Consider the following 1153433-nt stretch of genomic DNA (forward strand, 5'->3'; position numbering starts at 1 on the left):
CTACACTTATTACAAGTACCATTACTGCTAAAGGAGGCGAGGAATAACTAAACATTTCACACCCAGAGCAAAAGTGCGGGAGAGACAGGAGAAGCCGCCATGCTAAACCGGCTAAGAGCTAGTAGCTGCGCTAAGCTAGCGGATTCCTAAAAACACGCAAAGTGAATAATGTGTAAATAATTTAGAGGTGATTCAGCAGAGGGAGTGTTAGTTAAGGCACGTGAAGATTACACTGTGAAACAAATCGTTATCTAGTTAACTAGATCAATCTAACTGCGCAGATTAAACAGCTAACAGATACAGCAAAACACCACTGTGCTCCGGAACAGGAAGTGATACAATACCGCAGTGAGAGCCAACCACCAGTGATTCAAGGAGAGGTTCAGTTGACCATCAAAAGCCTCAAAAGCCTCTTTCACCGCAAGGAGTTCTCGATTGCCCACGGCATAGTTTCGCTCAGCCCGGGTCAACCTGCGGGAAAAATAGGCACAGGGGTGGAGGACCTTATCGGACTCCCTGCTCTGGGACAGCACGGCTCCTATCCCTGAGTCAGCTGCATCCACTTCAACAATAAACTGGTGGTTAGGATCGGGCTGCACCAGAACTGGAGCAGTCAACAACCGGCGCTTCAACTCCCTAAACGCGGCTTTGCACCGATCCGACCAGGTGAAGGGGACTTTAGGGAGGTCAGGGCTGTCAAGGGACTAACGACCTGACTGTAGCCCTTAATGAACCTCCTGTAGAAATTTGCAAATCCGAGGAACTGTTGCAGCTTCCTACGGCTCGTTGGTTGGTGCCAATCTCTCACCACCGCAACCTTGGCCGGATCAGGGTGACGGAGTTGGAGGAGATTATGAACCCCAGGAAGGACAAAGAAGTGTGGTGGAACTCGCACTTCTCGCCTTTCACAACAGCCGGTTCTCCAACAACCGCTGCAGGACCTGACGTACATGCTTAACATGAGTCTCAGGATCCGGGGAAAAGATGAGCATATCGTCCAGGTATACGAAGACGAATCGGTGCAGGAAGTCCTGCAAAACATCGTTTACCAAGGCTTGGAATGTCGGGGGTGTTGGTGAGGCAAAGGTACTCAAAGTGACCTAATGGGGTGTTAAATGCCGTCTTCCACTCGTCTCCCTTCCAGATCTGAACCAGGTGGTATGCATTCCTAAGATCCAGTTTAGTGAAAATTTTGGCTCCATGCAGGGGCGTGAACACTGAATCTAACAGGGGCAACAGGTATCGATTGCGAACCGTAATCTCGTTCAGCCCTCTGTAATCAATGCATGGACGGAGTCCGCCGTCTTTCTTGCCCACAAAAAAGAAACCAGCAACCATCGGGGAGGTGGAGTTCCGGATCAACCCGGCAGCTAACGAGTCCCGGATGTAGGTTTCCATTGATTCGCACTCTGGACGTGAGAGGTTGTACAGTCTAGGACGGGTACTCAACGCCCGGGATCAGATCAATGGCGCAACTGTACAGCCGGTGCGGGGGAAGAGTGAGTGCCAGATCTTTGATGAAGAGGTTAGCAAGATCACGGTACTCCTCAGGCACCACCGTCAGATTGGGGGGGACTTTAACCTCCTCGTTAGCAGTCAAACCGGGGGGAACCGAGGATCCTAAACACTCCCGGTGGCAGGTTTCGCTCCACTGAGCCACAACCCCAGACGGCCAATCAATCTGGGAATTGTGTTTAATCATCCATGGGAAGCCCAAAATTACACGGGAGGTAGAAGGAGTTACATAAAACTCAATCTCCTCCCGATGATTCCCAGACACCACCAGAGTTACTGGTTGTGTCTTGTGTGTGATTAAAGGAAGAAGGGTGCCATCTAGTGCCTGCACCTTCAATGGAGAAGGGAGCGCCACTAGAGGGAGCCCTACTTCCCTTGCCATCTGCTGTCCAGCAGATTCCCTTCTGACCCCATGTCCACCAGTGCTGGGGCTTGAAGGGTTAGATCCCCACTCAGGATTGTAACTGGGAGACGTGCAGATATGCATGCGTGTCCCACGTGAATTTCTTGGCCCACCCTCAGCCCAGTTTCTAAGGGCGGGCGTTGGTGTTTAACCGCTTGGGGCAGTCTCTCTGCAGATGCTCACTCGAGCCGCAGAAAAAACACTCCCCGAGGGCCAGTCTCCTCTGTCTATTGGAAGCTCTCAATTTAGCCCTGCTCATGTCTATAGCTTCGTCAGCAAGGGGAGCTGTAACCACACAGAGCGCAGAGGCTGTGGAGCGTGGGGAGGGCGGAACCTTTTTGAACCCGGAGGGGAGAGGGACGGCGCATGCCCGGCCACATCCTTCGTCTCGCTCCCGACAACGTTCCTCTAACCGATTGTCTAATCGTATAACCAGGTCGATAAGCCCGTCTAAATCCCGCGGCTCATCCTTAGCCACCAGCTGCTCCTTTAGGACCGACGACAGTCCGTTTACGAAGGCAGCATGGAGTGCAGCAGCATTCCAGCCGGACCTCGCAGCCGCGATGCGGAAGTCGACTGCATACTCGGCTGCAGTCCGACGCCCCTGTCTCAGAGACAGCAGCACCGTTGAAGCGGTCTCGCCTCTATTTGGATGGTCAAAAACCTGTTTGAACTGCCTCACAAACCCTATATATGTCATTAGGAGCCGTGAATTCTGCTCCCAGAGCGCCGTGGCCCAGGTGCGTGCCTCACCTCGAAGCAAATTAATCACATAACCCACCCGGCTGGAATCCGATGCGTACATAACGGGACGCTGTGCAAAGACGAGCGAACACTGCATCAAGAAGTCTGCGCACATCTCCACACAGCCTCCGTATGGCTCCGGGGGACTTATGTATGCTTCAGGGGATGGTGGGGGGGTTCGTTGAACGACCATTGGAATGTCTATATTTGGCACCAGGACAGCAGGAGGAGGAGCTGCAGCCGCGCCCTGTGTGCGCGCTTCCACCTGTGCGGTGAGAGCCTCCATCCTATGATTGAGTATGACGTTCTGCTCAGTCATTAAATCCAACCGAGCAGTGAAGGCGGTGAGGATCTTCTGCAACTCACCTACCACGTCTCCTGCTGACGCCTGTGCACCCTGCTCTCCATTGGTTGTTCAACCGATGGTTGATGCCCCTCGGAATCCATGACTTTGGCCGAGATAACCTGTTGGGAAAGTGTAGTGACACGGACCCACAACAGGGGGCGTAAATGAATGGACAATGGATGAGCCAAAAACAACAATTAACTGTTGTGAATCAATCAATCAGTTCAATCAATTTTTTATATAGCGCCAAATCACAACAAACAGTTGCCCCAAGGCGCTTTATATTGTAAGGCAAGGCCATACAATAATTATGTAAAACCCCAACGGTCAAAACGACCCCCTGTGAGCAAGCACTTGGCTACAGTGGGAAGGAAAACTCCCTTTTAACAGGAAGAAACCTCCAGCAGAACCAGGCTCAGGGAGGGGCAGTCTTCTGCTGGGACTGGTTGGGGCTGAGGGAGAGAACCAGGAAAAAGACATGCTGTGGAGGGGAGCAGAGATCGATCACTAATGATTAAATGCAGAGTGGTGCATACAGAGCAAAAAGAGAAAGAAACAGTGCATCATGGGAACCCCCAGCAGTCTACGTCTATAGCAGCATAACTAAGGGATGGTGCAGGGTCGCCTGATCCAGCCCTAACTATAAGCTTTAGCAAAAGGAAAGTTTTAAGCCTAATCTTAAAAGTAGAGAGGGTGTCTGTCTCCCTGATCTGAATTGGGAGCTGGTTCCACAGGAGAGGACCTGAAAGCTGAAGGCTCTGCCTCCCATTCTACTCTTACAAACCCTACGAACTACAAGTAAGCCTGCAGTCTGAGAGCGAAGCGCTCTATTGGGGTGTGCACAACGAAATACAGACAATCACAGAATTTGTATTCAGTCAATATACAAAGGTGACGTGTGGGCAGGCTCGAGGATAGAAGACGTCTGTCCAGAGAAGAGCCGGGTCCCACACTATTTCCACTGCCAACGGGTCTGAAGCACACCGGAGCCGCTAAGTCCTGAGTCCCCAGGTGCCCACCGTCTCCGGCTGTCAGACCTGGTACTGCTGGCAGGAGGCAGAAACAATTAATGGTGGGTGTGTGTGTGTACACACCCAGTAAACAGTCAGCAAAAACGACCTCTCCTTTGTTAAATGGGAAAAACACCTCCACCTTTAACACAAGTTCACAGTTACGCAGAGTCAGTCTCCTACTTTATGGCAGTTCGGGGTGAGAAGTGAAATCCGTTCACTTCTCCACCATCCACGAACCCGGCAGAAAGTAGCGAGCGAACACCTGCAAACAGATCAGAAATGCGAGAGAGTAACAACGTGCGTTCGGCACGAACACGGCTGAGAGTTTACCTATATGGTAGATGATATCTCGGCAGCAAGGTGGAGATGCTGCCCGGTTTTTATGGTGATGGTGGTTAGTGGTGAAGATGAATGACAGCTGGTGTTGATGATGATGAGTGACAGCTGTCACTCCTGGTTACTCCTGAGAGGCGGTTGCGCCCTCTCGTGCCTGAAGCCCGCACTTCAGGCAGGCCGCCCTCTGGTGGTGGGCCAGCAGTACCTCCTCTTCAGCGGCCACACAACAGAAAGGAAATAAATGAAACAGCTAATCATGGCAGACACAGATTAGGAGGGATGAAGGTTACATTATCTGGAGAACAAAAATAAGAAAATGAGAGAATCAGCTCAGTCATTTCTCCAAATTGTTGACGTTTGTGGTGTATTAATGACGAGACGGCTGCACGCATTTAACCACTTTACTAAATACTTACATAAGCATAACTACAACATGCCAAACTGTGGTTCGCATTCTGGCGCATCTATCTAGGCATGCGCATATCACATATGAACATACGAGAAACTACGGTGAGTCCATTAGCTCAATATACCACATCACCTCCCCCTTTACTTTAAAGGTAACTTAGAAAGACTTAGACATCCCAAATCATATTAAATATATCTCCCACATTTACCTTAAGGTTAACTTAATGCATTACTTTAGCCAATTACCTTAATATAAAATATATCATAACTATGCATTAAGATTATAAATGTCAACATTACCCATACTGTATAATAAAGTTAACTGAATGCTTAACTCAATAAACTGAATGCTTTAACTGTAACTTTAACTAAACATCAGCACTCAGTCTCTTATCACCACACTCATCCTGGTAATGTGGAGGCACTTTGGGGTACGCTGGGAGTGCCTTAGGGTCACCGCAACAGGATCAGGCGGCTCAGCTGGCTCTGACAGTTCAGGTGCTGGGGATGCTCTGAAACTCTCCATCGGCCGGTCTCCTCAGCTACTTCCTCAGGTTGCAGATGTGGAAGCCCTGCAGAATGGCGAGGTCTCTCTCAGCTGGTCTCCGTGGTGTTGGTATTCTTGATCCGTCGCTTCTCCGCGGATCTTAAGGTATTAAAGGCACTGCGCTGCGGTGGTTTGAATCATATTTGTCTAATAGATTACAATTTGTTCATGTAAATGGGGAATCTTCTTCACAGACTAAAGTTAATTATGGAGTTCCACAAGGTTCTGTGCTAGGACCAATTTTATTCACTTTATACATGCTTCCCTTAGGCAGTATTATTAGACGGTATTGCTTAAATTTTCATTGTTACGCAGATGATACCCAGCTTTATCTATCCATGAAGCCAGAGGATACACCAATTAGCTAAACTGCAGGATTGTCTTACAGACATAAAGACATGGATGACCTCTAATTTCCTGCTTTTAAACTCAGATAAAACTGAAGTTATTGTACTTGGCCCCACAAATCTTAGAAGCATGGTGTCTAACCAGATCCTTACTCTGGATGGCATTTCCCTGATCTCTAGTAATACTGTGAGAAATCTTGGAGTCATTTTTGATCAGGATATGTCATTCAAAGCGCATATTAAAAAAATATGTAGGACTGCCTTTTTGCATTTACGCAATATCTCTAAAATCAGAAAGGTCTTGTCTCAGAGTGATGCTGAAAAACTAATTCATGCATTTATTTCCTCTAGGCTGGACTATTGTAATTCATTATTATCAGGTTGTCCTAAAAGTTCCCTAAAAAGCCTTCAGTTGGTTCAGAATGCTGCAGCTAGAGTACTGACGGGGACTAGCAGGAGAGGCATATCTCACCCGTGTTGGCCTCTCTTCATTGGCTTCCTGTTAATTCTAGAATAGAATTTAAAATTCTTCTTCTTACTTATAAGGTTTTGAATAATCAGGTCCCATCTTATCTTAGGGACCTCGTAGTACCATATTACCCCATTAGAGCGCTTCGCTCTCAGATTGCAGGCTTACTTGTAGTTCCTAGGGTTTGTAAGAGTAGAATGGGAGGCAGAGCCTTCAGCTTTCAGGCTCCTCTCCTGTGGAACCAGCTCCCAATTCAGATCAGGGAGACAGATACCCTCTCTACTTTTAAGATTAGGCTTAAAACTTTCCTTTTCGCTAAGGCTTATAGTTAGGGCTGGATTAGGTGACCCTGGACCATCCCTTGGTTATGCTGCTTTAGACGTAGACTGTGGGGGGGTTCCCATGATGCACTGTTTCTTTCTTTTTGCTCCGTATGCATCACTGCATTTAATCATTAGTGATCGATCTCTGCCCCCTTCACAGCATGTCTTTTTCCTGGTTCTTTCCCTCAGCCCCAACCAGTCTCAGCAGAAGACTGCCCCTCCCTGAGCCTGGTTCTGCTGGAGGTTTCTTCCTGTTAAAAGGGAGTTTTTCCTTCCCACTGTAGCCAAGTGCTTGCTCATAGGGGGTCGTTTTGACCGTTGGGGTTTTTCATAATTATTGTATGGCCTTGCCTTACAATATAGAGCGCCTTGGGGCAACTGTTTGTTGTGATTTGGCGCTATATAAGAAAAAAGTTGATTGATTGATTGATTGATCTTGTAGGACCTGTTGTGCTGTTTGGAGTTGTACGATACTGTAGCAGGAAGTGAGAGACTTTGTCTTCAATGCTCAAATCTTCTCTCGCCAGCTTTTCATGCCAGCCTTGAACGTTGAGACGTATCTCTCGGCTAGGCCGTTTGTGGCTGGGTGCCTCGGTGCCGCACTCCGAGCCGCGACGACAGGCACGAACCACCGGATTATTTCTAAATGGATGGCTGTGTGGAGCTGGGACCATCGTGTGAACTTTCTCTGGTTATCACAAGAGCTGGACATCAACCATTTTCCGGCAGATTTAACTTTTAACAAGAGATTTTGTCGTGGAAAGCTGCGCGGAGGCTTTGTGCGTCACGACAGATTCGCTGTTCGAGTGAGACAAAGAACGCCTCCGTTTCGGCGTGTCAGAGGACAAGTTCAGACATGCCCAGCTCTCCACAATTTCTCTTATAACTCACTCGACTGGTAAGCATTGAAAGCCGAGATAGGCATGTCCCAACTTGTCCTCTGACACGCCGAAACGGAGGCGTTCTTTGTCTCGCTCAAACAGCGAATCTGTCGTGACGCACAAAGCCTCCGCGCAGCTTTCCACGACAAAATCTCTTGTTAAAAGTGAAATCTGCCGGAAAAGGCTGTGATCATATAGTGCACTAACACTTTGTCACTTGTCAGAGTTCTTTACATTTGTTGAATGCATCTTGTTCAGCTTTCTTCCATTTCCATGTGACTTGCTCTTTAGGAGACTGTAAAGCGGCGCTAACACAGTACTTTGTTGTGGCACGAAACGGCCATAGTAGTTAACTAGGCCTAGGAAAGCCCGTAGCTCTTTCACATTTGTAGGTGTGGGTGCATCATGTATTGCTCTCACCTTGTCTTCAGATGGGTACACCCCCTTTTCATCCAGGACATGGCCCAGGTATTCAATTTGGGTCTTTCTGAACTCACACTTTGACTTTTTACTCGCAGGCCGTTCTCTTGCAAGCGTTGCAGGACTCTGTCGAGGTTCTTCAGATGTTCTGCCTCATCTTCCCATTATGAGAAGGTCATCGAGGTAAACAAGCACGTTCAGGTCCTTCATCAGCCTCTCCATCACTCTCTGGAAGATGCTAACAGCAGAGTTAATGCCAAAGCAAAGACGATTATACACAAACAAGCCCTTGTGAGTGTTGATTGTTGTGTATTTTTTTGAATCTTCCTCAAGGAGCACTTGTTGGTAAGCTGAGGCTAGGTCAATTTTCGAAAACAACTTGCCACCATTCAGCGTCGCCAGCACTTCTTCAATGCGCGATAGTGGGTATATGTCTGTGTTGGTTGCCTGGTTCACTGTCACCTTGTAATCGCCGCACAAGCGAATCTTGCCATCTCTCTTGACTACAGGAACGACAGGAGTGGCCCACTCACTGTGCTTCACAGGACTGATGATGTTCTCATTTTCCAGTCGCTGTAGTTCTTCTTCCACTCACGCTTTCATTGCAAATGGCAAGGGGTGGCTTTTGTGGAACTTGGGCGTGGCGTCAGGCTTGACAGAAATTGTGGCTTTAATTTCCTTGAAAACTTGACTGTATTTTCCTAACACCTCAGGTATTGACTTGGGTACTGAGGGCTGTTTTGCATTTTCACTGACCATTTTAATTGTTTTTCAGTCCAACTTAATGCTTTCAAGCCAGTTCCTACCACAAAGTGCAGGTCCATTGCCTTTCACTACAATTAATGGTAAGTCAGCAGTCTGATAACTTTTGCCATGAACTGAACTCTTACTGGAATGGCCGGACGGGGTAGGTCTTCAGTGTGACGTTACTACCCCTAGTGGCACATCCGCAAATGACTCTCTATACATCGCCTCAGATATTATGCTGACTGCAGCTCCCGTGTCTATTTCCATTGGAACATTTCTTGGTTTACGGGGAAGTTCACTTTGAATGCCTGTTTGTTTCATTTACACAGAACACTTCCTCCTCTTCTTCTGCTTTCACATAACTTGCCACTCTTTGTTGATTCCTATTTTGCCTTCCTTTCTTCTCCCTCGCGGCAGGCTGGCTACCTCTGCATGGTTTCTGTATATGACCAACTTTCGTAGCTGCCGTGTGTCTCGGTGGGCTGCTTCCATGTTGAGAGCGATCTCCTGGGCTCTGGCAAACGTTAGCTCATCCGTGGAAAGCAACTTGCACTGGCACGCTTCATCATGAATTCCACTAACAAACCCGTCCTGCAGAGCCTCGTCCAGTCAATCCCCAAAAATCACATCTTGCAGCTAGCTGTTTCAGTTCAGCAGCAAACTGAGCTAACCGTTGCACCATTCTTCTGAACACATCGTCGGAATCTGAATCGCTCGGCTATGACCAGTGGTTTTGGTTCATAGTAATCTGACAGAATTTCCACGATTTCATCAAAAGTCTTGTCTTTAGGTTTGGGAGGCTGAACTAAATTTCGTAGCAGTGCGTATGTAGAAGCACCAACAGAGCTTAGAAGAGTAGCTACCTGTTTTTTCTTCCTCGACATCGTGTGCTTCAAAAAAAACGTTCCATCCGCTCGACGTAGGCTGTCCATTGTTCATTTTCTGGATTAAATTCGTCCAATTTTGCGAAGTTTGCCATCTTCACTGCTCACTACAGTCACTTTTCACCTCGTCGCCAATTATGTGGTGTATTAATGACGAGACGGTTGCACGCATTTAACCACTTTACTAAATACTTGCATAAGCATAACTACAACATTCCAAACTGTGGTTCACATTCTGGCGCATCTATCTAGGCATGCGCATATCACATAGGAACATACGAAAAACTACGGTGAGCCCATTAGCTCAATACACCACAACGTTCTAATAAGCAGTCTATGTGCGGTCCGCATAACATGTGAGTCGTAAGATGGCCGCCAGTTTGCTTAGATGGTTTGTACGGAGTGTATAGGCCAATGAGCTGTCCAGTATTATATTCAGATCAGTGGATGAAACATTGATAGCCACTATCTGGGGACACAGGTTACTGAATTTTGGTACACAAGGATATTTTGAGGAGCTCGGAGTTGAGCCGCTGCTCCTCCACGTCGAAAGGAGTCAGTTGAGGTGGCTCGGACATCTTTTCCGGATGCCCCCTGGACGCCTCGCTGGAGAGGTGTTCCGGGCACGTCCCATTGGGAGGAGGCCCCGGGGAAGACCCCAGGACACGTTGGAGGGACTACATCTCTCGGCTGGCTTGGGAATGCCTTGGGGTTCCCCCGGAGGAGCTGGGGGGAGGTGTGTGTGGATCGGGAGGTCTGGGCGGCTTTGCTTGAGCTGCTGCCCCCCACGACCCGACTCCGGATAAAGCGGAAGAAAATGGATGGATGGATGGATAATACAGTTATTAATATATAATAATCAATACATTCATTACTAATACATTAGTTAATTAATTCATAATACAGTTAATTTAATTGTACTCTACATTTTACCTGCCACCAGATAACATCACCACAAGTCCTGAAAATAAAGAACATTAGGTAAGAAATTATTGGAAAGAAGAGTGTCAGGCCTATTATCCAAAGCTTCTACTGCCTTCAAAAATATAATTGTATTATCAACAACCAGAAATAGAGTCTTTAACAAGCCTTTCACATAGGAACAGCCACCAGAAAATTGAGAAAAATGACTGGCTGACATACCCTAACCTGTCTTAAGTGTAAAAATATCTGCCTAATTTACCTGTAAATGCACTCATTGATATTCTACACCATTAAAATACTGCTGCATATAATTTGGATTTCATCAAAACCATCAGATTTGAAACCCGTTTCACACTGTTAGCATGTTTACCCAGGACTTTTGCTTCAGTTCATTTGAACTGGTCTCCCAGGAGAGCCTGCAGTTTACCTGGGTTAGTGGATCAGCCCTCTACTGAGTTATCCTGACTCCTACTGGACAAACTGTCCTACTGACATTCAAGGTGATGATGTGTCAAGACTGGACTATGACATCTAAAGAACATAGGCGGCCATCTTTAATTCTCATTTACTTCTGGATCTCTTGGGAAAAGTGTTGGATCTGGCATAATCTGAAATCAGCATACTATAAAAAATAAAAATGTACATACTTTCTGTCAGATGTGAACATCTCAGGCAGTTTTGTTACATATCTGCCCATTATCGAGTTAAGATTTCGTTTGACGGCCGGCGCACGCGCAGTGAGGCGGGGTCAGGCTTGGGCGCAGCTCCACCAGAGGAGGAAGCGGAGTTTCCGGCTGTTTGCAGTGGAGGGACCCGGACCAAAACGCTGTCGGTTTGTGGGGGTGAAGCGCTGCAGTGTCGGCGGTAGTCGTTGTTTTTCGTAGTGGGGCCTGAGTTGTTCAGGCCGAGGGTGGTCGGACAGCCAGCGCGGCGAAGGTGAGCCACCAGCTACCGGCATGGCCCGGGACTACGATTACCTCTTCAAGCTGCTCATCATCGGTGACAGCGGTAAGGCGACACCGGGGATGCGGGACGGGAAGTGGGCCTTATGTGTTATGTTTGTTTGATTGTTTTTAATACGGAGAGGAGCAGGGCGCTGTGGCCTTTTGTAGCGTGATTCAGATTTTTTTTTTTAAATAATGTATTCTTTTTTAATTTTGTTAATGGAAAGGCTTTTGGTTAGCGCGGCTCTGACAGGGCGGAGGTTGTGAGTTCACCCGGCTCGTCTGGGCCGAATTCCGCCTCCACATCATCGCGGTTTGTTTTAGCGGGTTTTTATTTTTTAAATATTTTTCTAATTTAGTTTACAGTGGAAATACTTATTCCACATACAGCCGTAAATTAGCGTTTACAGGACCCACAGTCTCTTAATTCAGGGACTTGTTGGTTTGTCATCGATGTTAGCAGGTCAGTAACTGTTCGCTCACTGAACTCACAAACTGGCTGTGATCTTAAAAAAAAAAAATCTCAAGTATGTGATATGAATTAACTTCAGTGTTCACAAAAGTGATTCTTATATTTTGCGGATTGCTGCAGAACTGCAGTTAATAAACAAATGCTGGCCCCAAACCGGATTTATCTCAAATTTTAGTCTCAGTTTGAAAATTGAAATCGCTTAATACTAGTTTGTTTTTGGGCTGTAAGAGTTTAGAGGCACTTCAAGACAGTTGAAAACTTAAAATAAGACAACTACAAGAAATATATTTGACTGGCTCTTGATACGGTACAAACAAACCGCTGTTTATTGTGAGACAAAGATGATATGCTGTCAAGGAGGCACTTGATGAGTTTGAAGTTCAAAATTAGGGTGGGTGAGCTGTGACATTGGGTAGGCACGTAACAAAAGAAATTAAAGGAATTGTAACAGAAATGGTGTTTGCAAAAGAGCTTAAGGAGACCTTCAAAATTGTGTTTAAATATTTGTTCGATGTCAAATATGAAGAAAGTTACGAGCATTTGAAGGTGGGAAGATCTTGGTAATTTACGTCTGTGTTTTAAGGGACAAACACCAGAAAGCCGTGACCGGTGTCTCATTGTTTACATTTCAAAAATGAGGGTACTCTATCAAACCTAATTATTATCTCATTTAAATGTGTGATTTGCAGCGATCCCCCGTATAAACACTGTTTGCTGACAGTAGTTTCCATGGTAAACAAACATCACTCTTGTCATGTCCACCGCCTTGTCGACTCGACATCGGTTTTGCAGATCATCACAATATGCATGCGAAGGCTTTGATCACCACCAAACTTTGCAGAAAGATATGTAATTACATGAATTAAATGTTCTATATGATTTGGAAACGGATGTTACTCACCTTTAAGCCGAATTTCTTCGACTTTTTCAACATAATTTTTCAATCACGGAATTTCCTAACTTCTACTCGTCACAGGAATTGCATTTGAAAATGAGGTTGCGGGGGGGGATTTCAATACGTCATCAAATAGGGGGATTCCTGATTGTCAAAAAATAAACACATTCCACAAAATGCAAACACAGCACTACTGCCTGGAAAGTTTCTCAGGCCAAGTACAGCTGACGCATCCAGAGCAGCGGAGGCAATACAGTGGTGGGCACAGTTAACCAAAAAGTTAGCTTCGATAACTGGTAATCAGTTAAATGAAAATTTATCGTTTATAATGCTAAACCAATACACTGCCTAAAAACTCACCAGAAGCTACCGTTAACCGATAACTTTCAATTTTGTCTCCAGTACGCTCTCAGCTACTAACAGGCCGATTTCAAGTTTAAACACCGCCAAAGCTTCTAATAGAATCAGAGGCAATCACAAACCCATACACAGCCAATGAGTCAGTGCGTCTGTCTTTGTGCACCTTGCCCACTGCTGTAGGGAAGCGTCATTAACCTTGACACCATACAGTTGTCCACCCATGAGACGGAGGTCTTAAAATGGAAATCAGGTTTGACTAATGGTTTGATTTATAATCAAATTAATCCAGAGAGAATAACTACATTAATTTAAACTCTTAAAATGTACAAAGTGATATATAACACATATCTGTTAATTTTTAAATAATGCACTAATTCTGAAGATTTGAACATTAACACACAGATTCCCAAAGGGATTATGGGTAAACTTAGCCTCCGCTCATATTGATTCATATTGAAGTCATTTTTTTTCATTTGTACAAAAAGAAAAAGAAAAGGCATTTGTAAAGCTGAAAAGTCTTAAATTGTAATGGATGATTTTCAAGATCCTGCTAGACAGTGCCTAAGCGCATGCGTGATGATGTCACAACTCTATCCAGTTAGGGAGATGCAGTTTCTTTCAATAACAAGAACTGCCAAAAAACTTTCTTGTGTGCGGTTGGAGTTGTGTGGTGATAATAGCCTTTTGAATGCTGGAATAATGATGTCAGTCGCACAAGGAAATCAAATAATAGTGAAAACATGTTCATTGCGCCCAGAATGTTGGTGTTTTGGTCATTGAACTTTGTGGTGCGGTGTCATAATAACGCATCAATCAGTCACGCCGTACGGTATCATAACAACGAATCGGTTAGCGGCTCCGTGCGGTATCAATCAATCAATCAATTTTTTTTTTATATAGCGCCAAATCACAACAAACAGTTGCCCCAAGGCGCTTTATATTGTAAGGCAAGGCCATACAATAATGATGTAAAACCCCAACGGTCAAAACGACCCCCTGTGAGCAAGCACTTGGCTACAGTGGGAAGGAAAAACTCCCTTTTAACAGGAAGAAACCTCCAGCAGAACCAGGCTCAGGGAGGGGCAGTCTTCTGCTGGGACTGGTTGGGGCTGAGGGAGAGAACCAGGAAAAAGACATGCTGTGGAGGGGAGCAGAGATCGATCACTAATGATTAAATGCAGAGTGGTGCATACAGAGCAAAAAGAGAAAGAAACAGTGCATCATGGGAACCCCCCAGCAGTCTACGTCTATAGCAGCATAACTAAGGGATGGTTCAGGGTCACCTGATCCAGCCCTAACTATAAGCTTTAGCGAAAAGGAAAGTTTTAAGCCTAATCTTAAAAGTAGAGAGGGTGTCTGTCTCCCTGATCTGAATTGGGAGCTGGTTCCACAGGAGAGGAGCCTGAAAGCTGAAGGCTCTGCCTCCCATTCTACTCTTACAAACCCTAGGAAGTACAAGTAAGCCTGCAGTCTGAGAGCGAAGCGCTCTATTGGGGTGATATGGTACTACGAGGTCCCTAAGATAAGATGGGACCTGATTATTCAAAACCTTATAAGTAAGAAGAAGAATTTTAAATTCTATTCTAGAATTAACAGGAAGCCAATGAAGAGAGGCCAATATGGGTGAGATATGCTCTCTCCTTCTAGTCCCCGTCAGCACTCTAGCTGCAGCATTTTGAATTAACTGAAGGCTTTTTAGGGAACTTTTAGGACAACCTGATAATAATGAATTACAATAGTCCAGCCTAGAGGAAATAAATGCATGAATTAGTTTTTCAGCATCACTCTGAGACAAGACCTTTCTGATTTTAGAGATATTGCGTAAATGCAAAAAAGCAGTCCTACATATTTGTTTAATATGCGCTTTGAATGACATATCCTGATCAAAAATGACTCCAAGATTTCTCACAGTATTACTAGAGGTCAGGGTAATGCCATCCAGAGTAAGGATCTGGTTAGACACCATGTTTCTAAGATTTGTGGGGCCAAGTACAATAACTTCAGTTTTATCTGAGTTTAAAAGCAGGAAATTAGAGGTCATCCATGTCTTTATGTCTGTAAGACAATCCTGCAGTTTAGCTAATTGGTGTGTGTCCTCTGGCTTCATGGATAGATAAAGCTGGGTATCATCTGCGTAACAATGAAAATTTAAGCAATACCGTCTAATAATACTGCCTAAGGGAAGCATATATAAAGTGAATAAAATTGGTCCTAGCACAGAACCTTGTGGAACTCCATAATTAACTTTAGTCTGTGAAGAAGATTCCCCATTTACATGAACAAATTGTAATCTATTAGACAAATATGATTCAAACCACCGCAGCGCAGTGCCTTTAATACCTATGGCATGCTCTCATCTCTGTAATAAAATTTTATGGTCAACAGTATCAAAAGCAGCACTGAGGTCTAACAGAACAAGCACAGAGATGAGTCCACTGTCCGAGGCCATAAGAAGATCATTTGTAACCTTCACTAATGCTGTTTCTGTACTATGATGAATTCTAAAACCTGACTGAAACTCTTCAAATAGACCATTCCTCTGCAGATGATCAGTTAGCTGTTTTACAACTACCCTTTCAAGAATTTTTGAGAGAAAAGGAAGGTTGGAGATTGGCCTATAATTAGCTAAGATAGCTGGGTCAAGTGATGGCTTTTTAAGTAATGGTTTTAATTACTGCCACCTTAAAAGCCTGTGGTACATAGCCAACTAACAAAGATAGATTGATCATATTTAAGATCGAAGCATTAAATAATGGTAGGGCTTCCTTGAGCAGCCTGGTAGGAATGGGGTCTAATAAACATGTTGATGGTTTGGATGAAGTAACTAATGAAAATAACTCAGACAGAACAATCGGAGAGAAAGAGTCTAACCAAATACCGGCATCACTGAAAGCAGCCAAAGATAACGATACGTCTTTGGGATGGTTATGAGTAATTTTTTCTCTAATAGTTAAATTTTGTTAGCAAAGAAAGTCATGAAGTCATTACTAGTTAAAGTTAATGGAATACTCAGCTCAATAGAGCTCCGTGAGGCGTCATTACATCCGGTCGGTTAGCGACTCCGTCCGGTGTCACAACGGATCAGTCAGTCACTCTGTGAGGAGTCATAACAACCGATCTGTTAAGTCTGGTTCACACGGCAAGATAATTAGGTCGATATCGGACCCGATCTTCTCCTTCCGACAATCTTAAGGACGCCCCGACAGTCATGATGATGCTAAAGATAATCTTATCAGATATGCCTGCTGTGTGTGGTGTGTTAAGTGCACTCTGATCTGCTCAGAAGGACATCAGGAGCCGAATGTGACGTGCAGCCAATCAGAAAGCGAGGTGACGGACACACAGAGCGAAATCTAAAATCAAAACAGCTTACCAGAAAGTCTGATGGTCACGCTGTCTCCACTCCGTTAAAGAACGCCTTTTCTTTTTGTGTCTTTTTTCCCCCTCTGTTGTAAATAGTCCACAAAGTATCTCCGTTTGTTTGCTCTGAAGTTACGATTAATCTCGAGAGATTTTGCAAGATTTTTTGTCTGACCTGGGAAGGTTCGTGTGTGAAATCTGTTCGTGTGTGGTGTGTGTTGTTTTTACACACCACACACTGTACGACCGAATCTGTCAGTTCTATGATTTATTTTTATCTCCACGTGTGTGGTCTGTGAGGTTGACAACACCGTGGTATAACGGGTCGCTAGTAGATGGCAGTGTTCTATGCATTTTGATACCTGTTATATCATATGGCCTGAATTACAATTTTAAGACTTTTAGGCTTTGCAAATGCCTTTTTTTACACAAATAAAAAAGGAAGTATTTTACAAAAGCACATTTATTTGTAAACAGCAACACACACGTTACATTGGTTTAATTGTATTGGCTTTTACATAAAATGAATTAGTCAACCAATCAATATGAGCGGAGGCTAAGTTTACCCATAATCCCTTTTGGCATCTGTGTGTTAATGTTGAAATCTTCAGAATTAGTGCATTATTTTAAAATTAACAGATATGTGTTATATATCCACTTTGTACATTTTAAGAGTTTACTTTAATGTAGTTATTCTATCTGGAATAATTTGATTTATAAATCAAAACCACAAGTCAAATATCGGGCTGAAACGATTACTCGAATAACTCGAATAATTCGATTACAAAAAATGATCGAGGCAAATTCTGTGCCTTGAAGCTTCGTTTAAATGTAGTAGTACATATGCCAGGCCTGTGTGTGGTGCTGTAATGTCCCCAGAAAAACAACAGAAGAAGACTGGAGCATGCGCTCAGGCTGTGTAACAGCTAATAATTTAGCCCTTAAAGCTACCGCTTTCCAATGCGACACAGAGTAAAATAAAGCCTTTTAAGAGAAAGAGGGTCCACACTGATCATCTGAAATAGACTTACTGTGCATTTAAAGTGAAGCAGTGTGTTTGTCTATTATTAAAAAACACACGGCCTGCTCGACGTGGTCAGTAACTATTAACTGAATGAATGAATCACAGAGAAACAGGGATTAAAAAAAAATTAAAAATCACGTATGGTTACATTTTACAAGTTAGGGGAAAAAAAAAAAACAGAACAGAAATCCACATCCCATCGCCATTTCAGCAAAATGTCAAGACTTTGGCACAGGGACATTATGCCATTGCTTAGGGAGAGCCCTGGACTATTGATGTTGTTTAAAAACACAAAAGTACTTTTTATCCGATTACTTGATTAATCGCCAGAATAATCGATAGAATACTTGATTACAAAAATAATCGATAGCTGCAGCCCTAGTCAAATCTGCTTCCCATTTCAAGACCTCTGCCTCATGGCTGGACCACTGTATGATGTTAAGGAGTAATGACTTCTTTTTTTTGTGGTAGCCTGGTAGCCAGGCCCTTTCTGCTGGGGGCAGAGTTGAGCTCAGCTCCTCTTAGCTACCTCACTGCTGCAAAACACATAGCAGACAGGAGCAAAATGGATTATAAATGTTTTTCAACATTACTAGCTATGTAAAAAAAAAAAAAAAAGTTAGCGGTCTAAAAGTTATCGGAACTAAATTGATCGGAAAACTAGAAGCACTCTGAGAGTGCAAACCTCCGCCAAGGCCATAGGGTCACTGACCCTAAAGAGATTCCCTCCTTGGCACAGTGATCTATTCAACAATTCAGTGTTACAACCAAAACTATGATACATACACTTTTCTTTCCTGTATATTTGACATCCTTGACCATGAAAACATACCACTAGAACTTGGAATCACTTTTATGTCTTTATTAGTTGAAAAGTTATTGTATTAAAAACGATTTTTCAGTAATGGCGGTTTTCTTCTGGATCTAGCTCCATAACATTTGAAGCTACATCAAATCTGGTGACACCTTACTGAATCAATACAGATTCAGCTACAATTTGGTGTTAGTTGTGCATCTCTAGCTTCATTTGTCACCTTACACTGACAAATTTTCTATTTTCCCTATATTTTTGCATATTCTGGATCACCAGATCCGGAATCCAGATCCGATCATCACCAAACTTTGTTGTTTGATAGAACATTTGACTATGTTACACCTTAATTTTTTTCAAGCCTTTCTGCCTTGTTTTTGTGGAGTTAGAAACTAGAATGTCAAAATTCCACCTACCCCGCAATGGTGAAGAATCCTTTAAAAAATTCCTGGATCCAGCTCGTGATCCGGATCACCACTAAAATTTAATCACTTGTTCCTCGTCATTTCCAACCACTCCACAAAATTTCATCAAAATCCGTTCAAAACGTCTTGAGTATCCTGCTGACAGACAGATAAACAAACAAACGCGACCGAAAACATAACCTCCTTGGAGGAGGTAATAACTGGTCCGATGATGATTTTAAAACTTATCTGAAAAGCTAATCCGCTAAGAAAAACATTAGCTTCGAATATTGTATGCCTTGCCTTACAATATAAAGCGCCTTGGGGCAACTGTTTGTTGTGGCGTGAAAAAATTTACGCATGTGCACAAAGGTTCAAGGTCGGCTCATGCGAGCACACGTGATTCAAATCCATCAGGTTTTTGAAAAAATAAAAAGGTCTGATACTTTTCTAACAGACCTCATATATATAAAATACATAAACCGGTCCGGGAAACAAAACCCGCTAAAAACAATGGCTCACTGCTGCTTCCGGTATCTCATAGGATGTTGCACCCATAATTGCTTCTACAGCAGCGCCCTCAGGAATAAGGTGATGAATATAACTTGATAAGTGACATTTAATTTGATTTTCCAAACAATTTTGAGCTTCTGGTCAAATAATCAGTTGATACTCAATTGGCCACCAGTCCAAAGCTGAACGATAAGTTTGTGAAGCTAGAATTGCTTTTATTTGGCTGCAAGTAGATGTATAATGTGTATTTATTGAGAAATGAAAATTTCTATATTAACATCAAAACACGACACTGCCCCCAGTAAAAGTTGTGCCTTTTCCTGCCGAACCTCTTTGTGGATAAAGTTCTTTGCATTCATTGACCATCCTGAACCTGGCACGACCCCATCAGCTGGCTGTTGGCAGAAAAGGGCGAGGCAGTGAGCCACTGTCCTCTCTGCCGCTGTGTGGAACTGCTGCACATAGATTCTTATACGCGATACTCAGATCTGTGCTGCTGAGAATCACACATCAGAGCTGCAGAATGGTCCTCTTTTATCCTCTAGATATCTTAATGTTAGTTCAACATCAGACTAAAATATTTAACTAAAATAAATGATCAGGAGTTTGTCCCTGCCATAAAGTGGTGGCTTGTCCAGGGTGTACCCAACTCCAGCTGCCACTACACCATGGGTTAAAGTTCTTCGTCACCGTGACGGATTTCCGTCATTTGGAAAATTTAACCACACATACGCGTGCGCACGTGGTGTCATGCGTGTTTTGGGGCCAAAATATGATAGTCTCACTGTCAAAGCAACATCCCATTCTACGCTAATCAAAACAGCAGCAATGTCAGCGTGGACTGCGGAGGAAGGGACTGTGTGAATTTTCACTCCTCTCCGCACTGTTTACTGCTTGCTATGAGCCACGGTCCTTCTCCTCTCTGTCTTCGTGGGAACATTGGCAGACACTCCCCAAGTAGAGCGAGGCGTGGCTTTGCTTTGAACCAGTGAAGCAATGATCCGACTCTGCTTCGATGGTTTGTCGCTTTATCTTAATTTCCCCCTGCTAAAACCCTAAAGAGCATATGTCTGTGAGTAATATTTACCTTTTTTATATTAAACCGACCTGTTATGGTCTTCTAAAACAGTTGATAGATGTATTTTATAACTTAAAAACGGGACCGATGCTAACGCGTTAGCATGTCTATGGCGTTTTCAATGATAAAGTTAGCATTAAGCTGTTCGCATCTCAGCACAGTTTGTGTGCATGTTTTCTGTATAATAAATAATGGCTTAGTGTTTGTTGTCATGAAAGAGTCAAATGTATTACGAATTATAATTTATTCATTTTTATTTATATATTAATAATCAGAAGAATCAGAATCGCCTTTATTGTCATTGTAATTTCCATTACAACGAGATTTGAGTGCAACTACAAAAAGGTGCTTTCCGTGGTGCGAGTAATTTTTAGCCAAATGAAAGATCGTGAAATTTAACGGTAAATTATTCAGAGTATATGCACAACTAATATAAACATAAGGTAAAATAAAATGAAATGTGGACTAAGTAATGTAAAACGAGAATTATATACAACTGGTTAAGTTTAATGACAATTTATTTCGGTCAAACCACGTCTAAGCTGTTTTTACACAAAAAAATAAAATGCAGTAAATTGCAAATTGTCTTTTTCATGAAAATAACTTATTAAAGATCACATATTACACTTTAGTCAGGCCTTTAAAATACTTTTGTGGACTCTTGCTGTAATATGTTGTCAGTGGTTGAGATAGTTTCTGTAGGCATCTAAAAATGCTCATAATCGGATGAAGCCTGATGGAAATCTCTCAAAATAAAACAAAGCATTATTCGAGGTATGTTTTTGACGAGAATATAACATCATAACTTTATTACAAGGTCAAACGTTGATGTCGCGTGATAAAGGCCTTTTAATAATAACTCACTTCAAAAAATAATGGCAAAACTCACATGTAAGTTAAAAAAAAAAAACAACAAAAAAATGATTAATCGATTACTAAAATAATCGTTAGTTGCAGCCCCAGTTTATTTTAGGAGTGAGAGCATTTTACAGATTAAATGTGAATAAGCCAGTTTTGAGTTTCTCAGTGCGTATGCGTTTTCAAAACTGGTGACAGTGTTACTTTGTGCACAGCAGAACAATGTTGTCAGTTGCTTTAGGCCCTAATTTTGTATTTTATTGACTGTACAGCGATACAGCACCCATTTGGTCCATTCACCAGATTAGAACAGATCAAAATACTACAGAAGTCAAAGAATTTTTACTTGACAGTTTGAAGTGTGTTTTCTTTGTTTCAGAAGACTTCATACTCATTAAAATTCACCAGAATATACAAAATTTGACTTGCTCTTTTAAAAAAATTCTGTGGGAGAACCCCCAGACCCCATAATCAATACTGTGTTTTTACTTCACAGATTGAAGTGAGTTTTATTTGATTCAGAGGGCTTCATACCCATTAAAATTCACCAGAATACACAAAATCTATCTTGGTCTTTAAAAAAATTTTCTGGGGGAGCACCCCCAGACCCCCCAGAATCAAGAATACACTCCACCCCCACCACCCTTTTTATGTACCTTTTATGTTCAGGTTTTGCATTCTTTTTATGCTTTGTCTGTCTCTCCTTAGAGGCTATTTAGAATTGACTTGTATGCTGTATAATGTGTTTATTGTATTTATTGAGGAAAAAACTGTGTGTGCCCCCACTATGCCACATTTTAGGGAATTGTTGGCATTGATTTTTGCCAGGAAAAAATTTCAGTCAGATGAAAATTTATTGCTTTAACCCATGCACTACACCCTGTGACTCGTGATTGGAGTAAGTGGGTGTACAAAATGAATGAATGGGGGAAAGAATGTTCCTATTTGTACACCTTGAAGTAGTGCTTTCTTGTCATAATAAAGGAAAGTTAAGTTATACTGAAATTCTGATTTTTCTTTACAACTTGCAGTCAACATTGAGAGGTGGTGGCCATTGTTCAGAGGCCCTAGTCGAAGTGAAATAGAAAATTAGTGCTGGTGATGCTATACGAGTATTTGACATCCAATTTTGAAATAAAACAACCGAGTATTATTTTGCTTACTAGCAGAGGTACCAATCTCTGCCCTTTTGAAGAGTAGTTACCAAGTTTTAGCGTCTAGACCCCCTAGATTGCTGCACTGTGATGACTGTTGTTGTCTTGACACCTCCTTGTTGGAATTGTTCACCATGTTTTTTTACATGGTGGTATACATTGGGTCTTTAGTTGATCTTTAATTGAATTGGACTTGAGTTGTGTGGGTTTATTTTGAGTGCCTTTATTACAGAGAGTGGTGACACGACGAGTTGAAAAAAATCGGTCACCTGACTCATGGTGCCATCTTGGGGCAAAAATAGCGTGTTGGCTGTTAATGTGTCTGCATGTAAATCCAGCTATTTTATTTATTTATTTGCTGAAAATGCTGGGTTGCTGTGCATTTGGATGCACAAATAGACACAATAAGGGCTTTGAGATGTACAGATTCCCTTCAGAACAGAAGAAAAATTTGGGAAAATAAAGTCAGCCGTGTGGGATGAAAGCCGACATCATCATCAAAGCTTTGCGAAGTAAATTTATTCTTCCCTCCCATGTACAGTAAAACTCAAATAAATCATTGTTGTATAAAGCAGATATTTGCAGTCACCGGACAAAAAATGTCCCAAAGTTTTTGTATTGTTTTCCATGTAATAAACACCGTATATAACAGATTTTGTACAGCAGATTTTTCGCTCACATCAGTTAAATGTCCCATCTGATCACAATGTATTTCCATTTAAAAACTCAGAGCAGTCTGGACGTGCAGAGGTACAAATTAAAGTTCAGCTCTGACACTCGCCGATTTGTGGAAAGTGGGAGAGGAGTCATTTCTGTGATCAAAAGTCTGACAGTTTATTTTTTTTCAAACTGTGCTCAGACTGGGACCCACAGCCTGGCGTGCACCTGTTAAACACAAAAGGCTGTGATTTGACACTTTTCTGCTTTTAATCTTTTGTCTCCCATCATATAACAGTTTTTCAGCGTGCATGCTGATAAATGGATCAGAAAAGTCTGCATCACATTTCCAGCAGGAAGTCAGTAAAAGAGGAAATTGTACAGCTTACCTTTGATTTGGAGGTGATGATTGTAGAAAGAAAAACTTGAGGGTCATATTAGTCCAGAATAAAGCATAATCCAGAGACAGAGAACTTTAAAACTGTCATGCACGTCGCTGCATGACACAGAGTTAAAGACCAGCAGCTGCAGAAATCAGGCGTTAAATTAATTAAATAAATCATAATAAATTGTAAATTTGATAGCTTAACTATTTTTATACTTATTTTGATAGTACCTGTACCTGAATGTGTTGCTGTATGTGGTTAAATGATTAAAAAAATGTTGAAAACATTAAAGGTTCATTCAGGAGTTCAGCGCAGTTGGAACCAAAATGGCACTATGTTCTGAGTTGATGCCACTCTCCAATCAAGGCACTTTGGGTTTATTTAGTTGGGATATTTCATTGTTTTGTTTCCACATGGCATGTCCTGTGTCTGAATAGGAAGCATTGATAGTTTATTGTAAATGGATTGTATTTAAATGGACTGCATTTATTTACCGCTTTTCTATCTGCAGCAGAAGCTCAAGGCGCTTTACAATTATGCCTTGCATTCACACAAACACATTCATACACCATTGTTAGGGTGCCGCCATGCAAGGCGCTCACTACACACTGGGAGCAAGTAGGGAATTAATGACATTGCCCAAGGGCCTTTAGCGATTTACTGGTCAGGCTGGGTTTTGAACCGAGGATCCTCTGGTCTGAAGCCCAATGCTTAACCACTAGACCATCACCTCCCCAAATTTGAAGACTGATGTCTTGTATGGGTACAGCACTGGCTCATCCTTTGGGCGGTGGAGACTCCTGATGGCTCACTTTGAAAGATCAGTCTGGCCGGACAATCACTGTGGACCCTTGGGCAAGGTCCTTAATCCCCAAGTTGCTCCCGGTGTGTAGAAAGCACCTTGCATAATGGCAGCACCCTGACATCGGTGTGTGAGTGTTTGTGTGAATGGGTGGATGTGAGGCATAATTGTAAAGCGCTTTGAGCGTGTGATGCAGATGGATAAGCGCTATATTAAAGCTAGAGTGCCAGGAAGCATATTGAAATTGAGACGATTGTTAGAATTTTGATGGGGACCAAAGTAATTTTCACACGAGTGTGAATATAAAGGATTCCCAAAATATTAGTCTGGACATGATTAAAAATCGTCTGTATCGAAACAAATTCTGAATTATTGGCACGTGCCAAAAATTTGAAAGTCAGGATGCCATTGGGGCGACGTCACAGGTCACCGGGGGGTGGGGGGGTGGGGGGGGGTGTTACACCGCTAGCTGCGGTGACAGAAGACTGGTGATCTAACTCAAGAGGATTTTGCAGCGCTGCTTTTGGACAGGTGAGTTGCCTGGTGACTATGTCTGATGTACAGTTATGGTTATTATCTGAGTCTGTTATTATCAGACTATATTTTATCTATTGAATATTGCCGGCATTCTAGCTTTAATGCAGTCCATTTACTACTCAGATTTGAGTTCATGTCACAAGCCCAGTCACGAGCTGTCTTCAGAAAAGCTGTTCTCTTGTTGTACAAATATATTGAAGACAATCTGTAATAAATGATCTCAACAGGTCATAAAAAGCTCAGACACACTCCCAACAAATTACTCAGATTGCCCACCAGAATACCCACAATGTAGTGCAAATAGACAAGTGAAAATAATTTTGTGATATACTGTAAAAAAACATGTTTTCAATTCATTTTTTTTTTTCAAACAGTAACATGGAATAAAAGACAAATTACATGTTTAAAATTGTTTGATGCATATTTATTCTTTGAAAGGCTTTTTATCTTTAAATCAATTTTTTTCATGCTAAACAACATTTTCACTTTTCAAGGTCAGAAATGTAGAACAAAGCTGCACTTTTTAAATTGCCGTCATCAAAAATTTTAAATAACGAGGAATACTGTTTAAATTGAGCCATGTTCTGACTGCTCCCTTTGAGTGGTCAGAAATGTTGTTCTGGCTCATGGACTGTAATGCTTCTTTTCTGTGTTATTCCTTAATTCATGGATAGAAAAGAGGGCAGAAGATCGCAACTGCAGTGCTAAACTTGTGTGTATTGTTAATGGACTGAGCCAGCTGGGACTTGTGTTACAGTGACACACAGACTGGGGGACTTGGGAAAGGACATCTCATGTGGACTGATCACTTTTAGCTGACATACAAAGTTATGTGTTCTTGTACTCCTGCTGATGTGACTGCTGACACACACACACACACACACACACACACACACACACACACACACACACACACACACACACACACACACACACACACACACACACACACACACACACACACACACAGTAGATCACTGCAGTGTGTGACAGCCGTAACTCTGTCCAAATCCCCCAAGACATATCATATGTTGCATGTTGTCATACAGAATTGGAGTTTTGTTTAAATTGAGGAAAATATCCCACCTCTTGTACTTTAAATCTGCTCCTGTACTTGTATTTTATTCTCAGGAGTGGGTAAGAGCAGTCTCCTCCTGCGGTTTGCAGACAACACATTTTCAGGTACGATGTTGGATCTTAATGTAACAGCCGAGCACCTTCATTGCTTTACAGTTGTGGGTCATTTAAACCTTACTTTGTTTGTTTGCAGGTAGCTATATCACAACCATTGGGGTGGACTTTAAGATTCGGACTGTGGAGATCAACGGGGAGAAGGTGAAGCTACAGATTTGGGACACAGCGGGGCAGGAGCGCTTCCGCACCATCACGTCCACGTTAGTACATCGAGCATATGCACATTACACGCCACACAAATCTTTTATGCTAAGCAAGTCAGTGTGAAACCAGTGCAGGCTCTTTGTGGTTCCCTGATGAGGTATCTTGAGAGGAAGCAGTGTGTAGACCAGCACGCCAAAAAAAAACAAAAAAAAAACAGTGTCACGTAACACAGAGATGTGTCAAAGTTAAAGTGACTGAGACAAAAATGCAATGCAGTTGCAATGCTACCACCAAACTATATTCATATATTTTAAAGTGAAATGCATCAAACTGATGCTCAGTTGCCGAAACAGCAGGCTACAACTATGGAAAACTTTTTTTTTTTTTTTTTTTTTTACTCTCGTAATTTCTAAATGTTTACTGCGATTTTATTTATTTCATTTTTGTAAACGCTGCAAGCACATTTTGGTTGATTATAATTTCATTGCCATGGTGTATGGAGGAGACACACAGCAACACTTGCCACTGTCCATTTACTAATGGACCTGAGTGTATTTTGTCATTATTGAAGTTATGAAGATGGTGAACCTGTCATTGGTTCATTTGTTCAGGTACTACAGGGGAACACACGGGGTCATAGTGGTGTACGATGTCACAAGTGCAGAGTCCTTTGTCAACGTGAAACGATGGTTACATGAAATCAACCAGAACTGTGATGACGTGTGTCGAATATTAGGTGAGTGTGTTCACATTGACACATAAGTGCATGAGACCAGATGCTGGGACTCTTTGAATGATGGGATGAAAATCAGCTTGTTGGATTCCTGGCAGTTCTGCTGCCTCTCTCTGTTACCTAAATTACCATTTCCTCTTTTCAGTGGGAAACAAGAACGATGACCCCAACTCAAAGGTGGTCGAGACAACTGACGCGCAGACGTTTGCTGAGCGGATGGGCATCAATCTGTTTGAGACGAGTGCGAAAGAGAACATCAATGTTGAAGAGGTACAGCACCTGATTTATTTTTTTTTTCTTCCAGCCGTGGACTGAAGACATGTTTGTCTGAAGCAGAACATGGCTGATGCCTTCAAACATTTATTACATTAATTACAGTGTTTCTGGAAAGTTTTTAGTGCTTCACTTTTCCACATTTTGTTAGACTCTGAATTCCATTATTTTGAAAGGTGTTATGATCTGGCACCTTCCCCATCACAGAATAGCCTACGAATCAAGAGTGCAAAAACGATAGAAACAAAACCAAAACTACAGACAGAGAAACTGAAATCAAAATGAAACATGCAACACAATGACATGACTGACAGTGAGTATGAGACCGAGCACAGCCAGCCTTGTCGTCATGTCCGCGGGATTTGGCTGTCTTGACAGCAGGAGAGATATGTTGTTTGTCTTCACAACAACAGCGTGTGTGCACACAAACCAACCACAAATGGCTGGAACGTGCATAAATAGTTAAAGTACGAGGTCTGTGAGAAAAGTATCGTACCTTTTTATTTTTTTCAAAAACTATATGGATTTGATTCATATGTTTTTACGTCAGCCAAGCTTGAACCTTCGTGCGCATGCGTGAGTTTTTCCACGCCTGTCGGTTGTGTCATTCACCTGTGAGCACGCCTTGTGGGAGGAGTGGTCCAGCCCCCTCGTCGGATTTTCATTGTCAGGAAATGGCGGAATGATTTGGGCTTTTTTTCCATCAGAATTTTTTCAGAAACTGTTAGAGAAAAATTTATCTGGCTTTTGGTGAAAATTTAACGGGCTTCACAGAGAATAAGGACTGTTACTACAGCTTTAAGGACGCCTCACAATGGCGCACGGCGCGCCGTGCTCCGAGCCGCCATCGAGAGGCAGAAAACACCACATCATTTCTAAACGGATCACTGTGTGGAGCTGGGACCGTCGTGTACAATTTCTCTCGTTATCACAAGAGCTGGACATCAGCCATTTTCCGGCAGATTTCACTTTTAACAAGAGATTTTGTCAAGGAAAGCTGCGCGGAGGCTTCGCGCGTCAGGACCAATTCGCTGATCGAGCGAGACAAAGGAACACCTCCGTTTCGGAGTGTTAGAGGACAAGTTTTCCAATTTGTGTGATTCATATGGCATTTGTGCTCTAGTGTGACAGGCCCTTAAGCCCCTTTCACACCGGGGCTAATGTAGAGTTGCGTATTGCGCCATACTGACTAGGCTGAGTTTAAGCAGCTCTACAACCCCTGGCAAAAATTATGGAATCACCGGCCTCAGAGGATGTTCATTCAGTTGTTTAATTTTGTAGAAAAAAAGCAGATCACAGACATGACAAAACTAAAGTCATTTCAAATGGCAACTTTCTGGCTTTAAGAAACACTATAAGAAATCAAGAAAAAAAGATTGTGGCAGTCAGTAACGGTTACTTTTTTAGACCAAGCAGAGGAAAAAAATATGGAATCACCCTGTAAATTTTCATCCCCCAAATTAACACCTGCATCAAATCAGATCTGCTCATTGACATTGACCCTATGCCATGACATTGACCCTTTGTGTCTTTTTGCAAGGAATGTTTTTGCAGTTTTTGCTCTATGGCAAGATGCATTATCATCTTGAAAAATGATTTCATCATCCCCAAACATCCTTTCAATTGTCCAAAATATCAACATAAACTTGTGCATTTATTGATGATGTAATGACAGCCATCTCCCCAGTGCCTTTACCTGACATGCAGCCCCATATCATCAGTGACTGTGGAAATTTACATGTTCTCTTCAGGCAGTCATCTTTATAAATCTCATTGGAAAGGCACCAAACAAAAGTTCCAGCATCATCACCTTGCCCAATGCAGATTCGAGATTCATCACTGAACATGACTTTCATCCAGTCATCCACAGTCCACAATTGCTTTTCCTTAGCCCATTGTAACCTTGTTTTTTCTGTTTAGGTGTTAATGATGCCTTTCGTTTAGCTTTTCAGTATGTAAATCCCATTTCCTTTAGGCGGTTTCTTACAGTTCGGTCACAGACGTTGACTCCAGTTTCCTCCCATTCGTTCCTCATTTGTTTTGTTGTACATTTTTCGATTTTTGAGACATATTGCTTTAAGTTTTCTGTCTTGACGCTTTGTCTTCCTTGGTCTACCAGTATGTTTGCCTTTAACAACCTTCCCATGTTGTTTGTATTTGGCCCAGAGTTTAGACACAGCTGACTGTGAACAACCAACATCTTTTGCAACATTGCCGTGATGATTTACTCTCTTTTAAGAGTTTGATAATCCTCTCCTTTGTTTCAATTGACATCTCTCGTGTTGGAGCCATGATTCATGTCAGTCCACTTGGTGCAACAGCTCTCCAAGGTGTTATCACTCCTTTTTAGATGCAGACTAACGAGCAGATCTGATATGATGCAGGTGTTAGTTTTGGGGATGAAAATTTACAGGGTGATTCCATAATTTTTTCCTCAGAATTGAGTGATTCCATATTTTTTTCCTCTGCTTGGTCTAAAAAAGTAACCGTTACTGACTGCCACAATCTTTTTTTCTTGATTTCTTATAGTGTTTCTTAAAGCCAGAAAGTTGCCATTTGAAATGACTTTAGTTTTGTGTCATGTCTGTGATCTGCTTTTTTTCTACAAAATTAAACAACTGAATGAACATCCTCCGAGGCCGGTGATTCCATAATTTTTGCCAGGGGTTGTATGCTGAGTTTAAGCGGCTCTACGCCAAGTTTTTGCTCCTCTGCACAGCAGTATGCTGAGGGCGACATGTTTAATTTTTTCAGCGTAGAGCACTGGATTCAGAAAGTACACAGTTTTAAGTAAGTCTACACAACACTCTGCAACTGTTTGTAAATCTACACAACACTGCGCTACTGTACACCAAGCCTCCACTATTCTGCACACAAGGGTGAGAAATCCTTTTATCAGTACTTGGATTGATAGATTTTATTCATCCCACTGGACTTTGCTGGCAGTGAAGCTTCAAAACCACAGAAGAAGAGGCATTTAGGTGAAGTGAATCAAGTAAATGACAAATATTGGCTGATGTTAACTTGCATACACACACTGGCAGAAAAAAGCAAAAAAAGAAGTAAGACCCCAAACCCTACACCTCTCTTACCACCAGGAGACTGCTGAGAAAAAAGGTCTCTGAAGACTATCGTGCCATCTTCTAATATGAAAAATTATAAAACACGCTGCTACACTCCAATACTAACACTACAGCCCAGTCAGACACGCCCACTAGGTAATAAAAGGTGATACATGCTAATGTAATTTTAGCAATCTGTACCTCTTTGCACATTGCTTCCAAAACTGTGATACAAATATCTGCACTTGAGAACGCATCCTTCATGCAGTCTAAGCCGGGGTATTCATCTCCAGTCCTCACGGGCCGATGTCCTGGAACTTTTAGATGTGTCTCTGCTTCAACACACCTGAGTCAGTTAATGAGGTAATTAGCAGCACTCTGGAGAACTTGACTGTATACTGAGGAGGTAATTCAGCCAGGTGATTCAGGTGTGTTGGACCAGGGGCACATCTAACAGTTGCAAGACATCAGCCCTCGAGGACTGGAGTTGAGGAGCCCTGGTCTCAACTTTGTGCAGTCTGACTGTGCTCATTCTACAAAGCAGACAAATGTGTCTCGATTGTATCCAGTCGCTCTTCCATTGTCTTGTGAAACTTTGGTTAGCTAAGTGCCAATTTTTATCACTGCGGCTAGTATACCATCATGGCTAGGGTTGGGTATAGAAAACCAGTTCCTGTTAAGAATTGATAAGAAATGATTCAATCCACCGACATAAATAGCATTTTTGCTTAACGATTCCCTCATCGGTCCTTCAGTTCACATTACGTCAGAGCGGCTGTTGTTTTTGAGGGTGTATCGGGAAATGATCATTGCTCTTTGTTAATTGCAGACCCGCTGCTTCTGCAGAAGCTTAAAGCAAAGAAGCAGCACTGTGACCTGCTGGTTCTCTGCTTCGCTGCTTTTCAGAAGCAGCAGGTCCTCAAATTCTTCATTAATTCCCCATCAAAGCCATTTAAAGATGTCAATTGTGAGTCACCTTTGTGCTGATTAAAGTCACTAACTGGGACTCTTGACTTGTTGCGGACAAGAAACAAGAATCGTCCTCCGTTCCACACCAGAATTTTACGTGATGGTTCTCTGGCGTGAGCTGGACCTGCTTTGCCGGTGCGTAAACCATCAGGTAAAGGAAATTATGATGATGATGATAATATCCTCTGTTTGTGGAACTAACTGCACAGCTCCAACGCTGCACCACTCTCTGCCAAGTGAAGTTTGAAAGTGAGATTCCGGTCAGAATTAATAACTTCAAAGTGAATCACTGTTTTAAATCAGATGACACCTCTTTCCAAACGTTGTATTACAGACATCAAACAACAGGCCAAAACCGTTTTGTTTTGTTTTTTTCTCCAAAAATGAGACGTCCTCCGTTCTTTATGAATTCCATGTCTCATTTATACCTGAAAGGAAATGCTTTTGACAAAAACTACAGATTTTTTAAAAAATTTTTTTTATTTATGTCCAGAGATCAAGGATCCAGTGACCAATTTCATATTTACTTTAAGACTCACTCACAGTAGTGTTCAGAATAATAGTAGTGCTATGTGACTTAAAAGATTAATCCAGGTTTTGAGTATATTTCTTATTGTTACATGGGAAACAAGGTACCCGTAGATTCAGTAGATTCTCACAATCAACGACCAAGCATTCATGATATGCACACGTCTTAAGGCTATGAAATTAGGGCTATTAGTAGAAAAAAGTAGAAAAGGGGGTGTTCACAATAATAGTAGTGTGGCATTCAGTCAGTGAGTTCATCAATTTTGTGGAACAAACAGGTGTGAATCAGGTATCCCCTTATTTAAGGATGAAGCCAGCACCTGTTGAACATGCTTTTCTCTTTGAAAGCCTGAGGAAAATGGGACGTTCAAGACATTGTTCAGAAGAACAGCGTAGTTTGATTAAAAAGTTGATTGGAGAGGGGAAAACGTATACGCAGGTGCAAAAATTATAGGCTGTTCATCTACAATGATCTCCAATGCTTTAAAATGGACAAAAAACCAGAGACGTGTGGAAGAAAATGGAAAACAACCATCAAAATGGATAGAAGAATAACCAGAATGGCAAAGGCTCACCCATTGATCAGCTCCAGGATGATCAAAGACAGTCTGGAGTTACCTGTAAGTGCTGTGACAGTTAGAAGACGTCTGTGTGAAGCTAATTTATTTGCAAGAATCCCCCGCAAAGTCCCTCTGTTAAATAAAAGACGTGCAGAAGAGGTTACAATTTGTCAAAGAACACATCAACTGGCCTAAAGAGAAATGGAGGAATATTTTGTGGACTGATGAGAGTAAAATTGTTCTTTTTGGGTCCAAGGGCTGTAGACAGTTTGTGAGCCGACCCCCAAACTCTGAATTCAAGCCACAGTTCACAATGAAGACAGTGAAGCATGGTGGTGCAAGCATCATGATATGGGCATGTTTCTCCTACTGTGGTGTTGGGCCTATATATCGCATACCAGGTATCATGGATCAGTTTGGATATGTCAAAATACTTGAAGAGGTCATGTTGCCTTATCAATCAATCAGTCATCAACTTTTTTCTTATATAGCGCCAAATCACAACAAACAGTTGCCCCAAGGCGCTCCATATTGTAAGGCAAGGCCATACAATAATTATGAAAAACCCCAACGGTCAAAACGACCCCCTATGAGCAAGCACTTGGCCACAGTGGGAAGGAAAAACTCCCTTTTAACAGGAAGAAACCTCCAGCAGAACCAGGCTCAGGGAGGGGCAGTCTTCTGCTGAGACTGGTTGGGGCTGAGGGAAAAAACCAGGAAAAAGACATGCCGTGAAGGGGGGCAGAGATCGATCACTAATGATTAAATGCAGAGTGATGCATACGGAGCAAAAAGAGAAAGAAACAGTGCATCATGGGAACCCCCCCACAATCTACGTCTAAAGCAGCATAACCAAGGGATGGTCCAGGGTCACCCGATCCAGCCCTAAGTATAAGCCTTAGCGAGAAGGAAAGTTTTAAGCCTAATCTTAAAAGTAGAGAGGGTATCTGTCTCCCTGATCTGAATTGGGAGCTGGTTCCACAGGAGAGGAGCCTGAAAGCTGAAGGCTCTGCCTCCCATTCTACTCTTACAAACCCTAGGAACTACAAGTAAGCCTGCAGTCTGAGAGCGAAGCGCTCTAATGGGGTAATATGGTACTACGAGGTCCCTAAGATAAGATGGGACCTGATTATTCAAAACCATATAAGTAAGAAGAAGAATTTTAAATTCTATTCTAGAATTAACAGGAAGCCAATGAAGAGAGGCCAACACGGGTGAGATATGCTCTCTCCTGCTAGTCCCCGTCAGTACTCTAGCTGCAGCATTCTGAACCAACTGAAGGCTTTTTAGGGAACTTTTAGGACAACCTGATAATAATGAATTACAATAGTCCAGCCTAGAGGAAATAAATGCATGAATTAGTTTTTCAGCATCACTCTGAGACAAGACCTTTCTGATTTTAGAGATATTGCGTAAATGCAAAAAGGCAGTCCTACATATTTGTTTAATATGCGCTTTGAATGACATATCCTGATCAAAAATGACTCCAAGATTTCTCACAGTATTACTAGAGATCAGGGAAATGCCATCCAGAGTAACGATCTGGTTAGACACCATGCTTCTAAGATTTGTGGGGCCAAGTACAATAACTTCAGTTTTATCTGAGTTTAAAAGCAGGAAATTAGAGGTCATCCATGTCTTTATGTCTGTAAGACAATCCTGCAGTTTAGCTAATTGGTGTGTATCCTCTGGCTTCATGGATAGATAAAGCTGGGTATCATCTGCGTAACAATGAAAATTTAAGCAATACCGTCTAATAATACTGCCTAAGGGAAGCATGTATAAAGTGAATAAAATTGGTCCTAGCACAGAACCTTGTGGAACTCCATAATTCTGCCTTGCAGATGTGAAGAAATCATGAAAAACTGTGGTTATACAACTAAATACTAGTTTAGTGATTCACAGGATTGCTAAAAAAGCAGTTTGATCATAATAGTTTTGAGTTTGTAGCGTCAACCGCAGATGCTACTATTATTGTGAACACCCCCTTTCCTACTTTTTTTTTTCTCATAGCCCAATTTCATAGCCTTAAGAGTGTGCATATCATGAATGCTTGGTCTTGTTGGATTTGTGAGAATCTACTGAATCTACTGGTACCTTGTTTCTCATGTAACAATAAGAAATATACTCAAAACCTGGATTAATCTTTTTAGTCACATAGCACTACTATTATTCTGAACACTACTGTACTTACTTTAAGTTGTTGACATAGAAAACCTGCAAAGACCACTTTTAGTACACAGAAAAGAGGTATTGATAAGTGGAATCGATAATGACAGAGACATTGATAAAATCTTATCAATACCTATCCCTAATCATGGCCCATCGAAGTTGCCGACTTTTGTCTCTTTGCATCGCTCTTTTTGTACCTCATTGTTGGATACCATGTTGCTGGTTCTCACCTTGATTCTCACGACTGGTGGGCAAAAAGTTGAAAGCTTGTGTAGTAGAAAATGCTGTAAGATTACGAAGACGACATGGAGCCTCTGCAGAATGTGTCGGCTCCATTACTGCGCATGAGCGCCCCCAAACAAGGTCACCTTTGCTCTTTGGTCGCTGGCATTCAGAATTTTTTTTTTTCAAACTTTGAAGACGACGGCACAGTGAATTTGAGAATGCCATTAAACACGATTACGTGCCTATGTTGATGACTTGCACACGGTAGGAACACAACATCAAGAAATAAACAGACGCAGTACTTTCTCAAATGATTTGATTATCAGAGGAAATGTTCTTTTAACAACTCATTTCAGCTGTTAGCATTTACAGAGTGTGTGTCTGAGTGTGTGTCTGTCTGTTACTCATGGACATTGTATGTTTTGCTTGCAGATGTTTAACTGCATCACGGAACTGGTGCTCAGAGCCAAGAAGGAGGTTCTGGCCAAGCAGCAGCAACAGAACGACGTGGTCAAACTCACCCGGAACAGTAAACGAAAGAAAAGGTGCTGCTAGCGAACTGGAGGTCGCCCACCGAGGCCGGCAGCGTTGTTGGAGAACACACGCGGTCACACATTGACTGAAAGCATCTAAATTAAAGAGCAAATAAAGATTTAATAAGTATACAGTGAAAGCTAAAATAAATGGAAAAAATGTCCCCTTCGGACAAACTAAACGTGAAGACTTGAAAAGAAAAACAAATGTACAGAATTTATCAAATCAAGTTTTATTTGGAATTCAGCAGATATCTACTGGCGACCTGAAGTCCTTGTTTCTGAAAACGTGCACACCGACAACTGACAGTCATAATGGCCAGATTGTTGTGCACGTAATCCCGATCTCATCTCCTCATTCTGCTACACATGGATGTTCACAGGAAACGTTGCAGCTGAAGAGGAGGAGCAGCAGGAGGAGGCCTCACCTGTTTCTGTTTTTCAGATTTTTTTTTTTTACATGCTTATTAAAACAGACATCACTTCAACATTTCAGGCTCCTGTTTGACCCCAGCTCACATTGGGAAATTGATGATAATTGGTAGAAAGTCTGTAGCAACTATTCCAACGGATACATCTGGTGGGACCCACCCCCGGTCTCTCACATTTTGCCAAGCCTCTCTCACCCGTGACCTCCGGTCGTACTGAGCCAACAACCTGATCAGTTTGATGTTATTGTTGTGTGTTTTGCTTCTGAATGGGACGGAGCAGTGGAGGCACTCCTGCAGCATCTAATCCACTGTTCACTGCACTCTTTGCGCTTAAACATCTCAAGATGATGCCAAAATTATCCACCAATATACTCAGTGGTGCCTCCTCATTGAGCTGTTGCCATGGTTACTTCTGAATGGCTGAGTGATGGGGGGACTCGTGATCTGATGGGATCCTTTTAAGTCTTTTGGATTTGCTCAGGGTGGCTTCGTCTCCCTTCCTGTCCCCAAAAACCTGTTCATCACCGACTCAGATGCCAGGGTGGGTTCTTATTTTTGTATTTTTTCCAGACCCACCTGTAAACAGTGATGACCAGCACCTCATCAGTTCCACCCATAGCGTCTGTTGACGGGGTGCATTTAAGGTCACGCCTGATACCTGGTTCATACTGAGACTGTTTAAGGACTTCATTTCTGTTTTAAGGTTAAAGTTTTTTGTGGACCTCTGATGTGTTGAATTTACTTTTTTGATTTGCCTGTTTGGACGTGGGTGGAGCTTTGTCACTGGACAGTGATTCACCTGGATACCATCTTGTTGAGAATTATGCCTCGTTTCCACATAGCGTATGTCTAGGTAGTGTTGACGGCCGTTTGCCCGTCATTTCTACGGATGCCTCTGTGATGACCGACATAGTGTGAAGCTTCTCCTTGTGTTTTGGGGGTTTTTTTTGGGGGGGGGGGCAATGTTTGCTTCGAAATTAAAAAAACAAAAAAAACAAACAAAAAACAAAACAAAGAAACTCAACTTTTGACATGGATTTGGGAGAGACCATATGTGTCGTGTGCCCGGAAGCTAGCTTTGGAAAGCTGACAAGCTGAGTTTCTTAACTGCTGACATTCAAAGTGGAATTGAAGAAGTGAAAAGAAAATAGTTTAGTGACTTTAATTTGTTGCCTCTTGTTTTTGTCTCCATCGTGTTCTGTGCGCATATTCCACATTAGTAAATGGGGGGAAAAGGACAAAAATAGTCTCTCATGGCTGCTGTGGACTCTGCAATAAAATGCATTTCATTGCGTTGTACACTAGATGGGGAATCGCGTATATTATGAACACAGTCCATATGCTACATGGAAACGAGGCATTAGTCTCCATCACCCTGTTATTAAACAAGCTGGAATAACAACCTGCTCATCTTTTAACTGCCATCCAAGCTAGCTAGCGTTCAACCCATGATATATGCATTGTGCATGGCTACAACCACTAAAGTAACAGTGGTCTCATTACACAAATAATCACATTTAATTTGGACTCTGACTGTTTTGTGTGACACTGGGTATTTATTAAAAACTGGGTTTGCAATATTTGTACAAGGTGGACCAGTTAATTAGTGCTGTTTCCTAATAGTAAGAAGGTCATGGGTTTGAAACCCCATCACCAGGTGTATCTGTGTTATGTTCTTCCAGATGCCCAAAGGCATGGAAAGTCATTGGTGACTGCCATCTGTAGATGTGAGTGTTGTGACCTGGAGCTGATCCCAGGGATCCAAGTCCCCGTCACTGACAGTCAGCAGGGAGAGATTATGAGGGAAATTGATGCCAAATTCTTTCCCCAGTGCAGAAATATTTTTTTGTAAAGAAGGGAGCTGGATTTTGATATTGCAAAAAAAAAAAAAAAAAAAATATGAATAATATTTTTACAAATACCTGATGTACTGATAGCAGTAAATTTCAAGCATGGGCATGAGAGAAGATCTTGAACTTTATATTTGTCACTTCAGTGCGACTCTGAGGTCTTAAATGTATTTTACTTTTCCCAGTGGCTTAGTTGACTGTGGTGACCCCTGCTACATATCGACCTGAAGTGTTACTAGACAGTGTTTAGCAAACGAGAGCCTGACCGATACCGAAGCTGGGGAGTAAAAAATTTATATCGGTCTATCAGCGGATATATACACAAAAAATGGCAATGATTGGTAACATTTGAGCCTGTTTTACAGTTTAAACATGAACTTTATTATAAATGACAAATTATCAAGTCAGCCAACATACGTCACGTTGATTGGCAGTTTGCTGTTTCATCCCGCTGTATTTGCAGAAAATAGACTTGTCTATTTTCTAGCTGGTGGCTTGTCTCTTGTTGTGAAATGTCCACTCAGATTGAAGAAAGAACGGCAGCTGATCACTTTGCCTGTCTTGCAGCTAAAGTGATCAAGGCATTGCAAACATTGCCTTCGGCGTGCCCTCTGCTGGACAATGACACCAACAGCCACAGAGGATCTCTGCATTGTTTATTCAGTAAAATAAAGGTTTACTTATCAGCAAAAATAATGCAGATACAGATATGTTAGTGAAACAATATTATCGTTCAACTGGTACATTGGTCGGGTTCTAGAGTAGATCGCTGCCAGTACAGGAACAAATGTGGCAGCTCCAGGTGCAGCCTGGGCTGAAAATCACTTTGGTCTCATTTTAATTTTGGGAGAGTAGTTTGGTGTCTTCTGTATGTATAACGCTTCAGCTGGAACCATGTTTTTACACCCTGGTTGCTACTCTGGGATTTTAGGTCTCAAGTTGGACCTCACTGAATGTGGGGGGGTGAGGGCTGAGAAATGGTGTTAGATCTCAGAGCGGTGGGCTTAAATTTGTGTCAGAAGTACTAAAGGTAACGTATGTGATCCGTCTCCTCCCTGGTTAACCTCTGTGGTCGAGTCGTTTAATAACCAGGTTTGAGCTGAGTCACCTCTCCGTGCTTTATGAGCCTTTGTGTCCTCACTGCGTTACACGTGCAAATTTTTAATCATGCAGGGGAAAAAGCAAAAAGAATGTTCGGAATGAACAGGATGGTGTTGGAATGTGTGAATTCACCTGTTGTCTCTGTGGCAGCAACGTACTGCCCAACAGGTTCTAAAGTGACAGGTTAAGTCATCAGAAGTAAACCACCGTGTGACTCTTCACTCGTGTGCCGAGCGATATCATTGTCACGTGATGGTGTGCCGTCGAAAGGGGTCGAGCTGTTATCACCAAGGAGAGCAATCGATCAACAATTCAAACCCACAGTGTGCACAGAATGAGGGTGGTGTGTTTCAAACGCATCCCGTTCATCTGCTTGTTGAGGTTGTAACAACCGCAGGGAAACCGGGATGAAGATTTTGGATTATTTTGATGACAATGTGGAAACAACATTAAGAATCAATGTTGTCCATATGCTTTACCGTTACCTTCAACATGTTTAAAGTATAATATATAGTATATATATTATATCAAATTTTCCATTTAGGTACAGTTGTCAGCACAAATTCAATTACCGCTAACATGAATCTGTCATGGGTTTGAAATTTTGTGATTTACAGATATCGGCAGGGCAGCCGGACAGAAGTCCTTTAGGGAGTCTTCTCCAAGCTGGTCTGGGTGATATTTTCATTTCATTTATTTTCTGTTTAGTGTCTTAATGGAGTCCTGTGCGGAGAAAGAAGCAACACTCCTTCTGTGCTAATAGCTTTTTGTTCCTTGTTTACATTTCCACTCAGTGTGCACGCTCAATACCTGAGATTTTTTAATTTTATTTTCAAAGCCAATTTTATTTATTTAAAAGATTCAATAGTCTGAGGGCGTTGTTTTTCTTCTCCAACACTGCCACATGGTTCTCCAGAGACCGGCTGTACTTGGTCTTCATCCTACAACACCTGCAGACTGCCTCGCTGTTTATCATGAGGTGCAGTTCCCTTTTGTGTGTGACTTCCTGTGAGGCTGCTGCTGAAGTCAGTGTGGGTATTGCTGTCATGACAGCAGCAGAGATGCTGCTGGTGGTAGCCGTACAGATGTGATGCCATTTTGGTCTGAACCACTTGGTTGCTTGGCACCAGGATGGTAGTGCCTGGTTGTGCAGGATTCGCCATGGCCAGTGTTTGCAGGTCCTGCACGCTGTCTGTGCCATTATTGGTTGGCTGGTTAATGGCCACTGCAGCGTCGATCTGTTTCAACAAGCTGTCATTAAAAGCGTGGCCACACTGAAATGTCCAAAGAAGTGCATGAGGTTCAAACGTGCTCAGAGTAGAGTCCACATAGAGCTGTTAGACCTGTTGCAAGGCTCCAGCTGCCATTCCTTCTGCTTAATGCGGGTGCTTATGGAACAGTGTCTGAGAAGGGCAACTTTATTTTGGTCCTGAATTTGTAGCTCGTGTGACATTTAGAGCACTTTCAGTATACAAACCTATGAACATCTGGTGCAGGTGGCGCTATGGCCTGTGTTCATGCTTTTGTGCTGTTCCACCGGATGTAAGGCCGAGGATGGTTTAGCATGAATCAGGCCCTCGTAGTGTGGTTTATTTTTTATGTACACGTGCTTGCACTGACGTACTTTGCATGAAATAATCCATCGTTCAACCTTGAATGAAAATGTTTGCTGTCCTCAAAATGCAAAAAGGTTTTACACTTGATTGTCATTCTGGTTTTGGACTTGCAGTCAGTGGACTTGTGCCCCTTGGGAGACTGGTGAGGGTTTGGGTCAGGACCACAGCTCAGGGGTCGTCCGGTAGAAGAAGTGAACCAGACACATTTAATCCCATACAAACCGTATCATTGCAATTCGTTGTGTATATATAAACATATTCACAGATGGACGCACAAACAGAGTTGGCATACGTATGTACACGTGTTGACATGCACGGTGTGTTGTGGTTGAAACACTTGTCAGCAGTGGTTTGCTGTACACTGGAGAAGAGAGATATATGATTCATTTCTTCCCCCCCCAACATCAATTTAATTAGTAAACATTTTAAAAATAAATATTTCACACAAACACTGAGGTTGTCTGTCAGTGATTTCAGGTTGGGTTTAATTTCAAGTTAATATTTCTGAATAAAATTGCACAGGCAGGACTTCATTTTATTTTAACTAATTGATCAATAACCTACACAAGACTGCATTTAGTTTTATTGGGGATTTCAGTTTTATCTATAAGCAAAATGACTGCGGTCATTCTTTACTGCTTTAGCTCTTCAGTCATCAGTCACGATGTGACGGACATAAAAAGTTGAGGTGTGTAACGAGGAGTGCGTTATGTGCTAATGTAATACATTTTTAATTTGTTGAATGTCATTTAATATATATTTTATATTGTATCTTAATCAAACCTGCCTCAATCACTCATATTTGAAAGTGAGGTGCAGACCGGCACTCACTATCACCTGACAAAGTTTGATCCAGATTTGACCTGATCCAGATTGTGGGTTTTGTGGACATTTGAATTTAATACTGAAAAGCTCATTTGTTGTACGTTTTGCATTATATCTCAATCAAAAGTGCCTCAATCACTCATTTTTTTGTTATGGATTTACCTACACTACCAAAATTGGATGGAGATTCCAATTTTATGCCTATTTGTCAATCTTCCAGTTATTAGTTTGAAAAACAAGTGCCAAAAAGCAATGACAAATTGTGCACAGCAGAGATAACCAGTGGTCTGTGAAGAACTTTTTTGGAATATTATTTATTCAGAAATATACAGTGAGGAAAATAAGTATTTGAACACCCTGCGATTTTGCAAGTTCTCCCACTGAGAAATCATGAGGGGTATGAAATTTTTATCTTGGGTGCATGTCCACTGTGAGAGACATAATCTACAAAAAACAAAAAAATCCAGGAATTGCAATATATGATTTTTTTTTAATAATTTGTATGTTACTGCTGCAAATAAGTATTTGAACACCTGTAAAAATCAATGTTAATATTTGGTATAGTAGCCTTTGTTTGCAATTACAGAGGTCAAACGTTCCCTGTAGTTTTTCACCAGGTTTGCACACACTGCAGCAGGGATTTTGGTCCACTCCTCCACACAGATCTTCTCTAGATCAGCCAGGTTACTGGGCTGTCGCTGAGAAACACAGAGTTTAAGCTCCTTCCAAAGGTTTTCTATTGGGTTTAGGTCTGGAGCCTGTCTAGGCCACTCCAGAACCTTGATATGCTTCTTACGGAGCCACTCCTTGGTTATCTTGGCTGTGTGCTTCAGGTCATTGTCATGTTGGAAGACCCGTCCACGACCCATCTTCAATGCTCTAACTGAGGAAGGAGGTTGTTCCCCAAAATCTCGCAATACATGGCCCCGGTCATCCTCTCCTTAATACAGTGCAGTTGTCCTGTCTCATGTGCAGAAAAACACCCCAAAGCATGATGCTTCCACCCCCATGCTTCACAGTAGGGACGGTGTTTTTGTCACCATTTTTGCTGTTTTTACCTCATAACTCCAGAACGTTCAGTCATAGATAGTCCAAACTATACCTTTTTGGAATTATGATCAGACGAATAATGTGGTTTTCAACATGATTGGAGCTTTTTAAAATTTTGACCCCTGTGTAATTCTTTATTGACCCCTGTATCTCAGAGGTCAGGTCCAGGATGGCTCCATATCTGAAAATAAACATTAGTTAATTTAGCATATATGTGCCAAATTCCATGCTTTTATCACAAAATGAACAATTGTTTTGCTGTGCTGCCCCACTGGAGCTCACTCTTATGACTGTTGTTCAGGAACTTTGCTCTTGGGGTCTAGTGAAACATAGCTGGTCAAACCTGGACATCACAGCAGGAGTTCTTGGTACACTGGATGTGGTCATGATCTTTTGGTGATCTGCTGTAGCAATCAAAAACTACAGTGATCTTCTGGGAGCAGCAGGCCAGATGCTGCACGTAGCTCAGGTAACTTTGTGATTTCCTGCCAGGTCTGATGTTCCCACTTCATCATGTAGAGAAGTCATATGCCCTTGGCGTATTGATGATGGCTGCAGCGACAAAGATGTGAAGCATCTTGATGACAACGCAGGACAGATGCCCGGTGTCATCTGCAAGTCGCTCAGTTCTGATAAAAACTTTGATCCTTCATCACATCTACCATGTAGTGGTACTGCACCCGAGTGCAGGTGCTCTTCCTCCTCCTGCTAGTCCTTTGAAGGTTTCTTCAAACCTCTGCTCAAACATTGCTACTACTGGGTCTGTGTGTCTGGCATCAATCTTCCCATCAGCCACCTTCTCCATGAAGGTCCTTGTCACCATGCGGTATATTTAGAAATTATTTTTCCACAAAGGAGTGTCTGTGGTGAAATACAAATGCTAACAATCAACTCAGAATCATGAAGAAACCCTGATTTGACCTCTCATTTAAAAAAAACCAAACATTTTTTTCGAGAGTCGTTTATCGGTACCCTAACTCGAGCATGTTTTTACAGTGTTTCCCATGAGAGTTGAATTTCAACATTTATGATCTCACACTGATCTCACACGAAGTGCAGCAACAGTGAAAATTAAACATTCTTAAACAAAACAGTAATAATACCACACTCATAAGGTTACGATACTGTGCCCTCCAAAAGTATTTGAACACCTGGTATTTCACATATTTTAATTTGTTTATGCCATTTTAAATACAAAAAAATAAAGAATAAAAATTTCTAAAATTATCTTCCTCAAACTCAAACTGAAAGCAAATCTCTAAAACGTGATAAAACTTGTAAATAATAATGTTTTATTGCCAGTTTTCTTCAGACAAGTCAGAGGATGGAAACACGAACATTTCCAAGTCAGCGAATATGTCTTGTACTTTATTTACATCAATTATGAAGAAATATAAAAGTTTCTTTCACCAAAACATCAAATCTAGCCTTTCAGATGCACTTTCTGGCAAATTGTAGCTGAATGTTGAGGTCTTCTTTTTAAGAAAAATCCTCCTCTACACCACTTCATTAGGAGGTTGGATTTTATATTTTTAATTCACTCATCAAGTTGTAGAGATTTGCTTTCAGTGTGTTTAAGGAAGATAACTTTAGATTTGTTTATCTAAAGTTCACTGTTGTGTCAGACACAATTCAGAGGTTATTTCATCAACAGCTGCCTAATCGTTTAAAAATCACTGTAAAAACGTGTATATATAAGGCAACCCAAATTAAAGCAGAAATGCTGCTTTTAACAACCTTGACCTCATTTCTGGCATAAAATACGGTTGTTTACTCACCAATATAGCTTTGGTGTCATTAGTCCACGGTTCAAACATCGTGTTCAGTTCAAATCTGAGGCAAACATTTTTCTTCTACTAAGGTGGATTAGAACTTTTTGTGGTGCACAGCACAAACTACTGGACAGGAGGAACCTAGCAGTCATATGCGTCACTGATTTCAAAATGCAACTCTTTTCAACCAGATATGCGGTGCCGTGACATGTCAATCATCTAGTGTCCAATCAGATTTCAGAGGAGTCCAGTGTATCCCTGGCCTCTGCTCTAGCTTCACCCATGCCAGGAAGTGTTCAACATTTGACATTTCCTGTTTCACTGTGGACTCAAAATTTTTCACTTCCTGTTTGGGACTCCCTGTACCATGAGTGAGCTTCGCGCCGCTGCATGTCGCTTCGCTCTTATTATCTGCCATGTTTAACTAAAAGTGGTAATATAATAGTAACGACACAAAAAAATAGTTGGTTGAGACACCGTACTAGACAAAAACAGATGAAAATAAGATTTGCAAAATGTCCCTTTCCTTAACCCAAACCGGCTTTAAAATTAAAATAACCAGTCTGAGAACCTTCTCGTATTTAGGTTGAAAAACAAACAGATCGTGTTACAGCAACAGTTATTCGTATGTGCGATGGTTGAGTGACATAACATCTCAAGAACAGATTGTCGCATATGCATGAGAACACATGAACTGGAAGTGCAGATGGAACAGGGATTTCATTGATAAAAGCTTATACCTGAAATTAGTCCACCTGTAACATGAGTCAGTGTCTGTACCATAAATCAGGAGGATGAAAACTTCTCATCATAAAACCTCTGAGCTTCATCAGGTGAGACGAACATTAGCACTCGTGTCCTGGTACATGAGATGCAGCCGGGTCGGGTACAGCAGGTAGAACTTGATGTTCTTCTGGTAAAGAGCTCATTTCACATGTTGAATACGGCCCGTTTCTTAGCAACTGCTGTGCTGACATCCTGATATTTCAGCTTGTGATTTTGGGCCCAGCACAGAACAACCTCTTTCTGTGGGAATTTGGAAAAACAGACCAAGAACGTGCGGGGAGATTTCCTGTGGCCGGTCCTGAAGGTCGGGTCCGGTGGGCTCTCTCCAGTTCTGGTGGTGCAGGAAAGACATTGGGTCCCGTGACTTGCATCAGCAACTCTGCCATGTACTTGGCTGGATCTTTTCCGTCATTGTTGCCTTTGGAGATGTTTATTATACAAAGGCTGGTTTTCCATGAACGGTTCTTGAGATCGTCCAGTCTGTCCAAGAGAGATTGGTTTTGAAGCTCCATAATGGTCGACTTTGCTGCTGCTAAATACTCAACATGGTCCCCCCCCAGACCCAAACAATGAGTCAGCACTTCTGTCTTTGAGCGTCCTGCCCCCTGCTGAAGCTCCTGTTTACTACATGGCTTCCAGAACAGTAGCAAGCTGAGAAGAACCAAAAAGCTCAACTCTCAATCACAACACTGCCGTCAGGCGGAGGTCTTGGAAAATAAAGCAATGCTGAGTTATGGTTTGGTTTATAAATAAAATGAATACTGATAGAATAACTCCATTAATGTCAATTCTGTCATTTGTACAAAGTTAAAATATAACATATATATTTTAATGTTGAATAATGCACTACTGAAGTTTCGTAACAAACACAGACAGATCACAAAGGATTCTGGGTAAAATGTGCCTCCGCTAACACTGATTGGTTGACTCATTCATTATGTAAACCAACACGTTAATGTGAGGTTTGTTGTGTGTTGGTGGTCCAGATAAATGTGATTTTGTAAAATATTCCATTTTTTATTTGTAAAAAAAAAGGCATTTTCAAAAAAAAAAAAAAAGCCAAGCTGTAATTAGATAACCGTCTGAGTTTTGGCCCTTTTTCAGCTGATTTTTCATTTGTGCGAGAATTTTTTGGATCGCACCGAGTTTCAGGTTAATTGCGCGTCCTGCATCGTTTAGTATACATGGAGTAACAAGCTGCGTTTAACATCTCATGACCACATCCTGATCAGCGATTGTATGGTCAGATGAAAATCAAACCTGTTTGATATTCTGGTCGGCTGTCGTGAGGGTATCCTGCTGCTGAAGCGCTACAAGCATCCAACCTCTTGCACTGTGCATGTGCAAACACAGAAGAAGCTTCTGTTTACGTTTTGCTTCTGGAAACATGAGGCCAACATGTGGTTTTTGAACGTATAGCGTTTTTGAACGTGTGTGAGAACATAATTCGGGCTCTCTGAACTTTTGCACCGTGCGGTTCTGTGGTACAGTTTGAGCTGGAACCGAGTACAGTGATTGAAAATATCAGCCCAGCTTCAGTTTGAATACTACCATGAACACTACTGGCAGTAGATGGCAGTAGAGACCATGAAAACTTGCCAGAACAAAATTCCAGATAATCCATGTCTGCTACATTTAAGATGTGTGGAATTTAATAAACACAAACACAATAACATCTATAAACCCAGAGAATATATTCATGAGCGTTTAGGCACTAGAGTTTAATGCTGTTGTCTGTGGAGCCTGATCAGAGTGTCTGAAATGCATTTCTCCTCCTGCATCTCTCCATGTATCAGTATGGGGTTAAAAGAAATTAGTTTTTTTTTTGTGTGTGTGACCAGTTCTCTTTTGCCTGCAGAGAATAAAGCGGTTTCTTCTAGAAGTAGCTCTCCTCTGTTTGCAGAGGGTAGAACTACACATCTGCTATGAAACATTTAACAGGTAGATGCTCAACTGATTTTAAATTTAAAAAATGTTTGTAGCTGTTGAGCTTTGTTTACCACGTTAACGGTCTAAAAATTATTGTACAAAAATTTATCGGAAGATAATTGATCCGATAATGGTTTTTAAAGTTATCTGAAAAGATAATCCGATAATTAATCAATCAATCAATCAATTTTTTTATATAGCGCCAAATCACAACAAACAGTTGCCCCAAGGCACTTTATATTGTAAGGCAAGGCCATATAATAATTACGTAAAACCCCAACGGTCAAAACGACCCCCTGTGAGCAAGCACTTGGCTACAGTGGGAAGGAAAAACTCCCTTTTAACAGGAAGAAACCTCCAGCAGAACCAGGCTCAGGGAGGGGCAGTCCTCTGCTGGGACTGGTTGGGGCTGAGGGAGAGAACCAGGAAAAAGACATGCTGTGGAGGGGAGCAGAGATCAATCACTAATGATTAAATGCAGAGTGGTGCATACAGAGCAAAAAGAGAAAGAAACAGTGCATCATGGGAACCCCCCAGCAGTCTACGTCTATAGCAGCATAACTAAGGGATGGTTCAGGGTCCCTAAGATAAGATGGGACCTGATTATTCAAAACCTTATAAGTAAGAATAAGAATTTTAAATTCTATTCTAGAATTAACAGGAAGCCAATGAAGAGAGGCCAATATGGGTGAGATATGCTCTCTCCTTCTAGTCCCCGTCAGTACTCTAGCTGCAGCATTTTGAATTAACTGAAGGCTTTTTAGGGAACTTTTAGGACAACCTGATAATAATGAATTACAATAGTCCAGCCTAGAGGAAATAAATGCATGAATTAGTTTTTCAGCATCACTTTGAGACAAGACCTTTCTGATTTTAGAGATATTGTGTAAATGCAAAAAAGCAGTCCTACATATTTGTTTAATATGCGCTTTGAATGACATATCCTGATCAAAAATGACTCCAAGATTTCTCACAGTATTACTAGAGGTCAGGGTAATGCCATCCAGAGTAAGGATCTGGTTAGACACCATGTTTCTAAGATTTGTGGGGCCAAGTACAATAACTTCAGTTTTATCTGAGTTTAAAAGCAGGAAATTAGAGGTCATCCATGTCTTTATGTCTGTAAGACAATCCTGCAGTTTAGCTAATTGGTGTGTGTCCTCTGGCTTCATGGATAGATAAAGCTGGGTATCATCTGCGTAACAATGAAAATTTAAGCAATACTGTCTAATAATACTGCCTAAGGGAAGCATGTATAAAGTGAATAAAATTGGTCCTAGCACAGAACCTTGTGGAACTCCATAATTAACTTTAGTCTGTGAAGAAGATTCCCCATTTACATGAACAAATTGTAATCTATTAGACAAATATGATTCAAACCACCGCAGCGCAGTGCCTTTAATACCTATGGCATGCTCTAATCTCTGTAATAAAATTTTATGGTCAACAGTATCAAAAGCAGCACTGAGGTCTAACAGAACAAGCACAGAGATGAGTCCACTGTCTGAGGCCATAAGAAGATCATTTGTAACCTTCACTAATGCTGTTTCTGTACTATGATGAATTCTAAAACCTGACTGAAACTCTTCAAATCGGTTATCGGATTATCAGAACTGTGCCCTCCACTGGTTCTTAGACTTACTCATTTTTGCAAGACAAACCCATACACAGGTCTCATAATAAGTATTATGTTGAGGTTCTGAGAGAAGGGTTGGTAAGATAAGAAAGTAGCAAAAAATGAACCAGGAGCCCCTTCGAGTGTGTCCTCTCCCTACACCTCAGTCCTGTTCTGTGAAAATTGTCTGAAAAATAATAATTATAAAAAAAAAACAAAAACCTGACATCACAGAAAAAACTTAAGTTCAAGTGCATGAACTACATACTCCTGATAGTTGATAACATCTAATTTAGCTTATGAAAAGCAACTTCTAACAGGACTTTGACCGTGAAAATCTTTTCCAAGGTAAAAGTTTGTGGAATTGGGAACTAATTTTGGTGGAGGTTTGCGCTCTTTATTTTAGAATTGAATTTTTCCAATGCAAAAATGGGTACTTTTCACCATATTTTGAACAACTTGTTGCCAGTTTACTATTTTGAGTTGTCAGGTAGAACAAGCTGACAGCCGTAACTGCACACACACAAATACTGTGCTTCCTTTTGTTTTTCTTAGAACAACGAGGAGCTATTTTTAGCCTTAGGCTGCTTTGTGGATATGGGCCCAGATCTTTTTTGGAAGAAATGGATGCTGTGGGCTTCAGATCAAAGACAAAAGGATCCAGATGATCAGCAACAACTACAAAACCCAGGTTCTGTTGTGGTATGTGGTTGTGTCAGTGCCCCTGGAGAAGGTGCTTCTGTGATGATAGCATTAATGCAGAAAAGTACATTGAGATTTTATAGCATCATAGTTACCATCAAGACATCTTTTCCACGGACGTCCATACATTTGTCAACAAGGCAATACAAAACCACATTCTGGAGACAGTACAAAAGCACGGCTGTGGAAGAAGAGAGAATATGGGCACTCAGGGGCGTGGCCAGGGATTTTGAGCCCCATGAAAAGAAATGTTATCGGATCCCCTGTAGCAGGTCACTAGGCAGGTTTTGATACCATTTAACATAAAACTGTGCATTTTAATTTTATTTTTGACTATTATTCGCATATTTGTGAAAAGAAAAATGTGATTTGAATTTCAGAACAATTTTTTATTTTTTTTTTCTCCATAGTAATCAATTCAAAACACAGCTGCTCACCTCAGAGGTTCCTGGGTTTGTTCAAGTGGGGTGGGGTGGACTGACAGACGTGCTGCTGCCGCATAATGAACGGCTCCGTGGCGCATCCCTCCGCTTTTCTTTCCATGAAAAAACTCCTGTAACAGTGGAATGTGCCGAAAAAGTGCTGATGTCCACGCCTTCTGCCTTTTTGTGAAAGTCAGATGACGTCCCAGATCAACAAAGCCTTCATGTTGGAAATGATCTGGTTGTTTCAGCGGGGTTTGAGCCTGTCGATTGGCGCTCGGAGCTCGGCGCGCTCTCAGACGCTGTGGGCCGTCCTTAAAGCGGCAGTAACACTCCTTAATCTGTTTAATCCCCACAAAATCGTCCCTGAAAGCCATATTAATTTTCCGAATGGTGTCCACCTGGAGGTCTCTCACAGTTTCTGGAAAAAAATTGATGCAGCAAAGCTCCAAATCATTCAGACATTTATTCGCAATAAAAAAAAACAACGAGAGGGGTGGACCAGTGCTCACACAAAGCCTGCTCACAGGCGAATGACGCAACCGACAGGCGTGAAAAAACTCACGCATGCGCACGAAGGTTCAAGCTTGGTTGATGCAATCACACGTGATTCAAATCCATATGGTTTTTGAAAAAAATAAAAAGGTCAGATACTTTTCTCACAGACAACCTGAATTAAAGGACAAATGCTGCTTTTAACAACCTGGGCCTCATTTCTGCCATAAAATACAACTGTTTACTCGCCAATATAACTTTGATGTCATTAGGAGCCAGTAGTTCAGACGTGTTAAGGTTCAAATCTGGCTCAAAGATTTTTCTTCTTGTACTAAGGTGGATTACAACTTTTTTGTGGAACACATTACCATCTACTGTACAGGAGGAACCTAGCAGTCAATATGTGTCACCGATTTCAAAATGGCTCTTTTCAACCAGACATGCGGTGCTGTGATATGCCAATCATCTGGGTGGCACCTGAGGTGTCCAGATTTCAGGGGAGTCCAGTGCAACCCAGCTACACGCATGCCAGGAAGTGTTCAACATTTCACATTTTCTGTTTCACTGTGGACTCAAAATTTAGCACTTCCAGTTTCAGTCTCAACTTGCCACTGAATTCCCGCGAGATCTCATTTATTGTCAAACCAGGACGTGTCAATCCAGGAAGTGTTCAACATTTGACTTTTTTAATTATTATTTAATGAGACAAAAAGTTACACAGAAACCTTAGAGAGGATTAAATACAACAGCAAAAACAACATGCCGGAGAACTGGTGCTGTTAGATCTTAGTGCTGCGTTTGATACCGTGAATCACCATATTCTGCTCAATAGCCTGGAGAATCATTTTAGGATTACTGGGAATGCCCTTGCGTGGTTGACATCATACCTGAACAGTTGTTCTCACTGTGACCTACCTCTGACCTTTGTGACATGAAGTTTGGGGTTCCACAGTCTTAGGTCCCCTGCTTTTCCCTTTATATAGGACCCCTTGGGCACATAATTGCAGCGTTTTGGGATTACCTTTCATTGCTATGCTGATGATACTCAGTTATACATGCGATAACTGCTGGTAATCTCATCCACATAAAATCCTTAGAAGATTCCCTTGCATCAGTGAAAAGCTGGATGTCTAGCAACTTCCTACTTTTAAACTCTGATAAGACTGAAATGATGGTTTCCTGATCCACTGAAGCATCGGCATCAATTTGACCAGCTAACACTTAGCCTAGGCTCGTGTGACATACATCACACTGACAAAGTGAGGAACCTTGGGGTAATTTTTGATCCTACATTGTCCTTTGACCTCCACATTAGAGATATTATGAGGAATGCTTTCTTTCACCTGCAAAATATAGTAAGATTGGTCCCATCCTATCTTTGGCTGATGCTGAGACCCTGATTCATGCATTTGTTTCTTCTAGACTGGAAAACTGCAGTGTTCTATTTTCTGGTTTACTGCAGTCGAGCATTAGGGGTCTCCAACTGGTTCAAAATGCTGCTGCCAGACCTTTGACAGGAAGCAGAAAGTCTGACCACATTACACCCATTTTAGCATCTCTTCACTGGCTTCCTGTCTCTGTGTGATCAAATTTTAAGGTTCTGCTACTAACCTATAAAATTGTCCTAGGACTAGTACCTCCCTACTTAGCTCACCTAATTAAACCCTATGCACCAGCCTGGGCTCTGCATTCTCAGGGTGCAAGACTACTTTCTGTCCCTAGGAACAGATGCACGATTCCCATGATGCACTGACTGTTTCTTTCTCTTTTTGCTCTGTATGCACCACTCTGCATTTAATCATTAGTGATTGATCTCTGCTGTCGCCAAGTGCTTGCTCACAGGGGGTCGTTTTGACCGTTGGGGTTTTTCCGTAATTATTGTATGGCTTTGCCTTACAATATAAAGCACCTTGGGGCAACTGTTTGTTGTGATTTGGCGCTATATAAATAAAATTGATTTGATTTAGGGTGAATAAAAAGTCTACAGGTCACAGAGCTTTCTCTCATCGTGCACCTGCTTTGTGGAATGATCTCCCTGCGTCAATAAAAGAGTCAGACTCTGTGGAGACTTTCAAGTCCAAACTTAAGATGCACTTATTTTCCCTTTTCTGTAATTATTGTATGGCTTTTGCCTTACAATATAAAGCGCCTTGGGGCAGCTGTTTGTTGTGATTTGGCGCTATATAAATAAAATTGATTTGATTTGATTTTGTATGACTAGCATACTGGCATAGTATGTTACTATCCTTTTCACCCTTTTAAATTCATTTTATTAGAAAACAGAGCGGGCTGCGGCCTCAACTTTATCTACAGTTTGGGTCTTTTAGTGAAGCTTATAGTGGCCAGCGATCACCTTAGTATTTCTTCTGTTTTTCTTGTTGCTTAATGCTGACAAATTGTACCTTATTTGTTGTCTTTCTGTTGCCTGATTCTGATTTTTTTCCCTTTCTGAGGTGTGGCTCCATCCAGAGGTGGGAGTGGGTGTCTCCTTCTGCAGGTCTCCCGTCCTGTACACCAGCATAGACTCCCAAAATTTCCTCTATATTTGTATTGTCAAGTGTGTCTGTAGCATGGCCCAAGCAGAGGGTTACTCCTTTGAGCCTGGTCTGCTTGAGGTTTCTTCTTCAATATCATTACTGTCACCCATGTGCCTGCTCTAGGGGTTGGAATTCCTCCGCACGTCTGTCTCAATGTGCCGAAAAAGTGCTGATGTCCACGTCTTTTCACAATTCCTGTGCTAGTCAGACGATGTCCCGGATAAAACACAGCGTCCAGTGTGGAAATGAACGGCACATTCCACTGTTACAGGAGTTTTTGTCATGGAAAGAGGAGCGGAGGCTTCGCGCGTCGCGGCGGTGCCGCATGGCGCACAGCAATGCCGTGATGAAGCCTCACGGGACATGTTCTGGCATGTCCAGGCACATCCACAATTTCTCAGATAATCACTCGATGGAAAAACCACCGACAGCTGTCTGAACGCCATCTCAAAGCTGTCCTGTGAGACCAAAACGGAGGTGTTCCTTTGTCTCGCTTCATCAGCAAATCGGTCGTGACGCGCGAAGCCTCCGCTCGGCTTTCCATGACAAAATCTCTTGTTAAAAGTGAAATCTGCCGGAAAATGGTTCATGTACAGCTCTTGTGATAACCAGAGAAAGTGCACACGACGGTCCCGGCTCCACAGAGCCATCCGTTTAGAAATGATCAGCTGGTTTGTGGCTCTCAATGGCAGCACAGAGCGTGGCGTGCTGAGCGTCCTTAAAGCTGTCCTTAAAGCCATCCTTAAAGCCGTCCTTAAAGCTGTAGTAACACTCCTTATTCTCTGTCAAGCCCGTAAAATTTTCACCGAAAGCCAGATAAATTTTTCCAATGGTTTCCAGCTGCCAGTCTCTAACAGTTTCTGAAAAAATTCTGATGGAAAAAAAGCCCAAATCATTCCGCCATTTCCTGACAATGAAAATCCGCCGAGGGGGTGGACCACTCCTCACTCAAAGACTGCTCACAGGCGAATGACGCAACCGACAGGCTTGTCTGACGCAATCACACGTGATTCAAATCCATATGCTTTTTGAAAAAAATAATAATGTCGGATACTTTTCTAATAGACCTCGTATTTGTAGTCTGTTATTTGTTTAAATGTGCATGTCAAACTGGGTTGACCTGGTTTTACCACTTAAGAACAAAGAGGTTCAAGTTACAATATAAATCAAATGTCCCGTTATCACACGTTATGGGGAGAGGGGGTGGGACCTCCCCTGAATGCCCATGGGGACCAATAAGGAAGGATTTTGCGAAACAAGGTCCGCCTTTGTCACGCCCATGTTGTGCTTCATTAAAACTGTTTTAGTCCATTGTTCGTGATTCTGAATGGATGGATCTCCTGCGAAAGAGAAATTCTTCAGAACCCAGTCCTGTTTTTCAACGTGACTTTCAAGAAATTCAAACTGAACAATACATCCACTTTGATCTTTGTAAGGGACAGTATTACAATAAGAACCGGGTAGAGATTAACATAAAACTTTCCAAATTAAACACATTTTGTCAGGCAATAAAGTACAAAAAACAAGCAACATAGAACGAGAGCGGAAGAGCTGGAACGAAGATATTAGAATCAACAAACTAGCAATTGCAAACAGAACTCACAGGGTTTAAATGCATGTGGTGAATAATTAGATAGTGATGGAAAACAGGTGTGGTGACAGGTGTGGCAGGAAGAGAGCGTGGACAAACGAAGATAAGAGACAAGGCAAGAGAGTGAAGTGACAAGTGGGCAAGCAGAAGACAAAATAGGGTGTGGCCAACTGGAATAAGGAAGTGCTGGTGAAGGGCAAGAGAGTGTAGTGATCTGAGGGTGTGACAGTGATACAAATGAAACTGGGTGTGAAACACGAGGAACAAAGATGAAGAGGAACTGACAAGGGAGTGCAGTGACATAACCAGAAACCATCAACTAATAATTCTAAAATATCCAGACCAAGACAAACAAAAAACTCTAGACAGAATGGAATCTTAACATGAACAGAATAACAACAGGTGACAAATGGCTAAGACTGAAAAGAAGGTAACAGGTAAATCAAAAGCTAAAACTAGGATGGAACTGATGAGTGGAAAATGTATAAAACACAAAGTAATTAAACTAACACTTCAGTGGTAAACCTGCCAAATAAAAACTGTGACCAAAGCAATCATGAACAAAATCAAAGACAGTGGATTAAAGACAAACAAAACAAAAACGGCACTAAACGTGTGGCTGATGTGCAAAGAACAGAAACAAGCTGTGAAAAAAGCAAAATAAATACATGATCAAAAACCAAGTAAAAGATAACAATACAGAAAGGCTGATGGAAAATAAAAGGTCAAGACCTGAGCAGGAGCAAATCCTGACACATTTGACATTTCCTGTTTCACTGTGGACTCAAAATTTGGCACTTCCTGTTTCAGTCTCAACTTGCCACTGAATTCCCGCAAGATTCCACGAGATCTCATCTGCTGTCAATTCAGGAAGTGTTCAACATTGACATTTCCTGCTTCACTGTGGACTCAAAATTTGGCACTTCCTGTTTGGGACCCAGTGTACCATGAGCGAGTTTTGCGCTGCTGCGTGTCGCTTCGCTCATATGATTTGTGTTTTCCATATGTCCTAACCTTTTCTGATTTGGGGTTGTACATATCCTGCTCATCCTCACACTTCTGTGCCACTCCAGATTTCTATATCACAGGTCTTATTTTGACACTCTCATAACATTTCCCCAAATCCACAAACACACAATGCAACTATCCACCACTTCATCGAACTCATTCCAGAAATCTTCTTTCTCCATCTCAGAACCTACCTGGGGGGCATATGTACAGATGGCATTCATCATCACATCTTTAATTTCCAGCTTCACAAACCCAATTCCAGTGAAGTTGGGACATTGTGTAAAATGTAAATAAAAACAGAATATAATGATTTACAAATCCTCTTCAACCTATATTCAATTGAATACACCACAAAGACAAGATATTTAATGTTCAAACTGATAAAGTTTATTGTTTTTGTGCAAATATTTGCTCATTTTGAAATGGATGCCTGCAGCACATTTCAAAAAAGCTGGGACAGTGGTATGTTTCCCACTGTGTTACATCACCTTTCCTTCTAACAACACTCAATAAGCATTTGTGAACTGAGGACACTAATTGTTGAAGCTTTGTAGGTGGAATTCTTTCCCATTCTTGCTTGATGTACGACTTCAGTTGTTCAACAGTTTGGGGTCTCCGTTGTCGTATTTTGTGCTTCATAATGCGCCACACATTTTCAATGGGTGACAGGTCTGGACTGCAGGCAGACCAGTCTAGTACCTGCACTCTTTTACTACGAAGCCACGCTGTTGTAACACGTGCAGAATGTGGCTTGACATTGTCTTGCTGAAATAAGCAGGGATGTCCCTGAAAAAGACGTTGCTTGGAAGGCAGCATGTGTTGCTCCAAAACCTGGATGTACCTTTCAGCATTGATGGTGCCATCACAGATGTGTAAGTTGCCCATGCCATGGGCACTAACACACCCCCATACCATCACAGATGATGGCTTTTGAACTTTGCACTGGTAACAATCTGGATGGTCTTTTTCCTCTTTTGTCCAGAGGACACGGCATCCATGATTTCCAAAAACAATCTGAAATGTGGACTCATCAGACCACAGCACACCCTTAACACTTTGTGTCTGTCCATTTCAAATGAGCTTGGGCCTCGAGAAGGTGGCAGCATTTCTGGTTGTTGTTGATGTATGGCTTTCGCTTTGCATGGTAGAGTTTTAACTTGCAATGTAAAAACAGTGAAATACACTTCTACCTCAATTTTGATTCATTGATATTTACATTTACTGATGCCAACCTTTTGTGTGTAATTTTGTTATAAATTTGATTGCAAAACAATGTCTGGATGAAGGACTTCAAATGTGTTTGTCTTTTAACCAAATATTTCCACTTAATTTGGGGAGTCCACCTCTTATAGTTCTCCACTGACCGTCATACTTTCTGTCCCTCGTCTTCACAGATTTTTTTCTATGATGTAAAATAATACTCTGTGAATATCAAGTCAGTGATGTTTATTACAGAAATATAAAGGATGTCAGTGTGTCCCATCAGAAAACTCTGTGTGTGTGTGTGCAGTTGTACAACCCCAATTCCAATGAAGTTGGGACATTGTGTGAAATGTAAATAAAAACAGACTACAATGATTTGCAAATCCTCTTCAACCTGTATTCAATTGAATACACCACAAAGACAAGATATTTAATGTTCAAACTGATAGACTTTTTTGTTTTTGTGCAAATATTTGCTCATTTTGAAATGGATGCCTGCAACATGTTTCAAAAAAGCTGGGACACTGGCAACAAAAGACTGGGAAAGTTGATGAATGCTCAAAGAACACCTAATTGGAAACAGGTGAGTGTCATGATTGGGTATAAAAGGAGCATTCCCCAAAAGGCTCAGCCATTCACAAGCAAAGATGGGGTGAGGATCACCACTTTGTGAACAACTGCATGAAAAAATAGTCCAACAGTTTAAGAACAATGTTTCTCAATGTTCAATTTCAAGGAATTTAGGGATTACATCATCTACCGTCCATAATATAATCAGAAGATTCAGAGAATCTGGAGAACTTTCTACATGTAAGTGGCAAGGCCGAAAACCAACATTGAATGCCTGTGACCTTTTATCTCTCAGGCATCACTGCATTAAAAACCGACATCACTGTGTAAAGGATCTTACCGCGTGGGCTTAGGAACACTTCAGAAAACCACTGTCAGTTAACACAGTTTGTTGCTACATCTACAATAGAGATGTGATTAATCAATATAAATCAGTATCTAGATACAAATGTGTGCAATGCGAGTGCATCAAATCATTCAATGTGCATCGATTCATTTGATGGGTTGAATTGTGGATTCAAGGATTCAAAAGAATTTTATTGTCATACGCACAAAAAAACATGTTCCCTGCACAATGAAATGTGTCTACTGCATTTAATCCATCCTAATTGCCAGTAGGAGCAGAAGTCGCCATTAGGCGCCCGGGGACCAGCTCCAGATGTACAACCCTGCCTTGGTCAACACCAGGGCTGAGCAAACCAAGACCGACCCATAACAAATGACACACAACACACAACACACATAGGCTGGCCCGGTACATAAACACATATTAAAAAGCACACACGAGGGAAAAAGGAGAAAAAGAAATGGATGGATCACTCGCTGCTTGTTTGCATAGATTTTTTTCCGATGCACCGTGAATGCATCACGGGTGGAAGCTTGAAAGTACATTTCTAACAAACTTGGAGCCCCGCGACCAGGGGCGTTGAACTGGGGGTGGGGGGTGGGGTGGGGAGTAAGCGTTTATTCTCATAAAAGAGTCAAATGTATTACAAATTGTAATATTTTTTAATTTATTTTTTATTTATATATTAGTAATAATAGCGACAACAATAATAGTAATAATAACCAGTAAATGATACAATTTTAGAGAAAGAAACAAAAGAACCTGATTAAACACAACAGAAAAGATAAATCCAACTAACAATGAACATAAATAAATAAATATCCATCCATCCATCCATTTTCTTCCGCTTTATCTGGAGTCGAGTCACGGGGGCAGCAGCTCAAGCAAAGCCGCCCAGACCTCCCGATTCACACACACCTCCCCCAGCTCCTCCGAGGGAACCCCAAGGCGTTCCCAAGCCAGCCGAGAGATGTAGTCCCTCCAGCGAGACGTCCAGGGGGCATCTGGAAAAGATGCCTGAGCCACCTCAACTGACTCCTTTCGACTCCGAGCTACTCCCGAGTGACCGAGCTCCTCACCCTATCTCTAAGGGAGCGCCCAGCCACCCTGCGGAGGAAACTCATCTCGGCTGCTTGTACTTGTGATCTCGTTCTTTCGGTCATGAGCCAAATCTCATGACCATAGGTGAGGATCGGAACGTAGATCGATCGGTAAATCGAGAGCTTTGCCCCCCTACTCAGCTCTCTCTTCACCACGACGGTCCGATACAGCGACCGCATCACTGCAGATGCTGCACCGTGAGCGTGAGATAAATAAATATAGAAATAAATGTTTCCTGTGAACACCTAGTGACTCTTAAACATCCACTTCACCCCAGTTTTATTTAAGTTTAATGACAATTTGTTTCGGTCAAACCACATCTAAGCTGTGGTTTTACACAAGAAAAAATAAAATGCAGTTAACTGCACATTTGTGTTTTTATTCATGAAAATATGTTTTTAAAGATCACATATTACACTTTACTCAGGCCTTTAAAATACTTTTGTGGATTCTTGCTGTAATATGTTGTCAGTGGTTGAGATAGTTGCTGTAGGCATCTAAAAATGCACATAATCAGGTGAAACCTGATAGAAATCTCTTTGTGGCGTGTCAGTGATGTATGTATGTGCAAAATAAAATAAAACACTACTCCAGGTATGTTTTTGATGAGAATATAACATAACTATGTTACAAGCTCAAACGTTGATGTTGCGTGATAAAGGCCTTTTAATAATAACTCAAAGAAATAATGGTAAAACTCATATGCAAGTTAAAAAACAAAACAAAACGATTAATTGAAAAAATAATCGACTGATGAATTGATTACTAAAGTAATCGTTAGTTGCAGCCCTAGTGTTTAGACTGAAATAAAATGTCTTTCCTAAAAAATCAAAGTACGGATTTCAAAAAAGATTTTATGGTCTGGACGCAGGTTGAGGAGCGGTCCAGCGTCTGACTGAACCCAGCGCTAAATAACCAGAAGCAGTTCCAAAAGAAAAAATTTATTTTTCTTCCCACTGTGCTATACACAAAATACAAAATAAATGAGTCTGGTGGGGTGAAGAGGTGGCGCGCTCTCCCAGCGCCTCAACGGATCGGAGCCCGAACGTTCTGGACTCAGGAGTTCCGCCGACACCCCCCAGGTGGCTTTTCCCAAGACTGTACTCTGTGAAGGAGGAACAGAGGTGAGGTTATTCAGTACTTTTATCAAGAAAAACTATTTAGAGGCACACTTATCAGCAACACGTTCAGGACTGATTTCAGGCTTAATTCAAAAGAACAGCTGCTCACAGCTTGTGGAGGATTATCAATCCGCACGCCACAGCCGCGAGGAGCAAACGAGACGATTCTCTTCAATACTTAATTTTTGCTGCGCAACAACGCCACATTATATTCACAGATAAGCTTATAAGGATAATCACCTCTGACGTGTGCTGACAGCGCTTGCCTCTCACCCTTGTCCTCGCAATTTGGTCCTCCAGACCCACCAACTCAATATTGCGCTCCAAACTTTAAAAAGGGTTCTGACTCCCAGGTGTGATCTAAGTGTAGCCCTTTTAATACTCGCCAATTGAACAAGTGGGCTCTGGGTTCTATTTGTCCTACTCTATATATACTTAAAGATTAAGTAATATCTTGGATCTCTGCACGGTATCAAATTAAGGACTACACACCATAACTGAACATAATAAGCACTCCTGACTCAAGGGATAACGTATGAACAACCTAACCTTTTATTAAACAGTTAAGAGTAAATTAAAAGTGTTCTTGTGTGGAAAATAAAATATAAAATAAATAAAATAACAAGCGCCTCCCTCTCAACACAGAAAAACCCCAACACAATATGGTACTCCAAGTTAATAGTCCAACCTATTTTAACCAGTCTCTTAACCCATAATAAGGCCGGCACACCATACAATAATACTACGTTGCAGGCCTGTATTGATGCTTGCGTTCGTGGAGACCCCAAACTTATTGATCACTTCACTCAAAGAGCAAACAAAATAAACTTATGGTACCTGGTGTCGGTGTTAGTCCAATCTGACCCAACCTGTTGTGTCGTTCTCGGTCCAAGCGAAACCCCAGCTCGGCATTACCAGTAGCAGCTTCCGTGGTAGAAGGGTGCGTGGCCCATACCCAGTCACGAACGCCTCCTGCTTGTGTCTCACCGTTCACAGAGACACTCGGATAGTTGCAGGTGTTGCAGAGTACTCTCTGGATCCAGTTCCTCGTTGACCAGTTCGGTAACGATGCACTACCAGCTCCCCGGTCCTGCTGATTTAGCAAAAAGGCAGCTTAGCAGCTCTTTAGCGTGCTAATTAGCATCGCCCACCGGCTATGCTAGAAGCTAGCGGCAGAAAGTTCAAAGAGCTTTGAGTAGGAGCTCAAAAGTCCTCCACCACAACTCTAGCATAAATACTTAAAGCAGATTGTCTTAGGGACAATCTCACAGCGATGATAGCTGTTACTTTCACAAGACAAAAACTCATTCCGCAGCTGCCGACCTCCTTGGCCGTCCGGGCTGAATCTCTCTCTCTCTCCTTTTTTTTTTTCCACGTCACGTTCAAAGACAGTCTGAGTGTTGGAAATAACACATTCTTCAGGTACCACAAATTAAACAATCTAAATATAGAATAACTATTTTAAGACAAGTCTTGAACTGCATTTTAAAGATGAACATTTAACAAAAATAAATGAACTCACTCTTTTTAACATATTTATATCTTTATGAACCTCCTTTTGATACACAGATTATGTATCTGGGCTACACCCTCCCCCCCCAGACGTCTGGTGTCCCCAACAGACTACCAAAACTCTAAACCAGGGAGACAGTATAACACTTTTGTGTACAGTGCAGATCAATCTTGTCCAATAGTAATCACAACCCCTCTATGGATGATTGTGATTGGCTGATCTTTAGTTTTTCCAGGTTCATCATAAGTTAAACGTACTACCGGTTTAACGGTTCGTTTAGGTTTAATGTCAGGAGTTGTAGCCAAATGGTTATGAGGCGTTTTCTGTTTTGGGACCCTGACAGACCGCGACCTTCGGGTGTCCATCTCCAACTCTGGGGTAGGCACCTGGACTTGCATGTCGTCTTGATCCGATTCCTCTTGATTCGTCTCTGCCTCACTAACCCAAGTAGACTCCCTAACATCCTCCAGTTGTGCATCAGCACTTGCACTTTCCTCTTCTGACGAGGTGTCATCATCATCACTTTCTTGGTCATTGATTAGAGTCTCTTGCAATATCTCTTGAGGTCTGAGAGCATGCTTTACGACTTCTTGAACTCTTTCACTGGTGTAATACGGTCTTTGAGGTCCATAGTACTCATACTCTGAGGATGAGTCTGTATCTTGAGGCTCCAGCACAACTGTCGATTGTTTTGATTGCTTTGACGGCTTAGCCTTGGTACTCTTCTTGTCTTTGTGTAGGACTGGCAGTTTCACGTGCTGTCCAATAGGCAGTATATGGTCTCTGTGGACTGTCTTAACTTTTCCACTCCCACTTTCTTTTTTCAGTTGGTAGACAGGAAGGTGTGGCATCCTCCCGACAACTGTGTACGGTACTGGACTCCATCTTGGTTGCAATTTGTGTTTTCCCTTTATCCCCCAGTTCTTTAGTAAGACTCTGTCTCCTACTTCTAAGGACTGGAAACCAACTCTTCTGTCATAGCTGGTTTTGTTCTTCCGATGAGCTTTGTCCGCCGTCTCAGAAGCTAACTGATAGGCTTGACGCAGATCTTCTTTTAGCTTCAACACGTAGCCAGAATGACTTTCCTCAGTTGTATCAAGGGAGGTCTCAAAACACAGGTCTACTGGCAACCTTGATTCTCGCCCAAACATGAGAAAATAAGGTGAAAAGCCAGTGGCATCACTTTTCGTGCTGTTATAGGCATGGACCAAATAAGGGACGTGTTGACTCCACTGCCTTTTTTTTTTCCTCACTCAGAGTGCCCAGCATAGAAAGTAAGGTGCGGTTGAACCTCTCAGGCTGCGGGTCTCCTTGTGGATGATAAGGGGTAGTTCGCGACTTCCTTATCCCCATAAGCTTGAATAAGTCTTTAATCAGGCGACTTTCGAAATCACGGCCCTGATCAGAATGGATACGGGCTGGTAGACCATAATGAACAAAATATTTATCAACAAGGGTCTTGGCCACCATCTGCGCAGTTTGGTTCCTGGTTGGGAATGCTTGGGCATATCGTGTAAAATGATCTGTGACTACCAATACATTTCTCATGCCCCTTGAATCTGCCTCCATGGAGAGGAAATCGATGCACACCAAATCCATGGGACCACTACTGGAAATCTGGTGAAGTGGTGCAGCTTTCTGAGCAGGAGATTTGCGCGTGACACATTCACCACAGTTCCCAATGTGTTGCTCAACATCTTGTGACATTTTTGGCCAGAAGAACCTTTTACGAACTAAGTCAAGGATTCTTTCGATACCAAGATGTCCTGATTCATCATGAACAGATTTCAGAACACTGTCATGGTATTGTTTGGGCAGAAGAAGTTGGGTCACCTCTTTGTCACCAGGGCGCTTGGTAACACGATAGAGCAAACCATCCCGCATAGTCAGTTTGTCCTTTTCACGTCTCATCTGTGACATTTCAGTGCTCGTTTCCGTCCACTGATTCCGTTGCAGTGCTTGGATAGCAGGCCCAATTACTGGATCCTGTTTTTGAGCCTTAGCCAGATCAATGTTTGAAACATGTTCCAATGACTGAAGCTCCATTTGCAGTGGGAAAGCATAAAGATCTGGAACACAATCTGGAGAAGCTCCAATTTGATCGACACACCGAGGGGGAATATCTGCTATTTCAGAAGCCTGAACTCTTTGACAGATCGCCTTAACCGCCGACTCAGATATGGTTTCCCACTCAGTGCCTGAGTCTGTCTCAGGAAAATGCCTAGAAAGAATGTCTGCATCTACGTTGTGCTTTCCCGCTCTGTACTGGACATCAAAATCATAGGTGGACAGTGCAGCAAGCCATCTATGTCCCACTGCATTGAGCCTGGCTGTGGAAAGCACGTACGTCAACGGATTATTATCAGTCCGCACAGTGAAACGAGCTCCGTACAGATAATCATGAAAGCGCTCTACCACTGCCCATTTTAGAGACAGGAACTCCAGCTGATGTATGGGGTACTGTTTTTCAGACGGGCTCAGCTTTCTACTAGCAAATGCAACTGGCCTTAAGCCATCCTCTGCCTGTTGATAGAGGACTGCTCCAAGTCCTTTGAAGCTTGCATCCACATGAAGCATGTATGGCTTGGCAGGATCTGCGAAGGCTAGTACTGGTGCATGGGTTAAGCAGTAGATTATTTGGTGAAAAGCTTGGGTACAGGAGTCGTCCCACCGCTCCCCAAAAGGTTCGGACTCTTTCAAATAAGTTTTGGCGGGATCTGAGCATGTTTTCCGGCCCTTTTGGGTGGGAGCATAGCCTTTAGTCAATTCTGTAAGTGGTCTCACAATAGTGGCATAGTTGGCTATAAACCTTCGATAGTACCCACAAAAACCCAAAAAAGATCTCAGGCTCTTTAGATCTTGTGGCTGAGGCCAAGTGGTTACAGCCTCAATTTTCTGTGGGTCGGGAGAGACACCTTGGGCAGACACAATATGTCCGAGGTATTTCACCTGCGGCTGACAGAATTGACACTTGTCTAGGGAAATCTTTAGCCCTGCCTCCCCGAGACGATCCAACACTTTGAGGAGCCTTTCCTCATGTTCCTCAAGGGTCTTCCCAAAGACAATCAAATCATCCAAGTAGACCAGAACCTGTAACAAGTTCATGTCTCCAACAGTCTTTTCCATTAACCTTTGGAACGTTGCAGGCGCTCCAGTTATTCCCTGGGGCATTCTCTCAAATTGGAAAAACCCAAGCGGGCAAATAAATGCCGTTTTCTCTTTGTCTTCCTCCGCCATTGCTATCTGGTAGTATCCACTACGCAAATCCAGCACGGAGAACCATTTGCTTCCAGACAAGGAGTCAAGTGCCTCGTCAATGCAAGGGGTCGTGTATTGGTCAGGCACTGTTCTGCTGTTTAGTAACCTGTAGTCTATGCACATTCTTATAGTTCCATTTTTCTTACGAACTATAACAATCGGCGAAGCATAGGGGCTACAGGATTCCTTGATGATGCCTGCACACAGCAAATCTTGCAGATGCTTTCTCACATCCTCTATGTCCGCAGGAGCCAAACGTCGAGATCTCTGACGAAAAGGACTTTGATCGGACAGACGGATGTTATGCTCTACCCCTTTGGCGAGGCCAACATCCCACTCATTGACTGAGAAGACTTGAGAACGTTCAGCTAGCTTTTGGCAAAGCCGATCTTTCCACTCTGTCAGCACCGGAGAGTTGCCAAAATTGATTAGAGCACTATCAATCGTGGGGGCGTCCCTCTTGTGGAGTGGCATTGAGAGAACGCTTTCGGTGTGGTACATGTGAGCCATTACTGTCCCCACTGGAATGATGGTTTCTTTTGCAGACTGGTTTTGTACTAAAATCCTGAAGTTGTTGACTTGCACAGCATTGGTGGGTACCACCATTGGCTGTAATAACACATCCCCAGGCAGAGGGGCTAATGGTGAAGAATCCACCATTAAGATTTCATTGTCAACTTTTTGTATGAAGTCCACCTTACAGGAAACTTGCAGGTCTTCCCCGGGAGGCAATATCAAAGGGCTCGGACCTTTCCATACCACGTGGCCCACCTCCTCCTCGGAGGAAGTTAAAGAAACCGAGCCTGCGAGTGCACCGCTCGATTCATGATCCGCTTGGATGCCAAGGGCTCCAGTGATGTCAAAGCCCTCTTTCCAGCATTGCTTTACCAAGCGGCGTACATGGCTAGTGTTGGTGCCCACAATGACCGGAATCTGTTCTTCCTTGGAACTCGGGCAAATCAAGGCTAGAACTGTCACTGTATGCTGGCTGCCAGTGACTATGGCTGGATACTCAAGATCAACCACAACATAGCCACAATAGGGGTAGCTGACACTAGACTCACTTAAACCCCAAAGGTCGAGACCAGTAACTGGATGCACAGGAACAGAGGAAATATGCTTTTTGTACCACGACTCAAAGATGATGGTAACCTGAGATCCACTGTCTAATAAGGCATCACAGGATTGTCCATTGACCTTTAGTGGTATGACACTGGGTGGTCCAATCAGACCCTCAGGGATCCCTGTTGTAGCGGGAGAGGTCAGCAGACCATGCGTGACCTGACAGTTGATATTTGAGGTACTAGGGTCAGCACTTAGGTTACTCTTCATTGTCTTTACAGTTTGAATGAGCTTCCTAATTACTTTACTCTGATTTTCTGGATTGCGGCATTTTGCCACAAAATGACCCTTTTCCCCACACCTGTAGCAGAACTGCTCATCTGACTGTTGTCTGCTTGGGTTGGGAACATTCATTTTTTGTTTAACCTCCACCGCTGTGACTGTAGTCGGCTTTCCGGAGGTTTCTTGACCAAAGTCCCTTTGTGCCACTTTCTGTTGCAGTCTTTTCACTTGTTTCTTCAAGGCTGCAAGCTCAGTGTCACCACAGTGTTCTTTTGACTGTAATGTGGGCACAGACCGAGCACAGTGACCTTTCTCTTTTACACCTTGGGGACTTATCAGGCAGGAAGCCAACTTAGTCTTAAGCTCTTTGATCTCAGCTTTAAGACTTTGTAATTCTGTGTGGCTGGCCTCTGCAGATTGTTTGGTCTGTATTACATTAACAGAGGTAGTAAGCTTTCTCCTTGACGCTTCATATTCTTCCTCTGTACGGATTTCACGCAAGAGCTGCAGAAAAGTAGGGGGGTTTTCCCTTCTTTCACGTAAGCGCAACTGAATTTGCATGAGGTCTGAAACGACAGCTCCTCTCAAAAGCTGTTCCAAACGGGCTTTGTCTTTGCCATCAGCCGGAAACCCTCCTCTCTGTATTACTTTATTGAGAGCTCTCTCCAGCCGTCTTAGAAAATCAGACAGTTTTTCGGCTGGCTGTTGCTGCATTAGCTGAAAGGCAAAGTAGAGATCATCTCCCGATTCAGCAGTACCAAACGCACTCTCTAGGGCTTCTAGGTACTCTGTGGGTTTTGCATCTGGATATGAATCTTTGACTGACTTCGCAATTTCCAATGCAGACCCTTTTAGGCTTTCCATTATCCTGCGCCTTTTCTCCCTCTCTGTACAGTCACTTTCTTCCACCATGAGCCATGCTTGTTCAAGCCAGTAGTCAAATGATTCCTCATTGGGGGGAATCGGCAAGTTCCCTGAGAACAGGCGTAAACGCCGATAACCACCTTCCGCCTGTGGCTTGCAAGACTTCTCCAAGAAGTCACCAACCGCTTGCAAGATAGACTCAGTGGAGTTGACCTTGGGAGTGGATTCTGTGAAAAGACTTTTAACATCTTCTATAGTCTTGCCCTCAGCATTAAGCAGGGTTTTCAACTTGGTATTGAAGTTACTTACAACTGGAATTTCACATAATGTGATCACTGGCCAGAGTTTTCCACTTCCCGCATGAAGCACTTCAGGGGGTACATTGTCAGTACACTCTTCTCTGCATTCACACAAAACTGATATACAGCTTTGGGAGGGGTGGAACATTCTGCCTCGGACACGGACTCGACCCAAACATTTCACCTTTTCTAAGGTTTCTTCTATTTGGTCTACTTCCACTTCTTCAGGGACCAGGACCATAAGCGCTCTAGCTTCTTCCAAACCTTCCCCCCGGCACCACCTCTTCAGCTCTGCAGCCAATTCGGTGCGATCTGCCATGGTCCAGTCAGCCAATTATGTGGATTGTCGAAACTGGGTACTTTGGAGTGACGTTAACTTTAGTGTAATGCCCCTTTAACGTGCCTAGAAAGACCCAAGATATCCCAGCGGTGCCTCCATTTTATGTAGCCCTTTTAATACTCGCCAATTGAACAAGTGGGCTCTGGGTTCTATTTGTCCTACTCTATATATACTTAAAGATTAAGTAATATCTTGGATCTCTGCACGGTACCAAATTAAGGACTACACACCATAACTGAACATAATAAGCACTCCTGACTCAAGGGATAACGTATGAACAACCTAACCTTTTATTAAACAGTTAAGAGTAAATTAAAAGTGTTCTTGTGTGGAAAATAAAATATAAAATAAATAAAATAACAAGCGCCTCCCTCTCAACACAGAAAAACCCCAACACAGTATGGTACTCCAAGTTAATAGTCCAACCTATTTTAACCAGTCTCTTAACCCATAATAAGGCCGGCACACCATACAATAATACTACGTTGCAGGCCTGTATTGATGCTTGCGTTCGTGGAGACCCCAAACTTATTGATCACTTCACTCAAAGAGCAAACAAAATAAACTTATGGTACCTGGTGTCGGTGTTAGTCCCATCTGACCCAACCTGTTGTGTCGTTCTCGGTCCAAGCGAAACCCCAGCTCGGCATTACCAGTAGCAGCTTCCGCGGTAGAAGGGTGCGTGGCCCACACCCAGTCACGAACGCCTCCTGCTTGTGTCTCACCGTTCACAGAGACACTCGGATAGTTGCAGGTGTTGCAGAGTACTCTCTGGATCCAGTTCCTCGTTGACCAGTTCGGTAACGATGCACTACCAGCTCCCCGGTCCTGCTGATTTAGCAAAAAGGCAGCTTAGCAGCTCTTTAGCGTGCTAATTAGCATCGCCCACCGGCTATGCTAGAAGCTAGCGGCAGAAAGTTCAAAGAGCTTCGAGTAGGAGCTCAAAAGTCCTCCACCACAACTCTAGCATAAATACTTAAAGCAGATTGTCTTAGGGACAATCTCACAGCGATGATAGCTGTTACTTTCACAAGACAAACAAACTCATTCCGCAGCTGCCGACCTCCTTGGCCATCCGGGCTGAATCTCTCTCTCTCTCCTTTTTTTTTTCCACGTCACGTTCAAAGACAGTCTGAGTGTCGGAAATAACACATTCTTCAGGTACCACAAATTAAACAATCTAAATATAGAATAACTATTTTAAGACAAGTCTTGAACTGCATTTTAAAGATGAACATTTAACAAAAATAAATGAACTCACTCTTTTTAACATATTTATATCTTTATGAACCTCCTTTTGATACACAGATTATGTATCTGGGCTACATAAGGTATACATGATTTAGACCTGGTTTGACTACGCATTAGAAATTTGGTGTTTGCGTTAATAAAAAAGAACATACAGTAGTGTTCAGAATAATAGTAGTGCTATGTGACTAAAAAGATTAATCCAGGTTTTGAGTATATTTCTTATTGTTACATGGGACACAAGGTACCAGTAGATTCAGTAGATTCTCACAAATCCAACAAGACCAAGCATTCATGATATGCACAGTCTTAAGGCTATGAAATTGGGCTATTAGTAGAAAAAAGTAGAAAAGGGGGTGTTCACAATAATAGTAGTGTGGCATTCAGTCAGTGAGTTCATCAATTTTGTGGAACAAACAGGTGTGAATCAGGTATCCCCTTATTTAAGGATGAAGCCAGCACCTGTTGAACATGCTTTTCTCTTTGAAAGCCTGAGGAAAATGGGACGTTCAAGACATTGTTCAGAAGAACAGCGTAGTTTGATTAAAAAGTTGATTGGAGAGGGGAAAACGTATACGCAGGTGCAAAAATTATAGGCTGTTCATCTACAATGATCTCCAATGCTTTAAAATGGACAAAAAACCAGAGACGTGTGGAAGAAAACGGAAAACAACCATCAAAATGGATAGAAGAATAACCAGAATGGCAAAGGCTCACCCACTGATCAGCTCTAGGATGATCAAAGACAGTCTGGAGTTACCTGTAAGTGCTGTGACAGTTAGAAGACACCTGTGTGAAGCTAATTTATTTGCAAGAATCCCTCGCAAAGTCCCTCTGTTAAATAAAAGACGTGCAGAAGAGGTTACAATTTGCCAAAGAACACATCAACTGGCCTAAAGAGAAATGGAGGAATATTTTGTGGACTGATGAGAGTAAAATTGTTCTTTTTGGGTCCAAGGGCTGTAGACAGTTTGTGAGACGACCCCCAAACTCTGAATTCAAGCCACAGTTCACAGTGAAGACAGTGAAGCATGGTGGTGCAAGCATCATGATATGGGCATGTTTCTCCTACTATGGTGTTGGGCCTATATATCGCATACCAGGTATCATGGATCAGTTTGGATAAGTCAGAATACTTGAAAAGGTCATGTTGCCTTATGCTGAAGAGGACATGCCCTTGAAATGGGTGTTTCAACAAGACAATGACCCCAAGCACACTAGTAAACGAGCAAAATCTTGGTTCCAAACCAACAAAATTAATGTTTTGGAGTGGCCTGCCCAATCCCCGGACCTAAATCCAATTGAGAACTTGTGGGGTGACATAAAAAAAGCTGTTTCTGAAGCAAAACCAAGAAATGTGAATGAATTGTGGAATGTTGTTAAAGAAAAAAAAATAATCTTGGAGTGGAATAACAGCTGAAAGGTGCCACAAGTTGGTTGACTCCATGCCTCGCAGATGTGAAGAAATCATGTAAAACTGTGGTTATACAACTAAATACTAGTTTAGTGATTCATAGGATTGCTAAAAAGCAGTTTGAACATAATAGTTTTGAGTTTGTAGCATCAACAGCAGATGCTACTATTATTGTGAACACCCTCTTTTCTACTTTTTTTTACTAATAGCCCAATTTCATAGCCTTAAGAGTGTGCATATCATGAATGCTTGGTCTTGTTGGATTTATGAGAATCTACTGAATCTACTGGTACCTTGTTTCCCATGTAACAATAAGAAATATACTCAAAACCTGGATTAATCTTTTTAGTCACATAGCACTACTACTATTCTGAACACTACTGTAAGTGTGTGTGTGGGGGGGTCATCAATATGGCTAGTACCTAGGGCCCAGAATTTGGTGCTACGCCCCTGCCCGCGACAACAGCGGCAAGCACTCGGAGGAAATTTTTGATGTACCTAAAATGTTTAAATCAGGTGTTTGGAAATACTTTGGCTTTTTTTTTTTAAAAAGATGGGAAACATGACAAGAGGTACTGTTACACTGGCAGACTAAGAACATGGCGGCGGCTTGGACACGCAGTCGAGCAGGTCCTGCGCATCTACGCGTTTTATTGCACCTAAAAGGTCGTTCATCTGTTGTTAAAACCTCTGAGGTTTTAAACCGCAATTATTTTCGTGATCTTCATGCTTGTCGTAAAATCTGGGATGAGTTTCAACGTGTGGCTTTTGCAGTTACACTGTTGTTCATTGTTGCACTACCTGTGCGTATCTGCTTATCCGGAGCAGTTGATGTCAATCACCTGTGCCATGAACGCCAGTAGGATCACGACACAGCAGGACTGTTTGCTGCTGGTATACCAGGAGTTAACATTGGTACATGCTCGCCAAGTGGTTAATCTGAAAGTTTTCATCACAACCTTTTTGGATTTTACACAATTTATTCTTCTGTCCTACAACACGGGCGGGCCGTGGTGGGCAAAGCTACAGTCGGACAGCGGCGAGCCGCTTCATCACGCGCACTACCTGGCTTCCTGCTTGTGTTGCTCCTGCTCTCTGGAGATGTACATCTAAATCCTGGCCCTGGAGTTGGCACACCGCAGGCACAGGATGCCAGCACGGGGCTCCACCTGGATGGTTGCCTGGAGCACGTGAGCAGTCAGACTCCTTTTTTGTGTGACCTGATCAATGCGGGGAGTGATTGTTTGAATAACACACCGCAGCTATTGGTTGGAAATCTAAGTGATCCTGTAAACTATGTAAATAACTCATTTAGTGTTTCAGCGTGTCGGCAAACCGCTGTGAGGAAGCAGAGGCTGTACAAAACTTTTCAAACTGTCAATCACGTGAAGGTCCTTTGGGATCCGAAGTTAAAACCAAGGGGACTTTTTGGTGGACATTTAAACATTAGGAGTATTGTTGCAAAAAGTGATCAGTTAATCCATTTATTGTCAGATTCTAATCTGGATTTTCTTTGTATTTCTGAAACGTGGCTACAGTCCTCCACTCCCTCTCATGTATTTATGGTGCCAGGTTATTAGCGTTTCAGACGGGACAGACGTGGGTCGGGGAGGAGGGGTGTTAATGTAAGAAATGACATTAAATGTGAACGGGTGGTTTTTAAAGCTGCTAATACGCTGGAATATGTCGGATTGAAAATTATTTTATCCTGGCAAATGTCTTTTACTATTATTGGAGTGTACAGACCCCCCTCTGCAAATGATGCATTTTATGATCAGTTGACAGAAATGCTCAGAGAATGTAATCACAACAAAGAGTTAATTCTTATGGGTGATTTCAATTTAGACTGGGGAGATAGTGTAAGGAGAAAAAAGTTGAAAGGCTTGGCAGATAAATATAACTTAGCTCATAAAAGGAGTGACAAGAATTGCCAAAAAATCTAGCACACAACTTGACCTAATTTTTACCAATAAATCAGAAAGAATAACTAAAAGTTATAACCTCATTACTAGGTTATCTGATCATAATCTGACTTTGGTAGCTAGGAAGCTTACTAAAAATAGGTTTAAAAAATTTCATTCAAAAACTCCAATAAATTTGTTAGGCATACCCAAAACTTGGCAAGCTGAGTTTGACAATGAAATCAGTGATCTAACCTGGGAGGATGTAATAGCCTCTGAGGATTTGGAGGGCAGTTGTAATATATTTGTCAATAATATTAACTCTGTAAGAGAACGTTTTACTGTTAAAATCCAGAAAAAATGTAAAAGAAAGCAAAATCTATACCATGGTTAACTGACAATGTATGGAAACTTATGAAGGAAAGGGATGCTGCGCTAAGAAAAGCCATTAAGTCTAAAGTGAGCACAGACTTGCTGATTTTTAAAGGCCTAAGGAATAAGGTTATTTATGAACTGAGGCAGGCTAAATCTCAATTTTATCTTAATATTTTACATAATGTTAAAGGTAATAGCAAACTAATATGGCAGGGCATCAATAATTTGGAATAGAATGAGCCACTTGTCCCAGAAGATAATCAATTGAATATTGATGGAATTTCGACGGATGACAAGTCTGCTGTTGCTAAAATTCTTAATCATTATTTTATTGATTCAGTAAACGATCTTGGGAGAAATTTCACTGAAAGGGAATTGGATATTACACCTATCACTCCTCCTGATGAAGCTTTCATTTTGGCTCAAATAGATGTCACAGAAGTGAATAAAATTATCAGTTCTTTAAAGAATTCCAAATGTAGGGATGTTTTTCAGTTCGATACCATGTTTATTAAAAAACACCAGGCTATGTTAGTGCCACCAATTGCTCACTTAATTAATTTATCAATAAAACATAACGTTTTTCCAAGTGCTTGGAAGCAAGCCATTGTCACTCCTATCTTTAAGTCTGGTGACCGTCATGAAGCGAGTAATTTCAGACCAATAAGTATACTGCCAGTGCTTTCAAAAGTTGCTGAGAAAGTTGTAATTAAGCAACTGACTACATATCTCGCGGATAGTAAATTTTGTTTACATCCATTGCAGTTTGGCTTTAGGCCCAATCACTCCACTGAAACAGCTGTTTTGCATCTCATTGAGCAGATAAAATTTAAATTAGATAAGGCCCCCTCCTTATCTAATAGTTGTTGCTGTATTCTTGGATTTGAGAAAAGCATTTGATACAGTAAATCATAGTGTTCTTATTTCAAAACTTTCAAATTTTAATATTTTATCAGAAATGCTGCAATGGATGGCTTCTTATTTATTTATCTGATATGATGCAATGTGTTAAAGTTAAGGATGTTCTCTCAGATAACATTAAGTGTACAATGGGTGTGCCACAAGGTTCTGTTTTGGGCCCCCTTCTCTTTAGTCTTTATATTAATGATCTGCCACAGTTGTGTCAGGCCATGGATCTGCAAATGTATGCCGATGATACTGTCTTATACACACATGCAAAAAACTGCTGAACTAGCAGCTAGGAAGCTGACAGCTGCTATGGAAAGGATTATGGAGTGGCTTGACCAGTCATGTCTCAGCCTTAACATAAGTAAGACAAAAGGTATGTTTTTTTCTAAAACCTACCAGTGTGTGAGCGATGAAATCATTATAAAGCTGAGAGGATTGACATTGTGAGGGAGTTTAAATATCTTGGAGTAGTAATTGATTCAAATCTTAATTTTAAGTCACATGTGAAAAAAATGACCAAAACCATCAGATATAATTTGATGCATTTTAGACACATTAGAGGCTGTCCTTCAATGGATGCTGCAAAGACCTTTATGCATGGTATGATTTTTTCTCATTTGTCATATTGTATCACATGTTGGGGGCAGGCTGGAGAAACAACTACTAAGCCACTGGAATCTCTATATAAACAAATGTTAAAAATTTTAGATAAAAAAATCTATGCAATATCATCACTGCAGGATTCTAGAAAAGCTGCATCTGTTTAGTTTTGAGAACTATAAACTGTTCTCTAATCTGTGTCTTACATTCAAGATTTTGAATGGATTGGCTCCTTCCCCATTATGTGAATTTGTTAATATTCGTCTGGTGCAGTCCATAAGATCTACCAGAATATCTTCAATAAGAGACTGTTCTGTGCCTTTCCGTCGTACTGCTTTTGGTCAGTCAGCTTTCTCTGTGAAAGCCACGACTCAGTGGAATGTTCTCCCTGACGGCATCAAGAACTCTGATTCTATTGGAAGTTTCAAGAACAAATTGAAAAATTTTCTGAAAGGTACTCAATTCTGCAACCACTGATTTTTTTTGAAACATTATGTAAATAGGATTGTGTGAATGTGTTTTGTGTGGATGTGAGTGTATATGTCTGTGTGGGTGATTTATAGTTTTGCAGTTTTGAGTTTATGTTTTTGTGATGTTTTATTTATGTTTTAACTGTGATTTGTCAAGGGACTGCAGATGTAAATTAGCTTTAAGCTAACTCTGGTACAATGCATCAAATGGAAACATTTATGTTTTTATTGTACATGGTCCCTTTATAAATAAAAAGGAAGAAAAAAAAGAGACAGCGAGCAAAATCTGGGGGTGGGGATAGTTTAGCTCTGAATGGCAATGTGTTGCAGTGGTGGAAAGAACAGTGGATCCTCCACTGCTTTCAGAATTGTCCAGGAGCTACTTGTCCATCCCTGCAACAAGTGTTCCCTCTGAACGAGTGTTCAGCACAGAAGGTGATATTGTGACAGCAGAGCGCAGTCTGCTGCTTCCTGAACGTGTGGACCAACTAATATTCCTGAAAAAGGCCACATGAATTAAACCACCAAAGTAGGTGTTAGCAGTGAGAATGGTATTTACAGATAGATCTATTTTCAAAAGTATATTTTATTTGATTCTTTTGTTTGTCTTATGGACACTGAATATGACTCAGTGAGAGTGGTCTGTTTACAGCTGCTGACTGCCAAATAATAGTTTGCATCTTTCTTTGCACAAGCAATTGTAAAATACCTAATTGTGAAAGGTTATTATTATTTGTATTTTTCATATTAAAAATCTTATTTCTCACTATTTTATTAGTCTACCTGCCGAAGAGTTCATGTTAGAATCTGTCTGGCAGACAGGAATATGAACATTGCACTATTGAAAGTGTCACTTTAAGTCACTCATTGAGAGTGATGATGTCTTACTGTTTACTGTACTGTTGAAGTTATGATATTGTGATTAAACAGGTTCCAAATATGAGGAAACCGATTCCTGTTCCTAAATGTTGAATCTGGTAAATATGTTGCTCATAAGGAGTAAAACAAGTTCTCTGCCTCTAATAGAATCAGAAGAAGAAGAAGAATACCATAGTACGATACTGAATTGCAGCTTCTTATTTTGTATCATCATGTATAGTCATGTATCGCAAGATGTATTGTATCATTGTCAGTGATGAGATTCACATCCCTAATCATCATCAATTTCATCAATTTTATTTATATAGCGCCAAATCACAACAAACAGTTGCCCCAAGGCGCTTTATATTGTAAGGCAAGGCCATACAATAATTACGTAAAAACCCCAACGGTCAAAACGACCCCCTGTGAGCAAGCACTTGGTGACAGTGGGAAGGAAAAACTCCCTTTTAACAGGAAGAAACCTCCAGCAGAACCAGGCTCAGGGAGGGGCAGTCTTCTGCTGGGACTGGTTGGGGCTGAGGGAGAGAACCAGGAAAAAGACATGCTGTGGAGGGGAGCAGAGATCAATCACTAATGATTAAATGCAGAGTGGTGCATACAGAGCAAAAAGAGAAAGAAACAGTGCATCATGGGAACCCCCCAGCAGTCTAAGTCTATAGCAGCATAACTAAGGGATGGTTCAGGGTCACCTGATCCAGCCCTAACTATAAGCTTTAGCAAAAAGGAAAGTTTTAAGCCTAATCTTAAAAGTAGAGAGGGTGTCTGTCTCCCTGATCTGAATTGGGAGCTGGTTCCAGAGGAGAGGAGCCTGAAAGCTGAAGGCTCTGCCTCCCATTCTACTCTCACAAACCCTAGGAACTACAAGTAAGCCTGCAGTCTGAGAGCGAAGCGCCCTATTGGGGTGATATGGTACTATGAGGTCCCTAAGATAAGATGGGACCTGATTATTCAAAACCTTATAAGTAAGAAGAAGAATTTTAAATTCTATTCTAGAATTAACAGGAAGCCAATGAAGAGAGGCCAATATGGGTGAGATATGCTCTCTCCTTCTAGTCCCCGCCAGTACTCTAGCTGCAGCATAATCAACAAGTGCAAGTTAAAACTCTACCATACAAAGTGAAAGCCAAACATCAACAACAACCAGAAATGCTGCCGCCTTCTCTGGGCCCGAGCTCATTTGAAATGGACAGACACAAAGTGTAAAAGTGTGCTGTGGTCTGATGTGTCCACATTTCAGATTGTTTTTGGAAATCATGGATGTCGTGTCCTCTGGACAAAAGAGGAAAAAGTCCATCCAGATTGTTACCAGCGCAAAGTTCAAAAGCCAGCTTCTGTGATGGTATGAGGGTGTGTTAGTGCCCATGGCATGGACAACTTACACATCTGTGATGGCACCATCAATGCTGAAACGTACATCCAGGTTTTGGAGCAACACATGCTGCCATCCAAGCAACGTCTTTTTCAGGGACGTCCCTTATTTCAGCAAGACAATGACAAGCCACATTCTGCACGTGTTACAACAGCATGGCTTCGTAGTAAAAGAGTGTGGGTACTAGACTGACCTGCCTGCAGTCCAGACCTGTCACTCACTGAAAATGTGTGGCGCATTATGAAGCGCAAAATACGACAACAGAGACCACGGACTGATGAACAACTGAAGTTGTACATCAAGCAATAATGGGAAAGAATTCCACCTACAAAGCTTCAATAATTAGTGTCCTCAGTTCCCAAACACTTATTGAGTGTTGTTAGAAGGAAAGGTGATGTAACACAGTGGGAAACATACCACTGTCCCAGCTTTTTTGAAACATGTTGCAGGCATCCATTTCAAAATGAGCAAATATTTGCACAAAAACAAAAAATTTTATCAGTTTGAACATTAAATATCTTGTCTCTGTGGTGTATTCAGTTGAATATAGGTTGAAGAGGATTTGCAAATCATTGTATTCTGTTTTTATTTACATTTTTCACAATGTCCCAACTTCATTGGAATTGCACAATGAATCGGTGTTAACCGTGTGCGGGTGTTGCAGGGTAAGTGTTCCCTCTTGTTTTTAAAACTCGGTGCACAATAATCACAGATGGAAAACACGCTAAGCAGCAGAAATGACCTCTTTTATTTCACTAGGACTCATTTTTCAACACACACACACACACACACACACACACACACACACACACACACACACACACACACACACACACACACACACACACACACACACACACACACACACACACACACACACACACACACACAGTGTGAATGTGAGGAAGCAGCTTCATTTGTGAGCGCAGTCAGTTGGCATGAGAAATGTTTGGAATAGTTTTCTAACATTGTTTAGGTCAGTACATTGAGTGAATGGAGGCAGTCAGAACGCGCACAAAGAACCGTCGAAAAGCTCCGAATTCCAAACAGCATTAGAACAAAACAAAACAGGGAATGTAACAACACTGAGGACACAATATAGACCCAATGAAATATTTTCCAATAAAAGTGACAAGAAGCCAAAAGACAAAACAAATTAAAACAGTTTATTTCAAGCTGAAAGAAGCCAAAATCAACAGTCGACTTTCCAGGATTTTTAAATTTTATTTCTTTTACCCGAATCTGTTAGGATTATTGAGAAAGATGAAATATTTTCAAAATTCTGTGAGACGTTTGGTCTCAGGTGGAATAGGCAATTAAATAACAATTAAAGTGCGATCAATCATCAGGATGTGGTGATGAAAATGTTCCTATAATTTGTCACGTATGATGTTCAGGATAAGTCTGATTCAGAACATTGTAAACACGTTTAAAGGACCAGTTTCTGCTTAATTTCTATCCACCAATTTAAGTGTAAAACAGAAAACATAAACAGATAATAAAAACTGATAAATGTGTAGCAACTGAAAAGCGATTTCGGCTCCTGGAGGCAATTCTGGGTCAAGTCAGCGTGACCTCGATGAATAATTTGGACAGAACTTAGACATACTTGCGTGTCTTTTTGCATCTCACCTAAACACTGAAAATAAACACATACAAAACAGCATACCTACAAAACAGCTTCATTTAAAACATTTGCGTTTTCTTTAGAAATATATTGATTTCATTCAAACCTATTTATTTTTATTATAAAAAAATCATTCTTTGGGTTGATCCATTCCAACAACCAGCTGAGATGGCGAGAAGTCGTCTGCATAGGTTTACACTCCGGCTTTAGGCGTTCAAATGCGCCATCACGTTACCTTCAAACGGAAGCTCAACAGAGAAGAAATCAAAGTGCAGCAAAAGTTTGAAGCAATGAAGATGGAGGTAGAAGTCTGAGTGACAAAAAAGTGGAGAGAAAGGAAATTTCTTCAAACTTTTCCACTGTTCCCGAAACACATTTAGACTTTGGCTGCTGCCCAAAGCGACGTAAACTTTGTGACAATGTGGTCGACTCAGATGATAGTGACTGAAATCAGGAGGACATCGTCAGTGCAGCCGCGGCGGTCAGAGGTGACGGCAGTGTTAAAGTGAACTTTAACGCTGCCACTTTGACAGGTTACTGCAGAGGATTGTATGTTTTCATCTGTGATTCTTCTGGAATTTTAGGTGCAGTTTTAATGTTGTGAGTCTGATGAGTCCAGCTCGTGGCCCCTATTTCATGGAGAAAAAAACAAAACAAAAAACAAATAAACCTGAGCGATGAGATGTGAGCGGACAGAACGTTCATCCTCTGACATGGTTCTTTTTCATTAAACTTCCTTTTAAAATCACAAACATGACAAAAAAAAAGTGCAACAGCTGAACATTACAGCTTCTCTAAACACACCAACAAATTAAATTTAATTACTTCGATTAATAACACAATTAACAGCTCAGATAGACCAAAAAATAAAAATAAAATAAAAATCATGGAATTGTAGACACACAAACATGTGCCGCTTATTTCTTCACCACAAGAACTGGGAACACCAAAGGACACACAGCCAAAAGACACACTCAACCAAAGACTGATGGGACACAACGTGTGCGCGTGTGTGTGTGTGCGCACGCAACGACGTACTCACACTGATTATGATGAATACTACTTGCAATGTAGTCACCAGTGAATTTGGATCTCTTAAACACCAGCACAAGGGTGGCACGGTGGCTTAGTGGTTAGCACTGTTACCTCACAGCAACAAGGTCGTAGGATCGCTTCCCACTTGGTCCTTTCTGTGTGGGGTTTGTGTGGGTTACCTACCTCCAGGTGTTCCAGCTTCCTCCCACGTCCAAAGACATGTGACTTGGTGACTCTAAATCAGGAGTGGGCAATCATGTGTCATGAAGAGCAGAGACACTGCAGGTTTTCTTTCTCAGCAGGTGACTTCATTAAAGATCAGGCGTCTCAACAGATGATTTCATTGACCATCAGGTGGTTATGTTCAGGGGAGGAGCTCATCAGCAGCCATCCAGCTGAGGTGATCAGTTACAAGGAAAACCTGCAGTGTCTTGGCCCTGGTTGCCCACCCCTGCTCTACAGTGACCGTAGGTTTGTCTGTCTGCACTCACCAGCCACTTTATTAGGTACACCTGTTCAAATTATTATTACTACAGATAGCTAATCAGCCAGTCACATGGCAGCACTGAGTTGCTGCCATGTGATTGGTGAAGATGACTTGCTGAAGTTCAAACTGAGCAGCAGAATGGGGAAGAAAGGGGATTTAAGTGACTTTGAAGGTGGCGTGGTTGTTGGTGCCAGACAGGCTGGTCTGAGTACTTCAGAAACTGCTGATCTACTGGGATTTTCACGCACAACCATCTCTGGAGTTTACAGAGAATGGTCCAAAAAAGACAAGATTAGAGCCCGACCGATATGGATTTTTTTTGAGGCCGATGGCGATAACGATATTTGGATGAAAAAAATGCAGATAATCCATAAATCGGCTGATTTGCCGATAGCCGATAAATCAGCCGATCAGCTGAATGTTTCAACCTCTTAGCAGTAAACGAAAGTTTTTCATGCTAGAAATAAGGTCTACACAACGTGGGCTTAATAAAAAGTGTGACCGATGCAATTAAGGACATACACATTACTACATAAACTGAGTTAATCAAACTGAGTTGAACTGAAACGGGAGAAATGTGGGGTGAATGTAATTGCAAAGTTATTACAAACAACATTCTTATAAACTTACTTGTATGCTTTTGTCACCCGATCAGTGCAGTGTGACGGCGAACTACAGGGGCCGGTGATGAACACATTTAAGCAGGGGTGTAAGCAGCTCTCAGTTGAATGGAGTCAGAGCTCCATCTACTGGACAAACGGTGCAAGGACATTTTACATTGCCAACACAAACATTATTTCAGTAACTGTTCTGTTTATGAGAAATTATCCTATCGCAAAATTTCGGCCGATAGTGAGTACTTTGAAAAGGGTTTATATCGGCCAATAATAACGGCCGGCCGATATATCGGTTGGGCTCTAGAGAAGATATCCAGTGAGTGGCAGCTGTGTGGATGAAATGCCTTGTTGACGTCAGAGGTCAGAGGAGAACGATTGAATGGGCAACTGTGTGATGCTGTCATGTCAATATGGACCAACATCTCTGACGAATGTTTCCAGCACCTTGGTGAGTCTATGCCATGAAGAATTAAGGCAGTTCTGAGGGCAAAAGGGGGTCCAACCCAGTACTAGTTATGTGTACCAAATAGAGTGGCCGGTGAGTGTCCAGGGTGTACAGTACTGATGGCCCCTGGGATAGGCTCCAGCCCCCATGACCCTTGACTGGAGTCAGTGGGTATAGAAAATGAATGAATGAAAATGAAAATCATTTTGCAATTAAAACAGAGTGCTTACAGATGTTAACGAGCTGTTGGACTTCACTTTACTGGGGAGGTGATGTTCTAGTGGATAAGCGTTGGGCTTGAGATCAGAGGATCCTTGGTTCAAACCCCAACTTCACCGGAAAATCATTAAGGGCACTTGGGCAAGGTCCTTAATCCCCTAGTTGCTCCCGGTGTGTATTGTGGGCGCCTTGTATGGCAGCACCCTGATATCAGGGTGTGAGTGCGTTTGTGTGAATGGGTGGATGTGAGGCATAACTGTAAAGATTTTGAGCGTCTGATGCAGATGGAAAAGCGCTATATAAATGCAGTACATTCATCATTTAATTGAATGGAAACAAGAATGTTATCAACTGTAACAATTTTACAGAATGCCTTTAAAATAAAAACGCACAAAACAAATGAAAGGCATCAGGGGGCTGATGCCATCCCTGCACGCTCTGCACACTGTGATACATCCAAGTCCAGTAGTTCATGTTTCCAAGGAATCACACATATTCAATATGATCAACAGACACAGAACTGATGCTCTGCTGCTGCGCAGAGTACAGAGAAAACAAACAGGTGGAAGCAGCCATGATCGAGTCACATTCAGCCATCCAACCGTGTCAGCTGGAGAGACGGTGCTGGAACTTTAGTCTTTTATCTCAAATTGTTCAGACCATCTTGAAAGTGGGAGGAGGAGCAACAACAACATCCTGACTGATTTTTTTTTGTTCTTGATAATTTCATAATGAGCGTTCCTGATACGTCGATATAGCACTATTTAATGTAATGACACCACAAAAAAACATGGTGTGAAAAACACATTTTCTGCTATATCTGTGCAGCCGATAGGGCTCGAGAGATAATCTGTAGTTTATATTGATCAGTAAACTATTTGTAATTGAATGGGATCATGAACTGTTGGACGTTCATGTGCAGAGCGTGCAGGGTTCACACCAGCCCTCTGGTGCCTTTCATTAAATTTACTTTGAAGTATGTTTCATAAAGACAGAATGTTCAGCTGTTGAAAATTGTGTCTTATCTGTGATTTGCTATAAAAATAATAAAATAAACAATAAAAACCTTGGTTGTCTGTCTATACAGGTGCAACTTAAAAAAATGTAAATATCGTGAAAAAGATCAATATTTTTTTGTCAGGTATTTCAGAAAGTGGAAATTTTTATATAATTCTAGACTCATTACATATAAACTAAAATGGTTTAAGAATTTCCTTTAATTTGGATAAAACAGCTTATATTACTAAAAAATGTCAAATGTTTATCTCAAAATATTAGAATATTTCATAAGACCAGTTAACACAAAGGATTTTGGTTTGGGCTCCTTTTGCATGAATTCCTGCATCAGTGTGGCGTGGAGGTCATCAGCCCGTGGTACTACTGAGATGTTCTGGAAGTCCAGGTTGCTTTGCTAGTGGCCGTCAGCTTGTCTGTATCGTTGTGGCAGGTGTCTCTCATATTTGCCTTGACAATACTCCATAGAGAACCTATAAGGTATTGTCAAGTACAGTAATACCATGGGTCAGCAAGGCAGTTACAAGTATTTGTGCCACTATGAGCAGGTGCCAAGTCCTGTTGGAAAAAATAAATCAGCATCTCCATAAAGCTTCTCAGCAGATAGAAGCTTGAAGTGCTCTAAAATCTCCTGGTAGACAGATCCACTGACTGGACTTGTTAAAACACGGTGGACCAACATCAGCAGATGACATGGTGCCACAAATCATCACTGACTGTGGGAACGTCACACTGGAAGTTAAGCAGCTTGGATTCTGTACCTCTTCACTCTTCCTCCAGACTCTGGGACCTTGATTTTCAAATGACATGCACAAATTCACTTTCGTCTGAAATGTGCGCTTTGGACCACTGAGCAACCTTTTTCTTCTTAGCCCAGGTAAAACGCTTGTGACATCGTGTCTGGTTCAGGAGTAGCTTGACACATGGGATGTGACATTTGTAGCCCATTTCCCAGACACATCTGTGCCTGGTGGCTCTTGATGACTGACTCCACCCTCAATCCACTCTTTGTGATACTCCCCAAAATTCTTGTATCAGCTTTGTTTGAGGATCTTCTGGAGGCTGCAGTCATCCCTTCTGGAGGCTGCAGAAAATGAGGTGGGCTTCATAGATAATTGGCAAAGCTTCTGGGGAAAACCTGGTCTTGTTAGGAGAGACGGCATCCATCCCACTTTGGATGGAGCAGCTCTCATTTCTAGAAATCTGGCCAATTTTCTTAAATCCTCCAAACCGTGACTATCCAGGGTTGGGACCAGGAAGCAGAGTTGTAGTCTTACACACCTCTCTGCAGCTTCTCTCCCCCTGCCATCCCCTCATTACCCCATCCCCGTAGAGACGGTGCCTGCTCCCAGACTACCAATAACCAGCAAAAATCTATTTAAGCATAAAAATTCAAAAAGAAAAAATAATATAGCACCTTCAACTGCACCACAGACTAAAACAGTTAAATGTGGTTTATTAAACATTAGGTCTCTCTCTTCTAAGTCCCTGTTGGTAAATGATATAATAATTGATCAACATATTGATTTATTCTGCCTTACAGAAACCTGGTTACAGCAGGATGAATATGTTAGTTTAAATGAGTCAACACCCCCGAGTCACACTAACGGTCAGAATGCTCGTAGCATGGGCCGGGGCGGAGGATTAGCAGCAATCTTCCATTCCAGCTTATTAATTAATCAAAAACCCAGACAGAGCTTTAATTCATTTGAAAGCTTGTCTCTTAGTCTTGTCCATCCAAATTGGAAGTCCCAAAAACCAGTTTTATTTGTTATTATCTATCGTCCACCTGGTCGTTACTGTGAGTTTCTCTGTGAATTTTCAGACCTTTTGTCTGACTTAGTGCTTAGCTCAGATAAGATAATTATAGTGGGCGATTTTAACATCCACACAGATGCTGAGAATGACAGCCTCAACACTGCATTTAATCTATTATTAGACTCTATTGGCTTTGCTCAAAAAGTAAATGAGTCCACCCACCACTTTAATCATATCTTAGATCTTGTTCTGACTTATGGTATGGAAATAGAAGACTTAACAGTATTCCCTGAAAACTCCCTTCTGTCTGATCATTTCTTAATAACATTTACATTTACTCTGATGGACTACCCAGCAGTAGGGAATACGTTTCATTACACTAGAAGTCTTTCAGAAAGCACTGTAACTAGGTTTAAGGATATGATTCCTTCTTTATGTTCTCTAATGCCATATAACAACACAGTGCAGAGTAGCTACCTAAACTCTGTAAGGGAGATAGAGTATCTCGTCAATAGTTTTACATCCTCATTGAAGACAACTTTGGATGCTGTAGCTCCTCTGAAAAAGAGAGCTTTAAATCAGAAGTGCCTGACTCCGTGGTATAACTCACAAACTCGTAGCTTAAAGCAGATAACCCGTAAGTTGGAGAGGAAATGGCGTCTCACTAATTTAGAAGATCTTCACTTAGCCTGGAAAAAGAGTCTGTTGCTCTATAAAAAAGCCCTCCGTAAAGCTAGGACATCTTTCTACTCATCACTAATTGAAGAAAATAAGAACAACCCCAGGTTTCTTTTCAGCACTGTAGCCAGGCTGACAAAGAGTCAGAGCTCTATTGAGCTGAGTATTCCATTAACTTTAACTAGTAATGACTTCATGACTTTCTTTGCTAACAAAATTTTAACTATTAGAGAAAAAATTACTCATAACCATCCCAAAGATGTATCGTTATCTTTGGCTGCTTTCAGTGATGCCGGTATTTGGTTAGACTCTTTCTCTCCGATTGTTCTGTCTGAGTTATTTTCATTAGTTACTTCATCCAAACCATCAACATGTTTATTAGACCCCATTCCTACCAGGCTGCTCAAGGAAGCCCTACCATTATTTAATGCTTCGATCTTAAATATGATCAATCTATCTTTGTTAGTTGGCTATGTACCACAGGCTTTTAAGGTGGCAGTAATTAAACCATTACTTAAAAAGGCATCACTTGACCCAGCTATCTTAGCTAATTATAGGCCAATCTCCAACCTTCCTTTTCTCTCAAAAATTCTTGAAAGGGTAGTTGTAAAACAGCTAACTGATCATCTGCAGAGGAATGGTCTATTTGAAGAGTTTCAGTCAGGTTTTAGAATTCATCATAGTACAGAAACAGCATTAGTGAAGGTTACAAATGATCTTCTTATGGCCTCGGACAGTGGACTCATCTCTGTGCTTGTTCTGTTAGATCTCAGTGCTGCTTTTGATACTGTTGACCATAAAATTTTATTACAGAGATTAGAGCATGCCATAGGTATTAAAGGCACTGCGCTGCGGTGGTTTGAATCATATTTGTCTAATAGATTACAATTTGTTCATGTAAATGGGGAATCTTCTTCACAGACTAAAGTTAATTATGGAGTTCCACAAGGTTCTGTGCTAGGACCAATTTTATTCACTTTATATATGCTTCCCTTAGGCAGTATTATTAGACGGTATTGCTTAAATTTTCATTGTTACGCAGATGATACCCAGCTTTATCTATCCATGAAGCCAGAGGACACACACCAATTAGCTAAACTGCAGGATTGTCTTACAGACATAAAGACATGGATGACCTCTAATTTCCTGCTTTTAAACTCAGATAAAACTGAAGTTATTGTTCTTGGCCCCACAAATCTTAGAAACATGGTGTCTAACCAGATCCTTACTCTGGATGGCATTACCCTGACCTCTAGTAATACTGTGAGAAATCTTGGAGTCATTTTTGATCAGGATATGTCATTCAAAGCGCATATTAAACAAATATGTAGGACTGCTTTTTTGCATTTACGCAATATCTCTAAAATCAGAAAGGTCTTGTCTCAGAGTGATGCTGAAAAACTAATTCATGCATTTATTTCCTCTAGGCTGGACTATTGTAATTCATTATTATCAGGTTGTCCTAAAAGTTCCCTAAAAAGCCTTCAGTTAATTCAAAATGCTGCAGCTAGAGTACTGACGGGGACTAGAAGGAGAGAGCATATCTCACCCATATTGGCCTCTCTTCATTGGCTTCCTGTTAATTCTAGAATAGAATTTAAAATTCTTCTTCTTACTTATAAGGTTTTGAATAATCAGGTCCCATCTTATCTTAGGGACCTCGTAGTACCATATCACCCCAATAGAGCGCTTCGCTCTCAGACTGCAGGCTTACTTGTAGTTCCTAGGGTTTGTAAGAGTTGAATGGGAGGCAGAGCCTTCAGCTTTCAGGCTCCTCTCCTGTGGAACCAGCTCCCAATTCAGATCAGGGAGACAGACACCCTCTCTACTTTTAAGATTAGGCTTAAAACTTTCCTTTTTGCTAAAGCTTATAGTTAGGGCTGGATCAGGTGACCCTGAACCATCCCTTAGTTATGCTGCTATAGACGTAGACTGCTGGGGGGTTCCCATGATGCACTGTTTCTTTCTCTTTTTGCTCTGTATGCACCACTCTGCATTTAATCATTAGTGATCGATCTCTGCTCCCCTCCACAGCATGTCTTTCCTGGTTCTCTCCCTCAGCCCCAACCAGTCCCAGCAGAAGACTGCCCCTCCCTGAGCCTGGTTCTGCTGGAGGTTTCTTCCTGTTAAAAGGGAGTTTTTCCTTCCCACTGTAGCCAAGTGCTTGCTCACAGGGGGTCGTTTTGACCGTTGGGGTTTTACATAATTATTGTATGGCCTTGCCTTACAATATAAAGCGCCTTGGGGCAACTGTTTGTTGTGATTTGGCGCTATATAAAAAAAAAATTGATTGATTGATTGATCCCTGTTGCTTGTATATCTTTTCCCACCAAACCTTTCCGTTCCAATCAACTTTCCATGCTTTGATTGAGCGCTCTGTGAACAGCCAGACCTTTCAGCAATGACCTTCTGTGTCACTGAGTGTCTTCTGGACATCTGTTAGGCCATCAGTCTTCCCTGTGATTGTGGCTGTGTACTGAAGCAGATGCATGGTATTTAAACTGCATAAATGGTGATTTACTCAAACTTGAGTTTAAAAAAGTCTAATATTTTGAGGTACAATTTTTCTGATTTTGAAGCTGTAGGTTGTAATTATCCAAATTGGCTTGAAACTTTTCTCATTTATATATAATGATTCTTGATTGTATAAAAGTTTCACTTTCTGAAACATCTGACAAAAAATACTAACCTTTTTCATGATATTCAAATTTTTTGAGATGCACCTGTATGTGTCGGCCCTGCAATAGACTGGTAGCCTGTCCAGGGCGATCCGCGCCTCTCACCCTATGATTAGTGGGATAGGCTCCAGCCCCCGGTGATCTTCAACCACAATAGGTAGGTTCAGAAAATGAACTATTTTTTTCCAGCAGATGTAGCCTCATCACATTTGTCTCTGTTGTTGTCTCTTCCCATGATCCAACTCATCATCTTGTCCCTCCACAGATTCTCCAATCTTGCAATGGTGAGAGTTTGGACATCATGTTCCCTCTCTGCAGAGCTGGCAGTGGGTTAGTAGAGATGGTTTTAGGCACTGCAAGGACTTTTTTGTTGGAAGTAAATCCTGGGAAGTTCTACTGGTCTGTGTACTTTTGGTTCACTGGATTTCATATTCTTAAATTACACCCCTAAAACGGAATGGAACATTCTTTGCTGATGGAGCCAAGCAGCACAAGCCAGAGGTGGAATTACAACAGTTTGTTTGTGCTTTTTACACCGAGGCTCCAAGTTCACCCATCAAGTCTGTTTTTGATATGTCAACATGTTGCTGAGATACGACCTCACATTCTGTTTGGTGGCTTCACAACCAAATGACAGACGAATGCTTAGAAAACTCAAAAAGCCAGATACTACGAGGTCTATTAGAAAAGTATCCGACCTTATTATTTTTTTCAAAAACCATATGGATTTGAATCACGTGTGATTACATCAGACATGCTTGAACCTTCGTGGGCATGCAAGAGTTTTTTCACGCCTGTCGGTTACGTCATTCGCCTGTGGGCAGTCTTTGAGTGAGGAGTCGTCCACCCGCTTGTCGATTTTTTTCATTGTTTAGGAATGGCTCAGAGACTGTTGCTTTGTTTGATAAAAATTTTTTCAAAACTGTAAGGCACAACTGAGTGGACACCATTCAATAAATTCAGCTGGTTTTTGGTAAAAATTTTAACGGCTGATGAGAGATTTTGGTCTGGTAGTGTCGCTTTAAGGACGGTCCACGGCGCCTGATGGCGATCTGCGCTTCGAGCCGGCAGCGTCTCGCCGTTTCAAGTTGAAAACTTCCACATTTCAGGCTCTGTTGACACAGTAAGTCGTCAGAGAACAGAGAACTTTCAGAAGAAGTCGGCATGAGGAGTTTATTCGGACATTCCATTGTTAACGGTCATTTTGTAATGAAAGAACGTGCGGGCAGAGTCGCATGTCGGGCTGGACCCGACCGCGGGGGGTCGCGGCAGGAAAAACACCTCCGTTGGAAATCTTAACGGGCAAGTTGGAACATGCCCAAGCTGTTAAACAATTTCTCAGTTACTCACTTGTTGAAAGCCATTAAAAGCCGCCTGACTTCTACAAATGGTTTTCAACACGGAGGTGTTTTTCCTGTCGCGGCGCACACAGATTTGCCGAGTCGTCACGGAAACGACTCGGCGAATTTGCGCGTACGTCTTTCATTAAAAAAATGTCCTTAAACAGTGGAATGTCCGCATAAATTCCTCATGCCGGCCTCTTCTGAATCTTCTCTGTTCTCTCACGATGTCCTGGGTGAATTAAGCCTTAAATTAGGATGTTTTCAGCTCGAAACAGGCCGACGACAGCGCCTGGAAGCGCTGCAGGACGTCCCGCTTCGTGGGAAGTCCTTACACCGACAGAAACACCCCATAATCTCTCATCAGCCATTAAACTTTTCACAGAAAACCATCTTAATTTCTCGAATAGTGTCCACTCGGATATTCCTCACAGGTCCAGAAAAAATTTTGATAAAGCAACGCGCGCCGTCTCGAGCAGCGTGTGAAACAAAGGAATTCAGCCGAGAGGGCGGGACCACATCTCACTCAAGGCCTGCCCACAGGGAAATGACGTCACCGACACGCGTGAAAAAACTCATGCATGCGCACGAGGGTTCAAGCATGATTGGTGTAATCGCATGTCATTCAAATCCATATAGTTAAAAAAAAAAATAAAAGGGTCGGTTTATTATCTAAGAGACCTCGTATTGTGAAGATTGGGTCAAAGATTAATTATGTTCATTTTATAAAGATGTGTAAAAATATGGCCTGTGAACTTTTTAAAGCATAATATCCAATATGGTGGAAAATCTAAGTTGGCTGAAACTGAAGTCATAGTGTGAACTTGGCTAGACTCAACATGACGGTGTTTCTGAAAATCAATTCACCTGTACTTTGACTCATTGGTGGCGCTGAAGCTCAAAGGTGCAATCACAGATTTGGTGAAACCAATCAGTGCAGTACAGGTACCAAATTCGACAACATTCTGCCATAGTTCTACCACAGCAGAAGACCATGTTTCAGAATAACAATTTAAAAAGGTGGAGGTGACACACTTTGTCTTTTCGCCCCAATAATTAAAAATAAAGATGAAAAAAATGACAATCCAGAAATCAGTTTTTCAGAGAAAAAAATGTCATCACAACTCTGGAGCTTTCTGGGGCTGCATTCATAAAGCTTCTTCATACAAGAGTCTTAGAATTATGTTTTGGAGGAATTTCCCATTAAAGTTAAGGCTGGATCCTAGTTAAGATTAAACTTATTCAAAAAGTGTCTTTAGCCCTTCAGAGCGCTCGTAAAGGGAAAAGAGAAGTTTTAAGAGGCTTGAGCTTTTAATCAACAGCTGAGACAAAGGTAGAAAAACAAACAGATGAAGAAATATTCTCCAAACACAGAATTACAGTGAAATAATGAAAGTTCAGTTTGTTTGGGGATAATGTTTGTCCAATCTCATTGGAGATCAATCACATCACAAATTAAAGTGATGAGGGACTCATATGCAAAAGGCTGCCTACTCACAAAAATGTGGCGTACGTCCGTCTCTGCACTAACATTCACATGTATCAAAAGTGAAATGACCGTGGAAATGGGCAGCGTGTCACACAATAATCCTGTCTGGCGTGCGCACGTTTCTACAGCTGTTGGTTCACTGGCGACACTCAGAGGCAATGCTGGGAAACCATTAATAGTGTGAAAACAAGACGTCGTCAGAGTGATGTGCACATCAATCAATCAATTTTTTTATATAGCGCCAAATCACAACAAACAGTTGCCCCAAGGCGCTTTATATTGTAAGGCAAGGCCATACAATAATTATGTAAAACCCCAACGGTCAAAACGACTCCCTGTGAGCAAGCACTTGGCTACAGTGGGAAGGAAAAACTCCCTTTTAACAGGAAGAAACCTCCAGCAGAACCAGGCTCAGGGAGGGGCAGTCTTCTGCTGGGACTGGTTGGGGCTGAGGGAGAGAACCGGGAAAAAGACATGCTGTGGAGGGGAGCAGAGATCGATCACTAATGATTACCGTATTTTCCGGACTATAAGTCGCACTTTTTTACATGTTTTGGCCGGGGGTGCGACCTATACTCCGGTGCGACTTATAAATGAAAAATATACCGGTAGGATCTCAATTAATTTACTGTAACAAAACAATTTTACGTGACAGAGTCGATCTATGTTTTAAAATGGCCACCGGAAAAGGAAATGCAATGCATCATTATTGCTATTAATTGCTACTAATTGCTACTATTCACTTTATACATGCTTCCCTTAGGCAGTATTATTAGACGGTATTGCTTAAATTTTCATTGTTACGCAGATGATACCCAGCTTTATCTATCCATGAAGCCAGAGGATACACACCAATTAGCTAAACTGCAGGATTGTCTTACAGACATAAAGACATGGATGACCTCTAATTTCCTGCTTTTAAACTCAGATAAAACTGAAGTTATTGTACTTGGCCCCACAAATCTTAGAAGCATGGTGTCTAACCAGATCGTTACTCTGGATGGCATTTCCCTGATCTCTAGTAATACTGTGAGAAATCTTGGAGTCATTTTTGATCAGGATATGTCATTCAAAGCGCATATTAAACAAATATGTAGGACTGCCTTTTTGCATTTACGCAATATCTCTAAAATCAGAAAGGTCTTGTCTCAGAGTGATGCTGAAAAACTAATTCATGCATTTATTTCCTCTAGGCTGGACTATTGTAATTCATTATTATCAGGTTGTCCTAAAAGTTCCCTAAAAAGCCTTCAGTTGGTTCAGAATGCTGCAGCTAGAGTACTGACGGGGACTAGCAGGAGAGAGCATATCTCACCCATATTGGCCTCTCTTCATTGGCTTCCTGTTAATTCTAGAATAGAATTTAAAATTCTTCTTCTTACTTATAAGGTTTTGAATAATCAGGTCCCATCTTATCTTAGGGACCTCATAGTACCATATTACCCCATTAGAGCGCTTCACTCTCAGACTGCGGGCTTACTTGTAGTTCCTAGGGTTTGTAAGAGTAGAATGGGAGGCAGAGCCTTCAGCTTTCAGGCTCCTCTCCTGTGGAACCAGCTCCCAATTCAGATCAGGGAGACAGATACCCTCTCTACTTTTAAGATTAGGCTTAAAACTTTCCTTTTCGCTAAGGCTTATAGTTAGGGCTGGATCGGGTGACCCTGGACCATCCCTTGGTTATGCTGCTTTAGACGTAGATTGTGGGGGGGGGGGTTCCCATGATGCACTGTTTCTTTCTCTTTTTGCTCCGTATGCATCACTCTGCATTTAATCATTAGTGATCGATCTCTGCCCCCCTTCACGGCATGTCTTTTTCCTGGTTTTTTCCCTCAGCCCCAACCAGTCTCAGCAGAAGACTGCCCCTCCCTGAGCCTGGTTCTGCTGGAGGTTTCTTCCTGTTAAAAGGGAGTTTTTCCTTCCCACTGTTGCCAAGTGCTTGCTCATAGGGGGTCGTTTTGACCGTTGGGGTTTTTTATAATTATTGTATGGCCTTGCCTTACAATATGGAGCGCCTTGGGGCAACTGTTTGTTGTGATTTGGCGCTATATAAGAAAAAAGTTGATTGCAGTTGATTGAGTTGAACTGGCGAGTAGGATCGGGCTGCACCAGAACTGGTGCAGTCGAGAACCGGCGTTTCAACTCCCTAAACGCGGCTTCGCACCGATCCAACCAGGTGAAGGGGACTTTTGTGGAGGTCAGGGCTGTCAGGGGGCTAACCACCTGACTGTAGCCCTATGGCCTTGCCTTACAATATGGAGCGCCTTGGGGCAACTGTTTGTTGTGATTTGGCGCTATATAAGAAAAAAGTTGATTGATTGATTGATTGATCATGGGCACTGTAGTATGACGGCCATCCTATAGTTCACACTGGTCGCGATAACCAATCAGAGAACAGAACATTGGATGCGTATTCCTCACCTCACCCACAGCGTGTGAAGCTGACGAACACGGTGCTTGCTGTTATTCCGGCATGGCGAACAGAACAGCTTCAACCCTTGGATATCAATGTGAGCAGAGTGTTTAAGTTGACGCTGAGAGCTGCGTGGGAGCACCGGGTGAGCGACGGTGGGGGATTAGCGTGTGCACTTGGAAGGAGCTGGCGTCGATGATTGTGAAAAGCGTTTGAAGCAGACGAACATGGTGTTTATTCCGGGACGGCTAACAAGACAGCTTCAACCCTTGGATATCAGTGTGAGCAGAGTTGACGCTGAGAGCTGCATGGGAGCACTGAGCGACGGCGGAGGATTAGCGTGTGCACTTGGAAGGAGCTGGCGTCGATGATTGTGAAAAGCGTTTGAAGCAGACGAACATGGTGTTTATTCCGGGACGGCTAACAAGACAGCTTCAACCCTTGGATATCAGTGTGAGCAGAGTTGACGCTGAGAGCTGCATGGGAGCACTGAGCGACGGCGGAGGATTAGCGTCTGCACTTGGAAGGAGCTGTATCAACACCGCTGGGTGGTCATGAGCTGCGCAGGTAGGTGCTGCATGGTTCGGCTCGCAATGTGGTCCGCAAAATACAAACATATCTGTAGGTAAAATGCAGCTCACGAGAGGGCACTCGAGGCTTGTGTGACTGTTCCTGCGACTTCTGACTACCATAGAAAAATAAAAATTTTAACGTTACTGATAACAAGACAACGGAGAAGGCCCGAAAAAATGCCACCAAAAAGAAAATCATACTCTGCAGATTACAAGTTGCGACTGGTGAAATATGCATCCGAAAACGGTAGCCGTCACAATATTATCATCTGAACTTTTCATGTTAACATACCTGTATGTCCATGGGACTTATAGTCCAGTGGACCTTATTTATGGTTTATTTTTCTTTATAATGGATAAAGTGGCTGGTGCGACTTATACTCCGGTGCGACTTATTTATGGTTTGTTTTTCTTTATAATGGATAAAGTGGCTGGTGCGACTTATACTCCGGTGCGACTTATAGTCCGGAAAATACGGTAAATGCAGAGTGGTGCATACAGAGCAAAAAGAGAAAGAAACAGTGCATCATGGGAACCCCCCAGCAGTCTACGTCTATAGCAGCATAACTAAGGGATGGTTCAGGGTCACCTGATCCAGCCCTAACTATAAGCTTTAGCAAAAAGGAAAGTTTTAAGCCTAATCTTAAAAGTAGAGAGGGTGTCTGTCTCCCTGATCTGAATTGGGAGCTGGTTCCACAGGAGAGGAGCCTGAAAGCTGAAGGCTCTGCCTCCCATTCTACTCTTACAAACCCTAGGAACTACAAGTAAGCCTGCAGTCTGAGAGTGAAGCGCTCTATTGGGGTGATATGGTACTACGAGGTCCCTAAGATAAGATGGGACCTGATTATTCAAAACCTTATAAGTAAGAAGAAGAATTTTAAATTCTATTCTAGAATTAACAGGAAGCCAATGAAGAGAGGCCAATATGGGTGAGATATGCTCTCTCCTTCTAGTCCCCGTCAGTACTCTAGCTGCAGCATTTTGAATTAACTGAAGGCTTTTTAGGGAACTTTTAGGACAACCTGATAATAATGAATTACAATAGTCCAGCCTAGAGGAAATAAATGCATGAATTAGTTTTTCAGCATCACTCTGAGACAAGACCTTTCTGATTTTAGAGATATTGCGTAAATGCAAAAAAGCAGTCCTACATATTTGTTTAATATGCGCTTTGAATGACATATCCTGATCAAAAATGACTCCAAGATTTCTCACAGTATTACTAGAGGTCAGGGTAATGCCATCCACAGTAAGGATCTGGTTAGACACCATGTTTCTAAGATTTGTGGGGCCAAGTACAATAACTTCAGTTTTATCTGAGTTTAAAAGCAGGAAATTAGAGGTCATCCATGTCTTTATGTCTGTAAGACAATCCTGCAGTTTAGCTCATTGGTGTGTGTCCTCTGGCTTCATGGATAGATAAAGCTGGGTATCATCTGCGTAACAATGAAAATTTAAGCAATACCGTCTAATAATACTGCCTAAGGGAAGCATGTATAAAGTGAATAAAATTGGTCCTAGCACAGAACCTTGTGGAACTCCATAATTAACTTTAGTCTGTGAAGAAGATTCCCCATTTACATGAACAAATTGTAATCTATTAGACAAATATGATTCAAACCACCGCAGCGCAGTGCCTTTAATACCTATGGCATGCTCTAATCTCTGTAATAAAATTTTATGGTCAACACTATCAAAAGCAGCACTGAGGTCTAACAGAACAAGCACAGACATGAGTCCACTGTCCGAGGCCATAAGAAGATCATTTGTAACCTTCACTAATGCTGTTTCTGTACTATGATGAATTCTAAAACCTGACTGAAACTCTTCAAATAGACCATTCCTCTGCAGATGATCAGTTAGCTGTTTTACAACTACCCTTTCAAGAATTTTTGAGAGAAAAGGAAGGTTGGAGATTGGCCTATAATTAGCTAAGATAGCTGGGTCAAGTGATGGCTTTTTAAGTAATGCTTTAATTACTGCCACCTTAAAAGCCTGTGGTACATAGCCAACTAACAAAGATAGATTGATCATATTTAAGATCGAAGCATTAAATAATGGTAGGGCTTCCTTGAGCAGCCTGGTAGGAATGGGGTCTAATAAACATGTTGATGGTTTGGATGAAGTAACTAATGAAAATAACTCAGACAGAACAATCAGAGAGAAAGAGTCTAACCAAATACCGGCATCACTGAAAGCAGCCAAAGATAACAATACGTCTTTGGGATGGTTATGAGTAATTTTTTCTCTAATAGTTAAAATTTTGTTAGCAAAGAAAGTCATGAAGTCATTACTAGTTAAAGTTAATGGAATACTCAGCTCAATAGAGCTCTGACTCTTTGTCAGCCTGGCTACAGTGCTGAAAAGAAACCTGGGGTTGTTCTTATTTTCTTCAATTAGTGATGAGTAGAAAGATGTCCTAGCTTTACGGAGGGCTTTTTTATAGAGCAACAGACTCTTTTTCCAGGCTAAGTGAAGATCTTCTAAATTAGTGAGACGCCATTTCCTCTCCAACTTACGGGTTATCTGCTTTAAGCTACGAGTTTGTGAGTTATACCACGGAGTCAGACACTTCTGATTTAAAGCTCTCTTTTTCAGAGGAGCTACAGCATCCAAAGTTGTCTTCAATGAGGATGTAAAACTATTGACGAGATACTCTATCTCCCTTACAGAGTTTAGGTAGCTACTCTGCACTGTGTTGGTATATGGCATTAGAGAACATAAAGAAGGAATCATATCCTTAAACCTAGTTACAGCGCTTTCTGAAAGACTTCTAGTGTAATGAAACTGATTCCCCACTGCTGGGTAGTCCATCAGAGTAAATGTAAATGTTATTAAGAAATGATCAGACAGAAGGGAGTTTTCAGGGAATACTGTTAAGTCTTCTATTTCCATACCATAAGTCAGAACAAGATCTAAGATATGATTATGATATGATTATGATTAGATATGATTCAGAAAGCGCTGTAACTAGGTTTAAGGATATGATTCCTTCTTTATGTTCTCTAATGCCATATACCAACACAGTGCAGAGTAGCTACCTAAACTCTGTAAGTGAGATAGAGTATCTCATCAATAGTTTTACATCCTCATTGAAGACAACTTTGGATGCTGTAGCTCCTCTAAAAAAGAGAGCTTTAAATCAGAAGTGCCTGACTCCGTGGTATAACTCACAAACTCGTAGCTTAAAGCAGATAACCCGTAAGTTGGAGAGGAAATGGCGTCTCACTAATTTAGAAGATCTTCACTTAGCCTGGAAAAAGAGTCTGTTGCTCTATAAAAAAAGCCCTCCGTAAAGCTAGGACATCTTTCTACTCATCACTAATTGAAGAAAATAAGAACAATCCCAGGTTTCTTTTCAGCACTGTAGCCAGGCTGACAAAGAGTCAGAGCTCTATTGAGCTGAGTATTCCATTAACTTTAACTAGTAATGACTTCATGACTTTCTTTGCTAACAAAATTTTAACTATTAGAGAAAAAATTACTCATAACCATCCCAAAGACGTATCGTTATCTTTGGCTGCTTTCAGTGATGCCGGTATTTGGTTAGACTCTTTCTCTCCGATTGTTCTGTCTGAGTTATTTTCATTAGTTACTTCATCCAAACCATCAACATGTTTATTAGACCCCATTCCTACCAGGCTGCTCAAGGAAGCCCTACCATTATTTAAAGCTTTGATCTTAAATATGATCAATCTATCTTTGTTAGTTGGCTATGTACCACAGGCTTTTAAGGTGGCAGTAATTAAACCATTACTTAAAAAGCCATCACTTGACCCAGCTATCTTAGCTAATTATAGGCCAATCTCCAACCTTCCTTTTCTCTCAAAAATTCTTGAAAGGGTAGTTGTAAAACAGCTAACTGATCATCTGCAGAGGAATGGTCTATTTGAAGAGTTTCAGTCAGGTTTTAGAATTCATCATAGTACAGAAACAGCATTAGTGAAGGTTACAAATGATCTTCTTATGGCCTCGGACAGTGGACTCATCTCTGTGCTTGTTCTGTTAGACCTCAGTGCTGCTTTTGATACTGTTGACCATAAAATTTTATTACAGAGATTAGAGCATGCCATAGGTATTAAAGGCACTGCGCTGCGGTGGTTTGAATCATATTTGTCTAATAGATTACAATTTGTTCATGTAAATGGGGAATCTTCTTCACAGACTAAAGTTAATTATGGAGTTCCACAAGGTTCTGTGCTAGGACCAATTTTATTCACTTTATACATGCTTCCCTTAGGCAGTATTATTAGACGGTATTGCTTAAATTTTCATTGTTACGCAGATGATACCCAGCTTTATCTATCCATGAAGCCAGAGGACACACACCAATTAGCTAAACTGCAGGATTGTCTTACAGACATAAAGACATGGATGACCTCTAATTTCCTGCTTTTAAACTCAGATAAAACTGAAGTTATTGTACTTGGCCCCACAAATCTTAGAAACATGGTGTCTAACCAGATCCTTACTCTGGATGGCATTACCCTGACCTCTAGTAATACTGTGAGAAATCTTGGAGTCATTTTTGATCAGGATATGTCATTCAAAGCGTATATTAAACAAATATGTAGGACTGCTTTTTTGCATTTACGCAATATCTCTAAAATCAGAAAGGTCTTGTGTCAGAGTGATGCTGAAAAACTAATTCATGCATTTATTTCCTGTAGGCTGGACTATTGTAATTCATTATTATCAGGTTGTCCTAAAAGTTCCCTAAAAAGCCTTCAGTTAATTCAAAATGCTGCAGCTAGAGTACTGACGGGGACTAGAAGGAGAGAGCATATCTCACCCATATTGGCCTCTCTTCATTGGCTTCCTGTTAATTCTAGAATAGAATTTAAAATTCTTCTTCTTACTTATAAGGTTTTGAATAATCAGGTCCCATCTTATCTTAGGGACCTCGTAGTACCATATCACCCCAATAGAGCGCTTCGCTCTCAGACTGCAGGCTTACTTGTAGTTCCTAGGGTTTGTAAGAGTAGAATGGGAGGCAGAGCCTTCAGCTTTCAGGCTCCTCTCCTGTGGAACCAGCTCCCAATTCAGATCAGGGAGACAGACACCCTCTCTACTTTTAAGATTAGGCTTAAAACTTTCCTTTTTGCTAAAGCTTATAGTTAGGGCTGGATCAGGTGACCCTGAACCATCCCTTAGTTATGCTGCTATAGACGTAGACTGCTGGGGGTTCCCATGATGCACTGTTTCTTTCTCTTTTTGCTCTGTATGCATCACTCTGCATTTAATCATTAGTGATCGATCTCTGCTCCCCTCCACAGCATGTCTTTTTCCTGGTTCTCTCCCTCAGCCCCAACCAGTCCCAGCAGAAGACTGCCCCTCCCTGAGCCTGGTTCTGCTGGAGGTTTCTTCCTGTTAAAAGGGAGTTTTTCCTTCCCACTGTAGCCAAGTGCTTGCTCACAGGGGGTCGTTTTGACCGTTGGGGTTTTACATAATTATTGTATGGCCTTGCCTTACAATATAAAGCACCTTGGGGCAACTGTTTGTTGTGATTTGGCGCTATATAAAAAAATTGATTGATTGATTGATTGATTAAAGTGGTGGGTGGACTCATTTACTTTTTGAGCAAAGCCAATAGAGTCTAATAATAGATTAAATGCAGTGTTGAGGCTGTCATTCTCAGCATCTGTGTGGATGTTAAAATCGCCCACTATAATTATCTTATCTGAGCTAAGCACTAAGTCAGACAAAAGGTCTGAAAATTCACAGAGAAACTCACAGTAACGACCAGGTGGACGATAGATAATAACAAATAAAACTGGTTTTTGGGACTTCCAATTTGGATGGACAAGACTAAGAGACAAGCTTTCAAATGAATTAAAGCTCTGTCTGGGTTTTTGATTAATTAATAAGCTGGAATGGAAGATTGCTGCTAATCCTCCGCCCCGGCCCGTGCTACGAGCATTCTGACAGTTAGTGTGACTCGGGGGTGTTGACTCATTTAAACTAACATATTCATCCTGCTGTAACCAGGTTTCTGTTAGGCAGAATAAATCAATATGTTGATCAATTATTATATCATTTACCAACAGGGACTTAGAAGAGAGAGACCTAATGTTTAATAGACCACATTTAACTGTTTTAGTCTGTGGTGCAGTTGAAGGTGCTATATTATTTTTTCTTTTTGAATTTTTATGCTTAAATAGATTTTTGCTGGTTATTGGTAGTCTGGGAGCAGGCACCGTCTCTACGGGGATGGGGTAATGAGGGGATGGCAGGGGGAGAGAAGCTGCAGAGAGGTGTGTAAGACTACAACTCTGCTTCCTGGTCCCAACCCTGGATAGTCACTGTTTGGAGGATTTAAGAAAATTGGCCAGATTTCTAGAAATGAGAGCTGCTCCATCCAAAGTGGGATGGATGCCGTCTCTCCTAACAAGACCAGGTTTTCCCCAGAAGCTTTGCCAATTATCTATGAAGCCCACCTCATTTTTTGGACACCACTCAGACACCCAGCAATTCAAGGAGAACATGCGGCTAAACATGTCACTCCCGGTCCGATTGGGGAGGGGCCCAGAGAAAACTACAGAGTCCGACATTGTTTTTGCAAAGTTACACACCGATTTAATGTTAATTTTAGTGACCTCCGATTGGCGTAACCGGGTGTCATTACTGCCGACGTGAATTACAATCTTACCAAATTTACGCTTAGCCTTAGCCAGCAGTTTCAAATTTCCTTCAATGTCGCCTGCTCTGGCCCCCGGAAGACAATTGACTATGGTTGCTGGTGTCGCTAACTTCACATTTGTCAAAACAGAGTCGCCAATAACCAGAGTTTGATCCTCGGCGGGTGTGTCGTCGAGTGGGGAAAAACGGTTAGAGATGTGAACGGGTTGGCGGTGTACACGGGGCTTCTGTTTAGGGCTACGCTTCCTCCTCACAGTCACCCAGTCAGCCTGCTTTCCCGGCTGCTCGGGATCTGCCAGGGGAGAACTAACGGCGGCTAAGCTACCTTGGTCCGCACCGACTACAGGGGCCTGGCTAGCTGTAGAATTTTCCACGGTGCAGAGCCGAGTCTCCAATTCGCCCAGCCTGGCCTCCAAAGCTACGAATAAGCTACACTTATTACAAGTACCGTTACTGCTAAAGGAGGCAGAGGAATAACTAAACATTTCACACCCAGAGCAGAAAAGTGCGGGAGAGACAGGAGAAGCCGCCATGCTAAATCGGCTAAGAGCTAGTAGCTACGCTAAGCTAGCGGATTCCTAAAAACACGCAAAGTGAATAATGTGTAAATAATTTAGAGGTGATTCAGCAGAAGGAGTGCTTTAGTTAAGGCACGTAAAGATTACACTGGGAAACAAATCGTAATCTATCAATCAATCAATCAATCAATTTTTTTTTATATAGCGCCAAATCACAACAAACAGTTGCCCCAAGGCGCTTTATATTGTAAGGCAAGGCCATACAATAATTATGTAAAACCCCAACGGTCAAAACGACCCCCTGTGAGCAAGCACTTGGCTACAGTGGGAAGGAAAAACTCCCTTTTAACAGGAAGAAACCTCCAGCAGAACCAGGCTCAGGGAGGGGCAGTCTTCTGCTGGGACTGGTTGGGGCTGAGGGAGAGAACCAGGAAAAAGACATGCTGTGGAGGGGAGCAGAGATCGATCACTAATGATTAAATGCAGAGTGGTGCATACAGAGCAAAAAGAAAAAGAAACAGTGCATCATGGGAACCCCCCAGCAGTCTACGTCTATAGCAGCATAACTAAGGGATGGTTCAGGGTCACCTGATCCAGCCCTAACTATAAGCTTTAGCAAAAAGGAAAGTTTTAAGCCTAATCTTAAAAGTAGAGAGGGTGTCTGTCTCCCTGATCTGAATTGGGAGCTGGTTCCACAGGAGAGGAGCCTGAAAGCTGAAGGCTCTGCCTCCCATTCTACTCTTACAAACCCTAGGAACTACAAGTAAGCCTGCAGTCTGAGAGCGAAGCGCTCTATTGGGGTAATATGGTACTACGAGGTCCCTAAGATAAGATGGGACCTGATTATTCAAAACCTTATAAGTAAGAAGAAGAATTTTAAATTCTATTCTAGAATTAACAGGAAGCCAATGAAGAGAGGCCAATATGGGTGAGATATGCTCTCTCCTTCTAGTCCCCGTCAGTACTCTAGCTGCAGCATTTTGAATTAACTGAAGGCTTTTTAGGGAACTTTTAGGACAACCTGATAATAATGAATTACAATAGTCCAGCCTAGAGGAAATAAATGCATGAATTAGTTTTTCAGCATCACTCTGAGACAAGACCTTTCTGATTTTAGAGATATTGCGTAAATGCAAAAAAGCAGTCCTACATATTTGTTTAATATGCACTTTGAATGACATATCCTGATCAAAAATGACTCCAAGATTTCTCACAGTATTACTAGAGGTCAGGGTAATGCCATCCAGAGTAAGGATCTGGTTAGACACCATGTTTCTAAGATTTGTGGGGCCAAGTACAATAACTTCAGTTTTATCTGAGTTTAAAAGCAGGAAATTAGAGGTCATCCATGTCTTTATGTCTGTAAGACAATCCTGCAGTTTAGCTAATTGGTGTGTGTCCTCTGGCTTCATGGATAGATAAAGCTGGGTATCATCTGCGTAACAATGAAAATTTAAGCAATACCGTCTAATAATACTGCCTAAGGGAAGCATGTATAAAGTGAATAAAATTGGTCCTAGCACAGAACCTTGTGGAACTCCATAATTAACTTTAGTCTGTGAAGAAGATTCCCCATTTACATGAACAAATTGTAATCTATTAGACAAATATGATTCAAACCACCGCAGCGCAGTGCCTTTAATACCTATGGCATGCTCTAATCTCTGTAATAAAATTTTATGGTCAACAGTATCAAAAGCAGCACTGAGATCTAACAGAACAAGCACAGAGATGAGTCCACTGTCCGAGGCCATAAGAAGATCATTTGTAACCTTCACTAATGCTGTTTCTGTACTATGATGAATTCTAAAACCTGACTGAAACTCTTCAAATAGACCATTCCTCTGCAGATGATCAGTTAGCTGTTTTACAACTACCCTTTCAAGAATTTTTGAGAGAAAAGGAAGGTTGGAGATTGGCCTATAATTAGCTAAGATAGCTGGGTCAAGTGATGGCTTTTTAAGTAATGGTTTAATTACTGCCACCTTAAAAGCCTGTGGTACATAGCCAACTAACAAAGATAGATTGATCATATTTAAGATCGAAGCATTAAATAATGGTAGGGCTTCCTTGAGCAGCCTGGTAGGAATGGGGTCTAATAAACATGTTGATGGTTTGGATGAAGTAACTAATGAGAATAACTCAGACAGAACAATCGGAGAGAAAGAGTCTAACCAAATACCGGCATCACTGAAAGCAGCCAAAGATAACGATACGTCTTTGGGATGGTTATGAGTAATTTTTTCTCTAATAGTTAAAATTTTGTTAGCAAAGAAAGTCATGAAGTCATTACTAGTTAAAGTTAATGGAATACTCAGCTCAATAGAGCTCTGACTCTTTGTCAGCCTGGCTACAGTGCTGAAAAGAAACCTGGGGTTGTTCTTATTTTCTTCAATTAGTGATGAGTAGAAAGATGTCCTAGCTTTACGAAGGGCTTTTTTATAGAGCAACAGACTCTTTTTCCAGGCTAAGTGAAGATCTTCTAAATTAGTGAGACGCCATTTCCTCTCCAACTTACGGGTTATCTGCTTTAAGCTACGAGTTTGTGAGTTATACCACGGAGTCAGACACTTCTGATTTAAAGCTCTCTTTTTCAGAGGAGCTACAGCATCCAAAGTTGTCTTCAATGAGGATGTAAAACTATTGACGAGATACTCTATCTCCCTTACAGAGTTTAGGTAGCTACTCTGCACTGTGTTGGTATATGGCATTAGAGAACATAAAGAAGGAATCATATCCTTAAACCTAGTTACAGCGCTTTCTGAAAGACTTCTAGTGTAATGAAACTTATTCCCCACTGCTGGGTAGTCCATCAGAGTAAATGTAAATGTTATTAAGAAATGATCAGACAGAAGGGAGTTATCAGGGAATACTGTTAAGTCTTCTATTTCCATACCATAAGTCAGAACAAGATCTAAGATATGATTAAAGTGGTGGGTGGACTCATTTACTTTTTGAGCAAAGCCAATAGAGTCTAATAATAGATTAAATGCAGTGTTGAGGCTGTCATTCTCAGCATCTGTGTGGATGTTAAAATCGCCCACTATAATTATCTTATCTGAGCTAAGCACTAAGTCAGACAAAAGGTCTGAAAATTCACAGAGAAACTCACAGTAACGACCAGGTGGACGATAGATAATAACAAATAAAACTGGTTTTTGGGACTTCCAATTTGGATGGACAAGACTAAGAGACAAGCTTTCAAATGAATTAAAGCTCTGTCTGGGTTTTGGATTAATTAATAAGCTGGAATGGAAGATTGCTGCTAATCCTCCACCCCGGCCCGTGCTACGAGCATTCTGACAGTTAGTGTGACTCGGGGGTGTTGACTCATTTAAACCAACATATTCATCCTGCTGTAACCAGGTTTCTGTTAGGCAGAATAAATCAATATGTTGATCAATTATTATATCATTTACCAACAGGGACTTAGAAGAGAGAGACCTAATGTTTAATAGACCACATTTAACTGTTTTAGTCTGTGGTGCAGTTGAAGGTGCTATATTATTTTTTCTTTTTGAATTTTTATGCTTAAATAGATTTTTGCTGGTTATTGGTAGTCTGGGAGCAGGCACCGTCTCTACGGGGATGGGGTAATGAGGGGATGGCAGGGGGAGAGAAGCTGCAGAGAGGTGTGTAAGACTACAACTCTGCTTCCTGGTCCCAACCCTGGATAGTCACGGTTTGGAGGATTTAAGAAAATTGGCCAGATTTCTAGAAATGAGAGCTGCTCCATCCAAAGTGGGATGGCTGCCGTCTCTCCTAACAAGACCAGGTTTTCCCCAGAAGCTTTGCCAATTATCTATGAAGCCCACCTCATTTTTTGGACACCACTCAGACAGCCAGCAATTCAAGGAGAACATGCGGCTAAACATGTCACTCCCGGTCTGATTGGGGAGGGGCCCAGAGAAAACTACAGAGTCCGACATTGTTTTTGCAAAGTTACACACCGATTCAATGTTAATTTTAGTGACCTCCGATTGGCGTAACCGGGTGTCATTACTGCCGACGTGAATTACAATCTTACCAAATTTACGCTTAGCCTTAGCCAGCAGTTTCAAATTTCCTTCAATGTCGCCTGCTCTGGCCCCCGGAAGACAATTGACTATGGTTGCTGGTGTCGCTAACTTCACATTTCTCAAAACAGAGTCGCCAATAACCAGAGTTTGATCCTCGGCGGGTGTATCGTCGAGTGGGGAAAAACGGTTAAAGATGTGAACGGGTTGGCGGTGTACACGGGGCTTCTGTTTAGGGCTACGCTTCCTCCTCACAGTCACCCAGTCGGCCTGCTTTCCCGGCTGCTCGGGATCTGCCAGGGGGGAACTAACGGCGGCTAAGCTACCTTGGTCCGCACCGACTACAGGGGCCTTGCTAGCTGTAGAATTTTCCACGGTGCGGAGCCGAGTCTCCAATTCGCCCAGCCTGGCCTCCAAAGCTACGAATAAGCTACACTTATTACAAGTACCATTACTGCTAAAGGAGGCCGAGGAATAACTAAACATTTCACACCCAGAGCAGAAAAGTGCGGGAGAGACAGGAGAAGCCGCCATGCTAAATCGGCTAAGAGCTAGTAGCTACGCTAAGCTAGCGGATTCCTAAAAACACGCAAAGCGAATAATGTGTAAATAATTTAGAGGTGATTCAGCAGAAGGAGTGCTTTAGTTAAGGCACGTAAAGATTACACTGGGAAACAAATCGTAATCTAGATAACTAGATCAATCTAACTGCGCAGATCAAACAGCTAACAGATACAGAAAAACACCGCTGTGCTCCGGAACAAGAAGTGATACAATACCGCAGTGAGAGCCGACCACCAGTAGAGTCAAGTAAAAAAGTAAAAAAAAAAAAAATAAAAATAAAAAGGTAAAAAAGTAAAAAAGTCTTGAAAAAGACTATTAGTTCAAAGTCCAAAGCAGCAGGTAGCAGTCTCTGTGTAAACAGTCCCAACAGAGAGCCAAAATTAACAGATACAGCAAAACACCGCTGTGCCTAGATAACTAGATCAATCTAACTGCGCAGATTAAACAGCTAACAGATACAGAAGAACACCGCTGTGCTCCGGAACAGGAAGTGATACAATACATGATGAATTTATTTTTGTTAATAGGAAACAATTGCATTCCATCAATGTTCAAATCATATATGATGCACAAATGCACATCAGGCTGGAGGCTGGCATGGTGCGTGATGGGTGGCTGCTTAGTGAGGAAACCACTCAGTTGCTATAGCACTGTTGCCTCACAGCAAGAAGGTCATAGGTTCGATTCCCACCTGTGGCCTTTCTTTGTGGAATTTGCATGTTCTTCCCGTGTTTGCGTGGGTTTCCTCCGGGTGCTCCGGCTTCCTCCCACATCCAAAGACATGCAGGTTAGGTGGATTGGAAATTTTAAATGGACCGTAAGTGTGAGTGTGTTTGTTTGTCTATATGTGGCCCTGCGACAGACTGGCATCCTGTCCAGGGTGCCTCATGCCCTCAGCGCGGTGACACTTGGGCATGTGCACATTCAAATATATTTTTTGTTATTATTATTATTTGTATTTGTCAATAAATGTTTCTTCCTGTTAAAAGGGAGTTTTTCCTTCCCACGTTAGCCGAGTGCTTGTTCACAGGGGGTCGTTTTGACCGTTGGGGTTTTACATAATTATTGTATGGCCTTGCCTTACAATATAAAGCGCCTTGGGGCAACTGTTTGTTGTGATTTGGCGCTATATAAAAAATTGATTGATTGAAATGTGTGTAAATTTGTGGATGTCACACTATCAGCCACGGCGCAGCTCATTTTTTTAAAATTCAGTGTGTGTGTGCTGCTCTAAGCCCAAAGCATTTATGGCCTCTCACACACACACACACACACACACACACACACACACACACACACACACACACACACACACACACACACACACACACACACACACACACACACACACACACACACACAAAACTTTTTTCTGTTTCATGTTTATTCCATTTGACAGGCTACCAAACAAATTTTCCCTGCATGTCTCCATTTCATTTCCATCATCTGTAGCCCACACTCGGTACAATTTCTTTTCTGTGTTTATGTTGACTGATCTGACGGAGAGGAGAATCCCAGCTCCAAGGGCCTATTTACATAAGTTTGCATATTTAAATAGGGGAGTGGAAAGGGAGGAGTTTAGTACATCTGCATGTGCGCTCAATTCTACGTTGATTGGGATGTACAGATGGAACGTGCTTGGATCCATGCTTACGCACACTTTGATACATCTGGATGTTTTTGTGCGTATGATAGTTTCTGGGTTTTAGCGTACGCCGTGTTTCAGTAGGAAATTCAAGCAGGTGTTTCAGTAGGAAATTCAAGCAGGTCTTTGTACCTGAGGCCCCAGAATGCCAACAGTGACAACTTTGGTCTTCAGCAAACAGTGACAGTGTGTTCACCTCATACTGTAACGTGAAACAGGGGGAATGGTGGTTGCTTCGAAAACAGAAGATTCCTGGTTCAAGACTACCTGTGCCCATTCTCCATGTAACGTGGAGTTATCTTGGGGTTCAGGAGGTGGGCTTCTGACCAGGGGAACTAGAAGATCAAATCTCCATCAGACTGTTAAAATAAGTAAGGTCCCTTGGGTAAGTGGGCGACAAGTAACTATGAGTACTACATATCATTGTAAAATAGAACCAGTTGTGTCCTCAAACTTTACTATTTTTCCACACAGTGTACTTATACGTATAGTTTTATAAAGTAAAAAGTGGACCAACTTAGTTCCAAGAAGTATTGAAATAGTACACTTACAAGTATACTATAAAGTACACTTTGGAACTAAACTTGAGGTTTAAATATACTTTAAATATACTCTTTTTTCTTCTTTTGGTAAGTGCTGTGGCGACCCCGAGCACAAAGTGAGACACCCAAAGAACTTCATAAAAAATAATCATAAAATTTGTTAAATATAACAACTATCAGCGTGTGAACAGCAAGTTGGCTGATTTGAAAGTATACTATAGTTTATTCAATATAGATATTCATTACATAAAACAGTGTTTATGTCTTGATAGAGACTAAATTCAATACTTAGGTCCGTTGATTTCATTTCTTTTTTTTACTGCTGTATTTACAGTACCTGAATGTATAGAGGAAATTTTTAATTATCACCAGAAATATACTGTATGTTGTGAGTAATCATAAGATGCAAGAATGCATTAATAACTTAACATAATTTTAAGGTTCAGGAAAACATGGTTTGGAGTTAAGTTAGTGCACTTTGAATACAAATGTAACAAACGTTTATAGCAATTTTTACAAAGTGGGACAAACAGGCTCGACTGTTAATATCATATTCTAATCCAGTTACGTTTTTTTCTGCAAATCTGATTGTGAGATTTCAGACCATAAAATATTGCGTGGATTGTGGCAAAATATTAAAACCGCTTCACATTTGATGTGTTACTCCTCCCCCTGACCACGTTGCTACGCAAGTGTCACTTATGGCGCTGTCAGCTGAGAGTAAAGTTTTAAGAAGCCACGCATTTCGGCAGGTACAATGAATGCGAAATGCGTGGATTTAATGGATTTAACTGGATTGATTGATGGATTTACTGTGGATTTAACTCAATGCAGCTGATGAGATGGAGAAATCTGTGGGTCTGCTCACAGAATTTCCAGTTTGGCATGAAGATGCTGTTGCTACGATAAACACCCTTTTACAACGATTCGCCAACCAAATTACTTACAGAAAAATAAACCGTGGAATTGGATTCAAATGGGAATAACCTGTTGTGTCTGATGATTTGTGGGTGTTCATGCTGGATTACCGTCGCAACTATCCATTTTACTCAATTTGCAACTGTAAAATCCAGCATGAACATCTGCAAATCATTAGACACAACCGGTTATTCCCTAATTATATTAAGGCTGTAAAAATGAACTTGTCTTTTAAAATTTTTTTTTAATTTGGCAAGTACTCCTGATCACTGTTACACCACATCTGTTGACTGCATCTGACCAAACATCAGAGCAGAAAAGAGCCTTTCTAAGAACGAGTGATGTCACCACGGGATCAACTCCCACAAACAGACAGACAAGAAAATTTATCCTGTTGCTCCAAACTCTGCTCTCGTATTTCTGCATGAGTTCTCTCGTTTCCATGATCTCTCTTATTAATCATTGGAGGGCTGCACAGAGTTCACGGTCTGCTGTCTGCATTCCTACCAACTCCACAATAAGACTCCCACAAAGTTGACTGCGTCTGTGTACGAATGTCTGCATTTGTAGGACATTTAAAATAGCCCTGTTTTTGCACTTTTGGAGGTTTTGGGTCATATTGTAGACTTTTTAATAAGCTAACAGAGGAAATCAGGAGTGTGAAAACATTCATGAAAGTTTGTAACTAAAGAAACAAACGCTGTTTGTCTGAAATCCAGTAAACAGAAGACACAGACCCACATTTTTTATTCATCTATGGGGCACCATCAGACTTGTAATGGGACATGTAAAGTGCAAAATGACTCCGCCCCAAACCCTGCGTGTGTGCTGCTGCCCGTCTTTGGCAGCGTTCATTACCCCTGCACTGTGCTGTTGCTCTCTCCTGTCTCTGGGTCCATCCATCAGGGCTCAGTTCTTTTTGAAAAAAGAGAAAAGTCTCCTGTCTCGGTCAGAGAGGCGGTGAGCTTGTCTGGTCGGCTGGCCGCTGTGCACCCTGGACGGCCCCAACAGTGAGGATGGCCGAGAGCACCACTCTTCCTGGTGCTTGTCCATCAGCTGCTGGTTGATCACTCTGTGCATGTCATCCTAAAAATGGACAGTGAGACACAGAAAGGTCACTGAGCAGAAGACAGAAGACAAGCATCACACAGGGACGGCATTATGCTGGAATGTTACGGGACATTTTGGGGCGATCAGAGGTCATCACCCTTAAAAAGACGAGGATGGAGCTGAAGTCACTCATAAAACTCAAAGTGAGTGCAAAGCAGAATGATTAGCAAATAGTCCAAAGACAAAGACATGCTGTTTTTGTTAAATACATGTTCTGCTTGAATCTGAAGCGAGCAACATGTCAAAGTCAGTAGGTCCGTGGGAAAATACCAGGCTACCAATATGTAGACCCGCAGTCAATTCTCTGTGTCTGAGTACAAGACATCTGCATGGTCTCAGTCCAAATCAAGTCGTGCTGGTTCTGCGCTTCGCCTCATCCATGACAACACAGAACCGCCGTGGATCCTGGATGGCAACTACCCATGCAGACAATTGGTCCACCCCACATCTCAAAAATATTTATCTGTTTGCTGCAGCCAGATGAAACATGGGTGTCCCCATGCCCTCCTCCAGCCACTGGGGTCCTCAACACTGCAAGGGCCTGCAAGCTGGATCATGCACAGAGAAACCCATCCCATGGCCAAAATGTCAAAACTGAAGCGTCCTCACAATACAAGTGATACTCGGTCGACATAAAGACATTTCACCAGTACCCAAGGATCCTCCTGAGAGACCTGGTACCAAAGACATCCAGTCGATACCAGTCGTCACCTTAGATCACTGGTTAGTATTCACGTCTTGTAACAATACAGTAAGAACCAAGATCTTAAAGACTTGGACCTTTGTTTTCCTGCAGTGATATCAGCATCACAAAACACATCTGTCCAGTGATCTTATGACTCCCTGAGCTGTCTCTTGATCTGAAAGCCCGATGATCCAGAGACATGCATGTCACTGCTGAGATAACTGAACGCCTCTGCAACACTTTCACCACATACAGATCCATTTCTGACTGTCGAGTCCAGGAAGTCATTAAAAGCCTGGAGCTTAGTCTTGACCCAGGACAGTCACAAACCCAGACACTTTGATTCCCCACCCAGCTTCTCTCAGTTGCTGCAATTAGGGCATTCATTCATTCCACAGTGATCACAGCATCATTCCTGATTTCAAGGTCAGGAAACCTTTCCTCACCAACAAAAGCACCAAAGTCACTTGTTTCCACAACATTACTCAACACCCAGTCCACGCAAGCATTGAATAGTGGAGTAGCAAGAACACATCCATGAGGAACACCGGTTTGCATGGGGAAAAACTTAGTATCTACCTCTGCTCTGTATAGCACTCACAGTATACAGGCTGGATATAATGTCCAGTAACTTCTTGGAGATCTCAGTAATTATCAGGATGTCCCAGAGAGCAGCCTCATCAAATGAATTCAGTGCTTTGTGAAAATCAACACAGGCTACAAAGAAGCACTGCCAATATTCAAGCTTGCATTCTGTAGATCCTCACAGGGCTGATGGTTAAATTCTTGGGTGTAGGGATGCACCAATACCACTTTTTTTCAGACTGAGTACAAGTACGAGTACATACATTTTGGTACTCGTTAATACCGACTAGCGATATGAATACTTTGTGATACTATTACAGTTTTAAGATGACTTTGAAAACATGTTTTATTCATCAGTTGTTCCTTACTTTTTGACTGTAACTGCTACCAATATCATTAGCTTTGTTTTTATTTACAAAAATTTCACTTAAATCATGTAACATCACTTTTTGACTATAACAAATCCTTTAACATTAACCGTGTGTTTCTTAACAAACATGATACTGCCAGACATCTGACTGAAATGTAACCTGTGAATTTCAGCACTACAAAATATACAACACCAGGAACTGAACTGAAACTATCCATCACTAACTATTTATGTCTGTGAGGACTAAGAGCCTTTTTTGAAAATGATGAAAAGAAGCTTCTCTGTGTTATTTCTGTTTTTATCTACAATGTGTGACAGTGCCAGACATCTCACTTAAATGTAACCTGTGGACTTAAGTACTACATAATATACAATACCAGGAACTGAACTGAAACTGTCCATCACTAACTTTACTTACGTCTGTGAGGACTAAAAGCCTTTATCTGAAAATTTGAGGGCAGATTCTTTTTGATGAAAAGAAGCTTCTCTGTGTTATCAGCTCTGAGACTGTTTCTGTTTTTATCTACAATGTGTGACACTGAGCTAAACAGCCTTTCACTCTCGACACTTTTTTAAAACTTTTAATTACATACGCACAGGTAACATACACAAACTGTAAATGTTTTTTTCCTCCAAGGTGAAACATGTAAATATTGGAGGAGCACAGTGTCATGCGCACACAGTCTTGTGTGGTATCTATGCTCCACATGGAGGCAAAACAGAGGAATTTTAACATTATGTTATTTATTTTTATTTTATTTCTTTGTAGATCATGGGATAATTTCATCGCGTGCAGACAGAATGGCCTGTTGTCTGTGGTAACAGATGTTAACGAGGTGCAGTGACTCAACTTCTAGTGCAAAATTGTGGCTCGTGGACACAGCGCCACCGACATCAACAAACAGATTACACCTGTAGCGGACAGAGCCGGTCTGCCATCAGTCTGGACAGCCACACACAAGGGCTGAAACTCACCAACCTGATGGACAACCTCCGCTGCTGAAACCACGAATCTGACAGAGGAACTGTGACACAAAGTGCCGAAGTCACAGAGGAATTTTTTTCAGCCACGACAAGGAATTAAAGTATTTTCAGATGTTGCTCTCTAAACTCAGGAGGCTGTATGTGGATAATTTTTCTTCAGGATCATCTGATGATGAATTCCACGAACAGGTAAGACTTTATATTTAGGGGAAACACAGTGGATCAGAAATGTTGTTTTGTGGCAGCATAAACACATTATGCATAGGTTTGGGTCATTCTATTGTGGATTTAATACAGCAAGTTATTGTTTATAAGGCTGTGTTATTTATTTCTCCCCAAGTGTAATTTACAGGTGTCTAAAATCTATTTTAAAATTTTTGATTCACTGTGCCCCGGACACTAATTCACGGGGCACAGTGAATCAACTTAGAATATAATGAAAAAAACACATGATTATAAAGATTTCTTCAAAATTATTAAATATATGCTGACGCATATACAAACTATAATCCAGCAAACCAGCTATGTAATGTGTGAGTAGGCCTGGGCGATTATGTGATTGTGATCGATGATCGTGAGAAATTTCAGGTCGATTATGATGATCAGCTCTGAGCATATTTCTCGATTACACGTGCACATTGTTGCAATACACATATAATACAGTTGGTGGCGCCAATGCAACACTACAGATGCAAACCACCATCATACTCGATGAAGAAGAAGCACGTGGTCACATGCGTGACAATAGCCAATCAGAGACGACCTTTTACTTCGCTTCTGTTTCGAGTTGTAAACAGCATGAGCGAACATGGAGTTAAACGCGGAGCTGAGAGCAGCGAAACCACTGAGTTCAGTGAGCGAAACATGTCAGCCATGACTTGGAGTTATCCTCCAAAGATGACGCTATTGTTGGGAAGAAAAGTCACTCAATGACTGTTGTGTGGCGTTGGTTTGGATATTTCCAAAGTGACGCGGCGCAAATTAAGCCAATGTGCAAGGTATGTCGGCGGTCAGTGCCCTCAAATCCGGCAACACAACAAATCTGTTTAATCATCTGAAGAAGTACCACCCAAGTGATTATACGGAAAGCATGAACATGCGACCAGAGTCTTCACAGTCTGCCACTGCCTCCAGCACATGTAGCATTAGCAGTTCTTCCGCTTCGAGTGGTGCAGCCACCGAACCAAAGCAGCAATCAATCGTGTCATCTTTTGCAGCCATTGCGCCATATGAGTAACAAGAGGAGAAAAACTATTACACACGCAACTGCTTTTTGCCTTGCAAAAGACATGATGCCTTTAAACTCAGTGGAGAAAGAGGGATTTAAGCATTTAAAGTAGACCTACACTCAGTGCATCATGGGAACCCCCCAGCAGTCTAAGTCTATAGCAGCATAACTAAGGGATGGTTCAGGGTCACCTGATCCAGCCCTAACTATAAGCTTTAGCAAAAAGGAAAGTTTTAAGCCTAATCTTAAAAGTAGAGAGGGTGTCTGTCTCCCTGATCTGAATTGGGAGCTGGTTCCACAGGAGAGGAGCCTGAAAGCTGAAGGCTCTGCCTCCCATTCTACTCTTACAAACCCTAGGAACTACAAGTAAGCCTGCAGTCTGAGAGCGAAGCGCTCTATTGGGGTGATATTGTACTATGAGGTCCCTAAGATAAGATGGGACCTGATTATTCAAAACCTCATAAGTAAGAAGAAGAATTTTAAATTCTATTCTAGAATTAACAGGAAGCCAATGAAGAGAGGCCAATATGGGTGAGATATGCTCTCTCCTTCTAGTCCCCGTTAGTACTCTAGCTGCAGCATTTTGAATTAACTGAAGGCTTTTCAGGGAACTTTTAGGACAACCTGATAATAATGAATTACAATAGTCCAGCCTAGAGGAAATAAATGCATGAATTAGTTTTTCAGCATCACTCTGAGACAAGACCTTTCTAATTTTAGAGATATTGCATAAATGCAAAAAAGCAGTCCTACATATTTGTTTAATATGCGCATTGAAGGACATATCCTGATCAAAAATGACTCCAAGATTTCTCACAGTATTACTAGAGGTCAGGGTAATGCCATCCAGAATAAGGATCTGGTTAGACACCATGTTTCTAAGATTTGTGGGGCCAAGTACAATAACTTCAGTTTTATCTGAATTTAAAAGCAGGAAATTAGAGGTCATCCATGTCTTTATGTCTGTAAGACAATCCTGCAGTTTAGCTAATTGGTGTGTGTCCTCTGGCTTCATGGATAGATAAAGCTGGGTATCATCTGCGTAACAATGAAAATTTAAGCAATGCCGTCTAATACTGGCCTCTACTGGTGGTTTGCTCTCACTGCGGTATTGTATCACTTCCTGTTCCGGAGCACAGCGGTGTTTTTCTGTATCTGTTAGCTGTTTAATCTGCGCAGTTAGATTGATCTAGTTATCTAGATTACGATTTGTTTCCCAGTGTAATCTTTACGTGCCTTAACTAAAGCACTCCTTCTGCTGAATCACCTCTAAATTATTTACACATTATTCACTTTGCGTGTTTTTAGGAATCCGCTAGCTTAGCGCAGCTACTAGCTCTTAGCCGATTTAGCATGGCGGCTTCTCCTGTCTCTCCCGCACTTTTCTGCTCTGGGTGTGAAATGTTTAGTTATTGCTCGGCCTCCTTTAGCAGTAATGGTACTTGTAATAAATGTAGCTTATTCGTAGCTTTGGAGAGCAGGCTGGGCGAATTGGAGACTCGGCTCCGCACCGTGGAAAATTCTACAGCTAGCCAGGCCCCTGTAGTCGATGCGGACCAAGGTAGCTTAGCCGCCGTTAGTTCCCCCCTGGAAGATCCCGAGCAGCCGGGAAAGCAGGCCGACTGGGTGACTGTGAGGAGGAAGTGTAGTTCTAAACAGAAGCCCCGTGTACACCGCCAACCCGTTCACATCTCTAACCGTTTTTTCCCCACTCGACGACACACCCGCCGAGGATCAAACTCTGGTTATTGGCGACTCTGTTTGAGAAATGTGAAGTTAGCGACACCAGCAACCATAGTCAATTGTCTTCCGGGGGCCAGAGCAGGCGACATTGAAGGAAATTTGAAACTGCTGGCTAAGGCTAAGCGTAAATTTGGTAAGATTGTAATTCACGTCGGCAGTAATGACACCCGGTTACGCCAATCGGAGGTCACTAAAATTAACATTAAATCGGTGTGTAACTTTGCAAAAACAATGTCGGACTCTGTAGTTTTCTCTGGGCCCCTCCCCAACCGGACCGGGAGTGACATGTTTAGCCGCATGTTCTCCCTGAATTGCTGGCTGTCTGAGTGGTGTCCAAAAAATGAGGTGGGCTTCATAGATAATTGGCAAAGCTTCTGGGGAAAACCTGGTCTTGTTAGGAGAGACAGCACCCATCCCACTTTGGATGGAGCAGCTCTCATTTCTAGAAATCTGGCCAATTTTCTTAAATCCTCCAAACCGTGACTATCCAGGGTTGGGACCAGGAAGCAGAGTTGTAGTCTTACACTCCTCTCTGCAGCTTCTCTCCCCCTGCCATCCCCTCACTACCCCATCCCCGTAGAGACGGTGTCTGCTCCCAGACCACTAATAACCAGCAAAAATCTATTTAAGCATAAAAATTCAAAAAGAAAAAATAATATAGCACCTTCAACTGCACCACAGACTAAAACAGTTAAATGTGGTCTATTAAACATTAGGTCTCTCTCTTCTAAGTCCCTGTTGGTAAATGATATAATAATTGATCAACATATTGATTTATTCTGCTTTACAGAAACCTGGTTACAGCAGGATGAATATGTTAGTTTAAATGAGTCAACACCCCCGAGTCACACTAACTGTCAGAATGCTCGTAGTACGGGCCGGGGCGGAGGATTAGCAGCAATCTTCCATTCCAGCTTATGAATTAATCAAAAACCCAGACAGAGCTTTAATTCATTTGAAAGCTTGACTCTTAGTCTTGTCCATCCAAATTGGAAGTCCCAAAAACCAGTTTTATTTGTTATTATCTATCGTCCACCTGGTCGTTACTGTGAGTTTCTCTGTGAATTTTCAGACCTTTTGTCTGACTTAGTGCTTAGCTCAGATAAGATAATTATAGTGGGCGATTTTAACATCCACACAGATGCTGAGAATGACAGCCTCAACACTGCATTTAATCTATTATTAGACTCTATTGGCTTTGCTCAAGAAGTAAATGAGTCCACCCACCACTTTAATCATATCTTAGATCTTGTTCTGACTTATGGTATGGAAATAGAAGACTTAACAGTATTCCCTGAAAACTCCCTGCTGTCTGAGTAGCTACCTAAACTCTGTAAGGGAGATAGAGTATCTCGTCAATAGTTTTACATCCTCATTGAAGACAACTTTGGATGCTGTAGCTCCTCTGAAAAAGAGAGCTTTAAATCAGAAGTGCCTGACTCCGTGGTATAACTCACAAACTCGTAGCTTAAAGCAGATAACCCGTAAGTTGGAGAAGAAATGGCGTCTCACTAATTTAGAAGATCTTCACTTAGCCTGGAAAAAGAGTCTGTTGCTCTATAAAAAAGCCCTCCGTAAAGCTAGGACATCTTTCTACTCATCACTAATTGAAGAAAATAAGAACAACCCCAGGTTTCTTTTCAGCACTGTAGCCAGGCTGACAAAGAGTCAGAGCTCTATTGAGCTGAGTATTCCATTAACTTTAACTAGTAATCACTTCATGACTTTCTTTGCTAACAAAATTTTAACTATTAGAGAAAAAATTACTCATAACCATCCCAAAGACGTTATTTTCATTAGTTACTTCATCCAAACCATCAACATGTTTATTAGACCCCATTCCTACCAGGCTGCTCAAGGAAGCCCTACCATTATTTAATGCTTCGATCTTAAATATGATCAATCTATCTTTGTTAGTTGGCTATGTACCACAGGCTTTTAAGGTGGCAGTAATTAAACCATTACTTAAAAAGCCATCACTTGACCCAGCTATCTTAGCTAATTATAGGCCAATCTCCAACCTTCCTTTTCTCTCAAAAATTCTTGAAAGGGTAGTTGTAAAACAGCTAACTGATCATCTGCAGAGGAATGGTCTATTTGAAGAGTTTCAGTCAGGTTTTAGAATTCATCATAGTACAGAAACAGCATTAGTGAAGGTTACAAATGATCTTCTTATGGCCTCGGACAGTGGACTCATCTCTGTGCTTGTTCTGTTAGACCTCAGTGCTGCTTTTGATACTGTTGACCATAAAATTTTATTACAGAGATTAGAGCATGCCATAGGTATTAAAGGCACTGCGCTGCGGTGGTTTGAATCATATTTGTCTAATAGATTACAATTTGTTCATGTAAATGGGGAATCTTCTTCACAGACTAGGGTTAATTATGGAGTTCCACAAGGTTCTGTGCTAGGACCAATTTTATTCACTTTATACATGCTTCCCTTAGGTAGTATTATTAGACGGTATTGCTTAAATTTTCATTGTTACGCAGATGATACCCAGCTTTATCTTTCCATGAAGCCAGAGGACACACACCAATTAGCTAAACTGCAGGACTGTCTTACAGACATAAAGACATGGATGACCTCTAATTTCCTGCTTTTAAACTCAGATAAAACTGAAGTTATTGTACTTGGCCCCACAAATCTTAGAAACATGGTGTCTAACCAGATCCTTACTCTGGATGGCATTGCCCTGGCCTCTAGTAATACTGTGAGAAATCTTGGAGTCATTTTTGATCAGGATATGTCATTCAAAGCGCATATTAAACAAATATGTAGGACTGCTTTTTTGCATTTACGCAATATCTCTAAAATCAGAAAGGTCTTGTCTCAGAGTGATGCTGAAAAACTAATTCATGCATTTATTTCCTCTAGGCTGGACTATTGTAATTCATTATTATCAGGTTGTCCTAAAAGTTCCCTAAAAAGCCTTCAGTTAATTCAAAATGCTGCAGCTAGAGTACTGACGGGGACTAGAAGGACAGAGCATATCTCACCCATATTGGCCTCTCTTCATTGGCTTCCTGTTAATTCTAGAATAGAATTTAAAATTCTTCTTCTTACTTATAAGGTTTTGAATAATCAGGTCCCATCTTATCTTAGGGACCTCGTAGTACCATATCACCCCAATAGAGCGCTTCGCTCTCAGACTGCAGGCTTACTTGTAGTTCCTAGGGTTTGTAAGAGTAGAATGGGAGGCAGAGCCTTCAGCTTTCAGGCTCCTCTCCTGTGGAACCAGCTCCCAATTCAGATCAGGGAGACAGACACCCTCTCTACATTTAAGATTAGGCTTAAAACTTTCCTTTTTGCTAAAGCTTATAGTTAGGGCTGGATCGGGTGACCCTGAACCATCCCTTAGTTATGCTGCTATAGACGTAGACTGCTGGGGGGTTCCCATGATGCACTGTTTCTTTCTCTTTTTGCTCTGTATGCACCACTCTGCATTTAATCATTAGTGATCGATCTCTGCTCCCCTCCACAGCATGTCTTTTTCCTGGTTCTCTCCCTCAGCCCCAACCAGTCCCAGCAGAAGACTGCCCCTCCCTGAGCCTGGTTCTGCTGGAGGTTTCTTCCTGTTAAAAGGGAGTTTTTCCTTCCCACTGTAGCCAAGTGCTTGCTCACAGGGGGTCGTTTTGACCGTTGGGGTTTTACATAATTATTGTATGGCCTTGCCTTACAATATAAAAGCGCCTTGGGGCAACTGTTTGTTGTGATTTGGAGCTATATAAAAAAAAAATTGATTGATTGATTGATTAATAATACTGCCTAAGGGAAGCATGTATAAAGTGAATAAAATTGGTCCTAGCACAGAACCTTGTGGAAGTCAATAATTAACCTTAGTCTGTGAAGAAGATTCCCCATTTACATGAACAAATTGTAGTCTATTAGATAAATATGAATCAAACCACCGCAGCGCAGTGCCTTTAATACCTATGGCATGCTCTAATCTCTGTAATAAAATTTTATGGTTAACAGTATCAAAAGCAGCACTGAGGTCTAAGAGAACAAGCACAGAGATGAGTCCACTGTCCGAGGCCATAAGAAGATCATTTGTAACCTTCACTAATGCTGTTTCTGTACTATAATTAATTCTAAAACCTGACTGAAACTCTTCAAATAGACCATTCCTCTGCAGATGATCAGTTAGCTGTTTTACAACTACCCTTTCAAGAATTTTTGAGAGAAAAGGAAGGTTGGAGATTGGCCTATAATTAGCTAAGATAGCTGGGTCAAGTGATGGCTTTTTAAGTAATGGTTTAATTACTGCCACCTTAAAAGCCTGTGGTACATAGCCAACTAATAAAGATAGATTGATCATATTTAAGATCGAAGCATTAAATAATGGTAGGGCTTCCTGAGCAGCCTGGTAGGAATGGGGTCTAATAGACATGTTGATGGTTTGGATGAAGTAACTAATGAAAATAACTCAGACAGAACAATCGGAGAGAAAGAGTCTAACCAAATACCGGCATCACTGAAAGCAGCCAAAGATAACGATACGTCTTTGGGATGGTTATGAGTAATTTTTTCTCTAATAGTTAAAATTTTATTAGCAAAGAAAGTCATGAAGTCATTACTAGTTAAAGTTAAAGGAATACTCGGCTCAATAGAGCTCTGACTCTTTGTCAGCCTGGCTACAGTGCTGAAAGAAACCTGGGGTTGTTCTTATTTTCTTCAATTAGTGATGAGTAGAAAGATGTCCTAGCTTTACGGAGGGCTTTTTATAGAGCAACAGACTCTTTTTCCAGGCTAAGTGAAGATCTTCTAAATTAGTGAGACGCCATTTCCTCTCCAACTTACGGGTTATCTGCTTTAAGCTGCGAGTTTGTGAGTTATACCACGGAGTCAGGCACTTCTGATTTAAAGCTCTCTTTTTCAGAGGAGCTACAGCATCCAAAGTTGTCTTCAATGAGGATGTAAAACTATTGATGAGATACTCTATCTCACTTACAGAGTTTAGGTAGCTACTCTGCACTGTGTTGGTATATGGCATTAGAGAACATAAAGAAGGAATCATATCCTTAAACCTAGTTACAGCGCTTTCTGAAAGACTTGTAGTGTAATGAAACTTATTCCCCACTGCTGGGTAGTCCATCAGAGTAAATGTAAATGTTATTAAGAAATGATCAGACAGAAGGGAGTTTTCAGGGAATACTGTTAAGTCTTCAATTTCCATACCATAAGTCAGAACAAGATCTAAGATATGATTAAAGTGGTGGGTGGACTCATTTACATTTTGAGCAAAGCCAATTGAGTCTAACAATAGATTAAATGCAGTGTTGAGGCTGTCATTCTCAGCATCTGTGTGGATGTTAAAATCGCCCACTATAATGATCTTATCTGAGCTAACCACTAAGTCAGACAAAAGGTCTGAAAATTCACAGAGAAACTCACAATAACGACCAGGTGGACGATAGATAATAACAAATAAAACTGGTTTTTGGGACTTCCAATTTGGATGGACAAGACTAAGAGTCAAGCTTTCAAATGAATTAAAGCTCTGTCTGGGTTTTTGATTAATTAATAAGCTGGAGTGGAAGATTGCTGCTAATCCTCCGCCTCGGCCCGTGCTACGAGCATTCTGGCAGTTAGTGTGACTCGGGGGTGTTGACTCATTTAAACTAAGTATTCATCCTGCTGTAACCAGGTTTCTGTAAGGCAGAATAAATCAATATGTTGATCAATTATTATATCATTTACCAACAGGGACTTAGAAGAGAGAGATCTAATGTTTAATAGACCACATTTAACTGTTTTAGTCTGTGGTGCAGTTGAAGGTGCTATATATGCTATATTATTTTTTCTTTTTGAATTTTTATGCTTAAATAGATTTTTGCTGGTTATTGGTGGTCTGGGAGCAGGCACCGTCTCTACGGGGATGGGGTAATGAGGGGATGGCAGGGGGAGAGAAGCTGCAGAGAGGTGTGTAAGACTACAACTCTGCTTCCTGGTCCCAACCCTGGATAGTCACGGTTTGGAGGATTTAGTTGCTCCATCCAAAGTGGGATGGATGCAGTCTCTCCTAACAAGACCATGCTTTCCCCAGAAGCTTTGCAAATTATCTATGAAGCCCACCTCATTTTTTGGACACCACTCAGACAGCCAGCAATTCAAGGAGAACATGCGGCTAAACATGTCACTCCCGGTCCGACTGGGGAGGGGCCCAGAGAAAACTACAGAGTCCGACATTGTTTTTGCAAAGTTACACACCGATTCAATGTTAATTTTAGTGACCTCCGATTGGCGTAACCGGGTGTCATTACTGCCGACGTGAATTACAATCTTACCAAATTTACGCTTAGCCTTAGCCAGCAGTTTCAAATTTCCTTCAGTGTCGCCTGCTCTGGCCCCCAGAAGACAATTGACTATGGTTGCTGGTGTCGCTAACTTCACATTTCTCAAAACAGAGTCGCCAATAACCAGAGTTTGATCCTCGGCGGGTGTGTCGTCGAGTGGGGAAAAACGGTTAGAAATGTGAACGGGTTGGCGGTGTACACGGGGCTTCTGTTTAGGACCACGCTTCCTCCTCACAGTCACCCAGTCGGCCTGCTTTCCTGGCTGCTCGGGATCTGCCAGAGGGAAACTAACGGCGGCTAAGCTACCTTGGTCCGCACCGACTACAGGGGCCTGGCTAGCTGTAGAATTTTCCACGGTGTGGAGCAGAGTCTCCAATTTGCCCAGCCTGGCCTCCAAAGCTACGAATAAGCTACACTTATTACAAGTACCATTACTGCTAAAGGAGGCCGAGGAATAACTAAACATTTCACACCCAGAGCAGAAAAGTGCGGGAGAGACAGGAGAAGCCGCCATGCTAAATCGGCTAAGAGCCAGTAGCTGCGCTAAGCTAGCGGATTCCTAAAAACACACAAAGTGAATAATGTGTAAATAATTTAGAGGTGATTCAGCAGAGGGAGTGCTTTAGTTAAGGCACGTGAAGATTACACTGTGAAACAAATCATTATCTAGTTAACTAGCTCATTCTAAGTGCGCAGATTAAACAGCTAACAGATACAGCAAAACACCGCTGTGCTCCGGAACAGGAAGTGATACAATACCGCAGTGAGAGCCAACCACCAGTAGAGGCAAGCAAGAGCTCCATCCCCATCGTTAGATGTTTGTTTTGCATTGAGTTTAACTTGAAACTAGCTAGTCTGCACTGTTATTAAAGATTATGAACGCTTGCAAGTAGCAATGATGCTAACAGCATATGTAGAATCATTACTTGAAAGTGATAATGTTTACATTTTTTCATTTTCCCCAAGGGGGCAATTTGTTTATTTTGGGTCCTTCATACCAGCAAAAGCACTCGAGTGTAAGATAGTTGCTGTGTTTTTCTACTTTTGTTTTACTGTGGAGTGTGTGTGTGTATATATATATATATATATATATATATATAGATAGATATATATATATATATTCATCTTATTTAATTTGCTTTGTTTTTACTTCGTACTTAATAAAATGTTGAAGTTTCTTCAGTTTTCATTGCAGATACTTTAAAACTGGCAGTTTGGAAACAAATAAAAAAAATCGTGATTATAATCGAGATCAAACGATATGAAAAAAAATCGGGATCACATTTTTTGCCATATCGCCCAGGGCTATGTGTGAGTGTCTTATAAAGTGATATAAGCCCTTTAGAAACTATTAGAAATACAACTGACATAATTTCTGTTCAAATATGAAAGCAGTTGTTTATATACACAAATTATAGAAATAATTCATGGAAAAATAAGCTTCAACAAGTAATATTTGTCATCTGTTTGATACTGGGGCTTAGTAAATCACTTTCTAGACTGATTCACTGTGCCCCGATTCACTGTGTCCCGGGTGCATGTGACACACAAGTCATGTTATCAAATAGCTGATAGTCTGGGGAAGACATAACACATGCTCATCAGTTGGACGGGGTAGTCTTCTAACTAACAACAATTTTTTTGGCCACCTTTCCTCTGCTGTGAGAAATAAATACAGAGACACTTTACTTTTGATAGGAAAAAACTGACTTCACTTGCCACTTAGTTTTACCCTTAATGTATCCAAAAGCAAAACACTAATTTACAAGGCGAATGTCTTTATGGACAAAAATATGGCATGACTGCTACAAATATATATGTAGTTTTGCAGATATAGCTACTGATTCACTGTGCCTCATGATTCACCGTGCCCCGGTTTCCCCTACACTGTGTGCATAGTTACTCCGCATGATGGACATGTTTTGACTTATGAGTAAATTACATGAAAGCCTGTAAAAATCCATAAATTAGCCACATCATTGTTTGAGCTGCAGTGTTCAAAACGAATGAAAAAAGTAGCGGCTTATAGTCTGGAAATTACAAAACGTGTGTGAAAATCCCCCATTGAGAGGATGACATCATGCTACTGTAAAGGGGTATCAGGTGCCGTAGTATCTGAGAAGTTTTATGAATACAAGTAAATGAATACAGAATCAGGCTGATACCTGATACTGGTATTGGTGCATCCCTACTTGGGTGTGAAGCCAAACTGTTCTCATCGCTGAACAACAAGTAACTGGAACAGAGTCCCTTTAAGAATAATCCTTGCAAGCACCTTCCCCAGCACAGAGAACAGTGTATTAACCTTGTAGTTTCTGCAATCTACAGTAGTGTTCAGAATAATAGCAGTGCTATGTGATTAAAAAGATTAATCCAGCTTTAGAGTATATTACTTATTGTTACATGGGAAACAAGGTACCAGTAGATTCAGTAGATTCTCACAAATCCAACAAGACCAAGCATTCATGATATGCACACTCTTAAGGCTATGAAATTGGGCTATTAGTAAAAAAAAAAAAAAAATTAGAAAAGGGGGTGTTCACAATAATAGTAGTGTGGCATTCAGTCAGTGAGTTCATCAGTTTTGTGGAACAAACAGGTGTGAATCAGGTGTCCCCTATTTAAGGATGAAGCCAACACCTGTTGAACATACTTTTCTCTTTGAAAGCCTGAGGAAAATGGGACGTTCAAGACATTGTTCAGAAGAACAGCGTAGTTTGAATAAAACGTTGATTGGAAAGGGAAAGCATACGCAGGTGCAAAAAATTATAGGCTGTTCATCTACAATGATCTCTAATGCTTTAAAATGGACACACACACACACAAAAAAAACAGAGACGCATGGAAGAAAATGGAAAACAACCATCAAAATGGATAGAGGAATAACCAGAATGGCAAAGGCTCACCCATTGATTAGCTCCAGGATGATCAAAGACAGTCTGGAGTTACCTGTAAGTGCTGTGACAGTTAGAAGATGCCTGTGTGAAGCTAATTTATTTGCAAGATTCCCCTGCAAAGTCCCTCTGTTAAATAAAAGACATGTGCAGAAGGGGTTACAATTTGCCAAAGAACACATCAACTGGCCTAAAGAGAAATGGAGGAATATTTTGTGGAATGATGAGAGTAAAATTGTTCCTTTTGGGTCCAAGGGCCGCAGACAGTTTGTGAGACGACCCCAAACTCTGAATTCAAGCCACAGTTCACAGTGAAGACAGTGAAGCATGGTGGTGCAAGCATCATGATATGGGCATGTTTCTCCTACTATGGTGTTGGGCCTATATATCACATACCAGGTATCATGGATCAGTTTGGATATGTCAAAATACTTGAAGAGGTCATGTTGCCTTATGCTGAAGAGGACATGCCCTTGAAATGAGTGTTTCAACAAGACAATGACCCCAAGCACACTAGTAAACAAGCAAAATCTTGGTTCCAAACCAACAAAATGAATGCCTCGCAGATGTGAAGAAATCATGAAAAACTGTGGTTATACAACTAAATACTAGTTTAGTGATTCACAGGATTGCTAAAAAAGCAGTTTGAACATAATAGTTCAATTTCAATTTATTAATTTATATAGCACCAACTCACAACAAAGTCGCTCCAAGGTGCTTCACACAATTCACAACACAAATTAATCTATAATCAAAATTAAAAGCAAGAAAAGCACAATAAAAAGATAAAACACAGAAGAATAAAAGGAAATTACAAAGCAAACACAAACAAATTAAATTAATGATAAGACAGTCTAAAAAAGTGGATCTTCAGTCTTTATTTAAAAGTCTCCACCGTGTCAGACTGCCGAATAACAGCAGGTAGATCGTTCCAAAGAGTCGGACCACGGTAGGAGAAGGCTCTATATCCCACAGACTTCTTGTTCATCACACTTGTTCAACACTTCTTGTTCAACACACAGAAGCCCTGCACCCTGCGAACGCAAGGGCCTCACAGGTACGTAGGGCTTAACCAAGTCCGCCAGGTAAGAAGGTGCCAGTCCATGAACAATTTTATAAACCAACAATAAAACTTTAAAATCCGAACTGGCAGAAACCGGTAGCCAATAAAGGGATGCCAGAATGGGAGTAATGTGGTCAAACCTTCTACTTTGTGTCAAAAGTCTGGCAGCAGCATTCTGTACCAACTGAAGTCCTCAAATGCTAGACTGCGGCAGGCCAGAAAAAAAACATTACAATAATCCAGTCTGGAAGAAATAAACGCATGTATCAAAGTCTCAGCATCAGCCATAGACAGGATGGGACGAATCCTCGCCAAATTTCACAGATGAAAGAAGGCAGTCCTCCTAATGTCTCTAATGTGGGGACCAAAAGACAATGTGGGATCGAAAAGTACTCCAAGATTCGTCACTTTGTCCGTATGATGCACAACACACGTACCAAAATTAAGCACCAACTGGTCAAAATGATGCCGATGTCTGGCTGGACCAAGAACCATCATTTCAGTCTTATCAGAATTTAAGAGTAGGAAATTACTAGACAACCAACTTCTCACAGATATAAGGCAATTTTCCAAGGCTTTATATGGGCAAGATTACCAGCAGTTACCGGCATGTACAATTGAGTATCATCAGCATAACAATGAAAGGCAATCCCGTAATGCCGCAGAATATGCCCAAGGGGCGCTATATAAAGTGAGAAAAGCAAGGGGCCTAACACAGACCCCTGTGGAACCCCAAATTTCATTTTACCAACACCAGAAGTAGTGTTATTATACACAACACAATAAGAACGACTGGACAAGTATGACGTCAGCCAAGCAAGAACACTTCCAGTAATCCCAAAGTAATTTTCCAGCCTATCAAGTAAAGCACGATGATCCACAGTATGAAACGCAGCAGTAAGATCCAAGAGCACTAATACCATTGTGGTGTCCGAATCCACTGCACACAGAAAATCATTCACCACTCTGGTAAGCGCTGTCTCTGTGGAGTGATGTTTTCTGAAAGCAGACTGAAGTGGCTCAAAAAGATCATTCTCAGTAAGCTGGTCTACAAGCTGCTGTGAGACCACTTTTTCCAGAATTTTAGAACAGAAAGACAGATTTGATATCGGCCTGTAATTACTCCATACACCAGGTTCAAGACCAGATTTCTTAAGTAATGGTTTAATCACTGCAGATTTAAAACACCCAGAAACAGAACCAGAGATTAATGAAAGATTAACAATTTCCAACACAGTCGGCCCAAGAAGGGGCCACATGTTCTTAAACAATTTTGTTGGTATAGGATCAAATAGGCAGGTTGTTCTTTTTGTAGACGTCACGAGCTTTGCTAGCAAGTCTAGTGAAATAGTATCAAATTCTGTAAAGGTGTCACTAGGTGTCACCTCATTATTAACACCCACCTCCACAGCAGGGTGCAGAGATTGAGCCAAAGCATGTTTAGATATGCTCAATCTAATGTCTTCTATTTTCTTCTCAGAGTACTCCAAGAAGTCTTGAGCTATAAACGGAGAAGGACTAACAGGTGACTGACCATGGATAAGAAATGCTACAATATCAAACAAAAATTTTGAGTTGTGCTTATTTTTACTGATCAAATTAGAATAGTAAGCCTGCTTTGTAGTCCATAGTGCATGCTTATACTCTGCAACTGCATCATGCCATGCAGAGTGGAACACCTCTAATTTAGAGCTACGCCACTTCCGTTCCAGACCTCTAGCCTTCTGCCTGAGGTCCCGCAAGTAAGTAGTTTTGAGTACCGAATTCAAACCATCCACCAGACTGTCCACTGATTGAGCATTCTGCAAAGTTGAAGCTAAAAGACCAACAGTTACTAACGTAAACCTAGACTTATAAATAAAAGCAACACCCTCGCCCTGCTTCACACCACGGGAAACATGACTAAATGTGTATGCCGCTGGGCACGCTTCATTCAGGGGAAGAACAACTGTAGGTTTAAGCCAGGTTTCACACAAACCAATCATATCCAAATGGTGATCCACAATTAAATCATTGATCAACATAGATTTTGAAGACAATGATCTAACATTTATAAGACCCAAACTAAGGACCTCGGCAGAGTTGACAATTGGACTATTTGGGTTTATGGGTGGTTCCAAAATTACATTTCTAAGATACCTAAAAATAGATTTAGGCCTGACACAGTCCACACGGATCGCAGGCATCAGACATGAAATATTTAATACAGCAGGAACAACCAGCAGGCCATCCCCGACTCCAGTGTCATCCAATGTTGTAATAGGTACTAAATTTGAAAAACATTCCTCCATGTAAATTCTACGAACAAGTCTACAGGAGCAGGCCACAGTCTCAATATGATAAATCTCCCTCCCCCCCCAAAAAAACACTTTCAGCACCTTGGATTGTCCACACTAGTTTTGAGTTTGTAGCATCAACAGCAGATGCTACTATTAATTTGAACATCCACTTTTCTACTTTTTTTTTTACTAATAGCCCAATTTCATAGCCTTAAGAGTGTGCATATCATGAATGCTTGGTCTTGTTGGATTTGTGAGAATCTACTGAATCTACTGGTACCTTGTTTCCCATGTAACAATAATAAATATACTCAAAACCTGGATTAATCTTTTTAGTCAAATAGCACTACTATTATTCTGAACACTACTGTATGTGATTATCCTTTCCAGTTTAGGGCAACAAGTCCTTTCTTACAATCTGCAGGGATGACACCCGACTCCCAGATTGAAACAAAGACAGTTTGCCATGCCAGGAAACAGTCTCCACCCGCATGAAGTAGCTCAGCTCCAATGCCACAGACTTCCAGAGCTTTCCCCACCCTCAACTGTTTCACAGCCTTGGTAGCATTTTATGTAACGGCTGAGTGGATCCTTGCCATTTGATTAGTGGCTTGTATGTCACGTGACATGGATTATTCGTACTGTTTGCCATTGTGTTTCACTGACTGTGCAATAGTTCTTTTTAGTGTGCAATTTTGGTGCTATATGAAATGTGCTATTGCATGACCCAACCACCATGCATGCTCACAGTACTGGGGCAGCGATTAGCTAAACATGGTGGAGTTTGTTTTGCTGATGTTTTGTTTTGAATGATGATTTGAAGAAGCTAACTGACGCGAGGGGAGGTGATGGTCTAGCGGTTAACTGTTGGGCTTGAGACCAAAGGCTCCTCGGTTCAAATCTCAGCCTGACTGGAAAATCACCAAGGGCCTTTGGGCAAGGTCCTTAATCCCATAGTTGCTCCCGGTGTGTCGTGGGCGCCTTGCATGGCAGCAACCTCACATCAGGGTGAATGTGAGGCATTGATGGGTAAAGTGCTTTGAGTGCCTGATGCAGATGGAAAAGTGCTATATAAATGCAGTCCATTTACCGTTACCCAAAGATGGACAAGGAACAGGGATGACCACAGCTTTGAGAAGATTGGCAAGCAAAGCTGATCCAAGAACTTGGGGGAGCTTCACAAGGAGTGGACTGAGGCTGGAGATGTCCCTCATGACAAATCAACAAATCACGACAAATCAACAGTTTCTTTCGCTGATTTGTCATGGTGACTTTCCTTCTCTTTTTCACATTTTTTTTTCATTGTTTTTAGCTTTATGAATTCCACTCATCTTCACCTGGTAACAGTACAGTGGATGTTGTTTATTTATTACTACAGAAGATCCCAACGTGCAAAACGCCCATAATGCAATGCAGCGTGTCGTCCTTTTCCAAACCTGATACCAAGCATCAACTGAGGGCAGTTAGTGTTAATGGTGGTGAACACGTGCACACCGACTGGGTCGAGCATTTTCTTTCTTTCATTCCTTTTCACAAATAGTCAAACATGTCGTGCAAAGAGTTTGGAACAACATGTGGTTCACTCCACACGCAGAGAGCTGAGGATTCTGGGAAAACAGTCTCTGGAAAATGTCTTTAAACACAAAATGAAAATGAAAATTAAACATTTATGTTCTCACAGGTGGATAAAGAGGAGGAGGTGGTGGATAAGGAGGTGTGCTGAGTGACAGAGGAGCAGATGTTTTGTGTGTTGAAGGAGGACAGACTCATAAACATAAACAGGAAGTGGACGTTCATCCTGGTCGTGAGCGGCAGCGTGGAATGACTCAGCATGGCACAGTCAGGGTAATGCCAGGTGGAACAGAGAGATGGCGCTGTTCAGCTCACCTCTTAAGGCAGGAGGGGGGAGGTACCACAGGGGAGAGAGGGTGGTACGGAAGCTGAGAAAGGCCACTAGATCAGAAACCACAACAGCCAAACAGTAAAGAGCCCTGAGGAGGCAAACTGTGGGCAGGAGGAGAGAACTGCTCGTTACAAAAGAGGAGGAGAAAACACACACACAGACAGACAGACACACACACACACACAGACAGACAGAGACACACAGACACACATAGACACATATAGACAGACACAGACACACATAGACACATATAGACAGACACACATAGACACATATAGACAGACACACACACAGACACACATAGACACACATAGACACATATAGACACATATAGACACATAGACACACATAGACACACATAGACACATATAGACACACAGACACACATAGACACATATAGACAGACACACATAGACACATATAGACAGACACACATAGACACATAGACAGACACACACACATAGACACATATAGACACACAGACACATAGACACATATACACAGACACACACAGACATACAGACAGACAGAGACACACACACACAGACACACAGAGACACACACACACACAGACAGACAGAGACACACACACACAGACAGACAGAGACATACAGGTACACACAAACACAGAGACACACAGACAGAGACATACACAGAGACACACACAGACAGACAGAAACAGACACACATAGACACATATAGACAGACACACACACAGACACACATAGACACACAGACACACATAGACACATATAGACACACAGACACACATAGACACATATAGACAGACACACACACAGACACACACAGACATACAGACAGACAGAGACACACACACACAGACACACAGACAGACAGAGACACACACACACACACAGACAGACAGAGACATACAGGTACACACAAACACAGAGACACACAGACAGAGACATACACAGAGACACACACAGACAGACAGAAACACAGACACACAGACACACATAGACACATATAGACAGACACACACACAGACACACATAGACACACAGACACACATAGACACATATAGACACACAGACACACATAGACACATATAGACAGACACACACACAGACACACATAGACACACAGACACACATAGACACATATAGACACACAGACACACATAGACACATATAGACAGACACACACACAGACACACATAGACACACAGACACACATAGACACATATAGACACACAGACACACATAGACACATATAGACAGACACAGACACACATAGACACATATAGACACATAGACACATATAGACAGACACACACACAGACACACATAGACACATATAGACACACAGACACACATAGACACATATAGACACACAGACACACAGACACACATAGACACATATAGACAGACACACACAGACACACATAGACACATATAGACACACAGACACACATAGACACATATAGACAGACACACACACAGACACACACAGACATACAGACAGACAGAGACACACACACACAGACACACAGAGACACACACACACAGACACACAGACAGACAGAGACACAGACACACACAGACATACAGACAGACAGAGACACACACACACACATAAAGGCAGCAATAAGGGGAAACAAAAAACAAAAACTTTCATAAAACAACAGTATATCAGAAAGCACCAAATTTATTTTGTGTTGTGTTGTAAAACATCTTTGTTTTTCTTTATTACTTTTACATAAATTTTGCTTTTTACCTCCATTATTTTGTTTTTACATCGTTGGTGTTCTCTGGAATATGATTTTTCCCCTTTTGTTGCTGTGTTTGTGAAGTGTTTAGTTTTTTTTTTAATTGTTGTGAAGTGCTGCCTGTGACCTTTGACCCACCTGCCAGGCCTCCAGCTGCTGTGACAAGTTGAGCTTCTGCTGGATGGCGTCCAGTAGCTGACTGTTCAGAGACATGATGTCTATTTTACATTTTGCCAGCTCCATCTCCACCGCCTTCTTTCTGGACGATACACACACAACAAACATGGAGACGCTAACACTGCTGCAGCAACGAAATGAAATGAGGAGACATTACTGTCCCCGACATCACACACCATGAGACTGATAATTGGAGGGACACTGCAAAAAGAATGACTTCATTAAAATCTGGGGCCTGATTTACTACAAGTCACCCCTATAAGTGTACAAAGTCCACATCACCCACAAACAAATCAACAGCCTGATCATCTAACGCTGTGTGATTGTGTCTTTGACAATGATAAAAATAACATGTATTGTCCATTTGGGAGGAGAAATGGTGTTGGGGTCATTCTAAAGGAAAAGTACATTAAAAAAGTGTTTGAGTGTGTCTGACAGGGTGATGGGTGTGAAGTTGGAAATTGAAGGGGTGATGATGAATGTCATCAATGCATATGTGCCACAGGTAGACTGTGAGATGAAAGAGAAAGAAGAGTGTCCCCAAGCATGAAACAAGTAGCGACTGGAGTGGACTTCAGTGAGCATGCTGGTGAAGGGAAGAGAGATTGTGGTAGGTTCTGCAAAAACAACAGAAATAGCTGTCATGAAAACTTCTTTAAAAAAGGAGGAGCACAGGGCAACGTATAATAGTGAAGGAAGGTGCAAACAGACTATATTCGGGGTCTGACACGCTAAAGGTCTGAGTGTGTTAAAGCATGCGCAAACACCTTAGGACTGGTAAAAATTGTGACTGTCAAATGCACGATATAGTACATATTGTGCATTTAGCGTGGTTGCATTAATGATTATGCAATTTGGGGTTTGTCTACCCAAGTGCAAGTAATTGTGGGAGGAAACATGCAAATAAATCCCCCTGACACTTTATATATATATATATATATATACACACACGAGGTCTGTTAGAAAAGTATCCGACCTTATTATTTTTTTAAAAAACCATATGGATTTGAATCACGTGTGATTGCATCAGACAAGCTTGAACCCTCGTGCGCATGCGTGAGTTTTTTCATGCCTGTCGGTTTCGTCATTCGCCTGTGAGCAGGCTTTGAGTGAGGTGTGGTCCACCCTCTCGGCGGATTTTTATTGCAAATAAATGTCTGAACGATTTGGAGCTTTGCTGCATCAATTTTTTTTCAGAAACTGTGAGAGACCTCCAGGTGGACACCGTTTGAAAAATTAATATGGCTTTCAGGGACGATTTTATGGGGATTAAACAGAATACGGAGTGTTACTGCCGCTTTAAGGACGGCCCACAACTCCTGAGAGCGCGCTGCGCTCTCAGCCCCCATCGACAGGCTGACACCCCGCTGGAACAACCAGATCATTTCCAACGTGAAGGCTTTGTTGATCCGGGACATCGTCTGACTTGATGTGGACATCAGCACTTTTTCGGTACATTCCACTGTTACAGGAGTTTTTTTCATGGAAAGTGGAGGGACGCGCCACAGAGCCGTTCATTACGCGGGACAAAACCACCTCGGTGTTGGTCTCTCAGGACAGCTTTCAGGTGGATTTCAGACGGATTCCGGTTGCTTTCCAGTCGTGTGAATATCCGATTGTGATTGTGCATGAGCTGGACATGCCCCAACATGTCCTGTAAGCTTCATCACGGCGTTTCTTTGCGCCGAGCGGCTGCATCGCGACGCGCGGAGCTCCTCCGCACGTCTGTGTGCCGAAAAAGTGCTGATGTCCACGTCTTTTCACAATTCCTGTGCTAATCAGATGACATACCGGATCAAGACAGCGTCCAGTTTAAAAATGAACGGCACATTTCACTGTTACAGGAGTTTTTGTCATGGAAAGAGAAGCGGCTCCACCGTGCATCGCGGCGGAGCTGCATGGCGCAAAGAAATGCTGTGATGAAGCTTACAGGACATGTTGGGGCATGTCCAGCTCATGCACAATCACAATCGGATATTCACATGACTGGAAAGCAACCGGAATCTGTCTGAAATGCACCTGAAAGCCGTCCTGAGAGACCAACACCGAGGTGGTTTTGTGCCGCGTAATGAACGGCTCCGTGGCGCGTCCCTCCGCTTTTCTTTCCATTAAAAAAACTCCTGCAACAGTGGAATGTACCGAAAAAGTGCTGATGTCCACATCTTCTCAGACTGCGGGCTTACTTGTAGTTCCTAGGGTTTGTAAGAGTAGAATGGGAGGCAAAGCCTTCAGCTTTCAGGCTCCTCTCCTGTGGAACCAGCTCCCAATTCAGATCAGGGAGACAGACACCCTCTCTACTTTTAAGATTAGGCTTAAAACTTTCCTTTTCGCTAAGGCTTATAGTTAGGGCTGGATCGGGTGACCCTGGACCATCCCTTGGTTATGTTGCTTTAGACGTAGACTGTGTTTCATAATTATTGTATGGCCTTGCCTTGCAATGTGGAGCGCCTTGGGGCAACTGTTTGTTGTGATTTGGCGCTATACAAGAAAAAAGTTGATTGATTGATTGATCTTCTGCCTTTTTGTGAAAGTCAGACGATGTCCCGGATCAACAAAGCCTTCACGTTGGAGATGATCTGGTTGTTTCAGCGAGCTGTCAGCCTGTTGATGGGGGCTGGGAGCGCGCTGCGCTCTCAGCAGTTGTGGGCCGTCCTTAAAGCGGCAGTAACACTCCGTAATCTGTTTAATACCCATAAAATCGTCCCTGAAAGCCATATTAATTTTTCGAACGGTGTTCTCCTGGAGGTCTCTCACAGTTTCTGGAAAAAAATTGATGCAGCAAAGCTCCAAATCGTTCAGACATTTATTCGCAATAAAAATCCGCCGAGAGGGTGGACCACACCTCACTCAAAGCCTGCTCACAGGCGAATGACGCAACCGACAGGCATGAAAAAACTCATGCATGCACACGAGGGTTCAAGCTTGTCTGACGCAATCACACGTGATTCAAATCCATATGGTTAAAAAACAAAAAACAAAAAAAAGGTCGGATACTTTTCTAATAGACCTCGTATATATATATATATATATGCGTGTGTGTGGTTTTATATGATCAAATGATGACTGACTCCTCCTTATCCACCTCATCCGCCTCCTTATCCACCTCATCCTCCTCCTTATCCACCTCATCCTCCTCCTTATCCACCTCATCCTCCTCCTTATCCACCTCATCTTCCTCCTTATCCACCTCATCTTCCTCCTTATCCACCACCTTCACCATCTTCCTCTTTATTGAATACCATATTTTCTGGCGTATAAGTCGTCAGACTATGTGTTGTTTGGTTGACGTGAATCTCATGGTGATCGAGGGTTCCACCCATTGACCTCAAATGTGGTATCATCTTTCCAGAGAAAACAAAACCATTTTCTGGAATCTGTGACTGCTGATTGGATTAATTTGACTCTGCTCTGACACGTCATCATTATGTGGATTGTGTGATGTGGTCGTACTTGGCGATGGCATCGTCTCTGTCTCTGATTGCACTCTGTAGCTGCTCGCTGGGTTCTTTAACTTCTACCATTGTTCTTATCCTCTCGTTCTCCTCCCGGAGAGAACAAATCTCTACAGTGAGCAGCGCCATCTATTGGACACATGGCAGAATGCCACAGATATATGAGACATCTTACACCACCGGGGTTTTGTGGACGTCCAGCACCACACGTACCTGATTGTGCAGCTGCAGCAGCTCCTTTTCTTTGCTTTGTGTTTTGTCCTGCTCGGCTACATAGAGCTCCCTGATGTCCTTCAGCTCCTCTCCCAGCTTCTTTACCTGCTCCTCCAGAGCCTCCTCGTCACTGCGTGGGGAACCCTTTCAACATGCAACAGCACACACTATTATACAAACCCGAGGTGCCACGGTGACCCGTCACAATCAAAGTAGCCCAAAACTGCTTTCAAAGTGTCTCTGCGCTTGGTACCGTGGACTCGTTTCCATCCAGCAGATTCTGTGTCAGCCTCCTCAGCTCCAGCAGGCTGGTGTGGAGGCTCCCGATAGGCACATCCTTGGCTGAAGATGTCTCTGAGGATTCATCCATGGATGAGTCGGTGGACAGTGCGGAGTCTGTAACGTCATTTCCTCGGAGATGTGAGCAGAGCGAGCGAACTTCGCAGTAGGCCTCCCACAGCTGGAGACGCATCTACACAGAGGAGGAGAGTGGATTGAGGAGAACAGCAAAGTCACAGGTGTGACAGCTCTGTCTTCACACTGTTTTACCTGCTCCCGCTCCTGCTCCTGCTCCTCCTGCTCCATGCTCTGCTCGATCTCACACAGCAGGTTGGACGGGTGCGGTCTGAAGGTTTGGAGGCTGTGCTCCTCCGTCAGCTCCTCCAGCCGGGTGGTCAGCTGCCTGTGAGATACCTGAACCTCCTGGAGCTCCAGCTGGCTCTGTCGCAGCTGGGATCAGAGACGCAAAAATTAGGCTGAAAAGAGCTAAAGATCTGCAGGTGGATCAGGGACTGTGTGTCAGTACCCACATTCAAATATTAAAATTGCCAGAAGGCACATGGGAGGCTCTAGCCTGGATCTAATCTGTTTTCTTGTGTTAAACCCCTTCTGTGTCACTGCACCACGAAGCTGTAAATCCTGAAGCAGCAAGCAAATCGTGTACTGCTACCAGTTTCTCCAGTCACAGCCACAGAAGCCTATAACTACTCCAGAGTCATCATGGGTGTCACACGTTCACTCATTTTTTGAGGGCTGCCTCCTCCAGACAGAATCATCATGATATAACATACTGCTTGCTTTTCTTCATGGCTGATGCCAGTGATGAACATGACATGCATTTTGCTTGATCCAGGCAAAATGAGGGGAACTCAGTCTCTGTATTACTGCCACTTTCAAAACAACAAAAACAACAAGACAATCTTAAGTTGAACTCTAATTATTACTCCAAGTTCCTACATCCTCAAACTCTGATCACTAGACATACTCCCAAATGCATCCTGACAGGTAGTATTTCCAACAAGAAACATAATCAAAACAGAGATAAAACAATAAAGTACTCAGTCGATTTTAATTACCTGACATCAGGATTCAAACCTAAAACTTTTCATTGCCAGAAAATACAAAAGTCATCAAATATTCAGCAATGTTACAGAAACAGTTAAAACCAGACTATTCAGACAGAACTGTCTGTCTAGATCATGTCATGGTTCACGTCTGTCCTTGTCCTCTGCTTCCCTCTAGTGTCTGTTTATCTTAATTCTGGTTTTGTTTCACATCACATTATACGCCTGTCTCCTGTTTTTAGCCAATACGTGACCAGGAGGACGTCAGAGAGAAGAGGTTTGGGGACGACCCGCTCGACCCAATCTCAGATAAGGGGTTGAAGATGAGATGAGATGGTTTTGTTTCTGTGTTCACTGCTGTTTTTTTAACTGTGCACAGGTCTGAGTTATTAGGATAGAAGAGAACAGAATGTCTTTATTGTCACTGTTCATACAAGCACCATGAAATAAAACTGCAATCTCAACTCAAGGTGCATGTGAACACGTAATAGATAAATACTAAAATGATACTAAATTATTAAAGTTTTTCAGTCCATTCACACCATCAGGAAGTTCCATAGAAAATGTTTTTAGTGTGTTTAGTGCACAAACGGCTCTTGCATAAAAACTGTTTACCAGTCTGTTTGTTTCTGTTTTCAATGTCCTGCACCGTCTGCCTGGTGGCAACAGTTCAAACAGATGATGTCCAGGGTGGGACAGGTCTCAGACTATGTTTTTGCCTTCCCAAGGCAGCGACAGGTATCCAATTCCTCCAGTGAAGGCCGGGAACAGCCGGTGATCTTCTGGGCTGTGGAGACAACCTGTGGTTATATACTCTTGTGTTGCACTTGGTCCTCTGTCAGAACATTGTGTCTTTCAGTCCTCTTCTCACTGTTATCTTTCCATGTTTTCTACGAGTTTGCCTGCCATTTTTGGACACTTTCACCTGTGGATTGCTCTTTGTGATTTGGACACCTGATCTGCCTGCTGGACAATCATCCTGCCTCCTGTCTCACAGTCACTGTCACCAATTTTGGACTCATGGACAATTTTGGAATTATGGACCTGTGCATCGAGCTTTGCCCTGCTCCTGGTTTGCCAATAGAGACTGTAAAATAACATTTGTTTGGTTTTTCAGTTGGATCTGCACGTTGATTTTCTCATAAGTTCTATGCTGGACGCCCATTCTAATAGGACTCCACATGACATGGAAAATGGGCCAGGTGGCCTTGAACCAGAAAGCTCCTGTACTGAAAACAAGGTGCTAACTGGTTGGCTGCAATGTTCATAAAGACCTTCACAGATCTGAACTGTGTATTCCTCTGGCAGTCCTTATCTGGCATTTTATCCACATCGGTTGCTACAGTAATGAAAGTCATGCACATGTAAACATTCACATAACTGCTATCCAATGTTCAGAGGCTGCAACTAATCCCACATAGAGCTCCATGACTCCCAGGGTACGGATTATAAAAAAAGGTTATGGTGAGTTTATATGGATTTGTACATTTATATTTAAGTTTTTATATTATAAAATGTTTGACATATGACGTGTGCTGTAGGGTAACTGCTCGAGAAAAACACACACACTTTACATTCTTTGGTAAATTGATGAACTTGACATTTTATGCTCTTTGGTAAACCACCTTTATACATTATTTGATTTTGATATGACTTTTATTCCCCACTCTGTTTTCTGTGACTGGTCTTTGGATGTCATTTTACAGGATAGTTTGGGCTTTTGTGTGTGTGGTGTGTGTGTGGTTTTTTCACTGTCTCATTCAGGTGATTAACGCTGTCACTCAACTGCACCTCCCGGTAAACACACCTCATGTTAAACGTTTTATGTTTTTTGGAGCGAGCAGTGAGGGACGTTACTGGAGCGGGGTTGAAAATGACCAGACCAGGACCTGTTAAATTTCCTTTTGACCATGAAAAATCGAGGTGAAAGACAGTCATGAACGGCACCTCTCCCCTTAATATTCCGGGGCTGTGGTTCACCCGCTTTACAGGTGACCCTGAATGTTCAGCATTCTTACAGCAGTGGCTGTGAGTGGCGGCTCTCACCATGTAAAGGAGAAAAGTCACAGACATAACAAAACACACCCAGAATCCAATCGGAGCATTGATGCCAAAACGGATTTGTAAAAAAAGTAATTTAAATCAACTGCAACATGTGGAAAAAAAAATGATTTCTTGCAACTTTTGGCTGTTTAGACTTGCAAGGTGGGACCAGATTCAAATCAGATATGCACATAACTCAGACGTGTAGTGGGAAGCTGAACAAGGCTAAGAAGGTTATGTTTCAGTTTCTGACAAACTCAGTCCAAGTAATTTCACCAAAATACCGTTCTACTTTGCCAACTGAGTTTGGCCTGAATCCTGTAATTCGACATGAGTACTGAGACAACATCTTTTACCTGCATGTCCTTCTCGTGACACTTCTTCTCCAAAATCAGCGTCCTCTCTCGGAGGTCGTCCATCGTGTTATGCAGCAGCTCGTTCTCCTCCAGCACGGCATGCACACGGCACTCCAGCTCCACCTTCCGCTCTGACAGCATCTTAATCTAAGATGTCAAAGGGCATCAGTTAGTCCCCAAGAAGTGCACCGATGTGAACCAGATTAAAAGCAAAAATATTAAGAGTTGTTTTCTGAGTTTGAGGCAGGCTATTTCTCTCCCACAAGATTAAAAAGTACTCCCACTACACCGAGGAATGTTTGTTGCTGAGTACAGGCGTAGGTGTGAGTCGCCATCCTCATTTTTAGGAATGTCTACCTGATATTTTAGCATCTCTACAAAGTGCGTCAGCTGCTGTATCCGCCTTTCACTGAAGGTACCAGCATGTGTTCCTGTTTGTGTGTTTGTCAATAAACATCACGTTATCCGTCTGTCTCCTGCTTTTAGCCGAAGCGTGACCAGGAGGACCTCAGAGAGACTTTCAGCAGCCAGAGGTTCTGCTTGTCTGCCACAATCGGCATGTGTCCCGATTAAGGAGAGACACAGTAAGTGGGAGCACCCAGACGCTGCTGCATTCAGCTAAATACAGAACGGAAGCTTATTACACAATTATAGCACAGCCTCTGCAGCGACATCTGCTCACATCAGTACAGCCCAATATTACCCACAATCCTCACACACAGTGCTGTAAAAACAAACAAACAAACACACAAACAAAAAAAATTGATGTACTCTTGAGGAGTTGGAGGCTGGAGCCTATCCCAGCAGTCATAGCCAAGGCTTTGAATCAGTTTGTGGAACAAAAACAAAAAACAGAAACTTTTGGTATTTTACTAGCAATGAAAACAAAACCAGAAACTTTATATTTTTTTATGTTCCGGAATTTAAAATAATGGTAACAGGTTAATACCCTTATTGATGCAGTTCATTCATGAAAATGTTTCCGTTTAGAATGAGCTGGTGAGGGTTAGGGTTAGTTGGTATGGGATTAAATAAGCAGGTTGTGCTTTTTGTCAGTACACCCAGTGACATATTATCAACTTCTGTAAATCTAGGTAATACCTCAGTAATGGTACCCACCTCAATAGTAAGGTGCAGTGGCTAGGTTAGGGCATGCTGGGATATGTTTAACCTAATGTCTTCTATTTTCTTCTCAAAGTAATCCAAGAAATCTTGTGCAGTAAAAGGAGAGTGACTTACTGGTGGTTGTCCATGAATAAGTGTTGCCACTGCGTCAAACAAGAACTTTGAGTTATGCTCGTTTTTGTTGATCAAATCAGAGTAATACAGTAGTGTTCAGAATGAAAGCCGTGCTATAAAAAGATTAATCCAGGTTTTGAGTATATTCTTATTGTTACAAGGTACCAGTAGATTGAGTATATTCTCACAAATCCAACAAGACCACGCATTCATGATATGCACACTCTTAAGGCTATGAAATTGGGCTATTAGTAAAAAAAAAAAAGTAGAAAAGGGGGTGTTCACAATAACAGTAGCATCTGCTGTTGATGCTACAAACTCAAAACTATTATGTTCAAACTGCTTTTTTAGCAATCCTGTGAATCACTAAACTAGTATTTAGTTGTATAACCACAGTTTTTCATGATTTCTTCACATCTGCGAGGCATTAATTTTGTTGGTTTGGAACCAAGATTTTGCTCGTTTACTAGTGTGCTTGGGGTCATTGTCTTGATGAAACACTCATTTCAAGGGCATGTCCTCTTCAGCATAAGGCAACATGACCTCTTCAAGTATTTTGACATATCCAAACTGATCCCATGATACCTGGTATGCGATATATAGGCCCAACACCATAGTAGGAGAAACATGCCCATATCATGATGCTTGCACCACCATGCTTCACTGTCTTCACTGTGAACTGTGGCTTGAATTCAGAGTTTGGGGGTCGTCCCACAAACTGTCTCGCGGCCCTTGGACCCAAAAAGAACAATTTTACTCTCATCAGTCCACAAAATATTCCTCCATTTCTCTTTAGGCCAGTTGATGTGTTCTTTGGCAAATTCTAACCTCTTCTGCACGTCTTTTATTTAACAGAGGGACTTTGCAATTAAATTAGTTTCACACAGGCATCTTCTATTTTCCATTTTAAAGCATTGGAGATCATTGTAGATGAACAGCCTATAATTTTTTGCACCTGTGTATAAGTTTTCCCCTCTCCAATCAACTTTTTAATCAAACTACGCTGTTCTTCTGAACAATGTCTTGAACGTCCCATTTTCCTCAGGCTTTCAGCATGTTCAACAGGTGCTGGCTTCATCCTTAAATAGGGGACACCTGATTCACACCTGTTTGTTCCACAAAACTGACGAACTCACTGACTGAATGCCACACTACTATTATTGTAAACACCCAATTTTCTACTTTTTTTTTTTTTTTACTAATAGCCCAATTTCATAGCCTTAAGAGTGTGCATATCATGAATGCTTGGTCTTGTTGGATTTGTGAGAATCTACTGAATCTACTGGTACCTTGTTTCCCATGTAACAATAAGTAATATACTCAAAACCTGGATTAATGTTTTTAGTCACATAGCACTACTATTATTCTGAACACTACTGTAGGTCCGCTTTGTAGCCAGTAGTGCATGCTTATAGTCTAAGATAGCACCATTGCCTCTACTGGTGGTTGGCTCTCACTGCGGTATTGTATCACTTCCTGTTCCGGAGCACAGCGGTGTTTTTCTGTATCTGTTAGCTGTTTAATCTGCGCAGTTAGATTGATCTAGTTATCTAGATTACGATTTGTTTCCCAGTGTAATCTTTACGTGCCTTAACTAAAGCACTCCTTCTGCTGAATCACCTCTAAATTATTTACACATTATTCACTTTGCGTATTTTTAGGAATCCGCTAGCTTAGCGCAGCTACTAGAACGTAGCCGATTTAGCATGGTGGCTTCTCCTGTCTCTCCCGCACTTTTCTGCTCTGGTTGTGAAATGTTTAGTTATTCCTCGGCCTCCTTTAGCAGTAACGGTACTTGTAATAAGTGTAGCTTATTCGTAGCTTTGGAGAGCAGGCTGGGCGAATTGGAGACTCGGCTCCGCACCGTGGAAAATTCTACAGCTAGCCAGGCCCCTGTAGTCGGTGCGGACCAAGGTAGCTTAGCCGCCGTTAGTTACCCCCTGGCAGATCCCGAGCAGCCGGGAAAGCAGGCCGACTGGGTGACTGTGAGGAGGAAGCGTAGTCCTAAACAGAAGCCCCGTGTACACCGCCAACCCGTTCACATTTCTAACCGTTTTTCCCCACTCGACGACACACCCGCCGAGGATCAAACTCTGGTTATTGGCGACTCTGTTATGCGAAATGTGAAGTTAGCGACACCAGCAACCATAGTCAATTGTCTTCCGGGGGCCAGAGCAGGCGACACTGAAGGAAATTTGAAACTGCTGGCTAAGGCTAAGCGTAATTTGGTAAGATTGTAATTCACGTCGGCAGTAATGACACCCAGTTACGCCAATCGGAGGTCACTAAAATTAACATTAAATCGGTGTGTAACTTTGCAAAAACAATGTCGGACTCTGTAGTTTTCTCTGGGCCCCTCCCCAATCAGACCGGGAGTGACATGTTTAGCCGCATGTTCTCCTTGAATTGCTGGCTGTCTGAGTGGTGTCCAAAAAATGAGGTGGGCTTCATAGATAATTGGCAAAGCTTCTGGGGAAAACCTGGTCTTGTTAGGAGAGACGGCATCCATCCCACTTTGGATGGAGCAGCTCTCATTTCTAGAAATCTGGCCAATTTTCTTAAATCCTCCAAACCGTGACTATCCAGGGTTGGGACCAGGAAGCAGAGTTGTAGTCTTACACACCTCTCTGCAGCTTCTCTCCCCCTGCCATCCCCTCATTACCCCATCCCCGTAGAGACGGTGCCTGCTCCCAGACTACCAATAACCAGCAAAAATCTATTTAAGCATAAAAATTCAAAAAGAAAAAATAATATAGCACCTTCAACTGCACCACAGACTAAAACAGTTAAATGTGGTCTATTAAACATTAGGTCTCTCTCTTCTAAGTCCCTGTTGGTAAATGATATAATAATTGATCAACATATTGATTTATTCTGCCTTACAGAAACCTGGTTACAGCAGGATGAATATGTTAGTTTAAATGAGTCAACACCCCCGAGTCACACTAACTGTCAGAATGCTCGTAGCACGGGCCGGGGCAGAGGATTAGCAACAATCTTCCATTCCAGCTTATTAATTAATCAAAAACCCAGACAGAGCTTTAATTCATTTGAAAGCTTGACTCTTAGTCTTGTCCATCCAAATTGGAAGTCCCAAAAAACAGTTTTATTTGTTATTATCTATCGTCCACCTGGTCGTTACTGTGAGTTTCTCTGTGAATTTTCAGACCTTTTGTCTGACTTAGTGCTTAGCTCAGATAAGATAATTATAGTGGGTGATTTTAACATCCACACAGATGCTGAGAATGACAGCCTCAACACTGCATTTAATCTATTATTAGACTCTATTGGCTTTGCTCAAAAAGTAAATGAGTCCACCCACCACTTTAATCATATCTTAGATCTTGTTCTGACTTATGGTATGGAAATAGAAGACTTAACAGTATTCCCTGAAAACTCCCTTCTGTCTGATCATTTCTTAATAACATTTCCATTTACTCTGATGGACTACCCAGCAGTGGGGAATAAGTTTCATTACACTAGAAGTCTTTCAGAAAGCGCTGTAACTAGGTTTAAGGATATGATTCCTTCTTTATGTTCTCTAATGCCATATACCAACACAGTGCAGAGTAGCTACCTAAACTCTGTAAGTGAGATAGAGTATCTCGTCAATAGTTTTACATCCTCATTGAAGACAACTTTGGATGCTGTAGCTCCTCTAAAAAAGAGAGCTTTAAATCAGAAGTGCCTGACTCCGTGGTATAACTCACAAACTCGTAGCTTAAAGCAGATAACCCGTAAGTTGGAGAGGAAATGGCGTCTCACTAATTTAGAAGATCTTCACTTAGCCTGGAAAAAGAGTCTGTTGCTCTATAAAAAAGCCCTCCGTAAAGCTAGGACATCTTTCTACTCATCACTAATTGAAGAAAATAAGAACAACCCCAGGTTTCTTTTCAGCACTGTAGCCAGGCTGACAAAGAGTCAGAGCTCTATTGAGCTGAGTATTCTATTAACTTTAACTAGTAATGACTTCATGACTTTCTTTGCTAACAAAATTTTAACTATTAGAGAAAAAAATTACTCATAACCATCCCAAAGACGTATCGTTATCTTTGGCTGCTTTCAGTGATGCTGGTATTTGGTTAGACTCTTTCTCTCCGATTGTTCTGTCTGAGTTATTTTCATTAGTCACTTCATCCAAACCATCAACATGTTTATTAGACCCCATTCCTACCAGGCTGCTCAAGGAAGCCCTACCATTATTTAATGCTTCGATCTTAAATATGATCAATCTATCTTTGTTAGTTGGCTATGTACCACAGGCTTTTAAGGTGGCAGTAATTAAACCATTACTTAAAAAGCCATCACTTGACCCAGCTATCTTAGCTAATTATAGGCCAATCTCCAACCTTCCTTTTCTCTCAAAATTCTTGAAAGGGTAGTTGTAAAACAGCTAACTGATCATCTGCAGAGGAATGGTCTATTTGAAGAGTTTCAGTCAGGTTTTAGAATTCACCATAGTACAGAAACAGCATTAGTGAAGGTTACAAATGATCTTCTTACGGCCTCGGACAGTGGACTCATCTCTGTGCTTGTTCTGTTAGACCTCAGTGCTGCTTTTGATACTGTTGACCATAAAATTTTATTACAGAGATTAGAGCATGCCATAGGTATTAAAGGCACTGCGCTGCGGTGGTTTGAATCATATTTGTCTAATAGATTACAATTTGTTCATGTAAATGGGGAATCTTCTTCACAGACTAAAGTTAATTATGGAGTTCCACAAGGTTCTGTGCTAGGACCAATTTTATTCACTTTATACATGCTTCCCTTAGGCAGTATTATTAGACGGTATTGCTTTAATTTTCATTGTTACGCAGATGATACCCAGCTTTATCTATCCATGAAGCCAGAGGACACACACCAATTAGCTAAACTGCAGGATTGTCTTACAGACATAAAGACATGGATGACCTCTAATTTCCTGCTTTTAAACTCAGATAAAACTGAAGTTATTGTACTTGGCCCCACAAATCTTAGAAACATGGTGTCTAACCAGATCCTTACTGTGGATGGCATTACCCTGACCTCTAGTAATACTGTGAGAAATCTTGGAGTTATTTTTGATCAGGATATGTCATTCAAAGCGCATATTAAACAAATATGTAGGACTGCTTTTTTGCATTTACGCAATATCTCTAAAATCAGAAAGGTCTTGTCTCAGAGTGATGCTGAAAAACTAATTCATGCATCTATTTCCTCTAGGCTGGACTATTGTAATTCATTATTATCAGGTTGTCCTAAAAGTTCACTGAAAAGCCTTCAGTTAATTCAAAATGCTGCAGCTAGAGTACTAACGGAGACTAGAAGGAGAGAACATATCTCACCCATATTGGCCTCTCTTCATTGGCTTCCTGTTAATTCTAGAATAGAATTTAAAATTCTTCTTCTTACTTATAAGGTTTTGAATAATCAGGTCCCAGCGCTTCGTTCTCAGACTGCAGGCTTACTTGTAGTTCCTAGGGTTTGTAAGAGTAGAATGGGAGGCAGAGCCTTCAGCTTTCAGGCTCCTCTCCTGTGGAACCAGCTCCCAATTCAGATCAGGGAGACAGACACCCTCTCTACTTTTAAGATTAGGCTTAAAACTTTCCTTTTTGCTAAAGCGTATAGTTAGGGCTGGATCAGGTGACCCTGAACCATCCCTTAGTTATGCTGCTATAGACGTAGACTGCTGGGGGGTTCCCATGATGCACTGTTTCTTTCTCTTTTTGCTCTGTATGCACCACTCTGCATTTAATCATTAGTGATCGATCTCTGCTCCCCTCCACAGCATGTCTTTTTCCTGGTTCTCTCCCTCAGCCCTAACCAGTCCCAGCAGAAGACTGCCCCTCCCTGAGCCTGGTTCTGCTGGAGGTTTCTTCCTGTTAAAAGGGAGTTTTTCCTTCCCACTGTAGCCAAGTGCTTGCTCACAGGGGATCGTTTTGACCGTTGGGGTTTTACATAATTATTGTATGGCCTTGCCTTACAATATAAAGCGCCTTGGGGCAACTGTTTGTTGTGATTTGGCGCTATATAAAAAAAATTGATTGATTGATTGATTGATTCTAGACCTCTAGCCTTATGCTTGAGGTCACGCAGGTAATCATTAAACCAAGGTGACTGTGTTTTGGGGGGCGTGGTTTGATCTAGGTGACACAATCATGTCGAGTGTAGTTTTAAGCACTGAGTTTAAATGATCCACAACACTGTCTACTGATTGGGCATTTTCCAAATGTGATGCTAAGATACCAGGCAGTCTAGCTTTGAGTTCAGTTGTAGGTGAGCGGTTGATGTGTTGCTGCAATGAAAAGTAAGGTGGTTGTTCCACTAAACACGGCAGAAATATGCCGTGTTTAGTGATGGCCTTTTGTGGCCATCCTAATGTGTTTGTTATGTTGTCTTAACATGTTTGTTGTGTGTTTTGAGGTCTCGGCCACCAGGAGACACTGACTCTGCTTCCTGCCATGGGGCTATAAAAGGAGAGAATTCGTGTCTTTTCGGTGCTCCTCTTTCCTCCTCCGGATCGCGGCATGGGGAGCGGCCGCATGCGCTTGGTCCTGGGTTCGTCTTTTAATTTTTTTTAAATAAATGCCCTACCAAGGGTTTGAAAAGTCTGTTGCTTCTGTGTGTGCCTCACTTTTTTCTGTGGCTTTTGAGCCGGGCCGTAACAAACTGTAAACCTAATAAGTGAGTGATCAGAAACCAGATGCAAGAGGCATGATGGCAATATTTGTGACAGCAATACCTCGTGCAAGAACCAAATCCAGGGTATTTCCAGTAATGTGTGTCGAATCCTGAATGTATTGCTGGAATCCTAATACATCCATAATTTCCATAAATGATTTGCAGAGGCAATCATAAAGAAAGCATATTTATACGAATATTGAAGTCACCAACAATCAGAATGTTATCTGCAGTAGTTGACAAGTTAGAGATAAACTCACCAAAATCATCTAAGAATTCAAATTATGGGCCAGGGGGCCTATATGCAGTGAGAAAGTAATACGGATGATTTTTATTCTTGTGACCTTGGCAATACGTGGCATCATGGGCAGAGCAGAGAATCAGATGTTCAAATGAATCATATGTATACCCCCGCCAACAGTTAATAAACTAAACCTAGATTTATAGACTTGAATAAATGTGTACACTGGTGAGCAGGCCTCATTTAAGGGGAGGGCAGCAGTAGGTTTAAGCCAGGTTTCACATTAACCAATCATATCTAAGTGGTGATCCATAATTAGATCATTAATCAACATTGAGATTTTGAGGACAGTGAGCTATTGTTAATAAGACTCAGACTAAGGACCTCAGTGGGGTTGCTAGTTGGACTGTTTGGATTTAGGGGTGGCTCCAGAGTAGCATATATAAGATGCCTGGAAGTAGGTTTAGGTTTGAGACATTCCACGCAGTTTGTATGTAGCAAACACAAACTTTTTGATATTGCTGAAACAGCCAGTGGGCCATCCTCAATTTCAACATCATCCAATGTAGTAATGGGCATTAAATTTGCAAAGCATATCCCTCTGATCTTTATGGACATGTCTGTGGAGACTGGCCACAGTCTCAACTGGACAAATTTCCCTCCCTGCTACATAAACTGCACTATCACCATAGTGGATTTTCTGCACTAATTTTCCCCGCTAAGCTAATGGATTCCACAACCACATTCATCATAAGCCTTGCAGGGACTCTAATCACCAGCTCCGTGGCCTGCTGTAAAGTCCTAATGTTACCTTCCCTGTAGAGCTCTATCTATGTTGGAAGACAATATGGTGGCACCTTCCCCAGCCGTTCCAAAACCTCCTTCCTCTGGCCTTCCAAGGCTGAACAGGCATTCCAATCATTAAAACATAGGTTCACCACCACACCGGTCCTTATTCAATCTGATCCGGATTGTTAGTTCATCATGAAAGTCAATGCCTCTGACATCTGGATCGGGGCCATCCTCTCCCAGTGAGTTGAGAGTGATAAACAGCTGCACCCGTATGCGTTTTTCTCTCTGCATCTGACTCCTGCTGTGCGCAACTACAATGTGGGTAATTGGGAACTCCTGGCCATGAAGGAGGCACTGGAGGAGTGGAGACATTTGTTGGAAGGTACATCTGTTCCTTTCATAGTATAGACAGATCACAAGAATCTCTTTTACATGCAAACTGCTAAGAGACTTAATTCCAGACAGGCCAAGTTGTCTTTGTTTTTTGGATGTTTCAACTTTTCACTCATCTACAGACTTGGTTCCAAAAACATGCTTGGTCTTGACAGTTTGTTCCCTAGGACTACTCTTCAACCCAAGATCATATTCTCGCAGACCAGATGGTGGTCGAACATTTAGGAGAGGGTCATCCGGGAGGCCCAGAAGACTCACCCGGACCCTGGAGGAGGACCTCCCAGCCAGATCTTTGTACCTCCATCAGCTCGCTCTGGTGTCCTTCAGCTCATCCATACTGCCAATTTCATTTGTAACTCAGGCATCCACAGGACTCTACATCTTGTTCAACAATACTTCTGGTGGCCTTCTGTCCAGGCAGATGTGCAAAAGTATGTGAACGTCTGTGCAATCTGCGCCAGGAGTAAGGCAACTCACCAGCCACCGTCTGGCCTTCTTCTACACTTCCAACTCCTGGTTGTCCATGGTTGTACATCTGCCTGAACTTTGTCACTGGCCTTCCTACCTCAAATGGAAACACCATCATCCTGACCATCCTGGGACATTTTTCAAAGGCAGCACACTTCGTGGCCCTGCCCAAGTTACCATCAGCCCTGGAGATCGCTGATGTGCTAGTCCACCACATGTTCCAGCTGCATGGCATACCTCAAGATGGATCCCGGACTGAGAACCCCAGTTTACATTGCAAGTACGGAGGAACTTCTGTTCTGCCTTAGGGGTCTGAGTCAGTCTCTCATCCGGATTTCATCCCCAGGCCAACGGCCAGGCGGAACAGGCCAACCAAGAACTCAAGGCCACTCTTCAATGCGTCACATCCTACCACCCATCCTCCTGGAGTGCCCACCTACCTTTGGTTAATTATGCTCATAACACCCAGGTGAGCTCTGCCACAGGACTATCTCTGTTTGAATATTCAGTAGGATACAGCCTCCCTTATTTCCAGACAAAGAATCTGACCTAACTGTGCCTTTTGCTCAAACTCACCTGCAGCAATGTTGGCGGGTGTGGAGGACCGCCCGTTCTGCCCTAGTCCGGACGAGGGACAGGATTGTGTGCCATGCAGGCCCCCCAGCTACCAATCTCGTCAAGAGGTATGGCTTTCTGCCAAGGATGTGCTTTTCTAGGCTGAAGCCAAGAAGCTGGCGTCCCAGTACCTGGGACCATTCCTGGTGGAGGAAATCATCAATCTCGATGCTGTCAGGCTCCGGTCACCCTGGACTCTCCAAATACATCCTGTGTTCCATGTCTCTCAAGTTAGTTTACACCAGCACCTTGTGTCCTCTGGCTGATCCCCCTCCTCCCACTCAGCTTGTGGATGGCCAGCTGGCTTGGACTGTGTGCCGGATATTGGAGCCCCGAGGAGCACTCCTGAGCTTTATTTTGGAACCCTCCCACATCTGTGACTTCTATCGGACCCATCCGGGCAGGTCTGGTGCATCGCCTGGGGGCTCCCATTGAGGGGGCCTTCATTCATTCAAATGCCGGAAACTCAGTTTTGCCTGGAGGGTATCTGGTCTAGTTCACTTAATTTGAACTCTTTTTGTGTTCCTACATTTTATACCTATGCTAACTTATTTTCTGTGTCCACAACCTTTGTGGTTCTATCAGCTCTGCTGCAGCCACCTGGTCCTGCCTGGTTCTGGCTCCTTCTCTGTTCACCATCTTGTTTGGGAACCCACATTATCCACCTCATCTTTGGCTGATCTCTCCCTCTTCCAGTGACCGGTTCCTCGACTTTGTACATTTATCTATCAGAGTTGTTACTACAATAAATTGTTACCTTTCATCCTGGTCTGTTTTCTGCAATTTGGGCCCCGGAGCACCCAGAGGGAACCAATGCAGACATGGCAAGAACATGCAAACTCCACATAGAAAGGACCAGGTGGGAAATGATCCCACAACTGGATGTGGAACTGTGCTGGGAGGCAATAGTGCTAACCACCAGGTCACTATGCCCCCGCAATTTAAACAACAGAAACAAATACAAAACAAACCAGCAGTTTCATACTGAGTTTCTGTTATGATCCATGTCCACATCAGAGCGCCCGGAGGGAACGTAGACTTGGTGCTCCTCTGGCTGTTTTAAGTGTTGCTTCATCATGTCTTTCAGTTCTGTGTGTTTTCCCTCCCAGTGGTTTCTCTCCTCTGCATTCAAGTGCTCATTTAGTTTACTGTTTTCCCTTATTAGTTTTTGACTTTTGAGATCTTCCCTTCCTGTTAGTTTGAGTCGGGTTTGTTGACTTCTCTGTTTGGCTTGCTGTCCGTTCTTTTGTTACATTTCCTCCACGTGTTTTTTTTTTTTTTTTTTTTACCTCGTAATTCCCTGGTGACCGTGTGTGCACCTGTGCATAATTCACCACTCCCCCATGTAGCTCGTTAGGGAGCTAATTGCTGGGGTGGGGTGGGTTTGTTGAAGCGCACTGTCAGAGTGTTTTTGGTCTTCTCGGCGAGTAACCTGTTGCTACATTGTTCTTAGTTTTCTTGTTCCGTGTTGTTGCATGTGTTTACTGTTTGTGTGTGAGCTCCTATTAACTCCTTGAGCCTTACATCATTCCCTAAGGGCCCCTTCACACATAACACAATTGAAGCTGACCAACGCACAAAGGAGGAATAGCATGCCATTCATGAAAAATCGGAGCTGCTCGTGTCCGTCCCGACGTCAGCTCAATGTTTTTGTGGTTCGCTCATACGAGCTGTTTCACCGTGATTCGCCCTGATTTGTACTTATTTGTACTATGTGTGAAGGAGTCCTAAGATACTATATTTTATTATTGAGGTGTTTGAGTTATTGAGTTTAGATTGCATGGAACATAATGGTAATGAATTTTCAAAAATTCATATCTATGTCAAAAAAGATCAAATTTCTTTCATATCTGCATTATGTGGGATGGAATCCTTTATCGACTGACAAAGTTTGACCCGGCTCTGATCCAGATTACAGATTTTGTGGCCATCTAAATTTAATATTGAAAAGCCCATTTGTTGTGCATTTTACATTATATCTCAATCAAAAGTGCCTCAGTCACTCTCATTTTCTGTTATGGATTTACCTACACCACCAAAATTGGATGGAGGTTCCAATTTTATGCCTGTTTGTCAGTCTTCCAGTTATTAGTCAGAAACAAAGTGCCAAAAAGCAATGACAAATTGTGCATAGCAGAGATAATAAATGCTCTCTGTCAAATGATCTGGAAAAAAAAAAATTCAGAAACCGAAAACGTGGGAAAAAAAAAAAACTGACAACAATACAGAAAAAAACTTTGATTCAAGTGTATGAACTAAATAAATACTCCTGACATTTTATCACATCTAATTTATCTTATGAAAAGCCCCTTCCAACAGGACTTTGACCTTGAAAATTTTTTCAAAGTAAAATTTTGTGGAATTGGAAAGTAGTGTTGGTGGAGGTTTGCACTCTAGTTGTTAATAAATCCCCTATATCAGTGTTTCAGAGTTACTCTTCAAAGAGGTCAATTATCTTAGTGTCCCTAGTGCTTCTGATCCATGACAGTTTCTTGTTTCCACTGTACTGAAAATGTTGTGTACTGTGATTTTTCTATACTGCTACACCCCTATTTTTCACATTTGGTGATGATACTTCTGAGACTTTTTAAATTCGCATCAATAATCGAAAAACTAAAGTACATATGTCATACTTGTCTTTGTGGTTAGCTGTTGTGCAGCTTTTGCTCTGTTCCCCCTCCCCTCCTGCTCCTCCAGGTGCCACAAGACGGAGCTCATTACACACACACCTGTCATCTATCATCTGCACCTGTACAACCCCAATTCCAATGAAGTTGGGACATTGTGTGAAATGTAAATAAAAACAGAATACAATGATTTGCAAATCTTCTTCAACCTAAATCCAATTGAATACAGCACAAAGACAATATATTTAATGTTCAAACTGATAAACTTTATTGTTTTTGTGCAAATATTTGCTCATTTTGAAATGGATGCCTGCAGCATGTTTCCAAAAAGTTGGGACAGTGATATGTTTACCACTGTGTTACATCTGGAAAAAAATACACAGCTGGGCTTTTAATCACAAAAATACGATGCCCACTTTCCTCGAATTGGTAAGCGTCAGTGCTGAACTTTAATTTCGTGCCTCTGTTACTGGGCACCTCTAGACCGCTCTGTCTGGTACATGCGAGGGGTTTTTAATAGAAATGCATTGCTGTCAGACAGGACGTTTGGCCAATATGAGCGAAGATCTGTAATACAAATCCGTTATATACAGTGTTTATTACAAGGAAAACCATACAAAAGCATTGGGACTGTTGCTTTTGTCCAGTGAGTGCAAATATCCGGTTTATATGATGACACTTTATGATGACACAGGCGACTTTTGCTGTAGCTACTCGAGTTTTTATTACGAAGATGTCATCAGTAACCCGACTGATGATCACATTCTGCACCCATCCAGCCACAAAGAAGCTTTAGCCACCCAAACCTTAATATGCCTGCAGGGCTTCCTTGAATAGGGTGATGGAGTATTGCTAAAGTAGTTGAAAATATCTGGCCTCCGCTCAAAGTCGATAAAACTGGTGAACTTCTCGAGGGAAATAATTTAGGGATCCATGTTGATTCTCTGTATTTTCTCTAAATACATCATCTGATGTTCATGATATTATGAGTGCTTGGAAAAATTAGCTTGTCCGTCCACCGATGATCCAGCATCGGGCATGCTGTGTGTACACGGAGCTTGCCGTCCAGGATGGCTGCGGACACAATACCGCGAATTGCATATGATGTCAGTGCACATTGTCTATTAGGCCATCTCTGGTTGACCTTAAAGTGCAAAAGAAAAGCCTCAAAATGCTGTGAAGTTCCTGTGGAGGCCTGACAGCAAGATAAAGATGGTCACAAAATGTCTCCATGCCAAGTATATCTCAAGACACAACCCTGTTTTGTTGAACCCTGTGATTCTAAAATCATTAGTGCCCACAAAGCTCAATTTAGAGATGCTAGAATGGAATTAATATCGCAAACAAGGCTCAAGAAACCTGCAATCCTTACTGAGGAGAATGAAGGGGAAAATGCTGTGTTGTTAGCGGTGTATCACCAATTTTAGTAACAATTTGCACACATACAGGCAAAATTCCTGTCTAATATATTATTTAACTGGCATGCTAATGGATTGTATAGAACAAAATTGTAGTCTTCCTACTAACAGAATTACGTTTAGATGCATTGTATTGTAATCTAAATATTGAGCACTTTGTATTTACCTTATTCCTGGAATATCTGAGATGGCTTTCCCCAATGTTTGCTGTCATGGAGTTTCTAGGAGAAGACTCGGTTGAAGTTGTGCCCATGTGCTGGTTAAACCTGAGGTACTTTAATGTCCATCATTGCTAACCAGCTAAGGATTACATTGTGCCTGACCATGGTTCATGCCAGGGAGTCTCATAAATCTAGTACAGGGTGTCCCAAAAAAGTGCCACAAAAATAAAGCCAAAGAAACTCTGTATACTGTTGGATACTGATATCTGTCATGTCATCTTGAAGCATATCTCAGGGGATTTTTTATCTCTGGTGTTACTTTCTAATTTCACCTCTATTTGTAAGAGTTTTGGCATGCACAAGATGTGCTCAATATGTGCACCGCTCTTCTGGTTCCGCCAGATCGTCTTTGCTAACATTGTGAACAGTTCCATCAGTTTGAAACTTCTTTACAATCCTCCATATTGTCTTTCTGTCTGGAGCTTTTGTAACTGCAGAATGACACTGATATTGTCACTGGGTTTGCATGATTGATTTGGTCTCAAAGTAGAATTCCACCCCTTTCCCTTTTGGTGCGATTGTAAGTGGCATCCTCATTGGATCAGTCTCAAACTACATCAGAAGAAATAACTCACATATATCTTGATGTCTAAAAAAAAAAACCAAGCAGAATTCAGATTAGCCGTTGCAGAATTAGAGTCAAATGATTTTGTGGCACTTTTTTGGGACACCCTGCATTTCCTGTTTGTATAAATAGATCAAGTATTTCCAGTATAAATTGAACAGCAAAACCCCATATAGGTCCAATTTATTAAGGTTGCATGAGAGAATTTATGGTATCATTACTCAGGTACTTTAGTTGGTACAAAGAACATAAAATGATGAAATACTGTTTTTTTTTTTTTTTTTTTTTTGCAGGTCTAGGCTTCACCAAAAATATGATGAAATTGGATGAAATTTTACAAATGCAGAAAGAGGTCTTGGCCTTGCAAAGGAGTATTTTGGTGAGAGGAACTGCCAGTGCTGCTGCTGAGGCCGAGGACACTGAGACTGTCCTTGGCAAGCAGTGTGAGACAGAGGAGGAGCTGATGGCATTATGTCACTCACAAACCTGAAGATCCTGAGTTTGAAAAGAAGCTTGTGAGTTCCTCTTTTAGACTTACAAATATCAGATGGCTGTAAATTGATGAATTTAGAAATATTTCATACCTGATGTAATCATACATCATGTAATGATTATTAATTTACTTTTCTGTCCACTCCCTATTTCTTACAGTCAGTGTCTCAGCTCTCTTGGGGGATCTGATGCAGGTGACCAGGTTCACAGAACACTGCGTTGGCTGCCCACAAATCAAGTAACTGGCACTTATGGCATGAAAGGGAGAAAGAAAAAAAAGAATTTTGTGAAGTTACCTGTCTGTGACGTTGTATCTCATGAATTTTCTTATTTAAGCATAAGAACCCCCATGTTTTTATAAATAAATGATGCAATACAAATTATAGTGATTGTGATTGGTGACATTACCACTGCAGAAGCCTGTACAAGGGTCTTCTGGACATATGCTGCTGTCACTGCTAAGGACAGGAGCTGACTGCAGCGTATCATTCATCTATGCAGCAGAGAAGGTGATTGACTGCAATCTGCTATCCCTACAGGACCTGTACACCTCCAGGGCCCTGAGGTGAGCAAGGAAGATTGTGGCTTATCCCTCTCACCCAGGACACAAATGTTTTGTTACCCTCCCCTCTGGCAGATAGCTGATGTCCATCAGGAATAAAACCTCAAGACACAAAAACAACTTCTTTTTGTCTGCAACTAGACTTATAAATAATGCCAGAGACCCCCATTTACCCTGCCTCCCCCACCCCACTCCCACAAAGTACAGAATGATCATCCCTGTACTATTCATCTGCATGCCTGCACAGCCCCATTCCACCATATCTATTTGACAGTAAACTTAGCTTGCCCATTTGTCTATTTGACTTGTTTATTTCTTACAAAACTATGTTATTTTATTGTTGTTTATGCACCAATGACACCAGATCAAATTCCTTGTATGTGAGAACTTATTTGGAAATAAATTAAATTCTGATTCTGAAAAAAAACCCCCCAAAAAACAAAACAAATCAGTAAAATAATGACTAATACATACAATCAGTCAAAAGTGAAGAGTTGCAGTTTACTTTTTACACTTTCTTCACCAACTGTTAATTCATTAAATACACCCAAAGTTTACAATAATTTATTTTTTTTTTTCTGTCAGGGAGCTTCATCTATACGTAATTAAGCCTTTTTTGACAGAAGGATGCACCAGAGTGTGTGTGTGACACCTTAGAAAATAGAACCCGGAGTGCAGCCCAAACACACCTTTCTGCTCATCTAAAAAGGACAAATTGTAGGTTTTTTTTGTTGCCAGTAGTTTGACTACAATTTTAAAGGCCATTTTTATATTTGCCACCCTGATGATTCTGAAGCCATCAGACTCACCACTTCATGACGAGGGCTTTGAGGAGTAGGTGGATCGGTCCTGCCCCTCTGATATCAGATATGTGAATATTGGACTCGGTGCTGATACTGGACCGGGTCCGTCCCTACTGTGTCCAAACATCCTGATCACTGAGTGCGATTCCTGTTCATACTCAGGGTAGATCTTACTGTCTTTGATTTAGGGTGACAACATGAAAGGTAAAGCGATTTTAGGTTATGTCTCTGCTGTAAAGTTTTGCTGAAGTGTTGGATCTGTGGAATTTAACAATAACATGAACACATTTATCTGGATTTGAGCAGAACTGAAAAGAGAACTGTGACATGCAGCATGCACTCTGAGCAACGGACTCGGCACAAACTCACTTCTAGCCCTTGCTGCTCCAGTCAGAGACGAGGAGGGTGAGAGGGAAAGGAAAGACAAGGGAACAAATGACAGAGGACAAGATAAACCACATGTCAAAATTCAACATGATCAATGGAGCATTTGTAGAAAACACAGAAACATGGTGTGGGGATTTGCCCCGATGACCACATTAACAACTTTATCCACATGTATGTACTGTCACCACCTCCAGCTTCCAGACACACAGTTTGTGGTAATCAAGATAATTGTCCCAGTGGACAAACACCACTGAATGGCACTGTAATTATCTGTTTGGCTGAAACTCCATTAGAATATATCTTTGAAACCCATTGAAACAGAACCAGAACTGAACTAAACAACTGGAATCATCAAACAAAAAGCAAAGAAATATGTTGCCTCCACGGCATCTTTTACCTTTGACTTCAGTTTGACATATGAAAGTAATGTTTGGACATAAGCAGCACTGGACCCCACCCCCCAAACACCAGCAATAATACAAGTCTTGCTAAAATTTTTTAGCCTATTTTCTCTGAGATCAATATGTCAACTTTGACAGATGTCAGTCCCTGAGACCCACGTCTCCCCAGATAGTGTGAAGCAGATGGGAGTCTGTGATTCCGCCTGGATGGGAAGCAGTTCAGTGCCGGTTATGTCCCCAACTAAGACTGGACACAGACAGGTAGCGTTACTGGTCTAGATTTTGGTAGGCCTGCTCCTCAGCCCACTGAGATGAAGCCATCCAGAACAGTTGCAGTTCCTTGAATGGTTGCTTGAGGCTAGATCCAAAAGTCAGCAGATTTCCATAGAAGCTCATATTAAAATGTCCAACTTTAGAGATGTTTACAGACTGGTACAAAAAAGCAAGCAAACAAACAAACAAGAAACAGTTTTGGTCTCTATAGCTAGATTCACTGTAATCAGTGGCGTTTCTACACTGAATTACTCCCTGGGCGAGACCCCCTCCGAGCACCCCCACCCCCCCAAAAAACCCACAAAGTTTTGTACAAACAGACATTTTTATTATGTTGTTATTATTTTTTATATTTTAGAAGTGCCCCTAAAAGTGCCATTGAAACTGACATCAAAAGACCACAGGCTACAATATACCTCTTATACAAAACCTCCATGAATTGTAAATTTGAATACACACGCTCTTACATGCTAAATATCTGTCATTAGACGCTTTATTAATCTGTCTTTCAGGGAGGAACAATGAGCTCCTTTGTTACTGCCTCCAATTCTCTTCTTGGCACACTTTTATTTATGACTGGTTAAACTATGCTTTGTCACAAAATAGAGTTGTAGCAAATGGCAAATATTTGTCTTTGAAACTACCTACAAATATGAAAATACACAGCTAATTACAGGCCCCAACGTTAACCCAAATGATGGACATAAATAATAACTAAACTTGGAACAGTTTTGTTACAAGCATGAGTCATTCTTCTGTTAAAGCATGTGTTAATTTTACACACATTACCACGTTAATATTTGACATTTCTCCCCTAAAATATCCATCCAAAAAAATAACAGAAATTTATGTTTGCACTAGTTAAAGAATTATTTTATTTCCCTGTAACTTTATTTCCCTGTAACTCTGCTTCAGCCAATTTACTTCACAATAAATAATTTACTATTATTATTATTATTAGTAGTAGTAGTACATCCCTCTGACAAAGTGCAGTTTATGCCATTTAGCAGTGTGTAAAATAATAATTTTAAAAAGCCTGACATTTTCTCTGACCATTTTGAGTAGAATTCTATGGTGAAATTAGATCTCGGGTTTGTTAAGACTGAATTATTGTAATATAAACAAACCAACTTAGCAAGCATCATAGCAAGAAGGCTAACAAACTACCACCAAGACTAGGGATGCACCGATACCACTTTTTTCAGACTGAGTACAAGTACGAGTACATACATTTTAGTACTCGTCAATACCAAGTACCAATACGAATACTTAATGATACCATTACAGTTTTATTATGACTCTGAAAACATGTTTCAATCATCAGTTGTTCCTTACTTTTTGACTGTAACTGTGACAAATATCATTAGCTTAATTTTATTTACAAAAATTTCACTTAAATCATGTAGCATCACTTTTTGACTCCAACAAATTGTCCTTTAGGGCCCCTTCACACATAGTGCAAATTTGGTCAAACTGTGCATGAAGTGCGCATGAAGCAGGAATTGTATGCAATATGTAGCTGCCTCTAACACCTGTTGCTACAACTATTCGCACACACCAGTGGCTGAAAGACAGTGTGCGCTGTGAGCCCATCAAACCCTTTCGCTGCAGGTGTCGGTCAAATTCCAAGTAACAAGCAGCAGACGATCACTGTCAAGCTGGATGTTAAATTTGTCTAAGTGCCCCACGAGTGTGGCTTTGCGAATAGACACAGTGACACGGTGTGTGCGATGAACTGACAGGGGGTGTGTCCGCTGACAGGAGCAGCTGTGGAGATCTGTGGTTCTGGACGTCATGGGTGGGGAACACGTACCGTGTTTGGATGGACATGAACTAACAACTGTTCACTGTGATGTGCGTGTCTGCTTGCTGTCATCATGTGGACATACATAAAAACACATATCACTGTTGCAATGGGCTGCAGCGAGCGTGTGCACGCCGCGCACATTATCAGGCTACCCCGGGTGATCCGGACTGGACCATAACACGCAGCGGGTGATCTGAATGTCATGCCACCCATGTGAGCTCTGTTCCACATGACGTGGTGTCTGTCCTGCAGCACATCATCCACAAGACATGCGTGTTGGCCAGGACATGCCGCCAGCAGATGTGGACATGATAAGAGCGCCCTGCTTCTCATTCATGTCATTTCATGAATGTATGTCTGTGACCATGGGTCATCTACAGAGGAACAGACAGATCATGGGCTGCATTTATATAGCACTTTTCCATCTGTATCAGATGCTCAAAGTGCTTTACAATTATGCCTCACATTCACCCCGATGTCAGGGTGCTGCCACACAAGGCGCTCACTACACACCGGGAGCAATAGGGGATTAAAGGCCTTGCACAGGGGCCCTTAGTGATTTTCCAGTCAGGCGGGGATTTGAATCCATGATCTTCTGGACTCAAGCCCAACACCTTAACAACTAGACCATCACCATCCTTGTATTGTTCGCTTGATAAGAGGGATTCAGTAAAATGCGGTGTTTTTATATGGTGTGTGGTTTTATTTTTTTAATATGTCCATGTCCTTCTTGATATCAGGCATTTAATTTTCCTACACCTTTTACAGGACAGCGATGGTAGCGTTTCTGACTGGCAATCAGAGCTTTTGAAAAGTGCAGATTTGAATACCGTAGGTGGCATGTATTTTTTATTTTTTTTATTTTCACAGCAGCGCAGCTCGCACAGTGTTCATGAAACTGTCGCAGCATGTATTTTTTGTATTTTTTATTTATTTTTCTTCACAGCAGCAATGTGATAATACATCGCGCAGCTGCTCGCACTGTGCAGAAGCATCGTGCATGCCTGCCCGTTGGCTCGATGTTTTTGTGATTCACTCATACGAGCTGTTCTGCTGTGAGTCGTCCTGAGTTATTCTTCTTCCTCTTATTATTATTATTATTATTATACGTATTCGTACTATGCGTGAAGTGGCCCTTAACATTAATTGTGTGTCTCTTAACAGACATGACAGTGCCAGACATCTCACTTAAATGTAACCTGTGGACTTCAGTACTACATAATATAAAACACCAGGAACTGAACTGAAACTGTCCATCATTAACTTTACTTACGTCTGTGAGGACTAAAAGCCTTTTTTGAAAATGTGAGGGCAGATTCTTTTTAATGAAAAGAAGCTTCTCTGTGTTATCAGCTATGAGACTGTTTCTGTTTTTATCTACAATGTGTGACACTGAGCTAAACAGCCTTTCACTCTCCACACTGTTTTTTTTAACTTTTAATTAAATACGTACAGGTAACATACACAAATACAAACCGTAAATGGTTTTTTCTCCAAAGATGGAACATGTAATTTTGCTGACTACGGTGTGCGTGCACACGCACACTGTGGTCTACAGTGTTGTGCGGCATTTCCGTGACACGCTGAGGCAAAACGGAGTAACATTATTTTATTTCTTCTTTGTGGATCATGGGATAATTACCTTGCGTTCAGACAGAATAGCCTGAAGCCTATGGTAAATGAGCCGTTAACAGGGAGCAGTGACTCAACTTCTTTCCCAAATTGTGGCTTGTGGAGGCAAGCGGAGGTTCCAAACACAGCGCCACAGAGTTTCCGCAAATGGACTACACCTGTAGTGCCCCAGCCGGTCTCCCTTTGGCCTGAACATCCACACAAAGGGCTGAAACTCACCAACTTGATGGACAATCTCCGCTGGTGAAACCGTGATCTGAGTTCTGATGGAGGAACTGACGCAAAGTGCGGTATCACAGGAACTTCTTTCAGCCACATGAAGAATTAAAGTATTTTCAGATGTCGTTTTCCATACTCAGGAGGTTTTGTGTGGATTATTTTTCTTCAAGATCTTATGATGATGAATTCCACTGAAACGAACAGGTAAGACTTTTTATTTACTGTGTGTGTGAATTTATTCTGCATGATGGACAGCAGCTTTTAGCCGATCAGTGGACAGCATTGACAGACATATTTCAACTTATAAGTGAATTAAATGTGTAACGAGAAGCCTGCATCCACCATTCAACAACCTCCTAAGTTTGCATTAATAAAAAGCCGTAAAATTTTTTTCAAAGATAGTTAAAGATCTGGGAAATATCAAGTTGCCAAAAGGAGGCTTTCCTGACCATAGCACAGGATGGCCAACTGTCATCAACCCCCACCACTAACTGGATTTAAGATTTTCTAAAGTGCATTCCTCACGGAGCTGTGAATCTCGTCAGCCTGAAACCAGATGTGCCAACTCCTTTCTCATCTAAAAAACACAGACCCCAGAAACACCTACTTTTCCCCCAAAGTCTAAACTCTGTCTTTACAACAAGATTCAAGTAAAATCGTACCACAGACGAACTGCAATCAACTTGGGAATCACACTGCAGTTTGTCTGGTTCAAATCGATGCAGAATTGAAAAATACAACATTTTACAATGAAATCCAAAACCTAGTCCCTTCCAGTCCGTGAACCAAAAGTGACCCCTGCTGGACAAAGTGGGGAAGGGCATGTAACTAATTATAAAGTTTAAGCACCTTTAAAAAGTGTAGTTTGCTGCTGTAAGAAGAAAAAAAAAGACGAAAAGGAAACAAACGTGATCGTTTAACCTCACACATGAAATTGATATATCTGTTGCTTTGTACTCTGATCATAGATTGCAGAAAGTTTATCTAATGTGGTTTTTCATATATAATCGTGTGTGTGATATCTCTAAGGACCTTGTTTACTAGAGTTTTGCAATACAGGACTTGCTTGGTTTGTAAGTGGGAATTTAAGAATAACAGACGCTGATTTATTATAAAACTAGACAAAGGAACGAAGAAGAAAACGACAGTACACAGAATTCTTGGGAGTGGAGCTTTTAATCCTTTAAAAGCAGGCGCCTCCGGGGAATCACTCTCTTGCTCTGCTTCCTCTTCTCTCTTCCTCCAGCTCTCTCTTCTTGGGTCTCGAGACGCTGCCTAGCCATCCAAATTTTTTTTATGACCCTTTGTATGTAATCACGTGCTGTGTAAACTTATTTCTTCTTTGTGCGTGTCAACAAGACATTACTTTTTCCTTTTTCTACAGATAACTTTTGCTCAACTTTTGTAAAGTTAAATGCGCAGGCGCATTTAACTTCCTTTTGTGATTTTTCAAATTAAAACTTTTTTCTTCTTGAACTCCAAATTCATCTCGCAAACATTTTTCTTACAAAGTCAACTATTTTTGTTTCGAGTTTTGTGATTTGATCCGGCTTCCAAAGATGACGACGAAAGACGAATTTTTGTTTTGGCAAATAGAAAAATAAAGACACTCAAGCCTTTATTCTGACGATCCAAGACTACAAGGGCTGCAGAGATAAAAACGTCCAAGTCAGCTGAGACGTCAACAGCAATTTGAACCGCCGCGCAAGTCACAGCCTAACAACGGAAAGCGTCCCCGGTAAGCAACGAAACCGGGCGGGGTGACCGGCAGAGTCTCTTTGTCAAGGTCCCTGAAGCAGCTGTGTGATGGACGGATCATCGACTGAAATGAGACGATTCCCAGCACATGACCTACGGAGACTGATCTGCACAGCATCCAAGTAAGACCGGGCTACGGTGTGAGATAAAAAAAAACAGAGTGGCTTTATTTTAATCACCGTCACTAACTATCTCACGTTAATAAATACCAAAGTAAATTTCCTGATGATTAAGATGGAATTCATTCTTAAACTCCCGCAACTAAACCAAATTATCTGAACATCATACAATAATTGCTCAGTGAAATTCATCATCCTCAGAGTGCTTACTGTGATATGTCCTGTTATTTAACTCCTGCCTGAGTTAAATAAATATCTTAAACGTGTGACATTGTCTGTGATTTTGTATGTTTTACAGAGGGGGTCAGACTTAACATGTAGAACTTGCGACTGTAAGATTAGAGACTGATTTTAATATTTCCTATCGACTGACCCTAAAATCTTCGATATTATAACCTTGTTATAATATCATTCAGTCATAGGTGGTGCCCCCAGTATTTGAGGAAAAATTATCCACAAGTGATAATTCCAAATATCCTAAAACACATATTATATTCTTCCTGATGCTACACATGAAAGCCTGTAAAAAACATAAATTAACTGCATCATTGTTTAAGCCACAGTGTTCAAAACGTATGAAAAAAGTAGTGGCTTATAGTCCAGAAATTGTGTGCGTGAAAATCCCACATTGAGAGGTTGACATCACACTGCTGGGAAAACAGAATCAGGTCATGGAGTATCGGAGATGTTTTATGAGTACAAGTATGGTAAAGGAATATGGGATCAGGCCGATACCTGATACTGGTATCGGGATCGGTGCATCTCTAACCAAGATGACTTCATTGCACTAATTCCATCCCCCCTGCCATTAGAGCTGGGGTGCCCGGATCTTGCTCTATCTCCCCCGTAAGTGGTCAAATCCCACGATATCACAGAGGGTTCAAACGAGACTGCGGCCTCCTACTGAGAGAGCAGCGTCAACTCATAACATGGCACCATTTTGCTTCCAACTGCGCTGAACTACTGAATGAACATTTTATGTTTTCAATGTTTTTTAAAATGGAAAATATGTGTATATACAGTTACAAGTACAGGGGTGTTGGTGGATATTGAAAGAGTATATGAAACTATGTTTCTTGGGATGATAATTGATGATAAAATAAACTGGAAGTCTCATATAAAACATATACAGAGCAAACTGTCAAGAAGCATTTCAGTTCTGAACAAAGTTGAATACATTCTGGACCACAACTCACTCCGCATTCTCTATTGCTCACTGATCTTACCATATTTACACTATTGTGCAGAGGTCTGGGGCAATAATCATAAATGTACAACACAACCATTATTCATACTGCAGAAAAGAGCTATAAGAATAATTCATAATACTGGTTATAGAGACCACACAAATTCACTATTCTTAAAATCAAAAATTTTAAAATTTCCTGATCTGGTTCATTTTCAAACAGTACAAATTGTGTATAAAGCAATAAACAATTTACTTCCTGGAAATATTAAAAACATGTTCTTTAATAGAGTAGGGGATTATAATCTGAGGGGGGAGTTTAACTTAAAACATCAAAGGGCACGTACAACATTAAAAGGTTTTTGTATTTCTCTTTGCGGAGTGAGGATGTGGAACAGATTGAGGGTGGAGCTCAAGCAATGTCCAAGCATGAACCAGTTTAAGCAGCGGTATAGTCACATGGTTTTTTTCTAGGTATAAGGAGGAGGAAGGATGTTGAGGGTTAGGGTGTTTTGTTGATCATTGTTTAGTTGTGTGCACTTTGTTTTTCTATCTTGTAAATATGTAGTATAAAATCACACGCATTGCATATGTATGTAGGTATGTGTATATATGTATGTATCTACACTAGAGATGTTTATGATGACGGGACTTGAGTTTGTGTTGTATTAAATGTTGTAGCATGGCCCAAGCAGAGGGTCACCCCTTAGGGTCTGGTCTGCTTGAGGTTTCTTCCTCAATACATCAGAGGGAGTTTTTCCTTACCGCTGTCGCCTGTTTGCTTGCTCTGGGGGTTGGTAATGAGTATATATCAATCAATCAATCAATTTTTTTATATAGCGCCAAATCACAACAAACAGTTGCCCCAAGGCGCTTTATATTGTAAGGCAAGGCCATACAATAATTATGTAAAGTAAGTATATATGTATGTTTGTATGTATATAAGGGGTGGGCGTTTATAAGCTTTGCTTCTGCTCACCTCCTTTTGGTCACACATGTCATGGTGGAATTGTCTTGTGTATCAGTTTTTTGTTACTGTTGAGTTTGTGTGCCAAATAAATTCATTCATTCATTCATTCATTCATTCAAAATCATTTAACCACATACAGCAACACATCCAGGTACAGGTGCTATCAAAATAAATATAAACATAGTGAAGCTATCAAGTTTACATTAATGTACAATTTATGATGACTTATTTCATTAATTTAAAGCCTGATGTATGCTTCTGCAGCTCTGTAACTCTGTGTCAAGCAATGACATGTGTGACAGTATTAAAGTTCTCCACTGCTGGATTATGCATTATTATGGATTAATGTGACCCTCAACAAGCTTTTCTTTCTACAGTCATCACCTCCAATTCAAAGGTAAGCTGTTCAATTTCCTATTTCTACCGACTCCGTGCTGTAAAGTTGAGGACATTTCTGATCCGCTTGTAATCAGCGTGCGCACTGCAAAAACTATTAAAATATGATGGCAGACGAAGAAAAGTGTCAAATCACAGGCTGTTGTGTCTGATTTAACAGGTGCACGTCAAGTTGCAGGCCCGAGTCTGCGTACAGTGTGAAAAAATAAACGGCCGGGCTTTTAATCACAGAAATTACTCAGGTCCCACTTTACTCAAATCGGCGAGTGTCAGAGCTGAACTTTAATTTGTACCTCTGTTACTGTGCACGTCCAGACTGGTCTGGGTTTTTAATGGAAATACATTGTGATCAGACTGAACATTTTATCCAATGTGAATGAAAATCCGTTATACAAAATCTGTTATTTATGGTGTTGGGACTTTTTTGTCCGGTGACTGTGAATATCCAGTTTATACGATGATGATTTTGGTGAGTTTTACTGTACATGGGACTGAACAATAAATTAACCTCGCAAAGCTTTGACAATGAAGTCTCTTCCATCCCACACGGCTGACTTTATTTTCCAAAATTTTTCTTCTTTTCAGATCTGAAGGGAATCGTTTCATCTTGAAGCCCTCATTGTGTCTATTTCTGCCTCCAAATGCACAGCAACCTGGCATTTTCAGCAAATAAATAAATAAAATAGCTGAATTTACATGCAGACAGATTAATAGCAAACGCTATTTTGGAACCAAGATGGCACCATGAGTCACGTGACCATTTTTTTTTTTTTGACTCATCATGTTGCCAATCTCTCAAGACACACTACTGTGAGTGCTTTTGGATGAGGGAGGGACCCACTCCCATGGAAGCAGCTGCTGCTCATTAAGGAGAAATACATGTTTTCAAATAAGTTTCCAATAACACCAGGAAAAGTCGCAAGATTTCTCGCTAGTCACTTTAAAAAAAAAAAAAAAAAAAAGCTGCTGGAGGGGTCTGAATAAACCTCTCTCTGACCGGCTGCTCTCTCACTCTCTATTCATGCGATCGACTGGAGTTGACCAGAGAAACTCAGAGGTGAACTGTCCCCCGCGCACCCCTCCCCTTTCTTTCACCCACTGCTTCTCTCAGACAGCAAACAGGGGTCCCAGCAGCCGCCTGCAGGGGGCGCCAATTTGACAATTCTACACACACTGACAAGAAAACCATTTTGCAGTGGAGATGATTTTTTTTTTAAAGTGATTGTGCCCACAGTACCACTCCCCCCATAAATGGTGCCCTGGGCGGTGGCCCGCATCGCCCGTACCAAGAACTGCCACTGACTGTAATAATATGTGTTGCTGTGTGGCTAATTCTCCTTGTGATCCAAATCTAATCTAAGTTGTCTGCGCTCCAGTGTTCTATTTCATTCCTCCTGACCGCCAGAGGGCGGTGCTTTAGCACCTGGATAACTACATGTGCGCAGCACAGAGGTCGAGAATATCTACCAACAAAGTCACACCATTGAATGTGACCTGGGTGACGTCACTGGTTGTCTTTATATACCAGACGCACCCAGTGCTTGCTTCTTTTCTACATTCTCGCATTCTTAGAGGTTGAGAACGCATTTAGCTGCAATTGCCGCTCTCGCTTGTAGCCTCGCAACCCACCTTCGGTTGGAGCTACGTGCACTGCACACGTCCTCCAGAGGGTGCAAGACACGGCTTCACCGTTTTTTCTATTCTTTGACGCCTGTCGTGAGTACACCTTCCTAATCGCCGGGTGCGCGCCTTGCCGCTGCCCTGCTGGATATTTTCCTCTGTGCACATTAGCTGTGTTGTTTCGATGAAAGCTGGCTATTTGTTTAGTTGTGTCGCTAACCCCGTTAACTACGTGGTAGTGTGTGTATCAGAACCAGTATAGTGTACTGTGTTGGGCTTGCCGTGAGTGTTTTCCACTCCTTGAAGTACTTTGTTTGCACTGCCGCCATTTGCTAAGTTTAACAGCTCCGCTAGCAGCTAGTGTTGTCTTCGTTGCTCTAAGTGACTTAGCACTTGGGCTGTGAGTTTTTTCGGCTGTGTGCATCGTGTTATTACTGTGGCTGTGAGTGTTTCACGCTCCGGGCCTTGTATTAGCTTTTACACTGTGAGTGTTTCAAGCTCCGTGCCTCGTGCCGAGTCTGCGGCTGGAGTGCTTCTCGCTCCGTGCCTCGTGTCGAGTCTGCGAGTGCTTCACGCTCCGTGCCTCGTGTCAAGCCGACGGTTGTGAGTGCTTCACGCTCTGTGCCTCGTGTTACTATTTACACTGCGTGTGATTCACGCTTTGTCTTTCCATTTGTAACCATCAGGGCTTGCGTTAGCCATCTGCACGCAGTCCACAATGTTGACAGGGCCTTTGTTGCATGGCTGTAGTACCTGTTTGGCTCCCTTGAGCCCAGATGATGGACATATGTTTTGCCCCTCCTGTCTTGGGATCGGACACCTGAGGGAAGCCCTGACTGGCGATGCCTGCCTTAATTGTGCCAGCATGCCACTGGCAGAGAGATCTGCTAGACTTGCGGCATTGGAAAGTGGAATATCTAGTGCGACTTTGGCCTCCAGCCCCAGGAAGGACCCAAAGCGCCGTAAACGCCCACATGCAGGAGCCCCTTCTGCTAAGAAGGTTACTCATGACCATGCTTTGGCTGAAAAGGTCGAACCGCTGACTTCTGAGTTTGCTCAGATTAAGTCCTTGCTTCTGAATCTACAGCCTAAGGATGCAGTGACAGTTCCTGTTGTCCCTAATGAGGCTGATCAGACCAATGTAGTTACTCAGCAGGAGGACGATGTCATGTCTATTGCTGCAACTGATTCCTTGTACATGACAAGTGACATAAACTGTGTGGAGGATGAGGATGAGAGGAGTCTTTCTCCAAGCCACTCATTAGTGGGCTCTCATACCTCCGAGGCAGAGTCCATGCCGCAAACTGGACCTGGACTATCCTTTGTCAAGCAAGCTGTTCAGTTGGCTTTATCCAGGCTTGGGGTCGACAATCCCCCTGCGGAAACCACCGCTTCAAGTGCCTTTTTCAAAGTCACTCAGAAGCCTGAGTTCAATGTTCCAGTTTCACAACCATATATCGAGGAGCTCCACCGATGTTGGGCGGACCCCAAATCATTGACCCATCTATCACAGGACTGCAGAGCCCTTAGCTCTATGTGTGATTCAGCGCAGTATGGTCTGAACCGTATGCCCGCCATTGACAGCATTATCGCGAACCTGGTTGTGGCTCCAGCTGATGCTGCTCGGCCGGATGCCCGCTGCCCACGCCCTCAGTGTAGGGTCACTGATGACCTCCTCACCAAAAGCTATGACATAGCTACTCGCATCGGTCGCCTAGGCAACTCACTGTCCCATTTAGCCCTTGCCCTCTCAAAGTCTTTGAGGGAGGCAGAGGTTGATGATGCTACGCAAAGTCTTAGTGATGCCTCACTCCAAACCTTTGCTTATATGTCCAGAGTGCTTGGCAGACTGATGTCAACCCTTACCATCACTAGACGTCAGGTGTGGCTTGCGTAGTCCCCCCTTTCCGAATCCTGCAGAGGCACACTCCGTTCACTGCCAGTTCTTCCAGGCCAAGTATTTGGACCTGCGGCCCAACAAACTTTAGAGCGTGCTGTTGAGGCTAGTAAATCTCGGCAACAGTTTGTTGACCTACACTGGTCTTCCAGACCTCAGCCAGTCAGACATGCTACAGCTTTTCACTCTACATCCAGGCTTCTGCCGACTCCCAGAGCTGCACGTGCTTTTGCAGTTGAGGGCCAGCTCTCCCAGCAGCCTGCCTTTCGTGAGCCTACGGGCAGACCCCCGAGAACTGAACGGTTTCGCAGAGCTTCCAGTAATTGCGCCCAGAGGGCCTCAGGGATGCGAGGCAGAGGTGGTCGGGTCTAACTGCCAATGTTTGGCCCCCAGCCGTTTTTCACAAAATCAACTCAGCCACTGGGAGGCTCACGTTCAAGACCCATGGGTCATTTCAACCTTGTTCGAAGGTTACAGAATTCAGTTCAGATGTCATCCTCCAAAGTTCAATGGGGTGAGAATGACTGTTGTTTCCAACTCAGTGCAGTCTGCTGCCCTACAACGGGAGATTTTGGAACTCCTAGAGAAGGGGGCCATAGAGCCAGTTCACAGATCAGACCAGCTCAGGGGGTTCTATTCAATTTACTTCATTGTTCCAAAGAAGGATGGCGGCTTTCGTCCTAACCTCGATCTCCGACGTCTGAATCGTTATATCAAAGTGCTGCAGTTTCACATGCTCCGCACAGTAGATGTCCTTCAAACTATCACACCAGGAGACTGGTTCACAAGTGTCGACTTAAAAGACGCCTATTTCCATGTGCCAGTGGTGCCTCATCACAGGCAGTTTCTCCGCTTTGCTTTTGAAGGTCAGGCATACCAGTTCAGGGTGCTTCCTTTCGGCCTCTCTCTTGCCCCTCGTACATTTACCAGATGTATGGCTGCAGCACTAGCCCCACTGCAAGCTCTTGGATTAAGAATCCTACCCTACTTAGACGATTGGCTTGTCTGCGCTCCGACTCAGGAGCAGGTGCACAATGACACAGCTCTTCTACTGAACCATGTCTCTCATTTAGGACTCACAGTGAACTTTGCAAAGAGTTCTCTTGTTCCCAGTCAACAAACGACCTTCATCGGCATTGCCATCAACTCCCTGACTATGACTGCATCGCCATCCCCGCAGAGAGTGGACGATGTAATTCGTCTCGGCTCACACATTCAACGGGCTGTGATGCTGCCTTTTGGTTTGCTGCTCCGGTTGATGGGCAAATTGACTGCAATGTCGCTAGTGGTACCTTTGGGACTTCTGTTCTTACGTCCCCTACAGATTTGGATCAACAACCTAGGCCTCAACTCGAAGTTGCATCAGCACAGGCTTGTACGACTCTCCAACCAGTGCCTTCTGCACCTCAAACCCTGGGGGAATGTGGACTTCATCTGCAAGGGTGTCCCTCTAGGCTCTGTTCCTTCTCACCGAGAGGTGGTTGTTACAGATGCATCACTCAAAGGTTGGGGGGCCGTGTGGAATCACAGGATGGTGAGGGGTGTCTGGAGTCCCCAGGAGAGACTCCAACACATAAACGTGCTGGAGCTTCGCGCTGTGCGACTGGCTCTCAAGCATTTCCTCCCAGCCCTGAGAGGAAGATATGTTCTTGTCCGGTCGGTCAACACGTCAACAGTCTATCACATAAACCATCAGGGGGGCACCAGGTCCAATCACTCATTGGCAGAAACTCGGAAGCTTCTCTTATGGGCGTTGCCTCGCCTTCAGAGTGTCAGAGCAGTTCATCTGCCCGGTGTACAGAACAGCGCAGCGGATTTACTCTCCAGACAGAAAACACCACCGGGAGAGTGGAGACTGAACCCGATTGTGGTCCAAATGATCTGGCAGAAATATGGTGCAGCGGAAGTGGACCTTTTCGTTTCAAGCACCTCGACACATTGCCCACGATGGTACTCCCTCTTGGAACCAGACAGCCCGCTGGGGCAGGATGCATTGGCTCACCCGTGGCCGGATTGCCTCCTTTATGCCTTCCCTCCTCTCCCGCTGCTGATGTTGACACTGCACAGGATAGATCAGAGCAGCCACAGGGTGCTGCTGGTTGCTCCATTCTGGCCTGGGAGGATTTCGTTTCCCATGATTTACAAACTCCTCAAGGGAGAACCTTGGGCTCTCCCGGAGAGGAAGGATTTGTTGTCACAGCTACAGGGGAGGATTTGGCACCCTCACCCAGAACGCCTTCAACTGTATGTGTGGCCGTTGAGGGGCCAGACTCCTTGTTAAGTTCTTGTGACCAGGCTGTTGTTCAGACTATCCTTAATTCACGTGCTGCTTCTACCAGGGCTTTGTATGACAACAGATGGAAGCTGTTTGCGCGGTGGTGTGAGAAACAAAAGTTAGACCCGGAGCATTGCCCTGTGCCTATTCTCCTCAAATATTTACAAGAACTGCTGGAGAAAGGACTTTCTGTCGCTACCTTGAAGGTTTATGTTGCTGCAATCTCTGCCCGGCATGTCTACGTTGATGGCCGGTCAGTGGGTTCACACCTCTTAGTGTGTCGTTTTTTGAAAGGTGCTCTACGTGTGCAGCCTCCAAGGCTTGCACGCGTACCTTCATGGGATCTTCCTCTAGTCCTGGAAGGTTTAAGCTTATCCCCTTTCGAACCAGTTGAAAGTGCTGATCTTAAATGGGTGTCAGTGAAGACTGCCTTTCTACTTGCACTGTCTTCGGCAAAGCGGGTGGGAGAGCTCCATGCCCTATCAGTCGCTGGGGACGGTTTGCGATGGAATTCTGACGGATCTGGGGTTACGCTGTGGCCTAATCCGTCCTTTTTACCCAAGAGAATTTCAACTTTTCATGTTAACCAGCCAGTTTCCTTGGCTGTGTATGTCCCGCATTCTGATCCAGGATTATCTGTTTCAGGTTCCCTGTGTCCTGTCCGAATGTTGAAGCAGTACATTAGTGCGACTGCCGGGATCAGGAAAACGGATGCCCTGTTTGTGTGTTACGGTGATCACAAAAGAGGCTGTGCTGTCTCAAAGCAGCGACTCTCGCATTGGGTCGTGGATGCCATTTTACAAGTATACAGGTCCAGAGGTCTTCAGCCTCCTAAGGTTACGTGCCATTCCACCAGAGGGGTGTCCACCTCCTGGGCTGCACTGAGAGGTGTCCCTTTGAGTGATATTTGTGCTGCTGCTACGTGGGCTTCGTCCTGTACCTTCGCCCGCTATTACAGACTGAATGTGGCCGCTCCTCCTGCGGTGACTTCGGCGGTGTTGTCTGCCTCCACTCCCCACTGCTGATGCGAGGTGAGTGTGACTCTTCGTGACCTTGTTGGTATTAAGTCATCCAGGTGCTAAAGCACCGCCCTCTGGCGGTCAGGAGGAATGAAATAGAACGAGAGTTACGAATGTAACTACGGTTCTATGAATTCCAGATGACCGCCAGAGTTGCTTGTCACTCAGAGTCTTGCAAGTTCATTCCGAAAAGAAGCGAGCGCTGGGTGCGTCTGGTATATAAAGACAACCAGTGACGTCACCCAGGTCACATTCAATGGTGTGACTTTGTTGGTATATATTCTCGACCTCTGTGCTGCGCACATGTAGTTATCCAGGTGCTAAAGCACCGCCCTCTGGCGGTCATCCGGAATTCATAGAACCGTAGTTACATTCGTAACTCTCGTTCCATTGAGTGAAATTTTCATGTTATTTAATTTTGTATGGTAATGGCATTCGCACTTTTAGTAGCTATCAGTATCTTGTGGACTGTTAGGGCCAGTTAATACAAGATTACTGAGGAAATAATTCGGTCATGACTTTAATTACCACACCAAAACAATCCGTTATGACAACCACTGCCCAGTCCATACGAATAAGCTTTAGTAAAACACCCAAACCATGGTTAGCCTGTTAGCTTTTAGCTTGCTCAGTGACTCTGAGGCGGGGCGTGTTCAGATTCCATTCCTTCCACATTGGTCACCCAGTAAAACATTTATGGAATAGCTGAGACGTAGGTGAAGAAAGCATGGCGACAACCAGAGCATGTTTGAGCTTCTAAACGGCTCTTCTGGGTCTCTATGGAAAACCTGAGGGTGAGGTCACGGAGGGTTTGTCCAGGATACACAATCTATGGAGAAATATACCAAACACTGTATACTCCAAACTGAGCTCCATCCATCAAACCTCTAACCAGTTCTGGACCATGTGCCATCTGAAGCGGCTTGCCTCTGGAACAGGTGAACTATAACTACAGTAAATTTCATACTTCTAAAATACAATCACTCCCAATTCAGTCATTCCTGATATAAAGTGAAGTCAAAGGTGTCTCACCTCAGCCTGTAGAGTCTCCAGTCGAGTCATGTGCTGGTTCGTAGACAAACTCTTCTCCCTGAAATCGTCCTGTAATGAATGGACCTGAGTAGACAGCTGCCTCTCCACTTCTGCAGCCTGGATGGAGAGAAACAGAACAAAATCCATGTTTGGCTCAAGTCTCGGTGCAATGACGTGTCTTATCGTAATCAGCCAAAATACACACACACACACACACACACACACACACACACACACACACACACACACACACACACACACACACACACACACACACACACACACACACACACACACACTATACAGAACTGTCATTTTTTTTTTTGCAGAGGCATAAAAATATATTTGAAATGCCCAAACATTCCCATTCCAACAAAACTGAAATGTTATCAAAAGAACCAATAGACTGAAAAACTCCTTTGTGCCTCAGGCTATCAGACTGGCAACTCCTCACTCAGGGGGAAGTTGTACAACAGGAAGACAGAGGACGGGACGGGTAGTAGCCAGAAAACCAGCAGCGAGCAGTATTTCTGGTATATATATATAGTCCATGAGCCACTCATCAATTTTGACCAAATCGGTACCACTTAAGGAGAATAAACACTTAGAATCCAGCTTCAGTGTATCATGGCCAGGGTGGTAGCTGTAGCCAGGGAGGGGTCAATAAAGAATTACACAAAGGTCAAACTTTAAAAATGCTCCAATCATGCTAAAAACTATATCACATTACTTGTCTGATCATAACGATTCCAAAAAGGTACAGTTTGGTCTATCTGTGATGGAATGGTCTGGAGTTATGGGGCAAAAACAGCAAAAATAGTGACAAAGGTCAATTTCAGCTTGCATAAGGGTCAAAAGTTAAAGTTGCTAAAATTCAGTAAAAAAAAAGATGCAAATCATTGGTTAATAGGGTTCTAATAAGGAATAGTTTGCACCATCTGTCATGCTTAGTTATCATGTTACAGGGCAATATATGTCACATGTCATAGAATCCAATAGATATTGACCTTGTTTGACCTTTTACCTTGGAGACCAAACATTCAGCACAGTCAAAACTATTCCATTTAATAATCCTTTTATTTCAACCAACAAATCAACCAACAATTCGCATCATTTTGTACTGAAATTGGAGCAACTTTAACTTTTGACCCCTGTACAAATTGAAACTGACCTTTGTCACAATTTTGGCTGTTTTTACCCCATAACTCCAAAACATTCCATCACAGATAGTCCAAACTATACCTTTTTGAAATCATTATGACCAGACAAGTAATGTGATACAGTTTTTAACATGAATGGAGCATTTTCAAAGTTTGACCTCTGTGTAATTCTTCACTGACCCCTACCTGGCTACAGCTACCACCATGGGATGGCTATCATACATTTTTGTGTAGGCCATGATATACTGAGGCTGGATTCAAAGTTTTGTTTATTCCCCTCAAGTGGTACCGAAAACCTGCTTGGCTCCTGGACTAATATGTGTATTTATATTTGCAAATAGTTTTTTACTTTCACTTTTGATACTCTGTGTGTTTCTTACCCTGTGTGCTGCTATACAATGCTGCTGAAACCTCAATTTCCCTGAGGAAGTCTTCCCAAGTGATTAATAAAGTTCTATCTAATCTAATCTAATTTCCTTAGATTAGATTCTATTAAAATTATTCTAATTTTTCCTGCTTTTAAATTCAGATAAAACTGAAGTTATTGTACTTGGCCTCACAAATCTTAGAAACATGGTGTCTAACCAGATCCTTAGTCTGGATGGCATTACCCTGACCTCCAGTAATACTGTGAGAAGTCATTTTTGATCAGGATATGTCCTTCAATGCACATATTAAGCAAATATGTAGGACTGCTTTTTTGCATTTGCGCAATATCTCTAAAATTAGAAAGGTCTTGTCTCAGAGTGATGCTGAAAAACTAATTCATGCATTTATTTCCTCTAGGCTGGACTATTGTAATTCATTATTATCAGGTTGTCCTAAAAGTTCCCTAAAAAGCCTTCAGTTAACTCAAAATGCTGCAGCTAGAGTACTGACAGGGACTAGAAGGAGACAGCATATTTCACCCATATTGGCTTCTCTTCACTGGCTCCCTGTTAATTCCAGAATAAATTTAAAATTCTTCTTCTTACTTATAAGGTTTTGAATAATCAGGTCCCATCTTATCTTAGGGACCTCATAGTACCATATCACCCCAATAGAGCGCTTCGCTCTCAGACTGCAGGCTTACTTGTAGTTCCTAGGGTTTGTAAGAGTAGAATGGGAGGCAGAGCCTTCAGCTTTCAGGCTCCTGTCCTCTGACACCAGCTCCCAATTCGGATTAGGGAGACAGACACCCTCTCTACTTTTAAGATTAATCTTAAAACTTTCCTTTTTGAAAAAGCTTATAGTTAGGGCTGGATCAGGTGACCCTGAACCATCCCTTAGTTATGCTGCTATAGACTTAGGCTGCTGGGGGGGTTCCCTTGATGCACCCAGTGTTTCTTTTTATTCACCTCTTTTTGCTCTGTATGCACCACTCTGCATTTAATCATTAGTGATTGATCTCTGCTCTCTTCCACAGCATGTCTTTTTCCTGATTCTCTTCCCTCAGCCCCAACCAGTCCCAGCAGAAGATTGCCCCTCCCTGAGCCTGGTTCTGCTGGAGGTTTCTTCCTGTTAAAAGTGTTGTGAAAGTGTAGTGACAATTTGTTCATGTAAATGGGGAATCTTCTTCACAGACTAAAGTTAATTATGGAGTTCCACAAGGTTCTGTGCTAGGACCAATTTTATTCACTTTATACATGCTTCCCTTAGGCAGTATTATTAGACGGTATTGTTTAAATTTTCATTGTTACGCAGATGATACCCAGCTTTATCTATCCATGAAGCCAGAGGACACACACCAATTAGCTAAACTGCAGGATTGTCTTACAGACATAAAGACATGGATGACCTCTAATTTCCTGCTTTTAAACTCAGATAAAACTGAAGTTATTGTACTTGGCCCCACAAATCTTAGAAACATGGTGTCTAATCAGATCCTTACTCTGGATGGCATTACCCTGACCTCTAGTAATACTGTGAGAAATCTTGGAGTCATTTTTGATCAGGATATGTCATTCAAAGCGCATATTAAACAAATATGTAGGACTGCTTTTTTGCATTTATGCAATATCTCTAAAATTAGAAAGGTCTTGTCTCAGAGTGATGCTGAAAAACTAATTCATGCATTTATTTCCTCTAGGCTGGACTATTGTAATTCATTATTATCAGGTTGTCCTAAAAGTTCCCTAAAAAGCCTTCAGTTAATTCAAAATGCTGCAGCTAGAGTACTAACGGGGCCTAGAAGGAGAGAGCATATCTCACCCATATTGGCCTCTCTTCATTGGCTTCCTGTTAACTCTAGAATAGAATTTAAAATTCTTCTTCCTACTTATAAGGTTTTGAATAATCAGGTCCCATCTTATCTTAGGGACCTCGTAGTACCATATCACCCCAATAGAGCGCTTCGCTCTCAGACTGCAGGCTTACTTGTAGTTCCTAGGGTTTGTAAGAGTAGAATGGGAGGCAGAGCCTTCAGCTTTCAGGCTCCTCTCCTGTGGAACCAGCTCCCAATTCAGATCAGGGAGACAGACACCCTCTCTACTTTTAAGATTAGGCTTAAAACTTTCCTTTTTGCTAAATCTTATAGTTAGGGCTGGATCAGGTGACCCTGAACCATCCCTTAGTTATGCTGCTATAGACGTAGACTGCTGGGGGGTTCCCACGATGCACTGTTTCTTTCTCTTTTGCTCTGTATGCACCACTCTGCATTTAATCATTAGTGATTGATCTCTGCTCCCCTCCACAGCATGTCTTTTTCCTGGTTCTCTCCCTCAGCCCCAACAAGTCCCAGCAGAAGACTGCCCCTCCCTGAGCCTGGTTCTGCTGGAGGTTTCTTCCTGTTAAAAGGGAGTTTTTCCTTCCCACTGTAGCCAAATGCTTGCTCACAGGGGGTTGTTTTGACCGTTGGGGTTTTACATAATTTTTGTATGGCCTTGCCTTGCAGTATAAGGCGCCTTGGGGCAACTGTTTGTTGTGATTTGGCGCTATATAAAAAAAAATTGATTGATTGATTGATTGATACTCTATCTCACTTACAGAGTTTAGGTAGCTACTCTGCACTGTGTTGGTATATGGCATTAGAGAACATAAAGAAGGAATCATATCCTTAAACCTAGTTACAGCGCTTTCTGAAAGACTTCTTGTTATGTGTCGGACGCAGCTCGGAGAACCGACCAGCGTTTGAAGGACCCAGTATGAAATAAGCAGAGCACGGTACAAAGGCTAACTGAATTTAATACATAACAGTGATAATATAACAAAAAGGTGCGGTCTGGCGTGGTGCGCTCCCAGCAGCGCTAACGGTCCGGAGCCAGAAGCTGTTTCGGACCCAAGGACCCCGCCGACACCCCCCAGGTGGCCGCAACAACCGAGTCTGTGAAAGAAGGAACCATTATGTGAGTCCACACTCTACACACAGAACACTTAAAGGTGTACAAACAGCAAACACTTCCTGGCTTGATTACTGATCAGCTTCCCAACCTGCAGGCATGGAACATCCAGTTCACAAAACTCCACTGCAGTGGAAGCTGATACATGACTAACAAACAGCTCAATACAATAAGGTGTGAGGGACACCACATTTACTGACTGTATAACTGTTAGTCACAAAATCTAACGTACCTCAGGAAGTGTGCTGACGAGCGTGAGACCTCACCCCCTCCTCTTTCACAGACTGTGCATCAAACCTGGACGTTCTCAGCATCCGCTGTTGATGAGATGGCTCCCGAGACGACGATCTCACCCGTCTGGTCACAAGGTCGAGTCTCTGGCAAATACACACTGTGCACTCCAGTCTTAAATGCCAACACGTTCCAATCCATCCAGATGCACCACAGCTGTGAGTCCTGACGAGTCGCAGGTGATCAGGGTGAGGTCCTGAAAGCCTCAGCAACACAGCCACTCAGTCCCAAATGCACGCCACCTGGGAGGAAAACCAAAAGACAGAAACAAACCGGCAGCCAGGCCCCCCCAGCCATATAACACTTCTAGTGTAATGAAACTTATTCCCCACTGCTGGGTAGTCCATCAGAGTAAATGTAAATGTTATTAAGAAATGATCAGACAGAAGGGAGTTTTCAGGGAATACTGTTAAGTCTTCAATTTCCATACCATAAGTCAGAACAAGATCTAAGATATGATTAAAGTGGTGGGTGGACTCATTTACATTTTGAGCAAAGCCAATTGAGTCTAATAATAGACTAAATGCAGTGTTGAGGCTGTCATTCTCAGCATCTGTGTGGATGTTAAAATCGCCCACTATAATTATCTTATCTGAGCTAAGCACTAAGTCAGACAAAAGGTCTGAAAATTCACAGAGAAACTCACAGTAACGACCAGGTGGACGATAGATAATAACAAATAAAACTGGTTTTTGGGACTTCCAATTTGGATGGACAAGACTAAGAGTCAAGCTTTCAAATGAATTAAAGCTCTGTCTGGGTTTTTGATTAATTAATAAGCTGGAATGGAAGATTGCTGCTAATCCTCCGCCTCGGCCCGTGCTACGACTATTCTGGCAGTTAGTGTGACTCGGGGGTGTTGACTCATTTAAACTAACATATTCATCCTGCTGTAACCAGGTTTCTGTAAGGCAGAATAAATCAATATGTTGATCAATTATTATATCATTTACTAACAGGGACTTAGAAGAGAGAGACCTAATGGTTAATAGACCACATTTAACTGTTTTAGTCTGTGGTGCAGTTGAAGGTGCTATATTATTTTTTCTTTTTGAATTTTTATGCTTAAATAGTTTTTTTGCTGGTTATTGGTGGTCTGGGAGCAGGCACCGTCTCTACGGGGATGGGGTAATGAGGGGATGGCAGGGGGAGAGAAGCTGCAGAGAGGTGTGTAAGACTACAACTCTGCTTCCTGGTCCCAACCCTGGATAGTCATGGTTTGGAGGATTTAAGAAAATTGGCCAGATTTCTAGAAATGAGAGCTGCTCCATCCAAAGTGGGATGGATGCCGTCTCTCCTAACAAGACCAGGTTTTCCCCAGAAGCTTTGCCAATTATCTATGAAGCCCACCTCATTTTGTGGACACCACTCAGACAGCCATCAATTCAAGGAGAACATGCAGCTAAACATGTCACTCCCGGTCCGATTGGGGAGGGGCCCAGAGAAAACTACAGAGTCCGACATTGTTTTTGCAAAGTTACACACCGATTCAATGTTAATTTTAGTGACCTCCGATTGGCATAACCGGGTGTCATTACTGCCGACGTGAATTACAATCTTACCAAATTTACGCTTAGCCTTAGCCAGCAGTTTCAAATTTCCTTCAATGTCGCCTGCTCTGGCCCCCGGAAGACAACTGACTATGGTTGCTGGTGTCGCTAACTTCACATTTCTCAAAACAGAGTCGCCAATAACCAGAGTTTGATCCTCGGCCGGTGTGTCGTCGAGTGGGGAAAAACGGTTAGAAATGTGAACGGGTTGGCGGTGTACACAGGGCTTCTGTTTAGAACTACGCTTCCTTCTCACAGTCACCCAGTCGGCCTGCTTTCCCGGCTGCTCGGGATCTGCCAGGGGGGAACTAACGGCGGCTAAGCTACCTTGGTCCGCACCGACTACAGGGGCCTGGCTAGCTGTAGAATTTTCCACGGTGCGGAGCCGAGTCTCCAAATCGCCCAGCCTGGCCTCCAAAGCTACGAATAAGCTACACTTATTACAAGTACCATTACTGCTAAAGGAGGCCGAGGAATAACTAAACATTTCACACCCAGAGCAGAAAAGTGCAGGAGAGACAGGAGAAGCCGCCATGCTAAACCGGCTAAGAGCTAGTAGCTGCGCTAAGCTAGTGGATTCCTAAAAACACACAAAGTGAATAATGTGTAAATAATTTAGAGGTGATTCAGCAGAGGGAGTGCTTTAGTTAAGGCACGTGAAGATTACACTGTGAAACAAATCGTTATCTAGGTAACTATTACTCAACAAAAATATAAATGCAACACTTTTGGTTTTGCTCCCATTTTGTATGAGATGAACTCAAAGATCTAAAACTTTTTCCACATACACAATATCACCATTTCCCTCAAATATTGTTCACAAACCAGTTGAAATCTGTGATAGTGAGCACTTCTCCTTTGCTGAGATAATCCATCCCACCTCACAGGTGTGCCATATCAAGATGCTGATTAGACACCATGATTAGTGCACAGGTGTGCCTTAGATTGCCCACAATAAAAGGCCACTCTGAAAGGTGCAGTTTTGTTTTATTGCGGGGGGGATACCAGTCAGTATCTGGTGTGACCACCATTTGCCTCATGCAGTGCAACACATCTCCTTCGCATCATCCGTGAAGAGAACACCTCTCCAATGTGCCAAACGCCAGAGAATGTGAGCATTTGCCCACTCAAGTCGGTTACGACGACGAACTGGAGTCAGGTCGAGACCCCGATGAGGACGATGAGCATGCAGATGAGCTTCCCTGAGACGTTTCTGACAGTTTATGCAGAAATTCTTTGGTTATGCAAACCGATTGTTTCAGCAGCTGTCCGAGTGGCTGGTCTCAGACGATCTTGGAGGTGAACATGCTGGATGTGGAGGTCCTGGGCTGGTGTGGTTACACGTGGTCTGCGGTTGTGAGGCTGGTTGGATGTACTGCCAAATTCTCTGAAACAACTTTGGAGACGGCTTATGGTAGAGACATGAACATTCAATACACGAGCAACAGCTCTGGTTGACATTCCTGCTGTCAGCATGCCAACTGCACGCTCCCTCAAATCTTGCGACATCTGTGGCATTGTGCTGTGTGATAAAACTGCACCTTTCAGAGTGGCCTTTTATTGTGGGCAGTCTAAGGCACACCTGTGCACTAATCATGGTGTCTAATCAGCATCTTGGTATGGCACACCTGTGAGGTGGGATGGATTATCTCAGCAAAGGAGAAGTGCTCAGTATCACAGATTTAGACTGGTTTGTGAACAATATTTGAGAGAAATGGTGATATTGTGTATGTGGAAAAAGTTTTAGATCTTTGAGTTCATCTCATACAAAATGGGAGTAAAACCAAAAGTGTTGCGTTTATATTTTTGTTGAGTATAGATCAATCTAACTGCGCAGATTAAACAGCTAACAGATACAGCAAAACACCGCTGTGCTCCGGAACAGGAAGTGATACAATACAGCAGTGAGAGCCAACCACCAGTAGAGGCAAGCAAGAGATCACATCCCTGACGAATGTCAGTCTTCACTAGGAAAAAACTCCACCCCGACTCACTCAGATCACACAGAGTATCTGTATGTAGACTGACTATGATGCCCAGCAACTTGATGAGGATTCCACAAATTCTCAGTATGTCACAGAAAGCAGTCATATCAACTGAATCAAACCCTTTGCAAAAACCAACATAGGCTATGAAGAAGCTCTGCAGATGTTCACACTTGTGTTTAATGGTGACATTTTGGGTATGAAGCCAGACTGTTCGGGTTGCTGAGCAGCAAGTAGCTGGTACTCAATCTATCCAAACTAATCACAGCAAGCACCATCCCCGGCATACAGAGCAGTATGATACTGTGGAAACCAAAATGATAAATATTGTTTTTCTGTTAAATAAATGTCTGTTTCAGCTGGTAAAGAAATATTCCAAAGTCACACTTTTTTAGATATTTGCAATTGAGAAATTTTGTTCATTCAAATTCTGGCTGTTTTCCTTTGTGTCCCTCCCGGTCACTGATGGACAAACGTCTGCATTATCAAACTGACTCTAAAAAGGTTTTGAGTAGGATTTACACCTTACTCACATCATATCATGAGCCCAGTCTGGAGGACCTTAAGTGGAAATGGGAAATGGACTTGAATGAGACTATATCGGACTCTGTGTGGCAAAGGGCGATACATAACATTCACTCATCTTCAGTCTCACTCAGACATGTGGTGGTTCAATTCAAAGTTATGCACAGTCTGCAATGGTCTAAAGACAAGTTGTCCAAGATCAAACCAGATCTGGACAAACCATCATGTGATTGTTGTAAACAAGCACCTGCCATACTTGTGCTCATGTTTTGGACCTGCCCCAAACTTCGTGGATATTGGAATTCCATTTATGAGGGCTTTTCCAGGATTTGCGGAAAAACTGTGTACTCCTGTTATCGGAATGCTTTATTTGGGGTGGTATCCCTGAAATCTATTTGGAACAGAAGCCAAGAAAAAAATTATTGCTTTTTGTTCTTTATTGGCTCATAGATTAATTTTGTTCAAATGGAAGGAGGGGTGCCCTCCAACATTCATTCATTGGATGAAAGATGTTATGACACATATACATTTGGAAAAGATAAGGTATACACTTAAAGGTTCCTCTGGGAAATTTTACGATCAATGGCTGCCTTTTATTTTGACAGTGTGTCTGCTAACAATCTGATTTAAATCGCTCAATTCTGTATTTTGTATGCAAATCCTTATAGTACAATTTTGTACCAGACAGATATATGGTATGGTTCTTCAACCAGTATAGCACGGAGCGGGAGGGGAGGGATTTCTTTTTCCTTGTACACTTCTGATTGTGTTTATTTTCTAAACTTGTAAAAATAATAAAAAGACATTGATAAAAAAAAAGAGAAATGTCTGTTTGACCGCTTGTGACCCCACATTCAGTGTGAAAAAACATCTTCAGTTTTTACAACATATGATCAGGTCATTCCTGAGCCTTATCACACAAATGACCTCTGAGTGACACAGACTACTATGAGCAATTCTGATCAATCAGAATGCAAGAAAAGACACTGTCTTAAATAAAGACAAGTTTCACAGTGGGACTTTGTTTACGACCTCCAAGTGACCTCTGATAAGCATCATGGTGAAAAAGACTTTCTCTCAGATGAAAGGGACTCTCTGATCATCACAGCACTGGGAACCACAAACACTGCGACAAAATCCATCATTGTTGCGACAAAATTGTGACAAAACACTGCGACAAAATTGTTTAACAACCTGTTTTTTTTATTTACTCTGCGTTTATGTTTTGATAGATGCATTCTTTAGACACTGTATGCATGATTGCCCACATGTGGGTCCCCCTGCCCTGACAAGTGGATAAAAGTAGAGCCCAGAAAACCAACCTTTACACTGTTACAATCAGAACACCTTGTCTGACACAGTGCCTGAAACTTCACATTAAAGAGCCTGTTATCTGATCAGCGGTCAATGTCTTGACTCTTTCTTTCCACACACAGCCTGAAAATCCTTATGCCTCCACAATACCCACACAGGTGTTACAATCCATGCAATTGCAGTGTTGCGGTGTACCTCTTAACTTTTTACACGATTACCAGAATAAAAACCAAACATATATCCATACACACACACACAATATATATATATATATATATATATATATATATATATATATATATATATAGATATATATATATATATATATATATATATATATATATATATATATATATATATAGTGTTGCCACAGTTACTTTGAAAAAGTAATCCAATTACTGATTACTCCTTGAAAAAGTAACTTAGTTACTTTACTGATTACTCAATTGTAAAAGTAACTAAGTTAGATGACTAGTTACTTTTTTAGTTACTTTCCCCAGCTGCCAACAACACCCCTCTGCCACCTCAACATGACAGTGATACCCATTTTGCCAAAACTCACTTTATAGTCACCCTTTCTTGACTTCAATGAAAATAAATACTTGTTTTATAAAAAGTAAAATAAAGACCTCTTTCTTGACCTCATATTTCTTGACAGCACTGTAACAGTAAAACTTGCTATTTCTAACCTACTTGTCGAAATTATTATTATTAGAAGTAGTATTAGTAGTTGTAGTAAAAAAAGGCTTCAAAACTGGACCTTTAATCTAGGGGTGTTGTGGGGGGGGGGTACACATACTTGCCCCACGCCCCCATTCGATCTGGATTCGCCCCTGCTTTGGCGTTTGAGCACAAAGAATGGATAACATTTATTTATGCAAAAAACATGACCAGATTTACAGGTAAGAAAGTTTAATTGCGTTTTCACATCATGTGGTCCTCAGAAAGAGAGTTTAGGTGCATTTGAGTAAAAAATAGTGTTAGTTGTTGACGCGTCGCGGAGGATCAGCTGTTTTTAGCAGCAGATACGGAGCGGCTCAGCTCAGATTTCTAAATAAAGGAGAAAAAAAAAGCATAAAAATGTCTTTGTAAAGCTCAGTGCAGGTGTGCTGATGTCACCGCGCTTTAAGAGGTGAGGACGAGTCGTAGCTGCTGCAGAAAACCGCAGATGAAAAGCTGACAGCTCGCTTAAAGTGGGCAGTTCAGTCGAACCCCGACCCCCTGCCCACGGACCAAGTTTAATGCTGCTATCAACCCACAATGCAAAAATAATAGTAACGCACAGTGACTTGGAGAAGTAACTTTAATCTGATTACTGATTTGGAAAGATTAACGCGTTAGATTACTCATTACTATAAAAAGTGGTTAGATTAGAGTAACGTGTTACCGGCATCACTGTGTGTGTGTGTATATATATATATATATATATATATATATATATATATATATATATATATATATATATATATATATATATATATATATATATAAACATTGAGGACTAAAACGACCATGAATGGTGCTTTTGTTAAGTTTGAGACCTCACTGAAAGCCATGAAAGCCAAGATTGATGATGTTGTCAAGCGGATTGAGGAATTAGCAGCAGTCACCGACTCACTGGCCTCCTCCGTAGCCGAGGCTCGTATTTCTGGCTTGGAGGACGACGTTACTCCGCTGAGGGGAAAACTTGGTGATTTGATTAAAATAAATGCACAGCTGCAGGACAAGATTTTGGACATTTAAAACCGTTTTAGACTGAATAATATCTGTCTGTTGAACATCAAGGAGTCCACAGAAGGTGAGGAGCCGATTTCATTTTTTGAAAACTTTATTCCTAAGCTTCTAAAATTGCCACATCCAGAAGTTGCCATAGACAGCGCATATCAAGGTCTGGGTCGGCCCGTGAACGGCAGGCCTCACCCTGTCATTATTAAGCTTCGCCGTCCCCGTGACGTGGCTTTGATTCTGTCCGCTGCCAGATGTCTGGGTGGTCTCCAGCACGACAGCCGTCCGCATCGTCCCCGACATCCCACCCGCAGTTCGACAGGCGAGGAGAGCCTTCAACCCGGTCTGCTCTGATCTGATCAAAAAGTATATACGCTTTCAGATGGTGTTTCCTGCTGTGCTATCTTTACAGCTAAGTGGTGTCCAGAAATCTTTCAAAGATCCTGAAGAAGCCAGGGCCTTTCTGGAGAGTCTGGTTGTCTCAAACTGAGTTTTGATTTTTTTCTCTTTCTGGGCTTAAACACTTGACTGTTGAGGCGGGTTTACTGATGAACAGATGTCCCTCAGGACAGGGCCGGCCCAAGCCTTTATGGCTACACTGTTATGTGTGTAACGTACTCACAATCATTAGCATTATTTGTAATTATCTTACATCATACAGGTGTCATTCTTGTTTTTAACCTTAAAGGGGCAGCAAACTCATAAATATGTTTTAATTAGTGATGTATAAGTATGGCTCATTAATTTAACTATTTGAAAGTAACATCAGCAGGCAGGAGACTGCATTTATAGTAAACACGTTAAATAGTTTAATTTCTTTCAGATGTGCAATGGTGTGCAAAATGTTCAATATCCAAATACAAAATACAACCCCTGGCAAAAATTATGGAATCACCGGCCTCGGAGGATGTTCATTCAGTTGTTTAATTTTGTAGAAAAAAAGCAGATCACAGACATGACACAAAACTAAAGTCATTTCAAATGGCAACTTTCTGGCTTTAAGAAACACTATAAGAATCAAGAAAAAAAGATTGTGGCAGTCAGTAATGGTTACTTTTTTAGACCAAGCAGAGGAAAAAAATATGGAATCACTCAATTCTGAGGGAAAAATGATGGAATCACCCTGTAAATTTTCATCCCCAAAACTAACACCTGCATCATATCAGATCTGCTCGTTAGTCTGCATCTAAAAAGGAGTGAACACACCTTGGAGAGCTGTTGCACCAAGTGGACTGACATGAATCATGGCTCCAACACGAGAGATGTCAATTGAAACAAAGGAGAGGATTATCAAACTCTTAAAAGAGAGTAAATCATCATGCAATGTTGCAAAAGATGTTGGTTGTTCACAGTCAGCTGTGTCTAAACTCTGGACCAAATACAAACAACATGGGAAGGTTGTTAAAGGCAAACATACTGGTAGACCAAGGAAGACATCAAAGCGTCAAGACAGAAAACCTAAAGCAATATGTCTCAAAAATCGAAAAATGTACAACAAAACAAATGAGGAACGAATGGGAGGAAACTGGAGTCAACGTCTGTGACCGAACTGTAAGAAACCGCCTAAAGGAAATGGGATTTACATACAGAAAAGCTAAACGAAAGGCATCATTAACACCTAAACAGAAAAAAAACAAGGTTACAATGGGCTAAGGAAAAGCAATTGTGGACTGTGGATGACTGGATGAAAGTCATATTCAGTGATGAATCTCGAATATGCATTGGGCAAGGTGATGATGCTGGAACTTTTGTTTGGTGCCGTTCCAATGAGATTTATAAAGATGACTGCCTGAAGAGAACATGTAAATTTCCACAGTCATTGATGATATGGGGCTGCATGTCAGGTAAAGGCACTGGGGAGATGGCTGTCATTACATCATCAATAAATGCACAAGTTTACGTTGATATTTTGGACACTTTTCTTATCCCATCAATTGAAAGGATGTTTGGGGATAATGAAATCATTTTTCAAGATGATAATGCATCTTGCCATAGAGCAAAAACTGCAAAAACATTCCTTGCAAAAAGACACATAGGGTCAATGTCATGGCATAGGGTCAATGTCAATGAGCAGATCTGATTTGATGCAGGTGTTAATTTGGGGGATGAAAATTTACAGGGTGATTCCATAATTTTTTCCTCAGAATTGAGTGATTCCATATTTTTTTCCTCTGCTTGGTCTAAAAAAGTAACCGTTACTGACTGCCACAATCTTTTTTTTCTTGATTTCTTACAGTGTTTCTTAAAGCCAGAAAGTTGCCATTTGAAATGACTTTAGTTTTGTGTCATGTCTGTGATCTGCTTTTTTTCTACAAAATTAAACAACTGAATGAACATCCTCTGAGGCCGGTGATTCCATAATTTTTGCCAGGGGTTGTAGAATCAAATGACATTGACATTATCTTACAGAAAAATAAAGTTGTAATCAACATTAAATACTTAAATAATAAATACAATACTTAATCTCCAAAATGAACATAGAAATCCACAACATAACAGCAATGTGTGTGCATAGCAATGTACAAACATTGCACTGGGGGCTTTGGCCTGCAAACCACTGAGAGCTGAGCTACTTTTCTCCACCTTCCGCACCAAATTAATCTGAGGAGTTGATCTGCCCTGCTGTTTAACTCTACGTTTTTCTTCGTAAGGAAGACTATCAAATGGCTTCGCCAAAACCCGGTCCACAACATTCAATTGTCTGCCATTATGTGCGGCTTGCTACCTAGCTAGCTCGCTAGCTGGGACTGGCGAGAGGCTAATGTGAAGTGTGTCCGCCTGTGAGCGCTTTGTGACGGTGGAGGAGCTCAGCAGCACCCGCTGCTCGGTAGGGACAGAAACTGCGATAGAAGTCAGTCTCCAAACACAAGCAGCTACAAAAAAAAAAAAAAACACCAGACATAGAAGCTCGATTTGTCGCTAGTCGTTTATAACAAAGAAAATGCCGCTAAGAAGATTAGGAAAGTCTCCGGTTCAACTCAGAACAGGATGAAAATGCTCCCACGGATGTTTACACCAAAAAATCGCTGATTCGCTCATTTCGCTGTCAATCAAAAAGGGATTCAGCCTCAGACAGATCATCCAATCATCATACAGAAGCTGAGCGTCCGGGCCGGCCGAGGCCAGCCCACTGCCCCATAGACCCCCAGACACGCTGAGCGTCCGATGGGCGGGACAAAGCCCAGCATTTATCCAATGACTCGTCTCGTTTCGCTGCAGTCTTTGTGTCGCTATTGAAGTCTGTTTAAAGCACTGTGAAGCTGCGGGTTTGAGTGAGAGGAAAGCCGCGTCATTACCAGTGATAAGAAGCTGATTCTGAACAAAAGTTGAGCGCGTTGTAGCGCATATTTAGTCAATGACATGTACACACAACAGTATATATTTGATCACTTATTTTTTGACATTTTAGGGGAAGCTGAGCTTCCCTTGCAGTCTTAGAGCAATCGCCTCTGACTTTAAGACACCTAAAGCACTTTACACTAAAGGAACGGAGCATTTCGCAAATAATGATAACAAAAATTGTAATATTGGACATGCAAACCTACCTTTGTCTTGTTGTTTTTTCTCATCTTCCAACTTCTTTTTTCTTTTCTCCGCTCCTGAGGGATAATTTCTTTTCTGAGACATGACTTGCACTCACTTCTTTCCTCACGATTAGTCATCGACCAACTGACCCAAGCGGTGCATCTAAATTTGCCCACCGGTGGCAGCAGCCAACAGGAGGCATCAATTAACCTAGTATTTGTATTTTGTCAAAATGAATTTATTTTTTTGGGGTGTAATACAATTTCGTTTAAATTATTCAATATTATTTTAATTTCATGTATATATTTACTTTTTTATCACAACGTCTCGGTGCTCTCGGGGCCCCCTGGTGGCGTGGAGGCCCTAAGCGGCCGCGTAGTTGGCGTATGCCTTGGGCCGGCTCTGCCTCAGGATAACCCTTCTGTTCTTCTGTTTTCCTTTTTTATACTTGTTCTTTTATGGTATTGTGTTGCAGCATTTACATTCCCCTGCAATATTCAGTATTTGTCATTGTTTTTATATCAGGTTGTATTCCTGTTCTCCCTCATTCACTATTCATAAATGGGGGAGTATCCATCCATCCATCCATTTTCTTCCGCTTTATCCGGAGTCGGGTCGCGGGGGGGTAGCAGCTCAAGCAAAGCCGCCCAGACCTCCCGATCCACACACACCTTCCCCAGCTCCTCCGGGGGAACCCCAAGGCGCTCCCAAGCCAGCCGAGAGATGCAGTCCCTCCAGCGTGTCCTGGGTCTTCCCCGGGGCCACCTCCCAATGGGACGTGCCCGGAACACCTCTCCAGCGAGGTGTCCAGGGGGCATCCGGAAAAGATGCCCGAGCCACCTCAACTGACTCCTTTCGATGTGGAGGAGCAGCGGCTCGACTCCGAGCTCCTCCCGAGTGACCAAGCTCCTCACCCTATCTCTAAGGGAGCACCCAGCCACCCTGTGAAGGAAACTCATCTCGGCCGCTTGTACTTGCGATCTCGTTCTTTGGTCATGAGCCAAATCTCATGACCATAGGTGAGGATCGGAACGTAGATCGATCGGTAAATCGAGAGCTTTGCCCCCCTACTCAGCTCTCTCTTCACCACGACAGTCCGATACAGCGACAGCATCACTGCAGATTCTGCACCGATCCGTCTATCGATCTCACGCTCCATCCGTCCCTCACTCGTGAACAAGACCCTGAGATACTTAAACTCCTCCAGTTGAGGCAAGGACACTCCACCAATACTCCACCGATTGCAAGTGATTTAGCACCAGGTTCTCCACAAACATGAGTTGCGTGGGAGGAGAGGGGCAGCCGCATATCCGGCCGTGCCTCAGTCCAGTCACGAGTGGCTCTGCTCACCGGGCGAGGCCCAGCTATCAGGGGCCAACCGAAAATCCACGGCGCTTCGGTATCGCTTCGTCTAGGCAGGATTCTGACTTAGAGGCGTTCAGTCATAATCCCACAGATGGTAGTTTCGCACCATTGGCTCCTCAGCCAAGCACATACACCAAATGTCTGAATCTGCGGTTCCTCTCGTACTGAGCAGGATTACTATTGAAACAACACATCATCAGTAGGGTAAAACTAACCTGTCTCACGACGGTCTAACCCCAGCTGGGGGAGTATTATTATTTTATTTTGAATTGGTGCACAGACTTTAACAGTGTATTTGTTTACTATGATGGCCAGGGAGGGGTGCATTCGGTAGTTTGTAAACCCTTTTTAGTTTTCATTATTTTGTATAGTGTGCAGTTTAGGACTGATTAGTCCTTTTTTTCTCTCAATGGGAGCTTTAGGTAAGGAAGTTTCCTTTCTGCTGCTCATGTTCTATTTGCATTTGTGTTTGTTTTTGATTTCATGGTTGCTATGTTGGTTCACTCAGGCCCAGGACTGTTTTTTTTTTCTCTCCTGTATCATCGGTGGCTCTTGCCTACTCTGTTTTTACATGAATGTCTAACGCCACTAATTTGAAATTTCTCAGCCTTAATGCAGGAGGCCTTAATAATCCCATCAAATGTGTTGCCATACTGAACTTTTTCCATTGCCAAGGGATCCAAATTACAGTGTTACAAGAGACCCATCTTCTTGGAGGCGACATTCACAGATTAGCAAATAGATTCTTTAAGGTTATTGTCCATTTTTCTGCTCAGAACAAAACAAAAGGGGTTGCAGTTATTGGTCTCCACAATTTACAATTTAAGCTTTGTGATACCTGGTCTGATAACAGGCTGGATTGCGCTCGCTAAAGGTCACACAGAACGTGCTGATGTAGCCCTTTATATGCTCTTAATGTTTTCAAAAAAAAGTTTTTTTTGATCAGATAACTAAATTAATGCTTGAACCTCCTGGTTTTGAGTTTATAGTAGGTGCTAACTTTAATTCAGTAATCGATTGTTTGATTGATAGATCTAGCCATTCTGAAAACCTGGATCAGAATCAGAAGCTCTTTGCACACAGATGGATGAGACTGGATTGGAGGATCTCTGGCGTATGATTAATCTAAAGACTGAAGATTTCACACATCGATCAGCTAGACATTAATCAATTTATTGATATTAACAAAGGGTCTGTCGATGATCCAAGGATTCTCTGGGATGCCGTTAATGCTTTTATTCGTAATAATGCCACGCTCTTTGCCTCTCATAAAAAACAATCTCACACTTCCAGACTGTGTATTCTACAAAGTGAACTTGCTGTTTTTGACAATCTCTTGCAGCAAAGCTTTGACAAGCAGATTGCCTCCTGTTATGACCTAGTTAAAAAAGAAATTGACATTCTTAAAGACTGAACTGAGTTGATGTGGACTGATGTCGTTCTCCGTCCTGACTAGTGGTCGCACTGAAATCACTCATGACCAATAAAGTGTCACCTCTGGGGCAGTCGTCCATCAAAGGTCTCCCCTGCAGAGAGGTTGCTCACTGCAGTCAGAACACAGACTGAGACAACAGACACGACACCCAGTGTCTGCCACCTGGTCGTTACACTCAAGGGCCACTTTATTAGGTACACCTATCTGATTGCTTGTTAACACAAATAGCTACTCAGCCAATCACATGGCAGCAACTCAATGCATTTAGGCATCTAGACGTGGTGAAGACGACTTGTTGAAGTTGAAACTGAGCATCACAATGGGAAAGAAAGAGGATTTAAGTGACTTGAACATAGCGTGGTTGTTGGTGCCAGACGGCTGGTCTGAGTGTTTTGGAAACTGCTGATCTGGGATTTTCATGCACAACCATCTATAGGGTTTAATGGTTTGAAAAAGAGAAGCTATCCACTAAGTGGCAATTGTGTGGATGAAAATGCCTTGTTGATGTCAGAGGTCAGAGGAGAATGGACAGACTGGTTGAACAGGCGACTGTGTGAAGCCGTCAAGTCAATATGGACCAACATCTCTGAGGAAGGTTTCCAATCTAAGCCACAAAGAATTAAGGCAGTTTTGAAGGCAAAAGAAGGTCCAACCCCAATCAAGCAAGGTGTACCTAATAAAGTGGCCGATGAGTATACAATGTTACCAGAAACAAGATGAATGCTGGTCCTGACCTGACTTTACTACACATTACCACGCTGTTTGTATTTCTTAATGACTGATGGAAATCAAGTCCAAGATATGTTCAGTGATTTGGAAATGTTCATGTAATTCATCCCCTGATTCATCCAAAGAAAACTGTCTGTAAAAGTGCTGCCTGTGTTGTGTGGGCCGCCAGAAGAGGAGGTACTGCTGGCCCACCACCAGTGGGCGCCCTGCCTGAAGTGCGGGCTTCAGGCACGAGAGGGCGCTGCCGCCACGAACACAGCCGGGGGTGACAGCTGTCACTCATTATCTCTTGACAGCTGTCACCCATCTACTCAACATCATCTCACTCCATAAAGACCAGACGTCATCTCCACCTCGTTGCCGAGATATCATACTTCATTGGAGGTAATATCCTCAGCCATTTGTGTTTTCTATATCTGTATATTGTGAGTGTTTGCAGGAGTACTGGTCCCTCTTTCTGTGGAGGCTGAGTGAGTGCAGGACGGCACTCTTTTCCCCTGAGGAATCACTGCGGTACTCTGCAACATATTGAGTGAGAGGTGGAGGTGGCATTCCCACCGTTGTTGTTACTGGGTGTACACACACCCACACTTGACTGTCTTTGTTCTCGCCAGCAGTACCAGATCCGACAGTCGGGGACGGTGATCACCTGGGAATTCGGGACTTGGCGGCTCCAGTATTCACCAGGTTCTGTGGTGGCGGAAATCGTGTGGTTCCGGCTCTTCTCAGGACAGACGTCTTCTATCCTCGAGCCTGCCCACACGACACCTTTGTGGATTGACTGTAATCATATTCTGAGATTGTCTGTATATTCATTGTGCACATTTCACAACATTAAATTGTTACTTTTTGGCTCATCTATTGGCCGTTCATTTGCGCCCCCTGTTGTGGGTCCGTGTCACTACACTTTCACAACAGCCTGGCTTGTAAAATTAATGCAAGCTCAATCAGTAATTAGCACAGAATTTATGAGCTCACACGAACACGATTTAAAATCTGTGTTAATTCCTGTAATCACAAGATCAGAAGTTCCTGATGAGAGTGATAACTGTTCATCACACTCTATGCATGAGAGTGGAAATGATGAGTGTGAGGTCGACTGGATGAGGGTTTGTTTGCAGGAATCACAGCAGTGCATTCACATGTTCACGCTGCATCACTCTGAAAACCCTTATCTGCCCCTGTAAAGGCTGAGTGCTTCTGTGATAGCGTGTGGGTCTATTTTAGACAAATGTCATGGGCCTTGTAGAAGGGGTGTGTGTGTGTGTGTGTGTGTGTGTGTGTCACTGCGCTTATTGAGCAGGTGGAATCAGGCCACAGACAGAAAGCCCAGTTTTCTTAATGTATGATTCAGATGATCATCACCTGCCATGGCAACAGCCAAATCCTGAAAAGTCACCCACAGGCGTGTGTATGTGTGTCACACACTGGAAATGAGGAGGTGAATCATCTGCAGGGTTCAGAAGATAAAGCACAGCTCCAAGAACATCAGCACACCTTTCAGTGAAAACGGTCTGTGTTTGAAGCCGTTTTAACTTTTCTTTACTATTTGGATGCTGAGTGAAACTTATAATTTGTCAACCTGCTGGACACAGGCTGGCCTCTAGGTGGCACTACACACATGCAGTTTTTCGGGAGCTCAGCTGCATCAGGTCGTTTTAGTTTTTCCATAAAACTCTGCCTTTGTGCTGGAAGGTTCTGGAACATCTTGCTCTGATATTTCAGCTTCACGAGACTGAACAGACACTAAAATTCCACAAGCAGTGTGAAGACAAGAAGTTCAGGGATATCAACAATTAATCTAAAGCTAATTCCTCCTAAACTGAGTGGTTAGTGCTGTTTCCTCATAGCAAGAAGGGTGTGGGATCACGTCCCGCTGGGTCCTGTCTGTGTGGAGTTTGTAAGTTCATGTGGGTTCCTCCGGGTGCTCTGGCTTCCTCCCACTTACAAAGGCATGCAACTTCAGTAAAATGGTAACTGAAATGACCGTGGGAGTGACCGTTTGTCCGTCTATATGTGGTCTGACTGGCATTTTCGATGTTTTTTCATATTTTAGAGTTATTGAGTTTCTGTACTCCTATTTCTCGGGGGGGACCCAAAGGAAACTGCTGGCAAAGTCGTGGTGCATCCAGAAAGTATTCACAGCGCTTCAGGTTTCCCACATTTTTCTATGTTACAACCTTATTCCAAAATGGATGAAATTCTTTTTTTTCCCCTCAAAATTCTACTTACAACACCCCATAATGACAACATGATTTTTTTTTTTTTTTTTTTTGCAAATTCATTAAAAATAGAAAACAAAGAAATCATGCGTACATAAATATTCACACCCTTTGCTCAATACTTTGTTGATGCACTTTTTCAGCAATTACAGCCTCAAGTCTTCTTGAAGCTTGGTGCACGTATCTTTGGGCAGTTTGCTCATTCCTCTTTACAGCACCTCTCAAGTTCCATTCAATCAGATTCAGCTCTGGGCTCCGGCTGGGCCACTCAGTGACATTCACAGAGTTGTCCTGAAGCCACTTCTTTGATATCTTGGCTGTGTGTTTAGAGTCATTGTCCTGCTGAAAGATGAACCGTTACCCCAGTCTGAGGTCAAGAGCGCTGTGGAGCAGGTTTTCATCCAGGATGTCTCTGTACATTGCTACATTCATCTTTCCCTCAATCCTCACTAGTCTCCCAGTTCCTGTCACTGAAAAACATCTCCACAGCATGATGCTGCCACCACCATGCTTCACTGTAGGGATGGTGCCTGGTTTCCTCCAAACATGACACCTGGTATTCACACCAAAGAGTTCATTAGTTGTCTCACCAGACCAAAGAATTTTGTTTCTCATGGCCTCTGAAATACACCAGCTGGATGCCATGTTTCTGACGGAGAGCAGGCTGTGCGATGGTGAAGTTGCACCCCTGCTAGAGCTTCCCCCCACCGACACCAGCTTCTTCAGCCACCCAAGGCTGACAGGGAGGGGAAGAGGGGTGGCTTCAGTTTTTATTAATAACTTTCTGAAATGTAGTCTGTGAATCGTGTTACATTTACCTCATTTGAATCACATTTGTTTACTATTAATCATCCCTCTGTGGTTTTAGTTGCTGTTATTTATTTATTGCCCTCCCAAATATATTTATCTCTGAGTTTGCTAACTTTTTAACTTGTTTTATTACTCAATATGGTAGGATTTTAATAATGGGAGACTCCAGCATTCATCTATGCTGTGATGATAAGCCACTGGTCAAAGACTTTTTAAACCTAATTGATTCTTTTAACGTGACACAGTTGGTGTCTGGTTAAATTAAACAGACTAAAAAAATGCACACCAAGATCCTCCGCTGAGGTGCACTTTACAGTTGGTGTCTGGACCAACACAATGTCATGGATATACTTTAGATCTTGTTTTATGCTTTGGGCTGTTTGTCGTAGTTAAAGAACTCTGTGTTTTACCAATGTTAGACCATTCATTAATCTTGTTTGATGTCTTCATCCCATATTCATCGGCTTCAGATAGAGGAACAGTGACATCATTAACTTGATATATCAGCCCAAGTGCCACACAGGATTTTAATTTAAGATTGCCTGACTTGGCTGACTCAGTTTGTAGTAACAATCTCACAGTGGATAACCTGACTGAGCAGTTTGATCTCATCCTTCTCGGCCTGCTGGATTCGGTGGCACCAGCAAAGGCCAAGAAGTCGCTTAGAAAGAGTCCTACTCCCTGGGTAGATGAAAAATGTTTTAACTCTTAAAAAACAATGGAGGAAAGCTGAGCGTCAGTGGCGTCAGTCCAGACTGAATGTATTTTATGAAACCTGGAAGGATATGACTGCGTATCAGTCATCTAATTGAGAGTAAGAGGCACGATTCAAAACTGCTGTTTGATACTCTGTTTTTATTACAGAGATTAGAGCATGTCATAGGTATTAAAGGCACTGCGCTGCGGTGGTTTGAATCATATTTGTCTAATAGATTACAGTTTGTTCATGTAAATGGGGAATCTTCTTCACAGACTAAAGTTAATTATGGAGTTCCACAAGGTTCTGTGCTAGGACCAATTTTATTCACTTTATACATGCTTCCCTTGGGCAGTACTATTAGACGGTATTGCTTAAATTTTCATTGTTACGCAGATGATACCCAGCTTTATCTATCCATGAAGCCAGAGGATACACACCAATTAGCTAAACTGCAGGATTGTCTTACAGACATAAAGACATGGATGACCTCTAATTTCCTGCTTTTAAACTCAGATAAAACTGAAGTTATTGTACTTGGCCCCACAAATCTTAGAAGCATGGTGTCTAACCAGATCGTTACTCTGGATGGCATTTCCCTGATCTCTGGTAATACTGTGAGAAATCTTGGAGTTATTTTTGATCAGGATATGTCATTCAAAGCGCATATTAAACAAATATGTAGGACTGCCTTTTTGCATTTACGCAATATCTCTAAAATCAGAAAGGTCTTGTCTCAGAGTGATGCTGAAAAACTAATTCATGCATTTATTTCCTCTAGGCTGGACTATTGTAATTCATTATTATCAGGTTGTCCTAAAAGTTCCCTAAAAAGCCTTCAGTTGGTTCAGAATGCTGCAGCTAGAGTACTGATGGGGACTAGCAGGAGAGAGCATATCTCACCCGTGTTGGCCTCTCTTCATTGGCTTCCTGTTAATTCTAGAATAGAATTTAAAATTCTTCTTCTTACTTATAAGGTTTTGAATAATCAGGTCCCATCTTATCTTAGGGACCTCGTAGTACCATATTACCCCATTAGAGCGCTTCGCTCTCAGACTGTGGGCTTACTTGTAGTTCCTAGGGTTTGTAAGAGTAGAATGGGAGGCAGAGCCTTCAGCTTTCAGGCTCCTCTCCTGTGGAACCAGCTCCCAATTCAGATCAGGGAGACAGACACCCTCTCTACTTTTAAGATTAGGCTTAAAACTTTCCTTTTCGCTAAGGCTTATAGTTAGGGCTGGATCGGGTGACCCTGGACCATCCCTTGGTTATGTTGCTTTAGACGTAGACTGTGGGGGGGTTCCCATGATGCACTGTTTCTTTCTTTTTTTGCTCCGTGTGCATCACTCTGCATTTAATCATTAGTGATCGATCTCTGCCCCCCTTCTTGGCATGTCTTTCTCCTGGTTCTTTCCCTCAGCCCCAACCAGTCTCAGCAGAAGACTGCCCCTCCCTGAGCCTGGTTCTGCTGGAGGTTTCTTCCTGTTAAAAGGGAGTTTTTCCTTCCCACTGTGGCCAAGTGCTTGCTCATAGGGGGTCGTTTTGACCGTTGGGGTTTTTCATGGTTATTGTATGGCCTTGCCTTGCAATATGGAGCGCCTTGGGGCAACTGTTTGTTGTGATTTGGCGCTATATAAGAAAAAAGTTGATTGAAGTTGATTGATTGATACAGTATCAAAGCTCACCCAGACCAATCAGATAGCTGCTCTCAACTGACAGCACAGGGCTTTCTATCGTTTTTTAATAACAGGGTTGAGGACATCAGGCTGCAAATACCCTAGTCGCTAAATTATGATGTAGCATGTGCGGCTGCTCGTGGACAGGGAGTGATGGATTCCCAGCTTCCTTCATTGTCCGGGTTGTCAAAGATTGTTATATTACATCAGCACGCTCAACAACCTGTTCTTTGGACCCTCTTCCTTCTTGGGTTATAAAAGAGCTTTGGAATACACTAAGTCCACATATTTGATCCATTTTAAATTATTCACTGTTTTCAGGAATTTTTCAAGAGTGTTTTAAATCTGATGTGGTAAATCCTTTGCTAAAGAAGCCTGGACCTGATGTTGATACACTGTTACATTACAGACCTGTTTCAAACCTTTTTATCAAAGGTGTTTGAAAAAGTGGCTTCCAATGAGCTTGTTGACTATTTAACAGCTAATAATTTCTTTGAGCCTCTTCAGTCTGCCTTTAGGAAAAATCATTCCACGGAGACTGCACTGACAAAGCTGGTGAATGATTTGTTCTTAAATGCTGACTCTGATCGTAATTCTGTTCTTTTGTTGTTGGACCTCAGTGCCAATTGTCTTCTCATGGATAGATTACAACAACAGTTCTGCATCTCAGGCAAGGTGCTGATGTGGTTGAAATCCTTGTCAAACAGATCTCACTCAGCGTGTTCTATTTAATAATGTTCTGTCTGGGCCTTGTACAGTCAGATATGGGGTTCCTCAAGGTTCTGCTTTTCTTTCTTTGTCTCGCACCACTTTGGTCAATTATTACATTCTTTTGGTTTGGGTTTTCACTGTTATATAGTTGATTTACAATGATATATGCCTGTAAATTGTGAAAATGGGTCTAACTTGTCCAAACTTGAGCTCTGTCTTTTGGCTGTCAGGAGCTGGCTTTTTAAGAATTTTTTGTTCCTTAACTCTGCAAAGACTGAAATGATGATCATTGCACCTCAGAATTGATATCATTTTTTTTGAAAATGTTACTCTTTCTCTGGATGATTGTGTGGTTCATTGCAGTGTAAAAAAATGAAAAATCTTGGTGTTATATTTGACCAGACTCTTGTGTTTGACAAACACATCGAGGAGGTGTGAAAGTTGTCTTTCTTTCATCTTAGGAGGATTGTTAAGGGTCCTTCACACCTAACACAATTGAATCCGACTAGTGCATGAAGGAGGAATTGCATGCCAGTCGTGAAAAACTGGAGCTGCCTCTAACGCCTCATACACCTGTTGCTACAACTATTCGCACATACCAGTGGCCGAAAGACAGACAGTGCCCTGTCAGCTAAATTCCAGATCACACACACGAACATCCAACACCGCTCGCTGGACCCTTTGAAAATGTGGGCCATTTGCACTGTTAGCACAAACATAGTGAGCATGTGGCCACTTTCAAGCTGGCTGTGGAATTTGTCTAAGTGCCCCCATGACTGTGGAGTTGCCAAACAACACACATGTGGCGTGCCAGAGTGTCGGGTCACCCTCAAGACATGCCATGCATTTGTATCGCGCGTGTGTTGTGCGCCCCCCCACAACACGTGGGTGCATGTGTTCCGCACACCCCCGCACACACAGCACAGCAAGCCGCCTTTCAGCTAATCGCTGGCCAGAGATTCACTGACAGCTGCAAATGACGGCTCAGTGCACAAGACGTGTCACATTAAAAACACAGAGACCACAGCCAGTGTGCCACAGGACGACTAGCCAACAGTGCGACAAATACGCCACTTTCAGTCACGTGTCAACAAAAATACACCGTAACAAACACCGTTTTGTCAGTCATTACGGAGCTTTTTTCGCCGTAATGACAGACCTTCTCTTCATCGACATCGTCTAATTTCTGTTTTTAAAAATAATACATTTATCTCCTTGTTGATTTTAGGCATTTTACACTCCTCTTACAGGACAGCGATGGTAGTGCAGTGGTAAAGTTTCCACCTGTTAATCAGAGCTTTTGTAAATTGCAGGTTCGGATCCTGGGGGTGGCATGAATTTTTTTTTTTTTTTGTTTCTCCACAGCAGTGCGTGATGTGGTTCCACACATTCCAGCTGGTTTTTCTTTTTTCTCACAGCAGCTGCACGATGTGGTTCCACGCACTCTAGCTGCTCGCACTGTGTTCCCGCTGTGAAGGTTTTGTGCACACTTGTACATGTGCATGAAACCACTGCAGCGAGATCATTCATGCTGTGTGTCCGTCGGCTCAATGTTTTCGTGGTTCACTCATTTGGGCTGTTTCGCCGTGATTCCTACTTATTCGTGCTATGTGTGAAGGGGCCCTAAGATTAGATCAATCCTGTCTGACAGGGATACTATTATTATTATAGTCTGAGAGTCCTTCAGGTGCCTTTTTCTCAAACTCCAGCCGGGCTGCCATGTGCCTTTTACTAAGGAGGGGCTTCCATTTCGCCACTCTACCATACAGGCCTGATTGGTGGATTGCTGCAGAGATGGTTGTCCTTCTGGAAGGTTCTCTTCTCTCCACAGAGGAATACTGGAGCTCTGACAGAGTGACCACTGGGTTCTTGGTCACCTCCTTGACTAAGGCCCTTCTCCCCCGATCACTCAGTTTAGACGGGCGGCCAGCTCTAGGAAGAGACCTGGTGGATCTAAACATCTTCCATTTACAGATGATGGAGGCCACTGTGCTCATTTGGACCTTCAAAGCAGCAGAAATATTTCTGGACACAGTTAATCTTGCAGAGTAAAATTTACTCTGCTGGGATAACATTTAGTCCCAGTTCAACCAGAGTTAAATCGACTCTATCACAGTGTAACATCAACTCTTATTGGAGTACAAACCAGGGATGCACCGGTAACGATACCAGTATCGGGTATCGGCCCAATCCCGTATTCATTTACTCGTACGTAATCATAAAACATGTCGGAGACTCCATGACCCGATACCACTTTAAAGCAGCGTGATGTCACCTCTCAATGTGGGTTTTTCACGCACACACTCTGAAATTTCTGGACCAAGTCCATCAATGCTGTCCATTAATTGGCTGAGAGCCGCGGTCCATCATGCGGAGAAAATTCACACACACAGTAAAAAAAATTCTTAAGTGTTCGTGGAATTCATCATCATACGATCCTGAAGAATAATCCACATAAAGCCTCCTGAGTTTAGAACAGCACATCTGAAAATACTTTCTATTCCTCGTGTGGCTGGAAAAAAATGTTCCTCTGTGACTTCGGTACTTTGCACCGCAGTTCCTCCATCAGAACTCAGATTAGGGCTTCAGCCGTGGAGATTGTCCATCAAGTTGATGAGTTTCAGCCCTTGGTGTGGGTGTTCAGGCGTCTCGGTCCCCTACAGGGGTAATCTCTTTGCGGTATCTCTGTGATGCTGCCTGCTAGCTTCCACAAGCTGCACTTTGTGCCAGAAGTTGCTTCGCTGCGCGCCTCATTCATTAAACAGCTCATTTACCACAGGCAATGGGCTGCTCTGTCTGAACGCGAGGAAATTATCCCATCATCCACAAAGGAAAAATACAATGTTAAAAAATACTACGTTTTGCTTTCTTGTGTCACCACACTGCGTGTGTGCGTGTGTGTGTGTGTGCGTGTGATGCAGTAAGCTGTGTTCCTCCAATATTACATGTTCCACCTTTTTTTTGGGGGGGGGGGGGGGGGTATGGTTTGTATTTGTGCATGTTACCGGTACGTATTTAATTAAAAGTTAAAAAAATAGTGTGGAGAGTGAAAAACTGTTTAGCTCAGTGTTGTAGATAAAAACAGAAACAGGATCATGGAGAAGCTACTTTTGATCAAAATGAATCTGCCCCTCACATTTTCAAAAAAGGCTTTTAGTCCTCACAGACATAAATAAAGTTACTGATCAATAGTTTCAGTTCAGGAACTGGTGTTGTATATTTTGTAGTGCTGAAGTCCACAGGTTACATTTCAGTCAGATGTCTGGCAGCGTCTTGTTTGTTAAGAAACACACAGTTAATTTGTTGTAGTCAAAAAGTGATGTTATGTCATCATAAAACTGTAATGGTATCATTAAGTATTCGTATCGCTACTCGGTATTGACGAATACCCAAATGTATGTACTCATACTTGTACTCGGTGTGGAAAAAAGTGGTATCGGTGCATCTCTAGTAAAAACACTTGGTTTGACAAGATGGCAGAGCTGATTTCACTCTATAATAGAGTATATTTTACTCAGCAAAATTTGCTGTGTACCCTTCCCCAGATTTGTGCCTGGAGACAATCCTGTCTCAGAGGTCGAAAGACAATTCCTTTGACTTGGTCTGTGCTCTGACATGGTTCCACCGCACTGCATTTGTTCCATGATACACGGGTCTGTGGTTCAAGGCCCAGTCAGGCCTAGGGATGGGTACTGATAAGAGTTTATCGATATCGATGCCATTATCGATTCTGCTTATCGATCCGATTCCTTATTGATTCCCTTATCGATACCTCGTGAATTTTGTACTAAAAGTAGGCTTTACAGGTTTTCTATGTTTTTCATTGAGTCTTAAAGTAAATAAATATGAAATTGGTCAGTGTATCCTTGATCTCTGGACATAAATAAAAATAAACAAAACAGTGTTTTGCTTTGAAGTTATTAATTCCGACTGGACTCTATCGTTCTAACTTGACTCGGCAGAGAGCCGCGCAGCGTTTGGAGCTGTGTGAACAGAACGGAGGACAATTCTCGTTTCTTTCTCGCAACAAGACAGGAGTCCCAGTTAGTAACTTTAATCCGCGGTGGTGAGTGGTGAAAAACAAAAAAAGCTGAAACCCAAAAATTACCCCCCAACACCACCTGCACGAAAATGTTTGAATTCTAGAAGCTCTGAAATGTAATCTGGGACTATTCCAGATGATAAACTGGAGTGAATGCAGCATCCATTTAGTGAGAGAGAGAGAGAGAGAGAGAGAAAAAATACAACTTTCCTTATTCAAATTAATTCCAGTAGTATTCTGCTCTTACTAGGATGCAGCAGTTTTCTAGTTTGGCAGATAGTTCTGGAGGAAATCACTGAAGAAATTAACACATTGAAAATATGGTTTGACCAAAACAAACTGTCATTAAACTTAAATAGGAAAGGGATGAAATGGAGGTGTAAGATTCACTAGGTGTTCACAGGAAACATTTATTTCTGTATGTATGTATTTATTTATTTATTTATGTTCATTGTTAGTTGCTTTTATATTTTCTGTTGTGCTTCTATTCAGGTTCTTTTTATCTCTTTCTCTAAAATTGTATATAATAAGTATATATTGTATATAATAATCATTAGATTATTAATATATAAACAAAAATAAATTTAAGAAATATTACAATTTGAAAACAAATGCACCTGAACGTGATCACAGCTGCAACTGCTTAATGCTAACTTTTAACATTGAAAATGCCATAGACATGCTAATGCATTAGCATCGCTCCCGTTTTTAAGTTATAAAATACATCTGTCAACTGTTTCAGAAGACCATAACAGGTCGGTTTAACATAGAAAAGATAAATAATACTCACAGACGTATGCTCTTTAGGGTTTTAGCGGGGGAAAATTAAGCAAAAGAAAGAAAGAATAAACGAAGCAATAGATCGAAGCATTGCTTCAATCTGCGAACCACTGCTTTGATTGGTTCAAGGTTCAAAGCAAAGCCGCGCTGCAGAAAAGTTGATTATAGACCCACTGCAGGGTCCGTAATCAATGTAGAGAAATTATAATTTTCCTGACAAACACCCCCCAAAACAACAGCCACTCTGAAGGACCGATAAGGGAATCGTTAAGCACAAAGCTTATTGATGTCGGCGGATCGAATCATTTCATAACGATACCTGAAAGGAACCGGTTCTCGATACCCATCCCTAGTCAGGCCTATTTTGATTTTCCCCATAGTGCGATAATTTATGACTTTTCTTCTAAAACACAGCTCCTCATACCTTTCAGTAATTATTAATTAGTTGTCAGATTTTTTAATGTAATTTATATGATCTCAAAATATTTAGTTGATGCCCATTATTTTGAGAATAGTAGAATGATGCATGGATCGATTCCTACCCGTGGCCTTTCTGTGTGGAGTTTGCACATTCTCCCTGTGTTTGTGTGGGTTCCCTGTGGGTTTTCCGGCTTTCTCCTAGATCCAAAAACACACAGGTTAGGTGGATTGGAAAGTTTAAATTGGCCATGGGCGTGACTGTGTTTGTTTGTCGATATCAGTGGTGTCCAAAGTCTTCCAGAAAGGGCCAAGAGGGTGCAGGTTTTCCTTCCAGTCACTGACGGCAGCAGCTGATTTCACTGATTAACATCACTTTGAGCAGATGGGACGAGTTCATCAGTGAAATCACATGCTGGCATCAGTGACTGCAAGGAAAACCTGGACACCACTGGACTATATGCAGCCCTGTGACAGACTGGCGTCCTGTCCAGTGTGTATCCCGCGTCACACGCTATGACTGCTGGGATAGGCTCCAGCCGCCGCGACCCTTAATTGGAGTAAGTGGTTGAAAATGAGTGAGTGAGATGTTGAGATGCTACAATTATTTCATTTATTGATAACTTTTGGCTATTTTGTGTTCACAAAATTTGATTCCGAGATTTGACCCATGTAAAAACAGGACTGGTCTTTGGTCTGAGTTTGTACTGAAATCTTGATCTGGTGGGATTCTGCTTGTTGGAGGAACTCTTAATTCATCAGCACTCTACGGGCAGGCTTTTAGTTCACCACCAGATTTGGTCTTAAAGACCAGCAGATGACATAAAAATAGCCTCCTGACTTTTCAGGATTTACATGAAGCGGCTGATTGTATATTTTCCAGCTAAATGTGACTTTAATGAGTTGAAATGATATTTCTCGAGACGCTAAAATGGACTCACTGTTTCCTAAATTCCTCATAGGTACTTTCAGCAAAGATGAGGGACAATCCTGTCTCTTTTTGCTGGTGGCTAAAGTGCACTTGAAGGATGCGGTTGCAGAAACAGATCACGATGGTAATGTGATGTCTGACCTGCCAGGCTGGCAGATGTTTAAAACCCAAAGCGTTGAATGCAGACACCACGATTTGCACATATTCCATTCATCTTAGCAGAAAGATGTGAGATCCTCGATCACGGATTATCACCAGGACAGGACATACAGAGACAAACCAGACCACAGGGACGGCATCCAGGGAGGAAGTGGGTCTCAGTGCTGAAGCTCTTTCCTCCACACGATGATGTGCAGCTTCTGTGTCGCAGCATCATGCCAGCAGCATCCTTACATGACTCTGTACAGCCCATTCCCATGGCAACAACACACATCGTTTCAATTGGTATGTCAGTCCAGTTGTCATAGCAACCACAGAGAGGTAGGATTGGTGGAGATGTGACTTGCGGTGGTCTGGTATTTTCCTGAGTCACTTCCACAGAGGAAGATGGGCACTCCCACCTTGAAATATTGCATAACAAGTCCTCAGAGGGACTGAAGGTACCTGAATCCATCAGCCACCTCAGGCTGATGGTGTGCAACTGACTGGGTGTCTGGAGAGATGCTCAAGAAAGCAGATGATCGAGTGAAGCTCAAACTCACCATTACTTACTCCACATTACTCCACATAACATAGCTCAGGGGTCAAACAGCTCTGCTCCACGCACGGGGTCATGGAGTTAAATCTTTCTCTGTGTGCTGACATATAGAAACTACACAGTATCACACATGGGACCAACACAGTATCACATATAGAACCTACACAGTATCACATATAGAATCGACACAACATCACATATAGAAACTACACAGTATCACACATGGGACGACACAGTATCACATACAGAAACTACACAGTATCACACATGGGACGACACAGTATCACATACAGAACCTACACAGTATCACACATGGGACGACACAGTATCACATACAGAACCTACACAGTATCACATATAGACCAACACAACATCAAACATAGAAACTACACAGTATCACACATGGGACCGACACAGTATCACATATGGAACCTACACAACATCACATATAGAACCTCCACAGTATCACATATAGAACCGACACAACATCACATATAGAAACTACACAACATCACATATGGAACCTACACAGTATCACATATAGAACCTACACAGTATCACATATACAACCGACACAACAACACATATAGAAACTACACAGTATCACATATGGAACCTACACAGTATCACATATACAACCGACACAACAACACATATAGAAACTACACAGTATCACATATAGAACCTACACAGTATCACATATACAACCGACACAACAACACATATAGAAACTACACAGTATCACATATAGAACCTACACAGTATCACATATACAACCGACACAACAACACATATAGAAACTACACAGTATCACATATAGAACCGACACAACATCACATATAGAAACTACACAGTATCACATATAGAACCGACACAACATCACATATAGAAACTACACAACATCACATATGGAACCTACACAGTATCACATATAGAACCTACACAGTATCACATATACAACCGACACAACAACACATATAGAAACTACACAGTATCACATATGGAACCTACACAACATCACATATAGAACCTCCACAGTATCACATATAGAACCGACACAACATCACATATAGAAACTACACAGTATCACATATAGAACCGACACAACATCACATATAGAAACTACACAACATCACATATGGAACCTACACAGTATCACATATAGAACCTACACAGTATCACATATACAACCGACACAACAACACATATAGAAACTACACAGTATCACATATGGAACCTACACAGTATCACATATACAACCGACACAACAACACATATAGAAACTACACAGTATCACATATAGAACCTACACAGTATCACATATAGAACCTACACAGTATCACATATACAACCGACACAACAACACATATAGAAACTACACAGTATCACATATAGAACCTACACAGTATCACATATACAACCGACACAACAACACATATAGAAACTACACAGTATCACATATAGAACCGACACAACATCACATATAGAAACTACACAGTATCACATATAGAACCGACACAACATCACATATAGAAACTACACAACATCACATATGGAACCTACACAGTATCACATATAGAACCTACACAGTATCACATATACAACCGACACAACAACACATATAGAAACTACACAGTATCACATATGGAACCTACACAGTATCACATATACAACCGACACAACAACACATATAGAAACTACACAGTATCACATATAGAACCTACACAGTATCACATATAGAACCTACACAGTATCACATATACAACCGACACAACAACACATATAGAAACTACACAGTATCACATATAGAACCTACACAGTATCACATATACAACCGACACAACAACACATATAGAAACTACACAGTATCACATATGGAACCTACACAGTATCACATATAGAACCTACACAGTATCACATATAGAACCGACACAACATCACATATAGAAACTACACAGTATCACATATAGAACCGACACAACATCACATATAGAAACTACACAGTATCACATATACAACCGACACAACATCACATATGGAACCTACACAGTATCACATATAGAACCTACACAGTATCACATATACAACCGACACAACAACACATATAGAAACTACACAGTATCACATATAGAACCTACACAGTATCACATATACAACCGACACAACAACACATATAGAAACTACACAGTATCACATATGGAACCTACACAGTATCACATATAGAACCTACACAGTATCACATATAGAACCGACACAACATCACATATAGAAACTACACAGTATCACATATAGAACCGACACAACATCACATATAGAAACTACACAGTATCACATATAGAACCGACACAACATCACATATAGAAACTACACAGTATCACATATAGAACCGACACAACATCACATATAGAAACTACACAGTATCACATATGGAACCTCCACAGTATCACATATAGGACCTACACAGTATCACACATGGGATCTACACAGCATCACATATAGGACCTACACAGTATCACACATGGCAACTACACAGTATCACACATCGGACCTACAGAGTATCATATATGGAACCAATACAGTGTCACATATTGAACCTACACAGTATCACACATGGGACCTACACAGCATAACATATAGAACCTACACAGTATCACACATGGGACCTACACAGTATCATATATGGAACCAACACTGTTGTGAAAGTGTAGGAACACGGACCCACAACAGGGGGCGCAATGAACGGACAATGGAGGAAGGTGAATAACAAGGTTTACTATTGTGAAACGAGCACAATGAATACAACAATCACAATTTGGGGTCGAATCCGCTGGTGTCGTGTGGGCAGGCTCGAAGGTAGGAGACGTCCGTCTCAGTCGAACCGAAACCACCCAGATCTCCTCTGCCACCGAACCCTGGAAATACTGGAACCGCCAAGTCCCGAATTCCCAGGTGGCCACTGCCTCCGCTCGTCGGATCCGGTACTGCTGGCGGGAGAGAGCAACAACACAGGCGTGGATGCGACAGCACCCAGCAACAGAGAGGGGAGAAGCCGCCTCCACCTCCAGTTACAGTATGACAGGCAGGTGAGTACTTATCTAAGCAATTCAGCTGTCCTGAAAAGGTTTAACAAATCTGTTAGCTATTTAGTCAGAATAGAAATGCAGAGAACGTTACCTTCGTCTAAAGGCGATATCTCGGCACTGAGGTGGAGACGCCGTCCTCCTGATATACCTCTGTGCTGAGTGGAACAGCTGTGTCCGGTGATGGGTGACAGCTGTCACCCAGGCTGCTCCCATAAGGCGGCAGCGCCCTCTGGTGCCTGGAGCCCGCACTCCAGGCAGGGCGCCCTCTGATGGTGGTGGGCCAGCAGTACCTCCTCTTCAGCGGCCCACACAACAGGACCCCCCCCTCAACGGGCGCCTCCTGGCGCACGGCCGGGCTTGTCCGGATGGCGACGGTAGAAGTCGGCCAGGAGGGCCGGGTCCAGGATGAAGCCCTTCTTCACCCAGGAGCGTTCCTCGGGACCGTACCCCTCCCAGTCCACCAGGTATTGAAAACCCCGGCCCATCCGACGGACATCAAGGAGCCGGCGTACAGTCCAAGCCGGTTCCCCGTCGATGATCCGGGCAGGAGGCGGCGCCGGACCCGGGGTGCAGAGGGGTGAGGTGTGAAGGGGCTTGATCCGGGAAACATGAAAAACTGGATGGATCCGCAGTGAGGCCGGAAGCTGGAGCCTCACTGCGGCGGGGTTGATGACCTTGAGGATCTTGTAAGGTCCGATGTACCGTTCCTGAAGTTTCGGCGAGTCTACCTGCAGAGGAATGTCCTTGGTAGACAACCAGACCTCCTGCCCAGGACGATACTTGGGGGCCGGGGCCCGCCACCGGTCTGCATGTGTCTTCGCCCTCGTCCGGGCCTTCAACAAGGCAGAGCGGGCAGCACGCCACACCCGACGGCACTTCCGTAGGTGGGCCTGGACCGAGGGCACACCGACCTCTCCCTCAACCACCGGAAACAAGGGGGGCTGATACCCCAAGCACACCTCAAACGGGGAGAGGCCGGTGGCAGATGACACTTGGCTGTTATGGGTGTACTCGATCCAGGCCAGGTGGGTACTCCAGGCCGTCGGGTGCGCGGCTGTCACACAGCGAAGTGTCTGCTCCAGTTCCTGATTCGCCCGCTCTGCCTGCTTGTTGGTCTGGGGGTGGTACCCAGACGAGAGGCTGACCGTGGCCCCCAGTTCCCGGCAGAAGCTCCTCCAGACGTGCGAGGTGAACTGGGGACCACGATCGGAGACGATGTCTGATGGTATGCCATGCAGACGGACGACGTGGTGGACCAGGAGGTCCGCTGTCTCCTGGGCCGTTGGGAGCTTCGGGAGGGCCACGAAGTGGGCCGCCTTGGAGAAACGGTCCACTATCGTGAAGACGACGGTGTGTCCCTGGGACGGCGGGAGACCCGTGACAAAGTCCAGGCCGATGTGGGACCAGGGGCGATGAGGCACGGGCAGTGGCTGTAGCTGCCCTGAGGTCTTTCTATGGTCGGCCTTGCCCCTGGCGCAGGTGGTACAGGCCTGGACGTAGTCCCGGACGTCAGCCTCCAGGGATGCCCACCAGAAGCGTTGCCGGACGACTGTCACGGTCCTTCGCACCCCAGGGTGACAGGAGAGTTTAGAACCATGACAGAAGTCCAGGACTGCAGCCCTAGCCTCTGGTGGGACGTATAGTCTGTCCTTTGGTCCGTTTCCGGGGTCCGGGTCACGGGTCAGGGCCTCCCGGACGGTCTTCTCTACGTCCCAGGTGAGGGCGGCCACGATAGCGGACTCCGGGATGATGGGATCCGGGGGATCCGACGGTTCCGTTTTGACTTCGTCTTCGTGCACCCGGGACAATGCATCCGATCTTTGATTCTTGGTCCCGGGACGGTAGGTGATCCGGAAGTCAAAACGGCCAAAGAACAGTGACCAGCGGGCTTGCCTGGGGTTCAGCCGCTTGGCGGTCCTGATGTACTCCAGGTTCCGATGGTCAGTGAAAACCGTGAATGGCACGGCTGTTCCCTCCAACAGATGTCTCCACTCTTCGAAGGCCTCTTTCACAGCAAGGAGTTCCCGATTGCCGACGTCATAGTTCCGTTCAGCGGGGGTCAACCTGCGGGAAAAATAGGCACACGGGTGAAGGACCTTATCGGTCTTCCCGCTCTGCGAGAGCACCGCTCCTATCCCTGAGTCCGAGGCATCCACTTCAACCACTAACTGGCGGCTAGGATCGGGCTGCACCAGAACTGGTGCAGAAGAGAAGCGCCGTTTCAACTCCTTGAACGCGGCCTCGCACCGATCCGACCAGGTGAAGGGGACTTTTGGGGAGGTCAGGGCTGTCAGGGGGCTAACTACCTGACTGTAGCCCTTAATAAACCTCCTGTAGAAATTAGCAAAGCCGAGGAACTGTTGCAGCTTCCTACGGCTTGTTGGTTGGGGCCAGTCTCTCACCGCCGCAACCTTGGCCGGATCAGGGGCGACGGAGTTGGAGGAGATGATGAACCCCAGGAAGGACAAAGAAGTGCGGTGGAATTCACACTTCTCGCCCTTCACAAACAGGCGGTTCTCCAACAACCGCTGCAGGACCTGACGGACATGCCGGACATGTGTCTCAGGATCCGGGGAAAAGATGAGTATATCGTCTAGATATACGAAGACGAACCGGTGCAGGAAGTCCGGCAAGACATCGTTTACCAACGCTTGGAAAGTCGCGGGAGCATTAGTGAGACCGAACGGCATGACCAGGTACTCAAAATGACCTAAGGGGGTGTTGAATGCCGTCTTCCATTCGTCTCCCTTCCGGACCCGAACCAAATGATACGCATTCCTAAGATCCAGCTTGGTGAAAATTTTGGCTCCATGCAAGGGGGTGAACACCGAATCCAACAAGGGCAACGGGTATCGGTTGCGAACCGTGATTTCGTTCAACCCCCTGTAATCAATGCATGGACGAAGCCCGCCGTCTTTTTTACCCACAAAAAAGAAACCAGCACCCATCGGAGAGGTGGAATTCCGGATCAACCCGGCAGCTAATGAGTCCCGGATGTAGGTCTCCATTGATTCACGCTCCGGCCGTGAGAGGTTGTACAGCCTACTGGACGGGTACTCACAGCCTGGAACCAAATCAATGGCACAATCATAAGGACGGTGGGGAGGAAGCGTGAGAGCCAGATCCTTGCTGAACACGTCAGCGAGGTCATGGTACTCCGCCGGCACCGCCTTCAGATTGGGCGGGACTCTGACCTCCTCCTTAGCTTGGGAGCCGGGAGGAACCGAGGAACCTAAACACTCCCGATGGCAGGTTTCGCTCCACTGAACCACTACCCCGGACGGCCAATCGATCCGGGGATTGTGCTTTAGCATCCAGGGAAAACCCAAAACCACACGGGAGGTGGCCTGAGTCACAAAGAACTCGATCACCTCCCGGTGGTTACCTGACACCACCAGAGTTACTGGAGGTGTCTTATGCATGATTGGTGGGAGTAGGGAGCCATCTAGCGCCCGAACCTGCACAGGCGAGGTAAGAGCCACCAGAGGGAGCCCTATCTCCCTGGCCCATCTACTGTCAAGCAGATTCCCCTCAGAGCCCGTGTCCACCAGTGCTGGGGCCTTCAGGGTTGAATCCTCAAACAGGATCGTGACTGGGAGTTGTGTAGCAATGTGGGTGTGTCCCACGTGAATGTTTTGGCCCACCCCTGGCCCAGTCTCTAGGGGCGGGCGTTTGGCGTTTGGCCGCTCGGGGCAGTCTCTCACATGGTGCTCTATTGAACCACAAACAAGACACGCTCCGTGGGTCCATCTCCTCTGTGCATCTGGTGCCCTAAATGTTGCCCTACTCGTGTCCCTAGCTTCATCAGTAGGGGGAGCTGTGACCCCACGGAGCGCAGGGGCTGTGGAGCGTGGGGAAGGCGGAGCTCGATCGGCACCGGAAGGGAGAGGGACGACGCGTGCCTGGCCACGCCCTTCGCCTCGTTCCCGACGGCGTTCTTCTAACCGGTTGTCGAGTCGTATGACCAGATCGATGAGCCCGTCTAAGTCCCGCGGTTCGTCCTTCGCCACCAGGTGCTCTTTTAGGACCAATGACTGTCCGTTTACAAAGGCGGCGCGGAGGGCAGTGCTATTCCAGCCAGATCTCGCCGCCGCGATGCGGAAGGCGACTGCATAGGCAGCTGCGCTCCGACGCCCCTGTCTCATTGACAGTAGCGCGGTTGAAGCGGACTCTCCTCTGTTGGGATGGTCGAACACCGTTCTGAGCTCCCGTACAAACCCAACGTATGTATGAAGGAGCCGTGAGTTCTGCTCCCAGAGCGCTGTAGCCCAAGCGCGTGCCTCCCCGCGAAGCAGATTTATTACATAAGCTACTTTGCTAGCATCAGTCGCGTACATCACGGGACGCTGTGCGAAGACGAGCGAACACTGCATCAGAAAATCCGCGCACGTCTCCACACAGCCTCCGTACGGTTCTGGAGGGCTTATGTATGCTTCTGGGGACGGAGGAAGGAACCGTTGAACGACCAGTGGAACGTCACTTTCACGCGCAGGGTCCTCGGGAGGGAGAGCCGCAGCGGCGCCCGAAGGGTGCGCCTCCACTTGTGCGGCGAGAGCCTCCACCCTGCGGTTTAGGAGAACGTGCTGCTCGGTCATTAAATCGATCCGAGAGGTGAAAGCGGTGAGGATCCGCTGCAACTCACCGATTACCCCTCCCGAAGCCGCCGACGCGCCTTGGTCTTCCATTGGCCGTTCAACAGCCGGTTGACGCCCCTCGGGGTCCATGACGCTGGCCGAGATATCCTGTTGTGAAAGTGTAGGAACACGGACCCACAACAGGGGGCGCAATGAACGGACAATGGAGGAAGGTGAATAACAAGGTTTACTATTGTGAAACGAGCACAATGAATACAACAATCACAATTTGGGGTCGAATCCGCTGGTGTCGTGTGGGCAGGCTCAAAGGTAGGAGACGTCCGTCTCAGTCGAACCGAAACCACCCAGATCTCCTCTGCCACCGAACCCTGGAAATACTGGAACCGCCAAGTCCCGAATTCCCAGGTGGCCACTGCCTCCGCTCGTCGGATCCGGTACTGCTGGCGGGAGAGAGCAACAACACAGGCGTGGATGCGACAGCACCCAGCAACGGAGAGGGGAGAAGCCGCCTCCACCTCCAGTTACAGTATGACAGGCAGGTGAGTACTTATCTAAGCAATTCAGCTGTCCTGAAAAGGTTTAACAAATCTGTTAGCTATTTAGTCAGAATAGAAATGCAGAGAACGTTACCTTCGTCTAAAGGCGATATCTCGGCACTGAGGTGGAGACGCCGTCCTCCTGATATACCTCTGTGCTGAGTGGAACAGCTGTGTCCGGTGATGGGTGACAGCTGTCACCCAGGCTGCTCCCATAAGGCGGCAGCGCCCTCTGGTGCCTGGAGCCCGCACTCCAGGCAGGGCGCCCTCTGATGGTGGTGGGCCAGCAGTACCTCCTCTTCAGCGGCCCACACAACACAACACAGTATCACATATAGAACATACACAACATCACATATAGAACCTCCACAGTATCACATATAGAAGCTATACAGTATAAAATATAGAACATCCACAGTATCACATATAGAACCGACACAGTTATCACATATAGAACCGACACAACATCACAAATAGAACCTACACAGTATCACATAAAGAACCAACACAACATCAGATATAGAATCTACACAGTATCACATATGGAACCTACACAGTATCACATGTAGAACCTACACAGTATCATATATGGAACCAAAACAGTATCACATACAGAACCAACACAGTATCACATATAGAACCTACATAGTATCATATATGAAAGCAACACAGTATCACATATAGAACCTACACAGCATCACATATAGAACCTACACAGTATCACATATAGAAACTACACAGTATCATATATGGAACCAACTCAGTATCACATATAGAACCTACACAGTCAATCAATCAATCAATTTTTTATATAGCGCCAAATCACAACAAACAGTTGCCCCAAGGCGCTTTATATTGTAAGGCAAGGCCATACAATAAAATATGTAAATGTAAAACCCCAACGGTAAAAACGACCCCCTGTGAGCAAGCACTTGGCTACAGTGGGAAGGAAAAACTCCCTTTTAACAGGAAGAAACCTCCAGCAGAACCAGGCTCAGGGAGGGGCAGTCTTCTGCTGGGACTGGTTGGGGCTGAGGGAGAGAACCAGGAAAAAGACATGCTGTGGAGGGGAGCAGAGATCAATCACTAATGATTAAATGCAGAGTGGTGCATACAGAGCAAAAAGAGAAAGAAACAGTGCATCATGGGAACCCCCCAGCAGTCTACGTCTATAGCAGCATAACTAAGGGATGGTTTAGGGTCACCTGATCCAGCCCTAACTATAAGCTTTAGCAAAAAGGAAAGTTTTAAGCCTAATCTTAAAAGTAGAGAGGGTGTCTGTCTCCCTGATCTGAACCACAGTATCACATATAGAACCTACACAGTATCACACATGGGACCTACACAGCATCATATATAGAACCTACACAGTATCACATATAGAACCTACACAGTATCACATATGGAACCAACACAGCATCACACATGGGACCTACACAGTATCATATATGGAACCAACTCAGTATCACATATAGAACATACACAACATCACATATAGAACATCCACAGTATCACATATAGAACCGACACAGTTATCACATATAGAACCGACACAACATCACAAATAGAACCTACACAGTATCACATATAGAATCTACACAGTATCACATATGGAACCTACACAGTATCACATATGGAACCTACACAGTATCACATATGGAACCAACACTGCATCACATATAGAACCAACACTGCATCACATATAGAACCAACACAGTATCACATACAGAAAAAACACAGTATCACATACGGAACTGACACAGCATCACATATAGAACATACACAGTATCACACATGGGACCTACACAGCATCACATATAGAACCTACACAGTATCACACATGGGACCTACACAGCATCACATATAGAACCTACACAGTATCACATACAGCACCTACACAGTATCACACATGGGACCTACACAGCATCACATATAGAACATCCACCTACACATATAGGACCTACACAGTATCACACCTAGAACCTACACAGCATCACATATAGGACCTACACAGTATCACACATGGCAACTACACAGCATCACATATAGGACCTACACAGTATCACATACAGAACCAACACAGTATCACATACAGAACCAATATATATATGTGATACTGTGTAGGTTCTATATTTGATACTGTGTAGGTTCTATATTTGATACTGTGTTGGTTCCATGTATGTTATTGTGTAGGTTCCATGTGTGATACTGTGTAGGTCCTATATTTGTAGGTGGATGTTCTATATGTGATGCTGTGTAAGTGCTATATGTCATACTGTGTAGGTTCTATATGTGATGCTGTGTAGATTCCATGTGTGATACTGTGTAGGTCCTATATTTTATACTGTGTTGGTTCCATGTGTTATACTGTGGAGGTTCTATATGTGATGTTATGTATGTTCTATATGTGATACTGAGTTGGTTGCATTTATGATACTGTGTAGGTTCTATATGTGATACTGTGTAGGTTCTGTATGTTATGCTGTGTAGGTGCTATATGTGATACTGTATAGGTGCTATATGTGATACTGTGTAGGTTCTATATGTTATGCTGTGTAGGTCCCATGTTGATACTGTGTAGGTCCTATATGTGATGCTGTGTAGGTCACATGTGTGATGCTGTGTAGGTCACATGTGTGATACTGTGTAGATCCTATATGTGATACTGTGTAGGTTCTATATGTGATGCTGTGTAGGTCCCATGAGTGATACTGTGTAGGTTCTATATGTGATGCTGTGTCGGTTCCGTATGTGATACTGTGTCGGTTCTGTATGTGATACTGTGTCGGTTCTATATGTGATACTGTGTTGGTTCTATATGTGATACTGTGTCGGTTCCGTATATGATACTGTGTCGGTTCCGTATATGATACTGTGTAGGTTCTACATGTGATACTGTGTAGGTTCTATATGTGATGTTGTGTTGGTCTATATGTGATACTGTGGAGGTACTATATGTGATACTGTGTAGGTTCTATATGTGATGTTGTGTATGTTCTATATGTGATACTGTGTAGGTTCTATATTTGATACTGTATAGGTTCTATATGTGATACTGTGTTGGTTCCATATATGATACTGTGTAGGTTCCATATGTGATACTGTGTAAATTCTATATGTGATGTTGTGTTGGTTCTGTATGTGATACTGTGTAGGTTCTATTTGTGATGTTGTGTCGGTTCTTTATGTGATACTGTGGATGTTCTATATGCGATACTGTGGCGGTTCTTTGTGATGTTGTGTATGTTCTATATGTGATACTGAGTTGGTTCCATATATGATACTGTGTAGGTTCTGTATGTGATACTGTGTAGGTTCTGTATGTGATACTGTGTAGGTTCTATATGTGATACTGTGTAGGTTCTATATGTGATACTGTGTAGGTTCTATATGTGATGTTGTGTATGTTCTATGTGTGATACTGTTGGTTCCATATTTTATACTGTGTAGGTTCCATATATGATACTGTGTAGGTTCTATATGTGATGTTGTGTTGGTCTATATGTGATACTGTGGAGGTACTATATGTGATACTGTGGAGGTTCTATATGTGATACTGTGGAGGTTCTATATATGACACTGTGTAGGTCCCATTTGTGATACTGTGTATGTTGTGTGGGCCGCTGAAGAGGAGGTACTGCTGGCCCACCACCACCAGAGGGCGCCCTGCTTGGAGTGCGGGCTCCAAGCACGAGAGGGCGCCAGACCCAGAAGAAGTGACAGCTGTCACTCATCCTCTGCACCAGCTGTCACTCGTTCATCATCACCACCATAAAAGCCGGACTGCAACTCCACCTCCCCGCCGAGAAATCGACTACCATTACCAAGGTAATTTCTCTGTGAACTTAAGACTGTGTATCTGACTAAACTCTTCTTTGCAGCTGTTTTCCTGTCGGTGAGACTCGTCTGTGGAGGTGGCGTTTGAGGTGTTCAGGGACGGCTTCGCAACACCTCCCACCCAGATAAGTGCTCAAACAGGAGCTGCACGAGTGTGTGATTGGAGGTGGAGGTGCTTCCTCCCTCTCTGACTGTGGATTTACTGAGTAAATTGTTACCTTTTTGGCTTATTCATTGTCCGTTCATTTGCGCCCCCTGTTGTGGGTCCGTGCTACGACACCTTCCCAACAGGATTTCTCGGTCATCGTCATGGATTCCGAGGGGCGTCAACCCGAGCTTGAATGGCCAATGGAAGAGCCAGGAGTGCAGGCGTCAGCGGGAGGCGTGTTGAGTGAGCTGCAGCAGATCTTAACCGCCTTCACGGCTCGGTTAGATTTAGTGACCGAGCAGAGTGTCCTCCTTAATCGGAGGGTGGAGGCTCTCACCGCCAGGGTGGAAGCGCGCGATCAGGGCGCTGCTGCAGCCACTCCTCTGGCTGGTCCTGGGCCTGTATCAGACGTTCCACTGGTCGTTCAACGGACCCCCCCACCGTCCCCTGAAGCATACATAAGCCCTTCGGAACCGTACGGGGGCTGTGTCGAGACGTGCGCGGACTTCCTCATGCAGTGTTCGCTCATCTTTTCACAGCGCCCTGTCATGTACGCATCAGACACTAGCCGGGTGGCTTATGTTATTAATTTGCTTCGAGGAGAGGCACGCGCATGGGCTACGGCGCTTTGGGAGCAGAATTCATGGCTCCTAACGTCTTATACTGGGTTTGTACGGGAGTTCAAACAAGTGTTTGATCATCCCAACAGAGGCGAGACCGCTTCGAACGTGCTGCTGTCGATGAGACAGGGGCGCCGTAGCGCAGCCGAGTATGCAGTCGACTTCCGCATCGCGGCAGCGAGGTCCGGCTGGAATAACGTTGCGCTCTGCGCCGCCTTTGTAAATGGACTGTCCCCGGTCCTTAAGGAGCACCTACTGGCTAAGGAGGAACCGCGGGATTTTGACGGGCTTGTCGATTTAGTTATACGATTAGACAACCTGTCGGTGAGACTCGTCTGTGGAGGTGGCGTTTGAGGTGTTCAGCGATGGCTTCGCAACACCTCCCACCCAGATAAGTGCTCAAACAGGAGCTGCACGAGTGTGTGATTGGAGGTGGAGGTGCTTCCTCCCTCTCTGACTGTGGATTTACTGAGTGTGCGGACTCACACTCACTCATCATATTTCTGCTTTCTGCCAGCAGTACCAGGGTCGACAGCCGAAGACAGAGGCCACCTGGAGACTCGGGACTTGGCGGTTCCGGTGTTCTTCAGACCGTTGGTGGTGGAAGCCGTGTGGGACGCGGCTTCTCTCTCGTCGGGCGTCTTGTATCTTCGAGCCTGCCCACACGTCACCTGGTGTTAAATTGACTGTGCAGATTACAGTACGTTTCGTTGTGTATTATCACAACATTAAATTGTTACCTTTTTGGCTTATTCACTGTCCGTTCATTTGCGCCCCCTGTTGTGGGTCCGTGCTACGACACCTTCCCAACAGTGTAGGTTCTATATGTGACACTGTATTGGGTCTGTATGTGGTACTGTGTTGGTTCTGTATGTGATACTGTGTAGGTCCTATATGTGATGCTGTGTAGTTGCCATGTGTGATACTGTGTCGGTCCTATATGTTATGCTGTGTAGGTCCCATGTGTGATACTGTGTAGGTTCAATATGTGACACTGTATTGGTTCTGTATGTGATAATGTGTTGGTTCTGTATATGATACTGTGTAGGTCCTATATGTGATGCTGTGTAGGTCCCATGTGTGATACTATGTAGGTGCTATATGTGATACTGTGTAGGTTCTATATGTGATGCTTTGTAGATCCCATGTGTGATACTGTGTAGGTCCTATATGTGATACTGTGTTGGTTCCATATGTGATACTGTGTTGGTTCCATATGTGATGCTGCGTAGGTCCCATGTGTGATCTTGTGTCCGTTCCATGTGTGATACTGTGTAGGTTCTATATGTTATGCTGTGTAGGTGCTATATGTGATACTGTGTATGTTCTATATGTGATACTGTGTAGGTTCTATATGTGATACTGTGTAGGTTCTATATGTGCTGCTGTGTAGATTCTATATGTTGTGCTGTGTAGGTTCTATATGTGATACTGTGTAGGTCCCATGTGTGATGCTGTGTAGGTTCTATATGTGATGCTGTGTAGGTCCCATGTGTGATGCTGTGTAGGTCCTATATATGATGCTGTGTAAGTCCTATATGTGATACGTAAGTTGGAGAGGAAATGGCGTCTCACTAATTTAGAAGATCTTCACTTAGCCTGGAAAAAGAGTCTGTTGCACTATAAAAAAGCCCTCCGTAAAGCTAGGACATCTTACTACTCATCACTAATTGAAGAAAATAAGAACAACCCCAGGTTTCTTTTCAGCACTGTAGCCAGGCTGACAAAGAGTCAGAGCTCTATTGAGCCGAGTATTCCTTTAACTTTAACTAGTAATGACTTCATGACTTTCTTTGCTAATAAAATTTTAACTATTAGCGAAAAAATTACTCATAACCATCACAAAGACGTATCGTTATCTTTGGATGCTTTCAGTGATGCCGGTATTTGGTTAGACTCTTTCTCGCCGATTGTTCTGTCTGAGTTATTTTCATTAGTTACTTCATCCAAACCATCAACATGTCTATTAGACCCCATTCCTACCAGGCTGCTCAAGGAAGCCCTACCATTAATTAATGCTTCGATCTTAAATATGATCAATCTATCTTTATTAGTTGGCTATGTACCACAGGCTTTTAAGGTGGCAGTAATTAATCCATTACTTAAAAAGCCATCACTTGACCCAGCTATCTTAGCTAATTATAGGCCAATCTCCAACCTTCCTTTTCTCTCAAAAATTCTTGAAAGGGTAGTTGTAAAACAGCTAACTGATCATCTGCAGAGGAATGGTCTATTTGAAGAGTTTCAGTCAGGTTTTAGAATTCATCATAGTACAGAAACAGCATTAGTGAAGGTTACAAATGATCTTCTTATGGCCTCAGACAGTGGACTCATCTCTGTGCTTGTTCTGTTAGACCTCAGTGCTGCTTTTGATACTGTTGACCATAAAATTTTATTACAGAGATTAGAGCATGCCATAGGTATTAAAGGCACTGCGCTGCGGTGGTTTGAATCATATTTATCTAATAGATTACAATTTGTTCATGTAAATGGGGAATCTTCTTCACAGACTAAGGTTAATTATGGAGTTCCACAAGGTTCTGTGCTAGGACCAATTTTATTCACTTTATACATGCTTCCCTTAGGCAGTATTATTAGACGGCATTGCTTAAATTTTCATTGTTACGCAGATGATACCCAGCTTTATCTATCCATGAAGCCAGAGGACACACACCAATTAGCTAAACTGCAGGATTGTCTTACAGACATAAAGACATGGATGACCTCTAATTTCCTGCTTTTAAACTCAGATAAAACTGAAGTTATTGTACTTGGCCCCACAAATCTTAGAAACATGGTGTCTAACCAGATCCTTACTCTGGATGGCATTACCCTGACCTCCATTAATACTGTGAGAAGTCATTTTTGATCAGGATATGTCATTCAATGCGCATATTAAACAAATATGTAGGACTGCTTTTTAGCATTTACGCAATATCTCTACAATTAGAAAGGTCTTGTCTCAGAGTGATGCTGAAAAACTAATTCATGCATTTATTTCCTCTAGGCTGGACTATTGTAATTCATTATTATCAGGTTGTCCTAAAGGTTCCCTGAAAAGCCTTCAGTTAATTCAAAATGCTGCAGCTAGAGTACTGACAGGGACTAGAAGGAGAGAGCATATCTCAGCCAAATTGGCCTCTCTTCATTGGCTTCCTGTTAATTCTAGAATAGAATTTAAAATTCTTCTTCTTACTTATAAGGTTTTGAATAATCAGGTCCCATCTTATCTTAGGGACGTCATAGTACCATATCACCCCAATAGAGCGCTTCGCTCTCAGACTGCAGGCTTACTTGTAGTTCCTAGGGTTTGTAAGAGTAGAATGGGAGGCAGAGCCTTCAGCTTTCAGGCTCCTCTCCTGTGGAACCAGCTCCCAATTCAGATCAGGGAGACAGACACCCTCTCTACTTTTAAGATTAGGCTTAAAACTTTCCTTTTTGCTAAAGTTTATAGTTAGGGCTGGATCAGGTGACCCGGAACCATCCGTTAGTTATGCTGCTATAGACCTAGACTGCTGGGGGGTTCCCATGATGCACTGAGTGTTTCTTTCTCCTTTTGCTCTGTATGCACCACTCTGCATTTAATCATTAGTGATTGATCTCTGCTCCCCTCCACAGCATGTCTTTTTCCTGGTTCTCTCCCTCAGCCCCAACCAGTCCCAGCAGAAGACTGCCCCTCCCTGAGCCTGGTTCTGCTGGAGGTTTTGTCCTGTTAAAAGGGAGTTTTTCCTTCCCACTGTAGCCAAGTGCTTGCTCACAGGGGGTCGTTTTGACCGTTGGGGTTTTTATGTAAAATAGAAAGAAAAAGAGAAAGAAACAGTGCATCATGGGAACCCCCCTACAGTCTACGTCTAAAGCAGCATAACCAAGGGATGGTCCAGGGTCACCTGATCCAGCCCTAACTATAAGCCTTAGCGAAAAGGAAAGTTTTAAGCCTAATCTTAAAAGTAGAGAGGGTATCTGTCTCCCTGATCTGAATTGGGAGCTGGTTCCACAGGAGAGGAGCCTGAAAGCTGAAGGCTCTGCCTCCCATTCTACTCTTACAAACCCTAGGAACTACAAGTAAGCCTGCAGTCTGAGAGCGAAGCGCTCTAATGGGGTAATATGGTACTACGAGGTCCCTAAGATAAGATGGGACCTGATTATTCAAAACCTTATAAGTAAGAAGAAGAATTTTAAATTCTATTCTAGAATTAACAGGAAGCCAATGAAGAGAGGCCAACACGGGTGAGATATGCTCTCTCCTGCTAGTCCCCGTCAGTACTCTAGCTGCAGCATTCTGAACCAACTGAAGGCTTTTTAGGGAACTTTTAGGACAACCTGATAATAGTGAATTACAATAGTCCAGCCTAGAGGAAATAAATGCATGAATTAGTTTTTCAGCATCACTCTGAGACAAGACCTTTCTGATTTTAGAGATATTGCGTAAATGCAAAAAGGCAGTCCTACATATTTGTTTAATATGCGCTTTGAATGACATATCCTGATCAAAAATGACTCCAAGATTTCTCACAGTATTACTAGAGATCAGGGAAATGCCATCCAGAGTAAAGATCTGGTTAGACACCATGCTTCTAAGATTTGTGGGGCCAAGTACAATAACTTCAGTTTTATCTGAGTTTAAAAGCAGGAAATTAGAGGTCATCCATGTCTTTATGTCTGTAAGACAATCCTGCAGTTTAGCTAATTGGTGTGTATCCTCTGGCTTCATGGATAGATAAAGCTGGGTATCATCTGCGTAACAATGAAAATTTAACCAATACTGTCTAATAATACTGCCTAAGGGAAGCATGTATAAAGTGAATAAAATTGGTCCTAGCACAGAACCTTGTGGAACTCCATAATTAACTTTAGTCTGTGAAGAAGATTCCCCATTTACATGAACAAACTGTAATCTATTAGACAAATATGATTCAAACCACCGCAGCGCAGTGCCTTTAATACCTATGACATGCTCTAATCTCTGTAATAAAATTTTATGGTCAACAGTATCAAAAGCAGCACTGAGGTCCAACAGAACAAGCACAGAGATAAGTCCACTGTCCGAAGCCATAAGAAGATCATTTGTAACCTTCACTAATGCTGTTTCTGTACTATGATGAATTCTAAAACCTGACTGAAACTCTTCAAATAGACCATTCCTCTGCAGGTGATCAGTTAGCTGTTTTACAACTACCCTCTCAAGAATCTTTGAGAGAAAAGGAAGGTTGGAGATTGGCCTATAATTAGCTAAGATAGCTGGGTCAAGTGATGGCTTTTTAAGTAATGGTTTAATTACTGCCACCTTAAAAGCCTGTGGTACATAACCACCTAACAAAGATAGATTGATCATATTTAAGATTGAAGCATTAAATAATGGTAGGACTTCCTTGAGCAGCCTGGCAGGAATGGGGTCTAATAAACATGTTGATGGTTTGGATGAAGTAACTAATGAAAATAACTCAGACAGAACAATCGGAGAGAAAGAGTCTAACCAAATACCGGCATCACTGAAAGCAGCCAAAGATAACGATATGTCAACCTGGGGTTGTTCTTATTTTCTTCAATTAGTGATGAGTAGAAAGATGTCCTAGCTTTACGGAGGGCTTTTTTATAGAGCAACAGACTCTTTTTCCAGGCTAAGTGAAGATCTTCTAAATTAGTGAGACGCCATTTCCTCTCCAACTTACGGGTTATCTGCTTTAAGCTACGAGTTTGTGAGTTATACCACGGAGTCAGACACTTCTGATTTAAAGCTCTCTTTTTTAGAGGAGCTACAGCATCCAAAGTTGTCTTCAATGAGGATGTAAAACTATTGACGAGATACTCTATCTCACTTACAGAGTTTAGGTAGCTACTCTGCACTGTTGGTATATGGCATTAGAGAACATAAAGAAGGAATCATATCCTTAAACCTAGTTACAGCGCTTTCTGAAAGACTTCTAGTGTAATGAAACTTATTCCCCACTGCTGGGTAGTCCATCAGAGTAAATGTAAATGTTATTAAGAAATGATCAGACAGAAGGGAGTTTTCAGGGAATACTGTTAAGTCTTCTATTTCCATACCATAAGTCAGAACAAGATCTAAGATATGATTAAAGTGGTGGGTGGACTCATTTACTTTTTGAGCAAAGCCAATAGAGTCTAATAATAGATTAAATGCAGTGTTGAGGCTGTCATTCTCAGCATCTGTGTGGATGTTAAAATCGCCCACTATAATTATCTTATCTGAGCTAAGCACTAAGTCAGACAAAAGGTCTGAAAATTCACAGAGAAACTCACAGTAACGACCAGGTGGACGATAGATAATAACAAATAAAACTGGTTTTTGGGACTTCCAATTTGGATGGACAAGACTAAGAGACAAGCTTTCAAATGAATTAAAGCTCTGTCTACGTTTTTGATTAATTAATAAGCTGGAATGGAAGATTGCTGCTAATCCTCCGCCCCGGCCCGTGCTACGAGCATTCTGACAGTTAGTGTGACTCGGGGGTGTTGACTCCTTTAAACTAACATATTCATCCTGCTGTAACCAGGTTTCTGTTAGGCAGAATAAATCAATACGTTGATCAATTATTATATCATTTACCAACAGGGACTTAGAAGAGAGAGACCTAATGTTTAATAGACCACATTTAACTGTTTTAGTCTGTGGTGCAATTGAAGGTGCTATATTATTTTTTCTTTTTGAATTTTTATGCTTAAATAGATTTTTGCTGGTTATTGGTGGTCTGGGAGCAGGCACCGTCTCTACGGGGATGGGGTAATGAGGGGATGGCAGGGGGAGAGAAGCTGCAGAGAGGTGTGTAAGACTACAGCTCTGCCTCCTGGTCCCAACGCTGGACAGTCACAGTTTGGAGGATCCAAGAAAATTGGCCAGATTTCTAGAAATGAGAGCTGCTCCATCCAAAGTGGGATGGATGCCGTCTCTCCTAACAAGACCAGGTTTTCCCCAGAAGCTTTGCCAATTATCAATGAAGCCCACCTCATTTTTTGGACACCACTCAGACAGCCAGCAATTCAAGGAGAACATGCGGCTAAACATGTCACTCCCGGTCTGATTGGGGAGGGGCGCAGAGAAAACAACAGAGTCCGACATTGTTTTTGCAAAGTTACACACCGATTTAATGTTAATTTTAGTGACCTCCGATTGGCATAACCGGGTGTCATTACTGCCAACGTGAATTACAATCTTACCAAATTTACGCTTAGCCTTAGCCAGCAATTTCAAATGTCCTTCGACGTCGCCTGCTCTGGCCCCCGGAAGACAATTGACAATGGTTGCTGGTGTCGCTAACTTCACATTTCTCAAAACAGAGTCGCCAATAACCAGAGTTTGATCCTCGGCGAGTGTATCGTCGAGTGGGGAAAAACGGTTAGAGATGTGAACGGGTTGACGGTGTACACGGGGCTTCTGTTTAGGGCTACGCTTCCTCCTCACAGTCACCCAGTCAGCCTGCTTTCCCAACTGCTCGGGATCTGCCAGGGGGGAACTAACGGCGGCTAAGCTACCTTGGTCCGCACCGACTACAGGGGCCTGGCTAGCTGTAGAATTTTCCACGGTGCGGAGCCGAGTCTCCAATTCGCCCAGCCTGGCCTCCAAAGCTACGAATAAGCTGCACTTATTACAAGTACCGTTACTGCTAAAGGAGGCCGAGGAATAACTAAACATTTCACACCCAGAGCAGAAAAGTGCGGGAGAGACAGGAGAAGCCGCCATGCTAAATCGGCTAAGAGCTAGTAGCTACGCAACCTAGCGGATTCCTAAAAACACACAAAGTGAATAATGTGTAAATAATTTAGAGGTGATTCAGCAGAAGGAGTGCCTTAATTAAGGCACCAAACAGGCCATGAAGCAGCACAGGTAACGCACGACAACAGCGAACGCACGACAACGGTGCTAAAATAAAATAAAAATCGACTAAACACGCTGTGGAGCAGCACAGGTAACGCACGACAACAGTGCTAAACAAAAAAAATAAAATAAAAATAAAAACGAAAGCGTTAGCAAGCTAGTTAGCTTGCCAACGCTGATGAAAGTTAGCTGATAAAAGTGCTCCGTCGCGATGTTTCGACCGTTAGAGGTCTTCCTTAGGCGTTGGAGCACAGTAAAAAAGTAAAAAAAGTAAAAAGGTAAAAAAGTAAAAAAGTCTTGAAAAAGACTGTTAGTTCAAAGTCCAAAGCAGCAGGTAGCAGTCTCTGTGTAAACAGTCCCAACAGAGAGCCAAAATTCTGATAGAACATACACAACATCACATATAGAACCTACACAGTATCACATATAGAACATACACAGTATCACATATAGAACCTACACAGTATCACACGTGGGACCTACACAGTATCACATATAGAATCTACACAGTATCACATATGGAACCTACACATTATCACATACAGACCCTACACAGTATCACACATGGGACCTACACAGCATTACATATAGGACCTACACAGTATCAACATGGGACCTACACAGCATAAAATATAGAACCTACACAGTATCACATATAGAACATACACAACATCACACATGGGACCTACACGGCATCACATATAGAACCTACACAGTATCAACATGGGACCTACACAGTATAACATATAGAACCTAAACAGTATCACATATAGAACATATACAGTATCACATATAGAATCTACACAGTATCACACATGGGACCTACACAGTATCACATATAGAACATACACAGTATCACATATAGAACCTACACAGTATCACATTTGGAACCAACACAGTATCACATATAGGACCTACATAGTATCACACATGGGATCTACACAGCATCACATATAGAACCTACACAGAATCACATACAGAACCTACACTTTATCACATATAGAACCTACACAGTATCACATACGGAACCGACACAGCATCACATATAGAACCTACACAGTATCACACATGGGACCTACACAGCATCACATATAGAACATACACAACATCACATACAAACCTACACAGTATCACATGTTGAACCTACACAGTATCACATATAGAACCTACACAGTATCATATATGGAACCAACACAGTATCACATATAGAACCTACAAAGTATCACATATAGAACCTACACAGCATAACATATAGCACGTACACAGCATAACATATAGAACCTACACAGTATCACACATGGGACCTACACAGTATCACATATGGAACCAACACAACATCGCATATAGAACCTACACAGTATCACATATAGAACCTATACAGTATCACATATGGAACCAACACAGCATCACATATAGGACCTACACAGTATCACACATGGGCCCTACACAGCATCACATATAGGACCTACACAGTATCACACATGGGACCTACACAGCATCACATATAGAACATCCATCTACACATATAGGACCTACACAGTATCACACCTGGAACCTATACAGCATCACATATAGGACCTACACAGTATCACACATGGCAACTACACAGCATCACATATAGGACCTACACAGTATCACATACAGAACCAACACAGTATCACATACAGAACCAATACAGTGTGACATATTGAACCTACACAGTTTCACACATGGGACCTACAGAGCCTAACATATAGAACCTACACAGTATCACACGTGGAACCGACACAGTATCACACATGCGACCTACACAACATCACATATAGAACCTACACCGTATCACATATAGAACCTACACAGTATCACATATGGAACCAACACAGTATCACATATAGGACCTACACAATATCACACATGGGATCTACACAGCATCACATATAGAACATCCACCTACACATATAGGACCTACACAGTATCAGACATGGCAACTACACAGCATCACATATAGGACCTACACAGTATCACATACAGAAGCAACACAGTATCACATACAGAACCAAAACAGTGTCACATATTGAACCTACACATTATCACATACAGACCCTACACAGTATCACACATGGGACCTACACAGCATTACATATAGGACCTACACAGTATCAACATGGGACCTACACAGCATCACATATAGAACCTACACAGTATCACACATGGGACCTACACAGCATCACATATAGAACCTACACAGTATCACATATAGAACATACACAACATCACACATGGGACCTACACGGCATCACATATAGAACCTACACAGTATCAACATGGGACCTACACAGTATAACATATAGAACCTAAACAGTATCACATATGGAACCTACACATTATCACATACAGACCCTACACAGTATCACACATGGGACCTACACAGCATTACATATAGGACCTACACAGTATCAACATGGGACCTACACAGCATAAAATATAGAACCTACACAGTATCACACATGGGACCTACACAGCATCACATATAGAACCTACACAGTATCACATATAGAACATACACAACATCACACATGGGACCTACACGGCATCACATATAGAACCTACACAGTATCAACATGGGACCTACACAGTATAACATATAGAACCTAAACAGTATCACATATAGAACATATACAGTATCACATATAGAATCTACACAGTATCACACATGGGACCTACACAGTATCACATATAGAACATACACAGTATCACATATAGAACCTACACAGTATCACATATGGAACCAACACAGTATCACATATAGGACCTACATAGTATCACACATGGGATCTACACAGCATCACATATAGAACCTACACAGAATCACATACAGAACCTACACTTTATCACATATAGAACCTACACAGTATCACATACGGAACCGACACAGCATCACATATAGAACCTACACAGTATCACACATGGGACCTACACAGCATCACATATAGAACATACACAACATCACATACAAACCTACACAGTATCACATGTTGAACCTACACAGTATCACATATGGAACCAACACAGTATCACATATAGGACCTACATAGTATCACACATGGGATCTACACAGCATCACATATAGAACCTACACAGAATCACATACAGAACCTACACTTTATCACATATAGAACCTACACAGTATCACATACGGAACCGACACAGCATCACATATAGAACCTACACAGTATCACACATGGGACCTACACAGCATCACATATAGAACATACACAACATCACATACAAACCTACACAGTATCACATGTTGAACCTACACAGTATCACATATGGAATCGACACAGTATCACATATAGAACCTACACAGTATCATATATGGAACCAACACAGTATCACATAGAGAACAGACAAAGTATCACATATAGAACCTACACAGCATCACATATAGAACCGACACAGCATCACACATGGAACCTACACAGTATCACACATGGGACCTACACAGAATCACATACAGAACCTACACAGTATCACATACAGAAAAAACACAGTATCACATACGGAACCGACACAGCATCATATATAGAACCTACACAGCATAACATATAGCACGTACACAGCATAACATATAGAACCTACACAGTATCACACATGGGACCTACACAGTATCACATATGGAACCAACACAACATCGCATATAGAACCTACACAGTATCACATATAGAACCTATACAGTATCACATATGGAACCAACACAGCATCACATATAGGACCTACACAGTATCACACATGGGCCCTACACAGCATCACATATAGGACCTACACAGTATCACACATGGGACCTACACAGCATCACATATAGAACATCCATCTACACATATAGGACCTACACAGTATCACACCTGGAACCTATACAGCATCACATATAGGACCTACACAGTATCACACATGGCAACTACACAGCATCACATATAGGACCTACACAGTATCACATACAGAACCAACACAGTATCACATACAGAACCAATACAGTGTGACATATTGAACCTACACAGTTTCACACATGGGACCTACACAGCATAACATATAGAACCTACACAGTATCACACGTGGAACCGACACAGTATCACACATGCGACCTACACAACATCACATATAGAACCTACACCGTATCACATATAGAACCTACACAGTATCACATATGGAACCAACACAGTATCACATATAGGACCTACACAATATCACACATGGGATCTACACAGCATCACATATAGAACATCCACCTACACATATAGGACCTACACAGTATCAGACATGGCAACTACACAGCATCACATATAGGACCTACACAGTATCACATACATAGGCAACACAGTATCACATACAGATCCAAAACAGTGTCACATATTGAACCTACACAGTATCACACATGGGACCTACACAGCATCACATATAGAACCTACACAGTATTACACATGGCACCTACACAGCATAACATATAGAACCTACACAGCATCACATATAGAATCTACACAGCATCACATATAGAACCTACACAGTATCACATATAGAACATACACAGTATCACATATAGCACCTACACAGTATCACACATGGAACCTACACAGCATCACATGTAGAACCTACACAGTATCACATGTAGAACCTACACAGTATCACATATGGAACCTACACAGTATCACACATAGGACCTACACAGCATCACATATGGAACCAACACAGCATCACATATAGAACCTACACAGTATCACACATGGAACCTACACAGTATCACACATGGGACCTACACAGTATCACATATGGAACCAACAAAACATCACATATAGAACCTACACAGTATCACATATAGAGCCTATACAGTATCACATATGGAACCAACACAGCATCACATATAGGACCTACACAGTATCACACATGGGCTCTACACAGCATCACATATAGGACCTACACAGTATCACACATGCGACCTACACAGCATCACATATGGAACCTACACAGTATCACACATGCAACCTACACAGCATAACATATGGAACCAACACAGCATCACATATGGAACCAAGACAGCATCACATATAGAACCTACACAGTATCACACATGGAACCTACACAGTATCACACATGGGACCTACACAGCATCACATATAGAACCTACACAGCATCACACATGGAACCTACACAGCATCACACATGGAACCTACACAGCATCACACATGGAACCTACACAGTATCACATATAGAACATACACAGTATCACACATGGAACCTACACAGTATCACACATGGAACCTACTCAGTATCACATATGGAACCAACACAACATCACATATAGAACCTACACAGTATCACATATAGAACCTATACAGTATCACATATGGAACCAACACAGCATCACATATAGGACCTACACAGTATCACACATGGGCCCTACACAGCATCACATATAGGACCTACACAGTATCACACATGGGACCTACACAGCATCACATATAGAACCTACACAGCATCACATATAGAACCTATACAGTATCACACATGGGACCTAGACAGCATAACATATGGAACCAACACAGCATCACATATAGAACCTACACAGTATCACATATGGAACCAAGACAGCATCACATATAGAACCTACACAGTATCACACATGGAACCTACACATTATCACACATGGGACCTACACAGCATCACATATAGAACCTACACAGTATCACATATGGAACCAACACAACATCACATATAGAACCTACACAGTATGACATATAGAACCTATACAGTATCACATATGGAACCAACACAGCATCATATATAGGACCTACACAGTATCACACATGGGATCTACACAGTATCACACATGCGATCTACACAGCATCACATATAGAACCAACACAGTATCACATATACAACCTACACAGTATCACACATGGGCCCTACACAGCATCACATATAGGACCTACACAGTATCACACATGGGACCTACACAGCATCACATATAGAACCTACACAGTATCACACATGGGACCTACACAGCATAACATATGGAACCAACACAGCATCACATATAGAACCTACACAGTATCACATATGGAACCAAGACAGCATCACATATAGAACCTACACAGTATCACACATTGAATCTACACAGTATCGCACATGGGACCTATACAGCATAACATATAGAACCTACACAGTATCACATATAGAACCTACACAGTATCACACATGGGACTTACACAGCATCACATATGGAACCAACACAGTATCACACATGGAACCTACACAACATCACATATAGAACCTACATAGTATCACACATTGGACCTACACAGCATCACATATAGAACCTACACAGTATCACACATGGGATCTACACAGCATCACATATAGAATCTACACAGTATCACAAATAGCACCTACCCAGTATCACACATGGGACCTACACAGCATCACATATAGAACCTACACAGTATCACACATGGGACCTACACAGCATCACATATAGAACCTACACAGTATCACATATAGAACCTACACAGTATCACACATGGGACCTACACAGCATCACATATAGAACCTACACAGTATCACATATAGAACCTACACAGTATCACACATGGGACCTACACAGCATCACATATAGAACCTACACAGTATCACATATGGGACCTACACAGCATCAGATATAGAACCTACACAGCATCACATATAGAACCTACACAGTATCACATATAGAACCTACACAGTATCACACATGGGACCTACACAGCATCACATATAGAACCTACACAGTATCACATATGGGACCTACACAGCATCAGATATAGAACCTACACAGCATCACATATAGAACCAACACAGTATCACACATGGAACCTACACAGCATCAGATATAGAACCTACACAGCATCACATATAGAACCTACACAGTATCACATATAGAACCTACACAGTATCACACATGGGACCTACACAGCATCACATATAGAACCTACACAGTATCACATATGGGACCTACACAGCATCAGATATAGAACCTACACAGCATCACATATAGAACCTACACAGTATCACACATGGGACCTACACAGCATCACATATAGAACCTACACAGTATCACACATGGAACCTACACATTCTAGGTTTGTTGGCACTCCACCTGGGGCAGGCCACCAGTTCATCACAGCACCCCAGAACAACAACAACAATAAAAGTTTCAACATTTGGGGTTTTTTGGCCTTGGCTTAAGTATGTACTCTGAATCATTCTGAAATAACTTGTGTTTTTCTACCATCCATTTGTCCAGAAGACATTACATCAACTGCTGAACAGGCTAAGATGAGATCTGCAGGATTCTTGAGTTTTTTTTATGTACATTTGTCGGGGTCATTATGTGTAATGGCAACAGGTTTAGCAGACATCAAGATTAAGTCAAACAACAAGCTGCTGCTAAATTGACGGTAATCCCACCCCCTCAGCGCGGCGTGTTTGCTGACCCGTGCTTCAGAGGCTGATGGACATAAAACTCACTCAGAAAGTGTGCTGGAGTGCGTGGAGTAATTGGACAGCATTCTCCTCTCGGCTTTTCACTCTGATCAGATTAGACCTGAGCAGATTGTCTGTCCTCATGCGTCTACAGATTCGTACCCCCAGGTCTAATCCCAGATTGATGGAGTCTATTTAATCTATTTCTTACATATAATCTATACTTTTATCATGACCTTATGGAGAAATTAACTGACACGTCTGCACATACATGTCCTCTCCAGCCATGAGGCCATTTCTGCCTGACAGTGCATGAGGGTGGAGTCAACTGGACTGGTTTGTGTTAGTTGTCCGACAGCCTTCCTCGGGTCTGCTGAGGAGTACACACAACATACTGCAATCTGGAGACTCGTCACAGATGTAGCTGGAGTTTAATCACCTCTTGGAAAGACATAATAAGAAGTAGAGACACCTGCTGTTACTAATTAACCAGAGTGTGGACTTGAGTTGTTGTGGCTGCTGACCTAATGCACATGGTAAAGTCTATTAGGATGGATTAGAGCCTAATCCTTCCAGCGCTGTGGTCTTCCTCACTTCTTATGGCGTGTCACTGCACCTGCAGTTCCATATTTTCTGCAGCACAGCGATCCTACCAAGAACAGGTCAATTACTCTAAAGTTAAACTCTTCAGCTATAACTATTCAGGGAAAGGACTTAAAAATAGCAGGACTCTAATGGCCTCACCACAGCACAGTCTCCTTGGGATAATTTGCCAATTTCATAGATAATTTGCCAATTTCATAGATAATTGGCAAAGCTTCTGGGGAAAACCTGGTCTTGTTAGGAGAGACGGCATCCATCCCACTTTGGATGGAGCAGCTCTCATTTCTAGAAATCTGGCCAATTTTCTTAAATCCTCCAAACCGTGACTATCCAGGGTTGGGACCAGGAAGCAGAGTTGTAGTCTTACACACCTCTCTGCAGCTTCTCTCCCCCTGCCATCCCCTCATTACCCCATCCCCGTAGAGACGGTGCCTGCTCCCAGACTACCAATAACCAGCAAAAATCTATTTAAGCATAAAAATTCAAAAAGAAAAAATAATATAGCACCTTCAACTGCACCACAGACTAAAACAGTTAAATGTGGTCTATTAAACATTAGGTCTCTCTCTTCTAAGTCCCTGTTGGTAAATGATGTAATAATTGATCAACATATTGATTTATTCTGCCTAACAGAAACCTGGTTACAGCAGGATGAATATGTTAGTTTAAATGAGTCAACACCCCCGAGTCACACTAACTGTCAGAATGCTCGTAGCACGGGCCGGGGCGGAGGATTAGCAGCAATCTTCCATTCCAGCTTATTAATTAATCAAAAACCCAGACAGAGCTTTAATTCATTTGAAAGCTTGACTCTTAGTCTTGTCCATCCAAATTGGAAGTCCAAAAAAACAGTTTTATTTGTTATTATCTATCGTCCACCTGGTCGTTACTGTGAGTTTCTCTGTGAATTTTCAGACCTTTTGTCTGACTTAGTGCTTAGCTCAGATAAGATAATTATAGTGGGCAATTTTAACATCCACACAGATGCTGAGAATGACAGCCTCAACACTGCATTTAATCTATTATTAGACTCTATTGGCTTTGCTCAAAAAGTAAATGAGTCCACCCACCACTTTAATCATATCTTAGATCTTGTTCTGACTTATGGTATGGAAATTGAAGACTTAACAGTATTCCCTGAAAACTCCCTTCTGTCTGATCATTTCATAATAACATATACATTTATTCTGATGGACTACCCAGCAGTGGGGAATAAGTTTCATTACACTAGAAGTCTTTCAGAAAGCGCTGTAACTAGGTTTAAGGATATGATTCCTTCTTTATGTTCTCTAATGCCATATACCAACACAGTGCAGAGTAGCTACCTAAACTCTGTAAGTGAGATAGAGTATCTCATCAATAGTTTTACATCCTCATTGAAGACAACTTTGGATGCTGTAGCTCCTCTAAAAAAGAGAGCTTTAAATCAGAAGTGCCTGACTCCGTGGTATAACTCACAAACTCGTAGCTTAAAGCAGATAACCCGTAAGTTGGAGAGGAAATGGCGTCTCACTAATTTAGAAGATCTTCACTTAGCCTGGAAAAAGAGTCTGTTGCTCTATAAAAAAGCCCTCCGTAAAGCTAGGACATCTTTCTACTCATCACTAATTGAAGAAAATAAGAACAACCCCAGGTTTCTTTTCAGCACTGTAGCCAGGCTGACAAAGAGTCAGAGCTCTATTGAGCTCAGTATTCCATTAACTTTAACTAGTAATGACTTCATGACTTTCTTTGCTAACAAAATTTTAACTATTAGAGAAAAAATTACTCATAACCATCCCAAAGACGTATCGTTATCTTTGGCTGCTTTCAGTGATGCCGGTATTTGGTTAGACTCTTTCTCTCCGATTGTTCTGTCTGAGTTATTTTCATTAGTTACTTCATCCAAACCATCAACATGTTTATTAGACCCCATTCCTACCAGGCTGCTCAAGGAAGCCCTACCATTATTTAATGCTTCGATCTTAAATATGATCAATCTATCTTTGTTAGTTGGCTATGTACCACAGGCTTTTAAGGTGGCAGTAATTAAACCATTACTTAAAAAGGCATCACTTGACCCAGCTATCTTAGCTAATTATAGGCCAATCTCCAACTTTCCTTTTCTCTCAAAAATTCTTGAAAGGGTAGTTGTAAAACAGCTAACTGATCATCTGCAGAGGAATGGTCTATTTGAAGAGTTTCAGTCAGGTTTTAGAATTCATCATAGTACAGAAACAGCATTAGTGAAGGTTACAAATGATCTTCTTATGGCCTCAGACAGTGGACTCATCTCTGTGCTTGTTCTGTTAGATCTCAGTGCTGCTTTTGATACTGTTGACCATAAAATTTTATTACAGAGATTAGAGCATGCCATAGGTATTAAAGGCACTGCGCTGCGCTGGTTTGAATCATATTTATCTAATAGATTACAATTTGTTCATGTAAATGGGGAATCTTCTTCACAGACTAAAGTTAATTATGGAGTTCCACAAGGTTCTGTGCTAGGACCAATTTTATTCACTTTATACATGCTTCCCTTAGGCAGTATTATTAGACGGTATTGCTTAAATTTTCATTGTTACGCAGATGATACCCAGCTTTATCTATCCATGAAGCCAGAGGACACACACCAATTAGCTAAACTGCAGGATTGTCTTACAGACATAAAGACATGGATGACCTCTAATTTCCTGCTTTTAAACTCAGATAAAACTGAAGTTATTGTACTTGGCCCCACAAATCTTAGAAACATGGTGTCTAACCAGATCCTTACTCTGGATGGCATTACCCTGACCTCTAGTAATACTGTGAGAAATCTTGGAGTCATTTTTGATCAGGATATGTCATTCAAAGCGCATATTAAACAAATATGTAGGACTGCTTTTTTGCATTTACGCAATATCTCTAAAATCAGAAAGGTCTTGTCTCAGAGTGATGCTGAAAAACTAATTCATGCATTTATTTCCTCTAGGCTGGACTATTGTAATTCATTATTATCAGGTTGTCCTAAAAGTTCCCTAAAAAGCCTTCAGTTAATTCAAAATGCTGCAGCTAGAGTACTGACGGGGACTAGAAGGAGAGAGCATATCTCACCCATATTGGCCTCTCTTCATTGGCTTCCTGTTAATTCTAGAATAGAATTTAAAATTCTTCTTCTTACTTATAAGGTTTTGAATAATCAGGTCCCATCTTATCTTAGGGACCTCGTAGTACCATATCACCCCAATAGAGCGCTTCGCTCTCAGACTGCAGGCTTACTTGTAGTTCCTAGGGTTTGTAAGAGTAGAATGGGAGGCAGAGCCTTCAGCTTTCAGGCTCCTCTCCTGTGGAACCAGCTCCCAATTCAGATCAGGGAGACAGACACCCTCTCTACTTTTAAGATTAGGCTTAAAACTTTCCTTTTTGCTAAAGCTTATAGTTAGGGCTGGATCAGGTGACCCTGAACCATCCCTTAGTTATGCTGCTATAGACGTAGACTGCTGGGGGGTTCCCATGATGCACTGTTTCTTTCTCTTTTTGCTCTGTATGCACCACTCTGCATTTAATCATTAGTGATCGATCTCTGCTCCCCTCCACAGCATGTCTTTTTCCTGGTTCTCTCCCTCAGCCCCAACCAGTCCCAGCAGAAGACTGCCCTCCCTGAGCCTGGTTCTGCTGGAGGTTTCTTCCTGTTAAAATGGAGTTTTTCCTTCCCAATGTAGCCAAGTGCTTGCTCACAGGGGGTCGTTTTGACCGTTGGGGTTTTACATAATTATTGTATGGCCTTGCCTTACAATATAAAGCGCCTTGGGGCAACTGTTTGTTGTGATTTGGCGCTATATAAAAAAATTGATTGATTGATTGATTGATAATTTGACATTTCCTCCTGTCAGAGCTGTATACAGTTAGAATCACTCAGTTACAGTCCACGGATGAGGGACAAGCGCAGGTGGAGAATGAGCCTCAACCTGGGCTGTTGAAAACAAAGCCACTTGGAAGAGGGAAAAAGTTGCAGTTTCTTGACTGGCCACTTGAGTGGAACCTCCAACAGTGAGCAGAGTCTCATAGAAGCCAGTAGGTAGTGTGTGCCGCTGAGCCGAGAGTTCAGACTCAGAGCTGCGCGAGCAGAGAATCCTAGATGTGACTGGAGGACTCTGTCTACCTTTTCTAAGCATTTTATACAAATATATGTAAGAAAACAGCTTGTTGTGCGGCGTCTGTGCTCCAGTAGTGCTGTTGAGGGAAATTTTCATGTTTCATTTTGTATGTTAGTGGCATCTTGACAGAAACCCTATGGGCAACGTCATGCAGGGTTTGTCCAGTATACAGTTTATGGCTAAGAAAGACAACAAACACAAAATGGGGGAAAAGACTAAAAAGAGAAAAAGATGCTTGTGGTTGACCTCATTCATACTGTTGTAGTGGTGGGCACAGTTCCGCTAATCTGCTAACAGCTAATTATCAAAACTAACGTTTTTGTTAGTGTTTTAGCTTTTCAGATAACTTTGAAAACCATCAACACACCAATTAGCGTCCGATAAATTTTGTTCTGATCACTTTTAGACCGCTAACATATTTTTGCAGGTGTAGTGAATAAAGCTTAACAGTTAAAAACATTAGTAAAGTCTAAAATCATAGCTTTTAATGCCTGCCTGTTACATGTTTTGTAGTAGACAGACAGCTATGAGTGGCAGTGCTCAATCCTCTGCCAGCAGAGGAAAGCTGATTACCAGTGGCAAAGGAAGAGGGAGGGAAAAAAAATATATTTTCATACCATACAGACCTGCAGGCACATCACACAAGTAATGTACAGGCAGACAGTTTTGACTTATGGTTAAAATTTTAAACAAACTAATTCCAGACAAGTTACTGAAATTAATGTCACCTCTGTCAATTTACAAAGTGAAAATATGAGCTATATGTTTTACTTTTACAGTAATGCACTAATTGCGAAGGTTTTAGCATTTAAAGACACACATGCCGCAATGCATTATTGGAAAATTAATTTCCTGACATCAGTGGTTGGTCAGTATATAACACACAAGTAACTGTAACGTGTGGCGGGTTTTACAAATAAATCTGTATTTGTAAATATGTCATTTATTTCATTTGTAAAAAAAAAAAAAAGACAATTTGAAACCTGAAAATTCTGTTTGTTAAGTAATTCAGCACTTTTAGTGAATGTGTGGCAATTGCTCTTCACACTGCCATGAATAGTGCCATCTACTGGATGGCCAGTAGATGGCAATTTTCCCATAATTCCATCCCTAACTCACTGGATCTGCTCACATTGCTCCCCAGGCTCGGGATGTTTTGTTATTTTATTTAATTGCATTTCTGACAATACAGTAATTTCAGTACAATCGTCTGTTTGAATGTCCGATGCAACACATTCTGATCGAGTTGTGGACAAATCTTTACGTGCTGATTGTTCTGTCATAACCCACATAACTGCTGAGTTTTTTCAAAATGTGAAGTGTTGAAAGATCCTTTAACTTTCTTCTTAGAAATGTGTGTAAATATACACAAAGCTCTGACCATGTGTACACACAACAACTAGTCGTAGAACAGGGAAACTGCAACTGTAAAGCATTGCTGGCATCATAGTATTGCAGCCTGAACCACATGTTCTTTATTTCCTCAAACTGACACTCGTGACTCTCCTCGGGAGCTACACCTGCCACACACAAGGACGACTCCTCACCCTACTGAGTTGCTCCAGCAGTCTGTGATTCTGGTCGGAGAGTTCAGTGATGGCCTTCGTTCTGTCCTTCTCGATTTCCCTCAGCTGGACCTGGTGGCGCTCCAGTTCACCCTGGAGCTGCTGGACGTCTGTCTCCAATTCGGCTACGCGGCTCTCCCACTCCCCCTCTCGACTTTCCAGACGTCGACGCAACTCATGCTTCTCCTGCTCCAAGTGCTGCAAGACAACAAACCAAAAGCAGTACTTAGGATCAAATTTAATGGGACTAGGTTTGGAGGGAAAAAGCATTTCAAACCACTGAAACCACTGAGAAGATGAAAGTATGTTCAATTGTGGGAAATTGTGAATTAAACTGTGAATCATGTTGTATTCTGATTATTTTTAACCTCGTACATAAACCCAGGGTATGTTATCTCGGAGGACTCCAGAGGCAAGGTACCGACCGGCCCGAAGGGTAGCAGCCTCTCCTGTGAGGGAGGCAAAGCAGCTGGTGTGGGAGGAGTTCGGAGCAACCACGGAGAAGGACTTTCGGTCGGCACCAAGGTGCTTCTGGCGGACCGTGAGGCACCTCAGGAGGGGAAAACGGGGAACCATCCAAGCTGTCGACAGTAAGGATGGGACTCTATTGACCTCAACTTAGGATGTAATCCGGCGCTGGAAGGAACCCTTTGCGGAACTCCTGCATCAAACTGGAGCGCCCTCTACAGTAGGCACAGAGCTGGAAGCTGATGGAGGACTTTCATCAATTTCCCTGGTGGAAGTCACTGAGGTCAAACAACTCCGCAGTGGCAAGGCCCCGGGGGTTGGTAAGATCCGTCCAGAAATGTTGAAGGCTCTAGGTGTGGAAGGACTGTCTTGGATGAGACTTCTCTTCAACACTGCGTTGAGGTCTGGGACAGTGCCTGAGGAGTGACAAACTGGGGTGGTGGTCCCCATATTTAAAAACGGGGTCCAGAGAGTGTGTACCAACTACAAGGGCATCACAAGGGCCTCCCTGGTAAAGTCTACTCCAGGGTGCTTGAAAGGAGGGTTCGGCCGATAGTCGAACCTCTAATTGAAGAGGAACAATGCGGGTTCCATTGTGGTCGTGGAACAACCGACCAGCTTTTTACTCTCACAAGGATACTGGAGGGTGCCTGGCAGTATGCCCACCCGGTCTACATGTGTTTTGTGGACTTGGAGAAGGCGTATGATTGGGTACCCCGGGAGATACTGTGGGAGGTGCTGTGGGAGTATGGATTGAGGGGGTCCCTTCTCAGGGCCATCCAATCTCTGTACTCACAAAGCGAGAGCTGTGTTCGGGTGCTCAGTAGTAAGTCGGACTCATTTCTGGTGGAGGCTGGCCTCCGCCACGGCTGCGCCTTGTCACCAATCCTGTTTGGGATATTCATGGACAGGATATTGAGGTGTAGTTGGGGGGAGGAGGGTTTCCAGTTTGGTGGGCTCAGGGTCTCATCTCTGCTTTTTGCAGATGATGTAATCCTGTTGGCTTCATCGCCCGGTGACCTCCAACACTCACTGGATTGGTTTGCAGCCGAGTGTGAAGCGGCTGGTATGAGGATCAGCACTTCTAAATCTGAGAAAATGGTTCTCAGCAGGAAACTGATGGATTGCCTACTCTGGGAGGGAATACAGTCTTACCCCAAATGAAGGAGTTCAAGTACCTTGCGGGGGTACCTTTAAGGTTTGCCACCCCTTGAGGCACCTAAGACCTTCAGGCCACAGCTCCCCGCAGCAGCTTCAGCAATTGAAGCTGTGAACATTGCCCATTCTGGTTCAATGCCCCCAACCACCACAGGGATGCTAGAAAAGCTAGAAAATCGATCATCAATCTTCGGCCTAGGGTGCTCAGGTACCGTGTACACTTATGAGCATCCTTATGTTCGAACATGGTGTTTGTTATGGACAGTCCATGACTAGAACAGAAGTCCAATAACAAATGACTATTCAGGTTTAGATCGGGGAGGCTGTTCCTCCCAATCATGCCAGGTGTTTCTGTCATTGCCCACATGCATTTTGAAGTCCCCCAGCAGAACAATGGAGTCCCCCACCAGAGCCCCATACAGGACTCCATTCAGGGACTCCAAGAAGGCCAAATACTTCAAACTGCTGTTCGGGGCATACGCACAAACAACAGTCAGAATTTTCCCCCCCGCCACCCAAAGGTGCAGGGAGGCGACCCTCTCATCTACCGGGGTAAACTCCAATGTAGTGGCGCTCAGCCGGGGACTTGTGAGTATACCCACCCCTGCCCGATGCCTCTCACCCTGGGCAACCCTTAGAGAAGAATAAGGTCAACCCCTATCAAGGAGAGTGGTTCCACAGCCGAGGCTGTGCATGGAGGCGAGGCCCACCAGATCTAACTGGTATAGTTCCACCTCCCGCACAAGCTCCGGCTCCTTCCCCCACAGCGAGGTGACGTTCCACACCCCCAGAGCTAGCCCCTGCCACCCGGGTCTGGTCCGCCGAGGCCCTTGACTTTCACTGCCACCCAATAGACAGCGCACCCGACACCAGTGGTTCCCCCTACGGGTGGTGAGCCCACAGGGTGGTGATGGAAAGTCCACGTTGCTTTTTCGGGCAGTGCCCGAATGGGCTCCGTGGGAAGCCCAGCCACCAGGCGCTCGCTGACGGGCCTTACATCCATGCCTGGCTCCAGATGAGGGCCCCAGGCTTCCTCTGGGCCGGGTCACATTTCCTCTGCCTCGTTTTGTCATGGTGTCTTAGGAACCATTCTTAGTCTGGCCTCTCGCCTGAGACCAATTTGCCATGGGAAACCCTACCAGGAGCACAAAGGCACCAGACAACACAGCTCTCATTTTCATAGCTGCACACAAACCTCTCCACCACGATAAGGTGATGGTTCCCGGAGAGGAAAACATTTATACTATGATAAAAACATTTATCTTATGACAAAAAATGCAAATCTTGAGTTAATGCAATACAAGATATGTTGCACTTCACACGACAGAAAATGTTTAAAATGAGACTATCATCAGACATTTGTACTAACTGCACCCAAAAGAAACTTTTACCCACGCCATCTGAAACTGCACACCTGTTCAACTATTTTGGTATGAGGTCGCAAAGTCAGTCAGAGTTTTTGGGTTGCCACATCCCCTTATCCCCCTCTCTCTGCTTACTTGGTGACACCTCAACAATAAACCTGATGAGTTCCAACAATAAATTTATTCTCTAAGCCCTAAATATAGCCAAGACATGTATCCTCATGAATTGGAAATTTAGGAATAACATCAGTATAGTGCAAGACCCTGTCACACCTTTAGCCAGCGTATACCAGCATGCTGCGCATGCTGAAAATTTTCAATGTATGCCAGCATATGACTCATATGTCCCGCACATGTGGGACATAAGTTGTAGGTAAGTTATGCGATTGTTGGCACACGTTTCTTGTAATTTATTCATAAGTCTAAATACGTCCATTAATGCTGTCCATTGATTGGCTGAAACTTGCAGTCCTCATGCAGATGGACTGTTTCATTCACACACAAAGTAAATATTACCTGTTTGCTTCAGTCCAATCCATCATCACAGTCTGACGGACACGTATCCACATAAATGTCCTGATTTTTGAAAATACTTTAGTTCCTTGTTGGGGCTGGAAACAGCGTTTTAAAACAAGTCCCTCTGTGGTTTTTCTGCTGCAGGTGTGTTTCTCAGAGGATGCTGTTGTCACGCTCTGATCACACAGAAGCGCTGTGATAATTTAAACTTTTAAAGTGCCAGTCAACCGCGATCAGGTGTGACCAAATAAAGAACTGTAACTCTTTAAACTTTTAAAGTACCGTCGCTGTCAGTGTGATCATCAGACGACCTGATCAGTCTGGTGTGATCAGACCTGAATAATGCGCTGTAATGCTTTAAACTTTTAAAGCGCCATCACTGTGATCCATCGGTGTGATCACCACACTGACAGATCACACAGATCACAGATTCATTCAGGTCTGATTACACCTGATCGCTGTCGACTGGCACTTTAAAAGTTTAAATCATCACAACGTTTCATTATTCAGGTCTGTGATGACCTGATCAGGTCATCTAATCAGCGGACCTGATCAGAAAGCAACCGCTTGGTGCTTTAAAAGTTTAAAGAGCCACAGCACTCTCCATTCATTCACGGCAGCATTTACCACAGCCAGTCGACTCATCAGCATTCTGTACACAGTGAAAATGGTCCCCCAAGATAAAAAATGAAAATAAAAAAATAAAATTATGTTAATCTACTCTGTTTCTGACCTGCACCATACCGTGCAGTACCGACCCGAACCCCTTAGTGGAAACGGGGCTGTTGGCATACACTGGTTATTGTTAAGGTGTGACAGTTGCATTAATTTATTAGACGTACACCAGCATAAGGCAGCGTTTTTAATGCGGTCGGCATATGCAGGCTAAATCATCAAGGTGTGACTGGGCCTCATTGATGACATCTCTATGGAACACTTCACCCAGCACTCAGGAATTGAACCCCTCTCCATCCGGCCTCTACTCATCAACATCCTACAGACCTGTTTTGTCACCTGCCTAAAACTCATTATTTGCATTTTTGCATCTTGATTCCTGCTGTGCATGAGAATCAACCCTCACCTCTCTGCCACACAAACACTTAACCCCTTTATGTCTGGTTAGAATTGGAATTTTATTTTGAAGGATAAAAGAAAAGAAAAAGGTCTACCATCATTATTATTATTTCCACTATGGATGTAAACCTTTATACTGCATCATCTATCTCTCGTTCAGGTACACACACACACACACACACACACACACACACACACACACACACACACACACACACACACACACCTAACTGAGGTAAGCTGCTGTGTGTGTTTTGTTGGTTTTATTTTTGTTTGTCTTCTTGTCCGTTTCACCTTGTTGGTTGTCTTATAAATGGGGGGGGGGGGTGTCACGGTTCATGCACAACCCCATAATAACCCTGACCGGGACACCAGGCTTTGAGCTTGAAGTTCTTCAGTCACCTTCTGCACAGCTTCATGAATCTTCGCTGTATCAAATCCCCTTCCTCTATACGTCAGTGGCAGAACTGTCCAATAAGGACATGAGTTCAAAGACTAACATCCGGTTCAACAAAAATACGTTTTGAAAAATGTGTAATGTTTGAATGTTTTGTAACGTATCCAACCTGATTCAGCAGCACAAAATATACATTAATCTATTGGTTCTTGATATTGTGACATAAAGCGCCTCAGTTTCATCATGGCAACACGAATTCATTCTAATTCATTCCATGATGGCTGCACAAAATTAAAAGTGAAGCGGGGGGGGGGGGGGGGGGGTTATGGTGTTATGGTTAGGGTGGGGGGAAGGAGTGAGATTAGATTATGGTTAAGGCTAGGGTTGGGGGTAGGAGTAGGGTTAGTAATGGTGAGTTAAAAAAAAACCCCTGTCACGAAAATTTGACTAATTTCGTCACGGGAGCACAAAAAAAACATGAGACTGGATTGAATGTATCACATCCACTTCAACTACATGTAATAAAGACATCCAAAACACATAAAAAGGTGTGCAGGACCAAAAAATACCAAAGAGAGAAACTAAATCATCCGCACAGCCACAGTGCTCGGATTCCAAAAGATTATATTTAACAAAAGATAAATGTAACCTTTCTGGCAACCAGCCCTTCGTCCTGATGAAGGGCTGGTTGCCAGAAAGGTTACATTTATCTTTTGTTTGTTTTTTGTTAAATATTTTTTTTTGTATCAGAGCGCTGTGGCTGTGCGGATCATTTGGTTTCTCTCTAGCTGTAAAATAAAACCTGCTGTGGACCCAAACTACTCTAAACGTGAATCACCTGCAAATCATGAATTATCCACAAATCATTAATTGCAAAATGAATAGTGAAAAAATATCTCCCAAAACGTGAATGCGAGTCTCACAAAACGTGAACACAGGTCTCGCAAAACATGAATATCATTCATGATATATATATATATATATATATATGTGTGTGTGTTTTTCAGTTTAACTGGTTTATGGATTTCAGTTTACGGATCAATTACTGCAGGAATTCTTGATCGCAAACCCAATCACTGCAAAAATGCTTTTTTTTGTGGGGGTCACTACAGTCTGAGAAGGTGATCCCAGCAGTTCTTGCTTCTGGTGTCAAGCGCCCGGTCCTGCTAGGTGTGTTCCCCTCCTGGGACAGTGTCAGGTGAGGAATTTGACTGGGACAGTCAACCTGTCAAACTCACAGAGGACAGAAAGCTCCCCCTCCGCTAAAGGGCACAATAAATTTTAAGAGAAATGTTGTAGAAAAACAAACACTAGTTTCTAACCTCAGGAAGGTAGACAACGAGCAACAATCTTATTTTGAATCCATATGAACTGTCTTCTGAGCTGGAAAAATAATACTGACCTGAACGAACAGGCAGCAGAGAAACAGAAGTGCTGGAGCCTATCCCAGCAGTCATAGAGCGTGAGTTGGGGTACACCCAGGACAGGACGGCAGTCTGTCGCAGGGCCACAAACAGACAAACACATTCACACCCACTCACACACCTTTGGACAATTTAAAGATTCCAATCCACCTCACCCGCATGTCTTTGGATGTGGGAGGAAACCGGAGCACCCAGAGGAAACCCATGCAAACTCCACACAGAAGGGCCACATGCGGGAATTGAACCCATGACCTTCTCGCTGTGAGGCAACAGTGCTAACCACTAAGCCACTGTGCTGCATATATATATATATATATATATATATGCAATTAACAGTTTGGGGATAATTTACAACTGAATCACGTTTTGGGGGTTTAACAGCAGGATGCCTTTATAAACTTAAAAAGTTTATAAAGGCATTAAAATAGTACTTACATAAACTACAGGTTTACTTAAGTTGATTTAATACTTCATGAACTTTAAAAACACTTTGTTGTGTTTCTTTACACTGCGTCCATCATGTAGAGGGAAAAATAAATCACAGGCTTTTTTTTTTCTTTTTTAAATGGTTATTCAGAGTTGTTCTGCTCTTTTCTCACCTCTAACTTGTCGTTGAGATCTTTGTGCATGTTCTCGTATTGCTTGTTCAGGTCCTGGTTCCTCTCCAGCAGCGCTTTGCCGAGTTTAGCAGCGAGAACCAGGTCCTTCTCCTTCTGGCGGAACAGCGACAGCAGGTCGGGCGCCTCCTCGTGCGGTTGCTGCTCCCCGCTCAGAGCCGCCAGCTCCTCCTCCAGGACCGAGCCCAGACCCACGGAGCCGTCCGTCCCCGGAGCGGCGGCCCGGGGCTCCAGGCTGTCGCTGTCCAGCTCCAGTGGTGCTGAAAGCAGGTCGAGGCCGGAAGCGGACATGGCCGAGAAGATCAGCGTGTTCACTCCGCCGGGACAGGACCAGGCTGAGGACAGCGGCTGCTGATCGACAAGTCATCCATCACCGAGGGAAATCCTCCACAACAACCCGGCGAGACTGAAAACAGCTGTCTGTCCCTGTCTGTCTGTGTGTCTGTCCCTGTGTGTGTCTGTTCCTGTGTGTGTGTCAGCTTCCTGAGCCGCTCCTCCTCTCTCTGGTCCAAACGCGCCTCCTGTAATCCACAAACACTCCACTCCGCCGATCAGTCGCTTTAACCGCCTTGACGAGCTCTCCGCATCGGTCGGTTGATTAAGGTCCATACCGGAGCGGCGTCCCGGTCCTCCATGATGATCGGCCCCGTTACGCTGTTGAATGACTGAGCGCGCTCGCGTCGCCTCCTCAGCCTCTTTTCCTTCTTCATGCGCGTTCCCGCGCTGCCGGTGACGTCGACTGCAACCTGTTACAACGCGCCACGCCATTGGCTGAGAGCGGTAGCGCCACTGTCCAGGACCAGCACCCAAATCAGCAAAAACCTCTGATCAGGACGTGGATCTGATGTATATCATGATGTCTGTCAACAGAAAACTCTGTGCTTCACAATCCTCACATTTTATTTACATTCCTCTAGACGTGGCAATTTCTTTCATATTCATTTTTCTTTTTTTTTTTTGGTCATGACGTCAAAATATGGTTGTCAGTGCATGAGTCATGTCTTCAGTACACAGCAGGCTTTGACCAGTCCACAACAGTCCTCCTGGGTTCCAGCTCCCATCATGCATTGGGGTCCCGTCACTGTCCAAGTACGTGTTAATTTTGGTCAATTATAGCGATTTGTTATGCTTCAAAACATGTACACTCATCTTGTCACAAGCGACGTCGACTCCGGTCCATTTTTTCCCACCCGGTCTCCTCATGCCACCCTTCTTTATGTATTTATGGACTATATACCGCTACTCACACTCACTGGCCACTTTATTAGGTACACCTTGTTAGTACTGGGATGGACACCCTTTCGCCTTCAGAACTGTCTTAATTCTTTGTGGCTTAGATTCAACAAGGTGTCAGAAACACACAGTCGCCCATTCAACCAGTCTGCCCGTTCTCCTCTGACCTCTGACATCAACAACGCATTTTCATCCACTCAACTGCTGCTCACTAGATATCTTCTCTTTTTCAGACTATTCTCTGTAAACCCCAGAGATGGTTGTGCATGAAAATCCCAGTAGATCAGCAGTTTCTGAAATGCTCAGACCAGCCCGTCTGGCACCAACAACCACGCCACCTTCAAAGTCAAAGTCACTTAAATCCCCTTTTCTTCCCCATTCTGATCTTCAGTTTGAACTGCAGCAAGTTATCTTCACCACGTCTAGATGGGAGATTTACATGCATATATATATACTGTGTGTGTGTGTATTGTGTTTAATTTGTGGTGCCATATGCCCTGAGATATGAAATCATAAACTTGTGGAATTTAGGCTGATTTCGTCAGATGGTTGAAAAGCTCAGAATTTGTTGTCCTCCTGGATTATTGATTTCTATGATGTCACAGGGGGTTCCTCCAATCAGAGCAGGTTTGACTTGACTGGAAGAACGTATTGTCTACATTTTTAATAGTGTTTTTTTGTGTAGTTTCATGTGGAATGTCAAAATGGTTAACAGGTGTGTTGTGGGAGCGAGCATTCTGTGATGCACACAGAGGGACAAACTGGGAGCATGAAACATCCACATATTACAGCCAGCAGAACTGAACTGGTTAGTTCCTTGCCCAGGTGTAAAAGTTAAGTAAGTGGACATAAGACATTAAACAAATATGTGGCACAGACACTGGGCACATAAAGGTTTAAGCAGTGGCAACAAAAAAGATTTTTCTGCTGAAGAAATGCAATTGTGACGGCGGCCAGCAGAAGTAGACGTTCAATGGTACGAATATTTCATGAGGTGAAAGCTGGAACATACCATTCAATGAGGCAAAGCCGAGCTGAATGGTATGTTCCAGCTTTCACTGAATTAAATATTTGTTCCATTGAAAGAATGTAACAACATTCATTATTTGTTTTATATAACGGCTAAAACAGATCCTTGTCATTTGATATTTTATTAATTTATAAACAACAGAAAAGGAACTTACATTTTGGTGTTCCACTGCTGCTAAAGTCCAAACTGTAACGTGTAGTCCAGTGATGCTGCACACTGATTTCAGACTTCCATAAAAAAAAGAAAAAAAAAAAGACTGTGTAGTTCCTCAGTCCTGCCAAAAATCACATCAGCGTTTCATGTGAACAGGTCTTCATGCATCCAGAATCTGCTCCCTTACAGCGGAGTGGATTTTGTGTGTGTGTGTGTGTGTGTAGCAGCGTCAGTTAGCTCAATGAAATCATCGTGTCGTTGTCCCCTTCGCATGCGCACACACGCAACCGGCTCGGTTGACTGTGTACATCCTCAGTGCAGCGAAAAAAAAAAATCACATCAGAAATGAGTCCAGCTTTTCTTTCTTTCTTCCTGCTAACAGCCTCTGGACAGCACAGTGGATTGTTTTGTTTGTGTGTGTGTATGTGTGTGTGTGTGTGTCTTACAAGCAGCGTCAGTTAGCTCAATCAAATTATGTCTCGGGAGTCTCGGAAGTGCCAAATTTTTATTCAACAGTGAAACAGGAAATGTCAAATGTTGAATACTTCCTGGCATGGGTGGAGCTAGTGCAGAGGTCAGGGTTGCACTGGACCCCCCTGATTCAACACAGATGATTGACATGTCACGGTACCACACATCTGGTTGAAAAGAGCTGCATTTTGAAATCAGTGAGTCACATCGACTGCTAGCCCCCCCAGAAGCTGAAAGGTTTTAGCCATGCTAATGCTCCCCTGAAGCATTTACTCAAAAGAAAAGTCTGAAGGACCTAAATGACATGGTGAGATGCTGAAGAGCTGCACTCGTTCATATCTGTGACATATACATATTAATTATGATCTACAGATACACTTTGCAGTGCAGAGGATCCTGGAGTTGTACTCTTTCAGGTTCATACACAGACAGGAAATCTTTTTTGTTGGCGTTTCACCTGGTTGATTTCATATCAATTTAGGCATGTGTCACACTCACGTCAGTGCCAACGTCGGATCCCAACGTGACATCCTGAAAGTGAATCAAAATGGCTCTCTTTATATTTTTGAATGTCTTTGGGCTCTGATATAGCATATCAGAGCCCAAAGACATTCAAGACTGGGAAGAAATGATTTCTAATCTGGTATAACATTTTTTAAAAGCTTGTGTTGACTGGAGTAAGATGTGCCCTTTAAAGTTGATTATGACTAAAAGGAAAACACACATATCAGGTCTTGATTTGTGGTTACTGAGGAAGTCAGGTGGTGGTCTGGCTGGCCTCTGATTGGCCAATAATACTTCCACAGCAGTGGAGCTGGCCTCTAATTAGCTGATTCTGCTTCTGCATAGCCAAGGAGCCAGAAATCAAACATGGTCTCTTTTGCGATTCCACTCTTTATGTTTTGAGGTTAACAAGAAACACATGTTTAACACATGTTAGTAGGAATGAGTTTTTCACTCTATGAAGATGAAATGTGTGTGTGTGTGTGTGTGAGACAGCTATAGAAACCTACAGTTTTGATCCTTTCTACACCACATTTGATGCTGATGTACTGGGTCACTGGGCTCCTTATGGTCATATTTAAAATATGTTTTATTGCACATTTACCAGAATATTCACATTTGTTCCTACACAGTATTTAATCTCTGGCAGCCAATGGCCAAGCCATAAAAAGGTAAAGAGGTGGAGCATAGGCAAGACCCCATGTGACCTGAGTGGGACGAACACCCACCATGTTGGAGTTACTGAACAAAGCTAACAAGCTAATGCTGGTTTGAGGGTTACTGTTAATTAAAGCATAATTTTGTGGACTTGATAATGGTTTTCTTGATGGTTGGTGTAGGCAGGATATTAAAAATTATGACCGGATTATTGCCTCCTTGTGGTTAGTCGTTAGCTAATATCTTTTAAACACACTAATTTTGTTACTTCAAACGATACAAAAATTTCACTTGGTGGAAATACTGGTGCACACACTTCTTTGATGATCTGTTAGGACAATTTAGGGCACAACAAGCCATATTATCACATATATTTGAAATAGATTTCCTAGAACGGAGGCTCTCATAGTAACATTAGGCGTTAGCCTCATGTTACGGGTCACTAACAACTTCTACAAGATGTTGTTTTCACAACATGTGAATGATTAAATCCACTGTGAATCACTGCTGTAAAGACAGGTTGTCAGCCACAGCCTGAAAATACACTCAACAAAAATATAAACGCAACACTTTTGGTTTTGCTCCCATTTTGTATGAGATGAACTCAAAGATCTAAAACTTTTTCCACATACACAATATCACCATTTCCCTCAAATATTGTTCACAAACCAGTCTAAATCTGTGACAGTGAGCACTTCTCCTTTGCTGAGATAATCCATCCCACCTCACAGGTGTGCCATACCAAGATGCTGATTAGACACCATGATTAGTGCACAGGTGTGCCTTAGACTGCCCACAATAAAAGGCCACTCTGAAAGGTGCAGTTTTATCACACAGCACAATGCCACAGATGTCGCAAGATTTGAGGGAGCGTGCAATTGGCATGCTGACAGCAGGAATGTCAACCAGAGCTGTTGCTCATGTATTGAATGTTCATTTCTCTACCATAAGCCATCTCCAAAGGCGTTTCAGAGAATTTGGCAGTACATCCAACCAGCCTCACAACAGCAGACCACGTGTAACCACACCAGCCCAGGACCTCCACATCCAGCATGTTCACCTCCAAGATCGTCTGAGACCAGCCACTCGGACAGCTGCTGAAACAATCGGTTTGCATAACCAAAGAATTTCTGCACAAACTGTCAAAAACCGTCTCAGGGAAGCTCATCTGCATGCCCGTGGTCCTCATCGGGGTCTCGACCTGACTCCAGTTCGTCGTCGTAACCGACTTGAGTGGGCAAATGCTCACATTCGCTGGCGTTTGGCACGTTGGAGAGGTGTTCTCTTCACGGATGATGCGAAGGAGATGTGTTGCACTGCATGAGGCATATGGTGGTCACACCAGATACTGACTGGTATCCCCCCCCCAATAACACAAAACTGCACCTTTCAGAGTGGCCTTTTATTGTGGGCAGTCTAAGGCACACCTGTGCACTAATCATGGTGTCTAATCAGCATCTTGATATGGCACACCTGTGAGGTGGGATGGATTATCTCAGCAAAGGAGAAGTGCTCACTATCACAGATTTCGACTGGTTTGTGAACAATATTTGAGGGAAATGGTGATATTGTGTATGTGGAAAAAGTTTTAGATCTTTGAGTTCATCTCATACAAAATGGGAGCAAAACCAAAAGTGTTGCGTTTATATTTTTGTTGAGTATATATGAATAAAAAAACAAACAACTTCTTCTTTGTATTAATTGACAGCTCGCAAAGCAGCTTTAAAGTTGCAGTTGTTAACTTTGCTGCACATGGCGGCAACATAAGATGTAGCAAGTTGAAATACTGAATAATTATTAAGATCGAAATTGTAACAGGTCTCACCAGCGGGGATCAAAATCATGTAACATTTTTAAGTAACGTAATTTATAATTAGCTGACCACACACGGCTGCACCATAAATAATCAACAATGTTAAGACTCAGTTATTTGGAACAATATTTAATTACCTCAAAGTTAGTTTTAAAGACAAGGAACTTTAATTTAAACAATCAGTAATCATCAATCAGTCTCAAATCTAAAAGTCGTAACTTCTACGATACGACTGACCAACAGTTTCCACCTGAACACAATAAAACCACAGCAGGGATATTTACATTTTATTTACAAATATACAAAAATTGAACAGGTTAATCGCATTTGATGATATGGACAGTAGGGCTGCTCGATTATGGAAAAATCAGTATCACGATTATTTAGGTAAATACTGAAATCACAATCATTCAAACGATTATTTTTTTTTAGTTACACAATGCATTTATTCAGCATTTCTCTCACTCTAAAAAAAAAAAAATTGTTAGACAATGTGCACAAAACCTCCAAATTGAAAATGTACTGTACCTTACCTGTATAAAAAATAAAATGAATAAAATAAATATTAAAAATATCATATTATTTTTCTGTTTTCCTCTCTCTTCCCTGTTGTCACTGACCAGTTGGTCAGTGTCTTTGGGCATCTCCCTGACTTGTGCTACTAGGACATAGTGCGGCTGCATTGTTTTTGTTTCAATTTATGTTCATTAGTGTTTTTGTCATCATTCCCTTGACCACATCTTCTTATCTCCTTTTGGAGAAATTTATCCATTCATTTATTGTTAAAATATAAAATGAAACAGCTTTTTTAAAAATAATAAAATAGTTGCTGTTGAAAGCGCTTTTTATTTAGAAGCAGGTGATGTTATGCTGAATTCTCGGGACCAGATGAAGTCTCTTCTGCAGCTTTGAACTCTGGTGGTGTTGCTGAAGACACTTTTGTCCTATTTTGAAGAGCAGATGTTTTCTTTCAATGGACGTGGTGTTCAGCTCATCAGTGGAAGTTTGGTTGTCTGCACAGCAAATGTTCCTGATTAGGACAATTAAAAATATTTCTTTAAATATAAAGAAACACTAAACAGTTTATATATAAAAAAGGGAAAAAAAATGGGGACAAACGATGGAAAAAAAAAAGGCCAGAAAAAATACGTTATTTAAAGTTACGCTTTTGTGGTGTCTGAAAAAAGCTGTAGCTTTATTTGGAAAAAAAAAAAACTGAACCATTTTCAAATTAAAGCGTTCACTCAGATCAACTGTGCTAAAAGGCTAAGGTAATGTTAACCGATCATTAAACCTTCACAGCAGTTCAGTAAACGTCACGTTTTATTTTTACATTATTCTCACCTCGATAAAGCTGCAGAAGTAAACTCCGTTGGGCAAACTGGGACTTCGCATAAATCCAAAAAGTGGGAGATTTCGGACTGAGTGGGTTTGCTCCATCACCCCAGCTGCCTGCCTCGCTCTGCTCAGGAATGATGCCTGCAGGCCGGCTTCTCCGTGCGGACTGGCTCGCTGTCGCGGTTCGATCGATATCCCTCGGTCGTCGTCACTCCGAAAAGTAGCTGAAAAAAAAGCTTCTCCCAGCAGGGTGATGGGAGAATCGTTCTACTGCTGTTTTTTAAAGTTTTTTGTGGTTCAGGCGACGCAAATTCAAGAAGGCGATCGCTGAACTTTTTTCAGGTTGTGGAAACAGCCAGAGTGTGATGCAGCAATCCCGCCCCCTTGCCGCTTCCAAAGCGACGCGTCTGACGTCATGCGTCTTGGGACACGTTGACGGATTGGCCTGATGAAAGGCCCTTAAATCGTTTCACTCGATTATATGAGTTTGGAGATCGTTTGATACAAATATTGATATCGCGATCGAAATTCGGATAACTGCACAGCCCTAGCCACTTAGCTGATCCTTTGAAGATCACGATCCAATCGGCTTCGGACATTGATGGCCGGGTTCAGCCTGAGCTTGCCTGGTTCTGGGGTTGAACCATCGATTTCTATTTAATCCACTAGATGGCAGATGCAGCCTGTGAGCTGTTGCCAGCAGCCGCCAGCTTGCGTACTGTTATTATGATTATTATTATTAAACAGAAACAGATTATTTGCTGACTTAAAGTTGGGTTAAAGCGATGTGAAATGGCTGTTTTGTGCAGCGTTCAGCTGCTGCGACAAGCTGAGAAAGCAGTATCAGCTGGTTAAATAAATAATAAATTGTGGAATGAGCTTTCATAAGTGTGTATTATATGTAATATTAATGATGTGGGGGAAATGGCTAAAATTCTAAAATTGCTGAATAAAGGTTAGAAAATGATTTTTTTGTGTGTCTGTCTGTATTCTGTAAAGTAGTGACTTCAGTTTTACTGCCTGAATGCTTCGTCATGAAAAATATCTCACCATTTGTTTAGCGATTCAGTTAGAAGTCTCACTTTCATAAGTCTCAATTTATCTCTTTTTAATTAGCCTCTGGTTTTTAATTCACCATCCTGAGATATTCTGTAAGAACAAATTCATAGAATGGAAATGTTTTTTGTTTTTTTTTCTCTCTCAGTTTGGTGGATCACATGACAGTCGCTTTGACATTGTATATTCTACTATTATACCATGGTCAGTGAGAATTCCATGTCTAACTGGCGTGCATTATTTCCGTGTATATGCACACGTAGTATGGTGAATTAAGTCACTGTAATATCACTCCACTCTGGTTGTCACCATAGCAACTGTGTTTTGACAGGTGAATGACAGAAATGTGATAAAACATGGATTTCCAAGTGAATTTTAATATTTTTGGCCAAAATAAAACATTTGAAGAATGGGAAGAGGAGAGGAAGCGAGAAGAACAGCAAAAGCAAGGGCATAAAGATTTAACATCGGACGAACTGGACAAGATTGAAGATGGGAAAGAAGAAGAGAACGGTTGCCAAGGATGAAAATATCTTGAGACTGGCATAAAATAGTCCCAGTACTTACGCATTTTTATCAAGTTCTGTTAACTTAAATAAATATTTGTGTGTTATCTCACTGTGTGGGACCTGGTAAAAGCAGATTAAACAACTCGAAAGTCGTGCATTATACGGTTTGAATGCATTTTGCGGAGTAACGCCACTCAGCTTCGCGATGTGGTGTTTTAGACTCCGCGTCGTGCATTCAAACCATATAATGCACGGTTTCTTGTTGTTTAGTCCTTACATATAAGAATATACATGAATGACAGTCATTTCTCTGTGATATACTCCGTGTAAACAGTGCAGTGCAGATTTCTTTCAACTTGGTCCAGAAATGATTGAATAATCTTACTTTCACCCTGGCTGGGTTTAATTTTATTTATATTATTTGATATTTTTGCGGAGTAGCGCCTTGGGGCAACTGTTTGTTGTGATTTGGCACTATATAAAAAAATTGATTGATTGATTGATTGAGTTCCGCTCCGTAAAAGCGGCGCCGTAGGTTAAGAGCAGCCTTTAATATTAATATCTTTAATATGATGCGAGCGTGCGAAGCTCTTACTTTCACCCCTGATTATTTCCCATCTTTTATTTAACTTCATAATGAAATTAATTAGGGATCAGTCTAGTATCTGGTGCCGTGGCAGACATAGTGTGTTTGACAAACTGATGGTATTATTTTCTATCTGGACTGAGAGATGAACAGTCCCAGTCTGTTAAGTCTGTTAGTCTGACCCTCTTCTGTATTTGTTTTGACAAATATTGGCTGTACAAATGTGGGACTGAGTTTGAATAAATGTAACAGCACAGTAACAGCACGGAAATTGCAGATTCATGGTGAAATTCTCTTGAAAACAATGATCATGCCCACATTGATTTCTATTTATGTTTGGATGTCTGACGCTAACAAAGATGGCGGTGCTCTGGCAACAGCCAGTGAATGAGTGGATCGCTGCCGTCCTCCATCTAGTGAGTAAATAGAAATTGATGGGTTGAACCGCTGGTTTTCCCTGGTGACACCAGAAGCAGTTTCAGCTCGGTTTGTCTACAGGACAGACCAGTGGTTCTGCAGGTCCATCTTGGTTCGCTCAACCCACGGACAAAGGTTTAGGTGTTTGGAACTCTGGTGCCCTCAAAAACTTGTGGGACCGGATTAAAAGTCTTTGTAAATTTAGAAAAAGTTTGAAAGCGACGGCTTGAAAGCAACATTGTAAAGATAAAGAAAAAAGGAAAGAAAAAACACTTTACTGTAAATTTGCTCTTATTCTGAAAAACTCTGCAGGGGTTGTCTAGAAAAATGAAAAACCTGACAAGCCTTAAAAAGAATTATCAGACTTGCGCATTGACATCAAAAGTTACTAAGTCATGAACAAAGAAGCCCACATGGTAGCGAATAGGCCTGTTCATCAACACAGCAAAGTAAGCATTTTAATAAGAGCTTGTAAGAGAGTGTAAAACAAGAGAGGGTAAAAGTGAACAAGAGAGTAAAAACCAGAGCAAGAGAGTGAACTACTTTGTTCTGGAACTTTTATGGTGGAGTGTACGTCACTTGGTGTGTAGTTTCACTCAAGCAGAGAGTCAGAGGAGCTCACATATTTAATGACATTAAATATATTGTCACACACTTTGTTCGTACTTTTAACTACACCAAATATAATCAGTTTCCTAAACCTTCAAAACTAAACCAATGATTAAAAGAAAACATTTTATTATGTCAATGTATTAATAATTCAAGAATCACATTTAACATACACCAAGTTATAAAAAGAAACATGTCAGGTTAAATTTGATATATGCAAATAGTCTTTTTGCTTAATTATCCACACAAGAAAAACATTAATATGCGTATGTGGCTGACATGAACGAGCGAAGCTCATCAGCATCTCACCACGTAATTTACGTCCTTCAGACTTTGAGTAAATGCTTCAGGGAAGCATTAGCATGGCAAAAACCTTTCAGCTTCTAGTCATATCATATATCAATATGATATACGATATGACTATTATTTCACACAAAGTGCAGCAACAGTGAAAATTAAACATTCTTAAACAAAACAGTAATAATACCACACTCATTTTGCACTCATCATAAGGTTAGGATACTGTGCCCTTCAAAAGTATTGGAACACTTGGAATTTCACACATATTAATTTGTTTATGCCATTTCAAATACAAGAAATACAAAAATATAAAGAATAAAAATTTCTAAAATTATCTTCCTCAAACTCAAACTGAAAGCAAATCTCTAAAACTTGATAATACCTGTAAACAGCGGCGGCTCCAGAGATTTTTTCTGCAGGTGCTATGGGGGAGCGTAGCATTTTTATGAGTGTGCTCTGGGCTCATGTGTCACGACGGCTCTCTGCTAAACCTCTGCCACATTTGCGGGCATGCGTACACATAGCCACATTCTTATCTGTGACAGTCACTAATGACATACAGAATGACCAAAATCACACACACAAACCTAGGCTACTGTTCAATACAAATATTCATGGACCTCCACATGTAGCCTATAGCCTCAGGGAAAATGACAACAGCCAGCAGAGAGAAAATATTTCACCTACCATTGATGTCTTCATAACAGCACAATGCACCTGTTGTTGTGGTTAAGAGCAAAAGCATCAATGATTTGGCTTCTGTCCAGAGGCCGTGTTCTCTGAAGGATAACTGCCAGGAGTTACACCGGGTCACTGGTTTGTCTGTGCCTACTGCTGTTCCTCAGGTAGTTCTTTAAGCCACACAGTCTTCACTTCTTTTCTATTCCGCTCATGGATATTTGGGCAGGAAAAACTGAACCATTTCAACAACTTGAAACTACACTCACTGCAATACAACATCATTACTGATGCTGAAAAACTTGTCCATGTCTTTGTCTCCTCTAGCCTTGACTACTGTAACTCCCTGCTCTTTGGGATCTCTGGAAAAACTTTCAAAGGCTCCAATACATTCAGAACAGTGCAGCTAGAATTCTGATGAGAGTACGTAAACGGGAGCACATTACACCTATACTCCATAACCTTCACGGGCTCCCCATCACCTACAGAATCCATTTTAAGATTGCTCTCATCACCCACCAATGCATCCATAGCAATGCTCCCCGCTCACATCAGAGACCTCCTCAATCCCCCCCCCCCCGGTCATCCAACACTAATCTTCTTCGTCTGTCTTGCACCAAACTTCACAACCTGGGAGACAGGGCCTTCTGTTCAACTGCCCCTCATATTTGGAACTCCATCCCTGACCACCAGAGGGCTCCACAGACTTTGGAAGCTTTTTAAAAAAGTCCCTAGACATACCTGTTTAGACAGGCCTATCAAAGGTCTCAGTGATTTGAATCTGTTGCATCTTAGTCTTTTTGTTCTTTATTTTGTTTTACATACTGGTGACTGTTTTTAATTTTAAGATTTTATTCTCTTATTTATCCTTGGTTTTATTTTTTTTTCCCCTGTAGCATTTTCTGATTTTTATGAATGAAAGGTGCCTTATTATTATTATTGGTATCATGACATTGTTGAATGTCACATTACACTAATTTTGTGTAAAACAATCAGTTCTGTTGATGAATGTTTATTTTCTTTTATGAATGGAATATTTATCTAGTCACATAAATCTGGAAATGCCAGAAGTGTCTTACTGTGAAAGTGAAAGGATGATGTCATCACCCTGCCTCTGTAACATGTTGTTAACAGTGTAATTTAGCAGTCTAATTTAGCAGATTTGTTTGTTTTTTTTTTGTTGGTTGGACAAAGTCCCGGTGTCCTAAAGCTCAGTCTGAGAAACTCACCCAGATCAGAGAGACACTGAGGAACTTGTTATGTGTCGGACGCAGCCCGGAGAACCGACCAGCGTTTGAAGGACCCAGTATAAAATAAGCAGAGCACGGTACAAAGGATAACAGAGTTTACTGAACATAACAGTGATGTGATAAATATAAGAGTGCGCGGTCTGGCGTGGTGGATTGCGGTGCGCTCCCAGCAGCGCTAACGGTCCGGAGCCAGAACCAGTTCGGACCCAAGGACCCCGCCGACACCCCCCAGGTGGCCGCGACAAACCGAGTCTGTGAATGAAGAAATAATCATGTGAGTGCACACTCACACACAGAGAGACCGCTCAAAGGTGTACAAACAGCAAACACTTCCTGGCTTAATTACTAATCAGCTTCCCACCCTGCAGGCATGGAACACCCTGTTCACAAACTCACTGCAGTGGAAGCTGATTAAAACGACTAACATAACAGTCCCAGCAGAAGACTGCCCCTCCCTGAGCCTGGTTCTGCTGGAGGTTTCTTCCTGTTAAAAGGGAGTTTTTCCTTCCCACTGTAGCCAAGTGCTTGCTCACAGGGGGTCGTTTTGACCGTTGGGGTTTTACATAATTATTGTATGGCCTTGCCTTACAATATAAAGCACCTTGGGGCAACTGTTTGTTGTGATTTGGCGCTATATAAAAAAATTGATTGATTGATTGATTGATAACAGCTCAATATAATAAGGTGTGAGGGACACCACATTTACTGACTGTACAAATGTTAGTCACAAAACCTAACGTACCTCAGGAAGTGTGCTGACGAGCGTGAGACCTCACCCTCTCCTCTTTCACAGACCATGCATCACACCTGGACGTTCTCTGCATCCACTGATGAGATGGCTCTCGAGACGACGATCTCACCCGTCTGGTCACAAGGTCGAGTCTCTGGCAAATACACACTGTGTACTCCAGACTTAAATGCCACCACGTTCCAATCCGTGTAGATGCACCACAGCTGTGAGTCCTGACGAGCCGCACCTGATCAGCCTCAGGTGATCAGGGTGAGGTCCTGGTAACTCAGCCACACAGCCACTCAGTCCCAAATGCGCACCACCTGGAAGGAAAACCAAAAGACAGAAACAGAAGACAAACAAAAGCCAGCCAGGCACGCCAGCCACAACAGCACCCCACCCTCACGGGAAGCCTCCCGGCGACCACACAAACCTGGCCCAGGAGAAACACCCCCCTCCAGGGACCATGGCTGGAAACCGTATCTGCATTCATCTTCCAACAGAATCTTCATTTAACAGAACGGTTGATGTCTTCTCCTCTGGCTGCATCTTTGCCTTTGTTTCTGTCAGTCAATTAGCACAGGTGTGGCCAGGAGTTCTTGAACCTGTGCCGTCAGCCTTTGTCCAACCATGTTCACAGTCTGATTAGTCATAAAACAAAAAAGACAAACACAAACAACCAAACCACCCCCCCCCTCCCCAGGGGACCGTCCCATCAAACCCCGGGAAGTGGAGAAAAGAAAAACACAACCCAAACTTAAGCTTGCAAATAAAAAACACTAACACCACCCCCTCCCCTCCCCAGAGGACCGTTCCATCAAACCCCGGGAAGGGGAGAAAAGAAAAACAACCCAAACTTAAGCTTGCAAATAAAAATGCTAACACCCCCCCCCCGACGACATGTAGGGACCAACACCCCCCAGAGGACATCCCGCCAGCTCCAGGAGTAATAACCACAGCCGAGGTCCCTCTGGGATCCAAGGTCACCCACGGGGACTCCCAGCGCCTCCCAGAGGACCGTTCCATCAACCCCAGGAGACGCCTCCCCTCATGACCAACGGACCCAGCCCCGGCCGTCTATGGCTAGATGGACCCACAGCCCTTTCCCCCCCAGAGGACACCACAGTCACACCCTGAGGGCGGAAACTGGGGGGAAAAACAAAAGGAAAAAAAAAACAAAACAAAACAAAACAACCCCAACCCCACCCCCTCGGCGCAGTGGAAACTGGAAGCACGTCCAGCGTCACCAACCATGACTATACCCCAGAAGTCAACCGGGAGGAGTGGAACAGCGGTTATGGCAGATGGCACAAAACGGCGCCACCCCTCCGACTTCCACACCAGCCACCAGCTGCGGGTATATTCCACTGCTCCAAACCTCAGCCACGTCGATGGCAGACGGCTCAAAGGCGCGCTGAAGCTGGAGGTGGAACAGGGAATCAACAAACAAAAAAACCAACAACACCCCGAATCCCCCCCCCCTCCCAGGTGCAGAGGTTACCTGGGAAACGCCCAGCACAACCAAACTGCACCACTCCAGCAAAGCCGACACGTACGGCTCACCCGGCTGGAGTCAGAGGAGAAGAGAGGGGCATAACAAAAAACAAAACAAAAAAAAGAAAAAAGAAAAAAACAACCCAATTACCCCCCCATCACCCCCCAGGGGACCGTCCCATCAAACCCTGGGAGGTGAAACCAGGGTTGCACCCGCAACTGATCCGGATAACTTCTGAACGTCTGCTGCCGCCTTCCCGGCGCGTTACCGTCTCTGCTACCGCTGGGTCCGTGATGTTTGGCCAGAGACTACTGTTATGTGTCGGACGCAGCCAAGGAGAACCGACCAGCGTTTGAAGGACCCAGTATAAAATAAGCAGAGCACGGTACAAAGGATAACAGAGTTTAATGAACATAACAGTGATGTGATAAATATAAGAGTGCGCGGTCTGGCGTGGTGGATTGCGGTGCGCTCCCAGCAGCGCTAACGGTCCGGAGCCAGAACCAGTTCAGACCCAAGGACCCCGCTGACACCCCCCAGGTGGCCGCGACAAACCGAGTCTGTGAATGAAGAAATCATCATGTGAGTCCACACTCACACACAGAGAGACCGCTCAAAGGTGTACAAACAGCAAACACTTCTTGGCTTAATTACTAATCAGCTTCCCACCCTGCAGGCATGGAACACCCTGTTCACAAACTCACTGCAGTGGAAGCTGATTAAAACGACTAACATAACAGCTCAATATAATAAGGTGTGAGGGACACCACATTTACTGACTGTACAAATGTTAGTCACAAAACCTAACGTACCTCAGGAAGTGTGCTGACGAGCGTGAGACCTCACCCTCTCCTCTTTCACAGACCATGCATCAAACCTGGACGTTCTCTGCATCCACTGATGAGATGGCTCTCGAGACGACGATCTCACCCGTCTGGTCACAAGGTCAAGTCTCTGGCAAATCAATCAATCAATCAATCAATTTTTTTATATAGCGCCAAATCACAACAAACAGTTGCCCCAAGGCGCTTTATATTGTAAGGCAAGGCCATACAATAATTATGTAAAACCCCAACGGTCAAAACGACCCCCTGTGAGCAAGCACTTGGCTACAGTGGGAAGGAAAAACTCCCTTTTAACAGGAAGAAACCTCCAGCAGAACCAGGCTCAGGGAGGGGCAGTCTTCTGCTGGGACTGGTTGGGGCTGAGGGAGAGAACCAGGAAAAAGACATGCTGTGGAGGGGAGCAGAGATCGATCACTAATGATTAAATGCAGAGTGGTGCATACAGAGCAAAAAGAGAAAGAAACAGTGCATCATGGGAACCCCCCCAGCAGTCTACGTCTATAGCAGCATAACTAAGGGATGGTTCAGGGTCACCTGACAGGGGGCGTAAATGAACGGACAATGGATAAGCCAAAAGTAACAATTTAATGTTGTGAATCGCACGTCGACGTACAGACAATAACAATATAGTGACTGTCAATCATACACCAGGTGACGTGTGGGCAGGCTCGACGATAGAAGATGCCTGGCGAGAGAAGAGCCGGATCCCACACAGCTTCCACTGCCAACGGAGCTGAAGAACACCGGAGCCGCCAAGCCCTGCGCCCCAGGTGGCCGCTGTCTTCAGCAGTCAGACCCGGTACTGCTGGCAGAGAACAGAGACAGTCCTGATGAGTGTGAGGTCGCACACTCAGTAATCCCACAGTCTGTATTCAGTAAGGAAGGAGCACCTCCACCTCCAATCACACACTCGTGCAGCTCCTGTCTAACCACTTATCTGGTTGGGGTGTGAAGCGAAGCCATCGCTGATCACACCAAACGCCAATCCCACAGATAAGGCAATCACCACAGGAAAACGGCTGCAACAGAAGTTCAGACTATTACACAAGGTTTTTGTTCAGCAGAGAAAATTACCTGATTGGTAGTTGATTTCTCGGCGGGGAGGTGGAGTTGCAGTCCGGCCTTTAAGGTGGTGGTGATGATGTGGATGAGTGACAGCTGATGCTGATGACGAGTAACAGCTGTCACTCCCGGTTGCTATGACGCCCTCTCGTGCTTGAAGCCCGCACTTCAAGCAGGGCGCCATCTGGTGGTGGTGGGCCAGCAGTACCTCCTCTTCAGCAGCCACACAACAGTCATATACACAACAGTTTTCATCTGTGATGATAAATTCTGGCAACAGGTCAGCTTAAAAGACTATTTAATCCGTAAGCCAGCTTCTAAAGTGTTAGCTTTCGTTGCTACATTAGCCCCACGTCTTCTCCATTTTTTGTGGAAGCGTTACAGCGCCACATGCAGGCCTGGCATATGTACTACAGCATTTTCACGCGGTTTCAATGGATCTGACAACGGAGATATTTATTGATTGGAACACTTTTTGAAAATGACAAAGAAAAAGATTGTATAGCAGAAGTCAGTTTTAGTGTAGACAAAGCCTTAAAAACATGGGATGAAATGAAATTAAAATAATGTTTTCTTGGGGGGTGCTATGACAAATCCAGGGGGAGCTCTAGCATCCCCTAGCGCCTCCTTGGCGCCGCCCATGCCTGTAAATAATCAGTTTTATTGCCAGTTTTCTTCAGACAACTCAGGGGATGGAAACACGAACATTAGTCATTGAATATGTCTTGGACTTTATTTACATAAATTATGAAGAAATACAAAAGTTTGTTTCACCAAAACATCAAATCTAGGTTTCATCTCAAATGTACTTTCTGTCAAATTGTAGCTGAACTTTCAGGTCTTTTTAAGAAAATCCTCTTCTATACCACTTCATCAAGAAGCTGGATTTTGTATTTTTAATTAATTTATATCAAGTTGTAGACAGTTGCTTTCAGTTTGAGTTAAGGAAGATAATTTTAGAAAAAAAATGTATTTGAAATAGAATAAACAAATTAAAATGTGTGAAATACCAAGTGTTCCAATACTTTTGAGGGCTATTGAGAAACACTGAGGAGCAGCATCTTACATCTCATATACAGTGCAGTAGATAAGAGAATATTTAGAGTGGAATCCTGCAAATGGTGATACAAACATCAAATTCAGCACAAATAATCCATAGACATTAACTCTTTAAAAAAACCCGATTGGCCACTTGAATTTTCAATAGGCAGCCAGGTAGAGGTCAACTGAAGAATTACACAGGGGTCAAAATTAAAAGATGCTCCAGTCATATAGAAAACTACACCACATTATTTGCCTGATCATAAATATTCCAAAAAGTTATAGTTTGGACAATCTGTGACTGAATGTTATGGAGTTATGATGTAAAAGCAGCAAGAATGGTGACAAAGGTCAGTTTGTACAGGGGTCAACGTTAAAGTTGTTTCAATTTTGGTAAAAAATTATGCAAATTACTGGTTGAGTTAATCAGGTTTTAAAAAGTAACAGTTTGCATCATGTGTCATGCTTAGTTCATGTTACAGGGTAACATATGTCACATGTCATAGAATCCAATGGACATTGACCTTGTTTGACCTTTATTTTGGAGACCAAGCATTCAGCAATGTCAAAACTATTCCATGTATTAATCCTATGAACTCAACCAATAATTTGCATCACTTTTTACCAAAATTAGAGCAACTCTTTACCTTTTCACCCCTGTAACAAACTGAAACTGACCTTTGTCACCATTCTGTCAGGGTGTGGCACAAACACAGCAGGACACAAATGCAAACTCTCACTGCAGGTGCTATTAGAATTAGGTTTAATCGTAAAACAGGCAGGGATTTGGTACACAGGTGGTCCAACAGTGAAGGCAAAGGTACAGACAGACATGAGGCTGAGGCTTGGTCGAACTAACATGCTGAGGTCAAAAAACACAGCGTGGTAGTATTCAGAAGCAAAGACAAGTACGAGGTCAAGCGCAAAACAAGGTCAAACTCTGGCAGGCTGATACAAAGGCTAAACAAGACAAGGAACAGCTGGAAAGTGAAATACATTCAACAATCTGGCAGTGAGCTGGGAGACTGTGAGGGCTTAAATAACTGGTGTTGTAATTAGTAAAACAAGATGAAGGTGTCAGTGAAAGTTCTGGAAGGGGGCATGACGAGTGAACAAAGATATGTACCTGTACCATGACCGAGCTTTGCGCTGCTGCGTGATGCTTTGCTCGTATAACTTTCATATGTGGATAAACTAATGTCATTTATACACTGAAAAACTGATGCATTCCCCCCCACCCCCCCCACCCCCCCCCCACCCCCAACCCCCACCGAAGTGAAAGGGGGTGACATCCCAGTTCTGGTCTGGGAGGTTTCTTGCCTGTCCGATAACTTACACTGACCGGAATTTCACCGATAAGTTGTTTCAGGGACACCTTTGAAGAACTCTAAATTATAGACAATGGATAACGCTGCTGGGATGTACAGTATGAATTATTAGTGAAGAATTATTTTGGGATTACTGAGAACGTCCTTGCATAGTTGACATCTTACCTAACCAGTCGCCCTCATTGCGTCCTGTACAACAACACTACCTCTAACCTTACCGACATGAAATATGGGGTTCCACAGGGTCCGTCTTAGGCCCCCTGCTTTCTCCCTTTATATAGCATCCCTTGGGCACGTTTTGCAGTGTTTTGGGAGGGATTACCTTTCATTGCTGTGGTGATGGTAGGCAGTTATACATACAGATAACTGCTGGTAATCTCACACACATAAAATCCTTAGAGGATTGCCTTGCATCGGACACAGCATTGGGGGCCGGAGATTTCTATGTCACATTCTCTGGCTTTTCCACAGCCCGAAAACCTGAGCAATTGGCATCTTAGATTTGCATCTATCAAAAAAGCTGAAAAAAAAAAACAACAGTGGAAACAATCTCCCATCACCCAGGTGTGAGAAGATTTTTTCTGTGAGTTTTCGCCGAGCCGAGGAAGGACTGATGAGATGGTGGGATTGATTAGACCGTGACAGTGGGCAGAGCCACACGGAGCAGCCAGGGTTCAGGCTACATTCCTGGGTAGAGCGAGACACCACAGCCAGGGTGATGGAGCAGACCCACTCTAGCCAAAATATGCAAACACCCAGTTTGACCAATGGAGCTTAGTTCTGCAAATCTGTCTGAAGTGAGAATAATTTAAAAATTAAACATAACGTTAGTGCACTACTAACATTAGCTTAGCCTTTTAGCCTTTTGCTGCAGAATCACTCAGTTGAGCTGAATGTTTTAATTTGTAAATGGTTCAATCTATTTGTATTTTTTTTTTATAAAATAAAGCTAGTTTTTTTTTTAAATTGTTGCTTCTGTGACTACAAAAAACCCTCAACTTTAAATAACTTAGATTTTTTTTAACTGTTTCATGTTTCGTGTTATATTTTAAGAACTATATATATTTTTCGTCCACATCAGGAACATTTCAGCATTTGCTGTGCAGACAACCTAAATACAGACACACTTCAAAAATTTCCAGTGTTGGAGCTGAACACCAAACTTCAAGTCCAAATGGAAGAAGTGAACATCTCTGCTCTTCAAAATGGGAGAAAAGTGTCTTCAAAAATTCCACCAGAGGTCGAACATGCAGAGAGGCTTTCATCTGGTTAAATGTTCTGAGAGTCCAGTTCAGCTGCTGTCTCTGCAAACCAACACCTGCTGCTACACTTCTAAATAAAACAAAGGCTCTTTCAAGAGCAAAAGCTGTTTCCTTTTATATGCTAACATTAAATGATTGAATCATTAAACATGTCTATGAAGTCAAAGTTCAGTCAAAAAGACATTTGCACAGGTAGAAGAAGCCCCGCCCCTATTGTGCATAATTTTAAAACATTCACAATCGCTAGTCAAATTCATATTTTAAAAATTACTCTGTCTTGATCACAACATTAAAAACATCGTATACTCTGAGGACGTAATTAAAAGTTGAAATGACTCAATTAAAAAAAACATTTTATCGTGAGGTTTCTGTCACATTGAGAAATCCTAATTAACAAACACTGCAGTTATTGTTACATTATCTCCTCTTGCATTTATAATAAACATTTGTATTTATTTACGTGTCTCTTTTCCTGGTTGAAATGCAGATATGAATAATCTACCAGACTTAAAAATGTAAACAGCAGCCGGGCTGCTCTGTGTAAAGCCTGATCCCGTCAGATCTCAGAAGCTAAGCAGTACAGCGTCTTGCAGTTAGTACTTGGATGAAAGACCTCTTTGGAACACTGGCGGCTGTGTGTTTCTCCAGGTGACACTGAAGTGGCGTCAGGAAGGGCATCCGGCGTAAAACTTGTACCAAATACCAATGCGGATCTGGCTGTATCCACTGTGGTGACCCAGAGCACTAACGGGAGCAGGTGATATGACAGCAACAACAACAACTTAAAAATGTACAAATTAATTTTCATGCTATTTTATTTGTCTAAAAATAAATGTCCAAGGTTCCTTATAATGTTAATCAAGAAATCATCTCATCTGAAACAACAGGTAATTGTGATTTTAATTTACAAACTAGAAGCACTCAGAGAGTGCAAACCTCCCCCAAGGCCATGGGGTCACTGACGCCATAACATCCACACGCCGTGGAATCATTGAACCTAAAAAAGTCTAACAATGATGTTGGAATTACTTTTATGTCTTTATTAGTTCAAAAGTTATTGTATAAAAACGATTTTTCGGTAATGGCAGTTTTCTTCTGGATATAGCTCCATAACATTTGAAGCTACATCAAATCTGATGACACCTTACTGAATCAGTACAGATTCAGCTACAATTTGGTGTTAGTTGTGCATCTCTATCTTCATTTGTCACCTCACACTGACACATTTTCTATTTTCCCCATATTTTTGCATATTCTGGATCACCAGATCCAGAATCCGGATCTGATCATCACCAAACTTTGTTGTTTGATAGAACATTTGACTATATTACACCATAATTTTTTCAAGCCTTTCTGTCTTGTTTTTGTGAAGTTAGAAACTAGAATGTCACAATTCCCCCTATCCCGCAATGGTGAAGAATCCTTTAAAAAATTCCTGGATCCGGATCGTGATCCGGATCACCACTAAAATTTAATCACTTGTTCCTCTTGTCATTTCCAACCACTCCACAAAATTTCATCAAAATCCGTTCAAAGCTTTTTGAGTTATCCTTCTGACAAACAGAGAGACAGACAAACAAACAAACGCGACCGAAAACATAACCTCCTTGGTGGAGGTAATGAAGAAAAATTTGTATCTAAATTTTTACTATTTTAATTACAAGTGTTCTTTTGTTTTTTATTTTACAGTAATCAAATTAATTTGAGGTAAAAAAAAAAAACATTTGCAAGGATTTCTTCAGAAAACTGCTGTGTATAAATTAGCAGTTCTGTGACACATTTCTGCACTGTAGTCTTCTTTGTTTTGGCCTGATGCCTCATTTCTATTGGACAGCACGAAGCTACGTCACAGCAGCAAAAGTTGGATTGGGTTAAACTTTGACAGTGGCAGCATGACAACAAGCAGCAATGTGCGCTCCCAGAGGAGCGTCGCATTAGCTCTGCTGCCTTGTGCAATGTCAAAAACGCAAAGCGTCTCATTGAAAATAATGGTTTTTAGAGTGACCTGTGACGCATTGGACGCCCTGAATACGTGCAATGTGAAAGGCCCTTTAGTATTCTCTCTGCTTCCCTGTCCATTGCTGGTGAACTCATACCAAATGTGCTGTTTTTCCGGCCTAGTGTTTCTGCTTTTTGTCTCTGTCTGAGGTATTGGTGACATCTCACAAGACTGACAGCTGCACACCACAGGGTGCTGTGGTGTCAAGGGGTTGGCACGTCTGCAGGGATCTGTCATCTTGGCTGACCACGCCCATCATCAGTGCAGCAGAGAACAGCACGGACGTACTGATGCAGCTGGGATGAACCTACCAAACAACAGAGGAACGTCAGCGTCGACAATGAGAGGGGTGGTGTTTTTGCTGCGGCCAGCTCGAGCACCTGCTTTCTGGCTGCCAGGTCTGTGGTTCTCACCCCATGCAGAAATCATCAGTGAGGGTGAGTCAGAACCTCGTAAGCACCGACGTTGAACACTCACAAGGAATCACTGTGCTTCCACATTTTTTTTTCATTCTTTTAATGGGATGAATATTTCATGAGGTGAAAGTTGGAATGTACCATTCTATCTTTCACCTCATGAAATATTTGTACCATTGAACTCATAAACATTCATGAGTTGTATAATATACTGTACATCCATACCTGCATTTCAGGCCTGCAACACATTCCATAAATATTTGGAAGGGAGCAATTTATGGCTTTGGTAAAACAAACAAACAAACAAAAAATGTTACTTTAAACAGGGTAACATGGTGGCCAAGTGGCTCAGTTTTTTCAAAAACAAAAAGTTCTTGGTTCACTACCACCCCTGCCCATTTTCCACATAATGCAGAGTTGCTTTAAGAAGGACAGCTTATGGAAAGGTGTGTCTAAACTAGATGCAGAATCCATATTGGATGTGCTGTGGCAGCCTTGATCTCCCCATCTCCAGTTTATCAACAAATGTGTGAGAAAATAATTGAAATGTTTAAAACAATGTTCCTCAAAAATAGACTGCAAACAATTTGCATATTTCTTCTTCCACAGTGCACAATTCAAGGAATGCAAGCCTAATCTGAACATTCACAATCTCTCATCCCTCAGGCGGTATTGCATCAAGAATCATCATTCATCAATGGCTTATATAACCACATGGCCAAGAGATTACATTGGGAAACCTTTGTGAAGCATGACAATATGTAAATCTTTACTGTGCAAGAAAGAAGTCTTAACAGTAACCTTGTCCAGAAGCTGTGTTGACGTTGTGCTCAGACAAATTAGTATTCCATATTTTTTGGAAGAAATTGACACTGTGTGCTCTTTACCTGCTGTTAGATCTCAGTGCTGCATTTGATACAGTGGATCATCATATTCTACTTGATAGGCTGGAGAATCATTTTAGGATTACTGGGAGTGCCCTTGCTGGTTGACATCATACCTGACCAGTCATTCTCACTGTGGTTTGTACAGTGACACTACTTCTAACCTTAGTGACATGAAATTTGGGGTTCCACAGGGGTCCGTCTTAGGCCCCCTGCTTTTCTCCCTTTATATAGCACCCCTTGGGCACATATTGTGGTGTTTTGGGGTTACCTTTCACTGCTATGCTGATGATACTCAGTTATACATGCCGATAACTGCTGGTAATCTCATCCACATAAAATCCTTAGAAGATTGCCTTGCATCAGTGAGAAGTTGGATGTCTAGAAACTTCCTACTTTTAAACTTTGATAAGACTGAAATAATGGTTCTTGGTCCAGTGAGACATCGGCATCAATTTGACCAGTTAACGCTTAACCTAGGCGAGTGTGTCATACATCACGCTGACAAAGTGAGGAACCTTGGGGTAATTTTTGATTCTACGTTGTCCTTTGATCTCCACATTAGGATTATTACGAGGACTGCTTTTTGCCACCTGTGAAATACGAGGGTAGGCTGAAAAGTTCTAAGGCTCACAATAATGCATTAATGCATTAACTGCATCATAGTGAGCCTTAGAACCTTTCAGCCTACCCTCGTATAGCGAAGATTCATCCCATCCTGTCTATGGCTGATGCTGAAACACTGATTCATGCATTTGTCTCTTCTAGATTGGACTACTGCAATGTTCTATTTTCTGGTTTACTGCAGTCCAGCATTAGGATTCTCCAATTGGTTCAAAATGCTCCTGCCAGAGGTTTGACACAAAGCAGAAAGTTTGACCACATTACACCCATTTTGGCATCTCTTCACTGGCTTCCCGTCCCAGTGAGATCAGATTTTAAGGTTCTGCTACTAGCCTATAAAATTGTTCATGGACTGGCACCTCCCTACCTAGCTGACCTAGTTAAGCCTTACGTACCGGCCCGGGCTTTGCGTTCTCAAGGTGCAGGACTACTTAGTGTCCCTAGGGTGAATAAAAAGTCTGCGGGTCATAGAGCTTTCTCTTATCGTGCCCCTGTTCTGTGGAATGATCTCCCTGCGTCAATAAAACAGTCAGATTCCGTAGAGACTTTCAAGTCCAGACTTAAGACGCACTTATTTTCCCTTTCATATGGCTAGCATACTGACATAGTATGTTTCCATGCTTTTTACTCTTTTAATTCATTTTATTAGGAAACTGAGCAGGCCGCTGCCTCAATTTTATCAAAATTCTGGGTCTTTTAGTGAAGCTTAGGGCTAGTGGCCGGTGATCACCTTAGTATTTCTTCTGTTTATTTTTTTGTTGCTTAATGCTGACAAATTACACTGTATTTGTTGTCTTTCTGATGCTTGATTGTGCTTTTTTCTTTTCTCTCTGTTTGAGCTGCTGTGGCAGTCTCTTCCAGAAACTGTCCTGTGCACCAGCAACATTTCCTGTATGTTCGTTTTGTGAATTGCTTTGTAATTTGTGTCTGTAGCATGGCCCAAGCAGAGGGTCACCCCTTTGAGTCTGGTCTGCTTGAGGTTTCTTCCTCAGAGGGAGTTTTTCCTTACCACTGTTGCTCTGGGGGTTGGTAAGGTTCGACCTTACTTGCGTGAAGCGCCTTGAGGCAACTTTGTTGTGATTTGATGCTATATAAATGAAATGAAATTAAATTAAAAATTTACAAACGACAAAAGGACCATCTGTCATGGTGTGCGCATGAAGTCAATCAATCAATCAATTTTTTTATATAGCGCCAAATCACAACAAACAGTTGCCCCAAGGCGCTTTATATTGTAAGGCAAGGCCATACAATAATTATGTAAAACCCCAACGGTCAAAACGACCCCCTGTGAGCAAGCACTTGGCTACAGTGGGAAGGAAAAACTCCCTTTTAACAGGAAGAAACCTCCAGCAGAACCAGGCTCAGGGAGGGGCAGTCTTCTGCTGGGACTGGTTGGGGCTGAGGGAGAGAACCAGGAAAAAGACATGCTGTGGAGGGGAGCAGAGATCGATCACTAATGATTAAATGCAGAGTGGTGCATACAGAGCAAAAAGAAAAAGAAACAGTGCATCATGGGAACCCCCCAGCAGTCTACGTCTATAGCAGCATAACTAAGGGATGGTTCAGGGTCACCTGATCCAGCCCTAACTATAAGCTTTAGCAAAAAGGAAAGTTTTAAGCCTAATCTTAAAAGTAGAGAGGGTGTCTGTCTCCCTGATCTGAATTGGGAGCTGGTTCCACAGGAGAGGAGCCTGAAAGCTGAAGGCTCTGCCTCCCATTCTACTCTTACAAACCCTAGGAACTACAAGTAAGCCTGCAGTCTGAGAGCGAAGCGCTCTATTGGGGTAATATGGTACTACGAGGTCCCTAAGATAAGATGGGACCTGATTATTCAAAACCTTATAAGTAAGAAGAAGAATTTTAAATTCTATTCTAGAATTAACAGGAAGCCAATGAAGAGAGGCCAATATGGGTGAGATATGCTCTCTCCTTCTAGTCCCCGTCAGTACTCTAGCTGCAGCATTTTGAATTAACTGAAGGCTTTTTAGGGAACTTTTAGGACAACCTGATAATAATGAATTACAATAGTCCAGCCTAGAGGAAATAAATGCATGAATTAGTTTTTCAGCATCACTCTGAGACAAGACCTTTCTGATTTTAGAGATATTGCGTAAATGCAAAAAAGCAGTCCTACATATTTGTTTAATATGCACTTTGAATGACATATCCTGATCAAAAATGACTCCAAGATTTCTCACAGTATTACTAGAGGTCAGGGTAATGCCATCCAGAGTAAGGATCTGGTTAGACACCATGTTTCTAAGATTTGTGGGGCCAAGTACAATAACTTCAGTTTTATCTGAGTTTAAAAGCAGGAAATTAGAGGTCATCCATGTCTTTATGTCTGTAAGACAATCCTGCAGTTTAGCTAATTGGTGTGTGTCCTCTGGCTTCATGGATAGATAAAGCTGGGTATCATCTGCGTAACAATGAAAATTTAAGCAATACCGTCTAATAATACTGCCTAAGGGAAGCATGTATAAAGTGAATAAAATTGGTCCTAGCACAGAACCTTGTGGAACTCCATAATTAACTTTAGTCTGTGAAGAAGATTCCCCATTTACATGAACAAATTGTAATCTATTAGACAAATATGATTCAAACCACCGCAGCGCAGTGCCTTTAATACCTATGGCATGCTCTAATCTCTGTAATAAAATTTTATGGTCAACAGTATCAAAAGCAGCACTGAGCTCACACTTACACTCACTGCCATGTTGCATTCCCTATGCATACACTTGAGGCAAGGGGTCATTTTTCAACATGTTACTTTCCTCCCAGCGCAGCTTTGTGGTCTCCCTCCTCATGTCACTCTTCATCCCTCACGGCAACAGTGGAAGGGTTTCTCCTCCACTCTGATCCACACCCCTGAACGCGATCACTCGTGGAGATTTCTTTCACTCCTCACCTGCGATTCATTTGTATGTGCGTTTTCACCTTTTGTTTCCTCTACCTTCTTCAGTTTATTTTTCTCTTTTATTTTTTCCATCACACTCCCTTCTCCTTTCCTCCACCCCTCCTCCTGTTTGCTCATCACATTCACAGTATTTGGGTGCTTTTGGGTTTGTGCAATCCCCACACCTGCACCAGTCTCCCGCACTCCTTTACACTAATTTGTGTTTGTCTTTATGAGCAGACACTTTGTCTCCACTCATCACCAGATATTCGTAGTGGACTCCATTCAGGTGCACTTCGTTATCCCTTGTGTCTAGTGTTTGTATGTTTACTGAACTCAGCCCGTTTCATTGATTTCTTGTCTTTTGTCTGCCGTTCTTTGTACTATCGCTCATGTTATTTTTGGTACATTTGTACTCAGATCTTGGACATCCCTATGGACCTGGTTTTTGGATTTGAATTGAGACACGTGTGCCTTGCTGGCCTTCTTCATGACCTGTGCCTGAACTGTGCTTTGAACTATCTGAATCCTTTTTAATGAACTGAACCTTTTTTTAATGACATTTGAAGTTTTCTGTGTGTGTGTGTGTGGGGGGGGGGTCACTGTCTGTCCAGTTTCTGTTATGAGCAACAAGTCCAAAAGCCAGGGTCTGTCTTGGTCTAGGGTTGTGTCAGTGCCCTTAGCAAAGGTAATTTACACTGATGTGATGGCAGCATTAATTCAGAAAAGTACACTTAGATTTTAGAGCAACATGTGCTGCGTTCAAGACGACATCTTTTCCAGGGGCGTCTGTGCATTTCTCAACAATACAATGCAAAACCGCATTCTGCACACATTACAAAGGTAAGGGTATGCAAGAAGAAGGTATGGTTACTGGACTGGCCTGTAGTTCTGACGTGTCCCCAACAGAGAATGTGTGGAGAATTTTCTATAGAAAAAAAGCAACAACAACCCCGTACTGTGACGCACCTTAAGACATGTTTTCAGGAAGAAAAGGACAAAATAACATCTGAGACACTTCATCATTTGGTGTCCTCAATACCAAAGTGCTGAATACTTTAGTGTCCCAACTTTTTTAGAATGTGTTGCAGGCCTTGGATGTATATTAATACAGGAATGGATGTATATTAACAAATAAAATTAAGTTGATCACACAAAACATGAAATTGATAGTGTGCAATGAAATAGAAGTCAAATTAAAAATAAGAATCATTGTTTGTTAATTTGCATTTTAAATTCTGGTTGTATTTAGGGTAAGTTAAGGAAAAGGTATACTTTTAAAATTATATAATTGAGTCATTTTTTGTGTTAGGGTTGACATTGGTTTCGAAGTCATGAAAGTTAGGGTTTGGGAGTTATTTTTGTGGCAGAAGGTCAGAGTTCGTGGTGTGGATCACTAATGGTGACTGATTACAAACAAAACCTCTTGAGCTGATAAAGTGAGGGCACAAAAGAAACAGGTCACAGGCTGCTGGTTCACTGCCACTGAGCAAAGGGGCCACACAAAAGATTATGGAGGATTTCCTCAGAGCATGTCAAAGAAAACAAATTGATGGGCTGAACAAACATGGCAGCTCACACCATCATTATTAATGTCATAACAAATGGAAGGAAAACCATCAACAACCCTTCTGTGTCAAGCTGGGCGGAGGCGAGGCCCAGACAAAGGCTGGACACAAATGCAGGCTCTCAATGCAGGACGTATGAGTAAAAATATTGGTCTTTATTACAGGCAGGGGTTCAGTAAACAGGAAGGCAGTCCGTGGAGCAAAGGTACCAGGCAGCGGCAAGACAGAGGACGCGGTCATAAACAAACAGGGTTCAGTACACAAGCAAACTGGGTTATCAGTGAAGAGGCTAAAGGCAGGATCCGGTAAACAGAGAGTCAATACACGGCTTGGCAAAAACAGAACGGAGACAGAGTGCTGGTAAGTGATAACAATCAACAAACGAGCAATGAAGGAGTGAACAGACGCAGTTTAAATAAGGAAGGCGATGACAGGAAAACAAGACGCACGTGAGGACGAAGGATCTGGAAAGGGGGCATGGCTGACAGATGAGGAACAGGTGCAAGAGAGTGAGGGAATTAAAAAAAAGAAAAAAACGCAGTGCAGACAGAACCAAGAGAAGAAAACAAACAGTGGAAAATTTGATGTGCTTAAAGCAGACAATTATTGTGAGTAAGACAAAAGGGGGGAAAAAAACTACGAAATAATGTGACTAATCTAAAAAGTGGAAATAGGAGCTCAATAATAATAATCGAAACGAACAGAACTGACACTGAATAAAGTATAAAAACAAATGCAATGACCGATAATAAGATGACAATACAAAATAACTAATAAACAGAGAATGCAATAAATCACAAACGGAACATAATCAGATACAAAACACCGAAGATAAATAAGCAATAAATAACCTGTGACTAAAGCATAATGCAAAGAATGTGAAATACCAAACTAAACTAAGACTGAACACAAAATGAATTGTAACAGAAAGTAAAACTCATGACTACCAGAAAAATCGGAATAATACGACAGAGAAGATAAATAAGAAGCAAGAGCAGAGAATGCATAACAACTGAAGTGTTGTGTGGGCCGCTGAAGAGGAGGTACTGCTGGCCCACCACCACCAGAGGGCGCCCTGCCTGGAGTGCGGGCTCCAGGCACCAGAGGGCGCCGCCGCCCCACAGGAGCTGCCTCGGTAACAGCTGTCACCCATCACCTGAGACAGCTGACGGCAATTATCACTGGGGTATATCAGCAGGACGGCATCTCCACCTCATCGCCGAGATATCGTTCTACCTGGAAGGTAATAATCTCAGTTGACTGCTTGACAGTAACCTTTGTGATTTTTGTGAGTGATTGCAGACTTTTTTTCTCCAACGAGAGGTGGAGGTAGCTTCCCTGCCGTGCAGGTTGCTGGGTGCAAACGCGCCCACGTTTAATTGTGTTCTTGTTCCGCGCCAGCAGTACCAGGTCCGACACGCAGAGGCAGTAGCCACCTGGGAGTTCGGAACTTGGCGGCTCCAGTATTCCCGGGGTCCTGTGGCGGAGGAAACCGTGTGGTTCCGGTTCTACTTTGGAGAGGCGTCTCCTATCTTCGAGCCTGCCCACACGACACCTTTGTGAATTGAACTTTGTCCATTGTTGTAATTTGTTGTTTTTGTTGTGCACGTTCGCAACAGTAAAGTGTTGTTATTTGACCTATTCCATTGTCCGTTCATTTGCGCCCCCTGTTGTGGGTCCGTGTTCCTACACTTTCCCAACAGGATATCTCGGCCAGCGTCATGGATCCCGAGGGGCGTCAACCGGCTGTTGAACGGCCAATGGAAGAACAAGGCGCACAGGCGTCCGCAGGAGGGGTAATCGGTGAGTTGCAGCGGATCCTCACCGCTTTCACGACTCGGTTAGACTTGATGGCCGAGCAGAACGCCCTCCTGAACCGCAGGGTGGAGGCTCTCGCCGCGCAGGTGGAAGCGCGCCCTCCGGGCGCCGCTGCGGCTCTCCCTCCCGTAGACCCTGTGCGTGACAGCGACGTTCCACTGGTTGTCCAACGACCCCCCCCACCATCCCCTGAAGCATACATAAGCCCCCCAGAGCCGTACGGAGGCTGTGTGGAGACGTGCGCGGATTTCCTTATGCAGTGTTCGCTCGTCTTCGCACAGCGTCCCGTCATGTACGCGACCGACGCTAGCAAAGTAGCTTATGTGATAAATCTGCTTCGTGGTGAGGTACGCGCTTGGGCTACAGCGCTCTGGGAGCAAAGTTCACGGCTCCTTCTGACATATGATGGGTTTGTGAGGGAGCTCAGAACAGTGTTCGATCACCCTAATAGAGGAGAGACCGCTTCAGCCGTGCTGCTGTCAATGAGACAGGGGCGCCGGAGCTGCCTATGCAGTCGACTTCCGCATCGCGGCTGCGAGGTCCGGCTGGAATAGCACTGCCCTCCGCGCCGCCTTCGTAAACGGACTGTCATTGGTCCTCAAGGAGCACCTGGTGGCTAAGGACGAACCGCGGGATTTGGATGGGCTTATCGATCTTGTCATACGATTAGACAATCGGTTAAATGAGCGCCGTCGGGAACGAGACGAAGGGCGTGACCAGGCATGCGTCGTCCCTCTCCCTTCCGGTTCCAACCGCGTTCCGCCCTCCCCACGCTCCACGGCCCCTGCGCTCCGTGCGATCACAGCTCCCCCTGCTGACGAAGCTATGGACACGAGTAGGGCAACATTTAGGGCACCGGTCACACAAAGGAGGCTGGCCCGCGGAGCGTGTTTTGTTTGTGGCTCGATTGAGCATCAGGTAAGAGACTGCCCCGAGCGGTTAAACACCAACGCCCGCCCCTAGACACTGGGCTAGGGGGGGGCCGAGACGTTCACGTGGGACACACCCACATCGCCACACGACTCCCAGTTACAATCCTTTATGAGGATTTAACCCTGAAGGCCCCAGCACTGGTGGACACGGGCTCAGAAGGGAATTTGCTTGATAGCAAATGGGCCAGGGAGATAGGGTTCCCTCTGGTGGCGCTTACCTCGCCTGTGCAGGTACGGGCACTAGATGGCTCCCTACTCCCTCCAATCACCCACAAGACACCACCAGTAACTCTGGTGGTGTCAGGGAATCACCGGGAGGAGATCGAGTTTTTTGTAACTCCGGCCACCTCCCGTGTGATTTTAGGTTTTCCCTGGATGTTGAAACACAATCCCCGGATCGATTGGCCGTCCGGGGTAGTGGTCCAGTGGAGCGAGACCTGCCATCGGGTATGTTTAGGTTCCTCGGTTCCTCCCGGTTCCCAGGCCAGGGAGGAGGTCAGAGCCCCGCCCAATCTAGGGACGGTGCCGGTGCAGTACCATGACCTTGCGGAGGTGTTCAGCAAGGATCTAGCACTCACCCTTCCCCCGCACCGCCCGTATGATTGTGCCATTGATTTGGTTCCAGGCGTTGAGTTCCCGTCCAGCAGGCTGTACAACCTCTCACGACCTGAACGCGAATCAATGGAGACCTACATCCGGGACTCTTTGGCTGCCGGGTTGATCCGGAATTCCACCTCCCCGATGGGTGCGGGTTTCTTTTTTGTGGGGAAAAAGGATGGCGGATTACGTCCATGCATTGATTACAGGGGGCTGAACGAAATCACGGTTCGTAACCGATACCCCTTACCCTTGTTGGATTCGGTGTTCACGCCCCTGCATGGAGCCAAGATATTCACCAAGCTTGATCTTAGGAATGCGTATCACCTGAGACAGCTGACGGCAATTATCACTGGGGTATATCAGCAGGACGGCATCTCCACCTCATCGCCGAGATATCGTTCTACCTGGAAGGTAATAATCTCAGCTGACTGCTTGACAGTAACCTTTGTGATTTTTGTGAGTGATTGCAGACTTTTTTCTCCAATGAGAGGTGGAGGTAGCTTCCCTGCCGTGCAGGTTGCTGGGTGCAAACGCGCCCACGTTTAATTGTGTTCTTGTTCCTCGCCAGCAGTACCAGGTCCGACACGCGGAGGCAGTGGCCACCTGGGAGTTCGGAACTTGGCGGCTCCAGTATTCCCGGGGTCCTGTGGCGGAGGAAACCGTGTGGTTCCGGTTCTACTTTGGAGAGGCGTCTCCTATCTTCGAGCCTGCCCACACGACACCTTTGTGAATTGAACTTTGTCCATTGTTGTAATTTGTTGTTTTTGTTGTGCACGTTCGCAACAGTAAAGTGTTGTTATTTGACCTATTCCATTGTCCGTTCATTTGCGCCCCCTGTTGTGGGTCCGTGTTCCTACACTTTCCCAACATGAAGTTAACAATACATACATGACTAATAAAATAAAAGTTAACCAAGAATGAAACTAGTGACTCAAGCATACAGAAAGAAAAGCAGTAAATGACTGAACCGAAAATGCAATAGATGAGTGAACCAAGAATACAATAAGGAACCAAAACCAGACACACAGAATAATGCATGAACAGGAATAATCAGAACCAGACTTGAATGAAGATAATCAAGTGGCAAAACAACTATAAAGTCAAGACCGGGATAAATGGAAGGAAAAGAAAAGGGGACGAATAAAACGAACCTAAACACGACCAAAACATGACATTCTGCTTTGAAAGAACAAAGCTTTGTGTTATGGTCATAGATATGCTGAGTGACAAACAGAATTTTTGCTTACAATTCAAGTTCAATCATGACAATTTCTACCTCTTGTTATTTCAGTAATTAATCAATAATTTAATTAAAAAAGTCACAAAATACTGTTGGGTCTGCTGAGCATGTGCTTTAACAGCAAAGTACTGTAAAAAACAAAACAAAGACCCTTCTTTCGCTTTGACTGCCGGCCGCTCAGGCATCCTGTGCCACCGCCGCATACTTCTCTGGCACTCCAGACATCCTCATACAAAAAACACAACTCTTCTCTTGGCACTCACTTTCTCTAAATCTACAAATACAGAGTTCACCACTCTCTGACCTTCTCTATACTTCTCCATCAGAATTCTGAGAGCAAACATTGCATCTGTTGTGCTCTTTCTCAGCATGAAACCATATTGCTGCTGACAAGTTATGACTCCGAAGTTATGGGAAAGAGTGGCTGATCTGATCAACCTTTATGCCTTTGCTGCCTCAAGTCACTTCACACGAGTAAAGTCTAGCCTTACCAAATCCCCTGAGCAAGCACATAGGTGATAGAGGTAAGGAAAAACTCCCTCTGATGATAATGAAAAAGAAATCTCAAGCAGACCAGACTCAGAGGGGTGAACCACTGCTTAGGCCATTCTAACATTAAAAAAGGTTTTAACAAAATGTTACCAATTTTTACAAGCAGAAGAAACAGAAAGCAGAGTCTTTTATTGAGATAAAAGGCACACAATCATTAGTGCAACAGGCAGGGCATCCTGAGGTCAGTCTGGTGCCCTGGGTTGCAGGGCCAGCATTCATTGAAGGCCTCATTAGTGCCACTTTAGTAAGAGCTGTGTCCACAGAATGGTGCATTTAATGCAGACTGCAGTCCCTCAAAGAGGCCACTCTCAGGGAGGTTGTTCTTGAGCTGCAGTTGTACATCACAAGCAGGCAGGGTGTCCTGAGGACAGTCCAGTGCCCTAGGGTGCAGGCCCAGCATCCATTGAAGGTCCTGCTAGTGCCTTGGACACAGAGAGAGAGAAAGAGCAGAGTCAGTTGGCCAGAAATAACTGCACCTAAGGCATTAGTTCACCACCAGTAAATCAACAGGGAAGCAGAGAGATTACTAAGGTGGTCACAGGCAGCTAGACCTGTGCTTCACTAACAGACCCAGAATTTAGATGAAGTGAGGCCAGGACCTGTACCACTGCTAATAATATCAATTAAAAGGAGAAGAAACAACAGTTGCTGCAGCTCTACACATCACTCTTGTCCTGAAAAATTAGAAGCAGCCCACTTCTCCAATCACCCCACACATCCTCTCACTTTCCAAGATTTTATTAAACAATCATCTTAGCATAATCTGGACCAACTGCCTTTCCACTCATCAGCATCTTCATAGTTGTCCTCACTTTATTCCTTGCACTTGCTTATTTTGTCTCTCGCCATCATCCAGCCTTCTCTCTCTCATGTTCTTGATTCATCAGCTGACTTTAATCTGCACAAAAGTGACTCACAATTGACATATTTTAATGGCTTTGAGAGGAGTTAAGAAGCAGACTTGTCACTTCTGATAAGCAGCGAAGCAGAGAACCAACGAAGAAACGGATCAGAGCACTGCTTCATTGTTTCAAGCTTCAAAGCACATGTCAAAGCAGAGCCATTACAGAAGTAGTTGATTACAGACCTGCTGCAGGGTCTGCAATCAACGTAAAGAAATTCTCATTTTCCCAGTAAAACACCCTCAAAAACAACAGCCACTCTGAAGGACCGATAAGGGACTCGTTAAGCAAAAAGGCTATTGATGTCTGTGGATAAAATCATTTCTTAATGATACTCATCCCTCACGCACCCCCCCCCAAACAATTCTGGCGCCCCCCCCCCCTCCCCCCAGGGCAGCGCACCCCTTACCAAAAAGTAGTACATGCAAGTATGTTTCAAGTATACTTCCAGTTTACTTTTTATATACTTATCAGTACTATTTTTTGGTAAGGGACCTCACAGTTTGAAAACCACTGATCTAAAGCATATATTGATTAACAAAATATTTGTGATTGTTTGGTATGAATGATGTCACACAGAAATTTTTGCTGCCATCTTGATCTTCCAAGATGGCAGCTTGTCTTTGTTTGCTCAGTGTTTTTCTGTTTTTATTGTTTTTTTAAATGGATTTTATTGCCTTTTTTACTTTTGAAAAAAGTTTTTACTTTGCTGTTATTTAACATATTTGAAGTATTTTGGACATTTTTTGGACTGTGGCCTATTTACTGTTTTTTTTTTTTGTTTTTTTTTACATATTTTGATTGTCTTTCAGAAGAGAGACGTCAAGATTTAACCGTACACATGATATTTGATACTAGTATATATAATGATTGCAATCTATTGTAGTCAGCTTCTGTGGTGGTTTTCCTGTGCTCAATCTGAAGCCATCCAGAGATGGAAATGGTTGCTGTTGATCGATAGACAGCGTGCACATGAGTAGCCAAAGAATGTTCAACTTGTGATGCTTCAATTGACACTGGACTTTACGGATGAAATAACTGGGAGATCTGTAGTCTTGGAGTTCGCCTCAGTGAGACATAACATTCTGGTAGTGTATCTTGTTTGGTCAGGGTGAGGGTTCTTTGTTCAGGATATGGCAAGAAGTTATGTCTTTCCATGCAGGTCCTCCATCTCAGAGACTGACTCCTGTAACATGATCCCATGAGCAGTATGGATAGACCCTTTTCCAGTCTGGTCATTCTATAGTTTGTCAAAATTCTTGAATTCTGAGTGGAATAGTAACAGTAGAGGTCGGTTCTTGATTATATGACTAGACAACAATGAAGATGACAATTCAACAGCATCTGCCAATACTGTTTCAAGCTTGAGTGTGAAAAATCATAGCTTTAACAGTGTCCCAGTCTGTACAAGAGACTGATGAGTGACTTGCTCCAGAAAAAAGTGGCACAGTCACATTACCAACTTGGTATGTTAGGCAGCTTCCATTTTCCATTCATCGATGCTCTACAAATGTCCTGCCCAATAGAATTCACAAGTCTCTGGGCTTGTGCTGTGCTAGGACTTCTTTGACCACAAATGACAAAGGACAGCAGTTTGGTCAAGGCATCTGGCATGTTGAAGACACCTAGGTCTTTTGGGACAGGTGGCCATTTCAGTTTGGGAGAATCTTCATTGAGCTTGCTTGATCACATGATGGATCGCTGTTCCAACATTTTCTATGTTGTCATCAGAACCCAACAAAAATCCCTTCCCTAAGGGCCTCTTCACACATAGTACAAATAAGTACAACTCAGGGTGACTCACGGCCGAACAGCTCATATGAGTGAACCACGAAAACATCAAACCAACAGGCAGGCGTGCACGATACCGCTGCGATGGTTTGTAGATGTGGGAACACAGTGTGAGCAGCTGCGCGATGTGTAACCACAAGTCTGCGACAAGTTTCACAGCTGCGCAATGTGTAACCACATCGTGCAGCTGCTGTGAAGAAAAATAAAGATAAAATAAAATACATGCTGCAACGTTTTCGTGCACGCGGGAACACAGTGCAAGCAGCTGTGAAAATAAAAAAAAATAAAAAATACATGCCACCCACGGGATTCGAACCTGCACTTTCCAAAAGCTCTGATTGCCAGTCAGAAACTTTACCAGTGAGCTACCATTGCTGGCCTGTAAAAGGTGCGGGAAAATGCCTGTTATCATGAAGGACATGGACATATTTAAAAAAAAAATAAAACCACAGACCATATGAAAACACCGCATTTTATTGAATCCCTCTTATCAAGCAGGCAATACAAGTATGATCCGTCTGTACCTCTGTAGATGACCCATGGTCACAGACGTACAGTCATGAAATGATATGAATGAGAAGCAGGGCACTCTTGTCATGTCCACATCTGCTGGCGGCATGTCTAGCCGGCCCTGCGTGCGTGTTCTTGCTTGCTGCAGCCCATTATAATAATGATATATGTTTTTATGTATGTCCACGTGATGACAGCAAGCAGACACATGTGTGTCACAGTGGTCAGTTGTTAGTTCATGTCTGTCCAAACACAGGATGTTTTCCACAGCCGTAAGGTCCAGAACCACAGATCTCCACAGCCGCTCCTGTCGGTGGACACACCCGTGTCAGCACACACACCAACGTGTCACTGTGTCTGTTTGCAAAGACACACTCGTGGGGCACTTAGACAAATTTCACATCCAGCTCAACAGTGATCATCTGCTGACTGTTGTCATGTTAGCAGTGCAAATGGCCACACATTTTCTAAATGCCAAGCGAGTGGTGTTAGATGTTCGTGTGTATCACCTGGAATTTGGCCGACACCTGCTGCGAGAAGGTTTGATGGACTCTCACAGTGCACACTCTGTCTTTCAGCTGTTGGTGTGCGCAAATAGTTGTAGCAACAGGTGTACGAGGTGTTAGAGGCAGCTACTGTACGATTTTACATGTATTGCATACGATTCCTGCTTCATGTGCACTTCATGCGCAGTTCGACCAAATTTGCACTATGTGTGAAGGAGCCCCAACACCTGATTTGACATCAAGTGCAGAACTGAAGGTGATACAAGTCTGATGTCTCCCTGAGGCATTCTTTGCACAAAACTGTAACTGATCATTGAACCATTTGATCAGTTGAGACTTGAGGTTTTCACTACGATAGCCTGCTTTATTGTGCTCGGTATCACTCAGAACTGACATGTAGATGCTCTGGAGTGATGAGAGCTGAGCTTAATAACCTAATTTTTGACAGATGGCATCGGTCTGAACAGTGAGACACACTGCATCAAATGCTTCCTGGTGAGTTTCAATAAGGCTGCTCTGCATCATACAAGCTGTCTTATCTCCACATCGTCATTTGTGAGGGGTTTGCATGTAGTGATTGAGGCATTCTCTGTGGAATTTTGCTTCACAAGCAAACAAGTTGCAGCCCTATATGCGTACCAGCAACTTCTCATATTTCTTCTTCTCAGCGATCACTGAGACAGATTGCCAACCATCAATGGTGAAACCAGTCATCCCTTGAGTAGTCCATGATCCCTTGACCTATACTGCTTTTCTTCCTTCAGACCGACAAAGGATACTGTCTGGCATTCTTTCTATTTTACTTTGAGCAGTCTGGTCATCGTGCAAAAATTTGGGGGCTCCAAGATCCACACAACAGGATTGAGCTCCGTCATCAGATTGCGGCCTTTTGCGTTTCGAAGCGGGCTCCTTACTCTGTGCAGGATCTTCCATGGTGATGATTCACCATGTGTATATAGGGTGCCTCAAAAAATGTACCCAAAAGTACTCTGAAATATGAATACCAGGAAATGGGTTTACTGGGAAATAATGGTGTTTTTCTCATTTCAGGAACCTTAAAGTTTGTTCTTCAAGACATTAAAGTCCAGGAAAAATGCTGCAGTTGACCCTAATTCAGAGAACAAAAATCGTCACGTTCTGTGCAACACATCCTAAGGGTTGACTTGCATCTCTTTCCAAACAAAATTCAGTCTCAGAGTGAACTAACTCGCCAGCAAATGGCAAGAAGATTTGAATTTACTTGGTGGTTTTTCAAAAAACTGGAGATGGGTGATTTGTTTCTTAGGAAACTTCAGATGAGGAGGTTACGTTGGTCATGTGCTGTAAAAGATACAGTAAAGGGCTAAAACATCAAAATGCAAAGACTGAACTAAAAACTGTGCACTGGGGAGAAAAATTACATGCTTCGGTCACATGGTCATGCAGAAAATGCCTGATAATATTGATTGGTTTTTCTGTGTTGTCAAAATACTTTTGGGTACATTTTTTGAGACACCCTATCTCTCTCTCTCGCTCTCTATCTATCTAGTAAAACACTGTATAGTAAAGTTACGTCGGGAAAAAGAATTGATGATTCAGTAATTCAAATGAGGTATAATATGCTTGGGTATATGGAATAGTTAGCTTTCTATGCCACATTCTGTCTCTGAGTGATAAATCCCTTTGACACGAAACACAAAGAGACTTTTAGGGTGGTAGTGAAAACAGTCTTAAAAATCATAGAACAAGAGCAGTCAGAATTTACAACAATGCCAATCTGGATCACCTCCAAAATTCAGTGGAGTCTTGCCTGCCCTAATATCTATCTGTGGGGCAAATTGGGAGAGAATCCATGAAGTACTTTGACAAAATCCTTAAACGCCTACAAAGTGAAATCCTGAGCCAGATCTGGATCACCTCCAAAATGTAATGGAGTCTTCCATGCCCTAATATCTATCTGTGTTGAAAATGTTGTCAAAATCCGTGCAGTAGTTTTGATGTAATCCTGCTAACAGACAGACAGACAAATAATTAAACCCAGATGATTTTAGATATATTTTCTATATATTGGGAGGAGCTTGGAATCGAGCCGCTGTTCCTCCACGTCGAAAGGAGTCAGTTGAGGTGGCTCAGGCATCTTTTCCGGATGCCCCCTGGACACCTCGCTGGAGAGGTGTTCCGGGCACGTCCCATTGGGAGGAGGCCCCGGGGAAGACCCAGGACACGCTGGGGGGACTATATCTCTCGGCTGGCTTGGGAACGCCTTGGGGTTCCCTCGGAGGAGCTGGGGGAGGTGTGTGTGGATCGGGAGGTCTGGGCGGCTTTGCTTGAGCTGCTGCCCCCGCGACCCGACTCCGGATAAAGCGGAAGAAAATGGATGGATGGATGGATTTTATATATATTTTAATGTTATTTAACTGTTACCACTTGGTATGGGATTTGATATCAGTGTTTATCAAAACCTGCTGGTATTTTGTTGTGTGTGTGTGTGTGTTGGGTGGGTGGGTGGTACAAGGTAGACTACCTGGCCTGCTGGCCTATCAGACACAACAGTCAGAAAACTGGGGTCATCTGGAATCAGAGCTCTGTGCAGTGGAGCACAGCTCCCTCTGTGGCAAATATGGGATATTACACTCATGGTGTGAGTTTCAGAGTCTATACACAGTTTACGAACTGCATTATTTAAAGGTCTGCACAGATTTGAAATATTTAGGTTCCTGTGTTGTAAATCAAAGTAAGAGACTTTGTACCTGGACTCCCAGTACAGAGACCAGGGTTTGATTCCAAGGAGTTCTTGGAAAAGACATGATGACTACACTGATTCCGCTCAACTGTGCTGAAATCAGCTGATCCAGGCCTCAGGGACTAAGATGGCAGTGTGTTCGGGCTTTATTTGCCCACCCAGGTCACACAGGGTCTCGCCATTTATGGGCTGGCTGGGATGTAGGGGGAGTGGGCAGTGGCAATATGATGATGCGAAGAGCAGCACTTTTTGAGCGTCAAAGTGACTCCTCTGAGTGTCTGCAGAAACCCTGAGGTCACAAACGGTTTGTCTGTGATACAGCGCAGCAGTGAGCGCTGTGTGAAGCCGCTGTTACGTAATGTCAGTCACACATCACCACTTTCCTCCAGGTAATAGATGCTTTAGGTGTGTATTACATAACAAAACCCTGTCTTCCAAACCTCCAGACTGCAGTGTTTCTTTAAACAGTTGTCAGAAAATGGAAATGCATGTATTCCAGTCATTTGCCAGTGGGTGGCAGTGTTTTCAGTGGTACAGTTTGTAGCTGGAGGTTGACTCCTGATCTATATTTTGACCAGTTGAGTTTTCACCTGTTTTTCCTCTGCACTCTATACATTGACTCATATGTATTTTTGAGCTTTTATTATTAAATTATTCTGCCCAAATGATGAGACTGCATAAATTTAACAGGCTATTCTTTCACTCTGCGGGAAGACATGAATATGCTGCAAAAATCTGCTGTGCTTCTTATGTCTGAGGTAGTTTTCCTGAAGCCCCGTTCAGACTGAAGAGCCAAAATTGTAATTCTGTGTCTTTACTTCAAGCTGGGATGGCTTTGGAGACATCAAATACTCTGTTGCTAGGTAACATCAAGACCGGGGATCTGCCTCAGCCCTTTATACTGATTCACTATGAAAAATTCAAACTGCTTCCATCCAGATGTAAATGATAATGTGGTGGTTCAGCCACCAAATTAATTCTATTGCTTGTACAACCCCTGGCAAAAATTATGGAATCACCGGCCTCGGATGATGTTCATTCAGTTTAATTTTGTAGAAAAAAAGCAGATCACAGACATGACACAAAACTAAAGTCATTTCAAATGGCAACTTTCTGGCTTTAAGAAACACTATAAGAAATCAAGAAAAAAAATTGTAGCAGTCAGTAACGGTTACTTTTTTAGACCAAGCAGAGGGAAAAAAATATGGACTCACTCAATTCTGAGGAATAAATTATGGAATCACCCTGTAAATTTTCATCCCCAAAACTAACACCTGCATCAAATCAGATCTGCTCGTTAGTCTGCATCTAAAAAGGAGTGATCACACCTTGGAGAGCTGTTGCACCAAGTGGACTGACATGAATCATGGCTCCAACACGAGAGATGTCAGTTGAAACAAAGGAGAGGATTATCAAACTCTTAAAAGAGGGTAAATAATCACGCAATGTTGCAAAAGATGTTGGTTGTTCACAGTCAGCAGTGTCTAAACTCTGGACCAAATACAAACAACATGGGAAGGTTGTTAAAGGCAAACATACTGGTAGACCAAGGAAGACATCAAAACGTCAAGACAGAAAACTTAAAGCAATGTCTCAAAAATCGAAAATGCACAACAAAACAAATGAGGAACGAATGGGAGGAAACTGGAGTCAACGTCTGTGACCGAACTGTAAGAAACCGCCTAAAGGAAATGGGATTTACATACAGAAAAGCTAAATGAAAGCCACCATTAACACCTAAACAGAAAAAAACAAGGTTACAATGGGCTAAGGAAAAGCAATCGTGGACTATGGATGACTGGATGAAAGTCATATTCAGTGATGAATCTCAAATCTGCATTGGGCAAGGTGATGATGCTGGAACTTTTGTTTGGTGCTGTTCCAATGAGATTTATAAAAATGACTGCCTGAAGAGAACATGTAAATTTCCACAGTCATTGATGATATGGGGCTGCATGTCAGGTAAAGGCACTGGGGAGATGGCTGTCATTACATCATCAATAAATGCACAAGTTTACGTTGATATTTTGGACACTTTTCTTATCCCATCAATTGAAAGGATGTTTGGGGATGATGAATTCATTTTTCAAGATGATAATGCATCTTGCCATAGAGCAAAAACTATGAAAACATTCCTTGCAAAAAGACACATAGGGTCAATGTCATGGCCTGCAAATAGTCCGGATCTTAATACAATTAAAAATCTTTGGTGGAAGTTGAAGAAAATGGTCCATGACAAGGCTCCAACCTGCAAAGCTGATCTGGCACTAAGCCACCGTGCTGCCCCGGGGCAAGTTATGTAAAAGAAAATATATAACAAAATTGTTTGGGATGTCCTGAGACTTATACTGAGCTTATATACTGAAAAATCAGACATTTGTGATGTATGTGTATCAGTCAGTCCCGCACCAGCTGATCGACCATGCAGGTGAGTTCTTCCACATGTCCTCCTGCATCAAGAACCGGGTCACATTTTATTTCAGTGATCTGAAGATATGCTTTGCCTTTCAGGATTTCACCATGGGGTGGCAGCAACTAGACGCAAGAACTGTAATGGGATGTGTTATTTCTCCCATTCTGTTTGTAGCAGTCTTTGAGATAATCCTCAAGATGGATGGTTGGAGGGATCAAACTACCATCTGGACAGAAGCTAGCCCCACTGCAGAGCTACATGGAGGATGTCACCAGCCTCCTTCAGACAGCAACATGTCCATCCAGATTGCTGAAAAGGGTGGATGAGCTGATGTCAATTGGCAAGAATGAAGATCAAGTCTCTCAGAAAAAGAGTTAGAAGTGACAACGCCATCTTCATCATAGGTGGAGAGAAAATCCCATTCACCAAACATGAGCCAGATCCCCTCATCCACCACAAGTAAGATGGATGGTAAAGCCAATTCATTCATCTGAAAGTGGCTGGGGCTGCCACGGTGCGTCTCTCAGAGACAGGCTTCTTTGGGAAGAACACAGTACCCGTGTTTACCTGCAGCTGCCACTACAGTCAATTAGTGTGAGCTACAGGCAGAAGAAGACCAGGCTGGTTCTCGAGCATAGCGAGACCACTGACCAGTCGATTAAAAACACAAAAATCAAGGTTCCTACCAGCCGGAAGTCGGATGCCCTAACTAAGGTCGACTGAGCGGCCAGTAGGCAGCAGCATGAAGAAATCATCGGCAGAGTCCAGACAGAAAGAGCAGGGCAAGGGTGGGGAGAGGGACTGTGGCCTTGGCCCAAAGCTAACAGTAGAGGAAGGAAGGAGATAGTGGTAGAGGTGACAAGGATGGAGGAAGAGTGCTATAAGGTCAAGGTTGTGTCAAAGAGGAAGCTGGACTACCTGGAAAGGAGTTGTCAACATGAACATCAGTTGGTCAGACCTGTGGAAGGTCCCACAAGGCAAGGCAAGGCTGAGCTTCCTAATCTGCTCAACCTATGACACACTCCCCTGCCCTCGGAATCTTCACCAGTGGTTTAGAAATTAGGAATGCTGCTTTCTCTGCAGAGCTCCCAATGCAAGCCTCCAGCACATCCTCTTAGGCTGTAAGATCATCCTCTCACAAGGGGGCTACAGATGACACCATGACCAGGTCCTGCGAAAGCTAGCCAAGGTGCTGGAGGGACATTGACGGCACAGCAAAGGACCACCACCAGCAGAATGCTGCAAAAAATAACACCAAGCAAAGCAGAACAAAGAGGCATTTCTTCTCTGACTAGGAGTGGAACATGAGAGTTGGCCTTGGCAGGCAGCTCCGGTTCCACATTAAGACATAGTTGTGTGGTCTAGCAAAGCAAAATCTTTGCTTCTCATTGAGCTCACGGTACCATTGGAGGAACGCAGTGAGGCTGCCTTTGAACAGAAGAGGGCCAAGTACTCAGAGCTGGATACTGAGTGCCAGGATGGTGGCTGGAAGACCAGCATCTACCCAGTAGAGGTTGGATGCCGAGGTTTTGTGGGGCTGTCAACTAGTGCTGGGTTGAAAAGATCGATTCGTGGATTGATTCTCATTTATTTCCCACAGATTGAGTCATACATCCAAAAATCAATTTTTAAAAATATATATGTATGCACTTCTCACCAGCTTTATACAGTCCAGTCTCACGTTTGTTTTTCGTTCTCCTGTCACGAAATGAGTCCAATTTTTGTGTTTTTTTAAACTCACTATTCCTAACCGTACTCCCACCCCCAACCCTAACCTCAACCATAAAGTAATCTTACTCTTTCCCCCCACCCTAACCATAACCACCCCCAAACCCCCCGCTTCACTTTTAATTTCGTGCAGCCATCACGGAATGAATTCGTGCTGCCGTGACGAAAATGAGGCGCTTTTCATCACAATATCACGAACCAATAGATTAATGTATATTTTGTGCTGCTGAATCACGACTTGCCGTGAGACCAGGTTGGATTTATAACAGCATGCCTGACAAAATTACACTGCAGTTGGGTCGTTACTCTGTTTCCGAGGGTATGTAAGGGGAAAAAATTAAATGATCATTTCTCTACATTGATTGGACACATTGGTTCTGATTTAGAAGCAACATGCCCAGAATTTATTCCTCAGCCACTGTCAAAGCCATTTAAAGATGTCAATCATGACTACCAGGAATGTTGTTGTGGGCAAGAAAAGAGAATTGTCTGCCATTTATAATTCACACAGTAGTTTTTTTTTTTTCTCATAACCTCCCATTTCCGTGGGACAACACATGTAGGTTCTCTGGTGTCAAGTGCGGGAGAACTTTTCCCAAAGTCGCATTTTCTTGCTGCAGGAGAAGGTAGGAGAACTTTCCCTCCAGCCACGTTCTCCTGCTGCAGGTGCCGCACAGCGAGCACTGCAGGTGCGAGGTTTGTAGGGGAGACCGGTGTAATAGAGAAAGGAATTTTCCTCCAGAAAATTTTTAAATTTCTAATTCTCTGAAACAATATTGCATGCATTTTGATGGCCAAATTTTGTGACAAAGTATTAATGTGTTGCATAACGAGACAATCAGGTAACAGCTCAAAAAACAGTTTTAATAATACTATTAAAACTGTGTTTTAATAATAGTATTATTAATAGATAGGGATAGGGATCTGTGGGAAGAACACCTAACCCAGAAAACAGCTGCAGGGGGTGACAGGGAGACATCCCTGTCATTGCTCCGCCACCAGATGTTCCAGGATTAAAGGAGTGAAACAAAGGTGAATGGTGGTTCCTGGCTGATAGCCTTGCAGCAGATCCATGGGCACCGGATGAGGTGCCACAGGCAGCAATGCCCAGCAGCTTACTTCGCCTACCTGTGCACTTACATACAGGGAAGCCAAAAGACAAACAACTCAGATTTTTATTGTAGTGTTTCCAACACTGTGGACCATCAATCTGTGTTTATCTGCATCAGATACCACCCAGTATGTTGTCTGTTGCAGGTTTATTTGCCCACCTTGCTTTTTTTTTTTTTTTAAGTCCTTATGGTACACACCACAGGCTGAAATCCACTGTTCACTTCTTCATCCATATCCACCTGACAATTTCTTTTGTCCAAAATGTGTCCACTGACATCCAGTATGTTGTCCAATGCATATTTGTCCATCTTGCGTATTTTTGGAATTAAAAAATTATTTTGTTAAACAACAGCACACATTGTGGTGTGCACATGTGCTAATAAATTCCTGTCTGTTGTTAAACTCATCCCCAAGGAAATGCTGTGTTTAAAAAGTGAATTCCACATAGAGAATAAAGTAGTAATAATAACAACAATAATAAAATCCACATTTAATATTGTGAGGTGTGGTATTAATGAACATTTTTTACAAAGTGCTGAAAATGCTGTCGTCTGTTGCGCCCCGGGCAGCACAGAGCGGGAGAGAAAGAGACTGAACAAGCTGGTCAGGAAGTCCAGCTCTGTCCTGGGCTGTCCTCTGGAGTCTCTGGAGGAGGTGGCTGAGAGGAGGGTGTTAGCCAAGTTCAAATCCATCATGAACAACTCCTCTCACCCTCTGCACCGGACTATAGTGGAGCTGACCAGCTCGTTCAGTGACAGACTGAGGCACCCTCAGTGCAAGAAGGAACAATACCGCAGGTCGTTCCTCCCTGCTGCTGTCAGACTGTACAATAACACTGTGAAATAACCACATGCAATAATATGTCCACAAATCATGTGCAATATTAATATGTCCACATATCATGTGCAATAACAACTCGTTTACAAATTCCAGCACTAATGTCACCTTATCACATCTACGAGGTCTGTCAATAAAGTAACAGTCCTTTTTATTTTTTTCAAAAACGATATGGATTTCATTCATATGTTTTTACGTCAGACATGCTTGAACCCTCGTGTGCATGCGTGAGTTTTTCCACGCCTGTCGGTGACGTCAGTCCCTGTGAGCATGCCTTGGGAAGGAGTGGTCCCGCCCCCTCGTCGGATTTTCATTGTCTGGAAATGGCGGAATGAAAAGGACTTTTTTTCCATCGGAATTTTTTCAGAAGCTGTTAGAGACTGGCACCTGGAAACCATTCGAAAAATTTATCTGGCTTTCGGTGAAAATTTTACGGGCTTCACAGAGAATAAGGTCTGTTAGTACAGCTTTAAGGACCCCTTTAAGGACACTCGGTGCTCCACGCTCTGAGCTGCGACAACGCGGCACAAACCACCGGACCATTTCTAAACAGATCGCTCTGTGGATATGAGACCGTTGTGTCAGAGGACAAGTTTGGACATGTCTATCTTGGCTTTCAATGCTTACCAGTCCAGTAAGTATCAGTGAAATTGTGGAGCTGGACATGTCCAAACTTGTCCTCTGACACGCTGAAACGGAGGTGTTCCTTTGTCTCGCTTCCAAAGCGAATTGGTCGTGATGCGCGAAGCCTCCGCGCAGCTTTCCATGACAAAATCTCTTGTTAAAAGTGAAATCTGCTGGAAAATGGCTGATGTCCAGCTCTTGTGATAACCAGAGAAAGAGCACACGATGGTCTCGTATCCACAGAGCGATCCGTTTAGAAATGGTCCGGTGGTTTGTACTGTGTCGTCGCAGCTCGGAGCGTGGTGCGCCGAGCGTCCTTAAAGGGGTCCTTAAAGCTGTACTAACAGACCTTATTCACTGTGATGCCCGCAAAATTTTCACAGAAAGCCAGATAAATTTTTCGAATGGACACCTGGACACTCTAAATTACCTGCAGAGGAGAGAAATTTGACTTGGAGCTGAGCCGCTATTTGTTCTCATCAAAAGGAGCAAGCTGAGGTGGTTCGGGCATGTCAGGCTGAGGGGAAGCGAGGCACTGACACAGGCTGGACACAATATATGGACTCACAGGCAGGGCCTATGAGTATAAAAAGTAGGATATTTAATGCTAGCAAGGGTACAGTACACAGGTAAGCAGTCCATGGTGCAAAGGTAACAGGAAAGGGCGAGGCAATACGTCGTGGTCCAAAACAAGCAGGGTTCAGTATACGGGCAAACAAGGTTATCAGAGCAGAGGCAAGAGGCGGATTCCAAAAACACAGCAGGGTCGAGAAACACGACTAGACAAACAACAGAACTGTGACGAGGAGCTAATAAGTGACAAAGTCGACAAACAAGCAAGGAAGAAGTGATCAGAAGCAGCTTAAATAAGGAGAGAGGTGATTGGATAATGAGACGCACGTGGTGGGAGAAGAATCTGGAAAGGAGGTGTGGTTAGGTGAATCCAAGAAGAGAAAAGAGAGGCAAGAGAGAGAGGGAGTGAATATGGCAGACAGAGACAAAGATGAAACAGGCAGGTGCAAGAGTGGAAGTCCATGAATGAGGCAGACAAAGACAGGATGAGACAGGCAGGTGTCAGTGAGTACGATCAGTAACTACAGTATAACAGATGAAACAAACCTAACTAGAATGACACTCAAGACATGGCTAGAAAGATAAAAAAAAGAAAGTAATGCTGCGTTTACACATAACGACGACAAATCAACGAATGCCACGAAGTACACATTCTTGACTGCTGATCACAAATGTGATTATTCGGGGCAGAGACGTCAGGTGTCCTCAGGAACTGTTGTAACCTGTTACCACACGTTACGATTAATGGCACGTGTTGCTGGAGAATTATCAGGAACCATTATGCACGGTCAAGAATAGTGTTCCGCATTGTTGCGCGCTATTGCACGTAACAGCACATCATTAAGTTCTGTCACGTTGTGAACGAGGTGAATTGTCTCCACACACACACCCATATTCATCCAACCAAATTCAGATCGCTCCAGTTTTTCAGAACAACTTTGTGACTGCATGCATAGTTGGGCTGTGTGCCATGGAGTGGTGCAGAGAGGAGGAGGAGGACAGAGCCAGATGTTTGGTTTCATGCGGCTCTCGTCTCGCGCATTTTCCCAAACATCAGGCACATGCAGCAGGTGGAACACCTGCAGGAGCGCGCTGAAGAGCACTGAAATTAGTCTTTTAGCCGACTTGGTGTCAGCAATCAAACTGAATGGGGTGCAGCAGGTGCAGAGATGTCTGGCTGCACGTGAGTCTCCTCTTGCTCCTCTGGTTGCTCAGACTCGTTCTCCCGCTCATCGGTTACAACAGCAGGAGGAACACCTGCAGAAGCATCCTGAGGAGCTTCAGCAGGAACTGTGGAACGACACTTGGAGCCGAGTTTAATTGTGCGCACGTGACAGAAAACTGATTCGTCGTGGCGCGCAGTGAAATGTGACGCTGTGTTACAAGTTGTGTCAAAACTTGACAGTTTCCGTGTCACTTCGTAATAACGCGTGACAGTTTGGGCTCCAAGAACCATCACAGGAACCACTATGAACGTTGTCACGTTCTATTAAGGATCACTACTCATCAAGACGGATCAACACGCTCAGTTGTGACCTCCACGACGTGAGACGAAATGAGGTTGGTGCGTGATATTCCTGATATTCGTGGAAGATTTTTTGACAGGCAAAAACATGCTTCACGAATATTAAGAATATCACGCACCAACACGCACTATTAAGAAACCTATTCAGATGCATTAAGTCACATTAAGAATGTCAGGAATGTGTCACGAATGACAGAAAAATGACATTCGTAACACATCTTGTTTATGTGTAAACGCACCATAACCTATAGAATAAACAGTATAACTAAAGCACAGAAGCAACTAATGACTACACAAAGAAAACACAAACTGGCAATACAAACTAGAACAGAACTGAAAAATGGCTGGAGCATAAAAAGTAATAAAGATAACTAAATGGCAAAGAAACTAAAGGCTAAACAATGACTACATGAAGAACAGAATCCAAACCCGAGACAAATGAATAACAGATAATGCAATCAATGACTGAACTGAAAAAGCAATGATAAACAGAAAACAAAACCACAGACTAGAGAATTATACACAGAGAAGGAATGATCAATACAAAATTAGAATGAGAATAAACAGGTGACAAAAATAAAACAACTATAAAGTCATGACCGGGGTAGACAGTGGGAAACGAAATGTGGACCAAAACTTGACAGGGCATCTGGTGAAGATGCCCCCAGTCATCTTCCTACGCCAGTCTTCCAGGCATGTCCAACTGGGGGAAGGCACCAGGGAAGACCCAGAACTTGCTGGAGGGATTGTATTTCCCAGGTGAAATGGGAATGCCTTGGGATCCGCAAGAAGACTTAAGGGCCTTTCACACTGAATACGTCAGATGCGTCAAATGCATCAAAAATCGGTCTAAAAAGCATTATTTTCAATGAGACGCGTTGCTTTTTAGATGCGACAGAAGCGTAGCATCAAAAGCCGAGCTAAACCGACGCTTCTGACGGGAGCGCGCATTGCCGCTTGTCAGCAGGCTGACGCAGTCAAAGTTAAATCCAATCCAACTTTCGATGCTCTGAGCTGTGACGTACCTTCGCGTTGTCCAATAGGAACAACGCGTTGGGCCAAAACACAGAAGACTAGTGGCAGAAACCACTGATCTTTACAAAACGGATTGGTGCAGAAACCACTGATCTGTGCAAAACAAACATGTCACAGGACTGCTCATTTATGGAGCAGTTTTCTGAAGAAAAATCCTTCGAAATGTTTTTTGCTGTTGTTGAGAGCCTACACAGAGACGTTGTTTGTTACCTCTGAATTTCAGATTACTGTTAAAAAAAGTTTAGAACACTTGTAATTAAATAAATAAATAAATAAATAAATAAATAAATGGTTCTTTAGAAACCTTTCATCTGTAAATTAAAACCACCTGTTATTTCAGATGAGATAATTTCTTGTTTAACATAAGGACATTTATTTTTAGACAAAACAACATGGAAATTTGTACATATTTTTAAGTCTGGTAGATTATTTATATCTCATTTCAACCAGAAAAACAGACACTGTAAATAAATACAAATGTTTATTATAAATGCAACAGGAAATAATTTAACAATGACTGCAGTGTGATTGTAAAGTAGGATTTCTGTGACATAAACCTCATGATGAATTTTTTTATAGTCATTTCAACGTGTAATTTCGCCAAAATATGTAATTGCCTTTAATGTTGTTATCAGGACAGACTCATTTCTAAAATATGAATTTGAGCGCGATAAGTGGAGAGCTTCTACCTGTGCAAATGTCTTTGCACTTTCATTTGTGGACATTTTTAATGATCCGTTCATTTATTGTTAAAATATAAAATGAAACAACTTTTTAAAAAAATAATAAAATAGTTGCTGTTGAAAGAGCCTTTTATTTAGAAGCAGGTGATGTTCTGCTGGATTCTCGGGACCAGATGAAGGTCTCTTCTGTAGCTTTGACCTCTAGTGGTGTTGCTGAAAAGCAGAGATGTTTTCTTTCGACTGGACTTCGTGGTGTTCAGCTCATCAATGGAAGTTTGGTTGTCTGCACAGCAAATGTTCCTGATTGGGACAAATAAAAATATTTCTTTAAATATAAAGAAACACTGAACAGTTTATATATTAAAAAGGAAAAAAAAAAAAAAAACGCTGGAAAAAGTTATTTAAAGTCGAGCTTTTTGTGGTGTCTGAAAAAAAGCTGTAGCTTTATTTGGTAAAAATAAAAAAGACTGAACCATTTACAAATTAAAGTGTTCACTCAGATCAACTGTGCTAAAAGGCTACGCTAACGTTAACCGATCATTAAACCTTCACAGTTCAGTAAATGTCATGTTTTATTTTTACATTATTCTCACCTCAGTAAAGCTGCAGAACTAACCCTCCGTTGGGCAAACTGGGACTTCACATATATCCAAAAAGTGGGAGATTTCGGACTGAGTGGGTTTGCTCCATCACCCCGGCCGCCTGCCTCGCTCTGCCCAGTGATGATGCCTGAAGGCCGGCTTCTCCGTGCGGGTCGGCCCGCTGTCGCGGTTCGGTCGATATCCCACCAAGTCGTCAGTCCTCCCTTGGTCGGCGTCACTCCGAAAAGTAGTTGAAAAAAAGCTTCTCCCAGCAGGGTGATGGGAGAATCGTTCTACTGCTGTTTTTAAAGCTTTTTGTGGTTCAGGCGACGCAAATTCAAGATGCTGATCGCTGAACTTTTTTCAGGTTGTGGAAACAGCCAGAGTGTGACGTAACAATCTCCGCCCCCTTGCCGCTTCCAAAGCGATGCGTCTGACATCATGCATTTCATGCGTCGACGGACTGGGACACGTTGATGGATTGGCCTGAAGTACCGATGTCTCTTACTTTTTATGTATAAAGTTTTGACCACACGATTGGCTAATTAGACATTTTCATTTACAAATCTAATGCAGAGCAGATTTCAAGGTTTTGTTGTTGACTCTCTTACTTGCCTCTACTGGTGGTTGGCTCTCACTGCGGTATTGTATCACTTCCTGTTCCGGAGCACAGCTGTGTTTTTCTGTATCTGTTAGCTGTTTAATCTGCGCAGTTAGATTGATCTAGTTATCTAGATTACGATTTGTTTCCCAGTGTAATCTTTACGTGCCTTAACTAAAGCACTCCTTCTGCTGAATCACCTCTAAATTATTTACACATTATTCACTTTGCGTGTTTTTAGGAATCCGCTAGCTTAGCGTAGCTACTAGCTCTTAGCCGATTTAGCATGGCGGCTTCTCCTGTCTCTCCCGCACTTTTCTGCTCTGGGTGTGAAATGTTTAGTTATTCCTCGGCCTCCTTTAGCAGTAACGGTACTTGTAATAAGTGTAGCTTATTCGTAGCTTTGGAGGCCAGGCTGGGCGAATTGGAGACTCGGCTCCGCACCGTGGAAAATTCTACAGCTAGCCAGGCCCCTGTAGTCGGTGCGGACCAAGGTAGCTTAGCTGCCGTTAGTTCCCCCCTGGCAGATCCCGAGCAGCCGGGAAAGCAGGCCGACTGCGTGACTGTGAGGAGGAAGCGTAGTCCTAAACAGAAGCCCCGTGTACACCGCCAACCCGTTCACATCTCTAACCGTTTTTCCCCACTCGATGACACACCCGCCGAGGATCAAACTCTGGTTATTGGCGACTCTGTTTTGAGAAATGTGAAGTTAGCGACACCAGCAACCATAGTCAATTGTCTTCCGGGGGCCAGAGCAGGCGACATTGAAGGAAATTTGAAACTGCTGGCTAAGGCTAAGCGTAAATTTGGTAAGATTGTAATTCACGTCGGCAGTAATGACACCCGGTTACGCCAATCGGAGGTCACTAAAATTAACATTAAATCGGTGTGTAACTTTGCAAAAACAATGTCGGACTCTGTAGTTTTCTCTGGGCCCCTCCCCAATCGGACCGGGAGTGACATGTTTAGCCGCATGTTCTCCTTGAATTGCTGGCTGTCTGAGTGGTGTCCAAAAAAATGAGGTGGGCTTCATAGATAATTGGCAAAGCTTCTGGGGAAAACCTGGTCTTGTTAGGAGAGACGGCATCCATCCCACTTTGGATGGAGCAGCTCTCATTTCTAGAAATCTGGCCAATTTTCTTAAATCCTCCAAACCGTGACTATCCAGGGTTGGGACCAGGAAGCAGAGTTGTAGTCTTACACACCTCTCTGCAGCTTCTCTCCCCCTGCCATCCCCTCATTACCCCATCCCCATTGAGACGGTGCCTGCTCCCAGACTACCAATAACCAGCAAAAATCTATTTAAGCATAAAAATTCAAAAAGAAAAAATAATATAGCACCTTCAACTGCACCACAGACTAAAACAGTTAAATGTGGTCTATTAAACATTAGGTCTCTCTCTTCTAAGTCCCTGTTGGTAAATGATATAATAATTGATCAACATATTGATTTATTCTGCCTAACAGAAACCTGGTTACAGCAGGATGAATATGTTAGTTTAAATGAGTCAACACCCCCGAGTCACACTAACTGTCAGAATGCTCGTAGCACGGGCCGGGGCGGAGGATTAGCAGCAATCTTCCATTCCAGCTTATTAATTAATCCAAAACCCAGACAGAGCTTTAATTCATTTGAAAGCTTGTCTCTTAGTCTTGTCCATCCAAATTGGAAGTCCCAAAAAACAGTTTTATTTGTTATTATCTATCGTCCACCTGGTCGTTACTGTGAGTTTCTCTGTGAATTTTCAGACCTTTTGTCTGACTTAGTGCTTAGCTCAGATAAGATAATTATAGTGGGCGATTTTAACATCCACACAGATGCTGAGAATGACAGCCTCAACACTGCATTTAATCTATTATTAGACTCTATTGGCTTTGCTCAAAAAGTAAATGAGTCACCCACCACTTTAATCATATCTTAGATCTTGTTCTGACTTATGGTATGGAAATAGAAGACTTAACAGTATTCCCTGAAAACTCCCTTCTGTCTGATCATTTCTTAATAACATTTACATTTACTCTGATGGACTACCCAGCAGTGGGGAATAAGTTTCATTACACTAGAAGTCTTTCAGAAAGCGCTGTAACTAGGTTAAGGATATGATTCCTTCTTTATGTTCTCTAATGCCATATACCAACACAGTGCAGAGTAGCTACCTAAACTCTGTAAGGGAGATAGAGTATCTTGTCAATAGTTTTACATCCTCATTGAAGACAACTTTGGATGCTGTAGCTCCTCTGAAAAATAGAGCTTTAAATCAGAAGTGTCTGACTCCGTGGTATAACTCACAAACTCGTAGCTTAAAGCAGATAACCCGTAAGTTGGAGAGGAAATGGCGTCTCACTAATTTAGAAGATCTTCACTTAGCCTGGAAAAAGAGTCTGTTGCTCTATAAAAAAGCCCTCCGTAAAGCTAGGACATCTTTCTACTCATCACTAATCGAAGAAAATAAGAACAACCCCAGGTTTCTTTTCAGCACTGTAGCCAGACTGACAAAGAGTCAGAGCTCTATTGAGCTGAGTATTCCATTAACTTTAACTAGTAATGACTTCATGACTTTCTTTGCTAACAAAATTTTAACTATTAGAGAAAAAATTACTCATAACCATCCCAAAGACGTATCGTTATCTTTGGCTGCTTCAGTGATGCCGGTATTTGGTTAGACTCTTTCTCTCCGATTGTTCTGGTCTGAGTTATTTTCATTAGTTACTTCATCCAAACCATCAACATGTTTATTAGACCCCATTCCTACCAGGCTGCTCAAGGAAGCCCTACCAGTATTTAATGCTTCGATCTTAAATATGATCAATCTATCTTTGTTAGTTGGCTATGTACCACAGGCTTTTAAGGTGGCAGTAATTAAACCATTACTTAAAAAGCCATCACTTGACCCAGCTATCTTAGCTAATTATAGGCCATCTCCAACCTTCCTTTTCTCTCAAAAAATTCTTGAAAGGGTAGTTGTAAAACAGCTAACTGATCATATGCAGAGGAATGGTCTATTTGAAGAGTTTCAGTCAGGTTTTAGAATTCATCATAGTACAGAAACAGCATTAGTGAAGGTTACAAATGAATCTTCTTATGGCCTCGGACAGTGGACTCATCTCTGTGCTTGTTCTGTTAGACCTCAGTGCTGCTTTTGATACTGTTGACCATAAAATTTTATACAGAGATTAGAGCATGTCATAGGTATTAAAGGCACTGCGCTGCGGTGGTTTGAATCATATTTGTCTAATAGATTACAATTTGTTCATGTAAATGGGGAATCTTCTTCACAGACTAAAGTTAATTATGGAGTTCCACAAGGTTCTGTGCTAGGACCAATTTTATTCACTTATACATGCTTCCCTTAGGCAGTATTATTAGACGGTATTGCTTAAATTTTCATTGTTACGCAGATGATACCCAGCTTTATCTATCCATGAAGCCAGAGGACACACACCAATTAGCTAAACTGCAGGATTGTCTTACAGACATAAAGACATGGATGACCTCTAATTTCCTGCTTTTAAACTCAGATAAAACTGAAGTTATTGTACTTGGCCCCACAAATCTTAGAAACATGGTGTCTAACCAGATCCTTACTCTGGATGGCATTACCCTGACCTCTAGTAATACTGTGAGAAATCTTGGAGTCATTTTTGATCAGGATATGTCATTCAAGCGCATATTAAACAAATATGTAGGACTGCTTTTTTGCATTTACGCAATATCTCTAAAATCAGAAAGGTCTTGTCTCAGAGTGATGCTGAAAAACTAATTCATGCATTTATTTCCTCTAGGCTGGACTATTATAATTCATTATTATCAGGTTGTCCTAAAAGTTCCCTAAAAGCCTTCAGTTAATTCAAAATGCTGCAGCTAGAGTACTGACGGGGACTAGAAGGAGAGAGCATATCTCACCCATATTGGCCTCTCTTCATTGGCTTCCTGTTAATTCTAGAATAGAATTTAAAATTCTTCTTCTTACTTATAAGGTTTTGAATAATCAGGTCCCATCTTATCTTAGGGACCTCGTAGTACCATATCACCCCCAATAGAGCGCTTCGCTCTCAGACTGCAGGCTTACTTGTAGTTCCTAGGGTTTGTAAGAGTAGAATGGGAGGCAGAGCCTTCAGCTTTCAGGCTCCTCTCCTGTGGAACCAGCTCCCAATTCAGATCAGGGAGACAGACACCCTCTCTACTTTTAAGATTAGGCTTAAAACTTTCCTTTTTGCTAAAGCTTATAGTTAGGGCTGGATCAGGTGACCCTGAACCATCCCTTAGTTATGCTGCTATAGACGTAGACTGCTGGGGGGTTCCCATGATGCACTGTTTCTTTCTCTTTTTGCTCTGTATGCACCACTCTGCATTTAATCATTAGTGATCGATCTCTGCTCCCCTCCACAGCATGTCTTTTTCCTGGTTCTCTCCCTCAGCCCCAACCAGTCCCAGCAGAAGACTGCCCCTCCCTGAGCCTGGTTCTGCTGGAGGTTTCTTCCTGTTAAAAGGGAGTTTTTCCTTCCCACTGTAGCCAAGTGCTTGCTCACAGGGGGTCGTTTTGACCGTTGGGGTTTTACATCATTATTGTATGGCCTTGCCTTACAATATAAAGCGCCTTGGGGCAACTGTTTGTTGTGATTTGGCGCTATATAAAAAAATTGATTGATTGATTAATGAAGTGTGTGGATTTAAAAAAATGATTTACCTTTTAAAATTTTATCAAATCCTTGAAGGATGCGTAATATGAATGAACATTGCCACATATGATTGTCGTCACATTGATTACAGTACTGTAACAGCACCTTCAGAACACTGTCCCTTTTGCAGATGACGGGCTGCTGACTGCCAGGGTACGATCAGCCATCTGTTACTGTGTGTAATCTGTCACCATCTGTGTGTTTGTGTGATGTGCAAATCAGCACAATACTGTAGTGATGTGTCACTCTGCATATATTAGCAGGAAAACAACTAAACCAAGGTGAACCTGAATAGACTGGAGACCTGTCATGACATGTACAGAACCACATTGTAGTCTGGTACACTAATTGAATTAAGCCTTGTCATAACATGATTCCAGTATGTTATTTTACAGTATTCTGTGTAGTTTGAGCAGCACGGTGGATTAGTGGTTAGCACTATTGCCTCACACCAAGAAGGTTGTGGGATTGTTTCCTGCCTGTTTCTTTCTGTATGGAGTTTGTATGTTCGCCCTGCACACTGTGCGTCCAGAAAGTATTCACAGTGCTTCACTTCTTCCATAATGTGTTATGTTATTCCAAAATGGAGTAAATTCATTTTAACCCCACAAAAGTCTACCCACAACACCCCATAATGACAACATGAATTAGCATGGCAAAAACCTTTCATCTTCTGGGGGGGGGGGGGGGGTGGTGGCGCCCACCTTTTTAAGCATTTTTCTTTATTTGCCTCTCACATGCCTGGAAAAGCTCCTCACCATCAAACCATGTTGGTTAGGTCCTTCAGACTTTTTTCAGTAAAATGGTTCTTGGGAACATGAGCTCCATCAGGTTGGATGTGGAGCACTGGTGCACAGCTATTTTCGGATCTTGTCAGAGATGTTCAATGAGATTCCGGTCTGGGCTCTGGCTGGGCCACTCAAGGACATTCACAGAGTTGCCCTGAAGACACTCCTTTGATATCTTGGCTGTGTGTTTAGGGTCATTGTCCTGCTGAAGGATGAACCATCTCCCCAGTCTGAGGTCAAGAGCGCTCTGGAGCAGGTTTTCATCCAGGATGTCTCTGTACATTGCTGCATTCATCTTTCCCTCAATCCTGACTAGTCTCCCATTCCTGCTGCTGAAAAGCATTCTCACAGCATGATGCTGCCACCACCATGCTTCACTGTAGGGATGGTGCCTGGTTTCCTCCAAAATTGGTGCCTGGCTTTCACACCAAAGAGTTCAATTTTTGTCTCATCAGACCAGAGAACTTTGTTTCTCATGGTCTGAGATTCCTTCAGGTGCCTTCTGGCAAACTCCAGGTGGGCTGCCATGTGCCTTTTACTAAGGAGTGGCTTCTGTATGGCCACTCTACCATACAGGCCTGTTTGTTGGATTGCTGCAGAGATGGTTGTCTTTCTGGAAGGTTCTCCTCTCTCCACAGAGGAATGCTGGACCTCTAACAGAGTGACCATCGGGTTCTTGATCACCTCCCTGACTAATGCCCTTCTCCCCTGATCACTCAGTTCAGACGAGCACTCAGCTCTAGGAAGAGTCCTGGTGGATCCAAACTTCTTCCATTTATGGATGATGGAGGTCACCGTGCTCATTGGGACATTCAAAGCAGCAGAAATGTTTATGTACTCTTCCCCAGATTAGTGTCTTGACACAATCCTGTCTTGGAGATCTACAGACAATTCCTTTGACGACATGCTTGGTTTGTGCTCTGACATAAAGCCCTGCACGGGACTTTTTTTCTTCATCCTGCTCCTGCCCACTCTTGTTGAATTTCAGACTCTTACTGCCTGCAACTGCAATGCGTGTGTTACACTCTCACTCGCACCCGTGATGGGTATGTCCACTCCCACCTGCACTCACGAAATTCTGAGAAATTATGCCCACACAAAGATGCATTTAGGCTATTAATAAAGAGATTCATAGGGTTGTTTGTTTAGTTTCTCTGATCTGTGTATCTTTTGATGCACTGGTCAGTAATAGTTTTCATTTAGTTTAAAGGCAGTTTCATATTCTGTTTGTCATATATGTGTACCATATATGGGCTGTGATAACTCCCACTGCATCTGTGTTTATCTCTATGTGTATCTGTTGCTGTTCCTGTCCGTTGCTCCTGTTAAATTAAAGACATTCTATTTAAGCTGAAAGTAGCATGGAGGACACAACATATTTTTTCACTATTTTACTTTGTTGACTGAGTCATCCTGCTGCTCACCATCCCATAGTGTTTTTTTAGCCGCCCATTCCCACCTGCAGTGAAGTTGTAACCGCAAAGTTCTTAAAAAAAGTCCAACTGGGCCACCCGCGTCATCAGCAATGGGGACCCCTAGAACCATGGGTGCCACCATTTTGAATGGTCACATGTGCCATGCCATCTGTTTCATCCACCACAAGGACCTGGTTGTGATGACATCACTTCCGGTTTGCTTCTGCATCAGATTGCGGAAGGTCACTTCCCTTTGGTTTCCTTGTCAGATCAGTGTCTGCCTCATTCACCTTAAGGACCCCTAGAACTGAAGGTCACATGATGTGATCTAAAACAGCATTGGTGATCAATTGATTTGGTCATGGCAACGAAAAAAAAAACATTCGGTCATGGAACGTCACTTGTGGTTTGCTTCTGCATCAGATCAATGTCTGCATCATCCACCTTAAGGACCCCTAGAACCAAAGCTCCTATAACGTGATTTAAAATAGCAATTTGGAACAATTGATTTGGTTGCGAGCAACAAAACAAAAAACAAACAAAAAAAAAAACAAGCTGAAGGGTTTTAGCCATGCTAATGCCCCCCAGAGCCATTTTACTGAAAAAAATTCTGAAGGACCTAAACGACATGGTGAGATGTTGAGGAGCTTCACTCAATGTTGGCGACATCATCTTCATTTACTGTTGTAAATTACACTGATCATTCAATAAATCTATCGATTTCTGTTCTTGATATTCTACTTAGTAATGATATTTTCATGAATACCTTAATAAACCCATATGTATATATCATTAAAGCAGACAGTAGTTTTCCATTAACAAATCATCTCAGTCTATTTAAAGTACTTTCATCTCAAGACCTTCACACACCCAAGCAATTTTGAACTATGGTGTATCATACAATCGACACAATATATTTACATCAACCTACATTGCTGTTCGGTCTAAGGATTTTCTTTATGTATTATGTAACCAGGTGTATGCTTTTCCATATCATGCCCTTCAACTGAATTTACCCCAGATAGACTCCAGTTAAGCTGCAGGAACATCTCAAGCAGTGCTTAATTTGTAAAGTGGGAGGTCCCGGAGCGCAGAGGATGGGTGGCTCCAGTGCAGAAAAACAAGAAGGGCAGGGGGGGCTTGCGAACAATGCTGTGCACCACACTTAAAATAAACTGCACACCCACACAAACACGCACACACACCTTCACAAATGACACTAACATCCTGCCTTTTCCTCAAAAATTACTACATTTATGTTTGCTGTCTGTCTCTGTACTTTTATGTCACTTTTGCGCTCTTTTTCATACTTTTCCCTCATTTCAAAAGTCACCGAACGCACTTTACCGTAATATATGCAACATATAGCATACTGTTGGAAAGCACGGGTTCTTGGCTTGCTGTCAGTGTTGAAAGATTTCAGAGTGAGGGCTTACATGAGAACTTACGGAATCAGCGGCGCACTAGTGTGAAACTTCCGTGTTTTTCCTCTGCGTTATGACATCACAGGCTTACATTTACCGAAATACACCATATATCATTGGAAAGCCCTTGGTGTTAGCTTAACAATGCACTTTGATACATATGGAAAATATGGCGTGGGCGCCATCGCCGTAGATAAAGGGATAAATAGCTGGAGGAGCCAATGTCAGAGGTTCCGGAGCGCGCGTCCGAGGTTCCGGAGCGCGCTCCGGCTTGCTCCCCCTCAAATTAAGCCCTGATCTCAAGGATGATCAATGGAAACAGGATGCACCTGAGCTCAGTTCTGAGCTTCAAGGCAAAGGCTGTGAATTAGGCTGTGAATGTTGTGTCTAATGATTTACGGACATTCATGCTGGATTTTACAGTCGCAAATTGAGTTTTTAAAGGAGTTTTACTTGCAAATTGCCTATCGCAAATTGAGTTTTACAGATATTTGCAGTGGTGGGCACAGCTACCAAAAGGTTAGCTTCGATAACTGCTAATCAGTTAACTAAAAAGTTATCTCTTATAAAGCTAAACCGATAAAGCACCCAAAAATTTATCAGAAACTACAGCTAACCACTAACCGATAACTTTCAGTATTGTCTCCAGTATACTCTGAGCTACTAACAAGCGTATTTTGAGTTTCAACACAGCCAATGCTTCTGATAGAGTCAAAGGTGATCACAAATACAGCCAATGAGTCAAGCACTTCTATCTTTGTGCGCTCTGCCCACTGCTATAGGGAAGCGTCATTCACCTTGACAGTATACAGCGGTCCAGCCGGAGGCAGACGTCTTGAAAGGAAAGCAGGTTTGACTTATGGTTTCGATTTATAAATCAAATTAATCTGGATAGCATAACTTCATTAATGTCAACTCTGTCATTTGTACAAATGTAAAATATAACACATAACTTTTAATTTTAAGTAATGCACTAATTCTGAAGTTTTTGTAACATTAACACACACACAGAGATGCCCAAAGAGATTATGGGCAAGATGAGCCTCTGCTAACACTGATTGGTTGACTCATTCATTCTATGTAAAAGCCAACACAAGTTAATGCGACGTGTGTGTTGATGTTTACAAATAAATGTGCTTCTGTAAAATATGCCATTTTTTCATTTGTTAAAAAAAATATTGGCATTTGCGAAACCAAAAAGTCTGCTTTTTAAATTGTGATTACTGATTAGACAATCATGTGATATATTCAGGGTCAAAATGCATAGCACACTGCCATCTCCTGGTGGGATTATGTGTAAACTGAGCATCTAGACGCCATTATTTTAAAATGTGCACATATGTCTTATATTTTCACTTTGTACAAATGACAGAGTTGACATTAATGCAGTTATTCTATCCAGATTAATTTCATTTATAAATCAAAACCACAAGTCAAACCAGCTTTCATTTTCAAGACTCTGCCTCACGGCAAGACCACTGTATGCTGTCAAAGGAAATGACTTTTGTTTTTTTGTGGCAGCTTGGTGGCTAGACTCCTGCTGGGGTAGAGTTGAGCTGCTTCACTGCTGCAAAATATGTAGCAGGCCCGGAATCAACAGAGTTTAGTAATGGTTTTTTTTTTCCCAGACTTTAGGGGTCACTAAATTTATTGGAAGATAACTGGTACGCTGATGATTTTAAAAGTTATCTGAAAAACAAATCCGCTAACAAAAACATTATCTTTGTTAATTATCGGTTAGCAGATTAGCTGAACTATCCCCACCACTGGATATTTGCAACCGTAATTCAGCATGAACATTCGCAAATCAGACACAACAGGGTTATTCACATTCTATTCCAATTACATTGTTTACATGGTTTATTTTTCTGTAAGTATAGTCATAATGACCACCAATTGTTTGCAAGCTGACTCGAGACTTGATTTGAGACTTGGGACTTGCCGATTCATGACATTGAGGTGCCACATTGACCACCTCTGATTGGGGGATCCCGAGGCGTTCCCAGGCCAGTGTGGAGATATAATCTCTCCACCTAGTCCTGGGTCTTCCATGGGGTCTCCTCCCAGATGGACGTGCCTGAAGCACCTCCCTTGGGAGGCGCCCAGGAGGCATCCTTACCAGATGCCCGAACCACCTCCACTGGCTCCTTTCAATGTAAAGGTGCAGTGACTCTACTCCAAGCTCCCCATGGATGATCGAACTTCTCACCTTATCTCTAAGGGAGACACCAGCCACCCTCCTGAGGAAGCCCATTTTGGCCGCTTGTACCTGCAATCTAGTTATTAGCCATTCTTTGAATATTTTCGGCTTTCCACGACAAAATCTCTTGTTAAAGGTGAAATCTGCAGGAAAATGGGTAATGTCTAGCTCTTGTGATAACCAGAGAAAGTGCACACGATGGTCACGGATCCACAGAGCGATCCGTTTAGAAATGAAATGGTCGTTCAGCCTGTCGATGGCAGCTGGAGCGCGGCGCACCCCACAGCTGCTGTGGGCTGTCCTTAAAGCGACAGTAACATCCCTTAATGTCTTTGAAGCCCATAAGTTTTTCACCAAAAACCACCTGAATTTCTCGAATGGTGTCCACATGGATGTGCCTCACAGTTTCTAAAAAAAATTTGATCAAGCAAAGCAGCAGTCTCTCAGCCATTTCCCCTGACAATGAAATCCGCCGAGGGGGTGACCACTCCTCACTCAAAGCCTGCCTCACAGGGCGAAATGACGCACCGACAGGCGTGAAAAAAATCATGCATGCGCATGAAGGTTCAAGGTTGGCTCACGCAAGCACACGTGATTCAAATCCATATGTTTTTTTTTTTAAAATAAGGTCGGATACTTTTCTAATAGACCTCGTATTAAATTATGATGTGCAGACTGCAGAGAAAAAGGACATCCTTCTTTTTGCATGTACTTCAACAGACAGATACCTTCTAGACAAAATGTGCATCCAAGCTGCTTTGGAAATCAAGCTGAAAACAGCTGTTTTGTTGCAAGGAAAATGAATGTTTATTCTAATCCTGAAAAATTGATGAAAGTGACAACGCACAGTAACAAGTCCGTATGAAATCCTTTTAAGGTACATGTCACAAAATGTCACTATATAGTCCTTGCACAACATCTTCAGTGATGTAGTGATAGGAGAAAATGAGGCCTCATGAAGAATCTAGTGTTTTTTTCTGAGCCCACTAGATGGCAGTGTTCATTTAAAGAAATGGTTCCAAGGACACTAAATGTATTCACCATAACAGACGTGCCACAGCGCTCCACAATTTCTGTATTTAAAAATTGTGGTCAGATAAGGAATTGCAGCGTGCCTGAAAGACTGTTGTTCCTGCAAACATCACAGGCAACATGACAGACCAAGTCCAAGGGAGTGCAGCCCATGTGTGGCCTGCTTTACATTTACACATTCTTTAATCATTCTTTCACATTGTACTCTTTCTTTGTACTTGTCGATGTTTCACAGAGATCACCATAGTTAGTCATTAACAAGCTGCGTGATTTAAGTGTTTCTTCACTGACATGAATGCACAAGTCTGCTGAGAACAGACTGTTCCCTCTCTGTGTCAGGCTGCACACATTAAGGAGATTACTGATGTCTGCTGCAGTTCATGGAGATGAAGAAAGAGTAGAGAGACTGAATCTTTTCACTCCACAAAGCTCCATCACCTTGGTCCTGCATGCTCCCCCCCCCCCTCTGTCTCTCTCTCTTTCTGTCTCTCTCTCTCTCTTTCTCCCCCTCCATCACTGTGGTCCGCCATGCCCCCCCCCCCCCCTCTCTGGTGCATGCTGGGAGTGGTACTGTGTGAGTGTGTGTCAGCAGGTGAAAGCATGACAGTTCAGGTGAGGTGGTGTTTTTCTTAGTTTTGGGTGGTGTTTGTTAGTTTTTGGTTTGTGTGTTGGCAGAATGGTTTGTTTGTTGGTTGTTTTTTATTGTTTGAACTGGCTTAAGTGTGGTTTTGTGTGATTTTAGCACGGATGGTGTCTGGGTCAATGCCGTCCTTGCTCCGTCAGTGGTTGAGGGTGGTGTGTGTCTGTGGAGGATGTCCTCCTGGCTGTGGATGAACAGCTCTGACATGAGAACTTGTTGTTTGCATCCAGGATGAACAGAGCGGTGGTGGGTTTTCTGTCAGAGGAGCATTTCTCTACTAAGCTTGTTGAAAGTGTTGTTTATTTGAATGATTCTTACATGCAGGCTTCTCCTCTCTACCTCCTTCCACTAAAGTCATCATCTCCGGTGTTCCTCTGTTCATTTTGAAGGAGGTCCTCAGGATGGAGATGCAGAGGTTTTCTAAATTTGCCAGCAGTTTTAAGACGACTGGACTGGGCTGTAAGATCGAGAAGCTTCACCTCATTCAGCCCTTCCTTTGTCAGGTGTTCATGTTCTGAATGGTCTGACCCAGACTCTGGAGTTGTTCTTCAGAGTCAAACATGAAGACTCTTTTGATATGATTTATGCCAGTTCAGGAAGCATGAAGTGTTTTGAATGTGGGGACATCGGTCATAAGCATGTTCGCATGAACGTAATGCATCTGAGACATCGGTGTTGGGGTCTACAGCCCTGGTTTTGGGGTGGTTGCCTCTGGCTTCAGGGGTCAGGGACCTGTGTAAGTGTCTGGAGCAGAGGTGGGGACCAGCATGCAAGGGGAGGGAGTTTCACCGCAGGGTGTCTCTGAATCCAGAAGATTTCAGTGTAACTGCTGATCACCTGATGAACGAATATTCCCTTTTCGAATGATGCTGCAGTGAATGATGGTTCCGGGGCCAGTCCGGTTAGTGGATTTTCCCTGTCCCTCTGCAGTCAAAGCTGATACTTCTGCTGCAGGTGAGTACTCAGTCACCGTTGGACAGGGTGAATGAGTCGACTGGGAGGTACTGGGCCAAGTGGACCCGAACCCCCACGGAGTCAGAGTGTTAATGATGACAACATGGATTATGATTCAGACTCCAGCATGTCCACCACCGGTTCCTTCTCTCAGAGCAGTGATCTGTACATGCTGCAGAACACCAATAGCTTCCTGGATGACTCTTGTGGTAAATCTGTGAAAGTTGCAGATTATTTTCCTGATACAAAAAAATTTGTTCCTCTCCAGAAACCATCACCTTATCATGGTGGAGAAGTTTGTGTGCCGATATGAACCTGAGAGCTGTATTGTCTAGAGCCTTTGTGCTCCTGGTAGGGTCTCCCATGGCAAATTGGTCTCAGGTGAGAAGTCACACTAAGAATGGTTCATAAAGACACCATGACAAAATGAGGCAGATGAAATGTGACATAGCCTGGAGGAAACCCGAGGTCCCCATCTGGAGCCAGGCCTGGATGTAGGGCCTGTCAGCGAGCACCTGGTGGCTGGGCTTCCATGGAGTCCAGCCAGGCACAGCCCAAAAAGGCAACGTGAACCTTTCATCTCCATCCTGTAGGCTCACCACCTGCAGGGGGAACCACTGGTGTCGGGTGTGCTGCCCCATGGGTGGCAGTGAAAGTTGAGGGGCGTGATTGGGAGGAATGGCCAACCTGATCTAAACCCGAATGGTCATTTGTTATTGGATTTCTGTGCTAGTCACGAACTGTCCATAATGAACACCATGTCCGAACATAAGGATGCTCATAAGTGTGCATGGTACCAGAGCACCCTAGGCCGATGATTGAGTTAGTGATCGTATCATCTGATTTGAGGCAGCATGTTCTGGACACTTGGGTGAAGAGAGGGGCAAAGCTGTCAACTGATCATCTGGTGGTGAGTTTGATCAGAGGATGGGGAGGACTTTGGACAGACCTGGTAAGCCAAAACGGATAGTGCGGGTGAACTGGGAACATCTGGAGGAGCCCACTGTCTGACAGATCTTCAACTCACACCTCTGGGGGAGCTTTTCTAGCATACCTGTGGAGGTTGGGGCATTGAACCAGAATGGGCAATGTTCAAATGGAAAATGGTAAATGGACTGCATTTATACAGGGCTTTTCTATCGGCATCAGACTCTCAAAGTGCTTTACAAATAACGCCTCACATTCACCCCAATGTGAAAGCTTCAAAGCTTCCATTGCTGAAGCTGCAGTGGGGAGCTGTGGCCTGAAGGTCTTAGGTGCCTCAAGGGGCAGGAACTCTTGAACACCATGGTGGACACCGGTGGTCAGGGAAGCCGTCTGACTGAAGAAGAAGTCCTTCCTGGATATGTTATCTTGGAGGACTCCGAAGGCAGTTGCAAGGTACCGACAGGCCCGAAGGACAGCAGCCTCTGCTGTGGGGGAGGGAAAGCATCGAGTGTGGGAGGAGTTTGGAGCAACCATGGAGACAAACTTTTGGTCCGCACCTAGGTGCTTCTGGTGGACCGTGAGGCACCTCAGGAGGGGAAAATGAGGAACCATCCAAGCTGTCTACAGTAAGGATGGGACTCTGTTGACCTCAACTGAGGATGTAATCCAGCACTGGAAGGAACACTTTGAGGAACTCCTGCATCAGACTGGAGCACCCTCTATAGTAGGGGCAGAGCTGGAAGCTGATGGAGGATTTTCATCAATTTCCTTGGTGGAAGTCACTGAGGTAGTTAAACAACTCTGCAATAGCAAGGCTCCGGGGGTTGATGAGATCTGTCTGGAAATGCTGAAGGCTCTGGGTGTGCATGGATTGTCTTGGATGAGCCATCTCTTCAACATTGCATTGAGGTCTGGGACAGTGCCTAAGGAGTGGCAAACTGGGGTGGTGGTCCCCATATTTAAAAAGGGGACCAGAGATTGTGTGCCAACTACAGCGGCATCACACTACTCAGCCTCCCTGGTAAAGTCTATCGTCAAACCTCTGATTGAAGAGGAACAATGCGGGTTTCATCCTGGTTGTTGAAGAACCTACCAGCTCTTCACTCTCACAAGGATCCTGGAGGGTGCCTGGGAGTATGTCCATCCAGTTTACATGTGTTTTCTGGACTTGGAGAAGGTGTATGATTGGGTACTCCAGGAGATACTGTGGGAGGTGCTGCGGGAGTATGGAATGAGAGGGTCCCTTCTCAGGGCCTTGCAATCTCTGTACTCACAAAGCAAGAGCTGTGTTCTGGTGCTCGGCAGTAAGTCGGACTCATAAGTCGGACTCGTTTCTGGTGAGGGTTGGCCACTGCCAGTGCTGCACCTTGTCACCAATCCTGTTTGTGATATTCATGGACAGGATATCGAGGCGTCATCGGAGGGAGGAGGGTTTCTAGTTTGGTGGGCTCAGGGCTCACTGCTTTTTACAGATGATGTGGTCCTTTTTGGATTCATTAGCTCGTGACCTCCAACACTCACTGGATCGGTTCACAGCCAAGTGTGAAGCAGCTGGGATAAGGATCAGCACCTCTAAATCTGAGGCCATGGTTCTCAGCAATCAATCAATCAATTTTTTTTTATATAGCGCCAAATCACAAAAAACAGTTGCCCCAAGGCGCCTTATATTGTAAGGCAAGGCCATACAATAATTATGTAAAACCCCAACGGTCAAAACGACCCCCTGTGAGCAAGCACTTGGCTACAGTGGGAAGGAAAAACTCCCTTTTAACAGGAAGAAACCTCCAGCAGAACCAGGCTCAGGGAGGGGCAGTCTTCTGCTGGGACTGGTTGGGGCTGAGGGAGAGAACCAGGAAAAAGACATGCTGTGGAGGGGAGCAGAGATCGATCACTAATGATTAAATGCAGAGTGGTGCATACAGAGCAAAAAGAGAAAGAAACAGTGCATCATGGGAACCCCCCAGCAGTCTACGTCTATAGCAGCATAACTAAGGGATGGTTCAGGGTCACCTGATCCAGCCCTAACTATAAGCTTTAGCAAAAAGGAAAGTTTTAAGCCTAATCTTAAAAGTAGAGAGGGTGTCTGTCTCCCTGATCTGAATTGGGAGCTGGTTCCACAGGAGAGGAGCCTGAAAGCTGAAGGCTCTGCCTCCCATTCTACTCTTACAAACCCTAGGAACTACAAGTAAGCCTGCAGTCTGAGAGCGAAGCACTCTATTGGGGTGATACGGTACTACGAGGTCCCTAAGATAAGATGGGACCTGATTATTCAAAACCTTATAAGTAAGAAGAAGAATTTTAAATTCTATTCTAGAATTAACAGGAAGCCAATGAAGAGAGGCCAATATGGGTGAGATATGCTCTCTCCTTCTAGTCCCCGTTAGTACTCTAGCTGCAGCATTTTGAATTAACTGAAGGCTTTTTAGGGAACTTTTAGGACAACCTGATAATAATGAATTACAATAGTCCAGCCTAGAGGAAATAAATGCATGAATTAGTTTTTCAGCATCACTCTGAGACAAGACCTTTCTAATTTTAGAGATATTGCGTAAATGCAAAAAAGCAGTCCTACATATTTGTTTAATATGCGCTTTGAATGACATATCCTGATCAAAAATGACTCCAAGATTTCTCACAGTATTACTAGAGGTCAGGGTAATGCCATCCAGAGTAAGGATCTGGTTAGACACCATGTTTCTAAGATATGTGGGGCCAAGTACAATAAACTTCAGTTTATCTGAGTTTAAAAGCAGGAAATTAGAGGTCATCCATGTCTTTATGTCTGTAAGACAATCCTGCAGTTTAGCTAATTGGTGTGTGTCCTCTGGCTTCATGGATAGATAAAGCTGGGTATCATCTGCGTAACAATGAAAATTTAAGCAATACCGTCTAATAATACTGCCTAAGGGAAGCATGTATAAAGTGAATAAAATTGGTCCTAGCACAGAACCTTGTGGAACTCCATAATTAACTTTAGTCTGTGAAGAAGATTCCCCATTTACATGAACAAATTGTAATCTATTAGACAAATACGATTCAAACCACCGCAGCGCAGTGCCTTGAATACCTACGGCATGCTCTAATCTCTGTAATAAAATTTTATGGTCAACAGTATCAAAAGCAGCACTGAGGTCTAACAGAACAAGCACAGAGATGAGTCCACTGTCCGAGGCCATAAGAAGATCATTTGTAACCTTCACTAATGCTGTTTCTGTACTATGATGAATTCTAAAACCTGCAGGAAATGGATGGATTGCCTACTCTATGTAGGAAATGTGATGTTGCCCCAAGTGAAGGCATTCAAGTGCCTTGGGGTCTTGTTCATGAGTGAGGGGACAATGGAACCTAAAATTGGCCAGAGAATCGACGCAGCAGGGGCAGTGTTGCATTTGCTCTAACGTACTGTTGTGCAGAAATGGGAACTGAGCCAAAAGGTGAAGCTCTCAATCTACTGGTCAGTCTTCATTCCTACTCTCAGCTATGGTCATGAGGGTTGGGTCATGACCGAAAGAACTAGATCGCGGGTACAAGCAGCCGAAATGGGCTTCCTTAAGAGGGTGAGAAATTAAGTCATCCATGGGGAGCTAGGAGTAGAGCCACTGCTCCTTCGCGTTAAAAGGAGCCAGCTGAGTGGTTTGGGCATCTGCGTCCTGGGCGCCTTCCTAGTGAGGTGTTCCAGGCATGTCTACCTGGGGGAGGGGGGGCTGAGAAGACCAAGGACTAGGTGGAGAGATTATATCTTCACACTGGCCTGGGAACACCTCAGGATCCCCCAGTCAGAAGTGGTCATTGTGGCACAGGAGAGGGAAGTCTGGGGTCCCCTGCTAGAGCTGTTGCCCCTGCGACCCGATCTTGGATAAGCGGTTGAAGATGAGTGATGAGTGTGAGAAAAAATTGTTAAATCTGTGCTGAGGAAGCTCATTGGCTTGGACCTGCTCGATGAGCAGAAGCCGCACAGACTGAGGAAACAAATCACTGCTTTGGGGAAGGAATCTCTGAACAAGTGGGTAACAGGGCTCAAGTGTTGTAAATCTACCAGGTGAAGTATGAATGTGTCTCACTGGGTGTTCTGTCTTCTCTGTCTGTCTTTCTCTCTACTCAGTCCACATGCAGCATCTGAAGGTGGGCTCTTTGAACATTATTGGTGGCAGAGATGGGCAGAGGAGGGCTTTGGTCTCTGAGAAAGGGGTTACATGTGTTGTTCCTGCAGGAGACTCATTCTGACACCTATAATGAAATTTAGTGGCCTCAGTGGTGGTTTTGGGGGGGAGGGCGTTCTTTCAAAGTCATGGCTCCAACATCAGTGCTGGAGTGGCAGTTCTGATTTCTCCTCGTCTTAACATCACTGTTTTGTCCACCGATGAGATTGTGCAGGGTTGGGTTCTGTTGGTCAGGGCTCAGATTCAAAGATTCAGAGATTCAAAGCTTTTATTATCATATGCACAGTAAACATGTTTCCCTGTGCAATGAAATTCTTACTTTGCTGCCCACACTGGATACTCAAATATATATAAATAACTAAGTATAAAATATCTAAATATAAGTGGGGGGAAAAAAAGAAATAACATAAAATAAGCATGCTGGTAAGAACAATAGAATATAACAAGCAATGTAATAAAAATGTAATAATGTATTATAAAGAAATACACATTAAGAAAGGAAATATAAAATATGCTTGTGTAATGGCCTACATGATATGTACATGATAGTGAATGTTGCACACTAATGCACTATTTTGTGCAACATTCAGCAGTAAATGGTTTCGTGCAATTAGTGCATTTGAGCCAATGGATTCAAGTTAACAGGTATTGTAGTGCAATAGAATAAAGTGTCCGTAATATAGTAAAGTGTCCAATAGAAGATAAAGTGACCAGTGATGGGGGGCTCTGTCCTTAAAGGGGGGGTGGGTGTTCACCTGTTTAACAGTCTAATGGCTGTGGGAAAGAAGGAGTTCTTGAACCTGCTGGTTCTGCATCTCACATCCTGAACCTGCGGCCTGAGGGGAGGAGTGTGAATAGTCCATGTTGGGGGTGAGTGGGGTCTTTGATGATGGAAACAGCTCTCCTGTGGACTCTGAGGTGGTAGATGCTCTGCAGAGAGGGTTGTGGGGTCCTGGTAATCTTGATGCAGTCCTTATCACTCTCTGCAGGCGTTTGCTGTCCCACACAGTAGAGCTGCCATACCACACAGTGATGCAGGTGGTCATAACTGACTCAATAGTCTTCTACGCTGACGGAGGAGTCCTCTCGGGTGGCTGCAGTTCTAAAAACATCCCAGTTAGTTGTGGCAAAACAGTCCTGTAGAGTGCTCTCAGCCTCTGGTGTCTATAGTTTAATCTGTCTGGTAACAGGGTTCGACTGCTTGAGTTCTTGTCTGTAGGCCGGGTACAGAAACAAAAAGATGTGATCTAAGTCACCAAAGGGGGGACGGCTCGGAGTGCACCACGTATGTTGCTGTAAACATGGTCTAAGGTGTTTTTCCCCCTGGTGAGAATGTCCACATGCTGAAAGTATTTAGAGAGTACAGACCGTAAATTGCACTGGTTGAAGTCACCAGCCACGATAAAAACAGCGTCAGGATGAGCTGTCTCCAGCGAGCTGATGACGTCATGCAGCTTGCTGAGAGTCTTGGTGTAGTTAGCACGTGGATGGATGTAAACAGCAGCCAAAAACACACATGTGAATTCCCTTGGTAGATAAAAGGGACGACATCACAGCAGTAAAAGCTCCAGATCTGATGAGCAGTGCTTGTATACAGTCCGTACATCTCTACACCACGCGTTGTTGACATAAACACACACACCTCCCCCTGTCATCTTACTGGAGGCAGCAGTCCGGTCCCCCCGGTACAATGAGTGGGTCTCCAGGTGAATAGCGGAGTCTGGGACGCTTTCCAAGAGCCAGGTTTCGGAGAAAATAAGAGCGCAGCACTCTCTGGTCTCCCTCTGTGATGTTATCCTAGCTCATAGCTTGTCCAGTTTGTTCTCTAGAGACCGCACTGTCGTGGTTCGTCTTTAGTCTTCTCGGGATGTCGTCTTTTAGATAACACAAACTAATTGCAAGTGATATGCTAGAAAAGGACACAACACTTTAGAATAATTCAGCCTTAAGCAAGATAAAATGCACAGAGTTTTTAAGTTTATTTAAGCCTTCGACACAGAGCTTAGACAAACTGAGTCCTCTAGAGAGACTGAATATGTGACAACCGCGCTCATCTATTTATTGGAGACCCGCGGGCATCGCTCCTCCTTTGACTTTTTTATTTATTTCATTCCCAAGACATGGTTTTCTATTGGAAGCGTCCTCTAGTGAACCCTAAGCAGGTGTTAGGCCATTATTTCAATGTGACAAACGCTCCCATTAAACGTGAAGGATTTACAACTGATTTTTTTAAAAGACCTTCAGCCACAGGTGCAGCTGGCCTGAGGCCCCCCGCACGTGGCCTCAGCCACAGGTGCAGCTGGCCCGAGGCCCCTCGCACGTGGCCTACGGGAAAGCACCTAAAAGGCCTTGGAAAGCCCCTGACAGACTGAATGACTAATAGAGCCCTTTTTTTTGGGTTGAACACCTGCTAGTTCAACCAGAGGACATACAGTTCGGATCAGGACACTTGATAGTTCATCATAGTTCAAATAAGGACCTAAAAATTCTTCTACAGTCCCTCCTCTGGGACTCGAAAGAGTCCCATTACATCAACTATACTCTTGGGTTGTTTACTGACAAGACATCCTCATTTGTGCATTGCAATAAAAAAAGAAAAACACATCACTCGAATTACTGATAACTCTGGTGCGGATATGAATATAAGTGATACTTCACACGGTAAATATATTGAAGTGCAGGTGAACCTACATACTAAGGCACAAGGTGATCAATTAGCTGGATTATATCAACGCAAGGTGACATTCAAACATTGAGTTTTGGTGTAATTCAAGGCACTTAAAATGGCCACATAAAACAAGTTACAGCAACCTCTTAATCATGGCAAAGTAAAGGCTTTACATTGACATCAGTGCAACCAATCATCTTCTGGCATCTATTGTCTCACTCAACCAGAGGCTCCAACCCATTATACTTGGTTCTACATATTATTTTGTTAAAGCGTCACACATTTATTATTTAAATGCATCAAATAACCCCTACGTTACCACTATTTAGTCAACCAATCAAGAAACTATTCTAAGGTTAGCGCAGCTATGTCTAGTTAAATGATAAACACCATAAATGGTTTCCCTTCATGTCTGTCCTTAAGTCATTTGCCTTAGTCAATCATATAATGGTTTTCATTATAGGCCATTTCTCAACATTCTCCACTTTGTTTTTCTTCTTTTTCAGCTTGTTTTCTAATGCCCTTTTTGGCCAGACGCCAAATTTAGGCGATGCATGTCTCTTGAGGCATGCTATAATTTAAGAAAAAGGGGTCCCTTTGGTGCATCTTTACTACTAAATCTACAAACACGCCGTGTAAGGGTCCCCTTTTTTATAACTTTGCAATGTGATATCTATGTGTACGCATTTAGCTTTATCTGTGTTACGCAGATGATGGTAAGGACAGACATTTACCCGACCTTCGTTACTAACATATATCCTTTGTTTTTATTTACACTCAGATTTCTGAAACCAGTCCGCAATTCAAACTCAAGAACCAAGATCATAGTCCGTGTTCAGTGCCATTACGTCAGTCCGCGCTCCTCAGCATTTACTCAGCGTCTGAAGTTTTGGGAGAAGTTGGGGAATATGGGGAGGTTGGCCTTTCAGGGGTAGTGGGGGAAGGATCAGGAATTCTGGCTTTCAGACAGTCGCGCAGTTCTCTGATGGATCTTTCCAGCTCCTTGTGCTGCTTGGCCAGGTTGTACAGGGCCCCCAGAGAATTCTTGCCCACATTCAGGGTGGTGGTGGCCAGCCCTAGGTGTTCCCTCTCCATATGCTCCATCATGCTGGCTAGCATGTCCATACTAGACTGAAGACCACACAGTTGAGTATGGAGGCCCTCCTGAGCACAAGAGATGTTGGCATTGTCACGGTGTATCCTTAACAGGTATGCAGCTGTCTGACTCAGTTGTGGCATGAGTTCCTCAAATAGTCATGGGGAATGTGATTTGTGAGGGGCAGGAGCTGCTCCAAGGTTTTTGGAGCAGACTCTTGTGGAAGACAAAGCTCTCGAACCAAGATTGCCATGTCCTGTGGGGTGACCATGACCAGATTAAGGTTGTGCAGTCCAGGGGACAGGAAGTACAAGGGGGAAGGCATTTCGTGTGTGGGGGGAGTATTGTTGATGTCGCACAGGCAAGTGGTTGGGACACTCTGGGCATTTAGCAGCCTGTACAAAGCTCCCCTCTGTCCTGGTGGGTGAGTTCGGCTGAGGTCCACCCCTGCTGATCCTCCTCCAGAGGTACTGGGCTGATCGGAATATCTCTCCTGCCTTGGGGGTGGAAAGCTGGGGACAGGTCCTAGCAGTGAATTGGGTCTAGGATGCACTCGGGCAGTTGCTGCATATGGCCGACCTTGGCTGCCTCCCCTGGAGGGTATCGTTGCCACTGGCACATGTGACTGTCTCCATGGCATCTGCAGAAGGGGTGTGTTCCTGAGTCCAAAGGGTCCTTCAGGTGATGGTGGAGTCCTTGGGCCGACTCTTGCTGCAAGCAGATTCTGTGAAGCCGTCATCGCCAGGTGCTGGAACGATGAAGATCCTTCTGTTGCCAACTGGTTTAGCTGCTGGATGGATGGCGGCTGTGGTGACCAATCATGGCTCGACCATCCCTCCTGTATATCCTCTTCTCCAAACAGTTCTGAGAGTCCAATCAGACTTGATAGAGGCAGATCAGGCATAGGTCCCTGATCAGGGGAGTCTGGTCTCTCAGCCATACTCCTGTGTCCTAGTAATATACATATACGTTCATTATTACAGCTCCATGTCATTCTTTCAGATATTGTCTATCCTATCCCTCATTTTTGTGGGTGCATGTGTGTGAATGTAAATGTGCGTGCATGTCTTCTTCCTCGTCTACAATATCACCAAGCACGGTCCATCCCAGTCCTCCCTATCTGGGGTATACGCCACAATATTAGGGAGCTGGGGGCTGTCGGGGAGGATAATTGGTATTTCATCCATTTCCATATATTCTGGTTCTCTGTCTGTTTCGTTTGTGCTTTCTTCTAGGGCTCGGATGGCTAACAGTGGGAGCTGTCCTACTGTGGATGAAATCAATTTATTGACCAGAAATTTTATCAAGGGAATACCACAACATATTACCAGCAAGACCGCCACCCCTGTTAGTGCCAAGACTACACCTATCTGGTATAACCAGTCTTTCCATGATATCCACCCTCTCCTTAGAGTCCCAAACAGTGAAAACAGTGGGCCAATATTCATTCCATTCCCTACAATGTATCCAGAATCGTCAGTTTCATTTCTCCCTCCTATGGAGTTACTTAACAGTTCCTGTTGCATCTCTTCAAGTGTGATTAAGAGCTCTGTCAAATTTCCGTCTTCCCCTGTACGCATGGGAATAGCTGTGCAACATTCGGTGGCTTTGATCATAATACAAACTCCTTGTTCACCAGCCATCATCATCTCGATAGCTAATCTATTTTGCATTGTCATTAGCGAGGTGGCGTGCAGTTGTTCGGTTAAGGCTCCTACTGCTGCCAATGTCCAGTTCAGGTATCTTTGCTGATTACACCACAAGTAATTAATCCACTGCACCTCCTGGAACCTAGAACGGATTTTTGGAGTAACCCCCGAACAGAGCCAATGCCCATCCCCATTTATCCGCGTCTTCATCTGCTTTACCTCTGCTACTGTCTATGGCTTCTAACTGTCGGGGTATCCCTTCTGGTATCCCGTTTCTTACTGTGACGTTGTAGTCTGTTTTAAACGTCATTATTCCTCTTTTCTTACGAAGTTTCTGTGGCATGGGTTGTATTGAATTTGGCATTTCAATTACTGTTATAGCTCCTGTGAGCATCACAGGAGCACAAAGGCCTTTCCAATTAGGGGACAGCGATGACAGGAGTTTCCTTCTTTGTCCGCATATCCAAAAGATGTCAGCTAAGGGTACCGTTCCCTTAGCTAAATTTGGAGTAGATACCCATGAAGCATGGGTGAGATTCAGTCCAATTACAGACCCCCCTGTGGCCGGTACTATTTGTTCACACTGTATGCCTGCTGCTGGCAGGGTGTGACAGACGGTAATGTTCCATGCTGTTTTGGCCGGTTTGTATTCTTGCTGCTTTTGCATACACTGTATGTGGTGTTTTGACTGGGTCGTCCCTACCTGCCAATCGCTTATGTATTGTGCTACTAAGCCTTTAGCTATACAGAATGGGTGTATCATCCCTTTCTCTATTTTAATCATAGGTGGAACGGTTCCTTCTGTACTTAGGGGCACTGGACAAAGTTTACTGTCGGCAGCATATTTTTCATCACCTACTGCCATTTTCATAACACATTGTGTATAGCACTCTGCTTGGTCTGAGTTATGTTGGGGGCTCCTATAACAGTTGTTGATATCAGGTAGGGGTTTGGCCTGAGGTATCACACCCTTCCGGTGACAGGCTATGCAAGGCTTTTCACTGATCTGCCTAGCCGAAAATTTCAACCATTGGTAAAATAAATTGGTCTTCAACCCTTGTGTGCGGGCTAGGTCTGTACTGGGATCCCATCTCCCTAAGTGACTGCTTGTTTCTAGGCTTCTAATTGTCCTCTTTTTCCTTGGTTTGATTTTTACCCATTTTGTGGCTTCATGTACTGTAACAGTTACGTCTTGCTTGGTTTCCCTGCATCCTCCTTTATCACAAATTACCTCTATGTTGAGTGTTCCCTCCTCTTCACATTTGATGCTAATGGCTTCGCCTAATATGTAATCCCCCAGCTTTCCCTGTATTCCTATGTTCTTGTAGGCTTTTGATTTAATGTATACCAAATTATATGTTTTTCCTGTGTTTAGAATGCCTTGTTTAGCTGCTATTGCGGCCATGGCCACGGCACAGTCCGTTGTATGTTTTGGATGTCTATTTTCTCCCACACTGACCACCAGTAGTATTGTCAATCCCTTGAATAATTCCTTAATCATTGCTCTGATGACTGTTGAGATGTGCTACTAGATGTGCTACTGAGTGAGCCGTCACTAGATGAGCTGTCACTAGGGATGTGTGGTGTATCTGTGCTTTGTCTGGGTTGTACTTCCTGTGGTTCTTCTGTCGGTAAATCTACTAAGTTGCTGTCCGAGTCTGATGTCTCCTGTGGCCTGTCTATCTGTCGGCCTGCGTCTCCAGTTGTTTCTGAGTCTGCATCTGAGTCTGTCGCTGCTCTATCTGGCAGGGATCCACTACTCTCTGAAGCTGTGCATCGTCTTTGTTCAATCAGTCTCTGTGAGCGCCTTGGCCGGTGTTCGCCTGGCTGCAAGGAGGCGTGGCCTTCCCTCGGTGCTTCTTCTGGCTGCAGGGAGGCGTGGCCGTCCCTCGGTGCTGCTGTAGGGTCTCTGGCTTCTCTTGCTTCCCCCCTTGGCCCGGCGGCTCTGCCAAGACGAGCTTGCCGAGGCCGCAGGGGCGCTGGGCCACCAACCCTACAGCAGTGGTTTAAATGACACCAAGTGTCCTTACCGTCTACTTTGACTGCTGTACGTGAGGCAAGAATAACTTTAAAAGGACCTTCTCGGCGGGGCCTGTCCCACTTCTTTTTGAACACTTTGACGTAAACCAGATCACCAGGCTGGATGCTCTGATTTTCGAGTGGAATCTCTGCTTCTCTGTCTTCTGTAGCACCTTTGACCTGCAAAAAGATAGTTTTGTGTATTTGGGTTAACTGTCTCAGATAATTATGCCATTCGTCTTGTAGCTGCTCCAGCGATGGTCCTTCGTAGGGTCCTCTCAGGTATGGAATAGGCATCGGCCGACCTGTAAGAGCTTCAAATGGTGTCAAATGGGTTAGTCGGTTAGTTTGTGAGCGCATTGACAATAAAGCAAGCGGCAACGCATCCAGCCAGGTTAGTTTGCCATTGCTGTCTGCTATGATTTTTGCTAGTTTGTTCTTTAAAATGCCATTAGCCCGTTCCACCGCCCCATTTGATTGAGGGTGATAAACACACCCAAATTTCTGTTTGATACCCAATTGTTTGAATGTTTCTTGTGTAACCTTGGCTACAAAAGCCCTACCGTTGTCAGATGAGATAGTATCTGGAATGCCAAATCTTGGAAAGACATCTCGGCACAAGAATTTGGCTACCGTTTTATGGTCTTGATTTGCAGAGGCTACTGCCTCAATCCATCGGCTGAATCTGCATATCACTACCAAAACATATCTCATTCGTTTAACTCGATTTTCAGCTCCTATGTCTATGAAATCCATCATAAGATGTCTGAATGGCCCATCAGGGACCGGAATGTGGGCTAAAGGGGCTGTGAATGATTTCCGGACATTGTACTGTGCACATACCTCACACTCATTCAACAACCGGTCCACTGTAGCTGCCATATATGATGACCACCAGACAGCTTTTAGTTTGTTCATAATTTGGACTCGCGAACAATGATCGGGTCCGTGGGCCCAAATGATTGCATGTCGTAATAAATTGGTGGGTAACACAAAATGTCCATGACTACTGCGCCACAGCTTGTCCGCTGGCCCCTGACTGCATGTCTCAATAGCGCCTTGTTTAACCCACATTCGTTTTTCTTCTCCACTGGCCCTACTTTGAGCCACTATCAGTGCGTCAAGTGAAACCAGTGGGGCACAATCTTGGATGGTTAGCAGGGGAAACATATTTTCTCCTTGTGCTCCTTTGCGAGCTGTGTCATCTGCTAGGTTACCTTGAGCTATGATGTTATTATTCTTTTGATGACCTGCACATTTAATGATGGCTACCTCAGACGGTAATTGGAGCGCTTGTAACAGTTGGGAAATCGCTTCTCCATGAGTGACAGGGGTGCCATCTGCTCTCAGGAATCCCCTTTGTTTCCAAATGTTTGCATGTACATGACATACGCCATAAGCGTAGGCTGAGTCTGTGTAGATATTAACACGTTGATCTTTAGCTATCTGGCAAGCCATAGTTAAGGCTTTGATTTCTGCCAGTTGGGCTGAACAAGGCTGATCAATTCCTTGGGACTCCAGTAATTCAAAGGTCTCGCCATCCGTGTTTAGTTTAACAATCCCCATACCCGCATGCAATCCCGCGGCATCCCGAAAGCATGAGCCGTCCACGAACAGGGTTAGATCTGCATCTATGGCGTGATTATACAAATGTTCTCTGGCTCTCAAAAATTTCTCTGTCTCTGCCACACAGTTATGTGGAGTACCATCTAACGGTGTGGTCAATTTGGTGGCGGGATTCACCGTGTGACAACGTTGTATTGTTATTTCTGGAGCGGACAACACAACTTCATATCCAGTGCGTCTAGCTTGTGTTAAGACAAAACGTTGACTGGTTAGCAGGGCATGTAACTGATGCGACGTGTACAACGTTACTGCATGTCCCATGATTATGGATGATGCTTTTTGAAATGCAAAAGCAGCTGCTGCTAGACCCTGATAGCATGGTGGCAATCCTGTTTCAATGTTGTCAAGCTTTGTACTATAATAGGCCAATGGTTGTTTTCCTTCATTTGTTTCCTGCATTAGTACAGCACAAGCATAACCAGCTTTTTCAGTAACATACAAATGGAAAGGTTTCCCATAATATGTGTTACCTAACGTGGGAGCAGATTGCATGTCTGTTTTCAGGGCCTCAAAAGCTCCCGTTGCCTCATCTGTCCAGACGAGGAGAGCTGCATTGCTTGTTTGCCCCACTGCTCTAATCATGGCACGCAAAGGTGCAGTTTTTATAGCATAATCACAAATCCACGGCCGACTGTACCCTGCCATCCCAAGGAATGAAAGCATCTGTCCCACTGTTTGGGGTTTGGGAGCCTTGATTATAGCCTCCACTTGGCTTGGGGCTATACATCGCGTGGTCCCACACAACTGTCTTCCCAAGTATTCTACTTGTTGTTTGCAGAACTGCAATTTGTCCTTACTTACTTTATGACCTCCATCTGCCAATGCATGCAATACAATTAATGAATCTTTTTCACACTGTTCTTGAGTCTCTGATGCAATAAGGAGATCATCCATATATTGCACCAATGTACTGGGTATGTCAAGGTGTTGTAAAGCTTCAGTCAGGACTTTGTTAAAGATGGCTGGGGACAGGTTCAGTCCCTGAGGTAGCCGTGTATACGTTAGCTGTTGTCCCAGAAATGTGAATGCAAACAAATGTTGTGAGTCTGGGTGCACAGGCACACTGAAATAGGCTGAACACAGATTGATTACTGTGTACCATTTTGCTCCAGCAGGGATGCTTGATAGTATAGTATGCGGATCAGGTACTATAGGTGCATCCATTTCTATTATTGCATTGATAGGACACAGATCATGTACCAGCCGATACTCTTTGGTATTGTTTTTAGGGATAGGATAGATAGGAGTATTGCATGGGCTTGCAGTTTTTATTAAAACTCCAGCTGCCATTAGTCCCTTAATTACTGGTTTTATGCCTTCAATAGCCTGAGGTTTTAATGGATACTGCCTTTGGTGAGGCAGTTTTGCTCCCGGTTTTACTTTTATTTTTACTGGTAAGGCTGTTTTTACTAGTCCTACATCCGTTTTGCTTTTGGACAACACCACTGGTGGTATTTGCTCTAACAATTTCTCTTGTTGGGCCGATAACACCATCTGTCCCTCTGGTCTAGGATTGAGCTCCACTTTTTGAGCTATAGCCTCATCATTTACTTTTAAATTAATTCGTATAAACTGCTGGTCTTTTGACAGATGTACTTGTGGACTTTCCATGTTTTGCCATTCTTCAACTTCTGAGGCTGTCTTTACCATTGGACCTAGGTCATGGGATTCGTACTTTTCTGAGACTAAAAGGGTCACATGAGGCGTGGCATTCGGCACTTGATACCATTGTTGTTCAGCTGAAGTTAGCTTGACAGAAGCTGCGGCCCCTTGGGGGCCTAAATAAATTTCTGTGGTGGTTATGTGAAACAGCCGTTGATTCATCAATACACCCCAGCAGCATGCATAGTCAGTTTGTTCTTGTTTGGCATCGAACATCAGGGTGACATGTAAAGGTAAACTAGGTGTATATACTGCTTCATAGTGTTGTTCTGCCCAGGGCTTCCATTTTTCCCATCCCAGTTGAAGATTTGAATTTTCTGGTTGTAACTTCAGCCAGTATACCATGGGTTGCACAGGTCAGACCTTGTTTTCCATGCCCATAAGCACCATAATGTTGGCGAGTGCTTCATCAGGAAAGTGTATTTGCAGTCCTTGATGGGTACACACTATCTGGGTTTGTAGCTTACATAAAATGTCTCTTCCCAGCAAATTCACAGGTGTATTTTGTGAGTATAACAGGGGTGCTTCAATTGTTTTTCCTGCAATCGTTACAGGAAGTGGGCGTGTAAAAGGTATTATTTGAGTTTTCCCAGAGAAGCCGATGGTCTTAATTACAGACCCAGAGGGGGAGATGAGCGCCCATTTTCCCTATGCAAGAGTATGTTGCCCCTGTATCCACCATGAAAGGGAAATCTCTGTTTTGTATATTAACGGTGACGGTTGGCTCTTCCTTAGGTATCATAGAAATAGCCAATGCCACCGTTTCCCCCTCTGTCTTCTCTAGGCCCCCCTATTGCCAATAGGCAGAGGGTCCAACCCAAGGCCGGGCTGGACAATTTCTCATTCGATGTCCAGGTTGTCCACAGCTCCAACACTCATTAGAGGGTTGATCCCCTATTGGGGGTGTTGGTCCCATAGGCGGTCCCGCTTGACTGTTCCTGGGAGCTGAGTTCTGGAATCTGCTTCCAAATGAAGGTTGGCGAGATCCTCTTCGCCACCCTCCTCTTTGACCTGGAAAGTTCCGTGACTCTCCTCTCCACCCATGACTGTAGGTGGGTCCATTTCCGGGTGTGCCAGTGCTATGGTAGTGATAGTGATGCTCCACTGGTGCCGAGACTTCTCCTGCAGCAGTGCTCCCTGCTGCTCCCTGGGGGCTCTGTGTGGCTGTTACCACAGGTGCCTGTATGGTGGCAGCAGTGTTTGCCGTAAGGCCCGTGCTTGCCGGCTCAGAAGGAACAGGGGTCATCATTGGTGCCTGGGTCTTTGTTTTTTCTTTCTTGACTTTGGTTAGCTCTCCCAACTGCATCTGCACCAATTTTTTCGTCAGGGATTTTGCTGCATCTTCTTCTTTTTGTTTTTCTTTCTTGTAGATTTCAAGATGGTGACAAATATGCTCAGAGTATAAAGCCCAATTCATTTTTGATAGTCCCACGACTCCATCTAGGGCTTTCTGAACCTCATCTGGTAGAGCCTTTTTTACAGTTATTTTAAACAGGATTTCAGTTGCTGGAGAATGGTTCCATGCATTTCATGTTTCCTCCGCCCATCTTTTCTGGAATCGGTGCAGGAACTTCTTTGGGCACTCTTCAGGTGTCCACTCCTCATCATCCAATTTAGAGGGATCCAAGACCTCAGGGTACTTTCTTCTCAGTCCTTCCCACATGGAGTTTCTATAGTGATTAAAGGGGACTTCATCATGTTGATTAGTGCCCATCATTTGTGTTAGTCCAACCTTTCCTGCTAATTCTTCAGTGTCATGTTTTCCCATGACATGCATTAGCAAGGCTTATGTCACCTAAAGACAAGGTTACCCCTGCAGTGCCTTCTTCTAAGGCAGTTATCCATCTCCCAGCTCCTTGGGTGATGTCTGGCAGCCTGTTGGCCAGCCCCACCATGTCTGTCCAGCTCCATGGGGTATACACATGATGACCATTCCTGACCACCAGTGGGCATATGAGGTCTTCGTCCTCCTCTTCTTCTGTGCGGGCTCCATACTGTCTTCCAGATCGAGTGCGACTGACTGGTTCCAGGCAGTCTACCCAGTTGGTTATATCCTGTTTTAAAGCCGCTATGTCTTTGGCTACACATTGTTGTCTTTGCCTGAGTCGGGCCTCTTTTGCACTCTCAATGACGATTTCACCAGAAATTTTTCGGGTGGGTGGCTCTATAATGTGATTCCCTTGATTGGGCGTCGATTGTTGTAATATTCTTCTTTCCTCGGCGTCCCTATGTCTTTGTATTCTTTCCTTCGCTAGCCGAAGCTGCTCAGCTAGTTCTTCATTATCTCTTCTGGCCAGATCCAGTGTGTCACAGAAGCTCTTGTGCCACTCTTCGGAGCCTCTATAGCCTGTGAAGGTCCAGTCGGCTGACTTATGGTGGGAGGGGACGGTTTTCAGTGGACCTTGATGTGCAGGCGGAGCCTTCAGGTCTCTCTCTTTATCCTCGTCTGCCTCCGTGTCACTGTTATTTGTGGCCCCCCCTGCTGGTCGTGGTGAGCGACCACCTACTTTCGGACTTGGAGACCTTGTACGATCCATTTGACAGACTGAGGACCTGTCTCCTTGTGGCTCTCGAGCTTTTAGTGTCAGTGTGAATTTGCCCTCCACATCCATGCCTTGGTCCTCTTCACGAGTTCCTAATACAAATTGTCCAGCTGTCCTTCCCATATCATGACGTTTATATGGGGGTGGCTCTGCTTCCCAGCTCGGTGCACTGGCTTTAGTCTCTTTGGATCTTTCCTCTGTCATTTTTTCTCTTTTCTGCTGTAGCCTCTGTGCTTCCTGCTTGAACAAGGCCAAAACTTTTTTCTTCAGTGCGTTTTTTGTTGTTATTTACGTTCTTCTGCTGATCTTTAATTTCTTTTTTCTGTATTTCTACCGCAACTGCTTCACACATCACCGGATCAAATGATCCCTCCAAAGGCCATTGCCTGCCCCCATGTGACCTTTTGTGCCACTTTCTCATACATTGGTTGGCCTTAATGCGTTTTCCTGGATATTTTCTTAGTACTAAGTCTAGCGGGGTACTTTCCCGACCTTGACCTTGAGAGTTACCCATGTAACCCTGACAAACGCTATGTGAGATGTTTCTATGGTGCTCTGGTAGTCCCTCAGGGGCTGTCCTGATCCAGACCAATAGCTTGCTGGCTGTAACACCTGTTTTGTATTTTAAACCCTTAAAAGGATTAAATTTCCAACTGTTTTGCCCGTCTTCTTTTTCTTTAACTAAATATGAAAATTTACCTGTTTCCCACCGAACCTTCCTTGGGACCACAGTCAGAGTCAACCTAGGAAACAGTTCTTCACCTGGATCGGTTGGCAGTGTTATTAAATGATTTAATGGTATGCTAAGTTCTTTATTAGGATCAGCACAAAGCAGCTCCAGCCACGGGGTTAAACCCTGATGCCACAGACGTCTTATCAGCAGCTCCCAATTAATTAGAGGGAATTGTTCTTTCTTTTGCTTCAGATTGATTACCTTAGTAATCTGCCATAATTTCTGATTGATCTCTTGTTCGTCCTGCCAATGTTCTGCTCCTACACTGTCAAAATAGGTCCTTTCCAGCCAAAAATGTGTCCTGATTCCCTGGGTTTCGATGTCTCTGTCAGTCAAGTAATGTTCTGGGAGTATTATTTCATCATCACTTAAGTCTCCCATCAAAGACTGTCCCAAGCATTGATCAGTCTGTCAGCTTTTTCACTATAATCTAAGCTTTAACTGTTTTGATTTATAACCAATTTTATTTCTTTACTCCACTTACAACCCTAACACTTCCTAATGTCTTTGCTCCCGACTTTCTATTTTCCTTCTAATTTTTTAACTTTCTGCTTCTCGTCTTTTTCTGCTATGTTTGTTTATTAGTTTTCTTTCTTTGAAATAATATCTACCTTCTCTGTATTTACATAGCAGTTTCTTCTCCTGTCTTTTTTCCCCACTGTCTGTTTCTCACTTTTTCTCTTTGCCTGTCATGCACCTCCCAAGTCCTCCTGTTGGGTCTAAACGCCTCCCCCTTCTCGTACTCTTTACATTAATCTTGTATGTCAACCAGCCTGCAAGCCCTCACAGCTTTGCCTGCAACTCCCCGCTTACTTTTGCTCTCCCACACACCAATTTTCAAAAGCTTTATACACAAAAATTATTAAAAACAACTTTCTATATATCTCTATCTAGACTTCTGCCACCCTTTACTCCATGGCTTTAAACAACCTTTTTATTCACTTAACACCAATGTGTTCTGTTTAAGTATATATCTCTTCTTCACGTTAGACAGCTTCTCCGGCGCTGCCAGCAACTCATATTATTATTATTTTTTTTTCTTAACAAGCTACTCTTTGAGCGTACAATATTTCATTTACTTCTACGCCTTACCGCGCCTCGCGTGCGTATCCTGTGCTTAATATATTATTTTTCACAAGCTCCTTTCTGAGCATACAATATTTCATTTACTTCTACGCCTTACCGCGCCTCGCGTGCGTATCCTGTGCCTTTCTGCACTTTCTTCTACTTTTTTCCCCACTTACTGAGCTCCTCGTGAGCTTAACGTGCCTTTGCACTGAAAATATTCTCTTTTTCTTTTCTTATAAAAAACTCATATTACTGTGTACTTAATTACTTATTCTTCTCCCACGCCCCACAAGCGTGTATTTGGTGCCTTACTGCACTATTTTCTGCTTCATTAATTCTCATGTATTCTGCACTAACTCTTCATTTATTTTATTTTTTTTATAGTTTCTCTTTTCTTAAACAATGACGTCCTTTATTGAGCTCTTTTACTTACTGTCAGCTGTGCTACTTTGCACTTTTCTCTTTAAATCTCTATCACGTACGGTATTTCTACTGCGCCCCCTCAGGCGCTTATCTTGTGCTTTCTCTGCACGTATTCTCTTGTTAAACTCTTTTTTCTCACTTATTTCACTTCAGTCTCTGTTAAACTCTTTAAATAACCTTGTATTACCTTGTATCTATTTGTCAGTATACTCCCCTAAATTAACCCCTACAGCGCATGCTATCAGCCGGCACGTTAGTAACGAATTTCAACACCAATTATTCCCCAAGCATCCAGGTTAGTTCTCCATGCACTCTTTTCCGCACCAGAGTTCATGAACATTCCTGACCTTTCACTCACACAGACATTCTTTTTCCCGGGAACACACACACCTTCTGAGCATTTTATCTACAAGGCCTGATAATTTTCAATCTTATCTTTTTTTAGTTTCTTATCAATTTTCTTAGTCCAGGTTCTTTTGGGTAAGAGGCAATTAAAAATATCACCTGTCACTCCTCCAGATCGTGCAGAAGTTATAAAAGGTTTCTGCTTACCTTTTAGTCGTGATCACTGTTATTTACGGTCTGGAGGGATGAGCTGGACTGCCCCAGGCTGCCGGAATGCCCCTGGACCCTCCTGAAGCTGGCTCGCCAAGTTCTGTTGTGGCTCGTCTTTAGTCTTCTCGGGATGTCGTCTTTTAGATAACACAAACTAATTGCCAGTGATATGCTAGAAAAGGACACAACACTTTAGAATAACTCAGCCTTAAGCAAGATAAAATGCACAGATTTTTTTAAGTTTATTTAAGCCTTCGACACAGAGCTTAGACAAACTGAGTCCTCTAGAGAGACTGAATATGACAACCGCGCTCATCTATTTATTGGAGACCCGCGGGCATCGCTCCTCCTTTGACTTTTTTATTTATTTCATTCCCAAGACATGGTTTTCTATTGGAAGCGTCCTCTAGTGAACCCTAAGCAGGTGTTAGGCCATTATTTCAATGTGACAAACGCTCCCATTAAAACGTGAAGGATTTACAACTGATTTTTTTAAAAGACCTTCAGCCACAGGTGCAGCTGGCCTGAGGCCCCTCGCACGTGGCCTCAGCCACAGGTGCAGCTGGCCCGAGGCCCCTCGCACGTGGCCTGCGGGAAAGCACCTAAAAGGCCTTGGAAAGCCCCTGACAGACTGAATGACTAATAGAGCCCTTTTTTTTGGGTTGAACACCTGCTAGTTCAACCAGAGGACATACAGTTCGGATCAGGACACTTGATAGTTCATCATAGTTCAAATAAGGACCTAAGAATTCTTCTACAGCACATTAGCTAGCAAGAGGCTGGGGAGTGGTGGTCTGCTCGGGCGAGCCTTTAGCCTAGCGTGGAGCCCGTCTCTCTTGCCTCACTTACGGCGCCGCCTCCTCGACGCTCTCCTTGGGTCAGCGTACTCACTCGAGGCCGGTGTTTCGAGGCCTTCCTGGGGAAGCCGGTGGTGACTGTGGGGCCGAACAATGAGTTGCAGTTCCGGCGGAATATATCTGGAAAAAACAGTATTGTGCAAAGCAATGTCCAAGAGTGCCTGTCTGGTGTAAGTCTGCAGTGCACAACACTTAAAAGCCAGAGAAAACACACAAGAAAAAAAGAGAAAAAACTGAAAACCTAGCAGCCAGATGCGGAGCGAGCAAACACATCTGCCTTGGGGGGCGCCATGTATTCCTGTATAATTTTCCTGTATAATTTTCTGTATAATTTTCATTGTTACGCAGATGATACTCAGCTTTATCTATCCATGAAGCCAGAGGACACACCAATTAGCTAAACTGCAGGATTGTCTTACAGACATAAAGACATGGATGACCTCTAATTTCCTGCTTTTAAATTCAGATAAAACTGAAGTTATTGTACTTGGCCCCACAAATCTTAGAAACATGGTGTCTAACCAGATCCTTATTCTGGATGGCATTACCCTGACCTCTAGTAATACTGTGAGAAATCTTGGAGTCATTTTTGATCAGGATATGTCATTCAAAGCGCATATTAAACAAATATGTAGGACTGCTTTTTTGCATTTACGCAATATCTCTAAAATTAGAAAGGTCTTGTCTCAGAGTGATGCTGAAAAACTAATTCATGCATTTATTTCCTCTAGGCTGGACTATTGTAATTCATTATTATCAGGTTGTCCTAAAAGTTCCCTGAAAAGCCTTCAGTTAATTCAAAATGCTGCAGCTAGAGTACTGACAGGGACTAGAAGGAGAGAGCATATTTCACCCATATTGGCCTCTCTTCATTGGCTTCCTGTTAATTCTAGAATAGAATTAAAAATTCTTCTTCTTACTTATAAGGTTTTGAATAATCAGGTCCCATCTTATCTTAGGGACCTCATAGTACCATATCACCCCAATAGAGCACTTCGCTCTCAGACTGCAGGCTTACTTGTAGTTCCTAGGGTTTGTAAGAGTAGAATGGGAGGCAGAGCCTTCAGCTTTCAGGCTCCTCTCCTGTGGAACCAGCTCCCAATTCGGCTCAGGGAGACAGACACCCTCTCTACTTTTAAGATTAGGCTTAAAACTTTCCTTTTTGCTAAAGCTTATAGTTAGGGCTGGATCAGGTGACCCTGAACCATCCCTTAGTTATGCTGCTATAGACTTAGACTGCTGGGGGGTTCCCATGATGCACTGAGTGTTTCTTTCTCTTTTTGCTCTGTAGGCACCACTCTGCATTTAATCATTAGTGATTGATCTCTGCTCCCCTCCACAGCATGTCTTTTTCCTGGTTCTCTCCCTCAGCCCCAACCAGTCCCAGCAGAAGACTGCCCCTCCCTGAGCCTGGTTCTGCTGGAGGTTTCTTCCTGTTAAAAGGGAGTTTTTCCTTCCCTCTGTCGCCAAGTGCTTGCTCACAGGGGGTCGTTTTGACCGTTGGGGTTTTTCTGTAATTATTGCATGGCCTTGCCTTACAATATAAAGCGCCTTGGGGCAACTGTTTGTTGTGATTTGGCGCTATATAAATAAAATTGATTGATTGATTGATTATCTGAGCTAAGCACTAAGTCAGACAAAAGGTCTGAAAATTCACAGAGAAACTCACAGTAACGACCAGGTGGACGATAGATAATAACAAATAAAACTGGTTTTTGGGACTTCCAATTTGGATGGACAAGACTAAGAGTCAAGCTTTCAAATGAATTAAAGCTCTGTCTGGGTTTTTGATTAATTAATAAGCTGGAATGGAAGATTGCTGCTAATCCTTCACCTCGGCCCATGCTACGAGCGTTCTGGCAGTTAGTGTGACTCGGGGGTGTTGACTCATTTAAACTAACATATTCATCCTGCTGTAACCAGGTTAATAAAATCAATATGTTGATCAATTATTATATCATTTACTAACAGAGACTTAGAAGAGAGAGACCTAATGTTTAATAGACCACATTTAACTGTTTTAGTCTGTGGTGCAGTTGAAGGTGCTATATTATTTTTTCTTTTTGAATTTTTATGCTTAAATAGATTTTTGCTGGTTATTGGTGGTCTGGGAGCAGGCACCGTCTCTACGGGGATGGGGTAATGAGGGGATGGCAGGGGGAGAGAAGCTGCAGACAGGTGTGTAAGGCTACAACTCTGCTTCCTGGTCCCAACCCTGGATAGTCATGGTTTGGAGGATTTAAGAAAATTGGCCAGATTTCTAGAAATGAGAGCTGCTCCATCCAAAGTGGGATGGATGCCGTCTCTCTTAACAAGACCAGGTTTTCCCCAGAAGCTTTGCCAATTATCTATGAAGCCCACCTCATTTTTTTGACACCACTCAGACAGCCAGCAATTCAAGGAGAACATGCGGCTAAACATGTCACTCCCGGTCCGATTGGGGAGGGGCCCAGAGAAAACTACAGAGTCCGACATTGTTTTTGCAAAGTTACACACCGATTTAATGTTAATTTTAGTGACCTCCGATTGGCATAACTGGGTGTCATTACTGCCGACGTGAATTACAATCTTACCAAATTTACGCTTAGCCTTAGCCAGCAGTTTCAAATTTCCTTCAATGTCGCCTGCTCTGGCCCCCGGAAGACAATTGACTATGGTTGCTGGTGTCGCTAACTTCACATTTCTCAAAACAGAGTCGCCAATAACCAGAGTTTGATCCTCGGCGGGTGTGTCGTCGAGTGGGGAAAAACAGTTAGAAATTTGAACGGGTTGGCGGTGTACACGGGGCTTCTGTTTAGAACTACGCTTCCTCCTCACAGTCACCCAGTTGGCCTGCTTTCCCGGCTGCTCGGGATCTGCCAGAGGGAAACTAACGGCGGCTAAGCTACCTTGGTCCGCACCGACTAGAGGGGCCTGGCTAGCTGTAGAATTTTCCACGGTGCGGAGCCGAGTCTCCAATTCGCCCAGCCTGGCCTCCAAAGCTACGAATAAGCTACACTTATTACAAGTACCATTACTGCTAAAGGAGGCTGAGGAATAACTAAACATTTCACACCCAGAGCAGAAAAGTGCGGGAGAGACAGGAGAAGCCGCCATGCTAAACCGGCTAAGAGCTAGTAGCTGCGCTAAGCTAGCGGATTCCTACAAACACACAAAGTGAATAATGTGTAAATAATTTAGAGGTGATTCAGCAGAGGGAGTGCTTTAGTTAAGGCACGTGAAGATTACACTGTGAAACAAATCGTTATCTAGGTAACTAGATCAATCTAACTGTGCAGATTAAACAGCTAACAGATACAGCAAAACACCGCTGTGCTCCGGAACAGGAAGTGATACAATACAGCAGTGAGAGCCAACCACCAGTAGAGGCAAGCAAGCGCTTGAGATAGCAAGAGTTAGCTGGAGATGCTGGAAACTCTTCTCTCTTCTCTGTTTTGAGGAGCCTCTTTTCTTCAATGACTTTTTTAGCTCATCCTGGTTGTCCTCTGCTACTCTGTAGTCCCGTCTGAGGTAGGCGGGTTGTGTCAAACTGGGCCACCTTCTGCATACGTCTGTTACGAGGTTGGCAGAGTCGAGAGGAGTTTGGTCCTCCAGGATGCTACTCAGATTGGTTTGCGCTTCCCTGTTAGTGTCCCACAGAGTGTTTGCTGAGAACCGTGCTCTGTCGGACCAGTGGGATGATGAATGTGAGTACGTGTTCACCTCTGACTGTCTCACCTGCTATGGGAGCATGACAGGAGGAGCAGGGGGCTTTCTTGTCCTTCATGAGATCTAAGTTGGGGGAGTTTGAGAGTGTTGGTGAAAAGGCTGTCTATAACACCTGTGTCAAAGTATCATACTTACGTTCTTTGGCAGGGTTGAAGGCGTCAAAGTAGTCCAAGTTTTTGTTGTGGACTTGTCTCCTGTGGGGTGCTGGCAAAGCCTGTACAAACCACCGGCAGACGAATGGGGGACCTCCAGTGGAGGATTGTACATGTGCTTCTGGCTACAAACGGGTAGCCTGGATCTGGCGCACCTGTAGCCAAGTGTTGATGGGGTTTGTCATTTTGTCCACTTAGGGAACCTGTTTATCATGTTTTTGCACTGTGTCACCGGTTGTAAGGGCTGTTTGGGTTGCTGGGGAGGTAGTTTAATGGGCTTGGTTTGTTGTTTACTATGGACTTGTTTATATTTTTGTCCCACATATCGCGCACAACATGCTTTAATCTACCTGCTTTGTGGACTCACCAAGCTGACCAGCTGGAAAACTCAGAAGAACTGTGTTTTAGCTCAGGGGTCAGTTGACCCTGAGTCAATGTTGAAGGGACTCTTGGAAGCCTGGATCAGGGTGGATTCTCAGTTTTATGATCTTATTGACAATGTGGACACCTTCAGGGACACATGGTGTGTAAATAATGTTTTCTTGTCTGTACGGAATGGATGCTTGGTGCTCAGTTTTTGATGTCTGTCTGCTGCATCCATGTTGGTGGATACAAAAAAGAAAAGGAGGTGATATAAAAAAGTTGTTGTGAATAAAGCTGTATTTTTAAATTCAGTTCTCTCTCTCTCTCTCTCTCTCTCTCTCTCTCTCTCTCTCTCTTTCTTCCCTTCATCAATGTGGTCCTGCACACTCTCACCCCCCCCTCCCCTCCATCTCTGAGCAGCAGCTTTCTGCCCTGCTTCAGCTCAGCTCTCTCCCTCCCTCTCTCTCTCTCTCTCTCTCTCCCCGGTAAGGATGACATCTCCAAGTCTGATGAAGCCGTCACACTCTCTCTCTGGCTGGTGGCTGACTAAGGAGACCGCACATGAATGGACTTGCTGGACCAGGCGGAGCTGCGTCTGAGGAGCTTCTCAGAAAACCCTTGGCTCACACGGTCTCTCGGTAAGTGGCGTCCTCTTTTCTTTTGGGAAACTCTGACACGGTGGTCGTGGCGGTGCTGGGGGTCGGGGGGACATGGCGTCTTTAATGTGGTGTACTGCATCGTTACTGCTTCAAACTGATTGATGTCCACTGAGAGTGAATGTTGGCAGCACGCAGCTTCTGCAGCAGCTCCAGCTTTTCCATCAGGAGCGACAGCTCTTCTTGGTCACGACACTGAGATTCTGCGTTTTTACGTGCTCATCGCGCTTCGTTGTTGTGGTTACAGCCTCCGACACAGGTACACATGGCAATCACTTTCTCCTTACATTTGCATATGTCACAGTGCCACCACGTGACATCTTATTTCAGCACATTTGCATTCTGTTGAAGTTCTGGCACAAAGTTTGGCTGGATGGTTATGTGCAATGATTTTCCATAAAGATTGCCAGGTGTAGCCATAGTTTGGGCTGAGATTCAATGGAAAAAGAAGACTGAAGAGAAGACTTCAGCAGGAGAAAGTCTGAGAGTGTGAAGGCTGTGGTTGGACTGAAGCATCTCCATCGTAACAGCAGGCTCCAGGAAAGCAGGGAAGCTGCTGCTTCGTTATGTTGACTGAGCATCTGAATCACACATTCAGGCACAGCAAAACAGAGCGTTTACAGAAGGGAACTCATGAGAGTGCATGACTCCACCAAAGCCCAAAATCCACAGTCTTGTGTAAAAAAAAAAAAAAAGCTGTTTTAACAGATTCTGCTCCACACTGCAGATCCATCAAAAAAAAGAAAGAAAAAAAAGAAAAGAAAGTTTTGTTCTCTCTTATAGGTTAGAACTAACTGAAATAATACTTAAGACTCAGTGCTCCGTGTTCGGGATTAACAATGATGCCATACAAGTGTGTGTTTGCAAAGGATGTGCATCTTAGTGAGATGAGACCAAAACACAGCAGTTCAAGCGTCTTCAAGAGTTCTTAAATACAGCTGGTACCATACGGTACATCCCATGAGTTATCAATGTGCCGTGTTAGTATGACACGGAGAGAGACAAATACAGGGACACACACACACAAACACACAGACCAAAACAAGAGCTGCCAAAACAAACATACAAGCACAAGGACACACAGTCCACCAGACGTCCAGAAAAACTTTGTGAGGTGGAGATGTGAGAACCCCAAATAAGAGCAGCTAAAAGTATTTAGAAAAAATGTTGTCCACGGAAAACACTGCAGTGGCCGGAGAGAAGACAAAGATTTGCCACAAAATCTCATTGCATGTGTGTAACATATGATTTGTTCCCATGGATTGATTGATTAACTTGTCCACGTGATCTTAAAAACTAAAATCATTTTGGCAGCACGTGGCCATCGGAAAAGTTGAGGTGTTTGCTCCCACTGAACGTTCTGACTGACTGAACTGATCGTATTCTGCACTCAGTACATGTACGTATTTCCATGTTTATCTGAAGACTACATAATAATGTGGTCTCAGTTCTCGGTGCTCGTTTGGCCGTTTGGCACAGCGCGGAGGCTCGGCATGTGTAGATGGATCCATCAAATAAAATGTGGGAAATGTATCTCAAGTGGAGTGGAGCAGAGAAGGATCATCCAAAAAACAGATCACATTCAGGCAGGACCCACTTATGCCTCTTCTGGAAAACTGTTGCTGAAATTTCATGTCATCTTTCTCTGTTCCGCTCCACACGTGAAGCCACGAGTGGTGATGCGACAGACAAAATTTGCATGATGTGTAATTTGTTCACTCAGCCACAGACGCTGATAACTGCTTCAGAGTTGTAGTGGCTGTCAGATGAGAACTGCCTCCTCCAGACAGATTTAGTGTACAGAACCATACTGTTTGTCCAGCAACAAATCAGGTCAAGTTGGAGCTATTTGGAAAATGAAAACAACAACAAAAAAAACAAATGAATAATTCTTCTCTGTAGCTGTGATAAGTTCATATTTCAGGCTTTATGTGTATGTTTGAATATTCATGAGGTGTTTTGCATCGGCTATTTGTGGTTGACTGTGGGCATGTAGAGGGCGGCATACAAGACCAATCAACATGCGCACAATTCAAAGTAGTGTGTGATTTAGAAATAGAATTTTGTTTCAAGGTGTGCATATGAACAGTTTTCGAAGTCAGATTTTTTTCTGTCTGGATGCCATTTTTGCCTTTTTCTTCACATGTACACTTTTTGCATGAATCCTACACAGTTATTTTAGGAATGAGGCCCCTGGCCTGGCATTTGGAGGCATCTGGGTTGGACCATCACACAGTGCAAATATACTGTGGTCAGATGAATCTGCATTCTGTCTTGGAAGAAATGGGAGCTGTGTGCTCCAGACCAAAGACAAAAAGGACCAAAGACAAAAAGGACCATCCAGACTCTTTGCATCAAGTTCAAAAGCCAGGGTCTGTCATGGTATAGGGCTTTGTCAGTGCCCTTGGCAAAGATGTCCAAAGCAGATGGTCATCGTCTGGTCTGCTTCCTATAGTAATATTAATAATAATAATCATAATAATGAGGCAGCGGATTTGCTCTGTGTAAGCCTGATCCCAGTACTTGGATGGGAGACTTCTTTGGAACACCAGCGGCTGTGTGTGTTTCTCTGGGTAAGACTGGAGTTGTGTCAGGATGGGCATCCGGCATAAAACCTGTGCCAAATACCAGTGCGGTACAGTTGTAAAACAGCTAACTGATCATCTGCAGAGGAATGGTCTATTTGAAGAGTTTCAGTCAGGTTTTAGAATTCATCATAGTACAGAAACAGCATTAGTGAAGGTTACAAATGATCTTCTTATGGCCTCAGACAGTGGACTCATCTCTGTGCTTGTTCTGTTAGACCTCAGTGCTGCTTTTGATACTGTTGACCATAAAATTTTATTACAGAGATTACAGTATGCCATAGGTATTAAAGGCACTGCACTGCGGTGGTTTGAATCATATTTATCTAATAGATTACAATTTGTTCATGTAAATGGGGAATCTTCTTCACAGACTAAGGTTAATTATGGAGTTTCACAAGGTTCTGTGCTAGGACCAATTTTATTCACTTTATACATGCTTCCCTTAGGCAGTATTATTAGACGGCATTGCTTAAATTTTCATTGTTACGCAGATGATACCCAGCTTTATCTATCCATGAAGCCAGAGGACACACACCAATTAGCTAAACTGCAGGATTGTCTTACAGCTGTGGTGACCCCGAACGAAACAGGAGCAGCTGAATGGACAATAATAATAATAATAATAATAATAATATGAGCGAAGCAGCGCACAGCGGTGCAAAGTTCGCTCATGGTGGAGAGAGTCCCAAACAGGAAGTGCCAGATTTTGAGTTCACAGTGAAGCAGGAAATGAAAAGTGTCAAACACTTCCTGGATCCCATGAGTCAAGATCTCATGGGATCTCGCCGGAATTTGGTGGCAAGTTGAGACTAAAACAGGAAGTGCCAAATTTTGAGTCCACAGTGAAAGAGGAAATGTCAAATGTTGAACACTTGCTTGGGCAGAGCTAGAGCAGAGGCCAAGGTTTGCTGGACTCCCCTGGAATCTGATTGGACATAGATGATTCAGTGACACCAGGGGTGGGCACAGCTAACCAAAAAGTTAGCTTCGATAACTGGTAATCAGCTAACTGGAAAGTTATATTTTTTAACGCTAAACCGATAAACTGTCTAAAAACTTATCGGAAGCTACAGATAACTGATAACTTTAAATTTAGCCTCCCATACGCTCTCAGCTACTAAAAAGCTGATTTTGAGTTTAAACACCGCAAAAGCTTCTAATAGAACCAACGGCGATCACAAACCCAAACAGCCAATGAGACAGCACTTCTGTCTTTGTGTGCTCTACTCCCTGCTGTAGAAAAGCATCATTTACCTTGACAGAATACAGTGGTCCAGCGATGAGGCAGAGGTCTTGAAGTCGAAAGCAGGTTTGAATTGTGGTTTTGCTTTATAAATAAAATTATTCCGGATAGAATAACTACATTCATGTAAACTTTTAAAATGTACAAAGTGATATATAACACATATCTGTTCATTTTAAAATAATGCACTAATTCTGAAGATTTGAACATTAACACACCAAAGGGATTATGGGTAAACTAAGCCTCCGCTCATACTGATTGGTTGATTCATTCATTCTATGTAAAAACCAACACAAGTGAATCAATGTAACGTGTGTTGGTGTTTACAAATAAATGTAAAATATGTCATTTTTCTCATTTGTATAAAAAAAAGAAAAATTTTCAAGATCCCACTAGACAGCGCCTAAGCACACGCGAGATGACATCACAACTCTATCCGGTTAGGCAGACAAGGTTTCTTTCAATAACAAGAACTGTCAAACTTTCTCGTGTGTGGTTGCTGGAGTTGTGTGGTGATAGGAATTGCTGGTTTGAATGCTTGAATAACGATGTCAGTCGCACAAAGAAATCAAATAATAGTGAAAACATGCTTGGTGCGGTGTCATAACGCATCAATCAGTCGCTCCGTGAGGCATCATAACATCTCATCGGTTAACGACTTGGTGCGGTGTTATAACAGATCAATCAGTCGCTCTGTGAGGTGTCATAACATCTGATCAGTTAGCGGCTCGGTGCGGTGTTATAACAGATCAATCAGTCGCTCCGTGGGGGGTCATAACATCTGATTGGTTAGCGGCTCGGTGCGGTGTTATAACAGATCAATCATTTGCTCTGTGAGGTGTCATAACATCAAGCCTGGTTCACATGGCAAGATAATTAGGCCGATATTGGACCTGATCTATTATTATTGAAGTACTGCCCTGATAGTATTTGCCCTGAGGTTATTTGGCTCTTGCTTGCCTCTACTGGTGGTTGGCTCTCACTGCGGTATTGTATCACTTCCTGTTCCGGAGCACAGCGGTGTTTTGCTGTATCTGTTAGCTGTTTAATCTGCGCAGTTAGATTGATCTAGTTACCTAGATAACGATTTGCTTCACAGTGTAATCTTCACGTGCCTAAACTAAAGCACTCCCTCTGCTGAATCACCTCTAAATTATTTACACATTATTCACTTTGTGTGTCTTTAGGAATCCGCTAGCTTAGCGCAGCTACTAGCTCTTAGCCAGTTTAGCATGGCGGCTTCTCCTGTCTCTCCCGCACTTTTCTGCTCTGGGTGTGAAATGTTTAGTTATTCCTCGGCCTCCTTTAGCAGTAATGGTACTTGTAATAAGTGTAGCTTATTCGTAGCTTTGGAGGCCAGGCTGGGCGAATTGGAGACTCGGCTCTGCACCGTGGAAAATTCTACAGCTAGCCAGGCCCCTGTAGTCGGTGCAGACCAAGGTAGCTTAGCCGCCGTTAGTTTCCCTCTGGCAGATCCTGAGCAGCCGGGAAAGCAGGCTGACTGGGTGACTGTGAGGAGGAAGCGTAGTTCTAAACAGAAGCCCCGTGTACACCGCCAACCCGTTCACATTTCTGTTCCCTGAAAAGCCTTCAGTTAATTCAAAATGCTGCAGCTAGAGTACTAACGGGGAATAGAAGGAGAGAGCATATCTCACCCATATTGGCCTCTCTTCATTGGCTTCCTGTTAATTCTAGAATAGAATTTAAAATTCTTCTTCTTACTTATAAGGTTTTGAATAATCAGGTCCCATCTTATCTTAGGGACCTCATAGTACCATATCACCCCAATAGAGCGCTTCGCTCTCAGACTGCAGGCTTACTTGTAGTTCCTAGGGTTTGTAAGAGTAGAATGGGAGGCAGAGCCTTCAGCTTTCAGGCTCCTCTCCTGTGGAACCAGCTCCCAATTCAGATCAGGGAGACAGACACCCTCTCTACTTTTAAGATTAGGCTTAAAACTTTCCTTTTTGCTAAAGCTTATAGTTAGGGCTGGATCAGGTGACCCTGAACCATCCCCTAGTTATGCTGCTATACACTTAGACTGCTGGGGGGTTCCCATGATGCACTGAGTGTTTCTTTCTCTTTTTGCTCTGTATGCACCACTCTGCATTTAATCATTAGTGATTGATCTCTGCTCCCCTCCACATCATGTCTTTTTCCTGGTTCTCTCCCTCAGCCCCAACCAGTCCCAGCAGAAGACTGCCCCTCCCTGAGCCTGGTTCTGCTGGAGGTTTCTTCCTGTTAAAAGGGAGTTTTTCCTTCCCACTGTCGCCAAGTGCTTGCTCACAGGGGGTCGTTTTGACCGTTGGGGTTTTTACGTAATTATTGTATGGCCTTGCCTTACAATATAAAGCGCCTTGGGGCAACTGTTTGTTGTGATTTGGCGATATATAAATAAAATTGATTGATTGATTGATTTCTAACCGTTTTTCCCACTCGACGACCACACCCGCCGAGGATCAAACTCTGGTTATTGGCGACTCTGTTTTGAGAAATGTGAAGTTAGCGACACCAGCAACCATAGTCAATTGTCTTCCGGGGGCCAGAGCAGGCGACATTGAAGGAAATTTGAAACTGCTGGCTAAGGCTAGCGTAAATTTGGTAAGATTGTAATTCACGTCGGCAGTAATGACACCCGGTTACGCCAATCGGAGGTCACTAAAATCAACATTGAATCAGTGTGTAACTTTGCAAAAACAATGTCGGACTCTGTAGTTTTCTCTGGGCCCCTCCCCAATCGGACCGGGAGTGGCATGTTTAGCCGCATGTTCTCCTTGAATTGCTGTCTGTCTGAGTGGTGTCCAAAAAATGAGGTGGGCTTCATAGATAATTGGCAAAGCTTCTGGGGAAAACCTGGTCTTGTTAGGAGAGACGGCATCCATCCCACTTTGGATGGAGCAGCTCTCATTTCTAGAAATCTGGCCAATTTTCCTAAATCCTCCAAACCGCAACTATCCAGGGTTGGGACCAGGAAGCAGAGTTGTAGCCTTACACACCTCTCTGCAGCTTCTCTCCCCCTGCCATCCCCTCATTACCCCATCCCCGTAGAGACGGTTCCTGCTCCCAGACCACCAATAACCAGCAAAAATCTATTTAAGCAAAAAAATTTAAATGAGTCAACACCCCCGAGTCACACTAACTGCCAGAATGCTCATAGCATGGGCTGAGGCGGAGGATTAGCAGCAATCTTCCATTCCTGCTTATTAATTAATCAAAAACCCTGTTTTTGTGCTCCTCGCCAGCAGTACCAGATCCGACAGTCGGGGATGGTGATCACCTGGGAATTCGGGACTTGGCAGCTCCAGTATTCACCGGGTTCTGTGGCGGTGGAAATCGTGTGGTTCCGGCTCTTCTCAGGACAGACGTCTTCTATCCTCGAGCCTGCCCACACGTCACAAAGGTGACGTGTGGGCCAATTCATAGATAATTGGCAAAGCTTCTGGGGAAAACCTGGTCTTGCTAGGAGAGACGGCATCCATCCCACTTTGGATGGAGCAGCTCTCATTTCTAGAAATCTGGCCAATTTTCTTAAATCCTCCAAACCGTGACTATCCAGGGTTGGGACCAGGAAGCATAGCTGTAGTCTTACACACCTCTCTGCAGCTTCTCTCCCCTTGCCATCCCCTCATTACCCCATCCCTGTAGAGACGGTGCCTGCTCCCAGACTACCAATAACCAGCAAAAATCTATTTAAGCATAAAAATTCAAAAAGAAAAAATAATATAGCACCTTCAACTGCACCACAGACTAAAACAGTTAAATGTGGTCTATTAAACATTAGGTCTCTCTCTTCTAAGTCCCTGTTGGTAAATGATATAATAATTGATCAACATATTGATTTATTCTGCCTTACAGAAACCTGGTTACAGCAGGATGAATATGTTAGTTTAAATGAGTCAACACCCCCGAGTCACACTAACTGTCAGAATGCTCGTAGCACGGGCCGGGGCGGAGGATTAGCAGCAATCTTCCATTCCAGCTTATTAATTAATCAAAAACCCAGACAAAGCTTTAATTCATTTGAAAGCTTGTCTCTTAGTCTTGTCCATCCAAATTGGAAGTCCCAAAAACCAGTTTTATTTGTTATTATCTATCGTCCACCTGGTCGTTACTGTGAGTTTCTCTGTGAATTTTCAGACCTTTTGTCTGACTTAGTGCTTACCTCAGATAAGATAATTATAGTGGGCGATTTTAACATCCACACAGATGCTGAGAATGACAGCCTCAACACTGCATTTAATCTATTATTAGACTCTATTGGCTTTGCTCAAAAAGTAAATGAGTCCACCCACCACTTTAATCATATCTTAGATCTTGTTCTGACTTATGGTATGGAAATAGAAGACTTAACAGTATTCCCTGAAAACTCCCTTCTGTCTGATCATTTCTTAACATTTACGTTTACTCTGATGGACTACCCAGCAGTGGGGAATAAGTTTCATTACACTAGAAGTCTTTCAGAAAGCACTGTAACTAGGTTTAAGGATATGATTCCTTCTTTATGTTCTCTAATGCCATATACCAACACAGTGCAAAGTAGCTACCTAAACTCTGTAAGGGAGATAGAGTATCTCGTGAATAGTTTTACATCCTCATTGAAGACAACTTTGGATGCTGTAGCTCCTCTGAAAAAGAGAGCTTTAAATCTGAAGTGTCTGACTCCGTGGTATAACTCACAAACTCGTAGCTTAAAGCAGATAACCCGTAAGTTGGAGAGGAAATGGCGTCTCACTAATTTAGAAGATCTTCACTTAGCCTGGAAAAAGAGTCTGTTGCTCTATAAAAAAGCCCTCCGTAAAGCTAGGACATCTTTCTACTCATCACTAATTGAAGAAAATAAGAACAACCCCAGGTTTCTTTTCAGCACTGTAGCCAGGCTGACAAAGAGTCAGAGCTCTATTGAGCTGAGTATTCCATTAACTTTAACTAGTAATGACTTCATGACTTTCTTTGCTAACAAAATTTTAACTATTAGAGAAAAAATTACTCATAACCATCCCAAAGACGTATCGTTATCTTTGGCTGCTTTCAGTGATGCCGGTATTTGGTTAGACTCTTTCTCTCCGATTGTTCTGTCTGAGTTATTTTCATTAGTTACTTCATCCAAACTGTTGGGTATTTTCTCCTCCAAACATTTTTAAAACCTTTAACAAGACAAACAGAGTCAAGAAACACCAGTGAGACAGAAAGTCAAATTTTACGCGCGGAGTGCAGTCAGGCTGTACACCAAGGCTACACTAAAGTCTGGCCTGCGCTCCCGCTCTTTTTATTTAGGACTTCCCTACATACATGGGCGGTACAGCTCCTGAGGGGAAGAGTGATAGCGCGTGAGCTGTTGCCGCAGAACCGCTGATTGCACAATACATTCAGGACGTTCAGAACCTTTTTAATCTTGGGCTCGATTAAGATGTGTTTAAGACATCTAACGATTAATCACACTTCTTCTGACACAAGGACTAATGTATCATAATCACACTGTGGTTGGAACATTCAATTCTCTATTCTTTATCTCACTGCTCCGCTTACGGCTTCATCCTGCCTGGGTCATCTTCACATGTCCTGAAAAAGAGCTTAGCGTGCACACAGAGATACCACAACTTGCAGAAACACGTCATGTCACATATCTTAAGTAACCTTCACCCATCACATCAGTACAATACACTTTATCAGAGCAGAGAGAACTACATTCTACCAGAGCAAAGAACACAAAACATGCATGATAAAATAAAACAGTGTATCTACAGAATAACTCCAACACAAACCATCAACATGTTTATTAGACCACATTCCTACCAGGCTGCTCAAGGAAGCCCTACCATTATTTAATGCTTCGATCTTAAATATGATCAATCTATCATTGTTAGTTGGCTATGTACCACAGGCTTTTAAGGTGGCAGTAATTAAACCATTACTTAAAAAGCCATCACTTGACCCAGCTATCTTAGCTAATTATAGGCCAATCTGCAAACCTTCCTTTTCTCTCAAAAATTCTTGAAAGGGTAGTTGTAAAACAGCTAACTGATCATCTGCAGAGGAATGGTCTATTTGAAGAGTTTCAGTCAGGTTTTAGAATTCATCATAGTACAGAAACAGCATTAGTGAAGGTTACAAATGATCTTATGGCCTCGGACAGTGGACTCATCTCTGTGCTTGTTCTGTTAGACCTCAGTGCTGCTTTTGATACTGTTGACCATAAAATTTTATTACAGAGATTAGAGCATGCCATAGGTATTAAAGGCACTGCGCTGCGGTGGTTTGAATCATATTTGTCTAATAGATTACAATTTGTTCATGTAAATGGGGAATCTTCTTCACAGACTAAAGTTAATTATGGAGTTCCACAAGGTTCTGTGCTAGGACCAATTTTATTCACTTTATACATGCTTCCCTTAGGCAGTATTATTAGACGGTATTGCTTAAATTTTCATTGTTACGCAGATGATACCCAGCTTTATCTATCCATGAAGCCAGAGGACACACACCAATTAGCTAAACTGCAGGATTGTCTTACAGACAAAGACATGGATGACCTCTAATTTCCTGCTTTTAAACTCAGATAAAACTGAAGTTATTGTACTTGGCCCCACAAATCTTAGAAACATGGTGTCTAACCAGATCCTTACTCTGGATGGCATTACCCTGACCTCTAGTAATACTGTGAGAAATCTTGGAGTCATTTTGATCAGGATATGTCATTCAAAGCGCATATTAAACAAATATGTAGGACTGCTTTTTGCATTTACGCAATATCTCTAAAATCAGAAAGGTCTTGTCTCAGAGTGATGCTGAAAAACTAATTCATGCATTTATTTCCTCTAGGCTGGACTATTGTAATTCATTATTATCAGGTTGTCCTAAAAGTTCCCTAAAAAGCCTTCAGTTAATTCAAAATTGCTGCAGCTAGAGTACTGACGGGGACTAGAAGGAGAGAGCATATCTCACCCATATTGGCCTCTCTTCATTGGCTTCCTGTTAATTCTAGAATAGAATTTAAAATTCTTCTTCTTACTTATAAGGTTTTGAATAATCAGGTTCCATCTTATCTTAGGGACCTCGTAGTACCATATCACCCCAATAGAGCGCTTCGCTCTCAGACTGCAGGCTTACTTGTAGTTCCTAGGGTTTGTGAGAGTAGAATGGGAGGCAGAGCCTTCAGCTTTCAGGCTCCTGTCCTCTGGAACCAGCTCCCAATTCAGATCAGGGAGACAGACACCCTCTCTACTTTTAAGATTAGGCCTAAAACTTATAGTTAGGGCTGGATCAGGTGACCCTGACCATCCCGTAGTTATCTGCTATAGACGTAGACTGCTGGGGGTTTCCCATGATGCACTGTTTCTTCTCTTTTTGCTCTGTATGCACCACTCTGCATTTAAATTCATTAGTGATTGATCTCTGCTCCCCTCCACAGCATGTCTTTTTCCTGTTCTCCTCCCTCAGCCCCACCAGTCCCAGCAGAAGACTGCCCCTCCCTGAGCCTGGTTCTGCTGGAGGTTTCTTCCTGTTAAAAGGGAGTTTTTCCTTCCCACTGTCGCCAAGTGCGTGCTCACAGGGGGCCGTTTTGACCGTTGGGGTTTTTACGTAATTATTGTATGGCCTTGCCTTACAATATAAAGCACCTTGGGGCAACTGTTTGTTATGATTTGGCGCTATATAAATAAAATTGATTGAAAATTGATTGATTGATCTTCCCCTTCCAACAAGCTTAAGGATGCCCCGACAATCGTGATGAGGCTAAATATAATCTTATCAGATATTCCTGCATGTGTGGTGTGTTAAGAAGGATTTGAGGAGCTAAATGTGACATGCAGCCAATCAGAAAGTGAGGTGTCTGACCTGGGAATGTTCGTGTGTGAAATCTATTTGTGTGTGTTGCTTTTACTGTGTGGCTGACACCACACACTGTACAACTAATCCCGTCAGATCTATGTTTTTTTTTATCTCCATGTGTGTGGTCTCTCAGGTTTATGAAACCTACAGATAATTTTAAAATCCTGCGTTCAACAACACTGATATAACCGGTTGCCAGTAGATGGCAATGTTCTATGCATTTGACGCCGGTCATATCACACGGCCTGAATCACAATTTAACAGACTTTTCGGCTTTTGGAGAAGCACCTGGGCTTCTTCTGGCATTTTTACATAAAACAAACACAATAATAATGTCTATAAACCCAGAGAATGTATTCACAAGAGTTTTAGGCACAATATACAAAGAGTTTAATGCTGCTGTCCGTGTGGAGCCTGATCAGAGCATCTCAAATGCATTTCTTCTGTTGTGAATACCCATAATGCACCTGGACACAGCATGTCCACACTAAAACCTTCAAAATTAGGGCATTACTTTAAAACTAAAACATATATCTGATATTTTCACTTTACAACTTCAGACGTGACGTTAATTTAAATAACTTGTCCGAAATGAGTTTGGTCAAACCATAAGTTAAAACTGTATGCCTCTGAATGACCTGGGTGCTACTGCCAGCGTATTAGTATGGGTCAAAGAAATTAGTTTTCTTTTTTTTTCTTTTCTATGACCAGTTGTTTGCATTCAGAGGGTAGGGGGATTTCTTCTAGAACCAGCTGTTCTCTGTTTGTAGAGGATAGAACTATGAATCTACAAAAAAATTTACTCTGCAAAAATGTTAGTCTAAAAATTCAGACCAAAATTTACGGGAAGATAACTGGTCTGATGATGGTTAAAGTTATCTGAAAAGCTAATCCGATAATGAAAACATTATCTTCGATAATTAGCAGATTAGCGGAACTGTGCCCACCACTGAGTGGGACATATTGACTGCTATGTTCCTCCTGTACAGTAGTTGGTGCTGTGTATCACAAACAGTTGTAATCCACCTTAGTAGAAGAAGAAAAATGTTTGACTCAGATTTGAACTGAACACGCCGTTTGAACCGTGGACTCCTAATGACACCAAAGTTATATCGGTGAGTAAACGATCGTATTTTATGCCAGAAATGAGGTCAAAGTTGTTAAAAGCAGCATTTCTCCTTTAATTCAGTGTTTCTCCAGTGATTTTAAACAAGCAGCTGTTGATACATGAGATGTAACATGACGATGCTCAGGGTGAAATAAATAGAGGTAATTTACTCCTCCTCTGTTCTGTATAAAACCTGTGTAACCTCTTAATTATAACCTCTTTATTTTGTTGTCTGAGTGACACACCAGTGTCACAACCTTAGATAAATAAATGTAAAGTTATCTTCCTTAAACTCAAACTGAAAGCAAATCTATCTGTAAAACTTGAAATAAATTAATTAAAAATATGAAATCCAGCTTCCTGATGAAGTGGTGTAGAGGAGGATTTTCTTAAAAAGAATACCTGAAAGTTCAGCTACAGTTTGACACAAAGTACATTAGAGATGAAAGCCTAGATTTGATGTTTTGGTTAAATAAACTTTTGTATTTCTTCATAATTGATGTAAATAAAATCCAAGACATATTCAGTGACTTGGAAATGTTCATGTTTCCATCCCCTGACTTGTCTGAAGAAAACTGGCAATAAAACTGCTTATTATTTACAAGTTTTATCAAGTCAGTTTGAGTTTGAGGAAGATAATTTTAGAAATCTTTATTCTTTATATTTTTTGTATTTCTTGTATTTAAAATGTCATAAACAAATTAAAATATGTGAAAGTATTCCAATACTTTTGGAGGACACAGTATCCTAACCTTATGATGAGTGCAAAATGAGTGTGGTATTATTACTGTTTTGTTTAACAATGTTTAATTTTCACTGTTGCTGCACTTTGTGTCAAATCATAGTCACATCGTATATCATATTGATATGACAATATTGAGATACAATAATTGGGCCATATTGTACATCCCTACTGTCAACAAGCTGAAAAGTATGAATATTAATTTACACCTATATTAAAAAAATGCTTAATGTGGCAGCAGGTTAAGAGGGCTGTAATTAGGGGGTCTTATTATTATCTTATAATAATAATAATCATCATCATCATCATCATCATAACAATAATAATAATGCCAAACATAGCAATCTCCTTCAAACTTTATTTGTACTTCAAAAAAATATTTCTGTCAGTATTTTTGGCATTTGATTGAACACTTGGTTGAACAGACATGAATAAGAATGAGATTTTTCATAACTTGACAATATACACTACAAATAACACCATAACACAACAGAAAACAATCATGAAATGAAAGAAAACACAAACAGAACAGAACTGCAAGCAGTCATATACAGGCCCTCGTTCCGCGCGACCGCCTACCCAGGGCAGTGTGTTCTCTTGTGACCAGATGTGGGCATGTGCGTACAGGGGCAACCACTCATCCCACAGTTCAAATTTCAAGCAAATCACACAATGCATGAGGAGTTATGACATGTTGATGGTTCATCCACTAGGGGGCGCTCAGTGTAGAAACAGAGGGGCCAGGTGTGTTGAGGGGCCAACCGTCATCATACATGTGAAGTTTCAAGTCAATCAGGCAAAGCATGAAGGGGTTATCATGACTTGATGTTCTATGGCGAAGGCTCAAAATGGCGGCACCACAGCGGCCACACCCTTCAACATAGAGAAAAGCTTTCGATAACTTTTGGTTAGTATCATCTGTGGATGCTGTTAAATAAATTTGAAGTGCTTTGGACAAAGTTCGTTCAAATACAACATGTGGAAATCAAGCCAAAATGAGAACAAAATTCAAAATGGCATGGTAAATATGTGTACTGAATTTCGTGAGGCTACGACGAAAAAAGCCCAATGCAGAGGGGTTTTTGAAAATTTCTAGGGGGCGCTATTTCACGATTTTTCTGCGACCATGTGCGTCGCCCCCAAAATATCGAATTTCGGATCCGGCTGGACGACTTTGGAAAGTTTGGTGAGTTTTTGAGCATGGGAAGATGCCGAAATTTCGATTTCAAGAGTGAGAATAATAATAATAATAATAATAACTAGGACTGCAAGCAGCCATATACGGGCCCTCGTTCCGTGCGACCGCCTGCCCAGGCTAAGGCATGCCCTTGTGACCAGATGTGGGCATGTGCGTACAGGGCCAACCAGTCATCCCACAGTTAAAATTTTAAACAAATCAAACAATGCATCAAGGGAATATGACATGTTGATTGTTCATCCACTAGGGGGCACTAAGTGTACAAACAGAGGGGCTGGGTGTGTTCAGGAGTCAACCATCATCATACATGTGAAGTTTCAAGTCAATCAGTCAAAGTATGAAGGAGTTATCATGACTTGATGTTCCATGGCAAATGGTCAAAATGGCGGCACCATAGTGGCCACACCCTTCAATATAGAGAAAAGCTTTCGATAGCTTTTGGTCAGTGTCATCTCTGGATGCTGTCAAAGAAATTTGAAGTGCATTGGACAATATCCCTAGGAGGAGTTCGTTCAAATACAACATGCGGAAATCATCGCAAAATGAGAAGAAAATTCAAAATGGCCTACTTCCTGTTTGGAGTAGACTGATGGTGCAAGAGACTTTTTTGTACTGTGTATGCAAGTCACACATGTGTACCAATTTTCATCTCACTACTCCATAAAAACAACTATGGGGAGGGGTTTTGGAAAGTTTCAAGGGGGTGCTATTGAGGCATTTTGCCCCGCCCATGGGTGACGCCCCTATGAATTGTAACAGGTTGTCGTGCTTGACCTGTCTTTCAATTTTCATGATGATATGACAAAATTAAAGCCGTCAAAAGGAAGAACGTAATTTCATGGCGAATGGGCAATATTCGGCACGCCGCCACACGGATGCCATTACTCGTAACTTCACGGCGATCATCGCCTACGTTCACCAAGTTGTTCTGCATGTTTTAGAAGTGGAAGGAAATTGATGGGGTTAAATATGTGACTTCAGTACCTGTTTAAGTATAATGTTCATATGGCGAAGGGTCAAAATGGCGGCGCCATAGCGGCCACACCCTTCGACATAAAGAAAAGCTTTCGATAACTTTTGGTCAGTATCATCTGTGGGTGATCTGTAAGAAATTTGAAGTGCATTGGACAAAATCCCTAGGAGGAGTTCGTTCAAATACAACATGTGGAAATAACGCCAAAATGAGAAGAAAATTCAAAATGGCCGACTTACTGTTTGGAGTAGACCCATGGTGCAAAAGACTTTTTTTTATATGTCTATGCAAGTCACACGTGTACCAATTTTCATCTCCCTACTCCAAAAAAACCCCTATGTGGAGGTGTTTTTGAAAGTTTCAAGGGGGCGCTATTGAGGCATTTTGCCCCGCCCATGGGCGACGCCCCTATGAATTGTAAGAGGTTGTCATGCTCGACCTGTGTATCAATTTTCATGATGATGTGACAAAATTAAAGCCGTCAAAAGGAAGAACGTAATTTCATGGCGAATGGGCAATATTCGGTATGGCGCCACACGGACGCCGTTACTCATAACTTCACGGCGTTTATCACCTATGTTCACCAATTTGTTCTGCATGTTTTAAAAGTGGAATGAAGTTGATTGGGTTAAGTATGTGACATCAGGACCTCTTAAAGTAAAAATAGGACATTTCCCACCACCACCGGGAGGCGCTATGGTGCAGGTGGGAACTTAAGATATGTAGACGTTCAGGGCGGAGCCCTCATCGTCCAGTAAGTTTGAAGGATCTACGATGAAGTATGTGAGCGTGACAGCTGTTCGAAGTGAAATGGCATGCTCCGAAAAGCTCGCCAAAGTTTGACGACCCATAGCAGCCACGCCTTTTGACTTAATTAGAATCTTTTGATTACTTTTGATCACCATTGTGTTGTGATGATTTTGACCAAATTTGAAGTCGATCGGATGAAATCCCTAGGACGAGTTCGTTCAAATGTAAGTAGTGGAAATGGCCAAAAATGGCAAAAATTTGCTCAAAATCGAAACTTAAAATCAAAATGGCTGACTTCCTGTCGATATTTCACCATGACAGTAAGAGACTTTTTCGTGCGTCCTGGCATGGTAAATATGTGTACCGAATTTTTGTGAGGCTACGACGAAAAAAGCCCAATGCGGGGGGGGGGGGGGGGGGGTTGAAAATTTCTAGGGGGCGCTATTTCAAGATTTTTCTGCGTCCATGTGCAAGGCCCCCGAAATATCGAATTTCGGATCCGGTCGGATGACTTTGGAAAGTTTGGTGAGTTTTTGAGCATGGGAAGAGGCCGAAATTTCGATTTCAAGAGTGAGAATAATAATAATAATAATAATAATAATAAACAGCGCAATTACAATAGGGTCCTCGTAGGACGTTGCCGACTCGGGCCCTAATAATAATAATAATAATAATAATAATAATAAACAGCGCAGTTACAATAGGGTCCTCGTAGGACGTTGCCTACTCGGGCCCTAAAAATAGAAATCTTCACCTTGCTGTTTCACTGCTTCACCTCAGGGAGCTTTGGTAGCTGCACCCATAAATGATCTAAACCAGTGGTGCCCAAATTCTTTCCTGTGAAGGGCCAGAAATGAATGTGAGTGGATTTCATTGTATGCATCCACGTACATACAATGAAAGCCCTTCTTCAAGACCGTGTCTTTTTCAGGGATGTCCATGCATCTTTCAACTAGACAATGCAAAAGTACATTGTGTACACATTACAAAGGTACTGATTTTGGACTGGTCTGAGTCAGGACTCCTGACCGGCTCCCCATACAGGATGTGTGGAGAATTTTAAAATGAAAAATTGGACAATGACAACCTCATAGTGTCACAAAACGTAAGATGTGTTTGCAGGAAGAATTGTACAAAATAACACCTGAAATGTTTCATTGTTTAGTATCCTTAGCACCAAAATGTCTTTTAAGTGTTATGAAAATAAGAATAAGAAGAACTTTATTAATCATTATATTATTATTTATAAGGAAATTGTTTTGCCAGAGTGCCAGTTATGAGAAAGAATGACATTACAAAGTAATAAATGCTTTAGCATCCCAACTTTTTTTGTTGTTGAACGTGTTGTAGGCCTTAAATGCAGGAATGATGTCTATTAAATGAAATGAAGTTGACAAGGAAAAAGAACAAAACATGAAATATCTTGGTTCATGCTGTCTGCAATGAAACCAAAGTCAAAATAAACATAAGGATCAATATGCACATTTTTTAAAATGTGCCATATGTTCCAAATTTTTCTGATTTGGGGTTGGAGTTTTATGTTTTGGACATATTTTTGACACAGCATTGTAAGAGTCAGTACACACATTAACAGGATAAATGTGAAGAATATGTACATTAAATAAAAAAGTTGGATTAAAATGCATTCCATGTTTGATTCCAGCTTGTCTTGTGCATGTCACTGTGGAGAGGAAGTGGATGAGGGTGTCGAAGCTTTGCTTTTAATAGACGTTCTCCCACTGTTTCTCATTTTTCTACTTCTTCATCACACAGTCGGCCAAATATATCCAGTGGTGGGAAACGGCGCTGCTGTATGAGCATGAGCAGTATTTATAGTCTGCCATAATGTACAATATGAGTACAGCAGGTTACTTTTGAGCATTCAGTTAAACCCAAACATAATCTGCTAATGATTTGTCTGTTATATGTTTGTAGGTCTAAAGCACCACCACTGACAAATTGATGGTAAATGATTCAGTGCTGTATGTGAGTTCTGACTCTGTCAGGACCACATGTGGTCCAATCCCAAATGGAGGTAAAGATCCAAATCATCTCTTCGCATATCTGACATTGATGTAACACGATGACAGAGCTTAATTTATGAAAGTAAATATTTTGAAAAATGTGAGAGCATCTACACTTGATGTGAGAACTAATAGAAAAGAAATTAAAATTTCTGTGTCCACATTTTTTCTTGTATTAAGCATTCATACACATGAAAACTGAATTTGAAGGCACATAAAAAAAATGGGAATGAAAATGAGAAATATGAAGTTGCGCTTTGTACATTTCAGTGGCAGAAAATATTCACAAATATGTAGATTAATATTTGCTTGAATACAATACAGCTGAAAACCTATAATCCAGTATTTATTAGTTTATTTTTAAAGCTGAGTTAAGAGATTTATCGTGACGTGACGCCTCAGGCAGAAGTACAAATCAGGCCACATATGGTTGTGTGTATATACAGACTGTGTTAATGTTTTTGTACTTTAATTAAATTTATCTTTCCAGTACATGTCGTTAGAAATTTATGCCATTTTATCGATTATGCTTTCAATGGCTTCTTGAAACTGGACTGAAAGTCTTTATGGTGTTTTCATTCATAATTTGCAAAATATTCCACCTCCACCTTCCAGAGTCTTTGAAATCTGCTGCTTCCTATCTCTGCCAGGTGTGTTCTGAACTGTGTGGCTCTCTGAATTTCTTGATGATACATCTCACTCGAGTTCTTGACACTTGTAAACACTGTGATAACTCCTTCACCTGCCCTGTCAGTTCTTTTTCTCGAGTCTAAACTGATTTCTTTTGATGCTTTTTCAAGACACCTCAAACCCTTCCTGATGTTTTTATACTGTGTATATAATGGAAGATAAACCCTCACTTTTATCTTGATTTTACATGCTTTGGCCATTACAAAGTTAAAGCACATCACTGGAAAGCAGTGGTTTGTGCTGTGGTTCAACAGAAAGGTCAGGTCTTCAGAGGGCTAATCATTTTGACTATGGTAGTTTTTGGATTTTGTGAAATAATTTTGTTTCTGTGTGCAAAATCCAAAACAAAACGAAAATATTTGAAAAAAAATGCTGTGTTGAAAATTCGTTGTTCTTTTAAAAAAAGAAAATTTGGAAGAAAAACTTTAAATTTCATAGGGGGCTAATAATTTTGCCCTCATCTGTACCTGAAGGGTCTCTTCTATGCTTTTGTGCTTTTATTTTTATCTAACAGTGAGAAAATGACGGAGCAGTGACACTTTTTCCTTTCGCCCTTTCGCCTCAAACTGCCTCTGCTCATGTGCATAAGCTCGTCATGATGGGTGCATTTTCCAGGACAACCAGAAATCGATGGTTACGAGCTCACCCTTTCCTTCCTGGACCTTCAAATTTGTGCGCTTTGACTTGTACAACATTTCTGAAAAAAAAAGGAAACAAGATTTGCACTTGTAGAATGGTATCAGTTGAAATCAATGTGGACTAATGAGTGTCAGCTTCATTTTGGCCCCTGTCAGTATGTTAAAATGCTCTGACACTTGGGCTGGAAGAACAAACTGAGCAAATGAGTCACATCTTTAACCTCACAACAACAGAAGCTAAAGTCAGAGGCAAACAAATCTGTGATGGTAAAAACGGAACGTTTGATACACTAAATTAAAGCAAACCATTGTGTTAAATCTGGTTCTTTGGGATCTGTCCTTGTAACAAATAGCTAATTTGTTACTTAGTGATTTTATAGCTGTACAGTTATTTTAGTTAGGAAGCACCTTGATGTATGTAGGATTGAGTATTGAGGTGTGTAGTTGTAATTTGTCTTCCTTACAGTTTCCCACTGGAAACTGTTGCTATGATAAAGGTTCTGGGATAGACCAAGGCAGGGGAGTCATGGGGGGAGATGTGTTTAAGGGGGTTTATTGGTGTATGAATTTTAGTAAATAGGTGGTTTTGGGGGGTTTAGGTTTAGAGATGGTGGGATTTTAAATGGGTTTTGGGTTGGTTAAAGGTATGGAGGGTTTTGATAGGTGTTAGGAGCTAGTTGGTTAGCTCTTACCTTTTTAGATTTTAATGGTTTAACCCGATTAGTCAAACCAGATAAAAGGCGCCTGAGAGATCATTCTGGAGTGGCAGTTGGGGAGAGACTGTTCCCACCACCTCTCTGGGTATTTGTACTTTATGCACGATTTTCTTTGTTCTTTTTGGAAGGGTAGTGATAAAGTAAGAAAATTAAAGTTGTGGACCACATCAAGTTGCCTCGGCTTCTGTCTCTGCTTCTGTCTCATTGGGGGTTTGACCGCTAGGGGCCAACCGACGTCACATTTGGTGTCAGAAGTGATTTGTGCCTTGGTGAGACAGGATGGGAAGGAGAAAAGGGGGAAAGCGAGGCTCAGAAGATGACAGTGAATCGGCCGAAGCCTATAATGAGGGGGCAACGTCGAGGGGTCGAGATAGACTGGAGGAACTGATGGACCTGGTTAAGATACTGGCCGAATCCCAGACAGCAAGAGACCGGGAGAGGAACAAAGACTGGTCTTTGCAGGAGCAGCGGTGGTCGTCCATGCAGCAGCAGGTCCAACAAGTTCAGCAGCAGCTGTTAACAATGCAGTCAGAGTAATCTGCATATCAAGAAGAGGAATTAGTGGGAGTGCCAGCAGAGGCTGTAGGGGTTGATGGGGTAGATAATGGTAGCTACCACAGGCCGCAGCAGGAACCAAAGTTGTTACCGTTAGCCCCTGAAGACAATGTGGAGCATTTTCTCACTACTTTTGAGAGAATGGCTCAGGTGTGCAGGTGGCCAGTGAAGGAGTGGGCTTTTCGATTGGTTCCGCTCCTTACAGGCAAAGCCCGTAATGCCTATGTGTTAATGGATTTTGCAGATACGGAAGACTATGATAAGGTGAAGAAAGCTATCTTAGCAAAATATGAGATTACAGCAGAGACGTACCGACGTCGCTTCCGTTCCTTGAAGATGGAGACAGAGGAGACGCCGCGAGAACTGTATGTGAGGCTTAAGGAACTGTTTTACAGATGGATTCAGCCAGAAAAATCTGTTTATGCCATATCCGAAACCCTCATCATGGAACAGTTCCTTCATATGGTCAATCCGGAGTTGGAGGTGTGGATTCGGGAGCATGACCCTACCACTGCTGAAGAAGCGGCGCGGCTAGCAGAGGTCTTTACAACTGCTCGTAAAGGGCCCAGAGCTACCTTCTTTGGCCGGGAACTAGGCCGGATGTTGCAATGGAAGTCCTTTGGGGGTGATAGGGGTTTTGGTTTAGGTCAGGGTAATAAGCCTTTCCAGGTAAACCCACAGTCTCATTCTGGTAAAAAATCTTCCAGAATGGCACCGCAGGAGGTCAGATGTTATAATTGTGATAAGCTTGGTCATATACAGCGCTATTGCCCAACTTTGAAATCTAAGTATTCTTTGCTTTGTTCTGTGCCGAGGCCGGCATCGGTCCAGACTGAGTGTAGGAAGGGGCATACGACGCCAGTGTTGGTAAATGGCCAGCGTGTGGAGGCATTGTTAGACTCCGGGTGTGTTCAGACTGTGGTTTTGGCTGGTTTGATTCCGTTTGAAGGTCAGTGTACCGAGGAAGCCCCTTTAGTTTGTATACATGGAGATGAGCATAGGTACCCTATGTCAGAGGTTTATTTAACCGTAGGGGGACACTTATTTGGTTTCTGTTGCTTTAGCAAAAAACCTACCTTTTCCTGTCATTCTGGGCAATGATATTCCAACTCTTCCTGATTTGCTAGTTCAGGCTAATCAGGGTAAGCCGGAAGCGGGGGAAGAACTTGTTTTGGAGCTGGGGAGACAGGGTACCTTTGAATCAGCTGAGCGGTGTAATGTTTTTACCAGAGCTCAGTTAGTAAGGGGAGATTTTGAGGAATTACCGTTTTGTGATGAGGAATTGGAGGTTCAACCAGGAAAGACAAGGAAGTCTAAGTCTCAAAGGAGGAGGGAGAAGTTTGCTGGGTTTCAGAGGGAGGCACTGGTTAAACCCCTTAGTCTAGGGGAATGGGATATCCCTTTAGACATAGGGACTTTGCAGAAACAGGACCTTACCCTTAAGCCCTGGTTTGATAAAGTTAAAGAGCAGGAAGGTGCTGAAGTAGGAAAAAGTATTTGTTTAGATGAGGAACGTTATGCAATTAAAAACGGTCTTCTCTATCAAGTGAGAGGTAAAGTGGATGTCTTAGCTTTGCCACAAGAGTTTAGAGAATGAGTTATGGAGCTCGGGCACTCAATTCCTTGGGCAGGCCATATGGCATTTCAGAAAACACTTCGGCGGATTGGGAGTCGGTTCGCTTGGCCAGGAATGTACTCACAGGTCTCCAAATTTTGTAGTTCCTGTGAGGTGTGCCAGTTAACAGCAGGAAAGAGGGTAGCTCAGGCCCCTCTGCACCCTTTACCGATTATAGGTACGCCTTTTGAGAGAATTGGCATGGACATTGTAGGCCCCTTGGAGAGGAGTGCAGCGGGCAACCGGTACATTTTGGTCATGTCGGATTATGCTACACGCTACCCAGAGGCCTTTCCTGTTAGATCTATTAAGGCTAAACAGGTTGCCAATTGTTTGGTGCAGCTGTTTTCTAGGGTGGGGGTGGTTAAGGAGATACTTACTGACTGTGGCACTAATTTTTTGTCGAAACTTCTTCGACATGTATATCAATTGTTAGGGGTCAGGGGTATTAGGACCACTCCATATCACCCTCAAACGGACGGTTTAGTGGAGCAGTATAACCAGACGCTTAAAAATATGTTGCGCAGGTTTGTCTCCTCTACAGGCAAGGATTGGGACCAGTGGTTGCCATATCTGCTCTTTGCTTACCGGGAGGTCCCCCCAGGCATCTACTGGTTTCTCACCGTTTGAATTGCTGTATGGACGCCAGGTGAGAGGACCTTTAGATCTGTTGAAGGAGCATTGGGAGCGGAAGGAAGCAGATGGAGAGAACATTGTGGCGTATGTGTTGAAGATGAGGAAGAGGATCGAGGCAATGGCAACTTTGGCACAGGAGAATCTTAAGGAGGCACAAAGGGCACAGAAGACCTGGTATGATAAGAAGGCGAGGGATCGGACCTTTACACCAGGCCAAAAGGTACTGTTGCTTTTACCGACTAGTGACAATAAATTATTGGCAAAGTGGCAGGGGCCGTATGAGGTTATACGGCGTGTTGGGGAAGTGACTTATGAACTTTATATGCCAGAGAGACTTAAAAAGTATCAACTTTTTCATGTTAATCTACTGAAACAGTTCATGGTGCGTCAGGAACCTTCCCAGCAGCTGTTGGTTCGTGGGGTGAAGGATGATGAGGTGACGGAGAAGTTTTTTCCAGTTCCAGCCACTGAGCCGGTTTCCATTGACTTGTCGCATCTTTCTCCCTCTCAGCAGGGTGATATGTGCTCTCTTCTGGATCCAGAGCTCTTTAAGGAGACTCCTGGTTTTACCCCTCTAGTGCAACATCATATCCGGCTCAAGAAGGATGCTCCAGTGAGACAGAGGAGCTATCGAATTCCTGAGCGGTTGGTTATGGAATTAAAAAAGGAAATTCAATTGATGTTGGAGTTTGGAATTATTGAGGTTTCTAACAGTGAATGGTGTTGTCCTGTGGTGCTTGTGCCAAAGAAGGATGGTTCTCTTCGATTTTGTATTGATTTCAGATATTTGAATTCAATTTCCAACTTTGACCCTTACCCAATGCCACGTATTGATGATCTGCTGGAACGAGTGGGGAGTGCCTCCTTTATTACAACTTTGGATTGGCTGCATAGGATGAGGGAGGCAAATGCTCGTATTGCCGGGTGGTATCTTGCCTTGCAACCTTATGACTTTACGGTTCAATACAAACCAGGGAAGACTAACATTGTGGCGGATTGCCTTTCAAGACTGGTAGAAGAGTGATAATGGCCTTTGAGAGGGAGGAAGTGTAACAAATAGCTAATTTGTTACTTAGTGATTTTATAGCTGTACAGTTACTTTAGTTAGGAAGCACCTTGATGTATGTAGGATTGAGTATTGAGGTGTGTAGTTGTAATTTGTCTTCCTTACCTCATGTCTTGTGTCCAGGCGGCAAAGAGGTCCCACTGGAAACTGTTGCTATGATAAAGGTTCTGGGATAGACCAAGGCAGGGGAGTCATGGGGGGAGATGTGTTTAAGGGGGTTTATTGGTGTATGAATTTTAGTAAATAGGTGGTTTTGGGGGGTTTAGGTTTAGAGATGGTGGGATTTTAAATGGGTTTTGGGTTGGTTAAAGGTATGGAGGGTTTTGATAGGTGTTAGGAGCTAGTTGGTTAGCTCTTACCTTCTTAGATTTTAATGGTTTAACCCGATTAGTCAAACCAGATAAAAGGCGCCTGAGAGATCATTCTGGAGTGGCAGTTGGGGAGAGACTATTCCCACCACCTCTCTGGGTATTTGTACTTTATGCACGATTTTCTTTGTTCTTTTTGGAAGGGTAGTGATAAAGTAAGAAAATTAAAGTTGTGGACCACATCAAGTTGCTTCTGCCTCATTGGGGGTTTGACCGCTAGGGGCCAACCGACGTCACAGTCCTGGATCACAGAGACTCTGTTATTACAAAAGTTACAGTTTATTGGATTTCATGTGAAGTTGATCAGATTTGGTTCCCTGACAGACAAAGCTCTTGCAGGAGCTCCATCCGAGAAAGACCCCAAACACAGATTACAGAAATACCAGTGAAGAAAATAAGTATTTGAACACCCTGCGATTTTGCAAGTTCTCCCACTTAGAAATCATGGAGGGGTCTGAAATGTTCATCTTAGGTGCATGTCCACTGTGAGAGAGAGAGAGAGAGAGAAAAAAAAACATCTGGAAATCACAATGTATGATTTTTTAAATAATTTATTTGTATGTTACTGCTGCAAATAAGTATTTCAACACCTGTGAAAATCAATGTTAATATTTGGTACAGTAGCCTTTGTTTGCAATTACAGAGGTCAAACGTTTCCTGTAGTTTTTCACCAGGTTTGCACACACTGCAGCAGGGATTTTGGTCCACTCCTCCATACAGATCTTCTCCAAATCTTTCAGGTTTGGAGTTTCAGCTTCCTTCAAAGATTTTCTATTAAGTTCAGGTCTGAAGACTGGCAAGGCCACTCCAGGACCTTGAAATGCTTCTTACGGAGCCCCTCCTTAGATGCCCTGGCTGTGTGTTTGGGGTCATTATCATGCTGGAAGACCCAGCCATGACCCATCTTCAATGCTCTTACTGAGGGAATGAGGTTGTTTGCCAAAATCCCGAATACATGACCCCATCCATCCTTCCTTCAATACGGTGCAGTCGTCCTGTCCCCTTTGCAGAAGAGCACCCCCAGAGTATGATGTTTCCACCCCCATGCTTCACTGTTGGGATGGTTTTCGTCGGGTTATTCTCATCCTTTAAACATGGTAAGTGGAGTTGATTCCAAAAAGCTCTATTCTGGTCTCATCTGACCACATGACCTTCTCCCATGCCTCCTCTGGATCATCCAGATGGTCACTGGTGAACTTCAAATGGGCCTGGACATGTGCTGGCTTGAGCAGGGGCACCTTGCTGCCCTGCAGGATTTTAAACCATGACAGCATCATGTGTTACTAATGTAATCTTTGACTGTGGTCCCAGCTCTCTTCAGGTCATTGACCAGGTCCTCCTGTGTAGTTCTGAGCTTTCTCAGAATCATCCTTACCCCACAAAGTGAGATCTTGCATGGAATCCCAGACCGAGGGAGATTGACAGTCATCTTATGTTTCTTCCACGTTCTAATAAATAATCATAACAGTTGTTGTCTTCTACCAAGCTGCTTGCCTGTTGTCCTGTAGTCCATCCCAGCCTTGTGCAGGTCTACAGTTTTGTCCCTGGTGTCCTTAGACAGCTCTTTGGTCTTGGCTATGGTGGACAGGTTGGAGTGTGATTGAGTGTGTGAACAGATGTCTTTTATACAGGTAACAAGTTCAAACAGGTGCAATTAATACAGGTAAAGAGTGCAGAATAAGAGGGCTTCTTAAAGAAAAATTAACAGGTCTGTGTGAGCCAGAATTCTTGCTGGTTGGTAGGTGTGAGAAAAAAAAAAAAACCTAAGACGAAAATTTCAGACCCCTCCATGATTTCTAAGTGGGAGAACTTGCAAAATCGCAGGGTGTTCAAATACTTATTTTCCTCACTGTATTTTATAGACAGTCGGAGATAATGGGCGGGCCCGGTTTTTCTATTGGGTAGTAGTAACTGAGAGGTGTGTGCATGATTAAAAAGATTGTCATGTTTAAGCCATGTGCTAACTTGGTAAAAATTGTAAAGATGTAACAACAGGGCCTTGGGTTGGCAACTGACTGGTGAACTACTGCCTGCTGTTACATCTTTTTACATAACAAGATAACAAAAGACGCCAGCTTTTACAAGATGTACTTTTGGTGCAGATCAATATCTTAAGAACACAGTGAGTCACTGTGCAGATATCAGGAAGATATTGACCCAGTGCTTGCTGGTTATCATTCGTAACCTCATGCAACCTTTGCAGGAATGTAAAAGTATTAACATGGGTTAGACTGTTTGGAATCAATAATATTATATAACATATGTATTTCTAAGATATATATTAACAATTGGTCGAGGAAAACAGTTGGAGCCTGATTTAATAAAGGTGTGTGTGTGTGTGCATGCAAACACCAGAACGGAGTGCACTATGGATTGTGCTTATTTAACACGTTTCCCTTCATGAACATGAAACTTTGGGTGTGTCTACCTGAGTGCACAAAACTAAAGCTGTTGAACATACAAATAGTTGACATTTTCAGAAGCAATGAGACTTATCAAGATCAAAAGGAAACTGGTCTGGTTGTGAGTATGCATGCATATTTCATGTGAAACGTGGGCTCTAATTTATTGCGCTTGACAGAATGCTGTTTCAGCAGCAGAGACACTGCAGCCTCCTCATATGCAGAATAATGAAAAATAAAAAAAATTCATTGTAAACATAGGAGATATTTAAAGAGTTAACAGTTCATGTTGTGCTTGTTTCCTTAAGAGCACGTCTTCATGCTTAAAGGACATGTTGCACGGTTTTTAACATCCCAGTTAGCAAGACAACATAAAAGTACTCATGACTGTAAGTGTCTCTGCATATTAGTGATCGCTTATGTATTTTATTCCTCTGACTCTGAGCGTTAGCAGGTGCATTTCTGGAAAACGTCTCACTCGGCAATTCTCTGCATTTTTCAATGTGTGACGTCCTTATTAGCAAAACAGTAACATCCTGATGACTGACAGACAGAGGGAAACTAACCGTCCAAAAACAAAACTTCTGACTTTTTGTTCAAAAGTGATGGCTTGGATTTACAGAGGATTTAGACAGGAGACAACACGCTTCACTCCAAAACTCAACTTTTTCAGAGTGTCGGATTTTGGAGCCTAAAGTGTGGTGAGGCACTGTTTGTGTGGATGCTGGTTGACTGAAGCTGTGGACATGGACGTGGGGACGTCTGACACTGTTTTTAACAGACTGCCTGGACACAGAGATGTATTTGTTACATTGAAAAAAGTCAGAATACATTATTTCCAGGAATTAATGGACGTTATTTTACATGTCACAATCGTGAGAGAGGCGAAGCTGCAGCTGGCGATCTTGCGCACCTGTGTGTGTGCTTCCTTGATCGTGGGGAGTTTACATTTGGATATAAATCTGTAACAGGATGGTGAATCTGGCATGTTCAGGATTTTACCCCTTTTGTGTTTTGTGGTAAGATTTTTTGTTTTTGTTTTTGAGAGAGTGTAAATTTGGAGCTGGAATGTGTGTATGTATGCTGCGAAACTCACTGTCTGTGTGTGTGCGCTGTGCAGCTGATGAGATGCTCATTTTCCCTCGGCAGGAGATGTATTTTTTTTTTAGATTTTATTGATAACACTCAGAATTAATCGTGCACAAAGCTGAGCCGAGAGCAGAGATTGTTTTGACAGGCTGCGTTTATGACTCATGGCTGCAGGTGCACTAAACTTTCTCGCGGCTGCTCCTTCTACCGTGACAGCATCAAAATGAACAGTTATCACTTAAAAACGAGTCATCATAACACATCACACATGTCAACTTTGGAATTAATCTGCCTTGTCAGAAACACCTAAGTACTCACGAGTACTTTGTTTTTGGATGTTTCCAGAGCTGTTTGTTGTGAATGCTGTATATTTTGAAACCAATCATGGAAGTGGAAAAAGTAATCCCGGTGAATCATCGGATCGTCACTAACAGCCGAAATCTTAATTGTTATGATTCAGGTGCAATGTGTCCTTTAATAGATGGACCATAGTCCTGTGCTTTTCTGTGGTGGACATAAAGTACATTTTTCATCATTACAGCCATTGAAGCACTTTAAAGTCACTTTCGCATGAAAGCTCAAATTATTTTCATGAAAACTGGTTTGAAATTGTTTCCTTAATGTGAACAGTGTTATATAGTTTTGTGGTGTACGTAATGAAAAGCAATCCGCAATCAACACATTGTTTGCAATACACACACACACACACACACACACCTGTCTGTTTCATGAGTTTGTGTAGGATGACTCCGGCTGATGTGATCCATTCTGTGTGTAAAACACCATTGTGGGTGGAACGATTATTAAATGTCTGAAACAGCAGATTTTTGAGTTCTTGCATAATGAAGCCCAGTTTATGCAGTAGTGTTCAGAATAATAGTAGTGCTGTGTGACTAAAAAGATTAATCCAGGGTTTGAGTATATTTCTTATTGTTACATGGGAAACAAGGTACCAGTCGATTCAGTCGATTCTCACAAATCCAACAAGACCAAGCATTCATGATATGCACACTTTTAAGGCTATGAAATTGGGCTATTTGTTGTGTGGGCCGCTGAAGAGGAGGTACTGCTGGCCCACCACCACAAGATGGCGCCCTGCTTGTAGTGCGGGCTTCAAGCACGAGAGGGCGTCGGCTTTGCTGGAGGTGACAGCTGTCATCAATCAACACAAGCTGTCACCCATCACCACCACTACAAAGACCGGACTGCAACTCCACCTCCTCGCCGAGAAATCAACTACCATTCAGGTAATTTCTCTGCTGACTGACACTGTGTGTGTTTAACCTGAACTACTATTTGCAGCCGTTTTCCTGGAGTGTTTCCTTATCTAGAGGATTGGCGTTTGGTGTGACAGCAACGGCTTTGCCTCACACCCCAACTCAGATAAGTGGTTGACCAGGAGCTGCACGAGTGTGTGTGATTGGAGGTTCTCCCTCCTTTACTTAAGACAGACTGTGGGATTACTGAGTGTGCGAACTCACACTCATCTGGACTGTCTCTGTTCTCTGCCAGCAGTACCGGGTCTGACTGCTGAAGACAGCGGCCACCTGGGGCGCAGGGCTTGGCGGCTCCGGTGTTCTTCAGCTCCGTTGGTGGTGGAAGCTGTGTGGGGATCCAGCTCTTCTCTCTCCAGGCGTCTTCTATCGTCGAGCCTGCCCACACGTCACCTGGTGTATGATTGACAGTCCACCATATTGTTATTGTCTGTACATTGTTGTGCGATTCACAACATTAAATTGTTACTTTTTGGCTTATCCATTGTCCGTTCATTAACGCCCCCTGTTGTAGGTCCGTGTCATGTCACTTTCACAACAGGATTTCTCGGCCAGCGTCATGGATCCCGAGGGGCGTCAACCATCGCTTGAACAGCCAATGGGAGAGCGAGGTGCACAGGCAGGAGGCGTGTTGGGTGAGCTGCAGCACATCTTAACCGCCTTTGCCGCTCGGTTGGACTTAGTTACCGAGCAGAGCAGTGTTCTCAATCGCAGGATAGAGGCTCTCACCGCCCAGGTGGAAGCGCGTGCTCAGGGCGCTGCTGCAGCACCTCCTCCTGCTGACCATGTGCCAGAAACAGACATTCCGCTGGTCGTTCAACGACCCCCCCCCCCCCCCCCCCCCCCACTTTCTCCTGAAGCATACATAAGCCCTCCGGAGCCATACGGAGGCTGTGTGGAGACGTGCGCGGACTTCTTGATGCAGTGCTCGCTCGTCTTTTCACAGCGTCCCGTCATGTACGCGTCGGACGCCAGCCGGGTGGCTTACGTTATAAACTTGCTTCGAGGAGATGCACGCGCCTGGGCTACGGCGCTTTGAGAGCAGAATTCATGGCTCCTAACGGTTTATACTGAGTTTGTGTGGTTGTTCCGACAGGTGTTCGACCACCCTCATAGAGGCGAGACCGCTTCAAGTGTGCTGCTGTCGATAAGACAGGGCTGTCGGAGCGCAGCAAAGTATGCAGTCGACTTCCGCATCGCGGCAGCGCGAGCCGGCTAGAATGCTGTTGCGCTCCGCGCCGCCTTTTTAAACGGACTGTCTCTGGTCCTCAAGGAGCACCTGGTGGCGAAGGACGAGCCGCGGGATTTAGATGGGCTTATCGACCTGGTTATACGGTTAGACAACCGATTAACAGAACACCGACGGGAGCGAGACGAAGGGCGTGGTCAGGCACAAGCCGTCCCTCTTCCTCCCGGGTCTGAAAGGGAGCCGACTTCCCCACGCTCCGTAGGAAACTACAACAGTTCCTCGGTTTTGCAAATTTCTACCGGAGGTTCATCAAGGGCTACAGTCAGGTAGTTAGCCCCCTGACAGCCCTGACCTCCACAAAAGTCCCCTTCACCTGGTCGGATCGGTGCGAAGCTGCGTTTAGGGAGTTGAAACGCCGGTCCTCAACTGCACCAGTTCTGGTGCAGCCCGATCCCCATCGCCAGTTTGTTGTTGAAGTGGATGCCTCTGACTCAGGGATAGGAGCCGTGCTATCCCAGAGCGGGGAGTCCGAAAAGGTTCTCCATCCATGTGCCTACTTTTCCCGCAGGTTGACCCCAGCTGAACGGAACTATGACGTCGGCAATCGGGAACTTCTTGCGGTGAAGGAGGCTCTTGAAGAGTGGAGACACCTGTTGGAGGGAGCATCGGTGCCATTTACAGTTTTCACGGACCATTGGAACCTGGAGTACATCCGGACTGCGAAGCGTCTGAACCCCAGGCAAGCCCGCTGGTCGCTGTTCTTCGGGCGTTTTGACTTCCGGATCACCTACCGCCCCGGGACAAAGAACCAACGATCTGATGCCCTGTCCCGGGTGCACGAAGAGGAGGTCAAGACTGAGCTGTCAGACCCCCCTGACACCATCATCCCCGAGTCCACTGTCATGGCCGCCCTTACCTGGGACATGGAGAAGACCGTCTGGGAGGCCCTGACACGGAGCCCGGACCCGGGGACCGGTCCGAAGAACAAACTGTACGTCCCACCAGAGGAGAGGGCTGCGGTCCTTGACTTCTGTCACGGTTCCAAGCTCTCCTGTCACCCAGGGGTGCGAAGAACCGTGGCAGTGGTCCGGCAGCGCTTCTGGTGGGCGTCTATGGAAGCCAACGTCCGGGAGTATGTCCAGGCCTGCACCACCTGCGCCAGGGGCAAAGCTGACCATCATAAGGCCCAAGGCCTCCTCCAGCCTCTGCCAGTGCCTCGTCGCCCCTGGTCTCATATCAGCCTGGACTTTGTCACGGGCCTCCCACCGTCCCAGGGAAACACCACCATCCTAACGATAGTGGACCGGTTTTCCAAGGCGGCCCACTTCGTGGCCCTCTCGAAGCTCCCGACGGCCCAGGAGACTGCAGACCTCCTGGTCCACCACGTCGTGCGTCTGCATCAGATTCCATCAGACATTGTCTCGGATCGTGGTCCTCAGTTCTCCTCCCAGGTCTGGAGGAGTTTCTGTAGGGAACTGGGGGCCACCGTCAGTCTCTCATCTGGGTACCACCCCCAGACGAACGGGCAGGCAGAGCGGACAAACCAGGAACTGGAGCAGGCCCTCCGTTGCGTGACCTCTGCGCACCCGACGGCCTGGAGTGACCATCTGGCCTGGATCGAGTACGCTCATAACAGCCAAGTCTCGTCTGCCACCGGCCTCTCCCCATTCGAAGTGTGTTTGGGGTACCAGCCCCCATTGTTCCCGCTAGTGGAGGGAGAGGTCGGGGTGCCCTCGGTCCAGGCCCATCTGAGAAGGTGCCGTCGGGTGTGGCGTACCGCCCGCTCTGCCCTGCTCAAAGCCCGGACGAGGGCCAAGAACCATGCAGACCGCCGGCGTGCCCCGGCCCCTGCGTACCAGCCTGGGCAGGAGGTTTGGCTTTCTACAAAGGACATTCCCCTGCAAGTGGAATCCCAAAAGTTGAAGGACAGATATATCGGACCTTTCCCTATCCTCAAGGTCCTCAGTCCATCCACCCGGTTTTCCATGTGTCCCACATCAAACCTCACCACGTGTCACCCCTCTGTGCCCCCTGCCCGGCGCCGCCTCCTGCCCGGATCATCGACGGAGAGCCGGCTTGGACCGTGCGCCAGCTCCTGGACGTCCGTCGGAAGGGCCGGGGGTTCCAGTATTTGGTGGACTGGGAGGGGTATGGACCCGAAGAACGCTCCTGGGTGAAGAGGAGCTTCATCCTGGACCCGGCCCTCCTGGCCGACTTCTACCGGCCGCACCCGGACAAGCCTGGTCGGGCGCCAGGAGGCGCCCGTTGAGGGGGGGGTCCTGTTGTGTGGGCCGCTGAAGAGGAGGTACTGCTGGCCCACCACCACAAGATGGCGCCCTGCTTGTAGTGCGGGCTTCAAGCACGAGAGGGCGTCGGCTTTGCTGGAGGTGACAGCTGTAATCAATCAATCAATTTTTTTTTTTTATATAGAGCCAAATCACAACAAACAGTTGCCCCAAGGCGCTTTATATTGTAAGGCAAGGCCATACAATAATTATGTAAAACCCCAACGGTCAAAACGACCCCCTGTGAGCAAGCACTTGGCTACAGTGGGAAGGAAAAACTCCCTTTTAACAGGAAGAAACCTCCAGCAGAACCAGGCTCAGGGAGGGGCAGTCTTCTGCTGGGACTGGTTGGGGCTGAGGGCATCAATCAACACAAGCTGTCACCCATCACCACCACTACAAAGACCGGACTGCAACTCCACCTCCTCGCCGAGAAATCAACTACCATTCAGGTAATTTCTCTGCTGACTGACACTGTGTGTGTTTAACCTGAACTTCTATTTGCAGCCATTTTCCTGGAGTGTTTCCTTCTCTGGAGGATTGGCGTTTGGTGTGACAGCGACGGCTTCGCCTCACACCCCAACTCAGATAAGTGGTTGACCAGGAGCTGCACGAGTGTGTGTGATTGGAGGTGGAGGTTTTCCCTCCTTTACTTAATACAGACTGTGGGATTACTGAGTGTGCGAACTCACACTCATCTGGACTGTCTCTGTTCTCTGCCAGCAGTACCGGGTCTGACTGCTGAAGACAGCGGCCACCTGGGGCGCAGGGCTTGGCGGCTCCGGTGTTCTTCAGCTCCGTTGGTGGTGGAAGCTGTGTGGGGATCCAGCTCTTCTCTCTCCAGGCGTCTTCTATCGTCGAGCCTGCCCACACGTCACCTGGTGTATGATTGACAGTCCACCATATTGTTATTGTCTGTACGTTGTTGTGCGATTCACAACATTAAATTGTTACTTTTTGGCTTATCCATTGTCCGTTCATTAATGCCCCCTGTTGTGGGTCCGTGTCACATCACTTTCACAACACTATTAGTAAAAAAAAAAAGTAGAAAAAGGGGGTGTTCACAATAATAATAGCATCTGCTGTTGATGTTACTCAAGACTGTTATGTTCAAACTGCTTTTTTAGCAATCCTGTGAATCACTAAACTAGTATTTAGATGTATAACCAGTTTTTCATGATTTCTTCACATCTGCGAGGTATTAATGTTGTTGCTTTGGAACCAAGATTTTGCTTGTTTACTAGTGTTCTTGGGGTCATTGTCTTGTTGAAACACCCATTTCAAGGGCATGTCCTCTTCAGCATAAGGCAACATGACCTCTTCAAGTAGTGGTCAACCTCTTAATGATACCTGGTATGTGATATATATGTTATGTGTTGACGCGGGTTGAGGAGCGGACCTGCGTCTGACGGAACCCAGCGCTAAAACAACCAGAAAGCGGTTCCAATAACAAAACAATTTATTTTTCCAGCCTTTGGTGCATAACAAAGTGCACAAATAAAAGCTGCGTCAGTCTGGCGGAGTGAAGGACGGCACGCTCTCCAGCGCCCAAAAGGATCGAAGCCTGGCGCTTCTGGACCCACGTTCACCGCCAAACACCCCCCAGGTGGACATGACAAACCGACTCTGCGAAGGATAGCAAAGGTGAGGTAAGTCAGCAGCTACAACTAATATCCTTCAAAAGGCACACACTATCAGCAACACATTCAGGTCTGTATTTAAGCTTTATGTAAATGAGCAGCTTCTCACAACAGGTGGAGGATCATCAGTCCGCATGCCACGGCAGTGAGAAGCGAGCTGCACAATTCTCATCAAAGTTCAAATACACTGCGTAACAAAATACCAAGTTACTATTAACAATTATTCAGACAATTAATCACCTCTGATGTGTGCTGACAGCATGTGTCCCTCACCCTTCCTCCTTCACAGGCACGACATGTCAAACCCAGGCGCGGTCCTCAGCGTCTCACAAACAAACATCACAAAGTCGAGTTCCCGGCAATTCTGCTTGAATCACACATGACTTAAATGCAGAACGCCATCTCATTATCTGCTTCAGCTGAAAGTCTTTAAGCTTGCACGTGAGCACCATACACAGGTGCTGCACATCATGTTGATGAGGGTGAAGGACTCTTCTGCCTTTTCTCCACAGACAATAAATCAGTTTGCATACCACCTGGAGAGAAAAGAAAAGAACACCAAAACGTCCAGCCACACCCCCCAAACACACAACAGTACCCCCCCTTTAACGGGAAGCCTCCTGGCGACCGAACAGACCAGGTCCGAGAACAGCACCTCCCTCCGGGGTCCACGTCAGGAAACAGACAGCGTAACACTCCCAAGGTCCACCAGAGACAACAGGACAGGGCACCGCAACTGGAAGGCCGGCTGGCATCAACAAAAACCCCAAAACAGTCCCAAATACAACCTAACATACAAGAAAAACATAAAACCCACCCAAAACCTCCCCAGGGGACCGTCCCATCCAACCCCGGGAAGAAAAGAAAAACGCCCAAATGCAAAAACCCAACAAAGCCCCACAAACACAATACAAACATAAATGCATAAAAAAAAAATAACAAACAACCCCCCCAGAACGACTTGCAGAGCCCAACACCCCCCAGAAGGCCTTTACCGCCGGTTCCAGGAGGAATAGCCAAAACCGGAATCCCACAAAGGTCCCCAGGTACACATGGAGCAAGCGGCGCCCCCCAGAGGACCGTACCGTCAAACCCCAGGAGGCACCCTCCCCACAACCCAGGAACCCCAGACCCGGCCACACTTGGCTAGGCGGCCCCACAAGCCAATTCCCCTCCAGAGGACCGTCCCATCAACCCTGGAGGTGGAACCCGGAAGGAAACAAAAAACATCAAAGACCAACCCCCGGAGGACTACCTTAAACAACCCCGGGGGCAAATAAAACAACCAATAAGCTCTGTTACCTTCCCCGGCACCCCGAAAGACCCCAGGTCCTTTCCAGAGCCCCTCGGCGGCTCAATCTTGGCGAACGGCACAAAACAGCAAGCCGGGGAAGGGATCAGGAAAAACTAACCCTGCCCCAACCCCAAGGCGCAGCGGAAAACCGGAAATACGTCCGGTGTCTCAACCCGACCATACCCCAGCCTATCGGGAGGGGTGGAACTACCGAAATGGCGAACGGCAACAGATCGGCCCACCCCTCCGACTGAGGCATGTTCCCGCTGCACCACACCCCGGCAACACCAATGACAAACGGTACAAAGGCCCACCGAGGCTGGAGTGAAACCGGGCCCTAACTAAATCAGAAAAAAACGCCCCTAACAACCCCCCCTAGGTGCAGAGGTCTTCTGAGAATGCTCAGCATGACCAACCTGCACCACCCCACCGCCCACAAGACGAACGGTCTTGGGGCGAGTGAGGGTTGGGGTTAGGGAAGTAGGGAAACAATAAAAACAAACAAACGACCCCAGAACCCAACAAAAAATACCTAAAGACACATAAAAACAACAACGATCAAGTGAGTCCAGACGGGCTTCTAACCGCCTATCGTTCACTCCACCAGACACGCCTCTGACTCCCCAAACAAATTATAACCCCTTTCAAAGAAACAAAACAGTAGTCCATACAAGTTTTTTTTTTTTTTTTGTATGTGTATTATTTCGCCTGTCCCAGAACACCTGGAGAGACGTCACCACTATTTTTCTTGACGCTTCTATGACGGGGCAATATAGCGGCCTCAGCTCATCCGAGCTGCATGGGCTCATCTGCAAGAGGAGCCAGAGGTCCCGTCGGAGGAGCCTCAGTGGGGCGAAGAAGAGGCGGCCCAGATCTGTGTCGGGGAAAGCCCCGAGACAAAAAAAAAACGTTCTAATGGCTGCCCTCTCTCGCGTCCACGCTCCTTCATCCGATCATCTAGACGAATCACCAATGATATTAGCTCATCTAAATCATTTGGCTCGTCATGGACTACTAGCTCGTCTTTTAATGGATCATTTAAACCAACCACAAACACTCTGCTTAATGCTGCGGCATTCCAACCGGACTGAGCAGGAAAAATTTGGAAATCCACAGAATAATCCGCCGCACTCCGCCTCCCCTGCCTGAGATTCAGCAACCGCTGGGCAACGGTAGGAGCAAAAACCAGCGAACATTGCATCAAAAACGGAGCACAAGCTTCAACGTTTCCCGCATAAGGCTCCGGACGACAAATAATCAATTCGGAAGCCGAATCTCTGGGTGACGGAGTTATCTGCACCGGTATCGATGGTGCCGCAGCTTGAGCAGCAGGAAGCGGAACGGCTTGCGCTGCAAGCTCCGTAACGCGGACATCTGTTTGTTTAATTTGGTTGGTGAGATGCTGTAATTGCTCCCATATTTTCTCCAAGTGTTCTTGAACTCTTTCGGCGAATGGAACCGCCTCTGCCGCTGGGTCCATTATGGAATGGCCGGGAACTACTGTTATGTGTCGACGCCGGTTGAGGAGCGGACCTGCGTCTGACGGAACCCAGCGCTAAAACAACCAGAAAGCGGTTCCAATAACAAAACAATTTATTTTTCCACCCTTTGGTGCATAACAAAGTGCACAAATAAAAGCTGCATCAGTCTGGCGGAGTGAAGGACGGCACGCTCTCCAGCGCCCAAAAGGATCGAAGCCCGGCGCTTCTGGACCCACGTTCACCGCCAAACACCCCCCAGGTGGACACGACAAACCGATTCTGCGAAGGATAGAAAAGGTGAGGTAAGTCAGCAGCTACAACTAATATCCTTCAAAAGGCACACACTATCAGCAACACATTCAGGTCTGTATTTAAGCTTTATGTAAATGAGCAGCTTCTCACAACAGGTGGAGGATCATCAGTCTGCATGCCACGGCAGTGAGAAGCGAGCTGCACAATCCTCATCAAAGTTCAAATATACTGCGTAACAAAATACCAAGTTACTATTAACAATTATTCAGACAATTAATCACCTCTGATGTGTGCTGACAGCATGTGTCCCTCACCCTTCCGCCTTCACAGGCACAACGTGTCAAACCCAGGCGCGGTCCTCAGCGTCTCACAAACGAACATCACAAAGTCGAGTTCCCGGCAATTCTGCTTGAATCACACATGACTTAAATGCAGAATGCCATCTCATTATCTGCTTCAGCTGAAAGTCTTTAAGGTTGCACGTGAGCACCATACACAGGTACTGCACATCATGTTGATGAGGGTGAAGGACTCTTCTGCCAGCACCTTCTCCACAGACAATAAATCGGTTTGCGTACCACCTGGAGAGCAAAGAAAAGAAAAGAACACCAAAATGTCCAGCCACACCCCCCCAACACACAACAATATAGGCCCAACACCATAGTAGGAGAAACATGCCCACATCATGATGCTTACACCACCATGCTTCACTGTCTTCACTGTGAACTGTGGCTTGAATTCAGAGTTTGGGGGTCGTCTCACAAACTGTCTGCGTCCCTTGGACCAAAAAGAACAATTTTACTCTCATCAGTCCACAAAATATTCCTCCATTTCTATTTAGGCCAGTTGATGTTTTCTTTGGCAAATTGTAACCTCTTCTGCACTTGTCTTTTATTTAACAGAGGGACGTTGCGGGGGATTCTTGCAAATAAATTGGCTTTACACAGGCGTCTTCTAACTGTCACAGCACTTACAGATAACTCCAGACTGTCTCTGATCATCCTGGAGCTGATCAGTGGGTGAGCTTTTGCCATTCTGGTTATTCTTCTTTCCATTTTGATGGTTGTTTTCCGTTTTCTTCCACGCATCTCTGGTTTTTTGTCCATTTTAAAGCACTGGAGATCATTGTAGATGAACAGCCTATAATTTTTTGCACCTGCGTATAGGTTTTCCCCTCTCCAAACTACGCTGTTCTTATGAACAATGTCTTGAATGTCCCATTTTCCTCAGGCTTTCAAAGAGAAAAGCATGTTCAACAGGTGCTGGCTTCATCCTTAAATAGGGGACACCTGATTCACACCTGTTTGTTCCACAAAATTGACAAACTCACTATGCTACTATTATTGTGAACACCCCCTTTTCTACTTTTTTTTTTTACTAATAGCCCAATTTCATAGCCTTAAGACTGTGCATATCATGAATGCTTGGTCTTGTTGGATTTGTGAGAATCTACTGGTCCCTTATTTCCCATGTAACAATAAGAAATATACTCAAAACCTGGATTAATATTTTTAGTCACATAGCACAACTATTATTCTGAACACTACTGTAAACCAGTAATGTGCAGACAGAAACAATCAATAAAAACAGTACAAGTATGGACCGAGGAAGTCATGTCAGCAGAGCGGAGTGTTTTCACTCACTCAGGATGTAGACTTGGATGAACAACCATCAGCTGTTCTTTCTTACATAAATTTATGTGCTGCTAATGTAACAACCAAGATAACCAAAGTACTCCCTAATCAAAAACCATCAGGAACGGACACTGCTCAGGACTCAGAACACTGCTTTTAAGTCTGGAGATCTGCAGGCCGACAGTGGTTCACAGAAGAGATTGAGGAGGGGCATCAAAGAAGCCAAATGCACGTATAATGTACACATTGAGGACCACTTTAAAAACAACTCCATTCATTGACTACAGCTGCTCAGTCTTAAGCCCCAGTGACAGCATTGTTCCAGATGCACTAAACCAGTTCTTCGCTTACTCTGATCACCAAAGCATAGATGTCGACAACCGTCCTCCTCAACCAGAAGAGCAGACCATAAAACTGAAGCACCACCAGGTTAGATTCATACTGTGGTGTAGTGACAGCAGAAAAGTGGCTGGAACAGATGGAGTGCTTAAGAACTGTGCAGACCCTGCTGGCAAAGGTGGTTCCTGACAACAATAATCTTTCCCTGGAGCAGACTGTTGTTCCCATCTGGCTGACGTTTGCTATAATTGTCAGCTCCCCAAGAAATCAACAGTGCACTGTCTGAATGACTGTCACCCAGTTGGTCTAACACCTGTCCTCACACTTCATTACATCAAGGCTGCCATTCCTGCTGGTCTGCATCAACATCAGTTTGCATATCAGATGAGCAGATCAACAGAGGACGCCATCAGTACAGCTCACCACACAGCACATACAGATCTGGATCAGCAGAACACTCCTGTGAGGAAGCTCCTTGTTGATTGTAGGTCAGCATTCAGCACCATGATTCCTCACAAGCTGTTTCAGAAGCTCAGTACCTTAGGCAGTTTATTTGGTACACGGATCATGAACTTTTTGAGGGACAGCCCACAGAAAGTCAGGATTGGAGTTTTCACATCCTCAGCTGTGTTCCTGAGCCTGGGGAACACAGTGATCCTGACCAGACCCTCTCTGAATCTGTTTGTCTTGAGGTTTCTTCCTCAACATTATCAGAGGGAGTTTTTCCTTACCACTGTCGTCTGTGCATTTGCTCAAGGGGGTTTGGTAAGGTTAGACCTTACTTGTGTGAAGCACCTTGAGGCAGCTTTGTTGTGATTTGGTGCTATATATGTTGTGTGGGCCGCTGAAGAGGAGGTACTGCTGGCCCACCACCACCAGATGGCGCCCTGCTTGGAGTGCGAGCTCCAAGCACGAGAGGGCGTCAGAGCCGCTGGGAGTGACAGCTGTCACTTATCAGCACCAGCTGTCACTCATCACCATCACTATAAAGGCCGGACTGCAACTCCACCTCCTCGCTGAGAAATCAGCTACCAATCGAGGTAACCTTCTCTGCTGTGATTTTCTGTAACTGAAACATTGTTCTGTGTGCAGCCGTGTTCCTGCGGGCTCTGTCAGAAGCTGGACTGGCGGATAGTGGGAGGGCGACGTTCTTCGCCTCTCACTCCATCCAGGAAAGAGACCAACAAGAGCTGCACAGGTGAAATTGTTTCTGGAGGTGGAGGTTCTCCCTCCCGGAGGAACTAATCAAGGGACGATTACTAGGTGTGTCTTCACCCACCCACCATTAACTGTTTCTGTTTCTGCCAGCAGTACCTGGTCTGACAGCTGGAGATGGTGGCCACCTGGGTCTCGGGACTTGGCGGCTCCGGTGTTCTTCAGATCCGCTGGCGGTGGAGGCCGTGTGGGATCCGGCTCGTCTTTGGACAGACGTCTTCTATCCTCGAGCCTGCCCACACGTCACCTTGTATACGATTGACTGTAATCCTCTATTGTTTTTGTCTGTATTCCATTGTGCAATTCACAACATTAAATTGTTACTTTTTGGCTCATCCATTGTCCGTTCATTAACGCCCCCTGTTGTGGGTCCGTGTCACTACAACTTCCCAACAGGATTTCTCGGCCAGCATCATGGATCCCCAGGGGCGTCAACCATCGCTTGAACAGCCAATGGAAGAGCGAGGTGAACAGGCGTGAGCAGGAGGCGTGTTAGGTGAGCTGCAGCAAATCTTACCCGCTTTCACTGCTCGGTTGGACTTAGTCACTGAGCAGAATGTTATTCTCAATCGGAGGATGGAGGCTCTCACCACCCAGGTGGAAGCGCGTGCTCAGGGTGCTGCTGCAGCACCTCCTCCTGCTGACCAGAGGCCTGAAACAGACATTCTGCTGGTCCTTCAACGAACCCCCCCACCATCCCCTGAAGCTTGCATAAGCCCTCCGGAGCCGTACGGAGGCTGTGTCAAGACGTGTGCGGACTTCTTAATGCAGTGCTCGCTCGTCTTTTCAAAGCGTCCTGTCATGTACGAGTCAGACGCCAGCCGGGTGGCTTACGAAATAAATTTGCTTCGAGGAGAGGCATGCGCCTGGGCTACGGCGCTCTGGGAGCAGAATGCACAGCTCCTAACGACATATACTGGGTTTGTGAGGGAGTTCCGACAGGTGTTCGACCACCCTCATAGAGGCGAGACCGCTTCAAGCGTGCTGCTGTCGATAAGACAGGGGTGTCGGAGCGCAGCGAAGTATGCAGTCGACTTCCGCATCGCGGCAGCGCGAGCCGGCTGGAATGCTGTTGAGCTCCGCGCCGCCTTTGTAAACGAACTGTCTGTGGTCCTTAAGGAGCACCTGGTGGCGAAGGACGAGCCACGGAATTTAGACGGGCTTATCGACCTGGTTATACGGTTAGACAACCGATTAACAGAACACCGACGGGAGCAAGACGAAGGGCGTGGTCAGGCACAAGCCGTCCCTCTTCCTCCCGGGTCCGAAAGGGAGCCGTCTTCCCCAAACTCCACAGCCAGGGTACTCCACCTGACGACAGCTCCCCCTGCTGCCGTTGTTAGGGAAACGAGCAGGACCAAAATGAGATCAGATCAGAGACAAAGGAGGCTGGTCCGTGGGGAGTGTTTTCTCTGCAGCTCAACCGAGCACACGCAGAAAAACTACCCCAAACGGTCAAAACAGCAGCACTCGTCCTTAGAGACTGGGCTATGGGTGGGTCATAATACTCATGCGGGGAAACCCCGACGATCTGCACGCATCCCAGTTACGATCCTGAGTGGGGATCTAACCCTTCACGCCCCAGTACTGGTGGACATGGGGTCAGAGGGGAATCTGCTGGATAGCAGATGGGCAAAGAAGGTTGGGCTCCCTCTAGTGGCCTTACCGTCACCATTGTCGGTACGGGCACTAGATGGCACCCTTCTTCCACTAATCACACATCAGACACAGCCAGTCACAATGGTTGTGTCTGGAAATCACAGGGAGGAGATTGTGTTTTATGTAACACCTTCTACCTCCCGAGTGATTTTGGGTTTTCCATGGGTGTTAAAACACAATCCCCGGATTGATTGGCCGTCTGGGGTTGTGACGCAGTGGAGCGAAACCTGCCACCGGGAGTGTTTAGGATCCTCGGTTCCACCCTGTGTGACAGCTAAGGTGGAGGTTAAAGTCCCCCCAATCTGACGGCGGTGCCTAAGGAGTACCACGATCTCGCTGACGTCTTCAGCAAAGATCTGGCACTCACGCTGCCCCCGCACCGTCCGTACGATTGTGCCATTGATTTGATACCGGGCGCTGAGTACCCGTCCAGCAGGCTGTACAACCTCTCACGTCCGGAACGCGAATCAATGGAGACCTACATCCGGGAGTCGTTAGCTGCCGGGTTGATCCGGAACTCCACCTCCCCGATGGGTGCTGGTTTCTTTTTTGTGGGCAAAAAAGACGGCGGACTCCGTCCATGCATTGACTACAGAGGGTTGAATGAGATCACGGTTCGCAACCGATACGCGTTACCTCTGTTGGATTCAGTGTTCACGCCCTTGCATGGAGCCCACATTTTCACTAAACTGGATCTTAGGAATGCTTATCACCTGGTTCGGATCCCGGAGGGAGACGAGTGGAAGACGGCATTTAACACCCCGTTAGGTCATTTTGAGTACCTGGTCATGCAGTTCGGCCTCACCAATGCACCCGCGACGTTCCAAACATTGGTTAATGATGTCTTGCAGGACTTCCTGCATCGGTTTGTCTTCGTATATCTGGACAATATACTCATCTTTTCCCCGGATCCTGAGACTCATGTTTAGCATGTACGTCAGGTCCTGCAGCGGTTGTTGGAGAACCGGCTGTTTGTGAAGGGCGAGAAGTGCGAGTTCCACCATACTTCTTTGTCCTTCCTGGGGTTTATTATCTCCTCCAACTCCGTCACCCCTGATCCGGCAAAGGTTGCGGCGGTGAGAGATCGACCCCAACCAACAAACCGTAGGAAACTACAGCAGTTCCTCGGTTTTGCTAATTTTTACCAGAGGTTCATGAAAGGCTACAGTCAGGTAGTTAGCCCCCTGACAGCCCTGACCTCCACAAAAGTCCCCTTCACCTGGTCGGATCGTTGCGAAGCCGCGTTTAGGGAGTTGAAACGCCGGTTCTCGACTGCGCCAGTCGTGGTGCAGCCCGATCCAAAATGCCAGTTTATAGTTGAAGTGGATGCCTCTGACTCAGGGATAGGAGCCGTGCTATCCCAGAGCAGGGAGTCCGACAAGGTTCTCCAGCCATGTGCCTACTTTTCCTGCAGGTTGACCCCGGCTGAAAGGAACTATGATGTCGGCAATCGGGAACTTCTTGCGGTGAAGGAGGCTCTGGAGGAGTGGAGACACCTGTTGGAGGGAGCTTCAGTACCATTCACGGTTTTCACAGACCATTGGAACCTGGAGTACCTCTGGACCGCCAAGCGTTTGAACCCCAGGCAAGCCCGCTGTTCACTGTTCTTTGGGCGTTTTGACTTTCAGATCACATACCGCCCCGGGACGAAGAACCAACGGTCTGACGCCCTGTCCTGGGTGCACGAGGAGGAAATCAGGACCAAGCTGTCAGACCCTACAGAAACCATCATCCCCGAGTCCACTGTCGTGGCCACCTTCACCTGGGACGTGGAGAAGACCGTCCGGGAGGCCCTGACACGGAACCCGGACCCGGGGACTGGACCGAAGGACAAGATGTACGTCCCACCAGAGGCCAGGGCTGCAGTCCTTGACTTCTGTCATGGTTCCAAGCTCTCCTGCCACCCGGGGGGTGCGAAGAACCGTGGCAGTGGTCTGGCAGCGCTTCTGGTGGGCGTCTCTGGAAGCCGATGTCCGGGAGTATGTCCAGGCCTGCACCACCTGCGCCAGGGGCAAAGTCGACCACCACAAGACCCAAGGCCTCCTCCAGCCTCTGCCCGTGCCTCATCGCCCCTGGTCTCACATCGGCCTGGACTTCGTCACGGGCCTCCCGCCGTCCCAGGGCATGACTGCCATCCTCACGATAGTGGACAGGTTCTCCAAGGCGGCCCACTTCGTGGCCCTCCCAAAGCTTCCGACGGCCCAGGAGACAGCAGACCTCCTGGTCCACCACGTCGTGGTACTCAATTCTCCTCCCAGGTCTGGAGGAGTTTCTGCAGGGAACTGGGGGCCACCGTAAGTCTCTCGTCTGGGTACCACCCCCAGACGAACGGGCAGGCAGAGCGGACGAACCAGGAACTGGAGCAGGCCCTCCGCTGCGTGACCTTCGCGCACCCGACGGCCTGGAGCAACCATCTGGCCTGGATCGAGTACGCTCATAATAGCCAAGTTTCATCTGCCACTGGCCTCTCCCCGTTTGAGGTATGTTTGGGGTACCACCCCCATTGTTTCCGCTAGTGGAGGGAGAGGTCGGGGTGCCCTCGGTCCACGCCCATCTGAGGAGGTGCCGTCGGGTGTGGCGTACTGCCCGCTCTGCCCTGCTCAAAGCCTGGACGAGGGCTAAGGCTCATGCAGACCGCCGGCGTGCCCCGGCCCCTACGTATCAGCCTGGGCAAGTGGTTTGGCTATCTACAAAGGACATCCCCCTGCAAGTGGAATCCCAGAAACTGAAGGACAGATTCATTAGAGCCTTCACCATCACCAAAGTCCTCAGCCCAGCCGCAGTGAAGCTGGTAGCTTCAGCTTCACTGCAGATCCATCCGGTTTTTCATGTGTTATGCCTCAAACCCTGCCATACCTCTCCACTCTGTACCCCTGGACCGGTGCCGCCACCTGCCCGGATCATTGACGGGGAGCCGGCTTGCATTGTACGCCGGCTCCTGGACGTCCATCAGAAGGGCCGGGGGTTCCAGTACTTAGTGGACTGGGAGTGGTACGGACCCGAAGAACGCTCCTGGATGAAGAGGAGCTTCATCCTGGACCCGGCCCTCCTGGCCGACTTCTACACCCGGCACCTGGACAAGCCTGGCGCCCGTTGAGGGGGGGCTCCTGTTGTGTGGGCCGCTGAAGAGGAGGTACTGCTGGCCCACCACCACCAGATGGCGCCCTGCTTGGAGTGCGGGCTCCAAGCACGAGAGGGTGTCAGAGCCGCTGGGAGTGACAGCTGTCACTTATCAGCACCAGCTGTCACTCATCACCATCACTATAAAGGTGATGCTGCAACTCCACCTCCTCGCCGAGAAATCAGCTACCAATCGAGGTAACCTTCTCTGCTGTGATTTTCTGTAACTGAAACATTGTTCTGTGTGCAGCCGTGTTCCTGCGGGCTCTGTCAGAAGCTGGATTGGCGGATAGTGGGAGGGCGACGTTCTTCGCCTCTCACTCCATCCAGGAAAGAGACCAACAGGAGCTGCACGGGTGAAATTGTTTCTGGAGGTGGAGGTTCTCCCTCCCGGAGGAACTAATCAAGGGACGATTACTGGGTGTGTCTTCACACACCCACCATTAACTGTTTCTGTTTCTGCCAGCAGTACCTGGTCTGACAGCTGGAGACGGTGGCCACCTGGGACTCGGGACTTGGCGGCTCCAGTGTTCTTCAGATCCGTTGGCGGTGGAATCCGTGTGGGATCCGGCTCTTCTTTGGACAGACGTCTTCTATCCTCGAGCCTGCCCACATGTCACCTTGTATACGATTGACTGTAATCCTCTATTGTTTTTGTCTGTATTCCATTGTGCAATTCATAACATTAAATTGTTACTTTTTGGCTCATCCATTGTCCGTTCATTAACGCCCCCTGTTGTGGGTCCATGTCACTACACCTTCCCAACAATATAAATGAAATAAATAAATAAGAATTTGGGTGTCACAGGGCTGTGTCATCTCCTGGACTGGTGTGAATTTAATAACCTAGATCTCAACACCACTATTACCAATGAAATGATCATGATCTTCAGACAATCAAGGTTTGCTGAGCTGCCCAGCCCTCAGGTAGAGAGGGTCTGGAACTTCAGGTTTCTTGGGAGTCCAAATTTAAGCAGATCTCTTGGGCTCTCTGTTAAACAAGCCCCAGCAGGACTTTACTTCCTTAGGAAGCTAAAGCAGTCCCACAACCTCAACAACTGCTGGTAAACTTTAATTGTGCAACCATAAAGAGGCTGCTGACTTATTGCTGGACAGTGTGGTGTGGGAGCTGCACTGAATGGACCAGGAAGGTTCTAGCACAGGTGTGAGGGCAGCTCTGCATAACAAAAGAGAGCCAGCTGCATCATTAAGGACACGTCCCACTGTGGACATTGTCTGTCCTCCCATCCCCTCAGGGAAGAGACACATGGCCATGCAGACCCAACAGACTAAAGGTATAGTTACACTATGACAAGATGAGTAAACTGATTAGTGATGGATTAACATAATTTGTCTGGTGGCAAATATCACTTAACCCGCCAAACTCTGGTAGATCTGGGGATCTGATGCATGGATGATGTCACATTTCTACTGGAAATACAAAGAGCCATATTCAGCAGAATAACTTCACTGGTTTCAAGACATATATGCATGCTGGACGGAGCTGGATTTGAGTGGGATTCGCTGAGGTCTGAATGCAGATGTGGATAGAATCTGGCTAGCTCGAGGTTCATGACGTCATACTCCCTCATTACATTTCTGCTCTGACAGCATCCTCTTCACTGTGCTGATGTTCAGTGTAGCTGCTACAACAAGGACACCAAACAGTCTGCTTTCTCTGCAGTGCCTTCTCACCAAGAGAATACACCAGGTGTGCTCTGCTGTCCAGATTCACATGCACAGTCTGTTTCTTCAGTCTGACCTTTGTTAAATGAACAACTGGAATGTTGCTAAATTCTGGTGCCATTTTCCAAACAGTTATACACAAAAAATAACACAACAGCAGCTTCTAAAAACAACGAACAGCTTCACAAGATGGCAAGACTTTCTTAAAATAAAAAAAGGTGCTTAATATGTAAAAAGACTGTATTATTTATTGCACATGTTGATATCCGTTACTGAATGTCCATGTTTGTGTTTGTGGGAGGGGACAGGTTGGGGTGATGGATGCTACAGCTCTGGGGAAAAAAAGCTGTTCCTTAGCCTATTAATCTGTATCCTTTTTGTGTGATACCTCTTCCTCAAGGGCAGAGGAGCAAACAGGGAATGTCCCTGGTGGCTGTTTCCTCGCAGATGGCCCATGCTTTCCTCTGCAAGTGCTCAACATACACAGAGTCTAAGTCCGGGAGCTCAACTCCTACAATTGTCTGTGCTGTCTTCGCCATCTGGGACAGTTCTTTTCTGTCCTCTGCTGCACAGCTGCTGTACCACACTGTGCAGCCCTTGCTGGGTTTTTCTGCTTGGTTCTGTCTGTCTCTATCTCTCTTGTCTGTTTCTTGGTTCTTGGTGGTGGGTGTTTCACTCTCTCTGGCCTGGCCCTTGTTCTGGTGCTTTCCACACACACCTGTTCCTTATTTGTAGCTTGTCACTTGGGGTTATATAAGCTCACTGGGTGCTTTAGTCCCTCGCCAGATTGATGTGCCCTGTGCCTCTTTCCAGCTCTGTTCCTTGTATTCCATAGTCCTGCCTGCCTCATTGTGTTCCTGACCTCCTGTCTGTTTGATCGACCACGCCTCAGCCTGATGATTTTTGTACTGCTGTATTTTCTGGACTGCCTACTCATGTATCGACCTCTAGCATCCTCACAAGTAAACCCTTCCCTTTTTATGACCAGAGATGTTTGTTCGATCTGTGCATTTGTGCCCAACCGTTTCTGACCAACAAGCCTGATACATGGTAACAACATAGATTCAAGATATTTATTCAAAACCCTGTAGTGAAGGAGTGCCTCCTGCTGGCAGAATGTTGGTCTGTGTTGGTTACTGCTTCATCTCTGTCTTTGGTGAAACAATATCTTCAGTGGCACAGTGTCTTTATTTTTTACGCCTGTGCAGGAATATCTGAATTACCTGATTTTATTACAGAGATTAGAGCATGCCATAGGTATTAAAGGCACTGCGCTGTGGTGGTTTGAATCATATTTATCTAATAGATTACAATTTGTTCATGTAAATGGGGAATCTTCTTCACAGACTAAGGTTAATTATGGAGTTCCACAAGGTTCTGCGCTAGGACCAATTTTATTCACTTTATACATGCTTCCCTTAGGCAGTATTATTAGACGGCATTGCTTAAATTTTCATTGGTACGCAGATGATACCCAGCTTTATCTATTCATGAAGCCAGAGGACACACAGAAATTAGCTAAACTGCAGGATTGTCTTACAGACATAAAGACATGGATGACCTCTAATTTCCTGCTTTTAAACTCAGATAAAACTGAAGTTATTGTACTTGGCCCCACAAATCTTAGAAACATGGTGTCTAACCAGATCCTTACTCTGGATGGCATTACCCTGACCTCCAGTAATACTGTGAGAAATCTTGGAGTCATTTTTGATCAGGATATGTCATTCAAAGCGCATATTAAACAAATATGTAGGACTGCTTTTTTGCATTTACGCAATATCTCTAAAATTAGAAAGGTCTTGTCTCAGAGTGATGCTGAAAAACTAATTCATGCATTTATTTCCTCTAGGCTGGACTATTGTAATTCATTATTATCAGGTTGTCCTAAAAGTTCCCTGAAAAGCCTTCAGTTAATTCAAAATGCTGCAGCTAGAGTACTAACAGGGACTAGCAGGAGAGAGCATATCTCACCCATATTGGCCTCTCTTCATTGGCTTCCTGTTAATTCTAGAATAGAATTTAAAATGCTTCTTCTTACTTATAAGGTTTTGAATAATCAGGTCCCATCTTATCTTAGGGACCTCGTAGTACCATATCACCCCAATAGAGCGCTTCGCTCTCAGACTGCAGGCTTACTTGTAGTTCCTAGGGTTTGTAAGAGTAGAATGGGAGGCAGAGCCTTCAGCTTTCAGGCTCCTCTCCTGTGGAACCAGCTCCCAATTCAGATCAGGGAGAGAGACACCCTCTCTACTTTTAAGATTAGGCTTAAAACTTTCCTTTTTGCTAAAGCTTATAGTTAGGGCTGGATCAGGTGACCCTGAACCATCCCTTAGTTATGCTGCTATAGACTTAGACTGCTGGGGGGTTCCCATGATGCACTGAGTGTTTCTTTCTCTTTTTGCTCTGTATGCACCACTCTGCATTTAATCATTAGTGATTGATCTCTGCTCCCCTCCACAGCATGTCTTTTTCCTGGTTCTCTCCCTCAGCCCCAACCAGTCCCAGCAGAAGACTGCCCCTCCCTGAGCCTGCTTCTGCTGGAGGTTTCTTCCTGTTAAAAGGGAGTTTTTCCTTCCCACTGTCGCCAAGTGCTTGCTCACAGGGGGTCGTTTTGACCGTTGGGGTTTTTACGTAGTTATTGTATGGCCTTGCCTTACAATATAAAGCGCCTTGGGGCAACTGTTTGTTGTGATTTGGCGCTATATAAATAAAATTGATTGAAATTGATTGATTGATGAGTCAAACAGAAGAAGGGTTACTAGCTAGCTGTAGTCAACTACAAGGACTAGCCATCCCAACCATAAAAGTCAGTGTCTTGCTGTTGTCATTGATTTGATTAACACCCGTACAGGATTTAAAATGTGTTCAAAATATATGCAAATGAACACAGTAAATTTTGCAACATAACATACACTCTACCACTTGACGCTCCAATTTGCAATGTTGCCATTCCTTCACACAACAATAAAAAGATGTTTTGGCATTGAGGATAAGAAGCAATGAACCATACACCTGTTAAGGAGTGCACTTCTCCACATATTCTCTACTGGGGACAGGTCAGGTCTGCAGCCAGGCCAGTCCTCTACCCATACTCTCTTCTACCACAATTATGCCTTTGTGTGTAGAATGTGGTTTTGCAATGTCTTGTTGAAAAATGCATGGAAGTCATGGTGCCTTGTGTGCATGTGCACTCCACAGTAGGTGATTTGGGTTTGGTTTTCTGTCTGAGATGAGGCTCAGTCTACCTTTCTGTGTTGTCACTTTGTTTTGAATTTGTTTTGTTGGTAGTTCCTCTTAGTACTGGGACAGCCAAGAGGTTTCTCTTTCCTGTGTCCAACCATCAGCAGGGAGAACAGCCAAATAGTTTCTCTTCCTCTTGCTCTCTGTCTTCATGCTAGAGTGATATATAAAGACAAAGGAAAAATAATTCTTTGTATGTGTATGAAAATACAGTAAGGTATATCTAAGGTGGAACTCTACTAGTGTATACTAAGGTACACCTAAATATGTTAAAAACAAAAAGAAAAAAAAGAAAGAGAGCAGAGCCACTTAGTAGGTACCTGGTCTTGAGAACCAGGGATGGTAGGGATTAAGGGATTAAGGTTAGTATGTTATTCTCAACACCAGATTGCTGGGACTCACTCACTCACTCACTCACTCACTCTGTACTTCTGTGTTACTGCACTGTCATTCCTATTGTTTGTCTGATTTTTGATTTTTATCGAGTTGCGTAATGCCGTGATGTCATCTGTGCCAAATGTTCCAATCATAAACATGAACTGAATCACACACTGTAAAATGTCACAAACTGCCAGATAAGTAGATTTATGATGTGGTTATGCATTTCCAGGTGGAGCAAGAGATCTCATTGGTCCAGAGGAAGATGTCAGACCTTGAGTCAGTGCTGCAGCAGAAGGATATTGAGTTAAAGGCCTCTGAGACCCAGAGAACCATCTTAGAACAGGACTTGGCGACGTACATCACTGAATGCAGTGTGAGTAATGCTATGGCTTCTGTGGACTGTTTCTTATTTCCAGGGTGTAGGTGTTCCAGGTGTGCAGACTTACCCCCAGTCTCAATTCTCTTTTGTACCCCTACCCCTATGCCTACCCCTTTAAAACAAGGGGTAAGGTGAAGCGGTGTGCCTCTAGCGCTATGAATTGAGACACCCCTCCGGCTTAGGAGAAAAAAAAAAAAAAACTGCCCGTGTCAAACTGCCGTCTTCACTGTTTAACATGCAACCGAAGCGAAACTTGTTGCTGTAGCCTGTTTGCTGTTTTTATTTTCTCGCCTTTCTGCGTAAATGCAAAGAAACAGAAGTCGCAGATTTTTTTTGACGCATCGCAACCATGTCATGTTAATTAATTTAATTAAATTATAATTTATAATAATAATAATAATTAATAATATTAATTAATTAGTGATTAATCAATGTTAATAATGCTAATAATAATTAATCAATAATGGTAATAATTAATATTGTTTGCTTAATCATTAATTGATTGATTAGTAATTAATTAGTTAGTAATAAACACTTGAAATATATCAGTCTGTGTGCAATGAATGTATACAAGTTTCACTTTTTGAATGTAATTACTGAAATAAATCTACTTTTTCATGATATTCTAATTATACGACCAGCACCTGTATGTATGTTTTGGGCTGCATCTAGTTCTGTTAACCTTATAGTTCTTTTTCAAATTCTCCCATTTTTTGCGTCCAGCCCTATTTCCTTTAGAAATTTCCTTGACAAATAATATCAGTCTGTTAGGACGTCAGGTTATGTGATACACATATACCTGTGTGTGTATATATTTTCCAACTTACTCCCATTGGTGAAACTTCTCATTTTCTGCCTGAAAGCTTATTAGGAAACGAGTGTGCTCAGGGCTCCCTGTTTGTTTACAAAATACACACACGTTACAGACCTTGAAATCCAACAGCAGGGGTCGCTATTATCCAAAGATTTATGAACATACAAATTAATGTGCTTATCTTTTATCATGATTTTCTCCGTTGTGAGATATAAAAGTGTCTTATCGTAGCATTCATGTGTATGTGCATTATTACGCCTCAGCGCATGAGCGAAGTTCCGATATTCCTCAGAACAACAATATACGCAACATGCATCCAGCAGCATACACGTTGCTGTCATAGACAACCGCCTGTAAAGTTTTTTTGGCAAGTTATAACTTTCTAAACAGCGTAATTTGTAATGAAAGCCGCTTCATTTGCGCAGCTCTTTTGGCGCCATGTTTGTTTTTTTCGGATACAGCGGTAAGCTCCTCCTACCCCTCCAAACGGAGTGTGCATCCAGATTCACTCCAAATGGAGGGGTTTGTAGCCCTCCGCCTCCCCCTCCGCCTCATTCCAAAAAGGGAATTGAGACACTCCTCTGTCTCTCATGCCCGTGCAAAATGGAGGGGAAGAGGTAAGGGGAAGGGCCAAGTGGTAGAATTGAGATTCACCCTTAATCTACATCTGTTTAACCAGTCAGTATCAACGCCACCAGCAGCAAGTTGTCTCTGGTGTGGACCACACTGCATTCATTTCTTAAAAATAGATATGGAATACAGATTTGTCTGACCACAATACATGTTGCCACTGTGTGATAGTCCAACCCAGATGCCTCCAAGCCAGAGACATCAACACCACTTGTGGACAATCAATCAATCAATCAATCAATTTTTTTATATAGCGCCAAATCACAACAAACAGTTGCCCCAAGGCGCTTTATATTGTAAGGCAAGGCCATACAATAATTATGTAAAACCCCAACGGTCAAAACGACCCCCTGTGAGCAAGCACTTGGCTACAGTGGGAAGGAAAAACTCCCTTTTAACAGGAAGAAACCTCCAGCAGAACCAGGCTCAGGGAGGGGCAGTCTTCTGCTGGGACTGGTTGGGGCTGAGGGAGAGAACCAGAAAAAAGACATGCTATGGAGGGGAGCAGAGATCGATCACTAATGATTAAATGCAGAGTGGTGCATACAGAGCAAAAAGGTTAACAGGACAAGGACAAGGTTAACAGTAAAGTTTTAAGTCTCATTTGGGAATGTAATGCTGTATAGAGTTTGATTTTAAAAAAAATTCCAGAAGGAAGTGCTTTTACATGTGGTTATATCGGCTATTGATGAATGACCATCCTTAATGCAGTGCTGTCTGAGGGATCAGAGGTCATGGGTGTTCAGTTTAGACTTGAGCACTTGCCCTTTATGTGCTGAAACTCCTCCAGATTGCTTGAATCCTTTAATGATACTATGCATTGTATAGGGAGAAATAAGCAATCCCTTACAATCTTTTTGGGGGAACACTGTTAATTATTTCTGAATTTTTTTCATGCATTTGTTTTGACAAACTGAACATTCTTGTCCCATCTTTGCTCCTCTAAGACTGAGCTTTTCATGGACCCTTTTGTTCCAAATCACAATCACCGGTTGACATCAGCTGTTTGAAAGAACATCATTATTTAAAAATTTTAAAGTCATTATGACCTCTAATTTGCCCTGTGCCATCTGCTTTTTTAATATATTGCAGGCATTAAGTACAGGAATGGATGGGTATTAACAAATGAAATGAGTCTGACCACACAAAACATGGAATATCTTGGATTCAAATGGTCTGCAATGAAACAGAAGTCAATGTAAATCTAAGAATCACTGCAGGGTTTTCTAAAAGGTGCATTTTTTGTACCCTCCTGGGTTTTTATGATTTGCAGTTATTTATAATTAGCTTTCATTGCCTCCCAGCGAATGTCTTCCATTAAATGTAAATATACTGATTTCATAATGGTGTCCACAGCTCCAGCTCTGAGAGGAAGATGGCCAATATTGCTTCTTTCCATTCCGTGGTGGGTGGCAACAAATGTTTAGGTGCATTATCACCACCCACTATGTTGGAGTGTGGACCAGAGTTGTGGCCAAACTTTTTCTTTGCATTGTTTATTTATTTATTTTTAAATTAAAGACAGTGAAAGGAAAATTCCCTCAGAGCTTAAACCTGCAACACTCCAAATGGTATCTTGAGATAACCACTTTAATCTTTAATGTCCAATGTTGGAAATCAGATTAAGAGATACTGTAAGACATAATATCATGACTTTATAATGTAGGCGTATGACTGTTACATAACATGATGATGTTGGTCTATTTAATGCAGATACTAAGTGAATGAATTATTTTAAAGTATTTTTTCAAGTTGAAGTGGTGTGTGTTGCTGAGTGAATCTATTGCTAAGTGAGTGCTAAATACAACTGTTCCACTCTAATAACACTCATTTATACTATGACATTGTTAGGTTGTAAATATATGTTACCAATTATAATGTCTAAATCCTTATTTCTCATATACATTGTACGTTTGTGTGATTTTATGATTTTACTTTCCAAGTTAATCACTGAACCTTTCACATAGTAAAATGACCTCTTGCTGCCTTGAGGAATCTGTGAGAGAGTAAATCTTGTTTACTAAGCACAGTAGTACATTTAAATGAGCAAATCGGCCTTGAGCAGGAATGTTGCGCCCTGTTCACACCAGCTCAAGCTGGTCCTGTTTTGTCTTTGTTTAAGAAATCCATAATAATGCCATATCTGTGAGGTCTGTTAGAAAAGTATCTGACCTTTTTTTTTTTTTTTTGCAAAAATCACGTGTGCTTGCATGAGCCAACCTTGACCGTTCGTGCGCATGCGTGAATTTTTTCACGCCTGTCGATTGCGTCATTTGCTGGCAAGCAGCATTTGTGTGAGGTCGTGTGTCGTGCTCTCGGCGCTACTGCATCAGATTTTGCCAGAAACTGGGCGACAGCCAGGTGGAAACCATTCGGAAGATTCAGACGGCTTTCGGTGACGATCCTATGGGCATCACACAGATTAAGGAGCGGTACAACCGGTTTAAAGACGTCCACATAACAGTAGAGAGCGAGCTGCGCTCTGGTCGGCCATCAACATACTGAAATGACCAGATCATTGCCAAAGTGAACGCTGTGGTGATGCGGGACTGTTGTGTGACTGTCCGAGAAATTGCGGGAGAGGTGGACATCAGCACTTTTTCGGCACATTCCACTGTGACAGAATATTTGGCCATGAAAAGAGTGGCGGTGAAATTCGTACCGAAGCTGCTGACGGTGGAGCAAAAGTGCCTTCATGTTGAAGTCTCACAGGACATGCTGGACTCCGAAAAATGATGCCCACCTCTTCCACCATTTCTTGGATAGTCACACGACTGAAAAACCACCAAAAGCTGTCTGAATCTTCCGAATGGTTTCCATCTGGCTGTCGCCCAGTTTCTGGCAAAATTTGATGCGGCGCTGCTCCAGTCGTTCTGTCATTTTCCTTGCAATGAAAATCCACGGAGAGCACGACACACGACCTCACACAAATGCTGCTTGCCAGCAACTGACGCAATCGACAGGCGTAAAAAAATTCACGCATGCGCACGAAGGATCAAGGTTGGCTCATGCAAGCACACGTGCTTCAAACCCATCAGGTTTTTGCAAAAAAAAAAAAAAAAAAAAAAAGGTTGGATACTTTTCTAACAGACCTCATATATGAGACCAGACTGTGAGACTCCAATATGTTCTTATGTTATGTCTCTGGTTATGTTTCTGCATCTACCTGTATTCATTTTTGCCTCAATAAAATGCAGGAGACTGGCGGCAGTCCCTTCAGAGCTGACTGGTGAGTGGCGAAGGGGGTTCCTGCCATCCAGCTCTCTCCTGCGCAGGAAAGAAATTCATTGTTTCCCCAACCAGTCCCAGCAGAAGACTGCCCCTCCCTGAGCCTGGTTCTGCTGGAGGTTTCTTCCTGTTAAAAGGGAGTTTTTCCTTCCCACTGTAGCCAAGTGCTTGCTCACAGGGGGTCGTTTTGACCGTTGGGGTTTTACATCATTATTGTATGGCCTTGCCTTACAATATAAAGCGCCTTGGGGCAACTGTTTGTTGTGATTTGGCGCTATATAAAAAAAAAAATTGATTGATTGATTGATTGTTTCTGTGTGGTCATTTTCTGTGATAAATTTGAGTTGTCTCTTCCAGCAGGTTCAATTCTGACAGATATACGCAGTTGAGTTTGTTATTACAGAGTTTATGTGACTCTTTAGTCTATGTGTATATTATATCTTTGTGGTTTCAGAGTCTAAAGCACAGTTTGGAACAGGCGCGAATGGAGGTTACTCAGGAGGACGATAAAGCATTGCAGCTCCTTCATGACATCCGAGAACAGAGCAACAAGCTTCAAGAGATCAAAGAACAAGTAAGATGATATTATAGCTTTCATGTTTGTATTGCTTTCTCATTTTGGTGGATGAAAGATCAGTTTTTACTTCTGCATGACAATATGGCAACGTCCTGATGAAGCTACAAGGAGCTAATGTAAGTAGTTATTCAACATTCCCATGTACAGCAGTGGTACTCGAGCCAGTGCGTCAAACACAGCAACATTACAGTTATTTTTGGTATGTGTTGAAATGCACAAAGTGTGTGAAGTCATAGACCAGGGAACCATTTGAAGTATGTACAATGGAGCCTCCAATCATGAAGATCATCCTCCAGCCAGCAGAAAGAGGATTAAAAAAGTAAAAACTTCACTTTAAGCTGCAGTTTGCAAGAGCTTGTGTGGCTACATTTTGATTCAAGGTTTTTTTTTAATCTGGTTTCAGAGGATATTGGGTTGTGTTTTGATATGTACACCTGGCACCTTAGCCCAGGGTCAGAGGTAAAAGCAGCATCATGACACAGCCCCTAAATGACCATCCACAATCCATCCATCCACAGTAAAGAAAAGGAAAAGAGCACATCACCTGGAAGGAAGGTGAGATGGGCCAGTGATGGGCAGCAAACAAAACATCTGGCTGGCACAAAGAGCGGCAGTGTGTCAAGAGAAGTTGGGTGTGTAGGCGCTGCTGGCAGGTGGAGAATCCCTGTTCCAAAGAGTGGAGTCCAGGAGAATCGGTAGCAGCAGCAGCATGTGGTGGAATGAACTACATCCAACAACACGAGACATCATGACATCATATAAGACATAATGGACTAATTAACTTCCACTGTCATCGAGCAGAGTGACAGATGTGGAGCGTCCCGTCTGCACCACAGAGACGTTGTGGGCTGCTCCGGACAGAAAAAGGGGCACTTTGAGGAGTACTGAAGAAAAATCAGTCTGGTGTGAAAATGGCGGATGATTTGTGTTCCTGGCAACAGAAACAGCAGAGGGGCGAGTTCAAACTGACATGTTTAAATAACCTCTGTTTGCTATTGCTTATGAGCTGATGAATAAAAGCAGACCAGCTGCTTCCTATTAGAGATCTGGCTGTTATTGATCAGGTGAATCTGAATGAAAGCTTTGATACCTGAGTCTTCCTGGTAAAGCTTGTACTACACTGCTTTAAGGTTTCTGGGCAAGGTGATAAAAAATACCTTTACAGGAGGGTGAAGGTCAAAAGTCTTCTGCATCGTATTGTTGGCAGACACTGAGGCATGCAGTGCCATGAGCCCACCTGGACTTGACCTGACCTCTTGTCAGGTCTGGATAATAACCAGTGACTTAATGACAACTGTCTGTTTTTGGTACTTGAGAGAGAATCCTTGAAGTACTACTATAATGACTTTGCCAATTAAACACTTTGGTATTTGGAGCCAGATGACGCACACAGTAGTGTTCAGAATAATAGTAGTGTTATGTGACTAAAAAGATTAATCCAGGTTTTGAGTATATTTCTTATTGTTACATGGGAAACAAGGTACCAGTAGATTCTCACAAATCCAACAAGACCAAGCATTCATGATATACACACTCTTAAGGCTATGAAATTGGGCTATTTGTAAAAAAAAAAGTAGAAAAGGGGGTGTTCACAATAATAGTAGCATCTGCTGTTGACGCTACAAACTCAAAACTGTTAAGTTCAAACTGCTTTTTTAGCAATCCTGTGAATCACTAAACTAGTATTTAGTTGTATAACCACAGTTTTTCATGATTTCTTCACATCTGCGAGGCATTAATTTTGTTGGTTTGGAACCAAGATTTTGCTCGTTTACTAGTGTGCTTGGGGTCATTGTCTTGTTGAAACACCCATTTCAAGGGCATGTCCTCTTCAGCATAAGGCAACATGACCTCTTCAAGTATTTTGACATATCCAAACTGATCCATGATACCTGGTATGTGATATATAGGCCCAACACCATAGTAGGAGAAACATGCCCATATCATGATGCTTGCACCACCATGCTTCACTGTCTTCACTGTGAACTGTGGCTTGAATTCAGAGTTTAGGAGTTGTCTCACAAACTGTCTGCGGCCCTTGGACCCAAAAAGAACAATTTTACTCTCATCAGTCCACAAAATATTCCTCCGTTTCTCTTTAGGCCAGTTGATGTGTTCTTTGGCAAATTGTAACCTCTTCTGCACGTCTTTTATTTAACAGAGGGACTTTGCGGGGGATTCTTGCACATAAATTAGCTTCACACAGGCGTCTTCTAACTGTCACAGCACTTACAGATAACTCCAGACTGTCTTTGATCATCCTGGAGCTGATCAATGGGTGAGCGTTTGCCATTCTGGTTATTCTTCTATCCATTTTGATGGTTGTTTTCCATTTTCTTCCACGCGTCTCTGTTTTTTTTTTTTTTGTCCATTTTAAAGTATTGGAGATCATTGTAGATGAACAGCCTATAATTTTTTCACCTACGTATAAATTTTCCCCTCTCCAATCAACTTTTTAATCAAACTACGCTGTTCTTCTGAACAATGTCTTGGACGTCCCATTTTCCTCAGGCTTTCAAAGAGAAAAGCATCTTCAACAGGTGCTGGCTCACTGACTGAATGCCACACTACTATTATTGTGAACACCCCCTTTTCTACTTTTTTTTTACTAATAGCCCAATTTCATAGCCTTAAGAGTGTACATATCATGAATGCTTGGTCTTGTTGGATTTGTGAGAATCTACTGAATCTACTGGTATCTTGTTTCCCATGTAACAATAAGAAATATACTCAAAACCTGGATTAATCTTTTTAGTCACATAGCACTACTATTATTCTGAACACTACTGTACAACTTGCACTGGGAGCATCAGCTGCAACACTATCGTCATGTAGTAGTATATCTTCCTGAGCTCAGTCCAGTATGCAGATGCTTCAGTGCTGTGGACTCCAGCAACTCTGAGTCCAACAACACACCCTTGAACCATTTGGCTGTGGCGTATAGATGGGTGCTTTCAGGAGATAGGAATGTGCTGGTGGTCTGACCAGATGATTTTGTGAGGAGGTGGATGAGATGTAGCACCACACATCCCATACCTGGCTTATGTGTATTTTTATCCATTATCCATTCACTGTCTGATTTTGTCTCCAAACCGTCCAACCTGAGCTGTCCCTCTGGTATGTTCTTTCCTAATCCTGTCCGTTCTCGTCACTCCCAAAGAGAATCGTAACATCTTCAGCTCTGTCTCCTGTCTTTTTGTTCGTGCCACCGTCTGGTCTCACTACTGTCTTGTAGACTTTCCCCATCACTCTTGCAGATATTCTTCTGTCACAAATCACTCCAAATCACACTTAGTGGTGAGCACTGATGCCTCACAGCAACAAGGTCACAGGATCACTTCCCACTCTTTCTGTGTGGAGTTTGCATGTTGTCTGCATGGGTTTCCTCCCACAATTAGAAAACATGCTAATTTAGCATCTGCTGCTTTGTCTGTCCCCGACCAAGGCAGTGCCTGCCCGTGGCTGCCCACTGCTTAGAGTGTTAGATTTTGTTGTATTTATGTACAGTACATTGGCAAGACAAGCTCTTCTTCTTTACGCACTCTGCCTTGCCTGCACTCTCTTCTTCACTGTTCTGCCACACTCTTATGACTTTGGATCGTTGACCCAAAGTATTTAAACTTGTTTACCTTAACCACCTCCACTCCTTGTAACTGCACAATTCCACCTGGATCTCTTTGAGTCATACATGTACTCAGTTTTGCTCAATCTGACTTTTACACTCTCCAGAAGGTCCACAATCCCAAGCCCATCTCAACCTGCTCTCTCTTCTCAGTACAGATCATAATGTCATCTGCAACCACCATAGTCCACCATAGAGACCCCAAACAAGAAAGGGCTCAGAGCTGATCCTTGATGTATTTCCACCTTCACCTTGAATGCATCTATCATTCCAACCACTGTCACACATTCCTTGTACATATCCTGCACCACCCTCACATACTTCTCTGCCACTCCAGACTTCTTCATACAACACAACTGCTGTCATGGCTTCCTGTCATAAGCTTTCTCTAAATCCACAGACACACAATGAAACTCCTGACATTTTCTATACTTCTCTATCAGTACTCTCATTGCATCTGTAGTGCTATTTTTTTTTTTTTTGCCATGAAACCATATTGCTGCTCACAGATCTTCACGTCTTTTCTAAGCCTGATCAACTTTATACATCTGTAGGTACTGCAGCTCTGCACATCACCCTTGTTCTTAAATAACAGACACCAGCACACTTCCTCTCCACCTCCTTCAGGCATCCTATCACTTTCCAAAATTTTAGTAAACAATCAGTTCAGCAGCCCTACTGTCATTTGTCCTAGACATTTCCATGCCTCTACTGGAATGTCATCTGGACTCAGTCCAGAGTCATCTGACTCTGGACTCAACTGCCTTTCTAGTCTTCTTCAGAGCTGTCCTTGCACTTCCTGATTTACTCTATCCACACATCCAGCCTTTTCTCTCCCTCATTACAGACCTTACAGTCTCCAATTTGTTTGAGGTTGCATCTCCTACAAAGAACGTAGTCCACCTATGTACACATTCTCTTATACATCACCCTGTGCGCCTCCTTTTTCTTAAAGTATTTTTTTTCTGATGGAGGCCATCAAGAGTCTCTGTGCATATGGTAGTCAGGTTTTAGAATTCATCATAGTACAGAAACAGCATTAGTGAAGGTTACAAATGATCTTCTTATGGCCTCAGACAGTGGACTCATCTCTGTGCTTGTCCTGTTAGACCTCAGTGCTGCTTTTGATCCTGTTGACCATAAAATTTTATTACAGAGATTAGAGCATGCCATAGGTATTAAAGGCACTGCGCTGCAGTGGTTTGAATCATATTTATCTAATAGATTACAATTTGTTCATGTAAATGGGGAATCTTCTTCACAGACTAAGGTTAATTATGGAGTTCCACAAGGTTCTGTGCTAGGACAGATTTTATTCACTTTATACATGCTTCCCTTAGGCAGTATTATTAGAAAGCATTGCTTAAATTTTCATTGTTACGCAGATGATACCCAGCTTTATCTATCAATGAAGCCAGAGGACACACACCAATTAATTAAACTGCAGGATTGTCTTACAGACATAAAGACATGGATGACCTCTAATTTCCTGCTTTTAAATTCAGATAAAACTGAAGTTATCGTACTTGGCCCCACAAATCTTAGAAACATGTTGTCTAACCAGATCCTTACTCTGGATGGCATTACCCTGACCTCCAGTAATACTGTGAGAAATCTCGGAGTCATTTTTGATCAGGATATGTCCTTCAACGTGCATATTAAGCAAATATGTAGGACTGCTTTTTTGCATTTGCGCAATATCTCTAAAATCAGAAAGGTCTTGTCTCAGAGTGATGCTGAAAAACTAATTCATGCATTTATTTCCTCTAGGCTGGACTATTGTAATTCATTATTATCAGGTTGTCCTAAAAGTTCCCTGAAAAGCCTTCAGTTAATTCAAAATGCTGCAGCTAGAGTGCTGACGGGGACTAGAAGGAGAGAGCATATCTCACCCATATTGGCCTCTCTTCATTGGCTTCCTGTTAATTCTAGAATAGAATTTAAAATTCTTCTTCTTACGTATAAGGTTTTGAATAATCATGTCCCATCTTATCTTAGGGACTTCATAGTACCATATCACCCCAATAGAGCGCTTCACTCTCAGACTGCAGGCTTACTTGTAGTTCTTAGGGTTTTTAAGAGTAGAATGGGAGCCAGAGCCTTCAGCTTTCAGGTTCCTCTCCTCTGGAACCAGCTCCCAATTTGGATCAGGGAGACAGACACCCTCTCTACTTTTAAGATTAGGCTTAAAACTTTCCTTTTTGCTAAAGCTTATAGTTAGGGCTGGATCAGGTGACCCTGAACCATCCCTTAGTTATGCTGCTATAGACTTAGACTGCTGGGGGTTTCCCATGATGCACTGAGTGTTTCTTTCTCTTTTTACTCTGTATGCACCACTCTGCATTTAATCATTAGTGACTGCTCCCCTCCACAGCATGTCTTTTTCCTGGTTCTCTCCCTCAGCCCCAACCAGTCCCAGCAGAAGACTGCCCCTCCCTGAGCCTGGTTCTGCTGGAGGTTTCTTCCTGTTAAAGGGGAGTTTTTCCTTCCCACTGTTGCCAAGTGCTTGCTCACAGGGGGTCGTTTTGACTGTTGGGGTTTTTCTGTAATTATTGTATGGCTTTTGCCTTACAATATAAAGCGCCTTGGGGCAACTGTTTGTTGTGATTTGGGGCTATATAAATAAAATTGATTTGATTTGATTTAAAAAGGCCTCAGCCCCCCTGGCAGCCAAAGGATACTGTGGCCACTCAGACCAGAGCCTGAGTTTTGGCTGACTGGTCAGAGCGTCCGTCTCCCATGCTGGTGATCATGAGTTTGTATCTCGAGTGGAGTGAATGGGAAGAGTCGCAACAGAAACACAGTACGGATGAGCATACTAGCAGCTACATATTTACTACAGCCATTTCTATCCTTTTGCAAAATCAACTACCATCTGCGCTTCCACATTCCTGTCCTTCATACCATATCTACCCATTACTTACTCATCACCTCTGTTCCCTTCACCAACATGCCCATTGAGGTCCGCTCCTATCACCACTGTTTCATGTTTGGTGACACTCTCCATCACCTCATCTAACTCATTCCAGAAATCTTCTTTCTCCTTCATCTCACATTCTACCTGTGGGGCATATACACTGATGATATTCATCATCACCCCTTCAATTAACATCTTCACACTCATCACCCTGTCAGACACTCGCTTAACCTCTAGCACACTCTTAATGGACTCTTCCTTTTAAATGACTCCAGCACAGTTTCTCCTTCCACCCATAGCATGATACAACAACTTGAACCCACGTCCGATGCTCCTGCTCTTACTTTCCTTCTACTTCATCTCTTGCATACACAATATGTCTATGTTTCTCCTCTCTATCATATCAGCTAGCTCTCTCCCTGTACCATTCATGCTGCCAACATTCAAAGTCCCAACTCTCACTCCCATACTTTTAACTTTCCTTATGTTCCTTTCTCTCTGCGCACATTCTCTTCTTCTTCTCCTTCTTCTTCTTCTTTTTTACCCAACAGTACCCCAATTTCCACCATGACTCTGTTGGGCAACAGCACCGGTGGCATGCATTGTTGAGCTGTGTCTCCACTGATCTGGTAGGGAAATTTGATGAGCCGCTGCTCCTCCATGTTGAAAGGAGCTGGCTGAGGTGTCTAGGGCATCTTTTCCAGATCGCTGGAGAGGTGTTCCGGGCACGTCCTATTGGGAGGAGGTCCCGGGGAAGACCCAGGACACGCTGGAGGGACTACGTCTCTCGGCTGGCTTGGGAACGCCTCGGGGTTCCTCCAGAGGAGCTGGGGGAGGTGTGTGTGGAATCGGGAGGTCAGGGCGGCTTTGCTTGAGCTGCTGCCCCCGCGACTCGATTACAACCACAGTTTTACATGATTTCTTCAAATCTGCGAGGCATTAATTTAGTTGGTTTGGAACCAAGATTTTGCTCATTTACTAGTGTGCCTGGGGTCATTGTCTTGTTGAAACACCCATTTCAAGGGCATGTCCTCTTCAGCATAAGGCAACATGACCTCTTCAAGTATTTTGACATATCCAAACTGATCCATGATACCTGGTATGCAATATATAGGCCCAACACCATAGTAGGAGAAACATGCCCATATGATGATGCTTGCATCACCATGCTTCACTGTCTTCACTGTGAACTGTGGCTTGAATTCAGAGTTTGGGGGTCGTCTCACAAACTGTCTGCGGCCCTTGGACCCAAAAAAGAACAATTTTACTCTCATCAGTCCACAAAATATTCCTCCATTTCTCTTTAGGCCAGTTGATGTGTTCTTTGGCAAATTGTAACCTCTTCTGCACATGTCTTTTATTTAACAGAGGGACTTTGCGGGGGATTCTTGCAAATAAATTAGCTTCACACAGGCGTCTTCTAACTGTCACAGCACTTACAGGTAACTCCAGACTGTCTTTGATCATCCTGGAGCTGATCAATGGGTGAGCCTTTGCCATTCTGGTTATTCTTCTATCCATTTTGATGATTGTTTTCCGTTTTCTTCGACGCGTCTCTGTTTTTTTTTGTCCATTTTAAAGCATTAGAGATCATTGTAGATGAACAGCCTATAATTTTTTGCACCTGCGTATAAGTTTTCCCCTCTCCAATCAACTTTTTAATCAAACTACGCTGTTCTTCTGATCAATGTCTTGAACATCCCATTTTCCTCAGGCTTTCAAAGAGAAAAGCATGTTCAACAGGTGCTGGCTTCATCCTTAAATAGGGGACACCTGATTCACACCTGTTTGTTCCACAAAATTGACAAACTCACTGACTGAATGCCACACTACGATTATTGTGAACACCCCCTTTTCTACTTTTTTTTACTAATAGTCCAATTTCATAGCCTTACGAGTGTGCATATCATGAATGCTTGGTCTTGTTGGATTTGTGAGAATCTACTGAATCTACTGGTACCTTGTTTCCCATGTAACAATAAGAAATATACTCAAAACCTGGATTTATCTTTTTAGTCACATAGAACTACTATTATTCTGAACACTGCTGTACATACTTCCTGCTCCTGTATTATTTACAAGTGAACATATCGCAGAAGTAGAAACGTGTTGTTGACAAACTAGGATGGGCAATATGTCACCACCCATGGAGACCCATGGAGGCTTCTCCAGGGGGATCAGGGTGTTGGGTATTTTCTACACCAAACATTTTTTAACCCTTTAACAAGACAAACAGAGTCAAGAAACACCAGTGAGACAGAAAGTCAAATTTTACGCGCGGAGTGCAGTCAGGCTGTACACCGAGGCTACACTAAAGTCTGGCCTGCGCTTCGCTCTTTTTATTAGTGAATCCCTCATCACATAAACAAAAACTTGTCCTAAGGGTGGGGGAATGATGCAAGACAAGTTTCTTCCCGTAACATAAACACACACGTCAATAAGTACAGCTGTAAGCATAAAACAGTTTCTTTCTTTTACTCTTATCGTCGAAGGTCAGCACATCTCGTTCGCAGTTATCAGCTGTTCTGCATCTGCCTGGAACACTAAGCATCACATCACAATCAGTCAAAATTCAACCTTCAGTTCTTTTACTCCCAGTCGTTAGCGGCTACGAAAACAAGTTATGTAATAATAATAATAAGTACATCCAGCTCCTCATTCCCAGTTCAGATTGACCTCAGCATGCTAAAACAAGGTTGAATAACACGTACATTCTCGGGGTTAAGTGCAAACAGCACAACACCGTTCTCATCAGAAAGAAGACAAAAGGTACAAATGTTTAACAGTGATAACATATATATATATATATATATAAAATCCTTAACATTTCCCACCTGTTTATCACCCTTTAAACATACAGTAGTAGTTATCACCTAGCTTAGCACTTCTTTTTGAGATTTTCACTAAGAGGTTCATCATGATATGTTCTATAGGCTTACACCCCAGAGGTGATGTCATCATTGTCACTATCATCGGTGTCTGGGTCATCATACTTCCATGGGTCTGGGTACAGGTCATGGGAGTCATTGTCCTCCTCGGTGTCGTCTTGCCCCAGGAGTGGATATGATGCTGGTCCCCCTCCTGGTCCTGGACTTATTGCTGCGGTTATCATTCTATTTACAAGGCCTCGGAGACATGGAATACAACAACATCCACACAATGTTAGAATTGCAGCAAATACTGCTATAGACACTAATAGTGAAGAAATCAAAGACCTCCATCTTCCCATCCCTTCCAGCCACCAATCCCAGCCTTCGGTGTTTACTCCACTGTGCTCTTTCATCTTCCTGTTCAACGTCCTCAGCCCGTCAATGGCTTGAGTGAGACTGCCGTCTGCAGCCGTGTTGTTGGGAATGAATGTGCAGCATTGTTCTCCGAACATGGCACAAACACCTCCTTTCTCCGCCAACAACATATCCAGAGCAATACGATTCTGGAAGGCCATAAGGGACGTGGCTTCTAACTGTGAATGGACAGCCTTAAATCCTTCCTCAGTCCAATTTCCTAATTTCTGCACATTGTAGTGGATGTAGTTTATTCTGTCCACGTTTTTATTAATTGAACACCACCAACAGATGGAAGATTCGAATCCAGCTGCTATTTGATCAACCAGTTTATACTCGTCAGGCTCGTCAGTCCTCTGGGGACTCCTATTGCGTCAATATATGTTGGATTTCCTACTCCTTTCCACTCTCTTTTTACTCTATGTCTGGCTATGCCTTTCTGCCAATCTTCAGGAATAAGAGAGGCTGCATATGTCGTAACGTCTTCAGGGGTCATGGGTAACAATAATGATATTAATGCACAATAACCTGACACATTTCGTGGCAGTCTGTCAAAGATTCTGTTATCACCACACCACCACCATACATCACTCCTACCGACTGGTATAAATGAACCGTTTTTCTGTATTATTCGACTACACCACTTGTCTTATTACTTTTTCAGCTAAAGCTTCATAGGCTAAGAGTGTGTTAACTCATCACGTCAACAGTTCAAGCTTGAACTGGAGTTGTGAGCTTTTCAATATCATCATAATTCTCAGTACAGTCATTACAGTTTTCTCCACTAAGGTCTGACTGTTTCAATGCTTGATATTTTGGCATAGTTTGTTGGAAGGCCAGATTACACTGTACAAATGTATTTGATACCATTTTCAATAGTAACTGCCAACATGGTCCTGAAGTCAACCAGGACCAGGGATTCCACCGGTTCACGGCTAGGGTGTCTTTATGCATTGCATCACGAAGTTTATTCAGCTCTTCCAATGCGTCCTGCATATCCACTGAATGAATGGAGTCTGGGATGAAAGTACAGCATGTTGTGTTCAGCAGAACACAAACTCCTCCCTGTGAACCAGTAAGCAAGTCTAAAACCATGCGATTTTGCATCACCATGGTACGTAAAGCATCTATTTCAGTGTTTTGAGCTGCTACTATTTTTTTTAGTTACATTCATGAACAGACCCAATCGATAATTCAGAGTTTCAATCATTAATGAATTTTTTTTCCACTCCTATCCAGGGGAACAATGAATGTGCTATTTTATCTCCTACAGACCACAATTTTTTTGGTCCTTTAGTACATCCGAGCCCCACGTGATTATGTGGTAACACATCTGGGTATATCAATCTCCTCCGTCTGGTGCTGCCATTCTTCTCTGTGGAGGTCCTACCACATATGTATGGTCAGTCACCTGGGTAGGTGCACACACACCACCCCAATTTGGTGGGAGACTCATGTACAGTCTGGAACCATAAAGCCAATAGATGTCATCATACACCGGAGTACCATTTATAGGTGGTAGCAAAAACTTACTAACATAAGCACATGATTCATCCGTTCCCCATGGACAGAAGCCTGTATAATTACATCCCCGTCCAATGTGATGAAGATAAGTACCATCCACATATTATGTTTTGGTTAGGCTTAAATTATTTGATAAAACATACGTTTGGGTACACAGACGTTTCTTAATTTTACCTACATTTTTATTCCCTGTCCCGTAAAAGCAAATTGGGAATGGCCGTTGTGATGACAATTTAACGTGATGATATTTTGCGTTTCCCTTCAGTCTAGTCAATGGAGCAGCACTTGGGCACGCTTGTACGTCCTCTGTTGAAATCCCTATCATATAAGTGGTTACACTGAGGCAAGTGGTGTTACATCTTATCAGATTTGCTGAGAACTGCTGCCCCCGAAATACAGTTTGATTATGCATCCGTATGATAAGACATTCTGTCACCCTAGCAGGGTACGGTTTAGCCGTCAGAGCTGGGTGTGTTGAGGATATAGGTATTTGCGAACAAACATAACAATTAGTAACATAATTCCATAGCCAATAAATGAACATATCTGTACCACATATTAGTATGGTATATATGAGGGTGTCCATCTGTCTCATTCACATTATGAATAAACCTCTTCTGACGTTGCTTGCGTTGTTCTCTGGCTCGGTCCACAGTGAGCTGCAATTCTTGGGTCAACCACCAGGCCAGGAATCCGAGGAGCACGAAACACACTAAGATCACAACGCAACCGGCTGCCCTACCAACAGTCCGGCAGCGGCGGCGCTGAGCACGCCGCTCCGGGGTCTGCTGTAGTTCAGTCATGATTGCTAGGATACAGTGTTGTTAACCACCTCACCTAATAGTGCAAGGATCTCCCTGCTTCACTGGCATTGAGACAATCTATTGCTAATTAAATAGACTCCCTTTGTAGCCAGACTTCCCCTTACACTGTGGAGGCCGCCAACACACGCTGTATCTTACAGTGATGTATCCACGTTGATCTCTCCGCTATCTTTACTGCAGTTGGTGTTGTTAACAGCACTTGGTATAGACCTTCCCAACGAGGACTGGACCAGTTCTTCCTCTTAATCACTCTGATGAACACCCAGTCTCCTGGCTAGACTACTGGAAGGCCGTCCTGTGGAAGATCAAAATTATTCGGCAGTAAATGTGTTTAAGTTATCTCTTTCTGTGTTAATGTCTTTTTCATAAAATTTGCTAATGTTTGTTCCTCATCTGCTGTTTTAGTATCCATGTCAAAATTGGTAGACGATATGGTCGTCCATAAAGTATCTCAAATGGTGTTAACCCTGATGGTGTTGGTGTTATTCTCATATACAATTTTACTAGGTCCAACATTCAATCCAGGTTCGTTTTGTCTCTTCTATACATTTCCTTAATCTTATTTTTATTGTGCCCTTTGTCCTTTCCACTAATCCGGCACTGTGTGGTTGATAAGCACAATGATTTTTGAGATTGACCTGTAGCGCTTCTCCTATGTATTGCACTATTGTATTAACAAAATGCGCTCCATCGTGGGATGATGTCTTTGCATAATGCTTTAGCCACTGTAAGTGAATCTGCATGTTTTGTAGGGAACAATTCTACCCATTTTGAGAAGGCATCAATTATGACTAAACAAAATTCCTTCCCTTCATGTTTACTCAGCTGTATATAATCCATATGAATCACTTGAAAGGGATATTGTGGTGTTGGAAATTTGCCTCTTTGGGGTCTCAAATTGCCTTGTGAGTTGTGTTTTGCACATATCATGCATGCTCTACAATGCTGTTTTGCATATGCATCGAACCCATAAAGACAAAAAATAGATTGCAATTGCGATATCATACCCCCTGATGAGACATGCGTCACGCCATGGCTCATAATAGCTGCCCATTTAAACATATTTTTTGGCAATATGGGTTTCTTTTGTGGTCATACGTACAAATCATTTGCATACGTAGCTCCTTTAGCTATCCACATTTGTTTTTCTCTGTCAGTTGCCTGCTGTTGCATGTCAGCAAGCAGTGTATGACCTAAATGCAAATCTGGAGTAGTTTCCTGTACAACAAAAATAGAAGAAGCTGCTGCTGCCTCTTTTGCTGCTCTGTCAGCAAAATCATTTCCTTTTGAAATACTGTCAGAGCCTTTGGTGTGAGCCGCACATTTGCATATAGCAATTTGTTTAGGCAATTTCATAGCCTTCAGTAGTGCAGTTAAGAGAGTGGCATGAGTCACTGGCTTTCCAGATGATGTCACCATTCCACGCTCTTCCCACAGTTTTGCAAACACATGTACTGTGCTAAAAGCGTACTGGCTGTCTGTATAAATTGATACAGCCGTACCTTTAAACAGATAGCAAGCTGCAGTTAAAGCAACTAATTCAGCTGCTTGTGCTGAAAATGAGGATGGCAATGAAGCAGAATCCAATACTTCTGAATTTGTGACAACAGCATATCCAGATTGTGTTTGTCCATAAGCGTTTTTAGTGGAAGAACCATCCACATACACAATTGTACTGTTTGGGATGGGTGTGTCCTGGAGGTCTGGGCGTGCTTTCGTACAGACCGTAGCTACATCAAGACAATTGTGCGGCTCACCATCCTCAGGTAAGGGTATCAATGTGGATGGATTCAATGTTGTACAGCGCTCTACCGTAAGGTGTGGCTGTGATAATAGCAAGGACATACACGAAAGATGTCTTGCTGGGGACAAAAGGCTCATGTTTGTCTGCAACAGAAGTGCAGAGACTGCATGTGGAACTTTCAGTGTCAACTGATGGAATAGAACAACATTACTGCTACTTTGAACAGCCATAGAGGCTGCAACAACAGCCTGTACGCATGGTGGTAAAGCACTTGCTACTGCATCCAATTTAGATGAGTAGTAGGCAACTGGCCTCAATTTTGAGCCATACACTTGAACCAAAACACTAGTCATGAACTTATTCTTACAACTGTTTGAGTAAATGGTTTACTATAATCTGGTAGTGCCAAAACTGTGGATGACACTAATGTTTGTTTTACTTTTACAAAGGCTTCCTCAGCATCTTTGTTCCATTCCAACACGGTTGACATTGAAATATCATCCTTGTACATCAAATCAGAAAGTGGACTAGTCAATTCTGCATAGCAGGGAATCCATGCCCTGCAGTAATTAGTCAGTCCAAGAAATGACATCATCTGCTTTTTGGTTTGTGGTTTTGGAGCGTGCAAAATTGCTTCCTTCCTGTCAGACAGGATAGTACGCCCTGTGGCTGATAATTCATGTCCTAAATATTTTACTTTATCCCTACACAACTGAACTTTGTTTTTACTCACTTTGTGGCCATTATCAAATAAGAAACATAATAATGCTACTGTGTCAGTTATGCAGTTTTCTCGTGTGTCAGAGGCAATCAAATGTCATCGACATACACTAATAGTTGGCTATCTGCCGGTGGAATAAATAGTTGGACTTTCTGCGTAACCCTGCGGTAATCTGGTGAATGTATATCGTTGTCCTTTAAAGGTAAAAGCAAACCAGAATTGACTATCTGGGTGTACTGGCACAGAGAAAAATGCATTACTTATGTCAATTACTGAGAAACTATTAGAATTTGGTCTCAGCGAATTTAACAAGGTATGTGGATCTGGAACACATGGTGCTCTTTTAATCACAGCAGCATTTACTGCCTGCAGATCTTGAATCATTCTCCACCCCACTGAGGGCGGAGCCTTTTTTACAGGAAATATGGGTGTGTTACATGGTGAATCTGGACATGGCACTATTACTCCTGCTGTTAATAAATTCTCTATTACTGGCCTGATTCCTTCAATTGCATCAGGTTTCAATGGATACTGTCTTACACATGGTCTGTATTCTGTTTTTGGTCTTATAACTACAGGTTGTGCATTTTTTATCAGTCCTACGTCTGAAGGACCTGTTGTCCACAATCCTGATGGTACAGAAGAGAGAAGATCATCCTCTTCAGGACTCAACTGAAACACTCAGGATTGTGAAGTGGACACATCAATGTGTGTTCCAGCTGTCAGCACCAATGAGACATTAACTGGCACTTTATACAATTTAGTTGATGGACTGAACTCTGTTCGTGGTCCAACTCTGCTCCAATCAGTGGCTGACAAGGCTGTTATGACTGTCAGTCCCAATTCTTGCCATTCTGTCAAATATGGTTTACAAAGTGACACATGTAATGGCATACCTGTGAATCTCAATTTTAAAACGTCTTCAGTGGCACCTGTTACTGTTATGACAGCTGTTGAGTTGCCATCATGAATCAAATCGGTCATTGTCAGCTTCACAGGTGAAATATTTTTCAATTTGTTTTCATACACTGGTGTTCCTGGCAATATGCCACTATGGACTCTAAATACACTCTCAAATCTGCATCTAAACTCTATCCATGGTTCTCCTTCTTTCTGAGTTGTCCTGGTAATTTCAGTGTAATTTATTTTTGGTCCTAACACACCTTTTGCCCGTGTAATCATAGCTTCCACTCTTGTTTCTAAGACTAGATCATCATGTGTCAGTGGTACGCCTTGTTGGTCTGCAGGATTCCAGTCTCCGCGTATCTGACTCCATTTAGGGCCACATGCTTTCATCCACACCTGTTGGACTTCAGGTCCACTAAGGTGGTAAGAATTTCTAATGTTTTCTATATCCTGCATAAATCCCTCAATATCGACATGTGGCGATGGTATCATGTCGACTGCTGCTTTGATATCATCAGCATTCCATGTTCGATATACGAGCATGGTTGATCGCTGTCCTGCTGTTCCTGCACGAGGATTTGGTACTTCTATCATAGGATAGGCACCTCCCTGATCACTATGTTCCACCATGGGAGGGGCTGTGGGCACTTTCGCTTGACTGCGTGTTTGTGGTTTTTCTGGTTTTTCTGGTTTTTCACTTTTTACCTTAGGTTTTACTGCTAAATCATACTGTGGTGGCGGTACATCGTCATCCTCTGGTAGAGGAGATAAAGGTGTTGTTGTCACCGACGATCCAGCCGGCGGTGGTTGCTGAGGCTGTTCTGGTTCTCTGTGCTGAATTATCACATCTTCTTCTGCCTTACCTACAGCTTTCTTTTTCCTTGCTTTCTCTAATTGTCGCTTCTCTGCTCCCTTCCGTCTGTTCTCTGCTTCCTCCTCCCAAAATGCCACTAAATCTGCCCCTACTTTCTGCATCTTTTTCTCATCACCTTTATGTTGCTGTTCTAACTCCTTCTTCAGCTTCTGTATACTGATCAGGTTCAGTCGTCCGTCAAAGTCATGTTTATTTATCCAGGTCTCCAATTTCTTTGTTGCTTTTGGATTTTTTGCTTCCATAAATTTCCAGTCGTCAGTTGATAAATTTTCCTTCTTTTTAGACGTCTTACCCCCCATTTTTATTATCCCTTGTTATAATTTGGACTTCAGACGGGGGCACACCTAGGGTGTTCTAAATCTGAAGTTTTCACACTTTCTTTGGATGTGACAATTAATTTGCCGTCGTGTGGTTGATTCCTTTCACCTCCCCGTAGGAAGCGGAATCACTTGCCTCTGCTTCCACACGCACGGTTGTCACTAACGTTGTCCAAAGTATTACACTTTCACACAGTTATTTACACTTACACAAAACACTATTTACACATAGAAACACTTTTAATAATCGTACGCGTATTCTTATGCCAGGGGAGCTCGCCCTCCCGTGAAATTTAACTAATGTCCTGCATTAGGGGACTCCGCCGTCCCTGCCAGATTTAACTGCTTTTTTACAGTGCACGTATTTCTACCCGGGATTTCCTTTACGTATTAAAACAGAGGAGTCCGTATCCTCCTTCCGGAATTTAACTACGTGCGTCCCTCGCAACCGTAGAGGAGTCCGCCCTCCTTACAGAGTTTAACTGTGTTTCATTAACAGACGATTCTGTATCATCGCTTACGGAGTTTAACTATTTTATGTGATCACTTTTATCCCCTACCGGTACGCGTATATAAACAGAGGAGTCCGCACCCTCCTTACAGAGTTTAACTGCTTTGCATTAACAGACGATTCTGTATCATCGCTTGCGGAATTTAACTGTTTATGTGATCTGATCACCACTCACTCAGTACTATTTACAAAGAAATTCTACTCACTGACTCGACTTCCTGTCTGTCTTCTTCGGGAAAATCTCGTCAACCAGATGATGCCAACGGTGGTCGACAATTGCAGACACGATCAATCGATCGGACCTTGGCCAAGGATTTACGTCTGGACTTGGCGACCTCCGCTGGACACCTCCGGTGTTGTTGAGCTCCCGGACGTAGCCCCCAGTCAATGTTGGGTATTTTCTCCTCCAAACATTTTTAAACCCTTTAACAAGACAAACAGAGTCAAGAACCACCAGTGAGACAGAAAGTCAAATTTTACGCGCGGAGTGCAGTCAGGCTGTACACCAAGGCTACACTAAAGTCTGGCCTGCGCTTCGCTCTTTTTATTAGTGAATCCCTCATCACATAAACAAAAACGTGTCCTAAGGGTGGGGGAATGACGCAAGACAAGTTTCTTCCCGTAACATAAACACACACGTCAATAAGTACAGCTGTAAGCATAAAACAGTTTCTTTCTTTTACTCTTATCGTCGAAGGTCAGCACATCTCGTTCGCAGTTATCAGCTGTTCTGCATCTGCCTGGAACACTAAGCATCACATCACAATCAGTCAAAATTCAACCTTCAGTTCTTTTACTCCCAGTCGTTAGCGGCTACGAAAACAAGTTGTGTAATAATAATAATAAGTACATCCAGCTCCTCATTCCCAGTTCAGATTGACCCCAGCATGCTAAAACAAGGTTGAATAACACGTACATTCTCGGGGTTAAGTGCAAACAGCACAACACCGTTCTCATCAGAAAGAAGACAAAAGGTACAAATGTTTAACAGTGATAACATATATATATATATAACATCCTTAACACAGGGCTCCTCCAGAGGTCATGCAACAAATCAACAGTTCTTATAAGAAATCCCAATGCAACACCAGAGTCTGTACTTGCAGAAGCAGTGATTATTTTGCACCGAGCTGTCTGAATGCATTGACTGTGACAACACCATGTGCACGGAATTAGAATAGACCACCTTTGAAGACCTGTCAGACTCAGAAGACGCCCATTGATCAACAGTGATTCATCACTCTGTTGTCTTCAGTGGGCTGTATCCTCCATGTCCTGTTCCTTTATATTCAGCAAAACTTATTTAGGCTTTTCAGTTTTAAAAATTTAAATTTGTTGTTTCAAAAATTTATTAAAAGTTGGCTGAAATGGATTTTGTTTCAGAAGGATTTTCCTAAATGTACCATTCAGTCCCAGATGACCTTTTTTTCAACTTGTATTTCACTATTTCAATGAGACTTCACATCCTTTTGGCCTTTAATGCTGTTCAGTTGTCACCTCAAAATAAAAACCTCAGTGGATGGACACAAAAATCTCTCAAACACTGATGCCACTCATTATTCCCTGTAGTTACCTATTAGCCATACAAATGTAACATCATGTTCTAAAAAGTCAAAATTCAGTAGCCATGAAAATATCAAAGCACTGAATTAGAAAACACCTACATTTTGTGACACGAGGTCTGCAGACGGAGAACTTGTCTTTGCTTCCCCCCCCAAGATTCAGCCTGTGTTCATGTTCTCCTTCGATTTGTCAATAAGTAGTTTGTTCTTTCGTCATTGGTGTTCTCACTGAGTGAATTCTGGTTTCTGATTTGTACAGAAAAAAACCTGAAACCTTGACCCATGTCGTGTCCAGGCTGAACCCTGCCTCACACCCTATGACTGAATGTTTGATTGGAGTGAGCAGGTGCAGAAACTGGGTGGATGAACCATCTCTACTCTCTGTGACATCACAGCAACAGAGCCCTCATCTGTCTGAGAAATTACTGATGATCTTAAATGGTCAAAAACAAATGGTATTTTTGAAGCATGTTTAATCCAATAAATAAATATAAAAACAGGCAACATCAGGCTAAATCATTTATAACCTTTGAAAAAAAAAAAATGCCGCAAACTGCTAATAATAACACTTTAATTAACGGACAGTGTCGTGTGCCACAAAGTAAAAATTTCAGAATTAATTTGGTTGTTTGTTTGTGTATAAACTTGTCTGACCAAGAATGAATTTAATTAGATTGTTACAAAGGAAGCAGTTGTAAGAAGAGAAAGTTGGAAACTGTTAATTTGAGCACTGAAGGAAAATATAAAAATGCTGAGGAAATAAACTGTTTGTGTAAATAAACTGTAGATATTTTGAGGAGGCGCCTGTGATTGTGACTTTCCGGTTTTGATTAGCATCATATAACAATCCAGTCACACCCCATTTCATGACTGCATCACAAAAAGCACAATGTGTGATTCGTGATACCGTCACGGGAGCACAAATTTATTTCATGATGGGAACACAAAATGTGGGGTGACATCGGGGGGTGGAGGTGACTCATTTCATGACAGGAGTACAAAAAAAACATGAGACTGGCTGCATGTTACCTTGGAGAACCTTGGAGCACAGCAGAACTAAAATGTGAATTCACCAATTCTTCTGCAGTTCTTCAAATTTAATGGAATCATGACTGAAATCCAGCACCTACACTCTCCAGATACACTGCCATGTTCTTTTCTCGGGGTAATCACGTGCGTTTTTTCATTGGCTGATAAGAGGTGTAAACCATTTATTACACTGATAGAGGAATGCATTATGGAGCAAATTCTGCTTGGTCCTTAAATTATTATTTTAATTAAATTTTTCTAATAAATTGCAAGAATTCACAACCCCCAACAAGCAGAGAATGTTGGGAAAGTGTAGTGACACGGACCCACAACAGGGGGCGTAAATGAACGGACAATGAAAGAGTCGAATATGAACACTTTACTGTTGTGAATGAGCACAACCACAACACAGAGGAATGTGAAATTTTGTGTGTGGGCAGGCATGAGGATAGAAGACGTCTGTCCTGAGAAGAACCGGAACCACACGATTTCCTCCGCCACCGAACCTAGAGAATACTGGAGCCGCCAAGTCCCGAGTCCCCAGGTGGCCACCGTCTCCGAATGTCGGATCTGGTACTGCTGGCAAGGAGCAGAGACAATAAGATATGGGTGTGTGCACACCCAGTAACAACAATGATGGAGAGTCCACCTCCACCTCTAACACACACTCGTGCAGCTCCTGTCTCAACACTTATCTGGTGGGGGTGTAAAGCGAAGCTGTCGCCGGTCACGCCAATCTCCAGATAAAACACTCAGCAGGAAAACAGCTGCAAAAACGAGTTTACTAAACAAAGTCAGTACGGCACAGATCAAGGCTGAGAATGTTACCATAACAGGTCGACGATATCTCGGCAATGAGGTGGAGATGACGTCCGGGTTTTATGGAGTGAGATGATGAAGTGTAGATGGGTGACAGCTGTCAAGAGATAATGAGTGACAGCTGTCACCCCCGGCTGTGTCCGTGGCGGCAGCGCCCTCTCGTGCCTGAAGCCCGCACTTCAGGCAGGGCGCCCTCTGGTGGTGGGCCAGCAGTACCTCCTCTTCTGGTGGCCCACACAACAGGAACCCCCCCTCAATGGGCGCCTCCTGGCGCCCGACCAGGTTTATCGGGGTGTCAGTGGTAGAAATTGGCCAGGAGGGCCGGATCCAGGATGAAGCTCCTCTTCACCCAGGAGCGTTCTTCAGGTCCATACCCCTCCCAGTCCACCAGATATTGGAACCCCCGGCCCATTCGACGGACGTCCAGGAGCCGGCGCACTGTCCAGGCCGGCTCCCCGTCAATGATCCGGGCAGGAGGCGGCGCCGGACCGGGAGCACAGAGGGGTGAGGTGTGGTGTGGTTTGATCCTGGAGACATGGAATACCGGGTGGATCCGCAGTGAAGCTGGGAGTTGGAGCTTCACTGCGGCAGGGCTGAGGACCTTGAGGATTCTGAATGGTCCGATGAACCTGTCCATCAGTTTCGGGGATTCCACTTGAAGCGGGATGTCCTTCGTTGACAACCACACCTCCTGCCCGGGCTGGTATGCAGGGGCTGGGGACCGCCGGCGGTCTGCATGGGCCTTGGCCCTCGTCCGGGCCTTCAACAAGGCAGAACGGGCGGTGCGCCACACCCAACGGCACCTCCGAAGGTGGGCCCGGACTGAGGGCACACCGACCTCTCCCTCCACCACGGGAAATAATGGGGGCTGGTACCCCAAACACACCTCAAACGGGGAGAGGCCGGTGGCAGAAGACACCTGGCTGTTATGTGCATACTCGATCCAGGCCAGGTGGTTACTCCAGGCCGTCGGGTGCGCGGATGTCACACAGCGGAGGGTCTGTTCCAAGTCCTGGTTGGCCCGTTCTGCCTATCCGTTCATCTGTGGGTGGTACCCAGACGAGAGGCTCACGGTGGCCCCCAGTTCTCTGCAGAAACTCCTCCAGACTTGAGAGGAAAACTGGGGACCACGATCCGAGACAACGTCAGTAGGTATCCCATGCAGACGGACGACGTGGTGGACCAGGAGGTCCGCTGTCTCCTGGGCCGTAGGGAGCTTCGGGAGGGCCACGAAGTGGGCCACCTTGGAGAATCGGTCCACTATTGAGAGGATGGTGGTGTTGCCCTGGGACGGTGGGAGGCCCGTGACTAAAATCCAGGCCGATGTGGGACCAGGGGCGATAAGGCACAGGAAGCGGTTGGAGCAGTCCTTGGGACCTCCTGTGGTCAGCCTTGCCCCTGGCGCAGGTGTTGCAGGCCTGGATGTACTCCCGGACATCGGCCTCCATAGACGCCCACCAGAAGCGCTGCCGGACAACTGCCACGGTCCTTCGCACCCCTGGATGACAGGAGAGCTTGGAACCGTGACAGAAGTCTAGGACCGCAGCCCTGGCCTCTGGTGGGACATATAGTCTGTCCTTCGGTCCAGTTCCCGGGTCCGGGCTCCATGCCAGGGCCTCCCGGATGGTCTTCTCCACGTCCCAGGTGAGGGTGGCCACGATAGTGGACTCTGGAAGGATGGGCTCCGGTGGATCTGACAGCGCAGTTTTGACTTCATCTTCGTGTACCCGGGACAAGGCATCCGATCTCTGGTTCTTGGTCCCGGGGCGATAGGTGATCCTGAAGTCAAAACGCCCGAAGAACAGTGACCAGCGGGCTTGCCTTGGGTTCAGCCGCTTGGCGGTCCTGATATACTCCAGGTTCCGATGGTCAGTGAAAACTGTGAACGGCACAGACGCTCCCTCCAACAGGTGTCTCCACTCCTCAAGAGCCTCTTTCACCACAAAGAGTTCTCGATTGCCGACGTCATAGTTCCGTTCAGCCGGGGTCAACCTGCGAGAAAAGTAGGCACACGGCTGAAGAACCTTATCGGTCTCTCCGCTCTGGGATAGCACGGCTCCTATCCCTGATTCAGAGGCGTCCACTTCAACCACAAACTGGCGGCTAGGGTCGGGCTGCACCAGAACTGGCGCAGTAGAGAACAGTCGTTTCAACTCCTTGAATGCGGCTTCGCACCGATCCGACCAGGTGTAGGGGACTTTTGGAGAGGTCAGGGCTGTCAGGGGGCTAACTACCTGACTGTAGCCCTTAATGAACCTCCTATAGAAATTTGCAAAGCCGAGGAACTGTTGCAGCTTCCTACGGCTTGTTGGTTGGGGCCAATCTCTCACCGCTGCAACCTTGGCCGGATCAGGGGTGACGGAGTTAGAGGAGATGATAAACCCCAGGAAGGACAAAGAAGCATGGTGAAACTTGCACTTCTCGACCTTCACAAACAACTGGTTCTCCAACAACGGCTGCAGAACCTGACATACATGCTGGACATGAGTCTCAGGATCCGGAGAAAAGATGAGTATATCGTCCAGATATACGAAGACGAATCGGTGCAGGAAGTCCCGCAAGACGTCGTTAACCAAAGCTTGGAACATCGCGGGGGCATTGGTGAGGCCGAACGGGATGACCAGGTACTGAAAGTGACCTAAGGGGGTGTTAAATGCCGTCTTCCACTCGTCTCCCTTCCGGATCCGAACCAGGTGATACGCATTCCTAAGATCCAACTTTGTAAAGATTTTGGCTCCATGCAGGGGGGTGAACACGGAATCTAACAACGGCAACGGGTATCGGTTGCGAACCGTAATCTCATTCAGCCCCCTGTAATCAATGCATGGACGGAGTCCGCCATCTTTCTTGCCCACAAAAAAAGAAACCTGCACCCATTGGGGAGGTGGAGTTCCGGATCAGCCCGGCAGCTAAAGAGTCCCGGATGTAGGTCTCCATTGATTCGCGCTCAGGACGTGAGAGATTGTACAGCCTGCTGGATGGGAACTCCACGCCCAGAATCAAATCAATGGCACAATCGTAAGGACGGTGCGGGGGGAGGGTGAGTGCCAGATCTTTGCTGAAGACGTCAGCAAGATCGTGGTACTCCACCGGCACCACCGTCAGATTGGGTGGGGCTTTGACCTCCTCCTTAGCCTGTAAACCGGGAGGAACCGAGGATCCTAAACACCTCCGATGGCAGGTTTCGCTCCACTGAACCACCACCCCGGACAGCCAATCAATCCGGGGATTGTGTTTCAACATCCACGGGAAACCCAAAATCACGTGGGAGGTAGAGGGAGTCACAAAAAACTCGATCTCCTCCCGATGATTTCCGGACACCACCAGAGTTACAGGTTGTCTTGTGCGTGATTAAAGTAAGAAGGGTGCCATCTAGTGCCCGCACCTGCAATGGCAAAGGAAGCGCCACCAGAGGGAGCCCTACCTCCCTTGCCCATCTGTTGTCCAGCAGATTCCCTTCTGACCCCGTGTCCACCAGTGCTGGGGCTTGAAGGGTTAACTCCCCGCTCAGGATCGTAACTGGGAGTCATGTGGAAATATGTGTGTGTCCCACGTGAATGTCTTGGCCCACCCTTAGCCCAGTTTCTAGGGGCGGCGTTGGTGTTTAACCGCTTGGGGCAGTCTCTCTGCATATGCTCATTTGAACCGCAGATAAAGCACTCCCCGCGGGCCAGCCTCCTCTGTCTGTTAGGTGGTCTAAATGTGGCCCTGCTCGTGTCCATAGCTTCGTCAGCAGGGGGAGCTGTAGCCACACGGAGCGTTGAGGCTGTGGAGCGTGTGGAGGGCGGAACCTTTTCGAACCCGGAAGGGAGAGGGACGGCGCGTGCCCGGCCACGTCCTTTGTCTCGCTCCCGACGGCGTTCCTCCCGATTGTCTAACCATATAACGAGATCGATAAGCCCATCTAAATCCCGCGGTTCTTCATTCGCTACCAGGTGCTCCTTCAGGACCTATGACAGTCCGTTTACGAAAGCGGCGCGGAGCGCAACGTTATTCCAGCCGGACCTCGCAGCCGCAATGCGGAAGTCGACTGCATATTCAGCTGCGCTCCGGCGCCCCTGTCGCATTGACAGCAGCACTGTTGAAGCAGTCTCTCCTCTGTTAGGGTGATCAAACACTGTTCTGAACTCCCTCACAAACCCAGTATAAGTGGTAAGGAGCCGTGAGCTTTGCTCCCAAAGCGCTGTAGCCCAAGCGCGTGCCTCACCACGAAGCAAGTTAATTACACAAGCCACCCTGCTGGCGTCAGACGCGTACATTACGGGCCGTTGTGCAAAGACGAGCGAACACTGCATCAGAAAGTCCGCGCACGTCTCCACACAACCCCCGTACGGCTCTGGGGGACTTATGTATGCTTCAGGGGATGGTGGGGGGGTTCGTTGAACGACCAGTGGAACGTTTATATCCGGCACTGGGTTGGCAGGAGGAGGAGCCGCAGCAGCGCCCTGAGCGCGCGCTTCCACCTGTGTGGTGAGAGCCTCCATCCTGCGATTAAGGATGACGTTTTGCTCGGTCATCAGATCCAGCCGAGCAGTAAAGGCGGTGAGGATTTGCTGCAACTCACCGAGCACGCCTCCTGCAGAAGCCCGTGCACCCTGCTTTTCCATTGGCTGTTCAACAGATGGGTGACGCCCCTCAGGATCCATGATGCTGGCCGAGATATCCTGTTGGGAAAGTGTAGTTACACGGACCCACAACAGGGGGCGTAAATGAACAGACAATGAAAGAGTCGAATATGAACACTTTACTGTTGTGAATGAGCACAACCACAACACAGAGGAATGTGAAATTTTGCAAACAGTCAATCACAAGGGTGACGTGTGGGCAGGCTCGAGGATAGAAGACGTCTGTCCTGAGAAGAACCAGAACCACACGATTTCCTCCGCCACCGAACCTGGAGAATACTGGAGCCGCCAATGATGGAGAGTCCACCTCCACCTCTAACACACACTCGTGCAGCTCCTGTCTCAACACTTGTGGGGGTGTAAAGCGAAGCTGTCGCCGGTAACGCCAATCTCCAGATAAAACACTCCGCAGGAAAACAGCTGCAAAAACGAGTTTACTAAACAAAGTCAGTACGGCACAGATCAAGGCTGAGAATGTTACCTTAACAGGTCGCCGATATCTCGGCAATGAGGTGGAGATGACGTCCGGGTTTTATGGAGTGAGATGATGAAGTGTAGATGGGTGACGGCTGTCAAGAGATAATAAGTGACAGCTGTCACCCCCCGCTGTGTCCGTGGAGGCAGCGCCCTCTCATGCCTGAAGCCCGCACTTCGGCCAGGGCGCCCTCTGGTGGTGGGCCAGCAGTACTTCCTCTTCTGGCGGCCCACACAACAGAGAAGAAGTATTTAGTTTTTAATAATCAGAGGTGTGCCATGAAAGATAATCAGGGCATTTCCTCACCTTTTAAATCCTGGGTTTTACCCTGCATATGAATACCTTAATCAACCTGGTCTCACGGCAAGTCGTGATCCAGCAGCACAAAATATACATAAATCTATTGGTTCGTGATATTGTGACGAAAAGTGCCTCATTTTCTTCACAGCAGCACAAATTCATTGTAATTCATTCTTTGATGGCTCCACGAAATTAAAAGTGAAGTGGGGGGCATATGGTTAGGGTGGGGGGAAAGAGTAAGATTAGGTTATGGTTAAGGTTATGGTCGGGAGTAGGAGTAGGGTTAGGAATAGTGAGTCACGCCCCGTCACGAAAATTTGACTCATTTCGTCACGGGACCATGAAAAAAAAACAAAAAACAAACAAAAAAAAAACGTGAGACTGGGCTGCCTTAATACACCACTGTTGTCTTACCTGTCCTTTTGATCCAGATCTTCACAGATGATGCCTACGTGGATACCCACATGTCATAAAAAGTTATTTTTTTCTGCGACACTAAAAAAAAGAATGCTAACATACAGTTGTGCTCAAATGTTTACATACTCTGGCAGAATTTCAGATTTTTTTGGCCATTTTTCACAGTGACAACAGAAACTAGCCAAATGACCCTGATCAAAGGTTTACATACAAGTTGACACAAACGGGTTTACAAAAGGTAACCATCCTCACCTGTGACCTGTTTGCTTGTCTTGTAATCAGTGTATGTGTATAAAAGGTCAGTGAGTTTCTGGGCTCCTGACAGACCCTTGCTTTTTTCATCCAGTGCGGCACTGACGTTTCTGGTTTATGAGTCATAGAAAAGGTAAATGAACTGTATAAAACAGGAAAGGGATATAAAAAGATATAAAAGGGACTGAGGATGGCCATCAGCAGTGTTCAAAAAAGTGGAAAATGAGGGATTTTGTTGGAACCAAACCATGGTCAGGTAAGCCAACAAAAACTTCAGCAACAAGTGCCAGGAAAATTGAAAAGTCATTTGGAGTGATGAGACCAAAATTGAACTTTATGGCCACAACCATAAATGTTACATTTGTAGAGAAGTCATCAAGGCCTATGATGAAAGGTACACCCTTCTTACTGTGAAGCACGGAGGTGGATCGCTGATGTTTAGTGGATGTGTGAGCTACAATGGCACAGGAAACTTGGTCAAAATTGATGCCAGGATGAATGCAGCATGCAGAGTTATCAGAAAATACTGGAGGAAAATTTGCACACATCAGTCCAGAACCTGCGTTGTCATGTTCCAACATGACAATGATCCAAAACTGAACGTTTTGGGCACAACCATAAATGATACATTTGGAGAGGACTCAACAAGGCCTGTGATGAAAGGTACACCCTTCCTACTGTGAAGCACAGAGGTGGATTGCTAATGTTTTGGGGATGTGTAAGCTACAAGGCACAGGAAACTTGTTCAAAATTGATGGCAGGATGAATGCAGCATGTTATCAAAAAATAGTGGAGGAAAATTTGCACTCATCAGCCCAGAAGCTGTGCATGGGATGTACTTAGATGTTCCAACATGACAAGTGTGAGTACTCAGATGTAGTCAAAGTTTTGATCCACAGCAATCACAATCCCAGAGACTCTGATTATTTACTCAGCTTCTCAAGTTCTTTAATCAGGGCATGCATTGATTCCACAAAGATCACAGTGTTGTACACAATGTTGAACTGCTCTACTCAACACCCAGTCCATGCACGCACTGAATTGTGCCAGAACCATAACACATCCCAAATGATCGCTGGTACTCACAATACCTGTATATAGGCTGGGAATGATGTCCAGCAACCTTCTGTGAATGAATGTGGGGAGCTTATGACTCGAGCAGTGTTCAGTGACTGGTACGCTATATGGTTAGGATGTTATTTGTGTCAATGAGCTTGGTTAAGACAAAAGATAATTCTTTATTGTCCCAGAGTGGGGGAATTTGCATTGTTACACCATCAAAGTGACAGCAGAAATTAAGAAAAATAAAAAACTGATAACAGCAAGTACTCAAAAAAAGTTGCATACAATGCTTCAGACACGTTAGACACACTTAAGACACAATTAAGCACACACAATTGCACATACAAGAACACACAGGTATTGCACATATGAGAACACAGTTATTGCACATAGTAATGAAATGCTGTCATTAAGACAGTTCAAGTGTGCTGTGTAGTCTGCTGGGACAGTGCTGATTGTGCAGTCTGACAGCAGCAGGAAGAAAGGACCTATGGTGCCTCTCCTTCACACACACTGGGTGGAGCAACCTGTCATTGACAGAACTGTTCATTGCTGTCAGAGTACCTTGCATAGGGTAGTGCACATTCCTCAACATGGATAATAGCTAGAGCTGTTATCCTCTTCTAGCTCCTCAGGACAGCACTGGCCTCCTTAATCAGTTTGCCCAGACTCCTCCTGTCTGCAGCAGAGATGCTGCTGCCTCAGCAAACTACACCACAGAAAATTGCTGATCTCACCACAGTACTGTAAAATTTCTTTAGGAATGCCCCCTTAACACCCCCTTAAAGACCTGAGTGTCATCAGCAGGTACAGCCTGCTTTGGCCCTTCTTATAAAGTGCAGGTGCACTGTTTGACCAGGCCAGCTTATTGTTCAATGAACACCCAGGTATTTGTAAGATGACACCATCTCAGTGTCTTTCCCAGGATGCTCACTGGTGGGAAGTGTTTATTACTGCAGAAACACAAAACCAGCTCTTTAGTTTTTCCTGCATTGAGCTCCAGTTTGTTCCGTAGACACCAGTCTACAAAGTCCAGTGTCATTTCTCTGTACTCTGTACTCTCATCCTCCTCTGAAATGAGGCCTATGATTGCAGAGTCATCATAGAACATCAGCATGTAGCACTGGGATGAGCTGTGTGTGACGTCTACAGTGGAGAGGGTGAAAAATAATGGAGCCAGAACTGTTCCCTGTGGACCCCCCCGCTGCAGACAGCTATGTCAGACACATCTTGGCAAAACGATCTTCTCCTCACATACTGTGGATGGTTTGAGAGGCATGTGAGGAGATGAGATGAGTTTGTATCAGTCAGATGAGTTTGTATCAGTTTCTGTCAGTGTGTGCATAATGTCTGGGGCAGCCGAATGGTTCACCAATGCCATAGAGATTCTTCTGGAGGAAAACAGCGGGGCGTTTTGACCTTCAGAGGCTGATAAGCCTGCCGTGTTTAGGGTTAAGCAGAGAAACACATTTACAGCTCCTCTGACCGACCAAATCCAATTTATGAGTATTCCCTGGTCTTCGACATCTTCCTTTGAAAGGTGTACATTTGCTCCGAGATGTTTTCCTACTTACGTATGAGCTCAAGGGTTAATGCAGTCTGAGACTGTATCGCCTTGCCCAACTCTTTAATCATGACAGACAGGTGAGGGGTTGTGGTTCTGGTAGCAGCTGTCTTGCCAATTCTCCGGTAGGTCAGGGCAGCACATAAACCAATAAGCACCGGCCCTCCGACAATAAAACCAAATATAAATAATTCTTCAATGTCCTCCACAGAGAGTGGTACCAAGCACATGACACGCCACTTTTCCCAGGCATCGAGAACATAGCCCGCAGGGTGGGTTCCATCTGGGCACGCAAGGTCCCCCAGCCCTGATTTCCTTGTTGAAAAAATGGTGTCAATAGCATTCAGAGACCAGCTGATCAATTCCATGGTTAATCCAAATATAGTTTGAAGAATTCACAGTCTGGTGAAGTAGGGATTTTGAAGGTTGGAGCAGAGATAGAGGAGAGAGGAGGAGATGTGACTGCCCTCACCAGAGTCCCAAGCTGAACACTGATGTAGAGGACTTTGCTAATGGTCACCCAACCCCTGAACCTGTATCCATATCCAGTCTGTGCGATGATAGATGACGGTGTTCAGGCCTATGCAGCACAGCAGAGAGGAATATGTCATACCTGATTATCAATTGTGTTACGACCCGGGAGTTCACCTCTATTGTTATACAAGCCCTGCTTGAATTTGTATAGTCCTCCGGTATCTATACATGGAGCATTGAACCATAGGGCTTCTTATACTCAGTCCATGCCATGCTCACATTGGGCTGTCTGGTCTCAGAGTCCTGGATGATTGCGCTGCTGACCAGTAGCTGGGGTGGTGTTCCTCTGGTATTGTTCCAAAAAACCTTTTGAGGTTTGTTCATACACACTGACTTTTCTTTTATTGGTTGCAACAATGCCTGACAGGAGTTCCTGTGTTGAAGAGAGGAAGGTTATTTTTAGGTAACTTGAAGGTGTTTGGATTCAATCTTTGAGGGCTTTTGACATTCAGTTGGTTCAACAAAAGCAATTCATGACTCATCCTTGTTGCTATCTTTTGTTGGTAAGGAAGATAGTCTCATTGATTCCTGGACACGATGGTGGAAACAGACATGACTGGACAGGCCCAGTCTTGATGTGCACCCTTTCTTACAGATGCTGCCTGCACATGGTTGCTGCGGAAAGTTTCTGCTGGTCAGGATCTCTGTGTTGATCTCATTTTTTTCAAAGACTTCTACTCCAGTGTGGATCATTACTCACCAGCTGGCTCATTCCCTTGTGTATTCTTCCCAGGTCTTCCATTTGATGGAGCAGTTCTTCAGGTTGTGCTTCAAAATGTCCTTGTTACATTTCTTCTGCCTTCCTTTGGATTGTTTTCCTTTGCTCAGCTGAGAGTAGAAGATCTGCTTGGGAAATGAGCTGTCATCCATCCAAACAACTTGACACACCCACCGAAGCTGGTTGTTGATGATGACACACTCTATGCTCTGGAGCTTGGCTTCAGCCAGAACGTTGATGTTGGTGTAGTAGTTTTCCTACCTGATGTAGAGGATACTCCTCAGGCAACGTTGGTGGAATTGCTTGAGGGTCTTCAGGTGGTGGCAGTAGGTGGTCTAGGTCTCAGATCCATACCCCAGTTGGCATGATGATGGCATTGTATACGAGGAGTCTTGTGAGATGCCAGAGGTCTCTGTTGTTGAAAATAAGGGTGCATAGTCAGCCAAAAGCAGCTCCTTCACCTTTGGATTGGTGTCGGATCTCGTCATTGATGTCAGTGTTTGATGACACATGGTTGCTCAGGTATGAAATGTGGGTCATGTTCTCTAGGACCTGTCCATGCTGTTTCACAGCAGGGAGCTTTGGATTGACCACATTGGGTGGAGGCTGGTACAGGATCTGGCTTCACTGAAGGTTTCAAGGATTTCTGAAGACCTTCTTCCATAAAGGATGACACGCTGCTGTCATGCTCATATTGGAAGTCCAGTGGGGAAGTGACTTTCTTCTTGCCTCTTGGCTGTCTCAGAATGAAGAGCTTTTCATCTGTTCTGTACATGATGTCAATTAATGGTGGCACCTTGTTCTTGATCAATTGGAAGCTTGTCGCCACAAAGATGAAGAGGGTAGGGGTGATGATGCAGTCCTGCTTTACACCTGATTGAACATTGAAGGCTTCAGTTTTTGTGCAATTGACCAGAATTGTGGTGGACATTTCATCATGGTGAAGCCTCAGGATTTTGATGAATTTCTCTGGACGGTGCGTTTTACTCAGAATCGTCCACAGACGTGGGTGTGACATGCTGTCAAATGCCTTCATTAAATCATTGAAGGCAAGGTACAATGGTTGGTGTTTTTTTTTTTTTTTTTTTGACACTTTGCTTGCAATTGGCAGACAGTGAAGATTATGTCTGTTGTCCCTCTTGAAGGTTGGAAGCCATTCTGGGTTACAGGAAGGTTGTTTTGTTCTAGTGGTCTCAGTTGTTTGTTGGCAGTCCATGCAAGAACCTTATCTGCAATAGACAGCAAGGAACCACAATGGTTTCCACAGCCAGACTTGTGTACTTTCCACTTGTAGATAGTGACAATCATTGAATCTTTTAGGTCTGTGGGTATTTCCTCTTAAATTCAGATTCTGACAATGAGTTGGTGCAGATGGCGTTGGAGAAAGGGACCTCCTTGTTTAAAGACCTCAATGGGAATGTTGTATTCCCTGGGTGATTTGTTGTTTTTCATGCCTTTAAGGGTGAAGAGAGTTTCTTCAAGGGTTGGGGCTCAGCTAAGTTCTTCAACAATGTCTTGTGTTGGTAAGTGGCTGAGCACTTCGTCCTCCTCCATGACTGGGTTAATGTTCAAGAGGACTTCAAGATGTTCTTTCCATTGAGCACTGATATCATCTCTGATCTTCAGCAGGCTCAAGCCATTCTTGCTTCAGAGAGGTACTTGTCCTTGGGTATAGGCACATAGATTGCTTTGGTGGTATTAAAAAAATCTGTCAGCGACGGCATGGATTTCAGCACCCTTGCTGGTCCACCACTGATTTTTCAGTTTGTGAGTCCCGCTTGTCCTTTGCTGTAGTCTAGATTTTTACTCTTGTGAACTAAGATCTATCTGGAGGTCGAGGAAAACTTTTTGCTTTTGTCAGTGAGTCACTGGAGGGACCTGGTCTCATCAAACCAGTCCTGCTTGCTGTCTCTTTTGGTGTCTGAGTGTTTCTTGGCAAGCTGTTGTTATGGTTGTCTTGAGCTTCTTCCAATACTTAGTAGCCAAGACAGAGTACTTTGTGGGGGAGTTCTTTCATCAGGCACTGTTGAAACTCTGCTTTTGTTTCTGGGTCTTCGAGCTTGGCATTGTTGAACCCAGTTTTGCAGTGTCCAGGCCTCCTCTTGCGGCAGATGTTTAGCTGGATCCTGGAGCAGATCAGACAATGATCTGTCCAAAAGTTATTTGAAACAGTTATTGTCTTAGTGGACAGGACATCTTTCTGATCACACTTTCAGATGATGTAACTGAGCAGGTGCGAATTCTTTGAGCGACGATGTTGCCAGGAGACTGAACTTTCCCCATTGCCTGAAGATTGTGTTGATAATGATGAGATCATGTTTAGAGCACTTTGTGAAAAGCAGGGTACTGCTAACGTTGTACTTACCTATTCTGTTTGTGTCAATGGTTATGTTCCAGAGCTGGTGATCTTTTCTGACATCGGCATTGAAGTTGCCAAGGAGGATTATCTTGTCGGGTGCTGGACTTGCAGGTTGAATAGCATCCAGCTTGGTGTAAAAGGCATCCTTCTCTTCAAGGGTGGCATCAAGTGCTGGTGCATATGCACGGATAATGGTAGCATGACGTTGCATGCAAGTTGAAGATGGAGTGCCATCAGTTGTTCACTGACACCCACTCGGAGTTCAGTCAGTTTTGGAAGGAGAGAGTTCTTGGTGGTGAAACAAATGTCTTGGATTTGTTGTTTCTCCTCAGGAAGACCTTTCCAGAAGGAAGTGTAGCCTGCTTGCTCCTCCCATAGCTGACCTTTGCTTGGTCTTCTTGTTTCACTCAAGATGACTGTGTCAAGATATATTTTCTGGAGTTTTCAAGATATGAGCTGTTCATCTTTCTGGACGGCCCCACTTTTTGTTGTCCATCAAGTTTTGTATGTTCTATGTACCAAATTTTATAACGTCTTTTTGTTTTTCTACTGCAGAGCTGGTGACCCTCTACATATGGTAATACAGACAGATTAAGGTGAAGCAGTCTACATTTGGAGTACCTTTTCTAGCCCCCTTGCTGTTCAGGGTGAGCAGAGCGGATCCTAAATGTGGCTGCTCAGTCACAGATGTAGTGACTGAAAAATCCTCCTGCTTCTTTCAATGGTCTGATGACTGAATCACATATCTGCCGCTTCTGTGCCAAGTCCAGACTAAGGACTACCAGATTCACAATCCCACCCCTGTCACTCTTTGCCGATTACAGAAACCCTTGTGGGTGTGCAGTGTGGACTCGAAAGTTTACATTCAGGGTTGATGTAGCAACGCCTGTGCATGTTTTTTTTTTTAACATGGGAATGTTGTTGCATGCCAACAAACACATGGTCCTTGACAGATCTTCAGCCTGGTCCGATGGCTGGGAAATCCCAGACGATTGGGGTCTGAGGACCTTCATCTACCTTCACAGCTGTTGGGTGACAAGCCAGAGTTTCACCAGAGCCCCATCAGCCATCTCATGTCAAGGGGTCCTGTTGGGCTTTCATGGCTACTGTAGTGACCATGGGACACTGAAGGTTCCCACCATATTTCAGCCCAACAGGCAATCTCCGACTTGATCTCTTACCCAGACACCTGTCGCACCACTTTGAAAGTACTGGTGAAGTACTCTGTTCAAGCAAGTGAAAGAAATAAAAACAATTTAGGTTAAAATACATGTAGGATCAAAGATATTATTGAAATACGTATATCTTGTCTTTCAGAGATTGTCATCATGTTCACTATCACATTCACTGTGTAACAAAGGCAGCTTGAGTGCTTGTATGTTGTCACTGTGGTCGGTCAGAAGCTATTGGCTGCAGCTGCTGCTGTGGAGGCCAGTTGTTGTGTGGTTAATTCACCAAACGTATCGTATAAGACGTGTGTGTCAGTATTTGAATTAGCATTTGTGGCAGGTAGTGCAGCTTGATGACGTTAAGTCCAGTTAATACATGATCAGAGGAAATAAATGGGTCATAATTTTTAATGGCCACACCAAAGCAAAACTGTTATGACAACCAGCGCTCAACCCCCCAAAATATGATTTAATAAACACCTGAACTGTCAGTAATTTTTTAAAACGGGGGGATGTTTGGGCTGCATTTGTCCTGCACAGGTCATACATTGTGTTGGTCATTGTGTTGGTCATTGTGTTGGTCATTGTGTTGGTCATACTCCACCTCTTTACCTATATGTGGGTTGTCCCTGTGGATGGCCAGACAGACGTGCACACGCACATACGCGCAGACACACACACCTGCGCGCACACACACTCACACACACTCGTGCACCCTCACACATGCACGCACCCACACACGCGCACACACACACGCTCATGCATGCACACACATGCACACACACATTCACACACGCACACATGTGCACACATGCACACACACACTCATGCACGCACACACATTCACACACACACACACACGTGCACACATACGCGCACACACGCGCACACACATGCACACACACGCTCATGCATGCACACACACATTCACACACGCACACAAGTGCACATATACACATACACACACGCGCACACATACACACACACTCATGCACGCACACACACATTCACACACACACTCATGCACGCACACACACTCACACTCATGCATGCACACACACACACAAACACTCATGCACGCACACACACTCATGCACACACACACACGCACACACTCATGCATGCACATGCACACACACACACATAGACACACACACACACACACACACAGGCGTTGTCTGTATCACATGTGTCTCTGGGGTCAAATCACTCCGTGGAACTCCTTCAGTTCATTAAGGTAATTGTCGAGTTAGTCACAGCTTTTCATGCTTCAGCCCAAATGTGTCCTGTGTGAGGTAAGTTGATGTGCTTGTGTGCATTCAAGCTGTGTTTATGTGTATGTTTAAGCACATGCTGACTAAGGGGGAATTAAACTGTGACAAGAGCAGCAGATGAACACAACAGAGTGAAAGGCTGAAATTAATTTCCTCTGCGTTATGCCTCGTTTTTCTTTACATGGTCATAGAAAAGCAGCCTGTTTTTCCTCAGCCTACGCTACAGCCTGTTACCAAGCACATTGTGCAATGGTTGCCATAGTGACGAGAATGATATAGCTCGGAGTGAAGAGCGTGGTGATGCAGTGGGCAGGCTGTCGTGATGAGGGGGCCTCAGTTCATGCTGCTTCAGATACAGGATCCTGGATCGTTCCACAGAGTACAGGAATGATACATGATGAAGGATGGATTCCTGTCAGAAACAGGCATCAACCTTCATGACAAGAAAATTTGCAATGAAAAAATGTTGGTGGTACATGCACGTGCAGTTTGAAAGTAGAGAGTGCAAGTTTGCACTAAGAATGGATGAAGTGCATTGGGAAAATCTCCTTTCAGGATTGTCTCTGGGCCCTATCTTGGCACCTATGCTGCATGGTCTATGACACCTAGATCAGTTCTATTATGGCCGTGTCTAGTCACAAATCCCTGTGCAAACCAGAGGATTTGGAGAAAGCCACCTCGTTAGTCATGGTTGTGTTGTGGGCATAACATTATATCAGTCAGGCAGCGTGGCACCTGCCCCTGCATGTAAGACACGTCTGCCGTGAGTCTGATCATTTTTATTCAGCAGCGCAAACTCAAGTTTTCAGTTTCATGGTGAGGACACACAATCAGGCCCATAAGTACTTGGAGAAGGGACATCATTTTTATTTTGTCTCTGGACAATACCCCAATACCACACACACACACACACACACACACACACACACTTCCAGCCAATTTTTACACAGTCCACCAGTTATAAATGCTGCTAGCAATTTGAAATGCATGAATTAAATCATGTGTTTTACAAACAGTTTTCTTTAGACGAGACAGGTGATGGATTTACGTAAATATTTATTGTCCAACAATCATTAATAAATACAAACTGCATAAGTCTATGGTCAATGGCCACCAAGACACATGTGTTAACTCTGAAGGAGTTATATTCTGTGGTGATGGAGAGACTGTGTAACTTTTTTGTATATTGCATCTTCAGTTCAACTTCATGTCAAAAGAAGAATTTTACCCTCAGAGATGAAATGAGGTCAGCCCATCTCCAGCCTAGATTTCAGGTTACAAACACAGTGGCAACCAGTTTGCCAGGTCTAATAGCTGATTTATATATATTTTTTTAAGAAAATCAGGCTCTAAGGTTTGTTTTAAAGTTTAAACTTTAAGCTTAGTTTCTTTCTTGATCAAAGAATAATCTCGACACAAATCTTGTCACTTTGTCAACCACTTTTTGAGTTTTATATTTAGTTTTGCAGTGGACCCCAACGCAGAGAACAACAACAAAAGACAAGTAAAAACATGTTTATTGTCCAAACAAAATACAGACTTGGTTTTTAACAGACACACGAGCGATCAGTCCAAACAAGTAACAGTCTCTTTAAAGGAGGGAGCAGGGGGTTATCCGAAAACAGGCATAAGTTCAGTAAGAGAAAGTTCTCATACTGAGCAATCCATCCAAAACGATCAATCCAAAATCAGGAATACTGGATGGCAAGGTCTGTACACAGTGAAGGCAAAAACACAGGAACATGAGAGTGCAGGGTAGGGATGGGTATCGATGTATCGATAACATTTTATCAATATCAATGCCATTACGGATTCCGCTTTTTTATCCGATTCCTTATCGATTCCCTTATCGATACCTCTTGTGAATTTTCTGTGTACTCAAAGTAGGCTTTACAGGTTTTCTATGTCAACAACATTTTAAATTGGTCACTGGATACTTGATCTCTGGACATAAATAAAAATAAATTAAATCTGTAGTTTTTGTCAAAGGCATTTCCTTTCAGACATTTTGGCATGAATGTCTCTCCGTACCTCTGAGCTGAGTTCAACCAGCTGCTGCACGTCAGGGCAGGACGTCTCATTTTGGGAGGAAAAAACATCTTGATGGATTGCAGTTTGTTTGTATTACAACGTTTGGAAAGAGGTGTCATTTGATTTAAACAGTGTTTTGCTTTGAAGTTATTAATTCCGACTGAACTCTATCGTTCTAACTTGACTCAGCAGAGAGCCGCGCAGCGTTTGGAGCTGTGTGAACAGAATGGAGGATGGTTCTTGTTTCTTTCTCCCAACAAGACAGGAGTCCCAGTTAGTGACTTTAATCCACACAAAAGTGACTCACAATTGACATATTCAGGGATGAAAGTGGTGAAAAACAAAAAAAGCTGAAACCCAAAATTACCCCCAAACACAACCCACACAAAAATGTTTGAATTCTAGAAGCTCTGAAATGCAATCTGGGACTATTCCAGACAAACTGCAGTGAGTGCAGCATCCATTTAGTGAGAAAAAAAAAACAACTTTCCTTATTCAAATTCATTCCAGTAGTATTTTGCTCTTACTAGGATGCAGCAGTTTTCTACACTGAAAAAAGTGAAAGTGCACTTCATTCAAAGTACTTATTTACATTGGTCTAATGGAAATTGCGATTTCCAGTTTAAATATACTGGAATTACTTTACAAAATCATAAATTACATTGTGAGAAACTAAAAAAATTAGCTGCACAGTGATCTATTTCTTTTTGTCTCTTTCTCTAAATTTGTATATAATAATCATTAGATTATTATATATAAACAAAATAAATTTAAGAAATATTACAATTTGAAAACAAATGCAACTGAACGTGATGACAGCTGCAACTGCTTAATGCTAACTTTTAACATTGAAAATGCCATAGACATGCTAATGCGTTAGCAACGGGATCCGGATCGTGATCCAGATCACCACTAAATTTAATCACGTGTTCCTCTTGTCATTTCCAACCACTCCACAAAATTTCATCAAAATCCGTTCAAAACCTTTTGAGTTATCCTGCTGACAAACAGACACGACAAACAAACAAATTTCGACCGAAAACATAACCTCCTTGGTGGAGGTAATCATTAGATTATTAATATATAAACAAAAATAAATTTAAGAAATATTACAATTTGAAAACAAATGCACCCGAACGTGGATGACAGCTGCAACCGCTTAATGCTAACTTTTAACATTGAAAATGCCACAGACACGCTAACGCGTTAGCATCAGGATCTGGATTGTGATCCGGATCACCACTACAATTTAATCACTTGTTCCTCTTGTCATTTCCAACCACTCCAGAGAATTTCAACAAAAATAAATTTAAGAAATATTACAATTTGAAAACAAATGCACCCGAACGTGATGATAGCTGCAACTGCTTAATGCTAACTTTTAACATTGAAAATGCCATAGACATGCTAATGTGTTAGCATCGTGATCCGGATCGATCCGGATCACCACTAAAATTTAATCACTTGTTCCTCTTGTCATTTCCAACCACTCCACAAAATTTCATCAAAATCCGTTCAAAACCTTTTGAGTTATTCTGCTGACAGACAGACAAACAAACAAACGCAACCGAACACATAACCTCCTTGGCGGAGGTAATAATGTCTGACCAAAACAAGTTGTCATTAAACTTAAATAAAACAAGGATGAAGTGGAGGTGTAAGAGTCACTAGGTGTTCACAGGAAACACTTATTTATTTCTTTATTTCTTTATTTATTTATTTTCATTGTTACTTGGTTTTATCTTTTCTGTTGTGTTTAGTTTCATCAGGTTCTTTTTGTCTCTTTCTCTAAAATTGTATTCTAGCATTATTAGTTACTATGAGTTATTATTACAATTACTGTTGTTGTTGCCATTATTATTAGTATATGAATAAAAAAAAAAAAAAAAAAAATACAATTTGACTCTTTTACAACAACGAATGCTGAGCCATTAATTATGATATAGTAAACAAATCCACACAAACGTGCTGAGATGTGAACAGCTTAATGCTAACTTTAACATTGAAAACCCCATAGACATGCTAACATGTTAGCATCGGTCTCATTTTTAAGTTATAAAATACATCAGCTGTTTCAGAAGACCATAACAGGTTGGTTTGACATTAAAAAGGTAATATTACTCACAGACATATGCTCTTTAGGGTTTTGCAGGGAAAAATTAAGATAAAGCGAAATAAAACAATGAATCAACAAAGCAGCGGATCGAAGCACTGCTTCAATCTGCAAATCACTGCTTCGATCTGCGAATCACTGCTTCGATTGGTTCAAGGTTCAAAGCAAAGCCACGCTGCAGAAAAGTTGATTACAGACCCGCTGCAGGGTCTGTAATCAATGTACAGAAATTATAATTTTCCTGACAAACACCCCCCAAAAGCAACGGCCACTCTGAAGGACCGATAAGGGAATCGTTAAGCAAAAAGGTTATTGATGTCGGTGGATCGAATCATTTCTTTACGATACCCAAAAGGAACCAGTTCTCGATACCCATCCCTAGTGCAGGGTGAACCTGCACAAGTCATGGTGTAAGGTATTATAGTTAAGGTGCGATCCGTACCGACTGCCCCCCGCAATTTCAGCTTGCATGTGAATCCCTTATTAATGGCAAAGTTTACATACATGTGATTTTGTGTCATGACGACTTGTTTTTAAAGTGATAACTGCATTACTTTCGATGCAGTCACAGTGAACTCGCACTCTGAGTGGAGGTTAAAGCAGCTGCGTGTGCACGTCGTGCAGTGTTGAACACAACCAGTTAAAAACAGCATTGTGGTCCGCCTGCTGCATGCTCAGCGCACATCTGGATCCAAAAACCCACCGTATCTCAAAAATTGAAGGAGTTGAGGACAAAGAGTCCATTATTTTCCCTGAACTAAGCATCAGCACTCTAAAACATTGCAGCTGTGGTTTAGTTATGTCCATTTCAGACCTCTCTTTAACATAAAGAGCTCTTACAAGTTTTAGATGTTGAACTCAACTTTACAAGTTGAGGTGAGTTGTAAAGTTGAGTTCAAAACTTGTAAGAGTTGAATATGCATATTACATCCGTGAGATCCGTTCAGCTCCGTGCCTGACATGCGCTATGACACATTACTGCGCAAGAGACCACGAAGAGGCGCAGCGGCACACGGTGCTTTCGGTTTGATTGTGTGCTGTTCACATTCACTGCATATGATGAATGTGTGGCACATACATGTTATTACATGTCAACATTTCCTTTGCCGTCCCTGGCCGGTGTCCAATGGAGGTGGAGGTCCCACAACATGTCGACAGGCTTTGCTGTAATCAATGGCTCTCAGAGCTCAATAACCTCAATCAGCATCATTTCAGATGGTGTTTTGATGCCGTCAGAATATGTAAATTGTGTTTCCCCACTCCTCATTCCAGTTTTCCTCCATCTTGTCTTCTCCCTCCTGACTCAACCTTTGACTCGCCACCCACATCTACTTCACTTAGAGCTATTTGGACTGACACCCTGTTTTGGATGCTTATCAATCAATCAATCAATTTTTTTATATAGCGCCAAATCACAACAAACAGTTGCCCCAAGGCGCTTTATATTGTAAGGCAAGGCCATACAATAATTATGTAAAACCCCAACGGTCAAAACGACCCCCTGTGAGCAAGCACTTGGCTACAGTGGGAAGGAAAAACTCCCTTTTAACAGGAAGAAACCTCCAGCAGAACCAGGCTCAGGGAGGGACAGTCTTCTGCTGGGACTGGTTGGGGCTGAGGGAGAGAACCAGGAAAAAGACACTGCACTGTACCTGCCAATAAACCTTACCAGTGTGCCATTTTGGGTTCTTCTAAGACTAATCCTAACAGCCCTGGAGATGGCTAAAGGGATGCACACATTTCTACTGGCTACTGCAGATAGATGGTTATTTTCAATATGTGAGCGTGAACTGGCTGTCTGCCTAAGGCGGTGGCCACCCAGGAACCTACACAGTTCCGTGGTGTTGTGGATGTAGTGAAACACATCACCAGCACATGCTCCCAGACTTGAGCTGACGTGAGCTAAATGAATGTCCAAGACATATTCAGTGACTTGAAATGTTTAGGTATCCATCCCCTGACTTGTCTAGAAAAAACTGGCTGTAAAAGTGATGATTTAATCTTTATATTTAGAATAAACTGCCCCCCATCCCAACTTTTTTGGAATGTGCTGTAAGACTTTAATGCAGGAAGTGATGTATTTATATTAACAAATGAAATGAAGTTGGCCACACAAAACATGAATTATCTTGAGTTCATGTTGTCTGCAACGAAACAGAATTGAAATTATGTTGTAAGTCACTGCGTTTTTTTTATTTAAATTTTTTTATTTGCATTTTTCATATTGTTCCAACTTTTTCTGATTTGGGGTTATAAAATGAGAAAAGTCCTATTATCATTCCCGTTTAGGTCAGTGGAGTTGGGTTAAGTTGGAACTTAGAAATTTTAAATGACCATGCTCGAAGATTCAGTTGTAAGTTGACTAAACTGTCAAATTGTGACAGGTTTGAATGAAAACGCCACCTGATGGCACTATATGGAATAACACCACATTTCTGTTCGGGCTACACAATATGGAATGATGTTTTCATCTTAAAAATGAATGAAAACATACAGAGGCACTTACAAATGAGCAGGTGGAGTAATTAGTCCATGGACTTTGTGTCTGTGTCAAACGCTACATTATGAAATTTGAATAATTTATGGCTATAATTTTGCTGTGTAATCCATGACAAACACACACACACACACACACACACACACACACACACACACACACACACACACACACACACACACACACACACACACACACACACACACACACACACACACACACATACAGGCAAAACACAATCCTTCAAAAAAGTGACTACATGACAAAATTCCATCCCATATTGTAATTTTATTATTATTGAGAGAACAAAGAACAAGTAAAACAATTGAGGTCAATCAATAAATTGTAAATGAGTCACAAAACAGGCTCAATTAAACCAAACTGATGTGTAGACAGTCATTGTGACAACATACTGGAAACATTAAATAATTAACACCTTTTTGCTGGTCTTTCTATGACTGGGAAAGAACTCATAGCCATAAAAATATAAATAGAATTTTTAAAAATTTTGAACTGGACTGTTTTCAGCTAAACTACGATACTGTAAACTCTAAAACTAAAAACTCATCAGAATCAGAATTAGAATACGAGGTCTATTAGAAAAGTATCCGACCTTATTATTTTTTTCAAAAACCATATGGATTTGAATCACGTGTGATTACATCAGACATGCTTGAACCCTCGTGGGCATGCGAGAGTTTTTTCACGCCTGTCGGTTACGTCATTCGCCTGTGGGCAGTCTTTGAGTGAGGAGTCGTCCACCCGCTCGTCGATTTTTTTTCATTGTTTAGGAATGGCTCAGAGACTGTTGCTTTGTTTGATAAATTTTTTTTCAAAACTGTAAGGCACAACTGAGTGGACACCATTCAATAAATTCAGCTGGTTTTCGGTAAAAATTTTAACGGCTGATGAGAGATTTTGGTCTGGTAGTGTCGCTTTAAGGACGGTCCACGGCGCCTGACGGCGATCTGCGCTTCGAGGTGGCAGCGTCTCGCCGTTTCAAGTTGAAAACTTCCACATTTCAGGCTCTGTTGACGCAGTAAGTCGTCAGAGAACAGAGAACTTTCAGAAGAAGTCGGCATGAGGAGTTTATTCGGACATTCCATTGTTAACGGTCATTTTGTAATGAAAGAACGTGCGGGCAGAGTCGCATGTCGGGCCGGACCCGACCGCGGGGGGTCGCGGCAGGAAAATACCTCCGTTGGAAATCTTAACGGGCAAGTTGGAACATGCCCAAGCTGTTAAACAATTTCTCAGTTACTCACTTGTTGAAAGCCATTAAAAGCCGCCTGAATTCTACAAATGGTTTTCAACACGGAGGTGTTTTTCCTGTCGCAGCGCACACAGATTTGCCGAGTCGTCACAGAAACGACTCGGCGAATTTGCGCGTACGTCTTTCATTAAAAAATGTCCCTTAAACAGTGGAATGTCCGCATAAATTCCTCATGCCGGCCTCTTCTGAATCTTCTCTGTTCTCTCACGATGTCCTGGGTGAATTAAGCCTTAATTAGGATGTTTTCAGCTCGAAACAGGCCGACGACAGCGCCTGGAAGCGCTGCAGGACGTCCCGCTCCGTGGGAAGTCCTTACACCGACAGAAACACCCCATAATCTCTCATCAGCCGTTAAACTTTTCACAGAAAACCAGCTTAATTTCTCGAATAGTGTCCACTCGGATATTCCTCACAGGTCCAGAAAAAATTTTGCTAAAGCAACGCCCGCCGTCTCGAGCAGCGTGTGAAACAAAGGAATTCAGCCGAGAGGGCGGGACCACATCTCACTCAAGGCCTGCCCACAGGGAAATGATGTCACCGACACGCGTGAAAAAACTCACGCATGCGCACGAGGGTTCAAGCATGATTGGTGTAATCGCATGTCATTCAAATCCATATAGTTAAAAAAAAAAAATAAAAGGGTCGGTTTATTATCTAAGAGACCTCGTATTTTATTTTCATTGAACAGCGTTCAACCAAATTGAAGTGCTAACCCTTCTCAGTGGTGCACAAGTAAAAAAAAGATAAAAATAGCCAAAAATGATCAGCCTAGCTAGTCTGCGTACAGTTGTGTGCACTAAACACCGTGTGTGTACCGTGCAGTTCAGTACAAATGCATATATTGTGACACCTTCTACTGGTGACGTGGTTGGTAACATAGGTAAGGGTTCAGTACACAGTCAGTTCAAACAGAGAACAGTGTCCATGAGGACCGTGGCAATAAGACGATCCAATGACATTAGCAGAAGGTCAGTAAACTGTAATCAAAGTCCCATCTGGTGCTGGACTGCCTGGAATTCACTCACTCACTCACTCACTCACTCACTCACTCACTCACTCACTCACTCACTCACTCACTCACTCACTCACTCACTCACTCACTCACTCACTCACTCACTCACTCACTCACTTATCTCAACCACTTATCTGGGATCGGGTTGCGGGGGAAACCAGCAGGGGACCCAAGATTTCCCTTTTCCATGCCACATTGACCAAGTTTGACTGGTGGATCCCAAGGCGTTCCCAGGCCAGTGTGGAGATATACGAGATCTGTGAGAAAAGAAATGAAGCTTTTTATTTTTTTCAAAAACTATATGGATTTGAATCACGTGCGATTACATCAGACAAGCTTGAACCCTCGTGCGCATGCGTGAGTTTTTTCACGCCTGTCGGTTGCGTCATTCACCTGTGGGCAGGCTTTGAGTGAGCAATGGTCCACCCCTCCCGTCGGAATTCCTTTGTCTGAAAACTTGCTGAGAGACTGGCGCTTTGCTTTATCAAAATTTTTTCAGAAACTGTGAGGCAGATCCGAGTGGACACCATTCGAGAAATTCAGACGGTTTTCGGTGAAAATTTTAAGGGCTGATGAGAGATTATGGAGTGTTACTGTCACTTTAAGGACTGCCCACAGAGCCAGACGGCGCGCCGTGCCCCGAGCCGCCGTCCCAATGGGACGTGCCCGGAGCACCTCTCCAGCGAGGCTTCCAGGGGGCATCTGGAAAAGATGCCCGAGCCACCTCAACTAACTCCTTTCGACGTGGAGGAACAGCAGCTCAACTCCGAGCTCCTCCCGAGTGACCGAGCTCCTCACCCTATCTCTAAGGGAGCGCCCAGCAACAATGCGGAGGAAACTCATCTCGGCCGCTTGTACCCGCAATCTCGTTCTTTCGGTCATGAGCCAAATCTCATGTCCATAGGTGAGGATCGGAATGTAGATCGATCGGTAAATCGAGACCTTTGCCCTCCTACTCAGCTCTCTCTTCACCACGATGGTCCGATACAGCGACCGCATCACTGCAGACGCTGCACCGATCCATCTATCGATCTCACACTCCATCCGTCCCTTACTCGTGAACAAGACCCAAGATACTTAAACTCCTCCATTTGAGGCAAGGACACTCCACTGACCTGAAGAGGGCAAAGCACCTTTTTCCGGTCGAGAACCATCGCCTCAGATTTGGAGGTGCTGATTTTCATCCCGGACGCCTCACACTCAGCTGCAAACTACCCCAGTGCACGCTGAAGGTCCTGATTTGACGAAGCCAACAGAACCACAAAGTCCGCAAACAGCAGAGACGAGATTCTGTGGTTCCCAAACCAGACCCCCTCTACACCCTGGCTGCGCCTAGAAATTCTGTCCATAAAAATAATGAACAGAACCGGTGACAAAGGGCAGCTCTGGCGGAGGCCAACGTGCACTGGAAACAGGTTTGACTTACTACCGGCAATGCGAACCAAGGCTCCTGCTGCGGTCGTACAGGGACCGGATAGCCCTTAGCAAAGGACCCCGGACCCCGTACTCCGGAGCACTCCCCACAGGGTGCCCCGAGGGACACGGTCGAAAGCCTTCTCCAGATCCACAAAACACATGTGGTCTGGTTGGGCGAACTCCCATGAACCATCGAGCACCCGATGGAGCGTGTAGAGCTGGTCCAGTGTGCTGCGACCAGGACAAAACCACACTGCTCCTCCTGAGTCCAAGGTTCGACCATCAGTCGAATTCTCCTCTCCAGTACTCTGGAATAGACCTTACCGGGGAGGCTGAGGAGTGTGATCCCCCTATAATTGGAACACACCCTCCGGTCCCCCTTCTTAAACAGAGGGACCACCACCCCGGTCTGCCAATCCACAGAGGCACTGTCCCCGATCGCCACGTGATGTTGCAGAAGCATGTCAGCCAAGACAGTCCCACAACATCCAGAGACTTAAGGTACTCAGGACGGATTTCATCCACCCCAGGAGCCTTGCCACCGAGGAGCTTTCTAACCACCTCGGTGACTTCTGCTGGGTAATGGATGAGTCCACCTCTGGGTCCCCAGTCTCTGCCTCCTCTTCGGAAGACGTGACGATGGGATTGAGGAGATCCTCGAAGTACTCCTTCCACCGCCCAACAACATTCCCAGTCAGGGTCAACAGCTCCCTACCCGCACCATAAACAGTGCCGGTGGAGAGCTGCTTCCGCCTCCTGAGGCGTCGGACGGTTTGCCAGAATCTCTCGAGGCGACCGATAGTCCTCCTCCATAGCCTCCCCGAACTCCTCCCAGACCCGAGTTTTTGCCCTCTGCGACCGCACGGGCTGCGGCACGCTTGGCCTGCCGGTACCTGTCAGCTGCCTCTGGGGTCCCACCTACCAACAAAGATAAGTAGGACTCCTTCTTCAGCTTGACAGCTCCCTTACTTCCGGTGTCCACCACCGGGTTCAGGGATTGCCGCCGCGACAGGCCCGTAGGCCGAGATAACGGTGAGAGACCTGTCCCTGACCCCGAAGGCCTAGGGACGCGACCCTCTCGTTCACGGAGTGAACTCCAACACATGGCGACTGAGCTGGGGAGCAATAAGTAATGCAACCCCAGCCCTCTGCCTCTCCCCGTGGGCAATGCCAGAAAAATGAAGCATCCAGCCCCCTCTCCAGGAGTTGGGTACCAGAGCCCATGCTGTGCGTGGAGGTGAGCCCGACTCTCTCTAGTCGGTATCTCTCAACCTCTCGCACAAGCTCAGGCTCCTTGCCCCCAGCGAGGTGACATTCCACGTCCCAACAGCCAGGGGCTGTGAGCATGGACCGGGCCGCCGGGCACCCGCCCTCGGCCGCCACCCAATCCTCTCTGCACCCGACCCCCATGGCCCCTCTGCAGGTGGTGAACCCACAGGAGGGCGGGCCCACATTGCTCCTTCGGGCTGAGCCCGGCCGGGCCATGGGCTAAGGCCCGACCACAGGCGCTCGCGCGCGAGCCCCAACCTCCGGCCTGGCTCCAGGGTGCGACCCCCGGCTCGCCATACGGGCAACGTCTCGGTCCTGATCTTTCATGGTCATAGAGGTTCTGAGCTGCCGTTAGTCTGACCCGTCACCTAGGATCTGTTTGCTGGGAGACCCTACAGGGGCACCAAGCCCCCGACAACAGAGCTCCTAGGATCATCCGGGTACGCAAACTCCTCCACCACGATAAGGTGGCAGCTAGAGGGGGAGCAAATCCATGTAGTTTTTTTTTTTCAAAAACAAATCCATATAGTTTTGAAAAAAAAAAAGGTCCGTTTCTTTTCTCACAGACCTCGTAATCTCTCCACCTAGTCCTGGGTCTTCCCCGGGGTCTCCTCCCAGATGGATGTGCCTGGAACACCTCCCTAGGGAGGCCCCCAGGAGGCATCCTTACCAGATGCCCGAACCACCGTAGCTGGCTCCTTTCAACGTGAAGGAGCAGCGACTCTGCTCCGAGCTCCCCACAGATGACTGAACTACTCATACTATCGCTAAGGGAGACACCAGCCACCCCCCTGAGGAAGCCCATTTCAGCTGCTTGAACCCACAATCTAGTTATTTTGGACATGACCCACCAGTCATGACCATAGGGAGAGTCGGGACAAAGATTGACCAGTAGATCGAGAGCTTCGACCTTTTGGCTCAGCTCCCATTTCGTCACAACAGTATTGTAGAGCGAATACAATACTGCCCCTGCTACGCAGATTCTCCAGCCATTCTCATGCTCCATTGTCCCCTCACTTGTGAACAAGACCCCAATGTTCTTGAATTCCTTCACTTGGGTCAAGGCCGTATTCCCTACTCGGAAGGCAATCCATAGGTTTCCTGCTGAGAACCATGGCCTCTGATTTAGAGGTGCTAATCCTCATCCCAGCCGCTTCACACTTGGCTGTGAACCAATCCAGTGAGTGTTGGAGGCAACTGGCCAATGGAGCTTTTGTAGGGAACAATTCTACCCATTTTGAGAAGGCATCAATTATGACTAACAAAATTCCTTCCCTTCATGTTTACTCAGCTGTATATAATCCATATGAATCACTTGAAAGGGATATTGTGGTGTTGGAAATTTGCCTCTTTGGGGTCTCAAATTGCCTTGTGAGTTGTGTTTTGCACATATCATGCATGCTCTACAATGCTGTTTTGCATATGCATCGAACCCATAAAGACAAAAAATAGATTGCAATTGCGATATCATACCCCCTGATGAGACATGCGTCACGCCATGGCTCATAATAGCTGCCCATTTAAACATTTTTTGGCATATGGGTTTCTTTTGTGGTCATACGTACAAATCATTTGCATACGTAGCTCCTTTAGCTATCCACATTGTTTTCTCTGTCAGTTGCCTGCTGTTGCATGTCAGCAAGCAGTGTATGACCTAAATGCAAATCTGGAGTAGTTTCCTGTACAACAAAAATAGAAGAAGCTGCTGCTGCCTCTTTTGCTGCTCTGTCAGCAAAATCATTTCCTTTTGAAATACTGTCAGAGCCTTTGGTGTGAGCCGCACATTTGCATATAGCAATTTGTTTAGGCAATTTCATAGCCTTCAGTAGTGCAGTTAAGAGAGTGGCATGAGTCACTGGCTTTCCAGATGATGTCACCATTCCACGCTCTTCCCACAGTTTTGCAAACACATGTACTGTGCTAAAAGCGTACTGGCTGTCTGTATAAATTGATACAGCCGTACCTTTAAACAGATAGCAAGCTGCAGTTAAAGCAACTAATTCAGCTGCTTGTGCTGAAAATGAGGATGGCAATGAAGCAGAATCCAATACTTCTGAATTTGTGACAACAGCATATCCAGATTGTGTTTGTCCATAAGCGTTTTTAGTGGAAGAACCATCCACATACACAATTGTACTGTTTGGGATGGGTGTGTCCTGGAGGTCTGGGCGTGCTTTCGTACAGACCGTAGCTACATCAAGACAATTGTGCGGCTCACCATCCTCAGGTAAGGGTATCAATGTGGATGGATTCAATGTTGTACAGCGCTCTACCGTAAGGTGTGGCTGTGATAATAGCAAGGACATACACGAAAGATGTCTTGCTGGGGACAAAAGGCTCATGTTTGTCTGCAACAGAATGCAGAGACTGCATGTGGAACTTTCAGTGTCAACTGATGGAATAGAACAACATTACTGCTACTTTGAACAGCCATAGAGGCTGCAACAACAGCCTGTACTCATGGTGGTAAAGCACTTGCTACTGCATCCAATTTAGATGAGTAGTAGGCAACTGGCCTCAATTTTGAGCCATACACTTGAACCAAAACACTAGTCATGAACTTATTCTTACAATCTGTTTGAGAATGGTTTACTATAATCTGGTAGTGCCAAAACTGTGGATGACACTAATGTTTGTTTTACTTTTACAAAGGCTTCCTCAGCATCTTTGTTCCATTCCAACACGGTTGACATTGAAATATCATCCTTGTACATCAAATCAGAAAGTGGACTAGTCAATTCTGCATAGCAGGGAATCCATGCCCTGCAGTAATTAGTCAGTCCAAGAAATGACATCATCTGCTTTTTGGTTTGTGGTTTTGGAGCGTGCAAAATTGCTTCCTTCCTGTCAGACAGATAGTACGCCCTGTGGCTGATAATTCATGTCCTAAATATTTTACTTTATCCCTACACAACTGAACTTTGTTTTTACTCACTTTGTGGCCATTATCAAATAAGAAACATAATAATGCTACTGTGTCAGTTATGCAGTTTTCTCGTGTGTCAGAGGCAATCAAATGTCATCGACATACACTAATAGTTGGCTATCTGCCGGTGGAATAAATAGTTGGACTTTCTGCGTAACCCTGCGGTAATCTGGTGTAATGTTCGGTCCTTTAAAGGTAAAAGCAAACCAGAATTGACTATCTGGGTGTACTGGCACAGAGAAAAATGCATTACTTATGTCAATTACTGAGAAACTATTAGAATTTGGTCTCAGCGAATTTAACAAGGTGTGTGGATCTGGAACACATGGTGCTCTTTTAATCACAGCAGCATTTACTGCCTGCAGATCTTGAATCATTCTCCACCACACTGAGGGCGGAGCCTTTTTTACAGGAAATATGGGTGTGTTACATGGTGAATCTGGACATGGCACTATTACTCCTGCTGTTAATAAATTCTCTATTACTGGCCTGATTCCTTCAATTGCATCAGGTTTCAATGGATACTGTCTTACACATGGTCTGTATTCTGTTTTTGGTCTTATAACTACAGGTTGTGCATTTTTTATCAGTCCTACGTCTGAAGGACCTGTTGTCCACAATCCTGATGGTACAGAAGAGAGAAGATCATCCTCTTCAGGACTCAACTGAAACACTCAGGATTGTGAAGTGGACACATCAATGTGTGTTCCAGCTGTCAGCACCAATGAGACATTAACTGGCACTTTATACAATTTAGTTGATGGACTGAACTCTGTTCGTGGTCCAACTCTGCTCCAATCAGTGGCTGACAAGGCTGTTATGACTGTCAGTCCCAATTCTTGCCATTCTGTCAAATATGGTTTACAAAGTGACACATGTAATGGCATACCTGTGAATCTCAATTTTAAAACGTCTTCAGTGGCACCTGTTACTGTTATGACAGCTGTTGAGTTGCCATCATGAATCAAATCGGTCATTGTCAGCTTCACAGGTGAAATATTTTTCAATTTGTTTTCATACACTGGTGTTCCTGGCAATATGCCACTATGGACTCTAAATACACTCTCAAATCTGCATCTAAACTCTGTCCATGGTTCTCCTTCTTTCTGAGTTGTCCTGGTAATTTCAGTGTAATTTATTTTGGTCCTAACACCCTTTTGCCCGTGTAATCATAGCTTCCACTCTTGTTTCTAAGACTAGATCATCATGTGTCAGTGGTACGCCTTGTTGGTCTGCAGGATTCCAGTCTCCGCGTATCTGACTCCATTTAGGGCCACATGCTTTCATCCACACCTGTTGGACTTCAGGTCCACTAAGGTGGTAAGAATTTCTAATGTTTTCTATATCCTGCATAAATCCCTCAATATCGACATGTGGCGATGGTATCATGTCGACTGCTGCTTTGATATCATCAGCATTCCATGTTCGATATACGAGCATGGTTGATCGCTGTCCTGCTGTTCCTGCACGAGGATTTGGTACTTCTATCATAGGATAGGCACCTCCCTGATCACTATGTTCCACCATGGGAGGGGCTGTGGGCACTTTCGCTTGACTGCGTGTTTGTGGTTTTTCTGGTTTTTTGGTTTTTCACTTTTTACCTTAGGTTTTACTGCTAAATCATACTGTGGTGGCGGTACATCGTCATCCTCTGGTAGAGGAGATAAAGGTGTTGTTGTCACCGACGATCCAGCCGGCGGTGGTTGCTGAGGCTGTTCTGGTTCTCTGTGCTGAATTATCACATCTTCTTCTGCCTTACCTACAGCTTTCTTTTTCCTTGCTTTCTCTAATTGTCGCTTCTCTGCTCCCTTCCGTCTGTTCTCTGCTTCCTCCTCCCAAAATGCCACTAAATCTGCCCCTACTTTCTGCATCTTTTTCTCATCACCTTTATGTTGCTGTTCTAACTCCTTCTTCAGCTTCTGTATACTGATCAGGTTCAGTCGTCCGTCAAAGTCATGTTTATTTATCCAGGTCTCCAATTTCTTTGTTGCTTTTGGATTTTTTGCTTCCATAAATTTCAGTCGTCAGTTGATAAATGTTCCTTCTTTTTAGACGTCTTACCCCCCATTTTTATTATCCCTTGTTATAATTTGGACTTCAGACGGGGGCACACCTAGGGTGTTCTAAATCTGAAGTTTTCACACTTTCTTTGGATGTGACAATTAATTTGCCGTCGTGTGGTTGATTCCTTTCACCTCCCCGTAGGAAGCGGAATCACTTGCCTCTGCTTCCACACGCACGGTTGTCACTAACGTTGTCCAAAGTATTACACTTTCACACAGTTATTTACACTTACACAAAACTATTTACACATAGAAACACTTTTAATAATCGTACGCGTATTCTTATGCCAGGGGAGCTCGCCCTCCCGTGAAATTTAACTAATGTCCTGCATTAGGGGACTCCGCCGTCCCTGCCAGATTTAACTGCTTTTTTACAGTGCACGTATTTCTACCCGGGATTTCCTTTACGTATTAAAACAGAGGAGTCCGTATCCTCCTTCCGGAATTTAACTACGTGCGTCCCTCGCAACCGTAGAGGAGTCCGCCCTCCTTACAGAGTTTAACTGTGTTTCATTAACAGACGATTCTGTATCATCGCTTACGGAGTTTAACTATTTTATGTGATCACTTTTATCCCCTACCGGTACGCGTATATAAACAGAGGAGTCCGCACCCTCCTTACAGAGTTTAACTGCTTTGCATTAACAGACGATTCTGTATCATCGCTTGCGGAATTTAACTGTTTATGTGATCTGATCACCACTCACTCAGTACTATTTACAAAGAAATTCTACTCACTGACTCGACTTCCTGTCTGTCTTCTTCGGGAAAATCTCGTCAACCAGATGATGCCAACGGTGGTCGACAATTGCAGACACGATCAATCGATCGGACCTTGGCCAAGGATTTACGTCTGGACTTGGCGACCTCCGCTGGACACCTCCGGTGTTGTTGAGCTCCCGGACGTAGCCCCCAGTCAATGTTGGGTATTTTCTCCTCCAAACATTTTTAAACCCTTTAACAAGACAAACAGAGTCAAGAACCACCAGTGAGACAGAAAGTCAAATTTTACGCGCGGAGTGCAGTCAGGCTGTACACCAAGGCTACACTAAAGTCTGGCCTGCGCTTCGCTCTTTTTATTAGTGAATCCCTCATCACATAAACAAAAACGTGTCCTAAGGGTGGGGGAATGACGCAAGACAAGTTTCTTCCCGTAATAAACACACACGTCAATAAGTACAGCTGTAAGCATAAAACAGTTTTTTCTTTTACTCTTATCGTCGAAGGTCAGCACATCTCGTTCGCAGTTATCAGCTGTTCTGCATCTGCCTGGAACACTAAGCATCACATCACAATCAGTCAAAATTCAACCTTCAGTTCTTTTACTCCCAGTCGTTAGCGGCTACGAAAACAAGTTGTGTAATAATAATAATAAGTACATCCAGCTCCTCATTCCCAGTTCAGATTGACCCCAGCATGCTAAAACAAGGTTGAATAACACGTACATTCTCGGGGTTAAGTGCAAACAGCAACACCGTTCTCATCAGAAAGAAGACAAAAGGTACAAATGTTTAACAGTGATAACATATATATATATAATCCTTAACACAGGGCTCCTCCAGAGGTCATGCAACAAATCAACAGTTCTTATAAGAAATCCCAATGCAACACCAGAGTCTGTACTTGCAGAAGCAGTGATTATTTTGCACCGAGCTGTCTGAATGCATTGACTGTGACAACACCATGTGCACGGAATTAGAATAGACCACCTTTGAAGACCTGTCAGACTCAGAAGACGCCCATTGATCAACAGTGATTCATCACTCTGTTGTCTTCAGTGGGCTGTATCCTCCATGTCCTGTTCCTTTATATTCAGCAAAACTTATTTAGGCTTTTCAGTTTTAAAAATTTAAATTTGTTGTTTCAAAAATTTATTAAAGTTGGCTGAAATGGATTTTGTTTCAGAAGGATTTTCCTAAATGTACCATTCAGTCCCAGATGACCTTTTTTTCAACTTGTATTTCACTATTTCAATGAGACTTCACATCCTTTTGGCCTTTAATGCTGTTCAGTTGTCACCTCAAAATAAAAACCTCAGTGGATGGACACAAAAATCTCTCAAACTGATGCCACTCATTATTCCCTGTAGTTACCTATTAGCCATACAAATGTAACATCATGTTCTAAAAAGTCAAAATTCAGTAGCCATGAAAATATCAAAGCACTGAATTAGAAAACACCTACATTTTGTGACACGAGGTCTGCAGACGGAGAACTTGTCTTGCTTCCCCCCCCAAGATTCAGCCTGTGTTCATGTTCTCCTTCGATTTGTCAATAAGTAGTTTGTTCTTTCGTCATTGGTGTTCTCACTGAGTGAATTCTGGTTTCTGATTTGTACAGAAAAAAACCTGAAACCTTGACCCATGTCGTGTCCAGGCTGAACCCTGCCTCACACCCTATGACTGAATGTTTGATTGGAGTGAGCAGGTGCAGAAACTGGGTGGATGAACCATCTCTACTCTCGTGACATCACAGCAACAGAGCCCTCATCTGTCTGAGAAATTACTGATGATCTTAAATGGTCAAAAACAAATGGTATTTTTGAAGCATGTTTATCCAATAAATAAATATAAAAACAGGCAACATCAGGCTAAATCATTTATAACCTTTGAAAAAAAAAAAATGCCGCAAACTGCTAATAATAACACTTTAATTAACGGACAGTGTCGTGTGCCACAAAGTAAAAATTTCAGAATTAATTTGGTTGTTTGTTTGTGTATAAACTTGTCTGACCAAGAATGAATTTAATTAGATTGTTACAAAGGAAGCAGTTGTAAGAAGAGAAAGTTGGAAACTGTTAATTTGAGCACTGAAGGAAAATATAAAAATGCTGAGGAAATAAACTGTTTGTGTAAATAAACTGTAGATATTTTGAGGAGGCGCCTGTGATTGTGACTTTCCGGTTTTGATTAGCATCATATAACAATCCAGTCACACCCCATTTCATGACTGCATCACAAAAAGCACAATGTGTGATTCGTGATACCGTCACGGGAGCACAAATTTATTTCATGATGGGAACACAAAATGTGGGGTGACATCGGGGGGTGGAGGTGACTCATTTCATGACAGGAGTACAAAAAAAACATGAGACTGGCTGCATGTTACCTTGGAGAACCTTGGAGCACAGCAGAACTAAAATGTGAATTCACCAATTCTTCTGCAGTTCTTCAAATTTAATGGAATCATGACTGAAATCCAGCACCTACACTCTCCAGATACACTGCCATGTTCTTTTCTCGGGGTAATCACGTGCGTTTTTTCATTGGCTGATAAGAGGTGTAAACCATTTATTACACTGATAGAGGAATGCATTATGGAGCAAATTCTGCTTGGTCCTTAAATTATTATTTTAATTAAATTTTTCTAATAAATTGCAAGAATTCACAACCCCCAACAAGCAGAGAATGTTGGGAAAGTGTAGTGACACGGACCCACAACAGGGGGCGTAAATGAACGGACAATGAAAGAGTCGAATATGAACACTTTACTGTTGTGAATGAGCACAACCACAACACAGAGGAATGTGAAATTTTGTGTGTGGGCAGGCATGAGATAGAAGACGTCTGTCCTGAGAAGAACCGGAACCACACGATTTCCTCCGCCACCGAACCTAGAGAATACTGGAGCCGCCAAGTCCCGAGTCCCCAGGTGGCCACCGTCTCCGAATGTCGGATCTGGTACTGCTGGCAAGGAGCAGAGACAATAAGATATGGGTGTGTGCACACCCAGTAACAACAATGATGGAGAGTCCACCTCCACCTCTAACACACACTCGTGCAGCTCCTGTCTCAACACTTATCTGGTGGGGGTGTAAAGCGAAGCTGTCGCCGGTCACGCCAATCTCCAGATAAAACACTCAGCAGGAAAACAGCTGCAAAAACGAGTTTACTAAACAAAGTCAGTACGGCACAGATCAAGGCTGAGAATGTTACCATAACAGGTCGACGATATCTCGGCAATGAGGTGGAGATGACGTCCGGGTTTTATGGAGTGAGATGATGAAGTGTAGATGGGTGACAGCTGTCAAGAGATAATGAGTGACAGCTGTCACCCCCGGCTGTGTCCGTGGCGGCAGCGCCCTCTCGTGCCTGAAGCCCGCACTTCAGGCAGGGCGCCCCCTGGTGGTGGGCCAGCAGTACCTCCTCTTCTGGCGGCCCACACAACAGGAACCCCCCCTCAATGGGCGCCTCCTGGCGCCCGACCAGGTTTATCGGGGTGTCAGTGGTAGAAATTGGCCAGGAGGGCCGGATCCAGGATGAAGCTCCTCTTCACCCAGGAGCGTTCTTCAGGTCCATACCCCTCCCAGTCCACCAGATATTGGAACCCCCGGCCCATTCGACGGACGTCCAGGAGCCGGCGCACTGTCCAGGCCGGCTCCCCGTCAATGATCCGGGCAGGAGGCGGCGCCGGACCGGGAGCACAGAGGGGTGAGGTGTGGTGTGGTTTGATCCTGGAGACATGGAATACCGGGTGGATCCGCAGTGAAGCTGGGAGTTGGAGCTTCACTGCGGCAGGGCTGAGGACCTTGAGGATTCTGAATGGTCCGATGAACCTGTCCATCAGTTTCGGGGATTCCACTTGAAGCGGGATGTCCTTCGTTGACAACCACACCTCCTGCCCGGGCTGGTATGCAGGGGCTGGGGACCGCCGGCGGTCTGCATGGGCCTTGGCCCTCGTCCGGGCCTTCAACAAGGCAGAACGGGCGGTGCGCCACACCCAACGGCACCTCCGAAGGTGGGCCCGGACTGAGGGCACACCGACCTCTCCCTCCACCACGGGAAATAATGGGGGCTGGTACCCCAAACACACCTCAAACGGGGAGAGGCCGGTGGCAGAAGACACCTGGCTGTTATGTGCATACTCGATCCAGGCCAGGTGGTTACTCCAGGCCGTCGGGTGCGCGGATGTCACACAGCGGAGGGTCTGTTCCAAGTCCTGGTTGGCCCGTTCTGCCTATCCGTTCATCTGTGGGTGGTACCCAGACGAGAGGCTCACGGTGGCCCCCAGTTCTCTGCAGAAACTCCTCCAGACTTGAGAGGAAAACTGGGGACCACGATCCGAGACAACGTCAGTAGGTATCCCATGCAGACGGACGACGTGGTGGACCAGGAGGTCCGCTGTCTCCTGGGCCGTAGGGAGCTTCGGGAGGGCCACGAAGTGGGCCACCTTGGAGAATCGGTCCACTATTGAGAGGATGGTGGTGTTGCCCTGGGACGGTGGGAGGCCCGTGACAAAATCCAGGCCGATGTGGGACCAGGGGCGATAAGGCACAGGAAGCGGTTGGAGCAGTCCTTGGGACCTCCTGTGGTCAGCCTTGCCCCTGGCGCAGGTGTTGCAGGCCTGGATGTACTCCCGGACATCGGCCTCCATAGACGCCCACCAGAAGCGCTGCCGGACAACTGCCACGGTCCTTCGCACCCCTGGATGACAGGAGAGCTTGGAACCGTGACAGAAGTCTAGGACCGCAGCCCTGGCCTCTGGTGGGACATATAGTCTGTCCTTCGGTCCAGTTCCCGGGTCCGGGCTCCATGCCAGGGCCTCCCGGATGGTCTTCTCCACGTCCCAGGTGAGGGTGGCCACGATAGTGGACTCTGGAAGGATGGGCTCCGGTGGATCTGACAGCGCAGTTTTGACTTCATCTTCGTGTACCCGGGACAAGGCATCCGATCTCTGGTTCTTGGTCCCGGGGCGATAGGTGATCCTGAAGTCAAAACGCCCGAAGAACAGTGACCAGCGGGCTTGCCTTGGGTTCAGCCGCTTGGCGGTCCTGATATACTCCAGGTTCCGATGGTCAGTGAAAACTGTGAACGGCACAGACGCTCCCTCCAACAGGTGTCTCCACTCCTCAAGAGCCTCTTTCACCACAAAGAGTTCTCGATTGCCGACGTCATAGTTCCGTTCAGCCGGGGTCAACCTGCGAGAAAAGTAGGCACACGGCTGAAGAACCTTATCGGTCTCTCCGCTCTGGGATAGCACGGCTCCTATCCCTGATTCAGAGGCGTCCACTTCAACCACAAACTGGCGGCTAGGGTCGGGCTGCACCAGAACTGGCGCAGTAGAGAACAGTCGTTTCAACTCCTTGAATGCGGCTTCGCACCGATCCGACCAGGTGTAGGGGACTTTTGGAGAGGTCAGGGCTGTCAGGGGGCTAACTACCTGACTGTAGCCCTTAATGAACCTCCTATAGAAATTTGCAAAGCCGAGGAACTGTTGCAGCTTCCTACGGCTTGTTGGTTGGGGCCAATCTCTCACCGCTGCAACCTTGGCCGGATCAGGGTGACGGAGTTAGAGGAGATGATAAACCCCAGGAAGGACAAAGAAGCATGGTGAAACTTGCACTTCTCGACCTTCACAAACAACTGGTTCTCCAACAACGGCTGCAGAACCTGACATACATGCTGGACATGAGTCTCAGGATCCGGAGAAAAGATGAGTATATCGTCCAGATATACGAAGACGAATCGGTGCAGGAAGTCCCGCAAGACGTCGTTAACCAAAGCTTGGAACATCGCGGGGGCATTGGTGAGGCCGAACGGGATGACCAGGTACTGAAAGTGACCTAAGGGGGTGTTAAATGCCGTCTTCCACTCGTCTCCCTTCCGGATCCGAACCAGGTGATACGCATTCCTAAGATCCAACTTTGTAAAGATTTTGGCTCCATGCAGGGGGGTGAACACGGAATCTAACAACGGCAACGGGTATCGGTTGCGAACCGTAATCTCATTCAGCCCCCTGTAATCAATGCATGGACGGAGTCCGCCATCTTTCTTGCCCACAAAAAAAGAAACCTGCACCCATTGGGGAGGTGGAGTTCCGGATCAGCCCGGCAGCTAAAGAGTCCCGGATGTAGGTCTCCATTGATTCGCGCTCAGGACGTGAGAGATTGTACAGCCTGCTGGATGGGAACTCCACGCCCAGAATCAAATCAATGGCACAATCGTAAGGACGGTGCGGGGGGAGGGTGAGTGCCAGATCTTTGCTGAAGACGTCAGCAAGATCGTGGTACTCCACCGGCACCACCGTCAGATTGGGTGGGGCTTTGACCTCCTCCTTAGCCTGTAAACCGGGAGGAACCGAGGATCCTAAACACCTCCGATGGCAGGTTTCGCTCCACTGAACCACACCCCCGGACAGCCAATCAATCCGGGGATTGTGTTTCAACATCCACGGGAAACCCAAAATCACGTGGGAGGTAGAGGGAGTCACAAAAAACTCGATCTCCTCCCGATGATTTCCGGACACCACCAGAGTTACAGGTTGTCTTGTGCGTGATTAAAGTAAGAAGGGTGCCATCTAGTGCCCGCACCTGCAATGGCAAAGGAAGCGCCACCAGAGGGAGCCCTACCTCCCTTGCCCATCTGTTGTCCAGCAGATTCCCTTCTGACCCCGTGTCCACCAGTGCTGGGGCTTGAAGGGTTAACTCCCCGCTCAGGATCGTAACTGGGAGTCATGTGGAAATATGTGTGTGTCCCACGTGAATGTCTTGGCCCACCCTTAGCCCAGTTTCTAGGGGCGGCGTTGGTGTTTAACCGCTTGGGGCAGTCTCTCTGCATATGCTCATTTGAACCGCAGATAAAGCACTCCCCGCGGGCCAGCCTCCTCTGTCTGTTAGTGGTCTAAAGTGGCCCTGCTCGTGCCATAGCTTCGTCAGCAGGGGGAGCTGTAGCCACAGGAGCGTTGAGGCTGTGGAGCGTGTGGAGGGCGGAAACCTTTTCGAACCCGGAAGGGAGAAGGGACGGCGCGTGCCGGCCACGTCCTTTGTCTCGCTCCCGACGGCGTTCCTCCCGATTGTCTAACCATATAACGAGATCGATAAGCCATCTAAATCCCGCGGTTCTTCATTCGCTACCAGGGTGCTCCTTCAGGACCTATGACAGTCCGTTTACGAAAGCGGCGCGGAGCGCAACGTTATTCCAGCCGGACCTCGCAGGCCGCAATGCGGAAGTCGACTGCATATTCAGCTGCGCTCCGGCGCCCCTGTCGCATTGACAGCAGCACTGTTGAAGCAGTCTCTCCTCTGTTAGGGTGATCAAACACTGTTCTGAACTCCCTCACAAACCCAGTATAAGTGGTAAGGAGCCGTGAGCTTTGCTCCCAAAGCGCTGTAGCCCAAGCGCGTGCCTCACCACGAAGCAAGTTAATTACACAAGCCACCCTGCTGGCGTCAGACGCGTACATTACGGGCCGTTGTGCAAAGACGAGCGAACACTGCATCAGAAAGTCCGCGCACGTCTCCACACAACCCCCGTACGGCTCTGGGGGACTATGTATGCTTCAGGGGATGGTGGGGGGGTTCGTTACGACCAGTGAACGTTTATATCCGGCACTGGGTTGGCAGGAGGAGGAGCCGCAGCAGCGCCCTGAGCGCGCGCTTCCACCTGTTGTGGTGAGAGCCTCCATCCTGCGATTAAGGATGACGTTTGCTCGGTCATCAGATCCAGCCGAAGCAGTAAAGGCGGTGAGGATTTGCTGCAACTCACCGAGCACGCCTCCTGCAGAAGCCCGTGCACCCTGCTTTTCCATTGGCTGTTCAACAGATGGGTGACGCCCCTCAGGATCCATGATGCTGGCCGAGATATCCTGTTGGGAAAGTGTAGTTACACGGACCCACAACAGGGGGCGTAATGAACAGACAATGAAAGAGTCGAATATGAACACTTTACTGTTGTGAATGAGCACAACCAACAACAGAGGAATGTGAAATTTGCAAACAGTCAATCACAAGGGTGACGGTGTGGGCAGGCTCGAGGATAGAAGACGTCTGTCCTGAGAAGAACCAGAACCACACGATTTCCTCCGCCACCGAAACCTGGAGAATACTGGAGCCGCCAATGATGGAGAGTCCACCTCCACCTCTAACACACACTCGTGCAGCTCCTGTCTCAACACTTGTGGGGGTGTAAAGCGAAGCTGTCGCCGGTAACGCCAATCTCCAGATAAACACTCCGCAGGAAAACAGCTGCAAAAACGAGTTTACTAAACAAAGTCAGTACGGCACAGATCAAGGCTGAGAATGTTACCTTAACAGGTCGCCGATATCTCGGCAATGAGTGGAGATGACGTCCGGGTTTTATGGAGTGAGATGATGAAGTGTAGATGGGTGACGGCTGTCAAGAGATAATAAGTGACAGCTGTCACCCCCCGCTGTGTCCGTGGAGGCAGCGCCCTCTCATGCCTGAAGCCCCGCACATTCGGCCAGGGCGCCCTCTGGTGGTGGGCCAGCAGTACTTCCTCTTCTGGCGGCCCACACAACAGAGAAGAAGTATTTAGTTTTTAATAATCAGAGGTGTGCCATGAAAGATAATCAGGGGCATTTCCTCACCTTTTAAAATCCTGGTTTTACCCTGCATATGAATACCTTAATCAACCTGGTCTCACGGCAAGTCGTGATCCAGCAGCACAAATATACATAAATCTATTGGTTCGTGATATTGTGACGAAAAGTGCCTCATTTTCTTCACAGCAGCACAAATTCATTGTAATTCATTCTTTGATGGCTCCACGAAATTAAAAGTGAAGTGGGGGCATATGGTTAGGGTGGGGGGAAAGAGTAAGATTAGGTTATGGTTAAGGTTATGGTCGGAGTAGGAGTAGGGTTAGGAATAGTGAGTCACGCCCCGTCACGAAAATTTGACTCATTTCGTCACGGGACCATGAAAAAAAAAAAACAAAAAACAAACAAAAAAAAAAACGTGAGACTGGGCTGCCTTAATACACCACTGTTGTCTTACCTGTCCTTTTGATCCAGATCTTCACAGATGATGCCTACGTGGATACCCACATGTCATAAAAAGTTATTTTTTTCTGCGACACTAAAAAAAAGAATGCTAACATACAGTTGTGCTCAAATGTTTACATACTCTGGCAGAATTTCAGATTTTTTTGGCCATTTTTCACAGTGACAACAGAAACTAGCCAAATGACCCTGATAAAGGTTTACATACAAGTTGACACAAACGGGTTTACAAAAGGTAACCATCCTCACCTGTGACCTGTTTGCTTGTCTTGTAATCAGTGTATGTGTATAAAAGGTCAGTGAGTTTCTGGGCTCCTGACAGACCCTTGCTTTTTTCATCCAGTGCGGCACTGACGTTTCTGGTTTATGAGTCATAGAAAAGGTAAATGAACTGTATAAAACAGGAAAGGGATATAAAAAGATATAAAAGGGACTGAGGATGGCCATCAGCAGTGTTCAAAAAAGTGGAAAATGAGGGATTTTGTTGGAACCAAACCATGGTCAGGTAAGCCAACAAAAACTTCAGCAACAAGGTGCCAGGAAAATTGAAAAGTCATTTGGAGTGATGAGACCAAAATTGAACTTTATTGCCACACCCATAAATGTTACATTGTAGAGAATTCATCAAGCCTATGATGAAGGTACACCCTTCTTACTGTGAAGCACGGAGGTGGATCGCTGATGTTTAGTGATGTGTGAGCTACAATGGCACAGGAAACTTGGTCAAAATTGATGCCAGGATGAATGCAGCATGCAGAGTTATCAGAAAATACTGGAGGAAAATTTGCACACATCAGTCCAGAACCTGCGTTGTCATGTTCCAACATGACAATGATCCAAACTGAACGTTTGGGCACAACCATAAATGATACATTTGGAGAGGACTCAACAAGGCCTGTGATGAAAGGTACACCCTTCCTACTGTGAAGCACAGAGGTGGATTGCTAATGTTTTGGGGATGTGTAAGCTACAAGGCACAGGAAAACTTGTTCAAAATTGATGGCAGGATGAATGCAGCATGTTATCAAAAAATAGTGGAGGAAAATTTGCACTCATCAGCCCAGAGCTGTGCATGGTATGTACTTAGATGTTCCAACATGACAAGTGTGAGTACTCAGATGTAGTCAAAGTTTTGATCCACAGCAATCACAATCCCAGAGACTCTGATTATTTACTCAGCTTCTCAAGTTCTTTAATCAGGGCATGCATTGATTCCACAAAGATCACAGTGTTGTACACAATGTTGAACTGCTCTACTCAACACCCAGTCCATGCACGCACTGAATTGTGCCAGAACCATAACACATCCCAAATGATCGCTGGTACTCACAATACCTGTATATAGGCTGGGAATGATGTCCAGCAACCTTCTGTGAATGAATGTGGGGAGCTTATGACTCGAGCAGTGTTCAGTGACTGGTACGCTATATGGTTAGGATGTTATATGTGTCAATGAGCTTGGTTAAGACAAAGATAATTCTTTATTGTCCCAGAGTGGGGGAATTTGCATTGTTACAACCATCAAAGTGACAGCAGAAATTAGAAAATAAAAAACTGATAACAGCAAGTACTCAAAAAAAGTTGCATACAATGCTTCAGACACGTTAGACACACTTAAGACACAATTAAGCACACACAATTGCACATACAAGAACACACAGGTATTGCACATATGAGAACACAGTTATTGCACATAGTAATGAAATGCTGTCATTAAGACAGTTCAAGTGTGCTGTGTAGTCCTGCTGGGACAGTGCTGATTGTGCAGTCTGACAGCAGCAGGAAGAAAGGACCTATGGTGCCTCTCCTTCACACACACTGGGTGGAGCAACCTGTCATTGACAGAACTGTTCATTGCTGTCAGAGTACCTTGCATAGGGTAGTGCACATTCCTCAACATGGGATAATAGCTAGAGCTGTTATCCTCTTCTAGCTCCTCAGGACAGCACTGGCCTCCTTAATCAGTTTGCCCAGACTCCTCCCTGTCCTGCAGCAGAGATGCTGCTGCCTCAGCAAACTACACCACAGAAAATTGCTGATCTCACCACAGTACTGTAAAATTTCTTTAGGAATGCCCCCTTAACACCCCCTTAAAGACCTGAGTGTCATCAGCAGGTACAGCCTGCTTTGGCCCTTCTTATAAAGTGCAGGTGCACTGTTTGACCAGGCCAGCTTATTGTTCAATGAACACCCAGGTATTTGTAAGATGACACCATCTCAGTGTCTTTCCCAGGATGCTCACTGGTGGGAAGTGTTTATTACTGCAGAAACACAAAACCAGCTCTTTAGTTTTTCCTGCATTGAGCTCCAGTTTGTTCCGTAGACACCAGTCTACAAAGTCCAGTGTCATTTCTCTGTACTCTGTACTCTCATCCTCCTCTGAAATGAGGCCTATGATTGCAGAGTCATCATAGAACATCAGCATGTAGCACTGGGATGAGCTGTGTGTGACGTCTACAGTGGAGAGGGTGAAAAATAATGGAGCCAGAACTGTTTCCCTGTGGACCCCCCCGCTGCAGACAGCTATGTCAGACACATCTTGGCAAAACGATCTTCTCCTCACATACTGTGGATGGTTTGAGAGGCATGTGAGGAGATGAGATGAGTTTGTATCAGTCAGATGAGTTTGTATCAGTTTCTGTCAGTGTGTGCATAATGTCTGGGGCAGCCGAATGGTTCACCAATGCCATAGAGATTCTTCTGGAGGAAAACAGCGGGGCGTTTTGACCTTCAGAGGCTGATAAGCCTGCCGTGTTTAGGGTTAAGCAGAGAAACACATTTACAGCTCCTCTGACCGACCAAATCCAATTTATGAGTATTCCCTGGTCTTCGACATCTTCCTTTGAAAGGTGTACATTTGCTCCGAGATGTTTTCCTACTTACGTATGAGCTCAAGGGTTAATGCAGTCTGAGACTGTATCGCCTTGCCCAACTCTTTAATCATGACAGACAGGTGAGGGGTTGTGGTTCTGGTAGCAGCTGTCTTGCCAATTCTCCGGTAGGTCAGGGCAGCACATAAACCAATAAGCACCGGCCCTCCGACAATAAAACAAAATATAAATAATTCTTCAATGTCCTCCACAGAGAGTGGTACCAAGCACATGACACGCCACTTTTCCCAGGCATCGAGAACATAGCCCGCAGGGTGGGTTCCATCTGGGCACGCAAGGTCCCCCAGCCCTGATTTCCTTGTTGAAAAAATGGTGTCAATAGCATTCAGAGACCAGCTGATCAATTCCATGGTTAATCCAAATATAGTTTGAAGAATTCACAGTCTGGTGAAGTAGGGATTTTGAAGGTTGGAGCAGAGATAGAGGAGAGAGGAGGAGATGTGACTGCCCTCACCAGAGTCCCAAGCTGAACACTGATGTAGAGGACTTTGCTAATGGTCACCCAACCCCTGAACCTGTATCCATATCCAGTCTGTGCGATGATAGATGACGGTGTTCAGGCCTATGCAGCACAGCAGAGAGGAATATGTCATACCTGATTATCAATTGTGTTACGACCCGGGGAGTTCACCTCTATTGTTATACAAGCCCTGCTTGAATTTGTATAGTCCTCCGGTATCTATACATGGAGCATTGAACCATAGGGCTTCTTATACTCAGTCCATGCCATGCTCACATTGGCTGTCTGGTCTCAGAGTCCTGGATGATTGCGCTGCTGACCAGTAGCTGGGGTGGTGTTCCTCTGGTATTGTTCCAAAAAACCTTTTGAGGTTTGTTCATACACACTGACTTTTCTTTTATTGGTTGCAACAATGCCTGACAGGAGTTCCTGTGTTGAAGAGAGGAAGGTTATTTTTAGGTAACTTGAAGGTGTTTGGATTCAATCTTTGAGGGCTTTTGACATTCAGTTGGTTCAACAAAAGCAATTCATGACTCATCCTTGTTGCTATCTTTGTTGGTAAGGAAGATAGTCTCATTGATTCCTGGACACGATGGTGGAAACAGACATGACTGGACAGGCCCAGTCTTGATGTGCACCCTTTCTTACAGATGCTGCCTGCACATGGTTGCTGCGGAAAGTTTCTGCTGGTCAGGATCTCTGTGTTGATCTCATTTTTTCAAAGACTTCTACTCCAGTGTGGATCATTACTCACCAGCTGGCTCATTCCCTTGTGTATTCTTCCCAGGTCTTCCATTTGATGGAGCAGTTCTTCAGGTTGTGCTTCAAAATGTCCTTGTTACATTTCTTCTGCCTTCCTTTGGATTGTTTTCCTTTGCTCAGCTGAGAGTAGAAGATCTGCTTGGGAAATGAGCTGTCATCCATCCAAACAACTTGACACACCCACCGAAGCTGGTTGTTGATGATGACACACTCTATGCTCTGGAGCTTGGCTTCAGCCAGAACGTTGATGTTGGTGTAGTAGTTTTCCTACCTGATGTAGAGGATACTCCTCAGGCAACGTTGGTGGAATTGCTTGAGGGTCTTCAGGTGGTGGCAGTAGGTGGTCTAGGTCTCAGATCCATACCCCAGTTGGCATGATGATGGCATTGTATACGAGGAGTCTTGTGAGATGCCAGAGGTCTCTGTTTGTTGAAAATAAGGGTGCATAGTCAGCCAAAAGCAGCTCCTTCACCTTTGGATTGGTGTCGGATCTCGTCATTGATGTCAGTGTTTGATGACACATGGTTGCTCAGGTATGAAATGTGGGTCATGTTCTCTAGGACCTGTCCATGCTGTTTCACAGCAGGGAGCTTTGGATTGACCACATTGGGTGGAGGCTGGTACAGGATCTGGCTTCACTGAAGGTTTCAAGGATTTCTGAAGACCTTCTTCCATAAAGGATGACACGCTGCTGTCATGCTCATATTGGAAGTCCAGTGGGGAAGTGACTTTCTTCTTGCCTCTTGGCTGTCTCAGAATGAAGAGCTTTTCATCTGTTTCTGTACATGATGTCAATTAATGGTGGCACCTTGTTCTTGATCAATTGGAAGCTTGTCGCCACAAAGATGAAGAGGGTAGGGGTGATGATGCAGTCCTGCTTTACACCTGATTGAACATTGAAGGCTTCAGTTTTTGTGCAATTGACCAGAATTGTGGTGGACATTTCATCATGGTGAAGCCTCAGGATTTTGATGAATTTCTCTGGACGGTGCGTTTTACTCAGAATCGTCCACAGACGTGGGTGTGACATGCTGTCAAATGCCTTCATTAAATCATTGAAGGCAAGGTACAATGGTTGGTGTTTTTTTTTTTTTTTTTTGACACTTTGCTTGCAATTGGCAGACAGTGAAGATTATGTCTGTTGTCCCTCTTGAAGGTTGGAAGCCATTCTGGGTTACAGGAAGGTTGTTTTGTTCTAGTGGTCTCAGTTGTTTGTTGGCAGTCCATGCAAGAACCTTATCTGCAATAGACAGCAAGGAACCACAATGGTTTCCACAGCCAGACTTGTGTACTTTCCACTTGTAGATAGTGACAATCATTGAATCTTTTAGGTCTGTGGGTATTTCCTCTTAAATTCAGATTCTGACAATGAGTTGGTGCAGATGGCGTTGGAGAAAGGGACCTCCTTGTTTAAAGACCTCAATGGGAATGTTGTATTCCCTGGGTGATTTGTTGTTTTTCATGCCTTTAAGGGTGAAGAGAGTTTCTTCAAGGGTTGGGGCTCAGCTAAGTTCTTCAACAATGTCTTGTGTTGGTAAGTGGCTGAGCACTTCGTCCTCCTCCATGACTGGGTTAATGTTCAAGAGGACTTCAAGATGTTCTTTCCATTGAGCACTGATATCATCTCTGATCTTCAGCAGGCTCAAGCCATTCTTGCTTCAGAGAGGTACTTGTCCTTGGGTATAGGCACATAGATTGCTTTGGTGGTATTAAAAAAATCTGTCAGCGACGGCATGGATTTCAGCACCCTTGCTGGTCCACCACTGATTTTTCAGTTTGTGAGTCCCGCTTGTCCTTTGCTGTAGTCTAGATTTTTACTCTTGTGAACTAAGATCTATCTGGAGGTCGAGGAAAACTTTTTGCTTTTGTCAGTGAGTCACTGGAGGACCTGGTCTCATCAAACCAGTCCTGCTTGCTGTCTCTTTTGGTGTCTGAGTGTTTCTTGGCAAGCTGTTGTTATGGTTGTCTTGAGCTTCTTCCAATACTTAGTAGCCAAGACAGAGTACTTTGTGGGGAGTTCTTTCATCAGGCACTGTTGAAACTCTGCTTTTGTTTCTGGGTCTTCGAGCTTGGCATTGTTGAACCCAGTTTTGCAGTGTCCAGGCCTCCTCTTGCGGCAGATGTTTAGCTGGATCCTGGAGCAGATCAGACAATGATCTGTCCAAAAGTTATTTGAAACAGTTATTGTCTTAGTGGACAGGACATCTTTCTGATCACACTTTCAGATGATGTAACTGAGCAGGTGCGAATTCTTTGAGCGACGATGTTGCCAGGAGACTGAACTTTCCCCATTGCCTGAAGATTGTGTTGATAATGATGAGATCATGTTTAGAGCACTTTGTGAAAAGCAGGGTACTGCTAACGTTGTACTTACCTATTCTGTTTGTGTCAATGGTTATGTTCCAGAGCTGGTGATCTTTTCTGACATCGGCATTGAAGTTGCCAAGGAGGATTATCTTGTCGGGTGCTGGACTTGCAGGTTGAATAGCATCCAGCTTGGTGTAAAAGGCATCCTTCTCTTCAAGGGTGGCATCAAGTGCTGGTGCATATGCACGGATAATGGTAGCATGACGTTGCATGCAAGTTGAAGATGGAGTGCCATCAGTTGTTCACTGACACCCACTCGGAGTTCAGTCAGTTTTGGAAGGAGAGAGTTCTTGGTGGTGAAACAAATGTCTTGGATTTGTTGTTTCTCCTCAGGAAGACCTTTCCAGAAGGAAGTGTAGCCTGCTTGCTCCTCCCATAGCTGACCTTTGCTTGGTCTTCTTGTTTCACTCAAGATGACTGTGTCAAGATATATTTTCTGGAGTTTTCAAGATATGAGCTGTTCATCTTTCTGGACGGCCCCACTTTTTGTTGTCCATCAAGTTTTGTATGTTCTATGTACCAATTTTATAACGTCTTTTTTGTTTTCTACTGCAGAGCTGGTGACCCTCTACATATGGTAATACAGACAGATTAAGGTGAAGCAGTCTACATTTGGAGTACCTTTTCTAGCCCCCTTAGCTGTTTACAGGGTGAGCAGAGCGGATCCTAAATGTGGCTGCTCAGTCAAGATGTAGTGACTGAAAAAATCCTCCTGCTTCTTTCAATGGTCTGATGAACTGAATCACATATCTGCCGCTTCTGTGCCAAGTCCAGGACTAAGGACTACCAGATTCACAATCCCACCCCTGTCACTCTTTGCCGATTACAGAAACCCTTGTGGGTGTGCAGTGTGGACTCGAAAGTTTACATTCAGGGTTGATGTAGCAACGCTGTGCATGTTTTTTTTTTTTAACATGGGAATGTTGTTGCATGCCAACAAACACATGGTCCTTGGACAGATCTTCAGCCTGGTCCGATGGCTGGGAAATCCCAGACGATTGGGTCTGAGGACCTTCATCTACCTTCACAGCTGTTGGGTGACAAGCCAGAGTTTCACCAGAGCCCCATCAGCCATCTCATGTCAAGGGTCCTGTTGGGCTTTCATGGCTACTGTAGTGACCATGGGACACTGAAGGTTCCCACCATATTTCAGCCCAACAGGCAATCTCCGACTTGATCTCTTACCAGACACCTGTCGCACCACTTTGAAAGTACTGGTGAAGTACTCTGTTCAAGCAAGTGAAAGAAATAAAAACAATTTAGGTTAAAATACATGTAGGATCAAAGATATTATTGAAATACGTATATCTTGCTTTCAGAGATTGTCATCATGTTCACTATCACATTCACTGTGTAACAAAGGCAGCTTGAGTGCTTGTATGTTGTCACTGTGGTCGGTCAGAAGCTATTGGCTGCAGGCTGCTGCTGTGGAGGCCAGTTGTTGTGTGGTTAATTCACCAAACGTATCGTATAAGACGTGTGTGTCAGTATTTGAATTAGCATTTGTGGCAGGTAGTGCAGCTTGATGACGTTAAGTCCAGTTAATACATGATCAGAGGAAATAAATGGGTCATAATTTTTAATGCCACACCAAAGCAAAACTGTTATGACAACCAGCGCTCAACCCCACCAAAATATGATTTAATAAACACTGAACTGTCAGTAATTTTTTAAAACGGGGGGGATGTTTGGGCTGCATTTGTCCTGCACAGGTCATACATGTGTTGGTCATTGTGTTGGTCATTGTGTTGGGTCATTGTGTTTGGTCATACTCCACCTCTTTACCTATATTGTGGGTTGTCCCTGTGGATGGCCAGACAGACGTGCACACGCAATACTCGCAGACACACCACACCTGCGCGCACACACACTCACACACACTCGTGCACCCTCACACATGCACGCACCACACACGCGCACACACACACGCTCATGCATGCACACACATGCACACACACATTCACACACGCACACATGTGCACACATGCACACACCACACTCATGCACGCACACACATTCACACACACACACACACGTGCACACATACGCGCACACACGCGCACACACATGCACACACACGCTCATGCATGCACACACACATCACCCAACGCACACAAGTGCACATATACACATACACACACGCGCACACATACACACACACTCATGCACGCACACACACATTCACACACACACTCATGCACGCACACACACTCACACTCATGCATGCACACACACAAACACTCATGCACGCACACACACTCATGCACACACACACACGCACACACTCATGCATGCACATGCACACACACACACATAGACACACACACACACACACACACAGGCGTTGTCTGTATCACATGTGTCTCTGGGGTCAAATCACTCCGTGGAACTCCTTCAGTTCATTAAGGTAATTGTCGAGTTAGTCACAGCTTTTATGCTTCAGCCCAAATGTGTCCTGTGTGAGGTAAGTTGATGTGCTTGTGTGCATTCAAGCTGTGTTTATGTGTATGGTTTAAGCCATGCTGACTAAGGGGGAATTAAACTGTGACAAGAGCAGCAGATGACACAACAGAGTGAAAGGCTGAAATTAATTTCCTCTGCGTTATGCCTCGTTTTTCTTACATGGCATAGAAAAGCAGCCTGTTTTTCCTCAGCCTACGCTACAGCCTGTTACAAGCACATGTGCAATGGTTGCCATAGTGACGAGAATGATATAGCTCGGAGTGAGAGCGGGTGATGCAGTGGGCAGGCTGTCGTGATGAGGGGGCCTCAGTTCATGCTGCTCTCAGATACAGGATCCTGGATCGTTCCACAGAGTACAGGAATGATACATGATGAAGGATGGATTCCTGTCAGAAACAGGGCCATCAACCTTCATGACAGAAAATTTGCAATGAAAAATGTTGGTGGTACATGCAGTGCAGTTTGAAAGTAGAGAGTGCAAGTTTGCACTAAGAATGGTGAAGTGCATTGGGAAAATCTCCTTCAGGATTGTCTCTGGGCCCTATCTTGGCACCTATGTGCATGGTCTACTGACACTAGATCAGTTCATTATGGCCGTGTCTAGTCACAAATCCCTGTGCAAACCAGAGGATTTGGGAGAAAGCCACCTCGTTAGTATGGTTGTGTTGTGGGCATAAACATTATATCAGTCAGGCAGCGTGGCACCTGCCCCTGCATGTAAGACACGTCTGCCGTGAGTCTGATCATTTTTATTCAGCAGCGCAAACTCAAGTTTCAGTTTCATGGTGAGGACACACAATCAGGCCCATAAGTACTTGGAGAAGGGACATCATTTTTATTTTGTCTCTGGACAATACCCCAATACCACACACACACACACACACACACACACACACACATTTCCAGCCAATTTTTACACAGTCCACCAGTTATAAATGCTGCTAGCAATTTGAAATGCATGAATTAAATCATGTGTTTTACAAACAGTTTTCTTTAGACGAGACAGGTGATGGATTTACGTAAATATTTATTGTCCAACAATCATTAATAAATACAAACTGCATAAGTCTATGGTCAATGGCCACCAAGACACATGTGTTAACTCTGAAGGAGTTATATTCTGTGGTGATTGGAGAGACTGTGTAACTTTTTGTATATTGCATCTTCAGTTACAACTTCATGTCAAAAAGAAGAATTTTACCCTCAGAGATGAAATTGAGGTCAGCCCATCTCCAGCCTAGATTTCAGGTTACAAACACAGTGGCAACCAGTTTGCCAGGTCTAATAGCTGATTTATATATATTTTTTTAAGAAAATCAGGCTCTAAGGTTTGTTTTAAAGTTTAAAACTTTAAGCTTAGTTTCTTTCTTGATCAAAGAATAATCTCGACACAAATCTTGTCACTTTGTCAACCACTTTTTGAGTTTTATATTTAGTTTTGCAGTGGACCCCAACGCAGAGAACAACAACAAAAGACAAGTAAAAACATGTTTATTGTCCAAACAAAATACAGACTTGGTTTTTAACAGACACACGAGCGATCAGTCCAAACAAGTAACAGTCTCTTTAAAGGAGGGAGCAGGGGGTTATCCGAAAACAGGCATAAGTTCAGTAAGAGAAAGTTCTCATACTGAGCAATCCATCCAAAACGATCAATCCAAAATCAGGAATACTGGATGGCAAGGTCTGTAACAGGAAGGCAAAAACACAGGAACATGAGAGTGCAGGGTAGGGATGGGTATCGATGTATCGATAACATTTTATCAATATCAATGCCATTACGGATTCCGCTTTTTTATCCGATTCCTTATCGATTCCCTTATCGATACCTCTTGTGAATTTTCTGTGTACTCAAAGTAGGCTTTACAGGTTTTCTATGTCAACAACATTTTAAATTGGTCACTGGATACTGATCTCTGGACATAAATAAAAATAAATTAAATCTGTAGTTTTGTCAAAGGCATTTCCTTTCAGACATTTTGGCATGAATGTCTCTCCGTACCTCTGAGCTGAGTTCAACCAGTGCGCTGCACGTCAGGGCAGGACGTCTCATTTTGGGAGGAAAAAACATCTTGATGGATTGCAGTTTGTTTGTATTACAACGTTTGGAAAGAGGTGTCATTTGATTTAAACAGTGTTTTGCTTTGAAGTTATTAATTCCGACTGAACTCTATCGTTCTAACTTGACTCAGCAGAGAGCCGCGCAGCGTTTGGAGCTGTGTGAACAGAATGGAGGATGGTTCTTGTTTCTTTCTCCCAACAAGACAGGAGTCCCAGTTAGTGACTTTAATCCACACAAAAGTGACTCACAATTGACATATTCAGGGATGAAAGTGGTGAAAAACAAAAAAAGCTGAAACCCAAAATTACCCCCAAACACAACCCACACAAAAATGTTTGAATTCTAGAAGCTCTGAAATGCAATCTGGGACTATTCCAGACAAACTGCAGTGAGTGCAGCATCCATTTAGTGAGAAAAAAAAAACAACTTTCCTTATTCAAATTCATTCCAGTAGTATTTTGCTCTTACTAGGATGCAGCAGTTTTCTACACTGAAAAAAGTGAAAGTGCACTTCATTCAAAGTACTTATTTACATTGGTCTAATGGAAAATTGCGATTTCCAGTTTAAATATACTGGAATTACTTTACAAAATCATAAATATACATTGTGAGAAACTAAAAAAATTAGCTGCACAGTGATCTATTTCTTTTTGTCTCTTTCTCTAAATTTGTATATAATAATCATTAGATTATTAATATATAAACAAAAATAAATTTAAGAAATATTACAATTTGAAAACAAATGCAACTGAACGTGATGACAGCTGCAACTGCTTAATGCTAACTTTTAACATTGAAAATGCCATAGACATGCTAATGCGTTAGCATCGGGATCCGGATCGTGATCCAGATCACCACTAAAATTTAATCACTTGTTCCTCTTGTCATTTCCAACCACTCCACAAAATTTCATCAAAATCCGTTCAAAACCTTTTGAGTTATCCTGCTGACAAACAGACAGACAAACAAACAAATTCGACCGAAAACATAACCTCCTTGGTGGAGGTAATCATTAGATTATTAATATATAAACAAAAATAAATTTAAGAAATATTACAATTTGAAAACAAATGCACCCGAACGTGATGACAGCTGCAACCGCTTAATGCTAACTTTTAACATTGAAAATGCCACAGACACGCTAACGCGTTAGCATCAGGATCTGGATTGTGATCCGGATCACCACTACAATTTAATCACTTGTTCCTCTTGTCATTTCCAACCACTCCAGAGAATTTCAACAAAAATAAATTTAAGAAATATTACAATTTGAAAACAAATGCACCCGAACGTGATGATAGCTGCAACTGCTTAATGCTAACTTTTAACATTGAAAATGCCATAGACATGCTAATGTGTTAGCATCGTGATCCGGATCGATCCGGATCACCACTAAAATTTAATCACTTGTTCCTCTTGTCATTTCCAACCACTCCACAAAATTTCATCAAAATCCGTTCAAAACCTTTTGAGTTATTCTGCTGACAGACAGACAAACAAACAAACGCAACCGAACACATAACCTCCTTGGCGGAGGTAATAATGTCTGACCAAAACAAGTTGTCATTAAACTTAAATAAAACAAGGATGAAGTGGAGGTGTAAGAGTCACTAGGTGTTCACAGGAAACACTTATTTATTTCTTTATTTCTTTATTTATTTATTTTCATTGTTACTTGGTTTTATCTTTTCTGTTGTGTTTAGTTTCATCAGGTTCTTTTTGTCTCTTTCTCTAAAATTGTATTCTAGCATTATTAGTTACTATGAGTTATTATTACAATTACTGTTGTTGTTGCCATTATTATTAGTATATGAATAAAAAAAAAAAAAAAAAAAAATACAATTTGACTCTTTTACAACAACGAATGCTGAGCCATTAATTATGATATAGTAAACAAATCCACACAAACGTGCTGAGATGTGAACAGCTTAATGCTAACTTTAACATTGAAAACCCCATAGACATGCTAACATGTTAGCATCGGTCTCATTTTTAAGTTATAAAATACATCAGCTGTTTCAGAAGACCATAACAGGTTGGTTTGACATTAAAAAGGTAAATATTACTCACAGACATATGCTCTTTAGGGTTTTGCAGGGAAAAATTAAGATAAAGCGAAATAAAACAATGAATCAACAAAGCAGCGGATCGAAGCACTGCTTCAATCTGCAAATCACTGCTTCGATCTGCGAATCACTGCTTCGATTGGTTCAAGGTTCAAAGCAAAGCCACGCTGCAGAAAAGTTGATTACAGACCCGCTGCAGGGTCTGTAATCAATGTACAGAAATTATAATTTTCCTGACAAACACCCCCCAAAAGCAACGGCCACTCTGAAGGACCGATAAGGGAATCGTTAAGCAAAAAGGTTATTGATGTCGGTGGATCGAATCATTTCTTTACGATACCCAAAAGGAACCAGTTCTCGATACCCATCCCTAGTGCAGGGTGAACCTGCACAAGTCATGGTGTAAGGTATTATAGTTAAGGTGCGATCCGTACCGACTGCCCCCCGCAATTTCAGCTTGCATGTGAATCCCTTATTAATGGCAAAGTTTACATACATGTGATTTTGTGTCATGACGACTTGTTTTTAAAGTGATAACTGCATTACTTTCGATGCAGTCACAGTGAACTCGCACTCTGAGTGGAGGTTAAAGCAGCTGCGTGTGCACGTCGTGCAGTGTTGAACACAACCAGTTAAAAACAGCATTGTGGTCCGCCTGCTGCATGCTCAGCGCACATCTGGATCCAAAAACCCACCGTATCTCAAAAATTGAAGGAGTTGAGGACAAAGAGTCCATTATTTTCCCTGAACTAAGCATCAGCACTCTAAAACATTGCAGCTGTGGTTTAGTTATGTCCATTTCAGACCTCTCTTTAACATAAAGAGCTCTTACAAGTTTTAGATGTTGAACTCAACTTTACAAGTTGAGGTGAGTTGTAAAGTTGAGTTCAAAACTTGTAAGAGTTGAATATGCATATTACATCCGTGAGATCCGTTCAGCTCCGTGCCTGACATGCGCTATGACACATTACTGCGCAAGAGACCACGAAGAGGCGCAGCGGCACACGGTGCTTTCGGTTTGATGTGTGCTGTTCACATTCACTGCATATGATGAATGTGTGGCACATACATGTTATTACATGTCAACATTTCCTTTGCCGTCCTGGCCGGTGTCCAATGGAGGTGGAGGTCCCACAACATGTCGACAGGCTTTGCTGTAATCAATGGCTCTCAGAGCTCAATAACCTCAATCAGCATCATTTCAGATGGTGTTTTGATGCCGTCAGAATATGTAAATTGTGTTTCCCCACTCCTCATTCCAGTTTTCCTCCATCTTGTCTTCTCCCTCCTGACTCAACCTTTGACTCGCCACCCACATCTACTTCACTTAGAGCTATTTGGACTGACACCCTGTTTTGGATGCTTATCAATCAATCAATCAATTTTTTTATATAGCGCCAAATCACAACAAACAGTTGCCCCAAGGCGCTTTATATTGTAAGGCAAGGCCATACAATAATTATGTAAAACCCCAACGGTCAAAACGACCCCCTGTGAGCAAGCACTTGGCTACAGTGGGAAGGAAAAACTCCCTTTTAACAGGAAGAAACCTCCAGCAGAACCAGGCTCAGGGAGGGACAGTCTTCTGCTGGGACTGGTTGGGGCTGAGGGAGAGAACCAGGAAAAAGACACTGCACTGTACCTGCCAATAAACCTTACCAGTGTGCCATTTTGGGTTCTTCTAAGACTAATCCTAACAGCCCTGGAGATGGCTAAAGGGATGCACACATTTCTACTGGCTACTGCAGATAGATGGTTATTTTCAATATGTGAGCGTGAACTGGCTGTCTGCCTAAGGCGGTGGCCACCCAGGAACCTACACAGTTCCGTGGTGTTGTGGATGTAGTGAAACACATCACCAGCACATGCTCCCAGACTTGAGCTGACGTGAGCTAAATGAATGTCCAAGACATATTCAGTGACTTGAAATGTTTAGGTATCCATCCCCTGACTTGTCTAGAAAAAACTGGCTGTAAAAGTGATGATTTAATCTTTATATTTAGAATAAACTGCCCCCCATCCAACTTTTTTGGAATGTGCTGTAAGACTTTAATGCAGGAAGTGATGTATTTATATTAACAAATGAAATGAAGTTGGCCACACAAAACATGAATTATCTTGAGTTCATGTTGTCTGCAACGAACAGAATTGAAATTATGTTGTAAGTCACTGCGTTTTTTTTATTTAAATTTTTTTATTTGCATTTTTCATATTGTTCCAACTTTTTCTGATTTGGGGTTATAAAATGAGAAAAGTCCTATTATCATTCCCGTTTAGGTCAGTGGAGTTGGGTTAAGTTGGAACTTAGAAATTTTAAATGACCATGCTCGAAGATTCAGTTGTAAGTTGACTAAACTGTCAAATTGTGACAGGTTTGAATGAAAACGCCACCTGATGGCACTATATGGAATAACACCACATTTCTGTTCGGGCTACACAATATGGAATGATGTTTTCATCTTAAAAATGAATGAAAACATACAGAGGCACTTACAAATGAGCAGGTGGAGTAATTAGTCCATGGACTTTGTGTCTGTGTCAAACGCTACATTATGAAATTTGAATAATTTATGGCTATAATTTTGCTGTGTAATCCATGACAAACACACACACACACACACACACACACACACACACACACACACACACACACACACACACACCACACACACACACACACACACACACACACACACACACACACACATACAGGCAAAACACAATCCTTCAAAAAAGTGACTACATGACAAAATTCCATCCCATATTGTAATTTTATTATTATTGAGAGAACAAAGAACAAGTAAAACAATTGAGGTCAATCAATAAATTGTAAATGAGTCACAAAACAGGCTCAATTAAACCAAACTGATGTGTAGACAGTCATTGTGACAACATACTGGAAACATTAAATAATTAACACCTTTTTGCTGGTCTTTCTATGACTGGGAAAGAACTCATAGCCATAAAAATATAAATAGAATTTTTAAAAATTTTGAACTGGACTGTTTTCAGCTAAACTACGATACTGTAAACTCTAAAACTAAAAACTCATCAGAATCAGAATTAGAATACGAGGTCTATTAGAAAAGTATCCGACCTTATTATTTTTTTCAAAAACCATATGGATTTGAATCACGTGTGATTACATCAGACATGCTTGAACCCTCGTGGGCATGCGAGAGTTTTTTCACGCCTGTCGGTTACGTCATTCGCCTGTGGGCAGTCTTTGAGTGAGGAGTCGTCCACCCGCTCGTCGATTTTTTTTCATTGTTTAGGAATGGCTCAGAGACTGTTGCTTTGTTTGATAAATTTTTTTTCAAAACTGTAAGGCACAACTGAGTGGACACCATTCAATAAATTCAGCTGGTTTTCGGTAAAAATTTTAACGGCTGATGAGAGATTTTGGTCTGGTAGTGTCGCTTTAAGGACGGTCCACGGCGCCTGACGGCGATCTGCGCTTCGAGGTGGCAGCGTCTCGCCGTTTCAAGTTGAAAACTTCCACATTTCAGGCTCTGTTGACGCAGTAAGTCGTCAGAGAACAGAGAACTTTCAGAAGAAGTCGGCATGAGGAGTTTATTCGGACATTCCATTGTTAACGGTCATTTTGTAATGAAAGAACGTGCGGGCAGAGTCGCATGTCGGGCCGGACCCGACCGCGGGGGGTCGCGGCAGGAAAAATACCTCCGTTGGAAATCTTAACGGGCAAGTTGGAACATGCCCAAGCTGTTAAACAATTTCTCAGTTACTCACTTGTTGAAAGCCATTAAAAGCCGCCTGAATTCTACAAATGGTTTTCAACACGGAGGTGTTTTTCCTGTCGCAGCGCACACAGATTTGCCGAGTCGTCACAGAAACGACTCGGCGAATTTGCGCGTACGTCTTTCATTAAAAAATGTCCTTAAACAGTGGAATGTCCGCATAAATTCCTCATGCCGGCCTCTTCTGAATCTTCTCTGTTCTCTCACGATGTCCTGGGTGAATTAAGCCTTAAATTAGGATGTTTTCAGCTCGAAACAGGCCGACGACAGCGCCTGGAAGCGCTGCAGGACGTCCCGCTCCGTGGGAAGTCCTTACACCGACAGAAACACCCCATAATCTCTCATCAGCCGTTAAACTTTTCACAGAAAACCAGCTTAATTTCTCGAATAGTGTCCACTCGGATATTCCTCACAGGTCCAGAAAAAATTTTGCTAAAGCAACGCCCGCCGTCTCGAGCAGCGTGTGAAACAAAGGAATTCAGCCGAGAGGGCGGGACCACATCTCACTCAAGGCCTGCCCACAGGGAAATGATGTCACCGACACGCGTGAAAAAACTCACGCATGCGCACGAGGGTTCAAGCATGATTGGTGTAATCGCATGTCATTCAAATCCATATAGTTAAAAAAAAAAATAAAAGGGTCGGTTTATTATCTAAGAGACCTCGTATTTTATTTTCATTGAACAGCGTTCAACCAAATTGAAGTGCTAACCCTTCTCAGTGGTGCACAAGTAAAAAAAAGATAAAAATAGCCAAAAATGATCAGCCTAGCTAGTCTGCGTACAGTTGTGTGCACTAAACACCGTGTGTGTACCGTGCAGTTCAGTACAAATGCATATATTGTGACACCTTCTACTGGTGACGTGGTTGGTAACATAGGTAAGGGTTCAGTACACAGTCAGTTCAAACAGAGAACAGTGTCCATGAGGACCGTGGCAATAAGACGATCCAATGACATTAGCAGAAGGTCAGTAAACTGTAATCAAAGTCCCATCTGGTGCTGGACTGCCTGGAATTCACTCACTCACTCACTCACTCACTCACTCACTCACTCACTCACTCACTCACTCACTCACTCACTCACTCACTCACTCACTCACTCACTCACTCACTCACTCACTCACTTATCTCAACCACTTATCTGGGATCGGGTTGCGGGGGAAACCAGCAGGGGACCCAAGATTTCCCTTTTCCATGCCACATTGACCAAGTTTGACTGGTGGATCCCAAGGCGTTCCCAGGCCAGTGTGGAGATATACGAGATCTGTGAGAAAAGAAATGAAGCTTTTTATTTTTTTCAAAAACTATATGGATTTGAATCACGTGCGATTACATCAGACAAGCTTGAACCCTCGTGCGCATGCGTGAGTTTTTTCACGCCTGTCGGTTGCGTCATTCACCTGTGGGCAGGCTTTGAGTGAGCAATGGTCCACCCCTCCCGTCGGAATTCCTTTGTCTGAAAACTTGCTGAGAGACTGGCGCTTTGCTTTATCAAAATTTTTTCAGAAACTGTGAGGCAGATCCGAGTGGACACCATTCGAGAAATTCAGACGGTTTTCGGTGAAAATTTTAAGGGCTGATGAGAGATTATGGAGTGTTACTGTCACTTTAAGGACTGCCCACAGAGCCAGACGGCGCGCCGTGCCCCGAGCCGCCGTCCCAATGGGACGTGCCCGGAGCACCTCTCCAGCGAGGCTTCCAGGGGGCATCTGGAAAAGATGCCCGAGCCACCTCAACTAACTCCTTTCGACGTGGAGGAACAGCAGCTCAACTCCGAGCTCCTCCCGAGTGACCGAGCTCCTCACCCTATCTCTAAGGGAGCGCCCAGCAACAATGCGGAGGAAACTCATCTCGGCCGCTTGTACCCGCAATCTCGTTCTTTCGGTCATGAGCCAAATCTCATGTCCATAGGTGAGGATCGGAATGTAGATCGATCGGTAAATCGAGACCTTTGCCCTCCTACTCAGCTCTCTCTTCACCACGATGGTCCGATACAGCGACCGCATCACTGCAGACGCTGCACCGATCCATCTATCGATCTCACACTCCATCCGTCCCTTACTCGTGAACAAGACCCCAAGATACTTAAACTCCTCCATTTGAGGCAAGGACACTCCACTGACCTGAAGAGGGCAAAGCACCTTTTTCCGGTCGAGAACCATCGCCTCAGATTTGGAGGTGCTGATTTTCATCCCGGACGCCTCACACTCAGCTGCAAACTACCCCAGTGCACGCTGAAGGTCCTGATTTGACGAAGCCAACAGAACCACAAAGTCCGCAAACAGCAGAGACGAGATTCTGTGGTTCCCAAACCAGACCCCCTCTACACCCTGGCTGCGCCTAGAAATTCTGTCCATAAAAATAATGAACAGAACCGGTGACAAAGGGCAGCTCTGGCGGAGGCCAACGTGCACTGGAAACAGGTTTGACTTACTACCGGCAATGCGAACCAAGCTCCTGCTGCGGTCGTACAGGGACCGGATAGCCCTTAGCAAAGGACCCCGGACCCCGTACTCCCGGAGCACTCCCCACAGGGTGCCCCGAGGGACACGGTCGAAAGCCTTCTCCAGATCCACAAAACACATGTGGTCTGGTTGGGCGAACTCCCATGAACCATCGAGCACCCGATGGAGCGTGTAGAGCTGGTCCAGTGTGCTGCGACCAGGACAAAAACCACACTGCTCCTCCTGAGTCCAAGGTTCGACCATCAGTCGAATTCTCCTCTCCAGTACTCTGGAATAGACCTTACCGGGGAGGCTGAGGAGTGTGATCCCCCTATAATTGGAACACACCCTCCGGTCCCCCTTCTTAAACAGAGGGACCACCACCCCGGTCTGCCAATCCACAGAGGCACTGTCCCCGATCGCCACGTGATGTTGCAGAAGCATGTCAGCCAAGACAGTCCCACAACATCCAGAGACTTAAGGTACTCAGGACGGATTTCATCCACCCCAGGAGCCTTGCCACCGAGGAGCTTTCTAACCACCTCGGTGACTTCTGCTGGGTAATGGATGAGTCCACCTCTGGGTCCCCAGTCTCTGCCTCCTCTTCGGAAGACGTGACGATGGGATTGAGGAGATCCTCGAAGTACTCCTTCCACCGCCCAACAACATTCCCAGTCAGGGTCAACAGCTCCCTACCCGCACCATAAACAGTGCCGGTGGAGAGCTGCTTCCGCCTCCTGAGGCGTCGGACGGTTTGCCAGAATCTCTTCGAGGCCGACCGATAGTCCTCCTCCATAGCCTCCCCGAACTCCTCCCAGACCCGAGTTTTTGCCTCTGCGACCGCACGGGCTGCGGCACGCTTGGCCTGCCGGTACCTGTCAGCTGCCTCTGGGGTCCCACCTACCAACAAAGATAAGTAGGACTCCTTCTTCAGCTTGACAGCATCCCTTACTTCCGGTGTCCACCACCGGGTTCAGGGATTGCCGCCGCGACAGGCCCGTAGGCCGAGATAACGGTGAGAGACCTGTCCCTGACCCGAAGGCATAGGGACGCGACCCTCTCGTTCACCGGAGTGAACTCCAACACATGGCGACTGAGCTGGGGAGCAATAAGTAATGCAACCCCAGCCCTCTGCCTCTCCCCGTGGGCAATGCCAGAAAAATGAAGCATCCAGCCCCTCTCCAGGAGTTGGGTACCAGAGCCCATGCTGTGCGTGGAGGTGAGCCCGACTCTCTCTAGTCGGTATCTCTCAACCTCTCGCACAAGCTCAGGCTCCTTGCCCCCCAGCGAGGTGACATTCCACGTCCCAACAGCCAGGGGCTGTGAGCATGGACCGGGCCGCCGGGCCACCCGCCCTCGGCCGCCACCCAATCCTCTCTGCACCCGACCCCCATGGCCCCCTCTGCAGGTGGTGAACCCACAGGAGGGCGGGCCCACATTGCTCCTTCGGGCTGAGCCCGGCCGGGCCCCATGGGCTAAGGCCCGACCACCAGGCGCTCGCGCGCGAGCCCCAACCTCCGGCCTGGCTCCAGGGTGCGACCCCGGCTCCGCCATACCGGGCAACGTCTCGGTCCTTGATCTTTCACTGGTCATAGAGGTTCTGAGCTGCCGTTAGTCTGACCCGTCACCTAGGATCTGTTTGCCTTGGGAGACCCTACAGGGAGCACAAAGCCCCCGACAACAGAGCTCCTAGGATCATCCGGGTACGCAAACTCCTCCACCACGATAAGGTGGCAGCTAGAGGGGGAGCAAATCCATGTAGTTTTTTTTTTTTCAAAAACAAATCCATATAGTTTTGAAAAAAATAAAAAGGTCCGTTTCTTTTCTCACAGACCTCGTAATCTCTCCACCTAGTCCTGGGTCTTCCCCGGGGTCTCCTCCCAGATGGATGTGCCTGGAACACCTCCCTAGGGAGGCCCCCAGGAGGCATCCTTACCAGATGCCCGAACCACCGTAGCTGGCTCCTTTCAACGTGAAGGAGCAGCGACTCTGCTCCGAGCTCCCCACAGATGACTGAACTACTCATACTATCGCTAAGGGAGACACCAGCCACCCCCCTGAGGAAGCCCATTTCAGCTGCTTGAACCCACAATCTAGTTATTTTGGACATGACCCACCAGTCATGACCATAGGTGAGAGTCGGGACAAAGATTGACCAGTAGATCGAGAGCTTCGACCTTTTGGCTCAGCTCCCATTTCGTCACAACAGTATTGTAGAGCGAATACAATACTGCCCCTGCTACGCAGATTCTCCAGCCATTCTCATGCTCCATTGTCCCCTCACTTGTGAACAAGACCCCAATGTTCTTGAATTCCTTCACTTGGGTCAAGGCCGTATTCCCTACTCGGAAGGCAATCCATAGGTTTCCTGCTGAGAACCATGGCCTCTGATTTAGAGGTGCTAATCCTCATCCCAGCCGCTTCACACTTGGCTGTGAACCAATCCAGTGAGTGTTGGAGGTCACTGGCCAATGGAGCCAACAGGACCACATCATCTGCAAAAAGCAGTGATGAGAACCTGAGCCCACCAAACTGGAAACTCTCCTCTCCCTGACTACACCTTGATATCCTGTCCATGAATATCACAAACAGGATTGGTGACAAGGCGCAGCCCTGGCGGAGGCCAACCTCCACCAGAAACAAGTCCGACTTACTGCCAAGCACCTGACTGGAATTGTGAAGGTCAAATAGTGTTTAATCCAAATAATTTGAGAAATAGGCATGAATGTGAAACCAGAAACTGAGTATCCAGGAAGTAAAGCAGGACTGCCAAAATAAAAGCATGAAGAGAATAACATGGAGGAGGTATCATGAGGAGACTAGCAATGTGGAAGAGATTACAAGAGGAGTACAAAGCGCACAATAAGTACTATAACACATATGAAGTAATGCTGGAAGGGACAGAAACACAGAGATCACAAACGTAACAGCAGAATGTGAGAGATGACACTTTTGTCTCTGCCTTATTGCCTTTGAGCAGGAATATCATGCTCAGCTGGAGGAGATGCGAGTTTCCATCAGACAGCTGGAAGAAGACCTGTCAGCTGCCCGTCGCCGTAGTGACCTGTATGAAGCGGAGCTGAAAGATTCTCGGCAGGCCAGTGAGGAACTGAAGAGGAAGGCGACTGACTACCAGCACCGGGTGCTGAAGGTACCGTGCACAATGACGCTGATCATGAACCTGAAAGTCAAGCCTGTGAGCTTCCAAAGAAAGTGAGTGAATTGACTGGAGTCAGTGTGCTTGATGCAAGAAGGTGAAAGACATTATGACATCACAGCAGTGGGAACATCCTGTGGTGCTTTGAAGATACATGATGATGCAGCTGTCGTGCACCTCTGATGTGCATGACAGCAGAGCAATGACAACTTCCAGCTTCCGCTGCAATCAAAATGTACAGAAGTCTTTTTTTTAACAATATACACCTTGTTGCTTAACCCTATAATGCTGTACATATAATTTCTGATATGTACATTTTGTGGGTCAGGCATTTAAGGTTAACATTTATATCCACTGTATTTGTGTATTAACTGATAATACTGGTCAAAAAAAAAAAAAAACTGATTTGGGATAATTTTGGGGTTCTGAATCTGAGCTCAGATTTCTTTGATCACATCACATTTTTTTCCAATCATCATGTTCCGTATTGCTCGATGTTGCAAAAGTTGCTCATTTACTCACAAGTTTGACACCACTAAACTTCAGACGCATAGTTTTTAAACCAACCAGGTTTGCGAAATGTGAACAAGAGCCATAATATTGTTTATGGCACTGAAGAGGTGTGCGAGACTGCAGCTTTTGCTTCACTGCATGATATCAAATCAAATCAATTTTATTTATATAATGCCAAATCACAACAAACAGTTGCCCCAAGGCACTTTATATTGTAAGGCAAAAGCCATACAATAATTACAGAAAAACCCAACGGTCAAAACGACCCCCTATGAGCAAGCACTTGGCGACAGTGGGAAGGAAAACTCCCTTTTAACAGGAAGAAAGAATCAGGAAAAAGACATGCTGTGGATATGAGAAATATGTTTTCATATCTCAAAAACGTGATGTGTTCGGCAAAAACTAACACCAGATTCGGATTCAGCACCCCCAAATGACCCAAAATCTGATGAAAAACTTTATGCAAGAAAAGTTGTGTTGACCAGTGTAATAAATGCCAACTGGTTAACTCAAAGACAATTAAGAATAATAGTTTAGGTTCTTTCATCTGGGTATTTGCACTTTATTTTGAAGGATTCTTGAGCAGTGAGTACTGTTTTCATGCATCCTTGACTGACAAGTTATTTGTCACTATTGCCACTTCCTGTTTAAGAGAATAAAAGTGCATGCTCCATCTGTGCCAGGCAACTGAAGAAAGAGGAACAAGACATAATGTTGAGTGGTGTTTGTATGCTATGTTTATGTAGTTTATGAACATTTATACAGATTCCATGCTGTTTTTTTTTTTCTTTTTTTTATCACAGGCCAAAGAGCAAGGCAAAGCTGAAGCAGAAGACTTGATTTCCAAGTTGGAGAAGGTCATTTTAATAACTTAATCAATTCTAACATTAGGAGGCTGAGGTTTATCTGTATGTGTGTTCAGAAATGTTTAAGTATTTCAAAGACCGCACCTTGTTTTTCAGACCAATGCTGAGCAGCAGACAAAGATACAGGATCTCCAAGACAGGCTTGCCAAGGTAGAACACACTTCTTTTTAAAAAAATGTTCAATAATTGGTATGAATTATGTCTCAGACATAAGATTTAGCATAGTTTGGACATTTTAATGAGACAAAGGGTCTGATTTGTAGAGGTGATGGTCTAGTGGTAGACCAGAGGATCTTGAGTCAGACCCCTGTCAGGCCGGAAAACCACTTAGGACCCTTGGGCAAGGTCCTTACTTCCCAAGTTGCTCCAGGTATTTTGTGAGCACCATGCATGGCAGCACCCTGACGTTGGTGTGTGAGTGTATGTGTGTGAATAGGTGAATATGAGGCATCATTGTAAAGCACTTTGAGCTTCTGATTCAGATGGAAAAGTGCTTTAAAAAATGCAGTTCACTTACCTTTTACTCAAGGTTTGTGTGGGTAAAAATATATGCAAACACTATGACACTTGCAAAAAAACAAAACAAAAACAAAAAACCCTGCATTCCAGTTTAGTAGCAGCACATATTAAAGGTTGCATCTTTCAAATTCCTTTGCCTTCATGAATGTACAGTCCTAGGTTTGCCCACCTGACTATCACAAAATTGTGCGTGGGAACATGCAAATATCTTGGGGCCCCTTCACACATAGTGCGAATGTGATCGAATGAAAACAATGAAGCATGAATCATATGCAAAATGTGTAAAATCGTAGCTGCCTCCAATGCCTCATACACCTGTTGCTACAACTATTTGTGAACACCAGCAGCTGAAAGACAGAGTGTGTGTTGTGAGACGTGTTGTGTTGTGAGAGTGTGTTGTGTCTGCCAAATTCCAGGTGACACACACGCACATCTAACACCGCTCGCATGGCAGGACACGCGTGGGGCTGGCTGGACACGGCGCCAGCAGATGATCAGATCAGAGCACCCTGCTTCTCATTCATGTCATTTCACGACTGTACGCCTGTGACCATGGGTCATCTACAGAGGAACAGACGGATCATACTTGATAAGAAAGATTAAATGAAATGCTGTGTGTGTGTTTTTTTTAAAAAACATCCATCTCTTTGTTGATTTCAGGCATTTTCCTGCACCATTTGTAGGCCAGTGACAGTAGCTCAGTGGTAAATTTTTGGGCTGGCAATCAGTAAAGTGCAGGTACAAATCCTGTGGGTGGCATGTAATTTATTTATTTTTTTTTCGCAGCAACGGTGCGATGTAGTGCCACATGTACCAGCTGGTTTTATTTTTTTATTTAATCCACAGCAGCGGCACAGTTTGGCGCACCTCGTCCCATGGAACAAATTGCGAGCACCTACAGCTGCTCACACTGTGTTCCTGCTCGAAAGACAACGTCACGTGCACGAACCGTCGCACCGGGATCTTACACACCTGCCCTTGGCGCGACGATTCGTGGTTCGGTCATACAAGCCGTTTCACCGTGAGTCACCCTGAGTTGTACTTATTCACACTATGTGTGAAGGGGCCCTTAGATTTGCACATGCAACATGATTTATCAAGGTCAAAATGAAATTTAGCAGATGCTGACAGCATCTGTATTTTGCGTTTTTGAAAACTTGGCATTACCTTAAGGTGCTTAAAAAGAATGCTGTTCCAGCTTCATACACTTCGCTGAGTCCTCATCTACACAATTTGAAAAACATTAAAAAAAAGCATATTGAAAGACTTAACTGTTTACTTTGTGCTTGTTTCTGTAAGAATAAAGGTCTCTGTGTGTAACAGGTAATTCTTCTCTAATCTGAGCACAAAGTACATTTTAGTGCATCTCATGATCATTACTGCCATTGATGTGTCTCACACACATGCGCATATCAGAGAATGTGCAGAACATCACATCTGTGCACACAGGATGCACAGCATGTCGACACACTCATGCACTGCACATTAAAACAAACAATAAAAATCTCCTGTTTCATACATTTGGTTATTGTTCCATTCATGGTATTTAAGCAAACATGTTACTGCGTTCTTTTGGTGGAATGCATAGACCTGTGTGCAGAGGTGTCTGTGTGCATTCCACCAGCAGAACGCAGTATAATTATTCACCAGTTTGCTTAGATATCTTGGATGGAACAATGTTTAAATTTCTTTCTAATTGCCAGTGAGGGAATACATTTAGTTATGTAGCTATTTGTCTGAAACTAAGCACAAGGCAAATAAATACCTGCAAATACCTTTTAAATTTCATTTCCTGCTCACTGCCGTGGATGCGTGCAAAATGCTCATTTATATACTGCTGTCTATGTCACACATCAATTGCACAATTATTTTGAGTTAATCTCCTGCAAAACTTTCTCCAACCCAATGCTCAAAGGTTTTAGCCACTTCTAACTGTGATGGTATATGCCACGGAGGGGCTTGTCTTCGATGGTGTCTTCTCCTCCTGGTCCTTATCATTCTGCTGTCTGAGACACTCTTGTAGCAACTTATCTTCAGGGGCCATATTTTTGATGTATCGATGCTCCTTGTCTCATCTTGGATTGTGGCTCTGACACTCACCAGTCCTCGCCCTTCCTCTTTCTGTTGCTCGTAGAACCTTGGGGTGCTGGACTTTTGGTGGAAACATCTGTGCATTGTGGGAATGTTGACATCAGTGACATCTGTCTCCTCCTGTGACAAATCTAGCAACTTCTATTCCATGCAAATCGGTCACTTTCATGACAGTGACATTATGTGGAATGTTGTAGCTGTGGTGTAGAAAAGACAGGGACACTGGGACGTGTTGGGGAGCAGCAGACATTGTCTACAGGCGACTGTGCAATCTGAGTTCAAGTTATATTGAAGAACTTTTCATAAATGTTTGGCTGTAATCATTGTCGTGAGGTCAAGTCCAGTTTAAACTATTTGTTAGGAGTGTATTCCAAAAGTAATTAAATGTAATATTACTGTGAAGTAACTAAAATAGTTACATTACTTACTTATTACTCCTTTCACAACCACAGAGGAATAAAAACATTGTCAATCAGTGGTTCCCAGAATGGGCGGCGTTAGATGCTTTTTTTTGGGGGGGGGGGGGGGGTGTTCTAAGGAAAATGATTTTGACTTATTGCACAAAATTGGTTTGTTGCTGTAGGATTTTGCTTCAGCTGCATTACTTTACATAATACACCAAGCAACCGGGACAGTTAAAGCAATTATTTTTATTTTATTCAAATATTATATACATAATATTTACATATTAGATAACAAATATGCTATTGTTATATTGTTTTGTGTGTTATTGGTGGTTTGTGAACAGCTTTTGGCCTGGAAACCATCAGCTGTATCTGGCAATACTGTAGATTATCATGCTTGAGAACATGGACATAGTGTGAGAAATAAATAAAAAATTAAGATACATGATGGATGCCACTTTTAATAATTCCACTGTCAAGGTGATTTGTCACTTTAATTATTTTGATTTGATGATTAACATTCTAGTGGAGATTTAAAGCAAAAGATGTGCACGTGAGTGTCAGAGTTGGGGAATCTCCAGAATGACCTTATTAGCAGGAGGTGATAAAATCACAAGTCAGAATTTCAATACATCCACTTGGGAAATGATTCACAATATTAATACCAGCATTTTGGCATCAAAATGAATCCTATATCTTGAAAATAACCCCCCACCCCTTGAATGTAACAAAGTATGGTCTATTTTCAATTATCTGGCTATTCCGCTATGTGTAAAGTTTGTCCATGCTCTTCAAAAACTGTAAAAACATAAACCATTGTCAAAGGTTTTATTTCAGTAACACTGTGTGAATAACAGAACTTAGGAGGAGGCCATGCTCTTCAAAAACTTTATAAACATAAGCCATTGTCAAAGGTTTTATTTCAGTAACACTGAGTGAATAACAGAACTTTATTAGGAGGCCATGCTCTTCAAAAACTGTAAAAACATAAACCATTGTCAAAGGTTTTATTTCAGTCACACTGTGTGAATAACAGAACTTAGGAGGAGGCCATGCTCTTCAAAAACTTAAACATAAACCATTGTCAAAGGTTTTATCAAATTCTTTAGCCTGAGGTCTTGTTTTTTGTTTGGCCATGACACTTAATTTACTACAACTTGCCATGCTGTGACTTGAAATTACATGTTTAATTGCATGATCACTGTAATAATATCAGTACTTATTTAGCTTTTGTGACTTCTCTAAAACAAGTACTACCAAGTCAGGAGCATTATATATCATAAACTTAAATGTTGTTTTCAATGCAGGGTTCATCAAAACTAATCATGAAGTCAAAAGAATTACATTCTAATATTTCGAAAGCTGTTAAAATTACAGTATATATTGCAGTTTACTTTTTGCATGGGGTGGGGAGTTTTTGTCATGGTAGACACCCACTTCCTATATGAAATATCTCCCAAATTACACAATGCACAATCTCTGAAGTGGATGTAAGCATATTTGAAAAAAAAAAAAAGAATTCTACTATTACCACCTCCTGCTACCCTTACCTTCAGCAGGGTGCCTTGCAGCAAAGGTTTGTGAACCACTGACTAAATCGATGTTTGGAATCCTGCAGGCACTGAAGGCCAGTGCTGAGGCGACAGATGTCCTTCAGAGTGTCAGGGTCTCCAAAGAACGCGTGGAACGAGATCTGGAGCGGCTGCAAAACAAGGAAGACTCCAGTGACAGCCTGCGGAGACGCCTCCGTGAAACTGAAGTACATTCACACTTCTAGCGCTAACATGCACTGCCTTGGACATATGTCTTCTCACCTTTCTCTTATTGTCTGTATTTTCTCAGTTCTTTGTCAGGCAGAGTGTAAAGAACGTGATCATTCAATGGAAAAGTCGAATACTTCATAAATATATCTACTTGCAGCGTCTGCTGAGCACTTCCAGCTCATCTCTTAAGCTCAAACCTTCTTTTTTTGCAGCTTTGAAAGAAGACTTTGGACTTCCTGCTGACATGCTGTGATGTATGGTCTAAATAGTGCACAAATGAGTTTCTGGAAATGTGTCCATTTCCAGAGTCTACTTAGGTAATCTGAATTAAGTGTGCCAGCAGTGGGTACTGTGCTATCCTGATGCTGCACTCAGAAGTGAGATGTTTTCTGGCAGGGAAATGAATTTGTGTGCACAACACGAGTGGATGTGGACAGACACATACACTCCTGTCAAAGGAGGACCAAACTCTGGAGATCAGACCAAGCGTAGTGACTGCTGTGAGACACGGATGACCATTTGATGCATTTTCCAAAAAGTTCAGTTCCGTTATAGCACACAGAATGTCTTCATTGACAGTCGTTCCGCTTACAGTGCACATGAGAGAAGGACCTCACCCTGTAAAAAACTGATACATACAGTAAAGACCTTGCAAAAGCTTGCCAGTATAGGATTATAAAATTATCACTAATCACTGTAAGAACAGTTACTGTATATTACAGGATGCCATTAACAGGTTTGATGCATAAAAATAACAGCATTTTTTTGTTTTTAGTACAAACACAAGAATTTTAATCTAGTTTATACATCTTGTGTTCTGTTTAAAATAATACAGTATATTAACATGCTACAAATAATCTTTACAGTAATTGAGAACAATTTACTTTATAAATAAATTTTATTTGCCAGGTATTTAAAACAAATTTTACAATCAACTCTTTACCAGGCAGACTCGTGCTTGCATGATTCGAAAGGATAAGGACACAAAATGCACAGTTATTTTGCTATGGCACCCCACTATCAGTGGTTAGCAGTGTTGCCTCACAGTGAGAAGGTCCCCAGTTCACTTCCGAGCTGGTTCCTTCTGTGTCGAGTTTGCATGCAATCATTTATTTATGGTGCATCTGCTAAGTATTCACAGCTCTTCACTTTTTCCACATATTATGTTACAACCTTATTGGAAAATAGATGATAATGACAATATGAAAAAAGTTTTGTGTTTTGGATATTTTTGAAAAAGTATTAGAACAGCAACAACAACAACAACCAAAAAACCTCTAAGAAATCACATACTGTTGTCCGCCTTTGCCATGAAGCTCAAAATTGAACTCAGGTTCATCCTGTTTCCACTGATCATCCTTGAGATGTTTCTACAGCTTAATTTGAGTCCACCTGGGGTAAATTCAGTTGATTGGACATGAATTGCAAAGTCACACACCTGTCTACATGTAAGGTCCCACAGCTGACAGTGCAGTGGAGACATGCCAGGTACCAGCATGCTTCAAGACTGCCACCATCATCCCCATCCCCAAAAAACAAAGAACAACAGGACTTAATGACTATAGACCCTCACCCTGACCTCTGTGGGGACGAAGACCTTCGAGCCCCTTGTCCTCACACATCTCAAGACCATCTCTGACCAACTTCTGGATCCCCTGCAGTTTGCATACAGAGCCAAGAGGTCTGTTGACCATGCTGTCATCCTCCAGCATCTGGACTCCCCAGGAAGCTACGCCAGGATTCTGTTTGTGGACCTCAGCTCTGCTTTCATTACAATCATCTCAGCCCTGCTGCAGGACAAGCTCTCTCAGCTTGGTATGCCTGACTCCACCTGTAGTTAGATCCCTGACTTTCTGTCTAACAGCAGGCAGCATGTGAAGCTGGGAAGGCAGGGTTAGGGTTAGGGTTAGGGTTGTGTCTGACACCTGGTCCATCAGTACCGGATCCCCCCAAGGCAACGTTCTTTCTCCCCTACTCTTCTCCATGTACACCAACAGCTGCACCTCCAGTCACCAGTCTGTGGAGTCCCTGAAGTTCACAGACAATACAACCCTCATTGGACTGAGCAATTGTGGGAAAAGGGCCTTAATCAGGGAGGTGACCAAGAACCCGATGGTCACTCTGTCAGAGCTCTGGCTTTCTTCTGTGGAGAACCTTCCAGAAGGACGACCATCTGTGCAGCAATCCATCAATCAGGCCTGTATGGTAGTAAAAGGCACATGGCAGCCCACCTGGAGTTTGCCATAAGGCACCTGAAGGACTCTGAGACCATGAGAAAGAAAATTCTCTGGTCTGATGAGACAAAGCTTGAACTCTTTGGTATGAATATCAGGTGCCATGTTTGGAGGAAGCCAGGCTTACAGTGAAGCATGGTTGTGGCAGCATCATGCTGTGGGGATGTTTTTCAGTGGCAGGAACTGGGAGACTAGTCAGGATTGATGGAAAGATGAATGCAGCAATGTACAGAGACATCCTGGATGAAAACCTGCTCCAGAGCACTCTTGACCTCAGACTGGGATGACGATTCATCTTTCAGCAGGACAATGACCCAAAGCACACAGACAAGATATCAAAGGAGTGGCTTCAGGACAACTCTTTGAATGTGCTTGAGTGGCCCAGCCAGAGCCCAGACCTGAATCTGATTGAACATCTCTGGAGAGATCTGAAAATGTCTGTGCACCGACACTCCACATCCAACCTGATGGAGCTTGAGAGGTGCTGCAAAGAGGAAAGGACAAAACTAACCAAAGATAGGTGCAGCAAGGTTGTGGCATCATATTCAAGAAGACTTGAGGCTGTAATTTCTGCCAAAGAGCATAATCAAAAAACTGAGTAAAGGGTGTGAATACGTATGTACATGTGATTGTTTAGTTTTTTATTTTTGTAAAAAATAAAAAATAAAAAAAACTTTTTAAATGTTGTCATTATGGGGTGTTGTGAGTACAATTTTGAGGGGAAAAAAATAATTGACTCCATTTTGGAATTAGGCTGTAACATAACCAAATTTGGAAAAATCACAATGAATACTTTCTGGATGCACTGTATGTAGCACTTTCAGGTCAACCCAGTCTTTTTTTTTCGTGTTTCCATCACGAAATAATTACAATTTTTGTGACTGGGTTTTTTTTAACTTACTATTACTAACCGTACCCCTCACCCTAACCCTAACCTTAACCATAACCTAACCCTACTCCTTCCCCTAACCTTAACCATAACCCCCCAGACCCCCCCCACCCGCATTACTTTTAATTTCATGCAGCTGTCATGAAATGTATGAATGTATGAATTCATGCTCCCATTACGAACAATATCACTAATCAATAGATTAATGTATATTTCGTGATGCTGAATCACGACATGCTGTGAGATATCTGAGTTTCAGGTACAAGTGCTGTGGATAACAGATTATCAAACAGCACAATAAAACATAAGACATCCATAAGAACAAATAAAATTGAACATGAAATGTAAGTAAAATATACAACCAGGAAATAAAAAAATGATTAAAAAATGATTAACAGCAGAAAATAAATAGGCTTTAAGATTTGTTTCAAAAGATGCAACTGAAGGTGACATGTTCTCTCTGTGTTTGTGTGGGTTCCCTCTGGGTGCTTGCACTTCCAGATCCATGCAGGTTTAATGAATCTGTGCGTAAATTTACTGTAGATGTGAGCATGAATGTGTTGTCTGTCTACATACAGTAGTGTTCAGTGCTATGTGACTAAAAAGATTAATCCAGGTTTTGAGTATATTTCTTATTGTTACATGGGAAACAAGGTACCAGTAGATTCAGTAGATTCTCACAAATCCAACAAGACCAAGCATTCATGATATGCACACTCTTAAGGCTATGAAATTGGGCTATTAGTAAAAAAAAAGTAGAAAAGGGGGTGTTCACAATAATAGTAGTGCGGCATTCAATCAGTGAGTTTGTCAATTTAGTGGAACAAACAGGTGTGAATCAGGTGTCCCCCTATTTAAGGATGAAGCCAGCACCTGTTGAACATGCTTTTCTCTTTGAAAGCCTGAGGAAAATGGGACGTTCAAGACATTGTTCAGAAGAACAGCATAGTTTGATTAAAAAGTTGATTGGAGAGGGGAAAACTTATATGCAGGTGCAAAAAATGATAGGCTGTTCATCTACAATGATCTCCAATGCTTTAACATGGGCAAAAAAACCAGAGACGCGTGGAAGAAAACAGAAAACAACCATCAAAATGGATAGAAGAATAACCAGAATGGCAAAGGCTCACCCACTGATCAGCTCCAGGATGATCAAAGACAGTCTGGAGTTACCTGTAAGTGTTGTGACAGTTAGAAGATGCCTGTGTGAAGCTAATTTATTTGCAAGAATCCCCCGCAAAGTCCCTCTGTTAAATAAAAGACGTGCAGAAGAGGTTACAATTTGCCAAAGAACACATCAACTGGCCTAAAGAGAAATGGAGGAATATTTTGTGGACTGATGAGAGTAAAACTGTTCTTTTTGGGTCCAAGGGCCACAGACAGTTTGTGAGATGACCCCCAAACTCTGAATTCAAGCCACAGTTCACAGTGAAGACAGTGAAGCATGGTGGTGCAAGCATCATGATATGGGAATGTTTCTCCTACTATGGTGTTGGACCTATATATTCCATACCAGGTATCATGGATCAGTTTGGATATGTCAAAATATTTGAAGAGGTCATGTTGCCTTATGCTGAAGAGGACATGCCCTTGAAATGGGTGTTTCATCAAGACAATGACCGCAAGCACACTAGTAAACCAGCAAAATCTTGGTTCCAAACCAACAAAATTAATGCCTCTCAGATGTGAAGAAATCATGAAAAACTGTGGTTATACAACTAAATACTAGTTTAGTGATTCATAGGATTGCTAAAAAAGCAGTTTGAACATAATAGTTTTGAGTTTGTAGCATCAACAGCAGATGCTACTATTATTGTGAACACCCCCTTTTCTACTTTTTTTTTTTACTAATAGCCCAATTTCATAGCCTTAAGAGTGTGCATATCATGAATGCTTGGTCTTGTTGGATTTGTGAGAATCTACTGAATCTACTGGTACCTTGTTTCCCATGTAACAATAAGAAATATACTCAAAACCTGGATTAATGTTTTTAGTCACATAGCACTACTATTATTCTGAACACTACTGTATGTCAACTCCGCAGTAGACTGGTGTCCTGTCCATGGTGAACCCTGCCTCTCACCTCATGACCTCCACCCCCCACCAACTCTTAATTAAGGGGCTAAGGGGGTTCAGAAAATAAATGAGTTCTTGGAGGAACTGCTGTTGCACATTTTACCTCTACAGATTACAAACTCTGATTTTGCATGGAGGCCATGTTCACTAATGTAGAGCTTCATACTATATTTACATTTGGTCTGAATAATTGACTTGTTTCATTCGGCTTTTCTGACGAAGTTGTTGCAATTTTATTTTCACTTGGTGTTCTGAGGTTTTTCTAAAATGGTGTCTCGATTTTGCATAAGACATATAGATGATTTGATTGGCATCAGTTAAATAAAACAGTACAGTGAGAGAGTAGAAATGACGAAGGTGCTCAAACACACAAACATCTCATTGGGTGTGCTAACACACTCTGGGACATTTAATAAGGTAGAGTGCATCACCATCAAGCTAAGTGAATAAGAATCGTTCCTTGTTTGAAATGGTTTTACGTTTAACCCATTGGTCAGACGAACTGCAAATGAGGACAACAAGCAGTTTGTGTTTGTGGCATGATGGGCGTTTCTGGGCTACTTGGATTAAATGAGTGGGCAGCTGGTCCCTCTGCCTCTGTCTCTTCTAGCTAATGTGACCAAGGTGTGATTGACATCCACATGAAATGTGCTGCATTGCTGGCAAAGCAGAGTTTTTGTGTCTCTGGATTATTTGACCCACTGTTTCACTACTGGGTGGGAACAATAGTTTATAACAGTTAACAGATGTGTATGTGAAGCCATTACTTTTGCACTTTGTTTTCAGGATGGGAGGAAGACTCTGGAAAACCAGGTGAAGAGACTGGAGATTGTTGAGCGCCGTGAGAATAAACTGAAGGATGAAATCCAGACTAAAGCTCAGCAGATTCAGCAGATGGCCGATAAGATTCTGGTAACCTGCTTTATGTCTTTAGTACAGATGATGACAATTAGAAAAACCGTTTCTTTAGTGATCTGTCCTTGCTGAAGTGAACGTTTTCTTTGAGAAAAATTTTTCTTTGAGGAAAAACTTAATTTTGTTAAACTGTACACTCATTGTCCACTTTATTAGGTACGCCTTGTTATTACTGGTGTTGCCAACGGTCCCCCCCTTATTTCAAAGCGCCATGGAATTTTACTGAGTTTCTGCTTAAAATGGCCTTGTTTCTCCTTGCAACCGACTTTAAAATGATTTAAGAGGTTTTACCTTTATCATCTGATGGTTAATAATCCCATTAATCCATTTGATTGTTTTGAGTGAAGAGACTCTGTCTCAGATACGCTGCTGTGGTCCAAAATGACACATGTGCAAATGCAAAAGGCGGACCGACTTCTTGGGGTGGACCGTTCAGTCTGCGACACTGGGTTGGACCCCCTTTTGCCTTCAGAACTGCTTTAATTCTTTGTGGCATAGATTCAATAAGGTGATGGAAACATTCCCCATGGCCCCTTCACACATAACACAATTGAGGCCGAATGGGACACGAAGGAGGATTCAAATGCCACTCATGAAAAACTGGAGCTGCCTCAAACATCAGCCACGTCAAACCCTGGCCGAATGGTGCGATTGAGGCAGCCTTCACACCAACAGCCAAGTGACGGCAAATCCTGTGCGAGTACCAATTTGTCCCACCCTTTGCCCAGCACAAAAGTAGAGAGCAGGCAACCACTTTTGAGCAGCAATCCAGGTGTTCAAAAGCTCAAAGGACAGTCAGTGCGTTGTGTCTGTCCTCAAGCAAGACAAACAGCATGCGAGTGTGTCGCCTCCCCCGCTCCCCCCCCCCCCCCCCGCACACACACCATGATCCAACATTGTGAAGGTGCTGCTGAGATGGTGAAGGCTTGAATGGTGGCCGGAGTGTGATTGCTGTCTAGCGCAGCATGCACGACTAGATGGCTGCCATGTCCATGATGGACCAGCTGACCGCTGTGTCATCAACAACTCACAGCTGGAGAACACACATTGTGCCATGAAGAACATCACCTCTCAACACGCCACTGCGATACACGTTTCAGCAGGCTGTCATGACATAGTGTATCTAATGAAGTGGCCGATGAGTGTATGTTTGGAAGAAGCATTTGTAATGTGTTATTTTTAGGGCTGTCAATGAGTTATTTTGAAAAGCTAAAAAAAAATAATAAAAACAAAACAAAAAAAATCACAGTAGAATTTGGGTATTGAAGCCTACTGCATACATGACAGTTGTGCTCAGATTTTACATACTCTGAGAGTTTTTGATTTTTTTGGCCATTCTTCAGAGAATATGATTGATAGCACAAAAACTTTTTTCACTAATGGTTAGTGGTTTGTGTGAAGCCATTTATTGTCAAACAACTGTGTTTACTCTTTTTAAATCATAATGACAACAGAAACTACCCAAATGACCCTGATCAAAAGTTTACATACCCCAGTTCTTAATACCATGTATTGCCCCTTTAACATTGTCGACAGCTTGGAGTCTGTTGTGGTAGTTGTTGATGAGGCTCTTTATTTTCTATGATGATAAAGCTGCCCATTCTTCTTGGCAAAAAGCCTCCAGTTTGTGTAAATTGCTGGGCTGTCTTTCATAAACTGCACGTTTCAGATCTCTCCAGAGTGGCTCAATGATATTGAGGTCAGGAGACTGAGATGGCCACTCTAGAACCTTCACTTTATCCTGCTGTAGCCAATGACAGGTTGCCTTGGCCTTTTGTTTTGGATTGTTGTCATGCTGGAACATCCAAGTACATCCCATGCACAGCTTCTGGGCTGATGAGTGCAAATTTTCCTCCACTATTTTTTGATAACATGCTGAATCCATCCTGCCATCAATTGTGAACACGTTTCCTGTGCCTTGTAGCTTACACATCCCCAAAACATTAGCAATCCACCTCGGTGCTTCACAGTAGGAAGGGTGTACCTTTCATCATAGGCCTTTAGTCCTCTCCAAATGTAACGTTTATGGTTGTGCCCAAAACATTCAATTTTGGTCTCATGACTCCAAATGACTTTGTTCTCTGTGTTGTTTGGCGTATTGTAAGCAGGATACTTCGTGGAATTTGCATAGCAATGACTTTCTTCTGGCGATTTGACCATGCAACCCATTTTTCTTCAAGTGTCTCCTTATTGTGCATCTTGAAACAGCCACACCACTTTTTTTTCCAGAGTCCTGTATTTCAGTTTAAGTTATTTGTGTGTTTTTTCGTTGAATCCCGAGCAATTTTCCTGGCAGTTGTTGCTGAGGTTTTTGTTGGTCTACCTGACCGTGGCTTGGTTCCAACAGAATCCCTCATTTTCCACTTCTTAATTAGAGTTGAACACTGCTGATTGGCATTCTCAGTCTCTTAGATATCTTTTTATATCCCTTTCCTGTTTTACACAGTTCACTTAACTTTTTTTTTTAATTCTTTTGCTTTCCCTATCACTCATAAACCAGAAACGTCAGTGCAGCACTGAATGAAAGATGCAAGGGTCTGTCAGGAGCCCAGAAACTCACTGCCCTATTACACACACACACACACACACACACACACACACACACACACACACACACACACACACACACACACACACACACACACACACACACACACACACACACACACACACACACAGATTACAAGCAAACAGATCACAGGTGAGGATGGCAACCTTTTGTAGCCATTCAAACCCGTTTATGTCAACTTGTGTGCATGTTATCTGGCCAAAATCATCACGGTATGTAAACCTTTGATCAGGATCACTTGATTAGTTTCTGCTGTCATTATGATTTTAAAAAGTAAATGGAGTTGTTTGACAATAAATGGCTTGACACAACCACTAACCATGAGTGAAAAAAAAAGTTTTTGTGTCATCATTCATATTCCCTGAAAAATAGGCAAAAAAATCAAAAATTCTGCCAGGGTATGTAAACGTTTGAGCACAACTGTATTAGGCACTTTCAAACATTTCACCTTATGAGATAAGTTGTGTCAGGTGGGAAGGAGGTTTTTTTAAATGACGATGGCAGCTGTTCACAGCTGGATCAGTCGACTTTAAGAGCTGGAAACACTTATGATTGTGTTTTTGTCTTCACATGTCTGCATATTATTATAGACTCCAGACCAGTTTTCAGTGTTTGGTTTCTGTGCGCTGTCATGTTGTCACATCATAACGATGATGGCAGATGGATGTGATCCATCTGCCATCATCGTTACAAACAAACAAACAAACAAACAAACAGATCCTGCATATGTTGAGACAAAAGATTGTTTTAAACTTTATATATGATTTGTATTGTGATATAATCAACCAAGTCCCAGAATTTTAAAGTATGTAAACAGACAAATCATGGGTTCGTTGGCTCATGATGGGTTTGTTACTGATCATTTTTACAGCTTTCTTCTGTCACAAAAATATTGGGTTTGTATTAGTTTTGTATGTGTTTCCCTAAACCTCAATGCAATAGATCATATATGGAACAAGTAATGCATGATATGAATGAATGAATGAATGAATGAATTTATTCAGCAACACACACACACACACACACACACACACACACACACACACACACACACACACACACACACACACACACACACACACACACACACACACACACACACACACACACACACACACACACACACAGAGTCCAAAACAACAACAAACAAAACTTACAACGAATAAGAAAATGGATTGACAATGCATCCGTGTGCCTGAAAGGGTATAGGCAGAAGCAAATGTTTTTAATGCCTACCCCTTTAACCAAAAGTAAAATTATCTAGTTGTCAGAAAGGAGTGGAAAAAAAACCTTAACTATTCCCACTCCCATTTTCAACCACTTCAATCTCTTCAACTTAAATGACACAATCCAAATGCTACCAAACAAATTTACAATTACAATTTGGCTACACACAAAACTCATCCTTCTTCCATCTTGAAAACATCATGTCTTTATTTTGATTTTTAAACTGATCGATATTTGGACATTGTTTGTTCCTCCATCAGGTTATTCCATATTCTAGGGCCACACATGGAGAAACAGAAACCTTTCCTTGTTGTCCGAGTGCCAGCAATTTTAAAATGATACAATTCCCATAAATTATATTTTCCCTCTCTCTCAGTAAAATATTCTTAAATAGAAATATTCTTGGCATTTGTTTATTTTTCACTTTGTACATTAATTGAACAGTCTTGAGCAAAATCATATCGTGAAGTTTTAATATTTGAGATTTAATGAACAATGGGTTGGTGTGGTCTCGATAACCTGCATTATGAATTGTTCTTAATGCTCTTTTTTGAAGAATGAATAATGGTTGCAATATAGTTTTATAATTATTGCCCCAAACTTCAGCGCAGTAAGTCAGGTAGGGTGCAGCCAATGAACAATACAAAGTATGTAGTGCTGTGCCATCAAGAACATACTTTGCTTTAATTAATACTGCAACACTCTTTGATACCTTCATTTGAATATGCTAAATATGAGCTTTACAAATTAATTTTTTCATCAATAATGACACCTTAAAAACTTATTTTCTTTGACACGTTCTATGTTATATATAAAGTAATTAACACGTTAGGGCCCCTTCACACATAACATGACTGAGGCAGAATGGCACACGAAGGAGGAGGCAAATGACATTCGTGAAAAACCGCAGCTGCCTCAAACACCTTGTACAGCTGTCACTACAACTATTCGTGCACACTGGCAGCCGAAAAACAGTGAGTACCCTGCGTGTGTTGACATGATAGAAAGAGTGGAGATTAAATAAAACTAATAAGGGTAAAGGCATGAGCTTATTCATTTGTGAAACACCTGTACTGATTTGTCAGATATGACCTGGCATAACATCGCCCTGAGGCACAGACGTTGGCTTGCTGTCCTTACGTTGAAATAAATTAAAGGATATATCGCTTCAGCTGACCGCTGCGTCAGCGCACCGCAACACTGGTAAATATCGTGCCATGCAGAAAATCACCACGAGGTGCATGTCACTGCAGGATTTCCCCACATTATAATAATTAAAACACGTCACATTTGCAATGTGGTCACCAGCAGATCACTGCGCGCTGGACACACCATGCCAGCTGATGCGTTCATGACACGGGAGCTGACTCCTCATGAGACGGGAGCCCGGCTGATGTCTTCATGAGAGGGGCGCATCAGGTATTTCATGTAAAACATAAAAGGGTGAACATTAATCCACGTCATTTCATTACTTCCTGGTGTACGTCTAGGCGGAGTCTACGTCCGCACTTTATAACAGGAATTAAGATTTATAAATTGTGGTGTTTTATTATTTTTTTGCTCCGCTGCTGTGTGCGCCACTTTCCACGCACTCACACTGTGTTCGTGTGCGTGAACATAAGCGTGCACGATATTGTCGCCGCAGTATCATTCATGTCTGTCTGACCGTGCGTCTCTCCCGACAGCAGGTGGAATGTTTTGTGGTTTCCCATTTCATTTTTGATTTGCAGATTCTGGTTTCTGCATCTTTTGTGTTCTATGTGAAGGGGCCCTTAAGAGAGGAAGTCTTGTGGTTTATACAGAATTCCAATGGCTTGTGGGCATTTTGTGTTTTCCATCTTAATAATTTGTCATCAATAAAAGCCCCAAGAATTTTTTTTCAGTTACAACTTCAATTTCACTATCATGTAATAATAAATTTCTGCTTATATCCCTGGGCTTATTTCCAAATATAATACACTTAGTTTGACCAAAATGAGGCTTTCATTCAAACCATTGTTTAAATTTCTGTAATTCCTTCTCCTTCATGTGCAAAAGCTGTCCAAAATGATCTCCACTACAAAACACATTTGTATCATCAGCAAACAAAATACAAGTCAGAGACTTAGAAACCAAACATATATCATTAATATATAAAAGAAACAACAACAGACCAAAGACTGAACCCTGGGGCACCCCACGGGTGATCTTCAAAATTTCAGAATTTATCCCACATGAATGAACATACTGATACCTATTGTGTAAATAACTTGCTATCCACTCATATGCCAATCCCTTGGTACCACACTTCTGCAATTTGTCCAATAATTATGGCCCCTTCACACATAGTATGAATGTGGGGGAATTACGGTGAAACAGCATGAAACAGCAAACCACAAAAACACTGAGCCAACATTGGGAAGGACACGTGGATGGGCAGGCATGAGTGATCCTGCTGCACAAAACAGTCACAGCGGGAACACAGTGCGAGCAGCTGGAGCAGGTAGAACGACACTCCAGCTGCTGTGGCAAAAAAAAAAAAAAAAAATATATGTAATCTACGGGATTCGAACCTGCAATTTGCAAAAGCTCTGATTAACAGACAGAAACTTTTCCACTGCGCTGCCATTGCTGTCCTATAAAAGGTGAATGCAAGGCCTGACATCAACAAGGAGACAAACGTATTAAAAAAACACACACACCATAAAAACATTTTATTGAATCCCTCTTATCAAGCGGAAAATACAAGTATGAACGGTCTGTTCCTCTGTAGATGACCCATGGTCATAGACATACGGTCATGAAATGACATGAATTGAGCAGTGCTCTCTTATCATGTCCACATCTGCTGGCCTACCATGTCCATATGGCAAGCCGGCACAGCATGTGTGTCCAACACCGCGTGCGTGTCTGGCCCGACATGCGTGCCCTGTGGACGGCACACCGCAGGACAGACACTGCGTCATGTGGAGCAGAACTCACATGGGTAATGTGCCATTCAGATCGCCCTGTGCGTTGTGATCTGACGGTCTGTTTCTCCTGGGGCTGTCAGGGTTGGTGACCAGGAGCTAAACAGATTTAGAACCCCAGGTGCAAGCAGACTGACTCAGTAGGATGTGTGTCAAAAATCCAGATGATTTATTACAGCTCAAAGTGAGAACAAACAAAACCAAACAGACAACTTGGTGGAGGACCCAGGATACCAAATGCTGACAAAAATACAATTTGTCACAGAGGAAATAAACAGAACACAGTACTTACAAACCAGACTTGGAAGACATGACAAGACTCTCAAACCCTCTAACAGTAATGCTGCGTTTACACATAGGCAAGATGCGTTACAAATGTCATATTTGCATCATTCTTGGCACATTCCTGACATTCTTAATGTGACTTATTGCATCTGAATAGGTTTCTTAATAGTGCGTGTTGGTGCGTGATATTCGTGATTTTCATGGAGCATGTTTTTGGCTGTCAAAAAACCTTCCACGAATGTCACGCACCACCCTCGTTTCGCCTCATGTCATGGAGGTTGCAACTGAGCATGTTGATCCATCTTGATTTTAATAGAGCATGACAGTGTTCTTCTCTGACGTGCGCACAATTAAACCCTGCTGCACCGCATTCAGTTTTATTGCTGCAGTATGCTGAAAGACAGTGAAGCCAAGTCGGCTAAAAGTTTCGTTCCAATGCTACTCAGCGCGCTCCTGCAGGTTATTCCACCTGCTGCATGTGCCTGATGTTTGGGAAAACAAGCGAGACGAGAGCCACGTGAAGCCACACACCTGGCTCTCTCTGTCTCCTCCTCCTCTGCACCAGTCCATGGAACAGAGCCCAACTAAGCATGCACTTCTTTTGCTGTGGAGCAAACTGGAGCGATCTGAATTGCTCAGCAGCTGGTGGATGAATATGGGTGTGTGTGTGGAGACAATTCGCCTCATTCACAACGTAACAGAACTTAACGATGCACTGTTACGCGTGATAGTGTGCAACAACGCAGAAACTTATTCTTGACCGTGCGTAATGGTTCCTAATAATTCTCCAGCAACACGTGCCATTAATCGTAACGTGTGGTAACAGGTTGCAGCAGTTCCTGAGGACACCTGACGCATCTGCCCCAATTTATCACATTCGTGATCAGCAGCCAAGAATGTGTACTTCGTGGCATTTGTAACTTGTCGTCATTATGTGTAACCGCACCTTAAGGCAATGGACCCACCAAGGAAAGGCAATCAGGGCATGGTATAAATAAGGCAGACTCAGAAAACACAGGTACAAATAATCAAAGCTAATCAAGATGTGAAGAACTTAAGGCCCGGTCCCACTAGTGTTTAGGAAGATTTGCGTATGGATTGCGCAAAAAATTGGCTCATAATCACTAAACATCCGCAATATCCATGAAACATGCTTGTATGAATCGGCTGACATCCGCACATGCCCACAATTATCCACAAAGGCACGTTTTTCCATGCCAGGATTTTTGATCTGCACAAATTTTTTTTTGCAGATGACATCCACCTACTTAATACATCAAATCAAATCAAATCAATTATAAATCAATCAATCAATCAATCAATTTTTTTAATATAGCGCCAAATCACAACAAACGGTTGCCCCAAGGCGCTTTATATTGTAAGGCAAGGCCATACAATAATTATGTAAAACCCCAACGGTCAAAACAACGCCCTGTGAGCAAGCACTTGGCTACAGTGGGAAGGAAAAACTCCCTTTTAACAGGAAGAAACCTCCAGCAGAACCAGGCTCAGGGAGGGGCAGTCTTCTGCTGGGACTGGTTGGGGCTGAGGGAGAGAACCAGGAAAAAGACATGCTGTGGAGGGGAGCAGAGATCGATCACTAATGATTAAATGCAGAGTGGTGCATACAGAGCAAAAAGAGAAAAACAGTGCATCATGGGAACCCCCCAGCAGTCTACATCTATAGCAGCATAACTAAGGGATGGTTCAGGGTCACCTGATCCAGCCCTAACTATAAGCTTTAGCAAAAAGGAAAGTTTTAAGCCTAATCTTAAAAGTAGAGAGGGTGTCTGTCTCCCTGATCTGAATTGGGAGCTGGTTCCACAGGAGAGGAGCCTGAAAGCTACCTCCCATTCTACTCTTACAAACCCTAGGAACTACAAGTAAGCCTGCAGTCTGAGAGCGAAGCGCTCTATTGGGGTGATATGGTACTACGAGGTCCCTAAGATAAGATGGGACCTGATTATTCAAAACCTTATAAGTAAGAAGAAGAATTTTAAATTCTATTCTAGAATTAACAGGAAGCCAATGAAGAGAGGCCAATATGGGTGAGATATGCTCTCTCCTTCTAGTCCCCGTCAGTACTCTAGCTGCAGCATTTTGAATTAACTGAAGGCTTTTTAGGGAACTTTTAGGACAACCTGATAATAATGAATTACAATAGTCCAGCCTAGAGGAAATAAATGCATGAATTAGTTTTTCAACATCACTCTGAGACAAGACCTTTCTGATTTTAGAGATATTGCGTAAATACAAAAAAGCAGTCCTACATATTTGTTTAATATGCGCTTTGAATGACATATCCTGATCAAAAATGACTCCAAGATTTCTCACAGTATTACTAGAGGTCAGGGTAATGCCATCCAGAGTAAGGATCTGGTTAGACACCATGTTTCTAAGATTTGTGGGGCCAAGTACAATAACTTCAGTTTTATCTGAGTTTAAAAGCAGGAAATTAGAGGTCATCCATGTCTTTATGTCTGTAAGACAATCCTGCAGTTTAGCTAATTGGTGTGTGTCCTCTGGCTTCATGGATAGATAAAGCTGGGTATCATCTGCGTAACAATGAAAATTTAAGCAATACCGTCTAATAATACTACCTAAGGGAAGCATGTATAAAGTGAATAAAATTGGTCCTAGCACAGAACCTTGTGGAACTCCATAATTAACCTTAGTCTGTGAAGACCATTCCTCTGCAGATGATCAGTTAGCTGTTTTACAACTACCCTTTCAAGAATTTTTGAGAGAAAAGGAAGGTTGGAGATTGGCCTGTAATTAGCTAAGATAGCTGGATCAAGTGATGGCTTTTTAAGTAATGGTTTAATTACTGCCACCTTAAAAGCCTGTGGTACATAGCCAACTAATAATGATAGATTGATCATATTTAAGATCGAAGCATTAATTAATGGTAGGGCTTCCTTGAGCAGCCTGGTAGGAATGGGGTCTAATAGACATGTTGATGGTTTGGAGGAAGTAACTAATGAAAATAACTCAGACAGAACAATCGGAGAGAAAGAGTCTAACCAAATACCAGCATCACTGAAAGCAGCCAAAGATAACGATACGTCTTTGGGATGGTTATGAGTAATTTTTTCTCTAATAGTTAAAATTTTATTAGCAAAGAAAGTCATGAAGTCATTACTAGTTAAAGTTAAAGGAATACTCGGCTCAGTAGAGCTCTGACTCTTTGTCAGCCTGGCTACAGTGCTGAAAAAAAACCTGGGGTTGTTCTTATTTTCTTCAATTAGTGATGAGTAGTAAGATGTCCTAGCTTTACGGAGGGCTTTTTTATAGAGCAACAGACTCTTTTTCCAGGCTAAGTGAAGATCTTCTAAATTAGTGGGACGCCATTTCCTCTCCAACTTACGGGTTATCTGCTTTAAGCTGCAAGTTTGTGAGTTATACCATGGAGTCAGGCACTTCTGATTTAAAGCTCTCTTTTTCAGAGGAGCTACAGCATCCAAAGTTGTCTTCAATGAGGATGTAAAACTATTGACGAGATACTCTATCTCACTTACAGAGTTTAGGTAGCTACTCTGCACTGTGTTGGTATATGGCATTAGAGAACATAAAGAAGGAATCATATCCTTAAACCTAGTTACAGCGCTTTCTGAAAGACTTCTAGTGTAATGAAACTTATTCCCCACTGCTGGGTAGTCCATCAGAGTAAATGTAAATGTTATTAAGAAATGATCAGACAGAAGGGGGTTTTCAGGGAATACTTTTAAGTCCTCAATTTCCATACCATAAGTCAGAACAAGATCTAAGATATGATTAAAGTGGTGGGTGGACTCATTTACATTTTGAGCAAAGCCAATAGAGTCTAATAATAGATTAAATGCAGTGTTGAGGCTGTCATTCTCAGCATCTGTGTGGATGTTAAAATTGCCCACTATAATTATCTTATCTGAGCTAAGCACTAAGTCAGACAAAAGGTCTGAAAATTCACAGAGAAACTCACAGTAAGGACCAGGTGGACGATAGATAATAACAAATAAAACTGGTTTTTGGGACTTCCAATTTGGATGGACAAGACTAAGAGACACGCTTTCAAATGAATTAAAGCTCTGTCTGGGTTTTTGATTAATTAATAAGCTGGAGTGGGAGATTACTGCTAATCCTCCCCCTCGGCTTGTGCTACGAGCATTCTTACAGTTAGTGTGACTCGGGGGTGTTGACTCATTTAAACTAACATATTCATCCTGCTGTAACCAGGTTTCTGTAAGGCAGAATAAATCAATATGTTGATCAATTATTATATCATTTACCAACAGGGACTTAGAAGAGAGAGACCTAATGTTTAATAGACCACATTTAACTGTTTTAGTCTGTGGTGCAGTTGAAGGTGTTATATTATTTTTTCTTTTTGAATTTTTATGCTTAAATAGATTTTTACTGGTTATTGGTAGTCTGGGAGCAGGCACCGTCTCTACGGGGATGGGGTAATGAGGGGATGGCAGGGGGAGAGAAGCTGCAGAGAGGTGTGTAAGACTACACACCTCTCTGCAGAGGTGTATAGTCTCTGTAGTAGTGTCACCTCTCTACATCCACATACTCAAAACATACTCAATCTATGCGCTGTATATCCGTCATTATCCGCTGATATCCACAACTGACGGTGTATTGCGGCTTGGCAGTGGACTGGGACAGTGTGTAAAATGGATATATAGTGTGCCTATCATGTCCACATCACGGACTAAAATAAATTGTAGTGAATGCGTACAGATTGGCCACGGATAAAGTGTTTGTATTATGTCAGCTTTGCATCTGCGGACAATTAGTGAATGCATAACAAACACGTCACGTAAACTCAAAGTACTAGTCTTGTAAACCCAAAGTACTAGTCAGTGCCAGTCCAGCTGTGGAGACGTACAGATGTAGTTATGGATCCCCAAAGACGTAGTGCTGCCAACAACATACTGTAAAACCCCAGCTGCAGAGAAGTCAGCCGTGGTCGTCGGTTCTCTTTCAGAACATTTATTTCACACCCAACAAAAGGAACAGTTGCTGTTACAGCTGCAACTCATGTGGAACTATCTCTTTTTGGAAAAAGAAAACACCGTCTCACAACCCCGAGCGGGTTCACCCCTGCTCCCCAAACTCATGAACAGTTAACCCTTGCATGACAACATGAACATTAACTCTATGATCATTACATTACCAATCAACTTGTCCAAGTCCAGCAATTGCTCCAAAGGCTGTGGTGTTGGTGTGAATAGTGATGCCGAAAGGCCTGAGTGCGCCTCTTTTATGACCGCAATGCAGATGCCGCGCATGTGCAATTCAACTGCTGTTCCCGCATCACGTGTGCAATGCATTCACAATACATCTGTAATACTTCTGTGACAATCGCAATGCGTCCGATCTGTTTCCTCAATACATGCGTTATACATCTGTGATTGTTTGTTATACGCATATATTCGCTATACATTATTAATATATCCGTAATGCATACTGAGGATGTGTCATTTCAGGCCAATTTTGTTGCGGACTACAACAAACGCTCGAAATTTTACTCAATTCATGCGCAATTAATCCTCTCCCCAGTGGGACTGGGCCCTTAGAATAACCACATGGGGCCAGGGGATCCTCAAGACTAAATTACACAAAAACATAACCCATAACCAACTAAGCATTTAAGAGAAAACAAATATTTAACATAGAATAACCAAAGACACTAGAAAGAAACCACAATGCATAAATAGACCATCAAAGAAAACAAGAGGCATAAATGAGGAACCCAAACATCACATACAGTAGTGTTCAGATTAATAGTAGTGCTATGTGACTAAAAACATTAATCCAGGTTTTGAGTATATTTCTTGTTGTTACATGGGAAACAAGGTATTAGTTGATTCAGTAGATTCTCACAAATCCAACAAGACCAAGCATTCATGATATGCACACTCTTAAGGCTATGAAATTGGGCTATTAGTAAAATAAAGTAGAAAAGGGGGTGTTCACAATAATAGTAGCATCTGCTGTTGATGCTACAAACTCAAAACTGTTATGTTCAAACTGCTTTTTTAGCAATCCTGTGAATCACGAAACTAGTATTTAATTGTATAACCACAGTTTTTCATGATTTCTTCACATCTGCGAGGCATTAATTTTGTTGGTTTGGAACCAAGATTTTGCTCGTTTACTAGTGTGCTTGGGGTCACTGTCTTGTTGAAACACCCATTTCAAGGGCATGTCCTCTTCAGCATAAGGCAACATGACCTCTTCAAGTATTTTGACATATCCAAACTGATCCATAATACCTGGTATGCGATATATAGGCCCAACACCATAGTAGGAGAAACATGCCCATATCATGATGCTTGCACCACCATGCTTCACTGTCTTCACTGTGAACTGTGGCTTGAATTCAGAGTTTGGGGGTCGTCTCACAAACTGTCTGCGGCCCTTGGACCCAAAAAGAACAATTTTACTCTCATCAGTCCACAAAATATTCCTCCATTTCTCTTTAGGCCAGTTGATGTGTTCCTTGGCTAATTGTAACCTCTTCTACACATTTCTTTTATTTAACAGAGGGACTTTGCGGGGGATTCTTGCAAATAAATTAGCTTCATACAGGCATCTTCTAACTGTCACAGCACTTACAGGTAACTCCAGACTGTCTTTGATCATCCTGGTGCTGATCAGTGGGTGAGCCTTTGCCATTCTGGTTATTCTTCTATCCATTTTGATGGTTGTTTTCCATTTTCTTCCACGCATCTCTGTTTTTTTTGTGTGTGTGTGTGTCCATTTTAAAGCATTGGAGATCATTGTAGATGAACAGCCTATAATTTTTTGCACCTGTGTATAAGTTTTCCCCTCTCCAATCAACTTTTTAATCAAACTACGCTGTTCTTCTGAACAATGTCTTAAACGTCCCATTTTCCTCAGGCTTTCAGGTGCTGGCTTCATCCTTAAATAGGGGACACCTGATTCACACCTGTGTGTTCCACAAAATTGACAAACTCACTGACTGAATACCACACTACTATTATTGTGAACACCCCCTTTTCTACTTTTTTACTAATAGCCCAATTTCATAGCCTTAAGACTGTGCATATCATGAATGCTTGGTCTTGTTGGATTTGTGAGAATCTACTGAATCTACTGGTACCTTGTTTCCCATGTAACAATAAGAAATATACTTAAAACCTGGATTAATCTTTTTAGTCACATAGCACTACTATTATTCTGAACACTACTGTATGAGTACAAAGAGAGTAAAATCTACATAACAATAAAAGACATGTCAAACATAATGCAGAAAAACCCAAAGAACAGAACAGACAGGATGGGACTGCTGATAAAAGTGTAACTCCACAAAATGCAAATGCTACACAACAGCCATAAGAACTAAGTTAGCAATACTATTATAAACTGTTCCAACAGTACAAAAAGGCAAAATCCAGACTTTAGTTTTCACTGTAGAGACAAACACTAGAGACTGCCCCTTTAAATGATGAGACAAACACACTCACACCTAACAGGGGCACAGCATCACACACATGAGGCAGAAGGGAGGAAGAAATATACTCGCCTACACATGACAGCTGACAAAGACATAACAAACAGACCAAACTCAAACACAGCCTGGACTTGGGATGGCAAACATGAACAAATCCTACAGCTGGATGACATCATGACGGGGCAGCCTGGCAATGTGCGTGCAGTGTGCTCACTTGCTGCAGCCCGTCGCAACGGCAATATATGTTTTTATGTATGTGAGGACAACAAACAGACACATGCGCATCACAGTGGGTAGTTGTTTGGTCATGTCCTTCAAAACAAGGTATGTGTTCACCAGCCATGACGTCCAGAACCTAAGATCTCAACAGCTGCTGCTGTCTGTGGACATGCCCCCTGTCAGTCCAGCACACACACACCAATGTGTCACTCTGTGTCTGTGTTATGTAATTGTGTATGTAGGTAGAGTTGTACTTATTAATATACCTGTCCTGGCTGTGGTCTCTGTGTTTCTAATGTGATACAGGGTGTGCACTGAGCCGTCATTCATTTGTAGCTGCCAGTGAGTCTCTGGTCAGCAGCTGGGAGGCGGCTTGCTGTGCTGAGAGCGCCATATCAGTAGTAGCATTAGCGTCTTGAACAATTTTGTCATTATTTGTGTAAAAATAAGCTGGAAATGTCTTAATGATTTCATTTGAAAGCTTCCAAGTACCTTTGATGTTAGTTTCATTTTTTTCCCCCCAATAACCAGATGTTGTATTGAAAAGATGGCTTCACTGAATGAACAGAGTCACTATGACAGTTCTGGGGTCTTGGAGCAAGCGTTGCAACCAAGAGCCCCGACATTGCGCCCCGCCTACATTTTAAGCCTGCGCTTGGCTGACCCCCAGGTGGGTGGACCTTGCCCTGCTGAATGGATTAGTACAGTTATGTAATTGGATGCATTTGTTGCAGTGAGTGTTACATTTTACATTGTATGTGGGTGACATGCTTGTGTTGTTTATCTGAACGGTATGTGTTATACACTCAACAAAAATATAAATGCAACACTTTTGGTTTTGCTCCCATTTTGTATGAGATGAACTCAAAGATCTAAAACTTTTTCCACATACACAATATCACCATTTCCCTCAAATATTGTTCACAAACCAGTCTAAATCTGTGATAGTGAGCACTTCTCCTTTGCTGAGATAATCCATCCCACCTCACAGGTGTGCCATACCAAGATGCTGATTAGACACCATGATTAGTGCACAGGTGTGCCTTAGACTGCCCACAATAAAAGGCCACTCTGAAAGGTGCAGTTTTGTTTTATTGGGGGGGGGGATACCAGTCAGTATCTGGTGTGACCACCATTTCCCTCATGCAGTGCAACACATCTCCTTCGCATAGAGTTGATCAGGTTGTCAATTGTGGCCTGTGGAATGTTGGTCCACTCCTCTTCAATGGCTGTGTGAAGTTGCTGGATATTGGCAGGAACTGGTACACGCCGTCGTATATGCCGGTCCAGAGCATCCCAAACATGCTCAATGGGTGACATGTCCGGTGAGTATGCCGGCCATGCAAGAACTGGGACATTTTCAGCTTCCAAGAATTGTGTACAGGTCCTTGCAACATGGGGCCGTGCATCATCCTGCTGCAACATGAGGTGATGTTCTTGGATGTATGGCACAACAATGGGCCTCAGGATCTCGTCACGGTATCTCTGTACATTCAAAATGCCATCAATAAAATGCACCTGTGTTCTTCGTCCATAACAGACGCCTACCCATACCATAACCCCACCGCCACCATGGGCCACTCGATCCACAACATTGACATCAGAAAACCGCTCACCCACACGACGCCACACACGCTGTCTGCTATCTGCCGGGGACAGTGTGAACCAGGATTCATCCGTGAAGAGAACACCTCTCCAACGTGCCAAATGCCAGGGAATGTGAGCATTTGCCCACTCAAGTCGGTTACGACGACGAACTGGAGTCAGGTCGAGACCCCGATGAGGATGATGAGCATGCAGATGAGCTTCCCTGAGATGGTTTCTGACAGTTTGTGCAGAAATTCTTTGGTTATGCAAACCGATTGTTATTGCATCTTGATATGGCACACCTGTGAGGTGGGATGGATTATCTCAGCAAAGGAGAAGTGCTCACTATCACAGATTTAGACTGGTTTGTGAACAAAATTTGAGGGAAATGGTGATATTGTGTATGTGGAAGAAGTTTTAGATCTTTTGGTCTCCCTCAGCCCCAACCAGTCCCAGCAGAAGACTGCCCCTCCCTGAGCCTGGTTCTGCTGGAGGTTTCTTCCTGTTAAAAGGGAGTTTTTCCTTCCCACTGTAGCCAAGTGCTTGCTCACAGGGGGTCGTTTTGACCGTTGGGGTTTTACATAATTATTGTATGGCCTTGCCTTACAATATAAAGCGCCTTGGGGCAACTGTTTGTTGTGATTTGGCGCTATATAAAAAAATTGATTGATTGATTGATTGATCTTTGAGTTCATCTCATACAAAATGGGAGCAAAACCAAAAGTGTTGCATTTATATTTTTGTTGAGTGTACAATGAAATTAATTTAGATTCAATTATTTGCTGAAAGACTGATACTCTAGACTGACAAAAATACATATATGAGGCTAGTTGTTGCTATTTAATCTTCCGATTGATTTTAGAAAATGTAAACGTTTCTCTGATTGGATTGAGAACAGTCATCCAAAATGTTCTCTGTTCCTACTGCAAAGCAGAGGGGTGAGAGTCCAGAAGTACTGACCAAACATTATATTTTAGTGCTAGCTGATTGTATTAAAGCAATAAAATCATTCTGAAAGAAATACAGACTTTTTTAAAATTTCTGAATCATTTTTTATTCTTTCATGTTTTGTCTCCATAATAACTGATTAATTCAACACAACTGGGTGATACACTGTCAAGTCAACCCTTCGCATCTTTCTCCTGTCTGAACTTTTTTCTTTTCTTTTCTTTGTTGTTTTTTTTTTTTTTTTGCTTCCCGATGTTACTGGCTCAGCCTGTCCCTTTTGAAAGACGTGATTATAGAATATCTCATGTGTGGCATTGTGGGAGGTCTATGTGGTTTTGTTTTGTCTGCAGCTGCTTGCAGTGCTCCCTACCAAATAGTTGGTGGCAGTAGTGCACTGAGTTGGGTTAAAAGCACTTTTAAGTGGAGATTAGAAGAAGAGGGTGAGCCGCCTGCAGCAGTTCGTGAGCTTCTTTCTGTTCTGGAAAAAAGTTTTCATTCAACAACTTAATACACCTGATCAGCCTCTGTACTATGGTTAAGAGATGAGTGTGCTCTGAGGTTTGCTCCTCTCCACTTGCTGACTGTGAAAACACTCTGCAGCTGTCTGACTGAACCAGCATTTTATATCAATACAGAAGGGCAGTGAGCTCTGAGAAATGTTTCTAAAACAAATAGATTTAGTATTACCAATACATTGCAAATAAAATATATGTGTGATTAGAAGTTTATTACTGAGTGTCATATTATTTAATCAATAATCAGTATTACAATTGTAGTAGGGGTCCTGTCAGTCATGGGCCCCTAGAATTCTTTTCCTTATTCTCCCCTTTTTGGTGCCCCTGATTCTAGTGATTGTGAATGCTTTGAGATTGTGCACAATAGGGACAGGGCTTCTTCTACCTGTGCAAGTGTCTTATTGACTGAACTTTGACATCATGGACATGTTTAATGATTCATTTAATGCTAAAATGTAAAAGAAAACAGCTTTTTCAAGTAATAAAAAAGTTGCTCTTCAAAGAGCCTTTTTGTTTTATTTAGAAGCATAGCAGCAGGTGTTGGTTTCAGAGATGACAGGTGAGCTGGACTGTCAGGACATTTAACCAAATGAAGGTCTCCTCCACAGCTTTGTTCTCTTGGTGGAGTTTTTGGAGACACTTTCCTCACATTTTGAAGATCAGAGATGTTCTCTTCTTCCTTCTGGTCTTCAGGTTTTGGTGTTCAGTTCACTGGAAGTTCTGAAGTGAATCTGTATTTACAAGGTTCTCTGCACAGCAAATGTTGAAATTTTCCTGATGTGGGACAAGTAAAGAAATATATTTCTTTAAATGTAACAAAGTCACAGCAGTAACAATGACAAACTGTGTAGCTTTATTTGGTAAAAATAAAAATAGATTGAACAATTTGCAAATATAAAAATTCACTCAGCTTGACTCAGTGATTCTGCAGCTAAAGCCAAGGCTAAGCTGGTGTTAGCTGATAACTCTTTATCGGTGCACAACGTCACATTTTATTCTCACCTCAATCAAATTTGCAGAAGCTCCATTTCTCAAACTGTGTGTGTGTATATATATACAAAAGTGAAGGATTTCACTTTGAGTGTATCTGCTTGGTGGCCTGAACTCCAGCTCCTGTGTGATTGGTCCTCCCGTCTGATCAGTCCCCTCTTGGCTCGGTGTCACTCCGAACAGTTGCTGAAAAAAGCAGGGTGACATCCATCACTCGTTCTTCAGCTTTTTTTCTCTTAATATTGTGGTTATGTCTGGCAGACTGTTTTGCTTTTTCCTGACATGAATCCAAGATGGTGATTTTCCATTGTTGTTTCATGGCCCTTGAAAAGCCAGATAGTGATGTAGAAATCTCCGCCCCCTGTGCGCACTGTTGCTGGTTCCAACACGTTGAACACATCCAATGCATTCAACACAAGGGAAGACATCAAAATGATCAAGCGTTCAATTTGAAAGGGCCTTTAAGAACACTAGTCTTTTGCTATAGAAAAAATGTCTGGACTTCATTGTCACCTCTACTGTACACATCTATCCATAGACCAACTTAACATACTAGTGGGGCATCTTGTTCTTTTATTTTAATGAGACCAATGCAGTTGGTCTCCCTGCTGAGTCTAGTTGAAGTTTCTTCCTGTAAATAAATAAATAAAAAAAATCCAGAGGGAGTTTTTCCTCTTTGCTGCTATTGCCAATCTGCTTGCTCATGGCGTGGATAAATCTCGCTCGTTTGTAATACTTTGGGGTGATGTACGTTATGATTTGGAGCTGTATGACAAAATTAAATCTTGGGCACTGAACAGATGGTAATCTGTGAGACTTAAACTGAATCCTCCAAGAAGCCAAACGTCTGTGATCAGAAGTCATTATATAGGGTGACCCAAAAAATATACAACATTTAAAACACTTGGTTTGACCCTTAAATGCTACACACTTAATCACTTATGTTTCTTTTTTACTTGCAGAGACCCTTAAGTTTATGTTGATGCCAAGCAAGGCTCAGGAAAATGCCAAGATTAACCAAACTACAGCGAACAAAAATTATTGAGTTTTGGCACCAGACCAAGAGTGTCAAACAGGTGCAGTGACTTTATGCTAGACTGACAAAATGCAGGGCCAATATTGACATTGGTATGAAAAACTTCAACCTTTCAGCTTTCTATCCAGCCATAAATTTATTTACTAGACATATGCTTTGACCATTTTCTTTGCTGATAAAATGTTGCATATTTTTTTGGGACACCCGAACAGAATGAAACAAGAACCTGTCAAAAGAAAAGATAGCATTGCGTACAGCACATTATTAAACAGTATTATTAAAAATAAAACGCACAAAACATTTGTTGCATGTGGGAATTTTTCCTGGTTGAGGATCCCACAAACCTGGCAGATCTTCACTTAGCCTGGAAAAAGAGTCTGTTGCTCTATAAAAAAGCCCTCCGTAAAGCTAGGACATCTTTCTACTCATCACTAATTGAAGAAAATAAGAACAACCCCAGGTTTCTTTTCAGCACTGTAGCCAGGCTGACAAAGAGTCAGAGCTCTATTGAGCTGAGTATTCCATTAACTTTAACTAGTAATGACTTCATGACTTTCTTTGCTAACAAAATTTTAACTATTAGAGAAAAAATTACTCATAACCATCCCAAAGACGTATCGTTATCTTTGGCTGCTTTCAGTGATGCCGGTATTTGGTTAGACTCTTTCTCTCCGATTGTTCTGTCTGAGTTATTTTCATTAGTTACTTCATCCAAACCATCAACATGTTTATTAGACCCCATTCCTACCAGGCTGCTCAAGGAAGCCCTACCATTATTTAATGCTTCGATCTTAAATATGATCAATCTATCTTTGTTAGTTGGCTATGTACCACAGGCTTTTAAGGTGGCAGTAATTAAACCATTACTTAAAAAGCCATCACTTGACCCAGCTATCTTAGCTAATTATAGGCCAATCTCCAACCTTCCTTTTCTCTCAAAAATTCTTGAAAGGGTAGTTGTAAAACAGCTAACTGATCATCTGCAGAGGAATGGTCTATTTGAAGAGTTTCAGTCAGGTTTCAGAATTCATCATAGTACAGAAACAGCATTAGTGAAGGTTACAAATGATCTTCTTATGGCCTCGGACAGTGGACTCATCTCTGTGCTTGTTCTGTTAGACCTCAGTGCTGCTTTTGATACTGTTGACCATAAAATTTTATTACAGAGATTAGAGCATGCCATAGGTATTAAAGGCACTGCGCTGCGGTGGTTTGAATCATATTTGTCTAATAGATTACAATTTGTTCATGTAAATGGGGAATCTTCTTCACAGACTAAAGTTAATTATGGAGTTCCACAAGGTTCTGTGCTAGGACCAATTTTATTCACTTTATACATGCTTCCCTTAGGCAGTATTATTAGACGGTATTGCTTAAATTTTCATTGTTACGCAGATGATACCCAGCTTTATCTATCCATGAAGCCAGAGGACACACACCAATTAGCTAAACTGCAGGATTGTCTTACAGACATAAAGACATGGATGACCTCTAATTTCCTGCTTTTAAACTCAGATAAAACTGAAGTTATTGTACTTGGCCCCACAAATCTTAGAAACATGGTGTCTAACCAGATCCTTACTGTGGATGGCATTACCCTGACCTCTAGTAATACTGTGAGAAATCTTGGAGTCATTTTTGATCAGGATATGTCATTCAAAGCGCGTATTAAACAAATATGTAGGACTGCTTTTTTGCATTTACGCAATATCTCTAAAATCAGAAAGGTCTTGTCTCAGAGTGATGCTGAAAAACTAATTCATGCATTTATTTCCTCTAGGCTGGACTATTGTAATTCATTATTATCAGGTTGTCCTAAAAGTTCCCTAAAAAGCCTTCAGTTAATTCAAAATGCTGCAGCTAGAGTACTGATGGGGACTAGGAGAGAGCATATCTCACCCATATTGGCCTCTCTTCATTGGCTTCCTGTTAATTCTAGAATAGAATTTAAAATTCTTCTTCTTACTTATAAGGTTTTGAATAATCAGGTCCCATCTTATCTTAGGGACCTCGTAGTACCATATCACCCCAATAGAGCGCTTCGCTCTCAGACTGCAGGCTTACTTGTAGTTCCTAGGGTTTGTAAGAGTAGAATGGGAGGCAGAGCCTTCAGCTTTCAGGCTCCTCTCCTGTGGAACCAGCTCCCAATTCAGATCAGGGAGACAGACACCCTCTCTACTTTTAAGATTAGGCTTAAAACTTTCCTTTTTGCTAAAGCTTATAGTTAGGGCTGGATCAGGTGACCCTGAACCATCCCTTAGTTATGCTGCTATAGACGGAGACTGCTGGGGGGGTTCCCATGATGCACTGTTTCTTTCTCTTTTTGCTCTGTATGCAGCACTCTGCATTTAATCATTAGTGATCGATCTCTGCTCCCCTCCACAGCATGTTTTTTTCCTGGTTCTCTCCCTCAGCCCCAACCAGTCCCAGCAGAAGACTGCCCCTCCCTGAGCCTGGTTCTGCTGGAGGTTTCTTCCTGTTAAAAGGGAGTTTTTCCTTCCCACTGTAGCCAAGTGCTTGCTCACAGGGGGTCGTTTTGACCGTTGGGGTTTTACATAATTATTGTATGGCCTTGCCTTACAATATAAAGCGCCTTGGGGCAACTGTTTGTTGTGATTTGGCGCTATATAAAAAAATTGATTGAAATTGATTGATTGATTAAATGTTCTAAATTTGACAGTTTGGGCTGTACATCTGGTGATCTGTCTGTCCAGAAATAAAAACAACAACAACAACAAAAACTAGACAAGTGTGTGCAAAATGAGTAGCTGATGAGCCGGTGCTGTGTAGGTGGTTCCATAAGTGCCCACAATGGCACAAAGCCTGGAACTGATAATCAGGGAGGAGGATCCACATCTCAAAATGCTTTGGCCTGTGACTATGACTCCTGATATTATCATTTTTGAAAACTCACATTTCTTTTTGTTGCATTTCTCTTTCTTTTCTTTTTCCAGGAGCTGGAGGAGAACCTGCGTGAGACCCAGGCCACAGCCCAACGCTTAGAGACCCACCTGAAGCAGAAAGAGAAGCTCCATGAAGACAAAATAAAGGTGAAGTTTCAGAACTCTTCAGTGTCTGATGAAGCACTATATGTGCTCTGGAAGTGCTTTGTGCCATGATTAATGGCCACTCGGCTAACGGCCACACTGATTAACGGCCACGCTGATTAACGGTCTTGCCGATTGAGTGGCTTGTCAGCGTTACACCATCCATTCACTGCTTGGTGAGACTGTAAGCCTGTTATGCTTCTGTGGGCTGGGTGGCGTTGAGCAGGTGCTGGAGGCCCAGATGAAGGCGGACATGGCTGATAAGGAGATGCTGGAGTCCAGTCAGGTCAAATATGAGGAGGAGGTGCAGGAGAAGTGCAGCATCATCAGCGAACAGAAGGCGGTAGGAGCCGACCACACTGGCAGTGACACTTTTCACAGTTTATTGCAGCGTTTATCACACTGACGTCCTCCACCAGTCAAAAGTTGGGGCACGCTGTCCCTTTCTATTGAATAGGAATGTATGTCCAAACGTTTGACAGGTGCTGTACATTTTTTTTAACTGAGTTGATTATTTCAAATATCAAAAGAATGAGCCATATCTCATCACAATTACAAAATAAGTGATACTATGCATACTTGTTTTTTTTGTTAAAGACTATTAATGCCATGGACTCTAAGATGAACAGCCTGGAGCAAAGAATAGCAGAGCTGTCTGAGGCCAACAAACTGGCAGCCAACAGCAGCATTTACACCCACAAAAACATGTAAGTACGGATGTGAGCGCTGGATGCTTCTATTTTCAAAATATAAAGACGACTCATTGCTGATCATTAGGATTAGAGTGTCCACTGTACTGTCAAGAGGTGGACGAAAGGCAAAGAAATTTTTCAAACAGGGGCATGAGTTACACAAAATTAGGTACAATCTATATACTGTGTGTATATATACTGGACAAAACCCACGTGGCATCGCCTGTACATTTTCTATAGAGACCCGGATGTCACCATGTTAAGAGCCCTGCCTGCACAGCAGCGGGAACATATTCTGCGCTTGTTGGTGACTTGTGTGATTGCCTTGGAGTTGGCCTGCAGTGATGGCTTCCACAGTCCCACTGAGTTTCTGATGAAGGATATCAGTGCACTGTTAGCCTTGTGTATATATATATATATATATATATATATATATATATATATATATATATATATATATATATATATATATATATATATATATATATATGTGTGTGTGTGAGGCACTGACTCATAGGTCTTCCTGTAGGCAGTCCACGCTGTACTCAGGTAGGTCTGGTCTTCGAGTCCTGGTGTACTGCTTGGACTACCCTCTGGTAATGTTTCCACTGCTCTTCTGAGCTGTGCTCATGTGTTGACTCATGTGCCCAAGTGTGTCAAGGATTACCGTGGCAGTGGGTTATATGAGATCATTGGTTTCTGTATGCTTGTAGTGGAAATGATGAGTAGAGTTCTGTTAATGTCTGCAAGCATCTATTTTGATGGTACTTTGTCAGTGAGCCGAGGGAGTCATACGCTTGGTAGTGTTGTTGTCTGCTTTAGTCTGGCCACAAGCTTCATCCTCAGCTCAGTAGATGCATCTGTCATAGCAGGTATTTGGGTATCAACCACTTCCTTAACACTACTCTTTCCTACCAAAGTCTGCTCTTTGTGTTCACACTGCTCAGTACCATGCTGAGGCAGCACGATGGCTTAGTGGTTAGCACTGTTGCCTCACAGCAAGAAGGTCATGGGATTGATTCCCACCTGTGGCCTGTCTGTGTGGAGTTTGCATGTTCTCCCTGTGTCTGTGTGAGTTCCATCTGGGTGCTCCAACTTCCTCCTACATCTCAAAGACATGCAGGTAAAGTAGATTGGAAGCTTTAAATTGTCCGTAGGTGTGCATGTGGATGTGAATGTGTTTGGTTGTGTATTTGTGGCCCTGCGGCAAACTGGCGTGCTGTCCAGGTTGTACCCCGCCTCACACCCTATGACTGCTGGGATAGGCTGCTGGGTCTATGGTCATAGTAGCACTCCATCAGTTTCATGTTGTCAGTGCTTGTCCATGTATATCTTCTTCCAGTAGCTCATTTCCCATCAGTGTGTCCTGGTTCCTCAGCAACTGATGCAGACCTTGTTAACCTGGGCGACATCTGATACAGTATGGCTTTGTCTCTTGCTCTTGTTCTGAGGCAGGCTGGGGGAGTAGCACTGGGGGTCTAGCCTGGGGATCCTTACTGGTTGTACCTGACCAGGGTTTGAATCTCCAATCTGTTGTTCCAAATATAGTAATTCTGCCACCACACTGTCCAGCTGGAGGGCACTGGAAATGATACCAGGGGGTCAAAGCCCCAGCTACTGGTTGACAGAACAGTAAACCAGAGCTTGAAGACCAACCTGAAAACAGCCTGGAATCCTATAACCAAGGCTTTGAACCGACTTGTGGAATAAAAACAAAAAACAGAAACTTTAAGTATTTTGCTAGGAATGAAAATGAAACCAGAAATTTATATTTGTTTATGTTCCGGAACAGAACCGTTTATTTAAAATAATGCACCATGTTGGTTTGCAGCCCACCAATAAATTCAAAGGAAGAAGACAGACTCTGTGATGTTACATCCGCCTGTTCTTTATTTTGGATGTTGTTGGCGAGAGAAAATGCTTAGATATGCACCCAGAGTAGACAAACATCGAAGGACTTATTTAGAAACACTGCATTTATTCAGGTTTTTATTATGCTTTTTTTGTCTTGGTGGATCCAATGGGATTTAATTTTGTCACGAGCAGAAGGCTGAAGATATGTCAGGTGGCTGTCCCTGCGGGAATATATTTCAACTTTTAAAATAACTTATTTTCTTCTTGTTGACTGTTTCTTGTTGAAACACTGAGGGCCTCTTTTAAAACACTGCGTTTCTTCAGTAATTTCCATGATATGGAATAGTGGAGAAAGTTTTTTCCCAGACATCGTCTTCCAAAACATGATTGTATTCTCATCATGCTGTGAAGATGAATCTGACTCAAACAACATAGCACGTCAGATTAAGACTTTATACTTGCTCAGTGTGTGAATGGTTTTAGGAAGTGTCAGGATCTGGCCCTTTAGGGCCATCTGTTATTAGTTCGCCTTGTCCTCGTCTGTATTCTCCGCCTTCGGTGTGTTTATCCATGTCTCGTCAGGTTTATGTTATCATTTGTTTTGTTTCTGTTATCCTGGTATTTGTCATTCATGTTCACTTAGTCACTTCAGTCCTAGTGTTGGGAAAGTGTAGTGACACGGACCCACAACAGGGGGCGTAAATGAACGGACAATAGATGAGCCAAAATACAACACTTTACTGCTGTGAAATGTGCACAACGAAATATAGACAAATACAGAATTTGGATAGAGTCAAATGTACAAAGGTGACGTGTGGGCAGGCTCGAGGATAGAAGACGTCTGTCCAGAGAAGAACCGGATCCCACACGATTTCCACTGCCACCGAACCCGGAGGATACTGGAGCCGCCAAGTCCCCAGGTGGCCACCGTCTCCGGCTGTCGGATCTGGTACTGCTGGCAGGAAGCAGAAACAGTTAGGTGTGGGTGTGTGCACACCCAGTAACACAGTCAGCAACAGTTCCTTTATGGTGGGCAAAACACCTCCACCTCCGAAAGAGGAACGCAGAAAAACAGCAGCGCCTGAATCACTACTTATCACAGTTCAGCGTGGGGAGTGAAGATCGTCACTCTGTCACCAGCTTCGAACCCAGCCTTCAGCTGTAAGTGGAGAAACAGCTATGCCTGCAAACAATACAGAATTAGTGCGGTAGGCACAGAATATGGCTGAGAGATTACCTCGTAGATAGACGATATCTCGGCAGCGAGGTGGAGATGAGGTGGAGATAGGTGACAGCTGTCAAGAGATGATGAGTGACAGGTGTCACTCCCAGCTGTTCCCACGAGGCGGCAGCGCCCTCTCGTGCCTGAAGCCCGCATTCAGGCAGGGCGCCCTCTGGTGGTGGACCAGCAGTACCTCCTCTTCAGCGGCCCACACAACACCTAGTTTGCTTCTGTTCATTTATGCTTTGGTCTACAGTTCGGTTCATCACATTGTTGGTGTTTTGCTTTTGTCACAGGTATTGGTCATTATTTATCTCTTATTATGTTCCATTTATTATTTATCTGTAAAGTCCTTTTATTTATTGCACTATTTTGTAGTCACTGGTTGTTGTCATTCTGCTCATTATTTTGTCTTAGTATATGCCGTCAATGCACCTTTGATCATTGCATTCACTGTTATATTTTCATCTGTCTCACTCTGGTTATAGTTTTGTTTAAGATAATTGATTTCCTTGTTTACGGGCATCTTCTTAGTTCTGTCAGGTCTGGTTTATTTATGATTCTGTTTTAGCTCTGTTCATTGTTCTGTTTCCTTCACGCCCGCCCAAATACATTCTTACTCCACAGCCCTGCACCTGCTATGTGTCTCTGTCTCTCACTGTGACTCTGTCTGCTTTGTATTTTCATTTCACTCCCGCTCTTGCACTTGCTCACGTGTCTTTGTTTCTTTCATTACTTTACGCTGTGTCTTCCTGCTTTCACTCTCTTGCACTTACCTTTGTCTTCCTCGGTCACGCCCCCTTCCTGTACCTTCTCCAACACCCATGTCTTGTTGCACTAATTACAACACCAGTTATTTAAGCCCTCACAGTCTCACAGTCCCTCCCTTGATTGTTGAATGATTTCACTTTCCAGCACTCACAAGTAATTAGTACGAAATTAGTATTAGGAAATTAATTCAATTTATTTTCCAGTTTACTGAATGTAGTTTATGTGGCGCCAAATCACACCAAAGCTGCCTAAAGGTGCTTCACCCAAGTAAGGTCCAACCTTATCAACCCCTAGAGCAAGCACACAGGCAACAGTGGTAAGGAAAAACTCCCTCTGATGATACTGAGGAAGAAACCTCAAGCAGACCAGACTCAAAGAAGTGAGCCACTGGTTAGGCCATTCTACCGAAAAGGTTTACAATACAGAACACAACTCAACAACAATTGACAAGAGTCCATGGAGGTGTCCAGTCCACCGTTGGGAGAAAGGGTCATCGAGTCATTCACTGGATATGTTACTACAGCAGAGTTTGTCTTACATCTGCCACAGAAATCATCCAATCTAGCACATGGATCCAGCCGCATGTCGGACAGAGAGAAAAAGAAAACAGAATCAGTCAGCCAGAAAAGCTACACTTAAGGTATAATTTGTCAGCATTAAGCAACGGCAGAAGAAATACTAAGGTGATCGCTGGCCACTAGCCCTAAGGTTCACTAACAGACCCAGACTTTAGATAAAGTTGAGGCCAAGACCCACTCTGTTTACTAATAAAATTAATTTTAAAAGGATAGGCAGCATGGTGGCTTAGTGGTTAGCAGTTGCCTCACAGCAAGAAGGTCATGGGATCTATTCCCACTGTGGCCTTTCTGTGTGGAGTTTGCATGTTCTCTCTGTGTTTGTGTGGGTTTCCTCTGGGTGCTCCGGTTTCCTCCCACATTTAAATACATGCAGGTTGGGTGAATTGGAAACTTTATAATTGTCCAGGTCTCCCTTGCAAAAGACGTCTCAGTCTCAATGGGACTAACCTGCTTAATTTAAAAAGTAAACAAAGGCATAGCAAAAGGGAAGGAAGCATAGTACCATACTATGCCATTATGCTAGCCATATGAAAGGTAGAATAAATATGTCTTAAGTCTGGACTTGAAAGTCTCTACAGAATCTGACTGTTTTATTGATGCAGGGAGATCATTCCACAAAACAGGGGCACGATAAGAGAAAGCTCTGTGACCCACAGACGTTTTATTCACCCTAGGGACACAAAGTAGCCCTGCGCCATGAGAATGCAGAGCCTGGGCTGGTACATAGGGTTTAATTAGGTCAGCTAAAGTGGGAGGTGCCAGTCTGTGAATAATTTTATAGGTTAACAGCAGAACCTTAAAATCTGACCTCACAGAGACAGGAAGCCAGCGAAGAGATGCCACAATAAGTGCAATGTGGTCAAAATTTCTGGTTTCTGTCAAGTGTCTGGCAGCAGCATTTTGAACCAATTGAGACCTTTAATGCTGGACCGCAGTCAACCAGAAAATAGAACATTGCAAGAGTACAATCTAGAAGAAACAAATGCATGAATCAGGGTCTCAGCATCAGCCATACACAGGATGGGATGAATCTTCGCTATATTTCACAGGTGGAAGAAAGCATTTCTCGTAATATCCCTAATGTGTAGGTCAAAGGACAATGTAGGATCAACAGTCATCCCAAGGTTCCTCACTTTGTCAGTGTGATGTATGGCACATGAGCCTAGGTTAAGTGTTAGCTTGTCAAATTGATGCAGATGTTTCGCTGGACCAAGAACCAGAACCATCATTTCAGTCTTGTCTGAGTTCAAAAGTAGGAAATTGCTAGACATCCAGCTTTTCACTGATACAAGACAATCCTCTAAGGATTTTATCTGTATGAGATTACCAGTAGTTATTTGCATGTATAACTGAGTATCATCAGCATAGCAATGAAAGGTAACCCCAAAATGCCACAATATGTGCCCAATGGGTACTATACAAAGGGAGACCCCTGTGAAACCCCAAATTTCATGTTACTAAGGTTAGAGGTAGTGTTATTGTACAAGACACAGTGAGAAGGATTGGTTAGATATGATGTGATCCATGCAAGGGCATTCCCAGTAATCCCAAAATGATTCTCCAACCTATTGAGTAGAATACGGTGATCTATGGTGAGGGTGTGTAACGGGAAAATGATCATATTTTCATCAGCCTCAGTCAAAGCCATTTAAAGATGTCAAACGTGACTCACTTTTCTGCTGGTTAAAGTCCCTACCGGACTATCGTCTTTTATTCCAGGCAAGAAAAAAGAATTGTTTTTTACATTCCTCATAACGTGCCTTTTCCGTGGGACAGCGCATGAAGGTTCTCTGGTGTGGCAGAGCTATTGGAAAAGTTCTTGAGTGAAAAGTTCTCGTACAGCCACTAAAGTTCTCCTGCAGTGTGCCGTGCACCGAGCGCTGGGGGAAAAGTTCTTCTGCAGCTGTTAAAGTTCTGCAGTCGCTAAAGTTCTCCTTGCAGTGAGCTGCGCACTGAGCACTGCACAATAGGGTAGACTGGGGAGGCACTATTGCCTGCTGCTCCTTTATACACACAAGTTTATTAAAGAAAATTCTTATGTTATTTTTCTTACATTAAATAACTTGTAATTAAAATAGTTTTAAGTTATAAAAAGAAGATTCTTTAGAAATCTTTGATATTTGTCTGTAAATTAAAACCACAATTTGTCTGTTGTTGTTGTTTCAGGTGAGATGATTTCTTGATTAACATGAGAATGAACACTAGACATTTATTTTACAAAATAACATGAAAAGTGATGTGTACATTTTTATGTCTGGTCGATTCCTTCATATCTATCTGCATTTCAACCAGGAAAAAAATGCACAATAAATAAATATAAATATTTATTATAAACACAACAGGAGATGATGTAACAATGACTGCAGTGCGTTTATTCATTAGAATGTCTTAATGTGACATAAATATCATGATTAAATCATTTTTTAATTTAGTAATTTCAACATTAAATTACATCCTTGTTGACCCTTTGATTGCTTTTAATGTTGTAATCAGGACAGATTACTAAAATAGGAATTTCACTATTCTAGTAATTGTGAATGTTTTAAAATTATGCAAAATAGGGGCGGGGCTTCTTCTACCTGTGTAAATGTCTTTTTTATTGAACTTTGACTTCATGGACATGTTTAATGATTCATTTATTTAATGTTAAAATAAGGAAACATTTTTTTCCTATAATAAAGTGGTTGCTGTTTAATGAGCCTTTAATTATGGCCCCTTCACACATAGTGTGAAGTTTGGACGGCGTTTGGACAAAAGCGACGAAACAACGCGAAACAGTTCGAAATTAGCACACGAAACGTGCCATCAGGCAGGCGTGCACGAACCCGTGCAAGAGATTGTGCGCGCACCGGTGTCCGTCGAGCAGGAACAGTGCCAGGTGCAGCACATGGTGCTGCTTATATGGAATAAATAAAAACAAGAAAAACCAGCCAGTACCTGTGGGACAACATTGTGCTGCTGATGTGGAATAATAAAAAAAAGAAAAAACCCACACCACCTGGGATGCGAACTTGCAGGTTTCAAAACCTCTGATCCCCAGTCAGAGACTTTACCACTGAGCTACAGAGCTGTACTTTGAAAGATGTGGGAAGCCGCCTCATATCAGGAAGGACATGGAAGTATTACAAAAAAAAATTAAATCACACACCATATAAAAACAACACATTTATCAAACGAGCAATACAAATATGATCCATTCTGTTCCTCTGGTGTTGACCCATCGTCACAGACATACAGTCATAAAATGACTGTAGTGTGCTCTATGCAGTGTGCTCTGATGTCCCCATCTACTGGTCAGGTGAGTCCAGTCGGCCGCGCGCGTGTCCTGCCCAACATGTATGTCTTGTGGATGGCATGCCGCAGCACAGACACACAGCTTGTCACCACCACAGTGATATACGTTTTCATTTATGTCCACATATACTCAAAAAAAATATAAACGCAACACTTTTGGTTTTGCTCCCATTTTGTATGAGATGAACTCAAAGATCTAAAACTTTTTCCACATACACAATATCACCATTTCCCTCAAATATTGTTCACAAACCAGTCTAAATCTGTGATAGTGAGCACTTCTCCTTTGCTGAGATAATCCATCCCACCTCACAGGTGTGCCATACCAAGATTCTGATTAGACACCATGATTAGTGCACAGGTGTGCCTTAGACTGCCCACAATAAAAGGCCACTCTGAAAGGTGCAGTTTTATCACACAGCACAATGCCACAGATGTCGCAAGATTTGAGGGAGCATGCAATTGGCATGCTGACAGCGGGAATGTCAACCAGAGCTGTTGCTCGTGTATTGAATGTTCATTTCTCTACCATAAGCCATCTCCAAAGGCGTTTCAGAGAATTTGGCAGTACATCCAACCAGCCTCACAACCGCAGACCACGTGTAACCACACCAGCCCAGGACCTCCACATCCAGCATGTTCACCTCCAAGATCGTCTGAGACCAACCATTCAGACAGCTGCTGAAACAATCGGTTTGCATAACCAAAGAATTTCTGCACAAACTGTCAGAAACCGTCTCAGGGAAGCTCATCTGCATGCTCGTCGTCCTCATCGGGGTCTCGACCTGACTCCAGTTCGTCGTCGTAACCGACTTGAGTGGGCAAATGCTCACATTCGCTGGCGTTTGGCACGTTGGAGAGGTGTTCTCTTCACGGATGAATCCCGGTTCACACTGTTCGGGGCAGATGGCAGACAGTGAGTGTGGCGTCGTGTGGGTGAGCGGTTTTCTGATGTCAGTGTTGTGGATCGAGTGGCCCATGGTGGCGGTGGGGTTATGGTATGGGCAGGCGTCTGTTATGGACGAAGAACACAGGTGCATTTCATTGATGGCATTTTGAGTGCACAGAGATACCGTGACGAGATCCTGAGGCCCATTGTTGTGCCATACATCCAAGAACATCACCTCATGTTGCAGCAGGATAATGCACGACCCCATGTTGCAAGGATCTGTACACAATTCTTGGAAGCTGAAAATGTCCCAGTTCTTGCATGGCCGGCATACTCACCGGACATGTCACCCACTGAGCATGTTTGGGATGCTCTGGACCGGCGTATACGACAGCGTGTACCAGTTCCTGCCAATATCCAGCAACTTCGCACAGCCATTGAAGAGGAGTGGACCAACATTCCACAGGCCACAATTGACAACCTGATTAACTCTATGCGAAGGAGATGTGTTGCACTGCATAAGGCAAATGGTGGTTACACCAGATACTGACTGGTATCCCCCCCAATAAAACAAAACTGCACCTTTCAGAGTGGCCTTTTATTGTGGGCAGTCTAAGGCACACCTGTGCACTAATCATGGTGTCTAATCAGCATCTTGATATGGCACACCTGTGAGGTGGGATGGATTATCTCAGCAAAGGAGAAGTGCTCACTATCACAGATTTAGACTGGTTGGTGAACAATATTTGAGGGAAATGGTGCTATTGTATATGTGGAAAAAGTTTTAGATCTTTGAGTTCATCTCATACAAAATGGGAGCAAAACCAAAAGTGTTGCATTTATATTTTTGAGTGTAAATACAGCAGTCAGACACACGTGCCTCACAGTGGACAGTTGTTAGTCCATGTCTGTCCAAACACAGTAGGTGTTGTGTAGCTGAAATGTCCAGCATGACAGATCACCACAGCTGCTTCTGTCGGAAGCCACGCCTCCCGTGAGTGGAGCGCACACACCCACGTGTCAGTGTGTGTGTTTACAAAATCACACTCATGGGGAACTTGTTATCATGCCAAGAGTGCGACTGGCCACACATTTCCTAAGTGCCATGCGAGCGGTGTTAGATGTTTGTGTGTGTCACCTGGAATGTGACCAACACCTGCTGCGAGAGGGCGCGATGGGTTCACACAGCGCACAGTTTGTCTTTCAGGTGCTTATGTACGCAAATAGTTGTAGCAGGTGTACAAGGTGTTGGAGGCAGGGACGACATCACATGGTTTTCACATGACTCCTGCGTCATGTGCACTAAGTGTACACTTCTTCCAAACTTCACACTATGGGTGAAAGGGCCCTTAGAAGCATAGCAGCAAGTGTGAGTTTGCAGAGACGACAGGTGAGTTGGACCCTCAGGACATTTGAATAGATGAAAGTCTCCTTTGCAGCTTCAACTTCAAATTGGTGGAGTTTTTGGAGACACTTTCCTCACATTTTGAAGCACAGAGATGTTCTCTTCTTTTGTCTAAAGAGGGCCCTTTTTAAGCCCATAATGCAAATGCTTCGTGTGTGTGTGTGTGTGTGTGTGTGGGGGGGGGGGGGCTAAGCATCCCCCGAACCCCTAGCTCTTTAAGGTGATTTTTCCATCCCATTATGCTGAAAAAAATCCTGATGACAACCCTGTCATCGTGGTGTCAGAATCTATTGCAAGGAGAAGATCATTTACTTTTGTGAGAGTTGTCTCAGCGGAATTGATAATATTCATACGTTGCACAGCCTTGTTATGGTTAGGGTTAGGGGTCATTGTTATGGTTAGAGGTTATCGTGGTTATGGTTGTGTGATGACTTTAGATTTTGTTGCTCATTCTCTGTGAGCACAGCAGAACACAGCACTGTGTCTTTTAAAAATACAAGAAACACACTGCTTCACTTTAAATACACAATAAGTCTATTTTAGGTGATCAGCATGGACCCTCTTTCTCTTAAAAGGCTTTATTTTACTCAGTGTCCCGTTTTCAAAAGTTCTATCTTCTTCTGCCTGCTCCAGTCTGCACCATTGTCTTCTCCATTTTTCGGAAGCGTTACAAGCGCTCCCAAATAAAACATTGGAGAGAACACAAAACGATACAGTCCTGAAATATACAGTGTTTTCAGTGTCCCACCACTGACACAGAACATTTTAAACTGGTTTGGGAACTGTATTTTTTTATTCTAACCAGTTCTGGAATGTTCACTTTGGAATGGAACCCAAAACTGGAAATGTTAAACACAGTTTCTGTTCAGAAAAAAACAGTTGGGGAAAATCTTTGGTGCAAAGCCCTGCCTATAACCCAATGCCTCACACTTGGATACTGGAGTGCTTGGCACTATACAAGGCTAAAAGTACATTGATAATCTTGATCAAGAAGTCAGTGGGACTGTGGACATCACTGGAGGCCAAGTCCAAGGCAATGGCACAAATCAGCACCAAGTGTGGACTATATCAAGGTGATGTACTGCAATGTAAGAAATGGAATTTATAAAAGTAAGCTGGTGTAACAGGGCGGCCAAATTATGACAACTGTGAATGAACCTGCAAAAGAAATTTACAAAGCCAAGAAATCACTGTAATTCCTTATGAGCTTCACGGGTTGGCCAATTCAGCACCATGTTTGATCTTTGCCAGATTAATCCCAGTCCTGTCTGGATAGAACACAAAATGTAGGAAAGGGACTGTGGACTAGTAACACTGACATTTCTCAGCCTTAAAAAAACAGTGGTTTAACAGCCCTAGTCTTACACATTTAACTTATTCATCCAAATGATTCAAAAATGATCTCAATAGACAAATGCAAACACATAAAGCCAATCACAAAGGATATCATGAACTAGGCACTGGAACTCAAGTACAGAGTGGGAGTACAGGTGACCTACAGGATTGTCTTACAGACATAAAGACATGGATGACCTCTAATTTCCTGCTTTTAAACTCAGATAAAACTGAAGTTATTGTACTTGGCCCGACAAATCTTAGAAACATGGTGTCTAACCAGATCCTTACTCTGGATGGCATTTCCCTGATCTCTAGTAATACTGTGAGAAATCTTGGAGTTATTTTTGATCAGGATATGTCATTCAAAGTGCATATTAAACAAATATGTAGGACTGCCTTTTTGCATTTACGCAATATCTCTAAAATTAGAAAGGTCTTGTCTCAGAGTGATGCTGAAAAACTAATTCATGCATTTATTTCCTCTAGGCTGGACTATTGTAATTCATTATTATCAGGTTGTCCTAAAAGTTCCCTAAAAAGCCTTCAGTTGGTTCAGAATGCTGCAGCTAGAGTGCTGACGGGGACTAGCAGGAGAGAGCATATCTCACCCGTGTTGGCCTCTCTTCATTGGCTTCCTGTTAATTCTAGAATAGAATTTAAAATTCTTCTTCTTACTTATAAGGTTTTGAATAATCAGGTCCCATCTTATCTTAGGGACCTCGTAGTACCATATCACCCCAATAGAGCGCTTCGCTCTCAGACTGCGGGCTTACTTGTAGTTCCTAGGGTTTGTAAGAGTAGAATGGGAGGCAGAGCCTTCAGCTTTCAGGCTCCTCTCCTGTGGAACCAGCTCCCAATTCAGATCAGGGAGACAGATACCCTCTCTACTTTTAAGATTAGGCTTAAAACTTTCCTTTTCGCTAAGGCTTATAGTTAGGGCTGGATCGGGTGACCCTGGACCATCCCTTGGTTATGTTGCTTTAGACGTAGACTGTGGGGGGGTTCCCATGATGCACTGTTTCTTTCTTTTTTTGCTCCGTATGCATCACTCTGCATTTAATCATTAGTGATCGACCTCTGCCCCCCTTCTCGGCATGTCTTTTTCCTGGTTCTTTCCCTCAGCCCCAACCAGTCTCAGCAGAAGACTGCCCCTCCCTGAGCCTGGTTCTGCTGGAGGTTTCTTCCTGTTAAAAGGGAGTTTTTCCTTCCCACTGTGGCCAAGTGCTTGCTCATAGGGGGTCGTTTTGACCGTTGGGGTTTTTCATGGTTATTGTATGGCCTTGCCTTGCAATATGGAGCGCCTTGGGGCAACTGTTTGTTGTGATTTGGCGCTATATAAGAAAAAAGTTGATTGATTGATTGACCTTTTGATGTGGAGGTTCCTGAAAGTAAGTTTTGGCCCAATCATAGGACTGATGCAGAGAAAGTGTTGTAGTACAACTTTTTTCAATTTCAATTTATTTTCAATTATATAGCGCCAAATCACAACAGAGTTGCCTCAAGGTGCTTCACACAAGTAAGGTCTAACCTTACTAACCCCCAGAGCAGCAGTGGTAAGGAAAAACTCTGAGGAAGAAACCTAAAGCAGACCAGGCTCAAAGGGGTGACCCTCTGCTTGGGCCATGCTACAGACATAAATTACAGAACAATTCAAAAAATGAATATACAGGAAATGCTGTTGGTGCACAGGACAGGAGGGTCTCCAGCACAAATACCACACCCATCTCTGTATGGAGCTGCACCTTAAACAGAGAGAAAAAAACAGAATCAAGGCATCAGAAAGACAAAAAATGCAGTATAATTTGTCAGCATTAAACAACAAGAAAAACAGGAAATACTAAGGTGATCGCCGGCCACAAGCCCTAAGTTTCACAAATTTAGGTAAAGTTTAGTACGCGGCACGCTCCGTTTACTAATAAAATGAATTAAAAGAGTAAAAAGCGTAGAACTATACTATGTCAGTATGCTAGGGAAAGGGAAAATAAGTGCATCTTAAGTCTAGACTTGAAAGTCTCCACAGAATCTGACTGTTTTATTAACACAGGGAGACCATTCCACAGAACAGGGGCACGAGAAGAGAAAGCTCTCTGACCCGCAGACTTCTTATTCATCTTAGGGACACAAAGTAGTCCTGCACCCTGAGAACGTAAAGCCCAGGCCGGTAGGTAAGGTTTAATTAGGTCAACTAGGTAGGGAGGTGCCAGTACATGAACAATTTTAGAGACGTAGGAGAACCTTAAAATCTGATCTCACTGGGACAGGAAGCCAGTGAAGGGATGCCAAAATGGGTGTAATGGATGTAATTTTCTGCTTCATGTCAAAAGTCTGGCTGCAGCATTTTGAATGAGTTGGAGCCCTAATGCTGGACTGCGGTAAACCAGAAAATAGAACATTGCAGTCGTCTAATCTAGAAGAGATAAATGCATGGATCAGGGTCTCAACATCAGCCATACACAGGATGGGACGAATCTTCACTACATTTCACAGGTGGAAGAAAGCAGTCCTCGTAATACTTCTAATGTGTAGATCAAAGGACAATGTAGGATCAAAAATTACCCCAAGGTTCCTCACTTTGTCAGTGTGATGTATGACACACAAGCCTAGGCTAAGTGTTAACTGGTCAGAATGTGACTTGGCATTGTCTTGCTGAAATAAGACGGACGTCCCTGAAAAAGACGTTGCTTGGATGGCAGCATGTGTTGCTCCAAAACCTGGATGTACCTTTAAGCACTGATGGTGCCATCACAGATGTGTAAGTTGCCAATGCCATGGGCACTAACACACCACCATACCTTTTTTCTGTGAAGGCTCTCAGTTGTCCAGGTGGTTTCCATAGTAGAGAAGCTTGAATCTTCGACTGGACTGGCTTCAAATCGCAGAAGCTTCCTCACCTAAAATTCTTGCTCTGGTAGTCTGACTTCTGTCTTGACTCTTGTAGAGAAGAATAACAGAAGCTACAAAAGCTGGACTATTAAACCTTACCAGACCCCTCCCACAGAGAGGCAGACTGCTATTGGCTAGTGACTAAACAATTGCTCCAATTAGCACATATTGTGCTCTAGTTAGCACCCTCCTAATGACAGGGCAGCTGTCCCTCCTCACGATGGGACAGATGCCTCTCTTGACGGTTCTCCTGATGACTCTCCTGATGACGTGAATGACTCATTACCATGAACAAAAGACTGAAACTGCTTAGACCTGAGTATCCCATTGTAAACAGGGGAAAAAGCTTGTCTCAGACCCCCTCACCGGTTAAGGCTGGGTTTAAACTGTTTCACATACAATGCCTCCTTCACTCCTCTCTCAAACCATTTCTTTTCTCTGGCTAAGATTTTAACTTACTTGTCCTCAAATGTGTGGTTAGTGTCTTTAAGGTGGAGATGAACTGCAGACTGAGGTCCACCGGCACCCTCTCTGCGATGCTGGCATAGCCTTTTGTGCAACGGCTGCTTAGTCTCGCCTATGTAGTTACAGTTTTCCTGACATCTGATAGAATACACTACATTGCTCTGTTTGTAACTAGGGATCATGTCCTTGGGGTGTACTAATTTCTGTCTCAAGGTGTTAACAGGTTTAAAGTAAACTGGGATTTTGTGCTGTCTGAAGATCTTCTGTAGTTTTTCCCCTACTCCTGCTAAATAAGGGAGAGACACTCCTCTTCTTCTTGGCTCCATCTCCTGTCTGTCTGGTCTCTTTGTTCTTTAGGACTTCTGCACTTTATCCAGGGACCATCGTGGGTACCCACATACTGTGAGGGCTTTCCGGACATGTTGTTGTTCTTTAGCCCTTCCCTCTGTAGTTGTGGGCACCTGTAGGGCTCTATGTTGAAGATTCCTGTGCTGCTCCACAGCCTGTCCAGTGGATTTTTATTTTATTTTTTAGCACTGTTGTCGTGCGTTACCTGTGCTGCTCCACAGCCTGTCCAGTGGATTTTTATTTATTTTTTACCACTGTTGTCGTGCGTTACCTGTGCTGCTCCGCAGCCTGTCCAGTGGATTTTTATTTATTTTTTACCACTGTTGTCGTGCGTTACCTGTGCTGCTCCACAGCCTGTCTAGTGGTTTTTTGTTTGTTTTGGCACCGTTGTCGTGCGTTACCTGTGCTGCTCCACAGCCTGTCCAGTGGATTTTTATTTTTATTTTATTTTATTTATTTTTTTTTTAGCACTGTTGTCGTGCGTTACCTGTGCTGCTCCACAGCCTGTCCAGTGGATTTTTATTTAGCACTGTTGTCGTGCGTTACCTGTGCTGCTCCACAGCCTGTCTAGTGGATTTTTATTTTGTTTTAGCACTGTTGTCGTGCGTTGCCTGTGCTGCTCCACAGCCTGTCCAGTGGATTTTTATTTTTATTTTATTTTATTTTTTAGCACTGTTGTCGTGCGTTACCTGTGCTGCTCCACAGCCTGTCTAGTGTCGGATTCCCTGTTTGGGAATCCGCTAGCTTAGCGTAGCTACTAGCTCTTAGCCGTTTTAGCATGGCGGCTTCTCCTGTCTCTCCCGTACTTTTCTGCTCTGGGTGTGAAATGTTTAGTTATTCCTCGGCCTCTTTTAGCAGTAACGGTACTTGTAGTAAGTGCAGCTTATTCGTAGCTTTGGAGGCCAGGCTGGGCGAATTGGAGGCTCGGCTCCGCACCGTGGAAAATTCTACAGCTAGCCAGGCCCCTGTAGTCGGTGCGGACCACAGTAGCTTAGCCGCCGTTAGTTCCCCCCTGGCAGACCCCGTGCAGTCGGGAAGGCAGGCTGACTGGGTGACTGTGAGGAGGAAGCGTAGCCCTAAACAGAAGCGCCGTGTACACCGTCAACCCGTTCACATCTCTAACCGTTTTTCCCCACTCGACGATACACTCGCCGAGGATCAAACTCTGGTTATTGGCGACTCTGTTTTGAGAAATGTGAAGTTAGCGACACCAGCAACCATTGTCAATTGTCTTCCGGGGGCCAGAGCAGGCGACATCGAAGGACATTTGAAATTGCTGGCTAAGGCTAAGCGTAAATTTGGTAAGATTGTAATTCACGTCGGCAGTAATGACACTCGGTTACGCCAATCGGAGGTCACTAAAATTAACATTGAATCGGTGTGTAACTTTGCAAAAACAATGTCGGACTCTGTTGTTTTCTCTGGGCCCCTCCCCAATCAGACCGGGAGTAACATGTTTAGCCGCATGTTCTCCTTGAATTGCTGGCTGTCTGAGTGGTGTCCAAAAAATGAGGTGGGCTTCATTGATAATTGGCAAAGCTTCTGGGGAAAACCTGGTCTTGTTAGGAGAGACGGCATCCATCCCACTTTAGAGGGAGCAGCTCTCATTTCTAGAAATCTGGCCAATTTTTTGGGATCCTCCAAACTGTGACTGTCTAGCGTTGGGACCAGGAGGCAGAGCTGTGGTCTTATACACCTCTCTGCAGCTTCTCTCCCCCTGCCATCCCCTTATTACCCCATCCCCGTAGAGACGGTGCCTGCTCCCAGACCACCAATAACTAGCAAAATCTATTTAAGCATAAAAATTCAAAAGAAAAAATAATATAGCACCTTCAATTGCACCACAGACTAAAACAGTTAAATGTGGTCTATTAAACATTAGGTCTCTTTCTTCTAAGTCCCTGTTGGTAAATGATATAATAATTGATCAACGTATTGATTTATTCTGCCTAACAGAAACTTGGTTACAGCAGGATGAATATGTTAGTTTAAATGAGTCAACACCCCCGAGTCACACTAACTGTCAGAATGCTCGTAGCACGGGCCGGGGCAGAGGATTAGCAGCAATCTTCCATTCCAGCTTATTAATTAATCAAAAACCTAGACAGAGCTTTAATTCATTTGAAAGCTTGTCTCTTAGTCTTGTCCATCCAAATTGGAAGTCCCAAAAAACAGTTATATTTGTTATTATCTATCGTCCACCTGGTCGTTACTGTGAGTTTCTCTGTGAATTTTCAGACCTTTTGTCTGACTTAGTGCTTAGCTCAGATAAGATAATTATAGTGGGCGATTTTAACATCCACACAGATGCTGCGAATGACAGCCTCAACACTGCATTTAATCTATTATTAGACTCTATCGGCTTTGCTCAAAAAGTAAATGAGTCCACCCACCACTTTAATCATATTTTAGATCTTGTTCTGACTTATGGTATGGAAATAGAAGACTTAACAGTATTCCCTGAAAACTCCCTTTTGTCTGATCATTTTTTAATAACATTTACATTTACCCTGATGGACTACCCTGCAGTGGGGAATAAGTTTCATTACACTAGAAGTCTTTCAGAAAGCGCTGTAACTAGGTTTAAGGATATGATTCCTTCTTTATGTTCTCTAATGTCATATACCAACACAGAGCAGAGTAGCTACCTAAACTCTGTAAGGGAGTTAGAGTATCTTGTCAATAGTTTTACATCCTTATTGAAGACAACTTTGGATGCTGTAGCTCCTCTGAAAAAGAGAGCTTTAAATCAGAAGTGTCTGACTCCGTGGTATAACTCACAAACTCGTAGCTTAAAGCAGATAACCCGTAAGTTGGAGAGGAAATGGCGTCTCACTAATTTAGAAGATCTTCACTTAGCCTGGAAAAAGAGTTTGTTGCTCTATAAGAAAGCCCTTCGTGAAGCTAGGACATCTTTCTACTCATCACTAATTGAAGAAAATAAGAACAACCCCAGGTTTCTTTTCAGCACTGTAGCCAGGCTGACAAAGAGTCAGAGCTCTATTGAGCTGAGTATTCCATTAACTTTAAATAGTAATGACTTCATGACTTTCTTTGCTAACAAAATTTTGACTATTAGAGAAAAAATTACTCATAACCATCCCAAAGATGTATCGTTATCTTTGGCTGCTTTCAGTGATGCCGGTATTTGGTTAGACTCTTTCTCTCCGATTGTTCTGTCTGAGTTATTTTCATTAGTTACTTCATCCAAACCATCAACATGCTTATTAGACCCCATTCCTGCCAGGCTGCTCAAGGAAGTCCTACCATTATTTAATGCTTCAATCTTAAATATGATCAATCTATCTTTGTTAGTTGGTTATGTACCACAGGCCTTAAGGTGGCAGTAATTAAACCATTACTTAAAAAGTCATTCACTTGACCCAGCTATCTTAGCTAATTATAGGCCAATCTCCAACCTTCCTTTTCTCTCAAAGATTCTTGAGAGGGTAGTTGTAAAACAGCTAACTGATCACCTGCAGAGGAATGGTCTATTTGAAGAGTTTCAGTCAGGTTTTAGAATTCATCATAGTACAGAAACAGCATTAGTGAAGGTTACAAATGATCTTCTTATGGCTTCGGACAGTGGACTTATCTCTGTGCTTGTTCTGTTGGACCTCAGTGCTGCTTTTGATACTGTTGACCATAAAATTTTATTACAGAGATTAGAGCATGTCATAGGTATAAAGGCATTGCGCTGCGGTGGTTTGAATCATATTTGTCTAATAGATTACAGTTTGTTCATGTAAATGGGGAATCTTCTTCACAGACTAAGTTAATTATGGAGTTCCACAAGGTTCTGTGCTAGGACCAATTTTATTCACTTTATACATGCTTCCCTTGGGCAGTATTATTAGACGGTATTGCTTAAATTTTCATTGTTACGCAGATGATACCCAGCTTTATCTATCCATGAAGCCAGAGGATACACACCAATTAGCTAAACTGCAGGATTGTCTTACAGACATAAAGACATGGATGACCTCTAATTTCCTGCTTTTAAACTCAGATAAAACTGAAGTTATTGTACTTGGCCCCACAAATCTTAGAAGCATGGTGTCTAACCAGATCGTTACTCTGGATGGCATTTCCCTGATCTCTGGTAATACTGTGAGAAATCTTGGAGTTATTTTTGATCAGGATATGTCATTCAAAGCGCATATTAAACAAATATGTAGGACTGCCTTTTTGCATTTACGCAATATCTCTAAAATCAGAAAGGTCTTGTCTCAGAGTGATGCTGAAAAACTAATTCATGCATTTATTTCCTCTAGGCTGGACTATTGTAATTCATTATTATCAGGTTGTCCTAAAAGTTCCCTAAAAAGCCTTCAGTTGGTTCAGAATGCTGCAGCTAGAGTACTGACGGGGACTAGAAGGAGAGAGCATATCTCACCCGTGTTGGCCTCCCTTCATTGGCTTCCTGTTAATGCTAGAATAGAATTTAAATTTCTTCTTCTTACTTATAAGGTTTTGAATAATCAGGTCCCATCTTATCTTAGGGACCTCGTAGTACCATATTACCCCATTAGAGCGCTTCGCTCTCAGACTGCGGGCTTACTTGTAGTTCCTAGGGTTTGTAAGAGTAGAATGGGAGGCAGAGCCTTCAGCTTTCAGGCTCCTCTCCTGTGGAACCAGCTCCCAATTCAGATCAGGGAGACAGATACCCTCTCTACTTTTAAGATTAGGCTTAAAACTTTCCTTTTCGCTAAGGCTTATAGTTAGGGCTGGATCGGGTGACCCTGGACCATCCCTTGGTTATGTTGCTTTAGACGTAGACTGTGGGAGGGTTCCCATGATGCACTGTTTCTTCTCTTTTTGCTCCGTATGCATCACTCTGCATTTAATCATTAGTGATCGATCTCTTTTTCCTGGTTCTTTCCCTCAGCCCCAACCAGTCTCAGCAGAAGACTGCCCCTCCCTGAGCCTGGTTCTGCTGGAGGTTTCTTCCTGTTAAAAGGGAGTTTTTCCTTCCCACTGTGGCCAAGTGCTTGCTCATAGGGGGTCGTTTTGACCGTTGGGGTTTTTCATGATTGTTGTATGGCCTTGCCTTGCAATGTGGAGCGCCTTGGGGCAACTGTTTGTTGTGATTTGGCGCTATATAAGAAACAATTTGATTGATTGATTGATTGACCACGAGCTTGTGTTCAAGAGGGTGGTTTGAGCCAAAGAGCAGATATTGGTCAGTGTGAATGGGTTTTCTGTAAACCGCTGTCTGGAGCTGCCTGTTCTCTCCAATCGTAACATCACAGTCCAAGAAGGCTAAATGGTTGTTTATGGCATCCTCACATGTGAACTTGATATTGGAGTCCACCGAGTTCATGTGCTCTGTAAAGGCCTCCACTTCCCATTGCTTGATTTTAACCCATGTGTCATCAACATATCTGAACCAGTGACTGGGAGAGATGCCCATAAACGACGCCAAGGCGACCCCTATACCATCACAAATGCTGGCTTTTGAACTTTGTGCTAGTAACAATCTGGATGGTCTTTCTCCTCTTTTGTTCGGAGGACACGCCGTCCATGATTTCCAAAAACAATTTGAAATGTGGACTCATCAGACCACAGCACACTTTTCCACTTTGCATCTGTCCAAATGAGTTCAGACCCAGAGAAGGTGGCGGTGTTTCTGAATGTTGTTGATGTATGGCTTTCACTTTGCATGGTTGAGTTTTAATTTGCACTTGTAGATGTAGCGACGAACTGTGTTAACTGACAATGGTTTTCTGAAGTGTTCCTGAGCCCACGTGGTAAGATCTTTTACACAATGATGTCGGTTTTTAATGCAGGGCCGCCTGTGGGATTGAAGGTCATGGCCATTCAGTGTTGGTTTTCGGCCTTACTGCTTGCGTGTAGAACGTTCTCCAGATTCTCTGAATCTTCTGATTATATTATAGACTGTAGATGATGGAATCCCTAAATTCCTTCCAATTGAACGTGAGAAACATTGTTCTTAAACTGTTGGACTATTTTTTTCACGCAGTTGTTTACAAAGTGGTGATCCTTGCCCCATCTTTGCTTGTGAACGGCTGAGCCTTTTGGGGATGCTCCTTTTATACCCAGTCATGACACTCACAATTAGTGTCCTCAGTTTCCAAATGCTTATTGAGTGTTATTAGAAGCAAAGGTGATGTAACACAGTGGTAAACATACCACTGTCCCAGCTTTTTTGAGATGTGTTGCAGTTATCCATTTCAAAATGAGCAAATATTTGCACAAAAACAAAGTTTATCAGTTTGAACATTAAATAACTTGTCTTTGTGGTGTGTTCAATTGAATATAGGTTGAAGAAGATTTGCAAATCATTGTATTCTGTTTTTATTTACATTTTACACAACGTCACAACTTCGTTGGAAATGGGGTTGCAATTCTGCTGCTCTCTTTATTTGGATAGTATCTCTCCAGCTACAGACCGATCAGCAGAAACAGAATAACATGGACCCATTGTTAAAATAAAATTGGAGGCAGTACCACAAACTGCAACACATAAATGTAACAACCTAACTATTATCACCATATAAATAATACCTATGAATTCATCAATCAAAATGACTGCATTCTCATTGGAATCTCTCATATAAATGTAGCGATTGTCCTTTGGCATATTGCTAATTGTGTCATCATGTTGCTTAATAGTTCTCATACTCAATCTTATTAAAGGCCTCCTCAAGGTCTTGGGTCTAGGTGGGAACCCCAGTGTGATCTTGGGTTGGAACTGCTCACTGCTTGATCTCACAATAGATGAGTTTAGGCACCTGGAGTTACATCAGTTGGACCATTTGACACTTTTTATCTGATGACCATGCTGTATGATGATTGTGCAAGTATAGTCTAACCCAGAACAAGAGAATTCTGAGATGAAAAATGTACTGAAACTGTGTTCACAGTGTTTTGATAAGTAGAGATTCTAGCTGGTTAGCCAGGTGAAATTTTCATCTTTTCCTAAGTAGAAGAGGACTCCCAGCTCAATGGGCCCAGAAGGGGTGTGGAGAGAGGCCGTGCTGATGGGTTTGATGGTGGAGGACTTTGGAGTAGAGCTTTTCAACAGACATCCTCCTTCTCTTGGTGAGCTCTGCTGTTGAGCAGACAGTCTGAAATGAAATGTCCTGAAGCTCCACAGTCATGGCATCACTTCTCATCTGGGGAGAGCTGGGATCATTTACATAATTTACACAGGAGCAGCTGAGGAGACAGGAAGAGGTAGCTTTGTTAGTGCAATAGGAGATGTTGATACTGGAGGAGAAAAATCCAACATCCAGACAAAATTCTCAAGTTCTCATTCTTGTGATTCTGTAGACACCAGTTTATGTTTGTGACCAGTGCAGTGTCCAGTGGGAGTAGATGGTGTTCAATATTTTCAGAAAGACTGTTCATGAAGGTATCCCAGAGGGCAGCCATGTCCCACCTGATGTCTGCTGCTAGAGTCAGGAAGCAGAGAGCATTAATCTATCATGCTACTGGTATCCTGTCACAGAGACAGCAGGCTCCTGAACATGTCTCTACCAGGAGCACCTCACTCATAAACTTTCCTCATTGCATCTGAGATTGCCTGTATTGGCCAGCAGATGGGAGACTGCCTGTCCCATTTCACCATTGCCCACACCTTTGTGCAGCTGGTGAGGTGAGTTAATTTAAAGGCCACTCAATCAATCAATCAATCAACTTTTTTCTTATATAGCGCCAAATCACAACAAACAGTTGCCCCAAGGCGCTCAGGAGACATCGGTTAGAAAAGACCTGGGCTGGAGGCTAAAACTCATAGCACACTGAGACCAGAAAGGCTTACGGTTGTCTGGCTCTCCATCATAGCTCACAAAATGTTCAAAGCATGGTTCAAAGTGGACACTGGACCTCCTCACAGAACTGCCAGTGCATCTACCAGTGCTGCTGCAAGGCCTTGCAGAGGCTTGGGGTCGTCGGACCAAGAAGTCTGCTGGCCAGTCCCACTTTAATTTGAAGTTGATCAAGGATAGTTTCCGGTGATGACTGCAAACTTTGAATTTCTTCAGAGATTAACAAGTTAACTGTTCTTGCATGTTGATTTATGAGCTTACAAAAACAGTGCTCCTCTGTCTAGATCACTGTCCACAGAGTCCGACATGGACAGATCATACTGTAATGGGATAAGCACAATGTGGGATCCCAGAACACAGAAACATGTTGACTGGAAAAGTTCTGTAGATTTATTTACAGTTGTTAAAATTGTTGACTTCAGCACACTGAGTTGCAGCAGGTTGAACAGCAGAAGTGTATGTGTAGGAACATGCTGTTGGATGAAACAGTCTGTAGGTGGGAACAGAGCAGGAGGGCAGTTCGTGAGTCAACACTGTCCATATGGGAAATCAGTAACCACATTAACCAGATGAGCAGGCATAGGGTTTGAAAATAGTCATCAAAGGTACTGGAGTGAGGGGCTGTGAAATGTTAAAAAGTGTGTGACTCAGTGAAGGATGAAATGAGCATGCAAATTTAATCAGAAGCCTAAATGCCCATGGACAGGAAGTAAAGCCAAATGAAGTGTACAAGGAGCAGATTTAACAGAATAAGAGCATTTCAGAGTCACAACTTTGTGACAAATGTGCAAAAAAAAAAAAAATCATAATAAATTTCATAAAAATAAAAAATGGTCCTTCTTAGTGTTTGTTGTTGTTTTCTAAGGTAAAACTACCTGCTTTCTTTCATATTTAGACATGTCCAGCAATGTCTAAATCTGATCTAAGTGCTAGTTTTTTTGTGTTTTTCCAATTAAAAATGCTTTAGCTAAGATATGAAACTTATTTTACTATGGTGTTGGTGTTTTTAAAGCTAGATTTACAAACTGCATACCAAATTAATCAGTGGGTCCTGTGCAATCAATCCACTGATACTGTACAATAAGCAAAATCCATAACCCTTAAATTTAAGACATATGACAAAAATATGTGATGTTGCAAAAAAAAAAATGCAATCCCTTCAACTTTGAAGCTGGACTCCTTAACTTGTTATATACACACACACAGTGAGGAAAATAAGTATTTGAACACCCTGCAATTTTGCAGGTTCTCCCACTTAGAAATCATGGAGGGGTCTGAACTTTTCATCTTAGGTGCACATCCACTGTGAGAGACATAATCTAAAAAAAAAAAAAAAAAAAAAATCCGGAAATCACAATGTATGATTTTTTAAATAATTTATTTGTATGTTACTGCTGCAAATACGTATTTGAACACCTGTGAAAATCAATGTTAATATTTGGTACAGTAGCCTTTGTTTGCAATTGCAGAGGTGAAACGTTTCCTGTAGTTTGTCACCAGGTTTGCACACACTGCAGCAGGGATTTTGGTCCACTTCTCCATACAGATCTTCTCTAGATCTTTCAGGTTTGGAGTTTCAGCTCCCTCCAAAGATTTTCTATTGAGTTCAGGTCTGGACACTGGCCAGGCCACTCCAGGACCTTGAAATGCTTCTTACGGAGCCCCTCCTTAGTTGCCCTGGCTGTGTGTTTGGGGTCATTGTCATGCTGGAAGACCCAGCCATGACCCATCTTCAATGCTCTAAACTGAGGGAAGGAGGTTGTTTGCCAAAATCTCGCAATACATGACCCCATCCATCCTCCCTTCAATACGGTGCAGTCGTCCTGTCCCCTTTGCAGAAGAGCACCCCCAGAGTATGATGTTTCCACCCTCATGCTTCACAATTGGGATGGTTTTCTTGGGGTTGTTCTCATCCTCTAAACATGGTAAGCGGAGTTGATTCCAAAAAACTCTATTCTGGTCTCATCTGACCACATGACTTTCTCCTATGCCTCCTCTGGATCAACCAGATGGTCACTGGTGAACTTCAAACGGGCCTGGACATGTGCTGGCTTGAGCAGGGGGACCTTGCTGCCCTGCAGGATTTTAAACCATCACAGCATCATGTGTTACTAATGTAATCTTTGTGACTGTGGTCCCAGCTCTCTTCAGGTCATTGACCAGGTCCTCCTGTGTAGTTCTGAGCTTTCTCAGAATCATCCTTACCCCACAAAGTGAGATCTTGCATGGAATCCCAGACTGAGGGAGATTGACAGTATAAACAATATAAAGCGCCTTGGGGCAACTGTTTGTTGTGATTTGGCGCTATATAAAAAAATTGATTGATTGATTGATCTTGTGTTTCTTCCACTTTCTAATAAATAATCGTAACAGTTGTTGTCTTCTACCAAGCTGCTTGCCTGTTGTCCTGTAGTCCATCCCAGCCTTGTGCAGGTTTACAGTTTTGTCCCTGGTGTCCTTAGACAGCTCTTTGGTCTTGGCTATGGTGGACAGGTTGGAGTGTGATTGAGTGTGTGAACAGGTGTCTTTTATACAGGTAACAAGTTCAAACAGGTGCAATTAATACAGGTAAAGAGTGCAGAATAAGAGGGCTTCTTAAAGAAAAATTAACAGGTCTGTGAGAACCAGAATTCTTGCTGGTTGGTAGGTGTTCAAATACTTACTTGCAGCAGTAACATACAAATAAATTATTTAAAAAATCATACATTGTGATTTCCAGATTTTTTTTTTAGATTATGTCTCTCACAGTGGACATGCACCTAAGATGAAAATTTCAGACCCCTCCATGATTTCTAAGTGGGAGAACTTGCAAAATTGCAGGGTGTTCAAATACTCATTTTCCTCACTGTATATATATATATATATATATATATATATATATATATATATATATATATATATATATATATATATGTGTGTGTGTGTGTTACATGGAGGTATCATTAATATGAACATATGTTTGACCGGAAACAAATGGGATTTTTATTTTTGCAGCATATTCTTGTGGTTTTAGAAGTGGAATAGACTATATTACTAAACATTACTTCCAGTTAAGCTTGGATGTGTGTCCTGTTGGCACTGTTTACAGATAAGAGACCTAATTAAGCATCTACAGTTATGAATTCATCATCAACCTAAATTTTAAAGTATGTTTTTTCTTTATTTTAGGTGACTTTAATGTGAATTTTTCATGCCCAAGAAAGATAACTAAAGCTCTCAGGGTTGTGGCCGGCCTGCTGGCACTTACTCTCAGATGACTACAGAGCAAAATCACAAAATTATTAACTCCGTGATGGTCAAGTGGTATGGTGAAGAAGGGTACAGTAAGCTGAACACTGCAAATGTTGATAATTTATCTGAAAACAAAGTAGATGCAGCAAAGGTGTCTAGATCACATAAATTGCAGATCTTGTATCAGCAAACCCTGGCTGTTCTTAGACTTGACTGACCTTCTGTGTGCTGAATGTGAACTCTGGTAGGTTATGTTTGAAGACTACTTCATCTGCAAATGATGAAAGCATATTAAATATCATTTATTGAGTGCTATTTCTGTTATTTTCACATATAAAATTGTTAAAGCTTCATAAAAGTATCTGTAAGTTAAGGCTTGTAGTGTTGTGTGTTGGGGGGTTTGTCTGGATGTTTTTGTGTTGTTTTCTTTTCTTTGCTCTCCAGGTGGTATGCAAACTGGTTTTTGTCTGTGGAGAAGGTGCTGGCAGAAGAATCCTTCACCCTCATCAACATTATTGGCTGCACTTGTGGAGGATGTCCACGTGCAGGCCTAATGACTCGCAGCACCTGTGGATGATGCTCACGTGCAGACTTAAAGACTTTCAGCTGAAGCGGATAATGAGATGGCGTTCTGCATTTAAGCCATGAGTGATTCAAGCAGAATTGCCGGGAACTCGACCTTGTGACGTTCGTTTGTGAGACGCTGAGGACCGCGCCTGGGTTTGACACATCGTGCCTGTGAAGGAGGACGGGTGAGGGACACATGCTGTCAGCACACATCAGAGGTGATTGATTGTCTGAATAAGTGTTAATATTAATTTGGTATTTCGTTACGCAGTATATTTGAACATTGATGAGAATTGTGCAGCTCGCTTCTCACGGCCGTGGCGTGCGGACTGATGATCCTCCACCTGTTGTGAGAAGCTGCTCATTTACATAAAGCTTAAATTCAGACCTGAATGTGTTGCTGATAGTGTGTGCTTTTGAGGGATATTAGTTGTAGCTGTTGACTTACCTCACCTCTTCTATCCTTCACAGAGTCAGTTTGTCGTGTCCACCTGGGGGGTGTTTGGCGGTGAGTCTGGGTCCAGAAGCGCCGAGGCTTTGATCCCTTTGGGCGCTGGAGAGCGCGCCGTCCTTCACTCCGCCAGACAAACCATATTTTATGTTGTACACAATTATTGCACAAGAGGGGAAAAATAAAATTGTTTTGTTTTTGGAACCGCTTTCTGGTTATTTAGCGCTGGGTTCAGTCAGACGCAGGTCCGCTCCTCAACCCGCGTCGGCACATAAAATGTAGCACTTAACTGGTTAGAGATTTTGTATTTTGCACTGCAAAATTGAATTCCTGAGAAAATTTCACATAAGAATGATCTTTTTGCAAGCTATTTTCACGAAGTTAATAATTTTGTGATTTTTGTCATGATTTTGTGACTCACAATTCAAACCTCATCATAAGGAGACGTCATTAGGAGATAAAAACTTTCTCTTGTTGTGCCCCTATTCTGTGGAATGATCTCCCTGCATCAATAAAACAGTCAGATTCTGTAGAGATTTTCAAGTCCAGACTTAAGACACACTTATTTTCCCTTTTTGTATGGCTAGCATACTGGCATAGTATGTTACTATGCTTCCTACCCTTTTAAATTCATTTTATTAGGAAATGGAGCGGGTCATGGCCTCAACTTTATCTAAAGTCTGCTTCTTTTAGTGAAGCTTAGAGCTAGTGTCTGGCAGTGTTGTAATGTAATAAAGTAGAAATACTTTTTTTGCCATACTTAAGTAGAATTGTGACATATCTGTACGTTACTTTGTTATTTACATTTCTGGCGACTCTCTTTTACTCCACTACATTTCCTCAATAAAATGTATACTTTTACACCGATACATTTCCCTTAACCATCTTTGCAACTCGTTACTACAATATAAAATTAGAAGAAGTTTGATTGGACAATGCCTGTTTGTAGAGGTGAAAGTAAGCCATACAACAGGTTGAATCTGCACCCCCGCTGAGGAAGAGCAGACTGTGGAGGGTGAAAAGGGGGCCATCTGCACACTCCATACACGCACACACACATACGCTGGAGTCCAGCGCACAATTGGAGTTAACACTCACTTAAGGGGTAAACTTCAGTACCAACAAAACTGGCCGTTGTTTTATTTATTTTACTCAAATTTTTCACAGAGAAGCGCTGCGTAAAAGCTGCACCGCATAAAAGCCACTCCGTGTTTTGTGTTTGAGAGTGCAAAGAGCGCTGTGTTTGGTAGTTTTACAGTGGTTGGTGGTGGTGATGCTTGCAATTTTTTTTTTTTTACTTTTCCTTAAATTTGTCACAACTGTGTAGCTATAAACGACTGTTGTAATTCACAAGAGCCTGGCTGTTGTGTTTATCAGAAAAGTGTGTGTGGGTCTTCCAAGATAAAAAACGGCAACTTTATTTACAGCTATATACATCCACCTGTTGCTCACTCATCTCGTCACCAACACCAACTGCTCTGCCAGAGGTGGATCCTTAACTCTTTTATAGGGGCTGAGGCCCCCTCCTGGTTTCTCCAGACACCACACTGGCTTTCTTTTTGTGTTGCTGTTTCACTCTCCACTGGTTTTGCATTTTACTTTTGCTCAATACGTTTACTTAAAGTACATTTTATATGATATGTTTATGTTTACTTAAGTACAGTAAGTGTCAGATACTTTAAGACTTTTACTCAAGTAATGTTTTTAAAAGAGATTTTAACTCTTACCAAAGATACTTGTACGTACACTCAAGTATCTCTTTGAGGTACTTTATACAAGACTGGTGGGCAGCAATCAGCTTAGTATTTCTTTTGTTTTTCGTGTTGCTTAATGCTGACAAATTATACCTTATTTGTTGTCTTTCTGCCACGTGATTCTGTTTTTCTCTCTGTCTGAGGTCCGGCTCCAGCCAGAAGCGGGAGTGGGTATCTTCTTCTGTAATGTCATGAAATTGATGGGATCTGTGGATAATAAACAGCCCAGCCTCATGTTTTTTTCATGCTCCTGGCACGAAATGACTCAAATTTTCATGACAGGGTTTTTTTTAAATCACTATTACTAGCCCTACTCCTACCCCCAACCCTAACCTTAACCACCCTGACCCCCCCCCCCCCCCGCTTCACTTTTAATTTTATGCAGCCATCACAGAATGTATTAGAATGAATTTGTGCTGCCCTGACGAAAATGTGGTGCTTTCGTTACAATATCACAAACCAACAGATTAATATATATTTCGTGCTGGGCTGATAATAAGATAAATAAATAAATAATAAAATAAGGTGAGTACACAGAGATAAAAACCAACACAGGAGGGATGTTCCAAAAAAACAAACAAAAAAACCAGTAACCACTAGAGGAGACTGCCCCCACCTCCAAAATAAAAACCATCGTCAAATCATCTCAACATTTATTTTTGCATTAAGGTGGTCACTTTTGTGTGTTTTCATGTGGATGTGTTGGCTTGATAGGAAAGCGCAGGAGGAGATGATCTCAGAGCTTCGCCAGCAGAAGTTCTACTTGGAGTCTCAGGCTGGGAAATTGGAGGCCCAGAATGCCAAACTGGAGGAGCATCTGGAAAAGATAAGTCAGCAGGAGCAAGGCAGTAAGAGCCGTGTGATGGAGCTGGAAACAAGGCTTCGGGAGGTGAGTGAATATAGTACAGACTGTGTCATACCATAGTGCCAGTCTCCATGTTATCATTGACACCATATACTCTACAAGGTGACTTTAATGATTGTCACATGGTGCAGTAGAAGGTAGGAATTCATGTGTGAAATGACCTGTTGAAGTGATAGATTTGATTCCAAATCTGCAGGCCTTTGGCTTTCCCCAACACATAGTTCAAGCCCATTTCTGTTGATGGTTGCAGCTCAAAATTGAGTATTGATTGAAGGTTATGTGTTTCTAGGAATCACCTTATCCTTCTTATTCCTATTGGATAGGTCCTTTCTGTCCTGCTTCTTTCTTTTTTGTCTTTTTTTTTTAGATTGGCCTGGAGCATGAAGAACAGAAATTAGAGATTAAGCACCAGGTAACAGAGCTGACGTTGTCACTGCAGGAGCGTGAATCCCAAATCACCAACATGCAGGCAGCTCGCCATGCTCTGGAGAGCCAACTGCAGCAGGCCAAGACTGAGCTGGAGGAGACCACTGCAGAGGCTGAGGAGGAGATCACTGTTCTCAGAGTGAGGGAGAAAGGAGCAGAGCAGTATTTGAGACCTTTCCGTCTCCTGTGATGTTGCAGATTCCAGGCAGTGAAACTTGTCCACTTGTCTTTTTCATGTCTGCTAGGCACACAGAGATGAGATACAACGCAAGTTTGATGCCTTGAGGGACAGTTGTGCGGTAAGCTGCTTACTTTTTTGCTCTTTGGTTGTTTCCAGGAATACACAGCTCATTTGGTATTTATTAAAATATGAGCTGAATAATTTCATATATTAACCGGTTTTTCCACCCATGCAGTGTATTGTTTAAACCCCCATTACACTAGAATTCACTGACATTCGTACAGCATTCATGCAAGTCCTGCTGCATTCGAACTGCACTTAAACACCTCGTAGAGCATTCCTACAACAGTCGGCATATATGTGTGTCACTTGTGCTGGAAAACATGCGAATGGTGGTGGAGTCATTTGTACTGCATTTGTACTGCTATAGGAATGGACAGTCGAACATCATTCGTGTACGTCGACCTGCAACACGAATTGCAGGAATGCCGTATGAAGTGACCTTTGAATGACATTCGTGCAAGTCGTGCTGCATTCGAGCTGCATTCGAATTCCTCGCATAACATTCATGTGGCACTTAGGGATATACACCAAATTGGCAGGCCAGCACAAATGCAGAGAGCATGCACCCTACTGTCATGCTGCAATCGAACCAGGGAATATTCATACAGTGGTTGTACTGTGAATAGCATTCGAACTGGCATCCGAAATAGCAACCTACTAGCATTTGGAGCGGTCTGATTGCTTTGGCATATTCCCAATTGTGCCACTGATGAGCTGGACACACCCCACCCCCACCCTCACATCCTGTTTGGTGCACAGAGGAAATACTGCAAAGCGCAACGTCACAATCATCATGTGCACTAGATGTGAACAGTGATGCGTTGATGCGCACTGCGGCCGTGTGGACAGGGTCTAACAGCCATGATGACATGATAATTCAGATGAATCCTCTGACACATGAGGTGGACTAATAGATGTGTGATTATATGCACAATCCAGACATTATATTGCCATCGCATGCGCTGTGCATCAGAGCGTCTCCGTGATGCGTTGATGCGCACTGCGGCCGTGTGGACAGGGTCTAATAGTCATGACATGAACATTCAGATGAATTCAGATGACTGTCAATGGTTGTGTGATTACATGCACAATCTGGGCGTTATACTGTGATCACAGGTGCTGCGTCAGCGTCAGTGTGTGTCAGAGCCGTGCGACTTGCCACGCATCTCTGAAATGCACAGATCTCTCGTCCAATTGACTGTTTCTATTTTTATATATCCTTATTATTTGTTTTCTAGAAAACACACAAAAAAGTGAAAACAGGCTGGTCAGGTGGGTGGGTCGGTGCGTTTCAGAGCCATGTGAGGTGTAGCACAGCTCTGGGCCACCGACACTTTGTACAGGAAACCATCAAACCCATGGAGTCCTGTTCCTTTCAATCTGGCCAGGTCAACAGCTGATTGCACTCTGTTTGTTTTTCTAATTCTTGTGATTCATACAGCATTTGTGCTCTGGTGTGAAGGGGTCCTTAGGGATGCAACCAATAATTATCTTCATTATACATTTCCTTTATTGTCACCAGGGACCATATGTGCCAAATGTGTTACTACATACAATCCACTGCACCAGCGACAATATGTGCCATGAGTATTGGACCATAATGTCATGATATGCCACAGCAGTTGTGTGTGTGTGTGAGTGAGTGAGTGAGTGAATGAGTGACAGAGACAGAGATAGTCATAATAATTTTGTAGTTTAATAATTTTGTATTTTATTAATTTGTGTATAGATGGCTTTGTAGCCGTTTTTAAGTATTTATGTTTTTTGTTTTGTTTTGTTTTTATCTTTGATTTTTCTGTGTTGTCATGGGGACCATGATGAAAATAAGGCTGTTCTTTTCATGACATCCTCAGGAAATATATGTATGTATACTGTCATTGTTATTTCATATCGTGTGTCAATCGTGTGTCAATCAAAGAGTAAAAGAGAGAGCTGGTTGGATTCGCACGTAAATCTGTGGATCAGCGCAAGAACTGTGGGCGCAGTGTAAATCCCCGTGTGATTGTTCCGCCGGCAGCCTCCTGAATCATCCTTGTCTTCACGTACACAACAAAATACAACACTTAATTGAACCATCAAACCATCTTCCTTGATCCTGTGCACACTGATCGCGAAAACTCCTGGCGCTGTTGAGAAGGCTTGCAAGAAAATAAATGTGACACTTTTCATGCGCTCAGAGTGATAAAACACCAGAACCAAACCCGGTGCGCATCATGGGAAGCCTACTTTTTAGACCTTCGTGCACCGGCTTCCCGCGTCATGGGTTAGCAGTCAAGGCGCAATGGTCTCTTGTGATGGTGTTGCCTGCAGCCTCCCGCAGGCTTCCCCCACCACCTTGCCCTCACAAGAGCACCATGAGCACCACCAGGGGGAACTTACAAAAAAAAACCCAAATAAAAACAATACCTTTGGGTTACGACCTCAGATCAGACGACACCACCTGCTGAATTTAAGCAGCATATTAAATAAATAAATAAATGCTGATGATTTGATTTTATTCTTGACGGACGTAATGAGTGCAAGTGATTGTGTGTGTGTGTGAGACAGAGAGAAAAAAAACAATTCATAGTTAAACATCAAGTTTTACTTCTTGCTTTGATGACCAGCAACGATATGTGCCTTGATTGTCAGTATATATTGTCACTTGGGACGATATCTGCCGGAAGCATTAGGTGCCGTGCCTTTGAACATCTGCATATATTACTGTGGCGGCAATATATGCCCTGCAACAATATATGCCATAACACCTTCCTCAAAACTCTGCTGGAAAATAATAAACGCTTGTCTTAAATAAGTGCTGGTCTTGTTTAAAGGCTGGATGACTTATGTTAGCCACCAGACGTCTCCCTGGCTGATTATCTGTGTGAGCAGTCAAGGCTCCAAATGGCAGCCTCCTGCTCCAGTGTATGTGATGACGTACAATATACCAGTAATTTGACTCCTGAGGGAGCGACTCCTTCTCCTGGTGATGTTAGAAAAAGGAAGTATAGAATCACTGGTCTTGAATAAGAGCCTGGCTCATTTAGGCGCCGGGTCTGCACACAGTTTGAAAAAACTATTTGCCTGGGCTATTAATCACAGAAATATGGTAGATCTATTTAGATGTCATATAAAACAAATAATGAATGTTTTCATTAAGCAATGGAATTACCATTCAACTCAGGGTACGCCTGGATGAATGATACTTTCATATTTCCATATGACACAATTTTTTTGCTGGACTGAGCATACAGCAGTCTGTGCACGAAGTCAGTGCACGGCATCATGGACTACATCATCAGAATTGCTTTTGAACTGACTGACAACAATTTTGGACTCCTATTTAAAGTTTGTGTTGGACTGTTGATGTCAAGCACCAGTGATGCACACCAAAATGTAAGTCCCTTTTCTGTTCTTTATAAATTAATAAAATATCAAATGACAAGGATCTGTTTTCGCCGTTATATAAAACAATGAATGTTTTTACATTCATTCAATGGAACGAATATTTCATTCTGTGACCTCATGAAATATTCTTACCATTGAACTCATAAACATTCATTACTTGCATAATATTAGTTTTCTGTGTGTTAACACTCCTCTGCACTTCTGTTTGAATATATATTTGAAAATATAAAGTCAGAGTTCAAGCCCATCACACAGCAGAAGCCATCAGTAATCAGTTCTTTTCTGTCATTGTGAAGCAGGGATAAGACTTTGTTGAGAGTTGCTTGTCAGCCTTTTAAACCAGCATTAAGGCCCTTTCACACATAGCATGAATGAGGCTGAATTGAACCCAAAGGACTATTTAGATGACAGTCATGCAAATTCAGACTGGACCCGAATGCCTCTTACAGCAGTCTCACTGCAGTAGGCACATCCGTTTGGCCACAGCACATACACACCACATTCATGTTGCGCTTACATTGGAAACCCAATTGAATCGTATCGCCATTCCACTGAAGTTGCAGCATTCATACTGCAAGTTGGTAGGCAAGTCCGACCATTCAGACTGCGGTCGAGGGGCCGTATGAAATGTTCAGCCACATCGAATCCTGGCCGAATATCCCATTCGACCCACACTCAGCCAAAGTTAATCAATGTGCAGTCCAAAGACTTCCAACAGAAGTCGCAGTACACTTACAACATCCGGGCCCATTCGCAAGGCCAGCTTGAATGTAGTGCACATGACACCACAATCAAGGTGCGGTCTAGGTGGCAAGCTTGCAGGGCAGTCGAGGTGCAGTGTGATGGCTGGCCAGACTGCGTTTGAGGGATATTCACCATGGTCAGTTACGTCAAATCCTGCTGGCATGCCCAGCTTGTGCCATACATGCACCCCCACTGGTTCCTTTTCAGAAAGCGCACATGTCATGTAAAATATCTGTGGCACACATCCATCATGTGATCCATCAAGTGGATTCGTCATTCCATTTATTTATTTTGTTGTAATTTCTGTTATAAGGAACTGAAACCGTCAGATGATCACGGCTCACGCCCCTACACTAAGGCGATTTGTTCATGTTGCACCTGACCACTGTGCCATCACAACTCCAAGCTGGAGAACACATATCATGCCATGTAGAATATCCACTCCTCTACAAGCCACGGCGATGCAGGTCAGATCTGTGTGGGTCAGAGCTGCACCAGGCAGGTGGCCCTCAGCAGCCATGAACTTCGCTGGCCTGACCTCTGGTCACTGCATGCATGGGGGTAGGGGGTGTTCTATTATTTTAAATAATTTAATTTATTATTTTATTTATTTCATGCCATTTCATTAATTCATTGTTTACGTCCATGGGCATGGTCACTCACTCATCTTCAACCACTTATCTGGGATTGGGTCGCGGGGGCAACAGCTCTAGCAGGGGACCACAGATCTCCCTTTCCCATGTCAGCTTGACCACCTCTGACTGGGGGATCCTGAGGTGTTCCCAGGCCAGTGTGGAGATAGGGTCTTCCCTGGGGTCTCCTCCCAGGGAACATGGACGTGCATGGAACACCTCACTAGGGAAGTGCCCAGGAGGCATCCTTACCAGATGCCCGAACCACCTCAGCTGACTCCTTTCAATGTGAAGGACCAGTGGCTCTACTCTGAGCTCCCCACTGATGACCGAACTTCTCACCCTATCTCTAAGGGAGACACCAGTCACCCTCTTAAGGAAGCCAGTTACGACCACTTGTACCCGCAGTCTAGTTCTTTTGGTCATGACTCAACCCTCATGACCAGAGGTGAGAGTAGGAACGAAGATTGACCAGTAGATTGAGAGCTTCGCCTTTTGGCTCAGCTCCCTTTTCATCACAAAAGTATGGTAGAGTGAATGCAACACCACCCGTGCTACGCGATTCTCTGGCCAATCTCACTCTCCATTGTCCCCTCACTTGTGAACAAGACCATGAGGTACTTGAACTCCTTCACTTGGGGCAAGACAACAGTCCCTACCCGGAGTAGGCAATGCATCAGTTTCCTGCTGAGAACCATGGTCTCAGATTTAGAGGGGATGATCCTCATCCCAGCTGCTTCACACTCAGCTGTGAACCAATCCAGTGAGTGTTGGAGGTCACCAGCCAATGAAGCCAACAGGACCACATCATCTGCAAAAAGCAGCGATGAGACCCTGAGCCCACCAAACTGGAAACCCTCCTCCCCCCGACTACACCTCGATATCTTGTCCATGAATATCACAAACAGGATTGATGACAAGGCGCAGCCCTGGCAGTGGCCAGCCCCCACCGCAAATGAGCCTGACTTACTGCTGAGCACCCGAACACAGCTCTAGCTTTGTGAGTACAGAGATCAGATGGCCCTGAGAAGGGATCCCCTCAGTCCATACTCTGGCAGCACCTCTCATACTATCTCCCGGGGTACCTGATCAAATGCCTTCTCCAAGTCTACAAAACACATGTAGAGTGGATGGGCATACTCTCAGGCCCCCTTTAGGATCCTTGTGAGAGTAAAAAGCTGGTCAGTTGTTCTACGAACAACTGGTTCAAGAACAATGTTTCTCAACATTCAGTTGCAAGGAAATTAGGGATTCCATCATCTACAGTCCATAATATAATCAGAAGATTCAGAGAATCTGGAGAACCTTCTACACGTAAGCGGCAATGCAGAAAACCAACATCGAATGCCCGTGACCTTTGATCCCTCAGGCGGCACTGCATTAAAAACCAACATCATTGTGTAAAGGATCTTACCATGTGGGCTCAGGAACACTTACGAAAACCATTGTCAGTTAACACAGTTCGTCGCTACATCTACAAGTGCAAGTTAAAACTGTACCATGCAAAGCGAAAGCCATACATCAACAACATCCAGAAACACCGCCGCCTTCTCTGGGCCCGAACTCATTTGAAATGGACAGACACAAAATGGAAAAGTGTGCTGTGGTCTGATGAGTCCACATTTTAAATTGTTTTTGGAAATCTTGGACGCTGTGTCCTCCGGACAAAAGAGGAAAAGTTCAATAGCCAGCATTTGTGATGGTATGGGGGTGTGTTACACTTCCACATCTGTGATGGCACCATCAATGCTGAAAGGTACATCCAGGTTTTGGAGCAACACATGCTGCCATCCAAGCAGCGTCTTTTTCAGGGACGTCCCTGCTTCTTTCAGTAAGACAACGCCAAGCCACATTCTGCATGTGTTACAACAGAGTGGCTTCATAGTAAAGAGTGCAGGTACTAGACTGGCCTGCCTGCAGTCCAGACCTGTCACCCATTGAAAATGTGTGGCGCATTATGAAGTGCAAAATACGACAACGGGGACCCCGGACTGTTGAACAACTGAAGTCGTACATCAAGCAAGAATGGGAAAGAATTCCACCTACAAAGCTTCAACAATTAGTGTCCTCAGTTCACAAACACTTTATTGAGTGTTGTTAGAAGGAAAGATGATGTAACACAGTGGTAAACATACCACTGCCTCAGCTTTTTTGGAACATGTTGCAGGCATCCAGTTCAAAATGAGCAAATATTTGCACAAAAACAAAAAAGTGTATCAGTTTGTACATTAAATATATTGTCTTTGTGGTGTATTCAATTGGATATTGGTTGAACAGGATTTGCAAATCATTGTATTCTGTTTTTAATTTACATTTTACACAATGTCCAAACTTCATTGGAATTGGGGTTGTATGTGTGTGTGTGTATGTGTGTGTGTGTGTGTGTGTGTGTGTGTGTGTGTGTGTGTGTGTGTGTGTGTGTGTGTGTGTGTGTGTGTATGTGTGTGTGTGTGTGTGTGTGTGTGTGTGTGTGTGTGTGTGTGTGTGTGTGTGTGTGTGTGTGTGTGTGTGTGTGTGTGTGTGTAAGTGAAAAATGAAATCCAGTCAGCCACTTGCAGGTGTGCACAGCATAAGACAAATAACCCTGTTGGTTCTCCATGTAATATGGAGGTGCATCAGAAAGGGCATCTGGTGTAAAACCTGTGCTAAATCAACATGTAGATCCACCTTGGATCTCCTGTGGCAACTTCAAGTGAAACAAATCAGAAGCCAAAGGGGCTTACTTACACCCATTTGAGCTGAAAATGACATTTACTGAACATTTACCAACATGGAAAGGAACGTGGATTGAGAATGGTTTTATCACGGGATGTGTGCAGTGTTTGTGACATAATCAGCACCATTCTGTTTAAAGTGACAATCTGCAAACATGTTACCATGACAGGTCACTCCGGTGTTACAATATTCTCTTCACTTTCACAGAATTGGACGGGATGTGATATGGAATGAGAATCAGTTGTATATGTTGTTATATGAAGGTGGCTGCTGTACATTCCTGTCCAAGGAGCTGTCCACGGTCCTGACCATAGACTGTGGCAGACAATATTTAGCTGTCCAAGCCTCACGGGGCTGGGATCAGCGCTGGAATCCTGTTGTTTAGAGTGTGAAATTAACATATAATCCAAATGTACCCACGTTAAACATAACTGCTGATTCTAGGAACAAAGGTGATGATAATAATAATAATAATAAGGGTGTTTACTGTCATTGTACATAGATGAAAGCACTGAAACAGGAGATTATCTCAGAGACAAATATGGATCCTAGTTTTGTTGTGACAGGCTAGCATCTTTTGGGCTCAGGGAAATCTTCAAATATGTTTTTGCTGATGTGTGGTGCTGGTGACGTAACTAATTTTACACAGAATATGACTATATTACATACAACACTGTCTTGTTAAAAAAAAACATTTAAAGAATCAAATGTGGCTGCCATGGCTGTGATGTCAACTCTGATTCCTTGAGTTCCTCAATTTCTTCATGAGTTTCCAAGTGAAAGTTCCAGCCCAGCACAGCATTCCGGACATTTTTCCCTGAGCTTGAGGTCATAATCTTTGACCTTCCTTGGGTTTTGAATGCAGCATATGGCATACGGATGAAACAGCGATTAAAAAGTATCAAACGCCATTGTTCACGTTGTCTCTGTCGTCACGCGAATTCTCCGGGAGCACTCCTGGAATTATTCGACATGTTGAATAATTTTTTCGATGATTCCCAGTGAAGCCTGAACTAAGCTACACCCCCTAGCGCTGGCACTAACAATGGCGTTTGATCCCTAAGACGGCCCGGAGGAGCCAAAAACTCTTCCGGGACGCTTCCGGGTGCTCTTACCGTCTATGTGTAAACGGAGCTTTCTGCTCAAGCTTGCATGATGACTTTCTCAAAGTCAGAAGTTTTATGCATGCATACAAATAAAAAAATAAACAATAAAAAAAGAACAAATTAAAGACTTAAAAAACTAAACTAAGCTTCATGAATTAAATGTAAAGGCAGTTTTCTTTTAAAAGTTTGCAAAGATGATGATCTCTCTGTTACATTTCTTTTATTATTCCATATTTGTACGACACAATATCCCTAGCAGTGCCATTTGGCACCCTCCCCTCAGAATAGGAGGTGGGAGAAAAGGCTGGGTTTGTGAATGCTAATATAGAGGGCGATTGACACTGTCAGATCAAAGATCACCCCAAGATCTCTTTCTTCCTGATGAATGAATGACACATGAATCCAGTGATATTGTTAACTGATCATATTTGTATCTGTGTCTTAGAGGATAAACAACAATCACCCCAATCTTCTCTAAATTCAAAATAAGAAATTATAGGCCATTCAGTTTTCAAGTGAGGCCAGCCAATCCTCTACAGTCATAATTTTTGATGAAATTATTTGTATTAATTGGCATGTAGAGTTTAGTGTCATTAGCATAACAGTAAAAGTGTAGTGGAGTGAGGGGCAAGGCTTTGAACCAGTTCATGGAACAACTACGAAAACCAGAAACTTTACATATTTTTTATCTTCTGGAACAGAATGATTATTTTAAAATAATGGTAACTGGTTAATACCATTATTCTTTTGTTATTGAAAAGGTTTCTCTTTACAATGACCTGGTATGGTTCACTTCCTGTTATTTTGGTTGTTGTTGGTGGAACAAAGTGCAGGCATCATGTGTTTCACACTGAGAAATACATCCAGAGCTGACAAACATCGAGGGACCTTTTTTTTTTTTTTTTTTTTTTTTTGTCATGGTAGGATTTATTTTCAAGACTACAGATGGCCTGAGCGCTGTTATGAATAAATTGAGCACAGCAATGAGGGACTTTAAAAATGCTGCATGAAAATTAATACACTTCATTCATTTTCATGATAAGGTATTAAAGTATTTCCCAGACGCCGTCTTCCAAAACAGTTTTATGATGTGATGATGAATCTGACAAGAATGATGTAGCAGGTCAGATTAAAACTTCATATTTACTCAGTGTGTGAATGGTTTTAATATTTGAAACAGTCAAAACACGCTGCTTTGCTTTAAATGTGCAATAAGTCTATTTCAAGTGATCAGCGTGGATCCTCTTTCTCTTAAAAGCCTTTATTTTCATCAGTGTGCCCCTTCTGTTGTCTGCTACAGAACTGTCTTCTTTTTTTGTGAGAGCGTTACAGCGTACGCATGCAGGTCTGGCATATACAGTGTTTTCAATGATACACAGCTGACATGGAACATTATTAATTGTTTTGGAAACAACATTTTTTGTTCTAATCTGTTCAGGAACATCAATTTTGGGGTGTTCCCAAAACTGGAAACACTAATATATCATTTCTGTTCACAACAAACCAGTTGGAAAAAAATTCTGGTTCAAAGCTCTGATGAGGGGCTGTGTACAGTAAATAGTGCCTTATTCGATAAACAAGGAAAACCAGAAGCCCGAGTGCTCATGAACAGGACATACAGTCACAGAAATACATGAGGAGCAGAGATGCAACAGCGAAAGCACCAGAGGAAGTTAAAAAATGTGAACAGTGACATGAAGAAAGTGAGTCTGTGAGCTGGAGGTGAAGGTACACAGTCTATGAGGTACATAGTATATGAGGTGCACAGTAGGTGCACAGTCTACTAGGTACATAGTCTACGATGTGCATAATCTATGAGGTACATAGTCTACAAGGTACACGGTCTACGAGCTGCACAGTCTATGAGGTACATAGTGTATGAGGTACATAGTCTACGAGGTGCACAGTCTACAAGGTACATAGTCTACGAGGTGCATAGTCTATGAGGTGCATAGTCTACAGGGTACATAGTCTACGAGGTGCACAGTCTATGAGGTGCACAGTCTACAAGGTACATAGTCTATGAGGTGCATAGTCTACAAGGTGCACAGTCTATGAGGTGCACAGTCTATGAGGTGCACAGTCTACGAGGTGCACAGTCTACAAGGTACATAGTCTACGAGGTGCATAGTCTACAAGGTACATAGTCTATGAGGTGCATAGTCTACAAGGTACATAGTTTACAATGTACACAGTCTATGAGGTGCATAGTCTACGAGGTACATAGTTTACGAGGTACACAGTCTATGAGGTGCATAGTCTACGAGGTACATAGTTTACAATGTACACAGTCTATGAGGTGCATAATATATGAGGTGCACAGTCGGTGCACAGTCTACTAGGTACATAGTCTACGAGGTGCATAGTCTATGAGGTACATAGTCTACAAGGTACACGGTCTACGAGCTGCACAGTCTATGAGGTACATAGTCTGAGGTGCACAGTCTACAAGGTACATAGTCTATGAGGTGCATAGTCTACGAGGTGCACAGTCTATGAGGTGCACAGTCTACAAGGTACATAGTCTATGAGGTGCATAGTCTACGAGGTGCACAGTCTAGGAGGTGCACAGTCTACAAGGTACATAGTCTACGAGGTGCACAGTCTACAAGGTACATAGTCTACGAGGTGCATAGTCTATGAGGTGCACAGTCTATGAGGTACATAGTCTACGAGGTGCATAGTCTATGAGGTGCACAGTCTACAAGGTACATAGTCTACGAGGTGCATAGTCTACAAGGTACATAGTCTACGAGGTACATAGTTTACGAGGTACACAGTCTATGAGGTGCATAGTCTACGAGGTACATAGTTTACAATGTACACAGTCTATGAGGTGCATAGTCTACGAGGTACATAGTTTACGAGGTACACAGTCTATGAGGTGCATAGTCTACGAGGTACATAGTTTACAATGTACACAGTCTATGAGGTGCATAGTATATGAGGTGCACATTGGTTGCACAGTCTACTAGGTACATAGTCTACCAGGTGCATAGTCTATGAGGTACATAGTCTACAAGGTACACGGTCTACGAGCTGCACAGTCTATGAGGTACACAGTCTATGAGGTGCATAGTCTATGAGGTGCATAGTCTACAAGGTGCATGGTCTACGAGGTGCACAGTCTATGAGGTGCACAGTCTACAAGGTACATAGTCTATGAGGTGCACAGTCTACAAGGTACATAGTCTACGAGGTGCATAGTCTATGAGGTGCATAGTCTATGAGGTGCATAGTCTACGAGGTGCATAGTCTATGAGGTGTATAGTCTACAAGGTGCATAGTCTACAAGGTGCACAGTCTATGAGGTGCATAGTCTACAAGGTGCACAGTCTACGAGGTGCATAGTCTACGAGGTGCACAGTCTACGAGGTACATAGTCTACGAGGTGCATAGTCTACGAGGTGCACAGTCTACAAGGTACATAGTCTACGAGGTGCATAGTCTATGAGGTGCATAGTTTACAATGTACACAGTCTATGAGGTGCATAGTCTATGAGGTGCATAGTCCCTGTTGTAGACAGGGATTGAAATATTCTTTAGTTTCAGGAAGCAGTCAAATGAAGTCTGTGAAATTCATTCAATGATCTGTTAATAGAAACATGAAGAAAAACAGAGTTGGATGTGTCCATGTTTCAGTTGACCCCAGAGGGTAAAGCACTTCAGAAGTACATGCTTCCAGACCTGACCTGAATGTAGCTAAATTACATTTTGGAGTTTTGTTTCCCTAATACAAATTGAATTATTTGAGCCCTGTAAACAGTGCCGGGATTTGTTATTGGTGTTTGAAATGGTATTCCTCCCATGGTAGACAAGAAGGGGCACTGAAACACCCACGACTTACGTTTGACACATAATCATGAATGAATTCTTTCTGAATCAGTAATACATCACATCACTATGTTGTATAGAAGTTTTATTGCATCTGTTTTGACTGTTTGTATTGTTGCATGGTTTGGAAATTTGAATTGTTCCAATAAGAGTCGTCTCTGCAGTCTTGTTAAAACTGCTGGAAAAATCTCAGGAAGTCAGCAGGCTGGGGTAATGTCTATTTATAACAGACAGGTCCTGAGAAAGGCTAATGCTATTCTGGATTGTCCTAATCACCCACTGAAAAAAGAGTTTGCGCTTCTGCCCTCAGGCCGTCGTTTTAGGGCTCCTATGAGGAGGACTAAAAGATTTCAGGTCTCGTTTATCCCCAGTGCAATTTCATTACTTAATGGCAATTAGCCTTTGATGCTCTTGTTTATTTTGCACTACTATTGCTTATTTGCACATACACATATTGCACTTTTGCAGTACTTTGTTTTGGCATGGATTCTGGATTGAATATTTGACATTGTATGTGTATGGGTATTGTTTTTATTATGTTTGATTTTAGATTTTTAATTGGGTCTTATTTTCACTGTTAATATTGTTATATTATTGTCTTTGTGTACCTTGTGTTTTGTGTGCTCCTGCTGCAACACTAATTTCCCTTTACGGGACAATAAAGAAATTCTGATTCTGATTCCTCGCTGTATTGTGCTCTGCGCCGACCACAGTTCTGTGCGCAACTCCAGTAACAGTGGCCTTGGTAATTGAAATCAGTTTATGAGCCAATTATCGTCATTTGCAAGTAAATACTCACATTCCCTGAGTACACGCTCACGTCAGATTGCATCATTTGCAAGGTCCTATAACACCGCTAACCCAGCCACTGTTAGTGCCTTTTTACCCATCACTTTGTGCATTATGTCTCTGATGTGCACATGACTCTGATGACTTCATGTTTTCACACTATTAACAGTTTCCCAGCATCATGTCTACATGTCACCAGTGGAGCAGCAGCTGTACAAATGTGTGTACGCCAACCAGGATTTTTGCGTGATGCACTGCACCATGGTCATTTCACTTTTGATACGTCTAAACGTTGGAGTGGAGACGGACGTATGCCACGTTTTTGTATGTATGCAACCTTTGTACATGAGGCCCCAGATGATGTCATTGATGATCAGGTGTTTTAAGTTCAGGGGTGAAGCTCATCAGTAAACCCACCTGTTGAGGTGATTGGTTGCAAGGAAAACCTGCACTGTCTTGTCCCTCGTGGCCACCAAATAAAAGATCACGTGCAAAGCTTATATGACTTCAAATTAGTGTTTCACAGTAACCACAGGTGTATCCTCAACCAGTTCTTCAATGTAGTTCAACATCACCCGATCTAGGCCAACACAGAGGGCTTTGTTGGCCCTGATGTCTCACCACTGATCTTTCACCAATTACTTGGTCCTAACAGATGCCTGCCTCAGTAATCTGACCATGAATTAAAGCTGAAAGTCTTCACTACACACACAAAACAAAAATGGCTCATAATCATAGGAGAATCTGAGTAAGTGTCTCAGTAAGTGGATCCACATTCTTTCAGACATGATAACTCCAAAACTATGAATATACAGTCTCACATGTTGATGTGTAAGAGGTGATGTTATTAGCTTTTTATCAATATAGGTATTGTATAACATGCTCAGATTTTTAAAGCATTTTTTAATCAGTCAAACCAGATCAGCTGCCATGTTCACATGCCCATATTACTTAACCACCCAGAATCACAAAGACAACAAGTTCTGTGGCCTGTAAAGTTTTTCAGCATTTCTGTAATTTTATCATGCATTTGTTGAAAAACTGCAGATCTTCTGCCCATGTTTGCTCCTCACTTTCACTCTTTCATGGCTCTTCCTGTTGTTCCAAATCATGATTACAATAACCTACTGACATGATTATTATTATTTATTTATTTTTGCCTCATTGCGATCAGTAAATTGCCCTATCCCAACTTTGCTTGGAATGTCTTCCAGGCCTTAAATGCAGGAATGGAAGTACATTAATAAAGAAAATGAAGTTGACCACACAAAACATGAAATATCTTCAATGAATACTGTCCACAATGAATCAGAAGTCAAAGTAAATGTAAGGATCACTTTTTTTTTTTTAATTGCATTTTCCATCTTTTTGGATATGGGGTTGTCTTCCAGCTCCTAGATACTGGGGCTTGACCACTTGAGGACTGGGTTAATTTGTGAACTCAAAAGACAAAAATCACTCATGTACTGTTTGTTTCTGCTGATTGCCAAGATTGTTTGTTTTTGTTCTTGCTGTATTCAGCAATGACATACATCTCTCTGGGTCCTTGGCCTTTGAGGTCAAGAGAGGCCTGGGGTGAGCTTATGGAGTCATAAGGTCACTGGACAGAGATGTTTGGTGCTGCTATCTTTACAGGAAAATGAAGGTTCAAGTCTCTTGGGTCTTGGTGCTGCCTGTCTTGCTGTGTGGTTGTGAGACTTGGATTCTAACCAGTGACCTAAAGCAACGACTGGAGGACTTTGGGACTAGGTCTCTTCAGAGTATCCTTGGGTACTTCTGGAATGACTTTGTTACTAGCAGTTACTTAGGGACACTAAGATGAGGGGTATTACTTGCATTGTGAGGGAGCGTCAGGTTAGACATTTTGTCCATCTGGCGTCTTTCTCTGTGTGTGATCCAGCACACAGGTGCCTGAGTGTTGAGGAACCCAGTAGCTGCAGAAAGCCACTGGGATGTTCATGTTTCACCTGGCTGCCATAGAGAGATGGTTATTTTAGAGGTGTGGGTATGGGCTGGTTGTCTGCCTGTGTGGTTGCCATCCAGGATCCAAAGCAGTTCTGTGGTGTTGTTAATGCTGCAAATTACAGCACTGGTACATACTCCTAGACTTGATTTGCCTTGCTGTATTGCGTCAATGTACAACCCCAATTCCAATGAAGTTGGGACGTTGTGTAAAATGTAAATAAAACCAGAATACAATGATTTGCAAATCCTCTTCAACCTATATTCAACTGAATACACCACAAAGACGAGATATTTAATGTTCAAACTGATAAACTTTGTTGTTTTTGTGCAAATATTTGCTCATTTTGAAATGGATGCCTGCAACATGTTTCAAAAAAGCTGGGACAGTGGTATGTTTCCCACTGTGTTACATCACCTTTCCTTCTAACAACACTCAATAAGTGTTTTGGAACTGAGGACACTAATTGTTGAAGCTTTGTAGGTGGAATTCTTTCCCATTCTTGCTTGATGTACGACTTCAGTTGTTCATCAGTCCGTGGTCTCTGTTGTCGTATTTTGCGCTTCATAATGCGCCACACATTTTCAGTGAGTGACAGGTCTGGACTGCAGGCAGGCCAGTCTAGTACCTGCACTCTTTTACTACAAAGCCACGCTGTTGTAACACGTGCAGAATGTGGCTTGGCATTGTCTTGCTGAAATAAGTAGGGACGTCCCTGAAAAAGACGTTGCTTGGATGGCAGCATGTGTTGCTCCAAAACCTGGATGTACCTTTTAGCATTGATGGTGCCATCACAGATGTGTAAGTTGCCCATGCCACGGGCACTAACACACCCATATGCCATCACAGATGCTGGCTTTTGAACTTTGCGCTGGTAACAATCTGGATGGTCTTTTTCCTCTTTTGTCCAGAGGACGCAATGTCCATGATTTCCAAAAACAATTTGAAATGTGGACTTATCAGACAGTCCGGTGCAGAGGGTGAGAGGAGTTGTTCATGATGGATTTGAACCGAGGATCCGAGACATTCCCGGTGGCAGGTTTCACTCCACTGAGCCACAACCCCAGACGGCCAATCAATCCGGGGATTGTGCTTTATCATCTAAGGATAACCCAAAATCACACGGGAGGTAGAAGGTGTTACATAAAACACAATCTCCTCCCTGTGATTACCAGACACCACCAAAGTCACTGGCTGTGTCTGGTGTGTGATTAATGGAAGAAGGGTGCCATCTAGTGCCCGTACCTTCAAAGGTGAAGGTAGAGCCACTAGAGGGAGCCCAACCTCCCTTGCCCATCTGCTGTCCAGCAGATTCCCCTCCGACCCTGTGTCCACCAGTGCTGGGGCGTGAAGGGTTAGATCCCCACTCAGGATCGTGACTGGGATGCGTGCAGATTTACGGGGTTTCCCCACGTGGGTATTATGACCCACCCTTAGCCCAGTCTCTAAGGACGAGTGCTGCTGTTTTGACCGTTTGGGGCAGTTTTTCTGCGTGTGCTCGGTTGAGCTGCAGTGAAAACACTCCCCACTGACCAGCCTCCTTTGTCTCTGATCTGATCGCCTTTTGGCCCTGCTCGTTTCCATAGCAACATCAGCAGGGGGAGCTGTCGTCACGTGGAGTGCCCTGGCTGTGGAGCGTAGGGAAGACGGCTCCCTTTCGGACCCGGGAGGAAGAGGGACGGCTTGTGCCTGACCACGCCCTTCGTCTCGTTCCTGTCGGTGTTCTGTTAATCGGTTGTCTAACCGTATAACTAGGTTGATAAGCCCGTCTAAATCCCGCGGCTCGTCCTTCGCCACCAGGTGCTCCTTAAGGACCAGAGACAGTCCGTTTACAAAGGCAGCGTGGAGCGCAACAGTATTCCAGCCGGCTCGCGCTGCTGCGATGCAGAAGTCGACTGCATACTTAGCTGCGCTCCGACACCCCTGTCTTATCGACAGCAGCACGCTTGAAGCGGTCCCGCCTCTATGAGGGTGGTCGAACACCTGTCGGAACTCCCTCACAAACCCAGCGTATGTCGTTAGGAGCCGTGAATTCTGCTCCCACAGCGCCGTAGCCCAGGCGTGTGCCTCTCCTCGAAGCAAATTTATAACGTAAGCCACCCGGCTAGCGTCTGACGTGTACATGACGGGACGCTGTGAAAAGACGAGCGAGCACTGCATTAAGAAGTCCGCGCACGTCTCAACACAGCCTCCGTACGGCTCCGGAGGGCTTATGTATGCTTCAGGGGAAGATGGGGGGGTTCGTTGAACGACCAGCGGAATGTCTGTTTCAGGCCTCCGGTCAGCAGGAGGAGGTGCTGCAGCAGCGCCCTGAGCCTGCACTTCCATCTGGGCGGTGAGGGCCTCCATCCTCTGATTGAGAATCACATTCCGCTTGGTGACTAAGTCCAACCGAGCAGTGAAAGCGGTTAAGATTCGCTGCAGCTCACCTAACACGCCTCCTGCTGACGCCTGTGCACCTTGCTCTTCCATTGGCTGTTCAAGCGATGGTTGACGCCCCTCGGGATCCATGACGCTGGCCGAGAAATCCTGTTGTGAAAGTGTAGGAACACGGACCCACAACAGGGGGCGTTAAATGAACGGGCAATGGATAAGCCAAACAGTAACAATTTAATGTTGTGAAGTGCACAACGGAATACAGACAAATACAGTTTTGGTAATACAGACAATTATATGTAGAGTGACGTGTGGGCAGGCTTGAGGATAGAAGACGTCCGTCCAGAACCGAGCCGGATCCCACACGGCCCTCACCGCCAATGGATCTGAAGAACACCAGAGCCGCCAAGTCCTGGATCCCCAGGTGGCCACCGTCTCCAGCTATCAGACCTGGTACTGCTGGCAGAGAACAGAAACAGTGTAGATGAGTGTGAGTTCACACACTCAGTAATTCCACAGTCTGTGTTCTTTTGGGAGGGAGCACCTCCACCTCCAATCACACACTCGTGCAGCTTCTGTCTATCTAACCACTTATCTGATTGGAGTGTGAAGCGAAGCCGTTGCTGATCACACCAAACGCCAATTCCACAGATAAGGAAAACACCACAGGAAAACGGCTGCAAAAGAGTTCAGATTAAGACACAGTTTTAAGTCAGCAGAGAAATTACCTCTTACGGTAGCTGATTTCTTGGCGGGGAGGTGGAGTTGCAGTCCGGCTTTTATGGTGATGTGGATGATGAGTGACAGCTGGTGCTGATGATGAGTGACAACTGTCACTCTCTGTTGCTCCGACGCCCTCTCGTGCTTGAAGCCCGCACTTCAAGCATGGCGCCATCTGGTGGTGGTGGGCCAGCAGTACCTCCTTTTCAGCGGCCCACACAACAATATATATATATATATATATATATATATATATATATATATATATATATATATATATATATATATATATACGAGGTCTATTAGAAAAGTATCCGACATTATTTTTTTCAAAAACCATATGGATTTGAATCACGTGTGATTACATCAGACATGCTTGAACCCTCGTGGGCATGCGAGAGTTTTTTCACGCCTGTCGGTTACGTCATTCGCCTGTGGGCAGTCTTTGAGTGAGGAGTGGTCCACCCTCTCGTCGTTTTTTCATTGTTTAGGAATGGCTCAGAGACTGCTGCTTTGTTTGATCACAATTTTTTCAAAACTGTAAGGCACAACTGAGTGGACACCATTCGATAATTCAGCTGGTTTTCGGTAAAAATTTTAATGGCTGATGAGAGATTTTGGTCTGGTAGTGTCGCTGTAAGGACGGCCCACGGCGCCTGACGGCGATCTGCGCTTCGAGGCGGCAGCGTCTCGCCGTTTCAAGTTGAAAACTTCGACATTTCAGGCTCTGTTGACCCAGTAAGTCGTCAGAGAACAGAGAACTTTCAGAAGAAGTCAGCATGAGGAGTTTATTCGGACATTCCATTGTTAACGGACATTTTGTAATGAAAGAACGTGCGGGCAGAGTCGCATGTCGGGCCGGACCCGACCGCGGGGGGTCGCGACAGGAAAAACACCTCCGTTAGAAACCTTAACGGACAAGTTGGAACATGCCCAAGCTGTTAAACAATTTCTCAGTTACTCACTTGTTGAAAGCCATCAAAAGCCGCCTGAATTTTACAAATGGTTTTCAACACGGAGGTGTTTTTCCTGTCGCGGTGCACACAGATTTGCTGAGTCGTCACGGAAACGACTCGGCGAATTTGCGCGCACGTCTTTCATTACAAAATGTCCTTAAACAGTGGAATGTCCGCATAAAGTCCTCATGCCGGCCTCTTCTGAATCTTCTCTGTTCTCTCACGACGTCCTGGGTCAACAGAGCCTTAAATTAGGATGATTTCAGCTTGTAACAGGCCGACGACGGCGCCTGGAAGTGCTGCACGACGTCCCGCTCCGTGGGAAGTCCTTACACCAACAGAAACACCCCATAATCTCTCATCAGCCGTTAAACTTTTCACCGAAAACCAGCTTAATTTCTCGAATAGTGTCCACTCGGATATTCCTCACAGGTCCAGAAAAAATGTTGATAAAGCAACGCGCGCCGTCTCGAGAAGCGTGTGAAACAAAGGAATTCAGCCGAGAGGGCTGGACCACATCTCACTCAAGGCCTGCCAGGGAAATCACGTCACCGACGCGTGAAAAAACTCACGCATGCACACGAGGGTTCAAGCGTGATTGGTGTAATCGCATGTCAATCAAATCCATATAGTTTTTTTTTATAAAACTGCCAGTTAGTTTTATAAGATACCTCGTATATATATATATATATATATATATATATATATATATATATATATATATATATATATATATATATATATATATGCATGTATGTGTGTATGTGTGTGTATATATATACATACATATTCTATTTCTACCTCATTTTTTTATTTTATTGTATTGTTACAAGTATTATTATTATTATTGCTTATCTTTGCACACACTGCTTGATGAACATTTTCCTGTACTTGCACCCATCTTGTGTGTTTTTTAAGACCTGACGTAACATGTGAATTTCTCCTCTGTGAGATCAATAAAGTTTATCTTATCTTATCTTAAGTGTTGCTGAGCCCACGTGGTAAGATCCTTTACACAATGATGTTGGATTTTAGAGTTTGGACTTCCTCTGTTTTAATAAGTGGTGAATTAAAATATTTATGAGTGCAAAAAAAAAAGGGAAAAAAATTGAGCCACAAGTGTTTGTATCAGATATTTGCAATGGTTATCATGTTATCTAATCTGATATTAAGTAGGAGTGTTGGAAAAAAATAGATTTCCATCAAAATTGCAGTTCTTATCCTTCAACAATTCACAATCTATTCTAAACTTTCAAAAAACAATTTTTAAAATAATGCTGTCTCTGTGTTGCTTGTTTGTCCTCACTGCCATAAACTCGGTCACTGTTTCAGTACGTCGCTCTGCTATTGCAATCTGAAGTAGGAGGGGTCAGCCAGTAAGGGGCACTTAGATTGGGCACTTAGAATGGGCACTGTGCAACAACGAGCCAGCCTGTAGCTGTAATGTTAGTTATTACTGGGTTTGGGGGTATTTCTGGGGGTTCACTGTACTTTCTAGCATTTGAGTGTCCTGATGACTTCTTGCAGGTGATTACAGACCTTGAGGAACAGTTGATGACACTGAGCCAAGAGAATGCTGAGCTCAACCGCCAGAACTTCTATCTGTCCAAGCAGCTGGATGAAGCATCTGATGACAGAGAGGACCAGCTGCAGCTCAGTCAGGATGTGGACAGGCTGCGTCGAGAGGTGGCTGATCGGGAGATGCATCTCAACAACCAGAAACAGGTGCATGGGTTCTGCTGGTAAAAATCAAAGGCTTTATTTATTTCCTGTAGACCTTGTAAGATTTGTAACAAGTTGTCTTAATTATATGCACAACATTTTGGGAAAGATTCACATAAAAGGATTCATAAAATTCATAGTGCCTATTTTGATCTTTTTGGACTTGTTTAGGAACCTTTGTAGTCAAGATCTGACACCTGTTTTTGTCCTATAATAATTGCTGATTGATTTAAGTTTTTTTCAGGTTTTACTCAAAAAATGTATCTATTCATGATTTTCATTGCTCAAGTGCCAAACCTGTTGACTGCTGTTGCATTTCAGTGCTGGAATAGCTGATGATGGCATCAGTCATAGAAATATGCAGAGTTTTACATTAGTTAAAGCTTATATTGAGTGAACGCGAATCGTTACATGGATGTATGTGTGTGGGGGGGTTAAACCTATAAGTCTATGTGCAGATTGTGGTACCTGAATGAGCTGTATGATAACTCGAGTCATGAATGATTGTGAGGAATGGTAAATGAACTGCATTTATATAGTACTTTTCCATCTGAATCAGAAGCTCAAAGCCCTTTACAATGATGGCTCACAGTCACCCATTCACACACAATGCTCACACACTGATGTCAGGGTGCTGCCATGCAAGCTGCTCAACTGCACACTGGGAGCAACTGGGGGATTAAAACCCTTGCCCAAGTGATTTTTTGGTCTGGCAGGGGTTTGAGCCAATGAGCCTCTGGTCTCGAGCCCAACGTTAACCACAAGGCCAGTGTTGTCCAACATATTCCAGAAAGGGCAGAGAGCGTGTAGGTTTTCTTTGCAGCCACTGACTCCAGCAGGTGATTTCATCACTTAGAGCAGATGGGAAGAGTTAATCAGTGAAATCACCTGCTGGAGTCACTGACTGCAAAGAAAACCTACACCCTCTTTGGCCCTTTCTCCCCAGGTGAGGATCTAGTAGTGAGGAGTTGCAGTACCACATAGCCCCACACCTACGTAGGGAACCTGAAACCATGGCAATAACACAGGACACTGCGCCAAAGACCCTGTGAGAGGTGACACTTACATGAATGATATCAATGTCCCGAGCTATAAGGAATCAACCACAGGGATCACAGAGGTGCCAACCAGCAAGAGGGTCCCATCATCAAACCACACCAAGAACACCCACTGAGGTGTGAGTTGACAGTACCCCCAGTACAAGGGGGGGTCCCAAGGTTCACAACCAATACCCCCAGACACATAACCCAGGGTCTCTGGCTAGTCCACAGGTGCCTTTAACCCCCTTGTCATGAGTGGGAGTATAACCCCACCCCTCAAAGCCATGAGCCCCCACTAACCACTCCACCTGGCAATGCATTGTATTGTTATTGTTTGTATTTGGAATGTATGCCAATGGTGCTGCAATTGAAATGATGTAGGTATCCTGATGTAGGAGAGCAGGAAACTGGGCAACTCTTAGTTCCCTGGTATCCAACATGCCCAAGTCCCCACCCTCACCCCAAGCCCCATGTGTCTAACATGAAGTTAAAATGCAAGGTGGCTTGGGGGGAAGCTGGGATGACCTGACTGCTCCAACAGTGTCCTGCCCCTACATGTGTACTTATGAAATGTGGGTTGGAGAATGCAAGAGATACTGGGGGTCAAAAAAATAGAGAGGCTGACACCAGGAATGCAAGAGTAACCCCCCCCCCCCCAAAAAAAAATGTAAATATACTTACCAAACACATTCCCTAATGCAATGGGTAAACATCTTGAAGTACACCTATTATACAGTCGTGTTCAGAATAATAGTAGTGCTATGTGACTAAAAAGATTAATCCAGGTTTTGAGTATATTTCTTATTGTTACATGAGAAACAAGGTACCAGTAGATTCAGTAGATTCTCACAAATTCAACAAGACCAAGCACCTCCCTACCTAACTGACCTAATTAAACCCTACGTACCAGCTCGAGCTTTGTGTTCTCAGGGTGCAGGACTACTTTGTGTCCCTAGGGTGAATATAAAGTCTGTGGGTCACAGAGCTTTCTCTTATCATGCACCTGTTCTGTGGAATGTTCTCCCTGTGTCAATAAAACAGTCAGATTCTGTTGAGACTTTCAAGTCCAGACTTAACACGCACTTATTTTCCCTTTCATATGGCTAGCATACTGGCGTAGTATGTTATGCTTTTTACTCTGTGATTTGTGAGACCTGCGTTCACATTTTGTGCGACCTGCGTTCACGTTTTGTGAGGCCTGCGTTCACATTTTTTGAGACTTGCATTCTCATTTTTTTGAGACTTGCGTTCACGTTTTGTTGGGCCTGCGTTCACTTTTTGTGAGGCATACGATCATGTTTTGTGAGACCTGCGATCATGTTTTGTGAGGCCTGCGTTCACGTTTTTTGAGGCCTGCGTTCACGTTTTGTGAGACCTGCATTCACGTTTTGTGAGACTTGCGTTCATGTTTTGTGAGACTTGCATTCACGTTTTGTGAGACTTGCGTTCACGTTTTGTGAGACTTGCGTTCATGTTTTGTGAGACGCGTTCACATTTTGTGAGACTTGCGTTTTTGTCTGACTTAGTGCTTAGCTCAGATAAGATAATTATAGTGGGCGATTTTAACATCCACACAGATGCTGAGAATGACAGCCTCAACACTGCATTTAATCTATTATTAGACTCTATTGGCTTTGCTCAAAATGTAAATGAGTCCACCCACCACTTTAATCATATCTTAGATCTTGTTCTGACTTATGGTATGGAAATAGAAGACTTAACAGTATTCCCTGAAAACTCCCTTCTGTCTGATCATTTCTTAATAACATTTACATTACTACCTAAACTCTGTAAGTGAGATAGAGTATCTCGTCAATAGTTTTACATCCTCATTGAAGACAACTTTGGATGCTGTAGCTCCTCTAAAAAAGAGAGCTTTAAATCGAAGTGCCTGACTCCGTGGTATAACTCACAAACTCGTAGCTTAAAGCAGATAACCCGTAAGTTGGAGAGGAAATGGCATCTCACTAATTTAGAAGATCTTCACTTAGCCTGGAAAAAGAGTCTGTTGCTCTATAAAAAAGCCCTCCGTAAAGCTAGGACATCTTACTACTCATCACTAATGAAGAAAATAAGAACAACCCCAGGTTTCTTTTCAGCACTGTAGCCAGGCTGACAAAGAGTCAGAGCTCTATTGAGCTGAGTATTCCATTAACTTTAGCTAGTAATGACTTCATGACTTTCTTTGCTAACAAAATTTTAACTATTAGAGAAAAAATTACTCATAACCATCCCAAAGACGTATCGTTATCTTTGGCTGCTTTCAGTGATGCCGGCATTCGGTTAGACTCTTTCTCTCCGATTGTCCTGTCTGAGTTATTTTCATTAGTTACTTCATCCAAACCATCAACATGTTTATTAGACCCCATTCCTACCAGGCTGCTCAAGGAAGCCCTACCATTATTTAATGCTTCGATCCTTAAATATGATCAATCTATCTTTGTTAGTTGGCTATGTACCACAGGCTTTTAAGGTGGCAGAATTAAACCATTACTTAAAAAGCCATCACTTGACCCAGCTATCTTAGCTAATTATAGGCCAATCTCCAACCTTCCTTTTCTCTCAAAATTCTTGAAAGGGTAGTTGTAAAACAGCTAACTGATCATCTGCAGAGGAATGGTCTATTTGAAGAGTTTCAGTCAGGTTTAGAATTCATCATAGTACAGAAACAGCATTAGTGAAGGTTACAAATGATCTTCTTATGGCCTCGGACAGTGGACTCATCTCTGTGCTTGTTCTGTTAGACCTCAGTGCTGCTTTTGATACTGTTGACCATAAATTTATTACAGAGATAGAGCATGCCATAGGTATTAAAGGCACTGCGCTGCGGTGGTTTGAATCATATTTGTCTAATAGATTACAATTTGTTCATGTAAATGGGGAATCTTCTTCACAGACTAAAGTTAATTATGGAGTTCCACAAGGTTCTGTGCTAGGACCAATTTTATTCACTTTATACATGCTTCCCCTTAGGCAGTATTATTAGACGGTATTGCTTAAATTTTCATTGTTACGCAGATGATACCCAGCTTTATCTATCCATGAAGTCAGAGGACACACACCAATTAGCTAAACTGCAGGATTGTCTTACAGACATAAAGACATGGATGACCTCTAATTTCCTGCTTTTAAACTCAGATAAAACTGAAGTTATTGTACTTGGCCCCACAAATCTTAGAAACATGGTGTCTAACCAGATCCTTACTCTGGATGGCATTACCCTGACCTCTAGTAATACTGTGAGAAATCTTGGAGTCATTTTTGATCAGGATATGTCATTCAACGCGCATATTAAACAAATATGTAAGACTGCTTTTTTGCATTTACGCAATATCTCTAAAATTAGAAAGGTCTTGTCTCAGAGTGATGCTGAAAAACTAATTCATGCATTTATTTCCTCTAGGCTGGACTATTGTAATTCATTATTATCAGGTTGTCCTAAAAGTTCCCTAAAAAGCCTTCAGTTAATTCAAAATGCTGCAGCTAGAGTACTAACGGGGACTAGAAGGAGAGAGCATATCTCACCCATATTGGCCTCTCTTCATTGGCTTCCTGTAATTCTAGAATAGAATTTAAAATTCTTCTTCTTACTTATAAGGTTTGAATAATCAGGTCCCATCTTATCTTAGGGACCTCGTAGTACCATATCACCCCAATAGAGCGCTTCGCTCTCAGACTGCAGGCTTACTTGTAGTTCCTAGAGTTTGTAAGAGTAGAATGGGAGGCCTTCAGCTTTCAGGCTCCTCTCCTGTGGAACCAGCTCCCAATTCAGATCAGGGAGACAGACACCCTCTCTACTTTTAAGATTAGGCTTAAAACTTTCCTTTTTGCTAAAGCTTATAGTTAGGGCTGGATCAGGTGACCCTGAACCATCCCTTAGTTATGCTGCTATAGACGTAGACTGCTGGGGGGTTCCCATGATGCACTGTTTCTTTCTCTTTTTGCTCTGTATGCACCACTCTGTATGCACCACTGCATTTAATCATTAGTGATCGATCTCTGCTCCCCTCCACAGCATGTCTTTTTCCTGATTCTCTCCCTCAGCCCCAACCAGTCCCAGCAGAAGACTGCCCCTCCCTGAGCCTGGTTCTGCTGGAGGTTTCTTCCTGTTAAAAGGGAGTTTTTCTTTCCCACTGTAGCCAAGTGCTTGCTCACAGGGGGTCGTTTTGACCGTTGGGGTTTTACATAATTATTGTATGGCCTTGCCTTACAATATAAAGCGCCTTGGGGCAACTGTTTGTTGTGATTTGGCGCTATATATAAAAAAAAAATTGATTGATTGATTGATGTTTTGTGAGACTTGCATTCAAATTTTGTGAGACCTGCGTTCACGTTTTGTGAGGCCTGCGTTCACGTTTTGTGACACCTGCGTTCACATTTTGTGAGCCCTGCTTTCACATTTTGTGAGACTTGCGTTCATGTTTTGTGAGACTTGCGTTCACATTTTGAGAGACTTGCGTTCATGTTTTGTGAGACCTGCGTTCACGTTTTGTGAGACTTGCATTCACATTTTGTGAGACTTGCGTTCATGTTTTGTGAGACTTGCGTTCACATTTTGTGAGACTTGCGTTCATGTTTTGTGAGACTTGCATTCACATTTTGTGAGACTTGCGTTCATGTTTTGTGAGACTTGCGTTCACATTTTGAGAGACTTGCGTTCATGTTTTGTGAGACCCTGCGTCACGTTTTGTGAGACTTGCATTCACATTTTGTGAGACTTGCGTTCATGTTTGTGAGACTTGCGTTCACATTTTGTGAGACTTGCGTTCATGTTTTGTGAGACTTGCATTCACATTTTGTGAGACTTGCGTTCATGTTTTGTGAGGACTTGCGTTCACATTTGTGAGACTTGCGTTCATGTTTTGTGAGACTTGCATTCACATTTTTGTGAGAACTTGCGTTCATGTTTTGTGAGACCTGCGTTCACGTTTTGTGAGACTTGCATTACATTTTGTGAGACTTGCGTTCATTTTTGTGAGACTTGCGTTCACGTTTTGTGAGACCTGCGTTCACGTTTTGTGAGACTTGCATTCACATTTTGTGAGACTTGCGTTCATGTTTTGTGAGACTTGCGTTCACGTTTTGTGAGACCTGCGTTCACGTTTTGTGAGACTTGCGTTCACGTTTTGTGAGACTTGCGTTCACGTTTTGTGAGAATTGTGTTCAAGTTTTGTGAGACCTGCATTCACATTTCGGGAGATATTTCTTGCATTATTTACAGCATTTGCAATTAACGTTTTATGGATAATTCACGATTGCAGCTGATTCAGGTTTTGGGTGTTAACAGCTTTACTGTGTAATTACTGCTAGATGAAAATCAGAAGTACACAAGCATAGTACTTGTACCTTGTACATTTCCAGCTCTACTCTTTATTCGACTTTCACCTCAACATGCTTTCCACTGCTGTTGTCTTACAGTATAATTTGCAGGTGACCTGTGAGAGGTGAGCAACACATATAACCAAGCTTTGACTGTGTTAAATGTAAATCAGGCAGCAGAGACCTCTGCAGTATTTCAGTATTGTTATGCATTACTTTTGTGTGTGCAGAGAGACAAAGCCAGAAGGCTGTGTGATATGTGCACTGCTCCTGTGGGAGGATACCTGAGTGGGCGTCCAGTAGCATTCACAGAGCTGCTGGTTGCATAACCGAGATAGAAGTCATATATGAGGGATGAGGTGGTGTGTGGGAAGGATGTGTCATCCCCATCACTCCCAGGTTGTGTCAGCTGCAGAAGTGTTGGACTTCAGAGTGCTGTGGTGTTGCTTGCAGCACTTGCACCTTGGCTATCTGTCTCATGCTGCTTTTTTCTGTTTGTGTGACATGAAACAGAATGCTTTGCACCTGTCTGGATATGAACTGTGTACATCATCAGTGTCGGATTTACAGTAATGCATTCATTTAGTAATCACACGACAGTTCTTCAGAGAGCATGCAAAGAGTTTCTGGGTTTCCTTGAACACGAACTCCACTGGCTTTGTTTACTGTCACAGGCAACACCACAGAACAGGTTAAGAAAGAGTATTTCAATTCATTTCATTTATATAGCACCAAATCACAACAAAGTTGCCTCAAGCTGCTTCACACAAATAAGGTCTACCTTACTAACCCCCAGAGCAAGCACACAGGTCACAGAGTAGAACTGCTTCAAGGCCAACAGGGTTTATCTGGCGACACCCATTCTGATGGACAGTTCAGAAGGACAGTACAGGCGTTGATGAAAAATATGTTGTATAAAGTGGAGGCCAAACATGGGATTAACAGCATCATTCAGTTTCAAGATGGTGGAGGAATAGCAGCTTCCATCACTGGCGGGAGGAATCCCCCCAAAGCCAGTGTCAAAACAGTTAGCCAGGGGAGGCTGCTGCTCTCGGAAGATGTGCACGCACACTATGACCTTCTTGTCCACACCCAAAGCACTTCATGTTATCTGTGGTCACAAAAAACATGCACAGTTAGCTTCAATGTAACATTCAGCTCACGTGTCACTGAAGCTCTGAGGCCTTGAGGCCTGCATAGGTTCTTCTCCTTTGAGAAACTGGTTTCTAGGTTTGTCTGCTTACGGCGGTCAGTATCGTCTTGTTTCAGGCCCTACTTAACAGGTTGCCTCCAATGTTAGCAATCTGTGGATGCCTTGTCCCAGGTCTCCAGGTCAATGGGAAGTGGTCAACAGGCTGTTCAATCCTACTTTACAAAGACAACTACAAAATCTCAGATCTGCTCACATGTCCTCATTCATTCATTAGTTCATTAAATTTTATTCTCCTTATCTACATCCTGGTCTCAGTGGCAGTAGATCATGCAGCTCTTCTCATGCCTCCCCATCCTTGACCAACATCTCTAACTTTCCTTGGGGATCCCGAGGCATTCCCATGCCAACTGGGAACTATAATCTCTCTAGCATGTCCTGGGACTTCCCCGGGGTATCCTCCCTGTTGGACATGCTTAGAAGACCTCCCTCAGGAGATGAATGGGGGCATCTTCACCCAAACAACCTCAACTGGTTCCTTTTGATGTGAACAGGCAGTGGATCTAGTGCAAGCCCAGACACGTGATGGAGGAATGTCATTTACGCTGCTTGTATCAGTAATGCTATTCTTTTGTTTACTACCCAAACTTTATGACCATAGGTAAGGATAGGAATGTAAATCAATTGATAAAGCGACTCTCGCCTTTGGACTTGGCTTTTTCTTCGCCACGATGGTCCAATACAGTGTCTGTAAAACATCAGGTACAGCCCCAGTCCATCTATCTGTTGTGAAAGTGTAATGACACGGACCCACAACAGGGGGCGTAAATGAACGGACAGTAGATGAGACAAAAATACAACACTTTACTGTTGTGAAGCGTGCACAACGAAATACAGACAAATACAGAATTTGGACAGAGTCAAATGTAGTAAGGTGATGTGTGGGCAGGCTCGAGGATAGAAGACGTCCGTCCAGAGAAGAGCCGGATCCCACACGATTTCCACTGCCACCGAACCCGGAGAATACTGAAGCTGCCAAGTTCCGAGTCCCCAGGTGGCCACCGTCTCCGGCTGTCGGATCTGGTACTGCTGGCAGGAAGCAGAAACAGTTATGTGTAGGTGTGTGTGCACCCAGCAATACACTCAGCGATAGTTCCTCAATGGTGGGTAAAACACCTCCACCTCCGAAACAGGAACACAGTAAGAAATAACAGTAGTACCTACTACTTAACAGAGTACGGCTGAGAAAATACCTCGAAGGCAAACGATATCTCGGCAGCGGGGTGGAGATGTCGTCCGGCTTTTATGGAGTGGTTGATGAGTTGATGATAGGTGACAGCTGTCAGGAGTTAATGAGTGACAGCTGTCACTCCCGGCTCCTGTGAGGCGGCAGCGCCCTCTCGTGCCTGAAGCCCGCACTCCAAGCAGGGCGCCCTCTGATGGTGGGCCAGCAGTACCTCCTCTTCAGCGGCCCACACAACCCTATCGAGTTCACACTCCAACTTTTCAAAGTCAGAAGTTATGAGTGAGGAGGACTAAGACTTAGACTGCAGTCGCCCTGACAACAAAAAGTTAACATCAAACTAATGTAAAGCAGAATATCTACTGTCATATGGAGAACAATGATCAGTTAAATCTTTTTATCACAGGTAATTTTATTGATGAAATCTTCCCTGTGAAATCATCTGCTGCTGCTGCTGATTGACAGCAAAGAAAATGTGCACCATGTGGGACCTTCATGGCACACTGCTGCTCACCCCAAAACCCAGGACCAGCATGAGCCAGAAGCTTCCCTTCAGAGTGTAGAGCAGGCTTTTAGACCTGGAATAGACCATGGTGAGGTTCAGGCACTTTCAGTCTTCATTAGGGTGCCTGCAGTCTATATACCACAACAAGGCAATGCTAAGTTAACCCCAGAGATGCTACACAGCAGAGGTGGGACAAAGTCTCCCTCAAGTCACTCTCCAGTCATGAATCAGCAAGTCCCAAGTCAAGTCTCAAGTCATAATGACCATCAGTTGTTTGCAGGCTGACTTGAGACTTGACTTGGGACTTACAGATTGATGACTTGAGAATGACTTGACAGTGACTTTGTCCCACCTCTGCTACACATAGTCCATGAGCCGGTCATTTTGACCTAATCGGTACCACTTAAGGGGACGAAATGACACTTAGAATCCAACCTCAGTGTACCATGGCCTAAACAAAAATGTTATGATGGCCATCCCCATTTGGTGTAAAAACAGCAAAAATGTGACAAAGGTCAATTTCAGTTTGTACAGGGGTCAAAAGTTAAAGTTGCTCCATTTCAAGCAAAAAATGATGCAAGTTATTGGTTGAAATAAAAGGATCATAAATGGAATAGTTTTGACTGTGTTGAATACTTGTCTCCAAAGTAAAGGCCAAACAAGGTCAACATCCATTGGATTCTATTTACATGTGACATATGTTACCCTGTAACATGATAACTAAGCATGGCAGATGGTGCAAACTATTCCATTTTAGAACCCTATTAACCCAAACAATAATTTGCATAATTTTTACTGAAATTGGAGCAACTTTAATATTTGACCCCTGTACAAACTGAAAACTGATCTTTGTCACCATTTTTGCTGTTTTTACCCCATAACTCCAGAACATTCCATCATAGATAGTCCAATCTATACCTTTTTGGATCATTATGATCACACAAGTAATGTGATATAGATTTCAACATGATTGAAGCATTTTTAAAGTTTGACCTCTGTGTAATTCTTCATTGATCCCTACCTGGCTACAGCTACCACCCTGGGATGGCTATCATACATTTTTGTGTAGGCCACGATACACTGAGGCTGGATTCTAAATGTTGATTTTTTCCCCTTAAGTGGTACCGAAAACCTGCTTGGCCCATGGACTAACAGTAACCTTCAGAACTCACACTCCAAAATTTTTCATTGTGGGAGTGGAACTCAACCAGACTGGCCTCAGTTCAGTTTTTCCTAGATTTCACCAGAAAGTCAAGAGTATACTGGACCCATGTTTGCAAGAATATTGACAATACATCAGGGCTCTAACCCCTCCTCAGTTCAAACAGTCTGACCATATTTCTGTGCTAACGTTGCCAGCATCTAAACCATTAATCAACAGAGTACCTCCAAATTGCAAAGTTCTTCGACCCTGGCCTAAGGGAGCAATCTCACAACTCCACGACTGTTCTGAGTACACTGAGTGGTGTATTTTACTGAGTACAACATACAACTCCCCTGCAGATTTGAAGCATTAGACCCCATCTGTTCTGTCCTGTAATCAATTCAATTGAGAAGGTCACAGCAACCATGGTAATTTGGGTATCCCAAACCTGCTGTCTGGCTAACCAGACACGTTAACCTTTATTAAAAATGAGAGGCTGTACTGCAGTTTACAGTATAGCCAGGCATGACTAAAGCAGAGCATCACAGCAGCAAAATGGAACAGTGACAGCAGAATTGAACACTACTTCAAATACAATAACCCACACTTTATGTGGCAAGGCACAGAAACAGTCACTGAGACAACCTGCCTACAAACTGTAATCTCTCCATGGCAGAGGAGCTCAGCCTGTTCTGTGCATGTTTTGACAAAACACGAGGAGGGATACAGTCCCAGCAGACTTTACTCCTCTGACAAATATCAACCACTTTCTTGGGATCTATGGCGGTCAGAAGGGTACTGTGTGAGGAAAGCAGCTGGTCCTGACAGTGTCCTCGTATGTGCCGATCACCACAATTTTCAACCTTTCCTTAGCTCTTAACCCTGTGAACTTCAGAACCACCACAGTTGTGCCCATCCCGGTGGGTGGTTGGCTCTCACTGCGGTATTGTATCCTTCCTGTTCCGGAGCACAACGGTGTTTTTCTGTATCTGTTAGCTGTTTAATCTGCGCAGGTTAGAGTGATCTAGTTATCTAGATTACGATTGTTTCCCAGTGTAATCTTTTACGTGCCTTAACTAAAGCACTCCTTCTGCTGAATCACCTCTAAATTATTTACACATTATTCACTTTGCGTGTTTTTAGGAAATCCGCTAGCTTAGCGTAGCTACTAGCTCTTAGCGATTTAGCATGGCGGCTTCTCCGTCTCTCCCGCACTTTCTGCTCTGGGTGTGTGAAATGTTTAGTTATTCCCTCGGCCTCCTTTAGCAGTAACTGGTACATTGTAATAAGTGTAGCTTATTCGTAGCTTTGGAGGCCAGGCTGGGCGACTTGGCGACTCGGCTCCGCACCGTGGAAAATTCTACAGCTAGCCAGGCCCCTGTCTCGGTGCGGACCAAGGTTAGCTTAGCCGCCGTTTAGTTACCCCCTGGCAGATCCCGAGCAGCCGGGGAAAGCAGCTGACTGGGTGACTGTGAGGAGGAAGCGTAGCCCTAACGGAAGCCCCGTGTACACCGCCAACAACCCGTTCACATCTCTAACCGTTTTTTCCCCACTCGACGACACACCCCGCCGAGGATCACTCTGGTTATTGCGACTCTGTTGTGCGAATGTGAAGTTAGCGACACCAGCAACATAGTCAATTGTGCTTCCGGGGGCCAGAGCAGGCGACCATGGAAGGAAATATATGAAACTGCTGGCTAAGGCTAAGCGTAAATTGGTAAAGATTGTAATTCACGTCGGGCAGTAATGACACCCGGTTACGCCAATACGGATGTCACTAAAATTAACATTAAATCGGTGTGTAAGCTTTGCAAAAACAATGTCGGACTCTGTAGTTTTCTCTGGGCCCCTCCCAATCAGACCGGAGTGACATGTTTAGCCGCATGTTCTTCCTTGAATTGCTGGCTGTCTGGAGTGGTGTCCAAAAAATGAGGTGGGCTTCATAGATAATTGGCAAAGCTCTGGGGAAAACCTGGTCTTGTTAGGAGAGACGGCATCCATCCCACTTTGGATGGGAGCAGCTCTCATTCTAGAAATTGGCCAATTTCTTAAATCCTCCAAACCGTGACTATCCAGGGTTGGGACCAGGAAGCAGAGTTGTAGTCTACACACCTCTCTGCAGCTTCTTCCCCATGCCATCCCCTCATTACCCCATCCCCGTAGAGATGGTGCCTGCTCCCAGACTACCAATAACCAGCAAAAATCTATTTAAGCATAAAAATTCAAAAGAAAAAATAATATAGCACCTTCAACTGCACCACAGACTAAAACAGTTAAATGGTCTATTAAACATTAGGTCTCTCTCTTCTAAGTCCCTGTTGGTAAATGATATAATAATTGATCAATTATTGATTTATTCTGCCTTACAGAACCTGGTTACAGCAGGATGAATATGTTAGTTTAAATGAGTCAACACCCCCGAGTCACACTAACTGTCAGAATGCTCGTAGCACGGGCCGGGGCGGAGGATTAGCAGCAATCTTCCATTCCAGCTTATTAATTAATCAAAACCCAGACAGAGCTTTAATTTATTTGAAAGCTTGACTCTTAGTCTTGTCCATCCAAATTGGAAGTCCCAAAAACCAGTTTTATTTGTTATTATCTATCGTCCACCTGGTCGTTACTGTGAGTTTCTCTGTGAATTTTCAGACCTTTTGTCTGACTTAGTGCTTAGCTCAGATAAGATAATTATAGTGGGCGATTTAACATCCACACAGATGCTGAGAATGACAGCCTCACACTGCATTTAATCTATTATTAGACTCTATTGGCTTGCTCAAAAAGTAAATGAGTCACCCACCACTTTAATCATATCTTAGATCTTGTTCTGACTTATGGTATGGAAATAGAAGACTTAACAGTAGTTCCTGAAAACTCCCTTCTGTCTGATCATTTCTTAAAACATTACATTACTCTGATTGGACTACCCAGCCGTGGGCATAAGTTTCATTACACTAGAAGTCTTTCAGAAAGCGCTTGTAACTAGGTTTAAAGGATATGATTCCTTGCTTTATGTTCTCTAATGCCATATACCAACACAGTGCAGAGTAGCTACCTAAACTCTGTAAGGAGATAGAGTATCTCGTCAATAGTTTTACATCCTCATTGAAGACAACTTTGGATGCTGTAGCTCCTCTAAAAAGAGAGCTTTAAATCAGAAGTGCCTGACTCTGTGGTATAACTCACAAACTCGTAGCTTAAAGCAGATAACCCGTAAGTTGGAGAGGAAATGGCGTCTCACTAATTTAGAAGATCTTCACTTAGCCTGGAAAAAGAGTCTGTTGCTCTATAAAAAAGCCCTCCGTAAAGCTAGGACATCTTTCTACTCATCACTAATTGAAGAAAATAAGAACAACCCCAGGTTTCTTTTCAGCACTGTAGCCAGGCTGACAAAGAGTCAGAGCTCTATTGAGCTGAGTATTCCATTAACTTTACTAGTAATGACTTCATGACTTTCTTTCCTAACAAAATTTTAACTATTAGAGAAAAAATTACTCATAACCATCCCAAAGACGTATCGTTATCTTTGGCTGCTTTCAGTGATGCCTGTATTTGGTTAGACTCTTTTCTCTCCGATTGTTCCTGTCTGAGTTAGTTTCATTAGTTACTTCATCCAAACCATCAACATGTTTATTAGACCCAATTCCTACCAGGCTGCTCAAGGAAGCCCTACCATTATTTAATGCTTCGATCTAAATATGATCATCTATCTTTGTTAGTTGGGTATGTACCACCGGCTTTTAAGGTGGCAGTAATTAAACCATTACTTAAAAAGCCATCACTTGACCCAGCTATCTTAGCTAATTATAGGCCATCTCCAACTTCCTTTTCTCTCAAAAATTCTGAAAGGGTAGTTGTAAAACAGCTAACTGATCATCTGCAGAGGAATGGTCTATTGAAGAGTTTCAGTCAGGTTTTAGAATTCATCATAGTACAGAAACAGCATTAGTGAAGGTTACAAAATGATCTTCTTATGGCCTCGGACAGTGGACTCATCTCTGTGCTTGTTCTGTTAGACCTCAGTGCTGCTTTTGATACTGTTGACCATAAAATTTATTACAGAGATTAGAGCATGCCATAGTATTAAGGCACTGCGCTGCGTGTGTTTTGAATCATATTTGTCTAATAGATTACAATTTGTTCATGTAAATGGGGAATCTTCTTCACAGACTAAAGTTAATTATGGAGTTCCACAAGGTTCTGTGCTAGGACCAATTTTAGTTCACTTTATACATGCTTCCCTTAGGCAGTCATTATTAGACGGTATTGCTTAAATTTTCATTGTTACGCAGATGATACCCAGCTTTATCTATCCATGAAGCAGAGGACACACACCAATTACCTAAACTGCAGGATTGTCTTACAGACATAAAGACATGGATGACCTCTAATTTCCTGCTTTTAAACTCAGATAAACTGAAGTTATTGTACTTGGCCCCACAAATCTTAGAAACATGGTGTCTAACCAGATCCTACTGTGGATGCATTACCCTGACCTCTAGTAATACTGTGAGAAATCTTGGAGTCATTTTTTGATCAGGATATGTCATTCAAAGCGCATATTAAACAAATATGTAGGACTGCTTTTTTGCATTTACGCAATATCTCTAAAATCAGAAAGGTCTTGTCTCAGAGTGATGCTGAAAAACTAATTCATGCATTTATTTCCTCTAGGCTGGACTATTGTAATTCATTATTATCAGGTTGTCCTAAAAGTTCCCTAAAAAAGCCTTCAGTTAATTCAAAATGCTGCAGCTAGAGTACTAACGGGGACTAGAAGGAGAGAGCATATCTCACCCATATTGGCCTCTCTTTATTGGCTTCCTGTTAATTCTAGAATAGAATTTAAAATTCTTCTTCTTACTTATAAGGTTTTGAATAATCAGGTCCCATCTTATCTTAGGGACCTCGTAGTACCATATCACCCCAATAGAGCGCTTCGCTCTCAGACTGCAGGCTTACTTGTAGTTCCTAGGGTTTGTAACAGTAGAATGGGAGGCAGAGCCTTCAGCTTTCAGGCTCCTCTCCTGTGGAACCAGCTCCCAATTCAGATCAGGGAGACAGACACCCTCTCTACTTTTAAGATTAGGCTTAAACTTTCCTTTTTGCTAAAGCTTATAGTTAGGGCTGGATCAGGTGACCCTGAACCATCCCTTAGTTATGCTGCATAGACATAGACTGCTGGGGGGTTCCCATGATGCACTGTTTCTTTCTCTTTTTGCTCTGTATGCACCATCTGCATTTAATCATTAGTGATCGATCTCTGCTCCCCTCCACAGCATGTCTTTTTCCTGGTTCTCTCCCTCAGCCCCAACCAGTCCCAGCGAAGACTGCCCCTCCCTGACCTGGTTCTGCTGGAGGTTTCTTCCTGTTAAAAGGGAGTTTTTCCTTCCCACTGTAGCCAAGTGCTTGCTCACAGGGGGTCGTTTGACCGTTGGGGTTTTACATAATTATTGTATGGCCTTGCCTTACAATATAAAGCACCTTGGGGCAACTGTTGTTGTGATTTGGACTATATAAAAAATTGATTGAATTGATTGATTGATCCCTAGAAGTGTAGTCACACTGTAACAGACTGAGTAAACTGGTTCGTAATCAATTGAAATAATATGTAAAATAACATTTTTGGCCTTGAATATATTCTCCTTGAGAGTGACTTGGAGATTGATATTTGCGTCCCTGGTATACACATTCGACTAACCAATCACCGATTCCCCTTTTATGAACAGAACCTTGGACACTGAAGACAACTTGCACCATGCTGGAGGAGCAGGTTCTGGAGTTGGAGACCCTGAATGATGAACTGCTGGAGAAGGAACGGCAGTGGGAAGCCTGGAGGTCAACACTGGAGGATGAGAAGAACCAAGCTGAGAGGAGAATCAGAGACATTCAGAGACTGCTGGACACTGAGAACAGAACAGGTGAGAACTACAGGGACCTAAAAACGGCCACACTGTGCAAACAGATCTGTGCCCACAGAACATACAGTTTACCTGTTGGACACAGGGTAAGGCGGTTCAGTATAATATATTAGGCACCATTGGTGACTACTATATTATTTCTAAAATAATTTGATTGATGTATTAATTATGTGGCAGCACCTCAGTATTTTGACCGACAATCAACATTTGTAAAAGCAGTGTCAAATACTGTTTATGTGGGAGTATGAATATTTGGAGATGTTAACACTTCAATGATCAATGTCACGAATTAAAAGTTTGAGCGCAAACCATCTCAGCCAGTGATTATCACAATAAGAGCCGAGCACAAATAATGAACAGATAGTTGCTTAAGTTTAATATACTTTAATATATAATGGCTGATTGGATCCTTTCATTTGATTGGTGCTTTGTATGTCATGTGATGTGGATTATTCATCCCATTTGGGTTGCATTGCATGTAGCCTGCAAAATTGGTTCCATACATTTTGTACTATTGCACGCTGTGACACCGCCCACTAGGTGGGGCATCACAGACTACATTATTAAATATTTTTGAACTATCTAACCATTTATCCTGTTGACTGAGAGGAATTTTGGACTTCTATTTAAAGTTCATGTTGGACTGTTGACATCAAAGCACCAGTGACAAACACCAAAATGTCCTTTCCTGTTGTTATAAATTAAAATAATAATGATAAAGATCTATTTTAGCCATTATATAAACAAATAATGCATTTTTAAAATTCAGCGGAACAATATTAATACCTTGAAAGATGGAACATTCCATGTTTACCCTCGTGTAATGTTTGTACCATTGAACTCAAACATTCATTATTTGTATAATAACATCAGTAATATCAACTAACGTTAACGTACTTTCATCAATAAAATCTCTTTACGAAAGCTACTATCTAACACGCTGGAATACCAAAGGAATAAACGTGTGTATGTGTGTGTGAATGAGACATGGATCATTGTTGCAGTAAAACAGAGTGCTACTGGGATTTTAGCAGGAAAAAGGTACCAGTTGACCACCAGTTTGAGTCTGCTTGGTGTTGTGTCCCATCTACTTTTTTCACATTTTTGACCATCTACATTGGGTCAGTGAGCTCTGCTGTAATATTCACGATGACAGGGCATGACAATGTGATTACTGACGATCTGACGTTTGAGGTAGTTGGCTCTCCTGTGAGTAGATGGTTTAACCTGACCTGTGATGCTGTGGTGTTTGTATATTTACCTCGCCACCACAGAGGGTGCAGGGTGCTGACACCGTCTGTCTTTGGTCTGATGACTACTGCCTTCATTGGCTTGGACTGTCCAAGTGGCTTAAGCCTCGATTTGCCAACTGGTCATCACCAGAAGCTGTTCAAATGATTTGCATCACGGTGCTCATTGGACACGAGGCTTCATTAGCAGTGTCGGGGAGTATGGAATAAGAGTATTTTAAGTGCAATGGAGCTGTCAAACTTCACTTCTAACTGATATAAGCATCTCAAAGTCTTTTAAAAAAATCTGCTGAAGTTATCTGCTAATTACTAGTTGGCTTGGCTAGTCTAACTAACCAATGTGACCAGGTAACGACCCAATTATCCAAACAGGGCAGCGCAGTCTCGTTTGAACCTCTGTGTGATATTGCAGGATTTGACCATTCGGGGAAAGCCTCCCATGCGCCAATACAAATAGGCATCACTTCACGCGGATAAATGAGTACTGTTTTGTTTTCGGCTGCAATCAATCAATCAATCAATCAATTTTTTTATATAGCGCCAACTCACAACAAACAGTTGCCCCAAGGCGCTTATATTGAGCAAGGCCATACAATAATTATGTAAAACCCCAACGGTCAAAACGACCCCTGTGAAGCACTTGGCTACAGTGGGAAGGAAAAACTCCTTTTAACAGGGAAGAAACCTCCAGCAGAACCAGGCTCAGGGAGGGGCAGTCTTCTGCTGGGACTGGTTGGGGCTGAGGGAGAATCAGACAAGGCAAATGGGAGTGGTTGTGTCGGTAAGTGTTAGCCTACACAGCTTACAAGAGTTGAGCTCGAGTCATAAACAACCTCAACACGTCCACTTTCACCGCTCTTCACTTTTTCTTTGCATTTCACTTTGTTTGCTGGTAATTTGCCCAAAAAACTCTGAGAGGGCTGTCCCTGGATGTAGGATATTGTGTCAATGCCTCATATTTTAACCTTTAGTGCCTGCCCTCAAACAAGACTGGGCTCCCCAGTTGACTGATATCTAGAAATTTGTGTTTGCCAACCAGTGATGTTATCTTTTAAGGCTCCTTCACACATAACATGATTGAAGCCGCCTAATGCACGAAGGAGGACTTGCATGCCAGTCGTGAAAAATCGGAGCTGCCTCTAACACCTCGTACACCTGTCGCTACAACTATTCACGCACACTAGGGCTGAAAAAACAGAGAGTGCCCTGTGAGAGCCTATTCGATCCTTCTCGCGGCAGGTGGCCAAATTCAGGTGACACACAAACATCAACACCGCTCACTGGCCACTTAGAACATGTGGTGCTGTTCTTGTGTTAACGAAAATAGTGAGCAGACGATCATTTCGAGCTGGCAGTGAAAGTGTGGTGTTGCAAAGCAACAACGGGTGAGGGGGGAGCACACTGCATGACATGGATATGTATGTACAACATGATCACATGGGGGCCGGACAGCCACGTCTGAGCGCACACAGCCGGGCTGCAGCGGCCGCACATAGTGCACGTCGGCAGGCTGCTCCATGTGAAACGGACCGTCAGATCATGCAGCAGGTGATCTAATGTCACGTGTGTCCAGCCCAAACACCTGTAAGGCAAAAGATGCGCGTCAAGGACTATGACAATATGACAGCCAAAGTCACGTATCATCAAAAATATGCCGTAACAAATGCCAATTTTGTCAGTTATTATGGTGCTTTTTTCTCTTAAAAAAAGTTTATCTCCTTGTGATTTTAGCCATTTTACACTCCTGTATAAGAACAGTATTTGTAGTATAGTGGTAAAGTTTCTGTCTGGCAATCTGAGCTTTTGTAAATTGCAGGTTCAAATCCATGAGTGGCATTTTTTTTTTTATTTTACCAGGGTTATTTAACTGCAGGTTCTGTATTGCGTCCCCTTTTATTTTTGATTTATATCAACCCAGTGATATTCACTAATATCAGCTGGTTTGTTATTTTAGTTTCTCCACGTCAGTGGCATGATGTGGTGCAGCTGCTCGCACGGTTCTTGCAAGTGCAATGGTTCATGGTTCCCCATTTCGTGTTTGGTTTCACAGATTTTCTTGTTGATTTCTGCATCTTTCATGTTATGTATGAAGGGGCCCTTACGGATGTCCTGATTTGATCAAAGCGATCAGCACATGCTTTTTTGATTGATTGTAGTCTGCTAGAGAGCTAAGTTGATACCTGAATATTATCCAGATCATTTTTAAGCGACTCATCAAAGGAGCTAAGCTGATATCCTCCACCGCTTTGTAGCTCACCAGCAGTGCTGCATTCCAGAAATGGTTTAAAATATACAGAAGTTCTCAGTTATTTTATTTTTATGGATGTTGTATTGGTATCTTGCTGTCCAGGTGTACTGCAAGTGTTATGGGCACCTTAAGGTTCATGTATTATTTAAGTCCAAGACATATTCAGTGACATGGAAATGTTCAAGCCCTTACACAATCCCTGAGTTGCTTAAAGAAATATGGATGAAATATAATAATTTGTAATATGTTATGTTGCCAACAGGAACCGAAGGAAACTCCTCACCATCTCACCGGTCATTTAGGGCCTTCAGATTTTTTTCAGTAAATGGTTCTGGGGAGCATTAGCATGACTAAACCTTCAGCTACCCCCCCCCCCCCCCCCCCCCCCCTGCAGCTGATTCAGGTTTTGGGTGTTAACAGCTTTACTGTGTAATTACTGCTAGATGAAAATTCATGAAGTACACAAGCATAGTACTTGTACCTTGTTACATTTCCAGCTCTACTCTTTATTCGACTTTCACCACAACATGCTTTCCACTGCTGTTGTCTTACAGTATAATTTGCAGGTGACCTGTGAGAGGTGAGCAACACATATAACCAAGCTTTGACTGTGTTAAATGTAAATCAGGCAGCAGAGACCTCTGCAGTATTTCAGTATTTTATGCATTACTTTGTGTGTGCAGAGAGACAAAGCCAGAAGGCTGTGTGATATGTGCACTGCTCCTGTGGGAGGATACCTGAGTGGGCGTCCAGTAGCATTCTCAGAGCTGCTGGTTGCATAACCAGAGATAGAAGTCATATATGAGGGATGAGGTGGTGTGTGGGAAGGATGTGTCATCCCCATCACTCCCAGGTTGTGTCAGCTGCAGAAGTGTTGGACTTCAGAGTGCTGTGGTGTTGCTGCAGCACTTGCACCTTGGCTATATCTGTCTCATGCTGCTTTTTCTGTTTGTGTGACATGAAACAGAATGCTTTGCACCTGTCTGGATATGAACTGTGTACATCATCAGTGTCGGATTTACAGTAATGCATTCATTTAGTAATCACACGACAGTTCTTCAGAGAGCATGCAAAGAGTTCTGGGTTTCCTTGAACACGAACTCCACTGGCTTTGTTTACTGTCACAGCAACACCACAGAACAGGTTAAGAAAGAGTATTTCAATTCATTTTCATTTATATAGCACCAAATCACAACAAAGTTGCCTCAAGCTGCTTCACACAAATAAGGTCTAACCTTACTAACCCCCAGAGCAAGCACACAGGTCACAGAGTAGAACTGCTTCAAGGCCAACAGGGTTTATCTGTCGACACCCATTCTGATGGACAGTTCAGAAGGACAGTACAGGCGTTGATGAAAAATATGTTGTATAAAGTGGAGGCCAAACATGTGGATTAACAGCATCATTCAGTTTCAAGATGGTGGAGGAATAGCAGCTTCCATCACTGGCGGAGGAATCCCCCCAAAGCCAGTGTCAAAACAGTTAGCCAGGGGAGGCTGCTGCTCTCGGAAGATGTGCACGCACACTATGACCTTCTTGTCCACACCCAAAGCACTTCATGTTATCTGTGGTCACAAAAACATGCACAGTTAGCTTCAATGTAACATTCAGCTCACGTGTCACTGAAGCTCTGAGGCCTTGAGGCCTGCATAGGTTCTTCTCCTTTTGAGAAACTGGTTTCTAGGTTTGTCTGCTTACGGCGGTCAGTATCGTCTTGTTTCAGGCCCTACTTAACAGGTTGCCTCCAATGTTAGCAATCTGTGGATGCCTTGTCCCAGGTCTCCAGGTCAATGGGAAGTGGTCAACAGGCTGTTCAATCCTACTTTACAAAGACAACTACAAAATCTCAGATCTGCTCACATGTCCTCATTCATTCATTAGTTCATTAAATTTTATTCTCCTTATCTACATCCTGGTCTCAGTGGCAGTAGATCATGCAGCTCTTCTCATGCCTCCCCATCCTTGACCAACATCTCTAACTTTTCCTTGGGGATCCCGAGGCATTCCCATGCCAACTGGGAACTATAATCTCTCTAGCATGTCCTGGGACTTCCCCGGGGTATCCTCCCTGTTGGACATGCTTAGAAGACCTCCCTCAGGAGATGAATGGGGGCATCTTCACCCAAACAACCTCAACTGGTTCCTTTTGATGTGAACAGGCAGTGGATCTAGTGCAAGCCCAGACACGTGATGGAGGAATGTCATTTACGCTGCTTGTATCAGTAATGCTATTCTTTTGTTTACTACCCAAACTTTATGACCATAGGTAAGGATAGGAATGTAAATCAATTGATAAAGCGACTCTCGCCTTTGGACTTGGCTTTTTCTTCGCCACGATGGTCCAATACAGTGTCTGTAAAACATCAGGTACAGCCCCAGTCCATCTATCTGTTGTGAAAGTGTAATGACACGGACCCACAACAGGGGGCGTAAATGAACGACAGTAGATGAGAACAAAAAACAACACTTTACTGTTGTGAAGCGTGGCACAACGAAATACAGACAATACAGAATTTGGACAGAGTCAAATGTAGTAGGTGATGTGTGGGCAGGCTCGAGGATAGAAGACGTCCGTCCAGAGAAGAGCCGGATCCCACACTTTCCACTGCCACCGAACCCGGAGAATACTGAAGCTGCCAGTTTCCGAGTCCCCAGGTGGCCACCGTCTCCGGCTGTCGGATCTGTACTGCTGGCAGGAAGCAGAACAGTTATGTGTAGGTGTGTGTGCACCCAGCAATACACTCAGCGATAGTTCCTCAATGGTGGGTAAAACACCTCCACCTCCGAAACAGGAACACAGTAAGAATAACAGTAGTACCTACTACTTAACAGAGTACGGCTGAGAAAATACCTCGAAGGCAAACGATATCTCGGCAGCGGGTGGAGATGTGTCCGCTTTTATGGAGTGGTTGATGAGTTGATGATAGGTGACAGCTGTCAGGAGTTAATGAGTGACAGCTGTCACTCCCGGCTCCTGTGAGGCGGCAGCGCCCTCTCGTGCCTGAAGCCCGCACTCCAAGCAGGGCGCCCTCTGATTGTGGGCCAGCATACCTCCTCTTCAGCGGCCCACACAACCCTATCGAGTTCACACTCCAACTTTTCAAAGTCAGATTTATGATGTGAGGAGGACTAAGACTTAGACTGCAGTCGCCCCTGACAACAAAAGTTAACATCAAACTAATGTAAAGCAGAATATCTACTGTCAATATGGAGTGATCAGTTAAATCTTTTTCACAGGTAATTTTATTGATGAAATCTTCCCTGTGAAATCATCTGCTGCTGCTGCTGATTGACAGCAAAGAAAATGTGCACCATGTGGGACCTTCATGGCACACTGCTGCTCACCCCAAAACCAGACCAGCATGAGCCAGAAGCTTCCCTTCAGAGTGTAGAGCAGGCTTTTAGACCTGGAATAGACCATGGTGAGGTTCAGCACTTTCAGTCTTCATTAGGGTGCCTGCAGTCTATATACCACAACAAGGCAATGCTAAGTTTAACCCCAGAGATGCTACACAGCAGAGGTGGGACAAAGTCTCCATCAAGTCACTCTCCAGTCATGAATCAGCAAGTCCCAAGTCAAGTCTCAAGTCATAATGACCATCAGTTGTTTGCAGGCTGACTTGAGACTTGACTTGGGACTTACAGATTGATGACTTGAGAATGACTTGACAGTGACTTTGTCCCACCTCTGCTACACATAGTCCATGAGCCGGTCATTTTGACCTAATCGGTACCACTTAAGGGGACGAAATGACACTTAGAATCCAACCTCAGTGGTACCATGGCCTAAACAAAAATGTATGATGGCCATCCCATTATGGTGTAAAAACAGCAAAAATGTGACAAAGGTCAATTTCAGTTTGTACAGGGGTCAAAAGTTAAAGTTGCTCCAATTTCAGCAAAAAATGATGCAAGTTATTGGTTGAAATAAAAGGATCAATAAATGGAATAGTTTTGACTGTGTTGAATACTTTGTCTCCAAAGTAAAGGCCAAACAAGGTCAACATCCATTGGATTCTATTTACATGTGACATATGTTACCCTGTAACATGATAACTAAGCATGGCAGATGGTGCAAACTATTCCATTTTAGAACCCTATTAACCCAAACAATAATTTGCATAATTTTTTACTGAAATTGGAGCAACTTTAAATGATTTGCACCCCTGTACAAACTGAAACTGATCTTTGTCACCATTTTTGCTGTTTTTACCCCATAACTCCAGAACATTCCATCATAGATAGTCCAATCTATACCTTTTGGATCATTATGATCACACAAGTAATGTGATATAGATTCCACATGATTGAAGCATTTTAAAGTTTGACCTCTGTGTAATTTCTTCATTGATCCCTACCTGGCTACAGCTACCACCCTGGGATGGCTATCATACATTTTTGTGTAGGCCACGATACACTGAGGCTGGATTCTAAATGTTGATTTTTTCCCCTTAAGTGTACCGAAAACCTGCTTGGCCCATGGACTAACAGTAACCTTCAGAACTCACCACTCCAAAATTTTCATTGTTGGAGTGGAACTCAACCAGACTGCCTCAGTTCAGTTTTCCTAGATTCACCAGAAGGTCAAGAGTATACTGGACCCATGTTTGCAAGAATATTGACAATACATCAGGGCTCTAACCCCTCCTCAGTTCAAACAGTCTGACCATATTCTGTGCTAACGTTGCCAGCATCTAAACCATTAATCAACAGAGTACCTCCAAATTGCAAAGTTCTTCGACCCTGGCCTAAGGGAGCAATCTCACAACTCCACGACTGTTCTGAGTACACTGAGGGGTGTATTTACTGAGTACAACATACAACTCCCCTGCAGATTTGAAGCATTAGACCCCATCTGTTCTGTCCTGTAATCAATTCAATTGAGAAGGTCACAGCAACCATGGTAATTTGGTATTCCCAAACCTGCTGTCCTGGCTAACCAGACACGTTAACCTTTTATTAAAAATGAGAGGCTGTACTGCAGTTTACAGTATAGCCAGCATGACCTAAACAGAGCATCACAGCAGCAAAATGGAACAGTGACAGCAAGATTGAACACTACTTTCAAATACAATACCCACACTTTATGTGGCAAGGCACAGAACAGTCACTGAGACAACCTGCCTACAAACTGTAATCTCTCCATGGCAGAGGAGCTCAGCCTGTTCTGTGCATGTTTTGACAAAACACGAGGAGGGATACAGTCCAGCAGACTTTACTCTCTGACAAATATCAACCACTTTCTTTGGGATCTATGGCGGTCAGAAGGGTACTGTGTGAGGAAAGCAGCTGGTCCTGACAGTGTCCTCGTATGTGCCGATCACCACAATTTTCAACCTTTCCTTAGCTCTTAACCCTGTGAACTTCAGAACCACCACAGTTGTGCCCATCCCGGTGGGTGGTTGGCTCTCACTGCGGTATTGTATCACTTCCTGTTCCGGAGCACAACGGTGTTTTTCTGTATCTGTTAGCTGTTTAATCTGCGCAGTTAGAGTGATCTAGTTATCTAGATTACGATTTGTTTCCCAGTGTAATCTTTACGTGCCTTAACTAAAGCACTCCTTCTGCTGAATCACCTCTAAATTATTTACACATTATTCACTTTGCGTGTTTTAGGAATCCGCTAGCTTAGCGTAGCTACTAGCTCTTAGCCGATTTAGCATGGCGGCTTCTCCTTTCTCTCCCGCACTTTTCTGCTCTGGGTGTGAAATGTTAGTTATTCCTCGGCCTCCTTTAGCAGTAACGGTACTTTAATAAGTGTAGCTTATTCGTAGCTTTGGAGGCCAGGCTGGGCGAATTGGAGACTCGGCTCCGCACCGTGGAAAATTCTACAGCTAGCCAGGCCCCTGTAGTCGGTGCGGACCAAGGTAGCTTAGCCGCCGTTAGTTACCCCCTGGCAGATCCCGAGCAGCCGGGAAAGCAGGCTGACTGGGTGACTGTGAGGAGGAAGCGTAGCCCTAAAACGGAAGCCCCGTGTACACCGCCAACCCGTTCACATCTCTAAACCGTTTTTCCCCACTCGGACGACACACCCGCCGAGGATCAAACTCTGGTTATTGGCGACTCTGTTTTGCGAAATGTGAAGTAGCGACACCAGCAACCATAGTCAATTGTCTTCCGGGGGCCAGAGCAGGCGACATTGAAGGAAATTTGAAACTGCTGGCTAAGGCTAAGCGTAAATTTGGTAAGATTGTAATTCACGTCGGCAGTAATGACACCCGGTTACGCCAATCGGAGGTCACTAAAATTAACATTAATCGGTGTAACTTTGCAAAAACAATGTCGGACTCTGTAGTTTTCTCTGGGCCCCTCCCCAATCAGACCGGGAGTGACATGTTTAGCCGCATGTTCTCCTTGAATTGCTGGCTGTCTGAGTGGTGTCCAAAAAATGAGGTGGGCTTCATAGATAATTGGCAAAGCTTCTGGGGAAAACCTGGTCTTGTTAGGAGAGACGGCATCCATCCCACTTTGGATGGAGCAGCTCTCATTTCTAGAAATCTGGCCAATTTTCTTAAATCCTCCAAACCGTGACTATCCATGGGTTGGACCAGGAAGCAGAGTTGTAGTATTACACACCTCTCTGCAGCTTCTCTCCCCCTGCCATCCCCTCATTACCCCATCCCCGTAGAGATGGTGCCTGCTCCCAGACTACCAATAACCAGCAAAAATCTATTTAAGCATAAAAATTCAAAAAGAAAAAATAATATAGCACCTTCAACTGCACCACAGACTAAAACAGTTAAATGTGGTCTATTAAACATTAGGTCTCTCTCTTCTAAGTCCCTGTTGGTAAATGATATAATAATTGATCAACATATTGATTTATTTCTGCCTTACAGAAACCTGGTTACAGCAGGATGAATATGTAGTTTAAATGAGTCAACACCCCTGAGTCACACTAACTGTCAGAATGCTCGTAGCACGGGCCGGGGCGGAGGATTAGCAGCAATCTTCCATTCCAGCTTATTAATTAATCAAAACCCAGACAGAGCTTTAATTTATTTGAAAGCTTGACTCTTAGTCTTGTCCATCCAAATTGGAAGTCCCAAAAACCAGTTTTATTGTTATCTCTATCGTCCACTGGTCGTTACTGTGAGTTTCTCTGTGAATTTTCAGACCTTTTGGCTGACTTAGTGCTTAGCTCAGATAAGATAATTATAGTGGGCGATTTTAACATCCACACAGATGCTGAGATGACAGCCTCAACACTGCATTTTAATCTATTATAGACTCTATTGGCTTTGCTCAAAAAGTAAATGAGTCCACCCACCACTTTAATCATATCTTAGATTCTTGTTCTGACTTATGGTATGGAAATAGAAGACTTAACAGTATTCCCTGAAAACTCCCTTCTGTCTGATCATTCTTAATAACATTTACATTTACTCTGATGGATACCCAGCAGTGGGGAATAAGTTTCATTACACTAGAAGTCTTCAGAAAGCGCTGTAACTAGGTTTAAGGATATGATTCCTTCTTATGTTCTCTAATGCCATATACCAACACAGTGCAGAGTAGCTACTAAACTCTGTAAGTGAGATAGAGTATCTCGTCAATAGTTTTACATCCTCATTGAAGACAACTTGGATGCTGTAGCTCCTCTAAAAAGAGAGCTTTAAATCAGAAGTGCCTGACTCTGTGGTATAACTCACAAACTCGTAGCTTAAAGCAGATAACCCGTAAGTTGGAGAGGAATGGCGTCTCACTAATTTAGAAGATCTTCACTTAGCCTGGGAAAAAGAGTCTGTTGCTCTATAAAAAAGCCCTCCGTAACGCTAGGACATCTTTCTACTCATCACTAATTGAAGAAAATAAGAACAACCCCAGGTTTCTTTTCAGCACTGTAGCCAGGCTGACAAAGAGTCAGAGCTCTATTGAGCTGAGTATTCCATTAACTTTAACTAGTAATGACTTCATGACTTTCTTTGCTAACAAAATTTTAACTATTAGAGAAAAAATTACTCATAACCATCCCAAAGACGTATCGTTATCTTTGGCTGCTTTCAGTGATGCCTGTATTTGGTTAGACTCTTTCTCTCCGATTGTTCTGTCTGAGTTATTTTCATTAGTTACTTCATCCAAACCATCAACATGTTTATTAGACCCCATTCCTACCAGGCTGCTCAAGGAAGCCCTACCATTATTTAATGCTTCGATCTTAAATATGATCAATCTATCTTTGTTAGTTGGGTATGTACCACAGGCTTTTAAGGTGGCAGTAATTAAACCCATTACTTAAAAGCCATCACTTGACCCAGCTATCTTAGCTAATTATAGGCCAATCTCCAACCTTCCTTTTCTCTCAAAAATTCTTGAAAGGGTAGTTGTAAAACAGCTAACTGATCATCTGCAGAGGAATGGTCTATTTGAAGAGTTTCAGTCAGGTTTTAGAATTCATCATAGTACAGAAAACAGCATTAGTGAAGGTTACAAATGATCTTCTTATGGCCTCGGACAGTGGACTCATCTCTGTGCTTGTTCTGTTAGACCTCAGTGCTGCTTTTGATACTGTTGACCATAAAATTTTATTACAGAGATTAGAGCATGCCATAGGTATTAAAGGCACTGCGCTGCGGTGGTTTGAATCATATTTGTCTAATAGATTACAATTTGTTCATGTAAATGGGGAATCTTCTTCACAGACTAAAGTTAATTATGGAGTTCCACAAGGTTCTGTGCTAGGACCAATTTTATTCACTTTATACATGCTTCCCTTAGGCAGTATTATTAGACGGTATTGCTTAAATTTTCATTGTTACGCAGATGATACCCAGCTTTATCTATCCATGAAGCCAGAGGACACACACCAATTACCTAAACTGCAGGATTGTCTTACAGACATAAAGACATGGATGACCTCTAATTTCCTGCTTTTAAACTCAGATAAAACTGAAGTTATTGTACTTGGCCCCACAAATCTTAGAAACATGGTGTCTAACCAGATCCTTACTGTGGATGGCATTACCCTGACCTCTAGTAATACTGTGAGAAATCTTGGAGTCATTTTTGATCAGGATATGTCATTCAAAGCGCATATTAAACAAATATGTAGGACTGCTTTTTTGCATTTACGCAATATCTCTAAAATCAGAAAGGTCTTGTCTCAGAGTGATGCTGAAAAACTAATTCATGCATTTATTTCCTCTAGGCTGGACTATTGTAATTCATTATTATCAGGTTGTCCTAAAAGTTCCCTAAAAAGCCTTCAGTTAATTCAAAATGCTGCAGCTAGAGTACTAACGGGGACTAGAAGGAGAGAGCATATCTCACCCATATTGGCCTCTCTTACTGGCTTCCTGTTAATTCTAGAATAGAATTTAAATTCTTCTTCTTACTTATAAGGTTTTGAATAATCAGGTCCCATCTTATCTTAGGGACCTCGTAGTACCATATCACCCCCAATAGAGCGCTTCGCTCTCAGACTGCAGGCTTACTTGTAGTTCCTAGGGTTTGTAACAGTAGAATGGGAGGCAGAGCCTTCAGCTTTCAGGCTCCTCTCCTGTGGAACCAGCTCCCAATTCAGATCAGGGAGACAGACACCCTCTCTACTTTTAAGATTAGGCTTAAACTTTCCTTTTTGCTAAAGCTTATAGTTAGGGCTGGATCAGGTGACCCTGAACCATCCCTTAGTTATGCTGCTATAGACATAGACTGCTGGGGGGTTCCCATGATGCACTGTTTCTTTCTCTTTTGCTCTGTATGCACCACTCTGCATTTAATCATTAGTGATCGATCTCTGCTCCCCTCCACAGCATGTCTTTTTCCTGGTTCTCTCCCTCAGTCCCAACCAGTCCCAGCAGAAGACTGCCCCTCCCTGAGCCTGGTTCTGCTGGAGGTTTCTTCCTGTTAAAAGGGAGTTTTCCTTCCCACTGTAGCCAAGTGCTTGCTCACAGGGGGTCGTTTTGACCGTTGGGGTTTTACATAATTATTGTATGGCCTTGCCTTACAATATAAAGCACCTTGGGGCAACTGTTTGTTGTGATTTGGACTATATAAAAAAATTGATTGAATTGATTGATTGATCCCTAGAAGTGTAGTCACACTGTAACAGACTGAGTAAACTGGTTCGTAATCAATTGAAATAATATGTAATAAATAACATTTTTGGCCTTGAATATATTTCTCCTTGAGAGTGACTTGGAGATTGATATTTGCGTCCCTGGTATACACATTCGACTAACCAAATCACCGATTCCCCTTTTATGAACAGAACCTTGAGACACTGAAGACAACTTGCACCATGCTGGAGGAGCAGGTTCTGGAGTTGGAGACCCTGAATGATGAACTGCTGGAGAAGGAACGGCAGTGGGAAGCCTGGAGGTCAACACTGGAGGATGAGAAGAACCAAGCTGAGAGGAGAACCAGAGACATTCAGAGACTGCTGGACACTGAGAAACAGAACAGGTGAGAACTACAGGGACCTAAAAACGGCCACACTGTGCAAACAGATCTGTGCCCACAAGAACATACAGTTTACCTGTTGGACACAGGTAAGGCAGGTTTCAGTATAATATTATTAGGCACCATTGGTGACTACTAATATTATTTCTAAAATAATTTGATTGATGTATTAATTATGTGGCAGCACCTCAGTATTTTGACCGACAATCAACATTTGTAAAAGCAGTGTCAAAATACTGTTTATGTGGGAGTATGAATATTTGGAGATGTTAACACTTCAATGATCAATGTCACGGAATTAAAAGTTTGAGCGCAAACCATCTCAGCCAGTGATTATCACAATAAGAGCCGAGCACAAATAATGACAGATAGTTGCTTAAGTTTAATATACTTTAATATATAATGGCTGATTGGATCCTTGTCATTTGATTGGTGCTTTGTATGTCATGTGATGTGGATTATTCATCCCATTTGGGTTGCATTGCATGTAGCCTGCAAAATTGGTTCCATACATTTTGTACTATTGCACGCTGTGAACACCGCCCACTAGTGTGGGCATCACAGACTACATTATTAAATTATTTTTGAACTATCTAACCATTTATCCATGTTGACTGAGAGGAATTTTGGACTTCTATTTAAAGTTCATGTTGGACTGTTGACATCAAAGCACCAGTGACAAACACCAAAATGTCCCTTTCCTGTTGTTTATAAATTAATAAAATATAAATGATAAAGATCTATTTTAGCCATTATATAAACAAATAATGCATTTTTTAAAATTCAGCGGAACAAATATTTAATACCTTGAAAGATGGAACATTCCATGTTTCACCTCGTGTAATGTTTGTACCATTGAACTCATAAACATTCATTATTTGTATAATAACATCAGTAATATCAACTAACGTTAACGTTACTTTCATCAATAAAATCTCTTTACGAAAGCTACTATCTAACACGCTGGAATACCAAAGGAATAAACGTGTGTGTATGTGTGTGTGAAGTGAGACATGGATCATTGTTGCAGTAAAACAGAGTGCTACTGGGATTTTTAGCAGGAAAAAGGTACCAGTTTGACCACCAGTTTGAGTCTGCTTTGTGTTGTGTCCCATCTACTTTTTTCACATTTTTGACCATCTACATTGGGTCAGTGAGCTCTGCTGTTAATATTCACGATGACAGGGCATGACAATGTGATTACTGACGATCTGACGTTTGAGGTTAGTTGGCTTCCTCCTGTGAGTAGATGGTTTAACCTGACCTGTGATGCTGTGACTGTGTTTGTATATTTACCTCGCCACCACAGAGGAGTGCAGGGTGCTGACACCGTCTGTCTTTGGTCTGATGACTACTGCCTTCATTGGCTTGGGACTGTCCAAGTGGCTTAAGCCTCGATTTTGCCAACCTGGTCTCATCACCAAGAAGCTGTTTCAAATGATGTTGCATCACGGTGCTCATTGGACACGAGGCTTCATTAGCAGTGTCGGGGAGTAATGGAATAAGAGTATTTTAAGTGCAAATATGGAGCTGTCAAACTTCACTTCTAACTGAATAAAGCATCTCAAAGTTCTTTTAAAAAAAATCTGGCTGAAGTTATCTGCTAATTACTAGTTGGCTTGGCTAGTCTAACTAACCAATGTGACCAGGTAACGACCCAATTATCCAAACAGGGCAGCGCAGTCTCGTTTGAACCTCTGTGTGATATTGCAGGATTTGACCACTTCCGGGGAAAGCCTCCCATTGCGCAATACAAATACAGGCATCACTTCACGCGGATAAATGATGTACTGTTTTGTTTTCGGCTGCAATCAATCAATCAATCAATCAATTTTTTTATATAGCGCCAAATCACAACAAACAGTTGCCCCAAGGCGCTTTATATTGTAAGGCAAGGCCATACAATAATTATGTAAAACCCCAACGGTCAAAACGACCCCCTGTGAGCAAGCACTTGGCTACAGTGGGAAGGAAAAACTCCCTTTTAACAGGAAGAAACCTCCAGCAGAACCAGGCTCAGGGAGGGGCAGTCTTCTGCTGGGACTGGTTGGGGCTGAGGGAGAATCAGACAAGGCAAATGGGAGTGGTTGTGTCGGTAAGTGTTAGCCTACACAGCTTACAAGAGTTTGAGCTCTGAGTCATAAACAAACCTCAACACGTCCACTTTCCACCGCATCTTCACTTTTCTTTGCATTTCACTTTGTTTGCTGTGTAATTTGCCCAAAAACTCTGAGAGGGCTGTCCCTGGATGTAGGATTATTGTGTCATATGCCTCATATTTTAACCCTTTAGTGCCTGCCCTCAAACAAGACTGGGCTCCCCAGTTGACTGATATCTGGAAATTTGTGTTTGCCAACCATTTGACATGTTATCTTTTAAGGCTCCTTCACACATAACATGATTGAAGCCGCCTAATGCACGAAGGAGGACTTGCATGCCAGTCGTGAAAAATCGGAGCTGCCTCTAACACCTCGTACACCTGTCGCTACAACTATTCACGCACACTAGTGGCTGAAAAAACAGAGAGTGCCCTGTGAGAGCCTATTCGATCCTTCTCGCGGCAGGTGGCCAAATTCCAGGTGACACACACAAACATCCAACACCGCTCACTGGCCACTTAGAACATGTGGTGCTGTTCTTGTTGTTATAACGAAAATAGTGAGCAGACGATCACTTTCGAGCTGGCAGTGAAAGTGTGGTGTTGCAAAGCAACACACGTGGTGAGGGGGGAGCACACTTGCATGACATGCTGATATGTATGTACACACATGATCACATGGGGGCCGGACAGCCACGTCTGAGCGCACACAGCCGGGCTGCAGCGGCCGCACATAGTGCACGTCGGCAGGCTGCTCCATGTGAAACGGACCGTCAGATCATGCAGCAGGTGATCTGAATGTCACGTGTGTCCAGCCCAACACGCGTGTAAGGCAAAAGATGCGCGCTCAAGGACTATGACAATATGACAAGCCAAAGTCACGTATCATCAAAAATATGCCGTAACAAATGCCATTTTGTCAGTTATTATGGTGCTTTTTTCTCTTAAAAAAAGTTTATCTCCTTGTTGATTTTAGCCATTTTACACTCCTGTTATAAGACAGTATTTGTAGTATAGTGGTAAAGTTTCTGTCTGGCAATCTGAGCTTTTGTAAATTGCAGGTTCAAATCCCATGAGTGGCATTTTTTTTATTTTACCAGGGTTATTTAACTGCAGGGTTCTGTATTGCGTCCCCTTTTATTTTTTGATTTATATCAACCCAGTGATATTCACTAATTATACAGCTGGTTTTTATTTTAGTTTCTCCACGTCAGTGGCATGATGTGGTGCAGCTGCTCGCACTGTGTTCTTGCACACGTGCAATGGTTCATGGTTCCCCATTTCGTGTTTGGTTCACAGATTTTCTTTTGATTTCTGCATCTTTCATGTTATGTATGAAGGGGCCCTTACGGATGTCCTGATTTGATCAAAGCGATCAGCACAATGCTTTTTTGATTGATTGTAGTCTGCTATGAGAGCTAAGTATGATATCCTGAATATTATCCAGATCATTATTTAAGCGACTCATCAAAGGAGCTAAGCTGATATCCTCCACCGCTTTGTAGCTCACCAGCAGTGCTGCATTCCAGAAATGGTTAAAAATATACAGAAGTTCTCAGTTATTTTATTTTTATGGATGTTGTATCTGGTATCTTGCTGTCCAGGTTTGTACTGCAAGTGTTATTTGGGCACCTTAAGGTTCATGTATTATTTAAGTCCAAGACATATTCAGTGACATGGAAATGTTCAAGCCCTTTACACAATCCCCTGAGTTGCTTAAAGAAATATGGATGTAAATATAATAATTTGTAATATGTATATGTTGCCAACATGAACGAAGGAAACTCCTCACCATCTCACCGTGTCATTTAGGGCCTTCAGATTTTTTTTCAGTAAATGGTTCTGGGGAGCATTAGCATGACTAAACCCTTCAGCTACCCCCCCCCCCCCCCCCCCCCCCCCCCCCCCCCCCCCCCCCCCCCCCCCCCCCACCCCCCCCCCCCCCCCCCCCCCCCCCCCCCCCCCCCCCCGACCAGGGCCCTCTTATTCCCTGCCATTTTAAGCATTTTTCTTTATTTGCCTCTCACATGCCTGGAAGCTCTTCACCATCTCACCACGTCACTTATGTCCTTCAGACTTTTTTCAGTGTAATAGTGTTGTAAATTTAAATGTTAAAAAAAAATGAAATTGCTGAAGAAACAAGAAGGTCATATAGGTCCATGAGATTTTTTTTCACTATAATTCAGAGGTAGAAAATGAATTTTAAACAAGTTTTAGATTTTTTAATGCCTTTGATTTGATTAGAAAATAATATCAAATTGACAATCACAGCTTTGTGGATGATGACAGCCTTTCTTCAATAGATAATACAAGAGTTATCAATTGTGATTATTCAGGTTCGAGAAATGTACTTTTTATTTTTAGATGTGATTTACATGCTAAATAGTCACTGACTGATCTCAAGAGCTGTCAAGGTGCGCACCGCCTCTCAGTTTAGCTTTCCTGGGTTCACTGTGAATTCAACATTTAGCATTTCCAGTTTCAGTGTCGACTTTCCACTGAATTCCTGCAAGATTGCCTCTATTTTTGCGAGATCTCTATTGTGTTTTTCTTTTCTTTTCTTAATGGAGACAAACAAAAAGTTGCACAAACCCTTACAGAGGATAAACGTAGCACAGCAAAAACAACATATTCAAAAACAGGTTAATCTCCTCTACTGTCACTGCAGGAAGTGTTCAACATTTGACATTTCCAGTTTCAGTGTCGACTTTTAATAGCGGATATTCTGAAGTTCCCTGAAAGCCTTCAGTTAATTCAAAATGCTGCAGCTAGAGTACTGACAGGGACTAGAAGGAGAGAGCGTATTTCACCCATATTGGCCTCTTTTCATTGGCTTCCTGTTAATTCTAGAATAGAATTTAAAATTCTTCTTCTTACTTATAAGGTTTTGAATAATCAGGTCCCATCTTATCTTAGGGACCTCGTAGTACCATATCACCCAATAGAGCGCTTCGCTCTCAGACTGCAGGCTTACTTGTAGTTCCTAGGGTTTGTAAGAGTAGAATGGGAGGCAGAGCCTTCAGCTTTCAGGCTCCTCTCCTGTGGAACCAGCTCCCAATTCCGATCAGGGAGACAGACACCCTCTCTACTTTTAAGATTAGGCTTAAACTTTCCTTTTTGCTAAAGCTTATAGTTAGGGCTGGATCAGGTGACCCTGAACCATCCCTTAGTTATGCTGCTATAGACTTAGACTGCTGGGGGGTTCCCATGATGCACTGAGTGTTTCTTTCTCTTTTTGCTCTGTATGCACCACTCTGCATTTAATCATTAGTGATTGATCTCTGCTCCCCTCCACAGCATGTCTTTTTCCTGGTTCTCTCCCTCAGCCCCAACCAGTCCCAGCAGAAGACTGCCCCTCCCTGAGCCTGGTTCTGCTGGAGGTTTCTTCCTGTTAAAAGGGAGTTTTTCCTTCCCACTGTCGCCAAGTGCTTGCTCACAGGGGTTCGTTTTGACCGTTGGGGTTTTTCCGTAATTATTGTATGGCTTTGCCTTACAATATAAAGCACCTTGGGGCAACTGTTTGTTGTGATTTGGCGCTATATAAATAAAATTGATTTGATTTGATTTGATATTTGCGTGAGATCTCCTCTACTGTTTGTTTGTTTTTTAGGGCCCCTTCATACTTAGTGTGAATTTGGCCAAATTGTGCATTAAGTGCATGCACATGAAGCAGGAATTGTATGCAAATGGTGTAATTTCGTAGCTGCGTCTAGTGCCTCGTACACCTGTTGCTACAACTATTTGTTGTATTGTATTTGTCAGTGGCTGAAAGACAGAGTGTGCGCTGTGCGAGCCCATCGATCACTCTCGCGGCAGGTGTCGACCAAATTCCAGGTGGCACGCACAAACATCTAACACCATTCGCACGGCACTTAGAAAATGTGTGGCCATTCACACTCTTGGCATGACAACAGACTGCAGACAATCACTGTCTTACCCACAGTGAAATTTGTCTAAGTGCCCCATGAGTGTGACTTTGGTGTGTGCAACTGAACTGACAGGAGGTGTGGCTATGACAGAAGTGGCTGTGGAGATCTGTCATTCTGGACATCCCAGCTGGACAGTACTGTGTTTGGACGGACTCAGACTAACAACTGACCACTGTGATGTGCATGTGTCTGTTTGCTGTCAACAAGTGGACATAAATAAAAACATATATCACTGTGGCAACGGGCTGCAGCAAGCGTGCACGCATGGCGCACATGGACAGGCTGTCCCCAGGTTGAAATGGACCATCAGATCATAACATGCAGCAGGCGACTGTAACGTCACCAACGTGAGCTCTGCTCCACATGACATGCTGTCCTGCGGCGTGCCGTCCACAAGACACACGTGTAGGTAAGACACATGCGGGCCGACAGGAAACGCGCCAGCACATGTGGACATGAATGAGACGAGGGAACTGCTTCTCATTCATGTCATTTCATGACTGTACATCAGTGACCATGGGTCATCTACAGAGGAACAGATGACTCATATTTGTATTGCGCGCTTGATGAGAGGGATTTAATACAATGTAATGTTTTCATATGGTGCGTTATTTTTATTTTTTAAAAATACATCCATGTGCTTCCTGATCTGAGGCAGTGTTCAGCACCTTTTACAGGACTGTGATGGTAGTTTGGTAAAGTTTCTGACTGCAATTGGAGCTTTTGGAAGGCACAGGTTCAAATCCCATGGGTGACATGTATTTTTTTTGTTTTTTTGTTTTGTTTCTGGGGAAAAGCTGCTGTGTTTCCGCGTGCATGGAAGCGTCACAGTATGCATTTATTTATTTGTTAAAATGACAAAAATTGGATGACTGTCCCCATACGTATGGAGGTGCTGGCTAAATGTCGATGAATGTATATGTTTCTCTTAGTCATTGTAACATATTTTAGATGTCTATTCAGCAGCCAGTGCTGGTTTTTGTGCTGCCTTATAACCTGTGAGAGCAGATATTCTTCTGTTTTGTTATCTTGTGTGTGTCATTTGAATTTGTGCTACTTCTTTATCAAACTAAATATTAAAAACGAACATCAATCTATAGAGACCACCCTCAGTTTTTGATGATTTGATGCATTCGTATCCAGGTAAACAGCAGTTACAAAAACAGATGTTTGGTGTGATTCCTATAGGGTTCGTGCAGAGCAGCGCAGTTCTGAGTCTCGCCAGGCTGTGGAGCAGGCCGTGAAGGAGCACAAGGCTGAGATCCTTGCCCTGCAGCAGGCCCTCAAAGACCAGAAACTCAAAGCCGAGAGCCTTGCAGACACTGTGAGCATGAACCCACTGCTGAGTTTAAGAGTTTTCTTTTCTGTTGAGCTGATGTTTAAGGGAATGATTTCTTCTCAGTTGAATGACCTGGAAAAGAAGCATGCCATGTTGGAGATGAATGCCCGCAGTCTACAGCAAAAGTTGGAGAGTGAGAGGGATCTTAAACAAAGACTTCTGGAGGAGGTACACTCAGCCCACTCCCACACGTACAATACAAACTTTACTTTGGTTTGTGTGTTAGTAGAATTACTCAAAGTTATACACTGAACTTTATAAAATTTGATGGAAAAATAATTTCTCATTTTGCATCTTCCCACGAAATTTGCCTGATGATCCAGTTACAGACAGCTCCAGGTCTAATCAACTGAATATATTATCACAGATTCTGAATTTTAGTTCCTTTATCAGCTCCTAATAACAAGAAGTACTCTGAGAGTATATACCTCAGCCAAAAATTCAGTACATATTTTAACAATAAGTCCCATAAAGAGAAATTTGAAACAAAACAAAGAATCTCGTAATGAAAGGGGTGATCTTAAAGTGTAGGTGACACGTAATGCCATGTTTTCATGGATATTTAAGACTAAAATTAAACAACAGTTTGAAATGTATCCTTTCCTGGTGCGCAGTTCTTGAATAGATAAATATTCAGATTTTGAACTGCGCGCCACTAAAACCAGAAACTTCCCGGCATGCTTCAATCAATCAATTCAATCAATTTTATTTATATAGTGCCAAATCAATCAATCAATTTTTATATAGCGCCAAATCACAACAAACAGTTGCCCCAAGGCGCTTTATATTTTAAGGCAAGGCCATACAATAATTATGTAAAACCCCAACGGTCAAAACGACCCCCTGTGAGCAAGCACTTGGCTACAGTGGGAAGGAAAAACTCCCTTTTAACAGGAAGAAACCTCCAGCAGAACCAGGCTCAGGGAGGGGCAGTCTTCTGCTGGGACTGGTTGGGGCTGAGGGAGAGAACCAGGAAAAAGACATGCTGTGGAGGGGAGCAGAGATCGATCACTAATGATTAAATGCAGAGTGGTGCATACAGAGCAAAAAGAGAAAGAAACAGTGCATCATGGGAACCCCCCAGCAGTCTACGTCTTGTCTCAGAGTGATGCTGAAAAACTAATTCATGCATTTATTTCCTCTAGGCTGGACTATTGTAATTCATTATTATCAGGTTGTCCTAAAAGTTCCCTGAAAAGCCTTCAGTTAATTCAAAATGCTGCAGCTAGAGTACTGACGGGGACTAGAAGGAGAGAGCATATCTCACCCATATTGGCTTCTCTTCATTGGCTTCCTGTTAATTCTAGAATAGAATTTAAAATTCTTCTTCTTACTTATAAGGTTTTGAATAATCAGGTCCCTTCTTATCTTAGGGACCTCATAGTACCGTATCACCCCAATAGAGGGCTTCGCTCTCAGACTGCAGGCTTACTTGTAGTTCCTAGGGTTTGTAAGAGTAGAATGGGAGGCAGAGCCTTCAGCTTTCAGGCTCCTCTCCTGTGGAACCAGCTCCCAATTCAGATCAGGGAGACAGACACCCTCTCTACTTTTAAGATTAGGCTTAAAACTTTCCTTTTTGCTAAGCTTATAGTTAGGGCTGGATCAGGTGACCCTGAACCATCCCTTAGTTATGCTGCTATAGACTTAGACTGCTGGGGGGTTCCCATGATGCACTGAGTGTTTCTTTCTCTTTTTGCTCTGTATGCACCACTCTGCATTTAATCATTAGTGATTGATCTCTGCTCCCCTCCACAGCATGTCTTTTTCCTGGTTCCCTCCCTCAGCCCTAACCAGTCCCAGCAGAATCAATCAATCAATCAACTTTTTTCTTATATAGCGCCAAATCACAACAAACAGTTGCCCCAAGGCGCTCCATATTGTAAGGCAAGGCCATACAATAATTATGAAAAACCCCAACGGTCAAAACGACCCCCCTATGAGCAAGCACTTGGCCACAGTGGGAAGGAAAACTCCCTTTTAACAGGAAGAACCTCCAGCAGAACCAGGCTCAGGGAGGGCAGTCTTCTTGCTGAGATTGGTTGGGGCTGAGGGACAGAACCAGGAAAAGACATGCGAGAAGGGGGGCAGAGATCGATCACTAATGATTAAATGCAGAGTGATGCATACGGAGCAAAAAGAGAAAGAAACAGTGCATCATGGGAACCCCCCCACAGTCTACGTCTAAAGCAACATAACCAAGGGATGGTCCAGGGTCACCCGATCCAGCCCTAACTATAAGCCTTAGCGAAAAGGACAGTTTTAAGCCTAATCTTAAAAGTAGAGAGGGTATCTGTCTCCCTGATCTGAATTGGGAGCTGGTTCCACAGGAGAGGAGCCTGAAAGCTGAAGGCTCTGCCTCCCATTCTACTCTTACAAACCTAGGAACTACAGTAAGCCCGCAGTCTGAGAGCGAAGCGCTCTAATGGGGTAATATGGTACTACGAGGTCCCTAAGATAAGATGGGACTGATTATTCAAACCTTATAAGTAAGAAGAAGAATTTTAAATTCTATTCTAGAATTAACAGGAAGCCAATGAAGAGAGGCCAACACGGGTGAGATATGCTCTCTCTGCTAGTCCCCGTCAGTACTCTAGCTGCGCATTCTGAACCAACTGAAGGCTTTTTAGGGAACTTTTAGGACAACCTGATAATAATGAATTTACAATAGTCCAGCCTAGAGGAAATAAATGCATGAATTAGTTTTTCAGCATCACTCTGAGACAAGACCTTTCTGATTTTAGAGATATGCGTAAATGCAAAAAGGCAGTCCTACATATTTGTTTAATATGCACTTTGAATGACATATCCTGATCAAAATGACCTCCAAGATTTCTCACAGTATTACTAGAGATCAGGGAAATGCATCCAGAGTAACGATCTGGTTAGACACCATGCTTCTAAGATTTGTGGGGCCAAGTACAATAACTTCAGTTTTATCTGAGTTTAAAAGCAGGAAATTAGAGGTCATCCCATGTCTTTATGTCTGTAAGACAATCCTGCAGTTTAGCTAATTGGTGTGTATCCTCTGGCTTCATGGATAGATAAAGCTGGGTATCATCTGCGTAACAATGAAATTTAAGCAATACCGTCTAATAATACTGCCTAAGGGAAGCATGTATAAAGTGAATAAAATTGGTCCTAGCACAGAACCTTGTGGAACTCCATAATTAACTTTAGTCTGTGAAGAAGATTCCCCATTTACATGAACAAACTGTAATCTATTAGACAAATATGATTCAAACCACCGCAGCGCAGTGCCTTTAATACCTATGACATGCTCTAATCTCTGTAATAAAATTTTATGGTCAACAGTATCAAAAGCAGCACTGAGGTCCAACAGAACAAGCACAGAGATAAGTCCACTGTCCGAAGCCATAAGAAGATCATTTGTAACCTTCACTAATGCTGTTTCTGTACTATGATGAATTCTAAAACCTGACTGAAACTCTTCAAATAGACCATTCCTCTGCAGGTGATCAGTTAGCTGTTTTACAACTACCCTCTCAAGAATCTTTGAGAGAAAAGGAAGGTTGGAGATTGGCCTATAATTAGCTAAGATAGCTGGGTCAAGTGATGGCTTTTTAAGTAATGGTTTAATTACTGCCACCTTAAAGTCCTGTGGTACATAACCAACTAACAAAGATAGATTGATCATATTTAAGATTGAAGCATTAAATAATGGTAGGACTTCCTTGAGCAGCCTGGCAGGAATGGGGTCTAATAAACATGTTGATGGTTTGGATGAAGTAACTAATGAAAATAACTCAGACAGAACAATCGGAGAGAAAGAGTCTAACCAAATACCGGCATCACTGAAAGCAGCCAAAGATAACGATACATCTTTGGGATGGTTATGAGTAATTTTTTCTCTAATAGTCAAAATTTGTTAGCAAAGAAAGTCATGAAGTCATTACTAGTTAAGTTAATGGAATACTCAGCTCAATAGAGCTCTGACTCTTTGTCAGCCTGGCTACAGTGCTGAAAAGAAACCTGGGTTGTTCTTATTTTCTTCAATTAGTGATGAGTAGAAAGATGTCCTAGCTTTACGGAGGGCTTTTTTATAGAGCAACAAACTCTTTTTCCAGGCTAAGTGAAGATCTTCTAAATTAGTGAGACGCCATTTCCTCTCCAACTTACGGGTTATCTGCTTTAAGCTATGAGTTTGTGAGTTATACCACGGAGTCAGACACTTCTGATTTAAAGCTCTCTTTTTCAGAGGAGCTACAGCATCCAAAGTTGTCTTCAATGAGGATGTAAAACTATTGACGAGATACTCTAACTCCCTTACAGAGTTTAGGTAGCTACTCTGCTCTGTGTTGGTATATGACATTAGAGAACATAAAGAAGGAATCATATCCTTAAACCTAGTTACAGCGCTTTCTGAAAGACTTCTAGTGTAATGAAACTTATTCCCCACTGCAGGGTAGTCCATCAGGGTAAATGTAAATGTTATTAAAAAATGATCAGACAGAAGGGAGTTTTCAGGGAATACTGTTAAGTCTTCTATTTCCATACCATAAGTCAGAACAAGATCTAAAATATGATTAAAGTGGTGGGTGGACTCATTTACTTTTTGAGCAAAGCCGATAGAGTCTAATAATAGATTAAATGCAGTGTTGAGGCTGTCATTCTCAGCATCTGTGTGGATGTTAAAATCGCCCACTATAATTATCTTATCTGAGCTAAGCACTAAGTCAGACAAAAGGTCTGAAAATTCACAGAGAAACTCACAATAACGACCAGGTGGACGATAGATAATAACAAATAAAACTGGTTTTTGGGACTTCCAATTTGGATGGACAAGACTAAGAGACAAGCTTTCAAATGAATTAAAGCTCTGTCTAGGTTTTTGATTAATTAATAAGCTGGAATGGAAGATTGCTGCTAATCCTCCGCCCCGGCCCGTGCTATGAGCATTCTGACAGTTAGTGTGACTCGGGGGTGTTGACTCATTTAAACTAACATATTCATCCTGCTGTAACCAGGTTTCTGTTAGGAAGAATAAATCAATACGTTGATCAATTATTATATCATTTACCAACAGGGACTTAGAAGAGAGACACCTAATGTTTAATAGACCACATTTAACTGTTTTAGTCTGTGGTGCAATTGAAGGTGCTATATTATTTTTTCTTTTTGAATTTTTATGCTTAAATAGATTTTTGCTGGTTATTGGTGGTCTGGGAGCAGACACCGTCTCTACGGGGATGGGGTAATGAGGGGATGGCAGGGGGAGAGAAGCTGCAGAGAGGTGTATAAGACCACAGCTCTGCCTCCTGGTCCCAACGCTAGACAGTCACAGTTTGGAGGATCCAAAAAAATTGGCCAGATTTCTAGAAATGAGAGCTGCTCCATCTAAATTGGATGGATGCCGTCTCTCCTAACAAGACCAGGTTTTCCCCAGAAGCTTTGCCAATTATCTATGAAGCCCACCTCATTTTTTGGACACCACTCAGACAGCCAGCAATTCAAGGAGAACATGCGGCTAAACATGTCACTCCCGGTCTGATTGGGGAGGGGCCCAGAGAAAACAACAGAGTCCGACATTGTTTTTGCAAAGTTACACACCGATTTAATGTTAATTTTAGTGACCTCCGATTGGCGTAACCGAGTGTCATTACTGCCGACGTGAATTACAATCTTACCAAATTTACGCTTAGCCTTAGCCAGCAATTTCAAATGTCCTTCGATGTCGCCTGCTCTGGCCCCCGGAAGACAATTGACAATGGTTGCTGGTGTCGCTAACTTCACATTTCCTCAAAACAGAGTCGCCAATAACCAGAGTTTGATCCTCGGCGAGTGTATCGTCGAGTGGGGAAAAACGGTTAGAGATGTGAACGGGTTGACGGTGTACACGGGGCTTCTGTTTAGGGCTACGCTTCCTCCTCACAGTCACCCAGTCGGCCTGCTTTCCCGACTGCACGGGATCTGCCAGGGGGGAACTAACGGCGGCTAAGCTACCTTGGTCCGCACCGACTACAGGGGCCTGGCTAGCTGTAGAATTTTCCACGGTGCGGAGCCGAGTCTCCAATTCGCCCAGCCTGGCCTCCAAAGCTACGAATAAGCTGCACTTATTACAAGTACCGTTACTGCTAAAGGAGGCCGAGGAATAACTAAACATTTCACACCCAGAGCAGAAAAGTGGGGGAGAGACAGGAGAAGCCGCCATGCTAAAACCGGCTAAGAGCTAGTAGCTGCGCTAAGCTAGCGGATTCCCAAAAACACACAAAGTGAATAATGTGCAAATAATCCAGAGGTGATTCAGCAGAAGGAGTGCCCCAATCAAGGCACCAAACAGGCCATGAAGCAGCACAGGCAACGCACGACAACAGCGAACGCACGACAACGGTGCTAAAATAAAATAAAAATTAAAAAAATAAAAAAATAAAAACGAAAGCGTTAGCAAGCTAGTTAGCTTGCCAACGCTAATGAAAGTTAGCTGATAAAAGTGCTCCGTCGCGATGTTTCGACCGTTAGAGGTCTTCCTTAGGCGTTGGAGCACAGTAAAAAAGTTAAAAAAAAGTAAAAAGGTAAAAAAGTAAAAAAGTCTTGAAAAAGACTGTTAGTTCAAGTCCAAAGCAGCAGGTAGCAGTCTCTGTGTAAACAGTCCCAACAGAGAGCCAAAATTCTGATGCAATCTCACTCCGAAGACCAAGTCATAGCATGACTTGCTGACTGATTCGCCGACTCACTGATTCATTTACTGACTCCCTCACTCACAAGTGTGGTTTCAAGACTGCCCCTCCCTGAGCCTGGTTCTGCTGGAGGTTTCTTCCTGTTAAAAGGGAGTTTTTCCTTCCCACTGTCGCCAAGTGCTTGCTCACAGGGGGTCGTTTTGAGCATTGGGGTTTTTACGTAATTATTGTATGGCCTTGCCTTACAATATAAAGCGCCTTGGGGCAACTGTTGTTGTGATTTGGCGCTATATAAATAAAATTGATTGATTGATTGATTGATTGTCATTTGATTGGTGCTTTGTGTGTCACATGATTATTGATTATTCATCCCATTTGTGTTGCATTGCATTTAGAGTGCAATTGTGTTCCATTTAGAGTGCAAATTTGGTTCCATGCGTCTGGTACCATTGCACTCTGCGCGCACACACACACACACACACACACACACACACACACACACACACACACACACACACACACACACACACACACACACACTGCACATGCACACAGACACACAAAACAAATCCACTGCGCTGTCTGGAGGCTGTTAGCAGGAAGTTAGAATGAAAAGCTGGACTAATTTCTGATGTGATTTTTTTTTCGCTGCACTGTGGATGTACACAGTCTTTTTCTTTTTGGAAGTACACGCGCACAAGGGTCGACCTGGTTGTGTGCGCAGGGGACAACGTCTCTACCGAGATGACGATTTTGATTGAGCTAACTGACGCTGCTAATTCTTGTAACACACACACACAAAATCCACTCCGCTGTAAGCTGCATGAAGAACTGTTCAGATGAAAAGCTGAGAAGCTGACATGATTTTGGCTGGACTGAGGAACTACACAGTCTTTTTTTAATGGAAGTCCGAAGTCAGTGCACAGCATCACTGGACTACATGTCACAATTTGGACTTGAGCAGCAGTGGAACACCAAAATGTAAGTCCCTTTTCTGTCGTTTATAAATTAATAAAATATCAAATGACAAGGATTTATTTTAGCCGTTATATAAAACAAATAATGAATGTTTTTATATAATTTCAATGGAATAAATATTTAATTCTGTGAAAGCTGGAACATACCATATGAGGCGAAGCCCAGTTGAATGGTATGTTCCAGGTTTCACCTCATGAAGTATTTGTACCATTGAACTCATAAACATTCATTACTTGTATAACAGCTGCGCTGGAACCTGGCACCAAATCCTGTGTGTAAAATGGAGTTTTGTTCAACTAGAACAGAAGAAATTACATTATTTTAAATTTACATTATTTTATATCTGGTTTTGTAAAGGTGGATATATGATCTCACCGAAACACAGAGGTAAGAATATTTATTTACTTATTGCGTGAATGGTTTTAATATTTAATAACGTATTCAAGAAGGAAAACAATATTTATTTTAAAAATAGTTGATATTTTCGTACCCTTGTGTCATTTTTCAGATTTGAAATTGTTTCTAAGCAAATAAATAAACAAAAAAAATCCGTACTTCCTCATAACTTTTAATGTCACAGATCGTAAAACAATTTTTTTCATCAGTTGATCACGACGAAAGAGCTGGCAAAAAAAAAAAAAAAAAAAACAGTTTATCACTGATAAGGCAAAAATTATGGACAATTTTAATAAACATTTTGCTCAGGTTGGCCATACAGACCTTTTATCTCAGGCCACAAACCCTGTGAAACAATCCCAATCAGCCCCTGATCGACCTGTCTTCTCTATCCATCCCATCCTGGAATCTGAAGTGCTCAATGAACTGCTGAGACTGGACACTTCCAAATCTGCCGGACTCGATTCACTAGAGCCTTTCTTTTTGAAAGTAGCAGCTCACATTTTAGCAGCCCCCATCTGTAGACTATTCAATCTTTCCTTACAGACTGGGGTTTTTCCAAAAGATTGGAAATCTGCTGCGGTCACTCCTCTATTTAAAGGGGGAGACAACAGTGACATGAACTGCTTCAGGCCAATTTCCATCTTGCCCTGTCTTTCGAAAATCTTTGAAAAAATTGTCAACTTACAGCCGATAGATTACCTGGAGTCTTACCAAATCTATAACCCATTGCAGTCTGGGTTTAGAGCCAGGCACAGCTGTCTGACTGCCTCATTGAAGGTCCTCAATGATATCATCAATGCTGTTGACAATAAGGAGTACTGTGTGGCTATGTTTGTCGACTTAGCCAAAGCTTTTGATTCTGTGGACTTAAACATCTTGATGGATAGGCTACCGGAGACAGGTTTTTCAGACAACTCCATTACATGGTTTAAAAGCTTTTACTCTGGGCGTATGCAGGCGATGAGAGTTGAAGGGCTCCTCTCAGAACCCCTACCTCTTCACAAAGGCCTGCCTCAAGGATCCATCCTAGGCCCCACCCTGTTCAGTATTTACATAAATAATATCACATATGCTGCAGGTCAGTGTCAAATGCATTTGTATGCAGATGACACTATCCTGTATGCGCATAGTCCCTGTTTCAACACTAGTCTGTCTTTGCTCCAAGACAGCTTCATTTCACTTCAACATGCCTTTTCTGAGCTTCGACTTACGTTAAATACAAGAAAAACCAAATGTATGTTCTTTAACAGAAACCTACCACTCCCTGAGAGTCCAGGTAAAATTGTATCCCTGGACGGATCAGAAATTCAGACTGTCTCGCACTATAAGTATCTAGGTGTATGGCTTGATAACTCTCTAGTTTTTGAAACCCACATCATTAATCTGCTCACCAAAGCAAAGGCGAGAATTGCCTTTTTATACCGCCACAAAAACACTTTCACTCGCCCAATAAGAGAGCTTTTGGTAAAAATTACAGTTCTCCCCATCCTTGATTGTGGAGACTTAGTTTACAGAATGGCATCAAAGACTCTGCTCCACAAACTTGATGTTGTATATCATGCTGCCATACGCTTTGTAACAGGTGCACCTTTCACCACGCACCACTGTGACTTGTACTCAATGGTGAAGTGGCCCTCTCTCCACACACGTAGACAAATCCATTGGCTATTGTGTATTTACAAATGTTTGATTGGCTTGGCTCCGTCCTATTTGAGCTCTTTATTAAACATCCACACTTCTAGTCGCGCTCTCCGCTCCAGCACTTACATCAGTCTGGTGGTCCCAAAAGTTCGCACAGTCTTTGGTCGCTCCTCTTTCCAGTTTTCTGCAGCAAGTGACTGGAATAACTTACAACAGTCTCTAAAGCTTAGTTTGTTTTTACCTCTATCTACTTTTAAAAACTCAATTTCTAACATTTTACAGAACTATTGCACATGTTTTTAATATTGTATATCTTAATTCTTAACATTTTCTGTTTTATTGTTGTTTCTGCAGTTGTTTTACCGTATGTTTTTCACTGTTGTATGTGGAGATTGTGAATCTGTTATTGTCTCCTGTTGTTGTGTTGCCTCTTGTCCAGGTTGTCATTGTAAATGAGAAAGTGTTCTCAATTGACTTACCTGGTAAAACATTGAATAAATAAATAAAAAAATCATCTTCACCCATGCCGAAATCACCTGCATTATTTATTATTTATTTATTTTTTTAAATAATCACCATTCTGTATTCTGAACTCTGCAACATTGTCACTGTTGTCAGACTGAAGGTTTTCCTCCAAAGTTTATTGTCATCTAAATAAGGCTCTAAACCATAAATGCTGTGTCCTCCGCCGTGTTTACAACTGATTTGGGTTTGAATCAGCAGGACCCGTTCTTGTGATGACGTAGCAACAATATGGCTGCAGCTGAGGGCTGAAATAGAGCGCAGGCTTCAGACAGCTGTAGTTTATCCTTCACTTATGCACTCATCATTGATTTTTATTGTTCAGGATATTTTAAAATATCAACATTTCATCACTTTTACTGATTATTTGTGCACATTTTTGGTGTCACCTACACTTTAAAGCTGCCTTCCTGACCTGTATTTGGTCAGTGTGAGTAAACAAAACTGCAAACTCTATTTTTTCACAAATTCTGTGAGCATACAAACATACAACCCAAAATTACAAAAAAAAAAAAAAAAAACTTGGGACAGTGTGAAAAATACAAACAAACAAACAAACAAAAAAGATCCTGAGATTTACATTGACTTTTATTTATCTTGCAGACAGTATGAATCCAAGGTATTTATTGATTTGTGTTGTCAGCTTCATTTAATTTGTTAATATACATCCATTCCTGCATTTCAAGCTTGTAACACATTAAAAAAAAAAAAAGATGGGATTGGGCAATTTAGGGCTGGTAATGAGGGATATTTTAAAAAGTGTTATTTCAAACAAATGATGTCAACAAGTGATTTGCTACAAAGTAGTATCCATGAAAGGCTGAGTCTTTAAGGAGCAAAGAAGGGCAAATAATGAAAAGATTATTGAAATGTTGAACAACGACACCCCTAAAAGAAAGACGGGAAGGGATTGCCATATTTCTCCATCTACAGTGTATAATATCAATAAATGATTGAAGAAATCTGAAAGAATTTCAGTGTGTAAAGGGCAAGGGTGTGAGCCTAAACATGCAACAACAATGACCTTGTACTATTGCACACCTTAATATGTGGAGAAAGTGGAACAAAATTACACTCGAAAAAGCTTTGCTTGGTGCCCTCAATGCTAAAATGTCTTGAGTGACGTGAGATGGAATGTCGACATTACAAAGTTATAAATTGTTTCGTGTCCCAACTGTGATGGAATGTGTTGCAGACCTGAAATGCAGAAATGTTTGTTAAAGTTTCAATTTATTATCATACACATTTAAAAGTACAATGTGCAATAAATACGTATGCAATGAAATGCCTTTTGCCTGGCTCTCTCAGCTCCTAAAAACAATAATAAATAGTACAAAAAAATAAATTATACCAATCCATCAAACTTAAAAGTATAACAATAAAGCTGAGAGCTAAAAAACAAACAAACAAACAAAAAAACAACTGATTAAAACATCACAAAGATAAACCATTCATAAAATAATCCACAACAACTACAAGTCTAACCGCCTGAGGGTCACAGTTGTCTCTGAGGTGAGAGGCTCGAGCTCTGATGCTCATTTCTGATGTTTATTAAATGAAATTAAGTTGACCACACAAAACATGAACTATCTTGGGTTCATAATATCTGTAATGAAGTAGAAGTCAAAGTAAATGTCAGAGTCATTATGTTTTAGTTTGTTTTATTTGCATTTTCCATATCATTCCATGTTTTTCGCTCTTAACTGCGTATTGTGTAATGGCATCTCCTCTGATTGTAGGGACATGGAGTTTGGGGTTCCTCAGGGATCCGTTTTAGGCCCCCTGCTTTTTTCCCTTTATGTAGCACATCTTGGGAATATCCTGCGGCGCTTTGGGATTTCCTTTCATTGCTATGCTGATGACACTCAATTGTACATGCCAATAACTGCTGGTAATCTCACTCACATAAAATCTTTGGAAGATTGCCTTGCATCAGTAAGAAGTTGGATGTCTAATAACTTCCTACTTTTAAATTCTGATAAGACTGAAGTTATGGTTCTTGGTCCAGCGAGGTATCGGCATAAATTTGATCAGCTAGCACTTAGCTTAGGTCCGTGTGTTATACATCATACGGATAAAGTGAGGAACCTTGGAGTAATTTTTGATCCTACATTGTCCTTTGATCTCCACATTAGAGACATTACGAGGACTGCTTTCTCCCATTTGCGAAATATAGCGAAGATTCGTCCCATCCTGTCTATGACTGATGCTGAGACTTTGATTCATGCATTTGTCTCTTCTAGATTGGACTATTGTAATGCTCTATTTTCTGGCTTACCGCAGTCCAGGATTAGGGGTCTTCAAGTGGTTCAAAATGCTGCTGCCAGACTCTTGACACAAAGCAGAAAGTATGACCACATTAAACCCGTTTTGGCATCCCTGCACTGGCTTCCTGTTCCTGCAAGATCGGATTTTAAAGTACTGTTATTAGTTTATAAAATTGTTCATGGACTTGCACCTCCCTATCTGGCTGACCTGGTAAGCCCTTATGTACCAGCTCGGGCCCTGCGTTCTCAGGGTGCAGGACTTCTGTGTGTTCCCAGGGTCAATAAAAAGTCTGCCGGTCACAGAGCTTTCTCCTACCATGCCCCAGCTCTGTGGAACGATCTCCCAGCACACATTCGGCAGTCGGATACTGTGGAGATTTTTAAGTCATGTTTAAAGACTCATTTGTTTTCTCTGTTTTATCATTAGTATTATGAAGTGTTTTTATTCTTGTATTCTTTTATGGTTGTCTTTCTTTTATGGTCATTTTTTTTTTATTGCGTTTTAAATTTTTTTATTGTTTTTGTGTGAAGCGCCTTGAGACGATTTTATCGTGATAGGCGCTATATAAATTAATACATTTGAAATTTGAAATTTTTTCCTGATTTGAGGTTGTAATATTTATTTCTGATGAACACAATAAAATTATTAAAGGATTATCATCCAGTTTATCTGACACCCAATATAAATGTACCCCGTTAAAATTAATGTTTTAATTCATAAAAATGGATCATTACAGGATCTGCACCAAATTAAATATACTGATGAAATGTGTCAGAATATGAATATCTGGTTTATTTATTAATTTATTTTTTTTAATGATCGATTTCTGAGAAAATTATCTGAATTCTGTTATATCATGCTGTCTCGTGACAGTTAAAAACTTTCCTGTATCTGCTTCCTGAATAAGATCCACTTCAAACATAAAGGGTTTCCTCCTTGGCCAAAACTCCACCCTTCAGTTTTGAAATTATTGCCCAAATCCTGCTAACAGACGAACACAATTCACTCATTGACGGCGGTAAATAGAATTACTAGCAGGTGTGTCACATGATTGATTGTACTGGCATCCAAATCTCGGTGGGTGCAAATATTCTGGAGACATCCAGATCTGCCAGATCTGCTTGATTATTCAGTGTGTTGACAGATGGAAACTCAGCCACATGGTCTGTGCAGCCAGTTTATTCAGAGTGCTGGTCCCAAGGCTGGATAATCAGGAAGGGAATTCAGCATAAAAAAGTCAACAGAACCGTGCAGTGCACAAATTGAATTTCCAGATTGGTTGAGGCTGTTGCTGTGGCCCAACAGAGTGCCATGGAAATTGGGCTACTGCTGGGCAAAAAAAGTGAAGTAGAAGAATGTGTCCAGAGACAGTGGAGAGGAGGAAAACTAGAAGGGTGAATGTAAGAGTCGGACTTTGAATGTTGGCAGTATGACTGGTAACGGGAGAGAGCTGGCTGATATGATCGAGAGAAGAAAGGGAGACATGTTGTGGATCAAGTGTAAGGGAAGTAAGGCCAGGAGCATAGAGCTGGATTCAAGTTGTTGCACGTGGTGAGTGAGGATTGGAAGAGAAGTGGTGCTGAGGTCATTTTAAAGGAATAGGAGAAGTATGTTAGGAGTGTGTTGGAGGTTAAGTGAGTGTCTGACAGGGTGATGAGTGTGAAGTTGAAAACTGAAGAGGTGATGATGAATGTCATCAGTGCATATGGCCCACAAGTACAGTGAGGCAAATAAGTATGGTCGATGTTACACGTTTTCTCACCTACAAAGACTGGAGAGGTCTGTAATTTTTTATCATAGGTACACTTCACCCGTGAGAGACAGAATAAAAAAAAAACAAAAATCAGAAAATCTAAATCAAATCAATTTTATTTATATAGCGCCAAATCAAAACAAATCAAATCAAAACAATCAAACAGTTGCCCCAAGGCGCTTTATATTGTAAGGCAAGGCCATACAATAATTACAGAAAAACCCCAACGGTCAAAACGACCCCCTGTGAGCAAGCACTTGGCGACAGTGGGAAGGAAAAACTCCCTTTTAACAGGAAGAAACCTCCAGCAGAACCAGGCTCAGGGAGGGGCAGTCTTCTGCTGGGACTGGTTGGGGCTGAGGGGAGAGCATCAGGAAAAAGACATGCTGTGGAAGAGAGCAGAGATCAGTCACTAATGATTAAATGCAGAGTGGTGCATACAGAGCAAAAAGAGAAAGAAACAGTGCATCATGGGAACCCCCCAGCAGTCTAAGTCTATAGCAGCATAACTAAGGGATGGTTCAGGGTCACCTGATCCAGCCCTAACTATAAGCTTTAGCAAAAAGGAAAGTTTTAAGCCTAATCTTAAAAGTAGAGAGGGTGTCTGTCTCCCTGATCTGAATTGGGAGCTGGTTCCACAGGAGAGGAGCCTGAAAGCTGAAGGCTCTGCCTCCCATTCTACTCTTACAAACCCTAGGAACTACAAGTAAGCCTGCAGTCTGAGAGCGAAGTGCTCTATTGGGGTAATATGGTACTATGAGGTCCCTAAGATAAGATGGGACCTGATTATTCAAAACCTTATAAGTAAGAAGAAGAATTTTAAATTCTATTCTAGAATTAACAGGAAGCCAATGAAGAGAGGCCAATATGGGTGAGATATGCTCTCTCCTTCTAGTCCCCGTCAGTACTCTAGCTGCAGCATTTTGAATTAACTGAAGGCTTTTTAGGGAACTTTTAGGACAACCTAATAATAATGAATTACAATAGTCCAGCCTAGAGGAAATAAATGCATGAATTAGTTTTTCAGCATCACTCTGAGACAAGACCTTTCTGATTTTACAGATATTGCGCAAATGCAAAAAAGCAGTCCTACATATTTGCTTAATATGTGCATTGAATGACATATCCTGATCAAAAATGACTCCAAGATTTCTCACAGTAATCACATTTTATGATTTTCACATTGTAAAAATCACATTGTATGATTTTTAAATAATGAATTTGCAGTATATTGTGTGAAATAAGTATTTGATAACCTACCAACCAGCAAGAATTTTGGTTCTCACAGGCCTGTTAATTTTTCTTTAAGAAGTCCTCCTATTCTGCACTCTTTACCTGTATTAATTGCACCTGTTTGAACTCATTACCTGTATAAAAGACACCTGTCTACACACTCAATCCATCACACTCCAACCTATAGCCACGACCAAAGAGTTGTGTAAGGACGAAATTGTGGAGTTTGAGTACAAGTAAACATTGGTCAAAATGTTTACAGTGTAGTTATCATGTTACAGGGTAACATATGTCACAAGTCATAGAATCCAATGGACGTCAACTTTGTTTTGTCCTTTACTTTGCAGACCAAGCATTCAACACAGTCAAAACTATTCCATTTATTAATCCTATTACCATTTTTACTGTTTTTACCCAATAACATTCAGTCATAGATAGTTCAAACTAAACCTAAGACTTTAATAAAATCTTGAAAAGGGAGAGCATTTTGGAGGAGGTGAGAAGAAGTGTACTGGTTCTGAGTTTTACGAACAAGGGTGATGTGCAGAGCTGCAGTAACTACAGAGGCATAAAGCTGATCAGCCACAGCATGCAGTTATGGGTGGTAAACATACCACTGTTCCAGCTTTTTGAAACATGTTGCAGGCATCCATATCAAAATGAGCAAATATTTGTACAAAAATAATAAAGTTATCAGTTGTGGTGTGTTCAATTGAATGTAGGTTGAAGAGGATTTGCAAATCATTGTATTCTGTTTTTATTTACATTTTACACAATGTCCCAACTTCTTTGGAATTGGGGTTGTAATAGGAATGGCAGATTCATTCAAGGTGGAAGTGAAATTACGAGGTCTATTAGAAAAGTATCCGATCTTATTTTTTTTTTTTTTTCAAATCAAATCAACTTTATTTATATAGCTCCAAATCACAACAAACAGTTGCCCCAAGGCGCTTTATATTGTAAGGCAAAAGCCATACAATAATTACGGAAAAACCCCGACGGTCAAAACGACCACCTGTGAGCAAGCACTTGGCGACAGTGGGAAGGAAAAACTCCCATTTAACAGGAAGAAACCTCCAGCAGAACCAGGCTCAGGGAGGGGCAGTCTTCTGCTGGGACTGCTTGGGGCTGAGGGAGAGAACCAGGAAAAAAACATGCTGTGGAGGGGAGCAGAGATCAATCACTAATGATTAAATGCAGAGTGGTGCATACAGAGCAAAAAGAGAAAGAAACACTCAGTGCATCATGGGAACCTCCCAGCAGTCTAAGCGTCCAGTTTGGAATGTGCCATTCATTTCCAAACTGGACGCTGTGTTTTATCCGGGACGTCATCTGGACTAGCACAGGAATTGTGAAAAGACGTGGACATCAGCACTTTTTTGGCAAATTGAGACAGATGTGCGTCTGCCGCGACGCGCAAAGCAACGCCGTGATGAAGCGTCACAGAACATGTTCTGGCATGTCCAGGCTCATCCACAATTTCTTGGATAATCACTCGACTGAAAAACCACCGACAGCTGTCTGAACGGCATCTCAAAGCCGTCCTGTGAGACCAAAACGGAGGTGGTTTTGTGTCGGTCCAGCAGTGAATCCATCATGACGCGCGAAGCCTCCGCTCTTTTCCATGACAAAATCTCTTGTTAAAAGTGAAATCTGCAGGAAAATGTTTGCTGTCCAGCTCTTGTGATAACCAGAGAAATTGCACACGATGGTCACGGATCCACAGAGCGATCCGTTTAGAAATGAAATGGTCGTTCAGCCTGTCGATGGCAGCTGGAGCGCGGCGCGCCCCACAGCTGCTGTGGGCCGTCCTTAAAGCGACAGTAACATCCCTTAATGTCTTTGAAGCCCATAAAATTTTCACCAAAACCACCTGAATTTCTCGAATGGTGTCCACATGGATGTGTCTCACAGTTTCTGAAAAAAAATTTGATCAAGCAAAGCAGCAGTCTCTCAGCCATTTCCCTGACAATGAAAATCCGCCGAGGGGGGTGGACCACTCCTCACTCAAAGCCTGCTCACAGGCGAATGACGCAACCGACAGGCATGAAAAAAATCACGCATGCGCACGAAGGTTCAAGGTTGGCTCACGCAAGCACACGTGATTCAAATCTATATGGTTTTGAAAAAAAAAAAAAAACAAGGTCGGATACTTTTCTAATAGACCTCGTACATCAAGGTTCAGCTATGAGTCCTTTCTTGTTTGCAGTGATGTTGAACAGGATGATGGACAAGATCAGACAGGGCTTTCCATGGACTATGATGGTTGCAGAAGACATTGTGATCTGTAGCAAGAGCAGAGAGCAGGTTGAGATGAGTCTCAAAAGATGGAGATAAGCCATATTATATTATATTTATATTTAAGCCAAGTTAAATATAATGTAAATCTCACAAAGAATTTTTTTTGTCTTACATTTCATGCTATTGCATGTTATGCATAGGTCATAAATATTTAAAAGGTTAAAACAGATTTTATTTAATGGCTGAGTGGATCCTTGTCAGTAATTGGTGCTTTTCTATGTCACGTGACATGAATTATTCGTTCCATTTACTGTGCAGTTTGGTTCCATGCGTTTTGTACCATTGTACGCTGCGAACCCACACACACTAGTGCAGACGGTGCTTAGCTAAACATGGTAGAGTTTGTTTTGCTGACAGACGACAATTTGAATGAGCTAATTGATGGAATTATTCTAACACACACACACACACACACACACACAACAAATCCACGATGCCGTAAGCTGTCTGGAGGCATGACAAGCTGTTAGGATGAAGAGGCTGGACAAATTTCTGTGTTTTTTTCGCTGGAGTGAGGAAGTACGGAAATCTTTTTTTTTTTTGGAAGTTCATGAAGTCAGTGCACAGCATCACGGACTACATCATCAGAATTATTTTTGGACTCCTATTTAAAGTTTGTGTTGGATGAGATAAAAAGCTTTTCAACCTCCCATCCCTGGTTCTCAAGTGGCTCTACTCTTTTTTTTTAAAGCCTTTTTTATTTAGGTGTACCTTAGTAAACACTAGTGGAGTTCCACCTTAGATTTGGAATGTATAATAGAAGATATACCTTACTGAATTTTCATATCAATATGATATATTGATATGAAAAAGAAAACAAAATCCAAATCAAAACGTTGTCTGCATTTGTGGTGACTTAAATATTGATCTGCTTAATCCAAACAGGCATAAAATAACAGATGAATTTATCAATACAATGTACAGCATGAGTTTATATCCAAAAATCACTAGGCCAAGCAGAATTACATCCCACTGTGCCACCTTAATCGATAATATATTCACCAATGATATTGAAAATAATAAAGTGAGTGGATTATTAATCAATGACATCAGTGACCACTTACCAGTTTTCATTGTTTATAATAGAAACCACTGGAGGAATCAGTCAGAGGAAAAACTAAAATACAGGCAAGAGCGGACAGAGGAAAAGATAAATACACTGAAGTATGATTTACGGGTGCAAAACTGGGAAGAGGTATATAGTGAAGGTGATGTTGATAGAGCATATGGAGCTTTTTTAAAAATATTTATATCACTATATGAAAAAAATTAGCAGCCGGTCTACTCTGTGTCAGCCTGATCCCGTCAGATCTCAGAAGCTAAGCAGAGCAGGATCTGGTTAGTACTTGGATGGGAGACCTCTTTGGAATACCAGCGGCTGTGTGTGTTTCTCCAGGTAAAACTGGAGTTGCGCAGGAAGGGCAACCGGCGTAAAACTTGTGCCAATTACCAATGCGGATCTGGTTGTATCCACTGTGGCGACCCCGAACAAAAACCGGGAGCAGCCGAATGAACAACTATATGAAAAAAATTGTCCAATAAAACAATATGGTAGAAAACAAAAATTCAAAGATCGACCATGGTTGACAAAAGGATTACAAAATGCATGTAAAAAGAAAAAATTCTCTATATAAAGACTTCATAAAACTAAGTACTAAGAAGGCAGAAAATAGATATAAGAAATATAAAAATAAGTTAACTAATATTATAAGGGTATGTAGGAAGGAATACTATAGTAAGATATTATATAATAAAAGAAATATAAAAATAAGTTAACTAATATTATAAGGGTATGTGGGAAGGAATACTATAGTAAGATATTATATAATAACAAAAACAATATCAAAGGAATATGGGATATATTAAATAGCATTATTAAAAATGGTACCAAATAACAGAGCTATCCTCAATATTTCATTGATAACAATATTAGAAAGGAAAATATGGATGAGGTGGTTAATGGCTTTAATAATTTTTTTTTGTAAATGTTGGACCTAACGTGGCAGAAAAGATTCCTGTTTCATTGTTATCTGAGGACTGGAATGATAATCTTATAGAGAGGAATCCCTGTTCAATGTTCCTCACAGCAGTGGAAGAAAAATAAATAATAGATACGAGTATTGTCAAAAATTGCAAATACAAAACATCTACTGATTTAGATGAAATTGACATGATGGTTGTAAAACAGGTAAATGAAGGGATTTCAGAACCGTTAACATATATTTGTAATTTGTCATTTCAAACCAGTAAATTTCCCAATGAAATGAAAATAGCCAAAGTTGTACCGCTGTATAAGCTTGGGGATAGACACCACTTAACAAATTCCAGGCCTGTTTCTTTGCTTCCACAATTTTCCAAAATATTAGGAAAAAATATTCAACAATAGATTAGATAAATTCACAAACAAACATAAATTACTTATTGACAGTCAATATGGATTTAGAGCAAAAAGTTCAACATCACTGGCATTAATAGAATCAGTTGAGGAGATCACAAATGCCATAGATCATAAATTACATTCAGTTGGAATATTCATAGACCTTAAAAAAGCTTTCGATACAATCAATCATGATATATTAATCAATAAACTTGAACGTATGGGATCAGGGGATTAGTGTTGCACTGGGTGAGAAGTTGAGTAACAGAAAACAATTTATGAAGTTGGGGGAATATATGTCATCATGCTTGGACATTGCTTGTGGTGTCCCACACGGGTCAGTATTGGGTCCGAAACTCTTTTTACTTTATATAAATGATATTTTTAATGTGTCCAAGATATTAAAATTAGTGTTATTTGCAGATGACACAAGTATTTTATGTTCTGGGGGATTTGCAGAAACTACTAAGGAACATCACTACAGAAATGGGAAAGCTGAAAATGTGGTTTGACAGAAACAAATTATCATTAAACTTAAGTAAAACAAAATATATGTTATTTGGCAATTGTAATAAAGACAAACAAGTACAGTTACAAGTACAGGGAGTGGATATTGAAAGTGTATATGAAACTAAGTTTCCTGGGGTGATAATTGATGATAAAATAAACTGAAAATCTCATATAAAACATATACAGAGCAAACTGTCAAGAAGCATTTCAGTTCTGAACAAAGTTGAATACATTCTGGACCACAACTCACTCCGCATTCTCTATTGCTCACTGATCTTACCATATTTACACTATTGTGCAGAGGTCTGGGGCAATAATCATAAATGTACAACACAACCATTATTCATACTGCAGAAAAGAGCTATAAGAATAATTCATAATACTGGTTATAGAGACCACACAAATTCACTATTCTTAAAATCAAAATTTTAAAATTTCCTGATCTGGTTCATTTTCAAACAGTACAAATTGTGTATAAAGCAATAAACAATTTACTTCCTGGAAATATTAAAAACATGTTCTTTAATAGAGTAGGGGATTATAATCTGAGGGGGGAGTTTAACTTAAAACATCAAAGGGCACGTACAACATTAAAAGGTTTTTGTATTTCTCTTTGCGGAGTGAGGATGTGGAACAGATTGAGGGTGGAGCTCAAGCAATGTCCAAGCATGAACCAGTTTAAGCAGCGGTATAGTCGCATGGTTTTTTTCTAGGTATAAGGAGGAGGAAGGATGTTGAGGGTTAGGGTGTTTTGTTGATCATTGTTTAGTTGTGTGCACTTTGTTTTTCCAGCTTGTAAATACACTCAACAAAAATATAAATGCAACACTTTTGGTTTTGCTCCCATTTTGTATGAGATGAACTCAAAGATCTAAAACTTTTTCCACATACACAATATCACCATTTCCCTCAAATATTGTTCACAAACCAGTCTAAATCTGTGATAGTGAGCACTTCTCCTTTGCTGAGATAATCCATCCCACCTCACAGGTGTGCCATATCAAGATGCTGATTAGACACCATGATTAGTGCACAGGTGTGCCTTAGACTGCCTACAATAAAAGGCCACTCTGAAAGGTGCAGTTTTGTTTTACTAGGGGGGGGGATACCAGTCAGTATCTGGTGTGACCACCATTTGCCTCATGCAGTGCAACACATCTCCTTCACATAGAGTTGATCAGGTTGTCAATTGTGGCCTGTGGAATGTTGGTCCACACGTGGTCTGCGGTTGTGAGGCTGGTTGGATGTACTGTCAAATTCTCTGAAACGCCTTTGGAGACGGCTTATGGTAGAGAAATGAACATTCAATACATGAGCAACAGCTCTGGTTGACATTCCTGCTGTCAGCATGCCAATTGCACGCTCCCTCAAATCTTGCTACATCTGTGGCATTGTGCTGTGTGATAAAACTGCACCTTTCAGAGTGGCCTTTTATTGTGGGCAGTCTAAGGCACACCTGTGCACTAATCATGGTGTTTAATCAGCATCTTGGTATGGCACACCTGTGAGGTGGGATGGATTATCTCAGCAAAGGAGAAATGCTCACTATCACAGATTTAGACTGGTTTGTGAACAATATTTGAGGGAATGGTGATATTGTGTATGTGGAAAAAGTTTTAGATCTTTGAGTTCATCTCATACAAAATGGGAGCAAAACCAAAAGTGTTGCATTTATATTTTTGTTGAGTATACGTAGTATAAAATCACACGCATTGCATATGTATGTAGGTATGTGTATATATGTATGAATCTATGTATGTAGATAAAGATATGGTGTTCATTAGATATGTTTATGATGACGGGACTTGAGTTTGTGTTGTGTTAAATGTGTTTGTAGCATGGCCCAAGCAGAGGGTCACCCCTTAGAGTCTGGTCTGCTTGAGGTTTCTTCCTCAATACATCAGAGGGAGTTTTTCCTTACCACTGTCACCTGTGTGCTTGCTCTGGGGGATGGTAATGAGTATATATGTATGTATATAAGGGGTGGGCGTTTATAAGCTTTGCTTCTGCTCACCCCCTTTTGGTCACACATGTCACTGTGGAATTGTCTTGTGTATCAGGCTTTTTTTTTGTTATTGTTGAGTCTGTGTGCCAAATAAATTAATTCATTCATATACGATATGACTATGATTTGACACAAAGTGCTAGCAACAGTGAAAATTAAACATTCTTAAACAAAACAGTAATAATACCACACTCATTAGGATACTGTGTCCTCCAAAAGTATTGGAACACTTGTTATTTCACACATTTTAATTTGTTTATGCCATTTTAAATACAAGAAAAACAAAAAGTAAAGAATAAAAAATTCTAAAATTATCTTCCTCAAACTCAAACTGAAAGCAAATCTCTAAAACTTGATAAAACCTGTAAATAATAATCACTTTTATTGCCAGTTTTCTTTAGACAAGTCAGGGGATGGAAAGATAAGTGATAAGAATGATAAATTATACGAATGGTGACAAAGGTCAGTTTCAGTTTGTACAGGGGTCAAAAGGTATAGCTGCTCCATTAATTTTGCTGCAGCTGTATTTGTGCTGAATTTGACACTTGCATCACCATTTGAAGGATTGTTTGAGTTATCTGCTGCACTAATAAGCCAACTGAGCATGAACCAGCTGCTGTCTGTTAGTCTAAATGTGAATATAAGTCAACCCATATAAGTCAACCCAAATAATACTCACCAATATAAGTTTGGTGTGATTAGAAGTCCATAGTTCAGACGACGTGCTCAGTTCAAATCTGAATCATGTCCAGGGATGTCTCCTGCCAAAATTTTCCAGAAGCCCCTCAAGGCTCCCAGACCCCCTTCCAACAATACTTCCCCTAACACACACACACACACACACACACACACACACACACACACACACACACACACACACACACACACACACACCACACACACACACACACACACACACACACACACACAGATCCTGGCTGCAGGCCTGAGATTCTAATTGGTATTGAATGAAGTAAAAGCTGTCCCCTTAAAATGTGTTTATCATAAAGTATTTAAATAATGAGTAGGTTAAAGTCTTTTCTATAATATGATGCTGCATTAGAAAAGAGCAGCAATGGTTAGTCTGTGACAGACTGGCATCCTGCCCGGGGTGTACCCCACCTCACACCCTGTGACTGCTGGGATAGGCTCCAGCCCCCTGCCACTCTTGGTTGGAGTAAAATGCTTAAAGATGAGTAAGTGAGCAATAGTTAGTGAGTGAAATATCATCTTGTTCAGCAGGAGAACAATTTGCTGTTTTCTTTGCTGCCTCCATAGTGTTTTACCTTAAATCCAAGGATGTGATTACAAAAGGGTTTCTACAAAAGGGTAGATGGTGAACAGCTTGTGATTTGGCTGTGAAACAAAATTTCAGTCAGAAGATTTTTTTTTTACTTTAATCTATCTATCTATCTATCTATCTATCTATCTATCTATCTATCTATCTATCTATCTATCTATCTATCTATCTATCTATCTATCTATCTATCTATCTATCTATCTATCTATCTATCTATCTATCTATCTATCTATCTATCTATCTATCTATCTATCTATCTATCTATCTATCTATCTATCTATCTATCTATCTATCTATCTATCTATCTATCTATCTATCTATCTATCTATCTATCTACCACATATACGTATGCACACACACACACCATCAGGAACTCAGTGGGACTGTGGAACATGTCACTGGAGACCAGTTTCAAGGCAATCACTCAAGTCATCATCAAGTGCAGAATATATCAAGGTGATAAAGTGTCCCTGCTGCCGTTATGCATATGCCTCAACCCCTTAAGCCAACTCATCACAATGAGCCGATACAGATATTGATTCAGGAGTGGAGTAACCATCAGTCTCACTGACTCACTGATAAGTGTGGCTAAAATGTGGCAAAGAGAGGGAAGGTGACTCAGACTGAGGGGCTGCAGTTGCCAGAAGGCAGGATAGCGGACGTATAGGACAGCTACAAGTACCTGGGATTTCCACAGGATCCATCATGAAGATGCAAGACGATCAGTCACAATCAAATACCTCCAGAGGTAAGACAGGTGCTGACAAGCCAGCTCAGTGGGAGGAATAAGATCTGAGCTATCAATACATACACCCTACCAGTCATCAGATGCCCAGCTGGAACAATAAGTTGGCTACAGGTGGAGATAGATGCCACTGATCTCAAGACACGAAAACTCACAGCGCACAGAGGTTTCCACCCAAAGTCCAGTAGAGACCCCGAGGTTCTATGAGCAATGGAAAGAGGGAGGATGAAGAATAATGACTGTCAGAGCCACAATCCAGGGTGATATGAGGGGCATCCATGAATACGACAGAAAGATGGACCCCTGAGTTCAGCTGCTACAAGAATGCCTCAGACAGGTGAAGACACACGGCGATAAGGAACATGAGGAGAAATCATGGAAGACCAAGGCCCTCTATGGGATGTACCATCAACAGATAGAGGAACATGGTTGAGAATGACAGAGCAACTGTCCTGTGGGATTTCAAGTTCCAGACAGGCAAGCAGCTTCTGACCAGCCAACCAGTCATAGTGGTGGTTGACAAGAGAAAGAAGACCACAGTTGTGATTAATGTGGCAATCCCAGCAGACAGCAACATCAGAAAGAAGACGCACAAGAAGACTGAGAAGTAGCATCAAGCTCAGGTCCTCTACCAGAGGCACACACTTGAAGAACACATAAATAAATATATACAGTATATATATGTGTATGTGTGTAATCATCTACTGTGTTCTGGGACTGCAGGGTGCCAGCAGTTGTGCTCCGTTGTGCAGCATTAAATGTGCCTGATCTGCAGAGGTGACTTCAATTCAATTCAATTTGTTTTTTATATAGCGCCAAATCACAACAAACAGTTGCCCCAAGGCGCTTTATATTGTAAGGCAAGGCCATACAATAATTATGTAAAACCCCAATGGTCAAAACGACCCCCTGTGAGCAAGCACTTGGCTACAGTGGGAAGGAAAAACTCCCTTTTAACAGGAAGAAACCTCCAGCAGAACCAGCAAAGAAACACCTTTCTGTGTACCTGCTTAAGCGGCCGTTGTGTGTGTTGTTGTCTCACGTGGAGTTTGTGTGCTACAGATCACATCACATTTCCACAGCAATCTGCCTTTTTACCTCCGCCAAGGAGGTTATGTTTTCGGTCGAGTTTGTTTGTCTGCCTTTCAGTAGGATAACTCAAAAAGTTTTGAACGGATTTTGATGAGATTTTGTGGACTGGTTAGAAATGACAAGAGGAACAAGTGATTAAATTTTAGTGGTGATCCGGATCACGATTAGGATCCAGGAATTTTTTAAAGGATTCTTCACCATTGCGGGATAGGGGGAATTTTGACATTCTAGTTTCTAACTCCACAAAAACAAGGCAGAAAGGCTTGAAAAAAATTAAGGTGTAAGATAGTCAAATGTTCTATCAAACAACAAAGTTTAGTCATGATCGGATCCGGATTCCGGTGATCCAGAATATGCAAAAATATAGGGAAATAGAAAATGTGTCAGTGTGAGGTGACAAATGAAGCTAGAGATGCACAACTAACACCAAATTGTAGCTGTAAGTGTCATCAGTAAGGTGTCATCAGATTTGATGTAGCTTCAAATGTTATGGAGCTAGATCCAGAAGAAAACAGCCATTATCGAAAAATCATTTTTATACAATTTTTTCAACTAATAAAGACATAAAAGTGATTCCAAGTTCTAGTGGTATGTTTTCATGGTCAAGGATGTCAAATATAAAGGAAAGAAAAGTGTATGTATCATAGTTTTGGTTGTAACACTGAATTGTTGAATAGATCACTGTGCCAAGGAGGGAATCTCTTTAGGGTCAGTGACCCTATGGCCTTGGCGGAGGTTTGCACTCTCTGAGTGCTTCTAGTTTTTAACATATATTCTGGATTTTGAGGGGTTTGGCATCATATTTCCTCACTGTTCCTGCACACTGAGTGAGAGTGAGAGAGAGAGAGAGAGGACAAAAGGAGCTAAATATTAAATGCTTAATTTTTCACACTCTTCATTTTGGATTTATCTTGTGTGTTTCTCCATCAGCTAAATCTGCAGAAAAAATGACATCACTGGATAATTAACACCTTTCACTGAATTTATTATGGCTGAAAATCACCATATCACTCTATTTGCTCTTGCTTGCCTCTACTGGTGGTTGGTTCTCACTGCTGTATTGTATCACTTCCTGTTCCGGAGCACAGCGGTGTTTTTCTGTATCTGTTAGCTGTTTAATCTGCGCAGTTAGATTGATCTAGTTACCTAGATAACGATTTGTTTCCCAGTGTAATCTTTACGTGCCTTAACTAAAGCACTCCTTCTGCTGAATCACCTCTAAATTATTTACACATTATTCACTTTGCGTGTTTTTAGGAATCCGCTAGCTTAGCGTAGCTACTAGCTCTTAGCCGGTTTAGCATGGCGGCTTCTCCTGTCTCTCCCGCACTTTTCTGCTCTGGGTGTGAAATGTTTAGTTATTCCTCGGCCTCCTTTAGCAGTAATGGTACTTGTAATAAGTGTAGCTTATTCGTAGCTTTGGAGGCCAGGCTGGGTGAATTGGAGACTCGGCTCCGCACCGTGGAAAATTCTTTTTTTTTACATAATTTTTACATAATTATTGTATGGCCTGCCTTACAATATAAAGCGCCTTGGGGCAACTGTTTGTTGTGATTGGCGCTATATAAAAAAATTGATTGATTGATTGATTGAAAAACAAATGACAGCCAGGAAAAATACAATTTTTTTAAAACCCATTGCAAGGACTGCAAAAAAAGTCACATGACTGTTGTTCGCTTCAAAATAACGTACTCTTTGTCTTCTTTTGACTAGAGCTACACACTGAATTTTGTGAGTCAAACTCTGGATTATACATTTGATGGAAAAAAGGATCTTTATGTACCTACTTACATATTCAAATATTCCACATGAGGTGTTTTCATGCAGGTGCTGTCAGGCACGTGGGAGCAAAAAAACCCTGCACATGTGATCCAAAGTGAATGTGCATGTACAGAAATGAGGAAAAAGGATTCATTTAATATTTAGCTTGTTTTTTTCTTCCATGGTAACAGGTTTTTAGTTAGTTGGTGCTACACGTTGTCTTCAGTAATCGGAGCTCAGGTTACTTTGTCTGATGTGACACATGTTTTCAGTGACAGCTGAGCTGCTTGTCCACTTGTGCTGAACTGACACCAGAGCTTTCAGAAGCTCAGAATGAACCATCAGCCACAGTATACGAGGTCTATTAGAAAAGTATCCGACCTTATTATTTTTTTCAAAAACCATATGGATTTGAATCATGTGTGATTACATCAATCAATCAATTTTTTTATATAGCGCCAAATCACAACAAACAGTTGCCCCAAGGCGCTTTATATTGTAAGGCAAGGCCATACAATAATTATGTAAAACCCCAACGGTCAAAATGACCCCCTGTGAGCAAGCACTTGGCTACAGTGGGAAGGAAAAACTCCCTTTTAACAGGAAGAAACCTCCAGCAGAACCAGGCTCAGGGAGGGGCAGTCTTCTGCTGGGACTGGTTGGGGCTGAGGGAGAGAACCAGGAAAAAGACATGCTGTGGAGGGGAACAGAGATCGATCACTAATGATTAAATGCAGAGTGGTGCATACAGAGCAAAAAGAAGAAAGAAACAGTGCATCATGGGAACCCCCCAGCAGGTCTACGTCTATAGCAGCATAACTAAGGGATGGTTCAGGGTCACCTGATCCAGCCCTAACTATAAGCTTTAGCAAAAGGAAAGTTTTAAGCCTAATCTTAAAGTAGAGAGGGTGTCTGTCTCCCTGATCTGAATTGGGAGCTGGTTCCACAGGAGAGGAGCCTGAAAGCTGAAGGCTCTGCCTCCCATTCTACTCTTACAAACCCTAGGAACTACAAGTAAGCCTGCAGTCTGAGAGCGAAGCGCTCTATTGGGGTGATATGGTACTACGAGGTCCCTAAGATAAGATGGGACCTGATTATTCAAAACCTTATAAGTAAGAAGAAGAATTTTAAATTCTATTCTAGAATTAACAGGAAGCCAATGAAGAGAGGCCAATATGGGTGAGATATGCTCTCTCCTTCTAGTCCCCGTCAGTACTCTAGCTGCAGCATTTTGAATTAACGAAGGCTTTTTAGGGAACTTTTAGGACAACCTGATAATAATGAATTACAATAGTCCAGCCTAGAGGAAATAAATGCATGAATTAGTTTTTCAGCATCACTCTGAGACAAGACCTTTCTGATTTTAGAGATATTGCGTAAATGCAAAAAAGCAGTCCTACATATTTGTTTAATATGCGCTTTGAATGACATATCCTGATCAAAAATGACTCCAAGATTTCTCACAGTATTACTAGAGGTCAGGGTAATGCCATCCAGAGTAAGGATCTGGTTAGACACCATGTTTCTAAGATTTGTGGGGCCAAGTACAATAACTTCAGTTTTATCTGAGTTTAAAAGCAGGAAATTAGAGGTCATCCATGTCTTTATGTCTGTAAGACAATCCTGCAGTTTAGCTAATTGGTGTGTGTCCTCTGGCTTCATGGATAGATAAAGCTGGGTATCATCTGCGTAACAATGAAAATTTAAGCAATACCGTCTAATAATACTACCTAAGGGAAGCATGTATAAAGTGAATAAAATTGGTCCTAGCACAGAACCTTGTGGAACTCCATAATTAACTTTAGTCTGTGAAGAAGATTCCCCATTTACATGAACAAATTGTAATCTATTAGACAAATATGATTCAAACCACCGCAGCGCAGTGCCTTTAATGCCTATGGCATGCTCTAATCTCTGTAATAAAATTTTATGGTCAACAGTATCAAAAGCAGCACTGAGGTCTAACAGAACAAGCACAGAGATGAGTCCACTGTCCGAGGCCATAAGAAGATCATTTGTAACCTTCACTAATGCTGTTTCTGTACTATGATGAATTCTAAAACCTGACTGAAACTCTTCAAATAGACCATTCCTCTGCAGATGATCAGTTAGCTGTTTTACAACTACCCTTTCAAGAATTTTTGAGAGAAAAGGAAGGTTGGAGATTGGCCTATAATTAGCTAAGATAGCTGGGTCAAGTGATGGCTTTTTAAGTAATGGTTTAATTACTGCCACCTTAAAAGCCTGTGGTACATAGCCAACTAATAAAGATAGATTGATCATATTTAAGATCGAAGCATTAAATAATGGTAGGGCTTCCTTGAGCAGCCTGGTAGGAATGGGGTCTAATGAACATGTTGATGGTTTGGATGAAGTAACTAATGAAAATAACTCAGACAGAACAAACGGAGAGAAAGAGTCTAACCAAATACCGGCATCACTGAAAGCAGCCAAAGATAACGATACGTCTTTGGGATGGTTATGAGTAATTTTTTCTCTAATAGTTAAAATTTTGTTAGCAAAGAAAGTCATGAAGTCATTACTAGTTAAAGTTAATGGAATACTCAGCTCAATAGAGCTCTGACTCTTTGTCAGTCTGGCTACAGTGCTGAAAAGAAACCTGGGGTTGTTCTTATTTTCTTCAATTAGTGATGAGTAGAAAGATGTCCTAGCTTTACGGAGGGCTTTTTTATAGAGCAACAGACTCTTTTTCCAGGCTAAGTGAAGATCTTCTAAATTAGTGAGACGCCATTCCTCTCCAACTTACGGGTTATCTGCTTTAAGCTACGAGTTTGTGAGTTATACCACGGAGTCAGGCACTTCTGATTTAAAGCTCTCTTTTTCAGAGGAGCTACAGCATCCAAAGTTGTCTTCAATGAGGATGTAAAACTATTGACGAGATACTCTATCTCACTTACAGAGTTTAGGTAGCTACTCTGCACTGTGTTGGTATATGGCATTAGAGAACATAAAGAAGGAATCATATCCTTAAACCTAGTTACAGCGCTTTCTGAAAGACTTCTAGTGTAATGAAACTTATTCCCCACTGCTGGGTAGTCCATCAGAGTAAATGTAAATGTTATTAAGAAATGATCAGACAGAAGGGAGTTTTCAGGGAATACTGTTAAGTCTTCTATTTACATACCATAAGTCAGAACAAGATCTAAGATATGATTAAAGTGGTGGGTGGACTCATTTACTTTTTGAGCAAAGCCAATAGAGTCTAATAATAGATTAAATGCAGTGTTGAGGCTGTCATTCTCAGCATCTGTGTGGATGTTAAAATTGCCCACTATAATTATCTTATCTGAGCTAAGCACTAAGTCAGACAAAAGGTCTGAAAATTCACAGAGAAACTCACAGTAACGACCAGGTGGACGATAGATAATAACAAATAAAACTGTTTTTTGGGACTTCCAATTTGGATGGACAAGACTAAGAGTCAAGCTTTCAAATGAATTAAAGCTCTGTCTGGGTTTTTGATTAATTAATAAGCTGGAATGGAAGATTGCTGCTAATCCTCCACCTCGGCCCGTGCTACGAGCATTCTGGCAGTTAGTGTGACTCGGGGGTGTTGACTCATTTAAACTAACATATTCATCCTGCTGTAATCAGGTTTCTGTAAGGCAGAATAAATCAATATGTTGATCAATTATTATATCATTTACCAACAGGGACTTAGAAGAGAGAGACCTAATGTTTAATAGACCACATTTAACTGTTTTAGTCTGTGGTGCAGTTGAAGGTGCTATATTATTTTTTCTTTTTGAATTTTTATGCTTAAATAGATTTTTGCTGGTTATTGGTGGTCTGGGAGCAGACACCGTCTCTACGGGGATGGGGTAATGAGGGGATGGCAGGGGGAGAGAAGCTGCAGAGAGGTGTGTAAGACTGATTACATCAGACATGCTTGAACCCTCGTGGCATGCGAGAGTTTTTTCACGCCTGTCGGTTACGTCATTCGCCTGTGGGCAGTCTTTGAGTGAGGAGTCGCCCACCCTCTCGTCGATTTTTTTCATTGTTTAGGAATGGCTCAGAGACTGCTGCTTTGTTTGACCAAAATTTTTTCAAAAACTGTAAGGCACAACTGAGTGGCCACCATTCGATAAATTCAGCTGGTTTTCGGTAAAAATTTTAACGGCTGATGAGAGATTTTGGTCTGTAAGTGTCGCCGTAAGGATGGCCCACGGCGCCTGACAGCGATCTGCGCTCCGAGGCGGCGGCGTCTCGCTGTTTCAAGCTGAAAACTTCCACATTTCTGGCTCTGTGGACCCAAGACGTCGTGAGATAACAGAGAACTTTCAGAAGAATTCGGGATCAGGAGTTTATGCAGACATTCCACTGTTAAAGGAGATTTTGTAATGAAAGAACGTGCGGGCAGATTCGCATGTCGGGCCGGACCCGACCGCGGGGGGTCGCGACAGGAAAAATACCTCCATGGGAAACCTTAACGGACAAGTTGGAACATGCCCAGCTGTTAAACAATTTCTCAGATACTCACTTGTTGAAAGCCATCAAAAGCCGCCTGAATTTTACAAATGGTTTTCAACATGGAGGTGTTTTTCCTGTCGCGGCGCAGACAGATTTGCGTTGTCGTCACGGAACCGACTCGGCGAATTTGCCCGCACGTTCTTTCATTACAAAATCTCCTTTAACAGTGGAATGTCCGCATAAACTCCTCATGCCGACTTCTTCTGAAACTTCTCTGTTCTCTGACGACGTCCTGGGTGAACAGAGCCTTAAATTAGGATGTTTTCAGCTCGAAACAGCCAGACGGACACCACCTCCGACTGCGCCGCGCTGATCCGCTTTATGAGCTGTCCTTAAAGTGAAAGAAACTCCACAACCTCTCATCAGCCGTTAAACTTTTCACCGCAAACCAGCAGAATTTCTCGAATAGTGTCCACTCGGATATCCTTCACAGGTCCTGAAAAAATTTTGATAAAGCAATGCGCGCCGTCTCCAGCAGCGTCTCAGACAAAGGATTTCAGCCGAGAGGGCTGGACCAGTGCTCACTCAAAGCCTGCCCACAGGCGAATGACGTCACCGACACGTGAAAAAACTCATGCATGCGCACGAGGGTTCAAGCATGTCTGGTGTAATCGCACGTGATTCAAATCCATATAGTTTTTTTTTTTTTTTATAAAACTGCTGGTTAGTTTTCTAATAGACCTCGTAAAACAAATGTCTCTGCTTTGATTTGAACATGCACAAAACTTTCTGATGAATTCGGCAGACATTAGCTGACAAGGAACTCATTTTGCGCTTTGGAACAGCGCTTTATAAAATTTACTTAATTCATAAAAAATCACCGCACACAGACTGATCATTGAAATGATATTGCTCTTTTTTCTGAGTTCACGTCCAAATTCACATCATGTTACAGTGGGAAATTTGCTGTTGCCGCCAAATTTTCACGTCCATTGTGCCCCCATCAGGTTGTCATGGTAGTGCTCACCATACAGAGCACCCTCTGTGTGAAGTGTTTGTGCATGGCCTGTGCCGTATTTGAGCATCCTCCCTGCCTAGTGACTCCACGAATGTCAGTACAGCTTCATATTTCAGGGCAACCCTTGCGACCATAGTGGTTTGTGAGCAGAGACTGAGCAGGCCTTATATGATCCTGGTGGCAGCTGTGCGGCTCTTCGGTGACTTGTGGCATTTGACGTGATTTCATGATGAATGGACCATGTCCTTGTGTAAAGGAGTTTAATGTCCTGCTGTAATCAGTCCTTTATTTTAACCCGCCGTACCCTGTTCCTGGCAAGTGTCCTTCTTTCCTTTAGCTACTTTGCTGTTTTTATTATAGTTGATTGTGTAATGCCACCCTTTGCAGGCTTTGTACTTGTTTGACCCTCATGTTGCAAATTTTCAATTTATTTTTTCAATTTATTTTCATTTATATAGCGCCAAATCACAACAGAGTTGAATTTAATTGAATTTATTTATTTATCCAGCACACAGCTGAGCAACAACAAAGGCAATAACAAAACATAAAAGAAACAATGTACGAAAAACCCGTGTGGCCGAAAGGGTGAAGGCAGAAGCAAAGCTTATAAGCACCCTCCCCTTATACCATTAAAAATAAAGAATATATATACACACACATATATATATATATATATATATATATATATATACATCCACACCTACACATAAAGTCATAATAACTGTACAAGAACAGAAAGAGAAAGAAAAAAAGGTGAATAAACAATTTAACTTAATCACAAAATTTCAAAACACAACCAAACAAGTAAGAGTGAACAGTGACAAAATGGTAAACCTAATTCTTCAACCTATAATGAGTAAATATATCCTTTTTATAAAGCCTTTTAAAACCAACCAGTGTACCAAGTATTTTAATATTATCAGGACAATTATTCCAAATATTAACACCCCTGACAGAAACACAATGACATTTAACAGTAGTACGGATCTTCAATTTCTCAAATAATAATGTTCCTCTCAAACTGTAGCTGGTGTCTCTCATTTTAAACAGATTCTGGACATGTAGAGGCAAAAGCTTATTTTTAACTTCATACACAATCTATATTGTACTATAATCGACCAAGTCCCAGAATTTTAAAATTTGCAGACAAGCAAATAATGAATTTGTTGGCTCTTGATATGGTTTATTACTGATAATTCTTATGGCTTTCTTTTGCAACAGAAAAACTGGTTTACTATTAGTTCTGTATGTATTTCCCCAAACCTCAACACAATATGTCATATATGGAACAAGTAATGCATGATATAAAGTGGTCAGTGCATGTTGGGTGAGGAAGTCCGGGGCTTTGTGCAGAATTGCAATGGCTTTTGACATTTTAGTTTTAATATAGTTAATATGTGTTTTCCAGCTTAATCTATCATCAATATGAACACCAAGAAATTTTGTATTTGTTACAATTTCAATATCATGTAGTAATAGGTTTTTGCTTAAATTCCTGGACTTATTCCCAAATATGATAAACTGACTTTTAACAAAATGGAGCAATAATTTATTTAAATCAAACCATTTTTTAAATTTATGTAATTTGATCTCCATCTTGTCCAGGAGCTGTCCCAAATGATCCCCACAACAAAACACAGTCGTATCATCCGCAAATAAAATACAACTTACATACTTAGAAACCAAACATATATCATTAATATGCAAAAGGAAAAACAGTGGCCCAAGGACTGAACCCTGGGGCACCCCACAAGTAATCTTCAAAAACTCAGAATTTGTCCCACCAAAGTGGACACACTGATACCTACTGTTTAAGTAGCTCACTATCCAGTTATCAATCGATCAATCAATCAATCAACTTTTTTCTTATATAGCGCCAAATCACAACAAACAGTTGCCCCAAGGCGCTCCATATTGTAAGGCAAGGCCATACAATAATTATGAAAAACCCCAACGGTCAAAACGACCCCCTATGAGCAAGCACTTGGCAACAGTGGGAAGGGAAAACTCCCTTTTAACAGGAAGAAACCTCCAGCAGAACCAGGCTCAGGGAGGGGCAGTTTTCTGCTGAGACTGGTTGGGGCTGAGGGAAAAAACCAGGAAAAAGACATGCCGTGAAGGGGGGCAGAGATCGATCACTAATGATTAAATGCAGAGTGATGCATACGGAGCAAAAAGAGAAAGAAACAGTGCATCATGGGAACCCCCCCACAATCTACGTCTAAAGCAGCATAACCAAGGGATGGTCCAGGGTCACCCGATCCAGCCCTAACTATAAGCCTTAGCGAAAAGGAAAGTTTTAAGCCTAATCTTAAAAGTAGAGAGGGTATCTGTCTCCCTGATCTGAATTGGGAGCTGGTTCCACAGGAGAGGAGCCTGAAAGCTGAAGGCTCTGCCTCCCATTCTACTCTTACAAACCCTAGGAACTACAAGTAAGCCCGCAGTCTGAGAGCGAAGCGCTCTAATGGGGTAATATGGTACTACGAGGTCCCTGAGATAAGATGGGACCTGATTATTCAAAACCTTATAAGTAAGAAGAAGAATTTTAAATTCTATTCTAGAATTAACAGGAAGCCAATGAAGAGAGGCCAATATGGGTGAGATATGCTCTCTCCTTCTAGTCCCCGTCAGTACTCTAGCTGCAGCATTCTGAACCAACTGAAGGCTTTTTAGGGAACTTTTAGGACAACCTGATAATAATGAATTACAATAGTCCAGCCTAGAGGAAATAAATGCATGAATTACTTTTTCAGCATCACTCTGAGACAAGACCTTTCTGATTTTAGAGATATTGCGTAAATGCAAAAAGGCAGTCCTACATATTTGTTTAATATGCGCTTTGAATGACATATCCTGATCAAAAAGGACTCCAAGATTTCTCACAGTATTACTAGAGATCAGGGAAATGCCATCCAGAGTTTTATTTTTGTGCAAAAAAATAAAAAGGTCGGATACTTTTCTAACAGACCTCGTATATATCTGTCAATTTATCCACAAAAATATTTGTGTTTGATCCAGGAGCTCTGTAAATACAACTTATGATTCTGACATTCCACTGAGACACATTCCATAACATTATCAAAAGAAAAAGACATATTATTGACAATTTCACACTGATAACTAGAACTCACGTAAAGTGCCTCAAAGCGCTTCACACAGGTAAGGCCTAACCTTACCAAGCCCCAGAGCAACAGTGGTAAGGAAAAACTCCCTCTGAGGAAGAAACCTCAAGCAGACCAGACTCAAAGGGATGACCCTCTGCTTGGGCCATGCTACAAACATAAATTAGAGAACAATTCACAGAACAATTCACGGACAAAAATACAAAAAATGCTATTGGCACACAGGACAGGAGGATCGCCAACACGAATACAACTCCCATCTCTGGATGGAGCTGCACCTTAAACAGAGAAAAAACAGAATCAGGCATCAGAAAGACAAAAAAAATACTGTATAATTTGCCAGCATTAAACAACAAGACAAACAGAGAAATAATAAGGTGATCGCCGGCCACTAGCCCTAAATGTCATTAAAAGACCCAGAATTTAGGTAAAGTTGAGGCCGGAGCCTGCTCCAATTACTAGTAAATGAATTAAAAGAGTAAAAAGCTTAAAACAAAACTGTACCAGTATGCTAGCAATATGAAAGGTAAAATAAGTGCGTCTTAAGTCTAGACTTGAAAATCTCCACAGAATCTGACTGTTTTATTGACGCAGGGAGATCATTCCACAGAACAGGGGCATGATAAGAGAACGCTCTGTGACCCTGGGCCTGGTTCTGCTGGAGGTTTCTTCCTGTTAAAAGGGAGTTTTTCCTTCCCACTGTAGCCAAGTGCTTGCTCACAGGGGGTCGTTTTGACCGTTGGGGTTTTACATAATTATTGTATGGCCTTGCCTTACAATATAAAGCGCCTTGGGGCAACTGTTTGTTGTGATTTGGCGCTATATAAAAAAAATTGATTGATTGATTGATTGTGACCCGCAGACTTCTTATTCACCTTAGGGACACAAAGTAGTCCTGCACCCTGAGAATGTAAAGCCCGGGCCGGTACGTAAGGTTTAATTAGGTCAGCTAGGTAGGGAGGTGCCACTCCATGAATAATTTTATAGGTTAGTAGCAGAACCTTAAAATCTGATCTCACTGGGACAGGAAGCCAGTGAAGGGATGCCAAAATGGGTGTAATGTGGTTGTACTTTCTGCTTCTTGTCAAAATTTTGGCTGCAGAATTTTGAATTGGAGACCCCTAATGCTAGACTGCAGTAAACCAGAAAATAGAACATTGCAGTAGTCTAATCTAGAAGAGATAAATGCATGGATCAGGGTCTCAGCATCAGCCATAGACAGGATGGGACGAATCTTCTCTATATTTCGCAGGCGGAAGAAAGCAGTCCTAGTAATATTTCTAATGTGGAGGCCAAAGGACCACGAAGGATCAAAAATTACCCCAAGGTTCCTCATTTTGTCAGTGTGATGTATGACACACGAGCCGAGGCTGAGCATTAACTGGTCAAATTGATGCCGATGTCTCACTGGACCAAGAACCATCATTTCAGTCTTATCAGAGTTTAAAAGTAGGAAGTTTCTAGACATCCAGCTTCTCACTGCTGCAAGGCAATCTTCTAAGGATTTCAAATTCTATGGATTTTGGTGCAACTGTGTGTTCTAGCATCCTGAGCACATGTCCAAATGCAGACCACCAGTACTGAGCAACTTTTGTTGAGAGAGGGATGGTACTACACAGCTTGTATGGAGTCGTAGTTGAAATCATGCTGTTACCACTGGTCTCTTGTGACTGTGTGTAGATGTTTTCGGTGACATCCATCGAGCTTATCCTCTGTTGTCTCTGAGACTGCCCAGCTGTTGCATTTGTAGAGCATTATTGATATGCAGGTTGCATTGCATAGTTGCATTTTTTTGTTGTTGTTGTTAATGGAATTTTGATCTATGGATCTTTATTTTCCAGAAAATTTGAAATGTGTTATTGCCCATGATGCAATGTGTTTCTGTATCAGAGGAGGCATCCAAGAATTGTCCTTCTTGTCCAGTCCTCTTCTCTCCTTAGAGGTTTGTCATTCTCTCCCTTCTCCAGTGTTTTGGCCAGGTAGACATGGGTAAATTCTGTCTTGGAGTCGTTCATGAATAAATATGAATCTTTCAAATTTTTGGCAACCATTGGTAGGAGGTTTTCTTCTGTGTCTTTCTCCTTGTTGATGAAATCCAGCTTTTCTGCATACTCCATTTCCAGTGGTGTACCTAAAGAGGAAATTGGAGGGTTAAGTCTTGTAGTGTATGACAGTGTGATATGTAGATGCAGAAGTGAGGTAACAAATGGGGAAAGGCTGTCTCCTTGTGGGAAGCCAATTGTTTCAAAGTCAGTTGTGTAGGTTGATTTAATGCAGAACTTTAACTTGGTTCTTGCCAACAGTATTCTCACAAGTCACAGTTCATCTTCACTGCACCCTGCCTCATCTAGCACTTCAGGAATTTTTGACCTTTTGGTTGTGTCAAAGGCCCAGGACATGTGTCTGCAACTTTGTAGAAATCTCAGTGTTTGGACATGACCACAGAAAGTACCATGGATCCTGAGCCTACAAAATGTCTGCCCAGCTGGGACATATTTTAAATCCACTTTGATCTTCACATGCATACTTGATGATGGATGTACTGACTGGGGCTATTATGTCACTTCCATATTTGAATAGGTCTTTACTGGCTCCATCAGAGCATATTGAGTACCCATTTTTCAGGGTTTTTATACTCTTCTTGATTTATCTTCTTTAATGGGGTCTTCTAGGGTCTGGGGTCACTTCAAAATGGGTCTAGTTGTTCTCTTTCTGGTTGCATGAACTGTTTTTGAACGATTCTGTGGTGACAGTGCCCTTTCCTTATCTGTTACAATGAAGTGGCCTTCAGAATTGCATACAGAGAGATGGAGCCTCGGACTTTGAGCGCACACACTGCCTTGAATGTCTTGCATCATTCATCTGTGAAGATCTCATCTGCCAAAGTGTCTGCTCTCATAATCTTGAGTGCTTTCAGATGTTTGTTTATATTACACAGAATATTGTTAGAATTTTTTTTCGCAGGGTATTTTTGTTTTTATTTTGGCTCCTTTGGTAAATGTGCAGTCTTAGGTCTTTTAGTTAACACTAATGGATGGATCTTATGTGTGTTGTTTAGGCTTGTTGCTTTTCAGCACTCCTAAAGCACTGGCAGCTGATGTTTCCACACACTTTAGTATGGTGGCCAAGGCTTTATTTGGAATATTGTCATAGTCTGTTGTTCAGTTGATTCTGTTGGCTTTCTTTTTCTTCAGCCTGGATAGTGGGGTCATTTGTATGCCTTACAAGGTGTTGTGAAAGTGTAGTGACATGGACCCACAACAGGGGGCGTAAATGAACGGACAATGAAAGAGTCAAATATGAACACTTTACTGTTGTGAATGAGCACAACACAGAGGAATGTGAAATTTACAGACAGTCAATCACAAGGGTGACGTGTGGGCAGGCTCGAGGATAGAAGACGTCTGTCCTGAGATGAACCGGAACCACACGATTTCCTCCGCCACCGAACCCGGAGAATACTGGAGCCGCCAAGTCCCGAGTCCCCAGGTGGCCACCGTCTTCAACGGTCGGATCTGGTACTGCTGGCAGGGAGCAGAGACAATAAGATATGGGTGTGTGCACACCCAGTAGCAACAATGGTGGAGAGTCCACCTCCACCTCTCACACACACTCGTGCAGCTCCTGTCTCAAACACTTATCTGGTAGGGGTGTGAAGCGACTCCGTCGCTGGTCACACCGAACACCGGTCTCACAGACAAGGAACACCACAGGAAAACGGCTGCAAATAAGAGTTCAGACTGACACACAGTTTACTTTGAAGGCTGAGAATACTACCTGAACGGTTCGACGATATCTCGGCAATGAGGTGGAGATGACGTCCGGGTTTTATGGAGTGAGATGATGAAGCATGAATGAGTGACAGCTGTCAGGAGATAATGAGTGACAGCTGTCACCCCTGGCTGTGTCCGTGGCGGCAGCGCCCTCTCGTGCCTTAAGCCCGCACTTCTGGCAGGGCGCCCTCTGGTGGTGGGCCAGCAGTACCTCCTCTTCTGGCGGCCCACACAACACAAGGTCCAACCTGATCTTTCCTTTCTATTTGTTGTGCTTCTTGTGAACCAGGCATGTGTTTTCCATTCAGATGTGTGTAACCACTGATTTATGGTGTGAGTTAAAATCTGTGCCATTTGCTTTTCAACAGCAAGAACTCTGGTTGAAGATGGCAACTGTGTTTTTAGAACATGGTGTTGCTTTGGTGTCATTGTGTCTGACTCAAGTTGTACAGTGGAGGAAAGAGTGCTTGAAAGCTATGTTTGTGCCAAACAGATCATTGGCACTGTTGAAAGATGCAGTGATGAAAGATGGCAGTGCTTCACCATTGTTCTTTCTTTTGTCCATTCCATATGATCCCATATGGTTGTATGCAAAAGTTTGGGCACCCCTGATAATTTTCATGATTTTCTTTATAAATCATTTTTTGTCTGGATCAGAAATTTCAGCTAAATATATCATATAGCAGATAAACACTGATATTTGAGAAGTGAAATGAAGTTTCTAGTATTTACAGAAAGTGTGCAATAATTATTAAAACAACATTAGGCAGGTGCATAAATTTGGGCACGTGTTGTGAAAGTGTAGGAGCACGGACCCACAACAGGGGGCGCAAATGAACGGACAATGGAGTAAGTCAAAATAACAACGCTTTACTGTTGTGAATGTGCACAACGAATACAACCAATCACGGAAATGGACAACAGTCAATTCACAAAAGTGTCGTGTGGGCAGGCTCGAAGATAGGAGACGCCTCTCCAAGGTAAGACCGGAACCACACGGCTTCCTCCGCCACAGGACCCCGGGAATACTGGAGCCGCCAAGTCCCGAACTCCCAGGTGACCACTGCCGCCGCGTGTCGGACCTGGTACTGCTGGCGAGGAACAAAGAACAGTTAAATGGGGGCGCGTTTGCACCCAGCAGGGAAGTTACCTCCACCTCTCGTTGGAACAGTAATCCACAAACTAAGCACAAATCCAAAAGGATACACTCCGTCAGCTTTGATACGTTACCTCTCAGGTAGAAACGATATCTCGGCAATGAGGTGGAGATGCCGTCCTGCTGATATACCCCACTGATGATTGCTGTCAGCTGTCTCAGGTGATGGGTGACAGCTGTCACCTTGGCTGCTCCCGTGAGGCGGCGGCGCCCTCTGGTGCCTGGAGCCCGCACTCCAGGCAGGGCGCCCTCTGGTGGTGGTGGGCCAACAGTACCTCCTCTTCAGCGGCCCACACAACAGGACCCCCCCCTCAACGGGCGCCGACCGGGCTTGTCCGGGTGGCGACGGTAGAAGTCGGCCAGGAGGGCCGGGTCCAGGATGAAGCTCTTCTTCACCCAGGAGCGTTCTTCGGGACCGTACCCCTCCCAGTCCACCAGATATTGAAAGCCCCGGCCCATCCGTCGGACGTCCAACAACCGGCGCACTGTCCAAGCCGGCTTGCCATCGATGATCCGGGCAGGAGGTGGTGCCGGACCGGGTGTACAGAGGGGCGAGGTGTGATGGGGCTTGATCTTTGACACATGAAATACTGGATGGATCCGCAGTGAGGCTGGAAGCCGAAGCCTCAGTGCGGCGGGATTGATGACCTTGAGAATCTTAAACGGACCTATGTATCTGTCTTGCAGTTTTGGGGAGGCCACTTGCAGTGGAATGTCCTTGGTGGACAACCACACTTCCTGCCCGGGGCGATACGTAGGGGCCGGGGTCCGCCGCCGGTCTGCATGGGTCTTCGCCCTCATCCGGGCCTTCAACAAAGCAGAACGGGCGGCACGCCACACCCGACGGCACTTCCGCAGGTGGGCCTGGACCGAGGGCACACCGACCTCTCCCTCAACCACCGGGAATAATGGGGGCTGATACCCCAAACACACCTCAAAGGGGGAGAGGCCAGTGGCTGATGACACTTGACTGTTGTGGGCGTACTCGATCCAGGCCAGATGAGTACTCCAGGCCGCCGGGTGCGCGGCTGTCACACAACGTAGTGTTTGCTCCATTTCTTGATTGGCCCGCTCTGCTTGCCCGTTGGTCTGGGGGTGATACCCGGATGAGAGACTGACCGTGGCCCCCAGTTCCCGGCAAAAGCTCCTCCAGACGTGCGAGGAGAACTGGGGACCGCCATCGGAGACGATTTCTGATTGTATCCCATGGAGGCGGACGACGTGGTGGACCAGGAGGTCCGCTGTCTCCTGGGCCGTTGGGAGCTTCGGGAGGGCCACGAAGTGGGCCGCCTTGGAGAATCGGTCCACTATCGTGAGGATGACGGTGTTTCCCTGGGACGGCGGGAGGCCCGTGACAAAATCCAGGCCGATGTGGGACCAGGGGCGATGAGGCACGGGCAGCGGCTGTAGCAGTCCCGGAGCCTTGCGATGGTCGGCCTTGCCCCTGGCGCAGGTGGTACAGGCCTGGATATAGTCCCGGACGTCGGCCTCCAGGGACGCCCACCAGAAGCGCTGCCGGACAACTGCCACGGTTCTTCGCACCCCTGGATGACAGGAGAGCTTAGAGCCGTGACAGAAGTCCAGGACTGCAGCCCTTGCTTCTGGTGGGATGTAAAGTCTGTTCTTTGGTCCAGTCCCGGGGTCCGGGCTTCGTGCCACTGCCTCCCGGACGGTTCTCTCTACGTCCCAGGTGAGGGTGGCCACGATAGTGGACTCCGGGATGATGGGTTCCGGTGGATCCGACAACTCCGTTTTGACCTCGTCTTCGTGTACCCGGGACAAGGCATCCGATTTCTGGTTCTTGGTCCCGGGCCGGTAGGTGATGCGGAAGTCAAAACGGCCAAAGAACAGTGACCAGCGGGCTTGCCTGGGATTCAGCCGCTTGGCGGTCCTGATATATTCCAGGTTCCGGTGGTCAGTGAAAACCGTGAATGGCACGGACGTTCCCTCCAACAGGTGTCTCCACTCTTCAAGAGCCTCTTTCACCGCAAGGAGTTCTCGGTTGCCGACGTCATAGTTCCGTTCAGCCGGGGTCAACCTGCGGGAAAAATAGGCACACGGATGAAGGACCTTATCGGTCTTCCCACTCTGGGACAGCACAGCTCCTATCCCTGAGTCCGAGGCGTCCACTTCAACCACTAACTGGCGAATAGGATCGGGCTGCACCAGAACGGGTGCAGACGAGAAGCGCCGTTTCAACTCCTTGAACGCGGCATCGCAACGATCCGACCAGGTGAAGGGGACTTTTGGTGAGGTCAGGGCTGTCAGGGGGCTAACAACCTGACTGTAGCCCTTAATGAACCTCCTGTAGAAAGTCGCAAAGCCGAGGAACTGTTGCAGCTTCCTACGGCTTGTGGGTTGGGGCCAGTCTCTCACCGCCGCAACTTTGGCCGGATCAAGAGCGACGGAGTTGGGGGAGATGATGAACCCCAGGAAGGACAAAGAGGTGCGGTGAAACTCACACTTCTCACCCTTAACAAACAGCCGGTTCTCCAATAACCGCTGCAGGACCTGATGTACATGTCGGACATGGGTCTCAGGATCCGGAGAAAAGATGAGTATATCGTCTAGATATACGAAGACGAATCGGTGCAGGCAGTCCCGCAAGACATCATTAACTAATGCTTGGAACGTCGCGGGAGCGTTGGTAAGACCGAACGGCATGACCAGGTACTCAAAATGACCTAACGGGGTGTTAAATGCCGTCTTCCACTCGTCTCCCTTCCGGATCCGAACCAGGTGATACGCATTCCTAAGATCAAGCTTGGTGAATATCTTGACTCCATGCAGGGGCGTGAACACTGAATCCAACAAGGGTAAGGGGTATCGGTTACGAACCGTGATTTCGTTCAGCCCCCTGAAATCGATGCATGGACGTAATCCGCCATCCTTTTTCCCCACAAAAAAGAAACCCGCACCCATCGGGGAGGTGGAATTCCGGATCAACCCGGCAGCCAAAGAGTCCCGGATGTAGGTCTCCATTGATTCGCGTTCAGGTCGTGAGAGGTTGTACAGCCTACTGGACGGGAACTCAACGCCTGGAACCAAATCAATGGCACAATCATACGGGCGGTGCGGGGGAAGGGTGAGCGCCAGATCCTTGCTAAACACCTCTGCAAGGTCATGGTACTGCACCGGCACCGTCCCTAGATTGGGCGGGACTCTGACCTCCTCCCTGGCCTGGGAACCGGGAGGAACCGAGGAACCTAAACATACCCGATGGCAGGTTTCGCTCCACTGAACCACTACCCCGGACGGCCATCGATCCGGGGATTGTGTTTCAACATCCAGGGGAAACCTAAAATCACACGGGAGGTGGCCGGAGTCACGAAAAACTCGATCTCCTCCCGGTGATTCCCCGACACCACCAGAGTTACTGGTGGTGTCTTGTGAGTGATTGGAGGGAGTAGGGAGCCATCTAGCGCCCGTACCTGCACAGGCGAGGTAAGCACCACCAGAGGGAACCCTATCTCCCTGGCCCATTGGCTGTCTAGCAAATTCCCTTCTGAGCCCGTGTCCACCAGTGCTGGGGCCTCAGGGTTAAATCCTCATAAAGGATTGTAACTGGGAGTCGTGTGGCGATGTGGGTGTGTCCCACGTGAATGTCTCGGCCCACCCCTAGCCCAGTTTCTAGGGGCGGGCGTTGGTGTTTAACCGCTCGGGGCAGTCTCTTAATTGATGCTCAATCGAGCCACAAACAAAACACGCCCCGCGGGCCAGCCTCCTTTGTGTACCCGGTGCCCTAAATGTTGCCCTACTCGTGTCCATAGCTTCGTCAGCAGGGGGGGCTGTAACCGCACGGAGCGCAGGGGCCGTGGAGCGTGGGGAGGGCGGAAACGCGGGTCGGAACCGGAAGGGAGAGGGACGACGCGTGCCTGGCCATGCCCTTCGTCTCGTTCCCGACGGCGCTCATCTAACCGATTGTCTAATCGTATGACAAGATCGATGAGCCCATCTAAATCCCGCGGTTCGTCCTTAGCCACCAGGTGCTCCTTGAGGACCAACGACAGTCCGTTTACGAAGGCGGTGCGGAGGGCAGTGCTATTCCAGCCGGACCTCGCAGCCGCGATGCGGAAGTTGACTGCATAGGCAGCTGCGCTCCGGCGCCCCTGTCTCATTGACAGCAGCACGGCTGAAGCGGTCTCTCCTCTATTAGGGTGATCGAACACTGTTCTGAGCTCCCTCACAAACCCATCATATGTCAGAAGGAGCCGTGAACTTTGCTCCCAGAGCGCTGTAGCCCAAGCGCGTGCCTCACCACGAAGCAGATTTATCACATAAGCTACTTTGCTAGCGTCGGTCGCGTACATGACGGGACGCTGTGCGAAGACGAGCGAACACTGCATAAGAAAATCTGCGCATGTCTCCACACAGCCTCCGTACGGCTCTGGGGGGCTTATGTATGCTTCAGGGGAAGGTGGGAGGGGTCGTTGGACAACCAGTGGAACGTCGCTGTTACGCACAGGGTCGACGGGAGGGAGAGCCGCAGCGGCGCCCGGCCCTGCGCGGCGAGAGCCTCCACCCTGCGGTTCAGGAGGACGTTCTGCTCGGTCATCAAATCCAACCGAGTCGTGAAAGCGGTGAGGATCCGCTGCAACTCACCGATTACCCCTCCTGCGGACGCCTGTGCGCCCTGTTCTTCCATTGGCCGTTCAACAGCCGGTTGACGCCCCTCGGGATCCATGACGCTGGCCGAGATATCCTGTTGTGAAAGTGTAGGAGCATGGACCCACAACAGGGGGCGCAAATGAACGGACAATGGAGTAAGTCAAAATAACAACGCTTTACTGTTGTGAATGTGCACAACAAATACAACCAATCACGGAAATGGACAACAGTCAATTCACAAAAGTGTCGTGTGGGCAGGCTCGAAGATAGGAGACGCCTCTCCAAGGTAAGACCGGAACCACACGGCTTCCTCCGCCACAGGACCCCGGGTGTTTTGAAACACAAGGTTCGGTCAGATCGGCACACAGAAATGATCACACAGACTGCATTTTGCTAGAATAAAAAGGCGTATATTTATTCCCCACAAAAGCAGTTACATCAAACACAAGTGGTTGCAGCGCATTTTTCTCTTACCGTGACGCCTTTAAGGTGGAGAGCCAACACCTTCAGCAGAGTGCGCCTGTCAACCGGCTGGGCGTTCGTACGTTAACCCGCAGCAGACTCTGTTGAAGCATGGTTCTACTCCCTCTTTTCTAGTGTGTCCGCGAAGGGAGGGTGAGTGGCCAACTCAACCTCCCTGGCGCACATAATTTCTTTAATCAACAGGCATCTGAAAGTTATTTTCTCTATAATAAAAGCAGTTCTTCACTCCCAGTTCAGAATGATCCCAGCATGCTTCACTCCCAGTCGTTAGTGGCTACAAAAACAAAGTCGTGCTATCAGTGTAATAATAACAAGTACATCCAGCTCTTCGCTCCCAGTTCAGACTGACCCCAGAGTGCTAAAACAAAATTAAACAACAAATACATTCTCAGGGTTACGTTAAGACAGGTGCAAAACAGCACAATAACATTTATTATACATTCCACTCTTGGTGTTTTGCACCAGTCAATTTATGTAACCAGCAACAGATTCAGGTAAGGCTGGGCTCCAGCCTATTCCAACGATTATGTCCTGCCATAGCATTTCCCACATTTCTTCTAGTGATTCACAAACAAAATTTTGAGTAATATAGTCGTGATTATACCTGTCCCAAACAATATACTCATATACAAAACCCGATGTTGTGGGGTCTAATGTAACATTATATTGGTTTACTCCAAAAGGATCATGAATTAACAGTGTCAGTTTCATCGCATTCGTTGAAATATTACCCATTCCACCTCTCGCCTTAAACGTATAACATAGATACATGTAAAAGTGTTACAAAAAGTCATCACACATATTGCTATAATTAATAGTATCAAAGGTGGCACTAAGGTACTCCTGGCAGTGACAGACATCCCTGAAAAGATATCCCACCAATGATGTGCTGATGCTTGCTGTACTAATTTTGCCACATGTTTTACCCGGTCACTAGCTATCAATGTAGACACCATGAGACTGGAGATGTTGGACGTATGTGACTCTATTAATTGCTGAATTTCCGTAGATTGTTCCAATGCGCATTTGAAACGCTCCAGGGAAAGACTCCATGGGGAATGCAATACATCCCATTGTACCGAAGTCAGCCGACTTGATACAGAATAATTAGTCAAACGATACGTCCGGTCTCCCCAATGCCATAAGTGCACATTGTTCAGGCAGCCAGTAAACGGAACCGAAGGTACTTGTGAATTATTTTTCATTGTTGCAACACACAGAGCATGTGGGCCGATCTGCCACAACATTTCTCTTGGTGTTTCCCTAGTCCAGTCACAAAGTACAACCTCTGAGTCGGTTAGACATGGATTGGCATATCCCGTTTGCAGCACACAGGCCATACCTTTATCTGTTTTGTCACACATTTTGGTATCAAAAGTCATATTAGTTTTTGGTTCTAACCACTCTCCATCCATATGCAAGAACCAATAACCATTAGCCGTTATCACAGGTAACACTTGATATTTACAAACAACCTTTGGTTGTGTCACATTGTACTGGGTCCAATACCCAGTACATACTGTTTCATTACATTGTGTATATGCTGGATGTAGCTTTAACCATAAGGTGTTGCTAATGTTCCAAATCCTTCTCCAATCATGATAGTTCCCTGTAGTAACTATTCGCTGAAATCTTTCCCTTTGAGCCTCTGCATGAATGGTTTGTAATGTACATGCTGTCCAATTTCCCATATGCGAAATATTTTTAAATGCATCATAAGTTTCATTCCATAATTTCAATTGCCATTGAAAACTTTTTTGCCATAAATTAGCATTTTGTAATTGCCCCACCAATGCGGTTGGTAACCACTCTCCAACCTGATGGAGCGCTTGAGACGAATATTGTCCAGTATTAGATAGCATTGTTCTAGTTACCTCATTATCTACTGTATTCGACACCCCCAGGACAGTTCCTGTTCCTCCTAATAGAGTGTCATACCACGCCCTTCGACGTCTTCTGCAAATTGGAATTTTTGGAAAGGTAACTTGCCAATATACCTTCGTTTTTATTGTGGCCTGTGCCAAATAAGTACAAGTATCAATCAAAGGTGCAACCTGGGTTTGTGTTGCCTTAGCCTCTGTTGGTAGTACCCACAGCATGTACAGGAATGATCTCCTCCCTTTAATTTCAGTACTATTACTGAGCATTACTTTACTCCACGGTTTAATAGTCCAGGTGGTTCCATTGACATTACTACACGATTTACTTGTCATATTAAACACACACATGTTCACTCTAGCATTAAGAGTGACATTACATCCCATAGTAAATACTGGTATATGGTGTCTGGCAAAACAGTTCACACATCGCCATAGTTTGCAATTACTGGTGCAGGTGTAATCATCTTGCGTTCTGTTGTTGGCGGAGTTCTTCCATCCTGTTTGGAACAGTGGTATCTCTTCAAGTTCGTTTCCTTCCATCATCCCCAGCAGCTGGAGACCATGGCACCACCTACAAGGAGGAGTATGACCCAGCAGCCGACACCTCCAATCCCGGGGCTTCCACTGGTTGCCATAGCGACGCCCGCCTCTTGTGGTCCTCGATCGCCCGATCAGCAACTCCCAGCAGGGCATCAATCCGAGCCTAGACAACACAAGTGTAACTACGGGTAGAATGACAACGATTAGTCTTCTCTTACATAACACTTTGATACAGGCACATTTATCCATTTTTCTTCACCCTGATAGAGTATACTAACAGTTGCATCATTCCCTTGAGCTATAATTTCTGCCGCCTTAGGCGGTCCGTTAGGTTGTTTCACCCAAACTTTGGCACCTGCTTGATCTGAGGAACCAAAACCTTGTGTTCCTCGTGTAGTTATTACTACGGGTTTTGGTATCTCCTGTACCAACCCCATTTCACAGGGTTTAATTATTAGCAATTTTGTCCCCTTTGTTCAATATCAGGGGTTGTTCTCCAAATAATCGACAAACCACTCCAATCTCACCTTGATAATCTGCATCTATCACTCCGGCCTGAATAGTCAGCCCTTTAAGTGATAGACCACTGCGTGGCAGGATGTGCCCATATGTGCCCTTCGGACACTGTAGGCCTAGCCCTGTTTTTACCACTTGAATTTGATCAGGTACCAATGTGACAGTAGTCAATGTTCCTGCTGAGCCTGGAGTTGCTCTGACAGGTAGTTCCGCTTGTGGATCAATTTTCCACATTTTGATGCTTTCTGTAGTATGCTCTATCATTTCTCCTGAAATCATTCTTATCAAGGGTGTGGATCCCGACCCTAAAGGTCGATTGTTCAGCTGATCCACAGCAGTAGTCAAGTCCTGTTTCCAATGTCGCATAGTGCGATCTTTTGACAGCTTCCGTAGGGTCTCTTTAAGAAGCCCGTTCATTCGCTCTATTAACCCCGCCGCTTGCGGGTAATAGGGAATATGATAAATCCATTCAACATGATGTTCTTGGGCCCACTCTTTCACTTTATTTCCTGTAAAATGAGTACTGGCAAACCATAATACTGCTGTATTATTTTCAAACACTTAAGTGTGGCCATTTGATTTGCAAATTTACATGGATGCACTACCAAGACCCCAGAAAATGTATCTACAGCAGTGCATGCATGTCTACATCCCTTAGACATGGGCAGTGGTCCAATAAAATCTAACTGCCAAATTTGACCAGGACTTTTTCCACGATTTAACTGCCCATGCAAATGTTGAAGAACACCCTTCCGGTGGTGTTGACATTGTTCACACTCAGTGATTGCTGTTTTCACATCATCCAATTTTAGATCAATACCTCGATCTCTGGCCCATTTTAGGGTACCTTGAACCCCCCAATGTCCTGCTTTGACATGAGCCCATCTAGCCAATCCTGGGCTGGATTGTCTTAATTCAATCATTACTTTTACTAATTGATCTGCAGCTTTATTATATAAAGCTTCTGAGTCTTGTCCATTAGTGTGTGCATCTACATGCATCACAGTAATAGGAATTGTTTTAGCCTTTTCCCAAATGTCTTCCCACAATTCTCTTCCCAAACTTCTTTAGAATGTATTTTCCAATTAGTGGCATGCCATGTAGGCATCCAGGTAAGTAGTCCTTGGGTCACTGACCATGAGTCTGTATAAATATGGAGGCCCTGTGGTCCTCCCTGCATGACCACCATATGCACGGCCTTCAACTCCGCCCACTGACTGCTTTTTCCTTCTCCTAATTCTTCCAGAGACTGACCTAATTGTGGATTAAAAGCTCCTGCTTTCCATCGCCTTTTTCCTGCTTGATATTGACAGGAACCATCAGTAAACATGCTCGACTTTTCTCATCATCTGACAAATCATCCCACCTTTTTCCTGCTTTAACAGGAAATTCCTCCAATGGTTGAACTTCAAAAGGTTCCTCATCTTCCTCAGGAGCATCAGCTACTTGTTCATGCAGCAATGACACCCCTTTTTCACCTGGTTTTACACGCTCTGACACATACCATTTCCATTTTATTACACTAGCCTCCTGAGCTGTCCCTATTCGGTGAGTGGTGGGATTACTCATCACCCATGAGAGAATAGGTATCTGTGTCCTCATCATTACTTCATGTCCCACCGTTTGTGATTCAGTTTCAATCAACGCCCAATAGCATGCTAAAAGCTGTTTTTCAAAAGGTGTATAACGCATACCTGCGTCCGGGAGTTTTCTCGACCAGAATCCTAAAGGTTTTCGTATCCTGTTTTGTTTTTGCCATAAGCTCCAATTAGCATAATCATTTAGAGCAGACACTTGAAGTTCTACTGGTCCTGATTGCATTTTCCCTAAAGACACAGCTTGTTGTATGGCTTCTTTTGCCATATCAAATGAGCATTGTTGTTCCTCTCCCCATACAAACTCTTCTTTCTTTCTAGTGCATCGATATAAAGGCTGCAAAATCTGTCCTAAATGTGGAATATGATGTCTCCAAAATCCAAATAAACCAATATATCGTTGTGCATCTGTCTTACTGTGAGGTACTGGAAAGTTAGCTATTTTCTCTTTAGCTTCCTGTGTGATTTCCCTCTCTCCTTTATTCCAAACTATTCCTAAGAATTTCACTGTTTGAGCTGGTCCCTGAATCTTTGCTGGATTAATTTCCCAGCCAAATGATTTCATATGAGTCACTAATTTCGGTAGATATTCCACTACTTCTGCTTCTGTATCTCCTTGAAGCATAATGTCATCAATGTAATGTGAGATCATCATTCTCATTGGAACCTGGAACTGTTCCAAATGCTCCGCCACCACTCTATGACAAATAGTGGGACTGTGTAAATATCCTTGTGGCAATCTTGTGAATGTATATTGCCGTCCTTCCCACGTAAATGCAAACTGTTCCATCCTATCCTCTGGGATTGGTATGGTAAAGAATGCATTGGCCAAATCTATAACAGCATACCACGTACCACTATGATGTTGCACTCGTTCAATTATACTCACAGCATCAGGTACAGCTGAAGTCAAAGCCGGTGTATGTTTATTTAGACCTCTAAAGTCTACAGTCATTCTCCATGTACCATCCGATTTACGGACTGGCCACAATGGATTATTCCATTTTGTTGTCACTGGTTTCAAAACTCCTGCCTCCAAGTAGTCTTTTATGGTTGCAGTAATTTCTGCTTGTCCTCCAGGAATACGATATTGTTTCTGATTAATCACACATGTAGCCTCTGGAATGGGAAAAGGTTTCATTTTTACTTTTCCCACCAGAATCATTCTTACGTTTGCTATCCCAAATTGAAATTTACCCTGTTCTAAATGCAAAGTCATTCCAGCTAAAATATCCATGCCAATTATCCATTCATTAATTGGAGTCACTATTACAGTGTACACTTTAATTGGCATATTTCCAATTTTAAGCGGTATCGATATATTTTTTCCATACACCAATTGTCCGCCTAATCCAGTTAAGGGAACTATAGGTCCCTTCATTTTCTCTGGATTTCCATGAATCAATGAGGCCTCCGCTCCTGTGTCCACTAAAGCCGAGGTGACTTGAACTGATTTTTTTTTTCCAAAATATTTCCAATCACACATGAGGTCTAATATCACTTGTGAACCATTGTTTTAATTCTCGGTGGGCCACAAGAGTTTGACCATCATCCTAATCTTCCTTGCAAGGGTCAAAGCTCCAAGAACGCCTTTCTTTATTTTTCCCCTTCTTTTTGTCTTTCTTTCCTTTCCGGACTGCAGCTATTTGCACCAGATCATCATCAGAGTCCTCCTCCTCCTCCTCCTGTAGGGGAGGGGCACTAGGTTTCACTCCTTTCTTTTCTCCCTGCACAATTTCTTTCAACAATGAGGCCAATTCAAACATATCAGGGCGCATCCCTGACACACAAGTCACTTTCAGTCCTTTTTGTTTACATTTTTCAGCCAAGACGGAAGTTGGTACACCGTCTATTTCTTCGGCTTGAATTTCCAATTGCTTCACTTGTTCTAATCTTGTCACCTTTTGTGATTTAGCACATTCTGATGAGCGGACTGTATCTAAAGTTAAAACCCGCTCTTTCCAGGCTTCTGCACAAATCCACATCATTTCACTAATTCCTCCCAATGGAGCTTTCTCTTTAACCTCCACCTGTTTTAACATTTCACATAAAATTGGCGGAGTCGCGGTGGGAATCGCTCCAGTCCACGGCCCAGGGCGTCCCCCACGTCGCCGTAGAAGCTGGCCTATTTCCTTAAAAGTGATCCCATCCCACCCCGGGACCACTTCTTCCTGCTGAGATGCCACCTCCGCATCTCTCTTTCCCAATCTAAAGCAAGACATTTCTGTGTGTAGTCTGAGCGTAACCGTATCCTGCCGACAACGCCAAAAAATGTTTTGAAACACAAGGTTCGGTCAGATTGGCACACAGAAATGATCACACAGACTGCATTTTGCTAGAATAAAAAGGCGTATATTTATTCCCCACAAAAGCAGTTACATCAAACACAAGTGGTTGCAGCGCATTTTTCTCTTACCGTGACGCCTTTAAGGTGGAGAGCCAACACCTTCAGCAGAGTGCGCCTGTCAACCGGCTGGGCGTTCGTACGTTAACCCGCAGCAGACTCTGTTGAAGCATGGTTCTACTCCCTCTTTTCTAGTGTGTCCGCGAAGGGAGGGTGAGTGGCCAACTCAACCTCCCTGGCGCACATAATTTCTTTAATCAACAGGCATCTGAAAGTTATTTTCTCTATAATAAAAGCAGTTCTTCACTCCCAGTTCAGAATGATCCCAGCATGCTTCACTCCCAGTCGTTAGTGGCTACAAAAAACAAAGTCGTGCTATCAGTGTAATAATAACAAGTACATCCAGCTCTTCGCTCCCAGTTCAGACTGACCCCAGAGTGCTAAAACAAAATTAAACAACAAATACATTCTCAGGGTTACGTTAAGACAGGTGCAAAACAGCACAATAACATTTATTATACACCGGGAATACTGGAGCCGCCAAGTCCCGAACTCCCAGGTGGCCACTGCCTCCGCGTGTCGGACCTGGTACTGCTGGCGAGGAACAAAGAACAGTTAAATGGGGGCGCGTTTGCACCCAGGACTCCGAACAGCAGGGAAGTTACCTCCACCTCTCGTTGGAACAGTAATCCACAAACTAAGCACAAATCCAAAAGGATACACTCCGTCAGCTTTGATACGTTACCTCTCAGGTAGAAACGATATCTCGGCAATGAGGTGGAGATGCCGTCCTGCTGATATACCCCACTGATGATTGCTGTCAGCTGTCTCAGGTGATGGGTGACAGCTGTCACCTTGGCTGCTCCCGTGAGGCGGCGGCGCCCTCTGGTGCCTGGAGCCCGCACTCCAGGCAGGGCGCCCTCTGGTGGTGGTGGGCCAGCAGTACCTCCTCTTCAGCGGCCCACACAACAGCACGCTTGTCATTTTATTGATTTTAATACATATAGCAGTAATTATTGGAACACAAAATTGGTTTGGTAAGCTCCCTGACCCTTGACCTCTTTACACAGGTGAATCCAATCATGAGAAAGGGTATTTAAGGTGGCCAATTGCAAATGTTTCCCCTTGTTGCATCTCTTCTAATGAGTGGCAACATGGGATCCTCTAAATAATTCTCAAATGACCTGAAAACAAATATTGTTCAACATCATGGTTTAGGGGAAGGATACAAAAAGCTATCTCAGAGATTTCAGCTGTCGGTTTCCACTGTGAGGAAAACAGTGAGGAAATGGAAGACCACAGGCACAGTACTAGTTAAGGCCCAAAGTGGCAGGCCAAGAAAAATCTCAGATAACCTGAAGTGAAGGATTGTGAGAACAGTCATAGTCAGCCCACAAACATGCTCCAAAGACCTACATGATCTTGCTGCAGATAGTGTCTCTGTGCATCATTCAGCTATACAGCGCACTTTGTACAAAGCGAATGCTGTATGATGCTGGAATGCAGAGGAAGCCTTTTCTGTGTACATACCACAAAGAGAGTTGCTTGAGGTATGCTAAAGCACATTTGGATGAGCCAGCTTCATTTTGGAATAAGGTGCTGTGGACTGATGAAACTAAAATTGAGTGATTTGAACCTAACAAATCATACATTTGGACCTAACAAATCATACATTATGCATGGCTGATAAAGAACACAGCATTCCAAGAAAAACACTTGCTACCTACAGTAATATTTGGAGGTGGTTCCATCATGCTGTGTGGCTGTGTGGCCAGTGCAGGTACTGGGAATCTTATTAAAGTTGAGGGTCACATGGATTCCAGTTAATATCAGCAGATTCTTGAGAACAATATTCATGAATCAGTGACAAAGTTGAAGTTGCGCCGGGGCTGGATCTTTCAACAAGACAACAACCCTAAACACTGCTCAAAATCTACTAAGGCATTCATGTAGAGGAACAAGTACAATGTTCTGGAATGGCTATCTCAGTCCCCAAACCATTGAAAATCTGGGGTGTGATTTTAAGCGGGCTGTCCATGCTCGGAAACCAACAAACCTGAGATGTTTTGTAAAGAAGAATGGTCCAAAATACCTACAACCAGTTTCCAGACTCAATGGAAGCTATAGGAAGCGTTCAGAGGCTGTTTTTTTCTGCAAATGGAGGATCTACTAAATATTGATGTATTTTTTCTGTTGGGGTGCCCAAATTTATGCACCTGCATAATTTTGTTTAAAGAATTATTGCACACTTTCTGTAAATCCTATAAAATTTATTTCACTTTTCAAATATATATACAAGGTCTGTTAGAAAAGTATCGTACCTTTTTATTTTTTTCAAAAACTATATGGATTTGAATCACGTGCGATTACATCAGACAAGCTTGAACCCTCGTGGGCATGCGAGAGTTTTTTCACGCCTGTCGGTTACGTCATTCGCCTGTGGGCTGGCTTTGAGTGAGGAGTGGTCCACCCCTCCCGTCGGAATCTCTTTGTCTGAGAACTTCCTGAGAGACTGACGCTTTGCTTGATCAAAATTTTTTCCAAAACTGTGAGGCACATCGAAGTGGACATCATTCGAGAAATTCAGCTGGTTTTCTGTGAAAATTTTAACACCTGATGAGAGATTATGGACTGTTGCTGTCGCTTTAAGGACTGCCCACGGAGCGGGACGTCGCGACGTGCCCTGAGCTGCCACTGTCTGCCTATTTCGAGCTGAAAGCTTCCAAATTTAAGCCTCTGTTGACCCAGGACGTCGTGACAGAACAGAGAACTTTCAGAAGAGGTCGGGATCAGCAGTTTATCCGGACATTCCACTGTTAAAGGAGATTTTGTAATGAAAGAAAGTGCGGATGGGTCCGCACGTCGGGACGCAGCCGGCGCCGCGCGCCACCACAGGAAAAACACCTCCGTTGGAAGCCTTAAGGACAAGTTGGAACATATCCAGCTGTTAAACAATTTCTCAGCTATTCACTCAACTGAAAGCCATCAAAAGCCGCCTGGTTTTTACAAATGGTTATCAACACCGTGCCGGCTGTGTCCCGACGCACGGACCCGTCCGCACGTCTAACCGACAGGCGTGAAAAAACTCACGCATGCGCAGGAGGGTTCAAGGTTGTCTGATGTAATCGCACGTGATTCAAATCCATATAGTTTTCGAAAAAATAAAAAGGTACGTTAGTTTTATCACAGACCTTGTATGTATATATATATATAAACAGCCCAGTCTCACGTCTTTTTTTTCATGCTCCCATGACCAAATGAGTCAAACGTTCGTGACGGAGCTTTTTTAACCCTACTCCCACCCCCAACCCTAACCTTAACCATAACCAAATCTTACTCCTTCCCCCCACCCTAACCATATATATATATATATGTATATATATGTATATATGTATGTATATGTATGTATATGGACACAAACAGAATATTTTCAGGCAAACAACACATTTGTACAGTGCAGAGTGGAGAGAACAGTTGACAAGAGACAGATGCAGGGGAGACGACACAAGTCACTGCAGAAACTTTCACCAGATAATCACAGTGCTGATGCTGCTTAGCTTCACACTTGATAGAAAGCAAGACAACATCTCCAACAAGTCCTCTTAATGAAGGACCAGATCACTGGATAAACTCGACATATTTACTTTTTGTGATTTGTTTCAGGTGTATATGTTTAGAGTATCTAGACACAGTAATATCGCAGCTGTTTTTCTTCACAGCAAGAAAAGCTGCAGCAGCAGATGGATGCTCAGAAGACGCACATCTTTCGTCTAACACAGGGACTGCAGGATGCTCTCGACCAAACCGACTTGTTGAAAACTGAGAGGACTGACCTGGAGTACCAGCTGGAGAACATCCAGGTGCTCACAGTTCCACACACGTGTAGACACTTTGGCATGGTGACACGCAGTGGTGGACACAGTTAACCAAAAGTTATCTTCAATAACCATTAATACCATAACTGAAAAGTTATGTTTTATGGCGCTAAACCGATAAACTGCAAAAAAAAAAAAAAAAAATCTTTATTACAGATAACCAATCATTTTAGTACTGATTCAGACGCGGCCACATCAGATTACACTGTCGGCTTCTAATAAACCAGTTTCACTTTATGCACCGCAGGAGCTGCTGGGTAAATTCAAGGATCACAAACACAAAAAGAATGCACAAAAATGAATGAATAAAAAAATAAAACCCCAAACACTGTCATCATCTTTCTGCAGCTTAAACAACCGAAATACGTCCATTAATGCATTGATTGGCAGAGTAAAAGACACGCAGTAAATATTAATTCTTAGCTGTTAGATTCAGTGGGATTCATGAAGAAAATAATGCACATAAGCATCCTGATTATCCAAAATAGTGTCTAAAATGGTGAAGAAAAATCCCTTTGTAAGATGGCTGCGCCGTGATCTTCTCTCTCCCACCGAGTCTTGGCAATTAAATTATCCAGCCAGTCACAAAGAAATTAAATAAAATAATGTTAACATTAGTCCGTTTTGTTTGTGTCAAGCGGAGGGTAACAGTGTAACGTCAAAAGTGAACCTGAACTACACTACCCACAATGCTCCCTGCATCGACCGGCCAATCACGTCTTGCTCTTAATGATGACGTCATCAGCAAGCAACAGGCAGTCTGCTACAAACCATGGAAATAGAGATTTGAATGGATGTCACGTGACTAGCGGCGTGCCGCACGGCGGCCATTACTAAGGGTGGAGAGAGCACCTTGAGCCAGTTAAACAGAAGTGAAATGAGGGGAAAAAAAGGCAGCCAGTGCTTCACCATCGACTGCACCAACTACAAAAACAAATTCTCAAATACAAAAATGAACTGTACAAGAGCCTTAATGTTTAATTATGTAAAACAAATGTCTATTTTAAAGTCATTATGTGCGCAATTTAATATCAATACACTGAGACTATAACTCAACGCCATAAGTTCTTTTCATTAAGCTGCGTTCACATACATACAAACAAAACAAACAAAAATGTTTAAATATATTTATGTATATATACTTGCAGTTGTTGTTTAATGTGATATGCACATGGTGGTCACAGGCGGCATTTAAATTTTAACAGTGTGGTTGGAGGGGATGGAGGAGGTACTTTTTACCCTGACAGGCTCAAAAGTCATAAATTCTGAATGGCTTTATATCTACTTGGAACAAAATGTTAGTAAAAAATCATACACTCAACAAAAATCTAAACGCAATACTTTTGGTTTTGCTCCCATTTTGTATGAGATGAACTCAAAGATCTAAAACTTTTTCCACATACACAATATCACCATTTCCCTCAAATATTGTTCACAAACCAGTCGAAATCTGTGATAGTGAGCACTTCTCCTTTGCTGAGATAATCCATCCCACCTCACAGGTGTGCCATATCAAGATGCTGATTAGACACCATGATTAGTGCACAGGTGTGCCTTAGACTGCCCACAATAAAAGGCCACTCTGAAAGGTGCAGTTTTGTTTTATTGGGGGGGATACCAGTCAGTATCTGGTGTGACCACCATTTGCCTCATGCAGTGCAACACATCTCCTTCGCATAGAGTTGATCAGGTTGTCAATTGTGGCCTGTGGAATGTTGGTCCACTCCTCTTCAATGGCTGTGTGAAGTTGCTGGATATTGGCAGGAACTGGTACACGCTGTTGTATACGCCAGTCCAGAGCATCCCAAATATGCTCAATGGGTGACATGAGTATGCCGGCCATGCAAGAACTGGGACATTTTCAGCTTCCAAGAATTGTGTACAGATCCTTGCAACATGGGGCCGTGCATTATCCTGCTGCAACATGAGGTGATGTTCTTGGATGTATGGCACAACAATGGGCCTCAGGATCTCATCACGGTATCTGTGTGCATTCAAAATGCCATCAATAAAATGCACCTGTGTTCTTCGTCCATAACAGACGCCTGCCCATACCATAACCCCACCGCCACCATGGGCCACTCGATCCACAACATTGACATCAGAAAACCGCTCACCCACACGACGCCACACATGCTGTCTCCCATCTGCCCTGGACAGTGTGAACCGGGATTCATCCGTGAAGAGAACACCTCTCCAACGTGCCAAACGCCAGCGAATGTGAGCATTTGCCCAATCAAGTCGACGAACTGGAGTCAGGTCGAGACCCCGATGAGGACGACAAGCATGCAGATGAGCTTCCCTGAGACGGTTTCTGACAGTTTGTGCAGAAATTCTTTGGTTATGCAAACCGATTGTTTCAGCAGCTGTCTGAGTGGCTGGTCTCAGACGATCTTGGAGGTGAACATGCTGGATGTGGAGGTCCTGGGCTGGTGTGGTTACACTGTTGTGAGGCTGGTTGGATGTACTGCCAAATTCTCTGAAACGCCTTTGGAGACGGCTTATGGTAGAGAAATGAACATTCAATACACGAGCAACAGCTCTGGTTGACATTCCTGCTGTCAGCATGCCAATTGCACGCTCCCTCAAATCTTGCGACATCTGTGGCATTGTGCTGTGTGATAAAACTGCACCTTTCAGAGTGGCCTTTTATTGTGGGCAGTCTAAGGCACACCTGTGCACTAATCATGGTGTCTAATCAGCATCTTGATATGGCACACCTGTGAGGTGGGATGGATTATCTCAGCAAAGGAGAAGTGCTCACTATCACAGATTTAGACTGGTTTGTGAACAATATTTGAGGGAAATGGTGATATTGTGTATGTGGAAAAAGTTTAAGATCTTTGAGTTCATCTGACACAAAATGGGAGCAAAACCAAAAGTGTTGCGTTTATATTTTTGTTGAGTATATATATGTTGTTGTCATTAAAAGACTAGCAATAATATTACAGTGGAAAAAGCAGCAAGGTAAATGAGCACAATGGCAAAGCATACTTCAGATTTATATTTTAATACATAAGGATTTTTTATCCAGGCATGTATGGGTTCATTAGAGCTTTTAATCAGCTTGAATACAACTTACAAGGCTTCATTTATAAAAATCCATCGACAATTATGATGACAGGAAAAAGAACCACCACAGTAAATGAACAAAATGGCATATTTTCCTCAAATTTCCACACTTTACATAAAACATTTTTTTTCTACCCAGACATGTATGGGTTCATTAGAAAGAGCAATTAAAGGGCTTTAAAACAAGCCTACTTTTATTAAAATCTGTTAACAAATAGCGACAATAGAGAGAGAAAAGCAGCACAGTTTGTCATAATTTCCCCAAATTTCTGCATTTTACATAAAAGTTTTTTTTTTTCACTCACACATGCATAGGTTCATTGGAAAGAGCTTTCAAATGGCTTTAAAACAAGCCTACATTTATTAAAATCTGTTAAGAAATAGCGACGCTAGTGAAAAAAAAGAGGTCAGTTTATTATTGCTGATCTGCACATCTCCACCCTTAGTAATGGCGCTTTCCTGTCCTGAGCAACGCTAATAGATTGAGGCGCGCACGTCCATTCCAGTCTATATTTCCATGCCACAAACCACTGATCTACACATGACAGGTACTAAAGTGTTTGATCTTAGGGTTTACAAATGTTTGTCACTGTTAAACTTTGCTCACTTTACCAGCAAAAAAAAAAAAAGTTAGCGGACTGAAAGTTATCGGAACTAAATTTATCGGAAGATAATTGGTCTGATGATGGAAGCTAATCTGCTACCAAAACATTATCTTTGATATCGGTTTTCGGATTAGCTGAACTGTGCCCACCACTGGTGACACGTTACTGTTACTCTTCCTGGAGTGGCCAGAAATATTTTCTGATGTTTTCTCCCGCTTTCTTGTGTCCTCCTAACAGTTTGTTTTAAATGGAATAAAGTATTTTTCACGTTTTCTACTGTAGATAATAGGCATGCTCAGTATGCTTCCACTTCTGTCTGTGTGTGGACTAAAGTACCTGAGGAGAAATTCATGGCAGTAGTGATGTTCACTTAGCTCCACCTGCAGGCTGTGTACTCCCATGAGAAGGTGAAAATGGAGGGGACCATCACGCAGCAGACCAAGCTCATAGACTTCCTCCAGGCCCGGGTCGACCACAGTGGCTCCAAAAAGAAAAAGGTTTGACAGGATTTCAATGTATTTGGAGAACAGCATTTGTCAAACATCACACATGAACACATGAAATTATTTGCTTTGTACACAATTGAGCAATTGTGCAAATAATATCAACCATATCTTTAAATTTGACTGGTTTAAAGATTGAAGAGTAGGTTTATTGTTTTTTCTGTCAACTCAAGTCTGGGAGTATGCACTGATGCTGCTCTTGGCCACAGCCACAACACCACAGAACTGCTGTCAGTCATCAATGGCAACCACCCAGGCAGACAACCAGTCCATTCCCACATGTCTACAATAAGCATCTTCCTGCCCGCAACCAGATGAAGTGTCCATATCTCCTTGCCACTGGGGTCCTCAAAACTCAGGCACCTGTGTGCTGGATCATGCACAGAGAAATGGACCACTTGGCCAAAATGTTGAAGCTGATGCTCCATCACAGTACAAATGATACTCCTCATCTTAGTCTCTATAAGTAACCACCTGTTTGATGCAAAGCTATGCCAGTGGTACCCAAGGATCCTCTGAAGAGACCTCGTGGTAAAGACATCCAGTTACCTTAGGTTACCGGTTAGCATCCAAGTCTCTCAACCATACAATAAGACAGACAGCGCCAGGACCCTGAAGACGTGGACCGTCATTTTCCTACAGTGATATAGGCATTGCCAGACACCTCTGGTCAGTGACCTCATGACTCCATAAACTCTTCCCAGGTGCCTCTCAATCTCAAAGGCCAAGGACCAAGACACATGCATGTCACTGCTCTTGGCATAAATCTGGGGTCTCCAGTGACCTCGCTCTCCCCTGTCTCTCTTATCCCGCGCGTCCATTGAATTGAAGAAAGGTTTTGACCAGTTATTTAAATCAATCAATCAATCAATCAACTTTTTTCTTATATAGCGCCAAATCACAACAAACAGTTGCCCCAAGGCGCTCCATATTGTAAGGCAAGGCCATACAATAATTATGAAAAACCCCAACGGTCAAAACGACCCCCTATGAGCTAGCACTTGGCCACAGTGGGAAGGAAAAACTCCCTTTTAACAGGAAGAAACCTCCAGCAGAACCAGGCTCAGGGAGGGGCAGTCTTCTGCTGAGACTGGTTGGGGCTGAGGGAAAAAACCAGGAAAAAGACATGCTGTGGAGGGGAGCAGAGATCGATCACTAATGATTAAATGCAGAGTGATGCATACGGAGCAAAAAGAGAAAGAAACAGTGCATCATGGGAACCCCCCCACAATCTACGTCTAAAGCAGCATAACCAAGGGATGGTCCAGGGTCACCCGATCCAGCCCTAACTATAAGCCTTAGCGAAAAGGAAAGTTTTAAGCCTAATCTTAAAAGTAGAGAGGGTATCTGTCTCCCTGATCTGAATTGGGAGCTCGTTCCACAGGAGAGGAGCCTGAAAGCTGAAGGCTCTGCCTCCCATTCTACTCTTACAAACCCTAGGAACTACAAGTAAGCCCGCAGTCTGAGAGCGAAGCGCTCTAATGGGGTAATATGGTACTACGAGGTCCCTAAGATAAGATGGGACCTGATTATTCAAAACCTTATAAGTAAGAAGAAGAATTTTAAATTCTATTCTAGAATTAACAGGAAGCCAATGAAGAGAGGCCAACACGGGTGAGATATGCTCTCTCCTTCTAGTCCCCGTCAGTACTCTAGCTGCAGCATTCTGAACCAACTGAAGGCTTTTTAGGGAACTTTTAGGACAACCTGATAATAATGAATTACAATAGTCCAGCCTAGAGGAAATAAATGCATGAATTAGTTTTTCAGCATCACTCTGAGACAAGACCTTTCTGATTTTAGAGATATTGCGTAAATGCAAAAAAGCAGTCCTACATATTTGTTTAATATGCGCATTGAATGACATATCCTGATCAAAAATGACTCCAAGATTTCTCACAGTATTACTAGAGATCAGGGAAATGCCATCCAGAGTAACGATCTGGTTAGACACCATGCTTCTAAGATTTGTGGGGCCAAGTACAATAACTTGTTTTATCTGAGTTTAAAAGCAGGAAATTAGAGGTCATCCATGTCTTTATGTCTGTAAGACAATCCTGCAGTTTAGCTAATTGGTGTGTATCCTCTGGCTTCATGGATAGATAAAGCTGGGTATCATCTGCGTAACAATGAAAATTTAAGCAATACCGTCTAATAATACTGCCTAAGGGAAGCATGTATAAAGTGAATAAAATTGGTCCTAGCACAGAACCTTGTGGAACTCCATAATTAACTTTAGTCTGTGAAGAAGATTCCCCATTTACATGAACAAACTGTAATCTATTAGACAAATATGATTCAAACCACCGCAGCGCAGTGCCTTTAATACCTATGACATGCTCTAATCTCTGTAATAAAATTTTATGGTCAACAGTATCAAAAGCAGCACTGAGGTCCAACAGAACAAGCACAGAGATAAGTCCACTGTCCGAAGCCATAAGAAGATCATTTGTAACCTTCACTAATGCTGTTTCTGTACTATGATGAATTCTAAAACCTGACTGAAACTCTTCAAATAGACCATTCCTCTGCAGGTGATCAGTTAGCTGTTTTACAACTACCCTCTCAAGAATCTTTGAGAGAAAAGGAAGGTTGGAGATTGGCCTATAATTAGCTAAGATAGCTGGGTCAAGTGATGGCTTTTTAAGCAATGGTTTAATTACTGCCACCTTAAAGGCCTGTGGTACATAACCAACTAACAAAGATAGATTGATCATATTTAAGATCAAAGCATTAAATAATGGTAGGGCTTCCTTGAGCAGCCTGGCAGGAATGGGGTCTAATAAACATGTTGATGGTTTGGATGAAGTAACTAATGAAAATAACTCAGACAGAACAATCGGAGAGAAAGAGTCTAACCAAATACCGGCATCACTGAAAGCAGCCAAAGATAACGATACATCTTTGGGATGGTTATGAGTAATTTTTTCTCTAATAGTCAAAATTTTGTTAGCAAAGAAAGTCATGAAGTCATTACTAGTTAAAGTTAATGGAATACTCAGCTCAATAGAGCTCTGACTCTTGTCAGCCTGGCTACAGTGCTGAAAAGAAACCTGGGGTTATTCTTATTTTCTTCAATTAGTGATGAGTAGAAAGATGTCCTAGCTTTACGGAGGGCTTTTTATAGAGCAACAAACTCTTTTTCCAGGCTAAGTGAAGATCTTCTAAATTAGTGAGACGCCATTTCCTCTCCAACTTACGGGTTATCTGCTTTAAGCTACGAGTTTGTGAGTTATACCACGGAGTCAGGCACTTCTGATTTAAAGCTCTCTTTTTTAGAGGAGCTACAGCATCCAAAGTTGTCTTCAAAGAGGATGTAAAACTATTGACGAGATACTCTAACTCCCTTACAGAGTTTAGGTAGCTATTCTGCTCTATGTTGGTATATGACATTAGAGAACATAAAGAAGGAATCATATCCTTAAACCTAGTTACAGCACTTTCTGAAAGACTTCTAGTGTAATGAAACTTATTCCCCACTGCAGGGTAGTCCATCAGGGTAAATGTAAATGTTATTAAAAAATGATCAGACAGAAGGGAGTTTTCAGGGAATACTGTTAAGTCTTCTATTTCCATACCATAAGTCAGAACAAGATCTAAGATATGATTAAAGTGGTGGGTGGACTCATTTACTTTTTGAGCAAAGCCAATAGAGTCTAATAATAGATTAAATGCAGTGTTGAGGCTGTCATTCTCAGCATCTGTGTGGATGTTAAAATCGCCCACTATAATTATCTTATCTGAGCTAAGCACTAAGTCAGACAAAAGGTCTGAAAATTCACAGAGAAACTCACAGTAACGACCAGGTGGACGATAGATAATAACAAATAAAACTGGTTTTTGGGACTTCCAATTTGGATGGACAAGACTAAGAGACAAGCTTTCAAATGAATTAAAGCTCTGTCTAGGTTTTGATTAATTAATAAGCTGGAATGGAAGATTGCTGCTAATCCTCCGCCCCGGCCCGTGCTACGAGCATTCTGACAGTTAGTGTGACTCGGGGGTGTTGACTCATTTAAACTAACATATTCATCCTGCTGTAACCAGATTTCTGTTAGGCAGAATAAATCAATACGTTGATCAATTATTATATCATTTACCAACAGGGACTTAGAAGAGAGAGACCTAATGTTTAATAGACCACATTTAACTGTTTTAGTCTGTGGTGCAGTTGAAGGTGCTATATTATTTTTTCTTTTTGAATTTTTATGCTTAAATAGATTTTTGCTGGTTATTGGTGGTCTGGGAGCAGGCACCGTCTCTACGGGGATGGGGTAATGAGGGGATGGCAGGGGGAGAGAAGCTGCAGAGAGGTGTATAAGACCACAGCTCTGCCTCCTGGTCCCAACGCTGGACAGTCACAGTTTGGAGGATCCAAGAAAATTGGCCAGATTTCTAGAAATGAGAGCTGCTCCATCTAAAGTGGGATGGATGCCGTCTCTCCTAACAAGACCAGGTTTTCCCCAGAAGCTTTGCCAATTATCAATGAAGCCCACCTCATTTTTTGGACACCACTCAGACAGCCAGCAATTCAAGGAGAACATGCGGCTAAACATGTCACTCCCGGTCTGATTGGGGAGGGGCCCAGAGAAAACTACAGAGTCCGACATTGTTTTTGCAAAGTTACACACCGATTTAATGTTAATTTTAGTGACCTCCGATTGGCGTAACCGAGTGTCATTACTGCCGACGTGAATTACAATCTTGCCAAATTTACGCTTAGCCTTAGCCAGCAATTTCAAATGTCCTTCGATGTCGCCTGCTCTGGCCCCCGGAAGACAATTGACTATGGTTGCTGGTGTCGCTAACTTCACATTTCTCAAAACAGAGTCGCCAATAACCAGAGTTTGATCCTCGGCGAGTGTATCGTCGAGTGGGGAAAAACGGTTAGAGATGTGAACGGGTTGACGGTGTACACGGGGCTTCTGTTTAGGGCTACGCTTCCTCCTCACAGTCACCCAGTCAGCCTGCTTCCCGACTGCCCGGGATCTGCCAGGGGGGAACTAACGGCGGCTAAGCTACCTTGGTCCGCACCGACTACAGGGGCCTGGCTAGCTGTAGAATTTTCCACGGTGCGGAGCCGAGTCTCCAATTCGCCCAGCCTGGCCTCCAAAGCTACGAATAAGCTACACTTATTACAAGTACCATTACTGCTAAAGGAGGCCGAGGAATAACTAAACATTTCACACCCAGAGCAGAAAAGTGCAGGAGAGACAGGAGAAGCCGCCATGCTAAATCGGCTAAGAGCTAGTAGCTACGCAACCTAGCGGATTCCTAAAAACACACAAAGTGAATAATGTGTAAATAATTTAGAGGTGATTCAGCAGAAGGAGTGCTTTAGTTAAGGCACCAAACAGGCCATGAAGCAGCACAGGCAACGCACGACAACAGCGAACGCACGACAACGGTGCTAAAATAAAATAAAAATCGACTAAACACGCTGTGGAGCAGCACAGACAACGCACGATAACAGTGCTAAAAAAAATAAAATAAATAAATAAATAAAAACGAAAGCGTTAGCAAGCTAGTTAGCTTGCCAACGCTGATAAAAGTTAGCTGATAAAAGTGCTCCGTCGCGATGTTTCGACCGTTAGAGGTCTTCCTTAGGCGTTGGAGCACAGTAAAAAAGTATAAAAAAAAAAAAGTAAAAAAGTCTTGAAAAAGACTGTTAGTTCAAGTCCAAAGCAGCAGGTAGCAGTCTCTGTGTAAACAGTCCCAACAGAGAGCCAAAATTCTGATGCAATCTCACTCCAGATGCGGATCAAACTTAGTCTACTCATTGAGAGTGCCAGTCTGCACCTCAATGACCTCAATCATTGACCTAAATCAAATCAAATCAAATCAATTTTATTTATATAGCGCCAAATCACAACAAACAGTTGCCCCAATGCACTTTATATTGTAAGGCAAAAGCCATACAATAATTACGTAAAAACCCAACCCTTTCAAGAATTTTTGAGAGAAAAGGAAGGTTGGAGATTGGCCTATAATTAGCTAAGATAGCTGGGTCAAGTAAGCCTTTTTAAGTAATGGTTTAATTACTGCCACCTTAAAAGCCTGTGGTACATAGCCAACTAATAAAGATAGATTGATCATATTTAAGATCGAAGCATTAATTAATGGTAGGGCTTCCTTGAGCAGCCTGGTAGGAATGGGGTCTATTAGACATGTTGATGGTTTGGAGGAAGTAACTAATGAAAATAACTGAGACAGAACAATCAGAGAGAAAGAGTCTAACCAAATACCAGCATTACTGAAAGCAGCCAAAGATAACAATATGTCTTTGGGATGGTTCTGAGTAATTTTTTCTCTAATAGTTAAAATTTTATTAGCAAAGAAAGTCATGAAGTCATTACTAGTTAAAGTTAATGGAATACTCAGCTCAATAGAGCTCTGACTCTTTGTCAGCCTGGCTACAGTGCTGAAAAGAAACCTGGGGTTGTTCTTATTTTCTTCAATTAGTGATGAGTAGTAAGATGTCCTAGCTTTACGGAGGGCTTTTTTATAGAGCAACAGACTCTTTTTCCAGGCTAAGTGAAGATCTTCTAAATTAGTGAGATGCCATTTCCTCTCCAACTTACGGGTTATCTGCTTTAAGCTGCGAGTTTGTGAGTTATACCATGGAGTCAAGCACTTCTGATTTAAGGCTCTCTTTTTCAGAGGAGCTACAGCATCCAAAGTTGTGCTCAATGAGTATGTAAAACTATTGACGAGATAATCTATCTCACTCACAGAGTTTAGGTAGCTACTCTGCACTGTGTTAGTATATGGCATTGGAGAACATAACAAAGAAGGATTCATATCCTTAAACCTAGTTACAGCGCTTTCTGAAAGTCTTCTACTGTAATGAAACTTATTCCCCACTGCTGGGTAGTCCATTAAAGTAAATGTAAATGTTATTAAGAAATGATCAGACAGAAGGGGGTTTTCAGGGAATACTGTTAAGTCTTCAATTTCCATACCATAAATCAGAACAAGATCTAAAGTATGGTTAAAGTGGTGGGTGGACTCATTTACATTTTGAGCGAAGCCAGTTGAGTCTAATAATAGATTAAATGCAGTGTTGAGGCTGTCATTCTCAGCATCTATGTGGATGTTAAAATCACCCACTATAATTATCTTATCTGAGCTAAGCACTAAGTCAGACAAAAGGTCTGAAAATTCACAGAGAAACTCACAGTAACGACCAGGTGGACGATAGATAACAACAAATAAAACTGCTTTTTGGGACTTCCAATTTGGATGGACAAGACTAAGAGTCAAGCTTTCAAATGAATTAAAGCTCTGTCTGGGTTTTTGATTAATTAATAAGCTGGAGTGGAAGATTACTGCTAATCCTCCCCCTCGGCTTGTGCTATGAGCATTCTGACAGTTAGTGTGACTCGGGGCTGTTGACTCATTTAAACTAACATATTCATCCTGCTGTAACCAGGTTTCTGTAAGGCAGAATAAATCAATATGTTGATCAATTATTATATTATTTACTAACAGAGACTTAGAAGAGAGAGACCTAATGTTTAATAAACCACATTTAACTGTTTTAGTCTGTGGTGCAGTTGAAGGTGCTATATTATTTTTTCTTTTTGAATTTTTATGCTTAAATAGATTTTTACTGGTTGTTGGTGGTCTGGGAGCAGGCACCGTCTCTACGGGGATGGGGTATTGGGGGGATGGCAGGGGGAGAGAAGCTGCAGAGAGGTGTGTAAGACTACAACTCTGCTTCCTGGTCCCAACCCTGAATAGTCACGGTTTGGAGGGTTTAATAAAATTGGCCAGATTTCTAGAAATGAGAGCTGCTCCATCCAAAGTGGGATGGATGCCGTCTCTCCTAACAAGACCGGGCTTTCCCCAGAAGCTTTGCCATTTATCTATGAAGCCTACCTCATTTTTTGGACACCACTCAGACAGCCAGCAATTCAAGGAGAACATGCAGCTAAACATGTCACTCCCGGTCCGATTAGGGAGGGGCCCAGAGAAAACTACAGAGTCCGACATTGTTTTTGCAAAGTTACACACCGATTCAATGTTAATTTTAGTGACCTCCGATTGGCATAACCGGGTGTCATTACTGCCGACGTGAATTACAATCTTACCAAATTTACGCTTAGCCTTAGCCAGCAGTTTCAAATTTCCTTCAATGTCGCCTGCTCTGGCCCCCGGAAGACAATTGACTATGGTTGCTGGTGTCACTAACTTCACATTTCTCAAAACAGAGTCGCCAATAACCTGCGTTTGTTCCTCGTCAGGTATGTCGCCGAGTAGGAAAAAACGGTTAGAAATGTGAACGGGTTGGTGGTGTACAGGGGGCTTCTGTTTAGGACTATGCTTCCTCCTCACAGTCACCCAGCCGGCCTGCTTTCCTGGCTGCTCGGGATCTGCTGGGGGACAGCTAACGGCGGCTAAGCTACCTTGGTCCGCACCTACTACAGGGGCCTGGCTAGCTGTAGGATTTTCCAAGGTGCGAAACCGAATCTCCAATTCGCCCAGCCTGGCCTCCAAAGCTACGAATAAGCTACACTTATTACAAGTACCATTACTGCTAAAGGAGGCTGAGGAATAACTAAACATTTCACACCCAGAGCAGAAAAGTGCGGGAGAGACAGGAGAAGCCGCCATGCTAAACCGGCTAAGAGCTAGTAGCTGTGCTAAGCTAGCGGATTCCTAAAAACACACAAAGTGAATAATGAGAAAATAATTTAGAGGTGATTCAGCAGAGGGAGTGCTTTAGTTAAGGCACGTGAAGATTACACTGTGAAACAAATCGTTATCTAGATCAATCTAACTACGCAGATTAAAAAACTAACAGATACAGCAAAGCACCGCTGTGCTCCAGAACAGGAAGTGATACAATACTGCAGTGAGAGCCAACCACCAGTGGAGGCAAGCAAGATTTGAACATTTAAATTTAAGAACATTTAAGATTTAAATTTGAACACAATTACTCTGAGGGCTAGACCACCACTCAGAGATTTGTTAAACAGAATTTAAATGTCACAGAATTTGACAGAATGCAACTTTTACAGAATGAGTGAGACAAGCAAAAGCATACCCAGACATTCTGAGGGTCCCAGGAGCTGCAAGCTTCCAACCAGCAGTCTGGTGTTCCAGCAAGCTGACAGCAAGGAGGAACCCTGAACAGTGGGCTGGCTTTGTATTTATACCCTATGCTGCTACAACGTTTTTCTGCTAATCTTGGGCGTTGTCCTTCATCTGGGTGGTCTTGATCCCTCTATTTCGTGGCATGGTCCTGCCCACATGCGCTGGTAAGTCTTCTGGTCTTGACCTGATAAGAAATTTTGGGCAACAACTGCTAACTGAAAAACTGTCAGCAAGTCACAGCATGTGGTTATACCACAAAATTGCACAACCTTCTAACAAACCGTTTAGTCTCCTCTGACGGTTTGGATTTCTTAACATATCTTCAGGGCCTCACTGAAACAGGGACACATCACATTTACAAGACTTTTTGAAAATGATCATGTAAGATCATGTAACATATCTTCATGACAGCTTGCTAAGAAACTGAACTAATATTTGAGCAAAAGCAAATCTTAGAACAAAAGCAAATGTAATTATAAACATATCATACCTTTAATTTGGTACACACAATACACAATTCAACAGCATTCAAACATATAACTCAAAAGTATGTAAACATATAGATATCATGTAATTAACCTTAGCTATTGATTACGTGTTTAATAAGCATCGATAAATATTGATCACTATGAGTATATCAGTAATATATTCTTCAACAGCAACAAGCTCTATTAATATATAAATGATGACTTCTAAACATTGAAACACACTCATATATGTAACAATATATTTTTAGCTCAATAAAAGATAAATAATATTATGATGATACTGAATGGGGAAACGCACAAAAGGTCAATGCATATTTAAGCACATTTAGGATATATTCCTTCACTGCCCTGATAAGTGAATGTGTGTCTTAAGTTCCACTCTTTCACCACATACAGATACACTGCTGATGGCTGAGATCAGGAAGTCATTAAAAGCCTGAATCTTGGTCTTAGTCTAGCGCAAATGCAAACCCAGACACTCAGATTCATCACTCAGATTCTCAAGTGCTGAAATGTGAGTATCCATTGGTTCTGGTAAAAGATCACAGCATCATCTTCAAAGTCGAAGTCAGTAAACCTTTCCTCACCAACAAAAACACTGAGAAGCACCTACCCAACACAGTGCACACACTAGAATGTGGAGTTTTCCAAACTTCCTCAGCAGCAGTGGAAAGTGGTCATCCTTGCTGAGTGAAAGCATGCTCCAGGTGCCCCCACACACCTCAGTTTTGGACCTGTTGCTGCTCTGCAGTGGACAACCCTTCCATGAGTTTTAATTTATGGTTCTTATTGCTCTTTTTTAATGATGTAGATGGATGTAGGATCTACAGTATGTTTCTTTTGTATGTCTATATATATATATAAGGGTGTGTGTGTGTGTGTGTGTGTGTGTGTGTGTGTGTGTGTGTGTGTGTGTGTGTGTGTGTGTGTGTGTGTGTGTAAAAATTCAGATTCAGTTTGTTGCCACAATATGACATAGAGGCAGCATTTGTGAGGTGGAGGGGGAGCTGTAAAAATTGCATCTTAAATAGCCCACCCAGTTTGGAGGGAGGATTTATGTAGATGTGTGTGTTATGGACGGGTGTCCTGTCCAGGGTGCACCCTGCCTCATGCCCTGTGACTGCTGTGATAGACTCCAGCGCACTATCACCTCGATTGCAGTAAACAGGTATAGCAAAAGAAGGAATTTATGTGGAGTGAGGTACAAATAAGGTTGTTGACTTTAATTAGGGGCAGCACGGTGGCTTAGTGGTTAGCACTGTTGCCTCACAGCGAGAAGGTCATGGGTTCAATTCCCGTGGCCTTTCTGTGTGGAGTTTGCATGTTCTCCCCGTGTTTGCGTGGGTTTCCTCCAGGTGCTCCGGTTTCCTCCTACATCCAAAGACATGCGGGTTAGGTGGATTGGAATCTTTAAAATTGTCCTTAGGTGTGCGTGTGGGTGTGTCTGTTTGTTTGTCTATTTGTGGCCCTGCGACAGACTGGCGTCCTGTCCTGGGTGTACCCCGCCTCACGCCCTATGACTGCTGGGATAGGCTCCAGCCCCCCGCGACCCTTAATTGGACTAAGCGGTAGAAGATGGATGGATGGATGGACTTTAATTAGCTCATATGCTTGCACCATTTCAACCAGACAAGTCATGTTTCAAGCATATTTATTGTAGTAGAACATAGTTCGAGTTTGACATCAAGGCCCCAATATCACTCATCATAGATAACTTCTTTTGGGATTGGGGAGTGAGGATTAGATATACACATTTACCCCAAAAATGCATGAATTTGGAGCCCAGTTACACCCAGTATCTATCTATGTTTAGGTCTTACACTTTTGCTGTAGCTATTACTTTGAGCCCCTTAGCTTGAGACAATATATTACCTAGTGACTATGTGCAGACACAAAACCTTGCCATGGGATTCCCTCGAGCCCTGTAGTTTGTGGGAATATTCTACCTATTGACTGTTATGTGTAGGTCCTTCTCTATTAGCATAACTGCTAATTGAATTTTATATCTGAATCCCTGCGACCAATAAAAATGAATAAGAGCTGATAGTGTTGTGTGGGCCGCTGAAGAGGAGGTACTGCTGGCCCACCACCACCAGATGGCGCCCTGCTTGGAGTGCGGGCTCCAAGCACAAGAGGGCGTTGGAGCCGCTGGAAGTGACAGCTGTCACCTATCAACACCAGCTGTCAGTCATCACCACCACTACAATGGCCGGACTGCAACTCCACCTCCTCGCCGAGAAATCTTCTACCATACAGGTAATTCTCTGCTGAACCGTCATGTACGCGTCAGACGCTAGCCGGGTGGCTTATGTTGTTAATCTGCTTCGAGGAGAGGCACGCGCCTGGGCTACGGCGCTCTGGGAGCAGAACTCACGGCTCCTAACGTCATACGCTGGATTTGTAAGGGAGTTCAAACAGGTTTTTGATCATCCCAACAGAGGCTTCGAGCATGCTACTGTCAATGCGACAGGGGCGCCAGAGTGCAGCCGAGTATGCAGTCGACTTCCGCATCGCGGCTGCGAGGTCCGGCTGAAATACCGTTGCACTCCGCATTGCCTTCATAAACGGACTGTCCCCGGTCCTGAAGGAGCATCTGCTGGCTAAGGAGGAACCGCGGGATTTTGACGGGCTTGTTGACCTGGTTATACGTTTAGACAACCGCTTAGAGGAACACCGTAGGGAGCAGGGCGGGGGGCGTGACCGGGCACGGGCCGTCCCTCTTCCTTCCGGGTCCGAAAGGGTGCCGTCGTCCCCACGCTCCACAGCCAGAGGGCCCCGTGTGGCTACAGCTCCCCCTGCTGACGAAGCTATGGACACGAGCAGGGCCAAAATGAAATCAAATGACAGACAAAGGAGGCTGGCCCACGGGGAGTGTTTTTTCTGTGGATCTAGTGGTCACATACAGAGGAACTGTCCCAAACGGTCAAAACTACAATGCCCGTCCTTAGAAACTGGGCTAAGGGTGGGCCACAACACGCACGCGGGGAACCCCGTAAATCAGCACGAATCCCAGTCACAATCCTTAGTGAGGATTTAACCCTTCACGCCCCAGCACTTGTAGACACGGGGTCGGAAGGGAATCTGCTGGATAGCAGATGGGCAAAGGAAGTAGGGCTCCCTCTGGTGGCTCTGCCTTCCCCTGTGAAGGTACGGGCGCTAGATGGCACCCTTCTTCCATTAATCACACACCAGACACAGCCAGTGACTTTGGTGGTGTCTGGGAATCACAGGGAGGAGATTGTGTTTTATGTGACACCTTCTACCTCCTGAGTGATTTTGGGTTTTCCATGGGTGTTAAAACACAATCCCCGGATTGATTGGCCGTCTGGGGTTGTGATGCAGTGGAGCGAAACCTGCCACCGGGAGTGTTTAGGATCCTCGGTTCCACCCGGTGAGACAGCTAAAGAGGAGGTCAAAGTCCCCCCCAATCTGACGGCGGTGCCAAGTGAGTACCATGATCTTGCTGACGTCTTCAGCAAAGATCTGGCACTCGCCCTTCCCCCGCACTGACTGTACGATTGCGCCATCGATTTGATCCCGGGCGCTGAGTATCCGTCCAGCAGGCTGTACAACCTCTCACGTCCGGAACGCGAATCAATGGAGACCTACATCCGGGACTCCTTATCTGCCGGGTTGATCCGGAACTCCACCTCCCCGATGGGCGCGGGTTTCTTTTTTGTGGGTAAGAAGGACGGCGGACTCCGTCCATGCATCGATTACAGAGGGCTGAACGAGATAACGGTTCGCAACCGATACCCTTTACCTCTGTTGGATTCGGTGTTCACGCCCCTGCATGGAGCCCAAATATTTACTAAACTTGATCTTAGGAATGCGTACCACCTGGTTCGGATCCGGAAGGGAGACGAGTGGAAGACGGCATTTAACACCCCGTTAGGTCATTTTGAGTACCTGGTCATGCCGTTCGGCCTCACAAACGCCCCTGCGACGTTCCAAGCATTGGTTAATGACATCTTGCGGGACTTCCTGCATCGGTTTGTCTTCGTGTATCTAGACGACATACTCATCTTTTCTCCGGACCCTGAGACTCATGTCCAGCATGTACGTCAGATCCTGCAGCGGCTGGAGAACCGGCTGTTTGTGAAGGGTGAGAAGTGCGAGTTCCACCGCACTTCTTTGTCCTTCCTGGGGTTCATCATCTCCTCTAACTCCATCGCCCCTGATCCAGCCAAGGTTGCAGCGGTGAGAGATTGGCCCCACCCAACAAGCCGTAGGAAGCTGCAATAGTTCCTCGGTTTTGCGAATTTCTACAGGAGGTTCATTAAGGGCTACAGTCAGGTGGTTAGCCCCCTGACAGCCCTGACCTCCACAAAAGTCCCCTTCACCTGGTTGGATCGGTGCGAAGCCGCGTTTAGGGAGTTGAAACGCCGGTTCTCGACTGCACCAGTTCTGGTGCAGCCCGATCCTACTCGCCAGTTCAACTCAATCAACTGCAATCAACTTTTTTCTTATATAGCGCCAAATCACAACAAACAGTTGCCCCAAGGCGCTCCATATTGTAAGGCAAGGCCATACAATAATTATAAAAAACCCCAACGGTCAAAACGACCCCCTATGAGCAAGCACTTGGCAACAGTGGGAAGGAAAAACTCCCTTTTAACAGGAAGAAACCTCCAGCAGAACCAGGCTCAGGGAGGGGCAGTCTTCTGCTGAGACTGGTTGGGGCTGAGGGAAAAAACCAGGAAAAAGACATGCCGTGAAGGGGGGCAGAGATCGATCACTAATGATTAAATGCAGAGTGATGCATACGGAGCAAAAAGAGAAAGAAACAGTGCATCATGGGAACCCCCCCCCCACAATCTACGTCTAAAGCAGCATAACCAAGGGATGGTCCAGGGTCACCCGATCCAGCCCTAACTATAAGCCTTAGCGAAAGGAAAGTTTTAAGCCTAATCTTAAAAGTAGAGAGGGTATCTGTCTCCCTGATCTGAATTGGGAGCTGGTTCCACAGGAGAGGAGCCTGAAAGCTGAAGGCTCTGCCTCCCATTCTACTCTTACAAACCCTAGGAACTACAAGTAAGCCCGCAGTCTGAGAGTGAAGCGCTCTAATGGGGTAATATGGTACTATGAGGTCCCTAAGATAAGATGGGACCTGATTATTCAAAACCTTATAAGTAAGAAGAAGAATTTTAAATTCTATTCTAGAATTAACAGGAAGCCAATGAAGAGAGGCCAACACGGGTGAGATATGCTCTCTCCTGCTAGTCCCCGTCAGTACTCTAGCTGCAGCATTCTGAACCAACTGAAGGCTTTTTAGGGAACTTTTAGGACAACCTGATAATAATGAATTACAATAGTCCAGCCTAGAGGAAATAAATGCATGAATTAGTTTTTCAGCATCACTCTGAGACAAGACCTTTCTGATTTTAGAGATATTGCGTAAATGCAAAAAGGCAGTCCTACATATTTGTTTAATATGCGCTTTGAATGACATATCCTGATCAAAAATGACTCCAAGATTTCTCACAGTATTACTAGAGATCAGGGAAATGCCATCCAGAGTAACGATCTGGTTAGACACCATGCTTCTAAGATTTGTGGGGCCAAGTACAATAACTTCAGTTTTATCTGAGTTTAAAAGCAGGAAATTAGAGGTCATCCATGTCTTTATGTCTGTAAGACAATCCTGCAGTTTAGCTAATTGGTGTGTATCCTCTGGCTTCATGGATAGATAAAGCTGGGTATCATCTGCGTAACAATGAAAATTTAAGCAATACCGTCTAATAATACTGCCTAAGGGAAGCATGTATAAAGTGAATAAAATTGGTCCTAGCACAGAACCTTGTGGAACTCCATAATTAACTTTAGTCCGTGAAGAAGATTCCCCATTTACATGAACAAACTGTAATCTATTAGACAAATATGATTCAAACCACCGCAGCACAGTGCCTTTAATAGCTATGACATGCTCTAATCTCTGTAATAAAATTTTATGGTCAACAGTATCAAAAGCAGCACTGAGGTCCAACAGAACAAGCACAGAGATAAGTCCACTGTCCGAAGCCATAAGAAGATCATTTGTAACCTTCACTAATGCTGTTTCTGTACTATGATGAATTCTAAAACCTGACTGAAACTCTTCAAATAGACCATTCCTCTGCAGGTGATCAGTTAGCTGTTTTACAACTACCCTCTCAAAAATCTTTGAGAGAAAAGGAAGGTTGGAAATTGGCCTATAATTAGCTAAGATAGCTGGGTCAAGTGATGGCTTTTTAAGTAATGGTTTAATTACTGCCATCTTAAAGGCCTGTGGTACATAACCAACTAACAAAGATAGATTGATCATATTTAAGATTGAAGCATTAAATAATGGTAGGACTTCCTTGAGCAGCCTGGCAGGAATGGGGTCCAATAAACATGCCGATGGTTTGGACGAAGCAACCAATGAAAATAACTCAGACAGAACAACCGGAGAGAAAGAGTCTAACCAAATACCGGCATCACTGAAAGCAGCCAAAGATAACGATACATCTTTGGGATGGTTATGAGTAATTTTTTCTCTAATAGTCAAAATTTTGTTAGCAAAGAAAGTCATGAAGTCATTACTAGTTAAAGTTAATGGAATACTCAGCTCAATAGAGCTCTGACTCTTTGTCAGCTTAGCTACAGTGCTGAAAAGAAACCTGAGGTTATTCTTATTTTCTTCAATTAGTGATGAGTAGAAAGATGTCATAGCTTTACGGAGGGCTTTTTTATAGAGCAACAAACTCTTTTTCCAGGCTAAGTGAAGATCTTCTAAATTAGTGAGACGCCATTTCCTCTCCAACTTACGGGTTATCTGCTTTAAGCTACGAGTTTGTGAGTTATACCACGGAGTCAGACACTTCTGATTTAAAGCTCTCTTTTTCAGAGGAGCTACAGCATCCAAAGTTGTCTTCAAAGAGGATGTAAAACTATTGACGAGATACTCTATCTCACTTACAGAGTTTAGGTAGCTACTCTGCTCTGTGTTGGTATATGGCATTAGAGAACATAACGAAGGAATCATATCCTTAAACCTAGTTACAGCGCTTTCTGAAAGACTTCTAGTGTAATGAAACTTATTCCCCACTGCAGGGTAGTCCATCAGGGTAAATGTAAATGTTATTAAAAAATGATCAGACAGAAGGGAGTTTTCAGGGAATACTGTTAAGTCTTCTATTTCCATACCATAAATCAGAACAAGATCTAAGATATGATTAAAGTGGTGGGTGGACTCATTTACTTTTTGAGCAAAGCCGATAGAGTCTAATAATAGATTAAATGCAGTGTTGAGGCTGTCATTCTCAGCATCTGTGTGGATATTAAAATCGCCCACTATAATTATCTTATCTGAGCTAAGCACTAAGTCAGACAAAAGGTCTGAAAATTCACAGAGAAACTCACAGTAACGACCAGGTGGACGATAGATAATAATAAATAAAACTGTTTTTTGGGACTTCCAATTTGGATGGACAAGACTAAGAGACAAGCTTTCAAATGAATTAAAGCTCTGTCTAGGTTTTTGATTAATTAATAAGCTGGAATGGAAGATTGCTGCTAATCCTCCGCCACGGCCCGTGCTACGAGCATTCTGACAGTTAGTGTGACTCGGGGGTGTTGACTCATTTAAACTAACATATTCATCCTGCTGTAACCAGGTTTCTGTTAGGCAGAATAAATCAATACGTTGATCAATTATTATATCATTTACCAACAGGGACTTAGAAGAGAGAGACCTAATGTTTAATAGACCACATTTAACTGTTTTAGTCTGTGGTGCAATTGAAGGTGCTATATTATTTTTTCTTTTTGAATTTTTATGCTTAAATAGATTTTTGCTGGTTATTGGTGGTCTGGGAGCAGGCACCGTCTCTACGGGGATGGGGCAATAGGGGGATGGCAGGGGGAGAGAAGCTGCAGAGAGGTGTATAAGACCACAGCTCTGCCTCCTGGTCCCAACGCTAGGACAGTCACAGTTTGGAGGATCCAAGAAAATTGGCCAGATTTCTAGAAATGAGAGCTGCTCCATCTAAAGTGGGATGGATGCCGTCTCTCCTAACAAGACCAGGTTTTCCCCAGAAGCTTTGCCAATTATCAATGAAGCCCACCTCATTTTTTGGACACCACTCAGACAGCCAGCAATTCAAGGAGAACATGCGGCTAAACATGTCACTCCCGGTCCGATTGGGGAGGGGCCCAGAGAAAACAACAGAGTCCGACATTGTTTTTGCAAAGTTACACACCGATTTAATGTTAATTTTAGTGACCTCCGATTGGCGTAACCGAGTGTCATTACTGCTGACGTGAATTACAATCTTACCAAATTTACGCTTAGCCTTAGCCAGCAATTTCAAATGTCCTTCGATGTCGCCTGCTCTGGCCCCCGGAAGACAATTGACAATGGTTGCTGGTGTCGCTAACTTCACATTTCTCAAAACAGAGTCGCCAATAACCAGAGTTTGATCCTCGGCGAGTGTATCGTCGAGTGGGGAAAAACGGTTAGAGATGTGAACGGGTTGACGGTGTACACGGGGCTTCTGTTTAGGGCTACGCTTCCTCCTCACAGTCACCCAGTCAGCCTGCTTTCCCGACTGCCCGGGATCTGCCAGGGGGGAACTAGCGGCGGCTAAGCTACATTGGTCCGCACCGACTACAGGGGCCTGGCTAGCTGTAGAATTTTCCACGGTGCGGAGCCGAGTCTCCAATTCGCCCAGCCTGGCCTCCAAAGCTACGAATAAGCTGCACTTATTACAAGTACCGTTACTGCTAAAGGAGGCCGAGGAATAACTAAACATTTCACACCCAGAGCAGAAAAGTGCGGGTGAGACAGGAGAAGCCGCCATGCTAAATCGGCTAAGAGCTAGTAGCTACGCAACCTAGCGGATTCCTAAAAACACACGAAGTGAATAATGTGTAAATAATTTAAAGGTGATTCAGTAGAAGGAGTGCCCCAATCAAAGCACCAAACAGGCCATGAAGCAGCACAGGCAACGCACAACAACAGCGAACGCACGACAACGGTGCTAAAACAAAACAAAAATCAACCAAACACGCTGTGGAGCAGCACAGACAACGCACGACAACAGTGCTAAAAGAGAAAAAAATAAAATTAAATTAAAAAAAAATAAAAACGAAAGCGTTAGCAAGCTAGTTAGCTTGCCAACGCTGATGAAAGTTAGCTGATAAAAGTGCTCCGTCGCGATGTTTCGACCGTTAGAGGTCTTCCTTAGGCGTTGGAGCACAGTAAAAAAGTAAAAAAAAAAAAAAAGTAAAAAGGTAAAAAAGTCTTGAAAAAGACTGTTAATTCAAGTCCAAAGCAGCAGGTAGCAGTCTCTGTGTAAACAGTCCCAACAGAGAGCCAAAATTCTGATGCCAACACGTCCGTTGTCTGCTCGAATGATTTCCATCCAGGACCAAAAGCCAAAAGTTCACAGTATAAGTGGATGCCTCTGACTCAGGGATAGGAGCCATACTGTCCCAGAGCGGGGAGTCCGATAAGGTCCTCCACCCTTGTGCCTATTTTTCCCGCAGGTTGCCCCCGGCTGAGAGGAATTATGACATCGGCAATCGGGAACTCTTGGCGTTGAAGGAGGCTCTTGAGGAGTGGAGACACCTATTGGAGGGAGCGACAATGCCCTTCACGGTTTTCATGGACCATCGGAACCTGGAGTACATCCGGATCGCCAAGCGGTTGAACCCCAGGCAAGCTCGCTGGTCACTGTTCTTCGGGCGCTTTGACTTCCAGATTACATACCGCCCCGGGACCAAGAACCAACGATCGGATGCCCTGTCCCGGGTGCATGAAGAGGAAGCCAAGGCCGAGTCATCAGACCCCCCAGAGACCATCATCCCCGAGTCCACTGTCATGGCCACTCTCACCTGGGACGTGGAGAAGACCGTCCGGGAGGCCCTGACACGGAACCCGGACCCGGGAACCGGCCCGAGGAACAAAATGTATGTCCCACCAGAGGCCAGAGCTGCCGTTTTGGACTTCTGTCATGGTTCCAAGCTCTCCTGTCATCCCGGGGTGCGCAGGACCATGGCAGTAGTCCAGCAGCGCTTCTGGTGGGCGTCTATGGAGGCCGACGTCCGGGACTACGTCCAGGCCTGCACCACCTGTGCCAGGGGCAAGGCTGACCACAAGAAAGCCTCAGGACTCCACCAGCCCCTACCGGTGCCTCACCGCCCCTGGTCCCACATCGGCCTGGACTTTGTCACGGGCCTCCCACCGTCCCAGGGCAACACCACCGTCTTAACGATAGTGGACCGGTTCTCCAAGGCGGCCCACTTCGTGGCCCTCCCGAAGCTCCCTACGGCCCAGGAGACAGCAGACCTCCTGGTCCACCACGTCGTGCGTCTGCATGGGATACCAGCGGACATCGTCTCAGACCGTGGCCCTCAGTTCTCCTCTCAGGTCTGGAGGAGTTTATGCAGGGAACTGGGGGCCACCGTGAGTCTCTCATCCGGGTATCACCCTCAGACGAACGGACAGGCAGAGCGGGCCAACCAGGAGCTGGAGCAGGCCCTCCGTTGCATTACCTCTGCGCACCCGACGGCCTGGAGCACCCATCTGGCCTGGATCGAGTACGCCCACACAGCCAAGTGTCGTCAGCCACCGGCCTCTCCCCGTTTGAGGTGTGTTTGGGGTACCAGCCCCCATTGTTTCCACTTGTGGAAGGAGAGGTCGGTGTGCCCTCAGTCCAGGCCCACCTCAGGAGGTGCCGCCGGGTGTGGCGGACCGCCCGTTCTGCCCTGTTGAAGGTCCGGACGAGGGCCAAGGCCCATGCAGACCGCCGGCGTTCCCCGGCCCCTGCATACTAGCCCGGGCAGGAGGTGTGGTTGTCAACAAAAGACATCCTGCTTCAAGTGGACTCCCAGAAACTGAAAGACAGGTATATCGGACCATTTCCCATCGCCAAGGTCCTCAGCTTCACTGCGGCCGCCTGCTTCACTGCGGATCCATCCTGTTTTTCACGTGTCACTTATCAAGCCTTACCACACCTCACCACTCTGCACCCCTGGACCTGCACCGCCTCCTGCCCGGATCATCGATGGGGAGCCGGCATGGACCGTGCGTCGGCTTCTGGACGTCCGTCGCAAGGGCCGGGGCTTCCAGTATCTGGTGGACTGGGAGGGCTATGGCCCCGAGGAACGCTCCTGGGTGAAGAGGAGCTTCATCCTGGACCCGGCCCTCCTGGCCGACTTCTACGCCCGGCACCCGGACAAACCTGGTCGGGCGCCAGGAGGCACCCGTTGAGGGGGGGGTCCTGTTGTGTGGGCCGCTGAAGAGGAGGTACTGCTGGCCCACCACCACCAGATGGCGCCCTGCTTGGAGTGCGGGCTCCAAGCACGAGAGGGCGTCGGAGCCGCTGGAAGTGACAGCTGTCACCTATCAACACCAGCTGTCACTCATCACCACCACTACAAAGACCGGACTGCAACTCCACCTCCTCGCCGAGAAATCTTCTACCATACAGGTAATTCTCTGCTGAACCTTAATCGAGCATTAGTCTGATCTCTCTTGCAGCCATTTTCCTGGGAGGGATTCCTTGTCTGCTGAGTTGACGTTTGGTGTGGACTGTGACGGCTTCGCCTCCCACCCCACCCAGATAAGTGGTTGTCTCAGGAGCTGTCTGAGTGTGTTATTGGAGGTGGAGGTTCTCCCTCCTAACTATACAGACTGTGGGATAACTGAGTGTGCGAACTCACACTCATCCAAGAACTGCTTCTGTTCTCTGCCAGCAGTACCGGGTCTGACTGCTGAAGACAGTGGCCACCTGGGGCGCAGGGCTTGGCGGCTCCGGTGTTCTTCAGTGGTGGTGGAAGCTGTGTGGGATCCGGCTCTTCTCGCACCAGACATCTCCTATCTTCGAGCCTGCCACACGTCACGTTGTGTCTGATTGATATTCCGCAATATTTGTATTTGTCTGTACGTCATTGTGCGCTTCACAACATTAAATTGTTACTTTTTGGCTATTCCATTGTCCCTTCATTAACGCCCCCTGTTGTGGGTCCGTGTCACGACACCTTCACAACAGATAGTTAGTGACATCATAAGGATCACTGTAGCCCACCAACTGAATATCATCACCAGCTGCCGCTGATTATTATTGTTATTATATGTTTAGGGACCATCACTGTATCATCTGAAGCAACAACAACAGATAAATTATAGTAAGATAACGATAAATGGACTGCATTTACATTATGTAGCGCTTTTCCATCTGCATCAGATGCTCAGAGTGCTTTACAATAATGCCTCACATTCACCCTGATGCGAGGGTGCTGCCATACAAAGGCACTCACTACACACCAGGAGCAACTCTGGGACTAAGGACCTTGCCCAAGCGCCCTTAATGATTTTCCAGTCAGGCTGGGATTTTTGAACTGATGATGCTCTGGTCTCAAGCTCAACGCTTAACCTCTGGACCATCACCTCCCCAACTATGCAAAAGGAACATCTGCAAGTTTTAGCATTTCACAAATAAGTGCATTTTTATTTCCAAATGAAAAAATAACTCATCAAACAACAAACTTGAGGTCAAAAAGCAAATGTGGAATCCATATTTGTATGAATTTTTCTTTGGAAAAGTGTGTGTAAAACTAGTATGAGCTGTCTCTTTGCTCTAATGCACACAACGTCTTCAGTTTGTTGAATTTTGTGTTGAACTTAGATGCCTTCTTTCTGTTGGCTGTGTGATTATTCATCTCAGTGCACTGAAGCTGTATTTGGTTGAAATTTGGCTGTGATCTACTGATGCAGAGTGTCAGTGACATGTGCACATCTTAAGGACACACAGCGATGGTGTTTTCTGCGTGGTGCTGGCCATTGAAAGTAATGGGTGTCAGAGCTGTGCACAATGCAGTGCAGCATGTAGCGTTGTGTATATTTGGGGTAAAAGAGCTATTAAATGGGATAGCTATTAATAAACTTTCATAACTCTGGTTTGTACCATATTTTATGGAGCCTTCCTTCATCTCTGTTGCTGGGGCAGGTGGACTAACAGAGCGGATTAAGTTTTCGCAGTGGTCCAGACTTTAAACATTTGAAAGATAAATGTAGATTGCTGATGTTACATCTTTGATGTGCATAAGAACCCGTGATGTGAATAAAAAAGTGCATCCTTTGTGCTAATCACACAGTTAGTCCATTCAGTCCAGCTGTGCCAAAGCTCATAACACCACTCAAGTCAGAGCGCATGATCGCAGATAACCAGAAAACTTCTCATTTCCTAGTCTGCCCTGTGAATAGCAAACGCAAAAGACTTGGCCCACTGGGAAGGAAAAGCAGTGGCAGGCGCCATTCTGACTGGTTGAATTTATGTTATGCCCACAACAGACCTGTGATTAATCAAGATGATAAATGCAACCCCTATACACTCTTTTGTTATTTGTTTCCAAAAATGGTGTGTTTATGTCCGGTCCTTTCTGATTTCATGTTTCTGGTGCACCTTAGGGTCTGTTTGGACGTCGTCGAGAGGACCTGTTGGCTGCCATTGCTGCCCAGGCCCAGAGTCAAGGTCAGGGTCAGGGTCAGGGCCCCGTTTCCCCTGTGCTGTCTGTCCCAACCATCCAGCCGGTGCCTCTGCAGTACACTGACATGAAGGCAGCTTTGGACAAGGAGCGTGCACGCTGCTCTGAACTCGAGGATGCTCTGCAGAAAATGAGAGTGGAGCTGCGATCTCTGCGAGAGGAAGGTGTGAATGTTTTTTCTACAGCAGATTATTCATTTTGCCAGTTATCAGCACATTCAGTCTGTGATCTACACCATGCATCACACGATATCCAACAGAAAGGTCAAAAGTTGCTTACTAATTACTCCACCGAGGACATCTGTCAGGAATACGCCAAAACAGATTTAGTTTTGAGGCAGCTTTGTGCAAATGTTGCGTTTCACTGCTGATAATGATATTAAAATTGCCTGTTTTTCACACAGAAAGATTCTGATAAAAGTTCATGGAAGTTGAATGTCTCTATGACCAATTCATTCAGTGTTTGTCACTTTGTTTACAGCACCTGTATAGTGATGCACCTGCACTCAATCCCCCATAGTCAGTGTGCAACTTAAAAGCCCCCTCTGGATCTAGGAAGGTGCCAAATTGTTTTACACTGTTTCGACTCTTAAGGTCTCAACTACATCACAGTTAAGACCTGCTACTGACTCTCGCGCATCTCCTCAGCCACTGAGCTGCTCCAAGCTGCCACAATCTTTACCAAGCTTGATGTGCATAATGTATAATACCTCATCTGGATTATGGAGAGGATAAGTGGAAGATGGTGTTTAATACCTCCCAGTGGACACTATGAGTACCTGGTTATACCCTTTGGCCTTGCAAATGCTCCAACAACTTTACAGGACCTCATTAATGATGTCTATCATGGCATTCATTCCTTCATGTTCTGCCACTTACTTAGGTCTGGGACACAGTGGCAGCAGACTAAGCAGCTAATCCCAGACTTCCTATCCTGGCCTAAGTACTCTAACTCTTCCTGGGTGATCTGAAGCATTCCCTTGCCAGCTGTCCCAGTCCTCCTTCCAGTTTATTGTGCCTGGAAGACCTCCCTAGGGACATGATCATGTGTTATTCTCACCACATGCGTGGACCATCTCAACTGGCTTCTTTCAATGCAATGGAATAGCAGCACTAGTCCCTGTCGGATATTCAAGCTTCTAACCCTGTCCCTGATTTTAAGCCCACCCAGCTCTACCCAAAGGCAGAACCTCATTTCCCTTGCTTGTATCTGTTCCCTTATTCGTCTGATCACTATCCGAAGCACATGACCATAGGTGAGGAAAGGAGCAGAAATTGACTGGTATATCAAAAGTCTTACCTTCTGGGTCAGCACCAGTCTGTCTCTTGATTTCGCTGACTATCTACCCCCACTTGGAACAAGACCCCAAGATAGTTGACCCAAAGGTGACACTCCACCCTTTTCTGACAGAAGACTATGGGCTCAGATTTGGAGGTGCTGATTCTCAACCCACTTGCTGTAAACTCAATTTCAAACCTACTCAGTGCACATCAGAGATGACTGTCTGATGAAGCCAACAGAGGAACTTTATGAGCAAAAAGCAGAGATGCAATTCTGAGCTCACCAAACAGAACACCCTCCAGTCACTGACTGCTTCTTCAATTCCCATACAAGAAAATTACAAACAGGATTGGTGACAAGGGACAGCCCCGGCTGTCCATCTCCCACTGAGGACAAGTCTGATGCAATGCCAAAAATGCAGCCACATCAATTACTTTGGTTGTCTAGAGACTTGAATGTGCGTAGAAGCAGACCCAGTACCTTGCACTCCCGTAGCATCCCCACAGTACACCTCAGGGGACCTGGACATATGCATTTTCCAAGTCCGCAAAAACATGTGTAAACAGGTTGTGCATACTCTCAAGCACCCGCTAATATCTGCTGCAAGGGGAGAGACACAGTTCCACATCCAGGATGGAAAGAGAATTGCTCCTCCTAAATCTGAGGTTTAATGATTGGTCAAAGTCTCCCAGCCTTGGGCTTTCCCAGGGAGGCTGACAAATGTGATTCTTCTGTAACTGGAACACACTCTCTGGCCCATTTTTAAAACATTAAAACCACCACTCCAGTTTGCCAATACAAAGGTACTTTTGTAGTCTTCCAGGACAGACCAGCATCATCTCGTGACTTCACCATCTAAAGACAAATCTTGTTTTGGACTTTCTCAATGGCTTCAGATAGAAAGATGGCATTAAATCCACCTGAGCTTTCATCCCTCCCTCCACTGAGGATGGTATGTCAGCAGCATTGAGGAGATCCTCAAAGGGTTTCTTCCACTACCTGATGATATCCCCCCATCCAGGTGAGTAGTCCTCCACCCTTGCTGAAAATGGCAAGGGCCAAGAACTGCCTCCCTTTCTTGACCTATGTGACAGTTTGCCAGAAGCAGTTTGAGGCCGACCGAAAGTCATTTTCCATGGCCTCTCCAAATGGATCCCAAACCCAGGTTTTTGCTTCAGCATTCACTGTGGCTGCAGTTGTTCTCATCTGCTGGTACCTGTCCACTCATTCTGGGGAGAGCGATCTCTGGAATCAGCATGTCCACTGGGTTACTCTGAATGGTTTGGTTTTTGTTTATCTGGATGATATCCCGATCTTCACCAGGCTTTGGAAGAACATGGCCACCATGCTTAAAAAGTTCTACTTTCATGCAGTTCTGTTTTTTTATTCTGGTGTCTTTTTTTCTGTTTGAGTTTCAGTACTCCCGTGACACTTGCAAAGACTCTTAAAGAACTCTATTTTTGAATGCAGAGAAGTGCACCTTCTGTCGCTCCATTGTTATGTTTTCTGGTTTTATCATCTCTGATGTATATTTACAAGTGAACCTTACCCAGATCTCAGCGATTGCTGACTGTCCTGTCCCTAATACTGACAAACAGCTCCAACATTGCCTTGCGTTTGCCAACTTTTTCTCATGCTTCATCTCTAGGTATAAAACCATTGCTGCCCTCAACAAATTGACATTCACCAAGAATAACTTCAGCTAGAACTCACTTGCTGATCAATGTCATGGTTTGCATCTTTGGTTGTGTTCTTTCTTTGTTATTTTTTGAGTCTGGTCTGTCTTTGTGTCTTCTCTTATTTAAAATTTTCTCCCACATTCATCACTATGCTTTTATTCTGATGTCTGTTTTGTTTTCAGTACCAGAGTTCTTGTGGCTGATAGTCCAGGAAACTGTGATCCAACAAGAATTGATGAGATTGCAATGTGTATGAAACAGATGAGGGCAGGGAAAGCGTCAGAGCTGAGCTCATCGAGGCAGGTGGAGATGCTGTTCTCCTGGCATTGTGAACAATTTTTGTTTCAATCTGATAGACAAGTATTGTCTCTACATCCTGGAAGAAAAGACTTTTTGTTAGACAAGCTCTGCCAAACTGTGGTGAACTCCTGGGAGTCAGCAGCAATCATGCTTTTTATGTTTTTAATGTGCTTTTTTAATGTTTGTATTCTCTTTTATTTATTTAATCTGTTCTATATTTAATTTGTGAGTGTGTGGGCATAGTTCTGTATCCAGACCTGTAGGTGGTCCGCCCACAGTTTGGGGGTTGGCAGCAGGATTTGCACTTCAGCTGCCATAAATTTGATCTCACACAGCTCCAAGACAAAAAAAAACAAAGATTCTTGTTTCCACACTCCATGGGAGTAACTCTGCCATTTTTTTTTTCTGCTGCAAGGTAGTACACATTACGAAGTGGAAGGGGAAAGCTATTTGGAGCCTCATCCTCTAAGAAGAAGAAACCACAAGACAGCACTAAGGATTTTGTCTTTGCAGGATGGCCACGGGTGTGGGGTCATCCACTGCACTGCAGCACCCATGTCCAAACCTGTGGAGCTCATGTGGGTGGGCACCTGGAACATCCTTTAACTCAGCAGAGATGACCATCTTCCACTGCTGTTGAGGTAGCTTTGAAAACTCCACCTTACAGCGGCTGCACTGCCTGAAGTGTGAAGACCAGGAAGTGGCCAGATCTCTGTGGGTGAATATATTTACTTTTGGTCTGTTTGTTCCAACAATCAGCATACGGAGGGAGTGGCAGTTACTGTGGCAGGCCAGCTCCTTCCAATGGCATCGGATGTTACCCTTGTCAATGAGCAATATATGATGCTCAGACTCAGATGTACACCACTAGACATGGTATTCTAATACTGGCGGTGTTGCCAAGGAGATCGACCATATCCTTGTGGGAAAAGACTGGAGAATTCTGCAGATCTGTAGGGTCTACAGAAGTGCCTAGTTTGTGAATTCAACCACAGACCTGTTGTGGCTTCCTTGAGCATTCAGTTGAACATTCGCAGGCTACTGCCTGGTCAGTACTCAAGATTAAATCTGGCCATAAATTAAGTTTAGACTGTTTCTTCAGAATTTGCATACACATTGGCTTGGAGGACTTGCAGACATGGACGCAACTGGTGAGGCGAATAGGTGGTGGTAGTTTTTTAGCAATCAGACCCTGAAAGTTGCTGAGGATTGTATTGGAATTGCTAGTGTTCCAAGGAGGATGTGTTTCATATCTGCGGACATGCTAATATCATTCAGAGGAGTCATAGTGCATGGCTTGATGAAAATCTTAGGGTCTGCAGGAAGCTGAGAGACTGCGCTGTGACTGGACAAGAAAGCATTTGTTTGAGGAATCAGTGATCAGGTGACACACCATCTGTGGTCTAGTTACCCTCAACGTGCTTACAGAGAAATCAAAGCGCTTTGTTCCTCCAGATTTACACCTCTTCCTACTGCAGCTATGACAGAGAATAGTTCGGTCCTGAAAGATGAGAGATGAGATGATGAGATGAGATTTATTGTCATTGTCATTACACGAGTGCAACAACAATGAAATCACGTTTACACTCCAATTACTTCAGACAAAATACAGCAATTAATCCACAATTATTACTAGTTGAATGTAATAATGGCACACATAAGAATTAAAGACAACACATATATATTTGACATTGTTTATGTGCATTAAACTTGAAGCAGTCCATCATCCGAATTGAGGCAAAGTGGATGAAGGCTGCAGCAGGAGGGCCTGCATTGCCCAACTTGGGGAGTTGAAGGCTGCAGCAGTAAAAATCATGCTGCCTCCAGGGTAGCAGGGAGGAAGTCAGGGTGAGAGGAGTGGAGAGACACAAGGGGAGTAATAGAGATGGAGGGAATTAGACATGCATCGTGTGCAGATGAGTTAAGTTTATGTTAGTTTCTGTCCATGTGTGCATAAAGTCTGACATTGCTAAGCAACCCCAGGCTGGGGTGGGGTGGGGGGGGGGGGGTAGATAGATAAGAAGGGGGAATTCCTTCACCAAGGCCGTAGATCCTTCTGGGGGAAGAGCAGGGCATTTGACTTTCAGGAGCCGATAAGGCTACTATGTTGATGTTAGGCGGAGAGATACAGAATTCCATTTACTGCACCTCTGACCATCTAGACTCCGAATTTATGAAGAGTATTTTCCGGTCCTCAGCCGCACATTCCTTTGCAATGTAGCAATATGCTCCAAGATGGTATCCATTTAGCGTTTGAGTTCAAGAGTAGACAGAGTCTGAGATTGTTGCCTTGCCCAAATCATTAATCATGAGGACATATGAGGGGACAAGATTTTGGTAGCAGCCGTCTTGTTAATATTCCTGTAGGTGAGGGCAGCACACAAACCAATCATCGTCAAACCTCCCACCATGAAAACGAATAGAAATAAATCCTCAAAATCTTCCACAGAGAGTGGAGCCAAGCATGCCACACTCCATTTCTGTCAGGTGAGGAGAACATAGCCCGCTGTGTAGGTTCCGTCAGGGGATGCAGGGTCCCCCAGCCCTGATTTCCTTGTTGAAAAAAATGGTGTCAATAGCATTGAGAGACCAGATGATCAATTCCATGTTTAATCCAAATCTTAATTTGAAGAATTCACAGTCTGTTGAAGCTGGGTCTTTTAAGGTCAGAGCAGAGATAGAGAACAGAAAAGCAAGAGAGGAGAGGGGAGGAATGCGACCGTCCTTGCCAGAGTCCCAAGCTGACATGCCTTTGCTGTCGTGTTACGTTGGGCCAGCTATATTGATCCTCCTGCATGCATGAGACATTTCTGGTGCCATGGTTCTTATGGCTGGTTGTTCAGTCAGTTGTGAACCACCAAATCTTGGTAAGACCGCAGAGGGTGGGGAATGCTCATGGTATTTGTGGCATTGTAGCTAAGCTCTTACAGGCAGGTGGAGATGCTGTTCCCCTGGCATTGCAAACAATTCTTGTTTAATCTGAGAGACAGGTATCATACCTACAGATGGGAAGCAAGGACTTGTCCGAATCTGGAAAGGAAAGGGTGGTCATATAGATTGTAACAACTACAGGGGTTTCACACTGCTCTCTGTGCCAGTGAAGGTGCTTGCAAGGATTATTCTTAATAGGATTCAGTTCCAGCTACTTGCTACTCAGTGACTGTAACACTCTGGCTTTACACCCAAGAAATCAACTGTTGACCACGTTTTAGTCTGGCAAGTACTCGTAGCATGCAAGTGCGAATATCAGCAGTACTTTTTTTGCAGCCTATGTTCATTTTCACAAACTGTTTGATTCAATTGATCAGACTACTCTCTGGGACATCCTGAGAAGTTGTGGGATCCCCAAAAAGCTCACATTATAGCCAGCCTATACACAGATACTATACATGCTGTGTGTTGTGGAGGCAGGGACTCTGAGTTTTTCCTAGTGAATACTGGTGTTCGTTAGAGGTTTGTTCTGGCTCCGACACTGTTCGATTCTTTGAATGGGCTGGGTGTTGCGGAAACCAGTGATTGTAGTGCTGTTGTAAGCGAGGAAAGGTTTACTGACCTTGACGTCATGGGCGAAGCTGTGATCTTCATGGAATCAATGGATACTCTGATTGGAGCACTTAAGAAGTTGAGTGAGGAATTGGAGTGTCTGGTTTTGGGATTGTCCTGGATGAAGACACAGATTCAGGCTTTTAACTACATCCTGGTCTCAGTCATCAGAAGTGTATCTGTATGTGGTGAAAGTGTTGAACTGGAAGAGTTATACACTTGTCTTGGCAGTGGGATACATGTCTTTGGGTCCTCGGCCTTTGAGATCACGAGGCACCTGGGAAGAGCTTAGTGGTAACCACCTAGTTAGAAAATTTGTCTATAAAATACAATCAAGCCTCTATTTTGAGTATAACAGATCACAACTGTCAATTTGTGGACATCTTGCCGTTTTTTGTCATCGGTCTTCCTCCATTAGAAGAACATAAGTTCATCTTTTCCATGATTGACTGCTTCTTTAAGATAGCTAATTTCTTCCCCTTACCTGAAATGCCTTCTGCTAATGAAACTGCCAGGCTCCTTATGCAACATGTTTTCTGCCTCCATGGGCTTCCTTTCAATATTATCTTGTACAGAGGCCACCAGTTTATCTCAGGTTTCTAGAAGGACTTTTGCTTGCTGCTCTGGATGTTAATGAGCTTGTTCTCTGGTTTTCATCCTCAGACAAATGGTAACATTGAAGGCCTTAATCATGATCTGGAATCATCTTGCCTCTGCATGGAACTTACTCCCCTTCTTCCAGATCATAGCTCTTTGTATGAATATATGCAGAATTCACTCAGGAGTTCCTCCATGGCTCTTTCATTGTTCCATTGTGCTTATGTCTTCAAGCCTCCTCTCTTTCCATTTCAGGAGTAGAGTCCAATGTGCGAGGGCACATTGGACTTGGAACCAGAGTATGGGCCATATCAGCTATCCTTTGGTCTTCCCAGTGCTCAATGTTGCCCTATAGTGCTGTGAGACTGTGGCCCCTCAGTACCACTCTGGCCCATGTGGCTCTCTATCCAGGACCTCCCATTAAAACAAGATTCCACTAAGCTTGCTCCCCGCTTGATTGGTCCACACCCTTTCAGCAGTACATCAACCCATCTACTTTTTGTCTGAGCTTCCCCAATCCATGTGGATCCATCCCACATTCCATGCATCCTCGATTAAGCCTGTCCATGAGACTCCACTCGTGCATACCTCCAGGGCCCTCTGCCTTTTACATCATGTGGTTCTCTGTTCCGGGGTCTCAGTTGTGCTACATTCATTACACAAAGAATTTCATACATTTCAAGTAGTTCAACTAATAATCAAAGACAATAACATATGTCCTAATAATTAGAATTTTGTGTCACCATATCTTATTAACCAAATTAACCAAGCAGCTTGTCATTATTGGTAACAGTATGTTCTTTGATATTGTGGTACTCACAATTTAAAAGCTGATTTAACTACTATTGATGTTCTCAGCGCTCCAATGTAAGGATCTTGGTAACTCTACAAACCCAGCCACAACACGGCAACAGATGCTTATGTCTGCTATGGTGAAGTCTCCTGATCACCAGCAGGGCCCAACCAGTCTGGCATCATCTAGTTCTGGACGCAGAAAGGATGCTGCAACACCTGAAGGTGAGTGAAGTAATCATGTGTGAGCAATTTCTTTTCTGTATCTGGCTCACACTAGTTCTTTTGGTAGTGACGAGGAAGGACAGGATTAGGAATGAACATATCAGAGGGACAGCTCAAGTATGGTGGTGAGGAGGCCAAGTTAGAGAGGAGAGACTGAAATGGACGTGCAGAGGAAGGACCCAGGCTAGGGTGCTTAGGATGGAGCCACCAGGTAGGAGGAGAAGAGGGAGGACAAACAGGAAGTTTATGGATGTTCTGAGGGAGGACATGCAGGACAGCGGGGCGGTGTGACAGAAGAAGATGTAGAGGACAGGGTGAGATGGAAAGTATTGATTGGCTGTGGCGACCCCTAACGGTAGCAGCTGAAAGAAGAAGAAGAAAGAAGATATGAAGTTAAACAGCTGATAGTGGACACATTCTGGATTTCATCTTTATATACACACTGACAGACTCTGAACAAGAAATGAACCCCCTTCCTGTAGCTATTAGCTTGAACTTGACTGTCACTCAGTTTCAATTTAGTCCAACCACTGTAGGATGGTTCTATAGCCTTGGGATTGGATGCAATCGTTACAAAAGGAAAGTCCTCCGAAAGTTAAAACAAAAAATAAAGGCACATCTGTGGGAGAATTCAGTATGTGTTGTAAACTACAAGAGGGGATTTCTACAATGGACGCAGATATACTTTATCTGTGTAGATGTGGGCACCACTTTCCTCAGAGTTGTGAATGAATGAATTTCAAACGAAGAAAACCAAAAATCCACCAGAAAAAATGTGTCAAGAAACAATATTTGAAAAGTTGGAAAAAGTATACCTGATAAATTCCTACGTCTTTACACTATTCATCTATTATATCCAACTGTCATTTTATTTACGAAATGCCTTGCTGACTTGAAGATAAGGGAACTACAATAGACTGGGATCGTTTTCAGGATTAACCCTGCCTCTTGCCCCCCAGTGACTGCTGGGAGAGGCTTCCCTCTCGTGACACTTGATTTAAGTAGAGATAGAAAATGAATGAATGAATACTTCAAATTAAGTTGGTTAGCATGTACTGGTGTTGTATCTGCTGGCGCCATGTGAAGCACCATTGGCCTTCTGCTGCTGTTGACCTTCTCAAAGCTGAAGCACATATGTGCTGGCTTACACACGGAAAATGCTGCAATATGGCCAAAATGCCATAGATTGGAACTCCATCACAATGCAAGTGATACTCCTCATCTTAACAGGTGATACTCCTCATCTTGACAAGTGATACTCCACATCTTAACAGGTGATACTCCTCATCTGAACAGGTGATACTCCTCAACTTAACAAGTGATACTTCTCATCTTAACAGGTGATACTCCTCATCTTAACAGGTGATACGCCCCATCTTAAGAGGTGATACTCCTCATCTTAAGAGGTGATACTCCTCAACTTAACAAGCAATACTTCTCATCTTAACAAGCCATACTCCTCATCTTAACAAGTGATACTCCTCATCTTAACAGGCGATACTCCTCAACTTAACAAGTGATACTTCTCATCTTAACAGGTGATACTCCTCAACTTAACAAGTAATACTTCTCATCTTAACAGGTGATACTCCTCATCTTAACAAGTGATACTCCTCATCTTATCAGGTGATACTCCTGAATTTAACAAGTAATACTTCTCATCTTAACAGGTGATACTCCTCATCTTAAGAGGTGATACTCCTCAACGTAACAAGCAATACTTCTCATCTTAACAGGTGATACTCCTCAACTTAACAAGTGATACTTCTCATCTTAACAGGTGAAACTCCTCAACTTAACAAGTAATACTTCTCATCTTAACATGTGATACTCCTCATCTTAAAAGGTGATACTCCTCATCTTAAAAAGTGATACTCCTCATCTTAACAGGTGATACTCCTCATCTTAACAAGTGATACTCCTCATCTTGACAAGCAATACTTCTCATCTTAACAAGCGATACGCCTCATCCTAACAACTGATACTCATCTTAACAAGTGATACTCCTCAACGTAACAAGTGATACTTCTCATCTTAACAGGTGATATTCCTCATCTTAACAGGTGATACTCCTCATCTTAACAAGTGATACTCCTCATCTTAACAAGTGATACTCCTCATCTTAACAAGTGATACTCCTCAACTTAAGAAGTGATACTCCTCATCTTAACAGGTGATACTCCTCATCTTAACAAGTGATACCCCTCATCTTGACAAGCAATACTTCTCATCTTAACAAGTGATACGCCTCATCTTAACAAGTGATACGCCTCATCTTAACAAGTGATACGCCTCATCTTAACAAGTGATACTCCTCAACTTAACAAGTGATACTTCTCATCTTAACTAGTGATACTCCTCATCTTAAGAGGTGATACTCCTCAACTTAACAGGCAATACTCCTCATCTTAAGTGATACTCCTCAACTTAACAAGTGATACTTCTCATCTTAACAGGTGATACTCCTCAACTTAACAATTAATACTTCTCATCTTAACAAGTGATACTCCTCATCTTAACAAGTGATACGCCTCAACTTAACAAGTGATACTCCTCATCTTAACAAGTGATACTGCTCAACTTAACAAGTAATACTTCTCATCTTAACAGGCGATACTCCTCATCTTAACAGGTGATACTCCTCAAATTAACAAATGATACTCCTCATCTTAACAAGTGATACTCCTCATCTTAACAAGTGATACTCCTCAACTTAACAAGTGATACTCCTCATCTTAACAAGTGATACTCCTCAACTTAACAGGTGATACTCCTCATCTTAACAGGTGATACTCCTCATCTTAAGAGGTGATACTCCTCAACTTAACAAGCAATACTTCTCATCTTAACAGGTGATACTCCTCAACTTAACAAGTGATACTTCTCATCTTAACAGGTGATACTCCGGAACTCAACAATTAATACTTCTCATCTTAACAGGTGATACTCCTCATCTTAACAGGTGATACTCCTCATCTTAACAGGTGATACTCCTCATCTTAACAAGTGATACTCCTCATCTTGACAAGCAATACTTCTCATCTTAACAAGTGATATGCCTCATCTTAAATTCTCATCTTAACAAGTGATACTTCTCATCTTAACAGGTGATACTCCGTAACTCAACAATTAATACTTCTCATCTTAACAGGTGATACTCCTCAACTTAACAAGTGATACTCCTCATCTTAACAAGTGATACTACTCAACTTAACAGGTGATACTCCTCATCTTAACAGGTGATACTCCTCATCTTAAGAGGTGATACTCCTCAACTTAACAAGCAATACTTCTCATCTTAACAGGTGATACTCCTCAACTTAACAAGTGATACTTCTCATCTTAACAGGTGATACTCCGGAACTCAACAATTAATACTTCTCATCTTAACAGGTGATACTCCTCATCTTAACAGGTGATACTCCTCATCTTAACAGGTGATACTCCTCATCTTAACAAGTGATACTCCTCATCTTGACAAGCAATACTTCTCATCTTAACAAGTGATATGCCTCATCTTAAATTCTCATCTTAACAAGTGATACTTCTCATCTTAACAGGTGATACTCCGTAACTCAAGAATTAATACTTCTCATCTTAACAGGTGATACTCCTCAACTTAACAGGCGATACTCCTCATCTTAACAAGTGGTAGTCCTCATCTTGACAAGCAATACTTCTCATCTTAACAAGTGATACTCCTCAACTTAACAAGTGATACTTCTCATCTTAACAGGTGATACTCCTCAACTTAACAAGTGATACTTCTCATCTTAACAAGTGATACTCCTCATCTTACGAGGTGATACTCCTCAACTTAACAAGCAATACTTCTCATCTTAACAGGTGATACTTCTCATCTTAACAAGTGATACTCCTCATCTTAACAAGTGATACGCCTCAACTTAACAAGTGATACTCCTCATCTTAACAAGTGATACTGCTCAACTTAACAAGTAATACTTCTCATCTTAACAGGCGATACTCCTCATCTTAACAGGTGATACTCCTCAAATTAACAAATGATACTCCTCATCTTAACAAGTGATACTCCTCAACTTAACAAGTGATACTCCTCATCTTAACAAGTGATACTCCTCAACTTAACAGGTGATACTCCTCATCTTAACAGGTGATACTCCTCATCTTAAGAGGTGATACTCCTCAACTTAACAAGCAATACTTCTCATCTTAGCAGGTGATACTCCTCAACTTAACAAGTGATACTTCTCATCTTAACAGGTGATACTCCTCATCTTAACAAGTGATACTCCTCATCTTGACAAGCAATACTTCTCATCTTAACAAGTGATATGCCTCATCTTAAATTCTCATCTTAACAAGTGATACTTCTCATCTTAACAGGTGATACTCCGTAACTCAACAATTAATACTTCTCATCTTAACAGGTGATACTCCTCAACTTAACAAGTGATACTCCTCATCTTAACAAGTGATACTCCTCAACTTAACAGGTGATACTCCTCATCTTAACAGGTGATACTCCGGAACTCAACAATTAATACTTCTCATCTTAACAGGTGATACTCCTCATCTTAACAGGTGATACTCCTCATCTTAACAACTGATACTCCTCATCTTGACAAGCAATACTTCTCATCTTGACAAGTGATATGCCTCATCTTAAATTCTCATCTTAACAAGTGATACTTCTCATCTTAACAGGTGATACTCCGTAACTCAACAATTAATACTTCTCATCTTAACAGGTGATACTCCTCAACTTAACAGGCGATACTCCTCATCTTAACAAGTGGTAGTCCTCATCTTGACAAGCAATACTTCTCATCTTAACAAGTGATACTCCTCAACTTAACAAGTGATACTTCTCATCTTAACAAGTGATACTCCTCATCTTACGAGGTGATACTCCTCAACTTAACAAGCAATACTTCTCATCTTAACAGGTGATACTCCTCATCTTAAGAGGTGATACTCCTCAACTTAACAAGCAATAGTTCTCATCTTAATTCAATTCAATTTTATTTATATAGCGCCAAATCACAACAAACAGTTGCCCCAAGGTGCTTTATATTGTAAGGCAAGGCCATACAATAATTACGTAAAAACCCCAAAGGTCAAAACGACCCCCTGTGAGCAAGCACTTGGCGACAGTGGGAAGGAAAAACTCCCTTTTAACAGGAAGAAACCTCCAGCAGAACCAGGCTCAGGGAGGGGCAGTCTTCTGCTGGGACTGGTTGGGGCTGAGGGAGAGAACCAGGAAAAAGACATGCTGTGGAGGGGAGCAGAGATCAATCACTAATGATTAAATGCAGAGTGGTGCATACAGAGCAAAAAGAGAAAGAAACACTCAGTCCATTATGGGAACCCCCCAGCAGTCTAAGTCTATAGCAGCATAACTAAGGGATGGTTCAGGGTCACCTGATCCAGCCCTAACTATAAGCTTTAGCAAAAAGGAAAGTTTTAAGCCTAATCTTAAAAGTAGAGAGGGTGTCTGTCTCCCTGATCCGAATTGGGAGCTGGTTCCACAGGAGAGGAGCCTGAAAGCTGAAGGCTCTGCCTCCCATTCTAATCTTACAAACCCTAGGAACTACAAGTAAGCCTGCAGTCTGAGAGTGAAGCGCTCTATTGGGGTGATATGGTACTATGAGGTCCCTAAGATAAGAAGGGACCTGATTATTCAAAACCTTATAAGTAAGAAGAAGAATTTTAAATTCTATTCTAGAATTAACAGGAAGGCAATGAAGAGAGGCCAATATGGGTGAGATATGCTCTCTCCTTCTAGTCCCCGTCAGTACTCTAGCTGCAGCATTTTGAATTAACTGAAGGCTTTTCAGGGAACTTTTAGGACAACTTGATAATAATGAATTACAATAGTCCAGCCTAGAGGAAATAAATGCATGAATTAGTTTTTCAGCATCGCTCTGAGACAAGACCTTTCTAATTTTAGAGATATTGCGTAAATGCAAAAAAGCAGTCTTACATATTTGTTTAATATGCGCTTTGAATGACATATCCTGATCAAAAATGACTCCAAGATTTCTCACAGTATTACTAGAGGTCAGGGTAATGCCATCCAGAGTAAGGATCTGGTTAGACACCATGTTTCTAAGATTTGTGGGGCCAAGTACAATAACTTCAGTTTTATCTGAGTTTAAAAGCAGGAAATTAGAGGTCATCCATGTCTTTATGTCTGTAAGACAATCCTGCAGTTTAGCTAATTGATGTGTGTCCTCTGGCTTCATGGATAGATAAAGCTGGGTATCATCTGCGTAACAATGAAAATTTAAGCAATGCCGTCTAATAATACTGCCTAAAGGAAGCATGTATAAAGTGAATAAAATTGGTCCTAGCACAGAACCTTGTGGAACTCCATAATTAACCTTAGTCTTTGAAGAAGATTCCCCATTTACATGAACAAATTGTAATCTATTAGATAAATATGATTCAAACCACCGCAGTGCAGTGCCTTTAATACCTATGGCATGCTCTAATCTCTGTAATAACATTTTATAGTCAACAGTATCAAAAGCAGCACTGAGGTCTAACAGAACAAGCACAGAGATGAGTCCACTGTCTGAGGCCATAAGAAGATCATTTGTAACCTTCACTAATGCTGTTTCTGTACTATGATGAATTCTAAAACCTGACTGAAACTCTTCAAATAGACCATTCCTCTGCAGATGATCAGTTAGCTGTTTTACAACTACCCTTTCAAGAATTTTTGAGAGAAAAGGAAGGTTGGAGATTGGCCTATAATTAGCTAAGATAGCTGAGTCAAGTGATGGCTTTTTAAGTAATGGTTTAATTACTGCCACCTTAAAAGCCTGTGGTACATAGCCAACTAATAAAGATAGATTGATCATATTTAAGATCGAAGCATTAAATAATGGTAGGGCTTCCTTGAGCAGCCTGGTAGGAATGGGGTCCAATAGACATGTTGATGGTTTGGATGAAGTAACTAATGAAAATAACTCAGACAGAACAATCTGAGAGAAAGAGTCTAACCAAATACCGGCATCACTGAAAGCAGCCAAAGATAACGATAAGTCTTTGGGATGGTTATGAGTAATTTTTTCTCTAATAGTTAAAATTTTATTAGCAAAGAAAGTCATGAAGTCATTACTAGTTAAAGTTAAAGGAATACTCGGCTCAATAGAGCTCTGACTCTTTGTCAGCCTGGCTACAGTGCTGAAAAGAAACCTGGGGTTGTTCTTATTTTCTTCAATTAGTGATGAGTAGTAAGATGTCCTAGCTTTACGGAGGGCTTTTTTTTATAGAGCAACAGACTCTTTTTCCAGGTTAAGTGAAGATCTTCTAAATTAGTGAGACGCCATTTCCTCTCCAACTTACGGGTTATCTGCTTTAAGCTGCGAGTTTGTGAGTTATACCACGGAGTCAGGCACTTCTGATTTAAAGCTCTCTTTTTCAGAGGAGCTACAGCATCCAAAGTTGTCTTCAATGAGGATGTAAAACTATTGATGAGATACTCTATCTCACTTACAGAGTTTAGGTAGCTACTCTGCACTGTGTTGGTATATGGCATTAGGGAACATAAAGAAGGAAACATATCCTTAAACCTAGTTACAGCGCTTTCTGAAAGACTTCTAGTGTAATGAAACTTATTCCCCACTGCTGGGTAGTCCATCAGAGTAAATGTAAATGTTATTAAGAAATGATCAGACAGAAGGGAGTTTTCAGGGAATACTGTTAAGTCTTCTATTTCCATACCATAAGTCAGAACAAGATCTAAGATATGATTAAAGTGGTGGGTGGACTCATTTACATTTTGAGCAAAGCCAATTGAGTCTAATAATAGATTAAATGCAGTGTTGAGGCTGTCATTCTCAGCATCTGTGTGGATGTTAAAATCGCCCACTATAATTATCTTATCTGAGCTAAGCACTAAGTCAGACAAAAGTTCTGAAAATTCACAGAGAAACTCACAGTAATGACCAGGAGGACGATAGATAACAACAAATAAAACTGGTTTTTGGGACTTCCAATTTGGATGGACAAGACTAAGAGTCAAGCTTTCAAATGAATTAAAGCTCTGTCTGGGTTTTTGATTAATTAATAAGCTGGAATGGAAGATTGCTGCTAATCCTCCGCCTCGGCCCGTGCTACGAGCATTCTGGCAGTTAGTGTGACTCGGGGGTGTTGACTCATTTAAACTAACATATTCATCCTGCTGTAACCAGGTTTCTGTAAGGCAGAATAAATCAATATGTTGATCAATTATTATATCATTTACTAACAGGGACTTAGAAGAGAGAGACCTAATGGTTAATAGACCACATTTAACTGTTTTAGTCTGTGGTGCAGTTGAAGGTGCTATATTATTTTTTCTTTTTGAATTTTTATGCTTAAATAGATTTTTGCTGGTTATTGGTGGTCTGGGAGCAGGCACCGTCTCTACGGGGATGGGGTAATGAGGGGATGGCAGGGGGAGAGAAGCTGCAGAGAGGTGTGTAAGACTACAACTCTGCTTCCTGGTCCCAACCCTGGATAGTCACAGTTTGGAGGATTTAAGAAAATTGGCCAGATTTCTAGAAATGAGAGCTGCTCCATCCAAAGTGGGATGGATGCCGTCTCTCCTAACAAGACCAGGTTTTCCCCAGAAGCTTTGCCAATTATCTATGAAGCCCACCTCATTTTTTGGACACCACTCAGCCAGCCAGCAATTCAAGGAGAACATGCGGCTAAACATGTTACTCCCGGTCCGATTGGGGAGGGGCCCAGAGAAAACTACAGAGTCCGACATTGTTTTTGCAAAGTTACACACCGATTTAATGTTAATTTTAGTGACCTCCGATTGGCGTAACCGGGTGTCATTACTGCCGACGTGAATTACAATCTTACCAAATTTACGCTTAGCCTTAGCCAGCAGTTTCAAATTTCCTTCAATGTCGCCTGCTCTGGCCCCCGGAAGACAATTGACTATGGTTGCTGGTGTCGCTAACTTCACATTTCTCAAAACAGAGTCGCCAATAACCAGAGTTTGATCCTCGGTGGGTGTGTCGCCGAGTGGGGAAAAACGGTTAGAAATGTGAATGGGTTGGTGGTGTACACGGGGCTTCTGTTTAGGGTTACGCTTCCTCCTCACAGTCACACAAGTAATACTTCTCATCTTAACAGGTGATACTCCTCATCTTAACAGGTGATACTCCTCATCTTAAGAGGTGATACTCCTCAACTTAACAAGCAATACTTCTCATCTTAACAAGCGATACTCCACATCTTAACAGGTGATACTCTTCATCTTAACAGGTGATACTCCTCATCTTAAGAGGTGATACTCCTCAACTTAACAAGCAATACTTATCATCTTAACAGGTGATACTCCTCATCTTAACAAGTGATAATCCTCATCTTAACAGGTGATACTCCTCAACTTAACAGGTGATTCTCCTCATCTTAACAAGTGATACTCCTCATTTAACAAGCGATATGCCTCATCTTAACAAGTGATACTCCTCATCTTAACAAGTGATACTCCTCATCTTAACAGGTGATACTCCTCAACTTAACAGATGATACTCCTCAACTTAACAAGTGATACTCCTCATTTTGACAAGCAATACTTCTCATCTTAACAAGTGATACGCCTCATCTTAACAAGTGATACTCCTCATCTTAACAAGTGATACTCCTCATCTTAACAAGTGATACTTCTCATCTTAACAAGTGACACTCCTCATCTTAACAGGTGATACTCCTCATCTTAACAGGTGATACTCCTCAACTTAACAGGTGATACTCCTCAACTTAACAAGTGATACTCCTCATTTTGACAAGCAATACTTCTCATCTTAACAAGCGATACGCCTCATCATAACAAGTGATACTCCTCATCTTAACAAGTGATACTTCTCATCTTAACAAGCGATACTCCTCATCTTAACAAGTGATACTCCTCAACTTAACAAGTGATACTCCTCAACTTAACAAGGGATACTTCTCATCTTAACAGGTGATACTCCTCAACTTAACAAGTAATACTTCTAATCTTAACAGGTGATACTCCTCATCTTAACAAATTATACTCCTCTTCTTACCAGGTGATACTTCTCATCTTAACAAGTGATACTCCTAATCTTAACAAGTAATCCTTCTCATCTTATCAGGTGATACTCCTCATCTTAACAGGTGATACTCCTCAACTTAACAAGTAATACTTCTCATCTTAACAGGTGATACTCCTCATCTTAACAAATGATACTCCTCATCTTAACAAGTGATACTCCTCATCTTAACAAGCAATACTTCTCATCTTAACAAGTGATACGCCTCATCTTAACAAGTGATACTCCTAAACTTAACAAGTGATACTTCTCATCTTAACAGGTGATACTCCTCAACTTAACAAGCAATACTTCTCATCTTAACAAGCGATACTCATCATCTTATCAGGTGATACGCCTCATCTTATCAGGTGATACGCCTCATCTTAAGAGGTGATACTCCTCAACTTAACAAGCAAAACTTCTCATCTTAACAAGCCATACTCCTCATCTTAACAGGTGATGCTCCTCATCTTAACAAGTGATACTCCTCATCCTACCAAGCAATACTTCTCATCTTAACGAGTGATACTCCTCATCTTAACAAGTGATAGTCCTCATCTTAACAGGTGATACTCCTCATCTTAACAGGCGATACTCTTCAACTTAACAAGTAAGACTTGTCATCTTAATAGCTGATACTCCTCATCTTACCAGGTGATACTCCTTATCTTAACCGGTGATACTCCTCATCTTAAGAGGTGATACTCCTCATCTTAAGAGGTGATACTCCTCATCTTAAGAGTTGATACTCCTCAACTTAACAAGCAGTACTTCTCATCTTAACAAGCCATAATCCTCATCTTAACAAGTGATACTCCTCATCTTAACAGGCGATACTCCTCATCTTAACAAGTGATACTTCTTATCATTAGGGGAGGTGATGGCCTAGTGGGTAAGCATTGGACTTGAAACCAGAGGATCCTCTGTTCAAATCCCAGCCTAACTGGAAAATCACTAAGGGCCCTTGGGCAAGGTCTTTAATCCCCTAGTTGCTCCCGGTGTGTTGTGAGCGCCTTGTATGGCAGCACCCTGAAATCAGGGTGAATGTGAGGCATTACTGTAAAGCACTTTGATCGCCTGATGCAGATGGAGAAGTGCTATATAAATGCAGTCCATTTATCACTTATCTCAGTATGGCTTACAGTACTGAGTACAGTACTCATTGATTCTGCAAATATCACAGCATCATCTATAAAGACAAGGTCAGTAAACCTTCCTTGCCAACAAAGGAACTTAAGCAGCTGGTTTTATTGACTTGACAAAGGCATTTTACAGCTTGTCACACACACTTTTGTGGAAGATTCTGAGCAAAATGTGCTGTCCAGAGAAAGTCAGAAAGATCTTGAGGCTTCTCCAAGATCAATTGTCTACTGCAATTCTGGTAAGAACCTGAAGAAAACACAGGCCCTGCAACAGTCTCCATCCATTGAGATCAATCCAAAGCTCCCTGCTCTGACACTGCACGGACAGATCACAGAGAATGTTCCCCTGCTCTCCAGAGCATGTTTCCACATTTCCAGGCTAGACTCAACCTGTTCTCTACTTTCATTACAGATCACAATGTCATCTGCAAACATCATAGTCCATGGAGACACCTGTCTGATCTCATTAGCCAAACTGTCCATCACCATTGCAAGCAAGAGAGGACTCAGAGTTGATTCTTGGTGTAATTCCACCTTCACTTTGAATACGTCTGTCATTCCAATCGCACATTTCACCACTGTCACACTATGCTTCTACATATCCTGCACCACCCTCAAATACTTCTCTGCCATTCCAGACTTCCGGATGCAATACCACAATTCTTCTCTTGGCACACTATCATAAGCTGTTTCTAAATACGCAAACACAAAATGCATCTCCATGTGGCCTTCTCCAACTTCAGGCTTTCTCAGCAGGAAGCCATATTGCTGCTCACAGATCATTACCTCCACTCTCAACCTTGCTTCTACTAATCTTCATTCGATCTGACAATCTGCATTTGTAGTTACTGCAACTCTGCACACCCTTATTCTTAAAAACTGGCACAAATAATTTTGTTCAACCCTCAAGCGACTTCTCAGATTCAAAACTATCAGAAAAGAAACACCCCCCCCCCCCCCCCCCCCACTGCCATGTCTCCTAAGGATCTGTATGTGTCCACTTGTATGTCATCTGAACCAGCTACTACTCTGCTCTTAATCATCTTGATAGTTGTCCTCACTAATCTGTTGCACTTCCTGATTCACTCTGTATAGATTCAGGTTGCATCTCGTGTGAAGGTCATAGTCCTCCTGCATGCACCTTCCTCCACTCTTATATGTTATCCTGTGTTCCTTTGTTTTCTTAAAATAAGTGTTCAACACAGCCATATACATCCTTTTTTTCACCTGCCCTTCCACATTCCTCTCCTTGATAATGTATTTACCCATCACCTCCTCATCACCTCTGTTCCCTTCATCAGCATGTCTAGTGACGTCTGTTCCAATCACCACTGTTTCTTCCTTGGCTGTACTTTCTACCTCCTTCTCAAGGTCAGTCACTGACAAACTCCAGTTCTACCTGGTGAAACACACACAGCCAAGTCGTCATCCGGCCAAGTACTAATCTGGACCTACTCTGTTTAACTTCTGAGATTTGACAGGATCACGTTCACACAGAGCAGACTGGGTGCAATTTAATATACATAAAGTCAATAATTTAATTTACTCATCCATTGACCAGCTGTTTTAAATAACCATCAAATTGACACCCTTCCAGCCGCACTATTTATTGTGATCATAAAAATCTTCAACTAGGCCATGGGCCAGCATGGTTCCGCATGACCACCCCACATCCCCCCCACCACCAACAAACCTATAAATTTGGTTTTGTTAGAAAGCTAAGGATGTCTAGAATACAAAAATAACTGGTAACAGTAAAAATACTGGGCGTCACTATGACGTATGACAATGTTGCATTACTACACTGTCATTAACCATCCTGTTAAGCTTCCTCATGATACCAAATGTATCAGGTTGTGGCGGGGGGGCATGCGGGACCATGGTGGCTCATGGCCTTTTACAGTTGAGTTTGTTCACTGAGTTTACAGTGTAGAATATGAGAATTTTCATTCCATAGTGTAATAACTTTAACTTTCATTAAGTTGTTTATTGACCTAAAATTTCAACAACAATTTCTAGATACATTAAATTGGCTTCTGTAGCTGAATATAATTAATTAATCGGTAGGATGTTAAATGGTATGTGGGGTTTATAAAATCATTTTGTTTATTCTAATTACTTGTGAACACAGCAATGTTATTTTTACCTCCGCCAAGGAGGTTATGTTTTTGGTCGCATTTGTTTGTTTGTCTGTCTGTCAGCAGGATAACTCAAAAAGTTGTGAACGGATTTTGATGAAATTTTGTAGAGTGGTTGGAAATGACAAGAGGAACAAGTGATTAAATTTTAGTGGTGATCCGGATCACGATCCAGATCCAGGAATTATTTAAAGGATTCTTCACCATTGCGGGATAGGGGGAATTTTGACATTCTAGTTTCTAACTCCACAAAAACAAGGCAGAAAGGCTTGGAAAAAAGTAAGGTGTAACATAGTCAAATGTTCTATCAAACAACAAAGTTTGGTGATGATCGGATCCGGATTCCGGATCTGGTGATCCAGAATATGCAAAAAAATAGGGAAAATAGAAAATGTGTCAGTGTGAGGTGACAAATGAAGCTAGAGATGCACAACTAACACCAAATTGTAGCTGAATCTGTACTGATTCAGTAAGGTGTCATCAGATTTGATGTAGCTTCAAATGTTATGGAGCTATATCCAGAAGAAAACCGCCATTACTGAAAAATCGTTTTTATACAATAACTTTTCAACTAATAAAGACAGAAAAGTGATTCCAAGTTCTAGTGGTATGTTTTCATGGTCAAGGATGTCAAATATACAGGAAAGAAAAGTGTATGTATCACAGTTTTGGTTGTAACACTGAATTGTTGAAAAGACCAGTGAAAACCGGTCTATTCCACCGGGCCGGGGCGGAGGATTAGCAGCAATCTTCCATTCCAGCTTATTAATTAATCAAAAACCCAGACAGAGCTTTAATTCATTTGAAAGCTTGTCTCTTAGTCTTGTCCATCCAAATTGGAAGTCCCAAAAACCAGTTTTATTTGTTATTATCTATCGTCCACCTGGTCGTTACTGTGAGTTTCTCTGTGAATTTTCAGACCTTTTGTCTGACTTAGTGCTTAGCTCAGATAAGATAATTATAGTGGGTGATTTTAACATCCACACAGATGCTGAGAATGACAGCCTCAACACTGCATTTAATCTATTATTAGACTCTATTGGCTTTGCTCAAAAAGTAAATGAGTCCACCCACTGCTGCTGGGACTGGTTGGGGCTGAGGGAGAGAACCAGGAAAAAGACAGGTTGTGCTTCTGCTTAATCATATCTTAGATCTTGTTCTGACTTATGGTATGGAAATAGAAGACTTAACAGTATTCCCTGAAAACTCCCTTCTGTCTGATCATTTCTTAATAACATTTACATTTACTCTGATGGACTACCCAGCAGTGGGGAATAAGTTTCATTACACTAGAAGTCTTTCAGAAAGCGCTGTAACTAGGTTTAAGGATATGATTCCTTCTTTATGTTCTCTAATGCCATATACCAACACAGTGCAGAGTAGCTACCTAAACTCTGTAAGGGAGATAGAGTATCTCGTCAATAGTTTTACATCCTCATTGAAGACAACTTTGGATGCTGTAGCTCCTCTGAAAAAGAGAGCTTTAAATCAGAAGTGTCTGACTCCGTGGTATAACTCACAAACTCGTAGCTTAAAGCAGATAACCCGTAAGTTGGAGAGGAAATGGCGTCTCACTAATTTAGAAGATCTTCACTTAGCCTGGAAAAAGAGTCTGTTGCTCTATAAAAAAGCCCTCAGTAAAGCTAGGACATCTTTCTACTCATCACTAATTGAAGAAAATAAGAACAACCCCAGGTTTCTTTTCAGCACTGTAGCCAGGCTGACAAAGAGTCAGAGCTCTATTGAGCTGAGTATTCCATTAACTTTAACTAGTAATGACTTCATGACTTTCTTTGCTAACAAAATTTTAACTATTAGAGAAAAAATTACTCATAACCATCCCAAAGACATATCGTTATCTTTGGCTGCTTTCAGTGATGCCGGTATTTGGTTAGACTCTTTCTCTCTGATTGTTCTGTCTGAGTTATTTTCATTAGTTACTTCATCCAAACCATCAACATGTTTATTAGACCCCATTCCTACCAGGCTGCTCAAGGAAGCCCTACCATTATTTAATGCTTTGATCTTAAATATGATCAATCTATCTTTGTTAGTTGGCTATGTACCACAGGCTTTTAAGGTGGCAGTAATTAAACCATTACTTAAAAAGCCATCACTTGACCCAGCTATCTTAGCTAATTATAGGCCAATCTCCAACCTTCCTTTTCTCTCAAAAATTCTTGAAAGGGTAGTTGTAAAACAGCTAACTGATCATCTGCAGAGGAATGGTCTATTTGAAGAGTTTCAGTCAGGTTTTAGAATTCATCATAGTACAGAAACAGCATTAGTGAAGGTTACAAATGATCTTCTTATGGCCTCGGACAGTGGACTCATCTCTGTGCTTGTTCTGTTAGACCTCAGTGCTGCTTTTGATACTGTTGACCATAAAATTTTATTACAGAGATTAGAGCATGCCATAGGTATTAAAGGCACTGCGCTGCGGTGGTTTGAATCATATTTGTCTAATAGATTACAATTTGTTCATGTAAATGAGGAATCTTCTTCACAGACTAAAGTTAATTATGGAGTTCCACAAGGTTCTGTGCTAGGACCAATTTTATTCACTTTATACATGCTTCCCTTAGGCAGTATTATTAGACGGTATTGCTTAAATTTTCATTGTTACGCAGATGATACCCAGCTTTATCTATCCATGAAGCCAGAGGACACACACCAATTAGCTAAACTTCAGGATTGTCTTACAGACATAAAGACATGGATGACCTCTAATTTCCTGCTTTTAAACTCAGATAAAACTGAAGTTATTGTACTTGGCCCCACAAATCTTAGAAACATGGTGTCTAACCAGATCCTTACTCTGGATGGCATTACCCTGACCTCTAGTAATACTGTGAGAAATCTTGGAGTCATTTTTGATCAGGATATGTCATTCAAAGCGCATATTAAACAAATATGTAGGACTGCTTTTTTGCATTTACGCAATATCTCTAAAATCAGAAAGGTCTTGTCTCAGAGTGATGCTGAAAAACTAATTCATGCATTTATTTCCTCTAGGCTGGACTATTGTAATTCATTATTATCAGGTTGTCTTAAAAGTTCCCTAAAAAGCCTTCAGTTAATTCAAAATGCTGCAGCTAGAGTACTGACGGGGACTAGAAGGAGAGAGCATATCTCACCCATATTGGCCTCTCTTCATTGGCTTCTTGTTAATTCTAGAATAGAATTTAAAATTATTCTTCTTACTTATAAGGTTTTGAATAATCAGGTCCCATCTTATCTTAGGGACCTCGTAGTACCATATCACCCCAATAGAGCGCTTCGCTCTCAGACTGCAGGCTTACTTGTAGTTCCTAGGGTTTGTAAGAGTAGAATGGGAGGCAGAGCCTTCAGCTTTCAGGCTCCTCTCCTGTGGAACCAGCTTCCAATTCAGATCAGGGAGACAGACACCCTCTCTACTTTTAAGATTAGGCTTAAAACTTTCCTTTTGCTAAAGCTTATAGTTAGGGCTGGATCAGGTGACCCTGAACCATCCCTTAGTTATGCTGCTATAGACGTAGACTGCTGGGGGGGTTCCCATGATGCACTGTTTCTTTCTCTTTTTGCTCTGTATGCACCACTCTGCATTTAATCATTAGTGATCGATCTCTGCTCCCCTCCACAGCATGTCTTTTTCCTGGTTCTCTCCCTCAGCCCCAACCAGTCCCAGCAGAAGACTGCCCCTCCCTGAGCCTGGTTCTGCTGGAGGTTTCTTCCTGTTAAAAGGGAGTTTTTCCTTCCCACTGTAGCCAAGTGCTTGCTCACAGGGGGTCGTTTTGACCGTTGGGGTTTTACATAATTATTGTATGGCCTTGCCTTACAATATAAAGCGCCTTGGGGCAACTGTTTGTTGTGATTTGGCGCTATATAAAAAAATTGATTGATTGATTGATTGAAAACACCTGTGGATGATATGATAATTTGGGGGGAATTATTCGGGTTTGGTGAGATGAATTTTCGGGAAAGTACCCATGTCTTGTGAGTTCATCTCTGGGTCATGGAAATTCACCATTCAGGTGCAAGTCTTATTTTATTTTTTCTTCCTGCTTCAGCCATCTGTCAGAGCTTTCTTTGATCTAAAATTAAAACAAACAAACAAAAAAACCCCCAAATCATCATAAATTTCCACTGGTATGTTTGATTTAATTCAATTTTCCTTTTTAAAAAATTAAGTTCTTTACTTAAATTTTCACCCTTAATTTTACTTTGTCTCATGGTAGTTTTAAAAAACAGCATACATTTTTCACACATCGTATGTTTTTGCATACAACATTTGAATATATCAGGTGTGTTTTTCTAAATGCTGTTAACTAGTCTGTGCATATAGTTATTCTTCTAAACAACTGTTACATATTATCAGTAATACAAAACATAATCATCTTCTGATATTTGCACATCATCATAATATGTGTGTTGTTAGCACATTACTTGTCTTTAGTAAAAAATGACAACACACAGCTTCGGTGAACTGGGAACTTTAATTGATATTGTGCAGATGTGAATGTGTTTGTCTGCCTCTATGTGGCCCTGCGACAGACTGGCGTCCTGTCCAGGGTGTACTCTGCCTCTGGCCTGATGACTGCTGGGGTAGGCCCCCCATGATCCTTAATTTGAAAAAGTGTGTATAGAAAATGAAGGTGACTGCAGCGGACACGCTACAGAAAATTACATTTACTGACTTTCATGTCCAGCGCAGGTATTTCAGTTTGCAATTGTTGTGTTTTTTTTCACCTTTTGGGTCAATTTCTAATTCATAAGTCATCTTCTTACATTTGTTCTGCACAGTGCGCTCATCATGAAAGACCAAATGGATGCCCTTGCCCAGAGAAACAGAGGCGTGGCAGTATGCAGATGTAATCGATAAAGCTAGTTTAGAGTGATTCTGATTCACAAACATGCAAGGTGGTGCACACACTTACTTTATGTGGAGAGCAAGAATATCTCTGTGCATACTCGTATAGTAGTGTTCAGAATAATAGTCGTGCTATGTGACTAAAAAGATTAATCCAGGTTTTGAGTATATTGTTGTGTGGGCCGCCAGAAGAGGAGGTACTGCTGGCCCACCACCAGAGGGCGCCCTGCCTGAAGTGCGGGCTTCAGGCACGAGAGGGCGCTGCCGCCACGGACACAACTGGGAGTGACAGCTGTCACACATCAACTCATGACAGCTGTCACCCATCATTTCATCACTCCATAAAAGCCGGATGTCATCTCCACCTCGCTGACGAGATATCATCTACCTGTGAAGGTAATTCTCTGCTAAACTGAAAACATTGACTAACAGTCTAAACTTCTTTGCAGCCGTTTTCCTGTAAGTGTTTCCTTATCTGTGGGATTGGCGTTTGGTGTGATCAGTGACGGCTTCGCTTCACCCCCCAACCAGATAAGTGGTTGACAGGAGCTGCACATGTGTGTGATTAGAGGTGGAGGTGACTTTCCACCTTCTGACTGTTTTTGTTACTGGGTGTGTGCACACACCCACATCTCACTGTTTGTGCTCCTCGCCAGCAGTACCAGATCCGACAGTCGGGGACGGTGATCACCTGGGAATTCGGGACTTGGCGGCTCCAGTATTCTCCGGGTTCTGTGGTGGTGGAAATCGTGTGGTTCTGGCTTTTATCAGGACAGACGTCTTCTATCCTCGAGCCTGCCCACACGTCACCTTGGTGTATTGACTGCTGTCAGATTCTGTGATTGTCTGTATCATTGTTGTGCACATTCACAACATTAAATTGTTACCTTTTGGCTCATCTATTGACCGTTCATTTGCGCCCCCTGTTGTGGGTCCGTGTCACGACACTTTCCCCAACAGGATATCTCGGCCAACGTCATGGATCCCGAGGGGCGTCAACCATCTGTTGGACAGCCAATGGAAGAGCAGGGTGCACAGGCGTCGGCTGGAGGCGTGATTGGTGAGTTGCAGCACATCCTCACTGCCTTTACCGCTCGGATGGACCTGATGACCGAGCAAAACCTCATCCTTAATCGCAGGATGGAGGCTCTCACCGCGCAGGTGGAAGCGCACGCTCAGGGCGCTGCTGCAGCTCCTCCTCCTGCCGACCCGGTGCCGAATACAGACATTCCACTGGTCATTCAACAACCCCCCCCACCATCCCCTGAAGCATACATAAGCTCCCCAGAGCCGTATGGAGGTTGTGTGGAGACGTGCGCGGACTTTCTTATGCAGTGTTCGCTCGTCTTTGCACAGTGTCCCGTGATGTACGTGTCTGACGCCAGTAAGGTGGCTTACGTGATTAATTTGCTTCGAGGTAAGGCACGCGCTTGGGCTACAGTGCTTTGGGAACAAAGTTCACGGCTCCTTGCCTCTTATACTGGGTTTGTGAGGGAGCTCAGAACTGTTTTTGATCACCCCAACAGAGGCAAAACAGCGTCTACCGTGCTGCTGTCAATGAGACAGGGGCGCCGGAGTGCAGCCGAATATGCAGTCGACTTCCGCATCACGGCTGCGAGATCCGGCTGGAATATGACTGTGCTCCGCGCCGGTCCTGAAGGAGCACCTGGTGGCTAAGGAGGAACCGCGGGATTTGGCTGAGCTTATCGATTTGGTTATACGATTGGACAATCGGTTAGAAGAACGCTGACGGGAGCGAGGCGAAGGGCGTGGTCAGGCACAAGCTGTCCCTCTTCCTCCCGGGTCCGAAAGAGAGCCGTCTTCCCCACGCTCCACAGCCACAGCGCTCTGTGTGGCTACAGCTCCCCCTGCTGACGATGCTAGGGACACGAGCAGGGCCACATTCAGACAGAGGAGGCTGATCCGCGGGGAGTGCTTTGTCTGAGCATCAGCAGAGAGTCTGCCCCAAATGGTCAAAACACAAATGCCCGCCCTTAGAGACTGGGCTGAGGGGGGGTCAAAACATTTACATGGGTCATACACATCTTTCAACACGACTCCCAGTTACAATCCTGAGCGGGGATTTAACCCTTCAAGCCCCAGCACTGGTGGACACGGGGTCAGAAGGGAATCTGCTGGATAGCAGATGGGCAAGGTAGGTAGGGCTCCCTCTGGTGGCGCTTTCTTTGCCAGTGAAGGTGCGAGCACTAGATGGCACTCGTCTCCCTTTTATCACACACAAGACACTACCTGTAACCCTGGTAGTGTCTGGGAATCACCGGGAGGAGATTGAATTTTTTGAAACTCCTTCTACCTCCCGCGTGATTTTGGGCTTCCCATGGATGATTAAACACAATCCCCGGATTGATTGGCCGTCTGGGGTTGTGGCTCAGTGGAGCGAAACCTGCCACCGGAATTGTTTAGGATCCTCGGTTCCTCCCAGTGTAAACGCTAATGAGGAGGTTAAAGTCCCTCCCAATCTGACGGCGGTGCCGGTTGAGTACCACGATCTTGCTGATGTCTTCAGCAAGGATCTGGCACTCACCCTTCCCCCGCGCCGTCCGTACGATTGTGCCATTGATTTGGTCTCTGGCGTTGAGTTCCCGTCCAGCAGGCTGTACAATCTCTCACGTCCCGAGCGTGAATCAATGGAGACCTACATCCGGGACTCATTAGCTGCCGGGTTGATCCGGAATTCCACCTCCCCGATGGGTGCAGGTTTCTTTTTTGTGGGCAAGAAAGATGGCGGACTCCGTCCATGCATTGATTACAGGGGGCTGAACGACATAACGGTTCGTAATCGATACCCTTTACCCCTGTTGGATTCAGTGTTCACGCCCCTGCATGGAGCCCAAATTTTCACCAAACTGTACCTCAGGAATGCGTACCACCTGGTTCGGATCCGGAAGGGAGACGAATGGAAGACGGCATTCAATCAATCAATCAATCAATCAATTTTTTTTATATAGCGCCAAATCACAACAAACAGTTGCCCAAAACAACAACACCCCATTAGGTCATTTTGAGTACCTGGTCATGCCGTTCGGCCTCACTAATGCCCCCGCGACGTTCCAAGCTTTGGTTAATGACGTCTTGAGGGACTTCCTGCACCGATTCTTCTTCGTATATCTGGATGACATACTCATCTTTTCCCCGGACCCTGAGACTCATGTCCAGCATGTACGTCAGGTCCTGCAGCAGTTGTTGGAGAACTGACTGTTTGTGAAGGGTGACAAGTGTGAGTTTCACCGCACCTCTTTGTCCTTCCTGGGGTTCATCATCTCCTCCAACTCCGTCGCCCCTGATCCGGCCAAGGTTGCGGCAGTGAGAGATTGGCTCCAACCAACAAGCCGTAGGAAGCTGCAACAGTTCCTCGGCTTCGCAAATTTCTACAGGAGGTTCATTAAGGGCTACAGTCAGGTAGTTAGTCCCCTGACAGCCCTGACCTCTCCAAAAGTCCCCTTCACCTGGTCGGATCGGTGCGAAGCCGCGTTCAAGGAGTTGAAACGCCGGTTCTCGTCTGCACCAGTTCTGGTGCAGCCCGACCCTAGCCGCCAGTTCGTGGTTGAAGTGGACACCTCTGACTCAGGGATAGGAGCCATGCTATCCCAGAGCGGAGAGACCGATAAGGTTCTTCACCCGTGTGCCTACTTTTCTCGCAGGTTGACCCCAGCTGAACGGAACTATGACGTCGGCAATCGAGAACTCCTTGCGGTGAAAGAGGCTCTTGAGGAGTGGCGACACCTGTTGGAGGGAGCGTCTGTGCCGTTCACGGTTTTCACTGACCATCGGAACCTGGAGTATATCAGGACCGCCAAGCGGCTGAACCCCAGGCAAGCCCGCTGGTCACTGTTCTTCGGGTATTTTGACTTCCGAATCACCTACCGCCCCGGGACCAAGAACCAGAGATCGGATGCGTTGTCCCGGGTGCATGAAGATGAGGTCAAGACTGAGCTGTCAGATCCACCGGAGCCCATCATTCCGGAGTCCATTATCGTGGCCACCCTCACCTGGGACGTGGAGAAGACCGTCCGGGAGGCCCTGGCACGGAGCCCGGACCCCGGAACTGGACCAAAGAACCGTTTATACGTGCCACCAGAGGCCAGAGCTGCAGTCTTGGACTTCTGTCACGGGTCCAAGCTCTCCTGTCATCCAGGGGTGCATAGGACCGTGGCAGTTGTCCGGCAGCGCTTCTGGTGGGCGTCCATAGAGGCCGACGTCCGGGAGTATGTCCAGGCCTGCACCACCTGTGCCAGGGGCAAGGCCGACCACTCCAAGACACAAGGACTTCTGCAACCGCTTCCGGTGCCTCGTCGCCCCTGGTTTCACATTGGCCTGGACTTTGTCACGGGCCTCCCGCCGTCCCAGGGCATGACGACCATCTTCACGATAGTGGACCGTTTCTCCAAGGCGGCCCACTTCGTGGCCCTCCCGAAGCTCCCTACGGCCCAGGAGACAGCAGACCTCCTGGTCCACCACGTCGTACGTCTGCATGGGATACCAACTGACATTGTCTCGGACCGTGGTCCTCAGTTCTCCTCACAGGTTTGGAGGAGTTTCTGCAGAGAACTGGGGGCCAACGTGAGCCTCTCGTCCGGGTATCACCCTCAGACGAATGGACAGGCAGAGCGAGCCAACCAAGAACTTGAACAGGCCCTCCGCTGTGTTACATCCGCGCACCCGTCGGCCTGGAGTCACCATCTGACCTGGATCGAGTACGCCGATAACAGCCAGGTGTCCTCTGCCACCGGCCTCTCCCCATTTGAGGTGTGTCTGGGGTACCAGCCCCCATTGTTCCCCGTGGTGGAGGGAGAGGTCGGTGTGCCCTCGGTCCAGGCCCACCTGCGAAGATGCCGTCGGGTGTGGCGCACCGCCCGTTATGCCTTGTTGAAGGCCCGGACGAGGGCTAAGGCCCATGCAGACCGCCGGCGTTCCCTGGCCCCTGCTTACCAGCCCGGGCAGGAGGTGTGGCTTTCAACGAAGGACATCCCCCTCCAAGTGGACTCACCCAAACTCAAGGACAGGTATATTGGTCCATTCAAGATCCTCAAAGTCCTCAGTCCGGCCGCAGTGAAGCTCCAGCTCCCAGCTTCACTGCGGGTCCACCCGGTTTTTCATGTTTCCCGGATCAAGCCACACCACACCTCACCCCTCTGTGCTCCCGGACCGGCGCCGCCTCCTGCCCGGATCATCGATGGGGAGCCTGCATGGACGGTTCGCAGGCTCCTGGACGTCCGTCGGAAGGGCTGGGGGTTTCAGTATCTGGTGGACTGGGAGGGGTATGGACCTGAAGAACGCTCCTGGGTGAAGAGGAGCTTCATCCTGCACCCCGACCTCCTGGCCGACTTCTACCGACGTCACCCGGACAAGCCTGGTCGGGCGCCAGGACGCACCCGTTGAGGGGGGGGGTCCTGTTGTGTGGGCCGCCAGAAGAGGAGGTACTGCTGGCCCACCACCAGAGGGCGCCCTGCCTGAAGTGCGGGCTTCAGGCACGAGAGGGCGCTGCTGCCATGGACACAACTGGGAGTGACAGCTGTCACACATCAACTCATGACAGCTGCCACCCATCATTTCATCACTCCATAAAAGCCGGATGTCATCTGCACCTCGCTGCCGAGATATCATCTACCTGTGAAGGTAATTCTCTGCTAAACTGAAAACATTGACTAACAGTCTGAACTTCTTTGCAGCCATTTTCCTGTAAGTGTTTCCTTATCTGTGGGATTGGCATTTGGTGTGATCAGCGATGGCTTCGCTTCACCCCCCAACCAGATAAGTGGTTGACAGGAGCTGCACGTGTGTGTGATTAGAGGTGGAGGTGACTTTCCACCTTCTGACTGTTTTTGTTACTGGGTGTGTGCACACACCCACATCTCACTGTTTGTGCTCCTCGCCAGCAGTACCAGATCCGACAGTCGGGGAGGGTGATCACCTGGGAATTCGGGACTTGGCGGCTCCAGTATTCTCTGGGTTCTGTGGCGGTTGAAATTGTGTGGTTCCGGCTCTTATCAGGACAGACGTCTTCTATCCTCGAGCCTGCCCACACGTCACCTTGGTGTATTGACTGCTGTCAGATTCTGTGATTGTCTGTATCATCGTTGTGCACATTCACAACATTAAATTGTTACCTTTTGGCTCATTTATTGACCGTTCATATGCGCCCCCTGTTGTGGGTCTGTGTCACTACACTTTCCCCAACATATATTTCTTATTGTTACATGGAAAACAAGGTACCAGTAGATTCAGTAGATTCTCAAAAATCTAACAAGACCAAGCATTCATGATATGCACACTCTTAAGGCTATGAAATTGGGCTATTAGTAAAAAAAAAGTAGAAAAGGGGGTGTTCACAATAATAGTAATGTGGCATTCAGTAAGTGAGTTTGTCAATTTTGTGGAACAAACAGGTGTGACTCAGGTGTCCCCTATTTAAGGATGAAGCCAGCACCTGTTGAACATGCTTTTCTCTTTGAAAGCCTGAGGAAAATGGGACGTTCAAGACATTGTTCAGAAGAACAGCGTAGTTTGATAAAAAAGTTGATTGAAGAGGGGAAAACGTATACGCAGGTGCAAAATATTATAGGCTGTTCATCTACAATGATCTCCAATGCTTTAAAATGGAAAAAAAAAAAAAAAAATCCAGAGATGCGTGGAAGAAAACGGAAAAAAAACCCATCAAAATGGATAGAAGAATAACCAGAATGGCAAAGGCTCACCCATTGATCAGCTCCAGGATGATTAAAGACAGTCTGGAATTATCTGTAAGTGCTGTGACAGTTAGAAGACGCCTGTGTGAAGCTAATTTATTTGCAAGAATCCCCCGAAAAGTCCCTCTGTTAAATAAAAGACATGTGCAGAAGAGGTTACAATTTGCCAAAGAACACGAGAACACACTAGTGTGCTTGGGGTCATTGTCTTGTTGAAACACCCATTTCAAGGGCATGTCCTCTTCAGCATAAGGCAACATGACCTCTTCAAGTATTTTGACATATCCAAACTGATCCATGATACCTGGTATGGAATATATAGGCCCAACATCATAGTAGGAGAAACATGCCCATATCATGATGCTTGCACCACCATGCTTCACTATCTTCACTGTGAACTGTGGCTTGAATTCAGAGTTTGGGGGTCGTCTCACAAACTGTCTGCGGCCCTTGGACCCAAAAAGAACAGTTTTACTCTCATCAGTCCACAAAATATTCCTCCATTTCTCTTTAGGCCAGTTGATGTGTTCTTTGGCAAATTGTAACCTCTTCTGCACATGTCTTTTATTTAACAGAGGGACTTTGCAGGGGATCCTTGCAAATAAATTAGCTTCACACAGGCGTCTTCTAACTGTCACAGCACTTACAGGTAACTCCAGACTGTCTTTGATCATCCTGGAGCTGATCAATGGGTGAGCCTTTGCCATTCTGGTTATTCTTCTATCCATTTTGATGGTTGTTTTCCGTTTTCTTCCACGCGTCTCTGGTTTTTTGTCCATTTTAAAGCATTGGAGATCATTGTAGATGAACAGCCTATAATATTTTGCACCTGCGTATAAGTTTTCCCCTCTCCAATCAACTTTTTAATCAAACTACGCTGTTCTTCTGAACAATGTCTTGAACGTCCCATTTTCCTCAGGCTTTCAAAGAGAAAAGCATGTTCAACAGGTGCTGGCTTCATCCTTGAATAGGGGACACCTGATTCACACCTGTTTGTTCCACAAAATTGACGAACTCCCTGACTGAATGCCACACTACTATTATTGTGAACACCCCCTTTTCTACTTTTTTTTTTACTAATAGCCCAATTTCATAGCCTTAACAGTGTGCATATCATGAATGCTTGGTCTTGTTGGATTTGTGAGAATCTACTGAATCTACTGGTACCTTGTTTCCCATGTAACAATAAGAAATGTACTCAAAACCTGGATTAATCTTTTTAGTCACATAGCACTACTATTATTCTGAACACTACTGTATGAGTTTGCTGAATTAGTTTTGTGGCTCCTTAGCATGCTGCACTGTGATCTTCGTTGTGATACATTTTGTGCTGTTGAAGCTGAACGTCCTCAGTGTGTTTCCTGACTGTCCACAGAGTACGGCCGTCGCCTGAAGGACAGTCAGAGAGACAGAGAGAGGGTGCAGCACAACACAGCTCACCGCTTCACAGTGGGACTCAACATGAGAGCTGCCAAATGTACTGTGTGCCTGGATACTGTACACTTTGGCCGTCAAGCTGCAACCTGTCTTGGTGAGTTACACAAAGACTGAAGTCGAGGCTACATAGCAGCCTCGTTTAAACTTTTCCCAGTCCCCTCTCCATCTCAAAGGACTTTAAGAACATTTTTTTTTGTTTTGTTTTGCAGTCACTGTCTGTATTTGGGGCAAAGCTCAAAAACAAACCAAAATAGCAACATGTTAAGTTGATTACATAGTTATCTACTCTGTCTTATGTCAGAGTCACATTTGAAGTGAACACAATAAAAACACAGTTTTGTGTTAACACAGTATGTAAATCTCTTAATTCAACTCCAGCCTTCTAAAAAGCTAACCTGAGATGATTTATTTTGATTTAGCCAAACTCATATTTTAAATAACTGACCTTAATAATTAAAATAAACAGTGACACAAGAAGATTTTGTGATGTCATAGTACAAATAGAATGTCTACCGAATGACCTAACACTAATTAAAAACATAAAGTATGGGTTATTAAGTTGCCTCCTACTCTTATCTGTAGTTATCATATGTACATTTGAAGTTAATTACAACTTTTTGACAATGTCAATAACTGTTTGTTTGCTTTAATGTAGAACACGTTTTACAAATCTGTTTTTTGTCACAATTGCAGCACAGCTGGAGACCCCAGTGCAGAGATACAGAGAGATTTACATAAAAAACACAGTTGTTTATTCAAACCAGGATCAGAGTGGAGGTGGTACACAGGCACAGGCCAGGTAACATGGTCCAAATTGGCAGGTAAAGTCAGGAAAACTCAAAGGGCAGTGTAATCCGTCACCAGGAAATCAAACAAGAAACACGAGGAAATAATGGCAAGAAGCCGAGAAACAAACGCACACCTTATGGCAAGGACAAAGTGAAACACAGGGCTTTAAATACACAAAGATGTAATCAGAGAACACTGGCAACAGGTGCATAGGATCCCTAGAAGAAAGCTAACAAAAGGAACAAGAGAAAATGTCAAAATAAAACAGGAAGAAACATAAATGGACTAAAACAGACATGAACCAAACAGAGAACATGAAAAAAACCAAGAGAAAATGGTAAAGAATTAACTATGAACTTGACAGGAAATAAACAGAGCACTTAGGAATTAAACACAGATCACTGTCAAAAGAGATACTCAATAATTAGAAAACACACTCAGATAAAACTTAAGAACATCATGGCATAATTAAGGGAATAATAACTAGAAATAGGACACAAAACAAACACTGGACCATGACAGTTTCTCTTTTTGTCCCTTATCAAAATAATTGCCCTCCTTGCAACCCCCCCCCCCCCCCAAACACACACACACACACACACACACACACACACACACACACACACACACACACACACACACACACACACACACACCCTTGCAATTAAATATTTTTAAAACAATTATTACACATGAGAAGTTAATTGGTTTGGGGGGGGGGGGGGGGGAGTTGGGGTAATTGCATTTGTAGCCTAGTGAAAAAACACACTGATAAACTTAAACCTACAGGGCCACCTGAATTTCACTAAACTGACATTTAGTTTCTACTGAAATCCATGAATGATAATGTCAGGTTATTTTTGTTTCAAAATTACAGCTCATTTTAATGAAGAGACTATATTTAACTGGGGGGAATTCCATAATGAATATGTTATTGTTCTTTGAACGGTGTCTGCAGGAAGACGTGTGTGTGCACATACAGGGCTGGATCCAGAGTGAAAATCTGACAGATGCGTTTTTGCCCAGTGATGAAGTGTCTTGTTATTCAATAATCTTCATTCTTGTATTCCTGTGCAACATACACTCTCACACTTCTTTTAATATATTTATTATAATTAATGGACCATAGTGAACACTTCTTATTTGTATAAATATGATGTCCTAAAAAACAGCACTATAACAAAAATTGACTGTAAACAGGATCAAATTTATTGCCAAAATCTTTCAATTATACCTGAATCTACATATGATTTTTTCAATTGATAAAATCAATAAAAATATGACTGCATATATTCTTAATAATAATAGATTGAGATACAGACAGTTCACAGAAGACAATTTCTATTGATACCAATCAAAATTAGAAACAGTCCAGCAGGTAATAATATTCATCATGTCCATGACTAAATATACTAAAACAATTGTGATGTATTTGTTTTAGTATATTTCAATTTTGTTGTGATTTGGCACTTTATAAGCCGACTGAATTGAAATTGAACATTTTATTGAGTCTTAAAGTAAATAAATATGAAATTGGTCACTGGATCCTTAAACTTTGGACATAATAAACTCTACATGGTGGCTCCTTGATCTCTGGACATGAATAGGAATAAACAAAATCTGTAGTTTGTGTCAAAACATTTCCTTTCAGACATTATTGGCATGAATGTCTTTCCATATATCTAAGTTGAGCTCTTACAGCTGCTGTGCTGCACTTCAGGATGTAATTTGTAAAGAAATACAGCACGTTTCATTTTGGGAGGAAAGAAATGTTTTACTTGATTGTAGTTTCTTGTCTGTATTACAATGTTTAGAAAGAGGTGTCATTTTATTTAAAGCGGCAATTTGTTTTGAAGTTATTAATTCCGACCGGACTCTGTCTCGGCAGAGAGCGGAGCAGCATTTAGAGCTGTGCCAACATAACGGAGGACGATTCTCGTTTCTTGACTGCAAGACAAGAGTCCCAGTTAGTGACTTTAATCCACACAAAAGTGACTCACGGTATTTTAATTGCTTTGAGAGGGGTTAAGAAACGGACTTGCTGTTTCTGAAGAGCAGCAAATCAAAGAACCAACGAGCTAGTGGATCAAAGCCTTGCTTCAATGGTTCACGGCTTCAAAGTGGAGTCGCGCTGCAGAAACGGTTGATTACAGAGCCGCTGCAGACCAGACCCTGAATATCCGACTTTATTTGTACGTCCGTATGACTCTGAAACTCAGAAAAATCCGTATAATGTACGGACTATAGGTTGACATGAAAACCACCGAAAAGCTGTGTTCACTGCGGGGACACGTTCGGCACTATTCGGGATTATTCAAGATTTTTTTTTACCGATGACGAACGATGCGTAAAAAAAATCTGACCGATGCATCTGCATCGGTCCAAACCGGTCTGGATCTGGGCCTGCACATACATGGCACACAGCTTTTGAAATGACCGGAAGTTACCTTTGACCTCGGCTGATGCACGTACACGTGGCGTGCATGCTGACGTCTGTCAGATGTCTTCTAAATCACTTCAAAGGTGTTATCTCATAAAAAAAAAAACAGTTTTTGATTCAGAAGTGTTGATATCTTGCTAGCTGTTACATACTATGTAAGAAAACGCGTTAGATTTATACGGAGGTGCAGCCTGTTTTCCACCATGTTGGATTAGCAGCCTGAGAGAGACCAGCCAGCAGATGTCACTGTGCCTCTCTACTCTGATTGGGTGTCAGTGTGTTTCCCAGCATCCTTTGTGAAACTTGGGGGAAGACCCCACATGATCTATGGTCGCTAGGCTGTCTTTTCTGTTGACATTTTCCCCTTCAGGGGAGCTTTTTATTAATTATTTTCTAGACCATGTGAATTTTGATCATATTGGGAATGTCATATTATGAATTTCCTTTTTAAATGCTAATAAATAAAATTATAGTGGTGCCTATGCCTTTAAAGAACAGGTCTTACCCCTTTTTACTGCCATGTACGCATAAAATTACATTGGTACTGTATTTGAATGCACAAAGTTAAAACTTCATCACAACAGATGGATTTATAAATCAAAGGACAGGTTGATTACACAAATGACCTCAACAGTGGTTCACCAGCTGCAGGCACAAACAGACATAATTAATGTACATATTCAACAAATTCGAAAAATACAAAAGAAATACACAAACTCACTATGTACCAACATTTATCTCACATCTCTCTATGCTCTGCCTACATGGCAAGCATACTTGCGAATGTAATTATTTTTTATCAGTAATCACATATAGTACATATGTGCATGCCTCTAATATAAAAGAAATACATGTAACTTGCATGTGACGCCCGCCCACATACCACAGACCCAAAACAAAGTTGTCACCTTGAACCTGGTCCAGCCACACACTGCATGTGCATTACTCTCTCCTGCAGGAGCACTTGTCGCCATGCCGACCAACACGTCATGCGACACACCACACACCCACGTGTACACCTCAGTGGGCACAATCACAAAGACGGCACCAGATTCCAGAGAAAATATAGTGGATCAGAGCAACTCAGGAAAAATGCCTCCAATACCTCCAAGCACAATTACAGAAAGCAGAGCAGAAAGATGCCACACTGCTCCCCAGGCAGACCTGTTACCTAAGTGTTATATTTCAACTGCTTATGTCTAGAGTCTATGGAAAAATGACTACATTCAGCACAAAGTTTGATTTAATTTTTTTTTTTTTTTTTACGTTCTAGAAAGTTCTAAAAGTTTCTTGAAATTTCTAGATAATTCTGGAAACTTCTAGAAAATTCTGGACAGTTCTAGCAGTTAAAGAATATTCTAGAAGACTACTCAGTAGTAGTGAAGGCAAATCGAGAATATTCTTGAAAACAGACAAATTTCAAAATATCATTGTCCTGATCACAGAAGCAAAGTTTCTGTGGAATAACTATTAGCTATATAGCTATTTTCTATTTATTTAAGGCATAACAAGTTAGGAAAACACACTGTGTACCCAGGAACAAAACAAAAATAAAAATTTGTTACATAGTGTAATCAGCTAACTGAAAAGTTATCTTTTAAAAGCTAAACTGATAAACCACCCAAAAATTTATTAGAAGGTACAGCTGATTTTGATTTTTAACACCACACCATGATCGCTTCTGGTAGCATTAAAGAGGACCACAGACCCAAACGAGTCAGCACTTCTGCCTTTGTGCACCCTGCCCTCTACTGGAAGCTCCTGTTTACTACATAGCTTCCAGCAGAAACGCAGTTGCGAGGAGCCATGAAGCTCAACTCTCTACTCAATAACAGCGTCACCATGAGGCGGAGGTCTTGGAAAATAAAGCAGTGCTGACTTATGGTTTGGATTTAAAAATAAAATTAATACCGATAGAATAATGTCAGTTCTGTCATTTGTACAAAGTTAAAATATAACATATATCTTTTAATGTTAAATAATGCACTAATTCTGAAGTTTTGTAACAAACACAGACAGATGCGAAAGGGATTATGGGTAAAATGTGCCTCCGCTAAACACTGATTGGTTGACTCATTCATTCATTCTATGTAAAAGCCAACACATTAATGTGAGGTGTGTGTTGGATGTTTACATAGAAATGTGCTTTTGTAAAATATGCCATTTTTTAATTTGTAAAAAAAAAGGCATTTGTACGGAGCCTGCCTGGGGACATTGTGGTTATTATTTTTTATTTTTTTTGGCCCAGATTATTGTGTTCCCTTGCAATAGTTTTTGCATTCCCTCGCAATAACCTAATATCATATTAAAGCTCATGCCTATCAGATCACACAGTGAGTGGAATCAGGTGGGGACAGACTGAATGCATATGTGCATGCACGCACACACACACACACACACACACACACACACACACACACACACACACACACACACACACACACACACACAAACAGCAGACAGCAACAGGATTTACGACAGATGAGGGAGTAAGTTGCTACACCTTGCACAGACTCCGTATGAAATATAGTTTATTTATACAACAGTGGTAGTAAGTAGCAACACCTGTTAGTGTGCCTTATGAACGTTTATGTTTTCTTTTCTTTTTTTACCATCCTCTCGTGAATTCTGTTGCTGTCTGCTGTGTGTATGCGCACGCACATATGCGTTCAGTGTCCCCCACACCTGATTCCACTCACTGTGTGATCTGATAGGCATGAGCTTTAATATGATATTAGGTTATTGCGAGGGAACGCAAAAACTATTGAGTGGGAATGCAATCATCTGAGCCAAAAAAATGTGAAATGTGATCTTTCACAGAGCTGTCGCATTAATTTCTTCCATCATCAGAAAGTGTTTTTGCATAGACCAACAAAAATCTGGTGTTAATTCCAGCGCTGTCCAGTGCTGAATAAACCATCTTCTTGTTTTTGCTGATATCAGAACAGAAATGATTATTTGTGATTATTTGTGTGGTGCATTCAAATGTTTGTTTTTTTTAAACAATTTACTTTTGTGATTTATTTTAAAAGGTTTGCATGCTAGCAGTAATACATGTTTTGTAAGTCATCCACTACAAAAAAAAATTGAGACCATGATCTGCCCCCCTTCACAGCATGTCTTTTTCCTGGTTCTCTCCCTCAGCCCCAACCAGTCTCAGCAGAAGACTGCCCCTCCCTGAGCCTGGTTCTGCTGGAGGTTTCTTCCTGTTAAAAGGGAGTTTTTCCTTCCCACTGTGGCCAAGTGCTTGCTCATAGGGGGTCGTTTTGACCGTTGGGGTTTTTCATAATTATTGTATGGCCTTGCCTTACAATATGGAGCGCCTTGGGGCAACTGTTTGTTGTGATTTGGCGCTATATAAGAAAAAAGTTGATTGATTGGTTGATTGATGATCTGATCTCACATCAGTCAATCATCACTGATAATATAGAAAGCAGAATGAAATCAGAACTGAATCTGATCTTTGAGCACATACACAAAGGAAGGTAACAGGACAAATACATAAATTAAACTTGAGATGTTCAGATGGCTCATAAAACAGGAAGGAGCCCAAATCTCACATCAAATAATTTGATTTGGCACATTCACACTCTGCTATATTCACTTAATCGAGTTCTGTCAACAGGTCCAACATACTTCAGTAGTTTAAATATTAAACAGAATATACTCTAGTTAATTGTGTATTTTGTTAAATTAGCTATATATTTTGTTGAACAACCAGGTTATGTGGTGAGGGTTAACAAAAAATTATATTAAGTACATATAGCTTGTAATTTGTTAAAGTGTACAAAGCATCAGATGCACGCACACACACACACACACACACACACACACAAAACAAGGTCAGATTCAAGTCACTTCAGCTCATAATGCGAATGCGGCTCAATTTCTAAACCGTCAATAGACTGGCTCTCCTTCCTGCAAACTTTTTTTCCACAAGTGGGCAGTTTGTCCTCTCTGGTGAAATTCGTACCCGTTCTTACACTCTTATCTCTCCGCTTTCAAACGCCTGTTCTGGGTGCAGAGTTCTGGTTCTGTGCTGCGTCCTAAGTGGACTTTGTCCTGCCTGTGGAGCCAAACAGCAGGATCATGCTGGGTGGAACAGCGGAGAAATGGAAGCACTGCAGGATGCTCCGTCCGGAGTCGAAGCGGAGCAGAGTGCCTGTCCCAGGGGACAACACAGGGACAACTGCTGATCCTTTCACACTGATTCTGTTCTGTGCAGTTCAGCAAGCAGGGACGCCTGTACCTGCAGGGAGGGGGCGCCAGTTTGCTAATTCCCACAAAGTGATATGATCACCGCTTTGCAGTGCAGATAATTATTTATATTTCCTCAAGTGTTTGTGCCGCCCCCTGTGTGTCATGAAATAATGTGTCCCGGGCAGCTGCCCGCTTCGCCCGCATCAAAAACTGCATCTACCTCTGCCAGCTCTGAATTGTTGTATATCTGTGCATCTGACATATGTCCCACTCCGCCAGTCTTGATCCACATGAAACAGTATTGAGCATTCACCAAGGCCAAGAGTGGAATGCTGAAGAAGCCCTTGTAGTTCCTATGCTCTGACCCAGAAGTCACAGGTTTGGTGATGGTGATGTGTTTGCCATATATGGCACCGACCGCATGGGGCACATTCCATCTGTGCTGTGTCCCGCCATTCATCTAGAGTCACTGGAAGGGCAAATTCTTCATCCTTGTAGGCAGCTACAATGGCTTTACAGGCCTCAGGAACCGTTAAACTAGTTAAACTAGTATTTAGTTGTATAACCACAGTTTTTCATGATTTCTTCACATCTGCAAGGCATTCATTTTGTTGGTTTGGAACCAAGATTTTGCACGTTTACTAGTGTGCTTGGGGTCATTGTCTTGTTGAAACACCCATTTCATGGGCATGTCCTCTTCAGCATAAGGCAACATGACCTCTTCAAGTATTTTGACATATCCAAATGGATCCATGATACCTGGTATGCGATATATAGGCCCAACACCATAGTAGGAGAAACATTCCCATATCATGATGCTTGCACCACCATGCTTCACTGTCTTCACTGTGAACTGTGGCTTGAATTCAGAGTTTGTGGGTTGTCTCACAAACTGTCCTTGGACCCAAAAAGAACAATTTTACTCTCATCAGTCCACAAAATATTCCTCCATTTCTCTTTAGGCCAGTTGATGTGTTCTTTGGCAAATTGTAACCTCTTCTGCACGTCTTTTATTTAACAGAGGGACTTTGCGGGGGATTCTTGCACATAAATTAGCTTCACACAGGCGTCTTCTAACTGTCACAGCACTTACAGGTAACTCCAGACTGTCTTTGATCATCCTGGAGCTGATCAGTGGGTGAGCCTTTGCCATTCTGGTTATTCTTCTATCCATTTTGATGGTTGTTTTCCGTTTTCTTCCACGCGTCTCTGTTTTTTTTGTCCATTTTAAAGCATTGGAGATCATTGTAGATGAACAGCCTGTAATTTTTTGCACCTGCGTATAAGTTTTCCCCTCTCCAATCAACTTTTTAATCAAACTATGCTGTTCTTCTGAACAATGTCTTGAATGTCCCATTTTCCTCAGGCTTTCAAAGAGAAACGCATGTTCAACAGGTGCTGGCTTCATCCTTAAATAGGGGGCACCTGATTCACACCTGTTTGTTCCACAAAATTGATGAACTCACTGACTGAATGCCACACTACTATTATTGTGAACACCCTCTTTGTTGTGTGGGCCGCTGAAGAGGAGGTACTGCTGGCCCACCACCACAAGAGGGCGCCCTGCCTGGAGTGCGGGCTCCAGGCACCAGAGGGCGCTGCCGCCTTACGGGAGCAGCCAGGGTAACAGCTGCCTCCCATCACTGGACACAGCTGTTCCACTCAACACAGAGGTATATCAGCAGAACGGCGTCTCCACCTCAGTGCCGAGATATCGCCTTGAGATTAAGGTAACCTTCTCTGCAAGCATATATTGAAGACTCTGATAAACCTTGTTAAACCTTTTCAGGACAGCTGACTACAGAAAGCTACTTGCTTGGATAAGTACTCACCTTCCTGTTCATTGTGACAAGAGGTGGAGGCGGCTTCTCCCCTCTCCGTCTACTGGGTGCTGTCGCATCCATACCTGTGTGTTTGTGCTCTTTCCCGCCAGCAGTACCGGATCCGACGAGCGGAGGCAGTGGCCACCTGGGAATTCGGGACTTGGCGGTTCCAGTACTTCTGGGGTTCGGTGGCAGAGGAGATCTGGGTGGTTCCGGTTCGACTAGGACGGATGTCTCCTACCTTCGAGCCTGCCCACACGACACCAGCAGATTTCGGCTTACAACTCCAAATTATTAATTGTTGTATTGGTTGTGCTCTTTTCACAACAGTAAAACTTGTTATTCACCTTTCTTCATTGTCCGTTCATTGCGCCCCCTGTTGTGGGTCCGTGTACCTACACTTTCACAACAGGATATCTCGGCCAGCGTCATGGATCCCGAGGGGCGTCAACCGGCTGTTGAATGGCCAATGGAAGAACAGGGCGCGTCGGCGGCTTCGGGAGGGGTAATCGGTGAGTTGCAGCGGATCCTCACCGCTTTCACCACTCGGATCGATTTAATGACCGAGCAGCACGTTCTCCTAAACCGCAGGGTGGAGGCTCTCGCCGCACAAGTGGAAGCGCGCCCTCCAGGCGCCGCTGCGGCTCTCCCTCCCGAGGACCCTGCGCGTGAGAGTGACGTTCCACTGATCGTTCAACGGTCCCTTCCTCCGTCCCCAGAAGCTTACATAAGCCCTCCAGAACCGTACGGAGGCTGTGTGGAGACGTGCGCGGATTTTTTGATGCAATGTTCGCTCGTCTTCGCACAGCGTCCCGTGATGTACGCGACTGACGCTAGCAAAGTAGCTTATGTAATAAACCTGCTTCGCGGGGAGGCACGCGCTTGGGCTACAGCGCTCTGGGAGCAGAACTCACGGCTCCTTCATACATACGATGGGTTTGTGCGGGAGCTCAGAACGGTGTTCGATCATCCCAATAGAGGAGAGACCGCTTCAACCGCGCTACTGTCAATGAGACAGGGGCGTCGGAGCGCAGCTGCCTATGCAGTCGCCTTCCGCATCGCGGCGGCGAGATCCGGCTGGAATAGCACTGCCCTCCGCGCCGCCTTTGTAAACGGACTGTCACTGGTCCTAAAAGAGCACCTGGTGGCGAAGGACGAACCGCGGGACTTAGATGGGCTCATCGATCTAGTTATACGACTCGACAACCGGCTAGAAGAACGCCGTCGGGAACGAGGCGAAGGGCGCGGCCAGGCACGCGTCGTCCCTCTCCCTTCCGGTTCCGACCGAGCTCCGCCCTCCCCACGCTCCTCTGTTCCTGCGCTCCGTGCGCCTACGGCTCCCCCTGCTGACGAAGCTGTGGACACGAGCAGGGCAACATTTAGGGCACCTGGAGCACAAAGGAGGCGGGCCTACGGAGCTTGTTTTGTTTGTGGCTCGAGTGAGCATCTTGCAAACGACTGCCCCGAGCGGTTAAACTCCAAAGCCCGCCCCTAGAGACTGGGCCAGGGGTGGGCCGAAACATTCACGTGGAACACACCCACATTGCCACACGACTCCCAGTCATGATCCTGTATGAGGATTCAACCCTGAAGGCCCCAGCACTGGTGGACACAGGCTCTGAAGGGAATCTGCTAGACAGCAGATGGGCCAGGGAGATAGGGCTCCCTCTGGTGGCTCTTACCTCGCCTGTACAGGTTCGGGCACTAGATGGCTCCCTACTCCCACCGATCACACATAAGACACCTCCAGTAACTCTGGTGGTGTCAGGTAACCACCGGGAGGTGATCGAGTTCTTTGTGACTCAGGCCACCTCCCGTGTGGTTCTGGGTTTTCCCTGGATGCTAAAGCACAATCCCCGGATCAGAATCCTTAAAGTCATCAACCCCGCCGCAGTGAGGCTCCAGCTCCCGGCCTCGCTGCGGATCCATCCAGTTTTTCACGTGTCACGGATCAAGCCCCATCACACCTCACCCCTCTGCACCCCGGGTCCGGCACCACCTCCTGCCCGGATCATCGACGGGGAACCGGCTTGGACTGTGCGCCGGCTCCTCGACGTCCGTCGAATGGGCCGGGGTTTTCAGTATCTGGTGGACTGGGAGGGGTACGGTCCCGAGGAACGCTCCTGGGTGAAGAAGGGCTTCATCCTGGACCCGGCCCTCCTGGCCGACTTCTACCGTCGCCATCCGGACAAGCCCGGTCGTGCGCCAGGAGGCGCCCGTTTCACAACACTCTTTTCTACTTTTTTTTACTAATAGCCCAATTTCATAGCCTTAAGAGTGTGCATATCATGAATGTGTGGATTTGTGAGAATCTACTGAATCTACTGGTATCTTGTTTCCCATGTAACAATAAGAAATATACTCAAAACATGGATTAATCTTTTTAGTCACATAGTACTACTATTATTCTGAACACTACTGTATGTGTGAATGCAGCATAATAACAAAAATAAACAGAATGGAGACTAGACCTGTGGGGACATGCATGCATGCATCCCTGACCTGACCTGTATTGGTTTGAAATAATGCATACATGTAAAGAGACACAGACATTTATTCACCTTGTATTGCATTATTGTTTTTCCCCTTTAGAATGTCACGCTTTGTGCCACCCAAAATGCTCCCCCTGCCTTCCAGCCACATGTGGCATGTCCAGTGACTGCTCCCTGCATGTTTCTGAGGGACTATTTGTGGACAAGAGCAACTCAGTAGGACAGCAGTTCAAAGAAACTATTGGACACGTACACCTGGCAGGATGGATGAAACAACCCAGGTCAGTTACAGACACACAAAGACATCACCACTCAGACGTAGCTGTTTCAGTTTGTTCTGTTTTTGTTTTTCCCCCAGGTCAAGGGGCACCACACTTACGGGCCACTTTATTAGGTACACCTATTCAATCACTTGTTACCACAAATAACTAGTCATCCAATCACATAGCAGCAACTTGATGTATTTAGGCATCTAGATGTGGTGATGATGACTTGCTGAAGTTCAAACCGAGCATCCGAATGGGGAAGAAAGAGGATTTAAGTGACTTTGAAGGTGGCGTGGTTGTTGGTGTCAGATGGGCTAACCTGAGTATTTCAGAAACTGCTGATCTACTGGGATTTTCATGCACAACCATCTCTAGGGTTTACAGATAATCATCCAAAAAAGAGAAGATATCCAGTGAGCTGCAGTTATGTGGATGAAAATGGCTTGTTGATGTCAGAGGAGAATGCACAGACTGGTTGAATGGCTGACTGTGACGCCATCATGTCAATATGGACCAACATCTCTGAGGAGTATTTCCAACACTTTGTTGATGACGAATTATGGCAGTTCTGAAGGCAAAATGGGGTCCAACACACAGCCACTCAATGGCTATGGTGGTCACTACAGTGGAAAACTGTTTAATGGCCATTTTCTTGGATATGAATGGATTTTAATGGTATAACAGCATATCAACCACTACGGTGAACAGTTCTGTCATCCCATTACACTGCCACCTACTGGTCAGTGCACAACTCTAAGATGAAGCTGTAAAGCGCTGACATTGTTCATCAAGAGCTATATTTAACGTTCAGTTCATCCTAGTACAGTACCTTGGTTATTCTTGAAAAATACATATCTGCAGTGAGGTTTTATGTAATAGATCAACAGATTTATGTTATTAGAATATAACTTACAATTTCTGTGACAAAACAAAAACAACTGTGCAGGTTAGTCTCAGTTGTCTATTTTGTAGAGCTCAAACGCTGCATGTGACAGAAAGGCCCCCATGATCGTTACGTAAACGGTGTCTGACTCAAGTGAGGATGATGCTCACAGCCAGCAACGATGATGAATGGCTGCCACAAAAAGACGGCCTGACAAAGGCAGCAGTCGTCAGAGTGGAGCTGATGATGCGCCACCCAACACAGCTCAAGGACCAAAATAAATAAATCATTCAGTCACTCATTTCCTGCCACTTATCTGGGTCATGGATGCAAATCAAATAAAACAAATTTGGAAAACAAAAGGCATCCAGTTTGAGGCAGATTACTGACCAAAACAAAACCTGCAACCAGATGACATGAAGGTGCATGCACATGAAAACCAAGAACATCTGCAGGCAGTGCCTTTGAGCTACATCCTGGATGCTTGGCCAGTTTTCACAGACTGAGTGGATGAGCTGAGGCACAAGTCTGAAACTGCAGAAACCAGGACTATTTACTGCTAAATACTTTTGACTTTAATGGAAAGAGAGACTTTGCAGTGAAGGAAGGAAGGAAGGAGATGAGGAGTTATATGTGAGGTGTTGAGTGAGGGAGGTGGAGACAGAGTGAAGAATCTGAGGATTGAGGAGTATTCAGCATTTCTGCACTGCACTGAGGAACAATTTGATCAAATAAAATATGAGAACACATCATTAAAAATGCACTTTATTTTATACTTTTTACATAATGTGAAAACTAACTCAGCCACATGGGGTGTACAGCCAGTACATTTTGAGTGCTGGTCCCAAGCCCGGATAAATGAGGAGGGTTGTGTCAGGAAGGGCATCCGGCGTAAAACAAGCCAACCCAACTATGCAGACTAAGAATCGAATATCCATACCGGATTGGTCGCGGCCCAGGTTAACAATGTCCGCCATCGGTGCTGTTGCCCAACAGGGTGCTGGTGGAAATTGGGCTACTGCTGGGCAAATATGATGAAGAAGAGGAGGAGAATGTTTCTACAAACAGCGGGAGAAGAGGAAAACTAGAAGGGTGGAAATGAGAGTGGGGACTTTGAATGTTGGTAGTATGACCGGTAAAGGGAGAGACTGGCTGATATGATGGAGAGGAGAAAGGTAGACATATTGTGTGTGCAAGAGACCAAGTGGAAGGGAAGTAAGAGCAGGAGCATCGGCGGTGGGTACAAGTTGTTGTACCATAGTGAGGACAGGAAGAGAAATGGTGTTGGGGTCATTTTAAAGGAAGAGTATGTTAATAGTGTGTTGGAGGTTAAGCGAGTGTCTGACAGGGTGATGAGTGTGAAGTTGGAAATTGACGGGGTGATGATGAATATCATCAGTGCATATGCCCCACAGGTAGGTTGTGAGATGAAGGAGAAAGAAGATTTCTGGAGTGTGTTAGATGACGTGGTGGTGAGTGTGCCCAAGCATGAAAGAGTGGTGATAGGAGCAGACTTCAATGGGCATGTTGGTGAAGGGAACAGAGCTGATGAGGAAGTAATGGGTAGATATGGTATCAAGGATAGGAATGGGGAAGGACAGATGGTAGTTGATTTTGCAAAAAAGATGAAAATAGCTGTGGTGAATACCTACTTTAAGAAAAGGGAGGAGCACAGTGAGAGTGGAGGAAGGTGCACACAGGTGGACTACGATCTTTATAGGAGATGCAAGCTAAAAGAAATCACAGACTGTAAGGTGGTAGCAGGAGAGAGTGTCAGACAGCATAGGATGGTTGTTTGTAGGATGACTTTAGAGGTAAAGAAGAAGAAGAGAGTGAGAGCTCAACAAAGGATCAGATGGTGGAAGCTGAAGGAGGAAGACTGTTGTGTGAAATTTAGGGAGCAGGTGAGAGAAGCACTAGTTGGAAGGGAAGCAATTTTGGACAACTGGAAAAGTACTGCAGATGTGGTGAGGGAGACAGCTAGGGCAGTACTGGGTATGACATCTGGACAGTGGAAGGAAGACAAGGAGACTTGGTGGTGAAGAGGTCCAGGAAAGCATAAGGAGAAAGAGGTTGGCGAAAAAGTTTGGGATAGTCGGAGAGATGAAGAAAATAGACAGGAGTACAAGGAGATGCGGCGTAGGGTGAAAATTGGCAAAAGCAAAGGAAAAGGCATATTGCGAGCTGTACAAGAAGTTGAATAGTAAGGAAGGAGCAAAGGACTTGTACCGATTGGCCAGACAAAGGGACAGAGCTGGAGGTTATCGAAAGCAAACGTGGCACCAGTCTTCTCTCTTTCAACATCCATAAATGTGTGAATGTTTTGTTATCTCATCAGTGTTTATTTTAGTGTTTCCAGTCACTCCTGCCAGATTGCTGCTCGTCTTGTTGCTCTGCTGTCAAACCTTCCCACTTTGCTTCAGTCCCCCTTTAGGGCTGATACAATTTCATTTTTGTTTTTTGTTTTTTCTTTCCATCAGAACAGTTGTTGTAAATCACACTGCAGAGAAATTCTTGATTTCTATCATCCTTTCCACGCGGGACTGACACTCATAAAAACAAAATTTTGGGCAATTTATTAGAAATAATCTGTGCACTTCACCCCAAAATCCAGCACTGTAAAAACTGTGTAGTGTACTTGAGCACGGATCATCAACCTCTGCCCTGGTCCCCTTGAAAGGCAGTCTGGAGTACGGTTCATACGTACTGGGATGGTATGAAAGCAGACTTTTTCAAAATAACGAAGTGGACTGCTATGTGAGGTGGGATAAATTACAATGTGACACGTTTGTTCAAACATGGCAGCAACAAAATTCTTCCCCGATGAAAGCACTTACAATTGGATGTTACAAACAACAGTCTGGAAATTTTTGTAGTAATTCATGAGTACTTACACATGCACATGTGTACATAGGTTCACAAGAACAGTCACATAATCCAGAGGTGGGTAACTCCTCCTGCATATTTCTTACATCCACCCACTAAACCTGCTGATTCTGATTAGTTAAATCTTCAGGCAGGTGAACGAGTTTGAAGTGCACTACCCGCTAGAAACACTACCCGGTAGGAATTTTACTCACTGAAGCTGGAATTACCCACTTTTGGTGCAATCAGCACATGGGCATCATAGTGGATTAGCACTAGAAGTCCCACAACCCAGCTATTTGGCTTTTCTACCTTCTATGCCCAAAGGGAAGCTAAAAACCCCCAGGCACAAGTATGTCTGCGACTCACGCAATAGCACAAACGTCGTCGTGACGATCCCACCCACTGTGATCCCAGCTGAACGCTGGGCTGTGTTCCACCGCCTTCCACGTGCTCTGTGCTGGACGCTGCATATATAAAATAATTATGTTGTAGCAGATTAATCATGTTCTCTGCAAGTTGCCTGTTGAAAACAGCTCTAATCGCTTCCTGAATCACAGATGACCACTCCAGCAGCACCGTTCTCACATGCACATGTAGTGAATGAGCTGGAGAAAGTATTTGGAGCCATCTAAAAAGGTAATTATTTGTCATGTTTACATTATCATGGCTTGGTAAAACAGTTGTGTGTTCTTTCCTTCTACTGTGTGCAGCTGCTAAAGTATGTTTATGATAGCTTTAACATCTCCTTACAATCATTCAGACAAACTGCACTCTGATGCGATCCACTGAAGCAACCACTCGCTCTGTTCACTTCTTTACTCCATTTGACGAGCTGCACATTATGTTGGTGAGCAGATTGCATCACGTATCACGACTTTCTGCGCAAAGGATTTTTTGAACATTTCAAAATTCTCTTTGCACAATTGCACGTGCCAGCACCCCTCTCACATTCAGTCTGCACCCGTTAAAGATGAGTTTACTCTCCGTCATGACACAGGGCATGCAAGTACATGAATCAGTGTCAGTGCACCTTAAGAAAATCCCGGGACTTCTAGTGTTAGTGGTTAGCACTGTTGTCTTGTTGCAGTCAAGAAATGAGAATTGTCCTCCATTCCGTTGTCGCAGCTCCAAATGCTGCGCTCTCTTTCCAAACCTTGTAATACAGACAATAAACTACAATCGACTAAAACATTTTTTTTTTTACTCCCAAAATGAGACATCCTGCATTCTTTATGAATGCCATAGGTATTAAAGGCACTGCGCTGCGGTGGTTTGAATCATATTTATCTAATAGATTACAATTTGTTCATGTAAATGGGGAATCTTCTTCACAGACTAAAGTTAATTATGGAGTTCCACAAGGTTCTGTGCTAGGACCAATTTTATTCACTTTATACATGTTTCCCTTAGGCAGTATTATTAGACGGCATTGCTTAAATTTTCATTGTTACGCAGATGATACCCAGCTTTATCTATCCATGAAGCCAGAGGACACACACCAATTAGCTAAATTGCAGGATTGTCTTATAGACATAAAGACATGGATGACCTCTAATTTCCTGCTTTTAAACTCAGATAAAACTGAAGTTATTGTACTTGGCCCCACAAATCTTAGAAACATGGTGTCTAACCAGATCCTTACTCTGGATGGCATTACCCTGACCTCTAGTAATACTGTGAGAAATCTTGGAGTCATTTTTGATCAGGATATGTCATTCAATGCGCATATTAAACAAATATGTAGGACTGCTTTTTTGCATTTGCACAATATCTCTAAAATTAGAAAGGTCTTGTCTCAGAGTGATGCTGAAAAACTAATTCATGCATTTATTTTCTCTAGGCTGGACTATTGTAATTCATTATTATCAGGTTGTCCTAAAAGTTCCCTGAAAAGCCTTCAGTTAATTCAAAATGCTGCAGCTAGAGTGCTAACAGTAGAATGGGAGGCAGAGCCTTCAGCTTTCAGGCTCCACTCCTGTGGAACCAGCTCCCAATTCAGATCAGGGAGACAGACACCCTCTCTACTTTTAAGATTAGGCTTAAAACGTTCCTTTTTGCTAAAGCTTATAGTTAGGGCTGGATCAGGTGACCCTGAACCATCCCTTAGTTATGCTGCTATAGACTTAAACTGCTGGTGGGTTCCCATGATGCACTGAGTGTTTCTTTCTCTTTTTGCTCTGTATGCACCACTCTGCATTTAATCATTAGTGATTGATCTCTGCTCCCCTCCACAGCATGTATTTTTCCTGGTTCTCTCCCTCAGCCCCAACCAGTCCCAGCAGAAGACTGCCCCTCCCTGAGTCTGGTTCTGCTGGAGGTTTCTTCCTGTTAAAAGGGAGTTTTTCCTTCCCACTGTCGCCAAGTGCTTGCTCACAGGGGGTTGTTTTGACCGTTGGGGTTTTTCCGTATTTATTGTATGGCCTTGCCTTACAATATAAAGCGCCTTGGGGCAACTGTTTGTTGTGATTTGGCGCTATATAAATAAAATTGATTTGAAATTAATTTGAATTACATCCTGACGTGCAGCACAGCTGCAAGAGCTCAGCTCAGATGTATGGAAAGACATTAATGCCAATAATGTCTGAAATGAAATGCTTCAGACAAAAACTACAGATTTTGTTTATTTCTATTTATGTCCAGAGATCAAGGATCCACCATGTAGAGTTTATTATGTCCAGAGTTTAAGCATCCAGTGACCAATTTCACATTTATTTACTTTAAGACTCATTAATGTTATGTGCAGACGCAGGTTGAGGAGCGGACCAACGTCTGACCAAACCCAGCGCTAAATAACCAGAAAGCGGTTCCACAAACAAAACGATTTTATTTCCCCTCCAGTGCAATAATTAGTGTACAACATAAATATTGGGTTTGTCTGGCGGAGTGAAGGACGGCGCGCTCTCCAGCGCCCAAAAGGGTCGAAGCCTCGGCGTTTCTGGACTCAGATTCACCGCCAAACACCCCCCAGGTGGACATGACAAACTGACTCTCTGATGTGTGCTGACAGCATGTGTCCCTCACCCATCCTCCTTCACAGGCACGATGTGTCAAACCCTGGCGCGGTCCTCAGCGTCTCACAAACGAACGTCACAAGGTCGAGTTCCCGGCAATTCTGCTTGAACCACTCATGGCTTAAATGCAGAACGCCATCTCATTATCTGCTTCAGCTGAAAGTCTTTAAGTTTACACATGAGCATCATCCACAGCTGCAGCTAATAATGCTGATGAGGGTGAAGGACTCTTCTGCCAGCACCGTCTCCACAGACAAAAACCAGTTTGCATACCACCTGGAGAGCAAAGAAAAGAAAACAACACAAAAACATCCAGCCAAACCCCCCAACACACAACAGTACCCCCCCATCAACGCGAAGCCTCCCGGCGACCGAACAGACCAGGCCCGAGAACAACACCTCCCTCCGGGGTCCATGACAGAAAGAAGACGGCAGGGCAGGGCACCGCGGCAGGAAGGCCGGCTGGCATCAACAAAAACCCCAAACAAGTCCCATATACAACCCAACATAGAAGAAAAACACAAAACCCACCCAAACCCTCCCAGGGGACCGTCCCATCCAACCCCGGGAAGAAAAGAAAAACTCCCAAATGCAATAACCCAACACAGCCCCAACAACACAATACAAACATAAATTCACAAAGAAAAATACCCCCCCCCCCAGAACGATATGCAGAGCCCCCCCCCCCAAAAGACCTTTACCGCCAGTTCCAGGAGAGAACAACCAAAACCGGAATCCTACAGAGGTCCCCAGGTTTACACGGAGGAACAGCGCCCCCCAGAGGACCGTACCATCAACCCCAGGAGGTACCCTCCCCACAACCCAGGAACCCCAGACCCGGCCACACTTGGTTAATCGGCCCCACAATCAATTCCCCCCCAGAGGACCGTCCCATCGACCCTGGAGGTGGAACCTGGAAGGAAACATAACACAAAAATCCAACCCCCGGCGGACTTCATTTAAACACCCCGGGGGCAAAATAAAACAACTGGCAAACCCTGTTACCCCCCCCAGCACCCCGAAAGACCCCAGATCAGTCCCAGAGCCTATCGTTAGCCCTATTTTGGCGAACGGCACAAAACTACTAAGCTGGGGAAGGAAACAGGAAAAACTAACCCGGTCCCATCCCCGAAGCGCAGCGGAAAACCGGAAAGACGTCCGGTGCCCCAACCCGACCATACCACCAGCCTATCGGGAGGGGTGGAACTACCGAATTGGCGAACAGCAACAGATCGGCCGACCATTCCGACTGAGGTATGTTCCCGCTGCACCACACCCCGGTAACACCAATGACGAACGGTCAAAGGCCCACCGGGGCTGGAGTGGAACCGGGCCCTAACCAAACCCAAAAAAACGCCCCTGACAACCCCCCCCCTTGGTGCAGAGGTCTTATGAGAAACACTCAGCGTGACCAACCTGCACCACCCCACAACCCAAAAGACAAAACGGTCTCAGAGCAAAGTGAGGTTGGGGTTAGGGAAGCAGGGAAATAAAAAACAACAAAACAAAATGACCCAATCCTCAAACAGAAAATACCTAAGTCCAAATAATGAAAACAAACGATTACCTGAGTCCAGACGAGCTCCGAACTGCCAGTCGTTCACTCCTCCAGAAGCACCTCTAAATTCCCAAACAATTTATAACCCCTTACAAAAAAAACAAAAATAGCCCAAATAACTAAACAACCAAAGGTTTTTTTTTTTTGTGTCCATTTTTATGCCTGTCCCAGAACATCTGGAGATACGTCATCACTATCTTTCTTGACGCTTATGTGACCGGGGCAATATGGCGGCTTCAGCTCGTCCGAGCTGCATGGGCTCATCCGCAAGAGGAGCCAGAAGTCCCGTCGGAGAAGTCTCAGTGGGGCGAAGAAGAGGCAGCCCAGAGCTGTGTCGGGGAAAGCCCCGAGACGAAAAAACCCGCTCTGATGTCCGTCCTCTCTCGCGTCCACGCTCCTTTATCCGATCATCTAGATGAATAACCAAAGATATTAGTTCATCTAAATCTTTTGGTTCGTCACGGACTGCTAGCTCGTCTTTTAATGGATCGTTCAAACCATCTACAAACACTCCTCTTAAAGCTGCGGCAATCCAACTGGACTGAGCAGAAAAAATTCGGAAATCCACGGAATAATCCGCCGCACTCCGCCTCCCCTGCCTGAGATTCAGCAACCGTTGGGCAACGGTATTTGTTTTCACCGGATGGTCAAAAACCAAGCGGAACTCCCGGGAGAAATCCTTAAAGGATCCTAACAATGGAGAGTTATTACTCCACAACGCAGTGACCCAAGCTAAAGCGTCACCTCGGAGAAAATTTGTCACATATGAGACACAACTACCATCAGAAGAGAAGGAAGCCAGTCACTGAGCAAAAACCAGAGAACATTGCATCAAAAACGGAGCACAGGCTTCAACGATTCCCGCATAAGGCTCCGGATGACAAATGATTGGTTCGGAAGCCGAATCTCTGGGTGACGGAGTTATCTGCACCGGTATCGATCGTGCCGCAGCTGGAGCAGCAGGAAGCGGAACGGCTTGCGCTGCAAGCTCCGTAACGCGGGCATCTGTTTGTTTAATTTGCTTTGCGAGATGCTGTAATTGCTCCCATATTTTCTCTGTGTTCTTGAACTCTTTCGGCAAATGGAACCACTTCTGCCGCTGGGTCCATTTTGGAATCGCCGGGAACTACTGTTACTGTTATGTGCAGACGCAGGTTGAGGAGCGGACCAACATCTGACCGAACCCAGCGCTAAATAACCAGAAAGCGGTTCCACAAACAAAACGATTTTATTTCCCCTCCAGTGCAATAATTAGTGTACAACATAAATATTGGGTTTGTCTGGCGGAGTGAAGGACGGCACGCTCTCCAGCGCCCAAAAGGATCGAAGCCTCTGCGTTTCTGGACTCAGATTCACCGCCAAACACCCCCCAGGTGGACACGACAAACTGACTCTCTGATGTGTGCTGACAGCATGTGTCCCTCACCCGTCCTCCTTCACAGGCACGATGTGTCAAACCCTGGCGCGGTCCTCAGCGTCTCACAAACGAACGTCACAAGGTCGAGTTCCCGGCAATTCTGCTTGAACCACTCATGACTTAAATGCAGAATGCCATCTCATTATCTGCTTCAGCTGAAAGTCTTTAAGTTTACACGTGAACATCATCCACAGGTGCAGCTAATAATGCTGATGAGGGTGAAGGACTCTTCTGCCAGCACCGTCTCCACAGACAAAAACCAGTTTGCATACCACCTGGAGAGCAAAGAAAAGAAAACAACACAAAAACATCCAGCCAAACCCCCCAACACACAACAATTAAAATGTTGTTGACATAAAAAACCTGTAAAGCCGACTTTCAGTACACAGAAAATTCACAAGAGGTATCGATAAGGGAATCGATAAGGAATCGGATCGATAAGTGGAATTGATAATGGTGTCGATATCGATAAAATCTTATCAGTACCCATCCCTAGTCTGTGCTGTCATTTGTCCATCCACATTAAACGGTCCTATGTCCATTTCATGGCTCTCGTTAAGCTTGTAGCATCTGTCCAGTGTTGTCACCTGCCGTCACTTTTTGTCTGACTGTCCGTGGTCACATTTATAAACACAGATGTAGCTTCCAGACTCACTGGCTCTGCACGTAGCATAACTTAGCTTAGCATGGCATGACCAGCAGCACAAACATATTCCCTTCCAAGCTTTTGGGAGAGGAAACACTGTTAGGCTTCTGCTGGCCACAGGAATGGAAGGAGTAGCATTCTTGTTTAGACCAAAGTGTTTCTTAAACTCATTTCTCACGCTGTGCTCAGCTGCGATTTCTCCACTCTTTCCGGGAGGTGTGTAGAAACCACTTCCACTTCAAACACAAAATAATTATTCTAGAGGAAAGTGTGCAACTAATAAACATCACGACTGCTGTTGCTACACCTTATAAAAACACACTTGTTCACCATTTCGATGTGTCCACTGTCAGAGTCCACAAAAAATTCAGTTTTCTCATTCATTTCAATGATAAAGGCTCTGGAAGAGTGTTCATAAGGTGATTTCACTGAAACCAACATTTCCCACAAGCTAAGCGATCTGAGCTAAGCTATCTGACAGTTTATCAGCAGATGATCAAATCAAGCTAAATGTCCATGTTTATGGCTTATCTCAGAACATATAGCACCAAAAATCAAAGACAGTACACTGATATTGTCATAATTCTTTTATGTATGTAGCATAGTCAGCTCATTTTGACATTTCCTTTACCACAAGGTCTAAAATGTGCACTTTAATTCTGACTAGAGCCTGATTGAGATGGACGTGGGGGTGATGCAATGATACAAGGGAGTAATAATTTTTCAATAGACATAGATGCTGATATACAAAAATGTTTATTTGCCACTAACATTTCCTAAATATAAGAAAAAAGTGCCAAACATATTTGATTTATACAGAAATACAACAGCGTGGGAGCCTGTTCCCCATGTTAGATTATTTTGTTCAAGCAACCAACCAATGAAATCCCATTTTAAAAAGTATCGCCATACAAAACTGTTCCAAACTCTGAATCAAGCAAAGATAGTCTGGGATCCCAAATGTAAATGGTAAATGGTAAATGGACTGAATTTATATAACACTTTTCCATTTGCTTCAGATGCTCAAAGCGCTTTACAAATAATGCCTCACATTCACCCCGATGTCAGGGTGCTGCCATACAAGGTGCTCACTGCACACCGGGAGCAATAGGGGATTAAAGACCTGCCCAAGGGCCCTTAGTGATTTTCCAATCAGGCTGGTTTTTGAACTGAGGATCTTCTGGTCTCAAGCTCAACACCTTAACCACTAGACCATCACCTCCCCATATAATTGGTTCGGAAGCCGACTCTCTGGGTGACGGAGTTATCTGCACCGGTATCGATGGTGCCGCAGCTGGAGCAGCAGGAAGCGGAACGGCTTGCGCTGCAAGCTCCGTAACGCGGGCATCTGTTTGTTTAATTCGATTTGCGAGATGCTATAATTGCTCCCATATCTTCTCCAAGTGTTCTTGAACTCTTTCCGCAAATGGAACCGCTTCTTCTGCCGAACCAGCATCTGACAATGGCCCAGCGCTAAATAACCAGAAAGCGGTTCCAAGAAACAAATTTATTCCCCCTCATGTGCAATAATTCGTGTATAACATAAATATTCAGCTGTCTTGGCAAGGTGAAGGACGGCGTCTTCTAACTGTCACAGCACTTACAGGTAACTCCAGACTGTCTTTGACCATCCTGGAGCTGATCAATGGGTGAGCCTTTGCCATTCTGGTTATTCTTCTATCCATTTTGATGGTTGTTTTCTGTTTTCTTCCACGCGTGTCTGGTTTTTTGTCCATTTTAAAGCATTGGAGATCATTGTAGATGAACAGCCTATAATCTTTTGCACCTGCGTGTAAGTTTTCCCCTCTCCAATCAACTTTTAAATCAGTCTGCGCTGTTCTTCTGAACAATGTCTTGAACGTCCCATTTTCCTCAGGCTTTCAAAGAGAAAAGCATGTTCAACAGGTGCTGGCTTCATCCTTACATAGGGGACACTTGATTCACACCTGTTTGTTTCACAAAATTGACAAACTCATTGACTGAATGCCACACTACTATTATTGTGAACACCCCCTTTTCTACTTTTTTTTTTTTTACTAATAGCCAAATTTCATAGCCTTAAGAGTGTGCATATCATGAATGCTTGGTCTTGTTGGATTTGTGAGAATCTACTGAATCTACTGGTACCTTGTTTCCCAATTAACTATAAGAAATATACTTAAAACCTGGATTAATCTTTTTAGTCACATAGCACTACTATATTCTGACACTACTGTACCTTCTAGCAAATCGTAGCTGAATTTTCAGGTCTTCTTTTAATAAAACCCTCCTCTATACCACTTCATCATGAAGCTGTATAACTGGGGATACAAAAGGCAAAACATGGCACTATGCACAATTTCTCCAATCACAGCCACAGAAGCGGTGTCTTGGTGCTTTCCTCACTCTTCCCTCATTGCAAAGTCACTCAGTTTTTGAGAACTGTCTACTCCCTACAGATTTACCATAGAGTGCCATACTGTTTGTATTTCTTCATAACTGATGTAATAAAGTTAAAGACGTATTCAGTGACTTGGAAATGTTCATGTATCCATCCCCTGACTTGTCTGAAGAAAACTAGCAATGACCAAAGGGGCCATTACTTAGGCAACCCATCATCTTGGCTTTTAGATTTTTAATTAATTTTATCACATTGTAGAGATTGCTTTGAGTTTGAGTTTAGGAAGATATTTTAGAAATGTTATGGTTGAAAGCCTAATTTGCTTTTTGTATTTGAAATGGCATAAACAAATTAAAATGCATGAAATACCAAGGGGCTGAATACTTTTGCAAGCCACTGTAAATACTTGAACCTTGCTTTTCCTTAGCCAATGTGAAAGATGGTAAGCAAGGCTGCACAGACTCTGTGAGGTGAAGCCTCAGTTTTTCCTCACATGCCGATTTCATTATTCTGCCAGGTTTTCTAAGTGCTGTCCAGTTTCAAGGTTTATTTGCAGAGCTTCTGGAAACACTTGTACTGCTTTTCATATGATCTCCATTTTAGTGATACACTGTCTGTTTTCCAGGAATGGGAAGCGAGGTCAAGGGTGGGAGAGGAAATATGTGATCCTGGATGGGTCTAAAGTGTCTGTTTACGAGCTTGAGCCCAGAGAAGGTTTGTTTTATCCATCTAATTTTTTGACAGAAAAATCATTTCTTTCCAGTTTTTAATTTTTCAGATCAGCGTGTGTAGTGAAAGACCTGTTTTTTGTGAATGTATTACTCAGAGTCAGTGAAACCACTTCAGGAGTTTGACCTGTATCTGCCAGACGGAGAGGTGCTGATCCACGGAGCAGTAGGAGCATCTGAACTTCCCAATACTTCAAAGTCAGGTACACATTCATTTTTTTTTCTCAAGTGTCTTATTTGATAAGTCCTGAGACTCTTAGGTAACCTAAGTTTAGGTCATGTTTAAACGGAGAAGAGCAGGTGGCCCTGCAGCACAAGAGTTGGCCTGCCAACCTGTGAAACTGTGGTTGAAGTCCAGGTGTGTGCTTCAAGCCACCTGTGTGCTTCATCTGGATTGTCCCAGTCTACCCAGCTGTAAATGGGTACTGGCCGTGTCTGGGGAAGTAGCCTGTAATAAACTGGAGTCCTGTCAGCGGGGAGTTGCGCACACACTATGGTATGCAGGGACAAGCATCAACAAATGGGCCTCAGGACCTGTTTAGGACTTTACCATCTGAGATAAAGGAGTCCATGTGTTGCTGTATCCACCACACTACAGAATCTCCCTAGGTCCTCGTCGCCAATGAAGTATTCCAAATGCTTTTTTCAACTACCAGCATCTTCAGTAATGAGGCATGTGTACACGGATCCTGCATAAATCAAGTGCTACGTGGTTATAATGCCGTAGCTGATGTTCCATCACAATGTAAATAGTAATAACTAATCTGAGTCTCACTAAGTAACCATTCATTTGACACAAAGTCATTCCAGTGTTAACCAGTGGTCCTCCTGAAAGACCCAGTACCAAAGCCGTTGAGTCCAGTCTTCCAGTCTTAGGCCACTGGTTAGTATCCAAGTCTAACAACTGTACAAGACTTTAATATACAACACCCTTCATGGACTAGTGCCTCCCTATCTGCTGATCTAATTAAACCTTATAAACTGACCCCTGCTCTGCATTATCAGAATGCAGGAACATTGTGTGTTCCAAGGATAAAAAGAAGTCAGCAGGCCACAGAGCTTTCTCTTATGATGCACCTGTTCTGTGGAACAGTCTGCCTGCTGATATAAAACAGAAATCCAAACTAAAGACACATCTGTTCTCCCTTCCGTATATCTGTGTAGTACTGAACTGCTTTTCCCTCCATCTAAATGATGTTACTAATAATTGAAATTAATTAAATTCTGGGACTGTTAGTGGAGCAAATGGCTAGCTGCCCGCGACCACATTAGCATCCTGTCTGTTACTCAGTTACTTTGCTGCTGAGAATTAGGTCTTTGTGGTGTTTTCCCCCGGCAGATTGATTTTTTTGTCTCTCTGATGCCATTGATCTTCAGCGATGGCTGAACTATGTGGCGGTCCCATGCTTGACCACTTGGAGTTGATGTTGCTGGATGCTATACTTTTATGGTGAACTGTGGGTGATGCTGCCAGCTGGACTTCCTCTTGGGGACTTCCAATGTGGAGATTAATTTTTGTTTACACATTAGACAATTGTTTCTTGTATTTTGTTCACCTGATTCTTGTTATTTTTAGTATAGCCTTAAGCCGTTGGTCACTCTGAGTCTGGTCTGCTTGAGATGCCTTCAAAAACACCAGAGGGAGTTTTCCCTTACCGATGTTGCCCTACATGTTTGCTCAGGGGGTTGGTAAGGTAGCCTTATCCTCGTAAGTTCCTTGGGTGACTTATGTTGTGTTTTGACTATGGAAATACTTTGAATTGAAGCAACAGGGCCCTAAGGACTTTGACCGTCATTCTGCAGTAAAGCAAATTCTTGCCAGGCATTTCTCAATCTCAATTTCAGGGGTGCCAGAGACATAAATGCCACTGTGGAAACCTAATTTTATAGAGAGTCAACAAATTCAACACTTTCTAAATTGAATCTGACACATTTCTGTTTATCAAAACTTTATTATATAAATATTGAATTGATATAGAAAATGAATGAATGAATATTTGACTATTGAGAGCCTGAATTATGAAGATCCCAAATAATGAGCGTGAACCAGTGCGGACAATCCAACTTTCCCATGTCGGGCTGGAGACGATTTTGCAAGTAATTTATTAAAGGTTTCTTGACACTTGCACGAATTTGATCCCCACTCTGGCATGCCATCTGGTGTTGTAAACTGTGTGTGAGCTGTGTACAGCTGCATGCAAATGCGCAAAGAAAATTTTGAAATGTTCAAAAGTTCTGGCCCACATTGATTCTGTGAACTACATGTGAACATTGCGCAAGCTATTCAAAAACATTGTGTGTCACTGCGAGTGAATGTGTCTCATTGCAGCAGTGCACCGCAGTGCAGCGTAGCACTAGAGGATGAGACGGGAGTAGATTTTCACTCCTGTCCCATCCCACTCCCACAGAAAAATTTCTGTCCCATCCCAATCCCGGGCCAGAGTAAAAAAAAAAAAATCCTGTCCCGTCCCACTCCTGGTAAAATGGCCCCCACTCCCATCCTGCTCCCATTCAGAATGACTGCTGCTCCTGTGCCGCTTTTTCCTTCTTTTAGTTTTTAGGCTTTAGTGTTCTGCAGTTCTGTTCTGCAGTTCTGTTCTGCAGTTCTGTTCTGCAGTTCAACAGGAAGAGTTCATCTGTGGTAATACAGGAAGGCACTTAGTGCCTTAATCCAAATAAAAAAACAAACTTCACTAAAAGCCACAAAACTTAAATAATGCATGGCCTGTGGTCTTATAGTGTTTCAAAATGTGGTGGCGGGGGACACGTAATGATCCTGACATTAACTTTGACTTCTATTTCTGTAACTGCAGACTGTATGAACCAACATAATTCATGTTTTGTGTGGTCGGCTTTATTTTATTTGTTTTCTGTTAATATATATCCAGTCCTACATTTAAAGCCTGCAGCATTTTCCAAGAAAAAAAAAAAAAGGTGGGGCAGGGCAGTTTGTTCTAAATGTAAGAATTAATTAATAATTTTTACAGCCAGTTTTCTTGAGAAATGTCAGCGGATGAAAACATGAACTTTTCCAAGTGATTGAATATTTTTTCAAGTTAATTTATATTGATCATTCAGCAGTACAAACAGTGTGGTACTTTATGGTAAATCTGTGTCAGGTAGGCAGTTCTCAAAAACTAAATGTCCATGCAGGAAGAAAACAAGTGAGGGAAGCCACCAAGACACAACTCTGTTAGAACTTTTGGCTTCTGTGGGTGTGAGTGGAGAAACTGGGAATAGTGCAACATTTTTATTTTTAATCTTCATTTTACATACAGTCCCAACATTTTTCTGATTTCTGTTTGTTTCTGTTACGTTTCTGAAATTACAGAACTGCTATAAAGAAAAGTGTTAACATTTTATTGTTTTTTTTAAAACTTTGTAGAACAAACACAAACACCCAACTCTTATAAAGAAGGAAAAAATACACAAACATGTATAGGAAAAACTGAACAATGCAGACTGATTTGACTCATGAATTTTGAAAATAATAAGAGGTAACTTACTTTGAAATACGAGGTCTGTTACAAAAGTATTGGACCTTTTTATTTTTTTCAAAAACCTGATGGATTTGAATCCTGTGTGCTTGCATGAGCCAACCTTGAACCTTCGTGCGCATGTGTGATCTTTTTCACGACTGTCGATTGCATCATTTCCTGGTAAGCAGCCTTTGTGTGAGGTGTGTGTCGTGCACTCTGCGTTTTTTCATTCCAAGGAAAAAGATGGAACGACTGGAGCAGCGCCGCATCAAATTTTGCCAGAAACTGGGCGACAACCAGGTGGAAACCATTTGGAAGATTCAGACGGCTTTTGGTGACTTTTCAGTCGTGTGACCATCCGAGAAATGGTGGAAGAGGTGGGCATGTCACAGGCATGTCCTGTGGACTTCAACACAGAGGTGCTTTTGCTCCACCGTCAGAAGCTTCAGGAAACAATTTCGCCGCCACTCTTTTCATGGCCAAATCTTCTGTCACAGTGGAATGTGCTGAAAAAGTGCTGATGTCCACCTCTTCCGTAATTTCTCGGATAGTCACATGACGGTCCCGCATCACCACAGCGTTCACTTTGGAAATGATCTGGTCGTTTCTGCATGTTGTGCGGCCGTCTTTAAACCGGTTGTATCACTCCTTAATCTGTGTGATGCCCATAGGATCGTCACCGAAACCCGTCTGAATAATCTGAATGGTTTCCACCTGGCTGTTTTTTGATGCAGTCGCGCTGCTCCAGTCGTTCCCCCATTTCCTTGCAAAGAAAAAAACGACAAGAGACTCAGAACTCAAAACTCAGAAGAAGTTTCTTGCCATTGCCAATGAACAGGATTCACAGACTAGGAATTTGCTTTGGTATAATGGTGTAACATTAAACAGAGAGCAATATAAAATGCTAAGATAAAATATGAAATATGAAATATGAAAGGCTATGTGCAACAACACAAACAGAACAACAGTGCAGTGGGAGGAGTACAATTAAAAACCAAAGTACACTCAACAAAAATATATAAACGCAACACTTTTGGTTTTGCTCCCATTTTGTATGAGATGAACTCAAAGATCTAAAACTTTTTCCACATACACAGTATCACCATTTCCCTCAAATATTGTTCACAAACCAGTCTAAATCTGTGATAGTGAGCACTTCTCCTTTGCTGAGATAATCCATCCCACCTCACAGGTGTGCCATATCAAGATGCTGATTAGACACCATGATTAGTGCACAGGTGTGCCTTAGACTGTCCACAATAAAAGGCCACTCTGAAAGGTGCAGTTTTATCACACAGCACAATGCCACAGATGTAGCAAGATTTGACGGAGTGTGCAATTGGCATGCTGACAGCAGGAATGTCAACCAGAGCTGTTGCTCGTGTATTGAATGTTCATTTCTCTACCATAAGCCGTCTCCAAAGGCGTTTCAGAGAATTTGACAGTACATCCAACCAACCTCACAACCGCAGACCACGTGTAACCACACCAGCCCAGGACCTCCACATCCAGCATGTTCACCTCCAAGATTGTCTGAGACCAGCCACTCAGACAGCTGCTGAAACAATCGGTTTGCATAACCAAAGAATTTCTGCACAAACTGTCAGAAACTGTCTCAGGGAAGCTCATCTGCATGCTCGTCGTCCTCATCGGGGTCTCGACCTGACTCCAGTTCGTCGTCGTAACCGACTTGAGTGGGCAAATGCTCACATTTGCTGGCGTTTGGCACGTTGGAGAGGTGTTCTCTTCACGGATGAATCCCGGTTCACACTGTTCAGGGCAGATGGCAGACAGCGTGTGTGGCGTCGTGTGGGTGAGTGGTTTTCTGATGTCAATGTTGTGGATTGAGTGGCCCATGGTGGCGGTGGGGTTATGGGATGGGCAGGCGTCTGTTATAGACGAAGAACACAGGTGCATTTTATTGATGGCATTTTGAATGCACACAGATACCGTGACGAGATCTTGAGGCCCATTGTTGTGCCATACATCCAAGAACATCACCTCATGTTGCAGCAGGATAATGCACGGCCCCATGTTGCAAGGATCTGTACACATTCTTGGAAGCTGAAAATGTCCCAGTTCTTGCATGGCCGGCATACTCACCAGACATGTCACCCATTGAGCATGTTTGGGATGCTCTGGACCGGCGTATACGACAGCGTGTACCAGTTCCTGCCAATATCCAGCAACTTCGCACAGCCATTGAAGAGGAGTGGACCAACATTCCACAGGCCACAATTGACAACCTGATCAACTCTATGCGAAGGAGATGTGTTGCACTGCTGAGGCAAATGGTGGTCACACCAGATACTGACTGGTACTCCCCCCCCCAATAAAAAAAAACTGCACCTTTCAGAGTGGCCTTTTATTGTGGGCAGTCTAAGGACACCTGTGCACTAATCATGGTGTCTAATCAGCATCTTGATATGGCACACCTGTGAGGTGGGATGGATTATCTCAGCAAAGGAGAAGTGCTCACTTTCACAGATTTAGACTGGTTTGTGAACAATATTTGAGGGAAATGGTGATATTGTGTATGTGGAAAAAGTTTTAGATCTTTGAGTTCATCTCATACAAAATGGGAGCAAAACCAAAAGTGTTGCGTTTATATTTTTGTTGAGTGTACATTTGTCTAAAGTGACCCGTGATAAAATGATAAAGTGACAGAGTTAAGGTTAAGGTGACTGAGTTATGAAGTGTTCATGAGTCTAAACGGCAGAGGAAAGAAACTGTTCTGTTGGCGGGAGGTTCTGGTCCGGATGGACCGTAGCCTCCTGCCCGAGGGGAGTGACAACACATATCCTCACACAAAGGCTGCTTACCAGAAAATGATGCAATCGACAGGCGTGAAAAAGTTCACATATGCGCACAAAGGTTCAAGGTTGGCTCATGCAAGCACACGTGATTCAAAAATCCATCAGGTTTTTGAAAAAAATAAAAAAGGTCCGATACTATTTCTATACAGACCCTCCTGTAAATTGAAACGCAGAGCTGCATCCTAAATAACATTGAAAAATAACAAAAATCAGCAGCTTGTATTTTTATTTTGACTAGAGTTCATTTCCTCTTTTTCTCCTCCTCAGTCACGTTTTGTGCTTGAACATAAAATGACATTAAGTCCTCTAAAATAAATATCTTAAAAAGTTCAGAGTTCTCAGCTGTTTTATGTGATTTGTGCTTCTGAACATCACTGCTGAGTTTCTCCACATCAGGTTTTTTAAACACACGTGTGTGTGATTTTTATAACGTTCTGTCATATATTCTCATTTTTAAGGAATTTTGACCATTTATTTCATCTAATAAATTCAGTATAACTGTCACCAACACGCACACACGGTGTGAACAGGACGTACCGACGTACCGTTTCTTATAACGTGTTGTTTCTTTCTGTGCTCAGCGCGCGTGCTCTCTCTGTGCACTGACTGAAGCAGCTCATATGTGTTGTTGGGGGAGCCGACACTCTGGCACGCCACATGTGCACTCGGCAGCTTCACAGTCGTGGGGCACTTAGACACATTTCACATCCAGCTTGACAGTGATCATCTGCTGACTGTTTTCGTGATGACAGTATGAATGCCACACATTTACTAAGTGCCATGCCAGCGGTGTTAGATGTTCGTGCGTGTCACCTGGAATTTGTCCGACACCTATCGCGAGCGGGTTCGATGGGCTCTCACAGCGCACATTCTGTCTTTCAGCCGCTGGTGTGCGCACATAGTTGTAGCAACAGGTGTACAAGGCGTTGGATGCAGCTACGATATTACACATTCGCATATGATTCCTGCTTCATGCGCACTTAATGCGCAATTTGACAAACTTTGCACTATGGTTGAAGGGGCCCTAAGGTTCGACTTTAGTCATGTGAAGCGCCTTGAGTCAGCAATGTTGTGATTTGGTACTATATAAATAAAATAAACTGAACTGAAATTGAAATGCATAGTTGATAGCGGGTGGTAATGTGATATAGACAGCCTTATGTAAATGAGGATTTTATACATATGAATGGCCTTAAGCGCAAAATGAAATAAAATCAGCCGCTTAAGTTACTGGATGCAAGTGCAAGCCAACTCTTTATCCAAATCGGATATAAATGGAAGACAACTCAGTATGAAAGGCCAGGTATGAACGCACTGTGGAATGCCGCTTCGTTGCATACTCTGTCAGCGGCGAGAGTGGACTCGTCTGTGGCCACGATGGGGTGTCAAGAGCTGAAACACTGCAGAAACTTGTTCTAACAACAGCACTGATCTGCTTATCAAGTTTAAAATGGCTGTCAAAAATCACCCGAAGGTTCCTCACACAGGACTGAATGTTAGAATCCAGGTGACCCAGGACATCAGCAGAGCAGGCTGTGGAAGTGCTTCCCCCAAACAGGATAATCTCCGTCTTGGAATCTTTAAGATTTAATAGATTAGCACTCATCCAAGATTTGTTGTCCCATCGTGAGGATAGGAAAAGAAATGATGTTGGGGTCATTTTAAACGAAGAGTATGTCAAAAGTCTGTTGGAGGTTAAGCGAGTGTCTGACAGGGTGATGAGTGTGAAGTTGGAAAATTGAAGGGGTGATGATGAATATCATCAGTGCATGTGATACTTGTAGTTACTTGTAGTTCCTAGGGTTTGTAAGAGTAGAATGAGAGGCAGAGCCTTCTGCTTTCAGGCTCCTCTCCTGTGGAACCAGCTCCCAATTCGGATTAGGGAGACAGACACCCTCTCTACTTTTAAGATTAAGCTTAAAACTTTCCTTTTTGAAAAAGCTTATAGTTAGGGTTGGATCAGGTGACCCTGAACCATCCCTTAGTTATGCTGCTATAGACTTAGACTGCTGGGGGGTTTCCCATGATGCACCCAGTGTTTCTTTTTATTCACCTCTTTTTGCTCTGTATGCACCACTCTGCATTTAATCATTGGTGATTGATCTCTGCTCTCTTCCACAGCATGTCTTTTTCCTGATTCTCTCCTTTCAGCCCAAACCAGTCCCAGCAGAAGACTGCCCCTCCCTGGGCATGGTTCTGCTGGAGGTTTCTTCCTGTTAAAAGGGAGTTTTCCTTCCCACTGTGGCCAAGTGCTTGCTCATAGGGGTCGTTTTGACCGTTGGGGTTTTTCTGTAATTATTGTATGGCTTTTGCCTTACAATATAAAGCGCCTTGGGGCGACTGTTTTGGTGCTATATAAATAAAATTGATTTGATTTGATTTGATATGCCCCACAAGTAGGTTGTGAGATGAAAGAGAAAGAAGATTTCTGGAGTGTGTTAAATGAGGTGGTGGTGAGCATTCCCAAGCATGAAAGAGTGGTGTTAGGAGCGGACTTCAATGGGCATGTTGGTGAAGGGAACAGAGGTGATGAGGAAGTAATGAGTAGATATGATATCAAGGATAGGAATGTGGAAGAACAGATGGTGGTTGATTTTGCAAAAAGGATGGAAATGGCAGTGGTGAATACCTACTTTAAGAAAAGGGAGGACCACAGGGTAACATATAAGACTGGAGGAAGGTGCACACAAGTAGACTACATTCTTAATAGGAGATGCAAGCTAAAATAAATCAGAGACTGTAAGGTGGTGGAGGAGAGAGTGTCATTAGACAGCATAGGATGGTTGTTTCTAGGATGACTTTAGAGGTAAAGAAGAAGAAGAGAGTGAAAGCTCAACAAAGGATCAGATGGTGGAAGCTGAAGGAGGAAGACTGTTGTGTGAAATTTAGCAAACAGGTGAGAGAAGCACTGGATAGAGGGGAAGCAATTTTTGACAACTGGAAAAGTACTGCAGTTGTGGTGAGGGAGACAGCTAAGACAGTACTGGGTGTGGCATCTGGACAGTGGAAGGAAGACAAGGAGACTTGGTGGTGGAATGAAGAGGACCAGGAAAGCATAAGGAGAAAGAGGTTGGCGAAAAAGTTTTGGGATAGTCAGAGAGATGAAGAAAGTAGACAGGAGTACAACGAGATGTGGCATAAGGCGAAAAGAGCAGTGTCAAAAGTGAAGGAAAAGGCATATTGCGAGCTGTACAAGAAGTTGAATAGTACGGAAGGAGAAAGGACTTGTATCGTTTGGCCAGACAAAGGGACAGAGCTGGAAATGATGTGCAGCAGGTTAGGGTGATAAAGGATGTGCATGGTAATGTGCTGACAAGTGAGGAGTGTGTGTTGAAAAGGTGGAGGGAATATTTTGAGGAGCTGATGAATGAAGAAAATGAGCGAGAGAAAAGGCTGGATGATGTTGTGAGAGTAAGTCAGGAAGTACAAGAAATTAGTAAGAAGTGAGGGCTGCTATGAAGAGGATGAAGAGTGGAAAGGCAGTTGGTCCAGATGACATTCCAGTGGAGGCATGGAAATGTCTAGGAGAGATGGCAGTGGAGTTTCTAACCAGATTGTTTAATAAAATCTTGGAAAGTGAAAGGATGCCTGAGGAGTGGAGACAAAGTGTGCTGGTTCCTCTTTTCAAGAACAAGGGTGATGTGCAGAGCTGCAGTAACTACAAAGGCATAAAGTTGATCAGCCACAGCATGAAGTTAAGGGAAAGAGTAATAGAAGCAAGGCTTAGAAAACAGGTGAAAATCTGTGAGCAGCAATATGGTTTCATGCCGAGAAAGAGCACTACAGATGCAATGTTTGCTCTGAGAATACTGTTGGAGAAGTATCGAGAAGGCCAGAAAGAGTTACATTGTGTGTTTGTGGACTAGGGTGGTTCAAAAAAATAAAAGTTGGAAATTCATTACTCTCACCCCTTCATTTTATGATGCTTTGGGAAAAAAGAAAGCCTGCCAAATATTTTTGTCATACATTAATATTTAGAGGTAGCACATCATAGCTGAAGGTTGTAAATATATCAGTTATCGCTGCCCGAGTGCCCGTGCAATAGATTATCCATTATCCAGTATCTAGTCACATCACTTATAAAGAGGATAGAAGTTAACCACCTGAGTGTAACTAAAGTATAATTTTATATTCAATTTAAAACTATACCTGGGTTTAAATATTTGTCACAAACAACATACTTTCAAAAATGTTATTTTAGGCTACAAGCTGAAAATTTTGCTTCAATTCACAGCTTCTTTTCTTTCAGATCTTTGGTGATGGTGAATCTAACATGAGATAAATGTAAAAAGAGACACTTGCTGACTTAACATGCTTAACCATTAACTGGAAACTTCAGTAAAACATGTCAGCTACTAGAAGTAGAACATTTGTATACCTTATTGGTTCCACCGACTGAAATGAAGGGAAACAAATTGCCCTCAAACGGGAAAATAATCAAGGTATTTTTCTTCAAACACACTGATTTGAAGAAAACTGTCCATGATGCTGCTGTGACCTCTATAGACATGGCAATTCCTTTTTGGGAGAGAGTAGAATCCCACTGAGAGCAAAGCAGCATCTGATCACAAAGTTAGAAAAGGTGTTCGGAAAATGGAAAACATTGAAAAAGACCAAGAATCGCAATACAGACAAGCAGAAGAAAGATGAAACAGTGTTTTGTGAATCTTTGGAGGACTTGTTTGACATGGCACATCAGGATGTCCTAACAATGATAAAGTTTGAAGATGACAGACAGTTCCTACTTGCTCAGCAAGAGAAAGGTAGAGGATGCATGACAGGCATAGATAAAATACAAACTGCCAAAGAACAAAGAGCAGAAAAAAGGAAAGCTGCAGAAGCAAAATACAAAGAGAAACTGGAGGTGCCTGGTAATGTCTCACTACCTGACACTGTCTCCAGCCAGAGTGAAGAGAACACAGAAAGTCCAGATGAAGAATTTGTTATGCCAGTGCCACAAAAAGCCAGTAAAATTAAAGCTGTTGTAACACCAGGACTTGCAGCAGCATTGGATAGGACCAAAACAACAGACAGAAGTGCCACCTATATTCTGACTGAAACGGCAGCAAGTCTTGGTCATGATGCAAGCAACTTAAATATCATTATCATGTAAAGGATGTTCTCTTATGTTACACAGCTGTATAATTGGTTCTTGTGCTGATTCATACATTTTTGAATATTAAGTACTGCAAGGCATAAAGAATATTATTGTTTGGAGCTAGATCAAAATATATGTGGAAATATATAAAGCATAGACTTATTTAAATTTATCAATAATGAAACAGTATTTCATCAATAAAATGAAACTGCAATGTTTGATTGTTACAAAATCTTCGCTACCCCAGTATGTAGGTATTGTAGGAGCATGATACATGTACGAGAAGAACTGCATCTCACAATTCATGTTTTAGTGTTAACTATTTTATGGGATATGAAAAGATTTGATTTTCCAATGTATTGCCATAATTTCTGTCCTGACATATCAATATTAAACTGACAGAAATATTTTGGAAATATCTGGAAATGACCATACTATATGACAAAGTTATTGCCAGCAAAATCTTTAAGGGCTGTGTGCTACCAGTAAAAATTATTAGAGTTTTATGAAATTGTACATGATGTGTTTTAATGTTAGGTACAACAAATTTAGAGGGTGAGACTTGAAGTTTTTTGAAAAAATTTTTTTGACCATTTTTATGGACCACCCTATTGTGGACTTAGAAAAAGCTTATGATAGGGTGCCAAGAGAATGTACAAGTAGAGGCATGTACAAGAGTAGTGTGAGAGTGGTGAAATGCACAGTAGGAATGTGGAGGTGGGATTACACCAAGGATCAGCTCTGAGTCCTTTCTTGTTTGCAGTGGTGATGGACAGGTTGACGGATGAGATCAGACAGGAGTCTCCATGGACTATGATGTTTGCAGATGACATTGTGATCTATAGTGAGAGTAGAGAGCAAGTTGAGTCTAGTCTGGAGAGGTGGAGATATGCTCTGGAGAGCAGGGGAATGAAAGTCAGTAGGAGCAAGACTGAGTACATTTGTGTGAATGAGAGTGGAACAGTGCAGTTACAAAGAGTAGAACTGGTGTCAGATCCTGCTTTTTAGATACACGGCACACGCTCACCCTCCGATGAGTGTGTTTGTGTAAAACCAGCCCTCCGCCTCTGGGGTCCGACCTTCGTGTCTCTACGGGTATTACCCGGCAGGGCTGCACAAAGGTTGTTCAAGCTGGTGGCGAGGAGATTCGTCTAGCTGCTCACTGCCTCCATCCGGACGTCCACCCCGCTGAAGCTGATCTCGCACCCCGGTCGAATAGCCTTCTCAGGAACCAGGATACGAACTGACCACGCCCGTTAACGGCAGCTCTCCTCTTATGGATCAGGGCTCTTGGAATGTTGCTAGATTTTAAATTTAGTGACTCGTACAGCGAGTCCCCAGGATGTTATTTTCATTAAAAAATCAGACTAACCTTTTAGAGCCTTTTGATGTTGTACACCTAATAAACTTAACTTTCACACCTTAAGAAGCATCAATAATCCAATGTCTGAGCCTTAACACTTTAACTGCATGCTTGGAATTTTATTGCAGGTTTTGCAAGTGCCGATAACATAATCAACATAGATTATATGGTGATAATTTCACAACAGTAATTCAAATATTTTTAGAATAATGATTGGCAGAGATTTTTTTAATTCAATAATTCTGACTGATCTTACTTTGACTGGGACTGGATTGATTTCTTAACAAATTTTCCTGGGAGTGAGGGAGGAAGGTTTTCGAGGTCAAGGTCCCCAGCTCGATGAACTTGATTTCCTCTTCATCAGCTATTAGTCGTTGGCTGACCATGATCCTTGTGCGATATTGTGATCCTTCAGCAAAGTTAATCCACATCAGATATTATTCCATCTTCAATCAACCACAAGTTGATCTAATCCATTCTGGTATGCTGTGATATTCCTTGAGAGAGAGATTGTTGAACATTCCCCACTCAGACTTAAGGCCAGTGGTTATCCTCCACTGTTCTGCTACTCCGTGACTGGACGGCCTGAGTGGGAGTTGAACTCTCTCTCATATTATCTTTTATGGCTCCAATCCTCTCACTCCACGATTCCAATTGATGCTCACAAGATGATCAAGTCTTGTGATCTCCTCGTAGCAGGGGAGTAGTGACAACAGCACCTCTCCCTGGAAGAATAACCCCGTTTTCTGGTGTTTCACAGGTTATATATGTTCTTGACTCTAGTCGTCCTCAGATGATCTTGGTTACCATGGGGACGCTGTTGACTCAAAACCTCCTCCCTTCTCCTTCTGCTTTACTGGAAATCTCCGCAGCCCCTACCAGTAACTTATTTCTCAAGTTCCTCTTTTCTGTTAACACTTCAGCTTTTCTGAGAATTCATTCTTTTAAATCATTTCTTTAGAATCACATCAATCATATTCAATCATTTCATTACAACTCTTTCACATAAAACAATTCATATGATCATATACAAACATTCTCATTCCTTATTATTCATTTCATATTTTACCAACATCTTAATCATTTGGTCAGTTGTTTCACATCAGTTTTTCTTGCCCCACTTGCGACATCTTCTTCACTTCCTCTTTTTCTCTGACTCTGCACTCTTTATGAAAAACAACTCATATAATCATTCATTTCACTTATTCGTAAAATACATCTTCTAATCAACTTTAATTTTAACACCTTACTACTTCATTTGATCATACTTGTCATGTTAGAATCATTTTTAGATATATTCCCTCATCTTCACCACCGAGTTCATTCCGTGGACCTCCCCATTTGCAATGGAAAAGTCCGGCATGACCTCACTTACTCCTGGAAGGTACCAAAAACTGTGCAGTTTAATTCAACAGCATGTATATTAATCCCATCGCATGTATTATACTCCAAGATGAAAACAAGCTGAGAGCAAGCTTAAAGTCATCTTTCCTGACGCTGGTAAAAGTAGATGAGTTTAAATACTTGGGGTCAACTGTTCAAAGTAATGGAGAGTGTGGTGGAGAGGTGAAGAAGAGTGCAGGCAGGGTGGAGTGGGTGGAGAAAGGTGGCAGGAGTGATTGTGACCGAAGAATATCAGCCATAGTGAAGGGCAAAGTTTACAAGACAGTAGTGAGACCAGCTGTGTTGTACAGCTTAGAGACGGTGGCACTAACAAAAAGACAGGTGGCAGAGCTGGAGGTGGCAGAGGTGAAGATGTTGAGATTCTCTTTGGGAGTGATGAGAATGGACAGGATTAGGAATGAACATATCAGAGGGACAGCTCAGGTGGGACAGATTGGAGACAAAGTCAGAGAGGCCAGATGGTTTAGACATTAGACATAGTTTTTTCCAACGTCGCCTTTTGGCTAAAATAAAGCACTTTCTCAGTAGACGTGATCTTGAGACAGCCATTCATGCTTTCATCAGCTCCAGACTTGATTATTGTAATGCACTTTATTCGGGCATTAATCAGTCATCTCTTGCACATCTCCAGTTGGTGCAGAATGCTGCTGCTCGTCTTTTAACAAATACTTTTAGACGTGAGTATATTACACCCATCCTGTACTCACTCCACTGGTTTCCAGTTTGTTTTAGAATTGATTTTATTGTTTGTTTTTAAAGCTATTTATGGCCTTGCACCTCCCTACTTGTCTGAAATTTTAACTTTGTGCACCTACAGTAGGACATTAAGGGCGTCTGGTCAGCTTTACTTAGATGTTCCAAGGTCAAGATATAAACGCTGGGGTGATCATGCTTTCGAGGTAGCTGGCCCGAGACTGTGGAATGAGCTACCTCTTGAGTTACGTACTATTCCTGACCTAGCACTTTTTAAATCTAAGTTAAAGACTTATTTATTTAAACTGGCTTTTAACACTTAGTGGGGAGGTGACATGTTCTGTTATTTTTATGTTCTTTTTATGTGTTGTTTTAACATTTTATTTTATATGTGTTTTATTTTTGTAAATTTGTGTTTTTAATGTTAAGCACTTTGGACACCAGTCGGTGCTGTAAAGCGCTTTATAAATAAATGTTGATTGATTGACTGATTGATGTGCAGAGGAGGGACCCAGGGTATATATATATATATAGGGAGAAGGATGCTGAGGATGGAGCCACCAGGCAGGAGGAGAAGAGGGAGGACAAAGAGGAGGTTTATGGATGTGCTGAGGGAGGACATGCAGGTGGTTGGCATGACAGAGGAGGATTCAGAGGACAGCGTGAGATGGAATGATTGATCTGCAGTGGTGACCCCTAACAGGAACAGCTGAAAGACAAAGAAGACTCATCCAAGATTTGACCTCACTCAAACAATCTAATGATGGCTGCATTGGATCATTGGACATTGTTGGCAAAGCAATGGAAAGATATTTGGTATTTTTGAATGATACCGCCAAGAGGCAACATGTACAAAAGGAAAAGAATAGGACCTAGAATGGAGCCTTGAGGGACTCTACAGGCCAGTGGGGCCACATCTGACGAAAAGTGGCCCAGCTGCACAGAAAAGCTCCGCTCTGTTCGTAGTTAATGTACAATCATGTTAAATTCAAATACTCATGTAAACTGTATTCTACAACATACAGCTGCAAATAAGCCACAACATCCTCCCACCCGATGAACAACATCTGTATTGGAGTGACCTATTTAACATATTTCTAAGGGATACATTAACTGAAGAGGTCTTCTTAACAAATTACCTGTCGAAGTGCGAACATTACATGAACGTATGAGACCATATCTGCCTGTAAAAGACCTCAATGACTCTACGCATTTACCAAGTCTGTCTGGATATGTTATCCTCCACAATGAGAACACCATCTCCTACCTTAAGTGCTGTTGGAGTAGGGGTGTCCACCTTGTGAGATGATTTCAAGAAAATTAGAACTCTGCACCAGCTGCTCCAAAAACTGGTGAAAAGTCTCTGCCGGTATTTCCACCAATTGGCTGCTCACAGTTTGTTGTGAGTACCTGAGTTGGTGAAGGAACAGTCTTTAGCGGCAAGGAAGTCAGGTGTTTACTAACCAGGAAGTGAGAAGGGATAAGTGGCTGTAATGCAGGGGTGCCCAAGTTCGGTCCTTGAGATCTAACTTCCTGACACTCTTCATTGTCTACCTGTTCCAACACACCTGAATCCAATGAAAGACTCATTAGCAGGCTTTTAATGAGCCTTTCATTGGATTCAGGTGTGTTGGAGACAACTAAGAGTGTCAGGAAGGTAGATCTCGAGGACTGAACTTGGGCACCCCTGCTAATGCATCACTATGTACATAAGACAGAGGCTTCAGATTCAACACTGTCTCAACCTCCGTAAGTGCTGTTGTGAGTTCCTCAAAGTTCAAAGATGCTTTTCCTCAGTATCCTCTTGAAGCGTGTTTTACAGATCTCACAAGCCTTTCCCAGAAGCCCCCCCACCAAGCTGCCCGCTCAGCGATGAACTTCCACATGATTCCTTTGTCAGTGAAAACTCTGTGAGCTCTGACCCTTTAATAGTTTGCCACAACTCTTTCAAATCTTTGTCAGCTCTTTTGAATTTTCTAGCATGATCAGAGTAAATGATCCTACATAGACCTCGTCTTGCAATGAATCACTTAAAGGCCAATAGGAAGTGCTGTGTAGTCTGATCTGAAACCAACTCCAACTGAACCACTCTTTGGTGACATGACTGAACTAATTGCTCAGAATACTTGTGATTTATTTGTAGTACCCAGGAGTGCTGTTTTCTGAAACTTAAATCAGAGTTCTGGAGTCTTCCTCTAACACTTAGCAGACCATTTTCATCTAAGAATCGTTTCAAGTCTTTGATTTTAGAGTTTCTTTTCACATTTTGCTTTGACCTTAGCTGGGATATTTCAGAGCTAAAACAACTCTCTTGAGTAGCCTTCACCCAGGCCCAGAGTTCTCCCCATACAAGGGAATAATGGTGCTGTGTCATTATGCTCTCATCATAGTGCTGTTATACTGTGTCATGATTTGCCCCCGCTCAGTCCTTGACTGTTATATTTTTTCTGTCAGCCTGTCTTTATTGATTTAGTTTTGTCTGCTTTTTGATCATCTGTTTATTTAGCTTTTGTCGCAGCTTGTTGTTTCTGTTCTCCACTCACTATTGCCACATGTTGAGTTCCATTCTTGTTTAGTTTAGTCTTTGATCCACGGCCTTTGATTTTGGTTCATGATTGCCTTTATCACAGGTTTGATTTGCCAGATTGACCGCTGTAGTTTTGGTTGAATTATTTTGTGTTTTATGCTATTGCTACTCATCAGTCCCATTCTAGTTTCAGCCATTGATGTTCTTGTTGCTGTCTTTTCAGTCAGCCATTTGTTCAGTCATATAATAGTTTCATGTTGATATTCCATGCAGCCTTTGGCTTGATTTTGTTCTTCTCTGTTTTGATATTTTAGTATTGTTTGTTTATGGTTCTTAGTCATGTCCATGCTGTCACTGCACTCTGTTGTCTGTCCCTGCTCATCTTGGTTCCCATGTTTTCACACCCAGTTTCATTTGTATCACTGTCACATGCGCTGATCACTGCACTCTCTTGCCCTTCACCAGTACATCTTCATCTCTGTTGGCCACACCCCATTTTGTTTGTCACCTCCTCGCCCGCTTGCCACTGCACTCTCTTGTCTCACACAGTTGCCTCTCATCTTTGTTAGTTCCTGCCCTCCTCCTGCCTGCTCTCCACACCTGCTTCACATCACATCCTAATTAGCCAACTGTGTATTTAAGCCCTGCAACTTTTGTTTTCAGAGCTTGTTCATTGATGTTCCTATCTCCTTTCCAGCTCTCGCACCATAGTTCCTATTTCCTTGACATTGTTCCTTGTTTCCAAGCGTGCTTGTTTGTCTCAACCTCACCTTTCGTCTCAGCCCCTGTTCAACTGTTTGCCGTGCTCTTGACCTCAGCCTGTTTTTAGGGAGTTCCAAGTTGCAAACCTGCACTCAGGCAGCTCATGTGTGAAGGTCACTTGTCATACACCAGAGTAGATGCGGCATTCATATCCTACATGACTGTCAAAGCAGCCTTATCCAGGGACATCACTTCTCTCCCCAAATGGGGAAGGGTTGTTGGGAAGGTGTTGTAGCACGGACCCACAACAGGGGGCGCAAATGAACGGACAATGAGTAAGCCAAAAGGTAACAATTTAATGTTGTGATAATACACAACGAAACGTGCAGGAATCTTCACAGTCAATAAACACCAGGTGACGTGTGGGCAGGCTCGAAGATAGAAGACCCCCGACGAGAGAGAAGCCACGTCCCACACGGCCTCCACCACCAACGGTCTGAAGAACACCGGAGCCGCCAAGTCCCGAGTCCCCAGGTGGCCTCTGTCTTCGGCTGTCGACCCTGGTACTGCTGGCAGAAAGCAGAGATATGATGTGTGAGTGTGAGTCCGCACACTCAGTAATTCACAGTCCAAACACAGTTGGGAGGGAGCACCTCCACCTCCAAATCACACACACTCGTGCAGCTCCTGGTCAACCACTTATCTGAGATGGGGTGTGAGGCGAAGCCGTCGCTGTCACACCAAACGCCAATCCTCCAGATAAGGCAACACTCCAGGAAAACGGCTGCAATAGAAGTTCAAGTTATTACACACACAGTGTTAGTCAGCAGAGAAATTACCTTGGTACTGGTAGTCGATTTCTCGGCGAGGAGGTGGAGTTGCAGTCCGGCTTTTATGGTGGTGATGATGATGAACGAGTGACAGCTGGTGCAGGGGATGAATGACAGCTGTCACTTCTTCTAGGTCTGGCGCCCTCTCGTGCTTGGAGCCCGCACTCCAAGCAGGGCGCCCTCTGGTGGTGGTGGGCCAGCAGTACCTCCTCTTCAGCGGCCCACACAACAGGACCCCCCCCTCAACGGGCGCCTCCTGGCGTCCGACCAGGCTTGTCCGGATGTCTTGCGTAGAAATCGGCCAGGAGGGCCGGGTCCAGGATGAAGCTCCTCTTCACCCAGGAGCGTTCTTCAGGTCCATACCCCTCCCAGTCCACCAGATATTGCAAACCCCGGCCCATACGACGGACGTCCAGGAGCCTGCGGACTGTCCAGGCAGGCTCCCCGTCAATGAGCCGGGCAGGAGGCGGCGTAGGTCCCGGAGTACAGAGGGGTGAGGTGTGGTGAGGCTTGAGACGGGAAACATGAAAGACAGGGTGAAGTGAAGCCGGGAGTTGAAGCTTCACTGCGGCCGGGTTGACGATCTTGAGGATCTTAAAGGGTCCGATGAATCTGTCTTTCAATTTTGGGGAGTCGACACACAAAGGGAGGTCCTTGGTCGAGAGCCACACCTCCTGCCCGGGCTGGTACGTGGGGGCTGGGGAACGCCGGCGGTCCGCATGGGCCTTGGCCCTCGTCCGGGCCTTTAACAGGGCAGAGCGGGCGGTCCGCCACACCCGGCGGCACCTCCTGAGGTGTGCCTGGACCAAGGGCACACCGACCTCTCCCTCCACCAGCGGGAACAATGGGGGCTGGTACCCCAGACAAGCCTCAAAAGGGGAGAGGCCGGTAGCAGACGAAACTTGGCTGTTATGGGCATACTCGATCCAGGCCAGATGGTGACTCCAGGCCACCGGATGCGCGGAGGTGACACATCAGAGGGCCTGCTCCAACTCCTGGTTGGCCCGCTCTGCCTGGCCGTTTGTCTGGGGGTGGTACCCGGACGAGAGACTCACGGTGGCCCCCAGCTCCTTGCAGAAACTCTTCCACACCTGTGAAGAGAACTGGGGACCACGATCTGAAACGATGTCCGATGGTATCCCATGCAGCCGCATGATGTGGTGGGCCGTCGGGAGCTTCGGGAGGGCCACGAAGTGGGCCGCCTTGGAGAACCGGTCCACTATCGTGAGAATCACGGTGTTGCCCTGGGACGGCGGGAGGCCCGTGATGAAATCCAGGCCGATGTGCGACCAGGGGCGATGAGGCACTGGCAGGGGTTGGAGGAGTCCCGTCGTCCTACGATGGTCTGCCTTGCCCCTGGCGCAGATGGTACAGGCCTGGACGTAGTCCCGGACGTCGGTTTCCAGGGACGCCCACCAGAAGCGCTGCTGGACTACTGCCACGGTCCTACGCACTCCGGGATGACAAGAGAGCTTGGACCCGTGACAGAAGTCCAATACGGCAGCTCTTGCCTCTGGTGGGATGTACAGTCTGTTCTTGGGGCCAGTCCCCGGGTCCGGGCTTCTTGTCAGGGCCTCCCGGACGGTCTTCTCCACGTCCCAGGTGAGGGTGGCCACGACAGTGGACTCGGGGATGATGGTCTCGGTGGGGTTCGACAGCCCCACTTTGGCTTCTTCTTCGTGCACCCGGGACAATGCATCTGATTTTTGGTTCTTGGTCCCGGGGCGATACGTGATCTGGAAGTCAAAGCGCCCGAAGAACAGAGACCAGCGGGCTTGCCTGGGGTTCAGCCGCTTGGCGGTCCGGATGTACTCCAGGTTCCGATGGTCCGTGAAAACCGTGAAGGGCAACGATGCCCCCTCCAGCAGGTGTCTCCACTCTTCAAGAGCCTCCTTCACCGCAAGAAGTTCCCGATTGCCGACGTCATAGTTCCGTTCAGCTGGGGTCAACCTGCGGGAATAAAAGGCACAAGGATGGAGAACTTTATCAGCCTCCACGCTCTGGGAAAGCACGGCTCCTATCCCTGAGTCAGAGGCGTCCACTTCTACTATGTACTGGCGATCAGGATCAGGCTGCACCAGAACTGGTGCAGTCGAGAACCGGCATTTCAACTCCTGGAACGCGGCTTCGCACCGATCCGACCAGGCGAAGGGGACCTTGGTGGAGGTCAGGGCACTCAGGGGGCTAACTACCTGACTGTAACCTTTAATGAACCTCCTGTAGAAATTTGCAAAGCCGAGGAACTGCTGTAGTTTCCTGCGGCTTGTTGGTTGGGGCCAATCTCTCACCGCCGCAACCTTAGCCGGATCAGGGGCGACGGAGTTGGAGGAGATGATGAACCCCAGGAAGGACAAAGAAGTGCGGTGGAACTCGCACTTCTCGCCCTTCACAAACAGCCAGTTCTCCAACAACCGCTGAAGGACCTGACGTACATGCTGGACATGGGTCTCAGGGTCCGGGGAAAAGATGAGTATATCGTCCAGATATACGAAGATGAACCGATGCAGGAAGTCCCGCAAGACGTCATTTAACAAAGCTTGGAACGTCGCGGGGGCGTTAGTGAGGCCGAACGGCATGACCAGGTACTCAAAATGACCTAACGGGGTGTTGAATGCCGTCTTCCATTCGTCTCCCTTCCGGATCCGAACCAGGTGGTACGCGTTTCTAAGATACAATTTCGTAAAGATTTGGGCTCCATGCAGGGGCGTGAACACTGAATCCAACAGAGGTAACGGGTATCGGTTGCGAACCGTGATCTCGTTCAGCCCTCTGTAATCAATGCATGGACGGAGTCCGCCGTCCTTTTTACCCACAAAAAAGAAACCAGCACCCATGGGGGAGGTGGAGTTCCGGATCAGCCCGGCAGCTAAGGAGTCCCGGATGTAGGTCTCCATTGATTCGCGTTCCGGACGTGAGAGGTTGTACAACCTACTGGACGGGTACTCAGCGGCCGGGACCAAATCGATGGCGCAATCATACGGTCGGTGCGGGGGAAGAGTGAGCGCCAGATCTTTGCTGAAAACGTCAGCAAGATCATGGTACTCCTTTGGCACCGCCGATAGATTGGGGGGAACTTTGACCTCCTCATTAGCCGTAATGCCGGGAGGAACCGAGGATCCTAAACACTCCCGGTGGCAGGTTTCGCTCCACTGCGTGACAACCCCGGACGGCCAATCTATCCGGGGATTGTGCTTCACCATCCATGGAAAGCCCAAAATCACTCGGGAGGTAGATGGTGTTACATGGAACACCATCTCCTCCCTGTGATTCCCAGACACAACCAAAGTCACTGGTTGTGTCTGATGTGTGATTAATGGAAGCAGGGTGCCATCTAGTGCTCGCACCTGCAAGGGTGCCGGCAGAGCCATCAGGGGGAGCCCTACTTCCATTGCCCATCTGCTGTCCAGCAGATTCCCTTCCGACCCCGTGTCTACCAGTGCTGGGGCGTGAAGGGTTAAATCCCCACAAAGGATTGTTACTGGGATTCGTGCCGATTTGCGGGGTTTTCCCGCGTGTGTGTTATGGTCCACCCTTAGCCCAGTTTCTAAGGACGGGCATTGTAGTTTGACCGTTTTAGGGCAGTCCTTCTGCATGTGCTCGTAAGAGCCGCAGACAAAACACTCCCCGCGGGCCAGCCTCCTTTGTCTGATATTTGATTTTAATTTGGCCCTGCTCGTGTCCATAGCCTCCTCAGCAGGGGGAGCTGTAGCCACACGGAGCTCTCTGGCAGTGAAGCGTGGGGACGACGTCTCCTTGTCGGAACCGGAAGGGGGAGGGACGGCTCGTGCCCGGTCACGCCCCCCAGCCTGCTCCCGACGATGCTCGTTTAAACGGTTGTCTAAGCGTATAACTAAATCGACAAGCCCGTCAAAATCCCGCGGTTCCTCCTTGGCCAGTAGGTGCTCCTTAAGGACCTGGGACAGTCCATTTACAAAGGCGGCGCAGAGCGCAACGTTATTCCAGCCGGACCTCGCTGCCGCGATGCGGAAGTCGACTGCATACTCGGCTGCGCTACGGCGCCCCTGTCTCATCGACAGCAGCATGTTCGAAGCGGTCTCGCCTCTGTTGGGATGATCAAACACTTGTTTGAACTCCCGTGCAAACCCAGTATAAGACGTTAGGAGCCGTGAATTCTGCTCCCAAAGCGCCATAGCCCATGCGCGTGCCTTTCCTCGAAGCAAATTAATAACATAAGCTACCCGGCTAGCGTCTGATGCGTACATGACAGGGCGCTGTGAAAAGACGAGCGAACACTGCATGAGGAAGTCTGCGCACGTCTCCACACAGCCTCCGTACGGTTCCGGAGGGCTTATGTATGCTTCAGGGGACGGTGGGGGGGTTCGTTGAACGACCAGTGGAACGTCTGATACAGGCCCAGGACCAGCCAGAGGAGTGGCTGCAGCAGCGCCCTGATCGCGCGCTTCCACCCTGGCGGTGAGAGCCTCCACCCTCCGATTAAGGAGGACATTCTGCTCGGTCACTATATCTAACCGAGCCTTGAAGGCGGTTAAGATCTGCTGCAGCTCACTCAACACGCCTCCCGCTGACGCCTGCGCTCCTGGCTCTTCCATTGGCTGTTCAAGCTTGGGTTGACGCCCCTCGGAATCCATGACGATGGCCGAGAAATCCTGTTGGGAAGGTGTCGTAGCACGGACCCACAACAGGGGGCGCAAATGAACGGACAATGAGTAAGCCAAAAGGTAACAATTTAATGTTGTGATAATACACAACGAAACGTGCAGGAATCTTCACAGTCAATAAACACCAGGTGATGTGTGGGCAGGCTCGAAGATAGAAGACCCCTGACGAGAGAGAAGCCGCGTCCCACACGGCCTCCACCACCAACGGTCTGAAGAACACCGGAGCCGCCAAGTTCCGAGTCCCCAGGTGGCCTCTGTCTTCGGCTGTCGACCCTGGTACTGCTGGCAGAAAGCAGAGATATGATGTGTGAGTGTGAGTCCGCACACTCAGTAATTCACAGTCCAAACACAGTTGGGAGGGAGCACCTCCACCTCCAAATCACACACACTCGTGCAGCTCCTGGTCAACCACTTATCTGAGATGGGGTGTGAGGCGAAGCCATCGCTGTCACACCAAACGCCAATCCTCCAGATAAGGCAACACTCCAGGAAAACGGCTGCAATAGAAGTTCAAGTTATTACACACACAGTGTTAGTCAGCAGAGAAATTACCTTGGTACTGGTAGTCGATTTCTCGGCGAGGAGGTGGAGTTGCAGTCCGGCTTTTATGGTGGTGATGATGATGAACGAGTGACAGGTGGTGCAGGGGATGAATGACAGCTGTCACTTCTTCTAGGTCTGGCGCCCTCTCGTGCTTGGAGCCCGCACTCCAAGCAGGGCGCCCTCTGGTGGTGGTGGGCCAGCAGTACCTCCTCTTCAGCGGCCCACACAACAAGGGTACTGAAAAGGGATCCCAAACATTGCCTACTCCATACAATGCTTGCCAGGCAGCCGCACCTGGTTGGCCGTCCACAAACTGCGGTTGAAGATCACAGATCACAAAATATCAGATGAATCTTGCATCATGGAATGTGAGAACGCTACAGGACAATGATGACAAACTTGTACATAGGACTGCAGTCATAGCAAGGATGCTAGAATAGTACATCAATATTGCTGCCCTAAGTGAGACAAGCCTAAGCAGCGAAGCTAGCTTTAAAGAACTAGGAGCAGGCTACACCTTCTACTGGAAGGGTAAACCAGACAGTGAGCCAAGAATGGGAGGGTAGGGTTTGCAATATGCACATCGCTTGCCCGTAAGCTTGAAAACTTACCACTTGCCAACAGTGACAGAATCATGAGCCTGCTGCTAGACCTCTCAAAAGACAGGCATGCAGCCATACTAAGCATATACGCTCCCACAATGACTCATATGATGAGACTAAAGAAGCCTTTTATGAGGACCTGGATCGAGCTATCGGGAACACCAAGGAGTGACTTCAACTCCTGAGTCAGTCATGACTCTGATGCCTGGAATGGGGTCACTGGCAAACATGGTGTAGGGAAACCAAATTCCTGCTTGGAAAGTGCAGTGAACACAACCTCACCATTACAAATAGCATCTTCCAACAAGCCAACAAATACAAGATACACCCTCGTTCTAAGCAGTGGCACCTGATAGATTATGTCATTGTGAGACAGTCTGACATCCCCGATACCCTTGAGGACATGGGTGTGGAGATAGCTTGGAATCAATTCATTGATCTACTCTGTAAGTGCAGATGTCCTGGTTTTGTAGAACGCAAACACCAAGACTGGTTTGATGAGAGCGATGCAGAGGCAACTACATCATGGACAATACTTCACCCTCTAAGAGATCAACCTACCTGAATGTGAAACACACTGTTCAGAAGAACCTTAGGCAGATGAAGGATGTGTGCTGGAAGAGGAAAGCTGTAGAGCTTCAAGTTGCCGCAGACAAGCACAACAGCAAGCTATTCCATGAAGGGCTTAGAGCTATTTATTGTCCAAAGTCAGGTGGAAATGCACCAGGTCGCTCATTAGACAGCAATTCACTCCTCACAGACAAGAGTGAGATCCTAGACTGCTGGGCAGAACATTTCAACACCCTACTCAATAGATCATCCTCCATGTATGAAGGAACTCTGGAAGCAATTCCTCAATGGCAGACCTGGTAGAGCTTGACATGCCTCCATCACAACATGAGGTTCAGAGAGTCATCAAGCAGACGTTTGCAAGGAAATCTCCAGGCACTGACGGTATCCCAGCTGAGACATTCAAACACAGAGTAATCCACATGCAGAGAAAACTCACCCTAGCTCTTCATATTCATCTGGGACAAGGGCGTTGTACCCCAAGAGTTCAAGGGCACCTCCATTGTACATCTTTACAAACGTAAAGTCACCGTACTGTCTGTGGATTTTGACTCAAATGCATAGAACACCACCATCTACTGGATGGGAGTGTAAATAGCATTCAACTGTCATACGGTCACCATTCAGTGCGCTGTGTCACACTTAAACAGAATTTCCAGTTTTCCAAATGCCTTTTTTTTTTCAAATGATTTTTTTTTTACATATTTACAAATACAGATTTATTTACAGTTACGTTACAGTAACTTGTGTGTTGGGTTTTTTTTTGTTTACAACCAACCCACCAGTGATGAGGAGGCTCAATTCCGCATAATGCCTTTTGGCATCTCTGAGTTTTAATGCTCAAACTTTCAGAATTCGTACATTACTTTAAAACTAAAAGATATTAGTGATATTTTCACTTTGTGAAAATGACAGAATTAACATTAATATCAATAAAGTCAATCAATCAATCAATTTTTTTATATAGCGCCAAATCACAACAAACAGTTGCCCCAAGGCGCTTTATATTGTAAGGCAAGGCCATACAATAATTATGTAAAACCCCAACGGTCAAAACGACCCCCTGTGAGCAAGCACTTGGCTACAGTGGAAGGAAAACTCCCTTTTAACAGAAGAAAAAAACTCCAGGCAGAACCAAGGGCTCAGGGAGGGCAGTCTTCTGCTGGGACTGGTTGGGGCCTGAGGGAGAGAACCAGGAAAAAGACATGCTGGGAGGGGAGCAGAGATCGATCACTAATGATTAAATGCGATGGTGCATACAGAGCAAAAAGAGAAAGAAACAGTGCATCCTGGGAACCCCCCAGCAGTCTACGTCTACAGCAGCATAACTAAGAGATTGGTTCAGGGTCACCTGATCCAGCCCTAACTCTACGCTTTAGCAAAAAGGAAAGTTTTTACGCCTAATCTTAAAAGTAGAGAGGGTTGTCTGTCTCCCTGATCTGATTGGGAGCTGGTTCCACAGGAGAGGAGCCTGAAAGCTGAAGGCTCTGCCTCCCATTCTACTCTTACAAACCTTAGGAACTACAAGTAAGCCTGCAGTCTGAGAGCGAAGCGCTCTATGGGGTGATATGGTCTACGAGGTCCCTAAGATAAGATGGGACCTGATTATCAAAACCTATAAGTAAGAAGAAGAATTTTAAATTCTATTCTAGAATTAACAGGAAGCCAATGAAGAGAGGCCAATATGGGTGAGATATGCTCTCTCCTTCTAGTCCCCGTCAGTACTCTAGCTGCAGCATTTTGAATTAACTGAAGACTTTTTAGGGAACTTTTAGGACAACCTGATAATAATGAATTACAATAGTCCAGCCTAGAGGAAATAAATGATGAATAGTTTTCAGCATCACTCTGAGACAAGACCTTTCTGATTTAGAGATATTGCGTAAATGCAAAAAAGCAGTCCTACATATTTGTTTAATATGCGCTTTGAATGACATATCCTGATCAAAAATGACTCCAAGATTTCTCACAGTAATTACTAGAGGTCAGGGTAATGCCATCCAGAGTAAGGATCTGGTTAGACACCATGTTTCTAAGATTTGTGGGGCCAAGTACAATAACTTCAGTTTTATCTGAGTTTAAAAGCAGGAAATTAGAGGTCATCCATGTCTTATGTCTGTAAGACAATCCTGCAGTTTAGCTAATTGGTGTGTGTCCTCTGGCTTCATGGATAGATAAAGCTGGTATCATCTGCGTAACAATGAAAATTAAGCAATACCGTCTAATAATACTACCTAAGGGAAGCATGTATAAAGTGAATAAAATTGGTCCTAGCACAGAACCTTGTGGAACTCCATAATTAACTTTAGTCTGTGAAGAAGATTCCCCTTTACATGAACAAATTGTAATCTATTAGACAAATATGATTCAAACCACCGCAGCGCAGTGCCTTTAATACCTATGGCATGCTCTAATCTCTGTAATAAAATTTTATGGTCAACAGTATCAAAAGCAGCACTGAGGTCTAACAGAACAAGCACAGAGATGAGTCCACTGTCCGAGGCCATAAGAAGATCATTTGTAACCTTCACTAATGCTGTTTCTGTACTATGATGAATTCTAAAACCTGACTGAACTCTTCAAATAGACCATTCCTCTGCAGATGATCAGTTAGCTGTTTTACAGCTACCCTTTCAAGAATTTTGAGAGAAAAGGAAGGTTGGAGATTGGCCTATAATTAGCTAAGATAGCTGGGTCAAGTGATGGCTTTTTAAGTAACGGTTTAATTACTGCCACCTTAAAAGCCTGTGGTACATAGCCAACTAACAAAGATAGATTGATCATATTTAAGATCGAAGCATTAAATAATGGTAGGGCTTCCTTGAGCAGCCTGGTAGGAATGGGGTCTAATAAACATGTTGATGGTTTGGATGAAGTAACTAATGAAAATAACTCAGACAGAATAATCGGAGAGAAAGAGTCTAACCAAATACCGGCATCACTGAAAGCAGCCAAAGATAACGATACGTCTTTGGGATGGTTATGAGTAATTTTTTCTCTAATAGTTAAAATTTTGTTAGCAAAGAAAGTCATGAAGTCATTACTAGTTAAAGTTAATGGAATACTCAGCTCAATAGAGCTCTGACTCTTTGTCAGCCTGGCTACAGTGCTGAAAAGAAACCTGGGGTTGTTCTTATTTTCTTCAATTAGTGATGAGTAGAAAGATGTCCTAGCTTTACGGAGGACTTTTTTATAGAGCAACAGACTCTTTTTCCAGGCTAAGTGAAGATCTTCTAAATTAGTGAGACGCCATTTCCTCTCCAACTTACGGGTTATCTGCTTTAAGCTACGAGTTTGTGAGTTATACCACGAAGTCAGGCACTTCTGATTTAAAGCTCTCTTTTTCAGAGGAGCTACAGCATCCAAAGTTGTCTTCAATGAGGATGTAAAACTACTGACGAGATACTCTATCTCACTTACAGAGTTTAGGTAGCTACTCTGCACTGTGTTGGTATATGGCATTAGAGAACATAAAGAAGGAATCATATCCTTAAACCTAGTTACAGCGCTTTCTGAAAGACTTCTAGTGTAATGAAACTTATTCCCCACTGCTGGGTAGTCCATCAGAGTAAATGTAAATGTTATTAAGAAATGATCAGACAGAAGGGAGTTTTCAGGGAATACTGTTAAGTCTTCTATTTCCATACCATAAGTCAGAACAAGATCTAAGATATGATTAAAGTGGTGGGTGGACTCATTTACTTTTTGAGCAAAGCCAATAGAGTCTAATAATAGATAAATGCAGTGTTGAGGCTGTCATTCTCAGCATCTGTGTGGATGTTAAAATCGCCCACTATAATTATCTTATCTGAGCTAAGCACTAAGTCAGACAAAAGGTCTGAAAATTCACAGAGAAACTCACAGTAACGACCAGGTGGACGATAGATAATAACAAATAAAACTGGTTTTTGGGACTTCCAATTTGGATGGACAAGACTAAGAGTCAAGCTTTCAAATGAATTAAAGCTCTGTCTGGGTTTTTGATTAATTAATAAGCTGGAATGGAAGATTGCTGCTAATCCTCCGCCCCAGCCCGTGCTACGAGCATTCTGACAGTTAGTGTGACTCGGGGGTGTTGACTCATTTAAACTAACATATTCATCCTGCTGTAACCAGGTTTCTGTAAGGCAGAATATATCAATATGTTGATCAATTATTATATCATTTACCAACAGGGACTTAGAAGAGAGAGACCTAATGTTTAATAGACCACATTTAACTGTTTTAGTCTGTGGTGCAGTTGAAGGTGCTATATTATTTTTTCTTCCGGCATTAGTTTGGGTTTTAAATCAAACCATAAGTCAAACCTGCTTTTCTGTTTATGCTTTTTGCCTATGTCTGGTGGACTGTAGGCTGTGAATATAAATGACTGTTCCTCACAGCAGTGGGCAGGGCACACAAAGGCAGAAGCTCTGACTCATTGTTTGTGTTAGGTTTGTGATCGCCTTTGATTCTACTCAGAAGCATCGGCAGTGCTTAAACTCAAAACTGGCTTGTCAGTAGCTGACAGTGTACCGGAGTCATTATGAAAAGCTATCGGTTAGCTGCTTCCGCTAAAGTTTTTATCAGTTTATCAGTTTATCATTACAAAAGTTAACTTTTCAGTTAGTGGATTAGCGGTTATCGAAGCTAATCTTTCTTGTTGGCTGTGCCCACCACTGAATATGGGTTTACAATAAGCATAAAGAAGACCCCATGGGACCCCAAGATATGAAGGGAAACCCCATGAACATCCTGTGGTAACCATAAACAACACACCATAAACTCAGTAGATAAGTTCTGCTATCTTGGAAGTGTGCTCTCACACTCAGCCACAATTGATGATGAAGTCACCCAGTGTATTGCGAAGGCCAGCTGTTCCTTTGAGATGCTGAGAAAGCAACTTTGGAACAAACATGGCATAAGACTCAAGACCAAGGTGAAGGTGTTCAAAGCTGTTGTACTCACATCACTGCTGTGGAAGTGGGGCATGGACACCAGTAGAAGGCACCACGTCTCAGAAGACTTGGAGATTTGGGAGGGAGAGGTTTTCCCCCTTTCCATTTTCCTGTTTGCTTTGGTCTTTGTTTTTGAAGCGAGCTCTTTAGCCCTCTGCTTACAAGAAGTAATACACTTAGGACAGTCATCACAAGATAATTCCACAAGGCTGTCTTGCTCTTTGGATGTAAGTCCAGCGATGGTGTCCGGGTCATGGGTGACAAACGGGTTCTGAATCCAGTTGTGCTGCTTGTCGAGTGCTGGAAAGTGGCGGCGCATCTGACTTCCCAAGGCCCGCAGGTGCGCGCTGACAGCAATTGACACAGCGCTGGGGATCTGCTGCTCCACGGTGCGCAATAAGTCACACAAACTCTTGAATGATTCGTAGTTGTTTTGTGTCAATCTTCGGTCCTACAACTCAAACTTTCTTATCATGGCTTCAATCTTATTCTGGACGTGAAACACATTCACTGCTTTTCCCTGTAGTGAGAGGTTAAGCTCATTTAAATAGCCAAAAATATCATCCAAATACACCAATGAAGAAAGCCACTCAGAGTCACAGAATCAATCTGTTAGCTCAAACTTTGTCTACAAAAAACACTTTCACTTTGTCACGCAATTCATAAAGCCGTGTGAGCACTTTTCCTCGTGAAAGCCCCCGGACTTCAGTGTGAAGGAGAAGATGCCGATGTTTGCTTCCCATCTCCACGCACAGGATCCCAAACAGGCGGGACTCCAAGGGCCGGCTTTTGATAAAATTGACAGTCTTCATAGCTTCACCCAAAACTTGTTTTAGGTTTGCCGGCATAGTCTTAGTGGCCAGTGCCTCGCGGTGAATGCTGCAGTGGATGGCAGTAAGCAGCGGAGCCACATCCTTAACACGTTTCACAACTCCAGACAATTTTCCCACCATGGCCCTCGCTCTGTCCGTGCTCAGTCCCACACATATCCCCCATTCGATGTCGTTTGCAGTCATAAATTCATTCATTGTTTGAAATATGGCCCCCTGCTGTAGTGTCTGATTGTAAAGGCTTGCAAAAAAGAAAATCTTCGTGTATTTCTCCGCTGTATTCGGATCTAACAAACGCAAGCAAATTTTCCAAGGCTGCAATATCAGTGGAGTCATCGATTGGAAGCGCAAAGAAATGACTTGCTCTGATTCTGGTCACAAGTTGTTTTAACACATCATCAACCATGTCGTCAATGCGTTGTTTTACTGTATGGTCCGAGAGCGAAATTACATTCAGTTTTTTTGCAGCTTTTTCACCAATCATCGCATTGATCATTTCTTTAGCAGCCGGTAAAATAAGATCCTCTCCAATTGTATGTGGTTTTCCTGTCTGTCCGATTAACTTCGATACCTTGAAAGATGCCTCCACAGCTCTGGCATGTTCACCCCCCATCACACACGTTGTTTCAATTGATTTTTTTCGAATGGTATATTCCCGTAATTTATTTTCAAAGAACTCCTTGGGCTTGGAAGAATATTGTCCATGTTTGGTTTCCAGATGGCGTCAAAGTTTGCAGGGCTTCAGGGCTTCATTAGCTAGAACCTCTGTGCAGATGACACAGACGGGTCGAGGGTTGTCAACTGGTCCCATGCTGGTAAATCCCAGAGACAGGTACACACTTGAGTACCTTCTTCGTTTCTTTGACATGTGCTCCTCTTGATTTTCATAATCTTGACTTAAATCAACAGTAGACTTGCTTTTGCTGACCAGCCAATGATCTATGACAGCTATTTAATTCCCACCATTTATGCATCCCCTCTTGTATAATTTCCCCCATCTAACAAATACACACACCTTAATAACACATGTTCTGGGCTGTTTTTTGCGACTTGCATTAACTTAGACTTACAGGCAGAGTTTAACAGTGTATTTACAAATCTGAGTAATCCCCACTGCTTGAAATAATTGAAATATATCAAAATATGTTTAAAAAATAATCATCATGAAAATTATATGTATTTTTGGAAGACCTCTCGCGGCCCACCAGGGGGCCGGCATCCCCACTTTGGGAGAGACTGACTTAGGAAAACTATCTTTTAAGTGTTTTGAACGTACCGACTACTGTTACTCAACCATGGCAGCTTCCATGATACACCAAGTCACGTCACCACGTGGTTTTGGGCGAGTATTAGGAAAGGCTAGGCTAGGTTAGCTTAGCCTACATGGTTATGTGCTAACTTAACATTTTTTGCTTTTTGAATTTAAAAATCGACAAATTGACTCTTCATTTCTATCCATTTGGTTGGTGTCAATTTGTACACCCAGATTTACTCATGTCTTTTAATTTAAAATCAGTTAGCATTTTAGCAGCTAATGCTAATTCAATGTGGACTAACCAATTCACGCCGTAAAAGCCCGAATTTTACTACGAGTCATAATTCACAATCCCTTTCAGCTCAGAAAAGGCTGAGACGTTGTCAGCAAAAAACATATACACTAAACATACATGTGAAAACAGTTACAAATACAAGTCGACGATCCACTACGACAAATGTAACACATAACATTCAATATGTTTTTGCTCAGACCTCAACAAAACTGCATGCATTAGATAAATGTTAGTAAGTGCTTCATGCATTCATTCATACAGTACAAATAAAGTTTGTGACTCTCTTTTTGTCTTTTGCTTTCCAATCACTGCCGTGCGACACACTGGACAGACACTCACTGTCCCTCAAACACACAACAGAATCCACGGCACATTCTTTAGGCAATTCATCAAAGTTGTCAGTGATATCACTGATCCTCAATGAACCGGTGTTATAGGCTTAAACAGCTGTTTGTCTGTCAGTAAAATAGTCAGCAGAAAATGATTACACACAGTGACTACGTTTACATGCAGCCAATAACCCTTTCATAACCGAAATATTAGCAATAACCCGGTTGCGCACGGCCATGTAAACACCCGCAAAAACCTGAATATGCTCATATTCCAGTTTTTAAAAACCCGAATAAGACCCCTGGGTTACTCCTTTTCTAACCCGAATATCAGGTCATATAAACGCGCATCGGAATATTCCCATAGAAAGGAACATTATTTTGTGTTCTGCGCATGTCCACAAGGAATCTTGGTCTTTTGACTACGGCAACTACTTGTATGCGGCGCGCGCAACCCATCGGATACCACAGAAGCAGATGTAAACAGTGCACTGTGTTCTGCATCCTTATCAGGCGGGCCGGTCGCGGCACCGGTCGGCATCACCGCGATTGCTCTGCCTCCGATGCCCTTACTGAGTCTGCGGGCTTGGTAAACACCACAGCGGGCCACTCACACACCCCCCCCCCCGCTGTGTGGAGCTGCACCAACTCTGGTGCAACAGGTCCAGAGACTACGCTCGCTGTTTTGATGCTGAGGCAGCCCACAAGGATAGATTTCTTGGGGAAAAAATCCACAGCGCCGCAGGGTCTCGGTATACCGCAGCTGTAGAGCTCCGTGGCCATGACCTGGATTCTTTGTGGGTCCCGCGTCCATACCCCCGGAGGCAGTGAGCAAAGCGAGAGCATGCACATTGTGTTCTGCGTGTGTCTATTTATAATCTTCTCGCCCAGAAGAAAAAAGAGTGTTTACACAGGAGAGAAAAGTGAGAAAATGTTAATGCGTATTTGAGAAAAGTGTATAAAGTGTGTAGTGAGGGGTTTTACACGAAGCCGGATTTGCACGAACGCCAGACCAAATTAAGCACCGGTGGAAGACGTGTGTTGCTGTTTAGATGGGGATATTCCAAATGATACCAATGACCATGTATACAGGAGTAACTCTGTCTGCTTAAGCATGTAAACGGGTTATTCCTAATGATTCAGAAACCGGAATATTGACCTTAACACGAATATTAGCGGCATGTAAACGTAGTCAGTGCTATACAGGACTTGGATGTGGGCCTTCAGCACGAAGGATTAAATTGTTTGTGTGCACATCCACAGGCTTATGCAGTCCCGACATTATCACTGTAATAAAAATATTTAATTTCCTTTGGCCAAATCATCTTATTCACAACTTACTGCCACAGAGCCAAACAGAGGTCCCAGTTAATGGTGAAATTCTTCCACAGACTCAGCGTTGTTAGAATACCGCTAAAAAGGTTCAAACTACTTTTCTATATCAGAAAAGCCACCTACATTGTATGAAACATAACAAACAGTGGATAAATAAATAGTAAATGGACTGCATTTCTATAGCGCTTTTCTATCTGTATCAGATGCTCAAAATGCTTTACAATAATGCCTCATATTCACCTCAATGTCAGGGTGCTGCCATACAAGGCGCTCACTACACACCGGGAGCAACTTGAGGATTAAGGACCTTGCCCAAGGGCACTTAGTGATTTCGGTACTTATTATCTGAAATGTTAAAAAAGAAAATGTGAAGGGAAAAAAAAGCATCTCACCGTGACTTTCAACAACTCCAAGTTAATGACAGGGATTTCGGACACAGACCATCAATTTAATACAACTAACATCAATTTTACAGTAGTCAGTATTGCAGGAATTTGATTATAACAGGTTTCCTGCTCACCTGATTGAGGCGCCTTTGTTATTGGTTGCAAAAAATCTCATGGTCCGTCGTTGTACCAGGCGGTTTAACCAAACCTTGCCGGGAACAGATACATCCGGGTCACACGCACCACACCCCAGAAAGAGGGCTAGATATCTACAAAATGTTGTCTGCAGAACTTTGCCAGCCACCTATTTAGAAATGTAAGCCTACTGTCGACTTCAACATATCCCTAAAAGTGATTTGGACCAGAGACACTTAGTCCTTGTCTGTCTGTTCTGTCTGTAATGTCATTGGCGCAAACACAGATAACAGTGTTGCTGTAACTGATGTCATGGCCATCTGTCTGACTGACACCATTAGATGAGACATATAACATGTCTGGCAATGCCAGTGTAACTTTGTGCCGAACGGAATAACCGATCGCTAGCGTCCAGAGTGTCAGCCTGTTGGCAGAAGTGGAGGATACCTGTAAGCCAACAAGGCTACCAACATGTGGTCAGTAATGGGGACTGCAGAATGATGTACGATACAACTAGATACCAGGTTTTTGTGTATTACTGACCAGTGTGAAAGATCAGTGAAGTGCAGAGGAGTGTCGGCAAGAGACACAAAGTGACAAAGCTAGTTTTTGGCTCTCACGGGTACCACGGGACAATCCAGCAATGCAGAGACAAGCTGAAAAACTGTAATAGTCAAAACAGGACCATCAAGGACCACAACGGCCAAAGGGGGTCAGACTGTAAGGGCTGGAAATGGTTTGACCAGATGGACGCAATTTACTGACATCAACTGGTGAGCAGCAGGAAGTAGGGTGACCTCGATGATGGAGGATGGTAAGTGATTTTGTGATTTTATAGTCTGTAGTCTGCTTGAAAGCACCGTTTTATGTTACTTACTATCCCATTGGTGGGAAGTGCACTTTAACAAACAAGGATAGTTTGAGTCTAAACTTGTGTTAAAGTAACATTGTTGTCTCATGCATGCAGACACAGTTAGCTAGCTAGTTAGCACTGAGTGCTAACTAGGGAGCTAGCTAACTCTGTGCTCTTTTTGAAAGTATTCACTTCGGACAAAACACAAACAACAACAAAACACCTAAAGTCAGCATGACACCAATGAATGTGTACATCTAAGTCGGTGCCATTACTGTGTGACTTTTTTTTTATACATGTTGCCATTTTGTGTTGTGCTTGTAATATAGTTGTGTGTTTTTGTTGAAGAATCCCCTTCCGTAAGTGAGGAGGGTTCAGCCACCGCCCTCGGAAGACCGCCCCAAGCTCCGCTGCCACGTCACGAGCTTCAACACCAGCACCAGCTTCAACATCTTCATCAATGTCCAGCATCACACAGCAACATATTAGAACTGGTAAGAATAAATGTCTCACATCATGTAGCTTTTAGCTCCAAGTGTATCCCCCAAATATTTTTTTAACTTGCTTTTGTTAATCATCTCCCATGTCTACCTTCATTACTGTCCAGGCAAAAGAAAAAGGAGCCTGTTCCAACAGGAGAATCTAACATCCTGAGTGAGACTGAGGCTGAACTGGACTCAGCATGATCAAAACAGCCGATTGATCCAGCTGGTCCAGCTTGTCCATATGATACGTGACTGGCGCATGTGACCTGTCCCCCCCACCCCAGAACTGGACCCTCTATAGACACATGGGACATGTATCTTTTGTATATAGTTTGCCGTGTTGCACAGATTTTACTGCTCTTCTTTTAGTCAAATAAACAATTTGACTTATGTGATTATATCATAATTTACTGTCATTTCAGGATGAGTCAACAGTAAAAAAACAAATTCATCACTGATGTTTTGGTGCAATGATGATTCATTCTTAAGAACTTTTAATTGGGAATTTGCCACTGCAGAATACACTGCACACTACACCTGGCTGAAACGTTACAAAGATGCTGGAAAAATCAAGTCCAAACTGAGATTTTACCAAATGATGTTTAACATAAGTGAAAAGGTTTAAACAGACACTTCAGTGAATGACCACAATTATATCAAGGAATTTTGACTATACGGTACGTCCGCAAAGTATTCACAGCACCTCACTTTTTCCACATTTTGGGATGTTATAGCCTTATTCCAAAGTGGAGTAAATACATTTTTTTCCATCAGAATTCTACTCACAACACCCCATAATGACAACATGAAAAAGTATTTAGAAATTTTTGTAAATTTATTAAAAATAAAAAACTAAGAAACCACATGTACATAAGTATTTAGATCAGTACTTTGTTGATGCACCTTTGGCAGCAATTACTGCCTTGAGTCTTCTTAAATATGATGCCACAAGCTTGGTTCACCTATCTTTGGTTAGTTTTGTCCATTCCTCTTTGCAGCACCTCTCAAGCTCCATCAGGTTGGATGCGTCAGTGCACAGACATTTTCAGATCTCTCCAGATATGTTCAATTGGATTCAGGTCAGGGCTCTTCTGGGCCACTCAAGGGCATTCACAGAGTTGTCCTGAAGCCACTCCTTTGATATCTTGGCTGTGTGCTTAGGCTCATTGTCGTACTGAAGGATGAACCATCGCCCCAGTCTGAGGTCAAGAGCACTCTGGAGCAGGTTTTCATCCAGGATGTCCCTGTACATTGCTGCATTGATCTTTCCCTTAATCCTCACTAGTCTCCCGGTTCCTGCTGCTGAATATCATCCCCACAGCATGACGCTGCCACCACCATGCTTTACTGTAGGGATGGTGCCTGGTTTCCTTCAAACATGACACCTGGCGTTCATGCCAAAGAGTTCAATCTTTGGCTCATCAGACCAGAGAATTTTGTTCTTCAGGTGCCTTTTGACAAACTCCAGGTGGGCTGCCATGTGCCTTTTACTAAGGAGTGGTTTCTCTCTGGCCACTCTACCATACAGGCCTGATTGGTAGATTGCTGCAGAGATGGTTGTCCTTCTGGAACGTTCTCCTCCCTCCACAGAGGAATGCCGGAACTCTGACAGAGTGACCATCGGGTTCTTGGTCACCTCCCAGACGAAGACCCTTCTCTCCCAGTTTAGGCGTGCGGCCAGCGGCGCGAATAGTTTCTGGATGCACTCTAAATGCATCTTTTTTTTTATCCCTGGTGCCATCACAGTTTGGTTTTTCCATTCCTCTTGTGAACAATTGCAACTCCAGTGTAATTGCTGGCAACTTTCATACTTGTTGCAAAAGAGCACCAACATTCTGTTCTGATCACCACTGTTTTCTCCTCCCTTTTCTGTAATTCCTCCATCATGATTGAGTGCATACTCCCGAGAAACAGTCTGATCTTGAAGTCTGGTCAGATTACATGAGAAACACAGAACAGAAAGCTGTCTCGGGCCTTGATCTAAATCCTGAGGGAAGCTACAGCAAGTCTGTGAGTTCACAATTTGCAAACTGTCTATAGACACTACTCTTTTGCAGGAGTCCTTCACCTTCCCACAGATATAAAAGACTCGTATAAAGTGCGGTGAAGACTCCCCATTATGAGCAGTTCTTTGCAGCTTGTGTTGTTTATCACAAAGCTTTTGATTCAGTTGATTGGACTGCTCGCTGGGACATCCTGACATTTTGTGGATATCATAGCCAGCCTATACACAGATGCTGTGAGGGCTGTATGGAGCGAGGGCAGAAAGTAGGACTGTGAAAACCATTATAATAAGAATGGCTGATTATAATGATAATGATTATAATTAGAATAAGTTGCTTTTGTTGGGGAGGAACTGTTTATGGACCTTGACTTTGATGACGATGCTGTGATCTTTGCAGAATCAATGGATACCCTTATTGCAACATTTGAGAAGCTGAGTAAGGAATGAATGACTTCCTGGACCTGGCCATCAGAAATCTATTTGTGTGGAACAAAAGTGTTGATCTTGTAGAGACATGCTCTTATCTCAGCAGTGAAATTTATGTCTCTTGATCCTCAGCCTTTGAGACTGAGAGCCTCATGGAGTCATGACGTCACTGAGCAGAGGTGTTTGGTGATGTGATACCTTTATTGCCAAATAAAGGTCCAAGTCAATAGGGTACTGGTGCTTCCTGTCGTACTGTATGGTTGTGACACTCAGACGCTAACCACTAATGCTTTGGAGACAACTGGATGTCTTTGATACCAGGTCACTTTGGAGGATCCTAAGGGACTGTTGGAATGACTTTTTGTCAAATGAGTGTCTACGTTTGGAGACTAAGATGAGAAGTATCACTTGCATTGTTAGGGAGCATCAGCTTTGACATTTTCGTTATGTGGCTTCTTTCTCTGTGCATAACCTAGTACATATGTGCCTGACTTTTGAGGACTCCTGTAGCTCTATAAAGACATTTGTCTTTGATGGTGGTTACCAATCAAGACCCAAGGCTTTTTTATGGTGTCATGGATGCAGCAAAGCGTGACACCAGCACATGCTCCCACACTCGAATGGTCTTGACTTTGACATCTTCCATGAGAAGAGATATGCCCACTGCTTTTATTAGAGTGGGATGTTCACATCACCACCCCCACACCAGTCCCCACAGAGTGATGATAAAAAAAAAAAAAAAAATTGTAATTATTCTTCAGTTTGGGTCTGAAGACTCCAAGATGACTCAGGAAATACCCTCTAAATTTAATAGTGTAAAGTGTAGCTCATTAAATTTAGAACATGTTTGAATTTTGGGCACTTACTCATGTACCTTGTGTGTCAGATGTTCCCTATGTGCTGAAGCTGGAATCCCGTTGTCACTCTCCATGTTGGCCTGTGCAGTCCATTTACTTCATGGCTCCTAGTTTTCCAGACAAGCAGCATTGGGTGTCCATCATGGAGTCTGTGGTGGCCAGTGGGCGAGCCGCCCGAGAGAAAGCAGAGGCTGACGCAGTGAGTATTTTTATAGTAGAGCCAAGCAGACTCTGTGTCTGCTGACTCAAATCATAAATGACTGTTTGTGGATATAGTTGTAACCTGCTGTTGAACTGCATGGAGATACTCATGGGCAGTGAATTTCAGGTCAATAAGTATTTATTTATCTTAGGACAGAAGTCACCAACCCTGGTCCTGGAGAGCACCTGCCCTGCATGTTTTCATGAACTCATTATGATAATGTTAGGTAAAAAACAATTTCAGATACAGTATTATAGATCTGCATTTGTATTCTGTCATAAAATCCAAAATCTGTGCTGGCTGAGGACAGTATTCTTCAAATTTTAATGTCTCATTGGGTGAAAGTATCAGGGCTGCAAGGGTTGGTTCTATGCTTGGCATCCGGACCAAGCAATGAATGGATGCATCCTGCATGTTTGTCAGGGCTCTGCAGTTGAAGCATCTGGGGTCTGCCCAACATCTTTGCAACTCCTCAAAATAGGGAGCTGAAGGCAGAAGTAGAAGAGGCCTGCATAAAAAAGTCACAGGACACCACATGTGCCTGCTCCTCTTCCCACTCAGCAGTAGTAGCTAGGCTCTCTGAAGCCCTGATGGAAAGTACTTCCTCTAGGGCTTCCACCGCAAGAGATAGTACTGCAGGGAAAGCTTCAGGTGAAGACTGTGAAGTGGCTGCTGCAAAATCACCAGCAGACTGTGCATCATGTCATTGTAGGTTAATATCCATTGCCTTAAACTCAACAAACTCTGAAGCCAAGGTGTCTAGCTTCTGGGTCAAAGGATCCACCTGAGGTGCTTAAGTGAGTCAGCCCTTTGTGCAAGGGGTAATTGAGAGTTCAACCTGCTCTCCAGTTGGGCAGCATGGGCCGCGAAGCACATGCAACTGCAGTTTATGCATGCCTGTTAGTCCCTGCCTTAAGTATTCCATGCCAAGACAACTTGGACACCCGTCATTGCCATCGTCACGTTCAACATGAGCTCTACAGTCCACACAAATCATAAGCATGTCCACTTGATACAGGCTACCTTAAGTTGAACAGTTTTCTTTGCATGTGTAGATTACTTGGGTTGTTAAAATGGTGACGTGTTCAATACTTATTTAACCTGCTGTATGTGTGTGTGTGTGTGTGTGTGTGTATATATATATATATATATATATAAATACACACATATTTATTTATTCAGGGCATTACAATGCATGTATTTGTATTGAGCTGTATGGAATGCACGTCACATTTCCATTCACAGAACTGCAGGCAGAATACATGGTACAACTGCAATATGATTATACACGTGTGTATTTGTATCTATGAGTCATTGACAGTTGATATTATTTCTACAGACTGTGTCACTATAGTTTCATGTTCTGTGTAAAACGAGGTGTGGTCTTGTGCTTAAAAAAAGGAGGTATGAGCACACCCCTCTCCCTGCTGTGCGCGAATCAAACAGAGGAAACAGTGAACCAGCCAGCTGAAGCGAGCAGCTGGATTATTCCAATTAGAAATTTTGGAAGCAAAAATGGAATTGGTTCATTTACCTTTTCTTCAGAAATACGAACCAAACAGTGAAAACGTACTCATGCCAGATTTATTGTTGAATCACTGTCCCTGGATGAAATCATTGGAGTTTAGACGCAACCAGCCTATGACAAATGTTGACGTTTTGTAAGAATTAGTGTAAAATTTCAAAGTGAGATGGCCGCTGAATAGTGAGACTGTGTACAATGATTTAAAATAGTATGAGATGCTATTATTTGCACAAAACACAAACAACTTAAAATGACTAAAATGACAAAACATTGAAGGGAGTCTGGCATGACGCGTGTGTGTATCTCTCTCTCTCTCTCTCTCTCTCTCTCTCTCTCTATATATATATATACTCAACAAAAATATAAATGCAACACTTTTGGTTTTGCTCCCATTTTGTATGAGATGAACTCAAAGATCTAAACCTTTTTCCACATACACAATATCACCATTTCCCTCAAATATTGTTCACAAACCAGTCTAAATCTGTGATAGTGAGCACTTCTCCTTTGCTGAGATAATCCATCCCACCTCACAGGTGTGCCATATCAAGATGCTGATTAGACACCATGATTAGTGCACAGGTGTGCCTTAGACTGCTCACAATAAAAGGCCACTCTGAAAGGTGCAGTTTTATCACACAGCACAATGCCAAAGATGTCGCAAGATTTGAGGGAGCGTGCAGTTGGCATGCTGACAGCAGGAATGTCAACCAGAGCTGTTGCTCGTGTATTGAATGTTCATTTCTCTACCATAAGCCGTCTCCAAAGGCGTTTCAGAGAATTTGGCAGTACATCCAACCAGCCTCACAACCGCAGACCACGTGTAACCACACCAGCCCAGGACCTCCACATCCAGCATGTTCACCTCCAAGATCGTCTGAGACCAGCCACTCAGACAGCTGCTGAAACAATCAGTTTGCAGAACCAAAGAATTTCTGCACAAACTGTCAGAAACCGTCTCAGGGAAGCTCATCTGCTTGCTCGTCGTCCTCATCGGGGTCTTGACCTGACTCCAGTTCGTCGTAGTAACCAACTTGAGTGGGCAAATGCTCACATTCGCTGGTGTTTGGCACATTGGAGAGGTGTTCTCTTCACGGATGAATCCCGGTTCACACTGTCCAGGGCAGATGGCAGACAGTGTGTGTGGTGTCGTGTGGGTGAGCGGTTTTCTGATGTCAATGTTGTGGATCGAGTGGCCCATGGTGGCGGTGGGGTTATGGTATGGGCATTATGGACGAAAAACACAGGTGCATTTTATTGATGGCATTTTGAATCCACAGAGATACCGTGACGAGATCCTGAGGCCCATTGTTGTGCCATACATCTAAGAACATCACCTCATGTTGCAGCAGGATAATGCACGGCCCCATGTTGCAAGGATCTGTACACAATTCTTGGAAGCTGAAAATGTCCCAGTTCTTGCATGGCTGGCATACTCACCAGACATGTCACCCATTGAGCATGTTTGGGATGCTCTGGACCGGCGTATATGACAGCGTGTACCAGTTCCTGCCAATATCCAGCAACTTCACACAGCCATTGAAGAGGAGTGGACCAACATTCCACAGGCCACAATTGACAACCTGATCAACTCTATGCGAAGGAGATGTGTTGCACTGCATGAGGCAAATGGTGGTCACACCAGATACTGACTGGTATCCCCCCCCAATAAAAAAAAACTGCACCTTTCAGAGTGGCCTTTTATTGTGGGCAGTCTAAGGCACACCTGTGCACTAATCATGGTGTCTAATCAGCATCCTGATATGGCACACCTGTGAGGTGGGATGGATTATCTCAGCAAAGGAGAAGTGCTCACTATCACAGATTTAGACTGGTTTGTGAACAATATTTGAGGGAAATGGTGATATTGTGTATGTGGAAAAAGTTTTAGATCTTTGAGTTCATCTCACACAAAATGGGAGCAAAACCAAAAGTGTTGCATTTATATTTTTGTTGAGTACCAGTATCGAGAACTGGCCCAATTCCATGTTCATTTACTTGTACTTGTACTCATAAAACATCTCCGATACTGCAACGCCTGATACCCCTTTACAGCAGCATGATTTGAATCTCTTAATGGGGGATTTTCACACACACGCGCCATAACTTCCGTACTGTGAGCTGCTACTTTTTTCATACAGTGGGGTAATAATAATAATAATAAATTTTTTTATATAGCGCCAAATCACAACAAACAGTTGCCCCAAGGCGCTTTATATTGTAAGGCAAGGCCATACAATAATGATGTAAAACCCCAACGGTCAAAACAACCCCCTGTGAGCAAGCACTTGGCTACAGTGGGAAGGAAAAACTCCCTTTTAACAGGAAGAAACCTCCAGCAGAACCAGGCTCAGGGAGGGGCAGTCTTCTGCTGGGACTGGTTGGGGCTGAGGGTAAAAAAGTATTTAGTCAGTCCCTGATTGTGCAAGTTCTTAGAAAGATGAGAGAGGTCTGTAATTTTCATCATAGGTACACTTCAACTATGAGAGACAAAATGAGAAAAAAAATCAAGGAAATCACATTGTTGGATTTTTAAATAATTTATTTGTAAATTATGGTGAAAAATAAGTATTTGCTCAGTAACAAAAATACAACTCAATACTTTGTAACATAATCTTTGTTGGCAATGACAGAGGTCAAACGTTTCCTGTAAGTCTTCACCAGGTTTGCACACACTGTAGTTGGTATTTTGGTCCATTCCTCCATGCAGCTCTCCTCTAGAGCCACTCCAGGACCTTGAAATGCTTTTTACAGAGTCACTCCTTTGTTGCCCGAGTGGTGTGTTTCGGATCACTTTCATGCTGGAAGACCCAGCTACGTTGCATCTTCAATGCTCTTACTGATGGAAGTAGGTTTTGGCTTAAAATCTTACGATACATGGCCCCGTTCGTCCTGTCCCCTTTGCAGAAAAACAGCCCCAAAGCATGATGTTTCCACCCCCATGCTTCACAGTAGATATGGTGTTCTTGGGATGCAACTCAGCATTCTTCTTCCTCCAAACACGGCGAGTTGAGTTTTTACCAAAATGTTCTATTTTGGTTTCATCTGACCACATGATTTTCTCCCAATTCTCTTCTGGATCATCCATATGCTCTCTGGCAAACTTCAGACAGGCCTGGACATGTACTGTCTTAAGCAGGGGGACATGCCTGGCACTGCAGGATTTGAGTCCCTCTCTGCATAGTGTGTAGCCTTTGTTACCTTGGTCCCAGCTCTCTGCAGGTCATTCATCAGGTCCCTCCGTGTAGTTCTGGGATTTTTGCTCACCGTTCTCATGATCATCTTGACCCCACGGGATAAGCTCTTGCATGGAGCCCCAGATCGAGGGAGATTATCAATAGTCTTGTATGTCTTCCATTTTCTTACAATTGCTCCCACAGTTGATTTATTCACACCAACCTGCTTGACTATTGTGGATTCACTCTTCCCAGCCTGGTGCACATCTACAATTTTCTTCCTGGTGTCCTTTGACAGCTCTTTGGTCTTGGCCATGGTTGAGTTTGGAGTCTGACTGTTTGAGGCTGTGGATAGGTATTGTTTATACAGATAACGAGTTCCAACAGATGCTATTAATACAGGTAACAGGTGGAGGACAGAAAAGCTTCTTAAAGAAGTTACAGGTCTGTGAGAACCAGAAATCTTGCTTGTTTGTGGGTGACCAAATACTTATTTTCCACCATAATTTACAAATAAATTCTTTAAAAATCCTACACTGTGATTTCCTGGATTTTTTTTCTCATTTTGTCTCTGATAGTTGAAGTGTACCTATGATGAAAATTACAGACCTCTCTCATCTTTCTAAGTAGGAGAACTTGCACAGTTAGGGGCTAACTAAGCACTTTTTGGCCCCACTGTACGTTTTGAACACTAAGCAATGATGCGGTTAATTTATGGATTTTTACAGGCTTTCATGTAATTTACTCATAAGTCAAAATACATCCATCAATGCTGTCCATTGATTGGCTGAAAGCCGTAGTCGTCATGCGAAAAAAATTCACACAGCAAATAAAAAGTCTTACCTGTTTGTGGAATTCATCATCACATGATTCTGAAGAAAAATTATCCACATACAGCCTCCTGAGTTTGGAAAACAACATCTGAAAATACTTTAATTCCTTGTTGTGGCTGAAAAAACTTCCTCTGTGACTTTGGGACTTTGTGCCACAGTTGCTCCATCAAAACGCAGATCACGGTTTTAGCGGCGGAGGTTGTCCTTCAAGTTGGTGTGTTTCAGCCCTTGGTGTGGCTGTCCAGGCCGATGGGAGACCGGCTCCGTCCACTACAGGTGTAATCTGTTTGTTGAATGTCTGTGGCACTGCATTCGGAGCTTAATTCCTCTTATTTCCAGGAGCTTCACTTTTGCACCAGAAGTTGAAGTGTCACTGCTCCTGATTAACGGCTCAGTTACCACAGGCAACAAGCGATTCGGTGTGCACGTGATGAAATTATACCATGATCCACAAAGAAAAAAATTAAAATAAAATAATGTGTGTGCATGTGCGCGTGACACTGTGCTCCTCCAATATTTACATGTTTCACCATTGGGGGAAAAAACATTTACAGTTTGTATTTGTGTATGTTGCCTGTATGTATTTAAGTAAAAGTTTTAAAAATAGTGTAGTGAGTGAAAGGCTGTTTAGTTCAGTGTCATACATTGTAGATAAAAACATAAACAGAAATAACACAAAGAAGCTTCTTTTCTTCAAAAAGAATCTGCCCCTCACATTTTCAAAAAAGGCTTTTAGTCCTCACAGACATAAATAAAGTTATTGATGAACATTTTCAGTTCAGTTCCTGGTGTTATATATTTTGTAGTACTAAGGCCCACAGGTTACATTTCAGTCAGATGTCTGGCAGCGTCATGTTGTAGTCAAAAAGTGATGTTACATGATTTAAGTGAAATGCTTGTAAATAAAAATAAAGCTATATATATATATATATATATATATATATATATATATATATAATAGCCATGTGGCCTCTGTGTGCACGTGTGCATGCATGCATGTGGCTTTGATGACTCACAAACTGGGGGGGCTGACATTTGCCGTTTGGTATGCTTATGTATTTTGGATCAAAGATGAAAGGTACTAAACCCGAACGTTGCCGTGCATGTACGTGATTTTATTTAGTAAGTTTAATGTAATTACATATTAGTCCTGTCAACTGTACGTTTTTGCAACATTCATCCTTGGCCCAAAGTACATATGCGTACCACCTGGCAAGTGTCAGCTCTCCCCACTTTCTCTGTCATTGAAGCCATGCACACACACATCATGAGAGCCTGCCCACACATGTGCATCACAGTGGCATGTTGAGAGGTGATGTTCTTCATGACACGATATGTGTTCTCCAGCTGTGAGTTGGTCCGTACAGGTGGGCATGTCATGGGCGAGTCGCTGCAGCTGACCACTGTGTCATTGCTACAAAAGCAAATGTGTCGACATTGTCTCTCACCTTTCCAACATGTTCAGCAACACCTCAGTGTGCACTGCAGACACTGTCAGCCAGACTGCCCCATGTGAATATATCCATCTGATCATGTGAACGGCCAGTTGTCCTTCGGCGCACCATGCGCAGGACAGCTGCGCACGCAGAGCCAGCTGATGTGGTCATGATATGAGCTCTCTGTGAAAGCCCATTGAACCCTCTCGCAGCAGGTGTCGGCCAAATTCCAGCTGACATGCATGAACATCTAACACTGCTCATTTGGCACTTAGAAAATGTGTGGCCATTCGCACTATCATTACGAAAACAGTCAGCAGATGTGATGTGAAATTTGTGCCCCACAACTGTGGAGTTGCAAAAAGCCACACACGTGGTGTATGTGTTTCGCACGTGTGCGAGCATGTCTCCCCCCCACAACACATCTGCCATACCAGGGGGCACACTGGAATAAAATGCCTATATTTATGCACAGGTCTGCTCACATGGGGGCCGGACAGCCAGGTCTGATTGTACACAGCTCGGGGAGAGGCTTGTCAGCTGACCACAGCACACTGACAGCTGGATGGCAGCTCAGTGCACACATTACACACACAGAAACCACCACCAGAAAGGTCATATCAATTTTTTCAACAATACCAGATACACAGTTACATAACAAATAATGAAAATGAATGATCACATAACACAGAGTGACACGTTGGTATGGGCACTGAATGGACGAGGAGGGGGCGTGTCTGCTCATAGCCACCACTGTAAAGATCTCTGCTCCTGGACGTCCCAGCTGGAGGACACGTTCCGTGTTTGGAAGCACATTAACTTGTTATGAATAATCAGGTCCCATCTTATCTTAGGGACCTCGTAGTACCATATCACCCCAATAGAGCGCTTCGCTCTCAGACTGCAGGCTTACTTGTAGTTCCTAGGGTTTGTAAGAATAGAATGGGAGGCAGAGCCTTCAGCTTTCAGGCTCCTCTCCTGTGGAACCAGCTCCCAATTCAGATCAGGGAGACAGACACCCTCTCTACTTTTAAGATTAGGCTTAAAACTTTCCTTTTTGCTAAAGTTTATAGTTAGGGCTGGATCGGGTGACCCTGAACCATCCCTTAGTTATGCTGCTATAGACGTAGACTGCTGGGGGGTTCCCATGATGCACTGTTTCTTTCTCTTTTTGCTCTTTATGCACCACTCTGCATTTAATCATTAGTGATCGATCTCTGCTCCCCTCCACAGCATGTCTTTTTCCTGGTTCTCTCTCTCAGCCCCAACCAGTCCCAGCAGAAGACTGCCCCTCCCTGAGCCTGGTTCTGCTGGAGGTTTCTTCCTGTTAAAAGGGAGTTTTTCCTTCCCACTGTAGCCAAGTGCTTGCTCACAGGGGGTCGTTTTGACCGTTGGGGTTTTACATAATTATTGTATGGCCTTGCCTTACAATATAAAGCGCCTTGGGGCAACTGTTTGTTGTGATTTGGCGCTATATAAAAAAAATTGATTGATTGATTGATTGATGAACTTATAATGTTCTTCCGTGAGGCTTTTGTCTCTGCCTGCTGTCCTCACTTGGAAATATATAAAACATCTTTTGCCTTTGCGCTGGGTTGCAGCGGCCGCACACAGCACACCTGCTCCATGTCTTTGTTGATTTCAGGAATTTTTCTGCACCAATTACAGGCCAGCAATGGTAGCGCAGTGGTAAAGTTTCCGTCTGGTAATCAGATCTAACGGGTTTGAATCCCGTGAGTGACATTTTTTTAAAGGGTTAGTTAACCGCGGCGTTCTGTCTTGCATCCCCTTTTATATATTATATATATATATCAACCCAGTAATATTCACTAATTATACAGCTGGTGTTTATTTTATTGTTCTCCACATCAGCGGCGTGATGTGGTGCAGCTGCTCGCAGCTGTGTTCCTGCTCGAAAGACACTGTCACATGCACGAACCATTGCACTGGGATTGCGCACGCCTGCCAGTCAGCTCAGTGTTTTGTGGTTCACTCATATGAACTGTTTCACCAGGAGTCGCCCTGAGTTGCACTTATTCAGACCATGTGTGAAGGGGCCGTAAGCATTTGTAATTGTGTCACTTTGGTTCACAACCACTCTCTGACTCAAACAGTAAACCTCTTCCTTTCTTCTTTTTCCTTCTCTTTTTTCCTTCTCTTCTGCAGCTGAATAGCTGCAGCAGCAGCCAGACAAAGCAATGGGCAGCAGCACATTGGGCTTCTTCCTGACATAAATTAATTTCTATATTCTGGAAATCCACCTTCTATGTCTTCTATATAGCTTCTACAGGCAAGTCTGAGCAGTGCTGGGTAGGGTGTGACTCGCCTGACATTCACTAGGGGCCTCATGTACAAAGACTTGCGTGGACTTTCTACTAAAAGTTGGCGTACGTCAAAACCCTGAATCTGGCGTAACCACAAATATATTCAGATGTATGAAAGTGTGCGTAGGCATGAATTCATGCATGTTCTGTTTGTACATCCCACTGAACATGGAATTAAATGTGCAACCAAACTCCTCCCTGGCCACGCCCCATTTAAATATTTCATGTAAATAGGCTCTTGGAGCAGGGATTCCCCATGACGTCACACCAGACAACATTAACACAGGAAAGAAATTATACTAAAGATGACTGGAAATGATGTGGAAACACACATTCTGCACGTGTTACAACAGTGTGGCTTCGTAGCAAAAGAGTGCGGGTACTAGACTGGTTTGCCTGCAGTCCAGACCTGTCGCCCATTGAAAATGTGTGGCGCATTAATTTATTCATTCATTCATCTTCTACCGCCTAGTCTATTTAAGGGTCGCGGGGGGCTGGAGCCTATCCCAGCAGCCATAGAGCGCGAGGCGGGGTACACCCAAGACAGGATGCCAGTCTGTCGCAGGGCCACAAACAGACAAACAAACACAGACATACCCACTCGCACACCTACACCTACGGACAATTTAAAGATTCTAATCCACCTAAGCCGCATGTCTTTGGATGTGGGAGGAAACCGGAGCACCAAGAGGAAACCCACGCAAACACGGGGAGAACATGCAAACTCCACACAGAAAGGCCACGGGAATTGAACCCACGACCTTCTTGCTGTGAGGCAACAGTGCTAACCACTAAGCCACCATGCTGCCATGTGGCACATTCTAAAGCGCAAAATATTACAACAGAGACCCTGGACTGTTGAACAACTGTAGTCGTACATCAAGCAAGAATGGGAAAGAATTCCACCTACAAAGCTTCAACAATTAGTGTCCTCAGTTCCCAAATGCTTATTGAGTGTTGTTAGAAGGAAAGGTGATGTAACACAGTGGTAAACATACCACTGTCCCAGCTTTTCTGAAACGTGTTGCAGGCATCCATTTCAAAATGAGCAAATATTTGCACAAAAACAATAAAGTTTATCACTTTGAACATTAAATATCTTGTCTTTGTGGCGTATTCAATTGAATATAAGTTGAAGAGGATTTGCAAATCATTGTATTCTGTTTTTATTTACATTTTACACAATGTAGCAAAATGTGTGCAGTCAGTTCCGATAACATTTGGGACATCGGCTCTCGCTGCAAAATGCACTGTAATGTTGGAATGTACCTGATGACATTTGGATGATTGCGGCTCGGTGCAAGGTTGACTGGCACATGTCTGACCGATCTGCCAGCTCACGCTGGAATGTCCCTGATGCCAGGACGCCCAGTGTGGTCAGCGCCCGTGTGTGCACAGACAACCCCTGGGTTGGTGCCGTATTGCGCTCTGGGCTGACCGCAGTTCTACGTGCACCTCCAGTCACCGTGGACTTGGTAATCAAAATCAGTTTTATTACCACTTCTTATCATTTGGAATTAAATCCTTGCATTCTCTGAATTCATGCTCACATCAGATTGCACCATTGCAACGGCCATTTTATGCACTTTCCATGTGCTTTTATATCATCCATATAATTGCAAACACGTGGGTGTGTTAAATGTTCATCAGTGTGTCTCTGATGTACACATCACTCTGATGACTTCTTGTTTTCACACTATTAATGGTTTTCATACTATTAACGGTTCCTTGCGTCACCTCTACACATGGCAGTTGTGAATCTCACACTGTCTGGCGGTCGGTGACTCACGCGAGAGGTCGGTTTCAGCAGAATTCCAGTGTCAGGAGCTCAGCACTCACAGTGTAAACACATCTCGTGAAGTATGGACAATAAGGCAACATCGGGGCACAGCAGAAGTCCACCACAGGTGCTACACCTCCTCTAGATAACCCTCTTAACTTCGGAGAGCATATAATCATAATTGCCCATGAAGTTGCAAAATTGACGCCATCCACATCCTCACTTTGCCATTGTTTACATGCACTGTGAGACAGCAGAACTTTGCTGGCACCGTGGCGTATTCTGGGAAGCGCACGCGGTCGCCAGGAGATTATAGGAAACTCTGAAACACTGGATAGCTGTAGAAACGTGCGTATGCCAGCCAGGATTTTTGCATGATGTATTGCACATTTCCATGCTCAAGTCACTTTTGATACATCTGCACGTGGACGTGGAGATGGGCGTACGCCAGGTTTTTGTGCATATGCACGCTTTGTACATGAGGCCCCTGGTATTTTACCTGGAATTGACAAAAAGTCCCTGGCATTCCCAAACAGTGGCAAAAGAGTGGCTAATGGTTGCTAATCATCATGGGCACTGTCGCTGATATAAACTAATAGTTGCTAATGCTCAACCATTGTTATTCGCAAACACTTTAGGAAACATTTGTGCTCCTGACAGAGTGAAACTGTGATTTTTCACTGGCAAAGTTGTCGAATCCCAAAACTGCAACATTTGTTAGCATTTGCTGCTCCCTGAGATGCTAACCGAAGGAGTAAAGATGGGCATAGGATCTCGAGTTTGTCAGCTAATGCACGAGAAAAGGATTGAAATGTTTAAAAACAATGTTCCTCAAAGAAAGACTGGAAAGGATTTACACAATTCTTCCTCTACAGTTCAGAATATCATTAAATGATTGAAGTAATCTGGAGGAACTTCAAGAGGTAAAGGGCAAGGGCACAAGGCAAAGCTGTACACCTGTGATCTCTGATTCCTCATACAATGCTGTCTCAAGAAGCACCAGTAGCCAGTAAAACCAAATGTGCAAGAGATTACTCTGGGAAACCTTTGTCATGCACTATAATATGGAGTTGAGTTCATAAATGCAACTTTAAACTTTACTGTGAAAACAAAATAAGCCTTATGTTGACTTTGTCCAAAAGCAGCTTTGACTTCTCTGGGCTCAAAAGTATCTGGATTAGGCCATCACACAGTGTAAAACATATGTACTGTGGTCAGATGCATCAGTATTCCAGATGTTTTTTTTAAATGGATGCTGTTTGCTTGGGGGCCAAAGGTGAAAAGGACCATCCAGACTGTTATCAGCAACAAGTCCAAATACCAGGGCCTGCCATGATCTGGGGTTGTGCCAGTGACATTGGCAAATGTACAGTGGGGTAAAAAAGTATTTTCATCATAGGTACACTTCAATTATGAGAGACAAAATTAGAAAGAAAAAAAAAATCCAGGAAATCACATTGTAGGATTTTTAAAGAATTTATGGTTTAATTTATGGTGGAAAATAAGTATTGGGTCACCCACAAACAAGCAAGACTTCTGGCTCTCACAGACCTGTAACTTCTTCTTTAAGAAGCTCTTCTGTCCACCTGTTACCTGTATTAATGGCACCTGTTGGAACTCATTATCTGTATAAAAGACACCTGTCCACAGCCTCAAACAGTCAGACTCCAAACTCAACCATGGCCAAGACCAAAGAGCTGTTGAAGGACATCAGGAAGAACATTGTAGACCTGCATCAGGCTGGGAAGAGTGAATCTACAATAGTCAAGCAGGTTGGTGTGAATAAATCAACTGTGGGAGCAATTGTAAGAAAATGGAAGACATACAAAACCATTGATGATCTCCCTTGATCTGGGGCTCCACGCAAGATCTCATCCCGTGGGGTCAAAATGATCCTGAGAAGGGTGAACAAAAAGAAAGCAGAGAGCTGGGACCAAAGTAACAAAGGCTACACACTACACAGAGAGGGACTCAAATCCTGCAGTGCCAGGCGTGTCCCCCTGTTTAAGCCAGTACATGTCCAGGCCATCTGAAGTTTTCCAGAGGGCATATGGATGATCCAGAAGAGGAATGGAAGAATATCATGTGGTCAGATTAAACCAAAATACAACTTTTTGGTAAAAACTCAACTCATTGTGTTTGGGGGAAGAAGAATGCTGAGTTGCATCCCAAGAACACCATATCTACTGTGATGCATGGTGGTGGAAACATCATGCTTTGGGGCTGTTTTTCTGCAAAGGAGACAGGACGACTGATCCGTGTTAAGGGAAGAATGAACGGAGCCATGTATCGTGAGATTTTAAGCCAAAACCTCCTTCCATCAGTGAGAGCATTGAAGATGCAACGTGGCTGGGTCTTCCAGCATGACAGTGATCCCAAACACACTGCTTGGCCAACAAAGGAGTGGCTCTGTAAAAATCATTTCAAGATCCTGGAGTGGCCGAACCAGTCTCCAGACCTCGACCCCATAGAAAATTTGTGGAGGGAGTTGAAAGTCCATGTTGCCCAGCGACAGCCCCAAAACATCACTCCGCTAGAGGAGATCTGCATGGAGGAATGGGCCAAAATACCAGCTACAGTGTGTGCAAACCTGGTGAAGACTTACAGGAAACATTTGACCTCTGTCATTGCCAGCAAAGGATATGTTACAAAGTATTGAGTTGAACTTTTGTTATTGAGCAAATACTTATTTTCCACCATAATTTACAAATAAATTGTTTAAATGTGATTTCCTGGATTTTTTTTTTCTCATTTTGTCTCTCATAGTTGAAGTCTACCTATGACGAAAATTACAGACCTCTCTCATCTTTGTAAGTAGGAGAACTTGCACAATCAGGGGACTGACTAAATACTTTTTTACCCCACTGTAACTTGTATTTTTGTGGTGGCAGCATTACTGCACAAAAGGACACTGAGATTTTAGCGCAACGTATACTGTCTATCTTTTCCAGGGACATCCATGCATTTTTCAACAATACAATGCAAACCCCATCCTGCGCACATTACAAAGGTGTGGTTGTGGAGGAAGAGGGTACCGATAATGGAGTTGACTGCAGTTTTGAAAGGAAATATGCAGTTTTGAAAAGAAAAATGCAACAATGACAACATTGTAATATTGCACTCCTTAAGACATGTTTTCTGGAAGAATGGGGCAAAATAATACCTGAAATTTTTCATCATTTGGTATCATTCATTCATCTGCTACCGCTTAGTCCAATTAAGGGTTGCGGGGGGCTGGAGCCTATCCCAGCAGCCATAGAGCGCGAGGCGGGGTACACCCAGGACAGGACGCCAGTCTGTCGCAGGGCCACAAACAGACAACCAAACACAGACACACCCACACACACACCTACGGACAATTGAAAGAGTCCAATCCACCTAACCTGCATGTCTTTGGATGTGGGAGGAAACCAGAGCACCCGGAGGAAACCCACGCAAACACGGAGAGAACATGCAAACTCCACACAGAAAGGCCACGGGAATTGAACCCACGACCTTCTCGCTGTGAGGCAACAGTGCTAACCACTAATCCACCGTGCTGCCCTCACTTGGTATCCTCAATGTCAAAACATCTAGTGGTGTGAGTGGCAACATCACAAAGTGGTAATACTTTAGTATCCCATGTTTTTGTGGAACATGTTGCATGCCTGGAATGCAGGAAAGGATGTACATTAATAAATTAAATAAAGTTGATGAGATAAAATATGAAGTAGTTTGGGTTCATACTGCCTGCATGGAAGTTTCCACCCAAAATCCAACACCCTAAGGATCTATGAACAACAGAAAGAGTGTCAGAGACTTGACCCAGGATGAAAGGAGCATCCATGAATACATCAGGAAGATGGTCCCCAAAGATAAGCTGTTACAAGAGTGCCTCAAACAGATGAACATAAATGGTGATAAAAACAGGATCATACAAGTAAGTACAAAAGATGAACCAAATGGACTGCACTGAGGCTCTGAACATGGCAACACAAGAATAAGTCCAATGCACCAGATCCATAGAGGCAGGAGTCTGTCATAGCTGACAGAACCCAAGTTTCAGGCTAAATGTGCCTCAGACACAGTCCAGCACACAGGAGCCGGATATAAGATGCAAGCTGAGACAGCATACACTGAGAGGCACGACCAAGTGGTCATGATAGTGTATAGGAACATCTGTGCCACATATGTCTGAGAAGTCCCCCAAAACCCCAGAAGGTGGTTGAAAATGACGCTGCTAAAGTCTGGTGGGACTTCAAATTCCAGACAGACAAGCAGTTGCTGCCAACCAACTAGACATAAGGTGGTTGACAAGGCGCAGAAGACAGCAGTAGTGATAGATGTGGAAGAACCAGCCAACAGCAACATCAGAGAAGAGCACGAGAAAATCGAGAATTTCCAGAGCCTAAGGAACAACTGCAATAGATGTGGACGGTAAAGTCCAAAGTGGTTGCAGTGATAATAGGAGCATTGGGAAGTGAAGGTGAATTCTTCAACCCTTTGTACAGTGTATTTGCCAGCATTTATGAAGGCCAGTTCACAGACATACTGGCCCATGATCACTGTTTTCTTCAGGCTGATATTAAGGCCAATTTTTTTTCTTTTACAAGCATATGCTAGGTTACTGACTAGCTTCTGAAGACCACCTGGTGTTTGGGAGGAATAGCTCCCAAATCAAGACTGCATACTTGAGACAAGTACCTTGAGACAAGCATCATTGAAGAGCTTGATGTCACATACACTCCATCATTAGCTGACTTGAAACCAAATGGATGGAGAAGATCCTAAAGCATGTTGAAGTGAGGATAAAAGCCTGCTTCGTGCCTTTGGGGATGAAGAATGAGTTTGAGGATTATCCATTAAAGAGTACTGTACGTTGCTTGCCATCATGAAAAGAGACAATAATACTCTGCAGCTTGGGTGGGCAGCATTCTGAAAAGGCCCTTTCTGCTCACCAGGTCAATGTTTTGATAAGTTCACTGATGAAAATGGCTGTCTTTGTTGATGGCTCTTCTCCTGCAGTTGCCAAAGAGAGAAGATTGTGTCAGTTGTCAATCTCTCTGCCTCAAAGCAACACTGGCATGCTGGGTACATTTGTTCAAGCAAGTACCTATAGCATCTTCAAGACCACTCTTGTGAAAGTATTGTTATTGATGCAGAACAGGGATATGGTTACAGTCACAGCAGTCTTCCTAGTTCTTAAACAACATACTGATGTTTGCATCCTGCATGTCTTGGGGTACAGATTCCTCTTCCCAGCACTGGCAGAGCAGGTTGTACAGTTGAAGAATTTGCCAACGAACAAAATATTTAAATACAGAACCAATTCTTTTGTTCAGTCCACCAGACTGTGACTCGGGCTTAAAGCAGTCAGGCCATTCGCCATAAGCTGCTTCTTGTTTTGAATGACACCACATACATTCTAATTACCTACATTTTTGTTAAATCAGGGCTGGGTGGAAGAAAAGTGGAGGAGGGGGCATGACAGGGTGAGTGCTGTTGTCTGCCTGCCATATCACACTACTGGGTGTCAAATGACGTCCAAGCCATGGACCGATTACATGTAAACCAGGGTCCCCTGACTACTGCATCACTGTAGTGCTTTGTGATCTGATTATTACGGACATCTGGTTACTGACATGCACACCCATAGCCATAATTACCAGTAATAGACAGCGGTCGTGATGCAATACAGTGAACCCATGTACAGAAGACCCTGTTTGACACATGGCAGTCCATATATTGGATAAAATACAAGAGATAAGGCAGGTTCTGACATTAACACATCAGCGCCCCCTCCCTCCCTGTGGCATGCGTGCCTTCTCTCTCTCTCTCTCTCTCTCTCTCTCTCTCTCTCTCTCTCTCTCTCTCTCTCTCTCTGTCTCTCTCTTACCCACCAGAGAATCAGCTGTTTGGCATGTATGCACATGCAGGAAAGCTATCAGCTGTTTATGAGCAAACACATGCAGCTGAGGGCACAAGTGATCCAACATCACTCACACGCGGTGGTTCGGTCACCTGTTATCCCGGCTAGACTGAAAGGAACAAGAGGCCATGAGATCACTGGAGCCATGTAAAAAGTGCCGGACGCCTCTCATTTCTCATAGATGTGGCCACGGTACCAACTACATCACTGTATTATGTTACTGATCCATATGTAATGATTTCTGACACATATCTGTCAGAAGGGGGAATAAATAAAAATATCAAGATGATTTTTTTTATTTCTTTCATTTATATAGTACCAAATCACAACAAAGTTGCCTCAAGGTCGAAACTTACCAACCCCAAGAGCAACCACACAGGCGACAGTGGTAAGGAAAAACTCTCTGATGATGTGAGGAAGAAAAGGGGTGGCCCTCTGCTTGGGCCATGCTACTGACACAATTTACAAAACAATTCACAAAAAGGAATATACAGGAATTTTTGCCAGTGCACAGGACAGGAGGGTTGCAGAAACAGACAGCACACCCATCTCTGGATAGAGCTGCACCTCAAACAGAGAGAAAAAACAAAACAAAAAAAACAATCAGGCATCGAAAATCAATCAATCAATCAACTTTTTTCTTATATAGCGCCAAATCACAACAAACAGTTGCCCCAAGGCGCTCCATATTGTAAGGCAAGGCCATACAATAATTATGAAAAACCCCAACGGTCAAAACTACCCCCTATGAGCAAGCACTTGGCAACAGTGGGAAGGAAAAACTCCCTTTTAACAGGAAGAAACCTCCAGCAGAACCAGGCTCAGGGAGGGGCAGTCTTCTGCTGAGACTGGAAAAGACAACAAATACAGTATAATTTGTTAGCATTAAGCAACAAGAAAAACAGAAGAAATGCTAAGGTGATCGCCGGCCACTAGCCCTAAACTTCACTAAAAGATCTAGAATTTAGATAAAGTTGAGGCCGCGGCCCACTGTTTCCTAATAAAATTAATTTAAAAGAGTAAACGCATAGTAACATACTATGCCAGTATGCTAGCCATATGAAAGGGAAAATAAGTGTGTCTTAAGTCTGGACTTGAAAGTCTCTACAGAATCTGACTGTTTTATTGAGGCAGGGAGATCATTCCACAGAACAGGGGCACAATAAGAGAAAGCTCTGTGACCCGCAGACTTTTTATTCACTCTAGGGACACAAAGTAGTCCTGCACCCTGAGAACGCAAAGCCCGGGCCGGTACGTAGGGTTTAATTCGTTCAGCTAAATCGGGAGGTGCCAGTCCGAGAACAGATTTATAGGCTAGTAGCAGAATCTTAAAATTTTATCTCACAGGGACAGGAAGCCAGTGAAGAGATGCCAGGATGAGTGTAATGTGGTCAAACTTTCTGCTTCGTGTCAAAAGTCTGGCAGCAGCATTTTGAACCAGTTGGTGATGATTTGGTGTTTGCCCACCTGCGTCCCACCTGCACCATTCAGTTCAGCTGAGCCGGTCGATCTGGAGCCATTCCAAAGGTGACTACTGTGATGGCTTTGTAATACAGTTGCAATGTCAGTCCTTCATATGTGTCACTGTGATATGACATGTATTACTGCTGTGACAGCCTGTTCAGCCATACTCAGTGCAACATGGCTCTGAGAAACACTGATTCGCTGTGCAGCTCACCTGACCGGGCTGTTACAGATACATGGTCATGCCCTCTCCTGGGTTACATAATGTATGTGAATTATGATCAGCATCATAGCTGTAAGATCATGTGTAGTTGCACGGTGCCCTGCCCCATGGTGAGTCAAAGGCTCTGCATGGTGCACCACTTATGCCCATAATGTGCATGAGATTACAGATCCAATCTCAGTCCACCTCATGTGTCAGAGGATGTATCTGTAATATCATGTTATCATGGCTGTTAGATCCCATCCAGAGGGACAAACTGGGCATCAGCGCATCATGGAGACACGCTGACGCACGACACCTGTGATCGCGGTGTAATGTTCAGAATGAGCATGATATCACAGATCCATTGTCAGTCCACTTCATGTGTCAGAGGATGTATCGCCGCACATGTTGGACACAGTGATGCAGGTACATTATCTATCCCATAAGTGGGGATGCCATTCTACCTGAGGCATTAATGTTAAGACTTGCCTTACCTCTCTTATTTTATCCAATATATGGACTGCCCTGTGTGCCATACAGGGTCCTGTGTACATGAATTCACTGCATTGCACCACGACTGGTGGCAGTTATCATTAATAATGGCTGTGGGTGTGCACGTCAGTGATCAGATGTCCGTAATAATCAGATCACACATGCACTACAGTGATGCAATAGTCAGGGGACCCTGGTTTACATGTAATCAGTCCATGAGTTGGATGCCATTCGATGCCCATTAGTGTGACACGGAAGGTCTTCAACGGTGCAGACCACAGCACTCACCTTGCCATGATCCACCACCCCCCCCCCGCTTGCCTTCCACCCAGACCTCGGGTGGCACGTACGGCATTGGAGGGGCTAATTCCTGTTACATTCTGATGGCATTGTGGGGTTTTGTGCTTTGTTCTTTTTATCCTTTGTCTTTTTAATTTAATTTTTTTTATGTTTTGTGCTGTGTTGTGTCCTCATTCGACCTGCAATCTGGGTAGTCGACCTGGATTTATGACCTGCTGCACTCCGAATGTGCGCGAATCATTTTCGGGTCGGCTTCAAAACACATTCTGGGTATTTCTATGGCATTCGTACACAGCTGTACGAATATCTCTCTCATATGAATGCGGCCTGAATTCTGTCTGTTTTTCCCATTCATCTGATTTGTACAGCAATCAATCAATCAATCAATTTTATTTATATAGCGCCAAATCACAACAAACAGTTGCCCCAAGGCGCTTTATTTATATTGTAAGGCAAGGCCATACAATAATTACGTAAAAACCCCAACTGTCAAAACGACCCCCTGTGAGCAAGCACTTGGCTACAGTGGGAAGGAAAAACTCCCTTTTAACAGGAAGAAACCTCCAGCAGAACCAGGCTCAGGGAGGGGCAGTCTTCTGCTGGGACTGGTTGGGGCTGAGGGAGAGAACCAGGAAAAAGACATGCTGTGGAGGGGAGCAGAGATCAATCACTAACGATTAAATGCAGAGTGGTGCATACAGAGCAAAAAGAGAAAGAAACACTCAGTGCATCATGGGAACCCCCCAGCAGTCTAAGTCTATAGCAGCATAACTAAGGGATGGTTCAGGGTCACCTGATCCAGCCCTAACTATAAGCTTAGCAAAAAGGAAAGTTTTAAGCCTAATCTTAAAAGTAGAGAGGGTGTCTGTCTCCTGATCTGAATTGGGAGCTGGTTCCACAGGAGAGGAGCCTGAAAGCTGAAGGCTCTGCCTCCCATTCTACTCTTACAAACCCTAGGAACTACAAGTAAGCCTGCAGTCTGAGAGCGAAGCGCTCTATTTGGGTGATATGGTACTTTTGTAAGAAGGGACCTGATTATTCAAAACCTTATAAGTAAGAAGAAGAATTTTAAATTCTATTCTAGAATTAACAGGAAGCCAATGAAGAGAGGCCAATATGGGTGAGATATGCTCTCTCCTTCTAGTCCCTGTCAGTACTCTAGCTGCAGCATTTTGAATTAACTGAAGGCTTTTCAGGGAACTTTTAGGACAACCTGATAATAATGAATTACAATAGTCCAGCCTAGAGGAAATAATGCATGAATTAGTTTTTTCAGCATCACTCTGAGACAAGACCTTTCTAATTTTAGAGATATTGCGTAAATGCAAAAAAGCAGTCTTACATATTTGTTAATATGCGCTTTGAATGACATATCCTGATCAAAAATGACTCCAAGATTTCTCACAGTATTACTAGAGGTCAGGGTAATGCCATCCAGAGTAAGGATCTGGTTAGACACCATGTTTCTAAGATTTGTGGGGCCAAGTACAATAACTTCAGTTTTATCTGAGTTTAAAAGCAGGAAATTAGAGGTCATCCATGTCCTTATGTCTGTAAGACAATCCTGCAGTTTAGCTAATTGGTGTGTGTCCTCTGGCTTCATGGATAGATAAAGCTGGGTATCATCTGCGTAACAATGAAAATTTAAGCAATACCGTCTAATAATACTACCTAAGGGAAGCATGTATAAAGTGAATAAAATTGGTCCTAGCACAGAACCTTGTGGAACTCCATAAATAACCTTAGACTGTGAAGAAGATTCCCCATTTACATGAACAAATTGTAATCTATTAGATAAATATGATTCAAACCACCGCAGCGCAGTGCCTTTAATACCTATGGCATGCTCTAATCTCTGTAATAAAAAAGATTGCTCTAGCGTGCTCTAGTGTGACGGGGAACACCATACAAAAATATTAAAAGCTTTGGACCACGCAGACTTCATCTTTAACAAGGTTTGTATATGTGAATTTAGGTCTGCAACTGCTGATACGTAGATTTTAATGTGTTTTGCATGTGAATGTTGTTACACAGCAAAACGTGACAGGTTATTATCATGAACTTGAAAGATGACTCTGACTTTGTCCCAGCTCTGGCACTGTGTTTTCATCCAGTGCTTTGCCTCCCAGGGTCATGTGGAGGTCATAACTCTGCTGACCTTGGCTTCTCTGTGCTCTTTCAGAAACTACTTGGGAACTCTCTCCTGAAGCTGGAAGGAGATGACAGGCTCGATATTAACTGCACCCTCCCCCTCACAGATCAGGTACCATACAGACAGTTTTGTTTGCATTTTATTTCATTTTATTTTTTAACAAAACGTGATGAAAAACATTTTTACCTTGGAAAAAATTTTCAAGGTCAAAGTCCTGTTAGAAGTGACTTCTCATAAGCTATGGAGTTAAGGCAGAGGTGGGCAATCATGTGCCATGATGGACCGAGACACTGCAGGTTTTCCTTGCTAACCAATCACCTCAGCAGGTGATTATATTCATGATCAGGTGTCTCACTCAGGTGATTTCATTGACGATCAGGTGGTTATGTTCAGCGGAGGAGCTCATCAGCAACCCACCTGTTGATGTGATTAGTTGCAATGAAAATCTGCAGTGTCTTGGCCCTCGTTGCCCACCCTTGAGTTATGGGGTAAAAACAACAAGAATGGTGACAAAGTCAATTTCAGTTTGTACAGGGGTCAAAAATTAAAGTTGCTCTAATTTTGGTAAAAAGTGATGCAAATTATTGCTTTAGTTAATAGGGTTTTAAAAATGAATAGTTTGCACCATGTTTCATGCTTAGTTACCATGTTATGGGGTAACATATGCCACAGAATCCAATGGGCGTCGACATTGACCTTTACGTTGCAGACCAAGCACTCAGCACTCTCAAAACTATTCCATTTATTCCATTTAGGTCACCTCCCTGACCAGGAACCCAATAATCACTGTGTCACAGATCCAGCATTCCCCTATGGAGAGGGAAGAACCTTCCAGAAGGACAACCATGTCTGCTTTTGACTAGTTGACAAATAAAAAAATAGTCAACTAGTCGACTATTACGACGAGTCACCCCATTCCTACTTTTCAGTGATGCCTCACATTCACCCATTCACTCACCTTTGAGCTGTGAGGCAACAGTGTTAACCACTAAGGAACTGTGTGTTGCCTATTACAATGACAAGAGCAATCAGAGATTTCTGACGTACGTCAGTCCAGACCTGGATCACCTCCAAAATTTAATGGAGTGTTCATGCCCTAATATCTATATGTGGTATGAATTTGTTGATAATCCGTGAAGCAGTTTTGACGTAATCCTGCTAAAGAACAGACAGACAGATAAATAAATGCAGGTGAATTTATTACAGTGTGTCCTTGGTGGACATAATAAAAACCTATTCTATTCTATTCTATATCAAGATGGGGGGGGGGGGGGGGGGGGGACTACAAAACACCATGTTTTTAGCTTTCTTATTGAGCAGGATTAGGAGTTGGCCTGTGAAAAGTGTAGACCTGGGTTTGAATCCTGCTCAGGCTACCTGTCTGTGTCCTTGGACAAGGCAATCACCCAGCTGTTTATGGGTAATGGGGGACAATTGTGCCTCAGCTCTAACGGACTCGAGGCCTACATGGTCCTTATTTCTTCTTCTCGTTCCAGCGTGCTTTTTTTTTTTTAATTTAGTTAGAGTCTTACAACTGCATTCTTTTCTTAAACCCTCTGAACATAACCTTCTGAAGATTGAAACTTTAACAGTGATATCAAAATTTATCCCATTCCGTAGTTCCCTCCCTTGTACTATTACAGTTTTATTCTCCATTATGCCTTTTTTCCAGTCAACATTTTGACTAACCTCAATATTTTACCAGCAGTGGTCCTGATCTTTGCTCCTGTTTGAAATATTCCCATGTTGACCAGATTTTGTTGGTGTTTTGTTGCTGAACTGCAGATAGTGATGGTGGGCTCTGAAGAAGGTCTGTATGCCCTGAACGTGATCAAGAATTCGTTGACTCACATTCCAGGTCTTGGATCAGTATTTCAGCTCTACATCATTAAAGAGCAGGAGAAGCTCCTGATGATTGTTGGTGAGCTCTCTGACTTTTTTGGTGATGATAATGTGATGTGAGTGTCAGGATGTCTGATTGAACTTCTAGCTCAGTGACTGTGGTCAACATTTTGAGGCAATGTGCTTCACCATCAAACTGAAGAAATAACAGGACATGACAGATATCTTCATAAAATACTGACTGTAGCAATAAAAAAGCAATCAGTCCTAAATGCTTACAAACTGATCCACCCACAGTAGACAACTGGCTAGAAATTGTCAAAGAGATTCATGAGTTAATTCCTTCTGAGACTGAAAAATATACATTCATATAGTTTTAACTATATGAAGAGTTCAGATGCAAAACCCAGTAAGTCATTTTTTTTTTTCTTCAGATGGAGAAAAATGCAGTTGAAAATGGAGATTTAAAGGAAACCCTATGTGGAAATGCACAAACGTTCATCAATAACATGAAAACAGTTTGTTCAAATTCTTTCATATTTTGCACACTGATGGTCCCCTTGACAGCCAAGTACATGTTGGCGTCAACTAAAAATTTATGGTTTTGGACATACTGGGTTTTGCATCTGAACTCTTCCTATGCTGTTATGAGAAAAGTTGTCACTTTTGTGACTTTTCACTATACTTGTCAGTATACATGAAGTACACTTACACTTTTCTTTATATTTGTCAGTTTATGCAAGTATACTTTGATCTTCTATGTATTTGTCAGTATAAAATAATTATACTTTAAGTATATTGCGATACGTATATATCTGATCAGTACAAACAGCCCTGGTCAGACTGCGGTCTGCAATCTAGCTCAAGACAGATTCAATCTGAATTGCTTTCTAGCCAGCTAGCACTCATCCTGCACACGGATCCAAACTCAATCTGGCTCAAGATGAATTTAAGGCGCGCACATGTGTGTGTGTGTGTAACTGTGCATGGGGTGTTGCGACTCAACGGAGTGACATGGACAACCTGGCTTTGTTTTATCTTTACTCAGGAGTAATAACTGGCAGCTTGATGGATAATTTAACTGCAGAGAGTCGACTATCTTTGAAGAAGCAAATGTGAATTTGCACAATATTTCAGAAAGTGATTCATTTCTAACCTTACAAAACGTAAACTTTTTATGCTCATGTCATCAACCTGCAATCTGCGACTACAGATGACAGAAAGTGTGCTTAATGACCACGGTGATGGCTTTTATGATGCTGACGTCTGAAGGAGCGTGTGTGTGTGTGTGTGTGTGTGTGTGTGTGTGTGTGTGTGTGTGTGTGTGTGTGTGTGTGTGTGTGTGTGTGTGTGTGTGTGTGTGTGTGTGTGTGTGTGTGTGTTTGTTTCTGTGTGGTGGAGAAAGAATGTTGTTTGCTTTGTTGAGTGCTTTACTGTGGGTTAGCTGGATTCAAGCTGCATTTGTGTTCAGACCATGGCTAATCTCGCTCCAGTCCCGCTCAGTCCACCTCTGCAAGGAGGGGCGCCAGATAGAACACAATCCACCTTAAATCTGATTTGTGACATTCAGATTCTAAAAACCTATCCGGCTTGAACGGGACTGCACACTCCAGTCTGAATGAGGTGTAATTAAACTGAAAGTATACATACGTAGGGCCCCATCACACAAGAATCAAGCTGTTCCAGGTGGAATGTCAAAAAAAAAAAAAAAAAAATTGTGCCTCATCTGGGAGGGAATAAGAATTGCGAAAGACAGCCAACCGACCACACACACTGTGCCTCGACCTGCCCCAAATGATTTGTGTACACACCGTGCACATGAAGCCTCTAAATGCAGTACAAATGTATGTGGAACATATTAAGATTATCTCGACAGCTACCAGAATGCAGTGAGATTATGACGAATGTACTTACATTGGCCGTACGAGTGAGGTCCGATTGCAGGTGGAGGAAATATGTTCCAGCAGCACTCACGCTGCACTCATGGTGCGTTCAGGCACAGTCGGGACATTCTGCGCGTGGCGGATCATGTCGAACTGCCCAGCAAATGTGATCAGATTGCTTTGAATGCCGTTTTCATGCCGTATGAATATTTAGATTGTGGTCAGACTGCACTCTGATCGCCGTTTGATATATTTCCATCTTGACTGCACCTCAACTGTTTTGCATATGTGTAAAACATTCGGGGAGGCCACAGGAAGTTGGCCAACTGTTTAGACTGCTCTCAGACTGCTGTCTCAGCCAAACGCTGTCCAAATGAAAATTTGGACAGCGTTTGACCTTTAGTGTGATGGGGTATCATTTTTAGTTTCAAAGAGGTATAATGCTGGTAAATAAACCTCTTTTTTTTGTAAGGGTGCTTTCTTTGTAATAACAACATCTGGGACATAATGGTCAGAGTAATGTGTCTGTGTGTGTTGTAGGGGATGAGCGGGCCTTGTGTCTGGTGGAGATCAAGAGAGTGAAGCAGTCTTTGGCTCAGTCTCATCTACCGAGCCAGTCTGAACTGGCTCCTTACATCTTTGAGACGGTTAAAGGGTGCCACCTGTTTGCTGCTGGGAGAGTATGTTATCTTCTCCTCCTCACAGTCAGCATGAAGCAGATTTGAGATGACAATCAGTGCATCATGTTATATTAACTGTTCGTGAATGTAATGGGCTTTCGAAGCTGACTGTGTGCATTCTCTTCACAGGTGGACAGCGGGTCCTGTATCTGTGCTGCAATGCCAAACAAAATCACCATTCTGCAGCACAACGACAGTCTCAACAAATACTGCATCCGTAAGGTGCATATAACAGTTTAAAATGTTGTTATTTTTAAAAATCAATTTTGAACAATTGTTTTTGAAAACCAGTTGTTTAAAAAACAATTTAAAACATGAAATGTTGTAAGAAAACCAACTAAAAACGGAGGAAATGAGGGATGTGTACATGACGGGTGTGAGTTATTTAAACTCAGATATGTACTTAGAATAAGAATCATGAGAAACCTTGTTGGACTCTGTCACTCTACAGTCCATAAATTGGTGAATCTTAAATTATATTTTTAGTAGGTTTGTGTAACAGCCTTCTGTCATCCTTCAGGAGAGCTACGTACCTTTGGATTTGCTGTGTAATGAAACTGTCATGACACCTGAGTCATGAGGGTGGTTCGCTTTATAAATAGCTGAATGAACAATTTCCTGGTGACATAAACAAATTGACATGAATATTAAGGCTCAGTGCCAGTCGTCACTGTTCACCCAACCGTTTGGACGTACCACTCCTGTCAAGTTGTCACATTTCTTTAAGTGGTCAAAGGGGAGTGGTCTTCTCTCACAACAGAGGGATTTCAGATGTAGGGGAGACATAAATACCCAGAATGCTTTGTAAATGTTGTCACTTGTAGAAGGAAGATGGCTACCAGCACAGCAAAAGAAGGCAATATAAGTAAATGTTGTAAATAATTAGAAAACACTCTGGAATATCTTAATGGAATGGAAAAGTTAACATAATTTTGTGATTGGGTTGGTAGATTATGATATTGAGAGCCCATATGAAAAGTTGTAGGCATGTGTGATCATTTATGTTAAACGTATGAGCGTTTTTTTGTGTGGCTTGGTGTAAAGCCACCAGCAGGCTGTCGTGCCGTCTGCTATAAGAGCAATGTGTGACGTCACATGGGCACAGAGGTTCAGCACTCCGCCAGCGTCGCCCTTCAGTATAGAAGGGGCAAAGATGTTAAATAGAAAGATTTTTTAACTTTTAGTTAAATACGTACCGTAAATGCTGCTTTTCTGATGGACATGTCATCCACCACACAGTGTCTCGCAGCATCTCCACTCCACACGCAGAACTGAGTGCTGGTAATTTTAACTTTTTGTTTTTTTTTTTTCTTTGTGAATCATGAGATAATGTCATCGTGCACCCAGGATCGCCTGGTGTCTGTGCTAAATGAAATGTTAAGGCACTGTGACTTTTTCAACTTGTAGCGCAAAGACAGAGACACTCTAGGGATTGGCAGGGGGTGGGGGAGCACTCCTGACTGATCTAACAGGAGGGGCAACTCCAGCGCAAAGTGCCAGAGGGACTTTTCATCATCCATGACAAGAATTTAATTGTTTTCAGACGTTGTTTTCTGCAGGACGTGTTGATGAATCCAGTAAAACTAACAGGTAAGACTTCATATTTATTATGTGTGTGAATTTATGCCGCATGAGGACTGCAGCTTTCAGCCAGTTAATGGACAGCATCAATTGACGTATTTTGACTTATGAGAAAGCCTGTAAAAATCTATGAATTAGCTGCATTGTTGTTTAAGCCGCAGCATTCAAAGTATGTGAAAAAGGTAGCGGTTTATATTCCAGAAATTACGATATTCACACCAGCGCGTGTTCGCCATGTGTAGCTTTCTGTGCCCATGCTACATCACAGCATTTCCACAAGCAATGTGTTTTTTTTTCTGATTGGTTAAAATTGTGTCAATGGCAGCATTTATGAATTTGTCGATGATGGATGAATTCTGCTTAAATGTAGACTTTTGGAGGCGGATATTTCAGTTGTAAGACCTCCTTATTTTCATTTATACGCATCAATCGTTAGTTGATAGCACAGTCTATCTTCCCCGCTGTATTTTATCAGTGAGTTTTCTCTGCCTTTAACACAGATGCACCAGAATATATAATTGTTTGTGATGACAAACTATAAAAATTGCTTATAGCAATTTCACTACAACTTTGTGCAAACAGCAATTTGTGTGTGATGGTAAAGTTATTTCAGTCCTTTTTAATAAGTTTGCTTTAAAAGTATCAATAATGCTTTTGCACATTCTTGCTCATTTGACAACAGTCCAGGGATGAAAGTTCCACATAGCCAATGTGTTAAACTTCCTGTCTATTACCAATCGATCAAACCATCCATTCTGCCAAACTGGTCAAATTTTAATAATAGTAAGCGATAGGTGTATTAACCTACTATCTATATTATAATTTCCAAGTGACCTCTGTGTGCGTGCATGCGTGCGTATGTGCGGCTTCGATCACGGAGAAACTGGAAAGAGCTGATGTTTGCCGTTTGGTATGCTTATGTATTTTGGGTCAAGGATGAACGCTGTGAAAACAGAAAGTTGATAGGACAAATATTTTTTGAGAAACTAGTGATTTTAGCTAACCATCAAACAATGGACGTTGTGCTGCTATGCACCATGGGAGGTCGGGGTTTTGAAGTATTAAATGTTGTTATTGTGAATCATGTTACTTTAACAGTGTTGGTAGTGTTATTGATTTATTGTGTTTTTTTGTAGTTCAATTGGTTTAGTGAGTTTAGTTAAGTGTTATGTTGCTGTTACCATGAATGAAATGAGTATTGCTTTTGATGTCTTCTGCCACTGTCTCTGTTTGTGCGAGTGTAAAAATTAAAAGCACCTGCTTGCGGCAGAATGCAGAAAAAACAAAAAGCCCTGTGTGTGTCTGACTGAGGACAGCTGAAATTTGTCGTTTAGTATGATTATATATTTTGGATCAAGGATGAAGGGCACCAAAATGGAGCATTGGTTAGACTAATTGTTTTGGAGAAACTATGGATATAAACTAACATTACTAATTACATTCTGGACTAACACGCCACTCCAGCAGGGGTTGGTAAAATATGTTAAAAATACATGGGTAACACAAGAAAGTGAAAACACCTATTTCCATTGTTGTCCATTTAAAAAATCAAATGACAAAAACAGAAGTAATAATAAAATAATAATAATAATGATCATAATAATAACAGTGTGAATATGATAACAAGAGCCTAAACAATTTATGAATACATTAAGACAGTAAATTCACAAAAAATTACATAATCAACAGGAAATTAAAGGGGTGAGTTCCTCTTCTAAAAATTGTTGAGGTGCGCACGCTGATTCCATTTCGATCATGGCTCAAATGCAGGAACATTTGGCAGAAAAGTCTGTAAATATGTCCAACTTTACAACACGGAGTCTACAAACTACAAAGATGCTCAAATGACCTGCAGTTCATAGATGGAACTTGCAGGACCATAATGTTGGTTTGGAGGTTGATGATTGTACGAGGGCTGTCAATAAAGTATAGGTCCTTTTTATTTTTTTCAAAAACTATATGGATTTCATTCATATGTTTTTACGTCAGACATGCTTGAACCCTCGTGCGCATGCGTGAGTTTTTCCACGCCTGTCGGTGACGTCATTCGCCTGTGAGCACTCCTTGTGGGAGGAGTCGTCCAGCCCCTCGTCGGAATTCCTTTGTCTGAGAAGTTGCTGAGAGACTGGCGCTTTGTTTGATCAAAATTTTTTCTAAACCTGTGAGACACATTGAAGTGGACACGGTTCGAAAAATTAAGCTGGTTTTCGGTGAAAATTTTAACGGCTGATGAGAGATTTTGAGGTGATTCTGTCGCTTTAAGGACTTCCCACGGAGCGAGACGTCGTGCAGCACTCCCAGGTGCTGTCGTCAGCCTGTTTCAAGCTGAAAACCTCCACATTTCAGGCTCTATTGTTCCAGGACGTCGTGAGAGAACACAGAAGTTTCAGAAGAAGTCGGTTTCAGCATTTTATCCGGATATTCCACTGGTTATCAACATGGAGGTGTTTTTCCTGTGCACAGGAAAAACACCTCCATGTTGATAACCATTTGTAAAAATCCAGGCGGCTTTTGATGGCTTTCAGTGGAGTGAGTATATGAGAAATTGTTTAACAGCTGGACATGTTCCAACTTGTCCTTAAGGCTTCCAACAGAGGTGTTTTTCCTGTGGCGGAGCATCGCGGCGGCTGCGAGCCGACGCTGCAATCCGCCCGCACGTCTTTCATTAAAAAAATCTCCTTTAACAGTGGAATATCCGGATAAAATGCTGAAACCGACTTCTTCTGAAACTTCTCTGTTCTCTCACGATGTCCTGGAACAATAGAGCCTGAAATGTGGAGGTTTTCAGCTTGAAACAGGCTGATGACACCGCCTGAGAGCGCTGCACGACGTCTCGCACCGTGGGAAGTCCTTAAAGCGACAGAATCACCTCAAAATCTCTCATCAGCTGTTAAAATTTTCACCGAAAACCAGCTTAATTTTTCGAACCGTGTCCACTTCGATGTGTCTCACAGGTTTAGAAAAAATTTTGATCAAACAAAGCGCCAGTCTCTCAGCAACTTCTCAGACAAAGGAATTCCGATGAGGGGCTGGACGACTCCTCCCACAAGGAGTGCTCACAGGCGAATGACGTCACCAACAGGCGTGGAAAAACTCACGCATGCGCACGAGGGTTCAAGCATGTCTGATGTAAAACATATGAATGAAATCCATATAGTTTTTGAAAAAAATAAAAAGGACCTATACTTTATTGACAGCCCTCGTATAAAGATATGGAACTTGTTGAGGCTCATATTGATCCAGAAAAAGCTACTGCAGTAAATTGCATTAAGATGCCCACCAACGTGACGGAGAACTTTAAATGGGTAACGGCACATCGTCATTGCATGGTCACGAAGTTCTGGAATCGTAGAACCATAAATGAGTATGCCCCAGGGCAGCTGTTGCGACACCAACAGCTTACCACCACCAATGTTTGAATGTGTGAGTGAATGAATAATGCAGCTTGTGAAGCACTTTGGGTGTCTTGAAAGGTGGTCTATAAATCCAAGTCACTCACTCATCACTCACTCACTCATCACTCATCTTCAGCCACTTATCCAGGATCGGGTCGTGGGAGCATCAGCTCCAGCAGGGGACCCCACACTTCCCTTTCCCTGGCCGGATTGACTACCTCTGGCTGGTGGGTCCCGAGGTGTTCCCAGGCCTGTGTGGAGATACAATCTCTCCACCTAGTCCTGGATCTTCCTTGGGGTCTCCTCCCAGATGGACATGCCTGGAACACCTGTCTAGGGAGGCACCCAGGGGGGCAACCTTACCAGATACCTGAAGCACCTCAGCTGGCTCCTTTCAATGCGAAGGAGCAGCAGCTCTACTCTGCGCTCCTCACGGATGACTGAACTTCTAATCCTATCTCTAAATCAAGTCATCATTATTATTATTATCATTATTATTATTATTATTATTATTATTGTTATATGAATCAGGCTTTAGGATTTTAAGGTACCACTCCACAGAGGATGTAGAAAAAGAGTGACTTGACCAAATGTAATCCTTTTAATGCACATAATGCCCGACTCTTATTTAAGGCAGGCATTTATTTTTTACAAAGTTTTGAACAGGTCATTAAATGAGTCCCTATTCAAGGTCAGGCATTTAATCAAGGAAGTACGTAAGCCAAATTGGTGCTGGAGATTCCCCGTAAATCGTTCGGCACTTCCTGATTGTAACTAATCTGTTGCATTTTACACATATAGCGGATTTCTATTTTAACTGACAAAATTCACTGGTCCATCTGAATCTATTATATGTGAGTTTTATGGCCCCTTCACTCATAATATGATGTTGGATGAAAGAAGCAGAAACCAGAAGAAAATCCGCCATCAAAAAATGAAATGGGGAATCGCAAAACATTCCACCTGTTGTTGGAAAGGACACATGGCTGGACAGGCAGGCAAGATACAGCGGCAAGGGTTTCAGTGTGTGGTACCACATCGCGCCTCTGCTGTGGTGAAAAAAAATAAAAACCACACACCATAAAAAAAAACCCACTGCAATCTATAATATTTAATGCCTCTTATATTAACATCTTTATTTGTGAAATGTTTCACACAAGCACAACTTAAAAATAAAGCAGAAAATCAGTAAAAACAAATAGATAAAAATAAAATAAATAAATTAAAAATCTCCTCAGGAGCAAGATAGATCATTTATAATCCATTGCAATTCTTGTTTGTTAAAAAATCCATCATTTAAAAGATTATCTCTCATCTTAAGTTCTACAATTTGACCACAGACTCGCACATCTTCCTCTCTTGGTGTATTGTATCGATAGGAAACTGATAATAAATTGCCTAAAGTATTTGTTCTAACATCCCAATGAGACATTTCATACTTTTGAATAACAAATCTATAAGATTATTGGCCATTCTTGACCTGATATTGATACTGTTTCTAAATATGACTTATTGTTTCATTCTCATGTCTGAGACGTGTTAAAAGAACGTAAGAAATCTCTGTAACATAACATCAGGTGGTAATAAACCTGTTCACATTCACAAATACTCAGCATCAAATCTAATATCTTACACAAAACACTTTGCAGGCATATAGCTCTGAAGTTATCTGACATATTAACAAGCAGTGATGCCGGTAACGCGTTACTTAGTAACGCGTTACTCTAATCTGACCACTTTTTTTAGTAACGAGTAATCTAACGCGTTAATCTTTCCAAATCAGTAATCAGATTAAAGTTACTTCTTCATGTCACTGTGCGTTACTATTATTTTTCATTGTGGGTCGATAGCAGCATTAAACTTGGTCTGTGGGCAGGAGGTCGGGGTTCGACTGAACTGCCCACTTTCAGTGAGCTGTGAGCTTTTCATCCGCGGTTTTTTGCAGCTGCTCGACTCGTCGTCACCTCTTAAAGCACGGTGATCAGCACACCTGCACTGAGCTTTACAAAGACATTTTTATGCTTTTTTTCCTCCTTTATTTAGAGCTGAGCTGAGCCGCTCCGTATCTGGTCGTTAAAACAGCTGATCCTCCGCGACGCGTCAACAACTAACACTATTTTCCACTCAAATGCACCTAAACTCTCTTTCTGAGGACCACGTGATGTGAAAACACAATAAAACTTTCTTACCTGTAAATCTGGTCATTTTTTCTGCATAAATAAATGTTATCCATTCTTTGTGCTCAAACGCCAAAGTAGGGGCAAATCCAGATGGAATGGGGGCGTGGGGCAAGGATGTGCCCCCCTCACAACACCCCTAGATTAAAGGTCCAGTTTTGAAGCCTTTTTTTTACTACAACTACTAATACTACTTAAAATAATATTAATTTCGACAAGTAAAATATTTAGAGAGAATTTAAATGTTAGAAAAATGCTAGAATGAATTTAATAGTTACATTTATAAACAATGTAGTTTCGAAATTGCAAGTTTTACTGTTACAGTGCTGTCAACACTTAAATATGAGGTCAAGAAAGAGGTCTTTATTTTACTTTTTATAAAACAAGTATTTATTTTCATTGAAGTCAAGAAAGGGTGACTATAAAGTAAGTTTTGGCAAAACAGGTATTGTCATGCTGAGGTGGCAGAGGGTTGTTGTCGGCAGCTGGGAAAAGTAACTAAAAAAGTAACTAGTAATCTAACTTAGTTACTTTTACAATTGAGTAATCAGTAAAGTAACTAAGTTACTTTTTCAAGGAGTAATCAGTAATTGGATTACTTTTTCAAAGTAACTGTGGCAACACTGTTAACAAGTGACCTTGTGTTCTTAGGTATTGGAATCCTAACACCCTTAAGCATGTCACTTGGACTCATCCTGTGAATTAACTTGCTATTGAATAACTTTGTAAGTAACTGCCAGAGCTTTTCAGTGCCATGTATAATATGATCTGAGTACAGCCCTAGATTATCATCAGACTCGTTAGCTGAAACTTTCTTCATAGCTAAACTTTCTTCATAGCTTTTCTAAAGTCCTCACAGGTAAAAAGCACAGAATCTGACTTGCTGTTAACCATACTCTGCATGACATTCATCATTTCATTTCATCAATTTCTGCATTTGTTATACCAACACAGTTATAAACATTTTCAAATTTTATCTGCGAATATATTACAGATGTTCTTTGAGCCAGAGACTCCATCTGTAACATTAGGAACCTTTTTCGCCCTACCTTTGAACCTTTATCGCTCACACCACAAATGTCTATACTCTCCATCAGCAATGGCTTCTGCCATTTGCTGAGACCTTATCAAACTCTCCGATTTTTACACTCTTTTTACAGCACAATGATAATCTCTATTTGTGTTTTTCCTAGCCTCAAACACTGGACCACTGCTAGGTCTGCCTTCTTCCTTCCACCTTTGGTGACACCACAGTGCATCACTCATTTTACCATTTACAAATTCATTCCATTATCGAGCAGACAATACAAGTATGAACCTTCTGTTCCTCTGTAGATGACCCATGGTCGTAGATGTACAGTCATGAAAGGACATAAATGAAGCTGTGCGCTCCCATCATGTCCACATCTGCTGGCCCAGTTTGTCCAGCCAGTCCCGCGCACATGTCCACCAAGTGGTGCACCGAAGGACACCGCATCATGTGGACGATAGCTCACGTGGGTGACATAACATTCAGATCGCCAGCTGAGTGTACATATGATCAGACAGTCCTTTTCACTTGGAGCAGCCTGCTGATGTGTGCGCTGTGTTGCCACTCCAGCCCGTGGCAAAGGGGATATATTTCTGTGTATTTCCACGTGAGGACAACAAGCACACACATGCACCTCACAGTGGTGTGTTGCCATGTCATGTCCTTCAAAACACGGTACGTGTTCTCTGGCTGTGACTCGTGGGTCCAGAGATCTCAATAGCTGCTGCTGTGTGTGGCCATGCCCACATATTTGATCAGCACACAGAACAAAGTGTCACTTCTGTTTCTGTGTCCTGTTATAATTTAGTTTAGTTTAGTTGTTATGTAATTATGCATGTAGTTATTGTAGTATTTATGTTTATACTTTTCATGGCTGTGTTCTCTATGTTTTTAGTTTAACACGCATGCACTGAGCCATCATTTCCAGTTGTCGGTGCGTAGCTGGCCAGCAATCAGATGAAAGGTGCCTTGCTGTGCCGTGTGTACTCAGACATGGCTGGCCAGTCCCCATGTGATCTTGTCTGTCCAGAATTATCAGCATCATGCGAGTGTGTAGCATGACACAAAACACGGCACATATGTTGGGGGGTGGAGGGGTGCAATACACACGCAAGCCACATGTGTTGGGGTGGCGGGGGGCGTGATACACATGCATGCCACATGTGTTGAAGGAGGAGCTGACACACTGGCACACCACATGTGTTGGGGGAGGGGGAGTTCGGCACAGCCACACCCATGTGCGTGGCTTGGTGACACCACACTTGTGGGGCACTTCAACAGTTTTCACAGACAGCTCGGATGTGGTCAGCTGCTCTCTACTGTCATGCCAGGAGTGCGAATAGCCGCGCCTTTTCTAAGTGTCCAGTGAGTAATGTTGGATGTTTGTGTGTGGTGCCTGGAATTTGGCCGACACTTGCCGAGAGGGCGATCGAATGGGCACTCGCAGGGCACATGCTGTCTTTCAGCCGCTGGTGTGTATGACTGGTTGTAGCGACAGGTGGGTCCGATTTTTCGTGAGTGACATTTGACTCCTCGGTCGTGTTATGTGTGAAGGGGCCTTTACTGTATCCCAAAAAGTTCTTTTTCAGACAATGTTTTTTTTTTTTTTATCTTTGACCAGACTACTCCAAATTTGAATGATCCATCTTGACTTATTGGTTGTAGAGATGGGAAAAAAACAAACAATCCTGTTTTTTGGACTATGTTTTCCTCTACCTTGACCTTTCACCAAATTGCACCATCTTTATCTGTTCAAGTAATATTCCCAATACATTCAATCCATCTAGGCTTCTTGATTTTTGAGATGTATGAAAAGGTTTTTTGTGGATCATGTTTTCTTTGACCTTGACAACTCTACCAAATTGGGTGTGCAGCCAGTACATTCTGAGTGCCAATCTCAAAGCCAGAAAAATGAGGAGTGTTACATCAGGGAGGCCTTCTGGTGTCACTTTTGTCAATTCAAACATGCAGGTGACAAATTGAATTTCCACAGCAAATTTGTTGATGCCCAGGGCAACAATGGCCACCACTGGTGCTGTTCTCCAATGGAATACTGGTGTAAATTGGGCTACTGTTGGGTGAAGAAGAGGCAGAAAATGTGTAAAGAAGCAGGAAAGTTAGAAGTGAGGAAGTGAGAGTTGAGACTTTGAATGTTGACAGTATAATTAGTAAAAGGAGAGAATTGGCTGATATAATGGGAGGAATAAAGGTAGATATCGTGTGCTTAAGAGACCCCTTGGAAGGGAAATAAGACCAGAAACATCAGAGATGGGCTCAAACTATTGTTTCATAATGTGGACAGGAGCAGAAATGGTGTTGGGGTCAGTTTAATTGAAGAGTATTAAATTACTATTAATGTAAAATTCAATATTTATGTTAATATTAACAGTGTGTTAGTGGCAGTGGTGGGCATAGTTCCGCTAATGTGCTAACCGCTAATTATCAAAGCTAATGTTTTCATGATCATTTTAGCTTTTCAGATAACTTTGAAAACCAACAGCGGACCAATTATCTTGCGATAAATGTTCGTCCGACAATTTTTAAACCGCTAACATTATTGCAGGCTTAGTTAATAAAGTTTTAACAGTTAATAAACATTTTTTTAAATCTGTTATCAAAGATTTTAGAGCCTACCTGTTACATTGTAGTATATCAATTTCAATCAATCAATCAATTTTTTTTTTATATAGCGCCAAATCACAACAAACAGTTGCCCCAAGGCGCTTTATATTGTAAGGCAAGGCCATACAATAATGATGTAAAACCCCAACGGTCAAAACGACCCCCTGTGAGCAAGCACTTGGCTACAGTGGGAAGGAAAAACTCCCTTTTAACAGGAAGAAACCTCCAGCAGAACCAGGCTCAGGGAGGGGCAGTCTTCTGCTGGGACTGGTTGGGGCTGAGGGAGAGAACCAGGAAAAAGATATGCTGTGGAGGGGAGCAGAGATCGATCACTAATGATTAAATGCAGAGTGGTGCATACAGAGCAAAAAGAGAAAGAAACAGTGCATCATGGGAACCCCCCAGCAGTCTACGTCTATAGCAGCATAACTAAGGGATGGTTCAGGGTCACCTGATCCAGCCCTAACTATAAGCTTTAGCAAAAAGGAAAGTTTTAAGCCTAATCTTAAAAGTAGAGAGGGTGTCTGTCTCCCTGATCTGAATTGGGAGCTGGTTCCACAGGAGAGGAGCCTGAAAGCTGAAGGCTCTGCCTCCCATTCTACTCTTACAAACCCTAGGAACTACAAGTAAGCCTGCAGTCTGAGAGCAAAGCGCTCTATTGGGGTGATATGGTACTACGAGGTCCCTAAGATAAGATGGGACCTGATTATTCAAAACCTTATAAGTAAGAAGAAGAATTTTAAATTCTATTCTAGAATTAACAGGAAGCCAATGAAGAGAGGCCAATATGGGTGAGATATGCTCTCTCCTTCTAGTCCCCGTCAGCACTCTAGCTGCAGCATTTTGAATTAACTGAAGGCTTTTTAGGGAACTTTTAGGACAACCTGATAATAATGAATTACAATAGTCCAGCCTAGAGGAAATAAATGCATGAATTAGTTTTTCAGCATCACTCTGAGACAAGACCTTTCTGATTTTAGAGATATTGCGTAAATGCAAAAAAGCAGTCCTACATATTTGTTTAATATGCGCTTTGAATGACATATCCTGATCAAAAATGACTCCAAGATTTCTCACAGTATTACTAGAGGTCAGGGTAATGCCATCCAGAGTAAGGATCTGGTTAGACACCATGTTTCTAAGATTTGTGGGGCCAAGTACAATAACTTCAGTTTTATCTGAGTTTAAAAGCAGGAAATTAGAGGTCATCCATGTCTTTATGTCTGTAAGACAATCCTGCAGTTTAGCTAATTGGTGTGTGTCCTCTGGCTTCATGGATAGATAAAGCTGGGTATCATCTGCGTAACAATGAAAATTTAAGCAATACCGTCTAATAATACTGCCTAAGGGAAGCATATATAAAGTGAATAAAATTGGTCCTAGCACAGAACCTTGTGGAACTCCATAATTAACTTTAGTCTGTGAAGAAGATTCCCCATTTACATGAACAAATTGTAATCTATTAGACAAATATGATTCAAACCACCGCAGCGCAGTGCCTTTAATACCTATGGCATGCTCTAATCTCTGTAATAAATTTTATGGTCAACAGTATCAAAAGCAGCACTGAGGTCTAACAGAACAAGCACAGAGATGAGTCCACTGTCCGAGGCCATAAGAAGATCATTTGTAACCTTTACTAATGCTGTTTCTGTACTATGATGAATTCTAAAACCTGACTGAAACTCTTCAAATAGACCATTCCTCTGCAGATGATCAGTTAGCTGTTTTACAACTACCCTTTCAAGAATTTTTGAGAGAAAAGGAAGGTTGGAGATTGGCCTATAATTAGCTAAGATAGCTGGGTCAAGTGATGGCTTTTTAAGTAATGGTTTAATTACTGCCACCTTAAAAGCCTGTGGTACATAGCCAACTAACAAAGATAGATTGATCATATTTAAGATCGAAGCATTAAATAATGGTAGGGCTTCCTTGAGCAGCCTGGTAGGAATGGGGTCTAATAAACATGTTGATGGTTTGGATGAAGTAACTAATGAAAATAACTCAGACAGAACAATCGGAGAGAAAGAGTCTAACCAAATACCGGCATCACTGAAAGCAGCCAAAGATAACGATACGTCTTTGGGATGGTTATGAGTAATTTTTTTCTCTAATAGTTAAAATTTTGTTAGCAAAGAAAAGTCATGAAGTCATTACTAGTTAAAGATAATGGAATACTCAGCTCAATAGAGCTCTGACTCTTTGTCAGCCTGGCTACAGTGCTGAAAAGAAACCTGGGGTTGTTCTTATTTTCTTCAATTAGTGATGAGTAGAAAGATGTCCTAGCTTTACGGAGGGCTTTTTATAGAGCAACAGACTCTTTTTCCAGGCTAAGTGAAGATCTTCTAAATTAGTGAGACGCCATTTCCTCTCCAACTTACGGGTTATCTGCTTTAAGCTACGAGTTTGAGAGTTATACCATGGAGTCAGACACTTCTGATTTAAAGCTCTCTTTTTCAGAGGAGCTACAGCATTCAAAGTTGTCTTCAATGAGGATGTAAAACTATTGACGAGATACTCTATCTCCCTTACAGAGTTTAGGTAGCTACTCTGCACTGTGTTGTTATATGGCATTAGAGAACATAAAGAAGGAATCATATCCTTAAACCTAGTTACAGCGCTTTCTGAAAGACTTCTAGTGTAATGAAACTTATTCCCTACTGCTGGGTAGTCCATCAGAGTAAATGTAAATGTTATTAAAAAATGATCAGACAGAAGGGAGTTTTCAGGGAATACTGTTAAGTCTTCTATTTCCATACCATAAGTCATATATATAGTATATATAGCTATATATAGTATATATATAGTTCTATACTCCGTAACCAGAGGAGAGCTGGTTTCAGGAGAAACTAGTTCTTTTCTGATTCCAGAGGAATCAGAAGAGAACTGGTCACAGAAGAGAACCAAAATGAGAGCAGAAAAAAATCACTTCTCTTGACACCCTACTAACTAGCCTGCAATACACCCAAGTCATCCAGAGGCATACAGTTTTAACTTATGGTTAAAATTTTAACCAAACAAATTTTGGACAAGTTATTTAAATTAATGTCATGTCTGAAGTTTTATAAAGTGAAATATCAGCTATATGTTTAGTTTTAAAGTACTGCACTAATTTTAAAGGTTTTAGTGTAGACATGGTGTATCTGCAGTGCATTACAGGTACCATAAACGTTCATGACAGGAGAAATGCATTTGAGATCCTCTGATCAGGCTCCACACAGACAACAAAATTAAACCCTTTGTATGTTGTGCGTAAAATTCTCATGAATATATTCTCTGGTTTTATAGACATTGCTATTGTGTTTGTTTTATGTAAAAATGCCAGAAGAAGCTCAGGTTGCTTCTCCATTATTTTCAGTTGGAATCACTGTGAGCTGCAATCACTTCCTGTTTGCTCTTTAACATCCTGCTTGTCCTTTACAACACTGTCTGTCCTCTTTGTTCCAGAGTAATATATATAAGATGTCTGAAATTCGGTTTGCGTTTATTAAATTCCACACAGCTTAAACGTAGCAGACACGGATTATTTGGAATATTTGCTTTAGCATGTTTTCAGGGTCTCTACTGCCATCTCCTGGCTAGTAGTGTCCATTGCAGTATTCACCCTAAGTATTGAGCTATCCCATAATCCTTTGCATGCCAGAGAATTGCTGCAGCCTCTTGCTGCAGCTGATGAAAAGAAATATAATTGTACATTTTGGTTGTATAATGTTAATTTACAGTTGTCATCATATGTTTTCTCTCTGTGCTGTTTAAACTGCAGCAACTCTCTGGTGTGCAAAGGATTATGGGTTAGGGTCTGAGCATCTGGGTGCCAGTAGATGGCAGTGTGTTCTCTGCATTTTGACCCTGGTTATATCAGACGGTTGTCTAATCACAACTTCACTTATGGCTTTTGCAAATGGCTTTTTTAACATATGAAAAAATGGCATATTTTACAAAAGCACATTTATATATAAACCAACACACATTACTTTAACGTGTTTGTTTTTACATAGAATGAATGAGTCAACCAATCAGTGTTAGCGGAGGCTCATTTTACCCATAATCCCTTTGGCATCTGTGTGTGTTTGTTACAAAACTTCAGAATTAGTGCATTATTTAAATGTAAAAGATATGTGTTATATTTTAACTTTGCACAAATGACAGAATTGTCATTAATGTAGTTATTCTATCCAGATTAATTTGATTTATAAATCAAAACCATAAGTCAAAACTGCTTTATTTTCCAAGACCTCTGTCTCACGGCAGCACTGTTATATTCTGTTGAGGAATAAAGATGCTTTTTTTAATTTTTTGGTGTGTGAAGAGAGTTGAGCTTTGTTTCTCTCAACTGCTTCATTGCTGAAAAAATATGTAGAAATGGGAGCTTCCAGCAGTGGGCAGGGTGCACAAAGACAGAAGTGCTGACTCATTGTTTGGGTTTGTGGTTGCCTTTGATGCTACCAGAAGTGGTCATGGTGTTAAAACTCAAAATCAGCTTGTTAGTTGTAAGTGAACCGGAGACAATACAGAAAGTTATCGGTTAGCTGTAGCTTCTGATAATTTTTTGGGTGGTTTATCAGTTTAGCTTCATAAAAGATATCTTTTGTTAGTTGATTAGCTGATATCAAAGCTAACTCTTTAGTTAGCTGTGCCCACCACTGGTTAGTGGTTAAGTGAGTGTCTGACAGGGTGATGAGTGTGAAGTCAGAAACTAAAGGGGCGATGATGAATGTCATCAGTGCATATGCTCCACTGGTAGGTTGTGAGAATGAGTCAGATGCCATGTATGAAGTGATGACTGAAGTGGACTAAAAGGGGCATGTCGGTGAAGAGAACAGAGGTGATGAGGAAGTAATGAGTACATATGGTAGGGCAGATGATGGGAGACACAGTTGTGCTCCAACATTTATACAGTGGGGTAAAAAAGTATTTAGTCAGTCCCTCATTGTGCAAGTTCTCCTACTTAGAAAGATGAGACAGCTCTGTAATTTTCACCATAGGTACAAAAATATAAACGCAACACTTTTGGTTTTGTTCCCATTTTGTATGAGATGAACTCAAAGATCTAAAACTTTTTCCACATACACAATATCACCATTTCTCTCAAATATTGTTCACAAACCAGTCTAAATCTGTGATAGTGAGCACTTCTCCTTTGCTGAGATAATCCATCCCACCTCACAGGTGTGCCAAACCAAGATGCTGATTAGACACCACGATTAGTGCACAGGTGTGCCTTAGACTGCCCACAATAAAAGGCCACTCTGAAAGGTGCAGTTTTATCACACAGCACAATGCCACAGATGTCGCAAGATTTGAGGGAGCGTGCAATTGGCATGCTGACAGCATGCCAATGTCAACCAGAGCTGTTGCTCATGTATTGAATGTTCATTTCTCTACCATAAGCCATCTCCAAAGTCGTTTCAGAGAATTTGGCAATACATCCAACCAGCCTCACAACCGCAGACCACGTGTAACCACACCAGCCCAGGACCTCCACATCCAGCATGTTCACCTCCAAGATCGTCTGAGACCAGCCACTCGGACAGCTGCTGAAACAATCGGTTTGCATAACCAAACCGTCTCAGGGAAGCTCATCTGCATGCTCGTCGTCCTCATCGGGGTCTCGACCTGACTCCAGTTCGTCTTCGTAACCGACTTCAGTGGGCAAATGCTCACATTCGCTGGCATTTGGCACATTGGAGAGGTGTTCTCTTCACAGATGATGCAAAGGAGATGTGTTGCACTGCATGAGGCAAATGGTGGTCACACCAGATACTGACTGGTATCCCCCCCCAATAAAACAAAACTACACCTTTCAGAGTGGCCTTTTATTGTGGGCAGTCTAAGGCACACCTGTGCACTAATCATGGTGTCTAATCAGCATCTTGATATGGCACACCTGTGAGGTGGGATGGATTATCTCAGCAAAGGAGAAGTGCTCACTATCACAGATTTTGACTGGTTTGTGAACAATATTTGAGTTAAATGGTGATATTGTGTATGTGGAAAAAGTTTTAGATCTTTGAGTTCATCTCATACAAAATGGGAGCAAAACCAAAAGTGTTGCGTTTATATTTTTGTTGAGTATATGAGAGACAAAATGAGAAAATAAATCCAGGAAATCACATTGGAGGATTTTTAAAGAATTAATTTGTAAATTATGGTGAAAAATAAGTATTTGGTCAATAACAAAAGTTCAGCTCAGTACTTGGTTCAACTCACGATACATGGCCACGTTCATTCTTCCCTTAACACAGATCAGTCGTCCTGTCCCCTTTGCAGAAAAACAGCCCCAAAGCATGATGTTTCCACCCCCATGCTTCACAGTAGATATGGTGTTCCTGGGATGCAACTCAGCATTTTTCTTCCTCCAAACACAATGAGTTGAGTTTTTACCAAAAGGTTCTATTTTGGTTTCATCTGACCACATGATATTCTCCCAATCCTCTTCTGGAGCATCCACATGCTCTCTGGCAAACTTCAGACGGGCCTGGACATGTAGGGTCTTAAGCAGGGGGACACGCCTGGCACTGCAGGATTTGAGTCCCTCTCTGCGTAGTGTGTAGCCTTTGTTACTTTGGTCCCAGCTCTCTGCAGGTCATTCATCAGGTCCCTCCGTGTAGTTCTGGGATTTTTGTTCACCGTTCTAATGATCATTTTGACCCCACGGGATGACATCTTGCGTGGAGCCCCAGATAGAGGGAGATTATCAGTGGTCTTGTATGTCTTCCATTTTCTTACAATTTCTCCCACAGTTCATTTATTCACACCAACCTGCTTGCCTATTGTAGGTTCACTCTTCCCAGCCTCGTGCACATCTACAATGTTCTTCCTGGTGTCCTTTCGACAGCTCTTTGATCTTGGCCATGGTTGAGTTTGGAGTCTGACTGTTTGAGGCTGTGGACAGGTGTCTTTTATGCAGATAACGAGTTCCAACAGGTGCAGGTAATACAGGTAACCAGAAGAGCTTCTTAAAGAAGAAGTTACAGGTCTATGAGAGCCAGAAATCTTGCTTGTTTGTGGGTCACCAAATACTTATTTTCCACCATAATTTACAAATAAATTCTTTAAAAATCCTACAATTTGATTTCCTTGATTTTTTCTAATTTTTTCTCTCATAGTTGAAGTGTACCTATGTTGAAAATTACAGACCTCTCTCATCTTTCTAGGTCAGAAAACTTGCACAATCAGGGACTGACTAAATACCTTTTTGCCCCACTGTGTACCCTGGCAGAAGAAGTTGTTGACTTATGTGGCTGTGATAGGAGATATTGCGCACAGTGCAAATTCTGCATTTTCTAGTCTTAGCTTCATAGTGTAGTAGAGTGGAGAAGGATATTGTTTTCACCAAAACAGATCAAATCTGGGCTTTTATCTCAGATGTATCTTCTGGCAATTTACAGCTAAAATTCTGGTCTTCTTTTTAAGAAAATCCTCCTCTATAGCACTTCATCATGATGCTGTCTAACTGGTGATACAAAATGCAACGCTTGCACTGTGCGGGGGGGCTATTTCCTGGTTTCCAATATTGACAATTTCCCGTGATGCTCTGTATATTGTTGCCTATCGCTACCAACCAAAAGCTGGTGCATCATATTATGAAACTGGTCAATTGACACATTTATGTTTTACTCATTTGTGGAAATTATTAACTCAAGTGTCTTCCTATGTCATAGGTATAAAAGCAGAAGTCAAACTGTCTTTTCTTATCTCTCCATCTTTCATCACTCAGGAGATTGAAACTCTGGAGCCATGCAGTTGCATACATCTGACCAGCTACAGCATCATCATTGGGACCAACAAATTCTACGAGATTGAGATGAAACAGTTTGTGCTCGAGGGTGAGGACACAAGAGCAATAAAACTGTGATTTCATAACCAACAAATGTAATCAGTTCTGTTTCAAATCCATTATTGGATGACTCAGGCAACCCATATGAGTTGCAGTTGTAAAATAAACAATTGATGAGGTGTGAATCCACCAGATGGTGAATCAGAATACAGAAAAACTGAAATGAGGCATAGGTGTTGGTGCAGACTCTGGCCGCATCCCAATGTCCTCTGTAACAGACTCACAGACTTTGAAGTGCCTTCACACTAGATGTGTGAGTTAATGTCTCAAAAGTCCAACAATTCTGAATGTTTCAAAAGGTGTAGTTCTGATTTAGATTTAGATTTTAGATTTTAGTTTAGATTCAGTCAGATTTATTTTCAGTCAGTTTTAGATTGTTTCAGGTAGGTTTTCCTGGAGCTGCACTCACTTTGGTTTTGATTAGGTTGGCTTTGTGTTTTTGTTGTTGTTTTACAACACAGATATTGTTTATTCAAGTATGGCAGTGGTAGGTCCATGACCTATACGGGATCTAGGCGCTCCCGCCATCACGAGCCTCCCAGCTGACTGGGTTATAGCAGTGGGTAGATGGGACTCATTAGCCCTGTTAAGGCGGTCCACCTAGGGGAAGGAAAACCCTGATGTTAAACCCCCAGCCTGGGTTACTGCCCCCGTGCCTCCGAGGAAGGTTCTTTAGCCAGAGGCTAGGAGAAGGTCACTCTGATGTAAAACCTACAGCCTGGTGGTCGCCACAGCCGTCTCAGCTTGTCTGTGCCACTGTGGAGTGCCACCTTGCCTAAAGAGTGGAATTGGTGTGCGTGAGCTGATCCCCACTTTAAGCAACGAGCGTAGGCAGGAAGGAAAGCCCTGCAGCGATGGGAAGAGGCAAAAACAGCAGGTGCATGATGGCACTGGGAGCTGCAGTCTCGATCCTGCATGCAGGCGGCTCAGGAACTATGGTTGTTTGATTGCTGACCCGAGACAACAGCATCATCCGGCAGGGTCCTGGGTGACCAAGCAGCCCTGTTAAGGGATAGCCCTGCTTGCTCCACATGGAAACAGACCTAGAAAAGGTGGTCTAAACATGGCTTGTCTCACTAGACCCATTTGGCTCACCGCTGCCAACGGGCATCACTACACGCGGTGCGAAAAGAAAAACAAAGAACCTGAAAATTGCATGCTGGAATGTACGCACAATGATGGACTCAGACAATAGCGATCGTCCTCGAAGACGCTCAGCCTTAGTCGCCAAAGAGCTAGCAAGGCTTGACATAGACATTGCTGCACTCAGCGAGGTGCGCTTTGAAGACCAAGGGTCACTCACCGAGGAAGGCACAGGCTACACACTGTTCTGGTCAGGGAAGGCTATAGAAGATCGTCGACTCTCAGGGGTCGGGTTCATGATTAAGAGCGCCATAGCACATAGGTTACACAGTTTGCCAGTTGGACATTCTGACCGACTCACGTCACTCCGGCTCCCCATCAACAACAAGGATTTTGCCACTATTGTTAGTGTGTATGCCCCAACCATGCAGGCCGACATCGGAGTTAAGGAGGCTTTCTATAGCGATCTGCACAACCTTCTACAGCACGTCGACACCCAGGACAAGCTCCTCATCATGGGAGATTTCAACGCCATAGTGGGCCGCGACTCCGATGTATGGAAGGATGTGCTAGGGAAACATGGCATAGGCAATTGTAACGACAATGGCTGCCTGCTGCTGGAGTTCTGCTCTGCACATGACTTGACGATCACCAACAGCCTGTTCCAACAGAAAGAGAGATTCAAAGCAACCTGGAGACACCCACGCTCCAAACACTGGCACCTTCTGGACTACGTTCTGACACGACAGCGTGATAGAAAAGACGTACTACATACGAGGGTGATGCCTAGCGCGGATTGCTATATGGATCATCGCTTGGTCCGTTCCAAGATTGCTTTCACTTTCAAGCCCCCTCCTAAGAAGAAAGGCCCACAGTTTAAGAAGCTACAAGTCCACAAGCTGCAAGACATGGACACAAAAAAGGAGTTCCAGGCCAAACTAGTGGAGAGACTGGGTGGAGAAGAAGGCCTGCCTGACATCCCTGAACAACAGTGGATGAGATTAAAGACCATCCTTCAGGAGACGGCAGCAGAAGTAGTGGGCTTCTCAGCCAGGAAAAATAAAGACTGGTTTGATGAGTCTGATGCACAGATCCAGGAACTACTAGAAAATAAACGTGCATGCCACAAGACTCTTTTAGCTAAACCTGATGACCACTCTGACAAGACAGCTTACAGAAATGCCTGCTCCACACTGCAAATCAAGCTCCGCATACTGCAGAACGACTGGTGGCTAGCTTTTGCGGAGAAGACACAACAACATGCTGATGCCGGAGACATGCGCTCCTTTTATAAAGCCCTTAAGACCATCCATGGGCCAGCACATCAACTGCAAGCACCCCAGCGCTCCTCAAACGGCTCCACCCTTCTGATGGACAAGGAAACCATTATGCAGCATTGGTCAGAACACTTTGAAAACCTCTTCAGTGACAAGCGCACTGTGCAAGAGTCATCAATCGAGAAGATTCCCCAGGTGGAGGTGAAATGGGAACTTCATGACCCCCCAACACTTGAAGAGATCCAAAAGGCCACCACGCAGCTGAATCCAGGGAAGTCTCCTGGCATAGATGGCATCTCAGCAGAGGTGTACCAAAATGGAGGTGAGGCAGTCCTCGACAAGCTTCAGATTCTCTTCTCCAGTTGCTGGGAAAAGGGAATGGTTCCACATGGCCTTCGGGATGCGGTCATTGTCTCCCTGTACAAGAACAAGGGCGACAAGTCTGACTGTTCTAATTACCGGGGCATCACTCTCCTCTCAATAGCAGGTAAGATTTTGGCTCGAGTGCTGCTCAATAGGCTTACCCCTACCATAGCGCATGAAAATACTCCAGAGAGTCAGTGTGGATTTCGGGCCAACAGGGGAACCACCGACATGATCTTCATCCTGAGACAGATCCAAGAGAAGTGCAGAGAACAGAACATGGCCCTTTATGCAGCCTTCATAGACCTAACCAAGGCTTTTGACATGGTCAGTCGTGAGGGTTTGTGGAAGATTCTTGCACGCCTTGGTTGCCCTCCAAAGCTCCTCACCATCATCCGCCAGCTGCATGAAGGCCAGATGGGACAAGTGAAGTACAATGGGACTCTGTCCGGCAGCTTCCCCATCTCAAATGGCGTCAAACAAGGTTGCATCCTCGCGCCCACTCTGTTCTCCATCTTCTTCAGCATGATGCTTCGTGAGGCCAAAGAAGACTTGACAGACGGCATCTATATCTGCTTCAGAACTGACGGAAGTCTGTTTAACTTGCGACGCCTTCTGTCCCACACTAAGATCACAGAATAGCTAATCATGGAGCTGCTCTTCGCAGATGACTGCGCTCTCGTCACCCATACAGAGCAAGCCTTGCAGCACATTGTCAACTGTTTTGCTGAAGCAGCAAGAGCCTTCGGCCTCACCATCAGCCTGAGAAAGACAGAAGTGCTATATCAACCGGTCCCCCATACAGCATATACCCCACCCCAAATCAACATCGAGGGTACCAGCCTGAATGCAGTAGAGCACTTCACATATCTCGGTAGTGTTATCTCAAATGACGCATCTGTTGCCAAGGACCTAGACAGTCGCCTTGCCAAGGCCAGCAGTTCTTTTGGTTGACTCGCTAAGAAAGTCTGGCAGAATCATGCACTGCGCCTTTCCACAAAAGTGCAGGTCTACAGAGCCATTGTGGTCCCTACCCTCCTGTATGGAGCTGAAACCTGGGTTCTGTATCGCCAGCAGATCAGATTACTGGAACGCTTTCATCAGCGTTGTCTCCGAAACATCTTCGGGATCAAGTGGCAGGACTACGTCTCAAATGAGGACATCCTTACCAGAGTCAAATTGCCCAGCATGGAGTCTATTATACTCAAACAACAGCTTCGTTGGGCAGGTCACATAGCCAGGATGGATGATACATGCATGCCGAAATTAATTCTCTTTCGCGAGCTCAAGGAAGGGAGACAAAACCAAGGGGCCCCCAAAAAGTGCTATAAGGACCAGCTGAAGAAACAGCTCTCCCTTGCAGGCATTCAGCATCAGTCATGGCAGCATCTAGCTACAGATAGACTCAGCTGGCGTTCCAGCATCAAATCCGCCAGCCTGAAGTTTGAGGCAGAAAGAAGTGATGCCTCACACCAGAAGCATCAAAGACAGAAAGAGCGGGCAGCAGCACAAGCCCAGCCTACTCAAGTGTTCATTTGCCCCAAGTGTAACAGGTCTTGTGTATCCCGCATCAGACTTTTCAGCCACCAGAGGGCTTGTAGAAAATAAACTTAAAAAAAAAAAAAAAAAGCCTTCCCACTATCCTCGCAAACGAGGAAACTGCCAACAACAACAACAACAATTCTGATTTAAGCAGAATTTATGATGGACATAGCTTGTTTAAGACCTTTCAATTTATTTCAATTTCAGTTTATTTTCATTTATATAGTGCCAAATCACAACAGAGTTGCCTCAAAGCGCTTCACACAGGTAAGGTCTAACCTTACCAATCCCCAGAGCAACAGTGGTAAGGAAAACCTCCCTCTGAGGAAGAAACCTCAAGCAGACCAGACTCAAAGGGGTGACCGTCTGCTTGGGCCATGCTACACACATAAATTACAGAACAATTCACAGAACAATTCACAGACAAATATACAAGAAATGCTATTGGTGCACAGGACAGGAGGATCACCAACACGAATACAACTCCCATCTCTGGATGGAGCTGCACCTTAAACAGAGAAAAAAAAACAGAATCAGGCATCAGAAAGACAACAAATACTGTATAATTTGCCAGCATTAAACAACAAGAAAAACAGAGAAATAATAAGGTGATCGCCGGCCACTAGCCCTAAACTTCACGAAAAGACCCAGAATTTACGTAAAGTTGAGGCCGCAGCCCACTCTGTTTCCTAATAAAATGAATTTAAAAGAGTAAAACGCATAGTAACATACTATGCCAGTATGCTAGCCATATGAAAGGGAAAATAAGTGCGTCTTAAGTGTGGACTTGAAAGTCTCCACAGAATCTGACTGTTTTATTGACGCAAGGGAGATCATTCCACGGAACAGGGGCACAATAAGAGAAAGCTCTGTGACCCGCAGACTTATTATTCACCTTAGGGACACAAAGTAGTCCTGCACCCTGAGAACGTAAAGCCCGGGCCGGTACTATCCATCCATCCATCCATCCATTTTCTTCCGCTTTATCCGGAGTCGGGTCGCGGGGGCAGCAGCTCAAGCAAAGCTGCCCAGACCACCCGATCCACACACACCTCTGCCAGCTCCTCCGGCGTAACCCCAAGGCGTTCCCAAGCCAGCCAAGAGATGTAATCCCTCCAGCATGTCCTGGGTCTTCCCCGGGCCTCCTCCCAATGAGACGTGCCCGGAACACCTCTCCAGCGAGGCGTCCAGGGGGCATCCGGAAAAGATGCCCGAGCCACCTCAACTAACTCCTTTCGACGTAGAGGAACAGCGGCTCAACTCCGAGCTCCTCCAGAGTGACTGAGCTCCTCACCCTATCTCTAAGGGAGTGCCCAGCCACCCTGCGGAGGAAACTCATCTCAGCCGCTTGTACTCGCCAAATCTCATGACCATAGGTGAGGATCGGAACATAGATTGATCGGTAAATCGAGAGCTTTGCTCCCCTACTCAGCTCTCTCTTCACCATGACGGTCCGATACAGAGACCGCATCACTGCAGATGCTGCACCGACCCGTCTATCGATCTCACGCTCCATCTGTCCCTCACTCATGAACAAGACCCCGAGATACTTAAACTCCTCCACTTGAGGCAAGGACACTCCACCAACCTGAAGAGGGCAAAGCACCTTTTTCCAGTCGAGAACCATGGCCTCGGATTTGGAGGTGCTGATTTTCATCCTGGATGCTTCACACTCGGCTGCAAACCGCCCCAGTGCACGCTGAAGGTCCTGATTTGACAAAGCCAACAGAACCACATCGTCCGCAAACACCAGAGATGAGATTCTGTGGTTCCCAAACCAGACCCCCTCTACACCTTGGCTGCACCTAGAAATTCTGTCCATAAAAATAATGAACAGAACCAGTGACAAAGGGCAGCCCTGGCAGAGGCCAACGTGCACTGGAAACAGGTTTGACTTATTACGGGCAATGCGAACCAAGCTCCTGCTGCAGTCGTACAGGGACCGGATAGCCCTTATCAATGGACCCCGGACCCCGTACTCCTGGAGCATCCCCCACAGGGTGCCCCGAGGGACATGGTCGAACACCTTCTCCAGATCCACAAAACACATGTGGACTGGTTGGGCGAACTCCCATGAACCCTCAAGCACCCGATGGAGCATGTAGAGCTGGTCCAGTATGCCGCGACCAGGACAAAAACCACACTGCTCCTCCTGAATCCGAGGTTCGACCATCGGTCAAATTCTCCTCTCCAGTACTCTGGAATAGACCTTACCGGGGAGGCTGAGGAGTGTGATACCCCTATAGTTGGAACACACCCTCTGGTCCCCCTTCTTAAACAGAGGGACCACCACCCCAGTCTGCCAATACAGAGGCACTGTCCCCGATTGCCATGCAGTGTTGCAGAGGCGTGTCAGCCAAGACAGTCCCACAACATCCAGAGACTTAAGGTACTCAGGATGGATTTCATCCACCCCAGGAGCCATGCCACCGAGGAGCTTTCTAACCACCTCAGTGACTTTGGCCTGGCTAATGGATGAGTCCGCCTCTGAGTCTCCAGTCTCTGCGTCCTCTTCGGAAGACGTGATGATGGGATTGAGGAGATCCTCTTAGTATTCCTTCCACCGCCCGACAACATCACCAGTCAGGGTCAACAGCTCCCTACCCGCACTGTTTACAGTGCTGGTGGAGAGCTGCTTCCGCCTCCCGAGGCGTCGGACGGTTTGCCAGAATCTCTTCGAGGCGGACCGATAGTCCTCCTCCATGGCCTCCCCGAACTCCTCCCAGACCCGAGTTTTTGCCTCTGCGACCGCACTGGCTGTGGCACGCTTGGCCTGCCGGTACCTGTCAGCTGCCTCCGGGGTCCCACCTACCAACAAGGACAAGTAGGACTCCTTCTTCAGCTTGACGGCATCCCTTACTTCCGGCGTCCACCACTGGGTTCGGGGATTGCCACCGCGACAGGCACCAGAGACCTTGTGACCACAGCTACGAGCGGCCGCATCAACAATGGAGGTGGAGAACATGGTCCACTCGAACTCCATGTCTCCAACCTCCCCCGGGATCTGGGAGAAGCTCTCCCTGAGGTGGGAGTTGAAGACCTCCCTGACAGAGGGTTCCACCAGTCGTTCCCAGCAGACCCTCATGGTACGTTTTGGTTGCCAGGTCTGACCAGCTTCCTCCCCTCCCAGCGGATCCAACTCACCACCAGGTGGTGATCGGTTGACAGCTCTGCCCCTCTCTTCACTCGAGTGTCCGAGACACATGGCCGACTCCAACATTTTTCATCACTTCTACTCCTTGTAACTGCACTATTCCACTGGGCTCCCTCTCATTCACACACCTGTACTCATTCCTGCTCCTACTGACTTTCATTCCCTTTCTCTCCAGAGCATATCTCCACATCTCCTGGCTAGACTCAACCTGGTCTCTACCCTTACTACAGATCACATTGTCATCTTCAAACATCATAGTCCATGGAGAGTCCGATCTAATCTTATCCCTCAACCTACCATCATTGCGAACAAGAAAGGACTCAGAGCTGATCCTTGGTGTAATCCCACCTCCACCTTGAATGAATGTCATTCCTACTCCACATCTCACTGCTGTCACGCTATTCTTGTACATCTCATGCACTACCCTCACATAATTCTCTGCCACTCCAAACTTCCTCATTAGAATAATAAAGGCTTAAAACCATAAAACAACAACATGGCATGGCAGTTCTTCCTTCACAGTAAAGCTGTCCAAACCTTTTGCCCTTCCCGGATCACCACCTAACCACAAAAGCATGCTTCCTGCCTTGTATACCAGCAGAACACCTGTGCAATGTATAGCAGCACCCAATGTACCAAAAAAAAGAGACCTGTAGCAACGTATTTGGCTGCTACACACTGACCACAATTATTAATGGTAAACAGTCATAACAATTCAAATAAAATACAACAATGCACCAAATTGTTGCAATAATCCTAAATATGACCTTGGCAGACTTGATAGACGAGATAGTTTTACACCATGCACCAAACATAGCTTTGTTACAGGCCTTTAAATTATACAGGATTTAATTTGTAATTTTACGGAACGTACATGACCCTTTTTGTCTAGAAAGACCTCAAGAACTTTGCCCAATGGCCAGGAACCCCAAGGGGCTAAAGAATCCATAACCAAAACAATGTCTCCTGTGCTCAAATCCAAGATATATGCAGATGACGTGTTTGCATACTATTACCATAGCTACCATCTGCACAAACATCAGAGGTAATGGTCATCATGCCAGCAGACACCTTTTGTACTGTGTTGGTATTTTGCTGATCTTGACAAACGAGCAGCAAATCTTGGGAGAGGACTTTTCCACAAGATGTCCAACATTACAACCAGCAGCAACATTTGTGGCATCTGAAAGCACAGAACAAACAAACGTGGCATTATGGTATTCAGCCACTGGAACTGTTACATAGTCATCAGTAGTGTTTGGGTGTGCATTTTCCATGACATCACCCAGGCTGGCACAGTCTGTACTTTGATTGCTCCATTGAAGCAGATTGGGTGTTTCAGCACCTGTAGCATCAATAGTCGGTATTTTTGCATTAGTTTGCTGAGCCACACGAAGAACACAAACGTATTCATATTTTTCTAGTATTCAACAGGAAGTTCGTCACCTGGATGTGGTTCCAACATTTCCTCTTCAACCTCATTACACTGGTTCTCTACCAACTTCTTCTGCTTCTGGACAGAGACCTTCACGGCTGCAGTAGTCACTGTCTGCTTTACTCTCTGGGAGATAATTCGTCTCCACAGAATTACCTTGGTGACAGTAGGCCGATATGTTTTCAACACGAACAGGCCCATCCAAATTCTCTAGGTGGGCGGGTTTGGTCGAACACACTGTTTGTGTGATTGTGCATTGTCCTAATGGCATATGCCATTGCTTTGGATGTTCACTATTGACAGATATAGACATTTATTCAAGTCTTCAGATGTTACCATGTTATCTACAGTGTGCCATTTCCTTCTGTGTAAGAACCTCCAGAAGGATGTGAAAATTGTTGCTGTCCAGACCGGTTATCTGTAAACCAGTCAAGAAATAAGCTGGAACATTCTTTTCTTGCCCCATAGTACACAACAGGAAGTTGGGTCTTTTGCCTGTAATATTCAACATCTGCATTAAGTAAGTAAGTAAATAAGTAAGCAAAGTTTATTTATATAACACTTTTTCAAATGAAAATCACAAAGTGCTTCACATAAGACACAAGAACACAGAAATTTAAAAACAACAGAAAAATAAAACTAGCTAAAAACCCGCCTATACGAATGGGTCTTGAGCTTCACTTTAAAAGTTTCAACAGAGCTGTTCTGAGAAGAAGTACCTGTGCTACCGGCATTCAAGAAGGCATATGTATTTATAACCCGATTCCCCTTTACTGATTTAACCTTTATGGGTGGAATGGATAGTTGATCCCTGTATGACCAGAGTTTTTTGAGCAGATATGAAGCACAGTAGACTGAGTTTGACCAAAGACTTTACACATCTAATGTTGCTTGCAATTCCAACTCATATGCCAATTTCAGTTAAATTCAATTTATTTTCATTTATATAGCACCAAATCACAACAAAGTTGCCTCAAGGTTGGTGATCCCTGAGATACAGATTTGAATAACGGCTCATAATGGTCAGTATTTGTGAATGGCTGATGATGAAGTCACAAAGCAGGGGTCACCAACCCTGTTCCTGGACAGCCCCTGCCCTGTATGTTTTCCATGTTAACCTATTCAAGTCATACCTGTTTTTTTTTTTGTTTGTTTTTTTGTGGTGGTAGTGGTGTCTTCCAGCTGTTGACTGGCTGAGCACACCTGATAGAGTTAATTGTCTGGGAGTGGAACAGGGAGAGTTAGAAAACATGCAGGCAGGTGCCATCCAGCAACAAGGTTGGTGACCCCTGCGTTACAGCAACCATGCAGGAATAAGGAGCAGTCTTGAACTGATTTAACGTGCTCAGATTTTATCGTTTGCCATGCCAGAGCCCTTTCCATATGGGCACCTGCAATTTTGTATGGATTTCCAAAGTGATCCTGCAAGAGATACTTTGTCGCTGTATAGCCTCGCTCTGGAGCCATGTGCTGGCAGCTGTGCACTAATTCTTGTGGCTATCTTCTTGTAAACTGTTCCAGATAGTACTAACAGTTTGCCATTTCCTCCACTCCTTGTTCAGAGGCCTTAATAAATGCCTTCTGGAGGGGACCCTGTTTCTTTTCTCCATGCATCCAGTCATAATGAGTCATTAGGTGATGGGACTCCCTTTGACAACTCAGTTTGCTGTTGCTCATGGAGCCTGTAGCCTTATAGCATCATTCAGTGTCCTTTTTGCACACATCAGGAAATAGCGGATCATTAGATGATGGTGGTAGTGGTCCATTTGTACTGTTTATAGGTTGTGTTGGCTTCCAGTATCCTGGATTGTATTCCTTTGCTGGAAAGTTTATGTTATGGGTGACCAAGGAACTGACTGATTGGACCCAAAATGCAGAGAGCAGTGATGGGTTAAACAGAAAGTAACAGGCTTTTTTTGTACAATGAAGCAGATGATGAAGGAGATGAAGCAAGAGGCTAGACATCGAGGAGAAGATGAACGAGGTGCTGAAGTTGAGGCTTGAGGACTCTCCCCCGCATCCTCCTCAAAAACAGTAGTCAGTCTCAAACACTGGACTTCTGGGTGGACTTCTTTACTGCTGGGTGCTTTACCCAGGATAAGACAAATGTGGATGATCAGTAATGGCCAGAAGGACGCACTGAGGAACCATGGTGCTGGAGGACTAGGACTAGGTAATAATTTATTACAATCATAAATGCTTAAAATCCAGAAAATAACAGTGTGACAGTTGTTCCTTCACAGTAAAGTGGTCAAAACCTTTTGTCCTTCTGGGGTCAACACCTAACCACAACAGTATGCTTCCTGTTCGATATACCAAAGGAACACCTGTGCAATGCATAGTGACACCCAATGTACACTCATACATGTGTACACTCACTTGGCTAAAATTATGGCTTGCCTCTACTGGTGGTTGGCTCTCACTGCGGTATTGTATCACTTCCTGTTCCGGAGCACAGCGGTGTTTTGCTGTATCTGTTAGCTGTTTAATCTGCGCAGTTAGATTGATCTAGTTAACTAGATAACGATTTGTTTCACAGTGTAATCTTCACGTGCCTTAACTAAAGCACTCCCTCTGCTGAATCACCTCTAAATTATTTACACATTATTCACTTTGTGTGTTTTTAGGAATCCGCTAGCTTAGCGCAGCTACTAGCTCTTAGCCGATTTAGCATGGTGGCTTCTCCTGTCTCTCCCGCACTTTTCTGCTCTGGGTGTGAAATGTTTAGTTATTCCTCAGCCTCTTTTAGCAGTAATGGTACTTGTAATAAGTGTAGCTTATTCGTAGCTTTGGAGGCCAGGCTGGGCGAATTGGAGACTCGGCTCCGCACTGTGGAAAATTCTACAGCTAGCCAGGACCCTGTAGTCGGTGCAGACCAAGGTAGCTTAGCCGCCATTAGTTTCCTTCCAGCAGATCCCGAGCAGCCAGGAAAGCAGGCCGACTGGGTGACTGTGAGGAGGAAGCATAGCCCTAAACAGAAGCCCCATGTACACCGCCAACCCATTCACATTTCTAACCGTTTTTCCCTACTCGGCGACACACCTGCCGAGGATCAAACTCTGGTTATTGGCGACTCTGTTTTGAGAAATGTGAAGTTAGCGACACCAGCAATCATAGTCAGTTGTCTTCCGGGGGGCAGAGCAGGCGACACTGAAGGAAATTTGAAACTGCTGGCTAAGGCTAAGCGTAAATTTGGTAAGATTGTAATTCACGTCTGCAGTAATGACACCCAGTTACGCCAATCGGAGGTCACTAAAATTAACATTGAATCGGTGTGTAACTTTGCAAAAACAATGTCAGACTCTGTAGTTTTCTCTGGGACCCTCCCCAATCGGACCGGGAGTGACATGTTTAGCCGCATGTTCTCCTTGAATTGCTGGCTGTCTGAGTGGTGTCCAAAAAATGAGGTGGGCTTCATAGATAATTGGCAAAGCTTCTGGGGAAAACCTGATCTTGTTAGGAGAGACGGCATCCATCCCACTTTGGATGGAGCAGCTCTCATTTCTAGCAATCTGGCCAATTTTCTTAAATCCTCCAAACCGTGACTATCCAGGGTTGGGACCAGGAAGCAGAGTTGTAGTCTTACACACCTCTCCCTGCCATCCCCTCATTACCCCATCCCCGTAGAGACGGTGCCTGCTCCCAGACCACCAATAACCAGCAAAAATCTATTTAAGCATAAAAATTCAAAAAGAAAAAATAATATAGCACCTTCAACTGCACCACAGACTAAAACAGTTAAATGTGGTCTATTAAACATTAGGTCTCTCTCTTCTAAGTCCCTGTTAGTAAATGATATAATAATTGATCAACATATTGATTTATTCTGCCTTACAGAAACCTGGTTACAGCAGGATGAATATGTTAGTTTCAATGAGTCAACACCCCCGAGTCACACTAACTGCCAGAATGCTCGTAGCATGGGCCGAGGCGGAGGATTAGCAGCAATCTTCCATTCCAGCTTATTAATTAATCCAAAACCCAGACAGAGCTTTAATTCATTTGAAAGCTTGACTCTTAGTCTTGTCCATCCAAATTGGAAGTCCCAAAAAACAGTTTTATTTGTTATTATCTATCGTCCACCTGGTCATTACTGTGAGTTTCTCTGTGAATTTTCAGACCTTTTGTCTGACTTAGTGCTTAGCTCAGATAAGATAATTATAGTGGGCGATTTTAACATCCACACAGATGCTGAGAATGACAGCCTCAACACTGCATTTACTCTATTATTAGACTCAATTGGCTTTGCTCAAAATGTAAATGAGTCCACCCACCACTTTAATCATATCTTAGATCTTGTTCTGACTTATGGTATGGAAATTGAAGACTTAACAGTATTCCCTGAAAACTCCCTTCTGTCTGATCATTTCTTAATAACATTTACATTTACTCTGATAGAGTACACAGCAGTGGGGAATAAGTTTCATTACACTAGAAGTCTTTCAGATAGCGCTGTAACTAGGTTTAAGGAAATGATTCCTTCTTTATGTTCTCTAATGCCACATACCAACACAGTGCAGAGTAGCTACCTAAACTCTGTCAGTGAGATCGAGTATCTCATCAGTAGTTTTACATCCTCATTGAAGACAACTTTGGATGCTGTAGCTCCTCTGAAAAAGAGAGCTTTAAATCAGAAGTGCCTGACTCCGTGGTATAACTCACAAACTCGCAGCTTAAAGCAGATAACCCGTAAGTTGGAGAGGAAATGGCATCTCACTAATTTAGAAGATCTTCATTTAGCCTGGAAAACGAGTCTGTTGCTTTATAAAAAAAAGCCCTCCGTAAAGCTAGGACGTCTTACTACTCATCACTAATTGAAGAAAATAAGAACAACCCCAGGTTTCTTTTCAGCACTGTAGCCAGGCTGACAAAGAGTCAGAGCTCTATTGAGCCGAGTATTCCTTTAACTTTAACTAGTAATGAGTTCATGACTTTCTTTGCTAATAAAATTTTAACTATTAGAGAAAAAATGACTCATAACCATCCCAAAGACGTATCGTTATCTTTGGCTGCTTTCAGTGATGCCAGTATTTGGTTAGACTCTTTCTCTCCAGTTGTTCTGTCTGAGTTATTTTCATTAGTTACTTCCTCCAAACCATCAACATGTCTATTAGACCCCATTCCTACCAGGCTGCTCAAGGAAGCCCTACCATTAATTAATGCTTCGATCTTAAATATGATCAATCTATCTTTATTAGTTGGCTATGTACCACAGGCTTTAAGGTGGCAGTAATTAAACCATTACTTAAAAAGCCATCACTTGACCCAGCTATCTTAGCTAATTATAGGCCAATCTCCAACCTTCCTTTTCTCATCAAAAATTCTTGAAAGGGTAGTTGTAAAACAGCTAACTGATCATCCTGCAGAGGAATGTCTATTTGAAGAGTTTCAGTCAGGTTTAGAATTCATCATTGTACAGAAACAGTATTAGTGATGGTTACAAATGATCTTCTTATGGCCTCAGACAGTGGACTCATCTCTGTGCTTGTTCTGTTAGACCTCAGTGCTGCTTTTGATACTGTTGACCATAAAATTGTATTACAGAGATTAGAGCATGCCATAGGTATTAAAGGCACTGCGCTGCGGTGGTTTGAATCATATTTATCTAATAGATTACAATTTGTTCATGTAAATGGGGAATCTTCTTCACAGACTAAGGTTAATTATGGAGTTCCACAAGGTTCTGTGCTAGGACCAATTTTATTCACTTTATACATGTTTCCCTTAGGCAGTATTATTAGACGGCATTGCTTAAATTTTCATTGTTACGCAGATGATACCCAGCTTTATCTATCCATGAAGCCAGAGGACACACACCAATTAGCTAAACTGCAGAATTGTCTTACAGACATAAAGACATGGATGACCTCTAATTTCCTGCTTTTAAAACTCAGATAAAACTGAAATTATTGTACTTGGCCCCACAAATCTTAGAAACATGGTGTCTAACCAGATCCTTACTCTGGATGGCATTACCCTGACCTCTAGTAATACTGTGAGAAATCTTGGAGTCATTTTTGATCAGGATATGTCATTCAAAGCGCATATTAAACAAATATGTAGGACTGCTTTTTTGCATTTACGCAATATCTCTAAAATCAGAAAGGTCTTGTCTCAGAGTGATGCTGAAAAACTAATTCATGCATTTATTTCCTCTAGGCTGGACTATTGTAATTCATTATTATCAGGTTGTCCTAAAAGTTCCCTGAAAAGCCTTCAGTTAATTCAAAATGCTGCAGCTAGAGTACTAACGGGGACTAGAAGGAGAGAGCATATCTCACCCGTGTTGGCCTCTCTTCATTGGCTTCCTGTTAATTCTAGAATAGAATTTAAAATTCTTCTTCTTACTTATAAGGTTTTGAATAATCAGGTCCCATCTTATCTTAGGGACCTCATAGTACCATATCACCCCAATAGAGCGCTTTGCTCTCAGACTGCAGGCTTACTTGTAGTTCCTACGGTTTGTAAGAGTAGAATGGGAGGCAGAGCCTTCAGCTTTCAGGCTCCTCTCCTGTGGAACCAGCTCCCAATTCAGATCAGGGAGACAGACACCCTCTCTACTTTTAAGATTAGGCTTAAAACTTTCCTTTTTGCTAAAGCGTATAGTTAGGGCTGGATCAGGTGACCCTGAACCATCCCTTAGTTATGCTGCTATAGACGTAGACTGCTGGGGGGTTCCCATGATGCACTGTTTCTTTCTCTTTTTGCTCTGTATGCACCACTCTGCATTTAATCATTAGTGATTGATCTCTGCTCCCCTCCACAGCATGTCTTTTTTCCTGGTTCTCTCCCTCAGCCCCAACCAGTCCCAGCAGAAGACTGCCCCTCCCTGAGCCTGGTTCTGCTGGAGGTTTCTTCCTGTTAAAAGGGAGTTTTTCCTTCCCACTGTAGCCAAGTGCTTGCTCACAGGGGGTCGTTTTGACCGTTGGGGTTTTACATAATTATTGTATGGCCTTGCCTTACAATATAAAGCGCCTTGGGGCAACCGTTTGTTGTGATTTGGCGCTATATAAATAAAATTGATTTGATTTGATACATACAGTCATCATTTTCAATAATCACACCCAAGCAAACTGTTATGAAATCCACCACCCAATCCCTAAAAATCTGTTTTAATAAAACACCCTTCTGAACCAAGGTTAGCCTGTTAGCATTTAGCTTGTTTGTTAACTCTGAGTGTGCACCCAATTCATGTAAGGTCCCATCCACGTGTTGTCTCTTTACCCATTATTGGGTTCAATGGAATGTAGCTGGCATTAACACTGCCAATATGGCAGTGCCAGGAGCAGCATTTTTTTTATCTTCAAAATGGCTTTTCCAGGACTTATAAAACAAACCTATAGATGATGTCACACAGGGATTGTCCAGTATTTGCTTCAGCTTCCACTGTTTGACCCTTGGTGTTCAGCTCTCACTCTCTTCCTCTGTTTTACCTGCAAAATCATCCTAAAAACCACTGCCAGTGTTGTGTAGCTCCTGTCTCCGCGACCACCACCCTGCAGTCTCCATGTTCTTTCAGAAAGCATCTTGTGCATTTGATAAAGCTCCGATGTGTGCACCTTTTCCCACTCTTATAAATCATGCTCTGCTCCTCCTCCTTCCTAAATGGATAATGGATGTTAAATGGATAACTTCAAACAGTAAAACTTCAATCAGTATATGACTCAGGACTGAATGTCGCTTCTGTTTTGTCCAATGTAGAGTTCTTAGACAAAAACGACGTGTCTCTGGCTTCGATGGTGTTTGCTGCTTCGACCCACAGCTTCCCCATCGCCATCATGCAGGTGTCCAGCAGCATGCAGAAAGAAGAATACCTGCTCTGTTTTCACGGTGAGGTTTCTGTTCTAATAAATGTGATGCTCTTTCAGCTGTCAGTGGATCTGAAAAAAATCACCCAGAGCAGCACTCTCAGCTGTATATACTTCAACAAAAGAATTATAATCTACTGATGCTATGAGGTGTAATAATACAATATAAGAGAAACCCAAAAACATTCTTTCATATCTTCCTGAGACCCAGAAAAATAAAAAGTGTCACAGTTTTTGTTGATTTGTATTAAATAATTGACTTGAATGAAAACAGCATTGAGAGAAATATTTTTAATTTTTACGTAATGTTTTTATTTTTGCAGTGGAAGGGATCAAGTACTGACTGAATAATTAAACCTATGAAACTCTTGTCCCTTGCAGAGGACAAAAATGCATTGCACGCTCTAAAGAGGATATACCACATCTTATATTGTCCTGATCCAGAGTGAATTGCATTTGTGGAACATTTGTCTTAGTTTTTATCTGTATACTGTGTAAGCTAGGCAGGGTTGGTGGTCAAGTGGTTAGTGTGCTTGTTTGCAGAGCAGAATGTTCCCAGTTTTAGAAAGAGTTTGAACTTCACACTCACATTTACCCTGCTGTTCTTCCAGTCACCTACAACTTCAAGTTAATATGATGATATCTATCAATCAATCAATCAATCAATCAATTTTTTTTATATAGCGCCAAATCACAACAAACAGTTGCCCCAAGGCGCTTTATATTGTAAGGCAAGGCCATACAATAATTATGTAAAACCCCAACGGTCAAAACGACCCCCTGTGAGCAAGCACTTGGCTACAGTGGGAAGGAAAAACTCCCTTTTAACAGGAAGAAACCTCCAGCAGAACCAGGCTCAGGGAGGGGCAGTCTTCTGCTGGGACTGGTTGGGGCTGAGGGAGAGAACCAGGAAAAAGACATGCTATGGAGGGGAGCAGAGATCAGTCACTAATGATTAAATGCAGAGTGGTGCATACAGAGCAAAAAGAGAAAGAAACAGTGCATCATGGGAACCCCCCAGCAGTCTACGTCTATAGCAGCATAACTAAGGGATGGTTCAGGGTCACCTGATCCAGCCCTAACTATAAGCTTTAGCAAAAAGGAAAGTTTTAAGCCTAATCCTAAAAGTAGAGAGGGTGTCTGTCTCCCTGATCTGAATTCGGAGCTGGTTCCACAGGAGAGGAGCCTGGAAGCTGAAGGCTCTGGTATGGTACTACGAGGTCCCTAAGATAAGATGGGACCTGATTATTCAAAACCTTATAAGTAAGAAGAAGAATTTTAAATTCTATTCTAGAATTAACAGGAAGCCAATGAAGAGAGGCCAATATGGGTGAGATATGCTCTCTCCTTCTAGTCCCCGTCAGTACTCTAGCTGCAGCATTTTGAATTAACTGAAGGCTTTTTAGGGAACTTTTAGGACAACCTGATAATAATGAATTACAATAGTCCAGCCTAGAGGAAATAAATGCATGAATTAGTTTTTCACCATCACTCTGAGACAAGACCTTTCTAATTTTAGAGATATTGTGCAAATGCAAAAAAGCAGTCCTACATATTTGTTTAATATGCGCATTGAATGACATATCCTGATCAAAAATGACTCCAAGATTTCTCACAGTATTACTAGAGGTCAGGGTAATGCCATCCAGAGTAAGGATCTGGTTAGACACCATGTTTCTAAGATTTGTGGGGCCAAGTACAATAACTTCAGTTTTATCTGAGTTTAAAAGTTTTAAAAATCTATCTATCTATCTATCTATCTATCTATCTATCTATCTATCTATCTATCTATCTATCTATCTATCTATCTATCTATCTATCTATCTATCTATCTATCTATCTATCTATCTATCTATCTATCTATCTATCTATCTATCTATCTATCTATCTATCCATCCATCCATTGGGTCACTGAGCTCTTTATGTCTGTGTTTAAATTATGTTTTGCATTTAACAGACTATTCATATTTCTTCTGTTTGTGATTTAATCCATGATGGAGGATTTTCAACAATTTCCCTGGTGGAAGTCACTGAGGTAGTCAAACAACTCCGCAGTGGCAAGGTCCTGGGGCTTTGAGGAGATCCATCCAGAAATGCTGAAGGCTCTGGGTGTGGAGGGATTGTCTTGGATGAGACGTCTCTTCAACATTGCACTGAGGTCTGGGACAGTGCCTAAGGAGTGGCAAACTGGGGTGGTGGTCCCCATATTTAAAAAGGGGGACCAGAGAGTATGTGCCAACTACAGGGTCATCACACTACTCAGCCTCCCTGGTAAAGTCTACTCCAAGGTGCTGGAAAGGAGGGCTCAACAGATAGTCGAACATCTGATTGAAGAGGAACAATGCGGGTTTCGTGCTGGCCTTGCAACAACCAACCAGGTCTTCACTCTCACAAGGATCCTGGAGGGTGCCTGGGAGTATGCCCATCCAGTCTACATGTGTTTTGTGGACTTGAAGAAGGCGTATGATCGGATACCCTGGGATACTGTGGGAGGTGCTGTGGGAGTATGGAGTGAGAGGGGTCCCTTCTCAGGGCCATCCAATCTCTGTACTCACACAGCGAAAGCTGTGCTCGGCAGTAAGTCGGACTCATTTCCGGTGGGGGTTGGCGTCCGCCAGGGCTGCACCTTGTCAACAATCCTGTTTGTGATGTTCATGTAAATGGGTAATCTTCTTCACAGACTAAGGTTAATTATGGAGTTCCACAAGGTTCTGTGCTAGGACCAATTTTATTCAGTTTATACATGCTTCCCTTAGGCAGTATTATTAGACAGCATTGCTTAAATTTTCATTGTTACGCAGATGATACCCAGCTTTATCTATCCATGAAGCCAGAGGACACACACCAATTAGCTAAACTGCAGGATTGTCTTACAGACATAAAGACATGGATGACCTCTAATTTCCTGCTTTTAAACTCTGATAAAACTGAAGTTATTGTACTTGGCCCCACAAATCTTAGAAACATGGTGTCTAACCAGATCCTTACTCTGGATGGCATTACCCTGACCTCTAGTAATACTGTGAGAAATCTTGGAGTCATTTTTGATCAGGATATGTCATTCAAAGCGCATATTAAACAAATATGTAGGACTGCTTTTTTGCATTTGCACAATATCTCTAAAATTAGAAAGGTCTTGTCTCAGAGTGATGCTGAAAAACTAATTCATGCATTTATTTCCTCTAGGCTGGACTATTGTAATTCATTATATCAGGTTGTCCTAAAAGTTCCCTGAAAAGCCTTCAGTTAATTCAAAATGCTGCAGCTAGAGTGCTAACAGGGACTAGAAGGAGAGAGCATATCTCACCCATATTGGCCTCTCTTCATTGGCTTCCTGTTAATTCTAGAATATAATTTAAAATTCTTCTTCTTACTTATAAGGTTTTGAATAATCAGGTCCATCTTATCTTAGGGACCTCATAGTACCATATCAATCAATCAATCAATCAATTTTTTTTATATATATAGCGCCAAATCACAAGAAACAGTTGCCCCAAGGCGCTTTACATCACCCCAATAGAGTGCTTCGCTCATACTGCAGGCTTACTTGTAGTTCCTAGGGTTTGTAAGAGTAGAATGAGAGGCAGAGCCTTCAGCTTTCAGGCTTTCTTTCTCTTTTTGCTCTGTATGCACCACTCTGTATTTAATCATTAGTGATTGATCTCTGCTCTCTTCCACAGCATGTCTTTTTCCTGATTCTCTCCCCTCAGCCCCAACCAGTCCCAGCAGAAGACTGCCCCCCCCCGAGCTTGGTTCTGCTGGAGGTTTCTTCCTGTTAAAAGGGAGTTTTTCCTTCCCACTGCTGTCAAGTGCTTGCTCACAGGGGGTCGTTTTGACCTTTGGGGTTTTTCCGTAATTATTGTATGGCTTTGCCTTACAATATAAAGTGCCTTGGGGCAACTGTTTGTTGTGATGTGGCGCTATATAAATAAAATTGATTTGATTTGATTTGATTCATGGACAGGATAATGAGGCATAGTCAGGGGGAGGACGGTTTCCAGTTTGGTGGACTCAGGATCTCATCACTGCTTTTTGCAGATGATGTGGTCTGTTGGCTTCATCGGCTGGTGACCTCCAACACTCACTGGATCGGTTTAGCAGCCGAGTGTGAAGCGGCTGGGATGAGGATCAGCACCTCTAGGCCATGGTCCTCAGCAGGAAACCGATGAATTGCCTACTCAGAGTAGGGAATATGGTCTTGCCCCAAGTGAAGGAGTTCAAGTACCTCGTGGTCTTGCTCACGAGTGAGGGGACAATGGAGCGTGAGATTGGCCGGAGAATCAGCACAGCAGGGGCTGTGTTGCATTCGCTCTGCTGTACTGTTGTGACAAAAAGGGAGCTGAACCCAAAGGCAAGCTCTCAATCTACTGGTCAATCTTTGTTCCTACTCTCACCTAAGGTCATGAGGGCTTGGTCATGACCGAAAGAACTAGATTGCGGGTACAAGCGGCCGAAATGGGCTTCCTTAGGAGTGTGGCTGGTGTCTCCCTTAGAGATAGGGTGAGAAGCTCAGTCATCCGTGGGGAGCTCGGAGTAGAGCCACTGGTAAGGATGCCTCCTGGGTGCCTTCCTAGGGAGGTGTTCCAGGCATGCCCACCTGGGAGGAGATCCTGGGGAAGACCCAGGACTAGGTGGAGAGATTATATCTCCACACTGACCTGGGAACACCTTGGGATCCCCCAGTCATAGGTGGTCATTGTGGCACTGGAGAAGGAAGTCTGGGGTCCGCTGCTAGAGCTGTTGCCCCCGTGACCCGATCTCGGATAAGTGGTTGAAGATGAGTGTGAGTGAGTGATCCGTGGGCATCCATACCGTGGATGTAAGTACCTTGGCAGTGCTTATGCTGCCTTTCCTAAATGGGTAAAGAGGTGGAGAATGGGCAAGACCCTGCATGCCTTGGTTGTGACGAATGAGGTACGAATGAGGTCACTAAGGTACTAAATAAGCCAAAATGAACAGCCTAACTTTGGTTCAAGTGCTTTATATTGAAGCACATTTTGTGGATTGGGTGGTGGTTTTCATAACAGGTGGCTTAGGTAGAGTGGAGTGGGGTGGTCAGCTAAACTACAGAGCAAATGTAACATATGAAATAACATGAAAATTTCACTGAACGGAAATACTACAGGAAAGTCTTCTTAAGTCATCTGACAGTGAATGTCACAACAAACCATAGTATGACAGATATTTGTTGTAAAAAGCTGTTGTAAAAATCACTCAAATCAAACATGCCTCTAATTATGTACGAGGTCTGTGAGAAAAGTATCGGACCTTTTTATTTTTTTCAAAAACCATATGGATTTGAATCACGTGTGATTGCATCAGCCAAGCTTGAACCTTCGTGCGCATGCGTGAGTTTTTTCACGCCTGTCGGTTGCGTCATTCGCCTGTGAGCAGGCTTTGAGTGAGCACTGGTCCACCCCTCTCGTCGTTAAGGAAATGGTAGAATGATTTGGGGCTTTGCTGCATCAGTTTTTTTCCTGAAACTGTGAGAGACCTCCAGGTGGACACCATTTGGAAAATTAATATGGCTTTCAGGGATGATTTTATGGGGATTGCACAGATTAAGGAGTGCTCCAGCCGGTTTAAAGACCGCCCACAGCGTCTGAGAGTGCAGCGCGCTCCGAGCGCCGATTGACAGGCTCAAACCCCGCTGAAACAACCAGATCATTTCCAATGTGAAGGCTTTGTTGATCCGGGACGTCGTCTGACTTTCACAAAAAGGCAGAAGGCGTGGACATCAGTACTTTTTCGGCACATTCCACTGTTACAGGAGTTTTTTTCATGGAAAAAGAAGCGAATGAATGCGCCACTGTGACGCTCATGGCAAAACCACCTCCGTGTTGGTCTCTCAGGATGGCTTTCAGGTGGCTTTCAGATGGCTTCCGGTTGCTTTTCAGTCGTGTGAATATCCGAGAAATTGAGCATGAGCTGGACATGCCCCAACATGTCCTGTGAGGCTTCATCACGGCGTTGCTTTGCTCCATGCGGCTCCGCTGCGACGCGTGGGATTCCTCCACTCCTCTTTCCATGACAAAAACTCCTGTAACAGTGGAATGTGCCGTTCATTTGTAAACTGGACGCTGTCTTGATCCGGTATGTCTTCTGACTAGCACAGGAATTGCGGAAGACGTGGACATCAGCACTTTTTCGGCACATTGAGACATTGAGTCTGTCTATAATATATATATTATATTATATTACATTATATAAATATTATATATATATTTATTTCTCTTCTCTATTTCTCACAGTTTGTAACATTAAGGTAATCAAAACTAGAAAATAAAATCAGTGGATTACACAAGAAATATTTATTAAATCATTGAAGTAGAGATTTCACCCTTTAAAAAAATTATAATATATAATTTATATAATAAACTTTTAGTTCTGTAAAGGAATCACTCAAACTCCCCAAACTTCCCTTTCCCCGGATACATTAACCACCTCTGACTGGGGCGATGCCGATGTGTTCCCAGGCCGGTGTGGAAATATAATCTCTATAAAAGAATCTATGTAAATCATATAACAAGAACAAACAGATTTCTAACATCCACCAATCCGGATCTGGATCACCTCTAAAATTCAGTGGAGTCTTCTATGCCCTAATCTCTATCTGTGGTTCAAATTTGGTGAGAATCCGTGAAGTAATTTTAACGTAATCCTTCAAAGCGTATATAGAGTGAAATCTTGATCTGGAATCCAGATCTGTATCACCTCCAAAATTGAATGGAGTCTTCCATGGTCTAATATCTATATCTATGGGAAAAATTGTGTCAAAGTCCGTGCAGTAGTTTGGACATAATCCTGCTAACAGACAGACAGACAGACAATCAGCAATCTGAGATTTCTGACGCCCACCAATCCAGATCCGGATCACCTCCAAAATTCAGTGGAGACTTCCATGGTCTAATATCTGTTTCCTTGGCGGATGTTGCATTTGCTAAGAAACAAATTTTATTCCTTCATGTGCAACATATTTGTACAAACCAAAGGTACAGAATATCTCTGTGTGTTTTAATGTCCTCATTATACGGTACAGCCATGCTTGGAGCTCTGCAGACAGACTTGAAATTCACATTTAAGTGTTGAACTTGTAGATTTTGTATATTGTGAACTGTAGTTGTGACTTCATTAGTGAGGGAGTGATTTCTGTTTGTCATGAAGAGCTCACAGAGGAGTTGTTTGTGTTTCAGAGTTTGGAGTATTTGTGGACACATACGGGCGAAGGAGTCGCAGTGACGACGTCAAGTGGAGCCGTCTGCCTCTTTCCTTTGGTAAACGCTCTCTGTGCTGCTCTGTTGAACACGGGCTGAAACTAATTCTCTCCTAAATAACTGTCCGCTGGCCTCCTCCACTGCAGCGTACAGAGAGCCATACCTGTTTGTCACCTACTTTAACTCACTGGACGTCATCGAGGTTCAAACCCATGCTGCTCTGAGGTAAGACAGAGCAGTGTAGGACCCTAATGTTGGTACTTTGCTGATGTTTTTCCTCATGCCAGTGTTTGTTTCTAGTCCCTCAGTACTGGCCCACCTGGACATACCTAGTCCTCGATACCTAGGCCCCGCCATCTCCTCTGGAGCCATTTATCTTGCATCATCCTACCAGAACAAACTGCGGGTCATCTGCTGTAAAGGAAGCCTGATCAGAGAGTCCGGAGAGCTGCAACGGATCGGCAGTAGTCGAGGGTCAGCTCCATCCTTTTTTTTTTAAATTATGTTGTTCAACACAAGTGAAATTTGGCAAACAAACAAAAATACCACTGTCTACGAGGATTGGCTGAAAAGTTCTGCCCCCAACGTGAATATTTCAACATGTAAGATATTAAAATGAAACTGGGTTGAGAATAAACCTTTATTTATTTATTTACTGATTTATTGAATTTCACAACCTGCTTGATGACAGTCAATATGGGTTCAGAGCGAAAAGGTCCACTGCTTTGCCTTTGTGCAATGCAATCAAAGAGGTCAATAAACATGTGGACCAAAGGGAATTAGTAATAGGTCTATTTATTGACTTAAAAAAAGGCTTTTGACACAATCAGTCATAACATATTATTTCAAAAGCTGGAACTTTATGGGATTAAAGGAGTGGCTCTGAATTGGATTAAAGTTATTTGCAGAACCAGAAGCAGTTTGTTAAAATCAGGGACTGCTGTTCTGTATTTATGGACATCATTTGTGTGTGCTGTGCTGGGACCAAAATTATTTATTTTATATATTAATGATTTATGTAAAGTTTCCATTGGGTTTAAAGCAGATCTCTTTGCTGATGAACCAAACCAGTTTTGTTTTGGAGAATTTGCAGCAATTATTGTTTGATTTGAGAACTGAAATGATAAAGTTGAAGAGTTGGTTTGATATGAACAAATTGTCAGTAAATTGGTCTAAAACGAAAATGATGTTATTTGGAAATTATAAACAGGATGTACAAATACAGTTATATATACTTGGGGTAAATATAGATTGCGTCAAGGAGAATAAGTTGTTAAGTGTGATTATTGATGATAGAATTAACTGGAGCGTGCATAGTCAACATATCCAAAAGAAAGTTTCTAAAAGTATTGCAGTATTAAATAAGGCAAAGCACGTTCTAGATCGGGGTGGCCAAGTGGGGTCCTCGAGAGCCACCTTCCTGACACTCTTAGTTGTCTCCCTGCTCCAACACACCTGAATCCAATGAAAGTCTCATTAGCAGACTTTTAATGAGCCTTTCATTGGATTCAGGTGTGTTGGAGCAGGGAGACAACTAAGAGTGTCAGGAAGGTGGCTCTCGAGGACCGAACTTGGCCACCCCTGTGCTAGATGGTAAATCACTACATACTTTGTATTGTGCATTGATTGCACCTTACTTGACATACTGTGCTGAAGTTTGGGGTAATAACTATAAAACTACATTACAATCATTATTCATCCTTCAAAAAAGAGCATTAAGAATAATTCACAATTCAGGGTTTTGGGATCATACCAATCTGTTATTTATTAAAGCAAAGATATTAAAACTTTATGATATGATTTCATTTAAGACTGTTCAGTTGATGCATAAAGTGAGAAATAAACAATTACCTTTCAGAATTCAAGAATACTTTACGCAGAGAGAAGGAATGTATAATTTAAGGGGTTCATATTATTTTAAAATTGCTGGCGCTAGGACGACTAGGAGGTGCTTCTGTGTCTACATTTGTGGCCCAAAAAAATGGAAAAATTTACCTTAGAAACTTAAGAGATGTCCAGATATTAACCGGTTCAAATATTTATACAGAGAAATGGTATTTTCTAGATATGTACTCGATGAATATGGTTGAGTTGTGTTATATGTAGATGCTGGTATACTGGAACCTTTTTTGGGGGGGGGGGGGGGTTGGGAGCTGTCTGGAGAAATATTTGACTTCTTTTATCTGTAGCTATGTGCTGCTGTTGTTCAGACTGTGTTGGATATAAACAGGCATATATGTCTGCTCTGATAAGCATTGCTTCTGCCTACGCCTTTAGGCACCATGTATTTTGTTTATTTTCTTATATTTCTTTTCGCCTTTGACTTTTCTGTTATGAGTTTGGTTGTTTGTATACGAGTGAATTTCTGTTATGCATGGGTGTCTAATAAATTCAATTCAATTCAGTTATTGAATACTGCTACACCAAATAGTTTTTGCCTGCAATTTCAGGCATCCACAGAATTACCTTTGGATGTGCATTTGAAACTATGTGCTGTTGCTGAATTCCTCGCAGCAGAGGGTTATGAACCCTTGCATAGTCAATTCAATTGACATTAATTGAGTATCGTCTGTGGTGGTGCCCATGTGGGCACAGTTAGCAAGTTCAAGGAGTTTTTCAGCTCAAAAAATCTTGACCATTTTTTTTAGGACTGTGATGTCATAGTCCTCACAGAATTTTGTGAACATGGCAACACTGTCAGTTCCATCTGATATGTGGAGACTTGGCAAAAGCTGCACACACGCTTGAAGCGGGTTCATCCTAGAAAGGATGGAGTTCCTCAGCATGACAGTGCTTCTCTACATGAGTTGTAAAACACAGGATGCATTGCAGAGGTGCAAATCTCACCAAACCCACCGTACAGTGGATCTGGCGGCCTCTGCCTTTTTGCTTTTTGCCAAGCTGATAGAACACCTGAAGAATTGCTAATGATGCAGATCAGCAAGCAGCTGTGCTTTACTGGTGCTAGAGAACACACCCAGTTTCTTCACCAATGGGATGCAAACATTTGTCCGGTGTTGGCGCAAGTGTATGCAAAGAGAAGGTGAGTGACTAAATGGGTAATGACACTGCCTGACTTGAAAGTAATGACATTCCAAGCTTTAATCAGATATGACATTCAGGAGGGGGATCTTGCTTGTTATTGAAATAATCATGTCGGAGGCAGAACTATAATAAGCGAAGTGCGCATCTCAGGCCGCGCGGTGCATTATGGGTAAGCTAAATTTTTCAGCTACCAACCCACAAGCTATGGCGGCAGAAAGCAGTGAGGAGTGCTGTAATTTGGATCATTTCAACCACTGGAAAGTTGACGATTTAAAGTGTTTTTGTAAGCTTCACGGAATGCCTGTAACAACCAGGACTACGTACGGCAGTGGACAGAAATGGAAAGAAGAGCTGGTTGTGCTTGCGTGTGCTGCATCTGTACAGAAAGTACCGTTAGTGCCGACGGAGGAAGAGCGCGCTGCTGTCAAAAATGACCAGTGCTTGTTGATAGTTGGAGACAAACAAATTTCTCACCCCTTGAAGGCAACTGATGGATGGTTAGACGAAGTCCAGAGACTGAAACTGTGGATATTGCAGAATATTTGCTAAGCAGGGATGAGAAATCGCTACTCCACCGGCTTCATAATGACGACAATGACGGTGAGTCTCACATATAACCTCATTTGGTGTCACGTTTGTTTTGATAAGTTGACAGACATACAGTGATATGTGCATGCATGCAGTTTGTTTATAGAACATGTCAATTTTACAATATTACGCGCCACGTCATTCATACATTACAGTCATAGGCTGATGCACGAAAACGGCGGCACGGTTTCAGGATATTGACAAAATAAATATGTGCAAGAAACTTCCAATTTTAGTCCGTCTTTTATGTCCGTCTGGATGTTTCTTTTCTGTGGCGAAATTGTGTAGAATGAACGGAGGTTTACGACCACATTTCTTCTTCTTTCCGTCTTTGTGTGGACTCGGCAGAGCTTTGCAATCATGTGTTTTCAGCCAACTTTTCAAGCCTATAAATTCCGTTCAAGCATTTGAAAACAGCACAATGCACCCCTGTCATTATTGTATGTGTCGCTTAAGGCTTAAAGCCTTTGAAACAATCCCTGTAAAAGCCTTAACTTTTACAGTCCGCTAATGCTACTGTATACAAAATTCAATGGGAGCAGTGTGAGGGTGGTAGCTGGGATTTTTGCCCCCATTTGACCCACGCATGCGCAGATGCGATGTGCACTTCGCTTATTAAACAGACTCATCAAAACAATTCTGTACTTTATGTTTACTGGGACATAGTATGATCTTGTACATTTTCATTTATTTTCTATTTCCCCTTACTCCTATTATAGTAGTCATAGGGTGTAAGGCAGGGTACACCTTGGACAGGACACCAGTCTGTCACAGGGCCACATACAGACAGGCAAACATTCACACATCTACTGCCTATTTAACTTTCAAAGTCAACTAATCTGCCTGTCTTTGGAAGTGGGCTGAAGCTGGAGCACCCAGAGGGAACCCACACAAACATGGGGAGAACATGGAAACTTCACACACAAAGGCCCAGGTGGGAAGTGATCCCACGACCTTCTCGCTGTGAGGCAACAGTGCTAACCACTAAGACACCGTGCTGTCACATTTACATTTACTGGCATTATAAAAATATTCTTAAAGGGACCATAGGCAAAATTTGTTTCACTAGCCACGACCACATCCCCAAGATGGGTAATTGAGAAATTTGATTGTGTCACTTGGAGTAACTAGAAGCAGAACACCAGTAGTTTGCTGCTGTTTGAGCAGGAGTTGATGAGACTCAGTGTGGGAGAGTCTGTCCCAGTGGGACATAAACTCAACAAAAATATAAACGCAACACTTTTGGTTTTGCTCCCATTTTGTGTGAGATGAACTCAAAGATCTAAAACTTTTTCCACATACACAATATCACCATTTCCCTCAAATATTGTTCACAAACCAGTCTAAATCTGTGATAGTGAGCACTTCTCCTTTGCTGAGATAATCCATCCCACCTCACAAGTGTGCCATACCAAGATGCTGATTAGACACCATGATTAGTGCACAGGTGTGCCTTAGACTGTCCACAATAAAAGGCCACTCTGAAAGGTGCAGTTTTATCACACAGCACAATGCCACAGATGTTGCAAGATTTGAGGGAGCGTATAATTGGCATGCTGACAGCAGGAATGTCAACCAGAGCTGTTGCTCGTGTATTGAATGTTCATTTCTCTACCATAAGCCGTCTCCAAAGGCGTTTCAGAGAATTTGGCAGTACATCCAACCAGCCTCACAACCGCAGACCACGTGAAACCACACCAGCCCAGGACCTCCACATCCAGCATGTTCACCTCCAAGATCGTCTGAGACCAGCCACTCGGACAGCTGCTGAAACAATCGGTTTGCATAACCAAAGAATTTCTGCACAAACTGTCAGAAACCGTCTCAGGGAAGCTCATCTGCATGCTCGTCGTCCTCATCGGGGTCTCGACCTGACTCCAGTTCGTTGTCGTAACCGACTTGAGTGGGCAAATGCTCACATTCGCTGGCGTTTGGCACATTGGAGAGGTGTTTTCTTCACGGATGAATCCCGGTTCACACTGTTCAGGGCAGATGGCAGACAGCGTGTGTGGTGTCGTGTGGGTGAGCGGTTTTCTGATGTCATTGTTGTGGATCGAGTGGCCCATGGTGGCGGTGGGGTTATGGTATGGGCAGGCGTCTGTTATGGACGAAGAACACAGGTGCATTTTATTGATGGCATTTTGAATGCACAGAGATACCGTGACGAGATCCTGAGTCCCATTGTTGTGCCATACATCCAAGAACATCACCTCATGTTGCAGCAGGATAATGCACGGCCCTATGTTGCAAGGATCTGTACACAATTCTTGGAAGCTGAAAATGTCCCAGTTCTTGCATGGCCGGCATACTCACCGGACATGTCACCCATTGAGCATGTTTGGGATGCTCTGGACCGGCATATACGACAGTGTGTACCAGTTCCTGCCAATATCCAGCAACTTCGCACAGCCATTGAAGAGGAGTGGACCAACATTCCACAGGCCACAATTGACAACCTGATCAACTCTATGCGAAGGAGATGTGTTGCACTGCATGAGGCAAATGGTGGTCACACCAGATACTGACTGGTATCCCCCCCCCAATAAAACAAAACTGCACCTTTCAGAGTGGCCTTTTATTGTGGGCAGTCTAAGGCACACCTGTGCACTAATCATGGTGTCTAATCAGCATCTTGATATGGCACACCTGTGAGGTGGGATGGATTATCTCAGCAAAGGAGAAGTGCTCACTTTCACAGATTTAGACTGGTTTGTGAACAATATTTGAGGGAAATGGTGATATTGTGTATGTGGAAAAAAGTTTTAGATCTTTGAGTTCATCTCATACAAAATGGGAGCAAAACCAAAAGTGTTGCGTTTATATTTTGTTGAGTATACCTGCACCTTCTGGAGTCTCTTTAATAAACTCAAAGAATATAACTGGACATTAACGAGGTGCACATGATCTACAGCTCACTCATGTTATTGCATATGTATAACCCTAAATCAGAAAAAGCAAGGACAAGATGGACAATGCAAATTATTAAATAAATAGTTGGCTCTTGCTTGCCTCTACTGGTGGTTGGCTCTCACTGCGGTATTGTATCACTTCCTGTTCCGGAGCACAGCGGTGTTTTTCTGTATCTGTTAGCTGTTTAATCTGCGCAGTTAGATTGATCTAGTTATCTAGATAACGATTTGTTTCCCAGTGTAATCTTCACGTGCCTTAACTAAAGCACTCCTTCTGCTGAATCACCTCTAAATTATTTACACATTATTCACTTTGCATGTTTTTAGGAATCCGCTAGCTTAGCGCAGCTACTAGCTCTTAGCCGATTTAGCATGGCAGCTTCTCCTGTCTCTCCCGCACTTTTCTGCTCTGGGTGTGAAATGTTTAGTTATTCCTCGGCCTCCTTTAGCAGTAACGGTACCTGTAATAAGTGTAGCTTATTCATAGCTTTGGAGGCCAGGCTGGGCGAATTGGAGACTCGGCTCCGCACTGTGGAAAATTCTACAGCTAGGCAGGCCCCTGTAGTCGGTGCGGACCAAGGTAGCTTAGCCGCCGTTAGTTCCCCTCTGGCAGATCCCGAGCAGCCAGGAAAGCAGGCCGACTGGGTGACTGTGAGGAGGAAGCGTAGTTCTAAACAGAAGCCCCGTGTACACCGCCAACCCGTTCACATTTCTAACCGTTTTTGCCCACTCGATGACACACCTGCTGAGGATCAAACTCTGGTTATTGGCGACTCTGTTTTGAGAAATGTGAAGTTAGCGACACCAGCAACCATAGTCAATTGTCTTCCGGGGGCCAGAGCAGGCGACATTGAAGGAAATTTGAAACTGCTGGCTAAGGCTAAGCGTAAATTTGGTAAGATTGTAATTCACGTCGGCAGTAATGACACCCGGTTACGCCAATTGGAGGTCACTAAAATTAACATTGAATCGGTGTGTAACTTTGCAAAAACAATGTCGGACTCTGTAGTTTTCTCTGGGCCCCTCCCCAGTCGGACCGGGAGTGACATGTTTAGCCGCATGTTCTCCTTGAATTGCTGGCTGTCTGAGTGGTGTCCAAAAAATGAGGTGGGCTTCATAGATAATTGGCAAAGCTTCTGGGGAAAAACCTGGTCTTGTTAGGAGAGACGGCATCCATCCACTTTGGATGGAGTAGCTCTCATTTCTAGAAATCTGGCCAATTTTCTTAAATCCTCCAAACCGTGACTATCCAGGGTTGGGACCAGGAAGCAGAGTTGTAGTCTTACACACCTCTCTGCAGCTTCTCTCCCCCTGCCATCCCCTCATTACCCCATCCCTGTAGAGACGGTGTCTGCTCCCAGACCACCAATAACCAGCAAAAATCTATTTAAGCATAAAAATTCAAAAAGAAAAAATAATATAGCACCTTCAACTGCACCACAGACTAAAACAGTTAAATGTGGTCTATTAAACATTAGGTCTCTCTCTTCTAAGTCCCTGTTGGTAAATGATATAATAATTGATCAACATATTGATTTATTCTGCCTTACAGAAACCTGGTTACAGCAGGATGAATATGTTAGTTTAAATGAGTCAACACCCCCGAGTCACACTAACTGTCAGAATGCTCGTAGTACGGGCCGGGGCGGAGGATTAGCAGCAATCTTCCATTCCAGCTATTAATTAATCAAAAACCCAGACAGAGCTTTAATTCATTTGAAAGCTTGACTCTTAGTCTTGTCCATCCAAATTGGAAGTCCCAAAAACCAGTTTTATTTGTTATTATCTATCGTCCACCTGGTCATTACTGTGAGTTTCTCTGTGAATTTTCAGACCTTTTGTCTGACTTAGTGCTTAGCTCAGATAAGATAATTATAGTGGGCGATTTTAACATCCACACAGATGCTGAGAATGACAGCCTCAACACTGCATTTAATCTATTATTAGACTCTATTGGCTTTGCTCAAAATGTAAATGAGTCCACCCACCACTTTAATCATATCTTAGATCTTGTTCTGACTTATGGTATGGAAATAGAAGACTTAACAGTATTCCCTGAAAACTCCCTTCTGTCTGATCATTTCTGAATAACATTTACATTTACTCTGATGGACTTCCCAGCAGTGGGGAATAAGTTTCATTACACTAGAAGTCTTTCAGAAAGCGCTGTAACTAGGTTTAAGGATATGATTACTTCTTTATGTTCTCTAATGCCATATACCAACACAGTGCAGAGTAGCTACCTAAACTCTGTAAGTGAGATAGAGTATCTCGTCAATAGTTTTACATCCTCATTGAAGACAACTTTGGATGCTGTAGCTCCTCTGAAAAAGAGAGCTTTAAATCAGAAGTGCCTGACTCCGTGGTATAACTCACAAACTCGTAGCATAAAGCAGATAACCCGTAAGTTGGAGAGGAAATGGCATCTCACTAATTTAGAAGATCTTCACTTAGCCTGGAAAAAGAGTCTGTTGCTCTATAAAAAAGCCCTCCGTAAAGCTAGGACATCTTTCTACTCATCACTAATTGAAGAAAATAAGAACAACCCCAGGTTTCTTTTCAGCACTGTAGCCAGGCTGACAAAGAGTCAGAGCTCTATTGAGCTGAGTATTCCATTAACTTTAACTAGTAATGACTTCATGACTTTCTTTACTAACAAAATTTTAACTATTAGAGAAAAAATTACTCATAACCATCCCAAAGACGTATCGTTATCTTTGGCTGCTTTCAGTGATGCTGGTATTTGGTTAGACTCTTTCTCTCCGATTGTCCTGTCTGAGTTATTTTCATTAGTTACTTCATCCAAACCATCAACATGTTTATTAGACCCCATTCCTACCAGGCTGCTCAAGGAAGCCCTACCATTATTTAATGCTTCGATCTTAAATATGATCAATCTATCTTTGTTAGTTGGCTATGTACCACAGGCTTTTAAGGTGGCAGTAATTAAACCATTACTTAAAAAGCCATCACTTGACCCAGCTATCTTAGCTAATTATAGGCCAATCTCCAACCTTCCTTTTCTCTCAAAAATTCTTGAAAGGGTAGTTGTAAAACAGCTAACTGATCATCTGCAGAGGAATGGTCTATTTGAAGAGTTTCAGTCAGGTTTTAGAATTCATCATAGTACAGAAACAGCATTAGTGAAGGTTACAAATGATCTTCTTATGGCCTTGGACAGTGGACTCATCTCTGTGCTTGTTCTGTTAGACCTCAGTGCTGCTTTTGATACTGTTGACCATAAAATTTTATTACAGAGATTAGAGCATGCCATAGGTATTAAAGGCCTATGTATGGCCTTGCCTTGCAATGTGGAGCGCCTTGGGGCAACTGTTTGTTGTGATTTGGCGCTATATAAGAAAAAAGTTGATTGATTGATTGAAAGGCACTGCGCTGCGGTGGTTTGAATCATATTTGTCTAATAGATTACATTTTGTTCATGTAAATGGGGAATCTTCTTCACAGACTAAAGTTAATTACGGAGTTCCACAAGGTTCTGTGCTAGGACCAATTTTATTCACTTTATACATGCTTCCCTTAGGCAGTATTATTAGCTAAACTGCAGGATTGTCTTACAGACATAAAGACATGGATGACCTCTAATTTCCTGCTTTTAAACTCAGATAAAACTGAAGTTATTGTACTTGGCCCCACAAATCTTAGAAACATGGTGTCTAACCAGATCCTTACTCTGGATGGCATTACCCTGACCTCTAGTAATACTGTGAGAAATCTTGGAGTCATTTTTGATCAGGATATGTCATTCAAAGCGCATATTAAACAAATATGTAGAACTGCTTTTTTGCATTTACGCAATATCTCTAAAATTAGAAAGGTCTTGTCTCAGAGTGATGCTGAAAAAACTAATTCATGCATTTATTTCCTCTAGGCTGGACTATTGTAATTCATTATTATCAGGTTGTCCTAAAAGTTTCCTAAAAAGCCTTCAGTTAATTCAAAATGCTGCAGCTAGAGTACTAACGGGGACTAGAAGAAGAGAGCATATCTCACCCATATTGGCCTCTCTTCATTGGCTTCCTGTTAATTCTAGAATAGAATTTAAAATTCTTCTTCTTACTTATAAGGTTTTGAATAATCAGGTCCCATCTTATCTTAGGGACCTCGTAGTACCATATCACCCCAATAGAGCGCTTCGCTCTCAGACTGCAGGCTTACTTGTAGTTCCTAGGGTTTGTAAGAGTAGAATGGGAGGCAGAGCCTTCAGCTTTCAGGCTCCTCTCCTGTGGAACCAGCTCCCAATTCAGATCAGGGAGACAGACACCCTCTCTACTTTTAAGATTAGGCTTAAACTTTCCTTTTTGCTAAAGCTTATAGTTAGGGCTGGATCAGATGACCCTGAACCATCCCTTAGTTATGCTGCTATAGACGTAGACTGCTGGGGGGTTCCCATGATGCATTGTTTCTTTCTCTTTTTGCTCTGTATGCACCACTCTGCATTTAATCATTAGTGATTGATCTCTGCTCCCCTCCACAGCATGTCTTTTTCCTGGTTCTCTCCCTCAGCCCCAACCAGTCCCAGCAGAAGACTGCCCCTCCCTGAGCCTGGTTCTGCTGGAGGTTTCTTCCTGTTAAAAGGGAGTTTTTCCTTCCCACTGTAGCCAAGTGCTTGCTCATAGGGGGTCGTTTTGACCGTTGGGGTTTTACATAATTATTGTATGGCCTTGCCTTACAATATAAAGCGCCTTGGGGCAACTGTTTGTTGTGATTTGGCGCTATATAAAAAAAAATTGAATTGAATAGTGAGCTTTCATTTACACTGACTTCTATTTTATTGCAGAAAGTATGAATCCAAGACATTTCATGTTTTGTGTAGTCAGCTTTTTTCATTTGTTAACATACATCCAGTCTTATGGCTTTAGGCACAATTGATGAGACTTTGGACGTGGTTAGCCATCTCTGAGTCAGCCCTTGAGTGGTTTTCTTGTCTCTCTGCCAGGAGTTTCTCTCTTCACCAATACAATTGTGTCATCTTCTGCCATTTTGTCATGTGGTGTGCCTCATAGTTCAGTTCTTGGACCCATTTTGTCTGCTTTGTAATTGCTTCTACTTGAATACAGCTTGCGTACCTTTGAAGGTGTCTTATATTATTGTTATGCAGATGATGTTCAGTGGTACATCTCATATCTCAAAACGTAGCATACTTATTGATCCTTCAAGATTGTGTTAATGATATAAACATCTGGATGGCTGCTAATTACCTGTCATTTAAAACAGGGAAAACTGAAGTTCTTGTTTGTGCACCGGACAACTTTGTTCCTATAATGATTGAGAAGGTTGGCTCTTTGTCATCATTCATTCATTTGACAGTTGGAAGTTGGGGCGTTCCATTTGACCACGCTCTCAATTTTGATACCCATATTAGTTGTCTTATATGAACTCATTTACCAAATGTTCCCACTTCACATTGTATCTTGATGTGAAATGGAAATGATCATTCACATGTTAATTTCATTACTTTTGGAATATTACTTGTATAATTCATTGTTCTTCTGCCTCAGCAACCAATCTGCTCGGTGTGTGCCTGATCCTGTCAGATCTCGGAAAATTAGCAGTGTAGGTCCTGATTAGTATCTGGCTGGGAGACTACTTCAGAAGACAGGGGCTGTGTGGGTTTCTCTGATTAGGACCAGAATTTCATCAGGAAAGACACCAACATAAAACTGATGTGGTAACCCTATATAAAAAGGGGGCTGCCAAAAGCCAAACTGTATTGCTCTGCTGCCTCAGCAAGTCTTCTCCAAATCCAGAATGCAGCTGTGAAGTTTTTTATGAAGTCCTGTAAGAGGTCTCATGTAACCTATTTTGTCTTTGCACTTGCACCCCATAAAATATAGACTTTAACTGAAAATTTTAAGCTCTGCATGATCAAATGCATCTCTATATCAGTGAACATCTGCATCCATATTTGACAAGCAGTTCTCTGAGGTTCTCTGACTAGAGCCTGTTGGTGATTCTTGGTCTGCTGAAAACCACAGAAGACTGTTCTTTTGAGGTTGTGGCTCCTAAACTGTGGACGTGGTTGAAATTTTTAGGTAGTCAAGACCCATGTACTATATAGGGTGTCTAAAAAAATGTACCCGAAAGTACTCTGAAATATGATTACCAGGAAATGGTTTTACTGGGAAATAATGGTGTTTTTTTTTATCATTTCAGGAACCTTAAAGTTTGTTCTGCAAGACATTAAAGTCCAGGAAAAATGCTGTAGTTGACCCTAATTCAGAGAACAAAAATCATTGAGTTCTGTGCAACACATCCTAAGAGCTGACTTGCATCTATTTACAAACAAAAGTCTCAGAGTGAACTAACTCCCCAGGAAATGGCAAGGAGACTTGAATGTGCTTGGTGGTTTTCCAGAAAACTGGAAACGGTTGATTTATTTCTTAGGAACCTTCAGACGAGGAGGTTACGTGTGATTTTATTTAGTAAGTTCAATGTAAGTACATAATATTATTGTAAATACATTAAAAATACATGAATGACACAAGAAAGTGAAACCACTTATTTCCATTGTGGTCCATTTAAAAATAAAAAAGTAAGTCCCTTCAGCTGCTCCCTTGCTTTCACTCTGGGTCACCACAGTAGATCCAAGGTGTATCTGCATGTTGATTTGGCATAGGTTTTAACTTTAATTTAATTTAACCTTTATTTATTTTAACCTTTATTTAAGATGACATTTGCCGTTTGTTGGTATTCGTATGTATTTTGGGTCAAGGATGAGCGCTGCAAAAATTAGATGTTGATAATTACACTTTGGACTCTCACGCCATTCCAGCAGGGGATGGTAAATCATCTACATATTAAAAGCCAAGTGGCCTCTGTGTACATATATGGGTGCGTGCATGTGTATAACTTTGATCACGGACAAGATATTAAAAGTGAAGTGGCGTCTGTGTATGTGTATGCATGCGTGTATGCGCCCTGTGTGATTTTATTTAGTAAGTTCAATGTAAGCACATAATATAATTGTAAATACAGATACAGATACTTTATTTGTCATTCCAACCAGTACAATAAAAGATAAGGTGCAAGCCTTTCAGTGCCAGCGCCGCCGTTTGGCATAAGCAGACTATGCATCCTGCGTGGGGCACCAACCATGTTGCACTAGTTTGCAGGGCCTCCAGTTGACTGAAAAATGTGTTGAAATTATTACATTATTACATTTCAAAATCAATATGAATTATTTATGAATAGGCCCATCGTTTTTGTCTTTAAACATTGTGTAGTAATTTGCCCCATTACTTAATTGGGGCAAATTAACAGTTTTTTTTTGCCTAATATAAAGCCCCCATCCACCCCCCGCCCCGATTCCCTGAAATGGTACAGCCCTGTTTGCATCTTTCTCTGTTCGCTCTGTCGCCTAACCAAGGTTGCCAGATGTGACGATTTCCAGTCCAATAAATGCTCAAAAATGCAAGCAGGCACTAAATCCTGCACAATTTGAACTGATTTTTAAAATGTGTGTGGCAATTCTATACAAAAAACTCATCCAGTGCCATATTTTTACCCTAAAGAAACCAATTGGATGGGAAAACACCCAATCTGGCAACCCTGCGCCTAACTGAAGTAGCACTGCTAGCCCACATTCGATTCTGACACCAGACGACAAGTTGCCACTAGGCCACAATTAAACAATGAAGCAACAGCAGGAGTCTGGAGCTGAAAAACGGAGGAAAAAGAAACAAAAAGATGATGCCCATGCATCCCTTGCTAGTAAGTACGTGTTAAAGGTTTAAATTGTTTTGATTACTTAATGTTCAGTGGTGCTAGATAGCGTTGGCTTTGCTGATTTGATGTAGCTTTAAACGCTAAACTAATCTGGATATTACAAGGCATGTGGCACGTTTGCAAATAGTTGGGCAGTGTAGTTTGAAGATTTTGAGTGCCTTATAAGTCAACAAAGGCCTAGTTAGCCGTCAGTGCACTACTTAGGTCCAAATCTATTCTGCCTGACAACATGATCAGATAGCAACTATAAATTTGACAGGCTGATAAATATACCAAGAATAGTGAGAATAATTTCAGAACTTTTATTTAAGTCATATGTATGTAAATTACATATCCACTGCTTAAAATAGACATGCATGCTTGCGTGCAGTCAGCAGAATGCTGGAAAAGAAATGCAGTTTAGTTGGTGGGGGTACTGTAGAGTGCTCCATTCCCCCTTAGGGTAAGGAAAGGGTGACACCTGCTGGTAAACTTTAGTGTTTGTTGTGGTTGTGTGTGGTTTCACAATGCCATCACTGTTTTGCTTAATGTGTAGTATTGAGCATTTTAATATTTAGGTATTTTTCTATGTGTCCATAATTTAATATAATATAATGGTTTCATGTAGTTTTCCTATCATTATGGAATACACTGGATACTATATAACATAATATAATGAAGTGTTTTACGGGGGGGGGGGGGGCTTTTGTATGGGGGTGGGGGGCCTCCCTGACCAGTTATGCTTAGGGCCTCCAAAACCTTAGCAGCGGCCCTGTTCAGTGCAAATATAAACCTGAGTAAAGCACACGCAGACTTTAAAGGTCTGGAGAAGAAAAGAAAAATAAACATAAAATTTAACTGAATGAAAGAGAGTCCAGAGTGCAAATTAAAAAAAAAAAAAAAAAAAAAAAAAAAAAATATATATATATATATATATATATATATATATATATATATATAGAGAGAGAGAGAGAGAGAGAGAGAGAGAGAGAGAGAGAGAGAGAGAGAGAGAGAGAGAGAGAGAGAGAGAGATACACCAAAAAGCGCTATTTCCCAGGGCCTGGGTCATCAGCTGAGCGCTATCACTCCTTGGGATTTCGACCCATTAAGCTCAGTATCCCTCATGATAGTGGGTCCGCACAGCTGTTTCCTGTTGCGCCCAGGCCCGTAAAATCCAGGTGCTGCCATCTTCTGCTCTTTCTCCCATTTCCTTTACCACCATACGACATCCATCAACACCAGCTGCCCTCAGAAAACGACCCACCGATGCTGCAGGGAAACCCCGGCATCCCACTTCAAAAGGAATGACCTCCACCTTCCAGCCTCGCTCCCCTATCTCTACCCTCAAATCTTCATAACGGTTGAGCTTCCTCTGTCGAGCTCCATCAATACCCTCCTCCCATGAGACTGTCAGCTCTCCTAGTATTACTCTCCTTTCCTCCCTATCAATCAGCGTAACATCCGGCCGCAAATCAGACACCACCACATCTACTGGCAAAGTCTTGTCTTCTAACACAGTCCACTTCCTTTTGGACCAGTGCCCATCCTCTTCTGCTTCCGGCTTCTCACCTGTTCACCAGCTCTCACAAACTTAACTGGTTGGCTTTTCTTCACTGGGACAAATGCATCATTTACTGCCTTCACAGCCACCTTCAGAACTAAATTGTGCCTAAATGTATACCATCCTCTACTCAAAGCAACATGACCCACTGACAGAATATGGTGAAGAGTAGCATACTTTCCACACAGATGACAGTTCGCACTCTTGCCAGTACCCCATCTTCTCAGGTTCGCTGGTGATGGAAACACATCGTACGTCATCTGGAGTAGCTGCTTCAGACTCCCAAAACTTCTTCCCCAAATGTCCTTCCAAGTCACCTTCCTCTCCTCTACATCCCACGTCATCCATCGACCTTGCTGGCCCTGCTGTGCTGCTCTCGACACCCTTTCAGCCTCTACCAACCGACGAGTCTCCTGCTCTCTGATCTTTCTTCGTTCCCCAGCTCCGACCTTTGACCAAAATCGTTGCCTTCTTCTTACGCCAAGGCAAGCTCCCTTTTCACGCACCACTCCAACAAATTCACGTTGACGTGCTACGGCCTCAACTTCTTTCACCATACCACCAGCATTCCACTTCCGTCCAACTTGCAGGGCCGGTGGATTATTACTTATCACTTGGTCATTGGAATCATTTAGCATTGACTGTAGTTTAACCTTCGCAACCTTATATTCTTCCACCACTGATGATAAAGGAAACTGGAGCTTTGTTGACCGACTGTAGAGTGCTACATCTGTCAGCATCTTAGACACTCCTAGCCACTTTCGTACCATCTTACTAATCTTCCCTTCAATGCTCTCAACTCTTGTCAGCGCCACTTCATAGACTGTCAATAGCCACATCAGCCTTGGTAGTAACCCAAACTGAACCATCCAGACCTTAAACTTCCCAGGTAGCTTTGTCTTTGCAATTGCTTTCAATCCATCTTCAGCTTGTTGCTGGACTTCAACCCCTCGATGTCGGTCTGTGATTTGAAAGGAGTACCAACGACCTAGGCTCTTCACGCCCTTTTCTTTCACTGACGGAATCCGTTCACCTTCAACCATGAAAACTTCGTCAACAACTTTCCCAGCCCGTAGCGTAAGATACCTGCTCTTCTTAGCTTTAAACACCATGCCTGACCATGTCACTAACTCTTGTAGCTGCTCCACCAACTTCTTAGCTCTCCATTCCTCCGCTTCCAGAATTGTCAGGTCGTCCATAAAGGCCTTTAGCTGGTACTCATCACCACCACAGCTTCTTATAATCACTTCCATCACCAAGATGAACAAGACAGGTGATATTGCACATCCCATTGCGATACCTTTCTCCAGTCGCATGAATTTAGTCATGAACTCCTCCGTCGTAAACCGGAACTTAAATTTCCCGAAGTACTTCTCAACTGCCTGCTGCAACTTCCCTGGGACGTGGAAGAAATCCAAAGCAAACCGAATCATTCTATGTGGGACAGAACCATAGGCGTTGGCCAAATCCAACCATATCACATGGAGCTCCTTCTTTACATTCTTTTCTTGCATTATCCTGTTCCAGATCATAGACACATGCTCAAGGCAACCTGGAAAACCAGGGATACCCGCTTTCTGAATGCTAGTATTGATAAGGCTATTAACCAGCAGAAATTGGGTTAGTCTCTTTGCAAGCACCGTAAAGAAGATCTTACCCTCAACATTTAACAAAGATATTGGTCTGAATTGACCAAGAGCCACAGCATCCTTCTCCTTTGGTATGTAAATTCCATCAGCAATGCACCAGCTGTCGGGTATCTCACCAGAAACACTCGCAAGCAATTTCCAGAGACACTTTGTCAGCTCCGGACAGTTCTTGTACACTGCATACGTGATCCCATTTGGGCCCCCAGCTGCCTTTGCTCTGGCATTCCTAACGACCACCTGTACTTCACATAGCTGTATCCTACACAGGTCAAAAGGCACTTCAGGTTCTTGTGGTCTATTAAGGCCATCTATACTCTCTACTTGGATATTCCTGTTCGGATCAGCATAGGTCGTCATCAAGGCTTCCTCAAGCTGCTCTCTTGATATCTTCAAGGACCCACTTGTCTTCTCTGTGAAAACCTTCTTTGTAAACTTGAAGGGGTCCTCTGTAAAGTCCTTTCGGGCTTTCCTAGATTCTCTATGCCTCACTGCTTTCCTCTCTGCTTTCGCCAACTTACTAATACCATTTCTTGCCAACTTTACCAACTCATCGATTGCTACCACCTTTTCCCCACTTGCCTCTCTCTTTGCCCTCCGTAACCGCTGTACTTCTTTCCTTAACTCTTTGATTTTCCTCCTTCGCCTATTGATCTGATCCTTTTCTTCCATCTTCTTTTGCACCCTCCACTCAAATACACCAAATCTTGATCTTCCATACTCGCACACCATCTTGGAGAAATTCTCCATTCTTTTCACAGGTTTTCCTCTGAGCATGCCAATGGCTGGAACTAGATCCTCCTCCATGCTTTTCCAATCTGCCTTGTTCTGCGAACTCGGCCACTTAATCTTCATGCGGTCCTTTGCTATATATATATATATATATATATATATATATATATATATATATATATATATATATATATATATATATATATATATATATATATATATATATATATATATAAGAATGTAGTAGCAAAAAAGAGATGGGATATAAAAAAGAGAACTATATATACAAAATAGATATATTTGTGGATATTGCACAAAAACAAATATTGCACTCAAGTGTGTCATGTGACCTGGCTATTTGATTCCAGTGGCATTCATAGCTTTCACAGCAGTTGGATAGTTTATTTGTACTTGTTTTAATATCCCGGTAGCATCTGCCTGATGGTAGTAGCTCAAACAGAGAGTGTCCAGGGTGGGATGAGTCCTTTAGGATGATGTTGGCTCTTCTGAGACAGTAAGAGCCATGAAGGTCCTCCAGTGTTGGTAGAGGGCACCCAGTGATTTTCTCAGCCATTTTGGTAACCCTATGGAGCTCGTTCCTGTTTTCCACCTTGCAGCTGGAAAACCACGTACAGATGCAGCATGTGATGATCCATGGTAGAGCAGTAAAAAGACATGAGCAGCCTCTGGTTTATGTTATTTTCCCTGAGGATTCTCAGAAAGTGGAGTCTTTGCTGTGTCTTCTTTACCAAGTGTGTGGTGTTCCTGTCCCAGGTCAGTTTCTCCTCTATGTGGACTTCCAGGAAATGGAAGTCCCTGACCCCATCCACGCAGGCTCCCCCAGTGATGATGGGCTGAATGTCTGTTTTGTTTCTCCTAAAGTCTATGATTAGCTCCTTGGTTTTGGACTCAGCTCCTCCAGTGATACAGCCAACCACTGTGGTGTCATCCACATACTTAATGAAGGTGTGGATAGGGGTGTTGTCAGAGGTGTAGAGGGTGAAGAGCAGTGGGCTCAGCATGCAGCCTAGGGAGGACTGGTGCTGAGTGTGAGAGCTGTGGATATGTGAGGACCACTCTTGACTCAGTGTGAGTGATCTGACAGAAAGTCCTTAATCCAAAGACGTGGACTGAGGTAGATTGAGGTTCAGCAGTGTCCTCACGAGGCCATTAGAAGGATCATGCTGAATGCTGAACTATAGTCCACTAAGAAAAGATGGGCGTTACTCTGTTGCTTCAGGTGGGTCTGTGTGGTGTGGAGGGCAGAGGTCACTGCATCCTCTGTCAACCTCTTGGCCTTGTAAGTAAATTGGTATGGGTCTGAAGTGGGGGATATGAATGACATGATGTGACTTCTAACCAGTTTTTCAAAACACTTCATCATCACTGGTGTGAGTGCAACAGGCCTGTAGTCATTGAGGCTGGTTATGGGGGATTTCTGGGGTAGGGGAACTATGGTGGTGGTCTTCAGGCATGATGGGACAGCAGACTGTCTCAGGGACTGGTTGAAGATTTTGGTGAAAATCCCAGCAAGCTGGTCTGCACAGTCTGTCAGCACCCATCCAGAGACGCTGTCGGGGCCTGACATTGATAACACAAGAAAGTGAAAACACTTATTTTTGTTGTGGTCCAAAAATCAAATGAAAAAATAGAAGCATTAATAAAATAAATAAATAAATAATAATATTGTGTAGATGATAAAAATAACCTAAACAATTTATAAATTAATTAAGACAGTAAATTAACATTAAAAAAAATGACGTAATTAACAGGAAATAAAAGGGTTGAGTTCTTCCTCTAAAAACTGTTGAGGTCTAAGGACAAAGGTTCTAAAAACATTCTGGACTGACATGCCATTGCAACTCATAATATAAACTGTACATAATTTATTTATTGTTATTTCTTACCACCCTTGAAAAATGTCAGCTACCTATTTTATAAACACTACCCACTCTATACCCCATGGATCCCCATGGGCAATGTGCTGGTCATCTCTAACCTTGGGAACCGACTTTTAGCTAGCTGAAAGTCACTCTGCTGCGCCTGCAGCCACTCATACTCACAGTTACGACAGCACATCATCCCAGGTTGCTTTTTGTATTCAGAAAAAAAATCCCCACATCGAATATGTCAGTAAAACAATCGTAATGTTTATGTCCGTCCACAGTTACTAATCCGGTAAGCAGGTAATGGCTTTAAGTGTGTGCGATGGCCACGGCACGTCTCATATATTAAGATTTCAAAAGCTGTCGCTCTCCTTTTACAGCACAAGATTTCTTGGATTACTTCGAGAAGAAAATAGAAGACATTAGGTTAAACATATCACAGCATGCCTTAACCATTTAAACTCTGATAAGACTGAGATGATAGTTCTTGGTTCAGTGAGACATCGGCATCAATTTGACCAGCTAATGCTTAGCATAGGCTCATGTGTCATACATGACACTGACAAAGTGAGGAACCTTGGGGTAATTTTTGATCCTACGTTGTCCTTTGGCCTCCACATTAGAGATATTACGAGGACTGTTTTCTTCCATCTGCGAAATATAGCAGAGATTCCTCCCATCCTGTCTATGGCTGATGCTGAGACCCTTATTAATGCGTTTGTCTCTTCTAGATTAGGCTGATGCAGTGTTCTATTTTCTGGTTTACCGCGATCCAGCATTAGGGCTCTCCAATTGATTCAAAATGCTGCAGCCAGAGTTTTGACACGAAGCAGAAAGTTTGACCACATTACACCCATTTTGGCATCTCTTCACTGGCTTCCTGGCCCTGTGAGATAAAATTTTAAGGTTTTGCTACTAACCTATAATATTATTCATGGACTGGCACCTCCCTACCTAGCTGACCTAATTAAACCCTACGTACCGGCCTGGGCTTTGCGTTCTTAGGGTGCAGGACGACTTTGTGTCCCTTCGGTGAATAAAAAGTCTGCGGGTCATATACCTTTCTCCTATCTTGCCCCTTTTCTGAGGAATGATCTCCCTGCATCAATAAAGCAGTCAGATTCTGTAGAGACTTTCAAGTCCAGACTTAAGACCAGTGTTGCCACAGTTACTTTGAAAAAGTAACTTAGTTACTTTACTGATTACTCAATTGTAAAAGTAACTTAGTTACTTTACTGATTACTCAATTGTAAAAGTAACTAAGTTAGATTACTAGTTACTTTTTTAGTTACTTTCCCCAGCTGCCGACAACAACCCTCTGCCACCTCAACATGACAATGATACCTGTTTTGCCAAAACTCACTTTATATTCACCCTTTCTTGACTTCAATGAAAATAAATACTTGTTTTATAAAAAGTAAATAAAGACGTCTTTCTTGACCTCATATTTAACTGTTGACAGCACTGTAACAGTAAAACTTGCAATTTCGAGCCTACATTGTTTATAAAGGTAACTATTAAATTCTAACATTTTTCTAACATTTAAATTCTCTCTAAACATTTTACTTGTCGAAATTATTATTATTTTAAGCAATATTAGTTGTAGTAAAAAACGGCTTCAAAATTGCACCTTTAATCTAGGGGTGTTGTGGGGGAGGGGGCACATCCTTGCCCCACGCCCCCATTCCATCTGGATTCGCCCCTGCTTTGGCGTTTGAGCACAAAGAATGGATAACATTTATTTATGCAGAAAACATGACCAGATTTACAGGTAAGAAAGTTTTATTGCGTTTTCACATCATGTGGTCCTCAGAAAGAGAGTTTAGGTGCATTTGAGTGGAAAATAGTGTTAGTTGTTGACGCGTCGCGGAGGATCAGCTGTTTTTAACGACCAGATACAGAGCGGCTCAGCTCAGAATTATAAATAAAGGAGGAAAAAAAGTATAAAAATGTCTTTGTAAAGTTCAGTGCAGGTGTGCTGATCACCGTGCTTTAAGAGGTGAGGACGAGTCGAGCAGCTGCAAAAAAGTGTGCAGTTCAGTCGAACCCCGACCTCCTGCCCACGGACCAAGTTTAATGCTGTTATCGACCCACAATGAAAAATAATAGTAACGCACAGTGACTTGGAGAAGTAACTTTAATCTGATTACTGATTTGGAAAGATTAACGCGTTAGATTACTCGTTACTAAAAAAAGTGGTCAGATTAGAGTAACGCGTTACCGGCATCACTGCTTAAGACGCACTTATTTTCCCTTTCATATGGCTAGCAAACTGGCATAGTATGTTACTATGCTTTTTATGGTTTTAAATTCATTTTATTAGGAAACGGAGCGTGCCACGGCCTCAACTTCATCTAAATTATGGATCTTTTAGTGAAACTTAGGGCTATTGGCCGTCGATCATCTTAGTTTTTCTTTTGTTTTTCTTGTTGCAGAATGCTGATAAATTATACTGTATTTCTTGTCTTTCTGATGCCTGATTCTGTTTTTTTTTCTCTCTCTGTTTAAGGTACAGCTCCATCCAGAGATGGGTGTGGCATTTGTGCTGGGGACCCTTCTGTCCTGTGCACCAACAGCATCTCCTGTATATTCATTGTGTGAATTGTTGTGTAATTTATGTTTGTAGCATGGCCCAAGCAGAGGGTCACCCCTTTGAGTCTGGTCTGCTTGAGGTTTCTTCCTCAGAGGGAGTTTTTCCTTACCACTGCTGCTCTGGGGGTTATTAAGGTTAGACCTTACTTGTGTGAAGTGCCTTGAGGCAACTCTGTTGTGATTTGGTGCTATATAATTGAAAATAAATTGAAATTGAAATTGAAAAAATGTTCGAAAGGTTATTAAGACTTCAATCAAATGACCATCAAATGAACATGGAGCAACTGATGCAGGTGCTATTGGGGAGCTAGAGGGCACAGCAGGAAACTAATGCAATGCTGTTCTAAGAGCAAATAAAAGCCAATCAGCTAAAAGAGCAGGAGCTTCACTAGATAACAAAGCTGACACCCAAACGGGTGATTTCATGCCTAAACTGGGAGCGATGGATGATGTGGGTGAGTACCTGTATGCCTTTGAAGCTACAGCAACACATGAGAGGTGGCCAAAAGTATAGTGGCTTGGGATCCTGGCACCATTTTTATCAGGTGAGGCCCTCAAAGCCTTTCAGGATTTAGAGGCTACCGTTACTCAAGATTATGACCAGTTAGAAGCAGAGATAGAGTGCCGCCATGGCTCAATGTTTTCATAACTGGACATTCCACAACAGAATGCATGTTCCCAAATGCATGAACTGATTTGAGTTATTAAAAAGTGGTTAGAAGCAAACAAGAAAAGCCCTGTTGAAATTATAGAGACTTTGGTAATGGACCACTATCTAGAAATAATTTAAAAAAGAGATAATTAATTACCAAAAGTTTACAACGGTCATGGAGTTAGTACAGGCCATAGAACACTACTAAACTGTCACTGACATTCCACCCAGTCCGAAAAGAGATGGAAGCTCCTGGCCCCACCCAGTTAAGTGTGGCCACTCAGAAACTTTCCACAATGGTTAGCCCTCCCTTGGGCCAGCCAAAAAATATTTTTAATCAGACATCACAAATGTCCCAGACCTTGGAGTCATGTCAGTGCTATTGCTGAAGGGGGCTGAGGCATATTTCCTGGCAATGGGAGAAAACTGATGAGCCTATGCCCACTGCCGACTCTGCCGACAGCCCTCATACCCACTTTGCTTCTCTCCTGGGAGAGAATGGAGATACCACACCCATGTGCCCTGTCATGGTAAACCAGTGTGATGTTGAAGCCCTGCTAGATTGAGGAAGTGCTCAGACTCTGGTCCAGGAGGCTGTGCTGGCCACTTCAGCTCTTCCTAAAGGCAATTCTATACCTATAGTCTGTGTCCATGCGGGCACCCGTGAGTATCCCACAACTTCTGTAAAGCTCACTACAACCAAAGGCTGTTTTGATAGTGAGATAGGAGTAATTAAGACATTTCCAGTATCGGTACAGATTGGTTGAGACTGCTCTGTCCATTTCTCTGGAGCAAAACCAAAACAGACTCAGCTGAGAACCTCAAACATAAGCCTCACCAGCAAAAGTATCCAAATAATCCTTGTGTTAAACAGTTCAAAAGCTGCTCAGCTCCACAAACGTTAGCCCAGACCTTAACCAATCAGTTGCAGGACCAAGACCTTAGTAATGCCATCAAAAATGTCCAGGTGCTGGAGGGGGCTCCAGTGGATGAAAGGACTATTCCTTCCTATCCTCATTTTGCAGTAAAAACAGCCTCTTTTATCAAGTGAGAAAAATTAAGGAGAAAGTAGTGTAACAAGTTCTGATTCCACAACCTCACCATCGTATATTCTTACAGTTAGCCCACACCCATTTCTTAGAAGCTCATCTGGGAGTAGAGAAATCTAAGGAGATGGTGCTGCAGAGGTTCTTTTGGCCAGGAGTCCATAAGGAGGTAGACAACTTTTGTCGCAGGTGCCCAGAATGCCAGACAAATGCATCAAAACCAACATACAAAAAACCCCTAGATCCCTTTGTCAATAACTGAAACCCCTTTTCAAAGGGTGGGAAGAGATATTGTTGGGCCACGTCCCAAAATTTCTTGGGGACACCAATACATTCATAGTGGACTATGCCACCTGATATTCAGAGGCTGTCCCTTTAAGAAAGACTAATGCACAACAAACTTCAAAAGAACTGTTCCTCGTTAGCTGCAGGGTGGGGATTTTCCCAAAGAGATTCTCACTGATCAAGGGGTCCCCTTCATGTCTAGGGACATCCTGGAATTGTGTGCTCTTTTGAACATGAAACATGTGAGGACCTCAGTGTACCACCCTCAAACATATGGACTAGTCGAACGGTTTAATAAGAAATGCTAAGGAAGGCCATCAACAGAGATGGAAGGAACTGGGACCAGCTGCTGCTCTACCTTCTGTTTGCGGTAAGAGACGTTCTTCAGTCTTCTATTATGTTTTTTCCTTTTGAGTTGCTATATTCTCACAAACCTAGGGGTATTCTGGATATAGCCAAGGAGACATGGGAGGAGAAACCCTGCCCCATCACACAAAGGTAGAACACATAGGGGCTATGCAGGAAAGAATGGCAGTGATGATGTCCATCATGAGAGAGCATATGCTAAAAGTGCAGAGTGCAGTTTATAACTCAGTAGCCCAACCCAGAGAGTTTAAATCCTGCAAGCTTTTGGCTAGTTGTCAGGGCCTTTTTAAGTCATTGAAAAGGTTGGGTAGGTTAACTGCCAAGTCCGACCACCGGGGAAGAGGAAAGGTAAGCAAGTTTATCATGTTAACCTGTTAAAGAAATAGCATGATCAAGAGGCCCTATTTACTTCTCTGCCCCTTAGAGAGGCAAAGGAACCTGCTCGGGATCAAGTGCAACTTGGACCGGACCTCATCCCTCAACAACTGCAGCAAGCAATGGAGCTAGTGGATGGTAAACAGGATGTGTTTGCAACACTTCCAGGATGCACCCACTTGGTGGAACATGAGATCTTTACTCATCCAAAAAAAAAAAAAAACAGTGACACAAAAGCCGTATTGAGTGCCAGAGGCTCACAAGAAACTAATTGAAGTGGAGGTAAGGAAAATGTTGGAAATTAATATTATTGATAAAGTGCTTAGTCCAGCCCTATCATCCTGAGTGACAAGCCTGACAACATGATACATTTTTGCCATGCCCCGTGTTGATGAGCTGATTGAAAGTCTTGGTAACGCCCATTTCATAACCACCCTCAATCTTACAAAAGTTTATTGGCAGGTCCCCCCTGTCTGCAGAGACAAAAGACAACCTTTGCTACACCAGGAGGCCTGTGGTAGTACTGGATGTTGCCCTTCAGTCTGGTTGGAGCCACTGCCACTTTTCAATGGTTGATGGATCAGGTACTTCAACCACACAGAGAATATGACACTAATCCCGGGTGCAGAAAATTCTGCAGTAACTTCGGGAAATCCAAAGAAGTGCAAGCTGGCCTTCAGTGAAACCAATGATTTGGGGTACACTATTGGGAGTGGCCTTGTGAAGCCCCAAGATGCCAAGCTGAGTGCCCTTCAGAATTGGCCAAAACCCATGACCAAGAAGCAGGTGAGATCGTTTTTAGGCCTTGTAAATTATTACAGATGGTTTATTCCTGAAATTCAATCAATCAAATCATCAAATAAAGCTGGGTATTTTTCCTGGTGTTAATGGCAGATGCTAAGCTCTCAGCAACTGAATTAGACACCTGGTCATGGTGCCAGCAATTGTGCTTATCGGCAAGAGCCTTTGAGCAGCTGTTGAGAAGATGTTGTAATGAGATATTCCACAGAAAAGCTGGCTTGAAGGTGTCTCACGCTTCCCTCTGAGATGGAGGGTTTCTGGGCTTATTGTTAATGTTGAATGTACAGTACAGCTATGCAGTTGTAAAGCTACAGTGGAGAGGCACATTTAAACATCGGCAAGTTTCAAAATGAACTTTGATTCAGCTTCTCTGACTTTGGCTTTCTTCTACATTGGGAGGATGCAGCAGCCCCAGCCTTTGATGAGCCCAGCAGCTGGCAATCAATCAATCAATTTTCAATCAATCAATTTTATTTATATAGCGCCAAATCACAACAAACAGTTGCCCCAAGGCGCTTTATATTGTAAGGCAAGGCCATACAATAATTATGTAAAACCCCAACGGTCAAAACGACCCCCTGTGAGCAAGCACTTGGCTACAGTGGGAAGGAAAAACTCCCTTTTAACAGGAAGAAACCTCCAGCAGAACCAGGCTCAGGGAGGGGCAGTCTTCTGCTGGGACTGGTTGGGGCTGAGGGAGAGAACCAGGAAAAAGACATGCTGTGGAGGGGAGCAGAGATCGATCACTAATGATTAAATGCAGAGTGGTGCATACAGAGCAAAAAGAGAAAGAAACAGTGCATCATGGGAACCCCCCAGCAGTCTACGTCTATAGCAGCATAACTAAGGGATGGTTCAGGGTCACCTGATCCAGCCCTAAGTATAAGCTTTAGCAAAAAGGAAAGTTTTAAGCCTAATCTTAAAAGTAGAGAGGGTGTCTGTCTCCCTGATCTGAATTGGGAGCTGGTTCCACAGGAGAGGAGCCTGAAAGCTGAAGGCTCTGCCTCCCATTCTACTCTTACAAACCCTAGGAACTACAAGTAAGCCTGCAGTCTGAGAGCGAAGCGCTCTATTGGGGTGATATGGTACTACGAGGTCCCTAAGATAAGATGGGACCTGATTATTCAAAACCTTATAAGTAAGAAGAAGAATTTTAAATTCTATTCTAGAATTAACAGGAAGCCAATGAAGAGAGGCCAATATGGGTGAGATATGCTCTCTCCTTCTAGTCCCCGTCAGTACTCTAGCTGCAGCATTTTGAATTAACTGAAGGCTTTTTAGGGAACTTTTAGGACAACCTGATAATAATGAATTACAATAGTCCAGCCTAGAGGAAATAAATGCATGAATTAGTTTTTCAGCATCACTCTGAGACAAGACCTTTCTGATTTTAGAGATATTGCATAAATGCAAAAAGCAGTCCTACATATTTGTTTAATATGCGCTTTGAATGACATATCCTGATCAAAAATGACTCCAAGATTTCTCACAGTATTACTAGAGGTCAGGGTAATGCCATCCACAGTAAGGATCTGGTTAGACACCATGTTTCTAAGATTTGTGGGGCCAAGTACAATAACTTCAGTTTTATCTGAGTTTAAAAGCAGGAAATTAGAGGTCATCCATGTCTTTATGTCTGTAAGACAATCCTGCAGTTTAGCTAATTGGTGTGTGTCCTCTGGCTTCATGGATAGATAAAGCTGGGTATCATCTGCGTAACAATGAAAATTTAAGCAATACCGTCTAATAATACTGCCTAAGGGAAGCATGTATAAAGTGAATAAAATTGGTCCTAGCACAGAACCTTGTGGAACTCCATAATTAACTTTAGTCTGTGAAGAAGATTCCCCATTTACATGAACAAATTGTAATCTATTAGACAAATATGATTCAAACCACCGCAGCGCAGTGCCTTTAATACCTATGGCATGCTCTAATCTCTGTAATAAAATTTTATGGTCAACAGTATCAAAAGCAGCACTGAGGTCTAACAGAACAAGCACAGAGATGAGTCCACTGTCCGAGGCCATAAGAAGATCATTTGTAACCTTCACTAATGCTGTTTCTGTACTATGATGAATTCTAAAACCTGACTGAAACTCTTCAAATAGACCATTCCTCTGCAGATGATCAGTTAGCTGTTTTACAACTACCCTTTCAAGAATTTTTGAGAGAAAAGGAAGGTTGGAGATTGGCCTATAATTAGCTAAGATAGCTGGGTCAAGTGATGGCTTTTTAAGTAATGGTTTAATTACTGCCACCTTAAAAGCCTGTGGTACATAGCCAACTAACAAAGATAGATTGATCATGTTTAAGATCGAAGCATTAAATAATGGTAGGGCTTCCTTGAGCAGCCTGGTAGGAATGGGGTCTAATAAACATGTTGATGGTTTGGATGAAGTAACTAATGAAAATAACTCAGACAGAACAATCGGAGAGAAAGAGTCTAACCAAATACCGGCATCACTGAAAGCAGCCAAAGATAACGATACGTCTTTGGGATGGTTATGAGTAATTTTTTCTCTAATAGTTAAAATTTTGTTAGCAAAGAAAGTCATGAAGTCATTACTAGTTAAAGTTAATGGAATACTCAGCTCAATAGAGCTCTGACTCTTTGTCAGCCTGGCTACAGTGCTGAAAAGAAACCTGGGGTTGTTCTTATTTTCTTCAATTAGTGATGAGTAGAAAGATGTCCTAGCTTTATGGAGGGCTTTTTTATAGAGCAACAGACTCTTTTTCCAGGCTAAGTGAAGATCTTCTAAATTAGTGAGACGCCATTTCCTCTCCAACTTATGGGTTATCTGCTTTAAGCTACGAGTTTGTGAGTTATACCACGGAGTCAGGCACTTCTGATTTAAAGCTCTCTTTTTTAGAGGAGCTACAGCATCCAAAGTTGTCTTCAATGAGGATGTAAAACTATTGACGAGATACTCTATCTCACTTACAGAGTTTAGGTAGCTACTCTGCACTGTGTTGGTATATGGCATTAGAGAACATAAAGAAGGAATCATATCCTTAAACCTAGTTACAGCGCTTTCTGAAAGACTTCTAGTGTAATGAAACTTATTCCCCACTGCTGGGTAGTCCATCAGAGTAAATGTAAATGTTATTAAGAAATGATCAGACAGAAGGGAGTTTTCAGGGAATACTGTTAAGTCTTCTATTTCCATACCATAAGTCAGAACAAGATCTAAGATATGATTAAAGTGGTGGGTGGACTCATTTACTTTTTGAGCAAAGCCAATAGAGTCTAATAATAGATTAAATGCAGTGTTGAGGCTGTCATTCTCAGCATCTGTGTGGATGTTAAAATCGCCCACTATAATGATCTTATCTGAGCTAAGCACTAAGTCAGACAAAAGGTCTGAAAATTCACAGAGAAACTCATAGTAACGACCAGGTGGACGATAGATAATAACAAATAAAACTGGTTTTTGGGACTTCCAATTTGGATGGACAAGACTAAGAGTCAAGCTTTCAAATGAATTAAATCTCTGTCTGGGTTTTTGATTAATTAATAAGCTGGAATGGAAGATTGCTGCTAATCCTCCGCCCCGGCCCGTGCTACGAGCATTCTGACAGTTAGTGTGACTCGGGGGTGTTGACTCATTTAAACTAACATATTCATCCTGCTGTAACCAGGTTTCTGTAAGGCAGAATAAATCAATATGTTGTTCAATTATTATATCATTTACCAACAGGGACTTAGAAGAGAGAGACCTAATGTTTAATAGACCACATTTAACTGTTTTAGTCTGTGGTGCAGTTGAAGGTGCTATATTATTTTTTCTTTTTGAATTTTTATGCTTAAATAGATTTTTGCTGGTTATTGGTGGTCTGGGAGCAGGCACCGTCTCTACGGGGATGGGGTAATGAGGGGATGGCAGGGGGAGAGAAGCTGCAGAGAGGTGTGTAAGACTACAACTCTGCTTCCTGGTCCCAACCCTGGATAGTCACGGTTTGGAGGATTTAAGAAAATTGGCCAGATTTCTAGAAATGAGAGCTGCTCCATCCAAAGTGGGATGGATGCCGTCTCTCCTAACAAGACCAGGTTTTCCCCAGAAGCTTTGCCAATTATTTATGAAGCCCACCTCATTTTTTGGACACCACTCAGACAGCCAGCAATTCAAGGAGAACATGCGGCTAAACATGTCACTCCCGGTCTGATTGGGGAGGGGCCCAGAGAAAACTACAGAGTCCGACATCATCTGCAGTCCTCTGCAGATGATCAGTTAGCTGTTGAAGCTAACTGATCATCAAAATGATCAGTTAGCTTGATCAGCAATCAAAACAGCCGAGGCGGAAACAAGGCAAGAGGGGTAGCCTGCATGCTAGGCTAAAACCTAGGGCTACCAGGCAGCTGTTACCTAGCTTGCTGCTGGCTAACACCTGCTCCTTTGAAAATAAGATGGATGAGCCGAGAACAAGGATTGCAACTCAGTGTAAGATCAGAGAGTGTTCTCACTTTCAAGAAAAACTGGCTGATGGAAGATATGCCAGACTCGAAGAATCATCTCCAGTATTTTCAAGTTTCACTTATTTGGAGTGAGACTAACCCTTTAAAGTACTCCTGTCAGGTCTCATGCATTTGGCATGAGTCTCATCATGTTGTCCCGCTCTCATGACATTCTGAAACATTTCACCACTATGACCTGCAAGACTAGATTTGGTGGAAAATAACTCCTTGAGTGTATCTCAACTTGAAAGGTCTGCATCTCGAGACGCACACTGTTCATTGAGGTGACCGGACATTAGCATCGGGCAAACACAGAGGTGGCGGCATCTGTGTTTATGTAAACAAGGGTTGTGTTCAGATGTACAAACCATAGAAAAACACTGTTCACCGGACATTGAACTGTTGATAGTGAAGTGCAGACCTTTCTTCCTGGCTTGTGACTTTAGCACTGTGTTTATCAATCAGTCAATTTCATTTATATAGCACCAAATCACAACAAACAGTTGCCCCATGGCGCTTTATATCGTAAGGCAAGGCCATACAATAATTACGTAAAAACCCCAACGGTCAAAACGACCGTTGTGAGCAAGCACTTGGCGACAGTGGGAAGGAAAAACTCCCTTTTAACAGGAAGAAACCTCCAGCAGAACCAGGCTCAGGGAGGGGCAGTTTACATACATACCACAGCTGTTTACATACCACCCTCTAGCATACTAGGCCAGGTGCATGATATCATCAACAAACAAGAGACCAAACACTCAGACACTGTATCTGTCATAGCCGGGGATTTTAATCACTGCAACCTCAGGACTGTTCTCCCTAAGTATTATCAGCACGGAAGCTTTCCAATGAGGGAAACATTCTAGACCAGGTTCCCCCCCACCACCCAGTAAGTAAAGCTGTTAAATTTTGGAATGAAGAAACTAAACTAGTGCTTCAGGACTGCTTTGGCTGTACAAACTGGGATGTGTTTAGAACTGAGGTTTTGAAAGAGGATGGTACTGTATGCTTGGACAAATATGCCTCTGCAATTATCAGCTGCACTAGCATGTGCGTAAGAGACTGTTATTCCCACAAAACACTGCAGAAAATACCCCAACCAAAATCTCGATGCATGTGGGAAGGACTCCAACACATCACGGACTTCCAGCAGAAGAGCAGCACAGTCACATCCAGCAAAGCCACACTGCTCACTTTGAGGCCCAAGATAGTGATCAGCAGGAAAGGATGTTGGCAAGAAGAGAATGCATGACTTATCACCCATGGTGACATTAGCAGAAGTGCGCAAATCCATAGAAAGCAACTGACCCAGATAACATCCTTGGCCATGCACTTAGGGTTCGCTCATCAGAGCTAGCTGGTGTGTTTGCTGACATACTCATTCTGTCCCTTGCACAAGCCTCTGTACCCGCCTGTTTTAAGTCCACCACTATAGTGCCCGTCCCCAAGACAAACACTGTCACCTGCCTAAATGACTTGAAAGGATAGTCATGACCCACATTAAAAAGACCCACATCCCAGACACCGTAGACCCCGCACAATTTGCATATCACCATAACCAGTCCTCTAATGATGCAGTCCACACAGCCCTCACACACTTAAAGAGCAGAGACACATATGTCAGAAGGCTGTTCATGGATTACAACTCAGCATCAACACAGTTATCCCCCATTATAAGGTCCTCACACTCACACTGACACCCTCTCTCTGTAACTGGTTGCTGAATTTTCTAACAGGCAAACCCCAGTCAGTTAAGCGTCACAACCGCACATCCAGCATAAGAACTGTGAGCTCGGGACACCACAAGGCTGTGTGCTGAGCCTCCTGCTCTACACACTCTTCATGTATGACTGTGTAGCCTCCCAGAACAACACCAGCATCATTAAATTTGCGGATGACACCACAGTCATCGGTCTGATCACTTGTGAGGATGAGACAGCATATAGAAGAGAGGTGGCAGATCTGGTAGCCTGGTGTCGCAACAATAATTGGTACCTCAATGCAGACAAGACCAAAGAGATGGTTACTGATACAAGGAGGAGGAGTGGGGAACTGCACACACCACTCTACATTGATGAGACAGAGATAGAGTTGGTGAAAGCCTTCAAATTCCTTGGCACTCACATCAGTGATGATCGTACCTGGTCTTACAACACCAGACAGATCATCAGAAAGTCCCAACAGAGACTGTACGTTCTGAGAAGATTGAGGAAATTTGATATGTCAGTCAAAATTCTCAACAACTTCAACAGGTGTATGACTGAGAGTGTCCTGACCACTGCCATCACAATCTGGAATGGTAATCACACAGTCCAAGACAGGAAGGCTCTCCAGCATGTGATAGTAGTTAGCACTGTTGCCTCACAGCAAGAAGGTCATGGGTTCACTCCCCACCTGTGAGCTTTCTGTGTGGAGTTTGCATGTTCTCCCCAGGTTTGTGTGGGTTTCCTCCGGGTGTTCCGGTTTCCTCGCACATTTAAAGACATGCAGGTTAGGTGAATAGGAACGTTATAATTGTCCAGGTCTCCCTTGCAAAAGAGGTCTTGAGCCCAATGGGACTAACCTGGTAAAATAAAGGTTAAATAAATAAAAAAAATAAATTAAGACCTCACAGTAGCTCTCTGGGCAGCCTTGCCCTCACTGTAGGACATTTACCAAACCAGAGTCCTACGTAGGACACGCAACCTCATCAGGGACAGTACACACCCCCAATACTCACTCTTCATACTCCTACCATCAGTCTGAAGGAACAGTTTCGACCCGCAGGCCATTAGGTTTCTCAATAACTCTCTTACACACTCCACCACCTGAGTCACTGTTATTTCACTGTCATTCTTCTCCTCATCATTATTACTATCATCCTCTAAGTATTTATTGTAACAGCTCTGTTCACTGTTTATGCATTCATGCACCTTATGACTCCTGCACAGCACGAAATGCTGCTAAACTACACAGTTGCACAGAATTGCCAATATTGCATAAATTGCACATTTGCACATCCTCTAAACTGTACATCCCTGTACAGTTTAGAGGTACATACATTCTTCAGTCACACACAGTTCACACGTTCTTTTATAATGTGTGAACTTTCTCCATGCTAATTTTCTAGGTAGAATGATCAGAGGGGGGTTCACGAAGTATCATGAGGAGTTGTGTCTTCTGGAAAGGCTTCCTGCTTTTTCTGTCTTGGACCCTGGTCTGTATGTGATTGTGAATAGAAGTCTGCCAAAAAAGCCCACCTTGTTATCCAGCACCTTTCAAGATAAAATCACACAGTGCTTCACAGCAAAAAATACAACAGTAACACAGAAATGAAAACAGCATGAACAAAAAACTACAATGCAAGTCTGTACAAATGGATCTTGAGCTTCCCTTAAAAGGTTCCAACAGAGTTCACAGAACACAGATGCAATGGCAGTACATTCCACAGTTTGGGAGCCACAACTTCACACGCACAGTCTCCTTTAGTCTTCAGCCTTGACCCAGGGAAAATCAACAAGTTCGGGTCCAAGGACCTCAGAGACCTGCTTTTTACATAAATGTGCAAGAGTACACTGATGTAGAGTGGCATTTGTCCGTACAGAGTCCTAAAAGTCACCCCTAGTATTTTAAATTGCAGTCTGAACTGAAGGAGAAGCCAATGCAAAATGACAGAATGGTTGTTACCTGAGACCTCTTAGATGACCTTGTAAGGAGCCTTGCAGCAGCATTCTGGACTGTTTGTAAGTGATCAGTAGAAGACTCACTGAGGCTAAGGAACAGCTAATTACAACAGTCGAGACGTGAAGAAAGAAAAGCATGGATGGTCAGAGTGGTGTCAACTCAGAACATGGTGCCATTTTGGTTCCAACTGTGCTGAACTGCTGAATGAACCTTTTATGTTTTCAACATTTTTTTTTCAATCATTTAACCACATACAGCAACACATCCAGGTACAGGTGCTATCAAAATATAAACATAGTTAAGCTATCAAATTTACATACATTTACAATTTATGATGACTTATTTCATTAATTTAAAGCCTGATTTATGCTTCTGCAGCTCTTTAACTCCATGTCATGCAATAACATTCATGACAGTTTTAAAGTTCTCCGTCTCTGGATTATGCTTTATTGTGGACTAATCTGACCCTCAACAAGCTTTTCTTTCTACATTCATCACCTCCAGTTCAAAGGTACATTTTCCTGTTTTACCAACTTCACGCTGTAAATGTGCAGACTTTTCCGATTCATTTTTAATCAGCGTGTGCACTATAAAAACTATTTAATATGGTGGGAGACGAAGGGGTGAAAGCAGAAAAGTGTCAAATCACAGCCTTTAGTGTTTGATTTAACCAGACTGCATGTCCGAGTCTGAGCACGGTGTGAAAAAATAAACGGCCGGGCTTTTAATCATGGAAATGACTCCGGTTCCACATACAAGGGGTTTAGTATAAATACATTGTGATTGGATGGGACATTTTATCCGATGTGAGCGAAAATCCGTTGTACAAAATCTGTTATATAGGGTGTTTATTACATGAAAAATAATACAAAACTTTCAGACTTTTTTCATCTGGTGACTGCGAATTTCTGGTTTATACGATGGCGGTTTAGTTGAGTTTTACTGTACATGGGACTGAACAATAAATTTATCTACCACACAAAGCTTTGACGATGAAGTCAGCTTCCAATAAAGTCGGCTGACTTTATTTTCCCAAATTTTTCTTCTGTTTGGATCTGTAGGGAATATGTACATATTGAAGCCCTTGTTGTGTCTATTTGTGTATCCAAATGCACAACAACCCGGCATTTTCAGCAAATAAATAAATAAAATAGCTGAATTTACTTGGAGACACATTAACAGCGAATGCTATTTTGAACCCAAGATGGCACCATGAGTCACGTGACCGTTTTTTTTCCCGACTTGTAATATCGCCACTCTCTCAATTAAGACACACTTGTCATTTCCAGCTCAGCTTGACACAGTGTTTCTAAGGCAGTCAATGTTCTGTAAATTGAAGAAGCAAGATTGCACAAGACACGTAATCTGTGTCAAAATTGAGAGCCTGGTCAAATGTAACACCCAGATTTCTGTGTGCTGAGTGAACAGAAGAGGACAGAGAGCCAAAGTTCTTAATCACTGAGGGGACAAACTCATCAGGGGCAAAAACAAGAACTTCAGTAGCAGTACTGAATCTGATGGTGCCTTCTATGTCCTCATGGAAGGATGCAATAATGCTGAGCAGGCCTCCGGGGTACCCGATCTTTTGCAGGAGATTGAACAATCCCTCTCTACTGACAAGGTCAAAAGCCTTTGTAAGGTCACTGAAGGCTATGTACAGAGGTCTGTGTGTTCCCGACACTTCTCTTGTAACTGGTGGAGTGAGACGATCATGTCTAGTGTATATCTGCCTGATTTAAAACCACCCTGTCAGACTCAGGGTAGACACCCAATGTCAGAGTTTCTGGTCTGGAAAGAAGAACATAGGCAAAAACCTTTCCAACAATGCTCAGCAGTGATATGCCTCTGTAGTTGTTACAAGCTGAGGAGGTGACGGTCCGATTTTACTGCTTTTGATGATGTCTGGAGGGATTCCATCATTTCCTGTGGCTTTGCCCTTGGAAACGCAGTCGATAGCTTTCCTAAGCTCAGCCAGGGATGGTTTTTTATCCAGTTCTTCCATGCTGGGGAAATCTGGTATGGCACTGAGTGCCACATCAGCAACAATATTTTTGGTGCCATAAAGTTTCAATTTCAATTTATTTTCATCTTAAAGTAAAAGGTAGTTTTGTATCCATCTGCCAATCTGTTCTTTGGGGTCAGTGATCATTTCACCAGACTTAGATTTTGGGGAAGGTATTTTAATGGCTGGTGGTGCAATTGCTGTTTGGATGCCGTAGTCATGCCTTTAGCAGTTCCTGTTTCAGCAGAGGTCTGAATGTTTTCACTCAGCTTTAGTCAATATTGATTTGCACAGTGACGTGCAGTGTGTTGGGCCTGTCTTGTGGCAGCTCTGACAGCATCTAGGGTCTGCCTGTTGGGGCACTGTTTGTAGGCCTTATGGACTGCCTTGTTGGCTTCTGTCACCGGCTTCATTTTAGCCCAGTGTGACTCAAACCAGTCATTGTTCTTGTGCTGTCTACGCCCATAGATGGCAAATGCAGAGTTGTATATGGTGTCCTGAAGATCATTCTACATAGAGTCTGCACAGTGATTGTGAGCTACTGGGTCTCTGACAGATAGTGTTGTGAAAATACCCAAGACAGAGGTTAGGACTCGAATGCAGAGAAACAGACTGTGAGTAGCAAAAATATAACAATTTATTTTGTAAGGGAATGTAAAGTAGAATGGAATGAACAGATAAATCAAACACTGGAGGAGGGAGAGACAAGCCAGGGTGCTGCATTGAAGGTGCACTCCCAAACCAGGTAGCTGAAGTTGAACCAGAGTAGGACCAGGTGGCTGACCAAGCTGATTGAGTCCAAAATCTGAAAACACAGAGAACAGGGTCAGTAGGCAAAAACCAGGGAAAACAAGAAACATAAGACACCAAGCTGTAGCCAGATACCCCGAAGGCAAACTGAGTTTCCGGTGTCTGAGTGGTATAAATACAGGTGTGGTTGATTGCGGTCAGGTGAGTCCCATAGCTCCATGAGTCAGTCAGAGAAAACAGGAAGGGAGGGGGAGTGAGGCAGCAGGCAGCAAGCACAACAGTACCCCCCAACGGGAGCCCCTTGGCAACCTGGGCAACCGGTCCGGGTGGACCCGATAGAAGTCACAGATGAGGGAGGGGTCTAGAATGAGGCCCCGGAACACCCAGGAGCGCTCCATACACCTCCCAGTCCACCAAATACTGCAAACCATGACACCGGCGATGCACATCCAGGATCCGACGGACAGTCCAGGCCGAAAGGCCATCCACAATCTGGGGGGGGGGCTGGCGGAGGGAATGAGGCACTGATGTGCACAGGCTTGAGACGAGAAACATGAAACACTGTCTGGATCTGGAGGCCGCTTGTACCCGCGATCTAGTTTTTTCGGTCATGACCCAACCCTCATGACCATAGGTGAGAGTAGGAATGAAGATTGACCAGTAGATTGAGAGCTTCACCTTTTGGCTCAGCTCCCTTTTCGTCCCAACAGTATGGTAGAACAAATGCAACACCGCCCCTGCTGCGCTGATTCCCCAGCCAATCTCACGCTTCATTGTCCCTTCACTCGCGAACAAGACCCCGAGGTACTTGAACTCCTTCACTTGGGGCAAGACCACATTCCCTACCCAGAGTAGGCAATCCAACAGTTTCCTGCTGAGAACCGTGGCCTCAGATTTAGAGGTGCTGATCTTCATCCCAGGCGCGTCATACTTGGCTGTAAACCGATCCAGTGAGCCAACAGGACCACATCATCTGCAAAAAGCATTGATGAGCCCACCAAACTGCAAACCCTCCTCCTCCCGACGACGCTTCGATATCCTGTCAGTGAATAACACAAACAGGTTCAGTCGGACGGCTTCCTTGACCACCACGGTGTTTGAGGGTTGCCAACCCTTGAGGCACCTAAGACCTTCAGGCCCCAGCTCCCCACTGCAGCTTCAGCAGTGGAAGCTTTGAACATTGGCCATTCTGATTCAATGCCTCCAACCTCCAACCTCCACAGGGATGCTAGAAAAGCACTGCCGGAGGTGTGAGTTGAAGATCTGTCTATCTGTCGCCCCAAAGTCCTCCCCCACCCTCTGATTGAACGCACCACCAGATACTGATCAGTTGAAAGCTCTGCCCCTCTCTTCACCCAGGTATCCAGTATATACATGTGGCCTCAGATCAAATGATGCGATCACAAAATCGATCATCAATCTTCTGCCTAGGGTGCTCTGGAACCATGTACAAATAAATAAATGGACTGCATTTATATAGCGCTTTTCCATCTGCATCAGACTCAAAGCGCTTTACAGTTATGCCTCACATTCACCCCGATGTCATGTACACTTATGAGCATCCTTATGTCCGAACATGGTGTTTGTTATGGACAGTCTGTGACTAGCACAGAAGTCCAACAGCAAACGACCGTTCAGGTTTAGATTGAGGAGGCCGTTACTCCCAATCACACCTCTCCAGGTGTCTCTTTCATTGCCCATGCATGTGTTGAAGTCCCATAGCAGAACAGTGGAGTCTCCCACCGGAGCCCCATACGGGACTCCACTCAGGGACTCCAAGAAGGCCGAATAAACCAAACTGCTGTTCGGTGCATATGCATAAACAACAGTCAGTTTCCCCTCTGCCACCAGAAGGCACAGGGAGGTGACCCTACTGGGGTAAACTCCAATGTAGCAGTGGGTAAGTATCTCCACACCCACCTGGCACCTCACACCCTGGGCCTCTCCAGAGAAGAATAAGGTCCAACCCCTATCAAGGAGAGTGGTTCCAGAGCGAAGGCTGTGTGTAGAGGTGAGGCCCACCAGTTCTAACTGGTATTGCTCCACCTCCAAGCTCCGGCTCCTTCCCCTACAGTGAGGTAACGTTCCACACCCCCAGAGCTAGCCCATGATGCCTAGATGTGGCCCGCTGAAGCCCTCGACTTTCACTGCCACCATGGGACAGCGCACCTGACACCAGCGGATCCACCTGCGGTTGGTGAGCCAACAGGGTGGAGATGGAAGGTCCACATTGCCTTTTCGGGCTGTGCCCGACTGAGCTCCATGGCAAGCCCAGTCACCAGGCACTTGTTGATGTGCCCTACACCCAGGCCTGGCTCCAGATGGGGCCCCGGGCTTCCTCTGGGCTGGGTCATATTTCCTCTGCCTCATTCTGTCATGGTGTCTTGTGAACCATTCTTAGTCTGGCCTCTCACCTGAGACCAATTTGCCATGGAAGACCCTGCCAGGAGCACAAAGGCTGTAGAGAACACAGCTCTCAGGTTCATAGTGGCACACAAACCTCTCCACCACGATAAGGTGATGGTTCCCGGAGAGGCAGTGCAGGAACCATCACCAGTCCATCTCCAAAATCTCAAAAATATCTTCTGTTTTCCACAGCCACATGAAGCATGGTCAACCCCTTGGCCTTCTTCAGTTACCTTATGTGCTGGATCTTACATAGAAAATCACACAATGTGGCCAAAATATCAACGATGATGCACCTTCACAATGCAAGTGACACTCCTCATCTTAAAAATTTGCCAGGCGAGCTTGAGTTGGTGCAGAAGCAGGGTATTTCAGCAGATACCCTAGATATAAGATCAAATAAGGATAACTTCAACTCTGTTCTGTGCAACCTGTTGGACTTCATTGCAACAGCCAAATGATGAGTGGTCAACAAAGGAAAAGTCTCCATGGATTACTGAGGATCTGCGACCCCTCAGGAAACACTGTTGGCGGATTGAGTGCAAATGTTAGTCCTCTAGACAGGAATGGTCTATTGGGCATGGCAAGATGGTTTGAAGGTGTATCAATGTGCCATGTCTGCTGCTGAAACAGCTTTTTATTCTAACATAATCAGTAACAGTAAGCAGGATTCTAGATGGTTATTTGACACAGTGGCAGTACTGACCGAAGGAGCAGCAGTCTGTTGTGGATGTAAATCTCACAGCAGGTGATTTTATTTCCTTTTTTACAAATACGAGGTCTGTCCGAAAAGTAACGGACCTTTTTATTTTTTTCAAAAACTATATGGATTTGAATTACGTGTGATTGCATCAGCCAAGCTTGAACCTTCGTGCGCATGCATGAGTTTTTTCACGCCTGTCGGTTGCGTCAATCGCCTGTTGGCAGCCTTTGAGTGAGCACTGGTCCAGCCCCTCATCGGATTTTCATTGTGAGGAAAATGGCCGAACACTTGGAGCAGCGCTATTGCATCAAATTCTGCTACAAACTGGGCGACAGCCAGGTGGAAACGATTCAGAAAATCCAGACGGCTTTCGGAGATGAAGCTATGAGCATCACACGAATTAAGGAGTGGCATAACCAGTTTAAAGACGGCCGCATAATGGTGGAGAGCGCACTGCACTCCAGTCTGCCTTCAACATGCCAAAATGACGAGATCATTTCCAAAGTGAACGCTGTGGTTATGCAGGACCATCGTGTCACTGTCCGAGAAATTGCGGAAGAGGTGGACATTAGTAGGACTTCGGCACATTCCATTGTGACAGAAGATTTGGGCATGAAACGAGTGGTGGCGAAATTTGTGCCAAAGTTGCTGACGGCAGAGCAAAAGCAACGTCATGTTGAAGTCTCACAGGACATGCTGGACTCCATTCAAACTGATCCCAGCTTTATGGACACCATAATCACCGGTGATGAGTCCTGGGTGTACGGGTACGACCCGGAAACCAAATTCCAAATCATCACAGTGGAAGCATTCCACATCGCCAAGACCGAAGAAGGCGCACCAAGTGCGCAGCAACATCAAGGTAATGCTGACTGTTTTCTTTGACTCCCATGGTGTGGTACACCACGAGTATGCACCACAGGATCAAACAATAATGAAGGAGTATTACAGGGATGTCCTCCGTCATCTACATGATGGTGTGCAGCACAAGAGACCGGAGTTGTGGGCCACAGGAAAATGGCGCATCCACCACGATAATGCTCCAGCTCATTCATCTCACTTAATTCAGACTTTTTTGATGAAAAATCAGACTCCGGTGGTTCAACAGGCGCCTTACTCTCCTGACGTGGCCCCTTGCGACTTCTGGCTGTTCCCAAAACTTAAAAGACCATTAAAAGGAACGTGATTTGAGACAAGAGAGGACATTATGGCTGCAACTATGGCGGACCTGCACTCCATTCCAAAAGAGGCTTTCTTGGAATGCTTCCAACAGTGGCAACACCGCTGGGAGAAGTGTGTGGAGTCCCAAGGATACTACTTCGAGGGTGATTAGGTTTCCAACGCTCCAGGTAAGCCAGTTTTTTTTTCCCAGCCAAAGGTCCGTTACTTTTCGGACAGACCTCGTAAGATTGATATTTGAAACAGGTTACCAAAGTGTCTTGAAGAAGAATTTTGTACTTACAATGGCTTTCTGAATGCGATGTCAATATCGGAAGGTAACTGATTTTGAGCCCATTTTGCTTGCTGATCAGTCCAAGATGATTATGAATGCTAAAAACACAGATATTGGAATATTTCTCTGAAAACAACTTGTTAGAGTCATTGCAATTGGCATTCAAAGTGTTCCACTCTGTTGAAACCGTGCTCAAAGTGGTAAATGATTAATTAAATAACATAGACTCAAACTCTGCATCAGTGTTATTATTGTTGGGCTTCGGTGCTTCAGTTGATCCTGTCAATCATGGTGTTGTATTAAATAGGTTTGACATTTATTTTGATATTTCTGGTGCAGTGATCTTGTGGCTGAGATAAGTTGTTGATTCAATCCCAGTGTGCTGTTTTCAGCTGTTAACCATGGTGTCCCTCAGGGATCAGTGTTAGGCCCGTTGTTATTTTCTCTGTATGCAGTCCTTTGGGAATGCTTGCAAGCACCTTTCCTGGCATAGAGAGCAATGTAATACCCCTCTAGTTTTTACAATCCATACAAAATCCATACAATCACCCTTTCCATATTGGGACAGAAAGTTCTTTCTTCACATCTGTAGGTATGATGCCCATCTTCCAAATTGAAACAAAGATTGTTGGCAATGCCAGGAGAACAGCAAATCCACCCACCTGCAGGATCTCTGGTCTGATGCCACAGTTCCTTAGAATTTCCCTGTGCTCAGCTTTTTTCACAGCCTTTGCAATTTCACCAACATTTAGTGGTTCACAGCTGACTGTAGAATCAACCACAAGAGCTCTGGCACAAGCAATTTTGAAGGTTTCTTGTCATGTTTTGTGGCATTTGTTACCTTTACACAGAGGGAGACTCTGAAGTGAAAAAATTTCTCTGTTGTTGTGTATCTCAGTAGTCCCAGTAGTCCCAGTAAACGAGGCCCACCCACCTACAGTGAACACATCACCAAACGTTTGACCTCGGGATCTGGTAGTCACGATGGTTTACACCGTGAGCCCAGCACCCCACATCGCTATCGGGAGGGTCGCACCGAATTCAGAAGGGACAAATCTCCAGCCCGGCCACTAGACCGCGAGAAGTCACCTGGTAGGGTGCTGGACAGTCGCAGAGAAAGGTCCCCTGGGAGATTTGGAGACAGTACCCGACTCCATGCTGGGTCTGTTCGAACACAACTTGCCCCAGTTAACAAGGTGACGTGTAAACACGCATGCATCCACACACACACACACACACACACACACACACACACACACACACACACACACACACACACGCGCGTGCACACACACACACACACACACACACACACACACACACAATGAATCAATAAACGAGGTCTGTCCAAAAAGTATCGTACCTTTTTATTTTTTGCAAAAACCATATGGATTTGAATCACGTGTGATGGCATCAGCCAAGCTTGAAACTTGAAACTTGAAACACAAAAAAGGCAGAAGGCATGGACATCAGCACTTTTTCGGCACATTCTACTGTTACAGGAGTTTTTTTCATGGAAAGACAAGCGTAGGATTGCGCCACCATGCCGCTCCTCTTTCCATGACAAAAACTCCTGTAACAGTGGAATGTGGCGTAAACTGGACACTGTTTTGATCTGGTATGTCCTCTGACTAGCACAAAAAAATGAGGTGGGCTTCATAGATAATTGGCAAAGCTTCTGGGGAAAACCTGGTCTTGTTAGGAGAGACGGCATCCATCCCACTTTGGATGGAGCAGCTCTCATTTCTAGAAATCTGGCCAATTTTCTTAAATCCTCCAAACCGTGACTATCCAGGGTTGGGACCAGGAAGCAGAGTTGTAGTCTTACACACCTCTCTGCAGCTTCTCTCCCCTGCCATCCCCTCATTACCCCATCCCCGTAGAGACGGTGTCTGCTCCCAGACCACCATAACCAGCAAAAATCTATTTAAGGCATAAAAATTCAAAAAGAAAAAATAATATAGCACCTTCAACTGCACCCACAGACTAAAACAGTTAAATGTGGTCTATTAAACATTAGGTCTCTCTCTTCTAAGTCCCTGTTGGTAAATGATATAATAATTGATCAACATATTGATTTATTCTGCCTTACAGAACCTGGTTACAGCAGGATGAATATGTTAGTTTAAATGAGTCAACACCCCCGAGTCACACTAACTGTCAGAATGCTCGTAGCACGGGCCGAGGCGGAGGATTAGCAGCAATCTTCCATTCCAGCTTATTAATTAATCAAAAACCAGACAGAGCTTTAATTCATTTGAAAGCTTGACTCTTAGTCTTGTCCATCCAAATTGGAAGTCCCAAAAAACAGTTTTATTTGTTATTGTCTATCGTCCACCTGGTCGTTACTGTGAGTTTCTCTGTGAATTTTCAGACCTTTTGACTGACTTAGTGCTTAGCTCAGATAAGATAATTATAGTGGGCGATTTTAACATCCACACAGATGCTGAGAATGACAGCCTCAACACTGCATTTAATCTATTATTAGACTCTATTGGCTTTGCTCAAAAAGTAAATGAGTCCACCCACCACTTTAATCATATCTTAGATCTTGTTCTGACTTATGGTATGGAAATAGAAGACTTAACAGTATTCCCTGAAAACTCCCTTCTGGTCTGATCATTTCTTAATAACATTTACATTTACTCTGATGGACTACACAGCAGTGGGGAATAAGTTTCATTACACTAGAAGTCTTTCAGAAAGCGCTGTAACTAGGTTTAAGGATATGATTCCTTCTTTATGTTCTCTAATGCCATATACCAACACAGTGCAGAGTAGCTACCTAAACTCTGTAAGTGAGATAGAGTATCTCGTCAATAGTTTTACATCCTCATTGAAGACAACTTTGGATGCTGTAGCTCCTCTAAAAAAGAGAGCTTTAAATCAGAAGTGCCTGACTCCGTGGTATAACTCACAAACTCGTAGCTTAAAGCAGATAACCCGTAAGTTGGAGAGGAAATGGCGTCTCACTAATTTAGAAGATTTTCACTTAGCCTGGAAAAGAGTCTGTTGCTCTATAAAAAAGCCCTCCGTAAAGCTAGGACATCTTTCTACTCATCACTAATTGAAGAAAATAAGAACAACCCCAGGTTTCTTTTCAGCACTGTAGCCAGGCTGACAAAGAGTCAGAGCTCTATTGAGCTGAGTATTCCATTAACTTTAACTAGTAATGACTTCATGACTTTCTTTTTAACTATTAGAGAAAAAATTACTCATAACCATCCCAAAGACGTATCGTTATCTTTGGCTGCTTTCAGTGATGCCGGTATTTGGTTAGACTCTTTCTCTCCGATTGTTCTGTCTGAGTTATTTTCATTAGTTACTTCAACCAAACCATCAACATGTTTATTAGACCCCATTCCTACCAGGCTGCTCAAGGAAGCCCTACCATTATTTAATGCTTCGATCTTAAATATGATCAATCTATCTTTGTTAGTTGGCTATGTACCACAGGCTTTAAGGTGGCAGTAATTAAACCATTACTTAAAAAGCCATCACTTGACCAGCTATCTTAGCTAATTATAGCCAATCTCCAACCTGCTTTCTCCTCAAAAATTCTTGAAAGGGTAGTTGTAAAACAGCTAACTGATCATCTGCAGAGGAATGGTCTATTTGAAGAGTTTCAGTCAGGTTTTAGAATTCATCATAGTACAGAAAGAGCATTAGTGAAGGTTACAAATGATCTTCTTATGGCCTCGGACAGTGGACTCATCTCTGTGCTTGTTCTGTTAGGCCTCAGTGCTGCTTTTGATACTGTTGACCATAAAATTTTATGGTCAACAGAGATTAGAGCATGCCATAGGTATTAAAGGCACTGCGCTGCGGTGGTTTGAATCATATTTGTCTAATAGATTACAATTTGTTCATGTAAATGGGGAATCTTCTTCACAGACTAAAGTTAATTATGGAGTTCCACAAGGTTCTGTGCTAGGACTGATTTTATTCACTTTATACATGCTTCCCTTAGGCAGTATTATTAGACGGTATTGCTTAAATTTTCATTGTTACGCAGATGATACCCAGCTTTATCTATCCATGAAGCCAGAGGACACACACCAATTAGCTAAACTGCAGGATTGTCTTACAGACATAAGACATGGATGACCTCTAATTTCCTGCTTTTAAACCTCAGATAAAACTGAAGTTATTGTACTTGGCCCCACAAATCTTAGAAACATGGTGTCTAACCAGATCCTTACTCTGGATGGCATTACCCTGACCTCTAGTAATACTGTGAGAAATCTTGGAGTCATTTTTGATCAGGATATGTCATTCAAAGCGCATATTAAACAAATATGTAGGACTGCTTTTTTGCATTTACGCAATATCTCTAAAAATCAGAAAGGGTCTTGTCTCAGAGTGATGCTGAAAAACTAATTCATGCATTTATTTCCTCTAGGCTGGACTATTGTAATTCATTATTATCAGGTTGTCCTAAAAGTTCCCTTAAAAGCCTTCAGTTAATTCAAAATGCTGCAGCTAGAGTGCTAACGGGGACTAGAAGGAGAGAGCATATCTCACCCATATTGGCCTCTCTTCATTGGCTTCCTGTTAATTCTAGAATAGAATTTAAAATTCTTCTTCTTACTTATAAGGTGTTGAATAATCAGGTCCCATCTTATCTTAGGGACCTCGTAGTACCATATCACCCAATAGAGCGCTTCGCTCTCAGACTGCAGGCTTACTTGTAGTTCCTAGGGTTTGTAAGAGTAGAATGGGAGGCAGAGCCTTCAGCTTTCAGGCTCCTCTCCTGTGGAACCAGCTCCCAATTCAGATCAGGGAGACAGACACCCTCTCTACTTTTAAGATTAGGCTTAAAACTTTCCTTTTTGCTAAAGCTTATAGTTAGGGCTGGATCAGGTGACCCTGAACCATCCCTTAGTTATGCTGCTATAGACGTATACTGCTGGGGGGTTCCCATGATGCACTGTTTCTTTCTCTTTTTGCTCTGTATGCACCACTCTGCATTTAATCATTAGTGATCGATCTCTGCTCCCCCCCACAGCATGTCTTTTTCCTGGTTCTCTCCCTCAGCCCCAACCAGTCCCAGCAGAAGACTGCCCCTCCCTGAGCCTGGTTCTGCTGGAGGTTTCTTCCTGTTAAAAGGGAGTTTTCCTTCCACTGTAGCCAGTGCTTGCTCACAGGGGGTCGTTTTGACCGTTGGGGTTTTACATAATTATTGTATGGGCCTTGCCTTACAATATAAAGCGCCTTGGGGCAACTATTTGTTGTGATTTGTTGCTATATAAAAGATTGATTGATTGATTGATTGATAGCACAGGAATTAAGACAGACGTGCGGAGGAACTCATGGCGCAAAGCATCGCCGTAATGAAGCCTCACAGGACATGTTGGGGCACGTCCAGCTCATGCACAATTTCTCGGATACTCACACGACTGAAAAGCAACCGAAGCCGTCTGAAAAGCCACCTGAAAGCTGTCCTGTGAGACCAACACGGAGGTGGTTTTGTCCCGCGCCATGAGCGGCATGGTGGCGCAATCCTCCGCTTCTCTTTCCATGAAAAAAACTCCTGTAACAGTAGAATGTGCCGAAAAAGTGCTGATGTCCACGCCTTCTGCCTTTTTTTGTGAAAGTTAGACGAGGTCCCGGATCAACAAAGCCTTCACGTTGGAAATGATCTGGTTGTTTGAGCAGGGTGTGAGCCTGTCGATCGGCGCTCGGAGCGTGCCGCATTCTCAGACGCTGTGGGCGGTCTTTAAACCGGCTGGAACACTCCTTAATCTGTGTAATCCCCATAAAATCGTCGCTGAAAGCCATCTAAATTTTCCGAATGGTGGTCCAGCCGGAGGGTCTTTCACAGTTTCTGGAAAAATTTGATGCAGCAAAGCTCCAAATCTTTCAGACATTTATTCGCAATAAAAATCCAACGAGAGGGGTGGACCACTGCTCACACAAAGCCTGCTCACAGGCGAATGACGCAACTGACAGGCGTGAAAAAACTCACGCATGCGCACGAAGGTTCAAGCTTGGCTGATGCAATCACACGTGATTCAAATCCATATGGTTTTTGCAAAAAATAAAAAGGTACGATACTTTTTTGGACAGACCTCGTATTGTTACAGATCATTAGGTCAGATACACTCCTGGCCACCATTACTGACTCACCTAAAATTTAAAAGTAGAATTTAAAATATGTTCATAAAATGAACCACTTTTATCTACTCCATATATGTAATAAACTTTCCAAATTTATTGAACACAAAGACAAATGTAACCATTTTTTGAATAAACAAGGGCGATGCTTATGCAAAACGTGGATCACTTAGACCAGTGTCAAGTTTGTCAATGGTCTTAATGAGGAGACATTGTGTACCATGTCTTTGATACACAAAGTCTTTGCTAAGGTAGTGCATAGACAAGAGTTCAGACACTCTGCCCCATGGTGGCCACAATTAGAACTGAAAACATATCAAATGTCAAACTTTCTTGAAGTGTCAATGAGGTAAACCTGTGTACCAAGTTTCACCTCGATAAATAAAAATATTTGTCAATCTATTGCGTAAACAATGTTTCAGAGACTGTCCCACAATTACAATTGAAATGTACTCAATGTTGAACTTGTGAACCTTCTGTGCACTCTTTGTTAAGAAATGTACATTCACATTGGGAACAAATTGCAAAGACAACATACAAATGGAACAAGTGCAAGCACAGATTTCTGACATCCGCCCAAGCCGGATCCTGTTTACCTCCAAAATTCAGTAGAGTCGTCAGTGCCCTAATATCTAATCTGTGGTGAAATTTGTCAAAATCCGTGCAGTAGTTTTGACGTAATCCTTTAGAAACTGGATCCGGATCCAGATCACCTCCAAAATTTAATGGCTTCTGCATGACCTACCTAATATCTATCTGTGGTGAAAATTTCGTCACAATCCGTTTCAGTAATCCTGACAGACAGACAAATAAATAAACACTGATGATTTATTATGACTTGGCAGATGTAATAAAGCTTTCTTGGTGTACAAGAAAGAAAACATGACATGTCTCAGTCATTCACATGTACATTTTCTCAGATGGTTACTTTATATAACATTTATTTTTGTATAAATGTTGGTGTTTTGTCCCTTTAAAGGAAAAGACCTCTAACTGTAAATATACAAAAGCATATGATGTGGTATGTGAATTCCTCTGCAATCCCCCAATACAGTCAATTCATTCATTCATTCGTTCATTAAAAAATGAATATAATATTAAAGAGAATTATCTGTCCCCACACACAGCAAAGGTCAGGTTTCAGATCTTGTTTTTACTCTCAGTCTTAACATGGACTCTGTTTGTTCTGAGGACATTTTTATATCTGAACATGTTCGTATTCCTTTTAAATTGTCTCTTAATCTGGATTGTCCGTCTGCTCCTCATGTGATTTTGATCTCGTTTTTTTAATCATCTTACTGGCAGATGTATTTTCTGCTGCTTTTGAGTTGTTTAGTTCAGATGATAATATTTTAGTTTTAGTCTTTTAATCATTATTGCCTGTCTGTTTTGGACCGAGTGGCTCCTTTTAAAACCAGAGACGCCCCTCAGAATAACTCCTCCCCCTGGCTGAATGACAGTGTACGCAGCTTTAAGGGATATGTTGGAAAGTCCATCTCCTCATTTAAAGGAGCTTTTAATTTCTTTTAACAGTATGATGTGAGGGCTGCCTCTTTTACACATTGATTTCTAACAGTCAGCACGAAATGCAAAATTTAGTTTGATGCCACAGAGATATTGTTGCACCTGCATCTCCAGCCTGCAATCATTCAGTCAAATGAAGACTGTGCAGTTTTTTGTCCTTTATCAGTAAAATTTGTGATATCAGGGCAAATATCCATCCCTACCTTTCTTCTCCTAGTTAATATCACTGAAAGAGCTCACTGGTCTGGTTCACAAAATGAATTCTTCCTCCTGCCCGCTTGATATCGTCCTTACTTCCCTGTTGAAAAAGGTCTTCCATTCTATTGGCCCGACTGTTTTATTCATAATTAACAGATCATTTCTGTCTGGCTGTGCTCCCCAATATTTCAAACAGGTAGTTATTGACCCTCTTTAAAAAACAAACAAACAAAAAACTAATGCTAACACTTCATTCAGTCAAAATTTTAGGCTGATTTCAAAGTTGCCTTGAATTTCCAAAGTTTTAGAAAAAGTGGTGGCCGAACAGCTTAATGAGGTTTTATCTGAACATAATATTCTTGATAAATTCCAATATGGGTTTTGTTACTTACACTCTACGGAAACTGCCCTTCTCAGAGTTTCAAACTATATTTTAATGTGCAGAGATGCAGATGAATATTCTGTATTTGTTGTCAATATTCATTGTCCTTTTGGATCTCTCTGCAGCTTTTGATATGGTCGATCATGGGGTTTTAATCGAGAGACTAAGGACTTGGGAGGGCATTTCTGGGTCTTCCCTTGACTAGTTTTTATCTTATCTTTTGTACAGGACTTTTGCTGTTGCTACTGACAAGTCATGCTTTCCTGTGGTGTGCCTCAAGACTCTGTTCTGGGACCTATATTATTTCCTCTATGTTTGCCCCCACTTGGTCATGTCTCAAGCTCTTTTAAAGAGGTTTCTTACCACTGTTATGTGGATGACATCCAGCTGTATGTTTCATTCACTTCTCAGTTTGTAGGGTATCTGCTCTTCAGAACTGTGGTGAGGTTGTTGGAGACTGAATGGCGGCTAACTACTTATCTTTTAATACTACAGAAACAGAGGTCCTTGTTTGTGCCCCTGGTAAGCTTGTTCCTACTGTGGTTGGGAACCTTGGCTCTCTGGCCCCTTTTGCTGTCTCAGCAGTCAGGAACTTAGGCGCTACATTTGATCATCCCCTCAATTTTGACACGTATGTTGTTACCCACCTGGCACAATCTTGTTTTTTTCATTTGCGTAATATTGCTCGTATGAGCAGCATTGTGTCTAGGGCTAAGATGGAGATGATCATTCATGCTTTAGTCTCATCATGTCTGGATTACTGTAATTTGCTGTTTTTTAGCTGTACCAAGTCCTCTCTGGACCGCTTACAAATGTTCCAGAATGCATTTGTAAGGCTCCTTACAGGGTCATCAAAGATGTCACATGTAACGTTGATTCTTTCCACCCTGCACTGGCTCCCTATCCATTTTCAGAATCCAATTTAAAATTCTGGTACTAACTTTTAGAGAGCTGCATGGTCAAATCCCTCCTTATATCACTGAGCTATTATAGCTTATTACGTGTTGTGCTGCCTTGGTGTGTACTCTATTCTGCTCCCCCTACCCTTCTGTTTCTGTAGGTGCCATGTCAAGGAGCTGATTACCTTCACCTGTCCATTACTCATCAACACCTGTATTAAAGCCCTGGTTCATCCACTCCCGAAACACTGTTTTTGCATTGCGGTACCTGGTCCTTGTGCAGTAAGGCCATCTCTAAATTCCTATCCTTGTGGTTTTTGACTCCTTGTGTGTTTTGTCTCCAGCACCACCATCCACCTGCCAGCTCTGTCACCTAGTCCCAGTTCCTCAGCACATTCCAAATTCCTTTGTATCAACATTCCAATAAATTTTTACTTTGTGTTTTCACTCACTCAGCTCCCTGGTTTTTGGGTCCAGTTTGGGTTTTCATCGGCTCGGCCATAGCAGTATGTGACAACCAGGCCTCTGAGGTGTTCGGACCTGGGGAGACTGTGCATTTGAGGTGGTGGCACTTAAAATGTGGAATGTACTACCTTTGGACCTATGCCTGTGGACTCTGTTGAAATGTTTAAAGTGAAGCTCAAGACCCATTTGTGATTTTTATCTTGAATGGTCTATATAAATAAACCTTACTTACTTAATTGGCACTTCATCCACCATATGACAGGTGTTAGGAGGATAGGTGTATCCAACTACCGAGATCTGGCCACTTTTGGTCTAGTCATTCCAACAGTCAGCATATGGACTGAGGGGCATTTGCTGTGCCAGATGTTACCTCATCAATGAGCATATTGTGTTGCTTAGACTCAGACATTCACTGGGTGTTGTGTCTGTTGTCTTAGTCCATGATCCAACTGTGATAAGTGATGTCTCTGTGGGGAGACCTTTTATTCACAGCTTCACTTGGTGATTGATGACCCACCCAGAGGTGACACTTTATTGGTCAGTGGTAATTTTAATGCAGTCACTGACACAGGGCTGGTTATGGGGACTGACTTGGTTCACGTAGATCCAGCAACCGTGGTGAAAATGATTCAATGCTCTTTGCAAAAAACAGAGGGCTCAGAGTTGATGTATCATGGTTTCAATATCCAGATGTACTCCACTGGACTTGGCAATCTAATACTGGCAGTGTTCCCAGGGAGATCGACAATGTCGTTGTGGGAAAATGCTAGCAAATCCTGCAGAAATGTAGGGTCTACATAAGTGCCAGTTTGGGAATTCTGACCACAGTCTTGTTGTGGCTTCCCAGAGTGAGGTGATGTTCTAGTGGTTAAGCGTTCTAGTGGTTAAGCGTTTGGCTTGATACCAGAGGATCCTCGGTTCAAATCCCAGCCTGACCGGAAAATCACTAAGGGCCGATGGGCAAGGTCCTTAATCTCCTAGTTGTTCCTGATGTGTAGTGAGTACCTTGTATGGCAGCACCCTCACATTGGGGTGAATGTGAGGCATTATTTGTAAAGTGCTTTGAGTGTCTGATGGAGATGGAAAAATGCTATATAAATGCAGTCCATTTATATGCTTTGGTGTTAATGAAATTAACAACACGTGCACTGGAGGTCCAACAATTTCCCTTGTGGTGGCCACTGACTTTTTCCATCCTCATCTTTTCAGACTGATTTTTGACTAGTGTTGCCTAGCATAAGTGTCACTACTGGTAGCATGGGGTGGTATTTGGACCCTACAGATGTTGCACAGGTAGTCCAACTACTCCAGGATGGCACATGAATATGTGCCATTGCCATAAGGTTTGCTCTCTCTCCCAGCACAGTCTCAGGAACATGAAAGGGAATCCAGGAGAACTGGATAGGGTCATAGAAGGTTCTTAACCCATCAGCAGGGCCGGTATCTGCTCCTTTGTGCACTGAAGAACAGTATGAGCATGCCAGAGACCTACAAAATGACCTCCAGCAGGCCACCAGTGTGAATGGCTCTAACCAAGCAATCAGGAACATACTTCATGAGGGTGGTTTGAGGGCCCGACATCCTGCAGGGGGCTCTGTGCTCACAGCCAGCACAATGGAGCTCTATTGCCATTTGCCATATACAGCAGAATTGGCAGTTCTGCAACTGACACCCTGTGCTTTTTACAGATGAGAGCAGGTTCAATCTGAGCATATGTGACAGACGTGAAAGGTTCTGGAGATGCTGTGAAGAGCATTATGCTGCCTGTAATTCATTATTATCAGGTTGTCCTAAAAGTTCCCTAAAAAGCCTTCAGTTAATTCAAAATGCTGCAGCTAGAGTACTGACGGGGACTAGAAGGAGAGAGCATATCTCACCCATATTGGCCTCTCTTCATTGGCTTCCTGTTAATTCTAGAATAGAATTTAAAATTCTTCTTCTTACTTATAAGGTTTTGAATAATCAGGTCCCATCTTATCTTAGGGACTTCGTAGTACCATATCACCCCAATAGAGTGCTTCGCTCTCAGACTGCAGGCTTACTTGTAGTTCCTAGGGTTTGTAAGAGTAGAATGGGAGGCAGAGCCTTCAGCTTTCAGGCTCCTCTCCTGTGGAACCAGCTCCCAATTCAGATCAGGGAGACAGACACCCTCTCTACTTTTAAGATTAGGCTTAAAACTTTCCTTTTTGCTAAAGCTTATAGTTAGGGCTGGATCAGGTGACCCTGAACCATCCCTTAGTTATGCTGCTATAGACGTAGACTGCTGGGGGGTTCCCATGATGCACTGTTTCTTTCTCTTTTTGCTCTGTATGCACCACTCTGCATTTAATCATTAGTGATCGATCTCTGCTCCCCTCCACAGCATGTCTTTTTCCCGGTTCTCTCCCTCAGCCCCAACCAGTCCCAGCAGAAGACTCCCTGAGCCTGGTTCTGCTGGAGGTTTCTTCCTGTTAAAAGGGAGTTTTTCCTTCCCACTGTAGCCAAGTGCTTGCTCACAGGGGGTCGTTTTGACCATTGGGGTTTTACATAATTATTGTATGGCCTTGCCTTGCAATGTGAAGCGCCTTGGGGCAGCTGTTTGTTGTGATTTGGCGCTATATAAAGAAAAATTGATTGATGACTGGTTTGTGGTGGGTCAGAGATGGTCTAGGGAGGCTCCTACCTGGAAGGACACACAGACCTCTACAGGCTAGACAACAGTACCCTGACTGCTATTAGGTATCAGGATGAAATTCTTAGACCCACTTTCAGACCCTACACTGGTGCAGTAGGCCCTGCTTTCCTTCTGGTGCACGACAATGCTCAGCTTCATGTGGCGAGATTCTGTAGGCAGTTCATTGAAGATGAAGGAATTGATACGATTGACTGGTCCCAATGCTTGCCTGACCTAAATTCAATAAACACCTCTGGACACCAGTTCAGTCCATCTGAACTGGTGGTTCAGGTTGCAGCTCAGACTGTCCAGGAACTGACACCCTGGTGCAGAGCTGGGAGGAGATCCCACAGAACACCATCCAACATGCCATTAGGAGCATGCCCTGATGTGGTCAGGCATGTATACAAGTGCATGTGGATGATACAAACTACTGAGTACCATTATGAGTTACTGCAATGAAATTTTGGCAAAATGGATTCACTTTGATTTTGGGGGTGTCTTTGAATTGACTACCATTTGCAGGTGACAATTTAAATTTCCATCAAATGAGTGACTGTGGAATGCGTTAGGAATGATAGAATGTGTCATACATCTTTGTGTAGTTTTCAAAATATCTATCTATCTATCTATCTATCTATCTATCTATCTATCTATCTATCTATCTATCTATGACAGTAGGTTTAAAAAAAGTGAATAAAACTCAAAATCCTTAGAACAGCTTTTATTTCCACACTCGCAAATGTACAGGGAACATTGCACATTTGATTCCAAATCAAAACAAGAAGAAAAAATGATCAATCAATCAACCAATCAACTTTTTTCTTATATAGCGCCAAATCACAACAAACAGTTGCCCCAAGGCGCTCCATATTGTAAGGCAAGGCCATACAATAATTATGAAAAACCCCAACGGTCAAAACGACCCCCTATGAGCAAGCACTTGGCAACAGTGGGAAGGAAAAACTCCCTTTTAACAGGAAGAAACCTCCAGCAGAACCAGGCTCAGGGAGGGGCAGTCTTCTGCTGAGACTGGTTGGGGCTGAGGGAAAAAAACAGGAAAAAGACATGCCGTGAAGGTTTGTTGATAATTTACAGAAAGTAATAACTTCATGTGTTCAATACTTTTTTCCTGTCACTTCACATTATTACACATAACATGACTTCTGTGTTTATCTGTTTTTGGTTTCTTTATGTGTGTGTGTGTGTGTGTGTGTGTGTGTGTGTGTGTGTGTGTGTGTGTGTGTGTGTGTGTGTGTGTGTGTGTGTGTGTGTGTTACTTGGGTTGGTACTGACATCTGGTGAAAATTTCATGTCAGTTGCACCTAGTGAGAAAAATGGTGACATGACGTGTTAAATACTGACTTGCCAAAAGGGGGCACTGTGGTTCCATCCCTACGATGATTGTTGTATCACCTCTGATCTTTGGCCATCTGGCTGGATTGAGTGAGCTGTTTTCATGAGAAGACATGAACAAGAATGCTTTGAGAGTGCCTTCTGGAGACGTAGGATGCTATAAATTAATTAAAGAGTACTTGAGGGTTGGCATCTTCTGGTACCAGGCTAACTAGCAAAACTGCTTGATGTCACTTTGATATGTTCCAGGCTTAGGAGTGTCAATTCAAGGCACTTTGTGGTAGGGGTGAGAGGGTTTCGGTGCCTGGTACCAACTGGTGATGCACCAATCCACATTTCTTTCACTTCCGATCCGATCCCAATATCTGAATTTGGATATCTGTCGATACTGATACTATTCTGATACCAGAGCTCTGTTTGCTTTAATATTATTATTATTATCATTATTGTTGGTTTTATATGAGGATATTTTGTATTCTCAGTTATACAGCTTCAGGATGAAGTGCTTTGAGGAGGATTTTCTTAAAAAAGAGACCTGAAAGTTGAGCTATAATTTGCCAGTAGGCACATTTAAGATGCCAACCTTGATGTGATGTTTTGGTGAAATAATTAAGTACTTTTTAAATATGTCTGTGTAGGCTCTCAGTTGTCCAGGTGGTTTCCATATTAGAGAAGCTTGAATCTTCAAGTGGACTGGGTTGCTTGACGCGAGGACGTTTCGCTTCAAATCGCAGAAGCTTCCTCAGCTAAAATTCTTGCTCTGGTAGTCTGACTTCTGTCTTGACTCTTGTAGAGAAGAATAAACAGAAGTCACAAAAGCTGGAGTTTTAAACCTAACCAGACCCCTCCTACCGAGAGGCCGACTGCTATAGGCTGGTGACTAAACAATAGCTCTAATTAGCACCTATTGTGCTCTAGTAAGCACCCTCCTAATGACAGGGCAGCTGTCCCTCCTAATGATGGGACGGAAGCCTCTCCTGATGGCTCCCTTGACGACTCTCCTGATGACGTGAATGACTCATTACCATGAACAAAAGACTGAAACTGCTTTGACCTGAGTACCCCATTATAAACAGGGGACAAAGCTTGTCTCAGACCCCCTCCCCGGTTAAGGCTGGGTTTCAACTGTTTCACATAGAATGCCTCTTTGACCCCTCTCTCAAACCATTTCTTCTCTCTGGCTAAGATTTTAACTTCCTTGTCCTCAAACGTGTGGTTAGTGTCTTTCATGTGTAGATGAACTGCAGACTGAGGTCCATTTGCACCCTGTCTGCGGTGCTGGTATAGCCTTTTGTGTAAAGGCTGCTTAGTCTCACCTATGTAGTGTTCATTACAGTTTTCCTGACATCTGATAGAATACACTACATTGCTCTCTTTGTAACTAGGGATCCTGTCCTTAGGGTGAACTAATTTCTGTCTCAAGGTGTTAACCGGTTTAAAGTAAACTGGGATTTTGTGCTGTCTGAAGATCCTCTGTAGTTTTTCCCCTACTCCTGCTAAATAAGGGAGAGACACTCCTCTTCTTCTTGTCTCCGTCTCCTGTCTATCTGGTCTCTTTGTTTTCTGGGACTTCTGCACTTTGTCCAGGGACCATCGTGGGTACCCACATACTGTGAGGGCTTTTCGTACAAGTTGTTGTTCTTTAGCCCTTCCCTCTGCAGTTGTGGGCACCTGTAGGGCTCTGTGTTGAAGAGTCGTGATCACCCCGAGCTTGTGTTCAAGGGGGTGGTTTGAGCTAAAGAGCAGATATTGGTCAGTGTGTGTGGGTTTTCTGTAAACCCCTGTCTGGAGCTGCCTGTTCTCTCCAATTGTAACATCACAGTCAAAGAAGGCTAAATAGTTGTTTCTGGCATCCTCATGTGTGAACTTGATATTGGAATCCACTGAGTTGATGTGTTCTGTAAAGTCCTCAACCTCCTGTTGCTTGATTTTAACCCATGTGTCATCGACATATCTGAACCAGTGACTGGGAGAGATGCCCGTGAAAGACATCAAGGCTGTCTTCTCCACTCGCTCCATGTACAGATTGGCCACAATGGGGGATACAGGAGACCCCATCGCACAACCATGGATCTGCCTGTAGTAATTCCCCCTAAACAGGAAAAACGTGGTGTTAAGACAGATCTCCAAGAGTTGGCAGATGTGGTCTGGTGTGAGTTTGGTCCTTTCAAGTAGAGACACATCCTCCAGCAGTCTCTGCCTCACAGCTGAGATGGCCTCAGCGGTGGGGATGCAGGTGAACAACGATGTCCCATCAAATGACACCATAGTTTCATCTGCCTCCAGCTGCAGGTCCTTGATCTTGTTCACAAAATCTTGTGTGTTCTCCACATGGTGGTCTGAGTTACCCACTAGGGGAGCCAAAATCCACTTGAGGTGCTTGGCCAAATTGTGTGTGATGGAATCTGTGCTACATATAATAGGCCTGAGTGGCACGTCCTGTTTGTGGATTTTAGGCAGTCCATAGATGCATGGAGTGGTGTCCCCAGGGTACAGTCTGTAGTATGCCTGCCTGTCGATGAGTCCCTCTATCTCCAGGTTTTGGAGGTAGCTAATGATTTTCTTCTTATAGCCGCTCGTGGGGTCTCTCTTCAGACGTTCGTATGTACTGGAGTCACTGAGCAAGTTGTTGATCTTGGCCTCATAGTCCGATGTGTTCAGGACCACCGTGCATCTGCCTTTTTCTGCTGACAGGATAAGGATGCTTTCGTCCTTCTGCAGTGCTGACAAAGCTTTCTGTTCTTCTCCTGTGTTGTTGGACGGAGGAGGCTTAGCACTGTTCAGCACTGCTGTGACGCTTTGTTGGAGATCCCCATCTTCTGACTCTGACAAACTGTTATGTTTAATGGCTGACTCTACTGCAGTGATGTAATCTACTGTCGGTATATGTTTAGGGGTCACTGAGTAATTTAGTCCTTTAGCGAGCACATCCTTTTCTATCTGTGTAAGAACCCTGTCGGACAGATTCTTTACTCTTTAAATAGACTTTAATAGAATTATTTTATAGATTTAACAGAGAAAGGAAAGCTCTCTCTAACTCCTTCTCAATTTTTAATTTCAATGGAGCTTTTTTGACACATATGTTTACATTGTCATAGCAACTGTTATGGAATAAAAATTACAAGTTAAGTCCGCTCTCTCCCTCTGTCTCTGTCTCCCTCTCACTCACTTTCTGTCTTGCTGTCTCTCTCTCCATCTTCTCATCGTCTCATCTCCAACACTGTGCTACTGTACACCAAGCCTCCGCAATTCTACACAACCTTACACCAGTGCAAAATATCCTTTTAGGTTTTTTATCAGTACATACCTGTATTGATAGATTTAATTCATCCCGCTGAACTTTGCTGACAGTGAAGCTTCAAATCCATGGAAGAAGAGGCTGACTGAACTTACATGTTCAGAGGACATGTCCACGTCCATTCCTCATGGACAGATCGCCAGTGACAGGACATGTCCACGTCCACCATTCAGTCCTCACGGATGGATTGCGCACGCCATCGCCTCTGCAGCTTTTTATCACCTCCAGGTTCTCTCAAGATTGTGGCAAGTTAAATAAAGTCCATTAACTCCTGCTCAAGGAGCGATCGCCAGCGAGAGGACATGTCCACGTCCAGTATAACTCCTCATGGATGGAAAATGTGCACTTTCACCTTCTTCAGTTCTCTCACGATTGTGGCACGTTAATAAAGTCCATTAACTCCTGGAAATAATGTATTCTGACTTTTTCCAATTAATCAAATCAATGTGTGTGTCCATGCAGCCAATGCTGCGTACTAGATATGCAGCACAATGCAACTCTACGCAAGCCCAGTGTGAAAGGGACTTAAGGAAGATAATTTCAGATTTTTATTTTATTTTATTTTTGTATTTGAAATGGCATCAACAAAAATGAAAAAGTGAAATACCAAGTGCTGCAATACTTTTGAGGGTAACTGAGAAACACTCAGGCAGTATCTTACATCTCAAATAAGTAAACGGAGCATGAATCAGCTGCTGCCCGCTCATTTTATTAATCTAAAATTACTGGAGAAACACATATATATAAAGCAACCCAAATTAAAGGAGAAAGGCCACTTTTAACAACCTGGACCTCATTTCTGACCTAACATATGGCCGTTTACTCACCAATATAACTTTGGTGTCATGAGGAATCTGTAGTTCAGATCTGGCTCAAAGATTTTTCTTTTTCTACTAAGGTGGATTACAGAAGTGGCCTTGCAGTCAATATGTGTCACCGATGGCTCTTTTAAACCAGACGTGCGGTGCCGTGACATGTCAATCATCTAGGGTTGCACCTGGGGTATCCAATCAGACTTTAGGGGAGTCCAGTACAACCAAGCTCCACCCACTTCATGTTCTGTTCAACCATATTACTTCCTGATTAATTTAGACATTTTCTATATGATATTATAAACTTTATTGCTTTTGTGCAGTGTCCTCACTGTATTTCAAAATGAGCAAATATTTGAATTAAATATTAAATTCTCCCACTTAGAAATCATGGAGGGGTCTGAAATTTTCATCTTAGGTGCATGTCCACTGTGAGAGACATAATCTAAAAAAAATATCCGGAAATCACAATGTATGATTTTTTTAATAATTTATTTGTATGTTACTGCTGCAAATAAGTATTTGAACACCTGTGAAAATCAATATTAATATTTGGTACAGTAGCCTTTGTTTGCAATTACAGAGGTCAAACGTTTCCTGTAGTTTTTCACCAGGTTTGCACACACTGCAGCAGGGATTTTGGTCCATTCATCCATACAGATCTTCTCCAAATCTTTCAGGTTTGGAGTTTCAGCTCCCTCCAAAGATTTTGCTATTGAGTTCAGGTCTGGAGACTGGCCAGGCCACTCCAGGACCTTGAAATGCTTCTTACGGAACCCCTCCTTAGTTGCCCTGGCTGTGTGTTTGGGGTCATTATCATGCTGGAAGACCCAGCCATGACCAATCTTCAATGCTCTTACTGAGGGAAGGAGGTTGTTTGCCAAAATCTCACAATACATGACCCCCTCCATCTTCCCTTCAATACGGTGCAGTTGTCCTGTCCGTTTTGCAGAAGAGCACCCCCAGAGTATAATGTTTCCACCCCCATGCTTCAGGGTTGGGATGGTTTTCTTGGGGTTGTTCTCATCCTCTAAACATGGTAAGTGGAGTTGATTCCAAAAAGCTCTATTCTGGTCTCATCTGACCACATGACCTTCTCCCATGCCTCCTCTGGATCATCCAGATGGTCACTGGTGAACTTCAAATGGGCCTGGACATGTGCTGGCTTGAGCAGGGGCACCTTGCTGCCCTGCAGGATTTTAAACCATGACAGCATCATGTGTTACTAATGTAATCTTTGTGACTGTGGTCCCAGCTCTCTTCAGGTCATTGACCAGGTCCTCCTGTGTAGTTCTGAGCTTTCTCAGAATCATCCTTACCCCACAAAGTGAGCTCTTGCATGGAATCCCAGACCGAGGGAGATTGACAGTCATCTTGTGTTGCTTCTACTTTCTAATAAATAATCATAACAGTTGTCTTCTACCAAGCTGCTTGCCTGTTGTCCTGTAGTCCATCCCAGCTTTGTGCAGGTCTACAGTTTTGTCCCTGGTGTCCTTAGACAGCTCTTTGGTCTTGGCTATGGTGAAAAGGTTGAAGTGTGATTGATTGAGTGTGTGAACAGGTGTCTTTTATACAGGTAACAAGTTCAAATAGGTGCAATTAATGCAGGTAAAGAGTGCAGAATAAGAGGACTTCTTAAAGAAAAATTAGCAGGTCTGTGTGAGCAAGAATTCTTGCTGGTTGGTAGGTGTTGAAATACTTTTTGCAGCAGTAACATACAAATAAATTATTTAAAAAAATCATACATTGTGATTTCCAGATTTTCTTTTTATTTTTTAGATTATGTCTCTCACAGTGGACATGCACCATAAGATGAAAATTTCAGACCCCTCCATGATTTCTAAGTGGGAGAACTTGCAAAATCACAGCGTGTTCAAATACTTCTTTTCCTCACTGTAGATGCCTGCAACACATTTCAAAAAAGCTGGGACAGTGGTATGTTTACTACTGTGTTACATCACCTTTCCTTCTAACAACACTCAATAAGCATTTGGGAACTGAGGATACTAATTGTTGAAGCTTTGTAGGTGGAATTCTTTCACATTCTTGCTTGATGTACGACTTCAGTTTTTCAACAGTGGCGTTTCTGGATGTTGTTGATGTATGGCTTTTGTTTTGCATGGTAGAGTTTTAATTTGCACTGGTAGATGCAGCGACGAACTGTGTTAACTGACAATGGTTTTCTGAAGTGGTCATGTGCCTATGCAGTAAGATCCTTTACACAATGATGTCGGTGTTTAATCCAGTGCCGCCTGAGGGATCAAAGATCATGGCATTCAGTGTTGGTTTTCGGCCTTGCCACTTACGTGTAGAAAGTTCTCCAGATTCTCTGAATCTTCTGATTATATTATGGACTGTAGATGAAGGAATCCCTAAATTCCTTGCAATCGAATGTTGAGAAACATTGTTCTTAAACTGTTGGACTATTTTTTCACACAGTTGTTCACAAAGTGGTGATCCACGCCCCATCTTTGCTTGTGAATGGCTGAGCCGTTTTGGGATGCTCCTTTTATACCCAATCATGACAGTCGCCTGTTTCCAATTAACCTGTTCACCTCTGGATTTTTTTTAGCCTAAGGCTAACTCTCGTGCAATGCATCAAATGGTAACATTTATGTTTTAATTGCACATGGTCCCTTTTAAATAAACTGAAATTGAATTGAATTGGAATGTTCCAAACAGGTGTTCTTTGAGCATTCATCAACTTTCCCAGTCTTTTGTTGCCCCCGTCCCAGCTTTTTTGAAATGTGTTGCAGGCATCCATTTCAAAATGAGCAAATATTTGCACAAAAACAATAAAGTTTATAATTTTGAACATTAAATATCTTATCTTTGTGGTGTTTTCAATTGAATATAGGTTGAAGAGGATTTGCAAATCATTGTATTGTGGTTTTTACATTTTACACAATGTCCCAACTTCCAGTCTATGTAACCCACTTTCTCTGTCTCTACTGTGCCTGATTGCCTTGTGTTTGATGCTAAGCTCTTCAGCATCTCCACATTTTTTCTTGCCTTCTTGTTGCTGACCTTTTATGTTTCTTCCTGCTGCACAGGACAGTTCCAGTATTTACCCCCATGTGAGCATGAGTGTGTGTGGAACGCACATTAGTCCCGCAGTTGTGTGGGTCTGGGGCACAAGCTCAGACCCCTGAGTTACGCTTGGCACCGTTGGTGCTTGCAGCCACACGTGCGTGTCCCACATCGGTACATTCAAATGATGGCAGGTATGTCATCCTGATCCTGACTTTTAGTCTGCTCCCTTGGACTCTGGTGCCTTTAGTGTGGACTGGCCTCTGTGTTTTGCTTCAAACTGATTTCTCTGTTCCATGGACTGATATCCCTGTCTGTGTTTGTGTTTGTTTGTTTTTTTTAACCATTGAGTGTCCCCAGAAGACTAATATAGAATGTTACACTCACCATCCTTTGTGGTTCTCTGCTCAGGTGTCCCCAAGCGTACTCATATTGTTGATTCTGTTCATGTATTTTTACAAAAATAATCTTTTTCAAATGACACAACGTAAGTGAACATATTTCAAACACAAAAATACACAGACACAAAAAAATGGGGGGGGAAAGCACACAAAAAAAAGGTTTCTTGTGTTGTTCCTGTTTTTTTTTTTTTTTTCTTCCCAAATACAGTTGTACGTAAAAGTTTGAGCACCCCTGATGATTTCCATGATTTTCCTTTATAAATCATTGGTTGTTTGGATCAGTAATTTCAGTTAAATATATCATATAGCAGACAAACACAGTGATATTTGAGAACTGAAATGAAGTTTCTAGGATTTCCAGAAAGTGTGCAATAATTATTTAAACAAAATAGATGCCTAAATTTGGCCATCCCAACAGAAAAAATTATAATCAATATTTAGTAGAGCCTCCTTTTGCAGAAATAGCAGCCTCTAAAATGCTTCTTACATAGTCTGGATTTTGGTTTTAGATATTTTGGAGCTCTGTGCTCCTTCTTTACAAAACATCTCAGGTTTGTTGGTTTCCGAGCATGGACAGTCCGCTTAAAATCACACCACAGATTATCAATAATATTCAGGTCTGGGAACCAGGGGTGTTTGCACCAAATTCTGTGCTCTAGGTACTAGCAGATACTGAAGCCCCCCCACTGTTAGTGTTCTTTTTTATTAATTCAGACACCAAATTTCTAATGCATAGTCCAAACCAGGTTTAAATCATGTATACCTTAGATCACACCTGGGAGTCAGAACCCTTTTTAAAGTTGGGGGAGCAATGTTGAGTTGGGGGGTCTGGGTGGGGGGACCAAACTGCGCCATTTTTTCTAGAAAATTGGTGCAATTTGGTGCATTCCCGTGCATTTAACAGACATATACCCCAATGTTGACTACAAATGAGGGTTAGGGATATAAGATGTACAGTAACAGAAAAATATCTAATTTAACACAAGTTTCCAAAATTAGTCACACCTGTACATGTCCCGTGAATGCATATTTACAGCATTTTTCTTGCTTTCTTCCCTTGCAGGTGTGGGATCAGTCATCGGTGTGAAAACAGCTGTGGGGTTTGGAGTTCAGTGGCTGCAGAGAAACCATGTGATCCACACTGAGTGCACGTACGCAAGCACTCTCTTCGCCTTGTTGTCTGTAACATAGTGCAGCATCAGTTCTTAATTTGATAAACCTGCACTGGACACATTTCCCGTGACAATCGTCTCTTCTGACTTATGCTTCGGCGGGAGTCGTCCCAGAGGGAACCTGATCGACTGTATCCACCTTCTTAAGTCCACTCATTTCTAAACATTATTCTGAGGTTTGATAAAGGGGAGACTGAAATGTTGAAGCAATGTCTATTTTTTTAAGGTTCATAAAGATGTTGCAGGGAGAATAAAGATTGTGTTGGTTAAGAAATTCAACTTAACATTGAGTTTGAAGCTGAAATTCTTGCTTGTTTTTCTCTGTTCAGAGACAAAAGGCCACGTTTTAATGACATCAGACAAGGCAACACTTTGCACATGTTGGATTTGTACACGGGATAAAAACTAATTGTTTGACTCGTCTGCCTTTTTTCTTTTTAATCAAATCTGTGGTCCTTTAATAATAGAACTGCTTTATTGACAGCTGTTCACCTGGGCATACCTTGTAAACCAGCTATAGCAGCCAAGTGTTACTTGTTGTATTAGCAAACCTAAGATACATTTTTCAGCCACTTGCTATCAGTCTGCTGCTGATTTTGGTCCAGATGTACTATTTCTGTGCAGTTATATAAAGTCGAGTATCCATCAGGTCCTCAGTTGTTTTTTAGGCCCTCCATTTGTCACATCAGTGAGCATGACTAACTTAAAGCTGCATTTTTCAATCTTGAATCTTTCTGCTGGCTGTGATATTATTTAGTCATGTATTCCCTTGAATTTGCATTCAATAAGTAGTTGTTGATGGTTCGTAATTTAACAATTTCTTGATTTTAGAACTGTATAAGGTTCATGCATTAAAACTGACTAAACTGTCTTGACTGCTTTCTCTCTGTGCATTTTCCTCATTCGTCACTTGGTCCTTCATGGTTTGTCTGAAACAGACCACATGAAACCACCTGAGGCCTGACAAGGATGTGATAATTATTTGACCAAACCTATGGAGACTTAAACTTAGAGAGAAATCCTGTTTGTGTTCTGCAGTGGTGGGCACAGTTCCACTAATCCGCTAACCACTAATTATTGAAGCTAATGTGTTCATTAGCAGATTAGCTTTTCAGATAACTTTGAAAACCATCAGCGGACCAATTAGCTTCTGATAACTTTTAGACCGCTGATATATTTTTGAGGGCACAGTGAATAAAGCTTAACAGTTAAAAACTTTTGTGAAGTCTGAAAGCAAATATTTTAGTGCCTGCTTGTTACATGTTCTGTAGCAGACAGACAGCTATGGGAGGTATGGTTTCTATCCTCTGCAAGCAGAGAAAAGCTGATTACCAGAGAGGAAGATGTAGAAAAAAAAACAATTTCTCTTCACACCATACAGACTCGCCGGCATAGCACCCCAAGTCTTCCGCAGGCAGACAGTTAATTTATGGTTAAAATTTTAAACAAACTAATTCCGGACAAGTTATTTAAATTAACGTCATGTCTGTCATTTTATAAAGTGAAAATATCACCTATATGATTTTGTTTTAAAGTAATGCACTAATTTTGAAGGTTTTAGTGTTTAGACACACATGCCACAGTGCATTATGGGTAATCAGAAAGAAAATGGATCAGAAAGAAATTTTCTGAATACAATAACTTCAAGGCACCTGGCATTGACAAAATTCAAAATTTTTGGTTGAAAAGGCTGACAGCATTGCACCACCACTATGCCGTGGCTTTCACAAAAATATTGAACGGAGAAGAGGACACACCAGACTGGCTAACGACTGGGAACACAAGCCTACTGCCAAAGACCAAGGAAACACAGCTACCCAACAAGTACAGACTCATCTGCTGCCTAACAACAACATACAAATGGCTGACAGGAATCACAGCTGATGCCATTCATGAACATCTTGACACTGGTGGCTACCTGGAAAATGAACAGAATGATTGTTTCAGAAAAAGATTAGGAGCTAAAGACCAGTTACTGATAAACACAGCTATCCTGGAAGACTGCAAAAAGGGAGGAGAAACCTCAGCATGGCTTGGATTGATTACAAAAAGGCATTTGACAGCATGCAACACTCCTTGATCATGAGGTGCTTAGAACTCTACAACATCCGTGAGGAAATAAGATCTTTCCTGAGAGCACAAATGAACAAGTGGAACACCACCATCACCCTCAATCACACAGAGGGACAAATAATAATGCCAGACATACGAGTTCAGAGAGGGATATTCCAGGGAGACAGCTTCTCACCACTTTTATTCTGTTAACCATAGACCCGCTTAGCAAGATCCTGAAGGAACACAACTTCAGGTATGACTTAAGTATCGTCAGAGGAAGGAAAAATCAAAAACTTGTGAACCATCTGGTGTTCATGGATGACTTAAAAATCTATGCCAACACAAAAAAGGGAATGTCGGCTTGTGGAAGCAGTCCATAATTTCTCCAAAGACATTGGTATGGAATTTGGACTGGATAAATGCTCAAAATGCACAATCAAAAAAGGTAAAAAGAGACAAACAGAAAACATACAGATAGATGAAGGGAGATACATTGAAGATTTGACTGAAGACTCCACATTAGGGTTATGACTACAAAACCTTTTTCAAAACTTTCATTTTCCTGATGTTGCATTTGATGAACTTTTACCCATAGATCACTTTTTTGAAGTTTATTTCATTGGATCATGAAAAAACCTCCCGCACCTAGCACCGCATCACTTTTAAAAATACATGAGTTTACACAATACTATTTAAAAATAACGTAACAAGAAAAGAATTAAGAAGTATCAAGAAATAACAAGAAAATATATACAAATAAATATTGCTAAAATATATTAATAAACAATAATTAAAAGAAATACAAAATAAAGGTAAAATTGATAAAATTGATAACAGATAAAATATAACAGTATTCAGATGATCATCTCTGACACAACAGCAGTCAATACTGGTCGCAAAAATGGTGTTGTAGCCAGGCTTCAGAGAACATTTCGAGACAAGGGATTCGATGAACCTCAATACATTGGCTTCCAACACCACAATCTTGATCTTGTTCTGCGACGTGTTGGACTTCTTTTTTCCTATACGGTCATGGTCAACTAACATTAACTATGAGTTTATTGATGTGATACCAGAGCATGAGAACCTTGGCTGGAGAGATGATTTTAAATTCCCTTTTGAGCTTTGTGAAGCATACAAGTTTTACAAAACGGAGGAAAAATGGCCTTGCATCAAATGGCACGAGCTGCCAACACTTCACAGTGCCAGGTTGAACTCATGAGGAATTTTTGCACTTATTGCATGTTTCCTTCTTCCAAATTGGCGAGAACAGCTGAGGGTAACTTGTGATTTCATTGCAACTACATGGTCGTGGGCCTGGTTTTCTAACCAACACTATTAAGAGATGGATTATGAAGACCTGCTGTTAGCAATATCCAAACTTAAGTGTCCCAAAGATGTGAAATGCTTCTCTACTCACTGGAAAAAGGAACTATCAGTGCTTGATGTGCCTCGCTCCAACATAGTAGCTGAGACGGCTGTAAAGTTGATGGAGGAGGTTCGTTCTACTTGCAAAACAGATAAATATTGTTGTGTGGGCCGCTGAAGAGGAGGTACTGCTGGCCCACCACCACCAGAGGGCGCCCTGCCTGGAGTGCGGGCTCCAGGCACCAGAGGGCGCTGCCGCATCATGGGAGTAATCTGGGTGACAGCTGTCACCCATCACCAAACACAGCTGTTTCCACTCAGCACCGAGGTATATCAGGAGGACGGCGTCTCCACCTCAGTGCCGAGATATCACCTAAGACCAAGGTAGTATTCTCTGCAGGTATACTTTGCATTATTAATTAAGACTGTCAAAACCGTTTTTCAGGACTGGTGACTACTAAGAACCTTATTCCTTGGATAAGTACTCACCTTCCTGCTGAACTTTGTCAAGAGGTGGAGGCGGCTTCTCCCCTCTCTGTAACTGGGTGCGTTCATCCACTCCTGTGTGTTGTTGCTCTCATCCTGCCAGCAGTACCGGGATCCGACGAGCGGAGGCAGTGGCCACCTGGGAGGTCGGGACTTGGCGGTTCCAGTATTTCCAGGGTTCGGTGGCAGAGGAGATCTGGGTGGTTCCGGTTCGACTGAGACGGACGTCTCCTACCTTCGAGCCTGCCCACACGACACCAGCGGATTCGACCCTAAATTGTGTTTGTTGTATTACTCTTGCTTGTTCAGTAGTAAATCTTGTTATTTACTTTCTCCATTGTCCGTTCATTGCGCCCCCTGTTGTGGGTCCGTGTTCCAACACTTTCACAACAAAATATCTTAACAGCAAATTTATTAACACTAATACACAAATCTGAAACACTACTAAAAATACTACAAATGCTATATGTACTCATTTTCATGTATTCCTTGTGTATCGTATGTAAAAGTGACATGTTATAATAAAGAGTGTTTGAGCCGCTAGGTGTTTGAAATCAACCAGGCCTACAGAGCATTGATAATAAGTATTGGACAGTACTTAAAGGGCTCTGAAGAGGAAATGATGAAAAAGGTCACACAACATTATGAGAAGACCTTATCCGAACAGACCTCAGTCATTAAACTGGCAAAAAACTTTAGCGGAGAACCCTTACGAGAGAGAAAGCAACAATCTGATACCTGGAACAAAACTTGGAATACAGACCAGAGAACAATACAGCAAAAGAGAATGAAAACATCGATTGAAAAGAGGGAAACAGTACAAAAGGGCCGGATGATTCCAAGAAGAACTCGAAAAGGAATACTTTGACAATGTTGGATCAATGCAGTGGCTGAAAAATGGAGAACTTGGTTTTGACGGAGAAAGAATTATAGTTGGAGCACAAGATCAGGGACTTCTAACAAATGGCTTCAAAAAATGGCAGGGATCTCACAAAATGACAAATGCTGATTCTGTCATACAGTTATTGAGAGTGTAATCCATCATGATTCCTTCTTTATGTTCTCTAATGCCATATACCAACACAGTGCAGAGTAGCTACCTAAACTCTGTAAGTGAGATAGAGTATCTCGTCAATAGTTTTACATCCTCATTGAAGACAACTTTGGATGCTGTAGCTCCTCTGAAAAAGAGAGCCTTAAATCAGAAGTGCCTGACTCCGTGGTATAACTCACAAACTCGTAGCTTAAAGCAGATAACCCGTAAGTTGGAGAGGAAATGGCGTCTCACTAATTTAGAAGATCTTCACTTAGCCTGGAAAAAGAGTCTGTTGCTCTATAAAAAAAGCCCTCCGTAAAGCTAGGACATCTTTCTACTCATCACTAATTCAATCAATCAATCAATCAATCAATCAATTTTTTATTTAGCGCCAAATCACAACAAACAGTTGCCCCAAGGCGCTTTATATTGTAAGGCAAGGCCATACAATAATTATCTAAAACCCCAACGGTCAGAACGACCCCCTGTGAGCAAGCACTTGGCTACAGTGGGAAGGAAAAACTCCCTTTTAACAGGAAGAAACCTCCAGCAGAACCAGGCTCAGGGAGGGGCAGTCTTCTGCTGGGACTGGTTGGGGCTGAGGGAGAGAACCAGGAAAAAAATTGAATTAATTGAAGAAAATAAGAACAACCCCAGGTTCCTTTTCAGCACTGTAGCCAGGCTGACAAAGAGTCAGAGCTCTATTGAGCTGAGTATTCCATTAACTTTAACTAGTAATGACTTCATGACTTTCTTTGCTAACAAAATTTTAACTATTAGAGAAAAAATTACTCATAACCATCCCAAAGACGTATCGTTATCTTTGGCTGCTTTCAGTGATGCCGGTATTTGGTTAGACTCTTTCTCTCCGATTGTTCTGTCTGAGTTATTTTCATTAGTTACTTCATCCAAACCATCAACATGTCTATTAGACCCCATTCCTACCAGGCTGCTCAAGGAAGCCCTACCATTATTTAATGCTTCGATCTTAAATATGATCAGTCTATCTTTGTTAGTTGGCTATGTACCACAGGCTTTTAAGGTGGCAGTAATTAAACCATTACTTAAAAAGCCATCACTTGACCCAGCTATCTTAGCTAATTATAGGCCAATCTCCAACCTTCCTTTTCTCTCAAAAATTCTTGAAAGGGTAGTTGTAAAACAGCTAACTGATCATCTGCAGAGGAATGGTCTATTTGAAGAGTTTCAGTCAGGTTTTAGAATTCATCATAGTACAGAAACAGCATTAGTGACCTCTAATATCCTGCTTTTAAACTCAGATAAAACTGAAGTTATTGTACTTGGCCCCACAAATCTTAGAAACATGGTGTCTAACCAGATCCTTACTCTGGATGGCATTACCCTGACCTCTAGTAATACTGTGAGAAATCTTGGAGTCATTTTTGATCAGGATATGTCATTCAAAGCGCATATTAAACAAATATGTAGGACTGCTTTTTTGCATTTACACAATATCTCTAAAATTAGAAAGGTCTTCTCTCAGAGTGATGCTGAAAAACTAATTCATGCATTTATTTCCTCTAGGCTGGACTATTGTAATTCATTATTATCAGGTTGTCCTAAAAGTTCCCTAAAAAGCCTTCAGTTAATTCAAAATGCTGCAGCTAGAGTACTAACGGGGACTAGAGGGAGAGAGCATATCTCACCCATATTGGCCTCTCTTCATTGGCTTCCTGTTAATTCTAGAATAGAATTTAAAATTCTTCTTCTTACTTATAAGGTTTTGAATAATCAGGTCCCATCTTATCTTATGGACCTCGTAGTACCATATCACCCCAATAGAGCGCTTTGCTCTCAGACTGCAGGCTTACTTGTAGTTCCTAGGGTTTGTAAGAGTAGAATGGGAGGCAGAGCCTTCAGCTTTCAGGCTCCTCTCCTGTGGAACCAGCTCCCAATTCAGATCAGGGAGACAGACACCCTCTCTACTTTTAAGATTAGGCTTAAAACTTTCCTTTTTGCTAAAGCTTATAGTTAGGGCTGGATCAGGTGACCCTGAACCATCCCTTAGTTATGCTGCTATAGACTTAGACTGCTGGGGGGGTTCCCATGATGCACTGTTTCTTTCTCTTTTTGCTCTGTATGCACCACTCTGCATTTAATCATTAGTGATCGATCTCTGCTCCCCTCCACAGCATGTCTTTTTCCTGGTTCTCTCCCTCAGCCCCAACCAGTCCCAGCAAAAGACTGCCCCTCCCTGAGCCTGGTTCTGCTGGAGGTTTCTTCCTGTTAAAAGGGAGTTTTTCCTTCCCACTGTAGCCAAGCGCTTGCTCACAGGGGTCGTTTTGACCGTTGGGGTTTTTCCATAATTATTGTGTGGCCTTGCCTTACAATATAAAGCGCCTTGGGGCAACTGTTTGTTGTGATTTGGCGCTATATAAAAAAAAAATTGATTGATTGATTGATCTAACATCGGCATGCCTCATGTTTTCCTCATGGCAGGCGGACATTATACATCCTGACACAATAAGATCTGTCAATATCTCCACTGGAAAGTGTGCAAGGAACTGGAGATGAAAGTAAATGAACACATCTGGGAGCATGAGCCCAAGGCAATAGGCGGTCGCATCTTCTCCTCTCTCTTCTATCTCTGCTCCAACCTTCAACGTCCCTACTTCACTGGATAGTGAATTCTACAAACCATATTTGTAATAACCATGGAATTGATCAGCTGATCTCTGAATGCTATTGACACCATTTTTTTCAACAAGGAAATCAGGGATGGGGGACCCTGCATGCCCAGATGGAACCTACCCTGCAGGCTATGTTCTCGACGCCTGGGAGAAGTGGTGCATTGCGCGCTTGGTACCACTCTTTGTGGAAGTCGTTGAAGATATATTTATATTTGGTTTTATATTGGGATGGCTGGTGCTTATTGGTTTATGTACTGCCCTGACCTACCAGAGAATTGGCAAGACGGCTGCTACCAGAACCATGACCCCCGCCTGTCCGTCATGATTAATGAGGTGGGCAAGGCGGTACATTCTCAGACTGCGTTAACCCTTGAACTCAGATGTAATTTGGAAAACATCTTGGAACAAATGCCTGCCTTGCAAAGGAAGATGTCGGAGACCAGGGAATTCTCATTAATTGGATTTGATCGGTCAGAGGAGCTGTAAATGGAATTTTTGTGTTTCCTTGCTTAACCCTAAACATGACAGGCTTATCGGCCTCGGAAGGTCAAAACGTCCCGCTTGTTTTCCTCCAGAAGAATCTCTATGGCCTTGGTGAACCATTCAGCTGCCCCTCTTATCTTTCTGCCCTCCCCTACAATTTGATGTTGTCAGGGCAACTCCAAACATTATGCACACACTGACAGAAACTGATACCAACTCATCTGACTGATACAAACTCATCTCATCTGCACACACGTCTGAGGTAATTGGGTGTGAAGAATGAATTGCCCTTTTAGGGATCAATAAAGTTGTTTGAATCTTAAATCCAGCACCAGTCTTGTCCAGTGGAAAACTGACTGTCTTCTATGACAAGGAGATCCCAGCAGGAAGACATATCGAAGGAGGTGCAATAAATCCTGTTATTGTCAACTGGAACAAGCAAGAGAAAACAGCCAAAATCACTGATGTAACAATCCCCAATGACTATGGCCTGAATCGATATGAAAGGGGAAAGATAACGAAATACCAAGGACTGGGTTGCTTGATGCGAGGACGTTTCGCTTCAAATCGCAGAAGCTTCCTCAGCTAAAATTCAATACTCAATGCAGTTCTCAATGTTAATGACATCTCGCAGCGCGGAACAGTGCCATCTACTGGCCAGTAAATGGCAGTGTTCCTGGCAGTATGAACAGCGTTTACCATAATGCACTGTGGCATGTGTGTCGAAACGCTAAAACCTTCAAAATTAGTGCATTACTTTAAAACTAAATCATATAGCTGATATTTTCACTTTGTAAAACAACAGATGTGACATTACTTTAAATAACTTGTCCGGAATTAGTTTGTTTAAAATTTTAACTGTAAGTCAAAACTGTCTGCCTGTGGATGACTTGGGGTGATATGCTGGCAAATCTGTAAGGTGTGAAGAGAAATTGCCTTTATTTGCCCCTTCCTCTGTCTTTTGCGCTTCTCTTTCCTTTCTGGTCACCAGGTCCCTTTTGCTGAGAAAAGGCTGATATGACACAGAAGCTCGGGCTTGTTGTGTCAGTAGCTGCTAGTGTATTGAATCAATACTGAAAGTTATCGGTTTAGTGTTTATCCGTAACTTCCACTAAATTTTTTGCTCTAGTGGTGTTGACAAGCAGTGGTTAGTACACAGGTAGGCAGTCCAAAAAACACAGCAGCAGTAATATAATCATCAGGCTTAACCGTGGTCAGAACAAACGGGCAGGAGGTCGAATACACAATGAGGCAAGCAGGACTATGGAACACAAACCTGAGAGCTGGAAAGAAGGCACAGGGCGCATCAATCTGGCAAAGAAACAAAGCAGAATGAGCAGTATATACAACCCTTGGCAAAAATTATGGAATCACCGGCCTCAGAGGATGTTCATTCAGTTGTTTAATTTTGTAGAAAAAAAGCAGATCACAGACATGACACAAAACTAAAGTCATTTCAAATGGCAACATTCTGGCTTTAAGAAACACTATAAGAAATCAAGAAAAAAAGATTGTGGCAGTCAGTAACAGTTACTTTTTTAGACCAAGCAGAGGAAAAAAATATGGAATCACTCAATTCTGAGGAAAAAATTATGGAATCACCCTGTAAATGTTCATCCCCCAAATTAACACCTGCATCAAATCAGATCTGCTCATTGACATTGACCCTATGCCATGACATTGACCCTATGTGTCTTTTTGCAAGGAATGTTTTTGCAGTTTTTGCTCTATGGCAAGATGCATTATCATCTTGAAAAATGATTTCATCCCCAAACATCCTTTCAATTGTCCAAAATATCAACATAAACTTGTGCATTTATTGATGATGTAATGACAGCCATCTCCCCAGTGCCTTTACCTGACATGCAGCCCCATATCATCAATGACTGTGGAAATTTACATGTTCTCTTCAGGCAGTCATCTTTATAAATCTCATTGGAAAGGCACCAAACAAAAGTTCCAGCATCATCACCCTGCCCAATGCAGAGTCGAGATTCTTCACTGAATATGACTTTCATCCAGTCATCCACAGTCCACAATTGCTTTTCCTTAGCCCATTGTAACCTTGTTTTTTTCTGTTTAGGTGTTAATGATGCCTTTCGTTTAGCTTTTCTGTATGTAAATCCCATTTCCTTTAGGCGGTTTCTTACAGTTCGGTCACAGACGTTGACTCCAGTTTCCTCCCATTCGTTCCTCATTTGTTTTGTTGTACATTTTTCGATTTTTGAGACATATTGCTTTAAGTTTTCTGTCTTGACGCTTTGATGTCTTCCTTGGTCTACCAGTATGTTTGCCTTTAACAACCTTCCCATGTTGTTTGTATTTGGTCCAGAGTTTAGACACAGCTGACTGTGAACAACCAACATCTTTTGCAACATTGCGTGATGATTTACTCTCTTTTAAGAGTTTGATAATCCTCTCCTTTGTTTCAATTGACATCTCTCGTGTTGGAGCCATGATTCATGTCAGTCCACTTGGTGCAACAGCTCTCCAAGGTGTGTTCACTCCTTTTTAGATGCAGACTAACGAGCAGATCTGATATGATGCAGGTGTTAGTTTTGGGGATGAAAATTTACAGGGTGATTCCATAATTTTTTCCTCCAAATTGAGTGATTCCATATTTTTTTCCTCTGCTTGGTCTAAAAAAGTAACCGTTACTGACTGCCACAATCTTTTTTTCTTGATTTCTTATAGTGTTTCTTAAAGCCAGAAAGTTGCCATTTGAAATGATTTTAGTTTTGTGTCATGTCTGTGATCTGCTTTTTTCTACAAAATTAAACAACTGAATCAATCAATCAATCAATCAACTTATTTCTTATATAGCGCCAAATCACAACAAACAGTTGCCCCAAGGCGCTCCATATTGTAAGGCAAGGCCATACAATAATTATGAAAAACCCCAACGGTCAAAACGACCCCCTATGAGCAAGCACTTGGCCACAGTGGGAAGGAAAAACTCCCTTTAACAGGAAGAAACCTCCAGCAGAACCAGGCTCAGGGAGGGGCAGTCTTCTGCTGAGACTGGTTGGGGCTGAGGGAAAGAACCAGGAAAAAGACATGCCGAGAAGGGGGGCAGAGATCGATCACTAATGATTAAATGCAGAGTGATGCATACGGAGCAAAAAGAGAAAGAAACAGTGCATCATGGGAACCCCCCCACAGTCTACGTCTAAAGCAACAATGAACATGAATGAACATCCTTCAAGGCCGGTGATTCCATAATTTTTGCCAGGGGTTGTATACACCCCAGTGATGAGCTGAAAATTAAAAACAGGTGAGCGTGGAAAGCACCAGAAAGGGGGGCGTGACCAGGGAGAGAGAGAGACAGATACGCCTACCACCAAGAAAGACAGAAAGACCCAAGCAGGAAAAAATCCAACAAGAAAATAAACAAATGGGAAGGCAACCAACAGACAAAAAAGGATCAAAACCAAGAAATAAAAGCAGATCAAACACACCCCCTGACAATCTCAGCTGTTACTGCACTACTGCTTGATGCTGACTGCAGATCACATCTTGACGACTCTCCCATGTGTCTTTTGGCAAACTGTTGCTGAAATTTTCTCTCATCACAACCAGAGAAGCCTTCAGAGTTATGCCTGTCCTAGTGGCTTTCCTCGCTTGTCTTCTTCTTGCACAGTCATTCAGCTACAGAGGTCTACCTTCTCCAGAAAGATTTACCGACAGTACCGTACTGTTGATATTTCTTAATGATTTATGCATTTATGCAAATTAATTCCAAGACATATTCACTTGAAAACATGCAGAGCTTTACACCTTGAAACGGTGTAAAGCTCTGCTGAAAGGCAACCACTAGATGGCAACATATGCTTAATTGTCAATGAATCAGCCAGGACATGCAGTTGTTTCAAACACTTGGCAATCTCAAACTGCATCAGCAATCGTTTGTTGTCATTTGTGCAAAAGGAAATTAACATACTTTTTGGAAGTTTGCCATTTCCGTATTATAAATACTTTTTAAAATTGAGCTTATGAAATATTATATTTTAAGATACATTTTTTATTTTCCATCTGCATTTTCAAGAATGCCCTGTGTGGTATATTGATAGAATTATCATTGCATTGTGATTAACCCTAAGGACTTGCCGTACTTAAGGCCCTGTCACACCTTGGTGATTTAGCCAGCGTATGCCAACCATATTAAAAAACGCTGGCATAAGTCCAATAAGTTAAAGGTAAGTTTTTTTTATAAGTTAAGAGCAAGATGAAGCATGTTGAAACACGCTGAAGCTCACTGATGTACGTTCTAATAAACTGAGCTCCTCAAAAAATATTGGGCATGTTGAAAATTTTCAACACATGCCAACGTGTGACTCACATCCCACACATGCTGGAGATAAGTTGTAGGTAAGTTATGTGATTGTTGGCAGACGTTTCTTTTAATTTATTCATGTCTAAATCCGTCCATTAATGCTGGACACTGATTGGCTGAAAGCTGCGATCCTCACGCTGAAAGACTGTTTCATTCACACACGGTGTAAATCTGACCTGTTGATTTCAGTCCAATTCACCATCACAGATGGACATGAATCCACATAAAGCTCCTGATTTTTGAAAACAACCTCAGAAATCCTTTAATATGTGGCTGGAAACGTCGCGTTTTAAAGAAATTCCCTCTGTGTTTTTTCTGCAAGAGGTGCGTTTCTCTGAACACACAGAAGCACTGTGATGATTTAAACTTTTAAAGCGATTTAAACTTTTAAAGCCGTGTGTGATCATCAGATGACCTGATTGATCGAGCAGGGTGATCATGAATGATTAATGCGCTGTTTAAACATTTAAAGTGCTGTGGCTGTTGGTGATCACCACACCGACAGATCAGCACTTCATTTGGATAACACCTGATCGCGGTTGACTGGCGCTTTAAAAGTTCAAATCGTCACAGCATTTCATTATTCAGGTTTCAGGTCCACTGATCAGGAAGCAGCCGCTCTGTGCTTTAAACATTTAAAGAGTCACAGGCCTCCATTCATTCACCGCAATGTTTCCCACAGCCGGTCCACTTGTCAGCATTCTGTACACAGGGGCGTCGGACTGGGGGGGTAAAGGATACTATGTACCCAGGGCCCAGCGCATGGGAGGGGGCCCACAAAAAACTGGCATTAAATACATTTTTGTGTTGCATGTTATTAATGTCCATACAATTCATGTTGTAAAATAATGTAATTAGAATGAATGTATAAATGTTGCGAAACATAATTCTGCTCTAACAATAATATTGAAAGATCTCTGAGGGCCCTTCCACCTCTGCACAGTTGTAAAATGGTTTAGTCCAGGCACACAGGAGCCCCCCCCCCCACCCCGCCAAAACACACACACACACACACACACACACACACACACACACACACACACACACACACACACACACACACACACACACACACACACACACACACACACATCAACTCAACTCAACTCAACTTTATTTATAAAGCACTTTAAAATCAGCTGCAGCTGAAACAAAGTGCTGTCCACGAAGAGACATATAAAAGGTAACAAACCACAAAGAACAAATAAAAACAAAAAACAAATAAAAACAGTTAAAACAGCCAAAACAGATCGAGAATCTCATTCTGGATTAAAAGCCAGTACATAAAAGTGGGTTTTAAGATTGGTTTTAAAAACAGAAAGTGAAGAGGCCTGCCTGATGTGGAGCGGTAACTCGTTCCACATCTTTGGAGCCACAACAGAAAAAGCTCAGTCCCCTCTGAGCATACGCTTGCACCTCGGCACCTCCAGGAGGAGCTGATCAGCTGACCGAAGGTGGCGAGCAGGGGCGTAACAATGAAGCAGCTCAGAGAGGTAGGGCGGGGCAAGGCCATTTAAAGATTTAAAAACAAATAAAAGAATCTTAAAATGAATTCTAAAATGCACAGGCAGTCAGTGGAGGGAGGCCAGGATAGGTGTAATGTGCTCCCTCTTACGTGCACCAGTTAGCAGACGGGCAGCAACATTCTAAACTAGCTGGAGACGTGCAAGGGAGGACTGGCTAATTCCATAATTCCATGTGCATTACAGTAATCCAGCCGGGAGGTAATAAAAGCATGGATTGCTGTTTCAAAGTGCTGCTGTCCAAGAAAAGGCTTAACCTTAGCAAGCTGCCTTAAGTGAAAGAAACTCGATCTGACTACTGCACTGATTTGGTGGTCCAGTTTAAAATCGTTGTCCATCTTAAAACCCAAGTTTGTGACAGTAGATTTCGAAAAGGCTGACAAAGGCCCCAGATCAACAAGTGAGGAAGAACAGGAGCTGCTAGGGCCAAAAACAATCACCTCTGTTTTCTTTTCATTAAAATTAAGACAATTCAATGCCATCCAGGCTTTAACATCCTCAAGGCAGGACAAAAGGGGCTGAAGAGAAGAGGCCTAATTTTTCTTTAGGGGGACATATAGCTGGCTATCATCAGCATAGCAGTGAAAGCTGATGCCATGCTTTCTGAGAATGGACCCCAGGGGAAGCAAATACAGGGAGAAGAGTAGGGGTCCAAGAATTGAACCCTGTGGGACCCCATATAAAAGTGGAGCGGAAGAAGACTCACAAACCCCGAGGCCAACGCACTACCACCGATGCCCACAAGCTGCTGCAAACGATTTATCAGTATGTTGTGGCCAATTGTATCAAAAGCAGCAGTCAGGTCAAGCAGGACAAGAATGACATGGTTGCCATTATCATTTGCCAGTAAAATGTCATTAAAAACCTTTAAAAGGGCAGTTTCTGTGCTATGCAACATTTTAAAACCAGACTGAAAAACCTCTGAAATGTTATGTTCATTAAGGTAAGTTAAAAGTTGTGCATAGACAATTTTCTCCAGGATCTTGGAGACAAATGGCAGCTTGGAGATAGGCCTAAAGTTTGATAGTTCAGTGTTGTCGAGGCCAGGCTTCTTCAGCAAAGGCTGAACGACTGCGTGTTTAAAACTAACAGGGACAACACCAGAGGATAGGCTGCTGTTTATAATGGTCAGAACAGACTGCCCTAAGGTAGGAAAAAGTTCTTTAAAAAAGCGGGGGGGGGACTACATCACAAGGGGAACCTGATGGTTTCAAATGAGCCACCACATCCCAAATGGGATCTGACAGCATGAGGAGAGGTTTTTAGGCTGAAATAAGACGTCTTTGCTAAAAAAAAAAAATCAAAGTCCGGATTTCAAAAAAGAAGAGAAAAAAGAAAACTAAATGAGGGAAAACAGTTGCTAACCAAATTCTTTAAGAAGAGAGGTGAGCTTGAAAACTATCTTAACGTGCACGCAGGAAACTTGCTAATATCAGCACTGAGGACATATAAACTTCACAGTTTAACAGGGAAAGACACGATAAACCCACAATGGTTTTGGTGGCAAAATAACTAAACAAGCAGCCGGAGCTCTGCTCATCTCCCCCCACAGGACACACAGTCCATGTGGGAGGGAGAGAGGAGGGAGGGGGACACGGAGCAGCATGCAGTGGCTGTGACGACACACAGGACAGGAGAAGGACAAGAGCAGGACAGGAGCAGGACAGGAGCAGGGCAGGAGCAGGACAGGAGCAGGACAGGAGCAGGACAGGAGCAAGACAGGAGCAGGGTAGGAGCAGGACAGGAGCAGGACAGGAGCAGGGCAGGAGCAGGACAGGAGCAAGACAGGAGAAGGGCAGGAGCAGGACAGGAGCAGGACAGGAGCAGGGCAGGAGCAGGACAGGAGCAAGACAGGAGAAGGGCAGGAGCAGGACAGGAGCAGGACAGGAGCAGGGCAGGAGCAGGACAGGAGCAGGGCAGGAGCAGGACAGGAGCAGGACAGGAGCAGGACAGGAGCAGGGCAGGAGCAGGACAGGAGCAGGACAGGAGCAGGGCAGGAGCAGGACAGGAGCAGGGCAGGAGCAGGGCAGGAGCAGGACAGGAGCAGGGCAGGAGCAGGACAGGAGCAGGACAGGAGCAGGACAGGAGCAGGACACCTTACTTGTGCTGCAAGAAAATCAAATGTCTTGATCCAGTCTCCCCTGACTTTCCACTGGTTGTTAGCGCATTTATGGCAAATTAATTACCCAAATGTTAAAAATAACTGCGTGCATTTAGCGCTGTCCCTTTCATTATATATGTGCAGATTTGGAAAAGTCTGTTTTATTACAATGACAGAAAAAAACATGCATTAGCCTGCTGTGGGATATAATATGACCACAGTCTAGTTGCACACTCACCTGCCTACAAAAACAGATGCACACACACAAATTGGTTAAACTTTTTACAATAAAAAAAGTATTATCAGAATGTAATATTAACATTATGAACCCCATGGCCTTTAGTTTCAGACAAAGCAGGAGGTGCTGGTCCAGGTTCTGGTCCCTCATCTTGTCAAATCAAATTTATTAATTTATATAGCGCCAATTCACAATGAGATTGCCTCACATGGCATAATAAAAACAGAGAAAATTGAATTCAAAATTTAAAAACACAGTAAAAAGACAAAACCATAAAAGAACACAAACAACGAGGCTGTTAGTGAAGGTGAGCTTATGGAGCCACTTTACAAGCAAATGATTTAACTAAAATGTAATTACATTTTAGTAACCTTTACAACATTTTTTGTCCTGTTTTGTCTATTTGCTTTATAGGATTACCTAATAAATGGTGTTTCTTTGTAGTCCCAGGAACCGAGGGACAGACAGAAGATGACTATACAAACTATACGAGGGCTGTCAATAAAGTAACGGTCCTTTTTATTTTTTTCAAGAACTATATGGATTTCATTCATATGTTTTTACGTCAGACATGCTTGAACCCTCGTGCGCATGCGTGAGTTTTTCCACGCCTGTCGGTGACGTCATTCGCCTGTGAGCACTCCTTGTGGGAGGAGTCATCCAGCCCCTCATCGGAATTCCTTTGTCTGAGAAGTTGCTGAGAGACTGGCGCTTTGTTTGATCAAACTTTTTTCTAAACCTGTGAGACACATCGAAGTGGACACGGTTCGAAAAATTAAGCTGGTTTTCAGTGAAAATTTTAACGGCTGATGAGAGATTTTGAGGTGATTCTGTCGCTTTAAGGACTTCCCACGGTGCGAGATGTCGCTCAGCGCTCTCAGCCGCCGTCGTCAGCCTGTTCAAGCTGAAAACCTCCACATTTCAGGTTCTATTGATCCAGGACATCGTGAGAGAACAGAGAAGTTTCAGAAGAAGTCGGTTTCAGCATTTTATCCGGATATTCCACTGTTAAAGGAGATTTTTTTAATGAAAGACGTGCGGACGGGTCCGCGCGTCGGGACGCAGCCGCCGCGACGCAGCCGCCGCGACGCTCCGCCACAGGAAAAACACCTCTGTTGAAAGCCTTAAGGACAAGTTGGAACATGTCCTGCCTGTTAAACAATTTCTCATATACTCACTCCACTGAAAGCCATCAAAAGCCGCCTGGATTTTACAAATGGTTATCAACACAGACGTGTTTTTCCTGTGCCGCCGCAGTGCGTCGGCTGCGTCCCGACGCGCGGATCCGTCCGCACGTCTTTCATTAAAAAAATCTCCTTTAACAGTGGAATATCAATCAACTTCAACTTCAATCAACTTTTTTCTTATAAAGCGCCAAATCACAACAAACAGTTGCCCCAAGGCGCTTTATATTGTAAGGCAAGGCCATACAATAATTATGAAAAACCCCAACGGTCAAAACGACCCCCTATGAGCAAGCACTTGGCAACAGTGGGAAGGAAAAACTCCCTTTTAACAGGAAGAAACCTCCAGCAGAACCAGGCTCAGGGAGGGGCAGTCTTCTGCTGAGACTGGTTGGGGCTGAGGGAAAAAACCAGGAAAAAGACATGCCGTGAAGGGGGGCAGAGATCGATCACTAATGATTAAATGCAGAGTGATGCATACGGAGCAAAAAGAGAAAGAAACAGTGCATCATGGGAACCCCCCCACAATCTACGTCTAAAGCAGCATAACCAAGGGATGGTCCAGGGTCACCCGATCCAGCCCTAACTATAAGCCTTAGCGAAAAGGAAAGTTTTAAGCCTAATCTTAAAAGTAGAGAGGGTATCTGTCTCCCTGATCTGAATTGGGAGCTGGTTCCACAGGAGAGGAGCCTGAAAGCTGAAGGCTCTGCCTCCCATTCTACTCTTACAAACCCTAGGAACTACAAGTAAGCCCGCAGTCTGAGGGCGAAGCGCTCTATTGGGGTGATATGGTACTACGAGGTCCATAAGATAAGATGGGACCTGATTATTCAAAACCTTATAAGTAAGAAGAAGAATTTTAAATTCTATTCTAGAATTAACAGGAAGCCAATGAAGAGAGGCCAACACGGGTGAGATATGCTCTCTCCTGCTAGTCCCCGTCAGTACTCTAGCTGCAGCATTCTGAACCAACTGAAGGCTTTTTAGGGAACTTTTAGGACAACCTGATAATAATGAATTACAATAGTCCAGCCTAGAGGAAATAAATGCATGAATTAGTTTTTCAGCATCACTCTGAGACAAGACCTTTCTGATTTTAGAGATATTGCGTAAATGCAAAAAGGCAGTCCTACATATTTGTTTAATATGCGCTTTGAATGACATATCCTGATCAAAAATGACTCCAAGATTTCTCACAGTATTACTAGAGATCAGGGAAATGCCATCCAGAGTAACGATCTGGTTAGACACCATGCTTCTAAGATTTGTGGGGCCAAGTACAATAACTTCAGTTTTATCTGAGTTTAAAAGCAGGAAATTAGAGGTCATCCATGTCTTTATGTCTGTAAGACAATCCTGCAGTTTAGCTAATTGGTGTGTATCCTCTGGCTTCATGGATAGATAAAGCTGGGTATCATCTGCGTAACAATGAAAATTTAAGCAATACCGTCTAATAATACTGCCTAAGGGAAGCATGTATAAAGTGAATAAAATTGGTCCTAGCACAGAACCTTGTGGAACTCCATAATTAACTTTAGTCTGTGAAGAAGATTCCCCATTTACATGAACAAACTGTAATCTATTAGACAAATATGATTCAAACCACCGCAGCGCAGTGCCTTTAATACCTATGACATGCTCTAATCTCTGTAATAAAATTTTATGGTCAACAGTATCAAAAGCAGCACTGAGGTCCAACAGAACAAGCACAGAGATAAGTCCACTGTCCGAAGCCATAAGAAGATCATTTGTAACCTTCACTAATGCTGTTTCTGTACTATGATGAATTCTAAAACCTGACTGAAACTCTTCAAATAGACCATTCCTCTGCAGGTGATCAGTTAGCTGTTTTACAACTACCCTCTCAAGAATCTTTGAGAGAAAAGGAAGGTTGGAAATTGGCCTATAATTAGCTAAGATAGCTGGGTCAAGTGATGGCTTTTTAAGTAATGGTTTAATTACTGCCACCTTAAAGGCCTGTGGTACATAACCAACTAACAAAGATAGATTGATCATATTTAAGATTGAAGCATTAAATAATGGTAGGACTTCCTTGAGCAGCCTGGCAGGAATGGGGTCCAATAAACATGCCGATGGTTTGGACGAAGCAACCAATGAAAATAACTCAGACAGAACAACCGGAGAGAAAGAGTCTAACCAAATACCGGCATCACTGAAAGCAGCCAAAGATAACGATACATCTTTGGGATGGTTATGAGTAATTTTTTCTCTAATAGTCAAAATTTTGTTAGCAAAGAAAGTCATGAAGTCATTACTAGTTAAAGTTAATGGAATACTCAGCTCAATAGAGCTCTGACTCTTTGTCAGCCTAGCTACAGTGCTGAAAAGAAACCTGAGGTTATTCTTATTTTCTTCAATTAGTGATGAATAGAAAGATGTCCTAGCTTTACGGAGGGCTTTTTTTATAGAGCAACAAACTCTTTTTCCAGGCTAAGTGAAGATCTTCTAAATTAGTGAGATGCCATTTCCTCTCCAACTTACGGGTTATCTGCTTTAAGCTACGAGTTTGTGAGTTATACCACGGAGTCAGACACTTCTGATTTAAAGCTCTCTTTTTCAGAGGAGCTACAGCATCCAAAGTTGTCTTCAAAGAGGATGTAAAACTATTGACGAGATACTCTAACTCCCTTACAGAGTTTAGGTAGCTACTCTGCTCTGTGTTGGTATATGACATTAGAGAACATAACGAAGGAATCATATCCTTAAACCTAGTTACAGCGCTTTCTGAAAGACTTCTAGTGTAATGAAACTTATTCCCCACTGCAGGGTAGTCCATCAGGGTAAATGTAAATGTTATTAAAAAATGATCAGACAGAAGGGAGTTTTCAGGGAATACTGTTAAGTCTTCTATTTCCATACCATAAGTCAGAGCAAGATCTAAGATATGATTAAAGTGGTGGGTGGACTCATTTACTTTTTGAGCAAAGCCAATAGAGTCTAATAATAGATTAAATGCAGTGTTGAGGCTGTCATTCTCAGCATCTGTGTGGATGTTAAAATCGCCCACTATAATTATCTTATCTGAGCTAAGCACTAAGTCAGACAAAAGGTCTGAAAATTCACAGAGAAACTCACAGTAACGACCAGGTGGACGATAGATAATAACAAATAAAACTGGTTTTTGGGACTTCCAATTTGGATGGACAAGACTAAGAGACAAGCTTTCAAATGAATTAAAGCTCTGTCTAGGTTTTTGATTAATTAATAAGCTGGAATGGAAGATTGCTGCTAATCCTCCGCCCCGGCCCGTGCTACGAGCATTCTGACAGTTAGTGTGACTCGGGGGTGTTGACTCATTTAAAGTAACATATTCATCCTGCTGTAACCAGGTTTCTGTTAGGCAGAATAAATCAATATGTTGATCAATTATTATATCATTTACCAACAGGGACTTAGAAGAGAGAGACCTAATGTTTAATAGACCACATTTAACTGTTTTAGTCTGTGGTGCAGTTGAAGGTGCTATATTATTTTTTCTTTTTGAATTTTTATGCTTAAATAGATTTTTGCTGGTTATTGGTGGTCTGGGAGCAGGCACCGTCTCTACGGGGATGGGGTAATGAGGGGATGGCACGGGGAGAGAAGCTGCAGAGAGGTGTATAAGACCACAGCTCTGCCTCCTGGTCCCAACGCTGGACAGTCACAGTTTGGAGGATCCAAGAAAATTGGCCAGATTTCTAGAAATGAGAGCTGCTCCATCTAAAGTGGGATGGATGCCGTCTCTCCTAACAAGACCAGGTTTTCCCCAGAAGCTTTGCCAATTATCAATGAAGCCCACCTCATTTTTTGGACACCACTCAGACAGCCAGCAATTCAAGGAGAACATGCGGCTAAACATGTCACTCCCGGTCTGATTGGGGAGGGGCCCAGAGAAAACAACAGTCCGACATTGTTTTTGCAAAGTTACACACCGATTTAATGTTAATTTTAGTGACCTCCGATTGGCGTAACCGAGTGTCATTACTGCCGACGTGAATTACAATCTTACCAAATTTACGCTTAGCCTTAGCCAGCAATTTCAAATGTCCTTCGATGTCGCCTGCTCTGGCCCCCGGAAGACAATTGACAATGGTTGCTGGTGTCGCTAACTTCACATTTCTCAAAACAGAGTCGCCAATAACCAGAGTTTGATCCTCGGCGAGTGTATCGTCGAGTGGGGAAAAACGGTTAGAGATGTGAACGTGGCCGAAACGATCTCAACCTATTCTCAAACTTTAAATGGGTATCCAATATCCGGATAAAATGCTGAAACCGACTTCTTCTGAAACTTCTCTGTTCTCTCACGATGTCCTGGATCAATCGAGCCTGAAATGTGGAGGTTTTCAGCTTGAACAGGCTGACGACGGCGGCTGAGAGCGCTGAGTGACGTCTCGCACCGTGGGAAGTCCTTAAAGCGACAGAATCACCTCAAAATCTTTCATCAGCCGTTAAATTTTTCACTGAAAACCAGCTTAATTTTTCGAACCGTGTCCACTTCGATGTGTCTCACAGGTTTAGAAAAAATTTTGATCAAACAACGCGCCAGTCTCTCAGCAACTTCTCAGACAAAGGAATTCCGACGAGGGGCTGGACGACTCCTCCCACAAGGAGTGCTCACAGGCGAATGACGTCACCGACAGGCGTGGAAAAACTCACGCATGCGCACAACGGTTCAAGCATGTCTGACGTAAAAACATATGAATGAAATCCATATAGTTTTTGAAAAAAATAAAAAGGACCGTTACTTTATTGACAGCCCTCGTATACTATTACAGAGAATTACAAAGTATACAGAAAAGCAATAGGGCTGTTATGGTATGAATGTAGAGAGTATATAATATGGATTAACCTTTTTAATTATTTTTTAACAAACACAAATATACTGCATTGATTTATTCAGTCTAATATTGTTAAGAAATAACAGGAATTACCTTCTTTTTTCAAATACAAGGTTATATGTCATTTTTATTATGACATTTTTTTAATATTACTTCATAAGACAGTACAGCACTCCTTTAACCTACAACTTGTAGGTTAAGGGAGTAATATTGTGAAAGTCTGTTTGTTATTAATATGGACTGAGTTTAGTGAATGACATTGACTATAAGATGGGTAATCTCTTCTTTAATGATTTGATTGTAGAATATTGTGCTATGTATTTTTTTTCTTCACAAAGAGAATTACACACTGTTAAGCGATGAATTACACTTACTTTTATTTAATTATTTATTTTGGAAAATTGTGTTAAAATAGATATTTTGCTATGACTGTAGATCTTATATCCCAAACCCTAATTTGTAGTCAAGTTAACATTGGGGTATATCTCTGTTAAAATGCACGGGGATGCACCAAATTGCACCATTTTTCTAGAAAATGCTGCAATTTGGTCCCCCAGACCTCCCAACTCAATATTGTTCCCCCAACTTTAAAAAGGGTTATGACTCCCAGGTGTGATCTAAGGTATACATGATGTAGACCTGGTTTGACTATGTATTAGAAATTTGGTGTTTCCGTTGATAAAAAAGAGCACAACGCTGGATTGGGGACAGACACGTGAGAAGCAGGAGAAAAAGGGAAAGAGGCACAGTGAGCAAAAAGAAGGAAAGATGACTGGCTACGTATAGGCTGATGATGTAGAAGATAAAACGCTGGTGTATTCTGTGTTCAGTACACATGGTGTTGGCTGACGACCACATAAGACCATTTTTGATGTGAATGGAAAGAAAGTACAGATGGAACTGACACAGGTGCAGGAGTCAGCGTTATCTCAGAAAACGAGTATGAGCAGTCATTTTCTCATGTGCCACTGGAGTGCAGCAGCGTTGCACTTAAAGGTTACTCAGAGATTTTGATACTGTTGACCATAAAATTTTATTACAGAGATTAGAGCATGCCATAGGTATTAAAGGCACTGCGCTGCGGTGGTTTGAATCATATTTATCTAATAGATTACAATTTGTTCATGTAAATGGGGAATCTTCTTCACAGACTAAGGTTAATTATGGAGTTCCACAAGGTTCTGTGCTAGGACCAATTTTATTCACTTTATACATGCTTCCCTTAGGCAGTATTATTAGATGGCATTGCTTAAATTTTCATTGTTACGCAGATGATACCCAGCTTTATCTATCCATGAAGCCAGAGGACACACACCAATTAGCTAAACTGCAGGATTGTCTTACAGACATAAAGACATGGATGACCTCTAATTTCCTGCTTTTAAACTCAGATAAAACTGAAGTTATTGTACTTGGCCCCACAAATCTTAGAAACATGGTGTCTAACCAGATCCTTACTCTGGATGGCATTACCCTGACCTCTAGTAATACTGTGAGAAATCTTGGAGTCATTTTTGATCAGGATATGTCATTCAAAGCGCATATTAAACAAATATGTAGGACTGCTTTTTTGCATTTACGCAATATCTGTAAAATTAGAAAGGTCTTGTCTCAGAGTGATGCTGAAAAACTAATTCATGCATTTATTTCCTCTAGGCTGGACTATTGTAATTCATTATTATCAGGTTGTCCTAAAAGGGGACTAGAAGGAGAGAGCATATCTCACCCATATTGGCCTCTCTTCATTGGCTTCCTGTTAATTCTAGAATAGAACTTATAAGGTTTTGAATAATCAGGTCCCATCTTATCTTAGGGACCTCATAGTACCATATCACCCCAATAGAGCGCTTTGCTCTCAGACTGCAGGCTTACTTGTAGTTCCTAGGGTTTGTAAGAGTAGAATGGGAGGCAGAGCCTTCAGCTTTCAGGCTCCTCTCCTGTGGAACCAGCTCCCAATTCAGATCAGGGAGACAGACACTCTCTCTACTTTTAAGATTAGGCTTAAAACTTTCCTTTTTGCTAAAGCTTATAGTTAGGGCTGGATCAGGTGACCCTGAACCATCCCTTAGTTATGCTCCTATAGACTTAGACTGCTGGGGGGTTCCCATGATGCACTGAGTGTTTCTTTCTCTTTTTGCTCTGTATGCACCACTCTGCATTTAATCATTAGTGATTGATCTCTGCTGCCCTCCACAGCATATGTTTTTCCTGGTTCTCTCTCTCAGCCCCAACCAGTCCCAGCAGAAGACTGCCCCTCCCTGAGCCTGGTTCTGCTGGAGGTTTCTTCCTGTTAAAAGGGAGTTTTTCCTTGCCACTGTCGCCAAGTGCTTGCTCACAGGGGGTCGTTTTGACCGTTGGGGTTTTACATAATTATTGTATGGCCTTGCCTTACAATATAAAGCGCCTTGGGGCAACTGTTTGTTGTGATTTGGCGCTATATAAATAAAATTGATTGAAATTGATTGAGAGAGAGCATTCCAGTAATAAAGGGACAACTCATGGCAAAGTGACTGATGAAAATCAGACTGCTGATCTACCACGAATAGCCGTGGTCAGAGGAGGACCTTCTCTGTGTGGATGAGAATGGCTGGATCAGATTAAGCAGAACTGGAAAATGATTAAAAAAGTGACAGAAAGCACAACACATCCAACAACAAAGCCCAAGTCAATCCAGGATGTGTTGGACAAATATAATGAGGTTTTCAAAAATGAGTTGGGGACATTAAAGGGCATTAAAGCTACAATATCTGTAAAGCCTGATGCTGTCCCAAAGTTTCACAAAGTCTGTGTTCTGCCCTTTGCAATGAAAGAGAAGGTAGAAAAAGAACTTGGGCGCCTGGAAAAAGATGGGTGTCATAAGCCCTGTGAAGCACAGCGAGGGCTGCTCCAGTGACGGGATGGTAGACTTCGCTTATGTTACGACTACAAGGTAACAGTGAACCTGCCTACAAACACTGAAACATACCCACTACCACGCATTGAAGAGGTTCTGGCAGCATGATGTGGTGGGAAGATATTCTCCAAAATTGACCTGGCAGCCGTTCATCACCAAGTCCTTCTGGATGAGGAATCAAAAAAGTATACTACTGTAATAAAGGACTGTTTGTATACAATCGGCTTTGCTTTGGCATTAATTCTGCTGTCGGTGTTTTCCAAAGGATCATGGAGAACCTGATGAAAGACCTCAACATTGTGATCTATTTGGATGATCTACTTGTGATGGGCAGGGATGAAACTGAGCATCTTATGAATCTGGACAGAGTTCTACAGCAGCTACAAGAAAATGGCCTGAGAGTGAAAAAGTCAAAGTGTGACTTTGGAAAAACACAAATTGAATATCTGGGTCACATGTTGGATGGAAAAGGAGTCTATCCTTCTAAAGAGACATGCATGATGCTCCAGCACCTTCAACCCCAATTCCAATGAAGTTGGGACGTTGTGTGAAATGTAAATAAAATCAGAATACAATGATTTGCAAATCCACAACCTATATTCAATTGAATACACCACAAAGACAAGATATTAAATGTTCAAACTGATAAACATTATTGTTTTTGTGCAAATATTTGCTTTTTTTGAAATGGATGCCTGCAACACGTTTCAAAAAAGTTGGGACAAAAGACTGGGAAAGTTGATGAATGCTCAAAGAACACCTGTTTGGAACATTCCACAGGTGAACAGATTAATTGGAAACAGGTGAGTGTCATGATTGGGTACACTGTAAATGCTAACATACAAATGAATTAAGTATGATAAGTGAACCAAACTCAGTTTTCATCAACCTGTTATGAACATCCATCCATCCATCCATTTTCTTCCGCTTTATACGGAGTCGGGTCGCGGGGGCAGCAGCTCAAGCAAAGCCGCCCAGACCTCCCAATCCACACACACCTCCTCCAGCTCCTCCGGGGGAACCCCAAGGCATTCCCAAGCCAGCCGAGAGATGTAGTCCCTCCAGCATGTCCTGGGTCTTCCCCGGGGCCTCCTCCCAGTGGGATGTGCCCGGAACACCTCTCCAGCGAGGCGTCCAGGGAGCATCCGGAAAAGATGCCCGAGCCACCTCAACCGACTCCTTTCGACGTGGAGGAGCAGCGGCTCGACTCCGAGCTAGTCCCGAGTGACCGAGCTCCTCACCCTATCTCTAAGGGAGCGCCCAGCCACTCTGCGGAGGAAACTCATCTCGGCCACTTGTACTCGCGATCTCGTTCTTTCGGTCATGAGCCAAATCTCATGACCATAGGTGAGGATCGGAACGTAGATCGATCGGTAAATCGAGAGCTTTGCACCCCTACTCAGCTCTCTCTTCACCACGACGGTCCAATACAGCGACCGCATCACTGCAGATGCTGCACCGATCCGTCTATCGATCTCACGCTCCATCCGTCCCTCACTCGTGAACAAGACCCCGAGATACTTAAACTCCTCCACTTGAGGCAAGGACACTCCACCGACCTGAAGAGGGCAAAGCACCTTTTTCCAGTCGAGAACCATGGCCTCGGATTTGGAGGTGCTGATTTTCATCCCGGACGCTTCACACTCGGCTGCAAACCGCCCCAGTGCACGCTGAAGGTCCTGATTTGATGAAGCCAACAGAACCACATCGTCCGCAAACAGCAGAGACGAGATTCTGTGGTTCCCAAACCAGACCCTCTCTACACCCTGGCTGCGCCTAGAAATTCTGTCCATAAAAATAATGAACAGAACCGGTGACAAAGGGCAGCCCTGGCGGAGGCCAACATGCACTGGAAACAGGTTTGACTTACTACCGGCAATGCGAACCAAACTCCTGCTGCGGTCGTACAGGGACCGGATAGCCCTTAACAAAGGACCCCGGACCCCGTACTCCCGGAGCACTCCCTACAGGGTGCCCCGAGGGACATGGAGAGCTGCTTCCGCCTCCTGAGGCGTCGTCCGGTTTGCCAGAATCTCTTCGAGGCCGAACGATAGTCCTCCTCCATAGCCTCCCCGAACTCCTCCCAGACCCGAGTTTTTGCCTCTGCGACCGCACGGGCTGCAGCATGCTTGGTCTGCCGGTACCTGTCAGCTGCCTCTGGGGTCCCACCTACCAACAAAGATAAGTAGGACTCCTTCTTCAGCTTGACGGCATCCCTTACGTCTGGTGTCCACCACCGGGTTCGGGGATTGCTGCCGCAACAGGCACCAGAGACCTTGTGACCACAGCTACGAGCAGCCGCATCGACAATGGCGGTGGAGAACATGGTCCACTCGGACTCCATGTCTCCAACCTCCCCCGGGATCTGGGAGAAGCTCTCCCGGAGGTGGGAGTTGAAGACCTCGCTGACAGAGGGTTCCACCAGTTGTTCCCAGCAGACCCTCATGATACGTTTGGGCCTGCTAGGTCTGACCGGCTTCCTACCATCCCAGCAGATCCAACTCACCACCAGGTGGTGATCAGTCGACAGCTCTGCCCCTCTCTTAACTCGAGTGTCTGAGACACGTGGCCAAAGGTCAGATGATACGACTACAAAGTCGATCATCGACCTCCGGCTCAGGGTGTCCTGGTGCCACGTGCACTTATGGACACCCTTGTGCTCAAACATGGTGTTCGTGATGGACAAACTCTGACTAGCACAGAAGTCCAACAACTGAACACCACTCAGGTTCAGATCGGGGAGGCCGTGCTTCCCGATCACCCCCCTCCAGGTGTCACTGTCGCTGCCCACGTGGGCGTTGAAATCCCCCAGGAGAACAATGGAGTCCCCAGTCGGAGCGCTATCTAGTACCCATCCCAGGGACTCCAGGAAGGTCGGGTACTCTGCACTGCTGCTCGGCCCATAGGCCGAGACAACGGTGAGAGACCTGTCCCCAACCCGAAGGCGTAGGGACGCGACCCTCTCGTTCACCGGAGTGAACTCCAACACTTGGCAACTGAGCTGGGGAGCAATAAGCAATGCGACCCCAGCTCTCCATCTCTCCCCATAGGGCGACGCCAGAAAAATGAAGCGTCCAGCCCCTCTCCAGGAGTTGGGTACCAGAGCCCAAGCTGTGCGTGGAGGTGAGCCTGACTATCTCTAGTCGGTATCTCTCAACCTCCCGCACAAGCTCTGGCTCCTTCCCCCCTAGCTACGTGACATTCCACATCCCAACATCCAGGGGCTGTGAGCATGGACCGGGCCGCCGGGCCACCCGCCCTCAACCGCCACCCAATCCTCTCTGCACCCAACCCCCATGGCCCCCTCTGCGGGTGGTGAACCCACAGGAGGGAGGGCCCACGTAACTCTTTCGGGCTGAGCCCGGCCGGGCCCCATGGGCTAAGGCCCGACCACCAGGTGCTCGCGCGTGAGCCCCAACCCCAGGCCTGGCTCCAGGGTGGGACCCCGGCTCCGCCATACCGGGCGACGTCTCGGTCCTTGATCTTTTATTGGTCATGGAGGTTCTGAACTGCCCTTAGTCTGACCCGTCACCTAGAACCTGTTTGCCTTGGGAGACCCTACAGGGATCACAAAGCCCCGACAACATAGCTCCTAGGATCATCCGGGTACGCAAACTCCCCCACCACGATAAGGTGGCAGCTAGAGGGGGACCTGTTATGAACACTCATTTTAAATAAGTAATACTTTGAGACTGGAAGACCGGCTTTACTTGATGTTTCCCATTTAAGACAAATTAGAAAAAATAATTTTTCATATCCAGTGTCCTTTGGGGCATTCCTTCAGACATGTGCAGATCTGCCTCACTTACTTTGCGCATTCCCGCCCACACATGTCCATGGTGAGCCTATGTTTGGACCACCAGTGCTCTCTGTGTTTTTTACTCATTGATGATAAACTGTCTGGAATTAGTTTGGTTTATAAATCAAAACCATAAGTCAAAAGTGTTTTGCTTTTAATTTCCTATGTGACACGCCAGTACTGTTCCATGTTGAAAGTAAAGGACTTGTCCTTACAGCAGTGGGCAGAGCGCTCAAAGACAGAAGCTCTGACTCGTTGTTTGCGTTGGATTTGTGATCGCCTTTGTTTTTCCTCAGAAGTGTCAGCGGTGCTTAAACACAAAAATGGCTTGTGTAGCTGACAGTGTACCGGAGTCAATACTAAAAGTTAGCAGTTAGCTGTAGCTTCAAGAAAATTAAATTGACCTGAATATGAAGGATGAACAAAACTAAAGAGAATTATGCTGTCATTTGTGTACTGGATGCTCACAGTAAATAAGTTACTGTAATCTAATTTATTTGACTACTGTAAACTCAAAATAAACAAGTTACTATAATCTAGGTTTTTAAGTTTATTTGAGTACTGCAAACTCAAAATGAATAAGTTACTATAATATAATTTATTTAAGTTCATTTGAGTACAGAGAACTAACAAAAAATTAGTTAATCTAATCTAATGTATCTAAGTTAACATAAATTACTTTTTTAAGGCAATGACTTTGCATATTTTTTTAAAGTAAAGTCAACTTATTATATTTTACAGTGTATAAAAGGAGCATCCTCAAAAGGCTCAGCTGTTCACAAGCAAATATGGGACAAGGATCACCACTTTGTGAACAACTGTGTGAAAAAAATAGTCCAACAGTTTAAGAACAATGTTTCTCAATGTTCAATTGCAAGGAATTTAGGGATTCCATCATCTACAATCCATAATATAATCAGAAGATTCAGATAATCTGGAAAACTTTCTACAGATAAGCGGCAAGGCCGAAAAGTTTCTATGTAGGCTCTCAGTTGTCCAGGTGGTTTCCATAGTAGAGAAGCTTGAATGTTTCAATGATTCAAGCTTCTCTGCCAAGGCTGAAAACCAACATTGAATACCCATGACCTTCAATCACTCAGATGGCACTGCATTAAAAACCAACATCATTGTATAAAGGATCTTACTGCGTAGGTCAGGAACACTTAGTTAACACAGTTCGTCGCTACATCTCCAAGTGCAAGTTAAAACTCTACCATGCAAAGTGAAAGCCATACATCAACAACATCAAGAAACTGTCTGATGGTCTGATGAGTCTGATGGTCTGATGAGTCCACATTTCAAATTGTTTTTGGAAATCATGGACGTTGTGTCCTCCGGACAAAAGAGGTAAAAGACCTTCCAGACTGTTACCAGCGCAAAGTAAAAGCCAGCATCTGTGATGGTATGGGGGTGTGTTAGTGCCCATGGCATGGCAACTTACACATCTGTGATGACACCATCAATGCTGAAAGGTACATCCAGGTTTTGGAGCAACACATGCTGCCATCCCAGCAACGTCTTTTTCAGGGACGTCCCTGCTTATTTCAGCAAGACAATGCCACACCACATTCTGCACGTGTTACAACAACGTGGCTTCATAGTAAAAGTGTGCAGGTACTAGACTGGCCTGCCGTCCAGCAGTCCAGACCTGTCGCCCATTGAAAATGTGTGGTGCATTATGAAGCGCAAAATTCAACAATGGAGACCCCGGACTGTTGAATAACTGAAGTCGTACATCAAGCACGAATGGGAAAGAATTCCACATACAAAGCTTCAACAATTCGTGTCCTCAGTTCCCAAATGCTTATTGAGTGTTGTTAGAAGGAAAGGTGATGTAACACAGTGGTAAACATACCACTGTCCCAGCTTTTTAAAACGTGTTGCAGGCACCCATTTCAAAATGAGCAAATATTTGCACAAAAACAATAAAGTTGATCAGTTTGAACATTAAATAACTTGTCTTTGTGGTGTATTCAATTGAATATAGGTTGAAGAGGATTTGAAAATCATTGTATTCTGTTTTTATTTACATTTTACACAAGGTCACAACTTCATTGGAATTGGGGTTGTGCAAACATCAAAGAGCTCAGAGCTTTCCTAGGGCTTGTGAACTACTATGGTCACTTTTTGCCGCAGCAAAGTAGTGTTTTAGCCCCACTTTACAGGTTACTGAAGGACCAAACAAAATGGAGAAGAAGAGAAGTTGAACAGAGTGCTTTTGATAAGTGCAAAGAAATGGTAACCTGTGACAGGGTGATAGTTCACTATGATCAGAGCCTGCCACTTTCTCTTGCATGTGATGCTTCAGCATACGGAACTGGAGTCATCATTCAGCATATAACACCTGATGGACAAGAACATCCAATAGTATATGCTTCTCGTATGCTCTTACCGGTGGAAAAGAACTACTCACAGATAGAAAAGGAGGCATTGAGCCTGGTGTATGGAGTGTAGAAATTCCACCAATATCTGTGAGGGTGTAAGTTCAACTTGATCACCGACCATAAACCTCTGCTCACGCTGTTCGGAGAACATAAAGGACTTCCACCAATGGCAGCATCACGCATACAGAGGTGGGCTATTATACTGTCTGCCTAGGATTACCGCATAATCTGCCGCCAGTCGAAAGAACTTGGCAACACATATGGTTTGTCTCGTGTTTCACTTCCTGAGACCATGACATGGGAACAGAGACATTTACAGCATGCTTAAATGCACTAATCTGTGAATACCTGCAGGAGGCGCCACTGAGTACCAAAGCGATTTCCAAGGCAACATACAGGGATGCAGAACTATCATGGCTGCACAAATACTGTACATCATGGAAGGGTGACCAAAAGAACTATCAGAAGAACTGAAAGTGTAGTACAAAACAAGAGACGAGCTATCTGTTGGGGCTGGGCTGGGTTGTGGGGCTGTGGTTGTGGGTTGTGGTACCGACAAAACTGAGAGAAGATCCACAGGAGACATCCAGGCATTGTAAAGGTGAAGACAATATGTCTGGTGGCCAAATGTAGACATGGATGTTGAAAAGGCCTGTAAGCAGTGTGGGCGGTGACGGCTGGAGCAGTGTATGCCATGCCAGGTCCCTCTGCACCCCTGGGAGTTTCCTGGAGAGGTATGGAATAGGCTTCATATGGAGTTTGAAGACCCGTTCATGGGTCACATGTCCATGATAGTAGTAGACACATAGTCTAAGTGGCTGGAGGTTTTCAAAATGGCACAAATAACATCCTCTGCAACTGTTTCAAGGCTTAAGAATCTTTTGTCACAACCTTCACGTCAGATGAGTTTCAGCAGTTCACTAAAAGGAACGGTATCCTTCACACAACTGGTGTGCCGAGGCATCCATCTACTAATGGCTTCGCTGAGAGGTATGTTGCCACATTTAAAACAGGCGCTGAAAAAGCTGGATGGAGAGGATTTGAGTGTTGAGGACAAAATCTCGCACTTCCTACTGCGGTATCGCACAACTCCCAACAGTGCAACTGGAGAGTCACCAGTAGATTTGCACCTATTGAAACATGTGCGTTCGCAGTTAGACTTCCTAAAGCCAAACATCACCATGAAGGTGAGGAGGAGGCAGCATCAGCAGAAAGAGGAACACGACAGTCAGGCTGCTGTGAGACAGTTTGTAGAGGTGCCGGAAAAAATCGATTCACATCCGAATCGTGAATCTTATTTATTAAGATTCTGAATCAATCCAAAATGTCCAAGAATCAATTTTTAAAAAGCATTTTTTTAAACATTTTCTTGCTTACTCGCTACATGTACTGTTTGTCAGACAACGGCCTCCATACTACAGAGTTCCTGGACTCCCCGCGAGGGGAGGGTCTGGCGTGCTTCAAACATTCGTGAGCTGCAGCTTAGCATGGTAGATGAAGAGCTACTTCAGCCAGCATCGTCTTTGCTGAAGGCAAATGTTTGGGCACATTTTGTATTTTATTATTTGCTGCGTAAGAAGGAGCTTGACATGACTTATGCAGTGTGCAAAATCTGCAAAATGAAAGTCAAGTACTTCGGAAACACTTCAAATCACCCAGAGCTAAAAGAACTGGAGCAGCGGTATCTGCCGACTACTGACCAGCACTTCATTAAACTGCCAGCCAACTCTGAACAAGCAAAGCAGATAAGTAAATTTACATCTAGAATCACTTGATTAATCTTGTAAAGCTCCATTTTCTTAAGCATAAACATTTTTTAAGTAATATAACTATTTCTCAGAGCTCTTTGAATCGAAAATCGATTCTGAATCAAATTGCCACCACAAGAATTGGAATCGAATTGAATCGTGAGTTGTTGTAAGATTCACATCCCTAGCAGTTTGATGTGAATGATCCTGTATATCTGCGCAACGCTGCTGGGGAAAAACCCAAATGGATCCCAGGAGTAGTTACTCAGCAGACTGATCCAGTGTCGTACTGGGTGCAGGGAAAGACAACTGATTGAGTGTGCAGGCGTCACGGAGACCAGTTGAGAGCTTGATATCCTCAGGACAGTTCAGACCCAGAGCCTGAAGGTGTAACTCAGTCAGCTGACCAGGGCCGTGACCTTGCTGGGCCAGTCTCCGCAGCACCTGCCCCACCACCTTTTACATTGGACCAGCCTGAACTGCCTGGACCAGAGACAGTGACTTTGAGGCACTCAGAGCGCACCACTAGGTGGCCGACACATTACGAGGTCTGTTAGAAAAGTAACGGACCTTTTTATTTTTTGCAAAAACTATATGGATTTGAATCATGTGTGATTGCATCAGCCAAGCTTGAACCTTCGTGCACATGCGTGAGTTTTTTCACGCCTGTCGGTTGCGTCATTCGCCTGTGAGCACGCCTTGTGGGAGGAGTGGTCCAGCCCCCTCGTCGGATTTTCATAGTCAGGAAATTGGCTGATCGACTGCCGCTTTGCTTCATCAAAATTTTTTCAGAAAGTGTGAGAGACAGCCAAGTGGAAACCATTTGGAAAATTCAGATGGCTTTCGGTGAAGATCTTATAGGGATCACACAGATTAAGGACAATTACAACTGGATTAAAGACGGCCACAGCGGTGGATGGCGCGCCGCACACCGAACGGCGATCGACAGGCTCAAACGACCAGATCATTTCAAAAGTGTTGAGCTGGGATGCCGTCTGACTACCAGAGAAATGGCAAGACAGCTGGACATAGCACTTTTTCGGCACATTCCACTGTTACAGGAGTTTTTGTAATGGAAAGAGGAGCGGAGAAATTCGCCACGGAGCCGCTCATGGCGCGGGACGAAAGCACCTCCGTGTTGGTCTCACAGGACAAGCCCTAACATGCCCAGCTCTTGCACCATACGGAAAATTCAGACGGCTTTCAGTGGCTTTTCAGTTGTGTGACTATCAGAGAAATTGTGGATGGGCTGGACATGCCACAACATGTCCTGTGAGGCTTCATCACGGCGCCTCTGTCCCGACGCACGAAGTCCTCTGCACGTCTTTTCATGCCAAAAAAGTGCTGATGTCAAACTCTTCTGCCATTTCTGTGGTAGTCAGACAACATCCCGGATCAACAAACCGTTTACTTTGGAAATGAACGGTACATTCCACTGTTACAGGAGTTTTTTGTCATGAAAAGACGTGCAGAAGGATTCGCGCATCGGAATGATGTCAGACGACATCCCGGATCAACAAAGCATTCACTTTCGAAATGATCTGGTCGTTTGAGCCTGTCGATCGCCGCTCGGTGTGCGGCGCACCATCCGCCGCTGTGAGCCATCTTTAATCCAGTTTTAATTGTCCTTAATCTCTGTGATCCCCATAAGATCTTCACCAAACGCCATCTGAATTTTCCAAATGGTTTCCACTTGGCTGTCTGTCACACTTTCTGAAAAAATTTTGATGAAGCAAAGCGGCAGTCAGCCAATTTCCTGACAATGAAAATCTGATGAGGGGGCTGGACCACTCCTCCCACAAGGCGTGCTCACAGGCGAATGACGCAACTGACAGGCATGAAAAAACTCACGCATGTGCACGAAGGTTCAAGCTTGGCTGATGCAATCACACATGATTCAAATCCATATAGTTTTTGCAAAAAATAAAAAGGTCCGTTACTTTTCTAACAGACCTCGTATAGAGAATAAATGTGATACTGGGACTTGTTCAGTTGAGTTTATTTGTAAAAGTTTATTTGTAAAAGTTAATAAGCAGTATTAAAACAGTTATTCAGGCAGCCAGAGGAAAAAGTTACATGCTTATGATTGAAATTACACCAGTGTAAGGAGTGTGGTATTTTCAGTTATTGTTTAAATTGAATAAGCACAATGAATGCACTGTGTGGACATTGGCTTAAATTTAAGGGGGGAGATAATGTGGTATATTGATATAATTATCATTTGCATTGTGATAAACCCTAAGGACTTGCCGTACTTACTTTTGTGTGTCTACTGCGCATGTTCAACAATGTTCAGATGAAAAACCCCTGATGTCACGTTATTATGTTGTCCCAAGAGATCTGACAGATAAAGTGGTTAAACGTGTGCATTGCCTCGTTATTCAAGTACACCCCACCCTGCAACACACTGGCATCCTGTCCAGGGTGTACCCCACCTCACGGCCTATGACTGCTGGGATACGCTGCAGCTCCTCCAATATGACTCTTAATTGGAGTAAGTGGGTATAGAAAATGGATGGATATTCACAGATCCTGTTTGTGGACTTCAGCTCTGTGTTCACTCCAAACATCTCCACTCAGAGCTCATCCAGCTCACTCTGTCTGTTTCCACCTGTGAGTGTGCCACCAACTTCCCGACAGACAGGAAGCAGTGTGTGAGGTTGGGTTGGGAAAGCTATATCCAACATCCAGACCATCAGCGCGGGATTCCCCCACCCCAGGATTATGTGCTCTGTAGTCTTCATCTTCTCCCTCTACACCTACGGCTGCATCTTGAGAGAACCCTCTGTTAAACTCCTGAGGTTTTCAGGTGACACAACACTTTTCTGCCTCATCTGTGATGGTGATGAGTGTGATGAGAAGTTGTGGAGCTGGTTCTCTAGTGCAGTCAGAACAACCCAGAGCTGAATGTGCCCAGCACTGCCCCCCATCACCATCCTCAACATTACCATGGAGGACTTCACACAGTAAATTTTGCAGAGTAACATTTACTCAGCTGGGATAACATTTGGTCCCAGTTTAAATAGAGTTAAATATACTCTATCACAGTGCTAAATCAACTCTATCAAAGTGTAAAATCAACTAGTAGTAGAAACACTAATTTGGCAAGACAGTAGAGCTGATTTCACTCTATAATAGAATGTATTTTACACTGGACCAAATGTTATCCCGGCAGAGTAAATTTTACTCAGCAAAATTTAGTGTGCAGGCTTCTGGAGTCCACCATCTCTCATGCCCCAAGTGGACTGTAGTGACCCAGCTGTACAATGCATCCAGTCTATTGTCTGCTCATTCTTTGTGTGGTTCAGGTCGGCCACTAAATAAGACAAGTACAGACTGCAACGGACCATCAGAACCACATAAAAAACACTAGTTTCCAATTCCACAAATTTTTGCCTTGGAAAAATTTTCAAGATATTTCCCCTCAATCCTGACGAGTCTCCCAGTTTCTGCCACTGAAAAACATCCCCACAGCATGATGCTGCCACCACCATGCTTCACTGTAGGGATGGTGTCTATTTTATCCCAAATATAACCCCTAGGATTGATGCCAGATATTTCAATCTGTGTCTCATTCAATCACAGAATTTTGTTTGTCATGGTGTAAGAGTCCTTTGGGTGCCTTTTGGCAAACACTGTCATGTGCCTTTGATTAAGGAGTGGCTTCCGTCTGGGCACTCTACCACACAGCATGGATTGGTAGATTGACACAGAAATGGTTGTCCTTCTGGAAGGTTGTCCTTTCTCCACAGAGGAATGCTGGAGCTCTGACAGAGTGACCACCGGGTTCTTGGTCACCTCCCTGACTAAGGCCCTTCTCCCCTGATTGCTCAGTTTAGATGGGTAGCCAGCTCTAGGAAGAGTCCTGGTGGATCTGAACGTCTTCCATTTATGGATCATAGATGCCATTGTGCTCATTGGGACCTTCAAAGTAGCAGAAATGGTTCTGTACCCTTCCCCATATTTGTGCCTCGAGACAATCCTGTCTCTGAGGTCTACAGACAATTCCTTTGACTTCATGCTTGGTTTATCAATCAATCAATCAATTTTTTTATATAGCGCCAAATCACAACAAACAGTTGCCCCAAGGCGCTTTATATTGTAAGGCAAGGCCATACAATAATTATGTAAAACCCCAACGGTCAAAATGACCCCCTGTGAGCAAGCACTTGGCTACAGTGGGAAGGAAAAACTCCCTTTTAACAGGAAGAAACCTCCAGCAGAACCAGGCTCAGGGAGGGGCAGTCTTCTGCTGGGACTGGTTGGGGCTGAGGGAGAGAACCAGGAAAAAGACATGCTGTGGAGGGGAGCAGAGATCGATCACTAATGATTAAATGCAGAGTGGTGCATACAGAGCAAAAAGAGAAAGAAACAGTGCATCATGGGAACCCCCCAGCAGTCTACGTCTATAGCAGCATAACTAATGGATGGTTCAGGGTCACCTGATCCAGCCCTAACTATAAGCTTTAGCAAAAAGGAAAGTTTTAAGCCTAATCTTAAAAGTAGAGAGGGTGTCTGTCTCCCTGATCTGAATTGGGAGCTGGTTCCACAGGAGAGGAGCCTGAAAGCTGAAGGCTCTGCCTCCCATTCTACTCTTACAAACCCTAGGAACTACAAGTAAGCCTGCAGTCTGAGAGCAAAGCGCTCTATTGGGGTGATATGGTACTACGAGGTCCCTAAGATAAGATGGGACCTGATTATTCAAAACCTTATAAGTAAGAAGAAGAATTTTAAATTCTATTCTAGAATTAACAGGAAGCCAATGAAGAGAGGCCAATATGGGTGAGATATGCTCTCTCCTTCTAGTCCCCGTCAGTACTCTAGCTGCAGCATTTTGAATTAACTGAAGGCTTTTTAGGGAACTTTTAGGACAACCTGATAATAATGAATTACAATAGTCCAGCCTAGAGGAAATAAATGCATGAATTAGTTTTTCAGCATCACTCTGACATGTACTGTCAACTGCTCTGACATGTACTGTCAACTGTGGGACCTTATATGTAGACAGGTGTGTGTCTTTCCAAAACATGTACAATCAACTGAACTTACCCCAGGTGGACTCCAATTAAGCTGTAGAAACATCTTAAGGATGATCAGTGGAAATAGGATGCACCTGAACCTAATGTTGAGCTTCATGGCAAAGGCTGTGAATACTTATGTACATGAGATTCGTTCTTATTTTTTTTTTTTATAAATGTGCAAAAATAAAAAAAAATAAAAAAAACGTAAACTTTTCACATTGTCATTATGGGGTATTGCATGTAGAATTTTGAGGAAAATAGGTCATCTCACCTATTGTCAAAGGTTAGATGACCTTTAATAGGTGATTATGAAATTGCAAACCTATTTAGAATGTTTATTTTAAAGGATGGTTTACTGATGTTTTCTATGAAACACTAATATTGTGATATGACCTTTTCATTTGTCACATGACCTTGATCTAATCCAATATCGAGGCCACACAGAGACACAATTTAAGAAATAATTTCTGACATGGTGTAAAACATGTAAGGTGCTGCTCCAGCACCTGAAAATACACCACTCATGTACAAAGTGTGCGTATGCACAAAAACCTGGCGTATGCCCGTCTCCACACCCATGTTCACATGTATCACAAGTGAAATGACTATGGCAATGTGCGGTGAATCACAAAAAAAAAAAAAAAAAATCCTGGCTGACATACGTACGTTTTCACAGCTATTGGTCCACTGCTGACATATAGAGGTGATGTTGGGAACCATGAATAATGTGAAATCATGAAGTCATCAGAGTGATGTGCACATCAGAGATAACACTGATGAACAATTAACATACCCAAGTGTTTGCAATTATATGGGTGTATATATAAAAGCAAAGTGATGCGTAAAATGGTACTAACAGTGGCTGTGTTAACGTCAGAGGACCTTGCAAATGGGGCAATCTGATGTGAGCATGTATTCAGGGAACACAATGATTTGCAATTGACCATTCCAAATGATGATAATTGGCTCGTAAACTGATTTCAATTAAGGCCAGTGTTGCCGGAGGTGGGTGCAGAACTGCAGCCGGCCCAGAGCACAATACGGCAAGGAGCCAGGGGTTGTCTGTGCCCACACAAGTACTGACCACTCTGCACTTCCTGGCAACAGGGGCATTCCAGCTGGAGCTGGCTGATCAGTCAGGAGTGTGCCAGTCAACCTTGAGCTGAGCCATGCCAGCTGTGTGGAACACAATCATCTGAATGTCATCCACATGCATCACAATCCAACATTAAAGCGCAATTTGCAGCAAGAGCCGGTTTCCCTAATGTAATCAGCGCGGGCACATTTGGGCATGTGCACATTCAAATATGTTTCCTGTTCAGCCAGGGAGCACCACATTTCTCTTATCCTACGGCCTCACACACACACACACACACACACACACACACACACACACACACACACACACACACACACACACACACACACACACACACACACACACACACACACACACACACACACACACAAACACATCAATCAATCAATCAATCAATCAATTTTTTTATATAGCGCCAAATCACAACAAACAGTTGCCCCAAGGCGCTTTATATTGTAAGGCAAGGCCATACAATAATTATGTAAAACCCCAATGGTCAAAACGACCCCCTGTGAGCAAGCACTTGGCTACAGTGGGAAGGAAAAACTCCCTTTTAACAGGAAGAAACCTCCAGCAGAACCAGGCTCAGGGAGGGGCAGTCTTCTGCTGGGACTGGTTGGGGCTGAGGGAGAGAACCAGGAAAAAGACATGCTGTGGAGGGGAGCAGAGATCGATCACTAATGATTAAATGCAAAGTGGTGCATACAGAGCAAAAAGAGAAAGAAACAGTGCATCATGGGAACCCCCCAGCAGTCTACGTCTATAGCAGCATAACTAATGGATGGTTCAGGGTCACCTGATCCAGCCCTAACTATAAGCTTTAGCAAAAAGGAAAGTTTTAAGCCTAATCTTAAAAGTAGAGAGGGTGTCTGTCTCCCTGATCTGAATTGGGAGCTGGTTCCACAGGAGAAGAGCCTGAAAGCTGAAGGCTCTGCCTCCCATTCTACTCTTACAAACCCTAGGAACTACAAGTAAGCCTGCAGTCTGAGAGCGAAGCGCTCTATTGGGGTGATATGGTACTACAAGGTCCCTAAGATAAGATGGGACCTGATTATTCAAAACCTTATAAGTAAGAAGAAGAATTTTAAATTCTATTCTAGAATTAACAGGAAGCCAATGAAGAGAGGCCAATATGGGTGAGATATGCTCTCTCCTTCTAGTCCCCGTCAGTACTCTAGCTGCAGCATTTTGAATTAACTGAAGGCTTTTTAAGGAACTTTTAGGACAACCTGATAATAATGAATTACAATAGTCCAGCCTAGAGGAAATAAATGCATGAATTAGTTTTTCAGCATCACTCTGAGACAAGACCTTTCTGATTTTAGAGATATTGCGTAAATGCAAAAAAGCAGTCCTACATATTTGTTTAATATGCGCTTTGAATGACATATCCTGATCAAAAATGACTCCAAGATTTCTCACAGTATTACTAGAGGTCAGGGTAATGCCATCCAGAGTAAGGATCTGGTTAGACACCATGTTTCTAAGATTTGTGGGGCCAAGTACAATAACTTCAGTTTTATCTGAGTTTAAAAGCAGGAAATTAGAGGTCATCCATGTCTTTATGTCTGTAAGACAATCCTGCAGTTTAGCTAATTGGTGTGTGTCCTCTGGCTTCATGGATAGATAAAGCTGGGTATCATCTGCGTAACAATGAAAATTTAAGCAATACCGTCTAATAATACTGCCTAAGGGAAGCATGTATAAAGTGAATAAAATTGGTCCTAGCACAGAACCTTGTGGAACTCCATAATTAACTTTAGTCTGTGAAGAAGATTCCCCATTTACATGAACAAATTGTAATCTATTAGACAAATATGATTCAAAGCACCGCAGCGCAGTGCCTTTAATACCTATGGCATGCTCTAATCTCTGTAATAAAATTTTATGGTCAACAGTATCAAAAGCAGCACTGAGGTCTAACAGAACAAGCACAGAGATGAGTCCACTGTCCGAGGCCATAAGAAGATCATTTGTAACCTTCACTAATGCTGTTTCTGTACTATGATGAATTCTAAAACCTGACTGAAACTCTTCAAATAGACCATTCCTCTGCAGATGATCAGTTAGCTGTTTTACAACTACCCTTTCAAGAATTTTTGAGAGAAAAGGAAGGTTGGAGATTGGCCTATAATTAGCTAAGATAGCTGGGTCAAGTGATGGCTTTTTAAGTAATGGTTTAATTACTGCCACCTTAAAAGCCTGTGGTACATAGCCAACTAACAAAGATAGATTGATCATATTTAAGATCGAAGCATTAAATAATGGTAGGGCTTCCTTGAGCAGCCTGGTAGGAATGGGGTCTAATAAACATGTTGATGGTTTGGACGAAGCAACCAATGAAAATAACTCAGACAGAACAACCGGAGAGAAAGAGTCTAACCAAATACCGGCATCACTGAAAGCAGCCAAAGATAACGATACATCTTTGGGATGGTTATGAGTAATTTTTTCTCTAATAGTCAAAATTTTGTTAGCAAAGAAAGTCATGAAGTCATTACTAGTTAAAGTTAATGGAATACTCAGCTCAATAGAGCTCTGACTCTTTGTCAGCCTAGCTACAGTGCTGAAAAGAAACCTGAGGTTATTCTTATTTTCTTCAATTAGTGATGAATAGAAAGATGTCCTAGCTTTACGGAGGGCTTTTTTTTTATAGAGCAACAGACTCTTTTTTCCAGGCTAAGTGAAGATCTTCTAAATTAGTGAGACGCCATTTCCTCTCCAACTTACGGGTTATCTGCTTTAAGCTACGAGTTTGTGAGTTATACCACGGAGTCAGGCACTTCTGATTTAAAGCTCTCTTTTTTAGAGGAGCTACAGCATCCAAAGTTGTCTTCAATGAGGATGTAAAACTATTGACGAGATACTCTATCTCACTTACAGAGTTTAGGTAGCTACTCTGCACTGTGTTGGTATATGGCATTAGAGAACATAAAGAAGGAATCATATCCTTAAACCTAGTTACAGCGCTTTCTGAAAGACTTCTAGTGTTATGAAACTTATTCCCCACTGCTGGGTAGTCCATCAGAGTAAATGTAAATGTTATTAAGAAATGATCAGACAGAAGGGAGTTTTCAGGGAATACTGTTAAGTCTTCTATTTCCATACCATAAGTCAGAACAAGATCTAAGATATGATTAAAGTGGTGGGTGGACTCATTTACTTTTTGAGCAAAGCCAATAGAGTCTAATAATAGATTAAATGCAGTGTTGAGGCTGTCATTCTCAGCATCTGTGTGGATGTTAAAATCGCCCACTATAATTATCTTATCTGAGCTAAGCACTAAGTCAGACAAAAGGTCTGAAAATTCACAGAGAAACTCACAGTAACGACCAGGTGGACGATAGATAATAACAAATAAAACTGATTTTTGGGACTTCCAATTTGGATGGACAAGACTAAGAGTCAAGCTTTCAAATGAATTAAAGCTCTGTCTGGGTTTTTGATTAATTAATAAGCTGGAATGGAAGATTGCTGCTAATCCTCCGCCTCGGCCCGTGCTACGATCATTCTGACAGTTAGTGTGACTCAGGGGTGTTGACTCATTTAAACTAACATATTCATCCTGCTGTAACCAGGTTTCTGTTAGGCAGAATAAATCAATATGTTGATCAATTATTATATAATTTACCAACAGGGACTTAGAAGAGAGAGACCTAATGTTTAATCTGTGGTGCAGTTGAAGGTGCTATATTATTTTTTCTTTTTGAATTTTTATGCTTAAATAGATTTTTGCTGGTTATTGGTAGTCTGGGAGCAGGCACCGTCTCTACGGGTATGGGGTAATGAGGGGATGGTAGGGGGAGAGAAGCTGCAGAGAGGTGTGTAAGACTACAACTCTGCTTCCTGGTCCCAACCCTGGATAGTCACGGTTTGGAGGATTTAAGAAAATTGGCCAGATTTCTAGAAATGAGAGCTGCTCCATCCAAAGTGGGATGGATGCCGTCTCTCCTAACAAGACCAGGTTTTCCCCAGAAGCTTTCCAAATTATCTATGAAGCCCACCTCATTTTTTGTTTCCACATGCTTCCACTAACATATTTCCATTTATTCCGTTTAACAGGGAAGCAAATAAACTATCACTGCATGTGTCCACGTCACTTCCAGTCACCTGTGACTCACAATCAGTATAATTTCTTTTCTGTGTGAAACATGACACGAGATACAGTCATATAGTTATTCACTTCGGCATCAATGATGCCAGGATGAAGCACTCAGAGGTCACAAAAATGGACATAGAGAGGACAAAATATCATTCCACAGAGACAGCTCTCACTAAAGTGGTGAATGATCTTCTGCTTGCAATGGATTCGGACACCACTGCGGTTCTGGTGCTGTTAGATCTTAGTGTTGTATTTGATACCGTGGATCATCATATTCTACTCAATAGGCTGGAGAATCATTTTGGGATTACTGGGAGCACTCTTGCGTGGTTGACGTCATACCTGACCAGTTGGTCTCATGGTGTTTTGTACAATAACACTACCTCTAACCTTAGTGATATGAAATTTGGGGTTCCACAGGGGTCTGTTTTAGGCCGCCTGCTTTTCTCCCTTTATATAGTACCCCTTGGGCACATATTGCAGTGTTTTTGGGTTACCTTTCACTGCTATGCTGATGATATTCAGTTATACATGCCAATAACTGCTGGCAATCTCATCCACATAAGAAGTGAGAAGCTGGATGTCTAGCAACTTCCTACTTTCGTTTTGACCGTTGGGTTTTTTCCGTAATTATTGTATGGCCTTGCCTTACAATATAAAGCGCCTTGGGGCAACTGTTTGTTGTGATTTGGCGCTATATAAATAAAATTGATTTGATTTGATTTGATTTTAAACTCTCATAATACTGAAATGATGGTTCTTGGTCCATTGAGACATCTGAATCAATTTGACCAGCTAACGGCTTGTGTGTCATACATCACACTAACAAAGTGAGGAACCTTGGTGTAATTTTTGATCCTACGTTGTTGTTTGACCTCTACATTATGTTGGGAAAGTGTAGGAACACGGACCCACAACAGGGGGCGCAAATGAACGGACAATGGAATAGGTCAAATAACAACACTTTACTGTTGCGAACGTGCACAACAAACACAACAAATTACAACAATGGACAAAGTTCAATTCACAAAGGTGTCGTGTGGGCAGGCTCGAAGATAGGAGACGCCTCTCCAAAGTAGAACCGGAACCACACGGTTTCCTCCGCCACAGGACCCCGGGAATACTGGAGCCGCCAAGTTCCGAACTCCCAGGTGGCCACTGCCTCCGCGTGTCGGACCTGGTACTGCTGGCGAGGAACAAGAACACAATTAACGTGGGCGCGTTTGCACCCAGCAACCTGTACGGCAGGGAAGCTACCTCCACCTCTCGTTGGAGAAAAAAGTCTGCAATCAGTCACAAAAATCACAAAGGTTACTGTCAAGCAGTCAGCTGAGATTATTACCTTCCAGGTAGAACGATATCTCGGCGATCAGGTGGAGATGCCGTCCTGCTGATATACCCCAGTGATAATTGTCGTCAGCTGTCTCAGGTGATGGGTGACAGCTGTTACCGAGGCTGCTCCTGTGGGGCGGTGGCGCCCTCTGGTGGTGGTGGGCCAGCAGTACCTCCTCTTCAGCGGCCCACACAACACATTAGCGATATTATGAGGACTGCTTTCTTCCACCTGCAAAATATCACGAAGATTCATCCCATCCTGTCTATGGCTGATGCTGAGATTGGACTACTGCAATGTTCTACTTTCTGGTTTCCTCTAGTCCTGCATTAGGGGTCTCCAAATGATTCAAAATGCTGCTGCCATTCATTTGACAGGAAGCAGAAAGTCTGACCACATTACACCCATTTTGGCATCTCTTCACTGGCTTCCTGTCCCTGTGAGATCAGATTTTAAGGTTCTGCTACTAACCTATAAAATTGTTCACGGACTGGCACCTCCCTACTTAGCTGACCTAATTAAACCCTATGTGCTGCCTGGGCTTTGCGTTCTCAGGGTGCAGGACTACTTTGTGTCCCTAGGGTGAATAAAAAGTCTGCGGGTCACAGAGCTTTGTCTTATTGTGCCCCTGTTCTGTGGAATGATCTCTCTGTGTCAATAATGCAGTCAGATTCTAGAGACGTTCAAGTCAAGACTTGAGATGCATTTATTTTCCCTTTCGTATGGCTAGCATACTGGTATAGTATGTTACTATGTTTTTTACTCTTTTAATTAATTTTATTAGGAAATGGAGCGGACGGCGGCCTCAACTTTATCGAAATTCTGGTTCTTGTAGTGAAGCGTAGGGCTAGTGGATCACCTTACTATTTCTTTTGTTTTTCTTGTTGCTTAATGCTGACAAATTATACTGTATTTGTTGTCTTTCTGATGCCTTATTCTGTTTTTTCCTCTCTGAGGTGCTGCTCCATCCAGAGATGGGTGTGGTGTCTGTTTCTGAAACCCTCCTGTCCTGTGCACTGGCAACATTTCCTGTATATTTGTTTTGTGAAATGTTTTGTAGTTTATGTTGGTAGCAGGGCCCAAGCAGAGGGTCACTTCTTTGAATCTGGTCTGCTTGAGGTTTCTTACTCAGAGCGAGTTTTTCCTTACCACTGTCACCTGTGTGCTTGCTCTGGGGGTTGGTAAGGTTAGACGTTACTTGTGTGAAGCGCCTTGAGGCAACTTTGTTGTGATTTGGTCTATATAAATTAAATAAATTGACATGAAAGCGTGGGGAATTCCAGCTTTAGGGCCTGTTTACATGGATTTGCATATTTAAATATGGGCGTAGGAAGGGAGGAGCTTGGTGTGAGTGCATGTGTGCTCAGTGCCACGCTCATTGGGATGTACAAATGGAACGTGTGTGGATCCGTGCAGACACACACTTTGATACATCTGGATATTTTTGTGCGTACACACACCAGTTTCTGGGTTTTGGCGTAAGCCATGTTTCAATTGGAAATCCACACACATGACGCCACTGATGTGCACATCTGGCTTTTTAAAAAATGTATGAAACCTCTATCAAATATTCAATCATATGAGTGAAGCATCGCACAGCGGTGAGAAGCTCCCTCACTGGTACAGGGTGTCCTAAACAGGAAGTGCAAAAATTCAAATCCACAGTAAAACAGGAAATGTTCAAATGTCAAATACGAGGTCTGTCCATAAAGTATAGGTCCTTTTAATTTTTTTCAAAAACTATATGGATTTCATTCATATGTTTTTACGTCAGACATGCTTGAACCCTCGTGCGCATGCGTGAGTTTTTCCACGCCTGTCGGTGACGTCATTCGCCTGTGAGCACTCCTTGTGGGAGGAGTCGTCCAGCCCCTCGTCGGAATTCCTTTGTCTGAGAAGTTGCTGAGAGACTGGCGCTTTGTTTGATCAAAATTTTTTCTAAACCTGTGAGACACATCGAAGTGGACACGGTTCGAAAAATTAAGCTGGTTTTCAGTGAAAATTTTAACGGCTGATGAGAGATTTTGAGGTGATACTGTCGCTTTAAGGACTTCCCACGATGCGAGACGTCGCGCAGCGCTCTCAGGCGCCATCATCAGCCTGTTTCAAGCTGAAAACCTCCACATTTCAGGCTCTATTGATCCAGGATGTCGTGAGAGAACAGAGAAGATTCAGAAGAAGTCGGTTTCAGCATTTTATCCGGATATTCCACTGTTAAAGGAGATTTTTTTAATGAAAGACGTGCGGACAGATTGCAGCGTCAGCTCGCAGCTGCCGCGACGCTCCGCCACAGGAAAAACACCTCTGTTGGAAGCCTTAAGGACAAGTTGGAACATGTCCAGCTGTTAAACAATTTCTCATATACTCACTCCACTGAAAGCCATCAAAAGCCGCCTGGATTTTACAAATGGTTATCAACACGGAGGTGTTTTTCCTGTGCTGCCGCACCGCGCCGGCTGCGTCCCGGCGCGCGGACCCGTCCGCACGTCTTTCATTAAAAAAATCTCCTTTAACAGTGGAATATCCGGATAAAATGCTGAAACCGACTTCTTCTGAAACGTCTCTGTTCTCTCATGACGTCCTGGATCAATAGAGCCTGAAATGTGGAGGTTTTCAGCTTGAAACAGGCTGATGATGGCTCCTGAGAGCGCTGCGCGACGTCTTGCTCCGTGGGAAGTCCTTAAAGCGACAGTATCACCTCAAAATCTCTCATCAGCCGTTAAAATTTTCACTGAAAACAAGCTTAATTTTTCGAACCGTGTCCACTTCGATGTGTCTCACAGGTTTAGAAAAAATTTTGATCAAACAAAGCGCCAGTCTCTCAGCAACTTCTCAGACAAAGGAATTCCGACGAGGGGCTGGACGACTCCTCCCACAAGGAGTGCTCACAGGCGAATGACGTCACCGACAGGCGTGGAAAAACTCACGCATGCGCACGAGGGTTCAAGCATGTCTGACATAAAAACATATGAATGAAATCCATATAGTTTTTGAAAAAAATTAAAAGGACCTATACTTTATGGACAGACCTCGTACTTCCTGGATTGACAGACGAGATCCCATGGAGTCTTGGGGGAACTCAGTGGCAAGCTCACACAGGAAGTGCAGAATTCTCAATCACAGTGAAACAGGAAATGTTGAACATTTTCTGGCATGGGTGAAGCTGGAGTGGAGGCCGGGGTTTCACTGGACTTTCCTGAAATCTGTTTGGACACAGATGATTGACATGTCACGGCACCACACATCTGGTTGAAAGAGCTGCATTTTCAAATCAGTGTCACATTGACTGCTAGGTTCCTCCTGTCCAGTAGTTGGTGCTGTGTACCACAAAAAGTTCAAATCCACCTTAGTAGAAGAAGAAAAATGTTTGCTTCAGATTTGAACTGAACACGTAGTTTGAACTATGGACTTCTAATCACACCAAACTTATATTGGTGAGTAAACGACCATATTTTATGTCAGAAATGAGGTCCAGGTTGTTAAAAGCAGCATTTCTCCTTTAATTCCGGTTGCCTTATATACACGTTTAAGATAACAGACAACAGTTGGTTCATGCTCTGTTGTCTTATTAGTGCAGCAGATAACTGAAACAACCCTTCAAATGGTGATCAAATTCAGCACAAATACAGCTGGAGCAAAATTAATGGACTTTAACTTTTGACCCCTGTACAAACTGAAACTGACCTTTGTCACCATTCCTGATGATTTTACCTCATAACTCCATAACATTCAGTCACAGATTGTCCAAACTATACCTTTTTGGGAATCTTTATGATCAGGCAAATAATGTGGTGTAGTTTTCTATATGATTGGAGCATCTATTAATTTTGACCCCTGTGTAATTCTTCAACTGGCCCCTACCTGGCTGCCTCTTAAAAATTTAAGTGGCCAGTCAGTTTTTTTTAAAGAGTTCATGTCTATGGATTATTTGTGCCAAGTTTGATGCTTGTATCACCATTTACAGGATTCCACTCTAAATATTTTACACTATACGTATATGGTGCTCCTCAGTGTTTTTCAATTGCCCTCAAAAATATTGGAACACTTGGTATTTCGCACATTTTAATTTATTTATTCCATTTCAAATACATTTTTTTTCTAAAATTATCTTCCTTAACTCAAACTGAAAGCAAATCTCTACAACTTGATATAAATTAATTACAAATATAAAATCCAGCTTCCTGATGAAGTGGTGTAGAGGAGGATTTTCTTAAAAAGACCTGAAAGTTCAGCCACAATTGACAGAAAGTACATTTGAGATGAAAACCTAGATTTGATGTTTTGGTGAAACAAACTTTTGTATTTCTTCATAATTGATGTAAATAAAGTCCAAGATATATTCAGTGACTTGGAAATGTTCATGTTTCCATCCCCTGACTTGTCTAAAGAAAACTGGCAATACAAGTAATTATTATTTACAGGTTTTATCAGGTTTTAGAGATTTGCTTTCAGTTTGAATTTTGTTGTGTGTTGGGGGGTTTGGCTGGACATTTTGGTGTTGTTTTCTTTTCTTTGCTCTCCAGGTGGTATGCAAACTGTTTTTTTGTCTGTGGAGAAGGTGCTGGCAGAAGAGTCCTTCACCCTCATCAGCATTATTGGCTGCACTTGTGGACGATGTTCACGTGCAGGCCTAATGACTTGCAGCACCTGTGGATGATGCTCACGTGCAACTTAAAGACTTTCAGCTGAAGCAGATAATGAGATGGCGTTCTGCATTTAAGCCATGAGTGATTCGAGCAGAATTGCCGGGAACTCGACCTTGTGACGTTCGTTTGTGAGACGCTGAGGACCGCGCCTGGGTTTGACACATCGTGCCTGTGAAGGAGGACGGGTGAGGGACACATGCTGTCAGCACACATCAGAGGTGATGATTGTCTGAATAAGTGTTAACAGTAATTTGGTATTTTGTTCCGCAGTATATTTGAACATTGATGAGAATTGTGCAGTTTGCTTCTCACTGCCATGGCGTACGGAATGATGATCCTCCACCTGTTGTGAGAAGCTGCTCATTTACATAAAGCTTAAATTCAGACCTAAATGTGTTGCTGATAGTGTGTGCCTTTGAAGGATATTTGTTGTAGCTGTTGACATACCTCACCTTTTCCATCAAACACAGAGTCAGTTTGTCGTATCCACCTGCAGGTGTCCGGCGGTGAGTCTGGGTCCAGAAGCGTCGGGTTTCGATCCATTTGGGTGCTGGAGAGCGCGCCGTCCTTCACCTCGCCAGACAAACCTCACATTTATGTTGTACACAGTTATTGCACAGAAGGGAAATAAATTTGTTTTGTTTTTGGAACCGCTTTCTGGTTATTTTAGCGCTGGGTTCAGTCAGACGCTGGTCGCGCTCCTCAACTCACGTCTGCACATAACAGTAGTTCCCGGCCATTCCAAAATGGACCCAGCGGCAGAAGCGGTTCCTTTTGCTGAAAAAGTTCAAGAATACTTGGAGAAGATATGGGAGCAATTACGGCCTCTCGCAAATCAAATTAAACGAACAGATGCTCGCATTACGGAGCTTGCAGCGCAAGCCGTTCTGCTTCCTGCTGCTCCAGCTGCGGCACTATCGATACCGGTGCAGATAACTCCGTCACCCAAGGGGAGGCGGAGTGCGGCGGATTATTCCGTGGATTTCTGAATTTTTTCTGCTCAGTCCGGTTGGAATGCCGCAGCTTTGAGAGGAGTGTTTGTGGATGGTTTGAATGATTCAATAAAAGATGAGCTAGCAGTCCGTGATGAACCAAAAGATTTAGATGAGCTGATATCTTTGGCTATTCGTCTAGATGGTCGGATAAAGGAGCGTGGACACGAGAGAGGGCGGACATCAGAGTGGGTCTTTTCGTCTCGGGGCTTTCCCTGACATAGATCAGGGCTGCCTCTTCTTCGCCCCACTGAGACTCCTCTGACGGGACCTCTGGCTCCTCTTGCGGATGAGCCCATGCAGCTCGGACGAGCTGAAGCCGCCATATTGCCCCGGTCACATAAGCATCAAGAAAGATAACAATGATGTATCTCCAGGTGTTCTTAGACAGGCATAATAATGGACACAAAAAAAAAAAAAAAAGAAAAAGGGGCAGATCTTTGGTTTAGTTATTTGGGCTGTTTTTGTTTTCTTGTAAGGGGTTATAAATTGTTTGGGGATTTGGAGGCGGTTCTGGTGGAGTGAACGACTGGCAGTTCAGAGCTCGGCTGGACTCAGGTAATCATTATTTGAAGTTAGGTAATTTTTGTTTAAGGATTGGGTCGTTTTGTTTTGTGTTTTTAATTTCCCTGTTTCCCTAACCCCAACCTCACATGCTCTAAGACCGTTTGTCTTTTTGGGTTGTGGGGTGGTGCAGGTTGGTTACACTGAGCGTTTCTCAGAAAACCTCTGCACCTGGGGGGGGGGGGGTTGTCAGGGGCGTTTTTTTGGATTTGGTTGATGCCCGGTTCCACTCCAGCCCCGGTGGGCCTTTGACCATTTGTCATTGGTGTTACCGGGGTGTGGTGCAGCGGGAAAGTACCTCAGTCGGAGTGGTGGGCCGATTTGTGCTGTTCGCCATTTCGGTAGTCCCACCCCTCCCGATGGGCTGGTGGTATGGTCAGTTTGGGGCACCGGACCTATTTCCGTTTTTTTCCGCTGCGCTTAGGGGATGGGACTGGGTTAGTTTTTCCTGTTTCCTTCCCCAGCTTGGTAGTTTTGTGCCGTTCGCCAAAATTGAGCTGACGATAGGCTCTGGGAGTGATCTGGGGTCTTTCGGTGTGCTGGGGTGGGTAACAGGGTTTGCCGGTTGGTTTCTTTGCCCCCGGGGTGGTTTAATGAAGTCTGCCGGGGGTTGGGTTTTTGGGTTTTTTATGTTTCCTTCCAGGTTCCACCTCCAGGGTTGATGGGACGGTCCTCTGGGGAGGAATTGATTGTGGGGCCGACTAGCCAAGTGTGGCTGGGTCTGGGGTTCCTGGGTTGTGGGGAGGGTGCATCCTGGGGTTGATGGTACAGTCCTCTGGGGGGCGCTGTTGCTCCATGAATACCTGGGGACCTCTGTGGGATTCTGGCTTTGGCTGTTACTCCTGGAACTGGTGGTAAAGGTCTTCTGGGGCGTGTTGGGCTCTGCACGTCATTCTGGGGAGGTTGTTTGTTATTTTCTTTGTGAATTTATGTTTGTATTGTGTTGTTGGGGCTGTGTTGGGTTGTTGGATTTGGGTGTTTTTCTTTTCTTCCCGGGGTTGGATGGAACGGTCCCCTGGGGAGGGTTTGGGTGGGTTTTGTGTTTTTTCTTGTATGTTGAGTTGTATATGGGACTTTTTGGGGTTTTTTGTTGATGCCAGCCAGCCTTCCAGCTGCGGTGCCCTGTCCTGCTGTCTGCGGTGGACCTTGGGAGCGTTACGCCGTCTGCTTCCTGACGAGGACCCCGGAGGGAGGTGCTGTTCTCGGGCCTGGTCTGTTCGGTCGCCGGGAGGCTTCCCGTTGATGGGGGGGGGGTACTGTTGTGTGTTGGGGGGTTTGGCTGGACATTTTGGTGTTGTTTTCTTTTCTTTGCTCTCCAGGTGGTATGCAAACTGGTTTTTTGTCTGTGGAGAAGGTGCTGGCAGAAGAGTCCTTCACCCTCATCAGCATTATTGGCTGCACTTGTGGACGATGTTCACGTGCAGGCCTAATGACTTGCAGCACCTGTGGATGATGCTCACGTGCAACTTAAAGACTCTCAGCTGAAGCACATAATGAGATGGCGTTCTGCATTTAAGCCATGAGTGATTCGAGCAGAATTGCCGGGAACTCGACCTTGTGACGTTCGTTTGTGAGATGCTGAGGACCGTGCCTGGGTTTGACACATCGTGCCTGTGAAGGAGGACGGGTGAGGGACACATGCTGTCAGCACACATCAGAGGTGATGATTGTCTGAATAAGTGTTAACAGTAATTTGGTATTTTGTTCCGCAGTATATTTGAACATTGATGAGAATTGTACAGCTCGCTTCTCACTGCCGTGGCGTACGGAATGATGATTCTCCACCTGTTGTGAGAAGCTGCTCATTTACATGAAGCTTAAATTCAGACCTGAATGTGTTGCTGATAGTGTGTGCCTTTGAAGGATATTTGTTGTAGCTGTTGACTTACCTCACCTTTTCCATCCTTCACAGAGTCAGTTTGTCGTATCCACCTGGGGGGTGTTCGGCGGTGAGTCTGGGTCCAGAAGCGTTGGGCTTCGATCCATTTGGGCGCTGGAGAGCGCGCCGTCCTTCACCTCGCCAGACAAACCGCACATTTATGTTGTACACAGTTATTGCACAGAAGGGAAATAAATTTGTTTTGTTTTTGGAACTGCTTTCTGGTTATTTTAGCGCTGGGTTCAGTCAGACGCTGGTCGCGCTCCTCAACTCGCGTCTGCACATAACAGAATTTCAGCAAGATAATTTTAGAAAATTTTATTCTTTATTTTTTTGTATTTCTTGTATTTAAAATGACATAAACAAATTCAAATGTGTGAAATTGCAAGTGTTCCAATACTTTTGGAGGACACAGTATCCTAACCTTATGATGAGTGCAAAATGAGTGGTATTATTACTGTTTTGTTTAAGAATGTTTAATTTTCACTGCTGCTCCACTTTGTGTCAAATCATAGTCATATCGTTTATCATATTGATAAGAAAATTCAGTAAGTTATATCTTCTTTTATATACATCCAAATCTAAGGTGGAACTCTACTAGTGTTTATTAAGGTACACATAAATATCTTTAAAAAAAAAAACAGAGTAGAGCCACTTAGGTGCCTGGTCTTAAGAACCAGGGATGGTAGGTTGAAAAGCTTTTTTATCCCATGGGAACTCTCCCTACACACCTAAGCAGCTCAAGAATATGGACAGCATGTATATAAGTGACATTTACATGAAAATTTATATGACAATATTGAGATACGATAATTTGGCCATATTGTGCAGCACTACTGTCAACTAACTGAAAACTTTGAATATTAATTTACATCTACATTTAAAAAATGCTTCAAGTGGCAGGGAGTTAAGAGGGCTGTAATTGGGGGCTCAGCTGAAAAGCAAAAAAAGAAAAATGCTTAAAAAGGTGGTGGTGATGGGGGGGGGGGGGGGTCTGGGGGAGCTCCCAGCTGAAATGTTTTTTTCCATCCTAATTCTCCCCTGAAGCATTTACTCAAAATAAAATCTGACGGACCTAAATGACATGGTGAGATGCTGACGAGCTTCGGTCATTAATTTCCACCACATATACATATTATCAATCATGCTGGGTTGCAGTCAGACAACCCAGCATGAAGGATGTTTGTGGTTCATTATCGACCTAAAAACCTAATATTAATATTTAAGTTGTTACTAACATCAGTTGCAGATGTCTTAAATAAAAGGCTGAAGTATTCTTGAGATTAAACAAGTGCATATGTGAACTATTTCAGTATTTTCTCCCATAATGACCTACAAGAAGCTGTCTTGTGCATGGCATACAGTCCTAAGAAAGAAAGCAATGATTGTTTTAATCAAAGCATTCACTCATTGTCTGTATGTGCTTACTCCAGTCACGGTCTTGGGTGGGGGGAGGATGGAGATTGAGCCTATCCCAGCAGTTATAGGGCATGAGGTAGGGTACACAATGGACTGGATGCATGTCTGTCACCGGGCAACATATAGACAAACACTTTCACACCTGTGGTCAATTTATTGTCAACAATGCACCTAACTGGCATGCCTTTGGAAGTGGGAAGAAGCTGAAGCACCTGGAGGGAACCCATGTGAACACATGCAAACTCCACACAGAAAGGTCCAGGGGCCTCATGTACAACCCCTGGCAATAATTATGGAATCACCGGCCTCGGAGGATGTTCATTCAGTTGTTTAATTTTGTAGAAAAAAAGCAGATCACAGACATGACACAAAACTAAAGTCATTTCAAATGGCAACTTTCTGGATTAAGAAACACTATAAGAAATCAAGAAAAAAAGATTGTGGCAGTCAGTAACGTTACTTTTTTAGACCAAGCAGAGGAAAAAAATATGGAATCACTCAATTCTGAGGAAAAAATTATGGAATCACCCTGTAAATTTTCATCCACAAAACTAACACCTGCATCATATCAGATCTGCTCATTAGTCTGCATCTAAAAAGGAGTGATCACACCTTGGAGAGCTGTTGCACCAAGTGGACTGACATGAATCATGGCTCCAACACGAGAGATGTCAATTGAAACAAAGGAGAGGATTATCAAACTCTTAAAAGAGAGTAAATCATCACGCAATGTTGCAAAAGATGTTGGTTGTTCACAGTCAGCTGTGTCTAAACTCTGGACCAAATACAAACAACATGGGAAGGTTGTTAAAGGCAAACATACTGGTAGACCAAGGAAGACATCAAAGCGTCAAGACAGAAAATGTAAAGCAATATGTCTCAAAAATCGAAAAATGCACAACAAAACAAATGAGGAACGAATGGGAGGAAACTGGAGTCAACGTCTGTGACCGAACTGTAAGAAACCGCCTAAAGGAAATGGGATTTACATACAGAAAAGCTAAACAAAAGCCATCATTAACACCTAAACAGAAAAAAAAACAAGGTTACAATGGGCTAAGGAAAAGCAATCGTGGACTGTGGATGACTGGATGAAAGTCATATTCAGTGATGAATCTCGAATCTGCATTGGGCAAGGTGATGATGCTGGAACTTTTGTTTGGTGCCGTTCCAATGAGATTTATAAAGATGACTGCCTGAAGAGAACATGTAAATTTCCACAGTCATTGATGATATGGGGCTGCATGTCAGGTAAAGGCACTGGGGAGATGGCTGTCATTACATCATCAATAAATGCACAAGTTTACTTTGATATTTTGGACAATTGAAAGGATGTTTGGGGATGATTAAATCATTTTTCAAGATGATAATGCATCTTTCCATAGAGCAAAAACTGTGAAAACATTCCTTGCAAAAAGACACATAGGGTCAATGTCAACAAGCAGATCTGATTTGATGCAGGTGTTAGTTTGGGGGATGAAAATTTACAGGGTGATTCCATAATTTATTCCTCAGAATTGAGTGATTCCATATTTTTTTCCTCTGCTTGATCTAAAAAAGTAACCGTTACTGACTGTCACAATCTTTTTTTCTTAATTTCTTATAGTGTTTCTTAAAGCCAGAAAGTTGCCATTTGAAATGACTTTAGTTTTGTGTCATGTCTGTGATCTGCTTTTTTCTACAAAATTAAACAACTGAATGAACATCATCCGAGGCCGGTGATTCCATAATTTTTGCCAGGGGTTGTACAAAGACTTCTGTGGGTTTCCTGCTGAAACATGGCATGGTTTTTGTTTGTAACAATTACATGGATAAACTATTTAACTACCAAGCAGCCCCCCATCATGCACTGTGCCAGCCTCCAGCCTGATGTGCATTTGTGCATCACATGTGATTTGAACATCGATGGAATTAAAAATGTTTCCTATTAACAAAGACAAATTCATCACATATTGGTGCTTTTATAGCAATATGTGTGCAGTCAATAGCCCGATCACACTTGGGAAAATCAGCTCTCACTGCAAAATACACTGTAATGTTGGAATGTGATGTACTTGGATGGCATTCGGATGATTGCTTTCCACACAGCCGGCATGGCTTGGCTCAAGGTTGAAAGGCACATGCCTGACTGATCAGCTAGCTCACAATGAAATGCCCCTGATTCCAGGACGCCCAGCATGGTCAGCACCTGTGTGGGCATAGACAACCCTGGCTCCTCGCCATACTGCGCTCTGTGCTGGCCGCAGTTCTGTGCACAACTCCAGTAACAGTGGCCTTGTAATCGAAATCAGTTTATGAACTAATTATCGTCATTTGCAAGTAAATCCTTGCGATCTCTGAATATACGCTCATGTCAGATTGCACCATTTGCAAGGTACTGTGACAACTCTAATGCAGCCATTGTTAGTGCTAGGATTTTTAGCGTGGTGCACCGCACATTTTCATGATCATTTCACTTTTGATACATCTGAATGTGATCGTGGAGACGAACGTACGCCACATTTATGTGCATGCGCACACTGTGTACATGAGGCCAGATGTATGTATGGCCAGATGTATCAAAATGTGCGTACGCATGGATCCAAGCACATTCCTTTTGTACAGCCCACTGAATGTGGAATTGAACACACATGCAGATGTACCAAGCTCCTCCCTTTCCACTGCCCTATTTAAATATGCAATAGTCTACATGAACACAGAAAAGAAATCATACCGAGTGTGAGCTACAGATAACTGGAAATCATGTGGAGACACGTGGGGATAGTTTATTTGGTACCCTGTCAAATGGAATAAACATGAAATGTGAAAAATGTTAGTGGGAGTGAGTGTGTGTCAGGGTGTAACGTGGAGATGGACATACACCATATTTTTGTGCATATGCAGCATTTGTACATGAGGCCCCAGGTGGGAAGCGACCCCAAGATCTCCTTACTGAGAGGCAACAGTGATAACTACTATGCCACTGTACTGCCTCAGTCAAAACCATCATTCATATGTTGTAGCTGGTACGGTACAGTAGTCTTTGAAGATCTGTTTATTCTTTTGGTAACAGAGCTGAGCTTTAGACAGCTGTTTAAACACGTCATGTCATTATAAAGCCTTGCATGATGTCTGCACTCTCACAGCTCCATGTGCACTCATTCTGGTGAGCAACAGCAGTTGTTTTGTGAGACGGGCTGCTTCAGCCTCGGGTCATAATTCACCAGCTGAGTGAGGGGAAAAAGGTCATGCGTAAGGAGAGCTTAACATTTCTCAGTGGATTTGGGGCTCCTCTGTGATGCTTTTATCACCAAGTCTTAGCGATTTAACTTAAAAGGACAGGTGGAGAAGGAATTCCTGCAGTCTGCAATTCATCTGTCTTCACTTTCATTGTCATTTAGGACTGAATCCAGCAGGACAGTTTGTGGCTGTCAAGGGGCTGCTGGTTTAATTTACACACAGCAGCACAGAACATGCTTTTCGATGAGATATGGTGCAGAATGTGACAGAACCTGTGCCCGAAGTGATGGCTGTGTTTTTGAGGTTTGTGTTGCTGAACTCAAATTTAGAACCTCCAACTTTTTTTCATCTTTTCTCTTCTCATCAGAACAGTTTTTACTCTGCTGGCTGTGATGCTTAAAGGTTACACCATAGGAAAGCTTTACACTTTGGCCATGTATTCCCATGAGGCTTCACCACCAATGGATACAAATCAAGTCTGGGAGCTTGTGCCAGTGCCACAGTTCAAAGCACCCATGACACCACAGAACCACCTTGGGTTGTGGATGGCAACCACATAGGAAAACAACTGGTCCAACCCAACCTTTCAAAAGTAACCATCTATCTGAAAGAGCCAGGTGAAGTGTGGGCACCCCCTTGGGCTTCTCCAAACACTTATAGGTCCTCAACACGTAGGTGACTATACTTAGGTGACTAGCGCGGAGGTGAGCAAATCTCTCTTGCTCTCTTTGATTGATTGATGCATTTGGCAAAATACATGATATGAAATAACAATGGCAATATACATACTGTACATATAGTTTCCGAGGATGGCACAAAAAAGCAAATTTATTTCCATCATGGTCCCCATGACAACACAGAAAAAAACAAAGATTAAAAACAAACAAAAAAAAATCAGAAATACTTAAAAATGGCTACAAAGCTATCTATATACACAAATTAATAAAATACAAAATTATTAGGGCCTCTCTCTCTCTCTCTCTCTCTCTCTCTCTCTCTATCTATCTATCTATCTATCTATCTATCTATCTATCTATCTATCTATCTATCTATCTATCTATCTATCTATCTATCTATCTATCTATCTATCTACACTCAACAAAAATATAAACGCAACACTTTTGGTTTTGCTCCCATTTTGTATGAGATGAACTCAAAGATCTAAAACTTTTTCCACATACAAAATATCACCATTTCCCTCAAATATTGTTCACAAACCAGTTTAAATCTGTGATAGTGAGCACTTCTCCTTTGCTGAGATAATCCATCCCACCTCACAGGTGTGCCATACGAAGATGCTGATTAGACACCATGATTAGTGCACAGGTGTGCCTTAGACTGCCCACAATAAAAGGCCACTCTGAAAGGTGCAGTTTTATCACACAGCACAATGCCACAGATGTCGCAAGATTTGAGGGGGCGTGCAATTGGCATGCTGACAGCAGGAATGTCAACCAGAGCTGTTGCTCGTGTATTGAATGTTCAGTTCTCTACCATAAGCCGTCTCCAAAGGCGTTTCAGAGAATTTGGCAGTACATCCATTCAGCCTCACAACTGCAGACCATGTGTAACCACACCAGCCCAGGACCTCCACATCCAGCATGTTCACCTCCAAGATCGTCTGAGACCAGCCACTCGGACAGCTGCTGGAACAATCGGTTTGCATAACCAAAGAATTTCTGCACAAACTGTCAGAAACCATCTCAGGGAAGCTCATCTGCATGCTCGTCGTCCTCATCGGGGTCTCGACCTGACTCCAGTTTGTCGTCGTAACCGACTTGAGTGGGCAAATGCTCACATTTGCTGGCGTTTGGCACGTTGGAGAGGTGTTCTCTTCACGGATGATGCGAAGGAGATGTGTTGCACTGCATGAGGCAAATGGTGGTCACACCAGATACTGACTGGTATCCCCCCCCAGTAAAACAAAACTGCACCTTTCAGAGTGGCCTTTTATTGTGGGCAGTCTAAGGCACACCTGTGCACTAATCATGGTGTCTAATCAGCATCTTTGTATGGCACACCTGTGAGGTGGGATGGATTATCTCAGCAAAGGAGAAGTGCTCACTATCACAGATTTCGACTGGTTTGTGAACAATATTTGAGGGAAATGGTGATATTGTGTATGTGGAAAAAGTTTTAGATCTTTGAGTTCATCTCATACAAAATGGGAGCAAAACCAAAAGTGTTGCGTTTATATTTTTGTTGAGTATATCTATCTATCTATCTATCTATCTATCTATCTATCTATCTATCTATCTATCTATCTATCTCTGTCACTCATTCACTCACACACACACAACTGTTGTGGCATATCATGACAATATGTAATGTTCACGGCACATATTGTCGCTGGTGCAGTGGATTATATGTAGTAACACACCTGGCACATATTGTTGCTGGTGACAATATGTGCCGCAATGGGGCCATGAATGTTGGCATATCGTTGTGGCAATAATATGTGCTGTAACAACTCTCACAGAGGGTGAGCGAGGGTACTACTGGAGAGTTTGTAAAAATATTATGGTGATTCTATTCTTTATTAGTTACATTTTCTTTTTCTTATGCTCGTTTGTCTTTCTATTGTGACCTGAATAAAACCAGTGTGCCTTTGTGTGCTAAAAAGTGCTGATGAGCCAGTATTGAGACGGGATGTGAAAACATGTTTTTCTATTTTTCTGATGATTCATGTAACTGAGACAAGGCCAAGTTTGTTTGTCTTACTGGGCAATCAGGAGACGAGGTCAAGTTGTTGTTCTCACTGAGGCAGGGGTGACACGTGCAGCTCAATCAGGATGGGGGGTTGTGTGATACTTCCTTTTTAGGTCATGATCTGCGCTGGGATACAAGAAGAAACATGACTGCACTGTGCACAGGATGAGATGTGTACCATTCAAGAAAGAATACAGCATCTTAGCGTCATGATGCAATGTTCAGACAGAAACTCAGATAGTACGAGGTCTATTAGAAAAGTATCCGACCTTATTATTTTTTTCAAAAACCATATGGATTTGAATCACGTGTGATTACATCAGACATGCTTGAACCCTCGTGGGCATGCGAGAGTTTTTTCACGCCTGTCGGTTACGTCATTCGCCTGTGGGCAGTCTTTGAGTGAGGAGTCGTCCACCCGCTCGTCGATTTTTTTCATTGTTTAGGAATGGCTCAGAGACTGTTGCTTTGTTTGATAAAAAATTTTTCAAAACTGTAAGGCACAACTGAGTGGATACCATTCAATAAATTCAGCTGGTTTTCGGTAAAAATTTTAACGGCTGATGAGAGATTTTGGTCTGGTAGTGTCGCTTTAAGGATGGTCCACGGCGCCTGACGGCGATCTGCGCTTCGAGGCGGCAGCGTCTGGCTGTTTCAAGTTGAAAACTTCCACATTTCAGGCTCTGTTGACGCAGTAAGTCGTCAGAGAACAGAGAACTTTCAGAAGAAGTCGGCATGAGGAGTTTATTCGGACATTCCATTGTTAACGGTCATTTTGTAATGAAAGAACGTGCGGGCAGAGTCGCATGTCGGGCTGGACCCGACCGCGGGGGGTCGCGGCAGGAAAAACACCTCCGTTGGAAATCTTAACGGGCAAGTTGGAACATGCCCAAGCTGTTAAACAATTTCTCAGTTACTCACTTGTTGAAAGCCATTAAAAGCCGCCTGAATTCTACAAATGGTTTTCAACACGGAGGTGTTTTTCCTGTCGCGGCGCACACAGATTTGCCGAGTCGTCACGGAAACGACTCGGCGAATTTGCGCGTACGTCTTTCATTAAAAAAATGTCCTTAAACAGTGGAATGTCCGCGTAAATTCCTCATGCTGGCCTCTTCTGAATCTTCTCTGTTCTCTCACGATGTCCTGGGTGAATTAAGCCTTAAATTAGGATGTTTTCAGCTCGAAACAGGCCGACGACAGCGCTGCAGGACGTCCCGCTCCGTGGGAAGTCCTTACACCGACAGAAACACCCCATAATCTCTCATCAGCCGTTAAACTTTTCACAGAAAACCATCTTAATTTCTCGAATAGTGTCCACTCGGATATTCCTCACAGGTCCAGAAAAAATTTTGATAAAGCAACGCGCGCCGTCTCGAGCAGCGTGTGAAACAAAGGAATTCAGCCGAGAGGGCGGGACCACATCTCACTCAAGGCCTGCCCACAGGGAAATGACGTCACCGACACACGTGAAAAAACTCACGCATGCGCACGAGGGTTCAAGCATGATTGGTGTAATCGCATGTCATTCAAATCCATATAGTTAAAAAAATAAATAAAAGGGTCGGTTTATTATCTAAGAGACCTCGTATATATGGGTTCAGGGAGAGGTAGACAGGGTTCCAGCTCAGAGCCTGTTTGCTAGGGCAAACTAAATGTGAACCCAGAGACTCTCTGTTATTGTTACTTTTGCTCATTCTCTGTATTAAAGGCGAGGTCAATCTGAGAACTGGACTGAGTCCTGGTCATCTTTCCCTCTCTCATCAATGGACGCGCGGGGTGTGATCGAGGTAAATTATTAAACAATTTCATGTTGATGTTTTGGGTTTACAGTTGTGTCAGGCTGTTGTAAAAGGTCCACTCCAACAAGTTCTCACAGGGATTTACAAGGTAGTTAAAAATGTTGAAAAGAACCTGAGGCTTGTGACTATTACAGGAGACAAGGTTAGAAAAATATTCCATTCTAGGAGCTTTAAGTGCACTCTGGTAGACAGACAGGCTTTCACCAAGAGCTTCTTTAGAAACATGGAGCTTAACTTTCTTCCACTTTCTCTCAGCATGTCGGCATGAGCACCTGAGAGTGTGTGTGGAGTCATTACGCCACAGTTCTAACAGTGCGTTTGAGTGCCTTAAGCTCCTTTCACACTAGCGCAAATGTAGAGTGGCGCACTGTGACGTACTACAATGAGTTATGCAGCTTTACGCAGCTCAGCGCTGGGTTTCTGCTTACCAAAGCAACAGTAAGCGGGAGAAATGAAACATGTTTAATTTTTTCTGCGTAGAGCACTGGATGATTAAAGCAAGCCGTTTTAAGCAAGTCTGCACCTCTGTATGTACGTCTGCACTACACTGAGCAACTGCATGCAAATCTACACAGCTGTACACTGTAGAAACTGAGTCGGTGGCTCCGACCGAAGCCAGTTTGTGAGCACTGCTGAAGGAGAGGCTTTGCAGGAGCGCAATCACCCTCGTTTCCGTGGCACTGCTGAGTGTTGACATGATCGTTGATAGCTGTGTATACAGTAGTGTTCAGAATAATAGTAGTGCTATGTGACTAAAAAGATTAATCCAGGTTTTGAGTATATTTCTTATTGTTACATGGAAACAAGGTACCAGTAGATTCAGTAGATTCTCACAAATCCAACAAGACCAAGCATTCATGATATGCACACTCTTAAGGCTATGAAATTGGGCTATTAGTAAAAAAAAAGTAGAAAAGGGGGTGTTCACAATAATAGTAGCATCTGCTATTGACGCTACAAACTCAAAACTATTATGTTCAAACTGCTTTTTTAGCAATCCTATGAATCACTAAACTAGTATTTAGTTTTATAACCACAGTTTTTCCATGATTTCTTCACATCTGCGAGGCATTAATTTTGTTGGTTTGGAACCAAGATTTTGCTCATTTACTAGTGTGCTTGGGGTCATTGTCTTGTTGAAACATCCATTTCAAGGGCATGTCCTCTTCAGCATAAGGCAACATGACCTCTTCAAGTATTTTGACATATCCAAACTGATCCATGATACCTGGTATGTGATATATAGGCCCAACACCATAGTAGGAGAAACATGCCCATATCATGATGCTTGCACCACCATGCTTCACTGTCTTCACTGTGAACTGTGGCTTGAATTCAGAGTTTGGGAGTCGTCTCACAAACTGTCTGCGGCCCTTGGACCCAAAAAGAACAAGTTTACTCTCATCAGTCCACAAAATATTCCTCCATTTCTCTTTAGGCCAGTTGATGTGTTCTTTGGCAAATTGTAACCTCTTCTGCACATCTTTTATTTAACAGAGGGACTTTTCGGGGGAATCTTGCAAATAAATTAGCTTCACACAGGCGTCTTCTAACTGTCACAGCACTTACAGGTAACTCCAGACTGTCTTTGACCATCCTGGAGCTGATCAATGGGTGAACCTTTGCCATTCTGGTTATTCTTCTATCCATTTTGATGGTTGATTTCCGTTTTCTTCCACGCGTCTCTGGATTTTTTTTGTCCATTTTAAAGCATTGGAGATCATTGTAGATAACAGCCTATAATTTTTTGCACCTGCGTATGAGTTTTCCCCTCTCCAATCAACTTTTTAATCAAACTACGCTGTTCTTCTGAACAATGTCTTGAATTTCCCATTTTCCTCAGGCTTTCAAAAAGAAAAGCATGTTCAACAGGTGCTGGTGTCATCCTTGAATAGGGGACACCTGATTCACACCTGTTTGTTCCACAAAATTGATGAACTCATTGACTGAATGCCACACTACTATTATTGTGAACACCCCCTTTTCTACTTTTTTTACTAATAGCCCAATTTCATAGCCTTAAGAGTGTGCATATCATGAATGCTTGGTCTTGTTGGATTTGTGAGAATCTACTGAATCTACTGGTACCTTGTTTCCCATGTAACAATAAGAAATATACTCAAAACCTGGATTAATCTTTTTAGTCACATAGCACTACTATTATTCTGAACACCACTGTATGTTCACAGCAGGGAGGCTTTGCAGGAGTGCGATCACCCTCATTGGAGTTGAACTCCACTTCTCACGCAACATGCGTGTGATTACTGGCGGACGTGCATGTGCGCACAAACAGACTGCCTTGTGCATAATTAACTGAAATGCAATAACTGGTTTTCCTGCTTTTACTCAGGGACACGTGTCACAGATCTGTGCGTCAACGCTGTTCTCACAGAAGGTCCGCTGATGCTGATGACTTGAAAACCTTTTCACACCTTCATTCTCAAGTGAACCTTCACAGCAGGCATGGGGTTTTCATTTGCCACTCAGACAACTGTTTTGTTTCTCTGTTCTCTCTCTCTCTCTCTCTCTCTCTCTCCCCCTCTCTTTCCCTCTCTCCCTGCGTGCAACATGAGTCCGTCCGTGTAACGTTTTGAGAACAGAGCGCATTCTCTTTCTCTCTGTCTCTCATGGTCAAACAAAAAGTGTGATGTGAGTTTAAATGGCAATATTTTCCTTTTTTTTTCTTTTTTTGGGGGAGCGCACAACATACTCTGAACTTCATAAAATCATAAAGTCATAAAATTTCAAGAACTGAAGACGAACAAACAATAGCTTTTTTTTTTTTGGTAACAGAAATATTGGATTAGTATTTGTTTTATATGTATTTCAACAAACCTCAATGCAATAAGTCATATAAGGGACAAGTAATGAGTGATACAATGAAACCAACAGATGCTGGGGAGAAAGTATTGTACAAGATAGCAATAACTTTTGATATTTTGGACTCAATATGCTTTATATGAGTTTTCCAACTGAGCTTATCATCAACAAAAACTCCAAGAAATTTAGTTTGAGATACAATTTCAGTTTCAGTGCCATTCAATGATAATTTACTGCTTAAATTTCTAGGCTTATTTCCAAATATAATGCACCTAGTTTTACTGAATTAAAGAGTCAAACCAATATTTAAATTTTTGCAGTTCCTTTTCCACCAAGTCCAAGAGCTGTCTCAAATGATCTCCACTACCAATCACAGTTGTATCATCAGCAAACAAAATACAACTCAAAGACTTAGAAACCAAGCCTATATCATTAATATACAACAAAACAATAATGGCCCGAGACCTGACCCCTGGGGCACTCCACACGTAATCCTCAAAAATTTAGATTTTATCCCACCAAGATGAACTCACTGATATCTATTACATAAATAGCTAGCTATCCAGTTAAAGGCCAGTTCTCTAATACCATACATTTGTAATTTTTCCAATAATACAGTATGATCAATAGTATCAAATGCTTTCTGTAAATAAAAAAACCCCAACAGTGTATTGCTTCTTCTCTATTGCATTTGTAACTTGTTCCACAAAGTCTACTAAAGCCAAAGAATTATCCTGAAGGACACCGTGTGTCAAGCACAGAAGACTGAACAGCACTATGATGAGAAGTGGAACTGGAAGACCCAAGATGGATGAGGACAACGCCAAAACTTAGCCATGCACACTGTTAGAGGAGGGATTGAGACAGGGATAAAAAGCATTAGGCTTTAGACAGTCGAGGTTCTTTGCAGAGCACCACACTGAACTCCTCTTAGTGAGGTCTTAGCCTGCAAGAGAACCCCTCAGAATTCTGTTGAATTATTTTTTTGTGTGTTTTTGCTCATTCTGTTATTAAAATCTGACAAGGTTGGAACTGAGCAATAGTCTGAATCCTGGTCATCTTTCCTTCTCTCATCAACGGACATGTGGGGTGTGACCGAGGTAAATTGTTAAACATTGTCATATTGATGTTTTGGGTTTACAGTTTTGAGACTGTTGTAAAAGGTTCCACTCCAACAAAAGCCGGCAGGAGTGAACTGAAAAAGAGTTGAATTTCAGCAAGGGCTACAAGCATACATTAAATGCAAACATATGCAGCTGCATGCAAATCTACTAGCGCAACAACATGCGATAACGCAGGAAAAACGGGTGTACTCTAAACAACACAACTCCACATTTGCGCCGGTGTGAAAGGGGCTTTAGTCTAAAACATGCAACAGAATCAAAGCTATCCGCACATGTAGAATTAAAATTGCTTTAACGTTCTTCAGTGTTAAAAGCATAATTATCATGAACTATGATCTATTGTTTGACATACAGATATGGAGATGCTTACACATGCCCTTCCTACAAGACACTTTTCTCCTTATTAATTCTGCCATTAATCCTCTTCAAGCAAATCAGAATGCAGCTACAAAATGACTTGGGTCAAACAGATCTATTGTCATTAAATCTGTCTGCGGACCCCCTGGTTCCATTATGTCTTCCCAGGCATCTCTCAATCTGAATGACAGGGATCCAAACCAAATTAAATCAACTTTATTTATATAGCGCCAAATCACAACAAACAGCTGCCCCAAGGCGCTTAAAGGATCCAAAGAAATTAATGTCACTGCGAAGACTTTGGAGCTGATGCCAACTTTACTGATACAATGCCAGTCTCCGAGGCTAGTATTTGCATTGATGTACTACAGTCCAGAGACACATGCTCCATGTGATCCACTAGACAGTCCTCATGTGACCCTTTGTCCCAGGTCACGACAGTGAACAGATTCAATCCCAATGAACAGATTCCAATTCCATCAGATCATCTCCCTTACTATTCCTTTGATTGTTAGTGTCCACGTGTTAAAGCTCATCAACTGTCACACTGACTATAAAATGCACTGTCACCCCCAGAGACTGCTGCTCTTTCTAAGAAGGGAAGCTCAATTGTCGGCTTACATCATAAAATTTGTAAATTTATTTAGACATATTCAGCCATCTGTGGTGCACAGCCATTTGTGTGCATGCACAAACGTGCATAAATAGTTACAGTAGTTAATAAAATGTTCTTGCCACTATTGTTTCTGTATGACCATGTTGCTTTTCATCCCACACATGGACAAGTCACGGTCAGCTCGTCGGATCTTTAGTTATTGATCCATTTGGATATCGTGCAAGATGTTGGACTTGGGAGAATGGACAAAGTTGGACTACAATCAAACGGAACCCTGACGGTACGGGAACAATGCAAACAATGAGGAACCGTCAAGACAAAAAGCAAACCAGAAAACGGACGAATTGAGGTTGTCATCGGGATTCGTTCACATTTTTCAAAGCTGGACGACAGTTAAGCAACATCTCCGAAAGTCAATATAAGTCAAGATTTCTTGTTTAGTTTTGGCTTCGGTGTCCTTCGTTAGTGCCGTGTGACCGGAGCTTTAGGTGTTGATCTGCCCTGCTGTTAATTCTAATTTTCTCCTCGTAAGGAAAACTATCAAATGACTTTGCCAAAATCAGATCGACATTATTAACATTGTCTGCCATCATGTGTGCACCTGCTAGCTGTCAGTTCACTCTGAGCAAACCAACAGTGTGAATGACTGATTTAACGAACTATACGAAATGATTTTAAACTCAAACAAGGAAATGCTACGAGTGTGTTTTAAGCAAATACCAAGAAATTAGTTGCAATTTGTCCTTCGACTTCACTTGCAAAATCCACAACATGACTGAGCTCCCAGTGATTAAGTAAGAGTGTATATGTCAAAATAGCTGTCAATCAAAACAGGATTCAGCCTTTCGACTGATCTTCCTATCATTGTCGGAAGCTCAGCCTCCAGGCCCACCCACAGCTCCATTCACTCCCAGAGACATTGAGCATCCGGGGGTGGGACAAATTGTGACATTTATCCAATGACTTTCGAGTTTCGAGGCAATGAAAAAAAAGTGTTCCATGCATTCCCACTGAAGTGAACAGACGCTCAGCTTCTACGAGCAAATGCACTGATGCTGCAGTAATGTTTGAAAAGTTAACAAAATAGAGTCAGTCGATTTGTGATAAGTGCTACCCATGTATGGACTGTACCCTCTTCAAGGACATTGAGTCAGGTCAACTGGACTTCTTTAGTTCCTTGAAAACATATAGTTCTTCACCCAGGAAAGCTTCATCAGGTCCAAGCTGCAGTAGTAAGTGACTCAAATATTCTCTGTTGAGTCACTGATCTAAAGAAAGTTATCAAGTGTTAGTCACTTGAGTTCAGGTGTGAATTACCATTGTTCTTAACATCACTGGAGGAGATGTGAGAACAATCTGAGTCTCTGAGGTAGTATATCTGAAAAGACAGGTGGAAGAGAGGCAGTGTCTCAGCCCCAAACTAGTTAGGGAAGGTTTCATCGGCTTAACAAAGACTTGATGCCTCTTTCAAGCAAACGATCCTTTCTGTCTGTTTTTGTGAAATAATTTTATTCCTGTTTGCAAAGTAAAATAATCAAAATCAAATCAAATCAAATTCAATTTTATTTATCACAAAATCACAACAAACAGTTGCCCCAAGGCGCTCTACATTGTAAGGCAAAGCCATACAATAATTACGGAAAAACCCCAATGGTCAAAACGACCCCCTGTGAGCAAGCACTTGGCGACAGTGGGAAGGAAAAACTCCCTTTTAACAGGAAGAAACCTCCAGCAGAACCAGGCTCAGGGAGGGGCAGTCTTCTGCTGGACTGGTGGGGCTGAGGGATGAGAACCAGGAAAAAGACATGCTGTGGAGGGGAGCAGAGATCAATCACTAATGATTAAATGCAGAGTGGTGCATACAGAGCAAAAAGAGAAAGAAACACTCAGTGCATCATGGGAACCCCCCAGCAGTCTAAGTCTATAGCAGCATAACTAAGGGATGGTTCAGGGTCACCTGATCCAGCCCTAACTATAAGCTTTAGCAAAAGGAAAGTTTTAAGCCTAATCTTAAAAGTAGAGAGGGTGTCTGTCTCCCTGATCTGAATTGGGAGCTGGTTCCAGAGGAGAGGAGCCTGAAAGCTGAAGGCTCTGCCTCCCATTCTACTCTTAAAAACCCTAGGAACTACAAGTAAGCCTGCAGTCTGAGAGCGAAGTGCTCTATTGGGGTGATATGGTAAATGAGGTCCTAAGATAAGATGGGACCTGATTATTCAAACCTTATAAGTAAGAAGAAGAATTTTAAATTCTATTCTAGAATTAACAGGAAGCCAATGAAGAGAGGCCAATATGGGTGAGATATGCTCTCTCCTTCTAGTCCCCGTCAGTACTCTAGCTGCAGCATTTTGAATTAACTGAAGGCTTTTCAGGGAACTTTTAGGACAACCTGATAAGAATGAATTACAATAGTCCAGCCTAGAGGAAATAAATGCATGAATTAGTTTTTCAGCATCACTCTGAGACAAGACCTTTCTAATTTTAGAGATATTGCGCAAATGCAAAAAAGCAGTCCTACATATTTGTTTAATATGCGCATTGAATGACATATCCTGATCAAAATGACTCCAAGATTTCTCACAGTATTACTAGAGGTCAGGGTAATGCCATCCAGAGTAAGGATGTGGTTAGACACCATGTTTCTAAGATTTGTGGGGCCAAGTACAATAACTTCAGTTTTATCTGAGTTTAAAAGCAGGAAATTAGAGGTCATCCATGTCTTTATGTCTGTAAGACAATCCTGCACTTTAGCTAATTGGTGTGTGTCCTCTGGCTTCATGGATAGATAAAGCTGGGTATCATCTGCGTAACAATGAAAATTTAAGCAATGCCGTCTAATAATACTGCCTAAGGGAAGCATGTATAAAGTGAATAAAATTAGATAAATATGATTCAGACCACCGCAGCACAGTGCCTTTAATACCTATGGCATGCTCTAATCTCTGTAATAAAATTTTATGGTCAACAGTATCAAAAGCAGCACTGAGGTCTAACAGAACAAGCACAGAGATGAGTCCACTGTCTGAGGCCATAAGAAGATCATTTGTAACCTTCACTAATGCTGTTTCTGTACTATGATGAATTCTAAACCCTGACTGAAACTCTTCAAATAGACCATTCCTCTGCAGATGATCAGTTAGCTGTTTTACAACTACCCTTTCAAGAATTTTTGAGAGAAAAGGAAGGTTGGAGATTGGCCTATAATTAGCTAAGATAGCTGGGTCAAGTGATGGCTTTTTAAGTAATGGTTTAATTACTGCCACCTTAAAAGCCTGTGGTACATAGCCAACTAATAAAGATAGATTGATCATATTTAAGATCGAAGCATTAATTAATAGTAGGGCTTCCTTGAGCAGCCTGGTAGGAATGGGGTCTAATAGACATGTTGATGGTTTGGAGGAAGTAACTAATGAAAATAACTCAGACAGAACAATCGGAGAGAAAGAGTCTAAGCAAATACCGGCATCACTGAAAGCAGCCAAAGAGAACGATATGTCTTTGGGATGGTTATGAGTAATTCTTTCTCTAATAGTTAAAATTTGATTAGCAAAGAAAGTCATGAAGTCATTACTAGCTAAAGTTAAAGGAATACTTGGCTCAATAGAGCTCTGACTCTTTGTCAGCCTGGCTACAGTGCTGAAAGAAACCTGGGGTTGTTTCTTATTTTCTTCAATTAGTGATGAGTAGTAAGATGTCCTAGCTTTACGGAGGGCTTTTTTATAGAGCAACAGACTCTTTTTCCAGGCTAAGTGAAGATCCTCTAAATTAGTGAGACGCCATTTCCTCTCCAACTTACGGGTTATCTGCTTTAAGCTGCGAGTTTGTGAGTTATACCACGGAGTCAGGCACTTCTGATTTAAGGCTCTCTTTTTCAGAGGAGCTACAGCATCCAAAGTTGTCCTCAATGAGGATATAAAACTATCGATAATCTATCTCACTCACAGAGTTTAGGTAGCTACTCTGCCCTGTGTTGGTATATGGCATTGGAGAACATAAAGAAGGAATCATATCCTTAAACCTAGTTACATCGCTATGCAAATAATGTAAGCATCCAAAATAAAACCAGGATATTTAGAAATTCTGTGTCAAATTCTGTTCTATTGGGAAAACTTTGAAGAAAACGTTAAATTTCATGGGGGGTGGGCTCATCTGTACATACTTGGAGCTCACTTTCCAGCTGATGAAAGTACACTTACCTATGGGACCAAGTGATTTTCCTCTGGTCACAAGCCCACCTCCATAATCCCAGACAACATAGACAAGTTCTGCAGTTTGTGATTAATGTATTACCTGAAGACATTGCTTCTTATAGCTGCAAGCATTAAGCCACTACAAGACCCCTGTCTGTTTGACAGACACCAGCTCCCTTTCAACATAACTCTCTGTGCAGCTCAATGCTGCATTAGAGCCTACTCAACATCTGGCTGTTGAACCTTTACATTCCACCTGGTGCCTACCTTGACCCTTACAAGTTGTGTTAAAAAATAATAGCAGTCCAACATCACTAAACAGATCAGTCACTGTTTATACAACCCCAATTCCAATGAAGTTGGGACGTTGTGTGAAATGTAAATAAAAACAGAATATAATGATTTGCAAATCCACTTCAACCTATATTCAACTGAATACACCACAAAGACAAGATATTTAATGTTCAAACTGACAGACTTTTTTGTTTTTGCACAAATATCTGCTCATTTTGAAATGGATGTCTGCAACACGTTTCAAAAAAGATGGGACAGTGGTATGTTTGGACACCTGTTTGGAATATGGGTGACAGGTTAATTGGAAACAGTGTCATAATTGGGTATAAAAGGAGCGTCCCCAAAAGGCTCAGCTGTTCACAAGCAAAGATGGGGTGAGGATCATCACTTTGTGAACAGCTGCGTGAGAAAAATAGTCCAACAGTTTAAGAACAATGTTTTTCAACATTCAATTGCAAATTCCATCATCTACAGTCCATAATATAATCAGAAGATTCAGAGAATCTGGAGAACTTTCTACATGTAAGCGGCAAGGCACAAAACCAACACTGAATGCCCGTGACCTTCGATCCCTCAGGTATCACTGCATTAAAAACTGACCTCATTGTGTAAAGGATCTTACCGCGTGGGCTCAGGAACACTTCAGAAAACCATTGTCAGTTAACACAGTTCATTGCTACATCTACAAGTGCAAGGTAAAACTCAACCATGCAAAGTGAAAGCCATACATCAACAACATCCAGAAACGCCGCCGCCTTCTCTGGGCTCGACCTCATTTGAAATGGACAGGCACAAAGTGGAAAAGTGTGCTGTGGTCTGATAAGTCCACATTTCATATTGTTTTTGGAAATCATGGACGTCGTGTCCTCCAGACAAAAAAGGAAAAAGACCACCCAAATTGTTACCAGTGCAAAGTTCAAAAGCCAGCATCTGTGATGGTATGGGGGTGTGTTAGTGCCCATGGCATGGACAACTTACACATCTGTGATGACACCATCAATGCTGAAAGGTACATCCAGGTTTTGGAGCAACACATGCTGCCATCCAAGCAACGCCTTTTTCAGGGACGTCCCTGCTTATTTCAAATATTTTTCAGTTTATAGAGTAAATGTTTCAGTTTGTCAAGAAACATGCATCCAGAATTTTGGGCAGTCTGGGCACCTTTTCTGGGCATCTGACAGCAATCTGTGTCTTCTACATAGGTTTTAGATGCGATCTGACAGGTGTGGACGAGGCAGTCTGTCTGCCTTCTGACACGGCTGACCACACCCCTTTTTCTCCTGATTGCTTCAGGTTATGGCAATATTTGCAGTGTCGGGAATGGCTCCAACAAACTCTATGTGTGACAGGGGCTTTAGGTTTCACTCTTTTTTTTTTGGCCATTGGGCATGTTCTGTATGCATGAGAACCCCAGTGACTGAACAGACTCTGCAGGCACTTTTTGCTTTAAATATGAAATTCTTAATTTGATGTGGATGTGTCAGGTGGCAGCACAGCACGTGATTTCTTCCTTTTGATGCGATCTCTGGAACATTGTTCAAAACATGGGTCTCTGAAAGGATTTAAAAGTGTTTTGAGATGGAAACTGTGTTTGCTCAGCTGTTGAAATGTTTGTGACCTTGCCCACCCGCATGTTGAATCTATTCTGAAAATCTGGTTATAATTTCACATCCAGTTGTTATTTCGTCATATAGTGGACAACATATTTCTCCACACAGTTGCTAGCGGAATGTGTTCGCTGACACTAAAGTAAATGGCTGGGTGTGCTGGCGAGCCACATGGACATTAACTATCTGATTATCGACCTTATTCTAAATAAGACCATATTTAGATAGTGGTGTTTACATGAGCTATTTAAAGAATATTTTGCTCATATTCCCGTTTATATGTTACACAGTGTCATCTGATTAATGACTCATAGCCATATTCTGTCCCTTTCGTCTTATGTGTTGCAAAATGCTACTGAAACACCAACAGGATGTTATAGTTCATCCATTCATTCCGGTGTTTACAGTGTACTTCAATAGTCGGACTAAGATCGGAATACCCCACACGTCTTAATCAGATTATTACTTCCTGTGATTATGACATTATTTGAGTTAAGGTCATCAGAACATGCTGTTTACATGATTGTGTCATAACCAGAATATGGTCTTAATCGGATTAAATTCAGAATATCGATGTCCATGTCAATGCAGCTAGTGTTTTAGCAGGTACCGGACAATCTACATGTAAGTGCCAAAGCTTTTCCTAATTTTCCATAATCCATACGGCACACATTTAACCATCCAGCAGGTGGCAGACACGTCTATGGGATATTCCACATACAAAACAAAGTTGCTTGTGGGATAAATCTGGAACATCACAGTTCATCAAGACTAAAGTGGTCATCATCAATATGTACTCTTCAATTTGTTGAATCACAAAATAATAGCAATAAATGGTTTTTGAATTATTGCTTACAGATGCTGTTTGACAAGAACGAACCCCACGTCCACTCATGTTTAGTGTCCAAACCCGACAAAACTGCTAATGCAGGGAAAACATTCTCAGCAGTGACACACACTGGAAGAGGTGAGATCATAAGAGTCCAAGTGTAATGGACAAGTGTAATTTCCCACCCTAATTTTCTTTTCTTTTTAAAGAGGAATCCATTTGTGAAACATTTGTGTGTGCTTGTGGGAATTGCCCACAAACCTGTTGTGTGTCTCCTTCAGGCTTGTTCTTTGGTTTCCCTCCTTGGAAACATGACAGCATGTTATTATTCAGCCGTGTGTTTTTGTGTGGGTTGGGGTGAGGAGGGATTGGTGGGGGGAGCTAATGAGGCTTGACAGGGTCAAGACTTCCACCCATCCCTCTTGGATCTCCACAGTGCTGACGAGGTGTTTAATTGCGCTGAATGTGATGGGTGTGACTTTAGCTGGGTGACTAATGAGGTAATAACCTGCAGCTCTGTAAAAGTGATAATTTGTGGTGTTTACAAGAAGCAGGAGGGTTTGTTAGCTTGGCATCAGTTTAGTTTTGTGTTGTGAAAGTGAGATATTCACTCACTGTGCGTGCCGTGAGTTGTGGTTATTAGCAGGCAGACAGGACCACATTCCACACAGACAGACAAAAATATTTTTCCTCACACGACAGGAGTGTAGCAGCGTATCAGGCAAACCGCCATGCTAGGCTAAACACTGGCATGGATGAGTGTACACATGGTTTCACGGTCACATATCTTTGTCTTTACTCTTGTGTCTGAAGTACTGAACCTTTTGGAGTTCCTGCAGGCCTCTGTGTTATATTTTCATGTGTACAGGATAACAGATGAGTCAGTTTTACAAAGGAAAAAGAGTTCCGCCGCGGCTGCTCCGGCAGCGCCAAACACACAAATAACTGCTTTAATTAAAGAACACATTCACACCCAACAACCACAAGCAGTCAGTACTATGAAGCAGGAACTGGACAGTTCCCAGACCACACCTTATGTAGCACCGATGTCGGGATGGCAGAAGAGTGTCATCATCACATCACATTTCATTTGTGTAAGTACGAGAGGTGACTGAAAAGTTTTGAGTCTGACCCAGAAAAAGTAGGATGTAGTTTTCAATCTTTTGCATTCTGAAAAAGAAACATATCTCTTAAGAATGTGTGAAATTATGACTCACTGGGTGCAGTGCTGCCGACAATATTTCAGTAAAGTGAGTAGGAGCCTGTCAGTTTGGCAAAATGGACAAAGTAGGTGACATATTGTGATCCAGCATCTCACGAAAAAGGGAATGTCTCCAAAGGAGATCCATGAGGACATGGTCATGACATTAGGGGAGGATGCCCAGTCTTATGCTACAGTTAAGCGCTTGTAAGCTGAATCCAAGAGGGGCAGGTCACCAAACTGGACACCCTCCGGTCCCTGACTGTTCCTTGAAATCCTGTCCATGAACATCACAACAGGGTTGGCAACAAGGGGCAGCCCTGGCAAACACCCACCACAAGGGATCTGATGTAATGCCAAAAAGCCAGACACAGCTCCCACTTTGGTCATATAGAGGCCGGATCATATGTTGCATCAAATCCAGCACTCCATACTCCCACAGCACCCCCCACAGGATACCCAGTCATACACCTTTTCCAAGTCCACAAAACACATGTGGACTGGTTGGTCACACTGCTAAGACCTTTAGAATATCCTTGAAAGGGTAAAGAGGTCATCCACTGTTCCATGATCAGGAATGGAACCCGCATTGCTCCTTCTGAATCTGAAGTTCAACTAACAGCATAGGTCTCTTCTCTAGAAGCCTGGAAAAGCCTAGGTGTTGACTGCCATCCTGTTCAGGGTGTACCCTGCCAATGCCCTTTGAGTGCTGAGTTAGGCTCCAGGTCCCATGACCCTTAATTAGAGAAAGCAGTTGAAGATGAGTGACTGAGTGTTGTTTCGAAAAAGGGGTTGTCTTATAATTAAAATTTTCTAATATTTTGAACAATGTGGTGTCATCAGGTCAGGTCAAGGTGGGTCCTGCATAGGAACAACTACCCACAAAGACAACAGGTCCATCCTGGCTCCTTGAAAGTAGCCACTCTGTCACAACCAGCTGAAATATTGGTGTCTGGTTGTCTATTTTCATTTGCTGGAGTCCTCAACATTGAGGCAAATGCATCCTGGATCATGCATACGGCTTCTCCTGTCTCTCCCGCACTTTTCTGCTCTGGTTGTGAAATGTTTAGTTGTTCCTCGGCCTCCTTTAGCAGTAACGGTACTTGTAATAAGTGCAGCTTATTCGTAGCTTTGGAGGCCAGGCTGGGCGAATTGGAGACTCGGCTCCGCACCGTGGAAAATTCTACAGCTAGCCAGGCCCCTGTAGTCGGTGCGGACCAAGGTGGCTTAGCCGCCGTTAGTTCCCCCCTGGCAGATCCCGGGCAGTCGGGAAAGCAGGCTGACTGGGTGACTGTGAGGAGGAAGCGTAGCCCTAAACAGAAGCCCCGTGTACACCGTCAACCCATTCACATCTCTAACCGTTTTTCCCCACTCGACGATACACTCGCCGAGGATCAAACTCTGGTTATTGGCGACTCTGTTTTGAGAAATGTGAAGTTAGCGACACCAGCAACCATTGTCAATTGTCTTCCGGGGGCCAGAGCAGGCGACATCGAAGGACATTTGAAATTGCTGGCTAAGGCTAAGCGTAAATTTGGTAAGATTATAATTCACGTTGGCAGTAATGACACTCGGTTACGCCAATCGGAGGTCACTAAAATTAACATTGAATCGGTCTGTGGCTTTGCAAAAACAATGTCGGACTCTGTTGTTTTCTCTGGGCCCCTCCCCAATCAGACCGGGAGTGACATGTTTAGCCGCATGTTCTCCTTGAATTGCTGGCTGTCTGAGTGGTGTCCAAAAAATGAGGTGGGCTTCATTGATAATTGGCAAAGCTTCTGGGGAAAACCTGGTCTTGTTAGGAGAGATGGCATCCATCCCACTTTAGAGGGAGCAGCTCTCATTTCTAGAAATCTGGCCAATTTTTTTTGGATCCTCCAAACTGTGACTGTCTAGCGTTGGGACCAGGAGGCAGAGCTGTGGTCTTATACACCTCTCTGCAGCTTCTCTCCCCCTGCCATCCCCTCATTGCCCCATCCCCGTAGAGACGGTGCCTGCTCCCAGACCACCAATAACCAGCAAAAATCTATTTAAGCATAAAAATTCAAAAAGAAAAAATAATATAGCACCTTCAACTGCACCACAGACTAAAACAGTTAAATGTGGTCTATTAAACATTAGGTCTCTCTCTTCTAAGTCCCTGTTGGTAAATGATATAATAATTGATCAACGTATTGATTTATTCTGCTCAACAGAAACCTGGTTACAGCAGGATGAATATGTTAGTTTAAATGAGTCAACACCCCCGAGTCACACTAACTGTCAGAATGCTCGTAGCACGGGCCGGGGCGGAGGATTAGCAGCAATCTTCCATTCCAGCTTATTAATTAATCAAAAACCTAGACAGAGCTTTAATTCATTTGAAAGCTTGTCTCTTAGTCTTGTCCATCCAAATTGGAAGTCCCAAAAACCAGTTTTATTTGTTATTATCTATCGTCCACCTGGTCGTTACTGTGAGTTTCTCTGTGAATTTTCAGACCTTTTGTCTGACTTAGTGCTTAGCTCAGATAAGATAATTATAGTGGGTGATTTTAACATCCACACAGATGCTGAGAATGACAGCCTCAACACTGCATTTAATCTATTATTAGACTCTATCGGCTTTGCTCAAAAAGTAAATGAGTCCACCCACCACTTTAATCATATTTTAGATCTTGTTCTGACTTATGCTATGGAAATAGAAGACTTAACAGTATTCCCTGAAAACTCCCTTCTGTCTGATCATTTTTTAATAACATTTACATTTACCCTGATGGACTACCCTGCAGTGGGGAATAAGTTTCATTACACTAGAAGTCTTTCAGAAAGCGCTGTAACTAGGTTTAAGGATATGATTCCTTCTTTATGTTCTCTAATGTCATATACCAACACAGAGCAGAGTAGCTACCTAAACTCTGTAAGGGAGTTAGAGTATCTCGTCAGTAGTTTTACATCCTCATTGAAGACAACTTTGGATGCTGTAGCTCCTCTGAAAAAGAGAGCTTTAAATCAGAAGTGTCTGACTCCGTGGTATAACTCACAAACTCGTAGCTTAAAGCAGATAACCCGTAAGTTGGAGAGGAAATGGCGTCTCACTAATTTAGAAGATCTTCACTTAGCCTGGAAAAAGAGTTTGTTGCTCTATAAAAAAAGCCCTCCGTAAAGCTAGGACATCTTTCTACTCATCACTAATTGAAGAAAATAAGAACAACCCCAGGTTTCTTTTCAGCACTGTAGCCAGGCTGACAAAGAGTCAGAGCTCTATTGAGCTGAGTATTCCATTAACTTTAACTAGTAATGACTTCATGACTTTCTTTGCTAACAAAATTTTGACTATTAGAGAAAAAATTACTCATAACCATCCCAAAGATGTATCGTTATCTTTGGCTGCTTTCAGTGATGCCGGTATTTGGTTAGACTCTTTCTCTCCGATTGTTCTGTCTGAGTTATTTTCATTAGTTACTTCATCCAAACCATCATGTTTATTAGACCCCATTCCTGCCAGGCTGCTCAAGGAAATCCTACCATTATTTAATGCTTCAATCTTAAATATGATCAACTTATCTTTGTTAGTTGGCTATGTACCACAGGCTTTTAAGGTGGCAGTAATTAAACCATTACTTAAAAAGCCATTACTTGACCCAGCTATCTTAGCTAATTATAAGCCAATCTCCAACCTTCCTTTTCTCTCAAAGATTCTTGAGAGGGTAGTTGTAAAACAGCTAACTGATCACCTGCAGAGGAATGGTCTATTTGAAGAGGTTCAGTCAGGTTTTAGAATTCATCATAGTACAGAAACAGCATTAGTGAAGGTTACAAATGATCTTCTTATGGCTTCGGACAGTGGACTTATCTCTGTGCTTGTTCTGTTGGACCTCAGTGCTGCTTTTGATACTGTGACCATAAAATTTTATTACAGAGATTAGAGCATGTCATAGGTATTAAAGGCACTGCGCTGCGGTGGTTTGAATCATATTTGTCTAATAGATTACAGTTTGTTCATGTAAATGGGGAATCTTCTTCACAGACTAAAGTTAATTATGGAGTTCCACAAGGTTCTGTGCTAGGACCAATTTTATTCACTTTATACATGCTTCCCTTAGGCAGTATTATTAGACGGTATTGCTTAAATTTTCATTGTTACGCAGATGATACCCAGCTTTATCTATCCATGAAGCCAGAGGACACACACCAATTAGCTAAACTGCAGGATTGTCTTACAGACATAAAGACATGGATGACCTCTAATTTCCTGCTTTTAAACTCAGATAAAACTGAAGTTATTGTACTTGGCCCCACAAATCTTATAAGCATGGTGTCTAACCAGATCTTTACTCTGGATGGCATTTCCCTGACCTCTAGTAATACTGTGAGAAATCTTGGAGTCATTTTTGAACAGGATATGTCATTCAAAGCGCATATTAAACAAATATGTAGGACTGCCTTTTTGCATTTACGCAATATCTCTAAAATCAGAAAGGTCTTGTCTCAGAGTGATGCTGAAAAACTAATTCATGCATTTATTTCCTCTAGGCTGGACTATTGTAATTCATTATTATCAGGTTGTCCTAAAAGTTCCCTAAAAAGCCTTCAGTTAATTCAAAATGCTGCAGCTAGAGTACTGACGGGGACTAGCAGGAGAGAGCATATCTCACCCGTGTTGGCCTCTCTTCATTGGCTTCCTGTTAATTCTAGAATAGAATTTAAAATTCTTCTTCTTACTTATAAGGTTTTGAATAATCAGGTCCCATCTTATCTTAGGGACCTCGTAGTACCATATTACCCCATTAGAGCGCTTCGCTCTCAGACTGCAGGCTTACTTGTAGTTCCTAGGGTTTGTAAGAGTAGAATGGGAGGCAGAGCCTTCAGCTTTCAGGCTCCTCTCCTGTGGAACCAGCTCCCAATTCAGATCAGGGAGACAGATACCCTCTCTACTTTTAAGATTAGGCTTAAAACTTTCCTTTTCGCTAAGGCTTATAGTTAGGGCTGGATCAGGTGACCCTGGACTATCCCTTGGTTATGCTGTTTTAGACGTAGACTGTGGGGGGGTTCCCATGATGCACTGTTTCTTTCTCTTTTTGCTCTGTATGCATCACTCCGCATTTAATCATTAGTGATCGATCTCTGCCCCCCTCCACAGCATGTCTTTTTCCTGGTTCTTTCCCTCAGCCCCAACCAGTCTCAGCAGAAGACTGCCCCTCCCTGAGCCTGGTTCTGCTGGAGGTTTCTTCCTGTTAAAAGGGAGTTTTTCCTTCCCACTGTAGCCAAGTGCTTGCTCACAGGGGGTCGTTTTGACCGTTGGGGTTTTTCATAATTATTGTATGGCCTTGCCTTACAATATAAAGCGCCTTAGGGCAACTGTTTGTTGTGATTTGGCGCTATATAAAAAAAAAGTTGATTGATTGATTGATACTCTAACTCCCTTACAGAGTTTAGGTAGCTACTCTGCACTGTGTTGGTATATGACATTAGAGAACATAAAGAAGGAATCATATCCTTAAACCTAGTTACAGCGCTTTCTGAAAGACTTCTAGTGTAATGAAACTTATTCCCCACTGCAGGGTAGTCCGTCAGGGTAAATGTAAATGTTATTAAAAAATGATCAGACAGAAGGGAGTTTTCAGTGAATACTGTTAATCTTCTATTTCCATACCATAAGTCAGAACAAGATCTAAAATATGATTAAAGTGGTGGGTGGACTCATTTACTTTTTGAGCAAAGCCAATAGAGTCTAATAATAGATTAAATGCAGTGTTGAGGCTGTTATTCTCAGCATCTGTGTGGATGTTAAAATCGCCCACTATAATTATCTTATCTGAGCTAAGCACTAAGTCAGACAAAAGGTCTGAAAATTCACAGAGAAACTCACAGTAACGACCAGGTGGACGATAGATAATAACAAATAAAACTGGTTTTTGGGACTTCCAATTTGGATGGACAAGACTAAGAGACAAGCTTTCAAATGAATTAAAGCTCTGTCTAGGTTTTTGATTAATTAATAAGCTGGAATGGAAGATTGCTGCTAATCCTCCGCCCCGGCCCGTGCTACGAGCATTCTGACAGTTAGTGTGACTCGGGGTGTTGACTCATTTAAACTAACATATTCATCCTGCTGTAACCAGGTTTCTGTTAGGCAGAATAAATCAATACGTTGATCAATTATTATATCATTTACCAACAGGGACTTAGAAGAGAGAGAGATCTAATGTTTAATAGACCACATTTAACTGTTTTAGTCTGTGGTGCAGTTGAAGGTGCTATATTATTTTTTCTTTTTGAATTTTTATGCTTAAATAGATTTTTGCTGGTTATTGGTGGTCTGGGAGCAGGCACCGTCTCTACGGGGATGGGGTAATGAGGGGATGGCAGGGGGAGAGAAGCTGCAGAGAGGTGTATAAGACCACAGCTCTGCCTCCTGGTCCCAACGCTAGACAGTCACAGTTTGGAGGATCCAAAAAAAATTGGCCAGATTTCTAGAAATGAGAGCTGCTCCCTCTAAAGTGGGATGGATGCCGTCTCTCCTAACAAGACCAGGTTTTCCCCAGAAGCTTTGCCAATTATCAATGAAGCCCACCTCATTTTTTGGACACCACTCAGACAGCCAGCAATTCAAGGAGAACATGCGGCTAAACATGTCACTCCCGGTCTGATTGGGGAGGGGCCCAGAGAAAACAACAGAGTCCGACATTGTTTTTGCAAAGTTACACACCGATTTAATGTTAATTTTAGTGACCTCCGATTGGCGTAACCGAGTGTCATTACTGCCGACGTGAATTACAATCTTACCAAATTTACGCTTAGCCTTAGCCAGCAATTTCAAATGTCCTTCGATGTCGCCTGCTCTGGCCCCCGGAAGACAATTGACAATAGTTGCTGGTGTCGCTAACTTCACATTTCTCAAAACAGAGTCGCCAATAACCAGAGTTTGATCCTCGGTGAGTGTATCGTCGAGTGGGGAAAAACGGTTAGAGATGTGAACGGGTTGATGGTGTACACGGGGCTTCTGTTTAGGGCTACGCTTCCTCCTCACAGTCACCCAGTCAGCCTGCTTTCCCGACTGCACGGGATCTGCCAGGGGGGAACTAACGGCGGCTAAGCTACCTTGGTCCGCACCGACTACAGGGGCCTGGCTAGCTGTAGAATTTTCCACGGTGCGGAGCCGAGCCTCCAATTCGCCCAGCCTGGCCTCCAAAGCTACGAATAAGCTGCACTTATTACAAGTACCGTTACTGCTAAAGGAGGCCGAGAAATAACTAAACATTTCACACCCAGAGCAGAAAAGTACGGGAGAGACAGGAGAAGCCGCCATGCTAAACCGGCTAAGAGCTAGTAGCTGCGCTAAGCTAGCGGATTCCCAAAAACACACAAAGTGAATAATGTGCAAATAATCCAGAGGTGATTCAGCAGAAGGAGTGCCCCAATCAAGGCACCAAACAGGCCATGAAGCAGCACAGGCAACGCACGACAACGGTGCTAAAATAAAATAAAAATAAAAAAAAATAAAAAAATAAAAACGAAAGCGTTAGCAAGCTAGTTAGCTTGCCAACGCTAATAAAAGTTAGCTGATAAAAGTGCTCCGTCGCGATGTTTCGACCGTTAGAGGTCTTCCTTAGGCGATGGAGCACAGTAAAAAAGTTAAAAAAAGTAAAAAGGTAAAAAAGTAAAAAAGTCTTGAAAAAGACTGTTAGTTCAAGTCCAAAGCAGCAGGTAGCAGTCTCTGTGTAAACAGTCCCAACAGAGAGCCAAAATTCTGATGCAATGATCACAAAAGAATGATCACAAAATACAGAAGTGAACAGATGGAACAGATATATAATGGCTGAATGGATCCTTGTCATTTGATTTTTGTCACATGACATGGATTAATTCATCCCATTTGTTCTGCATTGCATTTAGAGTGCTGCTTGGTTCCATTTAGAGTGCAAATTTGGTTCCATACATTTGGTACCATTACACTCTGCACACACACGCGCACGCATGCGCGCATCTCCTCATGCATGCGCGCACACATGATTGCGCACGTACTCGTGCACGTGCATGGGTACATGCGCGCACACACATGCTCATGCGCCAAGGTATATCATAATGCCAATTTGCAGTTTTACTTCAGGTTTTTTTTTTTTTTGTAACCGAGTATTTATATTGTTTTATACAATATTCATTATTTCTTGCTTTGTCAGTCTGCTGATATATACACTTGTCCAGTCGGTGGTGTAACTGAAGAAAGAAGTTTGACAACTGTCATTAAACTTGAATGAAGAGGATGCTAATGTCATGCTATAACTTTAAATATGTAATTTATCAATAACAACTTCTGCAGTGACTTCATGTGTTGCCGTTGGACTCTGATAATGATAAACCTGTTTGGACTGGGTCAGTGATGTTACTTCTTTTAAACATGGGTTTGAACGCGCTCATCACAGCCTCGTTGTTCCAGTGTGCACATTTGTTGATGAGACACTTTGTAGAAATGCACTTTCAGCTCATTATGTTATAACGTTGTGTAACCAAGTGACATATATATGTGGCTCCAGTGGGGTTTGAACAACAGACTTCTCCCTCATGAAGCTGACCGCTGCACCACAAGGTCAGCCAAAGCAGGGTCCCATGTGTGTGTGTGTGTGTGTGTGTGTGTGTGTGTGTGTGTGTGTGTGTGTGTGTTACCAACACAGCTCAACAACTGATTTGTGCAGCCATGCAACACAGACGTGATCTCCAGTTCATATGATGAAAAATATTTCCAGTACATTCTTTACTGTATTATTATAACATCTTAAAATAGTCAGTACAGAGAGAAAACAGCTGTGCCAATGTTGGTTCTGAGCCCAAAGACAATAAGAGAAAATGAAACATTGTTGCCACATAATAAAAATTATTTCCATTTCACCACGTGCTCACCTTCTCACTCACTCACACGTCTCCTCTAAGCGCTCGCCTGACACACGACACACACACCCACAACATCTCACTGGACACCTGCAGCACAGACAATCCTGTAACGTTTGCACACACACACACACACACACACACACACACACACACACACACACATACATATATATATATATATATACTCAACAAAAATATAAACGCAACACTTTTGGTTTTGCTCCCATTTTGTATGAGATGAACTCAAAGATCTAAAACTTTTTCCACGTACACAATATCACCATTTCCCTCAAATATTGTTCACAAACCAGTCGAAATCTGTGATAGTGAGCACTTCTCCTTTACTGAGATAATCCATCCCACCTCACAAGTGTGCCATATCAAGATGCTGATTAGACACCATGATTAGTGCACAGGTGTGCCTTAGACTGCCCACAATAAAAGGCCACTCTGAAAGGTGCAGTTTTGTTTTACTGGGGGGGATACCAGTCAGTATCTGGTGTGACCACCATATGCCTCATGCAGTGCAACACATCTCCTTCGCATCATCCGTGAAGAGAACACCTCTCCAACGTGCCAAACGCCAGCGAATGTGAGCATTTGCCCACTCAAGTCGGTTACGACGACGAACTGGAGTCAGGTCGAGACCCCGATGAGGACGACGAGCATGCAGATGAGCTTCCCTGAGACGGTTTCTGACAGTTTGTGCAGAAATTCTTTGGTTATGCAAACCGATTGTTTCAGCAGCTGTCCGAGTGGCTGGTCTCAGACGATCTTGGAGGTGAACATGCTGGATGTGGAGGTCCTGGGCTGGTGTGGTTACACGTGGTCTGCGGTTGTGAAGCTGGTTGGATGTACTGCCAAATTCTCTGAAACGCCTTTGGAGATGGCTTATGGTAGAGAAATGAACATTCAATACACGAGCAACAGCTCTGGTTGACATTCCTGCTGTCAGCATGCCAATTGCACGCTCCCTCAAATCTTGCGACATCTGTGGCATTGTGCTGTGTGATAAAACTGCACCTTTCAGAGTGGCCTTTTATTGTGGACAGTCTAAGGCACACCTGTGCACTAATCATGGTGTCTAATCAGCATCTTGATATGGCACACTTGTGAGGTGGGATGGATTATCTCAGCAAAGGAGAAGTGCTCACTATCACAGATTTAGACTGGTTTGTGAACAATATTTGAGGGAAATGGTGATATTGTGTACGTGGAAAAAGTTTTAGATCTTTGAGTTCATCTCATACAAAATGGGAGCAAAACCAAAAGTGTTGCGTTTATATTTTTGTTGAGTTATATACGAGGTCTATTAGAAATGTATCCGACCTTATCATTTTTTTCAAAAACCATATGGATTTGAATCATGTGTGATTACATCAGACATGCTTGAACCCTCGTGGGCATACAAGAGTTTTTTCATGCCTGTCGGTTACGTCATTTGCCTGTGGGCAGTCTTTGAGTGAGGAGTGGTCCACCCTCTCGTCGATTTTTTCATTGTTTAGGAATGGCTCAGAGACTGCTGCTTTGTTTGATCAAAATTTTTTAAAAACTGTAAGGCACAACTGAGTGGACACCATTCGATAAATTCAGCTGGTTTTCGGTAAAAATTTTAACGGCTGATGAGAGATTTTGGTCTGGTAGTGTCGCCGTAAGGACGGCCCACGGCGCCTGACAGCGATCTGCGCTTCGAGGCGGCAGCGTCTCGCCGTTTCAAGTTGAAAAGTTCCACATTTCAGGCTCTGTTGACCCAGTAAGTCGTCAGAGAACAGAGAACTTTCAGAAGAAGTCGGCATGACGAGTTTATTCGGACATTCCATTGTTAACGGACATTTTGTAATGAAAGAACATGCGGGCAGAATGTCGGGCCGAACCCGACCGCGGGGGGGGTCGCGTCAGGAAAAACACCTCCGTTGGAAACCTTAAAGGGCAAGTTGGAACATGACCAAGCTGTTAAACAATTTCTCAGTTACTCACTTGTTGAAAGCCATCAAAAGCCGCCTGAATTTTACAAATGGTTTTCAACATGGAGGTGTTTTTCCTGTCGCGGTGCACACAGATTCGCCGAGTCGTCACAGAAACGACTCGGCGAATTTGCGCGCATGTCTTTCATTAAAAAATGTCCTAACACAGTGGAATGTCCGCACAAAGTCCTCATGCCGGCCTCTTCTGAATCTTCTCTGTTCTCTCACGATGTCCTGGGTGAATTAAGCCTTAAATTAGGATGTTTTCAGCTCGAAACAGGCTGACGACGGCGCCTGGAAGCGCTGCGCGACGTCCCGCTCCGTGGGAAATCCTTACACCGACAGAAACACCCCATAATCTCTCATCAGCCGTTAACTTTTCACCGAAAACCAGCTTAATTTCTCGAATAGTGTCCACTCGGATATTCCTCACAGGTCCAGAAAAAATGTTGATAAAGCAACGCGCGCCGTCTCGAGCAGCGTGTGAAACAAAGGAATTCAGCCGAGAGGGCTGGACCACATATCACTCAAGGCCTGAGTGAGATGGCCATATTTTTTCATGCTCAGCTCAGACAGGCACAGAATTATTCAATGTGAAATTGGAGTACAAGATGTTTCAGACCATGCAGGAGTATATTTGATGTTACATTTAGATACCAAGCAAAAAGAAACCCTTTGGAGACTTAACAATAACCTCCTTAATGATATAGACCTTAAAAAATATGTAGAAGAACAATTAACAGACTACACATATCATAATGATAACAATGAAACTTCACCTAGTGTGATATGGGACACAGCAAAAGCAGTTTTGGGAGGAAGGCTTATAATGTGGTCATCAATTAAAAAGAAAGAGAAAGAGAAACTAATTTCAGACAAGACTGCTGAACTAAAATTCTTAGAACAACAACACATGAGAAACAAAGACAACGATACGCTGCAAAAAATCCTTTCAGTTAAACAAATATTAAACAATCTATATGACGATCACATAGAAAGGAAAGCAAAATTTATTAAACAAAATTATTACGAGAATGGACCAAGAGCTAAAAAGTTACTTGCCTGGAAGACACGAAAACTACAAGCCAGCCGCAATATTCACAAGATAAGAGACCCAGTTAATAACACAGTACAATATAATTTAGAAGAGATTCAGATCCTTTATTACTTATTTTACAAATGTATATTCTCAGCCATCTGCAGCAGATGCAACTATAGTAGAGAATTTTCTTACAAAATTAGACTTACCTTTGACAGGAAGAGAACAAAACAAAAAACTTACACAAAAAATAACAAAAAAGAAATTGATAAAGAAATTTCAAACTTAAAGGGAAACAAAATGCCAGGCTCTGACGGGTTTCCCTCAGAGTGGTACAAATATTTTAGACAAAAAATTATACCTTTGCTTAAATCTTGCTTTGATTATGTGCTCACAGGAGGTACAATACCTAAATCCTGGAATCAAGCCCTTATCTCTGTAATACCAAAAACAGGGAAAGATGCAACTGAATGTGGCTCATATCGGCCTGTATCAATACTAAATGTAGATTATAAAATATTTACAACAATCCTGGCAAAAAGACTAGAACACATTATCCCAGAATTAATAGATACTGATCAGACGGGATTTGTGAAAGGGAGACAGGCACACGACAACATCTGCAGAGCCCTTCACCTTGTAAAATACATGACAAACACAGAGTCAGTTGTTTTAAGCCTTGATGCTGAAAAGGCTTTTGACTCTGTCCAATGGGAGTTTTTATTTCTGACCTTAAAACGTTTTGGCTTTGATGATCAATTCATCCAATGTCTCAAATCACTATACCATTCCCCCACAGCCAGGATAAAAATTAATGGGGATCTCTCTGCTGAAATTTCACTGAAAAGGGGATGTAGGCAAGGATGCGGCCTCAGTGCAACCTTATTCGCATTGTATATTGAGCCCCTAGCACAAGCAATTAGAGAAATAGATAATATCAAAGGCGTCTTTGTAGAAGACAAAGAATATAAAATTTGTCTATATGCCGACGATGTCTTGCTTACACTTACCAAACGCGAGACCAGCCTAACCACATTAATAACCCTACTTGATACATTTGGATCATACTCTGGTTACAAATTAAATTTCCAAAAAACTCAAATCCTCACTTACAATTATAATCCGAGTAAAAATGTCCTAAAATGCTTACAGTGTAATTGGAACAACTGTATAATTAAATACCTAGGGGTCCAAATACCCAAGGACCCAAATGACCTTTTCAAATACAATTATGACCCCCTGACAAACAATATTAAAGCATATTTAAAGAGATGGTTGCTCTTCCCATTGAACATGTATCATAGAATTGAAATGATAAAAATGACCATATTACCTAAATTACTATATCTATTTTTGGAATTACCAATCGAAGTGTCCTCCAGGCAATTTGTTGAATGGAACAGAATGATTTCTAGTTTCATTTGGAATAAACAACGCCCACGAATAAAATATGAAACCATGCAATTAAGTAAGAGCGAAGGAGGCATGGCTCTCCTTTGTCTCAAAAGTTATTACAAGGCCGCACAGCTTAGAGTTTTGGTTCTGTGGTGTGACTCAACTGAGGAAGACAAATGGAAAGGAATTGATCAAGCAGAGACTGGTGTTCCCCTTCCCTCTATTTTGGGAGACAAACAGAAAATTAAATTACTTTTAAACAGTGTAAATGTTTACATAAAAACACCATTAAATATTTGGTGTAAAGAATCCAGAAAAGAGGCCTTTGAAAAAGCTGCAAGAATTTTGCGTTGGCCTGCTTATGATATACAATTTACTCCCTCCAAATTTGATAGCAAATTCCAATACTGGTGTAACAAAGGGATAACTGCGTATTGGAAAATATCAGATGGCAACACAAAAAGCTTTCAACAACTAGCAATTGATTACGCCTTGGAGAAGGATGATTTCTACAGGTACCTTCAGTTGAGACATCACTTCAATAATAATATCAGAAATACAAAACAAGAAATTGATGACTTGGTTGGACTTATCTTGGACGTATGCAAAGGGACATTTACTAAAAAGTATGTCTCCTCCACATATTCTGTTCTGCAAATAAGAAGAGCAAATTCAACTATACTCAACAAAACTATAAACGCAACACTTTTGGTTTTGCTCCCATTTTGTATGAGATGAACTTAAAGATCTAAAACTTTTTCCACATACACAATATCACCATTTCCCTCAAATATTGTTCACAAACCAGTCTAAATCTGTGATAGTGAGCACTTCTCCTTTGCTGAGATAATCCATCCCACCTCACAGGTGTGCCATACCAAGATGCTGATTAGACACCATGATTAGTGCACAGGTGTGCCTTAGACTGTCCACAATAAAAGGCCACTCTGAAAGGTGCAGTTTTGTTTTATTGGGGGGGGATACCAGTCAGTATCTGGTGTGACCACCATTTGCCTCATGCAGTGCAACACATCTCCTTCGCACAGAGTTGATCAGGTTGTCAATTGTGGACCGTGGAATGTTGGTCCACTCCTCTTCAATGGCTGTGTGAAGTTGCTGGATATTGGCAGGAACTCTGTTGGCAGAGAACAGAAACAGCACAGGTGAGTGTGAGTACGCACACTCAGTAATCCCACAGTCTTGTGTTCAGTAAGGAGGGAGAACCTCCACCTCCGATAACACACTCGGACAGCTCCTGAGACAACCACTTATCTGGGTGGGGTGGGAGGCGAAGCCGTCGCAGTCCACACCAAACGCCAACACCGCAGACAGGGAATCCGTCACAGGAAAACGGCTGCAAAGAGAGCTCAGACTATAATGCAGTTTCAAGTCAGCAGAGATATTACCTTCAAGGTAGCTGATTTCTCGGTGGGGAGGTGGAGTTGCAGTCCGGCCTTTATGGTGGTGGTGATGTGGATGAGTGACAGCTGGTGCTGATGACGAGTGACAGCTGTCACTCCTGGTTGCTATGATGCCCTCTCGTGCTTGAAGCCCGCACTTCAAGCAGGGCGCCATTTGGTGGTGGTGGGCCAGCAGTACCTCCTCTTCAGCGGCCCACACAACAAAGAGTTTTTGTCATGGAAAGCCACGCGGAGGCTTCGCACGTCACTACCGATTCGCTGATGAAGCGAGACAAAGGAACACCTCCGTTTCGGAGTGTTAGAGGACAAGTTGGGACATGTCCAGCTCTCCACAGTTTCTCTTATACTCACTCGACTGGTAAGCACTGAAAGCTGAGATAGGGTATGTTATGGGGTTTTTAAAGTATTTTTATATATTGTCTTTCTGTCTTTTAAAACCAGATTTGCTACTGTAAGACAACTGAATTTCTCCATGAGGGAAATTAATAATCTATCTATCTATCTATCTATCTATCTATCTATCTATCTATCTATCTATCTATCTATCTATCTATCTATCTATCTATCTATCTATCTATCTATCTATCTATGACAGAGGTTTACACATCTGTAAGGAGGAAATATACAGAATGATGACCCGGCGAACATATAAACATGAATAAGGATGGAAGGGGAGTCCTGTCATGCTCGGCCTCGTGCCTAATCTATGTCGCATTTTTTTCCCTTGCTTGCTTCCTCATTGTTTGCTTATCCACTGTCTTTGATCGTCTATTTGTTTTACTTTTGTCATATGTTGAATTATCTGTTTATTTTTTGCCACCTGTGAGTTCCATTCTAGTTTAGTGCTAACCGTTATTTTCTTGTTGATCTTTTTCAGTTGTTATATTTGTTTTTTGGTTAATCCTTTGTTCATTCATGTTGGGTCGTCTTCATTTTATTTCTTATTTATTAGGCCTTGGGTTTTGCTTTTCTTTGGTTTTGGTATTTTATTTTGTTCACTGTGGTTTTGGGTCTATCTTCAGTTCTATCAGTTCACTTTGCGCTTGTCAAACTGCACTCTCTTGCTCCAGCTCCTCTCACCTTCATTGTAATTCTGTCTGGCTGCACTCTCTTGTCTGTCACTTGGTTCTTGGATCTTGGTGGTGGGTGTTTCCTTCTGCCTTTCCACTCCCACGCCCTGGATCTTTCCCTGACACCTGTTCCTCATTTGCTGCTCATTATCTCTCAGTATTTAGCCCCACTCTGTTAACTCTGATAACAGAATATTGACAGAGGAATCCTTCAAATGGTGATACAAGCACCACAGTTGTCCCAAATACTCCTTAAACATTAAGCCCCCATCACACTTGGCAAGAATGTGCCGGAGCCAAGCCAGACACAGCAAATATTGCCATAATCCGACGCAGTCGGAAGGAAAAGAGGCGTGGTCAGCAGTGTCTGGGCGCAGACAGACTGCCTCATCCACACCTGTCAGACCGCATCCAGAGCGTATGTAGACAACACAGACTGCTGTCAGGTGGCCATAAAAGGAGCGGCAGACTGCCCGATCTCCAAACGTCTGGACAGCAAACACAGGACCGGAGTGCTGTGTTTCTCACACGCACCACATGCAATTATCACTCATCCATGTGTGCGTGCGTGTGTGTGTGTGTGTGTGTGTATGCATAACGCTGCATCGGCACTAAGCGAGCAGGCGGGGCACATGTGTGCGCGCTTGCCACTGGACAGCTTCACTCACAGTTTGTTGACCATGCAGTCCCTCAGACAGAACGCTTTTCCAGGGAACTTTCTTTTTTCTTGTTTGTCCACTTCAGGAGCACAACGCAACTCTGGACACCGTGATGGTTGGATTATCACATGGAATGAATTTTTTTCTTTTGGGTGAGATGATTTTAACCGCAGGTGGCTGTTCCAGCTTCATGGCCACGTGCATGCTGTGAAACACTCCTGGACCGCTGTTGGAGGTGAGATTCATGTTTATTAATGCTGTCACGGTCTGGCGCAACAGTTCCATGTCATATCTCCTACAGAGTTAGAAGGTGATCATTTATTACAGCGTGACAGCCGTCCAGCTCCAAGCCTGACGTGTGCAATTACTCTTACTGCACACCACAGAGACGCAGCTGCCCGTACATCATACATACATCATACTGCCCGTACATCATACATAACATCATGCTGTTATGATGGAGAGTTGACATTATTTACGTCAGAAGGAATGGACAAATATCTGTACTGTAAGGTCTATTGTGGATATAACAGCCTGTTCATATTTGCGGCAGCGTGCACGCAGTGGCGCACGGAGCTTTCAGTTTGATAGCCGCTGTTTACATTCACTGTACATGACAATAATTACCTCTGCCAAGGAGGTTATGTTTTCGGTCACGTTTGTTTGTTTGTCTGTTTGTCAGCAGGATAACTCCAAAAGTTTTGAACGAATTTTGATGAAATTTTGTGGAGTGGTTGGAAATGACAAGAGGAATAAGTGATTAAATTTTAGTGGTGATCCGGATCACGATCCGGATCCAGGAATATTTTAAAGGATTCTTCACCATTGCGGGATAGGGGGAATTTTGACATTCTAGTTTCTAACTCCACAAAAACAAGGCAGAAAGGCTTGAAAAAAATTAGGGTGTAACATAGTCAAATGTTCTATCAAACAACAAAGTTTGGTGATGATCGGATCCGGATTCCAGATCTGGTGATCCAGAATATGCAAAAATATAGGGAAAATAGAAAATGTGTCAGTGTGAGATGACAAATGAAGCTAGAGATGCACAACTAACACCAAATTGTAGCTGAGTCTGTACTGATTCAGTAAGGTGTCATCAGATTTGATGTAGCTTCAAATGTTATGGAGCTAGGTCCAGAAGAAAACCGCCATTACCGAAAAATCATTTTTCTACAATAACTTTTGAACTAATAAAGACATAAAAGTGATTCCAAGTTCTAGTGGTATGTTTTCATGGTCAAGGATGTCATAAAGGAAAGAGGAAAGTGTATGTATCATAGTTTTGGTTGTAACACTGAATTGTTGAATAGATCACTGTGCCAAGGAGGGAATCTCTTTAGGGTCAGTGACCCTATGGCCTTGTTTAGAGAAGTGTTTCATAAATGTTAAAAATTCATATATTTGCAGTTTAGTTGAATAATAAATTGAATTTTGTCTCTTATTTGTTTTTGTCTATAAGCACATGCAATATCAATTATCAGTGCTCAGATGACAGTAGCTTCTGGGAAAGGTGCAAGTTGCAATAAACTGTGATGCCAAGCGTTAAGGATACATGCTATCCAGTCACAGCAGATGAAACTTTTTTACTACTGAGCAAACATCATTGTTAGACTTTTTTAGGTTCAATGATTCCACGGCGTGTAGATGTTATGGCGTCAGTGACCCCATGGCCTTGGGGGAGGTTTCCACTCTCTGAGTGCTTCTAGTTCATAATTAGTATCATGATGAATTGTGCCACATACATTTCAACAGTTCTTTTGCACTGGATTGGGGGGGTGGACATTATTATTTGTGGCATGTGAAGGTCATACCAACCAAGCTTTGTGGTGCCACATCCATCTCGAGGTTCCTTTGTATGTACTCAAATAATTTCGGATCCCATTTGTCTGTTATCACAATATGTAAATTGTGGTTAGATGGCCCTCAGACTACACATGGACCGCCGTCAGATAGGTGTCCTATCTCAACCACGCCTGGAGAATTTTGAACATGTGCATTACGCTCGTGTCGACTTTCGCAGATGGCTGTCAGAACATTTTGGAACTGAAATCCGAAATTCTGACACCATTCTGTGTGAGGGGGGTATTACTCTTTTGAAAAAAACTGGGTATATGTAACATATATGTGTTTTATTTTTGTAAATTTGTGTTTTTAATGTTAAGCACTTTGGACACCAGTCGGTGCTGTAAAGTGCTTTATAAATAAATGTTGATTGATTGATTGATTGACATGTTGGGGCATGTCCAGCTCATGCTCAATTTCTCAGATAATCACACGACTGAAAAGCAACCGACAGCCGTCTGAAAGCCACCTGAAAGCCGTCCTGTGAGACCAACATGGAGGTGGTTTTGTACCGCGTAATGAATGGCTCCGTGGCGCGTCCCTCCGCTTTTCTTTCCATGAAAAAAAACTCCTGGAACAGTGGAATGTGCCAAAAAAGTGCTGATGTCCACATCTTCTGCCTTTTTGTGAAAGTCAGACGACGTCCCGGATGAACAAAGCCTTCACGTTGGAAATGATCTGGTTGTTTCAGTGGGGTTTGAGCCTGTCGATCGGCACTCGGAGCGCGGCGCGCTCTCAGCAGTTGTGGGCGGTCTTTAAACCATCTGGATCACTCCTTAATCTGTGTAATCCCCATAAAACCGTCCCTGAAAGCCATATTAATTTTCCGAACGGTGTCCACCTGGAGGTCTCTCACAGTTTCTGGAAAAAAATTGATGCAGCAAAGCTCCAAATCGTTCAGACATTTATTCGCAATAAAAAAAACGATGAGAGGGGTAGACCAGTGCTCACTCAAAGCCTGCTCACAGGGGAATGACGCAACCAACAGGCGTGAAAAAACTCACGCATGCGCACGAAGGTTCAAGCTTGGCTGATGCAATCACACGTGATTCAAATCCATATGGTTTTTGAAAAAAATAGAAAGGTCGGATACTTTTCTAACAGACCTCGTATGTCACATGTCATACAATCCAATGGACGTTGACATTGTTTGACCTTTACCTTGCAGACCAAGCATTTACCACAGTCAAAACGATTCCATTTATTAATCGTATTAGTTCAATCAAAAATTTGCACCACATTTTACCAAAATTGGAGCAACTTTATCTTCTGACCCTGTACAAACTTAAACTGACCTTTGTCACCATTCTTAATGTTTTTACTCATCAATTTCTATTTAATCCACCACATGGTGGATGCAGCCTGTGAGCTGTGGCCAGACAGCCTCCATCTTGCTTAGCATTATTATGCGTCATCAGTCATTAAATTAAATAGAAATCTTTGATGCGCTGACTTAAACTTGGGATAAGTGATCTGAAAATGCTGTTTTGTGCAGCGTTCGGGTGCCGCACCCTGCTGACAAAAGAGTATCAGTTGGTTAAATAAATAAAAAATAAATAATAATAATAATAAATTGGGTTGTGAGCTTTCATAATTATATATTATATGTAATATTAATGATGGGGGGAAATAATTAAATTGCTTAATAAAGGTTAGAAAATGATTTATTTGTTGTGTCGGGCTGTATTCTGTGATTTTGGTTTTACTGCCTGAATGCTTTGTCGTGATAAATATCTCACCATTCGATTAGTGATTCAATTATAAGTCTCACTTTCATAAGTCTCAATTTATCCCTTTTTAATTAGCCTCTAGTTTTTTTGTTCACATCAGGTTTTCCATCCTGAGATATTCTGTAAGAGCATCATTACAAAATCATTGCAGACAACCCTCTCACATAAAGTTGACATTGGGAAATTACATATTCATGTTTTATGCTTATTACTCAGCCTGTCACTGGAAACCTTCTGATATGTGGAAACTCAGAGCTGCAGAACAAGTAATTTTTCCAACACACACCCAAACTGGTTCCTCCACCCAAGTGTATTTGTGAACAAAGTGCTCAGGATGGCTGTAGACTGCTCTTATGCTGTTAAGCCTTGGTCCCACTGAATTAATAAGCCATGAAGAATGAGCCACACATGGGTGTGTGGTGATTATTCGAAGAATGACCCACGTTTTCATCTATCACGTATCCACTGCTAAGGTGCCTCTTTGTGCCTCTCTGTACCCCGCATGTGCCACATAGCAGCTTCTAGTGAGCCACGACCGACCGGTCATTAGAGCCTCGAATGGCTCATATCAGCTACACTAAGCCACGTAGAGCCACGTATGAGCCACGCAGTGGCGTGTAGCGTGACATCGGTGCACGAACACACATGTTTGGTCCTACCCTCCGCTCCTCCCAAAACCCTCCCACACTTGTTTCCTCATGGGGCAGGAAAGAGTCCAGATGAAACAATCCGCAGTGATTCCAGAAGTGATGAGAGGTGTTTTCAGCATCCAAGGTTTGGCAGAAAATGATTATAATCTGCTACAAAATAATAATTTTGTTATATACAGTGCATGGAGCACAGAGCAGGTGGAATTGTGTGCGCAAGAAGGCAGCCACTCCAAAAATAGCCTCTCAGGTCCTGTAGCTGGGATAAGGGGCTTTTAGCAGGTTCATAAGCACCACGCACATGCCTCTAAAATCCTCGTTAGTCGTCGAAGTAACTTCTGCACAAACTGCCCCGGGCTGTTGTTGCTAAGTTTTGAACATCTTGAAATTAGCCCCACACTCAGAGATGAGCCTCGTTAATTGAAGATGCTGCCTCTAAGAGCCACTCAGAGCCACTATTCTCCCATGATCATTGAAGAAAATCCTCTCATAGCAAAAATGCTGCATGGCTCATTATGCATCCTTCCATTATTTGGTGGGACCAGGGCTTTATTATGTGAAAGGATGCTGTGGAAATACACCAGACTGAAGCCACAATGATAACAATAAAATAATAATACTAAAATAACAATGAATACAAATATTAATAAATTAATATAATAATAATGAATAAATAATAATTAAATATAATTAAAACACAAAGAAAAGTGTGGACAACACTTCGTGACTTTCACTGATATGCAGAATGATGTCCAGGAGCTGCGTCTCATCAATATTATTGTCCCTGATGGGTCCACTACCCTCTCCTCCTTGAAATGACCAGTATGTGGTCCTCTGCTTATATCCTTCACGGCCTGGGCTCCATGATATGCTTGTAGCACTCGTCGACAGGGACCTCCGGTGCACACAGGCTCTGGGATCCTCTGGAAGTGCTCTTTAATGAGCTGGAATGACTAATACTCCTCTGCAAATTGCAGAGGAGCATTTATCTTATTTCCACTGTGGCCCTCAAAAACAATGAAAACAATACATCATCATCTACCACAGAGGTGTCATCCAGCTCACTGTCCCTGGGTGCATGAGGGCATTTTGTTTGAGCTTAGCAGAGTGGAATTGAACCCCAAAAGCAGGCAGCTGGGAGACAGCAGGTACAGGCGCAAAAACCAGGGTGCTTTAATAATCCATAGTGGAAACAATAGCAGAGACAGGGTAATAATACAAATGAGATCACACAGAGAGATGGGGCGGAGACCACTGAGGAGGAACAAAGCAAGGACAAACCAGCAAATGTCAAAAACACAGTGGAGAGTAACGTACTTATAAATGGTGATCAAGGTGAAGACACACGGGTAACTATGGCAATTGATAGGCAAATGCATATACTGACCAAAGGTGTGGTTTAAAATCAACAGAACTAATTAGCAACGGGTGCAATAATCAAAAGGAAATTAATCCACAAAAAACACAAGGAGACAAAAACACTAGGGCTGCAGCTATCGATTATTTTAGTAATCGAGTATTCTATCGATTATTCTGGCGATTAATCGAGTAATCGCATAAAAAGTACTTTTGCGTTTTAAAACATTAACAGTCCAGGGTTCTCCCTAAGTAATGGCGCGTCACTGCGTCATCGTGGAGACTGTCAAATTTAGTGTATCCCTTTGTTTTTCTGGGTAATTATTTATTTTTTCACATCTTTACAAGTTTTGGATCTTTCCTGGTGTCAGAAGCTCAGTCAAAGTCTTGACATTTTGCTGAAATGGTGATGGGATGTGGCTTTCTGTTTTTGGTTTTCCCCAGCTTGTAAAATTTAACCATTTTTATTTATTTATTTATTAATTATTTATTATTTATTATGATTCCTTCTTTATGTTCTCTAATGCCATATACCAACACAGTGCAGAGTAGCTACCTAAACTCTGTAAGTGAGATAGAGTATCTCGTCAATAGTTTTACATCCTCATTGAAGACAACTTTGGATGCTGTAGCTCCTCTGAAAAAGAGAGCTTTAAATCAGAAGTGCCTGACTCCGTGGTATAACTCACAAACTCGTAGCTTAAAGCAGATAACCCGTAGGATGGAGAGGAAATGGCGTCTCACTAGTTTAGAAGATCTTCACTTAGCCTGGAAAAAAAGTCTGTTGCTCTATAAAAAAGCCCTCCGTAAAGCTAGGACATCTTTCTACTCATCACTAATTGAAAAAAATAAGAACAACCCCAGGTTTCTTTTCAGCGCTGTAGCCAGGCTGACAAAGAGTCAGAGCTCTATTGAGCTGAGTATTCCATTAACTTTAACTAGTAATGACTTCATGACTTTCTTTGCTAACAAAATTTTAACTATTAGAGAAAAATTACTCATAACCATCCCAAAGACGTATCGTTATCTTTGGCTGCTTTCAGTGATGCCGGTATTTGGTTAGACTCATTCTCTCTGATTGTTCTGTCTGAGTTATTTTCATTAGTTACTTCATCCAAACCATCAACATGTTTATTAGACCCCATTCCTACCAGGCTGCTCAAGGAAGCCCTACCATTATTTAATGCTTCGATCTTAAATATGATCAATCTATCTTTGTTAGTTGGCTATGTACCACAGGCTTTTAAGGTGGCAGTAATTAAACCATTACTTAAAAAGCCATCACTTGACCCAGCTATCTTAGCTAATTATAGGCCAATCTCCAACCTTCCTTTTCTCTCAAAAATTCTTGAAAGGGTAGTTGTAAAACAGCTAACTGATCATCTGCAGAGGAATGGTCTATTTGAAGAGTTTCAGTCAGGTTTTAGAATTCATCATAGTACAGAAACAGCATTAGTGAAGGTTACAAATGATCTTCTTATGGCCTCGGACAGTGGACTCATCTCTGTGCTGTTCTGTTAGACCTCAGTGCTGCTTTTGATACTGTTGACCATAAAATTTTATTACAGAGATTAGAGCATGCCATAGGTATTAAAGGCACTGCGCTGCGGTGGTTTGAATCATATTTGTCTAATAGATTACAATTTGTTCATGTACATGGGGAATCTTCTTCACAGACTAGGGTTAATTATGGAGTTCCACAAGGTTCTGTGCTAGGACCAATTTTATTCACTTTATACATGCTTCCCTTAGGTAGTATTATTAGACGGTATTGCTTAAATTTTCATTGTTACGCAGATGATACCCAGCTTTATCTATCCATGAAGCCAGAGGACACACACCAATTAGCTAAACTGCAGGATTGTCTTACAGACATAAAGACATGGATGACCTCTAATTTCCTGCTTTTAAACTCCGATAAAACTGAAGTTATTGTACTTGGCCCCACAAATCTTAGAAACATGGTGTCCTAACCAGGTCCTTACTCTGGATGGCATTGCCCTGGCCTCTAGTAATACTGTGAGAAATCTTGGAGTCATTTTTGATCAGGATATGTCATTCAAAGAGCATATTAAACAAATATGTAGGACTGCTTTTTTGCATTTACGCAATATCTCTAAAATCAGAAAGGTCTTGTCTCAGAGTGATGCTGAAAAACTAATTCATGCATTTATTTCCTCTAGGCTGGACTATTGTAATTCATTATTATCAGGTTGTCCTAAAAGTTCCCTAAAAAGCCTTCAGTTAATTCAAATGCTGCAGCTAGAGTACTGACGGGGACTAGAAGGAGAGAGCATATCTCACCCATATTGGCCTCTCTTCATTGGCTTCCTGTTAATTCTAGAATAGAATTTAAAATTCTTCTTCTTACTTATAAGGTTTTGAATAATCAGGTCCCATCTTATCTTAGGGACCTCGTAGTACCATATCACCCCAATAGAGCGCTTCGCTCTCAAGACTGCAGGCTTACTTGTAGTTCCTAGGGTTTGTAAGAGTAGAATGGGAGGCAGAGCCTTCAGCTTTCAGGCTCCTCTCCTGTGGAACCAGCTCCCAATTCAGATCAGGGAGACAGACACCCTCTCTACTTTTAAGATTAGGCTTAAAACTTTCCTTTTTGCTAAAGCTTATAGTTAGGGCTGGATCGGGTGACCCTGAACCATCCCTTAGTTATGCTGCTATAGACGTAGACTGCTGGGGGGTTCCCATGATGCACTGTTTCTTTCTCTTTTTGCTCTGTATGCACCACTCTGCATTTAATCATTAGTGATCGATCTCTGCTCCCCTCCACAGCATGTCTTTTTCCTGGTTCTCTCCCTCAGCCCCAACCAGTCCCAGCAGAAGACTGCCCCTCCCTGAGCCTGGTTCTGCTGGAGGTTTTCTTCCTGTTAAAAGGGAGTTTTTCCTTCCCACTGTAGCCAAGTGCTTGCTCACAGGGGGTCGTTTTGGCCGTTGGGGTTTTACATAGTTGTTGTGTGGCCTTGCCTTGCAGTGTGGGGCGCCTTGGGGCGGCTGTTTGTTGTGATTTGGCGCTATATAAAAAAAGATTGATTGATTGATTGAAGGTGGTGGACTGGGTCCCTGCATGAATTTCTTTTTAACACTCTCTCCGTGATTCAGCCAGTGCATTGAATTTTCGGCTGGAGGCTGAACATGCAGCCTTGCAGTCACTGGTTTATGTATTATTATTATTTTATTTGAGTTCCCGTGTTTGTGAAGCATTGTGTGTTGCCCAAAAAAGCAAAAATTAAAAAGCGAAACACTCATTGCGAGTCACACATAAGAAAGTGTGGACTTCTTCCAGAGAATGTGGCCGGGACGGAGCTGTGTGAGGGCAGTGCTGAGCTGCTCACACCGGGCAGAGAGAAACAGCAGCCGGCCGCCGCACGTAGAGCGGCCAGCGAACGAAACTGTTAAAAATAAATAAATAAAAACACTGCTTTGCTTTAAATGTACAGTAAACTATTTCAGATAATCAGCGTGGACCATCTTTTTCCTAAAAGGCTTTATTTCACTCTGTTTCACTCGCGTTGGAAAGCTGTAGCTTTTGTGCTAATTTGATTAGCGCTTGCTCTACTTCTTCTTCTGTTTTTCTGGGGACATTACAGCACCACACACAGGCCTGGCATATGGACTACAACATTAAACGAAGCTTCGAGGCACAGAATTGCCTCGAACATTTTTTGTAATTGAATTATTCGAATTACTCGACTAATCGTTTCAGCCCTAAAAAACACCTGACAATATGTGGAAACTAAAACCTAACCGTGATGAAACCAAGACAAACAACCAAAATACACATCAAATAAAAAAGCAAACAACCGTGGAACTACAAGACAACATGATAAGTAATATACAACTCAACCCCTATCAAATAACAAACTGTGCAGAAAACCAAAACAAAGTCCTAGGGAAATAAGCATGGAACTCAAAATAGAATGAAGAGTAAATACAAATAACTACAAGAAAAGACTACTGAGCAAAACTACAAGAACATGAAAGACTGTGAATGGGGAAGACATAAAGACACATAATGACAACACAGGAGCACAAAGACCAGGTGCACTGAGAGATGACATGACAGACAGACAACAGACAGGGACATACACGGATGACAGACCGCTGACTGAACACATGGACACGAGGTAGTGACAACAATGGAGCACACATGCCTATCTCGGCTTTCAATGCTTACCAGTCCAGTAAGTATCAGAGAAATTGTGGAGAGCTGGACATGTCCAAACTTGTCCTCTGACACGCCGAAACGGAGGGTGTTCCTTTGTCTCGTTCCCAAAGCGAATCGGTCTTTACGCGCAAAGCCTCCGTGCGGCTTTCCATGACAAAATCTGTTGTTAAAAGTGAAATCTGCAAGAAAATGGCTGATGTCCAGCTCTTGTGATAACTAGAGAAAGAGCACACGACGGTCTCGTATCCACAGAGCCATCCGTTTAGAAATGGTCCGGTGGCTTGTGCCGCATCGTCGCAGCTCAGGAGCGCGGTGCGCGAGCGTCCTTAAGGGGTCCTTAAAGCTGTAGTAACGTCCCTTATTCTCTGTGAAGCCCATAAAATTTTCACCGAAAGCCAGATAAATTTTTGGAATGGTTTCCAGGTGCCAGTTTCTAACAGCTTCTGAAAAAATTCTGATGGAAAAAAGTCCTTTTCATTCCGCCATTTCCAGACAATGAAAATCCGACGAGGGGGTGGGACCACTCCTTCCCAAGGCGTGCTCACAAGTGAATGACGTCACCGACAGGTGTGGAAAAACTCACGCATGCGCACGAGGGTTCAAGCATGTCTGACGTAAAAACATATGATGAATCCATATAGTTTTTGAAAAAATAAAAAGGACTGTTATTTATTGACAGACATTGTATATGTATTCTTTTTCCCTTATGCAAAATGAGTTCCTTGTCAGTTGATGTCCGCCAAGTTTGTCAGAAAGTTTTGTGCCTGTTCAACTTTGAGCAGAGTTCAGGTGGAGTGCTTTCCCGCTGCTTGCATATTTGTTTGCCATTTTGTCCTCTGCCTGTCTTTTATTTTTCCTGCAGCTGTGAGATGTTTCATTCTGGTGTTCTTGTTGTCATGTTGTGTGGGCTGCCAGAAGAGGAGGTACTGCTGGCCCACACCAGAAGGCGCCCTGCCTGAAGTGCGGGCTTCAGCACAAGAGGGCGCTGCCGCCTCATGAACAAGCCGTGGTGACAGCTGTCACCCATCATCCGTGACAGCTGTCACTAATCAACACATCTGGTATAACAAGCAGGAAGACACCTCCACCAAACATGCCGAGATATCATCTTCATCTGGAGGTAATACTCTCAGCCCCTTTTGTGAGATCGATAAATCTATTATTGTGAGTGTTTGCAGGAGAACCGGTCATTTTTGAGGAGGCTGTGCAAGACGGCGCTCCTTTTCAGCTGAGACCGCTGCAACGCGCTGAGTGAGAGGTGGAGGTGGCATTCCCACCATTGTTACTGGGTGTTCACACACCCACCCTTTGACTGTCTTTTGCTTTCTGCCAGCAGTACCAGATCCGACACGCCGGAGAGGTGGCCACCTGGGGACTCCGGGACTTGGCGGCTCCAGTATTCCTCGGGTTCAGGTGGCGGTGGAAATCGTGTGGTTCCGGTTCGTTTCCAGACGGGCGTCTCCTATCGTCGAGCCTGCCCACACGACACCTTTTATTAATTGACTGTTGCACATTCTGATTCTGCTGTGTTTGGTTGTTGACATTCACACCAGTAAAGTGTTATAATTTGACTCCTTCCATTGTCCGTTCATTTACGCCCCCTGTTGTGGGTCCGTGTCACTACACTTCCCAACAGGTCAAAAGTCCAACACAATTGGAGACAGGACCAACACAGTAAGCGCAGCTCCATGTCTTGAAAAAATAGACAGTGTGCTCTTTCTGTCTCTCCCACTCTTTCGTTTTCTCTGTCTGTCTGTCTGTCTGTCTGTCTCTCTCTCTCTCAGCAAAGAGATATGGCAGAGTTAAGTGAGAAAACATGACTTCATGCTTTCAGACCACCAAATTCTGCTATAATACAACATTTTGTCTGTAAACTGGGACAAACCCTTCTGCTCAGCACAGAACCTCAGTGGAAATGCAACATCATCTGTCCATTAGTGTCCCAACTCCATGGGAGGCTCACAAATTTGCCAATGGACAAAATACTGAAATGTGTAACTAATCCTTTTGCACTAGCCATCAGAGTGTGACTCAGCCTTAAAGCAGTAATTCTTGGTGGATTTAATAGATTGTCTTGAAAAGTCAATAGCATCACCTCATGTGATGCTAATGTCCTAGCCTTAGCATGAATAGGCACTGGAGTCACATAATGTGATGCTAATGAATGTCACATAATGTAATGCTAATTGTTACCGTAAAAACTTACTAGTGTCACATAATGCAATGCTAATAGGTGTCCTGCATTCAGAGCTTTCTTACGGAAAGATCACAGGTGGTGAACATAGGCAACTGTACCTCCAATTCCCACACTCTCACATCACAGTACCCCAAGGCTGTGTCCTGGATCCTCTGCTCAACTCCCTCTACACACATGACCGCAAAGCCACTCACTCTTCCAACATCATTGTGAAATTTGCAGATGACACAGTGATGGCAGGCCTGATCTCAACAACAAGAGAGCAGGAGGAAGGTAGAGGCCACTGTTGTCATTGTGCAGAGAAAACAACCCGGACCTGAATGTCTCCAAAACAAAGGGATGGTGAGTGATTTCAGGAAGGAAACAGCGGTACTGTACCACGTCATTCGAGATCTATGGGTCCCCAGTGGAGAGAGTCGGCAGCTACAGGTACCTCAGAATCCATATCACTGAGGATCTGGAATAGACCACCCACATCTCCCACTGGTGAAGAGGCAATGCAGCATTCTACCACATCAGGTAGGTGAGGAAATTCAAGATCTCCACTAGGCTGCAGGAAGCCTTCTACACCTCCACAATACATTCAACACTCATGGGTAGCATCACAGCCGGGTACAGCAAAGGCACTGGATCGAAAAGCCCTGCCAAGAGTGATCCAGTGTGCTGAATGCATGACCAGGTCAGTGCTGCCCGCTCTAACAGGACATCTCACCAAGTGGTGCAAGTCCAGCACCTGGCAAATAATAAACGTCCATCCAACAACAGCCTCTTTCAGTGGCTGCCCTCTAGTAAGTGCCTCTGCTCCTACAGAGCCAGGACAAATAGGCTGAGGAAGAGCTTCTTCCTCAGCCATCAGGCCCTTGAATAACTCACATACCTTGGTCTTAATGCATTACTTCTGCAACTACAGTCACTTTCACTTTGCTTTGCACTATTTTACTCAAAACATAGTATATTGCTCTCACTACCCCTATATATTCCCGAATATTTATTTGTGTGTGTGTGTGTGTCTGTGTACATATGTTTTAAGCACTGTGTGGCTTGAACTTTTATTTTAGTTATTTTACTTTTGCACAATTTGGAAGTCGTACCATTGTTTCACTGCCACTGCACTGTACAATTGCATGTTATGAATCAATCTGAATCTGAATCTAACTAGCTAACTAACTGACATATAATACAGGATGTCCAAAAAAAGTGCACAAAAATAAAGCCGAAGAAAATCTATATACTTTTGGATACCGATATCCGTCATATGTCGTCTTGAGGCATATCTCAGGGAATTTATCTCTGGTGTTCATTTCTAATTTCACCTCAGTTTGTAAGAGTTTTGGCATTGACAAGATGTGCTCAGTAGGTGCACCGCTCCTCTAGTTTGGCCAGATCTCCCTTGTTAACATTGTGAACAGTTCAACCCAGTCTCACGGCAGTTTGTGATCGCATTACGTAAATTACATTAATCTATGAGTTTGTGACGGGAGCACGAAAACGAGGAGCTTTTAGTGACAGGTGCATGAAATGTGGGATGCTGGGGTCTGGGGGTGTATGGTTAGGTTTAGGGAGTGGACACACTTACACTATGTTTATGGTAGGGTGAGTGTGACGAGCCCATCTCCTGCTCACAAGTGAGGCAGTAGAAAGAAGCAGAGACATGGACATTTTGTCCACCTGGTTGGTATTAATTGCACCATCAAATGTTGCAACATTTATGTATTTTTAAGAAGATTTTGCCTAAAATGGAGTAGAGCAGGTAGCTGAAATTGGGCAGGCGATATGTATACCTGGGATCCAGCCCAGTCACACTCCCTCAATAGGACACTTCATCTGTTTTGTCCCAGTCCACCCAGCTGTAAATGTTCTTCCCCTTTGGCTGGGTGACCTATGTGGACTGTTGTCCTATCCAGCTGGAGTTGTAGACTCTTGATAAGCTTGATGCTGCAGGACTCAGGGATCAGCACCGGCACCGATGGGCCCCAGGGCCTGTGCAGGACTAATTCTTTTTCCTTCTTTAAACTGGCTCTGTTATATCTGCAAACCCATTTAAGGTGATGGCTTGAGCTCCACGGGATAATAACAAATATCTGTGAGCTCCAGGGGATATTGTTATTCTGTGGCCTGCTCAGGGACCCTGAGCACAGAACGGATCCCCCTGCTGAATGAACACCCTGCTCTGCACACTGAACTGTGGCTGAACCTGATTGTATGCATTTTTTTGTTTTTTTTTTATAAATCTCATAGATTTTTATTGTGGGGTGATGTTTCTAATTTGTGTCAACTTCCTCCAAAAGACAAGTCAGCAAAGTCTCCACAAACAACGTGCGGAATTATTCATGCTTCCGTGCTGGAGCTTGCTTACCAGTGAAAAGAGGCAGGTTCTGCCAACATCTGGCAGTGACTCTACTTCATCTTTTTATCATTCTCCATGCCGGATTTCATACATGATCCGCCCCTCAGAGGACATGCTTGGCATGCGACACGCCTGGTGAAGTCACGGCTGAAGTCCGGGCGTCTCTGTTCCTGTTTCACATCTCCAGAGGAAGTGAGTGCTCTTCTCTATCCCACTACTGTAGCTCTGACTGCAGGAACATACTGTACACCTCAACATACACGGTCAGCCATAACACTGTGACCACTGACAGGTGAAGTGAATAACACTGATTATGTTGTTACAGTGGGATACATTAGGCAGGAAATTAAAGGAGATTGAGTGATTTTGACCAGCGAGACGTCAGCATCACTTTGACCAGCTAAACGCGTAGCCTAGGCTCATGTGTCAATACATCACACTGACAAGGTGAGGAACCTTGGCTGGTTTTTGATCCCACATTGTCCTTTGACCTCCACATTAGAGATATTAAGAGGACTGCTTTCTTCCACCTGCAAAATACAACGAGGATTAGTCCCATCCTGTCTATGGCTGATGCTGAGACTCTGATTCGTGCATTTGTCTCTTCTAGATTGAACTACTGCAATGTTCTATTTTCTGGTTTATCGCAGTCCGGGATTAGGGATCTCCAATTGGTTCAAAATGCTGCCGCCAGACTTTTGAATAGGAAGCAGAATGTTTGACCACATTACACCCATTTGGCATCTCTTCACTGGATTCCTTTTATTCTTCCTGTTTAAGGTTCTTTTATTAACCTATAAAACTATTCATGGACTAGCACCTGCCTACTTAGCTGACCTAATTAAAACCCTACCTACCTGCCCGGGCTCTGTGTTATCAGGGCACAGGACTACTTTGTGTCTCTAGGGTGAATAAAAAAGTCTGCGGGCCATAGAACCTTCTCTTGTTGAATGCCTGTTTTGTGGAATGATCTCCCTGTGGAGATAAACAGTCTGACTGCTTAAAGACATTCAAGTCCAGACTTAGGATGCATTTATTCTCCCTTCGTATGGCTAGCATACTGGCATAGCATGGTAATATGCTTCTTATCCTTTTAAATTCATTTTACCTCCGCCAAGGAGGTTAATGTTTTTCGGTTGGGTTGGTTGTTTGTTTGTTTGTCTGTCAGCAGGATAACTCAAAAAGTTTTGAACGGATTTTGATGAAATTTTGTGGAGTGGTTGGAAATGACAAGAGGAACAAGTGATTAAATTTTAGTGGTGAGCCGGATCGTGATCCGGATCCCGATGCTAACGCGTTAGCATGTCTATGGCATTTTCAATGTTAAAAGTTAGCATTAAGCAGTTGCAGCTGTCATCACGTTGGAGGTGCGTTTGTTTCAAATTGTAATATTTTCTTAAATTTATTTTTGTTTATATATTAATAATCTAAGATTATTATATACAATTTTAGAGAAACAGACAAAAAGAAATAGATCACTGTGCCAAGAAGGAATCTCTTTAGGGTCAGTGACCCTATGACCTTGTTACCTCCGCCAAGGAGGTAATGTTTTCAGTAGCGTTTGTTTGTTTGTCTGTTTGTTTGTCAGCAGGATAACTCAACCAAAAATTTCGAACGGATTTTGATGAACTTTGTGGAGTGGTTGGAAATGACAAGAGGAACAAGTGATTAAATTTAGTGGTGATCTGGATCACGATCCGGATCCAGGAATTTTTTAAAGGATTCTTCACCATTGTGGGGATAAGGGGAATTTTGACATTCTAGTTTTAACCCCACCAAAAACAAGGCAGAAAGGCTTGAAAAAATTAGGGTGTAAAACAGTCCAATGTTCTATCAAACAACAAAGTTTGGTGAAGATCGGATCAGGAATTCCTGATCTGGTGATCAGAATATACAAAAATATAGGGGAAAATAGAAAATGTTGTCCAGTGTGAGGTGACAAATGAAGCTAGAGATGCACAACTAACACCAAATTGTAGCTGAATCTGTACTGATTCAGTAAGGTGTCATCAGATTTGTGTAGCTTCAGATGTTATGGAGCTAGGTCCAGAAGAAAACCGCCATTCACGAAAATCATTTTATACAATAACGTTTGAACTAATAAAGACATAAAAGTGATTCCAAGTTCTAGTGGTATGTTTCATGGTCAGGATGTCAAATATAAAGGAAAGAAAAGTGTATGATCATAGTTTTGGTTGTAACACTGAATTGTTGAATAGACACTGTGCCAAGGAGGGACATCTATTTAGGGTCAGGACCCTATGGCCTTGTTTAGAGAAAGTGTTTCATAAATGTTAAAAAATTCATATATTTGCAGTTTAGTTGAATAATAAATTGAATTTGTCTCTTATTTGTTTTTGTCTATAAGCACATGCAATATCAATATCAGTGCTCAGATGACAGTAGCTTCTGGGAACGGTGCAAGTTGCAATAAACTGTGATGCCAGCGCTAAGGATACATGCTATCCAGTCACAGCAGATGAAACTTTTTTATTACTGAGCAACATCATTGTTAGACTTTTTTAGGTTCAATGATTCCACGGCGTGGTAGATGTTATGGCGTCAGTGACCCCATGGCCTTGGGGGAGGTTTGCACTCTCTGAGTGCTTCTAGTATTAGTAATGGAACAGGTTTCAGTCTAAATTCTGGGTCTAATTCTGGGTCTGTTAGAGAAGCTTAGGGCTCACAGCCGGTGATCACCCTTAGTATTTCTTTGCTTTCCTGTTGATTTAATGCTGATGAATTATACTTAGGTGTGTTTTTTCCGGCCGACTGATTCTGCTCTTTTTCTCTTATTCTGTCCAAGGTGCGGAGGGCAGTGCGTTGTGAGTGGCCTCTGTGGACAAACTGCTGGACTGACCGTGAGATGCCTTGCCTGAAGCTCATGCAGCAGATGCTCTTGTGATTTCCTGTTTTCTGTTTTTTCACCTTTGTAAAACTTTGTAATAGAATGGCCTTAAGCTGGGCTTACACTGTGCGAGTTTTTGACCATTTTTTCAGCCAATGTTTCAATTGTGGGAGAATTTTTTGGATCGCGCCAAGTTTCAGCTTAATCGTGCGTGCTGCATCGTCTAGTATACATGGGGCAATGATCTGCATTTAACCTCTCACGACCACCTCCCGATTGGCAATCATATGGTCGGATGAAAATCAAACCTGTTTGATATCCTGGTCGGCCCTGATGAATGTATTGCGCTACAAGCGTCTACGAGCTGATTTACCCCAACTTCTCGCACTGCGCATGTGCAAACACCGGAGAGAACATAACAGTGATCATCTCTTTGGGAGAGCAGCTTCTGTTTCTTTCATCCCCTTTATCTTCAACTCATCTAAAGTTTTAAACATTGATGTCTCCCATTGAGAGTTTTTTGTAAAAATAAGAAATGTAAATAAGTTTGAAAAAAAAAGAAAAAGAAAAAAAGTACTTCTGTTACATTTTCCTTCCAGAAACACGAGTCCGACATGTTTTTTTTGAACGTACGATATGAGCAGTCAGATCACATCAGAGCATCGGGCCATATCGTGTGAGAATGTAAATCGTGCACTGTGGTTTTGTCATACAGTTGAGCTGGAGCCAAGTACGATTGAAAATATCGTACAGTGTCTGCCCAGCTTAAGCGGTGGGTCATCCTTCTGGGTCTGGTCTGCTTGAGGTTTCTTCCTCAATCTCAACAGTGGGAGTTTTTCCCTTACCACTGCGCCTGTGTGCTTGCTCTAGGGATTGGTTCGACCTTGCTTGTGTGAAGCTCCTTGAGCTCCTTAAATTAAAAAATTGACACAGAGCAAATTGTGATGGTTGGATGAGTGGGCCAGAGTATTTCCAAAACTGCAATGTTGTGGGATGTTCCACTCCTTAATGATCAGTACCTACCAAAAATGGTCCAAAAAATGAAAACCAGCGACAGGGTGATTGGAGGCCAAGGCTTATTGACACATGTGGACAGTGAATGTCTGAGCCGATAGAAGAGTAACTGTAGCGCAAATTGGTGAAAAAGTTAATGTTGGTTCTGATAGAAAAGTGTCACAACACACAGTTTGTCGAGGGGTCGACGCTGTATTTGGTGGCAAAAGGGGGTGTACACAACATTAGGCACATGGTCACAATTTTCTGGCTGATCATTGTACTTTTGTCTGATATCTTCTTTCTCGTACACCAGTGTGAAGGAACTGATGGGATTCCTTATGACCATGTGTGTTCTCTGTGTGTAAATGTACACTAATTAAATTAACTCCATCTTGAACACATATGATGGAAAATGTGTTTGATTTCACAACATGATAATGAAAGTAAGATCCATCAGCCGACGTGAGCCCCAACAGAAAGCTGTAATCAGGATGAACTTTGCCTGTCACATCACCACCAGCTGCCTGAGTGCTGATAATTTGACATCTGTGCAAACCGGCGTCCTGACAGACTTTAAAACCACCAACACATCCACCGTGAAACTGAAGCTCCACCACCAGACCAGCGTGAAGCCGCCACAGGAGAATTTGCAGGCATTTCCCCTTCTGACACCAGGGTTTAAAGCGACTGACGCCACCCTTGGCTGCAGTGCATCATGTTTCCAGTCTGAACAGTTCATTACAGAGCAACTGTTTTGGGTGATGTAGTGGATCAGGGGTTAGATTACCTCACAACCAGAGGGTTCTGTCATGGAATCCACCGGTCAGCCTGCTATAGCTCCAAAAGCTAAAACAAAGACAAATGAAAACATCATCACAGATATATTCTCCAATCCAGCAACACTGTATCATTGGGCGGTGACGCACGAGCGCTGTGACATGGCCTGAAAATTACATCGGCACCAATCATTTGGTACCCCGCCTCGCGCTCTGTGACTGCTGGGATAGGCTCCAGCCCCCCGTGACCCTTAATTGGACTAAGTGGTTGAAGATGAGTGTGTAACATTTGGTGAACCTGGCTAACATTTGGATACTTGATTGAATAGTGTATTTTAGTTCAACAATTTGTCTTTCTCTTTCCAGCAGTAATTTTAGTATTTGTTCGACTGAAATAATGTCAAATAAATGTGTACGAGGTCTATTAGAAAAGTATCCGACCTTATTATTTTTTCAAAACCATATGGATTTGAATCGCGTGTGATTACGTCAGACAAGCTTGAACCCTTGTGCGCATGCGTGAGTTTTTTCCACGCCTGTCGGTTGCGTCATTCGCCTGTGAGCAGGCTTGAGTGAGGAGTGGTCCAGCCCCCTCGTCATTGTTTCATTGCAGGAAATGGTGGAATGATTTGGGCTTTTATTCCATCAGAATTTTTTCAGAAACTGTTAGAGACTGGCAGCTGGAAACCATTAGAAAAATTTATCTGGCTTTCGGTGAAAATGTTACGGGCTTGGTAGAGAATAAGGAGTGTTACTGTCGCTTTAAGGACGGCCCCCAGCGGCTGTGGGGCGCGCCGCGCTCCGAAGCCGCCATCGACAGGCTGAACGACCATTTCATTTCTAAATGGATGGCTGTCTGGATCCATGACCATTGTGTCATTTCTCTGGTTATCACAAGAGCTGGACATCAACGATTTTCCGGCAGATTTCACTTTTAACAAGAGATTTTGTCATGGAAAGCCGAGCGGAGGCTTCGCGCGTCACGATGGATTCGCTACTGGGGCGAGACAAAACCACCTCCGTTTTGGTCTCACAGGACGGCTTTGAGATGGCGTTCAGACAGCTGTCAGTGGTTTTTCCATTGAGTGATTATCCAAGAAATTGTGGATGTGCCTGGACATGCCAGAACATGTCCCGTGAGGCTTCATCACGGCGTTGCTTTGCGCCATGCGCCACCGCTGCAACGCGCGGAATTCCTCCGCACGTCTGTCTCAATGTGCCGAAAAAGTGCTGACGTCCACGTCTTTTCATAATTCCTGTGCTAGTCAGACGACATCCCAGATAAAACACAGCGTCCAGTTTGGAAATGAACGGCACATTCCACTGTTACAGGAGTTTTTGTCATGGAAAGAGAGAGCGGAGGCTCCATATGGTTTTTGAAAAAATAATAAGGTCGGATACTTTTCTAATAGACCTTGTATTCTGGATGTGTGCAGGATCTGTTGTGGCAACCCTGAACAAAAAATGGGAGCACAAGGGACACAAGTGATATTACAGCCTTATTCCAAAATGAATGAAATTCATTTTTGTACTCAAATTTCTACACACAAAAGCCCATAATGACGATGTGAAAACAAGTTGGTTTGTTTGTTTTAGATTGTTGCAAATTTATTAAAAATAAAAAATAAATACCTTTGGCTGCTCCCTTGTTTTCACTCGGGGGTCACCATAGAAAATCTGAGGTGGATCTACATGTTGATTTGGCACACGTTTTATGCCGGATGCCCTTCCTGACACAACATGAAATCACTTGTACATAAGTATTCACAGCATTTTTGCCATGAAGCTCAAAATTAAGCTCAGGTGCACCCTGTTTCCACTGATCATCCTTGAGATGTTCCTACAGCTTAATTGGAGTCCATCTGGGGTAAATACAGTTGATTGGACATGATTTGGAAAGACACACACCTGTCTACATATAAGGTCCCACAGTTCACACTCAGAGCACAAACCAAGCATGAAGTCAAAGGAATTGTCTGTAGACCTCTGAGACAGCATTGTCTCAAGGCAAAAACCTGGGAAGGATACAGAAACATTTCTGCTGCTTTGAAAGATCCAATAAGCACAGTGGCCTCCATCCATAAATGGAAGAAGTTCAGATCCACCAGGTGTGTGGTTTGCTCCACCTTTAAGTATTATTGTGTTCTGTATGTGTTCATTTGTTAGTGTTCACTTTAAGTGATAGTATTTTCTGTCTATGTTGATTTGTTGGTGTTCTGATCCCTATCTGTGTCCTGGTGCTCTGTCTTCTGTCTGGCTCTCCCGTGTTCCACTCCTGTTCTCATCTGTCAGTCTTGTCGTGTTTGCCTGTTGCAATCCATCCTGTGTTTGAGTTCCACATTGCTTCTCTGGTTTAGTTCTGGATTTTGGCTTTGGTCTTACAGTTCTTATAGTCGTGTTCTGAACACATCATTATCTCATTATGTCAGTTCTTACACTTGCACTTTATTAATTTCTGAGTTCTATGTTGGTTTGTGGGTTTATGATTTCTCTTGGTCTTCGGTTATGTTTGGGTGTTATGTTTCCGTTGTCCTTTAGATGTCAGTTGTGTTGTTGCTTCACCAGCATTGTCCGATTAGTGTTTAGTCACCTTATGTTTGTTCATGTGTCTTCGGTTCCTGTTCTGGTTTCGCGCACCTGTTATCATTTGTCATCTGGTATTTAAGTTATCACCTGTTTGTCAGTCCTTGCGGATTCATTCTCCTTTGTCTGCTCCCTGCACACTTTGTGAGTATTGTGAATAATTCTGTGAACTTCCTGTGGACTTTGACTTCATTTTGGTGGTTTTGTGTTGTTTTTTCCTGATTTCTCCCAGGTTTGTGCCACCACCTCATTTTTGACATTCTTTTTGTTCACGTGTCAACATATGAAATGTTTGAACTGTTTGGCTCAACCAAAAAAATCACTCAGGTTTTTGACACTTACACCTCATTACATCACTGTCTGCAATTCTGAGTTTATCATAAAAACATAACGCAACAGCAGGACTCGCCCTAGAGCTGGCTACCCGTCTAAACTGAGCGAACCTTAGTCAGAGAGGTGACCAAGAAACTGATGGTCACTCTGTCAGAGCTCCAGCATTCCTATGTGGGGAGAGGAAAGCCTTCCAGAAGGACAGCCATCTCTACAGCAATCCACCAATCAGGCCTATATGGTAGAGTGACCAGACGGAAGCCACTCTTAAGTAAAAGGCGGATTTCAGCCCACCTGGAGTTTGTCAAAAGGCACCTGAAGGACTCTCAGACCATGAGAAACATGGTCTGACATGGAATCTGTCTGATGAGACAAAGACTAAAATCTTCGGGGTGGATGTTTGGAAAAAAACAGGCACCATTCCTACAGTGAAGCATGGTGGTGGCAACATCATGCTGTGGGGATGTTTTTCAGTGGCAGGAACTGGGAGACTAGTCAGGATTGAGGGAAAGATGAATGCAGCAATGTACAGAGACATCCTGGATGAAAACCTGCTCCAGAGCGCACTTGACCTCAGACTGGGGCGACAGCTCATCTTTTAGCAGGACAATGACCCTAAGCACACAGCCAAGGTATCAAAGGAATGGCTTCAGGACAACTCTGTGAATGTCCTTGAGTGGCCCAGCCAGACCCCAGACCTGAATCTGATTGAACATCTCTGAAGAGATCTGAAAATGCCTGTGCACCAACGCTCCCCATCCAACCTGATGGAGCTTGAGAGGTGCTGCAAAGAGGAATGGACAAAACTGCCCAAAGATAGGTGCACCAAGCTTGTAGCATCATATTCAAGAAGACTTGAGGCTGTAATTGCTGCCAAAGGGGCATCATCAAAGCACTGAGCAAAGACTGTGAATATTTATGTACATGTGATTTCTTAGGGTTTTTTATAAATTTGAAAAAAAAATCTTCTTGTCATTATGGGGTGTTATGAGTAGAATTTTGAGGGAAAAAGAAGAATTTACTCTATTTTGGAAGATGTCTATAACATAAATGTGGAAAAAGTGAAGTGCTGTGAATACTTTCTTGATGCACCGTACGTATGTTTCCCTCTTCTGATTTTGCCTTGGTGCACAACATTTTATATCAGGTGCACATAGCTTTGGGTGATTTTGCTCAAGATCCTAGGGTTGCTATACGACCTGGGGCCTCATGTACAAAGGTTACGTATGCACAAAATCATGGTGTATGTCCATTTCCACGCCAACGTCCAGATGTATCAAAAATGAAATGACCGTGGAAATGTGCGGTGCTCCATGCCAACTTCATGGCTGGTGTAGGCACATTTCTACAGCTATTGTTCTTTTGGTGACACTTTGATGCTGGGAAACTGTTAGGGCCCCTTCACACAGTACGAAGTTTGGTCGACGTCTGGTCAATTACAGTGAAACAGCGCAAAACAGTTCAAAATTAGCGCACCACAAAACATCGCGCCGACAGGCAGAAGTGCAAGAACCCGGTGCAAGAGTTCGTGCATGTGCCAGTGTCTTTCGACAGGAACAGTGCCAGGTGCAGCACATGGCGCCGCTTATGTGAAAGAAACAAAAACCAGCTGGTATGTGTGGAACCACATTGCGCTGCTTGTGTGGAATAAATAAAAAAATAAAAACCAGCCTGTACCTGTGGAACCACATTGCGCTGCTTATGTGGAATAAATAAAAAACAAAAAACAGCTGATACGTGTGGAACCACATTGCGCTGCTTATGTGGAATAAATAAAAAACAAAAAACAGCTGATACGTGTGGAACCACATTGCGCCGCTTATGTGGAATGAATAAAAAATAAACACCAGACAGTACCTGTGGACCATATCGCACCGCTTATGTGGAATAATTTAAAAAAAGAAGAAAAAAAACACATCACCCGGGACATGAACTCACACCTTTCAAAACCTCTGATTCCCAGTCAGAGACTTTACCACTGTGATACAGAGCTGTTGTTTGAAAACTGCAGGAATCTGCCTTATATCAGGAAGGACATGGAAGTATTACAAAAAAATTAAATCAATTAAGTCTTAATTTTTGTTCACCGTTCTCATGATCATTTTGACCCCATGGGATGACATCTTGCGTGGAGCCCCATATTGAGGGAGATTATCAATGGTCTTGTGACCATTGATAATCTCCGTGACTATCCAGGGTTGGGACCAGGATGCAGAGTTGTAGTCTTACACACCTCTCTGCAGCTTCTCTCCCCCTGCCATCCCCTCATTACCCCATCCCCGTAGAGACGGTGTCTGCTCCCAGACCACCAATAACCAGCAAAAATCTATTTAAGCATAAAAATTCAAAAAGAAAAATAATATAGCACCTTCAACTGCACCACAGACTAAAACAGTTAAATGTGGTCTATTAAACATTAGGTCTCTCTCTCCTAAGTCCCTGTTGGTAAATGATATAATAATTTATCAACATATTGATTTATTCTGCCTTACAGAAACCTGGTTACAGCAGGATGAATATGTTAGTTTAAATGAGTCAACACCCCCGAGTCACACTAACTGTCAGAATGCTCGTAGCACGGGCCGGGGCGGAGGATTAGCAGCAATCTTCCATTCCAGCTTATTAATTAATCAAAAACCCAGACAGAGCTTTAATTCATTTGAAAGCTTGACTCTTAGTCTTGTCCATCCAAATTGGAAGTCCCAAAAACCAGTTTTATTATCTATCGTCCACCTGGTCGTTACTGTGAGTGTCTCTGTGAATTTTCAGACCTTTTGTCTGACTTAGTGCTTAGCTCAGATAAGATAATTATAGTGGGCGATTTTAACATCCACACAGATGCTGAGAATGACAGCCTCAACACTGCATTTAATCTATTATTAGACTCTTGGCTTTGCTCAAACGTAAATGAGTCCACCCACCACTTAATCATATCTTAGATCTTGTTCTGACTTATGGTATGGAAATAGAAGAACTTAACAGTATTCCCTGAAAACTCCCTTCTGTCTGATCATTTCTTAAACATTTACATTTACTCTGTGGACTACAGCAGGGGAATAAGTTTCATTACACTAGAAGTCTGAAGCGCTGTAACTAGGTTTAAGATATGATTCCTTCTTATGTTCTCTAATGCCATATACCAACACAGTGCAGAGTAGCTACCTAAACTCTGTAAGTGAGATAGAGTATCTCATCAATAGTTTTAACATCCTCATTGAAGACAACTTGGATGCTGTAGCTCCTCTGAAAAAGAGAGCTTTAAATCAGAAGTGCCTACTCCGGTTACTCACAAACCGTAGCTTAAAGCAGATAACCCGTAAGTTGGAGAGGAAATGGCATCTCACTAATTTAGAAGAATCTTCACTTAGCCTGGAAAAGAGTCTGTTGCTTTTTGGTTAATCCTTTGTTCATTCATGTTGGGTCGTCTTCATTTTATTTCTTATTTATTAGGCCTTGGGTTTTGCTTTTCTTTGGTTTTGGTATTTTATTTTGTTCACTGTGGTTTTGGGTCTATCTTCAGTTCTATCAGTTCACTTTGCGCTTGTCAAACTGCACTCTCTTGCTCCAGCTCCTCTCACCTTCATTGTAATTCTGTCTGGCTGCACTCTCTTGTCTGTCACTTGGTTCTTGGATCTTGGTGGTGGGTGTTTCCTTCTGCCTTTCCACTCCCACGCCCTGGATCTTTCCCTGACACCTGTTCCTCATTTGCTGCTCATTATCTCTCAGTATTTAGCCCCACTCTGTTAACTCTGATAACAGAATATTGACAGAGGAATCCTTCAAATGGTGATACAAGCACCACAGTTGTCCCAAATACTCCTTAAACATTAAGCCCCCATCACACTTGGCAAGAATGTGCCGGAGCCAAGCCAGACACAGCAAATATTGCCATAATCCGACGCAGTCGGAAGGAAAAGAGGCGTGGTCAGCAGTGTCTGGGCGCAGACAGACTGCCTCATCCACACCTGTCAGACCGCATCCAGAGCGTATGTAGACAACACAGACTGCTGTCAGGTGGCCATAAAAGGAGCGGCAGACTGCCCGATCTCCAAACGTCTGGACAGCAAACACAGGACCGGAGTGCTGTGTTTCTCACACGCACCACATGCAATTATCACTCATCCATGTGTGCGTGCGTGTGTGTGTGTGTGTGTGTGTATGCATAACGCTGCATCGGCACTAAGCGAGCAGGCGGGGCACATGTGTGCGCGCTTGCCACTGGACAGCTTCACTCACAGTTTGTTGACCATGCAGTCCCTCAGACAGAACGCTTTTCCAGGGAACTTTCTTTTTTCTTGTTTGTCCACTTCAGGAGCACAACGCAACTCTGGACACCGTGATGGTTGGATTATCACATGGAATGAATTTTTTTCTTTTGGGTGAGATGATTTTAACCGCAGGTGGCTGTTCCAGCTTCATGGCCACGTGCATGCTGTGAAACACTCCTGGACCGCTGTTGGAGGTGAGATTCATGTTTATTAATGCTGTCACGGTCTGGCGCAACAGTTCCATGTCATATCTCCTACAGAGTTAGAAGGTGATCATTTATTACAGCGTGACAGCCGTCCAGCTCCAAGCCTGACGTGTGCAATTACTCTTTACTGCACACCACAGAGACGCAGCTGCCCGTACATCATACATACATCATACTGCCCGTACATCATACATAACATCATGCTGTTATGATGGAGAGTTGACATTATTTACGTCAGAAGGAATGGACAAATATCTGTACTGTAAGGTCTATTGTGGATATAACAGCCTGTTCATATTTGCGGCAGCGTGCACGCAGTGGCGCACGGAGCTTTCAGTTTGATAGCCGCTGTTTACATTCACTGTACATGACAATAATTACCTCTGCCAAGGAGGTTATGTTTTCGGTCACGTTTGTTTGTTTGTCTGTTTGTCAGCAGGATAACTCCAAAAGTTTTGAACGAATTTTGATGAAATTTTGTGGAGTGGTTGGAAATGACAAGAGGATAAGTGATTAAATTTTAGTGGTGATCCGGATCACGATCCGGATCCAGGAATATTTTAAAGGATTCTTCACCATTGCGGGATAGGGGGAATTTTGACATTCTAGTTTCTAACTCCACAAAAACAAGGCAGAAAGGCTTGAAAAAAATTAGGGTGTAACATAGTCAAATGTTCTATCAAACAACAAAGTTTGGTGATGATCGGATCCGGATTCCAGATCTGGTGATCCAGAATATGCAAAAATATAGGGAAAATAGAAAATGTGTCAGTGTGAGATGACAAATGAAGCTAGAGATGCACAACTAACACCAAATTGTAGCTGAGTCTGTACTGATTCAGTAAGGTGTCATCAGATTTGATGTAGCTTCAAATGTTATGGAGCTAGGTCCAGAAGAAAACCGCCATTACCGAAAAATCATTTTTCTACAATAACTTTTGAACTAATAAAGACATAAAAGTGATTCCAAGTTCTAGTGGTATGTTTTCATGGTCAAGGATGTCATAAAGGAAAGAGGAAAGTGTATGTATCATAGTTTTGGTTGTAACACTGAATTGTTGAATAGATCACTGTGCCAAGGAGGGAATCTCTTTAGGGTCAGTGACCCTATGGCCTTGTTTAGAGAAGTGTTTCATAAATGTTAAAATTCATATATTTGCAGTTTAGTTGAATAATAATTGAATTTTGTCTCTTATTTGTTTTTGTCTATAAGCACATGCAATATCAATTATCAGTGCTCAGATGACAGTAGCTTCTGGGAAAGGTGCAAGTTGCAATAAACTGTGATGCCAAGCGTTAAGGATACATGCTATCCAGTCACAGCAGATGAAACTTTTTTACTACTGAGCAAACATCATTGTTAGACTTTTTTAGGTTCAATGATTCCACGGCGTGTAGATGTTATGGCGTCAGTGACCCCATGGCCTTGGGGGAGGTTTCCACTCTCTGAGTGCTTCTAGTTCATAATTAGTATCATGATGAATTGTGCCACATACATTTCAACAGTTCTTTTGCACTGGATTGGGGGGGTGGACATTATTATTTGTGGCATGTGAAGGTCATACCAACCAAGCTTTGTGGTGCCACATCCATCTCGAGGTTCCTTTGTATGTACTCAAATAATTTCGGATCCCATTTGTCTGTTATCACAATATGTAAATTGTGGTTAGATGGCCCTCAGACTACACATGGACCGCCGTCAGATAGGTGTCCTATCTCAACCACGCCTGGAGAATTTTGAACATGTGCATTACGCTCGTGTCGACTTTCGCAGATGGCTGTCAGAACATTTTGGAACTGAAATCCGAAATTCTGACACCATTCTGTGTGAGGGGGGTATTACTCTTTTGAAAAAACTGGGTATATGTAACATATATGTGTTTTATTTTTGTAAATTTGTGTTTTTAATGTTAAGCACTTTGGACACCAGTCGGTGCTGTAAAGTGCTTTATAAATAAATGTTGATTGATTGATTGATTGACATGTTGGGGCATGTCCAGCTCATGCTCAATTTCTCAGATAATCACACGACTGAAAAGCAACCGACAGCCGTCTGAAAGCCACCTGAAAGCCGTCCTGTGAGACCAACATGGAGGTGGTTTTGTACCGCGTAATGAATGGCTCCGTGGCGCGTCCCTCCGCTTTTCTTTCCATGAAAAAAACTCCTGGAACAGTGGAATGTGCCAAAAAAGTGCTGATGTCCACATCTTCTGCCTTTTTGTGAAAGTCAGACGACGTCCCGGATGAACAAGCCTTCACGTTGGAAATGATCTGGTTGTTTCAGTGGGGTTGAGCCTGTCGATCGGCACTCGGAGCGCGGCGCGCTCTCAGCAGTTGTGGGCGGTCTTTAAACCATCTGGATCACTCCTTAATCTGTGTAATCCCCATAAAACCGTCCCTGAAAGCCATATTAATTTTCCGAACGGTGTCCACCTGGAGGTCTCTCACAGTTTCTGGAAAAAAATTGATGCAGCAAAGCTCCAAATCGTTCAGACATTTATTCGCAATAAAAAAACGATGAGAGGGGTAGACCAGTGCTCACTCAAAGCCTGCTCACAGGGGAATGACGCAACCAACAGGCGTGAAAAAACTCACGCATGCGCACGAAGGTTCAAGCTTGGCTGATGCAATCACACGTGATTCAAATCCATATGGTTTTTGAAAAAAATAGAAAGGTCGGATACTTTTCTAACAGACCTCGTATGTCACATGTCATACAATCCAATGGACGTTGACATTGTTTGACCTTTACCTTGCAGACCAAGCATTTACCACAGTCAAAACGATTCCATTTATTAATCGTATTAGTTCAATCAAAAATTTGCACCACATTTTACCAAAATTGGAGCAACTTTATCTTCTGACCCCTGTACAAACTTAAACTGACCTTTGTCACCATTCTTAATGTTTTTACTCATCAATTTCTATTTAATCCACCACATGGTGGATGCAGCCTGTGAGCTGTGGCCAGACAGCCTCCATCTTGCTTAGCATTATTATGCGTCATCAGTCATTAAATTAAATAGAAATCTTTGATGCGCTGACTTAAACTTGGGATAAAGTGATCTGAAAATGCTGTTTTGTGCAGCGTTCGGGTGCCGCACCCTGCTGACAAAAGAGTATCAGTTGGTTAAATAAATAAAAAATAAATAATAATAATAATAAATTGGGTTGTGAGCTTTCATAATTATATTATATGTAATTAATGATGGGGGGAAATAATTAAATTGCTTAATAAAGGTTAGAAAATGATTTATTTGTTGTGTCGGGCTGTATTCTGTGATTTGGTTTTACTGCCTGAATGCTTTGTCGTGATAAATATCTCACCATTCGATTAGTGATCAATTATAAGTCTTCACTTTCATAAGTCTCAATTTATCCCTTTTTAATTAGCCTCTAGTTTTTTTGTTCACATCAGGTTTTCCATCCTGAGATATTCTGTAAGAGCATCATTACAAAATCATTGCAGACAACCCTCTCACATAAAGTGACATTGGGAAATTACCTATTCATGTTTTATGCTTATTACTCAGCCTGTCACTGGAAACCTTCTGATATGTGGAAACTCAGAGCTGCAGAACAAGTAATTTTCCAACACACACCAAACTGGTTCCTCCACCCAAGTGTATTTGTGAACAAAGTGCTCAGGATGGCTGTAGACTGCTCTTATGCTGTTAAGCCTTGGTCCCACTGATTAATAAGCCATGAAGAATGAGCCACACATGGGTGTGTGGGTGATTATTCGAAGAATGACCCACGTTTTCATCTATCACGTATCCACTGCTAAGGTGCCTCTTTGTGCCTCTCTGCACCCCGCATGTGCCACATAGCAGCTTCTAGTGAGCCACGACTCGACCGGTCATTAGAGCCTCGAATGGCTCATATTCAGCTACACTAAGCCACGTAGAGCCACGTATGAGCCACGCAGTGGCGGTGTAGCGTGACATCGGTGCCACGAACACACATGTTTGGTCCTACCCTCCGCTCCTCCCAAAACCCTCCCCCACTTGTTTCCTCTATGGGGCAGGAAAGAGTCCAGATGAAACAATCCGCAGTGATTCCAGAAGTGATGAGAGGTGTTTTTCAGCATCCAAGGTTTGGCAGAAAATGATTATAATCTGCTACAAAATAATAATTTTGTTATATACAGTGCATGGAGCACAGAGCAGGTGGAATTGTGTGCGCAAGAAGGCAGCCACTCCAAAAATAGCCTCTCAGGTCCTGTAGCTGGGATAAGGGGCTTTTAGCAGGTTCATAAGCACACGCACATGCCTCTAAAATCCTCGTTAGTCGTCGAGAGTAACTTCTGCACAAACTGCCCCGGGCTGTTGGTGCTAAGTTTTGAACATCTTGAAATAGCCCCACACTCAGAGATGAGCCTCGTTAATTGAAGATGCTGCCTCTAAGAGCCACTCAGAGCCACTATTCTCCCATGATCATTGAAGAAATCCTCTCATAGCAAAAATGCTGCATGGCTCATTATGCATCCTTCATTATTTGGTGGGACCAGGGCTTTATTATGTGAAAGGATGCTGTGGAAATACACCAGACTGAAGCCACAATGATAACAATAAAATAATAATACTAAAATAACAATGAATACAAATATTAATAAATTAATATAATAATAATGAATAAATAATAATTAATATAATTAAACACAAAGAAAAGTGTGGACAACACTTCGTGACTTTTCACTGATATGCAGAATGATGTCCAGGAGCTGCGTCTCATCAATATTATTGTCCCTGATGGGTCCACTACCCTCTCCTCCTTGACAATGACCAGTAATGTGGTCCTCTGCTTATATCCTTCACGGCCTGGGCTCCATGATAGCTGTAGCACTCGTCGACAGGGACCTCCGGTGGCACACAGGCTCTGGGATCCTCTGGAAGTGCTCTTTAATGAGCTGGAATGACTAATACTCCTCTGCAAATTGCAGAGGAGCATTTATCTTATTTCCACTGTGGCCCTCAAAAACAATGAAAACAATACATCATCATCTACCACAGAGGTGTCATCCAGCTCACTGTCCCTGGGTGCATGAGGGCATTTTGTTTGAGCTTAGCAGAGTGGAATTGAACCCCAAAGCAGGCAGCTGGGGAGACAGCAGCTACAGGCGCAAAAACCAGGGTGCTTTAATAATCCATAGTGGAACAATAGCAGAGACAGGGTAATAATACAAATGAGATCACACAGAGAGATGGGGCGGAGACCACTGAGGAGGAACAAAGCAAGGACAAACCAGCAAATGTCAAAACACAGTGGAGAGTAACGTACTTATAAATGGTGATCAAGGTGAAGACACACGGGTAACTATGGCAATTGATAGCAAATGCATATACTGACAAAGGTGTGGTTTAAATCAAACAGAACTAATTAGCAACGGGTGCAATAATCAAAAGGAATTAATCCACAAAAACACAAGGAGACAAAAACCACTAGGGCTGCAGCTATCGATTATTTTAGTAATCGAGTATTCTATCGATCTATTCTGGCGATTAATCGAGTAATCGCATAAAAGTACTTTTGCGTTTTAAAACATTAACAGTCCAGGTTCTCCCTAAGTAATGGCGCGTCACTGCGTCATCGTGGAGACTGTCAAATTTAGTGTATCCCTTTGTTTTTCTGGGTAATTATTTATTTTTTCCACATCTTTACAAGTTTGGATCTTTCCTGGTGTCAGAAGCTCAGTCAAAGTCTTGACATTTTGCTGAAATGGTGATGGGATGTGGCTTTCTGTTTTTGGTTTTCCCCAGCTTGTAAAATTTAACCATTTTTATTTATTTATTTATTAATTATTTATTATTTATTATGATTCCTTCTTTATGTTCTCTAATGCCATATACCAACACAGTGCAGAGTAGCTACCTAAACTCTGTAAGTGAGATAGAGTATCTCGTCAATAGTTTTACATCCTCATTGAAGACAACTTTGGATGCTGTAGCTCCTCTGAAAAAGAGAGCTTTAAATCAGAAGTGCCTGACTACCGTGGTATAACTCACAAACTCGTAGCTTAAAGCAGATAACCCGTAGGATGGAGAGGAAATGGCGTCTCACTAGTTTAGAAGATCTTCACTTAGCCTGGAAAAAAGTCTGTTGCTCTATAAAAAAGCCCTCCGTAAGCTAGGACATCTGTCTACTCATCACTAATTGAAAAAAATAAGAAACAACCCCAGGTTTCTTTTCAGCGCTGTAGCCAGGCTGACAAAGAGTCAGAGCTCTATTAGCTGAGTATTCCATTAACTTTAACTAGTAATGACTTCATGACTTTCTTTGCTAACAAAATTTTAACTATTAGAGAAAAATTACTCATAACCATCCCAAGACGTATCGTTATCTTTGGCTGCTTTCAGTGATGCCGGTATTATTTGGTTAGACTCATTCTCTCTGATTGTTCTGTCTGAGTTATTTTCATTAGTTACTTCATCCAAACCATCAACATGTTTATTAGACCCCATTCCTACCAGGCTGCTCAAGGAAGCCCTACCATTATTTAATGCTTCGATCTTAAATATGATCAATCTATCTTTGTTAGTTGGCTATGTACCACAGGCTTTTAAGGTGGCAGTAATTAAACCATTACTTAAAAAGCCATCACTTGACCCAGCTATCTAGCTAATTATAGGCCAATCTCCAACCTTCCTTTTCTCTCAAAAATTCTGAAAGGGTAGTTGTAAACAGCTAACTGATCATCTGCAGAGGAATGGTCTATTTGAAGCGTTTCAGTCAGGTTTTAGAATTCATCATAGTACAGAAACAGCATTAGTGAAGGTTACAAATGATCTTCTTATGGCCTCGGACAGTGGACTCATCTCTGTGCTTGTTCTGTTAGACCTCAGTGCTGCTTTTGATACTGTTGACCATAAAATTTTATTACAGAGATTAGAGCATGCCATAGGTATTAAAGGCACTGCGCTGCGGTGGTTTGAATCATATTTGTCTAATAGATTACAATTTGTTCATGTACATGGGGAATCTTCTTCACAGACTAGGGTTAATTATGGAGTTCCACAAGGTTCTGTGCTAGGACCAATTTTATTCACTTTATACATGCTCCCTTAGGTAGTATTATTAGACGGTATTGCTTAAATTTTCATTGTTACGCAGATGATACCCAGCTTTATCTATCCATGAAGCCAGAGGACACACACCAATTAGCTAAACTGCAGGATTGTCTTACAGACATAAAGACATGGATGACCTCTAATTTCCTGCTTTTAAACTCCGATAAAAATGAAGTTATTGTACTTGGCCCCACAAATCTTAGAAACATGGTGTCTAACCAGGTCCTTACTCTGGATGGCATTGCCCTGGCCTCTAGTAATACTGTGAGAAATCTTGGAGTCATTTTTGATCAGGATATGTCATTCAAAGAGCATATTAAACAAATATGTAGGACTGCTTTTTGCATTTACGCAATATCTCTAAAATCAGAAAGGTCTTGTCTCAGAGTGATGCTGAAAAACTAATTCATGCATTTATTTCCTCTAGGCTGGACTATTGTAATTCATTATTATCAGGTTGTCCTAAAAGTTCCCTAAAAAGCCTTCAGTTAATTCAAAATGCTGCAGCTAGAGTACTGACGGGGACTAGAAGGAGAGAGCATATCTCACCCATATGGCCTCTCTTCATTGGCTTCCTGTTAATTCTAGAATAGAATTTAAAATTCTTCTTCTTACTTATAAGGTTTTGAATAATCAGGTCCCATCTTATCTTAGGGACCTCGTAGTACCATATCACCCCAATAGAGCGCTTCGCTCTCAGACTGCAGGCTTACTTGTAGTTCCTAGGGTTTGTAAGAGTAGAATGGGAGGCAGAGCCTTCAGCTTTCAGGCTCCTCTCCTGTGGAACCAGCTCCCAATTCAGATCAGGGAGACAGACACCCTCTCTACTTTTAAGATTAGGCTTAAAACTTTCCTTTTTGCTAAAGCTTATAGTTAGGGCTGGATCAGGTGACCCTGAACCATCCCTTAGTTATGCTGCTATAGACGTAGACTGCTGGGGGGTTCCCATGATGCACTGTTTCTTTCTCTTTTTGCTCTGTATGCACCACTCTGCATTTAATCATTAGTGATCGATCTCTGCTCCCCTCCACAGCATGTCTTTTCCTGGTTCTCTCCTCAGCCCCAACCAGTCCCAGCAGAAGACTGCCCCTCCCTGAGCCTGGTTCTGCTGGAGGTTTCTTCCTGTTAAAAGGGAGTTTTTCCTTCCCACTGTAGCCAAGTGCTTGCTCACAGGGGGTCGTTTTGGCCGTTGGGGTTTTACATAGTTGTTGTGTGGCCTTGCCTTGCAGTGTGGGGCGCCTTGGGGCGGCTGTTTGTTGTGATTTGGCGCTATATAAAAAAAGATTGATTGATTGATTGAAGGTGGTGGACTGGGTCCCTGCATGAATTTCTTTTTAACACTCTCTCCGTGATTCAGCCAGTGCATTGAATTTTCGGCTGGAGGCTGAACATGCAGCCTTGCAGTCACTGGTTTATGTATTATTATTATTTTATTTGAGTTCCCGTGTTTGTGAAGCATTGTGTGTTGCCCAAAAAAGCAAAAATTAAAAAGCGAAACACTCATTGCGAGTCACACATAAGAAAGTGTGGACTTCTTCCAGAGAATGTGGCCGGGACGGAGCTGTGTGAGGGCAGTGCTGAGCTGCTCACACCGGGCAGAGAGAAACAGCAGCCGGCCGCCGCACGTAGAGCGGCCAGCGAACGAAACTGTTAAAAATAAATAAATAAAAACACTGCTTTGCTTTAAATGTACAGTAAACTATTTCAGATAATCAGCGTGGACCATCTTTTTCCTAAAAGGCTTTATTTCACTCTGTTTCACTCGCGTTGGAAAGCTGTAGCTTTTGTGCTAATTTGATTAGCGCTTGCTCTACTTCTTCTTCTGTTTTTCTGGGGACATTACAGCACCACACACAGGCCTGGCATATGTACTACAACATTAAACGAAGCTTCGAGGCACAGAATTTGCCTCGAACATTTTTTGTAATTGAATTATTCGAATTACTCGACTAATCGTTTCAGCCCTAAAAAACACCTGACAATATGTGGAACTAAAACCTAACCGTGATGAAACCAAAGACAAACAACCAAAATACACATCAAATAAAAAAGCAAACAACCGTGGAACTACAAGACAACATGATAAGTAATATACAACTCAAACCCCTATCAAATAACAAACTGTGCAGAAAACCAAAAACAAAGTCCTAGGAAATAAGCATGGAACTCAAAATAGAATGAAGAGTAAATACAAATAACTACAAGAAAAGAACTACTGAGCAAAAACTACAAGAACATGAAAGACTGTGAATGGGGAAGACATAAAGACACATAATGACAACACAGGAGCACAAAGACCAGGTGCACTGAGAGATGACATGACAGACAGACAACAGACAGGGACATACACGGATGACAGACCGCTGACTGAACACATGGACACGAGGTAGTGACAACAATGGAGCACACATGCCTATCTCGGCTTTCAATGCTTACCAGTCCAGTAAGTATCAGAGAAATTGTGGAGAGCTGGACATGTCCAAACTTGTCCTCTGACACGCCGAAACGGAGGTGTTCCTTTGTCTCGTTTCCAAAGCGAATCGGTCTTTACGCGCAAAGCCTCCGTGCGGCTTTCCATGACAAAATCTGTTGTTAAAAGTGAAATCTGCAAGAAAATGGCTGATGTCCAGCTCTTGTGATAACTAGAGAAAGAGCACACGACGGTCTCGTATCCACAGAGCCATCCGTTTAGAAATGGTCCGGTGGCTTGTGCCGCATCGTCGCAGCTCGGAGCGCGGTGCGCCGAGCGTCCTTAAAGGGGTCCTTAAAGCTGTAGTAACAGTCCTTATTCTCTGTGAAGCCCATAAAATTTTCACCGAAAGCCAGATAAATTTTTGGAATGGTTTCCAGGTGCCAGTTTCTAACAGCTTCTGAAAAAATTCTGATGGAAAAAGTCCTTTCATTCCGCCATTTCCAGACAATGAAAATCCGACGAGGGGGTGGGACCACTCCTTCCCAAGGCGTGCTCACAAGTGAATGACGTCACCGACAGGTGTGGAAAAACTCACGCATGCGCACGAGGGTTCAAGCATGTCTGACGTAAAAACATATGAATGAAATCCATATAGTTTTTGAAAAAATAAAAAGGACTGTTATTTTATTGACAGACATTGTATATGTATTCTTTTTCCCTTATGCAAAATGAGTTCCTTGTCAGTTGATGTCCGCCAAGTTTGTCAGAAAGTTTTGTGCCTGTTCAAACTTTGAGCAGAGTTCAGGTGGAGTGCTTTCCCGCTGCTTGCATATTTGTTTGCCATTTTGTCCTCTGCCTGTCTTTTATTTTTCCTGCAGCTGTGAGATGTTTCATTCTGGTGTTCTTGTTGGTCATGTTGTGTGGGCTGCCAGAAGAGGAGGTACTGCTGGCCCACCACCAGAAGGCGCCCTGCCTGAAGTGCGGGCTTCAGGCACAAGAGGGCGCTGCCGCCTCAGGAACAAGCCGTGGTGACAGCTGTCACCCATCATCCGTGACAGCTGTCACTAATCAACACATCTGGTATAAAAGCAGGAAGACACCTCCACCAAACTGCCGAGATATCATCTTCATCTGGAGGTAATACTCTCAGCCCCTTTTGTGAGATCGATAAATCTATTATTGTGAGTGTTTGCAGGAGAACCGGTCATTTTTGAGGAGGCTGTGCAAGACGGCGCTCCTTTTCAGCTGAGACCGCTGCAACGCGCTGAGTGAGAGGTGGAGGTGGCATTCCCACCATTGTTACTGGTGTTCACACACCCACCCTTGACTGTCTTTTGCTTTCTGCCAGCAGTACCAGATCCGACACGCCGGAGAGGTGGCCACCTGGGGACTCCGGGACTTGGCGGCTCCAGTATTCCTCGGGTTCAGGTGGCGGTGGAAATCGTGTGGTTCCGGTTCGTTTCCAGACGGGCGTCTCCTATCGTCGAGCCTGCCCACACGACACCTTTTATTAATTGACTGTTGCACATTCTGATTCTGCTGTGTTTGGTTGTGACATTCACACCAGTAAAGTGTTATAATTTGACTCCTTCCATTGTCCGTTCATTTACGCCCCCTGTTGTGGGTCCGTGTCACTACACTTTCCCAACAGGTCAAAAGTCCAACACAATTGGAGACAGGACCAACACAGTAAGCGCAGCTCCATGTCTTGAAAAAATAGACAGTGTGCTCTTTCTGTCTCTCCCACTCTTTCGTTTTCTCTGTCTGTCTGTCTGTCTGTCTGTCTCTCTCTCTCTCAGCAAAGAGATATGGCAGAGTTAAGTGAGAAAACATGACTTCATGCTTTCAGACCACCAAATTCTGCTATAATACAACATTTTTGTCTGTAAACTGGGACAACCCTTCTGCTCAGCACAGAACTCAGTGGAAATGCAACATCATCTGTCCATTAGTGTCCCAACTCCATGGGAGGCTCACAAATTTGCCAATGGACAAAATACTGAAATGTGTAACTAATCCTTTTGCACTAGCCATCAGAGTGTGACTCAGCCTTAAAGCAGTAATTCTTGGTGGATTTAATAGATTGTCTTGAAAAGTCAATAGCATCACCTCATGTGATGCTAATGTCCTAGCCTTAGCATGAATAGGCACTGGAGTCACATAATGTGATGCTAATGAATGTCACATAATGTAATGCTAATTGTTACCGTAAAAACTTACTAGTGTCACATAATGCAATGCTAATAGGTGTCCTGCATTCAGAGCTTTCTTACGGAAAGATCACAGGTGGTGAACATAGGCAACTGTACCTCCAATTCCCACACTCTCAACATCACAGTACCCCAAGGCTGTGTCCTGGATCCTCTGCTCAACTCCCTCTACACACATGACCGCAAAGCCACTCACTCTTCCAACATCATTGTGAAATTTGCAGATGACACAGTGATGGCAGGCCTGATCTCCAACAACAAGGAGAGGCAGGAGGAAGTAGAGGCACTGTTGTCATTGTGCAGAGAAAACAACCCGGACCTGAATGTCTCCAAAACAAAAGGGATGGTGATTGATTTCAGGAAGGAAACAGCGGTACTGTACCACGTCATTCGAGATCTATGGGTCCCCAGTGGAGAGAGTCGGCAGCTACAGGTACCTCAGAATCCATATCACTGAGGATCTGGAATAGACCACCCACATCTCCTCACTGGTGAAGAAGGCAATGCAGCATTTCTACCACATCAGGTAGGTGAGGAAATTCAAGATCTCCACTAGGCTGCAGGAAGCCTTCTACACCTCCACAATACATTCAACACTCATGGGTAGCATCACAGCCGGGTACAGCAAAGGCACTGGATAGAAAAGCCCTGCACAGAGTGATCCAGTGTGCTGAATGCATGACCAGGTCAGTGCTGCCCGCTCTACAGGACATCTACACCAAGTGGTGCAAGTCCAGCACCTGGCAAATAATAAACGTCCATCCAACAACAGCCTCTTTCAGTGGCTGCCCTCTAGTAAGTGCCTCTGCTCCTACAGAGCCAGGACAAATAGGCTGAGGAAGAGCTTCTTCCCTCAGGCCATCAGGCCCTTGAATAACTCACATACCTTGGTCTTAATGCATTACTTCTGCACTACAGTCACTTTCACTTTGCTTTGCACTATTTTACTCAAACATATGTATATTGCTCTCACTACCCCTATATATTCCCGAATATTTATTTGTGTGTGTGTGTGTGTCTGTGTACATATGTTTTAAGCACTGTGTGCTTGACTTTTTATTTTAGTTTATTTTACTTTTGCACAATTTGGCAAGTCGTACCATTGTTTCACTGCCACTGCACTGTACAATTGCATGTTATGAATAAATCTGAATCTGAATCTAACTAGCTAACTAACTGACATATAATACAGGATGTCCAAAAAAAGTGCACAAAAATAAAGCCGAAGAAAATCTATATACTTTTGGATACCGATATCCGTCATATGTCGTCTTGAGGCATATCTCAGGGAATTTTATCTCTGGTGTTCATTTCTAATTTCACCTCAGTTTGTAAGAGTTTTGGCATTGACAAGATGTGCTCAGTAGGTGCACCGCTCCTCTAGTTTGGCCAGATCTCCCTTTGTTAACATTGTGAACAGTTCAACCCAGTCTCACGGCAGTTTGTGATCGCATTACGTAAATTACATTAATCTATGAGTTTGTGACGGGAGCACGAAAACGAGGAGCTTTTAGTGACAGGTGCATGAAATGTGGGATGCTGGGGGTCTGGGGGTGTATGGTTAGGTTTAGGGGAGTGGACACACTTACACTATGTTTATGGTTAGGGTGAGTGTGACGAGCCCATCTCCTGCTCACAAGTGAGGCAGTAGAAAGAAGCAGAGACATGGACATTTTGTCCACCTGGTTGGTTATTAATTGCACCATCAAATGTTGCAACATTTATGTATTTTTAAGAAGATTTTGCCTAAAATGGAGTAGAGCAGGTAGCTGAAATTGGGCAGGCGATATGTATACCTGGGATCCAGCCCAGTCACACTCCCTCAATAGGACACTTCATCTGTTTTGTCCCAGTCCACCCAGCTGTAAATGTTCTTCCCCTTTGGCTGGGTGACCTATGTGGACTGTTGTCCTATCCAGCTGGAGTTGTAGACTCTTGATAAGCTTGATGCTGCAGGATCAGGGATCAGCACCGGCACCGATGGGCCCCAGGGCCTGTGCAGGACTTAATTCTTTTTCCTTCTTTAAACTGGCTCTGTTATATCTGCAAACCCATTTAAGGTGATGGCTTGAGCTCCACGGGATAATAACAAATATCTGTGAGCTCCAGGGGATATTTGTTATTCTGTGTCCTGCTCAGGGACCCTGAGCACAGACGGATCCCCCTGCTGAATGAACACCCTGCTCTGCACACTGAACTGTGGCTGACCCTGATTGTATGCATTTTTTTGTTTTTTTTTTATAAATCTCATAGATTTTTATTGTGGGGTGATGTTTTCTAATTTGTGTCAACTTCCTCCAAAAGACAAGTCAGCAAGTCTCCACAAACAACGTGCTGGAATTATTCATGCTTCCGTGCTGGAGCTTGCTTACCAGTGAAAAGAGGCAGGTTCTGCCAACATCTGGCAGTGACTCTACTTTCATCTTTTTATCATTCTCCATGCCGGATTTCATAACATGATCCGCCCCTCAGAGGACATGCTTGGCATGCGACACGCCTGGTGAAGTCACGGCTGGAAGTCAGGGCGTCTCTGTTCCTGTTTCACATCTCCAGAGGAAGTGAGTGCTCTTCTCTATCCCACTACTGTAGCTCTGACTGCAGGAACATACTGTACACCTCAACATACACGGTCAGCCATAACACTGTGACCACTGACAGGTGAAGTGAATAACACTGATTATGTTGTTACAGTGGGATACATTAGGCAGGAAATTAAAGGAGATTTGAGTGATTTTGACCAGCGAGACGTCAGCATCACTTTGACCAGCTAACGCGTAGCCTAGGCTCATGTGTCATACATCACACTGACAAGGTGAGGAACCTTGGGCTGGTTTTTGATCCCACATTGTCCTTTGACCTCCACATTAGAGATATTAAGAGGACTGCTTTCTTCCACCTGCAAAATACAACGAGGATTAGTCCCATCCTGTCTATGGCTGATGCTGAGACTCTGATTCGTGCATTTGTCTCTTCTAGATTGAACTACTGCAATGTTCTATTTTCTGGTTTATCGCAGTCCGGGATTAGGGATCTCCAATTGGTTCAAAATGCTGCCGCCAGACTTTTGATAGGAAGCAGAATGTTTGACCACATTACACCCATTTTGGCATCTCTTCACTGGCTTCCTTTTATTCTTCCTGTTTAAGGTTCTTTTATTAACCTATAAAACTATTCATGGACTAGCACCTGCCTACTTAGCTGACCTAATTAAACCCTACCTACCTGCCCGGGCTCTGTGTTATCAGGGCACAGGACTACTTTGTGTCTCTAGGGTGAATAAAAAGTCTGCGGGCCATAGAACCTTCTCTTGTTGAATGCCTGTTTTGTGGAATGATCTCCCTGTGGAGATAAAACAGTCTGACTGCTTAAAGACATTCAAGTCCAGACTTAGGATGCATTTATTCTCCCTTTCGTATGCTAGCATACTGGCATAGCATGGTAATATGCTTCTTATCCTTTTAAATTCATTTTTACCTCCGCCAAGGAGGTTAATGTTTTCGGTTGGGTTGGTTTGTTTGTTTGTTTGTCTGTCTGTTAGCAGGATAACTCAAAAGGTTTTGAACGGATTTTGATGAAATTTTGTGGAGTGGTTGGAAATGACAAGAGGAACAAGTGATTAAATTTTAGTGGTGAGCCGGATCATGATCCGGATCCCGATGCTAACGCGTTAGCATGTCTATGGCATTTTCAATGTTAAAAGTTAGCATTAAGCAGTTGCAGCTGTCATCACGTTCGGGTGCGTTTGTTTTCAAATTGTAATATTTTCTTAAATTTATTTTTGTTTATATATTAATAATCTAAAGATTATTATATACAATTTTAGAGAAACAGACAAAAAGAAATAGATCACTGTGCCAAGAAGGGAATCTCTTTAGGGTCAGTGACCTATGACCTTGTTACCTCCGCCAAGGAGGTAATGTTTTCAGTAGCGTTTGTTTGTTTGTCTGTTTGTTTGTCAGCAGGATAACTCAAAAAATTTCGAACGGATTTTGATGAAATTTTGTGGAGTGGTTGGAAATGACAAGAGGAACAAGTGATTAAATTTTAGTGGTGATCTGGATCACGATCCGGATCCAGGAATTTTTTAAAGGATTCTTCACCATTGTGGGATACGGGGAATTTTGACATTCTAGTTTCTAACCCCACAAAAACAAGGCAGAAAGGCTTGAAAAAAATTAGGGTGTAACACAGTCCAATGTTCTATCAAACAACAAAGTTTGGTGAAGATCGGATCAGGATTCCGGATCTGGTGATCCAGAATATACAAAAATATAGGGAAAATAGAAAATGTGTCAGTGTGAGGTGACAAATGAAGCTAGAGATGCACAACTAACACCAAATTGTAGCTGAATCTGTACTGATTCAGTAAGGTGTCATCAGATTTGATGTAGCTTCAGATGTTATGGAGCTAGGTCCAGAAGAAAACCGCCATTACCGAAAAATCATTTTTATACAATAACGTTTGAACTAATAAAGACATAAAAGTGATTCCAAGTTCTAGTGGTATGTTTTCATGGTCAAGGATGTCAAATATAAAGGAAAGAAAAGTGTATGTATCATAGTTTTGGTTGTAACACTGAATTGTTGAATAGATCACTGTGCCAAGGAGGGAATCTCTTTAGGGTCAGTGACCCTATGGCCTTGTTTAGAGAAGTGTTTCATAAATGTTAAAAAATTCATATATTTGCAGTTTAGTTGAATAATAAATTGAATTTTGTCTCTTATTTGTTTTTGTCTATAAGCACATGCAATATCAATATCAGTGCTCAGATGACAGTAGCTTCTGGGAAAGGTGCAAGTTGCAATAAACTGTGATGCCAAGCGCTAAGGATACATGCTATCCAGTCACAGCAGATGAAACTTTTTTATTACTGAGCAAACATCATTGTTAGACTTTTTTAGGTTCAATGATTCCACGGCGTGTAGATGTTATGGCGTCAGTGACCCCATGGCCTTGGGGGAGGTTTGCACTCTCTGAGTGCTTCTAGTATTAGTAATGGAACAGGTTTCAGTCTAAATTCTGGGTCTAATTCTGGGTCTGTTAGAGAAGCTTAGGGCTCACAGCCGGTGATCACCTTAGTATTTTCTTTGCTTTCCTGTTGATTTAATGCTGATGAATTATACCTTAGGTGTGTTTTTTCCGGCCGACTGATTCTGCTCTTTTTCTCTTATTCTGTCCAAGGTGCGGAGGGCAGTGCGTGTGAGTGGCCTCTGTGGACAACTGCTGGACTGACCGTGAGATGCCTTGCCTGAAGCTCATGCAGCAGATGCTCTTGTGATTTCCTGTTTTCTGTTTTTTCACCTTTGTAAAACTTTGTAATAGAATGGCCTTAAGCTGGGCTTACACTGTGCGAGTTTTGACCATTTTTCAGCCAATGTTTCAATTGTGGGAGAATTTTTTGGATCGCGCCAAGTTTCAGCTTAATCGTGCGTGCTGCATCGTCTAGTATACATGGGGCAATGATCTGCATTTAACCTCTCACGACCACCTCCCGATTGGCAATCATATGGTCGGATGAAAATCAAACCTGTTTGATATCCTGGTCGGCCCTGATGAATGTATTGCGCTACAAGCGTCTACGAGCTGATTTACCCCAACTTCTCGCACTGCGCATGTGCAAACACCGGAGAGAACATAAACAGTGATCATCTCTTTGGGAGAGCAGCTTCTGTTTCTTTCATCCCCTTTATTCTTCAACTCATCTAAAGTTTTAAACATTGATGTCTCCCATTGAGAGTTTTTGTAAAAATAAGAAATGTAAATAAAGTTTGAAAAAAAAAGAAAAAGAAAAAAAGTACTTCTGTTTACATTTTCCTTCCAGAAACACGAGTCCGACATGTTTTTTTTGAACGTACGATATGAGCAGTCAGATCACATCAGAGCATCGGGCCATATCGTGTGAGAATGTAAATCGTGCACTGTGGTTTTGTCATACAGTTTGAGCTGGAGCCAAGTACGATTGAAAATATCGTACAGTGTCTGCCCAGCTTAAGCGGTGGGTCATCCTTCTGGGTCTGGTCTGCTTGAGGTTTCTTCCTCAATCTCAACAGTGGGAGTTTTTCCCTTACCACTGTCGCCTGTGTGCTTGCTCTAGGGATTGGTTCGACCTTGCTTGTGTGAAGCTCCTTGAGCTCCTTAAATTAAAAAATTGACACAGAGCAAATTGTGATGGTTGGATGAGTGGGCCAGAGTATTTCCAAAACTGCAATGTTTGTGGGATGTTCCCACTCCTTAATGATCAGTACCTACCAAAAATGGTCCAAAAAATGAAAACCAGCGACAGGGTGATTGGAGGCCAAGGCTTATTGACACATGTGGACAGTGAATGTCTGAGCCGATAGAAGAGTAACTGTAGCGCAAATTGGTGAAAAAGTTAATGTTGGTTCTGATAGAAAAGTGTCACAACACACAGTTTGTCGAGGGGTCGACGCTGTATTTGGTGGCAAAAGGGGGTTGTACACAACATTAGGCACATGGTCACAATTTTCTGGCTGATCATTGTACTTTTGTCTGATATCTTCTTTCTCGTACACCAGTGTGAAGGAACTGATGGGATTTCCTTATGCCCATGTGTGTTCTCTGTGTGTAAATTGTACACTAATTAAATTAACTCCATCTTGAACACATATGATGGAAAATGTGTTTGATTTCACAACATGATAATGAAAGTAAGATCCATCAGCCGACGTGAGCCCCAACAGAAAGCTGTAAATCAGGATGAACTTTGCCTGTCACATCACCACCAGCTGCCTGAGTGCTGATAATTTGACATCTGTGCAAACCGGCGTCCTGACAGACTTTAAAACCACCAACACATCCACCCGTGAAACTGAAGCTCCACCACCAGACCAGCGTGAAGCCGCCACAGGAGAATTTGCAGGCATTTCCCCTTCTGACACCAGGGTTAAAGCGACTGACGCCACCCTTGGCTGCAGTGCATCATGTTTCCAGTCTGAACAGTTCATTACAGAGCAACTGTTTTGGGTGATGTAGTGGATCAGGGGTTAGATTACCTCACAACCAGAGGGTTCTGTCATGGAATCCACCGGTCAGCCTGCTATAGCTCCAAAAGCTAAAACAAAGACAAATGAAAACATCATCACAGATATATTCTCCCAATCCAGCAACACTGTATCATTGGGCGGTGACGCACGAGCGCTGTGACATGGCCTGAAAATTACATCGGCACCAATCATTTGGTACCCCGCCTCGCGCTCTGTGACTGCTGGGATAGGCTCCAGCCCCCCGTGACCCTTAATTGGACTAAGTGGTTGAAGATGAGTGTGTAATCATTTGGTGAACCTGGCTAACATTTGGATACTTGATTGAATAGTGTATTTTAGTTCAACAATTTGTCTTTCTCTTTTCCAGCAGTAATTTTAGTATTTGTTCGACTGAAATAATGTCAAATAAATGTGTACGAGGTCTATTAGAAAAGTATCCGACCTTATTATTTTTTTCAAAAACCATATGGATTTGAATCGCGTGTGATTACGTCAGACAAGCTTGAACCCTTGTGCGCATGCGTGAGTTTTTCCACGCCTGTCGGTTGCGTCATTCGCCTGTGAGCAGGCTTTGAGTGAGGAGTGGTCCAGCCCCCTCGTCATTGTTTCATTGCCAGGAAATGGTGGAATGATTTGGGCTTTTATTCCATCAGAATTTTTTCAGAAACTGTTAGAGACTGGCAGCTGGAAACCATTAGAAAAATTTATCTGGCTTTCGGTGAAAATGTTACGGGCTTGGTAGAGAATAAGGAGTGTTACTGTCGCTTTAAGGACGGCCCCCAGCGGCTGTGGGGCGCGCCGCGCTCCGAAGCCGCCATCGACAGGCTGAACGACCATTTCATTTCTAAATGGATGGCTGTCTGGATCCATGACCATTGTGTGCCATTTCTCTGGTTATCACAAGAGCTGGACATCAACGATTTTCCGGCAGATTTCACTTTTAACAAGAGATTTTGTCATGGAAAGCCGAGCGGAGGCTTCGCGCGTCACGATGGATTCGCTACTGGGGCGAGACAAAACCACCTCCGTTTTGGTCTCACAGGACGGCTTTGAGATGGCGTTCAGACAGCTGTCAGTGGTTTTTCCATTGAGTGATTATCCAAGAAATTGTGGATGTGCCTGGACATGCCAGAACATGTCCCGTGAGGCTTCATCACGGCGTTGCTTTGCGCCATGCGCCACCGCTGCAACGCGCGGAATTCCTCCGCACGTCTGTCTCAATGTGCCGAAAAAGTGCTGACGTCCACGTCTTTTCATAATTCCTGTGCTAATCAGACGACATCCCAGATAAAACACAGCGTCCAGTTTGGAAATGAACGGCACATTCCACTGTTACAGGAGTTTTTGTCATGGAAAGAGGAGCGGAGGCTCCATATGGTTTTTGAAAAAAATAATAAGGTCGGATACTTTTCTAATAGACCTTGTATTCTGGATGTGTGCAGGATCTGTTGTGGCAACCCTGAACAAAAAATGGGAGCACAAGGGACACAAGTGATATTACAGCCTTATTCCAAAATGAATGAAATTCATTTTTGTACTCAAATTTCTACACACAAAAGCCCATAATGACGATGTGAAAACAAGTTGGTTTGTTTGTTTTAGATTGTTGCAAATTTATTAAAAATAAAAAATAATACCTTTGGCTGCTCCCTTGTTTTCACTCGGGGGTCACCATAGAAAATCTGAGGTGGATCTACATGTTGATTTGGCACACGTTTTATGCCGGATGCCCTTCCTGACACAACATGAAATCACTTGTACATAAGTATTCACAGCATTTTTGCCATGAAGCTCAAAATTAAGCTCAGGTGCACCCTGTTTCCACTGATCATCCTTGAGATGTTCCTACAGCTTAATTGGAGTCCATCTGGGGTAAATACAGTTGATTGGACATGATTTGGAAAGACACACACCTGTCTACATATAAGGTCCCACAGTTCACACTCAGAGCACAAACCAAGCATGAAGTCAAAGGAATTGTCTGTAGACCTCTGAGACAGCATTGTCTCAAGGCAAAAACCTGGGGAAGGATACAGAAACATTTCTGCTGCTTTGAAAGATCCAATAAGCACAGTGGCCTCCATCATCCATAAATGGAAGAAGTTCAGATCCACCAGGTGTTGTGGTTTGCTCCACCTTTAAGTATTATTGTGTTCTGTATGTGTTCATTTGTTAGTGTTCACTTTAAGTGATAGTATTTTCTGTCTATGTTGATTTGTTGGTGTTCTGATCCCTATCTGTGTCCTGGTGCTCTGTCTTCTGTCTGGCTCTCCCGTGTTCCACTCCTGTGTTCTCATCTGTCAGTCTTGTCGTGTTTGCCTGTTGCAATCCATCCTGTGTTTGAGTTCCACATTGCTTCTCTGGTTTAGTTCTGGATTTTGGCTTTGGTCTTACAGTTCTTATAGTCGTGTTCTGAACACATCATTATCTCATTATGTCAGTTCTTACACTTGCACTTTATTAATTTCTGAGTTCTATGTTGGTTTGTGGGTTTATGATTTCTCTTGGTCTTCGGTTATGTTTGGTGATTGTTATGTTTCCGTTGTCCTTTAGATGTCAGTTGTGTTGTTTGCTTCACCAGCATTGTCCGATTAGTGTTTAGTCACCTTATGTTTTGTTCATGTGTCTTCGGTTCCTGTTCTGGTTTCGCGCACCTGTTATCATTTGTCATCTGGTATTTAAGTTATCACCTGTTTGTCAGTCCTTGCGGATTCATTCTCCTTTGTCTGCTCCCTGCACACTTTGTGAGTATTGTGAATAATTCTGTGAACTTCCTGTGGACTTTGACTTCATTTTGGTTTAGTGTTTGTTTGTTTTTTTCCTGATTTCTCCCAGGTTTGTGCCACCACCTCATTTTTGACATTCTTTTTGTTCACGTGTCAACATATGAAATGTTTGAACTGTTTGGCTCAACCAAAAAAATCACTCAGGTTTTTGACACTTACACCTCATTACATCACTGTCTGCAATTCTGAGTTTATCATAAAAACATAACGCAACAGCAGGACTCGCCCTAGAGCTGGCTACCCGTCTAAACTGAGCGAACCTTAGTCAGAGAGGTGACCAAGAAACTGATGGTCACTCTGTCAGAGCTCCAGCATTCCTATGTGGGGAGAGGAAAGCCTTCCAGAAGGACAGCCATCTCTACAGCAATCCACCAATCAGGCCTATATGGTAGAGTGACCAGACGGAAGCCACTCTTAAGTAAAAGGCGGATTTCAGCCCACCTGGAGTTTGTCAAAAGGCACCTGAAGGACTCTCAGACCATGAGAAACATGGTCTGACATGGAATCTGGTCTGATGAGACAAAGACTAAAATCTTCGGGGTGGATGTTTGGAAAAAAACAGGCACCATTCCTACAGTGAAGCATGGTGGTGGCAACATCATGCTGTGGGGATGTTTTTCAGTGGCAGGAACTGGGAGACTAGTCAGGATTGAGGGAAAGATGAATGCAGCAATGTACAGAGACATCCTGGATGAAAACCTGCTCCAGAGCGCACTTGACCTCAGACTGGGGCGACAGCTCATCTTTTAGCAGGACAATGACCCTAAGCACACAGCCAAGGTATCAAAGGAATGGCTTCAGGACAACTCTGTGAATGTCCTTGAGTGGCCCAGCCAGACCCCAGACCTGAATCTGATTGAACATCTCTGAAGAGATCTGAAAATGCCTGTGCACCAACGCTCCCCATCCAACCTGATGGAGCTTGAGAGGTGCTGCAAAGAGGAATGGACAAAACTGCCCAAAGATAGGTGCACCAAGCTTGTAGCATCATATTCAAGAAGACTTGAGGCTGTAATTGCTGCCAAAGGGGCATCATCAAAGCACTGAGCAAAGACTGTGAATATTTATGTACATGTGATTTCTTAGGGTTTTTTTATAAATTTGAAAAAAAAAATCTTCTTGTCATTATGGGGTGTTATGAGTAGAATTTTGAGGGAAAAAGAAGAATTTACTCTATTTTGGAAGATGTCTATAACATAAAATGTGGAAAAAGTGAAGTGCTGTGAATACTTTCTTGATGCACCGTACGTATGTTTCCCTCTTCTGATTTTGCCTTGGTGCACAACATTTTATATCAGGTGCACATAGCTTTGGGTGATTTTGCTCAAGATCCTAGGGTTGCTATACGACCTGGGGCCTCATGTACAAAGGTTACGTATGCACAAAATCATGGTGTATGTCCATTTCCACGCCAACGTCCAGATGTATCAAAAATGAAATGACCGTGGAAATGTGCGGTGCTCCATGCCAACTTCATGGCTGGTGTAGGCACATTTCTACAGCTATTGTTCTTTTGGTGACACTTTGATGCTGGGAAACTGTTAGGGCCCCTTCACACAGTACGAAGTTTGGTCGACGTCTGGTCAATTACAGTGAAACAGCGCAAAACAGTTCAAAATTAGCGCACCACAAAACATCGCGCCGACAGGCAGAAGTGCAAGAACCCGGTGCAAGAGTTCGTGCATGTGCCAGTGTCTTTCGAGCAGGAACAGTGCCAGGTGCAGCACATGGCGCCGCTTATGTGAAAGAAACAAAAACCAGCTGGTATGTGTGGAACCACATTGCGCTGCTTGTGTGGAATAAATAAAAAAATAAAAACCAGCCTGTACCTGTGGAACCACATTGCGCTGCTTATGTGGAATAAATAAAAAACAAAAAACAGCTGATACGTGTGGAACCACATTGCGCTGCTTATGTGGAATAAATAAAAAACAAAAAACAGCTGATACGTGTGGAACCACATTGCGCCGCTTATGTGGAATGAATAAAAAATAAACACCAGACAGTACCTGTGGGACCATATCGCACCGCTTATGTGGAATAATTTAAAAAAAGAAGAAAAAAACACATCACCCGGGACATGAACTCACACCTTTCAAAACCTCTGATTCCCAGTCAGAGACTTTACCACTGTGATACAGAGCTGTTGTTTGAAAACTGCAGGAATCTGCCTTATATCAGGAAGGACATGGAAGTATTACAAAAAAATTAAATCAATTAAGTCTTAATTTTTGTTCACCGTTCTCATGATCATTTTGACCCCATGGGATGACATCTTGCGTGGAGCCCCATATTGAGGGAGATTATCAATGGTCTTGTGACCATTGATAATCTCCGTGACTATCCAGGGTTGGGACCAGGATGCAGAGTTGTAGTCTTACACACCTCTCTGCAGCTTCTCTCCCCCTGCCATCCCCTCATTACCCCATCCCCGTAGAGACGGTGTCTGCTCCCAGACCACCAATAACCAGCAAAAATCTATTTAAGCATAAAAATTCAAAAAGAAAAAATAATATAGCACCTTCAACTGCACCACAGACTAAAACAGTTAAATGTGGTCTATTAAACATTAGGTCTCTCTCTCCTAAGTCCCTGTTGGTAAATGATATAATAATTTATCAACATATTGATTTATTCTGCCTTACAGAAACCTGGTTACAGCAGGATGAATATGTTAGTTTAAATGAGTCAACACCCCCGAGTCACACTAACTGTCAGAATGCTCGTAGCACGGGCCGGGGCGGAGGATTAGCAGCAATCTTCCATTCCAGCTTATTAATTAATCAAAAACCCAGACAGAGCTTTAATTCATTTGAAAGCTTGACTCTTAGTCTTGTCCATCCAAATTGGAAGTCCCAAAAACCAGTTTTATTATCTATCGTCCACCTGGTCGTTACTGTGAGTGTCTCTGTGAATTTTCAGACCTTTTGTCTGACTTAGTGCTTAGCTCAGATAAGATAATTATAGTGGGCGATTTTAACATCCACACAGATGCTGAGAATGACAGCCTCAACACTGCATTTAATCTATTATTAGACTCTATTGGCTTTGCTCAAAACGTAAATGAGTCCACCCACCACTTTAATCATATCTTAGATCTTGTTCTGACTTATGGTATGGAAATAGAAGACTTAACAGTATTCCCTGAAAACTCCCTTCTGTCTGATCATTTCTTAATAACATTTACATTTACTCTGATGGACTACCCAGCAGTGGGGAATAAGTTTCATTACACTAGAAGTCTGAAAGCGCTGTAACTAGGTTTAAGGATATGATTCCTTCTTTATGTTCTCTAATGCCATATACCAACACAGTGCAGAGTAGCTACCTAAACTCTGTAAGTGAGATAGAGTATCTCATCAATAGTTTTACATCCTCATTGAAGACAACTTTGGATGCTGTAGCTCCTCTGAAAAAGAGAGCTTTAAATCAGAAGTGCCTGACTCCGTGGTATAACTCACAAACTCGTAGCTTAAAGCAGATAACCCGTAAGTTGGAGAGGAAATGGCATCTCACTAATTTAGAAGATCTTCACTTAGCCTGGAAAAAGAGTCTGTTGCTCTATAAAAAAGCCCTCCGTAAAGCTAGGACATCTTTCTACTCATCACTAATTGAAGAAAATAAGAACAACCCCAGGTTTCTTTTCAGCACTGTAGCCAGGCTGACAAAGAGTCAGAGCTCTATTGAGCCGAGTATTCCATTAACTTTAACTAGTAATGACTTCATGACTTTCTTTGCAAACAAAATTTTAACTATTAGAGAAAAAATTACTCATAACCATCCCAAAGACGTATCGTTATCTTTGGCTGCTTTCAGTGATGCCGGTATTTGGTTAGACTCTTTCTCTCCAATTGTTCTGTCTGAGTTATTTTCATTAGTTACTTCATCCAAACCATCAACATGTTTATTAGACCCCATTCCTACCAGGCTGCTCAAGGAAGCCCTACCATTATTTAATGCTTCGATCTTAAATATGATCAATCTATCTTTGTTAGTTGGCTATGTACCACAGGCTTTTAAGGTGGCAGTAATTAAACCATTACTTAAAAAGCCATCACTTGACCCAGCTATCTTAGCTAATTATAGGCCAATCTCCAACCTTCCTTTTCTCTCAAAAATTCTTGAAAGGGTAGTTGTAAAACAGCTAACTGATCATCTGCAGAAAAGGCACTGCGCTGCGGTGGTTTGAATCATATTTGTCTAATAGATTACAATTTGTTCATGTAAATGGGGAATCTTCTTCACAGACTTAAGTTAATTATGGAGTTCCACATGGTTCTGTGCTAGGACCAATTTTATTCACTTTATACATGCTTCCCTTAGGCAGTATTATTAGACGGAATTGCTTAAATTTTCATTGTTACGCAGATGATACCCAGCTTTATCTATCCATGAAGCCAGAGGACACACACCAATTAGCTAAACTGCAGGATTGTCTTACAGACATAAAGACATGGATGACCTCTAATTTCCTGCTTTTAAACTCAGATAAAACTGAAGTTATTGTACTTGGCCCTACAAATCTTAGAAACATGGTGTCTAACCAGATCCTTACTCTGGATGGCATTACCCTGACCTCTAGTAATACTGTGAGAAATCTTGGAGTCATTTTTGATCAGGATATGTCATTCAAAGCGCATATTAAACATATTAAACAAATATGTAGGACTGCTTTTTGCATTTACGCAATATCTCTAAAATCAGAAAGGTCTTGTCTCAGAGTGATGCTGAAAAACTAATTCATGCATTTATTTCCTCTAGGCTGGACTATTGTAATTCATTATTATCAGGTTGTCCTAAAAGTTCCCTAAAAAGCCTTCAGTTAATTCAAAATGCTGCAGCTAGAGTACTGACGGGGACTAGAAGGAGAGAGCATATCTCACCCATATTGGCCCTCTCTTCATTGGCTTCCTGTTAATTCTAGAATAGAATTTAAAATTCTTCTTCTTACTTATAAGGTTTTGAATAATCAGGTCCCATCTTATCTTAGGGACCTCATAGTACCATATCACCCCAATAGAGCGCTTCGCTCTCAGACTGCAGGCTTACTTGTAGTTCCTAGGGTTTGTAAGAGTAGAATGGGAGGCAGAGCCTTCAGCTTTCAGGCTTCTCTCCTGTGGAACCAGCTCCCAATTCAGATCAGGGAGACAGACACCCTCTCTACTTTTAAGATTAGGCTTAAAACTTTCCTTTTTGCTAAAGTTTATAGTTAGGGCTGGATCAGGTGACCCTGAACCATCCCTTAGTTATGAAGCTATAGACGTAGACTGCTGGGGGGTTCCCATGATGCACTGTTTCTTTCTCTTTTTGCTCTGTATGCACCACTCTGCATTTAATCATTAGTGATCGATCTCTGCTCCCCTCCACAGCATGTCTTTTTCCTGGTTCTCTCCCTCAGCCCCAACCAGTCCCAGCAGAAGACTGCCCCTCCCTGAGCCTGGTTCTGCTGGAGGTTTCTTCCTGTTAAAAGGGAATAAACTACACTTATTACAAGTACCGTTACTGCTAAAAGAGGCCGAGGAATAACTAAACATTTCACACCCAGAGCAGAAAAGTGCGGGAGAGACAGGAGAAGCTGCCATGCTAAACCGGCTAAGAGCTAGTAGCTGCGCTAAGCTAGCGGATTCCTAAAAACACGCAAAGTGAATAATGTGTAAATAATTTAGAGGTGATTCAGCAGAGGGAGTGCTTTAGTTAAGGCACGTAAAGATTACACTGGGACACAAATCGTAATCTAGATAACTAGATCAATCTAACTGCGCAGATTAAACAGTTAACAGATACAGAAAAACACCGCTGTGCTCCGGAACAGGAAGTGATACAATACCGCAGTGAGAGCCAACCACCAGGCAACTCTTCTGTTACCCTGCCGGAGGCGCATCAGGGAATGGGCTGCCTCACGGCCTGGTGACATATGCTGGAACACTTGGCGGAGAGCGGTCTGGAACGCCTGGAGAGTACTACACGCCGTGGACTGTCTGCTCCACTCTGCCGAGGCCCACGCCGCGGCCCGGCCGGTGAGGTGAGTAATAATGAAGGCGATCTTCGCCCGGTCGGACGGAAACATGGCTGACATCAACTCAAAGTGCAGGTCACATTGTGTTAGGAACGGTTTGATGTCTCCGGATTCACCAGAGAAATGTTCAGGTCGAGATAGCTGATTGCAGACATCAGGAGCAGCAGTGGGTACCGGCGGGGCCGTACTTGGTCCCATCGGTGGCTGGTTGGTTGTTGCCGAGGCAGACGGTGTCTGTGACGTCAGAGAGATTACGAGCTGGTTGATCTGAGAGCTGACAGAGGACATGAAGGCGTCCTGTCTTGTGGCCAGGTCGGCTATATTGGTGCTTAAAGCAGTGATGCGGTCTTCTTGTTGGGCCAGCTGACGGCTATGGAAGCGAATGGCCTGCTGGAATGGATCCGAGTCCGCTGTCTCCATTGTTGGCCTGATCGTTCTATCACAATTGTCAGATGAGGAAGGCAGGAGACAAATGCAGGACTCACTGGAACAGTTCTGGTTCAGAGAGGCTTTTACTGAGGTGCTTAGCAAGGTTCGGTACACAAACAGACAGTCCAAGAAGAGCAACCAAATCCGAAACATCAGGCAGAGGCGTAAACAAAAAACACAGGCAGGCAGTCTAAACACCAAAAGTCAGCTTAACAAAATGTAGTACTGAGCTTGAAGCACTGGCACAGGGCACAACGATCAGGCAACACCAAGTGCAACTAGTAGCGTCTAAATACTCCCGGAAACAAGTGTAGAAAGGCCCAGAACAGGGCGTGACCCACTCACCGAGTACCACCCCCACCAAGCACAGTGAAGGCAGCCAAGAGACATACAGACCCAAGAACCCAACACAAACCACCCAGCCACAAAAGGGAACAAACAAAAACCCCAACACTAACATGATACATGACACCAACATGTACTTGGCTGTCAAGGGGACCATCAGTGTGCAAAATATGAAAGAATTTGAACAAACTGTTTTCATTTTATTGATGAAAGTCTGTGCATTTCCGAATAGGGTTTCCTTTAAATCTCCATTTTCAACTACATTTTTCTCCATTTAAAGAGAAGAACCCTTACTGGGTTTTGCATCTGAACTCTTCAATTACGTAGTCAGAAAACCTCACTCTCCAACGCCAAAAGACACTCTATCAACAGATGCTGGGGCCCATTTGTCTTAACCTCGTGATTAGAGTGCCTGCCTCCTGTCCAGATCGTGACTTTGCACCCTGAGGGAGGAAATACACAACACAGAGGTTAAATTGGCATCAGGCATCTTTTGTCTGTTGCTTCACCAATCTGACACATCATGGTCTGAAGATTTCTTCTGACACTTCCCTATACTCAGCCAGCTCCTGTAATGCTTCCTGGAAAATCCCGAGGCATTCCCAAGTCAGCTGCGAATGCCTCGGGATTTCCCAGCTGACTTGGGAATGCCTCTGGATTTCCCAGGAATTCCCAAGTCAGCTGGGCAATATAATCCCTCCAGCATAACTTCCATGGGGTTTCCTCCCAGTTGGACATGTCTGGAAGACCTCACTATGGAGATGATCAAGGGACATCCTCACCTGATGCCCAAACCACCTCAGCTCAGACAGGATTCTGCAACAACTTTCAGGATAAATAATTGTCTAATTATTGTCTGAATTGGACAGTTTTATGATGGTTCTTGTGTTGAAGTTGGTCAAGCTCATTAAGGCTCCTTAAAGCTTGTTAAAATTATGTCCAAAAGTGATTATGACATCTAAATTAAGAAGCAACATGTCACCATGAGTGAATGGTCATTGCAAATAGTTGGGTTTGAAACTAGCCTACTCATCATCTCAACCGAGTGTTGCTACTTTGCTTTTTGTTTTTTGTTTTGTTTTGTTTTGTTTTTTTGCCATCCCACTGCTGTGACCACACACAAACACCTCGATCACCATTTCGAAGCATATCTCATGGTATTTTGTGATACCACCATGAAAGTGGTTTAATTTATTAGTTTGTGATCCATTGTGAAATGTAACAGATTTTCATGATGTATCACAAACTCATTTCATGATGGTATCATAAATGGGGGGGGGGGGGGTGCAGACCCATCATGTGGCGTTACATTGTAGTTAGGGTCCAACAACTCCATCCCAAAAATCTATTTCCTGACGGTATCAGGATCTAATAGCGTGTGACAGGGCTGCCAATTTGCAAACTTTTTTTTTGCTCTTTTTGTCATTATTCTGGTGAGGAACACGAGCAATAAATGGTTTTGTTGCCATATGTGGTTAAATGAGGGCGTTGATCCATGAAATTGCTTGAACATGGTTGTTTAGAACATGTGGGCTTCATCAGCGGCTGATACTTCCTGATGTGCGTACGACCGGCCTGCACCTGTTTGATGAAGATAAGACTTTATTGATCTCACAGTGGAGAAATTCACACAGATACAGATTCATACAGATTGTTTTTGTACTGACACAGTACATTTTTTCTTGTACAACAGAATTTAAAACTTTTTTTCTGCAAATGTGGATGCATGATTTTAAATTTTTTTTCTTCTTGTTTTAATGAGGACACTTTTTTCAAAAAGTGGACAAAGTGAAGCCCTGTGAATACTTTCTGGATGTGCTGTAACTGCACTCTTGATGCATCTGTTGTTGCATTTTAATGAGGTGCTGAAGCCCTGAGATGACGCTCTATGCACCACCCATCAAACAGTGCACAAAGCACCTCCAGAGAGACCAAACTGTATGAGCAGCTGCATGCTGGGCGCCACAGCAGCAGCACTGAAGGGAAGGAGATCTGACCATCATTACAATGGTCACATTCTCCAGAGTCAGCGTTCTGAAAGGCTGGAGGAGAAACCAGCTTTGTCCTGAATGTCAAGTATGTCTGGAAAATACATGTGGCCACCGACAAAGAGCCTCAAAAGTTCACTCCAAATGACACTTGCTAAAATTAACATCAGCCCTGTTTAGTGACTGAAACACACTCACACATAGGCACACACACGCAAGAACTCATCAGAAAATCTACCAGTTCTAAAATAAAAAATTTCTGCAGTCTTGGCAGAGATGCAATGTGGTGGTGAAAATCCTCAATGTGTCACTCAGCTGGCTAGTTTCTCAATTGTGTGTTTGGATGCAGATGTCCTCAGAGTGGCACACTATGCCTACATGATGCTTCACAGGACGAGTCAGCACATGAAATAGAAAGTTTCATTTACATGGTTTATAGAAAAAAGCAAAAAATATTCAAATATAAAAAGAATGAACTGTTGTTTTGAACATAAAATTATGCTATTTTTTGTTGTAGAAAGTATTGTCATATCGCATATCTGCAATTTGTGCGGTTGTGCTGGGGACACTTGGGAAGGCACAGAAGGTTGGCACTACCAGCTTGTGTTGTATTCAAAATAAGGAGCACTTTTCCATCACCACCAGCCGACTACACTGGCTTCCAGTTTCCTCCTCTGGAGTGAGGGGTTGGACTCATCGGTGGTACCTGGTCTGCTTGGCAGCATCAGCCTCAGCTTTGTCCGTTCACGTTGGCTGCTCAGTGGAGGAGGATCATTGGTGGGGATTTCTGGTCGGTTTGGTGTTTTGCAGATCTGAAGAACCTCTTTTGCTGTCGCTCATATAGACTGAATAAAATGTTTTAAACAAATTGTAAAACACTTCTCATTTGAATGAAACAATGTGAAACTTATGTGAAATTGTATTTTTATTCATTTTATAATGCTATATAAAAATATACAAATAACAATCTGTTTTGTTTTCTTCATTTTCCACATATCACATGTTGGATATGTGGCTAATCCTCCTCTTTTCCACTAAAGGAAACTATACTCAACAAAAATATAAACGCAACACTTTTGGTTTTGCTCCCATTTTGTATGAGATGAACTCAAAGATCTAAAACTTTTTCCACATACACAATATCACCATTTAACTCAAATATTGGTCACAAACCAGTCTAAATCTGTGATAGTGAGCACTTCTCCTTTGCTGAGATAATCCATCCCACCTCACAGGTGTGCCATACCAAGATGCTGATTAGACACCATGATTAGTGCACAGGTGTGCCTTAGACTGCCCACAATAAAAGGCCACTCTGAAAGGTGCAGTTTTGTTTTATTGGGGGGGGATACCAGTCAGTATCTGGTGTGACCACCATCTGCCTCATGCAGTGCAACACATCTCCTTCGCATAGAGTTGATCAAGTTGTCAATTGTGGCCTGTGGAATGTTGGCCCACTCCTCTTCAATGGCTGTGCGAAGTTGCGACGACGAACTGGAGTCAGGTCGAGACCCCGATGAGGACGACGAGCATGCAGATGAGCTTCCCTGAGACGGTTTCTGACAGTTTGTGCAGAAATTCTTTGGTTATGCAAACCGATTGTTTCAGCAGCTGTCCGAGTGGCTGGTCTCAGACGATCTTGGAGGTGAACATGCTGGATGTGGAGGTCCTGGGCTGGTGTGGTTACACGTGGTCTGCGGTTGTGAGGCTGGTTGGATGTACTGCCAAATTCTCTGAAACGCCTTTGGAGACGGCTTATGGTAGAGAAATGACATTCAATACACGAGCAACAGCTCTGGTTGACATTCCTGCTGTCAGCATGCCAATTGCACAACTCCCTCAAATCTTGCGACATCTGTGGCAATTGTGCTGTGTGATAAAACTGCACCTTTCAGAGTGGCCTTTTATTGTGGGCAGTCTAAGGCACACCTGTGCACTAATCATGATGTCTAATCAGCATCTTGGTATGGCACACCTGTGAGGTGGGATGGATTATCTCAGCAAAGGAGAAGTGCTCACTATCACAGATTTAGACTGGTTTGTGAACAATATTTGAGGAAAATGGTGATATTGTGTATGTGGAGAAAGTTTTAGGTCTTTGAGTTCATCTCATACAAAATGGGAGCAAAACCAAAAGTGTTGCGTTTATATTTTTGTTGAGTATATATTCTGAACCGTGGTCTCTCTTGCTTTGTCTGCTTTTGTTGTCTCCCTGCAGTTTCATTAAAATGAAGGGTTGCCACCAAAGTCCTAAAACAGAAGTTAAAACAAAATTAATTAAAAAAAAGCTTATATACATTTAAAAAATGCTGTTTGAAAGTTAGGGTGTTATTGAGATAACATAGACAACTTACCTGCAAAGCTGACCCTGATATGAGAAGGAGACTTGATCACGAGTGTTCACATGAACACCTGAAAAAAACCAGAACATTGACATTTTTTTGTTTTCCAAATATACAGTACATATGCATGTAAACTGAACATCCTGTTTTTTGTTCAGACTTCTGTTCATTCAAAGTAGATTAGATGTGATACAATTTATGATTACAGATGTTCTTCTGTATGTGTATTTTAGACAGAAAAGTCTCCATTTAGCATAAACTTTTTTCTACAATATTATGTCTGATAAAATTTGACAACAGATATAGAAGTAAAGTTTTCTTTTATTTAGAAATCTTTCCCCCCCATCCCATGTGGGTCTACAGCTTTTCGGATAAAGATTTGCAATCATTTGCTTTGAATTAAATGTGAAGAATTAGCAATCATAAGAAACTGACATAAATTATTAAATATATACAGAATGTACAGAAACTTTATTTTCAGTGATTTTACAACAAACTCCTGAATTTAAGCACGCTGTGCTGCTGAAATAATTTTTTTCATACACAAACACACCGTGCCAGGAATAAATGATAATTTATAAGAAAAGGTGGTGAATGAACAAACCATTCTGTGTTTTGTAAACAGCTTATATCCGACAGCGTTGTTGTTGATGTCAGCTGACAGCTGCGCTTCACATCCTCTTTCTGTCGCGTTCGGCTGGAACATACACGGTTTGGAGCCGCTCATTATTTATACCATGGCTTTGTTGATCAGAAACTTCGTCATCTTATTCAAAAACAATCGATATGTCACTTAAATCTTCGCTATAATTGCTCACTATGCCTTTGCTGTCCGTGTCTCCTGTATTGGTAAACAGAGCCACGCTGCAACACATTTACTTGCATGATGTCACATCCATCGCAGCGAAAAAGTAGGTCAACTCGGAGGCGGTAAATTCAAATTCTCAGATGGGTAACGAAACGTCTAAATCCTTGTTTAGTGTAATTTTATGGTAAAAAACAAAGACAACATGTGGAAAAAGTTTGTTTTATTCTTCAAGAATATGTAAAAACGTCACAGCGTGGCAGGGACCCTTTAAGTTTCTTCTGAAGATGTTAAAGACACAGAGGAGTCTCCAGCCTGGACTTCAGTTTCTTTTGATCAAAGTCCATGAAGCTCTGACTCTGGTGACTAAGCAACCAGAAGAGTCTCCAATCACAGCCACAGAAGCTTGGAGCACCTTCAGAGTGGTCACGGGTGTTGTGTCTTCCCTCACTTGTCTCCTTCGTGCACACAAGCTCAGTTTTTGAGGACTGCATGCTGTAGACAGGTTTACTATATGTTTGCTACTTTTTTCTCTGAATGGCGTGTTTCACTAAAGTACTGGGTAACACTTCAACATCAGCTGTAGGCTGTCTGTCTCTCAAATTACAGATGACAGATGAGGTCAAAGTGTTTAACTGTTTTTAAATGAAGTACTAAAAACGTATCATTGTTCAAATTCTTACTGCCCAAACAAAACCTCAGCAGCTGTGAGAAACGGCTGATATTCAGGACAAATGAATCATGTTTGTGTGGAGGCATCGTGTCAGCACCCCATTCGTCCCCCAACAGCTGCACAGCGGTGCTGGGACTTGGCGGCGTTGGGACTGGCATCCTGTCCAGGGCGGAGCCGTGTGACGGATGGCAGGGATTTCTGGTGCTGGACTTCCCTGAGTACCGGCCAAGTGCAGCTGTTTCTGTGTGTTACATTAATCGTTGTGTTGGGAGGAAGTGTGTCTCTGAAGCCTGTAGTGCAGTTCTGTTGGTGAAGGACCAACAACAGGAACCCTCCCCCTGCAGGTCTCCCATGGCAACGCATTCCTGTTCTCTGCCCCCTCACGCTGAGCCCAGATGAATATCTGCAGATATCTCCATATATATTTATTCCTTGTTATCAGAAATAAGCACTGAAGGTGCGCCAACACAAACGTGATCTGCAAGTCATTTGGCCGCATGTGTGTGAGTGTGTGCGTTTGTGCGTGTGTAGGTAAGATGGAAAAACAACACTTGCAGTTTAAAATCAGTTACAATGCAACTTGGAGTCTGAATCACAAAAGCAAAGGAAATAAAAGGAGAAAACAATCTAACATGAGTTGTTTTCACCAACATGCATGATAAACATGTGTATGAAGTGTGTGGAAAATGTAAAGAAAAAAGAAAACCTTCACAGAAAAAGACACATGGAAATATGAATTTCCTGAGTGAAAGACTACCAAAAGCTTGGGATCGGGTTTTTGCGGTGCCGTCACACAGAGCGACACAAAGACATGAAAGACCAGTGACAGTAAAGTTGCAGCAGTCACGGCACAAACACACTTTGAAGTACACCTGATGAGTGCACATGATGACTGACTCACGAGTTCTGTGTTAGTTTGATGTCAGTTGTGGACATCGTCAGAAATACAACACGTCCATATGATGTCATGTACACAAGAACAGTATCAGGACCATCAGCAGCAACAAACACTCCACGTGTGACCAATCAACTCAATCAATCAATCAACTTTTTTCTTATATAGCGCCAAATCACAACAAACAGTTGCCCCAAGGCGCTCCATATTGCAAGGCAAGGCCATACAATAACCATGAAAAACCCCAATGGTCAAAACGACCCCCTATGAGCAAGCACTTGGCCACAGTGGGAAGGAAAAACTCCCTTTTAACAGGAAGAAACCTCCAGCAGAACCAGGCTCAGGGAGGGGCAGTCTTCTGCTGAGACTGGTTGGGGCTGAGGGAAAGAACCAGGAAAAAGACATGCCGAGAAGGGGGGCAGAGATCGATCACTAATGATTAAATGCAGAGTGATGCATACAGAGCAAAAAAAGAAAGAAACAGTGCATCATGGGAACCCCCCACAGTCTACGTCTAAAGCAACATAACCAAGGGATGGTCCAGGGTCACCCGATCCAGCCCTAACTATAAGCCTTAGCGAAAAGGAAAGTTTTAAGCCTAATCTTAAAAGTAGAGAGGGTATCTGTCTCCCTGATCTGAATTGGGAGCTGGTTCCACAGGAGAGGAGCCTGAAAGCTGAAGGCTCTGCCTCCCATTCTACTCTTACAAACCCTAGGAACCACAAGTAAGCCCGCAGTCTGAGAGCGAAGCGCTCTAATGGGGTAATATGGTACTACGAGGTCCCTAAGATAAGATGGGACCTGATTATTCAAAACCTTATAAGTAAGAAGAAGAATTTTAAATTCTATTCTAGAATTAACAGGAAGCCAATGAAGAGAGGCCAACACGGGTGAGATATACTCTCTCCTGCTAGTCCCCGTCAGTACTCTAGCTGCAGCATTCTGAACCAACTGAAGGCTTTTTAGGGAACTTTTAGGACAACCTGATAATAATGAATTACAATAGTCCAGCCTAGAGGAAATAAATGCATGAATTAGTTTTTCAGCATCACTCTGAGACAAGACCTTTCTGATTTTAGAAATATTGCGTAAATGCAAAAAGCAGTCCTACATATTTGTTTAATATGCGCTTTGAATGACACATCCTGATCAAAAATAACTCCAAGATTTCTCACAGTATTACTAGAGATCAGGGAAATGCCATCCAGAGTAACGATCTGGTTAGACACCATGCTTCTAAGATTTGTGGCGCCAAGTACAATAACTTCAGTTTTATCTGAGTTTAAAAGCAGGAAATTAGAGGTCATCCATGTCTTTATGTCTGTAAGACAATCCTGCAGTTTAGCTAATTGGTGTGTATCCTCTGGCTTCATGGATAGATAAAGCTGGGTATCATCTGCGTAACAATGAAAATTTAAGCAATACCGTCTAATAATACTGCCCAAGGGAAGCATGTATAAAGTGAATAAAATTGGTCCTAGCACAGAACCTTGTGGAACTCCATAATTAACTTTAGTCTGTGAAGAAGATTCCCCATTTACATGAACAAACTGTAATCTATTAGACAAATATGATTCAAACCACCGCAGCGCAATGCCTTTAATACCTATGACATGCTCTAATCTCTGTAATAAAATTTTATGGTCAACAGTATCAAAAGCAGCACTGAGGTCCAACAGAACAAGCACAGAGATAAGTCCACTGTCCGAAGCCATAAGAAGATCATTTGTAACCTTCACTAATGCTGTTTCTGTACTATGATGAATTCTAAAACCTGACTGAAACTCTTCAAATAGACCATTCCTCTGCAGGTGATCAGTTAGCTGTTTTACAACTACCCTCTCAAGAATCTTTGAGAGAAAAGGAAGGTTGGAGATTGGCCTATAATTAGCTAAGATAGCTGGGTCAAGTGATGGCTTTTTAAGTAATGGTTTAATTACTGCCACCTTAAAGGCCTGTGGTACATAACCAACTAACAAAGATAGATTGATCATATTTAAGATTGAAGCATTAAATAATGGTAGGACTTCCTTGAGCAGCCTGGCAGGAATGGGGTCTAATAAGCATGTTGATGGTTTGGATGAAGTAACTAATGAAAATAACTCAGGCAGAACAATCGGAGAGAAAGAGTCTAACCAAATACCGGCATCACTGAAAGCAGCCAAAGATAACGATACATCTTTGGGATGGTTATGAGTAATTTTTTCTCTAATAGTCAAAATTTTGTTAGCAAAGAAAGTCATGAAGTCATCACTAGTTAAAGTTAATGGAATACTCAGCTCAATAGAGCTCTGACTCTTTGTCAGCCTGGCTACAGTGCTGAAAAGAAACCTGGGGTTGTTCTTATTTTCTTCAATTAGTGATGAGTAGAAAGATGTCCTAGCTTCACGGAGGGCTTTCTTATAGAGCAACAAACTCTTTTTCCAGGCTAAGTGAAGATCTTCTAAATTAGTGAGACGCCATTTCCTCTCCAACTTACGGGTTATCTGCTTTAAGCTACGAGTTTGTGAGTTATACCACGGAGTCAGACACTTCTGATTTAAAGCTCTCTTTTTCAGAGGAGCTACAGCATCCAAAGTTGTCTTCAATGAGGATGTAAAACTATTGACGAGATACTCTAGCTCCCTTACAGAGTTTAGGTAGCTACTCTGCTCTGTGTTGGTATATGACATTAGAGAACATAAAGAAGGAATCATATCCTTAAACCTAGTTACAGCGCTTTCTGAAAGACTTCTAGTGTAATGAAACTTATTCCCCACTGCAGGGTAGTCCATCAGGGTAAATGTAAATGTTATTAAAAAATGATCAGACAGAAGGGAGTTTTCAGGGAATACTGTTAAGTCTTCTATTTCCATACTATAAGTCAGAACAAGATCTAAAATATGATTAAAGTGGTGGGTGGACTCATTTACTTTTTGAGCAAAGCCGATAGAGTCTAATAATAGATTAAATGCAGTGTTGAGGCTGTCATTCTCAGCATCTGTGTGGATGTTAAAATCGCCCACTATAATTATCTTATCTGAGCTAAGCACTAAGTCAGACAAAAGGTCTGAAAATTCACAGAGAAACTCACAGTAACGACCAGGTGGACGATAGATAATAACAAATAAAACTGGTTTTTTGGGACTTCCAATTTGGATGGACAAGATTAAGAGACAAGCTTTCAAATGAATTAAAGCTCTGTCTAGGTTTTTGATTAATTAATAAGCTGGAATGGAAGATTGCTGCTAATCCTCCGCCCCGGCCCGTGCTACGAGCATTCTGACAGTTAGTGTGACTCGGGGGTGTTGACTCATTTAAACTAACATATTCATCCTGCTGTAACCAAGTTTCTGTTAGGCAGAATAAATCAATACGTTGATCAATTATTATATCATTTACCAACAGGGACTTAGAAGAAAGAGACCTAATGTTTAATAGACCACATTTAACTGTTTTAGTCTGTGGTGCAATTGAAGGTGCTATATTATTTTTTCTTTTTGAATTTTTATGCTTAAATAGATTTTTGCTAGTTATTGGTGGTCTGGGAGCAGGCACCGTCTCTACGGGGATGGGGTAATAAGGGGATGGCAGGGGGAGAGAAGCTGCAGAGAGGTGTATAAGACCACAGCTCTGCCTCCTGGTCCCAACGCTAGACAGTCACAGTTTGGAGGATCCAAAAAAATTGGCCAGATTTCTAGAAATGAGAGCTGCTCCCTCTAAAGTGGGATGGATGCCGTCTCTCCTAACAAGACCAGGTTTTCCCCAGAAGCTTTGCCAATTATCAATGAAGCCCACCTCATTTTTTGGACACCACTCAGACAGCCAGCAATTCAAGGAGAACATGCGGCTAAACATGTCACTCCCGGTCTGATTGGGGAGGGGCCCAGAGAAAACAACAGAGTCCGACATTGTTTTTGCAAAGTTACACACCGATTTAATGTTAATTTTAGTGACCTCCGATTGGCGTAACCGAGTGTCATTACTGCCGACGTGAATTACAATCTTACCAAATTTACGCTTAGCCTTAGCCAGCAATTTCAAATGTCCTTCGATGTCGCCTGCTCTGGCCCCCGGAAGACAATTGACAATGGTTGCTGGTGTCGCTAACTTCACATTTCTCAAAACAGAGTCGCCAATAACCAGAGTTTGATCCTCGGCGGGTGTGTCGTCGAGTGGGGAAAAACGGTTAGAGATGTGAACGGGTTGACGGTGTACACGGGGCTTCTGTTTAGGGCTACGCTTCCTCCTCACAGTCACCCAGTCAGCCTGCTTTCCCGACTGCACGGGATCTGCCAGGGGGGAACTAACGGCGGCTAAGCTACCAATTCCACAGTTACTCACATGCACAAGTACTAAGTCCACAATTACTCACATGCACTGTCTAATAGATTACAATTTGTTCATGTAAATGGGGAATCTTCTTCACAGACTAAAGTTAATTATGGAGTTCCACAAGGTTCTGTGCTAGGACCAATTTTATTCACTTTATACATGCTTCCCTTAGGCAGTATTATTAGACGGTATTGCTTAAATTTTCATTGTTACGCAGATGATACCCAGCTTTATCTATCCATGAAGCCAGAGGACACACACCAATTAGCTAAACTGCAGGATTGTCTTACAGACATAAAGACATGGATGACCTCTAATTTCCTGCTTTTAAACTCAGATAAAACTGAAGTTATTGTACTTGGCCCCACAAATCTTAGAAACATGGTGTCTAACCAGATCCTTACTCTGGATGGCATTACCCTGAGCTCTAGTAATACTGTGAGAAATCTTGGAGTCATTTTTGATCAGGATATGTCATTCAAAGCGCATATTAAACAAATATGTAGGACTGCTTTTTTGCATTTACGCAATATCTCTAAAATCAGAAAGGTCTTGTCTCAGAGTGATGCTGAAAAACTAATTCATGCATTTATTTCCTCTAGGCTGGACTATTGTAATTCATTATTATCAGGTTGTCCTAAAAGTTCCCTAAAAAGCCTTCAGTTAATTCAAAATGCTGCAGCTAGAGTACTGACGGGGACTAGAAGGAGAGAGCATATCTCACCCATATTGGCCTCTCTTCATTGGCTTCCTGTTAATTCTAGAATAGAATTTAAAATTCTTCTTCTTACTTATAAGGTTTTGAATAATCAGGTCCCATCTTATCTTAGGGACCTCGTAGTACCATATCACCCCAATAGAGCGCTTCGCCCTCAGACTGCAGGCTTACTTGCAGTTCCTAGGGTTTGTAAGAGTAGAATGGGAGGCAGAGCCTTCAGCTTTCAGGCTCCTCTCCTGTGGAACCAGCTCCCAATTCAGATCAGGGAGACAGACACCCTCTCTACTTTTAAGATTAGTCTTAAAACTTTCCTTTTTGCTAAAGCTTATAGTTAGGGCTGGATCAGGTGACCCTGAACCATCCCTTAGTTATGCTGCTATAGACGTAGACTGCTGGGGGGTTCCCATGATGCATTGTTTCTTTCTCTTTTTGCTCTCTATGCACCACTCTGCATTTAATCATTAGTGATCGATCTCTGCTCCCCTCCAAGGGCATGTCTTTTTCCTGGTTCTCTCCCTCAGCCCCAACCAGTCCCAGCAGAAGACTGCCCCTCCCTGAGCCTGGTTCTGCTGGAGGTTTCTTCCTGTTAAAAGGGAGTTTTTCCTTCCCACTGTAGCCAAGTGCTTGCTCACAGGGGGTCGTTTGACCGTTGGGGTTTTACATAATTATTGTATGGCCTTACCTTACAATATAAAGCGCCTTGGGGCAACTGTTTGTTATGATTTGGCGCTATATAAAAAAATTGATTGAATTGATTGATTGATGCACAAGTACTAAGTCTACAGTTACTCACATGCACAAGTACTAAGTCTACAGTTACATGCACAACTACTAAGTCCACAGTTACTCACATGCACAAGTATAAAGTCTACAGTTACTCACATGCACAAGTACTGAGTCCACAGTTACTCACATGCACAAGTACTAAGTCTATAGCTACATGCACAAGTACTAAGTCCACAGTTACTCACATGCACAAGTACTAAGTCACATGCACAAGTACTAAGCCCACAATTACTCTCATGCACAAGTACTAAGTCCCCAATTACTCAAATGCATAAGTACTAAGTCCACAGTTACTGACATGCACCAGTACTAAGTCCACAATGACTCACATGCACAAGTACTAAGTCTATAGCTACATGCACAAGTACTAAGTCCACAGTTACTCACATGCACAAGTACTAAGTCACATGCACAAGTACTAAGCCCACAATTACTCTCATGCACAAGTACTAAGTCCCCAATTACTCAAATGCATAAGTACTAAGTCCACAGTTACTGACATGCACCAGTACTAAGTCCACAATGACTCACATGCACAAGTACTAAGTCCACAATTACTGACATGCACATGTACTAAGTGTATAATTACTCACATGCACATGTACTAAGTCCACAATTACTTGCATGCACATATACTAAGTCTACAATTACTCATATGCACATGTACTAAGTGTATAATTACTCACATGCACATGTACTAAGTCCACAGTTACTCACATGAACATGTATTAACTCCACAATTACTCACATGCAAATGTACTAAGTCCACAATTACTCTCATGTACATATACTAAGTCCACAATTACTCACATGTACAAGTACTAAGTCCACAATTACTCACATGCACAAGTACTAAGTCTACAGTTACTCACATGCACAAGTACTAAGTCTACAGTTACATTCACAAGTACTAAGTCCACAGTTACTCACATGCACAAGTATTAAGTCTACAGTTAGTCACATGCACAAGTACTAAGTCCACAATTACTCACATGCACAAGTACTAAGTCTACAGTTACATGCACAAGTACTAAGTCCACAGTTACTCACATGCACAAGTACTAAGTCACATGCACAAATACTAAGCCCACAATTACTCTCATGCACAAGTACTAAGTCCCCAATTACTCAAATGCATAAGTACTAAGTCCACAGTTACTGACATGCACCAGTACTAACTCCACAGTTACTCACATGCACATGTACCAAGTCCACAATGACTCACATGCACAAGTACTAAGTCCACAATTACTGACATGCACATGTACTAAGTGTATAATTATTCACATGCACATGTACTAAGTCCACAATTACTCACATGCACATATACTAAGTCTACAATTACTCATATGCACATGTACTAAGTGTATAATTACTCACATGCACATGTACTAAGTCCACAGTTACTCACATGTACATGTACTAAGTCCACAATTATTCACATGCACATGTACTAAGTCCACAATTACTCACATGCACAAGTATTAAGTCTACAGTTACTCACATGCACAAGTACTAAGTCCACAATTACTCACATGCACAAGTACTATGTCTACAGTTACATGCACAAGTACTAAGTCCACAGTTACTCACATGCACAAGTACTAAGCCCACAATTACTCTCATGCACAAGTACTAAGTCCCCAATGACTCACATGCATATGTACTAAGTCGACAGTTACTCACATGCACAAGTACTAAGCCCACAATTACTCTCATGCAAAGTACTAAGTCCCCAATTACTCAAATGCATAAGTACTACGTCCACAGTTACTGACATGCACCAGTACTAAGTCCACAGTTGCTCACATGCACATGTACCAAGTCCGCAATGACTGTCATGCACAAGTACTAAGTCCATAATTACTGACATGCACATGTACTAAGTGTATAATTACTCACATGCACATGTACTAAGTCCACAGTTACTCACATGTACATATACTAAGTCGACAATGACTCATATGCACATGTACTAAGTGTATAATTACTCACATGCACATGTACTAAGTCCACAGTTACTCACATGCACTAAATCCACAATTACTCACATGCACATGTACTAAGTGTATAATTACTCACATTCACATGTACTAAGTCCACAATTACCCACATGCACTAAGTCCACAATTACCCACATGCACATGCACTAAATCCACAATTACTCACATGCACATGTACTAAGTCCACAGTTACTCACATGCACTAAGTCCACAATTACCCACATGCACATGCACTAAATCCACTATGACTCACATGCACAAGTACTAAGTCCACAATTACTCACATGCACATGTACTAAGTCCACAATTACTCACATGTACATATACTAAGTCCACAATTACTCACATGCACATGTACTAAGTGTATAATTGCTCATATGTGCATGCACTAAGTCCACAATTACCCACTGTTGTTCAACAGTCCGGGGTCTCCCTTGTCGTATTTTGCGCATCATAATGTGCCACACATTTTCAATGGGCGACAGGTCTGGACTTCAGGCAGGCCAGTCTAGTACCCGTACTCTTTTACTACGAAGCCACACTGTTGTAACACTTGGAGAATGTGGCTTGGCATTGTCTTGCTGAAATAAGCAGGGACGCCCCTGAAAAAGACGTTGCTTGGTTGGCAGCATGTGCTGCTCCAAAACCTGGATGTATCTTTCAGCATTGATGGTGCCATAACAGATGTGTAAGTTTCCCATGCCATGGGCACTAACACACCCCCATACCATCAGAGATGCTGGCTTTTGAACTTTGTACTGGTAACAATCTGGATGGTCTTTTTCCTCTTTTGTCCGGAGGACATGATGTACATGATTTCCAAAAACAATTTGAAATGTGGACTCATCAGACCACAGCACACTTTTCCACTTTGCATCTGTCCATTTCAAATGAACTCGGGCCCAGAAAAGGAGACAGCATTTCTGGGTGTTGTAGATGTATGGCGTTCGTTTGTATGGTAGAGTTTTAACTTGTACTTGTAGATGTAGTAACGAACTGTGTTCACTGACAATGGTTTTCTGAAGTGTTCCTGAGCCCATGCAGTAAGCTCCTTTACACAATGATGTCAGTTTTTAATGCAGTGCTGCCTGAGGGATCAAAGGTCATGGGAATTCAGTGTTGATTTTCAGCCTTGCCGCTTACGTGTAGAAAGTTCTCCACATTCTTCGAATCTTCTGATTATATTATGGACTGTAGATGTTGGAATCAGGGGCGTGGGACTGGGGGGGTAAAGGGTACTATGTACCCAGGGCCCAGAGCATGGGGGGGCCCACAAAAAACTGGTATTAAATGCATTTTTGTGTTGCATGTTATTAATGTCCATACAATTCATGTTGTAAAAGAATATAATTAGAATTAATGCATAAATGTTGCAAAATAATTCTGCTCTAACAATAATATTGAAAAATCTCTGAGGGCCCTTCCACCCCTGCACAGTTGTACAATGGTTTATTCCAGGCGCACAGGCGACACTCCCCCCCCCCCCCCCCCCCACACACACACACATCCCAAACGGGATCTCACAGAAAGAGGAGGTGTTTAGTCGTGCTGAAACAGCTAATCGATTTAATCAATTATTAAAATAGTTGTCAACTAATTTAGTCATCAATTAGTTGTTAAATAACTTTGTTTTACCGCAAATGTTTCGTTTCTTCCTTATAAATCAACCTCAAAAGAAACCTCACAGGAGGCGTGGCTTCCGACAGAAGCAGCTGTGGTGATCTGTCATTCTGGACATTCCAGCTGGAAAAGACCTACTGTGTTTGGACAGTCATGGACTAACAACTGTCCACTGTGAGGCGCGTCTGTCTGATTGCTGTATTTACATGGACATAAATAAAAACATATCGTTGTGGTGGTGACAAGCTGCAGCAAGCAAGCGCGTGCACGGAGCGGGCACTGACAACCTCCCAGGTTGAAACGGACCGTCAGATCAGAACAGGCAGCGGATGATCTGACCGTCACATCACCCACGTGAGCACTGTTCCACATAATGTGGTGTCTGTGCTGCGGCATGCCATCCACAAGACACGTGTCAGGCAGAACACGCATGCGGCCGACTGGATGCACCTGACCAGTAGATGTGGACATCAGAGCACACTGCTTCTTATTCATGTCATTTCATGACTGTATGTCTGTGACCATGGGTCATCACCAGAGGAACAGACGGATCATATGTGTATTGCTCACTTGACAAATGCAGTGTTTTTTACATGGTGTGGGATTTCATTTTATTTTTTGTAATACTTCCATGTCCTTACTGATATGAGGCAGCTTCCCGCAGCTTTCAAAGAATAGCTCTGTAGCTCAGTGGTAAAGTGTCTGACTGGGAATCAGAGGTTTTGAAAGGCGTGAGTTTGCAGCCTGGGTTTTTTCTTTTATTATTATTATTATTATTATTATTATTATTATTATTATTATTATTATTATTATTATTATTATTATTTTATCATCACATAAGCGGCGCAATGTGGTTCCACATGTACTGGCAGTATTTTTTTTTTTTTTTTTTACAGATAAGTGAAGTGATGTGGTTCCACACGTGCCAGCTGCTTCCACATAAGCGGCGCCATGTGGTGCACCTGGCACTGTTCCTGATCGAGTGCATGAACTCTTGCCCCAGGTTCAATGATGCTTTTTAGACGGATTGGCGACGCCTCTGTCGCATCCAAAGCATGCAATGTGAAAGGCCCTTCATTCATTCATTTTCTATACCCGCTTATTCCAATTAAGGTGTCACAGTGGTAAACGGACTGCATTTATATAGCACTTTTCCATCTGCATCTGATGCTCAAAGCACTTTACAATGATGCCTCACAGTCGCCCATTCACACAGACACATTCACATGCCCGTGTCAGGGTGCTGCCATGCAAGGCGTTCACACCGCGAGCAACTACACGACTAAGGACCTTGCCCAAGGGCCCTTAGTGATTTTCTGGTCAGGCTGGGGTTTGAACCGAGGATCCTCTGGTCTGAAGCCCAACGCTTAACCATAAGACCATCACCTCCTGTATTTTATATACAGCAAAATATAAAAAATCATTAAGTTCAAAAGAAATACTTTTATTCACATTCATAATTGAATGTGCTTGCTTGCCTCTACTGGTGGTTGGCTCTCACTGCGGTATTGTATCACTTCCTGTTCCGGAGCACAGCGGTGTTTTGCTGTATCTGTTAGCTGTTTAATCTGCGCAGTTAGATTGATCTAGTTATCTAGATTACGATTTGTTTCCCAGTGTAATCTTTACGTGCCTTAACTAAAGCACTCCTTCTGCTGAATCACCTCTAAATTATTTACACATTATTCACTTTGCGTGTTTTTAGGAATCCGCTAGCTTAGCGTAGCTACTAGCTCTTAGCCGATTTAGCATGGTGGCTTCTCCTGTCTCTCCCGCACTTTTCTGCTCTGGGTGTGAAATGTTTAGTTATTCCTCGGCCTCCTTTAGCAGTAACGGTACTTGTAATAAGTGTAGCTTATTCGTAGCTTTGGAGGCCAGGCTGGGCGAATTGGAGACTCGGCTCCGCACCGTGGAAAATTCTACAGCTAGCCAGGCCCCTGTAGTCGGTGCGGACCAAGGTAGCTTAGCCGCCGTTAGTTACCCCCTGGCAGATCCCGAGCAGCCGGGAAAGCAGGCCGACTGGGTGACTGTGAGGAGGAAGCGTAGTTCTAAACAGAAGCCCCGTGTACACCGCCAACCCGTTCACATCTCTAACCGTTTTTCCCCACTCGACGACACACCCGCCGAGGATCAAACTCTGGTTATTGGCGACTCTGTTTTGAGAAATGTGAAGTTAGCGACACCAGCAACCATAGTCAATTGTCTTCCGGGGGCCAGAGCAGGCGACATTGAAGGAAATTTGAAACTGCTGGCTAAGGCTAAGCGTAAATTTGGTAAGATTGTAATTCACGTCGGCAGTAATGACACCCGGTTACGCCAATTGGAGGTCACTAAAATTAACATTAAATCGGTGTGTAACTTTGCAAAAACAGTGTCAGACTCTGTAGTTTTCTCTGGGCCCCTCCCCAATCAGACCGGGAGTGACATGTTTAGCCGCATGTTCTCCTTGAATTGCTGGCTGTCTGAGTGGTGTCCAAAAAATGAGGTGGGCTTCATAGATAATTGGCAAAGCTTCTGGGGAAAACCTGGTCTTGTTAGGAGAGACGGCATCCATCCCACTTTGGATGGAGCAGCTCTCATTTCTAGAAATCTGGCCAATTTTCTTAAATCCTCCAAACCGTGACTATCCAGGGTTGGGACCAGGAAGCAGAGTTGTAGTCTTACACACCTCTCTGCAGCTTCTCTCCCCCTGCCATCCCCTCATTACCCCATCCCCGTAGAGACGGTGCCTGCTCCCAGACTACCAATAACCAGCAAAAATCTATTTAAGCATAAAAATTCAAAAAGAAAAAATAATATAGCACCTTCAACTGCACCACAGACTAAAACAGTTAAATGTGGTCTAGTAAACATTAGGCCTCTCTCTTCTAAGTCCCTGTTGGTAAATGATATAATAATTGATCAACATATTGATTTATTCTGCCTTACAGAAACCTGGTTACAGCAGGATGAATATGTTAGTTTAAATGAGTCAACAACCCCGAGTCACACTAACTGTCAGAATGCTCGTAGCACGGGCCGGGGCGGAGGATTAGCAGCAATCTTCCATTCCAGCTTATTAATTAATCAAAAACCCAGACAGAGCTTTAATTCATTTGAAAGCTTGACTCTTAGTCTTGTCCATCCAAATTGGAAGTCCCAAAAAAACAGTTTTATTTGTTATTATCTATCGTCCACCTGGTCGTTACTGTGAGTTTCTCTGTGAATTTTCAGACCTTTTGTCTGACTTAGTGCTTAGCTCAGATAAGATAATTATAGTGGGCGATTTTAACATCCACACAGATGCTGAGAATGACAGCCTCAACACTGCATTTAATCTATTATTAGACTCTATTGGCTTTGCTCAAAACGTAAATGAGTCCACCCACCACTTTAATCATATCTTAGATCTTGTTCTGACTTATGGTATGGAAATAGAAGACTTAACAGTATTCCCTGAAAACTCCCTTCTGTCTGATCATTTCTTAATAACATTTACATTTACTCTGATGGACTACCCAGCAGTGGGGAATAAGTTTCATTACACTAGAAGTCTTTCAGAAAGCACTGTAACTAGGTTTAAGGATATGATTCCTTCTTTATGTTCTCTAATGCCATATACCAACACAGTGCAGAGTAGCTACCTAAACTCTGTAAGTGAGATAGAGTATCTCGTCAATAGTTTTACATCCTCATTGAAGACAACTTTGGATGCTGTAGCTCCTCTGAAAAAGAGAGCTTTAAATCAGAAGTGCCTGACTCCGTGGTATAACTCACAAACTCGTAGCTTAAAGCAGATAACCCGTAAGTTGGAGAGGAAATGGCATCTCACTAATTTAGAAGATCTTCACTTAGCCTGGAAAAAGAGTCTGTTGCTCTATAAAAAAGCCCTCCGTAAAGCTAGGACATCTTTCTACTCATCACTAATTGAAGAAAATAAGAACAACCCCAGGTTTCTTTTCAGCACTGTAGCCAGGCTGACAAAGAGTCAGAGCTCTATTGAGCTGAGTATTCCATTAACTTTAACTAGTAATGACTTCATGACTTTCTTTGCTAACAAAATTTTAACTATTAGAGAAAAAATTACTCATAACCATCCCAAAGATGTATCGTTCTCTTTGGCTGCTTTCAGTGATGCCGGTATTTGCTTAGACTCTTTCTCTCCGATTGTTCTGCCTGAGTTATTTTCATTAGTTACTTCATCCAAACCATCAACATGTTTATTAGACCCCATTCCTACCAGGCTGCTCAAGGAAGCCCTACCATTATTTAATGCTTCGATCTTAAATATGATCAATCTATCTTTGTTAGTTGGCTATGTACCACAGGCTTTTAAGGTGGCAGTAATTAAACCATTACTTAAAAAGCCATCACTTGACCCAGCTATCTTAGCTAATTATAGGCCAATCTCCAACCTTCCTTTTCTCTCAAAAAATCTTGAAAGGGTAGTTGTAAAACAGCTAACTGATCATCTGCAGAGGAATGGTCTATTTGAAGAGTTTCAGTCAGGTTTTAGAATTCATCATAGTACAGAAACAGCATTAGTGAAGGTTACAAATGATCTTCTTATGGCCTCGGACAGTGGACTCATCTCTGTGCTTGTTCTGTTAGACCTCAGTGCTGCTTTTGATACTGTTGACCATAAAATTTTATTACAGAGATTAGAGCATGCCATAGGTATTAAAGGCACTGCGTTGCGGTGGTTTGAATCATATTTGTCTAATAGATTACAATTTGTTCATGTAAATGGGGAATCTTCTTCACAGACTAAAGTTAATTATGGAGTTCCACAAGGTTCTGTGCTAGGACCAATTTTATTCACTTTATACATGCTTCCCTTAGGCAGTATTATTAGACGGTATTGCTTAAATTTTCATTGTTACGCAGATGATACCCAGCTTTATCTATCCATGAAGCCAGAGGACACACACCAATTAGCTAAACTGCAGGATTGTCTTACAGACATAAAGACATGGATGACCTCTAATTTCCTGCTTTTAGACTCAGATAAAACTGAAGTTATTGTACTTGGCCCCACAAATCTTAGAAACATGGTGTCTAACCAGATCCTTACTCTGGATGGCATTACCCTAGCTCTAGTAATACTGTGAGAAATCTTGGAGTCATTTTTGATCAGGATATGTCATTCAAAGCGCATATTAAACAAATATGTAGAACTGCTTTTTTGCATTTACGCAATATCTCTAAAATCAGAAAGGTCTTGTCTCAGAGTGATGCTGAAAAACTAATTCAATCAATCAATCAATTTTTTTTTTATATAGCGCCAAATCACAACAAACAGTTGCCCCAAGGCGCTTTATATTGTAAGGCAAGGCCATACAATAATTATGTAAAACCCCAACGGTCAAAATGACCCCCTGTGAGCAAGCACTTGGCTACAGTGGGAAGGAAAAACTCCCTTTTAACAGGAAGAAACCTCCAGCAGAACCAGGCTCAGGGAGGGGCAGTCTTCTGCTGGGACTGGTTGGGGCTGAGGGAGAGAACCAGGAAAAAGACATGCTGTGGAGGGGAGCAGAGATCGATCACTAATGATTAAATGCAGAGTGGTGCATACAGAGCAAAAAGAGAAAGAAACAGTGCATCATGGGAACCCCCCAGCAGTCTACGTCTATAGCAGCATAACTAAGGGATGGTTCAGGGTCACCTGATCCAGCCCTAACTATAAGCTTTAGCAAAAAGGAAAGTTTTAAGCCTAATCTTAAAAGTAGAGAGGGTGTCTGTCTCCCTGATCTGAATTGGGAGCTGGTTCCACAGGAGAGGAGCCTGAAAGCTGAAGGCTCTGCCTCCCATTCTACTCTTACAAACCCTAGGAACTACAAGTAAGCCTGCAGTCTGAGAGCGAAGCGCTCTATTGGGGTGATATGGTACTACGAGGTCCCTAAGATAAGATGGGACCTGATTATTCAAAACCTTATAAGTAAGAAGAAGAATTTTAAATTCTATTCTAGAATTAACAGGAAGCCAATGAAGAGAGGCCAATATGGGTGAGATATGCTCTCTCCTTCTAGTCCCCGTCAGCACTCTAGCTGCAGCATTTTGAATTAACTGAAGGCTTTTTAGGGAACTTTTAGGACAACCTGATAATAATGAATTACAATAGTCCAGCCTAGAGGAAATAAATGCATGAATTAGTTTTTCAGCATCACTCTGAGACAAGACCTTTCTGATTTTAGAGATATTGCGTAAATGCAAAAAAGCAGTCCTACATATTTGTTTAATATGCGCTTTGAATGACATATCCTGATCAAAAATGACTCCAAGATTTCTCACAGTATTACTAGAGGTCAGGGTAATGCCATCCAGAGTAAGGATCTGGTTAGACACCATGTTTCTAAGATTTGTGGGGCCAAGTACAATAACTTCAGTTTTATCTGAGTTTAAAAGCAGGAAATTAGAGGTCATCCATGTCTTTATGTCTGTAAGACAATCCTGCAGTTTAACTAATTGGTGTGTGTCGTCTGGCTTCATGGATAGATAAAGCTGGGTATCATCTGCGTAACAATGAAAATTTAAGCAATACCGTCTAATAATACTGCCTAAGGGAAGCATATATAAAGTGAATAAAATTGGTCCTAGCACAGAACCTTGTGGAACTCCATAATTAACTTTAGTCTGTGAAGAAGATTCCCCATTACATGAACAAATTGTAATCTATTAGACAAATATGATTCAAACCACCGCAGCGCAGTGCCTTTAATACCTATGGCATGCTCTAATCTCTGTAATAAAATTTTATGGTCAACAGTATCAAAAGCAGCACTGAGGTCTAACAGAACAAGCACAGAGATGAGTCCACTGTCCGAGGCCATAAGAAGATCATTTGTAACCTTCACTAATGCTGTTTCTGTACTATGATGAATTCTAAAACCTGACTGAAACTCTTCAAATAGACCATTCCTCTGCAGATGATCAGTTAGCTGTTTTACAACTACCCTTTCAAGAATTTTTGAGAGAAAAGGAAGGTTGGAGATTGGCCTATAATTAGCTAAGATAGCTGGGTCAAGTGATGGCTTTTTAAGTAATGGTTTAATTACTGCCACCTTAAAAGCCTGTGGTACATAGCCAACTAACAAAGATAGATTGATCATATTTAAGATCGAAGCATTAAATAATGGTAGGGCTTCCTTGAGCAGCCTGGTAGGAATGGGGTCTAATAAACATGTTGATGGTTTGGATGAAGTAACTAATGAAAATAACTCAGACAGAACAATCGGAGAGAAAGAGTCTAACCAAATACCGGCATCACTGAAAGCAGCCAAAGATAACGATACGTCTTTGGGATGGTTATGAGTAATTTTTTCTCTAATAGTTAAAATTTTGTTAGCAAAGAAAGTCATGAACTCATTACTAGTTAAAGTTAATGGAATACTCAGCTCAATAGAGCTCTGACTCTTTGTCAGCCTGGCTACAGTGCTGAAAAGAAACCTGGGGTTGTTCTTATTTTCTTCAATTAGTGATGAGTAGAAAGATGTCCTAGCTTTACGGAGGGCTTTTTTATAGAGCAACAGACTCTTTTTCCAGGCTAAGTGAAGATCTTCTAAATTAGTGAGACGCCAATTCATGCATTTATTTCCTCTAGGCTGGACTATTGTAATTCATTATTATCAGGTTGTCCTAAAAGTTCCCTAAAAAGCCTTCAGTTAATTCAAAATGCTGCAGCTAGAGTACTGACGGGGACTAGAAGGAGAGAGCATATCTCACCCATATTGGCCTCTCTTCATTGGCTTCCTGTTAATTCTAGAATAGAATTTAAAATTCTTCTTCTTACTTATAAGGTTTTGAATAATCAGGTCCCATCTTATCTTAGGGACCTCGTAGTACCATATCACCCCAATAGAGAGCTTCGCTCTCAGACTGCAGGCTTACTTGTAGTTCCTAGGGTTTGTAAGAGTAGAATGGGAGGCAGAGCCTTCAGCTTTCAGGCTCCTCTCCTGTGGAACCAGCTCCCAATTCAGATCAGGGAGACAGACACCCTCTCTACTTTTAAGATTAGGCTTAAAACTTTCCTTTTTGCTAAAGCTTATAGTTAGGGCTGGATCAGGTGACCCTGAACCATCCCTTAGTTATGCTGCTATAGACGTAGACTGCTGGGGGGTTCCCATGATGCATTGTTTCTTTCTCTTTTTGCTCTGTATGCACCACTCTGCATTTAATCATTAGTGATCGATCTCTGCTCCCCTCCACAGCATGTCTTTTTCCTGGTTCTCTCCCTCAGCCCCAACCAGTCCCAGCAGAAGACTGCCCCTCCCTGAGCCTGGTTCTGCTGGAGGTTTCTTCCTGTTAAAAGGGAGTTTTTCCTTCCCACTGTAGCCAAGTGTTTGCTCACAGGGGGTCGTTTTGACCGTTGGGGTTTTACATAATTATTGTATGGCCTTGCCTTACAATATAAAGCGCCTTAGGGCAACTGTTTGTTGTGATTTGGCGCTATATAAAAAAATTGATTGATTGATTGATTGATAATTAATTTAATTTGCGTGACTCAGTGTCCCACATGAAAGTCACACACTTCTTGTCATTTCTTTATTTCATTTTATGGTTTATTTATGAGGTCTGAACACATGAGCTGCTTTCACTTATAAATCACTAACTATTAAAAGTCAAATCATAATTGCTGCTGCTGTCTCTTCTTTGAGGACCATCATATGCTCCAGCTGCTGCCTGAAGCTGATCTTTGCAGTGTTCAGCTCCTTCTGGAAGGAATCCATTTCTTCCTGCAGCTCTTTCATCAAGTCCTCCCTGGTCTTCATGTCTTCCTGGAAGCTTTTCTTCATGCTGCTCAGCTCCTTCTGGACCTTCGTATCCAGACATTGGACCTTCTTTTGGTGTTTCTTTGTCAACATGTCAGACCACAGGACTTGAGCTTTTTCATTTGCTCCAACTTTGTGAGGCTGACATGCTCCTTAACTTCAGGCTCCACAGGCTCCCACGATTCTTCCTGAGGAGCTTTGCAGCTACGTACATACTGAAGGAAGTAGCTCGTATTCACCAGCTGGTCCACAGATATTCAGAAGTCACCGTGTTGCTCCCGCAGGCTGTGACCATGGTACACTGCTCAACAACTGATCTGTTTTTTTTTGTTGTTGTTTTTTTTCTGAGGAACTGGAACGTACATCTCCATGTTGTCAAAATCCAAGTCAAAGGGAAAAAAGAATTCCATCTCTTCCAGCCTCTGACCAGCTGCAGGCTGGACAACCTGCACGCACACACACAAACATGTTAACTCAGTTATTTGATAAAGTCAAAGTTAGATCCATAAATATTTGTATACGATATTTGAGGGCATTTCCATCACGATTAGTTGAACAGTTGAACACTTTTTGTGTTTAATCTCTTGGCAGAAGAAGAGGAAGAAGGAAAGTTTTCCATAGCAGTTTTCTCTAAAAGTAGGTAAATGTTTAATCGTTGAGAAAGAGTGATATGAACCGGCTGTAGTGAGCAGCTGGCGCCCTTGGCATACCAAAAGAAGCAAAAAGTAACTAGTGCAGACAAAATAAACTCCAGACAGTTTTTTAAAGCTTGTCAAAAAATAAAAATAAAAAAATAATGTGTCCATCTGTTTACCTTCAATCAATCAATCAATCAATCAATCAATCAACTTTTTTCTTGTATAGCGCCAAATCACAACAAACAGTTGCCCCAAGGCGCTCCAAACTGTTAACTGAGAAATTCATTAACTAAGACTCTCTTTAGAATTAGAAATTTTCTTCTTTTTAGGAGCTTTTGTAAAAAGTTGCAGCACAGTGAAGATCAGACTGAACAAATAATAAAGATCAAATGTGCTTCAAACATCATCAGTAAAAACAAAGACTTTTTTGTTGTTGTGGTTGTTTTTTTTAATATTATTATTATTTAGGGAATGAGTCACATCAAAATATACTTTGGGGTCATTGCAAGATAGTAGGGATGTCCCAATCCGATCACGTGATCGGAAATCGGACCCGATCACATGGTTTCAGACTTGATTGAAATCGGACGTTGCATGCCGATCAGGAATCCGATATAGATTTTATCCTCATTATTTTTATCAGCGCTATTTCAGGCTCATTATTGCAGATTAATGGGCCTTTCACACATCGAGGGCGTTAGCAGCGTCAGGAATTGGTCTAAAAAGCATTATTTTCAATGAGATGTGTTGCTTTTTAGAGGCGTCAGAAGTGTCGCGTCTAAAGCTGAACTAAAGCAAGGTTTCTGACGGGAGCGTGCATTGCCACTTGTTGGCAAGCTGACGCGGTCAAAGTTCAACCCAATCTTTTTTTTCTTTTTTTTTTATTGTTATTATTTTTTTTATTTTTTTTTGAACAAAAGAAAAAACATAAGTTCAACCCAATCCAACTTTCGACGCTCTGAGCTGTGACGTAGCTTCGCACTGTCCAATAGGAACGACGCGTCGGGCCAAAACACGGAAGACTAGTGGCAGAAACCACTGATCTGTACAAAACAGAAATGTGTCACAGGACTGCTCAATTATAAAGCAGTTTTTTTGAAGAAAAATCCTTGGAAATGTTTTGTTGTTGTTGTTGTTTGTTACCTCAAAATTTCTGATTACTGTTTAAAAAAAAGTTTAGAACACTTGTAATTAAAATAGCTAAATCAATAAATGGTTCTTTCATCTGTAAATTAAAATCAGATTAGATCATTTCTTGTGTCTTGTTTAAGTCTGGTAGATTATTACTTGATTGTTCAAACTACCTCAAGGATAAGTGGACTGTTTAAGTGATAAATAATAAAATAAGGTGAATAAAATGAAAATATTATATATTTAGCATTTTTTCATTGTTCATTCAGTTTTTTTAAAGTATCAGATCGGGACCTCAGTATCGGCAGATACTCAAAATCAGATGACTCAGAATCGGATCAAAAACCTGATCGGGACATCCCTACAGGATAGTGCAGAACTGTGGTCCACCTGTTAGTCCAAAGCAAGCTGTGTTCAAAGAGGCCCTCAGTGGTGCTGGAACAGCAGTCTGCTAAAATAATATTTCTTGTTGCAAACCTCACCTCCTGACCTGACCACCACCACCACCAGTTGTGCACATTTGGGTAGACAAACCAAAAATTGCTTATTCATGACGGCAAATGCGCTCAATGGAAAAACTGTGCACTTGAAATACTAAATCCTCATTGTGGGTGGTACAGTGTTGTTGTGGCTACTGCAAGAAGGTGCTGGGTTCGCTCGAGTCCCTTGATTGAGTAGAGTGACGTCAACTTAGAACATGGCGCCATTTTGGTTCCAACTGCACTGAACTACTGAATGAACCTTTTATGTTTTCAACATTTTTTTTAATCTTTGAACCACATACAGCAACATATCCTGGTACAGGTGCTATCCAAATAAATATGAAAACAGTTTAGCTATCAAATTTACATAAATTTTCAATTTATGGTGATTTATTTAATTAATTTAAAGCCTGATTTATGCAGTTGCAGCTCTGTAACTCCATGTCATGCAATGACGTGCCTGATGATTTTTAGGGCCCTGTTGTGTGGGCCGCCAGAAGAGGTACTGCTGGCCCACCACCAAAGGGCGCCCTGCCTGAAGTGCGGGCTTCAGGCACGAGAGGGCGCTGCCGCCACGGACACAGCCGGGAGTGACAGCTGTCACTCATTAATTCCTGACAGCTGTCACACATTCTTCATCATCACACTCCATAAAGACCAGACGTCATCTCCACCTCGTTGCCGAGATATCGTACTTCATTGTAGGTAATATCCTCAGCCTTTTTGTGTTTATCTGTAATCTGTACATTGTGAGTGTTTGCAGGCGTACCGGTCCCTTGTTTTGTGGAAGCTGAGTGAGTGCACTACGGCACTCTTTTTCTCTGAGGGATCACTGCAAACACATCAGCATATTGAGTGAGAGGTGGAGGTGGCATTCCCACCGTTGTTGTTACTGGGTGTACACACACCCACACTTGACTGTCTTTGTTCTCGCCAGCAGTACCAGATCCGACAGTCGGGGACGGTGATCACCTGGGAATTCGGGACTTGGCGGCTCCAGTATTCTCTGGGTTCGGTGGCGGAGGAAATCGTGTGGTTCCGGTTCATCTCAGGACAGACGTCTTCTATCCTCGAGCCTGCCCACACGTCACCTTTGTGATTTGACTGTAATTATATTCTGAGATTGTCTGTATATTCGTTGTGCACGTTTCACAACATTAAATTGTTACTTTTTGGCTCATCTATTGGCCATTCATTTGCGCCCCCTGTTGTGGGTCCGTGTCACTACACTTTCACAACAGGCCCCTTCACACATAGTCCGAATGTAGTCGACTTGTGCATGAAGCAGGAATCATATGCAATACATGTAAATTCGTAGCTGCTTCCAACACCTGGTACACCTGTTGCTACAACTATTTGTGCACACCAGCAGCTGAAAGACAGAGTGTGTGCTGTGAGAGCCCATTTGAACCCTCTCGCAGCAGGTGTCAGCCAAAATCCAGCTGACACACATGAGCATCTAACACCGCTCGCATGACACTTAGAAAATGTGTGGCCATTCCCACTATCATCATGAAAATAGCAGACGATCACTGTCGAGCTGGATGTGAAATTTGTCTAAGTGCCCCACGAGTGTGGCTTTGCAAACAGACACAGTGACACATTGGTGTGTGCGCTGAACTGACAGGGAGTGTGTCTGCTGACAGGAGCGGCTGTGAAGATCTCTGGTTCTGGACGTCACAGCTGGAGAACACGTACCATGTTTGGACAGACATGAACTAACAACTGCCCACTGTGACATGTATGTCTGCTTGCTGTCATCACGTGGACATACATAAAAACATATATCACTGTTGCAATGGGCTGCAGTGAGCGCATGCACGCTGCGCACACTGATGGGCTACCCCAGGTGAAACGGACAATCAGATCATAACATGCAGCGAGCGATCTGAATGTCATGTGACCCACGTGAGCTCTGTTCCACATGACGCGGTGTCTGTCTTGCAGTGTGCCGTCCACAAGACACTTGTGTCGAGCAGAACACGCGGGGGGAGCCAGCTGGACATCCCGTGAGCAGATGTGGATAGATAAGAGCACACTGCTTCATCATTTATGTCATTTCATAACTGGATGTCTGTGACCATGGGTCATCTACAGAGGAACAGACAGCTCATACCTGTATTGTCCGCTTGATAAGAGGGATTCATTAAAATGTAGTGTTTTTATATGGTGTGTGGTTTTATTTTTTTAAGTACGTCAGTATCCTTCTCGATTTCAGGCATTTTCCCACACTGTTTACAGGACAGCGATAGTAGCTCAGTGGTAAAGTTTCTGGCTGGCAATCAGAACTTTTGGAAAGTGCAGGTTCAAAACCCATGGGTGGCATGTATTTTATTTTATTTTGTTTTTTTTTTCACAGCAGTTGCGCGATGTGGTTACACCTCGCTGCTGCTTGCACTGTGTTCCCATGTGCACAACACTGTCGCACCAGGATCATTCACGGTTGCCCATTGGCTCGAGTTTTTTGTGGCTGCTCATATGAGCTATTCTGCCATTAGTCACCCTGATTTGTACTTAATCGTACTATGTGTGAAGGGGCCCTAAAGTTCTCCGACGCTGGATTATGCTTTATTATGGATTAATTTGACCCTCAACAAGCTTTTCTTTCTACATTCATCACCTCCATTTCAAAGGTAAGCTGTACAATTTCCTCTTTTCAGACTTCGTGTTGTAAAGTTGTAGACTTTTCTGATCCATCTGTAGTCAGCGTGCGCACTGTAAAGATTCTTAAAATATGATGGCAGATGAAGGAGTTAAAGCAGAAAAGTGTCAAATCACAGCCTTTTGTGTTGTCTGATTTAACAGGTGCATGTCAGGCTGCAAGTCTGAGCATGGTCTGAAAAAAATAAACGGTCGGGCTTTTACATGGAAATGACTGGTCCCGCTTTCCTCAAATCGGCAAATGTCAGCGCTGAATTTACATTTGTACGTGTATTGCAAAGTGCTTTGAGCATCTGATACAGACGGAAAAGTGCTATATACAGTAAATGCAGTCCATTTACCATTTGTGGGTGATTCTTTAACTACGGGCACTATTGGCCTTGTAAATGTAATTTCCACCACACCATTGCCTTACAATATAAAGCGCCTTGGGGCAACTGTTTGTTGTGCTTTGGCGCTATATACATGTGCTCTGATGTCACTGTTTATCTCCATAGAAACTACCCAAACAATCTTTCATACAAACTGTTTAAAGGGACATTTTGTTTAAAAAAATCACAACAGTTGTATGACATTGAATACCCCAATTATGTTTTGATTATTTTACTGATATTTTATTCAGAGATATTTTAAAACATTAGAAAAAAAGTTTCTTTACCATTCATTTTTATCATTGAAGATCAAAAGTCTGGGTGTGGGACAAGCACAAAACAGCAATATTTGCATATAATGATGCTGAAAAAAGGTGAAAAAGTCATCATAGACTACTAGAACAAATTTCTTAACACATTTTCATTGTAAAGATAACTATAAAAGTGTGAAATTTCCCCTTTTTTCTGTTTTTCATACAATATGATCAAAGGACATAATAAGTGCCCGTAGTCTAAGAATCACCCTTGTACCTCTGTTTCTTTGCACGTCCAGACTGCTGTGGGTTTTTAATGAAAATACATTGTGATCGGATGGGACATTTGCTCCGATGTCAGCGAAAAATTTGTTATACAAAATCTGTTATATACAGTGTTTATTACATAGAAAACAACACAAAAACATTGGGACTTTTTTTGTCCGGTGACTGCGAATATCTTGTTTATATGATGATGGTTTTGGTGAGTTTTACTGTAAATGGGACTGAACAATAAATTTACCTCTCAAAACTTTGACTATGATGTCGGCATCCATCCCACATGGCTGACTTTATTTCCCAATTTTTTCTTCTATTCGGATCTGAAGGGAATCTGTACATCTTGAAGCCCTTGCGGTGTCTATTTGTGCCTCCAAATGCACAGCAACCTGGCACTTTCAGCGAATAAATCAATAAAATAGCTGGATTTACATGTAGATAGATTAACAGCCAATGCTATTTTGAACCTAAAGTGTCACCACGAGTCACGTGACCATTGTTTTTTTTTTGTTTGTTTGTTTTTGTTTTTTGACTCATCATGTCAGTACTCTCTCAGTCAAGGGACTCTAGGGTTCGCTTCCCACCTGGTCCTTTCTGTGTGGAGTTTGCATGTTCTCTTTGTGTTCGGGTGCTACGGCTTTCACCCACTTCCAAGGATGTGTCAATTAGGTGAATTGGAAACTTCAAATTGACCATACATGTGTGACTGACTTGTTTGTTTGTTTTATATAACTTGCCTGCCTGCCTGTAGTTCCTCGAAAACTTCCTAATATTCATGTAAAGATGCAGTAAAGTTCACCAGCTCAGACAGATGATGGATTTGGAAGAATCTTCTGGTCATGATAAATAATGCTTCTGGTTATTGCTTGAAGCACCACAGTGTTTCTTTTCTCAACTTCATGTGTGACCCTGTGGGCGTTTAGGGCATCTGAGTCTGTGCCTAAACTAAGGCTTAATGGTTTGAGGTCCTGACTCAGCCGCTCCCCCTCCATAGTGTCCAAAGACCTCTATTGTGTCTCATACAATGGGCGTCTTTGGCGTGCTGCTCCGTCATTAGCCTAACCTTAGGAAAGCCCCTCTGCTGTGGGCAGGAGACGTTATTGAGTGTGTGTCCCGCCTCCTACCCACACAACTTACAAGGAAGGCACTCTTACTGTAACTGTATTGTTACTGAGATTGAAAACCTCCACTAGCAAAAAAAAAAAAAAAGTGCTGTTTTCATATGTTCACAGGCCTTTCCTTGCTTTTGGCCTGCAATGGTAATTTACAGATTGTTTGCAAATTCATAAATTAATGTTAAAGTGATTAAAGAGTAGGGTGTTAATTATTGTGAAAGTGTGTTATAGACTTAGAATGTCTATAAAATATAATCTGCTGAATTGTAGTATAATTGTATGCATGTCATTTCAGCAGCATTAATACTAACTACTGGTGCATATTTCATACATAATAAATCCTCAATTCAAATTTCATGCAACATTTAGAATTCTATACCGGGGGTCACTGAGCCACGATTACTAATTATTAAAAGCTGAATTGAGCAGATTATCAATTTTGATCATTACTGTTATAAATCAAACCAAAATATTAAATTTGAAGTATAGTTTTCCTGCCCGATGAGGCTGGATGTCTGTGCATCATCTCTGTGTCATGATATGTAGCTCCTCCACTGTAACTGAACTTAATGACAGATTACCTGAGGTTCTGGACTCTGAACATGTCACTCAACGGACAGTCTAAACACTCACTTAGATTGCTCTGTTTACTGTAAAATCTTGTTGCCCTAAGTTATAAATGTCTTGGATGAACATCCACCTAAAATGTCTTGAGTGTAAATGTAGGAGTCTTGACACAGTGTAGTTCTAATTTAGATGAGGGTGTATTGGAGTACAAACATGTATTACTGGCTGCATAAAGGGTTTATTATTCTGAATTAAAAGTAAGCATAATCCCAAATTACTGTTTAGCACCATACCCAAATTTATTCAAGGGAAACATCTGTAAGATGTTCACAGTTTACTGCCAAACATTTCTAGAACTACCTTGAAGAGAAAATACTGGACATTCTGTGAAAAATACCCCAGCAAACTTTAGACTGAGTGGCCCTGCAACTATTGTCTGAATCAGAATCAGAATCAGAAGAAGTTTATTGCCATTGCCAGTGAACAGGATTCACAGACTAGGAATTTGCTTCGGTACAATGGTGCAACATTAAGAAGAGATAAAATGCTAAGATAAAATATAACAGAATTTGTATCCCCTGGCATGGGAGCGCGCAATCACTCAGTGCAGCGCTTCCAGACGTTCTGCAGCTGCTCCCAGACAAAAATAACAGCATGTTGGTTGTTCAATACATGACATTAAAAAATAACTTTCATAAATGTTTGACGACATTTAATCAATCAATCAATCAATTTTTTTATATAGCGCCAAATCTGTTGTGTGTTGGGGGGTGTGGCTGGATATTTTGGTGTTCTTTTCTTTTCTTTGGTCTTCAGGTGGCATGGAAACTGATTTGTCTGTGGAGAAGGTGCTGGCTGAAGAGTCCTCACCCTCATCAACATCATGTGTAGCACCTGTGACTGGTGCTCACATGCAACCTTAAAGACTTTCAGCTGAAGCAGATAATTGGATGGCGTTCTGCATTTAAGTCATGTGTGATTCAAGCAGAACTGCCGGGAACTCGACCTTGTGATGTTCGTTTATGAGACGCTGAGGACCGCGCCTGGGTTTGACACATCGAGCCCGTGAAGCAAGGAAGGGTGAGGACACATGCTGTCAGCACACATCAAAGGTGATTAAGTGTTTGACTAATTGTTGATAGTAACTTGGTGTTTTGTTACACAGTATACTTGAATTGTGATGAGAATTGTGCAGCTTGCTTCTCACTGCTGTGGCGTGCGGATAATTGATCCTCCACCTGTTGTGAGAAGCTGCTCATTTGCATAAAGTTAAAAAAGATACAGACCTGAATGTGTTGCTGATAGCGTGTGTCTTTTGAAAGATTGTTGTAACTGCTGACTTACCTCACCTCTTCTTTGCTTCACAGAGAGTCAGTTTGTCGTGTCCACCTGGGGGGTGTTTGGCGGTGGTAGTGGGTCCAGGAGCGCCGGGCTTTGATCCTTACGAGCGCTGGAGAGCGTGCCAACAGTCACTCCACCAGAAAGACGCTGTTTAGTTTGTACACATTGTTATGCACCAAAGAGGGTAAAAAATAAATTGTTTTGTTTTGGAACCGCTTTCTGGTTATTTTTAGCGCTGGGTTCTGTCAGACGCAGGTCCGCTCCTCAACCCGCGTCGACACATAACAGTAGTTCCCGGCCATTCCATAATGGACCCAGCGGCAGAAGCGGTTCCTTTTGCCGAAAAAGTTCAAGAACACTTGGAGAAAATATGGGAGCAATTACAGCATCTCGCAAACCAAATTAAACAAACAGACGCCCGTGTTACGGAGCTTGCAGCGCAAGCCGTTCTGCTTCCTGCTGCTCCAGCTGTGGCACCATCGATACCGGAGCAGATAACTCCATCACCCAGAGATTCGGTGTTCGAACCGATTATTTGTCATCCGGAGCCTTATGCGGGAGACGTCGAAGCCTGTGCTTCGTTTCTGATGCAATGTTCTCTGGTTTTTGCTCAGCGACCGGCTTCCTTCTCTTCTGATGGGAGCCGTGTTTCATATGTGACAAATTTGCTCCGAGGTGACGCCTTAGCTTGGGTCACAGCGTTGTGGAGTAACAACTCGCCGTTGTTAGGGTCCTTTAAGGATTTCTCCCGGGAGTTCCGACTGGTTTTTGACCATCCGGTGAAAACGAATACCGTTGCTCAACGGTTGCTGAATCTCAGGCAGGGGAGGCGGAGTGCGGCGGAGTATTCCGTGGACTTCCGGATTTTTTCTGCTCAGTCAGGTTGGAATGCCGCAGCTTTACGGGGCGTGTTTGTAGACGGGTTAAATGAGTCATTAAAAGACGAGCTGGCAGTCCGTGACGAGCCAAACGATTTAGATGAGCTAATATCGTTGGTGATTCGTCTAGATGATCGGATGAAGGAGCGTGGACGCGAGAGAGGGCGGCCATCGGAGCGGGTTTTTTCGTCTCGGGGCTTTCCCCGACACAGATCTGGGCCGCCTCTTCTTCGCCCCACTGAAGCTCCTCCGACGGGACCTCTGGCTCCTCCTGTTGACGAGCCCATGCAGCTCGGACGAGCAGAGATTACTGTATTGCCCCGACATGTAAGCGTCAAGAGAAATAATGGTGACGTATCTCCAAGTGTTCTGGGACAGGCAAAATAACACACATAAAAAAAAAAAAATCTAGCACGGGTAAATGTTTTGTTTTCTTTAAATAGGGGTTATAATTGTATGGGAAGTCAGAGGCGTATCTGGTGGAGTGACTGTTAGGCGGTTAGAAGTCCGCCTGGGCTCACGTCATTGTTCATTTTTATGTGTTTTTAGGTATTTTCTGTTTGGGTTGTTGGGTCGTTTTATTTTCTTGTTTTTTATTTCTCTACATCCCTAACCCCAACCTCACTTGCCCCAAGACCGTTTGTCTTGTGGGTTGTGGGGTGGTGCAGGTTGGTCACGCTGAGCATTCTCAGAAGACCTCTGCACCTGGGGGGGGGGGGGGTGTTAGAGGCGTTTTCTTGGTTTGGTTAGGGCCCGGTTTCCACTCCAGCCTCGGTGAGCCTTTGTACCGTTCGTCATTGGTGTTGTCGGGGTGTGGTGCAGCGGAGACTTACCTCAGTCGGAGGGGTGGGCCGATCTGTTTGCCGTTCGCCATTTCGGTAGTTCCACCCTCCCAAGAGGCTGGGGTATTGTCGAGTTGGGGAACCGGACGTATTTCCGGTTCTCCGCTACGCCTTGGGGTTGGAGCTGGGTTAGTTTTTCCTGTTCCCTTCTCCGGCTTAATGTTTTGAGCCGTTCGCCAAGGTGAGCCGCCGAGGGCTCTGGGAGGGACCCGGGGTCTTCGGGGTGCCGGGGAGGGTAACAGGGTTACGGTCGTTTTATATCCCCCCGGGGTTGTTTTTGGTAGTCCTCCGGGGGTTTGATTTTTGATTTTGTTTTGTTTTCTTCGGGTTCCACCTCCAGGGTGATGGGACGGTCCTCTGGGGGGGAATTGGCTTGGGGCAACTAGCCAAGTGTGACGGTCTGGGGTTCCGGGGTTGTGGGGAGGGGTACCCTCCTGGGGTTGATGGTACGGTCCTCTGGGGGGGCGCCGTTTGCTCCATGTACACCTGGGGACCTTGTGGGATTATGGTTCTGGCTGTTCCTCCTGGAACTGGCGGATGAAGGCCTTCTGGGGGGGTTGGGCTCTGCAGGTCATTCTGGGGGGGTTGTTTGTATTTTTCTTTTATGCATTACATTTGTAGTGTGTTTGTGGGGCTGTGTTGGGTTTTTGCGTTTGGGAGTTTTTCTTTTCTTCCCGGGGTTGATGGGACGGTCCCCTGGGGAGGTTTTGGGAGGGTTTTATGTTTTTTTCTGTGTGTTGAATTGTACCGGGGAATGTTTTGGGGCTTTTGTTGATGCCAGCCGGCCTTCCAGCTGCGGTGCCTGTCCTGCTGTCGTGTGGTGGACCTTGGGAGCGTGGTGCTGGCCTGCTTCCTGAAGTGGACCCCGGAGGGAGGTGCTGTTCTCGGGCCTGGTCTGTTCGGTCCGCCGGGAGGCTTCCCGTTGATGGGGGGGGGGACTGTTGTGTGTTGGGGGGTGTTGGCTGGATATTTTGGGTTCTTTTCTTTTCTTTGCTCTTCAGGGGGCAGGGAAACTGATTGTCTGTGGAGAAGGTGCTGGCTGAAGAGTCCTCACCCTCATCAACATCATGTGTAGCACCTGTGACTGGTGCTCACATGCAACCTTAAAGACTTTCAGCTGAAGCAGATAATTGGATGGCGTTCTGCATTTAAGTCATGTGTGATTCAAGCAGAACTGCCGGGAACTCGACCTTGTGATGTTCGTTTGTGAGACGCTGAGGACCCGCGCCTGGGTTGACACATCGAGCCCGTGAAGCAAGGAAGGGTGAGGACACATGCTGTCAGCACACATCAAGGTGATTAAGTGTTTGACTAATTGTTGATAGTAACTTGGTGTTTTGTTACACAGTATACTTGAATTGTGATGAGAATTGTGCAGCTTGCTTCTCACTGCTGTGGCGTGCGGATAATTGATCCTCCACCTGTTGTGAGAAGCTGCTCATTTGCATAAAGTTAAAAAGATACAGACCTGAATGTGTTGCGGATAGCGTGTGTCTTTTGAAAGATGTTGTAACTGCTGACTTACCTCACCTCTTCTTTGCTTCACAGAGAGTCAGTTTGTCGTGTCCACCTGGGGGGGTTTGGCGGGTTGGTAGTGGGTCCAGGAGCGCCGGGCCTTTGATCTCTACGAGCGCTGGAGAGCGGCCAACAGTAACTCCACCAGAAAGACGCTGGTTTAGTTTGTTACACATTTGGTATGCACCAAAGAGGGTAAAAAATAAATTGTTTTGTTTTGGAACCGCTTGCTGGTTATTTTTAGCGCTGGGTTCTGTCAGACGCAGGTCCGCTCCTCAACCCGCGTCGACACATAACAAAATCACAACAAACAGTTGCCCCAAGGCGCTTTATATTGTAAGGCAAGGCCATACAATAATTATGTAAAACCCCAACAGTCAAAAACGACCCCCTGTGAGCAAGCACTTGGCTACAGTGGGAAGGAAAAACTCCCTTTTAACAGGAAGAAACCTCCAGCAGAACCAGGCTCAGGGAGGGGCAGTCTTCTGCTGGGACTGGTTGGGGCTGAGGGAGAGAACCAGGAAAAAGACATGCTGTGGAGGGGAGCAGAGATCAATCACTAATGATTAAATGCAGAGTGGTGCATACAGAGCAAAAAGAGAAAGAAACAGTGCATCATGGGAACCCCCCAGCAGTCTAAGTCTATAGCAGCATAACTAAGGGATGGTTCAGGGTCACCTGATCCAGCCCTAACTATAAGCTTTAGCAAAAAGGAAAGTTTTAAGCCTAATCTTAAAAGTAGAGAGGGTGTCTGTCTCCCTGATCTGAATTGGGAGCTGGTTCCACAGGAGAGGAGCCTGAAAGCTGAAGGCTCTGCCTCCCATTCTACTCTTACAAACCCTAGGAACTACAAGTATTTAATGCATGCGTGTCTTCACGTCGATTACACGCACAGCACACAAACGGTGTCCAACATAAAAAAACACGCTTTAAGATGTTTATGATCGCACCACTGTCAAGATAATCCAATGATTTTCACTCTTTCTTCAGTTCAGTTCATTCATTCGAGATTAAAATATGAACAGTTATAAACTGTACACTCTTGTACTTGTCTGTGACTTTTTCTATTTTAAATAAAATAAGCAGACAAACGTGATGTGGGTGATGGGTTGTTTTGATTTACAAGAAATAATTTGTAAAAAACTTTTACACTGTAAAAAAAAAAAACCAGTTGTTTTTACAAAAAAAAAAAAATTCTGTCAGCTCTGGTTTCCAGGGGAATTCTATCAAAATGACAATGAATATGTAAATGGTTTGCACATAAAAAATATTAATCTGTAATTTTGATGGTCTTTTTCATGTTGAATTTGCACCTTTGTTACACCTTTTTTTGTTGAAATTACACCTTTTTTTGTGTAAAATTTACAAATATATAAGTCCCTTTGGCTGCTCCCTTGATTTTCCTCAGGGTCACCACAGCAGATGTAAGGAGGGTCCGCATGTTGATTTGGCACAAGCTGTACACCAGATGCCCTTCTTGCTGCAACATCACATTACACAGTGAAATGTGGCAGGGATGGGGTTCGAACCAGGAACCTTTGCTACTGAAACCAAGTACACTAAATCCTTGGCCACCAACCCTGATATCTGACTGTATCTTATAGATTAATAAGCACAGTAACTTTGTGGTTAGTGCATGTTGCCTCAGAGCAAGAAGGTCATTGCTTCGATTCCCACCTGTGGCCTTTCTGTGTGGAGTTTTCATGTTCTCCCCATGTTTGTGTGGGTTTCCTCCAGGTGCTCTAATTTCCTCTCACATTTAAAGACTAATAAATCTGATTTTGGTGCGATTTGGAGGTTATAAGGATTTTGTGTTGATTTTATAGATTTTCTCACTTGGTTATACAGCTGGACCCTCAAAGGGGTTGACATGTACGAGGTCTGTCCATAAAGTATAGGTCCTTTTTATTTTTTTCAAAAACTATATGGATTTCATTCATATGTTTTTACGTCAGACATGCTTGAACCCTCGTGCGCATGCGTGAGTTTTTCCACGCCTGTCGGTGACGTCATTCGCCTGTGAGCACTCCTTGTGGGAGAAGTCGTCCAGCCCCTCGTCGGAATTCCTTTGTCTGAGAAGTTGCTGAGAGACTGGCGCTTTGTTTGATCAAAATTTTTTCTAAACCTGTGAGACACATCGAAGTGGACACGGTTCGAAAAATTAAGCTGGTTTTCAGTGAAAATTTTAACGGCTGATGAGAGATTTTGAGGTGATACTGTCGCTTTAAGGACTTCCCACGGTGCGAGACGTCGCGCAGCGCTCCCAGGCGCCGTCGTCAGTCTGTTTCAAGCTGAAAACCTCCACATTTCAGGCTCTATTGATCCAGGACGTCGTGAGAGAACAGAGAAGTTTCAGAAGAAGTCGGTTTCATCATTTTATCCGGATATTCCACTGTTAAAGGAGATTTTTTTAATGAAAGAAGTGCGGACGGATTGCAGCGTCGGCTCGCAGCCGCTGCGACGCTCCGCCACAGGAAAACACCTCTGTTGGAAGCCTTAAGGACAAGTTGGAACATGTCCAGCTGTTAAACAATTTCTCATATACTCACTCCACTGAAAGCCATCAAAAGCCGCCTGGATTTTACAAATGGTTATCAACACGGAGGTGTTTTTCCTGTGCCGCCGCACCGCGCTGGCTGCGTCCCGACGCGCGGACCCGTCCGCACGTCTTTCATTAAAAAAAATCTCCTTTAACAGTGGAATATCCGGATAAAATGCTGAAACTGACTTCTTCTGAAACTTCTCTGTTCCTCACGACGTCCTGGATCAATAGAGCCTGAAATGTGGAGGTTTTCAGCTTGAAACAGGCTGATGACGCCGCCTGAGAGCGCTGCGCGATGTCTCGCACCGTGGGAAGTCCTTAAAGCGACAGTATCACCTCAAAATCTCTCATCAGCCGTTAAAATTTTCACTAAAAACCAGCTTAATTTTTCGAACCATGTCCACTTCGATGTGTCTCACAGGTTTAGAAAAAATTTTGATCAAACAAAGCGCCAGTCTCTCAGCAACTTCTCAGACAAAGGAATTCCGACGAGGGGCTGGACGACTCCTCCCACAAGGAGTGCTCACAGGCGAATGACGTCACCGACAGGCGTGGAAAAACTCACGCATGCGCACGAGGGTTCATGCATGTCTGACGTAAAAACATATGAATGAAATCCATATAGTTTTTGAAAAAAATAAAAAGGACCTATACTTTATGGACAGCCCTCGTACGCTTACTGTGTTACCTCCTTGCTACTATGATCTGGCAGTCATGTTCAGTAAAGCTAGGGCTAAGTCATTACCACCTCATCACAGCTATGACTGCACGATTGATGCCGTCCCTGGGGCTAGCCCGAGTGGGAAATTATTGTCGTTATTCACTCCTGAATGCCAAGCCATGTGTGGTGAAGCATCCTTGAGCACATATTGCTGTGGACTTTGCCACTGGATTACCCTTAACTCAGGGGAACACTGTGATCCTCACTGTAGTTGATAGGTTTTCAAAGATGTATCATTTCGTACCACTACCCAAACTGCCCTCAGCCAAGGACACGCCTGAGGTCCTTCTCAAAAACATTTTTAAGTTGCACAGATTTCCCCTGGACATTGTCTCTGACCGTGGTGCACAGTTTATCTTATTTTTGGACTGAGTTTTGCAGGTTAGTGGAGCCACAACTAGCCTAACTTCAGGATTTCACCCACAAGCCAGTGGGCATGCCGAACGGATGAACCAGGAGTAGGAAAAGGCCTTATGGATTCTGTCTTCTGACAACCTGGCTTCATGGGCCACTCAGCTTCATTGGGTGGAGTTCGGGCATAATTCCTTGCCTTCTTGGTCTACCGGATACTCTCCATTTCAGGTTGTCCATGGTTATCATCCCTCTCTTTTCCCCTCTACAGACTTGAACTCACCTGTCCCATCTGCCTTGGCGCAGATCATGTGTTGCTGTAGAAAAGAAGGAACGGGGTTGGCGGACCCTGCTTAAGTCCTTCTCAGCATACAAGTCTGCAGATGACCATGACCGTGCCCTGGCCCCATCATATGATCCTGGTCAAAGAGTGTGGCTTTCGATGTGGGACCTGCAAGTTAGCTCCTAAGTTCGTGGGACCTTTTCCCATCTCCAACGTTATCAATCCGGCAGCACTTCATCTTCAGCTGCCTAGGACTCTTTGAGTTCATCCATCCTTCCACGTCAGTCAGGTTAAGCCAGCCAGGTCCAGTTCTTTTTCTCCTCCGGCCAGCCCCCCCCCCCCCCCCCCCACACACACACAGTTTATGGATGGTGGTCCTGTCTTATTGGTTTGATGCCTTCTTTCTTCTCGCCACCATGGCCAGGGGATGCAGTATCTGGTGGGCTTGGAGGGACACGGTCCAGAAAAGCATTCATGGGTGCCTTCACGGTTCATCTTGGACCCTTCGTTGATTCGGGACTTTCATGCCTCACATCCTGGGCCCCTGGGCCGTCGGGAGTCAGCTGTGGGGGAGGGAGGGGTGTTGTCATGATTGGGGTCTGTGAGGAGTGTCTTGTTTTCTTTGTTTTGTTTCTCCCTGTTCTCTGTCACTGTTATTTGCTTGGAGACACCAAAGGACTGAAAAGGTGCAGAGCACAAAAATCCAGGCACCTGCATAGATGTTTGTGTGGTGGACACACATTATTCCTGAGATTAAAAGAGAGTGTGGCAGCATGAAAATTCTGCACTTCAAACAAACCCACCCAGAGACCTGAATCCCTCCTGACCATAGCCTTTCCCACGGGCCCCTGGCAGCACAGCACTGCAGATTTGTGTGAATTAGAGAGACAGACTTATCTCATTCTCATTCGTATTCAGGGGATATTAAAATAGCTCACCTGTCTTCAACTTCTAGTTTTCATGTTATGAACAAGCCCAAGAGTATTTTTGTGACCATGGTAACACCACTGGAACTGTTGAGTGTCAACTCGCTCAGTGCACGTCTGCAGTTTTAAGACTTTAGCCAGAAGAATGGATTTCTTCATATTACTTACCCCCAGGCAAATGGCCCACTTATTTCTTTAATGTGCTTCAGAGCTTTTTTTTTTTGGTAGTATGCGTGTGCACAAGTGCTGTCCCGCTTGTGTGAGAGTGTGCACTGCACACATGCTCACACAAGCCGGACAGTGCTTAGCTTTAAAACAAACATGGTGGAGTTTGTTTTGCTGAGGGATGACGATTTGATGCATGGCATGGTGGACTTCATTGTCAAAATTATTTTCGGACCCCTATTTAAAGGCCCCTTCACACATAGTACGAATAAGTACAACTCAGAGCGACTCACGGTGGAACAGCTCATATGAGCAAACCACGAAAACATCACGCCGACAGGCAGGGGCGCATGATGACGCTGCGACGGTTCGTGCACGCAGGAACACAGTGCAAATTGTGGACAAGCTGGACATGTCAGGATGTGCCCTGACATGTCCAGCTTGTCCACAATTTCTTGGATAGTCACACGACTGAAAAGCCACCAAAAGCTGTCTGAATCTTCCGAATGGTTGACGAGCTGAGCATGTTACTACATGTCCTGTGAGACTTCAACACGGAGGTGCTGTTGCTGTGCCATCAGCTTCGTGCTGATGAATTTCGCTGCAACTCTCTTCATGGCAAAATCTTCTTTCACAGTGGAATGTGCCGAAAAAGTGCTGATGTCCACCTCTTCCGCAGTTTCTCGGATAATCACACGACAGTCCCACATCATTACAGTGTTCACTTTGGAAATGATCCGGTCATTTCAGCGTGTTGATGCCGATCGGAGCATGGCGCGCTCTCCACCATTGTGCAGACGTCTTTAAACCGGTTGTACCACTTCTTAATCTGTGTGATGCCCAGAGGATCGTCACCGAAAGCGGTCTGAATAATCCGAATGGTTTCCACCTGGCTATTGCCCAGTTTGTGGCAAAATTTGATGCAGTCGCGCTGCTCCAGTCGTTCCACCATTTCTTTGCAAAGAAAAAACGAAGAGAGACTCCACCCATCCTCACACAAAGGCTGCTTACAAGCAAATGATGCAACCGACAGGCATGAAAAAAATCACGCATGCGCACGAAGGTTCAAGGTTGGCTCATGCAAGCACACGTGATTCAAATCCATCAGGTTTTTGAAAAAAATAAAAAGGTCGGATACTTTTCTAACAGAGTTCGTAAGTTGTGCTTCTCAAGGGAAACTGCTGTCCTTCTGTCCATCTGTCTATACCCCAAAACCTTCTGCGACCTAAAACTCAAGAACCGTAGAACTCTCAAAAGAAAAATAATATTTATGCATTAATACTGGGAGGTCAAAGCTCTGCCATCCAAAACATCATGCATTTGTGACACGTATTATAATAGCCAAGTGGCCTCTTTGTGCATGTGTGCATGCAGCTTCAATCACAGAGAAACCGGGGAGAGCTGACATTTGCCATTTGGTATGGTTAGAATGAATGCTGCGAAAATGGAAAGTTGATAGGACTAATATTTTTGGAGAAATTAGATATTACCTAACAACAGTGAACCATGTATGCTGTGCTGCAATGCACAATTGGAGTTCAGGGATTTGGGGTTTTAAATGTTGTTATTGTGGTTCATGTGAGTTTAACAGCATTGATTTATTGTGTTTTTGTAGTTCAGTTGGTGTTGTGTGGGCCGCTGAAGAGGAGGTACTGCTGGCCCACCACCACCAGTCGGCGCCCTGCTTGGAGTGCGGGCTTCAAGCATGAGAGGGCGCCGGAGCCATTGGAAGTGACAGCTGTCACTTGTCAACCACACCAGCTGTCTCTCATCTACCACTAGAGGTAATCCTTCTCTGCAGTATTCGGATTAATCCACGTTTTTGATCTCTGTTTGCAGCCGTTTATTCCTGTGGGACAGTTTTGTTGGAGCGGTGTGTTGTGGGAACCACGACGTCTTCGCCTCCCACTCCCTCCAGATAAGTGACTGACAGGAGCTGCTTAAGTGTATGATTGGAGGTGGAGGTGCTTCCCCCCATTAGTGTTGGACTGTGTATTACTGAGTGTGAGGACTCACACTCACCGTCATCTGTTTCTTGTCTGCCAGCAGTACCAGGGCCGACAACGGAGGACAGAGACCACCTGGGGACTCAGGACTTGGCGGTTCCGGTGTTCTTCAGGCCGTTGGTGGTGGAAGCGGTGTGGGCCCCGGCTCTTCGATCACCAGAGGTCTCCTATCTTCAAGCCTGCCCACAGTCCTCTTGTGTACAATTGGCATCCATTATTTTTCTGTCTGTATTCCGTTTGTGCCTTCACAACATTAAATTGTTACTCCTTTTCTTATCCATTGTCCGTTCATTTGCGTCCCCTGTTGTGGGTCTGTGTTACGACACCTTCCCAACAGTTGGTTTAGTTAAGTGTCACATTGCTGTTACCATGAGTGAGTTAATTGTCATGTTGTCATTACTATGAGTGAGAACTGTAGTGCTTTGATGCCTTCCACCTCGGTCTCTATTTGTAGGTGTGTAAAAAATAAAAGTACCTGCTTGTGGCGGTGTGCAGAAAAAGAAAAAAAGCTCTGCGTGTGTGGTGTATAACTTCAGTCATGGACAAACTGGGAAGAGCTGACATTTGCCATTTGATATTCTTATGTATTTTGGGTCAAGGGAGAATGCCACCAATACAGAAGGTAGATATTATTTTTGGAGAAATGAAGTATCTTCGCTAACAAAACTGAACAATGGATGACAAAAGAAAGTGAAAACATTTATTCTCATTGTAGTCCATTAAAAAAATCAAGTGACAAAATAGAAGAAATAATAAAATAATACTGAAGTAATAATAATGTGTATCTGATAACAACAACATAAATACATTAAGACAATACATTAACATCAAAAATTATGTAACTAACAGGAAATAAAAAGGTTGAGTTCTTCTTCTAAAACTATTGAAGTGTAAGGTTCTAAAAACATTCTGGACTAACGTCATTCCAACTCATTATTGAAACTGCACAATTTATTACCTCCTGTGAACAATGTCAGATACCTAGTTTATAAACACTACCCAAAATCTGGAGCCCGTGGATCCCCACAGGCAAGACTCTCCTTTATTTATTAATGCCTTTTTTTATATACTGAATTTTGGGTTAAGCACAAAATGTTCAGAAGTCTTGAAATGCTCATATTGGCCACGAGATGGTAAAACATGGGCTGACAGCCAAAAATCAACTTATAGTCATGTCCCTTCCCTTATGGACAATTTACTTAGCATTTGATATTCTACAGTAATACGGTAGAATGGGCCATATTTCGAAATGTTCCTGGTATTTTATTTCATTTGTTATTAATAGTTCATTTGGATACATGAAAACAGAAAAGGAAGTTTATTATGAATGTCTGAGGTCACTGACATAGGGCTGTTGCCAGAGTTACTGTATGCTTCATCTGTTTCACAAACTCAAACAGCAACTATCGAGGGCAGAATAACTCCTACGAGTCACCAAGTCATCTAACCTGCATGGGTTTTGGAGGTGAGAGGAGGTCAGACCACCCGAAGGGAACCAACGCAAACATGGGGAGAACATGCAAACTCCACACAGAAAGGAGTAGGCAGAGGAAGCGAACCTGGGATCTTCTCAGTGTGAGACAGCAGTGCTAACCGCTAACCCACTGTGCTGCCCTCAATAGGACAGTATACATTTTAACATAGTGTGTGCATGTGACCAGAAATAATGTTTTTATGACAATAAGAAATGCAAGCTCTGTGACACTGGTTACTCTGTTTTCTGGTTTTACCACATGGTCTCACCTTATTTTTCATTTCCACTAAATCATAACAGGCTTGACTTCTTTGGAAAAGTGTGGTTGGAAGAAAGGTTTGAAGGAATCATGCACCAGCTGCTCTGAAGTGTTACTCTAATGCACATCTCATTGTTTCCCCGAGCAGGAAGAGGAGACCAGAAATAACTAATTGAAGCTGACACATCATCCCAGCGAGGTCACATCCTGCTCAGCTGGCTCGCTCTCTTTGAATCTGTACAGTACATACTGAAGGAAGTAGCTCGTATTCACCAGCTGGTCCACAGATATTCAGAAGTCACCGTGTTGCTCCCGCAGGCTGTGACCATGGTACACTGCTCAACAACTGATCTGTTTTTTTTTGTTGTTGTTTTTTTTCTGAGGAACTGGAACGTACATCTCCATGTTGTCAAAATCCAAGTCAAAGGGAAAAAAGAATTCCATCTCTTCCAGCCTCTGACCAGCTGCAGGCTGGACAACCTGCACGCACACACAACATGTTAACTCAGTTATTTGATAAAGTCAAAGTTAGATCCATAAATATTTGTATACGATATTTGAGGGCATTTCCATCACGATTAGTTGAACAGTTGAACACTTTTGTGTTTAATCTCTTGGCAGAAGAAGAGGAAGAAGGAAAGTTTTCCATAGCAGTTTTCTCTAAAAGTAGGTAAATGTTTAATCGTTGAGAAAGAGTGATATGAACCGGCTGTAGTGAGCAGCTGGCGCCCTTGGCATACCAAAAGAAGCAAAAAGTAACTAGTGCAGACAAAATAAACTCCAGACAGTTTTTTAAAGCTTGTCAAAAAATAAAAAAATAAAAAATAATGTGTCCATCTGTTTACCTTCAATCAATCAATCAATCAATCAATCAATCAACTTTTTTCTTGTATAGCGCCAAATCACAACAAACAGTTGCCCCAAGGCGCTCCAAACTGTTAACTGAGAAATTCATTAACTAAGACTCTCTTTAGAATTAGAAATTTTCTTCTTTTTAGGAGCTTTTGTAAAAAGTTGCAGCACAGTGAAGATCAGACTGAACAAATAATAAAGATCAAATGTGCTTCAAACATCATCAGTAAAAACAAAGACTTTTTTGTTGTTGTGGTTGTTTTTTTTAATATTATTATATTTAGGGAATGAGTCACATCAAAATATACTTTGGGGTCATTGCAAGATAGTAGGGATGTCCCAATCCGATCACGTGATCGGAAATCGGACCCGATCACATGGTTTCAGACTTGATTGAAATCGGACGTTGCATCCGATCAGGAATCCGATATAGATTTTATCCTCATTATTTTTATCAGCGCTATTTCAGGCTCATTATTGCAGATTAATGGGCCTTTCACACATCGAGGGCGTTAGCAGCGTCAGGAATTGGTCTAAAAAGCATTATTTTCAATGAGATGTGTTGCTTTTTAGAGGCGTCAGAAGTGTCGCGTCTAAAGCTGAACTAAAGCAAGGTTTGACGGGAGCGTGCATTGCCACTTGTTGGCAAGCTGACGCGGTCAAAGTTCAACCCAATCTTTTTTTTTTTTTTTTTTGTTATTATTTTTTTATTTTTTTTTGAACAAAAGAAAAACATAAGTTCAACCCAATCCAACTTTCGACGCTCTGAGCTGTGACGTAGCTTCGCACTGTCCAATAGGAACGCGTCGGGCCAAAACACGGAAGACTAGTGGCAGAAACCACTGATCTGTACAAAACAGAAATGTGTCACAGGACTGCTCAATTATAAAGCAGTTTTTTGAAGAAAAATCCTTGGAAATGTTTTGTTGTTGTTGTTGTTTGTTACCAATCAATTTCTGATTACTGTTTAAAAAAAAGTTTAGAACACTTGTAATTAAAATAGCTAAATCAATAAATGGTTCTTTCATCTGTAAATTAAAATCAGATTAGATCATTTCTTGTGTCTTGTTTAAGTCTGGTAGATTATTACTTGATTGTTCAAACTACCTCAAGGATAAGTGGACTGTTTAAGTGATAAATAATAAAATAAGGTGAATAAAATGAAAATATTATATTTTAGCATTTTTTCATTGTTCATTCAGTTTTTTTAAAGTATCAGATCGGGACCTCAGTATCGGCAGATACTCAAAATCAGATGACTCAGAATCGGATCAAAAACCTGATCGGGACATCCCTACAGGATAGTGCAGAACTGTGGTCCACCTGTTAGTCCAAAGCAAGCTGTGTTCAAAGAGGCCCTCAGTGGTGCTGGAACAGCAGTCTGCTAAAATAATATTCTTGTTGCAAACCTCACCTCCTGACCTGACCACCACCACCACCAGTTGTGCACATTTGGGTAGACAAACCAAAAATTGCTTATTCATGACGGCAAATGCGCTCAATGGAAAAACTGTGCACTTGAAATACTAAATCCTCATTGTGGGTGGTACAGTGTTGTTGTGGCTACTGCAAGAAGGTGCTGGGTTCGCTCGAGTCCCTTGATTGAGTAGAGTGACGTCAACTTAGAACATGGCGCCATTTTGGTTCCAACTGCACTGAACTACTGAATGAACCTTTTATGTTTTCAACATTTTTTTTAATCTTTGAACCACATACAGCAACATATCCTGGTACAGGTGCTATCCAAATAAATATGAAAACAGTTTAGCTATCAAATTTACATAAATTTTCAATTTATGGTGATTTATTTAATTAATTTAAAGCCTGATTTATGCAGTTGCAGCTCTGTAACTCCATGTCATGCAATGACGTGCCTGATGATTTTTAGGGCCCTGTTGTGTGGGCCGCCAGAAGAGGTACTGCTGGCCCACCACCAAAGGGCGCCCTGCCTGAAGTGCGGGCTTCAGGCACGAGAGGGCGCTGCCGCCACGGACACAGCCGGGAGTGACAGCTGTCACTCATTAATTCCTGACAGCTGTCACACATTCTTCATCATCACACTCCATAAAGACCAGACGTCATCTCCACCTCGTTGCCGAGATATCGTACTTCATTGTAGGTAATATCCTCAGCCTTTTTGTGTTTATCTGTAATCTGTACATTGTGAGTGTTTGCAGGCGTACCGGTCCCTTGTTTTGTGGAAGCTGAGTGAGTGCACTACGGCACTCTTTTTCTCTGAGGGATCACTGCAAACACATCAGCATATGATGAGGTGGAGGTGGCATTCCCACCGTTGTTGTTACTGGGTGTACACACACCCACACTTGACTGTCTTTGTTCTCGCCAGCAGTACCAGATCCGACAGTCGGGGACGGTGATCACCTGGGAATTCGGGACTTGGCGGCTCCAGTATTCTCTGGGTTCGGTGGCGGAGGAAATCGTGTGGTTCCGGTTCATCTCAGGACAGACGTCTTCTATCCTCGAGCCTGCCCACACGTCACCTTTGTGATTTGACTGTAATTATATTCTGAGATTGTCTGTATATTCGTTGTGCACGTTTCACAACATTAAATTGTTACTTTTTGGCTCATCTATTGGCCATTCATTTGCGCCCCCTGTTGTGGGTCCGTGTCACTACACTTTCACAACAGGCCCCTTCACACATAGTCCGAATGTAGTCGACTTGTGCATGAAGCAGGAATCATATGCAATACATGTAAATTCGTAGCTGCTTCCAACACCTGGTACACCTGTTGCTACAACTATTTGTGCACACCAGCAGCTGAAAGACAGAGTGTGTGCTGTGAGAGCCCATTTGAACCCTCTCGCAGCAGGTGTCAGCCAAAATCCAGGTGACACACACGAACACCTAACACTGCTTGCATGGCACTTACAAAATGTGTGGCCATTCACACTATCAGCATGACAACAGTCAAGCAGACGATCACTGTCGAGACAGGATGTGAAATTTGTCTAAGTGTCCCCACGAGTGTGACATTGCATACAGACATAGTGGCACATTGGTGTGTGCGCTGAACTGACAGGGGGCGTGTCCGCTGACAGGAGCGGCTGGGGAGATCTGTGGTTCTGGACGTCACAGCTGGAGAACACGTACCATGTTTGGACAGACATTAACTAAACAACTGCCCACTTGTGTACATGTATGTTCTGCTTGCTGTCATCACGTGGACATACATAAAAACAATATATCACTTGTTGCAATGGGCTGCAGTGAGCGCATGCACGCTGCGCACACTGATGTGCTACCCCAGGTGAAACGGACATCAGATCATAACATGCAGCGAGCGATCTGAATGTCATGTGACGCCACGTGAGCTCTGTTCCACATGAAGACGCCCGGTTTGTCTGTCTTGCAGATGTTGCCCTTCCACAAGACACTTGTGTCGAGCCATAACACGCGGGGGGAGCCAGCTGGACATCCCGTGAGCAGATGTGGATAGATAGAGCACACTGCGTCATCATTTATGTTCATTTCATAACGGATGTCGGTTGACCATGGGTCCTCTACAGAGGAAACAGACAGCTCAATACCTGTATTGGTCCGCTTGATAAGAGGATTCATTAAATGTAGTGTTTTAATATGGTGTGTGGTTTGTAATTTTTTTAAGTACGTCAGTATCCTTCTCGATTTCAGGCATTTTTCCCACACTGTTTACAGGACAGCGATAGTAGCTCAGTGGTAAAGTTTCTGGCTGGCAATCAGAACTTTTGGAAAGTGCAGGTTCAAACCCATGGGTGGCATGTATTTTATTTTATTTTGTTTTTTTTTTCACAAGCAGTTGCGCGATGTGGTTACACCTCGCTGCTGCTTGCACTGTGTCCCATGTGCACAACACTGTCGCACCAGGATCATTCACGGTTGCCCATTGGCTCGAGTTTTTGTGCTGCTCATATGAGCTATTCTGCCATTAGTCACCCTGATTTGTACTTAATCGTACTATGTGTGAAGGGGCCCTAAAGTTCTCCGACGCTGGATTATGCTTTATTATGGATTAATTTGACCCTCAACAAGCTTTTCTTTCTACATTCATCACCTCCATTTCAAAGGTAAGCTGTACAATTTCCTCTTTTCAGACTTCGTGTTGTAAAGTTGTAGACTTTTCTGATCCATCTGTAGTCAGCGTGCGCACTGTAAAGATTCTTAAAATATGATGGCAGATGACGGAGTTAAAGCAGAAAAGTGTCAAATCACAGCCTTTTGTGTTGTCTGATTTAACAGGTGCATGTCAGGCTGCAAGGTCTGAGCATGGTCTGAAAAAAATAAACGTCGGGCTTTTTACATGGAAATGACTGGTCCCGCTTTCCTCAAATCGGCAAATGTCAGCGCTGAATTTACATTTGTACGTGTATTGCAAAGTGCTTTGAGCATCTGATACAGACGGAAAAGTGCTATATACAGTAAATGCAGTCCATTTACCATTTGTGGGTGATTCTTTAACTACGGGCACTATTGGCCTTGTAAATGTAATTTCCACCACACCATTGCCTTACAATATAAAGCGCCTTGGGGCAAACTGTTTGTTGTGCTTTGGCGCTATAATACATGTGCTCTGATGTCACTGTTTATCTCCATAGAAACTACCCAAGACAATCTTTCATACAAACTGTTTAAAGGGACATTTTGTTTAAAAAAATCACAACAGTTGTATGACATGAATACCCCAATTATGTTTTGATTATTTTACTGATATTTTAGTTCAGAGATATTTTAAAACATTAGAAAAAAAGTTTCTTACCATTAATTTTTATCATTGAAGATCAAAAGTCGGGTGTGGGACAAGCACAAAACAGCAATATTTGCATATATGATGCTGAAAAAAGGTGAAAAAGTCATCATAGACTACTAGAACAAATTTCTTAACACATTTTCATTGTAAAGATAACTATAAAAGTGTGAATTTCCCCTTTTTTCTGTTTTTCATACAATATGATCAAAGGACATAATAAGTGCCCGTAGTCTAAGAATCACCCTTGTACCTCTGTTCTTTGCACGTCCAGACTGCTGTGGGTTTTTAATGAAAATACATTGTGATCGGATGGGACATTTGCTCCGATGTCAGCGAAAAATTGTTATACAAAATCTGTTATATACAGTGTTTATTACATAGAAACAACACAAAAACATTGGGACTTTTTTTGTCCGGTGACTGCGAATATCTTGTTTATATGATGATGGTTTTGGTGAGTTTTACTGTAAATGGGACTGAACAATAAATTTACCTCTCAAAACTTTGACTATGATGTCGGCATCCATCCCACATGGCTGACTTTATTTTCCCAATTTTTTCTTCTATTCGGATCTGAAGGGAATCTGTACATCTTGAAGCCCTTGCGGTGTCTATTTGTGCCTCCAAATGCACAGCAACCTGGCACTTTCAGCGAATAAATCAATAAAATAGCTGGATTTACATGTAGATAGATTAACAGCCAATGCTATTTGAACCTAAGTGTCACCACGAGTCACGTGACCATTGTTTTTTTTTTTGTTTGTTTGTTTTTGTTTTTTGACTCATCATGTCAGTACTCTCTCAGTCAAGGGACTCTAGGGTTCGCTTCCCACCTGGTCCTTTCTGTGTGGAGTTTGCATGTTCTCTTTGTGTTCGGGTGCTACGGCTTTCACCCACTTCCAAGGATGTGTCAATTAGGTGAATTGGAAACTTCAAATTGACCATACATGTGTGACTGACTTGTTTGTTTGTTTTATATAACTTGCCTGCCTGCCTGTAGTTCCTCGAAAACTTCCTAATATTCATGTAAAGATGCAGTAAAGTTCACCAGCTCAGACAGATGATGGATTTGGAAGAATCTTCTGGTCATGATAAATAATGCTTCTGGTTATTGCTTGAAGCACCACAGTGTTTCTTTTCTCAACTTCATGTGTGACCCTGTGGGCGTTTAGGGCATCTGAGTCTGTGCCTAAACTAAGGCTTAATGGTTTGAGGTCCTGACTCAGCCGCTCCCCCTCCATAGTGTCCAAAGACCTCTATTGTGTCTCATACAATGGGCGTCTTTGGCGTGCTGCTCCGTCATTAGCCTAACCTTAGGAAAGCCCCTCTGCTGTGGGCAGGAGACGTTATTGAGTGTGTGTCCCGCCTCCTACCCACACAACTTACAAGGAAGGCACTCTTACTGTAACTGTATTGTTACTGAGATTGAAAACCTCCACTAGCAAAAAAAAAAAAAAAAGTGCTGTTTTTCATATGTTCACAGGCCTTTCCTTGCTTTTGGCCTGCAATGGTAATTTACAGATTGTTTGCAAATTCATAAATTAATGTTAAAGTGATTAAAGAGTAGGGTGTTAATTATTGTGAAAGTGTGTTATAGACTTAGAATGTCTATAAAATATAATCTGCTGAATTGTAGTATAATTGTATGCATGTCATTTCAGCAGCATTAATACTAACTACTGGTGCATATTTCATACATAATAAATCCTCAATTCAAATTTCATGCAACATTTAGAATTCTATACCGGGGGTCACTGAGCCACGATTACTAATTATTAAAAGCTGAATTGAGCAGATTATCAATTTTGATCATTACTGTTATAAATCAAACCAAAATATTAAATTTGAAGTATAGTTTTCCTGCCCGATGAGGCTGGATGTCTGTGCATCATCTCTGTGTCATGATATGTAGCTCCTCCACTGTAACTGAACTTAATGACAGATTACCTGAGGTTCTGGACTCTGAACATGTCACTCACGGACAGTCTAAACACTCACTTAGATTGCTCTGTTTACTGTAAAATCTTGTTGCCCTAAGTTATAAATGTCTTGGATGAACATCCACCTAAAATGTCTTGAGTGTAAATGTAGGAGTCTTGACACAGTGTAGTTCTAATTTAGATGAGGGTGTATTGGAGTACAAACATGTATTACTGGCTGCATAAAGGGTTTATTATTCTGAATTAAAAGTAAGCATAATCCCAAATTACTGTTTAGCACCATACCCAAATTTATTCAAGGGAAACATCTGTAAGATGTTCACAGTTTACTGCCAAACATTTCTAGAACTACCTTGAAGAGAAAATACTGGACATTCTGTGAAAAATACCCCAGCAAACTTTAGACTGAGTGGCCCTGCAACTATTGTCTGAATCAGAATCAAATCAAGAATAGTTATTGCCATTGCCGTGAACAGGATTCACAGACTAGGAATTTGCTTCGGTACAATGGTGCACATTAAGAGAGATAAAATGCTAAGATAAATATAACAGAATTTGTTCCCCTGGCATGGGAAGCGCGCAATCACTCAGTGCAGCGCTGCCAGACGTTCTGCAGGCTGCTCCCAGACAAAATAACAGCATGTTGGTTGTTCAATACATGACATTAAAAAATAACTTTCATAATGTTTGACGACATTTAATCAATCAATCAATCAATTTTTTATATAGCGCCAAATCTGTTGTGTGTTGGGGGGTGTTGCTGGATATTTGGTGTTCTTTCTTTTCTTTGGTCTTCAGGTGGGCATGGAAACTGATTTGTCTGTGGAGAAGGTGCTGGCTGAAGAGTCCTCACCCTCATCAACATCATGTGTAGCACCTGTGACTGGTGCTCACATGCAACCTTAAAGACTTTCAGCTGAAGCAGATAATTGGATGGCGTTCTGCATTAAGTCATGTGTGATTCAAGCAGAACTGCCGGGAACTCGACCTTGGTGATGTTCGTTTAGTGAGACGCTGAGGACCGCGCCTGGTTTGACACATCGAGCCCGTGAAGCAAGGAAGGGTGAGGACACATGCTGTCAGCACACATCAAAGGTGATTAAGTGTTTGACTAATTGTTGATAGTAACTTGGTGTTTTGTTACACAGTATACTTGAATTGTGATGAGAATTGTGCAGCTTGCTTCTCACTGCTGTGGCGTGCGGATAATTGATCCTCCACCTGTTGTGAGAAGCTGCTCATTTGCATAAAGTTAAAAAAGATACAGACCTGAATGTGTTGCTGATAGCGTGTGTCTTTGAAAGATGTTGTAATGCTGACTTACCTCACCTCTTCTTTGCTTCACGAGAGTCAGTTTGTCGTGTCCACCTGGGGGGTGTTTTGGCGGTGGTAGTGGGTCCAGGAGCGCCGGGCTTTGATCCTTACGAGCGCTGGAGAGCGTGCCAACAGTCACTCCACCAGAAAGACGCTGTTTAGTTTGTACACATTGTTATGCACCAAAGAGGGTAAAAAATAAATTGTTTTGTTTTGGAACCGCTTTCTGGTTATTTTTAGCGCTGGGTTCTGTCAGAACGCAGGTCCGCTCCTCAACCCAACCGCGTCGACACATAACAGTAGTTCCCGGCCATTCCATAATGGACCCAGCGGCAGAAGCGTTTCCTTTTGCCGAAAAAAGTCAAGAACACTTGGAGAAAAATATGGGACGCAATTAACAGCATTCTCGCAAACCAAATTAAACAAACAGACGCCCGTGTACGGAGCTTGCAGCGCAAGCCGTCTGCTTCCTGCTGCTCCAGCTGTGGCACCATCGATACCGGGAGCAGATAAACTCCATCACCCAGAGATTCGGTGTTCGAAACCGATTATTTGTCATCCGGAGCCTTATGCGGGAGACGTCGAAGCCGGTGCTTCGTTTCTGATGCAATGTTCTCTGGTTTTTGCTCAGCGACCGGCTTCCTTCTCTTCTGATGGGAGCCGTGTTTCATATGTGACAAATTTGCTCCGAGGTGCGCCTTAGCTTGGTCACCGCGTTGTGGAGTAACAACTCGCCGTTGTTAGGTCCTTTAAGGATTTCTCCCGGGAGTTCCGACTGGTTTTTGACCATCCGGTGAAAACGATACCGTTGCTCAACGGTTGCTGAATCTCAGGCAGGGGAGGGCGGAGTGCGGCGGAGTATTCCGTGGACTTCCGGATTTTTCTGCTCAGTCAGGTTGGAATGCCGCAGCTTTACGGGGCGTGTTTGTAGACGGGTTAAATGAGTCATTAAAAGACGAGCTGGCAGTCCGTGACGAGCCAAACGATTTAGATGAGCTAATACGTTGGTGATTCGTCTAGATGATCGATTGAAGGAGCGTGGACGCGAGAGAGGGCGGCCATCGGAGCGGGTTTTTTTCGTCTCGGGGCTTTCCCCGACACAGATCTGGGCCGCCTCTTCTTCGCCCACTGAAGCTCCTCCGACGGGACCTCTGGCTCCTCCTGTTGACGAGCCCATGCAGCTCGGACGAGCAGAGATTACTGTATTGCCCCGACATGTAAGCGTCAAGAGAATAATGGTGACGTATCTCCAAGTGTTCTGGGACAGGCAAAATAACACACATAAAAAAAAAAAAAATCTAGCACGGGTAAATGTTTTGTTTTCTTTAAATAGGGGTTATAATTGTATGGGAAGTCAGAGGCGTATCTGGTGGAGTGACTGTTAGGCGGTTAGAAGTCCGCCTGGGCTCACGTCATTGTTCATTTTTATGTGTTTTTAGGTATTTTCTGTTTGGGTTGTGTGGGTCGTTTTATTTTCTTGTTTTTTATTTCTCTACATCCCTAACCCCAACCTCACTTGCCCCAAGGACCGTTTGTCTTGTGGGTGTTGGGGTGGTGCAGGTGGTCACGCTGAGCATTCTCAGAAGACCTCTGCACCTGGGGGGGGGGGGGTGTAGAGGCGTTTTCTTGGTTTGGTTAGGGCCCGGTTCCACTCCAGCCTCGGTGAGCCTTTGTACCGTTCGTCATTGGTGTTGTCGGGGTGTGGTGCAGCGGAGACTTACCTCAGTCGGAGGGGTGGGCCGATCTGTTGCCGTTCGCCATTTCGGTAGTTCCACCCCTCCCAAGAGGCTGGGGTATGGTCGAGTTGGGGAACCGGACGTATTTCCGGTTCTCCGCTACGCCTTGGGGTTGGAGCTGGGTTAGTTTTTTCCTGTTCCCTTCTCCGGCTTAATGTTTTGAGCCGTTCGCCAAAGTTGAGCCGCCGAGGGGCTCTGGGAGGGACCCGGGTCTTTCGGGGTGCCGGGAGGGTAACAGGGTTTTACGGTCGTTTTATCCCCCCGGGGTTGTTTTGGTAGTCCTCCGGGGGTTGATTTTTGATTTTGTTTTGTTTCCTTCCGGGTTCCACCTCCAGGGTTGATGGGACGGTTCCTCTGGGGGGAATTGGCTTGGGGCCAACTAGCCAAGTGTGACCGGTCTGGGGTTCCGGGGTTGTGGGGAGGGTAACCTCCTGGGGTTGATGGTACGGTCCTCTGGGGGGCGCCGTTTGCTCCATGTACACCTGGGGACCTTTGTGGGATTATGGTTCTGGCTGTTCCTCCTGGAACTGGCGATGGAAGGCCTTCTGGGGGGGGTTGGGCTCTGCAGGTCATTCTGGGGGGGTTGTTTGTTATTTTCTTTTATGCATTTACATTTGTATTGTGTTTGTGGGGCTGTGTTGGGTTTTTGCGTTTGGGAGTTTTTCTTTTCTTCCCGGGGTTTGATGGGACGGTCCCCTGGGGAGGTTTTGGGAGGGTTTTATGTTTTTTTCTGTGTGTTGAATTGTACCGGGGAATGTTTTGGGGCTTTTGTTGATGCCAGCCGGCCTTCCAGCTGCGGTGCCTGTCCTGCTGTCTGTGGTGGACCTTGGGAGCGTGGTGCTGTCTGCTTCCTGACGTGGACCCCGGAGGGAGGTGCTGTTCTCGGGCCTGGTCTGTTCGGTCGCCGGGAGGCTTCCCGTTGATGGGGGGGTTACTGTTGTGTGTTGGGGGGTGTGGCTGGATATTTTGGTGTTCTTTTCTTTTCTTTGCTCTTCAGGTGGCATGGAAACGATTTGTCTGTGGAGAAGGGTGCTTGGCTGAAGAGTCCTCACCCTCATCAACATCATGTGTAGCACCTGTGACTGGTGCTCACATGCAACCTTAAAGACTTTCAGCTGAAGCAGATAATTGGATGGCGTTCTGCATTTAAGTCATGTGTGATTCAAGCAGAACTGCCGGGAACTCGACCTTGTGATGTTCGTTTGTGAGACGCTGAGGACCGCGCCTGGGTTTGACACATCGAGCCCGTGAAGCAAGGAAGGGTGAGGACACATGCTGTCAGCACACATCAAGGTGATTAAGTGTTTGACTAATTGTTGATAGTAACTTGGTGTTTTGTTACACAGTATACTTGAATTGTGATGAGAATTGTGCAGCTTGCTTCTCACTGCTGTGGCGTGCGGATAATTGATCCTCCACTGTTGTGAGAAGCTGCTCATTTGCATAAGTTAAAAAGATACAGACCTGAATGTGTTGCTGATAGCGTGTGTCTTTTGAAAGATTGTTGTAACTGCTGACTTACCTCACCTCTTCTTTGCTTCACAGAGAGTCAGTTTGTCGTGTCCACCTGGGGGGTGTTTGGCGGTGGTAGTGGGTCCAGGAGCGCCGGGCTTTGATCCTTACGAGCGCTGGAGAGCGTGCCAACAGTCACTCCACCAGAAAGACGCTGTTTAGTTTGTACACATTGTTATGCACCAAAGAGGGTAAAAAATAAATTGTTTTGTTTTGGAACCGCTTTCTGGTTATTTTTAGCGCTGGGTTCTGTCAGACGCAGGTCCGCTCCTCAACCCGCGTCGACACATAACAAAATCACAACAAACAGTTGCCCCAAGGCGCTTTATATTGTAAGGCAAGGCCATACAATAATTATGTAAAACCCCAACAGTCAAAAACGACCCCCTGTGAGCAAGCACTTGGCTACAGTGGGAAGGAAAAACTCCCTTTTAACAGGAAGAAACCTCCAGCAGAACCAGGCTCAGGGAGGGGCAGTCTTCTGCTGGGACTGGTTGGGGCTGAGGGAGAGAACCAGGAAAAGACATGCTGTGGAGGGGAGCAGAGATCAATCACTAATGATTAAATGCAGAGTGGTGCATACAGAGCAAAAAGAGAAAGAAACAGTGCATCATGGGAACCCCCCAGCAGTCTAAGTCTATAGCAGCATAACTAAGGGATGGTTCAGGGTCACCTGATCCAGCCCTAACTATAAGCTTTAGCAAAAAGGAAAGTTTTAAGCCTAATCTTAAAAGTAGAGAGGGTGTCTGTCTCCCTGATCTGAATTGGGAGCTGGTTCCACAGGAGAGGAGCCTGAAAGCTGAAGGCTCTGCCTCCCATTCTACTCTTACAAACCCTAGGAACTACAAGTATTTAATGCATGCGTGTCTTCACGTCGATTACACGCACAGCACACAAACGGTGTCCAACATAAAAAAAACACGCTTTAAGATGTTTATGATCGCACCACTGTCAAGATAATCCAATGATTTTCACTCTTTCTTCAGTTCAGTTCATTCATTCGAGATTAAAATATGAACAGTTATAAACTGTACACTCTTGTACTTGTCTGTGACTTTTTCTATTTTAAATAAAAGATAAGCAGACAAACGTGATGTGGGTGATGGGTTGTTTTGATTTACAAGAAATAATTTGTAAAAAACTTTTACACTGTAAAAAAAAAAAAATCCAGTTGTTTTTACAAAAAAAAAAAAAATTCTGTCAGCTCTGGTTTCCAGGGGAATTCTATCAAAATGACAATGAATATGTAAATGGTTTGCACATAAAAAATATTAATCTGTAATTTTGATGGTCTTTTTCATGTTGAATTTGCACCTTTGTTACACCTTTTTTTGTTGAAATTACACCTTTTTTTTGTGTAAAATTTACAAATATATTAAGTCCCTTTGGCTGCTCCCTTGATTTTCCTCAGGGTCACCACAGCAGATGTAAGGAGGGTCCGCATGTTGATTTGGCACAAGCTGTACACCAGATGCCCTTCTTGCTGCAACATCACATTACACAGTGAAATGTGGCAGGGATGGGGTTCGAACCAGGAACCTTTGCTACTGAAACCAAGTACACTAAATCCTTGGCCACCAACCCTGATATCTGACTGTATCTTATAGATTAATAAGCACAGTAACTTTGTGGTTAGTGCATGTTGCCTCAGAGCAAGAAGGTCATTGCTTCGATTCCACCTGTGGCCTTTCTGTGTGGAGTTTTCATGTTCTCCCCATGTTTGTGTGGGTTTCCTCCAGGTGCTCTAATTTCCTCTCACATTTAAAGACTAATAAATCTGATTTTGGTGCGATTTGGAGGTTATAAGGATTTTGTGTTGATTTTATAGATTTTCTCACTTGGTTATACAGCTGGACCCTCAAAGGGGTTGACATGTACGAGGTCTGTCCATAAAGTATAGGTCCTTTTTATTTTTTTCAAAAACTATATGGATTTCATTCATATGTTTTTACGTCAGACATGCTTGAACCCTCGTGCGCATGCGTGAGTTTTTCCACGCCTGTCGGTGACGTCATTCGCCTGTGAGCACTCCTTGTGGGAGAAGTCGTCCAGCCCCTCGTCGGAATTCCTTTGTCTGAGAAGTTGCTGAGAGACTGGCGCTTTGTTTGATCAAAATTTTTTGTAAACCTGTGAGACACATCGAAGTGGACACGGTTCGAAAAATTAAGCTGGTTTTCAGTGAAAATTTTAACGGCTGATGAGAGATTTTGAGGTGATACTGTCGCTTTAAGGACTTCCCACGGTGCGAGACGTCACGCAGCGCTCCCAGGCGCCGTCGTCAGTCTGTTTCAAGCTGAAAACCTCCACATTTCAGGCTCTATTGATCCAGGACGTCGTGAGAGAACAGAGAAGTTTCAGAAGAAGTCGGTTTCATCATTTTATCCGGATATTCCACTGTTAAAGGAGATTTTTTTAATGAAAGAAGTGCGGACGGATTGCAGCGTCGGCTCGCAGCCGCTGCGACGCTCCGCCACAGGAAAACACCTCTGTTGGAAGCCTTAAGGACAAGTTGGAACATGTCCAGCTGTTAAACAATTTCTCATATACTCACTCCACTGAAAGCCATCAAAAGCCGCCTGGATTTTACAAATGGTTATCAACACGGAGGTGTTTTTCCTGTGCCGCCGCACCGCGCCGGCTGCGTCCCGACGCGCGGATCCGTCCGCACGTCTTTCATTAAAAAAAATCTCCTTTAACAGTGGAATATCCGGATAAAATGCTGAAACTGACTTCTTCTGAAACTTCTCTGTTCTCTCACGACGTCCTGGATCAATAGAGCCTGAAATGTGGAGGTTTTCAGCTTGAAACAGGCTGATGACGCCGCCTGAGAGCGCTGCGCGATGTCTCGCACCGTGGGAAGTCCTTAAAGCGACAGTATCACCTCAAAATCTCTCATCAGCCGTTAAAATTTTCACTAAAAACCAGCTTAATTTTTCGAACCATGTCCACTTCGATGTGTCTCACAGGTTTAGAAAAAATTTTGATCAAACAAAGCGCCAGTCTCTCAGCAACTTCTCAGACAAAGGAATTCCGACGAGGGGCTGGACGACTCCTCCCACAAGGAGTGCTCACAGGCGAATGACGTCACCGACAGGCGTGGAAAAACTCACGCATGCGCACGAGGGTTCATGCATGTCTGACGTAAAAACATATGAATGAAATCCATATAGTTTTTGAAAAAAATAAAAAGGACCTATACTTTATGGACAGCCCTCGTACGCTTACTGTGTTACCTCCTTGCTACTATGATCTGGCAGTCATGTTCAGTAAAGCTAGGGCTAAGTCATTACCACCTCATCACAGCTATGACTGCACGATTGATGCCGTCCCTGGGGCTAGCCCGAGTGGGAAATTATTGTCGTTATTCACTCCTGAATGCCAAGCCATGTGTGGTGAAGCATCCTTGAGCACATATTGCTGTGGACTTTGCCACTGGATTACCCTTAACTCAGGGGAACACTGTGATCCTCACTGTAGTTGATAGGTTTTCAAAGATGTATCATTTCGTACCACTACCCAAACTGCCCTCAGCCAAGGACACACCTGAGGTCCTTCTCAAAAACATTTTTAAGTTGCACAGATTTCCCCTGGACATTGTCTCTGACCGTGGTGCACAGTTTATCTTATTTTTGGACTGAGTTTTGCAGGTTAGTGGAGCCACAACTAGCCTAACTTCAGGATTTCACCCACAAGCCAGTGGGCATGCCGAACGGATGAACCAGGAGTAGGAAAGGCCTTATGGATTCTGTCTTCTGACAACCTGGCTTCATGGGCCACTCAGCTTCATTGGGTGGAGTTCGGGCATAATTCCTTGCCTTCTTGGTCTACCGGATACTCTCCATTTCAGGTTGTCCATGGTTATCATCCCTCTCTTTTCCCCTCTACAGACTTGAACTCACCTGTCCCATCTGCCTTGGCGCAGATCATGTGTTGCTGTAGAAAAGAAGGAACGGGGTTGGCGGACCCTGCTTAAGTCCTTCTCAGCATACAAGTCTGCAGATGACCATGACCGTGCCCTGGCCCCATCATATGATCCTGGTCAAAGAGTGTGGCTTTCGATGTGGGACCTGCAAGTTAGCTCCTAAGTTCGTGGGACCTTTTCCCATCTCCAACGTTATCAATCCGGCAGCACTTCATCTTCAGCTGCCTAGGACTCTTTGAGTTCATCCATCCTTCCACGTCAGTCAGGTTAAGCCAGCCAGGTCCAGTTCTTTTTCTCCTCCGGCCAGCCCCCCCCCCCCCCCCCCCCACACACACAGTTTATGGATGGTGGTCCTGTCTTATTGGTTTGATGCCTTCTTTCTTCTCGCCACCATGGCCAGGGGATGCAGTATCTGGTGGGCTTGGAGGGACACGGTCCAGAAAAGCATTCATGGGTGCCTTCACGGTTCATCTTGGACCCTTCGTTGATTCGGGACTTTCATGCCTCACATCCTGGGCCCCTGGGCCGTCGGGAGTCAGCTGTGGGGGAGGGAGGGGTGTTGTCATGATTGGGGTCTGTGAGGAGTGTCTTGTTTTCTTTGTTTTGTTTCTCCCTGTTCTCTGTCACTGTTATTTGCTTGGAGACACCAAAGGACTGAAAAGGTGCAGAGCACAAAAATCCAGGCACCTGCATAGATGTTTGTGTGGTGGACACACATTATTCCTGAGATTAAAAGAGAGTGTGGCAGCATGAAAATTCTGCACTTCAAACAAACCCACCCAGAGACCTGAATCCCTCCTGACCATAGCCTTTCCCACGGGCCCCTGGCAGCACAGCACTGCAGATTTGTGTGAATTAGAGAGACAGACTTATCTCATTCTCATTCGTATTCAGGGGATATTAAAATAGCTCACCTGTCTTCAACTTCTAGTTTTCATGTTATGAACAAGCCCAAGAGTATTTTTGTGACCATGGTAACACCACTGGAACTGTTGAGTGTCAACATCGCTCAGTGCACGTCTGCAGTTTTAAGACTTTAGCCAGAAGAATGGATTTCTTCATATTACTTACCCCCAGGCAAATGGCCCACTTATTTCTTTAATGTGCTTCAGAGCTTTTTTTTTTTGGTAGTATGCGTGTGCACAAGTGCTGTCCCGCTTGTGTGAGAGTGTGCACTGCACACATGCTCACACAAGCCGGACAGTGCTTAGCTTTAAAACAAACATGGTGGAGTTTGTTTTGCTGAGGGATGACGATTTGATGCATGGCATGGTGGACTTCATTGTCAAAATTATTTTCGGACCCCTATTTAAAGGCCCCTTCACACATAGTACGAATAAGTACAACTCAGAGCGACTCACGGTGGAACAGCTCATATGAGCAAACCACGAAAACATCACGCCGACAGGCAGGGGCGCATGATGACGCTGCGACGGTTCGTGCACGCAGGAACACAGTGCAAATTGTGGACAAGCTGGACATGTCAGGATGTGCCCTGACATGTCCAGCTTGTCCACAATTTCTTGGATAGTCACACGACTGAAAAGCCACCAAAAGCTGTCTGAATCTTCCGAATGGTTGACGAGCTGAGCATGTTACAACATGTCCTGTGAGACTTCAACACGGAGGTGCTGTTGCTGTGCCATCAGCTTCGTGCTGATGAATTTCGCTGCAACTCTCTTCATGGCAAAATCTTCTTTCACAGTGGAATGTGCCGAAAAAGTGCTGATGTCCACCTCTTCCGCAGTTTCTCGGATAATCACACGACAGTCCCACATCATTACAGTGTTCACTTTGGAAATGATCCGGTCATTTCAGCGTGTTGATGCCGATCGGAGCATGGCGCGCTCTCCACCATTGTGCAGACGTCTTTAAACCGGTTGTACCACTTCTTAATCTGTGTGATGCCCAGAGGATCGTCACCGAAAGCGGTCTGAATAATCCGAATGGTTTCCACCTGGCTATTGCCCAGTTTGTGGCAAATTTGATGCAGTCGCGCTGCTCCAGTCGTTCCACCATTTCTTTGCAAAGAAAAAACGAAGAGAGACTCCACCCATCCTCACACAAAGGCTGCTTACAAGCAAATGATGCAACCGACAGGCATGAAAAAAATCACGCATGCGCACGAAGGTTCAAGGTTGGCTCATGCAAGCACACGTGATTCAAATCCATCAGGTTTTTGAAAAAAATAAAAAGGTCGGATACTTTTCTAACAGAGTTCGTAAGTTGTGCTTCTCAAGGGAAACTGCTGTCCTTCTGTCCATCTGTCTATACCCCAAAACCTTCTGCGACCTAAAACTCAAGAACCGTAGAACTCTCAAAGAAAAATAATATTTATGCATTAATACTGGGAGGTCAAAGCTCTGCCATCCAAAACATCATGCATTTGTGACACGTATTATAATAGCCAAGTGGCCTCTTTGTGCATGTGTGCATGCAGCTTCAATCACAGAGAAACCGGGGAGAGCTGACATTTGCCATTTGGTATGGTTAGAATGAATGCTGCGAAAATGGAAAGTTGATAGGACTAATATTTTTGGAGAAATTAGATATTACCTAACAACAGTGAACCATGTATGCTGTGCTGCAATGCACAATTGGAGTTCAGGGATTTGGGGTTTTAAATGTTGTTATTGTGGTTCATGTGAGTTTAACAGCATTGATTTATTGTGTTTTTGTAGTTCAGTTGGTGTTGTGTGGGCCGCTGAAGAGGAGGTACTGCTGGCCCACCACCACCAGTCGGCGCCCTGCTTGGAGTGCGGGCTTCAAGCATGAGAGGGCGCCGGAGCCATTGGAAGTGACAGCTGTCACTTGTCAACCACACCAGCTGTCTCTCATCTACCACTAGAGGTAATCCTTCTCTGCAGTATTCGGATTAATCCACGTTTTTGATCTCTGTTTGCAGCCGTTTATTCCTGTGGGACAGTTTTGTTGGAGCGGTGTGTTGTGGGAACCACGACGTCTTCGCCTCCCACTCCCTCCAGATAAGTGACTGACAGGAGCTGCTTAAGTGTATGATTGGAGGTGGAGGTGCTTCCCCCCATTAGTGTTGGACTGTGTATTACTGAGTGTGAGGACTCACACTCACCGTCATCTGTTTCTTGTCTGCCAGCAGTACCAGGGCCGACAACGGAGGACAGAGACCACCTGGGGACTCAGGACTTGGCGGTTCCGGTGTTCTTCAGGCCGTTGGTGGTGGAAGCGGTGTGGGCCCCGGCTCTTCGATCACCAGAGGTCTCCTATCTTCAAGCCTGCCCACAGTCCTCTTGTGTACAATTGGCATCCATTATTTTTCTGTCTGTATTCCGTTGTGTGCCTTCACAACATTAAATTGTTACTCCTTTTCTTATCCATTGTCCGTTCATTTGCGTCCCCTGTTGTGGGTCTGTGTTACGACACCTTCCCAACAGTTGGTTTAGTTAAGTGTCACATTGCTGTTACCATGAGTGAGTTAATTGTCATGTTGTCATTACTATGAGTGAGAACTGTAGTGCTTTGATGCCTTCCACCTCGGTCTCTATTTGTAGGTGTGTAAAAAATAAAAGTACCTGCTTGTGGCGGTGTGCAGAAAAAGAAAAAAAGCTCTGCGTGTGTGTGTGTATAACTTCAGTCATGGACAAACTGGGAAGAGCTGACATTTGCCATTTGATATTCTTATGTATTTTGGGTCAAGGGAGAATGCCACCAATACAGAAGGTAGATATTATTTTTGGAGAAATGAAGTATCTTCGCTAACAAAACTGAACAATGGATGACAAAAGAAAGTGAAAACATTTATTCTCATTGTAGTCCATTAAAAAAATCAAGTGACAAAATAGAAGAAATAATAAAATAATACTGAAGTAATAATAATGTGTATCTGATAACAACAACATAAATACATTAAGACAATACATTAACATCAAAAATTATGTAACTAACAGGAAATAAAAAGGTTGAGTTCTTCTTCTAAAAACTATTGAAGTGTAAGGTTCTAAAAACATTCTGGACTAACGTCATTCCAACTCATTATTGAAACTGCACAATTTATTACCTCCTGTGAACAATGTCAGATACCTAGTTTATAAACACTACCCAAAATCTGGAGCCCGTGGATCCCCACAGGCAAGACTCTCCTTTATTTATTAATGCCTTTTTTATATACTGAATTTTGGGTTAAGCACAAAATGTTCAGAAGTCTTGAAATGCTCATATTGGCCACGAGATGGTAAAACATGGGCTGACAGCCAAAAATCAACTTATAGTCATGTCCCTTCCCTTATGGACAATTTACTTAGCATTTGATATTCTACAGTAATACGGTAGAATGGGCCATATTTCGAAATGTTCCTGGTATTTTATTTCATTTGTTATTAATAGTTCATTTGGATACATGAAAACAGAAAAGGAAGTTTATTATGAATGTCTGAGGTCACTGACATAGGGCTGTTGCCAGAGTTACTGTATGCTTCATCTGTTTCACAAACTCAAACAGCAACTATCGAGGGCAGAATAACTCCTACGAGTCACCAAGTCATCTAACCTGCATGGGTTTTGGAGGTGAGAGGAGGTCAGACCACCCGAAGGGAACCAACGCAAACATGGGGAGAACATGCAAACTCCACACAGAAAGGAGTAGGCAGAGGAAGCGAACCTGGGATCTTCTCAGTGTGAGACAGCAGTGCTAACCGCTAACCCACTGTGCTGCCCTCAATAGGACAGTATACATTTTAACATAGGTGTGTGCATGTGACCAGAAATAATGTTTTTATGACAATAAGAAATGCAAGCTCTGTGACACTGGTTACTCTGTTTTCTGGTTTTACCACATGGTCTCACCTTATTTTTCATTTCCACTAAATCATAACAGGCTTGACTTCTTTGGAAAAGTGTGGTTGGAAGAAAGGTTTGAAGGAATCATGCACCAGCTGCTCTGAAGTGTTACTCTAATGCACATCTCATTGTTTCCCCGAGCAGGAAGAGGAGACCAGAAATAACTAATTGAAGCTGACACATCATCCCAGCGAGGTCACATCCTGCTCAGCTGGCTCGCTCTCTTTGAATCTGTTACAGGAAAGTTCTTAATGAAAGCCATGTTGAACATCATCGTGTTCCAGACAAAACTAGAGCTGTCATGAGATCTATTTATCTTTACACATGTGAACTCTCATGTCTTTGCAATATGTTGTTCATGAATTGGTCCTATTAAGATATATCATAATCTCTTTGCGCGCCAGAGAGTTGCTGCAGTCTAAACAACAGAGAAACCACATGACGACACTTGCATGAACATTATCCGACCAAAATGTATTTTTTTATGCTTTTCATCACATTAATAAGATGAGGCCCTGAAAATTTGCTAAAACAAATATTCCAAATAATCCATGTCTGCTACGTTTAACCTGCATGGAATTTAATGAACACAAACCGAATTTCAAACATTTTATATATATAAGGTCAAATTTTAAAAATGCAAAGAAAATGTGATTTCAATGAGGTTAACACATAAATCATTATAAACAACATATGCCACAATAAATTAGCAATTGCCAAAAATAAATGCTTTATTTGTGTGTGTGGGGGGTGCTTCATTTCTTCATTTCACACTCTCTCTCTCACTGTCCTCCCTCTCTGGAAAGTAGCTGTTCAGCGGGGTGCAGACCAAGTGCTGCTCCTTTAAAGAGCTGCTGTGTCACACTGCTAGGTGTCGCACTCGCATCATATTAACCCTCTGGGGGTCCGAGGGCATTTTTTGGACAGTTCACTTGCCTGGCATAAATGTTTTATTATTGCTGTTAACAGCTCTCCCTGCATCCCACAATCAAGTTTTATGTCTCTTTTTTTCAGGACAACCTGTGCTTTCAGAATACATATGTTTTAGTTGTGTTTTATATGTGTAATAAAGGTTTACAATCAAAAATAGGCAAGGAAATAATAAAGCGAAAAATAATTTACCACACACATTTATTCAAAACACACAGCAAACTATAATAACTGTTTTGACACTTTATAAAGGTAATTTGAGGTCTTGTGTGAAAGACTGTACAACAAAAAGGTTCAAACAATAAACACAAATGCACATTTTGAACAATATATACAAAATGGTCTTTGTGTTTGTTGTCCACTGATATGGTAAACAGTGCTTTACACAGAGAAAGCAACAGAGTTATCCAGTAACATTCACATGCAAACTAGTGGAGCAATCTTGATAGGTAACAGTCTGTTTGAGCATGTGAGATTGTCATCAGAGGCTCTCCGTCTGCTCCTGCTTTCATTTTCTCTGTGCGTAATGGCGCGGGGAGCACTGGAATAGTATGTACTCATTGGAGCACCCAGGGGGCTATTCAAACGGGCCAACTAGTAACACATCACTGCTGAAAACGATCTTTGGCTTTTCACGTGAGGTGAATCTGCCCTACGATTGGTTTTGGAAAACAATGTGACGGTGAACCAATTCTGATTGGACACTCACATTGCGCACGTCATCACACGGCTTCTATGAGGAGTACAAAGATGGCCGATGGCTGGCTCGAAAGTCCGTGGAGTTAACTTTTCAGCAAAAAAAGGACGTTTCTATCTCATATCATTAAAAAGTTATTTATAATATACTAAAGCTTGGTCTTAGCTGTCATATACGACGGCATCGACCCCAGAGGGTTAAAGATAAGGGGGTGTGCAGGGGGTGTGGCAGCCTCTGTCAGAGCACCTTCAGCCAAAGACTGAGGCCATCGTGGTGCACCACAGAACGGCACAGGAGGTCCTTTGTACCTGTGGCAATCAGACTGTATAACTCCTCCCCCTTCTGCAGGATGAATACATGATGATCAGAGTTTTTCAGTTCCTCAAAGCTATGTGCAGTACTGTCAACATCTTGTGCAAGTGTCTTCAGTCACTTTGCATAAATATGTTGTACTCATTGTTCTCACTGTAAAAAAAAGAAAAAAAAAGCAGTGTTTACTGTTTACTTTTCAGCACTCTGGCAAAACAATATCCTTTGAGATTAATAAAGATCTTCTTATTCTTATTCTTATTTGACACCTTAAACAATCAACAATGGCCCCAAGCTGCAGCAGATCAGTGGCTCATGGATGAGTCCTCTCAATATTTGCGGAATACACAGACAAGAACGTCAAATGTAGGGCATAGTTTTGGCCATCAATCATTCAATCAATCAATTTTTTTATATAGCGCCAAATCACAACAAACAGTTGCCCCAAGGCGCTTTATATTGTAAGGCAAGGCCATACAATAATTATGTAAAACCTTAACGGTCAAAACGACCCCCTGTGAGCAAGCACTTGGCTACAGTGGGAAGGAAAAACTCCCTTTTAACAGGAAGAAACCTCCAGCAGAACCAGGCTCAGGGAGGGGCAGTCTTCTGCTGGGACTGGTTGGGGCTGAGGGAGAGAACCAGGAAAAAGACATGCTGTGGAGGGGAGCAGAGATCGATCACTAATGATTAAATGCAGAGTGGTGCATACAGAGCAAAAAGAGAAAGAAACAGTGCATCATGGGAACCCCCCAGCAGTCTACGTCTATAGCAGCATAACTAAGGGATGGTTCAGGGTCACCTGATCCAGCCCTAACTATAAGCTTTAGCAAAAAGGAAAGTTTTAAGCCTAATCTTAATCGATACTACAAAACAGATCTGTCATCTTGCTCAGACATGCTCCGTACAGAAATAACTCTTTTGTTTGTACTGACATGAGGAGGGAAAGTACAAGCCAGGTATGATCTGTGTAAGGCAGACAAAACCCTGCAGTCGTCCCAAGGTTTCCATTCCTGACCTGATGATGGAATTCACCGTACTCAGCCGTGTACGTCTGGAATGCAGCATCACCTAAGGCTTCATCAAGGTTTTCTTTGTTTCTGCAAAGCAATTAGGTTGGTCACTTTTGACGTAGATTCCTCTGGTTGTGTTGTAACAATTAATCATTCAGCTCTTCAAACTTTCTAAGCAGCATCCTTTCTGAACCCTCCGCCATGGCTTTATGGCAATGTACAGCTCTACTGCAATTTTTCCCAGAGAATACTCCTTGGGCATCAGTCGTAATTCAAGATTTCAAAAAACCCCGAAACCATCCATCTTCTTGCCAACCATTTTCAAGTAGGCACATGCTGTATGGAATGAACCTATCGTAACTATGAGGTCTGTTAGAAAAGTATCCGACCTTTTTATTTTTTGCAAAAACCATATGGATTTGAATCACGTGTGATTGCATCATTCAAGCTTGAACCTTCGTGCGCATGCGTGAGTTTTTTCACGCCTGTCGGTTGTGTCATTCGCCTGTGAGCAGGCTTTGTGTGAGCAGTGGTCCACCCCCCTCGTCAGATTTTTATTGCTAATAAATGTCTGAACGATTTGGAGCTTTGCCGCATCAAATTTTTCCAGAAACTGTGAGAGACCTCCAGGTGGACACCATTCGGAAAATTCAGATGGGTTTCAGGGACGATTTTATGGGGATTACACAGATTAAGGAGTGCTCCAGCCAGTTTAAAGACCGCCCACCGTGTCTGAGAGTGCGGCGCGCTCTGAGCGCCGATCAACAGGCTGAAACCCCGCTGAAACAACCAGATCATTTCCAACATGAAGGCTTTGTTGATCTGGGACGTCATCTGACTTCCACAAAAATGGCAGAAGACGTGGACATCAAGACTTTTTCGGCACATTCCACTGTTACAAGAGTTTTCTTCATGGAAAGAGAAGCGGACGGATGCGCCACAGAGCCGCTGATGGCGCGGGACAAAAGCACCTCCATGTTGGTCTCACAGGATGGCTTTCAGATGGCTCAGATGACTTTCGGTGGCTTTTCAGTCGTGTGACTATCTGAGAAATTGTGCATGAGCTGGACATGCCAGAACATGTCCTGTGAGGCTTCATCACGGCGTTGCTTTGACGCGTGGAATTCCTCCGCTCCTCTTTCCATGACAAAAACTCCTGTAACAGTGAAATGTGCCATTCATTTCCACACTGGACGCTGTGTTGATCCGGGACATCGTCTGACTTCCACAGGAATTGCGGAAGACATGGACATCTGCACTTTTTCGGTACATTGAGACAGACGTGCAGAGGAATTCCGCGCGTCGCAGTGGAGCCGCATGCCGCAAAGCAATGCCGTGATGAAGCCTCACAGGACATGTTCTGGCATGTCCAGCTCATGCACAATTTCTCGGATAGTCACACGACTGAAAAGCCACCGAAAGCCATCTGAAAGCCGTCCTGTGAGACCAACATGGAGGTGCTTTTGTCCCGCGCCATGAACTGTACAGTTGTCTGTGATTGGAGGATTTATTTACTAGTCTATGATAGTCAGGTTGGTGGGTCAGACACCAGTTTCACATATGAAACCACCCCATCCTGGTACACAGTGACTGGTTATGCTAATCAGCATTCTGACAATCCACCAGAAAATGTTCACCACCTCTGATTTTGCTAATGCACCTTCATTACCAGGAATGGACAACTGCTGTATGGTCACCTGTGGGCTGTTCCTCTGATTAATGTAACAAGGAGGGAGACTGTCAGCCTCAGTGATAACCAAGGACCTCCTTCCAGTCTTTTCCAGATGACGAAGACTCATACAGACAAAAATAATCTTTGGCAATTTCCATTCACCACTTGTTGCTGCACGAAAGATGTCTTGACCAAGAGAAGATACAAGACACTCAGTCTTCTCTGATTTGTGGTAATGAGCTCTTACCACAAATCAGAAGGCAGAGGATTATTATTGTATTAATTCAATAATGTACACATACAGTGGCTTGCAAAAGTATTCAGCCCCTTGGTATATATTGTTTATGGCATTTCAAAGACAAAAAGTAAATCAGCCTTCTCACTATAAAAATTTCTAAAATTATCTTCCTTAGACTCAAACTGAAAGTAAATCTTTACAACTTGATATAAATTAATTAAAAATATAAAAGCCACGATGATGGGTTGCATAAGTAATCAGCCCTTTTGGTATAATACATGTAAATAATCAGTTTAATTTCCACTTTTCTTCAGACAAGTCAGGGGATGGATACATGAACATTTCCAAGTCACTGAATATGTCTTGAACCTTATTTACATCAGTTATGAAGAAATACAAACAGTATGGCACTCTGTGGTAAATCTGTGTGGCGTAGACAGTTCTGAAAAACTGTGTAAAAAGGAGAAGAGTGAGGAAAACCACCAAGACACCTTGACAACCCAGAAAAAGTTTTAGGCTACTGTGGCTGTGATTGGAGAAATTGTGCACAGTGCATGTTTGCATTTTGTATCCCCAATTATACAGCTTCATGGTGAAGTGGTATGGAGGTTTTACTTAAAAGAAGAACTGAAAGTTCAGCTACAATTTGCCAGAAGGTACATCTGAGATGCAAGCCGAGATTTTATGTTTTGATGAAAGAAAACCCTACATATACACAGTGGTTGGCACAGATAACCAAAAAATTAACTTTGATAACAGATAATCAGATAACTGAAAAGTTATCTTTGATAAAGATAAACCGATAAACCACCCAAAAATGTATCGGAAGTTACAGATAATCGATAACCGATAAATTCCAGTATTGGCTCTGGTACATTTGCAATTACTAAGAAGCTGCAATTGACTTTTAACACGATTGCTTTTGAAAGCATCAAAAGACCCAAAGAATGAGCCAGTATTTCCATGTTTGATCATGCTGCCCCCTGTTGGAAGCTGCACAGAAAAATCCTGAGAGCACCCACAAAATGAGCTCTCTACTAATCGTAATGCTCCGGTCAGGCAGAGGTCTTGAAAAATAAAGTCATACTAACTTATGGTTTTGTGAAAATACTGATAGAGTAACTCCATTAATGTCAGTTCTGTCATTTGTATCAAATCAAATCAAATCAAATCAATTTTATTTATATAGCGCCAAATCACAACAACAGTTGCCCCAAGGCGCAATTTGTACAAAGTTAAAATATAACATATATCTTTTAATGTTGAATAATGCACTAATTCTGAGGTTTTGTAACAAACACAGACTGCAAAGCATTCTGGGTAAAAGTGCCTCTGCTAAACACTGATTGGTTCAGTCATTCATTATGTAAACCAACACGTTAATGTGACATGTGTCGTGTGTTGGTTTAAAGATAAATGTGCTTTTGTAAAATATTCCATTTTTATTTGTAAAAAAAAGGCATTTTTACGGAGCCCTGGAAGTGTCATTGCAAAATGTTTTGCATGTGGAGAGAATGTTTGAAGATGTGCGCACGTTTTATGATGTTGTAAAACGTGCACTCAATATTAGTAAGTAAGTAAATTTATTTATATACTGCCTTTCACAGACATAAGTCACAAAGCACTTCACAGGTTAAAATGCAATAATAAAAACATAGATAAAACAAAGGACAAGGTTAACAATTGCTCAGTTCTGAAAAGCCTTATCTTGACACATAAATGTTGGCTTTACACTGTGCGTGTTTTGGCCATTTTTCAGATGATTTTTCATTCGTGCGAGAATTTTTTGGACCGAGTTTCAGGTTAATCGCGCGTCCTGCATTGTGTAGTGGAGTAACAAGCTTTAAAATCTCACGACCACCTCCTGCTGCTGAAGAGCTACAGAGCATCCAACCGCAGAGCTGTCTTGTAATGTTTTTTTTTGTTGTTGTTTTGTTTTTAAACTTATTTTGTAAAAAAAAAAAAGAAAAAGAAAAAAAAAAAGCCATTTGCAAAGCCAAAAAGTTGATTTGACCACCATCTGATATAGCCGGGTCAAATAAATAGAACACTGCCATCTACTGGTGCCCAGACGCTTAGTACTTGGGGCAAATACTGCCTTTAACACTACTGGCCAGTAGATGGCAGTAGCAGCCTTGAAAACTTGCCAAACAAAATTCCAGATAATCCGTGTCTGCTACATTTAAGATGCGTGGAATTTAAATGCAAATGCAATAACGTCTATAAACCCAGAGAATATATTCACGAAAGTTTTAGGCACTAGAGTTTAATGCTGTTGTCCGTGGAGCCTGAACAGAGTGTCTGACATGCATTTGTCCTGTCGTGAACATCTGAGATTTCTTGTGTGGGCCGCCAGAAGAAGAGGTACTGCTGGCCCACCACCAGAGGGCGCCCTGCCTGAAGTGTGGGCTTCAGGCACGACAGGGCGCTGCCGCCATGGACACAGCCGGGGGTGACAGCTGTCACTCATTAGCTCATGACAGCTGTCATCCATCTACACTTCATCATTCCACTCCATAAAAACCGGACTTCATCTCCACCTCATTGCCGAGATATAATCTACCTGTGAAGGTAATATTCTCAGCCTTAACCCTAAACTGTGTCTTAGTCTGAACTCTTTTTGCAGCCGCTTTCCTGTGGTGTTCCTTATCTGAGAGATTGGAGTTTGGTGTGATTAACGACGGCTTCGCCTCACACCCCAACCAGATAAGTGGTTAGACAGGAGCTGCACGAGTGTGTATTAGAGGTGGAGGTGGAATTCCCACCATTGTTGTTTCTGGGTGTGCACGCACCCACATCTGACTGTTTTTGCTCCTCACCAGCAGTACCAGATCCGACACTCGGAGACAGTGGCCACCTGGGGACTCGGAACTTGGCGGCTCCAGTATTCTCCGGGTTCGGTGGCAGAGGAAATGATGTGGTTCCGGTTCTTCTCAGGACAGACGTCTTCTATCCTCGAGCCTGCCCACATGTCACCTTTGTGGATTGACTGTTTGCTCAAATTCTGTAATCCTCTGTGTTTTTGTTGTGCTCTTTCACAACAGTAAAGTGTTCATATTCGACTCTTTCATTGTCCGATCATTTATGCCTCCTGTTGTGGGTCCGTGTCACTACACTTTCCCAACAGGATATCTCGGCCAGCGTCATGGATCCCGAGGGGCGTCAACCATCTGTTGGACAACCAATGGAAAAGCAGGGTGCACAGGCGTCTGCAGGAGGCGTGATTGGTGAGTTGCAGCAAATCCTCACCGCCTTTACCGCTCGGTTGGATCTGATGTCCCAGCAAAACGTCATCCTTAACCGCAGGATAGAGGCTCTCACCATGCAGGTGGAAGCGCGTGCTCAGGGCGCTGCTGTAGCTCCTCCTCCTGCCGACCCGGTGCAGAATATAGACGTTCCACTGGTCGTTCAACGACCCCCCCCCCCACCATCCCCTGAAGCATACATAAGTCCCCCAGAGCCGTACGGAGGTTGTGTGGAGATGTGCGCGGATGTTCTTATGCAGTGTTCGCTCCTCTTTGCACAACGTCCCGTAATGTACGCGTCTGACGCCAGTAAGGTGGCTTATGTAATTAACTTGCTTCGTGGTGAGGCACGCGCTTGGGCTACAGCGCTTTGGGAGCAAAATTCACGGCTCCTTACCACTTATACTGGGTTTGTGAGGGAATTCAAAACGGTTTTTTATCACCCTAATAGAGGACAGACTGCTTCAACTGTGCTGCTGTCAATGAGACAGGGGCGCCGGAGCGCAGTCGAATATGCAGTCGACTTCCACATCGCGGCTGCGAGGTCCGGCTAGAATAACGTTGCGCTCCGCGCCGCCTTCATAAACGGACTGTCGTTGGTCCTGAAGGAGCATCTGGTAGCCAAGGAAGAACCGGAGGATTTAGATGGGCTTATTGATGTCGTTATACGGTTAGACAATCGGTTAGAGGAACGCCGTCGGGAGCGAGACGAAGGACGTGGCCGGGCACGCGCCATCCCTCTCCCTTCCGGGTCCGAAAAGGTTGCGCCCTCCCCACGCTCCACAGCCTCAATGCTCCATGTGGCTACAGCTCCCCCTGCTGATGAAGCTATGGACACGAGCAGGGCCACATTTAGACCACCTAACAGACAGAGGAGGCTGGCCGCGGTGATTGCTTTGTCTGCGGCTTGAGTGAGCATCTGCAGAGAGACTGCCCCAAGCGGTTAAACACCAACGCCCGCCCCTAGAAACTGGGCTTAGGGTGGGCCAAGACATTCACAAGGGACATACACATATTTCCACACGACTTCCAGTTACAATCCTGAGCGGGGATTTAACCCTTCAAGCCCCAGCACTGGTGGACACGGGGTCAGAAGGGAATCTGTTAGACAGCAGATGGGCTAGGGAGGTAGGGCTCCCTCTGGTGGCGCTCCCTTCGCCATTGCAGGTGCGGGCACTAGATGGCACCCTTCTCCCTTTAATCATGCACAAGACACAACCTGTAACTCTGGTGGTGTCTGGAAATCATCGGGAGGAGATCGCGTTTTTTGTGACTCCTTCTACCTCCCGCATGATTTTGGGCTTCCCTTGGATGTTGAAACACAATCCCCGGATTGATTGGCCGTCTGGGGTGGTGGTTCAGTGGAGCGAAACCTGCCGTCGGGTGTGTTTAGGATCCTCGGTTCCTCCCGGTGTACAGGCTAAGGAGGAGGTCAAAGTCCCTCCCAATCTGACGGCAGTGCCGGTTGAGTACCACGATCTTGCTGACGTCTTCAGCAAGGATCTGGCACACACCCTTCCCCCGCACCGTCCGTACGATTGTGCCATTGATTTGATTCCGGGCGTTGAGTTTCCGTCCAGCAGGCTGTACAACCTCTCACGACCTGAGCGCGAATCAATGGAGACCTACATCCGGGACTCATTAGCTGACGGGCTGATCCGGAATTCCACCTCCCCGATGGGTGCAGGTTTCTTTTTTGTGGGCAAGAAAGACGGCGGACTCCGTCCATGCATTGATTACAGGGGGCTTAACGAGATTACGGTTCGCAATCGATACCCGTTGCCCCTGTTAGATTCAGTGTTCACGCCCCTGCATGGAGCCAAAATCTTCACCAAGTTGGATCTTAGAAAAGCATACCACCTGGTTCGGATCCGGAAGGGAGACGAATGGAAGATGGCATTTAAGACCCCGTTAGGTCATTTTGAGTACCTGGTCATGCCGTTCGGCCTCACTAACGCCCCCGCGACGTTCCAAGCTTTGGTTAATGACGCCTTGCGGGACTTCCTGCACCGATTCGTCTTCGTATATCTGGACAATATACTCATCTTTTCTCCGGATCCTGAGACTCATGTCCAGCATGTACGGCAGGTCCTGCAGCGGTTGTTGGAGAACCGGCTGTTTGTCAAGGGCGAGAAGTGTGAGTTTCACCGCACCTCTTTGTCCTTCCTGGGGTTTATCATCTCCTCCAACTCCGTCGCCCCTGATCCGGCCAAGGTTGCGGCGGTGAGAGATTGGCCCCAACCAACAAGCAGTAGGAAGCTGCAACAGTTCCTCGGCTTTGCAAATTTCTACAGGAGGTTCATTAAGGGCTACAGTCAGGTAGTTAGCCCCCTGACAGCCCTGACCTCTCCAAAAGTCCCCTTCACCTGGTCGGATCAGTGCGAAGCCGCGTTCAGGGAGTTGAAACGACGGTTCTCGACTGCACCAGTTCTGGTGCAGCCCGACCCTGGCCGCCAGTTTGTGGTTGAAGTGGACGCCTCTGGCTCAGGGATAGGAGCGGTGCTATCCCAGAGCGGAGAGACTGATAAGGTTCTTCACCCGTGTGCCTACTTTTCTCGCAGGTTGACCCCAGCTGAACGGAACTATGACGTCGGCAACCGAGAACTCCTTGCGGTGAAAGAGGCTCTTGAGGAGTGGAGACACCTGTTGGACGGAGCATCTGTGCCGTTTGCGGTTTTCACTGACCATCGGAACCTGGAGTATATCAGGACCGCCAAGCGGCTGAACCCCAGGCAAGCCCGCTGGTCACTGTTCTTCGGGCGTTTTGACTTCCGGATCACCTATCGCCCCGGGACCAAGAACCAAAGATCAGATGGCTTGTGCCGGGTACACGAAGACGAAGTCAAAAATGAGCTGTCAGATCCACTGGAGCCCATCATTCCGGAGTCCACTATCGTGGCTACCCTCACCTGGGATGTGGAGAAGACCGTCCGGGAGGCCCTGGCACGGAACCCGGACCCCGGAACTGGACCAAAAAATCGTCTGTACGTCCCACCAGAAGCCAGAGCTGCAGTCTTGGATTTCTGTCATGGTTCCAAGCTCTCCTGTCATCCAGGGGTGCGAAGGACCGTGGCAGTTGTCCGGCAGCGCTTCTGGTGGGCGTCTATGGAAGCCGACGTCCGGGAGTATATCCAGGCCTGCACCACCTGTGCCAGGGGCAAGGCAGACCATAAGAGGACCCAAGGACTTCTCCAGCCACTCCCGGTGCCTCATCACCCCTGGTCCCATATCTGCCTGGATTTCATCACGGGCCTCCCGCCGTCCCAGGGCATGACGACCATCCTCACGATAGTGGACCGATTCTCCAACGCGGCCCACTTCGTGGCCCTCCCGAAGCTCCCAACAGCCCAGGAGACTGCTGACCTCCTGGTCCACCACGTCGTTCGTCTGCATGGGATACCAGCTGACGTAGTCTCGGATCGTGGTCCCCAGTTTTCCTCTCAAGTCTGGAGGAGTTTCTGCAGGGAACTGGGGGCCAACGTGAGCCTCTCGTCCGGGTACTACCCACAGACGAACGGACAGCCAGAACGGGCCAAACAAGAGTTGGAACAGACCCTCCGCTGTGTGACATCCATGCACCCAACGGCCTGGAATAACCATTTGGCCTGGATCGAGTATGCACACAACAGTCAGGTGTCTTCTCCCACCGGCCTCTCCCCGTTTGAGGTGTGTCTGGGGTACCAGCCCCCGTTGTTTCCCATGATGGAGGGAGAGGTCGGTGTGCCCTCGGTCCAGGCCCACCTGCGGACGTGCCGTCGGGTGTGGCGCACCGCCCGTTCTGTCTTAATGAAGGCCCGGACGAGGGCTAAGACCCATGCAGACCGCCAGCGGTCCCCGGCCCCTGCATACCAGCCCGGGCAGGAGGTGTGATTATCAACTAAGGACATTCCCCTGCAGGTAGACTCACCCAAACTGATGGACAGATTCATTGGACCCTTCAAGATCATCAAAATCCTCAGTCCTGCTGCAGTGAAGCTCCAACTCCCGGCTTCACTGCGGATCCACCCTGTTTTTCATGTCTCCTGGATTAAACCACACCTCACCTCACCTCTCTGTGCTCCCGGTCCGGTAGCGCCTCCTGCCCGGTCATCGACGGGGAGCCGGCTTGGATAGTGCGCCGGCTCCTGGACGTCCGTCGAATGGGCCGGGGGTTCCAGTATTTGGTGGACTGGGAGGGGTATGGACCCAAAGAATGCTCTTGGGTAAAGAGGAGCTTCATCCTGGACCCGGCCCTCCTGGCTGATTTCTACCACCGTCACCCGGACAAGCCTGGTCGGGCGCCAGGAAGCGCCCTTTGGGGGGGGGGGGGGTCCTGTTGTGTGGGCTGCCAGAAGAGGAGGTACTGCTGGCCCACCACCAGAGGGCGCCCTGCCTGAAGTGCGGGCTTCAGGCACGGGAGGGCGCTGCCGCCACGGACACATGTTCAACAGAGGTTAGAATGAGTAGTACCTTAGTAAGATTTAAGAAACTACTCAAAAAGAACATTATGTCTAAGTATCATAAAGAAGCAAATATAATTTGATTTATATGGAATGTTCAATTTATAAGTGGGACTTATTGTATATTTGAATGTGTGGGTATGTATATGCGTATGTAGATATATAGATATGGGTAGGTGTATATGTATATAAGTGACTGTGTATATGTATGTATATATTTATGTTTGTAAAGTATATAGGTATATATGGCACAGCCCAAGCAGAGGGTCACCCCCAAGAGCCTGGTCTGCTTGAGGTTTCTTCCTTATAGGGAGTTTTTCCTCACCACAGTTGCCTAGTGCTTGCTCTGGGGGTTGGTAAGGTTAGTCCTTACTGGCGTAAAGTGCCTTGATTCGACTTTCTTGTGATCTGGTACTATATAAATATAATTATAAGTGAATAGTATATTGATGTGTATGTCTGTGTGTCGACATGTAGTAGTGAATTTGTATTTATGTAAATATGACTGATTAGAATAGTTGGACTTGTACTAGCAGGGGTGGGCGCTAATAAGCTTTGCTTCAGCGCACACCCTTTCAGACTCACTAGTTTTGTCTGTGTTTGTTTGTGGAATTGTTCATTTTTTTCTATTTGAATATTTTGTGTGCCGAATAAAAAACTTTGTCACTTTGTCACACAGCCGGGGGTGACAGCTGTCACTCATTATCTCATGACAGCTGTCATCCATCTACACTTCATCATTCCACTCCATAAAAACCGGACGTCATCTCCACCTTGTTGCCGAGATATCATCTACCTGTGAAGGTAATATTCTCAGCCTTAACCCTAAACTGTGTCTTAGTCTGAACTCTTTTTGCAGCCGCTTTCCTGTGGTGTTCCTTATCTGAGAGACTGGCATTTGGTGTGATCAGCGACGGCTTTGCTTCACACCCCAACCAGATAAGTGGTTAGACAGGAGCTGCACGAGTGTGTATTAGAGGTGGAGGTGGAATTCCCACCATTGTTGTTTCTGGGTGTGCACGCACCCACATCTGACTGTTTTTGCTTCTCGCCAGCAGTACCAGATCCGACACCCGGAGAAGGTGGCCACCTGGGGACTCGGAACTTGGCGGCTCCAGTATTCTCCAGGTTCGGTGGCAGAGGAAATCATGTGGTTCCAGTTCTTCTCAGGACAGACGTCTTCTATCCTCAAGCTTGCCCACACGTCACCTTTGTGGATTGACTGTTTGCTCAAATTCTGTAATCCTCTGTGTTTTTGTTGTGCTCTTTCACAACAGTAAAGTGTTCATATTCGACTCTTTCATTGTCCGATCATTTACGCCCCCTGTTGTGGATCCGTGTCACTACAGTTTTCCAACAAGATTACCCTATGCTACCCATAATGCATTGCTGCCGGGCACACCATGTGCTCACAAAACCTTAAAAATTAGCACATTACTTTAAAACGAAAACATATATCTGATATTTTCACTTTATAAAACTTCAGACATGACAGTAATTTTAAATAACTTGTCCAAAATGAGTAGGTTAAAATTTGAACCATAAGTTAAAAATGTATGCCTCTGGATGACTTGGGTGATATTGCGGTTATATCAGTATGGTGTTAAAGGAAATTATTTATTTTTTTTTGGGTCACCAGTTCTCCTTTGCCTATAGAGGATAGAGTAGTTTTTTTTTCTGAAAACAGCTTTCTTCTGTTTGCAGAGGGTAGAACAACATATCTACTAGGAAACTTTAAACAGGTAGGTCTCAACTGCTTTTAAGTTTTAAAAATGTTTTTCACTGTTCAGCTTCGTTTATTACGTTATCGGTCTAAAAGTTATTGGTCGGCAATTCATCGGAAGGTAATTACTCCGATGATGGTTTTTAAAGTTATCTAAAAAGATAATCCGATAATGAAAACATTATCTTCGATAATTATCTGTTATCGGATTATCGGAAGTGTGCCCACCACTGCATATACATACATATACATACACTCAACAAAAATATAAACGCAACACTTTTGGTTTTGCTCTCATTTTGTATGAGATGAACTCAAAGATCTAAAACTTTTTCCACATACACAATATCACCATTTCCCTCAAATATTGTTCACAAACCAGTCTAAATCTGTGATAGTGAGCACTTCTCCTTTGCTGAGATAATCCATCCCACCTCACAGGTGTGCCATATCAAGATGCTGATTAGACACCATGATTAGTGCACAGGTGTGCCTTAGACTGTCCACAATAAAAGGCCACTCTGAAAGGTGCAGTTTTATTGGGGGGGTGGATACCAGTCAGTATCTGTTGTGACCACAATTTGCCTCATGCAGTGCAACACATCTCCTTCGCATCATCCGTGAAGAGAACACCTCTCCAACGTGCCAAACGCCAGTGAATGTGAGCATTTGCCCACTCAAGTCGGTTACGACGACGAACTGGAGTCAGGTCGAGACCCCGATGAGGATGACGAGCATGCAGATGAGCTTCCCTGAGACGGTTTCTGACAGTTTGTGCAGAAATTCTTTGGTTATGCAAACCGATTGTTTCAGCAGCTGTCCGAGTGGCTGGTCTCAGACGATCTTGGAGGTGAACATGCTGGATGTGGAGGTCCTGGGCTGGTGTGGTTACACATGGTCTGCGGTTGTGAGGCTGGTTGGATGTACTGCGAAATTCTCTGAAACGACTTTGGAGACGGCTTATGGTAGAGACATGAACATTCAATACACGAGCAACAGCTCTGGTTGACATTCCTGCTGTCAGCATGCCAACTGCACGCTCCCTCAAATCTTGCAACATCTGTGGCATTGTGCTGTGTGATAAAACTGCACCTTTCAGAGTGGCCTTTTATTGTGGGCAGTCTAAGGCACACCTGTGCACTAATCATGGTGTCTAATCAGCATCTTGATATGGCACACCTGTGAGGTGGGATGGATTATCTCAGCAAAGGAGAAGTGCTCACTATCACAGATTTCGACTGGTTTGTGAACAATATTTGAGGGAAATGGTGATATTGTGTATGTGGAAAAAGTTTTAGATCTTTGAGTTCATCTCATACAAAATGGGAGCAAAACCAAAAGTGTTGCGTTTATATTTTTGTTGAGTCTTGCATGTACCTGCAGTGCTTACTGTCATCTAGGCCGACTGTTTACAAATGGGCACTTTTATGATTTGTGACTTATCATTAAATATACTTGAAGAATTTACTTACCAATTGCAGTGAATGTTCAAACATTGGTTTATCAAATCAGCTGTCAAGTTTTATTTGGGAAATATGAGAAAAAAAGAGTTACTTTCATTTAATGACATTCATGCTCGTGCATGTCATGCTTCTCTTGTTTTTATGTAATTTACCTGAGGGGCAAAAGGTGTCACCACTAAGTTTGTTTTTGTTTAAACTGACACGTGGCGCTCCAGAGCTGAAAAACAATAGCTAGAAAACATTAAGCAGTTAATTTTTTTCCACTGGTCCTCAGATCATTGAATGAATTGAGTGGAATTGAATGAACTAAATAATGGAGTATAAGTCCCATGGAAGTAGTTGATTTATTGTGATGAGGTCTGTTAGAAAAGTATCGGACCTTTTTATTTTTTTCAAAAACCATATGGATTTGAATCACGTGTGATTGCATCAGCCAAGCTTGAACCTTCGTGCGCATGCGAGAGTTTTTTCACGCCTGTCGGTTGCGTCATTCGCCTGTGAGCAGGCTTTGTGTGAACACTGGTTCACCCTCTCGTCGTTTTTTTATTGCGAATAAATGTCTGAACGATTTGGAGCTTTGCTGCATCAATTTTTTTCCAGAAACTGTTAGAGACCTCCAGGTGGACACCATTCGAAAAATTAATATGGCTTTCAGGGACGATTTTATGGGGATTACACAGATTAAGGAGTGATCCAGATGGTTTAAAGACCGCCCACAACTGCTGAGAGCGCGCCGCGCTCCAAGTGCCGATCGACAGGCTCAAACCCCACTGAAACAACCAGATCATTTCCAACATGAAGGCTTTGTTGATCCGGGACATCGTCTGACTTTCACAAAAAGGCAGAAGGCGTGGAAATCAAGACTTTTTTGGCACATTCCACTGTTACAGTTTCAGGCTTCACAGCGTTGCTTTGCGTCATGTGGCTCCACCGTGACGCGCGGAACTCCTCCGCACGTCTGTCTCAATGTGCCAAAAAACTGCTGATGTCCACGTCTTCCGCAATTCCTGCTAGTCAGACGACATACCGGATCAAGACAGCATCCAGTTTAGAAATGAACGGCACATTCCACTGTTACAGGAGTTTTTGTCATGGAAAGAGGAGTGGAGTTCCGTGCCTCGCGGTGGAGCTGCATGACGCAAAGCAACACCGTGATGAAGCTTCACAGGACATGTTCTGGCATGTCCAGGCTCATCCACAATTTCTCGGATATTCACACAACTGAAAACCCACCGACAGCCGTCTGAAAGCCATCTGAAAGCCGTCCTGTGAGACCAACACGGAGGTGGTTTTGTGCTGCGCCATGAACGGCTCCGTGGCGCATCCGTCCGCTTCTCTTTCCATGAAAAAAATTCCTGTAACAGTGGAATGTGCCGAAAAAGTCTTGATATCCACGCCTTCTGCCTTTTTGTGAAAATCAGATGACATCCCGGATCAACAAAGCCTTCACGTTGGAAATGATCTGGTTGTTTCAGCGGGGTTTCAGCGTGTCAATCGGCACTCAGAGTGCGCCGCGCTCTCAGTAGTTGTGGGCGGTCTTTAAACCGTCTGTATCACTCCTTAATCTGTGTAATCCCCATAAAATCGTCCCTGAAAGCCATATTAATTTTCCGAACGGTGTCCACCTGGAGGTCTCTCACAGTTTCTGGAAAAAAATTGATGCAGCAAAGCTCCAAATCGTTCAGACATTTATTCGCAATAAAAAAAACGACGAGAGGGTGGACCAGTGATCACACCCCGACAGGCGTTAAAAAAACTCACGCATGCGCACGAAGGGTCAAGCTTGGCTGATGCAATCACACGTGATTGAAATCCATAAGGTTTTTGAAAAAAAATAAAAAGGTCTGATACTTTTTCTAACAGACCTTGTATATGTTGCTTATAATGATTTATACCTTTACCACATTGAAATCACTGATTTTCTTTGATTTTACAAAATTTTGTCTTTTTTTTTCCCTTGAAAATCACAGAGTGATACGTTTGGAAAATAACTGAACATTAGTGAGTTAAATATTCAAAGGGATGTCTGTGAAGCATCTTGTAGGCTCCTGGCTGAATTATTCCCTATTTTAGAACTTCAGGGAATATTTACAGGCACGGATTACAGATTTTGGTCACTCCGTTCACAACAGAATCAGAATCACAATAGCTTTTATTTGCCAAATATCCACAGAATACAAGGCATTTGACTTTGAGCTGCACTGTCTCTGTACGACATCTATAAACATACACTAAACACTGAATAAATGCTGCACTCCTAATTGCACGGATCATATGTGCTGGCTCTGTGCCACATTCTGTGTATTTGTACATGGCTGTACGAATGTCTGTCCCGTATGAGTGCAGCTTGAAATCTGTTTGTTTTTCCAATTCATGTGATTCGTACAGTATCCATGCTCTAGTGTGACAGGGCCCTGACTTTGCTTCATAAATATCTTCATAAAACAGCAGACCTTGTGTAACACCTTTTATTTCTAGGTGGATTCTGTTTGCAGGGCCGCTCTGTGGCTAATTTTAAATCTGCTATTCGCAAAGCAAGACCCAACAGCACGGAGGAGCTAACAGAACACGACAAATTTGACTCGTACGCTGAATCGTTAACAAAGCTTGTTTGAACATGGGAACAACATAGTGGGCAGTGGATAAAATAAGACCGCAGGTCTGTGGAGTTGTTGTGGTGTTATCTGTTGGTTGAACCTCTACTGGTGGTTGGCTCTCTCTGCGGTATTGTATCACTTCCTGTTCCGGAGCACAGCGGTGTTTTGCTGTATCTGTTAGCTGTTTAATCTGCGCAGTTAGATTGATCTAATTAACTAGATAATGATTTGTTTCCCAGTGTAATCTTCACGTGCCTTAACTAAAGCACTCCCTCTGCTGAATCACCTCTAAATTATTTACACAATATTCACTTTGCATGTTTTTAGGAATCCGCTAGCTTAGCGCGGCTACTAGCTCTTAGCCGGTTTAGCATGGCAGCTTCTCCTGTCTCTCCCGCACTTTTCTGCTCTGGGTGTGAAATGTTTAGTTATTCCTCGGCCTCCTTTAGCAGTAATGGTACTTGTAATAAGTGTAGCTTATTCGTAGCTTTGGAGGCCAGGCTGGGCGAATTGGAGACTCGGCTCCGCACCTTGGAAAATCCTACAGCTAGCCAGGCCCCTGTAGTCGGTGCGGACCAAGGTAGCTTAGCCGCCGTTAGTTCCCTCCCGGCAGATCCCGAACAGCCGGGAAAGCAGGCCGACTGGGTGACTGTGAGGAAGAACTGTAGTCCTAAACAGAAGCCCCGTGTACACCGCCAACCCGTTCACATCTCTAACCGTTTTTTCCCACTCGGCGACACACCCGCTGAGGATCAAACTCTGGTTATTGGCGACTCTGTTTTGAGAAATGTGAAGTTAGCGACACAAGCAACCATAGTCAATTGTCTTCCGGGGGCCAGAGCAGGCGACATTAAAGGAAATTTGAAACTGCTGGCTAAGGCTAAGCGTAAATTTGGTAAGATTGTAATTAACGTCGGCAGTAATGACACCCGGTTACGCCAATCAGAGGTCACTAAAATTAATATTGAATCGGTGTGTAAATTTGCAAAAACAGTGTCGGACTCTGTAGTTTTCTATGGGCCCCTCCCCAATCGGACCGGGAGTGACATGTTTAGCCGCATGTTCTCCTTGAATTGCTGGCTGTCTGAATGGCGTCCAAAAAATGAGGTGGGCTTCATAGATAATTGGCAAAGCTTCTGGGGAAAACCTGGTCTTGTTAGGAGAGACGGCATCCATCCCACTTTGGATGGAGCAGCTCTCATTTCTAGAAATCTGGCCAATTTTCTTAAATCCTCCAAACCATGACTATCCAGGGTTGGGACCAGGAAGCAGAGTTGTAGTCTTACACACCTCTCTGCAGCTTCTCTCCCCCTGCCATCCCCTCATTACCCCATCCCCGTAGAGACGGTGCCTGCTCCCAGACCAACAACAACCAGTAAAAATCTATTTAAGCATAAAAATTCAAAAAGAAAAAATAATATAGCACCTTTAACTGCACCACAGACTAAAACAGTTAAATGTGGTCTATTAAACATTAGATCTCTCTCTTCTAAGTCCCTGTTAGTAAATGATATAATAATGGATCAACATATTGATTTATTCTGCCTTACAGAAACCTGGTTACAGCAGGATGAATATGTTAGTTTAAATGAGTCAACAACCCCGAGTCACACTAACTGCCAGAATGCTCGTAGCACGGGCCGAGGCGGAGGATTAGCAGCAATCTTCCACTCCAGCTTATTAATTAATCAAAAACCCAGACAGAGCTTTAATTCATTTGAAAGCTTGTCTCTTAGTCTTGTCCATCCAAATTGGAAGTCCCAAAAACCAGTTTTATTTGTTGTCATCTATCGTCCTCCTGGTCGTTACTGTGAGTTTCTCTGTGAATTTTTGGACCTTTTGTCTGACTTAGTGCTTAGCTCAGATAAGATAATTATAGTGGGCGATTTTAACATCCACACAGATGCTGAGAATGACAGCCTCAACACTGCATTTAATCTATTGTTAGACTCGATTGGCTTTGTTCAAAATGTAAATGAGTCCACCCACCACTTTAATCATACCTTAGATCTTGTTCTGACGTATGGTATGGAAATTGAAGACTTAACAGTATTCCCTGAAAACCCCCTTCTGTCTGGTCATTTCTTAATAACATTTACATTTACTCTGATGGACTACCCAGTAGTGGGGAATAAGTTTCATTACAGTAGAAGTCTTTCAGAAAGCGCTGTAACTAGGTTTAAGGATATGATTCCTTCTTTATGTTCTCCAATGCCATATACCAACACAGAGCAGAGTAGCTACCAAAACTCTGTGAGTGAGATAGATTATCTCGTCAATAGTTTTATATCCTCATTGAGGACAACTTTGGATGCTGTAGCTCCTCTGAAAAAGAGAGCCTTAAATCAGAAGTGCCTGACTCCATGGTATAACTCACAAACTCGTAGCTTAAAGCAGATAACCCGTACGTTGGAGAGGAAATGGCGTCTCACTAATTTAGAAGATCTTCACTTAGCCTGGAAAAAGAGTCTGTTGCACTATAAAAAAGCCCTCCATAAAGCTAGGACATCTTACTACTCATCACTAATTGAAGAAAATAAGAACAACCCCATGTTTCTTTTCAATCAGTCAATCAATCAATTTTTTTATATAGCGCCAAATCACAACAAACAGTTGCCCCAAGGCGCTTTATATTGTAAGGCAAGGCCATACAATAATTATGTAAAACCCCAACGGTCAAAACGACCCCCTATGAGCAAGCACTTGGCTACAGTGGGAAGGAAAAACTCCCTTTTAACAGGAAGAAACCTCCAGCAGAACCAGGCTCAGGGAGGGGCAGTCTTCTGCTGGGACTGGTTGGGGCTGAGGGAGAGAACCAGGAAAAAGACATGCTGTGGAGGGGAGCAGAGATCGATCACTAATGATTAAATGCAGAGTGGTGCATACAGAGCAAAAAGAGAAAGAAACAGTGCATCATGGGAACCCCCCAGCAGTCTACATCTATAGCAGCATAACTAAGGGATGGTTCAGGGTCACCTGATCCAGCCCTAACTATAAGCTTTAGCAAAAAGGAAAGTTTTAAGCCTAATCTTAAAAGTAGAGAGGGTGTCTGTCTCCCTGATCTGAATTGGGAGCTGGTTCCACAGGAGAGGAGCCTGAAAGCTGAAGGCTCTGCCTCCCATTCTACTCTTACAAACCCTAGGAACTACAAGTAAGCCTGCAGTCTGAGAGCGAAGTGCTCTATTGGGGTGATATGGTACTACGAGGTCCCTAAGATAAGATGGGACCTGATTATTCAAAACCTTATAAGTAAGAAGAAGAATTTTAAATTCTATTCTAGAATTAACAGGAAGCCAATGAAGAGAGGCCAATATGGGTGAGATATGCTCTCTCCTTCTAGTCCCCATCAGTACTCTAGCTGCAGCATTTTGAATTAACTGAAGGCTTTTTAGGGAACTTTTAGGACAACCTGATAATAATGAATTACAATAGTCCAGCCTAGAGGAAATAAATGCATGAATTAGTTTTTCAGCATCACTCTGAGACAAGACCTTTCTGATTTTAGAGATATTGCGTAAATGCAAAAAAGCAGTCCTACATATTTGTTTAATATGCGCTTTGAATGACATATCCTGATCAAAAATGACTTCAAGATTTCTCACAGTATTACTAGAGGTCAGGGTAATGCCATCCACAGTAAGGATCTGGTTAGACACCATGTTTCTAAGATTTGTGGGGCCAAGTACAATAACATCAGTTTTATCTGAGTTTAAAAGCAGGAAATTAGAGGTCATCCATGTCTTTATGTCTGTAAGACAATCCTGCAGTTTAGCTAATTGGTGTGTGTCCTCTGGCTTCATGGATAGATA

At 43.2% G+C, this 1153433-nt stretch overlaps 3 protein-coding genes and 3 long non-coding RNA genes across 9 annotated transcripts; 4 read left to right on the plus strand and 2 right to left on the minus strand.

The window, feature by feature from the left end:
* The first annotated feature begins 11098 nt into the window (after positions 1-11098).
* Positions 11099-35148, plus strand: rab35b (RAB35, member RAS oncogene family b). The gene is made up of 6 exons (XM_034169714.1): positions 11099-11315; positions 25694-25744; positions 25833-25956; positions 26512-26636; positions 26779-26903; positions 34855-35148. The coding sequence occupies exons 1-6, from the start codon at positions 11264-11266 to the stop codon at positions 34975-34977; spliced, it is 600 nt and encodes a 199-aa protein (XP_034025605.1). The 5' UTR covers positions 11099-11263; the 3' UTR covers positions 34978-35148.
* Positions 35149-107756: 72608 nt separating this feature from the next.
* On the minus strand, positions 107757-245439 carry bicdl1 (BICD family like cargo adaptor 1). Of its 2 annotated transcripts, XM_034169715.1 has the most exons (12): positions 244905-245439; positions 237887-238102; positions 171577-171693; positions 154955-154966; positions 137487-137633; positions 134294-134473; positions 133998-134216; positions 133745-133888; positions 133530-133660; positions 130041-130161; positions 128155-128271; positions 107757-108112 (listed from the first exon to the last, which is right to left on the minus strand). In XM_034169715.1, exons 1-11 carry the CDS (start codon positions 245211-245213, stop codon positions 128221-128223), a joined length of 1647 nt encoding a protein of 548 aa, XP_034025606.1. In that variant the 5' UTR covers positions 245214-245439; the 3' UTR covers positions 107757-108112; positions 128155-128220. The 2 variants fall into 2 exon arrangements, with proteins under 2 accessions (XP_034025606.1, XP_034025607.1); XM_034169716.1 differs by lacking the exon at positions 154955-154966.
* Positions 245440-336818: 91379 nt separating this feature from the next.
* Positions 336819-918935, plus strand: LOC117510099 (citron Rho-interacting kinase). Of its 3 annotated transcripts, none has more exons than XM_034169717.1 (38): positions 336819-336945; positions 388110-388253; positions 393386-393505; positions 477501-477674; positions 478997-479050; positions 479156-479209; positions 483692-483832; positions 489822-489947; positions 512694-512789; positions 513013-513129; positions 513384-513493; positions 543036-543210; positions 543554-543751; positions 543858-543911; positions 564606-564803; positions 594831-595024; positions 602237-602372; positions 602451-602555; positions 659093-659233; positions 663300-663422; positions 686451-686691; positions 694786-694944; positions 721205-721360; positions 733111-733291; positions 746665-746753; positions 746866-746970; positions 786192-786361; positions 807990-808070; positions 809745-809880; positions 812225-812364; positions 812494-812586; positions 830890-830998; positions 847565-847693; positions 854865-854945; positions 855032-855110; positions 855186-855359; positions 897426-897723; positions 918726-918934. In XM_034169717.1, the coding sequence occupies exons 2-38, from the start codon at positions 388143-388145 to the stop codon at positions 918747-918749; spliced, it is 4872 nt and encodes a 1623-aa protein (XP_034025608.1). In that variant the 5' UTR covers positions 336819-336945; positions 388110-388142; the 3' UTR covers positions 918750-918934. The 3 variants fall into 3 exon arrangements, with proteins under 3 accessions (XP_034025608.1, XP_034025609.1, XP_034025610.1); XM_034169718.1 differs by having other exon boundaries at positions 477504-477674; XM_034169719.1 differs by lacking the exon at positions 663300-663422 and having other exon boundaries at positions 918726-918935.
* On the plus strand, positions 628951-651636 carry LOC117510103. The gene is made up of 3 exons (XR_004560616.1): positions 628951-629063; positions 642765-642769; positions 651626-651636. It is a non-coding gene; the product is annotated as an uncharacterized LOC117510103 (long non-coding RNA).
* On the minus strand, positions 762121-774017 carry LOC117510101. Its single transcript, XR_004560614.1, has 3 exons — positions 774005-774017; positions 773970-773974; positions 762121-762346 (listed from the first exon to the last, which is right to left on the minus strand). It is a non-coding gene; the product is annotated as an uncharacterized LOC117510101 (long non-coding RNA).
* Positions 879388-894009, plus strand: LOC117510102. Its single transcript, XR_004560615.1, has 3 exons — positions 879388-879397; positions 884849-884854; positions 893926-894009. It is a non-coding gene; the product is annotated as an uncharacterized LOC117510102 (long non-coding RNA).
* Positions 918936-1153433: the final 234498 nt, after the last annotated feature.

Source organism: Thalassophryne amazonica, chromosome 5 (genome assembly GCF_902500255.1).
Source record: "Thalassophryne amazonica chromosome 5, fThaAma1.1, whole genome shotgun sequence".
Classification (NCBI taxonomy): Eukaryota; Metazoa; Chordata; class Actinopteri; order Batrachoidiformes; family Batrachoididae; genus Thalassophryne; species Thalassophryne amazonica.

Bases quoted from the DNA above. Each gene is read 5' to 3' on its own strand.
- rab35b (XM_034169714.1), top strand. From the start codon at position 11,264: ATGGCCCGGGACTACGATTACCTCTTCAAGCTGCTCATCATCGGTGAC. The intron at 11,316-25,693 runs GTAAGGCGACAC...TTTTATTCTCAG, and splicing joins GCTCATCATCGGTGACAGCG to GAGTGGGTAAGAGCAGTCTC. The intron at 26,904-34,854 runs GTACAGCACCTG...TTTTGCTTGCAG, and splicing joins AGAACATCAATGTTGAAGAG to ATGTTTAACTGCATCACGGA.
- bicdl1 (XM_034169715.1), bottom strand. From the start codon at position 245,213: ATGTCCGCTTCCGGCCTCGACCTGCTTTCAGCACCACTGGAGCTGGAC. The intron at 171,694-237,886 runs GTGAGGAGTCGT...CTCTCCATCCAG, and splicing joins TGCTGGAGCAACTCAGTAGG to GCTGCAGAAGTGGAGAGGCA. The intron at 134,217-134,293 runs GTAAAACAGTGT...TCCTCTGTGTAG, and splicing joins AGGAGCAGGAGCGGGAGCAG to ATGCGTCTCCAGCTGTGGGA.
- LOC117510099 (XM_034169717.1), top strand. From the start codon at position 388,143: ATGTCAGACCTTGAGTCAGTGCTGCAGCAGAAGGATATTGAGTTAAAG. The intron at 543,211-543,553 runs GTGAGTGAATAT...TTTTTTTTTTAG, and splicing joins TGGAAACAAGGCTTCGGGAG to ATTGGCCTGGAGCATGAAGA. The intron at 855,111-855,185 runs GTAAGACAGAGC...GTTTGTTTCTAG, and splicing joins CAAACCCATGCTGCTCTGAG to TCCCTCAGTACTGGCCCACC.